Source organism: Giraffa tippelskirchi, chromosome 2, assembly GCF_054371585.1.
Source record: "Giraffa tippelskirchi isolate mGirTip1 chromosome 2, T2T-mGirTip1v1.2.pri, whole genome shotgun sequence".
In the NCBI taxonomy this organism is placed as follows: domain Eukaryota; kingdom Metazoa; phylum Chordata; class Mammalia; order Artiodactyla; family Giraffidae; genus Giraffa; species Giraffa tippelskirchi.
In genome coordinates this window covers 142,160,153-143,147,356 of record NC_137276.1, presented here as the reverse complement: position 1 = coordinate 143,147,356, position 987,204 = coordinate 142,160,153, and the positions used below count along the sequence as shown (strand labels likewise).

The 987,204-nt window shown below is 36.5% G+C and overlaps 1 protein-coding gene, 1 long non-coding RNA gene and 2 pseudogenes across 4 annotated transcripts; 3 read left to right on the top strand and 1 right to left on the bottom strand.

Annotated features, from left to right (window-relative positions):
- Positions 1–56,613: 56,613 nt before the first annotated feature.
- On the bottom strand, positions 56,614–968,453 carry NLGN1 (neuroligin 1). Of its 3 annotated transcripts, XM_081570960.1 has the most exons (9): positions 968,425–968,453; positions 965,062–965,210; positions 802,980–803,798; positions 802,487–802,546; positions 574,643–574,702; positions 568,597–568,749; positions 64,233–64,418; positions 60,044–60,833; positions 56,614–59,236 (listed from the first exon to the last, which is right to left on the bottom strand). In XM_081570960.1, exons 3-9 carry the CDS (start codon positions 803,470–803,472, stop codon positions 58,414–58,416), a joined length of 2,565 nt encoding a protein of 854 aa, XP_081427086.1. In that variant the 5' UTR covers positions 803,473–803,798; positions 965,062–965,210; positions 968,425–968,453; the 3' UTR covers positions 56,614–58,413. The 3 variants fall into 3 exon arrangements, with proteins under 3 accessions (XP_081427086.1, XP_081427087.1, XP_081427088.1); XM_081570961.1 differs by lacking the exons at positions 574,643–574,702; positions 802,487–802,546; positions 965,062–965,210; positions 968,425–968,453 and adding an exon at positions 822,950–823,608 and having other exon boundaries at positions 64,206–64,418; XM_081570962.1 differs by lacking the exons at positions 574,643–574,702; positions 802,487–802,546; positions 965,062–965,210; positions 968,425–968,453 and adding an exon at positions 823,076–823,283 and having other exon boundaries at positions 64,206–64,418.
- LOC145539388 (uncharacterized) lies at positions 219,373–226,552 on the top strand. The gene is made up of 2 exons (XR_014077762.1): positions 219,373–219,421; positions 226,352–226,552. It is a non-coding gene; the product is annotated as an uncharacterized LOC145539388 (long non-coding RNA).
- LOC145538344 (zinc finger protein with KRAB and SCAN domains 2 pseudogene) lies at positions 297,611–299,365 on the top strand (annotated as a pseudogene).
- Positions 587,009–587,411, top strand: LOC145538343 (peptidyl-prolyl cis-trans isomerase A pseudogene; annotated as a pseudogene).
- Positions 968,454–987,204: the final 18,751 nt, after the last annotated feature.

The following is a 987,204-nucleotide window of genomic DNA, read 5'->3' as shown; positions in this document are numbered from 1 at the left end:
GGGTTATATAGTTTTTTTTAAGGCTGTGTATTAAAATGTCTCCTGTAAACACTCCTAAAATACCTAATAAGTAATAGAAATTCAAATTTACTCAAGTAAAAAGGATTTTATTGCAAGCTACACAAATTCCACCGAATTAAAAAAAAATGGAAAATTACCAAAAGCAGACATATGAATTCATAAAGCACAGCATTTGTGTTTAAACTCCTCTACATATTTTAATAGATCCAGAAGTACTTAAAATTTTATAACCCAGAAGGATGCTCATGAGGAGACCACTCAGTCATCAACAGCAGATTAAATTGTCAGGATAATGTACTATATTTTAGGAAAATTTTTATTAAAAAATTAAAATATAATTTGAGTCTTAATAAGAAAAATACTTAGCAATGTGGGAATATCTTCTACCCCAAACTTATTTGCTTTACTTAGAAGTCTAAATAGCTGCTATTTACTGAGAGGGAAAAAAGCACACTTTTTGTATGGTGAGGAAAAATGTAATGGGGAAAACTTAAATTTACTTTCAGCATATTTTAAATAAAGTATATTTTCTATACTTTAAAAACATATTTTACAAGAACATATGCACAGTAACCATTTCATAAATATATTAGTTATTTATAAATTATGTACTTTTCTTACATATAATATACATATAATGAAGTAAAAATAGAAGGATTTTCATTAAAATTTGTTGATTAAATATCTATATAGTGCATATAATATGCATCATGTAAATTTTATATTCATCTACCTACATTATTAAAAGTTCTATTGGCCACATGGTTCCTCACAGGTGATGAATTTGTGCTGGAATCTTTATTCTGATTTCCACAGTGATATCCTACCTACATCATTAGGGAGGTAATTACTGTTTTCTCTAGGTTCTTATAAAGATGACCTCGTGCTTTGTTATTCAACCTTCACTGAAATGTGTCATGAAGTGCAAGAGAGAACAGGACTATTATATTATTAGATAAGCATACCTGTCCCTTGGCTAGTTCAAAAGGACATTGTAAGAATTAATGAGATTATATCACTGAAGTACTTTTAAATACTTGGAAAAATTCGAACGATGTAATAGTTATGACTTAAAATAATCACCAAAGGTATATATCGGGAATTTGATTGTATTTCATTCAAAAATTATTAAGTCAATAAATTAGCTTTATAATGTCATTTTTTACTAAATTCAAAGGGTAGAGTCTGGAATTAATTTAACTTTTGTGAGAGAGACCTTTTCTGTAAAGCAAGATTCTGCCAGTGGCAAGTTTGGAAAGGCAGCCCAAAGGGGCTTAACCATTATAGGGAATTGATTAACTCAAGTAATTGAAAAGGCTGGGGGTGGTATACCTTCAAGCTTGGCTGGGTGCCAGAGGATGGAGCAATGAAATGGCTACACTCTCAGTCTCTTCTCAGGCCTGCTTTCTCCTCAGGTGATTGCCATTGTCAGGCAAGCTGTGCTACATAAGAGCGAATTGGGTCAACAGCAGTTTCACAGGTTTCTCAACCCAAGTGGAAACCCCAGAGAAAACAGCAGCTTATCTTTCCCAACAGTCTTATGCAAGTCCCCAGAATATTGTTGGTCCACAGTGGTGAGGCATTCCCCACTGTGGTCAGTATGATGTGACCTCTGTTAGCCAGGACTGGGCCACCAGTGGATCCAGGAGTTGGTAGTTTCAGCCTTGTCTGATCCCTAGTCTGAATGGGAAAGGGTTCTCTGCCCAAAGGAAAAGCAGGTGCTGCTACCAGTGGATGAGACTAAAGGCAAAATCATCAAAGGACCAACTTTTCTTTTCGTTTTAAAAAATTTTAGTCATTTATTTGTTTTTGGCTGTGCTGGATCTTTGTTGCTGCAGCAAGTGGAGCTGCTCTTCGTTGAGGTGCGCAGGCTTCACTGCACTGGCTTCTCTTATTGTGGAGCACTGACTCAGTAATTGCAGCACACAGGCTTTGCCCCAGGCAGGTGGAGTCTTCCGTGACCAGGGATCAAACCTGTGTACCCTGCAGTGGCAGGCAGATTCTTAACCAGTGGACCACGAGGGAAGTCCCAGGTTTTCTTTCATCAGTGTGAAACATATGAATCAGAAAGCTGTAAAAACAAAAAACCTTCCACCGAACCCAGTTTTGTTTTTAACATCTTCAAGAGAAGATTGATGAAACATTTAACAGTTAGTGCCTAAATGTTCTGCCACTCTAAATTCCTTCTGTGTTTAGAGAAACTACTTGTCAAAATTTTATTGACTGTTTTTCAGACTCACTGCCATGTTTTTCCCCATCAAGATCACAACCGTACACATGTTAATCAGGATATTTAGGACTCATGATCAAATACAATGAATATGTAGGCCAAATCTGATGACCATGTTATGTTCGAACACCTACTAATTAGGAAGCTGTGAGGTTTCCGAGAGCGAGTGACATGTTAAAAGTCCAAAAGTTAGAGGAAAACCAGAAGACCAATCAACCCGATTTTATCTGTAGAAGATATTCTACACAAATAAACAATTAAAAAGGAATTTAGAGCCTCAAGGGGAAAATTAAAGATCTCATAGAATAGTAGGAAAAAGTAACAAGGGCAAGGAAAGTGAAATAGCAACAGATGCACTTGTTGCTGGGCCATTTGAATTTTTCTGGCAGGATAACCTCAGCAGGAGGAGCATTTTCACATCCTTTAGCAGAGGTCACAGCAAGGATAAGGAGTTCTAATCACTTTATTAGAATTGCAATGTCATCATAGGAGGTATGGCAAGTGGGAAATATTTATAGAAATATTCAATGAAATGCTTGTATGACCACAAGAAATAATGGAAAGTAGATGTTGTTCGTGGACACATTAAGAGAAAAAAATTGATTTATCTTGGCTAAATATATGGATTCATGAGAGTCTCTTTGGTGAACAAAAATAATTGTTCTGCGAATGAGGTCTTCAGCTGGTAGCTTTAGTGCACAATCTTGGACCATCAACTCCAATTAAGTTCTTATGCCCCTTTGGTAATGGCAATTAAAATATTAATATACCTTATAATGTTGATTGTAACATATAAACTTGAACAGAGGTTTTAAAAATCACTTCTGATAAGGGAGTTTTGAACAACTGTATGTGGAATTCAGTTCTTCCTATCAAAAATTTCTTAATGAATTTTTTAACTTACAACAGATCTTGGTGATTTTATAAGCCTAATTTGATATGTAAAATCTACTGGTTCGTTACACCAATCTCTTTTTATGGATGAGGTTCAAAGAAATCAACGTGTACATAGCAGTGGCTGGGTTCAGATAGACACCAGTCGCCACAGGCCAGTTCACCTTGGAACAATTGGGTATCAATTAGTTTTCTATTGCTGTGAAACAAACCATCATAGCTTAAACAGCTTAAAATAACATCCATTTGTTACCCCAGAGTTTATTTTAGGTTAGAGGTTCAGATGTGGAATGACTGAATTCTCTGTTCTGGGTCTTACAGAACTGAAACTGGTGGCCAACTCTATTTTCATTTGGAGACTGGGAGACAATTTGTTTCCATGTTCATTAAGCTCACTGGCTAAATTCCACTCCTTGTGGTTATAAGACCACAGTCCCTGTTTCCTTGATGGCTATCATGTGAGAGCTTCTTTTTGCTCCTAGAGACTGCCAGCATACCTTGCCACATGGCTCTGTTAATCTGCAAATCTAGCAATTGGGACTCTTACATATTGAATCACAAATTTCGGGAACAGCCCATTCTTTTTCAAAGGCTCACATGATTATGTCAGGCTAACCCAGGATAATTTCTTTTTCTCAAAATCAACTGTCCCATCTAATATAACCCAATAATGAGAGTAAAATCCATCATATTCACATTATCAGGGATTACACAGGCTATGTACCCTAGGGAGGGGGCATCTTGAAAGTCATCTCAGAATTCTGTGTACCAGAATGTATTTTTTGACCCAAATGTAGGTGGCTAACTCTATAATGGTCTATGTTTCAAGTCAAGTATTTTCACTCCAGTTTTCAACCTGTTTCTTCTTATCACTGTCCTATCTCCCAACAGAGTGCAAAGCCAACTGGGCCTTAGGAAGCATCACTATGAACAGTTAGTGGAGGTGATACAATTCCAGTTGAGCTACTTCAAATCCTAAAAGATGATGCTATTAAAGTGCTGCACTCAATATGCCAGCAAATTTGGAAAACTCAGCAGGGGCCACATACTGGAAAAGGTCACTTTTCATTCCAGTACCAGAGAAAGGCAATGCCAGAGAATGTTCAAACTACCGCACAATTGCACTCATCTCACACGCTAGTAAAGTAATTCTCAAAATTCTCCAAGCCAGGCTTCAACACAACGTGAACCATGAACTTCCAGATGTATAAGCTGGATTTAGAGAAGGCAGAGGAACCAGAGATCAAATTGCTAACATCCACTGAATCATAGAAAAAGCAAGAGAGTCCCAGAAAAAAACATCTATTTCTGCTTTACTGACTATTCCAAAGCCTTTGACTGTGTGGATCACAACAAACTGTGGAAAATTCTTAGAGATGGATATACCAGACCACCTTACCTGACTCCTGAGAAATCTGTATGCAGGTCAAGAAGCAACAGTTAGAACTGGACGTAGAACCACAGGCTGGTTTCAAATTGGGAAAGGAGTATGTCAAGGATGTATATGTCAACCTACTTATTTAACTTACATGCAGAGTACATCAAGGAAAATGCCGGTCTGGATGAAGCACAAACTGGAATCAAGATTGCTGGGAGAAATATTAATAACCTCAGATATGCGGATGACACCAACCTTATGGCAGAAACCAAAGAGGAACTGAAGAGCCTCTGGATGAAAGTGAAAGAGGAGAGTGAAAAAGCTGGCTTAAAACTCAGCATTCAAAAAACTAAGATCATGGTATTCTGTCCCATCACTTCACGGCAAATAGAGGGAGAAACAATGGAAACAGTGACAGACTTTATTTTCCTGGGCTCCAAAATCACTCCAGATGGTGACTGCAGCCATGAAATTAAAAGACGCTTGCTCCTTGGAAGAAGAGCTATGACCAACCTAGACAGCATGTTAAAAAGCAGAGACATTACTTTGCCAACAAAGTAGGTCTGTCTAGTCAAAGCTATGATTTTTCCAGTAGTCATGTGTGGATGTGAGAGCTGGACCATAAAGAAAGCTGAGTGCCAAATAATTGATGCTTTTGAACTGTGGTGTTGGAGAAGACTCTTGAAAGTCCCTTGGACTGCAAGGAGATCCAACCAGTCCATCCTAAAGGAAACCAATCCTGAATATTCATTGGAAGGACTGATGCTGAAGTTGAAGCTCCAATACTTTGGCCACCTGATGCGAAGAACTAACACATTGGAAAAGACCCTGATGCTGGGAAAGATTGAAGGCGGGAGGAGAAGGGGATGAGAGAGGATGAGATGGTTGGATGGCATCACTGACTCGATGGACATGAGTTTGAGCAAGCTCTGGGAGTTGGTGATGGACAGGGAAGCCTGGTGTGCTGCAGTCCATGGGGTCACAAAGAGTTGGACATGACTGAGAGACTGAACTGAACTGATCTGATATCCCCATGATTGTGAAAATTGAGAAACTATGACACAACATTAGGTGGTGGTTTCCAAATTTAAGTATGTATGAATCTGCTGGGGAAAATATTAAATTTGCTGATTGCTGTCTTCCAATCCTAAGAAATTCTGGCACAACAGGTCTTAGAGAGAGCCAACGAATACACATTTTAATCGTTATTCTGATGTATCCAATCAGTAGAAAAAAGTTCAAGAAACACTATGACTTCAGCATCTGTATAGTGATCCTGGCAGTCTGGCCACATGTACTCCTCATAGCCTGCCATATCTAGCATTGTTCAGACTTGAAAACTGGAATTTCTGAAAATATTTGAGGACTAAATCTGAGAAAATGACAAATTAATGTAAAGCTACTTCAGATGAGAAACACAAAACAAAATCTATCCATCTATCTATCTATCTATCTATCTATGTATACATACACACACAAGTGTGTGTGTGCGCATGTATATATACATATGTGATAGAGAAATCACTTTTCTTAAGAATTTTAATGATTTCCTGTGTCATTATTAAAACTTTGATCCAAACAAAACAAAACAAAACAAAAAAATGTTATCTTTTTTATCTGTGCTGTAGTTTGTTCGATTTGCATTAGGAAATTTAAGGCATTCTTTACTGAAATTAAGTACCATGAATATTTAGCTTCCCAGGTGGCCCTAATGGTAAAGAACCTGCTTGCCAGTGTAGGAGCCCCAGAAGACATGGGTTCGATCTCTGGGTTGAGTTTGAGCAAACTCCGGGAGATAGCGAAGGATAGGGAAGCCTGGTGTGCTGCAGTCCATGGGGTCATTAAGAGTCAGACATTAGCTACTGAACAACAAAATCAAGAATATTGACTGAATTTTCCTTTTATTCATACATAATAATGATCATGGAACAAAGCATGAAAAAAGTGTTGCAGACTCCATGTGTTTGTGTTAGTTACTCAGTAATGTCCAACTCTTTGTGACCCCATTGACTCAAGCCCACCAGTCTCCTCTGTCCATGCAATTCTCCAGGCAAGAATACTGGAGTGGGTTGCCATTCCCTTCTGCAAGGGATCTTCCCAACACAGGGACTGAACCCAGGTCTCCTGATAGTAGGTGGATTCTTTACCATCTGAGCCACCAGGGAAGCCTGCAGACTCCACACTCACACTGAAATAGACATAGTATTTTGGGATCATTAGTTAAAGCCTAAATACAGAGCCAAAATCTTGATTTATGAATAGAAATGAGAAATGAAAGATAAAAAATAGCATCATAATAAGAGACACATTAAAAAAGAATGCTGTTTTTTAGGACAATTTTTTAGTTACTCTGAATATAGAATTGTTTTATCTTTTAAAATTTAACTCTATTGATTTAAATTTTACTCATATTTTATTTTCAAGGGCTTTCACTCCATAATTAAATTAAACCCTGTTTGTTCTGGAAAATATTAAACATTTTAAATAAGAAATTTGTACATGGCAACTAAGACATTTGCAATCAGGAATGCAGTAAATTTGCCTCATGATTATGCCAGTTTTTTGAAAGTGAGTGTGTTAGTTGCTCAGTCGATCCTAACTCTTTGGGACCCCACTGACTATAGCCTGCCAGGTTCCTCTGTCCATGGAATTCTCCAGGCAAGAATACTGGAGTGGGTTGTCATTTCCTTTAAAATAATCTTATCTATTTAGGCTGTGCTAGGTGTTTGTTGCTGCTCCTGGGCTTGCTTTTGTTGCCGTGAGCCAGGGCTACTCTCTAGTTGTGGTGTGCAGGCTTCTCATTGCAGTGGCTTCTCTGGTTTCAGAACATGAGCTCTAGGGCACTCAGGTTTCAGTAGTTTTGGCACACGGGCCCAGTAGTTGCAGTTCCTGGGCTCTAGAGCATAGGCTCAATTGTTGTGGCACTTGGGCTTCGTTGCTCTGCAGCAAGTGGGATCTTCTTGGATCAAAGATCGAACCCATGTCTCCTGTATTGGCAGGCAGATTCTTTACCACTGCCACCAAGGAAGCCCTTATGCCACTTTTTAATAAAACAAGATAGTAGATACAACTTCAGATACTCATTTTAGGACCTGGTATAATGCAAATAAATCTTTTTAATTGCCATTAGTAGCAATAATTGTGGTAATAAATGAATATGAATATCCAACTTCACTTTTACTTACCCATTCACAGAAACCAGTATAAGATTAATTTATCAAATTTTCATGCCTGCTAATTCTATTCGATGAAAACCTTGCCTTTTTGATAGCAGAGTTCCATTTGATATCTAAATCGTGTGTATCATATTGTTACTGAAACCTATTAATTTTTAAATATATGTGATGATAATACATGATGATTATCAAAGTGAATTCTAGAGCATAATTTGGCTAGTATGGTTATAGATAGAAACCATATATAGACAGAAGCCATACATAGATATGGTTATACATAGAAAATGAAGCATAAATCAGGGTGTTTTTTTTTTTTAACCATTGCATTTCCATATGAATTTTTTCCCAGGAAATAATTTTCTTTTTCTTTCTTTCTTTTCTAATTCATATTTTTTTCCAAGTCACCCCTCAATGAATTGAAGGGCAGATTTTTTTCTTCAAGTTCCGATCTTTCTTCAGTATCTCCTTTAGGCACATGTCCTTTTCTTTTCTATACAGTTTCTTCTTTTCCTTCTTGGTTTAAATTCTAGGGTCTTGAATTTTTCTAAATTTTTGGAAGGTAAATGTGGTAATATTAAAAATTTCCATAATCTTCATCACCTTTCTCATCACCCTTATCGCCTGAAGAAATGGCATATGACCTTCTTCCTCTTTTATGGAGTAAAACCTAAGCTCTCATACATAAGCTCCCTCTGCTTTCTTCTCTGCAACTCAAAGTATTAATATATTCATACAGCATCCCATGCTTGCTTGACAGAGGAAATGCCTTATCATATTAATGCTAATTCCTTTCAGTATGGTCCAGATTCCAAATGATCATGTCTCACCAATCCCTTGCTTTTGGTTCTTCAATTTGTCTACTACTTTTTTCTCTTTAGTTTTGTAGTGGAGAGAAAATAATTTTCCCTCTACTCTTCTAGATTCTTGGCTGAAACCCCCATATAATTAAAAACAGAGTAACAGGAAGACAAGAATAATTTTAAACCCTGGTAAGGACCCTTTTATAGTGCAAAGTTCCCTTACAAAAAAGAAAAGACTACTGTTTTCAGAACTTCTTTTGTGTCTACACTTTTTCAAAATAATCAGTTCAAAATAATCCATAAGCCAAAAGGACATATTTTGTGGTGGCACACTCTGCTACCCTTCAGCTTATAGACATACTCAAGTCTCTATTAATAAATTTTCCCTCAAAAGACTAGCATCGACTCTGTAGACTACTCATCTACAACCAAGTTTTTCTTTTTTTTTTTTGATGTGAACCATTCTTAAAGCCTTTGTTGAAAATTTGTTACAATATTGCTTTTGTTTTATATTTGGATTTTTTGGCCATGAGACATGTGGGATCTTGGCTTCTCAAACAGGGGTTGAACCTGCACTCTCTTTGCTGGATTTCAACGGCTTAACCTCTGGATCACCAGGGAAGTCCCCCAAGTTTTCTTAAAAGAGCAGTTTACATGAAATTTCTCCATTTCTGATCTTTAACAAACAATCCCTTGTATTCTGGCTTTTCCTCTCATGAACTGAAACATTTATTTATCTTCTAGTCTCTTTCGATTCAGTCTCTGCCCATTTGGTTACTGATTATTTTTGGACTCTTTCATATAGATTAATATCACTTTCATAATATTTCAGCTTTTTTCCTTCACTTTGATTTTATCTTCATCTCTATCATCATTCTAACTTAGTCTTCTTTGTTTCCTCTTAATGTATATGTATAAATATCAGTGTTCTAGCTTTTGTCTCTGGCTGTTGCCTCTTCTATTATTTTGCTCTCAGTGATTTCATTTATGATAACTAGAAAAAGCACTTCCTAATCAGATTTTGTTTAACTGCTCCCTTGAATTTTAAAACCAACTTTTCAATTGTTTTGGTGACTATTTCACAAGGATGTCCTTCCTGAATCAGAACTTTAGCTTGTCCAGAACTCCCAGCCTCGTCATAGCAGTCACATATCCAGAATGGTGCTCCTTCCTGTTCATCTTTATGTCCCTAGTGCTTGGCACTGGGAAGGATTCAACATATGCTGAATGACTTGCTCCCTCTCTATCAATGGTCTTTCTATTTTATCTGTTATTTGGGTTTCAGTTCAGTTCAGTCGCTCAGTCATGTCTGACTCTTTGCGACCCCATGGACTGCAGCATGCCAGGCCTTCCTGTCCATCACCAACTCCTGGAGTTTACTCAAACTCATGTCCATAGAGTCCATGATGCCATCCAACCATCTCATCCTCTGTCATCCCCTTCTCCTCCCGGCCTTCAATCTTTCCTAGCACCAGGGTCTTTTCAAATGAGTCAGTTTTTTCGCAACAGGTGGCCAAATATTGGAGTTTCAGCATCAGTTCTCCCAATGAATATTCAGGACTGATTTCCTTTAGGATGGACTGTTTGGATCTCCTTGCAGTCCAAGGGACTCTCAAGAGTCTTCTCCAACACCACAGTTCAAAAGCATTAATTATTCAGTGCTCAGCTTTCTTTATAGTCCAACTCTCACATCCATACATGACTACTGAAAAAAACCATAGCTTTGACTAGACAGACCTACTTTGTTGGCAAAGTAATGTCTCTGCTTTTTAATATGCTGTCTAGGTTGGTCATAGCTCTTCTTCCAACGAGCAAGCATCTTTTAGTTTCATGGCTGCAGTCACCATCTGCAGTGATTTTGGAGCCCCCCCAAAATAAAGTCTGTCACTGTTGCCACTGCTTCCCCATCTATTTGCCATGAAGTGATGGGATCAGATACCATGATCTTAGTCTTCTGAACATTGAGTTTTAAGCATAGAATTTTCTTGGAATTCTTCCTTTTCTTGACCATCAATACTAAGAAGATTCTGTCAACTCAATCTTTCCAACATCTCTTACTGTCATTATCTTCTTTCCCATTGATTTTGCCCTGAGTTGATTCACAAGGGGGTAAGAACATTAGACTATTTTGTTCACAATTTTAACCTAAACATCTATAAGAGTGCTTGATACATAGTCATTGTTCAATAGATATTTGATGAGATGGATTGAATCAAAGACTCTCTCTCTCTCTCTCTTTTCAAGACTATTACAATAGACTTCAATCTGGACTCTTTGTACCCAGTCATTTCCCTAATTCATCCTGCATGTCAGAGTCACTTACAAACTTCAACTCCTCTGTCTTGGTATACAAATTCTCATTTATTTGAAATGTATGCCACTCTTTATCTTGCCTCATAGTGATCAGTGACCAAACTCCCTATTATTCCCAAATATCTGTTCAAGCTGTAGGTGAACAAAACACACTTTTCTTTTCCATTTCAAATTCTTTCTTCACTGAGAGTACATCTGTATCTATGCATGGCTCCTGAGAAATCTGTATGCAGGTCAAGAAGCAACAGTTAGAACTGGACATGGAACAACAGACTGATTACTAACAGGAAAAGGAGTACGTCAAGGCTGTATTTTGTCACCCTGCTTATTTAACTTGTATGCAGAATACATCATATGAAATGCCAGGCTGGATGAAGCACAGACTGGAATCAAGTTTGGTGGGAGAAATATCAATAACCTCAGATATGCATATGATACCACTCTTACGGCAGAAAGTGAGGAATAACTGAAGAGCCTCTTGATAAAAGTGAAAAATGAGAGTGAAAAAGTTGGCTTAAAACTCAACATTCAGAAAACTAAAATCATGGCATCCAGCCCCATCACTTCATGGGAAATAGATGGGGAAACAATGGAAACAGTGAGAGACTTAATTTTCTTGGGCTCCCAAATCACTGCAGATGGTGACTGCAGCCATGACATTAAAAGACGCTTAGTCCTTCAAAGAAAAACTATGACCAACCTAGACAGCATATTAGAAAGCAGAGACAATACTTTGCCAACAAAGATCTATCTAGTCAACGCTATGGTTTTTCTGGTAGTCATGTATGGATGTGAGAGTTGGACTATAAAGAAAGCTGAGCACCAAAGAGTTGATGCTTTTGAACTGTGATGCTGGAGAAGACTCTTGAGAGTCCCTTGGACAGGAAGGAGATCCAACCAGTCAATCCCAAAGGAAATCAGTCCTGAATATTCATTGGAAGGACTGATGCTGAAGCTGAAACTCCAATACTTTGGCCACCTGATGTGAAGAACTGACTCATTGGAAAAGCCCCTGATGCTGGGACATATTGTAGGCAGGAAGAGAAGGGGGCAACAGAGGATGAGATGGTTGGATGGCATCACCAACTTGATGGAGATGAGTTTGAGCAAGCTCCAGGAAACAGTGATGGACAGGGAAGCCTGGCCTGCTGTAATCCATAGGGTCACAAAGAGTTGGACATGACTGAGTGACTGAACAGAACTGAACTGATATGACTTTTACATCAAATATCATAATTTCTGCTTTACTGTGTCAACCTTCCACTAACCCTTGAATATATTTTAACTTGAAAGTGTACAGTCTAGGCTTCGCTGAGGTATCTCTGTATCTTTCAGTTTGTCCAATGTATTCTTAGAAGTTGTTACCTAACATCAAAAAATAGCTTTCATGGTCTATTTGAGTTTTCATAATCCTTTGGTCCATGAAAACAAATTGAATACCCACAGGTCTCTCTCTCTCTTTCTGATACTGAAAATAATGGAATGAGATCAAGAAGCTCATTTTTAATCAAGTTACAAATTATTAATTTAATGTATTCCAAAGATAATATTCCATAAATGATACTGCCAGACATTTTAGAGGACTGAGGTCTTATGAATGTCTCTCCTGAGAAAAATAGATTATTTATTTTCTGCATCTGAATTGCCAGTCCATTTATGTTAAACTTTAATTAGATTAGCAAGACTTTATTTCTCATTTTACTCTTTGCATTGTATTACTATAAAGCATTGTATTTTGATTGGCTTTATAACTATATGGTGCATGTTGATCTTGCTTTATGCTCTAGACATGTTTTGAAAAAAAAGTTATAAAATGAATGCTGTGATTTGGAGCCATGTTTCTCTTTACCTCTTTTCAGATCAGCAGTGGCATTACATTAAAAATAAAGTGCACAGTAAATGTAATACACTTGAATCATCCCCAAATCATCCCCCTACCACTCTTCTGGGGAAAAATTGTCTTCCAAGAAATCAGTCCCTGGTGCCAAAAAGGTTGGGGACCACTGTTGTACATCTGTTCCATTTCATTCTCAGGATAATATTCCTTTGGCAATAAGCAGAATATGTTCCTTGAACTCTCCTCCATATTTTGATTATAACTTGCATGATTTTTGATGTCCCACTTGTTAGGAAATATAACAGAGATAATTTCCTTTTTAAATTATGTGAAATTATCATGTGTTATTATCACTTAATAGTATTTAATAATTTAAGGTATCATCTTGCCATTACCAGGAGTCTTGGGCAGAAAGTTTAAAAATGTTAAAATGTAACAGTATCAACAGATATTGTTACAAATCAAGCTCATACAATATGAGGCATTTCCTGTATTACCACAGATGCAACACTTTTTATGTCTTAAATTTGACTTGATAGATTAAGTAACTACTAAGGTGAGTTAACAATTCAAGTTAAGAAAAAGATCAATAAAATTAAAATTAAGAAAGACAGTAAAAGACTAAAAGTTTTAATACATTTGAAAATCTTAATGAAAAGGATAATTTTCTGGAAAAATATAAATTGCCAATTTGAATCAGGAGTATTATAAAAATGTAACTAGAAAAATACAGGGAAATTTATAATATAAAATCATTATTTTAGCATAGATCTGCAGTAAAATGGCTTGTTGGTAAATTATTTAAAACTTCAAAAGAAATATAATGCTTATACCATACAATATGTTACAAATGTTTTAAAAGAGGAGAAAACTATTCAAATTTATTTTTGAATTTGGAAAACCTTGATACCAAATCTTGACAAATAATAAAACAAGCTCTAAGTCAATATCATTGAGAAATAGGATATATGTATAAATTATCAACAAAATATTAGCATATAGAATTCAACTCTACATTAAAAAGTATCATCTATCATGACCTAGTAGAATTTATTTTAGGAAATATGGATGATTTAAACTTAGAAAAATCTGCTAATATAATTTATTACTTCAAACTGTCAAGTGAGAAAAGTCTTATGATCATCTCCATAGAATCCAAAAAAGTTATTTCCTTAGAATATCTCTAAGGAAACTCAGAGAGAAAAATGCTTACTTAAAATAATAAACAATATCTGCTTTGACCAATAGCTCATGTCATACTTAATGGTGAAACATTTAGGAGACTGCCTTTAAAAATCTTGAACAAGATAAGGATAGCTTCTGGTTGTCATTTCTAAAGGAAATACAGCTAGGATCCCTAAATCTTCTAATCTCTTCTAATCATCAGTTGCTAATATAGTTGCTGCTGCCAAACCTTAGTTTTTACACATGAAATAAGATAGCCAAACTGATACTTTTTTGTATGCTATGGCTTTAACCATGCTACCATGGAAGATGCATGATTCTGAAGGATCAGACTTAGCCTGTTATTTACCTACTAGTGCAAAAAGAGTCAGTCAAACAGGAAGTCCCATGTGTCTCAATATCATTAAACCATCCACATTAGATAAAGAAGAGAAGAGAGACACACAGGGCAGAGAAAGAAAGAAAACTTGTAATGAGTGACCCTTCCTAATTGATTTCTTCTTATTTAATCTGTTAGTATAGTCTAGGTTTTGCTGTTCTGACAAAGTAACTATGAGAACTTAGATACTCAAGTAACAAAAGTTTGTTTCTCTTTCATGCTGCCTGTTCAGTGAGGATTGATATAGAGCTTTGTTCCACTTACCTACTCAGGGACCTAGGCTGATAGCGGCTTCTCCATCTTGTACCTGTATTATCTGGCACACGTGGTCTCCTCGTATGGCTTAGCCAGAGAAGATAAAGAATGGAGGTTGCTTATGGGGTTTTGGTTGTGTGCGTGTTAAGTCGCTTCAATTGTGTCCAACTCTTTGCAACACTACGGACTGTAGCCCACCAGGCTCCTCTCTCCATGGGATTCTCCTGGCAAGGATACTGGAGTGGGTTGCCATGCCCTCCTCCAGCACATCTTCCCAACCCAGAGATCAAACCTGTGTTTCTTATGTCTCCTGCATTGGCAGGTGGGTTCTTTACCATGAGCACCACTTGGGAAGCTTAGGCTTTTTACTGCCTCAGTCAGAAAGTGATTAGTGTCATTTCAATCACACTTCATTGCATAGAAAATATGATCCTTTAGAATAACCCTTTAAAATAACAAGTGGGATATTTGTTGAGCATCGCTGTCTACAACAAAGATTAAAACTAGTCCTCCTTGGTGGCCCTCAGACTTTAACCACTATATGAATGGGATTACACTGACTGGATGTAAAAAAGTTTAAAAAGTGGAGTGATTATCAGTTCAATTATTCCTTACTACAAGTGTGACATCCCAGGTGTTACTAATAAATTGACTTGAAATGTAAATACCAAATATATTCTGTAGTTGTTAGCTTGATCAGCACTCTCTGCTCATAAATAAACCATAGCAGATGCCAACATTATCAGAATGTTGAGGTGAGCCTAGATTCAGAAACAGGAATATAGTTATATGATTTTAACTATAGTAATAGTAATGATATCACAACAACAAAAGGTCTACTAGTTGTATTATTCTTCTATAGTTGCATAACAAATTGGCATAACCTTAGTGGCTCAAAACAACACAAATCTATTATCTTACTATTTCCATGAGTCAGGAGTCTGATTATGGTTTAACTGGGTCATCTGGTCAAGATCTCATCATGAAGAAATCAAGATAACAGCCAGGGCTATAGTCTCACCTGAAGTTTGAGGTCCTCGTCTAGTCTCACTGATTATTGGTAGAATTTATTTCCCTGCAGCTCTGAGAGGTCCTCATTTTCTGGCTGGTTTTCAGCTGGGGACCAACCTCTGACTAGATCTTGCCCTCAGGTTCTTGTGCATGGCCACCTCCCCTCATAAATTGGCAGTTTGCTTAGTCTTTGAAGCCAGCAGGAGAATCCTCCTAATTTTAAAGGATTCACCTGATTGTGCCTGGCCTACTGAGGACAATCTCTCTTTGGTTAACTTATAGTCGACTGGATTAGTTAGGAACTGTTTTTTTTTTTTTTTTTGGCTGTGCTGGTCGTCGTGCTGCATGTGTGTTTTTTCTAGTTGCAGTGAGCAGGGCTACTCTTTAGCTGCGGTGCACAGGCTTCTCATTGCTGTGGCTTCTCTTGCTGCGGCTCGCAGGCTCTAGACCGTGCAGTTTTCACTAGTTGTGGTGCAGGCGCTTAATTGCCCACAGCTCGTAGAAACTTCTGAGACCAGGATTCAAACCTGTGTCCCCTACATTGGCAGGCAAATTCTTTACCACTAGACTACTATGGAAGTCCATGATTAAGAACCTTACAATACAAGTGATGACTCCATCGTATTCAGTGTTTTTTGGCACATTCAAGGGGAGGTGGTTACCTGAGAGGAGGGAATCTTTGAGGCCATCTTTTAATTCAGTCTACTGCGCTCATAGTATTTGAGTGTATACTTTGAGTCAGGCATTATGATCGGCATTTTATGTGCCTTATTTCATGATTTCCTTTCACAAAATCCTATGAAGTAGGTATCAATAGTCTTATTTTAGAGATAAGAAAATGGAATGTCCCAGAATAACCTGCTCTAAATATCAAAAGCAGCAATTACTGAGACAGAATTTGAACCTAGTTTTGATAGATGCAGTCAGTCTGCTTCCCCTCTATACTACATTGTGTTTCCTTTTATTGTCACCTACTTAATAGAGCAACTGCTGGTTGTGCCTAGCACACCCTGGACATCATTTGTGTTGATGTTGTGTACTTTGTCTTTTCTCTATGCATGATCATATCCTCTTCTGATGGATAAAATCTTTAAGGTTTTAGACTCAAGTGCTACTGACCCTAGAACTGTTCTGTTTTCTTGGGAGGACTTTGGTTATCTCTGACTTCATCCATCCATTTTTTAAATATTAAAAAAAAGAATTCCTCTCTGTTTAAAAATTGAGGTATAATTGATGTAAAATAGTACATAAATTTAAGGTGTGCAGCATGCATGCATATGCACTCAGTTGTGTCTGACTCTTTGCAACACCATGGACTGTAACCTACCAGGCTCCTCTGTCCATGGGATTTCCTAAGCAAGAATACTGGAGTGGGTTGCCATTTCTTTCTTCAGGGGAGCTTCCCAACCCAGGAATCAAACCCCTGTCTCCTGTGTCTCCACATTGACAGACGGATTTCTTACCACTAAGCCACCAGGGAAAGTTGTAGCATAGTGATTCACAATTTTTAAAGATTATACTCTGCTTATAGTTATTATAAGGTGCTGGCTGTGTTTCCTGTGCTGTACAATGTATGTTCATTTATGGCATATGGTAGAATAGACCTGGGAGAACACGAGATGTCATGCAAGAGTGTGGGTGTGTTCAGAGAAGGGAGTAGTAAGGGTCACACTTGCCTTTCTTTTTAAGTCTTGTGCATAAGACATGGATGCTCTCACCTGGTTCAGATCTCTTGATCAGAGGAGGCCTGATGGAGATATCAAAGAACTGGTTGGAAGTAACGAGCATGAAGTAGCTTGGGGTATAACACACGTACTACAAATGTGGGGTTAGTTAATGATGTGTGGTTCAAAGTATTTTGGGTTCTGGTATCTTCCTTTTACATTACAAATACTCACTATTAATAACATTGTTCTCAAATTTCTTTTCCTTGTGTAGAGATAAGTTGACTCCTCAACAATGCACTTCTAGTATCTCTGTTATAGGGACTTCAAAGCTAAATACTTATAATAGGAGTAACCATGTAACCCAGCAACAGATAGTTCCCAGGGCAGGAGCTTTCTTTCATAATGAAAAGCAAAATCTCACTGCAAGAAAGCCCTTCACCCTTCCACTTTTCAGTCCATTCCCTGCTGGGAATACAAGAGGAATGCCCCAAGGGGGAGCAGCCATCTAGAAATGGTGATGCAATAAAGACAATAAACCAAGCAGAAAGAAAAGTAGCTGCTAGGTAGACTTGTCTTTTTCCCAACTTCTTTAGGTAAACTTAGTTGACATCTAACAGATACAGAAAAGTATGGAAGTCATAAGAATACAGCACACATCTTTGTAACCACTACCTGAACCAAGATATGATTAGCACCAGAGAAAACCCTCTCATGCCCTATACCTGTTATTATCCTCTTCTTCAAAGCTTATTGCTGTTCTGATATGTATCATCTGTAAATATTTCTTCCTGTCTTGAAACATCATATAAATGGAATCACATAATATATCTATATATACACATATATATATGTATATATATTCATTCATTTGAGCGAGGGCTACTCTCTAGTTGTGGTGCACAGGCTTTTCACTGTAATGTCTTTTCTTTTTGCAGAGCACAGGCTCTAGGTGCTCAGATTCAGTAGCTGTGGTGCATGGGGAGTCTTAGTTGCCCTGCAGACACAACTTAGTGGTTAAACAAGGACAACAGTGTGAGATCTTAGTTCCAAAACCAGAGATTGAACCCGTTGTCCCCTACATTAGCGGGCAGATTCTCAACCACTGGGCCACCATGAAGTCCCCCGTATATATTCTTTTTTTTAAGTTTTTAAACTTTAGTAACAATGTGGTTGGTACTTTTCTAAACACACTGGGAATACAGCACTCAGGAACTCATGGTGCTTGTATTTTAGCGGAAATAAACACAAAATAAAATAGATAAAATATATGTTAGATGATGATAATTGCCATGGAAAAGGATTGCAGGATGATAGAGTATTTTGCAGGGGGCCCAGGCAGATCACAATTTTAAATCAAGTAGCTAAAGGCAATGATAGGAAAACATTTCAGCAAAGGCCTGTGTGGGGATGGGCAGGCAGACCAAGATTTGGAGTCTGGATATTTGCTGTACTACTCTTAGAAAAAATATTCTCATGATACATAATAGTACCAGCCTTTCTGTAATTTTAAGGGAATATGCAACAATGTTTTCTTCTAGTCTTCCTGAGAGCTTTTCCACCAGACTGTTCAAACTTTCATTTTTCAAGACCAAGTGATGGAATTCCATTAATTAGCACAAAGTGAGGAGGAAGCAATCCTGAAAAGGTCAAAATCTACAACAAAAAAGAAGACAGCAGAACTAGATTATTGACAAATGGAACATGGTGCAAGTGACATTGAGCCCTTTGCCCTTCCTCCCTGCTTACAGGGGCCATGTTCTATGGATTGGTGAGTTTTTCTTTCCAACCATAAGAGGAGACCGTACATACTGATGATGCTTTGCTTTCGCTGGTCCCCAAGATGTCTCTACTCCAGCAGCCTCTGGTTCATCCCCAGTCCATTTCAGTTCTTATGTTACACTGATGTCAGAGGGTCCATTTCTTTAACTTTTAATTTTCATTAATTAATTAATTTTTGGCTGCACTGGATCTTCATATCTGCATACTGGATTTCTCTAGTTGTGGCGAGCCGGGGCTACTTTTCATCGTGTTGTATGGGCTTCTCATTGTGGTAGCTTCTCTTGTTGTGGAATACAGTCTTCAGGTGAGCAGACTTAGTAGTTGCATCACGTGGGCTCAGCAGTTGCAGTTTGAGGGCCCTAAAGCACATGGGCTTCAGTAGTTGTGGTACACGGCTTAGTTGCTCTGCAGCGTGTGGTCTTCCCGGACCAGTATCAAACCTAAGTCTCCTTCATTGGCAGGCAGACTCCCATCCACTGTGCCCTCAGGAAGTCCTAGAGGGTCCTTTCTAATATCTAAATGTGATCCAGCCTTCTTTCTTAAAATTCCTTTAGGTAGAAAACTCTCATTAAGATTTACAAGACCCATCAAGGCTAGTCTGTGCCTAAGGTTCCTATGTCACACTTCTGCCACTTGCTACTGTATTCTAACCAGACACTGCACCCTTTTGCATTTCTGGATGCTGTTTTATTTTCTTAGATGTCCTTTCTCTTTCTCAATAATGTAGTTCTGCCATGGTGCCCTGGCAACTTTGCACACATCCACATAGATCATGCAGGCAAAATCTTTAGCCACAGCTAATCTGAGTCTTGGCAGAATGCCTTTTGCTCTTTCCATGACTTGAAAGGATGAGGAGCTGTGATGAGGTCATCTCTCACTTGCCTCTCTATTTCCCTGAGAGGCTGTTGGGAGATAGTTTCTCATCACCTCTGATGAAGTATGAGGCTTTCTATCCTATCTCCTTCAGAGTACAGCTGCATAAAACCACTTAACAACAGTCTAGAATTGAGTCTTAAGCAATGGGGTATCCCAAAGCTCATATAGCAGTCAACCAGCACCTTTTTGTTTTCCTATCACCCTTTTTGGTATGTATGTAGGACAAAGAGGGAATTGACATTTTTAGCTATTCTTTCTTTCACTGTCAATATAAGTAATAAATTTCCTGTATCTAAATGTAGCTCATTATATCTTTACTGCGTCAGTCAGAACTTAGCCTTGAACCTTGCCTTAGTTCTGCCTGGTGGTTTGTGCTTAACAAATAACTCCCAATTCCTTCCATTCCCAACTCAGCCCTCTCCTCAGTCTGAAGCCTTTCTTGTCTCATGTGTTGTGCTCAGTTGTTCAGTCGTGTCTGACTCTTTGCGACCCTATAGACTGTAGCCCACCAGGCTCCTCCGTCCATGGGATTTCCCAGGCAAGAATATTGGAGAGGGTTACTGTTTTCTTCTCCAGGGAAATCTTCCTGACCCATGCATCAAACCCACGTCTACTGCATTGGCTGTCAGGTTTTTTACCACTGAGCCACCTGAAAAGCCCACAGGCTGCCTTAAATACCCCTTTCCCTGCTTTTTAAAAAATATCTATAAATATCTCTATTCTAACTATTAAGATTAATCTATCTACACCTGCACTATAAATATGGTAGATATTAGTCAGATGTGGCTATTAAGGACTTGAAATGTAGCTAATGAATTATAAATATGTAGTATGAACAAAAGTATAATTTTTTTCTTAATACTTTAAAAATATTGATTTACCATTGAAATATACTTTGGAACTATAAAATTGAGTATATTATTAAAATTAATTTTACTCATTTTATTTCTTTTTAAAAACAGACTTTATTGTGTAGTAGTTTTAAGTTTACAAAAAAATTCCCCAGAAACTACAGTTTCTCATGACTCCTGGTTTCCCAGTTTCCCCTTACCAATACCTTGCATTAGTGTGGTACAGTTGTCACTCTGGTGAACAAATATTGATGTATTATTATTAATAACTAAAGTCTGTGGTTTACATTAGGATCTGCTCGTCCCTGGTAGCTCAGATGGTAAAGCATTTGCCTGCAATATGGGAGACCCAGGATCAAACCCTGGGTCAGGAAGATACCCTGGAGAAGGGAATGGCAACCCACTCCAGTATTCTTGCCTGGGGGATTCCATGGACAGAGGAGCCTGGCAAGCTATAGTATGGAATTGCAAAAGAGTAGGTCACAACTTAATGACTGAACAACAACAAATCTTCAGTTCTAGGGTTGGTTGTTTTTGTTTTTGTTTTATTCCATTTCTTGAGGCCAGTTCTTGGAATTATAGCAGCTTATGTCTTGGCTTCAGCCTGGTCATCATGTAGTTAACTTCACATGGTGGGGGCTTCAGTATTTTTAAGATCGCTCACAGGATATAGCTCAGAATATTATCTATAGCCTTTGAGAAGGAACTAAAGGTCCTTGACTATGCTTAACGACTAAACTACTCTTACTTGGTCTCCTTTGCTTTTGCATGTTATCATTTCCCTGATTAAACTTATTCTTTGGCTAAAGTTTTTCCACAGACAAAGGCAGGCTGAGGTCATGGATGGGGAGCAAGGACCACAGGGTTCATAGGGTCCCTCTCCATTTCAGTAGTTTTTTATCCAGTTGCACACAGCACCCTGGTTTGGGAGTACATTGAAGGTACATTCTTATCTAGTCTTCACAGTGCCTAGTTCAGTTTCTTGGTGCTTATGGGTGCAAATAAATGTTTTCCAAATCAGTAAATAAGCTGATGGGTTGATATATTAGTGGTGTCAGACGTGTTCTAAAATTGCCGACCAATAAGGATATGCACCAGGAATAACTGCACGCTATAAGTGTTGAGTTCAGAAAGCCAGCACAAAGCACTGGGTTTTGAAAGGAGAGTGACATCTGTGTCTTAACCCCAGGAGGCACAACAAGTAATCCGTGTTTGAAGGCATGAATAACACTTCATTACAAAAGTCAATTTCCTACCATATCCCTGGAGCGGCTAACACAGGAATTGTCGGTTTTCAACCTATTTGCAACTGCTTTATTTTATTTTCCTCTTCGAGGGCAATATGGATTTTGGTAATTTTAGTGCTCTAGAGAAGCAACACATTTGTGCATAATCCTCTATTCAAATAAAGCAGGTAGCTGACCTTTTAATTCTCTGAATGTTATATTGTTATTTTGTTGTTTCTCTCAGTGAGATAAAAGACTGGGAAATTTTTATAAAAAGTTTAGGAGCAGACGGTGAGCCAGAGGAAAAGATAAAAGGAAGAAATGTGTAAAATTCATACATATATTCATCATTCACTGTATATCACTTAGCCTACAGCAATCAAAGCAGGTTTAAACTTGTAAAACCAGTATGTGAAATTGTTCTTTAATTTGCTTCATATTTCGGAGATAATTTGCTTTATTGTTAATTTTCATTTTTGCATTTATCATCTAATATTTTTATACTAATACAATAATTTATATGAAAGGGTTTATCTGTTATCAGAAAAGGCTTTTGTTTATACTTATATATTCTTTGCCTTTTTAATTTTTACATGTCTAGATTTGGCAAGCCTCTATGCCTACTAATCACAAATAGACTTTCCCAGCTATATTTAAATTTATTTAAATTTGGAATTTATATTTGTTTGAAAGTGAAATGAAATTATTAGTCACTCAGTTGTATCTGACTCTTTGAGATCCCATTAACTGTAGCCTGCCAGGCTCTTTTTGTCCATGGAATTCTCTAGGCAAGAATACTGGAGTGGGTTGCCATTCCCATCTCCAGGGGATTTTCCTAACCCAGGGATTGAATCTGCATCTCCTGCATTGCAGGCAGATTCTTTACGGTCTGAGCCACCAGGCTTTTACATCAAATTTGTTTGACTCTGATGTAATTGATACATGCTGTTTTGGTGACAGATCATGTTTATAATACTCTCTTGATCCTGACCAGAATGAGAGCATACCTAATAATGTAACAGACATTCATGGGGAAGATCAATGGTTTCATAGAGTACTAAAACAAGAGTACCAGCGTCCTTGGTAACTTGGTTGGGAAATCTTACGAAAGGAAATGTGAGGTCATACTATGAAAGAACACAGTTTTTTTCACATGTATTGTGATATTCAACTCCTTATTATTATCCTCATGGATCAGAGGATCAGACAAGTTAAACAATGACCCCAACATTTCTCATTTCAAAGATGTGGCAGAGATACCAGTTGAACTCATGCCATCCAAGGGTATATTTAACAGACAAACTGTTAGGAACATACCTGTTCAGAGCATGTTTTATGAAACATCTCATTCAACCTTAAGAAAAAAAGCAAATGTAGCCTGTTTCCTAGAGCAAACCAACCAATCCCTGATAACGATAAACAGGTACATCCATGCATAAACAAATTTCATTGCCAGCACTAAAGTAATTGATACATCAGTTTCCTCCAAATCTTGTAGGGCTTGTAACTGTAATATTATAATGCTTCAATTGATGCTATATGGAGTCTACTTGCAGTAGCATTCTGTAATGGAAGATCAACAATTTCTTTTAGGAATCCTTGTTAATCGCTTTCAAAGTACCAGCTACTCACCACAATGTCACTTCTGAAAGGTAGTTGTTTAATATTTATAGCATTCTCATGTATGTTAGACTCTGTGCAGAATACAAACAGCCTAAATCTTTGTTCCCTGGAGTAGTAGTTACCAACCTTACACCGCCAAGAGCTCTTTTTGTAATTCATCTTTCCACTGATGGTTCAGACAAATATTTTGTCTTCCAAGTAAATTGTTTATAATAATTTACCATGGTCTTACATTGGGAAAATACAATTTTTATCTCAGGACTTTTCAAATATTTAATTTAGGGTTCCTGTGGTTACTTCATGGATGTCTGGGTTCCAAGAATTCTAAACTCTCTTGTGCCAAAGTTTGGTTCCTTGACAGCCCACATAGTCATGTGCATGGAGCAGGCAGCACCTCCATAAAGTGACTGAAATGGTAACAATTTACTCTGTCTGGACACATTCCATCCCTTAAAATTCCTGCATTTTCACTGTTTCCTTGGGAGCACTGATTCTAGGCTCCAAAAGGGTCTTCTTTTTTTATTTCAGAAATAGCTCTGAATGAAAAAAAAAAAAAAGAAATAGCTCTGAATGAAAGAACACTGTCCAGCATTGGAAGCTGGAGAATAAAAAAAAAAGTCCTGGGCATAGAATTGGGAAAAATTGAGAAAAGTTGATTAAATGAGAGGGGGCAGGATAAAAGGAGTTTAGACTGAGGAGTTGTGGGATGCTTGGAAAAGAGTTGAAAACGGTGACTGAGTTTGATGCTTGGGAGATGGTAAGGTGGTAAATAGTAACTAAGTGATTATTTAGGTCACAGAGTTTAATCCATCTCTGTGCTAAAGAAGCATATCTTCTTCTGTTTCATTTTAGCAACTTCCCACTGCAACTGCAAATGAAGCATTCTTTAGAAAACTTTGATTTTTTTCTCTTCTGCTTTCTGTATTTGGTGTGATATTGGTGGGATAAGACTTCCTTGGGTCTGTCTATGCTTAAGTTTGAGTTCTTATAAATTCTATTGAACTGAATTTATGGATAGTGATTAGAAAATTTTAGAACTTAGAATTAAATGCATTATATGTATAGTCAAATAGGATTTTTTTAGGTTGGGATATGATAAGAGTACTACTCTTGGACTCAAACAATCTGTCTCCAGCTTTGTAGTCATGGATAAGTCACTCATGATACCTGAACTTTAGTTTAAGCTCTGTAGCCCGGGCTCGGGAGTACCTGAGGAGACTTCTAGAAGTAATATCACCTCATGTTTGGGAGTGAGCATCCAGTGTCCTTGGGTATTCAGCTGGGAGAACTTATTGAAGACAGTCTAGAAGAGCAGATTAGAAAACATGACATCATATTATGAAAGAATATAAAGAGATTCCAAGGCGCTCTCTCTCTTTCAAAGTCGCTCAGTCCTGTCCGACTCTTGGCAACTTCATGGACTATAGTCCACCTGGCTCCTCTGTCCATGGAGTTCTTCTGGCAAGACTGCTGAAGCGGTTAGCCATTCCCTTCTCCAGGGGATCTTCCCGATCCAGGGATCGAACCTGAGTCTCCTGCGTTGCAGGCAGATTCTTTACTGTCTGTGCCACCAAGGAAGCCCGATTCTAAGACTGCTGCTGCTGCTGCTGCTTCTGCTAAGTCGCTTCAGTCATATCCGACTCTGTGCGACCCCATAGACGGCAGCCCACCAGGCTCCCCCGTCCCTGGGATTCTCCAGGCAAGAATACTGGAGTGGGTTGCCATTTCCTTCTCCAATGCATGAAAGTGAAAGTGAAGTCGCTCAGTAGTGTCCTACTCCTAGTGACCCCATGGACTACAGCCTACCAGGCTCTTCCATCCATGGGATTTTCCAGGCAAGAGTACTGGAGTGGGTTGCCATTGCCTTCTTCTGATTCTAAGACTGTTGGTACTCAAACCAAGAAAAGTTCAGTTGGAAATATTAAACAAAAGTGGGCTCCTATAGGTTTAACTAGATGCTAGAAATGTTGCTGTAGATACATCTGTACTGAAGAAAGAAAACCATGTACATGAATTATGCCTGTTTACATACGTACATACATGCATACATACATACATAATCTTTTTCTATAAATAATATTCTTCTTTTTCCCTTTGGCTTCATCTTGCAGCTTGCACTATCTCAACTCTCTGACTAGGGATGGAGCCTGGGTCATGCATAGCAGTGAAAGCCTAGAATCCTCACCACTAACCAATCAGGGAACTCCTTATACATAGTATTCTTAAACAGTGGAACTTGCTCTTGAAAATTCTGGTTTGGTTCCTGTTCCAGATCAGTCAGGACCATGGTGAGCAAACCAGATGTATAAATCACATCCTCTTGGGTAGTTGTTTTATTGAAACATTTAAGAAAAATTGTATAATACAATATACACTTAAAAAGGTATAAAACATAAATATATAGATTGATGAATTTTATATACACCAATACCTGTGTGGTGATCTCTCAGTTTAAGTAAGAGAATGTTGTCAGCACCTGGAAGCCCTCTGTCCTCCTTCCCAAAGACAACTCTTTGTCTCCCCTTAGAAGCATCCACTGATCCAGCTTCTAGGATAATATCTTCTTTGCTTTGTTTGATAAGTTTCACACCAAAGATTACACTCCTAAACAATAGAATTTAGTTTAGCTTGTTTATGAAGACAACATATTTTTGACTAGAAATGATTTAGCATTTGCAGAAGCCCAGGTCATACCATTCAGTACTGATTAAGCACAGCCAACATGCTCCACTGATGACATCAGAGGCAAAGTGTGTTCCCTCAAACAACTTAGCTGTGTCTTTGTTAACAAGAAGTTAGTTGATTTTCAAACAATATTTTCTATTACTTAAGTTCTTTTCCTCTTGGTTCCTTCTTTTTAATTTCCCTGCTTCTTTAAAAATGTCCCTGGATGTAAAAGTTGAACATAGTTTCATAATAATGCTTTTTTTAAAAAAATCATGAATTATTTCTATATTCATGGCTGTATACTGTTCCAACCTTGACTTTGATTAAGCTAATCAATTTCCATTTCTTTACACAGCAGTGTGACTTGCAGAAGCTGGGAAGTATCGATCAGTTCATACTTGCTGATGTCTGTAAAGACTGTTGAGCTGTTTGAAAGAAAGCTGTGGCTTGGACAACTCTCAGTACCATTCTGCCATCTCCTGTGTAGACTAGTCTATTGATCTCATAAAACTTATAGATGTACTTCAAATTGTTTTACTTGTACAAACCAATCTAAAAAGAATTTAGCCCTTTAAAAAGCAGCTTCCAGGCACAGAGAGGCTAAGAGTTCAATGCCTCAGAGTATTTGGGGCTAGTAGAAAAAAAATGAAGTTATTTTTCTTCAGATCAGAAAAGACTAAAGGGACAAAGACTCCAACACATTAATAAATGAGACATGACCTTTTCCACTGATCCCAGATATTAAAGTTGCTTTTCCAAAGTAAGAGTTTTATTTTTCAAGAGAGACAGGGTCATGTGGGAGAGAAAAAGATCAGAAAATAAAAGGTGATGTCACATCAGAGTAGTTATAATTAATAAGTGCTGCTGGAAACAAGATGAGAAATGTCAAGAAACTAAAAAAACATAATTTTAAATGACTACTGTAATCTAGAATATTGTTTTCCAAAGAAAAAAATTCTCTCAAATGCAAATCTGTGTGTGTTTAATCAGATGTAGCTCAGTTGAAATTAAACAACCAGAGGTACACTAAGTGATTTCAGGGCATATGGGATTAATCTTTTTTAGTTCACCATGTGAGAATCACCAGGAAAGCATATAGGATGGAGATCAAGAGTGTGCATTTTAAACACACATACTGTAAATTTTGATACTGTTGATCTGTGGAACACTTTGAAAAACAAGACTATGGAAATTCATATTAGAGTTTCGAGGTAGTCCTGTGAGGTTAAAACTAAAGCATTTCATGTGAAGTCTAATTTTAAAGTTTTTGCTCTATGTGCATCATAAATATTTAGAACTCATCAATGTACCGCTATTTGCCACTTCCTCTTATGATAATTTTACATTTGTTCTCTGTTTAAGTGATTTTCAAGTTTTATGTAAGTGAGGTCTATATGTTATATTCTTAAATAAACTGAAGTTTTATAAATTTATTAAAGTTTATTTTATGAGATATTTGGTTTTAATTATTATTATTATTATTGACACTCTGCACAGCATGTTGAACCATAGTTCCCTCCAGCGGGGATCGAATCTGTGCCCCTGCAGTGGAAGCACGAGTTTTAACTACCGGACCACCAGGGAAGTCCCATGGAGGTGTATGTTTTATAAAGCAGTTGTTTCTGATCCTGTCTACAATATTTGCTATAGGAATTATTAAATATTTACTTTATAAATTGGATAGCTGAAGTTCTCATCAGAAAGGAAGAGATAGATTTGGTTTTCTCTTAGAGAAAATAAACTATATAGTCCATGGGGTCACAAAGAGTTGGGCATGACTGAGCAACTTTCACTTTCACTTTCAATACAAAAAGGCATTCCTCCTATCACTTAAAGTAAAATTAGAAAACCTTTCCTCTGGTAGAGAAATGCTTGGGATGATCTTTGTCTTTCTGACTCTGCCCATAAAGAGAGAGGCAGACAAATAAAAGATGAGTGGGCAGACTTAAAAGCCAAGCTAAAAACCTTAGGCCACAATTCTCAGAGTAGAAGGATTATTGTGAGGAAAAGCTAATGATTGCTCTTTCATAAGTTGTAAGAAAGCAGGGATTCTTACTAGAGAGACAAACAAATGCTTTCCCTGATCAAGAAAGGTAAATAGACATTGACAAACACTCTCAGAAAGCATCATTATAAAGGATTTGGATCTCTACTGGCCCCAAAGGAAAGTCTGACCAGAAGAGATGTGGTCACCAAAAATTACGAAAGGGAAATGAAAATCATCCTGCTTTTAGGATGATGGTAAGTCTAGAATTTGCAAGAAGGCCTAAAGAACATCTCATATCAGGGCCTGGGGCTGCTTAATGTCATTCTTGTACAGTTACAAGTATATTTGAGGTCCTCTTTTGTCCCCAGTTGTACAAATCAGCTGGACATTATTAGTAGATGAAAAAAGCCGATGTGGCACTTAAGGTTGAAGTGAAACAATGGAAATAGAACTCATAATTTCTCTGGAAAAGAGTATTATAGGTAGAAGAATGCAGGGAATTATATTCAAATTCTGTGGTGTCAAGTAGATGTACCAGGTAGGTGCTAGTAGGCAGTATAGGAATAAAATTTCTCTAATGATTAATGGATATGCTCCACCAGGCCACCTTTGATTTCTGAGTTGGGGGTTTATTAATGTAGCTTGTGAGTTCCTTAAACAGTATCATCAAAAGCCAGAGGAGGACTTCTCTGGTGATCCAGTGGTTAATAATCTGCCAGCCAATGCAGGGGATATGGATTTGATCCCTGGTCTGGAAAGACTCCACATGCTGAGGGGCAACTAAGCCCATGTGCCCCAACTACTGAGCCTGTGCTTTACAGCCCATGCAACTAGTAGTTAGGAGAAGGCAATGGCACCCCACTCCAGTACTCTTGCCTGGAAAATCCCATGGACAGAGGAGCCTGGTAGGCTGCAGACCATGGGGTCATTAAGAGTCGGACACGATTGAGCGACTTCACTTTCCCTTTTCACTTTCATGCATTGGAGAAGGAAATGGCAACTCACTCCAGTGTTCTTGCCTGGAGAATCCCAGGGACGGGTGAGCCTGGTGGGCTGCTGTCTGTGGGGTCGCATAGCATGCCGTAGAGCCCATGCTCTGCAATAAGAGAAGCCACTGTAATGAGAAGCCCACGCACAGCAACTAGAGAGTAGCCCCTGTTTGCCACAAGTAGAGAAAACCCAGGCACAGCAACGAAGACCCTGCACAGCCAAAAAAATTAAAAAGCCAGAAGACATTTGGCATAAAAATACCCTTATTTTAGAATACATGTGCTTAAGTATTTGGTTGTAAAGTGTCATAATATGTGTGATGTATAGTCAAATATTTCAGTCAAAAGAGACAGGAGCATAAAGCAGATGTGGCAAATGTTATCAACTGGTGGATCTCAATGAAAACTGCCATTCATTCAGTGTTTCTGTGGCTTTGAAAATTTTGAAAATAAAAGTTGGAGAGTAAAAGAAACAGTACAAGCATGTTTATAAGTATAAAGGAAAATACCACATAAAATAGTCAAAAGACTTGAAATTTATTTTCTCTGGAGAGAAATTGACTGTCTGCTGTTTTTCATTATATGACTTTTGGTACTGTTTGTTTCTTTACATGGAGAAGGCAATGGCACCCCACTCCAGTACTCTTGCCTGGAAAATCCCATGGAGGCAGGAGCCTGGTAGGCTGCAGTCCATGGGGTCGCGAAGAGTAGGACACGACTAAGTGACTTCACTTTCACTTTTCACTTTCCTGCATTGGAGAAGGAAATGGCAACCCACTCCAGTGTTCTTGCCTGGAGAATCCCAGGGACGGGGGAGCCTGGTGGGCTGCCGTCTATGGGGTTGCACAGAGTTGGACACAACTGAAGTGACTTAGCGTCAGCAACAGCAGCAGCAGTATCTTTACATCCTATGAAGGCAATTCTTCCACAAAAACTAAACACTGGCTTAAAAAAAATCCGAACTGGGGGATCAGATTGCCAGGTGCTTCATAGAATCAGAAAACTGATTGATAAATATGCTAGAACAGTTTTATCTATGTGCATGAGGACAAATGTGTACCATCTAAATGAACAGAATCACTAGAGAAAAGAGAATGATAGCCATATCAGGGAGCAAGTCAAAGATGAAATACAGGGAGTCCAAGTGTCAGGAGAGGGGACAACATTCCCTATGGTCAATCGGTTCAGTTTTCCTTCCTTTTTTAATTAAAAAAATTATTTATTTTTGGCTGCACTGGTCTTTATTGCTGTGAGTAGGCTTTCTCTAGTTTTGGTGAGTAGGGGCTACTCTTCTGTTGTGGAGCATGGGCGCTAGGCATGCAGGCTCGGTAGTTGTGGCCCTTGGGCTTATCCCACAGCATGTAGGATTTTCCAGATCAGGGATCAGATCCATGTTCTGTGTGTTGGCAGGTGGATTCTTAACCAGTGGACCACCAGGGAAGTCCCAATCTGTCTCCAGAGATAATACTGGATTATTTATTCATGAAGAATTACCTGAGCAAGGACATTTCCTAAAACAATGAAATCACTATATGCATTTACTGACATCTTAAAGGTTATCCTTTATAACTCGGCTTCATGGACAGAGGAGCATGGTGGGCTATAGTCCATGAGGTTGCAAAGAGCTGCACACGAGTGAGCATGCACACATGAATACAAGAAAAGTTTATCTATCAACTTAATTAGTGATTGAACATGAAAATGCACTAGGCTCTATCAGGAGCAATTAATATAGACTTAACTAATGTCTATTTATTTGGGGGATCATTTAGTTAGCGTTCCAGTACACTCTTTTAGCAACCACTTATGAACTACTTTAATTGGGCTCGTTATATTTCCATTCAACTCTTCTAATATAATTCATTATTATTTTTCTTTAATTGTATATATGTGTTGGTAAAGAACCAAATGCCACCATAATATCCTTAAAAATCTCAAATATATGTTCCCTGATTTTCTACTTATATGTTCACCATTCACCCTGAAATGCGAGAGAAAAAGAAAAGAAAAAGATGAGCTTAAATGCCGTGAACTTAAATTTGTTCTAAGCTTTTGGAGAGAAGACATAAATTGCTAAGGAGGAACTTTAAAGACAAACTGAAAAAACACTCTGTTTCCTTGTAGCATGCTTCATTTCATGGGTTTTTAAACTTAACCATAGCAATATGTACTCATGGTGGCAGAGACGTTCCACAATTGTTTGCACAATTCCACTCAGGCAAACTGGGTCAGGCAAGGAGGCATGATTGAAATGACAAATCATCTGCATTCTCTTTCAATTCTTCCTCCTCTCTAGCTAGTCATCCCTAACCTATTATTTAAGGCCACTGCAAACCCTGCTTCTTTTGTACAAATTTTCTGCTTTGGGAACCCCTCGCTTTTTCCTAACCTGTTTACTTTTACTGTTGGTACCTGTAGTTAGCACATTACGTGGTAAAAAATTTTATTCCATATTGTTTTTCCATCGTACCACATAACAGATTATTTTCTTTCAGATATTACATCACTTAAATCGAAAAGAAAAACAAGGGGAGCAGGCATGTTGTCAAGAACTCAAATAATACTAAATAGTTATAGGTTAAGGTGGTTAAATCTTTCTATTTTTTCCTCTCTAGGACCATTTCTTTCTCAGATGTAACTACCTCAACTCGACTTTTTCACATGTATGTCTTCAAGGTTCTGTGCCTTTTCAGTTGTTTTTTCTCAGCCTGGAATGTGTTCTCACATTCTTTGCCCATCTTTCAAGACTCTCAAAAATGGCACACTCGAGAGTCTTCCTTGGTGTGCTTGGTCAGTACTTTCTTCTCTGTACTCTCTGGATATGCTTCTTAGACCACTGTTTAATGCTCACTTCATTCTGTCCTGTTTTGCAACAAACTCTTCTGTTCTTACGAACTTCACTATAGTGTGATATTCCTTCCTTGAGGGGAGGTGCCTACTTTATTCATCTTTGTACTGCTTGCAAAATCAAAACTCCACTCTTACTATATACTGAAGTCAATGAACTGAATATATATGACAGAGTACATCCATTATCTGTTTTATGAGGGTTTTTAAAGCCAGACTATCAGCATCTTTGGGGCAGAGGCTGAGACTTTTTGCTTTTGTAATACAATAAAAATGAAGTTAGTTAAAATATTACAATCTCATCTTCCTGTATGTTTTGCTTTTAAAAAATGCTTTAATTTACAAAAACTCATTTGTATATCACAACATTCTATATCAGCAGGCTGTAATGGTCTAAAGAAAAAAAAGTGCATGGTCTTTTCCATGGTCTTAGAGTTAGCCAGACCCGAGCTTGAATTCCTTGGAAAAATTCTTTAACTTCTCTAAAAGCTGCATTTTTCTCATATTGAGGCTAACAATTAATTTTACAGAATTGTTGGGAGGAAAGTGTGATATATGGGTATAAAGACATATGATACATATTTGACACTGAGTATAAGTGAAGATTTCCCTTCCCATCATGCTCCCTAGGAAATAGAGCGCCTTAGATGGGCTAAAGGATTGTCCAAGACCACGCAGCTGGCAAAGGATTAAAAATAGTAACAAAACTAGGAGTGGAATCAAGGCCTCCTGAATCTAGGTGTATGCACATACCTGTTCCTTTGTGCTTAAAATCTGGGCTGAGATTGCACATTCCTGCAGGAAGCTGGAAACTACACACTTCCTATCATCCTGCTACCATGCAAACTCCATAACCTAAGATACCACTGCAGAACTTCTGCTTCCTGGTATAATGAGGAAACTGAGGTTCACAGAAGTTAAGTGCCTTGACCAAGGCCATATGGCTCTTTGGGGGCCATGTCCACCTTGCTGTCCTCACTCTTGTTTCATGTGACTGAGACACTGTGGTTGAATCTGGATGGACCCTGGATGGAGGAGACAGGCACAGCTGCAGGACAGCAGCATGAAGCCTGGCTCCAGAGCACCACACAGAAAGACAGAAACTTGGCATCTCTTTGGCAAGCGAGACTCAGACCACTATGACAAGAAGGAGAAGGAGGATTAAGATGGCCAGGAGAGAGGAGATTCTGAGGACAATGAGGACATGGATGAGATGAATGATTACAGTGAGTAGCCTGTTGATGGAGAATCATTGAGATGGACACAGAAAGCAACAGAAAGAATTAGGACCAGTGGATGACCATGGTAGACAGAGCAGGGCAGCCCCAGGAAGGTTCCACACCAGCCAATCTGTTCTATACCTGCTGCAGAACCAGCTGGTGGTTGTATAGGAAAAACAAAAACCAAATACAGGGAACTTCTCTGAAAGTCCACTGGTTAAGGCTCTGGGCTTTCAACACAGGAAGCATGGGTTCAATCTCTGACTAGGGAACTAACATCCCACACGTTGTGCAGCTTGATCAAAACAAACAAAAACAATACCCAAATAAACAGTTTTTCCTTTTTTTTAATACAATTAAAAAACCCCCAAAACACAGCAAGAAAGACTTCTGCTCACCTGGTCTATAGGTGAGGAAATGTCACACTCAAGCCATCTTCAAGTAAGGAAATGCAAATAATAAAATTGTGGGTAATTTATTAAATTTCAGAGATGTATCTGTTGCTGATGAGTGAGTATCTAACTAACATAAATTGGTTAAAATCATACATTCAATAATTGAAATTATTACTCATGAAGTGGAACCAGGGAGAAAAAGATACTGACCTGTAATGCATTCCACTTCATCCCAACATGTTCTTTCTGCCAACTTGATTCCCTCTTCCTCACTTGCTAAGATTTACACAAATTAATTTGGAAAAAAGAAACATGACATGTGTATAGTTAAGTAAGAAGTGCGTTTAGCTTAAAAAAATTAACCCTCATATGCATTCAACAACTATCCTCTAGTACAAGGAGCCTGGAAACCATTTGGTTGATTGACTACTTATGATTTCATGAAAACTGTCAGAAGAAGTAAAGAAATAGGAAACTTAAGGCCTTGGAACTCCTGTGATGTCACAAAAATGTTTGCTGGAAGGATTTCAGGAGATAAAATTCAAAGCAGTTTCTGAAATTTCTGTGCTTTAGATCAGATCAGTTCAGTTCAGTTGCTCAGTCATGTCTGACTCTTTGTGACCCCATGAATCATAGCACGCCAGGCCTCCCTGTCCATCACCAACTCCCAGAGTCTACCCAAACCCACGTCCATCGAGTCAGTGATGCCATCCAACCATCTCATCCTCTGTCGTACCCTTTTCCTCCTGCCCCCAATCCTTCCCAGCATTAGGGTCTTTTCCAATGAGTCAACTCTTTGCATGAGGTGGCCAAAGTACTGGAGTTTCAGCTTCAACATCAGTCTTTCCAATGAACACCCAGGACTGATCTCCTTTAGGATGGACTGGTTGGAGCTCCTTGCAGTCCAAGGGACTCTCAAGAGTCTTCTCCAACACCACAGTTCAAAAGCATCAATTCTTCGATGCTCAGCTTTCTTCACCGTCCAACTCTCACATCCATACATGACCACTGGAAAAACCATAGCCTTGACTAGACGGACCTTTGTTGGCAAAGTAATGTCTCTGCTTTTAAATATGCTATCTAGGTTGGTTGTAACTTTCCATCCAAGGAGTAAGCATCTTTTAATTTCATGGCTGCAATCACCATCTGCAGTGATTTTGGAGCCCAAACAAATAAAGTCTGACACTGTTTCCACTGTTTCCTCATCTATTTCTCATGAAGTGATGGGACCAGATGCCATGATCTTAGTTTTCTGAACGTTAAGGTTTAAGCCAACTTTTTCACTCTCCTCTTTCACTTTCATCAAGAGGCTCTTTAGTTTTTCTTCACTTTCTGCCATAAAGGTGGTATCATCTGCATATCTGAGGTTATTGATATTTCTTCCGGCAATCTTGATTCCAGCTTGTGTTTGTTCCAGCCCAGCGTTTCTCATGATGTACTCTGCATATAATTTAAATAAGCAGGGTGACAATATACAGCTTTGACGTACTCCTTTTCCTATTTGGAACCAGTCTGTTGTTCCATGTCCAGTTCTAACTGTTGCTTCCTGACCTGTATACAGGTTTCTTAAGAGACAGGTCAGATGGTCTGGTATTCCCATCTCTTTCAGAATTTTCCACAGTTTATTGTGATCCACACAGTCAAAGGCTTTGGCATAGTCAATAAAGCAGAAACAGATGTTTTTCTGGAACTCTCTTGCTTTTTTGATGATCCAGCAGATATTGGCAATTTGATCTCTGGTTCCTCTGCCTTTTCTAAAATCAGCTTGAACATCTGGAAGTTCACATATTGCTGAAGGCTGGCTTGGAGAATTTTGAGCATTACTTTACTAGCGTGTGAGATGAGTGCAATTGTGCAGTAGTTTGAGCATTCTTTGGCACTGCCTTTCTTTGGGATTGGAATGAAAACTGACCTTTTCCAGTCCTGTGGCCACTGCTGAGTTTTCCAGATTTGCTGGCATATCGAGCGCAGCCCTTTCACAGCATCATCTTTCAGGATTTGAAATAGCTCAACTGGAATTCCATCACCTACACTAGCTTTGTTCGTAGTGATGCTTTCTAAGGCCCACTTGACTTCACATTCCAGGATATCTGGCTCTAGGTGAGTGATCACACCATTGTGATTATCTGGTGCTTTAGATCAGAGCTTCTCAAATTTGTAAGGTGGATATGAATTGCCTGGGCATCTTGTGCAAAATGAAGATCCTGATTTTGTAGGTTCCCAGGAAGTCACTAGTTTTCCCTTCTCTAACAAGCTCCCATGTGTGCTGATGTTGCTGGCCCTCAGACCTCACTTTGAGCAACATGGCTTTAGATCATGTTGACCATTTATAGGTTACTGAAACACTGAGATCCTCTAAATAGTTGCTAATATTTGCATTTTAAAAATAGTGATTTATGTGGATTAATGATGATGTAAAACCAAGTCATGAGTTAAAACTAAACTCCAGGCTGATCTTGAGTCATAGTGACATCAGCTTTAGAATTTGTTTTAATCCATATGAAGATAAGCCTACATTGTTTCTTGTGTCTGAAAGTGCTGAATTATTCATATGAATGCTTCAGAGCAGCCTTCTATAAATCAAATGGTGAGAACTGAACTGGGAATTGTAATGGTGAGAAATTTTGAGCTCCTAACCTGATTTACCTGGGCACTCTCTCAGTTATCTTTCTCCTGTTCTGACCCAATCATTCCTGGTGATTTAACAGCACCTAAATATAGCCCCAGAGACTCTTTCATTGCAGTGTGTGATTTTTAAGCTCTGTGATTTTAAAGCCTTGTTAGAGTTAAAATTGAAATCTTGAAGTGCCATATCAGAGACCTTCTAGAGAAGATTTGCAGTTGGTTCATCCAAATTCTTTTACTTGGTTAACAAAGTTGGCCTAATATAACTCTCCTGGCAACAGTTATTTGTGATAAAAGCATCTGATTTGACTTATTTTACAGCAATATTTTGTTATACCCTTTAATGATAATACAATGTTCTCCCCACTCCTTCTCAGGACAACCTGGTTTATGTAAGGATTAAAATATTTTATATGGATGATAATCATTCATTTATGCTGATTTTCTATTGATTAATGGATCCTGAATGTTAGAGACTAGGAATTTGACCAAGAACCCTACTACATTGATTAGAGGAGTAAGAAGTTTAGCACATTGCAAGTTAGATGTAAATCTCTAAAAGTAAGTTGAAATAATCATCAATATGATGCAAGTGGTATTATGATGATAAAACAAAAAGTTGGCCTTTGATTATGCTTTGTCTTATCTGCCTCACAAGGCTGCTGTGAGGAAAAATAAGAAAGTGTCTTTGAAAGTGATCTGTAAAGTCTAAATGGCATCTCTGCCTTTTCTACCAATCTGTTTTACATAAGATCATCACATGAATCTTCTTAAAGCATCAGTTTGATGACTTAATTTCCCAGTCCAAGTACCTTCAACTGCCCATTCCAATGTCCTCCCGATGAATTGGTTTTGGCTTCCTTTGGCATTTAAGAAGCATCGTGCTGCCTTTCTAGTCTTCCAGTTATTTCGCTATTCTAACCTTATATTCCAATGTTACAGGATTATGTCAGATATCCTCTGAGTTCCTGGACCAAATTTTCCGTTGTCTTCTGGACGTCTCCATCTGGCTTCCCCATAGTGACCCTAATTTCAAACATGTCTTAAACTAAAATCATAACCCTTCCTTATATACTTTCCACTATCCATTTAGTTGCCTAAACCATAAAATGGGGAGTTTGCGTTTTTGTTTTTTACCTGCACCTATCTTACAAGCCCACTGTCAATGAGTAATGGGAAATTTTGCTTTACCTGCCCTTCTCTCACAGGCAAACCCTCTTTATTGCCCACATCCATTAACTCTACCAGACATTTTTTCTGAGATATTTTTTTCCTGTAGTTCTTTCAGTGAACAAATATTGATGAATCACCTGCCATGTGTTTATTGTTGCATAAGTTTTACATTGTTGCTACAATATATTACTGCAAGTTTGGTGTATTGAACATTATTTTGCTTTTGGAAGTTAGAAGTCTGATATGGACCTCATCGGGCTAAAATCAAGGTGTGGGCAGAACTATGTTTCTCCTGAAGTCTCTCCATGTCAAAATTCATAACATAGTAACATCTACAAAGTAACTTTTGCCATATTAGGTAATATATGAACAGGATGTGGAGGTCTTTGGTGGAGACAGAGGTCGGTAGGTGAACATTATTCTGCCCATCCTAAGCAGTGTGAACACAAGAGTCAATGTGATGATATAATCCCTGTCCTCAAGGAGTCAAAGCAGTGAAATGAGTGGGCAGCTCTTTTATATATACATATATACATATATATATAGTCTGTAATTATTGCTGTGTAATTATAATAAAAATGCTAGTAATTCTTTGGGAATCAGGGAAGGCTTTGGAATGAAGTGATATCTAAGACATGATTAAAACTCTCTTTGAGAGAGTTTTGTTACATTTTAAGAGGGAGGATAATGGCACCAAAATAAGTTTGGTACAGCAATTAAGGTATTAATGATATTAATATGATTCTCTCACTTTTACAGTGGTCACCAGACTGGCTTAATATAGACATTAGTTCTACTGCAAAGATACAAATATGGGTACTGCATGTATGTATTATATATATATACACATAATCTTTATGTATATACAATATATCATTTAACAGATAGCATCAGCTATAGAAACAACACATAAATGCAAGGCACTTTTCTACGGGCAAAGTGGAATAGCAAATCAGGCAAAATTCTTCTGTTTGGGAATTCACACTTCAGAAGGGATACAGGACATGGGCATACATATTTACAAAAATATGAGGCAGAAAGAGCTGACTGTCATAAGAAAGATACAGATATAGCATTCTTTATATAGGGCTGGAAGGTGAATACTTCCAACTTAAAGAAACCGGGGAAGTGACTTGCCTGGTGGATCCAGTGATTAAGAATCTGCCTTGCAATGCAGGGGCCCCAGGTTCAATCCCTGGCCAGGGAACTAGATCCCACATGCTGCAACCAAGGATCTTGTGTGCTGCAACTAAGACCCAACATAGCCAAATAAATAGAATAAAATAAGTAATAAAAAGGAGAAACCAGGGAAGACTTTACTGATCATGCCTGATTTGAGTCAGAGTATTGAAATATGAGCAGTTGAACTTTTTCACTTTGGTGATGAGAAAAAACATTTAAAAGGCCTTGTGTGGTACTTCACTGGTGGTCCAATGGTTAAGAATCCACCTTGTAATGCAGGGGATGCAAGTTTGATCCCTGGAGGGGAGCTAAGATACCACATGCTGGGGAGCAACTAAGCCCTTTCACTGAAGAGTTTAATTAGTTAATTTAAAACAAATTAATTTTTAAAAGTTATTTTATAAAAAATGCCACGTGCTCCACATTGTTCTTAGACAGAAGAGAACAAAGTTCCTGTGGGGAAGCTTTGAGTCTTTGAAACATCAGTTAAAGAGATGAGAATTCTAATTACAATTTCACCTGCACTGAGCAAAATTATTTACGCACTTCTATGGCTCCCACCAAATCTTTAGAAGGATCTTTCTGCTGCAGTTTAGTAAGGGAAATATAGATGAATAAATCACATACTTTGTTAGAAAGGGACAGATTTACAAGAGGGAAAAGTACAATTACTGAACATTTTCTAGAAGGAAAATAGAAATATTTATAGCTTTGGGAAATTATTTTACAATAATTCATTTAGTATATATTAAGCACTGACTCTGCAAAACACTGTGAGAGATGATTTGGGGAATACAAATCTTTTAAGACATAGTCCTTATTTTTACTTCATCTATTTGGGGAGGAAAAAACAGAGATTGAGTACATGATAAAACCATATATTTCATGTTACATGGCTAGGATATAAATTGGATCAATTCTAGTGGGTCTGATTTGGGAATGCTCATGAGAGAGAGAACAACCAAGTCTGACCTGGAAGAATAAGCAGGGTTACAATAACTAAGGCATGGTCACTGGACAAAGGTTAAACTTGTAGGGATAAAACTTAGGCAAAAAGAATCACAGGTGAAAAATCATGGGGGTAGAGTAGTCAAGACATTTTTCAGGGAGTTACATGTCATTTTCTTTTACCAAACCTGAACTGAGCAGTAATTTCAGGGAGTAAACTACAAAGAAGATGGTCCCTGACTTCAGTGAGTTTATAGCCTTGAGGAGGGCACAGAGAAAGACAACTAAGTAAAGTGTCATTTATGTTGTGGCAGAGATAAAGCAGAAAGCCCAGTTTTTGCCTAGTTAGAAGTCACCAAGAGCAAAGGGAGGTGCCCAGTGCCGTTTGAGTTGAGTCCTAAGGGATAACCTTGAGCTGGCCAACCAGCGAGCAGGGAGATAGAGTTGTCTGCTTAAACACCCAGAGCACAAACAGCACAAGGCATCTGAAGAACTTGAGAACATTTCTTTGTGATTGAAGTCCAGGCCTTTGGGAGAAGAAGATGAAGAAACTTATTGATATAAACAGAAGCTGGATCATACGGGATTTTGGAGACTATGTACAAGGTTGTTTTAGCATCCAGATTAGAGTGATTGAGAGTGAAAACTATAAAAAGGAAATTGGGAGGCTTCCCTGGTGGCTCAGTGGTTAAGAATTCACCTGCCAATGCAGGAGACATGGGTTCAATCCCTGGTCTGGGAAGATCCCACATGCTGCAGAGCAGCTAAGCCCATGAGCCACAACTATTGAGCCTGTGCTCTAGAGCATGGGGACCACAACCACTGAGCCCACATGCCACATCTACTGAAGCCTGCATGCCCTAGAGCCTGTGCTCAGCAACAAGAGAAGCCACTGCAATGAGAAGCAACTAGGGAGTAGCCCCCACTTGCTGCCAACTAAAGAAAAGCCTGCACAGCAATGAAGACTCAGCACAGTCTACTTTTGCAAAACTAGGTTGAAGACAGTCTTGGCAATGGAGTGACCTTAGCTAGGTAAAGGCAACTGATGGGTCTTTTTATCTAACATACAGAAGAGTAGTTTAATGACTGACCAAGATATTCATGGCTGAGTCCTCACAAGAGAAAACTAATCTCAAGTCTTGATTCACTTCTCCATTTTACTGTTTTTGCTGGTCTACGTAGCAAAGAAAGGCTTCCCTGGTGGTTCAGTGGTAAAGAATCTACCTGCCAATTCAGGAGACTCAGGTTCTATCCCTAGGTCAAGAAGATCCCTGAAGAAGGAAATGACAACCCACTCGAGTATTCTTACCTGGGAAATCCCATAGACAGAGGAGCCTGGTGGGCTGCAGTCCTTGGGGTCACAAAGGGTCAGACATGACAGTGACTTAACAAGAACAATAACATAGCAAAGAAAAGATAAAGTATTTTCTGATAGATGAGCATAATTATCTCCATGTCAAATGTATATAAAGCTATAGTTTTACATTTCTTAGTTTTTGGTGAAAAGAACTTTCTGATTTAGGACATGGAAAGAAAATGTAGTTTAACATAGAATTTGAACTGTGGTGACTTCAAGGAGGACATAGAGGAGCTTGAATCCTAATTGATGAATATCATCTTGATGACTGTTTCCTCCCACTTTAGATTTTTTTTCTTGAGATGATGATTCATCAGCTTCAGCTCTAATAATTCAGGACTTCAATCCTTCCCCATGGTTTACAGCCCTTGAAACAGACATGTATTCTTATGTTCACAGAAACTGTTGGTTGCCAGGGGAAAAAATTACTGAAACTTCTCCCTCCCTCCTTAACACATCTTTTCACATCTGCTGGGCATCCCAGTTTGTTTCCCTTTCTGGTTGTCACCTAACTCTCCAAAACGTTTTATTCTAAACTGTGCATACATCCCTGAGCTCTTTCATTTTGTCTCCCTGAACATGGTGTAGGCTCAGTGTAGAATGGCAACATGATGTAGACATAAGATATACTAATGTTGAGTGTACTTAGATCATCAACTAAAGAGTTCCTTCTTATACAGTCTTACCCCCACAGTACCCAACTGTCCTTTCATCACGTTTAAAAACATGCACAGCTCCATTGCATGAACTCACTCATGTTGCTAAACGCCTCCTGAAAATCTGAACAAAGGTAGTTTCCATTAGATATTCTCCAACTCTAATGTGGAACCTTTCTTTTATCACTTCCTTTTAGTTTTTTCTTCCTTTTTGTAAAATAACTAATTGCTGTTCTTAGGCTCTTTAGGACTTAGGGTAAAAAAAAACATACAATACGTCATACAGCAGTAGTGTGGGTTCCAAGAATCAACCTCAAATAAAGACGGCCAGAGAATTAGAGATGACATAGACATCTTGGGCAATGGACAAAGAAATAAAGCAAACAATTAAATCAGATCTTTATCAGCAGCAGGGGAAAAAGTGATTAGAGAACTGTCTATTGCTGTATAATTTGGGAAGAAACTCAAGACCATCAGCTAGGGTATTTTTTTATTGGAGTATAGATGCTATACAATGTTGTGTTAGCTTCTGCTATACAATGAAGTGAATCAGCTATATGTATGTGTTTGTGTGTGTGTATATATATACACGCATATATCCCCTTCCTCTTGCACCTTCCTCCCACCCGTATCCAGCCAACCCCTCTAGGTCACCACAGAGCACCAAGCTGAGCTCCCTGTACTATACAGCAGGTTCCCACTAGCTATCTATCTTACGCATGATAGTATATATAGAGTATCTTAAAGGTGTCAAGACTAACACCTTTGTCTTTAAGATACCCTAATTGGTAGAAATTCCATGCAATTCTGTGGTAGCATCTATCAAGCACTGGCTTAGGTTTTAAATCCAGGGGCAGGTGAAGGTGTATTTTTGTTGTTGGTCTTTTCTGACTGCAATCTAGATCAAACTAATTACCCATCACAGATTTTTTTCTTACTATTGATTTTCTTCTGGTTATAGGACTCTGCAAACTTGTTGTTTTTAAGCTAGTTTAATAGTAAGTGGTAGTTAGAAAATATGGTCTGTAGATGTGAAGGATATATCAAATATATATACTTAATAACACAAAGCCCTGTGATGCCTTTGTGTGGATTGGGATCATAAGCCAGAGGACCTCCCTTTCACTGACCAGATGGTTTTAAACTCCTTGGGAATTTCCCATCTGGATGTAAGATGTCACATACTAAGGCAACAAGCAGGTTTTAGTCATAAGCACACAAGATGGACAGAGGTAGTAACAATCCACCGGAGGTTTAGCTAGCGTCATGCTCTTCTACAGTCTTGTAGATTTCAGAAACTAAAACTAAAAAAGTTCTCAGTTTTACAACACCATCCATTTTACTCAGGCCTGAAATATTGTCTTGGCTGGGAAAAAAAATAAAGCTAAATTCCTCCTTACCTGTTATGTCAATATAACTTTAAGATGGATCAAAAAAATTGAACTTTAAATAACCAGGCTATAAATACAGAAGAAAATATGAGCAAATTAAAAAAAAAATCTTGGAATGGGAAATGTCTAAGCAAGACACAAAATCCAGAAAATACAAAGGAAACACTAACACACTTAAATAACAAAACACAATCATTTTTGCCCAGCACAAAACAACATAAAATTCAAAGAAAAATTGAGCAAAATTATTTACAACACACATGACAAAAAGTACTGATTTTATTTATCTGTAGAGAGCTCTTATAATTCCATAAAAAGAGATTAATAAATAGAAAAATATACAAAGTAAAGGAAGACATTTAATATAAAAAGAAATACAATGGTTTATACACATAAGAAAAGATGTTTTACCTCAATTAAAAAAAAACAAATTAATACAATAATGACTTTTCACTCTTATTAAAATGGAAAAGATAAAAAAGTAATAATTGCATTTTTGGCCATAGTGATGGGAGATGGGTACTCTAATACACTGTTGGTAGGAGTATATGTTTGTATAACATCTTTGAAAATCAATCAGCAAATAGTCAAATAAGAAAAAATATCCTTTGATACAACCTTATTCTTACAACCTGCTTGTAAGAATTATCCCTTGAGTGTGTATTTCCATTCATGTGAACAAATAAATGTTCAAGGATTACATTTTGTATAATACTTTTTGCTTTTTTCTGTAATAACAATGATCATTCTGTTTGTTGCTTAGTTTTCTACGTCCTCAAATTCAGAAAAAAAATTTAAATACATACAAATGACATTTTTTTTCACATGCTGAAACATATCAAATACTTCATTTTATATTCAAGATCTCTCTATTATGATCCCCAGTGACACATCTGAGCTGGACTGTTTGTTCTCTGGTCTCCTGAGCAGTTGTTCTGTCTGTTCTCTCCTTCTGTCTCCTGGACCCATGACTTCTTGAACTGATACACCTGTATCAATATTTTGTTTATATATAAAATTCTAAGTAGATCATTAATTTGTTCAATGTCTTCCACTTTCCAGAGCTGATGTTGAGATTCCCTTTTCTTTGTCTCTAGAAGCTTTAGAAACTTTTCTTCTGATGCCCTGACATTTCATGACTATATGCCTTGATGGAGTGTCCTTTCCATCCATTACACTAGGCAATGGTAGGCTCTTTCATTTAATAATGTCATACCCTTTAAGGCTGAAACATTTTCATGTATTACCTCTTTTATTGCAGTTCTTTTTATTTCATTGTAAATTATGATACAAGTGCAGAAAAACCTCACGAAATAAGTGTTTGTTTAATAATACGTCATTATAAGAAAAATACTCTGGAAAAAACCACCCAGATTGAGAAACAGAACTTTGCAGACCTCCTCAAAAGTCCTTCACATGCCCCATCCCAATCACAACTTGCTTCCTCTCCTTTAAATTAACACCATCTTGGGTGTTTGTGATCCATCTTGCTTTTCTTTATAATTTTTTCACCCAAGGGTACTTTCTTAAGCATTTTTTTAGTTTTTGTAAGTTTTCTTTAATCTACATATTATCTCACCATAATTTTCCTGCAATTTTTTGTTGAAGAAGGCAGAAATTTTAATTGACAAAATTTCCTATAGTACAAATTTTGTGGTTTTTATTGCTATGGTTTATTTTAACTGCTCTTTTGACCTTTATACTTCTCGGTAGTTGGACCTAGAGATCTATTCAGATGCAGGTTCACTTTTGGGTGCAAAACTTCTTCAGAGTTGGTGAATTTCCATCCAGAGGCACATCATGACTGGTTGTTTCTATTTTTATAATGATGCTAATGCACAATAGTTAGATCTATTAATTTATCAGAAGTGAGAAAATGTGAAATTCTAATACAATCATCCTTCTTTTATTGGCTGAAATAGTTCTATAAAGAATAAATTCTTTGCATCTACTATTTGGCTACCTAGTTATATAATTCATAGAGGAGTGATAGGACAAATTCTTTAATGCTTCTTTTTATTTATCAGTTTTCAAAACAATGAGCTGAACTCTAGTTATCATCCATAAGTGACAGAAGAGCTTTTATTTTAAATCTATGATTGACTTATGAGTTATGATCAACTGAAATTATCCTTATCAATATTCAAATCGTTCCATCTTTAGATAGTGAGATCTTCAAGTTGACTCCTGAGTCCTTCAGATATATTTATAGAAGGCTTTGGCAAGATGTTCCAGATTCATCTCACACAGTTTGTTCCCCAGGTCTCTCTCCTTTCTCTCTCTGCTTTTAAAGTAGTGAACATTATTTGAAGACCACAGTTCAAACTCTGGAGCTGCTCATTGCTACTGACTTGGTCATTCCTTGCATAACTATTTTTTTTTTTTAATGTGTCTTCTGACACTTTCATTTTTAAAATCCAAACCACAGCACTTTTACTAAATCTATTCTATCTTGCATCAGAATATCCTTCCTTCCACATTAGGATTGTTGGTTCTCAAAACAGTAGAGATGATTGAATTAACATATCACAATATTGTTCGTTTGCTGTAACCCTCACTATACAGGTAACAATTTGTGTAGCAATAGCACTATTACCAAAGCCAATATGATTGCTGAAAGTAATGAAAATTTTGCATATGATTTTCCTTTCTCCTCACATTTTTTATAGTTATATTATGTCTACATTGTCAAAGCATGTAGCTATTGTCTAATATACTCTCTACTTTATAGCCCTCATTTAGTCATAGTTATATGAGTGAATATACATTTAGTGTTCAACATCAGTCCTTACATCCATGTCTTCTTTCTGTTTGTCTGGGGTCATTTTCTGGTAAATTTCTCAGGAAATGTTCATGGAAACAATATACCTTGACTTCTTGAATGTTGTTAATGGTTTGTCTATGGCCTTCATAGCTGTATCTTAAGCAAAGTTAGTTTATGGCTGAATATAAAAATCATTGGCTCACATTCTGTTTCCTTGAGCATCTTACATATGATAATCAATTTTCTTCTGGCATAAAACATTGCTTTGGAAAAGTCTGATGATAACCTCATTATGAGAGTCTCCATCATAAAAAATTTGACCTTATTACCTGGATATAAATATCCAAAGAATTGTTTATTTTATATCCAATAATCTCACTAGAATAGAATGTCTTAATATCATTTTTATCAGTTTTCTCCAGTATTCAGTGCATTCTTTCAAAATGTAATTTCAAATCTTTTTCTACTATGTTGAGAACATTTTCTGAAACTATACTTTTAGTGTATTAATTTTGTTCTCTGTCTTGGTTTCCTTTTATGAAAATTCCATATACACATATGTTGAGCCTTGTTTGTCTACCTCCTTGTTTGTCATTTATACTTGAATCCTTTTCCTTTTTCCTTCTTTTGATCTTTATTTATGGACTTTTTTCTCCTTTCTACCCTCTATTTCCCTTCAAGAATTTTTTTAAGTTTCTTATAGCAGTCTTTGCTGTTGTGTTTAAGTTAACCTTGTTTCTTTTATTTATAATTATTTCTTGAGTTCTATTACAGCACTTTTTAACTTTTCTAATGCTGATTTATGTTATTTTTATAGGTTTTATTATTTCCTTAATATCATTTATCTAATTTTTATCTTCCAAAAGCTTTATAGAAATCTTAATCTCTTCTTCTATTCTTGTTCTGATAGATTTATGTATTTTTGTGAGGATTAGGGAGAGGGAAGAAATAGACACATTTTCAATCCACAGTATTTCATCAGCCCCTTTTTTCTTGTGAGTTGTTATTTTCCTACTAATTTACAGGAGCTTTATATTCAATGTGTTAATTAATCTTTCATTGCTTATATGTGCTCTAAACATTTACTTTCAGTATATGCTTGCAATTGTTAAAAAATCTTATTTGATGTATTGAGATTTTAATTTCAATTTTTTATCCTTTCATTATTTATACTATTTTTATTTCTTGTTTAATAAATTCTTCCTTATTTCAAGGCATGACAATATTTTCGTATATGTTCTTCTGAAACATTTTAAGTTTGCTTTTCACATTTATATCTCTATGTGGGATTACTTTTTGAGTGTAGTGTGACATAGAGATAATTTTCTGTCATGCAGATAGCCATTTTTAGCTGATGAGTTTTCCTTTCCTCTTGATTTGTAATGTTGCTCTGGCATACACCAAATTCCTCCTTTTTCATTGATCTGTTTATGAGTTCAGTATTATTCTCCATTTATACCTCTGAATTGATACTACACTATTTTAATTAAAACAGCTTAATAGTAACTCTTGAATTATGGTAGGTGAATTTATTGCTCCTTATTCTTTTTCTTCAAAATGATCATGGTCATTTTTGATCTTTACCCATCTAAGGTCTGGAAACAAACAAATATACTCTGATGTAATTTTGATTAGTTTGGATTCACGGATAAATTTGAAACAGTTTTATTTACTTAATTTATCTCAGAAAGCAGACATGTTACATGCTCCTGTGGAGTATTTCCAGATAACTTAAAAAAGAATATATACATATTTTCCTCCACGTCCACACATAGGCAATACACATTTGCACATTGTCCATATATGAATGGCATATTTGTAGAAATATATATAAATTAGTAACTGTCAATGTTTCTGGGGAAGGAATTGGGATTTGAAGTGAGAGAGATGATTACTTTTCACTATAAAATATGTTATGCTATTTAGATTGTTTTACCTTGTTCATGAGTCATTTTTTTTCTATTAAATAATCCCATTTGAAGACTACAGTTGCCTAGACTAAATCAGCATCTTAACTATGACAGATTATTAGTGTAAGAATTGGGCAAAGTATTAAAGTGGCAGAACCATATTCTTTTTCTATGATACCATTTACCATAAAAGCTCTAACCACTCAGAAATCTTTAAATAGAAGTTCTAGAGTAATTACCTTAATTTTCCTATTAAAGATGACTATGATGTCATTCAAATATTTTAAATGAAAAAAAAAATCAGTTCTTCAAATTTACCTGATAATGTCTCTGGCTATATGTGTAGACAAAATGAAGAAATAAATCATTTGGTTGCTATTACTGGGTGTACACATGCTATATTTTATTCAGTTTTTTATCACAAATAGCTCAATGACTAACATGTAATAGATCTTTAATATCTTTTAAATAATTAATTAATTAATAAGTACATGGAAAACAATTGATAGGTGCTTTGAGGGTGGTGTGTGGCAGTTTGCTATGGGGTGTAAATACAAAACCTAGAATATAATAGGTGCTCAGCAAATGTAGCTACTGCTGTTCTCAGTACTATACATACTACTTCTATACCTATTACTTCAGAGCTTTGTTTTCATCCTGAGTTTGGACAGTACATTTGTTAATGGTGTGGGTCATGAAAGAAGGATGTTTATCATTTTGATGGATTTCATTCCTCTTGGATGGAGATTTTCAGGTGGCATTTAATCGTGTTCAATACCTTAAATATGAGGTAAAACAAATTATCAAGGACAAGATAAAGGTAGAATTTTCTTAATGGCTGTATGTGAGTAAGATTTTATAAAGAGTCTCAATAGGGAAAATGTCTCAGTCTGAATCGCTAGTGTGCTATGACCACTAAAGAAGGTAATACCATCATAAATTATATTCAAAAATAGTTTCTACAATGAGGATATTTATAGCGGTGTTCTATGAAGTAGAGATCAACCTGTACCTGAAGGGTTTGCTATGTTCAACTCTTGACATCAAACTTTCTGAAAAAGTTTGGTAGTATATTCAAAATCTAGTGTTCAGAATGATGTATTGAAAACAGAACATTTTCCTTGGAGAAGAAAATGATTCATGGAAGATATAATAACTGACTTAAAATATTTAAAAGGAAGTGAGATGTTGGAGACTTTATGAATCAGGCCAAAAAAAAAAAAAAGAACATAGATCACAAAAAAAGCAGATCATAATAAGGAAGAAATTATAAATGGTCCCATATGTAGTAGGCTGCTTTAGAATTCCAGACTCATAGTAGTAGATAAGAGTTCACAACCACATGTTGGGACTGTAGAAGAGGATTAAGAAATCAGTTAAGTGGTTGGATCAGATGAGCTTTAAGCTGAATATTTTGTATTCCATGATCTATTTTGGCCTAATAAAGGGTGACTTTAGATATGGCCATATTTTTTATTAGGAATAATTGTTACACATTTGCCTCTGTTGATGGACTTGCTCAACAGAATTCATATAATATTTCTGGTAACTCAACAAATGTTTTAAGTTTACTATTTTGAGACCTATCAGATAGATAAAAGAAGAAGTTGCATAATAATGTGTTATAGTTGGTAGCACAGAAGGCAATCTGAATAGTTTAAGGGTTTAAACCTATTCCTGGTGTGGTAATTATTATTTGTTATTGGGTAAATCACAGAGTTGGCTCATGTGTTTAACACTCAGCACATTGTCTGGCACACTTTGCATACCATTTGGGGAGTGAAAATATGGCTAATTTCTCTCATTGCTTGATTGGTGATCACTAGCTTCCAACCTCAGAGAAGGAAATGGCAAACCACTCCAGTACTTTTGCCTGGCAAATCCTATGGATGGAGGAGCCAGGTAGGCTGCAGTTCATGGGGTCTCGAAGAGTCGGACACGACTGAATGACTTCACTTTCACTTTTCACTTTCATGCATTGGAGAAGGAACTGGCAACCCACTCCAGCGTTCTTGTCTGGAGAATCCCAGGGACGGGGGAGCCTGGTGGGCTGCCGTCTATGGGGTCACACAGAGTCGGACACGACTGAAGAGACTTAGCAGCAGCAGCAGCTTCCAACCTGCCGGAAGCATTGCTTACTTAGTTCACCTTAAGACTTTCCCCACAAATTCCACATCCTTGAAGAAGAAGCCACAAACAAAAATGGGAGACAGCATGGGAATGGAAGCTGCAGGAACTGGTGGGGAGATTTCCTGTAGTACAGAGGAATTCCACTCTGAGAGGGAAGCTGAGTGTTTTCAGGAGAGAAATAGAAAATGTCTAAAGGGAGATACAAAGCAACTTTCCAGGATGGGAACAGTACAACAGTCTTCAAATTATGATACTCCATTAGAAAATATTGCTTTCATATGAACATTTACAGAATATATTTGGGGCCTTTTTTTGAACTTAAAAATGACATTCTATCACCTGTAAGGAAATGTAAAAATATAGTGAGAAAATGAAATCACACCAACAAGAATCCTACTAAACATCAAAATCCTTTCATGGTAAGTAAAACTCTTAAAATGTGTTTTTGAACTGTTTATTTGGTACTGATAGCTATATGTGGCCACAGAGACCAGCAAAGAAAGCAATGACAACCACTTTTAGCAGTCTGAAAATACTGGTCTTTAGACCATGCATGGGGAAATTCTATGATGTCCTATTTGTTTACTGTACTTCCATCTTGGGCAATATTCAGATGAGAGATACCACACTTTACTTAGTCTTCCCTACCAAGATCATTACTGATTAGATTGTACAAGGCTAGAAATATCTCTCTCTAGATTTTATTTTTGTGACACAAAATAAAATTTTGTGATTTTATCTAGAGATACAATTTGACCAAGACTTGGATCAGGGATTAAACTTGGTACTTCTTTCTAATTATGATTAATCTTGTTCTCTGAAGAAAATAGATTATGGTTTAATGGGTTTTGTTTAAAATCTGTGTGCTCTTTTAAAGTAACTGCCATACAACTCTGCTTTTAAAAGCAAGTATTTGGAGGCAAGAAGTCATTAATTAAAAATTGAGAAGCTTTTCTTCCTTTCTTTTTCCTTAAGTTCCTCATTCCTCTTTTTCTTTTTCTCATCTCTCTCTCTTTTGACAAGCTGTATAACAACTGTATCCAAGTTCCCAAACTTTGCTCTCCAAATTCTTTCCCTGCCTTCAACAAGAGGTGAACAGATCATAAAATATCATTGTTTCCATCAAATCAGAACTGTCAGCATATGTGTGGGCAATAGAAAAAAGTTGCAAGGGAACATTTATCTTGGAAATGTTTTTGTGTGTGTCAAACAAAGAAAAAATTATTTCTGAGTTTAAAAATGGTCAACACAACTTGGAAAACATGGTAATATTTATTTGTGATGATGAATTTGCTTTTAATGAAAGCCATGGATGTCAAAACACAAACTGAAACATGACAACCCAATGGCCTTTTATTACAAAAAACATGACATATGTCCCATTAATATGCTAAATGATAAGTGCAGAGAGGGATGAATCAAAAACACTAAAATCCTTCTAAACACACCATCTAATATAGATATCAATTCTGGATATGGCATTCAAAAATAGTTTCTCTGCTTTAATTTCATCTGCTGAGTTTTTGTTACTGTATCTGTACAAGTTTCTTTAAAGCTCTAATTATTATCATTCATTTCAACACAAAACTGCTAGCACTTTGGCTTGACTTTCATAGAGAATTAAATTTTGTCACATCGATACATACATAGAGAGATATATTAATACAATGTCATTTGTCATTTGTAAATATATGAGTCTGAAAGGACCATCATAAATATTCTATAAACCATATAGTTCCTAAGCTATATATACCACATGGTATATATAATGATTGACTAGAAAAAATTACATAACTGTTTGATTTATAATTGTCCCTGACAACTCAGACTTCTTTTACATTAAAATTACTTATTTGGAAAAAAAAGTTTGCTATAGATTTAAATTTCTACATATACCATTAAATAAAATGCTAAATAATTGTTGCTATCCAAAAACTCACCTTGCTCTGTCCAGAAGTCATTTGGACCCATTTGCTAACATATAAAAATCTAACTAAATGCAAGAAAAGACTTTTCTAAATAAAATTTTCTTATTGGAAACTTATAACATGGTGATCCAATTATACCTTTTAAACTGAATTATTAGGAGCTTCAAATTAAAAAAAGACAATAATGTTCATAAATAAAATCCTAGGAAGAAAGGCACTTATGCCCTGCACATGGTTATTCCAGTCTGTAGATGCTACCACCTTTCAAATTGAACTGGTTTCTGGCTTGCATACAAATACAGCAAAGTGTCAGAATAAAACCAAATCAGAATGCTTATGAAAAATAATCAAGCTGGTTACTAAATATCTCACCTCAGCAGGAAATTTCTTTAGCAACTTCTGATGGAAATTTGAAGTGCAGGCTGCTATGTCAAGTGCAGGAGAGGTATAAGGCTGTTGGAGAAATTCCCTTAGTTTATTGACTAAAAAGCCAAAACAACTGTTGTAACAATAAAGCTTGACAAGATAATTAAATGAATGATAAAAAAATCTCAGCAGGGAAGTGCCCATTAATTGAATTTATTTGGGAGCATGTTTTCACAAGTATAACCAAATTATCTAATTTTCACTCACATTAAAAAGTGATAGTCTATAACAACTAATTACTAGAAAAGAAGGGGAAGGCCAGTACTTTGAACCAATAACACAGAAGAAAACAAACATCAAAGGATTGCCATGATATTTGACAGCTTCCTAAGAATTCCATTCATCATTTTACTCCGTGAAAGTATTTCTGTGAAACTCGCCAAAGAAAAGAATCCCAGTAAGTTCTATGTAGCAGTGTCTTTAAAACTGGAACACAAAACCACATTCTTTGAATCTTTTCATTACATTAACATGTGTCAGTATAAATATGTCAACAGGTGAAATAACTGAGAAGAATATATTATAGATAAAACAATTGAGTTTTTGAATTTCTTTTCTGAAAGAAGATTAATGGCATCCTTGCTATATTCTTTAGTATTATGTATGGTTGATTGTTTTTAAAAATTTTGCTGCTGCTTTCATGTGGTACAGATAAAAATAATTAGAATTAAAGTATTATTTGGTCAACTTTCAAATTTGAAATGAAGAATAAAATAATTTACACGTTACTCAAATTTTCTGCTTTGAGCTATTAGCATGATCTCTCCAGGTTCAAGCTGGATCTTTTTCATGCTATAGCAAATGATTTTCCAATTTCCTACAGTTAATAAAGGAACTCATGAGAAATCTGTAGTAGTCAAGTAGATTTTGTTCACAGTCAACATATTCAACAAAAATTTAAAACTATGAGAACTGTCACTTTTATATTGCTAATCCTATTCTCTAAAACAACATTAAACTGTTGATAAACATTTGACAATAATTTGTGTAATAGCAAGACAATGAAATCAGATCATGAATTTTATTGCCAAATTTAGAAGTAAATTGAAGAAAGTAGGGAAAACCACTAGATCATTCAGGTATGACCTAAATCATATCCCTTATGATTATACAGTGGAAGTGAGAAATAGATTCACGGGATTAGATCTGATAGACAGAGTGCCTGAAGCACTATGGATGGAGGTTCATGACATTGTACAAGAGGCAGTGATCAAGACCATCTCCAAGAAAAAGAAATGCGAAAAGGCAAAATGGTTGTCTGAGGAGGCATTACAAATAGCTATGAAAAGAAGAGAAGCAAAAGGAAAAGGAGAAAAGGAAAGATATACCCATTTGAATGCAGAGTTCCAAAGAATAGCAAGGAGAGATAAGAAAGCCTTCCTCAGTGATCAATGCAAAGAAATAGAGGAAAATAACAGAATAGGAAAGATTAGAGATCTCTTCAAGAAAATTAGAGATACCAAGGGAACATTTCATGCAAACATGGGTACAATACAGGACCGAAATGGTATGGACCTAACAGAAGCAGAAGATATTAAGAAGAAGTGGCAAGAATACACAGAAGAACTATACAAAAAAGTACTTCATGACCCAGATAACAACAATGGTGTGATCACTCACCTAGAGCCAGATATCCTGGAATGCAAAGTCAAGACTAAGAACAAAGCTAGTGGAGGTGATGGAATTCCAGTTGAGTTATTTCAAATCCTATAAGATGATGCTATGAAAGTGCTGTACTTAATATGCCAGCAAATTTGGAAAACTCAGCAGTGGCCACAGGACTGGAAAAGGTCAGTTTTCATTCCAATCCAAAAGAAGGGCAATGCCAAAGAATGTTCAAACTACTGCACAATTGCACTCAGCTCACACACTGGCAAAGTAATGCTCAAAATTCTCCAAGCCAGGCTTCAACAGTATGTGAACCATGAACTTCTAGATGTTCAAGCTGGATTTAGAAAAGGCAGAGAAACCAGAGATCAAATTGCCAACATACACTGGGTCATCGAAAAAGCAAGCGAGTTCCAGAAAAACATCTATTTCTGCTTTATTGACTATGCCAAAACCTTTGACTGTGTGGATCACAATAAACTGTGGAAAATTCTGAAAGACACAGAAATGCCAGACCATCTGACCTGCCTCCTGAGAAATCTGTATGCAGGTCAAGAAACAACAGTTAGAAGTGGACATGGAACAACAGACTGGTTCCAAATAGGAAAAGGAGTATGTCAAGGCTGTATATTGTCACCCTGCTTATTTAACTTATATGCAGAATATATCATGCGATATACCAGGCTGGATAAAGCACAAGCTGGAATCAAGATTGCTGGAAGAAATATCAATAACCTCAGATATGCAGATGACACTACCTTTATGGCAGAAAGCAAAGAACTAAAGAGCCTCTTGATGAAAGTGAAAGAGGAGAGTGAAAAAGTTGGCTTGAAACTCAACATTCAGAAAACTAAGATCATGGCACCCGGTCTCATCACTTCATGGCAAATAGATGAGGAAACAATGGAAACAGTGAGATTTTATTATTTGGGCTCCAAAATCACTGCAGATGGTGACTGCAGCCATGAAATTAAAAGACGCTTACTCCTTGGAAGAAAAGCTATGACCAACCTAGACAGCATATTCAAAAGCTGAGACATCACTTTGTTAACAAAAGTCCGTATAGTCAAAGCTATGGTTCTTCCAGCAGTCCTGTATGGATATGAGAGTTGGACTATAAAGAAAGCTGAGCACCAAAGAATTGATGTTTTTGAACTGTGGTGTTGGAGAAGACTCTTGAACAGCAAAGAGATCCAACGAGTCCATCCTAAAGGAAATCAGTCCTAAACATTCATCGGAAGGACTGATGCTGAAGCTGAAGCTCCAATACTTTGGCCACCTGATATGAAGAACTGATTCATTGGAAAAGCCTCTGATGCTGGGAAAGATTGAAAGTGGGAGGAGAAGGGGACGACAGAGGATGAGACAGTTGGATGGCATCATCCACTGGATGGATATGTGTGCGTTTGAGCAAGTTCCAGAAGTTGGTGATGGACAGGGAAGCCTGGAGTGCTGTAGTCCATGGGGTCACAAATAATTGGGCATGACTGAGCAACAGAACTGAACTGAAGACAATGAAATAAAGTTAATTTTGGCTTAATGTTCGTATAAATTGTAAGCAGCCTTGGTTATTTGCAATTTCAGCAGAGGCAGGGAAATCTGAATTAATATGTGATGATAAAAATACTCTTAATTTTGACTTGTTTTCTAAAGAAAATTATCATCTAAATAAATATATTTAAAACATTTGGGTAAAATCTAATAACATTATTCAAAATACTTATTGCATTTAAAATTCGTTTCAGCTTTAAAAACAGTTCTTAATGTTCTATTTATTGTGGGACATCATTTTACATTCAGAAAACTAGTTGCTGTAATATAAAACAGCAACTAATGCTCACAATGACGTCATCATGACCTCAAACAGTAATAACACTTAGAGCTGCTTTATCTTCCACAAAGTTTTTGCTACATTAATAAAAACAAAATAGGGCTATGGTTTGGTTTCCTAGGTCATTTCCCTAAATTAGTATAAAATAAATGTCTGTTATGATAGCTAGGTAGATCAAGTAACATAGGTTTAGAGCAACAGATAAGTAGATATAAATAAGGCCATCATTAAAATAGAATGGTTTTGCTAAGTGAAGTAATGCATATGAAAGATTTCATTTATATCTTATTTTGTTGTCATTTCTATTTTTGTCTTTATCTTTTGTTTAATCAATATAGTAAAAGACAGTTTTCTGGTTAAGCAATATTTAAGATGCAAAACAATTCTTCATGTTTACATTGGCAGTTCACAGCCTAAAAGCATAATCACATCAGGCAAAAACTGAACATAGACCGCTCTGGATTTTGAAGACTTTTTTTGCTTCCAACAGATTTTTATTTGAAGTTATGGAGCAACATCTACATTTTACTGATAGTTAATAATTGGGAGGGGGAATTATAAGTAAATAAACTCCTCAAAATAGAAGATTTTTATCTTTATTGTTAGCTTAAAGTCTTGCTCAGCACTTTAAAATTTTCTTAGAATGATAACTTTCGATTCACTACTTTATGGGAATTTAATCACCCTGATATTGGGAACCTAGATATTATATTTCATAAATTTTGCACATTTATTTCCAATAGACCTGTTTCTTGATGATCAGAATTGGAATGTGTGTTTCTAACTGAAAATGATTGGCACATTTTATTTCCACGCCACTTTCACAAGAAGAGGTATTTAAAAATACAATGCTAATACTTTTCATGAGTTCCTGGGCTTATAAATTCATAATAAAATTAATGTTTCATCAGTTTCATTTTAGATGAGACTTGACTTTAAATACACAGTGTGTCTTCTGTAGAAGTTACCTACATGTCTTCAAAAACCCGACTGGTCTAGAGAAATGGCTCTCTGAGACAATCATGTTTCATTTTGTTTTCTTCTTTTCTTGTTTTTAAAAAAAGACAAAACAGCAATAAACATTTTAGCTCTTTAATGAGCAAAGATCATGTCTCTTAGCATTGGACTAATAGTCATTATTATCTTTATTTCACGCAATGACCAGTGACATGGCCAAGATGTACAAAGTTGTTTCCATCAAGTAGTATACAATTTTTTTTTTGTATAATAAGCTTTCATTCTTGAAAAAGAGTAACTGAAAAGAAAGGTTTCTGTTACTGCAGTTAGTTTGTCAGAGAAAGTTCTTTGCATTATCTTACAAACTATCAAAATTGCTAGTCATCTGAAAAAATGTAAAAAAAAATCACATAACTTTAGTCTAATAGAAATATAGTACAGGTAAGAGAGAAAGTATTTATCAGGATGTGCTCTTTAAGTCCATCTCAATTTTTTTTTAATATAAATGTACATCTGATTACATATACAAACATTTGGAAAGGTCTGTGATATACTGTTACTGGTAAACAACAAGGGGATGAAGAGTTTTCTGTGGTCTTAAAATATTCATTTAAAATCACACGTACGTGTAAGACTACAATCCTCCAGGTGTTGACGCTCCTTCTAGGTTCTTTATCTACGTTGCACTCTATTGAGACTGTGTGAGTAAATTCCAGTGAATGAACCTCAGTAAGAAAGATAACTGACGTGAGGAGGGACATAACTTTATATTGAATTATTATTAGTAAACATTTTGTCATGCAACATGAGTAAATCAATGAACTGAGAACTGTAATCAGAGTGGTAATTGGGGCATCCTCAGATCATAAAAGACTTGCAAGTTACTCTTTGGACACACTTCACCTTACCCAAAGGAACAAAATACAGAATAACAAAAACCACAGCAAATTATAGATCCTGTAACACATGTTCGATTAGGGTTATATTTCTAGAAAATATTTAGATGGGAATGAAAAGAACATTAAAAACACAGGACATTTTTTTTTCTGGGATTCATATCAGCGAGTATTCACCACTATACCTATAGTTTCTTCAGATACATTTAGTAACTAACTCCTTCTATTATCAAAACTACTGTGAATTATTTTATTGTAATTACTTTTGCCCCCTAAATTCTTCTTTAGGTTCTGCCAATTGATGGAGGAAGCTTCCATTAAAAACTTCAATGGGATGAGAAGAATTTTAATTACGGCTTAATCAGCAGCACAGCCACCAAGCATATAAATTATCATGCACATCGTGCTAAAAATATCCAGTTTCCTTTATCCCCACAACTTTATACTGACAGCACTTATGTGATAATGTTGTACCTGCCAGTCTTTAAACTTCTTTGTTTTACTGGCAAATCTCAGCATGAGCCTCCGCTAAGGCCATTAACAGCATTGGTGCTTTGTGTACTTATCCAAATATGTAAATATGGTCTACACAATAAAACAGCTCCAAATAAAACCTGGTGAAAATTATCTGACATTCCATTGGTGTGTCCCTTGTGCATATTCATGGTTATTTTTAAAATTTTTATATTTTGTATTTCAGACATAGTTCTTTCCTGTTTGGTGTTCCACATGCCTAATTCCATTATGTAACATAAATCTTCAAAAAATTAATTCTTGAATGTGAATGAAAAAGTATCATTCAGAACAATTGCTTCAAGCAATTGAAATTCGCTTTTAAAGTTGATTTGTGTATATATGTACAATTCTTTTTTTTTTTTCAAAACCCCCAAAGTTCTTGATATGTATATTCACATAATAGTCCTCCTTATTTAAATAGTAAGAGTCTTGTAGTTTGAAAGCCAAGGAATCTTCAGTAATCTTTTACTGCAATCCACCAAAAAAAATAGTTTGTTTCTCTTATCTGGCTATACCCTGGTTGTTGAATGTGAATGGGGGTGGGGGTGGGGATGGGGCAGAGTATTGTTCTGTCCTCCAGTAAATGTATTGAATGTGTGTAAGGGCTGAATCCCTGGTATAGTGTTGGGAATCATTGTAATGGTGTTGGGTGTCATTAAGGGAACATCATCAGGTGACCTCCTCATAGCTAGTGTGTAATCTGGGGGGCAGGCGGTCCGAAGAACCACCTCATGTGGATGGATGGACTCACATTCATGATCCAAATCAGTGTGCTTCATTTGGAGGGACATGATCTCCTCTTCTTGTGCATGGGTCAGATCATTGGTGGCCGTGCGCTGAGGGCTGCATCTCCTGTGAACGTCATGTCTCCTCTTGTCCTTTTTGTAGTACAGGGCTGCAAAGGCCAAGATGTTCAGAAACAGCAGTGATGCTCCAACGGCAATAGTGACGCTCAGCTCTGTTGAGTAGTCCCTTTGATCCACTGAAAATGGACTTGGCTGTTGTTTGGGATCATCCTGCTTGGCAGTGGGAAAGGCTGATGTGACAGGTACAGAATTTTTTCTCGTGGGTCTGAAAGTGATGTCAGTTGATGGCACTTTAGTTGTTGTCGAGGTATACTGAGAAATGTCATTGAGATTATGCAGATGAGGAACCAGCTCCAACCAGAGGTTTACCTTATTGGCTCTGTAATGTTCTTTAACTCTTGGTTTTAATCCAATATGGAGATAAAGTTGGTCTTTCTGGGAATATCTGGTCCATGCTACTTCTTCAAAGCGGTTGGGTTTGGTATGGATGAATTTTGTGTCTTGAGGGACTGGTTGATTTGGGTCACTAGAAAAGAGAAATTATGAGAAAGAAATTTGCTTTATTCTTTTAAAAATCACAATAGCAATAGTTTAACATTTAATTGAAGAGGTAACTTGGCAAGGTTTTAGACTGTTTTAATATAACTTGGGTTAATTGAGAAACAGCAATTCCATCTCAGGCAGGTTGTTAAATGGTTGATAATGTAATCTGAGTAAATCTCACTTTCTTGTTCTCTCTACCCATGGACTGCTACACATCCAAAGATTAAAAAATTCAAGTACAAGTGAGTTTTCTCATAGGCAAGCTAGCAGAGACAGTAGTGGGAAAAAGTTGGGATTTGGAATCGGCAGGTGAGGATTGGAGTCTTAATGCTGCTATATACTAGACATTTGAATATATCTATGTGAAGCTTTCATAGCCTAAGGCCCGTTTTCTGTAAAATGGGATTATAGTATTTGAGCTGCTCTCCTCACAAGGTACTTGGGAGGATCAAAAGGCATACAGTACTGTAAACTGAAAATCTCTATAAAATAAAACTTGTCATTATTGAATAATAATAATAAATCCTGTGTAATTAAAAAAAGAAACAACATAAATTTAATTATTGAGTAATGCAAGAAAGATAAAAGACTTTCTTAATAAGCTTTACAAAGTAAGAATAAAGCAGTGATTTCTGAAACACCACAAATATAAATTTTGAATAAAGGGACTTAAATATCGTTGGCATTAACCTATTAAATTAATTCATTTGGACACAAAACATGTATATTTTAAGTGCTTAAGAGGATATTTTTACTAAAGTATAGCAAACTTCATTCCTTAGGTACCTACCCAGTTTTAGCAAAATTTGTCCAGTATGTCATTACAACTGCACTCAGCATCACATCATTTTTGGAGAAATTGCAAGGAAATAACTCTGTAGGTCCAATCATGGGTATTCCTAGTACGTAGGGAACCTCATCTCCATGAGCTGCATCAGCCCAAGCTGGAACCTGATCTGTTTGGCAATGATGGTAAAAGGCATAGAAATATGTGGGTGAACCAAAATTTGAGTGAAGATCTGCTGTAGCTACAGCTGGTGCCACCCACTGATGGTCTGTAAACAAAGCTAATAATGTCTTCCTTCTGGTTTCAGGGTTATGACGGTCAGCCCAGTCAGTATACATGAATTTAATGGTTTCTCTCAAAACATCTTTGCCTTCAGGATATCCATATAAGTTATCAACAAAATTAGAAACAGCAAAGTCAAAATCACTAGCAGAAATACCATCATCACTATCTACTATATTTTCAACAAATTTTAATCCTTCCCCTTGGTTAACTCCTAACATTATATCATAGTTGAGAAACTCTCCTTGCTCCATCAGTATCTGAGGGTCATCCGGTATCACATCACCATCAATCACAGGTCCAAAGGCTATGTGGTATCGTGCGGGTTGAATATCTTGGTCAACAAGTTCTTTGTAAGGCTTCTTCTGCAGGCATTCCACTAACCCTACTGTATCTGAAACATTGCAACCAACTTTTGTGGCCAACATTCTAGCATATTTTGCAGGTTGGAAACTAACAGCCCAGCTGGAAAGGGCTGTTCCACTTTGAGCTATTGCTCGTTGAAAGAGTCCTATGGGGGGAAAAAAATAACAAAACATTTCAGATGACCTTTGAATAATGTTGTGGTAAAACAATCAAATCTGATATTTGAGATGTGTATATAAAAACCCAGATATGACTCAAGAAACAGGGAGATAGAGACATTTTTGCTTAAGAGAAGGTACACAAAGTCATCCCCAGGGTACAATGAATTGGAAAGATGGATTTGAGTCTTCTGCTTTCAGTAGCAACTACTTTGAGAAGAAAGAGATCTAAATTGTGCAGTCTCAAAAAGGCAGTAAGCAAGGAGAAATGGAGAATGTGTAAATAGTAGTGATAAAAGAAATCTCAAGTATTTATTTGCTCAGCATGTAAACATCTATGCTACTGTCACAGCCAACCAGATGGGGCTCTCTCCCCTTTAGCTCTACATCAGATTTTGTATTGTCTTTTGAGGATATTTTCTCCAATTTGGCTGCATGTATCTTTCTTCAAAATGGCTCTGTGTGTTTGTTTTAATCAGAATTTATTTGAAAACAATTGTTGATATGTTTACATAACTACTGGGGCTGGGAATCTGCTAATACCCTGGGGATGGCCCTAAAGGCACACAAAACAGAATATCACTTTAGACATACTCTTTCCAGCTCTTTATATCAGACACGGTATGTTGAATACTCATCTTTCTGAGGAAGATATAACATTTGCAGTGTATTCGCTAGGTTAAAGAGAAAACCATCAGCAGAAGGATTTAGTGGAGGGAGGGTCATTTAACTTTTTCCACTGTTGAATGTGCACTGCTATATTTTATCATAAAAGAAAAAAAGTACATGGTCCATTGCTTTTCACTTAATTACATTTAAAAATTATAAATCATGGTCCCATATGCAGCTTGATAAGAGCTGCATACCGTTCAAATATATAAATGAACTTTACTTATTAGGGTATTTTCTAATAAAATTCTCATTTTAAAAATATAATTTATCTATTCTATTTTAAAAATTACCTTTATTATCAATTTCCAAATACAGCTTTGTAGTTCAGTTATCCAAACACATGCTCAATCATTCATATGTGTTAATGTATAAGAACTCTTTTTCATAAAGGTGCTAAAGTCATGACTAAATTAGAAGCAAAGCTTTCATTTTTTTCTCCAAACACATATATGTATTCAAAATGCCTGTAATAATGTTTCCAGATAATTCTAAAATATTCAAAAAGTCAAACAATACTAATAAATATTTGTTTTGATTTCTGACATCTATGAAAATGTTTTCAGTTACAGCAAAGATAATACCTATAGTATGAATAACTTTTTAAAATTGTGTTTGTCAACATCGACTCAGAGAAATATTTTACTGCTTAAAAACTTTATAGCTTAAAATAAGACTTCTATAAGATTCTTTCCCATTTTAGGGGCTTAATGACATTAACTAAATACACCAAAAAAATACATATCACATTTAATATAGTCTGAAATATGCCATCTAGATGGTACTGGGAAAATCCACATATTTTATCATTAGTGAGAGTGCTTGTATGCATGATTGTTACAGGCCTGAGAACTGCTGCAGCTCTGGGAAGTTCTCAAACTTTAAAGTCTATGTCTGCAATGGAAATAAAATTAGCCTGATGATTCTAAGACTCCTTCTGAGCATCTCCTGGTCAATTTAGGCAGCTTTGTTACTAGAAATAAGCTTAGAACAAGATCACACATAAGTACATTTATCTAGCCAGGCATGGATAGATTTCCTTGAAGAGTGTGTGTGATGGAATGTTATGTTTTCACTTGTTTGCACAGCCATTTTGACTCCAGTGTTTACCACATTGATTGATTGATGAATAGCAACGTTAGCTGATGAACTAATTGATTCATCTCTTTATAAAATGCTAGTTTTATACTGGCTGAAAAATGGCTACCATGTTCACTTTACATTTAGAAAAAAAATTTAGAAAAAAATCAGTGCAAATAGCCTTTGAGACCAAATGACCTTAAGAAGTCTGAAGAGATTGGCTAATGTTATCCTAGATAAGTACTGGAATTAGTATAGTCTTCAAGCTAGAACATTGTAATCTGTTCAATTAAGGAAAAAAAGGACAAACATTTCAAAATAAGTCATTTCACTGAAGACCAAAATCTCTATACTTTGGAAGAGTTCTCATACATGTGTCATTTTGTTATCTCAAATCAGAACTCTACTAATACAAGTGAGATGTTACATAAACTATGTCTACAAATTAAGTCAATAATAATATATGATCCTCCAAATATATAAAATCATTTAATGACTGTTATTTTGAAATTTGACATTAATTTGTCTTTGATGCCAAAAACCAATATTCTGTGTCTGGTGCTCATATAATAAAACTTAGTCTTACAAATTGACAAGCTTCATGAATCACAACTGACAATGTATACTTTCTTAATATCTATAAAATGACAATGGAAAAGCAGAAAACATAAGATGGTCTATATTGATATGTATTCTCTCTTTTCCTATCTATTCTGTATGTATAATGGAGAGAAAGTATTTACTTTACAGACTTCTCCAACAAAACACCTCTGTTCTTGTGGATATTTCAAGTTAATAACGCTATAAGAATGGGTGACTAAACTCATGGTAAAATGAGTTCATAAAGACCAGCATGATAAGCCTTGCACAGGCATTTTGGAAAAAAAGATGTCAAGGCCAGAAAATGGAGACAAAAACAATATCTCACGGATTTAACCAGCCTCAGTGCTCCAGGCTGCTTTGCCAGGCTTCAGGGGGAAAAATAACATTTTTGGAGTTGAAAATAGAAAAAAGCACAAAATCAAACATATTTTTCTTTTTAATCAAAAGCTCTACTAGTGACCTTAGTGCTTTGACAATTTTGGATCATGCATGCAAAATAATCAAATGTCGGTCCTCTACTCAAACAAGTGAAAAGGACGTTTCCAGATGAACTAGCTAACAACCGCTTCCTTATTATCTTCATACTAGTAAAGGGTTTAAAAAGTTTACCATCTAGAAAATAGATTATATACAAGCCTTGCATTAGACAATAATTTTTAAAAAACCCATGTCTTTGATTTTGGTTACTGAATCAACATAACAGAACTGTGAACATCTTTGATTTTCCCCAAAATCACCATTTGGAGGAGAGAAAAGTTACTGTAATGTTAATTATTCTGAAGTGTGCTTGTAAGGGCATCTATACCAAGCTCCACAGGAAACAAAGAAAAGAGTTTGACATAAATTTAAACATGCATAGAGAAGCTGAAGAAACAAAGTTTTAAACAGTTATTGAGTTCATCCTAACATTTAGTTTAAACAGAGAAATATATACAGAGCATCACATACTACTGATGGTGGTGGCATGCAGACACCAAAATTGTCAAAATTTGCAACCTGCATAATACCTTTGGTTGAATTGCTCCAACGGTTACCTTCAGAATAATGGGATAAAGTCAGCAGATTGACACATGAACCCCCAGCGCCAGATCCAAAAACAGTGATTCTTAAGGGGTCACCACCAAAGAATCCAATATTCTCACTAGTCCATCTTAAAGCCTGTATGAGATCAAGGAGTCCATAGTTTCCTTTTGCAGCCTGATCCCCTGTGCTCAAGAAACCTGGAAAATAGAAATCAAAAGACATCAAAGATCACCCTTTTGAGTTGACATGAGTCAAACAGACATCAAATTTAAATAAAATTGAAACCTGTTTTCATCAAGGTGAGTAAAGCCCAAGTTCTTTAGGGAAAAAATTATTTTCCACCAGAATAAACTAATTTACTTTAGGAAGAATAGCAGAGACTAAAATCTAGAAAATGATATTTATCTTCCCCAAATGTTTCCCAAGCTATCCAGGTAACAGGTAGCAGGTAAAGAGAGAATGAAAACATTGTGAAAGACCTCAAGAGAGACATTCTAGGGGCCAACTTACTTGGTGGAGATATTTGAGATAGTATCATGGGGTATATGAGGATGTGTTTTTGCATAAAAACTGTCAGTCCTCAAGTTGCTCGTGGTCTAATATGGTTGGAATTTAAGGTATGTGTGGCAGAGTGGCAGGATATGAGGGCACAGAACAGGGGCATTTTTCTAAGACTTGTGCATGAAATTATATGCAACTCTTTGCTTGTATAGGTATATGCACATATTCATTGATGATGCACCATGGTTAAGAATCACTGTAGCTGACATAATTTGAGATTACATTTTAGAATGCCCAAGATGCTAAACTGAGAAGATAATATAAGAAGTTAGAAAACAATATAGAACATTTGAAGATTCTTGAAAAGTTGAGCTTCATATTTCTCCAATGTTCAAAGCTCCGTTTCATAGTGTATTTCATCATGAAGAGGAATATATGTTGATTAATAGAGAGAATGAGGGTGGGGAGAGGTTACAAAGATCTAAACTGACAGAGCAGAAAAGGCAATTTAAAACAAGGAGATGGATAGTGTAAAACTGATAAACAGAAACCTCAATTAAAATAGAGTTGGGAGGTCAGAAAGGGGAGCTCTCATGCACTAGGACAACAGCAGAGCCCAACAGGAAGAAAAGCTTTCCTTGCCTGGCAAGAGCTTAGCCAATGAGAGACTCTCACAACTCAGTCCCTGAAAAGCCGCTATACTTCAAATTCTCCGAAGCCCTCCAACAGACTCTTTGTTTACTATATGCTTCCACTTTCCTTTTCCCTTTTTAAAAAAGTCCTCCTCTCCTTGCTGTGGGGGGACTGGCATGTGGCTCGCCATAGTTGTAGACCCCAAACTGCAATTCTCTGTTGATCCCAAGCAAACCCATTTCTACTGGAGAAATGGCTGGCAATCTATTTAAGTCAACATTTTGGTGGCCTGCATGGAGATCCAGAGAAGACCCCTGATCATTTCCAGGCTAGCGGTGGTAGACAAGTGTGATGCTCACATTGAGTCCATTGCTGCTCACTGCTTTTCTTGTCAGCCCTGGGATTTAAGAGTTAGTCTTAAATCTTAGACCTAAGCTTCTGCCCTATTTGCATTTTGAAGCCCTCCAGGTTTTACTGGGGATCTATTTTAAGGCTATGTCTTTTCTGGCTAAGACTTTGTTCTGTATGTGTGCGAGTACTTATTTGGCATCTGCCTGAATTTTGAAATTGGCCTTTTTGAATTGGAACTGTGCTCATCTTCGGCAGGATTCCTGCTGGAATGGGGAGTGGGGGCTGTTCCTTCTGGAATTGGCTAGCCTTTGGTTCATTCCACTGGGATCAGAGACTGCTTCATTATAACTGTGTGGGTTCAGCCTTTGACTCAATTCCTTTTGGAAGAGGGGCTATGTTATTGGCACTGTACTATTAAGCCTTCGGCCTGACTCCCTTTGAATTGGGCTGTTATATTAGAGCTGTACTGAGCAGACTTTGACTTGGGACCTTCAGAACTAGAGTGTTCCTTCTGAACTGGCTGGTATTAGACCTGCAGACTGTTTGAGCTGTTTGAGTTGCTTGAGATGTTTATACTATTTGAAAATTATCCTTTTACTCTAGGTAGAAACCTTTGACAAATGGGATCCCTACTATCTAAAGTTTTGAGCATGCCCATTTACAGGGACTCTGGCCAGTTTTATATTTAAAAACTACAGTCCTTCTTCAGGCATATTTCTAAACAACTGGACCAACCTAACTAAAGGTGATTTAGAGTATCAGTGGCCATTATGAGGAATTTTTAAAATCCCCAAACTAATTTTTCTTAAAACAAAATTGGACAATGATCCAACATTTCCAGAAACTTAATGCAATACTTCTTTTAATTGGTATTCTGAGGCTTCCAAATGTTATTAGGAGCCTAAAATTGCTTCTCTGCAAAATAAGATGTTTAAGATGAACTGAGGCAAAAAAAACCAACAAAACAACAACAACCAAAAAAAAAAAAAAAACCAATTAAAGAAAGATAAAATTGCTCCTAAAACCTCACGCTCCTTCCCTGGCTTCGTCTCAGGACCCGCCTCTGGTGCCATCTTCCTCCTTCCCTCTATATCCCCTGGTGGTGGTGGTGGTTTAGTTGCACTAAGTTGTGTCCAACTCTTGCAACCCTATGATCTGTAGCCTGCCAGGATCCTCTGTCCATGGGATTTCCCAGGCAAGAATACTAGAGGGGGTTGCCATTTCCTCCTCCAGGGGATCTTCCTGATCCAGAGATTGAACCTGGGTCTCCTGCATTGCAGCCGAATTCTTTACCGCTGAGCCTCCAGGGAAGATCTTACATCACTTACACCTTCTCTATATGCTAAATTCCTCCACACTAATTCTCTTGCCAAACTTCCCTTTTCCTTGAAACCATAGTCAAAGATTTTCCCAAAGTAACAAAAGATCCTCACAGAATTACTGAGGAATTTAATATAGTCATTCAGACTTATCTACCTGGTTTGTCTGACCTATATCAGCTAGTTCATAAGTTTGTTGGTGAAGGCCAGACCCAGTACTGGATGAAAACTGCTAATTGAGAATATCCTGAAAGGTCTCTAGAATCACAACTGAAATAGCAGCCTGCTACTTTACTATCTGACTAGGCTCAAGCAGTCGCCGGTGACTCATCAGGCAATTCCTAGGGATTTACCTAAGCCTGTTGATTGGACAAAATTCAGGCTTGTACACAAAAATCTGATGAAACTGTTCATAACTATTACAATCAACTTCAGATTATTTTTAGAGAAAATTCTTTTCTTCTTTCAGATGTTGATTCTATCCTGGTAACTTTAAACTCTATGTTTATGAATGGGCTAAAATGAGACCTTTACTTCTAGTAAAAAGAATCAGGATGGAATGGGAAACCACATCCATTCCTGATTTAGTTAATCTGACAAGCCAGCTCTCTCTCACTCTAAATGAGTCACCTAAAAGGAAAAACATCAACATTCTTAATCTTCAGCTCCAGCAAATGAAGATCCCTAAACAAAATCTAGGTCTTTCCTGGTGGCTTAGCAGTAAAGAATCAGCCTGCAATGCAGGAGACATGGATTTGATTCCTGGGTCAGGAAGATCCTCTGGAGAAGGAAATGGCAAACCACTCCAGTATTCTTGCCTGGGAAGGCCCATGGACAGTGGAGCCTGAAGGGCTCTAGTCCATGGGGTTGCAAAAGACTTGGATATGACTTTCAACAACAAACAAAACCCAAACTGCCCTGGTTTCTTCTACTATTGAAAAGAGCCAGGAAATTGAAAAAGAGATTGTTACAAATTTAAGTGCTGTAGGTACCTTCAGTTTTCCAACCTGCCTTTCTATGTTCCTTCCACTTCTCAATGACAGGGCTCCAAAGGACCACAAGGGCTCTTCCCAACCCTCCCTCTTGATATCGGCTTGGAGAAATATTACTCCAGATTGGTAATGAATCTCTTCCAGTCATAAATAACACTAAAGTCACACTCTCCATGTTCAAACACACTCCTGTAAAGTAGCTCTGCTTTGGAATACTAAAAAGTTCAACTAGTGGGGTTGAACCTCAAGAGGTTCCTGTCTCTGAATCTATTGCCTTTATTTAGGCCCTTTGAGAGATACACATCATATGAGGCCAAGACTTCTTAGAGAAGTATCATGCCAGAATTGCTCTCTCCCAAAAGGGGAAGACAATTCTAGAACTTTACAGCAGTCATCAAAGTAACCTAGTAATGGAATTAAATTACTCTTTGACATGTTTTATTCATTCTGTCTCTGATGATACTAGGGCTGATTCCGGAAACAATGATCTTTGGCCCTATTAAATCAGTTACCACCTTCCTTATGGGTAAATCATCAACTGATGTTGGTAATTCCACATCACATCTCTTATCAAGATTCAGATGGGAACTTCCCTGCTGGTCCAGCGGTTAAGAATCTGCCCGCCAATGCAGGGATATGGGTTGGATCCATCCCTGGACCGGAAAGATCCAACATGCCATGGAGCAAGTAAGCACATGTGCCACAACTACTGAGCCGGGTGTTCCAGAGCCCAGGCTCTGCAGCAAGAGATGCACAGCGATCCACAACTAGAGAAAGCCAGCGTGCAGCAACCAAGACCTAGCACAGACAAAAAAAAAAAAAAGTTCAAATAGACCCCTCAAAATCTTTTCCCAGAATTAATCAATACCCTACAGTAAAGAAGGCATGAAGCCCATAATAGAAGATTACAAGGCTCAAGGCCTCATTTTCCCTTGTACTAGTTCCTGTAACACTACCATTTTACTGATGAGAAAACCTAAAAGCCAAAGGTGAAAGTCTGTCCAGGACCTCTGAGCAATAAACAAATTGTTATCCCTTGACACCCTGTTATTCTAACCTTTCTGTTGGACTGATATCCATTCTTGCTGGAAGGGAATCCTTTACAGTAATCGATTATGTGGCACATTCTTTAGTATTCCAGTAGTTGAAGGTAGCCAATAACTTTTTGCTTTCACTTAGGAAGAAAAACAATTCACCTAGCCAGTAAAATAATGTCTGATGGTTTTGCTGAGAGTTTTTATTATTATTATCAATCCTGAAGGATGACCTGGATGACACAAAGTTCCTCAAAGGTTCTACTTTGGTGCAGTATGTGGAGATTTGCTTCTTTGCTGTCTTCAAGCGTTTTTACAAGAAGGCAACAACCACTTGCTAAGACTTTCAGCCTTAAAGGGACATGAGGTCTCCAAGGGAAAATTGCAGTTCGTTCAAACCTGGGCTCGATATTAAGGGCATCTGATGTTATTAATAGAACAAGGGCTTTACCTAGATCCAGATAGATTTCATGGTGTCTTAAATTTCCTTAAACCCGAAACTAAGCACCGACTCTGAAGTTTTCTTAAAATAGTCAGTTCAGTTAAGTTCAGTTGCTCAGTCGTGTCCGATTTTTTGCGATCCCATGGACTGCAGCATGCCAGGCCTCCCTGTCTATCACCAACTCCCGGAGTTAAGCTAGTCAGTTACTGCCAAAACTGGATTCCAAAATTTCTCTCTTATGGCCAAATTTCTATATGTTTTACTCAACAGTAACAACCTTGACCTAATTTTATGGGAAGAACTGGATGATGACATAGACTTTGAGGCCTTAAAGAAGAATTTGATGAACTTACCTGACCCTTGGGTATCTTAATGACCAGATTCTCTTTTTCTTTTCATAGATATATATATATATAAAGGAAATGAATGCCTTGGATGTTCTCGTCCATAAACATGGGGACCACCACTGACCCATGCATGCAAGAGCCAGCAAATGGACCCCCTGGCAAAGGGATATCCCCCTTGGCTTACAGCCATTATTACCACTGCCCTTTTGATTAAGGCCACTGAGAAAATTGCTATCCCCTTTAACTATTTTTGTATACCACAGAGGAAAAGCCCTCCTAAACTCTCATCACACTCAACATGTCTTTGTCAGCCACCGCATGTCTTATGAAGTTCTTTTGTTAACTGCTCCTCACATAACTCTTCTATGTTGTAACAACCTTAACCCTGCTACTCTTCTCGCCTCTGTCTCTGATGAGGTCCCTCACAACTGCTTAATGCTGATGTACCACCTCCTGACTCCTCCGGATAATCTACAGAAAATTCTTTTGGGTAACATTTACTTCTCACGGTTCACTGATGGTTCTTATTTAAAAGGTAACAATGGGAAATACTGTGCTGGGTTTGCTACTTCAACTCCTTTTGCTAGTGTTGAGACAGCACCTTTACTTATGGCTACTTCAGCTCAACACGCTGAATTATACTCTCTTACAGTGGCTTGTACTTTAGCCAAGGGCAAAACTGCTAATATTTATATTAGTAGGAGACACGGTTTCAGAGTACCTCACGATTTTGGAATGTTGTGAAAGTAATGTGGTTTCCTTACTTTCAGCATAAATAAAGGTGAACCCTATGTTCATGAACTATTGAATACAATATTTTTTTTTTCTATTTGGCTAAGATTTTATTTTTAATTGTAAGTAAATAATAAAATGAACCTATTGTAATTGTCATAATACTCCATGCTGGTCCCAGTCCTTATCCTGAAGATGTCTCTGTACTGCGGGTAGCTTACACACTAGATTTAAAATGTTCTTTTCAGAACTGAAGGACTTAATTGTAATCACAGCATTGTTAATGTCATTCTATTTTTATCTGCTGTTTTAGTATTAAGATACTGGGGCATTATAAATTCGACTCTCTTGAAGTTAAGGGAAATCACCTTGCTGACCTTTCCACAAAGAAAGGCTACCTCTGAAAGAACCAATAAACAAACTTTAATAACATGTATACATAAGAAAGACTCAGGAAAACTTTACCAAAATGGTTGAAGCCTTCACCTTAAATGCCATTTTAGCTAAAGACAAAAGAGGATGCTCTTTTGGGATTTCAAAGGGAATGAAGGAGATTCACGTGAAGATGGGCCAGGCAGAATGGAGATGCAGATGTAGAAAATGGACTTGTGGACACAGTGAGGGAGAGAGCGAGTGGGATGAAGGGAGAAAGTAGCATCAGCATTATTTACACTATCAGGCATAAGATGGATAGCTGGTGAGAAGTTGCTGTATAGCACATGGAGCCCAGTGTGGCGCTCTGTGATGACCTAGAGGGATGGGATGGGGGGTGGCTTGGGAGGTTTGGGAGGGAGGGAAGGAGGAAGAGGATGTATGTAAATTTATGGCTGATTTGTATTGTTGTGTGGCAGAAAACAGCAAAACATTGTAAAAACTAAAAAATAAAAAATTAAAAAATTAAATTAAATTTTAAAAAGGTGGACCAGGCAGAGACATGGGACACAGAGCTGACTTTAATTTATATGAACTGCTAAACTCTCCTGACTACATTGAACCTATATTCTTCATAGCTATCCCTGGGGACAGTTCACTTTCTGTTGCTGCTGCTGCTGCTAAGTCGCTTCAGTTGTGTCCGACTCTGTGCGACCCCATAGACGGCAGCCCACCAGGCTCTGCCATCCCTGGGATTCTCCAGGCAAGAACACTGGAGTGGGTTGCCATTTCCTTCTCCAATGCATGAAAGTGAAAGTGAAGTCACTCAGTCTTGTCCGACTCTTAGCGACCCCATGGACTGCAGCCTACCAGGCTCCTGCCTCCATGGGATTTTCCAGGTAAGAGCATTGGAGTGGGGTGCAAATGCCTTCTCCATCACTTCCTGTTATGGGCCCTTTTATTTAATTCCTTAGGCAGCTCAAAGGGGAGGTAAAAGAAAGACTTATTGAGTCTTCTGTTTCTTAAAAATAAACAGCCTAAAATAATCCTCATTCCAAAGACACATTTTGGGGTGGCAAACTTTACTTCCCTGAAATATAAATGAAAAAGTAAAAATATTTTAGAAAATGTTCTATATTATAGGTTATTAATTTATTACATAGAAAATATTTAGAGATATATAGAGATTGATTAAGTATATTATGGGATGTATTTTCCAATCTCCGCAAGTTTATGGAACTAACTTTTAAGTAGATTTACTACCTTATTGAAGACCCATTATAGAAACATAATAACATAATAGTTCAATAGTTCAATGTTTGTGATAAAAATTATTTTATTCAATTTAAAATATACTTCTAATTTACTTTTTTAAAAAACAGGAAGTCAATTACATTTGTGACAACCAGACTGTGATAATAATCTCTATCGACTGAATAACTCAATCCATTCTCAGAATGGATATATGAACCAGAAATTCTTTAGGGTCATTGTGGGAAACACTAGATGAAGTCAGATTTTCCTGGATAATTTTGAAAAACACTAAGAAATACATATGATTAGTTTTTCTTTTCCTACAAGATCCAAAATGCTAAGAAACAAAAGGACAATCCCTAGTCTATCAGGTTGAGTGAGTGTGTATGTGTACAATCCTGGAAATATTAAATCATTCTTGAGACGGAAGTTTTTAAAAATAGGTCCCAAAGACACATATCGTTCTAGTTAACTCATCTTTTATTGAATCTACATACCAGTTTAGGAAAATTTCATGATATCTTCTTATATAAAAGAACATTGCAAATATGTAATATTCATATATATGAAAGCATATTAAAATATAAAACAACATGACAAGGAACTCTTTTACTTTATTTGCTGTTAAGTGAATTTTGGTATAATACAGAACCATTAGTTTAAATTTCTGAAGGAATTTGTTACAAATGTTTTGATCTATAAAAATAGGCTGATAGCATGAACCCTGAAAACAACATTATGGAAAGATTACTGTGCATTAGATAGAAAGGACTCTTGAAGGATAAAGGAGATATGAGTGCGTCTGTGTTCGTGTGTGTGTGTGAGACAAAGAGAGGTTGATTGAGAGAATAAGAATACATTCTAGGTAGTTTATTGTTTATAATTCTATATCAAAATATAGATATAGATCAAATATATTCGGATCAAAATTTGATATCCAAATATAACTTATGACACTTGGTGCAAAACCCAGGGTTTGTATTTAATTCCTCTTGAAATAATACTGAATGAGTCCAGTTATAGTCAAATAAATCTCTACATTCACACAAAAACTGACTTACTGATAATGATCATTCAATACATAGCATGTAAAAATAAATGTAGTAATAAATTATCTCTACAATAACTAAATGTATTATCTCCTCTATAATTCCAGTTTTAGTTGCATCATTTAAATCACTCTGGAAGATTGGTCAAATAGTTTTGTGTTTGTACAATACTGTAAAGCATGTCAATTACCTCCTTATAAATAGAACCACCTCTATATAGAGTCAAAAGAAATCTTATAGCATTTTAAAAAAAACTTAAAATCAATTCTCCAAAATTGCACTAAGTCATAGCATAAAAAATGGAACAAATCACTGGGTAAAAGACTGTGTCCTAGGCACCTTAAATATAAAGATATTTAAAACTGCGTGACTAATACCTCAAACTCTCTGGCTAAAAATCCAATCAAGAATCCCAGATGCTAACTCTCCTGATCTTCTTAGTTGCCAAGTCTAGTCAATTCTTCCCTTACACTTTGTCTGTGTTTTCTACTCATGTCACTGACTTATTCTAGATACTCTTTTCCTTTTAGATTCATACAATCTTTCTGACTAGTTGCTCAGCCTTGGAGCAAACAAGTTTTCCTTATATTCTATCACCAAACTCACTTTTGAAAAATACTGTTTTGATGGGAGACTGTAATATCAAAATAAAACCCTCATGTTAAGATACAATTGGATAGTTTCTTTTTATTTTTTGAGTCAAGATTGTTTAAAATATGATGACTTAAAAATTCCTCAAATTGGATAATTTGGGGTCTGAGTAGGGAAAAAGAACCCACATAGTATATTTAATTATACATCATCTTTAGCTAGCTTCCTTGTTTTTGTGTTCTCTTGAGAGCTACTGTCCAAATTCTTCTTGGGAAATAACAAAGGATAAAGTCAAAATAATTTCTTTTGTGTATGTATCCTACAGAAAAAAATTGCTCTGAAATGATGCTGATATCTTAATATCATATTACTCAGTGGTATTCCTAAACTTTTATGTTTTGGTACATTGGCTTATTTGTTTCTTCTGAGATAATTTGCTTTTTAATGTCCCATGTTTGGGAAAAGGAAGCTGTGTTACTGACCAAGGCTCTTGCTCCTGGTAGCTGAACATGAAGGAATACAATGGGAAAGCAGGTGAATGCTAAAAGATGTATGGAAAGAAAACAGCTGTAGATATTTTATTCTTTGCCCCCAAATTCCCAACATTTTCAACATGCCCAAGATCAATAGATGAGACTGATCCTTCTATACTATAATCTAATTTTAACATTTTGTGACTCCTTCGGCCAAACAGGACTAAAATATTTATTTTAATCAATTCCTTCTGAATATAGACAGTAATGGAGAGGAAAAGACCACTATTTGCTTAGCCCTGAACTATGTATACTATTCCCATTATAAGAATGGCTCAGGGGACTTCCCTGGAGGTTGAGTGGCTAAGACTCTGTGCTCCCAGTGCAGGGGGTCCAGGTTCAATCCCTCATCAGGGAACTAGATCCCACATGCCACAACTTAAAGATCTTATGTGCCACAACAAAAGATCTTGCCTGCCTCAACTAAGACCTGGTGCAGCCAAATAAACAAATAAATATATATACTTTTTTTTAAAAAAAGAAGGGTTCAAGATCCTGGGGAAAACATCATCCTCAACCTCAGATCCAGTGCCATGGCCTCCATTCTCCACCCCAACCTAAGATTGTTAATTTTCACACTTCTCGGTCTGTGTGTCAAGAAAAGCTTATCCAACATTCCCTGAATTAGGCTATCGTGTGCTTATCTATTTCAATCTGGAAAAGAAACGTGCTACCAAAACTGACAAAATTTCTGTGTTTTCTGGATAATCTTTCTCACAAAGAAGTGAAAAAAGAGAAATCTCCTTTCTAAAAGGCCCATAGGCAAGAAATCACACTGCTCATTTCTAATTGTCTTGATTATGCAGGAATGTGGTTAGTGATTTAAATGCATAGTTTACAACGAGGGACCCACAGTGGTTGCCATATAAAGAAAAGTTTTCAGTTACTACACAGTTTAGAACTATACTATATTGCTTCAGGAATAGTAAGGGCTTTACAAATTTTTATAAATATCTAACTGTGGAACATATATTTTGGTCTCTCTCATGTAGTATGTGTGTGTGTGTATGTACTTCATAATTATAATTTATATTTATAATTTGCTCATCTTCTTAATATAATTTTTTTCTGAACTGAATGTTTCACTACATCCACCCCCAATGGCATGCTATACCTGTTTGCTGAACAGGAATTAATATATTACAATTCTGTTACCACATGGAGACCAACAACTAAACTTTCCAAATGAAACTGTTTGTCTTTTTTGATAGCAACAGAAGAGTGAAAATTTAGCAGCAAACCCTCTCAGCAGACAACCTCTGGGGAAAACGCTTTTAGACGTAAAGTGGGTGGCAGTAATTTTAAAGGAATTAAAATAGGACCGTCCTGGGCAAAGCCTATGTGAAAAAAGAAAAATACTATTTTAGAATAGTTATCAAAACTGCTAACACATATTAGTTGCACATATTTACTTTGGACTGTGGGATGAAATAGCAAAAAACAAAACAAAACAAAACCCAGCTTAAAACAAGTGATATTTGAGTCACTTTGACCATTATAAAACAAGCAGCAGTAGTCAACTGCACAGAGCTGAGATCTGAGGAGGAAGGAGGCAGGTTGTGTTCCTCAATCCCACACTAGCTGATCCCTGAGGACACAAATAGTAAAAAGAAAGATAGGAAATAAAGTCTGGGCAATGAAGAAAACTGATAATACAACTTAATTTCATATGAATACTGCCAGATTGTTTCATTTTATTTCTATTATCATAGAATATTTGAGAAGATATTCATCGTTCTAAGGTATGACTAGCAAAATCTGGTCTTTACTAAGTGCTGCTTTTACTATATTGCTCCTTATTAAAAGGAAATCTGACTGATTTAATGATTTATATCTTTTATTTTTGAATACTTTCAGTATTACAAAAACTTTTCAAAAACCAGAATTAAAAACTACCATGTATTTCTTCACCCAAATTTCCTACAGCCCAATGCCTTCCTTCCTCTCTCTTTTCTCTCCTCTTCCTTCCTTCCTTCTCTTCTTCCAACTTTCCTTCCCTCCCTTTCAATCTCTTTACCATCATATCTGGAATCACAAATGGAATTTAGTTTTCCACTTAATCTCCTCAATTTCAAACAGTTGGTTGGTCTGTTTTTGCTTTTCTTACTTTTGCTTATTTAACTTATATGCAGAGTACATCATGAGAAACGTTGGGCTGGATGAAGCACAAGCTGGAATCAAGATTGCTGGGAGAAATATCAATAACCTCAGATATGCAGATGACACCACCCTTATGGAGAAAGTGAAGAAGAACAAAAGAGCCTCTTGATGAAAATGAAAGAGGAGAGTTAAAAAGTCAGCTTAAAGCTCAACATTCAGAAAACTAAAGTCATGGAATCTGGTCCCACCACCTCATGGCAAATAGATGGGGAAACAGTGGTAACAGTGGCTGACCTTATTTTTGGGGGCCCCAAAATCACTGCAGATGGTGATTGCAGCCATGAAATTAAAAGACGCTTACTCCTTGGAAGGAAAGTAATGACCAACCTAGACAGCATATTAAAAAGCAGAGACATTACTTTGCCAACAAAAGTCCATCTAGTCAAGGCTATGATTTTTCCAGTGGTCATGTATGGATGTGAGAGTTGGACAGTGAAGAAAGCTGAGTGCCGAAGAATTGATGCTTTTGAACTGTGGTGTTGGAGAAGACTCTTGAGAGTCCCTTGGACTTCAAGAAGATCCAACCAGTCCATCCCAAAGGAGATCAGTCCTGAGTGTTCTTTGGAAGGACTGATGTTGAAGCTGAAACTCCAATACTTTGGCCACCTCATGTGAAGAGCTGACTCATTTGAAAAGACCCTGATGCTGGGAAAGATTGAAGGCAGGAGGAGAAGGGGATGACAGAGGATGAGATGATTGGATGGCATCATCGACTCCATGGAGATGAATTTGAGTAGACTCCAGGAGTTGGTGATGGACAGGGAGGCCTGGCGTGCTGTGGTCCACGAGGGCCTGAAGAGTCGGACACGACTGAGTGACTGAACTGAACTGAACTTGCTTTTCTTGTCTTCGTTATTTTTAAAGAAATATAGGTCAGTTATGGTGTAAAATGTCCCACAACTAAGGTTTATATGCTGTGTTTCCTCATGATTATACTTCCTCAGGTTATGAATTTTGGGCAGAAAAATCATAGATATGATGTTTTTTTTATCTCAATGTATCATAATGGGGGCACTGGTTGATTTGAAACAAATATTAAATTCATCACATTTTATTATTAGATGGAATTGGCTGCTGTAAGAAAAAGCTTTTTATTCTCCCCGATTTGGATTCATTCATTCCTTCATTCTTAGCAGTATAGTCTCATGGCTTCTTATTATGACCTGGGGATTATAATCTTTTACTACTATTATTTATTTTGATGCTTAGATGGTCCCACATTTGGCCAATGGAAGCCTCTCTATAATCACTTCCAATGTCATTTTGACATGTTCCCATAATCTTTGAGCACACTCTTATTTCTCTTTGGTGCAATAAATTGTCATTTTTTTGCAAAAAATCTCTAACAGTTGAGTTCTTTGACTGCTCTTTAGTTAAAAATTTTGAATAGTCTTTTCATATATAAAGCAATGAAAAACTTTTAGTGATTACAAAACTAAGTAAATTTACAAAGAAATTAGGTAAAGTATGTTAATTAAGGTTACATAAAATAATTACAGAGATAACAAAAAGCTTTAGCACTTTCAAAAGATAGAAACTGAAGCATCCCGAATTTTGGAATATAGGAATATTTCACTGTGTAAAAAAGTGGAATACAATAAGGTAAAACTGCTAATCTGGAACAACACTAAATAATCTCACTAATATCACATCTAGAAGTACCAACATCCCATTATAAACACACACAAACACACATGCACACATCAAACAAAACAGGTAGCACAAATAAATCTATAACTCTCCTTGCGTGTGCTCAGTCTCTCAGTTATGTCTGACTCTTTGTGACTCCATGGACTGTAGCCCGCCAAACTTCTCTGTCCATGGGGATTCTCCAGGCAAGAATACTGCAGTGGGTTGCCATGCCCTCCTCCAGGGAATTTCCCAACCCAGGGATCAAACCCAGGTCTCCCGCATTGCAGGGAGATTCTTAACATCTGAGCCATCAGGGAAACCCAAGAATACTGGAGTGGGTAGCCTATCCCTTCACCAGGGGAACTTCCAGAGCCAGGAATCGAACTGGGGTCTCTTGCACTGCAGAGATTCTTTCCCAGATGAGTCACCGGGGAAGCCCATAATTCTCCTTAGCTAACCATAATTTTAATGACAAAGTTTGAGGATTATGACAATCACATGGTAGTTTGGATAAGGGAAAGGCTACCCACTCCAGTATTCTGGCCTAGAGAGTTCCCTGGACTCTATAGTCCACAGGGTCACAAAGGGTCAGACATGACTGAGCGACTTTCACTTTCACCAAATTTTCACTTTCAACTTTGAATTACCTAGATGATGCCAACAGAACAAAATAAAGGCAATGAGCAGGGCAGAGAAACAACTCCTTCTCTGAACACTGCAAATGCACTTTGAAAACTGTAAAAGATAGGAAACATGTAGACAAGATGATTTAGCAACCAATCTCTGGGTTACCTCTATTTGAGCTCTTGCCAAAGTATGTTATCACTGGTGTATCGGCCTATCTCCCTGATTAAACAGAGGCCATCTTTGTGTTCCTAACACTTAATTACCACTGAATAAACATTCCATGATATAATTAATCCATAAATAATGAATGAACTTTGTAGTAGAACTTTTACCACTCTGCTCTCTCGCCTGATGAAGCATGTAGCTAATGTGTATAGTGCCTGTCAGTTGACTGTCAAAATATCCCAGGAATCAGATAATATTAATATGTTGTTGTTCAGTCGCTAAGTTATGTTCAAGTCTTTTGCAACGCCCCCCAGGACTACAGTCCACCATGCTCCTCTGTCCATGGGATTTTCTAGGCAAGAACACTGGAGTGGGTTGCCATTTCCTTCTCCAGGGCATCATCCCAACCCAGTGATCAAACCTGCATCTCTACACTATGTTTAATACGTTTAGAACCTCCTTTGTCATTTTTGAATAAAAATTTTCTTTTAAGAAAAAGCCTATAGGGTGAGATGAATTGGGAGAGCAGCAATAACACATATACACTACCATGTGTAAAACATATGGCTAGTGGGAAGCTGATGTACAGCACAGGGAGCTCAGCTTGGTGCTCTGTGACGACCTACAGGAGTGGGATAGGAGTAGGGGGGTGAAAGGGAGGCTCCAGAGGGAGAAGATATACATATACATGCAGTTGATTCATGTTGTACAGTAGAAACAAATACAACATTGTAAGGCAATTATCCTCTAATTAAAAACAAATTTTTTAAAAAAGAAAAATCCTAAGAACTATAATAATCTTGAATATTCCCTTTAAATCTCCAAATTCACCAAAATATTATAGTCATTGCAGTTAGGGGGATCCTGGCTCTGATTCCATGACTCTCATCCACTGATTCTTCTCTGCAGAGGACCACTGTTTTTTGGCTTGTTTAAATGGTCAGCTTTTACTCAGTCTCCAAGCCTCAGCTCAAATATTATTGTTGGGAGAACTTCAAACACAGTTAGCCCATCTTCCTTTAAATGCCCAGTTTACTCTGAACATTCCTTTGTAGGTATATCCCAACACTGGACTGTAATCATTTGTTTGATCCTATCCCCAGATGGGGCACAATGCCGTACATACAGCAGATATGCAAGAAATGTTTGTGAAGTTAAAGATGCCTATTTCTAAGTACTTTTAATTCCAGAAAAAAACAGTTAAAAAATATATATGGCAAGAGAGAATTAATGATTTTTTTTAATGCAAGTCTAAATAGGTATGTAGTTGGAGTATCCTGGTTTACAAATACCAGAAAAATCTAGCACCATTTTTAATGCTATGTAAACACAGTCACTGAGGAAAAACTAAACATCCATGAGATAAACCTTGTGAAGGTAATATGTTAACTCTCCTCTAACACAATTAGCCATGATTATAGGCATTATAGGTAGATTCAAAGGCAGAAACCAAGCATGGGTAACTATTCTATAGCAAATGGTCTAGAAATATGTTGAAAGAGAAAAGTCTCAGGTTAAAAGTAGTGAAAGCTACAATACAAAGAAAATCACACTAAATTACTTCCCAATAATCAAACCTCTGATTAAGCTTGAGTGATAATCCAAATTTCCCACTCTCCCAAATTTTAAATTATAAAGATTTTTTTTAAACCTAACTTTTCTTAGTTTCAATTAGTGGTTCTTAAAAGAAGGTTGTGAACTCTAGATTAGGGTCATATGGCATGCTTTTTAGAGCGTCTGTTAAGTGTACATAAAGGCACTAGAACAGGGACCCAGAATATCCTGAATGCAAATCACTAATTCCAGAGTCTAAAGTAGCATTACCAGCAACTAGCCTTGGGTGATCTTATTTACTGACGACAAAAGGACATATGATAAGTCTTGATTAGATGTTAACAATAAATCCACCTAATACTGAAAACTGGAATAATTCTTTGTTTTTGGATTCTACTGAAGCCTAAGTGACACGGTGATATTGGTTCTTGCAATCCATCAGAAATACTGCCTGAAGCCTCAAATCTATTGCTGCGTTAACCAGTGAAGGCTCATCGTGGAGGAAATTCTATACGTAACCTGGCCTTCAGTTAAAGAAATTCTTCAAAAGTTTTCCTAGCCCAGAAATTCCTATGGTAGCTAATATGGATCTTTAGCTCAGAGGGTCATGGGATGCTGTTCAATAGCGAAAGAAATATTGAAACAAGTAGAAGGTCAATTTAGAAGAAGCAGTGATCTGAATCTTCCCCAGGGTGCCCTCGCATTAAGCTTGGATTTGTAATTGAAAATAAATCTTTCATGTCTGGGTGACAAGTCCGAGGTCCTGTCTTGGGTGCAGTTTTCACGAAGCATTATATTTTCCAACTTGAAGTCACTGTCCTTTTCAGCTGATTTTGACCTGCCATGCCACAGTAGGCTGTAGGCTGCCAAGTGATTAGCTATTCAGGAAAAAAGTGAAACTAATCTCTGTATTAATATACATGAGGTGAAATGAGAAAGGATCAGAGACTTGGAGGCACAGAGACTGATGTTACAAGCTGTGCAGTGAAGCAGACTCCCTGAGACCTGGTAGGAGAAGCAAACCCCAGAGAGGAAAGGTGACATTTGGCAGAGGTGCTGGAACAGTTGCTGCGGGTTGAAGTGACAACTTGATTTTCTTGCACTTTAATGTAGAGTTAGTCCTTTTTCAGAATAAAAAGAGCATTCTGTTATTATGCCACTTAGCGAAAGGCATGCAAGTGGAGAACTCAATTTTCTTTTCTTTTACTTTGAGGATGGGAAGGGAGTTATATTGAAGAGATGTATGACTTAAAAAAAAGTTGCTAACTTACAAAGCATTTCTGCATCAATTTGGAGTTTTCTGAGGAACGTATATATATTGTCTATCTTCCAGTAGAAATACCTTCTTCCTCTTAGAGAATCAGATAATTGTGGAGATTGATTAATATCACAAATATGAATCTTTTCATGAAAAGTAGTTCATTGAATCAGCATTCATTGGACACCTACTTTTTGCCAGGTACTCTGCAAGATCCCCTGGAGAAGGAAATGGCAACCCACTCCAGTATTCTTGCCTGGAGAATCCCAGGGACGGAGGAGCCTGGTGGGCTGCCATCTATGGGGTCGCACAGAGTCAGGCACGACTGACGCAACTTAGCAGCAGCAGCAGCAGAAGCAATTTAGCACGTACGCACTGCTAGTTATGCAATGTACAAAGTCTAGTCAGACATGTCTCCTGTTATTCAGAAAGTTAATTTTATCCAAATGTTTCCTGAACGTATTTCTTGGTCTTCCTGCAGTCTCACCACGGAGACAGTATATGAAAAAGATTCTTAGCAATCTACCTACTGAATCAGAATGTCCGGACAAAGGGTCCAGAATGCCTGGGGGTGGAATATGCACTTTTAGCAAGTTCCCAGATGAGTTCCATGTGCACTAAAACTTGAGAATTATGATGTCTTAAAGGTAAAGAGTGCAAGAATTTCCTACCCAAAATATTAGGGCTGGAAGTAACATTAGTAACTAATGTCATCACGTAATTGTATGGATGAGAAACTAGTATCAGAGACTGAACATAAATTGCCTGATGTCACACAGCTGTTTAGGAGTCCAGTTTTCCTATCTTCTAAGCCCTATGCTTGCAAAAGGTAGCTACACTGTTCATGTTCACTCTTCTTTTTGCTCTGCTAACCAATTATTCCCATGTAATGGTGTTTTGGGTTATAGGATTATGATGGCAAAAATTTGCTATATGAAATTATTTACCCTGTTCACCTCTTTTCCAGACTACCTTCCATTTTCCCTTAACTATTCTAGAAAAACAGGGGTATTTATTCATGTAAAAATCAATTCTCCCACAACAAAAAATGAATATATGAAGTCTATTCTATGTACCTTTATTAACTTTTCTTGCAGAGAAAAATGCTGATTATTATCTATAAAGTATCCTTATATTTCCAAAGGAAAGGGAAAACTGAATTTTAAATGCAGGGAAATAAAATCTTTAATCTTACTGTTAAAGATCTTATCTTGGGAAGAAAATTCTCTTGTCAACTAATTTTTTATTATTCTTTTTGTTAGGAAATTCTTTTCAGAGTCGAAATACCTATATAGTGCAAGCTAGTTTCCTTTTGTTCTGTACTCAGAGAAGATAGAAAACATCTGTCAGCTTCTTCTGACAGGATATTCAGGAAAATCTTTATACTCTTCAGGCAAAATAATCCAGCTTTTTTCCCCCCTCCATTGTATGAATCTATTTCCTATCTCTTATATAAATGGATAAATACATAATATAGATGAATATTTGTTGATCAGAGCCAAGTTATAGTAGTTCAATTTGCAATTTATTTGAATAAAGTTAATTATAGCAAAAGCAATATTATTCTACAGAAAATAACGTGCTCTTTAGGCTTTTCACCTATTATCCATGCCAAGAGAAAAATCATTATGCAGCATGCTAAGAATTTTTTTGATCTTCTCTAAGAGGAAAGGCCGCTTGCATATTGCATTTGACCAGCTCTACCTCCATGAGATAAAGTTACTCATTAACAGAGCCACCTGAGTGAGGAAATCGTTGCGGCACAAAGGAGTTGGCCTGTAGGAGGAGCCTTTTTCTAATTTACACAGAGGTGCATTCTGTGTTTCGCAGAATTGAGGGTAGCTGGCCCAAGAGGTACCCAACATGCTTCCTCCAATCGTTTAGGATTATATTTGTGTGTAAACAGACTTAAGACTCTTTCCCCATCTCACCATTCTTACAAAGAAAAAAAATAATAAATTATATGCTGCAAATTGTTCCAATATTAAATGCACATTATTTGTAAAGTTTTCATTTCTTCTTAATCATTTCTGTAAATATCTTAGAATATAAAAATAGCAGTTTTGTATTTTATACTTAGTTGCCTTTTGTTTCTTAACGTTGAAATTGGCAAATATAGCTAGCACTGAAGAGGAAAAATTCCACCAAAGCGCACATGAGGGGCTGACTCAACAAAAGCAGTCAGCCCTAGTTATAGGTGCAAGTTTGGCAATGGAGCAAACCTTGATTTCCTACTAAGCTGAGCCGGTATGGTCATACTGTACCCAGTGGTAAAACAAAAAAAGCTCTTTCCTTATTAAAAACAGCATGTCAGATTCTGCCCAGAGAAACTTCACTCAGAGGAACAAGTAGGGCTTGGAGGGTAAGAAGGGGTGATCAATATTTGATTATATAGGTCACAGCTGCTCCTTTCCTGAGCTGGGCCACAGCTCCTCTTAAATTATTTGCGATCAGAAGTAAAGAATGTTAATTTCTCAAACCCAGTTTTCAGACCCAGCACCGAGTCTGCTCCACTAGTATGATCTCCTTCTCCTCTTTTTTTCAGCCTCTTTGTTTCAGCCAGGTCAGGCTTCTATTCTTTTTTTCCCCCAGACTCTTCCTCCAGGCTTTCAGTTATGTCAGTGTCCTTCTACTTGTATTTTCTTTCCCATCTGAAATTTTCTCTGCATTAGATTCTCACTCCTCAAGTTGTCATTTTTTCTTTTACAATTCTTTACTCTGCACACGAATAAACATCTTAATTTACACCAAATAAAATTAAAATATTTTAATATATATTATGCTAAATTACATACATATGATCTTTCCAGAATATGGACTAATTACATGGATTTTAGTAATACCTATTCTATGTGCTTCCCAGGTAGCTCAGTGGTTAAGAATCCACCTGCAATGCAGGAGACACCGGTTCAATCCCTGGGTCAGGAATATCTCCTGGAGAAGGAAATGGCAACCCACTCCAGTATTCTTGCCTGGAAAATCCCACGGACAGAGGAGCCTTAATCGGCTACAGTCCATGGGGTTGCAAAAGAGTCGAACACGACTGAGCAACTCAAACAACGACACCATTCTATTATATGAGATTAGTCGCTCGGGCATATCTGAATCTTTGTGACCCTATGGACTGTAGCCCGCCAGGCTTCTCTGTCCATGGGGGGATTCTCCAAGCAAGAATCCTGGAGTGGGTTGCCATGCCCTCCTTCAGGAGATCTTCCCAACTCAAGGATCAAACCCAGGTCTCCCTCATTGCAGGCAGATTCTTTACCATCTGAGCCACCAGGGAAGCCCATTCTATTATAAAGCAATCAATAATAATTCTTGTTTTATATACCACAACTAGAATTTAGTGAGAACATTACACTACACTAGGCTGTTGGTTAGGTACTTTAGATATCACATTTCATTTAACTAGATAATGACCCTGAATAGTAGATAAGAGTGTGAGGTCACCTACTGAGTTAATGAAAAAGTAAGACTTAAAGGTTTTGTCTTGAAAAAAGTACACTTAATATTATGATAATGAAGTTTGCCTGTATGTATGATCTTTCTTTAAACCAAATATTCATCTTCTGTAGCAACCTAAAGGGTGACTTTTCCTGGGCTTCTAAGCATTCCTCTTTTCAACACTTAACTTTTTTCTCCTTAACAAATCATCCAACCGACATAACCCCCATTTCTTCCTTGATAATATAATCTTCTCCTTTCTACAGGTCACACATTGGAACCAATGCATGATCCATTTGTGGCAATGAAACACAGCAGTCTCCCTCTTGTAATACAAAGGCACAATCAGAGAAGAGAAAAATAACTAAGCAAAAAAGGAAAGTGAGGGAAACTCCTCTGGTTTTAAACATAACTCAATAGAAAATTTGCCTTTCATCACAAGTATTTCCAGGATAATGACTTGTGGTTTCTTCAGATTTCATATAAGTAGAGCAGGACTCCTTTTTCATAAAGTAGGTAAGTGGATAAAGTACTCATTCATTACTACATTAATTTTAAAGGGAATGTGAACTAGCTTCACTTGATATCAGCACTCATCTCAAAGAAAACCGCTGTCAGTCAGAGCTCCAGGGTCAGAACTGTCTAGTCTTATTTCAAGGAAGGGCTATGTTCTCTTGTAAGGAGCAACTTAAATAGACTGGCATTGGATCTTTGCCCTGAGTGCATCATTTTCATATCTTCTATACAGGACCATATGGTTCTGGTGGGAGGGGGCTCCCTTAATTATATTCAGAACATACAGTTCAGCTCAAGGGAGAATGTATTGGAGCAAGTGACAGGCACAGCATCAGGCACTGAGTGTAGAGAGGCATGGGAATAGGAACACACACATTAGAACAATCACAGTATAATAAAAATGAAGGAAGAAATGCTTGTCTCAACTTACTGCTGTTCTTAAATGAAGCAGTACATAATATTAAAGGTAAGAGTAGAGTAGGGTATTACCTACAACAGGTATATTTATAACACCTAGAAAATAGGACTTTGGATGTGCACATCTTATTCAGAGTCTAAGGCTGTACCATTGAGAGACAAATGTACGGGCACTAATACAATTGTTATATTCCCTTGAGGGTTCCTTATAACTTTCATCTGAAACTTTCCATGGTATGAAGGGCCATCACAAATCTTCTGGGCATGGAAAAGTCACAGAGTAAAGGGCAGAGAAACAAGAGTGTGGAATTTGATAGTATTAAAGTAATATAAAGAGCTCTAATATCGAGGCTGTATATGGGATTATAGTGTCCATTTTTGGCTTTAACTTCCCATACTCTAAACTGAGATATAACCTTTATATTAGAATTCTTTATTTTGTAGTAGTTATCTCCCAGTACACTTCCTAACAAACCATTAGTACTCAATAAGTGCTTGCTAAATTGGTGAATATACATATTTATTGTGGATAATCTTTTAAGTTTCACTTATTTTTGATTGTGTTAGGTCTTCACTACTGTGTGCACGCTTTCTCTAGTTGGGGCTAGAGTGGGGGCTGCTCCCTAGTTGCTAGGTACAGGCTTCTCATTGCATTGGCTTCTCTTATTGCAGAACACAGGTTCTTGGGCTCGCAGGCTTCAGTAGTTGTGGCATGTGGGCTCAGTAGTTGCAGCTCCCAGGCTCCAGAGCACAGACTCAATAGTTGTGGCACATGGGGTTAGTTGCTCCAAGGCATGCAGGATCTTCTCGGATCAGGGATCGAAACTGTGTCTCCTGCATTGGCAAGTGGATTGTTTACCATGGAGCCACCAGGAAAGCCCCTTATTGTGGATAATATTTATAAAAAAATTATGTACAAGACTTTTTCATATTAGATTATAAACATTTGAATGAGATGGAGGGGAGTGAAAAAAATTCACCTCTGGATCCTCTGCCAGTTTCTAGCACACAATAGGTCATAAATTTATAGGATGACACAATGTGTAGATGAAGTTGGGGTCTTGGCTCTGCCATTCTCTCTGCGCATCCCCTCACTTGCTAATGACCTGGCTAAATCCCACTTGCAAATCTGAAGACAGAGCTGGAAGCCTGGCCCCTACCAGATCCGAAGTAGAACTGACCGTGCGGTGAGCCACCTCACTCACTAAGGCAGCCAGTGTGAATGACTGAGGCACTCCTGGTGTGCTAATTTCTTGTGTACAGACACAGGCATGTCCTGTGGATGATTATTTTTCAAGAATATGTAAATTTACGTACACCGCACATCTGTACATTTTCAGGCACATTTACAGACACTCTCAGGACTCATTCAGAGGAGGTCAGACACTGGAATAAAGCAGAGCAGAAGCCACTGCTGCGGAGCCTGAGATTCCAGCCTTTAACAGCTGGGAGGCTTCTGGCTGAGACGGCTGTTTGTGACTTCCTGCCATAGCAGTGATGGACTCTTGGCATTAGCTCGCTATCTCGTTTCCTAGCCGGGCCGTTGACTGGTGAATGATGAATGCAAGTTGGTCTGGCTGACAGCTGTCTACTACCCAGGAACTACAGAAAACTGTGAGGAAAGTTAAAAGATTGCAGAGACTTCTCAGCTGCATTGATAAAATCATTTAGATGCTAAATCTGAATAAGAGGTAAAGTTGTGAGAGAGACCTGTCACAAGGTCCTTTGTATAGGTTTTGAGAAACAGACTTTTAAGAGAGAAATGGAGGTGGGCTTTTCTCTCAAAGACATTGAACATAACAGATAAAGTTGAAGAACTCATCTTAAAAAGAAACTCAGTGAGTAGTGAGTCTCTTGAGGTCAAGGTTATTTTTATAATTTCTAGGAATTGTGTATCCATAGGGCTTACTGTATAACAGGCTCTTAATAAATGTCCATGGACTTGAACTGAAAATGAACACAGTACTGTCAAGACTAGAGAATCACCTATAATGCTGGTCTCTAGACTGGCCTAAATATATGGACGACTCATAAATTTTAGTGGCTTTATAAAGAACCATATACAATCTTCCTTAATGCATGACTGATTCTCAGCAATGTAGAGAATACTTAAGATGTATCAACTTTCAGACTTGGAAATACTCCAATTAAATAGGCTCTTGAGCTACTGGTTCTTGAGGATTATTCTATTCTGAATGCCTACCTGGCCCATGATATAACACTGTTAAGGATCAGTGGGCATTTAAGTTGAATTAGTTCAGTTTTCTCATCACCTTCTTAAGGTAGACTAACTATGCTCTCTCTGGTTCCTACTGATCCATTCATCACTGTGGCCATCTGCTGATTATCAAGAGCGATTTTTCCCTATTGCAAGGAACTTATCCACCCATTCATTCATGAGTGTAATTCCTCTAGAATCAAGTAAAAGATTCTATCAAAAATGAAACTAGGGTCATCCCAGGGAGATTTTTACTGAAGCATCAGTTCAGTTCAGTGCTCAGTCGTGTCCGACTCTTTGGGACCCCATGAATCACAGCATGCCAGGCCTCCCCATCCATCACCAACTCCCGGAGTTTACCCAAACTCATGTCCATCGAGTCAGTGATGCCATCCAGCCATCTCATCCTCTGTCATCCCCTTCTTCTCCTGCCCCCAATCATTCCCAGCATCAGGGTCTTTTCCAATGAGTCAACTCTTTGCATGAGGTGGCCAAAGTATTGGAGTTTCAGCTTCAACATCAGTCCTTCCAATGAACACCCAGGACTGATCTCCTTTAGGATGGACTGGTTGGATCTCCTTGCAGTCCAAGGGATTCTCAAGAGTCTTCTCCAACACCACAGTTCAAAAGCATCAATTCTTCGGTGCTCAGCTTTCTTCACAGTCCAACTCTCACATCCATACATGACCACTGGAAAAACCATAGCCTTGACTAGACGGACCTTTGTTGACAAAGTAATGTCTCTGCTTTTTAATATGCTATCTAGGTTGGTCATAACTTTCCTTCCAAGGAGTAAGCATCTTTTAATTTCATGGCTGCAGTCACTATCTGCAGTGATTTTGGAGCCCCCAAAAATAAAGTCTGACACTGTTTCCACTGTTTCCCCATCCATTTCCCATGAAGTGATGGGACCAGATGCCATGATCTTAGTTTCTAAATGTTGAGCTTTAAGCCAACTTTTTCACTCTCCTCTCTCACTTTAATCAAGAGGCTTTTTAGTTCCTCTTCACTTTCTGCCATAAGGGTGATGTCATCTGCATATCTGAGGTTATTGATATTTCTCCCGGCAATCTTGATTCCAGCTTGTGCCTCTTCCAACCCAGCGTTTCTCATGATGTGCTCTGCATATAAGTTAAATAAGCAGGGTAACAATATACAGCCTTGATGTACTCCTTTTCCTATTTGGAACCAGTCTGTTGTTAGCCTTGCCAATTCCCACAAAATTTTTTCTGTGCGTGGAAAGCTGGTTTCACAAGTATAACCAGTTGGATTTAGAGATAAAATCACATATAGAGCAACCAATACGATTGAAAGAGCAATGATTTTATTTTCATTAAATTTGACTTAGGCCAAATAGATAAGTAAGTGTGTGGTGGGAATCTTGCTATTTTCTCATTTCTTTTAGATTTTTTAGATTTCTTCTAATCTCAGCAAGCCTGAACCAGGGTTAGCACTATTCTCATTCTAAAATATTGTTTTGGGACTAGCTAAATAATCTCATGAATGACTATTGAATGTTTAGGAGTCACCTGATGTGTATCCTTAGAGCTTTGTCACATAATAGGTATTTAATAAATATATATTGAATTGAATTAAGAATGGGCACAATTTTGTTAAGGTGAGAACCACCTTTGATATTAATCTCCAAGTAATGCCAGTTAGGTTCCATTACCATATTAGGTAACATTTTCATGTAATAGGAGACTTTTGGAGACAACATTCAGAGTTGGTTATGTGTTATAAATGTGAAAATAAATTGAGCAGATTATTTGAATCAAAACATAAACTGATCACTTTTTTCATATAGAGAGCTTTTGAAACTCACTTTTAGAAAACACCTAGAGGTATAATACTTGATGTCAATAATATTTACTAATAATATCAAGAATTGGGAAACAATGTCATCATTATTTATAGCCTTTGAAGGGTTAATTGTATATCTATTCAGTTATCTGTGTTTAGAGATCAGATTTATTTTCCTCAGGGTTTTTAATTCCAGGGAAAAGCTATTCAACCAAGAATATTTTCCTAAATAATACTGGCTAGGGAAAACAGAAGAGTATAGTTTTAAATCAGTCACCTATTATTATTTGGCAGTTATTGGCAATATGTTCTTCCAACAGTTTTCAGAATTGGTAGAATGGAATGCCTAATACTGAGTTAACTCTTGTTGCCCTTCCCCACAATCTCAACAGAAAACTTAAGTCATGTTTCATATATTAAACAACAGCAGCTATGTAGGAGAATTATTTAAAAATAAGGGTGGTTGTCTTTTGAATTAAAAATCACAGAGCCTCTAAATGCCACTTTGGAAAAAAAAAAGAAGAGAGTGCTATGAATCTACACTTCCCAAATGGAATCAGGGGAGATTAAGCTACTGCTGGCTGTACATCTGTTACACAAAACAGCTGCATCAGAGGGTATGGATTAAAATAGAAATAGATTGTGTAGATGCTCTTTTGGCTCCAGAACATTCTTATAAAACACCTAGTCACACACATCCTCCCTCTAATTTTCTAGCAACAATTTAAATAAATACAAGATGTCAGACAATAGTCCCAGTTCAGGGTAAAAAGGGCTTCAATTCCACCCAAGTTAATTGAGGCTAGAATCATTCCTGTGACATCTATGGCAATTTCACATTGGTGCACTTCAATTAAGGAATAATAAGAGTGCAAAGTAATTTATACTCATAGATTAGATGTCGTCTGTGAAAAATTACCGATTAACTCAAAGGCGGCCTCTGGAGTGCTCACCAAGCATTTTAATGGGGGTCTCTCTGCCACCTCTTGTCCTAGTATCTGGTCAGAAACTAGCAACACTCTAAATCTGCCTTTTAGAAGATTCATTATACCTGTTTTGCACATCTATGACTTCCCCTCTTAAAAATTCTCTAAACCATAACTGTTTTGCAGTAATAATCAATTTTAATCACCTCTTATTGTTTTATTTTCTTCACACTTTTTTTTCTTTTATTTCAACTCTTTCAGTATTATTCAGCATTAAAAGGCATTTTCTTCAATAAGGTAACAATAAAAAGACATTTTGAGGGGGATTAGATTGTTATTCAAATGTTCTATATTGTTTTTTTCACCTAAATGAGTATACATAACTAACTTTCAACAATGAGAAAATATGATGTTTCTCGTAAAGAGGGATTCAATTCTTAATTACTGTTTTCTCTAAACTAAAATTTTATGTCTTAGTCAATAATGATTATCATGTAGAAAATTTTGTGCATATTTGACCTTTTAAAACTCTCTACAAATTAAGCAGGAGGATTATCACTTGATTATTTGTTCTTAAATCAGTACTATCTTCTTGAAGTGTCTAAAACAGAGCTAAAAAACATTCAATGAAGACAAAAAACTAAAAATAGCTTAACTGAAACCATTACTCTTTTTCCCTTCTTCAGTTATTATCGGAAAAAAAAAACCCAAATCATAAAGAAAATCTGCACTTACTTTATTAAGAAAGAAAATGGTCTCCTTTCTGTTGTTACTAATTTATTCTAAAAAGGTGAAAAACCACAATTAAACACAAGTGAAGCAAGTTGACTTCCCCCTTTCTCTGTGATGATGGAAGTGTCAGAGAGCTTGGACCTAACATGAAAAACAATCTGGGTACTAAGGTGAGTTCTCCCACTTACTAGGGGAGTGAATGTCAATGAACTGAACATATTAACTTTCGTGCAACATTGTTTTCTGAAGGCCAAACACGGGAACAATGAAACTACCTTGCCGGGCTGACTAATTGCATTCACAAGGGTTGACCCTGTGAGCTAAGGGCAGTTGTCATTTTTGTAGGTCACTTTTCATACAGGATCCCAGAAGAATTTTTAAATGCTTATTTCTATCTGTAACAAGTATTTTGTGGTTACCTTTCTAAGCATAAGGAATTGGCTACACTGTAATTAATGAGAGCCTGCAACATCACCAACCTCAAATGACTTTCAGAGAACACAGTGTGTGTGGGCATGTGCATGGGGCTCTGTTGTGCCCAACTCTTTGTGACCCCATGGACTGTGGCCTGCCAAGTTTCTCTGTCCCTGGGATTTTCCAGGCAAAAATACTGGAGTGTGTTGTCATTTCCTCTTCCAGGGGATCTTCCGAACCCAAGGATCAAATCTGGGTTTCCTGAGTCTCCTGCATTTGGCAGGCAGGTTCTTTACTACTAGCGCCAGCCACCTGGGGAGTCAGAGGACATATTTGTTGTTGTTCAGTTGCTAAGTCATGTGTGACTCTCTGTGACCCCATGCACTGCAGCACCAGGCTTCCCTGTCCTTCCCTATCTTCCCAGAATTTGCTCAAATTCATGTCCATTCAGTTGGTGATGCTATCTAACCATCTGATCACCACCCCCTTCTCCTTTTGCCTTCAGTCTTTCCCACCACCAGGATCCTTTCCAGTGAGTTGGCTTTTCACATCAGGCGGCCAAAGTACTGGAGCTTCAGCTTCATCAACAGTTCTTCCAATGAATATTCAGGGTTGATTTCCTTTAGGATTGACTGGTTTGATCTCCTTGCTGTCCAAGGGACTTTCAAGAGTCTTCTCTAGCACCACAGTTCAAAGGCATCAATTCTTTGGTGCTCAGCCTTCTTTATGGTCCAATTCTCACATCCATACATGACTACCGAAAAAACTATAGCTTTGACAAGATGGACCTTCATCAGCAAAGTGATGTCTTTGCTTTTTAATATGCTATCTAGTTTTGTCATAGCATTCTTTCCAAGGAGCAAGTATCTCTTAATTTCATGGCTACATCTGTAGTGATTTTGGAACCCAAGAAAATAAAATCTGTCACCATTTTCACTTTTTCCCTGTCTATTTGCCATGAAGTGATGGGACTAGATGCCGTGATCTTAGTTTTTTGAGTGTTGATTTTTTAGTCAACTTTTTCACTCTCCTCTTTCATCTTCATCAAGAGGTGCTTTGGTTCCTCTTCCATACCTTAGAATGGTATCATCTGCATATCTGAACTTGTTGATATTTCTTCTGGCAATCTTAATTCCACCTTTTGATTCATCCAGCCCAGCATTTTGTATGATGTACTCTGCATAGAAATTAAATAACCTAGGTGACAATATACAGCCTTGACTATTCCTTTCCCAATTTTGAACTAGTCCATTGTTCCATGTCTGGTTCTAATTGTTGCTTCTTGACCTGCACACAGGTTTCTCAGGGGACAGGTAAGGTGGTCTGATATTCTCATCTCTTTAGGAATTTTCCACAGTTTGTTGTGACCCACTGTCAGAGGCTTTCACGTAGTCCATGAAGCAGGAGTAGATGTTTTTTTGAAATTCTCTTTCTTTCTCTATGATCCAAAAAATGTTAGCAATTTGATCTCTGGTTCCTCTGCCAGAGATCCTTTTCTAAATCCAGCTTGTACATCTGGAAGTTCCCCTTCATGAATCACAGCCTTGTCATGGCAAAGGGGCTTGCATAACTCAATGAAGCTATAAGCCATGTTGGGCAGGGCCACCAAAGACAGGTCACAGTGGAAAGTTCTGACAAAATGTGGTCCACTGTAGGCAACAATGGCAAAACACTCCAGTATTCTTGCCACAAGAACCCCACAAAGAGTATGAAAAGAGAACATATTAGAAAAGATTAAAAAGTGGTTGGGATATAAAAAGTGATACAGAGGGGGATTTGAAGATTTCATGAAAGAAAAGGCCCAGGGGAAGTGTGTGTGTGCTGAGGTGCCTTAGTCATGTATGACTCTTTGCAACTCTCTGGTCTGTAGCCCACCAGGCTCCTCTGACCATGGGATTCTCCAGGCAAGAATACTGGAGTGGGATGCCATGTCCTCCTCCAGGGGATCATCGCAACCCAGGGATCAAACCTGTGTTTCTTATGTCTTCTGCTTTGGCAGGTGGATTCTTTACCACAAGTGCCACCTAGAAAGCCCAAGAGTAGGGACCTGGCCAATTTAATGTTAGGTAAAAATTTCTGAACTTCAGTCATGAAAATGTGACTTTTCTTTGGTTTGGAAATCTTGCTTTGTGGCAGCAGCTTATTTATATTTCTGATTCTATTCATTTAAACCTGTAATTGCCAAAGTAACTATATCTTCAGCCTGCCCACCCAAAAGCCTAAAAAGCCAATAAAGTCGTTAGATCCAAGAAGATAGACATGTTTAAAAGGAGGAATTTAAGTATAATCTCCCTCTTCCTTGAAGCAAAGGGTTATTGAAGCAGTACGCAAAGGACATACTTGTTTTAGAAATTAGGAATGTCTATAAGTGAATATTTAAATACTCCCATGGCTTGGGCCTCTTTAAACATTCTATTCAGCTTTGCAAGATATGTGATTAAAAATGGTGGGTGATTAAACAAACCCAACATACCCTCTCTCAATTTTCCCTCAAATAATAAAAAAGATGTGGAGAAACAAAAAGCTTTAATGCTTTAAATGACAATAAAAATCAAGTCTGGAAGTTAGACTATGACAGACCTCTTGGAGAACTTGGAACTGATCATAAAATTGATCAAACTGGATTTTATTCATTTCATACTTACAGATCATTTACAATATTCTAAGCAATGTAAGCAACTTACAAATGCTGATTCATTAAATCTCGATTAACCTTATTACTAACCTCAGCTCAAAAATCACACAGTAGAGTCTGGATTTCAACTTAGATGCTCTGACTCCAAAGTCCATGTTCAACCGAAACATACTCTGCTGTGAAAACTAGAGTAAAGATGACTTCATGGAGCTGAGCTGCTGTGCTGGGCACACAGTCAAATTGGCAAGGATATGTGTGTAGGTGGGCTTACTGGTTTAGAACCTATTTCCCCAAAGACTGTAAGATCCTTCAGGACAAGAGCTATGCTGTGTTTGTTCTCTTATGTACATTAAATACCAGGAAGATGTTCTTTCTTTTTTATTGACAGATAAATGTATCCCTGAATGTTGGTTAGAAAACTGTTTCCTAGGTCTTCTGGCTGAGAAGTCCAAGGTCAACACCTGGTTAGGCATTCATATCTCTACTGCATGAGAGTCTAAGGCCATACAACCCTGAACACTCCTGATCTCATCTCTACTGCATGAGAACTACATTTAAAATTTGTCTTTTTTTTTTTAATGAAAAAAAGCAGTACACTAAAGAAAACTTGAAACCTGAAGAAGAAGAAAATAAAAATATAAAATGGAAAAAAAAATTCTTACTAAAAAGACAGAAAAACTATGACTTACATTATAAAATGAGAATTTTCCAAAGAAAAGGAGGGTTACGATTACATTTTCTAGTAATTAAATGATTATAATAAGATGTCATTCACCTTTGGTTTTTTAGGAGAAAAGTAAAGGAGAAAAAAAAGATGCAGTGTTCAAAACATTGTGTGACTCTCAAGACTAGGTTTTGTCATTTTTAGCAACTGTTAGTCCAGGATAGCACGTGTTATTTTAAGTAGATACCAGATAAGTCATGCAAGGCCATCTCAGTTGTAAAGGAGAAGATTTCGCACAAAGAACACATTTTGGAAATCGGTGAAGTGTGGAAAGAGAAGAGAAACAGCTGAGGAAAAAGGGAGAACCTAGTGTCTCCCCCAGTTTGCAGAATTGCCCTGACAAGACATTTTCTACCTGGATTCCTGAGTTGGGACCAAACAAAGTAGGGGAGGAACCATAAACCCTCTTACATATTTCGTGTACTTCAATTCTTACTTTGTTTCAAGATGATGCAGGTGTGGTATTAATTCTGAGCCCTTGAATGTCTGAGAATAGGAATTTTGCTGTGTATATTATCCTTGGGCCATGATGTTTTTGCCTAAAACTTGTGTTGTCTTCTGGAAAGAAGTTGGATACAGGGCTAGGGCCAGTGTGAATTTTTTGTTTCTTTCTAGGTATCCTATTTTGTGTTGGTTTTGTTGTTTATATACTTTGTTTGGGGGAGGCACAAGATGATAGCATGAATTTTTCAATCTTTGTAATTAAAAAAAAGTTTTAGGACTTGTCTGAATGTGGGTATCTATTTTTAGTCTTTGCTTATAATAAGGGAAAGCTCTTTTATTTTGGATATTCATTTTTTTCAGCTCAAGAAAATTGTTCCATAATACATTTCATTATGCTTCTGTTCCAAATTTTACATCTTTCTTAGAAAACTCTACTATTCTAAAGTTAGTTTTCTATATTTTTAATATCATACCTGTTATTTTCTCCCTCCTCACTGCAACTCTATTCTCCTTTTCCCTTATATTATAAGTGGGCTTTTAAAGTAAGACCTCTGTATCAATGGGGCTTTCAGGTTCTTCAGTGGTAAACAATCCACCTGCCAATGCAAGAAATGCAGGAGACGTGGGTTCAATCCTTGGATCGGGAAGATCCCCTGGAGGAGGGCATGGCAACCCACTCCAGTACTCTTACCTGGAGAATCACATGGACAGAGGAGCCTGGAGGACTACAGTACAGTGTCACAAAGAATCAGACATGACTGAGCACCCATGCATGGCATGGCTATGTCTGTACCAATGAATCAGTTTTCTACTGTATTGATTCTACTCTTTGCTAACATCAATCATTGTGGATTTAAAATCTGTCACTATTATTTAATTCTCCTGATATCCTCCCTTATTTCACCATCCATTTTAAAATATCAGCCTGATGTTTTTTATTTCAGTCTATTTTCTCCAAGTTGATTTATATCTCTGTTTCAGAGGTAATACATTATACATTCTAGGAAGTATGTCAAATTTCTATAATTATATTCTGGTTTCTGTATCATTTTCAGAGGTCTGCTTTTTTATTTTCATCACAGTGATAACTTTCTTTTGGTTGGTAGTATTTTTAAGTGGGAAAATATTTTTAGTTTTGATGTTTTCTCCTTTTTTTTTTTCTTGAGCATGATATCCAGACCCAGAATTTGTCAAATTACAAGTTATGACTTGTTTTTAGTCCTACTCAGTTAACTTTTCAACTGGCAAAATTCCCTTCTTAGATTTAAGACTGAATAGCCGTTGGATGGACACTGTCCTTGACATAGTTTTCAGCAGTTACAATTTTATGGACTGCCTCTGTCTCCAACATGCTAAAACACATAAAGATATAATAACTATCATATTAGCTAGGATTGTTTAAATTTATAAAAGGGAAAATGTTTAAAGGAATCAAGCAAAAAAAAAGCAACAATAAAGGGAATTTATTGGGTCATATAATAAAATATTAATAACTAAAAAGTAATTGACATCATGCATGGGTGCATCCAAAGATTTAACCTCGACTGTCATGACCCTCTCGTGCATAAGTTCTAGATACAAGGGGCCAAGAGAAGGTAAGCACAGTACAAACATACTAGATGTAAACATGTAAGTTCTCAGATTTGGGCAGCACTTCACTCTGCCTGTTAGCCATAAGTATGAAATGGGAATGTAATCAGTTCCCAGGTAGGTTATCGATGATCAGAGCCAAAGCATTTCATTCACCCTAGTGAGTAGTAAGCATACAGTCAGTGTAGATGACATCCTATTTGAAAATAGTAAATGAAATTAAAGAGACGTTGAGAAAGAGATAGAGAACAATATCAGGATGGCTGAGAAAAAGTGCTTATCTCCATAAATTATTTACTAAGGGGATTGGAAAACAAATATGGACAATATTATTTTATACTCTCTGTAGGGTACAAAAATGCATAGTATGTGAAGATGAATTAGACAGTTATAAAATAAGTCTGTACTGAAAATGCAATCTTGAAGGAGGAAGAAAAACTTAAACTCCCCTATAATAGAGAATAAAGGACAAAGATAGAAAAACTAAGAAAGAAAAGAAATTAGAGTTTGAGACAATGGCTATGTAACCTTAGAGTTGTAGATACACATTTTAGAGGAAAACAACATCAAGGTAATTGCAAAGAAGGCAATTATCAAGTACAAATTAACAAGGCAAAATTTCAAGTACAAGGATGATATTCCCCTGAGTTTAAAAATGAATATTATAATGGCCTAGAATAAAAAGATACAAATAAACACCTATTAGAACAAAATGTTTGAATCACAAGGATAATTAACATATCCTTTCATCAACTGTATAGATAAAAAAGTTGCCCACAAAGGAATAAAAGTCTGACTAGCAACTGACTACTTTGAGACATGAACTAGAAAACAGAAAAGGTTGTCAGGGCAGTATATCAACCTATAACTTACATTCTTTATCCTAAATAAATATTTACTCACACATTAAAGCAATAGAATGATAATTTCAAATATGCTTGGCTCAAAAATTATGTCCATTTTGCAGATATTATTTAAACATGCATTCCAACTGACTGAATGACAAATTAAAACTCAGAATTTAAAAACTGGAAAAATGTATCATTAAAGGACATCAGTCATGTCCAACTCTTTATGAGCGCATGGACTTAGCCCACCAGACTCCTCTGTCCATGGGATTCTCCAGGCAAGAATACTGGAGTGTGTTGCCATGCCCTCCTCCAGGGGATCTTCCCTATCCAGGGATCTAACCCAGGTCTCTTGTATTGCAGGCAAATTCTTAACCATCTGAGCCACTAGGGAAGCCCAGTTAAACGACTGGATATGATGTAAAATTGTTAAACATAGTTAATACTCTTAGTTACTGCAGTTTTGGATAGACAAATGAACAAAACATAAAACATTTCTGGAATAGAAGCTGTCTAAGCTATAAATAAAAATAATGTAAATTTTTAGATTTAAACGAGTAGATTACATTAATAAGGACTTTAAATTGTGTGTGTGCTCAGTTGCTCAGTCATGTTTGACTCTTTTGTGACCCCATGGAGTGTAGTTCGCTAGGTTCCTCCGTCCATGGGATTTTCCAGGCAAGAATACTGGGGTGGGTTTCCATTTCCTCCTTCAGGGCTTTAAATTAGGAGGAAAGCAAATAAAAGTGAAGATACAGTATTTAAAATTATTCACATTAATTAGGAAAGCAAAAAAGACTTTAATTTTGGAGTTTACCCATGAATTAACTATAACTAACTCCTTGAAAGCAACTCACTAGGATTCAAGTTCCATGTTTTCTTGACTTTTAAGTATTGATGTACCTCAGCTGCCTATAACATTTCCTAGCATACAGTAAGTGTACAATAAATATTAGTTGAATGAATTAACTAATGAACTCACTCTTTAAAGCATAGTGTGTATGTACATTTACTTCTATAGATTTAGAAATAATTGTCCTCATTGGAAAATTAAAAATAAACCCATAGAACCCATACAACAAAAACTAAGAACATAAAGATAACTGTTTAGGAATTTTAACCAAGATAAAGAATAAGAAAAAAAAAAACAACCCTAAAACTAAGTTACATAAGGCCAAGCAGAGTGGCAATGATAATACATCTACGTAGGATAAATTCTACTTTTAAAAAATGAATTTCTGTATGATTAAGAAACAAAATTCAAATACATGCTGATTATAAGCAACATGTAAAAAATGTAAAAGTCATTGGATATAAAAGCATTACAAGGTAAAGAAATTAAAAGCAAGCATTGAGGGCAGTAGTAAATTTAGATAAAGGAAAAGTCAAAAAATATTAAATAACATATATTTACATTTTTTCCTAAAGAAAAAAATCCTCAGTTGGACCAGAGTTATAACTTACAATGAAAATAATTGTCATGAATATTTACATGACAAAGAGAACAACATTAAAACATATAAAAATAAGCCTCCTAGAAAAATAACAATTTTAAAAATTAATGAGGGAAGCACTTGTAAAAGAACAATTACTTAAAAGATGTTTATGTAACTGGGTGTTTGAGAGACTAAGCAGGAAATATATATAGATACAGAGAATTTGAATTATATGATTTGAATTATGGATGACAGACTGAATTAATTTGCTTGCAGTGAACCATAAGCACCCTGCAGAGAACACAAGTTCTTTTCATCCACCTATATCATAGTTGGGTTTCCCAGATGATGCTAATGGTAAAGAATCCCCCTGCCAATGCAGGAAATGCAAGAGACACGGATTCTATCTCTGGGTTGGGAGGATCCCCTGGAGTAGGAAATGGCAACCCTCTCTAGTATTCTTGTTTGGAAAATTCCATGGGCAGAGGAACCTGGCGAGCTATGGTCCATGGGTCTGCAAAGAGTTGAACATGGCTAAGCATGAGCACGATACTGTAGTTATCAAAATTGATTATACGCTGGGCCCTAAACCTCTAGATTTCAAAAAGCATATCAGTAATATTCATTCCATCATTTATTCATTATTATTTATTGAGGGTCCAATATGTACCAATGATCTTCTAAACATTGGAAATACAGCCGTGAACAACAGAGACCAGCTTTTTCCTTCTTGCATTTTAATTTTAGGTGAGGGAGAGAGGAATGAACTAGTAAGTCAGTAAGTATACTGAATATCATCCGATAGTGAAAAGTTCTATACAGACAAATAAGAGGAGGGTAAGGGGGAACAGGGGTGATGATTTTAGAAGAGTTCAATTTATTTCTGTTTGGGATCATTTTTCTCAAACCTACTGGGAATTTGGGCTACTCTTAGTTCTGCCCTGTAAGAAAACACTATTCCATTTGGAATAAAGCCTTTTATAATTTTACATATTCTATCTTACTATCATTCAAAGGATAAGTTAACAAATCCAAACTTTCAATATTCAAGTAGCCATCATAAATCTCATTTTTAATCACAAAGGACATACATCAATAAAATATCAGGTCTATTAAGGAGGACTTCCCAATTTAAAAATAGGACTTCCCTATTTTTTAAAATTAATTAATTTATTTTAATTGGAGGCTAATTACTTTACATTATTGTGGTGGTTTTTGCCATACATTGACATGAATCAGCCATGGGTGTACATGTGTCCCCCATCCTGAACCTCCCTCCCACCTCCCTCCCCATACCATCCCTCTGGGTTGTCCCAATGCACCGGCTTTGAGTGCCCTGTTTCATACATTGAACTTGGACTGGTGATCTACTTCACATATGGTAATATACCTATTTCAATGCTATTCTCTCAAATCATCCCACCCTTGCCTTCTCCCACAGAGTCCAAAAGTCTGTTCTTTATATCTGTGTCTCTTTTGCTGTCTTGCATATAGGGTCATCGTTACCATCTTTTTAAATTCCATATATATGCATTAATATACTGTATTGGTGTTTTTCTTTCAGACTTACTTCACTCTGTATAATAGACTCCAGTTTCATCCACCTCGTTAGAACTGATTCAAATGCATTCTTTTTAATGGTTGAGTAATAATCCATTGTGTATATGTACCACAGCTTTCTTATCCATTCGTCTGGTGATGGACATCTAGGTTGCTTCCATGTCCTGGCTATTATAAACAGTGCTGCGATGAACACTGGGGTACACGTGTCTCTTTCAATTCTGGTTTTCTCGATGTGTATGCCCAACAGTGGGATTGCTGGGTTATATGGCAGTCCCTAGAACTGAAGTCTCAGCCAAGAAGAAATGTTCAGGGGATGGGGATGGAAAGAGTTGGAGTTATAGACTTTGCATATAACAAGGAGGGTTAAAGAGTTGGATAATCCTTGTTTAGGGGTTTCCTAGGTGATTCAGTGGTCAAGAATCTGCCTGTCAATGCAGGAGACATAGGAGACTCATGTTCGATCCCTGGATAGGGAATATCTCCTGGAGGAGGAAATGGCAACCCACTCCAGTATTCTTGCCTGGGAAATGTCATAGACTGAGGATTCTGTTTGGCTACAGTCCATAGGTGACAAAGAGTTAGACACAACTGAGCGAGAACATGGACACATCCATGCAATCCTTTTTAGTTCCCAGTTTCATTGGGTTAAATGTTCTCAAGAGTAGATTTCTAAATGAATTTAGGGGATATATCAAACTTCAAGGCACAGTGACAAGGTTGAGAAAATTCAGATCAAATGCTCTACATGTTGGTTTGTTGGTGTGTTAATTAAAAACAAACTAGCCGTAACTAGAATGATAAGAACAATTGCCTATTTTTTTTTTTACCAAAGTCGAGAAGGATGGGATATAAAACATGTATCAAAGGAAGAAATGTGAAGGGAAATTATTTAAAAATTCAAAATATAAGATAATTTTAGGGAAGAGATTATCTTACATATTTAAAAATTGCAGTTATAAACTGCACAATTTTATTTTACATTAATTTGATGCTAAAAGCATAATTGAGTATTTAGTGGGGCAAAACTAACTTTCATATTCTTTTATTCACATTAAATTCAAAGTAGGTTACTGAAAAGAAATATAGAGAATTAAAGTTTAAATGCCCAAATAAAGAATAAAAGGAAAGAAAAACTATATGTCAGTATGTCATAGGCAAAACAAAAAATAAGCTAGAAATTAGTATATAATACAGATGTAATACAGAGAAGGCAATAGCACCCCACTCCAGTACTTTTGCCTGGAGAATCCCATGGACAGAGGAGCCTGGTGGGCTGCAGTCCATGGGGTCGCGGAGAGTCGGACACGACTGAGAGACTTCACTTTCACTTTTCACTTTCATGCATTGGAGAAGGAAATGGCAACCCACTCCAGTGTTCTTGCCTGGAGAATCCCAGGGACGGCGGAGCCTGGTAGGCTGCCGTCTATGGGGTCGCACAGAGTCGGACATGACTGACGCGACTTAGCAGCAGCAGCACAGATGTAATAAATACTGAAACTGCATTATCACTAAAGAAGTAAATGGCTGGGGTGGTCCACGTGGCCACTCTTCAGAGATCTGTATTCACTAAATGTCACCTTCAGTGCAAGACTCCTCTCGACTGAAATTCCCACACTTGCAAATCGTTCCTTTGGCTCAAGAGGATATGCATCGAAATATTCAGCTATCATTATGCTATAAAGCCAAGGAATGTACAACTCCATAGTTTAAAGATTAACCCAGTCTTAGAAAGGTGGACTCTTTTCTCTATATAATCACCAGGAAAAAGAACCTTGGGGTGGAACCAGGATGAGAAAAGAAGCAAGTGTGGAAGCATGCCAGACTGGCAGGGCCAGCGTCAGTTAGCAGCAGCATCCCAGTTTGGGGTTCTGGGATGACAGAAAGGCATGAGAGCCCTGGAGACCAGGAATCATGAGTCTAGGGACACTTTACTTAGGGACAAGTGATACTGTGCAGAGGAGATGGGAGCCACCAGAATTCTCCTACAATGCCATTCCTCTATGCTGTCTTGCTGGCAGCCTGCAATCTTGAACACTGAAGGCACATTGCTTTGGGAAATTGTGGAGGTCTGTTGTCTAGACTACTTATCTCTCATCACTTCTACCATCAGTATTTCTTTTTTTTTCTTTTTAATTAATTAATTTATTTTTTTACTGTAGGATAATTGGTTTACAGAATTTTGTTGTTTTCTGTCAAACCTCAACATGAAAAAGCCATAGGTATACATATACCCCCTCCTTTTTGAACCTCCTTCCCAGCTCCCTCCCCATCCCACCCCTCTAGGTTGACACAAAGCCCCTGTTTGAGTTCCCTGAGCCATACAGCAAATTCCGGTTGGCTATCTATTTTACATATGGTAATGTAAGTTTCCATGTTACTCTTTCCATACATCTCACTCTCTCCTCCCCTCTCCCCAGTTCTACCATCAGTATGTCTTTTTTGTCACGAATTAGCCATCCACATTTAGACTCCTAAGGCCCTAATTTTCTCCATTCCTTCTTATAAATCTACCCCTAGCAAGCTGACTCACTGCAAAGACTGATAAACATCAATCAAAAATTAAATTTCATTTGACTCAAAATTCACTCTTATGCACCTATTCCTAGGTACTTTGGGAATATTTGGGCTTCCCTAGTGGCTCAGTTGGTAAAGAATCTGCCTGCAATTCACGAGACCTGGGTTCAATCCCTGGATTGGGAAGATTCCCTGCAGAAGCAAATGGCAATCTACTCCAGTATTCTTGCTTGGGAAATCCCATGGACAGAGGAGCTTGGTGTGCTACAGTCCATGGGGTCACAAAGAGGTAGACTCAACTTAGCAACTAAACCACCACCACCCCTGGCAATACAGAGACAAATAAGATCCAGTCTTTGCCAGTCAGTGAGAAACCCAAACCTACAGTAAAATATAGTATGAAAAGTATAACAATACAAGGTGTAGAAAACCGTGAGGTGGCATAAGAAATCTTGGGAAGGCTTCCTGGAGAAAATGATAAAGCTGGATTTTGCAGGATAATAAAAAACAAAAGCCGATATTCATTGAGTATTTTCTATGTTGTTGGTTGAAGCTGTATTATGAAGGATCATATGTACTGTCTTCTTATCTTCTATCCTTACACCATGAGGATTTGAGGCAAGGCTTTAACAAGCAAGGGGAAAAGGAGATTATATGAATCTTCTATCAATTTGGCATCAACATGTAAAGTATATAGGAGAAATGTAAGGCCAGAGAGAGAGCATTTATTTAGAAGGCTATTCGATTATTCTCAGTGTGGAATGATGTCACCTAAAACAAAAATCATAATAATGAGAAGGGAAAATAGTAGATGGTTTGTTGCAAGTAAACATTTAATCTGCTACTCTTCGAGGTATATTTGCATAGTTTCAGGGGTTACACCTTCACTAAACAAGGACATTTTTCAGAGTGAAACGAGACACTAATAACAATTATATCTAGAGAGGAGGTATAAACAAAAAGACTATTCCAGGTAATCTGTTTAAATTAGATTTAAGTAAACTAGTGGTAAACTGGCAAAGAGGTCACTTAGGGGTACAAAGGAAAGAGACATCTCAGAATGCCCGGGATACAAGTTGTCAGCTCTGAAGGACTGCCCTGCTGACACCTAATTCAATGTGTGTTTTTGGAAAGCAGAGGGCAGATTTGCATACTTTTCCAGCTATAACTGTCATATACAAAGCTACTCAACATTTAGAAGCTTCCAGACATTGTAACAAGTAACTTCTTAACAAGTAACTTCTCACTGGAGTGATTTCTCAATACCATGCATTTCCCTGTGGCTCTAGTTGGCTCTTCCTTAGAGTATCCCCCAATTCTCTCTGAGCTCCTAAGGAGTACGGAGCTAAGGGGCAGAATATTCCATTAACCCAGCTGTGCTGTGACTGATACAGCAGCAGCTTTCACAATGCTCTCCTTAGAGCTGGAGCAGCATAAACTTTAGCAATAGGACAGATGTGCTTTTGAGCTGCTGCTGGACAGTAAGGTGACACTGTTATCATTATTGTTCAGTTGCTCAGTGGTGTCTGACTCTTTGCAACCCCATGGATTGCAGAGCACCAGGCTTCCCTGTCATTCACCATCTTGTGGAGCTTGTTGAAACTCATATCCATTGAGTCGGTGATGGCATCCAACCATCTCTTCCTCTGTCACCCTCTTCTCCTCCTGCCCTCAATCTTTCCTAGAATCAGAGTCTTTTTCAATAAGTCGGCTCTTCGCTTCAGGTGGCCAAAGCATTGAAGCTTTACTGATATGACACTGATATGAAAGGGGAAAGTGTCAGAAAACATTATGCACCAATGGATAGAATTTTTTTTCCAATTCCTGCCATGTGGAATAGGGATTAAAATAATTCCCATAAGCCAATCACATGCTAATATTTTAAAATATTACTTTGTTGTGCTTCACAATGTCATTTGTAATCATATATCCATAGCTTTAAAAGGCATTTAAGTGACAGTATTAACAGTACATGCCATTGTTGGAGAATCAGGAAAAAGAAAACTATGATCATGAAAATAATTATTCAACATTTCTTCACCTGAGTACCAACTATTAAATGATAAGAGAATTTCTTACATCTATATACACAACATGTACAACTTTCATTTGGCTTTTTCATTTAAAATGGTATCAAAAATAATTCCCTACACTATTAAAGTCATTTCAAAGTATAATATGTAATAACAGGGTAATATTTTGTCTTGTAAGTATACTATAATCTCATAGTCATATCCCTATACTTAAATGTTTAGATTGATGCCAATATTTCACCAAAACAAATAATGCTAGAGTAGACACCTTTGCACATGAATCATTTTTTTCTATCTTCTGATCACCTTTAGATTTTTAATAGTGAAAACACTGGGAAGAGATCTATTCATATTTTAAGGTAGATATATGCATGCTGCAGTTCATGGGGTCACAGAGAGTTGGACACGATTTGGTGACTGAACAGCAACAACAACAACAATATATCATGAAATTTCTTTCAAAAAAGTTCATGTCACTTTACACACCAGTAATTATAAATGTTAGATCCATATTACTCTCCTACTCCTAGCACCAGATATTATAATTTTTGTAATCATCTTTGATAACTTCATGAGGTGACATGGCATATCATTTTCTTTTAATTTGTATTTCTTTGATTTTTTTTAGTGAGAATGCAAATTTTCTCATGCTGTTCACAAATACATTTAAGCTTTCTTGATTGAAATTTTCCAGGAAAATAGTCATTTCAATTCTCAGTCAGCTTTTGAGGCTGAATGCAGTTTCTTCTGTTTTACACTTCTCCAATGACAAAAGGCTCAAAAGGTGCAGAGGAAGGTGCTGTGCACACGACGGGTGTTCAAGACACATTAGGGTGTCTCATTTGTACCTGGCTACATTGCCACCTATGAACGTGGAAGGCCTTCAAGTGTAGGAAAAGCTTCTGGAAAAATGTATCTGAAGTCTGTAGTGAAATGGGAGGAAATGTTAATGAGAAGTAATTTAAGGACTTTACTGAACTTCTTTTAATTCATTCATTTAGGAAGAGAGTGTTTCCTGTCAAATCAATATCACACAAGAACTGCAGGCTCAAGGATATTCTGCTCAGACAAGAGTGGAGAGATAGGGTCCCATATGCAGGCAACAGAAACAACAGTAACAGCCTTAGGGAAACCAGGCCTAAGAATCGGGAGTCACCTTCCTACCAAAAGAAATCCTTCTAAAAGTCATTATCACATAATCACAATTATAATAACATGAAAATTTACTATAACCTTTTGCTTCATTCTTATTGATAACTTCTTTGAATGAATTAGCAAATCATACAAATATGTATATCTGCTAGTTTCTTTTTTTTTCAGTATTCATTGGCAGGAAATCTTTGCCTAAGAAAAAGATATGAAAGAAAGTTTGTTATGCCTCAAATCAAGTTACTAAAACAAATCTCATTTCAATTTTATTAGTGTGGGAATTATATAATTTGATATTGTTGAATATTTGTAAACTGAGAATTTTGAGAAGAAGGGGCAAGGGATTAGGTGAGTATATATCATGAGCAGACATGGGTTCAATCCCTGCGTCGGGAAGATCCCCTAAAGTAGGACATGGCAAACCACTCCAGTATTCTTGCCTGGGAAATCCCATGGACAGAGGTGCCTGGTGGGCTACAGTCCATGGGGTCACAAATAATTGGACATGACTGAACAGCTGAACACAGAGATACATACATTATGAGCTGGGCTTGATGGAGATCTCAGTCCCATTTTAGTTCCATTTGAAACATAACTTTTAGGAAACTTGCCTAAGGTCATGCAGTTAATGCATCGAAGACTCATAATTAAAACCTACTTCTGTCTGGCACCAAAGCACACTTTCTTTCTGCTTCACTTTCTGTCTCCAAAGTCTGTTATGAGTCCTTTCGAAATAGTAGCTCATTTAATTTTCTTAGTAATTCTATATAATGGGAACTATACTTAATCCTATTTTACTGTGGTGAAGTTAAAATGGAGAGAGGTAAAGAATTTACCCCAGGTCACATATCTGGTAAGTGGTAGAGCTAGGAATCAAAACCCAGTTTGAGTTTGGTGCCTGTCCCCTGAACCACATCATTGGATTACTTCTTGTGCTATGGAAACAGATGCAATTGCTGATCTTCAGTGGGAGCAGAACCTACAGCCTAATTTCTACACAGTAACACCCTCCAGGAAATTATCAGTGTCTGCTTTACAATCTATATAATACAACAGTCTACTTACATAATGAGTATTTGTGCTATTTCTTGGTTCCCACAGAAATCTGGCAGATGAGGAAAATCATACTATCATTTCATTAACAGATTATATAAAAATGCTTACTGGGAGCAGGGCATACTCTGAAGAAGAGCTGTGGAAAGGAAGGGCACATTTCATGCTGTAGTTTGAAATGAATTTTTTTTTCACCTGATACAGATAAAGGGCAAAGGGAATTTTATTTGCAGGAGCATATCACTGAGGAATTAAAAATGGCAACCATGTAGTTACCCCATGCTGAATAGCATCTATGTCACACTTATTTTCTAAAAGATATTTTATATCCCCTTATATATACATGGTGAAGAAAATACACTGATATTTTTAGTTTTGTTTCCTTAGCCCCTACTACATAGTAAGCATCCTGCAAACATGTGCCTCTGGAGATAAAAGCACAAGCTGGAATCAAGATTGCCAGGAGAAATATCAATAACCTCAGCTATTCAGATGACACCATCCTTATGACAGAAAGCAAAGAGGAACTAAGGAGCCTCTTGATGAAAGTGAAAGAGGAGAGTGAAAAAGCTGGCTTAAAACTCAACATTCAAAAAACGAAGATCATGGCATCCAGTCCCATCATTTCATGACAAATAGATGGGGAAACAATGGAAAGAGTGACAGATTTTCTTTTCTTCGGCTCCAAAATCACTGCAGATGGCAACTGAAACCATGAAATTAAAAGATGCTTGCTCTTTGGAAGAAAAGCTATGACAAACCAAGACAGCATATTAAAAAGCAGAGACATTACTTTGCCTACAAAGGTCCATATAGTCAAAGCTAAGGTTTTTCCAGTAGTCAAGTATGGATGTGAGAGTTGGACCATAAAGAAAGCTGAGAGCCAAAGAATTGATGCTTTTGAACTGTAGTGTTGGACAAAACTCTTGAGTCCCTTGGCCTGGAAGGAGATCAAACTAGTCAATCCTAAAGGAAGTCTGTCCTGAATATTCATTGGAAGGACTGATGCTGAAGCTCCAATATTTTGGCCACCTGATGTGAAGAACTGACTCATTAGAAAAGACTCTGATCCTGGGAAAGATTGAAGGCAGGAAGAGAAGCAGATGACAGAGGATGAGATGGTTGGATAGCATCACCAACTTGATGGACATGAGAAAGCTCTGGGAGTTGGTGATGGACAGGGAAACCTGGAGTGCTGCAGTCCATGGGGTTGCAAAGTGTTGGACACGACTGAGCAACCAACTCTGGGGATAAAAGTAAATGATCTGTGCTAATAGAACCATGATTAAACTCATAATTGAGCCAAATCTCTGTAATGTGGAACTGCATGACATTTGATTTGCAAAAGTTGTTCCATCTGACTTTATAGGAAGACACACTGATGATGTATCATTTTAATTTCTTTCCTGAGCACTCACTGGAAAAATGTAGCAAATGACAAGGTTGTTTATTCATTACACTAGTGCTCCTCCAAAATCAAATGAACAAAGGTAATCTTAATTTCATGAATCAATTGTCTTAATAAATACCTACATAATTAACTGAGGAATTCCATTTGGAAAAGCCAATTGAGTAATGATTTCAATATAAGGAAATAGAGGGAAAAATAACAATTGTGAGGTAATATAAAACTTTCTTACCACTATCGAATGTGATGTAGGAACTTTCATAAATATATATACAAATATATATTACAAATCACTTAAGCATATATAATGCACAAATAATGTCAGATCTGATTGTTATTTGTGCTCATACAATGACCAAATTTAATGGCAACCAGGAGCATTATATTTTTAATACACCAGGTATGTTTATATAACAAATAAATATTAGATTATGATAACATTAATTTCTTTTTCCATCTCTGTACTTTGAAGATAATTACACTTGCATTAATTAAATAAGACTATTTAACAATTATTTGTGAAAGATGGTTGGAAATCCAGGTTCCAGCATTTGACATATTTACCACCAGACATCTATTAGTCTTTAAGAAATTTTCTTTTCCTTTTTTTGGTCACAGTTTTCTCATTTATAAAATAAACAGATTGAGCTAAATAAATTGTGAAGCTCTTTTCCTGTTATAAAAATTACACTCTCTTAAAAAATAAAGTCAACACATATTGTAAAACAATTATCCTCCAATTAAAAATAAATAAATTATAATTTAAAATATTTTTTAAAATCTTCCAAAACAAAATAGGACTGATATCAATTAGTGAATTGGTAAATCATAAAATAATTGGAAGTAAAAATAAAAAAATTATTGGGTTGGCCAAAAAGTTCATTGGGACTTTGGGTAAGATTGTACAGAAAACTCGAACGAACTTTTTGGCCAACTCTATGTATTAAGTGGTATGACTAATATGTACTGTAGATAAATCAAGAGAAGATTACAGATTATGTAGCTGACCTACATGCCATTGAGTTTTATAATATCTCTACAGATGGAAATCAGTATCTGCTCTCCTGAACTGCTGAAAATCATTAAAAATAAAAATCTTGTAAAAAAATAGAGATTATAGAATTGAAAACAATTGTGTTTGCATCTCTGCCATCATTCAACTGAGTTTTGTGAACTTCCATTTATTTTCCTAATCTTTATATTCTTTAAAATGGAGCTGATAGTAGAAATAGTATTATTATTATTTTTTCCCCAGTAAGTAGGAAGAATGAGTATTCCCTTGGGTGGCCATGCTTTAGCCTTACAATTGCACAGGAATTTGGTTGATGTAATGAATCCATTGTGTTTAAAATTACCATTGTGTTCAATTAGGTAACTGTACTGGTAATAAACATTGCTTTATGCTTTTCACATAACATCTATGTGAACCTGGCAGGTGAGTGTAACAATTGCGTGTTCCCACTTATAAATTTAAATAAAGCCTATGCAAGTACTCCTTATTATGCTTAACCTGCCTATTATTACTAGACCTAGTCCAGAATTATTCTCAATATTTGAATCACTTAAAGTCAAGGATCCTAGCTCTATTTGCTTTCATTTCTTGTATGCCAGTAATAAATAACCAGGTCTTTAAGATGTAACTTCATTAAAACACACGTGCTCCTTTGCATCAGGGACAAATGGAAAAAGACACTACCCCAGAAGTGAATAATTCCCTGAACTGCCAATTTGGATAGAATGGCCATAATCAGGCAGCCCAAGATATGGGGGGAATATTCACAAAGGAACATTTCAGCAAGTCACTTCTTCATTTTAGTGTTGTTTTAAATTTTAGTGGATGGTATATAGCCCTCTTTAATTGAGTAACAGACATATAGCACCTGGTTCTCATGTTGTAGATACTTAAAAAGTAGAGGAAGTAACAATAAAATTCAATGCATCTTGAGTTTAGTAAAAGCTGAGCTCAACAAAAACTAGCCTAAAAGCATCTTATATTGTCTTTAATAGTATCCCAGTGTTACAGCAATTGCAAAGTCACATACAGAATAGAACTTAAAATTACCACTTCTGTGTCATGCTAATTGAACCTGGAAAAAAACAAAACAAAACACAACTCTGGAGAAAATCCCTCTCACAGTATGACCTGCTTAACTCTCCCTCATCAGCTAGGCCAGGGTCCTGCATTGTATGAGAAATGGATGGTCACATATACACCTAGATAACCAGGGAGGAATAGCTAATAGTCCATCCCTTCCCTGCAGATACAGTATATACCTTTAAGTAGAAACCATATACTTTCTTGGCATCCATGATCATTTCCTAGCTGTGCTCATAAAAAACGTCCATGCTTTCTTCATAACAGAGACAATTTCAGCCATCTGTCCCTTAATCATCTCTTTGAACAGATTTTGATGATCCAAGAGATAATTAAGTCGTGGCAATTGTTAGTGAATTTCAATTTTATTTCATATAGGAAACATGACATTCAGGATAAAGGAGAAAATTATATGGAATTTTGTGATCATGTCTATACAACTTCTAATAAAATAAAATCGTTATGCTCTTTTGCTATATTTCATATTGGTATTTCTGCTCCAGAAATCTCTTCTTTGATATGTGTAATATATCTTGTTACTCTAGAGTTTAATTACAGTGATACAAAAAAACTCCCAAAACATAAAAAAAAAATACTTCCAAAAATGAAGATAACTCATGGTTCAAATTATAAACTTGTTTTTCTGCACGCTTATATTTCTGACTTGCAAGAATAATCTAATAATACAGGGATAGACCAATGGTCTTCCTCGGTGGCTCACTGGTAAAGAATCTGCCTGTAATGCAGGAGACACAGGAGACATGGGTTGGATCCCTGGGTTGGGAGGATTCCCTGGAGGAGGGCATGGCACCCCACTCCAGTATTCTTGCCTGGAGAATTGCATGGATAGAGGAGCCTGGCAGGCTACAGTCCAATGGATTGCAAAGAGTCAGACACGACTAAAGCGACTAAGCACATACACACAGACCAACAGTACAAGGCATAATGCATCACTTTGGTTGTTTATGTTGCAAATTGGTTGGACCAGATGCTAGTTGTTGAATTTCTTCTCCCCTTTCCCATTACACAAACTGAATGTCTGTGGGATCCCTGGAAGCGTTTAGTGGCATCTGAAAAACCCTTAAAGTCCCAGGCATACTTTTGTTTGTCTGTAGAAAAAGACTATATTTTCCATTAATACTTCAAGCAAGATCCAAAACTTTGGTATTAGGATGTTTTTAGACTATTATATGGTAACTAACATCTCAGACTACATAGACAGCCCTTCCCAAGTCAGGTATAGTATTAGGGAGATACTTAAGACAGTTGTCATTTTCTGTTCTGGAAGAGGGGAAAAAGGCAGCACAGACAAGTAAAGAACCTGCCCCAAACCTAAATAAAACCATGGGCTATTACATGGAAGGTTTGGGTTTTCTTTTTGATTCAACCTCTGAGAAGCTCTCTGAATTTAGACACATTAATTGTTGGCTCTTGGCCTCAGATTCCCTATCTTTAAACAGAAGTACATCAGTGATACTCAAAGCCTGTTCTGTGAAAAACCCTGGGGACTTTGGAAAAATAATCGAGTGACTTTCCAAAGGTGAAAGACTAGTGCAAAAAAGTTGTTAGCTTCACACACCTCCTAAAGGGAAAGGCACATGTGGTAGATGCCAGGTGAGTGTATGTGTCTACATTTACTTCCTCAAGACAATGGCTTTAAGTTGTGTGAGATGGTTCCTTCTGATTTATATGTCATTCCTTTTTTGAGATGTTGAAACTGTTCAAACTTCTAGAATAGTTTATATCTGTTATGGTAATTATTGGGTTTCCTAGGTGGAACTAGTGGTAAAGAACCTACCTGCCAATGCAGGAGACATAATAGATTTGGGTTCAATCCCTGGATTGGGAAGATTCCCTGGAGGAGGTCATGGAAACCCACTCCAGTATTCTTGCCTAAAGAATCCCATGGACAGAGGACCCTGGTGGGTTATAGTCCATAGGGTGGCAAAGAGTTGGACATGACTGAGGTGACTTGGCGGAGAAGGCAATGGCACCCCGCTCCAGTACTCTTGCCTGGAAAATCCCAGGGACGGAGGAGCCTGGTGTGCTGAAGTCTGTGGGGTCGCACAGAGTCAGACACGACTGAAGTGACTTAGCAGCAGCAGCAGCAGAGGTGACTTAGCACACATGCATGTGTGGTAATTATTGGGCTTCCCAGGCGGCTCAGTGGTAAAGAATTCACTTGCCAATGCAGGAGACACAGGAGATAAAGTCTTGATTCCTAGGTCAGGTAGAACTCTTGGAAAAGGGAATGGCAACCTATTCCAGTACTCTTGCCTGGAAAATTGCATGGACAGAGAAGTCAGGAGGGCTACAGTCCCTGGGTTCTCAAAGAGTCAGACATGACTGAGCACACAAGCATGGTAACTATTAGTTTACAATTCTGTTTCCTCCTCTGGGTTGTAAGTAACTCAGGAGAGGCATTATTTCTTGCTCATCTATAGAACCTAGAAAGTGATTGAAACATGGAAGGAGAAAGATAAGCAAACAAAGGTGAAGAAAAATAATGTATGCAGCAATATGAAAGTGGATTAGAATTTCATGAGACAGATAAAAGACAAGCAGAACTTTGGGGATTATCATGCAATAATAGTCTATGTGGTGGGATAATCAGTCAGTTCAGTGGCTCAGTCACGTCCGACTCTTTGGGACCCCATGGACTGCAGCACGCCAGGCTTCCCTGTCCAACACCAACTCCCGGAGCTTGCTCAAACTCACGTCCATCGAGTTGGTAATGCCATCCAACCATCTCATCCTCTGTCTTCCCCTTCTCCTCCTGCCTTCAATCATTCCCAGCATCAGAGTCTTTTCCAATGAGTCAGTTCTTTGCATCAGGTGGCCAAAGTATTGGAGTGAGATAGAGTGGGGGTTAAACTCGAGAGATATTTAAGAATTTTAATGCTAATGACATCGTGGCCAATTTGGTAAGAAATGTAGAAGAGAAAAGTCCAAAATAACTTTTGCATTTCTATATTAGGTTCCCCAAAACCAGGAGAAAATAGAAGTAAGACAATTTGGAAAGTGGTAATGATTTGTTTAATTATGGTCATGTTAATGGGAGCACCAACTCATGCAGTCCTTTTGTGTCTCTGGGTATACTTTTGTGATTTGAGATGCAAAAATGCATTTATTTCTGTGGAAAGAAGTCAACAAAGTTCAAAAAACATCTTGGAAATGTACTCCTGAGCTATTCAGTGTCAACCGAGCACTTGTTCTGGGTCTAGGATACATATTTAGTAGTTGGCCAAAGACATCTGACTGCACACACTGACTTGAGAGTTGCCAGTGGACAGGTTGGTTGGAGGCAGGTGAGTGGGTGAGATTAGGAAGAGGCAAAGTGAGAAGGGAGTATTAATAGACCTGACAGAAGAAGAGAAGGTAGGAAAAGAAACTGCAAGTGAAGGGGCTTGTTAGGAACTTGACTGTGACGCTCGGTTAGGTTTAATGCCAAGAAACTACACAGATTTGAACTTTCCCCACAGGAACTTATCATCAAGGACCAAAAAGGCACTGATTAGATTAATGATAAATATGAAAAGCAGAAGCGGCACACCAATTTGGCACAACGGGAGAGTAAAGCACACATTTATTTAGGAAGGCAAGGGTAGGAGATGTGAGAGATTCTGTCAGTGGGAACAAGGTGAAGTTGTCAACTCTCTTTGATCCATGTGAGAACCCTGTTAGGAGAAGGTAAAATATTCTCAGTAATTTATGGAAAAGATATAAAACCCCTGAAGGGTTCAAGACTGGCTACTCTTCTCTCTGGCGGCACAAGCCATGTAAGAATCTCGGCAAATAAGTTCCATGAAATGTGAGAATTGATTTTGGAAAAGTGAAAAAAATATTAGTGGTATATACTTTAAAAAGTATGACCTTAGAATAGAAAAAGGATAAGGGGAAAAAGGTGATATTTTCAAATAAGCACTTCCATTTATATCAATTCAACAACTCCGTACAGTAAAATAGATACAAACAGCAACTGGGATGGTCTAATCAACACCTGGGAAGAAATAGAAGAAAGAAATGAATCAGTGGTGTGCAGAAAGGAGATTACATTTACATGTGTCTTGTGAACCTGAAAAATGGAAGAGAACTGCAAACTCAGAGAAAAGAAAACTTTGCTTGCCCAAACAGGAATCTCATTTGGCCAGCTATATTGACTGAGCTGAATCTAATGAGTTTATGTGCCAATGGAAAATGGACCCCAACTATAACCTAGGGACCTTTTATTCAAAAAAAGTGATTAAGTGAGACAGAACCATGCTGATTGTGAAATAAATTATTTACTTTGCAAGCCACATACTACATCTGTTTACTGTGTGAAATAATGCGTGTGTTGATTTGAGGCAGGGAGAAGGCTTTAATTTATCAGTTTTTTAAACTATGAATCAGAGTGACGTTTGCTACCAAGTTTCTATATAGAGCAGAAGAATGTACTCTTAAGTCTGGAAGTCTTTTGTTAGTTGAAGTACTTGCAAAACAAAGCACAAGAGGGAATTACACAATCTTCTTGTTATAGCTAACTAAAAGGTTTCAAACAAAATAAACACTTGCTGCATAAGTTAACATACCATAAAGTCAAGCAGACTGCATCTGTATTTAACATGCATATGGGGTAACCCATTAATGAAAAAACTTATGATTTAAATTATTTGAATACTTATGTCTACTTACATCAAAATATTAAAAGGTTTAGGGCTATATATTTAATTCTACTGAAGAGAGTTGAATAGTGTTTCCCCAAAACTGATGTCCACCAGGAAACTCAGAATGTGATTTTATTTATAAATTCAATCTTTGCAGTAAGATAAAGTCATACTGGATTAGGGTAGGCCCTAAATCCAATGACTAGTGTCTTTATAAAAGATAAGAGAGGATGATGAAACTCAAGCAGACAGCTTGACATTTTCAGAAAAGAAAATGTTTATGTATGTTTGCGTGCATGCATGCTCATTCATGTCCGACTCTTTGCAACACCATGGACTATAGCCCGCCAGGCTCCTCTGTCCATGGGATTTCCCAGGCAAGAATTCCTCCTCCAGGGGATCTTCCCAACCCAGGGATCGAACCCACATCTCCTGCACCTCCTGCATGAGGCAGATTCTTTACCACTGAGCCACCTGGGAAGCCTGTATGTTTATGTAAATACTTCTTATCCAGAAAACTGGTTCTAAATAAACTTCAAGGAGTGTTCATGACACCAAAAAGTTGAATGACTTGCCCAAGGTCATTTGGTAATTCTGTGTCATTGTTAAAATTGGAATGCAGGACCCTCACACATTTGGAGTCTTTGCTGTAGATACTGTCTCTTGCTGCCTCTGACTTTATGAGGATAATGCTATAGAAAAATGACTCCTGTAAACTCTACTGTCAGTCAGTAGGAGCTAGAAAAGTGCTCCTGTTGATGGCTTTCGTGATTAGAATGCAGTGCAAACAGCCCCACACTCTGGCTTATAAAACAAGCTAAAGTGTCCCCTGCTTCCTCACCTCATCATTTCTGGAATGGTACTTATCTTTCAAGCCACAAAACAGTGCTGATGCCAAGGCCATAAAAAGTATTATATGGCTCTGCCTGCCATCTTTTCAAGGTGGGCTGGCAAAGCAAAGGACCACAGACAGAAAAATGGAGTAATAAAGTTTAAATAGTAGGCAATAATATTAATCTGCTGTGCTGCACTGCCGATTAAGAGATTGAACCAACTCCCTGCAGTTCTAATTGGATTTTCCTGTGTTTTCTACAACCCTTAGGGCTTTACCCTGGTAAATCCTATTTTTGCTTGCCATTTATTCCCCATGAATGACTCCCTGTAATGGATTTATCTGTAAAAACACACAAGTGCTTATACTGACATAGAATTATTTTGTAGTTTTCTTTGTAGACTGCTGGCATGTTACTTCCTAAAGATCAAGTAATTAATACACTGAATCACTGGGCTAATTGCTGTCTAAATATTTCATATGCATAATAAGATATAAGACTATAACTCAAGTACTGGAAAAGCACAATCATGTGTGAAGTGATGCCCTGGAAAACTGTATTATGATAAGACTAGGAAAATAGATACATACATCATTATGGATAATGTCTGAGGCAATCAAATGTAAAATGAAAGAGGAATAAAGCTTTATGTACACATATGTCAGGTATATTTCTCAAATCCGTAAGATCATTTTCACATGGTCAATTCACTATTATTTTTGAAATAATGCTATATTCCTCTAAATTTGTCTTCAAGTGTATGAGTGTAGGAAAAGAATACCTTTGTCAGGATATTCTGCTCTTAAGGATCGAATCACTGCTTGGTTATGATTCCAACAACAACCATGATAGCTCCAGCTACAAAACATTAATCATATATATTCCTAGGTCTAGATCAGAGATGGAGAGTGTGTGAAATATGGTCCCAATAGGTGTATCTGTTCAGGGGATCACCATACAAATTTACGACTAAATTTTTGATTGAGTTAAACAGGGCTGTTCAATTTGTCTTTTATCATACATCTAGTGATGCTTCTATTTTCCTTCAGTGTGTTTTAAATTTTGATTTAGGCTAGTACCATCCATGAAACTACCTACCTCTGGTGATTCGCTTACCAGAATCTCCCCTCAAATTCCCACTCTCTGCTAGGTGACCAAATTTTCTGCTTCAAACTCTCAAAGCACGCACTCTGCTCTCCAGCTTAGGGTGTCTTGCCCTTCAGATTTTGTAGACATCTTAATCCTGATTGCCAATGAGTTTTTCATCCTCTCTCTGCCTTGTTCCTTCCTGCTACAGTATCCACTAGATTTCTAACTTCCTTCCACTGTCTTCCTAGTAGCTTCTACCTGATACCAGATAGCTGTTCTTTCCTGCTAGTGTTGACATCTGGAAAACTGAACTGCACTCAGCCATCCTGCTTATTTTCTGATGGGATGTTTTGCTTTTATGCTGTTTCACTTGCATCAAACATTCTCTGACTCTCCTAGTCTCTGCTTCCACCTCTGATGAGTGATTTCTAACCAACCATATTAACAAACATTTACCGAGCATCTCTCATGTGCCAGGGCATTGGACTAATGGGAATACAAGAGTAAACAGACATCATTCCTGTTTTCAAGGAGCTAATGGTTTGTCCAGGATCTGTTTTGTTATACTCCTTGCATGTACCAGGTGATTTACCCTTAAATCTCACAGCTGTGGCTTTCTAGGCTTGGCAGACTTGGTAGGATCTGAGATGTTCACTTAAAATGTCAGAGATCTGGGATTTTCCATGGTACTCTAATGGTTAAGAATCCATCTTCTAATGCAGGAGATGTGGGTTTGATCTCTGGTTGGGAAACTAAGATCCTGTATGCTGCAGTGTAACTAAGTACACATTTCAGCAACAAAGACCCACTGCGGCCAAAAAAAAAGTCGGCGATACGGGCTGCATTCCAGATTTATTCAATCAGAATCTTCAGGGACAGGATCTAGGAATCTGCCTACGCAAGTAACCCCTATGTGATTGTGTAAGAGATGATCTAAGAACCCTATCTGGAGAACTACTCAAGTGCAAGTCTCAGTGCAAGTCTATGGAACAGCTTTAATAATCCCCGGTTTACAGACAGAGACACAGAGGAGTACAGAGTTACATGACGTTCCCAACTGAAGAGTAGAACAGGCAGGGTCCAAACCCAATCTATATGGTCTTAAAACCCTTGGCATTTTCACTCTGCTCCTTCATAGTCTCTTATCTGTGTCTTTCATGGGTCCTGGTTCCTATTCCAGAGTGGTCTACCAAACAAACTATTTAATTATGGCACTAGCTGACCCTAGTAACAGCAGTGATGGTTACTTTTACGTGTCAATTTGACTGGGCCATGGTGTGCCCAGACATCTGGCCAAATATTATTCTGGATGTATTGTTTAAATTAATACTTTCTAGATGAGATCAACACTTGAATCAGTACACTGAGTAAAGCTTATTACCTTCCATAATATGCCTGTGCCTGTGCATAGTCGCTCAGTCACATCTGGCTCTTTGCAACCCCATGGACTGTAGCCCACCAACCCCCTCTGGCCATGGGATTCTCCAGGCAAGAATATTGGAGTGGATTGCCATTTCCTTCTCCAGGTATCGAACCCTCATCTCCTGTATTGGCAGGCAGATTCTTTACCACTGAGCCACCTAGGAAACTCCCTTCTTAATGCGGGTGGGCCTTATCTAAGCAACTGAAGACCTGGGTAGAACAAAAGTGCTGAATAAGAAAGCTTGACTGTTGAGCTGGGCAGGTGGTCTTTTCTGGTCTTTGGACTCGGACTGAAACACTGGTTCTTCTTGGGTCTTGTGCCTCCTGGCTTTTGGACTAGAACTTTGTCAGCTTTCTTGGGTCTCCAGCAGACAGATTGCAGATCTTGGGATTTCTCAGCCTCCATAATTGCATGAACCAATTTTATATATATATATATATATATATATAAATTTTTTTATAGGTTCTGTTCCTCTGTGGAACTCTGACTAATACAAAAGTATTTGCCAGCATTTTAGAAAATAGGGAATCATCTTTTGGTAACATGACAAGTTACCTGAAATAAAGTTGGATATTTCATACTTACTTGAAAGAGGGAAGACTGAGTATGAACAAATATGGCAGAAAATGATCTAGGTCAGAATGAGTCACCAGCTAAACATAAACTAAAATTATTCTGTCAGGACTCGAGCATCATCCCAATCTCGATAAATGGCAATAACAGCCAGAGGCAAGCCTCCCACTTTAGGGAGCTGATGAAATGCTTCCAAACAATAGAAAAAGGGCTACTGTCAGCTGAATCACTGCACAGCATGGGAAACTTAGAGAATATCAAGAACCAAGAAACTACAGTTACAATGAATTCTATGGGGGGAAATAAAACTTGGGAAATGTTGGTAACTTATCTAGTACAAGGCTTAATGAGCAATGTCTTAATTACACTGTTCTGACCCACTTCTCTTCAGAGTGGTCTTAATTTTGAAGTGACACATGAGTTCCCATCTAAGAGTTTTCCAAAGACAAGGATGCCTCTTTTTTAAAGGTTTGCTGATTTTATTAACAATATTGTTTCTGTTTTATATTTGTGGCCATGAGGCATGTGGGATCTCAGCTCCCCAACTAGGGACTGAATCTGCATCTTCTGCACTGGAAGGCAAAGTCCTAACTACTGGACCATCAGGGAAGTCCCAAGGCTGACTTTTTTGAAGGAGGCCCACAACATGAGAGTGGGGGACTTCCTAGGTGGTGCTAGTGGTAAAGAACCCGCCTGTTAATGCAGGAGACTTGGGTTGGATCCCTGGGTCAAGAAGACCCCCTGGAGGAGGAAATGGAAACTCACTCTAGTATTCTTGCCTGGGAAATCCCATGGACAGAGGAGACTGGTGTGCTACAGTCCATCGGGTCACAAAGAGTTGGACATGACTGAAGTGACCTAATATGCACGCATGCACCACAACATGGACCTTGCCTGCAAAACTACATGAGGTGAGATTCTTAAGGACATAAGTGCTGTTTATTGAAAAAGCAATTCTCTGTGCTGAGGGGCAAAGAAAAAGAGTATTTGTGCTAGGAAATATTTTGGCTATACTAAAAAAAATTATAAGAGTGAGTGAAGTAAAGCAGCATTGCACTTAAACCACCTCTGATAATCTCCTTCCTATTCCTTAATCTCCCTCAAGGAAAAATGATGCAGCAATGCTGAAAAAAAAAAAAAAAAACTGTACTGGGAGCATTTTTATTATCTGTCTTAAATCCTCCCTACTGCAATTTTACCTTATTACTCTCAGGAAGGTAAGGAGTGGTCAAAGAATGATATTAGTCATAGTTTTCTTGGTAAGCGATATTCCCCTGGTGGCAGATTCTATTACCATGAATATTCTCATTTTAACCTTGCTTGATTATTTAAAGGGAACTTAAGTGGTATGGATTCAGCTTGTCTAAAGCTTTAATTTTTCCCATGAAAAAAATAGAGTAAGCCATAAAAGAACCGTGAGAGGGCCAAAGACAATTTTCTGAGGAAATTATTCATCGACTTAATTTACTTTAAATTGCAAAACTCTGCATGTAAAGTTCATTTATTTTCTGGTGCAGGCAAACTTATGAAGTAGGTAAGGCTTGTCTTCCTCAGCCCCCTCACTCCTTTTGCTGACAAATCTTGTGGTGGCCCTTCCCCCTTTGATGTCTGCTATGGTTCTGGAGTCTTCTGGTTGACCAAGGATTGTCTGTCATTGCACCTCACTTGGGGCTGCCATACTGGCTTCATTCCATTCTTCACATTTCCTCCCTGTCCTCTCACCCTCCCCTTCACTTCAGAAAAACTTACTGGCTTTCTTTATCATTCTTCCAGAGTTCTTGCTTCTTGTTGGGTAAGGTCCACTAACCTGATAAACAACTTTATGTGTTAATGGAAAACTGTTACAGTTTGAATTTTGTCTCCTCCACAAAAGATATGTTGAAGTCCTAACCCTTACTACCTCAGAATATAGAAATAGGGTTATAACAAGTGTAGTTAGTTAATATGAGATCTTTGCTTGCCTTTTCCAATTTCTGGTGGCCTTAGGTATTCCTCAGCTGTGGCAGCATAATTCCAATCTCTACCACTGATGTCTCATGAAGTTTTCTTTTCCTGTGTCTGCTTCTTATAGGACCCCAGTCATACTGAATTTATAGCCCATCCTAATAGAATATGACCTCATATTAACTAATAACACCTTGTCAAACATGATTTCAGAGTTCTAACCTCCAGAACTGTGAGAGAATAAATTTCTGTTATTTTAAAAAAAAACCACAGTGGAATACGACTATGTTATGAAAAAGAATGAAATTTTGCCATCTTGTAGCAACATGGATGGACTTGGAAGGCATTATGCTAAGTGAAATAAGTCAGACAGAAAAAAGATGAATACTGTATGATATCACTTATATACGGGATCTAAAACATACAACAAACTAGTGAATAAAACAGAAAAGAAGACTCACTGGTATAGGGAACAAACTAGTGGTTGCTAGTGTTGAGAAGGCACAAATTACAAGGTATAAGATTGGCTTAGGATTGTATTGTACAGCACAATGAATATAGCCAATAATTTATAATAACTAAATGAAAAGTAAAGTAACCTTTAAAAATAGTATAAAAACTAAAAAATAAAGTACTTAAAGCAATAACAAAAAACCACCACTAAGTTTATGATGCTTTGCTATGGCAGCCCTAGGACAGCAATACAGAGCCTAATTTGTTAAAATGTTATGTCTGAATAACTTACATATGTCTATTACAATAAGACCTTCAGTAGAAAATGATAAAGCAGAAGCAATACTACTAAGGATGTGACTCAGGTACCTGACAGGTCAATGGGAAAGGTATTTTGAGATGGAAGGGGATGTGTGGTATCCATCAACTCTACCTAATCCTGTATCAGGGTTTTTTGAGCTGACCCAGTATCACAATCTGATATCTAAACTATCCTAAATATTGCATATACAGACGAGTACATGGCATGGAGGTAGTTATCACTGGTTGAGAGCCTCAAGTATTAGGTGCTCTTGTAGAGCTTTGCTCTTCTGCAATTTTGCTCCTTACACAGTCTTCTTCATTTCCATCTACCCATTTGTTAAGGCCAACATGACTGGCAGATGGAAAAAGAGATTTTTTCCCTCCTTAAATTCTCAGCACCTTGCATAGTGCATGGTACAGAGCATGAGTTAAAAATGGGATGGGGAGGGAGATGGAAGGGGGGTTCTGGAAGGGGAAAACATGTACACCCATGGTGGATTCATGTCAATGTATGGCAAAACAAATACAATATTGTAAAGTTAAAAAATATAAAATAAACTAATTTAAAATAAAATAAAATTACATTGCTTACACCAAAAAAAAAACAAAAACAAACTTGTTTGAAAGACCTGAGCTGGCTTATCACCTGTCACCGCTGCGGGAGTCCTATGTCCTTCGATTAGTCTATCTCTCTCACTGGTTCCAAGGAGCCTTTTTAAATTCTTGGAATGCAAATCCATTTGCTGATGACAGGACTTATAGAGGGAGGTATAGAGAATCAATGGGAGGAGTCTAGTTTCTGCCCTCAGCTCAACTACTAACCAGATCCCCAAACCTGGACAAGGCACAGTTTAACAGGAATTACTAAAGAACACTGCAATGCAATTGAAAGTGAATTGAAAATCCAGTAAAATTGGATTTCTAATCTCTGTACTGCCAAAACTTCACCCGTGGGGTTTTCATGAATCTCCTCTGTGTCACAGTTTTCTCCTCTGAATATTAAGCAGATTTGAATATTTAAGAGGAAGACATAAAACCACTAGGTTCTGTGGGGTAAAGGTCTGCAAGAGTGAAAGGAATAGAAGGAGAAAGGTTGTCACACTGAGAAGCTGGAGTAGAAAAGATAAAAGCACCATTTTATTTGGAGCCAGTGATGAGCGTAGAAATAGTTTTCTTTTACTGTCCTCGAGTATATTCATTGGCAACATACTGCCCTTCTGTTAGATTTCTATGGTTTTCTGTGACCTACATTTGCTGTGATGTTTTACTGACTCCTTCATTTGAATTAGCTGCTTTTTTACAGGCCTCCAAATGCCATTATGAATCACCGAAGCTCATGCCATCTATCACAGTTATAAGGCATATAAAAGATGACAATCATCAGTCAAATAGCTTCACTCCTCCTGAAACAAAATTTTCTCAGAGCAAAATAAATACTTTCCCTCCTGCTAGGTTAGCTAAAATTTATACTCCTGATATGCAAATACTCCTCAAAGTTTCAGAGTAAAGAAAGTATTCAGTATGTTGGTTCAGTCATAGGCAGGAGATATCATTTTAAATAGGTGTTTTTGCTTTGAGACTTATGCACAGACTTCTGAAAGTATCACACTTTTATTAGTGGGACATAAAGGGGTGCTCATATGCTTAAATATATGTCAAAAAAAACCTTTTAGTTTATGTCTTGAGCATTCCAGAACCTTACGTGATAATAGTTAAATCCAACCATAATTTGTTTCTTAGGCCAAGAAAGAAACATTATAAGAATCTCTCTAGTCGCTCAGTCATGTCTGACTCTTTGTGACCCCATGGACTGTAGCCTGCCAGGCTCTTTTTTTCGTGGGATTCTCCAGGCAAGAATAGTGGAGTGGATTGGTATTCCCTTCTCCAGGAGATCTTCCCAACCCAAAGATCGAACCCCAGTCTCCTGCATTGCAGGCAGATTCTTTAAATAGGAAAATATAAATTTCATGTTTTATTATAAATAAATACATGATAGTATAAAATCAGTGAATTTTTACCTAGAAGAAATCCAAGATATGTTCACTGTTAATTCAAATGATGATTTGAGATTCAAGGTTCAGGTCATTTAACCAGGGAAAACTCCTAACTAATAATAGCTGGATCTGAAATTCAGAAGCCTTAGCTTTGATTTGAGCTCCCTGTCAACTACATCAGATTCTAATAGTTTAAACAATTAATTAAACATGGCAGAACACTCCTCATTGCCATTGAATATTAATTTTTCCCTCCTTGTTCTTATTTGATTTTGGGCATCCATGCATCCAATCAAAACAATATATTTCCCATGAAATTTTAGACAATGATATTTAAGTGTAAGGATTTGGTGTAATTTCTAAGAAGTTGACATCTTGGATTGTAAAATGACCTTCTAGAAGGAACTGAGGCTAAGATTATAGAATCCTGGGTTACTGATAACCATAGATCTACCCTACAGATTATCTCTGAATTTCTTTTTCTTGAGAAATGGATAATAACCTTTTTAATGAGTCACTATATTTTGTGTTTTCTATACTATATATATAGTCAAGACTATTTCTAAATGTTCATTAGGTTATTCTACAAAAAAAAAAAAAAACTGAAAGCTTTCTCAGTAACTGAATGTTTTGGAATCTGCCATCTCAGATAACCAAAGGGGCACAAAAGGTATTTGAGTATGGGTCCATTCTTAAAGAAATAAGCCTTATTTCAAGAGATAACACTACAATATGTCCCATAAATGTGTTATGTACTTACTAATGCTTTTAATAGGGTCCACTATTGTCGCATAGCAAAGGAGATTAAGAATTCACTAATAATTGTCTGTTTCTATAAGCTAGTTTCACAACAATTTACTAAACATTTCAGAATAGCTAATGTAAATCCAAGTAAGTCAGAAAGAGAAACACAAATACTGTATATTAATGCATATATATATTGAATAAAGGAAGATGGTAACGGTGATCTTATATCAAGACAGCAAAAGCTGCAAAAGAGAAAAAGATGTAAAGAACGGACTTTTAGACTCTGTGGGAGAAGGTGAGGGTGGGATGGTTTGAAAGAATAGCATTGAAACAGGTATATTACCATATATAAAATAGATGACCAGTGCAAGTTCAATGCATGAAGCAAGGCACCCAAAGCTGCTGCTCTGGGACAACCCAGAGGGATGCGGTGGGGAGGGATGTGGGAGGGGGATTCAAGATGGGGGACACATGTCCACCTGTGACTGATTCATGTCAATATATGGCAAAAACCATCACAATTTTGTAAAGTACCCTCCAATATTGTACCCGCTAATTAAATAAATTAATTTGGAAAAGAAACAGCATAACATATATTTATCTTAAACTTATACGAGACTCCTATTTTTACCTTTTGAAAAAATTATACTTTAACAGAAAAATTAACTATGTATGTAGGCAACTATTTCAGCAGAATTTTATTAATATCAAAAATTGCCTACAATTCAAATGGTGTCATATACTGCAAAAGGTAAACCATAGTGATTTTGAAAAAGTGTGACTTATCAAAATTTTTTTTCATATTGATTCTTGTAGGATGAATGATGCACATAATGTGTCCTCTCCCCAAATTTTCAGTCTATTCCCCAGAATGTGTAAATATGTTACACAGGGGAATGTTGCAAATGTAATTAAGGTGAATAATTTGCTGGTCTTGAAATTAGGACATTATCTTAGATTATGCAGGGTGGTCCAGGGTAATCACAAGGGTCCTTACATGTAGAAGAGGGAGGCAGAAAGAAAAGGTCAGAATGATTTGATGTGAGAAGGACTTGACCAGTTGTTGCTGTCTTGAAGTTGAAATAAGGGAAGAGCGTTGGATTCTAGAAGCCAAAAAAGTCAAAGAAATGGATCCTCACAAGAGCCTTGAGAAGAGAATGTTGTCCTGCCCACACTTTACTTTTAGCCCAGGAAGACCTGTGTCAGACTTCTGACATACACGGCTATAAGTTAATGAGTTTGTTCTGTTTTAATCCATTACATTTGAAGTAATCTGTTATAGCAGGTATGGAAAACAATCTTCTCTATAATTAAACAGGTCATTTGTAATAAAGCTAGTTCGAGAATTCAGTTCTTAAGGTAGGGACTGGTAGGGAGAGGAAAACAGTACAAAGACTTTGAACTTAGTCTCAGCTTTGCCAATTGTTAGTCAAGAGACTATGGATCTCATTTTCTTTGCATCTTAAGCTTTTTCCAGCTTCTCAATTCTATGACATTTCAGGAAACAGAAAATTTAGTCATCAGGGGAAAATAGGCAATGCCCCTCCCGCCTTTGCTAACATCAGTCACCTTGTTAAACCTGTCTATAGTACTCTTTGAAGGGCACATTAATTTATTCCAGAAATATTTGTTTTGTACCTGTTCTGTACCAACAGAGGATGAGATGGTTGAATGGCATCACTGACTCAATGGACAAGAGTTTGAGCAAGCTCTGGGAGATGGTGAAGGACAGGGAAGACTGGCGTGCTGCCGTCGACCACTGGGGTTGCAAAGAGTCAGACACGACTGAGTGACTGAACAACAATAACCAGGTACTTCTCAAGGAGCTGGAGACACAACAGCAGGCAAGAGAGACAGGGCTGTTAATCTCATAGATCTTTTACAATGGGGAAGAGAGAAATACACAGGGAACACATAAGAACATAAATGTAAGTTCAGACAGTGGTAAGTAAAATGAAGAATATCAAAGAAGGGGATGTGACAGATAAAAACTGGTAGCATATAAGAAAGGGGTTGGGGACTATTAGGCAATATAATTTATGGAAATGATATATAAAAGCTCAGGTGGGAATGTTAAGGAGGAGCCTGCCATGTGATGATCTGCAGGAAGAGCATTTCAGGAAGAGGGAACAAAGTCCCTAAAGGTGGGAATGACCTTGGTGGGTCTAGAAAAAGATATAGTGCCAGGGTTCCCAATTCAACGCATAGCAGTCTGGGTGAGCAGAGGAGGAGATGAAGGGTAGAAAGGTGGGCAAGCACCAGAGTAGCCAGTGGGGATGTCCTAGTGTCATGAACATCATCCTTCTCCAGAGTGACAAGATGCCTCCTCAAATCAACACGTATCTCATCTGATCTAACCACTTCTTTAAGCATTTACCTGTAGGAATATGTCTACCCCTGTGTGATGCAGAGATCTACTGGAAAATACAGTGGATACTATTTCAATGTTGACAAGAATTTAGTAACAACAAAATTTGTGATGTTCTTCCATACCATGGTTTGAAGTACGTGTTATAATGCACAGGGTTAAAGATTGTAATACAAGAGAAGCCGAGTAATGGTGCTGTCAAAGGGAAGGATGGAGGAAGACTTTAACAAAATACCAAAACAAAAGTAGCAGCACCTCAGTTAAAAACATAGAATTACTACCTGCCTATATCACTAAATGATATAGGGCTCCTCAGGTGGTGCAGTGGTAAAGAATCTGCTTGCCAAAGCAGGAGATTTGGGTTCTATCCCTGGGTTGGGAAGATACCCCAGAGAAGGAAATGGCAAGCCACTCCAGTATTCTTGCCTGGAAAGCTCCATAGACAGAGGAGCCTGGTGGGCTATAGCCCAGGGGTCGCAAAGAGTCGGACACGATTGAGTGATGACTAACACTTCCATCACTTTTCACACTTTCTATATAACTAGGCTAAGCCACACATTGCTCCCTGCTGCAAATGTACCCAAGACCTTCACAAACACAGATAAGAAAAAAGAGTATTAAGTTCTTTTAGGGCAGTTGATGATTTCCTTTGGGATTTTGCTGATTGAATTGAGGTTTTAGGCACTGTGCTTATTTTCTTGACTCTTGATATTGATAAATTTTCATTTCCTTTTCACCCTACAATGGCATTATCTTGTAATAATAGTACACATTAGATGACAACATATGGATAGGCCATCAGATTTATAAATGCAATCTACCTAAGGCAAGCTCTGTGTCAGCAATACTACAGAGGACTGGCAAACTTTCCATGAGAGCTTAGACTATATCTGATCCAAGACTTAGCTCTGAAGTCCTTGTGATCAGATTTAAATTAAGTGTTTGGAATGGAAGTCATGTCAGCTACAGTAATGGGGAATCATCTGCCTTAACCTACCATTTATTTCCTCTTCTTGTCTGAATAAACTCACTGTTATGCTGTGGGAGCAAACTGGATCACCCTCACCCTGCTCTTTGCTTCGTAGATTTAGTGCAAACTTGGTGAAGAGAAATAAAGTTTGACTTGATAAAATTCAACCGTGTCTTCCACCTCCCACAGACTACCCTCAAGTTGAAATGAGAATACAAAGTTACACTGCTGCTTTCCTTTGGTTGGTCAGGCTGGAAGCATAGAATTGGAAATGTACGATATTTTCATGATCTGGAAATAATGATGAGTGGATACCCTTTTTATATCTTCCATTCATGTCCCCAAAAGGGATTCTTAAGAAGTCTCTTTAAAATAAATTGATTTGCCTTTTGCTAAAGCTTTGTTTTATAATGTGTCAAGGGGTTTGAAAAATATAGGCAGTATTCAAAGAAAGCAAAGCAAACACAAGCAGTGCTTACATTATTTACCAATTAGAAATTGGCAAGCACTTCTAGTTTGCATATATTTGAATTAAGAGAAATTCATTTATACATCTCTAACAAGAATATTAATTCAACTTTTACTGAAGGCATAGAATGTGTAAATTTCTATGCCTGGCACCATGAGGGGTTCAAAGAGGAAAAGAGATTATAGTTTGGTCAGGCAGCAAGACACACAAAGAATGAATAGTTTTGAAAAGGTATAAGCAAATGTCTTTGAGGACAGTTCTTTGACTGTCTTATTTGGAAAACAGGATAAGAAAATTATCCTGGCGTACAAAATATCTTTCTAGTAGCAATTCCTCATAGCTTGTGGTACCCATGTATAGGAGCCATATGCATGTGGATTATAATAGCCATTCAGTTTACACACTAAGCTTGGCAGGATAATATGAATCAATTTCTTGGTAATAAAAATGCTCATTTTATTTCTCATTGAGTTGAGAACAGAATTGCTTGTATTCTGTCTGTATCTCTGTACTGGATCATTTGTACAGTAGTTGGTGGCTGAGATGGTAAAGAATCTGCCTGTAATGCGGGAGACCCAGGTTTGATTCCTGGGTTGAGAAGATCCTCTGGAGAAGGGAATGGCAATCCACTCCAGTATTCTTGCTCGGGAAATTCCATGGACAGAGGAGCTTGGTGGGCTATAATCCCTGGGATTGCAGAGAATCGGACACAACTGAGCAACTAACACAAATACAAATACACACACATAGGCACTACACAACACTACTGCATGCCTACTACATGCCAGGCCCAGTGCCTGAGACTAAGAATCCTTTGGAGTCTCATTCTATGTAGGATCTGGGCACGACCTTTATGCTGAGAGACAGAATTAAAGGTCACACTGGCCAAGTATGCTGCCTTTGTGAATTATGAGCATGCTTTGTTTCCCAGTCTTGCCCTCTTCATCATGGATGAGCCACACAAAATAATGCAGAGTTCTCATGCAATCCCTGCAGGTCTAAATGCCAACCTACTAGGCCCGAGTACCCAAGTAGTTTTTATTCACTGTTCTGTTCACTTTTTTCAGACCCACTTAGTTCTCCAAAGGTATGAACACTCAAACCAAGCACCATTCATTTTTCAAATATCATCAGGCTGGAAGAAGAGGAAAGAGAAAAAAGAATGTTTAATATCCTTTCGCTTTTCCCACAAAAGCCTAAATCAGGAGTCCATTGTAAGTCTTTGATGTGTGTTTCCACTGTAACCTGGGAAGCAGTCCAGGGTCTAGGAAAAGAGTGTGTGCATGCTAAGTCACTCAGTCATGTTCAACTTTATGCAACCCCATTGACTGTAGCCCGCCAGGCTCCTCTGTCCTTGTGATTCTCCAGCCAAGAATACTGGAATGGGTTGCCATGACCTCCTCCAGGGTATCTTCCTGACCCAGGGATTGAACCCATATCTCTGATGTCTCCTGCATTGGCAGGTGGGTTCTTTAACGCTAGCAGCACTTGGGAAGCCTCTAGGGAAAAGGAGGATACGGCAAATACACACAAATCATGTCTCACACTCCCAACTGTAAATAGGTTCTCTGGAATAATCTAGGAGGCTAAGGCCAATTGAGTAACATACTGTTTCCAGCCCTGTACTAGGTCTTGCTGGGTAAATAAAGGCTTCCCTCTTCCCTCTAAAGCCTATCGTTTCACAAGAATAGGAACATTTGGTGCTGCCTGGGTCCTGATGCTCTTTCTCCCTTTCTACACAGGACTTCAGAATGCCAGTTAAGATGAAAAGTCCAGAAAGCAGTTCTCAGCAGAGATCTTAGCCTGCATTTATCTCACCAGGAGCTGAAAAGAAGGCCTGGGAAACTGCAGGAGGCAAGGTCTCTAGAAGATTGACAGGTGTCCAAAGCAGTTCAGAATGAACAGCAGTGAGGGGATGCGGCTAGAACACAAGTCCCTCCCTTCCTATCTTCCTTGCGGAGTGGGTGACCTCAGTGGAGAGCAGTGATGAGAAGTTTGAGGAAATAAAGGATTTGACAGGAAGTCTGTGAGTCAAGGGAAGTGGTGTGAGGTAAAAGAAGGGTTCTCTCTGGAAAGATGGAAGGGTGTTCTAGCTAAAATGCAATTCATACTTTTGCCAATTATTGGCCCTGCTTTCATAATGCCTGATAGTGCCTCCTTGATCTGGACCTGCCTCCTTGACCTTGGTGGCTGAAAGCTGACGTGAGCCTGGAGCACACTGTTTGAGTTCTCTCCTCTCACCACAGACAAACAGGAGACCAATGAGAAAAGAATCACGATGCCTCCTCAAGGCCTTTGGAGGTATCTGCTCAGGAGATGACCTGTGATTATTTGTAGAATGCATGGTGCATTTTCCTTAAAAATTTTTTTCAATTGTTATGTTTTTATTTTTGGCTGCTTACAAGATCTTAGTTCCCTGACCAAGGATTGAACCTGTGCCCTTGTCAGTGAAAATGCAGACTCCTGAACACTGGACTGCAGGGGATTCTCTGCATTTTCTTGATCTGAAATCAAATCAGTGGCTCAGCTGGTAAAGAGTCTGCCTGCAGTGCAGGAGACCTGGGTTTGATCCCTGGGCCAGGAAGATCCCTGGAGATGGTAATGGCTACCTTCTCCAGTATTCTTGCCTGGAGAATTTCATAGACAGAGGAGCCTGGAGGGCTGCAGCCCATGGATTGCAAAGAGTCAGACACAACTGAGCAACTAACCCTTTTACTTTCTTATTTTTGACCTGAAACAAATATGATCATCTTAGCTAGAGAATTCTGGTAGACTCATTTGGACTTTAACAACAGAGGTGTTTGCTTGGTTGTGCCATTTGTTTTCCTGTGTTCTAGATTCACTGAATTAATCACATGATTTCCATATTTACTTCGTCTATGTTGATTAAAATAGTTAATAAAAATAATCATGGCCACTGCCTATTGAGCACTGGATACGAGGCACTACACTGATGTACGTTACATGTAGTAACCTCAGTTACCTTCACATGAACCTTCTAAGGTTGGACTTAAGTTAAACAAGACTTTTAAAGACACACAGTTTTTAAAACAGAGTTCTTCTCTACAATATATCATGGAAGCATATTAAAATTAAAAGAGTATGTATTTTACAATCAGAACTTAAATGCTAGTAAATTTATTATTTAAAAATATATACAATATCTAGTCACTTGTCTCAGTATTTTCTTTTTAAATGCAAAATCATAGAAATTAGAAAGAGGGATATACCTTCAGGTGGTTTAATTCATTATTTAACTCTTATAAAATTTAACTTCCAAATGCCTATGGTAATATAACTTAAAAAAAGGCAAGAGATCCGCACATATATAGATACTATGACTGAAATAATATATAAAACTCTTGAAGATTTGAGAACTTCAAAAATGGCTGCTATAAAAAAAAAAAGAATGAAATAATGCCATTTGAAGCTACATGGATGGACCTAGAGATTACTATACTAAGTGAAGTAAGTCAGAAAGAAAGACATATATCATATGATATCACTTACATGTGGACTCTAAAATGTGACATAAATGAATTTATCTATGAAACAGAAACAGACTCACAGACATGGAGAACAGACTTGTAGTTGCCAAGGGTTGGGGTGAGGGGATGGAGTGGGAGTTCAGGATTAGCAGAAGAAACTATTATATATAAGATGAATAGACAACAAGGTCCTACTGTATAGCACAAGGAACTATATTCAATATCCTATAAATAAACCATAATGGAAGAGGAGAAAATGGCAACTATAGTACAAGCATTAAAATATTATTTTTGGTAACAAAAATACAGTTACTTTGCTTTTTTAATGTTAACTAAAGTTAAAATTTTAATTTATTATTATATTTGAAGAGTTTTACAGACTAACTGTACATGATGTACATGTACAATAAAGAACAGGAACTTGGGCAAACTCCAGGGGATGGTTAGGGACAGGGAGGCCTGGCACGCTGCAGTCCATGGGGTCGCAGAGTTGGACACCACTGGTTGACTGAACAATAACAACAACAACAGACTAATTATAAAAGAAGTGCTGAAGTAATAGTCAGCAATAGAATTCTAAACATCTCCATTTTCTTTTTGAAAATTGTAATGATATAATATTTAGCTTTAACCTCAGGCTAATTGTATTCTGAAAGGAGAATATGACAGAATCAATGATAAATCTTCAAGGGCTTTATTTTCAATAACTTAGTTTTCTTAAGAGAGGAATTCAGTGGATTCCTAAGGGTAAAATTAACACAATTATATTTTCATGTCACTTGAAATATTTGTTGAACATATAAAAATGGTTTCTTATTTTGAATCATATTGAAATAAATAAAAGTGCCACAACAATTTATTAACTATTTGTGTTAAGCACAATTACATAATTTCTGGATCAAGAGGTTTTGCAACCGTATGATCATGTGACTAGTTTCTAAGTTCCATTTCTGCCAACTCATTGCCAGAAATCACATTTAAATCCTTCTTTAATAAACCTCTTCAGAGTTTAAGATATGCTATCTGGAGGTAGATAATCTAGAAGGATTTACAGGTGGCATCTAAAAAAAAAACCTGTTTAAAGTTTAGTTAATATGCATTTTAATGTTTTGCCTGCCTAGAAATTCAAAAGTTGGAAAATTGTGGTCAGATGATATCCTAAACTGTTGTAGACATGAAAGAGTATCCACATTAAAAACCAAAGTCTTCATCTGTGAAGCTTTTCTTGGGGATTAGTCATAGAAATGCCATAATCTTCTATAATTTACCATGCATAGATATAAATCCAGTGAATCAGATTACATGTTTTTGCTTCCTCATGAACTTTTACTATCTCAGAACTTTCACTTCAAATTTTGTTATTTAGGAAAAAATATTTATATATTTAGTGGAGAAAATAGCAACAGAATCTGACACACTCCATTGAAACCACAAGGACTTGTTACCATTCATGAATGAGTTTATCTTATGAACTAATCCAGTGACTGATCAGCTGAAATGTTCAATAAAGATTTCTCTGTATCAGTGAAAATACAGTTAATCCATGCTTTTGCTTCATTATATTTTGAGTCAAAATTTTTTTGACATGCAGAGACTATTTCTCTCTGGGAATAAGTCTGGAGTGCTGCAAAATCCTAAAATATACTCTGATTCATTGTCCTTAAAGAACAATAACAACAACAACTACAAAACTGCTCTGGCATTAGAAGTCATTAAAGACTTGAGGTAATAATATGCTGATTTTATAAAAGTTTTTTTTTTTTTTAAACAAAACCTCCCACTGCTATAAAAAATTAGAGATTTGAAGAAATAAACAATATTCAATAAATGATTAGTATCTGATTTAATTTAACTTATGTAGCTATAAGTCTGTTGTTTCTTAAGTTTAATAGGAAAATATAAAAGTATATTTTGGGCAAGATATACTTTACTTCCTTTCCCTAAAAATCTTATTATTGCTTTAAGAAAAATACCTGTACAATCATTATAATTTTAAAATAATGACTCCAAAAGAAGTTCTATATTATCTGAATCAAATTATAATATCTACCCATAAAATCTGTTTTGTGTCTGTGTTGCTATGGAAATGTTTTTTTAAATAAAAAATGATTGGATTGTCTCTAACAATAACAGAATAGCCACACAGCTTTATCATTCAGTTCTAGAAATTCTGTAGAGAAAGACTTAATAAAAAAATATTCTGCCTCTTTCAAGACCTTGCTTCATGAGCATTCCACAACTCCTAGTCTGTATTCATGTAACCTAGCTTTCTATGTTGGTAATGCTGGAGGCGAGGGGAGGGACGGGTGTTCTGTGGTCTTTCATCCATTTTCTTCATATATCTAGCTACTCTGGATGAATCAGATCTGTATCTGCCTTCTGCAGCTGAAACAGCATGGCTGTTGATGGAATAACAGTGCCCTGGGCAAGAGAAGAAAGTCCCGAGACAAAGCACCACAGGAGACATCCGCCTCAAGTTGTCCAAAAACAAATGTGCAACCAACTAACCTGCAGGGGTGAATGAATGCATCCTCCAGTCACTCTCTGCCCACTTCAGGACCCTCCAACAAGAATCCTAGACATCCTTCAGTGAAGGAAATCCTCAGTAGCAATTGGAATAATAACCTTTGCCAGACTGCACAGGGCCAGAAAATTACTTCTCTTGTCTAGGTCACTGCAGCATCAGGCAATTTCTGCTAGTGGGGATGTGAGAAGGCGGTCCCCATGCCAAGAACTCTAATAAACATAGGGGAGGAGATCTTAAGTGTGTGCTTCAGTAAGTAAGCCCTTCATACACATATCTGCTCAGCGACACGTTCAAATCTGTCTGCAAAAAAATTGTTAAGGGAGTGTTTCCTCTCTTAAAAGAAAAAAAACATCTAGGAGTTCTAACAGAAAAATAAGGGCAATCTACTCGACTGGCATGTATCACCACTCACTGAGGGTTAGAATCCTGCCCTCCGCCACCTCTGTGCAACTCATTGACTTCCATGAGGGCTGGCCTCTATCATTACTGCTGCAGATATTTAGTCTCAAAGAACAGATTTTTTAGATGAGTCATATCTAGGTTTTCTTCTACTTCTTCCCTGCAGTAACACCAGAATATTTCATCTGCATCTCTGTTGCCATGGAAAAATGAACATTCTGAAAAGCAGGCAGGATTATGAGTTGAAGGCAAAGTCTAATAGTAAGGAACAGAAAGAACTCAGGTTGAAAACATATACACACCACAGTTAATATTACAGAAAAATGGCAGCTTGAATAATAAGGAAAAAAGAATAGAATTTTATTGAATCTCTGACCTTTTAGATAAAGTACTTTGAGTTTCAAAACTATTTTTCAGGTTTTGTGGGTTTTTTTTCAATTTTTTTAAAGTGGAAAAACATTCTTATGCTTAGGAATAAAGTAGGCACACTATTTTCACCACCTGTGCATGGTTGGCAGACACAAGGCCATTGTGCAGCGAACAGCAGATAATTGGATTCCGTCTACACAGTGAACCTGCTAGATCATTAGCAGCCTTTTCTGTTGAAAACAGACATGACTAACAGGAGCTGGGAACCAGCCTCTGTATTTAGCTTAATGGAGCAAGAAGCTTTGTGTTGGACCCAGGTCATTTGATCCCAAATTCTTCAGGTACCACGGGTATTGTGTGCACAAGACATGTGTCAAGGGAGAGAGATAAGAAAAAAGGTAGAGAGATAACAAGAGATAGGACATGTCAAGACAGTAAAATGAGAAAAAAAGAGTGAAATGAGAATGTAAGAAGTGAAATGAAGAAATAGAAATGGGAAAAGAAAGAAGCATAAGAGAAAAAGAAGGGATGATCAAAGAATAATATGCAGAGAGAGAAAATGAGTATGGAGAAATATGAAGGAAAAAGAGGACACAAAGGGGAAAAAAATCTGCCTTCAACAAAAAACTTCACTTAACAGGTCTTGGAAAATTAGGTAAAGGAGAACCACAGAACGTGCAGTGGCATGTTACTATCATATTAGTCTCACGATCTTGTCCATCTAATGAGGTTTCTGTCCCTCACATCTAGACATGTAACCTAGCAGGACACTATGGGGTCTTCCTGGGACAGACCCCTACCCCCATGTCCTCTGCCTACCTCTTGTTTGTAGAAGAACTATGATCTCCCAGGCCTCCCCTGAGTCACAAAAGCCTGAGTCAAGAATGAATGATTGAAAGTATATAAACATGTAGTGACACAATTAGTAGTTGGGCCATGAGGACTGGTAACAATATCCGATGCACATTTCTTGTATTATATTATAGATGTTAAGACCTCTACCAAGTGGAAGACATTAACTACATGATGATCATGAGCTTATAGCCCCCAGAGCAGTTACTAAAGCCAGAGGATTGATGTTAACCCTTCTGACGCTGCCCTGTTGCCTCGCCATCAACCAATCAGAAAATTGTGCAGGAGCTGATCACAAACCCTATGACTAGCCTCCCTACTTGGCCTTTAAAAGTGCTTTCCTGAAACCCATTGAGGAATTTGGGTTTTTTGAGCATTAGCTGCCCTGGACTCCTTTTCTGGCACCTTACAGTGAATGGTGTACTTTCCTTCACAATCTGGTGTCAGTAGATTGGCCTTACTGTGAGTAGGCAAGCAGACCCTATTTGGTTCAGTTATAGGCACAAACTTTAGTTGAGAGTGGATGGAAACCCCAGTGGGAGATATCTATCTGTGAGAAATCTCTTTCAAGGTTGTCCTCTCCTTTTGCATTTAAACTCTGAGAAGAACTTGAGGATTTTCTGACATCTTGATCCCTACTCATTAGACTTCATCCATCCAAATGATCAATCCCTGAATCTCCAGGCTGCAATTTTAACCTGACTGTCCGTGGGGTGAGAAAACTGTCAGTAGCCCTCCACTGCTGAGGAGAGATGACGCTGTGCAGTAAGGAGAAGAGTGAAGATGCAAGAGACCTGGACTCAATCTCAGCAGGGCCACTAAGGAAAAGAGACCTTAGCAGGTGCAAGAACAAATGAAGCAATTTCTATCCTAGGGATCTAAACACTTACAGATTCTGAGGATACTCCTTCTCTAAGTGAGATAAAAAAGGTTATCGGTACTTTGGACCCCACGCAATTGGAATATTTCTCCTGATGGCTGAGAAGAATAGCTAGAGAGAAGAGGGCTAACTGGTCTTTTTAAGGTCAAGTAAGACAAAGTTGCCCAATTTAATGGCTGAGAGGGAGGCTGGAGTGAGATTTTAGTCCCAGATAAAAGCCCATATGAAAGGAAAGGGTTGTTAATATTGTTACCTTGTGACCTTTATTAGTTGAAATTAATCTTTCCTCAACGTTTATAGCACTTGCTCTGAAATCTTATTCTACTGAAGCATCGATCACTTTCTGCTATGTGTACCAATTCACACCTCATTGCAACCGATAGACTATGAGGACATTCAATGCTGAATCTGTGTTGGATTAATCTTAACGCCTTCCACGGCACCTAAGTCGAGCCTGTGCACAGTAAGCACTTGCCTTACAGTTGATGTACAAATGACAGAAGCAGTGGAGGAAGTCTGTTTCTGGGTCAGGATATGAAGACTTAAGTTCCGTGCTTATTTTGAGCCAGCTGAGTTGGGAGCATAGGATTCAAGCCTTAGAAGCTGAGTGGCCAGTGTCTTAAGTATAACTATAAATTATTATTATGTGCTAGGAGCTTGAAAAGTTACCTTTCCTCTCAGCATTGACACTACAAGGTAAATGTTATTATCTACATTTTCCAGATGAGGAAACAGATAATTAAGTAATTCGTCCAAGGGGACTTAAAGAGTAAAGGGCAGAGGCAGGAAGGCTCAAACTCAGGGCTGCTGGCGCATTAGTATTGGAACCCAAGCCAGATTAGGAACTAAAAGACTTCCATTGTTAAATTTGGTTTCCAGAGAGAGGTCTCCATGCCTAAATGCCCTGAAACAGGTCACTGGCAGGGAAAAAAATGCCACACTAACTTGACTCTAATGTGGGCTTTGGGCAGATATTAAACTTCTATGGCATTTGCTTCCTCCTCTGTCAATAATACTATTCTGTAAATAACAGGACCTCCCTCACAGTCATTAGGTATATTTTTCTTAAGTTGAACTGGGATGCTTGGAAAACTCCTAGAACAATGTATCGGTACACAGTAGTCACCTCAGTGAATGCTAGTTGAATCTGAATTTCTGAAGAAGTGAAATGGTAGAATTTGAAAAATTAACGTGGACACTTCCTTTCCATGAGCCATTCAGGGCATATATTTGACAGCCCCTCCATCTCTGGCCCTAAGTTCATGGCAAATCTCAATTATTGTATTCATTCATTGACACAGTTATCTGTCCAGGGAGAAGACCACTCTGAGGGGGACTCTCCTAGACTCTGAACTCTAGGACAACTGTTCCACACTGTGGACTTGCTTCCCTCTGCTAGTTATTAAAGATCTCCCAGAATTAGAAAATAGTGCCCTGACCATACATCCACACTCATTCTTGGTACTATTACTACTGATAGTAGCTAACAGTTATAAACAGTTAGCTCCAATACTTTGGTCACCTGATGCAAAGAGCCAACACACTGGAAAAGACCCTGATGCTAGGAAAGATTGAAGGGCAGGAGGAGAAGGGTGTGAGAGAAGATGAGATGGTTGGATTGCATCATCGACAAAATGGACATGAATTTGAGCAAATTCTGGAAATAGTGAGGGACAGGGAAGCATGGAGTGCTGCAGTCCATGGGGTCACAAAGAGTCAGACATGACTGAGCGACTGAACAACAACAAACGTTTAGAATGAGTCGCATATTGTCCTAAGTCCTTTATGTCTTAATTAATCCTCACAACAAACCTATGACATATGTACTATACTTGTTGTCATATTACAGATGAGGAACACATAGTGTACAACCACCATCACAGCATTACGTACTCTCAGTATAGCAAGGGTAAGTGGACTCCCACAAAGCTGCTCCGTGTGTTGAGGGTGTGCAACTCAGCAGGAGAGCAAATCAGAAAAAAAATCCAAGCATATTATCTTTGTTATTAAATAATACCTCAGAGGAGGGAAGTGTGGGCATTAGATAAATATCGTCCAGTGAGTATCACCTAATTACAATAAAGGTTGATTATATTCTTTGCAGCCAAAGATGAAGAGGCTCTATACTGTCAGCAAAAACAAGACTAGGAGCTGACTGTGGCTCAGATCATGAACTCCTTATTGCCAAATTCAGACTGAAATTGAAGAAAGTGGAGAAAACTACTAGGCCATTCAGGTATGACCTAAATCAAATCCCTTATGACTATACAGTAAAAGTGAGAAATGGATTTAAAGGACTAGATTGAATAGACAGAATGCCTGATGAACTATGGATGGAGGTTTGTGACATTGTACAGGAGACAGGAATCAAGACCATTCCCAAGAAAAAGAAATGCAAAAAAGCAAAATGGCTGTCCGAGGAGGCCTTACAAATAGCTGTGAAAAGACGGGAAGCAAAAAGCAAAGGAGAAAAGGAAAGATATACCCAGCTGAATGCAGAGTTCCAAAGAATAGAAAGGAGAGATAAGAAAGCTTTCTTCAGCAATCCATGCAAAGAAATAGAAGAAAACAATAGAATGGGAAAGACTAGAGATCTCTTCAAGAAAATAAGAGATACCAAGGGAACATTTCATGCAAAGATGGGCTCAATAAAGGACAGAAATGGTATGAACCTAACAGTGGCAGAAGATATTAAGAAGAGGTGGCAAGAATACACAGAAGAATTGTACAAAAAAGATGTTCACGACCCAGAAAATCATGATGGTGTGGTCACTCACCTAGAGCCAGACATCCTGGGATGTGAAGTCTAGTGGGCCTTAGGAAACATCACTACGAACAAAGCTAGTGGAAGTGATGGAATTCCAGTTGAGCTGTTTCAAATCCTGAAAGATGACGCTGTCAAAGTGCTGCACTCAATATGCCAGCAAATCAGGAAAACTCAGCAGTGGCCACAGGACTGAAGAAGGTCAGTTTTCATTCCAATCCCAAAGAAAGGCAATGCCAAAGAATGCTCAGACTACTGCACAATTGCACTCATTTCACACACTAGTAAAGTAATGCTCAAAATTCTCCAAGCCACACTTTAGCAATACGTAAACTGTGAACTTCCAGATGTTCAAGCTGGTTTTAGAAAAGGCAGAGGAACCAGAGATCAAATGGCCAACATCAGATGGATCACTGAAAAAGCAAGAGAGTACCAGAAAAACATCTATTTCAGCTTTCTTGACTATGCCAAAGGCTTTGACTATGTGGATCACAATAAACTGTGGAAAATTCTGAAAGAGATGGGAATACCAGACCACCTGACCTGCCTCTTGAGAAACCTGTATGCAGGTCAGGAAGCAACAGGTAGAACTGGACATGGAACAACAGACTGGTTGCAAATAGGAAAAGGAGTACATCAAGGCTATATATTGTCACCCTGTTTATTTAACTTATATGCAGAGTACATCATGAGAAACGCTGGGCTGGAGGAAGCACAAGCTGGAATCAAGCTTGCTGGGAGAAATATCAATAACCTCAGATATGCAGATGACACCACCCTTATGGCAGAAAGTGAAGAAGAACTAAACAGCCTCTTGATGAAAGTGAAAGAGGAGAGTGAAAAAGCTGGCTTAAAGCTCAACATTCAGAGAACTAAGATCATGGCATCTGGTCCCATCACTTCATGGCAGATAGATGGGGAAACAGTGGCTGACTTTATTTTTCTGGGCTCCAAAATCAGTGCAGATGGTGATTGCAGCCATGAAATTGAAAGATGCTTACTCCTTGGAAGGAAAGTTATGACAAACCTAGACAGCATATTAAAAAGCAGAGACATTACTTTGCCAACAAAGGTCCATCTAGTCAAGGCTATGGTTTTTCCAGTGGTCATGTATGTATGTGAGAGTTGGAGTATAAAGAAAGTTGAGTGCCAAAGAATTGATGCTTTTGAACTGTGGTGTTGGAGAAGACTCTTGAGAGTCCCTTGGACTGTAAGGAGATCCAACCAGTCTATCCTAAAGGAAATCAGTCCTGGGTGTTCATTGGAAGGACTGATGTTGCAGCTGAAACTCCAATAATTTGGCCACCTGATGCGAAGAGCTGACTCATTGGAAAGACCCTGATGCTGGGAAAGATTGAGGGCAGGAGGAGAAGGGAATGACAGAGGATGAGATGGTTGGATAGCATCACTGACTCGATGGACATGGGTTTGGATGGATTCAGGGAGTTGGTGATGGACAGGGAGGCCTGGCGTGCTGCGGTTCATGGGGTTGCAAAGAGTCGGACACGACTGAGCAACTGAACTAAAACTGAAACAATAAAGATAAAAATAACTAATGGAAATATAGCCAATATTGCTATTATTTAAAAATGCAAATAAAAATAAGATCCCATTTTTAAAAATTATCAAATTTGGAAAGTTAAGCAATAATGTCCAATTTTGGGAATAGTGTTATGAAATGAACATTTTCATATTCTGCCAGCAAGAGTGAGAATTAGTCTATTTGTGGAGGTAAAATATATCAAGGGCTTTGCAAATTTTCACAATCTTTGATTCAATGATTTCCGCATCTAGGAATTTATCTCAAGTAAATAAGGTGTACAAAATATTTGTGTGAGGATTATATCATTTTCTATTTAATAAAGCACAAGTAGAAACCCAAGACCCAGGCTCAAAAGAGCATCTGGGTTCAAATCTTAACCTATAGTCACTAGCTCTTTAAGCTTTAGGAATTTATTGCACTGAGTCTCAGTTTCTACAACTGTAAATGGGGTTTGGTGTAGAGCACTCTTCAGAATGCCTGATCACAGTATGTGCTCAACAAATATTAGTTGTCTCATTTTCATTATTACTTGTTAACCTAAATGTACAGCAGTGTGGAATGGTTGTATTGCTTATAATCATCTATTTAATGGAATCATGTTTTTGAAGGTTAATAATGTATAGAAATAATAATCAAGCAAGTGACAAGTACACAGCACAAAATTACAGAAATCATCACAATTTCTTATTATATAGTACATAGATATATGTATGTATGCATAACTGGTTGTAGGAAGGAAAAATAGAAAACATTAGCATGTTAATACTTGATAATTCTTGAGATGACAGGTAACTGTATTTTCCAAGTTTTCTATAGAGGATATGTGTGGCTGTTATAGCTAGAAGAATATTTTAACAAAATATTATTTTAAAGCAGTTTTCACCAAAGATTAATACACACACAAGATGATGGTAATCATTTTCAAAATTGCAACCATGAATTTTTGTGGGATTTTGACTGCCCATATCCATTTCCATTGTCTAATAGCAAGCTCACTGGTCATTAGGAAAGGTATGTTGTCCTCATTAAACAGCCTAGCAGGCTTGTATTCTAATCCCTTCCCTCTCCTAGCCAAGGAAGAGTCATGTTTTTGAAGTGAAACTAATTCGGTCCTCCTTTATTATAATTTGAATCAAGAATCTGAGTAGAGTGGCACAGAGATTGAAAATATTTGGAATTCATCCATTGTGGTATGGCTCTCCTGAACACTCTATACCTGATATAAACTGGACCTAAGGTTCTGTCTTATTTCTCCACCAATATGACTTGGTTCTTGCATTTCCAAGGTTGGTTTTTCAGTCTTCCTGTCATTCTGTGGCCTTTCACTATTGTTTCAGTACGTTTCCTTTTGCTTAGGGTAGTCAGAATTGTCTTCTGTTGCTTGCAACCAGAGATCACTTCTCTTATATTTAATCTATAGTCTTGAAGAAATGGCTAAAGAAAACCTCATTAGCTTATTAGTGTTGGCCTCAAGACAGACAAGAATTTTGGCTCATCATTAGAACAAAACACATGCACTACATTTTTGAAAAGTATTCTTTTTTCAGTCCTATGTTCTATTTGTCAAAACTGTTTACATAAAATTTTCTCACTTTCTGTGGTCACGGCCTGCCCAACATATCAGCAAAATTGATGCCAGAAAAGGATAATGACTTTTTGCAATTCATGCATTCCCAGTAACAAGAAAATGTTATAAAAGATTTTGTTCCAGAGAGACCAAATAAAACATTCATTAAGAGCATGAACTCAGGGACTTGACCACCTAAGTGGTCTAATTAATTCCTACTTTTCCACTTGTGAGCTAAAAGACCTAGGGAAAAGCTACTTAACCTTCAGTTTTCTTCATCTGTAAAACTGAGGTAATAATAGTTCCTATTCATATAGCCGATATAAAGATTAATAAAGTCAACATATTTAAATCATTAGGATAGAGCTTGGCATATATGAAGTTCTACACGTGTTAACAATTTTTTGTACACTGTAGATCTTGACAATATTGATTATTTGCCACTATTTAAAATCTAGCTGATTTATTCTTCAAATTATAACTCAAGTGTCAAATGAGTATTTTTTATAGAAAATAAACCCCCAAAGATGTCTGAGTACATTTTGACCTATGATCGACGAAAATGCTGTAGAAAAGAGTCAATTCTATAAAAATATACCAAAACTCTAATGAAATAGTAACTTCTGTGCATGAAAAGTTAAGCTCATTAGTTACAGTAGATGGTTATAATAATTTTTTAAACATGCTGCTGCTCCTGCTAAGTCGTTTCAATTGTGTCAAACTCTGTGCGACCCCACAGACGGCAGCCCACCAGGCTCCGCCATCTCTGGGATTCTCCAGGCAAGAATACTGGAGTGGGTTGCCATTTCCTTCTCCAATGCATGAAAAGTGAAAAGTGAAAGTGAAGTTGCTCAGTCGTGTCTGACTCTTCGCGACCCCATGGACTGCAGCCTACCAGGCTCCTCTGTCCATGGGATTTTCCAGGCAAAAGTACTGGAGTGGGTTGCCACTGCCTTCTCCGATATTGCATATGAGGTGTATCCAAAATGATAAATTCAAATTGAGGACTTTTGAAAATGAACTTCAACTTTAATTTACAAATGAATATTCATGAAAACCTAAGTCTAATTTTGGATAACTACTGGAAGAGCTTCAGATTACCCATAAAGTGAATAAAATAAGAGAAAATTTGATACATAATATCATTCTCTGATTTATCAATAGCTATTAACTTATGTTAGGTTCTGGAGATAAAAACTGAGTATGACAAAATCCTAGGTTATAAAAAGTTTATAGATTACTGCCAGGTACACAATAGGCATTTGTAAAGGAAATGATGCTACTTAAATGAATGCATTATATTAATGAAAATCATTTTAAGAACCAGTTTTTAAGTTTATTAGTGTCAATCTATGCCTTCTAGAATAGCCTATCTATATACTGCTGAAGATTCAGCTTATACAGGTTTAGAGCTTCTTTTCTAGTGAATCCTCATCCATCTTGGCAGAGGATTACAAGCCCAGTGAACTTCAATATTCGGAGCCTAGGACTGAGGTTTACTCTCCAGGTTTGGCACTTGGTAAACTTGAAATGAGCTCACTGAACAGCAGCTGATCCCCAAACCACGTGAAAGTTTGGCCATTCTACATTAGTAGATTTCTATTTTGACCTCTGATTATGTTTCATCTCCCCTGATACAGGGAATAATTTTCTAAACTGTAGCCTGCTTCACTGATGGTTTCCAAGAGCTGGGTCATGTTTTCTGTACTCACTGTTCTTTACTGACATCTGTTCTAACCTAGATGAATCATGTGGAATCAAAAGGATGTGGTCCATTGGAGAGGGATACTGCTTGTACAGATGCTTGACCTGTCTTGTGTAATCAACAAACCTGACTCCTGGAGATTTCTAGGGCCCCACTAAGTTCAAGTCTAAATTCAAACCCTGTATTGGCTGCATGTACAAGCTCATAGATTAATTGGCCCCCTAATATCTGCAGTGTCTCTCTCTGGATTATTAATTATCTCTTTGAGTGTTCATACAATAAACTCTCAATTATTCATATGTATACTTACTGCAGCTTTTTGACTTGTGTTTTAATGATAAAATAATAATTGATGTTAAGAAGGATGTCCCTGAAATGTCATTAGTATCCTTTAAAGCTCCATTTTCCAGACAAGCAAGATCATAAACTTGCTTGTTTACTTTGTTTTGAACATAAAATTCCAAGAATTATCATATATGATGGAAATTAAGTAGTCTAAATGTCAGTACTTCTGGGTTTGCATCCAGCTATGACTAGAATAAAGAAAAAGACCTTGAGTAGGTCACTGACACTTTCTGGGCCTTTTTTCCTGTATTTTTTGAGTGAAGACGTTATACTTTATTATCTGTAAGATTCTTATCAGTTTTAAAATGTAGTGCTAAATCTATTGATGTTTATATCTATGTCTATGTCATCTGTTTATACCTATTGATCTAATTTCTTTTCAAAAAATTAGTTTTTTCTCTACAAATAGCTTTTTTACAACCCAGTTAGCTTTAGTTCCGGATATAATCTAAATAAATTCATTTTTTTGGAAGCACTGAAAATGGATAGGTAGAATATGTATGAAAAAGAACAATAGAGATTGTTTCTCAAATTAAGGTTTTACATGTTTGGTATTGGGGGAACTTTTAGAAAGTGATCTGACATTAGATTAAGAAATATCATGTTCCTTTACTATAAGTAAATAAAATAATAGAAGTAGAGGAGAATCATGATCCAGGGAATAGAAGCACCATTTCAGCAACTAGTTGAAAAGGTAATGTTCTCCAAAGAAATGACTAGTCATCAAGCAGGCAAAAAACTCTGGTCATTCAAAATTCAACATCCATTTATGATAAAAACCCTCCAGAAAGCAGGCATAGAAGGAACATACCTCAACATAATAAAAGCCATATATGATAAACCCACAGCAAACAGTATCCTCAATGGTGAAAAATTGAAAGCCTTTCCCCAAAAGTCAGGAACAAGACAAAGGTGCCCACTCTCACCACTATTATTCAACACAGTTCTGGAAGTTTTATCCACAGTAATAAGAGAAGAAAAAGAAATAAAAGGAATTCAGATTGGAAAAGAAGAAGTAAAACTCTCACTGTTTGCAGATGACATGATCCTCTACATAGAAAACCCTAAAGACACCACCAGAAAATTACTAGAGCTAGTCAATGAATATAGTAAAGTTGCAGGATATAAAATTAATACACAGAAATCCCTTGCATTCTTATACACTAACAATGAGAAAACAGAAAGAGAAATTAAGGAAACAATTCCATTCACCATTGTGATAAAAAGAATAAAATACTTAGGAATAAATCTACCTAAAGAAACAAAAGACCTATATATAGAAAACTATAAAACACTGATGAAAGAAATCAAAGAGGACACAAATAGATGGAGACATATATCGTGTTCATGGATTGGAAGAATTAATATGGTGAAAATGAGTATACTACCCAAAGCAATCTATAGATTCAATGCAATCCCTATCAAGCTACCAATAGTATTTCTCACAGAACTAGAACAAATAATTTCAAAATTTGTATGGAAATACAAAAAACCTTGAATAGCCAAAGCAATCTTGAGAAAGAAGAATGGAACTGGAGGAATCAATTGGCCTTACTTCAGACTATACCACAAAGCTACAGTCATCAAGACAGTATGGTACTGGCACAAAGACAGAAATATAGATCAATGGAACAAAATAGAAAGCCCAGAGATAAATCCATGCACCTGTGGACACCTTATCTTCGACAAAGGAGGCAAGAATATACAATGGAGAAAAGACAATCTCTTTAACAAGTGGTGCTGGGAAAACTGATCAACCACCTGTAAAAGAATGAAACTAGAACACTTTCTAACACCATACACAAAAATAAACTCAAAATGGATTAAAGGTCTAAATGTAAGACCATAAACTATAAAACTCCTAGAGGAAAACATAGGCAAAACACTCTCTGACATAAATCACAGCAGGATCCTCTATGACTCACCTCCCAGAGTAATGGAAATAGAAGCAAAAATAAACAAATAGGACCTAATTAAACTTAAAAGCTTATGCACAACAAACAAAACTATAAGCAAGGTGAAAAGACAGCCTTCAGAATGGGAGAAAATAATAGCAAATGAAGCAACTGACAAAGAATTAATCTCAAAAATATACAAATAGCTCATGCAGCTCAATGCCAGAAAAATAAATGACTCAATGAAAAAATGGGCCAAAGAACTAAACAGATATTTCTCTAAAGAAGAAATACAGATGGCTAACAAACACATGAAAAGATGCTCAACATCATTCATTATCAGAGAAATGTAAATCAAAACCACAATAAGGTACCTTCTCATGCCAGTCAGAATGGCTGCTATCAAAAAGTCTACAAGCAATAAATGCTGGAGAGGGTGTAGAGGAAAGGGAACCCTCTTACATGGTTGGTGGGAATGCAAACTAGTACAGCCACTATGAAGAACAGTGTGGAGATTCCTTAAAAAACGGGAACTAGAACTGCCATATGACCCAGCAATCCCACTGCTGGGCATAAACACTGAGGAAACCAGAATTGAAAGAGACACATGTACCCCAGTGCTCATTGCAGCACTGTTTACAATAGCTATGACATGGAAGCAACCTAGATGTACACCGGCAGATGAATGGATAAGAAATCTGTGGTACATATACACAATGGAATATTAATCAGCTATTAAAAAGAACACATTTGAATCAGTTCTAATGAGGTGGATGAAACTGGAGCCTATTATACAGAGTGAAGTAAGTCAGAAAGAAAAATACCAATACAGTATATTAACATATATATATGGAATTTAGAAAGATGGTAATGATGACCCTATATTCAAGACAGCAAAAGAGACACAGATATAAAGAACAGATCTTTGGAGTCTGTGGAAGAAGGCAAGGGTGGGATGATTTGAGAGAATAGCACTGAAACATGTATATTACCATATGTGAAGTAGATGACCAGTTCAAGTTCGATGCATGAAAAAGGACACTCAAAGCTGCTGCACTGGGACAACCCTGAGGGATGGGATGGGGAGGGAAGTGGAAGGGGTCATCAGGATGGCGGACACATGCCATAGCTGATTCATGTCAGTGTATGGCAAAAACCACTACAATATTGTAATTAGCCTCCAATTAAAATAAATTAATTAATTTAAAAAAACTCTGGTCATTTGATTGAACTCAATTATTTTTCAAAAATCAAAGAGAGTGAACAATGGTTCTGTTCAAGACTTTGAATTTTTCAAGATAAAATTTCTCTAATGTCTTTCAGAAATCCTATTACAGCATATCTTTTATGATCTCTTCAAATAAAACAATGTGTCTCTTTTTCTCATCATCTGACACTGTCAAAAGTAAAACATATATCTTCTCTGGATATCCTGTTATATGGCCAACACAAAGTGAAATTTCAGAGGTTTAGGCACAATAGAAAATTAAAGTATAAGTATAATAAGTATAAAAGTATAAGTATAATAAGCCACAATCACATTTGTTTGTTTTAATAAACCTCTTTATATTGTATAAAAAAGTAGTTCTAGTAGACCTTATTTGCAGGATTAATTAAGGAACCCACTTGAAGGAAATCTGATAGATGCTCAAACCTCAGGTTATTTTATTTGAAGATAAACCTTTGAAATTGATTTCAAAAAATACTCCAAAATCCCAAAATCTGAAAGTGTAGGTTTGAGCTCCAAAGCTTGGGATACACCATTTCAGCATTCTTAATGATTCCACTTCTTGACATGGTATTACAATTGTATTTTTGCTAAGCAGGCAATGCCTGTCAGCACTTTATTCATAGTTTCAGTGAGGAGTCATTCAAACAAGTACATGAACACTATCAAACAACATGTGATTTGTAGCTTCATTTTTGTCTGGGGACACACTTTCTCATAATGACACGTCATAGAGTTGCAAGTCAGCCTCCCTTTTTGATCTCTGTCAAGAACAAAACTGGGAAGCAAAAATGGCTTTGCTCATTTGTCTTTTGCTTACTCGTTGCATAATTTGACTAACAGCTTAAAAGGAAGCATAGCTGTACAACTCACTATGTATAATACTAATAAACAACTACACCCTGTACTTTGATTACTTCTTCTCACATGCATAATAGAGCAGTCTCCTAGCAGCAGGTGGAACTCTGACAGGGCAAAAATATGTTAGTGAGATCACTGTATAGATCTGTTTATTTGCATAAGAAAAGCTCCTTACAATTAACATATAGAGAACAGAAAGCAGATTTCTAAGAAAGGCTTGATCCATGAAGGACCAAACAAGTCTGATTACTTCAGCTTCCTTTCACAATGCATGCCATTTTTACCCATGAAAAGGCTTCTATTCACTGAAAAAAACAAATGTAATGTATTGGGTGTATGTAGAAAATAAAAGTTTTATAAATATACATAAATATTTATATAAGTTTATCTGTTGTTTAAATATGAATATGGATTTATATAAGATATATACATATAAAATATGCAAATGCATTTATATAAAATAATGTATAAATTTTATACATAAATATGCATTATTTACTATCCCTAGGTGGCTCAGTGGTAAAGAATCCGAATGCTAATGCAGGTGATGCAAGAGACCTGGGTTCTGTCCCTGGGTTGGAAAGATCTACTGGAATAGGAAATGGCAACCCATTGCAACATTCTTGCCTGAAAAATCCCATGGACAGAGGAGCCTTGTGGGCTAAAGTCCATGGGGTTGCAAAGAGTCAGACATGACTAAGAACACACTATATATATAATACATGATATACATAAATAACATGTAAGTATATATAGTTATATAACTATAAAGTTTTATAATGTGATTTATTAGTTTGCTGTATATAACTATTATCTCAATAAGTTATTATACATTATTATTATATATATTACTGTCAACAGAGAACAGAACAAAATCATCTCAAGTATCAGATTATCTCTGCTCCAATGAAACCCTTACTATTTGTCTTTGGAAAGAGATTTCCGGAAAATCAGTTGCACTGTCTATGTGAAGAGTCCAAAGTGACATTCCCTGATGACCGCATGTAGATCAGAGCCTGTTCGGGCACAAGAGAAAGGATTTTGGAAATGTACAGACAACATTAAAGTGATGAGGGCTTGAGGTATTTAGGTATCAATAATATACAGTCAACTAATAAATCATAAACCAGCACCTGTACATAAACATAAAATTTCTTCTTCAATGTGTACACGTGCACAAATGAATATACTAATGATGAGAAAAACATGCTCTCGGTAAACACGTGCTATGCTGCACTTAGTCGACTACTCAGTCGTGTCCGACTCTTTGTGACCCCATTGACTGTAGCTGGCCAGGCTCCTCTGTCCATGGGGCTTTTCCAGGCAATATTACTGGAGTGGGTCCATGCCCTCCTCCAGGGGATCTTCCCAACCCAAGGATCAAACCCAATCTTTCGCATTGCAGGCAGATTCTTTACTGTCTGAGCCACCAGGGAAGCCCAAGAATCCTGGAGTGGGTAGTCTATCCTGTCTCCAGGGGAACTTCCCAACCCAGGAATTGAACTGGGGTCTCCTGCATTGCAGGTGGATTCTTTACCAGCTGAACTACCAGTGAGGCCCCTTGGTAAACATAACCTATGTTAAAAATGTCTGATGTTTTTACAATCTTTTATAGTTTTTATAATCTTTTATAGTTTATATATAATTACGTAATTAGCATTATGCATATACTATATACAATTATGAACTTCTATTGTTAATTAAAACTGTACTTCTCTGAGTGCCTTAAAAAGTTGCATGTTTCCATTTTTTTTTTTCTAAAATAGGCCACCTTTTATAATACTGTAAGTTTCACAATAGGATGAGGGTTTTTCTTTTTTTTGCTTTTTAAACAGTCCAAAGTTCTAGTAGATGCTATTTTTTCACCTGATACTTTCTTTCTTTTTAAAAATATGGAGTAAAAATTGCATTTGAAATCATAAACAAAAAAGTCTAGAACTCTTATTCACCATGCTACTTAAATATGACTCAACAAAGTAGAAAACATGCTTTCTAAGTCACACAATAATTCACTTTTAAAAACTGAATTGCAGCACAGTGCTCAAGTGTTGTACCTTTTCTACTCTTAAGTCCCAAGTGGCATCATGTTCTCATTTATTGAATGCCCCTGATAGTCAAGTCACCTAGCTGTAAATTGGCTTCCCTCCTAGCCTAATAACTTACACACTTTTTGTAAAACAATTGTAATATTAAAATTCAGATAAGTGACCCAAAAATGGTCCTAGAGGGCAGGCCTGCAATTTCCTAATTTGCACTTTCCTCATTCCTCATTTGTTAAGTTTCGCAACATCAATTTTTATACTATTGCTATTTTATCCTGGCCAAATGGATGTTGAATTTTAATGAACTGTCTCCCTTTGACAAATGAGTTATGGTTTGATATATTACATTAGGGATATAGAGAATAAACAACTTATGGATACTAGATATTTGGATAAAACACATTTACATAAACTAGACTATTAGTGTAATGAGTTCTATTAGTTGTAAAAAAGATAATACACAGCAGATTTTGAAACGTGCTGAAGAATGATGGACAAATACATACTTTAAATCCCAGTACCTTAAAGGAAATGGCAAGTACTTTCACATAACTTGAATTTCTTTCCTTTGCTATGGTGCTAGAAAAATTTTACTTTCATGAAACAGATCTGAAGGATGGAGAAGCTTTTTCTGGCCCTCTTGGAGGAGGTCGCCTTTAATCCCACTAAAGAACTGCTAGAACTTACACAAGACTGGTGAAATAGACTCTTGGAACTTACACAGGATTGGGGAGATAGACCCTTGGAGGGCACAAACAGAACCTGTGCGCACCAGGACCCAAGAGAAAGGAATAGTGGCCCCACAAAAGATTGACCCAGACTTGCCCATGTGTGTCCAGGAGTCTCTGGCAGAGGCATGGGCTTGCAGTGGCCTACTGCAGGGTTGGGGCACTGAGTGTAGCAGTGCCTGCATGAGACCTTTTGAAGGAGGTCACCACTATCTTCATTACCTCCATCATAGTTTGGCCCCAGGTAAATAACAAGGAGGGAACACAGCCCTGCCCAAAACAGAAAATTGGATTAAATATTTACTGAGCATGGCTCCGCCCTTCAGAACAAGACCCAGTTTCCCCCTCAGTCAGTGTCTCCCATCAGGAAGCTTCCATAAGCCTCTTATCCTTCTCTAGCAGAGAGCAGACAGACTGAAAACAACAATCACAGAAAACTAACCAATCGATCATAGGGACCACAGCCTTGTCTAACTCAATGAAACTATGAGCCATGCCCTGTACGGCCACCCAAGACAGGTGGTTCATGGTAGAGAGTTCCGAAAAAATGTGGCCCACTGGAGAAGGGAACGGTGAACAACTTCAGCATTCTTGCCTGAGAATCCCATGAACAGGATGAAAAGGCAAAAAGATAGGACACTGAAAGATGACTCCCCAGGTCGGTAGGTACCCAATATGCTACTGGAGATCAGTGGAGAAATAACTCCAGAAAGAATGAAGAGGCAGAGTCAAAGCAAAAACAACACCAGCTATCGATGGGACTGGCGATGGAACTAAAGTCCGATGCTGTAAAGAGCAATATTGCACAGGAACCTGGAGTGTTAGGTCTATGAATCAAGGCAAATTGGAAGTGGTCAAACAGGAGATGGCAGGAGTGAATGTCGACATTTAGGAATCAGCGAATTATAATGGACTGGAATGGGTGAATTTAACTCAGATGACCATTAAATCTACTACTATGGGCAAGAATCCCTTAGAAGAAATGGAGTAGCCATCACAGTCAACAAAAGAGTCCAAAATGCAGTACGTGGATGCAGTCTCAAAAATGACTGAATGATCTCTGTTCGTTTCCAAGACAAACTGTTCAACAACACAGTAATACAAGTATATGTCCTGACCAGTAACGCTGAAGAAGCTGAAGTTGAACGGTTCTATGAAGACCTACAAGACCTTCTAGAACTAACACCCCCCAAAAGATGTCCTTTTCATTATAGGAGACTGGAATGTAAAAGTAGGAAGTCAAGAAACACCTGGAGTAACAGGCAAATTTGGCCTTGGAGTACAGAATGAAGCAGGGCAAAGGCTAAAAGAGTTTTGCCAAGAGAACACACTGGTTATAGCAAACACCCTCTTCCAACAACACAAGAGAAGACTCTACACATGGACATCACCAGATGGCCATATTAATTAATTATATTCTTTGCAGCTGATATCAGATTAATTATATTCTTTGCAGCCAAAGATGGAGAAGCTCTATACAACCAGCAAAAACAAGACTGGAAGCTGACTGTGGCTCACATCATGAACTCCTTATTGCTAAATTCAGACTGAAATTGAAGAAAGTAGGGAAAACCATGAGACCATTCAGGTATGACCTAAATCAAATTCCTTATGATTATACAGTGGAAGTGAGAAACAGATTCAAGGGATTAGATCTGACAGACAGAGTGCCTGAAGAACTATGGACGGAGGTTCATGACATTGTACAGGAGACAGGGATCAAGACCATTCCCAAGAAAAAGAAATGCAAAAAGGCAAAATGGCTGTCTGAGAAGGCCTTACAAACAGCTGTGAAAAGAAGAGAAGTGAAAGGCAAAGGAGAAAAGGAAAAATATATCCAAATATATATATTTGGAATGCAGAGTTCCAAAGAATAGCAAGGAGAGCTAAGAAAGCCTTCCTCAGTGATCAGTGCAAAGAAATGGAGGAAAGCAATAGAATGGGAAAGACCCGAGATTTCTTCAGGAAAATTAGAGATATTAAGAGAACATTTCATGCAAACATGGGCAAATAAAGGACAGAAATGGTATGGACCTAACTGAAGCAGAAGATATTAACAAGAAGTGGCAAGAATACACAGAAGAACTATACAAAAAAAAATCTTCAAGACCCAGATAATCACAATGGTGTGATCACTCACCTAGAGCCAGACACCCTGGAATGTGAAGTCAAGTGGGTCTTAAGAAGCATCACTATGAACAAAACTAGTGGAGGTGAGTCCAGTTGAGATATTCCCAACTATTGAGCTATTTCCAAGTCCAGTTGAGCTAGGGAAGTCCAGTTGAGCTATTTCTAATCCTAAAAGATGATGTTGTAAAAATGTTGCACTCAATATGTCAGCAAATTGGGAAAACTCAGCAGTGGCCACAGAATTGGAAAAGGTCAGTTTTCATTTCAATCCCAAAGAAAGACAATGTGAAAGAATGCTCAAACTACCACACAGTTGCACTCATCTCACACACTAGTAAAATAATGCTCAAAATTCTCCAAGTCAGGCTTCAACATTACATGAACTGTGAACTTCTAGATGTTCAAGCTGGATTTAGAAAAGGCAGAGGAACCAGAGATCAAATTGCCAACATCCTTTGGGTCATCAAAAAAGCAAGAGAGTTCCAGAAAAACATCTACTTCTGCTTTATTGACTATGACAAAGCCTTTGAGTGTGTGGACCACAACAAACTGTGGAAAATTCTGAAATATACAGAATACCAGATCACCTGACCTACCTCCTGAGAAATCTGTATGCAGGTCAGGAAGCAATAGTTAGAACTGGACATGGAACCATAGACCGGTTCCAAATTGGGAAAGGAATACGCCAAGGTTGTATATTGTCACCCTGCTTATTTAACTTATATGCAGAGTACATCATGAGAAACGCTGGGCTTGGTGAAGCACTAGCTGGAATCAAGATTGCTCGGAGAAATATCAATAACCTCAGATATGCAGATGACACCACCCTTATGGCAGAAAGTGAAGAAGAACTAAAGAGCCTCTTGATAAAAGTGAAAGAGGAGTGTGAAAAAGCTGGCTTAAAACACAACATTCAGAAAACTAAGATCATGGCAACAGTTCCATCATTTCATGGCAAATAGATGGGAAAGCACTGGAAACAGTGAGAGACTTTATTTTGGGGGCTCCAAAATCACTGCAGATGGTGACTGCAACCATGAAATTAAAAGACGCTTGCTACTTGGAGGAAAAGTTATGACCAACCTAGACAGAATATTACAAAGTAGAGACATTACTTTGCCAACAAAGGTCTGTCTAGTCAAAGCTATGGTTTTTACATTAATCATGTATGGATATGAGAGTTGGACTATAAAGATAGCTGAGCACCGAAGAATTGATGCTTCTGAACTATGGTGTTGGAGAAAGCTCTTGAGAGTCCCTTGGACTGCAAGGAGACCCAAACAGTACATCCTAAAGGAAATCTGTCCTGAATATTCATTGGAAGGACTGATGCTGAAGCTGGAACTCCAATACTTTGGCCACCTGATGTGAAGAACTGACCCATTGGGAAAGGCTCTGATGTTGGGAAAGACTGAAGGCAGGAGGAGAAGGGGATGACAGAAGATGAGATGATTGGATGGCATCATCGACTCAATGGACATGACTTTGAGTAAACTCTGGGAGTTAGTGATGGACAGGGAAGCTTGGCATGCTGCAGTCCATGGGGTTGCAAAGAGTCGGACATGACTGAACGACTGAACTGAACTGGACAATTGCTTAAATAAGGTGGTAGTTGAATGCAGTATTAATGAAATGAACAGGTGTTGAAGAATAATTTAGAATATTGAGAATGTTGGAGCTATGCTTCCCTTCTCCCATACGGCTTCCATTCCACTAGGGAAGGGTGATATTTTTTCTCTCATGTGAGGGTGTAGGGCTTGGATTACAAGTACTCTTTGCTCTGCGTCTTCCATTAGTCCTTAATTTCAAAACTATTTACTCAGGCACTATTTCAGTAAAGGAAAATATTTCAAGCAAACTCCCACATACTCAGAGGCTGAATGGCCGAAAGGTTCACACACCAGCACTTTAAAAATACTATTATATGCTAATTATGGGCATGATGATGAGGCACTTCAAGATTCTGAAGTGCCTTTCTAATCACTGTAGAAAGAGCAAATTGTATTTGCTCTGAGTTTAATGTCAAGAGTATGTATGTTATTCTAGCTATAGTAAAAATTCACATACTCTAAACAGAATAATTTCCTACTTACCAGGATACTTAAATTCCATTAACATCTATTGGTGAATAAGAACCCTGCTGACTCTCTGAAGTGAACTTGAGTCCATTCTCTACTACTGACTAGGTTTGTAAACGTGGGCAAGGAGCCAAGATTCCTTAAGCCTTGGTTCTCTCACCTGGAATAGAGGATAATCAAACCTACAGCTTCCTATTGTTTTGAGGATAAATAACACAATGAAGATACAATACATAGAACATATGATGGATGGGTTTATAAATAATATTTGTTGTTGTTCTTATTGCTATTTAGGACTAGGAAGGTGGCACTAGTGGTAAAGAACTCGCTTGCCAATGCAGGAGACATAAGAGACACAGGTTTGATCCCTTGGTGGGGAAGATCCCCTGGAGACGGAAATGGCAACCCACTCCAGTATTCTTGCCAGGTGAATCCCATGGACAGAGGAGCCCGGCGGGCTACAGTCCAAAGGCTCACAAAGAGTCAGACATGACTGAAGTGACTTAGCACACATTCAGGTAGTTTAGTGGGTTGGTTAACAGCAAGGACTTTGGGACAAACACACTTGGGTTCCAATCCTGGTCTTACTAACTTCCTGCTGTATGATCTTTGACATTCTTTCTGATTTCTAACTCTGAGTTCCCTCCACGGTAGCAGGGAGTTTGCAACAGTTCCTATTTCATAGGATTGTTGTGAGGATTAAGTAAGATGGCCCATGAAAGGTATTTATTACACTAGCTGGAACATATCAACTACTCAGTGAAAGATAGCTCATGTTCTTGACATTATTGCTGTTTTCATGTTTACTATTATTGCCTATTATTTTGTGCCTTTTCCTTTTCTTGAAACATTTATTGGTGAAAGCTATTTATACAAATTCAAATTATCATATTTCATAAAAATACAAAGCTGCAAACCAAAAGAACTTTGGAAAAGCATGAAGCCCAATACAAATATGCCATGATGTTATCACAAATGCCATTTTTGTTATTATAATCATTCGGCAGCTGTTAGTTCTACCTTCAAAACCTTGTTCTCTTTGATAAATATCATTTAAGTATTTATATCCTGAAACTCAAATAGTTATTTTTAAAATTATTTTACAAGCCTTTTAATTTTACTAAGGAGTAAACACTAGAATACATTCATTCAATAATATGTGTGTTGATTCACTCATTCCATACATATGTAACGAGTACCTACTATGCTTTAAGAACTGAGCTTAGTGTGGAGGATACAAAGGGATTTGAAGCACTATCTTTGGCATCTAGGAGCCCACCGTACTGGTAAACCAACAATAATAGTTTTACCAATGAGAGAACCATGAGTAGATGTTAGGGATTAGGGAAAATTTCTCCCAGGAGTCCATCAAGCGAAGGTGGAGCTAGAAATAGTTAATGCCATCATTTCATGACTTCTAGGAAGCTCTCCAGATAGAGGTCCCACCTTCTAAAGTATGCAGGTGTTTTTGGAACTCTGTTGGATTTGGTTGACTCCCTGTCATGGTTGCCGAATTTCCACTAAGTTGCTCTGTGTTTACAAATCCCCAGCCTTTGGATATGAGCCATTAAGCATGTCACTAGGATAGGATTTGAATTTGTTCTTCTCTCTGGCCCTTGATCTACCTACCAGATGAGGATAAAATCATCAACCGTTATTTCCACAGGACCGGATCTGTGTTTAAGACTGCACTGATTTGAGATATAAAGAATGTGAAATCTAGAAAAATGCTACAGATGAATTTATTTGCAAAGCAGAGGTAGAGACACAGATGTAGAGAACAAACATATGGATGCCAAAGGGAGAAAGAGGGAGTTGGATGAATTGGGAAATTGGGATTGACATATATACACTACTGTGTATAAAATAGATAACTAATAAGAACCTACTGTATAGCAAAGGGAACTCCACTCAGTGTTCTGTGGTGACCTAAATGGGAAGGAATCTGAAAAAGAGTGGATACATGTATTCATATAGCTAATTCACTTTGCTATACAGCATAAATTAATACATTATAAAGCAACCATACTCATATAAAACTTTTTAAAAAACTGGCTACTTTCACACTTAGCCCTCTCTATGTCCTTGTCCTGTGGCCCCTTTCTTTTCTATACCCCACCATTATGTTTGTACACATTTTCCTCTACTAGTTAATTACCCTTGTAAGCGTAGACATCGTTTAAATTTGTGCCATCCCTCCCCCAGGCACCTAGCATGGTGCTTCATACTCTGTAGGCATTAATACTTAGAAAGATAATAATTATTAAGAAAATTAATAATATGCCAATCTCCTGGCCTTTGGAATGATTATGTACAGTCAACATCCTTCTCCTTACCCCTTGCCTTTGCATTTTCTATATTCCAATCCTATCGGTCTTTCTGTCTCAGATAAAATTCAGGTAACCCATACAGTGAAAACATCTCTCTAAACTTGGAAAGTACTTTGCTTTGTGACAGATACTGGCTAAGTGTTTCATCCATGTGCCAGGGTCAGAACCACGTTAAGGTATGCACATGGTTGGCCTTGTTCATCCTCCACCAGAGAGTTTGGCTTTATTTAGATTATAGCTCAAGAATCCAGAGACAAAAATCTGTCTTTTTCATTTCACAGATGAGGAAAATTAAACTCAAAGAAGTTAATGTATCTTGTCTGATGTCACACATCCTCTAATATGGGAGACAAGATACAAATCCAAGGCTCTGCTCTAAACCACTGTACTAAATTTATTCATTTCTGCTTTGTAACTAATATATATATTATATAAAGTATATAGATAGATAGATATCTTAAGTTCCAGAAGAGACTATATATTCTTTGAGTGCAGATTTATGCGCTATTTACCTCTATATCCCTCAAAGCACTTAGAACATGGTCTTGGATAGTAAGTGCTCAGTAAATATCTTTGGAATTACTATGTTTTATTTAAGCAATGACAATTAAAGACTTGCTTTCATATTGATTTCTGAGCTTCTTAGATGACAGAAAAAAGGTAATGATGTCACTTCTTGAGAGAGAAGTGAAAACAATACCTTCTGACATGACAGGGTAAAAATTTATGCTCTGAGAAGCTGCATTGGCTGGCAAATATAAAGTAAACTCTAATCTATCAGAAATGATAAATTGGATATGCTAGTCAACACGTCAGGCTTGATGCATAAGCATTAGGCAAAATTCCTGCAATTTGTTCTGATTAGTCTATGGTGACATTTTCCTCCTTGCATAGGTTAACCACCCACCAAGAGAAAGTAAAAGAAACTCCAGTTTATTCTCTTAAGATCACAAAAATACTAAAATAGTGAAAGAGCCAAAGAGGCTAACACCAAACGTAAAACTGAAAGCAATAGGACTGTATAGAACAATGGATGGGGGACAGGGAGAAAAAGATAATTGTGATTTTGTTTTAGGAGAAGTTACTTGAAATAACTTACAGGTTTCTCAAGCACAAGGTGTAAATGTTCACATACAATAGATGCCACAGGATGATTTATTGATGAGAGTCACTTAGGAGTTTTGCAATAGCTATCTTTCCTTTCTGAGCATCGATTCTGCTAGTTTTATTAATTCCTGTTTTATCATCCATTCCATTTATCCAATAAACATTTGTTGAACACCTACTGTGTTCTAGACTTTATGTTAGGATCTGAAGATACAGTGAGATTAAAAGGCCCTGTTCTCAAGGAGGTCAAGCTTAGTATATGAAGACTTAGGTATAATGAAGAAAGTACAAAATAAGAGGATGTGTGTGGGTTAGTTGCTCAGTCATGTCTGACTCTTTGCGACCCCATGGACTGTAGCCCACCAAGCTCTTCTGTCCATGGAATTCTCCAGGCAAGAATGCTGGAGTAGGTTGCCATTCCCTTATCTGAGGGATCATCCCAACCCAGGAATGGAACCTGGGTCTCTTGCATTGGAGGCAGAGTGTTTACTGTCCTAAACATATAAATTATATGGAGTACCAGTATTTCAGTTGATTTTTTGTTGTTGTTAATTTCTACTCTAGGCCGCTACTACCAATAATTATTTAAAAATATAGCTCCATGCCTCATTACTTTCCATTCTCATCTTTCAATGTTTATTAAGTGTAATTAATATTTGTAAATTTTTCATGTATCTAATATTTGTGTTCATTACTTTGCCAAAAACACACTGAGATCCACTTAGATTTGAGCATTCATTCAGCAAAACTTTCTTGAATAAATATCACAATTAAGCATGTTGAGATATATGCATGATAATATACAATTCTTTCCCACAAGAAGCATATAGTTTAGAACTTCACTGTGTGATACAGTAGCCACTAGCCACATGTGGCTGGTTAAATTTTTATTTTAATCTAGTAAAATAAAATGAAATAAAAAGTTCATGTTCTCTGTAACAGCCACCTTTCAAGTAAGTGCTCCATAGCCAATGTGGCTAGAGGCTTTTGCATTGGAAAGTACAGAAATATTCTCATTATCACAGAAAGTTGTACTAAGCAGTGCTATTTTAGAATATGTGGAGAAATTGGTAGGCTTGAATATATACAATCATGGCCTATGGAGAGAATTGTTAATAGATGTACAGAGTGTGATAGAAGTTTGAGGATCTGGAAAGGCTTCACAGAGGCAGAGACATTTGGGTCTCAAAGGACAGGATCAAGTGAGTTCAGGGAGGCTTAAAACAGCACAATATATTCAAGGAGCTTTACAGCAGGGCCTCTGAATACAGTTGGGCAGGTTGTACATGTCAAGATTCAAAATGGCTCTCCTTATGTCTTAGTTGTGCTACAGGCACCTTACTCCTACAGGCCTCCTTACATTTCTTCACTCTGGGCTTCACTTTATATCTAGCTCCTCCTAAAGTCTTTTTCATCTTTCTATCCCCATCCCATAAAACCAAGCCTGAATTGTAGAACTTCTGAACATTGAATCCTAGTGGCGCTTGTCTTCTGTGCTACACAATAGAGTGTATTTACTAGCTTCCACAGTTCCACACTATTTCAACTGTTAGTATTGTCTTTTGTCTACATTTTAATACCCAGGAAGGAAGGCAGTGTCCAAGTTCCCTATTACTTCTATGTCCTTCACTGCAGCACTTGGAATATAGGTAGATGCTCTGATTGACTGACATGGTAACTTATTACAAATCATTTTTGTACAACTTCAATCCATATTGAACTTACAACCTGGTAAGCACTCTAAAGTACTGGGGATAAAAATGATTAAAATAAAGGATGATGGAGAAAAGTAATGTTATAATTTTGGGGACGGGGAAAAATTACATATATTTAACAGCTATAGAAAAATAATATGATGTTACCTTGAGGAGAAGGCAATGGCACCCCACTCCAGTACTCTTGCCTGGGAAACCCCATGGACGGAGGAGCCTGGTAGGCTACAGTCCATGGAGTCACTAAGAGTCAGACACGACTGAGCGACTTCACTTTCACTTTTCACTTTCATGCACTGGAGAAGGAAATGGCAACCCACTCCAATATGCTTGCCTGGAGAATCTCAGAGACGAAGGAGCCTGGTGGGCTGCCGTCTATGGGGTCGCACAGAGTCGGACACGACTGAAGTGACTTAGCAGCAGCAACCTTGAGGTTAGTCCTTATGTAATGTGACAATACCCTACAACATAACTTCCCATTGATGTTTCTGGTGGTGGTGTTTTAATGCTAGTCATGTCTGACTCTTGTGACTCCCTGAACTGTAGCTCATCAGGCTGTGTCAGCTCTACAGTTCTGTGGGTGGGATTTCCCAGGCAAGAATACTGGAGGGGGTTGCCATTTCCTCCTCCAGAGGGTCTTCCTGACCCAGGGACTGAACCCATGTTTCCTTTATTGCAGGTGGATTCTTTACTGCTGAGCCACTAGGGAAAGTTCTATTGATTTTGCTACTTACATTAATTTTTGGTTTAGTGCTTTTTGTTTGGGGTGAGATAGACTGAATAATTTTAAGTCATTTTACTCACTGTCAAGTTTCTATTAATGATGTAAGAGTTCTGAGTAAGAATAATTTTGATAATATAATTTATTGAGTGTAAATGGCAAGTAATGTTTTCATCAGTCTGATTGCTTATCATTATGTCTAATATTTTGAATTTTGTATTTTTCTATTGAGTGGTGGTCCAGAAAAGATGCTAAATGTATTTTCTCTCTTACCAATGTGATCGTTTATGTGACTTTTCTCAGGACTTGGTATGAGGTATGCTTTATTTTTATTTGGAACCATCTTTGAATTGTTCCCTGACATTCAAGGTTGAGCTTCACTTTCAACTGAAAAATAATAATTCACATATGTTGTCCATAAGCCTTGCCATGCCTTCAGTAAATAAGAGCAACATTGATTGTTCTCACCATGAGACCTTTCGGTTCAATTCAATCCAATATCCGAGACATAACTTTCAGGACTTAGGCAAATATTAAGTGACCTGGAAAAGAAGGAGTAATCATACACTTTCCTGTCTTTTCTACTGACTTCTGGAGATGAGCTTAAATTTGGCAGCATTTTTTAGGGCAGCTTAAATTATGAATGGCATGTGTATATGTGGGCATGTGCAAGGGAACAGAGACAATGCAGGAGTGATAAATATTTGTCTTCCTGCTCCTGTTGCAGTGTTTTCTAGCACTTCCCTCCTTTACCTTCTCTTTCTCCTCCCTTTTCACCCCAACATTTACATCTTCAGCATACTGAAATTTCATCACAATAGGCACTGATTTTGTTTATTAGTGCTGTTATAAATTATCTTTTCGTAAATAGAGATATTTAAGTAACTAAATCAGTCAGTTCAGTTCAGTTCAATTGTTCAGCTGTGTCCAACTCTTTGCGACCCCATGAACCGCAGCACGCCAGGCTTCCCGGTCCATCACCAACTCCCAGAGTTTACGCAAACTCATGTCCATTGAGTCGGTGATGCCATCCAGCTATCTCACCCTCTGTCGTCCTCTTCTTCTCCCGCCCCCAATCCCTCCCAGCATCAGGGTCTTATCAAATGAGTCAACTCTTCGCATGAGGTGGCCAAAGTATTGGAGTTTCAGCTTCAACATCACTCCTTCCAATGAACACCCAGGACTGATCTCTTTAGGATGGACTGGTTGGATCTCTTTGCAGTCCAAGGGATTCTCAAGAGTCTTCTCCAACACCACAGTTCAAAAGCATCAATTCTTCAGCGCTCAGCTTTCTTTATAGTCCAACTCTCACATCTATACATGACTACTGGAAAAACCATAGCCTTGACTAGACGGACTTTTGTTGGCAAAGTAATGTCTCTGCTCTTAAATAGGCTATCTAGGTTGGTCATAACTTTCCTTCCAAGGAGTAAGCGTCTTTTAATTTCTTGGCTGCAATCACCATCTGCAGTGATTTTGGAGCCCCCCCCAAAAAGTGTACACTGTTTCCACTGTTTCCCCATCTATTTCTCATGAATTGATGGGACCAGGTGCCATGATCTTAGTTTTCTGAACATTGAGCTTTAAGCCAACTTTTTCACTCTCCTCTCTCAATTTCATCAAGAGGCTTTTTAGTTCTTCTTCACTTTCTGCCATAAGGGTGGTGTCATCTGCATATCTGAGGTTATTGATTTGTCTCCAGGCAATCTTGATTCCAGCTTGTGCCTCTTCCAACCCAGCGTTTCTCATGATGTACTCTGCATATAATTTAAATAAGCATGATGACAACATACAGCCTTGACGTACTCCTTTTCCTATTTGGAACCAGTCTGTTGTTCCATGTCCAGTTCTACCTGTTGCTTCCTGACCTGCATACAGGTTTCTCAAGAGGCAGGTCAGGTGGTCTGGTATTCCCATCTCTTTCAGAATTTTCCACAGTTTATTGTGATCCACACAGTCAAAGGCTTTGGCATAGTCAATAAAGCAGAAATAGATGTTTTTCTGGAACTCTGATGCTTTTTCGATGATCCAGTGGATGTTGGCTATTTGATCTCTGGTTCCTCTGCCTTTTCTAAATCCAGCTTGAACATCTGGAAGTTCACGGTTCACGTATTGCTGAAGCGTGGCTTGGAGAATTTTGAGCATTACTTTACTAGTGTGTGAGATGAGTGCAATTGTGTGGTAGTTTGAGCATTCTTTGGCATTGCCTTTCATTGGGATTGGAATGAAAACTGACCTTTTCTAGTCCTGTGGCCACTGCTGAGTTTTCCAAATTTGCCGGCATATTGAGTGCAGCACTTTCACAGCATCATCTTTCAGGATGTGAAATAGCTGAACTGGAATTTCATCACCTCCACTAGTTTTGTTCGTAGTGAGGCTTTCTAAGGCCCACTTGACTTCACATTCCAGGATGTTTGGCTCTAGGTGAGTGACCACACCATCGTGATTATCTGGATTGTGAAGATCTTTTCTGTGCAGTTCTTCTGTGTATTCTTGCCACCTCTTCTTAATGAAACTAAGCCATGCCGTGTGGGGCCACCCAAGATAGATGGCTCATGGTGGAGAGGTCTGACAGAATGTGGTCCACCGGAGAAGGGAATGGCAAACCACTTCCATATTCTTGCCTTGAGAACCCCATGAACAGTATGAAAAGGCAAAATGATAGGATACTGAAAGAGGAACTCCCCAGGTCAGTAGGTGCTCAATATGCTACTGATCAGTGGAGAAATAAATCCAGAAAGAATGAAGAGACAGAGTCAAAGCAAAAAAAATACCCAGTTGTGGACGTGACTGGTGATAGAAGCAAGGTCCGATGCTGTCAAAAGCAATACTGCATAGGAACTTGGAATGTCAGGTCCATGAATCAAGGGAAATTGGAAGTGGTCAAACAGGAAGTGGCAAGAGTGAACGTCAACATTCTAGGAAGCAGTGAACTAAAATGGACTGGAATGGGTGAATTTAACTCAGATGACCATTACATCTACTACCATGAGCAGGAATCCCTTAGAAGAAATGGAGCAGCCATCATGGTCATCAAAAGAGTCCAAAATGCAGTACTTGGATGCAATCTCAAAAATGACTGAATGATCTCTGTTCATTTCCAAGGCAAACCATTCAATATCAAGGTAATCCGAGCCTAAGCTCCAACCAGTAACGCTGAAGAAGCTGACGTTGAATGGTTCTATGAAGACCTACAAGATCTTTTAGAACTAATACCCAAAAAAGATGTCCTTTTCATTATAGGGGACTGGAATGCAAACGTAGGAAGTCAGGAAATACCTGGAGTAACAAGCAATTTTGGCCTTGGAGTACAGAATGAAGCAGGGGAAAGGCTAATCGAGTTTTACCAAGAGAATGCACTGGTCATAGCAAACACCCTCTTCCAACAACACAAGGGAAGACTCTACACATGGACATCACCAGATGGTCAACACCGAAATCAGACTGATTATATTCTTTGCAGCCAAAGATGGAGAAGCTCTATACAGTCAGCAAAAACAAGACCGGGAGCTGACTGTGGCTCAGATCATGAACTCCTTATTGCCAAATTCAGACTTAAATTGAAGAAAGTAGGGAAAACCACTAGACCATTCAGGTATGACCTAAATCAAATCCCTTATGATTATACAGTGGAAGTGAGAAATAGATTTAAGGGACTAGATCTGATAGAGTGCCTGATGAACTATAGATGGAGGTTCGTGACATTGTATGGGAGACAGGGATCAAGATCATCCCCATGAAAAAGAAATGCAAAAAAGCAAAATGGCTGTCTGAGGAGGCCTTACAAATAGCTATGAAAAGAAGAGAAGTGAAAAGCAAAGGAGAAAAGGAAAGATATCCCCAGTTGAAATCAGAGTTCCAAAGAACAGCATGGAGAGATAAGAAAGCCTTCCTCAGTGATCAGTGCAAAGAAATGGAGGAAAACAACAGAATGGGAAAGACTAGAGATCTCTTCAAGAGAATTAGATACCAAGGGAACATTTCATTCAAAGATGGGTCGATAAAGGACCGAAATGGTATGGATCTAACAGAAGCAGAAGATATTAACAAAAGGTTGCAAGAATACACAGAAGAACTGTACAAAAAACAATAGTAACTAAATAGTTGCAATTTATTCATTCAGTCATTCTCTTAGCCAATAGTTATTGAAGCATCTTCTATATTTTGAACAAAGTTTTCTAGGTAGAAGATGCAAAGAAAGATGAATTTCAGATTGTTCCAAATAGAGGCTCATATGGGGGTGATGGCATCAATGGAAACAAACAGATGAATGTGATATTGTGTTATGTACTATGGAACTAAGAGAGGCATTGAGATACCTAACTCTGCCTGGCAAGACAAGACAAACAGGACAGACAATGGGAACATGGCTTTCCAACAAAGGGTGCAGCCTGTGAAAATCAAGGATAAAACAGCTCAAAGTAAAATCTGGCAACACAGTTTCCATTCAGTGGGTGTGGTGGAAAGTGTGGCTGGATAGTTGGGCATGGTTGTGGGATGGATTTTCAGGTATGAAATTTATATAGCAGGTGACAGAAAGATAATACAAGTGGCAAAGTCAGATTTGTATTTTAGAAAGACCTTTCTGAGTGTAGTTCAGAGGACAGATAAGGAATTGGGAAGAAGAACAGCAGTGGGATTATACTAGGGAGATTCAGGAAGATTTTAAAAAGGATAGGACAAATAAGCCAAGTCTTAACAACTGACTTGGAATAGGGCATGAACTTCCGTCTTCTTAGCTTATATTCTTATCTCAACTTGGAGACTTTCTCATTTTATCTCCTACTGCCTCTGAACTCTATCTGCCCTTAGAATCTTCATATAAGGCCACTCTAAGTCACTTAATGGGTTTTAATGTTTTTCTACTGAAAGAATGTTGCATAGGCCAGTGACATCAGCATCACCCAGGAACTTATCAGAAATGCAAAATCTCAGGTGTTAATCAAGACCTACTGAATCCATATTTCAGTAAGATACCCAGGTGATTTGTATGCATGGTGAACTTTAAGAAGCACTTTCTCATGGTTCTCCATGCCCACATTATAGTGGTTTGGGAGTAGAGTGGTAGTTTCTGTGCTCTGTTTCTTCCGACTCCCCCAAAGCACATAATAGCGCTTGTTGTTGGTGGGTATCAGGTACTTGCTAGCTGATTTATTTTCAAAATAAGAGTGTGACTTTAAACAATTCAACCATTTCAATTTAATAGACATTTATTGCAACTGGGAGACCAGTTAAGAGTTTATTGCAATATTGTCCAGGTGAAAAATGATGACCTGCTTTGAGGCAATGTTAGTAGAGATTATAAAAAAAAGAAGAAGAAGAAGAGGAAAGGGAAAAGAAATATCTAGAAGGAAGGATTGATATGTTATGCTCATTACAGATATGACAAGTGAAGATGAGAGAAAGACATGACCTATGGATGAGGTGAATATAATCACCTATGATTTTACTGGCCAACTAAAGATCAGATGAGATCCCAAGTTTATTCAGAGTCATTCCTTCTACATTTTTCTACTTTTCTTTTTCCCAGCCAACAAATATTTATTGAGTTGGTACCTTCCAGAGGTTAGGCTCTTTTCCAGGTGCTGTAGATAAAAAGGCTTATCCAATATTATTTGGTCTTTGCCCTCAAGGAATTTACAGCCTAACAGAGGACACAGAAAAACAAACGGACAACTGAAATAGAATGAAGTAAGTGATATGATAAAGGTAACAGCCATGGGCTGGTGGCCCTAAGGAGAAATATTGAATCTAGATTTGGAATGGATGATTTCAGAAAATGCTTCTCAGAAGAAGGAACTCCCACAAAGAGCTCTCAAGACCTAATAAATAGCCAGGTATATGTGCATACGTGCAGTGGATAAGATCGGAGGCCGGGAGTGGAATTCCAGAATACAAAGGAAACCTTACAGAGAATGCCTTGCAGAGTGAGCACAGAGGGTTTATTCAGTAAATTTATGTTGTTCCATGTGGCAGCAGAATGCTGTGTCAGGAGGAGGTTTGCTATACTGAAAAATACAGGTAAATAACATTATGAGGCGTCACTCATCTAGTTATTGCAGATCAAGGTACACAGTAATTTCTTATAAACCATGTCTCTCACATGGAAAACACAAAAACTTAGTGAAATCTTTGCTCCTTGTCTGCAAAGAAATAAATCAAATGTAAATCTGTTTTCTCTGCACTCGAATCACTTGTTAGACTCTTGCTGATCTTTCAAAACCCACTTAAATATCTCCGTCTCTTTTTTTAAAGTAGCAAACACATATTCTTTTTCCACAGTTCCCAAGGTTTTTACACCTCATAATTCATGGGCTGCCCTTTTTCTTATAGTGTGAGTTTTCCACTTGCTTATGATCTCTAAGCAGTAATGAATACTATCTATTTTTATAAACATCTTGGTCATTGACATCATGCTTGGTACAGAGTAGGCACTCAGAGAACAGATGTACTATCTTAAACAGATTAACTGAATTCTTAATTATGGGATGAGGCATATAAATGTTGATGAAGGTGAAATTTACCATCTTCATAGGAATAAAATTATAAGTGAGGTTTTTCCCACATTTGCTTTATATGTATAAATCATTAGTAGATTAATACTAGGCTTTAAGAGGGTAAAGATTAGCACCTTTGCCCCTTCATTAAAGCTATTTGTACCCTGTAAAATATTTCTGAATGCCACATCTGTTTTTGCGAGGATTGCATGACACTTCTCTACAAACTGCTCAAAAATAAATTCGCACTTGTTAATTTTCTTTGTTAGCTAAATGCAACCATTCAGCTAGGTCAGATTCACACAAAAATTGGACAACACATTGTAGTCTACAAGAAAGAGAAAGAAAAGGTGATAAAGCTGCAAACCTTCCTTCAGCCACTGGTGGTTTCTTTTTGGAGGGAACGATTCCCATGATACCAGTGTCCTTGACATTTTACTCTCATCTCCCTAATATATGCTAAAAGGCTTTCTCACTTCTGCATTGTGTTTAATTTTTCTTTCATCTCTAACTCTTCTGTGACTATTTTGCCTTCTTACTAAATTGAAAGAAGGGCTGCATTCTTTTCATACAGAAATGGCAGCAGGGGGTATAAATAGTGCTTGACAGCTCTTTTATTTTATTTTATTAAAGAAAAATAGATGGTCTCACTGAATCAGCTTGGGATTATATTGCTATAATTCTATCACTGTTTTGGCAAAAATGTCCCTCCCCATCCAGGGCGTCATAAATGATTAACTGTGAGTGCAGATCGAAAGCTTTCCCATGTAGGTTCTATTGGAGGGAGGAGGTCATATGTTAAAAGAAGGTGTCAGAGGGTGGCTTTGTGAATGTTGCCCCTTCGAGATGGATTTCAAATTAAAATTCTACTCTTAAACCGGTAAGGAGCTTGTGGGAAAGCTGAGATCACATTTGGATAACACTCTTAGGGTGATAACTCCCAGACAGGTTCCATCTCTCTAGAGTTGAAACACACCCATTTGCCTAAAGCAGTGTAACTACTCTGGCTTTGCCATGGACTCTGCATTGCCCTCCTTCCTCTCAAGGGTTGACAAGGCATGGTTGACAAGGTTTAAAAATCAACAAAATAAGTGTTTTAAGCTTAAAATACAGTTATATCACACTAACCTTTCTTCTTGCCAACATCTAGCAAATAGTATTAAGATGGTGTGATCATAGTCGGGGAGACTAAAAAAAATTCCACTTGACATTTGACTCTGACTATGTATATACCAGAAACTGTCTGAATACTGATGTTTTCATTACTCAATTGCAACACTACAATATATTTTCTCTCCCACTGTACCCATTACTTTCTCAAATACACACATTCAGTTTTATCTACTCAAGTCTTTTCTGCAACTTCGTTTCTAAATAATCTTGTAGGTACACATGGACCTTGGAATCTCATTTATTTTTCATAACCTATTATGTAGCCAAGAACTCAATTTAATCCTATCTAAGCTTTAATTGAATAGTTTAAAATACTATTCTCCTATGAGGCAAGCAATTCATTTAAAAATAAACACAGCCTTTCTTATATCACAATCCTGGCCCTGCAATTGTTGAGTATTTGAGGAATCTAATGACAACCTTTAGTTTATCACTATGATTATCATAATTTCACTACTAATAATTATCTACTGACTTTAAAAAATGATCTGAAAAACAATGACATGGTAGATGAAATGAATTTGAATTACATATACTTTATACTTTCCCCAGACTTACCACAGAATGATTTTATAACCTTGGGAAAGTCCCTGAACCTCTCAATATTTGTATTCTGATCTCTTTAAAATAAAGATAATAACTTCACCTTATCATCTACTTCAGTGATGAAGGTGTGAAGACTCATAATCGTAAAAAGCACATCAGGCTTTATGAAAGCCAGACTCAGTGTAAGTATAAAGTATTTCTGAGAAAGAGCACATAAAGAGTTTGCCAACACAAAGTTTTTATAACGTGTTTTGGAAAAAAAAAATACATAAAGGGAATAAAGCATACCTCGATACTCATTTTCTGAGGTAAACTCCTGTGTCCACTGTATCCCCTGCATTATTAGTTCAAGTTAAGGACCTGAGGAAATTTTCATGTCACTGCATTTAGCATTCAGCTATGGCTTCCCATTGCTAGGCAGTGAAATACTCATCTTCTACTTTAAGCACTGGATTTACTGCTCTTAATAGGAGATTTGCATTTGTTCTAAGATTACAAATAACAATTATGCCAAAGCAATTACTCTTAACCTCAATTTGTAGCTCATGCTTGCAGCAGGGCACTTTCATCTGTTCCATTTATTTTCATTCTCATTTTGGCCTGGAGGTATTTCTAAATAAATCAATCACAGTAGATGTTGGAACAGGTCTATTGAATAACACCTAGACTGACTACACACAGTGTGTGGAGAATGGAGGAAATTATAACTATAAATCAAGTAAAAAAGGAAGGCATACTTTGTGGGTCAGTTACCTGAATAAATTAAGGGAAAAAAACTTTTGCCCTAGACTAGCTTGATAGTTTGCTCTTCTTCCTGCTTATTCTTGTGAATACAGAGATAGCATTTTAAGTGGCAAATATAAAATAAATAATACACTGCCTACTTTATAAATAATTTGTGAACACTTTGCATAGTATACATGAGCTTCCTTTATCAACAACCATAATTTGTAGAAATCACTAGTGATTATAAAAATTGTTAGTTTTCATCATAAATTTCCCACTGTGTCAGGAAATATGAAGTCCTTTATCTTTTTTGTACCTATTTTACAGAAAACTGAAGCAAAGGGAGATTAAAGAACTTGCCCAAATTCATGAAATTAGTGAGTGGCAGAGTTGAGAATCCATCTTGGGCGTGATTCTGGAGCCTGTGTTCACCTCACTTCACTCTTCTACTTTCCCAGGATGTGTCAAATGCATGACCAAGCAGTATTTTTATCTGAAATGTCACTGCATCATGGTTAAACACTGATTCTAACATGAAAAATAAAGCAAAAGTTTATTAATTGTGACTAAGCTTTTATTTCTATTGTCAATACTACTCATATTTCTTAAGAATATAGCACAATGAAAGGTCATAAGTAAATGATATTTTGACTGTATGGAAGTATATTGAATCAAAAATCTTGCATTTAAAAAATATTTAGACTTCTTAATATATGAACCACTTCTTACTTGGTATTCAAATAATTATTCCTTATTTATAAAACTGAAAAGAAAAGAATTGTGTTCCATAAATTTCAGTAGTGTTCTCCCTTGCTGAAGACAGTGCCTTGTACTTAGTTATTTTTTCATAGTTATCACATATGATATATGTGTAAAACCAGTAATGGAGCTTATGAACGAAGGAATCAAACAGAATTTATCACCAGTCAGTATGGCCACTCCTTCTAATCATAATACAGATGAATATTTCTCAGTGGATATTAAAATTTAGTACTCTACTTGTTGTTTAGTACTCTACTTAGCTATTTTTAAAGTAGTTTTATAAAATCAAAAACTATAAAATATGTAACTGGGGATAAATGAAATGCAAAAATTAGTGGAAAAATCACTCCAAATACACTCTGTCAGAGTAAAATAATGACTTGATATATTTCCTTTCAAATATTTTCCATAAATATTTTTGTGGTTGAAGTAGAGTGTCTATATAGCCCCAAATTCTGAAATACTTTCCAAATGTTCAGTATAGTATAGTGCACAGTTAAATGAGTATATTTTTCTAAATTATTTCTATGTTGTACAATAGCATTATTTCAAATTAAATATTTATAGCTTGTCAGATTACAAAAATCTCCTATTCGGGCCTGACTAGATAACTCTTTATCTGATGTGTTCCATAAAATTTAGCACTGAACAGTTAAAAGCATGCATGGATTAGTTCTGAGTCATCAAACCTGAGTCATCTTTCAGTTGAGGCAAGTCATACACATCACTAGGAACTCTTTTCTATCCCTACGTTATGCATATAAATTATGGCCAAATGATATCAATATTAACTGTGAGTGTGCATGAGTGTCTGTATGATTGCATGCACAACTTGCATTTCAAGTGTATGCTTTTGATTTTTAGGTCCAATTAAAATGATGTACCTGGCCTCTGTTCTGTTCCCTTTGGACAGCAATCTATATTACAAAGTCATCATTCACCATTCTTTCACTATTCTGCACTTGAGCAGACAAAACAATTTACAAAAACAATGCAAAAAACAATAAAAAAAAAAATTCAGAGTACTAAGCTGTAATGGCTTTCTCCTTCCCAAGGAGGCAGTCTGCTCATTAGAGAAAGGGACTCTTAAAAGCTGATGGCTTGCAGAAAAACTTCTCACTACAAATGCAGAATTCTGTTTTTCCATACATCACGATTGGAATTTTTATTTTTATTTTGGCCATGCTGTATGGCATGTGGGATCTTCATTCCCCAGTCAGGGACTGAACCTTTGCCCCTTGCATTGGGAGCACAGAGTCTTAACCACTGGACCACCATGGCAGTCCCTGGATGGCTAGAACTTTTAAAATGCTATTAGTGATTTATCTTATTTATATCTGTATACAACTAGAGTTAACTTAAGACAGTTTTAAATTTTGTATGAAGAATTTTATTCTAAAAATTCTGAATGTTTCTGTAGGTAACAGATTCAAGGAAATTCTTATTTGACTGTTTCCTATATTTAATTGATATAAATATATTTAATGAAGCTTTACTTAGGTACTGTAAGGTAAAAGGTGAAGGGTACTTTCCACTTAAAAATATACAGTTGCATTTTCTTATTTCCCCACATGACTTCTAAATTACACAGTAAAATACAATATTCAACAAAACTGATTTCAGAGCCAGAAATCTGACCCCAAAACAGAACTCATGGATGTGTGTTAAGTACAAACACTCACAATAATGTATTCCTTGACTTGTTTGTGGCTGTGGTTGTGGATTTAATACAGGAAACATATACTGAGTGCAGCAAATGGGAAAGACAAATCTAATATTTCACCACAGGTGGGAGAAGAGAAATAGTCCAAAGATTTTCTTATTGGCAATTTTGCCAATGGCAAGCATGGCAGAGGTGTTAAGAAGGCATTACAAATATTTCTAGCATACTAGAAATATAATCTATACTAGATTATATTATACTATACTATATATATACTATACTATACTGGTATAAATATAATCTATACTATATAGATTATACATATAATCTATACTAGGATTATATTACTTTGAACAAGTCTTATAACCTCTGAGTCTAATTTCCCTCACTCTGAATATGGTGAAAAAGATTTGTGATACCTCACAAATAATTTAAAATAATTAAATATTGAGGCACTTAATAATAAATACTAATGCCTTCTGCACATGAGAGGTGAAGGGGTTAATAGATGCCACAGGATTCTGGGAGTGGAATTTTAATGATATTCTTCTGTGCAATATCCATGCCACTTAAGTAGTGAGTGGATATTTTAAAGATCAGAAGAGATTCCAAAGAGATAGAAAGCCTTGCGAAAACTCTTGGAATCAAAAGATCCAAATATCTGAACATAAACCCTATATAAGGATTGCATTAAAATGTGGGGTCCAGCAAGTAAATTAGGAAGACATTATTAAATTGACCAGAATGATTCATTGGGCATAGAAATAAACATTTGGGAGAAGAATCACAGTATTGAAACCCTGTCACCCAAGCTGGTGACCCTGACATGTGGAATGTGAGCTTTTCAAGGCCACAAAACTTGGAGTGAAACGTGAGAAAACTGGTGGCAAGGAGAGTCCCGGAACTATGAAAGAAGTCTATTGATGTAACTAAATGTTTCAAATTTGGGAATAATGTAATACCTGAAAATTCAAAATTGCAAAGTAAAATATGATTTGAGGTGCTGGCATTATAAGAGTTCTGAAAAATGCTTATGAATTCATTTCAGCCTATTTTATTAGTGGCCTTAGAAGGAAATTAAATACTTTAATATTTAATTTTTCAGCATAAAAGATCTCTTAAAAAAAAATAAATGAGTTATTAAATAGAAAAGGGTAGAAACTAGTTTACAAGCACATATTATGACAACCCACTCCAGTATTCTTACCTGTAACTTTCCATGGACAGAGGAGCCTGGAGGGCTACAGTCCATGGGGTTGCAAAGAGTCATACATGAATGAGCACACACAGCACATTCTAGACCAGAGTTCTCTTTGACCATAGCATAGTGTGCAGCTATTTATTTTCAGTGAGCAAATTCTACAATTGAATATTCAGGATAATAGATATAACAGACTTTGTCCTAAAACTCATTTTGTTCATGATTCTATTTAATTTAGGATAAAAAACAACAGAGTAGGCAAATTAAAATACACATTAAATCTTGAAAAATTCATGTTTTTCATACAACTCTCTGATGATAATAGACATCTGATTTTAAATTATTTTTCATAAAGTTTTATATTTTTTGATTTGTTTGCAAAAACATTTGACTTACTATTCTAAAATATGTGATGTCACTACATATTTCAAACTAATTTCTTTAGAAAAAGAAAGAAATGAGAGATTTAATCATATAGCTGTCTACCAATTCTTTCAACAAACTTATGAAAATCCTACTAAATATCAAGTACACAGATAACATGGCTCATGATTGATTTTCCTTAATAAGAATGCAAATTTTTGTTTCACATTTTTCATGTATAAATGTATAAACAGGTACATTTAGGTTCAGTGATTAATCTGTTACCTGTTAAGGATACAGAATGCAGAAAGTTGTTAATTAAACATTTGGGTTAATAGCACAACAGCATACATGCCTGTGCTTCCTTGGTGGCTTTCCTGGTGGGAAGGGCTTCTCTAGTGGCTCAGACAGTAAAGAATCCTCCTGCAAGGCAGGAGCCCTGGGTACCATCCCTTCGTTGGGAAGATCCCCTGGAGAAGGGAACGGCAACCCGTCCCAGTATTCTCACCTGGAGAATTCCATAGACAGAGGAGCCTGGTTGGCTACAGTCTGTGGGTTGCAAAGAGTCGGACACAACTGAACAACTAACTTACATGTATAAAATGTTAATGAAAAACCAAAGTTCTTTAATTAAGATGATCAAAGTTTCTTTGAGATTCTTCCAAATACGGTGATCATTTACACACATTAGCTGGTTTCACTCTTTTAAAACAAAAACAAAATTCTATCTTGCGAACTGAAAATATTTGGTGGCTGCTCTCACGTGCATATAATTCAATATAGAGCTGAAGGCATAGTAAGTTTTCCTACTCATCTATATCCTTTCAAATCATTTTTTCTTTCATTAGAACTAAAACAATTTATGAAAGAAATCTGTTTGAAGCACTTTCTTTCCTGTCAGCCTCTGGGCCGATGATGTAATACAATAATCCATCATGGAGCCAGGGAGCCCTGCTGATAGATTACAGCAGTGGATCATCCACGTGCCGCTCTGCACTGTAGCACGCCTTTACTAGAGCACAAAAGCAAAGTAGCTTTGAAAGAAGTGAAAATTCTAGGGAAAGCACTGTTGGGATTTTATGTTTCAGTCTCAAAAGATCTTATTAAAGGTTGTAGGAGGTGAGAAATGGTGATGGAAAAGTGAATAAAAACTTAAAAGATACACAAAAAAGAAAACAAAGCTTTCTAGGTTCTGATTCATATGGAGATTTACTTTATATACTGGAGAGGGTAGCCATTCCCTTCTACAGGGGATCTTCCCCACCCAGGGATCGAACCCTGGTCTCCTGCATAGCAGGCAGATTCTTTACCAACTGAACCACCAGGGAAGCTCCTTATGTATGGGAGAAACAATGTACATTTGAATAGAGAGATTAGAAATAACCTTGGGTGATGAATGATGATCTCATGAAAGGAGAAAAAAAGAAAATAATTAACTTTAGTTTCAGAAGAAGGTTGGTGTTTTCCCCATTCCTACCCATTAACAGAAAATATTCTAGTGCAGTAGATAGTGGTGTCCTGTAGTTAGTAATAATCTTAATACAGATAGCACTTAATGAGACTTCTCTTTGTAAGGTTTAGTCTCATTTGTTCTCCACTTTAAAATGAAGATTCACAGAACTCACTTATAACACATGGCTAGCAAATGCTGGGAAAAGATGTAAGCCTAAGTCCCCAGATTTTAAATCCAGTGTGGTAGAGTACCAAGAGAACAGATCTGTATATATCTTCCTCTTAGGATTGGGTGTCAATAAAAGGTGATAAATCATATACCTAATCCTATGCTTGACAAGAGAACAGTTGAAGAATTATAGTGATTTTTTTTCTTTGCTTTCCCTCATCCTTATTTAATCAGATGCCTCTGCCTTGAATTACAGGCTATTATAACATCCTATATGTTAAGCCATGGAGAGTTTGCATATTCACAAGATGGCAGAAGAGCCCTAAGAATGCTTTAAACTTGTCACATTTCTTACTGCAAATCCTTAGTTAGGTTCCATAGGCATTTGATCGTTGAGGACAATCTGATAGTTTCTTTGGAAAATAATGAGGCAAAATTTAGAAGAATGAATACAAAATCTTGAATAAATTTAGTACACCAATTTCATGATACAGAATTGGATATCATTCAATTGTTAGCAGTTGATCTTATAACGCAGAACAAAAATATGGTTTTATAGATCACTTTCTTAGTGAATGAAGCAACTGCTCTGGAAGTTAAGGAAATGAGAATGATTTGTGATTAGAGTTTATAGTCCCATCAAACCAGTCCATATATGGATCACTTGATGTGGATCTAGATGTTTCATTTTGACAAACTAAAGAATGAAGTCAGAATCTGGAAGCCATCTCATGTTAGTAAGGCACAGAAAAATTGAGTGAATAGACACAGGGGAAGGGGAAAAAGTCCTAAAAAGAATATGAGAGCTGTTTCTATTTGTGGGTGAGGGGTACAAGGTAATCATGTTTATATTTCTCAGAGAGTCATAGCTGGGACACATAGGACAAGATACTGGATGGCCAGATTATTCCTCAGTTTAGGTACTGCATTGTTCTGAAACAGGTTTAACTGCTTTTTTATATGATTGCTGAGGTTACTGTGGAAATACATGCCAGAAGATTCTTGGATTGGATGCAGATTTGAATCAGTCCTCTAAGCCCTTCTATCTCCAGAATTCTTGATTTTTTGGAAGCAGATGGAAGCTGAAGCTCACAATGATGAAAATCTTGTATCACATTGAAACAGCCTTTTTTTAACAAAATAGTTTTGGTGTGTTGTCAAAGTCTGAGAGATTTATGGGAGTGTTTACCATGGTTTATGTTGTGGCAGAAAAAAATTGAGAATTTCTGATCTAATCTGTACAGCTTGTTTATTGGGCTTAAGGAAAATTAAAGATGACAATTAGAACTCCAGTGCTTTTAAAAATTGGTGTACTATAGCATTGCTTTCTTTTATTTGAAACAATAATACAAAAGAGACAGCCCATAGAAGTGAAAATGTCTCAGGCTTGTATTTGTGCAAATATTCATCAACAGGCTCAAGAGATTTTAACAGAGAAAAGAAATGAAGAAAATTTGGAAATATTTAGCGCTCAAAGTCCTCCTTAACACATACTGAATCTTGGTCAGTGGCTATTAACATCCTGAACTTCTCAACCGTAGGAGGAATACCTGACATCCTGTGGATATACTCAGATGGGAAGCAATAAATCAGTCATTCCTTAATTTCCCTTAAGAGTACATTTGGGTATTGTAGGCTATCACTGTTTTTCATTATAGCTTAATAAGAATTCACCATTTTTAATGCCTCTGGTGTTTCTTCATTTATTTTTAAATACTGAATGATATTTCTTTTTATTGTAGAAGACTCTTTAAATAATAATGAAAGTCCACTTGTGTATCTCCTATAACACACATAACTCAAACCAAAATGACAACAGACTAAACAGTTATGGCCAAGTCACATCAGAGTCAGTGATAATCACATCAAAACTGCTGTCTAGCTCACAGTGATTGAAAGATGCCATCAACTGTAAGGTATCTGAGTCAAAATATAGGAGAAAAAGTGTCTTTGAATTGACAAAATATGACATGTGGAGAGAAATTGAGCCTGGCATAATGTATTCCTCATGTGTCTCAAAACTATTTTATGTAAAGGTACAAACATTTGATGTTAATCAGCTTTTCTTAATAGATTGTTATTTTAAAGCCATGTACTTAATCAAAGTAAAGAAAAATATACTATAATAAAAATAAAAACACAATTAAACTTTAAAAGCTTACTTTTTAAAAATTGAAAATGGTTGTCTCTTCCTCGTGCATGCTAAGTCTCTTCAGTTGTTCTGACTCTGTGTGACCCTATGGATTGTAGCCCACCACGCTCCTTTGTCCATGAGGTTTTCCAGGCAAGAATACCAGAGTAGATTGCCATGCCCTCCTCCAGGGTATCTTCTCAACCCAGGGATCAAACCCATGTCTCTTACATCTCCTGCATTGGCAGGCAGGTTCTTGACTACTAGCACCACCTGGGAACCACAGTCTCTTCCTCAGTTTATAAATTTATTCATCAGAAAACTAGGCTTATTTACTTAAGATCTTACTACCATCAAGATAGCTGAAATTTCTAAGCAGTATGCACAGTGCTAAAAGTAGTATTCTATTATTTTATTATTTAGCTCTGTAGATTTTTTTCACAAAATTTCCTAGGTAGAAAAAGTAGTAGATACTAAGCTTTTTCTACCAGTTTGCTAGATTCTGAATAACGTCAATTCAATCATAAAAACTGACTTTTTAATATTTTGTGCATGCTGATCTGCTTCAGTAGTGTCTGCTCTGTGCGACTCTGGATATCTGATATTGTATATATCGTGTAAATATTTCTCCCATTCGGTAGGTTGTTTGTTCTCTCTGTTAATGGTTTCCTTTGTTTTGCGGAAGCTTTTTAGTTTGCTTTAGTCCCAGTTGCCTAAGAGCTTTGCTTTTGTGGCTTCTGCTTTTGGTGTCCTATTTAAAAAATTGTCACCAAGACCTATGTCAAGGAGATTATTACTTATATTTTCTTCTAGGAGTTTCATGGTTTTGGATCTCTGTACAAGTCTTTAATCCATATTGAGTTAATCTTGGTGTAACGGTCAAGTTTCATTCTTTGCAAGTGGTTGTTCAGTTTTCCCAACACCATTATTTGAGACTGTCTTTCCCTGTTGTACATTCTTGCCTCCTTTGTCATATATTAACTGACTTTATATGTGTGGGTTTATTTCTGGGGTCCCTATTGTCTGTCATTGATCTATGTGTTTGTTTTTACACTAATACAGTACTGCTTTATTATGGTTTTGCAATATAGTTTGAAATCAGGGAGGGTAATGCTTTCAGGTTTATTTTTTCTCTCAAGATTGCTTTGGTTATTCAAGATCTTTAATGATTTCCTACAAATTTTAGGATTATTTTTATCTTGCCATGAAAAATCCCACTTGAATTTTGACAGAGATTGCACGGAATCTGTAGATTGCTATGAGTAGTATGGATATTTTAGTAGTATAAAATTTTATAACCCATGAATATGGAGTATCTTTTCATTTATTTTTGTCTTCTTCCATTTCTTTCATTAATGTCTCTTTGTTTTTAATATATAGGTCTTTCACCTCTTGACAAAATTTATTCCCAAATTTTTTATTATTTTGTAGGCATTTTTAAATGAGTTTAAATGAGACTATTTTCTTAATTTCTCTTTCTGATATTTCATTTTATTTCAGCATATAGAAACACAACAGATTTTTTTGGTTTTGCTTTTGTATCCTGCAACATGATGAATTCCTTTGTTAGTTCTAACAGTTTTTAATGGGGGTCTCGGGGTTTTCTGTATATAATATCATATCATCTGTGAATCAGTTCAGTTCAGTTCAGTCGCTCAGTCATGACCAACTCCCTGTGACCCCATGAACCACAGCACGCCAGGCCTCCCTGTCCATCACCAACTCCCGGAGTTTACACAAACTCACGCCCATTGAGTCGGTGACGCCATCCAAACATCTCATCCTCTGTCATCCCCTTCTCCTCCTGCCTTCAATCTTTCCCAGCATAAGGGTCTTTTCAAATGAGTCAGCTCTTCACATCAAGTGGCCAAAATATTGGAGCTTCAGCTTCAACATCAGTCCTTCCAATGAACACCCAGGAGTGACTTCCTTTAGGATGGACTGGTTGGATCTCCTTGCAGTCCAAGGGACTCTCAAGAGTCTTCTCCAACACCAGAGTTCAAAAGCATCAATTCTTCGGCGCTCAGCTTTCTTTATTGTCCAACTCTCACATCTATACATGACTACTGGAAAAACCATAACCTTGACTAGATGGACCTTTGTTGACAAAGTAATATGTCAACATATTTATATTTTTTTAATATGCTGTCTAGGTTGGTCATAACTTTCCTTCCAAGGAGTAAGCATCTTTTAATTTCATGGCTGCAATCACCATTTGCACTGATTTTGGAGCCCAGAAAAATAAAGTCTGACACTGTTTCCACTGTTTCCCCATCTATCTGCCATGAAGTGATGGGACCAGATGCCACGATCTTAGTTTTCTGAATGTTGAGCTTTAAGCTGATTTTTTCACTCTCCTCTTTCACTTTCATCAAGAGGCTCTTTAGTTCTTCACTTTCTGCCATAAGGGTGGTGTCATCTGCATATCTGAGGTTATTGATATTTCTTTCGGCAATCTTGATTCCAGCTTGTGCTTCCTCCAGCCCAGCATTTCTCACGACGTACTCTGCATATCAGTTAAATAAGCAGGGCGACAATATACAGCCTTGACGTACTCCTTTTCCTATTTGGAACCAGTCTGTTGTTCTATGTCCAGTTCTAACTGTTGCTTCCTGATCTGCATACAGGTTTCTCAAGAGGCAGGTCAGGTGGTCTGGTATCTGCATCTCTTTCAGAATTTTCCACAGTTTATTGTGATCCACACAGTCAAAGGCTTTGGCATAGTCAATAAAGCAGAAATAGGTGTTTTTCTGGAGCTTTCTTGCTTTTTTGATGATTGCTTACTTTCCAATTTGGATGATCTTTTTTTTTTTTTTCCTTGCCTAATTTCTCTGGCTAGGATTTCCAATACTATGTTGAATAAAAGTGGTGACAGTGAGCATTCTTATCTTGTTCTTGATCCTAGAGGAAAAATATTCAGTTTTGCACTATAGAACATGCTGTCATGTGGTAGGTTTGTCATAATTGGCTTGTATTATGTTGAGACATATTCCCTCTATTCCTGTTTTATTGAGAACTTTTGTCATAAATAGATGTTGAATTTTGTCAAATTCTATTTCTGCATCTATTGAGAAAATCATGTGCTTTTTATCTTTCATTTTGTTAATATGGCATATCATATAGACTTATTTGTGGATCTTGAAACATTCTTGCATCCCTGAAATAAATCTTAGTTGGTTATGATGTATGATCCTTTTAAACTATTGTTGAATTCCGTTTGTTTATCTTTTGTTAAGGATTTTTGCATGTATGCTCATCACGTACAGTGGCTTATAATTTCCTTTTCCTGTGGTATCCTTGTCTGATTTTGGTATTAGGGTAATGCTTGTCTCATAAAATGAACTTGGAAGAGTTCTCTTCTTATTGGAAGAGCTTGAGAAGAATTTGTATTAATTCTTCTTTGAATGTCTAGTCGGAAATTACCAGTGAAGCCATATGTTCCTGGACTTCTGTTTGTTGGGAGGTTTTTGATTACTGATTCAATCTCCTTACTAGTAATTGGTCTGTTCAGAGTTTCTATTTCATCATTAATAAATCTGATAGGTTGTATGTTTCTAGGAATTTATCCACTTCTTCTAAGTTGTCCAATTTGTTGGCATATAATTGTTCACAGTAGTCTCTTATAATCCTTTATATTTCTGTGGTATCAGTTGTAACATCTCTTTTCTGAAATGACTTTTATACAAGCACATATAAGCACACATTTATTGAGCACATAGTAGATACTCAATAAATATTTCTTTTTCTTGATTTCCTACAGAAGCTTCATGTAGATACTCCCTAAACTATGTGGAAGTCAAAAAATAATATTTTCTTAGCTAAGTAAATATTTTACTTCTATATATGAAAATTTGACAGTGAGTAATAGTTTTCAGGTGAATTGTTTTAGTTGTTATTGCATTTCTAAGCTATGATCCATGAGCCTGAATATTATTCATACTATTTTCCATCACAGATTTGGAATTTCTTTCAAATGCTTTACTCAACTGAGTAGAAAAAGGAAAGGATAAAGAAAACATAAATCTACAGTATAAAGTTTTCTTAAAACTGGTCACTATTTTCTACATAAAAATGAAAATTAAAAAATATATATTTAAAGGAAGTAATAATGTTGACATTTAGTTAAGTCAACCCTTTAAAGACACACTAATCTTCAGGGATTTTTATGTGTTTTTTTTTTTTTCTGGTGTTGTCACATTTATTCAAGAATTGGACTATAGATAACACTAATAGAATTTTCTCCTAACAACTGATTAAACCCACAGCTTAAGTTACAGTGTAGCATAACAATAAAATCTCACAGAGGACTTTATACTCCACAAAGTGTATTCACAAATACTCTCATTTAATGGACAGATAAAAAAAGAAATACGTTCCAGTGAGCAGGAGTATTTGGTGTGAAGAGGCTGAGGGAGGATGCTGTGTTTCTAATACCTTGGAAGAAGATCACCTGGGGAAGGGAATCTGATAATGCTGTATAGAAAAACTGGATGGGAAGAAGAACTGAAACTGTGTAACTAATGTTACCAGACACATGATGTGGTGAGGTCTGGCCCAGACTTATGGCAGTAACATGCAATTACAAAAGTAGAAATAATCAGATGTGTTTGCCTAGAGGTAGAAGTAGGAAGAAAGTGGCAGGGAAACAAGAGAGGAAGTTGATGATCACTCTAAGACATTGAAGCTATGTGGCTAAGAATATGACGTAACCACAGAGAGTAGTAGGAAAATAATGGGAAGGAAAGATGGCTTTGAAGAATTATTTTCTATTAAAAGATAATAATAGCAGCTCTCATATAAAACTTAAACCTGCCAAATATTTGTCTTAAGTGCTTTACATTTATTAACAAACTTAATCTTCAACAACTTTTTGTATAGACAATCAAGCTGACATGATGTCAATGCTGTTAGAAGCACAAAAATTGTTGTTCTGGAATCTGACACTGACCAAAATAAATCATTTTCAGTTCTTCAGATGCCATTGTTAAAAGTGTATTTTATATTGATTTGTTTGAAAGTGAGACAGCATCACACTATTTGCAGGATCAAGCATGAAGTTTAGGAAGAAGATGGGAATAAATATTTGGAGATTAAAAAAAAAAGTTCAGTTAAGGTATTATGCTTTGCAGTCATCTCCTCCAAATTACTTCACAAAAGTATAAGAATGAATATGAAGAAATGAGAGGTCAGCAACTCAAGTAAATGTCTTGTGGGAAAGAAATGCTAGATTTAAAAAAAAGATGCTTAACCTCGATTTTATTGTAAATAAAGTATTTTGGTGGTGAAGGATGCCAAACAATTTTTACTAGTAGAAACAGTATTTAAATAACTGATTATTATAGTTAAGTGTAAAAAAAATTCTTTTTCTTTCTTTCTTCTTTAGTTTTTTGGAGGGATGGAAATACTGAAGCATTTGGAGAAAGAGACCATTAAGATCTATAGGTCTACAATGTTCTCACAAATGACTGAGATAAAAAATAATGAGAGCGAATGCCAATGTGATAAAATATTAACATTTGAAAAATCTTGAAGTTTTTCATTTAATTTTCATAAATCTTCTTCAAGTTTATAGTTATTTACAAATAGAAGCTGAAAAAGAAAAAACAAGTATTGGATTAAAAGCCTATGCTTATGTGCGTGTGTGCCTATCTAAGGGCTCTGGAGTTGGGTAAAAGGAAAAGAATCCATGCTAAAATCAGGGAACAAACTGAATACTTTTCTTTGCATGAAAAAGAAGATTCCATAAGAAATTGATTTCATCTGGTCCATTCCAAGTATCTATGAAATGATATTGCTATGGATGTTGACAATGCATCTAAGAGAATAAAATCAATCCCCCATGGAAGCTGTCATGGCACCTTGTTAAATGCCTACCCAAGGTTAAACTAAGTGTAATAGGAATAGGTGAAGAGCAGTGGCTAGTGTATAATTGCTGAGAAGCTCATTGCAATTTCAAAGGAGAAGGATAACAGGTGATCACTTCCTTTGATGGTTATAGTACAAATGAACTGGAGTCAGACCAGCAGCCTAACTCGATTAACACATCAGCCTCATAGCTTGGAGAACTTGTGTCTTCCTGCCTCTCTAAATTTTTGCTCTTCTGTGTAATCTTCTCTTTATAAATATTTCTTTCTCTCCACCAAAATCATTTTCCCTATTGAGCTTTCTTTCTCTTTTCCACTCCCAGATTTCACTAGATCCTGTTTCTCTTTTTTATCTTTCCTGTCTGCATAATCAGAATAAATTGGGCTTTATAAAATTGAGTTGTGTATTTAGTGAATGGCATGTGAGTCTTATCAGATTTAGAGCTGAATTTTTAAAAAAATGTTTCTCTCAATTAAAAATTGCCCTTAAAATTACTATTTCCTTGGATTTGGCCCTTTATTGGTTTGTTTATTTGTTGGTTGGCTGGTAGCTGAATGACTCTTATCAGTTCTAAAAATGGATCAAAACTTAACTGTAGTTGGGCAGGTTCGGACAGCAAGGGTGAAAATCTCTCAAGTATCTTACTTCACACTTGGTTTTCAGAGTGCCATAAATCAGGAGAACTGCAGATAAAGAATAGGAAGTCTTACTTCTGTGGTAGCAGCTGTTCCCTAGGGAGCTAGTCAAGCTATTTTTACAACCAATACAATGATGTCCACTGCATACTGGATGAGTATCAACCTGGTTGTTCCTGAGTTGATTCAGTGGTTACTCAGGAGGGAATTCTTCTCTACCCTGCAAAAAGGAAATTTTTATGTCTTTCATGTACATTGTGGAGATTTCAGAAACAAGATTTTAGAAAGGGAGACTAAAAAAAGGTGAAGGCATCCAGGAATTGTGAGCAGCTGTTACCACAGTCTAGATTAACACAGAAGGTTACCAGAAAGGCCTGAAGAATGAAGGAGGTTGGTTTTTAAAGTGGGTTAAGGAGCTCAGACATAGTGAGCCTGACGTCTCTACCAAGTAGTCTTGATAGTTTCATTAATGGCTTTTTCAAACTATAGGGCATATACCCCATCCTAGCTCCTCTCACCCCCTCCCACCTCCTCAGCCTCTCACCTTATGAGATACATACATACCCATATAAAAAATACTGCTCTCCATAAGTGTTTCTCAAACATTAACTTGTTTTAAATTTTGGCATTAATTGTAAATTTTGTAAAAAATTAAATTTTGTAAAAAATTGTGCAAAAATCAGACTTTGTTAAAATGATACATTTGATACTTTTTCAAACTTGCACATTACAGATTAAATTTCCCTCTGAAGTACAAGGACTTCCTCAAGTGAGATGCCCCCCTTATGTTTTATGTTAGACTATGTCTTAAAGTCATTCTCAAAACTATTACCTTTAATATATACAATCAGGTTCCGTAAATTGAACCTTATTCTCTAGCCTATAACATAATTTCATAAGAAAATCTAACTTTTCTCATTGACAGATGACTATATAAAGCCACTGAATGAAAAGGATTTCTAAATATTCCATTCAAATTTGATCATATTATTTTTATTCAGAAAACTAGGAGCAATAAAAGAACAAAACAAGGGGGCTTCCCTGGTGGCTCAGTGGTAAAGAGTCTGCCTGCCAATGCAGGAGACATGGGTTTGATCCTAATCTGGAAAGATCCCACATGCCATTGAGCAACTAAGCCCGTGGGCCACAACTACTAAGCCTGTGCTCTAGAGCCTGGAATTGAAACCACTGAAGTCCTCATACCTAGAACCTTTGCTCGACAACAAGAGATGCCACCGCGATGAGAAGCCCACACATCACAACTAGAGGGTAACCCCCACTTGCCGCAACTAGAGAAAAGCCTGTGCAGCAATGAAGAACCAGTGCAGCAAAAATAAATACATAAATAAAAATTTTAAAAAGAGAACAAAATAGGTCAAAAAGAAAACCAGGTGCTATGGATTAAATTGTGTAGCTCCCCCAAATCATGTGTTGAAGGCATAACCACCCACAATGTGATGATATTTGGATGTGGAAGCCTTTGGGAGATAATTGTGTTAAGATGAGGCCCAGAAGATGGGACACTCATAATGGAAGTAGTATCTTTTAAGGAAGAGATAACAAGATAGCTCTTCTCTCTCTCTCAGTCTTTCTGCCTTCTGCCTCTTCTTTCTCTCTTTTGTCTCTTTCTATCTCCCTTCCCCTTTGCCCCACCCCCATCCCCACAATGTGACACAGTGAGAGGGAGACTGGGCTGCTAGCCAGCAAGATTACCCGCATCAGGGAACCAAATCAGCTGGCAACTTGAACTTCCCAACCTCCAGAACTGTGAGAAATAAATGTCCTCTGTTTAACCCACCCAGTCCGTGGTATTTGCTTATGGCAATCTGAGCTGACTAAGACACCACGCAACAGGGTGAACACATTTCTGGGAGCCCAGCAGACCCTAATTGCGATATCTCCTGGATATATTTTCCAGAGAAATGAACTATTTGGGGAACAGCTGTTAGTTTAAAAGGCTTACTATAGTATTACAGGAATTGACTGCCTTAAATGGTATACCTAAAGCCACTATCCAGCATACAGCGTGTTTTAGCTGCCTTTACCCCACAGAGGCTTTCGAGCAGAAGAGAAGCAGAGCATGATGCTATTTTTTAAAGAAAAACAACCTTTTTTCATCTAATTCTTTACCATTGCTCTTTATGCCTTGGCTGGTTAAAGCTGGTGAATTTTCCTCTCACAGCCTATGTACCCCACTATTTGAAATAATCAACATGTGCCTTGAATTTGGCCTCCTGCCAGTTTATGTTATCATTGGAAATACTAGATTACAAATGAAGACAGAAACATTGTAAATAAAAAAAATCAAAGGAATAACATTCCTTTCTGTACGTGCATAAAATGGATTTCACTAAGGTCTATTTTGCTCTCTGGAAATCACACAAGGCTTCTTTTGTATTACACACACACACACACACACAAATATGAACACACGCACGCACTCTAGCTCTTGCCACTCTTATTTTTTTTATTCATTTTGATACATCGTTATTCACTTTGCATGTTCTGCTTATTTTCATTAAAATTTGTGCTACATTCTATTTCTGTAATATAAAACAACTCTAGCCAAGGAGACTTGTGTGAAAATGAGAACTAAATGGTAAAAAAAAAAAAAAAAATCCATTACATCCTCAGTAGCTATGCTATTTGACATATCATTGAAACCTGAAAAACATACCAGTAAGATTTTCCGATATTGTCTAATGAAAAGTTTGCAAGCACATTTTCACTGTATACTGTTCACAAATGCCTCATTGTCCCCTGACAAATGGTCTGTAGCAAATCTCTAAAATCTTCTCTCACAGTACTACAGCTTAAAAGATTCATACCATCAAACACTGCACCTCAAAGGCTAATGTCTACTCTCCAAATTTCAAATACCGAAGCCTAATAAAAATTTAAAGAGTCCGAGCTCCTCTCCAGGGAGCAGCTGTCAAGCATCTCTTGAAAGAAAGAAACATAAACAGCCTCCACCTAGAGTACCAATGTCTTGTCTTTGAAAAAAGACATAGTAAGGGCAAGTTTTTTAATAAAAAAAGAAATTCAAGTTATGCCAGTTGATGTTAAAATGATGGGCTTTTGATCTCTCAATAACTGAGGAACAAAAATGTTTCAAATATATCAGATGTATTTAGGAAGGAAAATGAAAATCTTTTATATACACACATATACACACACAAACACATATACACAAACATATACACACACAGATTCTATCTTGGGGACATTGTGGTTTCTTTTTAAGTGCTTTCACTGTCAACTTTCTACGCAAAGGCTGATTTATTCTACTCATAGCTGCATTTCATTAAGTCAAGACTGCCCTGGAGACAAAACAAAGTTCATTTTAGTTTGGCAGCATTTCACATTTTGCCCTCCTCTCAACACATTTCATCAATGATCCTTCATTTACACTTTCTGGTTCAGTAAAATTCCTTGTAGTAATATTCCTTCACAAAAGCTTGATCTGAAAAACCCTGTGTGGAAAGGCCCAAACGACTTACTTTATGTCATCCACGGAACAATTTATTTGAGGACAGAGAGCCCTAGATTAAGTTGGAAAAATCACCACTTATTCCACAGAAATGCAATCTCATTTTTCCATTGTAGAATCGTAAAGTATATTATACTACCACTCTTTAAAGAAATTTATTTAAAATCAGTTTAATATTGACGTTCTTAGAAGCATAAACTCTCTCTTTTGTGAACCATGTTCTGCCTGGGATCTTTCTGCTAATTTCTGCTTTGAGAAGAAAAATATGCCATCTTAAAGAATAATGATAGCTTTAGATCCTTCTTAATTTTCTAATAACCTAATATAATTCATTGAAGATGAGTTACCTTCAAAATTTTGCCATTAGCCACTAACCACATATGGAAATGAATCACAGTTATATTTTATTTTGGCTACGTTGTAGTTCACTTTTCTGTAAATGACAAAGATAACCATGTTGAATTAGATAGCATTTGGAAAAATAGTGATGCTTTAATGGGAATACATTTAGATGAATTCACTCATGTTACCTGCATTTTTAAATGAAGTGATTAAATTTATATTCATCCATTATTTCTTATCCAAATTATACTGATAATTTGACTGTATCCAAATACTTTAAGCTACTATAATCAAGTATTGCTAAAGGAACAAAAAATAAAAATAACCATTTGGCAACTGAAATTTGGTAATTGAAAATGTTACTCCACAAAAAACATATAAACATAAAAATATAAATAGCACTCAAAAATTTTAAATCCTTAAGTTTCAAAGTTCAGTTTATTTTTTAAAAAACATATATTCTACAATATATTGTAGTTTTATTTTGTAAATGTGATGTACCATCTTCAACTCAATTTATATTTAATAAAACTAAGTATTTCAAGATGTTTACTATTGTTAAATCATGAAAAATTAAGCATAAATATGAATGTAATTAGGCTCCCCTGATGGCTCAGGGGGTAAAGAATCCATCTGCAATGCAAGACCATGGGTTTGATCCCTGGGTGGGGAAGATCCCCTGGAAGAGGAAATGGCAACCCACTCAAGCATTCTTGCCTAGAAAATCCCAAGGACAGGGGAGCCTGGCAGGTTACAGTCCAAAGGGTCACAAAGAGTTGAACATACTGAGCATAAGCATGGATGGATGAATGAATATAATTATTAAGTTGTAGAACTGACATTAGAAATAAAGAAAAAAGATAAGATCTCCAGCCAGACTATGTGTTGCCTTCAGTGTAATTTTCTCTGTAAGCAAATCACTACATATATCTATACCTATGGGTATTTTAAATATGTGTGGGAGAATGAATATCACTATGCCTTCCTACATATTTTTTTTTTTAATCTGAGGGAAACTGAGTTTAAAATTGTTCTTGAAATGTTATCTTGCTTATACTAAGTACATGACCATTGTCCATAAAATGCAGCCTTCATAATTTGCCAAAATTACACACTGTGGTAAGTTCTATGACATGTTGGGGAACACATAAGAGAGTGATGCATCAGAAATAAACCTCTTCAAAGAGGAACTACTTAAACTAAGGCTTGAATATAGATAGAGAAGTCACCAACTAGAAGAACCTAGTTGCCCATGTGGAAGACAAAGACATGAGCTGGTGTTTTAAGGCTGGCTGGAGTGTAGTCAGACAGGGAGATGAAAGGAATGAGGTAAAGTTGGAAAGGTAAGCTAGGGCTAGATGATACAGAATCTAGTAGAGACTGGCAAAGAATTCACATTTTATTCTAGATGCATGAAAATCTATTGCAGACTTAGAAGCACATAAATAAAATGATTTGATAAACTTTTAAAAATGACCATACTGGCTTTTGCATGTTTAACAGACAGTAACCATAGCAGGTAGTATACAGAAGTAGATGGTTCAGGATCATCATATTACATTAATTATCTGGGTTTCTTAGTTGAGCATGAAATTTTTAAAAGTGGTCTCATAATATGAGGGAACTCTCTGGATTCTCAGTGAATACCATGTATCCAGACCTGAATGTTATGCCCGTTAAAAATAATATATTTAATAAACAAAGTGTTATTCATCTTTATTTTGTTCTTTAATTGAAATTGAGAACAGCTTTTCTTTCCTTCTGGTGAAGAATCCTAAGTATGCTAAATACGGTTCAGATGATATATTTATGTGTTGGTAGGTGGGTAGGTAGATAATATATTTTTCTATGTGATTAGTACATGATGCATGTGGGGTAGCCTAGATGAAAAGTTTAGCTCCACTTTTTTTAAAGAGTTTAGAGTTTTAGTTTCCCACCATTGTATATTTTGCAATTCAGAAAAATACAAAAATTAGACCTATTTTGGTCAGTTGATTTGCATGTGATGTATGAAAATTAGATATACCAAGGGAACATTTCATGCAAAGATGGCTCAATAAAGGACAGAAATGGTATGGATCTAACAGAAGCAGAAGATATTAAGAAGAGGTGGCAAGAATACACAGAAGAACCGTACAAAAAAGATCTTCACGACCCAGATAATTATGATGGTGTAATCACTCACCTAGAGCCAGACATCCTGGAATGTGAAGTCAAGTGGGCCTTAGAAAGCATCACTACGAACAAAGCTAGTGGAGGTGATGGAATTCCAGTTGAGCTATTTCAAATCCTGAAAGATGTTGCTGTGAAAGTGCTGCACTCAATATGCCAGCAAATTGGGAAAACTCAGCAGTGGCTACAGGACTGGAAAAGGTCAGTTTTCATTCCAATCCCAATGAAAGGCAATGCCAAAGAATGCTCAAACTACCACACAATTGCACTCATCTCACACGCTAGTAAAGTAATGCTCAAAATTCTCCAAGCCAGGCTTCAGCAATACATGAACCATGAACTTCCAGATGTTCAAGCTGGTTTTAGAAAAGGCAGAGGAACAAGAGATCAAATTTCCAATATCCGCTGGATCATCGAAAAAGCAAGAGAGTTCCAGAAAAACATCTATTTCTGCTTTATTGACTATGCCAAAGCCTTTGAGTGCATGCATCACAATAAACTGTGGAAAATTCTGAAAGAGATGGGAATACTACACCATCTGACCTGTCTCTTGAGAAACCTGCATGCAGGTCAGGAAGCAACAGTTAGAACTGGACATGGAACAACACACTGGTTCCAAATAGGAAAAGGAGTATGTCAAGACTGTATATTGTCACCCTGCTTATTTAACTTATATGCAGAGTACATCATGAGAAACGCTGGGCTAGAAGAAACACAAGCTGGAATCAAGATTGCCGGGAGAAGTATCAATAACCTCAGATATGCAGATGACACCACCCTTATGGCAGAAAGTGAAGAAGAACTAAAGAACCTCTTGATGAAAGTGAAAGAGGAGAGTGAAAAAGTTGGCTTAAAGCTCAACATTCAGAAAACTAAGATCATGGCATCTGGTCCCATCACTTCATGGCAGATAGATGGGGAAACAGTGGAAACAGTGTCAGACTTTATTTTTTGGGGCTGCAAAATCACTGCTGATGGTGATTGCAGCCATGAAATTAAAAGACACTTACTCCTTGGAAGGAAGGTTATGACCAACCTAGACAGCATATTTAAAAGCAGAGACATTACTTTGCCAACAAAAGTCAGTCTAGTCAAGGCTATGGTTTTTCCAGTGGTCATGTATGGATGTGAGAGTTGGACGATGAAGAAAGCTGAGTGCCGAAGAATTGATGCTTTTGAACTCTGGTGTTGGAGAAGACTCTTGAGAGTCCCTTGGACTGCAAGGAGATCCAATCAATCCATCCTAAAGGAGATCAGTCCTGGGTGTTCATTGGAAGGACTGATGTTGAAGCTGAAACTCCAATACTTTGGCCACCTCATGTGAAGAGTTGACTCATTGGAAAATTCCCTAATGCTGGGAAGGATTGGGGGCAGGAGGAGAAGGGGACGACAGAGGATGAGATGGTTGGATGGCATCACTGACTCGATGGACACGGGTTTGGGTGGACTCCAGGAGTTGGTGACGGACAGGGAGGTCTGGCGTGCTGCAGTTCATGGGGTTGCAAAGAGTCGGAGATGACTGAGCGACTGAACTGAAGTGAACGATGATAAATAATAAATTTCTTTCTTTTCTTAAATTTTTGGTATGAGAGCTGATATACAGAGGTATTTTTGTATGTGTATTCTTTCCTTCATAACCATTTTATTTTCTATTCACATTGTGAGGTCCCAAAATTCTAATAAATGTTTGAGATATTTTTTTTCTCAGCTAACTTTTAACTAGGAAATGGGTTTTTGAAATAAACCTTTTGTCCATATGTAGTGTGGGATTTAGTGACTGAACAACAACCACCAAGTGTGGGAATCCATTCAAGAGAAGAAGAGGAACTCTGTTCAAAGAGTTTAGGAATATCTGGATTTCATTTAATATATCAATGGCTCAGGGAGCATATTTCATTTAAATCAGTCACTCAGTCCTTGATGCAAAAATATTTTTAAAAACCAGATTCCACAAAAAATTCCATCAACATAGCAATAATCTGAATAAGTCTGCACCAAGCTGTGTTTGTTTTCTGAAGACTATGTAAAGGTTTACAAAGAATAAATTACAGAGATTCAAGAAAACTTAATCTGTCTGTGATAAATTCTTATGAGAAATTTATTTGGGAACATAAATATATTCTAACTTAGAGGCCTGCGGACAATCCAACATTCCAGAGAAATGCAAACACACACATACAATGGCCAAGATGTAAGAATAATATTTGAAAAATAGTGCACATGATCAGCATGTTCAATATAAGCAATTATTTCAAATGCATGTAGACATTGTCAGGAGGTAATTAAGGTAGAAAGTAAAATTTTAAGATATTAACAAGTAGAGACCAATTGATCAGTTTATATGTGCTGTGCTTAGTCACTCAGTCAATGTCAACCCTTTGGGACCCCATGGACTGTAGCCTGCCAGGCTTCTCTGTCAATGGGGATTCCAGGCAAGAATACTGGAGTGGGTTGCCATGCTTTCCTCCAGGGGATCGTCCCAATCCAGGGATCGAACCCAGGTCTACTGTTTTGCAGGCAGATTCTTTACCATCTGAGCCACCAGGGAAGCCCAAGAATACTGGAGTGGGTAGCCTATCCCTACTCCAGTGGATCTTCCCGACCCAGGAATCAAAAGGGGGTCTCCTGCACTGCAGGCAGATTCTTTACCAGCTGAGCTACCAGGGAAGCTGATAACTACTTTAAAACTTTAAGTTTATATATATATATATATATATATATATATATATATATATATGTTTATATATATAAAATAAACGTTTATATATATAAACTTTATATATGTTTATATATATAAAAAGTTTATTTTATATATGTATATATAACTATGTGTTGATAAGGTTTTGGAACTGAAAGAACACAAGCTGGATGGCAAATTGATAGACCCTAAAAGGGCCAAAGCTTTAAAGGGGAAGGAACCCCCCAAAAAAGGTTTTCGTGGGTGGATTGAGCCCAGATACTACGGAGGAACAAATTAAAGAATATTTTGGAGCCTTTGGAGAGGTGCGCTGTGCTTTTGTTTACATGTATTTTCATTCGATACGTTTATATAACGTTTTGTCCCTGGCCCAGTTCTTAAAAGAGTAAAGAGTTCGGTCAGGGTGGAATTAAATCATTGCTCAAGTCCCTCCCTTATCACAGCTTTGTGTGTTACAATGGAAACTAGTATCTACATTAATGGAAATTAATAGCTAATTTATTTCAGCAAAAAGGTGGATGCTTTGGTGTGGTCAGGATTGGAGTGGCATCTGTGGGATACAAAATGCTGTTGAGGTTTTCCTCTCCCCTCTAAACATGCCTTGTGGATAAGCTAGGTTACTCTAGTTTGATGTTGATAATGAGACAGTAGTTTATACAGAGGAGAAGGCAATGGCACCCCACTCCAGTACTCTTGCCTGGAAAATCCCATGGGTGGAGGAGCCTGGTAGGCTGCAGACCCATGGGGTCGCTAGGAGTCGGACACGACTGAGCGACTTCACTTTCACTTTTCCCTTTCATGCACTGGAGAAGGAAATGGCAACCCACTCCAGTATTCTTGCCTGGAGAATCCCAGGGACGGTGGAGCCTGGTGGGCTGCCGTCTATGGGGTCGCACAGAGTTGGACACGACTGGAGCGACTTAGCAGCATATATAACTATTTTTACATTATATATAATATATACATTTCTAAGATTGTGTAAGTGAAAGTGAGGAATTAACTTCTTTTATATAACTCACTATTTCAAAACGAAGATTACTTTTGTTGATTTCTATGTGTAAAGGCTTCTGAAAGTGAAAGTAAAAGTTGCTCAGTTGTCTGACTCTTCCTAACCCCATGTAACAGTCCATGGAATTCTCCAGGCCTGAATACTGGAGAGGGTAACCATTCTTTCTCCAGGGGATCTTCCCAATCCAGGAATTGAACTGGGCTCTTCTGCATTGCAGGCAGATTCTTTACCAGCTGAGCTACCAGGGAAGTGTAAAGGCTGCTATTGCCAATACATGATATTACAATCTCACTGTGTTAGACATATACTTAGAAAAGAAAGAGGGAATTACATGAGCAGTAGAGATCTTTCCAGACCTGGGGAAAACATGTCTATGACCCAGGGTATTTAAAGGCAGAGGAGAGCACCTGCAATGTGGAAAATGTCATTAAAAACAAATGACCTTTTATCTATCATATGTTGTTCGGGTTTTGGCTTGTAACTCACTTCAAATATTTTTAGAATTCTCTGGGTTAAATTTTTAAAATTTTATTCACAAATATTTGTTCAGTGCCTATATCATTTAGGAAGGTGATAAAAGGTTTTAAAGCCATAAAAAAACCCACCACAACAACAAAACTGTCCTTACATTCAAAGATGTCTATAATTTGATACCAAAAGAAGAGATGCATGCTAATAACTATTAAACAAAGCTTAAAAATTAGAAAAGAAGGTAATGACAGACTGAAAGTTTAAAATACAGAAGTTCTCCTCTTTGGGAAGGAGAGGCATATGCAGACTTCAAGATAAGTTTCAGTTCGCTACTGAAATGTAGGATTTTAACAGGTGGAGATGTCACAAGAAGAAGATATTTCAAAGAAGTAGTATGAGGGAAGATGAACATTTAAGAGAGGATGTTAAATTGGGGTGTTAAAGGATGTTAAGTAAGTGTGGCAGATGCTACTGATGCTTGCTCAATATTTCTCACCAGGGCATATCTGTGATCCAATTCTGGCCAAATGAACCCTGATAGAAATCAGGGACAGGTTTACTGTTACTCTGAAAGATTTTCCTCTTTATTAAATATAAAATGTATGAAAGCTAGATGAGGTCATGATTATTGGATGAAGTCAAACCTTAAGAACTTCCTTATTCACTGAGTCCTTGCAAATGTAAATATTCTATCAGTACACATAGAAGAAGAGGAGGGGAAAATGTCAGAATGGGCTTATGTACAGTTGCACCAGGTTTCAAATGGTATAATATGGCAACTTGTACTTCATTTGGTAGGTCTATAATACCAGAATAACATAATTGTGGAAATGTGTAGTATAAGTAATAAAAGGTTTACTGTTTGCATTGTACACACCTGTACTCCAGTCAGGCACATAGCAGGTGCTAAGTAAATATTTGATGAATAAATGAAGGGTTGAAACCATACAATGAGTCATTATAGAGTCTTCAGTCAATTATTCTTAATATCTTTGATCCCTATTTAATAATCCTACTTGGATTTGTAACATAAAATTTCTCAGAATACATGTATATGTGTAGATGGTGTGTGAATCATCAAGATCTATGTATTTAAGTGGGAGGACACAATTAACTGCTAGTAAATTCAGTTATGCTGCTGAGTATTAATTATATGTTACTAAAAATAAACTTAAAGGAATATAGGCAAAAGAGTAGGAAGTAGGAAAGAATGTAAATGTAGCTATTGGATCATGGCAATTTGTTATATATTTCCAAATTAGCTGGGGAAGGTGTTGTAAGATTGTATTTATTTATTTATGCATCTGTAAGTAATGGGGAAGTACCTACCATTTAGGAATAATTACTCTCACCCTGCAACTTCTATAGGCAATGTATGGCTTCTGTAAGATTGTCCAGGATATATTATGTCAATTTTGATTGTAATCTATATGACTGAAACTGAATAGAAAACAGTGCATTCACAAATGATGCATTTTCCTAAGGTCTTTTTTTAAAAATTAGAGAAACAGTGTAAACATGGGAAGACACCCATACTCCTTAAACAAATTGGAGAATAGCTGATGTTTGTCACTGACAAAATTAAAAATTCATTGTTCAGTTTAGTAGCTTGAAAGCCTGTTATGTCACGTTCTTCACTGAATGACACACATTCTTCTGTAGAAGTGTTCTTCTGCTAAATGCACACCAGAATGTTGGTAATTGGGGCATGCAAATTTGTTCTGCAACTAAGAACAAGAGGAGGATTTAGAAGCTATTTTAATGTGGTAGTACATTTATGTTTAAAGTACAATAATATTCATCTCATTATCATGCATTATTCATATGCAGTATTTGAAGTGGAGGTCTTTCCAAATATATTAAGAAACTCTTATTCACAATAATCTAATTAATTCCCATATCCTCCCTTTCTCTGATTTCAGCAGGTGTAAATCTTCAGGCTGAATTATATCACAGCCTCTAAACTGGCACTTTATGGGCCAGATTCAGCTAGTGATGTGTTTTGACCACATAGTGTGCAATGTCTTAAAGATCATTTGCAAGAATCTAGAAAAAGGAAGCTATTACACAAAAATCCAGATTTTCAGTCCCTTTTGTTAAAATCAAAAGAGCTGGGAAAGGGAGCCTACACTTCTTCATGGCAACAATTTTATGTACCTCAGTTGGCCTGTAGGGGACACCCTGATGCTCTGAATTCATGCAGGCCCCATCATGCATGACTTGTCTTCCCTCAGTCTAAAGAGGGTTTCTTCAGGTACTGGGAATACGTAGATGCTACTCATGACATCCTTACACACAGCCTGGTTCTGTTTAATAGTCTATGGCATTAGCTGTAGTTTGGCACGAATGAAAAATACTGGCTACTTCTGGAATGCTATTTCTGTAACTGGGGATGAATGGTAAAGCCAATTTCAATTATCAGGGGGTTCACTGGGAAGCTACATCTATAAAACATCTTGAAGAATGATGTCTGCTTCTTCAAGAATCAAGTTTTCAAGTCTCTTAAAAAGGTGTTTTTCATCGTTGTTAAAGCTCAGTTTCCATGAACTGAATTTTCTTTCTCTCTTAAACTTGTTTTATGTAAACCCTACTAAAGAAAAGAGTACGCTGTAGATTATGGAGCCATGAAATTAAAAGACACATCTTCCTTGGAAGAAAAGCTATGACAACCTAGATAGCATACTATTAAAAATCAGAGACATTACTTTGCCAACAAAGGTCTGTATGGTCAAACCTATGGTTTTTCCAGTAGTCATGTGCGGATGTGCGATTTGGACCATAAAGAAGGCTGAGTGCTTAAGAACTGATGCTTTTGAATCACTGTGTTGGAGAAGACTCTTAAGGGCCCCTTGGACTGCAAGGAGATCAAATCAGTTAATCCTAAAGGAAATCAGCCCTGAATATTCATTGGAAGGACTGAGGCTGATGCTAAAGCTCCAATATTTTGGCCACCAAACGTGAAGAGCTGACTCATTGGAAAAGACCCTGATGCTGGCAAAGATTGAAGGCCGGAGGTGAAGAGGGCAACAGAGGATGAGATGGTTGGATGGAATCACTGATTCAATGGGCATGAGTTTGAGCAAACTCCAGGAAATGGTGAAAGACAGGGAAGCCTGGCATGCTCAAGTCCATGGGGTCGCAAAGAGTTAGACTCAACTGAGCGATTGAACTGTACTGCATGATATAGTGTTACTATTTTAGGTAGATATGGAGTTTAGATTTTAATATATTTTTAAATATTATAACTATGTACTTTAGCATTATGGTGCAAAAAAGTACTAAAATGTATTGTAATTTTACAAACTAAGAATAATGCTAGTATCTTAAATTTCAGGGTATTTTCTAGTCCCTTCAGTGTTTTTATTTGAGAGAATGTTATTATTTGGGTTTTTCCATAAGATGTTATGATGCAATCAGTGTGCTGCAAAATGCAAGCAGCAATGTCAGAGATTTAAGATTGATGATTTATTTTTTCTTTAAAGTGCAATATGTTTCTTTGACACCTTTTTGTTTACCTATTTTTTCTATTTTATCTTAAATGCCTTCTTTCTTCTATGAATACAAGGTAGACACATTAATTAATCAAGCAATATTGCTGTATTCAGTCTGTAGATGTTGTTTCAGTTCAGTTCAGTCGCTCAGTCATGTCCGACTCTTTGCGACCCCATGAATCACAGCACGCCAGGTCTCCCTGTCCATCACCAACTCCCGGAGTTTACCCAAACCCATGTCCATCGAGTCGGTGATGCCATCCAACCAGATGTTGCTAATCAGTAATTAATTTTTGCTATGAAGAGCTTGTTAACACATCCTAAACTCATATGTGATAGAGAAAAATAAACACACTGGAGGTTTAAATAACTGTTGGAAGAGGTAATTAAGAGAACATGACTGCCTTGTTCTGAGAACTGGACCTGAGCTATCAGGGGCTCCTCAGCCGCTTACTGTCCTTGGAATATACATCCTCCCCACTGTGCCCACAGTGGGTGCCATTTTCAAGGACACAGACTTGAGAGCAACATGCTGCTGAGACCATCTGGATGGTATTTGTGACCAAACCCAGGTAAGGTCTCTATGTACCCTTTCAAGATTCTAGTAGGCAGGTGCAACAATTTACTCCTCCTGTGGCCACCCATGACCAGCCTCCTGAGGAGGTTTCCTAGCTAATTAAATCTGAAGTGGTCTTCCTTTTTCTTCAGTCTTCTCCCCACTCTCTGTGTAAGGGGGCCAGATTGGGAAGCAATAACTGACCGTAAATTCATACTATTTCTCTGTGGATGTGCTAAGGGCTGTGTTGTGGGGAGAGGCTTTCAACCCCAGTCATCTCTATCAGCATCTCATCTGAATAAAGAAAGCAAAATTCTACTCTGAAACAAATTTCTGATTGCTAATTCTTAACCAGGGTACACAAACACCAAGCCATTTAGAGCAGAGAGATGATTAGAGGTGACATCTTAGGAGAGAGCAATTGCATCTTATGTTGCAGGAATAATAATTGTAAAGTTATGGCCAAACACCAATCATAGCACTCTTGCTTCTGTGGCTCTCCTTACTCTGGTGTCATAACTTGGAGTTTTCATAAAATACAAATTTCCTAGTGGCTAACTGTGGCTTCAACTGTCTCCATGTTCTACGTAGTCTGTGGCAGTGTAAAATGTATAAAATTATACATATATAATTATTATTTTATAAATTATAAATTATTTTACATCTTTGTACTATATAATGACATATATTATACATTATATAATACACAAGTTTATATTATAATGCATTAATATTTATTATCAACATATATTATTGATATAAATTAATGTATATATATTTGAAGGTTACTGACAATTAAGTATAGTACATACAATCATGTGCTTCTCAGCCTGATTACTATTTCAAATGTCCAAAAGATTTTATTAGATCTAGCCCTGTCTCCTCTTGCTATGTTTTAGCTTTTTAGCCTTTCTTTCTCTTCTTAGAACAAGCAAGCTCATCCCACTGTATGGCCTTTGCTTGTATTCTCTTTGTGTGGAACACTCTGTGTTCAAACAGTCACATTTCTAGTGTGCATAAGGTACTACCTGAAAGAACAAAACTGTTTCTAGAAAATTTGAATACACATACCCTGTGATGCAGAAATTCCACATATAGGGACATACCCATAGAGAAACACATATGCATCACATTAAAAGTCTGATTTAAAAAATAATCAGCACTATCATAGCTGTAATAGAAACAAGAAGCGAACAAACAACTTGAAAACAATCCAAATGTCAATAGAGAGCAAGATGGATAAATACACTGTAATGAATTCACACACAGAAATATTATACATTGCACTGAAAATGCATGAATATGCATCAGCATGGATAAATATCAGAAACAAAATGTAGACCTAAAAAAATCTAGTTGCAAACAAATGAAAAAAGCTATGATTTCATTTTTGTAACATTGTAAGTATGTAAAACTAGACAATCTGTTTTCAGGTATATATGTGTGTGGTAAAATCACTAGGAAAACCAAGCAAATGACAAACACAAACTTGAAAAATGGTGGCAAATTCTAGACGTCGTGGTAAGGGAGAAGCTGAGATCAGCAGAGTACATAGAGGATTCAGTGTTTTATTTCTAAAGCTAGATTTTAAGCATTTGTGTATTTTAGTTCTATATATGTGGTATAAGCATGGAATAAATAATATAAATAACGACATTTTATGTATTAAATTGGCCATCAGTCACTATGTATTCATGTTGTTTTATTTTTTTATACTTATCACCATCTGAAATCACCTTATTCATTTATTGATGATTTGTTTATTATTTGTCTCTCTCCCTTTCTCCACCAGACTGCAGGCTTCATTAAACTGGTACCTGGTCTATATAGTTCAGTGCTAAAAATAAGATAGTATCTTACACTTACTAGTTGCTAAACATAGTAATCTGTTCATTTAATGAATTACTAGCTGATATGTATCACAGATGTACTAACTACAGAATATTGTGAGGGAGACATTATTAGGTATCTATGTTTCATTCCCATAAGGGTCATAGATTGCACTTGGATTTATTTATACCTTTAGTGACTCAAACCATTTTCTCATCAAACTGAGTTTCCTGTTCCTGCACCCATTGCTCTTCCTTGAATAGCTGACCATCCACACACGTGATTTTATTTTCTTCATGGGAGGCATTTTGAATTTCGGCATCTAATGAATCCTAACGTGACAAGATGAAAGATAAGGAGACACTTAGGCAATCCTCCTCTCATCTATTCTATCACTGGACAGGAAAATTACTCGAAAATTTCCTGAAGGATGTAATCCTATTCCTGTTAACCCCGTGAAAAATAATTTGCTTTTATTAAAGAAATGTCTTTTTCTTGTTAATTTAATGAAAAACAGTATAAAACTATTACTTAAATGGTATGGAAAAGCCAGAAGAACTTAATTACCAAAGAAAGACGAGAAAAATGTTAACTGAAGGGTAACAACAATTATAAAATGAGCAAAGAAGCTATTAAGCAACATTTACCATACATATTTTAAGATTTTGCTTTTACTCAAATTGTACTCTTTGGCTATTTAATTATTTCAGAAATAATAAATGATAATTCTTTAATGTCGAGATTAAAAATAAATTCTTAACGTCATCCCCAAGAATTGAGTCATTAATATATATATTTTTTCTAAGTGAGTTAATTAAAAAAAAAAACTTTCAACTTTCGCCTGTACAATTTATGAAGTAACCTGTTCTTCCTTCTCAGCTCTTTCCTTAAAATTTAATCTCTGTAAAAAAAATTACTGATTAAAAACTGATCATCACCTACCATATAGAAAACTGAAGGAGATACTACCAACCAAGAACAATCACAAATTTTAATGTTGCAGAGAGGAGAAACATGACCCACTGTTAATGGCATGGAATAGTTCAGCCCCAAGTTTCTGGACTATACTGCTGGAGTGTGAACACTACTTTTGCTGCCCAGGAACTGTCATATGACCTTCAGAAAGTTACTTTCTTTCTGTCTTATTTCCTCATCCATAAAATGTGGATAATAATAACAGTCCTTGTTTCACAGAGTTTTGAAGGCTGAATGAAATAATACGTATAAAATATTTGGAATACCTCCAGCATATAGTATATGTTTTACCACCCGTTATCTGAAATATGAAACTTTATACTTTTATAAATAAAAGTAAAATCTTTTATAAATAAAAGATTTATTTATTTGACTCAAGTTTTGTGTGAAAGAAATTATGGATATCTTACAAAATATCTCTTAAAACCTAGCTCTTGATAATGAACATGTCTAAAATAAACTAAGAAAATAGATTAGAAAGAGTCAAGTTAGCATATAAAGTTATCTGGCAAGAAACCATGGATCAATTCTATGTTTAAACTCTTATAAGTACTTTTTGCTTGTCTAAAATACTGGATGTCTTTAAGTTGGATGAAATAATACATCACAAATCACATGAAAAATATAGATAATATTCCTACAGAAGAAAAGTATCTGGTCAATAGAAGGAGAAGACAAGCCATGAACAAAGAGAAATTATTTGTAAAGGACACAATGGATAAAGACTGTTATTCAAAACATTAAAAAGAATTCTTAAAACATTACAATGAGGAAATAATACTATTAAAAATAGGCAAAAGTCTTTTCACAGTCACTTCACTAAGAAAGATGTATAGATGACAAGAAAGCTTATGAAAAGATTATGAAAGTTTATGAAAAAATTAGGGAATGGCACATTAAAACAATGAGATAGCATTACATGCCTATTAGGATGGCCAAAGCCTAAAGTGCTAACAGTGACTTAAAGCAAAAGAAACTTTTGGTCACTGCTGATGAAAAATGATGCCCACTTTGGAACACAGTTTCTTATGAAACTGAAACATTCATATCATACAACAGAATAATTATGCTTCTTGATAATTACCAAAATAAACTGAAAACTTACATCCACACAAAAATTTCCACACAAAGGTTTATAGCAGCTTTATTCTTAATTGCCAAAACTTGGTGGCAACCACAATGTCCTTCCAGAGGAAATGGATAAACTCTAGTACATCCAGACAAAGAAATATTATTCAGTGTTAAAAATAAATGAACTATCAAAGTCACAAAAAGACATGGAAGAAACTTTAATGCATATTACTAGGTGAAAGAATCCAATCTGGAAAAGCTACATATTGGATGATTCCAACTGTGTGACAGTATGAAAAAGAAAATTATGGTCACAATAAAAAGTTTAGTGGTCGCCAGGGCTTAGGGGGGCAGAGCACAGAATTTGAGGGGCACTGAGCCTATTCTGTGTAATACTACAGTGGTAGATACATGTCACATGTTTGTCCAAGCTCATGGGATGGATAGCACCAAGCGTGAACCCTAATGTAAACTATGGACTCTGGGAGATGATGATGTGTCAACTGATGAACATCAGTTGTAACAAGTCACTTGTACCACTCTGGTGGGGAATGGCCATAGTGGAGGAGGTAGTATATATCTGTTAACAGGAGTTCATGGGAACTCTGTACTTTAAATTTTATTGTGAACCTAAAGCTGTTCTGAAAAAAATAAAGTCAGTTGATTAAAAAAATACTATCTGGCTTGCAGATATCGACTAAGCAGTAACATAATAATGTTAGTAATATATAGAATCTAATTTTTCAGCACAAAAATTTGAGACTGGGTATTGAAAATATGTTTGGCTTATACACACTTTAGCCATGATTATAAAACAACTAGAAAATTAGGTTCAAATAAACAAAAATATTTCAAGTTTACTTTCAGAAATTAATCAACTAGGTGATTTAATTTTTTTTTACCTAGCACTTGGCCTGCCTTTTTTACATTTTTGTGAACACCAAAAGTTGAGGAAATAAAGATTGAAAATTGAATTGATAAACTCATAAAAACATTTGATTATACCATTATGCAGAATAAACTAAATATTAAGCAAAGAGTTCTGTTAAATTAGTTATAAGAGTGAATGTAAGGGGAAAGGGGGAGAAAAAATGGTGACTATAGAATAAATTGTACCTTAATAATGATATCAACAACCTATAATGGAATATAGTCTGAACAAAATGAATCACTATGCTGTATATCTGGAACTAATAGAATTTGTAAACCAACTATACTTATATTAAAATAATAATGATATCATTCTCAATTGCAACTTAGAGTTAAGCCTCGAGGAAGTAAAAATTAACCTTATTAAAAATAATTTGCATAGGTTTGGTGAAAAAAATTTCAAGTAACTTGAATTAACAGGAGATCATATTTGGTTCAGTTCAGTTGCTCAGTTGTGTCCGACTCTTTGAGACCCCATGAATCGCAGCATGCCAGGCCTCCCTGTCTATCATCAACTCCCAGAGTCTACCCAAACCCATGTCCATCAAGTCGGTGATGCCATCCAACCATCTGATCCTCTGTCATTCCCTGCTCCTCCTGCCCCCAATCCTTCCCAGCATCAGGGTCTTTTCAAATGAGTCAACTCTTCGCATGAGGTGGCCAAAGTATTGGAGTTTCAGCTTCAACATCAGTCCTTCCAATGAACACCTAGGATTGATCTCCTTTAGGATGGACTGGTTGGATCTCCTTGCAGTCCAAGGGACTCTCAAGAGTCTTCTCCAACACCACAGTTCAAAAGCATCAATTCTTCGGCGCTCAGCCTTCTTCACTGTCCAACTCTAACATCCATACATGACCACTGGAAAAACCATCACCTTGACTAGACGGACCTTTGTTGACAAAGTAATGTCTCTGCTTTTTAATCGGCTATCTAGGTTGGTCATAACTTTCCTTCCAAGGAGTAAGTATCTTTTGATTTCATGGCTGCAACCACCATCTGCAGTGATTTTGGAGCCCCCCAAAAATAAAACCTGATAGTTTCTGCTGTTTCCCCATCTATTTCTCATGAAGTGATGGGACCAGATGCCATGATCTTAGTTTTCTGAATGTTGAGCTTTAAGTCAGCTTTTTCACTCTCCTCTCTCACTTTCATCAAGAGGCTTTTTAGTTGCTCTTCACTTTCTGCCATAAGGGTGGTGCCATCGGCATATCTGAGGTTATTGCTATTTCTCCCAGCAGTCTTGATTCCAGCTTGTGCTTCTTCCAGCCCAGCATTTCTAATGACGTACTCTGCATATAAGTTAAATAAGCAGGGTGACAATATACAGTCTTGACGTACTCCCTTTCCTGTTTGGAACCAGTCTGTTGTTCCATGTCCAGTTCTAACTCTTGCTTCCTGACCTGCATACAGGTTTCTCAAGAGGCAGGTCAGGTGGTCTGGTATGCCCATTTCTTTCAGAATTTTCCACAGTTTATTGTGATCCACACAGTCAAAGGCTTTGGCATAGTCAATAAAGCAGAAATAGATGTTTTTCTGGTACTCTCTTGGTTTTTCGATGATCCAGCAGATGTTGGCAATTTGATCTCTGGCTCTTCTGCCTTTTCTAAAACCAGGTTGAACATCTGGAAGTTCATGGTTCATGTATTGCTGAAGCCTGGCTTGGAGAATTTTAAGCATTACTTTACTAGCGTGTGAGATGAGTGCAATTGTGCAGTAGTTTGAGCATTCTTTGGCATTGCCTTTCTTTGGCATTGGAATGAAAACTGACCTTTTCCAGTCCTGTGGCCACTTATGAGTTTTCTAGATTTGCTGGCATATTGAATGCAGCACTTTCATAGCATCATCTTTCAGGATTTGAAATAGCTCAACTGGAATTCCATCACCTCCACTAGCTTTGTCTGTAGTGATGCCTTCCGAGGCCCACTTGACTTCACATTCCAGGATGTCTGGCTCTAGGTGAGTGATCACACCGTCATGATTATCTGGGTCATGAAGATCTTTTTTGTACAGTTTTTCTGTGTATTCTTGCCACCTCTTCTTAATATCTCCTGCTTCTGTTAGGTCCATACCATTTCTGTCCCTTATTGGGCCATCTTTGCATGAAATGCTCCCTTGGTATCTCTAATTTTCTTGAAGAGATCTCTAGTCTTTCCCATTCTGTTGTTTTCCTCTATTTCTTTGCATTGAATGCTGAGGAAGGCTTTCTTAACTCTCCCTGCTATTTTTTGGAACTCTGCATTCAAATGGGAATATCTTTCCTTTTCTCCTTTGCTTTTCGCTTCTCCTCTTTTCACAGCTATTTGTAAGGCCTCCTCAGACAGCCATTTTGCTGTTTTGCATTTCTTTTCCATGGGGATGGTCTTGATCCCTGTCTCCCGTATAATGTCACGAATTTCCGTCTGTAGTTCATCAGGCACTCTATCAGATCTAGTCCCTTAAATCTATTTCTCACTTCCACTGTATAATCATAAGGGATTGGATTTAGGTCATACCTGAATGGTCTAGTGATTTTCCCTACTTTCTTCAATTTAAGTCTGAATTTGGCAATAAGTAGTTCATGATCTGAGCCACAGTCAGCTCCTAGCCTTGTTTTTGCTTCTCCATCTTTAGCTGCAAAGAATATAATCAATCTGATTTCGGTGTTGACCATCTGTTGATGTCCATGTGTAGAGTCTTCTCTTGTGTTGTTGGAAGAGGGTGTTTGCTATGACCAGTGCATTTTCTTGGCAAAACTTTATTAGCTTTTGCCCTGCTTCATTCTGTACTCCAAGGCAAAATTTGCCTGTTACTCCAGGTGTTTCTTGACTTTCTACTTTTGCATTCCAGTCCCCTATATGAAAAGGGCATCTTTTTTGGGTGTTAGTTCTAAAAGGTCTTGTAGATATTCATAGAACCGTTCAACTTCAGCTTCTTCAGCATTACTGGTGACTAAATTTCTATACCACATTTCAAGCACTTTCCATATATATATATATATATATATATTTAAAACTGTATACATATATATATACATTTACTGTATTTATCTATATATATACAGGTAAAATACATTTATTTATGTATACACATATATATACACATATATATTATATATTATATATATTATATATTATTATATATATACATACATACATAGGCATGGGCTTCCCCTGTGGCTCAATGGTAAAGAATCCGCCTGCAATACAGAAGTCACAGGAGACACAGGTTGGATCCCTGAGTCAGGAAGATCTCCTGGAGGAGGGCATGGCAACCTACTCCAGTATTCTTGCGTGGAGAATCCCGTGGACAGAGGAGCCTGGTGGGCTACAGTCCACAGGGTCACAAAGAGTTGGACACGAGGGAAGCCACTCAGCATGCACACATGCAAACAGGCTTAGTCCACTGAGACCAAACTTGCTATCTGTTACACTATTTTATTACCCCAATGTCAATTTATTTGTGTTTTATATCAAGCATTATGTTAAATTTTAGGGGACCTGAGATTTCCTAGTGTTGGGAATTATGCCTATAGATTAATAGATAGAAACGTTGGAAAACAGTGTCAATTCTAACTTTGAGTCAAATGGATTAACAGTCCAACTGGAGTAATCCATTTCTTCTGTGCTAATGGTGCTAACAAGCAGAATGACACTTGACCAAATACTACCAGATGAATGATTTCCAGAACAGTTTGGGGACCATATGTGCAAGTAAACCTGTTTTTGTTTCTTTGTTGAAATCACGAGCTGAAATAGATGTTATTGCCCCATTTTTCCCAATAAAATCAGATAAAATGACTTTACTTTTCAGTATTTAACTTTCCCTACATGTAAAATAGCTGAAATAGTACAGACTATTTTCTTGTTTTACCCAAAGAACTGTCAAAATTAATATGTCTGTACTGATTCATTATGCACATTTATAGTTTTTTGTCATCCCAGGACATTCAATGACACGTAGTATTTTTGGTGGAACATAATAGTCCTTGTGTGTGAGAATTCTGAAAGCTATTTCATACCCATGAACTTGTTTGGGATTTTCAATCATCCAGCAAGGTTGTCAAAATAGATATTAATATCCCCATAGAACAGAGGAAAAAACTAAGGTTTAAAGAACTGACACGCTTTCCTACAATCATTTGGTCTATATCAAAGCCTAGGCAAGTGACTCCTAAAGTAAATTAGGTAGAGTCCAGATCAAAACTTAGGTTAATGACTCCTAAATAATTCCTCTTTGCTGAAAAATGATGCTTGTTACATTCTTAGTATAATATTTAAACAGCCTTAAGAAACTGTATAATTCATATTTGTTTGTGATTTTTGTGGGGTGCTTGCTGATCTATTTCATTTTCCTTTAGATCATGTAAAATAATACTCTAGGAGATACTATTCAAAGATATAATATTTATAGCAGCATTTCTCAAACTATTCAGTGGAACATGTGTTCTGTGAGGCTGAAGTTAAAAAGTGTTCCAGAAAAAAATAGATCCTACAGTCAAATTAGTTTGGGAAATCTAGCATATTACTATCTTTTGAACAATTAATATAGTGAATCCTGCAGTAAAGCTACCTGTTTAACTTTGTTACATATCCTTGTATACCAATGATATAACTTAAATTGATTTTCTTATGCATTAAATTAGAGTATAATGACTTTAGAACAGTTTGTGAAACAATTCTTTACAGAAAATATCTTGAATAATGAGTATTTGTACTTTTTCTTAATTTTTTTCTAATACAAAGGCCTTGACTCTTCTCTAGTTATAATGATTAAATTCTCATCATTTTAAGCACTTAGAGGACAAGCACTAGATGTGGCTCATCTTCTTCTTTCCTACTAACTAAGAATTGCTGCCCACACAATGGTAACTTTTATATGAATATAATGATAGAGTTACTACGAGTATGCTACTGTATTAAAAGTAAAAACAAAGTTAACCAATCTGTAACAATTTTCCTTGGACTGAGTCAATAAGTGACAAGAAAAAGATGAGAGCTCTAACCTTGAGATCTTTCTCCTCTTTTCTGATGAGAAATGGGAATGCATTTCTGTTGAGAAAATGCATCCTACTCTGCTGGAGACCAAAGGAAAAGGCAGAAATCACATTTCTCCTGCAAAATCTTCACGTGAACAGGGGAAAATTGGTTCCACTATTGAAACGATAAACCATAATTATATACACTCACACACATTTTTTTAAGATAAAGTAATACAGCATAGCATTGGTGATGGGGGAGGGGGCAGTGGGGGAGGCAATGCATTGACCTAACACTTTCAAGATAGTGTATACATCTTCAAACATTGAGTGTAACACTTTAACATCTTTAGCATAATGTTAGGACTAAACCTTAACTCTCATAAAGGCAGTGACTGTATTTCCTTCATCACACAGCACCTGAAACTTGGCTGAGAGCTGACACACTGGTAGATATTTGTTGAATGAATGGATGTGGGAATGAGCATATCATCAATCCTGCTCTTTTCAGTATGTTTTGAGAAGTTTTCTCACTGAGCTAAGAGAATCTTCAGTTGAAAACTCTTACTATTTTCTTTTCAAAGTTTGTTTTTACTAAATAATTTTTCATTAAAGTTATCTCTAACCAAGAGATGAAAAACAGTTTCTTAATACATAGTAACATGTATCTGGTTAAATCCTCAGACATAGAGCTGCCCAGCAGGATAACTTCAGGGTTAGATCATTGCAGGCTCTGCTAGTGGTCAGTCTGGGTTGGGGCCAAAATGGCGTTTAGGTCCTATTACAATTCTGAGTGATGGCCCCTTTATCATACTATCTGACCCTAGAGATATTTAAGAAGCCCAGAGTGTTCTGCCCAACACAGGAATCCAATTTCTTGTCCTTAAGTCTTATGAAAAACTGACCTGCCTAGAGTAGACATATTTTCAAATGGAAGAGAGCTAGTTTATTCATGGTAAACTGAGTTGTTTCTCCTGAATCTAGTGAAAGATGTCAAGAAAATAGTATTTTTCCCCTTCTTCTAGTAGAATCCCTTCCCCAACTTCCTCTTAAAAATCAGGCAGTCTATACCAGGTATGCTTTTCCTAAAAAAAAATTGTAATTGAATAATTTCCACTGTTCAGAACAATGTTGCTTTGTCTACCCTGTAAGTATAAAGTTTTCCCTATATTTTACCTGGCTCCTCTGTAGCCTCAGAATTCAATGACCTAAGTCCAAATTTGATACTACTGAGACACATAAGTTTAGCATTAGGGTTCATGAAAGCAGACTTTTGCTAGCATCTGAAAAGTGGAGGTAACAAACACCAATAACATGGTAGGTATTGCAATGTGGCTCTATTTTCCTATTCTTAATATTAATGTAAACACTCCATTGATAACATTAGACACATATTTTCACATTTACAGATATACGCCATGTCCTGTGAGTTGCAAAATATTCAGTAATTGAGGACTGTTTCAATCTTGCAATTTTGGACTATTTCAATCTTGCAATTTTGGAGTTATTTTCAGATTGAGCAAAGATCAAAGCACCCTACATATGTGCATAGCTTTAAACATATTAGACTAGAAATAAGCCATGTTTGCTGAGAAAACAAAAGGAAGGTAGAATTATAAAATGTAAAAGTAGTCTGCAAACAATAGTCACTTTTCACTTTATTGAATTTTGATTTCTAATGAAACACTAATAGTAAGTTTTGTTTATTTTACCATATTTGATCTAGGTCTGAATCTTAAAACTGGGTTTTCCAGAAGCTACTATTTTAAAATAAGGATTAGTCAAGATACTTGTTATTCTGTAAATTTTATGCTATATACTTAGCAACAGATAAACTTCAATTTTTATTTTAAGTTCAGCTAAAGCATCAATGATCTCAGTGATTATTTCAGCACTGGACCCTACATCCCTTTGCATCTAATAGGCTATATTTTGAACCCCATAGGTGTGTACATTCTTTTCTGTGAAAGATCTGGAGATGACAGAATATACTTTTAAAAGTCAAAACTGTTAAAACTTTAAGCCCATTTACCTAGAACGAGAGTAAACAATAATAGAACTTGCTATTTCAAAAATACATTTGGATTATTAATAGGAATCACTGAAACCTTCCGAAGGTTAGAAAAATATTTGCTTTCAACTATGTACTCTCTAGGCAACTAACCCCCTCTCCAAGCATATTCAACCCTATTTACCTTGAAACAAATGTTACACCTTCCTGTCATCTTGCCATTAGGATATAACAGAAAATAAACCAACTGCATGTTCTAGCTAACTACTCACAATTATATTTGTAAAAGAAAATACAAATAAAAGTTGTAATCCTGTTCACTTACTCAGAATTTTCAGACATTTACCTAATATATGATTTAAAATGAGGGTTCTGAGTAATATAATCTTCATGAAATTGCCTTAAAAGTGGTTAACTTAGGAAACCATATGTCTGATTAAGATGCATCTTAAGAAACAATAATGTTACAAGTGGGATGATCAGAATGATAGCTATTATAATAAAGACATTAGGAAAATGGTTTTAATAATCTCAGAACTTTACCAGAACGTTAAATTGCCTTTATATCAGAAGTAGCTATGATTGTTTCTGAAAAGAAAGTATAAATAGCAAGCTCTTGCGGGGAGAGCACCAACTCTTCTAGGCAGACAAGAAGGTATAGCCCTGAATCTCCCTCACACCCTTTGGGGAATTTGCTTGATATCTAGGAAAGCAGGATTAGACCCTGGCCTCTGCTTGTGCCTGGGCACCCAGCTCTACCTCCACTGGTCAGGTAGCATTTCACTGTGCATGATAAATTGATCCAATCTTCACTTCTTGGACTGCTTAAGAGTTTCTTCAGAATTGCCAGGGTCCACACTATCTAGTTTCAAGTCATTTACTCAGAAGCTACAGGCTCCTTTGGGGCTGTCCAGAAAAATGAGGATAAATCATGTTTCTCTTACTACTTCACACACCTCAGTCTCTTTATGTAGTGTCATACTGGGCACCCACCATAGGGTTGGTTTCTTAGCCTCTCAGTACAAAGTCAGGAATGGGACAGGACATCTCTTCTCATTCAGGTTCAAAACGGAATATAGCTTTTCTATGGTCAAGGTCTGATTTGTAATTTAAATTATAAAGATGCCCCAAATTATTTATTTAATTATTTTTGGCTAAGTATATGGCTTCATGTACATCGAAGTATTGAGGTGATAACCAAACAAGATGGGCCATGTTGCTTTCCTATTTCTCCCTGTTTCTCTCATAGACTGTGTAAAAACTCTGTTCATTTTTACTTCACCAGTCCCTCATAATCTATTCATTCTTTAGTGTTCTGCAAACTGACCTTCTCGTTCACCACTTTCTAATATGGTCTTTTTGATTCTCAGTCTATTGACCCCTTTTCAGGTTATTCCTCAATTTCTGTTCTTGAATCACAGCCATGCCTTCTTATAGCTTCAATTAAATAATTTGTCCTCTTCCTTCACCTTCAAGATTGAATCTGAGGAAAGCCTTGTCTAAGAAATTATTAACAGTTTAAGTTCTTATTGGTCATGGCTGCAAAGTTTTGTCTGGGTATTGGAATAACCAAAAGAGTTACCCAGGTCTATTTCCAACTCTTAAAAAGGCTCAAATAAAAACAGTGTGTGGTGGGTGGGTGGGGTGGGAAGTGGGGGTGTATATATGCTTGTGGTGTGAGGTTGTGTATGCTCATGGTATTGGGGGGGCATGTATTGTTTGGGACAGTTGGTAGAGGAAGGATTTTAAAAATCACTATTTTTATAATAAGAAATATTCATTCCATTGTGAGAAAGATGGCCTTGATAATTAAAAAGGCAGGTAAGAAAAAGTTTTATCTCATGGGATTGACAGCTTGTTTCCAGAAAGTTATTGTTCATCTTTGAGAAGTGTGTGAATTTGTTTGTACAGTTGGAGGAGTAATCTGGAAGGTCTGCACTGGAGATAAGACTATGATGGAGGTCTTGTGCATCATAAACTATTTCACCTGGCTGGGAGTGCCAAAGCCTCTCCCCACATCCACCATTTCCTCAGCACTGAACCTTCCACCTACCTCCCAACAAAAGCCAAAATTATGCTTGATTCAAAAGGCAAAATCCTCTAAGAACTAACTGGCAGGTGACCCAGGGACTAATTCACCCTGAATTTCTTAGATGTGGGACTTGTACCATTGGGAAATCAGAGATGGTTCCTGAAAGAGAAATTAAAATGATGGAGTTTCCTAAAAAGGAGTTGGAATCTAGATGTCAAAGGATAGAAAGACATTTTTCCAGAAAAGCTCAACCTAAACATAAGGAAGCAGGATAAGATCTGGACTCTTTAATGATCTATGAAGGTTTTAATTCCCTGGCTGCTTTTCCTTCAGCTTTACATTTCTCCCCTTCCAACATACAATTAATGCTATGGACCACATGACATTTCAGAAAATTTCCATAAATCATCAAATCCTTGTTTTCATATAAAAAAACCAAGGAGTCGGTCTGAGCTGATATGGATGGAACAAGAACTGAATGAATTCACTGGCAGAAGGTGAGTAGAGTCTGAGGTGACCGTGAGAATCTATGGTACCCAGGAATTCACAGCAAACTTGGTGAGGGTGCTGAACTTTCCACAAATCATGGACTAGAGCTTGAACCTAACTTATCTGTGACCAAAGGACAGAGTGACCCTAGCAGATTCTTGGATTCTGTGCTGGGCAAACATTCCCTACAGTTCTCTCAGTCTTGGCAAGGAGTACTGAGTATTATATCTAGAACATATCCATCATTATGAGATTGAATTTCCCTGTTGAGATCAGTTAAAATAATCTCATTACTGGAAAAAGAACAGAAATCTTTTTCCTGACACCTGAGGCTGTGACAGAATCTACTCTGAACACTGTGAAGCCTATGGTAACTAGTAGAGTGCTTGAACTCTGGGAAGTGCTTAGTAAATGTTTACTGATGTTTAATCCAAAATGTTCCAGAAGCTTTATAGGAGGTTACAAACAGACTGGGAAAATAAAAATCCACGAATCCCTCAAGAGAGAGGCAATCTTACAAGAATATTCAAACTATTTTCTCTGAAGCAGTTTTAAAAGAACCATGAAAGAAAAATTCTAAATATCCCATCTTTATGATACAGGTTTACAAACACAATCAGAATGCCAAGTATTACTATAAAAGGCTTGATTTTTTTTGTTTAACCTTCCCTTTTGCCCCTCTTTGTTATGAAAAATTTCAAACAACAGAAAGTTGAGAGAACAATAAAATGAGTGTTCATATGCCCATCATCTAAAGTCAACAGTTATTAATATTTTGCCATATTTGTTTGTCCTCTCTCTTGCTCTCTTACTTTCTCTTTCACTCTGGGAGGGACTATCTGAAAGTAAATTTCATACATAAGTCTTTCCCTCAAATAATTCAGTTTTCACCTTCTAAGAATAAGCATATTTTCTTATGTAGCTATAATTTCACTATCACACTTAAAAGACACTTAAAATATCACACTTTAAAATACAATTCTGTAATATCACCCAATATCCAATGCAAATTCAAATTTTCCCAATTGTCATTAAAGTATTTGTTATAACTCTTTTTTTTAAAAACCAATATCCAATAAAGGGTCCCATATTGCCTTTGTTTGTTACGTCTAGAGTAGTCCCCCACCATTTTTTTCTTCCATTATACTGAGTTTTAGAAAACACCAGGCCAATTGCTTTGTAGAATTGCTTACAGTCTGGATTTCTCTGATTGTTGCCTCGTGGTTTGAGTTAATCTGTGCCTTTGTCCCCTGCAATTCCTGTGAACTAGAAGTTAGATCTAAAGGTTTGGTTATTTTTAAGTTAAACAATCTTAAGCAAGAATACTCTGTAAGCAATACTGTTACTTCTTATTACTTCAAATCAGAAAGCATATAATGTCAGCCAATCCCACCAGTAATAAAGTTAAATTTGATCTCTTGGTCAAGGTGATTCCCACAGGATTTCTCCATAGTGAAAGTAAGTTTTCCCACCTGCAATTAACAAGCAGTTTGTAGAATAATACCTTGAAACTTTACAATTATTCTGTTAGCACTTCCCTACCCTCAACTTTCATATAAGAGCTTTAGCATTCACTAGTGATCTATCTTTGAATCAACTGTTTCACTAGGGATTACTCAGCACTTTTTACTGCAAAGAGAGATACAAGTGATATCCTAGAGGAAGTGTAAAGAGGAAGCCAGACCATTAATAAAAATGTTTTTGTCTTGAACTCATTTTGAGAGTTGTTCCTCCAGAACAGCATAGAATGGATAAACAATATGGTCCTATTCTATATGTATAGCTGCTGCTAAGTTGCTTCAGTCATGTCCGACTCTGTGCGACCCCATAGACAGCAGCCTACCAGGCTCTGCCATCCCTGGGATTCTCCAGGCAGGAATACTGGAGTGGGTTGCCATTTCCTTCTCCAGTGCATGAAAGGGAAAAGTGAAAGTGAAGTCGCTCAGTCGTGTCCGACTCTTAGCGACCCCATGGACTGTAGCCTACCAGGCTCCTCCATCCATGGGATTTTCCAGGCAAGAGTACTGGAGTGGGGTGCCATTGCCTTCTCCGATATGTATAGCACAGGGAACTATATCCAATCTCCTGGATAAAACATATGGAAAAGAATATTAAACAAAAAACGTATGTGTGTGTAAAACTGAGTCACTACTGTACACCAGAGTTTGGCACAATATTGTAGGTCAGCTATAATTCAATTTTAAAAACACCAGAAAACAAAATACACACACACACAAACAGAAAGCAGATAGAGTAATCACATAGAGGAACCACAAAGAGGAACATATTTGCTTCTGTGGGACAGACATTTGAAAAATTGTTCAAAGATTTAGGGCATTTTGAAGAGGATAATCTTCATAGTTTGTCATTATGACCACTCTGGTGGTCTTCATCAATTGTTGCTTACTTATTCTATGGGAACCTGGAATAACTACATAGCAATCATATTAGAATAGCCTACCAGAAACAAGAAATATAGGAGGGGAGAGTAAACACAGCAAAAATCTTTGAAGGCTGAAATAATAAGATCCTAAAAGTAACTTAGTAAGTTAGGAAGACAAAGAACATCTTCTAGAATGGAAAGAATTCCTTAATTTCCTCTAGTTCAGACCATTTTAACACTACCAAAATCAAGGATTGAATGAGTTCAGAGGGATGGGAGTCTTTGAGATGTGAAGCACAGCTTATCTGAAAACCTGAGTTTGTGAATATGAGAGTTACCAACTGGTTTATAGTCAGTCTGTGATTTTTTGCAAGCTTGGTTTCTAGTTTTATGATTTAAGATAGAAATATGATGCTTTCTTTTATTTTCCTTTCCTTTGTCTGAATATAAAAATTGGGTATGCCATTAGCAGAAATTATACAAAGAAAAACAAGGGTAACTCCTAATTACACCCTCCAGACATAATATTTTCTAATACTTTGGTGTTTATCATTCAAGATATTTTTTTTACATATATAGTTTAAGAAAAAATGCAATTAGATTATTATACTGTTTTTGTAATCTGCTTTTTCAGTTAATGTGTATGATGGATGTCGTTCTGTGTCCTCTTTCTGTGTTATGTTATCATTGATGATGGAAATGATTACATTACATAGATGTACAATAATTTATTAAATAATAATCTTTTGAAAGGCACAGGGCACTACAAGTTTTCACTGTTGTGAACTGTGTAGAAGTGATTTTTCTTATATTTCAGTTTTTGTGCACTGTCCTGTAATTTCTTCACACAAAATTCCAAGACGTAGAATTGCTAAGTGAAAAGACATACATTTAAAATAACTACTTGAAGTACATGTTTATTCTACTTATTGCCACATGTTTAGCTATCTAATTCTGTTTTGTCTAAATCTGAATATTTAATTTTATTTTGCCTAAGTTTAGTTTTTAGAACACTTTACATATACAAACTTACCAGAAAGCTAGCTATGACATCACCTTCAATAGTCTGTTTGTTTAGTAAATATCTCTTCTAGTAATCAAAGGTACAGGATTTTTCTACAGACCTCAGGTTACTGGATGCTATATTACAACAAAAGCGAGTCTTATACTAAATTCTTTTACAAAGGTTAATTGGAAAGTAGACATAAATGTTATCATACATCATTTTATTGTAAATTCAAGGAAGCTTATACTCTCTGTCCTGAGAAACTCTTGAAAAGACTATAAATGGAAATTCTTTTTTTTTTTTTACATCACAGGCAGAATGCAGGAAAGGCAAAGATAGTTAATTTTTGTGATGGTTGGGCAACAAGGTACTTCAGAAATGGGTACAAATGGGTGTCCATTTCAGCAGGTTTTGACCTGTTGAGTTCTTTATATACTAATGGCTTGTTTAGGAAAGGATAGTGAAGTCCTTACTACCTTTCCAGGCAACACAGTTTATATACCTATAATTTGTGGTGACCTCAATGGGAAGGAAATCTGAAAAAGATATAGATATAGATATAGATACATGATGTTCACTTTGATGTACAGCAGAAAGTAACAGAACATTGTAAAGCAACTACCCTCCAAAAAAAAATTAATGAAAAAATGCTGAAGTCCTCAAGGAGCCTAACGTGTCTATTTTAACTCAAGTGTTAAATGCACTTTGACTGACTACTAAATTCATCTTTGTGAACTTAAGAAAATTCTTAGCTTTTCCTAAGAATTTATGTAGGTTGCGGCCTGTGGGTATTTTTACCCCTGCTTTACAATGGAATGAATGTGTGTGTGTTTTGTGTACCTGGTTGGGGAACAAGAGAAACAGGTGGTATGTTAAAACACATTAATTCATCCATTCCACACCAGCTGTCTGGGATACCTTACTTTTTTCAGTTCTGAAAGAAAACATTGATTGTTTGGGCCTCATAATTTCTAAGTCATGAAGGTACAGAATAGAAAATTTCCTGGGCAGACCAAGACTTCTGAAACCAAATGAAGGTGTAATCAGAGTGGAAAGTCATCTACTTTTAAATGATACTCATCTGCTTGTATTAAGTCTCTCATTTCCAGATCTGACAACAGGCTAACCACACGTGTTTGAACTTGTCTGCACTGAGGATTGTTTCCTATAATGTCTAGGTAATAGACTCAAACAGATACAGTTGTTCTTTTGCTCTTCATGTACCCAGACAAGGACACACTCTGAAAATAAATTTGTCTCTAATTTCCTTTGTTTCTTCTTTCTATTTTGATTTTCTGATCCTGCTGTATTTGGCAGGTAGACACATTTTCTAGATGAGGCAGTGAGGAAGGCAGGAATCAGGACATGCTTTATGATGTTCTTTTCAGGTTGCTTTAAGCAGCACCATATCTAAAGAACCCAGCCTTCCTGAATGTCCAGGCAGGTGGCTCCATTATGAAGTCACTGAAATAGCTCATCGCAAAATGGACACGTGACAAGCTACCAACTGAGCAGGTAAAAGCACTGTGTTTGGGGTTCTCTAAGGTCAGTCAGTTTGACTAAATGTACAAAGAGGAGAACTACACTGACGTTGGGGCTGCTTTTAAAATGGGTCAATAAATAATCACCATTCAATCAGAACAGCAGAAGAGACTGGATGTATTCGAAGGCAGTTAAATGGAGGTGAAAGTAACTTTCTTTCCATTTAACTGAGCTGTTGTAAGGATCAAGTGAGAATCCAGATGAAAATGTTTCAGAAAATGTTAAGTGTAATTCCTATCTATCCTACCCATTCTTTTTCTATTATTATTTAACTATTTTTGATGATTCCAGCCAGAGAGAAGCTATAAATATTACCTGAATTATTACCCTTTACAAAATTATTAAAAAAGAATTCCCTCTTTAAAATCAAATATAGGATGGGTACTAAACTGCTGACCAACTGTGCTCTGTAGATGGATTTGGTCAGAGCAGACTTTTCATTCTAATAGATTTGTCATCAAAATTAAAAAGTTAATGTTCCAATACAAATTTTGGATTTCTCTTCTTTATTGAAAAAGTGGGAGATTTGGAAGCAATGGTTTCTCATTCATGCATTCATTCAACGAATATGTATAGAGGTTCTACTACGTGTCAGGCACATTTCTAGGCATTAAGTAAATGATAGAACAAAGTATGGCAAAAATCAGCTAAAAATAGTAGGGGCTGCTACTTCATACAAGCATATGCTCTTTAGTTTTATCACAGCCTCTACCACCCCCACTTTACATTCTGACCACCAGGCACACCATATTCATTTCTTGTAATTGCCTGGTCTCCGTAAACATTTAATGTGTTTGAGATGCCTGCAATACACCTGCAGTTTGCATATCTTCATTCAAGTTCTAGAAAGAGATACTAATGAACCCATTTATTCATTCTTAATAGTACATGAGGAATTAAGTTAGGAAGAAAATTGCTGTCTGTTATTAAATTCAACTCAAGCCTCTGTTAAGTCTCTGATACATGTACATTCTTAGAGAGGGCAGTCTGGGAATTGAGCTTTGGAAGGAGGGGTATTTCCACTGTAGGATGCAAAGGAGGCATGTGTCATTTCAGGGGAAGATAGCAGAATTGGCATGTTTGAAGATGTTGAAGAGACCAGTTTGGCAGGAGCATGGGATAATGGAGGGAACAGCACAGTTTCACAGCTCTTCACATGATCCAAAACATATTATTGTCACTCTGTCCAGAAAATTAGCAATCACAGGTAAACAAATCCTCCAGAAAATATTGAAGGATAACAAAGAATGAAGTGGTTTTAAAATATTATGTCCTTATGATACCTAAATAAAAGAAAATGAGCACAGACTTGGATCATGCATTTGTTACAGTATTTGTAAAGCTTTGAAAGGGTGGGAAACAGGCAATTGAGGAGTTTTTAAGCATCTACATTTGGTCCCACATAAGTTTCCACATACTTGGGCATGATCGACCATTCAGATAACTATACAGATAATACTCACAGAGTATTCTAATATAGTGTTTGATGAGTCATGATGATAAAGTACTTATTAAGCCTTGGCTCCAGTCTAATAAATATTTTTAACTTGTTCATGTGTCAAAAACAACTTCTGAAATCTTATTATTTTCATGACATTTTTGGAAAGGATGATAAGATGCCCAATTGTACATGCATATAAACTATATATAAATGTATTACAAAGAGAGGTGAGGATAGTAGTTAGGAAGTTAGAATGCCATTCTAGCACCTGACATTTTGTAGTTCTGAAAAGAAAACTTCTGATGTCTTTAGGGGCCAAGAAATCTCCTCTTCATCAACATGCAATTTGTTTATTTTATTTTAGTAAGTGCTGTGTAAATACCATGTGCCTAGTGCTAGATTACGTACAGTGGAAATGGCATCTTAGAGAAATCACAGAACTTGTTATCAAGGAGTTCATGATTTTCAGGGGTCTAGTTTCCCAATGTGGCATTTACACAGATTTAAGGAAAGGCTGAGAATCTCTTTTTCTATTCTCTTCTCAGTCCCGTGGTAAGGCAAGTTTTCATTACTGGGAGTGGATTGACTGCTAAACTAAATTAGCAATTATGATGGGTACAATTAACTGATAAAGAATTTCTTATCACTTAAAGTACCTTAAGAATTAAATCTGATATTTATTTAACCTTACTTGGTACAGCATATTGGGCTGAAACGGATACAAAGAAATAATGAAAGTCGCATTCAACACTTGGCTCATCTGTACCTGTCACTCCACAAGACACTTCATGGACATTATAATTTTTAAACTGTGACCCAGGTCTGTCAGGTTGCAAAGTCTATTTTCTTTCCTCTACACTATGCTCTGGTGCTTGCCCTTAGCAAAGTTATAAATCCAGTGGGCGAGACAAGGCTACTACATACACATAAAGTAGTAAGAGAATAAACAGAATTTAATTCTGTGGCCTTGATTTTAATACCAAAACAAACAAACAAGCATCGACAACAAAAATTACACAACTTGTTTGGGCTAAGTGGTAGAACAGAAGTATAGGTCTCCATGTCTTTGGCATCATGAAGGCCAGATTCGCCTTCACCCTTTCTTACTGTGTGACCTTGAACTCTGATGCTCAGTTTCTTCATCTGCCTCATGACAATAGTATCTACCGCACTTGAGAATTAAAGCTACATGTAAAACACCTTGCATAATGTTTGCCCCAAAGTAGAACCTCTGTGTTATTCAATTGAATGGGCATTTTCTGCCTCATGTTAAAAGACCCTCACAATTTTTGACAGTAATACTGGTGCCAGCTCTCTTGAAACATCCTCATTACTTGTGACCTGAGATTTCAGTCTTACACTTTTCCTCCTATCTCTTTGGATACTTCTTGATTTTTTTTCAGGACCCAGTGCTGGATTTTACCCTGCTTCTTTGATCACTGTACCTTCTTCCTATAGACTCTCATGGACATACACATGTATATTCTGACAACTTCAAAGGTATTTCAGACTTCAAACTGTCTTTTGAGTCCCAAACTGGATTATATAACTCCCTATTCAAAACCTCCACTGACTATCTACTTGACCAATTCCCAAAGGGACTATGTCCACACTGAATGTCCTATATCCTACCAACTTCCCCAACCAACCGATAAAGCTACTCGTATCATACTTCTAAATACTTCAATGAGTTTCCATTGCTCTTAGAATAAAAATCTTGCCTTTTCTTGCATAGCCACATTGTAATTTGCCTCGGATTTCTCCAGCTTCTTTTCATGCCATTCTCCATCATATTCAATAATTTCCGATAGACTACCCTTTGTTAAGATCTTCAAATACCCAAGCTCCTTCCTGAGTCAGATGTTTTGCACCTACTGTCTACCTCTTTGCCTGGTAAATTCTTTGTGAAATTTCAAGTTACAGCTTAAACTTTTCAGAGAAACCTCCAGGAACTCCAGGCTATGCAGATTAAACTTGGTTCTTTTGCTGCATGCTTTTATAGAATAATGTGTTTCTCCTTCCTAGAACTTAGAGCATTCATTATATATATATATATATATATATATATATATATATATATATATATATATATATATATGAGAGATCTCTTCCTCTTCTTACAAAGTCCCAATCCTATTGGATTAGGGCCCACTCTTATGTCCTCACTTAATCTTGATTACTTAATCTTGACTTCCCTGGTGGCTCAGAAGGTAAAAGCGTCTACCTACAATGCGGGAGACCTGGGTTCGATCCCTGGGTCGGGAAGATCCCTTGGAGAGGGAAATGGCAACCCACTCCAGTACTCTTGCCTGGAAAATCCCATGGGCAGAGGAGCCTGGTGGGCTACAGTCCATGGGGTCACAAAGAGTCCAAAACAACCGAGCGACTTCACTTTCACTTTCTTTCTTTCACCCTTCAAAGACTCTATCTCCAGATACAATCAAACTGAGGGTTAGAACTTCAACATACTAATTTTAGGTGAAAACAACTGAGTTCATAACACAACGTTGCATATATGAGATAAGACTTGAGATGGGCCAAAGTATGTATGTGGAGTGGGTTGCCATTTTCTTTTCCAGGGGATCTTTCCTACCCAGGGATTGAACCCACATCTCCTACATTGGCAGGCAGATTCTTTACCACTGAGCAACCAGGGAAGCCCCTAAAGTATGTGGGAGGAGAAGGCCATTGAAGTACATAGTATATATTCACAGATTTTAAAAGTCAAGGTGAAGTGCTGATTAGTGCAGGAGTTATTAGGAAGTAACTGCAGATTCTCGAGACATCAGCTATAGGCAAAATGGATCATGTGGGTTCCAGCTATATATTCACCCATACATGAGGCCTGGAAGCACGAGCTTCACTAATGACAATGGAAATAGAAATTTTCAGAGAAAATTTTCCTGAAAAAGAAAACAAACTTACAATAGCTTGGAAGGAAAAAATACATATATTTATGACTATGAGGCAAGAAGGTTTAAAAAAGTACTATAAGAATGAGGAGATGGTGAGGAAAAAATTTTAAAATATGGTAGCGATCTCAAGGTAGAACGGCAAACAAAACAGCCACTTGACAACAAATTCAGCACTGCTTGCCCAGGGACAGAAATCTTTGACCTCCGCAACAGCTGCAGGAGCTCTCTAATCTCTGGTAACTCAACAGAAATGAATTCCAGTGTTCAGGTGGCCATCATTTTTTCTGCCTTTGCCACTGGTTTTCATCTTCAAAACCTATGTACAAATGGCTCTCTCTTTGCCTTGGAATCCCAAATTACGAATCCTGGTGAGCTGGTGTGGTATATTAAGAAATACAGCTGGTCTTTGTTTCTGATTCCTAGGACAGAGCATCTGAAACCTTCGAAACTTCCTTAGTGATAGGAGTGTCTTCTGTAATTCATAAGGAGCTTTGGAGCACATGCTAATGAGGTGACTGGTTGGGGTCCCTGGATAGCCCCAGGATGGGGCTGGTCACTGGAAATACCAAGTGACTGGAGGGGTTCTCAATCCCATCCACTGTCTCGAGGAAAGTAGGAGGGCAGTGAAGGCTGAAGATTGAGCTCTAGAAAAACTCAAAAGTAAGTAGATTTGATGAGTTTCTGGGTTAGGGAATATGTGGAAGTTTTGGAAGGATGTACATGCAGACATCCTTGGTGGCTCAGATAGTAAAAAATCTGCCTGCAATGCAGGAGACCTGGGCTAGAACCCTGGGTCGGGAAGATCCGCTAGAGCAGGGAATGGCTACCCACTCCAGTATCTTTGCTTGTAGAATTCCATGGACAGAGGATCCTGGAAGGCTACAGTCCAGACAGGACTGAGTGATTAACATTTTTCACTTCATACCCAGACACAGCAAGGAAACCTCACACCTTCCACCCCTGCCATGCTTTGCCCTATGCACATTTTCCATCTGGCTGCCTCTAGGTAGTTCACTTTTATAATAAATCAGGTCATGTAAGTAAATGTTTCCCTGAGTTCTGTGAGCCATTCTAGTACATTATCAAACCTGAGGAGGGATTGTGAAAACTTGAATTTATAGCTGTTTGGTCTGCAGTATCCATGACAACCTGAATTTGAAATTGACATCTGCAGTGGGGTCACTCTTGCGGGACTGAGCCCTTAATCTGAGGGATTTGATGCTATCTGCAGGTAGACAGTATTAGAATTAACTTTGTAGGACACCCAGTTGTTGTCTGCTGAGAACTAAAGAAAGCCTTGATGTAGGAAAATCCCCACTCATCTGGTCTCAGAAGTCTTGAGAAAAGGGAAGAAAGATATAGTTTTCCCTTACAGGTGGAGTCAATACCAGAGAGCCTCATGTTCGGTGAATTTATCTCAGATTAAACATCTACAGTTACACTTCTCAACTATGTAAATATATAACTGGTAGCATTTGGCATCCCCATCCTTGAGCTCCAAATTATGCTCAAATACTAGTGGATATTTGAATGTATCCTTAACCATCTTAAAAACCTTTCTCCTTATACATTTGAAAGTTAGGATATGTATTTATTTATCTTTTTTATTTTTAAATAACTTGATGCTGAAACAAAAAATTTTTGTGCATATGTGAATACAGAATCTATCAGCACTGTGTAAGTATGGCAGATCCAGCTATAAAGGAAAAAGAAGAAAAATCTCTCTTCACTCTGTTATTTAGAAACCATTAGCTAAGCAAGGCTAGGCATGATTTTCCATGTGAGGGAGAAACCAGGGCAAGCAATCTTTGCTTTAGAAGATCTAGCTCTAGGTTTTGGCTTAAAAACAATGTCATTGTTGAATCTGAAGGGCAAATTTGCCACATGATAATCATGGGGATGTCATAAATTGCATTCTTTCCTTCTCCCCAAAGAGGTTATTACAGAACAAGGATTATTTTGAAAATGTCATCAGAGATGTGGAAAAAAATAATCTCCCCCTCTAGGTAGAAGATAATAAAAGACTAAGGGATCCTGGTGGATTTTCAGCTAACAGAGGGCACAACCTTGCTTTCAGTTAAAGCAGGAAAAAATGTGGCAAGGTTACATTTCTTTTGTAGGAACCTGCTATTTTTATTTTACGGTTATTAAGCATTTCCTTCATGCTCAAGCTCTTACAGAACATGCAAAAAAAAAAAAAAACAAGTTTTCAAAATGGGTTAAAATCTTAGGAGAAAAAATTTTGCTCTCAATAAGATTACCTCTGGAAAGAGAAAAAACAATTAGTCACAGGCAGCATTACACATTTTGCAATGTTGGAGATCCCTGTTCGATTCCTGGGTTGGGAAGATCCCCTGGAGAAGGGAATGGCTACTCACTCCAGTATTCTGGCCTGGAGAATTCCATGGATTGTATAGTTCACGGGGTCACAAAGAGTCGGACATGACTGAGTGACTTTCACTATTGAGACTGCAAATGGGTAGTATGACTGGGCTTGGGAAAACCATTCACTCATTTTTCTTTTTATCTATTCCCTTTATTCCACAGGACATTTCAAGGCAGCATGATCAAGAGCCAGTCTAGAGGAAAAAGGATTCCCAAGAGAGGAAAGAGTAGTCTTTAGTTGTGAAAGATGGGAACATTTTCCACATATATGAAATAGGGTAAAAGAATAGGTGGGGGAGAGTGTGGGTGTAAATTAGAAGCAGAAAAGTCTGTTTGATTTAAAAAAGAAAATGACAAGTGCAAGAAGAGTGAGTTCAGTTTCTCATTTTTATGTGCATGTAGGTTTAGTTCTAAAGAAATTAGAAACATCTGTTCTAGTAGTACATCCTAGGCTATGATTTTTGTCCCCATAAAATTCCATGTACCTTAAATGATGAGTGCTTAATAGCTGGGCATATAGTTCTCATTGTGTAAGATCCTAGAGATGTTGAAGTTTGAAAGTGAAGACTAGTTGTTTATACTTGATGAAAATATTCAATGGTGAAGACTGAGGATATTTGAAGATCTAGAAATGAATCTATTCAAGATCTGTTCAAGACTAAATTTTATTCCCATAGCTATGAAGCAAAAGCTTTAATTTTTTTCCCCTGTGCTGAAAGCCTACTTTAGAACTAGTTTCTAGGGCTATTTGAAACTCAAGCCCCAGTCGCTGATTGCATTAGCTAATTTCATACCCTTGGCAATTTGTCTAGAATACAAATGGGAATCGATGTGGCAATGTTGCCCTGTGCCCTACTGACAGTCTTCTCACATAAAGCAGAGGTCACTCTATTGGCTGGAAATGTGACTGGTCAGTGATCTCAAAACAAAATGCTGCTGTAGACAATAGCACTTTCAGGCACACTTTTTCCACTTAGGACCTGTGAACAGAGTGGAGGTCAAGTAGAGTTGAAAAGGTCAAGTGGCTCTCAGACAGAACTCACTGCTTTTGTTCTTTCAAATGGTGTCAGAGTCACTGCTCCAGAACAGCAGAAATAATGAGCATATGTACTTGGCCTGAACCCTCCATGTTTTACTAACTATAGATCACATGCAAGGCTACCCAGTTGCCTCTAAAAGTATCATTCAAGTTGTTGAATTTCCCTGGCTCTCTGGCACTTCCTAGTGTATAAGTTACAGGGTCTTGAAAGCTGCAGGCTATTAAGTCACTGAAGTGAATGGCTAACAACAAAGCCTATTGCCCTGCAGATTCAGATATACTGCAGGTCAAATAATGACTGGCAATTTGATCTCTGGCTCCTCTGCCTTTTCTAAAACCAGGTTGAACATCTGAAGTTTACAGTTCATGTATTGTTGAAGCCTGGCTTGGAGAATTTTGAGCATTACTTTACTAGTGTGTGAGATGAGTGCAATTGTCATTACCTAAGAATATTTGAATTCTATACTTGAACCAAGTGAAAACATTCAGCTTTCTGGGATGTGGGGGACATATTTTCCAAATGCTATTTTAGCCTGTGAGTGCCCATAATTTTACATGTCACAATCCATTTTGAGGGCTTCCCTGGTGGCTCAGTGGTAAAGAATCTGCCTACCAATGTAGGAGATGTGAGTTCAATCCCTGGGTTGGGAAGAGCTCCCGGAGAAGGAAAATAGTAACCCTCTCCAATATTCTTGCTTGGGAAATCCCATGGACAGGGGAGCCTGGCAGGCTACAGTCCATGGAATCACAAAATAATCGGACATGACTCAGCCACTAAACAACAACAACAACAACAATACATTTTGCAGTATATAGATGGAAGTGGTGTTCATAAATGCAAGAAAGTATGAATGTTGATGTTGTTGATAATGATGGTTGTGGTGGTGGGAGTGATGTTGGTGACAAAGATGATAATGATAAAAATCTCTTACATTTGACTATTTTCCAAAGCTCTTATATTGTCCAGTGCAACACTTATAAAAGTGATTATACAAGTTCCATGGAGGCTACCAAATTTGGGAATTGAGGGGTTAGTAGTTTCTCTTCTGTGCTGTATTTTCTAGATGTTTAATATTCCAAGAAATTCTTCTTTTGTAAACTTTTAGGAGGTAGATGACATAGACAGAATTCCATATGGGACTATTTCATTCCCTTACCCTAAAACATCCCTTGCCCTAAAACCCTAAAAGTAGAATATTAAAAATATTAAGAATCTAGGGGAATATATTTTATGATGCTGTCAACTGATGTATGGACACATAGAACCATAGTGCTGGAGGTGACCACAGTTACACGCCATCCAGTGCCACATCTTCATTAAGCGGATAGGGCTTTGACGATCAGAGAAGTTACATGACAATTTTAGGGTTCCATACCAAATTAGTGGTAGAGGAGAAATTATAGTCCAAGCTTTCAAACCATAGGGTCTTTCTTTTTATAACATCTTCTAAGATGGAAGACTAGCCCCAGGCTTCCTTTATCTTTGCCTAGTCTCTAAGTTCACCTTGCCACACTTTCACTTATCACCTATTCTTAGACTTTTTTATACCTTTAATTTCTTGGTTCAGGAATTCAAAAGTTATCTCCATGACCTCCAGGCTCTCTGCTGAAAGGACCTCTCCATGAATCATTTATCTTTATATGGATTCTGTAATATGGTTTTATATCTGTTTAACCAATGAGGAAAACAATATCCAGACAGTAAGATTTGTTCAAGGTCACACAGCTGTTAGTGATATGAAGAACCAGGACAGGATACTGTCTGATAGCTAATCCCCTTTTCCCACATTTTTACTTATTTATTATTTTACAGAATAAGGGCTATTACTTTGAGTTTAAGTGCCCACAATTGTCTTATCTAAGTCCTTTAGTTATGTCATTTAATCTTCTCATTGGCAAATAAGTAAATTCAGGATAATCATATCATTTCCAAAGTCACAGTGTTAGCAAGCAGCTATCCAGGATATGAACCCAAATCTAACTTCAGTGTACTGCTCCATTGACCATACTCTGCTGATTTTGATTTTTAATTTGCAAATAGAAAAAAACAAAAATCATAATAAATTTTGACAGAGACAGTCTACAGTCACAGAACCACTTTTAATATCAATGAAATCAATAGTCTTTTGTAACTAGGCAGCATAGATGTCTCTATCAAGGTCTGGAAAACCTAGGTTCCTCTCCAACTTTTACTCTTTATTGGCTTCAAAATCTTAAGCAAAGCACTCTGAATTGCAGTTTCCTAGCCTTTAACAGATGAAAACTGATGCATACTAATTTGTAGTACAGTTCTGAGATTAAGATCTGGAGAGTCAGAGATGATTATAAATTGGAAGACCCTACTCACTGAGAGAGGAGACTTACAAGCATCGTTAGAACCTTCCAGCCAAGGTAAAAATGAGTATTAGACAGAAAGATTTGCTTGCTGGGTACATATCTGAGGTAGACAATGATAACAGCACTTTATAGATAATTTAGAAATGCCTGTAAACTATGAAGCACAATATAAATGTGACAAACATAACTAGAAAGTGAGTAAAATCATGTTTACCAAGTTTGTAATTTAAGAGGAAACAGATTTTGAAAGAAAGAAAACTTATTTATATTTTGTGGCTTGTTTTTGACACAGTAATTATTTTTGTGACTTGATGGAGTTGAAACTGAAAGCCTCATTGAGTTAGGCCTCAGATAAACTGGTATGAAGCAACCACTTTACAATATTTACAGCACTCCGGGGAGTTTTGAAACTGTTTATATGCCATTTTAAAACTGAGGATTATGCAAAATGAGAGAAGAGATCACTTTTACAACTTCACTCATATTATGGGGGGCTTTAACTTGATATTCATAGATTGGTATTTTAATGAGTTACATAAAGTCTCCCCCTTAATGTTTATGACATATGTTTGTTCCTGTAAGCTGTATTTCTAGGAACTTAAATGCCTAAACACTTCTAATACTCTAAAAGCCACAAAGGTAAAAAAGAAAAGAAATGCAAGCAGGTAGGATCAACTGGCATAAAAAACAAAGCTTGTGCATATACAACACTGAAGAATTAAAACTGGTACCTCAGTCTAAATAAATATGATGTAGAAATAAATTTCTGTTGCACAAGAGTAGTTCCTTTAAACATATTGGAAAATTTCTAGCTAGTCTTTCCACCATTCAACATAAAACAGAGGAGAGAGAGATAAAGTTAGAGAAGAGAGCTTCTGGCAAAATGAAAAATTACCTTTATTAGAGTGGCACCTACTTCAGCTGTATTGTAGCTAAGTTTTGTCTGAACTGGTGTTGTAAATCCTGATTTCCAAAGATTTATAGTGTGATTATAAAAAGGGCTGATATAGACCCTTCAAATGTCCAGCCCTTAAGATTTAAGTTGATTCATTGATGTACAGTGACTGATATATAAAAATTTAACAGTGGGCTTATCAAATATCAGAAGTATTTTAAAGTATCAATATATTTCTAAATATTAGGCACCTAAATACCTATACAAGAATTATTTTACTAAATCTATATGACAGCACTATGACATAATTTCTATTTGCATCCAAATCCATATCCAATATTTAAATTGAGTCTCAGAGTAGTTCAGTGATTATTCCAAGGTCACACAACTAATAAATGGCAAAGCCAGGATGCAAACCTAGAGAGGTTAATTCTGAGCTCCAATTGTTTAATTGTGTAGAAGTTAAGCTCATTGGTTCCTATCACCATATCTAAAACAACACAGAGCATCTTCAGTTGTTTTTATGGAAATAATTGTTGCAAAGTTCTCAGGACAAAAAAAAGATTTAAATTCATTTATCTAAAGGATAGGGGCAGCATATTAAAAAGCAGAGACATTATTTGCCGACAAAGGTTCACTTAGTCAAAGCTATGGGGTTTCCAGTAGTCATGTATGGATATGAGAGCTGGACTATAAAGAAAGCTGAGCGCTGAAGAATTGATGCTTTCAAACTGTGGTGTTGGAGAAGACTTTTGAGAGTCCCTTGGACACCAAGGAGATCCAACCAGTCCATCCTAAAGGAAATCAGCCCTGAATATTCATTGGAAGGACTGATGCTGAAGCTGAAACTCCAATACTTTGGCCACCTGATGTGAAGAACTCACTCATTTGAAAAAAAGCTGATGCTGGGAAAGATTGAAGGTGGGAAGAGAAGGGGACAACAGAGGATGAGATGGTTGGATGGCATCACTGACTCAATGGACATGAGTTTGAGTAAGCTCCGGAAGTTGGTAGTGGACAGGGAGGTCTGGCGTGCTGCAGTCATGGGGTCTCAAAGAGTCGGACATGACTGAGCGACTGAATTGAACTGAAGGCTGCAATGTGGGAGACCTGGGTTCGATCCCTGGGTTGGAAAGATTCCCTGGAAAAGGGAACAGCCACCCACTCCAGTATGCTGGCCTAGTCGGACTCAACTGGGCAACTATCACTTTCAACTTTTCAAACTAGGGGATGTACAAATTACAAGGAAATAATAGTACCACTTTTTACTGACACTTAACCCTAATAAATACTAGACAAGAATATATCTGAATAATAAAGAATATGTCTCATAAAACTTTGTTATTCTGGAAATCAAGCATATCTTTTGTGCACTGCTTTCACTTTACCATTTTTCTTCAGAAACCTTAGGAAGTCAAAATCTCTGTATGTTATCATTTGATTTTTTTGAAGATCAATTTTTTGAAAGTGTATGAAATTAATACTGTAATTTACTTGCATGTGAAAATGTGTCTTTTGGAGCTTTATACAGTGTTGATAAGCAGATGCTCTTAAGATTACTGCCTTCAAATGAAAAAAGTTTCAAAGCATTTGCACATGGTATAGAACATAAAAAAGCAAGTATTATCTGGTATGAGGGGTAGAATTATTTCTATTTTGATTTTTCTCATCTTCCTTTCCTTACTAATGTATCTGTTCTATGATAATGTTAATATCCTTTGAAAGTGAAAAATCAAAAGCTATAGAGAATACTCTGTGCATGTTAGACATATAGGTTTATATACACATATTCTATAGGAATAGCATATGTGCTTATATTTATCCATAAAGATTTGTGGTTTGTATCAAGTTGTTTTGAGGATCAACTAAAACAGAAAAAAGCCAAACCATTAGTTTATTTGGTTACTGTCTATTGAGTACCTACTATTATGCTAATCAATGTGTCAGATTCAAGATTAATCAATAACAGACCCCAAATAAAGAATAAATTATATTTGAATTTTAGTCTAACATATTTTTAAAATGTGATATTACTGGCTTATAAAGAAAGACTTCTTAATCAATTTACTTTGGCCTCCTACTGTTCAAATTCATCATTTTAATAGAGAAGCAGGAGTAATAAGTGACATTTTAGAATGACTTTCCAATACAACTGGAGATACACTATACATTCTGTATCCAACCTGGACAGTTACTCTGTGTCCTGAATCTATCGAACAGTGAGCAGAACAGAGTGATATTAGCAAATACTGAAACCTGTGCCTAGTCACTCAGTCGTGTCTGACTCCTTGTAGACCCATGGACTGGGGGACCCACCAGGCTCCTCTGTCCAGGCAAGAATACTGGAGTGGGTTGCCATGCCTTCTCCAGGAAATCTTCCCAACCCAGGGATCAAACCCAGGGCTCCTGCATTGCAGGTGGATTCTTTACCACTTGAGCCACTAATAGCATGAGTTACAAAAAAAGAAAGAGACAAATAGGAATTTCACTGATCACTTCAATATAATAACAATATTGACACTGACTATTACTATATTTACTTTAATGACTGTATCCATGAAGTTCAAACTCTTATTTTGGGAATTAGTTCTTATATTCATAACAGCTCTCTGAAGTATAGGGAGTTTTTTTTAAAAAAATTATACATATGGCAATGGAGTAAGAGAAAGTTTAAATTAATATCTATCTATATATCTATTTCAATATCTAGGTGGCTTTATTTTTCAACTGGATAGTTTGATCTTGTCAAGTTCCTACATATAAACCACCTACTTATACATTAAGACTCTGTTCTTATACCTCATACATATATCTTTCCAAATGGCTAGAGATTATTCTAATTCATTATCTAGTGCCGACTGCCTATATATTAATTTGGCAAATATGCAGATATTACTTTATGACCTTTCTTTAGTCATTCTGTTAAACCACTGTTGATCTTACATATTAACTTCTCACCTATATAATAATCATCTTGTTAGCTTGGTTTTTCTCTTAGGTTGAAAATTGATAGTTCCAGGACTAGGTTCACTGGTATATCCAACAATACATGTATTTAGTTTGGTCTAATACCTTTTTTAATTAGACTAAATATGAAAAGATTTGACCTTTGTCTTATGAAATATTTTCCTTATAAGTTTATGAGTTAAGTTCAAGTGTTCATTTATTCATATTTTATTTTTAATAATGTAATAGCACTCAGGAACCCTCCATTCAATCCATAAGACAGGATTTTAATTACATGTATCTAATAATGTATTCCTTTCCTTTCTCCAGCAAATATAATTACCACTCTGTATCACTTGTGTTCATCATTCTCCTTTTTCTAGAGTTTTATTGCACATGTATATATAGATTAAAAATGTATTTTTATAACTTTAATTCTACAAAAAGTTAAAAAGGCAATATAAAATATTTTGGAATTTTATTCTATATTTAATATATTGCTAAGCTTCATCTATATTATGTATCTTCCTGTAGTTCATTTGCTTTGATCACAGTGGATTTAAAAACACATGAAATAATTTTCCGTATTTAAGGATTGGGAGATGAGAGTTTCCATAAAAACTCAAAGCTGCAGCTTCTCTGAAGCAATTGTATGAGCTGGAGATACTTGTTCTGCGTTTTTATATGTGACCTATCAGAGCTTAGAAGCAGCTTCTGCTTTCCCTGGGGACTGACATACCCCTGCCCACTTCACTACCTTACCTGGCCATATTGTGGAATGTGAGTTTGTACCTACCCTCTTAGACTGGCCACTTAGTAATTAACAGAAGTAATAGTTGATAGTTAAGAAAAATCACAGAATCTTAGATTTTTAAAATGCCTTTTTTAAAAAAGATGATAATTTAAAAAATGATCTACTCCAGCTGATTCATGAGGACATAGTTATTGCTGCTCAGTGCCAGGTGGTACCCAAGCATGTATAAGAAGGACTGACAATAAATATTTCTCAGCACTTGCCTTGGGTCTTTCTGAATGTGACCTTTAAGAAGCAGCAGTAACTATTTACCAGAAGTCAGAAAAGGATTATTCTCTGGGCTAATACATTTCTTTGATTAGTGCTTTAAATTTGTCTATCCCATCAACATTTTACCCAGATCTCCCAAGATTAAAAGAAAATGTTCTAAGGTTCTGTGTTTATATACTCAAGATACATTGACAAATTGAGGCATTCATCCAGATAATTTAAGCAAAGAGCCATGATATTAGGAAAATAATATCATTGACTAGGATCCTTGGTCAAAATGACATGTTTTGGCAGTCTACATAAAGCAAACATTCTCTATCTCCTATTCATTTGTTCATACACTGGACTATTCTTTGAGAACTTACTATGTGTTAGGCATTGTCCTTGAAGTTAAAGTCATAATAGCTCTCTTTTGATAATATTCATTCATTGCTACAATGTATTTAAACTCAAAGAAAAAAATATTTGAAAAGCCAATTAGTAAAAAATTAAAAACATTTGTTTTCCATTGATTTCAGGTTTTTATACTTTTCTTATGGATGTTAGATCCAAACAAGAAGAATTATATCTAACCTTACCTGAAAAAAAAATTACAAGGAAATAAATATCCCTTTAAAATATCTAGATAGAAATAAAACTCATCTATAGTAATAATGCAAACAGCCAAACTGAATGCTATGATTAGTTCATTAGGAAGGTAGAGCTATGGAAAAGCATGTACAAATCTACAGGGAAATGTAGAACAGTACCCGATGGAACAGAGAATTAAATAACTACCAATCGGGGAAATGTTCACTGAGAAGAAGCCATCTAAGTGAGCATCGGTAGTTTCAGGCTTTAACAAGTCTGGGGAAGCATGCGCTGGAGGAATGCTTGCTTCTAAAAATGACAGATCAAGTGTATACCACTCTGAAAACTGAAAAATGTGGAACACTTCACATAATTCTTTGAAGGCAATGTTTTAGTTGTTTTTGCAGTTATTTAGCATGTCTTTAATTCACAAAAAGGCCTTTGCCTTTTCAGTGGCCAAGTGAGAAATGGTTCAGGAACTTATGGCCAGCTTATGATTTTACTTCAGACAGGAATGCTACAGCATCAGCAGACAGGATTCCACATTTAAATTTCAAAGAATCTGTACCTAGAGAGTAACATCAAATGTAACCCTGACAGGAATCTTTAGATACTTAAAATATCTTCACATCTTTGCTTATCATAAATATTACAGTAAGTTACAACACGTTAATGGCTAATACTCTTTTCCATGCTGGATAAAAATTCAACTGAGCCCAAATAAAGAGGGATAAAGAAACATTTTTAATATGTTAGTTTCTTTCGAAAGTAATAGGTCAGCAATAAAGAAACATACTCTCAAAGGAAAAGAAAGAGAACTTTTGACAGTATGGGTCAAATAAAATGTTTATGAAAATTAAGTGGCTTATTAAAATATGCATAGTGAAACAAGAGGAAGGAGGCCTTGTAAGTTAGGCATAGACAAGAAAAATTGAGGAGCAACTCAAAAAAAGCCATACGTTTATTCAACAGAACGTAACAATGACTTCAAAGCTGGTTAAATCCAAATTAGAAAGTGATGAACAAGAAATAATGCCTACTCAAAAGGGGACTGCAAATAGACATAGGGGAAAAATACTTTTAAAACTAGATAAAGGAGCTTATCATTTACAAGTTTTCCCAGAAGGACAAATCACCTCCGAAGTACAATAATGTTAGCTTAAATTATTAGAAGACACCTGTTTTATATTATATTTTAATTGTTTTTCATTTCTTTTTCCAGGTAAGTCAATTAATTCTAAATGCTTAGGAAGAATAAGACAATTCAGTGTAAAAGTTACTTAAAATACTCAGTATGCAACTGTACACACATGTATATTAAAAATTTACAGAGAAATTTTTGCTATAAACATATCATTACTTTTATAAAATCAATAGATTCACTCAATATTAAAGACATGGCTTACATTTTAGTATGCAGAAATATAAATATATATGACACCACTTGTATCAATCTCCAGAGATTTAGACTAAGTGAAAATGCCAATCCCCAATCTTACTTACATAATTACACTCATGCAATGTTCTGGAAATGACAAATTATAGACATGAAAAACAGATTAGTGGTTGCCAAGGATTAAAGATGGGATGAAGCTGGAGGAAAATAGGTGTGGCTCTAAAAAGAAACAGACAAGGTCCTTGTGGTGATGCAGTTATTCTTTATCTTGCCTGCATCAATATCAATATCCTGCTTGAGATACCCTACTATAGTTTTTAAAATATTATCATTGTGGGAAACTCGGTAAAGGTAACATGGGGCCTCTGTATTATTTCTTACAACTATATCTACAATTACCTCAAATAAAACGTTCTGTTAAAAAGTATGGTGTTACAGAAATTCATGGCTATTAGTTGCTTTGAATAAGTGAAATGAAGTAAAATAATTCCAAAATACATGCTAAAAGACAAGAAGAGAATATTTTTTGAGGCATCCTGAGTATGGATGTATGATAAATTTTATAATTTGCTTCTAGACCCAGGAATATTGAGGGAAGAAATCAGATAGAAATACTTTAGCTTCAGTGTATAATAGAAAAATGTAACCACTTGAATTTTTGAGAAAATATTATACACACAGAATAATGCTAAGTTCTCAAAGAAGTAGGCATATATCAAAGAACTCCTTAAGTTCAAAAAGTAAACAATGTTTTACAAACTTTAAATTAGGACTAGATTCTAACATCAGTTAAAATCCTTTCTCCATGACTCTGGTCATGAGATTTTGGTCATGTGATTTAATCTTTTGAACTTCATTTTATTCATCTGTGAAAGAGGACTAATGATTCCTTCCAAAGATTGAGTAAGATATCTTTTGTAAAGATCTTATCAGTTGGTCAGGTGCAGTATAGATATCCAATCAATGGTAGTTATTGCACTGTTTTCAGGGGTTCAAGCATCTGAGGCAAAGACTGAGCCTCCACTTTCTTGAGTAATTTACCCATGTGACCTAGCACACACTTTATGGGTTTGGAGTATTGTAGCCATTCACACAATAGCTCCAAAACCAATGTCACTGATGACATACATTTCCAAGGGTCCCTAAGTGTCCTCTGTACTATTATTTTCTAATGGAGAAAAGGCAGGAATACACTAGCTAAAATTTAAAAGGTGGAAATATATTTTTAAGAGATGTACATATCCAATAAAAAAAATAATTCTCTCAATATGAAGACACTTGCCCAGAATGAAAACAATCTGGTAACACAGTTAAGTTGACAATAAAACCCTTTGATCTAGTCAGTCTGGAAACTCTGCTGCTGCTGCTAAGTCGCTTCAGTCGTGTCCGACTCTGTGAGACCCCATAGACGGCAGCCCACCAGGCTCCGCCGTCTCTGGGATTCTCCAGGCAAGAACACTGGAGTGGGTTGCCATTGCCTTCTCCAGTGCATGAAAGGGAAAAGTGAAAGTGAAGACGCTCAGTCGTGTCCAACTCTTAGCGACCCCATGGACTGCAGCCTATCAGGCTCCTCTGTCCATGGGATTTTCCAGGCAAGAGTACTGGAGTGGGGTGCCATTGCCTTCTCCCTGAAAACTCAGTCAGTTTCAATTCCTTTCTCTCTAGCACCTCCCACATCCAGTGACATGTTAACTCCCATGAATTAAACTTTCCAATCTCCCTCTTAGTGATTCTTCTCCTTTTACTCCACCTTACTTGCCAAGACACAAGTATACATTATTTTTCGCATATATCTATAAGGGATCCAACCAGTCCATCCTAAAGGAAATCAACCCTGAACATTCATTGGAAGGACTGATGCTGAAGTTGAAGCTCCAATACTTTGGACACTTGATGCGAAGAGTCGCCTCATTGGAAAAGACCCAGATCCTGGGAAAGAATGAGGACAGGAGGAGAAGGGAGTGACAGAGGATGAGATGGTTGTATGGCATAACCGACTCAATGGACATGAGTTTGAGCAAACTCCAGAAAATGGTGAAGGACAGGGAAGCCTGGCATGCTGCAGTCCATGGTGTCACAGAGTTGGACACGACTGAGCAAGTGAACAACAAATATCTATGCAATAGCCTCCTCAATGAACTTTGTGAATCCTCACTTTTTTGCTGCTAGGTATAACCTGAGAAGTTCAGGTCTTGAGAAACCTGTATGCAGGTCAGGAAGCAACAGTTAGAACTGGACATGGAACAACAGACTGGTTCCAAATAGGAAAAGGAGTCCGTCAAGGCTGTATATTGTCACCCTGCTTATTTAACTTATATGCAGAGTACATCATGAGAAACGCTGGGCTGGAAGAAACACAAGCTGGAATCAAGATTGCCGGGAGAAATATCAATAACCTCAGATATGCGGATGACACCACCCTTATGGCAGAAAGTGAAGAAGAACTAAAGAGCCTCTTGATGAAGGTGAAAGAGGAGAGTGAAAAAGTTGGCTTTAAAGCTCAACGTTCAGAAAACTAAGATCATGGCATCTGGTCCCATCACTCCATGGGAAATAGATGGGGAAACAGTGGAAACAGTGTCAGACTTTCCTTTTTTGGGCTCCAGAATCACTGCTGATGGTGACTGCAGCCATGAAATTAAAAGACGCTTACTCCTTGGAAGGAAGGTTATGGCCAACCTAGATAGCATGTTTAAAAGCAGAGACATTACTTTGCCAACAAAAGTCCATCTAGTCAAGACTATGGTTTTTCCAGTGGTCATGTATGGATGTGAGAGTTGGACGGTGAAGAAAGCTGAGCGCCGCAGAATTGATGCTTTTGAACTGTGGTGTTGGAGAAGACTCTTGAGAGTTTCTTGGACTGCAAGGAGATCCAATCAATCCATCCTAAAAGAGATCAATCCTGGGTGTTCATTGGAAGGTCTGATGTTGAAGCTGAAACTCCAATACTTTGGCCACCTCATGCGAACGGTTGACTCATTAGAAAAGACCCTAATGCTGCGTAGGATTGGGGGCGGGAGGAGAAGGGGACGACAGAGGATGAGATGGTTGGATGGCATCACCGACTCGATGAACATGGGTTTGGGTAGACTCCGGGCGTTGGTGATGGACAGGGAGGCCTGGCGTGCTGCAATTCATGGGGTCGCAGAGAGTCGGACACGACTGAGCGACTGAACTGAACTGATAACCTGAGAACACAATTATGCTGCACATTCTTACCAATGGTCTTCCCAGGTGGCTCAGTGATAAAGAATCCGCCTGCCAGTTCAGGAGAGGCGGGTTCAATCCCTGAGTCAGGAAGATCCCCTGGAGGAGGAAATGGCAACCCACTCCAGTATTCTTGCCTGGAAAACGCTATGGACAGAGGAGACTGGCCAGCTACAGTCCATGGGGTTGCAGAGTCGGACACGACTGAGTGACTGAACACACACACACACATTCTTTCCAACAATTACCACTAGCCATATCCTGAAAACTCATAATGTCATGTAATTTCCTGATCAGAAGAAATCTTTGGCTGCAGCATAATGTTTGAACTCCTCAGTCATGGTACTTTTTATCTTCTGTAATCTGACCCCAATTTCATGCCAACCATCTCAACAAAATCTATGATCCAGCCAAAAGAAACCAACACTAACCCTGCTGACTTGCAGGACTTCATGAATATGGGCGTCTCTCTACTTCTCCATCACTTACAAAACTCCTACTTATCTGAAGCCTGGCATGCTGCAGTCCCTGGGATCGCAAAGAGTTGGACACGACTGAGGGGCTGAACAACAACAACCTCTGCAAGTGTGTGTGTGCTCAGTTCATTCAACTCTTTGTGACCCCATAGACGATAGCCCTCCAGGCTAGCAAGAATACTGGAGTGAGTTGCCATTTCCTCCTCCAGGGAATCTTTCTGACCCAGGGATCAAACCCAGGTTTCTTGCGTCTCCTGCGTTGACAGGCGGATTCTTTACCACTGCACAACCAGGGAAGCCCACTCATGTGCAAGACTGAAATCAAATCCTACTTCCTCCCTGAAACTTTTAATTCCTGAGCAAGAACAAAGTAAACCAACCAACAAACAAACAAAAAAAACTCAACTTTTTCTGTACCACTACATCTCATCAAATATATATTTACTATATTATTTCTTTCATTTTTATTTAAACTATATTTAATTTTAATATATCTAACTTTGATTATGTTATATTGTATTTTGAATTTTTAAAATAAATTTTTTGTTGTTGTTCAGTTGCTCAGTCATGTCTGACTCCTTGCAACCCCATGGACTGCAACATGCCAGGCATCCCTGTCCTTCACCATCTCCTGGAGACTGCTCAAACTCACGTCCATTGAGTCAATGATGCCATGCAACCATCCATTTATTTTACAGCAAAAATAAATGCTATATATATGCAAAGACTGAATCTAAGCCTGGTAAGACTATCTTTGAATACCCAGTGTGCTATGCTCCTTGGTGTTCACCACATGTAAAACATTGAGTTCAACAGATGTTTTTTGAGTAAATGAAGGAATGACTGCACATATCTGTATCCCTGGACGAATATACCCCAGCACAATATATCCTACAAGTACTCAGTAAAAGCTTTTGAGTAAAATAGTTCTGGTGAAATATTATTATAATATTTCTAAAGCTCACATGTTCAATTTAAGTGAAGCATTACTATAATATTTTTGAAGTTCAAACAGCCAAGCCATTCAACATGGATAGAAGGACAAATAAACAAACAACTGCAGAAGAAATAAGGAAATAACAAAAGGTTAAGGAAGGGTGGTTCGTAATGCTGAAAGACAAAATAAGAAGCCATTGTGAAAGGCTGAGAAATGGGAAATTGTATTAAATATATAAGTAAACAAAAAGTTAAGTGAAGTATCATAATTTATGAGATGAAACAGCCAGGTGTTTTTATTTTTCTGTCTTTACACCAAACCTAAGTTAGGAAATATTACCAATAACCAATATATAGAAAAAGGAAATGATAAATATGTTTTGTGAAGTTTATAATGTTAGGTATCATGGAGAAATGAAAGAAGAAAAAGGAAAGACGTTGTTATGCTCTAGCTATTTCCCCTCAAATCTTAAAACATATGTCTAGAAACTTGAGAGGTAAATGCACAGCTATGCCACATAGTACAAACTGCACTAAGAATATTGCTGGTGAGGGGTTTCATAGGTGATAATATTTTTATGTTATATACAGCAGTTCACCATAACACTAATACACCAGAACATAACAAAAGACCTCAGATTAAAAGGCATATCTTTTTTGCAAAATGCTGATGGGTTGATATTATTTAATTTTTATAATATTAAATGTATATTTGATATGTTCCCATTCTCCAGAACACTTATCGGCCAATGAAAACCCATTCTCCCCTCATGGTGTTTAAAATAAAATCTACTCCAGTTCCAGAAATTTAGATGATTCTCTGACTATTTGAGATGGTCTTTCCCAACAGAGAATTTTTAACTGGAGGAAAAGGTGATATTTGGATAAGCAAAAGTGAGCCTTTATCTATAAAATTAACTACTTGGAAATATTTTTTAAAGGATTTTTGAAATGCTAACAACGATTATTGGTACTCTTTAGAATATTCCCTTTCTAGTCCAAAATTTTTGGAGGAAATTGCTTTTTATCGCTAATCAGTTTTATACTTAATCAAAACCTTCCTTGAAACGTTTCAACAAATGTGACACACCAGGAACCTCCATGTAACAAAATGAAGTGTTACTAACTATGACTAACTTCTAATGCAAAGAAACCCAAATGTCAAAACAATGTGGAAGTTGTGAGAACAACTGCAAGCTGAGAAAATGATTTATAGTTCCTCCCGGTCCCCCACTTGTTTTATAGCTGCCATATGAGATTTTCTTTCTGGATGAAAGCTGCATTGATAAAGAGGTTTAATTGTCTGTCAGTGTGCCTTATGGTGAAGTTGCTTCATTTATTTCAAGCCTGAATCTCATTACCAGTTCAATTCTCCAGGCTCCTCTCAATCTAAAGGCGGTGCTTAATTAGTGTAGCCGTGGTGATGAAGGCAAATACAGCTTGCTTTCCCTTCCCCATCTTCTTCTGACAAATCTAATAGACTATCGATTTTCCATCCTGAAATAGATCAGGCACCATTCAATCATGTTATTAGCTGTCATTAACTTGAATTCCCCACTTTGATAAGCTATCAACACCATCAAGGCCATCCAATGAACCAATCAACAACTAGGCAGCACCTGCAGTTGGAAATCTCTGAAAACCATGCCTAAAATACTGTTCTTTGTTATTTTTTTTTTCCAGAGGAGTTTATATTCCCATCCTCATTTTTCTTATTTAGCATTTGAATAAGGCTTTCATTTTCTAACAACTATACTTGGAAAGAGGTGTTTGCTTTTGAAAGGTTGATTGTGTTATCTGCCGACAAGCCATAATTTTACTCAAAACTAATTCTACCCCTTTTCCACATCTGTAATATTTTGAAAATAATCTGACACCATAAACAGTTAGAACTTGTCAAAGCAAATAGATCCTTCTAATTTTAGAAAAAAGATCTTTATTAATTTTAACTGTAGTTTTACGAGATGATTATATTAAGAAGCAAAGAGGAAAAAATGAACATTTCACTCCCCCACTGCACACACATATGAATGTTCAACAGCTAAACCAGAAGGGAAAAGAAAGCCTAACTGTGATTTTGACTGTGGATCAACACAGGAGAAATCACATCCAGCAATACCTGTGTCATTGAAAAATTGGCAACCACAAAGGCCTCTTCAGAGAGTAAAAAGTCTGAATGTCTGCCTTCAATTTTAGAAATATTCTTTATTTTTTTAAATTACAGAACATATTATTTACTAAGATATTCATTGTACAATGAAAATATAGTAATCATGCCCTTTGTCTGAAATGCCATTTCTTCTCACAACTTTCTATATGTTGAAACTCTATTCAAGTACCCTTTTCTCCGTGAGTACTTCCTGATTTCCCCGTAAAAGCAACTGCAATTTCTTCACTGCTCCTATTGTCTATTTATTAGGGCACTTCTGACATACAGCGTGGCTTATAGTAAAAGCACTTTTCTTCCCTGGAGGATAGGTAATAATATGTCTTTATTCATTCATTCATTCACTCAATCAGTTGGTCAGTCATTCTTCTAGTCATTTATACATTTGATAAACATTTACTACAAATCTATAATGTGGTACATACTACTGAACACTTTTAACATAGGAATTTGTTGATTTATGCAAAATTGAGCCCATTTTGAAAGATTCCTGAGTTGTCTAGGGTCTGGCACAGCAAAATGGGAGCAGCAATAAGAGCACAAGGTTACAGTGTGGGTTTTCGTTTTAAGTGAAATCCTGGAAAACTCAAGGAAGATTTGTCTTACCATTTTTTTTTTTCTCAACAAGAAACATAAACTCCATACTCAATTAATGCAAAACCTGAATAAACTAAAGTATGCCTTCCATGATCCACAGAAAGGTCTAAGAGTAGCCAGGGGTCAGAGCAAAGTTTTAAGGAACATCTTTAAAGATGATACATCAACCTTGACAGCTGCCATGAGAAATCCCCAACTCAGCAAAACACATTGGCACTACATTGCATCCAGAAGTGAACACTGAGAAACACTGCAACTTTTGGAACACAAGTTCATTGCCTGAGAGAATTAATTTCACAGATTTTTTTTCACATTTTAGCTCTCTTTGAGTCTCTGCATTGACTAAACAGTAAGTTTTCTTTTCACAAGGGTGCCTATTTCATGCTAGCAAATTCTTTTGAACTTTTTACTTCTGAGATTAATTAAAGCTTCCTTCTCAATTTCCTTTCCATGTTTAACTAAATGGTTAAAATGATGGCACATATATTGCAAGTCAACATAATTACTGATACCACTAATAAGTTTTAATCACTTTCTGTAGCTGTTTACCCAGATATGGAACTACATTCTCTCCTTTAATCCCAGAACCCTAGGGACAGACTTCAATGAGAATGAATAACATTAGCACCATTTAAACGGAATCTGTGCCAAGAGAATCTCTAAGCACATTTTCAGATGAAACCAGGGCATTTTTGAAAATGTAATACCAAATAAAATTGACCAGTTTCTCCCTCATGTGTGTTAAAATCTGGAGATCATAAACAAAATTAAACACTGCAAATTAGCACATATACCACAAGGCGTATATCATGGCCTGGTAACTACAGCAGCAAATAACATTTGCAATTCTAAAAATGTTTTACTTATACGTTATAAATGATTTCAAAATGCATACATGTGGATTATCATATTCAGATTTCATCATACATTTATGAGATTTGGATCAGATAATTATCACTTTTCAGTTTATAGATAATGAAAGCTGGTTCCATGGCAGAACTGGAACTAAAATGTCTGCTTCATAACTCCCACTGTTTTCCCTTGATTTTCCCTTTTGATTTATACAGCTGTTTTTAAGGACTGCTTTTGGTTTTAACAGAAATGTCCAGTTTTAATAAAGCAGTTTATCTTTAATATGAGTAACTATCAGCATTTCCCAGCAGGGAGCCCAACTTAGTTGATATCTTCATTTAGTGGCATTTTCATTTCTTTAATGAGATCTTATTCAAGTTATCAAAGCTAAGATTCCTGATAAATGCATAGCCAGACTTCTATGTAATACATTTTCGAATGGCATATGTATTTTAAGACATTATTCACTTTTTGGATTTTGGTTACACCACTCATTTGCCTTATGTTCTGTTCTTTAAACTGGAAATGATTCTACCTATTAGTAGTTTAACAGACAATCCTTTTGCTACTCAAAATGCTAATGATTTATGGAGCAGCAGCCCTTGTGAGATTTGGTTAGAAATGCAGAGACTCAGGCCTCACAGTGAACTGATTTATCAAAAATCTGAATTTTAACAAGATGCCTAAGTGACTCAGATGCACATGAAAGTCTGACAAGTCCTACAGTACTCTATATTCTATTTAGTGCATCTCTTCTGAACAGGACTGCAGAAAACTGAGACTATCAGACATCCAACTTTTTATATGTTTTCTTATTGTCCGGGAGGACACTTGAAACAGCATTTGAAGCACCGAATTCTCTGAATTTGATAAAAATATCCTCCACCTTTTGCCTTCATCGAATAACTTTTTAAGTGCATATATAGGCAAATAGACATAGACATGTACATATATTTTATACAAAGAACATTTATATCATGCACATCTGAATTTTATTCTTTTATGATAAACACAAATTTTACAAATTTGCAAAGACTGAATTACAAGATGTGAAATATTATAATCAAATATACTTAGTACATCACATAAACAAAGGTAAAATATTCAGGGGAGTTAATGAAACTCTCAGTGGAAACAGACCCAATCCTGGATAATCTCATTAAGAGCTTTACTGCAAATAGTAACAAATTAGCAGCATTATGCATGCGATTTGTATTTAAATTTCCTTTTTATATTTCCTGTGAATGTGTTTGCTTTGGTCCAACATTTATAGGGAAATGCTTTGATTTTAATCAGATGAATGCTAATACCACTTCAGTGATATGCTGCAGAGAAAATACTTGGAGGAAAGACAGATAAAACAGCTATTCCAGATATAATCTTAGAGCTACACTAACTGAACTGTGGGCAGTTATGCTTGTACATAACGTACCACTCATCCACTGACAATGAATCACTGCCTTATTAGGGGGAACTGCTGTGGAGTGATAATGAGTGGGTATCCTTGTTCCTAATTAGAGGCTGTGCCACACCTCTGACCACTTTCATCAGGACTTGATCTCTCTATGAAACCCCAGGAGCTATTTCAGTTACCCTTTGTAACTGCTTTCTTTGTAAACCTAGAGCAGAGATTTTCCATTATACACTGTGTTTTTATTCGCAGCTGGGTACACTGACTCCAAAACACTACATACTTGTGCCCTATACTCATATCAATTGAAATCATTTTGGATTTAATGATTGACTATTCAAAAGGTTGAGTGAGTGACTAGAGGAATTATCTGTTTTTAACACAAGCTTGATAGAAAGGACTCACGTACATTATATTAATACAGAAAAACAATTCCTTGCAGATCTAAATCCAAATCATTTTAAAGGCTTCCTTTTGGCTATTAATATTTCATTTGACAATCTACATTGATCAAATAAACTGCCAAGATTTTACTTTTCTGTTTGGTGTGTAGACCATCCAAACTTATTCACATTCATTCATTAATTTTTGCCCTGAAGAATAAATATGAATGATTTCTAAAAGTGATTTGAGTTCTAAGCAGAGCTATACTTGAAATTTTGAATAGTTACAAAAATGAAATGATTAAGCCTTTGAAATTCCTTGCCATGGACAGAAATTTCCCATCTGCTTATTAAGAAAACATTCATAAAATTGGATAATTATAATCATTTATATGTAGCTAGCATCTTTCTGCAGTGGTACTCATGGACCAGTTGTCTCATTAACCATCAAATCATTCTCAGAGTGGAAAAATTGAAGCCCTTCGAATATTTGGTGCTGGTGAAAGCCACAAGTTATCAGTTAAAAAATTACATACATACATACACACACACACACACACACACACACACACACACACTAGTCTGCTTGTATGTTTACTTAATTACTTAATTCACTCCAGGATATTCTCAGAAAGATGTTGCCTTGTCTTTAAGGTCACCTATGAAAGTCTCAGAATTTCTAAATGCCACTAGCATGGGTTCTACAAATTCAATTATATTTAAAAATATTCTAACAAATATTCTTAATTAAGAAGAAGAATGTTGAGAATTTCCACTAAAATAACGTAATTCAATAAGTTTTCTCAAAAAATTATCACCCCTTAACAAAAAACTAAAAACATAATAACACAGACTAGTGGTTTCCATTGTTATCAGTTACGTTATTCAAAAAAATCACAAAATATTTAGTAGAAATCCCATCTCAGTCAAACATAATGATTTTCATATTTATTTGAGGGTTTTCACATTTAAATTTTATCCATTTTCAAACTTAACTCCTATCTACTTTTGTAATGGAGCAGTAGACATATAGTCATAACCTCTTGACATTGCATCCCTAACACTCCAGTCAGGATTATTCCCTCTGACTAAACCTTACAGGTTATTTTAAATGCATGTATTCTCTGCAAGAGTAAAGAGGTCCAAGCTATTCTGTTAATATTAACACAAACTTATTAATCATAAATTAACTGTGAATTAATTTACTAAATAAGCCGATTCTCATATGGAAATCTGGATTGTAAAAGAAATAAATGAATCTTATAATTGAATGTGATGATAGGAAGTATCAATGATAGGAGAACTGGATTTCTTAAGAGTGGTTTTCAGGGACAGAGTAGGGGAACTATGCCCTCTGTTCCTAATTTCCTACGATATTTGATGGTGTTATCTAATTGAAAGCAGAAGCATGAAGAAGTGGAGCTACCTCATTCCAAAAATAATTTATTTACATTCTTATTTATCAAGAGTGCTATCTGTTGGCATGGTTTGAATTTATCACTCATAAAATTACTGTTGCTATATTAATATAAAATCGAAAGCCTCCAATGGACCAGAGGCTAGGATAGATTCTGAGGTTATAATGACAAAATTACATGATCTCCGTTTTCACTCACATAGCTCCTGGACCATGTGAAAAGCATTATGGTGAAGTATTAGGGGATAAATAAATAGAAAAGATAGGTAGCCTGCCCAGCCTGGGTGAATTAGAGAGTTAAACTCAGTTGAAAGAGGGAGACCGTGGGAAGGGCACCTTTTATTAGCGTGTTCAGATAAGATTTCAACATTGTCATTTCTCAACAAAGCAGGAGAAAGGATATGAAACCAAGAGTTCCTGAATTTCAGATGATTCTTTGATGTTCTGTGTCAGATGTCCTAATTTTACTTAATTCTCATCCACACAGAAAAAGGAAGAAAGCAACATTGACACTAACTGACTGGTGACGAGCCTCTGTGAACAGGTTACAAGAATTTCAGTCAACCTAATGAAGCGGAAACCAGCCACTCACTGGAACCATGACAGCAGGTTATTAATATGTCAAGAGAAAATAGAGCAAAAGCTTATCAATTTGAGAAGAGACTTATTTTCACTATTAAAAAAAATTACTTCAACTGTGTTTCCCAAAATGAATAGTTTCCACATAATACAAACTCAAGTACAAACTTGATACATAATACAAATTCAAATACAATGCAGCAAGTGCTATGAAGAAAAAAGAATCATCAGTGTTTAGCTTCTCACCTTATTCTATGATGCTAGCATTACCCTGATAACAAAATAAGATAAAAATGTCACAGAAAAAAAGAAAATCCCAGGCCAGTATCACTGATGAACACAGGTGCAAAAATCTTCAACAAAATATTAGCAAACAGAATTCAACAATACAGTAAAAGGATCATACACCATGATCAAGTGAGATTTATCCTAAAGAAGCAAAGATGGTTTAATATACACAAACAATCAATGTGATATACCACATTAACAAACTGAGGAATAAAAACCATATTACCAACTCAATAAATGAAGAAAAAGCTTTTGACAAAATTCAACATCCATTTATGATTAAAAACTCTCCACAGAGTGGTTATATATATCTCAGTATAAAAAAGGCCATGTATAATAACATCATACTCAACAGTGAAAGCCTAAAAACATTTCTTCTAAGATCAGGAACAAGAGAAATTAAGGAAACAATCTCACTTACTTTCACATCAAAAGCAATAAAATACCTAAAAATAAATCTCGAAAAGGAGGTAATAGCTCTGTACTTGGAAAAGGACAGAGGCAATGTATAAGGCACTGATGAAAGAAACTGAAGATGGCACAAACAAATGAAAAGGTATACTGTGTTTGTGGATTGGAAGAATTACTACTGTAAAATGACTATATTACACAAAGCAATCTAGAGATTCAATGCAATATTTATCAAAATAATCATGACAGTTTTCACAGAATTAGAAAAAAAAAGAAAAAATTTATATAGAACCACAAAAATCTGTGAGTTGTCAAAGCAATCTTGAGGAAAAAGAATGAAGTTGAAGGTATCACACTTTCAGAGAAGAACACAGGTAGAACGGAGGCAGAACATTTATATGACATAAATCATAGCAATATATTTTTTGGATTTGCTGCCTAAGGCAAAGAAAGCAAAAGCAAAAATAAACAAATAGGACCTAATTAAACTTAAAAACTTTTGCACAGCAGAGTAAACTATCCAAGAAACAAAAAATACAATCTACTGAATGGGAGAAAATATTTTCAAATGATGTTACTGATACGGCATTAATATCCATACTATATAAACAGCTCATAGAACTCAATATCAGAAAAACAAACAACCCACTTAAAAAATAGACAAAAGAACTGAATAGAAATTTTTCCAAAGAAGACATACAGATGGCTAACAGGTACATGGAAAGATGCTCAACATCATTAATCACCAGAGAAATGCAAATCAAAATTATAGTGAGATGTCATGTCACATCTATCAAAATAGCTATCATTAAAAAGAGCAGAAGCAGCAAATGTTGGTGAGAACGTGGAGAAAACAGAACCCTCATAATCTGTTGGTAGGGATGTAAATTGGTGCAGTCACTGTGGAAAACAGTATTGAGGTTGCTCAAAAAATCAAAAATAGGACTACTATATGATCTAAGAATTTGACTCCTGAGTATAAAGCCAAAGTGCTGGGGACTAATTTTAAAAGATACATGCACCTCAATGTTTATAGCGGAATTATTTACAATAGCCAAGATAGGGAAGCCATCTAAGTGCTCATCAGCATATAAAGAGATAAAGAAAAAGTGCAGTGGAATATTATGCACCCTTCAAAAGAATGAGAATTTGCCATTTGCAACAATGTGGATGAACCTAGAGAGTTTTATGCTTAGTGAAATAAATCAAAGACAGCTATTCTATGTCATCACTTATATGTGGAACCTAAAAGATAAAACAAACAAATATATATAATAAAACAGAAACAGACTCTCAGATAAAGAGAATAAGCTAGTGTTTACCAGTGAAGAAAGGAAAGAGAAAGGGGTGAGATAAGTGTTTGAGACTAAGAAACATTAACTACTATGTATAAAATAAATAAGTCACTAGGATACATTGTACAGCACAGGGAAATCTAATCGTTATATTGTAATAACTTTAAATGGAAAACAATGTATAAAAATATTATATCATTATGTTGTATACCTGAAACTAATATTAGAAATCAACTCTACCTCAACAAAAAATAATCATCAATGTTCATGTCCTCTTTGATATTGATTTTGAAAACTCACACATTATTTTTATTAAGGATTATGATAATACTAATAATTATTCTGTCACAGTCTTATTTTTGGATTTACTTCTTATTTTCATGATGCCTACAAAAATGTACATGGATTTCATATAGCAGTTGTGTTATTGGGAATCTGAAAGAGTATACTGATAGTAGCAACTGAGAAAAGAAATGACGCTCAAACCTTAAACAATCCACCTACTTCTCCCAGGTTTCTGGGGCCATACTCTAGTCCACTTATACCCTGAATGCCTCTCTCATAGATTAGTAATAAATTGATGCTTGAAAATATCTATTTGTTGCCTACTTCCCTTCTAAATCTAAATATAATCTATCCTGACTCTGTACTGAAGCATGATTCCTGGAAATCTTTAAGTAGAAAACTAGTCAGGACTGGAGATTGACTTGAGTACTCACTGTGTGACTTCTCTTCTCTTCTATCATGTTGATTTCTGAGGCCAAGAATTCTTTCTATGCCTGAGGCATGAAGAAAAGAAGGAATCTATTTCATTCTTTCCCTCTGGGAGTGGAAATGAGGACGATTTCTGACCTCCCTCTAAAGTCCAAAGTGCTTTGCCATTCAGGCATTTAAATGTTAACAGAAGTTTACTTTGTTAAGATTTTTTCAAATAACTGTACACTTGGTATTTGCAAATTGCTTTAACACAGTGAAATATGTGAGCAGCTTGAGAAAAAGAGCATTGTCTAGTTGTATGATTTGGTCTTTGATCTTTTAATTTTGGATTACTTTGATCTGAGGTCATTGTGAGTGTACTGATCTCTGTTATCACATCTGATATTCTTCACGACCCTCATGATGATTAACACATGGAAGAATATGTTTGCTATGCAAGTTCCAGGAAACGGAATTGTAATGACAAATGCAGAGAAACCATTTGTTCTTTAACTGCCCATATGCCCTCCTTGGAAAATTTATGAGAAGAAAGCCACTATGAGCCTCATTTTCTGCAAAATCATTTGTCAGATTTCTCTCAAAGTCTTTCTGCATTCAGTAGCATTTGTGAAATATTTATTGACTTTCTGATTTGTTGCTATAAAAATAACATAAGACATATGATTTACACAGGTAATTAGTGCTCTATTAAATAACACTTCCATGATTATATCATTTAGTAGACTTTAGAAAGTTTTACACTATTAAGTATTAATATATAGATTTTATTGGTACTTGATTAAATAAACCCATGTTGTGTAGAGGACTTTTCAGGGGTTACCATGGGAGACAGGTGTGAAGGCAAGTGTATTAGGGTTTCTAATTCTTTCCCATAATTGTTTTACTCTCAGTAGTTCCATTTTAATTTATATCATACATTCAATGACCATTAAAAATGTCATATAAAAATATTCTACTGCCAAAATTGTTTCAAAATTTACTCCCTGAATGTGGTGCTTATAACTAGTGTCTGTAACATGTTACACATGTAATATGTATATATATAGGGGCTCTTACACAAGACAATGACTCCCCTGTTGTGTTTTTGCAATCTAATTTAGCATATATCTCTGCAATTGTTAGTGACTTTTCAGGTAATCTACAAGATGTATGTAACAACTGCCCTTAACTTAATTTTCATTGGCTACCTGTTTGCTCCTAAAATTGGATTTTTCTTCTTGAACTAAATCCAGCTCCATGTGTTTTTTTTTTTTTTTTTCCATCGTGCACCTTTATGACTAACTTTTGAAGCTTCTTCAGTGGGTTCAAGGTCTATTTGTCTATTTTTCAGATCCTGTCAAGTTACCCTCATACATTATCTTATCTCAGTCATGTTGACCATGAAAAAACAACATGACAAGGGTGCTGAGGCACAAAAAGGCTTGTCTAGTCAAACATCCAAAAATGCCCCAAAGAAAGCATCCAGAACATTTGATATGAGGCTGCATGCCTGATGAACTCTCTTTGCTCCTTGCTGGGGCAAGAGAGAAACGGTTAGATGCTACAGACAAGTATCCTCTGATCAGCCTGATCCCTCTGTCTCTTTTCACTCCGATTAGGCTATTACTTTTCAAAAGGTGGGCCCACTGCTGACCAAGTCACAAAGCTGTTGAGATGAAAAACGTTACACTTTGTGACTGGCTCGCTGTTTCCCTTTTCTACTCAAAAACACATACTCGACTCTGTGTGTGTGTGTAGGGCCAAGGAATGCTGAGCAGAAACACAATTTATTTTCCCCGGAAACACACAGGGAGGATATTTATCAAGGTTTAATAGGGTATAACAAGGAATCTTAAAAAAATAAATAACAGATACTATTGCTTATATCCTCAGGGCAGACTGCCTGAAAGAGATAAAGGAATGAGCACTGTAGGTTTTAAATGATGTTTGAATGATTACCAACTAGAGCTAAGTTATGAGACAAAGGATTTGAAGACATGTTGAAAACAACTCTACAAATATAATTCATCATTATTACACATTATAGTTTGACTCTACAAAGGAGTATAAAAACTACAGGATCTTAGGGTAAGTGTGTGTGAGTGCTTAATCTCTCAGTCGTGTCTGACTCTTTGTGACCCCATGGACTGTAGCCTGCCAGGCTCCTCTGTCCATGGGGATTCTCCAAGCAATAATACTAGAGTGGGTTGCCATGCCGTCCTCCAGGGGATCTACCCAGCCCAGGAGTTGAACCCAGGTCTCCCGCATGGCAGGTGGATTCTTTACCGTCTGAGCCACCAGGGGATTCCAAGAATACCGGAGTGGGTAGCCTATCCCTTTTTCAGGCGATCTTCCTGACTGGGGAATCCAACCAAGGTCTTCTGCATTGCAGGCCGATTCTTTACCAGCTGAGCCACCAGGGAAGTCCCTTAGGGCAAGTAAATAAGCACTAAGCAGGAATTGATTATGAATATGTCACTATGTTAGGAACTGTGATAATGAAGAGAATCCCTGCCCTTAAGGTTTTAATAATTAAATGGGAGATATCAGCATATAAGGGCTTCCTAGGTGGCTCAGTGGTAAAGAATCTGCCTGCAAATTCAGAAGACATGGGTTCCATCCTTGGGTTGGCAAGAGTTCCTGGAAAAGGAAATGGCAACCCACTGCAGGATTTTTGCCTGGGAAATACCATGGAGAGAGGGGCTTGGCAGGCTACAGCTCATGGGGTTGTAAAAGAGTCAGACACAGCTTAGTGACTAAACAACAACAACAAATCAGCATGTAAATTGTTGTTGCTGTTGTTTTCAGTCAGTAAGTCATGTCTGACTCTTTGTGACCCCATGGACTGCAGCACACCAGGCTTCCCTGTCCTTCACTATCTCCTGGTGTTTGCTCAAACTCATGTCCATTGAGTCGGTAATGCCGTCCAACCATCTTATCTTCTGTCACCCCTTTCTCCTCCTGCCCTCAATCTTTCCCAGGATCAGGGTCTTTTCCAATGAGTCTGCTCTTCACATCAGGTGGCCAAAGTATTGGAGCTTCAGCTTCAGCATCAGTCCTTCCAATGAATATTCAGGGTTGATTTCCTTTAGGATTGACTGGTTTGATCTCCTTGTTGTCCATGTGTATACAAATGGAGAAACTGGAGTCATGGAATCTAGTCATTAGTTAATGCAAATTTTCAGATAAGAGACAAATATACATAAGAATGAAGAATGGACTTTTAGAGAAGGAAATCTATTTGGATATATAGAGTGAAGAACATAAAGACCCTAAATATGATTCCCAAATTTACTTTAAAGGTAGATGGAGCAATTACAAGAGTCTGTAAGTGCATAAGTATGAGCACCTGTGATGGAGGATACAGGCAGAAGAGAAATAATAATGATTTAAGTTTAAGGTATATTGAGCTGAAATGTTAGTAAAAGATTCACAAGGAAATGTTCACCTAACAATTGCAACTACCCAATTGCCAACATCCGTTGGATCATAGAAAAAGCAAGAGAATTTCAGAAAAATATCTACTTCTGCTTCATTGACTATGCTAAAGTCTTTGAATGTGTGGAAAATTCTTAAAGAGATGGGAATATCAGACAACCTTACCGCCTCCTGAGAAATCTGTATGCAGGTCAAGAAGCAACAGTTAGAACCGGACATGGAACAATGGACTGGTTCCATATTGGGAAAGGAGTATGTCAAGGCTGTATATTGTCGTCTTGCTTATTTAACTTATATGCAGAATACATCATGTGAAATGCCAGACTGGATGAAGCACAAGCTGGAATCAAGACTGCAGGGTGAAATATCAATAACCTCAGATATGCAGATGACACGAACCTTATGGCAGAAAGCAAACAGGAACTAAAGAGCCTCTTGATGAAAGTGAAAAAGGAGAGTGAAAAGGCTGGCTTAAAATTCAACATTCAAAAAACTAAGATCATGGCATCCATCTCATCACTTCATGGCAAATAGATGAGGAAACAATGGAAACAGTGAGAGATATTTTCTTGGGATACAAAATCACTGCAGATGGTTTAATTTCTGCAGCCATGAAATTAAAAGATGCTTGCTCCCTGGAAGAAAACATATGACCAACCTAGAAAGCATATTAAAAAGCAGAGACATTATTTGCCGACAAAGGTTCACTTCGTCAAAGCTATGGGGTTTCCAATAGTCATGTATGGATGTGAGAGATGGACTATAAAGAAAGCTGAGCACTGAAGAATTGATGCTTTTGAACTGCGGTGTTGGAGAAGACTCTTGAGAGTCCCTTGGACTGCAAGGAGATCCAACCAATCCATCCGAAAGGAAATCAGTCCTGAATATTCACTGGAAGGACTGATGCTGAAGCTGAAACTCCAATACTTTGGCCACCTGATGCGAAGAACTGACTCATTTGAAAAGACCCTGATGCTGGGAAAGATTGAAGGTGAGAGGAAAAGGGGACGACAGAGGATGAGATGGTTGGATGGCATCACTGACTCAATGGACATGAGTTTGAGTAAACTCTGGGAGTTGGTGATGGACAGGGAAGCCTGGCATGCTGTAGCCCATGGGGTCGCAAAGAGTCATACACAACTGAGCGACTGAACTGAACTGAACTGAGGGAGGCATGGTGTGCTGCAGTCCTTGGGGTTGCAAAGAGTCAGACACGACTGTGCAACTGAAGTGAACTGAATCCAGTCTTCTGAGACAGTTTTTCTGGACTAATTCTATTTTCACAAAGCACTAAAAATTATATTTTCTCCATTCCTTTTATTCATTTAGTCAATAAGCATTTGCTAAATGCCTTCTATGTACCAGGTACTACATTAGATATATGTAGCAGAACAAAACAGACATGGTAACCCTTCCTTATGGAGTTCACAGTAAACTGGAGGAGGCAAACAACAAATAAGTAAATAAACAGGTACATAACTACACAGTGAGATCAGTGCTACAAGGGAAAAGAAAAGGGTGCTAGAGGTGGGATGTGTTTTGAATTTGGTAGTCAAAGATATTCTCTTGAATGAGATGACATATAACCTGAGACTCAAAAAATAAGAAGCTGGGCATTTGAAGATTATTTTAGGGAAAAAGAACAGCATGTATATTCATCCTGAGGTCCATAAGAGCTTGTCAATTTTAGGAAATTTGCAATTACAGAGACTTCTAAATGGAGATGTAAAGTATGTGTCAGATATAAAGCCAGTTTTGCCAGTGACCAGAAAGAGGAAGGGGATTTATTAAGAACAAAGGACTCTTTTGAAAAGATAAACATTTTCCTGATTTCCATTTAATTGACATCACACCTTCCCCCATTTTGAAGCATCTCATTAAGTAGACCAGGAGTTCAATGAAGAAAATGCAGCAGTGATCACTCATCAGTGTGGGTCTGTGCTATGAGACAGGGAAGGTGAAGTCCTTGTGAATTTTGTGTGGTTAAGAGGAAAGCCATATGTTTAGAAATATTATCTAACACACTGCATATTTTTAAGTCCTGCTATTTCAAATGTAAATGTGAAATTTTGTTTGCTTTTTGGTGGTTTAGTCGCTAAGTCGTGTGTGACTCTTGCAATCCTATGGACTGTATCCCTCCTCTGTCTATGGGATTTTCCAGGCAAGAATACTGGAGTGGGTTGTCATTCCTTTCTCCAGGGGATCTTCCGGACCCAGGAGTCGAACCCTGGGTCTCCTGCATTGCAGGCAGATTCCTGTATTGTAGGTGGATCCTTTACTGACTGAGTCACGAACAAAATAAACCTGGTGATGGCAGCTTTCAGAGTGATATTGCTGATTGGTATTAATATCAATATGTAGTACAACTTCAAAATTTACTACAGTTTTTTATATATACATTTATTTCTTAGGTTTATCTAGTGAGATAGATATTACTATTTTAATTTTATTAAAGAAGAATCTGAAGCTCAGTGAGAAGAAAATTGCCTAGGGCATTACACTAGCAGATAGGTAAAGCCTAGACCTTCCTGAAATCCCACATTTACTCCATGAGATAATTATGTTCACAATGAAAGTTTCAAGTAAAATTTTTCAGAGGATTTAGTGTAGATTAATAGAAACTGTAACCTTCAAATATGAGTCCAACCAAAATGAAACCCAATGGATCCCTATTAAATCTTAATAGCATATGGTGTAATAATCAGTCTCATTTTGCATATGGGGACACTAAGGCAAAGTGACATGGAAGGACTTGAGCTACAAGCCACACAAGCTTTGATCAAACTGCAAGATGATGACTTCACCCTGTAGCTACCAGTTCCTGTAAAAGGTATTGAGTCCTTAAAATACAATTGTTTAAATATATTAGATGGAAAACAAAAGGTAGTAATCATCTTTCCATTTATGTTTCAAACTAAATTGCTTTCTAGGGTATTAATTAAATATAAAGTTACTAGGAAGTTTAAGAAACTATGTAAGTATTCTGTAATAACCTAAGTGAGAAAAGAAATCTGAAAAGGAATAGATGTATATACATATATATGTGTGTGTGTAACTGAATTACTCTGCTGTACACTTGAAACACGGCATTGTAAATCAACTATACTCCAATATAAAATGAAAATTTTTAAAATTAAATAAAAAATATTCAAAATCATCTTGTTACCCCTAGATTTGTATTAGAGTTACTATACTACATGGAGGAGGTCATGGCAACCCACTCTAGTATTCTTGCCTGGAGAATCCCATGAATAGAAGAGCCTGGCAGGCTACAGTCCACAGGATCACAGAATCTGACATGAGTAAAGTGACTTAGCACGCACGCAAGCATGCAGTATACCAGAATATGGGGCTTCCCTGGTGGCTTGGATGGTAAAGAACCTGCCTGCAATGTAGGAGACTGATACTACACAGAACACTAAATGGCAACCCACTCCAGTATTCTTGCCTGGGAAATCCCCATGGCAGGTTACAGTCCATAGGGTCACAAAATAGTTGGACAAGACTTAGCAACTAAACAACAAAAACAACAACATATAGAACACTAGGACACAGTGTTCATACTACTTTCTTGGATAATGTTCAGATTTGTACATCTATGTGATAAAGACAAATTTCCTTAACTCAATTTCCATGGAAAATAGAATTTCCTTATTTATATTCCAAAACCATAATACTAAATTTTATTATATTTTCTTCTTTAGATATATGAGAACTCAGAGAAGACCATCTGAGAGAAAAAAAGGAGATTTATGAAACACATTAGAATGGGTATTTGTTGGGTATGAGAGGAAGCAGGCAGGAGGTTCAGTCTTTATATTTTAATAAATATGTATAGTAATAAATATATATTAACTAAATTATTCTGACATTGACTAAAAGGATTTTCTAAATATTAAAGTTGCATCAGCTGACAGAAAAAAATTATATTTGAGGTTTGAATAATTTTTTTGTAAGGTCAAACTTATGAACTAACTTTATATCTTTATGAAATGACCAGAATTGTCATGCACCAACATGTGCCAAAGTGCTCCAGAGACCCCTTTCCTCCTGAAGTGAAAAAGAGAGAGATAAAAATTTTATGAATAATATAACCTTTTGGTTTGTCTCAAAAATGCGAAACACAGGATCCTGAAATTATTATTTCCATTTAATTTTCCTAAATTACCAAATGGCAACTGATTTTGATAACAGCTTTTAATTAGAAGTACAGCTCAGAGTACCTATGGATAAATTACACCTCCTGATAACCAAAATTCTCATGTTCCCATCTGCAAAATTTTGTGTTATAATCACTAAAAATACAACAAATCTTATCTGACATAGCAATAGCAATTGCCCTCCATTTTAAAAATGAGATTATTCTCTCTTTTTCCTATTACATTCGTACATAATCCTTCGCATACACCCTTCCCTCTGGTTTTTCTTATGTGTCTTTCCCAGCTCATAGCTGCCTCCTTGCATTTGCCCGTCCATTACTGTCTCAAAAGCTCCAAAGAGTCACCTGTTTTTGGTCTTTTCTCTGAATAATCCCACTTTATAGCTATAGTCAAGGGGCTATTAGCTACTTGAGGACTGCTTTGTACACAACATGTCCATTTTATTTTTATCTCTTCATGCTTTTTAAAATTCATTGTATTTTTATTTATAATTATAATTTAAATATATTTGTCTGTTCTTTCTTAAATCGAGAGATCCAAAAGCTCAGAGATAGTCAAAGATTTATTTTCAACTCATTTACTTCAGGATTTCTTTGGCACAGTATTTGCGGAGTAGATTCAACTACACTGTTTGCTCTTTACTTTGGGACTTGGCCATATTTGAGGAGCCTTATAACAGTAGTGATAATATTAGAGTTTAGATAATTCATAGAGGCAGGGGAACCATTGGTTAGTAATTAATGAATTATAAATTACCTTTTAAACATATTCATAAATTTAACTGACATTAGAAATTAGGTGGACTTTATAAGGTTTCATAATATATCTAAAAAATTCAAGGAAAATCCCCTAAAACAAATTTTACTACTTTTCGAAAACCAAAGTTTAACACTGTAACAAATTTGTTTTCCAGTATCTAAGGAAAGGAAAAATAAATAATTTATCAAAGTATGTTAAAGAAAAGTATTTCTAGAGACTTCCCTGGCAGTGCAGTGGTTAAGATTCTGTGTTTTCACTTCAGGGGGCACAGGTTCAATCCCTGATTGGGGAATTAAGATTCTGCAGGCCATGCACATAGACAAAAATAAAAGTAACAAAAAGAAATTATATTTCTGGATTAAAAATAATAGTGACCACAGCATGAGGAGCCTTATAATAGTAGTGATAATATCAACAGTAGTGATAATGCAGTAGTAGTGATAATATTCATCTCTTTGTTAGTTTTAAAGAAGAAAACACTGTGAAAGATTAAACACTGTGAAAGACTAGTTTTGGATCTAATATGGTTACTGGCTAGATACTATACTACCTAAAGCAAATATTTCTGCAACAGGACAAGGTTAAAGGTGAACTTATTATTAATTTGGGTTTTCCTTTTAAGTAAGTGGAAAGTATTTCCTATCATTAGGTCTAATTTTAAATCACCTTAAGAAATTTTTAAGAATTCAGAGTGGAAACACATTCTATAATAGTTGAATAAATGCACAACTCACATGAAGCACTGGTAATAAAAATAGATTCCTATGAAAATAAATAGCTGTTTTTAAAAGTTTAACTAGAGAAGACCAGCACTGAAGCCCTTAAATAATCCATTTGCCAGATTGATTAGAGACCATCGCAAATTTTATCTTGGTTTCATAGCTCCAGGTTAATTTCTTTCAGTTACAAGTTCATCTCAGATCAATCATTGCTCTTGGTAGGTCAGAGCTGTCTGGAAAAGAGAAATTCTGCCTCATAGTTTCAGCAGTATGCTTCCTCAGGCTACACAGATTATGGCCTAGCAATGCATCAAGGTTGAAACATTATTTACAATTGTGAAAATCTGGAGGAGATGGCAAATAACTTTGAAGGTGAGACATTATTACTTTAAAGTGAGTAAAAATCACCCGAATGGGTCAGACAAGGGCCAGGGATTGACATTTCTATCCAAATTCCCAATGATGTCTACACTGCTGTTCTGAGGACCACATTTTAAATGGAAAGTGGCTAGAAATCCCTGGGCTTTCTGGAAAATTGCTATAATTTCCTGAAAGAAATTTTTATTTTCTTAATTTTGCTGCGGATAATGTACAAATATTGCCAGTCCTCTCAGGGTTTTAATCCTTATGAGCCCTTATATGCAACTTGATTTCTATTGGTTTGGTTACAAAAAGTTGCTTTTAGTTGGTTCTCAAATAGCCAAGTCGCCCTGAATGAATTGATCCAAATGTTCTTTACCCTTGAAATATCTTTGCGAGGCTTTCTAGAGCAAAAAAAAAAAAATCCTTTCTTAAAGTACTCTCTATTTTATTTCTTTTTCCTATTTAAAATTCTAATTCAAAATAATTTGCATTATATAAATAGAACATTTTGTTGATTCTTACACAGAAACGAAATGATTACACATAGAGATGCATGTACTTTACAACAGGCGGACTGATTTCTCTCTACTTGTATGGCTCTTGTCTGTCTTATATGCATGGAAAGTTTTTACTTCATTCTTCATTTTAAAAGTTAATGATTGAGTGGATGCCTATGCTATGAGACAAATGGTAGATCCTTAAGGAAAAGCAAGTCTTTGTCTATTGAACTGCTTTTTGGCTGATAAAAGAGTTAATAAGTTAAAGCAAAATGATTAGATATAGTAAACATACCATCACAAGAACCTCGGTCTCCTATATGTTATCTTGAAAGAAGAAATGGTCTGTTCATACAGTCTCTAAGGTAAATTTTGTGCAGTATATTTAGCTTTCTGGATGCCTTTGTGAATTTGTCATAGAAATCCTGGATGTCCATCAGTAAGAGAATTACATCTTGAATGTAACTGGATTAAATGGATCTGTGATACACTCCACATGAATACTGCAGAGCTCTCTTGAATGATTTACTGGTCCCCTCACCCTTTACAATAAGAATAAAAATGCTGCTGAAAGATCTGTTAGATTAGTACCTATTAACTACTTTTTAATTTTTTAAGTATAGGTTCCTTTTACCCCCAGGGCTTACAAACACAAAGAGGAAGAAATATTTTCAGGTCCCTGGGAAAAACTATGTGCTTATAAATTGTGCATTTCTTTAAGCTTATGAGACTTTGAATGTAAATATTTTAATATATTCTCATTTTTTTTTTAACAAAGCTGCTGTTTTTGTGGACTCAGGACTATGCATCCATAAATCTGAGGCAGAAGGCACAATTTTGTGATATTCTGCTCAAGTTCTAGTTGAAAGAAGGAAAGCAGTAATAAAGAGCAGGTTAGAGGAAGAACCACATATTGAGAATGGCTAGATAAGCTTCCAGGGGAAATATTTTAAACAAATGGTACCCAAGACAGGTTATATGTTTATTTATGGGACAAACTTCTACATCTTCCATTATGCTGTGAAGTGAAAGAATGCTGATCATGCTTCAGTCCCTGGAACTATATGCATTTAAATTAAAAATATAGAAAAGTACAGTATACACTGAGGTGGGATCTATTGACTGTGTCAGTAATAGCAGCGTTTTCATTTTTCCTTTTGTAATAGAAGTCATTGTGTGTGTTCGGGATGGATTCTTGGTCTTTATTAATCTCAGCCATGAAAGCGTCTGAGATTTTAAAAGCTATTGATTTTTTAAAAAGAGACTGTAGTTCTGTTCTGTGGTATCCTCAACTTCTATTTCAAATCTGTCATAAAACGGTCTTCACTGCAGATGGACCAGCACTTGGTGATGCATTTTAGGTACCTTCTTTACTCTGTTTTGAAAAATTTGGATACTTGTTTAATTTTAAACAATAAAAAATCATTTTGCTTTGATTGATGATCTTTCTTTCCCCACTCTCTTTCTTTGGACAGTTTGATAAGCAAGGCCTTCAATTGTGACAATTAAGGTTGCAAAGTGGACACTTTTCAGAAGGTTTTTATTTTTTATTCTCTGAAGGCCTCCTAAGTAGTCTATTTTCCCTACTAGTCACTTTCAAATTTTCACTTGTCTCTCAATCTTACTGCTTTCTCTCCTAGAGGAAGGCATCTGAACCTCTGTTGGCTCCTAGATTGAATTGTTTTAAGCTTCTTCAAGTTAACTATTAAGTTAGGGTATTAAGGTCAATACAAAGTAAATCTTGAAACAAAATGGATTTTCCCCCATAACTCTATGATATTACTTTATTTTACATCATGGCATTATAGGGAAAAACACAAAATGTAATGAATGCTAAATATATATCATTTAGTAAAACCTATTAAAACTTTGCATTCATAATGATTTAAGTCTCTGCCTTGAGTAGCAAATAGTACCACACTACAGGAATACAAAGCAAAAGGTGACAATAAAAAATCCTTCCTGAAATGGAGAACTCATTTGCTTTCTTTTTCTGTTATGTAGCTTGGGATTAAGAGAATTCCATACATCACTATAATTTTGTCCCATAACTATTCAAATGAGAAAAGCATGGGGGAATGGATCCTTACAATCAATTAAGGAGAGTATTACAGGAACATGGGCAAATATAAACATGCTAAAATTAATTTTATAGTGTCCACAGGTCTAATTGTGGCACAGAACTTTATACTACATTTAAAGGCCAGGATATACAGTCACAAAAAAATACCAGAGAATGAGTATATGCAAAGATCTAAACTCTGTACTTGGACTTGCAGTGAGAGTGAAAGAGCAGGGTGTACTTGTTAGTTAAATCACTTAAAACTTGGCATCAGTACACATTTTCTTTTTTCTTTCACACTATCTTTATGTAGCTTAAGATAATAAAGGCATTTTATACCTTTTGCAATTTATGTATGCACTGGCAAGCTTTGTAATTCTACACTTAACTGTTATAGAAAGGTTGATCAGCTTGTTCTTACTGTGCTAAATATAAAACAAAATGGCTCTAAGAGGATGAGTGCCTCAAACAAACTCCTACCTTATTGTTTTAAAAAAAAGTAATAGTTTGTCTATGAAAAAAAATGATATTATACTTCAGAGAAGATTTTATGTCACATCACCAGATTAATTGCATTTTGGATGCTACAAGAGATTCTGAATTTTATCTTTGAAAATTTATAACTAGAAAAAATTAAAGACTACAATATAAAATATACTTTATAGAGATTCTGCTATAAGCTTTTGATTTATAAAAAAAATGGATCCTTGTATTATATATTATTTAAGGCTATTTTTCAAATATTTATTTCAAATAAAGTAATACTTGGAATATTTTGAAAAGTTTGAGACTGTTTTAGGAAATAGGAAAAATTTTTATGAATTTTACCACAAAGATACAAGGGCTATTAAAATTTTTTGAGTTTTCTATTCTAATAATTTTAAGCAAGTATATGATATATATATATAGTTGCTTATACTGAGTTATAAAATTTGTACTGTTTTCTAAACTTAACTTTATGATATATTCACTTCTCTAAATTTCTACTGGAGCTTTTTATCCTATCATTTCAAAGGTCATAATGAATATTTTATTATATGACTGTTTTCTTTAAGGGTACATATTAAAGTTATTCAGCTTCCCTGGTGGCTCAGACAGTAAAGAATCCTCCTGCAATGCTGGAGACCTGGGTTTGATCCCTGGGTTGGGAAGATCCTCTGGAGAAGGAAACGGCAATCCACTCCAGTATTCTTGTTTAAAGAATCCCTATGGACAGAAGAGCCTGGCGGGATACAGTCCATTGGATCGCAGGGTTCAACTGAGCGACTAAGCACAGCACATTAAAGCTATTAATAACTGAATTAATGTCTCAAAATCACAAAAAATGTTTAAGATCACATGTTTAACAGTCACTATAATCCAAAATTGTATATATATTCATTATACACACACACACACACACACACACACACACATGCTTCATTAAATATTTATGAAAGGACCAAGTGATTGTGGTTGAGGTAAGAAGTTGGTGAGATATTTGGTACATTTGGTCAGAGAATTACCTTACACTATATATATATATATATATATATATATACACACACACACATACATATATACTATTTGACTTTTAAAAATTCACACACAGACGGAAAAAATTCACACACAGACGGATATTAATGATTTAATCCCAAATGCATTCATATGCTTGAAAATCAATTGACAGTATTTTCTGTAATGGTAATTAGGAGACTTTTATTCAAACACTTGACTATGGTAGGGGCTCAAATACTGTTTGTTGAAAACTATAGAATAAATAAATTCATTTTAAAAAGGTGAACTTAGGTTCCAGCATCTTAAAATCTATTTGCTGCCAATAAACTGAGTATACTAGCTATTTTACTTTCAATAAGCTATGTAACAATAGATAAAAATATAGAAAAAAATAGATAAAAATTGGACTTTTAATTCAAAGATTAAAAAATGTCTTCTTCCCTCTCTTCCTCAAGCTCTCCTTTCCCACTTTGTAATCCTCTGCTTTGAAGGACAAAATACAAAGGATCTTTGCTCAAAATGTTAAGAATCAGACACAGTGACTACAATACAACTATAAGGTGGGAGATAGCTTAAGAGTAAGAGCTATGTGTTATGAAAATTCTTCAGCATGAAGTTTTAAATAACAAGGAAGAAGGAAATTTGAATAAGACCCAATGGATAAGAGTGAAATTGCTGACAGGACATATACTTCCAAAGAAATTATTTGATTCACACTTGATTTATGAGAATACAACTTCATGAAGACATATTCATGAGTGAGTGATTTGTTGTTGCTGTGTAACTGCTCAGTCGTGTCCGACTCTGCAACCCCATGGACTGTAGCCCGTGGTGCCCTTCAGTCCATGGAATTCTCCAGACAAGAATACTGGAATGGGTTGCCATTTCCTTTCCACGGGATTTTCCAAAACTAGAGATGGAAACTGAGTTTCCCGCATGCCATCAGGGAAGCCGAGTGATAATAGAAAGATAATTCAGTGAAGTAATTGAAGGCCTAATAAATGCTATTTTTCTTAATTTGAATTAGGAGGCTTTAATTACTCCATCCTAAGAAGCATAATTTCCCTAACATTTCATTTGGAAAAATTTCAGTATACAGCAAAGTAAAAAGAATACAGTAAGCATTCATATAACAACTATACCCAACCTATTATTACATTTGCTTGATCACATATGTGCCATCTATCCATTTCTAAGGTGCAAATTTTAAGAAATAATTTTTAGATTTTTATAATTGCAGTTTTTATGAAATTGGATTACATTTCACAACCAACTACCAACATATATCTTAAATACGATAGTGCTGTTTTTCTTTCATGGATTGTTTCTAACTTGGTGATGATTCCTACAATCAAAGATATTTTATAGTTGAGAAAATATAGTCATAGTTTTGACAAAAAGATGAATTACAATTCAGTCTTCCTATTAAGTTTTTTAAAAAGAGATAGTTCACATTATTTAAATATTTGAAGTCGACTTTAAGTAAGATATCAAGACTGAAGCTCATCATTCTAGCAAAAAAAACATGAATCATGATTGAATTATAGAAGATAGACTTTTATGGCATATCATGAATGGAACAAAGATTATAGGAAAAATTTGAAGCATTAAATGTCAGGAACAGTATTTTCTGAGAAGTTATTAAGAGGCTGACATCACTCTCTCTTAATTTAGATCAGATAATCCTTTCCAATCACTTTTTCCTTTGAATATTGATGAACTCAACCATCATCTCATCCTTACTTCAGTTATCTGTGTTCATCTGTATTCCGAATTCTTCGAGAACAAAGAATATAAGAATATAATTTATGTGCTCAGTTTCTTTTGAGTCTTCCTTCCTTATCCTTTGTTTATTTACTCCATACCATCTTCAAGAGTAGAAAGGGTATGTTGTTTTTGTTTTAAGTAAAACCTAGAGAGAATGGACTATGAAAAGATAGATGGAATTTTCTTGTAACCTACTTATTAACAGCTCTTCTTTAGGAATGACTATAGTTAAATAAATCGACTATAGCTGTAAAGTAAGTGCCTGTACAATCTTAGAAAAATATATGAAAAACGCAAAAGGAGAGAACTTTAAAACAACTGTGATTTGGAATCTCTGTTTTAGTACTCAGCTGTTTGAAATTAAGTAGTCAGCCTTTTCATGTAATTATTTCTTCCCATATTCCTTCCCACACAAAAGTACTAAATTAAAAAAAAATCTAAAATGTGCAAAAAATGTTTCTGCTTTGTGAAATAGTGAATTGAATAGTAACTTACTAAAAATTTAGCAGAAGTATCATCTTTTTGTATTCACTGTACTGCAAACTAAAAAATAGTATTTTTTTTCTCCCAGAAACTGTTTGTTCCTCTGCAGAATGAATGGTTCTTGAGCTTTTTGTTGTTGTTTTTCACAATATATAGTTGTTATGTCCCTGTCCTAAGAATCTGTCTACCAACTCTCTTTCTTTCTTCTTGTCAGAAACACTGTTACCAGTATCTTTTCATCTTATTTGCTGTGGTTATAAAGGAAAAAATTTGAGATTAGGGTATGAGCTGGTTGCAAAATAAGAAAAAGTACTCCAAGGGTTTGAGAGTTTTTAAAGAATGAATTACACAGGCACTAGCACTAGTATATGAACTTTCCAAATCTATTTTTTAAATATTCAAAGACTTAAAAAATCCATATTTTAACTATGTTCCAAATAGATAATATGTTCCAAATTTTAAGTATGCTACCTCAAAATCCGGATATTACTGAATATTATAAATACAATTATAGATTTTAAATATGTGTTTTCAAAGTACACCGAATGTCAGATTGTCCTCAATTTGTAATGTGCTTTAAATTATAAATTTAACCATCATACTTAATACATATTGATTACCTCCAACGTACCAGGCACTATTTTAATTGCTTTATATACATTAACATGGTTTTTCACAACAGACCAATGAATGTGCACATTTCATAGATGAAGAAATGAAGCTTGGGAGAGATGAGGCAACTTGCTGAAGAAGAATCTCCACTTAAGCTCTGTCAGTCTGGATCCAGAATCTACATGCTTAACCACTCCACTATACCATGCATATATGTATGTACATCTAATATATGTTCCCTTAAGAACAAAATCTATGTTCAGTGAGAAAAAAAAAACTATAAATAAATAGAAAAAAGCATAAAATATGATCAGAATTCTACCACACACAGGAAAAGAAACTACTTTGTGTATATTTTCCTATTTTAAAAAGTTTTATAAACAAAGCTCTAACCATGTTTGTGATTTATTATGTATCCTTTATTTAATTTACTATTACATCTTAAAATCATTTCCAATCTGTTATGCAGTTCTTCTGATTAATATTTTTCAATGACTGAATAACATGCCATCAACTGCTTATATACTGGTCTTATTTTCAACCAAAAGTAATAAAGAATGATAGCTAAAGCTAGTATGAATAAGCGTGATAGAGTATCTACAATCTACCTCTTTTAATTGCTACTTTGTTTTTTTTGAAAGAACTTCCTCTTGGCCCAATGATCTAAATAAAGTCTTAGTAAAAGAACATTAGGATGTGTATAAAAAAGGAAGAATGGGCAGTCATATCAAGAAAGTATTGAGAATACATGTATACATCTTATATCAATGTGTATCTTGCCTCATTGGAAAACCTCTTAATTGAACATTCTTTTTAAACTGTTTGATGTTTTCACTTTATACAGAGAGGCAAGTACAAAAATATAACTTGAATAATGAAATAGATTTCTTAGGCTTTCATTTTAATACCCGTAACAAAATAATAATAATACTGTAGCTATTGTACATTTACAATGTACATTCAGTATCAGTCTTATAGCCTAAATACCTCATATTAGAACTCTCTATTGTTCTCTGATATGAACAAATTGGGTGGCAGAAACGTCCTTAAATTTGATTAAATAATTCAAGATAGGCTTCTATAATTTAAGTATCTCTCTTTTCCCCAGTTATAAATAAATATACAATGCATGTCTTTCTCTGATGCCACCAATGTGGAGCAATGCAGACTTTTTCTTGTCCAGTTGAAAACTCACAGTTGAGTACACAGCAGAGAGGTGCACCACCCACTGATGAAACAATTTTCAAACTCAGCCAACCACCCAAGACAGCAACCAGATTTCTGACATTTATTCTCTACCAGAATGATAGAAAAGGGCTAATTCATTCTGTCTCTTATGATTGAACATCTCCATCCCATTGGCTATATGTTTTGAATGTAGGCATTGGTGCAATGGTTGTTTGGACAGAAATTATGATAGCAGAGTAGAAAGAATCAGATGTAATATACAGAGATCATGCACAGTCTTTAGCCAAGTGCATTAATATTGCAATCTGACAGATAAGGAGGAGAAAAATACATTTACATTTATACTGATACATATGCACACGCATAGTTACATCATGGGTTTTGCTTCACTAAAATAATAAAGAAAAGTAATCTGCATTTACAGAAATACAGTTAATATTAAAGCAAGTGTTCTTTAGATTTGGAGGTGGGGAAGGATTATGTAAGATACCCTCAGAGTAGGAAGTTGCAAAGCATGACTGAAATAAAATTTCTCTTAAAATAACATATCCAGGGGAACACATGTAAACCCACGGCTGATTCACGTCAATGTACGGCAAAAACCACTACAATATTGTAAAGCAATTAGCCCCCAACTAAAACAAATAAATTAAAAAAAAAATAACATAGCCAATGTTGCTTCTAATGTAAAACAGCAGTTAATAAATTGCCAGTCCATTTCTTTTTCAGTTGGTGCTCAGTCACTCAGTCGTGTCTGACTCTTTGCAACCCCATGGATTGTATCCTGACAGGCTCCTCTGTCCATGGAAATTCCCAGGCAAGAAGATTGGAGTGGGTTGCCATTTCTTTCTCCAGGGGATCTTCCTGACCTAAGGGCCGAACCTGCATCTCATGTGTCTCCTGCATTGGCAGGTGGACTCCTTACCACTGTGCTACCTGGGAAGCCCCCTTTTCAGTGACTATAAAGCAAAATAGGGAAAGTAATTTCTATCCTTTATATTAAATTATGAAAAAAGAACCAGGATCTCAAAGATTGGATAATAACTTTAATGTTACATAGGTAGGAAGTGGCAGGCAGGATTTAAGTTTTGATCTTTCTTCTGACTTTAACGAGTAAGCTCTTTCCATTAGGCAATTACCATTTTTTTGTTTGTTTTTGTTTTTGAAATGTCTATACGCTTTTTGTGAGGAAGAATGCTATATATGTTAATACATGACTAGGATAACAAAACTGAAACCACATAGAATTTTAGTGTTGTAAGAGCCTTCGGAAATGATATAGTCTAAATTTCTGCCCAGAACCCTTCAGATGGACAACAATTTACTATTAATACTTGTAAACATATGCTATTGGACACCTCTGTTTTCCTCAATGAGTAGACTGTGCTGACTCCAGAACATAACACAACGGAGTGTTTGAAAACTTTTCTCCAAAAAGGAGACTCTAACATGTATGCCTGTCACTCTCTTGCAACATTACATGTGATAAATAAATTAGCAAAACGAACAGTCTTCCATTTGCTGCTCTCCTTGGAAAGCTTACTAAGTAGTAACTTTTTTCTAACAATACAATGAATCCATCATATAAATTAGATTTTTAAAATATTCTACTTAAGGTTTTAGCAATACTGAGCATTTTTTGTCTGTAGGCAAAAGGCTATACAACATATGTAGATGTTTGTTTGATTTTGTTCCTCCATTGCTGGCTCCTCATGGATCCACTTCAGAATTAACTTTGTAATTCAGTAGAGAGTAACTGCACATCTGTGAGATGGTTTTGCCTTTTGTTCCCACTAGAGACCAAATTTTTGATATTTTGAGCTACATTAAAATGTGCCTTCCTTGCCTGATTATTGTGAACCAAAAATTTGAGCAATGAAGCTAAAGGTCTAAATATGCCAACTTTGTTCATGTTATTCAACTATTTTCTGAGCATTTGCTACTATCTATAGAGTTATTTTATATTACTTACTCTTGCATCACAACTTTAGAAAGTAAACTGCTTCCCTTAAATAAGACAGGTTTCACTTAAAAACCAAGTTAGTGACGCTATTTCACAGATTTCAATGATGTAGTAATGCATTAAACTCCTGTAAATTTAGGGTATCTAAGTTGATGCATTTTGATCTTAATGGAGCAACACTTTCAAAGTAAAGCAATGCTCCATTTCCTCCCACAATATATTCTCCATAATCTCATTTTTAAAATGGGAATTTTTCTTAGAAAATAATGTATTTTTCACTGTAATTTGTCACTTGATGTGTCCATCAGAGAGCTGGTTTAACAGCTAAATATACATATAAGTTACATAAAAAATACATTTGGTGGGAATCTGTTTAAAATATGCAGTTGTTTGAACAAATTAGCTTCTACTAACAGCTGCAGAAAATTCTGTAGGTTAATTATTCACAATATGGACTGCCCAGAGTTGCTTTGGACAGGAGAAATTTGAATTATCTAGTTACCATTGTCAGTGATTTCCAAGAGTTCCAAATCATCTCAGCCTCCTGGACCAAGGGATGGTATGCTCTTGAAGCAGCTGTAGAACGCATGGAAATCAGCTTGGTGCTCTGTGATGAACTCTTAGGGTGGGATGGGGGTGTGTGATATAGGGGATCAGTGGGAGGGGGGATCAAGAAGGAGGGTATATATGAATACTTTTGGTTGATTCACATTGATGTACAGCAGAAACCAACACAACATTGTAAAGTGACGATCCTCCAACTAAAAAGAACAAAAGAAAAGGAATGGATGGTATACAGATAGACTACATTAGCCTTCTCCTGTATCCAAAATGTACAGTCATCCAGACAGAGGAAATGTTATTGAAGAAGAAATCTTCTAGTCTTACATGTTTGACTGTTTTGATTTAAAATATTCTGTGCCCTCTGTCAGCCTTCTCCCTGGTATTTTTTTTTAGTGGGTAAGGTAAATAGCCTGAGCTAAGAAATCCCAAGTCTCTTTCATAAAAATGGCACTCAGAGGTCTTTCCTCATGGGGTAAGATCAGAACTACCCACTATAAAAGAGAGCTGTTAAAGGTACATTAGCACCAAACTGAGACTCTTTCATGGCTACCCTTAGAATTATGAAAAAGAAATGGGCAGAAACCATTTCCCAAAACATTTTTTACTCAGAGGAAAGTAATTCTAATGGCAGTTACATCAGTTTTTGATTAGCTGTGATCTATGAAAAATTTAAAATATGTCATCTCTAATCATCCCAAACCCTGCCAGGAAGGGACTACTGTCTCCATTACATACATGTAGAAATAAGGAATCAGAAATTTTAAATTGATTAGTTATGATTAAAGGTTAGGTGAATAAAGGGTAGGTATGGGACTTGAACTTTGAATTTTGATCTCTCTCATTTCACTGTTTGTTTCTTTTTTCTCTACTCAGTTCAGTTCAGTTCAGTCTCTCAGTCATGTCCGACTCTTTGTGACCTCATGAATCGCAGCATGCCAGGCCTCCCTGTCCATCACCAACTCCCGGAGTTTACCCAAACTCATGTCCATCGAGTCGAAGATGCCATCCAGCCATCTCATCTTCTGTCGTCCCCTTCTCCTCCTGCCCCCAATCCTTCCCAGCATCAGGGTCTTTTCCAATGAGTCAACACTTCGCATGAGGTGGCCAAAGTATTGGAGTTTCAGCTTCAACATCAGTCCTTCTAATGAACACTCAGGATTGATCTCCTTTAGGATGGACTGGTTGGATCTCCTTGCAGTCCAAGGGACTCTCAAGAGTCTTCTCCAACACCACAGTGCAAAAGCATCAGTTCTTCAGTGCTCAGCTTTCTTTATAGTCCAACTCTCACATCCATACATGACCACGGGAAAAACCATCGCCTTGACCAGATGGACCTTTGTTGGCAAAGTAATGTCTCTGCTTTTAAATATGCTATCTAGGTTGGTCATAACTTCCCTTCTAAGGAGTAAGTTTCTTTTAATTTCATGGCTGCAATCACCATATGTACTGATTTTGGAGCCCCCAAAAATAAAGTCTGACACTGTTTCCACTGTTTCCCCATCTATTTCCCATGAAGTGATGGGACCAGATGGCATGATCTTAGTTTTCTGAATGTTGAGCTTTAAGCCAACTTTTTCACTCTCCTCTCTCACTTTCATCAAGAGGCTTTTTAGTTCCTCTTCACTTGATGTCATAAGGGTGGTGTCATCTGCATATCTGAGGTTATTGATTTTCTCCCGGCAATCTTGATTTCAGCTTGTGCTTCTTCCAGCCCAGCGTTTCTCACAATGTACTCTGCATATAAGTTAAATAAGCAGGGTGACAATATACAGCCTTGACGTACTCCTTTTCCTATTTGGAACCAGTCTGTTGTTCCATGTCCAGTTCTAACTGGTGCTTCCTGACCTGCATACAGGTTTCTGAAGAGACAAGTCAGATGGTCTGGTATTCCCATCTCTTGAAGAATTTTCCACAGTTTTTGTGATCCACACAGTCAAAGGCTTTGGTATAGTCAAGAAAGCAGAAATAGATGTTTTACTGGAACTCTCTTGCTTTTTTGATGATCCAGCGGATATTGGCAATTTGATCTCTGGTTCCTCTGCCTTTTCTAAAAACAGCTTGAACACCTGGAAGCTCACGGTTCACGTATTGCTGAAGCCTGGCTTGGAGAATTTTGAGCATTGCTTTGCTAGCGTGTGAGATGAGTTCAATTGTGTGGTAGTTTGAGCATTTTTTGGCATTGTCTTTCTTTGGGATTGGGATGAAAACTGACCTTTTCCAGTCCTGTGGTCACTGTGAGTTTTCCCAATTTGCTGGCATATTGAGTGCAGCACTTTCACAGCATCATCTTTGAGGATTTGAAATAGCTCAACTGGAATTCCATCACCTCCACTAGCTTTGTTCATAGTGATGCTTTCTAAGGCCCACTTTACTTCACATTCCAGGATGTCTGGCTCTAGGCTAGTGATCACACCACTGTGATTATCTGGGTTGTGAAAATCATTTTTGTACAGTTCTTCTGTGTATTCTTGCCACCTCTTCTTAATATCTTCTGCTTCTGATAGGTCCATACCATTTCTGTCCTTTATTGTGCCCATCTTTGCATGAAATGTTCCCTTGGTATCTCTAATTTTCTCGAAGAGGTCTCTAGTCTTTCCCATTCTGTTGTTTTCCTCTATTTCTTCGCATTGATCGCTGAGGAAGGCTTTCTTATCTCTCTTTGCTATTCTTTGGAACTACAGCATCTTTATTTTTGAGTCTCCAGAAAGTTGCCTTGCAAAACTTACATATGAACAGGAAACAAGGGCAAAAAAAGCACAGAATTTTATAGCTCTAATATGGAACCTTGGCAAGACCCTACTGAATGCAGTGATGAGTGCAGAACAAATGTTAAGCTTACTTACCAGTTTAGTGAATAGTTCTCCTGCATCTACTTTGCTGTTTCCAAAGAGGGTAATTTAGATTTTGTGGTGCCTGAGGATTATACAATCTGGGGTGATTTCTTTAAGAAAAAGAAAAAAAAATCCAAACACTAATTTAGGCACCAAGTAAATATTTATTTAGAACTAGAAAGTAAAACATACCAAATATTGAAACATTAGGGATTCAAATGCCTTCGTTTGCAATTTCTTCACCAGAAATACAAGCAAATGTTTCATGATATGTAACATTATATACCTTCCAGTAACTATCAGTATTTATATTGTGTGTCTGCTCAGTTGCATCTGACTATGCAATCTCATGGACTGTAGCCTCCTCAGGCTCTTCTGTCCATGGAACTTCCAGGCAAGAATACTGGAATGGGTTGCTATATCCTACTTCAGGGAGTGCTCACAGGTCCTATGCAGATAAGAGGTCCTGAATATTAACTTTTGTTAGCATCATGTAAATTACAGTGAGTATGGATGTTTCAAATGTATTTCAGTAATATTACAAGTTAATCTTGGTAATGAAACTTTAGGCTATCCACCTTAAATACACAGTACTTTTAGAAACATCCACATACTCACCTACATGACCATAAACAGACACATGGGCACACACACATGTACATACACACATACACAAGCACTCGCATTTTATGGTCCCAGAGAAGGGAGGAACTAATCCTTAACTCTCCCTGGCAGCTTCAAGAAAGGTTTCATAGGAGATAAGACAATTTAATTGTATTGAGAAAGATGTATAGTAGTTTGTTAGGCAAAGAGAACATAGAGAGGCATTTCTAATTGAGATAAAAGCTTCGGCTGAACACAGTGGAACACTGTCTGGCTCTTCTCTGACCCATCCTGAATCCCTGGAATCAGACGGGAATCCAGACCCACTGTGAGTGTTCAGGAAACCTCACTGAAGTTGGAATAGAGTGATGGGAAGAAAGTGAAGTTCTCTCTCTGTATGCCTACAAAGCAGCTAAACCAATAAAGGAAAATTGGGTCTAATGGTTAAAGAACTGGTCTTAAAATATTCTAAAATCTAGAATTACAATATGCCTGTATCACTTCTAAGAAGAACAAAATTTATTTGGAAAAAATTTGTTTTCAAAATTTTAAAACATTTTGGTATGCTTCACTGATTCAGTTTTGGAGACAAGGGATGATATATACTGGACAAATAACATAATATGTTATATAATACAGATAATATAATGTAAATTATAATTTAATTGGGTTAGTAATTACAAGCTAATTGAATGATGGAGTGTGGGCAGAGATATGTAAAATAAAGTGCTGTTGCTTAGTTTAATTACTATCTCAGATGTTATTACACCCACAGTGATTCTTCATAGAACAGTGTAAAGTGTATATACTTAGTATTAAATTAGCTATTTCCATGCATGATTTGATACTGATAAAGTTAATTAAAGCAATGAAATTAAGATTATTGGCTTATTTTCAGTTGCATGGAGACATATCTAAATACTGATACACACAAGGATCAATAATCTACATATGGATTACTTCTGTGTCCTTATTTTCTTTTTAGTTCTAACTGCAAAATATAAATATCTTAAAGTAAATTTTATTTCTCCTCTAAGATATTTTAACACACAAATGCTTATGAGGTTTACTGGTAAAAACTGAAGGAAGAGTCATATTAATTTGCAGAAATGTCTACTCTTATGTGGCTCCATTCTGTCCTTAATTAGAATATGTAATTCCTGGGCAGTTTACACTGCCAACATGAATATCAGAAAAGAATTTTGATTCATTTTGTGACATTTTCAATCATGTCTGGCATTTATTTTAAAGGAGTACTTAATCAAAATTGTTTCTAATCTAGGGACTCTGATTATCATTTTAATTGATTTGCTATTTATTGATTGATTAAGAAACACAATCAACCAATTTTATGTTGCTTAAAATCATTACCTTCATATAATAACTTAATAGCATGCTTCCTTAAAATAAATCATTATTTCCTAAATTTCTCCAGATCTCAGGACATGAAATACACATTTTAAATTAATTTTTATTGGACTATAGTTGTTTTACAATGTTGTGTTAGTTTCTGCTGTACAGTGAAATGAATCAGCTATATGTATACACATATCCCTTCTTTTTGGATTTAACTACAATGAGGTATCATCTCACACTGATCAGAATGGCCATCATCAAAAAATCTATAAACAATAAGTGATGGAGAGGATGTAAAGAAAAGGGAATCCTCCAGCACTGATAGTGGGAATGTAAATTTGTATGGCCACTGTGGAAAACAGTATGGAGGCTCCCTAAACAACTAAAACATGGAAATACGCATTTTCCAAATATTGATGGAATTGCTTTTTTTCTCAGAAACATGAAAAATTAAGTTAAACTATTATAAAAACACTCTTTGAATATCACTCATATTTGGGATGAAATTTTATGGCAGATCCTATACTCTTCTGTCAAATAACTCCTACAGCTCATCTATGGGTCGTTAGCATCACTCCGAGAGACATCCAGGTAAATAAATCTCGCTCTGGTTCCATAGCATTAAATTCAGGAATGTACTTGGTTCAAGTGGGGGTAATCATAGAAAGGGAAAGAGTGATGGATGAGAAGTCGGTTCAGAATTGAACAAGGTTCCTAGTATACACTAGCTTTTGAATTGTGCATTGTATAACCCTAAGATTGATCAGAAGCTCCTTGCTCAAGTATGGTGGCCATCAGCATATTTCTGGACAAGGCTGTGTCTCAGCCTGCTTAAGCTTTGTTTTTAAGGCTGAGCTGAAGGGAGAATTTGCACTTTCAGAAAATCTGCTGTGGTCCTTACTCACTAAGATCATCCAAGACTATATCCACTAGTGAGGCCTCAATGAGGAAGCCCAGCAGCTTACACCTCATTTGTTATGGATAATGTGGCTGATTCCTCTGCTGTCAACTTGGACTGCAATGACTGAGCTTTCTACTCTTTAGAAAAGTAAATACGGTGTAATCTGCTCAAGTTAAATTCATGTCTGATCCTGAATACTGTGACTTGCATTTTGTTCGAGATTTTCAATATGTTTTCAGCAAGAAAATAAGTAATACCTCTCAAAGTAAGTTCACTCATTTCACATTTTAATTGGTGATAACTATGAAAAATAGCTTTGAATTAAATATTTTCTTTTTCATGTCTATGTTTCTATTAAAATAAACATAATTTAAATTAGTGTGAAATCATAATCATAAGCAACACCTAAACCACAGAAGCTTAACAATAAGTACTAGCACATCATCATCTTTGCCAAGAGAAAATGGGTAACAATTGTGATTTAGAAAGTCTGTTTGATTCTCTTTTTTTCTCCCCCTAGGATTTAAACCGAGCTTGTCTGAGGCAGTTATCGCTTACCTCAATCCTCCTTTTGGAATCAAGTTTTTTATTTCAAGACACTCTTTCTACACTAAAGTCCAAATAACCTTATGTTACAAACATTCCCAGAAGAGCCCTGTTCCTCACCTTTTCACTGCCTTCAATTTGACTGACATTCTTTCTGTATATTGTATTGGTCTCTGCTTTTTGCTCTGTGGTTTGTGTGTGTGTTTAGTTGCTCAGTCATGTCCAACTCTTAGTAATCCCCTGGACTGGAGCCCACCAGGCTCCTGTGTCCATGGAATTTTCCAGGCAAGAATACTAGAGTGGGTTGCAATTTCCTACTCCAGGGGATCTTCCCAACCTAGGGATCGAAGCCATGTCTCATCTCCTGCATTGATGCGTAGATTCTTCACACTGTGCCACCTGGGGAGCCCCAAACTGATAATTAGTCTTTGCTTTTGTATTAGATGGGAGCCAACAGATTATTGTGTCATTCTTGGCAATATTTACATTTTAAATCGGGATATTATGAGTACTTTAAAATAGTGGTTCTCATTTTTTTTTTTGCCTTTTTTTAAACCATAAAGGACCATTTTATTGTTTTCCCTGTAGATCTTATGTTTTTGAAGACTTTGACTCTCATTTTGCATTTTTTGTGGTAATAAGATATTGAAATGGGCACTGTGATGACCAGACATGTGATTCAGTAAATGAGTCTGTTCCATCCATCACATCTCAAAAGTTTCAGTGTTGCCACTAACGAGTAATCTGAGCTTCTGATTAGCATGGAATTAGGATTTCTATATGTTCAGCCAAATGTGAAGAAGTAAATTAAGGTTTCATGAGGATTTCCAAAATGTTGGAAAAAAATCTTTCAGGCTCTACTGCTACCCATGTGGACTTCTAGAAGGAAGAGAACTGAAGCAGAGAATCAGTGTCTTAGTCCACAGCAGTGATTTCAAGGTTTAGGATTTTCTACCAGTGAAGGAAACGATTTTAGGTAAATCTTGTCAGCTCTGGGCTCAAATAAATATCCTCTTATTAAACACTCATCCCGACACTATTCAGATATTCTAGAGTGACCACCCCCAAGAACTCTGAACTCTATCTCTTAAGAGTTACTGGAATATATGCAGCATAAACTCTTAATCTTAATGAAATAAAATACTAAAATATGTAACTTTGCATATAAACCTCATGATTGATTACACTGCTATTCAAATGGTATTAAAGGAATGCCCTCCTGTATCCCTAATACAATTTTATGTGGTTTTTCATCAGGAAAAGAAAAAACACAAAGCATGAATTAAATATTTTCTAGTTCCATCTCTGACAATCTATGTTTCTTAAACTCATTAAATCTAAAATATTATTTTTTACTGATTTGTTTTCTCTTGAGACTGATTAAATAGTTGAGCTACATGTTGTGCATAGTAATACCATACAAGCAGAACTTAAGGAATTATTTAGGTAATGGAATCCTTTGATACAGATGAAATTCCACATAAGATGATATGTTTTATTGAGAGTCACTCACTTTATTAAGAAGGGAATATTATACTTTTTACATGGGGAGCAGCAGTATATCTTAATGTCTTCAATCTGAGTCATTTATGTCAAATACCCTGCACTGGTATGAACACTTATCAGTGGTAACGATTCACTCATCTATTTCCCAATCACTCATAAACCATTAGCTTCTTCATAGCTGCTCTGGCCGTGAACTTATTTTGGACTCTTATGGTCAGTTCCTTCACAATTGTTAGTGAACTATTACCTTATGCTACGCAGCCACACCAATACTTGCCTCTGTTATCCACAGTGTCTGTTCTGTCTGTTTCTGCGGTGGACTGAGAACACTGTGGGAAGCGATTAAATAGCTTTACCAATCTATCAGGTCTCAAATTTTGTATTGCCCAGTTATAACTTAGACCTCACCACTGAACCACATCCTTTTATTTTATCATCAGTACACTTAATATGTCCATCACTTTCATAGTTTTATTATTACAACTTGTCAACCTTTTAACTCCTGAGCCTACATTTTCCAATCTTGATTTGGAAGACCTGTTACATGGCAATCTGAGAACAAACTCTTCATCATCATGCCAAAGTTAGTTTTCTGCTGTCTTGCTCTAGTTTCTGTATAACAACACCATCTTTCAGCTCATGGAAGATCAAAACCTCCTTCTGTCCCTTTCCCCAAAGACATAAAATTTCTCCTTGGGAATCGGAGTCCTCATATCATACTTCCTGGTTAAACATGTTAGACAAGCCAATAAGTTCTCTGACTCTCAAATTTCTCATCTGTAGAATAAAAAAGCAAGCAACTACCACTTAGTGCAACTGTGAGTATTAAATACAATAAATACAAAAATTTTCCCTACATCAGACTTACTTTCCAAAGATTCTTAGCTATATTTGTCATTTTCTGTAGCCAAGAAACACAACTGTATTCATTTCTTAGCAACCATGCACCTCTTCCACTCATTTATTCATTCGGATCGCTTCCATATGGAATGCCTTCTAATCTCTGCTTGTCTACATTTTTCTAGAAGGCATTGGCTTTCTTGATCCTGCAACCAGATCTAACCGGTATATAAATGGCTTAGAAGAAATTCTTAGTATGGATTCTCACAGAAAGCATGTACTTAATAAAGAACAGAATGATCAGAGACTATTTCTTAACCTTCTCACCAGCTTCATATTTTCAGTTGCCCATCTGACACCATCTAAGGTGGGATCGGCAACTTTGCCTCAAATTCCACACAACATAACTAAGCATTCAACACCTCTGTTTAAATTAACTCTATTTCCCTACAAACCTATGTCCTTCAGTATTCTGCCAACACTTCTCTTTCAGGATCAAATCATCAGTCATCTTTTTAAAAATTCATATCAAATGATACAGTAACAGAAAACTGGATGCTGCCTCAAATTCCTGTTATTCTTTCATGTAGTCACCAAAAATTTCAGAAGTTTTCCTATTTAGACTTTCACTTTTTAAAAATCATATCTGAGCCATGCCCCTTACTTACTCATAATGAGTACACCAACTTCATCGTAATTTATCAGTTTATATATTTAGCTATTCCAGACATTTTAATATAATAAACTTTTTGTTATTTAATATACAGACTTTTATATTAAAATGTCAGAGATTATGAAGTACATGTGATAAATTATTTGGCAAATAATAACCAACTATAATGCATAGCTATAAGGCTTTTATTTTCAATTTAATAGAAAAATCTTAGGCAGAAATCTTCTATCTAAGTTCTTTTTAATTCCACCTTTCATAATCTTAGTTTCCCCTTTAGAGTTGCAGAAAAGATCAGCTTTCCATATTGCCTCTAACCATGCCCCAAATCATCATTCTATGTTCATTTGTCCATAATATAACAACATGGTAATAACAACAGCAACTATTATTTATGTACTGATCAATTACTGAATGCCACATTTAGTATGCCAAGCTAGACAGCATATTAATGCCACCCTAGACAGCATATTAAAAAGCAGAGACATTACTTTGCCAACTAAGGTCCATCTAGTCAAAGCTATGGCTTTTCCAGTAGTCATGTATGGATGTGAGAGTTGGACTATAAAGAAAGCTAAGTGCCGACAAATTGATGCTTTTGAATTGTGGTGTTGGAGAAGACTCTTGAGAGTCCCTTGGACTGCAAGGAGATCCAACCAGTCCATCCAAAAGGAAATCAGTCCTGAATATTCATTGGAAGGACTGATGCTGAAGCTGAAACGCCAATACTTTGGCCACATGATGCAAAGAACCAGCTCATTGATAAGATTCTGATGTTGGGTAAGATTGAAGGAGGGAGGAGAAGGAGACAACAAAGGATGAGATGGTTGGATGGCGTCACTGACTCGATGGACATGAGTTTGAGTAAGCTCTGGGAGTTGGTGATGGACAGGGAAGCCTGGTGTGTTGCAGTCCACGGGGTCGCAAAGAGTCGGACACGACTGAGCAACTGAATTGAACTGAACACTTAGTATTGCATATTAGCTGTCTCCTTTAATCCTCACAATCACCCTATAGTGAACCTCTGTTGTTTCCATTTTACAAATGAGGTTACTGAGATTTAGTGATATTAAGTCATATAAGAAGTAAGTTTAAGAGTTGGAACTCAAAACCTGTTCTTTCTGTCTCCAGATCCTGTGGGAAAAGGAGAAAAATATGCCATCCAAAATATGCCACTTTGGCATATTGATTATATTGAATTAAAGTTACTTAAGAAACAGCAGGTACCAAAAGGACACTGATCCTCCTTCGTTTTTCCTAAAAACAGGAAATGAATCTCCCATGTTTAGGGGAGACCCTCCCTGTACCAGGAGGTAAAAAGACATTCTATCACCAGAGACAGAGAATTCAGGGGCAAAAAGCCTATATAAATTAACCTTGTTACTTCTTCACTAATTAGCTACCCTAGGCTCAAAACCCTTTGTCAATACAATACTAATTTATTGCTTCTTTGCCTAAAAGGTATAAAAGCTACCTGCTTTGGTTACTTCTTTGAATCCCATATTTTGGGGGATGCTGTACATAAAAAATTAAGTTTGTTTTTCTCTGGTTAATATGTCTTATATCAATTTAATTACTGTCTTAGTTTCCCCTCTAGAGTTGCAGAAAAGATCAACCTTCCACATTGCCTCTAACTCTCTCCCGAAAGAAAGAAGGGAAAGGTTTTCCTTCGCTACATGTGTTAATAACCAACCACACTAGTATACAACATTTTCAGAAATAACAAAAATGAGATTCAAACTACTTTCTTGTCACTCTTCTGACACACCCAAGGTGGTTTCTTTATCATCTCTTGACTTCTAGGCCAAAAGCTATCTAGACAGTTGCATAAGCAATGAGCTGCCCACACTGTCCCCTGTGTGGTTCAGTTTCACACCTTCACGAGCTCTATCAACTCCTGCATGTGTGCTGAGTTCCTCCATCGTGTCCACCTCTGTGACCCCATGGACTGTAGTCCGCCAGGCTCCTCTGCCCATCGAATTTCCCAGGTAGGAAAACTGGAATAGGTTGCCATTTCCTACTCCAGGGGATCTTCCTGACCCAGGAATCAAACCCATATCTCTTTTGCACTCCTGCATTGGCAGGCAGATTCTTTACCACTGCACCACTTGGGAAGTCCACTATCAACTCGGTTGTATTCCTCCTTCATCTAACCTTAAAATGCTCATTTGCTCCAGAAAATATATGTTTAGATAACATAAATTTTATTTTTATTTTATACAGAAAAAAAGTGTATGAACACATGCAGTTGAGCATCTTAGGGGCCTCATAGCCTCCTTCATGTACTGTATTTATATAAATGGAAAGTCTCATTAATTACATCTTCAAAATATCTCCCAGGGTATTCCCTTCCTCTTCATTCTCACTATCATAGTTATCTGGTCACTGCAATATTTTTTAACTTGTTTCCCTCATTCTGTCTCTTCCTCTCTATTCTAACCTGTGCCCAGTTATCAGTTACATTACCAAAAGGCCATTTTGATCACATTAAAACTGCAGTACACACCTATATCCAAAGTAATCAAGTTATTTCTAATTATTTAACCTCACTGCCCTGTGAGGTTCTGCTACAGGTAACATATGACTTTTTCTATGCCTTATGCCAAATTACACTTATTCTGACTTCAATATTCTTCTGGATTTACAGAAAGATTAAACCCCATTTTTTACGTATTTCCAAAGCCTGTGCATGTCCATTGTCTGCTAATGAGGATTCCCTTCTGTGAAACTAAGTTATCCTCTTTGACTCTACCCCACAGTTTAGCACAGAATCACATAAGTATATATACACATATGTACAGCAGTAACTCTTTTCATCTCACCAACTCTTTTCTCTCAGTACCTGGCATATTATAGGTATCACTCCATCTCCACACACCTAATGTGGTGTGTACCTGCTGTTCAACAAAATGCTTTGATTTTTTTACATTAAAACTAAAAATTGCATTTCTACCCCATCTATTATTTTAGATAAACATCATGTTAAGAGTTTAAAATGAAGCAGAAATAAGGTTGTTTAAAGGTAATTCTACTGAATGCCCTGTAGTGATCCAAATAGGAAGAAGTCCAAAAGGGAGGTGATACATGTATATGTATGGCTGACTCATTTTGCTGTACAGTGGAAACTAACACAACATTGTAAAGCACTTATGTGCGCTAATATGCTAAGTTGCTTTAGTTGTGTCAACTCTGTGACCCTATGGACTGGAACCCACCAGGCTCCACTGTGCGTGGGATTCTCCAGGCAAGAATACTGGAGTGGGTTGCAATGCCCTCCTCCAGAGGATCTTCCCCACTCAGGGATCGGACCTGCATCTCTTATGTCTCCTGCATTGGCAGGTGGGTTCCTTACTACTCACGCCACCTGGCAAGCAACTATACTCCAATGAAAGCAATTAAAAAAAGAGAAAACACTCAAAAAAAGGGAACTTGTGGCTAGGATCTTTTCTTTATCAAATATAACTTCAGGTTCACCAACATTTTCTAAATTAATATTTAAAAACAAACTTTAAAAGCCTGCAAATAAAGTCAGTCCAAGGTGAACATTTCTGATAAGTGAATAATGTTTTGCTAATTCTAAGTGCAAAAGAGACCTATCAGGTTCAAATCAAGAACATGGTTTAGCAAGGGGGTGGGGGAGGTCCATAGAGGTTAAGATATCTAGCAGACTGGGCTCATGTTAGTGGTCTGGGACAGACTTGAAGCTTTCCAATATATGTTTATGTATTTCATATGTTTTCATTTTCACTGTACTCACTAGCTTATCCTCAGAGAGGGCCCTAGGTGCTTAGGCAGAGCAGGCAGCTGCTATCTAGCAAATCTGGAGAAGCACTGAATGGTCATCATACTCAGAAACTCTTTTCCCTCTCAGCTATTTTCATAGCACCTAAAATGTCAATTTCCAGTAGGGAAAGCAAGGAAGCCCAGTTAAGATGCAAATTCACATGTAGCGCTAGAAGAAAAGACTCAAGGGGGAAAAAATGTACTCCAACTTCACCTACTTCCCAGTTCTGCCTCAGGCCAGCCTGCTGAGAGGAAATCCTGTAGAGCTTCAAAGTAAAGAACTAGGGTGAGCTTTTCCGGGGCTTTGTGTTATGATTCTCAAGACAATTCTCTATACTTGAACAGTCTACATTTACTTTCTTTAATATTTATGTCCTTTTGAGCTTTTCCTCAAATGCCCCAAACTATTTCCTTCAAATAGATGAATTTGATTATCCTGTTTCTTAAAGGGTGTCTAAGTTTAGATATCCGGAGACCCTGGCACAGAGTGTAACAGATGACTTAAACTAGGCAACAGAGCTGGTCTGCACAGATATATCACAAATTTGCCAAATGAAATTCCTCTGGTAGGACAGTGCGTGCCCATCAGAGCACGGGAGACCTGAGAATAATTGTTTTCATAGAACTCTACTCAGATCTTCCTACTTTAACCCAATGAAGACTTCATCTAACTCTGTAATGTCACTGAAAAGAAAAGTAACACTAACTTTCCATGTGGGCTTTTAAATAGCATTTTCTAAACAAACATTGTTATAAATCTCTTGGCTGATCTAAAACAGAAGAAAATCAATTCTGGATATTGAATTTGTAATTATTGATCTACCGTTTCTGAATACTCAGAGCAAGTAAAAGTATAGTTCAGACTGCCTCTATAGTCAGTAAAAATATGCCCCCCAGATATATTCTAGTTTTACTAAATTCCCATTTGTAATAAGATTAATTTAATGGGGCTTGGAAGGTAGAAAGGTAAATTTATCAAATTCATTTCTCTCAGCAACAGAAGAAAAAAAGGTGAAGATTTGCCAACTCTGATGACTTTAAACATAGTATCATTATTTACCTATTTTCCTTTGAGATTATGGTTTTGAATTTTTTTTCCTTATCTGAAGGAGTTATGTTTGGCAACTATCCATACTTTCAGGGCAACAGCAAAATATGTATAATGTTTATTAAGCAGAGAACTCAAGAATATAGGGAAGGAAAAAAATTTTAGATTGTGTCAAATATTCTTTATGTTATTATTTTTATCACCAAGAGCATCACAATATGAGAAAAACACATTAGCTTCAGTGAGTATATTTGAAGAACTTGCTATCAATTTTTTCTTCTATCAAATACCAGAGTAATCATTTGAAAGACTGTTGGTTCTGATTTTTTGAATATAGATCATAATTTTCAATACAAACAAGTCATTCACTTATGAAGTCCTGACAAAACACACTTTTCCCACAGCAAGAACCAACTTAAGGTTAGCACTTAAAGAAAGGTGTCATAGAGACATGATTTTACCTCCAAATCATGTCAGACATCCTTGTTGACAGGATACTAGTTACTACACAGTAGAAAACCTAAAGACAACTAAAATTATGAGATACACATGCAGATACACAAAGATTTGCTCCATAATCCATCTAAAAACTATATTTAGATAGAATTTACATCATGGTCAACAGTGAAAAAATTAAATAAGAAAACAAACTTTTTAAAAGTATATTCAACCTTGGAATAAGTTGACAGGTTACTTACACAGATTTGTATCAAATACCCTTTCAAATACACTGTCTTAACATAACTTCCTTTTTTTCTTTGTGTCAGATTCTTCTAGAATATTTTAATTTTTATCAGTCCATCATTTTCAAGTTACTTTAGTTACTAGATCATCTGTTATAAATGAGGGGAACAGAAGAAAAAAAAAAGATAAAGAATAAACTGCCTCTGCAAATTTGTATTAGTGAGACCATGAATAATTAGACTAACAATCATTTGTATAGTGGTGAAGTTGGCATTAAGTCTACTGTAATAACCCTTTTAAGATCTCAAAAGTATCATTAAACTTTCCAGCTATTCAAATTTGTTGTAAAAATACACATTTACAAAGCCAAGTGTATTAGTTATTTTATGATATGCAACAAATTAATTCCAAACTTCATGGCTTCAAACAATGATATTTATTATCTCTTTGGCACTGCTTAGCTGGATCTTTTGATTCAGAGTCTTATCAGGACTGCCTTCAAGGTATGGAGTAGGGCTGCAGTCATCTTAAGACCAAGTAAGTCAGGAGAGCTGGTCGGGGTGGGGAGGGGAATAAGGATAAGACAGAAGTAACTTTCTTTTATAACCTCATCACATTAGCCATATTCTCTTCACTAGAAGATATTCACTAGGGACTGTGCTCACACACAGGGTCATGCTGTGTTTTGCTGAGTCACTCAGTTGTGTCCGACTCTTTGCGACGCTATGGACTGTAGCCCACCAGGTTCCCCTGTCCATGGGGATTTTCCAGGCAAGAACGCTGGAGTGGGTTGCCCTCCTCCAGGGGATCTTCCCAACCCAGGGATCAAACCCCAGTCCCCCACATTGTAGGCAGATTCTTTATTGTCTGAGCCACCAGGAAATCCAGGGAGAGGGCATTATAAAAAAGCGTGATTATGAGGACACGGGATCACTGCCTGTCATTGTAGAAAAAGTGTACCACATTACCCAGATGGAGTTAAAATAATGTCTTAAAGTGTTTCTGCTTTCCGCTTGGTTTTTCCGATTGTCTTGTGTCGATCTAAGAGTTGGACCATAAAGAAGGCTGAGGGCCAAAGAACTGATGTCTTCAAATTTTGGTGCTGGGGAATACTTGAGAGTCCCTTGGACTGCAAGGAGATCAAACCAGTCAATCCTAAAGGAAACCAGCCCTGAATATTCATTGGAAGGACTGATACTAAAGCTGAAGCTCCACTACTTTGGCCACCTGATGTGAAGAGCTGACTCATTGGAAAACATTTTGATGCTGGGAAAGATTGAAGGCAAAAGGAGAAGGGGGGCAGCAGAGGATGAGATGGTTAGATAGCATCACTGGATTCAAGGGACATGAATTTGAGTAAACTCCAGGAGATAGTAAAGGAAAAGAAAACCTGGAGTGCTGCAGTCCATGATGGGGTCCCAAAGAGTTGGACACAACTTAGTGACCAAACAACAACACAGCTAGTAAGTAACTGCATCAAGATTCAGACTCAAACTATGAATCTGGCACCACAGTTCATGTTCTTCATTACATACACTGTATGTGAAGGGCTTCCCAGGTGGCGCTAGTGGTAAAACCCACCTGTCAATGCAAGGTATGTAAGAGATGGGGGTTTGATCCCTGGGTCAGGCAGATCCTCTGGAGGAGGGCATGGCAACCCACTCCAATATTCTTGCTTGGAGAATCCCATGGACAGAGGAGCCTGTCAGGCTACAGCCCATAGGGTCGCAAAGAGACAGACACAACTGAAGCGACCTAGCACGCACAGTATGCACACACGTTTGTTAAATTAGGATGGTGGATTAATACTCAGAATTACTTTCCTTTTCTTCTTTCTAATCTTCCATGTCTCAAGTTCCTGTTCATCAACTAATTTATCCAAAATATTTTACACCTACTAAATTCCAGCACTATATTAAGAATAAAGTATTGTCTTAATGCAGCTTCCAAATATCTTTTTCTTAGACTCTTTCCTTGTATGTTTCTTCTTTATCCCTAAAATATCCAGTTATTGGTACTTTATATTTACTATTCCCTTTCCTCCCTTTTTATTAATAAAGATTTCAAACTATAAGAAAGTTGAAAGACTAATAACTACTTATAAGCCCTTTTATTAAATTATCTATTAATATTTTTACCACATCTTCTGTCTTCATCTCTTTCTTCCTCTCTGTCTCCTTCTTTCTCTCCCTGTCTCTTTCTCACATACACACACATGTGTGCTTGTGCACACACAAATCATCATTTTTATATGCTATTTGATAATAAATTTTAGTACTTTTAAAATATGAAACCTCACAAGAACTTAATTTTATTTATTTTCCCATCCTTTGTGCAATTGTTGTCATATATTTTACACTTACATATGGAATAAAACCCACAGTACATTATTGTTTTAAACAGACAGACATTTTTAAAAGAAATTTTTAAAAAGTTGATTGTCTCTTCTATTCTCCCTCCCACCAATGTATCATTTTCCAGAGACCTCTGTTCTTTCCTGTAGGTCAAAGTTTCCATTGGTGTCATTTACTTTAGCACCATAACATTTTTTTTTTTCTTTTTAGCATTTCTTATAGTATAAGTCTGCCAATGAGGAATTCTATGAGTTTTCATTCATCCAAAAACACATTTATTTAATCCTTTATTTCCGGAGATGTTTTCATTGGATTTAAAATCCAGGGTTCAACTTTTCCTTCCTTTCAACATGTTTGAAATGCCATTCCAACCTCATTCATACCTGGCTATGGTTCATTATCTTTTTTTATTTTCATGTATGTAATGATATTTTATCTCCTTTGGCTGGTTTCAGGGTTTTCTCTTTAGCACTGAATTTTAGCAATTTGACTAGGATCTATCTGAATGAGGTTCTCTTTCTATTTACTGTCTAATATTGACTGAAATTCTTTAATCCATAACTTGATATTTTAAAATAAATTTGGTAAGCATTCAACTATTATTTATTCAAAAAATTTTCTGCTCCATTTTTTCTCTCTACTCTTTTTGGGACTCATATCACAGGTAACATAGATTACTTGACATTGTCTCTCAAAACATTGAGATTCTTCACTTTTTTTTCAAGTTTGCCCTGTTTTCGTTCGATCAAGTACTTTCTATTGGTCCATCCTCAAGTTTAGTAATCTTTTCTTTTGCATTCTACAATTTCATTTTAAGCCCATCCTTGACTTTTAAAATTTAAGATATTCTAATTGTTAGCTCTAAAATTTTCATTTGGTGCACTTTTATGGTTTCTGCTTCTCTGCTGACATTTCTCCACATATTTATTTATTTATTCCTTTCTTTTAAATCACTGAATATATTTATAATAATGGCTTTAAACTCCTTTTCTACTAGTTTCAAAACATGAATCACTCAAGGTCTGTTTCTGTTAACTGTCATTTTGTTAATTATGAGTCATACTTTTCTGATTCTTCACGTGTCTAACATATTTTAAATATTTTCTACTAAACATTAGAGATGATGTTGCTGGGAGTTTAAATTATATTTGTCAACAAAAAAATTTTTGAACTTAGCTCTCTTTGATTCACAGAATTTATGTTTATGTATATAAATACATATATATAGTAATATATATTTTAATTCATTTTATTTTTTATTCCCCTCTTTTTTTCTTGATCTGGATAGACAATGTCTTGTTTAGTTTATTAATGTGTCAAAATGTCAACATGGGATGTGTCTACTATCTCTTCCTTTTTTCTGGTTTATACTTAATTAACTTCAGTCTCTTTCTTCATTATTTACTTCTTTGCAGTGGTTTTATTTTTATTTTTATTTGCTGTGTTTCTGGGTTGAGAAATTAACTCATTTATATTATTCTTTCATATTTATTGATATAAATATTTAAGATTATCATATTTTCTGTTATTTATTTATTTGTATCACACAGATTTGAATATATGGAGTTTTATATTAATTTTTGGAAATTCTGAAATTAGGACTTGTATGTCCCTTTTTCCTCAGGATTTGTTTAATAGATAATTCTGATATTTCCAGGTTGAAAGTCTTTTTAAATTAATATCTAGTTTTGTTATGTATTGATACAAAAATGTTAGTATTATTAAAACTTTATAACATACTAAGATCTTCTTTATAACTTAGTATAATGGTCAACTTTAATGAATGTTCCAAGAGTACCTGAGAAAAATGTATATTCTCTATTTTCATGATGTACATTTCAATATACATTTATGGTATCTACCTTAGCTAATTATGTTGTTTAGTTCTTCTGCATCTACAGTAAATCCCCTACATACAAATTTTCAAGTTGCAAACTTTCAAAGATGCAAACGTGCAGTCCATCAATGTCAGGCATGAGTGAAACTGCAACTTGCCCTCTGTCTCCTATTGCTGATGATCCTTCAACTCTACCATCTCCTACCTCCTCTCCCTCCTCCAGTCAATAACTCTTCTTGTCTGTTCACCTGATGCCAGTACCTCTATGCCAGCTGTTGTACTGTACTACTGTACCTTTCATGATACTATACCATAAGATTAAAGATATTTTCTTCATTTTTTGTGCTTGTTTTTTAATGTATTATTTGTGTGAAAACTATTATAAACCTATTATAGTACAGTAATTATAAACTCATTACACAGCTGATTGTGTTAATTGGGTACCAGGCTAACTTTGTTGGACTTATGAACAAATTGGACTATGAACACGCTCTCAAAATAGAACTCTTTCATATGTAGGGAACTTAACTGTATTTAATTTTGTCGTATCTTAGAGTGAAATTGATATACAGCTCAACTTTGAACAACAGGAGGGTTAGGGGCGCCAACCCTTTGCACAGTTGAAAATCTACTCTCTGTCGCCCTGGTTCCAAGGTATCTGAGTTTCTTCTATACTCATGGTTCCTTTGCATTCACAGACTCGACCAAGTATGGATTGTGTAGCACTCTAGTATTTACTATTGAAGAAAATCTAGCATACAAGTGGACTCGTGCATTTCAAAACCATGCTGTTCAATACAGCTGTATTGAAATTTTATTTTGCTATGCTATTTTAAAACTACAATGCTATATATCAAAAAGAAAGATCTATGCCTTTCAGAAGAATTTGCATGCTCATATGTTGAGAAATTTTATGGTGTGATCAACCTTATCTATCTCTTTAACTCACTGTGGGACATTTCCCTGAAATTCATACTTTAATATTATACTCCCTTGCCATATTTTTTCTTTTCTTTTTTTTTTCTTTTTTTTATTTTTTATTTTTTTATTTTTATTTTTATTTTTTTTATAAATTTATTTATTTTAGTTGGGGGCTAATTACTTTACAATATTGTAATAGTTTTTGCCATACATTGACAAGAATCAGCCATGGGTTTACATGTGTTCCCCTTCCCGGACCCCCCACCCACCTCCCTCCCCCTCTCATCCTTCTGGATCATCCCATTGCCCCGGCCCTGAGCCCTTGTCACATGCATCGAACATGGAATGGTGCTCTGTTTCACATATGACAATACACATGTCTCAATGCCATTCTCCCAGAACGTCCCACCCTCACCTTCTCCCTCAGAGTCCATAAAATTGTTCCATGCATCTGTGTCTCTTATTCTGTCTCGCATATAGGGTTATCGTTACCATCTTTCAGATTCCATATATATGCATTAGTATACTGTATTGTTGTTTTTCTTTCTGGCTTACTTCACTCTGTATAATGGGCTCCAGTTTCATCCATCTCAGTAGAACCGGTTCAAATGTATTTTTTTTAATGGCTGAGTCAGGCCATCTTATTGGTATGTTTTTTTATTCTTGCCCCTTGGATCAACTTTACTGTCCAGCAAACTCCCATTCGTCTATCTAAGTTGTTTCTTATTCCTCCACTTTCTCGTTTCAGTAAAGTCTTCCCAATGCACTTAGGAAGATAATTAGTCTCTCCCCTGAAGATTGCTAAAAGCATGATGCATAGTTTTATTTAAGTATTTATTATTATGGAATGATGTGATGATTTTATTTCTTCTATCCTTTTATTGTCTCCTTTACTTGGCAGTAAACACTTTGAGTGCAAGGAACTTGCTGTTTTTATTTTTATACCTAGACTCTTATACCATGTGTGGCACATAGTAGATCCTCAATAAATACTTGATGCATAGTAACCAAATTAACTCCCATAGCCATAAATGCTTTCTGAATGCCATACCTTATCTTATTTATTTCTCACAGTCACCTTGATTTCTTAGATATAGCAAGATACCCTTTTGACAATGATTCTACTTGGTATATGTATACTTGTACTTTCCACTATATACCATGTTTGCTTGCAATTATTTTCCTATATATCTAATTCTCTACTAGATTATAGGCTCTTTTCTGAGGGGAAACTTACTACAGCTTGATAGAGAGAAATTACTAAGAAACTGTTTGTTGGATGAGAGAATAAATGAATATACAAATGAGATAGGTACCACTGTCAAGAAAAGACTCTAGATGCTATTATTAGTATTTAATATAATGTAATACTTAGATGCAAACATAATAAATGCAATACTTATTATACATAATTATAATACTAAATCAGTGTTAAATTAGTAACCAAAGTATTTTGCATATACAAATTTTAATAGAAAATGCAGTTCTAAAGTAATAAATAACATATCAATAAATGACTATGTTTCTTTATCACAAAGACAATGATTTCAATAGTATTTATATTTTGGAGGAAAAAATCTAGATAGAAAAATATCTATCTCCTCTGAACAATGAGACTATATTAATGAATGAAGCATAGAAGTTCTAGTTCTAAAGGACTGTGATATAACATTCCCATTCATCCAATTATTGCTGTCCTCTCAAGGAATACTTTCAAATCATTGAATTATGCTGTCTTCTTAGTTGATATTTAATCAGTTAGAATTTTTGGACAAAAATTTTTTTAAATATTGGGATTACTATATTTGAATGATAGCAAGAGATACTCAAACTCCACCTGGCCCAAGGAAGCCATTTATAAAGTTTTGATAAAGAAAATAAATCAATTTTTATAAAATCAGAATGCCACCTATTGCAAATCAAACTATAGATAGCTTTTCTACCTTAAATTTTAGTCTAATACTTTATCCCTTGATAATTACAAAACAAGTTTTTGAAAAAAACTATCTGTAATTTCCCATTGTCCTTCATTCCTGAATTTCAAAGCTTTCTAAAAAGTCATTTTTATTTTTCTAAAACTTTTAAATCATTCAACTTAAATCAATGGATTTGAGTCAAGTTGAAATGCCTAATAATAGTCTTAATATTATGACATACCTTACCGACTCTTTATCCTTCTGAAGAAAAAGGTTTCTTATCCCTCCCCCCCTCATATACACATACATAAAACCTCATGAATAAATTAAATAAACACATTGAGTCAGTCTTATGGAATATCTAGACTTCTAATTATTTCCAAGTAAAATTCAGAGAATTGACTTAAGTCAACAGATGGTTTGGGGCTTGTTTAAAGAAGAAATTATTTCACTCCATATGTAAGCTTGTGAGACATGCAATCAACTGCTGCACTTTTGCACATAATTTCTAGAATTTCATTTTAAGAAAATGCATCCAGAGAATATTCAGTAGAGAACCAGTAACTTTAGAGTTTCTTTCCCTTTTACAGTAGTCAGGACCTCATTAGCTTGTCTTATTGGTCCTTAATAAATTGGCTTGAAGCTGCTGCTATTTTGATATTTTTAATCTCAAATCCATTTAATTAATTCTGCTGATTATTTGAAACATTTTAATTAGCTATATTTGTACTTGTGGACTACTGAAGCTAAAAACAACAATGTATATCCTTTTAAGAATAAAAGTAATTACTTATGCAAAGTTCTTCTGAGACAATTTCATAGGGGTTGACAATAATTCTTTGAGTGGCAACTAGGAAAGCTGATATGCTTTATTCCTCCGGTTCTACTCTTCTTTATGGCTGAACCATCTATAGTGCATTTACCAATTCTACTGGCTTTCCTCTGAGTGTAATGACTTTCCTTGTACTCTGTTAAAAATATATCCCCACAAATCAAGAAGAAGCAGATTCAGACTAAGTGGCTGAGAAGATTTACATTCTATTGCTAACCCAGTTATTACTCTGCTGAAAACCCCATAGCATCAATATAATGAATCCCTCAACTTCTGCAGCAAGCACAATTTTTCTTCCCAACCTCATTGGCTCCTAACTTTCTGCTTGACCTTTTACAATCTGTGTGCGGCAGAACTTCATTACAACCTTTTAATGATGCACAAATGGCACACAACACCAAGGGCACAGAAGATCCCAAGTGAAAACTTTTCAAACACCACTAGAATAGATATTGAGACCTCATTTAAGAGGCAGAATAACCTTATGGAGAAATCATACCTTAGGATTTAGTGTGTTCCCCAAGAGCTGGTAATGCAAAATATTGACAATGTGGTAAGTTGAATAACTAACTCTCAACAAACCTTTTTTTAAGAGGAAAAGAAACTGACTTATCAAGCTATAAATGGCTAAGAGATCCTAAACAGTTCTTTTGGTGTCTTATCTCAGTGCTAGGAGGATAATAGCTTTAGAATTCCAACCCAGACAGGTTTCATTATATAATTCACAACATTGATGTAAGCTCAAGAAGCCATCACTCTTGTATATATATTTTTTCTTATCAGCTCAAGCCAGCAAAAAGCACCTCAAAATCCCATTGTAAAGTAAGTTAAGAATGTGAAAAGCACAAAATTACAGCATGGCTCTTCTCATGATTGATTGACTGAAAGTGGAGGAATCTTGAAGGTGTAGGAGTAAGCAAGTTGAATTGTAGGGCAGGATGGGATGTGGCAAGAAAGAGGAAGGGAGAATTTGATTCTGATCAGCAATCTCCTTCAAGAAAAATGAACATTTGCTTGGGGAACGAGAGTAAAGGGAAAGAGCCTCAAGGAAATGTTTATTTCTATTTGCTTTAAATCTTACTGCTCAAGGAGACTAGAGGAGAACACATGTTCTGATTCTCCTTTTTGTACTTTTGAATCAGCTCCAGGGTTTGTTTCCCATTTTCTCTTTTCCTGCCCTTCCTCTTTTTTCCTCTTTCTCTATTTTCGCATCAGCTCAAAAAGTCCAAGTTATACATGATCGAAGTTATGTGATCTGCTAACATATGAGATGGAATGGCTTGTTCAGGTTTAGCTGAAAAAGGGAAAACATTCCAATTCACTGCTCCCCCTACCCTAGTCTCCCAACTCAAATTTTTATTATAGAGTATATACTGAGTACCATGTGGAAAGAGAAATGAAAAATAAAAATGACTCTGAATTGAAGGCCTCTAGTCCAACATTGGTGGTACCATGATGACTACTCTCTATGTCCTTAGGAGAGCTAAGTAATTTTTCCTCCAACTCACATACTCACCAGCAGTTTTAAAGAGGACAAAGATGAGAATTCAGAAGTCACAGAAATCAGTTCTAAATCCATGAGGGCTTTGAGCCCTTAGACGCAGTGTGTACAAGAATGTGAGTTATACTGTCATATACACCCAGGTTCAAATCTCCAGCTTAGATGCTTTATAGCCATGCAAACTCAGCACAATTACTTAACTCCTCTGTGCCTCAGTTTCTTCCCGTCAGTTAGGAATAACAACTAACTTGGGCAGTTATTGGAAGAATTAGGAATAATAATCCATGTAGAGTTTACTGCACAGAGCTTGCCACTTCATGGATTCTCATGAAACAACTTGGGGTCATCGTAAGTCACAAGGCATATGACTTGATTCAAACATTGCCAGAAGTCATAAGTTTTCGGTTTCACCAACTGTAGTCTCAAGATTGCAGCATGGCTATTAGCTTAAAGAAAAAATATGGTTTTCCCAAGGTTTTTGCAGAAAATTCTATCTGATTTGATATAGCATACTATTTAATAGGAAGTAACATTGGGAATGTCTTCCCAGGAGCTTCAGTGGTAAAGAATCTACCTCCCAAGCAGGAGATGCAGGTTTGACCCCTAGGTAGGAATGATCTCCCGGAGAAGGAAATGGTAACCTACTCCAGTATGCTTGTCTGGAAATCCCATGGACAGAGAAGCCTGGCAGGCTACAGTCCATGAGGTCACAGAGTCTGACATAACATAGTGACTACACAACAAAAACACAACTGGGAGTAGAGGCTGATGCATATTATAATCTATTCATAAGTTTGATTACTAAACTTCCCCCACACTCCCCTAGAACACCTTCATATACAGCAGTTTTGCTGTTAAGCCATCCTGTCCCATTGGCACTGAAAATCCTCTTATGTGGAATTCCAACATAGTATCTCTTCTATGCAAAGTTGTCTTTGAGGCCATGATAACCCATGGCTTTATTTCATGGTCTAAGTCAATACTGGGCACAAAGAGATCTCTTTACTAGATTAACTAGCAAGGCTACCCAGGAAGGAATACTAGATTGCACCATTTACCCTGTCAGGCTCTCTGCCATAGGCCTCAGGGCCCAAGCAGTATGATAGCTGACAGCTTTGGTAGTGAGCACAGATGGAGAATAATTGAGGTGTCCCAGTTAGCACCAGGAACATTGTGGAAGCTCAGAAAAGTACTAAACAGCAACAGGAAACTGCTCATATTCTCTCTACATACAGCTGTTATACACATTTGTGAATATATTTGTAGATCAGATTACTCACATTTCATCCTAAGCCTACAGGGTTGAATGTGAAAGACCTGGCATTTGCTTTAAGAGTTCTCAATATCTTGCCCAAGGATATGCTGAACCTTTGGTACCAGAAATTATCTATAGACAAGGAAGTATAGACAAATTCAGTGCTTTAGATATTCCTGCATAGAAATTTGCTGCTTAAAATTCTTCAAAAAATGGCATAGATTACTGTAAGGAATACATTTTTCCCACAATAATCGTGCAATACACATATCTATTTCCAAACTATCCTCATACCTTCTGGCAGAAGTAGGTCAGTTAAAATTAATGATGGGAGAATAATATTTTATTAATGTTTAAAATATATATGTGCAAGTTGACTTGCTATATAGTCAAGTAGTTTTTGATTAGTATTCATCTACTTACTTAGGAATTCTTCAACAAATATGTGTGAGTATTTACCTATCGTGTTTCAGGCAATTTCATGGGCTCTGGGAAATGGCATGAAAGAAGCAAGATGAAATACATAAATCTCTTTATTAGTGCTATAACATAGCACTCCTAATGCTCTTTTCCAAATTCTGTAAAAGTGAGATTCATCTGCAGTGGAATGAGAATGATGTCCAATTCATGTGCTTTTATCTAATGTAACTGAAACAGGTACTTTTCAGTATAAATGCTTTACCTTGCCATAAAATTTCATTACAGAATGTGTCAAAATGACGTACAAGCAAATGGAGTTAAAGAAGTGAAGTTTTCATAATTCTAAAAAGTCAACTGTGAAAATAAAAACTGCCTCTCTGCCTAATTCCCCTTGCACATCCTGCTTTTACATGAATAACGATATAAAAGATTCTGAGCTAATTCACCTGACAAAGGAGGCATAAAAAATACTGGTAAATATATTCTTACCTGCCTTGTTACCATTTGCCATCTGTATTGTTACTGCATTCTACAGTCACTTCACTACAGATGCAAAGAAATCTTAGCTACAACTCTCTTCCCTCAAAATCACAGTCAGTGTCATGGTATTGGATTAGTAATGGTTACGAGAATGTAGCTTCCTCTCACCAGAACAGTGTCGGACCAAGTTCAAAAGTCAAAAGTTCAGAAGAGTTACTGAAAAGTGAGAAATGGCTACTTGCTAGAACCCTGTGCCTTCTTTGAGGACATGGACGCTTTGTTGAATCCTGTAGCTTATGCTTCATCCACAGATAAGCCAAAGGAGATTCTGTCTCTCCCTAGACTGACGAGAATTGGCATCAGTGCTAAATAACAGGTCAATTTGGTGGAGGAGGAAGAAGCTGCAGAGGAGTCTGATGGTGATGAAATGGGCGTTGAGTTTATCTGGAAGCCTGAGCTTCATAGTGGCCCTGTCATATTTCAAAACCTGAGTGGTGTGCACTGGGGCTACAAGGAAACCAAGACTTTCCTAGACATCCTCCATGAGGCTCTGTTTTACGAAGCTCTGTAAACCTATCATCAGAAGAGCCAGTTGTATGGGGCCATGGCTGAGCAGCTGCAAGAGTGTGGCTTCCTCCGAACTCCGGAACAGTGCTGGACCAAGTTCAAAAGCCGTCAGAAGAGTTACGGTAAAGTGAAAAACGGTCATGTGCTAGAGTCCTGTGCATTCTACAAGGAGATGGATGCCCTGATTAACTCTAGGGCATCTGCTGCTCCCACTAGTTCCCCAGAAGCCCCATCACGCTCAGTTCAAGAAAGAGACGACATGGAAATTGAACCCCAGGAACCTACAGGCTGGGAACCTGAAAAGCACTCCTAGGAGGCGCTTGTTGAAGATTCTGGCAGCGAGAGAATGAGTGAGGAGGAAATCATGCAAGAACCAGAATTCCAGGGACCTTCAGGTTTACTGCAAAGCCAGAGTGATTTTGAAATTGAAAGTAGTATCAAGGAGGATGCAACACAGGTGATCTGTAAGGACATGGAGAAGCATAGGGCATTCACAGAAAAGTCTAAAAGGGTTGTTTCCCAGAATGTTGATCCAGGTAAATATTGTAAAAGGGATTGCATCTCAGGAAGACAGTGGGAAAACCTTCATGGAATTGGACAGGGAAAACTGATGCCTCAGCCTTGAGATTTGGGGAAAGCCTTAGTGCATCAGAGGCCTCTTGTGGGGAAGAGGCCCTTCCGGCTCCTCAGATATGGAGAAAGATTTGGAAGGAGTGCGCGTCTCATGTGCTACATGACCCACCAGAAAGAAAACCCTTAGTGTCTGTGGGAAGTGCTTCGGCAGAAGCAGGAGTCTAGTCCGACCCCAAAGAATCCACACAGGAGAAAAACCTTTTAAATGTCTCGACTGGGGGAAAAGCTTTAACAACTCCTCCAACTTTGGTACCCACCAGAGAATTCACACAGGAGAGAAGCCTTACAGAGAGTGCAGAGTGTGGGAAATGCTTCAGCCAGGGCTTGAGTCTGGTTATACACCAGAGAACCCACACTGGAAAGAAGCCTTACCAGTGTGGAGAGTGCAGGAGGAGCTTCACCAACAGTTCACACTTCAGCGCCCACCAGAGAGTCCACACTGGCAAGAATCCCTACAAGTGTGTGGACTGTGAGAAAAGTTTCAATAACTGTACGAGATTTCATGAGCACCGGCAAGTACACACTGGGGAGAAGCCCTGTGAGTGCATCCAGTGTGGCAGACATTTCAGCAAGAGTTCTGTGCGTATCAAAGATTGGGAGGTTCACGTTAGAGAAAAGCTGCTGCCACCCTGCCAGCATTCTGCTCCCCAGAGAACCCCCTCAAGGGGAAGACTGATGACTTCAGGCAGACATTATGATGATGAGCTCTTCTCTTCCTAACTGTCCACTTGGCCATTTTACCCTGATCTCACTCTTGGAAACAATCTTTTCTTAGCTATAAAGTGTCATTCCCAAGATAAGCTTGAGAATATAAATGAGCTAAAGGCTCAGATCCTGTTCTCACCTCTGCCTCTTACTTGATTAGTCTGTTCCTCTACTTCTAATACTAATCCAATATTAATACTCGCAACCAATACTAATTCAAATATTTCACTCTTTCTTCTATTTTTGACTTCACAAGGACTTCTTTTCATCATCTATGACTATCTCCTTTCTACTGTAAAAGAGGTAAGAGGTTTTAGCAAATTAAAGGAAATAATTTACCACCACCCCCAGAAGATCTAATTTTATAATTATATCCAGGGAATTTAATAACAATAATTCCCCTGACTGAAGGAAAGTTATGACCAACCTAGACAGCATATTGAAAAGCAGAGACATTATTTTGTCAACAAAGGTCCATCTAGTCAAGGTTATGGTTTTTCCAGTGGTCACATATGGATGTGAGGGTTGGACTATAAAGAAAGCTGAGCACCGAAGAATTGATGCTTTTGAACTGTGGTGTTGGACTCTCAAGAGTCCTTTGGACTGCAAGGAGATCCAACTAGTCCATCCTAAAGGAGATCAGTCCTGGGTGTTCACTGGTAGGACTGATGTTGAAGCTGAAACTCCAATAGTTTGGCCACCTGATGCTAAGAGCTGACTCACTGGAAAAGACCCTGATGCTGGGAAGGATTGGGGGCAGGAGGAGAAGGGGACGACAGAGGATGAGATGGTTGGATGACATCACCTACTCAACAGACATGGGTTTGGGTGGACTCCGGGAGTTGGTGATGGACAGGGAGGCCTGGCATGCTGCAGTTCATGGGGTTGCAAAGAGTCGGACTGAGTGACTGAACTGAACTGAAGATGATTCTTCTCTATATTAGAAGGTCATTTTTTTTTTTGATTGAGGCTTGCAACAGATTTAGATGGACAGTTGAAAGGAACAAAAAACAGACCCCCACTTAGCAAGTTAGATGACCAGAAACAACTCTGGAGAATCAACAGATGACAGATGTGGCAACCAGAGTGCCCTCCCACGGACATCCAAACCAAGACCACTGCAGAATCAAGGTTACTTTGAGCCAGAGCTTGCTATAGGTGGTAATAATAATATATAAGGAGGTGTATATATACATATACATACATATATATATAATTATATAACAATAATATATAACAAAAATATTTAAGGATTAGAAAACTACATGGAGTGGCATTCCTCAAATCCAGTTGCCAAGCAACTCAATTTTATGTCCTGTGTCTTGGTTAAAGGTTTTGTGTATATATATATATATATATATATATAAAATTATATGTTCACCTTTCTGCCTGGCCATCGCCAGACTTAGAGCTGGACTCTTAGTATGAGATGTTCAGAGTCCCTAAAAATTAAGATTCATCAGCATCTCACAGGTGCTGGCTTCTTTTTCTGCTAAGCACTGCAGCATTAACACATGTCTAATTACTAGGAAGTTTCCCTTCCCCCCACAAAAACAGTGCCCTGACACATCAATGCCTCTAAATTTTGTTGTGATAAAAAACACGTAAATTATGACTTACTTCTCTTCTCCTCTAATTACAATTTAAGGCCAATTTAAAACCAATTAAGTTCTTGTTATTTTTTCCCCACTCTGCCATTAATAGGCCCTAAATTATAACAATATAAGAAGCTGTGTAACATCAATCTATAGTCACAATACTTTCAGTAGAGTTGTCATGAAATTACAGAAGGATAACAAAACGATTAGATGTAATTAGGCAGGAGGAAAATAGGACTCAACTCAAACTGTCAATCAGCAAATAATTAATCTTAATGTAGAAAAATGAAAAAATATATATACATGGCTTAAAAGTCATATTATAAAAACTGCATCCTCAAGAAAATGAAAGCAAGATGAATTAGAAGTCCTTTATTATTAATTTGATGAAGTTCATGTTTACCATAATAAATGACAAGGTTTCCCAATTTATTAAAATGCCTGAAAGGAGAATGGTTTTCTTAAGTCTAAAATATAGCACTTGAGCTTATTAGCAAATGCCATAGAGAAATTTAATGTTTTATTAAATGGTTTATTACAGAAAAATAGAAACAGAAATGGCCATTTATCTTCGAGGAGTAACCATAAAAATCCCAGTATGTATACTAGTCTTAGAGAACTTCTATGGTGAGAACTTTGAATTCCCCTTTGTATTGAAAATAAACCTGCTCCAATGAAAGATTTATGGTTTACTCATCTTTTAAGAAAATTATAACCTTGAATTAGTAGGAAAAAGCCCAAGTAGACTGTTTAAATAACATAAGAATGATAATTCTGTATTACATATAATTCAATAAAAGGAAAAAAAATATTCTCAGACGGGAAAGATTAAAAAAGATCTTCCAGTCTATCTTTGTTCCCATCCATATGACTTGCTTTCAGAACCTCCAAACCTGAATCTATAAAAGAGAGCAAGAAAAACTATTCTGCTTTTAGTAAGAAAATACATTTGAAAGAGAATGTATCATGAAGAGGGGAAAGAGCAGACATAAGGAACCACCCAATACACTTATTACATCAGTGTAAATTATCTAAATGTATTTCTGGAAAAATAGGCTGTAAGTTATCGTGTTTAAGAGCCTGATTTCTAGGGATAGGTCTTTGCTCAGATTTCCTTGGGCAAATTATTTAACCTCGTTAAGCTTTAAATTCCACATCTTTAAAGAAGGGATAATCATAGAGTCTTTCTCATAGAATGTGAGGGTGTACAGTTTAAGCAACTGCATCACTGGTTTACTTAGAATGATTTCAAACTAATAAAAGTCCAGTAAAAGCAACTGAAAAAAGTACTAAAAATATGATGTCACGACTATATAGTCAGTGTCAAAAGGTGCACTTCTAATTAGTATGGTAATTAGTGAAATTGTGTTTGGAAGCCCACTAGAGGCATAGATTTTTAAAATTAAAACAATGATTTTGCTTCAGTTTGCAAAATTCTTTCAACTTCATCACCATATTTAATCATCATAATGACACTGAAACCTAAGTGGATCAAGGAACTCCAATCCGGTTTTAGAGGAGCAGACTGAGACTCAGGAATAGTGAGAAATTGGCCCCTCACTGCATGATATTAAGTCTTGAAGGCAGGAGACACACCCAAGCTGTGTTTTTTTGGCTTTTAATGTTGATTTCAAGGTACTTTCTTCCACATTCCACTATCCCCCTAAAAATAATATTGCTCTGACAGAATGCAATAACTCTAAAAATTCTTACATGTGTGCTTTGGGAATAGTATAAGAGTAGGCATGGAGTACAAATAACCTCATTCTGTAATGTTTCTCCCTGGATAAAGTATTGATTAGCTAGCTATAAAACATCATTGCCACATCTATTTTGTTAGAAGCATTTTTGATAGAGTATTCTGCTACTTTCACAAAGCAGTTGGTACTGTAATGTAATAATATTTGGTGATTAAGCCAAATTGGGAATCTTCTAGAAGTCTATTGGTTGTGAATTTTGTTGTCAGATTTGCAGTACTGAAAATCTCACAGATATCAGTCATTAGTGTCAGTGACAAAAATGCTTAAACTGTACACCTTCTACTGCTACTAAGTCGCTTCAGTCGTGTCCGACTCTTGTGCGATCCCATAGACGGCAGCCCACCAGGCTCCACCATCCCTGGGATTCTCCAGGCAAGAATACTGGAGTGGGTTGCCATTTCCTTCTCCAATGCATGAAAGTGAAAAGTGAAAGTGAAGTCGCTCAGTCGTGTCCAACTCTTCGCGACCCTATGGACTGAAGCCTACCAGGCTCCTCCGTCCATGGGATTTTCCAGGCAAGAGTACTGGAGTGGGTTGCCATTGCCTTCTCCACTAGAAGCACCTAATTATCTCACCATTCTCTTATTAATGACTAGTAACGTGAGAGTTTAAATAAATGCTATAGTAAAATATTAGCCTCAAGGTTCACCACCATATAAATTTGGTTGGTTCCATTTGATTTTTATTACCATATTAAAAAATATCTGTATAACACCTTACTTAATGCATTAAATTATATGCTATAATAAGAAATATGGCTATTCACTAAAATGTATTCAAGTTAAAAAGTGAACATGTTCCAGTGAACTTTGCATCATGGGTTCTTTAGTATTGATATTTATTACAAATTATGTATTCTCAAGCATGAAAAGTGGAAGATAGTCACTCAGTTATGTTTGACTCTTTTGTAACCCCATGGACTGTTAGCCTGCCAGACTCCTCTGTCCATGGGATTTCCCAAGCAGGGATACTGAAGTGGGAAGGAATACCATTCCCTTCTCCAGGGGATCTTCCCAGCCCAGGATCGAACCCAGGTCTCTTGCATTGCAGGCACATTTTTTTACTGTCTGAACCACCAAGGAAGTCCATTCTCAAGTATGAACCTGCTAAGTTGCTTAGTTGTGTCTGACTCTCTGCAACCCCATAGGCTGTAGCCTGCCTGTAACTCTGTCCATTGGATTTTCCAGGCAAAGATACTGGAGTGGGTGGCCATTTCCTTCTACAGAGGATCTTCCCAACGCAGGGACTGAACCCGCATCTCTTACATCTCCTGAATTGCAGGCGGGTTCTTTATTACTAGCGCCATCTGGGAAGTCCTATTCTCTAGTATATTCCTTGCTTAATTTTAAAAAAAATCATCAATTTTCTTGTTAACTCTGAGGTCTCCAAAGAAAATAATTTATATACTTATGAAGGAAAAAGAAAAGTAGAACATGCTATCAAAAGAGGCCAGAATTGTCTCAGAATCTCTCTTACACATCGATTACAGCCCCATGCACCACTGAGTATTTTTTTCCTATACATGCGTTCTCTTTGCCCCAGATTGTAATGACACTTCATTTTACATCTCCAACCCAGCACATTCATAAAGTGGTTCATAGGGAAAAGAGTCCAGTGAGATCTTATTATGAGTGTGAGGCTGCAAGTAAAAAAAGAAATTAACATCTTGCTGAAGATTTGCTTGGAGTTTGTGAGCCTTGAGTTAAGTGTTAAAACAGTTTATGCTATATGAATAACTAAATTTCTCCACAGAGGAGAAGAGGGTCTTTATTGGCGCCGGGAAGGCAGAGAATCCATGTCTAGAGCTATTACTGTCAAGCACATAAATCTACATCTCTTTTCAGTAGTACTGCCCTGCATCTTTATCCAGACAAACAGAAAGTTAGAGTAAAAGCATATGAGGGAAGCTGCTGTATAGCACAGAGACCTCAACTTGGTGCTCTGGTGCTCTGTGATGGCCTAAAGGGGTAGGATGGAGGTGGGGTGGGTAGGATATCCAGCAGGGAGGGGAATGTATGTATACATAGAGCTGATTCACTTCATTGTAAAACAAAAACTAACACAATAATGTAAAGCAGTTACACCTCAATTAAAGAAAAAAAAATATACAGAGTTCACCTGTCTGCCAGAGATATACTTTTGACTTCTGAGTAGGTGGGATCAATATTTTAATGGCACAAAAAGCATAATTCCACATTCTTTTTTGAGCTTCTCACACAGGCTAATGGCACTTACTCTCAAGCAACACTCCTTCTATTAGTCTGATCCCATTAGTTCTCCCCATAGCCCTGGGTACTATAATTACCTTCTTTTAGATTTTGTGACATGCCATGGTTTATAAGCTATTCTGTCCCACTCACATCCTCCAATCCCTGAAGCATCTTCCAGGCATCCATGTAGAGTTGATTGCCACATATAAGGGTAAGAGAAAGTCAGAGCCATTCCAAATTGATTATAAGAAATCTGCCTTGCAGCCAGTTAGTTCTACTACAGCAAAAGCCAATTCACACAAAGCAAAAGGGAGCTCTCCTTGGTCTACGTGGTGGCTGACCAGCTAACAAAGGTGAGAATGGAATGGTCTCATCAGTAAAACCCCAGGCTTGGCAACTCTTCGGAGGGACATACCAAATCTTCATTTACTCTGTCTCTTAGACTGGGGCTATGAAATTCAGTCCACATGGGTCCCTTTACAAATCGGTCTAATACTGCAGGTGGTGCTCCGAAAGAGGAAACCAGTGGGAACTTGGGTGAGTCACTTTATTTCTTGGCTCCTAGTTACTTCATCTTAAGAATAGGATCTTATTTCCTAGTATAATAATACCTGGAACCACATCAAGTAAAACTTGTAAAGCAGAGTTGATGCAGCAGAAACCAGAAGAAGGCAATCACAGGCCTCCCTGGGTTCCTCACCTCCTGCATTTCACCATGAGGGAAATATAAGGAATATTAGCATCTCATAGGACTCTGTTGGAAACTGTGGGATCAGTGTGTGATGTCACACACACACTTAAACCCCTGTGAAAAACCTGCAGTTTCTGATAATTATACTAACAATATCCCTAGAAGCACTGGGAAGGGTGTATCCTCACAACGCTTCTGACTGTTGGATGCCAGAGTTGGCCAAGCCTTTCCCCAATATCTAACCTGTCAGCCTAGCACTCTCTTCTTTCTCCGATGAGACTTATCGTGCTCAACTGGTCAGACAAACAGACAGAAGTGACACTTTTCACCCTCAGAGCAATAACTCTAGTCCCCATTTCACCATCATAGCTTCCCTCTTGTGATTAAGGAATGTTCTTCAACATTCATGAGTACACTTTAAAGGAAAAACGAGTATAAATGAACTTATCTATGAAACAGAAATAGTGTTACAGATGTAGAAAACAATCTTATGGTTACAAGGGAGTAAGAAGGGAGAGGGATAAATTGGAAGATTGGGATTGACATATACAAACTACTATGCATAAAATAGATAACTAATAAGAACTTACTTATTAGCACAGAAAACTATTCTCAATACTCTGTAATGGCCTTTATGGGAAAAGAATCTAAAAAAAGTGGCTATATGTATATGCATAACTGATTCATTTTGCAGAAACTAACACTACATTGTAAAGCAACTATACTCTAATAAAAATTAACTTAAAAAAGATACCCTCAGCTGAGAGAAGAAAAACTTTAAGGAAACTCTTGCTGAAAAAGAGGCCAAGAGGCTGCGGTTGTAACGTTTAGAGAGAGGGAAGTCCCAAAAGACCGACATAATTAACGTCATCTTCTTAATCCAAAGCAGAGCCTCTTCTCTGCAAGCAGCCACAACATTAGCTGTCTAATAGTGACTTTGCTTATTTGATGCTAAATACTGCATTATTGCCTGACAGTTGATTGTGTGTGTGTGTGCTAAGTCTCTTTTGCCATGTTTGACTCTTTGTGACCCTATCAGCTGTAGCCTGGCCAGGGGATTCTCCAGGCATGAATATTGGAGTGATTTGCCATGCCTTCCTCTAGGGGATCTTCCTGACCCAAGCATCAAACCTGTATCTCTGATGTGCCCTGCACTGGCAGGCAGGTTCTTTACTACTAGTGTCACCTGAGAAGTTCCGACAGTTGATTGCAGACTTTTAATCTGTGATAAATATTAGGTCAATGTGATCCACAATCATGCTATGAAAATTTGAAAAAATAGACATTTACAGTCCCTACTGCTACTGCTAAGTCACCTCAGTCGTGTCCGACTCTTAGCGACCCCATGGACTGCAGCCTACCAGGCTCCTCCGTCCATGGGATTTTCCAGGCAAGAGTACTGGAGTGGGGTGCCATTGCCTTCTCCTTTCACAGTCCCAGTTTCATGGAATTGAATTCCTTTCTTTTCATGGTTATTGATACAAGTTTCAGCTAAAAACTTGATCCTAAAGTGATTTTTCTGAGTACTTTACATTTGTCTCCTTAATGTCAGTGCCAGTAACCTATGTCAGTGCCCATTCTTTTGAACTCTGGTGGTTGGTTTCTAATCACTAGAGTTATTCTCTAATGTGACTCTACACAGAAGTGCTGACCACCTCTGGTATAAAATTTAGAATGTACACCTATATGTAAAACTGTTCTAATTTCTTTTCATCTCTTTTCATAAACCATACCAATGATCTAAATGAAATGACTTTTAAACTTTTTCCTTATTGCTTAATATTTAGCAGAGAATCCTTAAAACTGACATTTTCTCTTCAAGTTATTTAACATAACATAACCGTCTTTCATCAGTCTTAACTCCCCAATACATTATCCTCTTTTATTTCCCTTTCACTCAGTATCCTTCTATCAATGTCTTTAGCCCTCCACATTAAGCAGCATATTGATTATCCAGCTTCTTTCCCTCTCAATATTCTTAAACAGTCCTCCTGTATAGGCTCGGCACATCCATCATCGTGTATTCCTCTTTTACACATAATGAATAATCGTATTTACATATTGTCCAGTTCCAAGGAATTAAAGCACTTTAGATTACTTTGGAAAAATATGTGTAATCACCTCTGACAGCATTTCTGAGACAGGTAGAAGCAAAACACTATAATCCATTTTTACTAAGTAAGAAAGATGGCAGTGGAGATAGGGAATTAGCCTTAGTTCACACAGTCATTTTCTAGTAGTTACAAATTGACATTCAACCCCTGGCCAAGTGTGCTAGCTAGCCCTCTCAATCCCCTTCTTTCCATTCCTGCTGTGACTCCCCCTAGTCCAGGCCATCTACATATGCTATTGCCACAACTGGACTTCTTCTGAGACCTCCTATTCTTTTGACTTTAATCTGCTCTGTTTTATCATATTACGGCCAAGATGTGTCTTCCTGAAGATCTTCTCTGATCATGCCATTTACTGGCTCAAAAACTTCAATAGCTTCCTATCATCCAATGAATTGACTTTTCTCACACCAGCATTTGAGTGTCTCAATCTAACTTTTCAAATATATCAGTAACTGCTGCCTAATATCAATATATGAATATTCTATGTGACCAATATAGTTACTAGCTGTTTCCTGAAAGTCTCAAACTTTTCCACTTCCAAGTCTTTGTCCACACTGTTTCTGATGCTCAAAATCACGTTTATCCCCCCATGCACTAGTCCTGTCACTTCTGCTCTTTGGGGATCATTTCCAATGCTTCTACTTATATGAAGTTCATTCTGGATTTGTGAGTCAGCTGGAATCTATCTTTTTCAAAGGTGCAGAAATTTTTGCTTGTCTTTTGGTGTTTATGATAGTCTAATGTATTCTCTCTTTCTCTTTTTTACTTATCAGATTCATACAACATAAAATATCTTTGTAGCAATAACTCTTTCCCTAGTACTTTTAAAAGCTTTTTGTAGTAACTACCATCTATAAGTATTTATCTAACAAAGTTCTTTATGTATTTAATTTGATTTCATTAATTGTATTGCATCATACTTATTAATGTATCTTATCCTCAAGTGTTATTTTTCATTACCATTTACAATATCATCATTTAACATTCTTTTAAAATTCTTGAACTCTGTTTTTCTCTATTATTTTTATTGGCTCCTCTTTCATCTCTTAATCCTGGCATTCCATGTGGACTCTCAGATACTCCTTTATAGATTGGGTCTTATCTCTTACCTATATACTGTCTCCAGGAGGAGTTCTTTTACTCACAGCTCTCATGCGTGACACACAATACTACCTACAAGTTTTTCTCCAGCCCTGATCATTCTCTGTTACCCACTTCCAATAGTCTCTTTAATGTTTCTGGGAGGATATCAACTTATATGTGACCAAATTCACACCTCTTCCCCAGAGACTCTTTGACCATCATTGACACCAATGACTTCACCTCTCTTTGGCACATTAAGCTGAAATGTATCCTCTAAATCAATCTAGTCAAGGCTATGGTTTTTCCAGTAGTCATGTATGTATGTGAGAGTTGGACTGTGAAGAAAGCTGAGCATGGAAGAATTGATGCTTTTGAACTGTGGTGTTGGAGAAGACTCTTGAGAGTCCCTTGGACTGCAAGGAGATCCAATCAGTCCATCCTAAAGATCAGTCCTAGGTGTTCATTAGAAGGACTGATGTTGAAGCTGAAATTCCAATACTTTGGCCACCTCATGTGAAGTGATGACTCATTGGAAAAGACCCTGTTGTTAGGAATGACTGGGGGCAGGAGGAGAGGGGACGACAGAGGATGAGATGGCTGGATGGCATCACTGAGTCAATGGACATGAGTTTGGGTAAACCCTGGGAGTTGATGATGGACAGAGTGGCCTGGTGTGCTGCGATTCATGGGGTCGCAAAGAGTCGGACACAACTGAGCAACTGAACTGAAATGAACTGAAATCAATCTAATTCTCTCACTGTGCACCTAAGAAAACTAAAGCTTGGAAAGGGCAAGGGGCCAGCCCAAAACTACATAACTGATTTTTAGGTCAGTTAATGTTAAACCAGCAGCCCATCTAGAGGGGTGTCATAGAAACAATCCCAGGAAGTCTGCTGTATCGTAGCAATGATGAGTTGAGGATGCCGACTCTGTCCCACAATGTCTCTTCCTGAGGGTAGGTTTAACACATCTCCTCTTGCCAAGTTCTGAGAATAGATGAGTTTCTTCTTGTGCAACTGCTTTATTTAGACCTTTCAAATGGTAAACTTGATCAAATCTTCTGTTTATTGCCTTCTAGAAAGCTCATACTCCAATTTTTGCCTACACATAGCAAACATTTTGGACTTTAGCGTGCCCATGTAGAACCCCAGGGTCCTTCATGGTTTCAAATTACTTTTCCTTCCAAAATTTTTCCTTCACAAAAATTTCATCAACTACTTTTGTCTGAAGGAAATAACTTGTAAATTATATCTAATGTTGACTATCTTGAATATTTTGGAAGAATAAAACAGAAAAAATTAACATTTTTCAATAAAAATATTTAGCTGTACAAAGAACACAGTGATGGGGATAGAACTTGGTACAAGGACTCCAGACTCTCAGTGGCACACTCTGTCTTATCTGGTTGTTCTTTATATTTACTTGATACATACTGCTATGTGTATGTGTGTGTGTAGGTATATGTGTATGCTTAAGATTTATTCATTTCTTATCCCTCCTATCAGATTGTAAAATCCCAAAGGATGGGAATTGTTTATAAATTTTTGACAATCTTCTCAAGCAAATATAATAGCACGTGCATATGGTATCAACACAATAATTGAATTTGGACAATTCTCAATCCATCGCTAAATCCTAACTCATATCTCAATTCTCAGTCACCATCTCACTTATATATAGAACTGTCTATCTGACCTTGGCTAAAACTGTAATCCTTTACTTGATAGAATAGATATGTAATCTTGGGGTTTACTGTAAAATGAATTTCTGTTAATGGAATCTTGACTTCTCACTAACTTGAGGGAAATGAAAAAAACTTACACTTCATAAAAATATACAAATGTACCTCATGGATATTGTGGGTTCAGTTCCAGACCACTGTAATAAAGTCAATGTGAAAATAAGCAAGCTACATCAATTTTTTTTGTTTTTCACTGCATATAAAAATTATGTTTATACTTCATCGTAGTCTATTAAGGATGCAATAGCATCATGTCTAAAAATATATATGCTTTAATTAATACATATTTTATTGCTAAAATGTCTAATCATCATCTGAGACTTCAGCAAGCTATAATCCTTTTGCTCAGGGAAGGTCTTGCCTGGATGTTTATGACTGCTGACTGATCAGGTGGTGATTGCTGAAGGTTGGGGTGGCTATGGCAATTTCTTAAAATAAGACAACAATGAAGTTTGCTGTGTTGATTGACTTTTCCTTTCACAAACAATGTCTCTGTATCATGCAATGCTGTTTGATAGCATTTTACCCACAGTAAAACTCCTTCCAAAATTGGAGTCAATCCTTTTAAACTCTGCCACTGCTTTATCAATTAAGTTTATGTAGTAATATTCTAAATCCTTTGTTGTCATTTCAACAATCTTCAAAACATCTTCATTAGAAGTAGATTCCATCTCAAGAAACCACTTTTCTTTGCTCATCCATAAGAAGTAACTCCTTATTCATTCAAGTTTTATCATGAGATTGGAACAACTCAGTCACACCTTCAGGCTCCACTTCTAATTTTAGTTTTCTTTCTATTTCCACCACATTTACAGGTATTTCCTCCACTGGAGACTTGAACCCTTCAAAGTCATTAATGACAGTTGGAATCAGCCTCATCCAAACTCCTGTTAATGTTCTTATTTTGATCTTTTGCCATGAATTGTGAATGTTCTTACAGGCATCTATAATGGTGAATACTTTCTGGAAGGTTTTCAACTTCCTTTGTCCAGATCCATCAGCAGAATCACTATCTATGGCAGTGGTATTCTTATGAAATTTATTTCTTAAGTAATAAGACTTGAAAGTTGAAAGTACTCCTTGATCCATGGGCTGCAGGCTGGATGTAGTGCTAGCAGGCATGAAAGCAACACTAATCTCACTGTACATCACCATCAGAGTTCATGAGTGACCAAGTACATTGTCAATGAGCAGTGATATTTTGAAAGAAATCTTTTTTTTTTTTTTTGAGCAGTAGGTCTCAACAGTGGGTTTAAAATATTCAGGAAAACATGCTGTAAACAGATGTACTGACATCCAGGCTCTGTTCCATTTATAGAGCACAGAGGGGATCCATTTAGCATAATTCTTAATGGCCCTAGGTGTAGCCAATGATAAGTGAGCACTGGCTTCAGCTTAAAGTCACCAGCTACATTAGCCTCTAACTAGAGAGTCAGCCTGCCTTTTGAAGCTTTGAAGCCGGGCATTGACTTTTCCTTTCTAGTTGTGAAAATCTACATAGCATCTTCTTTCAATATAAGTCTGTTTTATCTACACTGAAACTCTTCATGAAATATCTTAGCTCGATTTTCTGGATAACTTCCCATAGCTTCTATATTAGCACTTGTTTCACCTGCAGTTTAATGTTATGGAGATGACCTCTTTCCTTAAACCTCATGAATCAATGTTCTGATAGCTTCAAACTTTTCTTCTGCAGCTTCCTCACCTCTCTCAGCCTTCACAGCACTGAAGAGAGTTAGGCCTTGCTTTGGATTAGGCTTTGGCTTAAGGGAGCGCTGTGGCTGTTTTGATTTTCTATCCAGACCCTTAAAACTTTCTCTCCATGAGCAATAAGGCTATATCTCTTCCTTATCATTTTTGTGCTCATTGGAGTAGCACTTTTAATTTTCTTCAAGAGCTTTTCCTTAGAATTCACAAGTTAACTAACTCTGATTCCAGAGGCCTTGGGTTTCTTCCCACCTCAGTTTTTGAACATGCCTTCCTCACTAAGCTTGATTATTTCTAGCTTTTGATTTAAAGTGAGAGATGTGTGACTCTTTCTTTCACTTGAACATTAAAGGCCATCTTTGAGTTATGAATTGGCCTAATTTCAGTACTGTTGTGTCTCAGGGATTAGGGAGGCCAAAAGTGAGGGAGAGAGATTAGGGGGATGGCAGGTTGGTGGAGCAGTCAGATCACAGACAGCAGTATCTGTCACTTGCCATCTTATTTGTTTGGCCATCTATATTTTTGGTCAATTGTATATATAGGCATGGTTTACAACACCCCAAAATAATTACAGAAGTAATGTCAAACTGAGATCACTGATCACATATCACCATATCCAATATAATTATAAAAAGTCTGAAATATTAAAAAGTATTACTAAATTACCAACATATGAAACATGATACAAGCAAATGCTATTGGAAAAATGGCACCAATAGACCTGCTCAACACTGGGTTGCACAAAACTTCACTTTGTAAAAAATGCAGTATCTGTTAAGTGCAATTAAATGAAGGATACTTGTATTTATAATGCAGCCAATATTTAAAATTAGGGCAACCTGATTACATTCTAATGCACTTAGAATATATATATATTCTATGCACTGAATGCACTGACTATATGCACTGAATATATATTCTGAATATAGTAATCTTATTTTGTGCTTATAAGTTAAATATAAGAAATACAGTAAGTAAAGGCAGATAAAAATACAAGAATTTCTCATCTAATGACATTTATTTTATAGTTTTTTTAACATTTCTATTTTATCTAATATTTCTTTTAGCATGAAGATAGAAATATTTAAAACTCTATAAATTCCACCTATTTATCATTAATAACTTCTCTTAACAATTTTTGTTTACACTCAAAGTGGATTGTTGTTTGTTTTTTGGCCACGTGGCTCATAATGTGGGATCTTAGTTTCCTGACCAGGGATCAAACCTGCAACCCCTGCATTGGAAGCATGGAATTTTAACCATCTGATTGCCAGGGAAGTCCCCTAAATCTTTCAAAAACTATTTTAATTATACTATACAATTTTCATAGATATTCACTATTAGCTCTTGTAAACTTTGTTGGATAGGTGACACAACACTAAATAAAACTAAGGAATAAGAAAGCAATTTTTTTGCTTAGCAGCGGAATCTACCCTCTGATACTTCATAAATATACAATTATTTAGCAATTTTTTTAAAATTCTCACCTTGATTTTAAAACGTAGGCAGCATGGGAGATATGAGAGATACAAATCTGTATTTCCTAAGATACAGTCTTGAAGAAAGAGATACTTAGAAGTTTACACTGAAATTGTTTTATTTTTTCCATGTAAACACAGAAAAGCATGAGCCTGTTGAACCCAAATTATGGGCTCAAACACAGAAACAGGAGTTAACTAGAGTCTAACAAGTGTTACCCTGGGGAGATTGCAGCTAGATCATTATCAGAGCCCAGAAATTCTGCATAGCCCCATTTCCTGTGCACTAAAGTAGAGCTCCAGGATGCATAAACATTCACACAAACAAAGAGGTTTTTTGTTTGTTTTTTTTTTTAATCTATTTGCTTCTGTTAGAGCCGTTGGTGCCTACTCTTAGTGAAACAGGGGTAAATATGTTACTCTGCCAATGTTCCATTTTCCATTATTATTTAAAGAACAAAACTGTTGTATTCGAGTCCACTTGAGGAAATACTATTGTCATCTTTATATGTATAAAAGCAATTTCAAGTCACTGCTGAATTATATTTAAGAAATTACTGTGTGGAGCCTCAATTACTCACGTTTTTGCAAAATAGTAGGTACAGTTCTTAGTACTATGCTTGCAATAAATCTCACACATATTGAGATAATACCTTTTTCTTTAGGTCATTGTTGAAACACTAAGACTATAATCACCAAATAGTCTCCAAACAAATAGTTTTTACCCTAGCAGTACTCTAAATCATAGTGCCTTTCTTCAGAGTTCCTGAAACTAAGAAAGTCTGATTTGAGATCAGAACTCTTGTTACAGAAATTATTTCAGAGCACTGAATGGCTTGCTTTGTTTCAACAAAGAAAAAAAAAATCTCGACATTCCATTTTTACCCTCTGTTACACTATTTTAAAATCATATTTGCAAGTAGATTTATTTAAACACTATAAGTAAAATATAAAGGATGAAAATGTAAGTCATTAAAGCCATCATGATACTATTTTTTAAAATGCTGGTTTGAAATTCCAGCTTTTGTCCAGGTATTGTGCAGGTTCACAGATGACTTTTTGCTAGGTAGCAGAAGCAGTCCTACCTAATGTTAAGTCATTTCTCACATACGAAATGTATGATTAGCAATATTGACTTCATTTCAGGATGATACAGCACACTGCTTAGGAATGCAGTTTCGAGATTCAACTGGACCTGGATTAAGCTTCGGTTTTGTTACTTAGGAGTTGCGTGACTTTAACAAATTATTCTACCACTGTAAGTTTGCTTCTTTACTTCTAAGCAAGCATCATAAAAAATGTTTATTTAATAGTGTGTGTGTTAGTTGCTTAGTCACATCCAACTCTTTGCAACCCCACAGACTGTAGCCCACAAGGCCCCTCTGTCCATGGGATTCTCCAGGCAAGAACACTGGAGTGGGTTGCTATGTCCTTCTCCAAAAGGACCTACAGAAAGAAAGAAAGTGAAGTTGTTCAGTCGTATCTGACTCTTTGAAACCCCATGGACTGTAGCCTACTAGGCTCCCACATCCATGGAATTTTCCAGGTAAGAGTACTGGAGTGGGTTGCCATTTCCTTGTCCTTATTTAATAGAGTGGATTTGAAAATGAAGTGGAACAATCTATGCTAAGAAACAGCACAGTGACTATTAACTTTTGATTATTTTTATTAGCATTATTTTTCATTAGGTATATATGTTTTGGGAAAGAACATAAATCAATTTATTCAGTCAAATGTGATTTTTGACTTTTGTTTCTTGGCCTGAGAAATCTTGAGTAATTTATGTAAAAGTCTTTGAGAAGAACCAAAGCGATACAATAGAGAAAGAAAAGTCTTTTAAGCAAAGGGTACTAGAAAGTTAGATACCCACATGGAAAAAAATAAAATTCAAAAATTACTTCACATAACATATAAAAATTAATTTGAACATTTGCCCAATTGTGACATCCAAACATTAATGCTTTTAAAGAAAAATACAAAATATCTGTAGGACTTGGAGCTAAACAAAAGTTTCTTAGAAGATAGAAAAGAGTAAGTATTTAAAAACTGATAAATTGAAATACATCAAAATTTTAAATTTCTGCTCATCAAAAGATACCATTAAGAAAATGAATAGGCAAAGTGGCAGAAAATATCTGTGAAATGTATACCTGATCAAGAAAAACTATGCAAAATATACATAATTCTACATTCAAATGATAAAAAGTCCAACAACTCAATTTATAAGTGGGAAAAATATTTGAACAGACTTCTCATTAAAAAAGATAAAAAACAGCCAATAAGCACATACAAAGCTAAAAAAAAAACACATAAAAAGCAGTCAAGATCATATTATCCAGGAAATAGTAATTAAAATTACTACAAACACTACAAAAATGAATAGTATTAAAGTCTGAGCACACCAGTATTGGTAAAATTGTGGAGCAGTTGTGACTGACATATATTGCTTTTATAGAAAATGGTAGTCACTTGGAGAAATAACTCACAGAAATTCTATTCCTCAGTATTTATACAAAAAAGATAAGAATTTAGACTTATAAAAAGATTTGTACAACAATATTCATGGAAGCTTTATTGATAATGACCTCAAACTGCAAGTAGCTTACGTGTCCATTAATAGAAGAATAAATAAACAGAATAAAGTATAATAATAGTAGAATGAAATACTATTCAACACAAGAAAAATACTAATATGCCAACAACATGGACAGTTCTCAATATAATTATGCTGAATAAAAGAAGCCTTCCAGGTAAAATGCATACTCTTTGACTCCATCTACAAGAAATTCTAAACAAGCACAATTATTCTGAAAAAAAAAAGTCAGTGATCGTACTTTGGATAGGGCAATGACTGTGATGAAGCATGCTGTCAGTGTTACACAAGTCTGTTTGCATTTGTCAAAACCTTGTTAAAAAAACATTTAAGATTTGTGCATCTGTGTCCGTGCTTTGTATCAACAGGGAAAAAAAAGCTATGAGGAAAATATTGAATTCTGGTTATATATGCATGTTAATGTATCTGAAGTATCAGAAATATACTGATAACCTGAAATTTACTTTGAATTACATCAAAAACTAAGATAGATTTATGGATAGAGGGATAAATAGATGGATAAATATGGAGTAAAGTAAGTATACAAATGTTAATGACTGAATTTAATGGTAGATTTAGGAGTGCTTGCTATAAAGTTCTTTCAACTTTATTGATGTTTGAAATTTTTCATAAAATTTATCAAACAAGTTGAAACTTTCTGATGTTTTTTCATCTTCTGGTAAAGGGGAAATCATAATTTCTTCCTAAAGAAATTTTCTGAGATAAAAGGAGACAGTGTATCTCAGGTACATATTTTGCAAATATGTTTTCCCACAATGTAGATTCTCTATTTTTGTCACTAAGTCGTGTCTAACTCTTTGGGACCCCATAGACTATAGCCTACCAGATTCCTCTGTTTATGGGATTTCCCAAGCAAGAATACTGGAGTGAGTTCCCATTTCCTTCTCCAGGGGATCATCCAGACTCATGGATCAAACCCATTTCTCTTACATTGGCAGGCAGAGAATTCCCAGCGAGTCACCAGGGAAGGCTGCACTGCGGATTACCTATTCATTTTCCTCAGAGGTGTCCTTCAATGAGCAGAAGTTTTCCATTTTAATGTGGCTGACCAATTATTCTTTGTATAATGCATGAATGTGTTGCCCAGCACAAAGCTGACCTACTGTGTGTGTCGTGGGTGTTGGTTCTCATATCCTTTACTTCACCAACATCCCCTTTCAGGGTCACAGGAGGCCCCTTTCAGAGGAGGCTAGAATCTGCCCATATTTTCCCACCTAACTTCCATTCCTCACTCCTCCTGTACAGAGTTGGCTATCACTTGCTCTGAGTTTCTTTTGAAGGGTGTCCTTGACCTCCCAAAGGAATAACAGACCTCCCTCCCCATCTCTCCCCTCACCACACACAGACCTAATCAGAAGTAGATCCAAGGTGGACATTCAGCCTTTTTTAGCCTCCTGCATCTTTTCTCTGAAAAGAAAAGAGTAGGCAAAAAAGAAAGAGGACAGAAGAATGCAGCAGGCTGGGTGTCAAATTAGAGCCTATCACGAATAGTGGGGAGCCAGAGTCAACTGCTATGGAAAGTCAAGGAGAATTAGGACAGAGAAAAATGCCTTTGACTTGTGAGAACTGTGAATACTGACCTCAGAAAGATCATTTTTAGGCAAGTGGTTGGAACATCCGAGGATTGGCCTTATTTCTATTCTGAGCTTATCAGTAGCTCAGCTTCAACAAACTTTTCGGCTACTGCTGTGGCGACATGAAAGTCCTGCCTGTTTTACTAGAGTTTCTCACATTCTTAAGCAGAAAATGGTTACCTCTTAATGTTCCTTATCTTCCTAAGCACAGACAGTCACAGGCTTGTTACAAAGGCACCGTGAACACAAATGATTCCAAACACACCGCACCCTCATGGCCAGAAACCCTGACTGTGCTTGTCCGTCCTGCAACTCACCCCATTGCTTTGCTTTTCTCATTTTTTCAGGTATGCATATTTTGTCCTTTGCAAGGAGTGAGCTCCAATAGCTGCACTAACCTACTGAGTGTTATCTTTCTTACCCGATGCCTTTGAATGCTTCATTCTCAAGGGGGAAAAATCACCTGGAGCCAATGAAAAGGCTTTCGGAATTACAGAAAGTAACTGAGAAATCTTGGACAGCCCTTTCCATAAGATAGCCCCTTTTGAGGTTAAAAAAAAAATTATATCCTGGAACTGAAGTTAAAATTATGAGGTGACTGGCACTGGAGACTGGGTACCTCCTTCCCAAATGACTGGCTTTTCAGGGAGTCTACTTGTTTTTTCATGCCCTAGGAGTCTTGTACTATGTGGAACAACTTCAAAGGAAACTAGAGTTTGCTAAGTGAATTATGGTTATATATGATGAGCAATTTTCGATGCTGAAGACTATGATAGGTTGTGTGGAGCACATACAAGGAAAATACCATATGTTCTTTGCCTCGAGGGTTACACACAACAAATAACTAAAGAACCATTTAAAACACAAAATAATTAAGCATCATTGTCTACTGTGGGTACAGAAGGAAAGGGATTAAGAGAGCTGGAGTATGTTTCTTTAATTCTTCAAGATTTCTAAACAGCGAGCAAGAAGACCATTTTAAGAATATGTAGGGGTTATGAAAGGTCACCTGAATACTCAGGAAACAAAAGAAATTTAGGATAGCCCTAGATTCAGAACAGTAACTTTTTTTTCCCCAAAACAAAAGAATTTAATTCTTTGTAGTAGCTGTTTTGGGAAGAATTTTTTTTTTTTTTTAATAAACCAGTGGGCAAACTTAGAATATTCCTTACATTATATAGCACATGCAGGAGCATTCTGAACAGAACTTCTATAAGAAAGATGGTAGACGCTGGCATTAAACTTTATTTTTAACATGTGCTTACATGATTAGAAGACTATTCCTATAATAAGTTGTAGAAGTGGCTTGCTGCTGGGAATCTTCTAATGGGAATATATCTGAGGCAAAGTACATGTCCCACATCACAAGAAGGGCAAAGGATATAGGTAAATTCCTTCTCAATAGGGTGAATGAGTTGAGAATCAAGTGAAGTTATAATGGCCGACCTTCAGTGAATCAGCTTGGTACAATGAGTGAGATGTGCCCAACTGGCCACAGGACAACTAGACAATAGATTTAAAAAAAAAATCAATTTTGACCAAAACCTGACAATTCAGTGGGGCAGTAAAGCTCCATGACTTGCTCACAGAAATTAAATAAGAGTTAAAACTCAATGAGGATTATATTCTTCAGATTCACACTGACTGCCACACTCTCTCTTTATTACCTTATTTTAGTTATTATTCTTTAGCAGGTTCATGCCTCATAACATTCTTTGAAAAAGAAACATAATTTTCCATATTTGCAAATGTATTTGTGTCATAAAATTCATTCAATATATTTTTATTACTACTGGAGGCATTAACATCAGGTATCATCTCTGCCCTGAATTTTTTGCACTAATACTTTCTCTTTCAACCTATTACAATCCCAGTCCTCATAGCACCATTCTTCAGTAATGTTTCATCACACTGTCAAGGGTACTTGTTTATTGTTGAAATTACCACCCGATTAATATGCCCAAAACCACTGCTTTAGACTTCCTCTATGGCTATTTAATTACTCTTTTCACATGTTTATTTCAGAGAAAGCAAAAGGTGCTAAAACATGCAAAATAGCATTAGTGACATATTGGCCTTGAAAAACTTAATTATTCTAAGTAAACACACTACAAAATGAAGTTTACCCTTCACTATCAACCTTAGCTAATATCTAAGTAGTTCTGTTTCCTATTTCCTCATCTGTGCTTGTTTATAAATAGGATTTTGTGCGATGGCACTGACTAGATGCATGGTTTGTCCCTTGAACAAGGCCGATGAGCAAAAAAATCACATAAAGTGACAAGCTATGTATCTATTCCTCAAAGGGGAGGAAAGGGGGAAGCTGGTTTGGTGACTTGCTTTGACTCCAGAAACTACACGGTTATATTCTAACACCTTTTGCTGTTGTTGTTCAGTCTTTCAGTCATGTCTGACTCTTTGAGACCCTGTGGACTGCAGCACATCACATTTCCCTGTCCTCCACTGTCTCCTGGAGTTTGCTCAGACTCATGTCCATTAGTGATGCCATCCAACCATCTCATCCTCTGTCACCCCCTTCTCCTCCTCCCTTCAATCCTTCCCAGGATGAGGGTCTTTTCCAGTGAGTCGGCTCTTCTCATCAGGAGACCAAAGTATTGGAGATTCAGTTTCAGCATCGGTCTTTCCAATGAAAATTCAGGGTTGATTTCCTTTGGGATTGACTAGTTTGATCTCTTTGCTGATGAAGGGACTCTCGAGAGTCTTATTCTTCTAACACTTAAAATAACTCAATTATTCCAGGACATCAGAGAGACTAGAACTTCCACTTGGGGTCTCCTGTCATCGTTTGCCCACACTAAGCTGCCTTACTTATTTGACACTGTTGCTGTTGTTTTCCATTTATCCAAGGGGTCCTAGTCAGTGTGCAGGTGGAAAACATAATTCTCATCATATCGTTCCTTTTAATGCTATAAATCACATTTAGCTTCTGTGAGCAATGCACTAAACTTCACCACCTCACTTACTTGTTAGTTTGGAGCCCAAACTGAACTGTTTGTATCACGTCAAGTTTCTCTGCAGTCAGTAAACATCCACAGTGTCCTTCCATGTTTTGTTAGAGAAAATAAAATACATTTCCATAGAATGAGGAGTTTGGCTAGAAGTAATACTGAAATTTAGCGCTGGGGATATACTCTTGTGGATGAGATGATAAAACACAGACAAGGTTTCATCTGAGATAATGCAGTGGCTCTGCTTCAATGGTTTCTCAGTCCTTCCACTTTCTGCAACTTAAGCTTCTTGTGTCTCAGTTTCTTAATCAATAAAATGAGGATAATAATAGTATCTAATTCATACAGGTGTTATGAGCATTAAATCTTGTCATATTTGTAAAGTGCTTAAAAGACTATCTGACATACAAAAATCACTACCTAAGATTGTGTTAAATACAACTAATATGCATAAATAAATCTGCAAAGCCAGGAAGTGTGGAGGAGGCCTGTGGCATGAATATCCTGGCTAACTTATCTGCATGCTTCTTTTATTTTGTTTTTAAGTACAATCTGGGCTTTAAGTTTCTTTAGTTGATTGACAATTTGTTAAAGAATAATATTTATATTATAAAACTAATATTTTAACTTCTTGCTTAATAATGAATTGACACTTAACACTTAAAAATGAATGACACTATCTTTACTGTAATGATATTTAAAAAAACTCATGTCATTTCCCACATCAGACCAAATAACATGTTGTCTACTTTTTAAATGGAGAATGTATACAGTTGGCTCTCCAAAGGACCATGCAACCATGAATGAAGTCAGTGGCCTGAAACACTGAAGTTCAGGGCAGTGATAATGGGATGTAGATTTGCTAGCATGTGGATTTCTCAGGCAGTCTCACCAGCCACACCATCAGCCCTTTCTATTATTAAATGGAATCACATAACACTGGCAACAAGACCCTGGATTCCAGCCAGCACAGCAACATGGAAGCCACACTCGCTCCAGCTCTACTCTGCAGGGTGAGATGTTTGTGAATGATAAATGGTAGCAGGATACCGAGGCAGGAGCTGCATTAAGTGGAGCAAATGCAAACTTGGCAGGCAGATGAAATGCGCTAAGCACATACCAAACACAACATCAAGCCATGTGGCAGAGCTGTGAGACACTGGGAAGCAGTCAAAATTGCCACCAAGATTACATGTGACACAGACACAAGAGCATCAGGCACATATGAGACAAGATAACCACAGACCACACAAGGCAACAGGCTGACCTGAAAGGTTCTGCTGACCACACATCTTTCTTGGTGTCTTGCCTAACTGAGTGCAGCAGTTTTAAATAGGCTTATATGACAATAATCAGTATGATACAAGATGAGCAAAGTGCATAATGATGCATTGAGTTCCTGTTTACAGTTTTCAAGTGATAGTGTTTTGTTACCTGTTTTAATGACATTAATTTAAAAAAATGAAACCAATGCAATGCCATTTTTGCATTTTATTAATTTCCTTATATTCAAAGAATAAATGCTTCCCGACCATTATATTTTTGTGAGGAATAAATGGGACACTGTGAGTGAAAAAAACTGTCATGATGTTAGACACACAGCAGGTGCTTCAACAGTAATACCCTTAATTCTTGATAATCTCTATTGTTCTGAAATCGTCTACTTCAAAGAAGTGAACATTGCTACTCCAGCATTCTTTTTGTCCCTCATTGTCACTTTGGTAACCATAAGTTTGTTGTCTATGTCTGTGAGTCTCTTTCTGTTTTCTAAATAAGTTTGTGTCACATTTTAGTGTCCACATATAAGTGATATCATATGGTATTTTTCTTTCTTTTTCTGGTTTACTTTACTTAGTATGACAATCTCTAGGTCCATCCATGTTACTGCAAATGACACTATTTCATTCTTTTCTATAGATGAGTAATATTCCATTGTAATATGCACCACACCTTCTTCATCCATTCGTCTGTCAATAGATATTTAGATTCCTTCATATCTTAACTATTGTAAATAATGCTGCTGTGAACACTGGGGTGCATGCATTGTTTTTTTATTTTTTTGGAGTTTTCTTTGGATATATGTGCAGAAGTGAGATTGCTTGATCATATGGCAACACTGTTTTTAGTTTTTTAGGGAACCTTCATATTTTTTTCCATTGCACTGCACAAATTTACAATTCCCACCAACAGTGTAGGAGGAAAACAACAGAATGGGAAAGACTAGAGATCTCTTCAAGAAAATTAGAGATACCAAGGGAACATTTCATACAAAGATGGGCTCGATAAAGGACAGAAATGGTATGGACCTAACAGAAGCAGAAGATATTAAGAAGAGGTGGCAAGAATACACAGAAGAACTGTACAAAAAAGATCTTCATGACCCAGATAATCATGATGGTATGATCACTCACCTAGCGTCAGACATCCTGGAATAGGAAGTCAAGTGGGTGTTAGGAAGCATCACTACAAACAAAGCTAGTGGAGGAGATGGAATTCCAGTTGAGTTATTTCAAATCTTAAAAGATTATTCTGTGAAAGTGCTGAACTCAATATGTCAGCAAATTGGGAAAACTCAGCAGTGGCCTCAAGACTGGAAAAAGTCAGTTTTCATTCCAGTTCCAAAGAAAGGCAATGCCAAAGAATGCTCAAACTACTGCACAATTGCACTCATCTCACATGCTAATAAAGTAATGCTCAAAACTCTCCAAGCCAGGCTTCAACAATACATGAACTGTGAACTTACAGATGTTCAAGCTGGATTTAGAAAAGGCAGAGGAACCAGAGATCAAATTGTTAACAGCTGCTGGATCATCGAAAAAGCAAGTATTTCCAGAAAAACATCTATTTCTGCTTTATTGATTATGTCAAAGACTTTGATTGTATGGATCACCACAAACTGGAAAATTGTGAAGGAGACTGAATACCAGACCACCTGACCTGCTTCTTGAGAAATCTGTATGCAGGTCAGGAAGCAACAGTTAGAACTGGACATGGAACAACAGACTGGTTCCAAATAGGAAAAGGAGTACGTCAAGGCAGTATATCATCATCCTGCTTATTTAACTTATATGCAGAGTACATCATGAGAAACGCTGGGCTGGAAGAAGCACAAGCTGGAATCAAGATTGCTGGGAGAAATATCAATAACCTCAAATATGCAGATGACACCACCCTTACGGCAGAAAGTGAAGAACTAAAGAGCCTCTTGATGAAAGTGAAAGAGGAGAGTGAAAAATTTGGCTTAAAGCTCAATATTCAGAAAACTAAGATCATGGCATCTGGTCCCATCACTTCATGGCAAATAGATGGGGAAACAGTGGAAATAGTGGGAGAGTTTATTTGGGGGGGCTCCAAAATCACTGCAGATGGTGGCTGCAGCCATGAAATTAAAAGACGCTTACTCCTGGGAAGGAAAGTTATGACCAACCTAGACAGCATATTTACAAGCAGAGACATTACTTTGCCAACAAAGGTCCGTCTAGTCAAGCCTATGGTTTTTCCAGTAGTCATGTATGGATGTGAGAGTTGGACTATAAAGAAATCTGAGCACTGAAGAATTGATGCTTTTGAACTGTGGTGTTGGAGAAGACTCTTGAGAGTCCCTTGGACTGCAAAGAGGAAAAACCAGTCCATCCTAAAGGAAATCAGTCCTGAATATTCATTGGAAGGACTGATGCTGAAGCTGAAATTCCAGTACTTTGGCCACCTGACACGAAGAGCTGACTCATTTGAAAAGACCCTGATGCTGGGAAAGATTGAAGGTGGGAGGAGAAGGGGACGACAGAGGATGAGATGGTGGGATGGCATCACCGACTCAATGGACATGAGTTTGAGGAAGCTCCGGTAGTTGGTGATGGACAGGGAGGCCTGGCGTGCTGCAGTCCGTGGGGTCGCAAAGAATCGGACGCGACCGAGTGACTGAATGGAACTGAATAACTAGCAATGTGGAGACTCCTTCCATGTGTCCTTTGATCGCCTGTACGTCTTCTTGGAGAAATATCTACGCAGGTCTTCTGCTCGTTTTTATGATTAGGGTTAGTGTGGCACTTCTCTATCCCTTAACTTATGACCTGTCTTTATATTCAAAGTAGGTTTCTTATAGATACATATATTAGAGGCTTCTTTTATCCACCCTCACAATCTGTTTTTTAATTGGTTTGTGTAGACTATTCATAACTGAATTAACTATTAATATTTTTGGATTGATATCTAGTTTGTAACTCTTTTCTACATGTTACACTGTCTTTGTATGTCTATCTGCCTACTCTCCCTTTTTATGCCTTCTCTGGTTCCATACAGCATATTATGATTTATTTTATTTCCTCGTTCAGTATATCAATTTTACTTCTTTTTTAAAAATAATTTATCAGTTGCATTAGAGTTTAAAAAACATATTTTAAACTAAATCCACCTTCAAATATTATAATGCCACTTCTCATGTAGTACAAGTGGTTTATAACAGAGTACAGTATTTTCCTTCCACCCAAAGAACTTGTTCTAATATTTCTTATAATGAAAGTCTATTGAAAATGAACTCCTGAACTCAGTTTTTGTTTGCCTACAAAAGTCTTTAGTTCTCTTTCACTTAAAAAAACTTTTTTTTGATGTAGACATTTTTAAAGTCCTTATTGAATCTATTACAATATTGCTGCTGTTTTACGTTTTGTTTTTTTGGCCATGAGGTGTGTGGGATTTTAGTTCCCTGACCCGGGATCAAATCTGCACCCCCTGCACTGGAAGAAGTCTTAATCACTGGACCACTTGGGAAGTCCCCTGTTTCACTTTTGAAAAATAATTCTGCTGAATATATTATTCTAGATTGATAGGGTTTGCTTTTTCAGCACTTTAAATATTTCATTCCATCCCCTTTCTGCTTGCATGGTTTCTGATGACAAGTCCTATGTCATTTTTTTTTTCCTTATTCCTCTATTTAGTTCAGTTCAGTCACTCAGTCATGTCCAATCTTTGTGACCCCACGGACTGCAGCACGCCAGGCCTCCCTGTCCATCACCAACTACCGGAGTTTACTCAAACTCATGTCCATTGAGTTGGTGAGGCCATCCAACCATCTCATCCTCTGTCGTCCCCTTCTCCTCCTGCCTTCAATCTTTCCCAGCATCAGGGTCTTTTCAAATGAGTCAGCTCTTCGTATCAGGTGGCCAAAGTATTGGAGTTTCAGCTTCAGTATCAGTCCTTCCAATGAATATGCAGGACAGATTTCCTTTAGAGTGGACTGGTTGGATCTCCTTGCAGTCCGAGGGACTCTCGAGAGTCTTCTCCAATACCACAGTTCCTCTATAGGTAAGTTGTTTTTCTCTGACTTCTTTCAAGATTTTTCTCTTTGTCTTTGATTTTCTGCAGTTTGAATATGACATGCCTAACTGTAGGGTGTTGTTTAGGTTTGTTTTGGTTTTGTTCATTCTTTATTTTTATTTTTTTTTTGGTATTTATCCTCCACAATGTTCTCTGAATTTCTAGGATATATAGTTTGGTGTCTGCCACTTCTTGTCAGTTCTTGGAAATTCCAGTCTGCCTTTTTAATTCTTCAAAAGAATTTACATTTCATTTTGGGAAGTTTCTATTCACCTATATTCAAGCTCATTGACAGTTTCCTCAGTCGTGTCATGTCTAGTAAGGAGTCCATCAAAGGCAGTCTTTGCTTCTTTTACAATGTCTGATTTCTAGCATTTCCTTTTTTTTCCCCTTAGAAGTTCCATTTCTCTGCTTCCAAAGAATTTTAACTAATATGCTGCTGCTGCTAAGTCACTTCAGTCATGTCCGACTCTGTGCGACCCCACAGATGGTAGCCCACCAGGCTCCCCCGTCCCTGGGATTCTCCAGGCGAGAACATTGGAGTGGGTTGCCATTTCCTTCTCCAATGCATGAAAGTGAAAAGTGAAAGGCAAGTCGCTCAGTCATGTCCGACTCCTAGCGACCCCATGGACTGCAGCCTACCAGGCTCCTTTGTCCATGGGATTTTCCAGGCAAGAGTACTAGAGTGGGTTGCCATTGCCACCCTTTTACAATCCCAATTTTATGCAACATTCTAAAGATATCTAATTTGGCAATTTCCTGAGCATTTGTGGATTCTGTAATTTAAATTTAGTTGCTTCTTGGTTTAGGATTTAGCTTCCTTTGTAGTATTTAATCATTTATAATTTGTCCATCTGCTTTCCGGATTCCAATTTTTAAAAAAATTTCCCTCTATCATCCTTCCTCTCCTCCACATTCTTACCCCACTGTGAATACAGAATTTAAAAATATACTTTACTGTTATTTTAGTAAGGTTTCAGAGGGAATAATAGGGAAATGTATGTTTATTCTGTTACCTTTGACCAGAGGTCAGTTCCTCTTGAGGTCAGCAGCCACAGCATAATGTACTATTAAAAGCACATGCCTTGAAGTAAGACACAACTTACATGGAAATTCAGCTTGGCCACAAACTACCCAGATGCTTCTGGGTACAGTATTGAATCTTGTTTTCCTTCTCAATACAATGAGGGAAATAAGAATATCTAATTTAAAGAGTGGTTACAAGGATTAAACAAAACAATGCATATGTTATCCAGTGCCATAAAAGTATGAACTATTATTAATAATTATAGACAACGCCCATTATATATTTATCATGACCTAGACAATGAGCTATGAGTTTTATGCAACTTAACTCATGATTCTTATTTTTGAAATTGATGTATAGGGGCACATTCTCTTATCCTCAATTTCATGATTCAGAAACAATAAAAATCAAGATTTTAAAGACTCATTTGACAGCAGAACTTGACCTGATCTCAATTTATTTGAGGGTAAAACTGACCTGAACTGATGTTAAGTTTCAGTTCTATACAGTGTGAATATTCATGTTTTATTGCAGAAAAAATGATGTAACTGTGATTACATTAGCGCAGCACAGCATGCTTAATTTTTCTTATGCATCATATTACTTCCAAAAACCTGAAAAATGTGGAATTCTGAAATACATTTGGCTCCAAAGAGACTGTCACCCTGCGTAAGTGTTTATAATCTTTTCCCCTGAACCTTACCTGTTAGTCTTTTGTTCTTATTAGGAATAAGTAGAGCTGCAGAGATCAAAATGAGAATAGAAGTAACTACATTATGAAGAAGAAAACTAAACAAACACAAAGTTAAAGAAGACAGTATGAGAGAAAAGTGTTGGAGTGTTTAGAGAGTCCAAGGAGATACATTTTGGAGGGAGTAGTTGCCAGGACTTTGAGTAGACAGCTAGGTAAATGATATTTTTTCAGAAATTCTGCTGAGTGCTATACTAGTCAACAATATTAGTATAAATTTATATTGCATCAAAGACTTGGTGAAGTTTCATTATTGTTTAAGCGTTTGTTTTTTTAAATGGAACTATACTATACCTATCTTAACCAAGTTTTATTTGGCTTACCTTTCTAGCTATATTCTTCTTGAAAACCTAGGACAATCCATTTTTTACATGCAACTGCTACTTAGTAAACATCTTCAAATTGAGTTATAATGATCTTTATAGCATGAATGAATTGTGGAAATACTGGTGGCTCCACAATGCGGGAGACCCAGGTTCGATCCCTGGGTCGGGAAGATCCCCTGGAGAAGGACATGGCAACCCCACTCCAGTATTCCTGCCTGGAGATTCCCATGGACGGAGGAGCCTGGTGGGCTATATCTATATAGTCCATGGAGTCACAGAGAGTCGGATGTGACTGAGCGACTGAGAGACTTCACTTTCACTTTCACTTCACTTAGTATACAAATACACAATATAGAAAGAGGGTAAGATTAGGAGCAGAAAGTCTTGCAACTTAGCTCCAAGTTCTGCCTTTGTTATTAATAGGCTATATAATAGAGGGGGTTTTATTTGCTTATTGGATCTCAAGTGCAGAGAACTGGGTTCATCATTCTTAACATTTTGTGGCACATGGTCAGGACAAGTATTCTAAAGCTATTTATTTCCCCTTTTGTTGTTGTTGTTGTTCAGTCGTTCAGTTGTGTCCGATTCTTTGTGACCCCATAAACGGCAGCACACCAGTCTTCCCTGTCCTTCACTTGTTCCCAGAGTTTGCTCAAACTCTTGTCCCTTGAGTCAATGATGCCATCCAAACACCTCATCCTCTATTACCTCCTTCTCCTACTGCCTTCAGTCTTTCCCAGCATTAGGGTCTTCTTCCATTGAGTCTGCTCTTCACATCAGGTGGCCAAATTATTACAGCTTCAGCTTCAGCATCAGTCCTTCCAGTAAATATTCAGGTTGATTTCCTTTAGGATGGATTGGTTTGATCTCCTTGCTGTCCAGGGGACTCTCAAGAGTCTTCTCCAGCACCACAGTTCAAAACCATCAATTCTTCAGCACTCAACCTTTTTTATGGTCCAACTCTCACATCTGTACTTGGCCACTGAAAAAATCATAGCTTTGACTATACAGACTCTTTTGTTACTAATTCCTTTACTCAAACTCCTCCTGCCTCAGATTCTATTATGCTTGATAGTTGACTTGAGTTATGCTTGCAAAATATGTAGTAGGGTTTTAGGTTTATCTGTTCTTTATATGAGTAAGGTTTGAGATGTAGTCTACATTTTAGTTGTGTTTTTTCTTTTCACTTATGATTTTTAAAATTAGCCATATAGCTATACGTACACTTTGAGTAATTAGGACTTTTTAAAAAACATTTTTTCTTAATTTTTCTACTCATCCAAAACTGTTAGTATCAAATACACTCAAGACACAATAGTGGACATCAGTGTTTGGCTTCTGGGAATAGAAGATTGAATAAATGAGGATATCTGAATTTTTTTTCAATTTTTTTACTAACTTAAATTTCCAGTAAAAAGTTTAAAGCTACTCATAAAATGGCCTCATTTCCCTCTTGTAAGAAAATATTTCCCACAAAATACAAGTAGCTGTCTCTCTGCGACTTTTTAAATAAAGGAGTTTCACATAGTTAAGTTCTGCTGTGTAGCCAAGGTCACAGAGCAGTCTTATAACTGCTTCTCTGCAGCAATAACTTTTTCAGAAAAACTAACCCTGTTTACACTCCTTTCAACAGTGCACAAGTGTTCCCATATCCTCTGCAACCCTGATAGTTATTCCTTTCAAGTTTTGGCCAATCGGATTGATACAAAATGGCATCGCATTGTTTTTCCCTCCTTATTAATAAGTTTAAACATCATTTTATATTTTTATTTTCCATTGGGCTTCCCTTTCTGCATCTTTCCTTTCCTAAATACTTTGCCAACTAAGTCATACTTCTATGACTTTTCTTGGAATCTGTGGCATTGTCATTGATTTAAAGGAATTCCTAGTATATTCTAGATAACAATCCCTGTTATCAATTTTAAATGCTGAATATATCTCCTTTTAAGTTGTGACCTTCCTTTCAGTTTTGTGTATAACATTGTCCAAAGAACAGACTATCTTAATTTTCTTCTTTATGCTTTGTATTTCTTGTCTGTGCTTTTTGAATCCTGTTTAAGTCATACTTTGTAACTTTAAGTCAGAAAGATTACAGGCTAGTTACTCAATGATTCTCAGCAACTGAGACCCTCATTTGGAAATCTAAGTTTGGCCTATGTGTTCATTAACCATTTTTTCAAAATAGTTTTCTAGAAAAATCCACAGAAATCCATAGAAAATGGATTTCTAGAAAAATCTTTCATAATACTATGATTAATAGGAACTGAGAATGTAGTTAAATAATGTGTAATAAAGTATCTCTAATTCTTGGCCCACAGGAAGCATATACTAAATAGTAGTTATTATTATTACTATAAGAAGAGATTATTAGCCAGAAAGAGCTAAAGAAAGAACCATATGGGTTCACGAAAAATGGTGGGTGTGATTTAGAGGTAGGCATTAAATTTTTATTTGTTTATCTTGTGCAATTAAATGCTAATAAAATGGAATGTGTTTACTTTCTCTTCTAAAGAGTTTTATTTGAAAGATGCCACAAACTCAAAATGGCACTCCTACAGAGCCAAGTGTTTAACTACAGCTACATTGACTGTATGGTGATGATTTCATATTGCAAATCAGCAGACAAAATGATTCAAGGAGTCATTGGTGTTTATGAAAGGCTTGATTCGTAGTGCCCTTTACCAGCCTTTCCTGTGCTTTCTGATAGAGGACATCAGAATCTTTCATGGCTCTGAATGATGACTTTAAAAAAAAAAAATTCATTCTATTTTTGCCAGAATGCCCTGGGGAGATTTACAGAGGACCACCTACAAATGACTATCTTGTGTACAAGGAGAAAATTTTTCTCAGTGGGATACAGAAAGTGTAACTCTGAGAAGTTATATAAGGGTCATAAACCAAAAGTATTCCCAATCCTAGCCTCTTTCACATTCTTGAAACTATAGTTGATCCTACCCAGAAGATAAACTGTTTTTCAGAAGAGAAACCATGTACTCCTGTGGTCCTCATTGCATGTAATACTCATTTACTGGCACGAGTCATAGGACCTCTCTCTTTTTATTCCCCTTAATACCTAACACTCCAAGCTTTATACCCAACAGATACTCAAGTATTTTCTGACTTAACAGATGATTTATGCTTTACTATGGGGCTTCCCAGGTGATTCAGTGGTCTGCCAAGAGGAAACGTGGGTTCGATCCCTAGGTTGGGAAGATTCCCCAGAGAAGGAACTGACAACCCACTTCACTAGTCTTGTCTGGGAAATCCCATGGTGAGAGGAGCCTGGCAGGCTACAGTTCATGGGGTCGCAAAACAGTCAGACATGACTTAGCAACTAAACAACAACTACAACATGTACTACCATGGAACTCTAACTGTGGTCAAGTCCATGTTATTCTTAAAGGGCTATCAGGAACACCAGGGCTTCCCTGGTGGCTCAGAAGGTAAAGCGTCTGCCTGCAATGCAGGAGACACGAGTTCGATTCCTGGGTCGGGAAGATCCCCTGGAGAAGGAAATGACAATCCACTCCAGTACCCCTGCCTGGAAAATCCCATGGACGGAGAAGCCTGGTAGGCTACAGTCCACGGAGTGGGAAAGAGTCAGATGCGACTGAGAGACTTCACTACTAGGAACACCAGGGAGTTATGACCTTCTGGATGTAGTAGACAAAGCCTTGTTTAGATTTTTGCAATGAACACTAGTTGTATCTTCTACCTTCTCTCAGCACTAGTATCTACATATGCTCATCTGCAACTTGTGATATGGTAAGTATGTTTTATTTCCTAAGTGTCTACATATGATGAGTGGTATAGAAGGAGGGAGGGGGTGTACAGAACAAAACCCCCCAAACTGTTGTTGGCAGTCAACCCTTCCCATTTTCCAGATCAGTCTCCCCTTCACATAAAATCTGCAGCTGCTGACTGCAGGGCCTGTCATTGTTACCAATTCTGTCTCTTCATCACACAGTCAGCATGACTTTTTTTGCTCAATCAAACTTACCCCAATTTGAATTGTTCCATTGGAGTGGTCTGGCTGCTGCTGCTGCTCTTTCCCAGATATTAACATAGACATTACAGCACTCCAACAACTCAAAGACTGCAGCAACACAGTCGTCCTGGATGGCAGCCACTCCAGGGAGATCTCAGACAGATGGCTGTTTGCAGAGAATTTAACAGCAGTGCCTCTCCACACTGCGATGATGGATTTCCACCTCAAAGGAAGTAATGGGCATTAATCCCCTTGAGATTTCATGATATTCATTCTATGCCTTTCTACCCATACCTCATTCCTCACCCTTGCAAACGGCAGGCAGATGCCAGCATTTCTGATGCCTGAGAAGAGGGACCTCCTATGATAACCCAAAAGCCTTGTATGTAACCTGGGAGAAGGAGCCTGTCTCCAAACAGAACCTCAGCTCCTGCAGTGACCAGGTTTGGGACCCTAGAATCATATATCTTTGTTGAACTTTACATTTTTTTTCATCAGTAAGATGGAGATGATAATGCTTAACTCAAGTTTTGGGGAGAACTAAATGAGGTGTTATATGCAGAGCACAGAGCATCTTCCTGGCACACCATAGGTGTTTGAAAAATGTGAACTGTTGGAGGTAGTCATATGCCATGTGGTAATTTGGCATGGTGCCTCTCTTATTTCCTGGTTTTTATTTTTTATTTTTGCCTTTTCCTTTTTATCTCTCAATTACTCCCCCTTCCAGTAATTTATGGTAGTAAATTAAATATATCCTTTTAGATTTTTTTCATTTTTAAGTAAAAGTGTATTTAAATATACAGTATGCAGAGTGTGCGTGTGTGTTCCATCGTGTCCAACTCTTTGCAATCTCATGGACTGACAGTAGCCCACCAGGCTCCTCTGTTCATGGAATTTTTCCAGGCAAGAATATTAGAATGGGTTGCCATTTCCTTTTCCAGGGGATCTTCCTGACCCAGGGATCAAATCCATGTCTCTTGCATCCCCTGCACTGGCATGCAGATTCTTTACTACTGTGCCACCTGGGAAGCCCATTGTATGCAGAGATAAGCATCCCAATCCTAAGTTTATAGCCTAATGAACTTTTACAAAGTGAATAATCCTGTAACCAACACCTTGATCTATTATAAAAGAGATCATTACCAGCACTTTCCAGAGGCCCCATTTGTCTCCTTCAAGGTCCTGTAAAGTTGTGAAAGATAATAGTAAGCTAGAATGTACCCAGAAGATTCAAAGAATCTCGAGAAACTTTGCATTAGGGACAAACACTATATTGTATATTAAATGAATGTTCTTCTAGAAGAGGAAGCTAGAACCTTGATTTCCCCAACTTGCATCAAGTTTTGCCTCAGTATTCAGGGACAGTCGTGTTTCAGCAGTTCATCCCAGGACTTTCACTCAAAAGATTTCTTTCCTGACTTTTCAGAGCTAATATTCTAGGCTGTGTTTAAAGATTACATTCTCTGTTGCATCTTCCTACAAGCTAGTCCAAAATGGTGTCTTGGCAATGGAGAATTCATCCTTCCAAAGACAAGATAACTCACCACTAGCCACAACTGTTGGCTTGACGGTACTCACTGGGCATGGATTCTGTTGTGACATTGTTAAATAATTCAGAAAAAAATTAAAAATCTCTAGTAATTAGGATTTATTTGTGAAGAAAACCCTAAGATTTTTATGTTGTGTAAACTCATATTGATACAACCCTAATTATTCAACTCAAAGTATAGTCAACGAGAGTAACTGAAAATTTTAAGTTTTAATAATTACTACAGTGTATACATAATTACCAGTTTGTTGTCAAGTGACTACTTCAGAAGATAAGTTTGAATTGTTCTAAAATTAGCATATCAATTATGTGTATGTATATACAGATTTAAAGTGCTTCAAAAATTAGTTACTAAACTATGGACAATAACCATGCTAATATTATTAATTTTCTCTGCAAAAAAAAATTGCTTTCTTTATGAAGATAAAGATATATAAATTTACAATAAATTTCCTAACCTGACTTAGGGAAGATTTATTATTTAATTGCCCTTAAAATAATAGAAATATGAAAACTATACATCAGTAGAAGAGAAAGGCAAGGCAAAAAAATGGAAATAAATACTATGCATATTTTAATAAAGAGTTCCCAAGATATGAAGTATATGAAAATAATGTGTTGAAAATGTGGTCATACAAGCCTTCAACCATCTTGTTTCTGTACCTACAGCTTTTGAAAATTAAATGCTCATATACTCCTTTCATTTTGCAATTCTAGGATTTCCTAGATTGTTTTATATCTTAGTAACAAAAACACGTTAAATTTTAACTCAGCCTCACAGCAGAAGGCTGTGTAAAGCAAACAGAATAAACAGAGGAAGCTGCCTCATTGGGGCTGAGGAGAGACCCCAGTGCTGCCCATCTGATTGAGGGAGTGCTAGACATTAAAGGTTTATCCTAACAAGAAACGTGCACCAAGAAATCAAGAGAACACTGGAAATTTGACAAAGGAGGTAGAGATATCTGCCACCTACTGGCCATCTGTGGAACAGCAAGCAACAGAGCCTAGAGAAGGGGCAGCATCATGGAAGCCTCCTCTGAGACTTTCACCGCCGTAACCAAGTCAAGCCCTTGGGCATTGCTCTTGAAAGAAAATGTTCAAGGGCCCTTCCAAAGAAACTGGAGATTGCCCTTTCCAGAAACTCCTTTATCTGGAAACACTCTTGCTTGCAAGTGACTGAAGCCAACACAAACTATCTCAATGAAAAAAAAAAAAAAAAAAAAAGGAATGTATTATTTCATGTAAGGAAAATCAAGAGAAGAGCTAGACTTAGAGACAACAAATCAGAAATGAGATGAGCTCTGTATCTCTTTCTTTTTCTCCCCATGTCTCTCTCATCACTTTTTTCAGGCTTTCTGCATAAAGATTTATAGTCTTAAATCTGTTTTCTCTACACACTTAGAACCATGGTGTCTGGCAGTTCCCAGGTGTGCATCTTAACTTGAATGTTGGGAGAAACTGCCTTACTTTTTATTTATTTTAGTTTATTAGTTGGCTTCCGATATGGTTGTGTTTCATAAAATAGTTAAATTAGAATAAAAAATGTATCTGGGAAACCAAAACAGAATTTCCATCTAATTGCTTTTCCCAAAGGAGATATTAAAAAAACAAAACAAACAACCTTTCTTCTACAAATACTACCATTTCATTAAACAAAGGGATGGTTTTAACTTGAGAGAGTTTTTTTATAATCTCAAAATAAAGGGCAGTTCTTTAAATTGAATCTATTTAGCTTTAGGAAATGTTACTACTTTATTTTTTCCATTTCACCCATGAATGTATCATAACTGACCAGCAACAGTCTTCGTAAATCATCATTCAGTGATACCAAGAGATAAGAGAAAAGTACTGTGGAGACCTGCAAGCAGTAGGAACGTATTTCTCGCTCCACACAATCTTGTTTTAAGTTTGTCTTCACCACTGCCCACCCTTCTCCCTCCATTCATTTACTAGAAACCAGAGTCAGGACAGGTTTATTAAAAGGAAGAAACCAAGGAGAAAAAACCAGCAAGAGAACAGAAAAAAGGATAAAGAGATATACCAGTGGTTAAATCATTCATGCGCAAGATGTGAAGCTTGAAGGGAATTAGGATATGACACTCGGAAATAAGCCACTTTGACATCAGATTTATTTTGAGCTAAAGGCATTTGAGTTCCTGAAATCATCAACTGCCTAAAAGCAGGGCCTCCCCAAAGAACTCAGTTGTCATAAATCCCCTCCCCTGAAGCAAGTCACAGAAACAGCAGGAGCTGGAAGGACTCTCTGACCTCCCTCATCTCCCCTGGAGTGGGTCAGAAGACCCTCACGGAAGAGATGCCCTTCCTGTGTGGGTCAGAAAGGAGCATCCTATTTGCGAAGATTGGGGGACACCCAGAGGACTCCAAACAGTCAGGCCTTGCTCTTCCCCCCAGTTTACCTACCTTAGTGCACACCCTTTGTCTTATCATGGGGTTCCATGATTCTCCACTCTTCATCAAACGTAGAGTAAAAATGCTCAGGCTGAACCATTTCTTTGGGTTGTCATTTCCTTCAGAGGGCTCTCATGTCTCATAAAACTTAGGTTAAATGAATGTGCATACTTTTCTCCTGTTAATCTGCCTTCTTCAGTCTAATTTTCAGGCCCAGTCAGAGACCTTAAGAGTAAAAGGGTTTCCTCCTCTTAAAAGCATCTCATCACTTTCTGGACTATGTACTTTTAAATCCTTTCCTCTCTTTGAATCTGCTACACAATATAAAAACACACACCACAACCCCAAATCTTTTGTTTAGCACCAACTAAAGGATACAAGATTACTTCTGAATTCCAAATATTCATGTAAGAATATGCAACCTAATTTGCTGGTATTGTTTTCTAATTGCATTTTATGTGTCCCCTCCCATACCTTCATAAGCATAATGAGGTCTTTAAATGGAAAATTTTTCTCTCCAATGTTAAAGAGCAAAACTCAAACTGCTACATTGGAATATATTCCGTCATTCAACAACAAGCTAAGCTTTCAAATTAGCATTTGCATTAGTGAATGACTCCAATATAATATAAAATTAATCCTTTACAAATTTATACAGGCTTCCTCAAACTGTTGGTGTAATAGATTTCCTTATGAAAGCACATTTAATCATACCTTTTAGGGAGAGTATTACATCAAGTCCTAGACATCAATGTTTAAAAAATTAGATAAAATAGCATTTCTAATGAGAAAAAAATTAAAAAGTAAAAATTAAAACAATACCAAAATTATCGACATAATTTTCAATTTTCAAAAAGAGCTGATAGAAATCCCATCAATCTCGTGATGTCAATTTTGGCAAGAAAAAAAATTTGTCCTTCCAAGACAATGCAGCTTTTGCACAAATCTCAAGTTAAAATTTTTCTCTTTGACAAAAAAAATCACATCATATTCATTTCACTTCCTCAAGCTTTTATTGCAGAGAGAATCAATTAACAGTAAGTTAATTACTAACTATTAAATTGCTAATTGGGACAAATTACACATGATGGCTTTGCAATTTGGGTAAATGACAGGTTCAGATGGATGTGTGACCTACAAATTTATGTTATATAAGATATTTGTCTTTTTAACAAAAATTTCAAAATGACCCGTGCGTTAAAATGTAAGAGCAACAGAAGCTACCATAACATGACGTATTAGAGCACGGAATTCAGTAACAGGACATTTCCAGCCTAGAAACTATTAATTCAAGTTTTACAAGCAGGTCATTAAACATTGTTAAACTCATCATACAATCTTGTGACTGGAGACCTTGAGGGCTGAGTTACAGTAAGAGTCAAGGTATACTGCCAGGATGGTTTTTATCATGCTTGCTATTTAATATTCTGGTAAAGTCAATCATTCATTCTAGTATATACCTATGCAAACATTTTAAAGTGTTTAAACCAAATGCTAAATGTTTGGAGTTAAATGTTTAAAACTTTGGAGTATTATTTCCTTTGTGAAAACTAACTTCTCCCTTTCTCCTAGCATGAAATGATTCATATTCAGAGCAGAAAACCTGAATGAGTAAGAAGAAAAACAAAAATCACCAATAAATCTATCATCCAGAGATATTCACTATGAAGATATTGGTGCCTTTCTATGTACCTATCTCTAGCTCTATTTGCATTCTTGAAAGTGTTTACTTGCAACAAAATAGCATCATACTGTACATATAATTTTATAATCTACTTGCATAATATATATATATATTTGGAAACACATTTCCTTGCTTAAATTCAACTATATATATATATATAATTAAGGCTAGTATTTGGTGTTATTAAATAAGTGATTTAAATATTATCCCATTTTTGTGACATTGGGAAGTTTCTATTTTTGATACAAAAACATGGCTGTGGTGATATCCTCTTAACTAATATTTGTTTACATTTAGGATTATTTGTCTTTCTTACATTTTAAAATAAATACATATGTATTGTTATAGGTTTGGTCCTATTTTTTTAAAAATATGGTATTAAAGTTATATGCACTTTATACATACAATCCACATTAAAGTTATACAACACAATCCACTTTGTATGGGATCTAATTTATACATAGGCGTATTTGGATACTTTAATCAAAGGCAACACTCAATCCTGTACTTTCTAACCTACAAATGGGTTTGCAGAGGTAAAGGAAAAGTGGGGAAACCAGTTAACATACTTGAGTGTTTCATAGTCTTGAAAGGAGAACCTTGTGTATAATGTCCTCTAAAGGCAATTTAAATTATGTCTTAAGGGTGTTTCCAAATAAATCGATGGAATCTCACTGCTTGAGAAATCAGGTAGTTCAGTTCAGTTCAGTAGCTCAGTCGTGTCTGACTCTTTGCGACCCCATGGACTGCAGCACGCCAGGCTTCCCTGTCCACCACCAACTCCCGGAGTTTACTCAAACTCATGTCCATGAGTCGGTGATGCCATCCAACCATCTCATCCTCTGTCGTCCCCTTCCCCTCCCGCCTTCAGTCTTTCCCACCTGAGAAATCAGGTAGGGCCTTCTCAATAAATCCATTATAAAATGGCCACAGACTGTACCAATCTCTGATTCCTCCAGAGAGACAGTTATGTGAATTGAATTCAACTAAATAGGGTATTTGACAAGTTGCCAAAGAAATGATTTTTTATATCTATACAACCTAGAGATTACGGTACACAGGTATGCATCGAAGACCTGAATTTGATTAAAATGTTTGTGAAACAACCATAGACTTCTGCATAATGAGGGATTTGGATAAACAAAAACTAAGTCTCTTTAAAAATCTTGAATTATATTGAGTCTATGGTTAAATATCCAAGTATTTTTATATATAGCATAAAATTTGAAATCAGGTTCTGTAAGAATATAATGTGCTCTTTCTTGTCTGATGGCCATAAAATTAAAATAATTTGACGTAGTTTTATCTTTAAAACTATAGTTAGGGCAAGTTTAAACTATAAATAAATAGAGCAAAAATATGGTGTATAAACTCATCACTTTGAGACACAGAGTGAAAAAGATTTGTTTTTGTCCATATGAAAATCACTCAAATATGTGAGTTGCTGGAAATTTTATCCAGCTACTCAGTTTTTTTGCTGGCCTTCCTTCTAATGACCATTTTCACTTTCACTGCCACTTAGACTTGGAAATACTCTCCTTTCTATTACTCTTCCCTCAAGAATAGTAACCATCATTTATTAAGTCTCTACTCAGGGTTAGGTACGGAGCTAGGTGCTTTATATGGTAACTCACTTGATTCCCATAACAAGAGGTAGGTTATTACCCTGATTTTACAGATGAGCAAACAGAGTGTTGGAGAGATTGAATGATTTGCTCTGAGACATAATAGTTGTGCTCTAAGATTCAAAATCCTACCTTGTTTACCTGGCTCTAAAGCCTCTATCTTTTATGACATGCTATTAGAGATTAAAGGGATGGATAAAGTGTGATCTCTTTCATCTGGATACAAGTTAATGGTGAAATACAAGTAAAGAATGAAATGCAATTGTATGGGGAGACAGTAGTAACCTTTAATAGAAGTGTGCATCAAGTGTAACAGGTGAGGGGGAGGTGACTATTTCTTCCAAAAGTGATAATATTTAAATAGGATCTTGAAGCACAAGTAGAATGTCCACAGATGGCAAAAACAAAGAGAACAATATAGACAGGCAAGGAACTGAGTGGCTTAAACTTAAGCAAAATACGGGTGAATCTGAAAAGGTTGTGATGATATAGCAAAATGTTTAAGATGATATGTTAATAAGTTTGTTTTTTATTATTCAGGACAAATAAAAGGATAAATGTAACACTCATTTATATAGAAAAATGTGGTTTACATACCCTAAGATATTTAGACGCTATTTGGTGATTTTTAATAATTTCCAAGGGTCTTGGTTTGTTTTCAGTTTTGAGATCCTCTGTTAACTATCTTGTTAACTTTTCAACACTTGCAAAGTCTTTGACAAAGTTTCAGTTTATTTAAAACACATAGCAGTATTAAACATAACCTTTAGAATATACCACTTTTAAATGAGAATAGCAAAATGAAGATTTATCTGATGTTTTCTCTGGCTTAAAGAACGTATTTGAAGCATCACATATGCTTAGGTTCTGTCTTTTAGTCTGAAATTTTAAGGTCTATTCAATTGCTAATAATTTTAAATAACTGCTAGATGACCTTGTAGCTAATTAGAAGTTGACACCTTTGTATTGAATTTGATCTTCCTGAAGATAAACTCACTGACTGATATAATTGCCTCTGAGTTAGTAAGACACTATTATTTCAGCATTCTAAAAAATTATTTCATCCAACTGTGAGCATATTGGTCTTAAACTCAATTATACTGTTATTTGGAAGGCAAAAACAGTTATTTGCAAATCATGACAGCATTAAAGCCTTTCAAATTCTTTATAATAAAGTATTAACAGTGTGAAGACTGTTAGAAATAAAGAATTCATTCAAGAACACTCAAAATCCCACGTGTCTGTTATCATTCCAAGAAAATACCCTTTAACCAAGAAATGGTGTCATCAAGAGGCGTTACTTTGTGCAAAATCTTATTTTAAAGACTTGATCTGTCATGTGCATCACAATTTAAAGTTATTCTCATTTCTGAATTTACTATCCCCTCACATTTTTGCAGTAACTGCTCTTTATATTTAAAGATGACAATTTTGATCCATTTATTGCCATGTATAAATATCAATAAAGCACCTGTGTTTCCTCTTTACTATCTGATTCACTTTTATTGCTCTAAACTTTGTGCCCTGCTTTGGTAACTTCATGTTGAAGTATAGTAGATTGTACTATCCCCAAACATGGCACTTTGGCATACTGATTATTTTGAGTTGAAAGCAGGTGAGAAGAAATAGATAAAAAGAAAGTTCTCGGCCCTCCTCCATTTGCCTAAAAGGAGCACACAAATTTACAAAGGTGTTTCTCCTCTTTGCTCTACCAGAAAGGACAAAGTTTAATTCCCAGAGGCAATTTTAGACCTTAACAGTCTGGAGAAGGCAGCAAAGGAATCTATACAACATATTCTACTTACTAGCCCTTAGAAGCCTAAAACTGCTTTTCTTTGTCATTTTTTCAAAAATTTATCGTTATTTGCTGATGATACCAAATAAACTAAAATTCTAAGCCACCTTAGGAAGTCACTCACTTTTCCCTGGGTTCTCCCAGGTATACATATATACTTGTTAATCAACTTTTTTGTTTTTCTCTTGTTAATATGTCTTTTATTATAGCAGCCTCAGCTAAGAATTCAGAAGGATTAAGGGAGCAATTATTTTTTTCTCCTACAATATCATATCAAAAATCCTCAGAGGAAAGAAGAGGAGCTCTTGATTAATTGTTATATTCAAATCTAGCATCTCTACTATTAATATATCCCTTGAAAGTGGCACCCACAATCTCAACCATACTGCACACAACATGACAAACGGAATGTAGTCTTAATTCCAGGAGTTAGATGAGTAAAAGGGAACAGACCATCCCCTGCTCTCACATTAGGGCTGAGTTATGACCAAAATTTGACCCTGGTTTCTCTGAAACAATGACAGTGAGAACAGAATTGCAAATTTTCAAGTTGCTGACTTAAAAACCATGAAGCTTATTCAAGGGCTGTAGAAGGAACACTAGAACTCCAATTGAAGGCGAAATGATAAAGATGACATGAACCAGCCAATAGGTACCCATAGTGTTAGTCAAGTATGATCTGTTCTGTTAATTGTTCTGTGGGAAGCTGAGTGTCAGGACATGTGCCCTTTGAGTGGGAAATGGTATTTCCTTTGAAACCAGTGAGATTTCCTAGTTATTCATACTGAAAAAAAGATCAGATTAAGGGGCTTCCCCGGTGGCTCAAGGGTAAAGGATTCTCCTGCAATGTAGGAACTGCAGGAGACACAGGTTCGATTCCTGATCAGGAAGATCCCCTGAAGGAGGGCATGGCAACCCACTGGAGTATTCTTGCCTGGAGAACCCCATGGACAGAGGAGCCCGGCGAGCTACAGTCCATAGGGTCACAAAGAGTCAGACATGACTGAAGCAACTTAGTGTGCAAGGGATAGAAAAATAACAACTAGAAAAATAGACTTCATCAAGAAAGAAGTTGGGGTAAATTCTTATTTTGTCTACCAGGCAGTAGGGTAACGTGGACATGGAATTCCCTGAGGCTGGAGTGTAGGTACTAAGGCAGGTGGACAGGGCCACCATGGGGGCACTGGGCTATGTCAACTACAAGGTCAGAAGCACAGACTTGCTGTCATGGTGGGCTGAGGAGGCAGGGAATGGTGAGAACTTTAGCAAGTTCTCTGAGCTACAGAGAGGGTTCCTTGGGGACTCCGAGAAGCACTGAAGGATGTTTTCAGGAGAAGCTCTGGCCCTACATCTATCAGTTCGGCATTAAAAAAAATGCCACTTCATTTTATAGCTATAGGCTATAGAAAGTTTTGGAAATATTGATATCAATTTGGCATTTTAAAAAATGTCATCTCATTTTATAGTTACAGGCTATAGAAAGTTCTGGAAATATTAAGCACTTACTCTATACCATAGGGCTTCCCTCATAGTTCAGTTGGTAAAGAATTCACCTGCAATGCAGGAGGCCCCAGTTCGATTCCTGAGTCGGGAAGATCCGCTGGAGGAGGGCACAGCAACCCACTCCAGTATTCTTGGGCTTCCCTAATGGCTCAGCTGGTAAAGAATTTGCCTGTAATACAGGAGATCTGGGTTTGATTCCTGGGTTGGGATAATTCTCTGGAGAAGGGAAAGGTTACCCACTCCAGTATTCTGGCCTGGAGAATTCCATGGACTGCATAGTCCTTGGAGTCGCAAAGAGTCAGACAGGACTGAGCGACTTTCACTTTCACTCTATACCATAGAATTGCCATTTGTTTTCTCATATAACAAAAGAAAAGTTCCAAGGGAGAAGAGATTTTTCTAGGTTTTGTTTGCTCATGTAAACTTTCTTAGCTCAGTATTTCAGTACAATGTTAGCTTCAAGGGGTATTGTTGAATATTTGTTATTTAAATACATCTTTACAATAACTCTGAAAGGAGCTATTAGTATTCCCAGTTTACAGATGAGAAAATAAAACTCAAATTAACAGAACTACCAGGGCCCCAGAGTTACAGAGAGAGAAGCATAGCCTAGCCTTGAACCTGGATCTCTTCTTTACCATTACACAGCTACAACCACTGTGGCACAGTTATGGATCCAAGAAACATAAACTAAAACTTTGATAATAAATAGAATCTTTAAACCCCCAAGCTAATTTGCATTTTGTGTTTATAGCTACTGTTCTGAATCGAAACTCTGATTATACTTTTTTTTTTCCTCTTAGGGGTACCAAAGAAATTAAAATAAATGGGCCACATTCACTAATGTGAAATTGGAACCATTTTCCCTCCAGTCAGTTAAAAAAATGAAGGCACATTACACAATACAGCAAAGCAGGATGGCCAAAAGGAAGGGAAAAGCCAACAAACACTAAAGCCAATTTATTACTCCAATAAATGTCAGGGCAGTAATTGTGTGTGACACAGATTAATACTGAAAGGAATGGATTTGTGTCACTCTTAAAATATAAATATGAATGCTTTTGACCACAGAGTTAATAAAAGTATGTTGTGCAGTGACTGGTAATTGATGTGAAACAGTTACCTTTACTTTATCCTGTAAATGGCAGAAGCAAAGCTTCTACCAAGGGTGCTATTCACACGTAAATTGTGTTTAATGGTTTCCTGTTAATGTGTTCTATTTTTATAATGAAAGTCTAGCCATATTATAAGAGAGATGCTCTTAACTCCTTTACTGCTATCAAATTGAATAGTAATTGAATCAGGTAAGAAATCCCTTTTTGACCTTGAAGACTGAGATTTAGATTTTACCTTCTCATCCCATCATCAGATTTAAGAGAGACATGGCATCAATTTTTCTAGCCTTTTATATTTTATATGGTAACCTAATGGCACTAAATAAAATGCTTCCAAATGGAAAATGCAATAAATCATCAACAGACTCATCAATTTTCATATGGAAACAAGAAATTTTGATGAAGCCCAACTTTAATTCATTAATTCAGGTTTCTCATTCAATATTTTACCTGCTATAAGATATTAACTAATAAACAATTTGGCCATTATGTATAATCTGTCAAAAGAATCATGACTATCTGTAGAAAAGAACAATCAAATCAGAAGAAATACAGTGTATAGAACAGATGATACTATTATACATACAGATGCCTTAACAGAATTATTCCTGAAGTATTTAAATAATATTTAGTTCAATTGAAAAGAATTTTATCCCTTTGTATTATTATGTTGTAAATTTTAAAAATCAAATAATAACTGAAAAGTGTCAGTATTTTGGTTTAATATTGTTAAAAGGACTGTTTCTTTATATAACTTCAGTGATTTTCAGGAGAACATGATTTACATGCAATTGGCAAATTACAAGCTACATTAGACAGATCTATCCTCATTTTGAGGGAGCAAATGGCTAATTATATTCATGCTCATTTGAACTTCAGAGACTAAATTGTCCTTAAATATCACAGAGTTTATCTTCAGAGGTATTATGTTTTGATTAAAAAAATTTTTGAAGTCCTGTTTGTAAGCCATCTTTAAAGTTGTCATTCCAAATTCCCTAAAATACTTATAAATAGTTGATACTGATTTAGAGGGGAAGCACCTTCCTATTGACATCCATAAAAGTTTCCAAATTCCACTACCATAGTCACTAAGATCCTTTGGGATCCTCACCTTCTCTAACCTCACTAAGTGTCCTATTCATGTAGCATCACCCAGTTCTGTGCCTTGTCCTCTCCACGTGGCCACACCTCTCTGATCTTGCTCAAGCTATACATGCCTTCTGCCTATGGAACTCTTAACCATCCTTTATGCTCAGATAAGTCATTGCCCTTGTGATAAAGGATTTCCATGTCCCTCTTCTGTTACCAGGACTTCCCTGGTGGCTCAGAGGTTAAAGCGTCTGCCTCCGATGTGGGAGACCCGGGTTCGATCCCTGGGTTGGGAAGATCCCCTGGAGAAGGAAATGGCAACCCACTCCAGTATTCTTGCCTGGAGAATCCCATGGACGGAGAAGCCTGGTAGGCTACAGTCCATGGGGTCGCAAAGAGTCGGACACGACTGAGCAACTTCACTTTACTTCTGTTGCCTGTTAGAAAGTAATCACTCCTACTTTTCTCTATTCTCCCATGAAACACACCTTACAAATTCTTATTGTATTTTCTACTTTTAATTTAACCTAGATATTTAGAAATCACTACTTCCCCTCATCACCAGCTAGATAATAAGGTTCCCGAAGAATGAAACTATTGTACACTTAGTGTTTAAGAGTGTTGACTCAGAAGTCAAAGAAACCTTGGTTGATTCATTCTCTAACTCCACCAATTTCTAGCAAGCAAATGTAGCAACGTTATGTAACCTTCCTAAGTCTTGTTTCTTCTACTATAACATTATAGTATCTATCTCTTAGAGTTAGGTAGAGATTTTGAAAAAATTTCAAGAAATAATGCATTTTTTAACACACTTATCATGGTATCTGACATATACTAAACACTCTGTAGCTGTTAGATATTTTAATTAATAGTTATTCAGTATCTTTCACAGTGTAACACAGAATGTAACGCAGAATAGATGTTCAATACCATTAGATGAGGGACTGAATAAATGAATGAAATTAAATCAATAAAAAAGAAGAAAAGGCTCTAATTTGAAAGGGACTTTTCAATTCTTACCAAGAATCACTGTCTATATAGCCAAGAACATGAAAGGACCCTAAGTTTCATAAGGAAATTTGCTTCTTTATTGGGTAGGTGTTTACACAGGGCACTGGAGAAGGAAATGGGGAAGATATGGCCCTAGTCCTGTTGTCTTACACTAATCTGTGTTTCTCCCTAACTGTACAGAGCCCGATCTGTACAGTAGAGTGAGGATCAGTATTTTGAACACATTCAGGATATGTTCTCCTTCTCTAGGGATGGGCATACCTGTACAAGCAAACTTGAATGTCTGCCTACAGAGCCAAGAATGATTCTATGGAGTTAGGGCAAGGGCAAAGGTGAGGAAGAAACAGAAAGAACATGGGGAGAAAAATGTTGGGGTGAGGAGCAAGGGGAATTCAGGATTTTTTGTATCTGCCTTTACTGTCACATATTTTCTTCAAAATCAAACAGTGATATAGTCCTATTCATAAAGGGTCCCTCTCTGTCGGGGAGGTGTGTAATTCCCTTCCCACTGACATCAAGCTTTAACATGTGACATGCTTTGGCCAATGAAATGCGAGCAGCAGAGACAGATGCTACATCTGAGCAGCATTAGGGGATATTTTGTGGTCCTTTCATTAATCTTTTCCCCTCCAGTGACATGTGCCTGGCGGAAATGAAGAGGGGATGGAATAGGGACACAACTAAACCGAAATCTTTATTGCTGCAAGAATGGACATGGGCAAACTTTGGGAAATGGTGAAGGAGAGGGAAGCCTGGTGTGCTGCTGTCCATGGGGTTCAAAGAGTTGGACACAATTGGGAGATTGAACAACAAAAATCACAACGTAACCTAGCAAAAACCACATTAACACAGAACCCTTTTGGGGTTCATTCATCAAGTAAGATCCTCTTACAAAACCCTGCAGTGGCATCCCCCATACTCTTACTACACACACAAACACACAAAGACATACACCCCCCCCAAATCAGTCAAGACTAATTTGGGCCAGCAAAACTACTATACTCACTCTGATCATTCTGGAGAACTCAGTTCTAAAAACTGCACACCTAACCAGCATCATTTTGTTCGTGCATGTTCACATTAACAAGTGTATGTGTGTGTACATACAGAGATTTATCTATCTCTGAATCTACCTGCATCTCCAGGTATATGTACAATAAGAAGACCAGACTTTGGCTTTCTACAGTTTGCAATATTTATGAGATTCCACATATGAAATCCTCGGAACATGAAAAACTAGTTCTCATTTCATGACATTCAGCACTGCTTTGTCTCATGTAGTGTGCTGAAAATGGAGGATGATGCAAACATATCTTAGGAGACATAGTTTCTCTTATCAAGAAAATGACTGCTTGTTAGAGACTTAAACATGCACATAATCAGCTATAACGTATCCTAAGATATAAAGTAATATGTGCCATAAGGGAAGGTGAAACAAAGCGCTCCAGGAGGTCACAGTCAGGAAAGATTCAGGGGATGTTTCACAAAACAGTTTTTGAGAAGATTGTTGATTGATGGGAAGAGAATAGAAACATTTGCACATCAAAGAATGGCATCATCTAAAGCACAGAACTTGAAATAACAACTCATTTGATTAAAGCATGAAGCTGTGAAGGACGTAAGAGGTGTGTATTAGTTTGCTACAGCTGCCAAAACAAAATACAACAGACAGGGTGGTTTAAACAACAGAAATGTATTTTCTCACAGTCTGGGGGCTGCAAGTTCAAGATCAAGGTGTCAGCAGGTTGGGTTTCTCCTTATGCCTTTCCCCTGGACTTACCATGGCCACCTTCTCACTGTGTCCTCACGTGACCTTTTTGCTGTGCAAAGGCACCCTTGGTATCTCTGTGTGTCTTAATCTCCTTTTCTTATAAAGCATCTGGTTCTATCAGATATGGGCCCACCCTAATGGCCTCATTTTAACTTAATCACCTCTTTTAAAGCCCTATATCCAAATACAGTCACATTCTGAGATACTGAGAGTGACCATCTCAACATATGAATTTGGAGGAGACATAATTCAGTCCACAACCAGGTGAGCAGACAAAGTAAGGTATGGTCTGGTTGGAAACTGGAAAGAACTGAAAATGTGTAATCAAGAGAAGGACACACAATTAGGTCTGTGATTTACATAGACCATGTTTGTGCATGAGGCAAATAAGACAAGGAGAGAGATTGGACAGATCTTTTCAAGTACAGGCAACTAAGGATCTGATTAAAGAAAGCCAACATAACATTGTAAAGCAATTATCCTCCAATTAAAAGTAATAAAAAAGAGAATGTCAGTGAGGATGGAGCAGAGGAGATACTCATGAGAGAAAATGCGAGACAGAAGGAATAATGAAAATGAAAATATAACTGAATTTAATTTTGTGACTGGATGACTATATGTTGACAGTTACAAAGGTAGAACTCTTGATTAGAATAGAAATAGAGTCTTGAAACTAGAAATATAATCTAAAGAGGTAGAAAAAGATCTTCAAAAGAGTTGTGAAGTTAGAGGAGGAAGCATTTACAAAGTCATTGGGGTGTTTAAAACTGTTTATGGGGGAAAAGAAGAACCAATTCTGAGAAAGGTCATTATATTTGGCAACCAGGGCAGTACTGATAATCTTATCAAATGGTCTATGATAGACGAGGGTAGGATATGGAGGAGATGAAAATGGAAGTTGGAGAAGGTAGCTTGATCATATGGCACAGGAGAGTATGAGAACAAGGTCTTACAGCTGAAAGTATGATGAAGTCAACCTTGCTAGCTATTTGATGATTTGAGTTTTATAACAGCCTAGGAGCTAGAAATTACCATCATCCTTGGTACACGATGGGGAAAATGAGACACAGGTGAAGTACAGTATTTAATGTTACATAGCTGGTTAATCAAAGAGCTAGATATTTGACCTTGGGCATCTCACTCCAGTACACATATATTTAACTGTCATTCTTTTTTCTCTCTATATAAATTTAGTTTGATGGTAAAAAAAAAAAAATTACTGAAGGTGGCAAGAAGAGCATGAACAATTTCATACGGGCAAGAATGAACAAGCATGTGTTTGTGCGGGTGGAGGATGGGGGATTGTGAGATAAGGCAAATGCAGCAATGGACTTATGCTGTGTGCTCGTAAGGAATAAAACAGGAGCAAGTTGAGGGAATAAGTAGTTTATTTATTTGGTCTTTGCAACTGGAATCATTTTCTAAGTGAAAGAGTCATATATATTATAGTTTGTTAGTATATTCAATATTATTGAATATTTATATTCAAAATATATTCAATATTTACTGAACATCTACTACATTTCTGGCACTTACACTAGAATCTAAAGACAGGATGAAGAAAAATCCAGAACTTATGGATTTTCCAAATAGTGATACTTAAAGGGTTCACTAGCAATTAGATGAAGAATGGAGGTACTATTTTATATCAGAGGTCATAGATTATAATAAAGCTGCCTTCATCCTTAATGGGACATACAACTCAAGGAAAGTCATTACACCTCTGATATCCCACTTTGTCCATCAATGAAAGAGAGATGAAATTACAACAGATGATTATATCCTTGAATAAAAGGCACATTGGAGAGGTGAAGTAATATTAATAAATGAAAATAGCATATGATACTATCTAATAAGAAATCTTAATTTTATTTTCATTAGTGAAATATTAATTATTGGATTTGACTCAGGTAGACTTGTTATTTTAAATACACTGAATAATCTTTAGAGGCTTTTATCATTTTCTCCAGAAGTAATAAAGACATAATTTGTAAAATCTGAAGTTAATTAAATAAAAAAAGTCTTACAGTAAAATGATGTTATGATTGAGATTTAACACGGACATAATTTAAGACACAGTTATGACTCCCATGGTAACCATATCTGGCCATATTACACCCTCTCTCGATATGGTCTTTTACTCTGTTTAAACAACAGATGCTAATATTTGGACTGAGTTGTTCTTTGATGACATACATGAAAACATTTCTGCATTTTGAAATCTTGATGACTATCATTCCATTTTAAAGATAAAGTAGAAATATTTTTTATTGCTTAAAAATTAGCATCTTAGCATTCAGAAAGTTAACAAACAGTAAGAGCCAATATAAATTCACATAGGACCTTCTACCAAACTAATTTAATTTTTAATAAAGAATATCTTGATTTTAGCAGTGTACTCCCTTAGGTTTGAACATTTTTGTCTATTATTTAAATAATGATATAAAATGTATTAAAATTTGCAGATGGCAAAAAACATAGAGGCATAGCTGATATGAGAAGTGAGAGTCAAAATTCAAACTTATCTTGACAAATACTAACAAGTCAGTCCCATGCCCAAACACCTGATAATGCAGCAGCTTTATTTTACTTTCAAAAATTTAACTGCACAAGCCTAGCCTGGTAGAAAACACTGGCAAGAAGTCATAGGAAGTTTCTGATAATTTTGGTTAAACATAATTTTAACCATTACAAATGGTCTTTGTAATAACAAAGTTAACAGGAAGCTTCAAGCTACACAAATTGAATTACAAGTTTCAGTTTGTCAGAAGTGATCACTGCTGTGGATCTGGTGCTTGGTTAAATTCTGAGAAACATATTTTAAGTGATATAGATACTCAAAACTTCATACATAGACACTGAGGAAGGGATTGCAGAACTGAATGTAAATTATTTTAGGTCATTTACAAGGTCCATTCAAACATTAAAATTCTATGATTCTATGGAAAGTATAAACTACTACAGAGCATGCTAATATCAAATAAATCCCATTAAATACTGTACATATAATCTCTGATTATATACTACAAATACTTATAAATACGAGTTTGCATCAAAATTATTATTATCTTGATAAGTTCAATTGTGAAACAAAACCAGTTCATATCCTATTAACTCAAGGAAAAGCATCTAATCGTGTAGGCTTTACAGGTAAGATAGACAAATATGTTTTTTCTTTGAAATTCTTATTCCCCATCCATCTTTTAACAAAGCATATTTTTTTTACTCTGAAATTTACATAAAGAGATATGCTAGAATTTTAAAATATCCTTTTTCGTATTCCTGCAGTTAAAATATCTGTTAGATAAAAAAATCTTTTAAATTTGTTTTTAGGCTAAGCATGATTTAGAACATGAGACGAAGGGTTTCTTAAAGTCATTTTATTTTAATATACATCTACTCACCAAAAGCTTGACTTCCTAATTTAGAGCAGTGCTTTTCAAATTCTAGTGTGCATACAATACACCTGCAGATCTGAAGAGGAACCTCAGTTATGCATTTCTAGCAAGCTCCTTGGTGATATCAATGCTGGTGGTCCATATGGATCACTCACTGACTAGCAAAGATTTAATGAACTCTACTTCACTAGTGCTATCAATCATTCTAAAATAATTCTCACTTACTAGATAACGTAAAATAAAATAAATTATTTTCAAAAGAGGAAAAGAACCTTTGCAATTTTCTCTTCCCTATTAAGTCCTTAACATTTACGATGCTGTTCATCTGATTAATGTCCCTATTACTCTTTTGAAACACTAAATCCTTCTTCCCATCTTCCTCACCTCAAAAGGGCTCACAAAATTGTCTCTTGCCCCCCAGCCTCACCATTCCTCAATTCCCTGTTACTTCCTTTTGGTTTTATGCTGTACCCCTTTTCACAGGCTTTTCAGGTTGTTATGGACTGAATCCTCTCCAGATTCATATGCTGAAACCATATCCCTCAATATGAAATTAAGGAAACAATCCCATTTATCATTATAACAATGAAGAAAATATCTAGGAAAAAATCCACCTAAGGAGACAAAAGACCTGTATGTATAAAACTATAAGACATTGATTAAAGAAATAAAACACACACACACACAAACAGATGGAGAGATATACCATGTTTTGGATTGGAAGAATCAATAATGTGAAAATGACTATATTGCCCAAAGCAATCTACAGATTCTATGCAATCCCTATCAAATTACATTTTTCATAGAATTTACAATTTGTATGGAAACAGAAAAGACTGAATAGCCAAAGCAATATTGAGAAAGAAAAACAGCTGGAGAAATTAGGCTTCCTGACTTCAGAGTATACTACAAAGCTACCAAAAATAATTAACTTTTCAAAGTCTTTTTTGATTCCTATATTTTTCTTTTTAAACATACCCTCTATTTTGAGTAAAGATAAAGCTTTTTGCAAAAGCAACAAAAGCAAAATTTAAAAGTGGGACTACAACAAACTAAAAAGCTTCTACACAAAAAAGAAAACATCAGCAGAAAGAATAAGCAGCCTACTGAATGGGAGAAAATACTTCCAAATCATATATGTGATAAGTGGTTAAAAAACAAAATATATAAAGAACTCACACACATCAATAGCAAAAACAATCCAATTAAAAATGAGCAGAAGATGTGAATAGGCATTTTTTCAAAGAAGACATACAGAAGGCTAACGGGTACATAAAAAGATGCTTTGCATCATTAATTATCCATTCAACTCTTTATGCCCCATGGAATACAGCTTGCCAGGCTTCCCTGTCCATCACCAACTTCCGGAGCTTGCTCAAACTCATGTCCATTTAGTCATGATGCCATACAACCATCTTATATTCTGTTGTCCCCTTGTCCTCCTGCCTTCAACCTTTCCCAGCATCAGGCTCCTTCCCAGTGATCAGTTCTTTGCATCAGGTGGCCAAAGTACTGGGGCTTCAGCTTCAGCATCAGTCCTTCCAATGAATATTCAGGACTGACTTCCTTTAGGATGGCTTGGTTGGATCTCCTTGTAGTCCAAGGGACTCTCAAGAGTCTTCTCCAACACCACAGTTCAAAAGCATCAATTCTTTGGTGCTCAGCTTTCTTTATGGTCCAAATCTCACATCCATATATGACTACTGGAAAGATCATAGCTTTGACTAGATGGACCTTTGCTGGCAAAGTAATGTCTTGGCTTTTTAATATGCTGTCTAGGTTTGTCATAGCTGATCTTCCAAGAAGCAAGCATCTTTTAATTTCATTAAATTAATGAAATCAATTATTTCATTAAGAACAGCTGCAGTCACCATCTGTAGTGATTTTGGATCCCAAGAAAATAAAGCCTGTCATTGTTTCCATTGTTTCCCCATCTATTTGCCATGAAGTGATGAGACTGGATGCCATGATCTTCTTTTTTCAAATGTTGAATTTTAAGTCAGCTTTTTCACTCTCTTTCACTTTCATCAAGAGGCTCTTTAGTTCCTCTTTGCATTCTGCCACAAGGGTGGTGTCATCTGTATATCTGAGGTTATTGATATTTCTCCCGGAAATCTTGATTCCAGCTTATGCTTCATCCAGCCCAGCATTTCTCACGATGTACTCTGCATATAAGTTAAATAAGCAGGGTGACAATATACAGCCTTGATGTACTCCTTTCCTAATTTGGAACCAGTCCGTTGTTCCATGTCCGGATGCAAATAAAAATCACAATTATGGTCTTCTCTGAGTATATGCCCAGTAGTGGAATTTGGTCAAATGGTAGTCCTACTTTTAGTTTTTTAAGGAATCACTATACTGTTCTTCATAGTGGCTAGATCAACTTACATTACCACCTACAGTGTAGGATGGTTCCCTTTTCTCCACATCCTCTCCAGCATTTATTTTTTGTAGATTTTTGATGATGGCCATTTTGACTGATGTGAGGTGACATCTCATTATAGTTTTGATTTGTATTTCTCTAAAAATTAGTGGGATGGAGATGGTTGGAGTGAGGCCCAAATGGGAGGGGACATGTGTGTGTGTGTGTGTGTGTGTGTGTATAGAAAGAGAGAGAGGTGATTAACTTAGTTGTACAGCAGAAACTACAAAATACTGTAAAGCAACTGTACCCCAATTAAAAAAAAATTAGATATTATCTCACAACCATTATAATGATTATTATCAAAAAGACTAGAAATGACAGGTGTTAGCAAGGCTGTGGAGAAATGGAACCTTTGTACACTGTCAGAAGAAGAGTAATTTGGTGCAGTCAGTATGAAAAATAGTATGGAGGTTCCTCAAAAAATTAATATAGGACTAACATATGATCCAGCAATTCTACTGCTAGGCAGTTTGCTAAAGAAAATAAAAGCACTAATTTGAAAAGATACCTGATCACTGTAAGCTATCACTTACTTGAGATAACATGGATGGACTTAAAGGGCATTATGCTAGGTGAAATAAGTCAGAGAAGAATGATACTGTATCATCTCTCTTACATATGGAATCTTACATAGTATGTGTACACACACACACATACACACACACACACACACACACACACACACACACACACACTCCTAATAAACCAAGCTAACAGATACAAAGAAGAGATTGGTGCTTGCCCAGGGGCAAGGGTTTACGGGTGGGAGAAATAGATGAATTTCTATTCATCTATTTTTTGTTTAAATAAATGGAATTTTTAAAAAACTAAAGTAATGTAAAAAGTAGAAGTGTTCCAAAATCAGGAACAGCATTTGCACTTGTTAATGGTGCCAGTGTAAACTGGTACAACTTCAAAAAAAATAAGCCTTTTTAAACCTGGGTTTTTAAACTCATTAAATAACCAGTTCAAATCATTCTCATAATCTTGAAGGATAAAATTAAAACTTTTAGGGCAGTTGGAAAGCCCATTTTAATTTTGTCCTTATCTGTTTTTTCTACTTTATCTTCCATGGAAACTTAGATTAGCATGCTTTTCAAAGGTCTTTTGCTGATGGATTCTTGGTATAATTAAATCTTGCTTTTAAGCCTGATGAAGCAGGACTGAACTATGAAGGGGTGGGCTGGGCTGGGCTGGAGTTGGGGATTAGAGGGTGTTAGGCTGAAATATTATATAACAAACACTACAGAGGCAGTTCCTGACTGAGCTCATTAGATCTTCTGGGATTTGGAAGAGCTCAAAGGAAGACCATGTACCATCCCATTCCCCCCAACTCAAGTATTAATAATTTAACTCTGGCTACCACTGAACACATCTGACACATGCTGTACTGGCACACTTTACCACGCTGCCCCTTTCAGGTCAATTTTATCCTTCCCTCCTTCATCGTAAGTATTTAAATTTACCTATCATTTCAGTTTCACTGAAGTCATGGTTTCTTCTCTATTCATCTGTACCCAATGAGTTCTTTGCATTCTTGCCCTCATTATGTGACTCTCATACTATATGTTCAACATATTTTACCTAATATACACAGATAATTTCTCAATCAATGTACTAGAATTTTCTTATACAAGCTTGACTTAATTCTGTGGATTCATCAATCTTTCTGAATTCTGTAAAACCTATTGACTGCTTTCCAAAATCTACAGAATCTGGGAGGTGGTAGGATTTTCTCTGATTCATCCACTCACTTTTGCTTCAACAGGTGTGGAACTGTCTGCTTGGCAAAAGTATTCCCAACATTGTTTATGCTGGATAAACATTTATTTTGACAATGGAGATGAATGTGAATAGAGTAACTGTTATGAAAACTAATATGTTGCTGTAAATTAGGTATTATTGTTTCATCATCAAGCCATGTCTGATTCTTTGATGACCCCATGGACTGTAGCCTTCCAGGCTCCTGTGCCCATGGAATTTTCCAGGTAAGAATACTGGAGTGAGTTGCCATTTCCTTCTGCAGGGGATCTTCCTGACCCAGGGATCAAACTGGTGTCTCCTGCTTGGTAGGCGTATTCTTTACTACTGAGCCACCTGGGAAGCCCACATTAGGTACATACATATAATAATTAAAAATAGAAAACATATAGAACATCTTTTTCTCATATTTGTGAGCAATTTTCTTTAGATTTTTACTCCAAATAAATAGAAACTGGAAGTCTGTAGTCAGGGTATTACAGATAAGAAAGAATGTGAAGGATTCCCATTAATGGACTAGGATGCAAAGTAAAGTTGTTGGTCTTACATCAAAAGACTGGCACAGTAATGTGGGTAATGTGTATTTATACGTTTAGGGATGACAAATGTTTAAGGTATTCATGCAACTCTTCATTATAAGTCCTTGCTTTAATGGACTTTTAAAAATCTAGTTATATTAGAAAAGAAAACTTCTGTTATTTTTTTAAATTGATAACTTTAGAAAGACATGCAATTACCATATTGTTTAAAATAAGTTTTCTTATTTTCTAAACTCTTCTTTTGAAGATGCCACTCTACTTTGAAATGCTTTACTCTTTGTACTTACTAGTAATATGCTTTCATTATTCAAGGGTGGATTCAGTTCTTTGGAATTAGTTAAATGTCAATTGAAGCTCCATTTGTGAATAAAATAGTGATCATGCTGGTTAATACCAGCTTTGGGCAAAAATGAAGTGTAACTAGAAAGAAAATTAATCTCTTTGTCTTATAAATTGGCTCTGAAGGAAAATTAAGAGGTAAGTTCCCAAAACGTTATTAGGATTTTAAAATACAAAGTGGCAGCAGGAGAATAAAGGTACCCTTTTAGCTATAATTCTTGAAAAAATTATATTAATTCTTTCAACCAGTGATTTACCAATTTTTCACACATACATTCTTGAAATATTCATTATTTGCATCATCTTATTCTTGGTAATTTTTCTCCATTATTATAAGATATACAGCTGAAATTATATTTCTGGTTATTTATGACATAGATTTAGAGATATCAAAGTTAAAATAATCTCCTAAAACTTCTCGAATGTCATCTATGACCAAGTACTTCAAATAAAATCTACTCGGAATTTTTAAAATTTTTCTGGGTAGAATATGGGAAAAAAATGTCATCTAAAAGCTTTCTTCAAAACTCCTTGAAGTCCCCTTTGGGGGCAAATCGTTCTTGTGTTCTGGGAAAAATACTAACCACAGTTCTATTATGAGAACATCAAGGAGACAGACACTTCTGCAATGGATATGACTAATCAACTGTGTCTCTAAGGAGTTCAACTATTCTACCAAGTAACCAAGCTTATTTTATGGGACATTCAGAGTTGCACCACATGTCTGGAGATACGGACTCCTAGAGAGACTGTTATCTCCAAAGAAGAAACTATGGTCTATGTCTGAAGACTGTTACTGGCCATCATAAAAGTAAGCATGCTTCCTCTGTTGGTGTGTAAAATTTCTGATAGGAGTTAGGAGCTGAAGACCAGCAGCAGAAAAAATTGTTTGTAAGGAACCTTTCATAGACTGTGTTATGGGTAATGCTTTCAGATCCAGGTGATAATGTCTGGTATGGCATTGGAGGGTGCAAAAGGTAAAAGATTTTCCCTTCATCTCTGTCTAGAGTCTAGAATATACCAGTATTTCAGGGGTTGGCAGCTTTGAGAGAACTGAAATCAGCAGGACGATTGGGTTTCTCTGTGGGAGCAGCTGTAGGATAGGCAGTGACTCCTGATGAGAATAAAAGTGTAAATAGATTTAATCCTGAACATATGTCCATGTTCTGAGGACTCTGAGCTAAATGGACTGTAGGTGGTTAGTACCTAGTTGGGAATGGAAGGGATGAAATTGCCATAATTGGGTTTTAATAGAAATGATATTTTTTGATACACATAATCAAGTGAAGTTTGACTTTGAGATTATACTTTACCATTTCTTCTTAATATATCAATATTTTAGCCACCTGCTGAAAACGTCATAACATTATTAATTACCTCCTCTACTGAGACATGCAAGGCACATGGACATTTTCTTCTAAAGTTGTAACAGTGTGCCTTAAGCTTGGATAAATTACACATGAGTTGGAAAACTGACTCTGAAGTAAGCATATTCCAAATTCAAAAGTAATTTGACAACGGAGGACCTGGCAAGTGAAATATCAGTGAATGAGGTGAAAGCAATGAATGCTTTAGAGGCTGGCTGTCCAAAGTGTAAACCCACCTATGCTCCTTACTAAAATATAACACAGGAAAAGCTACGTATCTGTGTCGGGCTTCACTTTCCTCCTCTGTAAAATGAATATAATTGCCAGGAGGTTCTGCAGATCATGAAAGCTAGCCATGCCATCCCTTCAGCCAATCTCAAGTGTGGCTCAATCCATAGAGACATCTGCACTGATGGTATTATGTTGCCCATGGGACATTAGTAGTCCAAGTTTATTGACAATGGGCAAGATTCTGGATGACTCTTGGTTTAATGGGATCAGCACTAAACCAACTGTGAACCTCAATTCTAGCCCTGCTACTATGGGCTGGGTTTCCTGCTACTATGAAGCTTGGTTCTAGCATTTTACTTCATTGAGCTTTGAAAGTCTCCTTCTTACATTATGTGGTTAGATCAGGAACTTTAAAAAATAGATTTATTTGTTTTGTGCTCGGGTATAGTCGTGCTATGAGATGTAGCTATAGCATAATAGTTAAGAACACAATCTGAAAACTTGGGCAAGTTACTTAAACTCACCATGCCTCAGTTTCCCTAATTGAAAATGGAGGTGATGATAATATTACAATCCTCATAGGATAATTATGAAGAAGTACAGTTGCTTATAATAGTGCTATGAACATAGTAAGAACTCAAGAACCACTATTAACCTTAGAATCCATTTGATAAAGGGCTTTAATTAAAGTAGAATTATGAATGAAGAGCCCTACTCACATAGGCCCCAATTTCGCAATTCTTAGCAAATTTAATACACTCTTAGGATTCTGAAACACAGTTTAAAAGTCACTTTTAATGGGTGATTTTGGGTATTTTATCCAGATCAGAAGTGCATGAATTTGGAAACATCGATAGAGGCAGAATTCTAATAAATTAATATGAGTCTCTCATGCCATCTTTGATAGATAACAGATCTCTATAGAACAGAATATTGAATAGGAATATTCCCATTCCCATCATCATCATTTTGTACAAAAGTACGCTTTAGCTCCATTCCAAGATTTTATCATTTATATATCTCATCCACTTCTAAAAATGATTTGATGCAGTTTACTGTAAATTTTTATGACCATGACCTGTATTGTGAAACTATATTATGCTATTATTCACAGTGTAATAATTACCTTAAATATAACATGTCTTCATATAATGCATCCTGTTTCATCTGGAAAAAAAGAATCCACTAATTTGATTTAATCACACACTAACACGTCACAACCCACTATTTGAAAAACTTTATATGTATTCTTGCCTGGAGAATTTCACGGACAGACAAGCCTGGTGGGCTACAGTCCATGGGTTGCAAACAGTCGGACATGAATAAGTGACTAACACACACACACACACACACACACACACACACACACACACACGGATTTGGAGCTTATGTTTTACATTTTTCGGGTAGCTTTGCTGAGGAAATTCCTGAAGGAAGTCCTTGGGATGCACTCCAGACTTACTGAATCAGAAACTCTGGCTGTGAGGCTAAGTAAACTGTGTTTTAATAATCCCTCCAGGTGATTCTGATGCACTTTAAAGTTTGAGAAGAGCTGACTCAAAAAACCCAGCATTTCTTTGTTGTTATATATGCAATAAGTATCTTAAAATAGAGATGGAGATAATTTTATATATGTGGAATGGCAACAAAGTACCACATAAATTGTAGATGCTGAGCCACAACTATTGAACAGAAGTAAGAATTATTTTTCTATTTGACACCATTTGTTACTCCAAACTTTACTTTTAATTAAAAAAAAAATGACAACATAGATACACCAATGCTTAGACTGATATATTCCCCTTGAGTATCTGATATATATTTGTTGATATTTTGAAATTAATTGAAGTCATTCTTACAATTAAAAACAAAACACAAAGTAGTCTACCATTAAACAGGGGCATTTTGGAGTGTGGGATCAACTAACGATAATTTTGCCTTATTTGTCACTTCATTCATGGCAGAAAGTCCCCTGCAGCATTTTGTACAATAGGATGCCATGCAGACACAGATGATTGGTCCAGGATAAGCACATGACCAATTCTAGCTCAGGGTCTCCCTTTAAGGAATTTAGCACTGAGATTCATAGATATTCATTCATTCCTTTTCCCTTCAGCAGCTGGATTTGAAACACACAAATTCAAGGAGGTGAGGGGTGAGGGGTGGCATGTTTTCTTCCATAAGCCTTTGAAAGAGAGAATGCTGGTCTACAGAAAGAATGGGGTGGCCACACAGAGAGAAACAGAAAGTTCTATCAGACTCCAAGTCCCTGGCTGCAGTACCTTCCTTGGGAGGAGTGGCATTCTGGCCTTTGGGTTTCATGACACCCAAATAACCTTCAAACAATATCTCCTTTTAGCTTAAGCCAGTCCTAGCTAGTTTCTGTCATAAGCAACCAAATATTGCAAATCATAGGCTGGTAGGCTAAATAATCTTTGAGAAACTAAGAGTAGAAAAAGTGAATTCTTTGGTCCAAGAAAATCCACAGAAATGAGCATGTTTAAAAAATGAAAGATAAACAAAAAACATTAGACATTTTCACGTCAAGTCAACACTTTTTATATCTAACGGTTTTTGCAGGTTTGTTGCCCAACTCTGCCAGCTTCCATCCTTCTCCTTCTCTTTCTTCTTTGTAGGGTTAAAGCTTCAGACATTTCCTCTGTAAAGCTGTTGATGTTGGTCTAGCCTTCTGCTTTATATTTTTATAATTATTTGACTTTGGTAAAGTGCTCATGGAATTCCCAAAAATTGTTAAGAATTTTAAAAACAAAAAAATATCCATCTTCTTCAGGCAAAGCACATATCCTTAATTCTAACTTAAAGTCAAGGGATTATATGCTGGTAGAGAGAAAGAAAGGATTAATGCTGTCACCTAATTTTGCCTGGATCCTTTGCTACACAAAATGTTTCAGTGTAAAAGAAGAATGAATCACGCATGAGCTTAAAATTTTGCCATCAGATGTAAGATAGAAAGCTAAATTCTAATGGGTTTTAAAATAGAGTTAATGCATTACTAATTAAGGGTTTTTTGCTTTTTATCAAGATTAAATATGGAAATATTCACACAAAAGAAAATCTTACAAAGCTAGTATCCACCAATATATTGTCTATATGTTTCACAATTTTAAAGTAAAATATGAAATACATATTTTTTCTAATTTATTTTAGTTTTTCCATAAGAGTTAAACATGTAAAATCCTTTATGTAATCCACTTCTATTGATTCATGTGTAATATTTAGATATAATAGCATGAAACAAAAAAATGTGTTTACTTTAAATTGATTTGTGTGTGTATATATATGTGTTTGTGTATATACACTTGATCTACTCTGCAACAAGGAGAGTGAAACTTAGGTCCAAATTCCATCTGACGTGATGTTACAAATACAGTTAGCACAGAATGGACCATTTAGTGCACATGTGGTGTATCTTTTACAAACCACACGTAGCAGCATGAATAACTAAATGGGTGAATTTTCTTGGCCACATACAAGTGAACTCATGAGGAACTGATCTGTAAGATGGTTTAATGTTCCCACAGCATATTCAAGTCATCTCGATGAAAATGTTATATCACTGAATATGGGATCCAACTGTGTGGAGACCACTCATTATGAGAGTATTAAACTGTGTCCCAGTGACAACAAAATAATGAAAATGCCTATAAGGTGTCCCTCTTCTATTTCTTTACATATTGTAACAAGAAACAGGAGGAATAATAAATGATAATGAAGAACTATTTATCCCCAAGGGATTGAATAGCCTCTTGTCTTATTTTACCAGACAATCATTAATTTTAATTGCTTCAGATTTGTAACCCACATGGATAAAATTTAAAGCCATTCCGACATGAGAAAAACAGACTAAGATTGCTGTAAACAGAAATCTCTTCCAAGATTTCTTTTTAAACAAATAAGCACAAACATTGCTGCATTATTTGGACTAAGTATCTATGATAAATATTTGGATTTTTACAATGAACAGAACTTTAGACTATATGTGTGCTATTCATAAATTCTTGCCTTTTCTGGATCTATATAAAATGAAAAAATATGTTAAAAACTAACATAACGTACCTGAGAGTGTGTTAAAACTACTCATTTAACATTCAGCATAAAAAGTTACTATTATATTGATTTTCATCATCATATTTTAAGATAAGTCTATTTTACTTATGAAAATAATTCTTACATGAGACATTTATGTTTGATTTTTATGGCAGTCAGACCATAACTATGTGGTTTATTCATGATTCACTTTAAAAAAGACAAAGAGCTACTGGTTCATTTGTTGAATCAGATTTCTTAGCCGTGCGGGGGTGCCTGTGGCTTAATGCAGAGTGGAACAAAAAATCTTTCTCCATTTGCTGTCTTTGTGTCTCTGCCCTGAGGTCTGATGTAAAACCTTCAGGACCTGAATCACGACTATCCAGATAATGATTTATTTTAAAATTGACTCCTAACACGTTGTTGAGTCATAAATCATTTTAATGGGTCACCACTAGATTCTTAAAACCTGAAAAAAGCAGAATGTAATTTAAAAGGTCAAAGTTCATTTTACTAATAAAGATAAATATCAGTTCACTTCAGTCACTCAGTCGTGTCTGACTCTTTGCGACCCCATGGATTGCAGCAAGCCAGGCCTCCCTGCCCATCAACAACTCCTGGAGTTTACTCAAACTCATGTCCATTGAGTCGGTGATGTCATCAAACCATCTCATCCTCTGTTGTCCCCTTGTCCTCCCACCTTCAATCTTTCTCAATATCAGGGTCTTTTGAAATGAGTCAGTTCTTCTCATCAGGTGGCCAAAGTATTGGAGTTTCAGCTTCACCATCAGTCCTTCCAATGAATATTCAGGACTGATTTCCTTTACGATTGACTGGTTGGATCTCTTGCTGTCCAAGGGACTCTCAAGATTCTTCTCCAACACCTCAGTTCAAAAGAATCAACCCTTCGGTGCTCATCTTTCTTTATAGTCCAACTCTCATATCCATACATGACTACTTGAAAAACTATAGCCTTGACTAGACAGATCTTAGTTGGCAAAGTAATGTCTCTGTTTTATAATATGCTGTCTAGGTTGGTCATAACCACTCTTCAAAGGAGCAAGCGTCTTTTAATTTCATGGCTGCAGTCACCATCTGCAGTGATTTTGGGGCCCCCCAAAATAAAGCCTCCTACTGTTTCCATTGTTTCTCCATCTATTTCCCATGAAGTGATGGTACCAGATGCCATGATCTTAGTTTTCTGAATGTTTAGTTTTAAGTCAACTTTTTCAGTCTTCTCTTTCACTTTCATCAGAGGCTCTTTAATTCTTCTTCACTTTCTGTCATAAGGTTGGTGTCAACTGCATATCTGAGATTATTGATATTTCTCCCGGCAATCTTGACTCCAGCTTGTGCTTCATCCAGCCCAGCATTTCTCACGATGTACTCTGCATATAAATTAAATAAGCATGGTGACACTGTACAGTCTTGGCGTACTCCTTTTCCTATTTGGAACCAGTCTGCTGTTCCATGTCCAGTTCTAACTGTTGCTTCCTTACTTTCATACAGATTTCTCAGAAGACAGATCAGGTGGTCTGGTATTCCCATTTTCCATATTTGGTATCCCAATTTTCCACACTTTGTTCTGCTCTACACAGTCAAAGGTTTTGGTATAGTCAATAAAGCAGAAGTAGATGTTTTTCTGGAACTCTCTTGCTTTTTTGATGATCCAGCAGATGTTGGCAATTTGATCTCTGGTTCCTCTGCCTTTTCTAAATCCAGCTTGAACATCCGGAATTTCACGGTTCATGTATTGTTGAAGCCTGGCTTGGAGAATTTTGAGCCTTACTTTACTAGCGTGTGAGATGAGTGCAATTGGGAAGTAGTTTGAGCCTTCTTTGGCATTGGAATGTAAACTGACTTTTTCCAGTCCTGTGGCCACTGCTGAGTTTTCCAAATTTGCTGGCATGTTGAGTGCAGCACTTTCACAGTATCATCTTTTAGGATTTGAAATAGCTCAACTGGAATTCCATCACCTCTACTAGCTTTGTTTGTAGTGATGCTTCCTAAGGCCCACTTGACTTTGCATTCCGGATATCTGGCTCTAGGTGAGTGATCACACCATCGTGATTATCTGGGTTGTGAAGATCTTTTTTGTACAGTTCTTCTGTGTATTCTTGTCACCTCTTCTTAATATCTTCTGCTTCTGTTAGGTCCATACCATTTCTGTCCTTTATTGAGCCCATCTTTGCATGAAATATTCCCTTGGTATCTCTCATTTTTTTGAAGAGATCTCTAGTCTTTCCTATTCTATTATTTTCCTCAATTTCTTTGCATTGATCACTGAGGAAGGCTTTCATATCTCTCCTTGCTATTCTTTAGAACTCTGTATTCAAATGGGTATATCTTTCCTTTTCTCCTTTGCCTTTCACTTCTCTTCTTTTCACAGCAATTTGTAAGGCCTCCTCAGACAACCCTTTTGCCTTTTTGCATTTCCTTTTCTTGGGTATGGTCTTGATCCCTGTCTCCTGTACACTGTCATGAACCTCTGTTCATAGTTCTTCAGGCACACTTTCTATCAGATCTAATCTTTTGAATCTATTTGTCACTTTCACTGTATAGTTGTAATGATTTGATTTAGGTCATTACTGAATGGTCTACCGGTTTTTCCTACTTTCTTCAATTTCAGTCTGAATTTGGCAATAAGGAGCTCATGATCTGAGCCACAGTCAGCTCTCAGTCTTGTTTTTGCTGACTGTATAGAGCTTCTCCATCTGTGGCTGCAAAGAATATAATTAATCTGATATCAGCTGCAAAGAATATAATTAATTAATATGGCCATCTGGTGATGTCCATGTGTAGAGTCTTCCCTTGTGTTGTTGGAAGAGGGTGTTTGCTATAACCAGTGCGTTCTCTTGGCAAAACTCTTTTAGCCTTTGCCCTGCTTCATTCTGCACTCCAAGGCCAAATTTGCTGGTTACTCCAGGTGTTTCTTGACTTCCTAGTTTTGCATTCCAGTCCCCTATAATGAAAAGGTTATCTTTTTTGGGTGTTAATTCTAGAAGGTCTTGTAGGTCTTCACAGAACCATTCAACTTCAGCTACTTCAGCATTACTGGTCAGAGCATAGACTTGGATTACTGTGATATTGAATGGTTTGCCTTGGAAAAAAACAGAGATCATTCTGTCATTTTTGAGATTGCATCCAAGTACTGCATTTCAGACTCTTTTGTTGACTATGATGGCTACTCCATTTCTTCTAAGGATTCTTGCCCACAGTATTAGATATAATGGTCATCTGAGTTAAATTCACCCATTCTAGTCCATTTTACTTCATTGATTCCTAAATCGTCAATGTTCACTCTTTCCATCACCTGTTTGATCCTTCCAATTTGCTTTGACTCATGGACTTAATATTGTAGGTTCCTATGCAATATTGCTCTTTACAACATCAGACTTTACATTCATCACCAGTCATATCCACAAATTGTGTTGTTTTTACTTTGGCTCTGTCTCTTCATTCTTTCTGGAGCTATTTCTCCACTGATCTCCAGTAGCATATTGGGCACCTACTGACCTGGGGAGTTCATCTTTCAGTGCCCTATCTTTTTGCCTTTTCATACTGTTCATGGGGTTCTCAAGGCAAGAACACTGAAGTGGTTTGCCATGCCCTTCTCCAGTGGACCACATTTTGTCAGAACTCTCCACGATGACCCATCTGTCTTGGGTAGCCCTCAAGGTTTGACTCATAGTTTCATTGAGTTAGACAAGGCTGTGGTCCTCGTGATCAGATTGGTTAGTTTTCTGTGATTGTGATTTTCAGTCTGTCTGCCCTCTGATGGAGAAGGATAAGAAGAATAAGAGGTTTATGGAAGCTTCCTGATGGGAGAGACTGACTGAGGGGGAAACTAGGTCTTGTTCTGATGTGTGAGGCCATGGTCAGTAAATCTCTAATCCAATTTTCTGTTGATGGGTGGGGTTGTATTCCCTTCCTGTTATTTACCTGTGGCCGAACTATGGTGGAGGTAATGAAGATGATGGCGACCTCCTTCCAAAGGTCCCAAGCAGGCACTGCTGCACTCAGTGACCACAACCCTGCAGCAGGCCACCACTAACCTACGCCTCTGCCGGACACTTCTGGACACTCACAGGAAAGTCTGGGTCAGTCTCTTGTGAGGTCACTGTTCCTTTCTCCTGGCTCCTGATACACACAAGGTTCTGTTTGTGCCCTCCAAGAATCTGTTTCCCCAGTCCTGTGTAAATTCTGGCGGCTCTATGGTGGGGTTAATGGCGACCTCCTCCAAGAGGGATTATGCCATACCCAAGTCTGCTGCACCCAGAGCCCCTGACCCTGTGGCAGTCCACTGCTGACCCGTACCTCTGCATAAGATACTCAAACACTGTTCTGTCTCAGTTTCTGTGGGGTCTCTGGGTCCTTGTGCACACAAAGTTTGTTAGAGCCCTTTGAGCGTCTCTGGCGGGTATAAGGTTTGATTCTAAATGTGATTTTGCTCCTTCTACCATCGTTCTGGGTCTTCTCCTTTGCCTTTGAATGTGGGTATCTCCTCAAAGTCATCCAGCGCTAGCAGCTACCACTCCAGTGCCTACCATCTTGCTTGGGCTTCTCTGCCCTTGGATGTGGAGTAAGTAAATACAATTTTGAGCAATTTATGTCTTTTGATGTCTACGAATGCATGCTAAATTGCTTCAGTCATGTCTAACTCTTTGTGACCCTAAGGTCTGTACCCCACCAGGCTCCTCTGTCCATGGGATTCTCTAGGCAATAATACTGGAGTGGGTTGCCATGCCCGCTTCCAGGGGATCTTCCTGACCCAGGGATCAAACCTGCATCTCCTGTGGCTCCTGAATTCCAAGTGGGTTCTCTACTGCTGAGTCGCCAGGGAAGCCCTTTGTTGCATATACATACATATTTAACATACATATATATTATACAAACATACATTCATAAATATATATGGGTGTGCATGTGTGTTGTGGAGAATGATAATTTATTGCTTACTATGAGTTGTGGGAAAAAGAAGGAACTATTTGAAAGGCACTTTGCAATGGAGAGCAGCTTCTGGTGCTGGCTCCTATGGACAGGCAGGGGAAAAGATATTGGTATGTTTCATATCTGGTTCTCAGAACAATTGCATCAGAATGACCTGAACCTAGACCCCACTCAAAACCTGATGAATCAAGCATCTCTGATGTTGAGGAGCTTACATAAAAGTGGTTCTCCAGGTAATTCTTGTGTGTTCTGATATGAGGGGTTCCATTGCGCTAGAGGCCATTTCCACACTCTGAGAAGGGGTGTCTAGAACCTTCAATAAAATATGACAGAAATATTCTCCCTTGTACCTGACATTTCCTTCTACCTATGATATCCAACACAGTAACCACTAGCCACAGGTGGCTATTTAAATTTAATTAAAATTTAATAAAATTAAGAAATCAATTTCCCAGTAACATTAACTACATATCAAGTGTTCAAGAGACATGCAAGCTAGTAACTGTTGTGTTGGATAGTGGAGACACAGAGCATTTCTGTCATCTCAGAAGTTCATTTGGACAGGCCTGTTCTAGAGGTTTTTAATGAATTATGAATTTGGCACAATGTTTTCAGATTGAATACAGTCATAGATTTATGATACTGAATCACATACAACTTACCAAATGCACACAAGTCATATAGACAATACAATTTTTTTTGTATTTTGAAAGTATTTTTTATCTCTGGTGGCTCAGCTGGTAAAGAATCTGCCTGCAATGCAGGAAACCCTGGCTTGACTCCTGGGTTGGGAAGTTCCCCTGGAGAAGGGACAGGCTACCCACTCCAGTATTCTTGGGCTTCCCTGTTGGCTCAGATGGTAAAGAATCAACCTACATTGTAGGAGACCTGGGTTTGATCCCTGGGTTGGGAAGATTCCCTGGAGAAGGGCATGGCAACCCACTCCAGTATTCTTGCCTGGAGAATCCCCGTGGACAAAGGAGCCTGGTGCATGCACACATGCTAAGTCGCTTCAGTCGTGCTTGACTCTTTGAGACCCTATGGTCTGTAGCCCACCAGGCTCTTCCTGACCCAGAGCTCGAACCCACGTCTCTTATGTCCCCAGCATGACCAGGCAGGTGTTTTACCACTAGTGCCACCTGGTAAGCCCTACTAAAAGGTAGTTACATGCCATTATACATTTGTTCAAGTCCATAGAACATACAACCCAAGAATGAACCATAATGTAAACTCTGGACTTGAGTGATAATGATGTGTCAGTACAGGTTCATGAATTGTCACAAATGTACCACTCTGGTTGAGCATGGAGATAATGCTGCTGCTACTGCTAAGTCGCTTCAGTCGTGTCCGATTCTGTGTGACCCCATAGACGGCAGCTCACCAGGCTCCGCCGTCCCTAGGATTCTCTAGGCAAGAATACTGGAGTGGGTTGCCATTTCCTTCTCCAGTGCATGAAAGGGAAAAGTGAAAGTGAAGTCGCTCAGTCGTGTCTGACTCTTAGCGACCCCATGGACTGTAGCCCACCAGGCTCCTCCGTCCATGGGATTTTCCAGGCAAGAGTACTAGAGTGGGGTGCCATTGCCTTCTCCATGTAGATAATAGGAGAGGCTATATATGTGTGGGTTCTTGGAGTTTGTGGAAAATCTTTGTACTTTCTCCTCAGTTTTGCTGTAAACTTAAAATTGCTCTAAAAAATAAAGTTTGTTAAAAATGAATATATACTTACAAAAAAATTTTTCAGTAAGAAAACACAGACTGAAAAAGCACATTTTATATTCTAATATCCTTTGCTATTTTTCTTAAGAAAAAAATAAAACTAATATATTTTATTAGGATAAAATATTTATGAATATTTATAACTATACACACACATTTCATACCAAACAGCTGTGAGATGTTTACTAATTCTCCCTTTAAATTATAATGGCATTATCTCAATAAGACACATACTGCTTGAACTACCATTATCGTCAAGTTGCCAATAGAGTAAACAATTTTCATGATATTGGCTGCATCAAATAATATTCAAAATAGATTAAGACTCTCAAAAATAAATCTTTAAGGGAATGGAACATTGTTAACTGGAACTGTTATACAAGTCACATAAAAATTTGCATGCTTGTTTGCAAAAATTTTCAAACAAGTTGCAATCTTAAGTGTGTTTGTAAAAAACAAAATGTATTTTTATAAAGGGACTATTGACTCTCTTTATAAAGTGTCTTCACTCAAGATAGGGAGAGTGAAAAATAGCTAACAGGCAGAGTCTGGACGAGAAAGCACAGGTAAGCAGTACACGGGGAAAATTGTGAGGTTGCCTAGCACCCAAAGACTTAAAAATAAACGAAGTCACTTTTTCCTAAGAGAATAACTATATAATCACCCAGTGGGGTGTGGTGTGGCAGTCATTCATTTTAGCCTATTTAACAGCCATTTCTACTTCTTGCTAGTTAAGAGAAGCCATCCCTCACTCTCATCCTGGGCAATATGCCCAGCTACTGAGCATGGATCATGATTATTCTAAACTAGTTATGCCAATTCTGTTCTTCTCTGCCAGTAATTTGTCTAGAGCTGAGTTGGTGATCCAGGTCTGCCCAAAGAAAAGTAAAGAGGGAGGGAGAGCTTGGATGAGGTGGAGCGAAGGTTCTATAAGAGAGAGCAGAGAGCGTTTTTCCCCTGTCCCTCCCTTCTTGATCTGTTGGTTGTTTTATGACAGCTTGAAGCTGTGAGGATCATGAGATGCAAAACCAAGATCCTGAAAATGGGATAAAGGATGGGTGGGAGAAGAAAGTCTTCCATGACATAATTGAGCTGCTTTCTATACTTGTCCTGAGACTACAAACTCCCAGAGGTGTTTTTAAATGTCTTTATAGTTTTAGCCACTGTGAATGGGATTTTTGGATACTTTTGGCTGGACACATTCTAACATTTATAGTGGGAAAGGTTGAAGCAACACAAAGTCTTCTTAAAGTTAAAGGGGAAGACTACTAGGTTGGACTATGACTCAACTCATCTGCCATCATAATTGAAAAAGAAGTGTCAGTCCAAATGAGGTTGCTCAGATATGGAGGTAAGGAGAAAACAAAACATCAGAGGAAAAAAAATCATCCCTGAATGTCCATTCAACCCTGCCCAGGGGAGAGGGGGTTTTGGCAACAGACTTGAAGCATGATGACACTGCCAAAGTTATCTGGACACTGGAAAAGAGTTCTTCAAGCTCTCTTAGGTAACGATCATTTCTTAAGAAAAACTGACTCAGATTGTTTTGAGTACAGCATGCGATTTCATGTGCAGACTTGCCTAAGGTAAGGAATGTGTAAGTCATGCTGGTGCTGTTACAGCAGTTGATTTGAGTGTTGGGTTTTCTCATTCTATGAAAACAGCTGCCTAATACCTCGGGCTTTGTAGGCTTAGTTAATGAGTGACAACCTGTGAGAGATGTGACAGAAGGCAGTTAGCTGAGCCAAAGCCTGATGCATTCACCAAATTAGGTGCCACCTCGTGAAGATTCTTGCCAATCAGCTGACTGGTCTTTCCTGCCTTATCTGGAAAAAACAAAAGTGGATTGCCCAAGAGAGATGGACAGAGAGAGAGAGAGAGCAAAGCTGAGAGGTGATTGAATGAGATGACAGCGATGGTAGGTAGAAATGGCAGGGAAGGTATGAAGATGTTGAGGAGAGAGCAGTGGTACTGAAGGATAAGAAAAAGAGAGATGTGCATCTGATAGGAAAATCAAAGTAGAATCAATCAGTTCAGTTGAAGAAAGCAGTACATAAAACATATTTGGCAATAAATACATTTTAAAAACAGAACTATTGGTATGTGGAATTCAGGAAAGCTGTACAGGGAACAAAGAAAATAAAGGAGAAAATGTTGATTTCTGTGTGCACAACTCTGTTTCCAGGAAGCATTATTAATAATTATTGGAAGAAATATTTGTACCCTTTGGAAGTCATGATAGGTAAGCTTGTGTGAAGAAGGTAAAGCCCTCTCACCCTGATTCTTCCAGTTAAAGTCAGAGCAACTTTTTCTTTTTCTTCATTTGTCCTAGAATTGGCTAAGGGAAGCCCTAAGAAAACAGCAGGTTATTATAAAGGCCTGACAGAAGCGTAGTAGAAGAGAGAATATAAAACAGCATTTCATCTTTTCTTTTTAAGAATGAGCTTGTCCCTTACTCACACAGAAACTTTATTCCCCACAAGGAAAGAACATTTCAAATAGGATCTGCCATTTGTTGTAACTCTTTTCCCACAGAGAGAAGCAAACTGTGATGACTTCTGGTACTAGCCTCCTGATAGCAATTATTAGACTAGACAGATCGTATTTTATATACTTGTTCCTGTTTACTCTAATATTTGTGTCCCCAGATCTCTCATATGTTTGAAAACAAAATAAGAAATGAACATATGAAACTACATTTCAAAAGTGGGCATATTCAGTAATCAGGTGTATAATTTTTCTTTAGGTGATAGAAAAATGGTGAGCTTTCCCAAAATGTATCTATGAGCATCTTTTCTATTGCTCTAGGCACATTATCCAAGCAGAGACTACCAGCTCTAGTAAAAGTGAAAATACACTTTAAAATATCAGTATTGATACAGAAAGGCATTTGGAACATTTGACAGTAAAGCCACGACTAATAGACAAACTCATTAATTCTCAAAGCAAGTGAGAATTCGACAGTAAGAGCTCCTTTCCTGATAAAAGTGAAAAGAATTATTAAGTCATTTGCTAAGTCCAACTGAATCACAGTATGGCGTATACTCAATACAATGATACAATTATAAATAACCACAGGGCAGAGCTGGGTCTGCACATTACTCTTTGCACAGGTTCAGAGGATGAGGCCCTGAATGACTGTTTTGTTGGTGAAAATGAAGTTAATGGTGACAATTATGGTGTTGCAGATGATACTACTCCACTAAGGCAAACTAGGTAACAGATATAGAAAGGAACTTAAAACAGAGAAACAAAATATAGAAAGTGTCATGGAAATGTTGATAAGCTTTTGGATTCAAGCGTTGATATAATATTTTTCATATTATAATTATTTCCATATTTTGTCAACCCTCTTATATCAAGATTAGTGCTAAACTGAATTTAAACATGGCCACTTATTCCTTTTCTAACTGCAAAAAAAAAAATGGAGCTCAAATTTTCTGAGCTGGTAGCGTTTCCACAGTTGATTCCCTCAGATTTGAATTTCTTGATTCAATAATAGGGTCAAAGTCAATTTGAAGTAACATCTGAACTAATTAATGACAAGAGCAATTTGACTTCCCTTTGTTACAAGTACCATTTAAAGCTCTGACCTCTCTGCCTTAGGCTAAGAGGTGGGAACTGCATTATGCCAGTCCTCAAAGAACACTAGAAATGGTAGTGGTAATTTCAGGGAAAATTTGTTTCAATTTTCTATATTACCCATTTCTAACATCCACTTCAAAAATCTAGGCAGTTTTTCCCAAAATGTTGTTTGGTCAACCTTATGAAGCTGGATAAAGTGTGTTTCAAAGTAATTTCATTGCCTTTTATCTTTCCAAATATTTGTAATTTCTTCCACTCTTTACTTCAGCTGAAGCAAAATTCTCTAGAAGAGTAAAGGAAAGTTCATTGAAATGTCATTAAGGGATCTACTCTAAGATTTGAGCTAAACCAGCTATTCTAGGGGGACAAGAACCAAAGAAAGTGGTCTGGGGAGGACCAATCACTGACTTGCTCTGAAACACCTTCGGCCCACTCATGCATTTGATATTCTGAAGGGAAGAATTCATCTGAGAGCTGGACAAATGTACCTAGAGGACTAAGCGACTTGATCCCAACATTTAGATCCTATGTATCAGTGTGTTAGGTCTGCTGAAACTAAATCCAAGAATTGGATGGCTTAAAGAACAAAAATTTACTGTCCCATGTTTGTAGAGGCCAGAAGTCTGAAATCAAAATGTTGGCAAGGTAAGTTACTTCCAAGGGCTGTGAGAGAAGGATCTATACCAGTATTCTCTCCTTAGAGTGTAAATGGCATCTTATTCCTGTATCTCTTTGCATCACATCCCCTCTGTACATGCTTGTCTTGCTGTCCAAATGCCTCCTTTATATAAGGACACCACTCATACTGGATTAGAAGCCCTCTCTATTCCACGTATGACCTCATCCTAATGTTATTAATTTAAACTAATTGTATCTGTGATGACTTCGTTTCTGAATAAGATCACCTTTTAAGGTACCAGGTGTTAGGAATTCAACACATGAATTTTGGGGGACTCAATTCAATCCATAATGTAATAGTTTCTTTTTCTTTTTTATTGGGATATAGCTGCTTTAGAGTGTTGTGTTAGTTTCTGCTGTACAATGAAGTGAATCAGCTATACATATACATATATCTCCTTCCCTCCTGAGCCTCGTTCTCACCCTCATCCCCATCCCATTTCTCTAGTTCATCACAGAACACCGAGATGAGCTCCCTGTGCTATGAAGCAGGTTCCTACTAGCTGTCTGTTTTACTCATGGTAGTGCATATACTTCAATTCCAATATCCCAATTGATCCCACCTCATTGTTTCTACCCATCAGTTCCTTATGTTTGTGTCTCTATTCCTGCCCTGCAAATATGTTCATCTGAAACATTTTTTTTTTTCTAGATTCCACATACATGGGGTAGTATATGGTGTTTGTTTTAAAAATCACCTTATTTCCAAATGCATGACTTCAGGCATATGTATGCATTCTCTTGAGCAAATTCATATGAGGCATCTGAAGTATGGAAACATTGTGTTAGTGACAGTTAAAGGGAAACTTTTAAAGCTCCTTGTTTTAATTTTTCAATGTATATTTTCTATAAAAATAGACAAAAGTTTCTCTCTTAACCTGTCAACTGGCACAAGAATGAGTTTCTGCTACCTGGATAAAGGGTTCCTTGGCCCGAACTCTTTTAATTTTGCACAGCTTTCTGAGATTTGGAATTTACTGGGATGGAGTGGGAAGGTTGCCTGCACATGCTCTCATAGAAGGGGGCTGATTTTATCTGGGATCACTCCAAACCTTGTGGATACTAATGAGTGGTTTCAGCAAATAAAGCAGAAAGTTTCAAATCACCATAGCTCTTTCTTACTGCAGATGTGTAGCCATTCCCAGGGGATTACAGAATTTCTAGAGTGGATGGCAAGCATGCTTATAACGTGGCGCCAGACAATTCTGAACCACATGTACCAAGCCAGTATTAGGTTTTAATGAAATGGCATTTTGTAGAAGCTAGTATGGATTACTAATCTGGTCTCATTCTCTCATTTGATATATGCAGAAATTTTGACTATGAGAGATAAGGCATCATGATGAGGTCCCTAAAGTCTACAATCTTTGGTTATTTGGCTTTAATAAATGTACATAATAAACTAGAGATCCAGAACCCAAAGCCAGGATCTTCAGTCACAGCCAGTAAACTTTCTCACAGCCACTGGGCTCCAGGATGTGCTAAGCACTCCTTGGGGGTTCAGTTAGTTTTGATTTGCCTCTGAGAAGATCTGCTTATGCCAAAGAATTGGAAATCACCTCAGCCATCACGTTGCTTGGTTTTAATTGAGAAATATATGCTAGTCCTGAGACATCCTCTAGCCCCAAGGTGTCAATTTTGAGGATATGTGACAGTAACCTAAGGAGCTTATTAAAAAGATTCAGTCATTTATTCTACCTGTTCTTGTTGTAGCACCGTCTACAAATACAGCCATGAACAAAGCATAGAAAAGTTCCTGTGCTAGTAGAGTTTCAACTTGAGCAAAAAGAGACAGATATCAAATGTCAAAAATAAAGAAATAAATAAAATCTGGCATTGCTAACTACTTTGATACAAATAAAACAAGTTAATGAGACAGGAACTCCTGGGCAACAGTAGGGGTTACTTTGGGGAATCAGTGAACTCTGTTGTCTAGAGGGAACAGTTGAACTGAGACTTGAACAGGGAGAAGGAATCCTTCATGGGAAAGTTGGGAAATGAGAGATCCAGGCAGAGGAAGAGTTGTGTATGGACTCTGAAAGTGAAAGTGTTAGTCGCTCAGTCATGTCCGACTCTTTGCAACCCTACGGACCATAGCCCACCAGGTTCCTCTGTCCATCGGATTTCCCAGGGAAGAATACTGGGGTGGATTATTATTTCCTCCTCCAGAGGATCTTCCCAACCAAGGGATTGAACTCTAAAGAGGTTGAAGCATAGGAGCCAAGAGGTAGGTAGAGAGATGGACATTGAGGTCAAATTCCTGGAATTCAGCGCCAAGGATTCTGATCTGGGATAGATCAAACAAAGATCCTGCCTTTCAAACAAAGATCCAAGTGTTTCTGATTCAGGAAGTTCATGAAAAATGTGTAAGGAATTTATGCACTAATCCTTTGGGCACACACTGAACTCAAAACTGAAATCCATAGCATTTCCTGAGCAAAGTGGGACCAGTGCTCTCCACTCACAGTTCATACATCCAGGGCAAATTGGGAACAGCTCAACAACTGATCTGGGGAAATTTAAGACCAAGGGTGCCCTGTAGTCATGGTTTAAGTAAAGTAACTTACTATTTTTTATTATATGCCAATTGATACACATTTTTAAAAGTACATGTAAAACCAAGTAATGCATTCCTCTTCAAATATGAAGATAAAAGAAAATTGACAATGTCTATGAGAAATATGCTAAGGAGCTTATCCAAAATAACAAAGGAAAAAAAGACAGAATAAATCAATAACTTGTAGTTTTAAATTTAATTATTTCATAATTTGTTCCTTTTTTGTTCCCTTGAGAGAGAAAAATAAAAGTAATAGGTAAAATAAAAATGACTTTTTATGAGGAAACAAGTAGAATTTCAGTAGTGTCTCTATTATTCTAACTATATTCACTATCTTTAAACAACTATCCACATACTACTCACTAGTGACCAATACCTCTTCAAGATTCATTCCAGGTATGGAGTTGTATCATGTTGCCAGGCAACAGAGAAGTGTCTGGTGGTGACAAAAGAATGTAATGTGTGAGCCAGAATTTGGAATGTATTTTTCAAAGTTAACTGCAATCAAAACTTAACTTAAAAAAGAGGAAATAGTACTTACAAGTTATTTATATGTTCCAGGTACCTATCAGCACTACCCTCACTGAAACTCACAGTAGCAACAGAGATGAAATCAATCTCTTACCAATAGGGATCACCTTCACCAATATGACAGGAAGCATTTTGACTCAAAACTGATACAAGGCATGTTTGACTCTGACCATTAATCAATCACTTACTACTTTTCATTCCTATTTTTTTTATTCTCTAGAATGATCATTCTTCACCTTATAGAGTTAACTGCCCTTACTCTAAATTTACAATCCATGACATCCTCTGGCTCCTTATATGTGGGTTCTTAAATTCTATGAACCAAGCATTCAAAGATATGTGGTAGAGTTAGAATAATAGGCTATTGGAATTCTACTTTTTCTCTCCTAAAAGCATTTTATTTTTACCCCCATTAGTCCTATTCTTTCTCAAGAAAAAAATATGCATAGAATAATTAAATATTAAAATATAAATTGCGTAGTTTCTATTTTTTATTGCTTTAGACAAACCTTCTTAGTATGTTTCTCAGCGAAATTGTCTATTTTCTTTTAGTCCTTAGAAACTGGAGTGCCTCATTCTTGGCATTTACATTTATACCAAACTAAAGAATGGCACACATGAATAGTTAGAATAGAGCTAATGGTCAAATACCTGGATTCTAGACCTATTTATTTCACTTTTTACACACATGACCATGCAATATGTTACTTAATGCCTTGCAGTCTTAACTTTCTCATGTGTAAATTGACACTAATACATATTCTCTGTTCCTGACATGTTTGAGGTGAATATCAAAAGAGATTTAAAAAATTTGAGAGTGAGAGTGTTTTGACAGTCATAGATGTGGTACAAAAGTGTCATTAAAATCATTTTACTTGAAATAAAAAGAAAACATCATGGCAGGTGATTTATGTATTTATGATATTCATATGTGTATGACTTGTCAACATTTATTATATCAAAGAGAAAATGAATGCTTGTAAAATGCTTCAAAATTTATAAAGTGCTATATAAATATGTGCATTATTGCTAGAATATGATTATATGTAAGAAAATATGCCTGGTACCATAGTACATAATGCAAAGAGCAGACACTATAACACAGATATAAGTTAACTATCTTAAAAAAAGACATATATAACAACATTAAAATAAACAGCACATCAAAACATGCCCCTACATAGCAATATAAAAAAACAGAAGACATATCTGGCCAATGTCACTGAACAACAGATATAATACATCAAATGAAATAAGATCCCAGCTTTATATAACATAGAAATAGCTGGAATTATACAGTCTATCAGTGATGCCTGTAAGCAATGACCAAAATTCTTTAGCACTTTGAACTAAATCAACTTTATATGGAAATGTGTTTAGTCAATATTCCCACTAAAAAGATTCAACATTCTATACTTTTATTCCTGGTGTGTGTGTGTGTGTGTGTGTGTGTGTGTGTGTGTGTGTGTGTATGTTAGTCGCTCAGTTGTATCTGATTCTACATGACCCCATGGACTATAGCCTGCCAGGTTCCTCTCTCCATGGAATTCACCAGGCAAGAATACTGGAGTGGGTTGCCATTCCCTTCTCCAGGGGATCATTCAGATCCAGGAATTGAACCCAGGTCTTCTGCATTGCACGTGGACTCTACTGTTTGAGCCACCAGGGAAGCTCAATTCATGGTATGAAACCATTCAAATATTATCAAATCAAATGCTTGGTGAATCTACAAGAGGGTGATAAAAAACAAATGATCTAAAATAAAATCAGTTATCCTGACTTGCTTGGCTGATAATCTAAATCAGTGAATAGCTGGACTTTGTTGAACACAATACTTCAGTATTTTATATTTAATCCTCCCACAACTGTTATACTGTAGTTATTATTATTCCCAGATGAGAAAACTGGAAGTTTAAGTCATCAGCAAGACAACTAGAGATTCATATCTGGGCTCCAAATCAAGTTTCATGTGACTATGAGATCCAGAGTCAGACACTAAAATAGTCTTAAATATAAGCTGCAAGTAAAGATTTGATATAATATAATAAAATAATTTATGTAAAATTATGTATAATAGACATAACTGAAATCAATAGTTGTGGAAGTCCGGACTGAGAAGAATGTATGGATTAAATGATAAAAAATTAATTTCTCCTCAAAAAAAATTGATAATAATTTATATTCTACAAAATATAAATAGACCACTTATAATAGCCAAATATTAGAGGAATATTTACACTAACTTGAAATAACGTCCACTGCCATCCAACCAAATTAAGCAGAGAAGCTATTTTATATATTAAAGCAAGAACTTTTATACCTGATGAGTCTGGAAGAGTGTGTCATTATACAATCTTTTTTTGAAAGCATATCAACAATCATATGTATGTCTTTATGTTTTGATATAGCAATCTATACTCATAGGTATATATCCAAGGGAAACAATCCAACAAGAAAGAAGAACTATATTTCCAAAGATGTTCCTTAAAATATTATAATAAGGAAAAAAAATAGAAATAACCAAATGTCAAACAAAATAGGAATATCTTAGTAAATTATAATGCATCAACCCAGTGGCATTTTTTGCAGTCATTAAAAATGATGAACATAAACTAAATAATATAAATACAAATGAAAGTTGAAAATAACATGAAGGAAACTTAAAAGAACATATATTTTAGGATAATATGATTTTTAATCAATGTAGTTTTGTATACATTATTTCTTACTTAATAATTCATGTTTTAAACAAGCTTTTTATATGTTAATTCTATAAAGTAATTTTTCAATTTTCCAATTCACTTTCCAGTGATTTAAATTTGGCCAAGAGTCACAACTGGCTGGTATAACCCACTGTATTTTTACTGAGTAGGTGGGTTTGGATCAGGAGCAGTAACACATTACTTCTAGACATTTTTACCTATAAGACACCACCGTTCAATATAGAAGATGAGATGGAAGTAAATTTATGCCATTGCTACTACCTGGGAGCTTAACATTAACCTCAAAAGTATCAATACAGTCATGATTAAGATGGTAAATGAGAAATCTCAGCTCAATACTTTGAACACACTTATAGAGTATTCTTTTATTAAAAAAAAAAAAGCAAAAAAAAACTTTGGTATCCTTAAGAAGAGGAAAGAAAGAATTCTAGGAGTTCATAATTTAGACTTATCTGGAAAGATACATAAGCAATCAATAAAAGGATATGATGAAAAGACTAGAACAGGAATGCAAAAATTGTCCCATGGTTGTATAGGAAGATAATGTCCCTATAGTAACCTTGGTAAGACTTCCAGTCTCATGGTTATCTTGAAAAATTTCGCATTGTGTACCAGGATTAGCCCAAACGTTGTTACAAAAGAACATTCTTTAAATATTGGTGCTCAATTACACTAAACAGAGCCTTTGTCTCACTGGAGTCTTTATATAAGACCTTTCTTACCTATTAACTCTGTCTTATCTTCACATCTTTTCCTATTCAACCTAGATTCTTTGAGTCATTTTTAAAATAAACTTTCATGTTTAATAATCCTGTGACCTTGCATCTGCTTTATAAAATCCTTATTTCATATTCTGAATCTCATCGCTTCCCATCTGTTGATTTCCCTCTTATGTATTTCTGATTTCTTCCTTTCTCTTAGATTATTCCGTTCTATATTTAACATTCCCAAGTGTCTCTCATCAAACAAATAAAGTCACCTCTCTGATCCCACTTTCTCCTTTAGTTACTGCTTTACCTCTTCCTCTTTACAATTCATTCTTCCGGAAGGGTTATATATATATGTAGATAACCATTCCTTCTTCATTCTTTATTTTCCCATTCACTCCTTAATTCACTCCAATCTGACTTAATTCTCACCTGCCTTTGTCATTAGTTTATTAGTAAAACAACTCCTAATATCACCAGTTAATTAAAATGAATGTTTTTGGTCCTTATTTTACTCATTTTTACTTGATTCTTGGGATAATTTGACAAAGCTGATCACTCCGTTTTTCTTTGGCTTCAGTGATATCCCATATTTTTTATTTTCTTTCTTCCTGACTACTTCTTTTTGTTATTATTCATTGGTTGTTTCATTTGCACCTAATCCTTAAATGCTGGGGTCTCTCAATGCTAGGTGCTAGGCCTTCTTCAGTTTCTCTATGTCTTTATAAATAATTCCATGCACTTTCATAACTTTACTTACCACTTACTTTAACTGCCTATTGAATGGCTCACATATCTCTTAAACTCAACTAAATTAAAAATTTCCCTCCAAAACTGTTTTATTAATCTTAGTGAAAAAAACGCCAATATGTCATCACATACACAAGCTAGAACTTGGGATCCATCTTTATAAGTATTGCATGCTAACCAAAAGCTCAGCTGAAGTTCCTGGAATCCATCTTTAATATTCCCTTATCAATCATTCTTCTATCCAGTCAATCATGGATGAAGACAGAGTCAATGTCACAGAAAGCAAGAGGAGGTATATGATTCTTGGTGACATTGTGTCTGACTGAGGCTTATATGAAGCCAGATCAATGCTGGACATGATCATTACGGGTCAATAGATGCCATTTATTTGTTACTTGTAAACACAAGAGTCATGACCTCTTATCCCCTGACATTGACATTGTTGGTACTTTCTCTTTCTTTGGCTTCAAGACAGTTGTCTCCTGGTCTTCTTCCTATTTCTTTCCTTCTTTCTAACTTTGTTGGCATGTTCATCTTCCTTCAAGCCACACGATGTTGACAATCTTCTAAAATTGCTCCTTAATTCTTTCTTTTTCTAACTTGATATTTTCTCCCTATGTGATCTCATCCATGCTCACAGATTCAATTATCATCTAGTCAAAATCAATTCATACAATTATATCTCTAGGCCATAACACTCTTCTTGAGTTGCAAATCTGTATAACCAACTGCCTACTTTACATCTACTCCTGGGTATTTCAAAGACATCTCAAACTCAACATGGCCAAAATTGAATGCATGAATTTCCTTCCCTCATGCTCCTAGAATCTGGACTCTGTCCATTGTTCTCAATCTCAGTAAAACCTGATCACTAAAAATCAACTTTGGCACCTTTAACTTCTCATATGAAAAGTTTAAATTCCTGCTTAAAAAACTTTAGTTGTTTCCCAGTTCTTTTAGGGTTAAGAAACTCCTTAATATGCTGTAGATGATCTTACATGCTTCAATCTGTACCAACCTTATCAAACTTAGATAAAGCTCCTCTTTATCCTTTGAACTTTGGTTACACTATTAAATTGCTATTTTGCCTATCCTTTACCATAAACCCTCTCAACACTGAATCAAGGCAATTCCCCTCACCTGCATCCCCATTTGAATTATGCTTTCTTCCCCTGTTTGCCTAATCACCAACTGGTCATGGTTCAAATTTTAGTTTGTGTTATTTTCTCTGCGAAGCCTTCTCTTATCTACTTGGTGATGTCCAATAGCCCCATTATAGGTTCACATAGCATGGATATCTATCTATTAGAGCATTTGTCTTCCCTTTGGCTCAGCTGGTAAAGAATCCACCTGCAATTCAGAAGACCTGGGTTCAATCACTGGGTTGGGAAGATCCCCTGGAGAAGGGTGTGGCTACACACTCCAGGATTCTGACCTGGAGAATTACACAGAATGTATAGTCCATGGGGTCGCAAAGAGTTGGACATGACTGAGTGACTTTCACTTTTCACTTTCATAGAGTTTGTCACAGTTGTAGTAATAGACATATCCGTGTGAGTGTGTGTGTGTGTGTGTGTGTGTGTGTAAACTCGAGGAAGAAAGGACCTTGACTTTATTTGATCACATTATATCTATAGTACCCAGCACATGGTAAATACTCAATGCATACTTGTTAAATGAAAGAATACATGAAGGAATGAATGTTTGAGTGAATTTCTCTGCTCAGATATTGAGTATAGAACCTGGATACATATCAGTAAAGCGACAACATATAAACTTAACAAATTAGCAAGTGGTCAAAAATCAAATTATTAAAAAGTTAAACAGTATTTATGAGGAAAGATGAAAAGAAATGCCAATATTTACTTGAGAAAATGATAGTGAAACATGAAAGGTCATAGATTCCTTAAGGACACATGTCACGGAAAGAATCATTGGCTTGCAGAATTGTGCTCTTCAGTGTAGCTTGGAAAAACTAACTGAAAATAAGAAAATTAGAGAGACTAGCTTGTAGTAGGCATATTTATCCATGATAGAGAATCAGTAAAAGAATAACTTGTCAAACCCAGGTCTCCTGCTTGGCAGGTGGATTCTTTACCACTGAGCCACCTGGGCAGCCCTGAAATAAGAGAAAAAAAAAAAAAAACAAATGTGGGAATTTGGCAATATTTATGGTAGTTCTATAACTCTTGTTTCACTCAGTGTATCAGTATATCACTCAGCTGTGATCACCCTGACTTGTCAAAACTTAATCCCATGGACAGAGGAGACTGGCAGGCTACAGTCCACAGGGTTGCAAAGAGTCAGGCATGATGAGTGACTAAGCATGCATGCAACCACTTTGTTATAATAAATAATCAGTTGATAAATATTTCTTGTGGATTTACCAATATTGTATCAGGTACTTGGGATACAGTAGTGATAACCAGATGCAGAAACAGTGGTGAACAGGATATATTATTGTTCTCAGGAGACTTAGTCTATAGTGGAATAAACATAAACATGAGCAAATAAATCAATCAAAATGACATGAACATAGAAAATGCCACAAAAAAGAAGATGAAGGGTAATATGATAGATGATGGGAAGGAGTTGACAAGATGGTTAGAGAAGCCCTGGACATTCAGATTACATGAGAAAAGGGCACTGGAAGAGGAATCAAAAGACACTGTCTCCAAAAAACGTTCATACTAGTCTGTGCAACCTTGGGTAAGTCAAACACCCCGTCTGAATCTCTATTTTCTCATATTTTCAAAGATATCCTGCACATATTTGTCATGCTTAGAAGAACTATTACACTTCTAAGTTTTAGTATTAGGATATTTTCCCTCCTTGAAAATCAATTACATTTTCATTCTGGAACCAATATTATTCCATGGTTTGCATAACACCAGATTGTCACCTTCTTATCATACAATACTTCTTGTCTTGTCATTCTCTCTGTCCCAAAGCCTCTTTTCCAGGGAAGTATTCCTCACTGATTGGAAAGGATGGTGGTGGATAGTAGTGGAGGGGATCAAAGGGAGGAATTTGGAGGAGATCCCCATTGTTGAGCCTCCTCCATTAAACCTCCATGTGAACTCATTCTCTACTTTCCCTGAATCCTCAAATTGGCAAGATAAAAACTAGGTTGTTTTCAGGCCGAGGTATCTAGCAAAAAAACAATGATGTATCTGAAGACAGTTGAAAGTGTAAATAGACTCATCTTCAGAAGTATGTACAATCCATTTCTATGATGCTGATACCATTTCAGATCCCAGGCTTGGAAATATATAAATCCCATTAGCCAGTGTTCTGTTTCTAGAAAGATATGACCATAGGTCACCTCCATATTTGAGCTCATTGAACCTAATAATAAATATTCAGGGTGGCATGTAAGAAGAACATTATTGAGTCTTGAATCAAAATAAGAGTGGAAAGCTGATTATTTATTATTTATGACTCATGGCTTTACTTCTAGTTTCATGTATCTAGGAAATGACAATGAGACTACAAAATCAAATATATAATTTCAATTATTATGGAAGGATAAAAAATAAAATAGGGCCATCTTAGAGAATAGTGTAAAATAAGACATTTCTCTTTTAATCAATATGTCACAGATTGTTCAAACTTTTAAGAACTTGGACACACTCCTAAAGCTTTCTCTGATGTCCCCACAAAAGTATTCACTTCTTTTTATCTTTGCTTGTATTTTATCTATACCTTTCCCTAAGGATTTTCTATTTTTCCTCACCTTGAACTTTGTTGTTTTTCAGTCACTCAGTCGTGTCCAATTCTTTGGAAGCCCACAGACTGCAGCACACCAGGCTTCCCATCACCATCTCCTGGAGCTTGTTCAACCTCATGTCCATTGAGTTGGTGATGCCATCCAACCATCTCATCCTCTGTTGTCTCCTTCTTCTCCTGCCTTCAAGCTTTCCCAGCATCAGGGTCTTTTCTAATGAGTCAGCTGTCTGCATCAGGTGGCCGAGTATTGGGAGTATTCAGAACAGTCCTTCCAATAAATATTCAGGATTGATTTTCTTTAGGATTGACTGGTTTGATCTCCTGGCAGTCCAAGGGACTCTCAAGAGTATTCTCCAACACAAGAGTTCAGAAGCATCAATTCTTCGATGCTCAGCCTTCTTTACGGTCCAACTCTCATACCCACATGAATACTGGAAAAACCATAGCTTTGACTATATGGACCTTTGTTGGCAAAGTAATGTCTCTGGTTTTTAATGTGCTGCCTAGGTTTGTCATAGCTTTTCTTCCAAGGAGAAAGCATCTTTTAATTTCATGGCTGCAGTCACCATCTGCAGTGATTTTAGAGACCAAGAAAATAAAGTCTCTTACTGTTTCCATTGTTCCCCCATCTGTTTGCCACAAAGTGATGGGACAGGATGCCATGATTTTCATTTTTTAAATGTTGAGTTTTAAGCCAACTTTTTCACTCACTTCTTTCACTTTCGTCAAGAGGCTCTTTAGTTCCTCTTCACTTTCTGCCATAAGGGCGCTGTCATCTGCATTTCTGAGATTATTGATATTTCTCCCGGCAATCTTGATTACAGCTTGTGCTTCATCCAGCCTGGCATTTTGCAAGATGTACTCTGCATATAAGTTTAATAAGCAGGATGAGAATATACAGCTTTGATGTACTCCTTTCCCAGTTTGGAACCTGTCCATTGTTCCATGTCCGGCTCTAACTCTTGCTTCTTGACATGCATACAGGTTTCTCAGGAAGCAGGTCAGGTGGTCTGGTATTCCCATCTGTTTAAGAATTTTCCACAGTTTGTGATCCACACGGTCAAAGGCTTTGGCACAGTCAATGAAGCAGACGTAGATGTTTTTCTAGAACTCTCTTGCTTTATCTATGATCCAACAGATGTTGGCAATTCGATCTCTGGTTCCTCTGCCTTTTCTAAATCCAGCTTGAACATCTGGAGATTATTGGTTCACATACTGTTGAAGCCTCGTTTGAAGAATTTTGAGCATTACTTTGCTAGCACATGAAATGAGTACAATTGTGTGGTAGTTTGAACATTCTTTGGCATTGCCTTTCTTTGGAATTGGAATGAAAACTGACCTTTTCCAGCCCTGTAGCCACTGTTGAGTTTTCCAAATTTGCTGTCTTATTGAGCAGAGCACTTTAAGAGCATCATGTTTTAGGCTTTGAAATAGCTCAGCTGGAGTTATAAAAATTTCAATTCTCCACCAAAATCCAATTTCAAAGGTCAAGATTTGTGGCTTGTTTTACCCCTTCTCAACAGTGTTTATTTAGAGCCTTCTATATAGTAAGTGCTTAAGAATTATTTGTTAGGTGAATGAATGTGTCAAAGTCTGAGGACTCAAAAGTACACGTATTTTATAAAAAACACAAAGCACCATGAAAAGTCTTAAGTTTCATAACAAAGTTATAAAAACATATATATGATCCCATCTCTAAAAATTCAATGATTATTCTAAATACTAAAACTGTTTTCTTAGGAATGAAGTAGATCTTTCATCAAATACCCTCCTAAAACTTTACAATTTTATCTTTCAGCCTCTCTTAATCCTAATCGCATAATAAGACTTACTAAGTCTAATTGCTCTTTGAGCAGACTTTTGATTATTTACCCTGAGGCTACATTGCAGATTCCAAGTTGTTCTGCACAGTTGTAATTACCATATGTTTTCATTAATCTAATTCTGTTAGCTGATTGTTTGCTGAGTGGTCTTAGTGTCAATCAATTATCCTGCTAGCCCATGCATCAAAACAATTAGAATGGGATTCAGTTTTCAAGGTGTAGTCATTAGGGTATTTTATTACACATTTCCAAACTATTAGAGTATAACCAGAGAAAGACAAATAGGAGATTTTTAAATGTAGTTTTATCACTGATAATAAATGCAGAACTACTGGAGAATCATCTATGTGGCTAATATTATGATCAAAGGACAAGGGTCTTGGAAAACATTATTAAAGACTTGAAGAATGAAGCTCTGTAGATCTAAGTAAATGGAAAAATAATCAACACAAATTGATATTTTCTTTCAAATACACTGGAAACTAGGCTTCTCTAGTTAACACAGAAATTGTCCTTCACCAGGTCACTACATTTGATATGGTCTCCTAGCAATATTTCTTCAAAGAAATACTCAAAGTGTTTTTTAAAAAATTCAAAACATAATCTTATTCCTCAAAAATTAGTTATCATGTTTTTGTTCAAAACTCTTGCAGAATTTGACTAATTCTATATGCATTGCTCTGCACATTTTATTTCACTCTTCCTCCATTTCCTGAGTCATTGCCTCACGCTGCTAAAGACATTACACAAAAAAGGAAAAGATGACACAGCTCCTGGGCTCACAGTCTTGTGGCAGGGGATTAAAACAATGAATCCATGCCCTAAGGGAGCAAATATCTCAAAGCATAGCACACTAGATTAATCAGAACTACCAGGTGTTTCAAGAATACTGAGCATTTTACTTTCCACAATAATAAGAATTTGTTTTCAATATACCAGAGACTGTTTTAAAGACTTAAGATGCACTGAGTCATATAGATTTTATAAGAATACTATGAGTTAGCTGCTATTAGATATCTTAATTTTACAGATGAATAACCTAAGGCACAGAGAGGCTGAATAATTTGCAAAAGGCACTGAATTAACAAATAACTTTGCTCTACTGTAAACACAGAACCTTGCTTTCAAAGCACTCTATTTTACCAGAGTGGTTCTCAAACTCCACAGCCTGTGTGAGAATCACCAGCTGGGTACACAGATTGTTGGGTTCTGTGCCTAGAGTTTCAGACTGAGTAGGTGTCACTGGGGCCTGATAATTTGCATTTTTTAAGTTACCAGGAGACACTATGCTCCAAGTCTAGAGACTACACTTTGAGAACCACTGCTGTACTGTATTATACTCCAAACCTCTATCATTTGCCTCAGTCTTTTTTAGTCTACCCACCACTTTCCCACTATCTTAACTCTCAGCAGGAAAGAAAGTGAAAGTGAAGTTGCTCAGTCGTGTCCGACTCTCAGCAACCCCATGGACTGTAGCCTACCAGGCTCCTCCGTCCATGGGATTTTCCAGGCAAGAGTACTGGAGTGGGGTGCCATTGCCTTCTCCGAACTCTCAGCAGGAAGGCTCATCAATTCCCAAAGAAAATAGGACATTTCTTCCAACTTATTTCTAATCTCTCATTTCCTCCTTCAACTACATCTAACTGTTATTGTCCCTCATTATCTCCTGTTTCACGTATGTGAAAGCTTGCTGCTCAAGCTCAGTTTTCCCAAATGCGGACTTCATTACTCTCAACCCCTTGGGATCTTATTTAACAACATGCACCAGTAAGCTGAATAAGCATGACTTGTGCGTCCAGTTACGACGCAACTTATTTTTGTCTCCCATCTCTACATTTATTGAATGGAAAAGTCCCTCTCCTCCACCACTACTGTGATAAAAATCCAAACAATCCATAACTTTTCCAGTTATTTGTATAAAACGAATCACTTTAAATGACAAATCCTATATCTACTAAATACTAGTCCAGTCCTAAATAACAGTCAAAACTCTGAACTCTTATCTAAGCTGAAGCTACTTCTATTGCAGGCAGGCAGGCCACCAAGGAAAGGAATGTGGCAGACTGTATTTCTTTCTTTCTTTTAAATTTCTTTCTTTCTTTCCTTCTTTCTTTCTTTCTCTTAAATTTTTTAAGTCTTTATTGAATTTGTTACAATATTGACTCGTTCATGTTTTCGTTTTTTGGCTGCAAGCCATGTGAGATCTCAGCTCCCTGACCAAGGATTGAAGATGCACCTACTGCATTGGAAGGCGAAGTCTTAACCACTGGACTGCCAGGGAAGTACCCAGACTGTGTTTCTTAACTCTCTCCTCTCCCACTAGGAAAGGGAAAGTGGAATATTCTTACTTGGTTAATGCTGTTGTAAGATGTTTTATGTTTTCTAGCCCTGTTGTATCTTCATTGGTTTGCTGTGTGTTCTTCAGAAGCTCCCCAGATGGGCACTTTCCACTGTAGCTGTCACATGTGACCATGAATCGCTCCTTTCATGGCTCCTGATTTCCTGGAGGCTCACTCTCCATAGACCCCTCTACTCATTTGCACTTCAGCTAGTCCCCTTGGGTAAGAGCCAATATCTACATGCCAGTTCTTGGTTGTAAACCGTATGGGTTCAGAGGTAATCCTAACACATGCTTAGCCCCAGCAAATTCTGGGAAGGGACTTTCTTACTAGATGTGCATAGGGAGGTTTGCACTTAGTGTGAGTCGGGCACCACCAGTTCTCTGTTCCCTGTGAGTAAAGTGAAAGTCACTCAGTCGTGTCCGACTCTGTGACCCCATGGACTAGACAGTCCATGGAATTCTCCAGGCCAGAATACTGGAGAGGGTAGCCTTTCCCTTCTCCAGGAGATCTTCCCAACCCAGGGATTGAACTCAGGTCTCCCACATTACAGGAGAATTCTTTACCAGCTGAGCCACAAGGGAAGCCCAAGAATACCAGAGTGGGTAGCCTATACCTTCTCCAGCAGATCTTTCCAACCCAGGAATCAAATTGGGGTCTCCTGCATTGCAGGCAGATTTTTTTTTTTTTTACCAACTGAGCTATCAGGGAAGCCCCTGTGACTAAAGGGAACCCACGTTATGACCTCAGAGAAGCCTAGGAAATCTAAGCTGACATCTTTATGAGGGATGTGGTACCTCACTTTAGGATTTCACATCTACTGTTTCTCTGTGATCAGGGGAAATTTCCAAATAAAATGTCTATTACCAAATTATTCACCACTTTGTACACTTATCCTCAAACAGCTCTTTCTTTTCATGGGGTGTGATAATATGCTCAAATTAGAAAACCATATTCTTAACCTCTTCTCTCTCTATTTTCAGCCAAGTCACTATATTCTTTCTCCATTTCCTCAAGTTTCAATTACTTCCATTACATGGAAATTTGATTTTAGCCCTTTTCACTCTCTGAAAGTTGCCAGTGATTTCTTAGTTGTTCTTTTCTGTGGATATTTCTCAGCTCTTATCACAGCTGACTTCTCATTGGCAATTCTTAATATGAACAGTTCCCTTCCTGGAGTCTTTATTTATTGACACTGCTTTCCCTTTCTTTCTTTATGGTCCCCTCTATCATTCAGAGTCTTCATTGTTTTTATTTTTTTCCACACTATCCCTTAAATAGTAGAGAGTGCATCCAGGTTTTCACCATCAACATCTTGCTATCTATATCCTATCTATAATCCTTTCTAGGCAATAGAATGAGTGGTGAATCACCATTCACATAGCTTTACCATTTAACACACCACTGCCAATAACTCACAAACTGATTTTCACTAGATTTGCACTCTCTGTCTCAAATTTAATGTTTGAAACACCAAACTCCAAATCTACTCTTCTACCTTTATTTCCAGTCAGCTCTCCAGGAGCACTCAATCCTTCTATTACCTCTAGAATTTGGTCTTCAGTTATACTTTTTAAGAAGTAGCAGCTAGCATCACCAGTAACAACTACCACCTACTGCACAGTAACTATACACTACATAAGTATTCTATAGATAAGGACACATGTTTAGAAGTTAAATAACTTGCCCAAGTCATTTAGCTCTTAGCTGACAAGGCCAGGATTTAAATCCAGATCTAGGCAGGTCTTCCATGCTGTATTCTTCTAGCAGCTCCAGAGTCTGAAAGTGAAGTGAAAGTTTAGTTGCTCAGTCGTGTCCAACTCTTTGCGACCCAGTGGACTGTAGATGATCAGGTTCCTCTGTCCATGGAATTCTCCAGGCAAGAATACTGGAGTGGGTTGCCAGTTCCTTCTCCAGAGGATCTTCCTGACTCAGGGACTGAACTTGGGTCTCCTGCAATGAAGGCAGGTTCTTTACCATATGAGCCACTCCTCCTACAAATGTCCCAGCTTTAACGTTCGCTTATAATTTTGAATAAAATCCAACTTTCTTTCCATTGCAAGCGAAGACCTAATTATCTGGCTTCTATGTCCTTCCCCTTAATCTCTTCCTACCTACCCATAAAACATCTGGACTGCAATCATACAACTTCTTGCATTTGGATTCAAATTTCAGTGAAATGCTGTCCCTTCTAGCCAGAATGACTGACAGTGAAATAACCTTCAGGACTCAGGCTGGTGAGGTGACTTTCCTCTGTTTTCACAAAGCACCCTGGATATCTTCTCTCATAATACTTACCATAGACTATTATAAGCCTTTCTTAACGTTTACTTGAATCACCCACCACTAAACACATGTACTCTATTGGTCTTTAGCAAAAAGGATTGGGCTTACCTTATCTTAGGAGCTTAATAAACTAGAGTATATTTTCTAATTGATATATATTTACAAAATACCAATCTAAATTACTCCTATTATTTTAGGTATCAGAATCTATGAAAAGAGTTAAAAAGAGAAACTCTTGTCAGAAGTTCAATACATGATTTTGTATCTACTGAATGCATTAAAATAACTGTATATAGTTCACTTAAAAAATATTGTAGTGATATAATAAAAATAGGCCATAAAAAGGTTCTTCTATTTGATGGTGAAATTTTTTAAGCACAAATATCCTTTCCATGCTTCATGAAGCAGAACTCTGAGATTTGAAATAAATTATTGTGCAATTACTTGGGATGAGTCAAAACTCTTTTTTGGTAACAATTTACATTCTACTTGAGGCACCCCTCTGTGCAAAAGTGGTGAGAAGACAATCGAGTTCCCAGATTTTCATAACAAATGTTAGCTCTAACATAGACTTATATCATGTTTAAACAATATGCATTACTATTGAATCAACAGCACAGAACACTGGCACTTCAGACTCATCACAGAATCTAGCCCTGTACTGACTATAGTTTAATTCTAAAACAAACTCATGTTAATCTATAGTATCTGGGACAGACTGTTCAAAGAACAGGCTAACTCTCGCTTTAGTTTTTTATATGCTGTCCATGGGCTAATTTGGAGTAAAACTTATTGAAATTTTAGATAATCTCTAAAATATTTACCTGCTTGCTTGCTATGTTGCTCCAGTCATGTCTGACTCTTTGCGACCTCATGGACTATAGCCCGCCAGGCTCCTCTGTCCATGGAAAATTCTCCAGGCAAGAATACTGGAGTGGGTTGCCATTCCCTTCTCCAAGGGATCTTCCCAACCCAAGGATCAAACCTGGGTCTCATGCATTGCAGGCAGATTCTTTACTGTCTGAGCTACCAGGGAAGTCCTAAAATATTTCCTAATGGTATTTAGTTCTTGGCTTTTATAAACGGGTGACAAAAATATTGAAGAAATTTTCCCATTATTCTTCAAAATTACCTTGCAATTATGTTACTTTAAAACTCTCTGTAAGGATTCATCTAATAAAGTACATATAAAATTCAATACTAGGAAATAATTTGTTTTTCCAGATGAACCGGTCTGCATTCCTTTATCAAATAATTAAAATCACAGCACATGGCATATTGTCCCTGTGAATTTGATTACAGAAAAATAAAATTGCTTATAATTTAATTTTTATTCCCTACGTTTGGTCACATTTTGATGCTGAAATCATCCTCAAGTCATTTTCATTTACACAATAAGTAGGAAATAAAAATAAATAAAGTGAAAAATACATATAAACCTATATACACATTGACAGTAACAAGAAAATTTTGTTTTTTAAGTCTCCTTATATATTCTTTTCTTATTCAATTTGGTCTAGTTAAAGATGATTTCTCAATAATTGTAGAGTGTTAGAGAAAGTGAACACATCAAAGTTCGCTCTGTGATAACTTTCCAGAAAGCCTAGGATTCAATAAAGCATTTATTGAATATCTTTTGACTATAAAGTATTTATTTTCTGATTAACACACTTTATTAAAATCTTCCAAGTAGTTTTATGTCAAAAAAGTAAAAACTTAACCAGAGGTTATAGGGGAAGTTTAGGGTGACTTAAAAGGGAAAAAAAAGGGCCCTTATGAAATTGCCAAAGGATAGAATTTGACAAGAACTCCTTTTTAGTGGAAATATTAGTTGTGTTAAAATTAGTACAATAAAGTATTTAAAGTAATTTTTAAGAGAAAACATACTATTAAAAATTTCATCAGAGTCACCTTATTCCAGTTCAGGCAAGAGCCCTAGAGTGTGCCTGGCAGGGTTACAGGAAGTGAGGCTCTCAGGTTCTGCCTGCTGGAGGCCAGTATGGTCTGTTTGCTGCGATCACTGTCCGGCAGTCAGGAGTTCTGCCACATTGCTTGAAGGCCTTAGAGTACTTCTTTCGCCTACTGTGCTTACAATCACTTCATTTAAGCTAGTCTATCAGCTGCTTCGCCACCCTGCTGTTATCCATCTTCTACACATCTCCAGTCCAGTAAATCTGAGTCTCAGTGAGCTTCCCTTCCACGCTGATGTCCCAGGATCCTGCTGTTGTTGACCTTGTCTTGCTATTAGATGTTAAGTATGACTTGCAGGCAAAGTTTATAAAACTGTTCCAGAAACTGTATGTTTTTTTTCTTCAGATATTCATTTCCAATTCATCTACTAAAGATGTTTTGGCATTGGCATTATTTAGTCCTAGACTATTCTCTTTGAATAAATGTAAAGCTTGGTTCCGGCTTCCTAGATGGCGCTAGTGGTAAAGAACCCACCTGCCAATGCGGGAGTTATAAGAGATGTGGGTTTGATCCCTGCATCGGGAAGATGCCCTGAAGGAGGGCATAGCAGCCCACTCCAGTATTCTTGCCTGGAGAATCCCATGGATAGAGGAGCCTGGTGGGTTACGGTCCATAGCATCGCAGTCAGACACAACTGAAGCGACTTAGCATGCATGCACACAAAGGCTTGGTTCATGTCATATTTCTGTATAGTAGTAGTGTTAGTCGCTCAGTTGTCCTGACTCTGTGCGACCCCATGGACTGTGGCCCACCAGGCTCCTCTGTTCATGGGGTTCTCCAGGCAAGAATACTGGAGTGGATTGCTATTCCCTCTCCAGAGGATCTTCCTGACCCAGGGATCGAACCCGGGTTTCCTGCATTGCAGGCAGATTCTTTACCATTTGAGCTACAGGGAAGATCAATTCTGTATACTTACCTTGCAAAATGTATCAACCACTCTCAATTTGGGGGTTTAGCAAGGTCTATACATGACATTGACACTATTTTAAGGGAATATTTCATCTATTTCTATAGCATTCTGTTCAATTTTTGTCTTTTAAAATCTACCAGATTGTCATTATTGACTCTGCTGAGCAAGCAAATAACACAATTCATAAAGTCTGCCTATCACTGAGCATAGTAATACAGGCAGCTAGGGTTAGTGTATGGAATGTATATATACATTCAGCATTCTGTGGGGTCATCTGAACGTTCTTAAATGATACCTATAAGTTTCCATATTTTTTATGTAATGTAAAAAATGGATGGTACAAATAATTCACATACTTTCTTAGTTTATTATTTAATTATCTTTATACTATTTGTTTGGTAACACAATAATATTTTTTCTGATGACAGTTCCTTCAAGACTGACTTTTTACTTCATATTAGTATTTCAAATCAAAACAAACAAAAAATATATATCTCTTGGCATCTTAAGATTAGCTCATGTCATACACTTTGAGATTTAGGAAAACAAGCTGTCGCCTATAAGGGGAATGCATGAAAGTGTGCTTTGAAAGGCAGAGTTGTAGACTTTTGACTGGAACCAAAGAGCTCAAAATTCAAAAAACTAAGATCATGGCATCTGGTCCCATCACTTCAGATGGGGAAACAATGGAAACAATGACAGACTTTATTTTCTTGGGATCCAAAATCACTACAGATGGTGACTGCAGCCATAAATTAAAAGTCACTTGCTCCTTGGAAGAAAAGTTATGACCAATCTAGACAGCATATTACAAAGCAGAGACATTACTTTGCCAACAAAGGTCCATCTAGTCAAAGCTATGGTTTTTCAAGCAGTCATGTATGGATGTGAGTGTTGAACCATAAAGAAAACTGAGTGCCAAAGAACTGATGATTTTGAACCATGGTGTTGGAGAAGACTCGAGAGTCCCTTGGACTGCAAGAAGATAAAACCAGTCAATCCTAAAGGAAATCAGTATTTACTGAATATGCATTGGAAGGACTGATGCTGAAGATGAAGCTCCAATACTTTGGCCACTGATGTGAAGATCTGACTCATTAGAAAAGACCCTGATGCTGGGAAAGATTAAAGGCAGGAGGAAAAGGGGACGACAGAGAATGAGATGGTTGGATGGCATCACCACTGAAATGGACATGAGTTTGAGCAAGTTCTAGGAGATAGTGAAGGACAGGGAAACCTAGCGTGCTACAGTCCATGGGATCACAAAGAGTCGGACATGGCTGAGTGACTTAACAACAACAGAAAGATATTGAGCATAGGAAAGAGGGATTTTAAATCATTGGCTCTATTGTTAGAGAGAGAGACAAGAAACAAAATTGTGATGAAAATAATATTTATCTCAAGTATTAGTTTACACTGCTCAAAGTTAAAAATCTTTAATTCTCAAAAAGAGTACAAGCTAAATACTACTGAATTGTATAAAATTGAAGTATCCTTAAGACATGAATAAACTTGGCTCAAAATAGATAGTTGTATTGATAGCCCAAACCTAACACACAACATACAAATGCATACTATAAAAATATGTATACTTATATAGGTATATTTTAAGTTTTTTAACAGTATTATCAGTAACATTTGCATTTACTGTAACAAAGTGTGTTATGTTTTCTTTTCAGCTAGTTAAGCAATTTCTCTAGAGCAGCAACAGGACTTTTACTTCAGGTAAAGATATCATTTGTGTCCAAAGATGTCTTAAAACTTGGCTACTTAATGAAAGATCCTGAAGGAAAAGGAAAAAACCCTAAGAAAAATATTTCCCACCTGTGGAATATTTCTATATACATTTTCACATAAGGGTAGCAAGAAGTTATAATAAAGTATAGCATCATTTATAGACCACAGACTTCTTAATTCAAATAATACCCATAAATAATTCAAAAAACACAATTTGGAAAACAATGACCAAAATTATAAACCAAGATACACTGCTCTTCACAACTATTCGACAGAGCTCTTTATGACCTTGTGTGTTCTTGTTCAGATATGATATCTAGACAGCTACCACAAAATCCAAGGTCTTCTTTATTTTTTTTTTAATTTTTCATTTTTTAATAAATTTATTTATTTTAGTTGGGGGCTAATTACTTTACAATATTGTAGTAGTTTTTGCCATACATTGACGTGAATCAGCCATGGGTTTACATGTGTTCCCCATCCTGAACCCCCCTCCCACCTCCCTCCCCATCCCATCCCTCTGGGTCATCCCATTGCCCTGGCCCTGAGCATTTGTCTCATTCATCGAACATGGAATGGTGTTCTGTTTCACATATGATAATATACATGTTTCAATGCTATTCTCTCAGAACGTCCCACCCTCACCTTCTCCCTCAGAGTCCATAAGACTGTTCTATGCATCTGTGTCTCTTATTCTGTCTCGCATATAGGGTTATCGTTACCATCTTTCAAACTCCATATATATGCATTAGTATATGGTATTGGTGTTTTTCTTTCTGGCTTACTTCACTCTGTATAATGGGCTCCAGTTTCAAGGTCTTCTTTAAATTTGATCTATGTGATTGCCAATCCCATTCTCATGCACTATTTCAAAATGTTAAATGTAACTCAAACAATATTCTTACTTAAAAAAAATTGGCATAAAATTTCAAAAAAATGTTATTTGAGCTCAAAGGCATAAACATATAAGACTATCATGAAAAATCAAACTGCCACATTTAACCATGCCCCTTTCTATCCATTTAGGAAGAACCATTATTAAAAATTTAAAGAAAAAAGTCAGAATTACAGCTGATTCCTCCAACTTTTACCAGCAGGGCAAGTTTAGGAAGCAAGCGGACTGTATTTCAAGCTTCTACCTCATACAAGGTGAATATGATACGCATGATGCTCTGTGAAGAAGTCCTTTAACGTTCTGCCACAAAAAGGATAAGTTTAAGTCTTCGTTTTCTGATCTAGTGAAAAGAACATTTAATGGGGAATCAGAAGTCGTATGGCTCTGCTATTGGCCAGCCATGTGACCACAGGCAAGTCCCACACTCTCTGAATGTGGTCAAATGTAACATGTCCAAGGTTGCTGTAGAAAACTTTGAGGTACTTTCCAGTGCTGACATTCTGTCATTTCAGTTTGGTAACAGGATGAACTACAGCAGCAGTCCCCAAACTTTTTGTCACTTGGGACTGGTTTCATGGAAGACAGTTTTTTCATGGACCAGGTAGGTGGTGGGAGGAGATAGTTTCAGGATGATACAAGTGAATTACACTTATTTTGCTGCTGCTGATCTGACAGGAGGCAGAGCTCAGGTGGTAATGCCAGTGACGGGGAGCAGCTGTAAATACAGATGAAGCTTTGCTTGCTCATTCACTCACCGCTCACTTCCTGCTGTGCGGCCTGGTTCCAAATAGGCCGCAGGCCAGTACTGGTCCATGGCCTGGGAGTTGGGAATCCCTAAACTATAGGACTCTGTGTTGTCCCTCACTAATCAGAAGTACATAAAAGAAGTATACCTGTATACATATAACTAAATCTCTTAACTGTACAAGTGAAATTAACACACTGTAAATCAATTATACTCCAAATAAAACTTTTAAAAAACAAGAAAACAAAAAAAGAAAATAAAATTTTGTGTGTTAGATATATGAAAACACACAGATTTACTAATTCTTTGCAAGGGGCAAGGAACCCCAACCAAATGTTATAATCATGACAAATAGATTCTGCTTTGCTATTGTGCTTTTAAAAAAGCAAATATACTTCATCTACATACAAAAGTATATGCTGGTGGTGGTGGTTTAGTCACTAAGTCGTGTCTGACTCTTGCAACCCCGTGGACTGTAGCCTGCCAGGCTCCTCTGACCATGGGATTCTCCAGGCAAGAACACTGGAGTGGGTTGCCATTTCCTTCTCCAGGGGATCTTCCTGACCCAGGAACCAAATCCACGTCTCCTGCATCGCAGGCAGATTCTTTACCTACTGAACTACGAGGGAAGACCTATACGGTAGGTCTATATGATGTTGCGAATCATTTGTTTCTTTGAACATACAGCTGTTCAAAGATGTTCAAAATGTGTGCTAAATTCTTGCCTCGATAAGATATTTGACAGTAACTGTTAAAATTGTGTTTGAATCTTGAAAGATTTTTTATAACATGACATGGAGAATTGAAAGAAAAACAAAACTACCAGCTTCATGCTAAATTTTGGGCTGCTACTAGCAAATACTTGTGCAAATTAGAAGTCAAATTAGAAGTCAAAAAAAGAAGTCATCATTTCTGGGAGGGTGAATTATAAAAGGTGTCCTTTCTGAGAAGACTAAATAGAAAAAGCAGCCCCATTTGGACTATTAACAAAAAGGCACCCTCTGTTCCAGCTGACATGGCTGGGCAAGCAGGGATAGGCTGGGTTTCAGCATCTAGTCTTCCTTTCACTCAGGGCCCTATGTCAGTATCTGAAGCAGACCTCTTGGGACATCCTGTTGAGAGGTATGGATCTTCCTTCAAGATCTCCTTTGGTATCCTCTCTCCCTCTTATGTCTCCATATTTTCTCTCTCCACAAATACATGTGTTTAAGTCCCTCTAATAAAACTCTTCTGTGAATTTCTAGCTACTGACCTTGTCATCTACTTCTCTGCACACCCTGGTTTCTATAAAGTTTCCACTAATTTCCTCACTAGTCACCTACCACATGCTCCTGAATAGAGCACAGAGCTCTCAAGTCTGTCCATATCCTCTTGCTCACTTGCTAACCAACTGGCAAATCCACTAGGTACCTTCAAGTTTTATCTTATTTGATCCCAGAATTCAACATGTTCACTATTTCTATATCATAAAATCTCTCTTCTGTTAGCTTTGGTGATTAACTCCCTGTTTGAATGAATAATTCTCCTAATATCTCTAATTTTATTGCTTTCTGAATACCAATGTTTCCCCATGCTTTATCCTTTGTCCTCTTTTTTTATCCCCCTCAGTCTACACAGTTATTTTAAATTAGCTTCTCCAGGACTTCCCTGGTAGTCCAGTGGTTAAGAATCAGCCTGCCAATGCAGGGGACACGGGTTCAATCCCTGGTCTGAGAAGATTTCACATGACGCAGGGCAACAAACCCAATGTGCCACAACTACCAAGCCCGTGCTCCACAACCAGAAAAGCTACAAGAGAAGCCACCACAATGAGAGGCCCACTCACTGCAATGAAGACTAGCCCCTGCCAACTTGAGAAAGCCCTCGCACAGCAACAAAGACCCAATACAACACCCCCCCTAAAAAAATCTTCTCCATACCTGAAACTTCAATTTCTATGAACACTGATGATTTTCAAAACTGTAACTCAGACTCTTTTCCTGAACTGCAGGTGCCATCTAACTAATCCACAAGCTCTCTTGAAATCTGCTAAGCGTGTGGAGTGTGACACATGTGAGACAGAATTGGCCATTTTTATTTTCTTCTGTGTTTTCTTTTATCTTTCCACATTATCTAAGGTACATAGACATTAGAAAAGCAATCTATAAAACTACAAAAATGTTACTTATAAGATTTTAACGTTCTTTAATGAACCCCTTTTCTAACTGCCCCCTTTACCCCCTCTCTCCCACTTAACTTCAAGGTGTCCATCTCTGTCTTAATTAAAACTATCCTCTTTTCTCACCTCAGCTGTTTTAACCATAATTGGAATAACTCACATAGTTGTGGTATGAATCAGATGCTATGATATATTTAAAAGGCCTGGAACACAGCAGGAGTGAAATAAATGAGAGAATATTATTATTGTTGGAATTATTATTTTTATTACTAGTAGGATTATGAGGTTCCATAAATTGAAACTCAATCATAACTACCACAAACTTTATTTGCTATAGCAATAATAGTTCAGGGTTGAACTTGATCTGATTTACTAAATTAGCATTTTTTCAACTGTTACACAGCAGTGGAAGATTATAGACTAATACAACACAAGAGATCCCAACTTAATTTAGAATTGCAGACAGATATGGTATACTGAGCATCAGCTTTCAAAATTTTAATTAGAAAGTACCCTTAGGCTATTCTGTACCAGAGGATAACTACGTAGTTACTGAGACATATCCAAGAATGTATTTGTTAGTTGATGGAACTAACACATGCTTTTGCATTAATAGAGAATTTCCTAGTTACTGCATAGTAAATTCTTTATCCTTTCAGAACTTTAAACTTTGAGACTAAATTTCCCACTTGAAAAAAGAAATGATTATTTAGGAAATATTTGAGACTTTCTAGCATCTGTTTTAGATGTTATTTAGATGAAAACTAGTTTCAAGAATGTTCAAATAAAGGGAGAAATAAAACATCCATGCTGAAAGTTTTAACTAAACTGTGACAGTTCATGGTAGAACTTTCACTGAGAATAGACTTGGATGAGTAAGCTCAGCCTGAAAAGGATGTTTGACTTAACACATTATATTATAAAGAGAGGATGAAATACTTTCTTCACCAGGTCTTCAATTTAAGATGGCACTTGAATAAGAAGCTTCTTATTTGGCTTCTTATAGTGACCTCTGAAATGCCTTCAAAGGCACAGAAAATAAAACTATATATATATATGACTATATATATATATATATATTTCAGAATTCTGTATTCTGAACTTCATTTTGTTGCAAACTCACTGTCTTGTGCTTGATTTTCAAAGTCCAACTTCATTTCTAAAAATCATCTTCTCAGTAGAAACTGTTCATGAACTGAGTACAAAGACTCAAGACTTTTAAAAACAGCTTACTACTTTTCTGTCTCCTTGTCACATTTTACTCAGCCCAGCAGAAAGTTAAGGAACTGAAGACAGAAGGATAGCTTCAGGATGAAGACTTTCATGAATGACAGATCAACTGTAAGTTACTTTGGGGCTCAAGATAGCTAAGTAGACAGTAAGGACTGCCATTATTAAGGTTTAAGGCCAATACTAATGAAGCTTCTCTAATGAAATTCTTCTAATTTTCAGAAGGCTGAATCTAGACCCTCCATTCAGCATGGAGTCTATCCTTCCTCATCTGCAGAGGAGGCACCATCATTATCTCCGCAGTATTGAGTCCTCTGTCTTGCCATATGGTTTTTCTTTAGGTTTACAAAACCTACATCCACCTTATATTCAACATCTGTATTTAATGCCAGTCTGTCTTCAACTTAAGCAGTATATGCAAGGGAACTAGATATGCATGTATCTCAACTACTGCAAACGACTTGTCTACTTTATAACATTTTTAAAATAGTCCATATGTATAGACACTATTTTATAGAACTCCTAAATTGGCCCTGCAATGGAAGAGAAATCAAATTATAATCAGCTTTGATTAGTAAAGTTGGGAATAGATAAAGACATCCTAAACCCAAGAACTGCTACAAGTCTGTGGTATATGTTCAAGGTAATAATTTTTTGAGCTTCCTTTCAATTATTTCCACAGTAGTGTATTCCTGTTTTCACACAGGGCCAACGGTACTCAGAAGAAAAGAAAGAAAGGAAGGAAGGGGAAAGAAAGAAAAGGACAGGAGATGAGCAGAAAAAAAGGATAGAGATAGGTACATACTATTTATATTCAAGTTCATATAGCTAAGGGATGTAAAGTATACAGAATAAACGGTAAAGAATCACAAAAACAGAAAGTAGATTATTAAATTGTTTTGCAATATCAAGTTCAAATGATACCCATGATAATACACCTAAAGAATGTGCTATGCTGCTGCTAAGTCATTTCAGTCGTGTCTGACTCTGTGTGACCCCATAGACGGCAGCCCACCAGGCTCCCCCGTCCCTGGGATTCTACAGGCAAGAACACTGGGGTGGACTGCTATTTCCTTCTCTAGTGCATGAAAGGGAAAAGTGAAAGTGAAGTCGCTCAGTTGTGTCCAACTGTTAGCGACCCCATGGACTGCAGCCCACCAGGTTCCTCCATCCATGGGATTTTCCAGGCAAGAGTACTGGAGTGGGTTGCCAATGCCTTCTCTGAAGAATGTGCTATAGGACAATTGAAAACAAATAGACAGATTAGGAAATGACATCTAAATTTGATGTGAAAACAGGAATCACAACAGTATAAACCTAAGTGATATTTCGGACATTGATGATGTAACATTGATAATCTATACAACATATAGATCAGGCATAAGCCTTCACAAAGTGAGTAATATTGTATTTAAACCAGAAAGAAAAAAAAATGCTTATACTGGGCAGAAACTTTAGACACAGGAAAAAAATAACTTGCGTCTATTTTGATTTAAATATGTAACTGATAAGTATATACAAGGATTTTAAAAATAAAATTAATATAATAGAAGTAATGTATTTCTCTTTACTTATTTATAATTAAAGTCCTTGGGTCAGGAATTTTCCTTGGAGGAGGAAATCACAACCCACTCCTGTATTCTTGCCTGGGAAATCCGGGTTGCAAAGAGTCAGACACAACCGAGCATGCATATGCACAATATCCTATATCTTTGCTTTAAAACTCCACAAAAGTATTTTAAAATTATCATATATAAATACCAAAAAACCTGAATAAATTCCAAGAGTATATAGCTCTTAGGCCATCTGATCCAAATAATATCAGCCCTCTATGTTCTCAGGTTTTGCAGCCATGACTTCAACCAACCATGAATTTAACCAACAGCAGATAGAAAATATTTGGAAAAAACATTTCAGAAAGTTCCAGCAAGCAAAAGTTAAATTTGTTGAGCATCAGAAACTACTTACATAGTATTTTACATTGTATTTACAACTATTTTCCCTGGTGGCTCAGCTGGTAAAGAATCCACCTGCAGTGTGGGAGACCTGGGTTTAATCCCAGGTTGGGAAGATCCCCTGGAGAAGGGAATGGCTACCCACTCCAGTATTCTGGCCTGGAGAATTCCATGGACTGTATAGTCCATGGGGTCGCAAAGAGTCGGATACAATTGAGTGACTTTCACTTTTTTGCATTGTATTAGGCATTGTAAGTACTCTAGAGAAAATGTAAGTATGTGGAGGGATGTGCATAGGTTATGTGCAAATTCCACACCATTTTATATAAGGAACTTGCACATCTGCAGATTTGGTATCTGCAGAGGAGAGAAGAGGGTCCTGGAATCATCACCCATGGATACAGAGGGATGACTGTATTATAAAAAAATAAAGTAAGAAATAAAATTGCAAACATTCCAAGATTCCCTGAAATTTAAATGAAAATGACTCTACATAACAACTGTTGGGGCCAAACAGAGGGAAAAATTCCATTCAGGTATTAGTTATAAAAATGACAGTAAGAATACTGCATATCAAAAATTTGAAGGCATAGTCAAAGGCTTAATCAGAAATTAAAATTTTATCTACAAATGCTTTTAATATTAAGAAATGAAAACTAAAAGTAAATTAACAAATCAATTTATTCAGTTTTGCAGTAAAAAATTTAATGAGTTATGAAGCACAAAAAAAACAGTGAAAGCTATTTGGCAAAGGCAATTAAATAGACAAATTTCTGCCTCATGTAATACTGAGAAAAAGAAAAAAAAAACAAGAAATATTACTGAAGAATAAAAGAAAATCCAATTTTATGATATCTATCTAAAATAAAATAGAGCAAAAAACAATATTTCAGAAGTTCTCCATAGACTATAGCTATCTAAAATATAATAAGCTTTGATGTTTATATATACATTATGATCTGTAGGATTTGAGCATCTGGAGGCAAAAATTTTTCTGATATTGTCCTTTTTGACTTAATGTAGGCAGTGATTAATTAGGGTTGGTTTAACCCAAACAACTTATCCATACAGATAAATAGCATATTTTTCTCAGAAAGACATACACATTTAATGCTAAGATATTTAAAATTTGTCTTATACAATACTCTTCAAATTTGTTATTTTTTTCTGTAATTTTATAGCATGAATCATAGTCCTGCAGTTATACCACTAACATTTTTTTGTTTTGATAGCCTTTCACACGGATGCCTGAAATCACCATTTCATTATGCTCAGCATATAATTAACTCACTAAAAAGTATCCAGCTTGGTAGGAATCAGTGAGTTCTCTTAAGAAAGTCCTCCATATGCTTAAATTAGTGGAGAAAATAAAATTTCTAATCCCCATAGAAATCTGTGGGCTATTTAATATGCAGGGTTTTGCAAATCTTCTTTAGGATTCACGGATGAGAAGATCATATTTAATGTTATTTATCAATAAGTTTCAATCATGAACAGTATCATCATGCTTTATTTTGAATAGAACAAATAAAATTGAATACAACTCTTTAAGTGTATTTGTATGTGTGTGTTAGTCACGTTCATTTGTGTCCGACTCTTTGCGACCCCATAGACCGTAACACACCAGGCCCCTCTGTTCATGGGATTCTCCTGGCAAGAATAATGGAGTGTGTTGCCATTTCTTTCTCCAGGGGGTCTCCCCTACCCAGGGTTCAAACCCAGGTCTCCCATATTCCAGGCAGATTCTTTACCATCTGAACCACCAAGGAAGTATATTTAGTATGTTATAGGAAGTGTATTTAGTATGTTGGAAATATTAAGAAACATTCCTTAATGTTAAATACATTAAGTATAACATTAAGTGTTATTACATAACAATGTTAAATACATCAAGTGTATCTTAATTTACCACTAATATGCTGTAGAACCTCAGGTAAGTCTCTTTATAATTCTCCACTTAACATCCTTGTTTCTAAAATGAAGGACTTGGCCAGACCACATGACTCAAGTATTTAATCTCTGCCTCACTAAGTGACTGTGTTCTGATAAATTCTTATTCACCAAAGCAGGCCAGCAGGCTGGATTTTGCCTACTATATAAATATAGCATATAGTTTATGGACTCTGTTCTAGATCTTCAGTTGAGTGATTGGTTGACAGATGATTACTTTATTATCATGCTTCATAATTTTCAAGCATGCTTCAACATGAAACATTAGATAATAAATTTTAAAAGTAAAATTTAAATATATATCTTGATACAATTGATGAAATCTGATAAAATCTGTAGATTAAATAACAATATTATAAAATGTTGGAAAAAAACTTGTCTCATCATATATAGGTGTTTTTATTTTAATGTCATTTAAGATCTCTATAACACCCAGAAAAGGTTTTTCTATGTAGCTTCATGTTAAAAAAGAATTTACGTCACTAGTAAAAACATAACATTAGTTCCATATTTTGCTAATATTTAGCAATAAAATATACTTTCATATGATAAGCTATATTTTTATTCTTGAGTATTTAGAATGGTCTATAATTATATTATTAATACTGATCTATGTAATAGAAATGTACTTAAAATGAGCGATTTAATTAACCAATAAATTAAATGATATCAACCACTTTCAAGGTTCTTCATCATTAGATTATATCTTGACAGTTATAGAAGCAACAATTTTAGGATATTCCTAATACACTCACATGTTAGTAATGTTGTCCTTATTCAATTATTTTTAACTAAAGTTTAAGTCCAGCAATTATTTTCTAGTTTCCTGTTTATATTCCATATTCCAACCTATCAGTCAAACTATGATTATGCCTAGACATGATGTCACACCTATCTATAGCATTATTTGATTGGCAAGGAAGCTGGTTATACATGAAACTGACATCATATCTCCACATAATAAAGCATTCTTTTGACAGGGTATTTGTCATGGACTCTTGATGTAAAAACCAATTAGAAGCTATTGTGATAGAATTTTTCCACTGCTTTAACATTCTGTATTTTCTAAGGAAAGAAAAAAATTCAACTCCTGTTTTTCAAAGCATTATATGTATCTTTAAGCACACTTGAGAAGTTTGTTGTATGCCACACACAATTCTTTATTATTTTTTCTTTCTGACAGGGCACAGTGTTAATACTCTCTGACAGGGCTCTGCAAACTATGACTCACAGGCTAAATGTAGCCTCTTGACTGTTTTTCTATGGCCTATGAGTTAAGAATGGCTTTTATATTTTAAATAGTTGGAACAATTCAGAAGAAGAATTTTATTTCATGACTTGTGACATTTACATGAAAACAAAATTCCAGTGTCCATAAGTTTTATTGGAACACAGTCACATTTATTTTTAACATATTATCTGTGGCTACCTGTTTGCTACAATGGCAGAATGAAACAGTTGCAGCCAAGATTAAATACATGGTTCATGAAACCTAAAACCTTTAATATCTGCCCCTTTACTAACAAAGTTTGTCAATCTTTTCCTATGGTCTGTTGATACCTTAAAGAGGTTTTCACGGATCCTGCAAATACACAGTATTATATCCAGATTCAATGGATAATTGTCATATTTGTGAGCCAGCCCACCCTTCCTATATTTGTGTGCATATGTGTATGTGGCTGAATAAGGTAAGCCAAATAAAATGATGTAAGTGTATTTAAAAAGAAAGTCCAGGAAAAGCTGCTTTGGTTTTAGTTTGCCCACTGTGTCTGAACCTAGTTTATTGTGATTTAATATGGTTAATAATGAATTAATTCTAATCAATTAACTATTAATTTCTTTTATTTCTTTTATTCCTTCAAAAGTATTGTATTTCTACTGAAAGAATATACATGAAGAAAGTAGGACACAAAAGTGACATTTGGAATAGGTGGCAGATTTAGTAAAATGCTGATTCCACTTTAACCTAACAGTTTATCCAGGAAGTTATAAATGAAATTCCTCTCACAAAACAAATTTTGTGTAAATTTTAAATGCAAGGGTCCCAATGAAAATGGTTATGCACTTTAATGATAATGCTTATAACAATAATAACATTTTACATTTATCTCAAGATTTAGTTTAGAAAGACCTTCTTGGTGTGACTACTGATGTAGAAGTTTAGTAAAGAATGCTTCATTTAGCACCGAGTTTTGCTATAGAATGCATTAATGTAGACAAAACAAGTATCTGGGAGTGACATTCAATTCCCGTTTTTCAGGAATAGTTTGAAAGTTAGCGATTATAGCAAAATTCATTAATAAGCATCAACATTTCTTTCATTCTTTTCACAATATAATGATTATAATATTTTAGATTTTATATATTGTTTCCATATATACCATTTGTAGTTATATCCCCTTATACTTCATTTATCAGCCTTTTCTTTTACCACTTGGCTATAAAGTATCTCTGATGGCTGTATCTGGGGTGACGATATAATTTTTCTAAAACTGGGATACATACAATATTAAAATGAGACCACATTAATAATTACAACAGGAAAACAGATGCCAACTGAAACAGACCAGGGCAATCCAGGACTGTCCACCAGTAACCATGATCTCACCTTGATATTTGTACTCATTTGGATAACAATTAATTTTAAGAGTTAACATAACTTAATTCAAAAAGTGACAGTGACTTTTTTTTTAAATGAAACTTTTTCTGCAAGACAATTAATATTGTTTTAGGGGAGTTTAAAAAAGTGTGTCTTGTAAATCACTTTAGGTAAAGATAATATGATTTGGGTATTAGTTAAGAGAATCCAGTCAATAACCTGTTATATAAGTGTGAATTTTTTTCTCTCAGTACCATTTATGTAGTTAAATACAATTAATTGCTTTTATTAATATTTTTAAAAATTAATAACTCAAAGCTACTATTAATTTTATAAATAGCCAAATGGATAATTAATCATTAAAAGATATAGAGGTTAAAAAGAAACTAAGCACTTAAAAAAAATTAATTTGTTTATTTTAATGGAAGCTAATTACTTTACAATATTGTAGTGGTTTTTGCCATACATTGACATGAATCAGCTATGGGTGTACATGTGTTCCCCATCCTGAATCCCCCTGCCACCTCCTTCCCCATCCCAACCCTCAGGGTCATCCAGTGCCCCAGCCCTAAGCACCCTGTCTCATGCATCAAACCGGGACTGGCGATCTGTTTCACATATGATAATATACATGTTTCAATGCTATTCTCTCAAATCATCCCACCTCGCCTTCTCTGCCAGAGACCAAAGTTCTGTTCTTTATATCTGTGCCTCTTTTGCTCTCTTGCATATAGGATCATCATTACCATTTTTCTAAATTCCATATATATGCATTAGTATACTGTGTTGGTGTTTTTCTTTCTGACTTACTTCGCTCTGTATAATAGGCTCTAGTTTCATCCACTTCATTAGAACTGATTAAAATGAATTTTTTAATGGCTGAGTAATATTCCATTACTGAATGGAATGCCAAAGAATGCTCAAACTACCACGCAATTGCACTCATCTCACACTCTAGTAAAGTAATGCTCAAAATTCTCCAAGCCAGGCTTCAGCAATACGTGAACCGTGAACTTCCAGATGTTCAAGCTGGTTTTAGAAAAGGCAGAGGAACCAGAGATCAAATTGCCAACATGTGTTGGATCATCAAAAAAGCAAGAGAGTTTCAAAAAAAACATCTATTTCTGATTATTGACTATGTCACAGCCTTTGACTGTGTGGATCACAATAAACTGTGGAAAATTCTTCAAGAGACGGGAATACCAGACCACCTGACCTGCCTCTTGAGAAAGCTGTATGCAGGCCGGGAAGCAACAGTTAGAACTGGACATGGAACAACAGACTGGTTCCAAATAGGAAAAGGAGTATGTCAAGGCTGTATATTGTCACCGTGCTTATTTAACTTATATGCAGAGTACATCATGAGAAACGCCAGGCTGGAGGAAGCACAAGCTATAATCAAGATTGCCAGGAGAAATATCAATAACCTCAGATATGCAGATGACACCACCCTTATGGCAGAACGTGAAGAAGAACTAAAGAGCCTCTTGATGAAAGTGAAAGTGGAGAATGAAAAAGTTGGCTTAAAGCTCAACATTCAGAAAACAGATCATGGCATCCGGTCCCATCACTTCATGGCAGATAGATGCAGAAACACTGGAAACAGCGGTTGACTTTATTTTTCTGGGCTCCAAAATCACTGCAGATGGTCACTGCAGCCATGAAATTAAAAGACACTTACTCCTTGTAAGGAAAGTTATGACCAACCTAGATAGCATATTAAAAAGTAGAGACATTACTTTGCCAACAAAGGTCCGTCTAGTCAAGGCTATGGTTTTTCCAGTGGTCATGTATGGATGTGAGAGTTGGACTATAAAGAAAGCTGAGTGCCAAAGAATTGATGCTTTTGAACTGTGGTGTTGGGGAAGGCTCTTGAGAGTCCCTTGGACTGAAAGGAGGTACAACCAGTCCATCCTAAAGGAGATCATTCCTGGGTGTTCATTGGAAGGACTGATGTTGAAGCTGAAACTCCAATACTTTGGCCACCTGATGCAAAGAGCTGACTCATTGGAAAAGGTCCTGATGCTGGGAAAGACTGAGAGCAGGTGGATAAGGGGACAACAGAGGATGAGATGGCTGGATGGCATCACCGACTCAAATGACATGGGTTTGGGTGGACTCCGGGAGTTGGTGATGGACAGGGAGGCCTGGCGGGATGTGGTTCATGGGGTCGCAAAGCATTGGACACGACTGAGCAACTGAACTGAACTGAACTGATGTTGGGAAAGATTGAAGGCAGGAGGAGAAGGGGATGACAGAGGATGAGATGGTTGGATGGCATCACCGACTCAATGGATATGAGTTTGGGTAAACTCTGGGAGTTGCTGATGGACAGGGAGGCCTGGTGTGCTGTGGCTCATGGGGTCTCAAAGAGTCGGACACAACTGAGCAACTGAACTTAACTCTACTGAAATATTCCACTGTATATATATATATACCACAGTTCTCATATCCATTCGTCTGCCAAGGGACATCTAGGTTGCTTCCATGTCCTGGCTATTGTAAACAGTGCTGCGATGAACACTGGGGTACATGTGTCTCTTCCAATTCTGGTTTTCTTGGTGCATATGCTCAGCAGTGGGATTTCTGGCTTGTATGGCCGATCTATTTCCAGTTTTTTAGGGAATCTCCACACTGTTCTCCATAATGGCTGTACTACTTTGCATTCGCACCAACAGTGTTAAGAGGTTTCCCTTTTCTCCACACCCTCTCCAGCATTGATTGTTTGTAGACTTTTTGATAGGAGCTATTCTAACTGGCTTGAGATGGTACTTCATTGTGGTTTTGATTTGCATTTCTCTGATAATGAGTGATGTTGTGCATCTTTTCATGTGTTTTGTTAGCCATCTGTATGTCTTCTTTGGAGAAATGTCTGCCTAGTTCTTTGGCCTATTTTTTGATTGGGTCATTTATTTTTCTGGAATTGAGCTGCAGGAGCTGCTTGTATATTTCTAAGATTAATTCTTTGTGAGAAACTAAGCACTTTTAAAAATTATTGCTAAGGATAAACATAAAAGAAAGGAAAATTCTAAATAGCTATTGTTTATTCTGATACAAAATATATATGTGCTCTCTGTTACCAAGTTTATAGAGTCATAAAAATAAACTTTGATTTAAGAAAGGGACATCATGGAACATCTACTCCAAACCTTTGTTTTATAGACAAAATAGTCATAGTATGTGAATGCTAAGTCCCTTCAGTTCAGTTCAGTCACTCAGTCGTGTCTGACTCTTTGAGACCCCATAAACTGCAGAACGTCAGGCTTTCCTGTCCATCACCAACTCCCGGAGCCTACCCAAACTCATGTCCACTGAGTCACTGATGCCATGCAACCATCTAATCCTCTGTCGTTCCCTTCTCCTCCTGCCCTCAATCTTTCCCAGCATCATGGTCTTTTCAAATGAGTCAGCTCTTCGCATCAGGTGGCCAAAGTATTGAAGTTTGAAGTTTCAGCTTCAACATCAGTCCTTCCAATGAACACCCAGGACTGACTTTTAGGATGGACTGGTTGGATCTCCTTGCAGTCCAAGGGACTCTCAAGAGTCTTTTCCAACACCACAGTTCAAAAGCATCTATTGTTCGGTGCTCAGCTTTCTTTATACTCCAACTCTCACATCCATACATGACTGCTGGAAAAACCATAGTCTTGACTAGATGGAGCTTTGCTGGCAAAGTAATGTCTCTGCTTTTTAATATGCTGTCTAGGTTGGTCATAACTTACTTTCCATAGAGTAAGTGTCTTTTAATTTCATGGCTGCAATCACCATCTGCAGTGATTTTGGAGCCCAAGAAAATAAAGTCAGCCACTGTTTTCCACTCTTTCCCCATCTATTTGACATGGAGTGATAGGACCAGATGCCATGATCTTAGTTTTCTGAATATTGAGCTTTAAGCCAACTTTTTCACTCTCCTCTTTCACTTTCATCAAGAGGCTCTTTAGTTCTTCATCACCTTCTGCCATAAGGGTGGTGTCATTTGCATAGCGGAGGATATTGATTTTTCCCCTGGCAATCTTGATTATAGCTTGTGCTTCCTCCAGCCTGGCGTTTCTCATGATGTACCCTGCATATAAGTTAAATAAGCATGGTGACAATATACAACCTTGATGTACTCCTTTTCCTATTTGGAGCCAGTCTGTTGTTCCATGTCCAGTTCTAACTGTTGATTCCTGATCTGCATACAGCTTTCTCAAGAGGCAGGTCAGGTGGTCTGGTATTCCCATCTCTTGAAGAATTTTCCACAGTTTATTGTGATCCACACAGTCAAAGGCTGTGGCATATTCAATAAAGCAGAAATAGATGTTTTTCTGGAACTCTCTTGCTTTTTTTGATGATCCAACACATGTTGGCAATTTGATCTCTGGTTCCTCTGCCTTTTCTAAAACCAGTGTGAACATCTGGGAGTTCATGGTTCTCGTATTGCTGAAGCCTGGCTTGGAGAATTTTTAGCATTATTTTACTAGCATGTGAGATGAGTGCAATTGTGTGGTAGTTTGAGTATTCTTTGGCATTTCCTTTCTTTGGGATTGGAATGAAAACACCTTTTCCAGTCCTGTGGCCACTGCTGAGTTTTCCAAATTTGCTAACATTTGAGTGCAGCACTTTAACACCATCATCTTTTAGGATTTGAAATAGCTGAACCGGAATTCTATCACCTCCACCAGCTTTGTCTGTAGTGATATTTCCTAAGGCCCACTTGACTTCACATTCCAGGATGTCTGTCTCCAGGTGAGTGATCACACCATCATGATTATCTGAGTCATGAAGATCTTTTCTGTACAGTTCTTCTGTGTATTCTGGCCACCTCTTCTTAATATCTTCTGCTTCTGTTGGGTCCATACAATTTCCATCCTTTATTGTGCCCATTTTTGCATGAAATGTTCCCTTGGTATCTCTAATTTTCTTGAAGAGATCTCTAGTCTTTCCCATTCTATTGTTTTCCTCTATTTCTTTGAATTGGTCACTGAGGAAGGCTTTCTTATCTCTCCTTGCTATTCTTTGGAACTCTGAATTCAAATGGGAATATCTTTCCTTTTCTCCTTTGCTTTTCACTTTTCTTTTCACAGCTATTTGTAAGGCCTCCTAAGACAGCCATTTTGCTTTTTTGCATTTCTTTTTATTGGGGAAGGTCTTGGTCCCTGTCTCCTGTACAATGTCACGAACCTCCCTCCATAGTTCATCATGCACTCTGTCTATCAGATCTAGTCCCTTAAATCTATTTGTCAATTCCACTGTATAATTATAATGGATTTGATTTAGGTCATACCTGAATGGTTTAGTGGTTTTCCCCACTTTCTTCAATTAAAGTCTGAATTTGGCAATAAGCAGTTCATGATCTGAGCCACAGTCAGCTCCTGGTCTTGTTTTTGCTGACTGTATAGAGCTTCTCCATCTTTGGCTGCAAAGAATATAATTAATCTGATATCGGTGTTGGCCATCTGGTGATGTCCATGTGTAGAGTCTTCTCTTGTGTTGTTGGAAGAGGGTGTTTGCTATGACCAGTGTGTTCTCTTGGCATAACTCTATTAGCCTTTGCCCTGTTTCATTTTGTACTCCAAGGCCAAATTTGCCTGTTACTCCAGCTGTTTCCTGACTTCCTACTTTTGCATTCCAGTCCCCTATAATGAAAAGGACATCTTTTTTGGGTTTTAGTTCTAAAGGTCTTCTAGGTCTTCACAGAACCGTTCAACTTCAGCTTCTTCAGCTTTATTGATTGGGGCATAGACTGTGATATTGAATGGTTTGTCTTGGAAAGGAACAGAGATCATTCTTTGTTTTTGAGATTGCATCCAAGTATTGTATTTCGGGCTCTTTTGTTGACTATGATGGTTACTCCATTTCTTCTAAGGTATTCCTGCCCACAGTAGTAGATATAATGGTCATCTGAGTTAAATTCAACCATTCCGGTCCATTTTAGTTCACTGATTCCTAGAATCAGTCACTTCAGTTGTGTCCAACTCTGTGACCCAATGGACTATAGCCCACAGCTCCTTTGTCCATAGGATTCTCCAGGCAAAAATATTAGAGTGGGTCACCATGCTCTCCTCCAGGGGATCTTCCTGAGCCAGGGATCGAACCCAAGTCTCTTGCATTTCCTGAACTGCAGGCGGGTTCTTTACCTGCTGAGCCACCAGGGAAGCCCCAGCCATAATACAGATTACTGTTCAAACATGTTTCATTTGCAAGTAATATAAATCCAACTTAAAAAGGCTTAAGCAAAAATAAGGGTGTGTGTATGTGCTCTGTTGCATCTGACTTTTTGCAACCCTGTGGACTGTAACCCACCAGGCTCCTCTGTCCATGGGATTCACCAGGCAAGAATACTGGAGTGGCTTGCCATGCCCTCCTCCAGGGGATCTTCCTGACCTAGGCATCAAATCCATGGGTCTTCAGCCTCCTGCATTGGCAGGCATATCCTTTACCACTGAGCCACCTTTATTAGTTAAAAAATCCAGGGTACTATTAGGTTAAAATTGGACAGGATCCTAGAATCAAAGGATGTCACAAGGACTCTTTGTAAGATATCTCCTTTTGTGGACAATATGGCTGCCAGAAGCTTGAGGCTTATATTTTCTATCTCTATTGTTCAGCATAAAGAGTTGAAGCAAAGTGTGGGACTTGAGACTATTTATTTCACTGGGGCAGGAGCTCCCTAAAACTATCTCTTGGAGGTGGAATAGACTGATTGGCGTGTACACAGGTCAAGAAGAAACAGAACCAGATATGGAACAACAGTCTGCTTCAAAATTGTAAAAGGAGTATGTCAAGGCTGTATATTGTCACCCTGCTTATTTAACTTATATGCAGAGTACATCATGCAAAATGCCAGGCTGAATGAAGCACAAGCTGGAAGCAAGATTGCCAGGAGAAATATCAATAACCTCAGATATGTAGATGACACCACCCTTATGGCAGAAAATGAAAAGGAACTAAAGAGCCTCTTGATGAAGGTGAAAGAGAGTAAAAAGCTGGCTTAAAAATCAACATTCAGAAAACTAAAATCATGGCATCCTGTCCCATCACTTCATGGCAAACATGTAGGGAAAAATGGAAACAGTGATAGGCTTTATTTTCTCGGGCTCCAAAATCACTGTGGACAGTGACTGCAGCCATGAAATTAAAAGACAGTTATTCCTTGGAAGAAAAATTGTGACAAACCTAGACAGTGTATTAAAAAGAAGAGACATTACTTTGCCTACAAAGGTCCATACAGTCAAAGCTATGGTTTTTATCAGTAGTTGTGTATGGATGTGTGAGTTGGACCATAAAGAAGGCTGAGCACCAAAGAACTGAAGCTTTTGAACCGTGGTGTTGGAGAAGACTCTTGAGAGTCCCTTGGACTGCAGGGAGATCAAACCAGTCAATCCTAAAGGAAATCAACCCTGAATATTCATTGGAAGGAATGATGCTAAAGCTAAAGCTCCAATAAACTTTGGCCACCTTTTGTGAAGAGCAAACTCGTTGGAAAAGACCCTGATTCTGGGAAAGACAGATGGCAAGAGGAGAAGGGGATGACAGAGGATGAGATGGTTGGATGGCATCACCAACTCCATGGACATGAGTTTGAGAAAACTCTGGGAGATGGTGAAGGACAGGGAAGCCTGGTGTGCTGTAGTCCATAGGGTCACAAAGAGTTGGACATGACTGAGAGACTCAACAACAATAGATTGATTGGCCTGTCCTAGGTCACATTCTTATCTACGTTTGTGTAGGAAGGAGGTTCTCATGCCTAAAGTGTATAGACTTAAATAGTGAGAAAGAGGACTTTTTCCCTGAGAATGCTCACCCTTCATATTCTACTCCTGCTACAATGTTATTTTACAAAAAAGAAAAGGAAATCACACCTAGTACAGCATCGAGTATGGTACTGTGTCCACTAAAGAATGCACTAGGTCACAGACACATGTACTTTCTACTGCATGTGCATGAATTATCCTGTGAAAGAATTATATAAGATGATGTAACATTACACCATGGTGAAATTATGTGAGTAGGTAAAGACATATTAAAATTCACAAAACGGTAATAAGATATGAAATACAAAGATCAGAATGATACCTATTCTTAAAGAGGTCATATCTAATAGGAAGAGACCAGATCAACTACGTTGTAGCTTCAGTTATTATTAATATGCTAATAAATATTGTTAAAAATGCCAAGCAAAAGTCTTAGCCATTGTCTCATTTTATCAGATTAAGTGAATTTATCAGACTAATTTTAATAAATTGGAAAGCTACCACAAAATTTCCAAGAAAATTTTTTTTAATATTTATTTTCTCTAGTTAGATGGAGAAATAGCTCTTTCTAAAATCTAGTTATATAAACATCTTTTGTTTTTACTTTTTAAGTCTTCTTAAGAATAAGTTTGAATATGAATATATACATATATTTAAACCTTCCTTTGCATATAAACATTTAATATGATTAAATTTATAGCACAACCTTAAACATTCCAATTCCAAATGCTTTTGTAATTATGAAATAATATTTTATATTTTTCAGTAATTACATTTTTTATGTCATCCAATACTTAACTAATACTTATTATAAATGAGGCTAAATAGACTTGGCTGAATGAAAATCTTAATATTTACAGAGACAAATTTTGAAAGTATTTACCATTTTTTCCATTGAGTTAATGCAGTTTAAAAGTTTAATATAAATTACTGCATGAAATATTCTTTGGAACATTTTAACAAATGAAGAAAAACAATAATTCATTAAATTCCCTTAATTTTTTTAGTTATAAAATGTGGTCCCGACATTTGTTTAAGCCACAGTAACCACACAAAACCTATTTGTATCTTTCAATTGCTAACACTTAATAAGCACTCTGTTGAAGCTTTTTCCAGGTCTATAAACAGAAATCTGTCCAGAAGCAGATGGTTAAACATTCATCAAAATCAGAAGGCAAAATTTATTAGATTCTGCAAAGGTAATTGATCCAGCAATGCAAGACATAATGATTTCCTTCTGACATCTTAAAGTCTAGCAACACTTTGGTAAATCTATGGTAATAAATTTGTATAAATTCTAGTTTTATTTTTCTTTTTTAGGCTTATTGCAATGTCATACTTCACTTTCTGACATAATATTATACAGATATTCTTTAGTATTTTTTAAGCTGAACATTTATGGATGACTTCAATTTTAGGACTTGGTTTTACCAATGGAAGATTATTTAACAATTCATCATCTTTAGTTTCAAAGTAGCAAAGACAGGATTTCAAAAGCACAATTCAGATGCTTCTTTTACCTCAGAGTTTATAAATTGACATTTATAGCACTGGCTATTAGAGGAGGTTTTCTGAAAATACAATAAGGAGAACTAGAACTTGTAAAATGCCCCAAGTCATATAGGAAAATAAATCTTTCTAATTATGTTTTATTTACAGTTTTGCTCTTTTCCACCCTGCAGATCAAAAAGTCTTATATTTCTTAAATGTATCATTTCTGCTAGGAAAGAAAAATGACTGAAGACTGGATCATACATAAAGCTCTCCTTTTGGCAGTCAATTATTGAAATAATTAAGAATATATTCAGAAAGTATATTTATACCTTAAGAATTTGCAACTATAATAAACGGCATCTGAAAACATGCTATCCTTACATAAAGGGAACTGTAAGTCTAGAGAGAATGTATGAGGAGTTGTTTTTCCAAATACTCATTTATACTGATTGTCTAATTGTTTAGTTGTTTCTCTCTATATGTAAGTGCCATTTTTTACATGGGTTAACTATAGTTAAAAAACAGTGAAGAAAGATATCTTCCTATTGGGCAAACCTTTTCCAGGGTATAAAAGTATGATTTCTAAAAATTTAACAAACTGTCTTATATTTTCTTAAAAAAAAAACTTTAAAAATGCATCATTTATCTATTTTCCCAAACTCCTTTATTCTGGCTAGGGTTTTACTGGATAGCTAGTAAATTTGAGTTTTTTGTAATCAACTAAAGCTTCCAGACGCATAATCACCTTAAAATAAAACTTTAGTAAGAATCAAGACAAAACACATTACCTTTTAAGACTCATAAGCACAAGTACTGGAGTGACAAATAGATAAATATTCATGAATTCACCCACACTCATCTTTCACCTTCCCTCCTGTTACTATGGCATAGACTTCCCTCTTCCTCTCTCGATAAAGTATTCTCTTCCTATGTCCTGGGGCCTACTTACACCCACTTTTTCAGGTACCATCTTTCTCCTGAAACTGTTTATCTCTGTCTATATATTCATCCATATACTAATGACAAACAAATGCATTTCTCATTGAGTTTAAAGCAACTATACCTACTTGTCTTCTGATCATCTTCACATTTATGTTCTGCAGATAACTCAAAATCAAATCTTGACACATAACAGAACACATGTTGGATAATTCAGCATTGTCCATATAGTAATAATTATAAAATCAACAGCTAACATTTACTTTAGTAATGTGCTTCATGTTCCAGGCCCTGTGCTATACATTTAACATTCCTTATCTCATTCAATTCTCACATCAACTTCTGAGGTTAATATCCTCATTTTATAAATAAAGAAATTAGAACCTGGAGAATTTAAGTTAACATTTCTAGTGCCAGCCAGCTTGAAGTGGCAGACTTGAGGTTTGAAGACAGGTTTTTCCATCACCAAAATGTGTGCTCATAGCCATATCTCTATGCTTCCTCCTGCATTGCCTCATAGAGCTTTAAATGTTGATACTAATTTTAAAAAACACAGTCATGGAAGCACTCTAACTGTATATTGACAGAGGAATGGATAAAGAAGATATGCTACATACCTACAGTGAAACATTACTCAGCAGTGAAAAAAAACAAATGAAATAACACCACTGCAGAGGTTGTCATACCGAATTAAGTTAGAGAAAAGACAAATATCATATAATATCATGTGTATGTTATATGTGGAATTTAAAAAAATGGTACAAATGAACATAGTTACAAAGCAGAAATAGAGTCACAGATGTAAGAAATAAACCTATGGTTACCAAAAGGAGGAAGGGGAGGGAGGGATAAACTGGGAGATTGGATTTGACATATACATACTACTATACATAAAATAGATAACTAATAAGGACCTACTGTATCGCACAGGGAGCTCTCCTCAATACTCTGTAATGGTCTATGTGGGAAAACAATCTAAAAAAAGAGTGGATATATGTATATGTAGAATTTATTCACTTTGCTGTACATCTGAAACTAACACAATACTGTAAATCAACTTTACTATAAAATAAAAAAATAGATTTAAAACAAAAAGAATACCAGCAGAGAACTAACCAATGGTTTTAAAGGTTATGTGTTTTTCAAATGGAAGTGAAGGCAAGTAGTGTTGATTGCTTCTTCAGAAGAAGATAACATTGAACAAATTATAGTTTTACATTTTTTAAAAAAAATCTATATCAGAGGCCAGCATGATGTTTTGCACTGGATATTTGTTAAATAAATATTATCCTAAAAAAATGTAATAAATAGATAAATAAAACACACTCATAGCCACCAGAAGCCAAATATCAGGATTTTGAAGAATAAATGAACAAGTAGTTAACTGTTTTATCTTTCAGTTTTTGAACTCTGATAGCAGTAGATACTACAATTCAGTAAAATGGAGAAATCATTTGTTTTTGTTTTTTTTTTGACTATCCAAATAAATTGCCTCCACTGTTGCAATTCACTAAATGCCTATTTGATTCTACTCCATGTAATCTGTATATTACAATTCTAACAATGAGTAAGAACACCAAATACTGGCACTTGATATGTCAATAATAGTGATATTACTTACTAACCTACTTTTTCAAACATCCATCCTTCTCATAATCTTGTCATACATTAAACAAAAAATGAATTTTAAATTATTGCTCACAATAAACTTCTGCACTGGATATTTTAAAGCAATTTTATGTGGACAATTTGAAAATGTTTTAGTAAAATCATTTTTTATCCCTAAGAATCCATGTGTAGCACATGTGGTAAGAAAAGTATAATATTTACCAAAAACAACAGTTAATGTTTATTGAAGGTACCAAGCATTGTGCTAAATGCCTTATATATAATTTTATAATATAATAAAAGAGTTAACATATGTAAAGCACTGAAGACAGTGCCTATCATGTAGTAAGTACCATAGAGATGTATATAATATTATTATTTTCCTTATTATTATTATATGTAGGAATATATTAATCCTAACAGCTAATTAGTATTTACCACTGTTGCATTATAAAGATAAGCTAATTTTACCCAGGGCACATGACATGGGTGAAACACTGTGGAGAATGAAGCAATGTGATTCAAGAAACCCCTCTTTCAAAAATGACAGTAAGCTACTATTTAAGTTTGCTTTTCCTTCTAAATGAAATGAGTATTAAACATATGAGAACCATTTAAACTCACCAATGTGACTATTTTTAAAAGGATTCTATATTTCAGTTGGCATATTGGCAATGATTAAAGATAATGAATGTCCCATTGAGTAGAGGTCAGTTCAGAGAAAGTCTTTCATTCTTAACAGTGGAAGTATGAGAGAAAAGCTCATCTTTCTGTAGGGTAATTTGCAACATATAAAAAGATCCAACTTGGACCTAGCCTTTGATTTGGTTGTTACTGTTAGGTCAATAAGTCATGTTCAACTCTTTGCAACCCCATGCACTGTAGACCACCAGGCTCCTCTGTCCATGGGATTTCCAGGCAAGAATACCGGAGTGGGTAGCCATTTCCTTCTCCAGGAGATCTTCCCAATCCAGGGATTGAACCTGGGTCTCCTGCATTGCAGGCAGATTTTTTTTACCACTTAGTCACCAGGGTAGCCTTTGATTTGGTAGTTCCATGTCTAGAATTCTGTCCTAAAGATATGATCCAGGAAATGCAAAGAGAATTTATGCATAGCAAAAACTTTAAAATGAGTTAAATATCCATTAATGGGGCAGTAGGTTAAGTAAATTACTGCCACATGACAGTGTATTAAAAATCATACTGTAACAGTTACTGACATGAGAAGTGTTCATAAACTATTGTTAATAAAAATGTACGTTACAAAATAATATAAAATGTGACCTTTTCTGTGAATAACAAAAACTTAAACATCTGTATATAGATACAAACACACAAATCCTACAGAAACGTTTACATGAACCCCAAAAGAAATGCATCAAAATATTAAATTATCAGTGTGGTGGAATAACAGGCTATTTTGGTTTATTCAATGTAAGTTGTGAGTTGTTTGCTTTTCTTCAGACTGAATGCATATTACTTCTACTATTAAAACAATAGGGCTTCCCTGGTGGCTCAGATGGTAAAGAATCTGCTAGAAATGCAAGAGACCTGGGTTCAATCCTTGCTCTGGGACTATCCCCTAGAGAATGAAATGGCAACACACTCCAGTATTCTTGCCTGGGAAATCCCATGGACAAAGGATCCTGGTGGGCTACATTCCATGGAGTCATAAAGAAGCGGACAAGACTGAGCAACAACCTTTCTACTACTAAAACAGTAGATGTTATTTTAAATAATTTAATGAAAGAAATAAAACACTGAGTGAGATTTTTCCTGTTATATGAAAGTGGGTCTGTGCAGAAGAAGCCGATGGCATCTCTAAGGAAGGAGACAGATGACACAGACACATAAATATAAGCTCTCAGCATTGGTTTATGGCACCAGGAAAAGTCAGACTGTATTTGACTCAAAGTTGTGGCGCTAAGACCCACCCTGACAGCCTGGAGCTGCCTCCCTTAAGTAATACAGTCTACTTTCATGGGAGCTTGCAACACATCCCTGTCCTTTTCCTACAAATGCAACATATAGAGTGGAAGATTGACAGCTTGTTAAAAGCTAATTAGGAAGAGGAGAAAAGAAGCAAGCCTAGTACAAGCAAGAGGGTACATTTTCCTCCCTCAATTATGCTGAAGACCAAACCTCTTTTAAATGCAAGTAGGAAATAGTACATTTTTACATACTGAATGTATCATGTTAATATATTTCAAGAGTCAAAATCCTGGATGCAGAAAAATAATATATGTGTAAAATAAACAACTTTTCGTTGGCATTGAAAATATGTGCATATTTCTTCCAGGGTAAAATGGCATTCTAGCTCATTAAATTATGTCAAGAATCATAGCTAAAAGTCAACACAGACTGTCACCAAGCATCACACAAATAATGTGGCATGGGTTGGCAGCTGAATACTACAGACTGTGCAAATAATGACAAGGAAAGACTGATTCTCAAACCACTTAGTACAGATTCCAGCCAGCTCTGCACACTCCAGAGGCACTAACATTATGCACAGGGAAATTAGGTTTACACCCACATCAAAAACTGTATTTGTTAGGATAGAGGTGTAGGAAGAAATGCTGATAGCTGCACAGATGCAACCAGCGTCACCAGGAAGAGATTTCTGGTTCCTGGTCCCACCACCTTCTCTGAAGGAAGCCAAGATGTGATGAAAAATACCATCTATTACAGAATTTCTTAAAAAAACTCCTGAAATCAGGCAGATGAGGCATATATTAGAGTCCTGCTATCAGATCATGTTATTGACTTTCAAATCAGGTCAAATGAAGCCCAGATTGGATGAAAGCAATCCAATCAAATTTCCATCTAAGGGCAGGTAAGGGGGCTTAAGGATCTAAATTATTCAGAAAGTGGCCTCCGTCTCATTTTATCTTCACATCAAAGTTTTTCAAATATAAAGTCACCCATAGAATTCTTAGAACAAATATAAAGCTTTGATTGAAATTCTTTTCTTTATTATATATTTATTTATATGATAAATCAATGTGAATCTGGCTTGGTCATTTCCTTCAAGGAGCTATCTGCTAATAGTCTAGGAGGGGAAGCAAAAATACAAAACAGATAATTAAAATACATTGATTCAAATCATCAGGCTGGAAAACACAGGGAAGGAGCAAAGGAGTAGTCAAATATCCTGGGGATGACAGAGAAGGTGAAAGATGGCCTTTACAAGTGAGTCTCACAATTTTCCAGCTTCATCAAAACTGATAATAGGAGAGATCCATGAGGTCACACCTGTCTTTCCTCCTAGCTAGACTTGCTAGTTAAACTCCACCCTTGGCAATGAACCCCCTTGGTTTCAGAGAGGGATCTAATAACATTCCAGCCCAATCACCTTCTCCAGGACCAGAAGCTGCTCCTCCCAGTTTCCCCTACAGACTAGCATCGATGTCACAGAACGCTGAGGAACAGTTCCACTGACTTGCGTGTAAACAAAGCTTTAGACAGAAATTCTATTTTTGTCTTTTTTTAATACAGTATTTTTTCTTTATGATCATTCATGATTTATTTTAATTGAGCTCAATTTGGAAATTAACATAAAGTAGAATACAAAAATACATTTTCCTGCAAGAAATGATTGTTCTTAAGAAGGGAGTACAATGCTTTCTTCCTGCCATTTTTATAATTCTCCTTCCACATGGACCAAAATTTTTGGTAATATTAACTGGACATTTAAAATGAGGTTTTATTATCAGAAATGATAAAATGTTTCAGTTTCTGTCAAATAGTTGCTCATTATCTGTGTTTCTTGTCACTTCTCTTGGAAAATATAAGCAAACATATTTATTACTAATGATGTTAGGAAGAGATTGATTTTCCTCTGTTTTACTACTCAGTGAATAATTCTTTAGCAGCTGCAAAACATTAAATGTTAAGTAGAAATACAACGTTGCTTCCTGAAGTGGTTCTGGAATAACAAAATGTCACAGCTTCACACTTGGGAAGCTTTGTTGGGCTCCCTAAATGCTGTTCTTACTTTTATAGGCAATAATAGTAGGAGATGTGAAAATCAGATGGCGGGGAAGGAAATTTGCCTGTAAAGTACAACAAAATCACAGACCCTTTAAATTTAAGAAGTTTAATTCCTCCAAAAGCTTCAATCATCGGCTCATTTTCAATTCTTAAAGTTCTCTGACAAAGCAGATAACACAAAATATTACCCAACTCAAGGAGGAGCAGAGACTCTAAGTACCTAAGGAAGAAAAAAGCTGAAATGTAATTGATTGTGAATGACCTTTCACTGAAGTTAACTTCAAGCCTTCCATGCTTTCCTGATCTGGCTTGTATCCTGGTAGGAGTGATGGGTGCCTCACTGAAACATGAAGAACTGATTCTGAAATGCAAACAAAGGACGGATGGCTCAGCAAGTATCTTGCTGGGGTTACAGTGAGTAAAGAGAGTAAAGAGATACATAAGGTCTCTTTAAAAAAGTAATTAATGTGGAAGCACTTACAAAGAAAAAAATGTTTTAGAAAATGTTATGCCTTTTTACTTTCAGGGCTATTAATACACTACACTGTCAGTCCACAAAGAGAATTAAGAGTAAATAAGCTGTACTTTTAATTAAATTAATAGATGAAAATTTAGTTCTAACACTAATTCCCAGATCTGTACCTTTCATCCTTATCATGACTACTACTATTTTAATAGAAACATGTCAGTCATGCAAGGAAATACTTGAAGCTGTAATAAACCATGAAAAAAAGGGAAACAAATACAAGTCTATTCCCATGGGCACAAAAGTTTCACACCTCTTTTGACTGCATTTTGCTCTTAATAGATACTTTTTTCTCCTCCAAATTGAAAAAAAAATATTCCTGGAACTATAACGCTGAACTGAACATGTGACATGTTCAGTAATTGCTGGTGCTATTCGGAGACTGAGATAGGCTGGAAATAAAGGAAAATCTGAACCACATCATAATCATCTGAACCTGAGATATCTTACCTTCATCCTATAATGGCTATTAGGCTCGTCTTCAGTGAATGATAGAGAACAGTTTTACATTTTTTATTGTGTTTCAAACCAATACCACCAACTCTTTCCAGAGTTAGTTTTGAGTTAATTAAACAGATGTTTAGTTTTGAGTTAATTAAACACACATAAACTTGACTGACCATATAGTTCTTAGCTCTAAAACAGTATACAATCATTACAGGCTGGTAAAAATACAGACAGTGCTTTATATATATATATATATATATGTCTATGTATAATATATGTTTTACATATATACACACATATATATAATGTGTATTTATATAAATATAAATGTAAATGTAAATATAAATATATATTTTCCTCAATATTCTTGACCATGGTATTTCCCTGGAAAAAAATACTACAAACCTAAGAACACACTTATTAGTGGGTAAAGAAGGATCATCAAAGTTCTACAAATGTGGAGGACTGGGCAGCTTTTTCTATCAGTGTTGGCATCTGATTAACAACAAAGAGCCGGTGTCCCACAGCATCAGTGGACATTATTCATAAGTAGAATACTTTTACGGTGAAAAATGATAATGTGTGTGTATTCATGGTATAGTGTCAAGTGGAAGCCAATCATTGTGTCTAATGAATGCCAAAATGGCTAATATGGAAGAGAAAAAAATCTAAATAATTAGCCAAATGCATAGTTGATTTCTGAATAATCCAAAGACAATGGCAGAAGGGCAGTTAATTCCAATGTCTTCTTGTTTTCCCTTGAAATAAACTGAAGAAAAACTGTTGAAGAGTCAACGACACATCAGCCAATATAATTTTTTTTTTTTTCATCTGCCTTTCTCTCTCTCCTTTCATCTGTCTAAACAAGCCCTCAAAAGCCTTTGGCTTTTGTTGATTGGAACATCCAGCATAATAATACAGTCTGATGTGTTTAATGTACTGCATGAAGTGAAAAGGCATCTCTAGTCAACCTTTTAAGTCAACTGTTTTGTTTGAAGCTTCAAACCATGGGGGGCGGGGGGTCCAGTCAGATGATCCAAACTGTCACTCTGAAACATTTAGTGATGCCTGATTCTAATTAAGCGTATCAACTGATGCCTGACTTCAGTGAGACAAAGGGAGCCATCAATTTGATAAGACTTCACTAAGCAGGGTTTAAAATTAATTCATAATTTCTTTTATGTTTGTCATGTGTTGTGAAAATGAACTGCCATTCAATTTTTCATAAGCCATGCACAAGCAGAAGATTTAATTTCAGGCAATGTTCTGGAAGGCCTGGGTAGTTTGGTGAGCAAATTATGATTCCATACTGTGATCTTCATATAATTGAAGCAGCAAGCAAAACTATCTGGCGTGTGGATATTGACATTCACTATCAAAGTCTATACACATTTATACGCTAGACAACTTCCACTATTTTCTCCCTGTAATTAACCCCTGAAAGCGCCTCAAAAGCCCTTTTATTAAGCTGTACCAAGTGTAATATTTAAAACTTTTAAATAAAATATTCTATAATTATGGAAAATGGGGTAAGAATTGTGAAGTTTCAGAAGCAGTGAAAACAAATGGTGGTAAATGATGATCATTAAAGCCATCTATAGTCAGTATTCATATAATACAGTATAAATACTGATTGTATTTATTACCATAAATGGATAATAATAAGCAGCTAGCTGGTTTCAAGAGCACCTGGTTGACAGTGCACAGAGAAATTCAATAATCTTAACCTGTTTATGAGAATTATGTCACTATCAAATATCATCTGGGGAGAAATTATAAGCATACTTTATGAAATCAGGAGGGAGATGGTTATGGGAAGATCTCAAAGAATTTTAGATGAGATATTGTCTCCCTATGCATAAGTGTTCCCAGAAGGGTCAGTGTCCTTCATTCATACTGTTGGGAGCTGGAGTAAAAGATTCATTTTGAAACTTACTTTGTTCATATTGGCTTTTCAGAATGGAATATATTAAATCTGTAGTTTCGTATAGATGTTTCAGGACAAAGCTCAGGAAATAAACTCAGGCTGATTGAGTTAATAGGTTCCATTATTTCCTCCAATGGGAATGAGGTATAATCTATACTGTAGACCAGAATCTACAAGATGGAAGACATTTTTAAAGGTGAGTTTTAATTTAACCATGACTTTATTTACTGTTCACAGATTAGTGCTTGAAGCATAAATTGCAATATATTTTAGTTGATTATACACAACGTGCTTTTTGTTTAAGACCAAATAATCATTTTTGACTTGGAGAGGCACTGAACCATTTTCTAAGAACACTAAGATAAATATCATCCAGCTTCTCAAAAGACAAAAGCAGACTTGAGTGGATGCTTCAGCAAAAGCCAAAACCAAAACCAAAAATAACCCAGTAACACTCTAAAGGTGACAAATGGCATGTTTCATAATTATTTGGGCAGAAATGTAAAGCAAGAGTTTAATTGCCTATTAAGATAAATTTTAAATGATTTTTTTCATTTGTAATATCATTATAGTGAGACAAGAAAAGTGGATATGATAGCCAAATGTTAAAAAAAAAACACAAAAAAACATGTTTCTGTCAGCTGGAAACCCTTATGTCTGTTTTGACAATCCCATCACACTTATACAGACTGTCACAAAGGGAAAATCTTTCAGTTTCCTCTCAGCAAGATCATTATGAGCCTTTTTTATTGATTGCTTCCTGCAGTATGTATAATCCTCTTTGTGGCTCTGTGCTATCTAGGGAAACTGTTGTGTGTAAACAACCACAGGTGATTAGAGATCAATGAGTGATTTTAACCTACAAGATAAATGCAACAGGACAAGGACCTTCATGTTAAGAGCTGTTTAGTTTTCATTCTCTATGGATTTAACTTGATTCTTTTCAACAGAAGGGAGAAGAACATGGAAAATCAATGTTGCTGGTTGAGTTCAACATAGTTGAGCTCTTCTGCCCATGAGAACAGTTAGATGAACATTTCCAGTTGAAATTTTAAGCTACATCACAAACTAGTTTTTCTAGTATTTGCATATTTGGCATTTTGTGGTATGCTTTTACAAAATATTCTGGTAATGACTCATTTCTATAAGCCCATTTTGCATAACCCACACAATGCTTCTCTACAGAAATGTGAAGTAAGGCACACAGCAGATCTAAGTTCAAAGTTATTTAATTGTCAAGACTAAATAGATTGTGGTTATGTGAAGAACCAATGAAACTATCACAGTTTTATCGTTTATGTGGACATATCATAGAATTTAAAACTCTTCGAGATAAAAGGAACCTTATCAATTACCTATTACAAAAGTTTTCAATATGACTGACCCTTAGAATTACCTGATAAGCTTTTTAAATATAAACATTCCTGAGTTTTTTTGTCCAGGTACACTCAAGCAGAACCTATGGAGGGCTGGTTATTTGAATTTTTAAAAGGTCCTCAGATGGGAATACATTAAGAAGAAAAATACATGTATAAATGGTCCCATAAATAAATCTATTTTAGCAAAAATGAAAGATTGAAAGTGTTTACTGTATACATATTTTTCCATATGCTACATAAATATATACATACACTGCAAATTTCTGGAGGCATACAAAACTAATCACACTAATATCTTCTTGAAATAAGATATACAGTCTAGATAAGGGAAGAGATTTAGGTTCATTGTCTTATAACCTTTTGGTTTGGTTTTGTTTTGTATTCAACTTTCATTGCTTAAAAAAAAATTCAACTTTTAAAATAGGTTCATCAGGCCACTGTGTTGATCAGCTAAATTCAGGATATACTGATTTACTCATTTCACTCCCAAACATCATCCCTGAATCAGCTTCGAGATAGAAAGTTGTGTGGGGTACAGATCACCATCCCTAAATTCTGCTTTTACCATCAAGGATACGTGTGTGCTAAATTGTTTCAGTCGTGTCCAGCTCTTTTCAACCCTAAGGACCGTAGCCCATCACCCTCCTCTGTCCATGGGAGGGGAGCATGGCAAGCCTCTATCAGGATATCTGTCATCAATTACTGATGCTGACAGCTCCTGAGGTGATGTCTTTTCTCAGTACCTCTCTCCGTAGGAGTTGATTGAATGGGATGCAAGTACAGAAAAAGGGGTAAGGGCCTCCCTCAATCTGGAAAGTGTTTTGGCCCTCCTATCAAGCTATAGCACTGCAGAAACCAAGCTAATGATTAAACACTCATTTGTTCTTAACTGTCATATCCTAGAACAATATACAGTTTCTAATTTGTGCCTCCTTGCTATTTTATACACACTAGCAGTATCAGTCAAGACAGATGAAGATGGACAGTCAAGACTGGACCACAGTCTCAAAGAATCCCAAAGTTCCAGTGGTTTAAAAGGACAAACAAGTTTCATTTGTAAATACCTGAATGCCTCTCACTGATAGGTGAATTATTTCATAAACTTATGAGACTGAGTTTATCATTAAGAAAGAAACAAAAAGGCACCTGAGCAGCTAATATAGTCACAAAAGGCATTAATTGAACTAACATTATCTGTTAGTTATGTACCCATAATTAACAGCTCATGCCCTTACTTTGAACCAATGTATCTTAAATCTGATCATTTTTCTAACAGTCTTGATGGTCTTCTTGCCCATTAAATGGTCTGAGAGCTGCAGCATGGAAATAGAGAAGATGGTAAAGGAATAAAATTATCAACTCCACAATTTGAAAGTTTGTGGTACAAGTTAATTCAGAATACTTGCCTTATACTTCTGTGTATGTCTCTGTGTTCACCTGAGTTTTATTTTACACGGTTTTACATGCTACTCTAGGGAAAAAAAAATCTTATTTCTGTAACATTTCTAAATAATGAAAAGAAATGTACTAATTCAAGAAAGATAGAGTACAATTAGAATCACTTCAAAGTCTTTTAATTTGTTAATACATGCACTGCCTAACATATGACAGTGAATGCTGAAGCAAAAGCACCAATGTTAGGGTAAAAACTAAGGCAATAAAGTCTTCCTTTCCATGTTATAATCCTAAAACAATGGTGGTACAGCAAAACAAGGCATATACCTCATAAACCTCAAAGAATGATAGAATCTATACACTGATTCATGAAAGGTTACACAGGTTGCTTCATTTTAAAAGTAGTTTCTTCAATCTTATGGCACCCTTTCAGCTGAGAATTTTAATTTAAAATCTGTGAAAATGTAACAGTAAAACTTCAATAATAATGTCCACAGGTTGCCATCTGCCATTGTAATTCTGGTTATCCAAACAGATTCACCATGGTGTCACACTTCTTAGATGTCATTACCCTTATAATGCTAAAATAAATGAGAGAAGTACTTTTATAGTGCTTATTAACCTGAAATGTATAAACCCATAGTGTAGAAACCTGAAATAATGCAAATTAAACACACTGTAATAAACATGAAATGCATGGTACTTATGAGGAAGTGTAGGAGGTAGACACCTATATGGCCATGCTTAGGATGAAACATGGTGCCCTTAAGGAGAAAGCAGATGCAGAAACTGGATTTATAAACTACAAAACCAAAATAAGTATTTGAAAGATTAAAAAATGCAACACACTTAGGCTATTTTGTTAGAGCTCTTACATAGAATTCTAGATCTGATTTTTGCCTTGAGACAACAGAGAGCCCAGCTAGCATTTGAATAGACACAGAAAAAGATTAAAATACATTGACAATCTATTACAAATCAGAATAAATAGCACCCTCAAAACTTTATTTGTTTAAAAAACTTACTACATTTACACTTCACAACAAACTTATGAGGTTGATATAATGACCCCCATTCACTGTATTAAGACTGATTGAATGCCCTACCCAGGAATTTGGGTCAATTCAAACTCTTTCAGTTATAACATAGTCTGAAGAACAACTTTCTTCTTTAAAAAATGAGATATCCAGGACCATCCTTTCAACACAGGCCTCTGTTCATAAAATATTCTCTCAAGAAAACATTTCTTGTAATTAAGTCTTTAATCATCTTGATGTTTGACATTACCAATTTTACTGATACAATGAATATGCTAGGCCTTGTGAGAGACCTGATAAAAATAAATTAAAGGAGGCTCACATTTGGGGGGAAGAAAGGAAACAGATATCTCCTACATTAAAAATAATTTTGGAAGACTTAAGAATTATTGCTTTAGATCAGAATTTGGCACATTTTTTAACTGCAGTGGTCCAGATATTAAATGCTTCAGTTTTGAGGGCCACAGGGTCTCTGTTTCCACTAATCAATGCTGCCACTGTAGCATGATAACAGTCATAAGCAGTAATTAGATGAATCAACAGGTCTGTGTTCCAATAGAAGTTTATTTATGGACACTGAAATTTGAATTTCATACTTTCTACATGTCTTGAAGGATCTTTCATTTGATTTTGTTCAACCACATAAAAATGTAAAAAGCATTCTTAGCTCAAGGGCTGTACAAAAATAACCAGCATGCTGGATTTGACCTATGGGCTGCAGCTTGCTGACACTTACTTAGATGACCCTGCTTGTAGAAATTCTTGCGCCAGTTGCAAGTGAAAATAATAAATGCTTGGAAAAAAATAAAAATAACATAAAAGAGGAAACTACTCACTTTAATGGGTTAATATTAATGTAGTGATCCAATAATCTTCAGGAAGTGAATGATAATTTTGAACAACATAATCTATGCCTATGACAAGTTCTGGCAACTAGTTCAATATTTTCCATGAGGTGTTACCCTTGAAAATATGTTTAAGAATTTTTAACAAGCTCAGAATAGCATTGCTGAAGTCTTTACACCATCCATGGGGACTGATACATGTCTTTGGAGACTAAAAATCGTATTAGTTACCACCTTCCCTCAAGGTATAATTCAATATTTCATTAGAGTTTATAAATTCAAATGATTTTTTCACCCTAGTTACTAAAAGAATGCTTTTAACACTAACAATTGGTTAAAAACATTCAAAAATATGTTTACAAAAATTAAATAAAATCTCAGACAAACCAGTTAGAGTATTCAAATTCTAGTTTCTGGCTTTACTGGATTTTTTTCCTGAATCACTTTTATAGAAAGTTTTTTTGTGTGTGTACGCTCATGACCTATGTAGATTTTACATTCTCATAACAGGTGGAACCAGCCACTTTGAACTTCAACAGGCTGGAAATTGGTTGACTTTGTGGAGGAGGGGCTTTACTGGATTTTTCATTTATCCTGGGCTCCAATGAAACTAGCATCTATTGACCTTCAGGGCAGATAGGAAATTCCATATTTTCATGCTGCATAAAAAAAGTTTTAGGTTAGATTTTTATTATTGATTTTTGTCTCAAGATTTTAATTAAGAATTGTATCTCTCATTCAACAAGTTACAGCTAAACTCCATCTCTGATACTTTTTTTTAGCTGTATGACGTTAGGCAAGTCTCTTAACTTCTTACAAGCCTCAGATGCTTTAACTATAAATGAACTGACATGAGCAAGATCAAGAAAGGCTTCATAATCTACAGAACTAGTTTGGATTTCAGCAAAATGATGATGGCCTAAACTAAGGCAGTCAAATTAAAAAGGAAAAGATTCCAAATTTCTCAGAAAGAGGGAACTTAGCATAGAATTTAAGAGCAATGGCTAGTCTGAAAAGCTAGCTTTATTTGTGAATAATGTTGAGGTCTAGGAGAGAACACATAACTACTAAACTTCACTTTCTTCATTTATATAATGGAGATGTTAGGGAAAGCACACTGATTGAAACCGCCCACTCTGGCCAGGCACCATAGTAACCATTTGCATGAGTTGTTTTAGGACAGGAGGTCCTGGTAAGGAACACAGAACTAATAAGCCTCCACCAACTGGAAGAGTTCGGGAAAGGTCAAAAGGAGAAACCACATGTACGACCACCTCCCAGAATCCTCTCTGGCATCCATCTTGGCTGAACAAGGCGTGCACCACCAGGAAGGGCTCTAAGTCAGAATGATTGGCTAAACACAACCTGGAAACTAATCCCATCACCATAAAACCCAAGACTGCGAGCCATGTGGCAGAGCTGTTCTCCTGGGTTCCCTTAACCTACTGCTCTCCATCCAGGTTCCCATTCCCAATAAAATCTCTTGCTTTGTTAGCACATGTGTCTCCTCGGACAATCCATCTCCGAGTGTTAGACAAGAGCCAGTTTTGGGCCCTGGAAGGGGTCCCCCTTCCTGCAACAAAGATAACAAACATACCTCACAAGGTTGCTGTGAGCACTTAATGAACTGAAAAGCAAATACCTAAAACAAGGACTGGCCATACGTCTTCACTAAATCCTGTCTCTTTTATTGGAGAATATGCCACAGGCATGCACAACCTCTTGTATCTCCGAAGAAAAATATCTGAGATTTTAAAAATTAACCTCATTAGATATTTAAATAAGGACATGTTGGTGGCAAAACTATGGACTCAACCTGCTCTGTGATTTGATCTTTACCTAAATAAAGGTTCATATTCTGATTGAGACTGAATCATCAAGAGGTTTTCTGAGAAAACAATTTGAGAATGCAAACCTTGTTTTTAATCAAAAACAAGGAAATTGTAATTTATTTACAGAATGTGCTTTTTCAGGATATATAAGATAAGGGGAAAATCTTACTTGCTAGGAATAAAGATAAGGTGTACAGTGTGGTTTCCATTGCAGAAAAGGACCAGGAAGCTAAGCAGCCCTATGAGAAGTGGATAGTTACTCATAATAATTCTTACCCTTCATTTAAAAACTATTTCTATTTGAGTTTCATCACAATATCTGCTTATAATTCAAATGTAAATCTTTACTGTTCACTTTTTCTTACAACCTCTTCATAAAATGACAAAGTAGAATGAATAGCTCAGATAATTTTTTATCTGCACAGAACGTAAACTGTCCCCCAATTTTTTAGATCCTGGTAAACTGTTACATGCACTTAAAACCGTTCATTCATAGCTGTTTTACTTGTGCATGTATTTTTTATCTAATGATATTATAGTCTTAGAAAACAATCCAAAGTCTTTTGCATCTACCTCCTCAATACTGGGGGCTTCCCTGGTGGCTCAGATGGTTAAGAACCTGCCTGCAATGCGGAAGACCTTGCAGGTCAGGACGATCCTGTGGAGGAGGGCATGGCAACCCACTCTAATACTCTTGTCTGGAGAATTTCACAGACAGAGCAATCTGGCTGACCTACAGTCCATGGGGTCACAAAAAATCAGACACAACTGAGCAACTAACACATTCACTTTCTTCAATACTGACATAACACTGTGTATCTTCAAGAGTTAACAACATTTCTCCTTCAATGAGGGGAGCAGTTGCTTATCATATTGTTATTTGGTAAATCTGCTGCTGCTGCTAAGTCGTTTCAGTCGTGTCCGATTCTGTGCGACCCCATAGACGGCAGCCCACCAGGCTCCCCCGTCCCTGGGATTCCCCAGGCAAGAACACTGGAGTGGGTTGCCATTTCCTTCTCCAATGCATGAAAGTGAAAGTGAAGTCGCTCAGTCGTGTCCGACTCTTAGCGACCCCATGGACTGCAGCCTACCAGGCTCCTCCGTCCATGGGATTTTCCAGGCAGGAGTACTGGAGTGGGGTGCCATTGCCTTCTCCGATTTGGTAAATCATCCTTATTCAATTACAGTACACATTTAAAGAAAGAACTATGATCTGAAAAATATCTTAAGAAAAAGAAATCCATTAGGGGATTCTCTGGAGGTCCAGTGGATAGGACTCAGTGCTTGCACTGTGAGGACCTGGTTCAATCCCTGTTCAGGGAACTATGATAACAGGAGCTGCATAATGCTGCCAAAAAAAAAAAGATAAACAAAATCAATGAAAACCATCTGAGAGTTTGAGATTAGGTGAAATAGGTGAGATTAGCATTTCTGGAATGCACAAAGAGTCTGCTTGATATTATTCAGAACACAGAAATAATCTGGTCATTGCCTAATGGGATTTGCATCTTCATTAAGGGAAAGTAAATAAAATATCACAAGAAAGCTCCACTGATTTACCTGATGGTCATTATCATCTCATCACAGTTTCTGAAAGAGGAAACGGAAAAGGCCAGAAGGAAAAATAACTAATGACATCAGACCTGACCCCTCCTAAAGTGCTTGGTCATGGCATCCAGTCCCATCACTTCATGGCAAATAGATGGGGAAACTGGAAACAGTGGCTGACTTTATTTTTCTGGGCTCCAAAATCACTGCAGATGGTGATTGCAGCCATGATATTAAAAGACACTTACTCCTTGGAAGGAAAGTTATGACCAACCTAGACAGCATATTAAAAAGCAGAGACATTACTTTGTCAACAAAGGTCCAACTAGTCAAGGCTATGGTTTTTCCAGTGGTCACGTATGGATGTGAGAGTTGGACTATAAAGAAAGCTGAGTGCTGAAGAATTGATGCTTTTGAACTGAGGTATTGGAGAAGACTCTTGAGAGTCCCTTGGACTGCAAGAAGATCCAACCAGTCCATCCTAAAGGAGATCAGTCCTGGGTGTTCATTGGAAGGAGTGATGTTGAAGCTGAAACTTCAATACTTTGGCCACCTGATGCAAAGAGCTGGCTCACTTGAAAAGACCCTGATGCTGGGAAAGATTGAGGGCAGGAGGAGAAGGGGATGACGGAGGATGAGATGGTTGGATGGCATCACTGACTCAATGGACATGGGTTTGGGTGGACTCAGGGAGTTGGTGATGGACAGGGAGGCCTGGAGCGCTGCAGTTCATGGGGTTCCAAAGAGTCAGACACGACTGAGCAACTGAACTGCAGTGAAAGTGCTTGAGGTCTTCCCAAGCATCAGTGGGTCTGAGTTACCTGTAATTTTGTGGCAAACTAAAGAAACTGTCTCCAACACCTGCTGTCTTTTTCAAACCCCAAGAGAGCCATTTTTCTACCACTAACACATGGCCTTAACTGAAAGATGGCTTTTGTAAAGTATTCTTAATGGAGGCTCATTTTTACCTACTTGCAAGTCAGGTGATGGGAATCATGTCCTTTCTCTGTACCATAACGCTTTCAAACCACTATCTTTCCATGTTCTTTTCTCCTGCCATTCATTGAACTTCTAGTTTCTCCCTTGGGGTACCATCAGTCACTGCAGACTTTGGCATCTGATTCATGGGTCTCTCTAATCCAATTCTAAAACTGCCCTGGATGACTCCAGTGTTTCTCTGAATATTTAACTTGTTTGCATCTCATCTCTTTGATGATTGATTCCTTCTTTACCCATCTAATTGTTCCATAACTCCCAAGATACCCATTTTTGCTCATCACCAGTACCTTTCCTACTTGTTTCTAAGATTCCCAAGATTCCTGAGGCTTCTTGTTGTCTGTCCTTCTCAAGATATGGCTGTTTAGGACATCTGTGATTCTTTGAGCACCCTTCTAATAACTGGCACCATCACCCATCACATCAGCCACCTTTATGCTGATGTTAATCTCCCTTGATTTCAGGTGGCTTACACCCAAAGAACGTTAGCAGATACTCCCACATTTACACATGAGCTGAGCTGTAACACAGTAGCTGCCTGAGGCAATCAGTGTCTGGAATGAGTCACAGCTACCTGACTTGTCCTGCATGCACATGAGTTATTCCCTGATCTTCAGTCAGTCATCTACCAGCTGGTCTTCAAAAGTGCTAACTCATTCATTTTCTTTGGCCCATAAGACACGTGATGAAACCATCACTCTAATCAAGATTAACAAGTAAAAACTAGTTTATTAATTCCATCCATTTAGTCCTCTCGACTCCCTGCCACCACAGACCTAAAGAATCTGTTCACACACACAAACTTCAGTAACCATGGGTGATGTCACTATCTTTACAGTTCCCCTGAACAATAACATAGGAGTCAATTTCTTTCTTACTATTTTTCTCCCAGATTTAACTTTAGAAATAGCCTATCAATATTTTTTAAAAATTATATGAATCTTTCTCTTTTTCTCACAGATTTCCTACCTGAGGATGGATTCATTTTCTGACTGAACACAGTTCATTGCTCTTTAGCACACTGGAATTAATCATAACACATCAGCATATTTTTTTCTATAATTCTATAGCTTAGTAATAAATAGCAACATAAATGACACAGAAAAAGGATTTATAGCCTAATTTGTTCCTTATGAATCAACCTTTAAAAAAACAAAACTAAGAACTAACCTATTGCCACATTAACATAAATCAACTTGAAGCAGTATCATTTTTTGTTTAATAACTGTAGGAACAGGAAAACTCATACTAGTAACTGGTTGAAAATTAGGCAAGTAACTTACCTTATACTGACCTTAAGTACTCATATGCTCACTCAGACACAAACACACTAAAAACAAACAAAACAAAAACTGCCCTCAGTTAGCAGAAACCCAATTCTTCCATTTGCTCAGGTGTAAACCTTTGCATTTGCTCAGGTAATCCTGCCTGTTTTTCCTCTCACACCTCTCATCCAAACTATGAACAGATTGTGTTGGCAGCAACTTCAGACACACTGAGTGACTTCACTTTTCCCTTCACTTTCAGACACCTAGAATCTTCACACTTCTCACCCCTCTTACTGCTACTATTCTTCCGTAATCTACCATCTTCTTTCACTTGGATTATTACAATGTTCTCTTGAGTGGCCACCTAACTCATCCATGCAAAAGTCAGAATAATCTGGTTAACACATAGGTCAAATCTTGTCATAAGTCCTGTCAAAACTTTCCTTTTTTTCTATTTATGCACAAATAAGAGGTCAAATCTTCAATGACCTTAAAGTCCCTATGATATCTGGCCTCCTAACTCTGACACTATTTCTACCCATTTTTTCTCACAGTCACTTTTTCCTAGTTCCTCAAGAGTTATTGATGTTCTTTGAATATCAGGGACATACTTCTGCCTCAGGATCTCTGCACTTTCTGCTTCCTTTGCCTGAAATGCTCTTTCTTAGATATCCACAGAGCTGGCCTTCTCATGCACTTCAAAGTCTGGCTTTAAATATTTGCATATTGAAGGCTTCCATGACCAGTCTCTTTTGAAATTACTGTACCCAGCTCTTCTACACTCCTGCTACCCTCCATACTTCTTATTCCACCTTCATTATTTATTTTCCTCCAAAGTGCTTATCTGTTGGGAGCCATTCTGGAACTACTGCTAGATGACAAAGTCACGGCACCACTCAAGAAGAAACTGCAAAGCGGTTTCTCTCCTGGATCGGAACCTTCACTCCTTCCTGTTTCTGTGCTTTTGTTGTGGCTAACTCTGTTTCATTCTTTGATGGCTGGAGTTGTAGGGGCTTCCATGATGAGGTCATGAGAGTCCAGGAAAAAGAAAAATGATCCCTTGCCCCAGAGAAACATTCCAAAAATGATTAAACCTACTGAGGCTCCTAACTGGTGGGTCCCTAACATTCAGCCGGGGAATAAGACCATGACCATTTGGGAAACAAGCTCTAAGCCTATTGTGACCTGGCCTCATGAGGAGATTGTTATTGATGACTGGAAAACTTGGGTCATGTATCAGGGAAAATTACAGAAACTAAGCCAATTGCCTTTTCCCCTCAGAATCTAAGCATAAACGGAAAATAAATATATGAATTGTATTGTAAATAGTTTCTAAGTAAACTGCAAAAGACTTGCCCCTGCTAGAAATAGTCTTGTACTATGTGGGTAGATGGTAAACAAGCCACCGCTGACAATGGCTGTACTATGAGAAACTTTTACTCTTAGCCACCACTATAGTACTTATTCACTGAAGCAAGATGCTGTATTCGCTGTAGTAGCAGGCTGTACAGAAAAAATAGATGGAATGATAAGATTCATAGACTATGTTCTAGTAAAATAAAAATAGGTTTCGGGGTAAACATGTAACCAAAATGTGACAATAGACTAGGAAAAAAACTTTTAACACATCCTAGAATCAGGGGATGTTGATCTGAATGGAAAAATATTGTAAGAATCATTACGTAGAAGAACATGTGCTATATAAATAGAGACTAAAGCAATAAAGATTATGGTCCTTGGGCCATCAAAAAACTCTCTGTCTCCTTTCTTTTCCTTTCGCCGATGCCGTTCATCCCTTGAGGACCCCTGGACCAGCTGGAGCGGGACTCCGGCACTTCTCATCTATAACAAACTTAATTTGTTATGTAGTTATGTTAGATTTTTGTTGACATTCCCTAAATAAAACATAGGCTCCATGCAGGTGGGATATTTTGTTTGTTTTGTTTATTGATTTACCCTGAGCCCCTAGAATATGCTTGCAATTTAACAGGTTCTCACTTAATATTTATTGATTGAGTATCTGAATTCACTTATTAGTTCATCTGTTGCAAGTAAAGAGAATAGAGGCAATGAGCATAAAAAGGTCAATAAAACTAAGCCATCACTGAGGTTGGAACTAGGCTCCACAAGTATACTGAAATAAATACCAGGGAACTATAACAATAAATAGTTTCATGCTGCTTCATCACTTATAAAACACTTTCACATACAGACATACTCTCTCCTTAACAAAACCATGTGAGTGAGGAAGTAGTGCTATGCATTTTACAGGTAGCAAACAGCTGAGACTCCCCCGGTGGCTCAGACAGTAAAGCGTCTGCTTACAATGCAGGAGACCCAGATTCAATCCCTGGGTCTGGAAGATCTCCTGGAGAAGAAAATGGCAACCCACTCCAGTATTCTTGTCTGGAAAATCACATGGATGGTGGAACCTGGTAGGCTACAGTCCATGGAGTTGCAAAGAGCTGGACATGGCTGAGCAACTTCACTTTCACTTTCTTTCTTTCAAACAGCTGCAGAGATCTTAGTGACTTACTAGAGGCCACAGAGATTTTAAGAAGCAGGCCACCTTGAGTGCTTGAACAATGCTATATCCATCCAGAAGACTATGCTTCATTAACTCTTCCAAGAGAATTCCCTAGACTTTCAAACAACCTACCAAATTCAGATTATATTGGACAGGATGTTTAAAAACCTTGCTCCCTTTTATTATGAAAACTGGGCATCAGAAGCACCAAGATAAATATGACAATTAGATTAATTCTCCATCTTCTTGGTTCATAGTTTGAAGTACAAAACGCATGCTCTAAACTCTAGCCTAAAAAACAAAACAAAACAAAAAAAACCTCTATGCTCTTTTCTTAGATTATCTCATTCTATCCGGTTTCCTTCACTGAGGTGGAATAGCGTTTTACCTACTTGTGTTGCATTACCTTCAGTACTTACATTTCATTTTCAATGAAACCCTATTTAATGAATATTTATGAGTATGTCCCTGCAGTGTTCATTCAATGTGTAGACTTCCCTTCACAGCAGGCTGCAGTTTTACATTTTGCTTTTTATTGCTAAAATGTTAGCCATACAAATTGATGTTGCTTAGGAAATATGAAAATAACAGTTCCTCTTCTAACTGTAACATTTGTACCAGAGTCACTAGGTGCAACATCGATGGTGATAAAAAATAATAAACAACAATAATTAGAATAATTGGCCCCAACCCTGGGGTAACATGCAATTTACATTTTTGATAGATGACATTAAAGAGTAAGTTTCCCAGTAGGTGCAAAGTTTCCTAGATAAAACATTCATCATTTCTAAAAGCATCAACTGCAGGTGCTGGCATAGATATTCTCTTCTTACCTGAAAGAGTGTCAACTAGTTCATTTGCTATCAGGTGTCATCAGGAGGAATTACAGGGAGGAAATAATTTGAAAGAGCTTATTGGATAGACCAGACCATCTGACCTGTCTCTTGAGAAACCTGTATGCAGGTCAGGAAGCAACAGCTAGAACTGGACATGGAACAACAGACTGGTTCCAAATAGGAAAAGGAGTACGTCAAGGCTGTATATTGTCACCCTGCTTATTTAACTTATATGCAGAGTACATCATGAGAAATGCTGGGCTGGAAGAAACACAAGCTGGAATCAAGATTGCCGGGAGAAATATCAATAACCTCAGATATGCGGATGACACCACCCTTATGGCAGAAAGTGAAGAAGAACTAAAGAGCCTCTTGATGAAAGTGAAAGAGGAGAGTGAAAAAGTTGGCTTAAAGCTCAACGTTCAGAAAACTAAGATCATGGCATCTGGTCCCATCACTTCATGGCAGATAGATGGGGAAACAGTGGAAACAGTGTCAGACTTTATTTTTTTGGGCTCCAGAATCACTGCTGATGTGACTGCAGCCATGAAATTAAAAGACGCTTACTCCTTGGAAGGAAGGTTATGGCCAACCTAGATAGCATATTTAAAAGCAGAGACATTACTTTGCCAACAAAGTAATGGACAAGGCTTGTCAAGGACGTCTCGTCAAGGCTGTGGTTTTTCCAGTGGTCATGTATGGATGTGAGAGTTGGACGGTGAAGAAAGCTGAGTGCTGCAGAATTGATGCTTTTGAACTGTGGTGTTGGAGAAGACTCTTGAGAGTCCCTTGGACTGCAAGGAGATCCAATCAATCCATCCTAAAAGAGATCAATCCTGGGTGTACATTGGAAGGTCTGATGTTGAAGCTGAAGCTCCAATACTTTGGCCACCTCATGTGAAGGGTTGACTCATTGGAAAAGACCCTAATGCTGGGTAGGATTGGGGGCGGGAGGAGAAGGGGATGACAGAGGATGAGATGGTTGGATGGCATCACTGACTCGATGGACATGGGTTTGGGTGGACTCCGGGAGTTGGTGATGGACAGAGAGGCCTGGCGTGCTGCAATTCATGGGGTCGCAAAAAGTCGGACACAACTGAGCGACTGAACTGAACTGAACTGAACTGATACTTTAATAAGGGATTCCCAGGAGGTTCAGTGGTAAAGAATCTGCCTGCCATTACAGGAGATGCAGGAGATGTGGGTTCGATCCCTGGGTCAGGAAGATCTTCTGGAGAAGGGCATGGCAACTCACTCCAGTATTCTTGCCTGGGAAATTCCATGGACAGAGGAGCCTGGTGGTCTACAGTACATGGGGTGACAAAGAGTTGGACATGACTGAGCAATAGCACACATGCACACACACTTTAATAAGGAGATTTGATCCTCCCAGAAAACATTTGGGAAATTAAGTTGCTCTGTTTTTCTTCTCTTTTTGTAAGTGACAGTGATTATCTATAAAATATTCCATTATAACTACAGAATCAAAAATCACATAATTCCCATCCACTCAGCGAAAAGGTAACTTCAATTAAAACTCTCAGTGGGTGGTCTGACATCTGATACTGTGTGGGCAAATCTGACAACCTGCCATATACTTCAAATTCCTTTAAGGTGAATGTACAATTTAGCTGGTAATTTACAAGAAAGAAAGAATATGCAGGAATGTAAAATAAATGACACCAACCATATGGTGCTCAGATTGTAAACCCCTGATGACAAGAAGATAGCTGATCATCTTGCAACTGTTACAAGTTTTTCCTCCATCTGAAGCCATTGTGAAGCACTGAATTATGCAAGGAGCACTTTGCTCTTCTCATACCAGGGAAAAGAACTGCATTAACTTTTGTCCATGAAACATGGATTAAAGGGATTGTATCTCATATGCCAAGTTGATATAAAACCTCTGGATTGGGTATGTCTATAGAAACTAACCTTCACAAGAAAATTCAGATATTCTTTAATACAGAATTCTGTAAGCACGGTATCTATAATAGTAACTGAACTCTCTTTTAAAACTTTATTCCTTTCAGAAGTTAACTATACATTATCTATTGTGGGAGTACTTCTAATTGCCACTCCATTGATGACAGAGGAAGAGAAAAACAAATCTCAAGTTGAAAATTAAGACAAAAGCCATCTTATTATCTGTGAAATTTCATTCAATTTGAACACTATTAAGTGCCTTATACGTGTCACAAACATTTTAATTATTCCAATAAATGTCTGAGATAGGAATGATTAATATCATTTTATTTTAACAGATAAAATCTTTGAGATTCAATAGTTTGTCTATGATCACAGAAGGTAATGTATCAATATTTGGTGTAGCACTCTTTATAAGGCAAACTGGAATGTCATCAGTTTAACTGGCTCCCTGAAGGAGGTTATATGGTGACTCTGAAGAACAGAGGATCAAAAGGCTCTGTCACAAGTGTGTGACCCCAGGCAAAAAATTAAATTCCTGAATCTCAGTTTCCACATACAAAAGAATACAAACAATAACCACTCCCTAAGATTAACAACAGGTAACTCAAAACTCCACATGTAAAATATGAAGTTTTATATTAAGAGTTGTTTAGAACAACTCCTTGGTCATGGCAATAAAAATAAATAACAGAAATCTATCTACAGGTGTATCCCAGGAAATTTGTGTGTGACTCTGAATGTTGGGGAATTTCAATGACTTAGAAGAGGGCTGTATAGTTCCTACATACAAGGCCCTGGACTGGGCATGACCAGGTCTTCAGAGAAGTATGAGACTCTCAGAGTCCCTCTTCCTATCACTGCAAAGGCAGGGTACAGGGACACAAGGGGTAGGACCCCTTAGTAGCTGCTCCCTTGCACAGGATAGAGAAACCTTTAGATGAGAATGGAAGGCCAAGTTCCCCTCAGTGGTTCTCACTTTCTCCCCCAATCCAAAAATGAGCCCACTCTTGGAAAATATACACATACTCACAGTTCCAAGAATGGTCTTTCTAACTTCATGCCCTCTCCTATTCATCCTCTCTCTCTCCAGCCTGGGAAGAGGCAATGGCAGTACCGTGAAGGGAGAGAGAGGTGAAGTAGGTGAAAGAGTAGTAGAAAAAACTGATCGTGTCTCCACCTCTTCCCATAAATTTCTGAGCCTCGGTTAGGCCTGAGCTGGGAGAGGAGAGAATTCAAATCTGATGAAATATTTCTGCTTTGCCAGTATACTAGACTTTAAATATTCAAAATTTAAAAATTTAATAATCCACAGTGTCCAGAAAAGCTATAAGGAAAATTTTAATTATCAGGAGAAAAAATGATTTGCCAGAGCTTATTAAAAGGGGAAGTGGTAAGAAAAGACTCAATGGCTTTTTGCATATAGTCTACCAAAATCAACAGACAGTAAAGCTACCATACAATGATAATGATGTAGGCACTGTATTAGTGGATTGTCCTAAGGTTTGGAAACACTTGGTTACGGTTTATTCTAAAGTCAGAACTGATAATGCACTGGGTCCTGCCTTCATCCATGTTCCCCAAAACTCGGTTTTACAAAATTTATAACATGAGTGTGGTTCCCTGCCTTCATGCAGCATCTAATCATATATACATATGGGATGTAAAAGAACATTACAAGATTCAAATATGATGGGTAGTAAAGATGGAACCAGTAACAAAAACCTCATACGATCAAAGAAATGAAATTCTCTGTGTACTACTCTAGAGAAGGAATTGCTTTAACATGGATAGATTTTTGGATGGGTGGTAGAGGATGATGGATGATGGTGAATACACAAAACAAGTGAGTTTGTTTGAAGTGGATTATTCTCAGAATTTAGTGAGAAACAAGCTTGGGATCCCAGGCAAGTATACTGGAGTGGGTTGCCATTTCCTCCTCCAGGGGATCTTCCCAATCCAGGATCAAACTCACATCTACACGCAGGCGGATACTTTATCACTCGCCACCTGGGAAGCTCAAAAGCAGGCTCAGGTGAATTTTAATCTCTGTGGCAAGCTAGAAATTGATTTTTGAGTTTCATGATTAGAAAGGGAAAATAACAGAAGACAATAGTGTTATCTAGGGAAACTAGAGTTGGAGACCTAGACCTGTATGAGGTTTCGTGGTATAATTCAGTTACAATTAGGGAAACTAAATTATCTTTTCCAGAATATAAGAGATAACTCTTTTGTAGTTAGAAAGGTTGTCTTTTTTGATCTAATTATTCATAGATAAGATGAAAGCAGAAAAAACAAAAACACACCATTTAAAGAATGAAATTATACTTTAAAAATTTATTGTTAGGCGTGGATTTTTAGAAGTATTTCATTGCATGATCACTTTAAAAATATTTTTAAATAGAACTAGATTATAGTAAGATCTTGGAGTTTTTAACACACCATGATTCTAATGAAAATGACAGCACAAAAATAGGAATGAATGACAGTTAGAGAAGTTTTGAATGACACATAATTTTTCAAGATCTCTGCATCCTAACTGGAGTGGGAGAAATCAGAGAAATGACATAGATGTTACTTGAAAAAATAAACTTCTTTAACGGTAATGTGCTATTTCTTACTCTGGGTGCTGATTTATTATTATGTAAATTATGAATATATATTTTTCAAACTTTATGGTACATTTTAAAATTTAACATAATTTAAAAATTATGTTAGAAATATTTCAAATTGGTCTTTTTAGAATCTATTTACCAATATATATTTGTCAAATGATCTGTTCTTTACAGGAAAAGTCATCATTATCTTCCTCGTTCTATACATGGCTATGCTTTGGGAGCAGGTTCTCCCTGTCTTTTACTCTGAATCTAGAAATGGGACTGCAGTTCTCCAGCTCCCAGGTTAGCACAGTGGTCCTGTGAGGTGGGCAGCTGAAGAAAACATCTGGACAATAATAGCTGTTACAATTCTACATTTTATCCAGGTCGATGTTTTTTAATTGTTCTGAATTGGTAACAAGCATCTGCCTCAGAAGTTTCTCTCCTCATTCCTGAAGGTATTGGGCTGGTTTGTCAGTCAGAGAGTTACTACTCTTTGAATTTTTTAACAGCACCATTTTTTCTTCAAAATGTTGTTAGTCCAAAACCCCTGTCAGAATACCAACATCCCCAAAAGAACCTCAACGGTTTACTTTTATTTTCTACATACAGCTCTCTAAAATGCCATTTTTTTAAATTAAGAATTTAAAATGGATTATATTGTTAACATCTATATAGGGCTTTTTTATCACAATAAACAGTGCTTTAGTGAATATTCCTGGCTTCCCCTTCCCTCCTACTCTTCTCCCCAAACTAACCCCAAAGGCCTGGCCCATGGTGTGTTTCTACCTGTGTGGTCTTAATCCTTTTTTACTTTTGGGGGAGACCATCAAGTTGCCAAAGAATTTCCTCAAGAAAATAAACATTAAAAATGGAAAACAGGTTTTAAAAGATCATAACATTAAATATTCTAAAACAATTCTGGAAGAGATTCCAATTAAAATTTTATAAAATGCACATAAATATTATTTTCTATTCAAAATAATCATATAATATTAGAACCGGATGATTCCTTAAAAGGAATCACCAGTTTGTAGTTTTTAGGTATATCTGCTCATATGCCACCGCCGGCCCCAGCCCCCGGCCTGGCCTAGCCTCTCTCGGCTGCCGCCCCCGGCCCCCGGCCCTCGGCCCTCGGCCCCCGGCCCGGCCTGGGCCCTGTCAGTCGCTGCCCCGGCCCCCGACCCAGCCTAGCCCCTGTCGGCCGCCGACCCCCCGAGAACGCACTGGTAATAGCAAACACCCTCTTCCGACAACACAAGAGAAGACTCTACACGTGGACATCACCAGATGGTCAACACCGAAATCAGATTGATTATATTCTTTGCAGCCAAAGATGGAGAAGCTCTATACAGTCAGCAAAAACAAGACCAGGAGCAGACTGTGGCTCAGATCATGAACTGCTTATTGCCAAATTCAGACTTAAATTGAAGAAAGTAGGGAAAACCACTAGACCATTCAGGTATGACCTACATCAAATCCCTTATGAGTATACAGTGGAAGTGACAAATAGATTTAAGGGACTAGACCTGATAGACAGAATGCCTGGTGAACTATGGACAGAGGTTCGTGACATTGTACAGGAGACAGGGATCAAGAAAATCCCCATGGAAAAGAAATGCAAAAAAGCAAAATGGCTGTCTGAGGAGGCCTTACAGATAGCTGGGAAGAGAAGAGAAGCGAAAAGCAAAGGAGAAAAGGAAAGATATTCTCATCTGAATGCAGAGTTCCAAAGAATAGCAAGGAGAGATAAGAAAGCCTTCCTCAGTGATCAGTGCAAAGAAATAGAGAAAAACAACAGATTGGGAAAGACTAGAGATCTCTTCAAGAAAATTAGAGATACCAAAGGAACATTTCATGCAAAGATAGGCTCGATAAAGGACAGAAATGGTATGGACCTAACAGAAGCAGAAGATATTAAGAAGAGGTGGCAAGAATACACAGAAGAACTGTACAAAAAAGATCTTCACGACCCAGATAATCACGATGGTGTGATCACGCACCTAGAGCCAGACATCCTGGAATGTGAAGTCAAGTGGGCCTTAGAAAGCATCACTATGAACAAAGCTAGTGGAAGTGATGGAATTCCAGTTGAGCTGTTTCAAATCCTCAAAGGTGATGCTGTGAAAGTGCTGCACTCGATATGCCAGCAAATTTGGAAAACTCAGCAGTGGCCACAGGACTGGAAAAGGTCAGTTTTCATTCCAATCCCAAAGAAAGGCAATGCCAAAGAATGTTCAAACTACCGCACAATTGCACTCATCTCACATGCTAGTAAAGTAATGCTCAAAATTCTCCAAGCCAGGCTTCAGCAATACATGAACCGTGAACTTCCAGATGTTCAAGCTGGTTTTAGAAAAGGCAGAGGAACCAGAGATCAAATTGCCAATATCCACTGGATCATTGAAAAAGCAAGAGAGTTCCAGAAAAACATCTATTTCTGCTTTATTGACTATGCCACAGCCTTTGACTGTGTGGATCACAATAAACTGTGGAAAATTCTGAAAGAGATGGGAATACCAGACCATCTGACCTGTCTCTTGAGAAACCTGTATGCAGGTCAGGAAGCAACAGTTAGAACTGGACATGGAACAACAGACTGGTTCCAAATAGGAAAAGGAGTACGTCAAGGCTGTATATTGTCACCCTGCTTATTTAACTTCTATGCAGAGTACATCATGAGAAACGCTGGGCTGGAAGAAACATAGGCTGGAATCAAGATTGCTGGGAGAAATATCAATAACCTCAGATATGCGGATGACACCACCCTTATGGCAGAAAGTGAAGAAGAGCTAAAGAGCCTCTTGATGAAGGTGAAGGAGGAGAGTGAAAAAGTTGGCTTAAAGCTCAACGTTCAGAAAACTAAGATCATGGCATCTGGTCCCATCACTCCATGGGAAATAGATGGGGAAACAGTGGAAACAGTGTCAGACTTTCCTTTTTTGGGCTCCAGAATCACTGCTGATGGTGACTGCAGCCATGAAATTAAAAGACGCTTACTCCTTGGAAGGAAGGTTATGGCCAACCTAGATAGCATGTTTAAAAGCAGAGACATTACTTTGCCAACAAAAGTCCGTCTAGTCAAGTCTATGGTTTTTCCAGTGGTCATGTATGGATGTGAGAGTTGGACGGTGAAGAAAGCTGAGCGCCGAAGAATTGATGCTTTTGAACTGTGGTGTTGGAGAAGACTCTTGAGAGTCCCTTGGACTGCAAGGAGATCCAATCAATCCATCCTAAAAGAGATCAATCCTGGGTGTTCATTGGAAGGTCTGATGTTGAAGCTGAAGCTCCAATACTTCGGCCACCTCATGCGAAGGGTTGACTCATTGGAAAAGACCCTAATGCTGGGTAGGATTGGGGGTGGGAGGAGAAGGGGACGACAGAGGATGAGATGGTTGGAGGGCATCACTGACTCGATGAACATGGGTTTGGGTAGACTCCGGGAGTTGGTGATGGACAGGGAAGCCTGGCGTGCTGCAATTCATGGGGTCGCAGAGAGTCGGACACGACTGAGCGACTGAACTGAACTGAACTGCTCATATGCCTTCTAAAGAAATATTTTTAAAATGATGTACTTTCATATATTTCACTTCTAAAATGTTTTTTCATAAATTTAACACTTGAAAATATGTAATTCCCAATACACTATAAATATTGGCAGGTTAAAATAATGTTTGTGACTTTTATTTGTATCTGATTGATTCTAAATGTCACATCAGTTTAATAAGTACCATGATGTATTAGAAAATATATTAAATATCAACAAACTTTGCTGAAACAGTTAAAATATTTTACATAGTTTCTTTTTATCCTTGAATTTTTATTTGATTTCACATCTCCCTCAAAAATGTATTTTAATAGAATAAATGTTTTACATATGAAAGACCTCTGTTGATCATCCTCTTAAATTTTCTGCCACAAAAATATGTATACAAAAAGAAAAAAGAAAAAATTTCCTGTGATCAGAAGAATATAAGTGTTAACATTTTCTTTTCAGTTTAACTTTTAGTATAATTATTTTTAGCATCTACTTGGTCAAGACAAATAAACATCAGTTTTGATAATTACTAAACAAAATCAAAATAAAGTGGAAATTCATTTCTTAATGAGATGGATGGTTCTTGATTCTATTAATACAACCAGTTCTTGTACTCAAGGCTGAATATTTTTATTGCTCTAATAAGATGGTATTCAAGATAATTTTTATTGTTAGTTTTTATTTTTATATGTCAGTCCTGAGAAAATTAATATCCATAAATAAGAAGATGAGAATAGATGGAGTTTTGTTACAGAAGTGTCATTCAATTCTTTGAACTCCTTCCAAATTATGTGCCAGAAATCACATAGTAATCTGTAATAAAAAATTACTGTTAATGATCTCAGCTGACAACTCAATTAACATCACCTTCAATTTTGTTGAAAAGGAAGAACTGGAAATTAACTGACTTGTAAAAGAAATTTTTTACTCAGCCATTCTTTTTCTCAATACAATCACCAATTTTCTAAATTTTCTTTGTTTAAGGCTCTGAAGATGTTTGAATTCATTTATCAGATATATACTTAAGATTCCATGAGCTAGAAGAGGGAGATCATCCCATAATCATAGATCAATCAGAAATTTTAAAAATATTTCCTCAAGATTGCTTCATGTTGGAAGATGTTTAACCCATCCCTGAGACTTTTAAACCAGAGAGATCAGTAAACTTTGGGTAGCAGGAGATGGATATTGTTCTTTATGAAGTGCACTTATAAAAGGAGAAGAGACAGAGCACGTGTGATATCTCCAAAGCAGTCACATTCTCAGAACGATCCATCTGAGAGTGAAGTGTGTATCATCATTCAGAATGCACAATGATTCCTTTAGAAGTACTGATTCTGAAACCTTTGGAAAATCTTAAAAGTTCCAGGATTTGTCACTTTAGCTTGAGGATCACAGTTATCAGGGCTTCCCCTGTGGCTCAGCTGGTAAAGAATCCACCTGCAATGTGGGAGGACCTGGGTTCAGTCCCTGGGTTGGGAAGATCTCCATGGAATGTATAGTATTTCCAGTCACTGTAACAAAAGATTTTCACACATGAACTTATTTAAATCTCAGAACAGCCATAGGAGATGGGCACTGTTGGTCTTTCCATTTTACAGATAACGAAACTGAAGAATAAAGAGGTAAAGTGACTTGCTTATGATATTTAACCCCTAAGCAGCCTGCCTGCTGTGACTGCACACCTACCGCTATCCCAGAAAAAGGTCATACTCTTAGTAAATAAAATTACTTTCCAGGGAAGATACATAGCATTAGAACAAAAAGGGCAAGGTGATTAGTTAATTTCAAAAAATAACTTCCAACTTCTTTTTTCCAATTCCCTTTACCCCAAATCTGCCATTTTCCCTATTCTGAGAAGAAACTCTGCAGTTCTTGAAGAAGGCTGCACAATTAATAATAATAATAAAAAAATTATCTTGGAAAAATTCAGCCAATGCCCACTGGGATAAATTTAGTAATTCTATGAAAGTATAATAGCTTTTATAAAACATAATATTAAAGCATTTACCTATTCACTAGAAATAACTTTTCAGTTTCAGAATGTGCACAAATGCATTTGGATTTATGGAGAGAAATGGCTTTTTTTAAACTTGAGCTACATTTCCTAATAAAGTTAATATTATATAAGAAAATTTGTTGAAAAATAATTAGCCACTAAATTGAGTTGATTGGTTTTAAAGTGAATGATGTGGTATTTGTAAGACATTCAATTTTCTTATTAATTTTAATTGTACTATATTTTCACATTTAATATTCATGTGGGAATTAGGTGAAAGTTACAAAAGGAAAGCATCGTGATTCCATAGTTTTTTAATGGTCAAAAAATGTAGCTCCTTAGCATTTAACCAGAATTTTTATTTCAAAAGTACTATTAAGTATATAAAAAACATAAAGTAAGTACAATTGCTTATGTAATTATGACATGGAATCTTTGTAAATCACTTTTAGTACTGATAAAGATTATTTAACATAGTAACATTTATTTTCATATATCCAAATACTGGTTTCTACATCAATAGGTTTGAAAATCTGTGGGAAATGGTAAGGTTTATAAGATATTTATTGGTCAGAATTTTTTTCTCACTCATCTGTTCCTTTTACTAAGTTGTTATATATTATATCTATGAAAAGGATGAGTCATGATTAAAATAATTAGATAAAAATCTATGCCACAATAATAAAACATATGTGAAATTAAGTATGAATGGGACCTTGCTAGAAAATACAAAGCTTTATTTTTTATTCATGTTTTGTCAAAATAAAGAATTCTGTTTTTTATTAAATTAAATCCATAGTTTATCTTAAAAGGAAAACAATGAGAAACTATAGAGGGAGATAAGAAATACATAAAATCAAATTTGAAAATATATAAAACTTTAGAATAGTACACATAATTTTATACAATAGTTATAAAACAGTTATATCACTGCTGCTGCTGCTAAGTCGCTTCAGTAGTGTCCGACTCTGTGCGACCCCATAGACGGCAGCCCACCAGGTTCCCTCATCCCTGGGATTCTCCAGGCAAGAACACTGGAGTGGGTTGCCATTTCCTTCTCCAACGCATGAAAGTGAAAAGTGAAAGTGAAGTCGCTCAGTCGTGTCCGACTCTTAGCGACCTCACGGACTGCAGCCTACCAGGCTCCTCTGTCCATGGGATTTTCCAAGAAAGAGTTATATCACTAAAACAAAACAGAACAGAACTTTATGCTAATAGCACAAAAAATTCTCAAACGCAAATGCCTGCAGTGGACAAGAAGCTAATGTAAATACACAGTGGGCTAGGTAAAGAGTGTGTGAAATGGAAGTTCCATGTTCTGTCTAAAAGAGGAAGCCATTAGTCAACTATGGAAAATGGTTGCCAGTGCTCAGTCGAAGACAGAAATTTTTTTTGGCTACATGGTGTGGCATATGGGATCTCAGTTCCCAAAAAATGAACTGAATCCATTCCCCCTGCATTGGAAGATTGGAGTCTTAACAACTGGACTTACTGGGAAGTCTCAAGAATTTTTTTTTAAACGTAAAATCTTCTAGTTATTCAAAGGCAGCCGTTGACTCCATTTCTTTTTAAACTAATACCTTAGCTTACTTTCAAGATGGCCATTGTCAATTCTTTAAGCCCTGTATGCAGGTGACATTCCTCCACAGGGAGCAGCTCAAGTGACTCTGTGTTGGCAGCAGACATACCTTTAAAAAGAGCCAAGGCCAGCCTCATACAGGGCCCCGTGCTTCACATGGGAGCCTGAATTTTTACCTGACTCTGGGCTTCACAAATTGTATGTAATCTGTGAAGCCCTGAACGGGACTTGTCATCTCTGCTTCCTAGCTCTTGTTGAGAAGCCCATGCTATTCTGCTACAAAGAGTGGCCCTCACAGAGGGACACAGAGGCATCTGATGTGTGAGTGAAGGAACCGTTTTGGATGTTTAGCCCATTCAAATCTTCAAATGAATAAAACCAAAGAAACTGTCTGACTGAAAACCCATAAGACCCAAATGAGAAACACCCAGTTGAGCTTAGTGAACAACAATATCATGAGACAACTCTAAAATAAATTAAGTCGCTACGTTTTGGGTTGGTTTATATGACAGTGGATAATCAGAACAGGCACTACGTTGTCTATATAAACATGTGCCTGTGGGCCTCCATGATCTTTGGTCTACTAGCCTGTGGCATGCATTAGCCACCAGGGTTGATGGCTATCTAGAAATATTCATCAACATATTATTTTATCTTGGTATTTTAAATGATTTTATAATCTTGATTACATTGTTTGAAGAGTTCAGACAATAGATTTTCCTTTTTTCTCATATTGAACTGTTTTATCATTGAATCCAATATTAGACAAAACAAATATTTAAATTATTTGAAAATGTTGCTGTAATTTGCTGGTCTGTTTATGTACATTTTATCATTTAATCCAATAATATTAGAAAATATTAAACAAATGTTTAAATTATTTGAAAAGGTTGCTGTAATTTATTGGTCCGTTTATGTACATTTGATTAGTACATGCTGCCAGTGCAATGTTTTTGATTTTGTTCCCATCTGAAGACAACAAGTTGAATTGAAATGATTGTCTTATTATTGAGTCATTCTAGACACCTTTCACAAACACAAGTCTAATAAGCCATCGAATCCTCTCCCAAGTACCCAAATCCCCCCTAAATCTAAAACTATTGCATTCTTCCAGGAGACAATTCCTCCAAAACTTTAGGCCATGTACCTTAAATCATTAAATTTGAAAGTGAAAGTCATTCAGTTGTGTCCAACTCTTTGCAACCTCTATGGATTATACATGGAATTCTCCAGGCCAGAATACTGGAGTGGGTAGCCTTTCCCTTCTCTAGGGGATCTTCCCAACCCAGGGATTGAACCCAGGTCTCCCACATTGCAGGTGGATTCTTTACCAGCTGAGCCAAAAGGGAAGCCCAAGAATACTAGAGTGGGTGGTCTAGCCCTTCTCCAGCAGATCTTTCCGACCCAGGAATCGAACCATGGTTTCATGGATTCTTTACCAACTGAGCTATCAGGGAAGCCCTTCATTTCAGTGTTACGCCAACAAATGATTAAATAATTCTCTTTGAATTTACCATAGGAAACATGCAGATTGCCTGAATTATATTTATATTTTCTTTCTTCTATCATGATTGGCAAACAACTTATATTTGCCTGATCCTATCCATTTGATAGGATCAAATTTCTCAAATTTCTCCAAGCCAGGCTTCAGCAATACGTGAACCGTGAACTTCCAGATGTTCAAGCTGGTTTTAGAAAAGGCAGAGGAACCAGAGATCAAATTGCCAATATCCACTGGATCATCGAAAAAGCAAGAGAGTTCCAGAAAAACATCTATTTCTGCTTTATTGACTATGCCAAAGCCTTTGACTGTGTGGATCACAAGAAACTGTGGAAAATTCTGAAAGAGATGGGAATACCAGACCATCTGACCTGTCTCTTGAGAAACCTGTATGCAGGTCAGGAAGCAACAGTTAGAACTGGACATGGAACAACAGACTAGTTCCAAATAGGAAAAGGAGTACGTCAAGGCTGTATATTGTCACCCTGCTTATTTAACTTATATGCAGAGTACATCATGAGAAACGCTGGGCTGGAAGAAACACAAGCTGGAATCAAGATTGCTGGGAGAAATATCAATAACCTCAGATATGCGGATGACACCACCCTTATGGTAGAGAGTGAAGAAGAGCTAAAGAGCCTCTTGATGAAGGTGAAGGAGGAGAGTGAAAAAGTTGGCTTAAAGCTCAACGTTCAGAAAACTAAGATCATGGCATCTGGTCCCATCACTCCATGGGAAATAGATGGGGAAACAGTGGAAACAGTGTCAGACTTTATTTTTTTGGGCTCCAGAATCACTGCTGATGGTGACTGCAGCCATGAAATTAAAAGACGCTTACTCCTTGGAAGGAAGGTTATGGCCAACCTAGATAGCATGTTTAAAAGCAGAGACATTACTTTGCCAACAAAAGTCCGTCTAGTCAAGGCTATGGTTTTTCCAGTGGTCATGTATGGATGTGAGAGTTGGACGGTGAAGAAAGCTGAGCGCCGCAGAATTGATGCTTTTGAACTGTGGTGTTGGAGAAGACTCTTGAGAGTCCCTTGGACTGCAAGGAGATCCAATCAATCCATCCTAAAAGAGATCAATCCTGGGTGTTCATTGGAAGGTCTGATGTTGAAGCTGAAGCTCCAATACTTTGGCCACCTCATGCGAAGGGTTGACTCATTGGAAAAGACCCTAATGCTGGGTAGGATTGGGGGCGGGAGGAGAAGGGGACGACAGAGGATGAGATGGTTGGATGGCATCACCGACTCGATGAACATGGGTTTGGGTAGGCTCCGGGAGTTGGTGGTGGACAGAGAGGCCTGGCGTGCTGCAGTTCATGGGGTCGCAGAGAGTCGGACATGACTGAGCGACTGAACTGAACTGATCCATTTGAACTTCAAGGAAGGTTTATTAATAAAAATCGATCCAAAATATTAAAAACATAAATATAAAGGTCTTTTTTTGGGTCAGGAAGATTCCCTGGAGGAGGGAATGGCTATTCACTCCAGTATTCTTGCCTGGAGAATTCCATGGACAGAGGAGCCTAGTGGGCTATAGTCTATAGTGTCACAAAGAGTCAGACATGACTGAGTGACTAAACAAGAACAACAACATTTAGTTTTTTATACAAACTTGTTTTTATTCCAAGTCAGGAAGAAAATCTGTTTCTATAGTCATCCTTAAATACTTCTAGTTTCATTCACCTGGATCAATGAGGCTGTTTCCTTAAGACCTTATTTTGTAATTGATACACTTAGCAAATCATCAAGGAGCATCACTACCACCAAAATATTACATGAGACTTAGGAAGTGTCTAGCAGCACCCTGGTTGCTAAGGTCTTGCTATAGCTTTCGGTATAACATATTCGGAATGGCACAGAGGAAAATATTCTGCTTAGGGCAGAAAATGAGTGGCAAGAACAAACAATCATGTCCTACGGGTCTGTTTCAGTCAATCAAGCAATTCAAATAATCCCAACTACTACAATTAACAAAGATCAACAGCACTAAATTCTTCATAATGTCAATTTCTAATTATTTGTATCATCAAAGTTTTTATATATAAAAGATGAAAGATCATGGTGAGAACAAATACTAATTGGTAAGCCTTTAGTTTCTTTTCTCATTTTGATAATCACTTACTGTATAATTGGGACAAGTCATAGAATTCATATACACTTTAATTGCTTCCTTCAATGAGGACAATACAATCCTGTTGGGAAAATGCCTTGATAATCTCTTAAGTGAAGTGAAAATTCATCCTTATAAGTTCAATTAAATTTGAGTTGCTGAGAAATGATTATTTTCTTAGGGTAAAATAGATGAGATTTAATCATAATCAACACAAAATAAATCAAATCTTTAGATGGATGAAAGCAAGTCATTTTGAATGTCTAGATGCATTCCTAGTATTAACTGAATTTGAACACAGGAAAAAAAAAAGAAACAAAACCACAGATTACTGAAGGCAACTGCAATGCTTCTACTGTATATCCATTAAATAACAAGTGTAGTGAAATCAGTTCCTGTGAACTCCATGTAAGTTCCAAGTTGCTTGCAGGGTGTTTTTCAGTTTAATTCATTTTGAGTCTCAAACTTGAAGTTAAATATGTTACTTGAAAAATAAGTCAATAGGTCCAGAAATTGAAATGCATATGCTAAATTCTATTTCACTTTTATATTATGGTCCTTGAATTTATAATTCAAAGTTTGAAACTACACACTGTTAATTTTACACTTGTTAATGTATTTGTTAACCAGGTATGAGGTGCTAGAACCGTGATTTTCAAACACTTCTCCCTCGTTCCATCTCTCTCTCTCCGTCAAAACAAATAACTGAAAAGCTCCGAGTGGCATAGGTTGAGCGGTCTGGAGCACTGAAGTCTTCCTTTTCTCAGCAATCCTTTCATCTTCATTTGCTGCTGCTGCTGCTAAGTTGCTTCAGTCGTGTCCGACTCTGTGCGACCCCATAGACGGCAGCCCACCAGGCTCCGCCGTCCCTGGGATTCTGCAGGCAAGAATACTGGAGTGGGTTGCCATTTCCTTCTCCAGTGCATAAAAGGGTAAAGTGAAAGTGAAGTCGCTCAGTCGTGTCCGACTCTTAGCGACTCCATGGACTGTAGCCTACCAGGCTCCTCCGTCCATGGGATTTTCCAGGCAAGAGTACTGGAGTGGGGTGCCATTGCCTTCATCTTCATTTAGGTGGCTTCTAAATGAATATGTGAAACAGTTTAAAACCTATAGGGTGGGCTAGGGACTGGCAAATTTTTTATAAAGAATGAGATGAGCTAATGGTTCCTATTTTGAATTTGGTAGAGAATTATGATAAAAGATGGCTGAGGATGAAAACAGCTAAATAAACGGGTTGGCAGGTATAATGGTAACACGGCTCCTTCAACCAGGAACAATTTTGCATTGTTACACTGGCTAACCTTTTTGCCAGACTGTGCATTTTTTGTATGATAAAATACAATATTTAGGCAAAATCTGAAGAAAACAGGTTAGTTTTCAACTCAAATTTGGAGTCTCTTTATTATATGTGTACTCTCAATGGGGAAATAACATTTATATTTCTACTAGCTTTCTAACCGGAGAAGGCAATGGCACCCCACTCCAGTACTCTTGCCTGGAAAATCCCATGGATGGAGGAGCCTGGTAGGCTACAGTCCATGGGGTCGCTACGAGTCGGACACGACTGAGCAACTTCACTTTCACTTTTCCCTTTCATGCACTGGAGAAGGAAATGGCAACCCACTTCAGTATTCTTGCCTGGAGAATCCTAGGGACGGCAGAGCCTGGTGAGCTGCCGTCCATGGGGTCGCACAAAGTCGGACATGACTGAAGCGACTTAGCAGCAGCAGCAGCTTTCTAACACACTTGCTTTAGTATTTAAAGAATCACTCAATCCAAAAGGTCATTCCTTTGGTATTAACTTGGGGGGAAATACTAGTAGACTAGATGACTACATAAGTAGAATAGAAACATGATAACTGTAAGTAATTCTCTTATTTTATTTTCATTTCACTTTAGTGCCTTAAAGTAGTTGTGTTTAGTCTTTCTTGTAAGACTGGAAGATCGATACTGGAACTGCTGAATTCATACAACATAAGATTTGCTCTGTTTTCCTCAATGTCTCACTGAGAAATATCTTAACCACTCAGGGCAGTTTGCAATGTAGGGCCTCTCCACTAAAACTTAAAAGATAAAAGGCATCTCAGTATACTCATTTGATTAAAGTACAAAACTCTTCAGCAACCGTATTAAAATTTTTAATCTTGTTTCTTCTAAAATTTATGTGAATGTTGAAAAAAAGAATTATTCATTGTGAAAGAAAAACTAATCTTTTTAGCAAAACCATTCATAGTTAATAACTACATATGTAATAGAACGATGCTTTCTATTTGAATGTCTTCCATTTTTAGTTCAATAAAAGGTAAAATATAAGTAAATATATTTATATTTACTAGTAAATATATAAGCAATTAGCCATATAAAGTAATATACAAATCTTAAAAAATTTGTTTATACTATAGGAATACTTTTAACCTCTTTTAGTTAAATTACAATGATTTATAGACAGAGCATAACCCAGTAAAGAGTGTGAACTTTGGAAGTGGTCAGTTCAGTTCAGTTCAGTTTAGTCGCTCAGTCGTGTCCGATTCTTTGTGACCTCATGGACTGCAGCACGCCAGGCCACCCTGTCCATCACCAACTCCCGGAGTTTACTCAGAATCATGTCCATTGGGTCGGTGATGCCATCCAACCATCTCATCCTCTGTCATCCCCTTCTCCTCCTGCCTTCAATCTTTCCCAGCTTCAGAGTCTTTTCAAATGAGTCAGGTCTTCATATCAGGTGGCCAAAGTATTGAAGTTTCAGCTTCAACATCAGTCCTTCCAATAAATATTCAGGACTAATTTCATTTAGGATGGACTGGTTGGATATCCTTGCAGTCCAAGGGACTCTCAAGAGTATTCTCCAACACTACAGTTCAAAAGCATCAGTTCCTCGGTGCTCAGCTTTCTTTATAGCTCAACTTTCACATCCATACATGACTACTGGAAAAACCATAGCTTTGACTAGATGGACCTTTGTTGGCAAAATAATATCTCTGCTTTTTAATATGCTGTCTAGGTTGGCCATAACTTTTCTTCCAAGGAGCAAGTGTCTTTTAATTTATGGCTGCAGTCACCATCTGCAGTGATTTTGGAGCCCAAGAAAATAAAGTCTGACACTGTTTCCATTGTTTCCCTATCTATTTTCCATGAAGTGATGGAACCAGATGCCATGATCTTAGTTTTCTGAACACTGAATTTTAAACCAACTTCTTCACTCTCCTCTTTCACTTCCATCAAGAGGCTTTCTAGTTCCTCTTAACTTTCTGCCATAAGGGTGGTGTCATCTGCATATCTCAGGTTATTGATATTTCTCCTGGCAAACTTAATTCCAGCTTGAGCTTCATCCAGCCCAGTATTTCTCATGATGTACTCTGCATTTAAGTTAAATAAGAAGGGTGACAACATACAGCCTTGACATTCTCCTTTCCCTGTTTGGAACCAGAATGTTGTTCTATGTCCAGTTCTAACTGTTGCTTCCTGACCTGCATACAGATTTCTCAGGAGGCAGGTCAGGTGGTCTGGTATTTCCATCTCTTTCAGAATTTTCCAGAGTTTGTTGTGGTCCACATAATCAAAGGCTTTGGCATAGTCAATAATGCAGAAGTAGATATTTTTCTGGAACTCTCTTGCTTTTTTGATGATCCAATGGATGTTGGCATTTTGATCTCGGGTTCCTCTGCCTTTTCTAAATCCAGCTTGAACATCTGGAAGTTCACAGTTCATATACTTTTGAAGCCTGGCCTGGAGAATTTTGAGCATTACTTTACTAGCGTATGAGATGAGTGCAATTGTGTGGTAGTTTGAGCATTCTTTGGCATTGCCTTTCTTTGGGATTGGAATGAAAACTGACCTTTTCCAGTCCTGTGGCCACTGTTGAGTTTTCCAAATTTGCTGGCATATTGAATGTAGCACTTTCACAGCATCATCTTTTAGGATTTGAAATAGCTCAACTGGAATTTCGTCACCTCCACTAGCTTTGTTCATATTAATGCTTCCTAAGGCCCACATGACTTCACATTCCAGAATGTCTGGCTCTAGGTTGGTAATCACACCATCGTGATTATATGGGTCATGAAGATTTTTTTTAATAGTTCTCCTGTGTATTCTTGCCACCTCTTCTTAATATCTTATGCTTTTGTTAGGGCTTGTTTCAAATTCTTGATTCTACCCCTGGCTGGGCTATTTTGAATAAATTGCCCTAAAGTCCTGTTTTCTATTCTGTGAAATAGAGTAAAGCAACCTACCTAATAAAATGGATGTGGCTTAGATAATTTAATGAAATTATGTAAATTAACAGGCACAAATTCTGTTACATAGTAAAAAGCCAATAAAAGCCTCCTCTGTTATATCCTCTTGGATATATACTTATAAATTTAAATATGAACAACATTAAACTTGAACATTTCTCTTAACATCCCCTGTATGATCCCACAGTAGCTTTCCTACTTTCCAAAGATATCCATTCCCTTATATCCAGAATATTGAATATAAAAAATTTATATTAATATAAGAAAGGGGATCTTGCAGATGTGATTAAATTTAGGAAACTTAAAACGAGATCATCCTAAATTATTAGGGTGGATACAGCAAAATCATAGAAGTCTTTGCTGTGGAAAGAAGGAGGCGGGAGACTGAGAATCACAGAAGATGGCATGATGGAAGCAAAGGTCAGAGAGAAAATGAAATTAGAAGATACTGGGTCACTGGTTTTGAAGATGGAAGAAAGCGCTACAAACCAAGGAATGAAGGCAAGCTCTAGAAGATGGAAAAGGCAAGTAAATATATTATTCACTAGCGCCTCCAAAAGAAATGCAATCCTGCCAACACTTTGATTTTGAGACCTTGATTTTGAGACTTCTGATTTCTAGAATGTAACTGTAAGATAATAAAATTGGGGCTTCTCTGTTGGCTCAGATGGTAAAGCATCTACTTGCAATGTGGGAACCTGGGTTTGACCCCTGAGTTGGGAAGATCCCCTGGAGGAGGTCATGGCAACACTCCAGGGTTCTTGCCTGGAGAGTTCCACAGACAGAGGAGCCTGGCGGGCTACAGTCCATGGGGTAGCAAAGAGTCAGACATGATCCAGCTACTAACACCTTCACTTTTTGAAGATAATAAATTTATGGTTGTTTTAAGCCTCCAAATTGGTGGTTGTTAGTTATAGCAGCAATGGAAAACTTAAAAAATTAGTGAAGATAAGAAATGACTTAGAAGAGGCTGCCACTCTATACATTTTAACATTCTGCTTTCTAATACCCTCTAGAGATGTGTAGCATCAGAGACCTATGATGATATCTGGTAACCAGGTTATTTGATGTTGTAACACATGATGAAGCATAAGTAAGTACAGTGAAGATCCCATAAAAATACCACAAAAAGATTACAGGTAACACATTTTGAAGAAATTAATGAGTAATAGCTAATATATTATTTATCTTAATAAATAGTACTAAACATATCACACATGAGTGAATATTTACTGTCAATGAGATAGCATTTTACAAACACTATTAATGATTAAATAAGTAAGAATTAAAATATTATTTATCTTAATAAATAATACTAAAAGTTACTACATTTGAGTGACTATTTACTATGTGTCAATGAGGTAAGCATTTTACAAACACTATTTCATGTAAACCTGAAAACATCCTTAGAGAGAGGTATTTATATATCAGTTTTATAGATGAGAAACTATATAAATCTATTGATATGCTTAACTTGCAAAAGGACAAACAAAAAGAAAGTGAATGAATCTGAACTACAGTCTGTTGATTTAAAATTCCATGTCATTCACCAAAAATAAATTGAGATAAAGGACCAAAAATGAAAGAGTTAAGAATGTGAGGTCGCTTTGTGAGAAACATTTGTGAGTAGCTTCTTCCTGACTTCAGATGATAGTATTTCAGCTTGTCATATATGTGAAGCCTCTCAAACAAGGTGGGAGTTATCAGGGAGACCAGTGCTTCTGCCTTACTTTTAGTCTGAATATCTTCTCTAACAGGGATTAATGGTCTGACCATCACTAGAGAACTCAGGACTGACCACTTTAGGTCATGATTTAAACAAATCTAAAGGGCAAAACAGAAAGGCATGTTTACATACTTTGTTTCATAGAAAATTCCTTTTGTATTCAAAAGCCATTGCCATTGTCTTAAGAGGTGAAGCACCAATATCTATATAAGAAATCAAAGCAAAATTAATGTTTAATGATACTGATTCTGTACCTGGTCTTATACTAGTCACCATAATATATTATACTTTGTGTATATATATATATACATATATATACATACATATATATATATATATATAGTCATATATATATATATATATATAGTCTTATACTAGTCACCATAATATATTATACTTTGTGTATATATATATATACATATATATACATACATATATATATATATATATATATATATATATATTAGTATTAGTATTAGTATTCGGTGGTGCTAGTGGAAAAAAACTCTCCTGCTAATGCAGGGAGATGCTGGAGACAAGGCATCGATCCCTGGGTCAGGGAGGTTCCCTGGAGGAGGGCATGGCAACCCACTCCAGGATTCTTGCCTGGAGAATCTCATAGACAGAGGAGCCTGACCAGCTACAGTCATAGGGTCCCAAAGAGTCGGACACGACTGAAGTGACTTCTCATGCATGCATTTCTATAAAAGAGGTACCTAATCCTCACAAAGTTTGTCTAAAATTACACAGTCAATTCAATTCCAGGCATGGCTGATTCCAGTAGTCATGATAAAATACTAACAGAGAGAAATACAAAATAATCCAAAGTATTAGTATCTCCTTTAATTTTCCTTTATAGTAAAATCCAAGAACTTCCTCCTCATCCAGTAAAGCAATATCAGATTCTGCAAATCAGATCCTTCATCTCTAAATTTATCCCTAGTCTCTGTTATGTAAATTCTTCAAATCCCTTTGGAGTGCACTTATTCAGATTTTCTTGCTAGAGCTAGTTTTTAAGCAGTGTGTACCTCCTTCCGTTTCTAAGTCATTCTCACTCAATTAAGTAGTTGCTAGAAGTCAGCTTATTCTGCAACTGTGGAGAAAAGAAAAAAACAACACCCAAACTGACACAAAACAACGTCTGGTTATTTTTTTGTTTGTTTTTTGGTCTCTGCTTCTTTTGGTAGTTTGGTCCAATCACCAGAAACCACCCAAAACATTCATTTGCTCTTATCTTCAAACATTACTCTCATCAAAGCATTTAGATCTGTTTTCAGTATTGTCAAGGAGCCAGTGAATTCTCAGCCTCATAATACTAGGATATCCTTTAGGGATAAACTAGAACATTGATTCTATATTACAGTCAGGTCAAATTTATGCACTTTTATGAAAAGGTAGCCTCGTCTCTGTTATCCATACATATTATGTAATCTTCACTAAACTGTGTATCTAATTGGGCTCTCAGTTCAGTTCAGTCGCTCAGTCATGTCCAAATCTTTGCGACCCCATGGACTGCAGTACGCCAGGCTTCCCTGTCCATCAGCAACTCCCAGAACTTGCTCAAACTCATGTCCATTGAGACGGTGATGCCATCCAACCATCTCATCCTCCGTCGTCCCCTTTTCCTCCTGCCTTCAGTCTTTCCCAGCATCAAGGTATTTTTCAATGAGTCACTTCTTCGCATCAGGTGGCCAAAGTATTGGAGTTTCATCTTCAGCATCAGTCCTTCCAATGAATATTCAGGACTGATTTCCTTTAGGATGGGCTGGTTTTTTCTCTTTGCAGTCCAAGGGACTCTCAAGAGTCTTCTCCAACACCACAGTTCAAAAGCATCAGTTCTTCGGTGCTCAGCTTTCTTTATAGCCCAACTCTCACATCCATACATGACTACTGTAAACCCCATAACTTTGACTAGACGGACCTCTTTGGCAAAGTAATGTCTTTTAATATGCTGTTTAGGGTGGTCATAGCTTTTCTTCCAAGGAGCAAGAATCTTTTAATTCCATGGCTGCAGTCACCATCTGCGGTGATTTTGGAGCCTGAGAAAATAAAGTCTCGCTGTTTCCATTGTTTCCCCATCTATTTGCCATGAATTGATGGGACTGGATGCTATGATCTTAGTTTTCTGAATGTTGGGCTTTACAAAATTGGGCTTTACAATAGTTAAAAATTACATATAAAGAGATGTTCCATTAAAATTTCTACCTTGAAGGTCATCAGTTATCAAGGTGATCAATCCTTTATTGTCACTATTATGACAACATTTAAAAAGAACTCTTACATGTGTGCAATGATTTGATGCTAAATATTATAATTACACTACATTGTAATTACATGCCTCTCTTATATATTTCCTTAATCTGGAGTTTATTATTTCTTTGTTCCTAATATCACTCTACTTATAGTGATCAATATATCAATGAGTCAGTGAATAAATATAATATTTCTAGCATGCTACAGGTGTGTTTGACCAATTGTGTTTGGAGCTTTGTAATACAATAGATATTATATCTTCAGTACAATATTAATATCTTCCAAAGTGTAGAATTTTCAACGTTTAAAATATATCTTATATAAGATCTTAACTTTAGTTACTGAGTGTTTCATGATATGTTGCAAAGGATTAAGTTATTAGATATCTTCATAGTTCTTCACAGCTCACTCATTAACCTCAGTAATAGTGAGGTAGCTGAAAGGCAATTGGACTCAAAATCCCCAGTGTCTGATGATGATCAAATTAACTTCTACTGTGTACTATATCCTTGGACTGTACCAGTTTTAATGTGCCTATCTGATGCTGAAGCTGAAGGTCCAATATTTTGGCCACTTGTTGCAAAGAGTCAACTAACTGGAAAAGACCCTGATACTGGGAAAGATTGAGGGCAAAAGAAGGGAGTGACAGAGGATGAGATGGCTGGATGCATCACTGACTCAGTGGACATGAGTTTGAGCAAACTCCAGGAGATAGTGAAGTACAGGGAAGCCTGGCATTTTGCTGTCCATGGGGTCACAAAGAGTCGGACATGACTTAGCAACTGAACAACAACAATGATCTTGTTCTCCCAAGAATCCTAAGATAGTGTGAATCATTACTTAAACTTTATAGATTTGAAAACAGGTTCAGAGAAGTTAAAATCATGCTCACGACATTCATGTTCTATGTTGCCATACAATATAGATTCAGCCTAAAATGATACTTTAATCAAAAAAAAAAAAGGAATAGGAAAGGAATAAGGAAAATTAGGATAGGCATTAAATATGAGAATTAAAAAAAAGGGAAAAAGCTGCATGGACATTGGTAATAAAAAGAGACACATAAGCATTATGGTTCTTTAAAAAAATTTAAAAGGCTAGACAAGGCTTGAATAGGGGAGCAGCAAATGACACATTACATGACTTGAGCTTATAAAACTGCAGTTCACCATAACTATTTCTGACACATTTACTATGTATCTGCATGGTTTAACAGGTGAAATAGATCTTTATTAATTTAAGATGACTGTATTACCTATGGTGAAAATAATTCTAGAAGTTACTGATTAGTTGTAACATAAAGAATCATTAGCAGGATATATATATATATATATATTTTTTCCCCCTTTTACATGCTCCTCACAAAATGTTGAAAAGCTTAAATGGATATCATTCAAGAGCAACAAATTTCATGCCTGCAGACACAAGACTTCAGTCTACTGATCTGTCAAGAGTAAACAATGTTTTCAATGTAAATTTGTGTTATCTTGACATCCTTGTAGACATTTGAAAATAAATGGATTAATTATGTCTTCCATATGCTAAGATACTGGTTACTCATAAGATGTAGGTCATAAAATTTGAGTCTTTTTCCAATTGGAAATCAACTTCCACTGGTTTGTTCACATGCTCTTACAAAACACCCCTTGAGACCAGAGAATGCATTTAAAACTGACAGGTTGAGGTTAGAGGTCTAATCTATAACCATGGAATGGAGTCAGGTTAGCCAGGTCCCAAGACATTCATGCCTGAAATCTCAACCCTGTTAATATGCTGTCCAAACAAGCTAACCTAAAAGACCAAAGTCACACTTAAGGTGTAAATGATTTAAAAAAAAAGAAAAGTCACAATTAATGCTATGAGAAACTTTGCTGATTATTAAAAAAACTCAAAATAAAAGATTATATGTTATTCAAGATAAAATCTCATGCCACATTCAAATACCAGCTCCAATACAAGCACATCATCTAATGAACAACCCCCCACACAAAGTATGGCATACTTTTGACTTTAGGTCAAAACAAATACACTTGAAAGAGTTATATTGATTTCTGAAACAGTGATCTCTTGAGCTGACCTCACATTAGTATAAAGGGCCTATGTCAGAGAACTCAAATCATTTCCCCACTCAGCCTGGGAATGTTACATTACTGATTGATGTTTGTTTTAGTATTCCCTGTCTCCATGCTGCTATGTTTTACTTTCAGATAGCAATAAAACCATACACACATGACTTTATGCTTTGTCTTAGACTATGAAGGTATGGATTTTAGTGGAGAATACTGTTTTTCCTCTCTCTGTATGTTCTCCTTTACGTTTTTTTTTTTTTCCTGGTAGACTGTATGTGTCATGGCCTCTGGTGATGCATGAGGCCAACCACAAATTAGGCAGAGCCTGTAAGCCTTGCTGGCTTTTGCTTTCCAAAAACCTAAAACTTTTGAACAGGCAAAGGGAATGTACAGGCTGGAGTGGAGCAGAGGTTCCTCTGATTCAAAAGTGATCTTTCCAGGGATTTGAGTGAGGGGAGAAATCTGTGGCTAACAGAGCAATGGGAACTCAGCCATATCCAAGAGAGAGATGAGATCACAGAGAGATGGATGAATGAGGGAGAGACAGATGAACGAGGGAGAGACGGGTGAACTCGGGAGGGAGACTCACAGCCTAAAACTATGACCCTTGCATCCTAAGGAAGCATTGGGCCACCAAATTTCAAAAGACCACTTGGGCTTGTCAGTGAGAATGACAGTGACATAGTACTTGACAAGAGTGTACTTTTCTTGTTTTGAGTATACTATATAAGCCCACTGGAGTGTGGTGTGATTCTGGCCTTCAGAGGAGACCCTAACAATGAATGAGACAAAAGTTACCAACACCAGCAGGACAGAATTTCAGTCTATATTTTTACATCTTTTTCAATACATATTCTGTCTTAAAGCAGCAACAGAAAATTCAACAGAGACTCTTCAGAAATCATCTCATGGGTTAGAATCAGAGAGGTCTTGATAAGAATACTGTTAAAAGGCATGAAGCACTTTTCTTTGGGTATTCCTGAGTTCTTCTGCTTGACATACTTTTTGCATGAGGTGAAATGTGGCATGTCCTTGCCAGAGTAAATAATAGTACCTGGATACTCGCCAGTTTAGCTAGGATGTTGAGAGAGGAAAGCATGTCAGCATTCACTAAGAGACTCACCCAGCTGCCGCTTTCAATGCCTTCTTACAGGTCTTCCTCACTCCTGCCCAGGCTGTCAGCACGGAACCTGGCTCTTTATGATCTGCTCGACTGCTACTTTAAAACTCAGCTAGAAAATCATGTCTCTCAGTTCCTGTGGTCATTAGTGTGAGGTTATAATGAACTTTTAGTTCTATGGAAAACACTAGAACATGACTTATAGCTGTTCCTTCCAAATGCTAGGATATCTAAGGCCAAAGTCTTAAATTCGAAAGAAAATGCATTCCAAATGTGAACCACACCTTTTAATCAATCTTGCAGATTGCTTTCACTTTCACTCACTATCTCCGTGGTACATACACTGCAATTCTTTCACACATGAGTTTTTTCTTGTGAAGTCTTTTCTATTTCTCACTTGAAGCAGCACTGCTCTGGGGACATAAAGGTAATGTTCAAAAGTGTTGGCAGAACCACATTTCAGTGCCTCTATTGGAGTTTGGGTGAACCAATCTTACGTGAAAGAGAAAGGGGGATATGTAGGGGGCTTCCCAGTTTCTTTGACTGTTGAGGGTGCTCACTCTGCCAGTCCAACTTCTGCATTTTTTCTTCCATTATGCAATTTTATTTGAAAAAAGATTATAATACCTTAAAGGAGGTGTTCTACATTAATACAGTAAGACCTATATACTATTTTCATTTGGCAAACTACCTTCTTCATAAACGTCTGTTTCAAATGATAGTGTATTATAAGGTCCATAATTTTACTTCTGCTATTTGTAATGTTGTTGTTTTTATATTAAGTCATAAATATTCCCCCATAACTCCTATTTTTTAGAATTAAAATGTTAAATGATCACACCATATTTAATTCTGTTGATACACGTATAGAATTTACTGACTCATATGTCTAATTCAGGGCATATGGATTGTTTCCAAGTTTTTGCTTTACAGATGCTGCTGCACTGAGAAGGACTGCATTGCATCCAGAGAGCTCAGATAGATACATGAGGCACAGACCAGACACTTAGCACATATGATTTATAAGGCTCCCAATCACTGTTCAGGATGGATACTGTCTAGCCTATTTTACAAATGAGGAACCCTGAGACTCACAGAGGTAAAATACCTCCCTTAGGGCACTCAGTGAGCAAGTGGCAGAACCAGGATTTGAAATTCATATCTATCTGACTCCAAACTTCATTCTTTCTCCTCTATGTCACAGAACTCTTTCTTTAGTGGAATTTCCTCAAGATAAAATCCCAAGAGTGGAATTGTGGAATCAAAGAGTGTGACTATCTCTATGGCCCTTGTTACTTACACATCAATGAAAATTCACAGTGAAAAGGAGACAAGAAAAATTATGTGCAAACCTATTGTCTACCTTCCCTAAAGATCTCATGCTCTTTCTGGTCAGAGAGGAACACTGTCAGGCCCCATTTTTTATATTTGAGAAAATGATATGCAGGGAAATTTAATTATTAGCTCATTTTTCATACAACCAGATTTATTTTGATTTTATAGAAAATATTAGAAAATGATGTTCAAAATGATCACACTGTAAGTAAAATATCATTAATATCATAAACTATTTAAATATGTGTTTGCAACTCTATTGGCATAGACAGAATTCTTCATAAACAGAGGTACGCATATTTAATCTGTGAATAAATAAGGGACCTTTGTATAGCAAAAATTAGAGGGGTCCCTTTAGCCAGAATAAAAATAAACGTCAAGGAGACAAAGGGATGCTTTCATGGTTTGAGATACACTATTATTATTATGCCTTTTCAACAAGTATCAATGCTCTCTCTTCCCTTTCACTGGAAACAGTGGAACCTTTGCTGAACTGACAGTCAATTAGAGCCAGTCAACAGAAACTGCTTTGGGTCACATGGCACCAAGAACTGTTGTTGCCATCGCAACTGCACTATGATAAATTAGCCTGTCTCCACTAAGTATTTGGTTTGCCTACATGCCCTAGAAGGTGCCGTTTTGATATTCTCCTTGACAGTTTTGAGCTAATCTCTGATTCAACCTTTTCAGCAGGTGTGCTAACATTTACATATATTGGGGTAGAGCAAAAGGAAATTAATATTTTTGACTCATTAGATACGTGTGTCAGTGTTTCTAAATGATTATCATATTTAAGGAGTATTTTCACATTCTCATGAAGTTTGATCATTGTTTTAGAAGCCATTCTATACAAGGTTAATATGAATTTATTTCACCTCTTGAATACTTACATATTAGCGTCACCTGGTAATTGAGATAAACTACTAGATTTAGGAAAGCTAGAGGAAAAAATGTTAGCTATAAAAGCACTGGACCTTGTAATAGCTTAAATAATTATTTCTCCAAATTAGCACATTTTTATTGTTTAGAGGATTACTCTCAATAAATTCTGTGTATATATTATAACAATTTGCGTCTTTCTAGATGTGAGTTAGGGTGAGTTTAAAGAGTTTGTTTTTTTAATTTACTATCTCTCTTATAGTTAAATTTAATGAAGTTCATTGATATTGGCATGTGAAATGCAATAAAACATATTGTGATCTCAGACAAGGTATATGAAACCAATGAATCATCAATCTTTAGCAACAATGTAAAATGTTTTGTTTGCAAGGTGTTTCATGTAAATTCTCTCTTTTAATTTTCAATACTCCCTGATAATGTAATGATACCCATTCTACAGATGATGAAGAACAATTTAAGAAGGTAAGAAAACTGCCAATTTCAATGAAGTGAATACAGCCCAAATTTATAATCAAGTATCTGAATCAATTATAGATTCTTTAAGCTGCATCACTATCAAAAAGATTGTTTCCCCCCCAAGTATTTACATAACATACATATTAGTTGAGAGCTTTATATATTATTTATAAAAATTTAGCAATTTTAAAATCTTAAATACAGTAATACATATATGCTGAAGTTGCATGAAAATCTGCGTACCACGCTCGTGCTCAGTCACTTCAGTTGTGTCCAACTCTTTGTGATCTATGGACTATAGCCTGTTAGGCTCTTCTGTCCATGAGGTTCTCCAGGCAAGATACTGCAGGGTGCTGCCAGGCCCTCCTCCAGGGGATATTCCCAACCCAGGAATCAAACCCATCTCTCCTGTGTCTCCTAATTGCAGGCAGGTTCTTTACTCACTAAGCCACCTGGGAAGCCCCCTGCATACCATACACAGAATTTAAATAAAAGGATACCAAAGAAACATGACCCATATTAAGGAATTATCTACATTATTTTTTTCCCATTTTTTTTTTTTTCCTGCATTGGGAAGAAAAAGGAGAATCATGATAAAGCACAATAAAATAATAGCAAATTTCAAATTTTAGACTTAGAATGATCATATGGATTACTGGAAGGGAGAATGAAGGCTAATACTCAGTTTGTTTTAGGAAGACCGCATTCTCTCCTCCTCTGTGTGTCTTTCAGGGTTTGGCTCATTTTGAGCCCATGCTTCTCCAATGGTAGCCCATGGATAAGCAACACAACCTGCGCTACCTGAGGGAGTTGGAACTGCAGAAGCTAAGACACCACCTCAGTTCCACTCAACCAGAATCTGTGTTTTAGTTAAGTCCTGAGTGAACTATGTGGTGATCTACGTGGCCTTTATACGGTGATCTATGTGGTGATCAATGGACATGGGTTTCAGTGGACTCTGGAGTTGGTGATGGACAGGGAGGCCTGGTGTGCTGCGGTTCACAGGGTCACAAAGAGTCGGACACGACTGAGCGACTAAACTGAACTGATGTGGCCTTTAATATTCGCTGGAACTATTACCAACAATCAGGGAAAAGAAGAAAGAAACTGAGTATCAACCCCAGTGGTTTCAAATGCCTAGATTAATACTCCAGGGACTTAAGGGTTTAAAACTAGGAGGCCTCTGGGTTAATAAACTGCTCACCCATTGATCTGACAGATGAAAAAATGATATAATCCATCAGCAATAATCTGCATCTTCAAGTGAACTGATTGCTCAGTAGTAGAGCTGGAACAAGGTGAGTCTTAAAATGAGATCGTAAGGTCTAGGATGCCAGGGAATATACCTGGCACAGAACACAGATACACGCACACAAAAACACAGAATCTCTTTTGAAAAAAATTCATTACAGGAAAGGCCCAAAACCTGCAATGCTTTTGTTTGGGGAAGTCCTATGATAAAGTTTGATCCCCTAGGGACAATTTATCCACAGAAGAATCCAGAAAGAAACACAAGATCAACAGCTTCCTAGCCTTGATAATGAGTCAAGCCCAGGGTTAAAATGAAGTTTGCATTACTTTTTGAGATACCAAATGCCAGTGTCTGGACCTTTTCTGTATCTTAACTGAGCCTTCTTGACTCCCTTCAATCAAATATTTCTTGCCTTGAATCATTCCATAAGGACTTCCTGACTTAGTAACTAGCTAACATAATAAGATGCATATGCTAGTCATTTCCTAAAAATGAATAACATTCATTTTGAGAGAAAATGTCCTACTCCAAATGTGTGCCAGTAACAGAAGAATGATCCATTTTCCTGTTCCACTGATAGGAAGAGGCACTTTGTGATACTTGAGACAAATGGTGACTCTTAAGACACTGGGTTTAAGCTACTTGAGTCTGGTCGGTTGATGTTATTACATTGTAATCTTTAGACAAATTAATAAAGTTAAAATATATCTTTAGCTTGCCAATAGTTTCCATTAAAAAGGTTTGTACAGGCATTAAAATTATGTTAACAGAATTCAAATGAAAGAAAAACAATTATTGTACAGTTCCACTATTTCAACAAGCCAAATCATTTTCATCTTTCTCTATTTCCTTCTGGTCTTTTACAGCCAGTTTCTTTTTAAAAAAATATAATTTCAGTAATGACATCAATACTAATTGCCCCTAGCTTTGCCAACCCCACTAGAATCAGATATCTGCCACCAGTAGGTTGCATTCTGCCTGGTTTCAGAGCCAACTCTGCACTAGACAGGCTTTAAACCAGACATAGGCAGGTGGTATTATACTGGTGGGTGTGGGGTGATGGGGATAGAAATTATTATTGTCCATTAAATATTTAAGTTCTTTAAATTTTTATGTATAATAAATAACTCCAAATTCCTCTCATGTAGTTCTTCCCTTATATTGAATTGCTTCTTTAGAATAATTTACCATAAGTGAGATTATGAGGTTTAGAAATACAAACATTTTTGTTGCTCTTTAAATATAATGAAAATCACTTTCACAAAGCATTTTTTTTTTTTTTTTGCTCCATCCCTAAAGGTTTGGGGTGGGGATGGAGGCTGGCACTGGAAAGTTGCAAGAACTCCCCAAGATGCTCAGATGAACAGCCCTGAGCTGAAATGGCCAGGTAAGTGTGATGTTTTCACTGCACTCAAACTAGTCATGGTACTAACATTTAAATACTTTTTTTAAAAAAATTAGTAGCTATAAATAGTCCCTTAATCCCTTATTATTATAGCTTTAACTGACATATATTTAAATTTATAGAGTGCGCTGTTTGCTTCTTTTAGCTCTATAGTGTGTTGAAAGATAGTTGAAGCAACTGCAAGTTACACCGTCTTTAGGATACTTATTTCAACTTAGTAGTCTCAACTCTTCATACAGGATAATGAAAGAAAATGACTTAGCTGGAGGACAGAAATGTAGGGACATTGGGATGGAGAGTGTTTGTCCTTGACTCCAAAGAAATCCTTTGTGGAATACTGGACTCTGTAAATACCAAGAATGCATTGCTCTACACCAATGAAAGGGGCAACACACACTTTAAATTGTGCCTCAGAGTAAGAGGGTATCATCTGACATAACACTTCAATCTGAATAACAAGGGCTTGCTGGGAAAAAATTCTTGCACTTAAATATCCTTTCAGAAAGTGAAGTGAGACATGCTGGTGGTGGCATTTCTTTATAATGAAGCAGAGCTATAGGCTTGCTGGGTTTTGAATCTTTTCTGCCCGCTGAGCCTGGCCATAATAAGTAGATATTTCATGCCACCATTTCTTCTTCTTTAGGTTTTAACGACAACTAGGTCCAGATGATGGGAAAGACCTTCAACTGTTTCTAGAGGGGAAAAATGCCAAAAGCTATAGGAGAAAATAGTTTACAATTTGCTTCATATTTGAGGTTTTCAAAGACCTTTCCAAGAAGTTGTTAATTAATCAAAGAGAATTGAGCCTTAGTAAAGTATACATTCTTAATATTTCATGAAAAGAAGGGGAAAAAGGGAAAGAAATCTAGTGTTACAGAAGGAGTAGATTTGAAATAGTCCAAAGCAGCATCCTCATTCATGGATCACAGCCCTGTCATGGCAAAGGGGCTTGCATAAGTCAATGAAGCTATGAGCCATGCCATGTAGGGCTACCAAAGAGATAGTGAAGGACAGAGGAGCCTGGGGTACAGCAGTCCATGGTGTCGCAAAGAGTCAGACATGACTTAGCCACTGAACAACAACAACAAAAAAGAAACAGCCACTGCTTTAGTGCTGTGTTGGGAATGATGGAAAATGTAGTTATATCAATAACTTAACCACAAATTTGTTTACAAAAAGCAATACGTTGTTTAGATAGATGTGTGCATTCATGCATGCTCAGTCACTCAGATGTGTCCAACTCATTGCGACCTCAAGAACTGTAGCACTCCAGACTCCTCTGTCCTTGGGATTTTTCCAGGCAAGAATACTGGAGTGGGTTGCTGTTTCCTCCTCTAGGGGATCTTACCAACTCAGGGATTGAACCTGCATCTCCTGAGTCTCCTGCATTGGCAGGCAGAATCTTTACCACTGAACAACCTGGGAAGCCCCAAATAAACGGCAATCCAGTAATGCTCTGGGATTTTTCAGAGCAGGGTGGATTCTCTTTTCTATTCCTAGAGACTATCACAGAATAGGTATACAATAAGTGTCATAAGACATTGAGTCTTCCCAACACAAGCACAAGTTAGTTTATCAGATGTTTACTAAGTCAAATGTATCAGAGATCAGATTTCAGTAGAATTAGATAATAGAGGGAGTGAATTGGATAAGGACAAGAATAGATGAGAAGAATAGTAAGATAGAAAGCAATGTGATTCATGTAAAGAGCATGCGGGCTTAGAGGCCAGAAAAAGTTAGATTTGAATTCTAACTGTGCTACTAACCTAGTTGCATAATCTTAAACGTATTACATAAACTCTCTGCTTTCAAGTCTTCTGATCTATAAGACAGTTGGTAGGAGCCAGTGAATAAATACCCGTTTTCTTTCCCCTTGAAATGAAGAAGAACCAGTTGGTTAGGTTGTTTCAGTCCCCTCGATGAGAAAACAGTAGAACCGGAATCAATGACCCAGTGTTCCTTCTCACTCCAAGAGTTCTTTAATCCTATTACAATTTAGGAATTATTTATTAGAATTCATTCACATAGTATGTCATAGAGATATGTTCTCTATGATTAAATTTCAAGAAGCACCCACAAACTGATGGAAGAGATTTTTATTTCTGTTAGGGCAAGATTTCTCAGAACCTCACAAGCCCTACCAGGTCAGTGACATCCGTTTTGCTTCAAGAAAAGACTATGTAGTAAGACTTCCTTGCAATTATAGAGGCAAATGTGCTAGAGAAAGTGCTTTTGGATCCATACCTTCTGTTGTTTTTACCAAACATTTCTGTGTTTGCTTGAAATGCACAAATGATGTATTTCTTATCATATCCGTCGTCACTAGCAGATCTGGTAATTTAATTTACAGACAGCATCCAACGGGACAGTGTGTGCCCCAGGGCGGGCCACTGGAGAGGTCTGTCTTCCTTTCTCTTAAAGATTTAGGGTAACGCTAGGCCAGGAATGGGAACTGTCAGGAACACAAGCCATTAGTGCCCTGCCTTGCTGATGGAATATATCCCTTGTAGACCAGCGCTCTCTCTCACTGAACCAGCACGAAACCTTGGCGTGCTCCTTAACATGGTGCTCCAAGCAGGCAGTACAAATTGGGGTTGGAATTTAACGTGAAATTTTTGGCTCTACCTGCTCTAGAGTCATTTTACAATTGGGCTGAAGTTCCACATTCAAACTGTGCAAAATAAGAATAAAGAAATAACCAAGGCATTTGCAGTGCCATTCATCTGTAGAAAATGAATAGAACCTGGAACCTGTAGGAATAGACCTCAGCAGGCCTGAGGCTTCATCCTGCTATGGAGATGGTCCATTTGGGAAAGAGAGCTCAAGCAAGCATGTAGAGAGATCCTGGAATTGTTACCAGTTACTTGCATCAGGTAGGTAACCTGAACTTGCCTTTATTGTCAGGAGGTGCCAAGGGGGTGCAAAACTCCATTTCCAAAGTTCTTATAGGATCCTCACCACAAGAATATGGCAGAAGCAGCAGTATTAGGGTCTTTCTGGGGCCAGGAAAGACAGGGCAGCTTGTCCTCACTGGAAACACTGAAGGGTCTCCAGCTTTGTGCAGTCTGTATTGGGAAGATTATCCTTCATCTAACTGAGTGGAGCTCATTCTAGTCTACAACTGCTGGCATTTTTCTGTCAAATCTTATCGCCATCGCTTTGCTGCCTACCAAGCCAGGCCACAAACACAAATACATTTTTGTACTGTCAGATCTGGTCCCAAGCATTCCCTCCAGAAGGAGAAGTAATCCAGAAGAAGAAATGAAAGGATGTACCATTCATGTCTTTTTCCAGCTGCCATGCTGAGGATGGAAACATTCTATGAACCTATATGCCATGTATTTGTGCTTGCCCATTTGAAAACTGGGGCTTCCCTGCTGGCTCAGTGGTAAAGAATCTGCCCGCCAATGCAGGAGACTCGGGTTCAATCCCTGGATCGGGAAGAGCCCGTGGAGAAGGAAATGGCAACACACTCCAGTATTCTTGCCTGGAGAATCCCATAGACAGAGGATCCTTGCAGGTTACAGTCCACGGTGTCTGAAAACAATCAGACACAACTTAGCAATTAAACAACTTGAAAACTGAATGCTATCTACTCACATACATACAAAAGTGTAGTCCATTTAGAAAAACAGGGCAGGAAAAAATAGACAAGATGTATTTGAAAAAAAAAAAAAAAGGGTGAAAGTTAAAAAGAGAAAAGCAAGGAAAATGGGGATTCTAACCACCTGACAGTAGAAATAACTTCTTTTTGTGTTTCCAGGGCTCCCACAAAGTCTCAAAAGTATTAGTCCAAGAATAAATATTTGTTGGAACAAAACTGAATAGAGAAAAGGGAGAGAAAGGAAGACAGAAAAAAAAAAAAAGAATGAAAATAGAAGATTTTTTACATCAATACCTGTTTTATTTTAAAAAGTCCACACAATAATGAAGTAACATGTAATAAATAAGAATTTATATGTGGACTAAAAACCTCAGAAAGTTTGACTTTTCAAAAAACAAAATAAAATTGGCAACCTAAAGTCACATAAGATGGATATATTACGAAGTTCTTAAAGTTCAAATTGTACTGTCATATTGAAGACCTTCAAAATTTCTTGAAAAAGTAAATCTCTACTTCAAAAGTAAACTTTGTAGCTACTTGGAAAAAGAAGAGAGAGAGAGCCTTCTGAGTCTGCTGGGGAGAAAAAAAGACTACAAGTATTTTAAAGCCAAATTCTAGAGGGCACATCAGGATTTGAAAGGATATAATAAAAGATCCCCTTACAGCTGCCTGAAATATATGACAGTATTTCAAGGAATTTGGCTGAGACAGACACTGACTCTCATTTGAGACTTTAAAATAGAAGACAAACTGTCCCAGCTTTCAGCAATTGCTTCATTGTTTCAAAGGTATATACCCGCAGGTACAGTTTCCTACCTTCTCTCCAATATCCCGTAACTCAAAGGAAACTGCCTTGATGAGGTAACCCTGGCTTCACCAATTGATAATTTCCACTTTTTAATCACCTCTTCCCAGTCTGCGGCTGCCATCTGTCCCTTCTAGAAGGGAAATACGAAACTGCAGTGGTAGAGACCTTTGTGAAAGAGTTTAAAGGAACATTTTTATGTTTTATATAAATTTTTTTTCGTATTTTTAAATAGTCAAAACACAAAATTAAATCATCATTATCATACAAGAGCTTTTTAACATTAGCACATATATACCTCTAGCCCAGGTAGCACAGTGGCAAAGAGTCTCTCTGCCAAAACAGGAGACACAAGAGATGCAGGTTCAATCCCTGGGCCAGGAAAATGCCCTGAAGTAGGAAACAGCAACCTGTTCCAATATTCTTACCTAGAAAATTCCATGGACAGAGGAGCCTGGGGAGCTACAGTTCATGGGGTCACAGTCAGACAAGACTGAGCGACTGAGCACACACATATACATCTAAGGTAAAAGGATCATCATCTGTTCAGGCCACCATTAATCCTGGCTACTCCATTTCCTTCCCTCATTTAACTGGTAGCCAAGTCAACCTGGTCTATTCTTTCTCCAAATCGCACTTTTCATAGAAATCCCTTTTCCTTAGATCTAATCATCACTCTCCTGGATGGCTACGGATTCCATCTGATAAGGCCATTGTCTTCCTAAAAGCCCATCAGTGTGGTGTCCTTTTGTCCCAGGATAAACTTAATACAAGAGGCAATGCCCTTCCTGACCTGGCCATTGTGTACTTCAGAAGTCTCTTCTCCACACTAAACTTTTCTAGACATTTACATGTGCTGTTCACCTTGCGTAGAATGTCCTGATCCACTAAAGCTAAGTTAGGTGGAAAACCCAAGAGTTCTTACAGTATTTTCATCATGGTATTAATAGCACTTAATCTGTGTTTATCTGTATTACCCTATGGAAGCTCTTTAATAAGGTAATGAGTCTCACCAATGGTTTGGTTCCAACACCAGAAAACTCTCTGGCACACAATAGTTAGGAGATTAATCTTTGTAAATAGATGCTCTTGATATCATCATTAGACTAGACACTGTAAGTTCACAGAATAGTTATAGTCTAATATAATTATAATTATGTTCTCAGCTGGCACAGAAACAAGCCAAAATTCACTATTCCATGTCTATTCCAAGCTTCCTCAATGACCCACCCCTCCAAAAAAAAGAGTAAGACTATGTAGCCTGTTGAAAGAACCAAAAATCAAATAATAGAATATAGTTGCTAGAGGCTTGCCAGTTTAAAATGGTTTGTGTAGCCTTGGTTACTTAAAGGTCATGTATAAGAATAAACACAATCTTAAATTATTCCATTTTGTAAACAGTAAGTTTATGTTACCATTAGAAAACTTTGCTATATGAATCAAGTTGACCTGTAAATCTGAGACATAACATTTTTCTTTATCCTTATACAAACTCTCTTAAAATCACATCTTTAGTGTCAAGAATTAGCTTTCTTTTTTTTTTTTTTGGCCACATCGTGAGGCATGTGGGATCTTAGTTACCTGACCAGGGATGGAACCCATACCCCCTGCAGTGGAAGCACAGCATCTTAACCAATGAAGAAGTGGAAGTCCTAAGAATCAGCTATTTCTAATCCTGAATCTTCTAATGAGGAAGGTGAAGACAGAGACCAGTCATGTGTCCAATCCCTAAGTGGACTGTTTCATGGGTCCTGCCCAAAAAGAATAGGAAAATTGTGGGATTTGGAATAAGTTAAAGAAAAATTATACAAGCTAAAAGAAGTTGGGATATGGGGAAACGGTAGAAGGGGGGAAACTGGAGCATTTCTTGAAAAAGTCTGAGCATTGATTAGGATAATTATTAACATTTTATTCATAGGCTATCTGTATAAGCCACCAGATTTTGGATGCCAAGCCAAGTGCAAATCTATTAGAAAAAAACCTGCACCAGAAGATCTGATCATTAGTTTTTATACTAGCTTGTCATTAAAATGACTTAAATATAAAAGTTGTATTTTAGACAAGCAAAATGTATCTGAAGTTTCAATATATACTGTGTAATGTTGTGAGACAAATGGCTCCATCTCTGATACAGCAACTGCAATACGTCCTTTCAATTCAGTTCAGAGTTCTTGAAGGGCAGTGCAGTGATTTTCAAAGTAAATCAATAAAATTCCACACCATTTTAGGGCCTATTCTTGAAAAAGAAGTTAAACCCCCCTGTGTAAATTCAGATCATTTCCCAACATAGTTTCCAAAATGAAATGATCAAATCAAAATGTCTTGAGTACCATGAAGAGAGATACCATCATTTTATACTTGAGTTTTGAAAAATAGAATATTTATTACTTTGCAGGGAATCTATGAAATAAGAATCTCATTTACCTAAGTTTTATATACAAAATATGCAAATATTGAATAAGCAAAATAAGAAATATTCTTTAGGGGGCAGCTAACAAATGGAATAAACTCCAAAATGATATTGCAAACAGATTTCATTGTAATTTTATATTATTCAACTCTAACATGCTAGAGAAAAATGCCAAGCTGCTGAAAGAAAACACATTCTTTTAAAAAAAAAAATCACACAAACAACAACAAAAAATCATGCCAGCTTCCAAATATTCTGTTTCTATTTCTATTTTTTAGTTATTGGTTTCAGAAGCAAGTCTATGTAATTAATCCTGCTTCTTCCTTCTCCCCTTCCCATATCATGGTGGGCCACACACTATACAGGAACATCTTAGAGAGAGCATACATATGTGAATTCCTAATGCATTTCATGATGCCATGTTAAAAACTGGAAAAGAGTTTTTCTGGAAGGTGAGGGGAAAAATATATATATTAGCTTTTGCTAGGTTAAATGAGAGCAATGGAATATTTTTTAATGAGATGGTCAAAATGTCCAAAGAGAGCATTCCTATGTGCTTTTCTTAAGCTCTATGCTATTTTCCTTGAAGAGCAGTTGCAAAAGAGAAGACATGGGAGTCAAAAGTCTTAGCCCTAAAACACAGCTATGTTAATTATTGTGTTTGTGACTTTAAAACAATTACTTCATAATTAGCTAGTTTTCTGTGATGCAGTATAGACAAAATATCACACCTCTCCTATCAGGATAAAATTCTGAGCAGAAAATAATTAAGCTTGAATTGTTTTACTGATTTACTAGGATGACTTTCTTGGTCAAAATAAATGTTGCTCTGTCTCAGTGCCAATTCTGTCTCTGAATCTTTGTACTTTGCATATCTGCCTTTCTCTGAAACTCAGACGACCTCAAGATGGCTTGGGATTGGGACAGGTAATCCTAAGTAAGCCCTGCCTCTTAACAATGAGAAGTTAGATTCCCTCTTCTGCTCGCCACAACCCCCACATAGTTATGAGATAAAGATAGAGGTTATTCAAAATCATATTTAGTTATAAGGAAAATAATAAAAAGGGCTTCATGGGGAGAAATCCATGAGTTTTTAAAATCCATTTTTGTCTTCATTTGGCCAGCCTTGATCCAGAGATAATGACTTCTTTTCCTGGTTGGTTACCTGTATTTGCATATAAGCAGGACAATGACATTAAGATATATACACATCTACAATGTAACAGATGTACCCAGAACTATGGTCAGACTCTGAGAAGGACCATTCCCATCATTTGGGGCTCTTCATTATTAAATAAATGAAGTAAAGCCAAAATAGAGTTAACAAAGCTTGGGCACATTTTAAAGTACACGTTTGAGAAATCAATGTTTTTAGCATTTAGTAAAAACGAATACAATATAATTATGAGGTATTTCTTTATTTTCTCTGTCTTGACCATTATCTTTATTGACCTATTTTTAATATTTTCAAAAGGCTTTGCCCTTTTATCTTCTGTGTTTTGGTGAGGTAAGAACATGAGGAGCGGAGTCATTGGCTGGAGACAACGCAGGGGAAGGGAAAAATCTGAACACATAATCTGTTATGAACTCAGTTGATTGCATATGCATTATTTTATTTCCATGCTTAGACATTTCATAGTTAACTTATATATAGGTCTTTGAAATCCTTAAGGAAATTGTTGATTTTGTTAATTTAATTCAAGTAAAGGAATGGAAATAAAACATCAAATAAAAATAAGTATAATTTAGTCTCATCTTAAGCAAATGTCTTCGGTTAATTTCTTCTGCTGATTTCTATAGGTAAAGGGTCATATAATAAATATATTAGGCTTTATAGGCCATATAATCTCTGTCACAATCACTCAGCTCAATTACCATTATGCCTGAAAGTGACCATAAGAATATATAATAAAAGAATGGGCATGGTTATGTTCCAATAAAACTTTACTTATGGAAATTTAAATTTCATATAAATTTTACATCATAAAGTTATACTTGCTTTGATTTTTCTCAATCGTTTAAAAATGGAGAAATCATTCTGAGCTCAGCGGCTATGTAAATCAGGTGGTAGGCCACATTTGGCCTACCAGCCAGAGTTTGTCAAGCCTTGTTTAATCTCACTGGTCTAGTTTAACTAAGAGCTGTACAGCAGTGACCTAGGGTTGCTCATGTTCCCAACTTAAAGAGTTTCATAGAGGTAACATCTTTCAGCCTTGTTCAAAATGTTCTTGGAAAAAGTTAAACAAATGTAGTCTACTAGTGCAAGTCACAATTATTTTTTTACCAATTAGCTTGAAAAATTTCAATGTGTTAATTTTAATCACAAAAATCATTGATGCATACTCTAGACTCTGTACCAAGTTTGGTAAAATTTTGTTTTCTAAGATCATCCTTTAAGTTTTGAAGCTTATGTACCCCAGTACCTCAAAGCTTTTTGCTTCTACTAAGGTAAACAAAGCCCACAGTTTCATGGAGATTGAAATGGGGGTGATGGAGGGAAAGTAGAAGGAATGGAATTGGCTTCTTGTTTATATTATTTTCCTAAAAGTTTCAGAGAAGTATATATTTATCATTCTTTCTCTAAACTGAATTAACACGTAATATTTTCAAATAATTCTATTATCTTTAGAAACAAGTAATTTTTACCCCACTGATCAAACTTGATTTTTTTATTGCTATTATCATTTTCTATGTTCTTTTTCAGCTCTATCTGAATCATCCACAGAACAATTTCATTTTTTCCTTTAAACTTCAGTTTGCTCAAGGTCTTTGGATCTCTTTGAAAATGTATTGATGCTGTGGCTGATAGTCTGTTTATTACAGTAACTATTTGTGGTTGGTGCCTTGTCAAGGAATGCACATCCCTACTACTAAAAAATGACTCACAGTTCATACTGACAGTTTTATTGCATAACTGGATGAGTCCCTAGTTAACTGTTAAAAAAAAAAAGGAAACTAAAAAACAAACCACAACCACCACATAGATGACAACAAAAACAAAACAAACCAGTTAACCACATTATCTGGCTCCTCATATCTACCAGCTAAGTATATAAGGGAGGATATCCTAGGGAAGCATTGAGGGCAGGAGGAGAAGAAGGCAACAGAGGATGAGATGGTTAGATAGCATCGCCAGTTCAATGGACACGAACTTGAGCAAACTCTGGGAGAGTGAAGGACAGGGAAGCCTGATGTGCTTCAGTCCATGGAGTTGCAAAGAGTCAGACATGATTGAGTGACTGAACAACAACAACAATATACCCTAACATCAGTGGTATGCCTGTTAATACTTAAGAACCAGTTGTCTGGAAGAAGAGGCCTGATTTGTAGCTTCTGATGATTTCTATGGTGTGACTATTCCCACCATGGTCCATTTTAAGTTCTCAGTGTAACATATTTGAGTACAGATTTGGGGAGCTGCTGCTGCTGCTAAGTCACTTCAGTCGTGTTCGACTCTGTGCGACCCCATAGACGGCAGCCCACCAGGCTCCGCCGTCCCTGGGATTCTCCAGGCAAGAATACTGGAGTGGGTTGCCATTTCCTTCTCCAGTGCATGAAAGTGAAAAGTGAAAGTGAAGTTGCTCAGTCGTGTCCGACTCTTTGCAACTCCATGGACTATAGCCTACCAGGCTCCTCCGTCCATGGGATTTTCCAGGCAAGAGTACTGGAGTGGGGTGCCATTGCCTTCTCCGAGATTTGGAGAGAGATGGATGCAATTGGCTTTCATAAACCAGTAAGAACTAGCTTCAGAACATCACTGCCTGCTACTGTATTAAGAAACTATAGTAATTTTCTCCCCATATCTAAAAGAGAAACTTTAAAGCATAACTCCTTCCTATATTTACTTAAGCATGTAAAGTAAATGCACAATGAAATATAATTGCATAAATGTACAGCTATAAAAATAAAATCCTCTAAATGATTAAAATATGGAAAAATATTGGACTTAAAAAATACAAGATAACTTACAAAAAATACAAGGTAACTTACAAGATACTTATAAAGTATCTTGATACTTTATATCTTATAGAAAAATTTAAAATTGTTACATATAATAAGGGAACATTTAGCAGAAAAATGATCATTTATGTCAATAGAGGACTTCCCTACTCAGGCTCAGCGGTAAAGAATTTGCCTGCAATGCAGGAGATGCAGGTTCAGTCCATGGATTAGGAAGATCCTCTGGAGAAGGAACTATCAACCCACTCCAGTATTCTTGCATGGGAAATCTCATGGACCGAGGAGCTTGATGGCTGCAGTCCATGGGCTGCAAAGAGTTGGACATGACTTAGCGACTAACCAATAACAACAAAATATCAGTAGAAGCTAACTTTTAAGACAAAACCTTTCATTAGATATATTTTCTCTTTCAAATTATGGCAATTCAAGTATAATCTCAAAATGCATTTCTCTTATGTGTGACTTTTAATTTCTTTTTTCCCAAATATTAACGTTTTACAGTACATCATGGCATTTACAAATGCAAATATGATTGATTGAAATGACTTGTGTAGCCTAAAAGGAGTGACAACACCCTGCTATTTTATTGATATTGATTTGTAACCTGAGTGATAGATGTTCATGATATGGAGAGAAGAAATCTATGGCTTTCTTGTAGAATTGAGTCCCTAAAATTTATCCAGTTCAGTGAACAAGACTCTTGTTAAGATATTTATAGTTTATCTTGCCTTTCACTAGTTAGAACAAAAACACTTTACTCATTTTACATTCAAATAAGGTTATCAGTATGACAGTATACATAACCTAGACATAATGAGATCAAAATGTAAATTCTCACTGAGTTTAAGGGGCATACTCTAAGTAAAATCTCTTTATAAGGATGAACCAGGCCTGTTGGTGACTGAGATTATATTTAGACAATACTTAGTAGCTTAACAATTTATCCAATCTTAGATATTCATATTTATATCCTAATTTCTAGGTTCTACAGAGCCACAGTGGGCCTCAGCTAGTGTGTTTATTTAATGATTATATTGGTTGGAATTGAAAAGGGTAGCAATGATATGGAAAAGTATTCTTTGAGGGAAAATACTAAATCTCACACTCCGAATTTAACACAGTAGTTATTTAGGAAAATAGTAGGTTCTTAAAGATTTTATTACAAGGCATTAAGGTGCTACATGGGTGATGATCTCTATTAGGATTGCCAAAAGGGGAAAGAGTAGGGATGAATCTTGGGGAATCTCACTATGAGGCAAAACAAAAAAGTCCAGAAAGATGGTAAGAGTTTAAAATATGTAAAAAACAGAAAAGTAAAAAATCATGAGTTCAATGGAATACAGATATTCAAAAAGTAGCTAGATGGAAAAGAGAAGTAATGTACTTGCTTATGAGTAACAGAACATTATTTCTAACGAATAAGATTTTCAGGGACTCTGGAAACAGCATTTGGTAAGACATAGGAATAGTTTATGGCAAAAATTTGATGGGCTGTATCTCCTAGTAGGACCAAGGCAGGTTGGGAATACCAGATGACAGTCCAGTTCAATGAAAGGTAAAAAGGAGTGTGACAAGGAATTAAGTATTTATTTGAGTGAAATGAGAATTGAAGTCAAGTTCTCTAGCTGAGGAAGATTATGATTAAGTGAGAAAAGGTGGCAGTGATACTAGATAAGAAGGCTAGATTGAAAGAATTGGAGATTTCAGGGCTGAGAAGCACCTTGTAATGATATATGCCAATGTCTATTAGGTGAATGGGAACTACATTCTGAGGTTGGAATGGAAACGAGAATGGAAAGCAGAGGTAATGTCAGAGAATTGCCAATAGAGCATATTCCAGCTTTGATCCACATGCCTATATTTTATAAATCAAACTAACACGTGCCAACTAAGGTCCTAAATACTAGTGAAATAAAATGCCTTCCAAGGGCATGGGGAATTCACAAAAGCCATCTGCAAAATTTGTTCCACTGGAGACACAAACCTATCTAGTCCTTTCAGATACTTTACAACAGGGTATATAGGAGATATCGACTTACAGGAGTTATCTTGTTTCCCAGAACCAGAGATACTTTAAGGCTACATACCATAAGCTTTTCTAGTTCTCCAACAGACCAGCCTGACAGTAATTACTGGGTTCTGTTCTGTGTATGTGGGCAGAATAATGCTCCCCAAAGATGACTATGCCCTAATCCTAAGAACATGTGAATACATTGCCTTCCATGGCAAATGGAACTTTGCAGATGTGATATGCAGACAGACCTAATCTAAAATCAGCAGTTCGTAGTGAACCTAGCCCCACCACTGCAAGAAATTAAAATCTGCCAACAACCCGAGAAAACAAGGAATTAGATCTTACCGTAGAGCCTGCAATTACAAACACGGTCCTGCAGACACCTGATTTCAGCCCAGGGAGACTTGTGTCTGACTTTCTAATTTCTTGATTATAAGATAAAAAATGTGTGCTGTCTTAAGCCACTAAGTCTGTGGCAATTTGTATGGCAACAATGAAAAGCTAATAATTGTGTGACTCTGAAATTTCTATTAGAGTGTATCTTTAATGAATGGTACCCCACTCCAGTACTCTTGCCTGGAAAATCCCACGGACAGAGGAGCCTGGTAGGCTGCAGTCCATGGGGTCGCTAAGAGTAGGACACAACTGAGCAACTTCACTTTCATTTTTCGCTTTCATACATTGGAGAAGGAAATGGCAACACAATCCAGTATTCTTGCCTGGAGAACCCCAGGGATGGGGGAGCCTGGTGGACTGCCGTCTATGGGGTTGCACAGAGTCGGACACGACTGAAGCGACTTAGCAGTAGCAGTTAATGAACATCAAAGAAGAATGAGAATCAATTTAAAGAATCTTTCAGGACAGTGAATGAATTGGAGATTCCTTCCCTCACCCCAGGTGGTTGGAAAAGTTGCCAGCTACCAAGGACTATTCCATTCCTATAAACTTGAGCCTCTGAGATGAATTGTGTCTAGCGACATACTTGTATGCCTTCCTTTTACCTCTTGGTAAGCCACCATGCTCCACAAGTTCCACAGGCTTCTGCCCAGTTTCCTGTAGAATGGTGTGCTGGATGCAGGCATCCAGTGGAACCAGACTAACTATATAATGATAATCATCTTATTGTTGCATTATCATTACTGCAAACCCTGTGATAGTGTTATAATGGAACTCGATACCAAATCCATTGTGTCATGAGAGAGAAAGCAACCAGTTTGGGAATGGTAGGAAAGAGGATCTGGAGGTGCTTCATGGGATTTTAAACAGTGAATAGGAATTTGAAAGTTGGATACATTGACAGGATGTTTCACTCAGGAGTAAGGGTACAAGTAAGGGTATGAAAAGGGTAAATAACTTTGGTTCCTTCTCATTCAAACCCTGCATGAACAAGGATAAAGGGTGTAAGTGGCAGGAGGCCAAGGATGTTGTTGGATAAATATTCAGAGCTCATATCATGAAAAACCTTCTATGACATGAAAAGGAGTTTGGGATTTATAAACAATAGGCAAACTACTCCAGAATTTTAAGCAGAGGAAAACAAACTCATATTTATGCTTCTGGGGCAACATGAAGGACAAACAGTGCTGGTTTAATCAAGAGTAAAGAAACAGGTTAGGAGCCCATACAATAATGCTTATAACAAAAAAAGATCAAGGACTAAGGCAAAGTGATAAACATAAGGTGAAGATGTGAAAATACTTAGAATTTGCAGGACTTGGTAACTTTTCATGAGGATGACTGAGGAAAGAGTCAAAGATCATCATTAATCATCATGGTCACCATCAAAATTAATTTCTGCTGGGGCCTATATAGGTCTGCCGCTATGTTAAGCACTCAGCACTAAATTATGTCATGCAACTAGCACAACAAAACTGAGAGTATGGTATGACTGTTACATCCATTTTGGAGATGGAAAAACTGAGATTTAAAGAGTCACACTGTTAGTTTGAGAGCCAAATTCCAAATCACGACAACTGACCTCAGAACTCATATGCTTTATAGCTCTTAACCACCACGTCATTGCCCACAAGGCTTATACCCAAGTTAATGGCTTGGATGACCAGGTGGATGGGGGTATCTCTAATGAGAAAAGTCAGAAAAGAGAGATAATAGCTTGAGTTGGAAATACATTCCATTTAGGACATGTGACTTTGAGGTGCTAGGAGACATCTAGGTGAAGAACCAAAGGACTCTTGGATTTTGGGGTCTGATTTCTCAGAGAGTTGTGGATGGGAGATAACTGTTTTTGTTCTGAATCTCAGTCTGGGTCAAGCATTAATGGAACTAGCAGGTATACAAGAGGCAGGGGACCAGGAATTACCTAGCTGTAATATAGATTCACTTCAGATATTAAAAAAAAAATAAAAGGGCTTCCCCAAATTTGCAAGGCAGTACAATATCGCCATCTACTGCAAAGGCTGTCAAGAACATTTCTTCTGAGGCAGCTTAAGACCTCCCTGCCCGTTATGGCAGTAACTCTCTTGGCACTCTTCACTACCCGCCGCCCCCCTCCCCCAACTGCTGCCTTCACCATCCTCAGTCACCTCACATTTTCCTGCCCCGTGCTTCCTGAGCCATAACTGGGATACAGACCTGGGCAGGAACCCCACAATAGTATAGCAATGTGAAAATCATAGTAAGTGTTCCAATCAATAGATGCTATTTCTTATTTTTCATTTCTTAACTGTCGTTTTCTTTTTTTGCTTTGTCTTTTCCAAGTTCTGAATACTGTGCTGACAGTGGGAAGTTATACACTTTTTGAAATTCAGTTTTCTCATCTGTAAACTGGTGCTACTATTAGTTACTTAACAGTGCTCTTCTGAAGGTAGAAAAAAAAAATGATGTATACCAAACATGTACAGGAAAATTCTAATACTGCTTTTTTCTTCTCAACCTTCATCTGGCCAACCCACATTTAGAAAGAATGCATCATATCTGAAAACAGAAGCTGCATAAAATGGAAACCGAGATGGCAGGAACTATTGGAGACCATGATATAGAAACTTATAAAGTAGCCTGTATTCACAGGTCCAAGCAGTAAAACAATGGGAACTAAAAATGAAAATACATAAAAATAAGGCAATTGCAAAGAAATATATTTAAGTATGTGTATCAAATTCTGTTGTAAAATATATTTAAAGTAGTGTTAATCGCTCAGTCATGTCCAACTCTTTGTGACCCCTGGACTGTAGCTCGCTAGGCTCCTCTGTTCATGGGATTTTTCCAGGCAAGAATACTGGAGTGGGTTGCCATTTCCTCCTCCAGGGTATCTTCCCAACCCAGGGATCGTACCCGAGTCTCCTGCATTGCAGGCAGATTCTTCACCATCTGAGCCACCAGGGAAACCCCTATTTAAAATAAGTAAATACTGATAAAGTGAAAATAAATAATCTCTCTCATGTATCAAGTTTCCATGATAAAGAAAACCATTTCATCTATGTGATTCAGTAGAACACTGAGCAGGTGACTTATTTCCCATGAAGCCTGCTTCCAAAACGTAACTGCTGTGACCTTGGCTGTAGAATATTCTGCTATTTAGTGCACTTTCATGCATAGTGATTCATCAAGTATTTATTACTCACTGCTAGGTGTGAGGCAGTGTGCTAGAAGAAATTTGGTCTTTTCGCATGATGGGCATTATTGTGACTTGATTAGGACAGAGCTGGAGGGTTTATTTAGGGATAGTATAATTAGATTTCAGTGGAGTGCTGGGTATTGGAAAGGATCAACCTTTCTAAATTTGAATATGCTGGATTTCAGAAGAGTTCCCCAGGATCCCTTAGTGCGGGTCACTCACAGTCACTGTCCTGGTAAATTTTGGGATTGTGCTGAGGAGGTTGGAAAATGGCCCTGAACGTTGGCCAGGAGTAAATCATTCCTGCTGTTAAACATTTGTGGATTTTTCAGCTAGAAAAAATTGGATTTGGGAATTTTGTTGGAAAAGGTAAAGGTCAAACTAGGCATTAGCGGAAGAGGGATGTACTGGGCAAAGATATCATGTATAGAAAAAAGAGAAACTATTTTAGGGCTGTGCTTTGACCAAATGCAATACTCTGCAGGGATTTGAAAGGCTTTTTCTTTATAAATATTTTAAATGATTTTCAGATTATTCAGATAACTTGCACATCCAACAAAATACCACATCAGGTTAAAGAGAATCTTGGGAGATATTATTAGCCTACAATGCTCCCAGCTGGGAAACAAGAGATAAACAAATGTATTTGCTACTTTTGGTTATTTAGGCCATTGGATCCGATCAATAGCTCAAAGAACAAAGAGTGTACAATATTACTACTGTGTCCATAAAGTTTACAGTCCTTTACTGACATCACCCATTGACCTTTCCAACATCTATGTGTTGTGTAGAACAAGGGGTCCTGTATCACCCTGTTTTTTCACGGAACTAGACATGGAAGTGAGGCTCTGGTAGGAGAACAGGTCCTGAGCAGGAGAAAATAAACAGAAAAGGGGTCATGCCTGCCCATCTCCACTCTTCTCTTCTCCAGTCTATACATTATACACTTCAAAATAAATACTCAATGATGAAGGATTCAATATTTAATTTCCTTATAATTTTTCCCAAGGTTATTTAATTGAACTCTCATTATAGGTGCAACCAATTCCTTTTCTATCTGTAGCTGAAAATTACTGTAGCACACAGAATCTGACCATATTTTAATGAAGTCTTTTATTTGTGCAGGGGTTCCTACTGCCATGTGTGAAGGAGCTCTCATATTTTCCATTAGAGGCCACACTTTGGATGGGTTTATAACTTGAAAGTAAACCTTTTCGTCAGGTTGAAATAGGGCAAAAAAGGTTTTAGCCTTAAGAGTACTTTGTTATTTCATAATAATAAATCAATTTTCTTTCAAGATCAGAGTGCAATAACAATTTTCCTCCAATGCTATCTCTGTGTATTTCTTCAGGTTTATATAGATGACCACCTTTCACACATTCATATCTCCAGAAAGCATTTGTCTGGGGTCAGGGAAAAGGGTTCAAGAGTAAGACAGTTGAACATTTTGTGCACGATGCTAATGCAATATCCATAAACGTCAGTGAGATTTTGCACTGAGGAGCATCTCGCATCTCTGTATCCAAGGCACAGGCTCTATCTCTGATCCAGGCAGCCTTTTCACAAATGCATTCTGTTGATCATTCAGGAAATAGACAAGCATGTGTGGGTGGTTCTGAACAAACCTCTTACCATCCCCTGAAAATCTAAAGGGGTAGGTCCCAGGAATGAGGGTCAGTTTTGGGGTCTGAACACATGAAAGACAGTTTCCTGTGTGAATGGTAATACTATCACTTTTAAAAGGGAATTTCCTCTCACAGTCCAGGTTAACACAGAATACTAAAGGGGGCAGCTTGGTTGCAGATTTCTATAGACCTTATAGCTAAGTGGAGTAGCTGAAAAGGATTACTTGTCACCAGAAAATGATACTGAGCCCAAATAAACTCATACAATTTTACTTAAACACAGACACATGCTCATGCACACATACACAAAAACAATGAACATTTTATTTTTGGCAAAATCTCTCCTGATTTCTGCAATTCGACACGCTCTTTCTTATGTCTATGAGATTGAAGAACTCAATTTTTTTTTTTTCTGAATCATTCAGAATTGGAGTTAGTGATGGTGCTTTTCAAAGTGTAAATTTATACACCATATCTCTTTCAAAGGGTGTCTATTTTGTTGGATGCATCTGAATTAAACAGCTTTCTCAACCAGTACAACTAGTCCTTATTACTGCTACTGGCAGCCAAACAACTATCATGGTTGTTGCCAGACCTTATGTTTGCTGGGTTCTTTTATTCCTTTTCATGTTTCACTGTCTTTCAGTCTCAACCATCTTAGCTACCTTTTTTAACATAAAATTGGCAGGATTTAAAACATCATTTAACAACAACAAAAAAAACCTTTTTACTTCTTGACAACCGAGAGAAATGGATCCTTCTAAACAGAAACAGATTGCTTAAAAAACTGGCATGTCACAACTAAATGGTCATGCCACCAAGCTTTATAATAAAAGGTATTAACCCTTTGAGATTCCTACTCTGGCTCTATTTTGCTTTCTTTGTCAGTCTCCAGTAAAGCAGTGGCAGGTAGCTGGCTAGAGGCTGCAGTTATATAGAAAAAGGACAGAGAAGCAAGATGGCTGGAAAGATGGGTAACTCACCTGTCAGCAATTCACAAACCTCCTCCCCTCAATAACCATCTTGTCATGCTGCCTATAGTCAGAGCTCCTTTTGCTTATATGCAGCTCTGAAAATTATGCTTATTATCGCCATGATCTCAGAAAGGCAAATTATTATTATTATTCATTTCCATGTCCTACTTTCACACTGAACAATTATGACTTCAGATGAGAAATAACAGTTTCATATCAAAATGCTCAGACATTTATGGAAATACATAGCTGTCACTCTGCACAAAATTAGAAGCCTTCAATTTTAGTTTCAAAATGATTCTACATGCAAATAGTGAATACAAACAAAATATTCCTATAGCTGTTGTGAAATGTAGTATTCTGCCCTAATAAGAGGAAGTTTCCAGCCAGAGAAGTTGATTAACAACTAAATCATGACAACCCTGTCTTTGTGCATGTCTTGTAAATGATTTGCAGTCAATAATCCATGCACAAATGACAAATGAGGTAATGAAAGGAGGACTGATTCTGAGTCTTGGTTTTAATTGGGACATTGCAGAGTTGAAATACTCCCCAAAATCACAATGCCCTCTTCAACACCTGAAAAAAATAATCATGTAGTAATATAATGTAGAGAAAAACACACTTCATAAAAACTTTCTGCTATTTACTATTCTAGACAGAAGTTCTGAGGAATCATATTCATAAAATGTCATAGTATAATATACATTCACTATATATTTAAAAGATTAGCCTATATTGAAATGAGCATAACACAAAAATATGTTCAACACTATTTAGTTAATCTGTGACATTAAGAAGCACTTCAGTATCTTATTTTGCTTTAGGACAGCTATTATTTAATCAATTATTATTGGACTGGGAGGTTCAGATATGCTGATAATTGCGAGTCCTGGGAATAGAATAAAGAGGGTATTGCGAATCACAAAGATTTTATTCCCTGCCTCATGTATGCAGATCACATACACCAACATGCTCCACTGTTACTGGCAATAAATATTTCCTACTGATGCTAAATATCTGCATTACCTTAAGGAATGGGATATACTTAGAATATCAGTTAAAAAATCACTTAGAAAGTTCTAACTAAAGTTTATAAATTACTTCATTGAAAAGAATGCATATTTTGGTGATGACAGTAGTGGTCAAAGTGTTTTTGTAATGTTATTTTTGTTGTTTTGAATCTTCAGAGTGACACTTTTATAAAAGCAGATAATTAAAAAATAGTTATTAAAATAAGATGAAATGGGAAAATCTACTTTAGAGCTGGTTATTTTTAGAAATCAAAAAAATAGGTTTCCCTAGTATATTTTGAAAATGATTGTGCTTTAAATCTAACCATGGAAAATTAGAACTAAAATTGTCCTCAGTAGAAACATAAAGTATTGGATAGAGTACTGAACAGGAGTTGAGAGATTTGGGTTTTCTGTCAGAACATTGCCTCTAATTAGCTACGGTCCTTCAGTAAGTCATTTAAAGCTTTCAAAATTTTAGTGAGGTGGAGAGTGGGAACTAGGTGACAATTTTCATGACTTGTTCCAGCTCTAAATATAAAATATTTGCTATTTTAGACAAAATTTACCAAATAATTTTATGATTGCTAGACATGTTAAGTCCACATTTTGACTGGATTTTGACTTTACAGTCAGCATTTAGCTCCAGGGGTGAAAGAAGACAAAGAAACAAAATGGAGAGAATATGTATGAGATGTGAATGTTGAACTCTTTAGGCTTCCAAAGCTACTGTGATCTAAGAAACAAAACTAGAGTCCCCCCAATTAAAGTTTCTTAAATGTGATCAAGTCCTGAGAATAAGAAAAGTATGTATTCCCACTCTTGGATGGTGTCTTCAAACTTTCCAAAACAATATTGTTTAAAGATTATGAAGAAACTCATTTTGCCTGAAATGAGATGAAGAATCTATGCCTTAAATAATAAACGGTAATGATGAATTTTGACTATTCAACTTTTGATATACACACTGGACGGCTAATATCCCAAGACTTATTCTGGTGACAAAGAAGTATAAAGACATTTTGTCTCTGAAAAACTGAAATCTAATCAGATAAGAGAGCCATATTTTTAAAAATCCATTTTTTTCCTTGAACTCTTCTATATTTAGTCTATTTTGCAGTATGAGGAGAATCATAAACATGGCATGATTGCAAAAGCATGCAGGGGGTTGACGGGTATTTTTATTAGTTTGAATTGTCTCTGGTCATGCACATATTACTTCACTTACTGTGAAGTCAGAAGGCTACTTTTTTTCAGGGAATTTCCTGAGTTGAGACACCAAGTCGATATTTATATAGCTGAAGAATTTTCTCTGTCATTTTGATCTTTAGACTCATCCGTATTTTAGATTTTATTGGTAAAATGAATTATTAAAACTATTTTTGCTTCTAAAATATTTTTGCTTTATGTACAGTTTAAGGAGGCTTCCCTGGTGGCTCCGATGGTAAAGAACCTGACTTTAGCAGTTGACTCAGGTTTGATCCCTGGTTTGGGAAGATCCCCTGGAGAAAGGAATGGCTGTTTATAATTTATGTGCTATGGAAATCTTGAGAACCAGAGGGCTTCCTGCACTTGCCTCCTGTTGAATACTCTTTGTCCTCATGAAAGTGAAAGTAAACATGAAAGTGAAAGTCACTCAGTGGTGTCCAACTCTTTGCAACCCCATGGACTATACAGTCCATGGAATTCTCCATGCCAGGATACTGGAGTGGGTAGCTTTGCCCTTCTCCTGGGGATCTTCCCAACCCAGGGATCGAATCCAGGTCTCCCACACTGCAGACAGATTCTTTACCAACTGAGCTATCAGTGAAGCCCCTTTGTCCTCATAAGGAAAGACAAATAATAATTGGTAAAATGGATGAAACTATTAAAAATGTAGAATACACATTAGGGTATTATCTGGTACTCAAGATGCAAATTTTTTTTTTCAAGATGCAAATTTTTAAAATTGTTTACTTAGCAGTTGTTTTCACAGTTAAAGAGTAATATTCAAATAAGAGTAAATTTGAGCAGTGGAAGAAGGAAGTAAAAAATTACTCATGGTGTCTCCATAATGTACATCATTTTACAATTTGGAAGTATTTACTTTCATTTTATTTTTAAGTGTCCTTCTTTTACATAGATATAATAATTCTGTTTTTATCATTTTATATGCTGATATTTCATTTTGCATTATATAATAAACAAGATGCCATGACCTTACAGGGTCTAGTGACCATTATTTGTAATGGCTGCATAGTAGCCTATGTGGATGTACCATAACTTACCTGAATAATTCACTATTGATGGCTTCTAGTTAAAGTGAGAGCGTTAGTCACTCAGTCATGTCCAACTCTTTATGACCTCATGGACTGTACCCTGCCAGGCTCCTCTGTCCATGGAATTCTCCAGGCAAGAATACTGGAGTAGGCTGCCATTCCCTTCTCCAGAGGATCTTCCCAACCCAGGGATTGAACCTGGGTCTCCTACATTGCAGGCAGATTCTTTACTGTCTGAGCTATGGCCTCTAGGTGATATGAAATACTTATGTCTTAAGTAACATTGAAAAAAAATCCCTAGAGTATATTTTTTTTCATATTTTGGATTCTTTCCTATTAATGCATTCTTCTAAAGGAAGTAATAATAAGTAAGGTTATTATGTATATGATTCCTGGTACAAATTTCCAATTACTCTCTAAAAAATTTTTTACCAATCACAATATACCAGATACTATATGATATTATTATTATTTAACAGTTATTGATTTGGGGACCGGAAATAGATCTTTAATGTTATTTCAATGTACAAGCCTTTAAATATAGAAGGGTTGAATTTTTCCCATAAATTAATTAATTACATTTTTGGTAGTGATTATGTAATGTCTTTGTCCATTTATCTTCTGAGATTTAATAAATTTCAGTATCTGAATGCTTTGGTAATGAAGATTTTTTAATATTTGCTAAAAGTTATATCTCAAAAAATTAAATTTTTCTCTGCAGTTTATTTCTTCCCTGTGTTTTCTCTGTTTCCTGAGTTTTGATTTTTAACATTTTAAAAATATTCAAGTGTTTAACTGAATATTTAGTGAATTGACAATGATGACATACATTTTATTTCCTTTAGATAATTATCCCTTAATCACTAATTGAATGACCTTCTTTTTATTAATGATCTAAATTCCTATTTCAGTTCAGTTCAGTTCAGTTCAGGAGCTCAGTCCTGTCTGACTCTTTGTGACCCCATGAATTGCAGCAAGCCAGGCCTCTCTGTCCATCACCAACTCCTGGAGTTTACCCAAACCCATGTCCATCGAGTCAGTGATGCCATCCAACCTTCTCATCCTCTGTTGTCCCCTTCTCCTCCTGCCCCCGATCCTTCCCAGCATTAGGGTCTTTCCCAATAAGTCAACTCTTCGCATGAGGTGGCCAAAGTATTGGAGTTTCAGCTTCAACATCAGTCCTTCCAATGAACACCCAGGACTGATCTCCTTTAGGATGGATTGACTGGATCTCCTTGCAGTCCAAGGGACTCTAAAGAGTCTTCTCCAACACCACAGTTCAAAAGCATCAATTCTGCGGCGCTCAGCTTTCTTCACCGTCCAACTCTCACATCCATACATGACCACTGGAAAAACCATAGCCTTGACTAGACGGACCTTTGTTGTCAAAATAATGTCTCTGCTTTTATCTAGGTTGGCCATAACCTTCATTCCAAGGAGTAAGCGTCTTTTAATTTCATGGCTGCAAATCAGCAGTGATTTTGAAGCCCAGAAAAATAAAGTCTGACACTGTTTCCACTGTTTCCCCATCTATTTCCCATGAAGTGATGGAACCAGATGCCATGATCTTAGTTTTCTGAACACTGAGCTTTAAGCCAACTTTTTCACTCTCCTCTTTCACTTTGATCAAGAGGCTCTTTAGTTCTTCTTCACTTTCTGCCATAAGGGTGGTGTCATCTGCATATCTGAGGTTATTGATATTTCTCCCGGCAGTCCTGATTCCAGCTTGTGTTTCTTCCAGCCCAGCGTTTCTCATGATGTACTCTGCATATAAGTTAAATAAGCAGGGTGACAATATACAGCCTTGACGTACTCCTTTTCCTATTTGGAACCAGTCTGTTGTTCCATGTCCAGTTCTAACTGTTGTTTCCTGACCTGCACACAGGTTTCTCAAGAGACAGGTCAGATGGTCTGGTATTCCCATCTCTTTCAGAATTTTCCACAGTTTATTGTGATCCACACAGTCAAAGGCTTTGGCATAGTCAATAAAGCAGAAATAGATATTTTTCTGGAACTCTCTTGTTTTTTTGATGATCCAGCGGATATTGGCAATTTGATCTCTGGTTCCTCTGCTTTTTCTAAAACCAGCTTGAATATCTGGAAGTTCACGGTTCACGTATTGCTGAAGCCTGGCTTGGAGAATTTTGAGCATTACTTTACTAGCGTGTGAGATGAGTGCAATTGTGCAGTAGTTTGAGCATTCTTTGGCATTGCTTTTCTTTGGGAAATTCCTATTTATCATGTATTTAATTTGATATATATATATCAGATTCTTACATGTAACAGGATCTATTTCTAGGCTAACCATATAGCATTTACCATGTTAAGTATTTTAGCTTTGCAGTATACCTTAAAATATTTCCTTTACTTTCAAACTATAATATTGCAGTGAAAATAAATGCATTCTTTCACTTCTCAATCACATACTGTACCTAGTACAAATACTTTGACTTTCCTTTAAATAAAGTGGTTCAAATGAGCTGGATTGATATATTTATGAAAAAACAACAGAATATAGGATATGAATACTGTTCTACATTGTGTGGGGAGTTGATTTTAAAAACCACTTTTAAGAATAAAATTGACGTCAGGGGAAAAGGCATAACATAATTTCACAGTAAAACATTAATATTTGCTATATTCCTTAAGGCTGATCTTCAGATTCCATGAACACTGTGACAGTTCAGCTGACTTTTATTGCATTGGTAGATTATATATGTGTTGATCTGATTTTAATTTATATGAGATAAAAATAAGTGTACAGATAGAATGTAGGGTCTTATGTATATATATATACATGCAGGAAACTTTCAGTTTCCTCTGTGTGTTATGGGTATATATGGGTATAAAAATTTTAGCTCATTGCAAATTTTGTCGTTCCTTATTAAGTAACCTAAATCAGAACTTCCCATCGTTCACTGTTAACAATATGTTAGTAGACAGTACAGAAAGTGCTGTATTTCTAATTTTTACCTGAAGATCACTATGAACAGATGTAGGGCAGGCCATAAATCTGAAACAATCTATATTCTAATATGCTTCTTTACAAATAGCACATAATGGTAAAACTTTAAGATTAGGACAGGTGGTTTTAGCATGCCCAGAAATAGAAATTGGGTTCAAGGAAAAAAAGTAATAAATTGAAGTTGATCTCTTCTGGTTTTTCTGCCTTATTTTTAATTTTTTTAAAAAAATCTATTTGTAATTCTATCTCCCCTAGAGAATTCTTGTCAATTACAGAGCAAGAATTCTTTTTAAAGGCAATGCAACTTTATCATTTTTTAATGTTGATCTAATTTCATGAGAAAGAAAACCTCTTTGGATTATCAAACACATTAATAGGTTTAAAACTTAGAAAGAAAAAAGCATATTTACTTATAGACTATGGGTACAAAGTAATTAAATTTAAACAAAGTCTAGAGAATTTATCTACCCAGTGATGGTCTGTCTGCAAAATACTATTCTAAAGTTCAAAGCATTTTAAAATACATCTGAAAAATGCTTTCAAGAACTAGTTTACATGGAAATTATGCGTCTGGCCATAGCAAAGTGGCTCTTATTGGAATAACTATCCCAAATGTGACAACTATAAATTCTGGCAATTATAAACCACACAAAACTATCTGAAGACACTGGACAACATCTGCAAAGGTATGCATATCTTTGGAAGAACATAACAGAATCAGGAGTCTCTACAATATATCATTCATGATGCTCATTGATATAATCCAAATTATATTAAAAGAATAGGAAAATGTGATCTATACTCAATATAAGAGGCAACTAATGAAGACTGATTCTGAAGTACTGCAGGGTAAAATTGAATAGACAAGGATTTTAAACTGCTATTATAACTCTGCTCAGGGATTTAAAGACACTATACTCAGCATTAATTGAATAATAAGGTACATCAGCTGGGAAATAGACTGTCCAAAACATGAACTCTTTGAACTGAAAAATATAATATCTAAGATAAAATTTCTAAGTTATTATATGATGAAAATTCAGTGAATTTTAAAATTGATCAACAGAAATCATTCAATCTAAAAAACAGAAGAAAATATTGGAGAATCAATTTGCCAGGAATGTTTAAAATACTTCTGATTGTATATTTCCACAACTTCTTTAGACAATAACGCGGCAAATCAGTCAAAATATGTTAATATCCGTATAACTGTTGACTCAAAATTCTACTTCCAGGCATTTTTCCTAAAGAATATGAGATCCTTAAAGGTAGAGGATACGCTTCCTGGGTGGCACAGCTGTAAAGAACCTACCTGCAACACAGGAGCTGAGGGAGATGAGGGTTTGACCCCTGATGTCCTGGAGGAGGGCATGGCAACTGACTCCAGTGTTCTTGCCTGGAGGATCCCATGGACAGAGGAGCCTGGTGGGCTATAGTCCAAAGTGTTGCAGAGTCAGACATGACTGAAGTGACTTCGCACCCATGCTAAGGTATAGAGGATAACTTCTTTTTTGTCTGCTATACTTCTAGCACCTAGAATAGTGTCTGACACTAGTGTTGTTGTTCAGTCACTCAGTTGTGTCTGACTCTTTGTGACCCCATGGACTGCAGCACACCAGGCCTCCCTGTCCCTCATCATCTCCTGGAGTTTGCCGAAGTTTATGTTCATTGCATCAGTGATGCCGTCCAGCCATCTCATCCTCTGATACACTCTTCTCCTTCTGCCCTCTTTCTGTCTCAGTATCAGGGATTTTTCCAATGAGTCATCTGTTTGTATCAGATGATCAAGATACTGGAGCTTCAGCTTCAGCATCAGTCCCTCCAATGAATATTTAGGGTTGAACTCCCTTTACATTGACTGGTTTGATCTCCTTGCCATCCAAGGGACTTTCAGGAGTCTTCTCCAACAACACCATTCAAAGGCATCAATTCTTTGGGGTTCTGCCTTCTTTACAGTCCAGCTATCACAACTGTATATGACCACTGGGAAGACTATAGCTTTGACTATATGGACCTTTGTCCACAGAGTAATGTCTCTACTTTTCAACACACTGTCTAGGTTTGTCATTGCTTTCCTGCCAAGAAGCAACTGTCTTCTGATTTCATGGCTGCACTCACTGTCCACAGTGATTTTGGAGCCCAAGAAGAGGAAATCTGTCACTACTTCCACCTTTTCCCCTTCTATTTGCCATGAAATAATGGGGCCCGATGCCATGATCTTTGTTTTGTTTTTCTTTTTAATATTTATCTCTTTCACTCTCCTCCTTCACCCTCATCAAGAGACTCTTTAGTTCCTCTTCACTTTCTGCCATTAGAGTGGTATCATCCACATATCTAAGGTTGTTGATGTCTCACCCGCCTTGCTTGATTTAGGTTTGTAACTCATCCAGCCTGGCTTTTCTCATGATGTGCTCAGCATATAGGTTAAACAAACAGGGTGACAGCAGACAGCCCTGTCATACTCCTTTCTCGATCTCGAACCAATCATTAGTTCCATACAGGGTTCTAACTGTTGCTTCTTGACCCGCATACAGGTTTCTCAGGAGACAGGTTAGATGGTCTGGTAGTCCCATCTCTCCAGGAGTTTTCCACAGTTTGTCATGATCTACATAGTCAAAGACTTTAGTGTAGTGGTAAAAATAAACATACTTGAAAGAATGAAAGAGAAAAAAGATGAATGAATAAATGTATAGATGGAAAATGATACAAGAAAATATAGCTGATCCTTGAGTAACACAAATTTGTAATGGTCCACATATAAATATATTTGTTTCCATTTCTACCATCTAAGGTTGGTTGAATCCACAGGTTTGGGACCTTGAATCCTGAGAAACTGCGTATACAGAAGGCTAACTATATATTATATTTGATTTTTGACTGTATGGTGTGTCAGCAGCCCTAACCTCATTGTTCAAGGGTCAACTGTATGTATTCAAGGGTCTTCATAGCAGTATTGCTTCTTAAAAAAATACCAAATATCCAAACCCACATACTTGATTATATGAAGTCTAAAACACTCATAGATTTAAATGTTTCTCTTACTACAAGTGATGCAGATTAGTATTTATTGCTATTATATTTATGCTATAAGTTTAGTCAAAAATCAGGTTACAAAATAGTATCCATGTCATGCATTTTATTATAGAAAGGTGATCAAAATATTTTCTTTAAAATTTAAAAATAAAACCCATAATAAGACAAAAGATGGATGGGGTCATTACTAAAAAACCACACCTTACTTTTTATTTAAAACTACCTAGCTTAGTGACCCTAAATAATTTTTAAATACCAAAGACATTCTCAAAGTACAAACATTAGCTGGCATACACAGGTTAACTTTTTTAAGTGGTCCAAACTCTAAAATAAATTCCCAAGGCACTTAAAACAAAAGTGACACCAGTGAAGTAGCTGTATTTCTTAAAGGTAAGTCACTTATCTTGGAGACCATTAGACAGTGGTTTAAGAGTACAGGTTCTAGAGTTACAATCCTGAGTTGAAGTCCTAAGTCCACCATTATCAAAAAATAATGGGAAAAAAATGTATTCCCTCTTCGCCTCAGTTTTCCCATCTTTAAAATGGTTATGTTAATAGCAGTTAAAATATGTTAAACATTATCTAGCTAGTAAAGGTGGAGCATTTAAAATAGTGCCTGACATTTATTGCTACATAAATGCTAGTCATTACCTTACACTTGTATATGCCAGTTTTATTATAACAGCTTTTTTAAAAAAAATTATATTGAGATAATTTTAGACTTAATAGAAGAGTTTCAAAAATAGCAGTTCCCATATATCCTACACTCAAGTTCTCTTTATGTTGACATCTTATATAACCATAGACCATTTGTCAAAAGTAAAAAATTAATCTGGATGCGTACTATTACCTACAGTACATAACTTATCCAAGTTTTCCAGTTTGTTTCACTAACATAATTTTTCTTGTCCAGGATCCAGTCCAAAACCCTACATTGCATTTAATTGTCATGTCTCTTTAGTCTCCTCCCTTCTCTGACAGTTTCTCAGTCTTTCCTTATCTTTTATGAGCTTGACACCTTTGAAGAGTAATGGTCAGTTTTTTTCATAAACTGACTGACTTGTGAGTTGGTCTGTCTAATGTTTTCTCATGATTAGTTTCAGCTTCGGTATTATTAGCAAAGACACCGGACCGGTGATATGCCCTGCTCAGTGATGGAGTTGAGGTATGCCATACGATTATGTACTGCTGATGCTGTTAACCTTGATCACTCGGTTAACACAGGGCAGTATCTAGCAGGATTCTCTATTATAATGCTATTATTTTTCACTTGGTAATTTCACATTTGGGGAGGGGATGCTTTGAGACTATACAAATATCCAGTTTCTCTTTAAACTTTTACTCACCAATTTTAGCATTCATTGGTGGATCTTGACTAAAGCAGTTATTACTTTGGGGTTTAATGGTGAATTTCTTATACCATTCTTTCTACACTTATTCACTGAAATTCTTCTCTCGGAAAATGTGTCACTTCAACCCCATTCATGCATTTACCTACTTATGTATTTTTGCCAGTATGGATTTATAGATATTTATTTAAGGTTTTGGGTATAATCTAAAAATTATTCATTTATTTTATATATTTATTTACGCTATTCATTTTGTTGGTTAAGTTGTTCTACCTTCAGCCACTGGGAGCTATTTCAGGTTAGCTTCTATGTCTTTTGGTTAAACCCTATTTTTTTTTAGAACTTTTTATTTTCTGGCAACACAAGATGCCCCAGGCTTATCTTGTGTTTTCTTGACCTAGCTCTGGAATCATATAATACCTTTTAAAATCACACTATTTTTAGCAATGCTCTATATTTCTTTCATAGCAATGTAAATCAACACTATCTCTCTAAAATTTTTCAATCATTGTCTAATTTTAGTCCTTTCATTAATTGTTCTAAAGTGAAAGGTACTATTTCAATTTTATACATGCAAACACCTGAACATTATTTTAATTAATCAGAAATAATTCTTGCTAAATTTTTAAATAAAATGAAGCTCCCCAAATGATTTCAACTGTAAGATATAAATATTCAGTGATTAAGTTACAAAGAGGAAAAGGTATTTTGTAAAAGTGATTTAACCTGCTCTGACGCAGAACCAACACAAATGTGCTGTCAAAATTACCCATTTCCACAAGCGTCATAACCTACTGTTCAAAAATTACACATCTTGTTTCCTCTAAGAACCCCTACCTACTTGACATTTCTTAATATGCTCCTGCCTTCAGGGGAATCAATTTGATTTTTCAGCTGCTCAGCACTGTTACTATAGTTAGAATATTATCACATTTATCAATCATTATCTTCAGTTTTAAATTTTTCTCAGGAATTTTTTGAGATGCTTTTCAGGCACATGTTAAGCTTTAAAACCTCTTATCTATCCCAGACGGACCTGCTCTAAATTCTTTGTAAGTGTCTTCTAATTTCATACTGCGTAGTTAGATTTCATTTACAAAGTCATATCTGAGTCTTTGCTTGCTAATCATATGAAAATAAGTTTGTCATTCCATTAGATAAAACATTCAATTAAAATACTGGACTCCTGTCAGAATTTTAGAAAGACGTTTCCTAACATCTAGGATTTCTAGCCTGTTTAATATCATAAAACCAACTAAAAATACAATGCTGTAAAATGTAGGACATCATCAGGAATATTTTTGGACTACAACGTGTTAAAACCAAAGTGCTTTCTCATTAAAAAATAGTGATGCCATGTTTTTCGTTTAAAATTGTTTTGAATAAATAAAAAGTCTTGCTACATTAATTTGCATTTGCAAATACAATGTTCAGTATGTTTATGTTTGTTACATCTTATTACCCATATTTGCATTGTGTTTCACAAGTTACAATAAACAGCTTTTGCATGCCTTATTACATCTGATGCTTTAACCAATCTTTTTAGAAGGCAGACCAGATTTTATAAATGAATAGTCCAAAGGTGAAGGAAATTCAGCATATAGTGCAGAGTCAGGATTTAAGTACAGATCTTATGAATGAAGGTTTCAGACACAGATTTTGCCTGGAAAGTCAAGTTTGATTGGAAGTGAGAGGGAGCTGAAAGTCACTGCCATATGTGCAACAAATAATTGTAGGTTCATGAATTTCTGTCAGTGTGTCTCAGCTTGTTAGGGCTGCTTTAACAAATTGCCACAGGTTGTGTATCATAAAAAAATGACAGAAATTTAATTCTCATAGTTCTTGAGGCCAGAAGTCAGACCCAATAGGCTACCATGGTCTGGTGAGGGCCTTCTTCCAGGTCACAGACTTCTTGCATTCTTATATGGGAGAAGCAGCTGGGAAGCTCTGTGGGGTTTCTTTTCTAATGGCACTTATCCCACTCATGAAGGCTCCATCTCACCTAATCACCTCCCAAAGGCCCCACCTACTAACACCACCACCTTTGGGAGTTAAGATTCCAGCACATGAATTTGGGGGGGACGCAAGCATTCAGTCTAGAACCCAGCTCAACCAAAGCACACAGTCCTGCATGAGCCAAACATCTTTTGCACTTTTCTTGTGGTGCTCATGTCCTAGCTGGCAAAGTCTGACAGGGACTGAGGAAGCTTGTAAAAACCCTTTGCTCTGCTACAGGAATACCTGAGAAAACATGGTTTATTCCCCAATACTCCTTAGTCTTTGAAAACCAAAACCCAATGATCTGCTAAAATTACTAACCATGACTGTAGAGCTTTGCCTGTAGAGCACGTATTCCTTAAACACTTCAAAACCCATTAGTTAAAAAGGGTTTAGGGCTTTTTAACCCCAAGGGCTTGGGTCTTGGGGCTTGGGTTAGGTTTTCTTTATTTATAATCAGATTGCTCCCTCCTTTCATTATCTTTGAAGAACACTCTACTAGTCACAAAAGGGAATAATCAAGAGATGGGGACAGATCTGTGGAAATTTATTACTCAAAATGTACATCCTGTAGAAACATTTGAGTAATAGAACTTTACCCTTTTATACAGTGGAGATCATGATGTTATTACTGCTCTATGACAAGGGTTCATAACTTTAGTCTGTGAACTTGGATTAGGAAAAATATTATATGTCTATCATCACTATCCTCTAATTGAAATTTTGTGTTGTGTTTCATTTTGAATGTAGGCAATAAACCACAGCAGTATTAGAAGTACTGCAATTCTATTATTAATAGAAAGCATCAATAATGTCATATCACATGATAATCATTACAGATATGCCAAAATACTATTAATATTTATGCTCATCACAACTCTGAAATGATGGTTGCTATTAGACCACTTGTAGATATTGTTATTCAGTGTGTTAATAAGAATGCCCACATAATCTTAAGCTTTGCATTTAAAAGTATTTTGATATTTTGCATTTCCATATAATTGGTTTTCCTTGTAATTTTACATATTTTATTTTATGCATTAAAGACATTATAGGCTTTCCTGGTGACTCTGTGGTAAAGAATCCGCCTGCCAATACAGGAGACACGGGTTGAATTCCTGGGTCAGGAAGATTCACTGGAGAAGGAAATGGCAATCCACTCTAGTATTCTTGCCTGGAAAATCCCATGAACACAGGATACTTGCAGGCTACAGTCCATGGGGTCACAAAAGAGTCAGACATGGCTTAGTGACTGAACAACAACAACAGAAGACATTGTTCTGAGAAAAGAGCCACCAGATTGTCAAAGGGGTCTCAGACCAAAAAGTGTCAAGGATCTTCTTTTAAAAGTGAAAAGCTGACAGGCTATACCCTGGAGGGGTGAGGATAGGAAGTCTCTTGATTGTCCAATAGCGTAAAATAGTCACTGTTCAAAGTCTGCAATCCAAGAGACAGGATATGTAGCTGAAGTAAGAAAATATTATATCTGAAACCAGGTCATGACTGGCCTGGTCACAGATGACCAGGACATTGTAATATGCATAAAAGACTACTTTAAAAACATTTACACTATTTGTAAGTATTTATCTTTTACTAAGAACAAAAACTCCACAACAAAACAAAACACGGATGTTAAATAATGTCTTGTTCTATATAAGTATAGAACACAAACATCTAGAATTACACATGACTCCATCATTCAAATAATTTATAATAAAATCTTTGAACAGTTATTTTCATTATGCTAATTTGCATTATGTTGATAAATTTTTTAAACCATCTCCTTAGCTTACAATATTTAAGATACATAATGTATGCATTTTTGCAGTTAGCATGTTGAGTTCCTTCATGTGCCAGGCTCTGTTGACCTCAGGGTTTGGGTTATTTCATGGTAATATGATGTAGCTGACATCATGTATCAAACTCTAAGATCTGGTTTATTTCCTCTTTCACCTATTTTCCTATATACTCTCTGTCTCCCTGTGTGATAAAGAACCAAAGACAAAGCTTCCAAAGGATAAAGGAAATTTCCAGACATTATTCAGGCAAAAGCCCTTTGTGCAAAGAAATAAACTAGATACTTAGTGAGATTATAAGCTTTAAAACCCACTTCAAAACTTTACTTTTAGAGAAGCCAAATAGAAACCAAACACTAAAATCCTTAAAGCGAGCTGCAGGGCCTCAGTGGGGAAGAAAAGAGGAGTCATTCTGCTACCCCTGAAGCCATATGGGCTCACCCCAAACACTGAAGGATCCTATGCAGTGGACCCTCTGGTTGGCCTCGGGAAACTAAGAAACTGCAGAATGCTAACACACACACACACAATCTCCAAGTGAAAACATTTTTCTATAGCAAAAGTAGCAGAAAAACAAATTCCCCTTAAAAAAGAAACAAAATTTTGTTTAGTCAAGACATCATTGGACAAATCCAGTAATCACTTAGGCATTTTCCCAGAAATCCTGCCTGCCTACAGAGATAAAGAGAACACAGCCAAGATAGTATAGAAGTCATTTGTAATTCTAGAAATTATTGCTTCATTTTAGTTCCCAGGTGGCTCAGACGGTAAGGCATCTGCCTACAATGCAGGAGACCCAGGTTCAATACCTGGGTGGGGAAGGTCTCCTGGAGAAGGAAATGGCACCCCACTCCAGTACTCTTGCCTGGAAAATCCCATGGACGGAGGAGCCTGGTAGGCTACAGTCCATGGGGTCGCAAAGAGTCGGACACAACTGAGCGACTTCACTTTTTAGTTCAGACTATAGTGTAGTGGGTCAGTGGTAAAGAATCCGTCTGTCAATGTAGGCAACGCATAACTTGCAAGTTGGATCCCTGAGTCGGGAAGATCACCTGGAGAAGGACACGGCAACCCACTCCAGTATTCTTGCCTGGAGAATTTCATGGACAGATGAGCCTGGAAGGCTACAGTCCATGGGGTCTCAAAGAGTTGGACATGACTGAGTGACTGAGCACTCATGCATACTGCATTCTAAACCACATTTGCTCAATCATTAGCACAGGCCCACCCTGAAGACACATTAAAGACCCTTCTATTGCCCACATGTTCAATTCAGACTAAAGAGCTAGCCAGTCAGTCTGTCAAATCAAAGTATCATTCTGACTGTTTAATGCAGACCAGGGAACTTCCCTGGGGACTGCCTTCCACAAGAGGGAGGCAACTTCCCATGCCCTTGTCCACAGGATCACAGTCCCCCGTTTCCTTACCCAGCCCCCCTGGTTGCAGCTGGCACTGCCTCACCTGGTGGAGCTTCCAAACAGTCTTCATTTGTAAAAAATATAAGCCAAAGGTGCTGTTCAGCAATTTATTTCTCATGGATTTCAGTTAACTGCTATGATTGTTTGAAAATAAAAAGTTCTATGGATAATAAATATTTCTATTTTATTTTAATGTCACCCAAGTTTCAAAATTTCAATGTTCCCTAAATTTCCAGCCAAAGCAAGACAATGATTAGGTATTTCACACCTCACCTGAAGCAGCAGGACATGTATGCTCTTGTGGTCTCTATAAAGACCACTCTTGTACCAGATGAAAAGTATTAACAACAGCAACATGCAGGTCTGACACAATTCAGAGCTTGTATCGATAAATTATCAAGATGGTGGTCCAGACATGACTCTACCAAATCATGTTGTCTGGGATGAAGGTATCTTATAAATGTTTAGCTACAAGTAGGGCTTTGAAGAACAAAAGTCAGTGACCTATCTCCAGCTTGCTTTTTAATTGAGATTGAGATATTTCAACTCGAGCCGTATTTACTGAGATCCTCTTATATGCCAGGCATTTTCTTAAATCCTAGGAAAACAATGATCAATATTTTTCTGGATCTGGTGGCTCCTCATTGTAATATCCTCAGTGAGTAAACGTCTAATGTCACACTATCCATTTTCACTGAGGGCAAACAGAAGAAAGAAGAAACATAAAAATTGTTCCTATTCCTTTCAAAAAACTATATAGCTTCAACTATCTTCTAGCTTGATACACTCTTACATTCAGAACCAGACAAATCTCTCATCCTGAGTACTCCTTTCATTGGACTGTTAGAGCAAAATTAAACAGTTCCCCTTTTTGCTGGAATTATCAGAAAACTCTGAGCTAAGACAAGACAAAAGCCAATGACCTCGCTTATATGTGGAGTCTAAAAACAAATAAGCTAACAAAAACTCCAAGCTTGGAAGGACAGGATCAGAGGAATTGAGAGAGTAGCACTGAAACATATATATTACCATGTGTAAAAGAGATAGCCAGTGAGAAGTTTCTGTATAAAACAGGGAGCTCAACCCAGCGCTTGGTGGCAACTTTGAAGGCATGGGATGAGGAGGGTAGGAAAGAGGTTCAAGAGGGAGGGGACATATGTGTACTTACGGCTGATTTATGTTGTATGGCAGAAACCAACACAACATTGTAAAGCAATTATACTTCAATTAAAAAAAACCTCATGGTGGGGAAAATGGTTGAGGAGGTGAGGCAAATGGGTGAAAAAAGTTAAAAGGCACAGACTTCCAGTTAAAAAATAAATAAGTCCTGGGGATGTAAGATACAATATATTGACTCTAGTTAATAATACTGTATTGATATCTGAAAGTTGCTAAGAGAATACATCTTCCAAGCCTCCATCACAATAAAAAAATGCATAACTCTGCATGGTGAGGGATGTTAACTAGATTTATTGTCATATACAGTTTGCAATATATACAGATACTGAATGATGTACTTGTTGTTGTCATTCAGTTGCTAGGTTGTGTCCAACTTTTTTGCAATGCCATGGACTGTAGCCTGCCAGGATCCTCTGTGCATGGGATTTCCCAGGCAAGGATACTGGAGTGGTTTGCCATTTCCTTCTCCATTAACAATGTATACCTGCAACTAATAAAATGTTGTATATCAATTATACTTCAATAAAATGATATATATAAAAGTCTTAAAAAGAAAACACTGAGCTAAATGAGGCACTAAAGTGAAAGTGTTAGCCGCTCAGTCGTTTCTGACTCTTTGCGACCCCATGCACTGTAAAGAGCCAGGCTCCTCTGTCCATGGAAGTCTCCAGGCAAGAACAGTGGAGTGTGCTGCCATTCCCTTCTCCCAGGGCTCTTCCTGACCCAGGGATCGAACCCAGGTCTCCCACATTGCAGGCAGATTCTTTGCCATCTGTGTCATCAGGGAATTTTATCTAAAACCAACCTCTAGGCCTGTATGTTTTTCTAGTTCTTTTTAATTTCCCAAGCTGCCTCAAGCTAATTAAGTATTCATTATTTCAACAGGCAACAACCAGGTGAGATGTACTTTATTAGGTTTTTTCAAAGATGTGGTCCCTAATTTCATGGAATTTATAGTTTTGGGGTTTTGATATAAATAAATTTATTTAAAAGTCTGAATTTCAAATGAGATAAAAATAATGGCAAAAATATATTTAGATAACTTAATAACAGGCCTTAAGAGACACATGGTAATGTGTATGGTACATACTAGATATTTTTGATGGAAAAGTAAGGATATCTGCTAAAACCTAGGAAATGCGTTCTGAAAAGACTTTCTGATAATCCAACATGCTTCACAAACTGAAATGTATTTGTACTGGTCAGCACTTCCTCTCACTCAGTCTCTGCATCTATTGCTGAATATCACAGCTAGCAATGAAGTCAGCCATGTCTAGAATAAAAGACTTTCTTTCAAATGTGTGCTTAATTTATCTGAATCAGATGCCTCTGTCTGCTGGAATTCTCGATACAGAGTGAAATTGTAATTTGTCCTCTGTCAGGCATCTGATGCAAGCAACAACAAAAACACTAGTCAAAGAGACATAGTTAGAGCTTTTTTGCAATATACATATATATTACATATATATATATAATATATATACACACACACACACACACACATATATTATATAATGCATAATATTATATAAGTGTATAATTCCACTGAGGCCAGTACAAAAATGGGAAGCATGAGTGGAAAAATGCATCCTCTTTCATTCTGGTTTGAGGGTCTCTTCCCACATGAAGGAGCTTGTGTTTCCACTGATGTGGTCAGGTTAGGTTACTGACCACCCATAAATGCAGCTTCCTATAGACAGCTTTTTTCATTCATTTCCTATTCAAAAACAGAAAGTGTCTTCTTAAGGTAGGCTCTGGGAAGGGATTTAAAGAGAACCTTCATTTTTCTTTACAATAAAAGATTACAGGTTTCTGGTGTCCAGGGGATAAAACCAAACATTTTCCTTAAGCCATTAATTAGCATACATCTGCAATCTTAGATACCATCATCTGGCAATGTTCAAGATTACTTACCATTTTCATTAAATTTATGGACACTCTAGTAGCATTTTGATATGTGGAACTGGTTTTAAAGGCATATATTCATTTCTATGTTGAGGAAATCACTCATTTTTATCAAATATGAAGAATTACTAATTGAAAGGAATTGCTTTTATTTCATTCTAAATCTGAGAGCAATTTCAATAGCAGTACATGATTCTGTCATTTAAGCTACAAAGTTCAGATTTAATGCTACTCACCATTTATCTGCACTTAAAAAAATAACGGTATAGCCAAATGAGATCCTCTGCAGTTGGAATTAACTTTTTCTGATCTACTGCTATGTTCTTTAAAAATCTGAAATACCACTCAGTAAAAATATATTTAAAAATATGAAAAATGACATTTAAGTCGAGAAGAGACAGTATCTTGTGCTCTTGCACATTCTACTGATAACCTTTGCCTTTTAGTCCAACTGAAGGTATTTCCAAGGATTTCCTTTTCTTTCTGTTTTCTTAATCCTCTGTCCTTTCTTGCCTCCCTCCCTCCTTCTTTTCCCCTTTCCACTTTTCAAATGTCTCATGAAATATTACAGCTTCAGGCCCAACTAGTGACTGAAAGTGAAAGTTAACATGAAATCGCTTAGTCGTGTCCGACCCTTTGTGACCCGATGGACTGTATAGCCTACTACTCTCCTCTGTCCATGGGATTTTCCAGGCAAGAGTACTGGAATGGGTTGGCACTTCCTTCTCCAGAGGATCTTCCTGACCCAGGGATAGAACCTGGGTCTCCCTCATTGTAGGCAGACGCTTTACTGTCTAAGCCACCAGGGAAGTCAGGTTACCTCAAAATATGGAATATGGCCAATGGAAACCTGCCTTAGACCACCTGATGTGTTTGTAAAATGCAAGGGTCTTTTCCCACCAGAACTAAGGAACCAGTTTTTGTGGCCATAGAACCCTGGGAAGTTCACATTTTTACCAAAGTTTGATATGCCTGGTGAAGCTTGACAGTCACTGCTCTAAACTTTTTTTGTGTAAAGCTTTAAACAGTCAGATTCCACCTGATTTCTGGTTGAATCCTTCTTTATGCCATAACCAAAACCATGTTATTCTCACTCAAAGATGTGTAAACCACACTTTACAGGGACACAGATGTACAAGTGCTGTTTTATTCACTAATCAGTAAATAGTGATCAATATAACTTTATAAATAACTTTGTAATTTACACTATCCTAATTATTTTAAAACAACAATCCAAGTAAACTCTATGTGATGCCATATACACCAGAATCTCTGAGCAGCAAAAACATGATACTTTTCAGCCTCTGAATGATATCAATATAGACATAGGTATTAATTGAACTTACACAGATACAACATGTAAAGTATTAGTGTCTTTGATATCTTCCCTGAAATTCTTTGGCATCCAATCCCTGTAGCTTCTCACATTCACCTTCTCCATACTCACCCACATCAACTATTTCTCCCTGCTCTCACTAATCCGACCCATAGGATTCTGTAACTGCTGATAAAAAGGTCAGGACTCTCCAATTGTTGAAGTTTTACTAACCATATCTCAATCACTGATGTGAATAGAAAGACATAGATATGAATTACATGGCATTTATGAACGTAACTGGGAAATATTAGAAAGATACTGTTTTAAAATTACATTAAAATTCTAAGATACATAGAAAATCTGGACTTTTATCCATGCAGGATTAAGGTTTTGGACAGTGAGTTACTTTTTTAAAAATGGCAGTAAGTCGCATCAGAACCTTCTCCAGGGCCATAATTGGAATAGCTAAAGCAAGTCTAACTCTTAGTTCAAACAAATGAATCATCATTCCCTCACTTTGAAAACATGTATGTACCTCTAAATATTCTTAGTAACTGAATTTGAAACTTCTCAACCAATCACATGTTCCCATTATCTTGCTTCTTCAGGTGACTATTGTCTAGGAATCAAATGTGTGTACATTACCACAATTCAAAGAGTAATTGAAGTATCCTCCCAACTACCATCACCTAATAAAGCACCTTTGGTCACAATGTCCATTATCAGCAGTTGCCCGATAATTCAGCCTGATAATTTATACGAACTAATAGTTTACTAACAAGCCATGAGGCAAGAGAATACATGTAGATTGTATGTTCCCTTGAAAACTAGTATACTTGGTTTAACATCTGAAAGATACATTTGTAACTTATATTGGACAAAGAATTATGGTAAAAAATTACCATAAAAATCAGTTTATCTATCAAAGATAGATAAAAGCCAAAACCACAATATAAATGACACAAATTGGTAGTTGTAGTAACCTTGTGCAAAAACATATAAATTAGCAAATATTGGAAAGCATATATTTCTTTTCATCTATGACAGCCTGTTTACTAGATGTATGAACTCAAGCTTATGGCCAAAATTGCTTCTACTTTCTGGTTCAATAGAGTGAACATATTTTTCCTAGGTTGAAACTAAATTTAGGAGGCACAACTGACTGATTGTTTTTCTGGTATCTGATATCATTTCTGCAGACTTTGCTAAGGAGAATGTTGCATTTTAAATATTATTTGACAGCGTGTATATAAATCAGTTTTAAGGGTTTTAATTGATCACCAAGTGATCTTTCATGTGCTACTCAGATCTTCCTAGCAGTACAGACAGGCTGAATTGTTGGAAGATAGTTCTGCGCATATAACATAAACATTCCATATTTATAGTTGGAAACTTGCAGTTCTGAATGATGGAATTTTCTAAGTTTTAACTCTTGTCCATTTTTACTCCTCTCCCCATAAAGACATTATAAACATTGCACATTTTTCTGAAATAATTTAAACCCTATTATATCTAAATACAGGAGAAAGACTGGCCCCAAAAGGATGCTAGATAATTAACATCTCTACTATATAAATCTCTACTGCCAACCTAACACATATTATTAAAGAAAATGTGGCTTTATTGAAAAAGTGATCTCTTCAGCCACTATGAGTTAACAAAGGTACGTCTTCCATGAGATTCTTTTTTGCCTAAACCCAGCAAATCAATTGAATGCTGCCGAGGTTTCATATTTGATATTGACTAAAACTTAGTTGAGAATATAAAATCAACTCTATGTAAGTCAATTTTCAAAAATCCAATTTCTAAAATTTTATTCATAATAGATGATACCAAACATGACTGCTTTTTCAAAAAAAACGATCATCATCCTCCCATTCTCTCTCATTATCTATTCATTCATTCATTCATCCACTCATTCATATACAGAGAACTAGACCTTAGCTCCTATTAGTTATATACTATAGAAAAATAATTACTCTCTATTTAATTACTGTCATTATTGTTTTCAAATACCTGGCCCCCACTATTAGAAATTCTCGAAGTAACAAGCTGCCTATTATTTACTTGCAGAGTTTTTCACAAAAATATTCTTGCAACCAGATCTTTACAAACTACAAAATTACCTTCATAAAAGAACAGATGTCAGGCTTAAAGAAAAGAGGCAGATGTATTCATAGGTATCTGGGTTTTATTGGGGGGTGGTTCTCTCAACTGTGTAGGCCTGGTGCTGTTAAACTAGTCACCTGAAGAGGGAGTCTACCACCCCTTCTCAGACAAAGAGCGTGATAGCTCTCACACATTTTTCTAATCAAATTGTCAACTAAGGGGCTTACATGTCCCAGATTCTAACATCTAAGTCTTTGCCATATTTCATTCCCAAGAACCATCTCTCTTCCAATGTCAAATTTATATTCATCAAAGTTTTCTTTCCTTCATTCATTCTGAAGCATAAATAATGTCTAGAAGCTACCTTAAAGGTCATCCTTGCAAGAGTCATCTGTATTTCAAAATATCAAAACTCTATGTTTAAGATTCAGGATAAAGTCTGGAATCAGGCTACCTGAATTTAAATTTCAAAATTTCCAGTTCCCAGCAAAGTTACCTTAGTCAAGTTTCTTCATTTCTCTGTGTCTCAGGCTTTCATCTGTAAGCTGGCAAATACAACAGGATTCTCTCTTAAGGATGAAGTCAGGAATAAACTTAGTGTATATCAAAGAACTTAGAAAGGTTGTTGGCACAATATACGTCCAATAAATTTTGGCTATAATGATGTATGCATGAAAACAGCACAGTCATTGAGGGTGGAGCATTTTGGAGGTAAGGCAGTATCTTTCCTAAAGACATTGAAACAATGGTATATAGTGCTCATATAATACATCATGATGCTAAAACTTTAGGAGATGAAAGGGCTGAAAGTGAGTTTTAGACCTGAGATCTTTTTTTTTTTTAAGTGTGGATGAACTGAAATAAATACAAAGAATAAAAGTTAAGTATCAACACAGTTGGAATTATAGTTACTTCATACCAAGTCTCTCAAATAAAGCTAAAGATGCCTCTTAATATGGAATAGCATTTACTTTTCACAGATATCATACTGAACTCACGATCTTACTCTGGAGTTGGTACTAGCTAATTATACCATGTAATGGATAGCCCACTCTGAAATAATTTAAACAAAGTGTCATTAGTTACAATCATCTATATACACTTACTGTTATACTTCCAATAGAAGCTGATGGACTGTCACCACATATCCAGTCAAAATTGTGTGGTTTTTTTTCCCCTCAAAAGGCAATTCAGACTTTTTACTCTATTTTTTCCCATCTCCCATCTATTTTTTCCATAACTCATTTACCAAGAGTTCCTCTAAAATTAACTCTTTTATACCAGTAGAATTCTTTACTTTAACAGCCTGTTTATAGGTGCAAAAGAGGTGTATGTGCAGAGTTAAAATTATACAGAAGACTCCTGCCATCAGAGCTGACTGAAAGTGTTTAATTATACTGGCACTTAAGTTTCAGTTGTATATATATCAACAATGCCTTGCTGTTGCTGCTGCTAAGTCGCGTCAGTCGTGTCCGACTCTGTGTGACCCCATAGATGGCAGCCCGCCAGGCTCCTCTGTCCCTGGGATTCTCCAGGCAAGAATACTGAAGTGGGTTGCCATTTCCTTCTCCCAACAATGCCTTAATCTACTCAAATTTTCCATGGCATACTTACAAAACTAATGGCAAAATAATTAAATATTTAAGATAAAAATGAGTTTTTTTAGAAGATAAATATCACATTTTTACTAAAAATAAAATATTTTTCATTAGTTTTTTCAAGATGCCAAGTAGTCTGAAAATTCAAAAACTAATGATTCCTATTATGGTTTCCTCCTTTATGTAACAGTTTCGGTAAAATTGCCTTATGATAAATAAAGATTTTGCTTAAGGGAAAGAAATTTTTCATCATGATGCAAATAGATTAAAGACAATGGAAGATCACATTCTAATTAAAAAAGTGACAGTAAATGATAATCTACTAAGTAAATTTCCAATATGTACATCTATTAGCTGTCACATCGATGAACTAGGACAAATTTATAATATGTTACTTATACTTTATTTCTAAAATGGAGACAAGAAGCTATTTTTCCTGTCATATTATGCTTGTTGAATAAAGAGTATAATATCGTAATTCTTGCATACTATACTAAATTCTTGCATTTAAACAAGCCATGCAACAGTCTGTTACTGGATCGACAACTTTATTTATACCAAAGCAAAATGCTTACATTTCTCCTTTCTGATCATAATTTTACCATTTGAGACATTTCCAATTTTCCTCCCACCAACATCATCAGAATATCAGAAACAGCTATGCTAGGTTGTACTTTGAGTTTGAAGAGAAACATAACTTCGCCTGTTTAGAGACTGATCAGTTTCCCTTTATTAATATAAGAGGAAGACACTATGACAAATGACCAAGTTCTCATCTGAAGACTTCCAGACCTCATCTTCTAGGTTACTGTGTTACAGTTACTATCATACTGTGGAGTGCAAGTCCTGTCAGTAACTGATTTAATTTAAGCTAAACCAGAGCAGCAAAGTACCTCTGGCATCTTGCATTTTGCTTTTGCTTTCAGCTTTAGTCCAAAGCCTGAGGGAAATGGAAACTCATCCGAAGCCATAACCATTAAATTAGCATATGTGCAATTCTCCCTTTTCCTCACTCTGATCATGACTGAGGTTTCTTGTCTATTAAAGACATTCAGAATGACTTTATTGACACAAGTTCTAGCACAGTAACAATGAAATTAATTGAGGAAGTAAATGCCATTCTATACTCTTGTACTCAATGGGATTTTATTGCAGAGAGAACTTACGAGAAAGAAGCACCAAGCTGCTTATCAGAATTCTAAAACCTAAAAGTAAGCAAAGATTTCTGCTTCGGGTTGCGGATATGAAGAATAATAATAAAGAAGCTTTAGGCAATGTATTATCCATTTTGGAAAAATCTGGATTAAACATAATCCCCAAAGAAAGGCAGGTATATGCCACTGACAAAAATATAAAGGTACAAATGAGAATGTTCTGTTTTAATCTTGAGTGAAAAGACTCAGGAGTTAACTTTTTAATAGCTCTATTATTTAAAAATGAAATATGTATACAAGTAGATCATTTTAAAACTACACATAGGAAAATAATAGAAAAAAACAAAGCTTTCTATCAGCCATCACTCACATTGCTATCTGAATGATTTCTAATTCCTGAAAACTAATTATTTTTATTGGTTCATATAGGCTATTTAACAAAACAAGAGGTTCATCTATTGCATACATATTATATGCCACATATTAGGCAATCTGCATTTATGAATTCATTCCAGATTGTATGCCTATTATATATCACATATTATATTAAGAAATCTGCTTAAATTTATGAATTCATTCCAGAAATATTTAACGAGTTCTATTATTTGTGACGGACCTGGTCTGGCTGCTGAGCAGTGAGCAAGGCACAGATAAACATTGGAAGCACGAAGTAAACTAATTTAAGTTAGATATCCTGTTAACTAAGTTATCTAGAATCTCCTTTACTCTTAAAATTTTACCGTATAATCAATGAATTGTTTTGGTGAAAATAATTTATTTATTTAAGTAATAAATATGATGGAATACCAAAAAAAGCACTGCCCAGATAGTGTCTGCTATTAGTATGGTGTGCTTCTTTCTGAGTATTTCCCATGCATTGATTAATAGAAACATATATGTTATCTTCATCATTCTTAAACAATTAGAATATGTAATATTCACAACTGGTCTTCCCTGGTGGCTCAGATGGGAAAGAATTATGGGCTACAGTCCATGGAGTCACAAAGAGTCAGACACAACTGAGCAACTAAGCAGAATATACACAATTATATGTAGTATGTTTTTATTTTACTTATAAATATATCATAGTCTTTTTTACATATCAGTATATACAGATATCAGTATATACAGATACAGCAAGTTAATTATCTGAATAGTGTTTCTTTGCCTGTATATAGGATAGTTCCTTTGCCTGTATACCAGATGGTAAATAAATTATGTCATGCCCAGAATTAAATATTTTCAACCTTATAGAAGGCTATAAAATTAAAAGTTCAGAAGCACACACACATACACACATAATCTGCACTATCTATAGTTTTATTTTTAACTTTTCTGTTGGCAGTAACTTTAACTTTTATTGTTATTTTTAAATATTGCAAATATTACAGATGTATATGAACAATTTTATAAACACATGCATGCCAAATACTGGAATTGCCAATTCAACAATATCTATTAACTTACCATTATGAAAACTAAGAAATTTAGGAGACAAAAATGCTAACCTTCTCTTCACCTCCCAATTCTGGATTCTGCTATTTCTTTTATTTTATCATTATTTTAAGAAAACTTCTAGTAGTTACCATGAGGACTTTAAGATTTATAGACTTTTACTTCTTTCTTTTGATTTGCCAAAATTACACATCATCCATAGAGGCCATCATATAAAAGAGGAAGTAGTCACTGTTCTTTCAAAATCATACCTTTTCCACCATCCAGTGTATGCTATTTTATAATTACTATTTGTATGCTTTCAAAGTTTAAAACACATACTTCAAATTTTGAGATATAATAAATTTTTTCCTGATTTTACAATATGTTAATTAAGAAAACCTTAAAACAGATAACAGCATTAAGAGTATAAATTGTGTCCTGTAATTGAACTATAGAGAAGTATATACAAACATACATTGTAACTCAAAGAAGATGTCAAATACCCTTTGGCTGCCCATTTATGTTTATGTTGACTAGTATAGTATTTCTGCTTTATTGACTATGCCAAAGCCTTTGACTGTGTGGATCACAATAAACTGTGGAAAATTCTGAAAGAGATGGGAATACCAGACCATCTGACCTGTCTCTTGAGAAACCTGTATGCAGGTCAGGAAGCAACAGTTAGAACTGGGCATGGAACAACAGACTGGTTCCATATAGGAAAAGGAGTACGTCAAGGCTGTATATTGTCACCCTGCTTATTTAACTTATATGCAGAGTACATCATGAGAAACGCTGGGCTGGAAGAAACACAAGCTGGAATCAAGATTGCCGGGAGAAATATCAATAACCTCAGATATGCAGATGACACCACCCTTACGGCAGAGAGTGAAGAAGAACTAAAGAGCCTTTTGATGAAGGTGAAGGAGGAGAGTGAAAAAGTTGGCTTAAAGCTCAACGTTCAGAAAACTAAGATCATGGCATCTGGTCCCATCACTTCATGGGAAATAGATGGGAAAACAGTGGAAACAGTGTCAGACTTTATTTTGGGGGGCTCCAGAATCACTGCTGATAGTGACTGCAGCCATGAAATTAAAAGACGCTTACTCCTTGGAAGGAAGGTTATGGCCAACCTAGATAGCATATTTAAAAGCAGAGACATTACTTTGCCAACAAAAGTCCATATAGTCAAGGCTATGGTTTTTCCAGTGGTCATGTATGGATGTGAGAGTTGGATGGTGAAGAAAGCTGAGCGCCGAAGAATTGATGCTTTTGAGCTGTGGTGTTGGAGAAGACTCTTGAGAGTCCCTTGGACTGCAAGGAGATCCAATCAATCTATCCTAAAAGAGATCAATCCTGGGTGTTCATTGGAAGGTCTGATGTTGAAGCTGAAACTCCAATACTTTGGCCACCTCATGCGAAGGGTTGACTCATTGGAAAAGACCCTAATGCTGGGTAGATTGGGGGCGGGAGGAGAGGGGGACAACAGAGGATGAGATGGTTGGATGGCATCACCAACTCGATGAACATGGGTTTGGGTAGACTCCGGGAGTTGGTGATGGACAGAGAGGCCTGGCGTGCTGCAATTCATCGGGTCGCAAAGAGTCGGACACGACTGAGCGACTGAACTGAACTGATAGGCAACTGGCATGCATTTCTTTGACAGTCTTAAGTCTCTGTCCCACAGGCCTGTCCCTGAATGTGCCCTTTTACTGAAGCAGGGCAGGCGACAAGCACTGTGGAAGAGTCTTATTTAAGAACAATTTTATGAAGAATTGAACTTATTTACATTTCAACTCTTTAGAGAGCATTTCTCTTTATAAAAGAATAGAAGTTCAGATGCAAATGTCCTTGCCTTTTAGAATCTTTTAATGAATCAAATTGGTCACATTGTCACAAGGGCAGTTTATTTACTCTTTTAAATGTACTTTAATCTATTGATTACACTCATTTTCCCTCCCAAGGTATCTAGTCATTGATTTACTAATTTGAGAAAATACTTTTGAATCTCTAGAATGAAATATATAATATTTTTATAATAACAATGGGTCACAAAGGAAAATTTGAACAAATACAAAATAATTGATAAGCTAAAAACCAAACTCAGAAAAATCAATATAATTAGAAATCAAAAAGTAGGCAACAATTCTCAGAAATTTAGAAACAAAAAAAAAGTACATAATTAATGCATGGGTCAAAGAAGATATCATAATGGAAATTTCTAAATATGCAGAACAGAAGTTAAATATTACCTGTAAAAATATTTGAGATACATCTAAATGTTAATGTTAAATATTAATAAAATATTTACTAATGTAAAAAAAGTAAACTAAAATTAATAAATTTAAAGGTTCTAATAAAATTATAAAATATAACAAAGTAAATTTCAAACAATAAAAAGGCAGAAAACTAATCAACTAATAACAAGAAAAATAAACAAAATAGTGAAGGTTAATAATACCAAAAGTTGACCCTTTGAAAGATGTATAAAATATATAAAACTCTGGCAGGATTGATTGAGAAAATAAGAAAGAAGCACAAATTTTTAAAAATTAAGACTGAAAGGCAGGAGTGACATAACTGCTGACATTCTTGAAATTTAGGAATATCAGGAAAATAGCATAAACAATTTTATGCCAAATTTTCTAAAATTTGGATGAAATGGACAATCTTAATGTATGTGCTCTATACATCTTACACAGAATTTAAAATATGGAAAATGAGATCCCACTTATACATTATCCAGTACAAGTCCCTAAATAAACAAATAAGAAACTGAGGCCCAGAGAAGAAAATTTAGGTTTTCAACAGGGGAAGGGGAAGAGCTATTTAAATTACCTAATTTTATTTACTGTATCAATGGATTCAAAGAATATTATCAAATGTCTCTTTTACTGCTACCTGCTCATTCACATCACATGACAGAACTGTTTCCTAAGGACTAAAATAACAGCCCTTACAAATATTTTCTGAGACACCTACATGCATAGAGATCTCTCTGAATATACTGAGTGTGGCCTGCTACTGATACAAAGCAATAGCGTAACAAACAAACCAAAATAATTTTGCTAGGTTACAGTTACATATGTCTCAGAGGTGGAGAAAATAAAAAGAGGCTCAAATGCATATTTTTAGACAAAACAAACAAGAAGAGAGTGGTTTTTTTTTTTTAAAAATACAATTTTATTGTAAGCTCTTTGAGAACATAATACCATTTTCATGGTGTTAGTTATTAGGAAGATGCTCAAAATACTTTATCTCTTTACTGTCAAACTAGATAAAATACCAAAGCCCTTGAATTAGAAAGATTTCACTTCTTTTCTTTCTTTTTCTTTTTTCTTTTTTTCTTCCCCTGAATTATTTCAGGCTTCATTGCCATGCAAAGTGAGACAACAACAAAGTAAAATTAAGCCATACTGAAACACTCTATTAAATATATTTTTATTAAGGAGAGGAACACTTTTAATTCATATTATGATTTTCTCCAATCCAAAACCTTAGTCGGTTTTATTATAGACAAAAGCTGTAGAGACATTTTCAAACTAAGACATGATCCATGATTTCAATTAACCACTGACATTACTAGTGTGGCTTCTATAGTTGTGAAGACATGAATAAATGATCTGAAAATCACTTTCAGAGCTAGAATGAGTACTTCACAGAAATGTTGTAGTAATGAAAAATCCAGAGCTACCTGTATGAACTCTATACATTCAATTTAGTCTTAATGATGAATAAGGAGTCTCATATAAAAATTTCATTTGTGCTCAGTGCTTAAAACTGACATTCCAAATGAAATTAAATCAAATAATGTATGAGTTAGGAATTATCACGGGAGCCATCTATACCGACTCCTTTCAATATTAACGTTGTATGTTTACAATGGGATAATCGATGATAGAAATCATGACCCATTTTAATCAACAACTGGGATAAACAAGAGAGTTCAGAAATTGGAAACCTATCCAAACGGCAGTGCTCTCTGAGATATATCAAATTTTACCATTTTACCCAGGCCCTACATAGGCTTGATTACTAGATTATAACTTTAAAACAGAAGGTAACCATTTTTTTCAGACATTGAAAAAGGTGTCTGAAATCAAACATCCCAGAACAGAAAATGACAAATCATTCTATCCTTCTATTTAGTCTGGTGTATGAATATAGGGAAAATATATGACTCAGTCCAAAGCAGAGCAATCTGACAGAGCTCATTTTTCTTCACTCATGCATGTTTTAAATCCAGCACAATGTTGTCTTCCGAGATTTCAAAATGGAAAAGAAAAGGCTGGAAATCTCTTTTCAGGCTCATTGTGTAAGTGACGAGTACAACAAAGAGGTAACTGCAAAATGAGGTCATTGAAACAGTAGAATATATATATATATATATATATATATATATATATACACACTTTACAAAGAGAAATGTTTTTGTACGTAGGGTAATACTGAGACAAACAGATTTCCTAAAAATATTCTTTCTACTATTAGCACTTGGTTGTTATTGATTTAATTTTTTTTAAATATGCTTGAGTTAGGAAGCAAGGGGATCCTGGAGTTCTTGGGCAGTAAAGTAATAAAAAAGTAATGTCCTAAAGATACCCAATGCAGCCCAATAAATGAAATAAATTTCCGAGGCTGCAGTTTTTAAGAATTTGATCCCATTTTTCTCCTTCCAAGGTGGTAATGTGATTTTTTGCCTTTTTTTTTTTTTTTGGTACTTTTAGGTCAATTTTCAAAGCTTGTTCAATACTGCCAATTCCAACAACATTCATTTCATGTCCACTTTGTAGGATTGGGAGGTGAGAGAGGAAAAAAATAAGTCAAGTTAGTTAAGAAAATTGGAAGTTAACTTGGGTTTGGAAAACAAATGTTAAGATCTGCAAGACTGACATAGGAGGGAGTCCTAGAAGACAGTGTGTTTCAAATCTTGATACTGGGGATATTTAGAACACAGAGGAAATACTGAGTAATGTTTTAGGATTTTGATCACGAATGTGCCAGGCATCAAGCAGTCAGTGGGTTCAAACTAGATCAACAGTAAAATTTGGATTAACTCAGGTTACCATGGCTGTCTGCTTGTATCTGCTTGACTTAAGGCAATACCACACGGCCATCCACTTCAAAGCCTTTAGCTGTTATTCTTACATGTTTCTAGAATGTTAGTCAGTGATTCTTATATGAACTTCTGGTGACCAAGCTGCTGCTGCTGCTGCTAAGTCGCTTCAGTCATGTCTGACTCTGTGCGACCCCACAGACGGCAGCCCACCATGCTCCGCCGTCCCTGGGATTCTCCAGGCAAGAACACTGGAGTGGGCTGCCATTTCCTTCTCCTGTGCATGAAAGTGAAAAGTGAAAGTGAAGTCGCTAAGTCATGTCCGACTCTTAGCGACCCAATGGACTATAGCCTACCAAGTTCAGTTCAGTTCAGTTCAAGCCTACCAAGAGTGAGTCTTAAATAAAAACAGGAGCCACATGAAAGATCTTGTTTCTTCTTGTTTCATTTAATAGTTTTTTACTAATGCCCTGAGAAAATGCCAAAAGAACCTCTTCTAGATTCCCAAGTTCCCAGTGTCCTCAAAGCCACAGCATTGCTGGATTCTGTGTGAAAGAATGGTGACTCCACCCCGTGTACTTTGTACTTCCCCGGGAATGTGGGCTCTAAAGTTCATCTGACACTGAGCCTCACAAAACTTGTCATGAAATTGCACTTGCCAACATTTGGCTTTTCCAGTGACATTGGACCTCTTGCCACATTTGCCATATACTCTAGTCTTCTACTAGTCTCTCGTCTTCCACATACAAACAACTCTCATTTTCTTCTGATTCCCTGTGGAAGGGTCTGCATGCATATGCATTTATGCGGATAGATTCCAGGAAGGATCTTCGACCTCTTTATTTTTGCACAGCCTCTTTTGGATCTAATTTAGATGGAACTGTCACACCTATGGACAACAGCTCCTGGTTACAAGTTACATTTTCTGTGACAGGAGTTACGTGCGCTACTTTCTCTTTTTCAACCTCTGGCAAATACAACTGGTAAATGTCGAGTTTTTTAAAAATGTGTATTCAGATAGTGTCCATCTGAGAGAGATCTGCCTTGTATTTCCATTTCAACTATGTGACTTAGACAAAGACAGCACTCTAAAATTCAGTCACACTCAGTTGGAAAACAGTATTAACACCTCCAAGACACAAGTGGTTTAAGGATTAAATGAGATAGGCTAGCAAGTAGATAATGTGTAGTGAAAGAGCTAAAAAATGCTACCCATGTGTGGTAATGTTACTATTACTACTATGGTAACAGCATAAACATGTTGCAACTACATTACATAGAAGTGAAGAAGTCTGCAACATGAGGAAAGCAGCTTTTTTTTTTTTCTATTCACATTAAAATAGGAGGTTGTACACTTGACAAAGTGCCCTAGAGGAATGCCTCAAGATCCAGATATTGGACACAGCTGAGTAACAGAAGAGCAATAGCAACTTTCCTTCTTTTTGCTATTTGTGGGAAAAATAAGGTCTGGTGATAAAAATTCAGGGAGAGAGAAGATTCTGGACAACAACACTATTTCATCAAAATTAACAAACATAATTTAGGAAAGATGAAATTAACTTTTTTAAGGATCATAGTGCTGTGCCAGTTCACACTCCCCATCCTTCAGTCTGGTACCATAATAATATAAATTATAAGAGATTTGATATATTTATTTATAGAGTTGAATTGGGATATTGCCTTGCCAATATTGAGGATGACTGGCAATACTCAGAATTATCTAGAATTCCATGTTAAATGTGGTTACAGTATTTCTTGACATGCAAGCCATGTACATTGATTAACAGAAATTTGGTAATTGTTAGTATTGGCAACTCTCTTTGAATAGTCATGGTCATTCTTCACTTTATATACAGCAGGTCTCTTGATTTGTGACTCTTAGGAAAGATTACAAAATTTGGCACATCTTGGAAGACTACAAGAATGCATTATGCTGCCATAGACACATCTAAAATTAATGTTTTAATATGTAGGGCTTAGTGTAGAAAACTCCTTTGCCAGGCACATGCACATCTCAATTTTAAAAAATCAAGAGTATTTTATCATTAGTTAGCTTCTTGTTAACTTACCAACATAGACATTTTCTAGACAGCATTTAGAGTACAGTTACTCCTAAAAATTATAAATATTTTCATGACAATTTTAAGTGATAAGTTTATTTTATTTAGATATACACACTTAAATGACAACATGCAAACATCCAGAAGAAACAACCTGAGCAAAGAAAATGTTTTCAAATTAATTGTAATATAATTATTCTTCCTTGGACATGAATTTGAGCAAACTCTAGGAGATAGCGAAGGACGGGGAGCCAGATGTGCTGCAGTACACGGGATCACAGAGAGTCAGACATGACTTAGCAACCAAACAATTATTCTTCCAAAGAGTCAACTTTAGTCAGTAACTTGCTACACAAATAGAACTAATTTTAAACTACAAATATCTTATATCACCTCTATTATGAACATGGTCATTACTTGTTAATTATAATGATTCTAAAAGAATTCATCCACATCTTGGCAAATACTGTTTATTGAAACACCTAAAGTGATAGCCTATGTTGTGTTTCCTTTTTATTCCTTCTTTCTAATAGTGAAAAATGTGATGGTGTGCATTAATTTATAAAACACCAGGATTGACACACTTTGCTCTATGAAGAATAATTCTTCATGACTTTGAACAAAATATTTAGTCTCTTCTGTTCTGATTTTTTGGTTTTAGAGTATTGTTAAACAAACAAACAAACTAGCCTGGCAAAGACCTGAGCCACTAGGTATAAGTAAAGTGAAAGTGAAAGTTTCTCAGTCGTGTTCAACATTTTGCCACCCCATGGACTGTAGCCCACCAGGCTTCTCTGTCCACCGAATTCTCCAGCCAAGAATACTGGAGTGGGTAGCTGTTCCCTTCTCCATGGGATCTTCCCAACCCAGGGATCAAACCCAGGTCTCCCGCATTGCAGTCAGATTCTTTAGCATCTGAGCTACCAGGAAAGCCCAGGTGTAAACAGGCAGGCAACAATCTTACAAAATCTCATCTTGAAAAAATAGCAGTGACATCTTTCTCCATGTCTCCCTCTATTTCAGGCCTATATGTCCTTTGAGCTCCAGTTGGGTTTCAATTACTCCACAATATTTTCCCTAATCAATGTAAATTTTAATGGCATTTCATTCCCTGCACTGACATATTTTTTATCACTCAATATAATTTTGAATTTCCCATACAGCTTTCTTCTTTGGCTGTCATTATAATAAAAGAATGAATGGGTGGGGGGTCCAGGAAGGGGAACGCATGTAAACCCATGGCTGATTCATGTCAATGTATGGCAAAAACTATTACAATATTGTAAGTAATTAGCCCCCAACTAAAATAAATAAATTTATTAAAAAAAAAAGAATGAATGTATATATTGATTTGAAAAAAGTTAAAGGTATTCATTATACTGTAGATAAGTGAGTCCTGGTTATGATATGAGTAAATATTATATATACACAGAGAGTTAGCACAAATTCATACTCACACAACCTATACTTCTTTTTTTTTTTTTTAAACAATTTTTACTATTTTCATACATGCTTCAAAGGCAAGGGTCTTCCTGGGCAAAGCCAAAATGAAGTAGCACTTTCATTTGGTCTTCTTGCACTGTTTCCCTTTTTGTATATTCAAATTGAAGAGTGTTTATAGGGTATTTAAATTAGGTAGCAAATGTAATTTGATTACTTTAATTAAAATGAGTTCCCAAGTCACTATCGTTTTTTTAAAAGCTATACTGATGTACTTTCTAAAGGAAAATGGATATTTGAATTATGAACAGAGCTTTTCCCCTATATTAAAGGTGTATTTTGCTTTCAAAAAATATCTAACATAAAAATCTATAGTATAAAATGGTAAAATGAAAATAAATATTATTTTTAAAAAAGTAAAGAAGAAAAGAATATGAAAAGAAACACTAAAAAAAGTGAATGTTGGATGAATAGACTAATTTTCAGAGAGATTTCAAAAAAAAAAAATGGAAAAATGAGAACTTAAGTATCTGAATGGTAAAAAGTTACCTACTTTGTTTTCCACATTTCTTGTGTTTGATCAGTTTTTACAAGTAATCTTTATAAATCCATTAAAGATGTTACATATAATCAGTAAAAATGTTTGAGGTGTAACCTATCAATTGTATAAAACAAGGTACATCATCATCAAAAGTATATACATTTTGGTAAATAATTTGTAAAATGACTATCACAGTAATTTTACTTAAAACTCAAAAAAGGTACTGTCACTATTACTGTTGACCATGAGTTCCTAACATACTATTGGGTTGATTTATTTTGATGTTTAAAATCATAACATTTCTAAAGTCACGAAAAAAACTTGAGAAAACATGAAGCTGAAAAACAGTCTGTTCAGTAATGTAAATTTCTAAGATTGTATCAGTTTATCAGAAGTACAAAGTCAAAGACTCTTAGTCAAAATGCACTCAGTAGACACATACAAGAAATAGTTGATGTACCAGTTTATAATTCAATTCATTTGTGAAATTCAGCTACTCAGTACAGTACAGTATAAATATGAAGTTTTCCTTGTGTTAGATTTTGGGGACACTCTATATTTGTTATATTTATTTTTAGATGGGATCTCAGACTGGTTCCAAATATGAAAAGGAGTACGTCAAGGCTGTATATTGTTACCCTGCTTATTTAACTTATATGCAGAGTACATCATGAGAAACGTTGGGCTGGAAGAAGTACAAGCTGGAATCAAGATTGCCAGGAGAAATATCAATAACCTCAGATATGCAGATGACACCACCCTTGTGGCAGAAAGTGAAGAGGAACTAAAAAGCCTCTTGATGAAAGTGAGAGAGGAGAGTGAAAAAGTTGGCTTCAAGCCCAACATTCAGTAAACTAAGATCATGGCATCTGGTCCCATCACTTCATGGGAAATAGATGGGGAAACAGTGGAAACAATGTCAGACTTTATTTTTCAGGGCTCCAAAATCACTGCAGATGGTCATTGCAGCCATGAAATTAAAAGACGCTTACTCCTTGGAAGGAAAGGTATGACCAACCTAGATAGCATATTAAAAAGCAAAGACATTACTTTGCCAACAAAAGTCCGTCTAGTCAAGGCTATGGTTTTTCCAGTAGTCATGTATGGTTGTGAGAGTTGGACGGTGAAGAAAGCTGAGCACCGAAGAATTGATGCTTTTGAACTGTGGTGTTGGAGAAGACGCTTGAGAGTCCCTTGGACTGCAAGGAGATCCAACCAGTCTATCCTAAAGGAGATCAGTCCTGGGTGTTCACTGGAAGGACTGATGTTGAAGCTGAAACTCCAATACTTTGGCCACCTCATGTGAAGAGTTGACTCATTGGAAAAGACCCTGATGCTGGGAAGGATCGGGGGCAGAAGGAGAAGGGGACGACAGAGAATGAGATGGCTGGATAGCATCACCGATTCGATGGACATGGGTTTGGGTAAACTCCGGGAGTTGGTGATGGACAGGGAGGCCTGGCATGCTGTGATTCATGGGGTCACAAAGAGTCAAACATGACTGAGCGACTGAACTAAACTGAACTGAATGTCAGATGTACTGCACTATATACAAAAGTACTTATTCTGCAAAAGGGACTGGGTTGGTATGAAAAAGTTATTAAAGTTATTATTTTTAAAAAGTAACCAACATTGTTTAAGATTCAGTTCAAACTGTTTCCTGGTTTTTTAGATGTGCTGAAACTGTAAGTTCATACTTGAACTCAATTCTTTAAGCCCAAATGCATCAGCAGTGGGAACATCGAGAGAGAGAAATATCTCTCCATCTCACAAATAATTTACTACCTGACCAACTTATGAAAGAAAGGTGTCGTTTGTTGCTGTCCTTTCTGTGGGGCTTCCCTGGTGGCTCAGACAGTAAAGAATCTGAGTACAATTTGGGAGACCCAGTTTCGATGCCTGGCTCAGCAAGACCCCCTGGAGAAGGAAATGGCAACCCACTCCAGTATTCTTGCCTGGAAAATCCCATGGACAGAGAAGTCCATGGGATTGCAAAGAGTTGGATGCGACTGAGTGACTAACACACTATGGCAGCACCAACGTGTTCACAACCTACAGTTGAAATCTGGGAAGACGCCTAAGGAGTTGACTAGTGAAGCAGGTTATATGTGATTACGGACGTGTCTTAAAAGCAGAACAGTATACAAAGTGGAGAAGATATGGGTATAATGGTGTGGAAGACTGGCTATATTTCTGATAAACAATTATATTAAAATAGCAATAATAAAGGCAGACTGGATCGCAAATAAACTTACTTGAGACTATCTGTAAATATATTTGCCTTTTTGCTCTTTCCACATCAGTTTGATGGGATAAGAACATGACTTTTTTTCAAACTAAAATGATATTGTTCCTATTATAAATGTTTCTTCATAGACCTCGTCAAGTTGTTACTGATCATTTCAATACAAAGACTTACAACTTTAAGCCACAACATTAAGCTCCACTGGAATATAAAAACTACAGAGAAAGGAAAGGATGCTTTTCATTTGTTTTCACAAAACAAACAATCACTGATTTAAAACTTTATAAATAAATCCTGAAAAAATGCTATAAGACAATATCGTATGAATCTTAATAATTTTAATTAATACCAAATAGAATTAAACAAGATATTTAATGAATTATGCCATGATCAATTAGGGTTCACCTCAGAAACAAAAGGTTAGTTAAATATTAGAAATTCGCTGTAATTCACAACAACATGAATTTGATGAAGCTTTTACTCCTAGAGAACTCTTCTATGGCAGCTTTTCCTTTTTCATTCTAAATAAATATTCACTTTCACACTCAACTAGGCATTCACAATTTTGTACCCCTTCTTAAAGAGAGCCCTTCAAACTGTTAAGTTTTAGCCTCTGTATCAACTAGAAACACTCTAATTTACCACATTAATATGTGAAAAGAAAAAAAAAATGCCAACAGATATCAAACTGCATTTGATACAATTTAGGGTCTATTTTAATAAGACTATTAGCATGTAAGAGATGAATGAGTAGTTAACATTTTAACATGAGTATCTTGTGACTCTGACCAAAAGACCAAGTCTGGTTTAATAGTAGAATTTTTGAAGTATTCCAGAAATTAAGAAAAGTGATGGCTACTCCTTCTCTTGTTTAAATGCTAAGCTAGAACCATGGAATCAAAATCTTTTAACACAATCAAGAGTTATTTATTGAGCATCTTCCAGGTTCCTAGCACTGTTAATGAAAGGATAGTATTGTTAGTAAACAACTTGGACCTAGTCCTCATCCAGTTAACCTAAGTATGAAAAGACATGGATAACATTATTAATATTTTCAAATACTTAATTGTTCACTTGGAAAATTTAAGTTATGTGAAAAGCTATAAAGTATAAAATCATTCTTTAGGGTGATTGTTTAGGAATCACTTCAGAAAATAATTATTTATAGAATATAATTTTTAAAAAATCTCAAATGTACCTTCTCAAAACCCTAAAATATCAAGTAATATGCTGCTAAGTCGCTTCAGTCGTGTCCAACTCTGTGCGACCCATGAGACGGCAGCCCACCAGACTCCACCATCCCTGGGATTCTCCAGGCAAGAATACTGGAGTGGGTTGCCATTTCCTTCTCCAGTGCATGAAAGGGAAAAGTCAAAGTGAAGTCGCTCAGTCGTGTCCGACTCTTAGCGACCCCATGGACTATAGCCTACCAGGCTCCTCCGTCCATGAGGTTTTCCAGGCAAGAGTACTGGAGTGGGGTGCCATTGCCTTCTCCGATCAAGTAATATATATATAATTACAAATGTATGCAACCTAGACATATTTATTATTTAAATAAACATCAAAGATCTGAAAATAGAAGAGGCCTTATTTGTGGGGAAAAATGACTTGACATTGTAAAAAGTGTTTATCTTTTTTAAATTAATTTATATATTCACTACAGAATTAATTACAATTCTATAATGTGCTTCAGGAGGTTAGAGTTGATGAAATGTTCTAAAATTTGTCAGAAAAAATAAACTTGTGAACATACTTAGGAAAGTAAATGAACAAAAAGTAGTGAATGTGTGTGAAGTGGTCTTGACCCATCAGATATTAAATCATAGTATAAAGCTAAGATCCCATGGAGAAGGAAATGGCAACTCACTCCAGTAATCTTGCCTGGGAAATTCCATGGACAGAGGAGCCTGGGGGTAACAGTCCATGGGGTCACAAAAGAGTTAGACACAACTTAGTGACTAAACAATATACACATACATATATAGGTATATGTGTAAAAAATGCAGTTTATATAAAATTGTATATTACCTTAATATGCAAGGATTAATGCCTTAAAACAAGGATTGATGTTTGGAAAGATGATTATCAAACTATTTTTACTAGCTGCTCATAAGCAGTAAAACTTTAGGGCTTTTTACACCCTTTATATTTTTTGTATCATTTGAGTTTTCCACAGTAAGTAGTACACTTATATGAAGAAATATATGCTAGTGTGTGTGTGTGTGTGTGTGTGTGTGTGATTAAAACAAGTACATTAATATAGACAAAGCATTATTCTCAGGTTAATATATTTCTTTTTATTATATATGACTCTCTTACATTTGAGCTCAGATGTACTTGGTGATATTAAAGAACTATGAGTCACATTTCTAAAATAACTCATCTATTTATTGAATGGAAATTTTTCATAGTCATGGGATCTGAGAATTACATCATCATAGAGGAACATAGAAATCATCTGGTTTAATCACCTGTCACAATTTTATATATGGAGAGGGAGCCTCAGATAGCTGAAATGAGTTACCAAAATTCATACTTGAGGCTATCGCAGAGTAGGCATGGTTCCCTAACCAGCACCCTTTTTACCATATCACACTGTTTTCTTTCCATGTTCCCAACATTGCCCCAAAGTGCTTGACTAAGGACAAATAATTAGCATTGGCTTTAAAGCTAATTTTAGGACAGCATGAAACTCATACCTAAATTATGCTGAATTAAAAATCTTAAGAAGTATTTAATATTTTGCATGCCACAGATTTTTATTAATAAAGTAGCATGAATTTTCAAACAAGCTTCTGATAACATGTGAATACTTCATCATATTCAGATGAAGGAGCTTCTGTCACTCCACAGTCTCTTGCTTTGCCTAACTGGTCTTAAGGTTTTTTAGATGACTGGGTGACAACAGATGGAGTCAACTAGAGATTAAATTTGTCATTTTCTCTCTTAACATCTATAAAGTTCAGTAGAAACCTAGGTGACTAACCAAAGGGAATTAAAATTAAGTACATATTTATCTGGTACCACATACAGACTATTTAAACAAAACAATATTAAGTTGAAGGAAAAAATATAACTCTCCTCCCAATGAAAAAATAAAAAAATGAAAAATGTAACTCTCCTCCCAATGAAAAAAACTATCTTTTAATTATAGGCTAGTTATTGTAAAGTTTATATGATATTTCAAAAAAAAAATCATCTATAGTCCAAGGAGAGTTAGTGATTAGCTATACAAAAAAATTATTAGAAATATCTTATGTATTTCTTGCATTTTGAGAACTCTTTAATTCGTTTATCATCTCATGTGCAACTTGCCACCCACCCACCCCCTACACACACCTTCTTTATGCCTAGAAAACAGCTTTTCAATTCTTTATAAGTGGTTTAAAAATACACCTACTGTAGGTAATTATTGCTAATTGTTAATGTCAATAGATGCTGTTTAATTCTATAACAGCTAGAAAATAAAATACTTCACATCTCATTAAAACCCAATAGGAGGTAAAACAATTCACATAAAGATTAAATATATATTAAAAATAGAAGAAAAATTAGCTGAGAAAATCGACTAAGTTTTCCAAATTGGAAGGTGATTGTCTATATTTCAGTAAATGCAGATCGATATTCTAGAAGGTCTATTGCTTACTTCAAATCTTCTCTTAGCATGGCAGTTCAGGGGAAAATGGCATTTATATATACAAACAAAATCTATCTAAATTCTTATATATTTTAAATATATATAAAATGTATACATATACTTTATACATACAAGTAGACACAAACGTATACATACATATTTTTAATGTTAAAAACAATGAAATGAGACACTATACCATTCACAAAGATGACATTTGCAGTAAAAATAAAATATATTGGGGCTTCCCAGGTAGCTCAGATGGTAAAGAATCTGCCTGCCAATGAGGGAGACCTGGATTCAATCCCCAGGTTGGGAAGATACCCAGAAGAAGGGAATGGTAACCCACTCCAGTATTCTTGCCTGGAAAATTCCACAGACAGAGGAGCCTGGTGGGCTACAGTCCATGGGGTGGCAAAGAGTCAGACACAACTGAGCAACTTTCACCTCACTTTCATACTATTACTATCTTGTGAGAAACATGACTTGAAGATTTCTTCATGAAAATTAATTTGAAAACCAGTGTGAAGACCAGTGGAATTGGGAGTCTGGTGATCTGACATGGGACTAATTCATGGCTTTGTCCTCTCTAGGGTACAAACTTGGAAAAGATTGATGTCACTAAGATTCTCTGTCAGAGATTATGATACCCACCTTGTAAATGTGGAATAAGGATTCAGGTTGCTGTTTTTTGTTGTTTAGTTGCTAAGTTGTGTCCAACTCTTTGTGACCCCATGGACTGTAGCCTGCCAGGCTCCTCTGTCCAAGGGATTTCCCAGGCAAGAATACTGGCATGGGTTGTCATTTCCTTCTCCAGGGGATCTTCCTAACCCAGGGACCGAACCCACGTCTCCTGCATTGCAGGTGGGTTCCCATTACTGCTGAGCTAAAAGGGAAGCCCAGGGAAGACTCGATGTCACCAAGTTCTCTATCAGAGATTACGATACCTACCTCAGCATGTGGAATAATGATTGAGGTTACTAATAGCTAACACTGATTTCATGCTTACTGTGCACCAAGCACTTTTCTAGGATCTTTACCCTTATCAATTTATTAAATTATCACAACTACCTTACAATTACCACTGTTTTCCAGAAAAGGAAAGAGGGTTAAATATCATGCTCAAGGTCTCAAAGATAGTAATTGGAGAATCTATAATCTAATTCCAGATATTAAGGCTTTAAAAACCATGCCTTGACATTAACAAGATGGATGGCATAGAGTAAATGTTCAGTACAGAGAAATCTAACAGATCTGTTTGTTATTTACTCTTTTCAATAGATGGTAAGCTTCCTGAGAACAGAGTGTTTGTTTACTGAATAACTTTATTCATCTCTTTGACATTATATTCACCTAGCCTGTTTCAAATCTTCAATAAATGGTTTCTTACATTATACAAGCGCACAGCATTGAATGTAAGCTTTTCTTCTATTATATTACTGATTGAAGGAAAATATTATTCTTAAGGGGAATAATTTGTGTGGTTAACTTTATTGCTATTTTTTCAAAAATGTTCCCATCTCAAGGTCGTATTTTAGAGAAATATAAGTAGGGAAAGGTGAAAGTGGATGAATTTCATAATATAAAAAAGTTTTATCTTTTTCTGTACATTCTTAAAATCTAATTTTATAATGAATATACTTTGGAGTGACTAAAGTAATACACTAATGTAGTATTTTAAAAACTTCTCTTTGGAATAAATCATTGTTTTTAAAACTAACATTTCTAATATAGCTAGTAGTAGTCACTGTTGAAAACATTTATTTGAAGAATTGAGGCCTCAATCAAAATATCTGCTTTCCCTTTGTGTTTAATTTGCATTTTGTAAGTAATACAAAAACCCTACCATCTTCAAGATGTGAGAAAAATGTATTGAGAGATCTAAGTAATGTATAAAAATCTTTCTGGCATAAAAAGAGCAAAACAAAGCTATTCATCAGTTGTCATCTCAGAATGCAATCACAAGATATCTTTTAAACAACTTTTTCATTGGAGTGTTTCTTTTTTAAAACAGGAACACATTTAACTGTCTTTTGCAAGTTCATCATTTCAAACAGTTGCTCTTTAAACATTGAATCAGATAAAGGAAGACCTGTAAAAGAGGCACCTTTAATATATTTTTAAGACAACAATTCTGAAATATTATTAAGTGTCAGGGGCAATTTAGCATTTTCCTCTCCTTTCTTGTGTGCTCATGAAGCAGTGGTGGTGGTGATGGCCGTAGTTTAGTTGCTAAGTGCCACACTGTGAACTGTACATGGCCTGTAGCTCAGGAGGCTCCTCATTCCATGGGATTTCCCAGGCAAGAATGCTGGAGTGGTTTGCCATTTCCTTCTCCAATGGGTCTTCCTGACCCAAGGATTGAACCCATGTTTCCTGCATTGCAGGAGGTCACCTGTATTGCCTGCAGATTCTTTACCGACTGAGCCACCAGGGAAACCCCATATGGAGTCCCCTTGGAGCAGTAGAAAAGAAAAAATATTAATTACAAAGGAAGGTTCTAAAATTTTTTAAACTATTAATACTTCAGGGAGATATTTACTAGAGGGGTTCCTTGATTCATTTAGACACAAGGACAATGTCCACTGTTCACATGGTTATTAAAAGAAAAGCTTCCATTTAATTTAGTAACTCATAGACTCATAAAGGGCATAGCTCACGCCCATCAAGAAAACTACCATCCTAAAGGTAAGTGATACCAGTTTGAGTTCATTGATGCTAATGTGTGGAAAGGGGGGTATCAGTTTGGTGTAGTACTGTGAAAGTGAAGTCGCTGTCATGTCTGACTCTTTGCGACCCCATGGATTGTAGCCTACCAGGATCCTCCATCCATGGGATTTTCCAGGCAAGAGTACTGGAAGGGTCGCCATTTCCTTCTCCAGGGGATCTACCCAACCCAGGGATCGAACCTTGGTCTCCCGCATTGTAGGCAGACGCTTTACTGTCTGAGCCACCAGGCACACATAATTAATGTTACCCTTGAGCAGATGAGTTAATCTTCCCATGTTTCAATTTCCTCCTCAGTAAAATATCATCATTCTCTCCCCAACAGGGTTCTCTCCATTCAGTGTATTTGTGGAAATGGGAGAGGATGACACACAGTGAAATCAGATTTCCTGTCTTTCCAGGTCAGAGTCAGGGTTGTGGTATCCAGAGAATTAAATGTTCAATGTTGATGGGATTGAATAAGGATTCCCCAGCTTGGGTCCTTCCTATCATCCTCCCATCTTCTCTGATTCCAGACATTCAAGGTAATCTCCAGATATGCTTCTAACTTTCATTCTAAACTGCTTGGAAATGTCCGTGAAATATGAGGGCCAGATTACCTTATATGAAAGCACTGAGACTTGGGTCTCCTGTTACCTGCTGAGACCGTACCCTAGTAGGCCAGAGGATCTAATGGAGCGAGGGCAGATTTTTCTGTTCAATGAGACTTCATGTGGCAACACTGGATGGAACCCTGAGTGGAGGATTTATAAATATCCATTTTAGATAAGATGGCTCATTCATTCATTTCTACTAATATTTTCAAACCACCAATTATGTTCATGGTACTTGTACTTGGGTCACAAACAAGCAAATCATAGCTCTTGCCCATCAAGAAAATTACTATCTTAGAGGTGAATGATAAACAGATGACCAAATAGATGGTGAAAGGACAAAGTGTTGAATACTATGATATCAAAACATTTTAAATTAAAACTCAAAATGAGAGTAAATAGAACTAGATTCCAGCAATATATTTCCCTCTAATATCTCACCTCAATTTTTAACCTATAAAGAGTTGGACTAGATAATTACTATTTCAGTCCCTTTCAGTTCTAAGATTCTTTGTATCCTACTAAAATTGCTCCTGGATTAAATCAACTATCTATCATGAATATTACTGAATCTTAAAGATATATTTGAAAAGAGTATTTTTCTATATAACAATATAAATTTCTCATCATAATAACATTAAGATACTTCAGAGTTTATGTGTGTGTGTTTTGGTTTATTTTGTTTCTTTGCTTTTGCTAATAGAAGATAATTAGCCTAGAGTTTCTATACTAGAAAGTAAATAGATGAAAATTCTTGAGAGTCTCTTGGACTGCAAGGAGATCCACCAATCAATCCTAAAGGAAATCAACCCTGAATATTCATTGGAAGGACTTATGCTGAAGCTGAAGTGCCAATACTTTGATCATGTAATGCAAAAAGCTGACTCATTGGAAAAGATCCCAATGCTAGGAAAGATTGAGGGCAAAAGCAGAAGGGAATGGCAGAGGATGAGATGGTCAGATAGCATCATGGACTCAAGGACATGAATCTGAGCAAACTCTGGGTGATAATGGTGGAGGACAGAAGAGTCTGGCATGCTACAGTCCATGGCATTGCAAAGAGCCAGACATGACTTAGCAACTGAACAGCAACACAGATATTAACAGGATTTGGTCTTATGTCTCACAGCACACAAGCTATATATTAAAGTTCCAATAAAGCAAGCCCTCTTTTGTACTCATGCTGTAAAGAAATTGTAGGATTTGATAATTAGGGCATAGATTTATTTTACATTGCTACATCAAAATTGGGGCTTCCCTGGTGGCTCAGTGGTAAAGAATCTGCCTGCCAATGCAGGAGATGCAGGAGACACAGGTCCAATCCCTGGGTTGGGAAGATCCCCTGGAGAAGGAAATGGCAACCCACTCCAGTATTCCTGCCTGGGAAATCCCATGGAAAGAGAAGCCTGGTAGGCTAAAGTCCACAGGGTTGTAAAAGAGTCGGACACAACTTAGCGACTAAACAACATCAAAATTATATGCGTTCTAACGTAAATAACCATTTATCTGTCAATAAATTAGAATTTGTTCAACTAATATCAGCAGGAGTGGTGGGAGCATGGAACAAAATAAAGAGTGAGATACCATTTTATGGAAATTCACAATCTTTTATGATCGCCAAGAAACTCCTTTTCACATAGTCCAATGCTGGTTTTTTTATCCCCTCAAACCTTTTTCCTCCCTAGAGATGCCATCTTAAAATGCAAGGTATTTTGCCAATTCAAAGAATATCCACAGGTCATAAGATAATGCCTTTATTCCTATGTCATAACCTTCTTTGCTTTATAACTCTTGGTCATTTTAGACTACTAGATTGTGAATTCCTTGAAAGTGGCAGCAACTCTGTTTCTTGTCTTTTCTGATATAGTATATAATGCAAGCTATACACTCAATAAAAGTTGTCAAATGAGTGCAAATGTTGAATGATCATGCCAAATAAGTCTAGAACTATGCTTACTCTGTTAAAGAAATATCTAGAATGAAACAATGAAAAACATTATTATTCACTGTTCCTTCCTTCCAGTATTTACAGCCAAATTCAACAAATTTCAATGTAAAACCAGATGACACAAGTTGGAAACTTCTCTTAATCTGCTGCTAAATTTGCAGAAAAGGTACTCTTGATTCCAGCCTGAATATCTAAGCCTGTCTCTCATGTTTCAAGAATTTGTTGCATCAAACTTTCAGTCCCTTATCAAAAACTCATTCTTCATTGTTTTTGTTTTCATATTTAATTTTCCTTAGAAATGTGCAGGACGACCCCTTCAAACACACCTACCCACATGCAACCACACCCACACACTACATGAAAACAAAACAAATATAGCATTTTCCTCCACTCTACTTTCCCCTCACAATGCCTTCATTACAAGAGTTCTTGATACAGCAGTCTATAAGGGTGATCTCTCCCCCTTCCCAACCCCAGTTAAGTATGTGTTCCTTAGCCTTTTGCCATTTGAACTATGACTATCATTTTTTAAAAACCATGTTCCCTAATTCATGACCACTAAAGTTACCAGTATTTTTCCATTGCCTTCTTGGAGCACTAAGCATTGTTTTTCATCATGTTTTATTCTTTGGATCTCCTTTCACTTGAGTGTCTCTTCTTACCTATGCCGATTCATCTTTGTTGTGATTTCTTCTATGTAGAAGTTTCCCAAAGTTTTTACCTTCGACACATTTTGCTCCCCAATATTTCTCCTTTAGCAATTTCATTTGCACCCAAAGCTTCAGCTATGTCCTCTATGGAAACAATCCAAATGTCTATCTCCACAACAGGTGTCTCCAGAACTACAAATCAGTGTTTGCCATTGCTCATCGGGCATCTCCACTTTACTATCTCACTACAAACTTAAATCAGCAAAATTGTAAGTGATTGAACTTATCCTCCATTCCCTGAGCAACTTTCACTCGTTCCCTTGGAATGCCAAGACAATCCTCCAATTTCATCTATTTTAAATGCTTGGTTCAAAATTTTTCTAAAGCTGCCTTAATGGGTAAACATACTCTCATTTCAGTGGAATGGGATGAAGTCATACCAGATGATCTATAATTGAGGAAAACTCTACATTGGAGATAATGATCCATTTATAGTAACACAATTTTGCCACATTTGACTGGTATTTGATTTGGGATATATAGATGCAGATATAGACCAAAAGATAGCTTGATAGAATTCAAATTTTTCCAAAAAATTTAGAATTGCTTAGACACTATGGAAAAAAGTGGGAAATAATGACTATAATGCTAGTAGCTTCTATGCTTACAGTGCAAAATCATCTGCATGTTTATAATTATTAGTATTCTGCATGTTTATAATCCTCAATCTAATTCTCAGAGTGAGGTGACAGCAGTAATATTCACAGAGATGCTGGAGGAAGTGAAGCTGCACAGGTTAGCTGAAGTCAGCTTGTGAGAATATTAAAAACTGGGCAGGGCATATCAAAAAATACAGCTTCATTTTTGACTCTTCCTCCCTTCATCCATTCATGAGGTGTCCTACAATATCTCTCACTAACAACAACAAATCCTCTTTCTTTCCATGCTCATATTTTTGGTGAACAGATTTGCACCTCACATTTTCCTTGCTGTGTAGGTACATGGCCTCCTATTTACACTCTCCCACCATTATGTACCTACTTATTATCCACCATTATTTTCTTAATCATAGTCCAAGCATATCTTTTTACTTCAAAAGTGATCACTAAATTTCCAATCTTAATTTGTCTGTCAAATTAAGTATAAAATATACCTTCACTCAGGTTTTCCTTTGTAAAATATCAGGAAGTTAGGCTGGAATCCCTGCTTCAGGTTGTCTCTGGGTTCCAATGTGCACAGCAACCACTTACTGGCAGAGTAAATATTTCAAGTTATATTTTTCTGTGCCTCATTTGCTTTGTTAAGGAGAACACAAATGACAGGGCTGTTAGGCACATCCATAACAACGTATTTCCCTCCTGATTGTCAATTGTTTGGATGATTTAAGTAATATCCACCTAGTCTTAAGCATTTGTTAAGAGTGTGGATATGTTAAATGGTCTTGTCACAGTAAAAAAAAAAAAAAAGTACACACTAGTTTTTAGAGACCCTCAGAGGATCGTCAGGGCCCCACTGTGCTGACGACTTGACCTAGGTCAACACAAGGTGAAGACTCACTGTTTAAGAACGTGACAATTTTAAATAACAGGTAAATTCAAGTTTTACTTGAAAAAAAAAAAAGAAAAGTAACGAAATGACAGACAGGGCAATGACTTTGTGTTACATGATTTAAGCTTAATGAATTAAGAAAGGTTGATGGATATATATATATATATATATATATATATATATATTCACAATAACTAAAGATGAAATAAGTTTCTGGCCTGTATCTTAATCTCTAAAGAAAAAGTAGTCACGCAATTCAAGGAGTTAAGAAAAAGAGTAACGTGAGGGTCTCATTTTCTGTTCAGTATTTGCTTTTTGATAATATAAAATTAAACCAAGAAAACTAGTTTCCTGAATAAAAAATAATTCATACACTATAACATCTTGAATATATACAGAAGAAAAATATAGTTCAATATCAGTGAGACTTTTCATGTGAAGCATCAGTCAACCTCGACTGCTTGCACATCATATTTTTCTTCACACTCTCAGGATTCCAAACATAGAGACAATTTCACTCTATGAGTATAGAATCCATTGCCTCAGCAATCATAAGCCCGATTTTTTTCTCTCTCTAAGCAATTCAGAAGTTCTTGGAAATGTTCTGAAACTCTACCAACATCATTATCTACTTTTTTTTTTACAAGTTCTGTAGAAAAGCAGCAATGAATCACACATTCATTCAACAAATATTTCTGAAAAGTCTCTTTGTGACAGGCAGGGATTTAGGGCTGAAAATCCAGCACTGAAACAGGCAGACAAATCCTGTTCATATTAAACATACATTCTAGTGGGATGACTTTAAGAATAGGGTTGGAAAAAGTTATTTATCATATTAAAAAATAACTTTTCGAGGACTACAAAATTACTAAGCAAGTTCTTACTTCATAAATGTGATAACTTAAATCAGTAACTGAACAAACCACAATGTAAAAGCTAAAACTTAACTTTCAAAGTAAAACATGTCATAAATATGCAGTTGGTCAAACAAAATAAGACACATTTAAATTATTCAAAATATGATATATGCAAATTATCCAAATCTTGGGGTCATACTATTTTGCAAGGCTATATATTTGGCTAAATCTGAAGTTAAAACAGATATAAATAAAATATTGTTCTTATATAGCCAATTACCAAGATATATCTTTCAATTTTTCCTTCTTAAAATAGCAAGTTGACCAGGTAGTAGGTAATTTCAAAAAGTCAGACTACACAAAATTCTCAGGTTAACCAGGTTACAATGTAAAAGAACAAGCTTTGAACCAGAGACCAAAATAATCTGGTACTAGACTCAGTTTTATTACTTTCTGTCACTTACCTGTATAGCACTGTTTCCTATTCTGTCCAATCAAAGTAAGACTTTTTTTTTTTTCCAACTGTAAGCATGCCATTTATAAAGTTTCAAAAATACAAATTTTCAGTGAAGCACTATTTACAACTGCCAAGTTATGTAAGTCACCTAAATGTCCCCCAACACATGAATGGATTAAAAAAAGGGGGATATATACATCTAATGGAATATTATTCAACCTTAAAAAAGAAGAAATCCTATTATTTATCACAATATAGATGAACTTGGAGGAAATTATGTCAAATTAAATAAACCAAACACAGACAAACTACTACATGATTCCCTTTATATGAAGTACCTAAACTAGACAAACTCATAAAAGCAGAGATCATTATGGTATTAGCAGGGACTGGGGAAAGAAGAAGAAAGAGAGTTGTTTTCATTGGTATAAAGTTTCAGTTATATAACAATTATTTTTAAATATTTGTGGTACAGTATAGTGTCCATAGTCAATAATAGTATATTACATACTGCAAAGCTTTTTAAGAGGAAAGTCTCATATTAAGTGTTTTTACCACAAACAACAACAAGACACAAGGAAACTTTTGGAGGTGATGGTTTGATACTTTCATTAATACCTTGGTTGTTGTGATGGTTTTTGGATACATTCATATGTCAAAACTCATCAAATTATCTCCATTAAATATGCCCAGGTTTTAGTATATCAATTATACCTCAATAAAGCTGCTTAAAAATACAAATTGGCTATTTTATGACTTGAAATTATATAAAAGTTTCAGATCATGAATACCCATTGTCTAGAGATGTATAGTCTCCACCCTTTCTTACCTTCCTCCTCTGCACAGAACCTAACCATACCATATATACACATTTTGGCTAGTTATAGAGGCCAGTTTTCATTCCAATCCCAAAGAAGGGCAATGCCAGAGAATGTTCAAACTATACACAACTGCACTCATTTCATATGCTAGCAAAGTAATGCTCAAAATCCTTAAAGCTATGCTTCAACAGTATGTGAACCGAGAACTTCCAGATGTACAAGTGGGATTTAGAAAAGGCAGAAAAACTAGAGATCAAATAGCCAACATCCGTTCGATCATAGGAAAAGCAAGAGAATTACAGAAAAACATCTACTTCTGCTTCATTGACTACACTAAAGCTTTTGACTGTTTGGATCAAAACAAACACCGGAAAATTCTTAAAGAGATGAGAATACCAGACCACCTGACCTGCCTCCTGAGAAACCTGTATGCAGGTCAAGAAGCAACAGTTAGAACCAGACATGGAACAATAGACTGGTTTCAAATCGGCAAATGAGTATGTCAAGGCTGTATATTGTCACCCTGCTTACTTAACTTCTTTGCAAAATATATCATGCGAAATGCCGGGCTGGATGGAACACAAGCTGGAATCAAGATTGCTGGGAGAAATATCAATAACCTCAGATATGCAGATGACACCACCCTTTGGCAGAAAGCAAAGAGGAACCAAAGAGACTCTTGATGAAGGTGAAACAGGAGAGTGAAAAAGCTGGCCTAAAACTAACATTCAAAACACGAAGATCATGGCATCCTGTCCCATCACTCGATGGCAAATGGAGAAATAGTGGAAACAGTGAAAGACTATTTTCTTGGGCTCCAAAATCACCACAGATGGTGACTGCAGCCATGAAATTAAGAGATGCTTCCTCCTTAGAAAAAAAGCAATGACAAACTTAGCAGCTTATTAAAAAGCTGAGACATTACTTTGCCTGCAAATGTCCATATAGTCAAAGTTATAACTTTTCCAGTAGTCATGTATGGATGTGAGAGTGCAAAGGTCCGTATAGTCAAAGCTATGGCTTTTCCAGTAGTCATGTATGGATGTGAGAGCTGGACAATAAAAAAGACTGAGTGCCGAAGAACTGATGCCTTCTAACTGTAGTGCTGGAGAAGACTCTTGAAAGTCCCTTGGACAGCAAGGAGATCAAACTGGTCAATCCTAAAGGAAATCGACCCTGAATATTCATTGGAAAGACTGATGCTAAAGCTGAAGCTCCAATACTTTGGCCACCTGTTATGAAGAGCCGACTCATTGGAAATGACCTTGGTGCTGGGAAAGATTGAAGGCAGGAGAAGAAGTGGATGACAGAGGAAGAGATGGTTGGATGGTATCATCGACTCAATGGACATGAGTTTGAGCAAGCTCCAGGAGATGGTGAAGGACAGGGAAGCCTGTCATGCTGCAGTTCACGGGGTTGCAAAAAGTCGGACATAACTTAGTGACTGAACAACAACCAATTGTTCTACTTATTTATTTTTGATTTGTCACAGTTAAAAAGAAAAATAACTTAATTGTGTATTATTAAATATGGTAGGAAAATACTCTGCAGTAGAAAGAATTAATTAGCATTTTAATATAGAGATACACTTTAATATACAGATACAAAGGAGAACTTTTTAAAGAGTGCATTTGAATTTGAATGCTCAGCATGTCACTGAGTTTGCCTTTCTGTTCTAAGACTCAGATAACTGGAGTCTACCTCAGGTAACAGCTATTCTTTTTGCTCAACATATTGTACATTAATGAATATCATTATGGAACAAAAGGCTTTTCAGAATCTTCAGATAGTTTTTTAATAGACATACTTTTAAAATTCAGGTTGCATCATAAAAAAAGGAGACTTGTCTATTTCTACTGTCCTAAAGCAGATCTCCCTTTATTCTATAGTTTCTATGCTAGGTACATTTAAATATTGATAAATAATTTTAAATGTTAATAAAAATGTTACCCTAAAGTACACTATGCTTTCACTTAATTTTACACGCATTAAGAACTTGACAAACCTCCCTTTTGTCTTGAAAAAATAAAGTAGCTACAGTATGAGCCAGCAAGGAGGGGAATTGAGAATGAAAATGGATTACTATTATTTTTCTACTTCTTATCACTTTTATGCATAGTTTGGGAAAAAAGAATAAAATTGTTTCCTCAAACACAACTTTAAAATTACTTAGTCCATTGCATTAATATGTAAAAGGCATTAAAAAGTTCCAAAGGAGATATTTACATCTATTATGTAAGTATATTTTAGATGATTTTTGTAACACATATTACAGTGATTTTCAAAAATGAATATCATGTTACCTAGTACATCAATATAGGGGCCTTGAGATCAATTTAGCAAGTAACTATATACTCAAGATCCCTTTTCCCTGTGAGCATTAACATTTTGTTGGCAACTTTAGAAAAAAAAGAAAAAAAAAAAACAAACAGAAAAAAAAACCCCAGAAATGCTCATTTTAACTTGAAGTTATAGAAAAATGCTGTGCTGCTCTAGCTTTTGATGCCACTAATAGATTGTACTATACTGTCTGAATATACACAAATTACACTATAGGCATAGTGATATGGGTCTGAAAACTTTTCTTTTTCAGTAATGAAGTTGAGTCTCAAAAGTATAGAAAGTTCTTTCATAAATCATAATATCACATCAAAATGTGAAATTAATAGAGTCAATTAAATTTAAATTGCCTGGAAGAAGTTCACTAAAGAAAATTCCATAAAACCACACTTATTTCCCCAAATTTATATTGTTCCACCAGTGAGAATATGTTGTCAGAAATTTATACTTTTTCCTTTTAAAAATAAAGTTATAAAATCCTCCAATTTATATGAACAATAATGCCTATAACTCAATAAACCATCATTAATATTGTTGCTAGTGTTCAAATAATTACTACTATAGTATTAGATGTAGTAATAAGAACAGTAGTTGTAGTAATATGCTGCTAACCTCCAAGAATAATTAGCTTCATAGTATGAATAATATTTCAAAATTCCAATATATTTCTTACTTATAATAACATTATAAGATTCTGAAGTCATTATAGAATTGTCATAATGGTTGAAATTTGATATATTAGGCATTATAAAGTTAGAGCTATACTCCAAAACATTCTAGTGTCTTTAATAGCCTCTATAGTCATGATGGTGTAGATTTATGTTACAGACTTATCTTAACCATTTTGAATTTATGTTTTAATCATAAACAAGGACCTGGTAGCAAGTTCCAGCCCTGGCTTATAAACCTATCAGTACAGCCATCCCTGCTAACATCTCTGAGCCCCATATATTCCACATACAAACTGGAATTATCAAGATATACCCTGCCGAATTTACAAAGATCTTATGAGGATCAAATGAGAAAATAACTGTAAAAACAGTTCATAAATTTCAAAGTTCTATGTACATCTATTATTTTTCTAACTGCCTTTAGTCTATTGAGCTATATTCATTCTTTTGTTCTAAGTTTCTCATTTTCAGTAAGAGAAAGACAGATGACCACTTCTTTCCTACCAGGAAGGAAGCATCTGGTATACTTGGATTGTGTCTCAGGACTTTAATTCAGGATTAAAAACTTTCCACATATCTGTGGTAGCCAAATGCTATTTTAAATCTTCTTGGAGATAGAGAAGGCATAGATGAAAGAATCTGTGTGTGCACATGTAATATTGAATACATTTTGTTGTTGTTCAATCACTCAGTCGTGTCTGACTCTTTGTGACTCCATGGACTGCATGAATACATTACTATCTATATTATTACATATACTAATGTGTATTATTCAAAATACACATCTATTAAAATAAATAACCTGTTGACTTAGATTATTGACAATGATATGTGTTCCCAAAGAAAAAAAAATTGGTCCTAAATTTTACTGTTGCAAATTTAAATTATCATTCTAGGAGAATTTTAACAAAAAAAAAATTATTGACTATCAGTTACAAACAAAACACATCTTCCACTGAGTAGTCTCTCTCCTTTTTACAAATAATATATACCTAAAACTAACATAGACTGCTTTGTGTTCTAGAAAGTCATATTTTATTTTTTCCTAAATTTTAAAAATACAAATATCACAAAAGATATTTTTAAAAATAGTTGGGTTCCATTTGTGACATGATTGAATTTCTTTGACATTTCCTAGTATGGTGTCATCATATTAAAAAAAAATAAAGCAACCATGTGTTCTAAATAGATGGATAATGCCACACCATTTTGTTGAAAGGAACATAGAAATGAGATTCATATTAAAAGAGCTATATATTTTCAAGAGGTTCATTTCATAAATAACTTGCCTGTTGTGCATTAAAGTTGATGCTGTAGGCATATCAAGCACTAACCTATTGTTTATTATAGACCTATTTTGTCATTTTGATGGTACAGATTCAAGTATGGCAATCTTCTTTCCTTTCTCTGCTTCACTGGCTACATGACTTCCCTTGGCTAAAACCATCCCAAAACATATACTTGAATGTCATAAGTTATGACAGCCTAGGAGCTGAATGGGAACCCTATAAACTGACCTATGAAATTAGAGAATTATAAGCCTTGATGAGACAGGTTGGACTATATGCATAGTTACTATATTAAATATATATCTCTTTAACATGCTCAAATAAGTCCAAGTAAAAATAAAAACATCACATGGAAACATATTGATAAATTGATTGAATATATACATTCATATACACACACATATATTATACAAATACATATATATTTTACATATGCACACATTCACATATATCTATACATACACACACATACCCCAACTCCAGTAATTCTATAACCTACTAAAAGTCATCTTGAAAATAATATTATGGCCACTCAGTGGGACATCTTAAGATCAATTACCTATTTACTGTAGGTAAGAAGGAAACATCACAGATGATTTTTCAAACCATTAGATATATAATTATGCTCAAGGCCAAGTACTAAATAAGATGGGCTGCATGTTAACTGCTAGAATACAAGAGGGCAGAAGAAAAAAATTAAAATATGAATGAAATGGATTAGAAAAAACAAATCAGGTAAACCCTATAAAGGAATACAAGCCCTGAAATTATGATTATTTGGATTACGAAAACCCACTAATTTTACCAACTTTTCTTTCTAGCTGGACCTCTCCCCTAAACTCCAGAGTTGCATATCCAATTACCAAGTAGAGACCTCCACTTTGATACCTAATAGGCATTTCCAGGGCTTTCCAGGTGGTGCTAGTGATAAAGAATCTGCCTGCCAATGCAGGAGACAAAAGACATAGGGGTTCAATCCCTGGATTGGAAAGATCCCCTGGAGGAGGGCATGCAACCCACTCAAGTATTCTTGCCAGGAGAATCCCATGGACAGAAAAGTCTGGCAGGCTACAGTGCATAGCATCACACTGAGTCAGACACAACTGAAGCGACTTAGCACGCATGCACACAGGTGTTTCCAATTTGCTATCCAGCCCTGAGCACCTGCCGCACCACCACCAAGTTGTTCCTCCTGTTACCTTATTTTTCTCTGAATATGGAAGCTCCCTGTCTCAGTGGCTAAGGAATAAAAACCTTAGAAACATTCTTGTCTCCTTTAAACCATTTTTCAAATCCTATTACCTCTACCTTCAAAACACTCAGAATCCAGCACCTCTATGGTTACTATTTTGGTCTGAGCCACCATCATATTTTACCTGGATAATCACAGTGGCCTCCCACCCATTCACCCTGCATATACTCTTGCCTCTCTCCAATCTATTCTCAACACAGAAGACAAAGGATGACAGTTTAATTCAGGGCATGGCATCATTGCTCAAACTCTTCAAAGCCTTTCCATATTACACAAAGGGTAGGGACAGGGGTGGGTTGGCGGGGAGCAGCTATGTTTCCTCCAATGGCATCTTTGCATCATCCACCCCATCCCAGTCCCAGGGCTCATCTAACTTATTTGGAGGCTGATCTTCTGCCCCTCTTGCAGCTCAGTTCTTTTGCTTTTGATTTCTTCTCTGCCTAAAACCCTCTTCTCTAGATATTTAGTGGTACAGACTCTCAATCATATCTTTATTAAAAGTCTTCTCTGGCCACTCTATTAAAATTCACTACTCCTTTTTTCAAATTTCCCATCTACGTTCTATGATGTTTTTTTTTTTTTCCTCAGCACTATCACAAGCTAACATACTCCATATTTTACTTATTCTTTTTGTTTATCGTTTTTCTCTTCTCACTTGAATATGAGGCACAACAAAAGAGAGAATTTTGTCACTTGTTTGCTTCTGTGTCCTCAGTACCTAGAACAGTGTCTAGCATGGTAGAGTCATCTGTGAATATTAGCTGAATGAATGTTGAAGGACTCCTACCTGAGAATCACCTATCTTTATCACATAGAAGGGATCTTTATTTCTGTATATAAACTCTCAGCCTAGTTTTTTAAATCTTATAAATTTCTGAAAAGCCTACAAAGTAGTTTAAAGTCCTGAAAATCATGGCAGAATTCACACAAGAAGAAATCTACAATGTCAAAATTAATAAGCATTTAAATAAATGTCGACATAATATGACAGCGACTCAAATCATTCCATTATGTATTCATATAATGAAGAAGCTTCAATCATAAGAATGATCTTAGCAAACTGAAGATTACAAAAACTATAAAACACCCTTTAATTTTCTTTTCTTTAGATAACCAAAATGTTAATGTGAGAAATGGTACAATTTTGTTTGATATTTTTTCAGGGTCCATAAAAAAATACTGGGAGTCTTCAGTTCCTATCCTTTTGCTGTCCACGCCTCCAAATTCTTGGCAGTCAGATAAATTTTTATGATCCCCCTCCTCTCATTTTCAGTTTTAATAATAATGAGCAGTGTAATATTCCCTGCATGTGTTGACCCTCAACTCTTCTGGACCAACTGATTCATATTCATTCTTTAAAATCCAGCTTAGGCACTCTTTCTCCCTAAGCAGTTTTTCTCATTGATCCCCTGCCAAGCTATGAGATAGTAGAACCAATCGTGTGCCCCTAAATAGCCTAAGCTTATTTCCATCTCTTCACTAGAATGCTCATCTAATCTTACAGACCCTATGTAACTTAGATTTTGCATTCACCTCCAAATTTTATTTCTATCACTCTACTCTGATATGTTGTGCTCCAGTGCCACTGGTCTGTTTTCTATAGTCTTGTTCCTAAGTCATTTCCGATTCTTGGAGACCCCATGGAAGATCCTCTGAAGAAGGAAATGGCAATCCACTCCAGTGTTCTCGCCTAGAAAATCCCACAGGTGGAGGAGCCTGACAGGCTACAGTCCGTGGGGTCTCAAACAGCCTGACATGACTGGCAACTTCACTTTCTTTCCATGAACTGCAGCACACCAGGCTTCCTTGTCCTTCACTATCTGCCACAGTTTGCTCAAACTCAAGTCCATCGAGTCGATGATGCCATCCAACCATTTCATTCTCTGTCACCCCCTTCTCCTCCTGCTGTCAATCTTTTCCAGCATCAGGGTCTTTTCCAATGAGTTGGCTCTTTCCATCAGGTGGCCAAAACACTGGAACTTCAGCTTCAGTATCAGTCCTTCCATTGGATATCCAGGGGTGATTTCCTTTAGGACAACTAATCACAATTTAAGGAACTTGATCCTTCTTGGTCTTTCTGCATAATGCTGTGTCCCAGGATCTTAGAATGGATCAGATCTCAGCACCTCAGATCTCAGCAGGAGAGGCCCCAACTCTGCACAGTCTTTTCTGATCACTTAATCTAAAGTAGCTTGTCAAGCTCCATTTCTGAGCATCATAATGTTTTATCTTTCTCACAGTACATATAGCTCTCTGATATGACTTTTTAAATTTTTCTATTTACTATCTTTATTCTCATGTAGAATATAATCACTATGAACCAGAAACTTTGTCCTGATCCCTATTATAGGATCTGGTGTCTAATAGGTGATAACTAAACACTTGTTGAATAGGTGAGAGGAATTGTTTACCAATATAATTTACAAGCTTAAATATCTTTTTCACAGATCAGCAAGCTTCTCGAGAGCGGAAAGATTATATTTCACTCCTCTTTGTATCCTCAATATCTGCTGCTAAGTCGCTTTAGTCGTGTCCGACTCCGTGCGACATCACAGACGGCAGCCCACCAGGCTCTGCCGTCCCTGGGATTCTCCAGGCAAGAACACTGGAGTGTGTTGCCATTTCCTTCTCCAATGCATGAAAATGAAAAATGAAAGTGAAGTCGCTCAGTTGTGTCCGACTCTTCACGACCCCATGGACTGCAGCCTACCAGGCTCCTCCATCCATGGGATTTTCCAGGCAAGAGTACTGGAGTGGGTTGCCATTGCCTTCCCCGATCCTCAATATCTAGCTTAGGATAAATTAACTATCTAATTATTGTTTTTCAAAAGAATGAATCATCATCAGTATTTTCTCCAGAATCCCTTATACTCAAAACATTGCAAACTAGCTTTTTAAAGAAAAGTACTCAGACCGAACCTTAGAATGAATCTCTGAGAAATCAGACACATAAAGTTTAAGTGTTGCCTCAAATGACATAAGCATCATGACTGAAACAGTAATGGCATATTTCATTGCTTCCTGATGCGTACCAACTCTCTTGCAGTTAAGTGGAGGCACATCACTTGTTGTGGCCAACACCATCAGTTACTTTGACCTTAGACAATGAAAAGGCTACATGCAATTCTTTCTCTGGCCTTGGAATAAAAGAAGGCCATGTATTGCAATGGCAGAGACACAGATCAAGATCAAGAATCTGAGTTATAAAAATGTCACACGGAGGACAGATGATCAAGAGAGCTGCCTGTATCTCGAGAAGAATTTGAGTGAACAAGAAAAAAAATAGTTTGTCATATTAAGTGATACTTTGTTTTAATTCCTGGAGCAAAACAGCCTATTTGGATGCACAGAGAAACACCCTTCTATATAGACACACATATGGTCAATAGCCAATGCACTTTTTGTAATAAAAAAATACTCTGGAATTAAATTGCATGAATTTGTCAACTTTTTGAATTAATATGTCTCACGGGTTCAATTATATAATAAAATTAGGAGATGAGTGTACATTTTCAGTGAGGTGGCTTAACTTTGCCTACTTCCATCAGAGCCTTGACTCAGAAAGCATTGTATTTTGCTCAACAACATGACCTGTGTAATGAAGCAAAATCACAGCTTAGCATTGGGCTCTCACTTAGCTATCTACAGAGAAATTACCTTAGAGTGGGAGGTTAGTAACCTTTCACCTGGGAAACCTCAAGTATTTTAGAAGCTTGAAATAATAGGATCAATGAAATAATTTGATAATTTCAATAATCAAAAGGAAGTATATTGTGATTTCAATTTTATCATTCCTTTGATCTAATCTTCATAGATCTATTTCTCATTAGTGGAAAAGAGCATATCAAACACCATATAAAAAAAGGTCATGTTAAATGGAGATGAGCATCCAAGATAAATGTGGCTGCAAAGTTCCTGAGATTTGGAGAGAAGGATGTAAACATCAATTATTTTTGACTAATAAAAGGCCTTACATTGAGGAGGAAATAGAATAAAAAGAAAAATATTAAATAACAGAATACATTTTACTGATATTAGCCACTATAAATATGACATGGCCAAGCAAAGGATATAAAAAAACACAATCAAGCTGAAATATTTGAAAAATGTCACATGATTATGTTTTTCCCACCATGAAATATGAAAAAAAGGTCTTTTTAAATGGTCATTATCATAATGACATTTGCAAAGAAGTAGACTTTATTTTTAAAAATAAATGAAAGTCAAATTTCCAACATTCTGAAACATCACTTAAAAAGTTTTTTTTCTTTTTTAACTAAAAAGCTTTCTCAATCCCTTTCAGCAGAGTATCATAATCTGAAATGTAATAAAGCCTAATTTGAATTTTTATAAAGTGAGTGAAACAAGGAATATTTTTAAAACAGAGATCCTAATTCCACCACTCTTGCATTTGTTCTTTGGCTGGCACAGTTTTCTGTGCTCTTCTCTTGGGCACAGTTTGAGGAGGTTTAAGTGGCTACTTGGGTCCACTTTAAGGCTGCAAGATTGCTGGATGGAGTTTTTATATACTCACAAAGCTGAAAGAACCCATATAAAGCTTCCCGTCTGCTTTAAGAATACCATGGTGCTCACTGTTAGACAATGAAAGATATTTCTAGTTACTTATATTAGCTATATTGAAACTACTAAAAATGGTCAATGAAAGAAAAACACTCAAACCATAATATCAGTACATAATGTCACTAAAGCATACTCCTTATGATAAGGAACATTTAAACTTCTATCAGTAGTTTCATAATGGGAAGTGCTTGCCTAAGGGAGTCACAGTGTAATCCAAAGGATTGAAGGAAGAAAACAACAAAACATACGTTTATATTTATCTTTCGTAAAGGAAAAAGAAATCTAACTTTTCTGATATACAGAATGATACTGAAGGCTTCTCCCTGGGTATGTAAATCAAACACAGCAGGTAAGTGCACATGTCACATACACCTGTCATATACAGTGCATGAGGATTCCTGAGGGCAAGAAGGATATTGCTTAACAGTTTATTATGCCCTTTTTAATTTTGTTATTCTAGGGCATACTGCACATCACATCAGCCCAGTTAGATGGATTTATTGCTTACATTATCTAGTTGTAACAAATCTAGCACTCACAGGGGGCAGGTGGCTTCAAAGGGTTCCTAACAATAAATATCCACAGACTGAAGGTGTTACAAGTACAAATAAGCCACAAAAGTGACAAAATGTCACTTTTTTTTCTGTTAAGTGAGAGCCTGTAGCCAATTACATTCCAAGGCAGAAACCATGACAGTTTAAATCTAATTAACCAGAATTCAGTCTTTAAAATTATCAAGACTATTATACGGATTTAAATATACTATGATTAGTAATGAACTGCTACTTAAAAGTACTTTGGTGTCTTTGTGAATCATCTTTTTCAACCCTAACATCCATTAAAACTAAACATTAGACTAATCCTAGAAGCAGTCTTCCAAATATCTGTATCACAAAGTATGAAACTAGTATCTTAAACATCACAATGATTTTTAAGCACATGGCTTTTAAAATGTGTCTAAAAATGAGTAATATAACAATTATTTTAAAATGCCATTTCATCTTTAAAACTTGTCTTCTATGTATTTTTTAGATATAGATAATATATTAAGACCATAGTATATGCATACAGATTACAAATATAACCATGAGCTGAGGATTCTTGCTTCAAAAATTTATTCTAACAGGGAGTATAATCAAAAAAGTAAAAAACAACAGTCTAGAGTAATAGTACCTAATGCGTAGCCATTAACCACACGTAACTAATGAGCACTAAAAATGTGGTTTGTGTCACAGAACTACATTTTAAAAATTTATTTCATTTTAAAAACAAATCAGTGTCAACTGCTGTTTCCTGTTAAACTCAACTGTACTATGTTGGTAGGACCACATTTAAATTTATCTGTTGGAAATAAGCATATGAATTGAGATGTTCTGTAAGTGTAAAATATACACTTTACTATAAAACAGAAAAAACACATAATGTCCATTAAGATTTTGTTTATTCCACCTAGATATCAAGCATTTTGATTGAGTAAAATAATAAGTTGAATGAAAAAAATTAAATGAATTTTATCTGTTTCTCTGTAGTTTAATGTGGCCACTATAAAACTTAAAATTAAATATATTGATTATAATGAAAATAGTCATTTTCTCATACAAAACAAATATCCATTAGAAAATTTACCTGTAGAATGTGTACATACCTTAAAAACTCATCTCTTTATATGCTTTGTTTTCAACATCCCTTGTCCTCAGCTGCTCTGTATTAGGGAGCTCCTGTTTTGCTGGCTCTAGCAACAGGTAGCGAACAGGTAACCCACAGGGCAGAGGACTGTAGTCAGCAGAGCACACCAAAACAAGGCACACGAGTAAGCCTTAACTACAGGGTTTGGGCTGTTTGTTTTTATGTTTTTTACCATAGAATTCTATTTATATAATTGTCCTCTGAAAATGAAACAACACATGAAAAGCTTTTTTTTGAAAATCTTAATGCCTACAATGTCTTTGGTTTCTCTGAATAGTCATGTTTCACCATTCTTCTGTTATTAAGAAATAAAGAACACTTGGTACAGTCCTGGCTCAGAGCCCAAATTATCAACTCTGAAAATGTTTTGAGACTATGTCTTTTCCCCTTTTCCATGCTTTCTATTTTTGATAAATCCAATTCATTATTTATATGTAACCATATTTTATTGTATGTGCTCTGATAAGCTGTCACAAATAATTTCTAGAAAATGGAAGGTTAAAAACAGGTGTTTATTTAATATAGTTAATTACCTTTGTAAATATCAAGATTATGTAAGTCATGGCGAAATATTACTATGGAAGTATGCATTTACTATTCATTTCAATGTGGAGTAGCCTGGAATTAGGGAACCATTATATAGATTTGTTGTGGTCCCTCTAAACAAGTTTTTCTAGAAAATTAATCCAAATATAAACTGTAGACTATAAACAATCTGCTTTACTAAATATTACATATTGACCCTAAAACAGAAGAGTTGAACACACACTCTGAAAAACAAGTTTCTTATGACTTTAAACATGTTTAAATTATGGCATGTTTCAAGGGAAAACATTATGTAATGAAGCAATGTTTTTATTTATGTTTAAAAGGAATAATAAATATTTCTTAGAGCTTATTTCCATATGAAATGAAAAAAACTTAATTTCAGCACAATTAAATAACTTAAGAAGAGTTACATATACACCGAGGAAACCAGAATTGAAAGAGACGCGTGTACCCCAATGTTCATCGCAGCACTGTTTACAATAGCCAGGACATGGAAGCAACCTAGATGTCCATCAGCAGATGAATGGATAAGGAAGCTGTGGTACATATACACAATGGAATATTACTCAGCCATTAAAAAAAATACATTTGAACCGGTTCTACTGAGATGGATGAAACTGGAGCCCATTATACAGAGTGAAGTAAGCCAGAAAGAAAAACAACAATACAGTATACTAATGCATATATATGGAATCTGAAAGATGGTAACGATAACCCTATATGCGGGACAGAATGAGAGACACAGATGCATGGAACAATTTTATGGACTCTGAGGGAGAAGGTGAGGGTGGGTCGTTCTGGGAGAATGGCATTGAGACATGTGTATTGTCATATGTGAAACAGAGCACCATTCCATGTTCGATGCATGTGACAAGGGCTCGGGGCCGGGGCAGTGGGATGATCCAGAGGGATGGGAGGGGGAGGGAGGTGGGTGGGGGGTTCGGGAAGGGGAACACATGTAAACCCATGGCTGATTCTTGTCAATGTATGGCAAAAACTATTACAATATTGTAAAGTAATTAGCCCCCAAGTAAAATAAATAAATTTATAAAAAAAAAAAAAAAAAAAAAAAAAGAAGAGTTACATATTTTCTATCAGAAAAACTCTTCCTAATTATGATGATATTAACACAAAAATCCTTTTTAAAACTTTTTGAGTGTGTTGTGTATTCTCTATGAGAATTAACTTTTCTGGAAAAAATGATGTTTTTCAAAGTTCAAATACAAGAAGCTAGCACATACCAGAATAGAAATTAATATTTCTCTTGGATCTGTCTCATCGCAGGGATATGCCTCAGCTCTTTAGAAAGAGTTTCTATTTGGTACTTTATTAACAGTTGAGAAATATAACTTGTCTCACATATGAAAATTTTTTCTAAGAATAATATCTAAACCTATGGTCCTAATTGCACTTTTGGAAAAAAATGTATCAGGATGTGGGTAATCAATAGTTTATGATCTCGCAAGCCACCACTGTCTGCTCATGGCAATAGTTGAGCACTATAAATCAATTCAAGATAGGTAAAGTATCAAAAGGCAAAGTCTAAGAAAAATTACAAAAATTATTTTCCTTTTGTTTCCTCTTGCATTTACAAAAGAGCAACTCAAATCTGAGTTCAAAATATTTATATAGATTGCATAGCCCATTACACACATAGAGTCCATAGTTACCCTTTCTGTCATTTTTATATATTTTAATTCAAAGACTGGTGTTTAATACTGTTTTTATGTTTAATGCTCAGGAGCACCAATCTTTTTACTTATCCTAAGCTAAGCAGGAAACAGAATAAAGCAAATATTAAATGCAGGGTAAATGCAGAAATTGAGAATCCATCATGGCTCAGCAGTAAAGAATCTGCCTGCAATACAACACAGGTTCAATCCCTGGGTCAGTAAGATCCCCTGGAGAAGGAAATGGCAACCCACTCCAATATTCTTGCCTGGGAAATCCCATGGGCAGAGAAGCCTGGCAAGCTATAGTTGATGGGTTCACAAGAGTCGGACATGCCTTAGCGATTAAACCACAACCACCAAATGCAGAAATCGTTTATCAGTTTACAATAAATTACAGTTTTCATGTGTTACAGTACCAGTACACAGTGTGCTTCTCCAGAGGATACTTTTCTTGCCACTCCTCTTGGGGGCAAACTACCATTTTGCTACCATTAATAAGATCTAACCTCATTTATGTGGGACTAGACACAAGGCTCATGTATTCACATAAGTAGTACTGTTCACTACCCACATCCACCATCAGCCACCCTTTCCACCTCTTCTGTATCCTAAGACATGTATATCCCAAGAAGAGGAGACAGTGAATTAATTTGCATGTTTATTAGTGAGTTCTTAATTATATATACAGAGTACTTATTAGTCTGAAGCATATTGGAAAACCAAATAAGACAAAGTGTTTATTTATAGTTTGGGTTGCAAGGCAGCTACTAAACAGTTATTACATGCAACAATAAAAAGTAGGATTGGTTTTCTGCATGCCGAAGTGAAAGCTATGAAGTAGAAAGAGGAGACAGATTTGGCCTGGGTTAGCTCTGCAGAAGGTATGGTGAGAGTTGAGTCTGGGAGACTGGGCAAAATACGGCAAGTAAGATATTGGAACTGATCCTGGTAGGCTGTGAAGAAGTCAGCCTGGATTGTGTGGACAGGACTTTACAGAAATGAATAGAAGATACAGTTTGCTGAAGAGAAGAACAACATTCCTTAGCAGACCTGAATGGCAGGAAATATCTGGAATGGATCCTAGAGTTAATGAGAACCATTTGCTGATGATGATCAGAGGAAAACTAAAAAACAAAAATTAAAACCGAAATAAAAGCAAAAAATGATACTTATATTTGTAAGCTATTTTGCCTGTTTGTGATGTGGAATGAAATTACATATAAATTTGAATCTAGAGGCTAGAAGGTCAGCTGGAAGATCTGGGACCCAAGGTGAACAGTCAGTAGCAACAGAAATAGAAAGAAGGAAACAAATGTAAGGAATTAAAAACAAATTAAATTGTACCAATTAAAAATAGGAAGATAAAGAAAAAGGAGCAAAATTTGAATGTTTATGAAGTAGTTCAAGAAAAGACTTTAGAAAGAAAAAAGAAAGAAAAAGAGGGAGACCTCATGAGATGCTCTGGCAGATGAAGTTGCAGTACGTGTTCAAGGCAAAGTAGTGATAGTGAATGGGATTTCGAGGACACTGGCACTAGGTCGTGGGAAGGTGAGGGAATCCTGACTTGGTCTCATATTGAGGACTCATTAGAGCAAGGAAAGGATCACTTGATCCTTTAGCAAACTAAACCCAAAAGCAAAATCCAAGCCCAAATTATTTGCTTAGAACAAAGAGGAAAAAACTGATACTGGATGAAAAAGAGACCATATTCCATTTAATAATAATAATAAAAAACAGCAATGGGACTATTTTACTAGTTTGCATACACTATCTCAGGGATATAAGGCTGATGAGGGAGGGCCCCTTAAATTGTCTCTGAAAAGTACTGGTGCCCTGCTCTCTAAGAATTCAGTAGCTAAGGGCTAGTCCCTCCCATGGGATTCTTTCCTGGTATATTTGCATTTTACAAATCAATTTTGCTCACTTAATTCTGATAGAGAACTTTGACTGGTTAATTGTGGGTGGTCTGTTTATTTATTTGGATTTGTGTATTTTTAACCTAGCTGCTTGTTTAAATGACTTATTTTGCTTCTAATTATCTTACATCTTTTAAAATTATTTCAAAATATTTATCTATCTTCCATTATTTAACTTTGCAAATACATGGAGAGAAACACAAACCAAAAGCTATAACTGTACTAGCATAGAGGCCTTTCCAGAATCCTTCAGTCTACATTTTACCAGAAACATTCTTTTTTTTTTTTTTAACAGTCTATTCTTATTGGAAATATAAGTTAACAAAATTTGTGCTAATAGTTTAATTTATTTAATGGCATTCTTTTTACTCACTGTGAGGTTCAGAAAGGAAGGTTTCAGTCTGACTTTTTTCAACAATATGACACAGACCCCCAACTACCAGGAACTGATAGTGGGCCCATATCAAATGTTCATGGAATTTTGTTCATGGAATAACTTCATGGAATAATGTTCATGGAATAAGTCAATGACTAAGTTAAGATGATGGTCTCTATTCTGAAACTTAATATCACTAGTTTATGGACTAGTGAGTTGCAATCCTTTTGAGTGCCTGAAAATAGTAGTACAGTTCTAGTCACAGATCACTGTAACTATAAATGAGGGAAATGTTTCTTCTATGTTCTGAGGTCTTATTCCAAATCACTGGTCTTAATGAAATCATAAACCTCTTACTTCCAACCTCGTCACAGAATTTTTTTTTTAATTTCTTTTTTAGGACAACCCAGAGCTTAAATGAGGTCATATAAACAACACAGCTGAGTGCTGAAGAATTGATGCTTTTGAACTGTGGTGTTGGAGAAGACTCTTGAGAGTCCCTTGGACTGCAAGGAGATCCAATCAATCCATCCTAAAAGAGATCAATCCTGGGTGTTGATTGGAAGGACTGATGTTGAAGCTGAAACTCTAATACTTGGGCCACCTCATGCGAAGAGTTGACTCATTGGAAAAGACCCTAATGCTAGGTAGGATTGGGGGCAGGAGGAGAAGGTGTCAACAGAGGATGAGATGGTTGGATGCCATCAACAACTCGATGGACATGGGTTTGGGTAGACTCTGGGAGTTGGTGATGGACAGAGAGGCCTGGCGTGCTGCAATTCATGGGGTTGCAAAGAGTTGGACATGACTGAGCAACTGAACTGAACTGAAACAACACAGAAACTCAAATAAGAAGACATTATAGTGGTCAATACCGAAATCAGATTGATTATATTCTTTGCAGCCAAAGGTGGAGAAGCTCTATACAGTCAGCAAAAACAAGACCAGGAGCAGACTGTGGCTCAGATCATAAACTGCTTATTGCCAAATTCAGACTTAAATTGAAGAAAGTAGGGAAAACCACTAGTCCATTCAGGTATGGAATCAAATCCCTTATGAGTATACAGTGGAAGTGACAAATAGATTTAAGGGACTAGACCTGATAGACAGAGTGCCTGATGAACTATGGACAGAGGTTCATGACATTGTACAGGAGACAGGGATCAAGAAAATCCCCATGGAAAAGAAATGCAAAAAAGCAAAATGGCTGTCTGAGGAGGACTTACAGATAGCTGGGAAGAGAAGAGAAGCGAAAAGCAAAGGAGAAAAGGAAAGATATTCCCATCTGAATGCAGAGTTCCAAAGAATAGAAAGGAGAGATAAGAAAGCCTTCCTCAGCGATCAGCACAAAGAAATAGAGGAAAACAACAGATTGGGAAAGACTAGAGATCTCTTCAAGAAAATTAGAGATACCAAAGGAACATTTCAGGCAAAGATAGGCTTGATAAAGGACAGAAACGATATGGACCTAACAGAAGCAGAAGATATTAAGAAGAGGTGGTAAGAATACACAGAAGAACTGTACAAAAAGGATCTTCACGACCCAGATAATCACAATGGTGTGATCACTCACCTAGAACCAGACATCCTGGAATGTGAAGTCAAGTGGGCCTTAGAAAGCATCACTACGAACAAAGCTAGTGGAGGTGATGGAATTCCAGTTGAGCTATTTCAAATCCTCAAGGTGATGCTGTGAAAGTGCTGCATTCGATATGCCAGCAAATTTGGAAAACTCAGCAGTGGCCACAGGACTGGAAGAGGTCAGTCTTCGTTCCAATCCCAAAGAAAGGCAATGCCAAAGAATGCTCAAACTACCGCACAATTGCACTCATCTCACATGCTAGTAAAGTAATGCTCAAAATTCTCCAAGCCAGGCTTCAGCAATACGCGAACCGTGAACTTCCAGATGTTCAAGCTGGTTTTAGGAAAGGCAGAGGAACCAGAGATCAAATTGCCAATATCCGCTGGATCATCAAAAAAGCAAGAGAGTTCCAGAAAAACATCTACTTCTGCTTTACTGACTATGCCAAAGCCTTTGACTGTGTGGATCACAAGAAACTGTGGAAAATTCTGAAAGAGATGGGAATACCAGACCATCTGACCTATCTCTTGAGAAACCTGTATGCAGGTCAGGAAGCAACAGTTAGAACTGGACATGGAACAACAGACTGGTTCCAAATAGGAAAAGGAGTACGTCAAGTCTGTATATTGTCACCCTGCTTATTTAACTTATATGCAGAGTACATCATGAGAAACGCTCGGCTGAAAGAAACACAAGCTGGAATCAAGATTGCCAGGAGAAATATAAATAACCTCAGATACGCGGATGACACCACCCTTATGGCAGAGAGTGAAGAAGAACTAAAGAGCCTCTTGATGAAGGTGAAAGAGGAGAGTGAAAAAGTTGGCTTAAAGCTCAACGTTCAGAAAACTAAGATCATGGCATCTGGTCCCGTTACTTCATGGGAAATAGATGGGGAAACAGTGGAAACAGTGTCAGACTTTATTTTTCTGGGCTCCAGAATCACTGCTGATGGTGACTGCAGCCATGAAATTAAAAGACGCTTACTCCTTGGAAGGAAGGTTATGGCCAACCTAGATAGCATATTTAAAAGCAGAGACATTACTTTGCCAACAAAGGTCCGTCTAGTCAAGGCTATGGTTTTTCCAGTGGTCATGTATGGATGTGAGAGTTGGACGGTGAAGAAAGCTGAGCGCCGAAGAATTGATGCTTTTGAACTGTGGTGTTGGAGAAGACTCTTGAGAGTCCCTTGGACTGCAGGGAGATCCAATCAATCCATCCTAAAAGAGATCAATCCTGGGTGTTCATTGGAAGGTCTGATGTTGAAGCTGAAACTCCAATACTTTGGCCACCTCATGCGAAGGGTTGACTCATTGGAAAAGACCCTAATGCTGGGTAGCATTGGGGGCAGGAGGAGAAGGGGATGACAGAGGATGAGATGGTTGGATGGCATCACCGACTCGACGGACATGGGTTTGGGTAGACTCCGGGAGTTGGTGATGGACAGAGAGGCCTGGCGTGCTGCAATTCATGGGGTCGCAAAGAGTCGGACACGAATGAGCGACTGAACTGAACTGATAGTAAAGTATCAGCTTGGGAAAAAATTCCTTCAGGATTTTCCATAAACATCTTAAGGAAAAATCTGAACAAACGTTTTGGTCAACCCAATAATTTATTGCAGTTTCTTGTACAGGCCAGTCTCTGGAATAATACCGATCATATTGATTCATATTCCTCAAAGCAGAAATTCAATAGAGTTCTCCATAATGATGGTTTGATTCTTTCCATTATCAAAAGACGGAGGCAAAAGCAGCAAAACCCCTGTGATGCTCTTTGTACAAAAGACAGATTCTCATGCTCACCTGAGTCAGGCAGCACTCAGTTTGTGCTTCAGTCCTCTATGAGCAAAATATCTGTCTCATTCACAGAATTTATCGAGCATGTCACTTTAATGAGGCACAAGCCATAGTTTTTTTTTGTTTTTTTTTTTGTATCCATAACAGAATGTCAACTTTGATCAAGGTCTAGGCCTACTCAACACAGTTTTTAAAATGTAAATCTAATCATGTCACTTACCTGCTCAAAGTCCTATCATTGTTTCTCATTGTTATTGGAAGTTCTAAATCTTTAATAAGATGCTGTGTGACCTGCTGCCTGTTTTTAGCCTTTTTTGACACCGCTCACACCTTACTCAAAGCGTCCCTGCTAGCCTTGCTCATCTGTTTTAATATGCCAAGGCTCTCTCTTCCTCTGGCTTTCATTCAGACTTTTCTCTCTGCCTCAAACTTGGCCTCCTCCGCTCCATGACCACATCAGATCAGCACTTATTGACTCTTCAGATCCACTTTAAATTCATTTAATAAATATTTTCTGAGAAAATACCATGTGCCAGGGATTAAAAGGGGCTCCCCAGGTGACTCACTGGATAAAAATTCCACCTGCAATGCAGGAGACACAGGAGTGGTAGGTTTGATCTATGGGTCAGGAAGATCCCCTGAAGGAGATCATGGCAGTCCACTCCAGTCTTCTTGCCTGGAGAATCCCAAAGGCAGAGGAGCAAAGGGTTGGACATGACTGAAGCAACCGAACACACAGCATATGGGGACTAAAAGTAGCCTAAAGAGATTTCAGAGTGCTAGACAGCAATAAAATTAAACAATTCAAATATAAATAGGAAGTAATTGGGTATGGGCTTCCCTGTTAGCTCAGTCGGCAAAGAATCTGTCTGCAGTACAGGAGACCCAGGTTCGACCCCTGGGTCGGGAAGATCCCCTGGGGAGGGAAATGGCTACCCACTCTAGTATTCTTGAGTGGAAAATCCCACTGACAGAGGAGCCTGGTGGGCTAAAGCCGGACATGACTTGGTGACTATTTCATTCATTCACTCAGTTGGGTATGATTGATCAATGCAATAGAGAGGATTTTAAAAGGTAGGTGACTTGTAACATGATGACTCTTTGTAGACTGGATAAATGTGGACAGTCTCTCCAAGAAGAAGACATTTTAAACCAAATCAGAAGAATAAGGAACTGGCCCCACAAAGATCTGATGCACATGGAACAGCAAGTATAATATCCCTAAAATGGGAATGAGTTTGGTGTGTAGGAAGAACAAAATGTGGCTGGCATAGAGAGGAAGAGCATTTTGAGACAAACTATGGGATACATGTACAAGAAGTACAGATGCTAAGTGATACAAATACTTTTTCACACAGGGTTCTGTGAGACACGGCTGGGACAGAGTTTGGATTCTATTCTCAGTGAACAGCGTGGAAGTCAGTGGAGCGTATTAAGCAGAAAAGTGAGCTGGTATAATTTATGGCTTAAAAAGATAATTTGATTTTGCTGTGTGGAGAATGGATTATAGGTAGGGAGCAAAAGTGAAAGAGATAAATAATATAAGAGGCTCAAGGAGAACTGGCTTAGTTTGGCAAAGGGAGAAATGGAAAGGAGACAGATCCAGGATGTATGCTGGAACAAGTCACCGAGAGAAGCTGATGAATTGGAGGTTCAGCCTAAAGAAAAGACAGATCGGAAAAAGTCTGTGGAGGTTTTGTTTGCTTGTCCAGATGGATGGCAGTACCAATGCCATCAGTGCGGGGTTGTGCTCAAGAGACCATCTGGGCTAGAATCCTGGTTCTACCACTTAACACTCTTTGACCTGTATGAGTATGAATTAGTTACTTAACCTCTCTACTCATTTTTGTTTCTGCATTTATAAAATCAGGAAAATAACAATCCTACCTCATAAGGTTATCATGGGAATTTAATAATCCAATCCTTGGATTCTCCAATGGGGAGGCCCCCCCAAAAAATGATCTATGCAAACTGCCCAAAATAGCTTTTGGAATTTCTCAATGATTGTGACTGTGATTGTTATTACTGTTGTTGCAATAATTACTATAACCTAGATGCAGAAGACAAATATGCAGACCTGAGAAAATCAATATATTTCAGCTATTTAGTTGGAGATTTTCCTTAATCGTTAGCGATGTCAGTAGGTGGAAGTACATAAGTCTAATGCTTTGAGGAACAGTCAATCCTAAAGATGCAGTTTGGAAGTCACTATTTATAGATGGTATTTAGAGCCATGAATAAATTCCGCTATGGAGACATGGTAAGGAAGGGACCCAACACATCTGCATAGAGGAATTTCGATATTTAGGTATCAAGGTAAGAAAGAGCAAAAGGAGCTGAGAAGGAGCAGATAGTTAGGCAGGAGGAAATCCTGGCATCATGCAAACAAACAAGCATACACAAAAGGGACAGTTAACTGTGTCCTGTGCCATGGAGAGATGAGGTAAGAACAGAAAGGTGACCAATGGAATTGACAATCTTGAAAGCTCCTATCTAAGTTTAATTTTTTCCAAAGGACAAACAATATCTCTATTCCAGGAGATCATTTAAGCACTCAAACTAAAATTGATTACCATCCAGCCCCTATTAACACTCAGTTAACACAACTGGTATTTGAGAGAAGAAATCTATGGACCAAGTTTAACTATCATTGCTTTATATTGGTTTTTAGCTCTAGTCTATTAAATGTGAAACCACCAAATGTCTTACTTGAATTGCATTTGGTTAGTTCTTTGCTAAAATGACACTATAAAAGTTGTGGACATTTATCACTATGTCTTTGGCTTTTACAGAGGGTTAGTACATAAACATATGCTGAGAATATTTCTATATCTTCTAATGGTATAAAGACTATCACAGGATTCCTATTTTTTTTTTTTTTGTATTCCAAATACATACAACTCATGATAAATTTCTCTGTAGTATACTGTGAAAAAAACTTCTGTGTATTTTTCTGATATATACATTTCCTTTATCTCATAATAACAATTATGAGATTCAATCCATTATCCTTTTTACTTTGCCTCTAAGAAATTGAGATATATATTTATGTTCAATTCCAGTATATTTCCATAGCTTAAATTTCTGAATCTTTTCTCTATAATATATGCATTCATATTCAATATGGTTTTATCAACCTATGTACATGTGTGTGTTTGTCACAAATCACTTTCAATTTTTTGAAGCAGAAAGAATATAAACAAATACAAATAAAAAGAATGTCCTTCTCTCTTCATTTAATCCTATCCTTTACGGTTTTGCTCAAATACTACCAAGTCCATGAAAACATCTTTGACTCTTCAAGGACAGACTGATTCCCTCTTCCACCTACTAATAACACATTTGGATGACAGTGTGATATTAGTATCATAATATATAATATTTGATTATATTATATATATCTCTCAAATATAAGGTTATATTTAGAGTTTGTTTCTTTCTGGCTTCAGAACCAAAGAAATTTTAAAGATGCAAAAAATAATGACAAAACATTGAGTCACTTAAATGAATATGTTTTCCTTTTTAAATCATGATCATTACCTAAACTTTACCAAATCTGCTAAATTTCTCAGATTCAAATAAGAATCTCATCACTGTATTATGTTGATCCATATGATATTCTATGTTTTCTTACTTTGTTGTTCTGATTTTTTTATATATCAAGTGACCATGTACATACAAATCAATTAATAAATACATATTATTATAAAATATGAAGTAGAATATCAATATTATTTATTGATTGCATATTTCCTCCTTCAATTAGATTGAAAACTCTTTAAAGATAAGGACTGTACTATTCTTACATTTATACGTCTTAGAAGATATACAGTGCTAGAAACAAGTGTTATATATTTGATGACCAACAACTCCAAATTTATATTTATTTCTTTCATTTGTCTCATAATACTTGAAGCATTATTATCGCATAGACATTATATTTATAAGAATTAACAGGTCTCACAACAATAGAATAAATATCAATTTAGGTGTTCATTAAAATTTATATTCAGTAATATTAATAAAAGTTTGCTTTAAATGGTTTAGCCTTACATGACATTCTAAAGTTAGCTAAATATAATTCTTCAAACATAACTGGTAAATGAACTAGCACTTAATTATTTTTTCCATGGATGGGTAGTAGAGACATTAGAATACTAAGCAAAATATTTAATTAGACCCTTTACTAAGAAGTTGCCAAATGTCTAGAATTATCAGTAGCTCAGAAATATTTAAGAGAATTTTTTTCTAAAATAAATCACATGTGCTTGAATTATGAATGCATAATTGCCTCTAAAATATTCATATCAAAATAAAACTATCTTATTAAATTTCCATCAAATAAAAATCTTATGTTTGTCTAAGATCTCCACAGAGATAATTTTTAAAATTTTTTTCTCTAAAAGACAACAAATTTATTCTAAGTTTAGAGAGGGGGCTGAAACACATTTTTAACACTAAAATAGTTAATGTATGCTTCCATTTTTAAGATTTGAAAATATATTTGGATGGTTTCTATTTTCAAAATGTTTATAGCATATCTCCTCTTAATACAGAAGAATTTATTTCATATTCCCTTTCAATGCTTGTCCATAAGTACATATACTTATCCAATGTAAAATCAAAAATTATTCAATACTATCTTCCTCTCTTAAGGCCACTTAACCAAAGCATTTCTCACTGTTTCCAACATTATAATTTTTATTCTGATTTTTTAACCATATACTATTGACAGAATACTAAAAATTACTCTATTAATAATTATTTTAAAAACATTTTAAAGAGCAATTTATATAATATGTATTAGATAACAGAGGACAAAGAATTAAAATGAGGAAGAACGCATATAACTAAAGTCTAAATTTTTACTAAAAGAATGTGAGACTGAATGAGATATAGTTGTGGAGAACTTTAAGAGAACCTGAGGAAGTAGGTTAGCAGGCAGAATCCTCTATACTCTAGCCTTTTTTTCCTTCAACTTTATTACAGTTTTCTTGTCACCACCAATAGCGTTTTCAATGCAATGATAGTGATAGTCTGTGTTACCACTTAGAGAAAACCAGGACAGGGTCTTGGTTGGGAAACAATGCTATCATTGGAGGTATTTTTTTTCCTTCTATTCTAATTCTACTTTGCAACAAACAAAATATTTTTTTTTTATATAAAATACTTTCAACTGAGAACTTGGCTGCTAGATATCTGTATGAAATTTTTGACTGAAACACTTTTTACTTACTGATAAAACAAACTTGTAATAGTTTTCCTCTGGGATGGCAAATTCAAAGTAAAACTAATTACATTACCTGTTTCAGGCATCTTGATATTTTCTGTCAATCACCTGAGATCAAATCTCATAATTAGCCAATTTATACATTGAACCCCAAAATTCATTTCCATAACACCAAAACATCCAAATCAAAACACAGCTCGGGATATCCTCTGACATGGGATCAAATCTTATTTTCTACTTAAAGTCCAAAACTCACCAAGAGCCAACTAAATAGCAATACTTTTGGATCCCACACCCAAGAAAACTTGGCTTACCTTGCTACCATTAGACAAAGTATTAACAACAATAACTAAAACCCTAGAGTCTTGACTGTTGCAGTTCCCCTGGAGATCAGCTGTTGATCTGGCTGTGGTATAGCACACATGCAAAGTGTGATGAAACAAATGTTTTGATAATTTATTCTGCATGAATTAATTCACTTAAATACTTTTACTAAGGCCCAACACATATTTTAGGAAGTGACCAGAAAACATCGGTTCTAGAGCGAAGGTTCCAAAACGCACCTAAAAATGTTTCCCTAACAACGTTTAGTACTTTATCATGTTGAGAGGAGATCTATAAAGGGCAGATAAACATCAGGGTATGATGTCTCTTAGAGGAACAAAGGAGCCCACTAAAGTTTAAATCCTAAATGTAGCAGAGCCACAGAAAATATTTAACACTGGAAAAATCATCCATCATCAACCCCAATACTGCCTGCCGTTATACAGATCAAGTTCTTCATTTTTTAACTGGTGAATCTTTTGTCCTGAAATCCAATCATTTAGAATACGCATTTAAAGATAGGATACAAACATGAATATAGGATTCAAAGATCAAAGTCACGTCTTCATCAGTTCCAAATATATTTTTTAAAATGGGCAAAACTTGCACCAGCATAACAGCACAGGTTACTCTATGAGATCTCTATGTGCATATAACCAATCATAGGCAACATAAGGTATGGGCCAAAAGATTTTTTTAAATAAAATCACTGTATATGATTATGCAGATGTTCAAGTCCTTGAAAACACTATTACCATAATTTGGCATCTAATTTTAAATTTTCAATCGGAAAACTAGCCACTGCATCAAGATTTTCAATTTAAGAAATTCAGAAAAATATGAGAATAATAAACGTTAAAAATGACTTAGCTATAAACGGTGCCATAATTAAAGTTACATGCATTAAAGACAGTGAAGATTCTCACATTCAAATCTTGTCTAAGAAACCAATGACAACACTATGATATTTAAGATTAATTTGAGAAGATTATTATTAACATCTCTTTATATATCTTCTAACATGGAGAGTTTTCATTGGTGGGAGGTCATTCACCCCTATGTAGTGAAATTATAAGAACATCTAAAGCAATGCCTGATTACACACAATGGGTACTTGAACTGATGTGTATTTGAACAATGCTACAGAAATATTTTATACCTACATTGCTGGAGTGTATCTATTATATTATCCACCATACTCCAAATTCAAAACAGCACACTAGAAAAAGATCAAGTCTCACTTTGCTTTGCTAACACATCCTCTTCCCCAAAACACACAACCATGATTGACAAAAATTATTCCTTTTTATATTTTGAGATTGGCATAAACACAGAATTATGATTACATAGAAGGGATTAGAATAATAATAACTAACACTGAAGAGAAAAATAAACTGATTCTCAATGTGGCTAAAATAAATGATATTAACAATTACTGTGAAGGAGAATATAATTCACAATTGTTTTTCAAAATGTTTCAGAGTAAAGAATGAATGTAGTATCTCTTTGTGCCCAAATAACATAATTGATAACTTCTAAGTGCACAGTAAGAGATAGGACTTTGATCAATTAAGATTTAGAAAACAAATTCTTGTAATAATTGTACTCTTAGCAAGTATCTTTAAAACGCCACAGATAGAAGGGCTTTATTAAATGATACAGATCTTTTTACTCCTCAAATTATGATAATACTATAAAAAATATAAACTTATACAAGTAGAATAGCAAGTTTATGCCTATTTCAGAGTACTTGATAATTTATTTTAAATAATAATACTGCTTTATACTTTTCTTCAAAAAACAAAAGATCAACAGTTTGATTTTGTTTCACATGCATATACGTTATTGAACTCATTGACACTTTGTGAAATCAATGTATGTTTTGCAAATCAAATAATTCAATAAACGACATCTAAACAAAGTATTTCTAATTACATGTGATAAGCTAAAAACAAACAAACCTACACAGCAAAGGCAATCATTTCCCAAAGCTAGTCCATACACACATTCTTGAAGAGAATATAAACTAGTTTCTACGTTCCTGGCAAACCTCAGCCAATTTTATAGCATTGTAAAAAAGAAATGCAGAAGAGAAAAAAAATCTGCCCAGAGACTAATTCTTCTTAAGAAAGGTCCTGTCATTGCTGCTTTTCACATTTCTATACAGCCAAGCTAAGAAGAGCATTTCTCGACAATGTGAATAATTTCATTACTTTTTATCATTAAATATCAAAACTAACCCTAGCTGTCCTTTATCAAGTAATTTATAAATATTTATAGAACTTATTGAAAACATAATTTTGCTTCAAAATCAGCAAATATAGAACAATGAGTGAAAGGAAGCACAGCAAAACAAAAAAAGTCAAAACAAAATTATCACATATTCATGGAATGATGTTGAAAAAAAAAAAAGAAACTTCTTACCGAGTACCCCAAGTCGATAGTTGACTGTGATGACGATCACATTGCCATAACTTGCCAAGACACTCCCATCATATAAATTTCCAGTCCCTTCCATATATGAGCCACCATGGATATATACCATCACTGGTTTGGGACCCCCACTGTCCCGAATATCTGAAAAACAAATGATTGGCAACTGTTATCCTCTACATGCATAATGAAGCAGAGAATATATTTTCCATTTTAGAAACAAGAGGGCATGATTTTAACATAGTTCTTTAAGTTGTTGTCTTCATTAAAGTGTTTCTTAAGCAACTTGTATTAAGATCTATTGCTGAAAAAAGCAATAGATATCTGTTGTTTTCTTTCTAAAATTTTGTTAAATATTGTAAAACTGAATTACAAAACTTGCAATAATTGCAAGTAGGTGTGAATTTCAGTGCTATTTTTAACTGATTTTTGATGTGACAGTAGAATTAAAAGATATAATAGAATGATAACGATTCTTAAAACTTCTTTTAACAATTGTTTAGACAAAAACTAAGGACAGTGCTATCACTGCTATGATGAATAAAACACTCTTTTCCTCATCTTAATTATTGTAAAGATTTGTATTGAATGCATCATAATTACATTGAATAACTTATGCTCCAATTTGAGAACATAATTATAACATTATTTTACAGAATTTGAAAGAAGTATCATTTAACTATTCAAGTACTATCAGATGAATTGTAGGCAATAGAGTGCAAAAATCTATATTTTTATCTTTGTTGCATTTAGGGGACTTTCATTCAAATATTTTTCAGTTCCATTCAGGTCATCTGTTCATCCAAATTACCCTTATCCTTTGAGAGAAGAAAACTGACTGATACTTTGGCTCTATGATTTTGTCATGTAAACATTAGAGAAAATACAGTTAAGTTCAAGCAAACAATTCTAAAGTTTAGAGTGATGTTGAAGTGATTTCTACAGTTCTAAATTTTAATCAAATGTATTTGCTTTTCTAAGATACTTTACCATGATTATGTAGCTTTCAACAGGGTCTAGAAATAATATATAAGGGAAACACTGGATAATTTTAAATGGTAAAAAATGTACTAATTTCTAGAGACAAAAAATGCTAAACTGTATATTGGTTAACGTTGGAAGTGAAGTCACTCAACTGTGTCTGAGCAATGGACTGTAGCCCGCCAAGCTCCTTCGTCCATGTGAATTTTCAGGCAAGAATACTGAAGTGGGTTGCCATTTTCTTCTCCAGGGGATCTTTTTGACCCAGGGATCAAACTCAAGTCTCCTGCATTGTAGGCAGACTCTTTACCATCTGAGCCACCAGGGACCCCATATTGGTTAACAAGGTTTTAACTGTTATATAAATTGAAATATCATATGTGTACATATATCTGTATGATTATGAGTATGTACACACTTGAAACACTATTATATAATAGCACATGATCTCTTCAACCCACAATTGAAACCAAATTACACCAAGTGTGTAGTCTTTCTTTTTTAATGTTAATAGTAATAAAGTATCATTTAAAAGTATGGCTTTAAAAAAAAAAAAAAGTATGGCTTTGTTTCTTTGCTTTTGACATATTTTATCAAACAAATCCCCTAAATCATAACAATTGAGGTTTCAGCTTTCAGAATAGACTAATATGATACGAACTCATTGAAAAAACTAGCAATAACTTAGAGGCTGTTATACATTGTTGTTTTTTAAAAAAGGTGACTAGTAGAAATGTGCCGATTTTTCTACTATAATAATATTTTTCAATGAAAATCATTTTAAAATCAGGAATTGTAGCTCAACTTGTTTGTCCAGATTTTCAAGTTGGAGAAATAGCTAATTGCAGAATTTAGAGACATTTTTAAATGCCTAGTTTAAATTTAATATCTAATATCAGTGTGAGTTTATCATACTCTCTCCCTCTCCCCACAAATGAGTACTTCAGAAGTGTCTTATTTTTAAGTGGTGACAGGAGGATACTTTGACATAAAAACCATCTACTAGACACACCCTATATTTAGTGAAAAAACCTAAATGTACTTTCTCCTTAAATCCGTGAAATGGAAAATTATATTCACTCATTTGTAAGACTTGGGGGACTCATAGAGATGTTAGGCTTGCAGAAAGAAACAATTCTGAAACTGTCAAACTCTCCTCCTTAAATGCCTGTTCACTGCACATAGTTTTAGCTTATTTTTCTAGTATGGCTGGCACTGAGGAAGCAATAATAAATTATTAAATCGAGATCATTAACTGACTATTCACAGCAGACACTGTACTTTGCTAATTGTATGCTTCGAGGTAGCACAGAGGGAGGCTGTTTCAGAATTCTTCTTTAATTAAAATTACATAGAATTACAAAGCACCAACTGTGAACAGTAATGAAATCTTGGTAGAACCATTCTGTTCACCTGGAAAACAATACAGGCACACATTGAGAAGACCTGCCACATCTTACACACCTAATATAGCAGAATGGAGTAGACAGTGCCAGGATGCACTGAAAATATGACAGTAGATTCTAGGAGGGATTCTAAGTGGCATCTCTCTAGTTTTCTTTGAAAATTAGACTTGAAAGGATTACTGATTGATTGGGCTGATTCTAATGTCCAATTTGTCTTTCCAAACTTCTCAATGATTTCAACTTTGCTTAAGTACTTGAATGTGTCCATCAGTTCTTTTCCAGAAAGTTCTATAAAATTCTAATACTGTGTTCTAAACAATATTTATTTTTGCTTGAAGTAACCTTGAAGTTAATGCTATATAGAATATTAATTACCAACATAGGCAACATTCTTGTACATAAAAACTCTTAATACCGCTAATAAAGTTTGAGAAATGCTGTATTTATACTACAGAACAATTGCTAACTTTTGATAGTGCTTTATCAGAGTGGCTCACCTTTAGTGGCTCATTAAATCTTTACTTTTTATAGCATTTTATCATAGAGTTCATCTTAGATTTTACTTTTCTTCATAGTCTACAGGTCTTTTTTGAGGTAAATATAAATAGTAAATTGTTCAACTATAATAAAAATAACAACATAACAATAACGGTAGACAGTTTACTATATATATAAACTTTGATTTTAAAAAGAACTAGATTCTATAAATGAAATTGATATAACAGATAACCTACTATTAAATACTATCAACTAATGCCATCATTTTAATAATAAAATTTGGAATAGCCACTTGGTCTTTAGTGCAAATATATTAGATGTAATAATTTATAATGAATTTATTAGAGCCATATTGTCCCTCTAAACTTTGTCTCATATATTCCCTTAGAAATTAAGTGCATTTCACCTAAGATATCTGACTTTGCCTGAACAGCTGCTACTAACCTTACTAAAATCAAAAGAATACTGTCAGAGACTAAAACACTAGCTCAGGTTTAGTAAAACTACAAATATTCCTAAAGTATGCTTATATTTTCTGTTATTTACAATGCCTTAAAGTTTTGCTAAGCATCTAGGTCTTTGAACTAAGTGGGAAGGAATACTATAGACTGTTGATTATTTTTATCCTAAAATTTTTACAATAAAAAACTAATTTTTTCCAGTTATAAGCTAATACACTGGAAACTGAGTAGGTATTTTGATTTTAAATTTTAGCAACTATTTAATCTTTCTTATAAATCAAAAATTTAAGCCAATGCAGCAAGTGCCAATTGCTCTAGAGCAGTCAATCGGGATTTATTTTTGCCTGACAACCAATGTTTGGAGTCATAATTCCTTTCAAGAGTCCTGGTGAATAATTATTAGTCACATAACTCCTTGAACATATTTACTGATTTTTTTTTCTTAAAGGACTCATGAAATTTTTAATTGCCCATAATTTAGAATTTGGGGGCATTTAACAATTTTAAAATTGGGGGATATTGCCTGAATCAAATCTTTTCCTGATACATTTAAAAATATTTCAAGAAATTTTTTGCCCTCTACTCATTTGATGAACCTCAGTTATTATTCAAAGGTTTCTATCCTGGAGGGTATTTGAATTTATTCTTATCTTCTAAACAATTACCCAAACAACACAGAGGAATAAGAACTTGGGTTGATTTCTTGGACTTTACACTTATGAGCATTTAAAAATGTTACTGATTTGGTAACTCTTAGGATGACTGGCTTAGTACTCAGCCTAAATACTACTTGCCAATTTAAGTTGGGGTTTAGGATATTTTTAATGGCTATCTGAAAATGTTAAATGTGCTTCAAGTTATGTCTATGAGATAGATTTACATTTACAGGGCTTAGTTCACTGTGGTTGTTCAGAGGTATCACTTGTAAACATGTAAATATCTTACTTGATGCTGTTTTACCAAAAGTAAAAAAAACACCACATAAAATCAGCCATCAAAATATTTTTTTAAATGGGACATGATGTAAACAAACATTGTGAGTATTCTGGGAAAATTTGAAGTTTACTAAGTTACACACTAAGCAATCTGATAACAAATGTCCAAGATGTAAGCATTTTCAGAGGATTCAACAAATCTCAAGGTCCCCAAGTGTAAGCTGTTTTCATAGAGCACTAGGAACAACAACCCAAGTCCTCAAGGTGAATAAATGTCTTTGATGTTTTAATACTTCAGATTTCCAACAGGGTTAAAAAAAAATCACAATTTGTATTTTGATATTATAAATTTATTTTTAGCTATTTAGCATTCAAAATGTATACCTTGGGCAGCTGTAAAGACTTATTTCAAGAATTAACGACTGTGTTATATTTAACCTTTAACCCACTGGTGGTATTCATGGCAAATGAATATTTAATCAAATGTCATAAATTTCATTTACTCAAAATAATTCTTAAATGTTATAAAAATATTAACATCTAATAGAATTTTTAAATATTTAATAATTTGTCTCTATAATTTTCCATACTGAAGTAGTTTGTTAAATATATATATCTTAATGAAACAATTTCAATTGTTTAGTAAGAACACATTCATAGTTGTTCCTTATAGAACTAGCACTTCTGCTTGCCTGTGTGTGGATTATCTTGTTTTGGAAAAACTTTCTTACCACATTATTGTTTTTACGAGATTTAATTTCCAAGGTTCTGGGAATTATTTTTAAATCTAGGATTACATTAGTCATCTCTACAAGAATCATAACTAGGGTGGCATTAAAAAAAAAATAAGAACAATGGGCCTCTCTAGACACTCCATTTAATACCAGGTAAAGGTACATAATGGAATGAGAAATCTCAAATCAATCTAGTGAGTACTTACGTGTACAGAGTATATCAGAATTGTAAGTCATAAGAAAGTTGGAAAGAGAAAAGAATTTTGATATTAGTACAGCATAAAGACATTATTATTTATAGTTAGCAACAATCTGAAATTCAGAATATTTTACTTGCCAATCTTCAAATTATGTGCCTTTGATAGTAAAAGATATTCATTTAATCTTCTCAGGGTTCTTAAGTGGTTAAATAAGGTTTACTACAATTATCTAAATAGGTGTATGCCTTTCACACCCATATGATTTTATTATTGATGTAATATTTAAGCACACAAACAGAAATCAGTATTTTTTTAACCTAAATTATATTGCTCAAGAAACACTTTATATCAGCTTTTAGCTTATCCTTCATTTTATTGGGTGTGTTTTTTTTTAAACAAATATAAAATGTAAAAATGAAACATTTTGTATCGGGTAAAATATTTACATAGATCAGAAAACATGCAGAATGGGTACAAAGAGACTACAGGGAAGAGATTGTTAGTTCAAAGAACATGGACAAGTTTCAGTCAAAATGTGGAATGAAACATATCAAAAGTCAGTTCAAGAAAACAACAACAACAAAAAATGCCCCTCTTTTTAAAACGTTGTAATGGTTGGCATCAAAATCAAAATTTAACATTCATTTTTTAAAAAATTAAAAATGTATATTCATATGTAACAACAAGCAAGAAGACAAAACACATCAAAAACGGGAATTAAAAACAACTCTTCAAAAAAAGACAAGAAGTAAAAAAATAGAAAAGGGTGGAAAAAGTGATTGAGGCCCTTGTCATGCAAATAGATTGGGTGGAGAAAAATACCTTCATCTTCAGCACCGTCATTATCACCTAAATCATCTGTCTGTTTCTTTGTAAGGGGACCTAGGATTGAGAATGGAGAAATGGAGGGGAAAAAAAAAAAAAAGACATTTCAAGAATAAACAAGACTGAGGGGGAAAAAAATAAGTGTAAATACTAAAATTCTCAAGGATTATTTCCAAAAAGCGTGGGGGAGTGATTACATCAAAGTTGGTTATCTATTTTGTTTAAGAAAAAAAAAATTCCCTTTCCCCAAAATATCTCACGGATTTGGCTTGTGAATATATCCAGCATAAAAAATACATATGGTCTGAAAGTCACTTCATAAGCAAACGAAATGATTTTTTTTAATACCAACTGCATACAAAAAAGTAAACAGTTCTATTAGCTGAAAGAACTTAATTTATACAGTGTCTTTTCTAATTTGAATTGGCGACAACAATAAAGAAAGTAGGCCAAACTCATTCTTTAATTTGGGACAATATAATACCATTAGGGAAAACAGAGATATAAAAATTTTTAGGGTTTTTTTTTTTTTCTTCTGTTTTATTGTAAAAGCATTAACACTTAGGTTTTACACATTTTTATGTCACACATTTTTCAAAACTGTGATTTTTTTTAAAATTACTTGTCATTACATAAATATTTCCCCATGTGTTTTGATTAAAAGTAGCATTTTAAAACCTTTGCAACTTGCACAAATGTATGAATAAATAATCTCATCACTTGGTAGAGCAAAGGTACCACTGTAGAAGTCAGTGTTCATAATTAAGGTAGTTACAGAATCAGGGCTTATATTTCATAATCAATTTAGAAATATAACCAATTATGCCCTAGTGCAATTTCATGCCCAGTTTAGCTATTTATAATGGGATCATGTTTTAGGATAATAATTGTATTAAAATACTGAGAATGTTTAATAAATGTTTTATTATTCTTAACAATATTAATTTACTAAGAATAAAGTAGGACACCAAAGGGGAAGTCAAAGGCCATATGAAAGTAATTTTAAGCATCACATATTCAGCACACAAAAAAGCATGTGAAGCCCTACATTTCTTTTTGTTTCCACAACCATTTAATTTGTATTGCATTTCATAATCCTCATGCAAAAAGCAATCATTACAAACACATAACACTCAAGTTAAAAGACAGCCAACCACATAACCATAAGCAAGAGAATTTTGTCATGCATAAAATAACAGTTATAGAAAAAGGAAGGAAAAAAAGAGGACTGAATGCCATATGTCAATTTTAATAATATAAATAGTAAAGAAGCAGGCATTACTTCTAAGCACACTTGATAGGAAGGGATTGTTAAACATTTTGAGAAAGATTTCTAAGTCTTTTCAGCAATTACCATGTATTGTTTGTAATTCAAAACTACATTTAATATCATAGACTTCACAGAATAAAAAATACCATCCCAGAAAACAGAAGGAAAAAAATGAGACATATATGAGTATCATCGGCTCAGAGGGACAGCCTTGAAAAATAGTAATAACTAGCAAAGATCAAAGATTGGAAATAGAGAAACTGATGATGTAACAGAAGGGACCCATTGATTACTCAACTGTAAGGTCATGGTCTCAAGGCCATTTCCGATACAGAGGAGCTCTACACAGTAAATTAAATGGTAAATTTCATAGTCCTGCAAGTAATCATTCCATTGAGAAGAAAAACTAGATGAAAGCAATAGTTTACAATTAGCATGCCTTTGCAAGTTCACAGAAATCTACATTTCTTGAATATAACCCTGTTTAAATGAAGAAAGTATCCTCAGTATTATATGATGGTCATGCAACAATGTTGCTGCATTTCTGAAAAATAGAAAAACATTAATTTCAATTTAAAAATTACTGTATCAGAACTATATTTGAAATATTGAATATCTTACATCATGTAAAATATTAGACTTAGAAAAATGTTTAACTTTTCTGTAATTACCTAAAGGAATAAATTAATAAACCTCAACAAATATATTTTCTTGCATTTCTATTTTCAAGGACACCATATAAAAATTATGGTTTTATTTACTAGTTAACAACACAGATTAAAGTACAGGATAGTTTCTTATTGATGCCAAAATACATCTGTCTTCCAATTTTAGCTAAATTACTTAATTTGCTTAACTCTTGGCTATAGTAGGAAACCCTTAATGTGAGCTCAAATTTTTCTTTGCTAAATTGTTATTTCAATAATTTGTGGAGACAAACCTAAACCCTATCACAATTACGTTAAGTGTGTGGCTATCTAACTCTCTTGGAAGATATTTTTCTTTCTTCTCTTAGGGTGCCTAAGGCAATTTACATGGTTCCTTTGGGAAAGCATTCAGGTTCTACAGCCAAGAGTCAGTAGATTTACATACTTTACACACATACAAGATTGTTAGCTCTTGGTCTACATGAGATAAGACAGCAAAAATTTTTTATTAACACAATGTCTCCCAGTTGTTTGCATGGTGAACATAGTTCTCAGTTGCTATCTGTCTCTGGGTCTGTATTAGTAGATAAACCAGGGAAATAATACTATGTCTATGGGAGAACTATTCCACGCAGGGAATGGCTGAGCTAGTTTTTTGCTACATTATTTATAATCACTTTTCATATTCAGAAAGTCGCAATGATCTTAACTGATGTGAGATAATGATTACATACATACACTACATGGAACATCTTTTACTGCAGCAAATCTGAAGGGTTAGAAACATATAGATACTGCTTCAGCATCATGAACAGATGAGGGCATCATTATTCAAAGGAAGGGCTAAGCCATTTTCACAACTAAAGAATTCCATTTATTGAATACTATTTGAGAAAAAAGAAAGTGAAATCACTCAGTCGTGTCAGACTCTTTGCGACCCCATGCACTGTGCCTACCAGGCTTCTCTGTCCATGGGATTCTCCAGGCAAGAGTACTGGAGTGGGTTGCCATTTCCTTCTCCAGGGGATCTTCCTGACCCAGGGATCGAACCCCGGTCTCCCGCTTTGCAAGCCAATGCTTTACCATCAGAGCCACTAGGGAAACTCTGAAGAATGCTATTTAGTAGGTTTTAAAAATCTTCTTGTTGGATGATATTAAATTGTTCCCACATTATGGGTTTCAGCAGCATTTTAGATTTTAGTGGGTCAAGTACAGTTGGGTTTTCTTAACATCAAAAATTTTTTACACATCTGATTTTTTGAAGGGTACCTGGGAAGAAGGGCTGATAATTTTCCAGCAAGAAAAAAAAAAGATTATAAAAAGAAAGAAAACGGATTTCCTTTATCTTATGTGCCTAAAGGCACTGAGAATAAATATCTGAGAGGTTTTGGGTTGCAAACTGAGAAACTAGAGTAAATATGTTTATGGATTATAGAAATATCTCTACATGATCTCAAGATTCATTATTCCCAGGCTGGAAAGAAAACCATTTCCTTGATCTCTCTTCTTTCTAGAATATTAGCAACTCTGTCTCACTTTTCCTTTATTTCAATCTGTTACTGTTGATGTAATTACTGATGCTAAAAATTTTTAAGTAGAAATATTTAAGGGGTAATTGTCATTAATTTTCTAATAAAAATAGGCAACCACTATTTAGAGACTATGCATTCCAGCAAGTTGATCACCATGATTTCCTCAAAGGGCAAAACATTTACCATTCATCATAAATAACAATCATTATCAAAATTCCAACCACAGTTTATGCTTCTTTTAAACTACAAATAATGCATCTTCAAAACCAGCAGTTTAAATGGGCATCTTAAATCACCAAAGTATAAAAGAAATGAGTCCTCTAAAACCTGAGTCTGGAAGTGATTTATTCTATATTGAAACTCCATACGGTCTGTCCTCCTTGAGGAACTCACTCATAACTCTTATTAGAGTTAATAAGAAAGCAGATCGCATGTCTTTTTGAAATGCAGTGAGAGTAATTACTATATTTTATATCTCCCACAACCAATAAATAGATTCCATGGTGAAACAACAGGACTAAGAAAGGTGCAGGAACTCCTAATCATGAACTTTGAACTCATTTAAATCCAAAATACTTCCTTTGCCATTAACATAAGTATAATTCAAAGTATCATCCTTTACAAAAGATGCATGATGCATTCTTACATTTCAGAATCTGACCACAGTGCCTTTTATACTTTGAAAAAGGAATAAAAGTATCAGCATTTCTCTGTAGTTAACTGTAGAATAATTATGAGCACTGAAATAATTACTATCCACCCACATTAAAGCTGCTTTTTATCTTTCCCTTTGATGAAGGTCTAATGTACTTTAGGTCTCAAATACATTAGAACTGATTATAAATTCCTTCATTACAGGTTCAGTTCAGCAGAAATTATTTGTACTTTGTGTCAAACATATCTGCAAAAAAAGGCAAGTAGGTTGAGGGTATCATTAGCTTCTGATTCAGAAAGCTGTCCATGAGAAATGTGTCCTTCTTAAGAGAATACGTCTGGAATTTTTAGAATTATTGAGAGCTCCAGGCTCCAGTGAGTCCCATCATGACGGAGATGGAGAGCCCTGGCTAATAACACTGCTGTACTCTTTTCCCGCCCTCTTTACCCAATAGCCTTGGAGGTAAACTGACAGTAAAAGTTTCCTAAGGCAGTTTCCACAAAATAGGAAAATCTAAGGATGTTGTCACTTTTGTTTTGGAGCCACTGGAAGCAGGCTAAATCTTTTCAGGGATGTTGTTAGGACAAATTTATTTACAAAAGTAAGATCGGGGATGTAGAAATCTAACTATGTCTGAAGAATATATGGAGGACAATACCAGACTTCAATACATTTAAAATAAAAACAGCAGTATATTACTGTATCTGATTTTTTTCAAAATTGATAAACATTTAAATACAATGACTTTAAGAAATCAAATATCACAACAATTGGTGTCATTGCCAAAGTATTAAATTTTACCCACTGAAATTTATTCTATTTAATGTAACTGTAGTATATACCTCTTAAGGATGTAGTATATATTATATACTTTTTTAATATATTTTTTATATTATATTTTTTCCAAATTGATAAACATTTAAACACGATGACTTTAAGAAATCAAATATCACAACAATTGGTGTCATTGCCAAAGTATTAAATTTTACCCACTGAAATTTATTCTATTTAATATAACTGCAGTATATACCTCTTAAGGATGTAGAAATGCGTGAAAGTAATTGACTTGGAATAATACTCATTAATTTGAGAATACTATACTACTTGGAGAAGGAAATGGCAACCCACTCCAGTGTTCTTGCCTGGAGAATCCCAGGGACAGGAGAGCCTGGTGGGCTGCCGTCTATGGGGTTGCACAGAGTCGGACATGACTGAAGCGACTTAGCAGTAGCAGCATACTACTTAAAGTTATCACACTTCTTAAACAATCGATTATATGAACATGTATTAAAATACCATACTGAAATATTTTTCCTGAAAATTTTTCAGTTAAAAATATTTTTGAACAATGCCATAAATCCACATTATGATAAAATTAAAAAGTAATGCAAACAGCTGTGATGAGATACTAGAAGCAAACTTTGGAACAACTGATAGTTTTCAAAGAATCCACCTATTGTGCAAATTTTGATGGCACTAATATCTCAATCATGACGTTTCAGTATCCTTTAGGTGAGCTGACTGTTTACGCTAGTGGTTCACATGTACACATGCTATGGAAATTAATTTCCAAGGTTATGAAAGCAGCAGCATTCTCTATATTTATCTTTGTGTTTGAAGAAATTGCCAATATGAACACAAAACATATTCCTTCAGACAGTTCTTTAGGGAAGAATACAGATGAAAACATGACGTTTGGGAAAAAAAAGAGACACTGTTGTTAGAATCCAGAAAGAGAGGAAGAACAACTTTGGGCAGTCCCAGAGTGTTCTAAATAGTTTTCTTAGTGTTCTAAATAACACTAAGAAGTGCTTATTTATATTTATATGAAAAGTGAGTTTTTCCTTCATAAAATTACTTTGACTACACTTTAAAGTCAAAAGCAATCCTGTCTAAAATAAAAATGATAAGATCTAGGGGAAAATTTTTAACTAGATAAACAGTAAACTAGGTTAACCCTTAATCTGAGCATCACCAAATTTACACATGCTCATTATTTTTTAACACTATATTTGTTTGATTTTTAAAAAAATGCAGATGCAATATTGCAGAGCTTGAAGAATGTCAGAATAATGTTCCTTTCCCATCTGGGACAATGTGGCTGTCTGCTATATAAACCCTTCAGTACTTTGTGAGGATACATTCTGCCCTAGCTTTCCACATATTATCCAGAGATGTACTTGGAGTATGATAAGGATACAAGTGCCATCAGATGCTCAGAGATACCTCAACTTGGCTAGATGATTGGGATGGCATCAATAGTCCAACTTCCCTCTCATGGCTGCCAATATTCAGTCATTCAGCAAATGTTTAATATATTATGTTCCATCCTCTAGATATATGGTGGGCAAAAAAAGCAAGACATTTGCCCTTATGAAAATTTCTTTTGTGGAGAAAGAAACACTGAATAAATAATCACACACATAAGTGCATATTCAAAAACTGTGTTAAGGATATTAAGTCTTGATGTTACCAGATGTTATACAAGGGGATCTGGTTGAGCCCAGGCAGTTTTCCCTGAATAAGTGCAATGAAGCCTGATTACTGAAGGATAAGTGAGTACTAAGCAGGGAAAAAGGCTGCAGATAGGTAAGTAGGGTGGGAATATGTCCGACAGAAAAATATAGCACGTGCAAAGTCTTAAAATGAGAGGGAAACTGAAGGTCAGTGTGGTTGCCATCTCTGGTGTAGAACAGAGTAGTGGGTGATGACAATGAAGAGACAGATAGGAATCCGAGCATGCAGCTCTTTTAGTCTGGGGAATTTTTTCTTAATCCTAAAAGCAACATGAAGCCATTTAAAAGATTTAAGCACAAACTGATAAACTCTGCTCTATTTGAATCTTAAACAGAAAATCAGAAAGAGGCAAAGTCATTCTAAGAAATATGACAGAGGAAATTTTATATAGAGGTTTTGGATTATATTTTTTATCAGACCAAAATAGCTATATTAGAAGAAATTAGATCAGGAAAAGGAGTCTACAGTATCTTATTCTATTTCCGATTGCAAATATGTCACCAAAAAATGAAATCTAAGACACTAGCATATCTGAGATTTTATAAATATTTTAAAGCTTTCTATTAAATTCATACTTGGATTTATTTTGCCTGAAAATTAACATACAGAGAATTAACATATCCTAATTATTCTTATATTCATAGAAAAATATAGCCCACAAGCTATTCCTTCTTGGATATTTCATTCCCATCTCAGTATATCAGGGATGCCCAGCATGTCTACCTCAAAGTCAGTTTTAACTCCTATCATAGGTTTTGCTTTTTCTTTGTTTCTAAACTATTAATCTAGAAATAATCTTGAACCATTCCTTCTTCCTCCCTTTTGCCTTAACCAGACTTCAGTAATTTTTCAAGAGAAATTTTTTTCCTGTCACTCTTTCCCCAAACTATTATTAGCCGGGTCTGTGGCCACTGTTACCATATGCTTGAATTATTATAGTAGTCTTATAGTTGCTCCCACTGTTATCCAGACTCTAGACTGTCTCCCAAGTCATTCTGTAGTCCATAAATCTTCAAAGTACTAGATTACAATAGTTGTGAACCAAAAAAGAAAAAGATTTAATAATCATCATCAACTAAAATGTACACACATTCAACTCTTTCTAAGACTAAAATTGCAAGCACTCCAAGGGAACGGGAATGCAAAAGCATGTACAACAATTTTGTACTGTGAGTTTTAAAATAGTTATAAAGACAGATGAAAACTAAATATAGTTTAACACTCATTTTGATGTTTTAGAAATTCATGAGCAAAAACAAGATTTTTTAAAATTCAAAATGGAAACAAATCATGTAAAATATGTTTTTTAAATACAGTTCAGATTAGTGTTTATTAAACACTACTTTCGTTGTTTCACTACTCTGTTTAAAAACCTTTACTATCTCTTTGTTCTGTATTATCTTAGACTAAATGCCCAAGACTGAACCATAAGACACTCCTATTCTTTCTAGATTTCACCTTTTCATTCTACTGCTTTTGAAAATAAATCATATCTGAATTCTAATAAATATTTAAAGAGAAACTAACAACAATTCTTTATAAACTCTCCCAAAAAAACATAAGAGAAGAGAATGCTTCAAGATTCATGATATGAAGCCAGCATTACTCTGATATCAAGATCAAACAAACAGACTACAAGAAAAGAAAATTATAGGAATATCCCTGATGAATGTAGATGCAAAACTCCTCAACAAAATTTTAGCAAGCCAAATTCAACAATATATTAAAGGAATCACATATCATGATTGAATGGGATTTATTCAAGGATTTATTGAACCATTCAAGGATGGTTCAATACTCACAAATTAATGTGACAACACCATATTAATAAAGTAATAGATATAAGTCAAAGATCATCTAAATAGATACAGAAAAAGTACTTGTAAAAATTAAGTATCTTTTCATGATAAAAAAAAAAAGGAAACCAAAAAACTTTTATCAAATTGTAAGGGGGAAGGTATCTAAGCCTAACAAGAGTTCTGTATAGCAGACAAGCGTATAGCTAAAATCATATTCAGCAGTGAATTACTGAAAGCTTTTCCTTTAAGACCAGAAACCAGAAAAGGATGCTTACTTTCACCACTTTTTTCAGCATAGTACTTGAAGTTCTATCCACAATAATTAGCCAAGAAAAAGAAATAAAATATATCCATTAGGTAAGAATAAGCAAAAACAATCTATTTGCAAATGAGCTGATATCATATATATAAACCTTTAAAGATTCTGCCCAAAAAATTGTTAACATTAATAAACTATTTCAGTAATGTTTCAGAATACAAAATCAATATATAAAAATCAGTTGTGTTTCTATAGCAATGAAATATGAGAAAGAGAATTTATGAAAACAATCTGATATATAACACTATCAAAAAATTAAAATTCTTAGTAATACATTTAACCAAGGCAAAATGTTTATACACTAAAAATTATAAGACATTGATGGAAGAAATTGAAGAGGACCCAAATAATTGGAAAGATATTCCATGTTTAAAGTTGAAAGAGTTAATATTTTTAAAAAGCCCATACTACTCAAAGGGATCTACAGATTCAGTGCAATACCTAGCAAAATTCTAGTGACATTTTTCACAGAAATAGAAAAAAAATTATAAAATTTGTATGAAACATTCAAGATTCCAAATAACCCAAACAATTTTGAGAAAGAATAACAAAGCTGGAGGTGCCACACTTACTGACTTCAAACTCTATTACAAAGCTATAGTAATCAAAACAGTATGCACTCATATAAAAAATAGATACACAGATCAGTAGAACAGAATAAAGGCTCCAAAAATAAACACATGCATAAATGGTCAATTAATTTTCAACAATGGAGCCTAGAATATACTATAGAGAAAGGATAGTTTCTTCAATAAACAATGTTGGGAACACTGGACAGCTACATGCAAAAGAATGAAATATATCCCTATCTTATGTCATAAACAAAAACATAATAATAAATTAATGAAAACTCACAATGCATTGTGACTTGAAAACAAAACATGAAACATAAAACTCCTAGAAGAAAACATCATTAGCATTGATCTTAACAATGATTTTTTTTTTTTAATCTGACACCAGAAGTAAGAAAACAAAAGCAAAAATAAACAAGTGGGACTACATTAAAATGAAAAGCTCTGCACAGAAAAGGAAACCATCAACAAAACCAAAGGCAACCTATGGAATGGGAAAAACAATTGTAAACTCCATATCCAATAAGAGTTTAATGTCTTAAAATGTACAAGAAACTCATTCAACTCTGTAGCATACAACAATAAAAACATTCAGAACATGAATAGACATTTTTCCAAAGAAGACCTACAAATGATAAACAGGTACATGAGAAGATTCTCAGCATCAATAATCATCAGGTTAATGTAAATCAAAACCACAATTAGATATCACCTCACATCTCTTAGGATGTCTCTTATCAAAAAGATAAGTGATAACAAATGCTGGAGAGAATGTGGAGAACAGTGAACCCGTGTACACTGTCAGCAGGAATGTAAACGGGGACAGCCATTATGGAAAGAGTGTGGAGGTTTCTGAAGAAGTTAAAAGTTGAAGTACCATACGATTTAGCAATCCCTCTTCTAAGTATATATCCAAAGGAAATGAAATCATTATCTCAAAGAGATATCTGTACTTCCATGTTCATAGCAGCATTATCCACAAATAACAAGGCACAGAAACAACCTAAGTGCCCATCAGCAGATGAATGGATAAAGAAAATGTAGTGTATATATTCACCACCCCATCCTTTAGTTAATTAGTGTGTTAGTCATTCAGTCATGCCTGACTCTTTGCGATCCCATGGACTGTAGCTCACCAGGCTCCTCCGTCCATGGAATCATCCAGGCAAAAATACTGGAGTGGGTTGCCATTTCCTTCTCCAAGGGATCTTCCCAACCCAGGGATTGAACCCAGATCTCCTGCACTGCAGGCAGATTCTTTACCATCTGAGCCACCAGGGAAGCTCATATATACACACAATAGAATATTACTCAGCTTCAGAAAAGAAAGAAATAGTCTGCTTTGTAGTATAATAGATGAACCTGGGGGGCATTATGGTAAGTTAACAAACCAAAAAGACAAATAGACAAATATTACATGGTGTCAATTAACACATGGAATGGTTAAAAGTCAAACGTATAGAAAAAATATCAAAATAAGTGGTAGGGTTTGTAAGGTCTGGGAGTGGGAGAAATAGAGAAGGGTAAAAACTTTCAGTTATAAGATGAAGAAGGTCTGAGGATCTAATGCACAACATGATAACTACAGCTATAGGTGATAACACTGTACTGTATAAATGAAATTTCTAAGAGAGCATAAGTTAAATGTTCTTACCAAACATATGTGAGGAAAAACCAAATAATAAAAATAGAATACTTTTCTTCCCATTGTAAGTCTTGTCACTATTTCACAGAAGCACACTCTTGCACTCACACCTTGTGTGTTTTATCCCATAGCATTAATTCCTTAAAGTTCTATTTATAATAAACTCAGAGAGGAGAAAATGAGATGGATAATCATAGCGCATCTCCTCAACAATAATGTGTAAAAAGGTTTTACCCTGAAAAAAGGATTACTACTGTGTGTTTCTGCCTCAACTGCTGTATTCTGGATATGAACTAGAGGTAGTTCTATATGCCTCAGCAAGACCTGATTGTGAAAATACCTTGATTCCTGGACATCACTCTGTTTTAGGTCCATAAGTGAGATAAACAAATTGAGCCAGTAATCATTAAGATCCTATTATCCAAGTGGGTCTCACTGGGAAATAAACCAGTGAAGACAAGTCCTCTCATGCTGAAGTCCTAGGTAAGCCTAGTGGCTGAATGTGTGTTCCTGAGATGACTATGTGAGTTGCCAGTCTCCTGCATGCCTGTCCTTATTAATCATCTGTGATCCCCAATGAAGTAGTTTTACTCTTTCTACTCCACGTACTCAAGCCCACATGGGTTGACTCTCTCTTACCACGAGAGCTCAAATCTGTTGGGGACACAGTTCTGTGCTATTTCTCACCTGATGCAATAAATGTCAAGTTTACACTAGATACTGTAGAAACACTTTTGAATCCAGGAATTAAATGGCCAGATTCATAGGGCAGACACTAGAGCTGGAAAGGGACCCTGCTGAGTGACTATCAAATCCTCTCACTTCACAGGTTCTCAACAAAACAAAAGTAGAGTGTGAAATGACTTTGCCTGGCCCCAGAGCTGGTCAAAAGCAGAGCTAGGTCAAGATTTCAGGTTTCTTACCTAGTTAGCTCCTTTAAAATAAGTCACATGGCAATAAAGGACAAGCAGGAAAATGGAAAAACTGAATGTGGAAGTATCAGATATAATATAGATCTTTTTTAAATAAACCACAAACTGATAGACTTAGCATAATTACATTACAATTAAAAGCCTTTACGACTTCCCTAACCAGTATTTTATTTAGAAGTCATTGAAATTAAACTTTAAATAAAAATAAATATTTATAGAAACACCTTTAAATGGAAAAACCAGAAAAAATATTAAAAACAAGCCAATAGATTAGGAAGGACGAAGATCATAGAATTTAAACAAAATAAGTAATGCAAGTTAAGAGGAACAACTTCCTCACAGTGAATATTATTAGTAAACTAAATCGTTATGGAATAATTTAAGTGCGGACAAATGAAGTAGTCAACCTGACTTAAAAGAAGAGCAAGAGGCCTCGCAGACGCCACCACCCCAGAGCCTCCCGTGCTATCTAGCCATGGTCAACCCCACCATGTTCTTTGACATCGCTGTCAACAGTGAGCCCTTGGGCCACGTCTCTTTTGAGCTGGCAGACAAAGTTCCAAAGACAGCAGGGTGGCAACTTCACACGCTGTAATGGTATTGGTGGCAAGTCCATCTATGGTGAGAAATTTGAGGATGAGAATTTCATCCTGAAGCATACAGGTCCTGGAATCTTGTCCATGGCAAATGCTGGCCCCAACACAAATGGTTCCCAGTTTTTCATCTGCACTGACAAGACTGAGTGGTTGGATGGCAAGCATGTGGTCATTGGCAAGGTGAAAGAGGGCATGAATATTGTGGAAGCCATGGAGTGCTTTCAGTCCAGGAATGGCAAGACCAGCAAGAAGATCACCATTGCTGACTGTGGACAAACCTAATAAATTTGACTTGTGTTTTACTTAACCACCAGACCATTCTTTCTGTAGCCCAGGAGAACAACACTTCACTCCCATCTGCTCGAAATATCCTATAATCTTTGTGCTCTCGCTACAGTTCTCTGGGTTCCATATTTTCCTTGTCCCCCTCCAAGTTTAGCTGGATTGCAAAGTTAAATTTATGACTATGAAATAAAAAGTAAACAATTAAAAAAAAAAAAAAAAGAAGAGCAAGAGTAGCTAGGGCTAATGCACAGCCAAATAGGCCAATGAAATAGTGAAATGTTCTGTTGTTCAGTCACCCAGTCGTGTCTGACCCTTTGCGACTCCATGGACTGCAGCATGCCAGTTCTCCCTGTCCCTCACCATCTCCCAGAGTTTATCCAAGTTCATGTTCATTGCATATGTGATGCCATCAAGCCATCTCATCTTCTGAAGCCCTCATCTTCTGCCATTGATCTTTCCCAGCATCAGGGACTTTTCCAATGAGTTGTCATACGGATTAGATGACCAAAATACTGGTGCTTCACCTTTAGCATCAGTCCTTCCAGTGAATATTCAGGGTTGATCTCCCTTAAGATTTACTGGTTTGATCTCCTTGCTGTCCAAGGAACTTTCAGGAGTGTTCTCCAGCACCACAGTTGGAAGACATCAATTCTTGGGCGTTCTGCCTTTTTTGCAGTCCAGAAAATGCTCTGCACAGGTCAGCAAATTACTGGTTGTCCAGAAACCTCTACTCTAGTACCTCAGATGCTTTAGCTCTAGCCCCTTCCCCAGATGTCCTCAGTGTAGCAGATTTAAGAAACTAAAAGATTGATGCCTGGCACGGCGGGGGGCTCCCAGCACCAAGTTTCTGACTAGACAATTTATATTTTAAATATTACCTCTGGACTAATCTGAAAGACATTTCTAAACCCAGAAGCCTATGACTCTAGAAAGTATTTCCTAAAATATATAGTATACTTTTTGGTATTGTGAATGTGTTTAGAGACAGATATGCGTGTGCATGTGTGTTTCGTTGTTTGTTGTTTGCTGTTGTTCAGTTGCTAAGTCGTGTGCAACTCTGCAATCCCATGGCCTGTAGCCCACCAGGCTCCTCTGTCCATGGGGTTCTCCAGACAAGAATAGTGTATTGGGTTGTTATTTCCTTCACTAGGGGATCTTCCAGGACCAGAGATCGAACTAGCATCTCCTGCAATGGCAGGCAGATTCTTTACCCTAAGCCACCAAGAAGCCTGTATATATAGGTTTAGAGACAGATACATATATATATATGTATAGGTTCAAATACTGACTCTTTCATGTGCCAATTGTGTAACTTTGGACATGTTTTTTAACTTCATAGATTCTTAGCAGCCCAATGCCAATTCCCCTTAAATACTGTTGTAATAATTAAGGGCTAGGAAAGAGCTTAACATAGAGAAGTTTGGTTAAATTTTTGCTTGTCTTTCATCTCTCTCCTATCCATTGACTGAAAACAAACTCTTAATATGCACATACATATACACACACACTCACACATATACTTGCTATCATAACAATGTTCTAAAGAAAAAGGACTTAGAATTAGGTCATTCCCACTCAGTCATCTACCAGCTATGTGACTTTTGCAATGTTCTTATGCTCTGTATTACTCAAGCATCTTTAAATATAAAGTTGGAAAATGCCAACAAAACAGAATATAATCCAGTAAGACTATGTTAAAGTACTTCTTCACTCAAGAACAATTTCCCTATTATCTACCCATAGCTCCATATTTTGACAATGACAGTATGGCAGAAATAGCTTTCTGGATGATTTTGTGTCTAACAAACAATGGATTTTCATATATTTTTAACAGTTAGGCTAAGCCAAGCAGTGCAGCACACTGATTAAAGTAGAGGTTCTAGAACTCTGCTACCTAGTTCAAATCCTGCCTTGGCTAATTACAAGTTCTGTGATCTTAATTTCTGTATTTCTTCATTTCTTGGTTTATAAAATAAGGACATTAATAATGCCAGCTACCTATGAATTTGTTATAAGAACTAGTCAAAAATATCAAATTGCTTACTTGATACAATGTAAATAGGCAACCAAAATACTAGCTATTATAGTGAAGTAGATGGTATTATCTTTAGTTAATAGTTTAGGAAATAGAAATTAATGAACTTGTTCAAGAAAACCGATACTATATTAACTACCCCACATGGTTGATCACACTGACTCCTCACAACTATTCCAAATCCCAGGATTATTATTATTCCATTAACAGGTGAGTTGGAGAGGGAGTCTAGGGAATAGAAAAATAACAAATTAGTCCAGTATCTTTTTCTGTAAACAGGGAGCCAGGATGTGGAGCCAGATCTGTATTATTCTGAAATTCATACCATCAGGACTATTCTGTGCCCTCACAGAATATCATAAAAAAGTTTTAAAACTGCATTCAGGGAGATCAATAGAATAGCAGTTCAAATCCAAGAGAATCTCAATGAGATGGCTATATATATCTGAAATCTGAGATTCCCTACTCCCTCTGCTTCTAATCTATTACACGGCATAGATGCATTGAAATGATGAAGAAAACAGTAAATGAAACAATTACAAATGTGGGAAAGTAGAGCATAAGATGTGCTGAGTAACTCTTCTATGGTAGGAGGAAAGAGAAACAAGACTGTACACACAGGATTAAAAAAATAAAGACATGTGTGAGTATTGTGCTCTGCAGAAGGAAGGAGTCTCATAGATGTCCTGTCCCTAACAGAGACATTGAGTACGCAGGAAACTAGCTTTATACAAGCAAGGCAGCCTGGAAGAAGTCAGGAAGCATGATCTATTTAGATGGAGAACATCACATTTGAACCAAACCTGTTACTTTGTCGCAGGGCTATGGACCCCACAGGCACATTAGAGCCTAGATGATGAAGCTATGAGCAATGCTCTCACAGTACCCAAAGGCCTTACAGGCATGAGATGGTTCACCTCAAAATGACACCTGCCAGGATCTGTAATGAAAGAGCCCAAATTAGTAACAAAAGGACTAGGTCCTAGGTTGAACTCCACCATTTAATCTGTGTGACATTGTTCAAGTTACTTCACATCTCTAAACCTCCCTTGCTTTAGCTGTAGAAAGGAAAAGACAATGCCTTCTATACATCTCAGGAGATGATTGTAGAATCAAGTAAGATGATGTTTATGAACATATTGCAAAACACTTTTCTCATGTAACATAGGAACCTTGTATTATGTAATTATTAGTAAGTGAAGAGTAATCATGAGGACTACCAATTACAAAGGTCACAGTTATGACACAAACAACTGGCGGCATCACATATTCAAAAGAAAAGTATCTGTATTATCTTAAAGAAAAAATCCATATATACTTAAGACAATTATTAAAATTAAAATCCACTTGCATCCTTACATGTCTATAAAGAACAAGTTTTGGAATCAGATTTCCTATTGCTGCATTCTGGCTCCACTGTCCTACCTATTGTCAGACTTTAAGCAAGTTACTTGAAAACCCTGGCCTTTGATTTATCCATCTGTTAATTGGGAATAGAAATATCATGAAGCTCATATATTAAACATGGTAATAGGGCTTCTCTGGTGGTCCACTAGTTAAAAATCTACCTTGCAATGCAAGGAATACCAGTTCAATCCCTGGTTCAGGAAGATCCCACATGCTGCAGGGCAACTGAGCCCATGTGCCACAAGTAATGAGCCTGCACTCTAGAGACTGCAGGCTGCAACTACTGAGCCCAATGGGCCACAACTACTGAAGGCTCCGCAATGTGCCCTACAGCCTATGTTCTGCAACAAGAGAAGCCGCCACAGTGAGAAGCTTGTGCACAACTGGAGAGTGGGCCCCACTCGCTGCAACTAGAGAAAGCCTGTGTACAGCAACGAAGACCCAGCTTGGCCAAAAATAAATAAATGATTTTTTTTTTAAGTGGTAATATATCTGGAAATTTTAAGCCAGTCTCTGGTACATTTTTAAGGACACATTAAATATTAAGAATTATTATTAAAACAGTAATTGAAACATTAAAAAACTAGATTAATTGATACTAGGGCAACTGCACAAGAAAGTAAAATAGGTATTTTATGGTGTCTTTATAGAAATAAACATTTCATATGTATTTAATAAACCCATTACCCTTTTGATATCTAGCCATTATAGATTTGAAAATGATTACCAGCAAATGAAAATTTTAAAAAATTTTCCTTTTTTTTTTTATCATTTTTGGCAAAATGTCAGGTCTGAATTTGTAGCATTATAAAAAAATACAGAAAATTTAAAAGTAAAATGTCATAACAATTCTTTATTTCCATTGTAATAATAATCATCAAGAAAAGAGTTGACAAGTTTGAGACAAGCTAGCATTTCTCATACTTTACCCAGTTAAGATGCCAAAAAAAATTTTGCAGAAAGGTTAAGAATGATATTCAGGATGAGATTATGCTTTTAAATGATTTGAATATTAAAATATTCTTGTTCATTCTATTATCATCTCAGACATTCTAGCTTTGTTTTATAATGTGTAATATTTTTTAAAAGGTGAAATCACACTATAATAAGCGTTGCTTGAGGGTAACCCCACTCACAGTGAGCCTTTAAGATGCTCAGTTTAAGAATATCTATAATAGGAAGCATGACCAGTGAAAGCTTTCATTCTATTTTGTGCATGAACTGTGTTTTGGGGAAACCCATGAGCAAAATTAAGGCATCTGATCTTCAAAATATAAACATGCCATCTTAAAAGGGGCTTATCTCTCAAGTATTTAATAGTTACTGGATTACAAGAATCAATGCGGGATAAGAGGCCCCATGCTTTATTGATTTTTCCTTCCACACATTTTCATTCTACCCTTTAAGCCATTAAAACGCCACAAATCAAACTACTTTTTGCAAGATAGTCCAAAATAATAGTACTTATCAAAGATGACATATTTAATACTTATATTTTGCTATTGGCAATCAAGAACGCCTTTGAAGAAAAAAAATGTATCCATATAAATATAAATGCTTTTACATTTATTCTCCAGTATTTTTATAATGAAAACAGAAAGCACATTTTTTCAAATATGGAAATCACATTAGATTTTGTGAAATATTTCATATTTAGATAAACAGCCATGTCATGAATATCACAGAATTTTTATTTTAATATAGAAAATTGGATACAATTGTATTAAAAATGAAAGCAATAAAAAATATGCAGTTGACTTCAGGCAAGAGATGTGTTTCAAAAATTTGCACATGAATCAATGTTTGTAAGTTTTAGATACACTAAGAGAGGTTGCGGTGTTGAAATCCTGTGGTGAATTACTTGGATAAATAAATCCCAATCACATGAGAATAATCACTCCAATGTGTGTTTTCTAAGTTAAATACATCCCTATGCATTTCCCCTCTGAAAAGGATTACATCTGTATTTCAGCTCCCCAGGTGGCTCAGTGGGTAAAGAATCTGCCTGCAATGTAGGAGACACGGGAAACGCAGGTTTGATCCCTCAGTCGGGAAGATCAACTGGAGGAGGGCATGGCCACCCACTTCAGTATTCTTGCATGGAGAATCCCATGGACAGAGGGGCCTGGAGGGCTACAGTCCATGAGGTTTCAAAGAATCAGACACGACTGAAGTGATTGAGCACACACATCTGTATTTATTTAGTATTAAAACCCAGCTTTTCTTGGCCATGTTAAGAAACAATATCTAATGTTTTAATTGCATAGAATTAGAGTTCATTTATCCTTTGTGATTCATCTGAAGATTATTTTTCATTGAGAGTAAATGAATTTCAACATTATTTTGTTGAAATGGAGTAGAAATCTGTAGGCAACTAAATTGTTCCGGACATTCCTGATTAAGCAGATGGACAATGAAAAACCTCACAAGAGAACAAGAACATAAAAAGACTAAAATGGTTCATCATCTTAAAAAAGGAAGACAGGAAACTGAATAGATAGATTCAGGATAATTTCAATGCACAAAATTCACATTTGAAAAGCTTTCCCACACTTCCCTTTTTCTGCATTTGAACTTATCTTTCAGAATTAATGCCTATAAAAAATCAATACAGTTTAGTTCTCCAGACAGTGTTCTCCAACATGTGTGCATAAAAACACCTAAGGAGCTTAATAAAAATGACAATTCTTACCTCCCCTTTCTCCTAAGACTGGTCATGGTTCAGCCAAGAATCCAACAATTTAATGATGATTGAGGTCCATGGGCCAAAATTTGAGGAAAACTTGTGTTCTAGATTCTTTTCCTATTTGGGGAATCTTTTCTCTTTTTTTCTGTTTTGAGTCTCAACTGGTGTAAACGAAAAGTTGTTCATAAATATATTAAAATTGACCACATTGTGTACATGCTTGGCTATGACACATATCAGCTGGAAATGTCTGTGTGACTGCAAGCTCAAGGCTAACGATGCCTTCTCTTTGAGAAGACAATGCCCAGAAGAAACAAAGTTGCCCACTCCAAATAAAGTTGTATTTTGTGGGAATATTTAAATAGATAGAAGGTAAATCCATCATATATGTAGTTAAAATCAATGCAAACATCTATGTGCATTAAACATACTAAGTAGCTCTCTTCCTTTGCTTTCATATTTATAAATCTACTAAAGAAATAATCTTTATCTCAAAATATTTCACACCATACTGGTGTGAATAAATAAAATTTTATTCTGACAAAATTTTTGACTCTTTGGGTTTCAGCTATCAGCAAGGATATATCCACTTTACTATGGTACATAATGGAAGAAAAAAGGCTATGTAGGAAATCCTAAATTAGAAAAGGTCATTTTTAGACAATGAACCCAGTGTGAAGCAGTTCAGAACTTTCATTTTTAGAATTAAGGAGCATAATGTAAGGAAGAGGTCAAAATTGTCAAGAAATATCCAAGGGGGATAAGCATCAAGAAGTGAGAGAAATTTACTCCCTAGAACATAATGAAATAAACAGAAGTATAAAAATGCAATAGGAACAGAGTACAGTGATCCAAGGGTGGGGGTACCATCTGTGGCTTGGGAAATGAGGAATTCTTGGCCTTCTGTCTAGTGCAGGAGCCAGGGAAGCAAGCGACTATTATTATATTAAGAACTAAAGTCATATTCTCTTTGTCTACAGACTGTGGATATCTATGTCTCACTCCCTATTTATGTGTGTGTCTATCTTTGTGTGCATGGCTGTTATATCTGCTTCTGTCTGTGTTATTTCTTTGTGTGTGAGCATCTGTGAGTTTTTCTGTCTAGTTAAACATGTGTTTCATTCTTATGGAGTTACATGTCACTCACTTTGCTTTGTGTCTAAATGGTTCTGAATGTATGAGACTCTGGCCAATTATGTCTTGCTGCTTATTTGCATGCTTCATTCTGCTTTGTGTATCTCTCTGACCAGGTACCTGCTTTTTTTCTATCTGTCATATATATTTCTCTGTGTCTCCATTTATGAGTCTCTCTTGCTGCTTCTGAATGTCTTTGACACTCTGTCCCATTCTGTTTGTATTTTTTGTGTATTTTCCTCTGTGAGCTTCCCCAGTGCATCTCATTGTATCTCCGTAGTGGCTGTCTCTGAGTTTGTTTCAGATGGCATGCATATCTTGTTCTGCATTTTCCCTGTATTTATCTCTCTCTCTCTTTTTGTACCTGTGGATATGGTTTGTTTGTGAGTGTGTGTGTCTTTCTTTTGCTCCCATTTATGCGTGCATCACTGAGTGGTTATCTCATTGTGTTCACTTTTCTCTGTCTGTCTCTCTGTTCAGCATGCCTGTGGGAGAGCAGGCAGACAAGGGAAGCTCCCATGATACACACCCTCAGACCCAGTCTGTCAGTGAAAAGACTTAAGGAAATTATCTAGCCTTTTACTGCCTCTAGACAGAGCTACAGCTAACATATTCCATAGAGAGATGTTAATATTCATCTTCCTTACCTTTTCTAATACATTCTGTTGACACTGAAGTTTTATACTTAGAATATCTATCCTGTGATCTAAATATCTTTAAGCCCTATTTTCTCAAGAAGAAATATATGTATAAAAGCAACTTTTTGTAGGATTGGTGTGAAAATTACAGATGTAAACTTATTAGCACACTACCTGCCACATAGCTGGTGCTCCATAAATTCTATCACTACTTTCAGGGCATAAATATTTGTTGAAAAGTTAAATTCCTCTAAGTAAAACTGCTATGTAATCAAATACTTTAAAGAGAAATTATGTCACACAATGTCTCTACTTTTTAAAAAACACAGAAGAACATTATAAAAGGGACCTTGTCAAAGAAATATTATGACAACTTTTTGGATGGAAAATATATTAGACAAGAGATTTCTATACTTTCAGTGACCCATGGGATTAATCCAGTAGCTCTAGATTATGCACATTCTTAGCTCAATTAAAATACAACCCAAATGACATCTACAGCATGAGATAACCTACTGCATCCTGTTCATGTGGAGCAGGTGAGGACACTGAGGCCAGGGAGACTGACTCAGTAACTTGTCCTAAGTTACAGGCCACAGTAAAAAAATGTGTTACCAAGACCCATTTCCTTCAGGTTTATACCCCATGCCATTTATAATGCATTTTTCTATATCTACTATGAATTTCAATTTTTTTTCATTTAGTGTATCCTGTAAATAGATATTCATTCACAAAGTTGAAAAATCTATCAATAAATATCAAAGTACATCGAAAAGTCATGGTCCCATCTCATCTCCCTGTTCCTTCCTGTTATGTCCAATCCTGTAGATAACTACTCTTCCTTTTTGTGTGTGTCGTTTCTGTATTCTCCACGCAAATTCAAGAAAATTATTTCTATATTTCTACAGACACAAGCAACTATAAACTATATGTATTTTCACTCTTTTTTACATAAAGGATAATATTCTAAATTAACTGTTTTGCTCCTTGCTTTTTTTTACTTAATGATATATCTGGGAGGTTTTTCTGTATTAGTAAATATAGTGATTTCAGATTTTATAAAAAAGAAATCTAATTAATTGTGAATACTTAAATCAAAGGGGGAAACAAGTGTGGTAACAAGATATAAGGCTATAGTTTGAGAAATTCCTATAACGATTTTCATTCATGGGTGGTAAGGAACAATGCAAATAAAAGGAATGAGCTGAGCTTGGAGCACACAATGAAAGTTGCCAAGCCATACCTGTTTCCTTTCCTGTCCTCCAGGGGCTGTCTGAGGCATGGAGAAATACCTACAGTTATTTTACTATTTATTCCCCAAAGCAAAAGTCCATAAAATACGAACTTTCATAAAATAGGAGCTGTTAGAAAGAACTGAACTTTTTGAAAATAGGCAGTGCTCAGAACTACAATAGTAAGTTATCAGTTTATCAAAACATAAACACAGATTTTTTCAGTTTTGTACAATAAATTTTTAATGATTTTATACTAAAACAAAGTTGCTGAGATTTTTCTTTAATTCCATTACCTTTACTACATTACAATTAATTTGGTTATCTATGTATTATGAGGGAATTAACGTTTGAATGACTATGAGCCTGTCAGGAACTTTGCTAGAGGTTGTATGTACTTTATCCTACTTAGCACTTTCAGAGACCTATCTTCCCTAATTGTCACAAAGTCACACAACTAGATGCATGTCTGATTTGACTTACTCTTCTCTATTCACCCACAATTTACAGTAGACAAATATGACTAAAAGCTTCAGAAAATTCTCCAACAGTAGGATTGCTTTTGTGGGGCTCACAGGACCAGTTGTAATAACAGTAACTAAAAGAGCAAGTAGAAGCAGATTCATCCACTGTCTTGAGTGTTGCCCAGTGAGATCTCAGACTTCCCTTAAATCTCAGATCAAGTGAAGCATAATCAAATAAAATTGCCAGAAGTTATTTGTCTATAACTGAGGCACATAACACAGCCCACGCTTGAGTTATATAACTCTATTAAGAGCACGGGATGCTAAATCTACTTTACATTTAAAAGGGACTTCATCTTTTTTGAAACATATATTGCTTCGCTGTGTTCTTCTAATCACCTTGTACATCAAGGGCTGATGTTCTTGTTTTAAAATACACCCATCTTATAAACATAATCACAGAAACATTGGAAGTTAACTCTACCCGTCCAAAATCCCATCACTAAGTAATGATGGCAATTATATTACCCATATTTGATCCAATACCTTTCATGGAGATTCAGAAATGACCAGCTATCCATGATAAGAACATAATCATTAAGTCATTCCAAAAATGAAATGATAAAAAAAACAAGATGGCAACTAAAACATCCATCAAATCCATCCATCCATTACCAGTGAACCAATTCAGTCTTAGGCATTTGTTAAAATGATCCATATGTTCTGATATTAAAATTATGTAACACACATGATTAAGAAGAAAAGGTACATTTCAGAACAATATGAAAAGCATCACCTCATTTGTACAGAAAAAGAATTAAACTTACGCATGTTTATATGTAGACAGAGATTCCCTGGAAGGGTAACTAGAAACTGTTATACATTGTTTTCACTAGGGAGTAACTGGGCTTCCCTGGTAGCTCAGCTGGTAAAGAATCTGCCTGCAATGCAGGAGACCCTGGTTTGATTCCTGGGTCTGGAAGTTCCCCTGGAGAAGGGATAGGCTACCCATTCCAGTATTCTTGGGCTTCCCTGGTGGCTCAGTGAGTTAAAAATCTGCCTACAACATGGGAGACCTAGGTTCAATCCCTGGGTTCGGAAAATCCCCTGGAGGAGGGCATGGCGACCCAATTCAGTATTCTTGCCTGGAAAATCCCCATGGAGAAAGGAGCCTGGTGTGCTACAGTCCATGGGGTCTCAAAGAATCGGACGTTACTGAGCAAATAAGAGCAACAGAACAGGGAGTAAGTACACTATGTGATATGGGGAAATAGGTTAAATATTTACTTTTTCAGTACACTCATCTCAACATTCCATTTTTATCATAAATATATATATTTTATCATTCAAAATATCATATGGTCATAATTTTCAACTGCTGTTACACTTGAGACAAATCAAATAAATACTCTAGGCATACCCTGAAATGCTTGCTTTTCTTAGATCACTTCTTGCTCTATGATGCTTTGACTTTATTTGTGCCAAAATCTCTAGACTCTTTGAATAAATGTTTGATTTCTCCAATTAATTATAATGCTAGTAAGGAGTTTAAACTACACAGGGATAAATGTGTTGAATTTTTAAGTCATCAATAAAATGGCCACTCAGAATGACATTCTGGTTAGATGAACAAGACACACACTATTATCTTGATTACCAGTGCACATGACACTGAAGGTACAGATGGGCAACTTAAGAGTATGTTCAAGAAACATTCTCTGAACCTTTAAAGTCTTCCAGTTATTTGAACTCACCATAACAATTATTTCAGCTGATAAACTATTGAGTCTGACTTGAGACTCACATTTAGGACATAAACATAACATTTGAGCCATTTATGATCTCAATAAGCACACACACACACACACACACACACACATGCATGTATTTCTATATCAGACAGACAAAAACATCTAAGAGTTGTTTTTACACTGTTAAATATATAAACAAAGTGACAGCACTAGCAACTGTAGGCTAATACATTCCTTAAACTCACATTATTATGTAGGGAAGTTAGAAGCATTGCAGCATGAATTAAGGACAAAGTGTCAACCTTAAGTTTAAATAAGGACTTTTCAAAGAACAAATGATGTATTCCATGGACAGCTGTCTAGAAAATGTGTAGATTTTTATGCATGCAATTTTTAAAGTCTGTTCATGTATTTTAACTCCCTGACTCACAGACCATCCAGGTTAATGGATAGCACTTTTTGGCAAACAAACAAACAAATAAATAAATAAAAATAACTGACAGAAAAAATTTAAGAATGTTAAAAGAATTTGTAAACTAGAAGCATCAATCTGTGAACCTTTCACATAATCTTGTAAAAATAGTGGTTGATGAGAGAAAGCTTGTAAAATATTTTTAGCTGTTTGACTACATATTCAGCTACTCATCCTTAAAGTCTGTTACCCATTGCTTGGGACCCACACAGTTAAATTTGTAGCTGACAACTTTTCTCAAAATCTATTTAACCAAAATGCACCTGTTTAATTTTATCATTTCTATAATATGCAGGTTCATCTTAGGTTCTACAATAATTCGTTCAAACCACATTAACCATTCCTGCCATACTGCTTTCAGTATGGCTTGATGCTTCTCTGGTTTCTGCAATACATTTTGAGCATCTGAAGGAAGGGAGTCATGTCAAATTCATCTTTATACCTTAAGTCACTGTCTAAATCTTGACACATTTTAGAACTAAGTAAAGGTTTGTTAAGTAAAAGAGAATAACAAATATTAAGGTAAATTACTTGAATCAAAGTACCATTTCACTTAAACTGGATGCCTTCTAAATAAAGAGTCAAACAAATCTCTTCTACCTAAATAGTTACAGGTACCACATGCTATTAGTTAAATTGATAGCATTCACAATGTTTATTCTGAGGCTTTTCAGACACCTTATACAAGAAGAAAAATTTTTTAAAAATTCAGTCTGTGTTCAATACAATGTACTCAACTAGGAACATTCAAATAATATTTTCTAGAAGCAAATAAAGTGTTAAAATGAAATTTTGAACTAATGTCTAATTAATGAGACTATCAAAATTTTCTAGCTTATCTAAATCTTACTGTTTCAACAATCCTATTTATTGCCATAGATCATTGATGTAAAATTCAACAAGAAACTACCTCTTATTTACGAATATTATTATTTAAAATATTTGATATTTTATAAATAAAACATTAAATGTGATGCGAGCCTACTTATTTTAATTATTTGTTATACCAGGGACAGATTAAGTACACAAATTAAATAGGATAATTTTATGATGATTTTTACTATATAAGAATAATTTTATTGTTATAAATATTATTGGTTAAACTGTAATAGAGCAAAATCTTCAAGCACATTGATTATTACTTTTTTGTCTGTATTATCCTGAAGTCTTTTCTTATAATGCATAATTTTAAATTCTACCTTTGCTCCTCTACTTAAAGAACATGAAGTAATTGAAGTTGCTTATTGAACAAACATCACCTGCCACTTAAAATATATTATTGCCATCAATTTTTAGAGCACTGACTTCATTGTTAAGAAAGAGAAGAATGAGAGACAAAATGCACTCAATAGTGATATAATATTTTTGACAAGAAATATGGAGGTTAAATATTGTCTTTGAATAACAACCTTAAGGCAGATAAACAAGAGGAAACATATATTAGTAGAGAATGATAGGAAAAATTATTTTTAGGAGCAATATGTTATATTATTCATATCTTTTTAGGGAAAAGATGGCAAGTTTATTGGCTCCCCTCTGCCCTTATCTCTGCCAGCAAGAGCCATCTGTAAAAAGATGGAAACATTGGCACACAAAAAAATTCACTTCTGTTTCCTAAAATCATTGCCTAATAAAGTCTGGGGCATATTTTCCAAGGCTCTAGTCTTTTCCATTTTTCTTATTTTTCAACAATCAGAGGGATACTGAGGTACTTCTTTTGGGTAACTTGAAGTCTAATTTCAAAATAAATAAGAGATTCATAAAACTAGAAAAAAACAGAGTGGACCCAAATGAATACTACTCATATTTATAAATATAAATGTATAATCACAGGCCATGAAAAAAGGTGACTAAAAAGTAGGCACTAAAAAAACTGTATGCTATTTTGAAATACACTTTTACAATCCTAGCTTCTATAATCAGGAATGGCCTTTCAGGGACCAAGGATCAACTTTAACACCTTAAGTGAAAAATGAATTTGATTAATGTTCATAGGATTATACCCCTTAAGAATGTACTATAACCACTAGAGCATTGATTGTTTAATAAAATGATCATTCTCATTATTAGTCACAAACAAATGCTCGATTTTTATTCATGAAATAGACACTTAAGACAGTTGCATGAACTCTTTCAGACCAGCATGAAATTTGGAAAAGAGTGGTAAATGCTCTTCAAAACAAGTCATTTGAATGTTCAAGGGTAGATTCTACCACTTATTTATGAAGATTAACTCACAGAATACATAACACAATACTTTGGATACTTAAAGTACTATTTGATGGTTATAATAAAATCTAGTAAAGTTACCCCTTGTTATCTATTATATTCTGGGCACTGGCAAAACATCCTTTCATGAATGACCTTATTAGTTCTACTTAATAACTCCAAGAGGTAGATATTGTTATTATCCCCATTTCATGAATGAATAAACTGATATTTCTAGAAATATTATGTAACTTGTCCAAAACAATGAGCAAAGAAGCTGAATTTAAGTTGTGTGACAAAGCCTGCAGTTTCAGTCACTTGGGCTCCAAAATCACTGCAGACATGACTGCAGCCATGAAATTAAGACATTTGCTCCCTGGAAGAGAAGGTATGGCAAAACTAGATAGTGTATTAAAAAGCAGAGACATCACTTTGCTGACAAAGGTCCATATAGTCAAAGCTATAGTTTTTCCAGTAGTCAAGTACAGATGTGAGAGTTGGACCATAAAGAAGACTGAGTGCCAAAGAACTGATGCTTCTGAACTGTGGTGCTGGAGAAGACTCTTGAGAGTCCTTTGGACATCAAGGAGATCAAACCAGTCGATCATAATGGAAATCAACCCTGAATACTCATTGGAAACACTTTTGTTGAAGCTGAAGCACAAAAACATTGGCTACCTGATGTGAAGAGCAAACTCATTGGAAAAAACCCTGATTCTGGGAAAGATTGAGGGCAAGAGGAGAAGGGAGCAACAGAGGATGAGATAGCTGGATGGCCTCATCAACTTAACAGACATTAGTTTGAGCAAACTCCCAGAGACGGTGAAGGACTGGGAAGCCTGGCATGCTGCAGTCCATGGGATCACAAAGAGTCGGACATGACTGAGTGACTGAACAACAACAACACTGCTTACTTAATTATATAGATACTCTATTTCAACTGAGTTTTATTTTTAAAAATTTGAGTTCATCAACACCTCTTTGTATGGTCTATGCTGTTGGCTTGGATATAAAGATAATGGCAAAAATAAAGTCAGGGTCACAGGTTTGATTTGTGTTCAGTTGGTTGTGTTATGAAACACATTTCTACCAAAATCCATGTATCAAGGCTCCCTACATGAGTTGTTTTTCAATGAATAATAAGAAAAGTTTGTAGAGGTATTAGCATTTAGCTTGGCAAAAACAGTCACTCTTGTTGGACAATCACTTTAGGGTCATACAGATTTTTTGTGTCTATAGAAGAAAATAAGCATATAACAAGTTATTCATTCATATGGCTTCCACAGGAATTTGATTTATCATCAGAGTGTGATCAAATATGAGGAAGTTTCTTTTAATCATTTAATTAGTTTCCTTCTCTTACATTTAAAGTGCTGAAGTTTGATCAAGATGGCGAATTAGAAGGACGTGGTATTCACCTCCATCCATGAACACATCAAAAATACATCAACATGTGGAAAAAACCTTACTGAAAACTAGCAGAAAGACTCCTGTACAACCAAGGCAATAAGAAATATCCCCATGGAAGAGGGTAGCAAGTGAAAAAAAAAATGATCAGGTGGAACCTGTGCCCCATGAGGAGGCTCAGAGGAAAAGGAAGATTATATGGGCAGAGATCTAGCCTAGGGAGTTAGCAGTTCAAGCTATAAATTGGGCAGCCCAGCCCTGGGGTGTAACATGGAAGATAAGCCCCCTTGGCTGTTTTGAGGGCCATCAGAAGTAACAAAAGGGAAGCCTGTACTCAACTTGTGAGGCATGTGTAAATGCTTGTATGCTCCCAAGGTAGGGCAGAGAGGGTGAGGACTGCTCCAGTGGCTGACCAATTTCCCACAGTGAGCACAGCACAGACTCCAGCCTGAACCAAGTAAGTGTTCCAGCTCTGTATACTTCACCTCACAATTTCACGTTGGAGTGAGGATTACCACAAATGGGAAGAGAGGTCAGCCCTTGGCCCTGGGATGTGGAGGCAATTTGGGACCATGGGAAGTGTCTGATCATAGTAGGAATGCCCATTGTTGGCACTTTCACAGGTAGCATCATGGGCGGTCCTAATCGTTTGGAGTGGCTGGACTATGACAGTCTGCACCCTGATACATACTAAGAGCCAGTGGGGGCCCTGCCTGCTCAAAAAAAGAGTGAAGGCAGCAGGGGCCAGAGGGAGTGATCAGCTGTAGAGAATAATGGAGACTCAACCAATGGAAGCCATTGTCATTGCCAGCACCTGCACAGGCAGTGCACTGGAGGCCCTGCCTCTGTCTGTGGCTGGCCCACGGCAGCCCAGCCCATGTCATGAGGTAGGAGGCTACACAGGCTCCTTTTGCTCCAATACTGTTTCTCCTTAGAGCAAGGATGGTGGTGCTAGCAGAGAGAAGACCACAGCTGAAAGGGAAGAGAGGCAACATAGATCTGATCCTCACAACTTCTGCTCCATCAGCTTGGTATGTGACTCCATCCCCAACATGGAGATAATGGCCACTGAGCAGAGGGGAACACAGCCTCCTCACATCAAATCCAGCTCTCTCACCATAGGCATGTGCACAAACTCCTACATAAGGACACCCCTTAAAAATCTCAATAGGTAACTCTTTCATCTAAATTCATAGAGAAAGAGAAAGTTAAGCAAAATGAAATGACAGAGGAACTGGTCTCTACTGAAAGAGAAAAATCCCTCAAAAACATACTACTATAGAAATATTTTACTATATAATGAACATAAAGCATCAGTGATAAGAATGCTAACTGAATTAGAAAAAGGAATAAACAAAATGAGAATTTTTAACATGGAACTAGAAAATATACAAAAGAACCTGTCAGACTGAAGAATACAATAAATGAAAGACACACTAGAAAGAACGAACAGTAGACTAAATGAAGCAGAAGAATGCACAGGGGATCTAGAAGATAGAATAAAGGAAATCACCCAAATAGAACAGCAAAAAAAGAAAAGCAAATTTTTAAAATGAAAACAGTTTAAGAGATCTCTGAATAACTTCACGTGTACCAACATTTGCATCATGGGATCATAGAAGGAGAAAGGGGGTGTTAAAAATAAAGTTGATGAAATTGCAGCTAATAATTCCCTAAATCCAAAGAAGAAAACAAATACCCAGGTAAAGGGAACACAAAGAGTCCAAAATAAGATGAATCCAACCACACCCACATTGAGACATATCATAATTAAGATGGCAAAAGTTACAGTTGAAGATAGAATTCTAGAGTCATCAAGAGAAAAACAAAGAGTAATATATAAGGGAACTCCCATAAGGCTATCAGCTGAATTTTCCCAGACACTTTGCAAGCCATAAAGGAATGGTATGATACATTCAAAGTGCTAAAAACCACATTTAGTGGTAACATGGTAACAGACTGGGTAAAAAATCAAGAATGGCCAGGATTGAAAAACAACAACAAAAAACTCCAAGATGTTCATGTGAATGTTTTCTTTCTTAGACAAGATCAAGAACAAAATTATTCCAAAGTGAGCTTCTAGAGCATCAATGAAAAACTTGCAAAGGAGATGACAAAATAGCTGGCTTGTGATTCCTAACACAATACTGATTATATGGAAAAATGACTTATACGTAGACACATTTTCCTTCCCCTCCCCATGGAGGAGGGAAGATGAGAGCTTTGTCTCTCTTCCTATTCAGTATGAGTAGCTTCAAAGAGTAGACTTGAAGACCTTGGTAGGCATGCCTTGGAGCTCACCTTGCACAGTAGGAAAAAAGGTACAAGCAAACATTGACTGAAATGAGTTATGGTAGGGGAGCAGAATGTTGTACAGTAAGTACCCTATATATGAGTGAGTTCCAGTCCAAGAGTGTGTTCATAAGTCCATTTTTTTTTTGCAAGTCCAACAAAGTTAGCCTAGATATCCAACTAAAAAAATTGGCTACATAAGATTATATTGTAATAGGCTTATAATACTTTTCACACAAATAATACATAGAAAACAAACACAAAAAAGAAAACATTTTAATCTTATAGAACAGTACCTTGAAAAGTACAGTAGTATATAATACAACAGGGCTGGCATCCAGTGAACAGGCAAGTAGTGTTACTGATTGGAGGAGGGAGGAGAGATGGGAGAAGGTAGAGTTGGAGGACTGTCAGCAGTAGGAGATGGAGGGCAAGCTGCAATTTCACTCACACCTGATACTGATGGCACAGGTTCTGGTTCCTTGCTGGATTCAATTCTATCTACCCTCAAGAAAAGATCTAGTGATGTCTGGGTAGCAGAGCTTATTTCTCATCATAGATGACACGGTAGCACTGTATTGCATTCTGAACAGCTGCTGCAACCTTCACGTACTGGTCTACATTCGGGTTTTATGCCTCAAAAACTAACTGTACCTCCTCAAATAAAGACAATCCTCTGGCCTTTTCATGTTTTGTGAATCTTTTCCGTTCTTCACTTATTTCTTCTTCCTCTTGTCACTCCACTCCCTCAAATATATTCACTTTTGTTTCCATCGTTATCACTTGGCACTTAGCAGTACCAGCTACATCACGGCTGCTTTTATACTTGCTTCTGTATATCTTGGGCTTGAAATAAAGATATTGTACTACTCTACTCTATGCAGCACTAGACAGTAAAATACACAAAATCACAACCACCTGTAGGGATGCATGCATGTGCCAATGCATGCCTGACATGGGAACTAACATGACTGGAAACACAAACGCACTGTGTTGGATCTGTAACTGCCCTTGTACTGACAGAAGACCAAAGGTGAATACTTCCAGGAAATTGAATATGGAATTTATGGTATAAATGCTGACCTGGGATCATTAAAAAGAAAGTTTAACCAACCAGAGTTTTGCCAGAGAAAACAGCTTTTTCAGGAGGAGGTCAAAGTGATGCCCTTGGATGCAAAATTAAGGGAAATTATAACCTGCTGGCAGAAGGAAGGAAATAGTGGCTGAAAGAGTCAGACAGCCTGCAAAAGAACAAAAGAACACACTTAGTGAGTGAGAAGGAGGATCAGAGTCACAGAGGAGCAGTAATGGGAAGAGCTTAAGAGCAAAACAAGTCAGTGTCTGCTTCAGGCTTCTGATGCGAAGCAGTTTCAAGTTGCAGGAGAAGTTTAACACTGAATAAAATGTGGGATTTTCACAATTACAATGGTCTGGGATTTTTTTTTTGGTAATCTAAGTGTGACCTATCATAAATTTCCTCTGAGGGAAAGAAAATGGTCCACCAAGTGGATTAAAAGGCACAGTAGGAAAAAAGAAGTTATTTTATAATTGCCATGTAATGAGTCATTATTTCCATCATTGATTCTACTCAACACAGAGAAATTTTATGCCAAAAATAGGAAAAAAAGATGTAAATATAGGAAAAGAAACAACATTTTCAAAATCTATAAGAAATACTAACATTTACATAGATGATTTAAGAATCAATGTCAAAACTATAACAAGTCCAATAGGTCTGACACACAAAAATCAAAAGCTTTCAAATATAAAAATAATGAGCAATCAGAAAATATTATAGAGAAAACTGTCCATTCATGATAGTAACCAAAAATATGTTAAATTAAAAAAATTTAATGCATTATAGATTAAGTTGTTAACTTACTAAAGAGTACAAAAGACCCAAAAAAGGAAAAGAAAAAAGCTGTAGAATGATCCATATGTTTTGTTTAAATACACATAAAATATTATTGCAAAATTTTTGAGTGGGCATGTAAATATATAGGAAATGATGATAGATATACTGATTACAGCAGTTGTTTCTAAGAATCGAAAAGAGATCGGATAAGAATGTGTGGATCACAACAAACTGGAAGAGTCTTAAAGAGATGGGAATACCAGATCACCTGACTCACCTCCTGAGAAACCTGTATGCAGGTCAAGAAGAAACAGTTAGAACCACATATGGAACAATGGACTGGTTCCAAATTGGGAAAGGAATACATCAAGGCTGTATATTGTCACCCCCACTTATTTAACTGATATATAGAGTACATCATGAGAAAAGTCAGGCTGGATGAAGCACAACTTGGAATCAAGATTGCCGGGAGAAATATCAATAACCTCAGATATGCAGATGACATCAGGCTTATGGCAGAAAGTAAAGAGGAACTAGAGAACCTCTTGATGAGGCTGAAAGAGGAGAGTGAAAAAACTGGCTTAAAATGCAACATTCAAAAAACTAAGATCATGGCATTCAGTTCCATCAGTTCAGTTCAGTCGCTCAGTCATGTCTGACTCTTTGCAACCCCATGAATTGCAGCACGCTAGGCCTCTCTGTCCATCACCAACTCCTGGAGTCTACCCAAACCCATTTCCATTGAGTGAGTGATGCCATCCAACCATCTCATCTTCTGTTGTCCCCTTCTCCTCCTGCTCCCAATCCTACCTAGCATTAGGGTGTTTCCCAATGAGTCAACTCTTCGCATGAGATGGCCAAAGTATTGGAGTTTCAGCTTCAACATCAGTCCTTCCAATGAACACCCAGGATTGACCTCCTTTAGGATGGAGTGATTGGATCTCCTTGCAGTCCAAGGGACTCTCAAGAGTCTTCTCCAACACCACAGTTCAAAAGCATCAATTCTGCGGCGCTCAGCTTTCTTCACCGTCCAACTCTCACATCCATACATGACCACTGGAAAAACCATAGCCTTGACTAGATGGACTTTTGTTGGCAAAGGAATGTCTCTGCTTTTAAATATGCTATCTAGGTTGGCCATAACCTTCCTTCCAAGGAGTAAGCGTCTTTTAATTTCATGGCTGCAATCACCATCAGCAGTGATTTTGGAGCCCCCAAAAATAAAGTCTGACACTGTTTCCACTGTTTCCCCATCTATTTCCCATGAAGTGATGGGACCAGATGCCATGATCTTAGTTTTCTGAACATCGCTTTATGGCAAATGAACAATGAAAACAATGATAGGCTTTATTTTCTTGGGCTCCAAAATCACTTTGGATGCTGACAGTAGTCTTGAAATTAAAAAATGCTTGCTCCTTAAAGCTATGACAAATCTAGATAGCATGTTAAAAAACAGAGACATTACTTTGCTGACAAAGGTTTCTATAGTCAAAGTTATGGTTTTTCCAATAGTCATGTATGAATGTGCGAGTTAGACTGTAAAGAAGGCTGAGCGCTAGAATTGATGCTTTCAAACTGTGGTGTTGGAGAAGACTCTTGAGAGTCCCTTGGACTGCAAGGAGGTAAAACCAGTCAATCCTAAAGGAAATCAACCCTGAATATTCATTGGAAATGCTGATGCTGAAGCTCCAATACTTTGGTCACCTGATATGAAGAGCCAACTTATTGGAAAAGACCTTGATGCTGGGAGAAGGAGAAGGGGACCACAGAGGATGAGATGGTTGGATGGTATCACCGACTCAACAGACATGAGTTTGAACAAACTCCAGGAGGTGGTGAAGGACAGGGAAGCCTGGTGTGCTACAGTCCATGGGGTCACAAAGAGTCAGACACAACTGAGAGACTGAACACCAACAACCACAGTATAATCGTGCTTTTTTCTATTAATTATAACTTTGCAAAGCTAAAATCAAATAAAGGAAAGAGATTGTATAGTTCTGAAATTATTGACTTGTTAAAAAATAAATGAATTTAAACATATGAGAAAACTTGATTTTAAGTATATCTGAGAAGCACAATGATTATAATTTTGTTATATTCATTTTTTCATAATCTTTTTTAGAAAGAATATCTTCTATAATTTTTTTACTCAAGCTTGAGAAAAATTTTGGGTTTTCCTTCATTATAATAAAAAGTATTTATTCAAGTTAAATAAAAGAAACCTTTCTACTGTACACTGTTTAAGGTGAGAATAAATTAGTCAAAACTTCAACATCTACAAAATGGAAAACAAATGTATCAATAATCTTTTAAATTTTTTCTCCCTTTAAATAACTGAAACACACATTTATGTTTCTAATAAAAATGTACCATGGATTTTTCTCCGTATGCGGTCAATAGTAATGATCTGATATAATTTTAAAAAATAAAATTATACTTTACTACTTTTTGGTTAAATTCAGGACTAAAATGACTACAAGTTAATTATAACATGTTAAAGTTTAAATGCATAGCTATCTCAAGATGGGTATATAAATATACCTGAATGTATATATTTATTTAGAATTATAGCATTTTAATTCGTTTCCCCATCTTCCTCCTCTAAGGATTTCCATTCTTACAATACAGCATGTATAAAATAAGTTTGCTTAATATATATCAAAATTTATTTTTTAATTTAAATCAGGTGTAAACATTCTAACTATAAAGTCTAATGTTATCGTATGTTAACAATATTAAGTTCTGGAGAATAAATTAGTACTGATTATTTCAAATTCTAGAGTCTTATTAAAGGTTCAATAAATATTGGAAAGAGATGAATGGATATATGAATGAAACACAAATTACCCATTTATTAGCTTTTATTTTTAAAATAGAAACAACCTACAGATTCAACAATATCCCTATCAAAATTCCAATGGCACTTCTCAAAGAAATAGAACAAAAAGTCTAAAATTTTTATGGAACCACAAAAGACCCTATATAGTCAAAGCAATCTTGAGAAAGAACAAAGCAGAAGGTATTATGCTCCCTGGTTTCAAACTATACTACAAAGTCACAGCAATCAAAACAGTATGGTACTCACAGAAAAACAGACACATTGATAAATGGAATGGAATAAAGAGACCAAAAATAAATCCAGGCATTAATGGTCAATTAATCTACAACAAAGGAAGCCAAGAATATACAGTGGGGAAAGGACAGTTTCTTCAATAAATGGTGCTGGGAAAACTGGAGAGCTACATGCAAAAGAATGAAGCTGAACCACTTTCTTGTACCATAAAAAATAAGGTCAAAATGAATTAAATATTTAAATGTGAGATATGAAACCATAAGATTCCTATAAGTAAATATAGGCAGTATGCTTTTTAACATATATCTTAGCAATAATTTTTGGATATGTCTTTTCAGGCAAAGGCAAATCACAGAAAAAATAAATAGGAATACATCAATCAGCAACGGTAAGGTAATAATCAACAAAATGAAAAGGCAACCATTAATGGAAAAAGATACTTGCAAATCATATGTTAGTAGGAGATTGATATCCTAAATATAGAAACATATACAACTCAGTATAAGAAAGCATGCACTCTATTTAAAAAATGGACCAGAAGACCTGAACAGACATTTTTCCAATAAAATACGCAGATGACCAACAGGTATATGAAAAAAGTGCTCAGTATCCTAATTACCAGCATCACCTACTCAATGGACATGAATTCGAGCAAACTCCAGGAGACAGTGAAGGACAGGGAAGCTTGGCGTGCTGCAGCCCATGGGGTCACAAAGAATCAGATACAACTTAGTGACTGAACAACAAAATCACAAATTATCAAGGAAATGCTAATCAAAATCACAATTGGATACCACCTCATACCTGTTAGAATGGCTATTACCAAAATAACAAAAATAAAAAGAATTGGTGAGTTGTAGAGAAAAGATACCCTGGGTATACTATTAATAGGAATGTAACTTGGTGTATTCACTGTGGAAAACATTGTGGAGGTGCCTCAAAAATTAAAAATAGAACCACCATATGATCTAGCAATTCTACTTCTGGGTATTTATCCAAAGAAAATGCAAATACTAAATTAAAAAAAAAAAAAACCCAATATATATGCACCCCTATTCTCATTGTAGCATTATTTACAATAGCCAGGATAGGTATGCAACCAAAGTGTCCATCAAAGATAAAGAAGACTTAGAGAGTATTATGCTAAGTGAAGTAAGTCAGACAAAGAGAAATACTATAGGATTTTACTTGTATGTTGAATCTAAAAAACAAAACAAATGAACAAATAAAACCAGAACAGATTCATAGATACAGAGAACAAATTGGTGGTTTCCAGAAGGGAGAGGCGTCGGGAGATAACTTAAATAGGTGAAGGGGATTAAGAGGTATAAAACTCCTGTGATAAGTCACAAGAATATAATGTACAGTATAAGGGATATAGTTAATAATACTGTAATAACTTTGTACATGACAGATGGTAACTATATTTGAAGTGAAGTGAAAGTTGCTCAGACATGTCCAACTTTTTGCAACCCCATGGACTGCAGCCTGCTAGGATCCTCTGTCCATAGGATTCTCCAGACAAGAATACTGGAGTGGGTTGTCATCTCCTCCTCCATGGGATCTTCCTGATCCAGGGATCGAACCCAGGTCTTCTGCATTACAGGCAGATTCTTTACCATCTGAGCCACCCTCACGGTGATCATTTTTTAATGTGTAAAGTATCAAATCAAAATGTGGTGCACCTGAACTAACATGATATTATATGTCAATCATAGCTCAATAAAAAATAAAATAAAAAAATGAGTAAGTTTACCATTGCTTTACAGTCAAGAAAATTACTTTCTCTACACTTTTCTAGAATTATGATTTCCTCAATGTGCTCATATACCCTAATCGTCACATCTGCATTTACGCTTATAGATTTGTTTTTAAATGATGGCATATGATTGCAAAATTAAGATGAGTCACAAGGATAATGAAGTTCTTCATTTCCTATTCAGTTTAGAAGAACCTACTATGCACAAAATTGGCTAAACGTCCCCCATATGCTTACAGATCTCATGATATTATGGGAAGATAGACTTGGAGACAATTTTAAAATCAGGATATTTGAAATGGGTGATAACAGCAAACCACTATGGGTAGGAAAAAGGGGAAGGAGAATCAATTTTTCTGTGCGGTCTTAGTGAAGGCTTCTTTGTGGAAGTGCATTTGAGGTGAAAACTGAAGAAACAGAGGGCTTTTGAGGGGTTGAGAGACAGGAGGAAGACCACGGAAAGCTGAGGAATCAGCTTGAGCAAAGGAGTGAAGAAATGATTTTTACTTTTAACCTGAGTGAACTCCAAGTTCAGTTCCAAAATGTTATGTTATTGGCAGTATGTTTTCCAGTTCACTCGACTATAAAGACATCTATAAAGATGGTATATAAGTGGCAAAATAACAACAAAAGCAAACTTTTTCACCAATTTTATGGAGTGCTTACCATGTTTGTTGCATCACATTCAGTACCTTATTAAATATGCTAAAAGTCATATATGGGAGGAACAATGCCATTCCTATTTCACAGTTGAGGAAACTTAGAGAGAAAGGGCAATTAATTTATCTTAGGTTGTATTTCTTACAATTGGTGGACTAGAAATGTGATTCAAGTGTCTCTCACTCTAAATGGTGTTTTCTTCATCATTACACCCTATCTTCTCTCAAGGGAATTAGGAGTCCATGAGAAATAACATCGGACTAGAATTTTAGATATACTGTAGTAAATATTGGTTTAATATTGAACCAACAGAAATGCAACATATCAGAGGGTAACAATGAGGTAATGAAAATATTTATATATCACTCTATAGTTTAAAAAACTTTTAAAAACTATTGATTTTAGAAAGAGCAAAGGACAGAAGACAATTCGTTTGTACCCTACACTTTACATCAACCACCAATCATCTATGCACAAAGCTTTAATTTTGCAAATGTTTTATCTGTATAATTATCTTATTAAATTTCATTATTTCTAAATAAACAGTGAACTCCCGGAATGAGTAAGCTTTCTCAGTTTTGTCACAGCATCAGGCATTTTCCTGGCATTTTCAGCTAATAAATGGATGATGGATATACAAGCAAATGTTTCTTCATCTGCAAGATAAAAATTTGCTCGAGGTCTCTTGAGGTTCCAACATTTTCCTGAAGTCCAGGAAAAAGAATATAACTTGAAAACTTTGCTGCACCTTTGGAACGTAGCAGAAACTAGGGACCTGCATTAACTGCCTTGAGCTGTGAAAAGTAGAGATTTTGCATGCATAAAATATAAACAGCAAGAATACTGGTATTTTTCTCATGTCCTATAAGGGAAATACCACCTTTTATCAATGGGGTGAGTGGTGTGAGGGAAGCATGTAACAGAAGCCAACTAACTCTGAACTCTTGGGTAATTCAAATCATAACTCTAATAAGATGCTCTTGTTCATTTATTTGCTGGCAGTTGACTAAAGGAAGTTAAATACATGAACTCAAACTTTCCTCTTACCAGTCTAATGCTTATCTCCAAATCTGCATTTTGTGTGCCAGGCACCAGGTCTACCTTTGCAATGATTCTTTGCAAATGATTCTTCAGACACAGACTCACCTCTCAAAGAGCTAAGCACCTAGAAAGGCAGACAGCTTCCATACACACACACATACACACACAAGTTGCCAGGGGAGCACATGCTGAAAAGTTCAGAAGAGTTTTCTGAACTGAAAGTTGGATTATGAGAAGGAGCTAGACTGGCAGGGAATGAATACAAGATGCTAGTATGCATGTTTGGGGAGAATGTTGAGAAGTGAAGGACAGATCGGGAAGCCCGATGGTTTAGTTACTTGAACATGTACTATAACCCAAGTAAAGGTGGAAGATGAGGAATGGGTCAGATTACAGCTCCCCTGGTAAATCATGCTAACTAGCTTGTTTTTTCATCTGGAAGAAATAGTTAATATCACTGAAAGATATTGGCAGGGTTTCATGGTAAATACTATACACTGATAGCTGTGAAAAAGATGGATAAATGGGGGAAAGATCATTATTAATGCTGAAAAATCACTATTAATCACTATAACCAAAACTATGCCTTCTGATTCAGACTCTTTGGGCCATAATGAGTCTCAAATAAAGTAATGGAGACCCACCTAGGTCAATTAAAATTTAAGTTTGTTGTTTTGCTTTTGACTAAAAAAATTAATTTAGTACTTGTGACTGGCTATTACATGCATTTGATAAGTAAAAGGATGAAAATTAAATAAAACATAAATGTATTTTGATGGAAATAATTTTTAATAGACAGTACTAGGAAGATAATTAAAAGGTAGCCTTGAAGAAATACTTGACATGTGTAATATGTAAAGTGTAAGCTGACGAATGACAACCATTCCAAGAGTTTGAACACCTTTGAAAGAACATGAGAACATAAACCTTTGAAAAAACATAAGCTTGAACACCTTATGCTTGAGATGAAGATCTTCTCAAGATCCTAAGAAGCAAATCTGACCAGGATTGTTTACTAGGATTGGGGGAAGGGACTATTCATTCATTAAAACACTGCTTAGTGCATGAATTGTCTCAGCCATTTTTCTCTCACATCCTGTTGAACCATCTTGAGTAACTGACAATTCATGAATAAACTCATTCTTTATCAGATAAGAAGAGCTTCACAAAGAACATCTTTGCTCTCACATAGCAATAACTAAATATTTTCAAAAGGATCAGTGAAGTACTATACTCTGAACAATAACTCTAATCTTTCTCTCTCTCTTTTTTCTTGTTTTTTGGTAAAACTCAGGTATTGGAAAATCAAATCATTTTGGGCTACCTAATTTCCATTTCATATATATATACATGAAATATTTTTTTTTTCTAAATGTTTCATGCACACATATGAATTTGAGACAGAACTTCAGGTAGGAAAAAACTAGAAGTCAATGCAGGAACTTATTTCTGAAAAATAACTGTACTTAGGTAATACTGAGGTGAACTGAGAAACTTAAACAGAAGGAAAATTTAAATGTTTAAAGGAACCTTAAAAATTACAATTTAAATTACAAAATAAAATTATTCAAATGCAGAAAGTAAAATGATTAGGGATGCAATTGTATCAAATATGAAGATCCTTTTAATGGCTGCACTTTGACAAATGATTTATCTAGACTAGTTTCTAGATTTTGAAACTATCATAATTTGAAAAAATAAGAAATTTTAAAACATATACAATCAGAATATCACTTAAGATGTTTTTTACTTCTCCAAATTGAGAGTCATTGTGTCCATTCTTTTTACTTAGTAAACAATGTATTCATATATGGAATGATTTAATGAATTAGCTGGATAGTTTAAATCAAATAATAAATTTCTCATGGAGAGATCTTGAAAAGTCAGTAGCTGAGACTATCTGAATAAATTATCCAGTACTATTAGTTTTAGTTTCTTTCAGGTGAAATTGCCTGTTCCCTTGAAAATACCTTTGTACACTCCAAGATTTTGGCAATCATTTCCTATATATTAGAAAACATTTTTATGTTAAGTAAAAGCCAACTTCAATCTATATTGTCCATCACTCATTTATTCACCAACATATTTTGTATATTATGTGCCAAATATAACTTGGTTATCAAGTGTAAGAAATTCCTTTAGGTTTACAGTACTGTTTTAAGTACCAATTTCACATTACTGGTTCAGTGTCTAAAGACAAATGTTAAGCACTGAAGGAAAGCATGCCAACCCCTTCTTTTGTTTTTCCAGGTTAGTAATTTATTTCCACATTATAATTACACATTAAATATTTACAGCCACTTATAGCTGTAGTTTTAAAGTGCCCTCTCAAGATAAACTGTAATTACTATTTATTGTACCATTACTGATCTGAAGAATGGAGCATCAGTGGAGATAATTTTAGGGAGAGAGGCAGCAGATAACTTTTCATCAAAATTTCAAAATTATTATTTAACCAGATAAAACTTTGGTAATAAATCATTTTCATTTAACACAGGAGTTTAAATGGCTCTGTCTATGATAAAATGATAGCCAGAAATAACTCAACTCCATACCTTACCTTAATTTATAAACTTGTCCCTAAATTATACAAATGGAAATATTTATTATTTTTGCATCTGTAAGACAAGTTTCCCTTTGTTTTTTTCAATATCCACTGAGGCTAGCTCTCTTAACCTTACAAATTGTGAAATTTTAGTTTCAACAGTTTCCTGACTATTAGAATAATTCAATGCTACTAACTTTGTGACTTAACCTTTTTTCTCCTGTTTCTACCCTTGTAAAATGCAGAAACAAAAACATTTTAGGTATTCTACATAATGTATAAATAGGATGACAAGCACACACCAAATATATAGTCATTGTATAGAAGATAATACTGTTGCTACAGCTATTAGTACTATTACTAATAAACGCTAATACTAATAAAAGTAGGAGGAGGAGGAGAAAGAAAAATAAGGTGAATGATAAAAAGCATGAGGAAAAGAGGAAGAAAAGACAAAACACAATAAAGAAATCACATTTGTCCATGTGTGTGCATATATATATATATACAAACAGATATACACATGTATATAATATTATGAAAATAGTAATTTAGAAAATAGAGGGTATTCTCTTCCACCAAGTTGAACTATGCCACCAAAACCCTGTGTCTGACCTACCTCTAAAGGACATAACAGATGTAACACAAAGTTGATGAAGGATCTGTGACCAAATAATCATATGCTGGGAAAAAAAATGTGCTGAAAAGAAATGGAAATCAAGTCACTTTTCTTTTCTCATTGAAGCAGAGAGTAAAAGTGTGTAAAACCACTTTTCTTGGTAACCAACCACATCATATAAGAGTAGGTCTCTTCGTGGAATCAGTGGTCATCCCAAAACGCCTGGAATTGAAGGAAAACAAACACAGTGGACTGGACCAATGGAATGGAAGTTTTAAAAAAGCACATAAAATTCTCTAAAACAGGATGCTATCCCTATTAAATACTTGCTGACTCTTTTGGGTTCTAGAGAAAGGAGAAGGCTACAGGAAAACGATTTCAATTTCAAAACAGGACATAAGAAATTCTAGTTCCTTTTCACCTTCTGCTCATACTGCTAAGTTTTCTCTTTGTTTCTTTGCATTTTATTTACCACCTCTCCAGGGACATTATCACTGATTTCTCTCAATCTGCTTAACCCACAATGTAGAAACAGCTCTTGCCTATCTTATCAAATTATCTTTTATTAAAAAAAAAAATGGAACTTTCCCTTCGCATTGCTTTAGACTATGTATTTTCTTGTATATCCTTCTCTACTGTATATCATAAGAAACTTCATGCTGTCAAAAAAAAATGCTTTACAGGTCTGGGAAAAATTCATAATGAATGAGATGTGAAGTAAGGTAAACCAAAAAAAAAAGAAAAAGAACACAAGTATCCTATCAAAACAAAATTAAATTTGTTATATAAAAGAAACCAAAATTATGATTTTCTCTTGTTTTCCAATTTTATTCAAAAGAACATATAGATAGATAGATAGATAGGTAGATAGATATAGATATAGATATAGATACTTTCTTCCTACCCCTTGCATAAGACCTAGCACATAGTAGATAGGTGAATAAATGTTTACTGAATGAAGAAAAAAATTCAATCAGACAAGTGAACACATATTTGTACTTTCGAGAATACTTGAACAAAAACAGAGGGGGGCTGCCTTATATCATGGCTTCCCTCGCGGCTCAGACCATAAAGAATTTTCCCTCAATGCGGGAGACCTGGGTTCAATCCCTGGGCGGTGAAGATCCCCTGGAGAAGGAAATGGTTACCCACTGCAGTATCCTTGCTTGGAGAATTCCACGGACAGAGGAACCTGGTCCGCTCTGGTCCATGGGGTCACAAAGAGCCACACACGACTGAGTGACTAACACTTTGACTTTTCTTTTCCCTTACATCATGTGCTAAGATAACATTCAAGAAATAATCAACAGTTAATTACCTCTGTTCTTAGCAGTATAGGAAGTGCAGAAAAATTTTCTAACCAAATAAGTTTAACAGATTGGAAGAAGAAAAAGAGAGAAGTAAGTTCTCCAAACCCTGTCTATCTCTCTAATCATATCCTTATCAGCAGTTGTAACAGGAAAAGGGCTTCCCTGGTGGCTCAGCTGGTAAAGAATCTTCCTGCAATGCAGGAGACCAGGGTTCCATCCCTGGGTCAGGAAGATCCCCTGGAGAAGGGAATGGCAACCCACTCTAGTATTCTGACCTGGAGAATTCCATGGGCAGAGGAACATGGTGGGCTACAGTTCATGGGATTGCAAAGAGTCAGATGCGACTGAGCGACTAACACTTAACTTTTAACCTCAGCAGGAAAAAGGCTGTAGACATGCCTCTTGGAGGGAAAGGAGGGTATATCAGATCCATATTCTCTGATTGTTTGGAGAATTCTATGACAGTTATTGAAATAGATATCCTAGATTATCATAAAATCAGTATTTAGAATTTCTATTTCAATGAACTGACTCTTTCTTCCTCTTCTTCCTTTTATGTTTCCTAACATGTTCTGACCCCCACCAAACTTGATCCTAATTTTGGCAGAATCAGAGTCAATGAACAAGCAGTCACTTTTCAGTGTCTAAGTTACTCTCTTGCAGTGAGCTAAGCACTTAAACAGATACATTAACTTACAGGCCTCTTGGGTGCTATTCAGAGTAATGGTTTATAACAGTTAATAATGTATAACATAACTAGAGAATGCCTTAGGCAGGCTCATTGTGTAGTAAACATAATAAAATGGTTTCTTTTTAGTATCAATTGGAAGTACATTATTTCCCCCACCATTAAGACATAGTAAATGAAGAAAAAGATCACATCATTTGCCTATTTTATGTAGCTATGTTATATTTTATCTCATTTAAATTTTAATCACTCAAATGCTTTGTTGTTCACTTTTTATGTATTATATTTTTAAAAGGTACAAATATTTGTTTACACCATCACAAGATGGATCCCATGTTTAGCAACCCACTGTTACAGTAACTGCTTTTCATTTTATTATAAAACAAAAGTGCTTCATTACCAGGAAAGTCAAATTTAGACACAGCATGTTTGCTTGTCACAGAATATCATTCTCTGATGTCTGATTTAACACTGTTCTTTTGTTATTTCCCTTCTTTGCAAGGGAGACACTTCTCACCTCTCAACCACCTCAGAACCCCTCAAACCACCCTTGGCTTATTTCCTGTCCTGAAGAAATGAATAAAATAATCAGGACTAAATCAGAATAATGCCTCAATATTACTGACTAACATTATTAGCAGATCAAAAAAAATTTTTTTTAATTTAAAAATTATTACCAGATTATAAGATTATTGTCCATCAAGCTTTCTCTGAACTTTCAACTGCTTTCTGGAATTATTTATTTGCTTTTAACTCTGAGAACTACATGTCTCGGCTGGCTCATTCCAAGCATTTAATCAAAGACTTTGATATTAAGCTGATATTTCTTGGCTCATTGCTATTATGTTGGTCTTCTGTCATTGATTTGTTCCTGGTAAAAGTCCGTTATTTCAATTGAGAGCTTAAAACAGAGGAAAAAAGTAACAAGGACAAAAAAAGCATTCACTCAACTCATACACAGAGAATGCAATGGCACCCCACTCCAGTACTCTTGCCTGGAAAATCCCATGGATGGAGGGGCCTGGTGGGCTGCCGTCTATGGGGTCGCACAGAGTCCGATACGACTGAAGCGACTTAGCAGCAGCAGCAGCAACTCATACAATGATGGCCAAGGCCTTATTTGCTCATTTTTACTAATTTTGGAGTTACCAGGCTAGAAGAAGTATTTCTGTAGGAAATGAAGGTTATTAAAGAAGATGAAGTCTATTAAAACATTAATGGAGGGTCCCAATCTCAGAAACATGATGATCTATTTAATAAAAAATCTCAGAAAGAGCTGTCCAAAATGAGCTAAATAACCATATTTGAAAGTGGTAATGTTCCATACATCTTGCCCATCAGCGTGCCTCATCAGGACCCCTTTACTTTTACCCCAGTGCAACTGCACTTCTGATTCACATTTAATTATTCAAACTGTCTCCCTGACATCTTACCCATCACACTCTGCCTAGCTGTCAAGGCCAATAAATACAGCTTAAGTGATCAACCTGTCCTCCTGGTTTGGAACCTCTGCCTGCCTCCAGGGAGACAGTGTCTCTCTTTTCAATAGAAGAGATAACAGGTTCTCCAGTGGGCTTTGAGCACCCCACCAGAACAAGAAAATTAGGGTGTTTTTTAACACAAGGACCATATCTCAGTATTATCATTACAGGCTAATTTGACTATTTAAAAATGTGCACATTGGCTTATATTCAGTTTATATGCTGAATATAAAGAAAGAAAACATTATGTCAAAAATGGGTAAAATTGAGTCAGCCTTCAGCAGTTCCCAGTGTACTTCACAAAATGGCTGGAAATGAAGCAGAATTTACTATCTTATTTTACCCAGAGGCTACCAAAAATAGTTCCTCTAACAATTGTTATCAGCCCAGAGTCAAAGCTGCATGGTTTAGGTAGCTCCTGGAAAACATTTGCCAATCACTCTTTTTTTGCTGACTTGAATATCAAGATTTGTGTAATGCCAACATATTCACGAATTAGAAACTTTAGTTGCTGTGATTATCGTTTGTTATTATAACAGCAAAACTGGCATTTCAAAAGCTGTGATTAAAAAAAATACGCAAATTTTTTCCATGGCTTGTTTTAATATTATCAAAGGTTTCTGAATCTTGCAGACATAAGCAGTCATTTGTGTCATGCATGGCTTTAATAAGTGGAAAATGTACCAAGGAAAACTAAACTGAACCACTTACTAAATGCTCATATAGCAGAATGAACTATGCAAGAAGGGTAGTCTGGCTTTATGCACCAATGAATAAAACATTAAGAGATTACATAAATAAAAGTCCTTGGTTCAATTCCATTTGCTGTAGCAAGAACTTCTGAAGTAAAATTAAAACAAAAACCTGCCACATCTTGACTAGAATCATCATCATTTTAGGTTTCTAAAATTGTACAAAACTCATAGTTTTCACAATTGTGTTTAATTACTCAGTCGTGTCTGACTTTGAACCCTTTGGACTGTAGCCTGCCAGGCTCCTCGGTCCATGGAAATTTTCAGGCAAGAATACTGAAGTGGGTTGCCATTTCCTGCTCCAGGGGATCTCCCCGACCCAGGGATTGAACCCAACCACGTATTCTGTGTCTCCTATATTGCAGGCAGGTTCTTTATCCCCTGAGCCATCAGAGAAGCCCATATTTAATGATTAGTGTATTCATTCAATAACTATGTCCAAAGTTTCTAAATTCCTCAAGAAACTGTAAAAAGTGCAAAGATAAATGGGGATTTTTCTCTTAAAGTATTTTATAGAGAAATTGAGGAGACATGTATATAAGCAACTATAATTTGAGATGGGAAGTGGTAATTGCCTTAAGAGAAGTAAAATTAAAGTGTTATGGGACCCCAAAGCAAGATGACAGAACTTCCAACTAGTAAGAGAGAAGATTTTATATGAATGTAAAATTTTAAAGCCACTGACAAAGAAGCACATGTGGCTCAGAAATAGACCACAGTATATTGTAGAATATAATGGATCACTAAGGAAGTTTTTCAATTCATTGAAAAGGATGGTGTAGTTAGTAAATGGATGTTGTAACTGGCTATCCATTAGAAGAAAATACATTGGATCCCTCCCTGTCTCACCCAATTCCCATTGATTAAAGATGTAATCATAAAACAATAAAAATCTTAGAAGACAATTTAAGAGATTATATAATACAACCTAGATATTTGAGAGTTTATTAAAAACAAGATAAAAAACATAGAGGATAAACATGTTTACTACAAACACATTTAAAATTAATATATGAACAAAATATATCTTCAGCAATTAATAAATGATAGATTCAAAAACAATTACTTGTAATACACATAATTTTAAGATTTTATTTTTCATATACTAAAAGCTTTAAAAATATATTACAAAAAAAGACTGATATTCCAGTAGAAAAATGAGCCAAAGATAATCATAGACAATATACAGAGCAAATCAAAATGGCCAAAGATAGATGGAAGTATGATGAACCACCATGGAAAGTGAGAGAAATGCAAATGAAAGCAATTCTGAAATATGACTATTTTCTCCAATAAACGGAATATGACCAAAAGCATAACAATGCCCAGCATTCCCACATGTTGTAGGGAACTCTCATACATTGCTTACAGAAATATTAACTTTCACAAACTTTTCAGAAAGTAATTTGAAAGGATGCATTCAAATTAAAACCCACATAACAGTGATTCCACTCCCACAGGGTTTTAGTGGCAAAACTAGCAGAGGAAACCTGAATGCTTATCACTAGGGAAATGGTTGAGTGAATTGTGGTTGATCTCTGCTGAGACTATTACAAAGTTATAGTCTTCACCAGTTACAATCTTCACCAGCTGATGAGGCGGGATTTCTGTAATGAGCTGTTAAGTAAGAAAAAGCAAGATGCAAAGATGTATAGATGAAATCTTTCTATATTGTAATCCAAAGATATGAAAGTTGTGTGTGTGTGTGTGTATAATTTTATGAATTAATAGAATATGGAAGTAGCAAGTTAAAAAATCAAGATCCTGGGGGCAGAAAGTGGAAAAAAAAAAAAAAGGTGATAGGAAAGGGAAAGAAAATGTATAAGGTAGAAGAAAAGCAACTCTCAATAATATGGGCTGAACATCCTGCATGTCTGTAAGTGCAAAACTACTAACTCATCAGTAAAGGTACAGAAAACTGGAGACCTCTCTGCACCAATGGGGCTCCCAGAGTGAGAACCATAGGAGAGGATCTACAGTTCTACCAGAAGTAATCTCATAGCCACACTGATTGAAGGTTATTACCAGTTCCCCAGGAAGGAAAAATCAAGGGCTGCTGTTGGAACCTACACAGCCTTCATTTATTTAGCTGCATGTAATTGGAAATAGTAACTGTTTAGTTACCTTTTCTTTTTTAATTTAAAAATTCAGTTGAATTTGAAGAATCATTACAAATATAAATGGAGAGTAGGCATTTTTGGTAATATAAAATTAGTTTATTTTGCTAAAGTATAAAGATGTGTTAACAGAGAGCAGAGGGAGACATTTCTGGAAATATTCATTTAGAGCTTAATTATGGGAAAGACTGGCTGGCTAAGCAGCTTGGACTTGCTCTTGTAGGCTCTAGGTTGCTAATGACATATTAACATGAAATCTACAAGATCAACTGGATGGAGGTTAGGGGACAGAGTAGCAAAATGAGAATTTAATTTTAAATAACAGTTTATCTCTACTGTCATGAGTCAGAAACTTTTCAGCAGAAGAATTTTTGTTTTCTAAATACATAAAATTAGAGAGTCTGATATCATCAATTCCCCTCTATCCATTGTCTTTATCAGCTTCAGCTGACATGACAAAATTCCATAGACAGGGTAGCTTAAACAACAGAAATTGATTTCTCACAGCTCTGGAGGCTTGGAAATCTAAGATCAAGGTGCCAGCCAATTCAGTTTTCACTAAGATCTCTCTTCCTGGATTGTAGAAAGTTACCTTCTTTCTGTGGCCTCACACAACCTTTCCTTGGTATGTGAATGCATGGGGAGAAAAGGAGAGAAACTTCTGTCTTCCTCTCCTTATAAGGCGACCAATCCTATTAGATTAGAATCCCACCATTATGACTTCATTCTATCTTAATTATCTCCTAGGAGATAATTAATCCCCTGTGAGTCCTATCTCCAAAGCCACATTGTGGCTAGAGCTTCAACTTGTGAATCTGAGACAGACACAATTCAGTCCATAGCACCCATCATCCAAGTTTGATAAAGATTTGTCACTCTTATATCTTATGTCCTACTTCTTTTAAGTTACAAAATATCTTAAAGCAAGTTTCAGATATCGTATCATTTCACACCTATACACTGCAGTAACCAATTTTGAAATCTATGAGCTTTTATTTACATAAACACTTGGCCATTCCACACCTAATAAAATCAACAATAATTCCTTGGTATAATTTAACAACCACACCATTTTCAAATTTCATGGGCTGTCTCCAAAGCACCATTTTTCTGTTGTTTTGTTTGAATAAGGATATAAACAATGTCTGCACATTGCCACTGGTTGTTATATATCTTAAATTTAGTTTACTATAACTATCTTCTCTCACCCATTTTTTTGTTACCATTAGCCTAATTTAAAAACTGTGTCAGAATTTTTGTTAAAATGTCCTATATTCTAAATGTATATGTCTTATCATGATGTCCTTTAAAGTGCCCTCAAATTATCTACACTTCTTGTAAAATATTAGTTAACTCTGAGAATTTTTTAGATTCAGGTACAACTTTTAATTTTTTTAAGGATATTTTATAAGTGATGATGCATATTTTATTTCCCAAAATATCAGGGTGAATATGTCACATGATGTTGGTTTGTCCTACTTTTAATAATTCTAAGATTAAACAGTGGGTCAAGATGATGACATCTGATTCTCCATTAACCTTTTATCTGATGGCTTAATCTAATAATGATTTTGCCTAAATCAGTGACTTCACTGGGTATTGCAAAACTGTTGACTTTCCTTAGTTATACTGTCTTCTACAATTGATACATGTAATTTTTTTTAAAGAACTTTTTTCTCATCAACATTTAAATGTTTAAGAAAGCTTGGCACCCTCTTGGGCTAAGAGGAGGACCACATGTTTAGATTTTATTTTCCTACATAGGTTAGAGTTGTGACAGAACTATTGACAATTTCCTATAGATTTATTCATTCACCCAATATTTCTTGTAAGGCCACTATACTAAGCCTATGGAATACATCAGTGCACAAATGTTCAAAAAATTTTACACAAATAAAATCATTAATAAAGACACTAATGATAAACCATATAAATAAGTAAACTATATAGTATTTTAGGTGGTGAAAAGTCCTCTGGAAAAATGTATGACAGAGGAAAAACTAGGGCCTGTTAAGAGAAAGGAGCATTGCAAACTCATATAGCAGAGTTTAGAAAAAGCCTTACAATACTATGACACTTTAGTGAAGACAAAAAAAAAAAAAAAGAGAGAGAGAGACCACACCATGTAGATATTGGAGGGAAAGTATTCTTTACAGACAGAACATCAAGTAAACAAATGTCCTAAGGCTAGAGCATGCCTACTTTACAGAAGACCAAGGAAGCCAGCGTAGCTGAACATGATAAACAAATAAGAGAGGATGTAGATACTCAAAGAAGTATTAGGAGCTAGACTTTGTAAGACTTTGTAGGCCACTGTGTGTACTTTGGTCTTTACTCTGGATAGAAAAAGAGACATTGAAGTGTTCTGAGGCAAGGATATATCATATCATATCATATATATGTCACATGATATATATGATATGACATCCATTTGAACATAATCACTGTGGTTGTTGAGAATAGGCCTACAAGGGTAAGGATATAAGGAGAGAAAGTATAATGAAGGAGAGGGATGATGGTGTTTTGGTCCAGAATGGATGAAAAGAGATCAGATTCTAGATATATTTTGAAGACTCAGCCAAGACAGTTTCAGGGCATATTAGATGTGGGGTGTGAGAGGAAGAAGAAAGCCAAGGATGACTTTAATATTTCTGATCCGAGCCACTAGAAGTTTGGAGCTGCTTTTAGCTAAGTTAAGGAAGACCATGAAGCCAAGAAAAAACATATGGACATGTCACGCTGGAGATGACTACTGGAATTCTAAGTGGAGATAGAAAACAGGCCGTGAAATATTAAAATCTGAATTGAAGGAGAGGCCTGGAGTAGCAATTTAAATTTTACCATTATAAATTCAGAGATAGTATTTAAAGTAAGGAGTTTCGGTAAGCATAGCTTTGAAAAAGAGTTCAAGGATTGAGCCCTTTTATCATATTCACATGCTGATGGAAATGATCCTCGCTGATGGTAAAGAGAAAAACCAACAACAACAACAGAAGGTGGTAAAAGTGGAGGGTTGTTATGGAACAATTCCCAGGAGTTGGCAAAAGGGGATGATGTCTAGTATATAAGTCAAGGGTTTGGCCTTTCTTGCAGAATAAGAGTGGAGATGGGGGCTGGCAGGAGGTGAAGTGAGGTGAGGTGAGGTGAGGTGAGGTAAGGTAAGGTAGAGAGAGATCATGAACACTCTCTCCTCATTGTTTTTATTTTTCCACTGAAACAGGAGGCAATATAACCAGCTGAGAGTAAAGACTGAAGAATAACTATTGACAATTTGAGGGAAGGAAAGATCAGTGACGGAAGGAAAATAAACAACAGAACTGTAACATAATTATCAGGCAGCCTGAGAGCCACTTGAAGTCGGCAGTATATTTAGAGCGGCCAGCCACACAGGTTGTGGCCTTTCCTATCATGCTTAGCAAAATGAGTAGAGAAGCAGACAATCAAGGTCTAGGAAGAGAAGGGTAGAGAATTAAACATAGTTGTAGATAAGAGGTAACAAAGATGGACCATAAGCTATTTAAAGATATTAATGGGATGAGAACAAGGAAGAGTTAGTTAAATCAACAAGTGCATTGCTGAATAGGATTGAGGATTTAAAAATTTGGGGGTATCAAGGGTAAGCTTGGAAAAAAGTAGCTGGTATTGTAGAGAGGTATCCTGAAAACAAGATCATGGAGAAATTTCTACTTCTGACAAGATACAGGATGTGCCTTTGGGAGTGAGTGGTTGACAGAGGGCTGAGGGCAACAGGGAAGGAGAGAGTTCAGGAGGTCTACAGTCTTCACAGAAAAAACTGGGCAAGTTTTCCATGCTAAAAAAAAAAAAAAATCAAGAACACAAATCTATATTTTTAAGAAACCAGAAAACATATGTTACTTGCAACTCAGAAATCTGGCAAGAGGGATATTTGTTATCATCATAATCCTGGAAATAACTCACATTCATGAATGTAATTCTGAAGATCAGAAAAATACAATTACAGTACACATGGTACATAAGATCTTTACCTGTCTGGTAAGGAGACAGTGTTTCAGCCACTTTTCCCAGAATTCTTTTCTCTAGCTGTGAAAAACCACTCACATTAAAACACAGTGTTTTCACATCATAGGACTTGGAGTCAAAACCAGATTCAAATCACAGCTCCATGATTTACTAGATGTGAAAGTTTGTTCAAGTTATTGAACCCTCAGCTTCTTATCTGTAAAATCGAGAAGTAAACTTCAAGGATGATCATGGGACTCGTAAAAGGTAATGCTAATATTATAATATTAAAGAATAAATAGATTATTGTAACATTAGATAATGAAATTCTTAGCATTGTACCTAGAACAGTGCTTAGTAACTACTATATTTTATTCCTAAATCCCCTTAAACTTTCACATTTCCATGACTTCATTTCTGTTATTCTGTTTTAAGAATATTCAGTTCCTTCCTGTATACAAAAATTGTGTTGGCTTGTTTATCTAAACTCTCAATGCTTTGACTGAAGACTGTCTTATCAGTGTCTGATTCTTAGCACAGCAGACTCTCATTCACAGAAGTAACTTAGTTAAGGCCTATTTGAATGAATTGAAGAAATGGATGTAACGTGTCTAAAACCTGTCTACATTTACAAAAATGTGACTAAGTCCTGAGACTGTCTGTGATCTCAATTAAAAGACAGTGGGTTCAAGTCCCAATCTGACATCCGTGGTTTCATTATGACCATCATGTCTTTATTATGTCTATTAAAACATGTTATTTTTATAATCCTCCTTGGCAAGCAATGAGTGCAAACGCGGAATATTAAGCCATTTGAAATTGGATCATGGCAGGTTTATTTCTGTTTTTGTTTTCAAAAAGCAAATGATCCATCCTTGCACATAACTTAATTATAACTAATATAGTCCGATTATAGGTAGTCCCCTACACTGGTCACGGCTCAGTTAGTAAAGAATCTGTCTGCAATGCAGGAGAGATCCAAATTCAACCCTTGGGTGGGGAAGATCTCCTGGAGTAGGAAATGGCAACCCACTCCAGTATTCTAACCTGAAAAATCCCAAGAAACAGAGTAGCCTAGTGGACTACTTTCCATGGGGTCACAAAGAGTCAGACATATCTTAGTGACTAAACCACCACCATCTACTTCGATCATACTAAAATTATATTTTAAAATTCAAAGCTATACTTCTTGCAAGCATAAATCAGTTTCAAGGAACATATTTGTTACATGGTTGAACACTTGGCCTTCCAACTGTTTTTTGAAATACATTCTCTGGAACTATTACACTTAATGTGATTTTTTACCCCAACCACCATGGTTAAAGTATTTCCTCAACAGAACTGTTCTTTCTTCAGGCAGTTGAGTTGTGTTGAAATGTTCTAATGATCTCAGGGTCAAGTACATTACAAAGAGCTTTTTTGCCTTTGAATTTTCTACCACACATCATAACTCTGTTGGAGTTTAAACTTCAATGTAAACTGCAGGAAGACTGGCATTTGCATAAAGGGATTATGTACCATCTAAAGAATTAACTACAGGGAAGTTGATTTATCTGCCTTTCTATCAAAAGAAACCTCTACTAACTACTCTTTCTGCAGTGTACAACAATAATTAGTGTGCATAATGATTCCTTTGAGGCACATAAGTGCATTCTGAATTCTCAATAGATATAAAATTATTTTGGTAAGATCCACTACTACTTGTACTATACTGTGCTCTAGTTCTTAGAAAATTGGCAAATCCCATTCAGTCTGGAAGCTGATGTTTTGTTAAGTACAAAATATAATACCCTGACTCAAGGAAATGAGTTTTCTATCTTAGTTCAGTAACCTCCAATTTGCAGAAGCGATGCAATCCAGGGACACACAGTTACCGGAAACTTCATTATTCGAGTTTAAAACAAATAAAGGAAGCACAAGGTTATGGTCTAACACATGAGAAAAGTGTTGTTGTAGTAATAAAATTTCATTAAATATGGAGCAAAATAAAGTCACAACGACTGAACAACATGAAATACGCTTCAGCAGGAAATCCAAAATAATGAGCAGGGTTACAAGGGGTAGAAAGAAGAAGGACAGGGGATAAGGAAGATTGATTCAGTACAGGGTAAGGCAGGGCAGGGCAGTATCCACATACTGGAAGAAGCCTCTGATGGGATATCAGAATCAACTCAGACTAGGCTGGACAAATTTATGATCAGAGCAGAGGAAAAACACAAGGCAGAAGCCTGGAGACAAACTTTATTAAGTTTACTTAGTTCGGGCACTGTTATCTTCCACTGAGCATGAATAAACAGAAGGTATACAAAATTTACCAGGAACATTTTCACTCTCCAACTAACTTAATATAGTTTAGAAGATTTTATTGTAATATAAAAATTTTACCCTGTTACAACGGGAGTTGCTCTCAGAAAACCAAGTAATGGAGGGACATTTCATTCTGTTTTTAGTTAATATGCATTGGTCATCACAGCCCAGTGACAGCAATGTTTAATGGGTCATAATTACTTTTTATTGCAAGAGAAATGTTTTGAATGTATGTGTTACTATCAAAATTAATTCCCAGAATAGAAACACTAGCTAGGAAATAGTGTCTTATATGTGGAATAAGAATCATTGGTGTTTCAAACTAGAAAGTTGAGCCTTTATTTTGGATGGAAGGTCTTTCTTGTTAAGGAAATCATTAGTTATGATTTGATTTACTGACATCAAATTATTTGTCTAAATTAATTGAATTTGTCATTAACATGCTAAATTCCCAAGCTGTGTAACCCAATGTAAAATGTATAATATTACAATTAGATGGGATCCTTACAGACCATTCAGCCTGGACAATCTCCTTATATTACAGATGAAGAAACAGAGGGCTAGGAAGACAAATTGATCCATTCAGGGCCAACACAACTCCTAACACATCTATTCAATAGACTTTTTTTTTTTTTTATTAAACCATGAGATCATACAGAAAAATGACTGTAAATCTAGCAGGCCATAAATTATCTTATTTTGTCCTGTGACTTTATACCAAGCTTGCTTTCTAAATTATAGCAAGATTATGCTTAAGTTGAAAAAAAAATGAGTGAGAGAATTTTGGAGACAAGTTGTATATTTAATTCAATTGTAGTGTTCTCCACCATATATTTTCATCTTTACTAGTTAGTCTGATTAACTTGAGTAAATTTGGCATAAAATAAAATACAGTCTACCTATACATAGTTCTTTTTCTGCCATGGCGTTTTTGGCTTCCTAGAAAAAGAAATAAAACAGAAAGACTGTAGATGAATAAAAGAAAAGGTGAAAAAGTAAAGAAAACATGCCTAAGGGTATGACCAGGAAAAGATGACCACAATCTTTCATGTTCATCAAAACGGGATGCAGTCAGAGGGGTTTAATCCACGTACCAGAACCTCTAAGTACATCTGAGTGATACTCAGGTAGTCTGTTCACCGATATATGATGGCATCAAACACAGAGAAGATGCTTCATATATGTAAACAAAACATAAGCATGCATTTGAACTCAATTTCACAACTTAATCATGCTATTATGCATACCATAACTTCACATGTTTGCAATCAGAGATACAAACAACCTGAATTCTCTGTACCCAGAGGCAGGACCAAGGAGTAGCTATCTTATTATGCTGATTAGCTTCTCCTAGCTGCAATCAAAACTTCTCCAAGTAAATAATCAGTCTTAAACAGTAGGCTTGATCTACAAATGTAGCTTCCAGAGGTTACAAAGATACAAATCTCCCACTCTTCCAACTGTACTGCTACCAACATCCTCTCCTTTTTCAGAACCTTAAAGTTTCTTCTGGTCTTTTCTTTATAAGAATGCAAACTGTTTTAAAGAAATGAACAACCCCATATGTGTAGGAAAGAATTTGACCTCACCTACAAAGAGGTCTAGTCTTTGTCCTGGCTCCTTTTATTTTTTATTTTTTTTTTTTATAAATTTATTTATTTTAGTTGGGGGCCAATCACTTCACAACATTGCAATAGTTTTTGCCATACATTGACATGAATCAGCCATGGGTTTACATGTGTTCCCCCTCCTGGACCCCCCACCCACCTCCCTCCCCATCCCATCCTTCTGGATCATCCCATTGCCCCGGCCCTGAGCCCTTGTCTCATGCATCAAACATGGAATGGTGTTCTGTTTCACATATGATAATATACATGTTTCAATGCTATTCTCCCAGAACGTCCCACCCTCGCCTTCTCCCTCAGAGTCCATAAAATTGTTCCATGCATCTGTGTCTCTTATTCTGTCTCGCATATAGGGTTATCGTTACCATCTTTCAAATTCCATATATATGCATTAGTATACTGTATTGTTGTTTTTCTTTCTGGCTTACTTCACTCTGTATAATGGGCTCCAGTTTCATCCATCTCAGTAGAACCGATTCAAATGTATTTTTTTTAATGGCTGAGTAATATTCCATTGTGTATATGTACCACAGCTTCCTTATCCATTCGTCTGCTGATGGACATCTAGGTTGCTTCCATGTCCTGGCTATTGTAAACAGTGCTGCGATGAACATTGGGGTACACGCGTCTCTTTCAATTCTGGTTTCCTCGGTGTATATGCCCAGCAGTGGGATTGCTGGGTCATATGGCAGTTCTATTCCCAGTTTTTTAAGGAATCTCCACACTGTTCTCCATAGTGGCTGTACTAGTTTGCATTCCCACCAACAGTGTAAGAGGGTTCCCTTTTCTCCACACCCTCTCCAGCATTTATTGCTTGTAGACTTTTGGATAGCAGCCATTCTGACTGGTGTGAAATGATACCTCATTGTGGTTTTGATTTGCATTTCTCTAATAATGAGTGATGTTGAGCATCTTTTCATGTGTTTGTTAGCCATCTGTATGTCTTCTTTGGAGAAATGTCTGTTTAGTTCTTTGGCCCATTTTTTGATTGGGTCGTTTATTTTTCGGGAATTCAGCTGCAGAAGTTGCTTGTATATTTTTGATATTAATTGTTTGTCTGTTGCTTCATTTGCTATTATTTTCTCCCATTCTGAAGGCTGTCTTTTCACCTTGTTTATAGTTTCCTTTGTTGTGCAAAAGCTTTTAATTTTAATTAGGTCCCATTTGTTTATTTTTGCTTTTATTTCCAATATTCTAGGAGGTGGGTCATGGAGGATCCTGCTGTGATTTATGTCAGAGAGTGTTTTGCCTATGTTTTCCTCTAGGAGTTTTATTGTTTCTGGTCTTACATTTAGATCTTTAATCCATTTTGAGTTTATTTTTGTGTACGGTGTTAGGAAATGTTCTAGTTTCATTCTTTTACAAGTGGTTGACCAGTTTTCCCAGCACCACTTGTTAAAGAGATTGTCTTTTCTCCATTGAATATTCTTGCCTCCTTTGTCGAAGATAAGGTGTCCATAGGTGCGTGGGTTTATCTCTGGGCTTTCTATTTTGTTCCATTGATCTATATTTCTATCTTTGTGCCAGTACCATACTGTCTTGATGACTGTGGCTTTGTAGTAGAGCCTGAAGTCAGGCAGGTTGATTCCTCCAGTTCCATTCTTCTTCCTCAAGATTGCTTTGGCTATTCGAGGTTTCTTATATTTCCATACAAATTGTGAGATGATTTGTTCTAGTTCTGTGAAAAATACCATTGGTAGCTTGATAGGGATTGCATTGAATCTATAGATTGCTTTGGGTAGTATACTCATTTTCACTATATTAATTCTTCCAATCCATGAACACGGTATATTTCTCCATCTGTTTGTGTCCTCTTTGATTTCTTTCATCAGTGTTTTATAGTTTTCTATATATAAGTCTTTTGTTTCTTTAGGTAGATATATTCCTAAGTATTTTATTCTTTTTGATGCAATGGTGAATGGTATTGTTTCCTTAATTTCTCTTTCTGTTTTCTCATTATTGGAGTATAGGAATGCAAGGGATTTCTGTGTGTTAATTTTATATCCTGCAAATTTACTATATTCATTGATCAACTCTAGTAATTTTCTAGTAGAGTCTTTAGGGTTTTCTATGTAGAGAATCATGTCGTCTGCAAACAGTGAGAGTTTTACTTCTTCTTTTCCTATCTGTATTCCTTTTATTTCTTTTTCAGCTCTGATTGCTGTGGCCAAAACTTCCAAAACTATGTTGAATAGTAGTGGTGAAAGTGGGCATCCTTGCCTTGTTCCTGACTTTAGGGGAAATGCTTTCAATTTTTCACCATTGAGGATAATGTTTGCTGTGGGTTTGTCATATATAGCTTTTATTATGTTGAGATATGTTCCTTCTATTCCTGCTTTCTGGAGGGTTTTTATCATAAATGGATGCTGAATTTTGTCAAAGGCTTTTTCTGCATCTATTGAGATAACCATATGGTTTTTTTCTTTCAATTTGTTAATGTGGTGTATTACATTGATTGATTTGCGGATGTTAAAAAAACCTTGCATTCCTGGGATAAAGCCCACTTGGTCATGATGTATGATCTTTTTAATATGATGTTGGATTCTGTTTGCTAGAATTTTATTAAGGATTTTTGCATCTATGTTCATCAGTGATATTGGCCTGTAGTTTTCCTTTTTTGTGACATCTTTGTCTGGTTTTGGAATTAGGGTGATGGTGGCCTCATAGAATGAGTTTGGAAGTTTACCATCTTCTGCAATTTTCTGGAAGAGTTTGAGTAGGATAGGTGTTAGCTCTTCTCTAAATTTTTGGTAGAATTCCGCTGTGAAGCCGTCTGGTCCTGGGCTTTTGTTTGCTGGAAGATTTCTGATTACAGTTTCGATTTCCGTGCTTGTGATGGGTCTGTTAAGATCTTCTATTTCTTCCTGGTTCAGTTTTGGAAAGTTATACTTTTCTAAGAATTTGTCCATTTCTTCCAAGTTGTCCATTTTATTGGCATATAGCTGTTGGTAGTAGTCTCTTATGATCCTTTGTATTTCTGTGGAGTCTGTTGTGATCTCTCCATTTTCATTTCTAATTTTGTTGATCTCATTCTTCTCCCTTTGTTTCTTGATGAGTCTGGCTAATGGCTTATCAATTTTGTTTATCTTCTCGAAAAACCAGCTTTTAGTTTTGTTGATTTTTGCTATGGTCTCTTTTGTTTCTTTTGCATTTATTTCTGCCCTAGTTTTTAAGATTTCTTTCCTTCTACTGAACCTGGGGTTTTTCATTTCTTCCTTCTCTAGTTGCTTTAGGTTTTGAGTTAGTTGATTTATTTGATTTTTTCTTTGTTTCTTGAGGTACGCCTGTATTGCTATGAACCTTCCCCTTAGTATTGCTTTTACAGTGTCCCATAGGTTTTGGGTTGTTGTGTTTTCATTTTCATTCGTTTCCATGCATAATTTTATTTCTTTTTTGATTTCTTCTGTGATTTGTTGGTTATTCAGAAGCGTGTTGTTTAGCCTCCATATGTTGGAACTTTTAATAGTTTTTTTCCTGTAATTGAGGTCTAATCTTACTGCATTGTGGTCAGAGAAGATGGCTGGGATGATTTCAATTTTTTTGAATTTACCAAGGCTAGATTTATGGCCCAGGATGTGATCTATCCTGGAGAAAGTTCCATGTGCACTTGAGAAAAAGGTAAAATTGATTGTTTTGGGGTGGAAACTCCTGTAAATATCAATTAAATCTAATTTGTCTATTGTATCATTTAAAGTTTGTGTTTCCTTGTTAATTTTCTGTTTAGTTGATCTATCCATATGCGTGAGTGGAGTATTAAAGTCTCCCACTATTATTGTGTTATTGTTAATTTCCCCTTTCATACTTGTTAGTATTTGCCTTATATATTGTGGTGCTCCTATGTTGGGTGCATATATATTTATGATTGTTACATCTTCTTCTTGAATTGATCCTTTGATCTTTATGTAGTGTCCTTCTTTGTCCCTTTTCACATCCTTTATTTTAAAGTCTATTTTATCTGAAATGAGTATTGCGACTCCTGCTTTCTTTTGGTCTCCGTTTGCATGGAATATGTTTTTCCATCCTTTCACTTTCAGCCTGTGTGTGTCTCTAGTTTTGAGGTGGGTCTCTTGTAGACAGCATATATAGGGGTCTTGTTTTTGTATCCATTCAGCAACCCTTTGTCTTTTGGTTGGGGCATTCAACCCATTTACATTTAAGGTAATTATTGATAAGTATGATCCCGTTGCCATTTACTTTGTTGTTTTGAGTTCGTGTTGAAACATCCTTTCTGTGTTTCCTGTTTAGAGAAGATCCTTTAGCATTTGCTGGAGAGCTGGTTTGGTGGTGCTGAATTCCCTCAGCTCTTGCTTGTCTGTAAAGCTTTTGAATTCTCCTTCATATCTGAATGAAATCCTTGCTGGGTACAGTAATCTGGGTTGTAGATTATTCTCTTTCATTACTTTAAGTATGTCCTGCCATTCCCTTCTAGCCTGAAGGGTTTCTATTGAAAGATCAGCTGTTATCCTTATGGGGATCCCCTTGTGTGTTATTTGTTGTTTTTCCCTTGCTGCTTTTAATATTTGTTCTTTGTGTTTGATCTTTGTTAATTTGATTAATATGTGTCTTGGGGTGTTTCGCCTTGGGTTTATCCTGTTTGGAACTCTCTGGGTTTCTTGGACTTCTGTGACTATTTCTTTCCTCAATTTAGGGAAATTCTCAACTATTATCTCCTCGAGTATTTTTTTCATGGCCTTTCCTGGCTCCTTTTAAAACCCTTGGAATTTCCTGTGTGATAAGAGTTTCTTTCTGTCTTTTGGAGAAGGAAATGGTAACCCATTCCAGTACTCTTGCCTGGAAAATCCCATGGATGGAGGAGCCTGGTAGGCTACAGTCCATGGGGTGGCTAAGAGCCGGACACACTGAGCGATTTCACTTTCACTTTTCACTTTCATGCATTGGAGAAGGAAATGGCAACCCACTCCAGTATTCTCGCCTGGAGAATCCTGGTGGGCTGCCATCTATGGGGTCGTACAGAGTCGGACACTACTGAAACGACTTAGCAGCAGCAGCAGCAGCAAGAGTGTCTTTGTATCTATGTACCCTTCTCCTCTTACCTGATCATTGTTCTTAACTCAGTGACTTATGGAGGGCCTCATGGATCATACCTAATAGTTTATGCTAACAATGTATTTAGGGTCCAGGGGTTGGTCAGACTGAAAAAAACCACCATATGGTTTCGAGCCACATATCTCCAAAGAGGAGAAAGGGGCTGAAAATTGAGCTTAACCCTACTGATAGTTGTTCAGTCGCTCAGTTATGTCTGACTCTTTGCAACCCCATGGACTACAGCATGCCAGGTTTCCTTGACCTTCACCATCTTCTGGAGCTTGCTCAAACTCATGTCCATCGAGTCAGTGATGCCATCCAACCATCTCACCCTCTGTCATCCCCTTCTCCTCCTGCCTTCAATCCTTCCCAACATCAGGGTCTTTTCTAATGAGTCAGTTCTTTGCATCAGGTGGCCAAAGTATTGGAGCTTCAGCTTCAGCATCAGTCCTTCAGTGAATATTCAGGACTGATCTCCTTTAGGATGGACTGGTTGGATCTCCTTGCAGTCCAACAGACTCTAAATTGTCTTCTCCAACATCACAGTTCAAAAGTATCAATTCTTCGGCGCTCAGCTTTCTTTACGGCCCAACACTCACACTCACACAAAACTACTGGAAAAACTATAGCTTTGACTAGATGGACCTTTGTTGGCAAAGTAATGTCTCCACTTTTTAAGATGCTGCCTAGGTTTGGCATAGCTTTTCTTCCAAGGAGCAAGTGTCTTTTAATTTCATGGCTGCAGTCACCATCTGCAGTGATTTTGGAGCCCAAGAAAATAGTCTCTCACTGTTTCCCTAAAATGGCTGATAGTAATTAAATCAATAATTACCAGGTGATAAAGCTGCAACAAAATGCTGAACACAATAGGCTCAAGTGAGCTTCTTGGTTGACAATAATCTATAAGGATCATCATCCATCAATATCTGGAGAGTAACACATCTGTGAAAATGATGGAAGCTTCTCATTTGGAGCTCTACCAGATTTCACCCTATGTGTGTCTTCCTTTGGTTGGTATGTGTGATACAGTGTAATAATGAGATACTGTTGTGACCAATGTGGTGGCTTTGCCAACATCCTCATCATCAGGCAAGTGAACTCTCCTCTGTCGCTACTGATAGGCACAGTTTCCCCTTTATTTGGAGAACTGTCTTTGAGCAAACAGGAGCCACTCTGTCCAGTATATTACACACTGCAATGATTCACACGTTGGACAAAAGGCCCCCCAACACGATACAGCAAGATGGGAACAGCTCTGTGGGGCAGTTAATGCTGCAGGGCTCTAGGAGTGATCAGGCTAAAGTTCAGGTCCCCCTAATACTACCTTACTTACTAACTTCTTCTCCTACCCTGCCCTGCCATTTCTTGCATGGGCATTCCCTCAATAACTGCCTGTACAAGAATTCTCCACCTCAGCCTTTACTTCTAGGTAGCATGAGATATGATGGATAAACTAGCCAATATATGAGGAATTGAATTATAACTTTTATATCTTTTAGTTTTATAGTTCACATCTGATACTGAGAAGAGATTCTTCTGTTTGTTACTGCTGTAGGAATGCTATTTTGTTCTTTGACTTTGAATAGAAAATAAAAGAATGTACTTTCCTATGATGTAAGTACTGGGTGTGGGTCGGAAACCGTGCTGGGCAGTGTTTGCATACATATGTACATAATCATTTCATCTCTCTCATCTTTCCAGTTCAATCATTCTTACTTTATAAAAGTGGTAGAAATCTCCTTAAGGTCACACATATGATGCCTGGGAAGCTGGGGGTCAGAGACAGGTTTGAGTCCAGAGTTCATCATTTTTCAGAGGCCATGTCATTTTCTCAGAGGATGATATATTGTAAATGTGCTATAACCTCTGTAAAAATATGGAAGCATCAAAATAGGCTGAAATTCTGACAGTTTTCCAATGCCACTTCTACTCTGCGTGCATCTGTATTTCTTTATCTATCTCTGTTTTCTTATACTCCACATTATTCCACAAAGGCTTTTTAAAGATAGTTATGATGAAACTTTTTTTTTTAGGGGGGGTGTTAGTTCTAAAAGGTCTTCTAGGTCTTCATAGAACTGTCAACTTCAGCTTCTTCAGCGTTACTGGTCAGGGCATAGACTTGGATTACCGTGTTATTGAATGGTTTGCCTTGGAAACAAACAGAGATCATTCTGTCGTTTTTGAGATTGCTTCCAAGTACTGCATTTCGGACTCTTCTGTTGACCATGATGGCTACTCCATTTCTTCTAAGGGGTTTCTGCCCACAGTACTAGATATAATGGTCATCTGAGTTAAATTCACCCATTCCAGTCCATTTTAGTTCGCTGATTCCTAGAATGTCGACATTCACTCTTGCCATCTCCTGTTTGACCACTTCCAATTTCCTTGATTCATGGACCTAACATTCCAGGTTCCTATGCAATATTGCTCTTTACAGCATCGGACCTTGCTTCTATCACCAGTCACATTCACAACTGGGTATTGTTTTTGCTTTGGCTCCATCCCTTCATTCTTTCTGGAGTTATTTCTCCACTGATCTCCATTAGCACATTGGGCACCTACCGGCTGGGGGAGTTTCTCTTTCAGTGTGCTATCATTTTGCATTTTCATAATGTTCATGGGATTCTAAAGGCAAGAATACTGAAGTGGTTTGCCATTCCCTTCTCCAGTGGACCATATTCTGTCAGACCTCTCCACCATGACACGTCCGTCTTGGGTAGCTCTACATGGCATGGCTTAGTTTCATTGAGTTAGACAAGGCTGTGGTCCGTGTGATCAGATTGGCTAGTTTTCTGGGATTATGGTTTCAGTGTGTCTGCCCTCTGATGCCCTCTCGCAACACTTACCATCTTACTTAGGTTTCTCTAACCTTGGACAATTTAGAACTAACACCCACAAAATATGCCCTTTTCATTATAGGGGACTGGAATACAAAAGTAGAAAGTCAAGAAACACTTGGTGCAACCGGCAAATTTGGCCTTGGACTACAGAATGAAGCAGGGCAAAAGATAATAGAGTTCTGCCAAGAGAACACAGTGGTCATACCAAACACCCTCTTCCAGTAACACAAGAGAACACTCTACACATGGACATCACCAGATGGTAAACTCCAAAATCAGATTGATTATATTTTTTGCAGCCAAAGATGGAGAAGCTCTATACACTCAGCAAAAACAAGACCGGGAGCTGACTGTGGCTCAGATCATGAACTCCTTATTGCCAAATTCAGACTGAAATTGAAGAAAGCAAGGAAAACCACTAGACCATTCAGGTATGACCTAAATCAAATCCCTTATGATTATACAATGGAAGTAAGAAATAGATTTAAGGGACTATATCTGATAGAGTGCCTGATGAACTATGGACGGAGGTTCGTGCCATTGTACAGGAGACAGGGATCAAGACCATTCTCATAGAAAAGAAATGCAAAAAAGCAAAATGACTGTCTGAGGAGGCCTTATAAATAGCTGTGAAATGACGGGAAGCAAAAAGCAAAGGAGAAAAGGAAAGATATTCCCATCTCAATGCAGAGTTCCAAAGAATAGCAAGGAGAGATAAGAAAGCCTTCCTCAGCGATCAGCACAAAGAAATAGAGGAAAACAACAGATTGGGAAAGACTAGAGATCTCTTCAAGAAAATTAGAGATACCAAAGGAACATTTCATGCAAAGATGGGCTTGATAAAGGACAGAAATGGTAGAGACCTAACAGCAGCAGAAGATCTTAAGAAGAGGTGGCAAGAATACACAGAAGAACTGTACAAAAAAGATCTTCATGACCCAGTTAATCATGATGGTGTGATCACTCACCTAGAGCCAGACATCCTGGAATGTGAAATCAAGTGGGCCTTAGAAAGCATCACTATGAACAAAGCTAGTGGAGATGATGGAATTCCAGTTGAGCTATTTCAAATCCTAAAAGATGATGCTGTGAAGGTGCTGCACTCAATATGTCAGCAAATTTGGAAAACTCAGCAGTGGCCACAGGACTGGAAAAGGTCAGTTTTCATCCCAATCCCAAAGAAAGGAAATGTCAAAGAATGCTCAGACTACTGCACAATTGCACTCATCTCACACTCTAGTAAAGTAATGCTCAAAATTCTCCAAGCCAGGCTTCAGCAATATGTGAACCATGAACTTCCAGATGTTCAAGCTGGTTTTAGAAAAGGCAGAGGAACCAGAGATCAAATTGCCAATATCTGATGGGTCATCAAAAAAGCAAGAGAGTTCCAGAAAAACATCTATTTCTGCTTTATTGACTATGCCAAAGCCTTTGACTGTGTGGATCACAATAAACTGTGGAAAATTCTGAAAGAGATGGGAATACCAGACCACCTGACCTGCCTCTTGAGAAACCTGTATGCAGGTCAGGAAACAACAGTTAGAACTGGACATGGAACAACCGACTGGTTCCAAACAGGAAAAGGAGTACGTCAAGGCTGTATATTGTCACTCTGCTTATTTAACTTACATGCAGAGTACATCGTGAGAATCGCTGGGCTGGAAGAAGCACAGGCTGGAATCAAGATTGCCGGAAGAAATATCAATAACCTCAGATATGCAGATGACACCACCCTTATGGCAGAAAGTGAAGAATTAAAGAGCCTCTTGATGAAAGTGAAAGAGGAGAGTGAAAAAGTTAGCTTAAAGCTTAACATTCAGAAAACTAAGATTATGGCATCTGGTTCCATCACTTCATGGGAGTTGGATGGGGAAACAGTGGAAACAGTGTCAGACTTTATTTTTCTGGGCTCCAAAATCACTGCAGATAGTGATTGCAGCCATGAAATTAAAAGATGCTTACTCCTTGGAAGGAAAGTTATGACCAACCTAGATAGCATATTAAAAAGCAGAGACGTTACTTTGACAACAAAGGTCTGTCTAGTCAAGGCTATGGTTTTTCCAGTGGTCATGTATGGATGTGAGAGTTGGACAGTGAAGAAAGCTGAGCACCGAAGAATTGATGCTTTTGAACTCTGGTGTTGGAGAAGACGCTTGAGCATCTCTTGGACCGCAAGGAGATCCATCCAGTCCATCCTAAAGGAGATCAGTCCTGTGTGTTCATTGGAAGGACTTGAGGTTGAAGCTTAAACTCCAATATTTTGGCCACCTCATGCAAAGAGTTGACTCATTGGAAAATACCCTGATGCTGGGTAGGATTGGGGGCAGGAGGGGAATGGCACAACAGAGAATGAGATGTCTGGATGGCATCACTGAGTCGATAGACATGAGTTTGGGTAAACTCCAGGAGATGGTGATGGACAGGTAGGCCTGGCGTGCTGTGATTCATGGGGTCACAAAGACTCGGACACGACTGAGCAACTGAACTGAAGTGATGATGAAACTGGGCTTCTCTGGTGCTATAGATGTTAGAGAATCTACCTGCAATGCGGGAGACCCGGGTGTGAACCCTGTGTCAGGAAGATCTCTTGGAGAAGGGAATACTACCCACTGCAGTATTCTTGCCTGGAGAATTCCATGGACAGATGAGCCTGGTGGGCTACAGTACATGAGGTCACAGAGTTGGTCATCACTGAGCAACTAAGACATACATACATATATGATGAAACTGCCACATTTCTTTTCACCTACGGGGAAGAAGTACATGTCTCAGCTAACTCTCCATCCCTAAACACTCACATATAATAACCTACAAATAGGTAACTCAAATATACCCAAGTTCTTGTCTTGGACAGAGGAGCCTGGCAGGCTACAATCCATAGGGTCTCAAAAAGTCAGACCAGACTGTGTGACTAAGCATGCAACACTTATGGAGAAAGTTGATCTAAATAAAAAAATTATTTCTGCATATAGTGATAATATGTAGATACAGTCAGTAACCACAAGGCTAATTCTTTACATTCATCCTTTTCTTATTCTCTCTCCCTCATTCAGATATGTGAAGACAACAGTCAATATGTACACAGAGATGAAAAGTCCAACCAGTTTCCGCTCACACATTGGAGGTAAACTCTGAGGGAAACCATCCCACCATTACATTTTCTTCCCAGAAGCTGTCACCAGGTATCAAAGATGGCTCTGCACATACTAGGTAGATACCATTTCCTCCATTATAACTTCCACTTTCCCTATGTGCCCAGATAAAATGCTCTTTCTGTAAAAACAGGGAGGTCAGCTGCCAGAGTAAATCTAAGGGATAAGCTATTTTCTCTCTCCAGTGCTTAAAATTTTCTATTACCAGCACCTTTCCAGATAGAATGCGTCTTAACTCCTACAACAAAAATAAAACAACGCAGTTATTTCCAGATCAGTAAGCATATCAACCAATAATACACTTTTAGGCTCTTAAATATATGTTTTCAGGAGAAAGAAAATTTTGCTTTATAACCTTCACATCATACCTCAATGTTTGCACATATCCTAAGAATATTCCCTAAACAAACAAGATTGTGAATTGCTTTAGAATGGAGTGTAGTATTTGATTTTGGATACAAGGAAATGTGTTTCAGTGAATAAATAAGTGCATGAAGAAATATCTCCTGAAGGATTTGAAAGAGATTATGAGAAAATATGCCATTGAGATTAGACTACGACTCTCCCTTGCCAATCAAGCAGAGCAGTAACAAGCCATTCTAAGAGAGATTCATTCATCTATTCAGACACTTAGCAGGTAATTATTGATGGCCTACTATTTACCAGGCTCCATTTGATATGCTAGAAGTGATATATTAAACAAAAAGAAACATGATTTATGTTTTATGGGGATTAGTTATTTTCTGGTGATAAACACAGATCTTGAGTAAATAATTGTATAGATATCTATTATTATATATGTGACTCTAAAGGACTCATTGAAATTTTCTTTAAGAGTACATGACAAATGAGATTTCATACAGTTTAGATAGATCGGAACAGTTTTCCTCAGGGGCATTCAGACTTAGACTTGAAAAGAGTAGAAATAGCTAGTATAGAGGGAACAGCATGTAGAAGACCTGATAGGAGTTAGAGAGAGGTGCGGGTTTTGTGGCTGGAGCCCAATTAGTGGAGGTGAGTGTATTGAGAGATGAGTTAGAACTCTCAGAAAGGGAATGGTCAGCTACAGAAGACCAGGTAGGCTCTAGGTTAAAGATTTTAAACTTTATCCTGAGAATAAGAGAAAAATTGAAGGATTTTAATAGGGTCCCCTTAACCTCAGATCAACTTTTAAAGGATGGGCATGAAGCTTCCATTCTTTCTGCTGGCTGGGAATTACAAAAACAAGACATCAATCCTCAGGGAGTAAATTTTATCATTATCTTTATAACCCACCATCTAGTACAATGCCTCACTTAGAGAAGGCATTCATTGACTACTGAGTTAGTTTTAAGTCCAGTGCCCTGGCTGCAAATCAGTTATATGCCCTTAGATAAGTAACCACAATATTCTGAGTCTCAGTTTTCCCATCTATGTGAATATGTTTGATTATACTTACTCTGAAATCTCTTTTAAATGAACAGACTATGACTCAAATATGCCTTTGTCATACATAAATAAATAGAAATACGACTCCTTTTCTGGAGGAGCTGTTTCCTGGCACTGAACCATCCGATATCCATGTCACATTGCATCCAAATGTCTCATCTGATACTTGGAGATTCCCATAAATGCTTGTCATGTGAGCTTGGGCAAGTCACAATCTCATTTATAAGATAAGAGGTACAGATTTTATGATCTTTAAAATTCCATTTTAGTCCTCAAATAACATATATTACTTTCCTCCCTATTCTAGTCACTGATGCAACTCAGGAGGCAATTCTGTTTGTCTGAACTTATAAAATAAATAAATATATACATAAATAACCGACTCTTTCCTGTGGAAGAATTTCAGATATACTTAAGCAGAAAACATCATTGTCCATTTATTTAACTAAATTAGCCAATTACTAAATGTTAATCCAATTAAGTATAAACTAGGTAGGATCGCCTAGGATTACCACTTTAAAAAAGTGATCTTTGGCAACATATTTAGACGAGTACACGGAAATAAGAAAGGACAAAGAAAGCTATTGTTCTGCCCGCATTTTCCATTTATCTTCATCTGAACTGTAATAAGGACATTAGTCACAAGCAGGGCATCTCTAAATTCAGAAAACATGGTAAGAGTTGAATTATAAAGTCACTAATTCTGCAGACATTTCACGGTAAATGAAGAAAACAAGTGCCATTGTACATGTCTGCCATGGTTTGCCCATACACAGGGCTCATCTACCAGGGTCAGGAATGAATTATTAGGAATGCACACCACTGACTCAACTGGACCTCCCAGTTTCAGTTTAGTGCTAGGATACATAGATGGCCTGTTAACAATGCTAGGAACATCTGGAGTTGGTGATGTGAGCCAAAAATGACTGATACGACTCTGCTGAAGAATAGAGAGATTTTTAGTTGTTGGAAGGTATATGTAGTAGTGAATAGAGATGTATCAGCCTCACTCCAACAGAGTAATCAAGAGGCCAAAAGATTAACAACAGCCTCTTCAGTACCACTGCTGATCAGCAGCTTCCAAAAGTGACTGAAGGCAGGGATATGCATGCAAAAAGGCGGAAGGAAAAACAAGGATCTGATACACAGCACAATTAAATGAACTGCAAAATTTGAGATGGACTTTCCTTCTCTGGAAAAACATTTCAAAGAGCCCTGTATTTTATAATGGTGATGGTAGGGATAATGATGGTGGTGGTGATGATGATAACGATGGAGATGATGTTGGTTTTTCACTTCCTACTATGCTTCGTTAATTCCTACTTCTCTTTTAGACCTTAGATCAACCATTACCACCTTACAGAGGCTTGCCAGACCTTCACAGCACTCAAATTCTTCTGAAATTTGCTTTAACCTGTCCCTCCTTTCTGCAGCATCTGCCTCAGAGAGAGTGTGCTTCTGTTTGTATGACTGCTTCTTTGTTGTACTTCTCTCCACCCAATTATATACTCACTGTGAGCAGATAGTACAGGTACTTTTGCTTATCACCATGTCCTTAGACCAAAGCATAGCATCGGAGGGCTCAATAAATGTTTGTTTAAAGGAAAAGGAAGAAAAGGAAGGAAGAAATTTTTAAAAAAACATTTTTTGTATACATAGTGTTTAGCATCTATTATCCTGATGTGGTATATATTTCTCATGTCAGCCCTTCAAGGTGAGTCCTATTTATTTTCATTTCATTGAATCTCAGAGAATGAAGTCAATGATCTTAGGTTCCATAACTAAAATATGTGAAGCACAGACATAAACCTTGACCAGTGTGGCCCCAAATCCACGCATTTTCACCACTCCTTACTAAATATATCATGGTGCCTCTTTACGTTACATAAATTTGTCTGATTCCTAACTGATTTAATTTTTTTAAAATGGTGATGTGCTAGTGTTCAGAAATCTTACATAGTTGACAACTGCCTCCTCTGACAGGTTTTACTATACTAAACATTAAACAAATGACAAATGAAATCCGAGTGTCTATCTGCAAGCACTGGGCTCTGCAGGTTGTCAAAGAAACTGCATAAGCTGGAGTTAACCTTGAAGGAGAAAACAGAGAACTTGCCCAGAGAATTCAGTCTATTCTTGAACATTTCCCACTCTTTCTCCATCAAACAGCCCAATGAGAGGCCAGCAGCTTGCTGATTCTGTTATCTCATCCCTGTAGCCCCATAAAACACGTTTCCCTAAGATACAGAAAACAGAATGGTGGCAATACTATTTCAAAGCTGAAAAACAGTGATGAGAAAATTCTAAAAGAAAAAAAAACAACTGCTTTTCCTCCCAAATTTTATGTGAAGGAGGCAAAGATATGGATACTTGCTATGATATATTTGATAGCACAAAGCCCTGACATGAAGTAATATGAATAATAAATAGCTGCTGTTCAAGGAAGGAACTATAACACGGTAGAGTATATGGTGTATTTGTCCCTCGAGCTGATGAGTACTTAGTCACTACAAAATCATTCTCCCAGAGCACATGATTTAGACTACACTCCAGGACAAGCTACTCAAGATTCTATACATGTTACCACTCCTTGTTAGATATTTGTGTGATTTTAAATATTAAAGGTGCTATCAAATATTAATGATAAAATAAATTAAATTTAGACTGCAGAACTCAACTGTTGCAGATATTGCTAAGGTGTGAGTTTATTATGAATCTTTAAGGGTCAACAGCAGAAAGCTTCCATCTAGAGAAAGGTCTCAATAATAATACAAGTTTTGGTAGACACAGCATTCTGAGGGAATCAAACACTGCCCTGTACTGATCTTCTATAGTGAAGTTGCTGCTATTAATAATAGGTCTACCCAGGCAATCTCTATAAGTTTTGGGAAAAGTATATTTAAATTCAAATATGTACAAATAGTTTTACGGGTAGAATACAAGCAATCCACCACTTAAATCTAAAAAATAATTTATCAAAAATAAGACCCATAGGAAGATCCCCTGAAGAAGGAAATGGCAACCCACCTCAGTATTCTTGTTTGGGAAATCCCATGGACAGAGGAGCCTGGTGGACTACCGTCCATGGGGTCACAAAGAGTTGGACATGACCTAGCAACTAAATAACAGCAAAAGGACCCATATGAACTGGTTCCTAAAATCTCACTAAAACACTGAGCCATTTTCATGAAAATAAAATCAAGACTTCCCTTCTTGCAAAGGAATCTAGCACAAATCAAAAGTGAAAGAGAAATGTATACCAAACTCAGGCAGAATTTATTGCATCAACATATCTTATAAAAATTAAAACTTAATTTTCTGATGTGGCCAGTAGTGCTTTATGAAAGAAAATATAGTGGTCTAGAGCTATAGCCATAATATACCTAGTTATGAGTCCTTAAAGAAATCTCAATATTTCTGACACTCAGAATCCTCATCTGTAAAATGGGAATGCAGTAGCTACTTTTTAAAAAATATCACTGTAAAGATTAAATAAGATATTACATATAATATTAATGTATCATGTTGCAGTCATGTATAGCATGTAGTTGGAACTTGAGAATATTTCACTATCTTTCTTTCACTAAGAGAACCAAAGCATTTTGGAAATAGCATTAACTACATTTAATCAATGGGGACAAATAGAAAAAGTCTATATTTACTACCTGGTACAGTGACAATTCATCAAAATATTAAAAGAGAATCTCAGTTCTTTTGTTTCCTCCCTCTTCTTCTCCAATGTCTCTGTTGATGATTGCTCGAGTCTTTAGTTTCACTAAAAATGTCAATGTCCTTTAAAGGGAAAACATATCTACTGTCATCCCTAAAAAGATGATACAGTCATCCTTGGAGAAAAGGAAGTGAAATGGGGTTCTGGAGAGAAGAAAGATGAACAAAACAAATTATATCACGAAAGGATGGAGAGCATCACAGGATAAACTAAGGCATGTCTGCTATCTGATTGATAGAAGAATTGAAGTGAGCCCAGTTTTGCTTGCTCACCAGAGGGCCTAGAGGGAACAAGAATGCCAGCTTCCATAAAGGGAGCATGAAATAGAGGGATGTGGTGGGTATATGGATACATACGCAACTTTCTCAGGGATATAAGCTGTCTCACTTTTCTCAGACTTTTTTAGTTGTAACATGACTATGTTTCCACGAGTTGGAGCATTGTTACAAAAGACCACAATAAATAGAATAAATGGCAGTGAGCCCATTTATGCCATTTCAAAGATTATCAACCCCTCAGAACATCAGTGTGTTCTTTTGATCTGCCACATAACGTGCATATAAGTAATATCTGGTGAAGGCCAACAATATCACCCGCTTTGTGAAGGCACTGGATAAAATATATTTCTATATTAACTCAAGAAATAGTTCTCAATTGCCAGTTATATACCAGATACTGTGCTGGGCACAAGAATACAATACATGCCACTTAGTAAAAACAAAGAAGTAAGTTAATGTATTGTTATTACATTGATTATTATGATATTTAAGGTGTAATACTTAAGTACTATCTTAATTAGACTCTATTGGTTCGGTGTGGCAAAGAGTTGGACATGACTGAGAGACTAACACTTTCACTTTCTTTTATAAAATACTAAGTCAAATTTCTGTGTAGTCTTTCTCGTAACTAATTCTGAAATCTACTAATTGGTTTTTGGATGCTAATAATTCAGTGTGTTTTATAAGGTCAAATTTTTTCTCCAGTCCTTGAAACTGTCACAGAAGATAATCTGATGCCTTCTTGATTTTACATCTCATCTACTTTCATTTGGTTCTTCTTTGTCAGTGTTGGTCTGCAGCCCTTACCTCTCCCACCTATGTACCACTTTTTTTAGTTTTTGAGAACAATTGATTCATTTAATTTCTCCTTCAATTCCAAAATCTGTCATTATCCAAGAAGTAACCATATGTGTGCTTCCTTGCCTATAAACTGCGCTATGAGGGGAAAAAAAAAAAACATTTTCACTTTAGACGTTGTTGCCTGTCATCATTACTTTTCTTTTCTGTATTCTCTAGTTCCTAAACTTCACTGTCATTTTACTTCTGTCCCTGAGATTTTTCTTTCCTTTTCTGTATTAATTCTTCTCTTTCCAGTCACCATTTCTTCGGAAAATGAGGTTGGGTAAGGGATTAGGGAGAAGCTCTGACCAGGATACTGGTTTTATTCAAAATACATTGGTTTTATATCTGGTTCTATATGAATTTATCTAAAGAGCTATTTTCATCTGTACCTTGTGCAAAAGATGGTCCATTCTTTAACTGTTAAAAACTCACCTAAGAAGGTCATGAAAGTGGGAATCCGCTTTTTTAAAGATTAGCATTTTTCACTTACCCTCACTGTAGGAATAAACTAGTACTGTTCAAAATCACTGAAGCCATTCCAACTACCTAGTTTAGTTGAGGCCCAATAATTTTAATTGTTTGCTTCTATGGCAGCCCCCAGGGGTTGTACTCTGTGTTAATTTACCTACCTTCATATTTTATGTGTTAATCACAGTGAGTTGGACCCATCTGGAGAAATGAACTAGTTTTGAATCACAATATTCTCTTATTAGAAAACACATCCAAAAGTTAAGGTAGGTTTTTTTTTTTTCCTTTTTTTTTTGTTCTTTAATAAACAAACTAAATTAGGGGAAGTGAGGAAAGCAAGTACAACTCTTTTATCCCTAAAATGTTTTAAACTGTTAGGAGACAAATCACTGTTGCATCATTCTGTTCAATTTTCACATGACATTAACCCAGAAGGAAAAAAATCCAATTAAGAATCCAGAAATTTTTATCAGCATTATTGGGACTAGCAACTAGCAATGCTAAAGTATATTCACTACCTTTGTTTTGTTAACAAATAGTCTATTCACTGAAGCTGCTTGATTGGAAGTCCAGAGCCACTAGATAGAGAGTCAGCCTTTTAACACAAGGCATAAAAATATTTTGACCCAACATTCATATTTTATCATTTTCCAAGTAGAGTCATTTTTTTCCTCTGCCCTTGCCATGATGTGACATTTAATTATGGATTCCCCAGAAACCTTTCCCTGAGGTCTCTTACATCAGAAGTACCTTTTCCGGAGGACTCCAGTGGCGTTTATCATCATGATAGCAGCTCCCTATGGCTCAGCTTGCTATTAAATCCTGAATTAATATAAGCAAGTCCTTTCCATTGACAAGATAAACAATGTTTCCCTTTGTTTTCCAGAAGATCTACTAGGTTGGTTGTCAGAGCCTGGACCTTTAGTATGTAGCTTTTTGTGTAGGTTAAAATCTTTACAGATATGTGTGCTTTTCATCTAACCAGACTTTGCACATCTATTATAGCACACCCTCAATCAAAAGATGCTTCTGCATTGCCTACCAAGTAAAGGCTAAAGCAACAGAAAATTATATTCCTCAAAAAATGCTTTTAATTTTTGTGGGAAGAAGACTACATACATAGATAAAGATAGATATTATATAACTAGATAAGATAGTTGATAGATAAGATAGATGATAAATAGATGAACATATATGAAATACAGATAAATAGATAAGGTAGATAATATATAGATCTAGATCTACAACTTTTTTTCCCTCCTTATCTCACAATGGAGGCAGGGACACCTAGATTCAGATTCAAAATGTTTTTTCTGGCTATAAACTGATTGTTAGGATTGGCATAATTGTTATTTTATGGATTTCTTTAACCACATAACTAATGTGCATATATGTTGTTGTTGTTTAGTTACTAAATCATGTGAGGCTCTTTTGCAACCCCATGGATTGTAGCCTGCCAGGCTCTTCTGTCCATGGGATTTGCCAGGTAAGAATACTAGAGTGGATCTTTTCCAGTGGATCTTCCCGATCCAGAGATTGAACCCACATCTGCATTGGGAGGTAGATTCTTTACCACTGACCCACCAGGGAAGCTCAGTGGACATGTACATTTCATATCAAATACTTTAAATTTGTACCTCCTCATTTTTGCTGCTGATGCCAAACATGTTGAAAGAAAACAGGGCAAGGGTGAAACACGGTCTGTATCTGTCTTTCAGCCTGGTTTTACAAGTGTTTTGCATTACAAAAGTGAGTATCCTCCTAAATGAACTACTAGCATATTACATCCAGGAACACATTAAAAAAGATCATCTGCCATGACCAAGTAGAATTTATACCAAGAATCTGAGGCTGGTTTTAGATTTCATTAATGTAAAATACTATAGCAAAAAAATATAGGACAAAAATTAGGATTACTTCAGTATATACAGAAGACTCATTTGAAAAAAAACTCTACAGCTCTTCATGAGAAAAACACTCAATAAACTAGAAATACAAAGGAATGTCTTCAATTTGATACAGGGCATCCATGAAACACCCAGAGCTAATTTTACTATTTTAATGATTAAACACTGAATGCTTTCTCCATAAAATTAGAAAAAAGCATGTCTGCTCTTGATACTTCTATTCAACATTGGACTGAAGATTTCTGCCATGGTAATTAGGCAAGATATTGAAATAAAAGGCACCATATTAGAAAAGAAGAAGTAAAAAAAACCTATTCAAAGATAACTTGTTCTATAAAATCATAAGGACTCCATTAAAAAACTATTAAAACTTATAAACGAGTTCAAAAATTTTGCACTGTACAAGATCAATATGAAAGCTAAATTCTATTTTGTATACTATACTATTTTCATTTGAATGAATAATCAAAAAATAAATTTAGAAAACAACATCTTTATAAAAGCATAAAAATAATCATAAAATAATTAGGAATAAATTTAATAAAAAGCACAAAACTTTTATTCTGAAAACTATAAAACATTATTGAAAGAAATTTTTTAAAAACTAAATAAAAGGAAGAACAGTTTATGTTCATCAATCAAAATACTTATTATTGTTAAGATGGCAGTACTTTCCATATTGACCTATAGACTTAACCCAATTCCAACTTTCAGCTGAGTGCAGACATTGGTAAGCTGTTCCTAAAATTTAAATGGCAGTTTGAGAGACTCTCAAATGCCAAAATAATCTTGAAAAGCAACAAAGTTACAGGATTCACAATTCCCAGTTTCAAAACTTACTACCAAGGAAGACTGTGGTACTAGCAAAAGGATAGACATATAGATTGATGGAATAGAATTAGGAGTCCAGAAATAGATCCTCACGTTTGCAGTAACCAATTTTTGACAATGATACCAAGTCAGTTCAATGGGGAAAGAACAGTTTTTTGAACAGATGGTACTAGGTCAACTGGCTATTCACATATAAAAGAATGAAGTTGGGCCTTTCATCATACCACAAACAAAATTAAGCCAAATGGGCCATAGACCTAAAGGACAGGGCCTATAAATCTCTTAGGGAAGATATATAGGAGCAAATCTTTGTGAGCTGGGGTTAGGCAAAGTCTTTTTATATATGACACCAAAAGCACAAATGGCAAAAGACAAAATTTATAAACTACATTTCATCCAAATTAAAAACTCATTTGCAAAGGATACCATAAAGAAGATGACAAGACCAACCACACAATGGGAAAAAGAAACTTGTATTGGTATGTGGATTTTCAAGTGAAACTCATTTTGATTACTCTAATGACTCCTTTCTCACACTGCAATCCTCCCAAAACCCCCAAGCCTCCCTCCTACATAGGAGAAGGCTTTTTGAGAAGTGAAAAGGTAAATGTTTTTGTTCATAAATAAAAACAAAACAGAGAAGGCTTAATTATGTCTCATAACTATGTTCTGGTCCCTTTCTGTGTTTGCATTTCTTCTCCACTCCTTTGATGCTGGTTCTACAAACCTGTCTTTGAATAATGTTCCTTGGACATTATGCTTGCCAACACATTACACATGAAATGTCCATAATGAACCTATATACCTTCTCTAAGCTCAGTGTTCACATTTGCAGGAGTTTGTAGGGAACGAGGATGGGGCAAAGGACCAAGTTCCTCTTTCTTCAACTACAGAAATTAGTGAGTAATATCACTTCTATGGATGAGAAGGTTGGAGAATGAACAAAGGTACAAAAGAATTGAAAGTAGGTAGAAAGAGTTCTCATTTTCACATATTGCATGAAGTACTGAATATAAAGCTTAAAAATGAATTGAGCTGAGTTCAGTTTTACTCTAGTCCCATAACTATCTCTAACCTAGGGCATCTGTTTCCTTTTGTCTTTGCCCACACCCTGCTTATTTAACTTATACACAGAGAACATCATGAGAAACGCTGGGCTAGAAGAAGCACATGCTGGAATGAAGATTGCTGGGAGAAATATCAGTAACCTCAGATATGCAGATGACACCACTCTTATGGCAGAAAGTGAAGAGGAACTAAAAAGCCTCTGGATGAAAGTGAGAGAGGAGAGTGAAAAAGTTGGCTTAAAGCTCAACACTCAGAAAACTAAGATCACGGCATCCGGTCCCATCACTTCATGTCAAATAGATGGGAAAACAGTGGAAACAGTGTCAGATTTCATTTTTGGGGGCTCCAAAATCACTGAAGATGGTGACTTCAGCCATGAAATTAAAAGATGCTTACTCCTTGGAAGGAAAGTTATGACCAACCTAGATAACATACTAAAAAGCAGAGACATTACTTTGCCAACAAAGGTCCATATAGTTAAGGCTATAGTTTTTCCAGTGGTCATGCATGGATGTAAGAGTTGGACAGTGAAGAAAGCTGAGCACTGAAGAATTGATGCTTTTGAACTCTGGTGTTGGGGTAGACTCTTGAGCGTCCCTTGGACTGCAAGGAGATCCAACCAGTTCATCCTAAAGGAGATCAGTCCTGGGTGTTCATTGGAAGGACTGATGTTGAAGCTGAAACTCCAATACTTTGGCCACCTCATGCAAAGAGTTGGCTCACTGGAAAAGACCCTGATGCTGGGAAGGATTGGGGGGCAGGAGGAGAAGGGGACGACAGAGGATGTGATGGCTGGATGGCATGAATGACTCGATAGACATGAGTTTGGGTAAACTCCGGGAATTGGTGATGGACAGAGAGGCCTGGCGTGCTGCGATTCATGGGGTCGCAAAGAGTCGGACACGACTGAGCAACTGAACTGAACTGAACTGAACTTCCAATCATGGAGTCTTCCAGATTTTCTGTGCTCCCATCTTCTTAGTATCTGCCTGAGGAAGAAGTTTCTAAGAACTCCTCCAAAGACTAAAATCACCTGAAGGGAGAGTATGGGTATACAAAGATAAAATTTTAATAATGTTTTTGAATGACACCAACAAGAAGAGCATTTTGAAATGCCACCTGTAATTGGAAAAATAATATTTATATATAAAAGGTATCTTTAAAAAGTCATGTGGACATCACTATTCCCCAGTGCAGTATAAGTCAACTTTAGACCTGAGAGTGACAGGCCTAACTGAATTGTCAATCTTTAATGTTATTTCAAGACCCTAGAGCAGAAAATTATTATACAGTCTCCTGTGACAAAGGAATAACAAAAATAGCAAAAGCAAATTTCATCCCCAGAGGGACTCTGCTCCTCTAAAAACTTATCTCTATGCAGATTTGAGACACAAGAGTTGGCCTGGTGTGCTAAGAATCAACCAGCTGACGAAAAGCTTTATATGCAGTGGAAGAATAAAAAGTTAAATATAATTTGTGAACTAGTAAGAAATTTTAGTCCTTCTCATCAATTCGTAAGAGGGGTCTTTTTCCTAATCCTTTGATTTGAAGCACTCTGGGATGTAAGCTGGAATTGTTTCATTAGTATTTACATTCTTTTTCTCAAGCTCCGCAGTAAATTCAAGTAGCCAAAGATGAACCAGGAAAGAAATTTGTTTCACTGATTCTGATATGCAAGATCCGAAGGGAGAAAGGATATGAAAATAAGCTCCCATGAATAAAAACAACAAAATATTCACTCCCTGGACCCAAGAATATTAGGACTTTGGATTTCGGTTATTACATTTTTCAATAGCAGTCAGAGTTTGAATGAACCATGTATACATTTTGCATCTATGTCTACTCCTAATCATAAGAACCTGGAAAGTAGAATATTAAAATGACATACACACCAATGGAGCTCACAAAGACAAAATGAATTTCATTCCCTTCATCAGAGACCTAGTAGACCCCTATTTGTGTAGCCTGATTTATAACTGACAGATAGTGTATTAAGTTTAATTCTAAGAGGGAAAAGAAAAAAAATTGAAGAAATGGATATGTGATGCCATGTTAATCATACAGAAAGAAGGTCTATTATTTTATTTGCTTTACTCTGCCATTGCTTATACCAATTGGTCTGACACTTTAAATCAGAGTTCAGGAAGAAACCATTACAATAAATGGTTGAAGAATTAACTCTAAGAGGGAAAATTTCTGCAGAAAAATAAGTAGGAGAAAGTGGGCTTTTTTTGAGAAAAAAATGTGGTCTATTCAGACTGCTTATATTAAAATGAATTAACTGTCCACATAGTTTATTATCTAAAATAATTCATAATAGATAGAGAAACAGCATTCCTATTACTTTAGGAAAATAACTTAGTTATCACCTAAGCAAAAACATCAAAAATCTGATGGTATGCATAAGCTTCTAGGACCATCCATTGATCATCCATACTATAAAATAAAATATTGCTTAATAAAAACAACCATAAAGGGATCCTCTAAAGTTAATGCAATTATAAATTGGTCTCTGATTACTTTTGTAGAAGTAGTGGACCATCTAGAACTTTTTTAGATTTAATATTTAATAATTAAAATATAATAGTAAAGTATACTTGATTTGCTCATGGAAAGAAATCACACTAGGTAAGCTGAAGTATAATGTCCTTTGTTATTTAGGAACAATGGCCATTCACTACAATTAGTAGATATAATTTAAAAATGCACCATATTTGCATATATCTATTTATATATATTTATATAACTGAATCATTCTGTTGTATACTTGAAACACAGCATTGTAAATTAACTATATGGCAATTAAAAAATGCACAATCTAGCAAAAAGCAATGCTTTTTGATTGCTTATTCAATATGGCCAAACGGTCAATTTTTTTCTGGAAAATTTAGTAGATAAACACCCTCCCTAGTATTTGCAATACATGTGAAAAGACGATACTTTGTTACCTTTCAGACCATATGTGTTTTGAGGATTTAAGAAAGTGGAATCACAATAAAGGATTCTGCATGTTAATAACCACAGGCAAAACGAGTTGAAAGCCACAGCAGACTGAACTTGGAAACTGCAGCCATAAAGTACACCAAGATTTCAAGATGAAGGGCTAGGGACCTCCTCAAAGCCCTCCCATATAGAAAGGGCTGCACCTGCAGACAACATGCCTGAATCTCTCCCTGCACAGCTGACTGTAGAAACAATGTATTACCACTCCCACCACCCAGGTGCTCTGCTTTGGAGGAAAGACTTCAGGCTTCCTACCAGACAGTACAACTGCTGAAACAACTGTGGAGTAGGAAACAATGATTAGAGAAAAGAGGGAAGGAGAGAAGGAAAGAATAGAAAGGAGTTAAGCCCATCAATTCCTGACATAATTTAGAAGCACTAAATATTAATAATATCTTTCCCTCTAAAATCTAATGACTCCTATATAATAAATGAAAACAAGAGCAACCATTCCTGAAGGCTGTGCAACATTATTAAAAAAAAAAAACAAAAAAACACTATCTTAAACGCACTTATAACTCAAGCACCACCTGCTGGTTCAGTGCTAGATTTTCCCACTCAACAATTCCAATTTGATTTGCATTCAAATCAGCCAAGAAGAAAATTCAGTTTTCCACAGGAATAAGGCAAGATCATTATCAATTTTAAAAATCAGATAACCCAAAATTTTCCTATGATTTAAAACAACTTTCTACTTCCATCTTACATTTAATCCCAAATTAACATTTGGTGAAATATTTAAAATGTACTATTAGAGGAATTGAAAGATAACTTGTTAATCTGAAAGATATGGTAACCTATATACCAAATGTTGAAATTTATGCCCATTTCAGTGGTTGCATCTATACTCTCATTAATTACTTGGTTACAAATATCTGGCTAATGTTTATTTTTATTGTAATAAAATTTTATGATAACATATGAACCTTTTAATATCTTAATAAAAATAAACTGTAATATGTCACACAGACTAAATAACAATGTAACAATAACAGAAACTATCAAAAGAAAAAGTTTATAGAAATGACTCCCTGTGATTAGCTAGTTATCTTTTTCAGTATTTCAGTAACCAAAAAAAAAAAAAAATTATGTTCTTGGACAATGGCCTGAGAATTACGTCACTGAATCAATTTTACATTTGTCTTAAAAACAGTCACTTTTAGCTTCTCACAGAAGATTACACTAAATTAAAATAAAAATAACTATTATCAGTGTAACTACTCAAAAATAGTTGGTTGTTTCATTAATCAAAATGCATCTCTCCCAAAGTGTCTTTGTTAAATTTATCTAATATATTAAAGAAGCAGCTACGTGCAGCACTTACAGGCATGGCCTCAAAGCCTAACTGGTAGCAGTATCTTAGGGCTACATTAACTGTGTATCCTAGGCAACCAAGTAATGGCTAAAGCACCACAGTGTTTGTTTAAAACGTGATGTGGAAAGCAATCAGAAGAGCTTCAATTCCGGGGAAATTCCTTTTCAATGTAAGTCTCACACTGTATTAGACTGGTGCTATTTGCACCACTATAATTAAGATTGTGTCACCATATTCATTATTTTCAAGGGTTTGTAACTGAGCTGTAAAAAATTAGTCATAGTAATTAAAAGACGGAAAACATCTAGTTATGCTAAGATGTCCTACTGGGGCATTTAAGGTCCTAGTGAAGAGGGTTTAAAGCAATTTAAATGACAGACAATATTTTATCTTAACTAGCTTAAAATACTGTCCTCGCCAATGATAAATGGGAGGTGTGCAATAGAATAAATGCAAACAATAGTTTGCATTTCTCTTTAAAAAATTATACATCAGCTATTCTAAGACTATAATGATTATTCTTTTATGATTTTTATTGAGTTAATTCCTCAGTGACTGTCTTTTGATTAATATGTTACCAAAGAGCAGTATTTTTATCTTTAATATTTCATTTTTGATGTTTTGATTACTTCAAGTAATCAGTCATGATCCAAGAACCTAAATACATGCTATTTTGCACTTTTCACTTAAAAATGTATATGCCTACATAAATCATAGGAACATGATTTTGTTCTTGATGGGTTTTTTAAAACCAAGTCTTTTTTTTCAAAATCAGGTTTCTTAAGAAAGAAAAAAAAAAATGTTTCATCTCCTGTTGTTCAGCTTGAAGAAAGAACTTGGTTTTTGTTTTCTTGTTTTTAACAGAAAAAATTAGCTGTGGTTATGGTAAGGGAGAAGTAGTAATTAAACTTTACTAATATCCACACAATGCTTTGATAATCTTAAATGCTGTATGTGTGTATGCATGTTCAGCAGCTTCAGTCATGTCCAACTCTTTGCAACCCTAAGGACTGAAGCCTGCCAGGCTCCTCTGTCAATGGGATTCCTAGGCAAGAATACTGGAGTGGGTTGCCATGCCCTCTCCCAGGGGATCTTCCCCAACCAGGGGTCGAACCTGAATCTTCTGTGTCTCCTGCACTAAGGCGGATACTTCAGAGCTGAGCTACTGGGGAAGCCCAAAATGCCATATGTCACATATTTATTTCATTTAATCCTCTGAACAGTTCTACAATGAAGGTAGTATGGATCCCATTTCACAATGAGGAAACTCATAATCCTAGTGGGACCCCAGATGCAAAGTCCATACAGTTTCATACCATTTGAGCACTTCTGAAGTAAAAACTTAAGATTGAAAATAATATATTATGATTTTATAAAGTATTAGAGACAGAATTACAAAGTAACTCCATTTCTCTTTTCATTCTCCAGATTTCAGTGCCAGGTTTCACTGTAATATTAACAACTGTATAACACTCATCAAACCTATTAACTAATCAAGAATAAAATGAAACCAGGAATTGCAAAAAAACTGTTTTTCCTTTAAGCTATCTAGATTGTAATAATACAACCTAAATTATACATAAAATAGTACTGAATTCTGCCAGAGAAAAAGAAAAAAATTATCATCTGAGACTCAACACAGTAGATATTGGAAAGAAAACAGTACAGGTTATATGATAAAATTCCTCTTCAGAGCTGCTCCAACGAGAAAAATCCCTTGGTTGCTAGCCAAGAATCTGTCAAGGTTCATATCATGGCTTTGACGCCTTTTCCAAATTCCTTTAAATTTTTAAACCTAGAAATATCACTCACCTAGTTATTTTCAGAAAATAATATATCAAGAGATTTTATTAACTACTTCTACTATCCAAACTTAATATTTTTCTAAGGAAGTTATAAACATTTTTAGCTTTATATTTTTTAAATGTCCTTTTAATACATCCTATAATTTGTGCTTCTATTGGAATGCCAAAGAAAATAACAGTATAAATCCTTGCTTTTCTCCCCCATCTCTTCCATTTGTAGACTGTTGAACAACAGGGGGGAAAAATAGGATGTCCCCATTTTAAAAGAAAAAGGCAAGGAAAAATCCAAGGCATTAGATAGGTATTGTGTCCTATAGTCACCACTAGCCACATGCGGCTTTGAGCACCTTAAATGTGGTTAGTCCAAATTGAGATATACTGTATTTATGAAATATACATTGAAATCCAATGCTTGGTACAAAAAAGTATGATCTCATGAATAATTTTTATGTTAATTACTTGCTGAAATGATAGTATTTGGATATATTGGGTTAAATAAAATATATGGTTACTATATGTTTTAATATATATAATATATTCATTTCTTTTTAATACATTTTTCAAGCATGGTTGCTAGAAAATTTTAAATTACATGTGGTGAAATTTGTAGCTCACATTCTATTTCACTGTGTCAGAAAATCAAAGCATGAGTTATGGCAGTTTAAATCAGAAGTCAGTAATATTATATACAAAATATTCCCTAAAACAACTTTGTTTTACTATTTCTTTTATATATTAGTATTTCCCAGAGAATTAATCAAATTAATCTCTTATGCATGCATATACATAAGCATATAACAATATTTTACTCTCCTGTTCAATGTATCTTCAATATCTAGAATAGTGTTTGGCCAATAGTAGGCCCTTAATCAGTAACTGTTGATTATATTTTGAATCAATGTGTTTTTCTAGTATTAAAACAATTCAGATTAGAAGACAAATAGAAGGGAATTTGCCTTCCAGCCCCACTCAGAAATTTTAAGTCCCATAAATGAAATATTTGAAACAAAGAGACATGCAAATGAAAAATGAGACTTCCGAAGCATTTACAGTAATATGGAGATTGGCAATAAATAAAAATTTAAGTGATCAGATTATCAATTCACCTATTTATAAATCCAATAATTTATATGTTAAATATTTATAATGGGGGAAACCTGGCAATTTAAAAATTGAATTTACCTTCCATATATACTATAAGCATGGCTATAAAAGACATTTTTAAAGCTTTCTATTCAATCTTGGTGATATTTCTCCTTCCAAAGGAAAAAAGTTCACTTGCTAGCATACATCTTCTATAAACAGGAGAAACTCCAAAGTGGATTTGCATTCCATCAAAGACATTATGATAAATTAAGAAGAAATCATTAAAAAAGCTTAAATATTTTGCATATTGCTTCACTGAGACTTCAAATTTATGAAGTGTGTGTATTTTAAAACACCCACAGAACTTATGTCCCTGTGTAAAAAAAAATTTAGAGATTATAAAAATCTTTAGTTACTAAAGACTGGAGAATTGGGAAAGGTGAAAACAAAATGAAGTAATCCCCAAAGACTCAGAGGCCCAGAGAAACCTAAGAAGTTGAAGCACAGGAATAAGATGTCTTACCTGGGACAGGAACCCTGGACCTAACCCTGATTCTGATTACTCAACACAAAATGTTTTTTTTCAGAGACCTTAAACCTTGAAATATATTTATTTCCTGGGAGTTGCTCTGAAGCTGAAGGAATGGAGGGGAGAGCATTTGCTTGGTGGATCAGAGTTAAAACTCTAATTACAAGAATCCCGTCTCCATGAGTTACTACCACTGTGTTCATAGGGCAAAAATTCTTCAAAACCTTGGGTTCCTCATTTAAAAAACATACAGTGATAAGCCCTCCATGACAGATTTCTGTAAACTCATCCAAACTAAGCACTAAGTACAGTGTTTATAACAAATTACCACAGACTTAGTGGCTGGAAACAAGAGAACAGTATTGTGCCACAATTCTAGAGGCTTGAAGTCTGAAACCAAGCTGTCATCAGGGCCACTCTCCCTCTGAAGTCTAGGGAAGAAATTTCTCTTGCCTCTTCCTAGCTTCTGGTGGTTTTGGGCAGTATATGGTGTTCCTAGACTTGCAGCTGCCTCACAGCAAAGCCTGCCCCTGTCTTCACATGGCATTCTCCCCTACATGTACATCTCTGTGTATTCTCTCCTTGTCCTGTAAGGACACCAGTCCTTGGATATAAAGCCCACCCTCATCTAGCATGACTCATCTTAACTAATTACATCTACAGAGATCCTAGTTCCAAATAAGGTCATATTTTGAGGTTTTAGGTGGACAGGTATTTTGAGGTTGTCCTTCAGTAGCTCAGTTGTGTCTGACTCTCTGTGACCTCATGGACTGCAGCATGCCAGGCTTCCCTGTCCTTCACTATCTCTCAGAGTTTGCTCAAACTCATGTCCATTGAGTAGGTGATGTCATCCAACCATCTCATCCTCTGTCACCCCTCCTGCCTTCAATCTTTCCAGCATCAGGGTCTTTTCTAATGAGTCAGCTCTTCACATCAGGTGGCCAAAGAATTGAGGCTTCAGCTTCAGCATTAGTATCAGCATCAGTCCTTCCAATGAATCATTTCAGCTCAGTTCAGTTGCTCAGTCATGTCAGACTCTTTGCAACCCCATGGACTGCAGCACACCAGGCTTCTCTGTCCATAACCAACTCCCGGAGCTAACTCAAACTCATGTCCATCTAGTCAGTGATGCCATACAACCATCTCATCCTCTGTCGTCCCCTTCTCCTGACTTCAATCTTTCCCAGCATCGGGTCTTTTCTAATGAGTCAGCTCTTCACATCAGGTAGCCAAAGTACTGGAGTTTCAGCTTCAACATCAGTCCATCCAATGAATATTTAGGACTGCTTTCCTTTAGGATTGACTGGTTGGATCTCCTTGCAATCCACGGGAATCTCAAGAATCCTCTCCAACAACACAGTTCAAAAGCATCAATTCCTCAGGCTCAGCTTCCTTTATAGTCAAACTCTCACATCCATACATGACTACTGGAAAAACCATAGCTTTGACTAGGTGGATCTTTGTTGGCAAAGTAATGTCTCTGCTTTTCAATATGCTGTCTAGGTTGGTCACAGATTTTCTTCCAAGGAGCAAGTGTCTTTTAATTTCATGGCTGCAGTCACCATCTGCAGTGATTTCAGAGCTCCAAAAAATAAAGTTTGTCACTGTTTCCATTGTTTCCTCATCTATTTGCTATGAAGTGATGAGACCGAATACCATGATCTTAGTTATCTGAATGTTGAGTTCAGAAATATTATTACAATGAATATTCAAGGTTAATTTCCTTTAGGATTGACTAATTTGATCTCCTTGCTGTCCAAGGTACTCTCAAGAGTCTTCTCCAGCACCAACAATTCAAAAGCATCAATTCTTCGGCACTCAGCCTTCTTTATGGTCCAACTCTCACATGAATTTTGAAGAAGTGCTATTCAAACCACTATTCAAACCACTTTAGATACTGGACGACTTCAAAGTCTCACATAGCTTTAAGCAAAATAAAAAGTCAAAAACTATAGAGTATAAAAAGAGGAGTCACCTCTGTTATATACTGTCTTCTTGTACATACATGCAAAGTTTACACTGACCTGTAATATAAACATATTATTTTTCCATTTCCTAAAACTTGCCGTTAAGACAGTTTCTACAAAAGTCTTTGTATTTTTGTTTTTCTTAGGACTCACAGCATAGCCACATCTTATCCATTTGTCACATCTATCACTAACTCTGGTCATTTTTCTCTGATACATCTCTCACATCCATTTGTCTTTCTCACTTCTAATTCTACCCAACTTTAGCACCTCACACCAGATGATAATAATTATCTTTTAAGTAACACTGGTCTCAAGATATTTGAAACATAGGATAAACCACTAAAGATTACTGCTTTTTTTTTTTCACAGTTACACATAATCTCTAAACTATCAGTGATTCCCCATTTCTTCGGGGTAGAATCTAAGCTCCTGAGATCAGTGGCAAAGGTTTTAACGTTTGACCTGAATTACCTATTCAAAAATACTTTCTTTTACCACCAAATGGGAAACCTCACCTCCACTGAGCCCGAGTTAATTGTATCAGTTGCCCTCCTTCACTTCTTGCTTGCAAGAGGAAGTAATTACAAAAATCCTTTCTCAGCAATAATAAAGTTCAGTTCAGTTCAGTCGCTCAGTCGTGTTTGACTCTTTGCGACCCCATGAACTGCAGCACGCCAGTTCTCCCTGTCCAACACCAACTCCTGGAGCCCATACAAATTCATGTCCATTGAGTCAGTGATGCCATCCAACCATCTCATCCCCTGAGTCCCCTTCTCCTCCTACTCTCAATTTTTCCCAGCATCAGGGTCTTTCCAAATGAGTCAGCTCTTCACATCAGGTGGCCAAAGTATTGGAGTTTCAGCTTCAACATCAGTCCTTCCAGTGAACACGCAGGACTGATCTCCTTTAGGATGGACTGGCTGGATCTCCTTGCGGTGCAAGGGACTCTCAATAGCATTCTCCAAAACCATAGTTCAAAAGCATCAATTCCTCGGTGCTCAGCTTTCTTTATAGTCCAACTCTCTCATCCATACATGACTACTGGAAAAATCATACCCTTGACTATACGGACCTTTGTTGGCAAAGTAATGTCTCTGCTCTATAATACGCTGTCTAGGTTGGTCATAACTTTCTTTTCAAGGAGTAAGCATCTTTTAATTTCATGGCTGCAATCACCATCTACAGTGATTTTGGAGCCCAGAAAAATAAAGTACGACAATGTTTCCACTGTTTCTCCATCTATTTGACATGAAGTGATGGGACCGGATGCCATGATCTTAGTTTTCTGAATGGTGAGCTTTAAGCCAACTTTTGCACGCTCCTCTTTCACTTTCATCAAGAGGCTCTTTAGTTCTTGTTCTGCCATAAGGGTGGTGTCATCTGCATATCTGAGATTATTGATATTTCTTCCAGCAATCTTGATTCCAACTGTGCTTCTTCCAGCCCTGAGTTTCTCATGGTGTACTCTGCATAGAAGTTGAATAAGCAGGGTGACAATATACAGCCTTGACGTACTCCTTTTCCTATTTGGAACCAGTCTGTTGTTCCATGTCCAGTTCTAACTGGTGCTTCCTGACCTGCATACAGGTTTCTCAAGAGGTAGGTCAGGTGGTCTGGTATGCCCATCTCTTTCAGAATTTTCCACAGTTTATTGTGATCCACACAGTCAAAGGCTTTGGCATAGTCAATAAAGCAGAAATAGATGTTTTTCTGGAACTCTCTTGCTTTTTCAATAATCCAGTAGGTGTTGGCAATTTGATCTCTGGTTCCTCTGCCTTTTTTAAATCCAGCTTGAACATCTGGAAGTTCATGGTTCATGTATTGCTGAAGCCTGGCTTGGAGAATTTGGGGCAGTACTTTACTAGAGTGTGAGACAAGTACAATTGTGTGGTAGTTTGAGCATTCTTTGGCATTGCCTTTCTGGAAGAGGTAGAGTTTCCTGACTTCTACTTTTGCATTCCAGTCCCCTCTAATAAAAAGGACATCTTTTTTGGGTGTTAGTTCTAAAAGGTCTTGTAGATCTTCATAGAAGCATTCAACTTCAGCTTCTTTAGCACTGCTGATCAGGGCATAGACTTGGATTACTGTGATATTGAATGGTTTGCCTTGGAAACAAACAGAGATCATTCTGTCGTTTTGAGATTGCATCCAAGTACTGCATTTCATAGAACTGTTCAACTTCAGCTTCTTTGGCGTTACTGGTTGGGGCATAGACTTGGATTACCGTGATATTGAATGGTTTGCCTTGGAAACGAACAGAGATCATTCTGTCGTTTTTGAGATTGCATCCAAGTACTGCATTTTGGACTCTTTTGTTGACCATGATGGCTACTCCATTTCTTCTAAGGGATTCTTGCCCACAGTAGTAGATATAATGGTCATCTGAGTTAAATTCACCCATTCCAGTCCATCTTAGTTCTCTGATTCCTAGAATGTTGACGTTTACTCTTGCCATCTCCTGTTTGACCACTTCCAGTTTCCCTTGATTCATGGACCTAACATTCCAGGTTCCTATGCAATATTGCTCTTTACAGCATCGGACTTTGCATCTATCACCAGTCACATCCACAGTTGGGTATCGTTTTTGTTTTGGCTCCATCCCATCATTCTTTCTGGAGTTATTTCTCCACTGATCTCCATTAGCATATTGGGCACCTACTGACCTGGGGAGTTCATCTTTCAGCGTCTTATCCTTTTGCCTTTTCATACTGTTCATGGGGTTCTCAAGGCAAGAATACTGAAGTGGTTTGCCATGCCCTTCTCCAGTGGACCACAATCTGTCAGACCTCTCCACCATGACCCATCCATCTTGGGTGGCCCCACACGGCATGGCTTAGTTTCATTGAGATAGACAAGGCTGTGGTCCGTGTGATCAGATTAGCTAGTTTTCTGTAATTCTAGTTTCAGTGTGTCTGCCCTCTGATGCCCTCCCGCAACACTTATCGTCTTACTTGGGTTTCTCTTACCTTGGCAAAGGCTAATAGAGTTTTGCCACAAGAACGCACTGGTAATAGGAAACACCCTATTCCAACAACACAAGAGAAGACTCTACACATGGACATCACCAGATGGTCAACACCGAAATCAGATTGATTATATTTTTTGCAGCCAAAGATGGAGAAGCTCTATACAGTCAGCAAAAACAAGACCAGGAGCAGACTGTGGCTCAGATCACGAACTGCTTATTGCCAAATTCAGACTTAAATTGAAGAAAGTAGGGAAAACCACTAGACCATTCAGGTATGATCTAGATCAAATCCCTTGTGAGTATACAGTGGAAGTGACAAATAGATTTAAGGGACTAGACCTGATAGACAGAGTGCCTGATGAACTATGGACAGAGGTTCGTGACATTGTACAGGAGACAGGGATCAAGAAAATCCCCAAGGAAAAGAAATGCAAAAAAGCAAAATGGCTGTCTGAGGAGGACTTACAGATAGCTGGGAAGAGAAGAGAAGCGAAAAGCAAAGGAGAAAAGGAAAGATATTCCCATCTCAATGCAGAGTTCCAAAGAATAGCAAGGAGAGATAAGAAAGCCTTCCTCAGCGATCAGTGCAAAGAAAGAGAGGAAACCAACAGATTGGGAAAGACTAGAGATCTCTTCAAGAAAATTAGAGATACCAAAGGAACATTTCATGCAAAGATAGGCTCGATAAAGGACAGAAATGGTATGGACCTAACAGAGGCAGAAGATATTAAGAAGAGGTGGCAAGAATACACAGAAGAACTGTACAAAAAAGATCTTCACGACCCAGTTAATCACAATGGTGTGATCACTCACCTAGAGCCAGACATTCTGGAATGTGAAGTCAAGTGGGCCTTAGAAAGCATCACTACGAACAAAGCTAGTGGAGATGATGGAATTCCAGTTGAGCTATTTCAAATCCTCAAAGGTGATGCTGTGAAAGTGCTGCACTCGATATGCCAGCAAATTTGGAAAACTCAGCCGTGGCCACAGGACTGGAAAAGGTCAGTTTTCGTTCCAATCCCAAAGAAAGGCAATGCCAAAGAATGCTCAAACTACCGCACAATTGCACTCATCTCACATGCTAGTAAAGTAATGCTCAAAATTCTCCAAGCCAGGCTTCAGCAATACATGAACCGTGAACTTCCAGATGTTCAAGCTGGTTTTAGGAAAGGCAGAGGAACCAGAGATCAAATTGCCAACATCGGCTGGATCATCGAAAAAGCAAGAGAGTTCCAGAAAAACATCTATTTCTGCTTTATTGACTATGCCAAAGCCTTTGACTGTGTGGATCACAATAAACTGTGGAAAATTCTGAAAGAGACGGGAGTACCAGACCATCTGACTTGTCTCTTGAGAAACCTGTATGCAGGTCAGGAAGCAACAGTTAGAACTGGACATGGAACAACAGACTGGTTCCAAATAGGAAAAGGAGTATGTCAAGGCTGTATATTGTCACCCTGCTTTTTTAACTTATATGCAGAGTACATCATGAGAAACGCTCGGCTGGAAGAAACACAAGCTGGAATCAAGATTGCCGGGAGAAATATCAATAACCTCAGATATGCGGATGACACCACCCTTATGGCAGAGAGTGAAGAACTAAAGAGCCTCTTGATGAAGGTGAAGGAGGAGAGCGAAAAAGTTGGCTTAAAGCTCAACGTTCAGAAAACTAAGATCATAGCATCTGGTCCCATCACTCCATGGTAAAAAATGGGGAAACAGTGGAAACAGTGTCAGACTTTATTTTTTTTGGCTCCAGAATCACTGCTGATGGTGACTGCAGCCATGAAATTAAAAGACACTTACTCCTTGGAAGGAAGGTTATGGCCAACTTAGATAGCATATTTAAAAGCAGAGACATTACTTTGCCAACAAAAGTCAGTCTAGTCAAGGCTATGTTTTCTCCAGTGGTCATGTATGGATGTGAGAGTTGGAGTATAAAGAAAGCTGAGCGCCGCAGAATTGATGCTTTTGAACTGTGGTGTTGGAGAAGACTCTTGAGAGTCCCTTGGACTGCAAGGAGATCCAATCAATCCATCCTAAAAGAGATCAATCCTGGGTGTTCATTGGAAGGTCTGTTGTTGAAGCTGAAACTCCAATACTTTGGCCACCTCATGTGAAGGGTTGACTCATTGGAAAAGACCCTAATGCTGGGTAGGATTGGGGGCGGGAGGAGAAGGGGATGACAGAGGATGAGATGGTTGGATGCCATCACCGACTCGATGAACATGGGTTTGGGTAGACTCCGGGAGTTGGTGATGGACAGGGAGGCCTGGCGTGCTGCAATTCATGGGGTCGCAAAGAGTCGGACACGACTGAGCGACTAAACTGAACTGAACTGAACTGCATTTCAGACTCTTTTGTTGACTATGATGGCCACTCCATTTCTTCTAAGGGATTCCTGCCCTCGGGAGTACATATAATGGTCATCTGAGTTAAATTCACCCATTTCGGTCCATTTTAGTTCGCTGATGCCTAGAATGTCGATGTTCACTCTTGCCATCTCCTGTTTGACCACTTCCAATTTGCCTTGATTCATGGACCTAACACTGCAGGTTTCTATGCAATATTGCTCTTTACAGCATCGGACCTTGCTTCTATCACCAGTCACGTCCACAACCGGGTGTTGTTTTTGCTTTGGCACCATCCCTTCATTCTTTCTGGAGTTATTTCTCTACTGATCTCCAGTATCTTATTGGGCACTTAACAACCTGGGGAGTTCATCTTTCAGTGTCCTATCTTTTTGCCTTTTCATACTGTTCATGGGGTTCTAAAGGCAAGAATACTGAAGTGGTTTGCCACTTCAAAAAAATCTACCAAATACATTATATCAGAATAATAATAATAATAATAATCCTACCTTCATCTCACAAGGCACTTTATTTTTTTTTTGTATTCATAGTTTTTATTTTCTCAAATTGTGGCAAAGTATAGAAAACCTAAATCTCACCATCTTCCCCATTTTGAAGTGTACAGTTCAGTAGGGCTTCACAAGGCACTTTAAATCAATATTCCAAGGCAGACACTGCGTGTGTGCTCAGTTGTGTCCAACTCTTTGTGACCCTATGGACTGTAGCCTACCAGGCTCCTCTGTCCATGGGATTCTCCAGGCAAGAATACTGGAGTGAGTTGCCATGGCCTCCTCCAGGATATCTTCCTGACCCAGTTTTGAACCTGCATCTCCAGGATCTCCTGCATTGGCAGGTGGAATCTTTACCACTCAGCCACCAGGGGAGGCTCCAAGGCAGAAAAGATTGATAAATGCACCAGAATTCTTCCCTGAATGAAAGATAAATAGCTCAGATACATGTTTGTGGACTGTGGGCCCACAGCACATGCTACATGTGGATGCTCTTGTCCTTGTGGTGATAAAGAAGGGAAAGTGAACTGAGCAAGAACTAGGTTGAAAGGTTAGAAATTGGCTTTTACTGAAATAAATTTCAATTGAAAGATGAATATGTATTTGGAAGTAGTGGATGGTGAAAGGCAAGCCAGGATTGTGTTAATATCATTTTCAGGAGATTGATTGAGACGCTAAAAGGGCATAAAACTCAGCACTAGATAGATCAGTGCCGGGCATAAATGGGAATTATTGACAAGATGCTACTAAGTGATGAGCACTGGAAGATGTATTTGATGAAACTTTGAAAATTTAAACAAATACAAAAGGGACACTGTCTTGCAAAGAAAAAATATCTTTCCTTCCTGGGGATTCAGCTCTGTATATTATATAAGATTTCTTAAAATGGTCATTTAAGCTTACCACTTTGACCAGCTGACATGATCCCATGAAACAGTGATGGTATCTAGATTTGCTCTGCTCTGATCTGCTTCTCCCCTAATGTTTCACTGTTGCTTTCTCCTCCCAAAAATGACTGTGGGTCTTCTGGTAGTTGAGGATCCATCCAAATCAGGCAAATTCCCAATTTTGTTCTCAACTGAAAGATGCTGAATAGCAAATTTAAGCTTCAAGTTTAAAAAATTCTCTTTCTCTCTCTCCTTTTTTCTACTCCCCTGATAAACCACCAGAAAGTTTTCTCATATTTTAATAAGCAAATGGAAAGTGAGTTGCTTCTGAAGCAAGAAACATAACTTTTATTATCCCTATTCCCTGATACTGACTGTTATTAATTTTAAACTTTTGTTGCATTTTTTAGGTAATAAAAAAAAGCAATAAAGTAGTCCTTTAGTACAAACTGTGCAACACTTGTAGTTTGCTTTAAAAATCAAACAAACTTTATAAAAGAATGTAAAACTATCTATGGCTCCCAAGATAGACAAAACTAGTTATAAACCAAAAAGAGAAAAACATACTTTATTCACTCAATAAATATTTGAGAGCTTCCTATGGATAAGGTTTAAAGCAAGGTGAACTGCCACAGGTCATTGACAATATTGCTGTATCTTCTCAGGTGACTAATGAGAGTTCAGAGAATTAAAGTATAATCATCACCACATAGAATACTGTTACCTTATCATTTTTAAATTGTCACTACTGCATAGCTCAAAATTCAATTTTACATAAATTATTCCATATCATACTCATGAGAATCCTGTGAGAAAAGATGCAGGAAAGACACTGCCACCATCATTTTAAAGATGGGAAAACAAGGGTTCTGATAGGGTAATTATATTGTCATATTTACCAGAGAACAGTGAAAGTACTCAGTAGAGCTCATGTATTCCTGACCCTTAGTTTGTGCTCTCCTATTTTATAACCAAGAGGAGAATCAGTGATTTCACTCTTTTCTACAAGTTCCAGGTTGCGAGGAATACCTGAATGAAAAGGAGAAAGGCAGGAGGACACAACTTAAGGTGACCTCCAGTCAGCTCCTTTTACAATCCTTTCCCCTTAAGGGCGTAACAGATGACTTGCTTTTCACCAACAGAGTATGAAAAAAGTGATATTCACTCCATGATTAGATTATGGTGCTTGGCAAAGGTAGTGTGTTGTCATTCTCCTGTGTTACATTATATGAGTCCATCTTAGCAGACTGTGTGCCTAGTCGCTCAGTCGTATCTGACTCTTTGCAACCCCAGGGACTGTAGCCTGCCAGGCTCCTCTGTCCATGGGGATTCTCTAGGCAAGAATACTGGCGTGGGTTGCCATGCCCTCCTCCAGGGGATCTTCTCAATCCAGGGATCAAACCCAGGTCTCCTGCATTGTGGGCAGATTCTTTACCATCTGAACCACAAGAGAAGTCCTTTTAGCGGACTCAAGCTTGAAAAATTCACCTGCTATGCTTGAACAAGTAAGACATATGCTCTGAACTGTTTATGGAGAGGGTCAAGGAATAGAAACAGCAGTGGCATCCCGGAGAGGAGACTGACCCTCATCAGACAGCCCACAACTGAGGATTTCAGTCCTACAGTTCTAAAGAAATGAATACTGCCCACACCCTGAGAAGTTATGAATTGGATATTTCCCCAGATGAGCTTCTGATGAGACTACAGTCCTGGCAAACACCTAGAATTTAGCTGAGGATCCTGAAAGAGAAAACTCAGCTAAACTGTACTCAGATTTCTAAGTCATCAAAACTGAAATAATAAACGTATGCTGTTTAACTTACCAAATCTGTGATTAGTCCTTACACAGCATAGAAAATGAACATATTACCTATTTCTTTTTCAATATACTATAGCCTGAGGGCTTCCTTACTGGCTCAGACAATAAAGAATCTGCCTGTAATGCAGGAGACCTGAGTTCCATCCCTGGGTCCGGAAGATCCCCTGGAGAAGGGAATGACACCCACTCCAGTACTCTAGCCTGGAGGATTCTATGGACAGAGGAGCCTGGTGGACTAGAGTTCATAAGGTCGCAAAGAGTCACACATGGCTGAGTGACTAACACACAGACACACATAGCCTGAGTCCTCTAACTGTAAGACTGATATAAATAAATCAAAGAATGTTTGGAGGAGGGAACAATTTTTATAATAAAACTTTTTTAAAAACTTAAAATTTTGAGTTAGGCATTGTTGAAAATCGTTGCATATACTATATCAGTTAGACTTCTGAATGCTGAAGAACTGCAAGATTCAGCCCTTGGAACTCACATGTTCTCTATTTTCATTCTCATTGTAGGCCATTGTTTTTCAAGGTGAGAAGCATGTAGTAACTTGTGGTTTTTGAACAAAAAATAGAAAAAGAGACAAGAAAAACAAAATGTATCACACATAGTAAAATAAAGTTACCATGGAGCAATACATCTTTTTCCAGTGCTTAGGTCTGTGTACCTTCGTGATGTAAAATGTTATTTTAAGTGTGGATAGTACCAAAAATATTGAGAAACACTGCCTTAGGTGATGCTATCCTGTTTCATGGCATTAAACAGCATCTATTCTAGGATGGAGTCATTTTATGTCAATTTTGTATCTCTAGACTATACTTCTCCAAAATTCAGACCCATTTTCTAACTCCCTGCTCAACATTTCTACTTGAATGAGTAATAATTTTCAAATGTATCGTGTCTAAATTCAGATTCCTGACCTTCTCTATGGACCTTAAACCGACTGCCCACAGTCTTCCCAATTGCAAGACAAAACCCAAGAGTCATTCTGACTTTTCTGTTTCTCTCATTCCCCACATCCAATTATCAACAACTTCGTCAATTCTACCTTCAAAATATAGAAGAACCTAACCATGTCATACTATTTCTGAACTCCCATGTGAAGTCAAATCACCACCATCTCTCTGAATCCGTGTAATTAAACTTCCTGCCCACTCTCTGCCTCCACCTTTGCTCATTTCAGTCAGTCTATTCTCTTCATGGGCACAAGAATGATTCTGGAAGTAAATAATTCCCCTTTTCTCAATAACGTTTCCTCTGAACTTCTACTGCATTTAGACCAATATCTAACTGATAATAATAAAACTTACTTTTTATATATAGTGGCTTACCTGGTGGCTCAGACAATAAAAAATCTGTCTGCAACGTGGAAGACCCAGGTTCGATCCCTGGGTTGGGAAGATCCTCTGGAGGAGGAAATGGCACTCCAGTTTTATCGCCTGGGGAATCCCATAGACAGATGAGCCTGGCAGGCTACAATCCATGGGATCGCAATGAGTCGGACATGACTGAGCAACTATTGATAAAATCAAAAGATTGATTTTATCTATGAAATCAAAAGTTGTCTGATATTTGCTGTCAACCAGCTGGCAGTTGTGATGCAGCAATTGTAGCTTATTCAGGAATAAACCTGGTCATAGCTGCTCACAGCATCACTTCAGTTGGATTATAGGTACCATTAGGACTACATATATCTTGAGTTAATATCTTCAGTAAGTCTCTATTATGATTCAACATTGAAATTATAAGTTATTGTGTTTGCAACAAGACCCAGTGGCAGGCCAGAACGGCATAAAGATGAATCTTTGTCTAAATAAAGCTAAATGAACTCTTTCAATAAATAGAAAATAAAAATATTTAATTGGAAAACTATACTACTATTTACATGGAAGGTTTGTTTCTTTCTTAGTCATATATGGAATAATGGGCTTCCCAGGTGGCTCATCAGTAAAGAATCTGCCTGCCAATGAAAGAGACATAAAAGACATGGGTTCAATCCCTGGGTCAGAAAGATCCCCTGGCAACCCACTCCAGCATTCCTGCCTGGAGAATTCCATGGACAGAGGAGCCTGGTAAGCTACAATCCACGGGGCTGCAAAGAGTTGGATGGAATTGAGTACAGCACAGGACATATGGAATAATGATGAAAGTAACACAGTCTTAAATGTGACAACATATGGTAAAAGACAGGTATAAAAGCCTTATAATGTTCTACAAGGCTCTTAAATGCTCTTATCCTCCTGAGAGCTTTCTGAACTTATCTCGGCAAAATTCCCCCCCTTGCTCACACAGTGCAGCCATGATGGCCTCCTTGCAGTTCTCTGAATATGTCACAAATGCTCATGTCAAGGACTCTGCCTCTGCTCCTCCTTCCACCAATATGATCCCACTCCCTCCATCCCTGTAAGACTTATTCACTAATTTCTTTTAGGTCTCTACCCAAATGCCATTTTATTAGTGATATCTTCCCTACATATATTATTTAAAATATTCCTGTCCCTCTCAAGTTAATTTTCTCCATATTCTATTCTCTTATTTTTTTTTGTTGTTTACTGTCTTTCTTTCCTCCACTGAAAAGAGCCATAGTACCTAACACATAGTAGGTGCTCTTAAAAATGTGTTGAATGAATAAATGAATGAATGAATGGATCTTCACAAAAATCTTATGATATGTACAAATATTATCAATGATAGTGATAATATTATTCTTATTGTACTGATGAAGAAAGGGAGGTGCAGAGAAGCTTGTGAAGGTCACATTGGTACTAGATTTGTCAGACCCTGGATTTGATGTGGCTATAGTGCCTAAACACTGAAACTTTCCTCACTATTGTTTCTCATGGCTCAATATGTGAATACAGTCTAAGGCCACCTACAAGGATAAAAAAGTGAAGCTTGTACAGGATGATGGCATTCACAAAGCTATCACAGAGCTTACTACTGAGACTGCAAAGGCTACCAATCTAGACTGTAAATACTAACTTTGGAGCACTTTTTCAACTAATTCTGTGATTTTACTAATCTCTTAAAGGTGCCATTGCTTCAGGTATTTCTTCATTCTAACAAATTTAACATTTTACAACAGATTCCTAAAACTCTAATAATTAAATACCTAATTCAGGTCCACAGGGGCTCATTTTTTCCCAGCATATATTCACGATGTCCATCAAGTCATAGTAGCCTCCTACTTGGTGCCAATGCCTGCCTGGTACTTAATCCTGGCCAAAGAGGGGTCAATTTTCCATTCTTTTAAAATGATCAAATGGATATGCAGAGAGAAGAGTAAGTCATGGTTGAGTGACTACTATACTGCAGAGATGATACAAAATTATTTCATAATTTTCCTAGCAGTAATAAACATATTTTCTTGCTTTTAAAATTCTCTACTATCTCAAGGCCTTCTCTAATAATCTCTATAAATAATTACATGAAATGCACATAGTGTGTTTTGCCTTTGAAAAACCCATTGAGTTGTTGTAGAGATGAAATAAAGCAATTCATAAATATACTAAGAGCAGTAATTAGCACACAGCAAGCACCCTGAACACATCATCATTATTATTATAAATTTTTACGTATTTGTATTTAAGCTTAGAGTTTGGTGAACTGACAAATTTGGAAGTAGAAAGTAAGGAATTGACTATGTACAACTAAAACTATAAAGTTTACTTATAAAATATGTGCTATGCCTCATATGAACCCTCAAAAAAAAAAAAAAGTCACTTACGAATGAAAGGCTAGGCTCTTCACTGATGCTGTTTCTGCCAGAAATACTCTACCTGACCCTCTGCCTGGTCATCTACTTCTTGTTCATTCTTCAGGACTCTGATGAAATTTCGTTCCTCAAGGGGGGCCTGGTCTACCACTCCCATGCTTATTACAACTGTACTTCAATATCATTCAAAATTAACTTCAAAAATAATTATCTCCTAGAATTATCAAAAGCTCCATGAGAGCAGGTATGAAATCTTTGCTTCTTCCTCCATCTCCAGATCTTAACATTGTTCCTGCTATCCAGTAGGCATTCAACACTATTCACTTAAAGAATAAATTTAGTTCCCTTACCCTTGCTAGAAGAGAAACTCAAATAGAAAATCTAAAGGTTTAGAATTTCCATAATATATTTGCATAGAGATACAAATAAAATATTTAGTTCTGTTGTGTTTATTCTTTAGTGGATTTAACTTTTAAATAATGTGTGGTATAATGAAAGATTCTTTTTTCTAGCGCTGAAACAAGATTAAAAGATCATCTACTTCTATCCTCTCATTTAACATCTTTTGTCTTTCCTAAGAAAATAATTTGTGATAAAATGAAAGCTGGCTCTGCCTATTTTGTAGGTAGACTTTTGATAAGCCTTGATAAGCAATCTAGAATTCACCATACATTCCTATTGACTAAACTGTGCTTTCATGTCACATGGTCCCAAAGCCCATTTATAATGCAAGAGGAAAAATAAATGACATTTGGATCATCTGGATAAGGGGACGTTGAAACTTATCTTCAAATAAGTTATCATAGATATTTTTAAACATGAAAAATAAAAGTTTCAAATTTGGTCTTCAATTTAACATGCATGGGTACCACTTGAGATAGTTTAAAATAAAGATTTCTGGTTACTATATTCAGAAATTCTGATTTAATAGGTCTAGACTATGACTCAGAGACTGACACTTTTTTAGAAGCACCCCAAAACCTACAACCACAGTTTGACAAAACTCGCCTAGACCATAGAAAGAAATATATATGCTCATGTGTGTGTGTGTGTGTATACATATATATATATATGTATGTGTGTGTGTGTGTGTGTATATATATGTACATATATATATATGAACAGTTCAATAGTTTCAGGATTTCTCATTAATCTCTGTCCCCAGTGTACTGTCAGTATTTTCTGAAGAAAGTTGAAAATAAACTATATGAGGTTATTTGTGAGATACTGACAAAATATGATCTTTTAACATTCCCATATCTTTCTAACAGTGTTAATAACACCATCCAATAGGATGCCTTCTCCCAGAAAAGAGATGAGTGAGATGTAAATTCTTCTGAAAGCTATACCATAAGGTTTTAGTGAGATTTGTTCATTCTTTAAAATGAATTAATTAATATGTAACTAAAGGGACTGAAGAACCAAATAGTGAGCATTAGTTAGTGTGTAACTAAATGATCTGAAGAACAAGATAACAGGCAGGTTAGTTTTGTGAGGAAAATACAAAAAGAAGATGGTTAGGAACTTGGTCAGGCAAGAAGTCCCTCATAACGAAGTAGTCCAGGTGAAACAAGAGATCAGAATGGGTGCATTTTCTAAGGGAATTAAGTCCAGGAAGGACTAAAAGAAAGCAAAACCAGAGATAAAAAGACAATGTTGTTATTTCCAAATTACCTAGAGCAAGCCTTTAAAAAAAAAAAAAGCCTTATTCATTCATCCATTCATCTATTCATTAACATTGATACACTCAACGAACACCTGATGAAGGCCATGGAGTTCCATGGGGTACGGAACCTGGGGTACGGGCCTGGAACATGGGGTATGCCTTGCTTTGGGGAAAAAAGTGGTCAACAGGGCTGAAAGACATGGTGGTCTCTGTCCCCGTGAAATTCCCATGCCAGGCTAGTCTATCCTGGGGACAGAGAAAATGACAGGGGTATGAAAAGTGAATCTCATTACATATATTACCCTCAACTTAGCTCTGCAACTAGATAATTATTTTGTATCAGTGATTCAAGAAAAGTTTTTCACATTCAGTTCACCAATCGTAATTCATATTATACATAACAGTAAAGTTTCAGAATGCTCAAACTACCGCACAATTGCACTCATCTCACATGCTAGTAAAGTAATGCTTAATATTCTCCAAGCCAGGCTTCAGCAATACGTGAAGCGTGAACTTCCAGATGTTCAAGCTGGTTTTAGAAAAAGCAGAGGAACCAGAGATCAAATTGCCAACATCTGATGGATCATCGAAAAACCAAGAGAGTTCCAGAAAAACATCTATTTCTGCTTTATTGACTATGCCAAAGCCTTTGACTGTGTGGATCACAATAAACTGTGGATTTTCTGAAAGAGATGGGCATACTAGACCACCTGACCTGCCTCTTGAGAAACCTGTATGCAGGTCAGGAAGCAACAGTTAGAACTGGACATGGAACAACAGACTGGCTCCAAATAGGAAAAGGAGTACGTCAAGGCTGTATATTGTCACCCTGCTTATTTAACTTCTATGAGAGCACATCATGAGAAATGCAGGGCTGGATGAAGCACAGGCTGGAATCAAGATTGCTAGGAGAAATATCAATAACCTCAGATATGCAGATGACACCACCCTTATGGCAGAAAGTGAAGAAGAACTAAAGAGCCTCTTGATGAAAGTGAAAGAGGAGAGTACAAAAGTTGGCTTAAAGCTCAACATTCAGAAAACTAAGATCATGGCATCCGGTCCCATCACTTTATGGCAGATAAATGGAGAAACAGTGGAAACAGTGTCAGAGTTTATCTTTCTGGGCTCCAAAATCACTGCAGATGGTGATTGCAGCAATGAAATTAAAAGACGCTTACTCCTTGGAAGGAAAGGTATGACCAACCTAGATAGCATATTAAAATACAGAGACATTACTTTGCCAACAAAGGTCCGTCTAGTCAAGGCTATGGTTTTTCCAGTAGTCATGTATGGATGTGAGAGTTGGACTATAAAAGCTGAGCACCAAAGAATTGATGCTTTTGAACTGTGCTGTTGGAGAAGACTCTTGAGAGTCCCTTGGACTGCAAGGAGATCCAACAAGTCCATCCTAAAGGAGATCAGTCCTGGGTGTTCATTGGAAGGACTGATGTTGAAGCTGAAACTCAATACTTTTGGCCACCTGATTCAAAGAGTTGACTCATTTGAAAAGATCCTGATGCTGAGAAAGATTGAGGGCAGGAGGAGAAGGGGACGACAGAGGATGAGATGGCTGGATGGCATCACCCACTTGATGGACATGTGTTTGGGTGGACTCAGGGAGTTGGTGATGGACAGTGAGGCCTGGTGTGCTGCGGTTCACGGGGCCGCAAGGAGTTGGACACGACTGAGCGACTGAAATGAACTGAACTGAAAGTTTCAGATATTTTTATAAGCATATTTTGGTAATTATTTTTAAAAAGTATTCTTTAAAAAAAATTTATATATTTTAATACTTCTTTTAGGAACAATCTTCATCAGACAGAGCCTCATACTGAATGGGATCACCCAGGCAGGTGATGCATCCATTGACCTATTTAGGATATTCATTGATTTCAATCTACTACATGAGGATCACATCTAGTGCATTTTCTAGTGAGAGTCATAGACTTTTACAGTTGGGAGGAACTTTGAGAAACATATTTTATGCCTCCCTCTATTCTAAGTTGCATCATATGTGGTCTAGAGCAGAATTTTGCAAACTGTGACCAATTAATGGATGGTGAAATCAATTTAGTGATTTGTGACCAGCATCTATTTTCAATAAAATAAAGTAGAAAATAGAGTCCACTGTCTGTTACAAAAAGTATTATTCTGTGAAACACTTTTTTCAGTTTTTAACATACTGTGTATGTTAGTATACTGTGTATACTGTGTTAGTGTACTGTGAATAATGTGGTGTCATGAAAAATGTGTTACTTACTATGGATCATACCCTAAACACTTTGGGAGCAACTGGTTAAGAGCTGTTTCATCACAATCTGGGACCAAGACTAGTTTTCTACCTCGCCCAGTCTTACTTGGCAGGAAAAACCTTTTTTGTGTGTGAAAATGGATGAGCAATATTAAGTGAATGTACCTCCCTTAAGAGATTTTTACAGCTTAAAAATGAAAACTATTTACCTTTATTCTTTTCCATAAATCTTTCAACCATAAAGTCTAACAGAAGATAAAATAAACATAACCATTTCAGACCAGATCACATCAAATTCTATTAAAACCAAAGTTCACTCATAATGTCCACTAACTCTAAGGATTGCCATAGAATCATCATATCAAATTGTCTAACTGAAGTTTCTTTTATTAGATGTTCCCTTAATGAACTTCTCATGACAATGCAGTGCAAAGATGGGCTTAGCAGTGGTTACAAACCATCTGCTGAAGCTGGAGTCACTTAATAAAAAAGTAGCTTGTAATGGCTGCTGGAGGCAAAATCAAACACTAGAAATGAATTCAGGTCCTGAGATCAAAGGCACAGTTTCATTAATGTGTCAGGATAAACATTCTGAGACAGCCCTGTCCTTTCAGTGCATTCACTGTGCTTCCGTTGCTAAGATATCTTCATAAAGATGCATGGCAATTATTCACCTTGGAACAGTAGGCAATAAATGAGTACAGAAGAAGGGAAAAATTAAAAGGCCAACTTATCAAATAATAATCTAAGCCACATTATACTTCACTCTGATTGCAGCATTTTCTCTTGGACTTAAGGATACATTTGGCTCCCAGCAACACTAAAGCTCATTATAATCATCATTAAAATAACACTCTTCTTAAGTCAGCAGGAGTTGGGTGTCTTGCTAAAGCTGTGCATTCAGCCCTGAGGAAGAAGAAGAATCAGGCAGTGCATCAAGTAACTCCTCAGGATAAACCTGAATGGGCTCTGATAAGCTCCAAAGGGGTGCCATCTGAGTTTTCTGTAGGCAAAGATTCTGCTGCCTTTCTGCCTGTATATCAGTAGCGCTTAGGCTGCTCTGAGAGAGAGACAGCAGTTTAAATGAGTCACTTTCTTATATGTGCCTGCAGTCTAAGTGCCTTCAGTCATTTCTGATTCTGCAATCCTATGGACTACAGCCCACCAGGCCCGTCTGTCCATGGGATTTTCTAGGTAAGAATACTGGAGTGGGTTGCCATGTCCTCCCACAGGGAATCTTCCCAACCTAGGGATCGAACCAACGTCTCTTGCAGGTAAATTGTTTACCACTAGCACTACCTGGGAAGCCTTATATAGATGATACTTTAATTGAAATGCAGACATTTTCTATATATGATATATATTATACATAAAAAAAAGCCTATTGACACTCATGTGTTCAAGTAAAATGAATATATACAAAAATTCTATGACATCTTTCCGGTAAACGAGAAATATTTTAGTTAAAATCAGAATTTAAAAATGTCAGTAAACATTAATTCCTTCAAATCCCTTTTCTAAAACTTCAAACTAATTCTCTCAACTAGCTCTTGTATGTAGTCACTTTTGACAGGAAACCAATAAAAAGATGTAGACTCAATTTTATTTTTCTTTAAATAAATCAAAGCTTTTTATATTAATGGTAGAATTGTTTTATGAATATCTCTATCTATTGTAAACATGTTTATTTATTAGGCATTTTAAAAAGCCTCCAAATAATTTATAATACAAACTCTCTGCTGTCTTATTTAAATTGTTTTTGTTCAGCAAAAGTTGAAAAAATTCGTTAACTATAAATAAAGAAAAAAATAACTCTGAAATCCTGTTTTTCTAGTGTTACAACATAACCAGATTTTATTTTTTCATTTAAACTATCAGCCAATGCATTGTGTGAAAAAGTTTATATATTTTTGACTAATAAACTTTTCATCTATAGAAACAAAGCATGCTACTTATTTAAGTAATTTGAATTTTCTTAGCAATGCAGTATCAGAAAGTATAATAAGAACTCTGTATAATGGTCAATGGATAGAAAATGAAGAGAAAACTGAAGTCAAGGTTGTTTGTAATAAAAAGAATGCAAAACCTTTCTGCTTTTATAGAGAAATAGTCCCTTTTGCTACCTTTATTCTGTTATGGTATAATACCAGACCCTCAAATGTTGAAGCTCTTTACTAAGTGAGATGAATCACACCAAGAAAACTGTTTGTCGCTTGTAGACCAAGGTAAAAAGAAATGGTATTTTTATTTTGCTATTCTTCTCTTGGTATCAGAACCACGGACTTAACAATAAATTCTGAGCAGAAACAGTCTATATAATAGTTGTGAAATTGGGCATGAGCAATGCTTATGTGGAGGTCATCAAACACGAATATTTTAAGTTCTTATTGGGCAAAACAAATGATAACATTCAGATTTATACTTAGGAAATAAATTGAAAAAGGATATGAAACAATCATTTGAGGGAAGGCCTATATTCATATTTAAGGAAGTGAGGAAGTATCTACTCAGATCCCACCCAAGTAGAATGCATCCACTTCTTTCTTTCCCCACTGATGGGCCGTTTTCTGGGGGCTACTCTGACTTCCTGATTGGATTTTAGGAAGTGCCTAAAGGGGTTGCCAGAAACTTCCTTCCTTCCATCTCTTCCCTATGTTGTACCAAAAGGAAGCAAAGAGTAGTCTTCCTCATCTTCAATCTCACCATGTGGTTATTCTGAGGAATGCCTGGCAATCTAACCTCCTTGACACCTATAATAGACATTTCTGATCTGAGCAGACATTCCTGCTCACTTTTCTCTTTATCTTCTACCAACAGTTGCACTCTCTTAAGCTAACTCCCACATTTTTCTCCAGCAATATTATACAACTTGAATTTTCTCAAAGTATCCTGGGCTTCCCAGGTGGCCCTAGTGGTAAAGAATCCATCTACCAATACAGGAGACATAAGAGACACAGTTTCGATCCTTGGGTTGGGAAGATTCCCTGGAGAAGGAAATGGCAATCCGCTCCAGTATTCTTGTCTGGACAATCCCCTGGACAGAGGAGCCTGGCAGGCTATGGTCCATAGGGTCACAGAGTTGGACATGACTGAAGTGACTTAGCACACATGCATCCTGGGAATGTGCTGTACCCTCAAATTTTGATACCCTCCCCACTCTCTTCTAAGGTTAAACCAAATTTTCTCAGGATCTAGTTCACAGATTCCGTTCTCTAGAAAGGCATCTTTCATTCCACAGAGTGAATGGGTTCTCATTACTCATTATGAGCAGCAACCTATACACACTTACATATGCTGCAGAACAATTACCATAGCATGTTATAAGAGCCTATTTGCTGCTGCCTGATTCTTGAGAAGTCATGTCCAACTCTGTAAGACCCATGGACTATAGTCTGCCAGGCTCCTCTGTCCATGGGATTTCCCAGGCAAGACTACTGGAATGGGTTGCCATTTCCTCCTTCGGGGGAATCTTCCCAACCCAATGATTGAACACGTTATCTCCTGCTTGGCAGGCGGTTCTTTACCACTGAGCCACCTAGGAAGTGAGAGCCTATTTACTCAAGAGCCTATATACTATTTAATGTATTGGTTGTTGTTCAGCCATTCAGTCGTGTCTGACTCTTTGTGACCCCATGGACTACAGCATGCCAGGCTTCCCTGTCCTTCATATCCTGAAGTTTGCTCAGACCATGTCCACTAAGTCGGTGATGCCATTCAATTATTTTGTCCTCTGTCATCCTCTTCTTCTCGCACCTTCAATCCTTCCCAGCATGAGATCTTCTCTATTGAGTTGGCTTTTCTCATCAGGTGGCCAAGGTATTGGAGCTTCAGCATCAGTCCTTCCGATGAATATCCAGGACTGATTTTCTTTAGGATGGACTGGTTGGATCTCCTTGCAGTCCAAGGGACTCTCAAGAGTCTTCTCCAACACTAGAGTTCAAAAGCATCAATTCTTCAGTGCTCAGCTTTCTTTGTAGTCCAACCCTCACATCCATACATAACTACTGGAAAAACCATAGCTTTGACAGTATGGACCCTTGTTGGGAAAGCAATATCTCTGCTTTTTAATATGCTGTCTAGGTTTGCCATAGCTTTTCTTCCAAGGAGCAAGTGCCTGTTAATTTCATGGCTACAGTAAACATCAGCAGTAATTGTGAAGCCCCCCAAAATAGTCTGTTACTGTTTCCTTTGTTTCCCCATCTATTTGCCATGAAGTGATTGGACCAGATGCCATGGTATTCGTTTTCTGAATGTTGAATTTTAAGCCAGCTTTTTCACTCTCCTCTTTAATGTGTGTGTATATATATTAATTTTCTATTGGCATATAGTTGATTGATTTGTGTTACTTTCAGGTATACAGCAAAGTGATTCAATTAGACATATACATGTATCTATTTTTTTCTAATTCTTTTCTCATATAGGTTATTACATAGTATTGAGCATTGTTCCTTGTGCTGTACAGTAGGTCCCTGATGGTTATCTATTTTAAATATAACAGCATGTACATGTCAATTCCCAAACCTCAATGTATTCCTCCACCCCATACTTCCCCGCCAGTAACTGTAAATTTGTTTTCCTAGTCTATGAGTCTGTTTCTGTTTTGTAAATAACTTCTTTTGTATCTTTTTTTATTCCACACATGAGCAATATCATATATTTGTCTTTTCTTTCTGACTTATTTCACAGAGCCTATATACTCCTTGCTGCTGCTGCTGCTGCTGCTAAGTCGCTTCAGTCGTGTCCGACTCTGTGCAACCCCATAGACAGCAGACCACCAGGCTCCCCTGTCCCTGGGATTCTCCAGGCAAGAACACTGGAGTGGGTTGCCATTTCTTTCTCCAATTCATGAAAGTGTAAAGTGAAAGTGAAGTCTTCAGTCGTGTCCGACTCTTAGCGACCCCATGGACTGCAGCTCACCAGGCTCCTCCGTCCATGGGATTGTCCAGGCAAGAGTACTGGAGTGGGTTGCCATTGCCTTCTCCGATATACTCCTTAGTGTTTTCCAATTGACTCGCAATTTGTTTGAGACCAAGAATAGCATTTTTCTAATCATTGTCTCTCCTAGCCTAAAGATTAATATAATAGTGAAAATTATGGAATACAAACATGGTGTCAAGCACAGTTCTAAGCAATCTGCATGCATTAGTCCAATAAATCTCACAACAACCTTTGTGATGGACATACCTTTTGCCAGGGGAAGAAATCAAGAGTTGGAGAGGTCAACCAGGTTTGTAGCTGTCACTGATAGAAAAGAATTTTGAACACTATGTCATTTGCTCCAAGAATCCATTTTCTTAAATGCCATTTTTTAAAGTACTTAACAAAGATTTTATAAATGAGTTAGTGAAAGTTTATATCCTTAGAGTTATCAAAACTTGCATTTCCACTTTTAAGACATTCTCAGCTGAGCTGATGATATAAAACAAAAATATGAGTGTTTTCAAAACATCGTTATAACCAATTATCACAACCAATGTAATGTAATTTGAATCTTAACAAATTAATATCCTCAAAAAATGTAGTGTTACAAATATATCCACATTATTCTTTGCCATCAAACAGCCATCCCTCTCTTCCTTAGTTTATTTGTTCCTTCATATTTCTCTTTTATCTTTGTATCCTTGACCATCTCTATCATGGATGTGTGTGTTAGTCACTTAGTCGTGTCCAACTCTTTGTGACACCATGGACCATAGCCCACCAGGGCTCCTCAGTTTGTGGAATTCACTAGGCAAGAGTACTGGAGTGGGTTGCCATACCCTTCTCCAGGGGATCTTCCCAACCCAGGGATGGAACCCAGGTCTCCTGCACTGCAGGCAGATTCTTTACTATCTGAGCTACAAGGGAAGCCCCAGTCATATTTCTTTTATCTTTGTATCCTTGACCATCTCTACCATGGTTGGAAGGAACAAAATATAAAAAACATAACTCTTTGGGAATAAAGGCATAAAATATCATTGAAAAATTTTTATAGTACCTAAGGAGTGCATATGTAACTGCTTAATGGAAGTAAAGATAAAGGATCATGCCATTATATCTACTGCTAACAGTTAAGGTCTATTGAGTACAGATAGGTATAAGGCAGCATTCTAAACACCTTGCACACTTCAGTTAAGTTCAGTCGCTCAGTCATGTCCAACACTTTGTGACCCCATGAACTGCGGCATGTCAGGCTTCTGTGTCCATCACTAACTCCCAGAGCTTGCTCAAACTCATGTCCATCGAATCAATGATGCCATCCAACCATCTCATCCTCTGTCGCCCCCTTCTCCTCTTGTCTTCAATCCTTCCCAGCATCAGAATTTTGCCAATGAGTCCATTTTTTGCATCAGGTAGCCAAAGGACTGGAGCTTCAGCTTCAGCATCAGTCCTTCCAATGAATATTCAGGACTGATTTCCTTTAGGATTAATTGGTTGGATCTCCTTGCAGTCCAAGGGACTCTCAAGAGTCTTCTCCAACACCACAGTTCAAAAGCATCAATTCTTCAGCACTCAGTTTTCTTTATAGTCCAACTTTCACATCCATACATGACTACTGTAAAAACCATAGCTTTGACTAGACAGACCTTTGTCAGCAAAGTAATGAATCAAGGCACATTGGAAGTGGTCAAACAGGAGATGGCAAGAGTGAACATCGACATGATATGTCTCTTGGAGGGAACAAACAAAACTGTGCACACCAGGACTCAGGAGACTAACCCAGACTTGCCTGTGAGTGTCCAGGAATCTCCGGCGGAGTTATGGGTTGACAGTGGCCTGCTTCAGGGTCAGGGGCACTGAATACAACAATGCATGCACAAGACCTTTTGAAGGAGGTCGCCATTATTTTAGTTACCCCTACCATAGTTTGGTCTAAGGTCAAATAAGAGGGAGGGAACACAGCCCTGCCCATCACTTATCTCACTTAATTCTCACAAGAATCCTATAGTATCATTAATCTCATCTTGAAGATGAAGAGTACAATTCAGCTCAGTTGCTCAGTCCTGTCCAACTCTTTGCGACCCCATGGACTGCAGCACACCAGGCCTCCCTGTCCATCACCAACTCCTGGAGTTTACTCAAACTCATGTCCAGTGAGTCAGTGATGCCATCCAAACATCTCATCCTCTGTCGTCCCCTTCTCCTCTCACCTTCAATCTTTCCCAGCATCAGGGTCTTTTCAAATGAGTCAGCTCTTCACATCAGGTGGGCAAAGTACTGGAGTTTCAGCTTCAACATCAGTCCTTTCAGTGAATATTCAGGACTGATTTCCTTTACGATGGACTGGTTGGATCGCTTTGCAGTCCAAGGGACTCTCAAGAGTCTTCTCCAACACCATAGTTCAAAAGCATCAATTCTTCGGTGCTCAGCTTTCTTTATAGTCCAACTCTCACATCCATACATAACTACTGGAAAAACCACAGCCTTGACTAGACTTTGTTAGAAAAGTAATGTCTCTGTGTTTTAATATGCTGTCTAGGTTGGTCATAACTTTTCTTCCAAGGAGCAAGCAACTTTTTATTTCATGGCTGCAGTCACCATCTACAGGGATTTTTCAGGCCCCCCAAAATAAAGTCTGCCACTGTTTCCACTGTTTCTCCATCTATTTGACATGAAGTGATGGGACCGGATGCCATGATCTTAGTTTTCTCAATGTTGAGCTTTAAGCCAACTTTTGTACTCTCCTCTTTCACTTTCATCAAGAGGCTCTTTAGTTCTTCTTCACTTTCTGCCATAAGGGTGGTGTCATCTGCATATATGAAGTTATTGATATTTCTCCGGGCAAGCTTGATTCCAGCTTGTGCTTCATCCAGCCCTGCGTTTTTCATGATGTACTCTGCATAGAAGTTAAATAAGCAGGGTGACAATATACAGCCTTGACGTACTCCTTTTCCTATTTGGAACCAGTCTGTTGTTCCATGTCCAGTTCTAACTGTTGCTTCCTGACCTGCATACAGGTTTCTCAAGAGACATGTCAGGTGGTCTGGTATGCCTATCTCTTTCAGAATTTTCCATAGTTTATTGTGATCCACATAGTTGAAGGCTTTGGCATAGTCAATAAAGCAGAAATAGATGTTTTTCTGGAACTCTCTTGCTTTTTCGATGATCCAGCGGATGTTGGCAATTTGATCTCTGGTTCCTCTGGCTTTTCTAAAACAAGCTTGAATATCTGGAAGTTCATGGTTCATGTATTGTTGAAGCCTGGCTTGGAGAATTTTGAGCGTTAAAGAGTACAGAAAGGTCAAATAAACTGTCCAAAGTCAGCCATATAGTAAGTGGTGAAGTTGGGATTCAAAGCCAGGCAATCCGGCCATATATTGCAGGATTATCATAATTTTGAAAATGGAAAGAATTTATAATTTTACCAAAAAGGAGGGAAATTTTCAGTGTCCTAAGCATCAAATCTGAAAATAAAGCTAACATTTGTGTCATCCTTTTCCTTCCCTTAAATGTTCTACTCTTACACATACTAACTCATTAGCACTTTCCTCCTTGCAGATAAAGAAAAAATAAAGTTCATTTTTAAATAAATGAGAACTATGTTATGAAACCATGTGTCTCTGTAATTTGTAAACCCCAAGATAGGAATACGTTATTGAGTAAAGAGAACACTGATAAAGTATCCATTTTCTTATGTTTTGCTTATTTGGGACCTATGCTTTTTTTAAAATTCTGATTCCATATTATCACAGGATTCCCAGGGATATGACGACGACTGTTTTTTGTAAAGTTTCATTTCAGCCTCCATGCGAATCAGTACAAAGAGAGAAAATTTTGACGTCTGCCTAGAATTATGAAAATGCAATCTTGTTTACAGTAATAGTTCACTTGAAATCACAAGTTAATTGTATTGCTTGATGAGCAGTCTCTTAAACTGTACTTTTGTCTCTTTGTCTTTGGGTTTATCACTGTCTCTAATCTGGCAGCTGCTATATAGTTCTCTGACTGTCTCTTTCTCCATGTCTGTGTGTCCTCTCCTTTTCATGTTTTCTTGCTGTTTTACAGTTCTCTCCACTCATGCCAACCTGTTTTGAAGTGTTGAAATCCCTGGTGGCTCAGCAGGTAAAGATTCTGCCTGTAATGTAGGAGACCCAGGTTCGGTATCTGGTTTGGAAGATCCCCTGGAGAAGGGAATGGCATCCCACTCCAGTATTCTTGCCTAGAGAATCGCTTGGGCAGAGATGCCTGGCAGGCTACAGTCCATGGGGTTGCAAAGAGTTGGAAACAACTGAACGACTAACACTTAAGTTTGCTCATCTTAACTTAAAAGTTTGAATTTTAATACTTCAAGTTAAAAGAAAGGTTTTATTTAGTTCTTACTTGTAGGGTTGGTGGTATTTGATAATTACTAACAGTAATGATAATGATAGCAATATCAGCTACTATGGGCTAGGCATGATTTGTTCTAAGCATATCCCATGTATGAATTCATTTAATATTAATGAGATCCCTAGGAACTGAATTCTATTGTCTTCATTTTATACTGAGAAATCTAAGGTCCAACAAAATAAAACAACTTGCTTGAGGTCACACATGTGGTGGTGGAGCTAGGTTCTGAACCCAGACAGCTTAGCCACTGTGTTAAAAGACTAGACAAGCTTATTGATTCAGAATCTTAAGAGTAGTGAGCTTAATCACAGCTAATAAACAGTAGGTAGCTTAGGCTTGAAATTCAACAAACAGGGGTGTGAATCCCTCTTCTTACTAGCTATGTGTTCCTAGGCAAGCAATTCACCTTCTCTAAATTTCAGTTTCCTCAGATATACTTGGACATCCAAGTATAATACCTACCTCACTATAAGAATGAAGTGAACTAAAACCAAAAAATCACTATCATATACCACATGTCTTGTAAATTATTATTTGGCAAAGCCACGGAAGAATGTCCATTACTTCCTGATCTACATTCCATTCACTTTCTAAAGCTTTTTTAAAGTAGGAACCAAATAATACACCGTGGCTCTTGACAAATGTCAGATTCAAAAGTAAAATGACCTGTATCATTCTGTGCCCTCACATTTTTCTATTGCTCACTCTCTGACCCACTCAGTGAGCCGTGGTCTCAGAACCGCTTCAAACCTGGAACAAGTATTGTCACTGCTCTGGGGAAATGCTGTTGCTTAGTCTTTGGGGTGGCATCCAGACAGCCTCATTGCCAGTCAAGTTCTGGCTCTAACCACACCTTATCCTTAGGTAGCTGGGCTCCATTTCATGGGGACTCAGCAGCACCTTGTTGGGCCAGTTTCTGTAATAAGCATAAGCAGCTGCCACACTCAGCATACTCAGCAGGTACTCATGATGCCATACTGTGCTTAGTCGCTCAGTTGTGTCTGACTCTTTGCGGCCCCATGGACTGTAGCACTCCAGGCTCCTCTGTCCATGGGATTCGCCAGGCAAGAATACTGGAGTGGGTTGCCATGCCCTCCTCTAGGCGATCTTCCCAACCCACGGATTGAACCCAGGCCTCTCACACTGCAGGAAGATTCTTTACCATCTGAGCCACCAGGGAATCCCAAGAATACTGGAGTGGGTAGCCTATCTCTTCTCCAGGGGAACTTACCGAGCCAAGAATCAAACTGGGCAGACTCTTTACCAGCTCAGCTACTCGGGAAGCCCAGCAGTTACCATAAGAGCAAGTAAAAGATAGAATGGAGGACACACATCCCCTGGCAAAAGGACAAGTCCCTTCAGCCTCCAGTTTTTATTTAACCCTTTGTTGATAGGAACCTAGTAATATGAACATTATGAGCCTTCCTGCCTTTATATGTTAGCAAAGAGACATGCAGTAAGTAGTAGCTTTCACTGTCTTGTTTCAGGGGGAGACTTCTTTTCTTTATGCCCCATTTAAAAAAATAATTTTATTTATATATTTATTTTTGGCTGTGTTGAGTCTTTGTTGCTGCGCAGGCTTTTCTCTAGCTGTGGAGAGCAGGGGATACTCTCAAGTTGTCATGCGCAGGCTTCTCATTGTGGTGGCATCTCTTATTGTCCTAAGTTGTTCCATGGCATGTGAGATCTTCCTGGATCAAAGATTGAACCCATGTCTGCTGCACTGGCAGGTGGATTCTTTACCACTGAGACACCAGGGAAGCCCTGTGTTCCATGTGTTGACTTGAAAGATTGTGCTTTATCTCCCTGACTTGGAAAGCAAGTTACACACTAATTTTTCTCCCCTACCACCAGAAACAAATGAATAACCCTACTGTTTTAAGCCAGAAAACATCTAAGTTGGGATATCTGTGAAATAGCATCCTGAATCATTTAAATCTAAACAGACGGCCCAAATGAGCTTAACAATACCAGATACTCACCATAAAGTCAATATTATCATTTCTCCCACAAATATTAGCATCACTTGATTGTGTGTTTTTCCTGTTTTCTCAATTTAGAATTAGGCGATCTATGGACCTTCTAATCTGCATAGGTAAACACTGAATATTCAATATGTATAAAAAATGAGAGTCTGAGTTCTGGAGTCTCCTAAATTTATAGCCCATAGCAGTGTTTAGTTTCACTGGCACAGTACTTTATTCACAAGAGTTCTAACAGATGCCTTTAGGAGGTGTATGGACTCCCAGGTCACCTCAGGAACCATGAGTCCCTATCTTCTTTAGACTGATAATATCTATTCTCTTATGTGCTATGCTAAGTCACTTCAGCCGTGTCCGACTCTTTGTGACCCTATGGACTGTAGCCATTTCCTTCTCCACTATTCTCTTATAGTACTGATCTATTCCCTCATAGTACTTGATTGGTTCTTTTGTTGAATTTTATTTACTTTTATTTTATTTTTTAAAATTTTTATTGGAGTATAGTTGGATTTACAATGTTGTGTTAGTTTCAGATGTAGAGCAACAGTTATATACGCTTTTGAGTTTGCAAAGCCTGAATTAGATGCTTCTAAAACTATGTATTACTTCCAAACTATCTCAGGTATAAAGGATTTCACTGTGAAAAGAATCTCAGTTAGTAAAAAATTTACAGATAGAATTAAAAATTTAATTATTAAGTTTTCATTAATTTAACAAAATCTCTGCTATCTGAGACACTGCACTCGTGCACTGTGAGGCATGCAATGATCCCTGCAGATATAGACGCAATATTCTGCGTATACCAAGTTTTAGAAAATTAAACTGTCTTTAAGCAATATGACTCATTTTTTGTACATAACAACTGGAAATAATTCAGAAACACTGGATTTAAAACTAGGTTTTGGTACTTAAATACTGAAAAGTTAGACTGTGCTAGACAGTCAAACAAGAAAGAAAAGAATGGATCCTGGGAAATCAGTGCAGAGGGTTTTGTTTTGTTTTGATTTGATTAATGTGAATAGGAATATAGTTAATAATGTATTAAATGAAATGTTAAACATGACAATAATGAGATTCCTGAATCTACAGGATTCCAAAGAAGTCAACAAGGTATGTACTGGTCCTTTTCTATTTTATGTAAGGCGAATATTTTCTACTGTTATCTTTTGTTATGTTCATTTAAATGTTCTTATAATAACAGGTTAAATATATATTCATTCATTAAATATTTGAAAATCCATGATCAGTTATGTCTACTGAATGCCAAATTTAATTAAAGATAAGTCCATCACCAGTTTGGCATAGTATAGAAGCAAAAGTAATGTTGGGTGGATGAATACTTAAATTTCAACATATAAGTACTGTATTAGATATTTATACCTTTAAAGTCTATAAACGGCCTTATGTTTTAAATATACTACAAAAGTATTATAAGGAAAAAAGTTTTTTAAAATATTGATTCCATCTCCAAGTAAACCAATGTTAACAATTTGATGCATATGCTTCGAATAGTTTATGTTCTTCTATATACATACTTGTATACTGTGTACAGACAGGACTGGTTATTAGTCTTGTTAGACAAATACCAAGACTCTCCTGACAGGCACATATACCCAAAGCTGTAGCTATGTCCACATGAATTATTTGGTACACTCTGTGACTTGGACATATAAGATTTCTCGATAACTCCATGTTCTATAAATATGTTAAAAAAAAACGCCACAACTCAACACACCCCACTATATTATAGAAAATCCTTGTTTCTAAAACAAAATTAATATACCACATAATGCATTGGTTTAAATATAAAGGGTGGCTCAGTAGTAAATCATCTGTCTGCCAATGCAAGAGACACAGGAGACATGGGTTTGATCTCTGGGTCAGGAAGATCCCTTGGAGGAGGAAACAGCAACACACTCAAGTACACTTGCCTGGAAAATTCCATGGACAGAGGAGCCTGGTCCATGGGGTTGCAAGAGTCAGGCACAATTGAGCATGCACACACATCTTCTTTTTTAATTAGATAAAGTGTACAAAATTTAAAATTAGTATATTAGAGTCATCATTATCATTGAGATATTTGTGGCATTATCTATTGGTATCTCTGGGATATATTCAAGAGTGTCAAGTATTATCATTACCACCCCCTGACCCAGGTGAGGTGGGCCCCTGGGCCCTCTACTTTACAAGGCCTGTCTATGACTCCTTACGATTCTACACTCCTTAAGTGACAACGAATCTGCAGGGCCAAACAGATGTGCCCACTTGCAGTTTATGATACTTTTCTAGACCTTTTTCCAGGATAGATACAACTCTGACATTTCCTGCCCTAATCCTAAGCTTGATCTAGGACCTTGTAAGGCTCTTTCCTGATCCATCCTCCTGAAGGTAGAATATGTGTATCCCCAGACCAGAAAGTTGTCCAAGACAGAGCTTTGGGGCCTGGGAAGTTGCATCAAGAATTCATTAGAATCAAACCACAAGATTTCCTGTGGTGCAACACTGAGCGGAGGGTGGGAAAGTGATGCCTCAAGCAACAAATGGGAGCCTCTTCAGTAAAGGTCTGACATGGAAGTCCAAGAGTTAGAGAATTCTAAATTCAAACCTGAGCTTCTGGGTCATTATGAAAGTGTATTTATCCAGAAGTACATATTTAACAGTTTGTTACTTTACAATTCTTTAATAATTTGCCGATTTCTCACAAAAAGTTAGGGGTAAGGCTATATATGATTAATATTCTTAACCTCAATATAAAATTGTGATGATCAAAATATAAATTCTTATATAATTGCTAATATAAATTTAATCTGACTATAAGAGATTTCACCTGTCACTGTTAATTAAAACTGTACTTTGTCATCTGTGATAATCCATTTATTATGGTAAAAGTCGTTAATTTTTGAGCCAATAACAAATTACAAAGTGTAATTGCAAAGGCTGTTTTACTTCTAAGGATAGGTAGCAAAATTGCCTTAATATTCAACAATGGTGAGGTAATTTCAAGTGATACCATATTCCTATCTCACAGTCCATTGGGTTTAGTATTGGCAGCAGGCAGTGCTGTAATTTTTCAGTTTCTTAATTAGATTTAGCCATTAATTTAACTATTCTGTCATACAGGAAAGAGAGTATAACCCTATTTGTGAGTTGATTTTTCTTTCAGCTTCTACTAAACAATCTCTGATGGATGAATATGGTCTTAACGTTTACAACTGGAATCTTGTTGTCTATTTATGTACTTAAGATTCACATCAGTGTGAACACATGGGGAGAAGGGGACTCAGTCTTCTTGTTTACTTCCTACTGACATAAAAATTTACATCTTAACTCTAAATATTTATGATTATAGAAAAATGAACAAAGCACTTGTCAAACTATTATGTATTCTTCATTTATTATTTATTTGGGAAGTATATTGTTATTACCTTCATTTCATAGATGAATTAAGCTAACATTCACAGCAGAAGTGGTACAGCTCCAAAATCACACAGCAAGAAAGTGACAAATTCTCTGACTCCACATCCTGTTTTTTTCCAAAACACCGTATTTCTCAAAAATCACATCTTTTGTGGCAGAAAACAATGGGAATTCATAAGCAGACAAAACTGACATTACCTGCCCTAAATTAATAAATATTGCCAAATCATAAGCTATCTGATTATGATGAGATAGCCCAATGGCATCACCAACTCAGTGGACATGAGTTTGAGTAAACTCTGGGAGTTGGTGATGGACAAGGAGGCCCGGCGTGCTGCAGTCCATGGGGTCGCAAAGAGTCGGACACGACTGACTGACTGAACTGAACTGAACTGAAGCTATCTGTGGAGGATGAAAGATGGGTAAGATGTAGTTCCTGCATCCAGAGAGCGTACCTACTAATACTGAAGCTGAAAAATGCCTACATAAAATTAAGAAGATAAGATAAATCTAAGTGTTCCATAGGAGTCCAAGACACCACAGACATTTAAGGAGGGAGATATGATTTCTGACAAGAGCAATCAGATCAGTCATGATTTAATAGGGATAGCAGAATATGCGCTCAGCTTCCCAGCATGAATCAAGGCATATAGGGAGAAGTCAAAGTTTGTGCATGGGTATGTGTGCCTTTGTCTATGTCTGTGTGCTATATCTATGTCTTTATAGCTATATAGCTATGTGTTTATAGCTATATCTGAAAGTATATAACTATGTCTATATCTACATCTATGTCTATATCATCTATAAGCACAGTATCTATAGGCAGATATTCATATCAATAGGTTTGACAATACCTGTTAAATCTGACATCTGAAAAGAGCAGTAGATTTAAAAGCTAATTAAATAAATTTTAACCTATCATAGCAACTTGGGCCCCCTCTAAAAAAGTTAGAGACAATAAATGAAGGTTGTGAAAACCCTAATTTTTCTACATTGATGGTGGGGGTGTAAATGGCCTGAACATATCTGAGCCAGAAAGTCTAATTTCAGGAACCTATACTTAGGAGATGAGGAGAACACGCCAACCCACTTCAGTACTCCTGACTGGAGAGTCCCACGGACAGAGGAGCCTGGCAGGCTATAGTCCATAGGGTTACAAAGAGTCAGACACGACTGAAGTGAATTAGCATGCTCGCATGCCTAGACAGCATATTAAAAAGCAGAGACATTGCTTTGTCAACAAAGATCCGTCTAGTCAAGGCTATGGTTTTTCTAGTGGTCATGTATGGATGTGAGAGTTGGACTATAAAGAAAGCTGAGCGCCGAAGAATTGATGCTTTTGAACTGTGCTGTTGAAAAAGACTCTTGAGAGTCCCTTGGACTGCAAGGAGATCCAACAAGTCCATCCTAAAGGAGATCAGTCCTGGGAGTTCATTGGAAGGACTGATGTTGAAGCTGAAACTCCAGTACTTTGGCCACCTGATGCAAAGAGCTGACTCATTTGAAAAGACCCTGATGCTGGGAAAGATTGAGGGCAGGAGGAGAAGGGGGCAACAGAGGATGAGATAGCTGGATGGCATCATCGACTCAATGGATGTGAGTTTGGGTGGATTCCGGGAGTTGGTGATGGACAGGGAGGCCTGTCATGCTGTGGTTCATGGGTCACAGAGTCAGACATGACTGAGCGACAGAAGTGAACTGAACTGATGCATAATTAGGAAGTAATTGAATATGTATGCAAAGATATAAGTACATTTATTATAGTAGAATAGTAATATGGTAGTTCAGTTCAGTTCAGTCACTCAGTCGTGTCCAACTCTTTGAGACCCCATGAATCGCAGCATGCCAGGCCTCCCTGTCCATCACCAACTCTTGGAGTTTACCCAAATTCATGTCCATCAAGTCGGTGATGCCATCCAGCCATCTCATCCTCTGTTGTCCGCTTCTCTTCCTGCCCTCAATACTTCCCAGCATCAGGGGCTTTTAGAGTAGTATTATTTATAATGGAGAAAATTTGAACAGTCCAAATCTTAATCATATGGAATTTTTAAAATAAATTACAGAACATCTTTTTCTAAAATTAGTAGATCTACATGTATGAACAAATCATCACTATAATAATTGCAGGGTATAAATGATGGAACAGAAAATATAGTATGCCAATATTTAAGTATATAAAATATATGTACATATGTATAACAAGTATGGAAAGGTCTTCACCAAATCATAAACAATGTTTATTTCTAAAAACAGAACTAAAAGGAACTTTCAAGTTCTACTTAACACTAACACTGTTTAAGTATTTACAAGTATGTTTAAGTATTATAAGTTATCGTAACACATAATTCTCTCCAACCTTACTGTACTCAAATAATCTCAACCTTTTTAGAATATTTTTTCTTAATTATGCTTGATTTCTGAAGACCACAAAGCAGCATTACAACAACTAATTTTCATAAATACAAATAAAGTTTTCTTGGGTGGTCAAAATGGCCAAAGGGAAAAAAAAAGGACAGATAGGTTAGGTTTTCTGCTTGATAAAAGAATAATTATTCCATTTGCATTTGTAATAAAAAATGTCAGACTGTTTCAAATAAAACTTTCTACCCACTAAAGTTATTCTTAGATTTTCTATTTTCTTCATCTCTTTTCCATAAAAAGAAAAACTTTCTCAATATTTTAATTAGGTAATTATTTATACAACTGCAAACCCCTCTTAGGAATTCAAAGATCTCAGGTATGCTTCAAAGCAATAATATGTATATATACTTGTCTAAAATCCATTACATAAAATGAAATCTGCCAGGTAATATAAAGCCATTTTTACATGCTTTTCTTTACATAGAGGGGAGAAAAAGGAAGGAGGGAAGGAAAGAAGAAAGGGAGGGACGGTGGGTAGGTGGGAAGGAGGGTGGGAAGGAGAAGGAAGAAAGGAAGGAAGAAAAGAAAGAAAGAAAGTTCTTGGTATCACTGGTTGCTATTAAAACACTTTCACAATGACCTACCTCTTTACATCAAAAATGACAGGTCCACCCCTGACCGTTATATTTCACTGTTGAAATTGTGGATCCTGCAACTTCATATGACAGTTTTCAAAGTTAGCTTCAGGTTTGTCTCTAGATTTAGGTCACAAATTTATCTAGTTTCTATTATTTCAGTAAAAAAAAAAATGTTTCCAAAGGATATTAGTTGAAAAATAATATTGAGTTGTACTTGCATATGCCTAAAGCTGTCACTGCCTTTTTGGGGTTGATAATGCCTGACACTGGAGATTTGAGTGAAGCTGGTTTGTCAGCTGGGATGGTAAAAAGCCTATGCAAAGTAATTTTCCACTAAAGAAAACTGTCAAGATTGAAAGTACTCTGACTGTTATTGATTCTATGGTAGCAGAAGTAGAGCTGCCTGAGCAAATGGTAGCTGGCTAACATATTGAAAACACAGAAAAGGAAATGCACTGTTAAGTTCAAGGCAAATGCAACAGTACACATATAGAATTTTCTGTCATTTGATGAACGAGTTTTGGAAAGTGAATACCAACTCTTCATCACTATTTAACAACTCTAAGTGCAATAATCTGCAGTTTACACTGGCATTTTAATTTAGAAACAACAGTGATTTTCATCATCATTAAATTATTAACAGTAATCTCATTGAATCCTTCTGTGTCACGGAGAAACTCAGTAGGCCAAATGGCCAAAATTTTTCCACAAAATTTTCCACCATACCATGATGAATTCCTCCAAACTACTACTGAACTTTGCAACATTTTTGCCAATGCTTCTATTAGATCTCACAGAGGAGTCTCTGACTCATCATACAAATTGAAATTTCACAGATGAAATGTTGATTGTGACAACTGTTATGAGCACTTTTGAAAAGTGTCCCCATTATTTACCTCACTGAACAACGCATAATTCCCAACTGACTAAGGGAAGCAAATAAATTATTTTGTTTGAATAAATCCATACATCCCCAGAGACTACAGTCTACCAACTCTGACCATCATTTTAAACAATGAAACCACCTTGCCATTTTAGAGAATGGTTGAAGACTTTGTTCTTCCATGACTGAGAACATTAGCATTATGGAGACAACGTCAGACACCAGGACACACTGCCATGTGCCAGACCTCCATAACATGTTCCTCTTTCTAGCTTATGCCCCCCAATCCAAGCTTTTGCATTGGCCAACAATTACTTGGTGTACTCACAAGTAACTGAAGCTTCTGCATCTGTTATTGCAGGTAAAAAATAAAAAAGCAGGCAATAACACAATATGTGTGTGATTTAAGGAACAGCTCTGCCAAAGCCTCTAATTGCTCTCAGGATCTGAATTGGCAGAACAGTAAGACATTCAACAAAAGGCTCTATGCAGGTAGGCCTATAAAACCTATTTATTTCTCACAAAGCAGACCATTCCATTTAAAATAAAAGAAAGCTATGAGCAATAAAGACCGTGCTATTAACAATTAGTCTTCTGCACACATGATTAGACTCAGAGAGATAAAGAAGCCTCTAAATTTAATGGCGAACCTCATACTTCTGGCAGGGTTCAATATTCTGTGCTAATTATGTTGAAAGACCTTGTGCTACTTAAAAGTACTCAGACTGCGAAGTATGACACTATCTCCATGGATTCACTGTTAACAGTTAACATTTAACTTTGATATTAAAATATATTTGAATGTATGAATTCAAGAGTAATTCTTTCTTACAATCATTTTAGGAATGGTTTTATGCCTTCCCCAACTATAATATTTACTGATATGTACGTAATTCATCATTTCAAAGAACTTAAAAAAAAGGAGGCAGAGAATCCTATTTTAAGGAGGAATGAAAATTCATCAAAGGGTCCACACAGTAAGTAAAGCCAATGTAAAAAGAGTTCAGAGCAGAGAATCTGATCTGCTATCTACCAAATATGATTTTTAAAACTTATTTTAAATGAATGATTAAAAAAAAGAAAAACAGATTGGATCCATCAGAATCCAGGAACAAATCCAGTGTGATTTTTTTAATTTATTAAATAGAATCATCATGCCTCTTTTTAAGTAGAAAAGACTTATTTATTCTTTCATATAGTTTTATACTAATTGGGTTGTATAAAGGGTACTTTGCTACTAGCATGCAAATGTAACTTTGGTTAATATAAATGGAAGTTATCTACATACCACAGCTGTGCAAAAGACCAAAGGTAAAGTTATTGGTAGTGTTTAATGGATGAGTTAAAAAAGGAACTTAAGTAATGTCAAAAAATTCTAGATTTATTAAGCATACAAAGGAAACGCTATCTTTGCCATTAGAATGAGATGGTCAGGGACGATCTCATTTTTTGTTGGACTGTTTTAATCTGAAAATGTTTATAATCTTTGTGAAATAAATGAGAATCCCATTGGCATTCAAATAATATTGTTTGAAAAGAAAACCATTTTAATTTTATTTCTGCATGTGTGCAATAGGAAAACAAGTAAAAACAGTTTTAAAGCCACAGGGAAGCAGAAGAGTCTTTCTTTTTCCCCCTAACTGCACAATAGTTAGTGTCTCCATAGAAACTGATGGTATTGCAGTAACGTATCATCAACAAACCTGGGCTTCTAAAATACACACAAGTATGTTTCTAAAGACATTGAGAAAGCATATAAATCTCTACAGAGCAAGAACGACAGCTCAAAATTATGATGGTCTCTTGGTGAAACTAAATTCTTTTTGGTCATCATCTTATTCAAAGACCATATAGCTTATTAGAAAAATTGCTTGCATGTTGTGATTCAAGAGTTCTCTGCAGAATCTTGCTCTTGCAAGTTATTTATTAATTATATGTGTTTATGTCTGCCTTCTTAACAGGTCCCAAGAGAGCAGGGGTCATGGTTTATCAGTTCATGACTGTTTGCCTTGTCTTGAATTCAGCAAGACATGTAGAAATTGTTGTTCTGAAGTGATCCCCTCCCCACCTCTATCGCCTTACCCTCACATCCACTTTTACCCCTATTCCTTATCATAAAATATAAAAACATTTTTTAAGCAATGGCCTTTTGTAGGCAAATATTTTCATATTATGAAACAGAGGCAGTTTAACAGAAATTACATTTCTGTAGTCTGTTTTACTTAACCCCAAAGTTAGTCTTATTTGCACTAGCTGTGTGCAATAAGTTACATTTATTGTAACTAGCTGTGAACCTTGAAGAGATCATTTATCTCCTCTGGCTTTAGTTACTCCAGTGCAATAGGCTTATATCACTAAGATATATGCTAGCTCTGTTATTTGAAAAGAACCAAGAGTATGGCTCTGGGTCCTGTCTGAATCCCTGTATTCTAATAGAGGGTGGGGGTGTAAATGGCCTGAACACATTTGAGCCAGCAAGTCTAATTTCAGGAACCTATACTTAGGAGATGAGGAGAACATGCCAACCCACTTCAGTATTCCTGACTGGAGAGTAATGGACAGAGGGTTAATTTCATGGCTGCAGTCACCATCTACAGGGATTTTGGAGCCCCCCAAAATTAAGTCAGCCACTGTTTCCACTGTTTCTCCATCTATTTGCCATGAAGTGATGGGATTGGATGCCATGATCTTAGTTTTCTGAATGTTGAGCTTTAAGCCAACTTTTTCACTCTCCTCTTTCACGTTCATCAAGAGGCTCTTTAGTTCTTCATTTTCTGCCATAAAGGTGGTGTCATCTGCATATCTGAGATTATTGATATTTCTCCCAGCAATCTTGATTCCAGCTTGTGCTTCATCCATCCCAGCGTTTCTCATGATGTACTCTGCATAGAAGTTAAATAAGCAGGGTGACAATATACAGCCTTGACGTACTGCTTTTCCTGTTTGGAACCAATCTGTTGTTCCATGTCCAGTTCTAACTGTTGCTTCCTGATCTGCATACAGATTTCTCAAAAGGTAGGTTGGGTGGTCTGGTATGCCTATCTCTTTCAGAATTTTCCACAGTTTATTGTGATCCACACAGTCAAAGGCTTTGGCATAGTCAATAAAGCAGAAATAGATGTTTTTCTGGAACTCTCTTGCTTTCTATTAGATTTCTATTAGTCACTCCCAAATACACACATTAGCAGTCTATTCTGGTTTCTTGATAATTGACTTGCTCTGCCAGATATCAGTCATAGCTCTTATAGAAGTCTTTTGCATGCAAAAGATAAATCCTTTTATCTTTCAGCGTAAGTGGCAGAAATCCTTGGAGGCTGGGTTAGATTCAAGTAGTAGCTAAACACCAAAAACACGAACACAAGCTTCTGCCTAAAATTGGTGCATTAGAGGGAAAAACAGACCTTTCGTTATGTGCATATGCCAAGAAAACTCCATGAAACTATGATAGAAGTTCTGCGTTCAACACCAGAAACTCATTATGAAAACATAAACCACTACTGTTCAGCTTCCTTCATACAGTCTTAATGATGGTGGGATTTATTTGTTTCTACCTGTAGAGTACAAAGTACTTCATAGTAATACGGAGGTCTGAATATATCTTTTCTCACCTTGAGAAAGTCACTAACTAGGGTTCAAAGCTATAACAAGGCAGTTTTCTGTAAGATTTAATTAATATGAACTAATCTGGTTCTTTTGATTGCTTTTAAAATTATCTTGTATTTTTACAAGAAATGGAATGTTATAAAACATAAGGAAATAGAACACTTTTGCAGTAGTGATTAACATGAGTGCATTTACAAGAATTTTTGTAGATATACAATTAACAATAATATTTTAGTATATTTCCCAGGAGCATGTGGCTTTTAGCATTTGGGAATACATTTCATTTTGCTGATTTACTCCATTGCTCATAGCTTACCAAGTTATTTCCCAAAAGATGAATAACTAGCTATGCAGAGTCTCATCCTTTGGATGGGAAGAATGTAAATTTGCTCAGTTTGGTAGGTGAATTAGCTCTTTTTAGCCACGAAGGTCCACTTAATAAATGATGCTCCAGTGCCCTAAATGGTACCTCTGTGACCAGAAAAATCCTTCTTCCTTTTTCCTTTCTTATCATCCTCTAACTTTCCAATAGTGGGCAATTTTCTCCCCACCAGGGGGACAGGAAACCTCATTATTTGTGAGGCAATTTACAATGTCTCTATTAGCCAGTCCTCAAAAAATAACCTGCTGCTACTCCTATACCTTTCTACATTAATCTTTCCTGCAAGCCTTAGGGCATACAATATTCTTGGCCATATAATTCCCATTTTTCAAGACAGAAAAACAAGTCAAGGTCACAGAGGTTATGATGACTCAGTTTTGGAGAGGAGGACTCAGACCTCTGACCTTAAACCTCCCATTCTATTGCTTAGCTGACTGAGACACTCATATTCACTGCAAGGGCAACTTATTTCAAATAACCCATGAGAAAGCAGAACAGTTTTTACTTCTGGCCTGGAAAAATCAGGCCATCTGGCTGCCCTCATGACACATTTGAATAAGAATATCAGGCTGGAAATTTAGGTCAAAGCAAGCCAAGAAGAAAAGGGCTTCACAAGAACAGACAGACATATTTAAAGTCAGGTTGATTTTAGATAGGTCCTAAAACATATAGATGTATGTTTTTAACTGTATTCGTGACATTTAGTGTGGATTCTTTTATCTTATGTTCATGCTTGGTAAATCATCATGAAATCTGGGTTCTGAAATGGAAAAACAGATAAAGTAGGTAGAACACAGAATATAATTAAGATGAGGCAGTACCTATATTTTAAATATATCCTTTCTTTAAGTAAAGAAAAATGCTTATTTGTATTCAAGAAAATAAAAATATGACATATTACAAAAATCAACAATCAAGTTGCTGAAAATATCTATGTATACACAGCTATATAATGGACAAATAGGCATTAAATTTTAAATCTGTCATACATACATTTGTTTTTGAGGTAAGGGTTTGTAAGACGTGTTTTAAATGAGGTATCCCATACTTTTCAAGGCCATGTCCTGTTTTTGGAAGGGAAATGTGTCTTACTATCCATATTATTATCAATTTTGATTACAACTGTGAATGCAAGTAGGAAGGATAAAAGGGTACTTGCATTGGCAGGCAGATTCTTCACCACTACCGCCACCTAGGAAGCCCAGAACGGTACATACGACAGCTAAAATAAATGGTTATCTTACAATTATCTTACAGGTGTGAGGTCATATGCGCTTTACAATTTATGTAATGATAGTAATTAAAATAAAATTTAGATTAATTTTAGAATAACCTCCTTCAATTATCTGTAAAAAACATTTTGACTATTATTAGAACAAATAAGATAATTCTACATTACCAGTCAAAGTATATATTTGGCAGTCTTATTGTATGATTAGTTCATCTAAAATTGCTATTTAGAATGGACATTTGCCTTAGTTTCCTCATTTTTTACACAACATACAGTGTGTAAAATTGGGACAGTTAGGCACAATGAATAGATGTCCCTAAGATTGGCTATTGTAAGGATTTAACCATGGTTTATGAGTATGACCAAATAGTAATCTAAGAAATAATTTTGCCATGAATAAGGGGTAGGGGGTTGTAGTTTTTGTTGTTAAGAATTTCAGGGTTTTTTTTTTTTCCATAATACAGAAGAAATTATAAAGCAAACTACTACTTTTTGAGGATATATTTCTTTTGTATGGACCACAGGGTATGATAAAGAACAAAGTATAGATTAAGAACTGAATTAATATGGTAGGCAATTGAATCTGACAAGTGATTATCCTTTTAAGGCATTTTTGCATCAGTGGGTGAAGTCTTAAACATCAAAAGGGAATATTTTGTTGTTCTCCCATTAGAAAGTGCATGAATCCATTGGGTTACCAGAATCTATTTAATGGAATGGTCTGAAAGGTCTCTTATTTCTTATCACTGGAAGAATCAGTATTTAAAAGAACACCTGAGCCCTGATTTTATTTTCACTTGTATATGGGAAAAAAAATCTTCAATTTGATAATTCAGTATTACAATATAATGCCTTTGTTGCTTGAATTTCCATTCTTAAGCAAAACAAGAAACACCACCATTATAACCAAGTAGCATTTATTGGCTGTCTAATCACTACAGAAAAATACAAATCTCCACAAATTAACAACCTCCTGCAACGAAGCTATGATCCTCCTAAGAATTCATGGGCTGCCACAATAAAATGTGAGAAAGCAGATAGTTTGTAAACTACTTCGAGTAAAGCATGAAGGAATTTTTTCTCACTTCTTAAGCCTTATTTTAATGCTTTTAGGCCACCAGTTACCATTTATTGCACTGCAACACACATTTACAAAATGGCCCCAGTAATCTGAAAATATATAAATGTAACACTAAAAGTTGAGTAATTTACCCTCTAATCACAGAGAGATTCTAGTCTATACAGAAGAACAGACATGAAAATTAGATTTAAAATTGTTTTCCCTGTCCCTGTCTAACCAATAGCATAGATACTTGAATATTGCTTTCAATCTTACTTAAAAATTCCATAAAATCAGATAACAGGAGTCAAAAATTATCACTATTTCATATATAATAACCTCTATTATCACTAAATTATATTAAAACACTGTGTACAAGATACTTCGCATGCATTATCTATATTTCTCACAAAAGATTTTATGAGGTAAGCACTATTTATAACTCCATTTTCTTTTTTACCAGATGTAGACATTGAGGGCTTCTCTGGTGGCTCAGATGGTAAAGTATCTGCCTGCAATGCAGGAGACTCGGATTCAATCCCTGGGTTGGGAAGTTCCCTTGAAGAAGGGAATGTCAATCTACTCCAGTATTCTTGCCTGGAGAATTTCATGGATAGAGGAGCCTGGCAAGCTACAGTCCATGAGGTCTCAAAGAGCCGGACTAAGTGACAAACACTTTCATGTGTAACAATTTTGGTTAAAAAGGTAAAATATTGTAACTTCCTTGATGTCACATAGAATTTCACAGGAAATTTAGAGCTCCAAAAACTCCACGCACACACACACACACACACACACACACACACACAAAGAAAAGAATCACTAGTCTACTCCCAAACCTACGTTTCTCATACAGCACCATGTTGACTCTCATCAGAATTCTCTGCAGACAGCTATAAAATTTCACTGTAATTAAAATATGTATCTATATGTTAGCCAATAGAAGATAGTATAAAAACTGGAGAGAAACATGTAAGTTTCCCCATGATCAAAACCAATGTGGTAATATTATTTTTGATAGTATTTTCAAAGATATATGAGAAGAGTAACATTGGTGAGTATAGCCAAGGATGATGCACTTGGGCTTCCTCTATGGCTATGGTAGACTATCAGATTTTGGCAGTTATATCTTTACATCTTTTTTTTACAACAAACCTATTCTTATTTGGCAAAATACTTGTACACAGCATGTCCCTCTGTTAGGTATTTATTCTATAACATTGTAGAATTCCTTGTAGGTGAATAATGATCATAACATAACCATGGAAATATGATTAGTCCTCAGAAATTGAGAATGTTCTGTACATGTGGGGCAACATGTCTCTGTGGCTCAATCTCATAAGAAAAAGTAAACAAGTCCAACCAGTGTTCTTTCAGTTGTCAATGGGGCATATTCTTAGATGAAAAGAAAAAGAAGGTAAAGGACAGAAAAGGACTCAGAAGAGTGGCAAACAGGGTCGTTTGTCCAGCACTTGTCTACCACCTTCTAGAAACTTCAGTCTACTCTCTCCTCATAAACAGCTCCCATATGAATGTTCACTTTAGCTCAAAATGACTCCATTCTTGGGCCACAGATGGTTAGTTCAGTCTTGGGAGCTAACACAGTCATTCCTCCACTATGTCATCAGAGAAGCTAAAGTGTTCAGGGAGGCACTGAAGGCAAGATACCAAGATAAACAGAAACAAAATGTCAGGAGAGAATATTGTCAGCATTCAGTCTTTGGTTGTTATTCCTAAGGGCCAGTTGCTCCTATATCATTACACAGTTTTATTGTTCACTATTTTCTTGAAATATATAATCTAATAGATTTCCAGTTTTTTATCAAGTTAGTTGGAGCTAAATTTCTATGTAGGCACAACTCACAAATAAATGGCTACTACATATTAAGTATCTCAATATATGCTGGGCACTATGACAAGTCATAAACAGAATATTAAAAACCAGAGACATCACTTCGCCAACAAAGGTCCATCTAGTCAAAGCTACGTTTATCCAGTAGTCACATACAAACGGGAGAGCTGAACTATAAGGAAGGCTGAGCAACAAAGAATTGATGCTTTTGAACTGCAGTGCTGGAAAAGACTCTTGAGAGTCCCTTGGACAGCAAGGAGATCAAATCAGTCAATCCTAAAGAAAATGAACCCTGAATATTCATTGGAAGGATTGATCCTGAAGCTGAAGCTCCAATACTTTGGCCACCTGATGCAAAAAGCCGACTCACTGGGAAAAAACTCTGATACTAGGAAAGACGGAAGGCAAGAGAAGCAGGGGACAACGTAGGATAAGATAGTTGGATGGCATTATTGACTCAATGGGCATGAGTTTGAGCAAACTCTTGGAGATAGTGAAGGACAGGGAAACCTGGCATGGGGTCATAAATAGTTGGACACAACTTTGCGAATGAGAAACAACAGTGACAGGCACTTCACAAACTTTCTCTCTACTGTTCGCAGACATTCTATAATAAAGGTATTATTCTCTGCATTTTACAGGTAGAGAGAGAAACTGAGTGAGAGTCAGAGATTAAACTGCCCAAGATTTTACTGCAAGAATGAGAAAGACAAAACTGACTCACAGATATGCTTCCTCTATCCAAACCAGAAAATGTAACCCGATCAAAAGAAACAAAAACGTGCAGAGGAAGCACACCAGTGTAAACAGCACTGGAAAACAACAGGATCAGAAGATTCAAATATGACGGTAAGTTTTGCACTAAAACTTTATCAATAACTCAAAGCAATAAACGGGTGGTAATAAAACCCAGATTTGAATGTATCCCATGAGTGGCATTGTTTTTGAGAAAGACTTTGTGGGGGAAGTCTGGGAACCTAATCAACATTTTCTACATAAAAATATATATATATATATATTTTTTTTAACTTCCAAACTATTGACTAACAAGTGACTGTTAGGACACAACTCCTTTGAAACTTAGAGTCTGACTGTACTAATACTGCTCACTTTGATAGAATATTGAAAATTACAGAAGTACATTTTCAAAGCACTTTAGATACTGAAGGTAAATAGTCTTCCTTATTTTTCTTCTGAAGAATTAGTTTATTTTGAAATACATTATTTATTGACAACTTAATTTGGTCATAAAATATGTAATATTTTAAAAATTGACTAATTTATAAAAAATTGGAAGTCTTTGACTATAAGGCTCCACATGCTCAGTCCTATGGACTGTAGCCCACCAGGCTCCTCTGTCCATGGGATTTTCCAGGCAGGAATCCTAGAGTGGGTTGCTATTTCCTCTTCCAGAGGAATCTCCTTGACCAGGGATTGAACCCACATCTCTTATGTCTCCTGCACTGGCAGGCAGATTCTTTTCCAGTTTGCCAGCTAGAGAGCACATGTAAGGCTCCACATATATAGCTAAATGTCTCTGGGAAAGTGTCAAGTAACAAAGCTAAAAAGTCTCAATATCATTACTAAGAAAAGGGAGGACAAATAAAGATACAGTAGAATTGGATAAACCTACAAGTTTTCAACAGCTCAATCATCTGTCTGCACTTTAGTGGCAGGCTGGCAAAAGAATATATTTTTATTTTCCTCCTTTGGAATTCATTTTTGCCCATATTCTTTACAGCAATTGATTGTGCAAATGCATTAGGTGGGTTCTGTCATAGTCAATAAAAGGCAACAGAAAACTGCACATGAGAGTAACCTTCCAGTCAGAAGCACTGCATACATATGCTGAGAGTTTCCATTTAATAATCTTACTTTTCAATTTACAATCAAGGCAGAAATCCATCAGGCAAGTAATATTTTCCATGATGCTTATGCAACAATGGCGGGCTTTCACTCTAGATATTAGAAACTAAGCACAAAAGTACATCTTATTTACCCAACCATACACTCTGACAAACAAAACCTTGTGCAATGGTGCTTCATTTTGTAGCACAAGACAATCTAATAACAAAGTATGTCTCGTTGAATCAATTTGTATCTCGATTTAGTTGGAAGTTTTCAATGGTACTCCTCAGTATGTTCCAATGCACCAAACACACTGAGACACTAAGTAGGACTTTGTCATTATCATTCACAAGCTTTCAGCACACCACTTGCCCCTCAAGTATCCAAATCATTTTCAGTTTGCTTAGCAGCTCTACATTATGTAATATTTAATCAGTGATTCATCTGGTCAAATTTTGTCCTATCCTATCCTAACAATGAATCTGACTTAAACATATAGAAAAATAGGTATAACTGATAATTGATCTTACTTAATTTAAAGCAAGAGAAAAAACCCTTGAGTTTTATAACACTTTTAACCAGCAATAACCAATATAAGTCTCACAAAATCACTAACAGGGTCAGTCCACTCCCTGTTGATATTTTAGGATTCAGTTTCCTCTGGATTCTCCCCATGCTTTTCTAGGATTGTTTTTTCCTATTTTCCTATATCTTCATTTTGCTGTCAGTGAGTGGTCCTTAAAGTGTATTCTTTTATACTTTATAAATTCGATTCTGCAGCATGCATGAATTAAGGTCCCCATAATAAGAATTTTCAAATCACTTTTATCTTGTTCTCCAATGTAATATATACAACATCTCCTGAAAATATTTGCTCTGGAGACCCAAAACAGAACCCCAGAAAAACTCTTTTCTTGGTAAATTTACTTATTTTTTTCATCTTCCTAACCACAATTTCCTGTTTTCCTTTTGTTCATTATTTTTCATGTTTTTAACTCCACATATTATTTACCTGTGATTCTGTCCTATAGCTAGTATTAGAGAAAAAAATATTTAATTCATGTTATTAAATTCAGGAGAATAAAGGCTAATATGAATTAAAGTTCCAATAAAACACAAATAAAAGCAGGTTGCTAAAGTGATGCCTAGAGAAACTTTCTTCAATAAACAGATCATTTAACTTATAAATAGCATATCAGTATTTCAGCAACTTTATGTAGTGTTGGAAGTACTCATAAAGTTTAAACTCATACTAAATGCTATTTTCTAATTAGTCTTAATAAATCTGGAAAACCCTTTGACCTTTATCAGAGAGTTCAATCTAAAATCCTGCAACCTGAATGAAATAAGGCCTGCAGATGTTTGCTTTTCTGGCCCAAAGACAAAATGTAAGTTGGATTTGAATACATGTGGATGGGTTATTTACTCTTTATTTTCCTGTGTGCTCCATCATTCTCCTTCGCTTTGACCTCTGATGAGTTATAGACTTTTGCTACTACCTATCTATGTAGGAATTTGCAAAATAAATAAATAAATAAATAAATAAGGCACTCATTGCCTGTAGATGATAGGTAAATTTTTTTTCAGTTCCACCTTGAAATTTATAGTTAAAACCTATTTCCAGTCCTTAAGAAGCCTGACTTTATAGATGGTCCACTGGTCACCAGAAATACCACTGCCAATATAGCAAGATCCTCAGTATTTCACCTTATTCTGCTTCAAGATGTCAAAATTACTCACTACTATTTTTCCATGAAATTATGTTACAAAGATCCCTACACCACCTTCTCAAGATTCTAATTCTTAACCACTCTCACCATGTCCTCTTGAGGAAATTATGTAACAAACTCTCCAGGACCACAAATTTGTACTGCTTGAAACAGTAAAGATATTTGATTTGACTGACTTGCCTCACCCCACCTGTGGAAAAGACAGTTGTGTCATCAGCTTTTTCTGAAATCAGGCACCTACTTTTCTCTCTATTCAGTAGCTGTTAATGGGTAGTGACTCCTTATTTCTATCAGCCTTCTTTCCATTGCATTTAACCCTGTTCACAGAGACCATCTTCACAGACGTGTTCTAAGGATTAGAGTTAATCCAACTAAAGAGTTGAGAGTGTCTTGGGAAAAAAAAAAAGTTAGCTTTTAAGTATAAAGTATTAGTATTATCATTTTAGTTCATATTAAATTCAAGTAGCTCATCTTTGACTTCAGGGTTCTGTAGCTTTCTGTGCACTTGTAAATCTCAGCTATCAAACACATTTCTAAAATAATATAAAAGTTAAACTGTTATGTTACCAAAGATTTTTGACACCCACTGCAGATGTCTGATCTGTACTTCAGAGAAATGTGGTTGAAAAAAGTCAAAGTTCACATTTATATGGTATTCTGTATTTTCAAAGATCACTTGCTATATTATACAGCACTCACATGGTAATTGGGACTCAGAGATAATTATCATTTAATTTATATGCCACATATGTGAACATATCATAGCTTTTTAAAAAATAATTGAGTAAAAATGCACGTCTGCCATGCACAGAGAAGTGGTAACTGCCAAATAAGGTTTACAGCTTACTTATTTTATACCTGAAAACACAGGGACTACATAAGTAAGTGATGCAATGATGCCTACATTTTCTTCTTAATAGAAGAAAATGGGCTTATCAAAATGTCAATTTTAAATAAGACTTTCTCATCTCTAGAAACTAAATATTAAGGAAATTATAATGATGCCAGATTTTTTAAAGATGTCAATTTTTGACACAATCATCAGTTCATTGAATTTATTTATACATGGAATTTTACTAATTATTGCTACCAGAAAAATAAATCTTCTACTAATTTCTGATATATTAAATCCACAGCATGCAAAACATATGCATCCAAGAGCAATGAAATTAATTTTGTTTTCAATTATAAAGATATACATTGTGCTAGGCCATCTTGGCTTTCACATGACTAAAGTCCTTCTGCAAAAAGAAATCCAATTTGTCCGTTACCACCCAGGAGCCAATAACTCTTCAAAAACTTTCAACAGTGAAAACATTTCACCTAGAGGAAATATTTCTTGTTGCTGCTTCATTTCGTTTTATTTTTGGGACAGATCAATATCATTCAGAAACAGCTATAGTGAATCTAGCATACACTCAATCTAGAAAACACCACCAAAGGTCAAAAGTGCGATAGAAACCATTTGTAATGATTCCATATTTGATCTCAACATAAGCTCTGGAGAGGATGCAAGGTCTCTTCTAAAATTTAACATTTATTTATTTCTGAGTTGATACCTGGGTCATATGTTTTCCCAGTATAGCTTAAAGATATATATTAAGCATCAATGTACTTAGATCTATTCTAGAATATAATATACAATACCTTCCTACAGAGGCTTTGTTTTCCATCACTATACAAAAGAAACTCTGGATTACTGAATATGACCATATAATAAAACAAAAAAAATACTTAAAGAGTCAATTATGAATTAAGAATAAAGAATCAGGAAGGGTGCTAATTTTGTAGTAAATGCAATGGGATGCAGATGAGAGAAAGAAAAGGATAGAGAAGCAGAACACATGTTGACTAAAATAATCAGAAAAGCTTCAGAGATGGAGAGGCTGGAACTAGTATTTGAAGGAAAATGGCCTAAAGAGAAGTAGAAAGACAGGAAAAGAAACTTCCAGATGGGAAAACAGTGTGAGCAAAGGACAGGAATAGGAATATTCCCTAAATGTTATTTCATGTTCTCCTTCCCAGAAGCCAACAATGGCTCCCAATTATCCTTTGAATATAATTAAAATTCCTAATCAGCAGCTTCAAAATGTCCACCTCCCCATCACCTAGATCCTACAGCTAATACTCCATTCAGGTCTATCAACTTAACTCTACAGAGTTATCACTTCTGCACTCTCTAAAACTTCTCCTAAGGTACTTCTCTAAGGCACCACAGCCTGTTCAACTCAAAAACTTCAAAAATGGTTTAAACTCAACCGTTTCTGTCTTTGGTTTCCTTCACTAACCACTGCTGGAGGACAGACATACTAGCCTTAGCAAACTATGTAGTGTGCATGATAGTGTATAATGTGCTCTATGCTATGCTATGCTATGCTATGCTAAGTCGCTTCAGTCGTGTCCGACTCTGTGCGACCCCATAGACGGCAGCTCACCAGGCTCCGCCGTCCCTAGGATTCTCCAGGCAAGAATACTGGAGTGGGTTGCCATTTCTTTCTCCAGTGCATGAAAGGTAAAAGTGAAAGTGAAGTTGCTCAGTCGTGTCCGACTCTTAGCGACCCCATGGACTGTAGCCTACCAGGCTCCTCCGTCCATGGGATTTTCCAGGCAAGAGTACTGGAGTGGGGTGCCATTGCCTTCTCCAATAATGTGCTCAGTCATGTCCAACTCTTTGCGACCCCATGGGTTGTAGCCCGCCAGGCCCCTCTGTCCATGGGATTTTCCAGGCAAGAATACTGGATTGGTTTGCCATTTCCTTCTCTAGGGGATCTCCCTGACCAAGGAAACAAACCCGCAGCTCCTGCTGCATCTCCTGAATTGCAGGGTTTTTTTGTTTTTGTTTTTTATCACTGAGCCACCAGGAAAGATTCTCTTCATATACAAAACATAATTTGTGTTTATGCTTCACTGTGCTTTATTCTTGCATGCATTCAATGTTGTTGTAAACAGAAGCAGAAACTAAATATTTCATTAACTAGATTAGATTATGAGGCCCTTGAACCGTTTATGTACCAGGGAATTTTTATTAGATCTAGAATCATGGATTTTTATTACATACTTCATGCATTTATTCACCAAACATTTACTGATAACTGTGAGCAAAGCACCATATACATTTACAGTATATAGTATTTGGACGACAAAATGATTTCAACTCAGTGGGAAACCAAACAGTAATTCAGGCAGTATGTGAAAAATGCCATATGAGGTAATTTCAGGGGTTGAGAGCTTATTTCCAGATGTGGTATTCAGAATTAGACTCATGAATAAGGATGTGTCTGAGCTGGACAAGAATTATAATGCCTAGAAATGAGAGGAGATGATGACGTAGGAATGCAAAACAAAACAAAAAAACAACATAAAGGTATGAAATATGTAAGCTATGATGGAGGTGGCGAGCAGCCTAGTTTAATTGGAGCAGAGTGTATTTTATTGCATAAGATTTTATACAAACCAGTCCAACTTGCACTTCAGAATCACTATAATTATTATTTTTAAGTGTCACCTGTGAAATGGGTTCACCAGAAAGGATTCTGGAGTTCTGTCTTTACTCCTGACTGCCAGTAACTAATTGATTAATATTTGAAAAGTTCTAAGTCTCAGTTTCTTTAAATATAAACAAAAAATTAGAACCACCCAATATCTTCAAATTTCCAATATTCTCTGCTTTAATAACCTATTTACCTTTTTTTGGTACACTCATTTCTATTTATTTATAGTACTTATCTGTGTCCATTCTCCACAAATAGAATGTGGACTCCATGAATGTAGGGATCATTTCTACCCTCTCCACCACTGTATCCTAAATACTTAATTTACTGGGGATATAGTTTGAAAATTATCAGTGTTTTTTTATCAGGTGAAGAGGATTTTTATTTTGTAGTTCACCCAAAGCACCTAATTGAATGGGGCAAGGAAGTATAGGAAGACTAGGATTTAAGATGGAATACAAAAAGGGAAAAGAAACGGAGATAAAAGTAAGCTTTTGGCAGTCAAAATCTGATTTTTCTGTACATCTAAACCTTGCATTATTTTATCTTGAGAAATATGTCAAAATCAATCTGGCTCCTCTTGAAGGTAATGAGGATCAGACTTGGCAGAGTCAATAGGAAAAGGCTATGGAGTCAAATCCCACTCTCCCTTTCTGGCCCCAGAGAATACTGGAAAAAAGGTAAAGTTGAAGAGCCATTCCAGTAGATGTGTGTCCTGACTTTCCCAGATTGTCCAAAAGATAGGGAGGAGCTTCAGGTAAGTGGGAGGAACCTTAAGAGCAGAGTGGAGCTTGTACTAGTTGAAAGCTCTACCATTACTCCATCTAGTCTCTGTAACTTTGGAAGAAGCCAACTCATGGGATACCCCACATGGTCTTGGAACACAGCTTAATCTCATACCGTTAGACATAGAAGTAATCACACAAATAAAGGTCGTTGGGTTGGTTTTGTCAGATTGCAAGCACTATCTGAAGGCTTCCCAAGTGGCACAGTGGTAAAGAATTTGCTTGCCAATGCAGGAGACGTGAGTTCTATCCCTGAGTAGAGAAGATCCCCTGGCATAGGAAATGGCAATCCACTCCAGTATTCTTCCCTGGAAAATTCCACGGACAGAAGGAGACTGGAGGGCTACAGTCCAAGGAGTTGCAAAGTGTTGGACATGACTGATCACACACACGTAAAGCACTATCTCTTATGGTTAAGACATTGAGTTGAAATAAACAACCCAATCAAAAAATGGGCCAAAGAACTAAACAGACATTTCTCCAAAGAAGACATACAGATGGCTAACAAACACATGGAAAGATGCTCAACATCACTCATTATTAGAGAAATGCAAATCAAAACCACAATGAGGTACCATTTCATGCCAGTCAGAATGGCTGCTATCCAAAAGTCTACAAGAAATAAATGCTGGAGAGGGTGTGGAGAAAAGGGAACCCTCTTACACTGTTGGTGGGAATGCAAACTAGTACAGACACTATGGAGAACAGTGTGGAGATTCCTTATAAAACTGGGAATAGAACTGCCATACAACCCAGCAATCCCACTGCTGGGCATATATACCGAGGAAACCAGAATTGAAAGAGATACGTGTACCCCAATGTTCATCGCAGCACTGTTTATAATAGCCAGGACATGGAAGCAACCTAGATGTCCATCAACAGACGAATGGATAAGGAAGCTGTGGTACATATACACAATGGAATATTACTCAGCCATTAAAAAGAATACATTTGAATCAGTTCTATTGAGATGGATGAAACTGGAGCCTGTTATACAGAGTGAAGTAAGCCAGAAAGAAAAATACCAATACAGTACACTAATGCATATATATGGAATTTGAAAGATGGTAACTATAACCTTATATGCGAGACAGAATAAGAGACACAGATGCATAGAACAGTCTTATGGACTCTGAGGGAGAAGGTGAGGGTGGGACGTTCTGAGAGAATAGCATTGAAACATGTATATTATCATATGTGAAACAGAACACCATTCCAGGTTCGATGCATGAGACAAATGCTCAGGGCTGGGGCAATGGGATGACCCAGAGGGATGGGATGGGGAGGGAGGTGGGAGGGGGGTTCAGGATGGGGAACACATGTAAACCCATGGCTGATTCATGTCAATGTAAGGCAAAAACCACTACAATATTGTAAAGTAATTAGCCCCCAACTAAAATAAATTTTAAAAAAATTAAAAAAAAAAAAAAAAAGACATTGAGTTGAGAACCAGCAATCCTGCTATGCATCCACCAGGACAATATAGAAGAATCCAGAAAAGAGGGTAGAAGTGAATCAGAGCAGAAACCAGGGTCCAACTTCCTTGGAGCCGAATGGGGCCAGGGCAGTCAGTCAGAGGAGATCAAGATCTATCAGGATGGGACATAAATTGTACTAGCTGCAGATATCAATCACAAATAATTGGTACACTCACATGGAAGGTGCAGGAACTAAATCTGACAATAGGATACTGAAATGAAGAAACTCACCTTTTGCTATAGTCTCTGTCACACATACCCTTCCAAATACCCCTGACACGACTTTAGGGAGGAAAAGGCAGTAATAAAATTTTATTTCAGATAGTAGCAATTTGTCCATGAAATTTTGAAGCCTAATTTTGAATACTGACTATAAGGTATTTAAAACAGATTGGAAGTTTAGCTAATTTTTAAACAGCAGGGGAAAGTAAGAGTAATTTTCCTACATAGCCAGTTAGAATATGAGTTAGACCATGTGATTTGCCTACAGTATCTTTAATAACATAGTGTCTGGCACATGTTTAGTATTCAATAAACACCCTTATTTTAATGACTAAACCAATTAAAGGGTTTTCTAAGCAACTATGATTCTTTGATTCCACGGTATTACTAAGATTAAATAGAAAATACAAATGATCTTTTAGTTGTTCTCTGCTTCCCAGCAATGATGCACTCAGAGGAATACAAAGTCCTAAGAAAACAATACTGTTTTTTGAGGCCAAAATTCAAATCCCAATGAATCATTAACTTGGTCTAAGCTTACTGAAACTTACTACCTCAGGAGAACAAACAAATTAAGATTCCATTGCCTTTTCAGGAGCCATTAACAAATCCTTACATCAGTATTAAAGGAAATTTCCATAACAAAATTTCTAGCATTTATGGGCCTCCCTGGTGGCTCAGATGGTAAAGAATCCACCTGCAATGTGGGAAACATGGGTTCAATCCCTGGGTTGAGAAGAGCCCCAGGAGGAGGGCAGGGCAATCTATTCCAGTATTCTTACCTGGAGAATTCCCATGGAAAGAGAAGCCTGGCAGGCTATAGTCCATGGGGTCTCAAAGAGTTGGACACAACTGAGCGACTAAGCACATGTATTTGACTTATCGATTTGCAAAACATGTTCGACAAATACTATGGCATGTAGTGTCATTTAATATTTGAAGAAAAGGGCCTTGAAAAGTCCAAGCACACTCTCACTCAGACTCAGTTTAGGTCCACAACTCAAACAAATACATTTCTATGTAGGAACCGCAGAACACCCATAAGATAAGGCATTTTAAATACTAGAATGTATTATTATTGGAGAAGGAAATGGCAACCCACTCCAGTATTCTTGCCGGGAAAATCCCACAGACAGAGGAGCCTAAAGGGCTACAGTTCATGGGGTCACAAAGAGTTAGACATGACTAAGCAACTAAACAACAATGTCTCATTATTGCATTCCCTACTGTTGATTTTAGACCTTTCTTAGAAAACTATTTCTTGAAATTTAACTCAGATTTAAAAACTAGTATGCAACTAGAGTGGCTGGTGTCCTCTAGACTGTTTTATGTTGGTTTGTTTCTAATTTGGGAGCCTCTTATTGATTGTTTGGCACTTCTTGCTAGATGTTCTGTTTTTAAGAACAATCTTGTACAGGAAATTATCTGAAATCTCAGCTTATGCACTTTTCAAACACCTTGCTGGAGATATATATGTTGAAAAAAAAAAAAAGTACTTATTTGAGCCCATAACTTAACCCCTTTTTACACATCAATATTTAAAAATTTTATTTTTGTCACAGTTGAATAGGAATATGAATCTACTCAAATACAACTATTTTGTAAAAATCCAGACACATGTGTATTTTCTTTTTCAGAACATTATCAACAGTCACTTATCATTTTGGACACTGGAGTGTCTGGCAGCAGAGCCGCTCATAGTGTTTGTGTCTCCAACACCTGTACCTGACACATGTATTTGTCTGCATTTTAGCCATTTTAGGAATTCTATGCATAGGTATATGCATCTGACTACTTTGTCTATCTTTTAGTGAAGCTATACCCATGCATTTACATAATAAAGTATATGTCATTTTAAAATTAATTTTTAAAAAGGCATATATAGGTAGAGAATACCATCTGTTAGTTTCATTTCAGTATAATTACAAGTACACTAAATTTATTTTTGTTTTCATTTTCATTAGGAGGTGGGTCAAAGAGGATCTTGTTGTGATTTATGTCAAAAAGGGGTCTGCCTATGCTCTCTTCTAGAGTTTTATAGTCTCTGGCCTTACATTAATCCATTTTGAGTTTACTTTTTGTGTATGATGTTAGGAAATGTTCTAATGTCATTCTTTTGCATGTAGCTGTCCAGTTTTCCCAACAACACTTATTGAAGAGACTGTTTTTTCTCCATTGTATATTTTCATCTCCTTTGTCAAAGGTAAGGCACCGAAGGTGTGTGGGTTTATCTTTGGGCTTTATATCTCATTCCATTTATCTATATTTCTGTATTTATGCCAGTACCATACTGTCTTGATTATCATAGCTTTGTAGTATACTCTTAATCCTATAAACAAGATGAAAAAACAACCCTAAGAATGGGAGAAAATAATTTCAAATGCAGCAACTGACAAAGGATTGATCTCCAAAATATACAAGCAGCTCATGCAGCTCAATAGCAAAAAAAAACCCCAAAACAAATAACCTAATCAAAAAATGGGCAGAAGACCTAAACGTTTCTCCAAAGAAGGCATACAGATGGCCAATAAACACATGAAATGATGCTCAACATCACTTATTATTAGAGAGATGCAAAACAAAACTACAATGAGGTATCTCCTCACACTGGTCAGAATGGCCAGCATCAAAAAATCAACAAACAATAAATGCTGGAGGGGATGTGGAAAAGAGGGAACCCTCTTCCCCTATTGCACTGTTGGTGAGAATGTAGATTGATACAGCCCCTATGGAGAACAGAATGGTGATTCCTCAAAGATTAGGAATAAAACTACCATATGACCCATCAATCCCACTACTGAGCATATACTCTGAGAAAACCATAATCCAAAAAGACACATTTACTCCAGTGTTCACTGCACTACTATTTACAATAGCGAGGACACATAAGCAACCTAGATGTCCATCAACAGATGAATGGATAAAGAAGTTGTGGTACAAATATACAATGGAATATTACTCAGTCATAAACAGGAACAAATTTGGGCCAGTGAGGTAGGTGAACCTAGAGCCTGTTATACAGAATAAAGTAAGTCAGAAAAAGAAAAGCAAATACTGTATATTAATGCACATATATAGGGAATCTAGAAAAATGGTACTGATAAACCTATTTGTTGGGAAGGAATAGAGACAGAGACATAGAGAACAGACTTGTGGACACAGCAGTGGAAGCAGAGGGTAGGACAATTTGAGAAAGTAGCACTGAAACATATCCATTACCATATATAAAACAGATAGCCAGTAGGAATTTGCTGTATAAAACAGGGAGCTTAACCCAGTGCTCTGTGAGAATCTAGGGTGGTGGAAGGGAGGCTGTACAGGGAGAGGACATGTATATTTATGGCTGATTCATGTTGCCGTATAGCAGAAACCAATACAATATTGTAAAATAATTATATTCCAATTAAAAAATTTTTAGAAAAATTAAAAAGTACATTACAAGATATTTTATACAAATGAATTACTGGGTCTGCTCATTTTGAGAACCACTGTTTCAGAGGAACCTACTATGCTTCTACAAATATACAGTTAAGTCCCAAATCTGAGGAAAACAGCATAATTGTTGATTCCATTTGGAGTTTCCTGGCAACCACAGCGGAACTCAACATATATAGATTAACAACATCCCAGTGTCACACACTTTCTCAACCATGATAACTACCCTTCCTGAACACGTCACTATACCAAATATATCACTGAAATTTAATATGAAGTCCTTGAGTGTCTATTATATGTAAGACATTGAAGTGCACTTGTCTATCTCATCTACATGACTAGGAGAAGCACAGATAAGCAACAGCATACCTATGATTAGAGGCTGGCAGAATTTTACACAATGATGAAAACAAAAATTAATCATCCTTAGGAAGTCACCACAGAGCATAATTTGAATTCAAAAGCTTTAAGAATATAGTAACTCTGAGTTTAACAGAAGTGAAATAAAATAAGTTTAAATCTCCTTTTTGAAAGTTAAAAAACGAGAAGTAAAAAAAGAAAAAAAAAAACTTTCACTGATTAAACCGTTGGGGTTATTTTGTCTTGATTATTTTTAACCAAATACTTCATGTCTCTTCATCACAATACAATATTAAGAGAATTCTGAATTCAGCAACTCAAGAATAAGCTAAAATTTCTCCAGCTTCAGTTATCTCAATATTGCTCCAGAGTTATGCTATGAAAAATCAATTGTGTAGTGTGACCAAAATGACAAGGTCCTTGGATTTTAACTCCATGCACTTCCTTATAAAATGTTTTAAAATTTATAAATATTAGCCATCTCTACAAGTGAGCATGTCCAATGATTATTGGAATCTCTTATGCCTCTTTTTCTCCTTCTTCCCTTTACCCTTCTTGTAGCTTGATACAATCGACTTGCTTCCTCCTCTGCACACACACTCCTCTCATGAGTTTTGGATTCTGATCTTCTCAACCAAGTGAGAAGATTATTTTGATTTTAATTGTGTGATGACATCTGATGTTGAGAAGTAAATGATCTGTTCATGCCCACATTAAACTCTCTCATCATGCTTACCTTTTTGATATAGAATATCCAGAGAACTCCAGTTCCTGCTTCAGAGTCACTCAGAATCACCCCATCTTGATTTAGGTTGAATTATTGAATTTCCTGGATATCAGTTCTTACCTGACATTCATCTCCCTGTCCTACCAACATAGTGAAAGAAAGGGAAAGTCGTTCAGTCATGTCTGACTCTTTGCGACCCCATGGACTATATAGTCCATGGAATTCTCCAGGCCAGAATACAAGATTGGGTAGCCGTTCCCTCCTCCAGGGGATCTTCCCAACCCAGGGATCAAACCCAGGTCTCTGGCATTGCAGATGGATTCTTTACCAGATGAGCCACCAGGAGAGCCCAAGAATTCTGGAATGAGTAGCCTATTCCTTCTCCAGGGGATCTTCCTGACCTAGGAATCAAACTGGAGTCTCCTGCATTGCAGGTGGATTCTTTACCAGCTGAGCTACCAGGGAAGCCTATCCTATCAACACAAGCTCACCTTCTTGAATCACTGATTCTCAACCTATCTCTAATAGATAGATCTTAATATCCTCCTTGCTTCATGCCTGGTAGCCCATGTTCCATGAAGGGGGTAAGGAATAACAGTGATATCTATTAACTTAAGGCCTCAAAAACCACCCAACAATATTGTTTGGGTAAAAATCCTAGGAGCATTTTTACCATAGTGTTTAGAACACTTCAAATTATCAATGCACTCAGAATACATTTAGCACTTAATTTTCTTAAGATATTAGTAACCTCAGCCCACACAGCTCATAAAACCTGAGGATATGTCTTAAGCATACATAAAAAATGATTCAAATCTGTTCTCTGCTTGTCCACAAGGTTCCTAATGATTTTGTCTTACAATTAGTAATTACCAATAAGTTTCATTTTGTGTCTATTGTAAAATTGGGAGTAACTTATTTAAATTGATTTTCAACTGAAGCAACTACTGGGTATTCTGTAATTATCTTTTTATGAAACACAAACCATACATTATTAAATGAGCTTCCATTATTAAAGAAAAAGGCCCTTAGATAGTCTAATAATGAAGGCTAACATCATGGTAAGGCTCATCTGACACCATACTGAGGCATAGAGTCTTAAAATGGTGACACAAATTAAGTTCTATCAGTATGAAATAATATATTATCTACAACGTAGAAGAACTTTAATAAAAACAATAACTTCTGAATCATTAGATAGATGTAAGACAAGGATTATTTACCTTTAAAGCTTTTGAAATACCATTCCATTGTTCATTTGTTTAAGTTTTAGGATAGCTGAGCAATGGTCTGGGCTGTTATGGCCAGGAAAATACTACATTGAGATGAATGTACAGTCCATTAAACAACATACAACTTTCAAATTTTAAATATCTTTTCCAGAAAAACTTCTTTCATAAAAATTCTCGACATATAATTTTTAAACTAATAAAGAAGCAAACAATAACCTGACTCAGTGATCGTCACTTTAAAAATGTTTTAAATTGAGTATCACATGAGCTCACAGATCAAATGGGACCACTTCAGTACACTTTAAGAACTGAGTTCTTTGGACATCACAAGCATATTTTCCTTTGGCCTAGGTCTTCAAAGTCGAGATGTGAGGAAAGCTAATGGCCTATAAGTAAATGAGAGCAATAAACATCACTTATATCTTATTACTCAGGGACACTTCAGACTTACACTGTGCTGAAAACATGGCAAGTAGACTATGCAGATTCTGATGTTTAACCTCTAAATTTATCCTTGTCAAATATGTTTCATCTACTTTCTGAGCTCAAAGTGAAAATGCACTGAAGGGACTCATCAGTTTCACCAAGCCACATTTCTGGAAATTTGAATATAAATGAAGTCTCTAAATATCAAATTGTATCTTAATTGCACTAGGAAAAAAAGTTCTATTTAAAATACACTCTTGTGTCATCAAAAGCAAAAAATTCTTTTGAAAAGTTAAAATCACCCTGAATTATTTTCTGGTTTAGCAGCTTGAATTTTAACTCACTGAATAAAATAAAGTACTCATATAATTAAGTATTAAAATAATATCCTATATTTGTATATCATGATCAAAAACAGTAACCACTAGCTTTGGAATCAGCTGGACCTTGGTTAAAATCAAACATTATAGACATTACTAACATACCTCCTTGGTGTCTGTTTTTTCATCTGCCAAATGGTGATAATATACATCTCTTAGGGTTGAAAGGATGATTAGATTTGCAAACATTCACAAAGTACAAAGCATAATACTTGACATACCCTTGTCAACTTCATAGTTTATCTTGTGCCTACACCATATACATTATCTAATTTGATCCTTCCAACCAAGTGAAGGGAATGACTTGCATCTTAATTGTATGGATCTGAGGTCAAGGATAAATGATTTGCTCACAGGAAGTGATTTCCAGTTAAGTTATTACTTTATTACTATGAAAATGGGGAGTGAGAAAAAGAGGACAAGAAAACTGTATTTTGTGTTACTACCCCTAGGTTATTAAATCTAGTCTTTTCTCAATTCTTTACCTTTTACATGTCTTAGCACTGGTTATCATTCTGCCCCTGGGAGATCCCTCCATTTAGAGTCAATTCTACATATTCATTTATGACAGGCTGAGGAAAGCTTAGTGGGATCGAGAAAATTTCAACCCTATTTTGCAGAAAGATAATAGCAACGCTCACTAAATGTGGTCTTTTCAAACACACAGTGCCTGAAGCAGTATTAAGTTCATGAGGAACAGAGGAAGGGGCAGGGAAGAAGAACTTGAAATATGCAGGAAAGATCATTTCTTCCATTGAGAACACAAGAGGATAAAAATGAAAGAAATGTGAATCAAATGAAATCTCTGTATTTTAAAAGGAGTAAAAAAATAGTTACTTATACATCATTTATAAATACATGCCAGCTGCATATTAATACTAAATGGAAGAAAGCAACATTTAAACTTATTTTTGTAAAACTAACCACAAAAATGCATGCTTTATACAGAATGCCCTATAATAAAAGCACAGCTTTCATCTCTGTCACTAGTTCCAAGAACAGTAACTCTTACAGGGATGACAATTTAATAAAAATCTCTAAATATTCTCTCATGCTAGAGAAACCTCCTTAAATTACAAAAGCTTTGGTGGATTTCTTCAACTAAAGAGATACCTAAATTTGATATAACCCTCAGGTTTCAATACGTATGACTTTCTAGTACGTAATTCAATAACATCTCAGGAGCAATTTAAAAGGTATGGAATATCTTTTGAAAAATCATGGCATATATAGTAATAGCTATTGTTATTGTAGCCGGGCAGAGATGACTTCATAAAAGGAATCACTTAATAAAAATTTTCAAAATAGTATTAATAATAACAATAGTTACAATTTCTTGAATTCACTATGTCAGCCATGTGAAGTGCTGTGTATACACTTTCCATCTAATTCTTTCAAAACCTTATAAGGTGTATTATCACCATTTTGAAAATGAAAAACGGAGCGAAGAGAGTTGCAAAGGTCAGGTTCAAATCAGGTTTCACAAACTTCACAGCTTCGTTTCCTATTTAATAAGGCTTACATCGTGTGTCAGTCTTAGTTCATTTTACAAACCTCAGAATCCTTTACAAATATTTTTAAAAATAAGGGTGCTGAGTGTGATAGTTTAATGAATTCCCAAATATCATAGTAAGTACAGTACTGAGCATTCATTGATCTCATACCAGCTCTGTGCTAAGGGTATCCCATGCCTGCTCATTCAGCTTGACCACATTCCTGTGAGGTAGGTTGCTGTCAACATTCCCATTCTCAGTGCAGGAATCTGGTGCAGAGAGCTGAAATAACTTGCCCCCTCACACATCAAATAAGCAGTTATCGGCAGTTTTGAGTCCAGAGCATAAGTGCTTAATCAGCATTCAAATGCTTCTTACTCAGGGAATTCATTATAAAAACAGTTTCAAAAGACTGTAGGTCTCATCCTGAGAGGGAAGGGGTGCAGAGACATTCCTCAAGTACAGCAGCCAGGGAGGGCTGAAGGAGCCAAGGACAGATTCATCAGGCAAGCTCCAGAGGGCTGACTGTCACAGAAATACCTACTTACAATTACAGATAACAGCTTGAGCCACAGAAATATATTATTTAGAATGACAGCAAGGAAGCATCAGTGCAAATTCATCCTTGCCTTTAGAAGAGGGAGAACAGCTGAGTCAATTATTATCCATCAAAACATCAATCTTCTTCTATTCCTCCTCCATACCCAAACACTGACCAAAAGTCATTTTGCAACTTGACTTGAAACATTTCATGTTTCTATTTCCTTACCATGTTGTGTTAAAAAAAAAAAAAAAGTGCTCTGCATATAAAACAACCTCTGTTTATCTCATCTCACAGCATAGAAAATGCTATATATGTTTTGGAGAGTAGTCTGAAATTATACAAAGTTAACAGTCAATCTTGTCATCATGTATTTGATAGCCTAACAAATTACAAATGAAAAAATGTAGCTAAAATCCCTACTGGTAAACATTACTTTCTTGAAAAATATGCTTTAATGTGAAGCAAATGGGCAATCTTTAAGATGAATTATTCTAGCTTTCTTTTTAATGTAGCCTGAAACAGAAAGTCTGACCCAGTTTCCCATGTCTTAAATTCTCATTCCTAGGCATCAGATTGATTAATTTGGGTCAGAAAGAGTGCATCTGTTTCAGTTCTTGGTTCAGAATAGTCTTTAGCCTTGTATTTTATATATATACACATATAGTGTACACATAATACAAAATATATAATATATAATATCTCTATTCAGTAGGTATATTTAATATGTATTCTACATAATATATGTATTGTATATATTATGTATTATATATATTCATGTAAATATGAAGTCAGATCAAAAATTTTAGGGCCAAGAATTAAACAAATTATAATATCTATCTATATATATATACATACACACAGACACACACATAATTCAACCCCCAAAGTTACTTCAGTTTCCTTACATATCCCCTCGTGACAGAGGTCTAGATGGGCTGTCAACCAACTTCCTCTCCTTCAATCATTTTCCCTTAACACGTTTCAAATTCATGCTGGAATATCATCACGGTCATAAAATGGTATTACCGAGAAAACACAAGGACTATGACCTTATACATCTTGCAGCTTGACATTCAGAGAATTAGAATTTAAAATGAATTTCATTTAGAATTTTTAAAATTCAGCACCTTCATAACACAGAGAACACTGTTCTAAAAACTAATGATTATATTTAAAATTAATCAAAAGATTACACTATTAACTTTCAATCTTTACGTAAAAAAAATTTTTTTTAGGCATTTCTAGAACTACGAGAATAGCAAGGAGAGATAAGAAAGCCTTCCTCAGCGATCAGTGCAAACAAATAGAGGAAAACAACAGAATGAGAAAGACTAGAGATCTCTTCAACAAGATTAGAGATACCAAAGGAACATTTCATGCAAAGATAGGCTCGATAAAGGACAGAAATGGTATGGACCTAACAGAAGCAGAAGATATTAAGAAGAGGTGGCAAGAATACACAGAAAACTGTACAAAAAAGATCTTCATGACCCAGATAATCACAATGGTGTGATCACTCACCTAGAGCCAGACATCCTGGAATGGGAAGTCAAGTGGGCCTTAGAAAGCATCACTACAAACAAAGCTAGTGGAGATGATGGAATTCCAGTTGAGCTATTTCAAATTCTCAAAGGTGATGCTGTGAAAGTGCTGCACTCGATATGCCAGCAAGTTTGGAAAACTCAGCAGTGGCCACAGGACTGGAAAAGGTCAGTTTTCGTTCCAATCCCAAAGAAAGGCAATGCCAAAGAATGCTCAAACTACCGCACAATTGCACTCATCTCACATGCTAGTAAAGTAATGCTCAAAATTCTCCAAGCCAGGCTTCAGCAATACGTGAACCGTGAACTTCCAGATGTTCAAGCTGGTTTTAGGAAAGGCAGAGGAACCAGAGATCAAATTGCCAATATCCGCTGGATCATCGAAAAAGCAAGAGAGTTCCAGAAAAACATCTATTTCTGCTTTATTGACTATGCCAAAGCCTTTGACTGTGTGGATCACAATAAACTGTGGAAAATTCTGAAAGAGATGGGAATACCAGACCATCTGACCTGTCTCTTAAGAAACCTGTATGCAGGTCAGGAAGCAACAGTTAGAACTGGACATGGAACAACAGACTGGTTCCAAATAGGAAAAGGAGTATGTCAAGGCTGTATATTGTCACCCTGCTTGTTTAACTTATATGCAGAGTACATCATGAGAAACGCTGGGCTGGAAGAAACACAAGCTGGAATCAAGATTGCCAGGAGAAATATCAATAATGTCAGATATGCGGATGACACCACCCTTATGGCAGAAAGTGAAGAAGAACTAAAGAGCCTCTTGATGAAGGTGAAGGAGGAGAGTGAAAAAGTTGCCTTAAGGCTGGCTCAACGTTCAGAAAACTAAGATCATGGCATCTGATCCCATGACTTCATGGGAAATAGATGGGGAAACAGTGGAAACATTGTCAGACTTTGTTTTTTTGGGCTCCAGAATCACTGCTGATGGTGACTGCAGCCATGAAAGTAAAAGACGCTTGCTCCTTGGAAGGAATGTTATGGCCAACCTAGATAGCATATTTAAAAGCAGAGACATTACTTTGCCAACAAAGGTCCGTCTAGTCAAGGCTATGGTTTTTCCAGTGGTCATGTATGGATGTGAGAGTTGGACGGTAAAGAAAGCTGAGCGCCAAAGAATTGATGCTTTTGAACTGTGGTGCTGGAGAAGACTCTAGAGAGTCCCTTGGACTGCAAGGAGATCCAATCAATCCATCCTAAAAGAGATCAATCCTGGGTGTTCATTGGAAGGTCTGATGTTGAAGCTGAAACTCCAATACTTTGGCCACCTCATGCGAAGGGTTGACTCATTGGAAAAGACCCTAATGCTGGGTAGGATTGGGGGCGGGAGGAGAAGGGGACGACAGAGGATGAGATGGTTGGATGGCATCACTGACTCGATGGACATGGGTTTGGGTAGACTCCGGGAGTTGGTGATGGACAGAGAGGCCTGGCGTGCTGCAATTCATGGGGTCACAAAGAGTCGGACATGACTGAGCGACTGAACTGAACTGAGAACTACGAGAGTGGTGATTTATACTAAAAGTATATTTCTGATCATCGCTAAAATGGCATCTTCTTTTTCAAATAAATGTTAAGTTACTATTCTACAAATGACTATCAGCATGCAGTATGTAAATAAAATTTCTAAGAAACCTGCAGTATATTCACATAAATTAGCACAAAACTAATACCCCTGCTAAAGAAAAAAATATAATTTAAAGACAAGATAGTCTTTCCATCCTCATCTTCTTTTCACTGTAGCCTCAAAATATTTGTTATTCTGAAGTATTTCCCTCCATCTTCTTCCTTTATTTTCCTCCACCAATTCTATACTCCTTCCAAGTATTAGTCCAATATTACGTCTTTGGTAGAATGTTCCCTGACTACTGGCAGTCATAATTAATGTTCCTTCAACATGTAGTTCCCAAAGAACTTTTATCATAGAACATGCTATATACTTTAAAACATGGAGCTGGTTTCCATGACTCAGTCATCCATGGTCAGCCTCTGGTCATGGTACTCATGCAACTGGTTTCTCATCAGACCCAAGGGTTACCTCAGGCATTTTCTTGGCTTCTGGCTTCAATTTTAAGAACATGAATTCATTCTTGAAAAAGTCCTTTCTCCTTGAGGCCAAAATATTTTACTACACTATCTTTTATTCTTCACTCTAATCATTTCTTCTACTGATCTTCAAATCATTCCCTTACACTCATATTAAAAAATAACCTGGCTTACAATATCCCTCCAATCTAACTCCTGTAATAATCTTGAGTGATTTCAACATATGTATTCTATTCCCCAGCTTCTCAGTTTTTTTATCTCTTCTTCTATAAAAAAAATTTATCCCCAAATCATTTCAGCAACCCACTCATCTAACCCTAATCTACAGAGTACTATATGACTCAGGATTGTTCTACCTGTAAAATCTTTAAACTATTTTCAGCTCGTTCATTCGTTTATTCTTTCTGAGATCCTGGAACCTCTGAGTCCTTGATCTGTGTATTTTCTGCTGATCTATCAGTTTCTTCCTATACTTAGTCATTTTTACTAGCCCTCATCAACCACATTTTTCTCTTACCAAAAATCTCAATTAACTCATCCACTTGTCTTTTATCAACCTTAGATTGCTTCTAAAATCTAATTCTACATTTTTAACATCTAGACTGAATAACATTGCAGAATGAAATTCTTTGTATTGACAGATTGGCTCAGTACTAACATAACTGGTGGTCTCCAGAGTGTTCTCAAACTCAGCAACATACCTAAATCAAATTTATTTAATTCCCAACTAAACCCTGCTCCACTTACTATATTCTCTATGTTCATGAAACCACTCAGCCTTTAGAGACTATTCAACTTTGACATGTCACAAAGCAACATGTTCTTCTAAATATCTCTAAAATCTTCCCCTCTTCTCAATTCCTATTGAATTGGCTCCCATATTTCTCAACAATTTGAAGGCCCCCATATTTCTCCCCAATATTACATCTATGCCTCCCAACTAGTATTCTGCTTCCATATGCTTTTTAAATCTTTTTTTTCCATGCTGTTGCCAAAGTGATTACTTTGAAATTCATATCAGATCACGTCATTCTCCTGATTAAAAAAAATTGCTCATGAATGGTTTTCATTACTACCATCATGAAGACTAAATCCTTTGGCTACTGTAAAAATTCCTGATAAATCTGGCCTCAGTGTACCTCTCCAAGCCTCTTTTTCAGCCACTTCCTCAACTTTTTGAGTCAATCCATAGTGACTATTGCAACAATGAGCTATTGCGACACCTCTGAAATCTCAGGACATGAATCTTTCTGTTTAGAATGACTCAAGGATGTCTACCTGATAATTACTACAACTCCTTTAATTCATAGTCAAGCATCATCACTTTCTTGAAGCCTGTCCTAGTTTCCCCATGGTTTTATAATAACTAGGCACAGATAAGCTCTCCCTTCTTTGTACAACCCATGGCCTTTCTGTTACTTCTAATGCTAATTACATAGTTCTTATGTCTTACATATCCCTTCCACCAATCTGTATGTTCCTTAAGAGGAGGAATCATGTCATATAATATCTTAGTGTTCCCAGTATGTAGCGCAAGTACTGATAAATAGTAGGCATTTAGTATATGTTTGTTTTATGACTATATTGGAGATGTTGTGAGAATGAACTACTCTTGTCACATTAAAGCCCCATGGACACTCAGGCTGACTACATGTATTGCATTTCAATTTAGAAACTGTTTCAACAGCTGATATCATAACTGTTTTCACATACATATAGCAAGAAAAGGGAAAAACAGAAAATGACACATAGTCCACTCACAGGACCAAACATAAATATTAAACATTACACCAGAAATTGTAGACAATTGAAAATTAAATTATATTATATTGGGCCTTTTCTTCTCTGAAAATAGCCACTTAATGTCACAGAATGAACAGGGCTCTAGAGTAGGCTATCATATTTAATCCTACCTCAAGTATTTTTGTATCTCTTTCAATAAACTACTTAATGTTTCCAAAGTTTAGTTTCTGTACCTACCAAATGTGGACATTAATACACAACAAAGGTGTGATTGTGAGGAAGGTTATGTGAGTAGTTAGCACACAGTGTCTGGTTGGTAGTGAGATGGTGCATTTATAGTAGTGTATTTTCCTCATGGATATAAGTATTTAGATATTTACATCTCTATTTCTATCTACATCCACATTTTTAAGACTAGATGTTCAGAATGTGTAAGTGTCATATATTGCTTATAAAGCTATCCAGTCTATATGGTGGTCTCTGGACAATAATAATTCTATCTATAAAGAAACCATCTTGGTTAAAAACAAAACAAAACAACTGTTACTAAGGAATTCAATATCAAATTCTCTCCAAAATAATTTAAGGGCCACTTGAATTTAAATGATAAATTTATTAATAAGTTCTGGGAAATGAAGATGAAGCAATGAAGACAGACAAAAGAGATATAGAATACATAGAATTATATGCAAGAAGAGCTTAAATTTCATACATGTTTCTGGACTAAACTGGATGACAGAAATATATTCCTGCACCTAGCTCCAAGTAGATGTAAGATGGAACTACTTTTAGGTCTGGAGAAAGACAAAATCCTATAACCGTTTGGCTTCCTATTGTATCCTTAGGTGTAAATCTCAGGTCTCCAAATCACCCTTCTGGCCCAGATGATAGCTATCTTTCACTCCGTAACTGTTTGGACATCTGTATATCCTGCCCTGGTCCCTCAACAAAGCACTGTCTGAGGGCTTCAGAAATATTCTACCTCTAAGTCTCAGGTCCTATAGCTCTGATTCTGTAGCCTCTCCTTTCCTGGAAATAACATGCTCTGAGTAACTATACATGCTAATTCACCCTTTTTCTCCTCACCACTCACTTTTAAATTATTTCAATACACATTAATTAAGTATCACTATTTGCATGGTATTATGCCCAAGGTAAAAGACAATACTAACAATACTAATTCTTTAATACTAAAGATATTTTAATAAATGGAGAAGAATTGTCCTGCAATCTTAGGATGCAACATCTAGACAGCTGAGAAACATGAAAACAAATAATGAGAAGAATGTATGAAAAATTGCCTTGTTTGGAGTATATTAAGATGTACAAGTGAAAATTTAGGCATTCTTGTTAAGGATGGATATTTACTTAACATTTCCAGTATGCAGCAACTACATATTCACAATAAAAATACCATTTGTATTAAATGTATTTTCTGATAAATAAATGTATATGAATAGTATAACCAAGGTACATACACAAAATTAGTTATACATTTAACATAGTAACTTTATTAGCAAAAAAAAAAAAAAAGCTTATTTTATCTAAAACAGGTAGCTTGCGCATTCTCTATATCTGACCAGTTATTGGGGGCTGAATGGCCACTGTCAGGGTCCAGGAAGGAAGGACTGGCTAAAGTTCTTTACATGGGATTTACACTCATTTGAAATATAGCGGAGCTCTGGTTCCATTACCAGGCCTTGCTGTCTTTTTTTCCATTTCCGTTTGGGAAATTTTTATAGATTTATAGTCTGTCAAAGTCTACCCCAGCTCCCTGGCTGTTTAAAAAGCAGGAAAGAACAGCAAGCTCTAAAGCTTGCTGAAGGTTCCCTTTCTATGCTCCCTTTGCTACCCTTTTAAAATTAAACTTCTTATTTTAAATTATTATAGATTCACATACAGTTGAACGAAATATTGCACAGAGATCCTCTGTACTCTTACCCAGTAAGGTAACATCTTACCATACTGTATTACAATATCACAACCTGGATATCAGCATCAATGCAACCCACTGACTTTATTTAGATTTCCCCAGTTTACTTGTACTTCTGTGTGTATATATATGTGCATATGTGTGTGTACATGTGTATATGTGAGGACTGACTGTGTGTGTGTAGTTCTGTGCACTTTTATAACTTGTACAGTTCCATGTATTCACCACCAGAGTCAAGAAGGAATATATATGTATCCCAATGTTCATCGCAGTACTATTCACGGTAGCTAAGACATAGAAGCAACCTAAATGCCCAACAACAGACGAATGGATAAAGAAGGTGTAGTACATATATACACTGGACTATTACTCAGCTATAAAAAAGATGAGACAATGCAGTTTGCAGCAACATGGATGGACCTAGAGATTGTGATGCTAAGTGAATTAAGTCAGACAAAGACAGTATCATGTTATCCCTTATATGTGAAATCTAACTTCTAAAAACAATACAACTGAACTTATTTACAAAAAGAAGCAGTCTTACAGATATCCAAAACAAACTTATGGTTACTAAAGGGGAAATATGTGGGGGGCGTAAATCAGGTGCTTGGGATGAACATATACACACTACAATACATGCAAGATAGACAACCAACAAAGAGAGCGTGTAGCACAGGAAACTATTAAATATTCTGTGATAATCTGTAAGAGAAAAGAATCTAAAAAGAATGAATATATGTATGGAGCCGTCCATGGGGTCACAAAGAGTCAGACACGACTGAGCTGAACTGATACATGAATCACTTTGCTGTACACCTGACACAAATACAACATTATAAATCAATTAGAGGCCAATAAAAATTAAATTTAAATAAATTAAGTAAATGAATAAAGTAATTATTGCATAAATAAAAGAAACAGAACAATTTTATCACCACAAAGATCCTTTGCATTATTCTTTTGTAACAATATCCACTTCTTTCTTGCCCCTTCCCACATGCACTCCCTCCCTAACCCCGAGCAGCTATTAATTTGTTCCCCATTTCCACAGCTTTGCTATTTCAAGAATGTTATATAAAGAGAAGCACATAGTATGTACTCTTTTAGGATTGGCTTTTTTTTCACTCGATATTATTCTCTTGAGGTTCATCAAAGTTATTTAGTATATCAACAATTCATTATTTTTTATTGCTGAGTAGTACACCATGGAAACATTGCTACATCTTTTATTATACTGCATTTTAAAATGGCATGATAGAAGAGACTATGGATTTTTGCATCAAGCAAGCATGGGTTCAGCCTCAAGCTCTATAACCTTATACAAGTTACTTAACCTTATTTTTCATATACAAACCAACCTCACATGTTTTTAGAACATGAAATGTTAGATACTTACAAAGCATCTAGCTTGGTTCCTGGCATCAATAAATGACAGCTAATAAAGTATTAGCAGATGCCAAGAATAAAATAATTGGTTAAAACTATGGGATAAAGTGACACTTGCTCTACCTACCACCACTTTTTTCTCATTTACCTGTAGTTTGACTTTCAGATTAGTTCTTCTAATTAGTCCTCTAAGGACTTCTCAGAGTTTTTTTTTTTTTTTCTCTTTTTTTGCTTGTTTATTTGCTCTAATAAATTGCTCAGTTTACTTCTGCTACCTGAAGTCCTAAACCTATTAAAATGATCAGGTCTGGAAACTGAGCTGGCTGCTCAATTGAGAGATGTATGTGCAATGAAATGAGGCTGGGATTCTGACATTTTGAAAATCAACTATTTTGAAGACCAAAAAAGAACAAAAATAGGATATTCTATTGATATTCATCCATTTCTGAATAAAAATATTTAAAAAACCCACATAGACTTTAGTGCAATCATTTCCAAATATTTAATCAAGATTTCATTTTTATTGCTTCTCTCCTTTATACTAAATACAAAACTTCATATTTTTAAACAGTAATAAATGCCATTTATTAATAATCAATGCATTTTACAAATTAAAAGGATATAGCTGCCAATCAAAACTTCTGGGCAGCTTGGGGAAAATAATGCTACCATTTTGATTGATGGATTTGAGTAAAAAATAAAGAAATACAGCAAACTTGAATAACCTCATCAAACATGGAAAAAATCAGGTTTTTTAACAACAAAAATAAATCTCAGATTCCTATTACTACCATTACAGATTCCTGGAGGCAGAAATTTTTGCCTAATTTGGATCGTTTCCCCCAAGTTTATAAGCTTATGTCTCATGTCAACTGAGACTATCTAAATTCTCTTAACATGTCTTATTCACCTTTATTTTGGGAAAAAAAAAATGATTAGGAAAGGTCTTTGCCCTGAAAAATTTTTAAGCTACCTTAACAATTAATGCGCTGCAGTCCTTAAGTTATTGTTGTCCCAGTTAATTCCCCAGTAGTGGTTTCTTATGCAGACACCATTTTTGAAAGGATAAACTCTTATATCTTCAACAAATTTTTCTGTAACTTTGAATCATGTGTTCAAAACACCACATTTCTTCCCTACAAGGCTTCCTTTTCAGCCTAAGATAAAACAAAGCTATTAAGTGCATTTGTTAATGCACTTAACAAAGTAGTTAAGTTTTTTCCAGTTAAGGCCTGGTGACCTGGGTAAGTTAAACTAAACTCTCTAAGCCTCAGTTCCCTCATCTGTAAAACTGAGATAATGTGAAGGCTTAATGTTCAGCATGCAATAAGGTCTCGGTAAATATGCTGATAAAATGACCAATAACTCATGTGTGAAATAAGTAAATTTCAGAAAAGATCATTTTACTATTGATTGTTCTTATGTTTTCTTTTATCTTTTATAGAAATCTGCCAAAAGAAAATTTTAATATTATACACTTTTCATTTACTTTTTATTACTCCAGAAAATGAAACAAAACTTCATGACCTTAATATGGATCTCTAGATACTAATGATTATTGGGTGACTGAATATAATTAAAATAAAAACAACAAAAATGGATATTGTATTCAGAGATTGTACTGTAATGTCTAACTAGTTGTGTGACATTAACAGTATACTAATAATACTTCCTAAGCCCCAGTTTTTCTCATGTGTAAAATGAGATAATATCACTGAGCTTACAGGGTTATTCTAAGAACTAAACATAATAATGTAGGTAAGATACTTAGTATCACGCTTGATATTCCTTTCTTTTTCTTAAAAATTGACATTTTACTATTACTGCAAAAATCATGGTCAGTAGGTATCTAACTTGACAAACCAGACCAGTATGTCAAAAAGCGGCCATATTTTAAAGCTTCCTCTCTTAACATATATCCTAAAATTTGGCTACTATTTCAGAGTAAATGCACAGGATTCTACTGAAGTAAACAGGAAAATGTTCTCTTCCTCTATGTGGATGACATGACCACATCATCATATATTAAAGATATCATCAGGGGTTAACTAGGATTGGAACCTAATTATTGCCAAAGAAATACCTTGGCACGAATTATACTCAAGTAAAATCACTGTATTTGGAGACATTCTTCACAATTCGACTCTCTATGTTGTTTGGTAACTTAGTTTTCTCAATTACCCAGGGGTACATTTCATAGGGTCAGAAAATGCCAATTGTCTTGCATAGTTCTTCCATATTATTCACGAGGAAAAAAATTTGATACTGATAATGGAAATCTCTGAATTATCCATAAAAGTTCCCAAAATATCAATTTAGTCCTTAAAAAAAAATCAACCTTTATGCACCACAAACCAGCTCACCTGTCATACCATAACAGTTCTTAAAAATAAAACAATCATTCCAAATTTCCTTACTCTGAGAGATCAATTGCTTATTGACAAGGCCTAAACCAAAAAACGTCCAGTGAGTCCCTGAAAGTCTACTTCCTTCTAAAGTATCCCCCAACAAAGAAAGCCAACGCAAAATTGGAACTCATGTTTTCTTCTGTGCCATGAATAATAAAATCATTTACTTATAATAAATAAATAAATAAACAAAATGTCCCCAAATAATGAGCATAATCATTTATATGCTCATTGTTGTTATAAAGTGACACTGACCTCTCTTTTTCAGGAAGGAGAATAATGAAATAATTCAGCTTAAAGAGGCACACTATAACAAGTACTTAAATTTGAGGAAACAGATGAACCTATTTGCAAAGCAGAAACAGAGAGACAAACTTAAAGAACAAACATATGGACACCAAGGGAGAAAAGGGGAGGGTGGGATGAATTGGGCGATTGGGATTAATATATATACACTACTATATGCAAAGAAAATAACTAATTAGAATCTACTGCATAGCACATAATACTCTACTCAATGCTCTGTGATGACCTAAATGGGAAGGAAATCCAAAAAATGGAGATATATGTATACACATAATGGCTTTCCTATGGCTCAGATGATAAAGAATCTACCTGCAATGCAGGAGACCCAGGTTTGATCCCTGGGTCAGGAAGATCCTCTGGAGAAAGGAATGGCTACTCAATCCAGTATTCTTGCCTGCAGAATTCCATGGACATAGGAGCCTGGCAGGCTACAGTCCATGAAACTGCAAAGAGTTAAATACAACTGAGCAACTTTCATTTCACTTCACATCATGTATACATATAGCTGATTCACTTTGCTGTACAGCAGAAACACTCACTGAAAAGCACCTATACTCCAATATTAAAAAAAAAAAAAATCAGCAAAATGGGGGGAAAAAACCTGGGATAAAGCTACAAAATATTATAAATATGGTATCGAGGTAAATAATAAAGAGGTTTGGAAAAGGCTGCCCACTCCAGTATTCTGGCCTGAAGAATTCCATGGACTACAGTTCTTGGGGTTGCAAAAAGTCGGACACAACTGAGCGACTTTCACTTCACTTCCCTTCTGATTAAGTAAACTAGGATGAAATTATAAAGTGTCTCAGGTAGTAGGGAAGAAGTAAGCTTCTTGAATAGGTCAGACCTTTATTAGACAATTTACATGTGCTTTTCCATTCAATCCTCATGTCAACTCTATTCAAGACATATTACCAGAATCCCACTGTACGGATGAAGCACAGAGGTTCAATATTAAAAACATATCCAAAGCCATTGAGAATTCAACCAGGATTTAATCTTTAACTATCCAAGGGTTTCTAAATCATTAGGTGTCAGAACAGACTTAAGCATTTGGGCCAGTCTTTGTCTACTCTAATAGTCACTATCTGCTATCTCACAGGTACAGATTAATAGCATTTGAAATATTCTTGTATTCTCTTTGAAGGAAAGGTAGCATATAAACCCCAAGTGTTACTCTGCTCAAACCTTAAAGACTAGTATAGCTTCATGACTACAAATAAGCTATTCCTTTCTGCTTTACCTCTGCTCAGCCTTAAATCCTTATTTTGCACTTAAATAAATCATCTTATCTACAATACTTTGTAGTGGACCCCTGACCTCTAGAAGAGCCAAGTTCTTGGCCCAGGTCTTTCAAGCATTAGCACTGTTTGCCCTTGGGTCAGACACTAGAAATACCAGAGGGTCAGTTTCTTTACCTCACCTGTCAAGAAGGATGAGATATACCGACTCCATCTGCATCCTGGGAAGGACCAAATGAGTAAAGTCAGTGTGAAAGTGTTAGGAAGTTGAACAAAAAGCCTAATATAAAGTGTCAGGAGAAATAGTGTTGCAGGTATATTAAAGCATGAAGTCATTTCCTATCTAGGTCTTCTCTCTTCCAAGCGAATAAACATGCTAAAGTAAAATAGTCTGATCCTACATCATTTCATTAAATATTTTAGACGACTTCTTCCATATGCTAAGAATTTTGTTAAGAAAGCAAAATTATATTTTCCCAAACATATGAATATCCACATATGTATCTAAGGATAAATGGTACATGTGTGAAGGATGCACTAACCATCCCTCTGCCTGCTTATAGTAATTAAAAGCCAAGGCATATCATCTTATAAGAACAAAATTTAATGAATATGCCATTATATACTATAAAGGTATTTGCTATCTGTGTCATTGTTAACCATTGTAATTTGAGTATTATTTTAAGTACTCAAATAATTAGTTGAGTACTGTTTTAGCATTCTGTTTCCTTTTTGCACACTGGGATATACACTACCATAGATGCTTAACTTTTAACCTTTATTTTTTATGCTAAGAACTTCTGACATTTTAAATCTCAACAGTGATGATTAACATCTTTGCTTTATGCCAGAAGCTAAAAACTGATAGGCCCCTGCCTATATGACACCTTTCAGCAGTCACACACTCCAGCAGTTACTAATTTTCCAACCCAGTACCTGAAGATGACATTTTGATAAATTTGCAAGGGACTTTCTGAACTATTTATTAGTTCAATATACGAAAAAGTACACCTTTGGTAATGACATTTTGTTCTCAAAATAACTTCATACACTTTGTCCATTTTTACACTGAGCTACTTACCGAATTTCTGAAAATACCACCAATAACTCATAATTAAAAAATGGCACACTTCTATTTCTCATTTCATCACACTTGAAAGTAGCACACTTTTATATGGCATCCAAAATTACATTTTCCAGAAAGAAGAGACTAGCATGATACTTTATAATCCTTCTGTAAATAAATAAGGTGATCATCACTTTTTCTTCCTTACTCTAAGTTAAAATGAGACTGAGTTAAACATTATCTCTCTCAACCTCAAGAAATGGTTCAATAGTTAAAATAAAAATAGAATGTCTGCTGTAAAACAATTCACCACCTTTAGTCGCTTTCCATGTCATGTCTGAGTTGTGGTAAAAATAATCACATCAAGGCACCAAGCATTTCCTAAGCTTCTTCTCTGTGTTCAGAATAGTGATGATCATTTTCAAATTGTATGGAAATCAAGATCTAAGAGTAATAGCAATCAGTTTTAATAAATCAGCTTATGTTTTGGATTCATCTGCTTTCTCTTTCTTTATAGGAGAAATCAACTTAAGAACAATTTTGGGGAAAATATCATAATTTTACCATCATAACAAAACTAACACTTATTTTTAGTATGTTAAATTTCAGACATGCACATACATGAATATTTCTTACATAGTTTTAATTACATTATAAACATTTTATACTTTGCTTTCTTGAAACCTGATTATCACTCAATAATTTTAAACTTCCTGATCCATGAACGCAAGCATAATTAAGAAATAATTACAGGCACCAACCCACGTTTGCCCAGTATTTGAATGGTGAGGTTTGTTTTTGATTAGCACTGATGGCAACTGGCTCTATTACAAAACTGACATTATAACTATAAAGTAGCTTTGAATTCTCACACTGTAATCATTACCACAATGCTGGGAAATACCTAGAAAGGACTATGTGACCCTGAAGTCAGAAAGAACCATACTATCTGTTGAACTGTGTCCCTCCTAAATTCGCAAGTCCCAGTTCTCATCCACAGCACCTTAAAATGCAATCATAGCTGGAAATAGGATAGTTGCAGATGTATTTATTTAAGAGGAAATCATACTAGAGCAGGATGGGCGCCAATCCAATATGACTGGCGTCTTTATAAAAAGGAGGTATTTGAAGGATAGACATTCATGCAGGGAGGCTAATGTAAGAAGACTGGAGTGATACTGCCACAAACCGAAAATTACCAGATTCTTGCACCTTCAGAGGGTGTACGGCCTTGCTGACACCTTGATTTCAGATTTCTGAACTCTAGAACTGTGAGAAAATCAATTTCTGTTGTTCTATACCACCCAGTTTGTGGTACTTTGTTACAGCATCCCTAGGAAACTAATACAAACAATATATTAAAAGATTGTACCATATTATGCTCTACACAACAACAAATGTAACACCTTTGTAAGAAGTCTTACTGCCTCTTAAGACCTTTCAAGTCACTCTTCAAACTGCCACCACACTGTTCTTTCTTAAATTAAAAACACAATCATTTTGAGAATGCAAATTGGTACAGCCACTATGGAAATCAGAAAGGAGGTTCCTCAAAAAATTAAAATAGAACTACCATATGATCCAGCAATCCTACTTTAGGGTATATATCCAAAAGAAATGAAAACAGGATATGAAAGAGATATTTGCATTCCAATGTTCATTACAGCATTACTCATAGTAGCCAAGACAGGGAAACAACGTGTGTCCATCAACAGATGAAAGGCTAAAGAAAATGTAATATATATAGATATAACAGGATATTATTCAGCCATGAGAAAGAAGGAAGTTTTCCTATTTTTGACAACATGGATGGGTCCTGAGGATGTTATACTAAGTGAAATAAACCAGACAGAAAGAGATATACTGCATGATATCATTTATAAGTGGAATCTTAAAAAAAATTAGTTAGAGAGTAGAAAAGTAGTTGCCTGGTGTTGGAGGTGAAGGAATTAGGGAAAAGTTGATTAAAGCTTACAAACTTGCAGCTATAAGATGAATGAGGTGTAAAGCTTCAAGGAATAACATAGTAACCAGAGTTGATAACACTGTATCGTATAAGAAAAAAGATAAATACACAAGTTAATGAATAGAAAAAAGAGAATGTAATCATTTTCCTCAACTAAACTAAAAATGAAGATAAAATAATCCCATCCCAATTTTTAAGAAAGACATGTAATAATTCACTCTACTACTTAAAATGACAAGTGTTCCTAGAAAACATCTAGGAAACAACGTTTATAAGGAAAAAATAAACATAGCACAAAAATACAGCAATGATAGCTTTAATATTTATGATAAACTACTCTAGGCCATTCTCTTCATATCTCCAGTTTTCTTGAAGAGATCTCTAGTCTTTCCAAATCTATTGTTTTCCTCTATTCCTTTGCTTTGTTCATTTAAGAGGGCCATCTTATCTCTCCTTGCTATTCTCTGCAACTCTGCATTCAGTTGGGAGTATCTACCCTTTCTTCCTTGCCTTTGGTTATCTTTTTTTCCTCAGCTATCTGTAAAACCTCGTAAGACAACCACTTCGACTTCTTGCATTTCTTTTTCTTTGGATGGCTTTGGTCACTGCCTCCTACACAATGTTATAAACTTCAATTCATAGTTTTTCAGGCATTCTTATCTACCAGATCTAATCCCTTGAATCTATTAGTCATCTCCACTGTATAATCATAAAGGATTTTCTTCAGGTCATACCTGAATGGCCTAGCAGTTTTTCCTACTTTCTTTGACTTAAGCCTGAATTTTGCAACAAGGAGCTGATGATCTGAGCCACAGACAGCTCCAGGTCTTGCTTTTGCTGACTGTACAGAGCTTCTCCATCTTTGGCTGCAAGCAATATAATCAATATGATTTTGGTATTGACCATCTGATGATGTCCAAGTGTAGAGACATTTCTTGGGCTGCTGGGAAAGCGAGTTTGCTATGGCCAGTGTGTTCTCTTAACAAAATTCTGTTAGCCATTGCCTTGCTTCACTTTGTACTCCAAGGCCAAACTTGCCTGTTATTCTGGGTATCTCTCGACTTCCAACTTCTGCATTCCAACCCCTATGATGAAAAGGACATCTTGTTTTGGCATGAATTCTAGAAGATGTTGCAGGTCTTCATAAAAATCAGTCAACTTCAGCCTCTTCAGCATTAGTGTTTGGGGCATAGACTTGGATTATTGTGATGTTGAATAGTTTGCCCTGGAACAAAAGTGAGAGCATTCTGTCGTTTTTGAGACTGCATCCAAGCACTGCATTTGGGACTCTTGTTGACTATGAGGGCTAATCCATTTCTTCTAAGGGATTCCCGCCCATAGTAGTAGAGACGATGGTTATTTGAATTAAATTCATCTATTCCTGTCCATTTTAGCTTACTGATTCCTAAGACATCAGTGTTCACTCTTTTCATCTCCTGCTTGATCATATCCAATTTCATTCATGGATCTAATATTCCATGTTCCTATGCAATATTGTTTTTTACAGTGTTGAACTTACTTTCACTACCAGACGCATCCATAACTGAGCGTTGTTTCTGCTTTGGCCCAGCTGCTTCATTCTTTCTGGAGCTATTAGTTTTCGCCCTCTGATCTTCCCCAGGAGCATATTGGACCCCTGCCAATCTAGGGGACTCATTTTTCAGTGTCAACTCTTTTTGCCTTTTCATATTGTTCATGGGGTTCTTGTGGCAAGAATAGAGTGGTTTGACATCTGCTCCTCCAGTGAATCACATTTTGTTAGAACTCTTCACTATGACCCATCTGTCTTGGGTGGCTCTGCATGGGATAGCTCATAGGTCATGAGTTACTCAAGCCCCTTTGCCATGACAAGACTCTGATCCGAAGGAGGATAAAGGACAGAAATGGTAAGGACCTTAAAGAATCAGAAGAGATTAAGAAGAAGTGGCAAGAATACACAGAAGAATTATAGAAAAAAGTTCTTAATGACTCACATAACTACCTAGAGCCCGACATCCTAGAGTGTGAAGTAAAATGGCCTTAAGAAGCATTACTACAAACAAAGCTAGTGGAAGTGAAGGAATTCCAGCTGAGCTATTTAAAATCCTAGAAGATGATGTTGATAGAGTGCTGCACTCAATATGCCAGCAAATTTGGAAAGCTCAGCAGTGGCCACAGGACTGAAAAAAGTCAATGTTCATTTCAATCCTAAAGAAATACAATGAAAAGATTATTCAAACTACCATACAATTGAGCTCATTTCACATGCTAGTAAGGTTATGTTCAAAATCCTTCAAGCTAGGTTTCAGCAGTATATGAACTGAGAACTTCCAGATGTACAAGCTGGGTTTAGAAAAGGCGGAGGACCAAGAGATCAAATTGTCAACATTCACTGGATCATACAGAAAGCAAGGGAATTCCAGAAAAACATCTACTTCTGCTTCATTGACTACGCAAAAGCCTTTGACTGTGTGAATCACAAGAAACTGGAAAATTCTTACAGAGATAGGAATACAACCACCTTATCTGTCTCCTGAAAAACCTGTATGCAGGTCAAGAAGCAACAGTTAGAACCTGACATGGAATAATGGACTGGTTCCAAATTTGGAAAGGAGTACAACAGGCTGTATATCACCCTGCTTATGTAACTTATATGCAGAGTACATCATGCGAATTGTCAGGCTGGGTGAATCACAAGCTAGAAACAAGATTGCTGGGAGAAACATCAACAACCTTAGATATGCAGACAATACCACCCTAATGGCAGAAATTGAAGAGGAACTAAAGAGCCTCCTGATGAGGATAAAAGAGGAGAGTGAAAAAGCTGGTTAAAAATTCAACATTCAAAAAACTAAGATCATGGTATCTGGTCTCATCACTTCATGGCAGCAAGTAGAAAGGGAAAAACGAAAAGCAGTGACAGATTTTATTTTCTTGAGCTCCAAAATCACTGTGGATGGCAATTGCAACCATGAAATTAAAAGATGCTTGACCCTTAGAAGGAAAGCTGTGACAATCCTAAACAGCATATTGAAAAACAGAGACATCACTTAGACGACAATGGTTCATATAGTCAAAGCTATGGTTTTATTTGTTGTAATGTACAGACGTGAGAGTTGGACCATAAAGAAGGCTGAGTGCCAAAGAATTGATGCTTTTGAATTGTGGTGCTGGAGAATATTCTTGAGAGTCCCTTGGACTGCAAGGAGATCAAACCAGTTAATCCTAAAGGAAAATCAACCCTGAATATTCATTGGAAGGACTGATGCTGAAGCTGAAACTCCAATACTTTGGTTACCTGAAGCGAAGAGCCATAGAAAAGACCCTGATGCTAGGAAAGATTGAAGGCAAAAGAAGTGGGCAGAAGAGGATGCAATGGTTAGATGGCATCACTGACTCAAAGCACATGAATTTGTTCAAACTCCGGGAGATAGAAAAGGCCAGGGGCCTTTTGTGTGGCATCCATGGGATCACAAAGTGCCAGACACTACTTAGTGACTGAACAACAACAGCAACAACAACACTATAGGCCATGCATGGAGTTTAGCCACAACTATTATATGCTCCTAGCATTCTTTTGAATTAAGCATTAATATGTCTATCAGTTCAGTTCAGTTCAGTCGCTCAGGCGTGTCCGACTGTTTGTGACCCCATGAACCGCAGCACGCCAGGCCTCCCTGTCCATCACCAACTCCCAGAGTCTATATTAAAGATTTTTTTAAAAAGTGAGAAAATGAATTGCTCATAGGAATACCACAAAAAGAAGTCCAAGTCAGGGCTTCACCCAGATTTGTCTTTCTCGATAGGACACATAGTTACAGACCATGTGGAAACTACAATAACTGAAAGTCCCTTACAGATACGGTTTCTACCTGTGTTGCGATTCAAGATTATTTCTTCACTTCATCCCAGCCTTCCCACTACCCTACCTCCCATTCAACATACCCATATGTGAACTGAGAACTTCCAGATGTACAAGCCATGTTTAGAAAAGGCAGACGAATCAGAGATCAAATTGTCACATTAGTTGGATCAGTACGTGTCTTTAATTTAGCTGGATGTTTCCCTGTTCATTATTTCTGCTAACATCTTTTTCTTTTCTTCTTTTTCTTCTTTGAAATCTCAACCAAAGTGACAAATGCCTTCTCATATTTGAGAACTATCACTTACATAAAATCTAGTTAGGTTCTCCACAAGGAAAATTTGATGATCACTGCCTACTTTCTGAATTCATGATAATCTGGGAAAAATCCGATTACAGTTTTTAGACAATTACATTACTATTCACTTGACTACATGCAATTATATTCAGGTCTATATCTTCCTTCTAGACTGTAAGCTTCTTAAGGAAAGCATGTTGCATCCCTAGTACCTACAACATATGATAAACATACATTTATAGATTACATAAATAAATGAATGAGCTGTAACCTTATTTTTCTGCTTTACTGAGGTGCATTGACAAAAAATCTTAAGTTATTTAAAGTGTGTAATGTGATGATTTGATATACATCTGCACTGGAAAGGACTCCCCCATCAACTTAACACAACAATCACCTTACATTTTATATGTTTTTATGAGAATATAGCATAATATTAAGTTTTCACGGTTCCATGTTTTTGCTATTACAAATAATGCTGCAATATCTGTACTAAAATGTAAATCTTCTTTCCCTTTAAGGAATCCATCTTAAAGTCAGAGAACAAAACATTTCTTGGTCCCCATAGTAGTTGTTCAATAAATGTGTTGAATTAATGTTGAATCTTAAATGTATTTTCTTGAACATGTGGAATATTATCCACTCAGTTAACATGAATGGACTAGGTCTATATGCATTAACACTGATAAACCTAAAAGACAAAATGTTAATGTTGAAAGGCAAAAAGCAGGGAAAGTAAATTTCGTTTTATATGTATAACAGGGTTTAGATATAAAACTGAAATGTATAATATTTTATAGTATTTATGGTCAAATATATATGCATGTATATGATTAAAAATGACTGTGATTAATATATGCCAACTTTCTAGAGAGGGAAGGAGAACGAAAGGACAGTCTGAGGGAATTTAGCTATAGTGTATCTATTATATTTTATTTTTAAAGAAATATCAAAACAAAAAATCATATGCAAAGGTAAGAGATCTAATGTTAATGTGCCAAATGTTACCATCCTATTAAATCAAGTTGAGGAAGTGCATGGGTATCTGATTTATTGTTTTCTGAATGTTTCAATATTTTTTGAAATATTCCATAATTAAAACAAAAACAAGTCATTTAAAAAGTATAACATCAATGAAGAGGTAAAGGAAATAGAAAAATCACCGTTAGGTAAATGCCACAGTAATGATTGTTACAGGCAAGGTTCACTCACGGATTCAAAAATTAGTGATGATAAGGTAAAGAGAAACAGGATATTTGAATAGTCTCAAAGTATCTCCTCCAGGGTATTTATTTGTTACCAGGGGAAACATACCAATTTCACAGTAGAGAAACTCAGCAGATACCATCTTATCCATGTGTTCAAGGTTGGTAATATTACTAGTGATAAAACACATGCACATCACAAAGCCCTAAGTGCCAGGCATTGTGAAAGATGCAGTTCTTGCCCAGAATGCATAACTTCATTCGAATACAAAATTGTGGAACATTTTCCAGAAAAACTAACCAGTATTCTTCAAAAGTGTCAAGATCATGAAAGAAAAGAAAACTCTGAGGAACTATCAGAGACTAAAGAGAAAAAGCAACTGAATCCAAATGAGAACCTATATAAGATCCTGGTACAGAAGAAAAAAAATAAAGACATAACAGAGAAAACTGGAAGTTCAATTAAGGTCTGCAGTTTAGATAATAGTGTCATACTAATGTAAAATCCTGGTTTTGATCATTGTACTATGGTTACATTACATGTTACATTAAAAGAAGCTTGCTGGAGGGTGGTGGGGAAATCTGTATTATTTTGCCAAGTTTCTGTAAGTCTAAAATTAGTTATTTTTTAAAATATAAAACACATTGCATACCTATCAATCCCACAAATTAACCTGTAGGAATTTATCCTAAGGAAATAATCTGAAAAGCTCACAAAGCTGTATGTGTGCATGAATGCTTACAGGTGTATACACATTCCATTATGGAACTGCTTAAAAAATTAAAATGGAAATAACCCTAAATGTCCAAGAAATAATTATGTTTCTTACACAAAGATATAGGTAGCCATTAAAAGTAGCATATTCCTTGAAGTTTATTGGCATAAAGAGATATTTGCAATCTGTGTGTGTGTTCCTTTGCTCAGTTGTGTCCAACTTTACAACCCCACGGACTGTAGCCCACCAGGCTCCTCTGTCCATGGGATTTCCCAGGCAAGGATACTAGAGTGGGTTGCCATTCCCTTCTCTGGGGGATCTTTCAGACCCAGGGATTGAGCCTCCATTTCTTGCACTGCAGACAGATTCTTTATCATCTGACAACCTGTGAAGCCCATTTGTAATCTACTGTCATGTAAAAATGCAGAATAAAATACATATAAAACACAATATAATTATTATTTCATTTGTTTATTTTTACTTTTTTATTTAAGTCCAAAACATTCCTATTTCTGAATATGTTCAAAAGAATTGATCTTAAGTAATATACAGTATTTATTTTACATTTGCTTTTTAAGCGAGTCAAAAAAATGAGTGTTCTGTTTGTTAATATCTATTCTTAATAATTTTAGAATAACTGTTCTTCTTGGATTTCAAGATGTTTTGGTAAAGAATACAATTTTAAAAAGTAATATTATAAATAAACTGTTCATCTTTATTATCATTTTAATTAATATTCACACAAAAGTAGTTTTTTTTTTAACTTGTGACGGGAGCAGAGCTTTTACCCTCAGGATAGTGATGCATCTATGACACATTCAGAAAAAACTGGGATCATTTTCAAAGAGAGACAGCATCATCAAGAGAGGCCCTGTTAGGGAATGACTGATCTGTTAGTCATATCTCTATACAAGAGAAAAGATCCTTAAACTCTGACATCTTCTGATTAAAACAAAACTAACAACACAATTTTCCTTCAAAAACAATACATTGTTTTAAAATAAATACATCAGGCATGCTTTCAACTTTCTTCACAGTATTATTTTTAACTCTCACTGAATATAGTTTATTTCAAATGATGCACATTTTGGTCAGAGGTTATGGTTTGGTCCAGAATTGCATCAATGTATTCTATTAATAGGGAAGATGATTATTAGGCTTGTGTCTGTCTATGTCAGTAGAATGTGACTGTCAGAAGGGGAAAAAACTTTATATAACTTCTGAAATGCCATGATTTTATCAGGAACTCAAAGTCAAGAGACATTTAGGAGAAGATCTGGAGCTAGAGTTTCCAGTCCAGGCATGATGCTTTTTCCTATTACATCACAATTTGCATCCTCCATCCCATGCAACAGTATAATAAAATAGAAATTCACTCATTAACCACCTGCAGGCATACGATGATGAGTAGCCAGTTCCTGCCCACCAGGAGTTTATGAAAAGAGATCAGGCATATAAACAAAATGCTTGGGACTTCCCTGGTGGCTCACTGGTAAAGAATCCACCTCCCCACGAGGAGACATAGGTTCAATCCATCATGCGGGAAGATCCCACATGCAATGCAGCAACTAAGCCTGTCTGCCACAACTGCTGAGCCTGTGCTCCAGAGCCCAGGAGCCACAACTACTGAGCCTACAAGCCACAACTTAAGCCCATGCGCCCTGGAGTTCATGCTTTGAAACAAGAGAAGTCACTGCAATGAGAAGCCCCCTCACTGCAACTAGAAAGTAGCCCTCACTTGCTGAAACTAAATAAAAGCCCAGGTAGCAATGAAGACCCATCACAGTCAAAAATAAATAATAATAATAAGACAAAATGCTTTGGCAATGCCTATTTTAATATCAATCAGGGCTAACAACTAATAATCAATTAAAAATTTAAAAAATTTGAATAATTTTAACACATTTCCTAACATAAAAATAATTTACCTAAAGGATTTGATCACTACTCTTTAAAATTTTCTAATTACAGTTGATATATTCCATTTGCACATTAAGAAAAGCACACACCACATCAGTTCAGTTCAGTCACTCAGTCGTGTCCGACTCTTTGCAACCCCATGAATCGCAGCACGCCAGGCCTCCCTGTCCATCACCAACTCCCGGAGTTTACCCAAACCCATGTCCATCGAGTCAGTGATACCATCCAACCATCTCATCCTCTGTCGTCCCCTTCTCCTCCTGCCCCCAATCCTTCCCAGCATTAGGGTCTTTTCCAATGAGTCAACTCTTCACATGATGTGGCCAGAGTATTGGAGTTTCAGCTTCAACATCAGTCCTGCCAATGCACACCCAGGACTGATCTCCTTTAGGATGGACTGGTTGGATCTCCTTGCAGTCCAAGGGACCACATAGGTACATGTAAATGCTTTCCTTTGAAATACATATTTTTGTATTAATATTTTCCCCATGTTCTAGACAAACACTATGTCTGAACACATACCTGAAGAACTGGGGTTTTATAGTAATATATATTTAAAAAAGAACTGGGGTTTTTCGGTAAAGTGATTCAAGTAGGCAGAAATTAAGCAGCATTTATACATGTTGAAGTCTTCAGTGTTATTTACATAAACCTTGCCACTTCAGCAGAACTAGAACCACACATTTACTTAACACTGATCTTCAGAACATCTAAATGCTTTGACAGGTATGCCATTCCACCACCTCTGCTAAGCAAATGAAGGATGATGTTTTCAATTTTGGTATCTATTTAACAAATATTTGTAAAGACCAACCATATGGCAATCAGTAATACTGAATACAGACTGTATTTGATGAGCACTAAGATGTGCAAACCCTGGGTGACTCTCAAGAATTCATCCAGCAGTGGAGACTTAAGGTGGTTGAGAATTTTTTTTTAATAGAAATGAATATAAAAAAAACAATAAAGAATGTAAGCAGTGTGGTTAGTGGAAAGGGTATTAACTTGAGAGATCTTCACATTTGGACTCAAACTCAGACCTTTACTAACTAGTTGAATGAGATTAACCTCTCTGCACCTCAATATTCTCATCTATGAAATATACACACTACAGTGTCATTCACCCGGCATGGAGGCTCGAAGGAGTCCATGAGAACATATGTGAAAGTGTCAGAAGTGTTTTTCTCTCAGTAGGTACTCAGTGACAGGAAACTTCCTTATCCTTTGCCTTAGGATTACAGAGGAGAGAATTGCTAGTTCTATCTGGTACTTCTTCTTTTTTTTTTTTTACTTTTAATTGTTTCCTTATCTAAGATACCCATTGAAAGTGAAAGTGAAAGTGTTAGTTGCTTAGTTATGCCCAACTCTTTGCGACCTCTATGACTGTAGTCCACCAGGCTCTTCTGTCCATGGGATTCTCCAGGCAAGAATACTGGAGTGGGAAGCCATTCCCTTCTTCAGGGGCTCTTCCTGACCCATGGATGGAACCCAGGTCTCTTGCATTGCAGGCAGACTATACCATCTGAGCCACTAGGGAAGCCCAAGATGTCCATTACTTTTTATGCTCCTTAAGGGCATGATTTGGTCATACTCCTTCTAGAAGAGTCTCGATGTACAATGAAGTTGACACTGCATTTCTAAAAATTAGACACTGATTCTAAAATGTTCATTTCCAGAAGAAAGTATCTTAATAGACAGACAAGAGATAGTGAATGTCATGTGTTTTAAATTAAAGACGGGGTGAACTTTCAGGGCATCATTAAATTTTTTCAGAAGTTCATTTTAGGTCCAAATAGAAGAGTAGCCCTTAAACATGTAATGATGAAGATTGTGAGTATTTTGTTTTTGCAAAAGGATGTGATTTTTATTATTCAGAAAATACCATCCTCTTAGCTATGATATGTGCATAATTCAATATAGATTCAGTCCAATTGTTTCATTTTGTGAAGAAGTACATTTTTTAACAATTCATATTGTTCTGGCACAAAAATAAATTACAGTGCTGAAAAAGCCCTAGAATAAATATAATGACAGTATACCTCACGCTGAATACTCCTCCATCTTCCCAACAGCTTGCTAAAGGAGAAAAACACCTAAGAAGTACTTCTGCAGTTCTTTCAAACAGTGCACTCCTACTCATCAGCCAGGATTCCTTTGGGAAAAAGGCTGCTCAAACGGAAAAGAATAGCACTGATTTACAGATTTTTAAACTGATTGTTTTCAAGGATCTTGGCTTTCAAGCATGTAAATTCATTGCTCTACACTTGACCATTTTCTGACCAATATTACTGACTGCTACAGGACATACTAGTGCAGAAAAGATGGAATCTTTAGAAAACAAGCATGTTGAAAATGGTTCCCAGCTCAACTACCAGTACATTGCTAGTCATCTTTCAAGTGCAGTTTTTTTCTGATTCATTTGTGGGTGGTTTTAATATCTCTAGGAGCTCCTCTTGTTCAGCACAGTTCTTTACAGTATCTTTCCAATGCTATTTATTATTTTGGCACCAGTTTCTATATATGTAAGTACTTTCTTTTTTACAGCATATAAATTATTTTTTCCATAGATTATTTAAAAATGGGGAAGAAACTTTTTTGAAAGTTGTTCTTGTCCTAATTTGTTCTACAGGTTCAGTAAGAAACATAAGCATATATCAGTATTCTTTTTCTGCTATAAAACCTTAATAAGTCAAACAATTGGTGCAAAGAAATTTTTGATTCATAATTTTTTTTAGAAAATCAATTAATTAAACCATACTATTCATTTAAGTCATTGCTAGCATAATCATTGTGGTGTGTCAGTTTCAAACAGCTTTTAGTTACAAGCCTTTAAACGCTCTATGTTAAGTCTTACAATACTAAAAAGAAGGCATAATTAAATACCTTACAGATGAGAGAACTGAGACTCAAAAAAGAGAAATAAGCTGTTCAAAGTCGTATCTATCAAATTATTAAGTCAGGATATGAACTTGTATCTGACGACTCCAGAATATCTCTTACTATCTATCCCACTGTCTTTCAAATATTCCTTTGTAGAAATTGAAAAAAAAATTTACAACTGAATGCTGCTTTGTGCATTTAAAATACTTAATGAATTGATTTATATATTTTCCCTGTAATATGCTGTATAATATGGGACAAAACAAGACTCCCAGACCTGTTCCTCTTTAATCTGAAGTACATATTTAGTTTAGGGTTTCTCAACCTTAGCACTGTTGACATTTTGAGCAGGATAATTCTTTATTAGGAGTAGGGGGTCTGTACTGTAAATTAAAGGATATAAAGTAGCCACCTGTTCTCTACCAACAGGTGTTAGTAGCATTCCCCAATGGTTGACCATCAAAAATGTCTCCAGACATTCCCAGACATTTTTCTTTCAGTGGAAGGGTAACAGAATTATAAGCTATACAATGAAGAGTGAAATGATTAAAGAATTGGTGCAAACACTGGCATGTGTCTCCAGTTGGAAATTGCTAATTAAATTAGATTAATAAAATTCTACTACAATGAATTAAAAAAAAACTCCAATTTTTCATAGAAAAACAAACATCTAATATTTATAAAGAATAAAAGAGATAAGACTGTCGCCATCTTGAAAGATACTTCAAATGTTCTGAATCAGCCTGAAGCTGCATAGATTATTCTAATAATTTTAACATAGTTTATGAAATGAAACATATTTAGAAGACCAGGTTTTAGGATATCATAGATGAGAGAAACCTTAAATTGTACAACCTCCTCATTTCATATTTGAGGAAACTGAGATAAAGGGACTTTGTCAAAGTTGAATTTTTAAGTAGCAGAACTCTGCTTAAGAAGACAATTATTTGAGTTTAAGTTTATCATTCCTTCTTTATGAAGTTAGTCCTGCATGGGCCTATTTGACAATGGACTTGAACAGCCTTAATAATTTTCTTCTTAAGATCCCATAATGTCCTTTGTCATGAGCGTGCATCAGCTAAAAGGAGACTTCAATAACCAGGAAAAGATAGCTTGTTTTTCCTGCAGTGGGAGGGTAACAGAATTATAAACTATACAATGAAGATGAAATGATTAAAGAATTTACATTGTGCAAACACTGGCATTAGTATTGTCATTTGAGTTCTGACAGACCAATGTCTTCAGCAATCAACCCACAGCAATCTAATTAGTAAAAAGCTGCTACTGTCGTTTGATAAGCTAGAATCCCAAATGCTGTTGCACACATGCTTCTTGTGCTGATTACCATGCAAATCACATATGTAGATCACTTTTTATATTAACTATATCAGTATATATTTCTTTTTAATCAATAAAATGGTTATTCTCATGACTTTCACTACATGGCCAAAAATGCTAGATTACAATACTTAATGATGCTGGATAATTTATAATCATGAATGGCAGTTGCATTTAAGAGTCAGCTAAAGACAAAGAACAATATACATTTCTTTAATCATGACAAAGACTCATATCTGGTGATACATTGCTCTAGGAACTTATATGTTAAATATATAATCCAAGAAGAAATTTTTTCCAGTGGTAGACGGCAGACTCAGTATTCTAAGGGGAATTATTAGTGCTCTAATCTATTACTACCACTGTGTAATATAATAGTAAGCCATATATCCTTACCACACAGTTTGGTCTGTATCTAATAATGGGAGCTTGAACTTAGAAGTCAGACAGATATAGATAGGGTCAAACCCATATGCATTGACTTAGCCATGTAATGCTAGAGAAGGTATATGCCTTCTCTGATTTCAATTTCTCCATCTGAAAAATGTGGATAATATCACTCACTTTTATTAAGACACATTGTAAGAAGCCTTTAATAAACATTAAGTGTTATAATCATCATAGTCATCAACCGTATTTCTTGTCTTGGAGTTCTAGAGGAACTCTACAAATTTTCCAACTCACCATTCTACCTTTACTTCTCTTGATCCTGTTCATCTAAATATTTCATTAATTAGTTCATTTATCTTCAATTCTGCTGCAACAACACCCATGAAACGCATAGTCATTCTCAAGTGAATTAAGATAACATCTTTAACTGGATACTACTCATTCATGCTTATTCTCCAGACTCTTCAAAGTATGTTTTAAAAGCATTCTTATAGTCTCCTGGTTTACAGCTGAAGAAACTAAAGCCCAGAGAAGTTCATTAACCTGAAGTCACACAAACAGTAAATGGCTGAGTCTGAAACTGAGCCAAACTTCCTTCCAGTTCATAATGATACCTCCAAAGGCAATGTAAGGAGAGAACAGTCTGGGGAGACTCATAAAATGTGAACCAGAATGTTTATCACCAAAGGGACTTTATTGTAAAGCACATCATGTATCTTTGATTCTAATTCCTCATTTTAAAACAGTAGTAACATTCAGCATTTTAATGATATCAGATAAGATAGGATATATTAAAGCAGTTTTTATCCCCTAAAAAATGTTTTGAATGTCAGGTAAAGTAAAGCTGAATTAATATATAAAGCATCATATCCCAAAGATCTTCACTGAAATGGAATTATGATATTAATCTTGAAGGGACTAGATTCAAACTAGAATGGTTTTGATTCTTAATCATTCAGGTAACTTAAGAGTTTTAATAACTTTTTAGAGGTTATAATAATGAACATATGATCAGAAACCTGTAACACAAGATTTGAAAGGTTCTGTTAAATAAATAAATTTCAATGCACATATACAGAAAATGTCTTTAATGTGACTCCAAGCATATTTTTCACTTGAAAAGAATATAAAAGTATGACTAGTCCAGTATGACTACTCTGCTTTTCTTTGATAACAAGCTTTTGCCCCAATGGCTGTGATATCTGAAACAAGTGTTCCATGGATGTCAACTGACTTTAATGAGTGATTCATTGTACGATGGAAACTACTTTGCATTCTCTCTAGATACTTCCACTGTGTGGGAAAGATAAAGCCCCATTTAGCTTGGGGCTGACATAGTGCAACATAATTCACCTGCCTCCGCTCTTTCTATGTTGGAGAATGGCAAGAGTAACCACTCATTTTACTACAACATGTATCACACTTTCTCTTGCTACCTGTTTAGGATAGGAGACCTACATAAACCAACAGAGAATAGAAGAAGAAAATCTGTTTATCTATCATTTAAATATAAGAAGTTAAGCAAATTCAGAACAAAACACATGACTTTTAGGAATCACACTTAGCCTACAAGATGCATATTGAGGTGGGAGACCATTATGATAGGGAGTTTTGGCAAAATATAGAACCACACACAGATAACTCCTAGCTAAAAACAAACACATGCATGCAAATGATAAAAGCAGTGAAGAAAACACACTCAAGGACACACAAAAGAAACCCAGAGAGTCACAAATAAGTAGCAACAAAACACATATCAGGATCTGAAGTTAGCAATGCTCTAAAATGTGTGAATCAGGGATCAAAGAATCACAGTGTCCCTTTGATAATAATAAACCCAGGATGTTAGCTGGTGAAGACAACTCTGCGGCCCAAGGCTATTTTTCAAACCGCTACTCTGGAAGGTTCTAAGTGCTAAATGATTCTGGTCATACTTACTTGCTTTTTAAATGACTCCCACATGGTTAATATTTCTGACATACCCTTGTATATGCCAGGTAGATGGTTATATCATGCAGTGATTGTCACTTTAGCTGTGTCACAAAAAGCTGACACATGGCAAAAAGAGAACTCAGCAAATAGACTTAGAAATCACTGCTTGCTTATTTGAAAAAATTACAATACAAATGTCTGTTCTTTAATCCACTTTGTTTTAACAGCTTATACATCACAATTAAATATAATATGAGAATACATATATCTTAATTTGGTACCCTTCTGAACTCAAATTCTTCTATATTTGTGTTTTATTTTCACTGAACATTTTATTATCAGTTGCACTGGCTATTGCTCACAGTGACACTAATGGTAGGCCAGGATTCTTTGGTTAAAATATAAAAATAGAGGCAATAGAAGTTAAGGGACTCATCTGCCTAATAACACAACCTAAGATTCACATTCCTGGTGTTATATTTCTCCCTTGGAAAACACAGGGCTGCAATAATTGTGTGCCTACCTTCATACAAGTGTCAAATAAGGCTACCTGAGATATATATTCTCTTTGAATAATTTTATTATTTTACAGGATAGTTTTACAAATGTTTTAAGGATGGCCCTCCATTATCTGCATATGTATAAGTCATATAGATGCAGTCCTGTAAGAATTATAAACCTCACACAGATATCATGCCTTGCATATCATTTGGGGCCTCCACTTAAAGGCCATGGTTAGAACTGGAATCAACAACATACCTCCATATACTTCAAATAGGTCCCTGGGGAGAGATAGGCAAGGTTAATCCAAAAGAAAGTCTTAGGTTAGCAGCACCTTTGGGCTTTCCTGGTGGCTCAGAGAGTAAAGAATCCGCCTGATGTGCAGGAGACCTAGGTTCAATCCCTGGGTTGGGAAGATCCCCTGAAGGAGGGCATGGCAATGCACTCCAGTATTCTTGCCTAGAGAATCCCTATGGACAGAGGAGCCTGGAGGGCTACAGTCGATGGGGTTGCAAAGAGTCGGACAAGATTGAGCAATAAAGCTCAGCATTGCACAGCGGCACCTTTACCTTTGAACCAAAGCAGAGTGGCAAGAAGACTGTTATACCTTCTTCACCCTGATGGATTTTTGCCACCTTTGCAAGATGACGCACTAATGAGAGCAAACACAAGAGAAGTCATCTGAAGGAACAGGAGGGTTCTGCGCCATTTCCAGATTAAGGTTACAGTAGCTAAAATGCTTCGACATAGAAATCAGAAGTAGCATTACACACACATGTAAAAAATATATATATTATCATTCTTGTAGGTCACTATCCTGGAGTCCACCCTAAGAACCTAGATTACTTCTATTTCCCATCCAAACTTGTCTGTCCCAAGCTGTTTCTCTTTTCTATAAAGCAACTACTAGAATTGTACCCCATAGAATTAACAAAAGAGTAATTAAGGTTATACTTTAGTTATTCCTAAGGAAAACAAGAGGAGTGGGACCTTGTCTGTGAAGACCCAAGACCCTCCTGAATACTAACAGTTGTGGGATGTGGTGTTTTGGACTTGTGGTATAAATATATACAGTCACAGCATCTACTAGTGTCCACAATCATCTTGTCTGTTCAGTTACTTTAACTTAGAGACACAAGTTTTACCATTTTTCTTTCCTTAATTATCTACATTTTATTGGTAGGGTTGCTACAGACTAATTTCTTTCAAACCCTTTTCCTAAATTTTGGTGAAAGTGTCTATGCACTTTCAAACTTAGGTTTATCACTCCCACAGCAGATCCGGGTATACATCTGCTGTCACATTTATCAGCTTTTATGAGAAAGAAACATGAAGCAACAAGAAACTTTTGGGAAGAATGTTTCCAACAAGGATCATCACCCAGTACTTCTCAAAATGATTATGGTTCCTGGCTCTGTCTCTCAGGAAGCCCTGATATTTATTTATTTACTTATTTAATGTTACTGAGGATGAAGTGAGTCAATCTGGGGCTCTGGAGTAGGTGGGGTAATTCAATTTTTTTCTTTTTTTAGCTAATGGCAAAATATACACACATATTGTAAAACATTCTAAAACAAAGGTGTGTTATCAGGTTTCCAACTAATGCTTTTAAAGATAAAGTACTTAAAAAAATACTGAACTCAAAGTGAAAACCTTGTATTAGCAGTCCTCACTACTTCCCAATATTCCTTAAAAGGACAATTTAGATACTTTGAAAGAGGCAAAATCTCAAAATAATAAAAGAAGAGAAAGCAGACAACAGTATTATTTTGAGGCCAGAATGCAGAAAAACAAGAAACAAAGTACTTCGCTAAAAAAGCTGATTCTCAAGTTGGCAGTAAGAAGGTCAAAAACCAACCAATTTCGCTGTAGAACTCCAAATGTTCCAAGAACTGGCAAACAAATAGCTGGAAAGGTGGTGAATCAAGTCTAAAAACAGCAGGATTCTCTGAAAGTACATGTAAGAAGCAGAAAGATCCCTAGATTCCCTCATCCCCAGAATTCAAGGCTCTAATTTGAGATATCAGAGTGAGTGGAATTCGAGAGTCAAACATACCACGAGATCTCAAAGGCATACATCTTCCTTAGTACAGTTAGATCACGATACCATTTGTTTTCCATGATAATAATGAAAATAGACTCTTGCTGTACTTTATTTCATGGTTTTCAAAGAATTTTTACATTTACTGTCTAATGTAATCATCAGTACATTAGACAATAAATGTCCCTGGGTTGGAAAGATCCCCTGGAAAAGGGCATGGCAACCCACTCTAGTATTACTGCCTGGAGAAGCCCACGGACAGAAGAGTCTGGCAGGCTACAGTCCACAGGGTCACAGAGTCAGAGATGACTAAAGCGACTTAACACACAATCATCATAATGGCCTCCTTGTATGTAACACAAAATAATTTCTTCTGTTTTTACAGAAAGAAATTGAGGTAAAATTAATCAACTTACTAGTTGTGAAATCTTGAATAGTGCCACACAAAGTCTTCCCATCACAAATTTCTTGTAGCTTAGATTACCCTTTGATCTCCCCCCAGAGGTCTACTTCCCCAAGAAAGTGATTTGCCATTATTGGTGTTCATAACAATTCCTTCAGAAGCTTGATTAAAATAACAGTTTTAAAGATTCTGATTAAGACTGAGGTGAGGTCCTGAATAAGTAACAAATTATTCAGGTGATTCTAATGTAAGTAGTGGGAGACCATCCTTAGAGACATACTTCAATAAATATTTTCATTGTTACCAGAGCAGAAGGCAACATATCTGGGCCATATCAGCCAGGTCTTACTAAAAACAAATAAAATAACCCAAACCCAAAGCCAACTAAAATTTTCAATAAATGACATTATCAAAATATACCCTTGACTACTATTAAGGGTGGTTTGCAATATAAGGAACATCTTTGCAGCTTTTGTAAAAGCTCTATAAAGGATATTTTTCCTGGATTGGTGGAAACTACACACACAGATACACACGCACACACAAAAAAATGTTTTTCAAAATTCAGGACAAGAAGAAGAAAATTATCAGTTCTAATTAACTTGGCTTAGTCCCTCTTTTAAAGAAATTTTTACTGGGCTAGTTTCTGCTGTACAACAAAGTGAATCAGCTATACCTATACATATAACCCCTCCCTCTTTGGTCTCCCTCCCACCCTCTCCATCCCATCGCTTTGGGTCATCACAGAGCACCGAGATGAGCTCCCTGTGCTATGCAGCAAGTTCCCACTAGCTATCTATTTTACACATGGTTCCTTTTTATCTTGCCTACCAGGAAGTTCAAAACTGAATTTAATATAAATTAATAAGATTTTAGGCATATGTACTTAACCACTGAGAGCCTCACCCTCACAGATATTTGAATGAGTTGGCGTTTTTTATCTTTTTAATTTCTTTATTTTTTAACTGAAGGATAATTGTTCTACAGAATTTTGTTGCTTTTAGAGTTTGAGTTATTTTTATTTTAATTGTCTTATTATACATGAATTTTAAAAAGCTATCTTAAAATCATTTGGGAAGTAGTCAGGGTATAAATTATAAATAAACACACCTGAGAAATATGAAGCAAACAAATTCATGCAGGAATAATTTCAACATGAAACAAGGGCAGGGAGCTAGAGATATGCAGTGGCAGTTTTTTTTTTTTTTCAAAACGTAATTCTTTCAGGCACAGTTGGTAAGTACACCTGTCATATATGCTTCCAAAAATGTAGCTCAAAATGATAACATACTGAGAGAAAAACAAATCTTGAGAATACAAAATTCATTAGTTATAACCAGTTTTGCTTACACTCTCTCAAAATAGCCATCTGTACCAAAATGTGTACATAACAGAACAACTTGCTGCAATACAAAAAGGTTTGCATATATTTAGACCTTGGAACTTTCTAAAGGCTTGGAAACTTTCCAAAAGCACCTCTCATACTTGCTACAGAGATGTTACAAATAAGTGAACAGGAGTTGATGTAAATGAATAGCAGCTGCTTAAATAAATCCTATTGTAATGTCATAGTCCAATTTGTCACTTTTTTCCCCTTAAAACACCAATTTTCCCCTTCTAAGGTCCTCCCTGCCTTTTTTTGAATTAACAAGCACTTGCATGATGCTTCATATATGCAGGTAATTTTCCTGCGTGCTTTACAAATACTAGTTCATTTAATTTTCATAGCAAACTAAAACGTAGGCAGTTCAGTTCAGTCACTCAGTCATGTCTGACTCTTTGCAACCCCATGGACTTCAGCACACTAGGCCTTTCTGTCCATCACCAACTCCCGGAGATTACTCAAACTCATGTCCAGAGTTGCTGATGCCACCCAACCATCTCACCCTCTGTCGTCCCCTTCTTCTCCTGCCTTCAATCTTTCCCAGCATCAGGGTCTTTTCAAATGAGTCAGATCTTCGCATGAGGTGGCCAAAGTATTGGAGTTTCAGTTTCAGCATCAGTCCTTCCAATGAACACTCAGGACTGATTTCCTTTACGATGGACTGGTTGGAGCTCCTTGCAGTCCAAGGGACTCTCAAGAGTTTCCTCCAACACCAGTTCAAAAGCACTAATTCTTTAGCACTCAGCTTTCTTTATAGTCTAACTCTCACACCCATACATGACTACTGGAAAAACCATAGCTTTGACTAGACAGAAATTTGTTGGCAAAGTAATGTCTCTTTTTTTTTAATAAGCTGTCTAGGTTGGTCATAACTTTTCTTCCAAAGAGAAAGTGTCTTTTAATTTCATGGCTGCAGTCACCATCTGCAGTGATTTTGGAGCCCAAAAAAATAAAGTCTGACACTGTTTCCACTGTTTCCCCATCTATTTGCCATGAAGTGATGGAACCAGATGTCATGATCTTAGTTTTCTGAATGTTGAGCTTTAAGCCAACTTTTTAACTCTCCTCTTTCACTTTCAAGAGGCTCTTTAGTTCTTCTTCACTTTCTGCCACAAGGGTGGTGTCATCTGCATATCTGAGGTTATTGATATTTCTCCCAGAAATCTTGATTCCAGCTGATGCTTCATCCAGCTCGGTATTTTGTATGAGGTACTCTGCATGTAAGTTAAATAAGCATTTGACAATATACAGCCTTGACATACTCCTTTCCTGATTTGGAAACAGTCTGTTGTTCCATGTCCAGTTCTAACTGTTGCTTCTTGACCTGCATACAGATTTTTCAGGAGGCAGGTCAGGTGGTATGGTATTCCCATCTCTTTAAGAATTTTCCACAGTTTGTTGTGATCCACACAGTCAAAATTTCCCCAAATCTCATAGCTACTGTGGAAGAGCTGGGATGTGAACACAAGCAGTCTAGTTTCAGCGTCTGTGACCACTAAATACTCTACAGACTCTATGCTATATAGACATAGAGACCAAAAAGGCAATGTCATAAAGTAAAAATAGTTCCATGCACTAATTCCTCACCTCTTGGGAGAATGGAGATATACCCCTACCTACATTTGCCATTTCAAACAAAATACCTGAAGAATCTTCTTGCAGATATTAGACATTTATAGATTCTTACTTTATTTTGAAGAGAAAAAGAAAAATCTTTCATGATGTACACGTGGTTCCTCAATTGTGAAACATTTCTTTTATTTAATGATAGCTTTAGGGGGAAGGAAAACAACCACTTCAAACATATATGCCAATCGCAAAGAGCATTCAACTTGAGAAATGGTGAAAATGTAAAAAGATGAAATTTAGAACCAAGAAAATAATGCAATTATTTAATCCCTTCTTCTTTTTATGGGTTTCTCCTTCTGTTGATATTTTGTGATAACAAGGATCTGACCTATATATAGCTTTAAACTGCCTTGAATACTTACTTAGATAGGATAAAAGTAATAACCAGATTACTTCCAATTGTTACAAATTATTCTATGTTATACTATTCAGGATCAATATTTGATAAGTTGTTCCTAGTATTGTCCATGTGTTTAAATACACTAAAATACAACTCTCTCAATATTATTTTTTAAATAAAATATGGTAGGAAAATGAAAGTTAAAGAGTTATGAAAGGCATCTTAGCACAAATTGGGAAGTTAAAGTATTAGCTATCTGCTTTTACTTCTCTCTAAGGTAACTGCTCCGGCAATATATTACTATGTAATAAACTACACCAGAATTAGTGGCTTAAAATAGCAATAACCCTTAGTAATTATTTTCTTTCTTCAAAATCTGCAATTTGAGTAGGGTTCGGTGGGGAAGATTCATCTCTACTCTACAAGCATAAGATGCGATAACTCAGTTGGGCTAGAGGACCTATGTCTAAGAAAATTCACTCACATGACTGGCTAGTTGGCAGAGCCTGTTGACTCAGTCAGGGGTGTTGGTCAGGATCTTTGATTCCTGTCCATATGGACTCTCCATGGAGCTGCTTGGACCTCCTCACAGCATGGTGTCTGGGACATCTTGATACCTGGAAAGTTTCTGTGACACTTTCTCTGCCCTGGTCTTTATGCCTCAGAATGACATTTCTGCTTCATTCTGCTAGACAAGCAAGTCACTATGGCCAGCCCAGATTCAAAAGAAGGGAGATTAGACTCCACATTTTCAAGTATGAGTAACCAAGAATTTGTAACCATCTTCAATCAACCATATCAACATATAATTTATGATGTCTATAAAAGTGTTAACTGCATTTCTGAGCTAAAAAAATAATGTTAAAGTTTACATAAGAAAATGAACATGAAGAAATAGCTAGAAAATCTCTAGATAAGAATAATAATTGAGTATCCTGTCTCATATGAAAACACACTTCTACAGCTTTTACAATCTTAAAGCTATATGATGCCACTCTAATGGAACAAATTAGAACACTGAAAGCACACTCAAGAACATATGAACACTTAGTGTATCATAAAAGTAGCATTCTAAGTCAATAAGAAAAAGATGGAGTTTATAAATTATGTTGAAACAAGTAGACAGTCATATTTTAAAACAATCAAACTGGCTCTGCACTTAACATTACCCAATATAGAGTACATTCCAAATGAAACACATTTAAGTGAAAAGAAAGTAAACTATATTGACACTAGAAGGATATATAAGTGCATGAATTACTTTATAAACTGTGATTTCTAAATTATAACTAAAGATTTCTTAATTATAACTAAATATTCAAAAACAAAGAAAGTTTGATAACTTCAATTACAACTGAAAGAAAACTACTGTGTTCTAAAAGATACCATAAGCAGAAGCAAAAGAAAAAAATTACAAATTGCCATAAAATATCTGCAGTTTATCTCACAGAAAAAGCACCCTAATATATAAAAAAGATTCTAAAAATCAAGAACAGAGAGACAGAGACATAGACTGACCAAGATGGAAAAACAGTACAGAGAAAAAGATACCAATTGTTTCTAAACAAATATTAAAGGGTACTCAACCTCATTATAACCTACATAGTAAATAAGACCAAATTTAACATAAAAGGGGAGACCATTCGCAATCTGTCAAATAGGTAAGACTTCAAAAGTCTGACAGCACACAAAGACAAGGCTGTAGGGAAATGAACAGTCTATAGATTACTGGTGGCAGCGTAAATGGACAAACACGTGGAGGGGAAGTTGGCAGTATCTTCCACAATAAAAGAAACTCCAATTCCAGAAATTCATCCTTAAGATAATCCTCCTAAGGTAAAAACCAATATATCTAAAATATTATTCACCGTGTCATTACTTGTCATGGCAAAATAGTGGACACCATCTAAATGCTATCCATAGAAAACTGATTTGATTAAAGAATGATGAAAGAGAATTATCTAGGTGAAAAATGAAGGAAGAAGATGTCAGGAGAGAGTGCTACCTCCAAGGCATATTCTTAAGTAAAAAAAGCAAAGTGCAAGAGAGTAGATACAAGAGATACTGTGAATGTATGCCTCACGTAAATGAAAAACAGAAATAAAAATACTTTTATAAGAAAAAAATTGTTTTTTTTTTGCAAGGAGAAATTCAGAGAATGATTTTCTTTCCATTAACTAAGTAGAAGTAGAGGTTGAAAGAAATTTTTATGACAGAAAGATCTGAGCATATGTTTTATCCTTTGGACCATATAAATATTTTACATATTCAAAATGTAAACTAAAGGGGACTATCACAAAATTTAACCCAAGCATAAACAAATCATACCTGTATATCATAAAATTCAATCTAAGCATAAACAAATTTACTGCACTTGTACATCAAATCATAACATGACCCACATAGATAAAAAGAAATAATTGAAGTAAACTGAAAACAATTTTCTAGTTGTACACTGTCATTGTACCTTAATGTATAAAGGGTAAAAAGAACTGCAAGAAATCATTTTTTTTTTAATCTATTTAAGGTAAAATTTTGTTTTATTTTGAAAACTCACAAAGACTGCTGCTGAAGGTTTATGATTACCATAATTAACATTCATCAATCAATTTATTAAGTATTTATTGACCACCTCTCTCTTCTCAAGCACAACAGATATAAGGATTGGAATTTACTTCTTTGGTTTTCTCTGGTAATAGCAGGAGAGATGTCATCTAAACAGTGTCTCTGTGTGTGTGTGCATGCGCACGTGTGTGTATGTTGCAAGACAGAACAATGAGTACATATTCTGATTTTATTAGGAACCAGTTTTCACTATGAGAGGAGGAATATGCAAATATAGAATGTGCGAAGTTGAGAAAGAATCCTATGGTAACGCATATCTGAATTTGAAATAGAGATGTGAACTCAATGATTTTTTAAACTTTCTTTGTTGAGGTATAATTGACACATAATAAATTGCATATGCTAAATGCATAATTTGATAAGTTTTGACAGATGTGTGGACCCATTACTATCCCTATAATAAAGACTGCATTCAAGTTTATCATTCCCCAGTTTTCTCCTATCCGTTTGTAGTCCCTATGCTTTGTCCTTTCTCCCCAGTTTTCCTTCCCTGCAGTCATTGACGTTCTCTATATAACTATAGACTAGTTTGCATTTTCTAAAAGTTTTATACAATTGGAATTATCCAACACATACTGTTTTCAGTGGGAAAGAGTCTGGCTCCTTCCATTTAGCATAATTATTTTGAGATTCACTCATGTTGCTTGTCAGAGAAGGCAATGGCACCCCACTCCAGTACTCTTGCCTGGAAAATCCCATGGATGGAGGAGCCTGGTAGGCTACAGTCCATGGGGTCGCTAAGAGTCAGACACGACTGAGCAACTTCACTTTCACTTTTCCCTTTCATGCACTGGAGAAGGAAATGGCAACCCACTCCAGTGTTCTTGCCTGGAGAATCCCAGGGACGGCGGAGCCTGATGGGCTGCCGTCTATGGGGTCGCAAAGAGTCGGACACGACTGAAGCGACTTAGCAGCAGCAGTAGCAGCATGTTGCTTGTATCAATAGTTTGATCTTTTTTTATTACTAAGCGGTGTTAAAAGACGCTTACTCCTTGGAAGGAAAGTTATGACCAACCTAGAGAGCATATTAAAAAGCAGAGACATTACTTTGTCAACAAAGGTCCATCTAGTCAAGGCTATGGTTTTTCCAGTGGTCATGTATGGATGTAAGAGTTGGACTATAAAGAAAGCTGAGCGCCGTGGAATTGATGCTTTTGAACTGTGGTGTTGGAGAAGACTCTTGAGAGTCCCTTGGACTGCAAGGAGATCCATCCAGTCCATCCTAAAGGAGATCAGTCCTGGGTGTTCATTGGAAGGACTGATGTTGAAGCTGAAACTCCAATACTTTGGCCACCTGATGCGAAGAGCTGACTCATTGGAAAAGACCCTGATGCTGGGAAAAATTGAAGGCAGGAGGAGAAGGGGATGACAGAGGATGAGATGGTTGGATGGCATCACCAACTCAATAGACATGGTTTTGGGTGGACTCCGGGAGTTGGTGATGGACAGGGAGGCCTGGCGTGCTGTGGTTCGTGGGGTCGCAAAGAGTCATACATGACTGACCAACTGAACTGAATTGAAGTGGTATTTCATTTTATGAATATTCTGCAATTAGATTATCTGTTCAGCTGTTGATGGATAGTAGATGATGGTAGTTTAAGATTTTTGGCTAATACTAAAAAGGATTTTATGAAAATCACATATAAATCTTTTCATGGACACATGATTTCTTTTCTTTAGGTTAATTCCTTAGCAAATGGATGATAGGATCATATATAGTAGCTGTTAGTTAAGGTTCTTAAGTATCTGTTAAACAGTTATCCAAAGTGGTTGCACCATTTTACCTTACCACCAGCAATGTGTCCATCCCTCCACATCCCCCACTAACGTGGCATGGTCAGTCTTCTTAACTGACCTACTCTAATACATACGTAGCGGTATACCATTGTTGTTTTAATTTTCATTTCTTCAGTAAGTAATTATGTTGAGCATCTCCTCAGGTACTTGTTTCTTATCCTTAAATTTTCTTTGGTAAAATATTTGGTCATATATTTTGATCAGTTTTTTTTTCTGTGTTTTGGTTTCTCATTATTGCTTTTTGAGGCTTCATTATATATTTTGGATATGTCTTTTATAGAGATGTGATTTGCAAAAACTTTCTCCCAACGTGTAGCATTTCTGCTCATTCTCTTAACAGCATCCTTTGATGAGCCAAAGTTTTAAATTTTGGTGAAGTTCAATTTATTATTTTTCTTGAAATCAGGTAGTACTAATTCTACTTTTTTCTTATTTTTGAAAATTGTTTTAGATATTCCAGATTTTTGGCATTTCTCTATGAACCTGAGAATCAGGTATCAATCTTTTTAAAAAATAAAAAGCCTGTTAATATGTTTATTGGAATTATACTGAATCCACAAACCATTAGGAAGAGAACTGAAACCTTAACACAGTGACTCTTTGGATCAATGATCAAGGTATATCTGTTTATTTCAGTCTTTTTTACTTTCAACAACATTTTTCAGGTTTTGAATATCATCTTTTGGCAGATTTATCCCTAAGTATTTTGTGTGTCTTTAGGTTAAACTTGATTGAAATTTGCTTCTGTTTTTCTAGATTCATAAAGTGGAAGCTGATGCTACAGATTTGAGACCTTCTAATACAGCTATCCTCCTCTATATTGTACTTTAAGGGTAGCTCATAAATTTTAATAATTGCATTTTTTCATTCAGTTTAAAATACCTTATAACATTCATTTTGATTTGTTTTGACCCATATGTTATTTAAAAGTATATTTTTTAGGTTCTAAATATTTGGAAATTTTCTAGAGCATTTCTCTTACTTATTTCTAGTTTAATTCCATTAAGGTCGGTCAAAAAACATACTTTGAATGATTTTAATCTTTTACAATTTATTGAGACTTTCATGGCTCGAAATATGGTTTATCTTAGTAAATATTCTGTGTACCTTGAAAAAGAATGTGTATTCTACTCTAGGTTGAGTGGAATGCTATATGTACGTCAACTATTTCAAACTGGCCGTTAATGTTGTTCAACTTTTCTATATTCTCATTGGTTTTCTACCTACTGGTTTGATCAATTATTGAGAGAAGATTATTTTAACTTATCTATTTCTCTATGAATTTTGATCAAATTTTGATTCATACATTTTGAAGAACTACTACTGGGCATAAACATTTAGGCTGGCTATGTCCCCTTAACCTCTGCCATGTTGGCTTGCTGTCAGACCAAGTTCTACACCGTTCACTTCAGTTTTTGACCCAAATGAGTCTGTTGCCTCATTGAACTTTCGGGACTATAAGACCCCAAACAATTATCTCACTCTGTTGGGTAGGTATGTGAGAGATTGTTGACTGGTAGTGTTTCCCTAGGATGTAGCCCTGAGTCAGAAAGGGCATGCTGGCTGGGAAAACTTTTTATAGATTAGCTATTTTATTCTTAATAGTGTGTCCCACTCACATTTAGTGTCAGAAAGCAAACACAGTGGAATCGCATTCTCATTGGGTGAAGTATCTTGTATCAAAGATTCAAGCTCAGCAATACTACTTTCCCTATCCCTGCAGTCCTCACAAAGCCTCAGCATTCATGTTTAGCACACAAAACAGGCTGGAAATAATACAAAGGCATGACAATCCCTCACTTTAAACTTTCAATTCCTCTTTTTTTCTATTTTTGTTAAAAATAAAATCACTTATTTCATCTTTCACATGAATGATTCACCTTTGGTAACAGCAAATATGAAAATGCGATAATTTATAAATACCAGTGGTATCAAACCCAGAGCTAAGTTTGACCTCTTCCTTAAATTCCCCCTTCTTTGACTTTTAAATATTATGACTATACTTCCTCAATTTATGCAACATTTCCTTTAGTGTGTGGTGATACCTTCCTGTACTGTGTGCCTTTAATGTACCTTCCTGTAAAGTGTGCCTCATTTTACAAATGAGAAGTACAAATATTAAAGGAATTAAAAGACCTGATGTCACATACTGAGGGAGTGATAGGAGGGAACTATTAAAACATAAAACAAAAATATAAGATAATAACCTCCTAAAACTTAATTTTTAAAATCTCTATATACGTTTCTTCTAACAATGCTCACAAATCTGCAACTTACTGTCATTTACTTTTACAACAATATGTGTTACCTTTTCCTATTAGAGAATGAAATCAACATCTTCCTACTGAAGCTGACAAAACCATCAAACTCATTTTATACCCCCTTCATTTCACAACTACAGTGACTTCAGCCTGGAACATCAAAACAGAGGCACACCCAGGGTTTTTCACCTTTATGGCTACATAAAAGAAAAATTCTAACATATATATTCTCCCAACTATTCACTGTTTTGTTTTTTTTTTTTAAAAAAAGGAACTGTACTGATAAACATGAAGTGGCATAAAACCAGAGTTTTATCCTAGCTGGAAAAAAAAAGTCTTATCTCAAGTTTTAGATGTCTCGAGGATGCAGGAAAGAAAACATCTATACTAAAATCTACCAGTATACCTAACAGCATACATCTTCAACTGCAGTGAATGGTTTACCATCAAGGTTTCACAACTTGGAACTTCTTGGAACTTTTCACTTCCAAATGCAGAAAGGTAAGGAATGAAACAGCATCTCTGGTGAATTTTTATCTGGGTTCAGAGGACTGAATACAAATCATAGAGAGAAGCACAAGCACCCAGCAAAGTTTATATCCTATGTGAATAATACAGAAACGTAGGCACAAAATAAACTATCTTTATGTCTCTGCCTTGGGCTTCCCTGGTGGCTCAATGGTAAAGAATCTGCCTGTAATACAGGAGACTCAGGAGATGAGGGTTCGAGCCCTGGCTGGGGAAGATCCCCTGGAGAAAGTGAAAGTGAAGTCTGACTCTTTGTGACCTTGTGGACTATACAATTCATGGAATTCTCTAGGCCGGAATACTGGAGTGGATAGCCTTTCCCTTCACCAGGGATCTTCCCGACCCAGAGATCAAACCCAGGTCTCCTGCATTGCAGGCAGATTCTTTACCAGCTGAGCCACAAGGGAAGTCCATAAAATGGAATAGGTAGCCTATCCTTTCTCCAGGGGATCTTCCCAACCCAAGAATGCAACCACGGTCTCCAGCATCGCAGGGGGATTCTTTACCAACTGAGCTATCAGGGAATCCCTCCCCTGGTGAAGGAAATGGCAACTCACCCCCTATTCTTGCCTGGGAAATCCCATGGACAGAGAAGCCTGGTGTACTATAGTCCATGGGGTCGCAAAGAGTCAGACATGACTGAGCATGGACATACATTGATGTAATGTCTCTGCACAATAGTACAATTTGCGATATAATTTCCCCATGGCCTTCTCACCTACAACTCAGTTCTATATTTTAAGGCATAATAGACACTTCCCTGAGCTCAGCCTCCAGAGAACAAACATCTGACCTACACAGACATGCCTCATAACATCACAGTATCGCAATACCTCAACTATAAAATAATGCCTGTAAAAGCAATAAGAGTCATAAAAAAATAAAATTCTGATTATATTAGTAGCCTTAAATAGGTATATAGCACTGTTTCTTGACTAGCTTTTTAAATGTTACTTTCACCATTTTATAGTGACTGAAGCAAAAGCATATAAAAAAACTTACATATAAGGGAATAGTGGTAAAAAAATTGTCTTCCATTTGACTCATACCAAGTATGAATCATTCAATGTGAATGTTATTCAGAAGCTAACTATGGACCACTGGGACCATTGTTTCCTGCATGTATTATAATAGCAGAACAAATGAAAAAGTAGGAAGAAACTAAAATTATTCTTTATATCTTAAACTGCATATTTCCAAAGCTATTTTATATTAAACTGTCTCCTAGATACAACACCTAATCATTCCATGTATAATATGCTACGACATCTCATAGGCCTCTTTAATTATTTTCCTTGACCTATAGATTTTAGAGATGGATGAGCCAAGTCCTTTTCTTGAGAATAAAAGAGTGTTTCAGATCACCAGTATGTGCCTTCAGCCAAGGTAACACCTTTCTTATAAATGTATTAAAGTAACCTGTACTACTTTATTCACTCTTAGACTAATACAAAGAGATAAGAAATTTTCCCAGAATTTATCTTACTTCTGTTCTACTTTGAATCATAAAGTTAACAACTGAGAATTTATTTCTAACACTCGTTTAGGCATAGCACTGTCAGAAGACACCCAAATGTCTTTTTTATTTTTGACCTCTTCTCATGGGAAGTCATTTTCATCCTAATTCTTTATTTCAGATTTCTAATTTTGTTATCATTATCTTTTCCATTATATTTATTAAGGACTCAAATAGTGTGTGAATCCAAGAGAAATATGAGAGTCATTGTGTTATCTGAAAGACAAATATCCTATTCATCCTTAAAATTTGATGACGTTAACAATGAATGTCCCTAGAACTATTTTTGAGCTAGTCCAAAATGAATAAAAAGTTTAAAAGAATCATGTTCTGAAATTCCAGACCATGAACTCAATTCTATTCAGCTTAGAAAATTTTAGTTATAACATACCCAAAATATTCCAGTCTGAGATTTTTAAAAAAAGACACACTAAAGATAAGGAGTGAGGGTTTTTCTGGTTGACAAAACAATACAATAAAAGGAAGGAAGGCAAAAGGAGAGAGAAATGTCATGGACAAATTATGATCTTATGGAAGGTCTGCAACTTCTGAACCTCAGTTTCGTAATCTACACAGGTTATAATTTCCTTTAGGGATTTAACTCTCTCACATAATTCTGGTACCGTAAGTTTTACTTTTCTTTGGGGATCTATGTTACCTCTGTGTACTAGGATCACTTCACCATTCCATTAATTATATAATGAAAAGATAGCTGACGGAAGCAATTTTTTTTTTTTCCTTTCTTTCCTTTACTCTTTTGGCTTCTAAAGGGAATAACCAAATGTGGAGTTCTGGAAATCAATAGGGGTGAGTTCTCCTGGAACTGAGGAATGAGGGGTGAGTTAGGGAAATCACAGATATTATTTACACATGGCATTTTCCCCTTACACTGATTAATTACAGTCTACTAAACAACCAATTGATAAATGCCATTCTTAAGGCCCCTTCTTACTTTTTAGTAGAAATATAGAACTAGGGTATGCTATTTGCCAAATAACAAATTAAAATAATTTAGAAGTTGGGAATAAAACACCGTCCCCTTGATGTCTTTGCATGGCCAATAAATAAACTACAGTTCTCCTTTTCCTTGGAATTGCATATCAGGAGCCTAATATCCTTGATCACTATCTTTTTCCATACCTATTTGTTAACAGGCTCAATAGTAAAACAACTCCATAGAAATGTGGGTCTCATTTTATTAAACATAAAACTAAGTCCTTTCAAAAATGTTTAATTAACTCACCATGGACAGATTCTCTTAATAATTTTGAGGAAATAATGAATGATATTTCAAGCTTTTCATTGATGTAAAATGTCTTCTAATTAGTAACAGTAATGAGAAATTAAGATAATAAAGAAAAATTATTTTTGAGCACAGAAAGTACCAAACAAAAGAAGAGAAATCAAATTGTAATCAGTTCCTTAAATGGCCCGGTGAGCATTCATTCCAGAAAAGTGTGTCTGAAATCATTCTCTTCAGAAAAATCTTCTATATTCCTATTAGAAATACAATCAGGACACTATAAATCTTTGTGCTTGTTTGTCCTCTTCTAACAAACAGAAAAAATAAACCCAAACATTCAAAAGCAGAAAAATGGAACAACAATACCTCTATCTCAAAAGTAGAGAGAGGACTCTACTTCTATAGCCATCTTGCCTTATTTCCCATTTATTAGAGAACTAATGAGAATTAATATAGGAAACAGAAGCTCCCTCATCCTTATCTGCAGAATCAGCATAGCTCCAAAGATAATAACTCTTTATAAACTTAAATTACTTCACATCTCTGAGACACATAAATAAAATAAAACAGGGATGACAATGCCTGCCTCATCGGGGGACTGTGGATGGCATGTGTATAAGAAGCAAATAGCAGATGGTAACATATAACAACCTGTAAATATTTTCGTTATTATTTATGGTATTATATAACTATCTGTTTTTAGGCAAAAGTAATGTTCATGGACTTTGTAAAAAGTAAAGCAGATTTTCACTATTAACAATTTTATTTTTTAAGTAGCTATATTTTAGGAGAGATCCAAAATTTAAATCTATATATGTGTCACAATGGCAACCTTCCTGCACTGAGTAATGAAGCACTTTCATCCACTTAAATGTTCTACCGTCATCCCAAGGGCGCTTTCCTGACTGCTTCGTTCTCCATCTCTTAGCTTCAACCCTTTCTCCGCCCCATCCTGGTCTATCTCGCTCCATCTTAGATTGGGATCATTACAAGGAGAAAAAATACCTTATTGCTCTTTGTGTGCACCTTCCTTCCCAATTCCAGTTCCTCCTGCACACTGATGACAGGACAATCTTCCTAAAGCACAGTTTTCATTAACAACAGTAAATAAGCTGAATTATAAATGCACTAAATAAAATAATAGTTAGTATGTATCTTAAAATATATTGCATTTTTAAGGCAGGAATGGTTAAATGAATCATGGTAAATCCTATTACATATGTATTAAAACTTAGTGTAAAAGAAGTAAGGTATACATTACAGATGTGGCTGGATGTTCATAATTTATTGCTAATTGAAAAATAGAAAATTGCTGAGTAACATCTATTATGTCATTCTATTTTGTAAGAGTTAATTACATACTTATTTGCATGATAAATGTTTGAAATATAGATATATAAGAACATAAGGCATAGCAATATATGTAAATACAGAGGATTATGATATTGTTCATAGTAATCATATTTGTGGGATAGGATTGAAGAGCATGAGGGAGGAGACCTTATTTATTTATTTATTTATTTATTTATTTATTTAGTAGGGCATATCATGGGCATTTTGTGTAACTTTAATATTTGTTTTTAACCATATTTTTCACTTATTCTGTCTGTAAATTATCTGGTGAGACAGAAGAGGTCAATGAGATATTTATTTACTGGTTTACCTAAAACTATATTTTTAGAAAAAAACAACAAACATGTATTTTACAAGTAATTTGAAAATTTTTAAAGCCTATAATGTTTTATATTAAAAATATGGATTTAGGCAAAATTACATTTATTGCAATATAAAGTCTTGAGTAGATTGTCTTTATTCTAGTGGGGAATTATTTAGACAAGTTGTCATTTATCATACCATCTCAGAATTTTATTACATTGGGCAACAGAAAAATGCCCTGCAGTGTTGTCTTAGTATAAGCTAATATAAGTGAATTATATGTAAGAAGCTTAACAAGCTATGGAAGATGAGAAAGAGTTAAGAGTAAAAAAAAAACCCACAAAAAGCCAGCCCAATATATTCTGTTTTTCTATAATATGATACTGCTAAATGAGAACTAGAAGGAAAATCAGGAAGTTTCTTTCTGTTGTGGCCCTAGAAAGTCTAATCTTCTTTATCTGATAAATTTCACCAGAAATTCGTGTCTCAGAAATTCGTGTCTCAGAGAAGCTGTTTCAAATAGCTCAAAAAGACTGGACTTTCTTCATAGGTCACAATTCCTTTGCCTGTCACTGGAGGTGCCCACACAGATCCCACATATCCATTTCTGAATGATATGAAAATATTTGAATCAGATATTCCCAAAGTTTCTTCCATGCATGAACTCCTGGGCTAGAAGTTTCACCAAAGTCTCTTCCATATGTGAACTCTTAAGCTAGGAACTTACAAAATCTCCCATTTCCTATCAGATCAATTGTAAACACCCGTTTTGTCACTTAATAGTACACATATATGTGGCTAAGAGCATGCAGTGGGAGAAACTGCCCTAGTGAAAGTACATTAGAAATGCTAAAGGAATGACAAAATAGTTGCACAATCCAGATAGCAATGGTGCATGTGGAAAGACACAAGGCTAGAAAAACTTGGCAGAGGTCAAACCACAAGAGATACTATATGAAGAGAAAATGAACACCAAACAAGGGTTTTTAACTAGAGTCTATGAAAGGACAGTAAAATAATCAGTCATGTTATGAAGATATTAATTCTAGATATAGTATTAAGATTGAAAGGAGGAAACAAAAGTTAGCTCTTGACGATACTTGGCTCAAGATCCTTCAAAGACTCCTCATCTCAAACAGAGTAAAAGCTCAAGTCCGTAATGTAGCCAAGACTTTCTGTGATCCGACTCCCATCCCCCAATTTGTCAAATGTTAGCTCTCAAGAATCTCTTTTATATAGTAAATATTGCATGTTATCAAAAGTTAAGGATATTTTAGGAGCAAACTACAAACTTTTGGCTACTGGAAAGGCTTTCGTTAGTAATTAGACTCATAGTTCTCTGAGAGTAGATACTAATCTCATCCCAACCCTTCTTTGGAAGATCAACTACAAAAACCTTCCTTCAAAGTGAATCCTCTGTAGTTACCAAAAATCCCATCTGTGTAGCTAGTCAACCTACAGCATTAGAGAAACACAAATATCTGGCAGCTGTTTTCCTTGGCTCTTAATCTCAAGAGAGAAAGAATGGATGGGGAGAGCCTAGTTACCTGTAAGAAAATTCTGCCTCCTGGAGCTTTTCTAGGCATGAAGGATTCACTTTGCTGTACAACTGAAACTAACACAACACTGTAAATCAACTATACCCCAATAAAGTTTTTAAAAAATCAAACAGCCAGCTGGTATTCAAATCTATAATGAGTGATTGAATTTTCTGGCCTTCACCTGATCATAAAAGACAAAATGACAAAACAAAAAGTAAAGTAAACCAGTCTTTTTTCTCTATATAACTATAGACTAGTTTGCATTTTCTAGTTTGCCGCACTTAGTTTATGCCATTTTTTGAGTGCTTATATATAGACAATCAACAAAAGCATCCCTTCAGATAAAATAGTCTCAGAGTAACTTTAGGCATTTTCCACAAGATTAGGATGCACCAATATTTTTGAAAGGAAAGCAAGATAATATTCTTCACTCTATTCCTAGAAATTCCATAGCTATGGCTTCCAGACACTGTGGGGGAAAAATAATGCAGAACAAATGTTTGTACAACCACCATTCAGGAAGCCCTACGTTATAACCAAAATACCCAGCAAAATTCAAGAAGCACTAAGTGACATGCACAGCATACTAAACCCATTTCCACTGGTGCAGCCCTCAGCAAAATGAATTTTTTTTTCTAAGAAGAAGATACTTTATTTCCTACAATCTGGAATGCTCAAGATAGACATCACAGATGCATCTGAAAACAAACTTCTATGTCATTAGCAAATCATGAAGATTGAAGGCTGCCTCCTAGCACTGCTAGATTTAAAGTTATGGTAGCATTTCTATTATAAAAACCACTTTCTAAAAGTTTATATCTCAGCTGTAAAAAAAATCTGCTCCTGGATCAAGTTTTGTAGGCTTAAGAAACTAGAAAAACATTAAAGTCATTATGAAAGAGGAACATTTTTAAACTCCATCTTACAATTATAAATTACCAAAACATAATTTTCCAGGCTTTTGTGCCACAACATAATTTTAATATACAATGCAAAAAAAATAATGACCAGAAATTTATAAGATGTAAACTCATTTTCACTTATTCTGAAGGCATGCTGAAAAATAATTTCTCAAGTAAATAACTGTCATTCCAGAGTAGATTTTACTCCTAGTTGGACTAGATTTACTCTTGTAACCATGGTTATAAGTAACTACAAATATTTATACTCACTGAGTTGTCAAATGATGTTATACTTCAAAAATAACCCCGGGACAAAAAACAACATTTGCAAAGTACAAAGACAGAAATGAAGCCCTTGCTCCTGATAGCATCACTTTCTCTCATTTATACATATTTCACACAAATATGTACTCATCACCAAACATACACATACAGAAACATATAAACATACGAGCCAAGCACAAAGTCTTTTGCTGTTCAGGAGTAAAAGGAAAATTAAGTTCCAAAATAATTTAAAAAAATAAACAGAAAAGTTATGCCCTAAAGATTTGTTTTTTTTTTTAAATCTACACTTAGGATGAACAAATAGCATCATAAACAATCTTTTGCAAAACAAAGACTCTGTATTCTCCGCATGTAAGTATCCTCTATCTGCTTGCTTAATAGAATACTCCTTACCAATGATTATTTAACAGATACCTGCTAATAATGATGATTTGAACCATACATTAAATTAAAAAAAAAAAAAAAACTGCTTTCGAAATGGACTTGTCTCTCTCCAATCACTGAAATCTAAAACCATCAACAAGGTTATCAGCAGGAAAGATCACTGACAAGGCCAAGTTGTCATACCACAACTTCAAGTCCTGAGAAGGCAAGTTAGCTACTGGCTCTTACCTTGGAATCTTCTCGAAAGCTCCCCATCTGGACCAACTTCCACCAAATCATACCTCTTCTCTTTTTCATTTCCTTACTACACCTCTTAAGCATCTCTCCTAAGTTTCCTCCGCTCCAACCTCCAACAACTCTAATATCTGCATACAATGTTAACTGAGGTAACAAAGTCAAAGATTTATGACATTTGAAAGAAAATTTAAGTAAGGCTGGAGTGCGAAATTGCAACACACTCCAGTATTCTTGCCTGAAATATTCCATGGACAGAGAAACCTGGTGGGCTACAGTCCATAGGAGTAGCAAAGAGTAGGTCGCGACTGCAGCTGCTGCTGCTGGTAAGTCGTGTCAGTCGTGTCCGACTCTGCGCGACCGCATAGATGGCAGCCCACCAGGCTCCCCTGTCCCCGGGATTCTCCAGGCAAGAATACTGGAGTGGGTTGCCATTTCCTTCTCCAATGCATGAAAGTGAAAAGTGGACTGGGTGAGCACAAAACAACGTGAGAAGAATATTGTTCGACAACAGGGAAACATGTAAGAAAGGAATTTTAAAGAATACTAGTGCCTAATATCGGAGAAGGCAGTGGCACCCCACTCCAGAACTCTTCCCTGGAAAATCCCATGGACGGAGGAGCCTGGTAGGCTACAGTCCATGGGGTCGCTAAGAGTCGGACATGACTGAGCGATTTCACTTCCACTTTTCCCTTTCATGCACTGGAGAAGGAAATGGAAACCCACTCCAGTGTTCTTGCCTGGAGAATCTCAGGGACAGTGGAGCCTGGTGGGCTACCGTCTGTGGGGTCGCACAGAGTCGGACACGACTGAAGTGACTTAGCAGCAGCAGCAGCAGTGCCTAATATATATCATTGCAAAAATGAACCTCACAAAGGATTGAGCTTCTCTCTATGGAAAAGAAGAAATTCTGAAGGATAATAATATTACATATGAATGTTGTTATATTGATTACTGCACAAAATGTTGGTGGCAGGAGAGGGTTGTCTAAGTATCAAAAGTCAATAGGAGCTACCTGAAAGTAATGTGCTGAACCACTTGATTTGGGGGGAAATGCAGAACACTGCCATCCATACATATTTTAAGAAGTTTTCTTGTTCTTATTATTATTATAGATTATAACCAACTTTATTTTGAAATGGTCTTTGGTTCTATCTCCTTAAATATAGCATACTTACTCCAAAGTTAAAGAGCAGGTAAGAGTATGAATAATTACAGTTAGGGGTTCTAGAACTTCATATTCATTATTTTAAAAACACTACTGTTCTCTCTTCATGATGCCAATAAGGGAAAACATTAGCTCTGTGCCTTGAAAATCTTCCTCTCCTTTGGAAAGAATGTCAGCCACTTAAGCACTTCCTGAAAATACTTTTCTCCTTGTCTGTGTAGACTTGGTAACTCCTTCCAAAACATCTTAGCTTCCTAATTATGCTTGACTGGCTCTGCCTTGTTCACTTTCCCAGGCATGTCTCATAAGTAACTGAGAAACATAGTTTATTCTGAAGACATGCATTTCTTCTCTTTTCCTTTGTCTGGAAAAAAGAAAATCCTTCTCAAACAACTCCTGCCTTCTTTAACCTTCAGTATTTTTCAAGTTCTCTTGCATTTTTGGTATACACTATTAGACAAAAATTTTTCTATAAAAGTTAAAAGAAGAATTTATTGGATTGTGAAGGCTTTTTCAACTATAATTATACAAGTCTGATACAGTCTGAAATGAAGATTGATTTCTTCGATGTCTTAACAGAGTCAAGCCTCTTTTTTTTTTTTTTTAAAGAAATGAAGGTACAGATGTTTAAACCATCAATATTAAACAAGATGTGAGGGGGTTGGAAATAAAGGGATTAGTTATGCATGCATGATTCAAAGGGATTTGCCTAATAGAAACTTGATATATACAACTTGCTGAGAGTTCTTCATCTAAAGATTAGCAAGTTTCAAATTACTTTGCATTGGGTATTTTGCAACCTATTGTTACATGACTCTTCCTTCAAACCAAAAATATAACTTTTTTAGTGATGACTAGTTAAGTCTCTGAATATGGAATATTTCTTTTTAATTTGAGAAGTATTTGTTAATTAAAAAGGTAATTGCCTATTGATCACTTTGCTATTCTTGAAGTGTAATTTTTAAGAACTTAGAGATGGTGTTTGCCAACCTAATTAACATTGGATCAACTCCAATCTGGGAATATGGTCCATGTACAAAGAAATAATTAGATTCTCCTGTCTAAAAGACTTCAAAGAAATAATTAGATTCTCCTGTCTAAAAGACTTTAAAAAAACAAAAGCAATAAGTTATTCTATAACTTAGATATGCCCCTTACCATTGTGATTAAAATGAACACCCTAATCCTAAAGAAAGGATTATAGGAATCCTAAAATTGCTTACAAAGTAGTAATAATTATTATATAATGTTCCACAAGTGCCTTGACCTCATTAAGCAACTAAAATATTACATTTAGCTTCTTCAGACTTAATTCTAAAGACATGTCAGGTCCTAAACAAATTACTCGCCTGACAAAAGGCAGACATGGCTTCAAGTATCTCTAAGATTCTCCTCGATTTTATTAGACAGTAACTATACAGTGTTTTACATATTGAGTTAATATATATTTAAAACTTTCATTTGGCATATCCTCTAATTCCTTTCTTTATGTGCATATTTACAAGGACTTCTTCATTGGAACCAATCACAAGATCAACAGGTGGCTCTGCACAGCTTGGATGCTCACATTAACTACTGTTAAAGGGCAAAACCTAAAATTCATGAAATGCATGGAAATTCATATGAATTGTAGGCAGTAAAACAGCAATAATGAAAGAATGAGAAAGAGATTTTGTGGGATCCTCCCGTGAAAGATGAGTGAGCTCACCCTAAGATTAATGCCAAATGACATCCTCACATCTGTAAACAAGAATAGAAGACAGTCTTCACTAAGAAGAGTATGTTATATGGAAAGATTATCTCAGAGATGAGGAATCCAAGCCCACTGAGACGATTCTGGGGCTTCAGGCAAGTTGCTTATTCAGGCAGGCCAGACTCAAGTCAGTAAGAACTAATTTTCACTGCCTAAACTCCCAGCTATGTAAATGACAGAAGATGAGAGCAGTATCTGACAAGAAGAGAAGTGAGCATTCACATAAAAGAGAAAGGTACAGAGATACAGAAAAGAGAAGTTCAAAGGACAAATACTGGATTCAGGTACAACATCAACAAAAGCCTCACAGGAAGACAGCCGAAGGATTCAGACAATGAGTATAGATTTTTAGGAACAATCTATTTTGCTGAACAGGCAACAGACAAAAAGTCTCACCTGGATGAAATGTACAGCCAGCTGGTTGAAAACTTAAAGTATGAGTCTTTGTGAGAGAAAAAAAAGTATGTAAAATAAGTGACACATAATCATCTTAAAAATTAGGGGAAAAAAAAAGGCAAGCTGCTGTTAAGAAAATCATGAGTAAAAGAATAGCCTTTAAAGCAAGAAGTTTTGTACTAAAGGCTCTGATGAACTCATTTCCTACAATCAAACAACAACAACAAAAATAATGCTAGGTAAAATGACACAATAAGGCAAATAATAAGATTTTGGTTCTCAAGTTAATATGCTAGAAAATCACAAATTGCAAATGCTTCTATATAATGCATTCAGCTTAAAGCGATCGCAGATCAAAGTACAGAAAGAAAGGCAAGAAAGAAGATATCACTTTTGATGACACTGGCTTACTCATGAACCAATTTTATGAAAATGTTTTTGTTCCCTAGACAGTGAGTTTCAAGAGATTCCCAAGGGAAATATACTTTTGTCTCCCACTGGGATAGTTCTGCCATTTTGGCAACAGTTAGTTTTTGAAAATGAAGATTATGAATCATCAGTACAGTCTTAGAAAATGATTTGAAAAGTCAACAGTTATAATGGTCAATTTAAAATCTCTAAAAACAAACCATATGACAAGTTTGTAAGCTGAGAGTCACAAAAAAAAAACTAATAAAAGTAATTCAAAATGATTAAGTCATTTTTACAGAACAATTCTAGAATAGCTGGGGGAATGTGCCCCCCCACCCCGATATATACCCTTGAGAGAAAATATGGTAAATATTAGTTTCAATGACAAAAAAATGCTCTTAAGTATATATATATTTCTGAAAAAAAAATTATCAAGAGTACCCTGTATAAAATAATAACCTTTGATGCTGCAGATTGCTCTGAATATCTTTTACTTCAATTTTGAAACATCGATGATACAATTTCAAGGAAAAAATCATGCAAATAACTGGCTAAAATAAATTTTATAGAATCCTATTCTGAAAGTCGGAGAAGGCAATGGCACCCCACTCCAGTACTCTTGCCTGGAAAATCCCATGGATGGAGGAGCCTGGTAGGCTACAGTCCATGGGGTCGCTGAGAGTCGGACACGACTGAGCGACTTCACTTTCACTTTTCCCTTTCATGCACTGGAGAAGGAAATGGCAACCCACTCCAGTATTCTTGCCTGGAGAATCCCAGGGACGGGGGAGCCTGGTGGGCTACCGTCTATGGGGTCGCACAGAGTCGGACACGACTGAAGCGACTTAGCAGCAGCAGCAGCATTCTGAAAGTGCCAGAAATTAAAAATAGTCATACGTGACATATTCCATTTGAGTAAGCTCATTTTTTGTAACAATTTCTAGATATTATCTTCTAAATTCAAAATTTATGAAAACAAAGACACTTAAGTTTTTACTCATGTATGAAAATCCAAGATAAACTTTATCTTTCTTCTGGTGATACTAGTATTCATCCTCAGCTTCACTGTCCAAAATGGTAGCAGTTAATTATAGATGCCGATTTAAATTTTAATTTGTACTAATAAAAGTTAAGTGAAATTAAATAGTTCTTCAGTCACATTAACTGTATCTTAGAGTTCTTAATAGCCACAGGTAACTAGGGGCTGGCATACCAATCAGAGCAGATACAGAACATTTCTGTGACTACAGAAAGTTCTATTAGACAACATTGATCTATAGGCTATAAACAGAGAAGAGGCTTCATGCATTTGAATGCATTATGATATAGATGCCAATATAAATTCAATTACTAAAGCTATATTTCTAGCTACAAGCAAAATAATCTCACTAAATTTCAAAGATGTTTCTATCATCTTTTATATTAATCAAAGTCCATAGTCTTAACATTAGGTTTTTTCACTTTTGTACTGAGTTTTCAAACTGGTAACTCTGTTAAATGTCAATTGATTTATATCTGTAGACTCCTTAAGGACTTCTTTTATTACATTAAACATTCCAAGATTTTTGAGGCAGATGTAGGTGACTAAATCAGGCAAGTAGAATGAATACTTCTTAAATACTTTACTATTTTACCAGTTAACAGCTGCTCTTAATTTTGAATCAAAAGCTAAAATATTAAAGTATTAATTAATTCATAAATAGTGCATAACAGATTATTTAGTAAATGGTTCATGATTTGTAGCTTGAAACAAACATGTCTTATATCTTCTCAAAGAGAGAAGGAAGACTAAGGCCCATTTGGAAATGCTACTTGGGAGAAGATGTAGAAGCATGAGTAAATGTTCACACGTTTCCACTTAATCAAATATACTAAAACCAATAAGGAAATCCAAATTTGTTTATTCAACTGAAATCTGACGTGATATGTATGTCTGAGAGAGGGTAAGAGTAGGAAAAAGGAATCGTTTTTCCATTTTCAACAATGTTAAAATATTTGGCCAGTCCACATTAGTTTATCTCTAAAACCCATATCAAGGATACTGTCCTAATGCATGTAATATCATTCCTTTACTCTAATTTTTCACCATTGTAGTTTATCTATCCATTTTTCTGCAAAATTAAAGAAAAAGAGAGTGGTACTTCTAACAGTGGTATCTCCAGCCCCTCAATGACTCAAACTCTGTCTGTGGAATAATTTTTAAACATAATAGAATATATCCAGTAATAGTTGATGATTCTCTAAATATAATCAGAAAAGTAACAAATGAGTAGAGTTAAGACTATTTGATTCACCCATCTGTATGACCAAACTGACATGGATGAAATCTCTGACAATTACATACAATTCAAGAAGATTCTCACTGAAATACATATTAATAATACTATCCTCAGAAGCTTATTAAACTATCTGGAAGTCTCTAGAAAAAAAAAAAATTCTCATGTTTTTTTAAACCATGAGAATTATAAACCTTATTACTTCCCTAGTTAAGAAAAATTAGACAACTTTTGAGCTATAAATTAGTCTTGGAAATACTACCACAGGTTGTCTAATGCCTTCTAGGCTGTATAAGATTTAACTAATTAATGGAAATAGCCTCTATTTGTTCTTACTATGTGTGGCAGCTATCTTGAATTCACATCTTTAAATTATTACACTTCATAGCTAGCTGATTTAAATTATTCCCTTGCAGATAAAACTAAGATATATCAATATTACACTGCAGATAATTTATTTAAATTGGTATTATTAGTCTTTTTAAATATAAAGAAGAAAATATATTCTTCTTGTAGCCTTAATTCATTGTAAGACATGGGAACAGACATCTGCAATGGTTTAGTTTCTTGGAAACGGAAAAACAGCAACAGTAGCAGGCAAGAACACATTAAAGATGGCATTTAAACTGTTACAAGAAATGAAACAAGCTCACGCTACATTAAATCCACACATGAAGTGAGGTGTTCAACTCATCCTCCTCTCTAAAATTCTTGGTGAGTCAGTGAAATAGGCAGAAGAAAATGCAGACAAACATTAACCCTTTCTCCATTTCAATTCCCTTTGTTCCTATAAAACAAACAAACTCTGAAAGAGTGAAATATGAAAATGTCTCTAGAGGTCATGGAGCCCAAACTTCATTTCATAGATGAGGTGAAAACTGAGGCCCACAGAGGTAACATGACTTGTTCAAAGTCACACAGCAACACAGTGACAGAATAAGAATAGGAAGCCATTAATCCAGCCAGAGCTCTTTCCACAGCTGGTATGTGGGCAAGAGGCTGGAAGGCCAGTCCCTTCCCCAGAAAACAACCTTTCAAGCACATCTACTGATTCTCCTAGCATACCTTCCCTTGTTTGAAAAAAGAAAAGATAAAGCTAATAATATCTTTTATGCTCTTTTAGAGCCTTTCAAATAGATATCAATAGGACTACAGGAAATTTTAAAATATTTGTAAGATTTTTTAAATTACTGATCAATTTCTTGTCAGATGACACAATTGAAAAAGCCTATTAATTAATTTTTTTTCCAAGTCCCAGCCTCTTGCAACATCAGTCTCATCAAAGACAACTGCCAAATTAATCTTCCTAAAACAGTTTTAATCATGCCACTCTCTTATGCACAAACATCTGGTGGTTCCCCTTGGCCTACCAAATTAAATGTGAAATCCTCACACTGGCATTCAAAGTCCTTCACAAAATCCCAATCAATCTTTCTTTCCTTGGTATTCTTTACCTGTTTCCCAGCCCATCTCCAACCAGGAGACAGTAACAATCATCGTTAACCAGGAGACAGTAACAATCGTCATTCTTTTCCTACCTCTAATGCCTCCCCTCACTCATTTTGTCCTCTTAGCACACATGCTCTCCTTTCATATCTACTTGTCCAAAGCCCAGGTCACCTTAAATATGATCATTTTCTGTCTGTCCACTCTAACCTGATCTAAAACACATTCACAATTACATATCATCCCTCCTATCTTTCTAGCCTCCAAGGACTCCAGTTTTTCTTCTTTAGTGAAGATTACCACATTCCCTTACATTTACAGAATATCAGACCTATCCTAATTTCCTTTCCCATCCAACAGAGTCACAGGTTCCCCTGCCCCTAACATGCAATCAGTATTGTTGGCTTTCATGCCAAAGGGTTTTCAGGACAAAATAGATAAGAATGATCTAACCTTCACTAAGTTTAACCTTCACTGAGATTTATGTTGAAGTCCATGTCAGAGACAGGCCAACAACATCGACATGGTAAACAAGATGGATAGAGAGGAATAAATATTATGTCTTGCTACAGAATGATGATGGAACAGGATGCTAGCACTTGGGGTTTCAGGAATAACGAAGTTTAGTTCTTCATGCAACTGAGCTTCCCTGAGACTCAACATTCCCTTGGGCATTGTTGCTCTTCAGTCACTAAGTTGTGTCCAACTCTTTGAGACCCCATGGACCGTAGCATGCCAGGCCTCCTTGTCCTTCACTATCTCCTGGAGCTTGCTGAAACTCATGTCCATTGAATCAGTGATTCCATCCAACCATCTCATCCTTTGTTGTCCCTTTCTCCTCGTGCCCTCGATCTTTTCCAGCATCAGGCTTTTCCAATGAGTTGGCTCTTTGAATCAGGTGGCTGAAGTACTGGAACTTCAGCTTCAGCATCAATATTTCCACTGAATATTCAGGACTGGTTTCCTTTAGAATTGACTGGTTTGATCACCTTGCAGGCCAAGGGACTCTCAAGAGTCTTCTCCAGCACCATATTTAAAAAGCATCAATTCTTTGGTGCTCAGCCTTCTTTATGGTCCAACTCTCACATCCATACACGACTACTGGAAAAACCACAGCTTTGACAATATGGACCTGTGTCAGCAAAGTGATATCTCTGCTTTTTAATATGCTGTCTAGGTCTGTCATAGCTTTTCTTCCAAGGAGAAAGTGTTTTTTTTAATTTCATGGCATAGAACACATTTAGACGCTTTTTTCTTTTTAACTCTTTCAGCATAATTAGTGCACTGAAGAAAGTCATTTGTTCAATGATCTGGAAGACGGCGTGCAGCTCCCCTAAGGCCTGCATCTGTTATTGGGCAGGAGATATGGCAGCTTGCTGTGTTTACTAATTGGGTTGGCTACTTACTTTGTTCCCTCTTTCTATTTTTCAAAAATCCTCCCAAAGAAGTAATTTCCCTATTTGAATCAGATTCTTAAAAGTGAGCAGCATGATCACTTTAGAAATATAAACATTCATTTTCCTAAAATCTCAAAATGAATTTGATTTTTTTTTTTTTTCTCTTTTTCTGGGACTACTTTTCTTCCTCTTCTAGCAGGTCAGCATCAAAAAGCAATTGGGATGGTTCTATCATGTTCTCATCTTACCAGATATTCTGGCCACTGCTTAGATCCCACATCCTGTATTCTCAGTCTTTCTTTGAGGTTTATGTGGTTTTAATGATCGAGGTGTACGAGTCTGAGAGAAGAGCCTCCCTGATCCCATCTGTACTTCTCACAGCAAGACATGTGGCTATGCTGCTCCAAGGTTCTTTGGGTCCATTCCACTTCCATGCAGATAAACACAGCACTTGATGTGAACAGTTAAATAGCTGGAAAAACAGGTTGAGTCTGTGTAATTGGCCTTGTATACCCTTCTCAATCTTGGCTTGTCAGTGAGAATTATACTCACACAGGCTGTGGCAGTGGGTGGCCTCTTCCTGAGCAAAGTATTATGAATCCTATTCATTTCTCTTTTGGAAATCTAGAGCTATGTCCAGCTCTGAAGTGACAGTAGTAGAGGAATTTCAGTGCAGAATATTAATCATCTTTTGCCTCCTCTTTGGTTAAAAAAAAATGAAAATAGTATTTTTTTCAGAGGCTTTCTCTGCCTTGATGAGGTTAATAATTTATTTGAACACACTACAATGGCACAAATAGCATTTTTTGTACCTTCATTTTGATAAAAAGAAAGAAAAGGAGGGCATATTCGTTTCCATGATCAATTTTGCTGAAAATTTCACAAGCTCATCTATTCCTGGAGGAGATCTGGGAATATGATTTATTGACAGCCTCATCTTCCTCAGGACCATACAGACACCAATCTGCTGTCAACCTTGCCAAAGCTTCCTTGCTCACTGTCCACCCCCATATTTTTGCAATCAATTTCCAATTCTGCTAACTCTGCTTTGAAATGTCTCTCAAATTCATCATCCTTTTTGTTTCTACTGCCAGCCATTTTTCCTATGAACTACAGGACCATTGTTTCCTATATAGGCTTCTTTCCTGTAATCTAACCAATCATACAACCTTCCTGTCCCTTGCTTACTTCTTCTGAAACCACACTTCTTATCATAATCCCTTGCCCAAAAAATCATTAATGGGAAGGTAAGATCATGGCATCCAGTCCCATCATTTCATAGCATCCAGTCCCATCACTTCAGTCCCATCACTTCAAATAGGTGGGGAAACAATGGAAACAGTGACAGACTTTATTTTCTTGGGCTCCAAAATCACTGCAGATTGGTAACTGCATCCATGAAATTAAAATATGCTTACTCCTTGGAAGAAAACCTATGACAAACATAGACAATGCATTAAAAAGCAGTGATATAACTTTGCCAGCAAAGGTCCATATAGTCAAAGCTATGGTTTCCCAGTAGTCTTGTATGGATATGAGAGCTGGACCATAAAGAAAACTGAGTGCCAAAGAACTGATGCTTTTGAACTGTGGAGTTGGAGAAGACTCCTGAGACTCCCTTGGCCTGCAAGGATAAGAAACCAGTCAATCCTGAAGGAAACCAGCCCTGAATATTCATTGGAAGGACTGATGCTGAAGCTGAAGCTACAATACTTTGGCCACTTGATGCAAAGAGCTGATTCATTAGAGAAGACCCTGATGCTGGGAAAGATTAAGGCAGGAGAAGAAGGGGATGACAGAGGATGAGATGGTTGGATGGCATCACCGACTCGATGGACATGAATTTGAGCAAGTTCCAGGAGATGGTGAAGGACAGTGAAGCCTGGCGTGCTACAGTCCATGGGGTCGCAAAGAGTTGGACACAACTGAGCAACTGAACAACAAATTTGATAGTAAAATCACTTATCTTAGACTTTTAGGCCTTCTAACATTTCTCTAAAACTAGTATTGATCTTTCACTACAATTCAATATTTTCTAGGACACAAATAACTGAACACTACAGTCCTCAGTCTCTGTTAACTACTCTGCCTTTCTTTTTGCTGGACAGAAGCCCTACATGTTTTTCTGTTGACAGACTACCCATCGTTCAAGGCTGATCTAAAATATTACCTCTTCTATAGAACTTTTCTGATTCACATTCAACTTGATGATTTCCTACATTCTTATAAGGATCACTAGCATGTCTTTCCCTTAATGACCTCTCTAGTCTTATAGTTCATATATTTGATTATTTATAATTTACCTTCTTACTAGATTTTAAGTACCCATGTGTAGTGTGTATAATGTGTATGTCTGTGTGTGTTATTAATTTGTACAGTCTACATTTGTATTCCAATATCTAGCATGAGGCATTCCATACAATAAATGCTCCAAAAATATATGTTGAATTCAATCAACATGTATTTTCTGAGTTATTACTGAATGAATTTTAAGTTCATTTGTCTAGTCATTAATACAAAGCTACATAAATTATGTACCTGTCTGTTCTTTTTAGTAATTTACATATAAATAAATGATTTTACTCTCTTTCTAGTTGACAGTTTGTGATTTGCTGTCTATGTATGTTTCTCCTATCATTTTCAAACTTGTTCCAACCAAGGGTAGGTTACAAACTTAGGATTCTTTCTTCTGTCTCATTACATTTTCCTGTCATCTTTTTCTGTCTTGTTCTGACATACTTATCTCTCCCTCAAGTTCCAGTGTCAAAAGATGTCTGTCGTGTATGTATGTGTGTGTGTGTGTGTGTATGGCAGGCTTCCCTTGTAGCTCAGTCGGTAAAGAACCTGCCTGCAATGCAGGAGACCTGGGTTCGATTCCTGGGTCAGGAACATGTCCTAGAGAAGGAAATGGCAACCCACTCCAGTACTCCTGCCTAAAGAATCCCATGGACAGGGGAGCCTGGCAGGCTACAGTCCATGGTGTCACAAGAGTTGGACACGACTTAGTGACTAAACCACCACTATATAGATGACATTATTTTCAGAAGTTTTCCTCACTTTTGGCATATGGGAGATTAAGAATTTGTTCAGGTTCTATCCTGTTCTTCTGTTTGTTATCTGCAACTCTTTTTTTTTTTTTTTCCTTTTATCTTTCCTCTCTGCCATTGACACTTTCCCTTTTATCAAACTTCATTTCTTTATTCTAACTCACTCTCTATGCTGTCTTTCCCTCTTGAGTCCTGGTGAAAAAGCATGGTCAAGATGGCTAGTTATGGGAAGTAAGGGCAATGGGTCAGGAAGGGAGGCACTGGGCAGTGAGACATCCTAGAGACATCTTGTGCTCCATCTTTCTTCAGCCCTCCCAATACCAGTCAACCTGCTAATTCTATCAGGTTGTCAATAAGCATCTCCTGTCCTTCATATCCTCCTTTCTACCCTCCAGGCATTGCTTTTGGTGAGGCCTGTGTGGTGACTAACACCCATTACAAGAGCCCTCTGGTCATCTCTGCTGGGGTGTTTCAACCAGGGATTCTATCATTTACACTGTTGTCAGAGACAATATTCTAAAGTGCTCATCTAACCAGGTGAAGCCTTTTTTTCAAAATGTTTAATGACCCGCCATCACCTAGATAAAACCTCCAAAGTCCTTAGACATGAAGATCTGGGAGCTGCCTTATCAAGGTTTCTCTCTCATGCACTTGCTGATTACATGTTGCTCTCTCCCTGGCGAAACTCCCTCTTCCTCACCCCAGTAGATCATTTTGCTCAGGAGATGGGCTGCTTCCTCATGCTTCACAGTTCATTTCAAGCAAGACAATGATGATAAACCCTTTTCTCTCTAGCTCCCATCCAAGATCAAACTAGCCCTTCCCTCCTTGGGGCAGCACCCGGCCACAAACAACCTTTATTTACTTCCCTCAAAGCACCTCTGACATCTGTTATACTAGTAACTAAGGGCACAGTTAAAGGAGTTGAGCTGCTTAATTGTGAATCCTGGCTCCACCATTCTCTAGCTGTGGAATCTCACACAGTTTATGTAACCTATCCATGTCTCACATTTCTCATCAGTAAAGCAGGGAGACTAACAGTAATAACTTTGTAGGGCTCTTGCGAGAATTAAATTAATATTTAAAACCCTTAAAACAATGACTAGCTCATGATAGGTACTGCACAAGTGGTAGCTATTATAACAATTATTATCATTATTATTCCTTGTTTGATTGTCCCTTATGGGCAAATACTAGTAAAATTTAAAAAAAAACAAACCAACAACAGTAAATACTAGTTTTTATCCTCAGTTTCTAGTATAGCTTCTAGGACAAATTAGACACTTAATAACCATTTCATAAAACAATGAACAAATGCATAAAAAATAGGAATAAGAGAAAAACAGATCTTTTATTTTCCCAAATTACAACATGTCCCTTTTTCATTGTTCTCCTTAGATGTGAAGGGAACTCTAAGGCAACACACACAAACGTTCATAGGCTTTAGTTGACAGTTTTAATCAAACTCTCCAACTTGCACAGAGGGCTTCTGTTCTACTATATCTCAGAATTACAAGAGCATCTATGGGTATGCAGAATGGGGAAAATGCCAGCAAAGCCAGGGAGCAGGACTGGCTGCATAATTTGTGAGGCCCAATGCCAAATGAAAATGCTAAATCCCTTCTTCAAAAAGTCTTACAAATTTCAAGATGGCTAGAGTAGAGAATTTTACTAAGCGTGAAGCTGTTCTGAGTATAGCAATCAGTTTGACCGCACAGACTACCCTCCTACGAAGCCAGCCCTACCAGGAATCTAACATCTTCTCATCAGCTCCACAATGTGTTCTGAAATACATATTTAGTCTATGTTACTGACAGATTTCTCTCGCTCTCAACTAGACTGTGACATTCTAGGTCTACCACGCGCTTACTATGCCTCTTCACCTTGAACTGCCCAAGATCCAGCCTCCACCATCCACTAGAAAAGTCACTGACCTCTCCAAATATCTCAGTCATCTAAGCTATCCCTTATCTATCAGGCTCAAAATATGCCTTCATCATACCTTTTAGGGTACAAACTTTGTCCCCACAACTCTGCCTAAGGTTCTGTACATATCGGAAGGTCTCATTCTCTGGTTTGCCTCATTTTATAAAGAGATATCTGTGTTTTTGTAGCAAAGTCAGTAGTTGCAAATGCCTAATGAAAGAAGAAAAGGGCTAAATAACCCTCTGGGCTCATTAACATGTTAATGGTGACATGACCTAACCGCATGGAAGGCTAAATCCTAAGGAAAGAGCTCCCCAGAACAGGTCCCTGGAGGAGTTATTTCATACCATATAGAAAATCCCTTAAGTAAATCCAGTTAGACCTCTTCTTATCTCATCTAGCACTCAGGCGTTGCCTCTTGAATAACCTCAAATGAAATGTCTTAATAGAAATACTGGTGAGAAGGCCTATCATAGAAGTAGATGGTAGAACAAGGACAAAGAAAGTGAAATAATTACAAAAGAAAATATATTTGTCATAGGAGGGAACTTGGAGTTGGGAAAGAGGGAAAGGAAATTAAATTAGAAGGTGGGAAGGGAAAATGAAGCTGCTGGCCTGGAAAAGGAAAATCATTCTCCGTGCTCCTATTACACAAATGCGTTGCTGGCGTCCTGTATTAAAATATAAATTCAGTGCAGAAGCAATAAGGCTGGCAGAAACGTGCAAAGGCAGAAAGCCAAGAGCCTTGGCTGTTGGCAGCCACTCGGGCCCAAGGGCCCCTACAACAGAATCCAGGTTATATCTGTCACAGACGGAGCCACTGAACACCGTTATTTCTTAGTTAAGGACTCTGGTGTTGGCTTTGAAATTTTCTTCATTTTGGGAGCCATAAACACATAGTGCTTTCATAGCAGAGAGGAACAGTATAAATTCTTACTTGCTCTGTCAGGTGAAGAATGATAACATTACTCAAAGAAATGCAGATGGTGGGAGACAAAGGCTTTCTCCAACAAAGTGCATTGTTTCTCAAGGCTGTTTATGTTTTGGAAGAATGTTTATTGAATCCCTTGTGAGTGCTGAGCACAGAGCAGTGAGGAAGAGAAATGTTCTTCTGGGGCTGACAGTATATCTGTAAGCTCATAAATGAACAAGCTAATTTCATATAGAGATAAAAATGTAATGCAGGAGATAACCAAGGGGAGGTAAGACAATAGCCAGAGGAAAGGTGTGAGGTGAGGTTAACTTAACAGAGTGTTCATCAAAGGCTACTTGGATAAGGTGGCATTTTGCCAAGACTTTGAAAAAGAGGTAGTCATTGTACATTCAAGGCAACAGGAGTAGCAAGTACGAAGTTCCTGAGGCAGGATAGAAATTGGTGGGACGAATTGAGAGAGTAGCATTGAAACATATAGATTACCATATGTAAAATAGATAGCCAGTGGGAATTTGCTGTCTGAGGGAACAGGTAGCTCAAATCTGGTGCTCTGTAACCTAGAGGGGTGTGACGGGGTGGTATGTGGGAGGGAGGTTCAAAAGGGAGGGGACATATGTATACCTATGGCTGATTCATGTTGATATATGGCAGAAACCAACACAATATTGTAAATCAATTATCCTTCAAATAAAAATAAATTAATTTAAAAAAAAAAAGAAAGCAAAAAAAAAAGTATATATATATATATATATATATATATATATATATATATATATATATATATAGGCTATTCTAGTAACCAAAAAGAGATCAGTAAGGCTAGAATCTAGAAAGCAAGGGTGAAAGATATGGAAGGAGACATCGACAGAGGTGGGCAGGAGTCATCATGCAGGATCTCACAGACTGTGGTCAGGGGTCCTACATTTATTCTAAAAGAAATAGGAAGCCCCTGAGGGGACAAGAAAGGGGCTGTAGCAACTGATTTCAGACGTTAATGATCACATTGGCTCCTCTGTGTAGAATGTATTGCAAGAGCAGAAATGGAATAGAAAGATCCATTATAAGGCTATTGTAGTGGTTCAGGCAAGAAATTATGGAAATGCTAGATTAAGGTGAGGAACTTGGAGAAGGAAGGAGGGAAAGAGTACACTGACATGGAAGGATAATGTCTGCAGTATCCTGAGTAGGAGGAGGAAGTGATACCTTCACACATTCCTGAGGGGTCACCTCATGAGGACAGGGTTGGCTCCTATAGCTTCACAATTAGGAAACATCTCATTTACTTAAAGACTACATCTTCAAGAGCCTCAGTTATTTGTAACATAAAATTTGTTAAAAAAAATCTTTGAACAAATTTATCTAAGTTGTTATGTATTACTTGTAATAGAGACAGTCATTTCAAGCCTATTTGTTTTTATCTCATGAACAAGTTTATTTTTCCTTTTTCTTAACTGTGATTGTTCTGTTTCCCAACCCATGACGGATCAGATTCAGTACCCCGGAAGCTGGCAGGTAGTGTTTCTAAAGCCTGGTAAAGTGATAGAAATAACAAAAGACAATTGCTATTAGGGCAAAGAAGGTGGAGGCACAGATACTTATACTTACATATCCACATCCACAAATAAACAAGCAAACAAACATTTGAAATAAGTACGCAGAAATATTTTAATCTGGAATTACTCAGAAAAATGTGGTCCCACAGGCCACAGTCACCTTTGAAGGCATGCAGGAACAACCATAGTCTTACCTGGGTGCTCACATCAAGGACAACTTTCTATCACAAGACATCTCTAAACCACGGACACCTCTCCTCCATAATGCTTATTGCTTCCCTTCCTCAGGGTGCTTACTACGTTGTTTTCTCTTTCGGTATTTGCTACCCCCACAAGATAGGGAATGCTTTGAAGACAGCTCTTTAATGCCCCTTTCATCCCAGATGGCTTAGCAGGTAAAGAATCCACCTGCCAGTGCAGGAGATGTAAGAGACATGGGTCCGGTCCCTGAGTTGGGAAGATCCCCCAGAATAGGAAATGGCAACCCACTCCAGTACTCTTGCCTGGAAAATTCCATGGACAGAGGAGCCTGGAGGCCTACAATCCATGGGATCACTAAGAGTCGGACGCAACTGAGCACACATGCATGCATCTTTGTTATCTCCTAGGCCTATGACAGTGCCCTGCATAGAGTAGACTCTCAACTTTTCAGAACCACAGAGCAGCAGCTGTTAATTTACCTCTAGGAGAGACAGCCTGCAGCCCAGAAACTCAGCAGCTGTTGTATCAGTAGCCAAAGCATTCCCAAGCTTTAGAGATTTGTATAGGTACGGCATAGGCTGTTTATTTATTTATTTATTTTAACAGATGGACAGAAAGTTTTAAACCTCTGCTTGTTGGCAGAGAAACAAAGGTGGGCTCAGGCAACAGGGCTGATATAATTATAGTGTTGGTTATACCCGATGTGTTTTATTCTCATGTGCATATTTTGTGTTCCATACACATTTAAAGATTTAATTAAATGTTTTATTATAGGGAACACAGTGCCAAATATCAGCATCATTACCTTTTTTATTTTTTCCCATAGAAACAACCATTCTCTGATTTGGTTTTGAGATTTCAGTAAACATCAGACTTATATTTACTTGGTCATATTGACATGGTCACTAACAAAAATGTCCTGTTTCTTATTATTTGCCGGCTGCCATGGCCGTTTAAGCTCCCTCAGGGGAAAGGATATGCCCTGCCATACTGAGCCTCCAGCTGATTTCTGGACATGAGTGCTTTGTCCACAGTGGCCTCAGACAGAGAGAGGACAGCCACGTAGGAAATCTGACGCAGGGTCTTCTGGATGTAGAACAAAACAGAGCAAAGCAGGATCAACACCAAAGAGATAATAAATTAATAGATAGAGACAGATAGATACATAGATAGATAGATAGGGAAAAGCACTGTTTTGATAGTCAAAGATTCCATTAATGACAATCTGAGGCCTCAGGAAATATTCTACAAGGTTTTACATGTGTGTACATATGTATGCGTATGTGTGTATGCGTGTTTCCCTCAAAAAGCCTTTGCCAGACAGCACAGATGACCAAAGATCTTCATAAATTAAAAACATGAAAAAAAAATCTCATCCTTGCTCTTTTGGAGTGAGTTGGAATACAAAATATTTTCAATGGTCGTTACAGAAAAAATTCCTCTTCTGAATCCAAATTTATAAATATTTCAGTTCTCATTGAAATAAAGTTAATTACCTAAATAAATGACTTCCAGAATTTTTTAAGCAACAAAATCCCTCCCTCCTTTTTAAAGAACTCTTGGAACTGTAGGTAGTCTCTCCCTATAAGTGTAAGGAATGAAAGTCAAACTGTGCTGGTGCCATGAATGTGAAGGAGCATGGCAGTACGTGATGGCAGGGACTTGGGTGTGGGTCAAGAGAGGAGATGGCAGGCTAGTTGGCTGCCTAGCTCAGAGGCAGCTCAGAATCCTCAGGAACTGCCTGGGTTATAAATTACTGCACCGACAAGACCTATCAATTCTCTCTGGTCAAAGCTTAGAGCTGCAAACTGAGGCCTGACCTGTTCACTACCTGAAAGGATGGTGAGCTTGGAGAGGATGCTGAGTGGGAACTCAGTGGGAATGCAGAGTGATCACTAGCTAGAGGCATTCCTCTTTCCACAGGCCCCCTTCATTGGGGACATATCTACACCTGAGAGACCTAAGAATCCAAATCAGGTGTACAAATATTATTAATAATTTTACCTATGGCTCCCTCTTCCTTTCCTAGCAGCAGCATTACTTACAGTTGCTTCATATCAACTAGAAAGGGTTATATTTGTCCTGTGTCATTACTGTGCTATACACACTTATCCCCCTGTCTTCTCTTTCTCCTTCCACTTGGAGAAGCTGGAAAGAAGATTCTAGAAGAGGAGCCTTGAATTTTTATGGGAAAACAGAATGTGAGCCAAAAAGAAGAGAGGAAAGATGCTTTTGTGTCACTTTTTGTCATTGTTTATAACTGATTTTTGCAACATTTCACATGTGTCAATGAAAATTATGGGCTATAATTAAATTGCTCTAATGCTAGCATTATATAGATATCATATGCATAGGATTAAAGTAAACAAAGAAATAGCTCTTTAATTAAAAATTATTTTAAAAAGAACTTGGTCCAATTTCCTAAATATGATAAATGAAACAGTATTGAAAATCAATGCTACCGGAGCTTTAATTTGTAAGATCTTAATCTTAACTAAAACTGTGTTTGCATGTAAGCAACCATCTGGATAAGATGCTTAAAATTCAAGGAATTTTTTTTTTTAAATCTGAATCATTTTGTCTACACAAAGTCAAACACTTAAACACTTAAAAGTATCAAAATTAATGCATAGAATGCAATCTTGATAGAAAACTACTTAAACACAAATTAAAGAAACTTCTAAGTAGAGAAGAGAGAATTTGGATGACAAATTAAATTAGACTGAAGAGATGGGATATCAAGTTAAATTTGAGTTTTTATTTGAAAAGGAGTGTCAGCATGCCTAACTAGCAGCCATGTGACCTTGAGTGAGTTATTTAACCCCAACAAGCCATAATTTTTCAACTACAGAATGGGTATAATTATCAACCCATTTTGAGATCTTTCTGGCATTCAGTGTGAATGAAAAAAATGGAAAAGCTCATGGTATACTTAAAGAATTCATGTCCAACTAGAATCTCTGTTACCCCAAAATTCATGTGCTGAAGTCCTAATGCTAAATATCTCAGAACATGACCTTATTTAGAAATAGGGTCTTAGAGATATAATTAGTTAAGAGGAGGTCATTAGGATGGGCTCTAACACAATATGATTAGTGTCTTCATAAAAAGGGGTAATTTAATAATTCAATAACAAAAAACACCCCAAAATCCAATTAAAAAACAGGTAGAGAATCTGAATAGATATTTTTCCAAAGAAGACATACAGATGACAAAAAAGTGTACAAGAAGATGTTCAACATCACTGATTATCACAGAAATACAAATTAAAACTACAATAAGACATCATCTCATATCTATCAGAATGGCTACTACCAAAAAGACAACTAATAGAAATTGTTGGCAAGGATATTAGGAAAAGGGAACCCTTGCCCTCTGTTGGTGAGAATGTCAATTGATGCAGCCACTATGGAAAACAATGTGGAGGATCCTCAAAAAAAAAAATAGAACTACCATATGATTTAGCAATTCTTCTTCTGGGCATTAATCTGAAGAAAACAAAAACATTAATTCAAAAAGATATACCCACATGTTCATTGCAGCATCACTTACACCAGCCAAGATGTGGAAACAACCTAAGTATCCACTGATAGATAAATCGATAATAGAATACTATTAAGCCATAGAAAATGAAACCTTGCCATTTGAGACAACATGGATGGGCATTATGTTAAGGGAAATAAGTCGGTGAAAGACAAACACTCACTTATAAATGTGGAATTAAAAAATCAAAATCAAACAAGCAAAACAATAAAAAGTAAGGTTACATATAGAACAGAGGCTGGGGGGAGGCATTGGTGAAATGGGTGAAGGTGGGGGTCAAAGGTACAAGCTTCCAGTTACAAAATAAGTCACTGGAATGTGAGATACGGCAAGGTGACTATAGATGATAATATTGTATTATATGTTTGAAAGTTGCTAAGAGTAAATCTTAAAACTTCTCATCATAAGAAAAAAAAGTTTGCAACTATGTATGGGGATGGCTGCTAACTAGACTTATTGTGTTGATTATTTTCCAGTATATGCAAATAGCGAATCATAATGTTTGTGCACCTGAAACTAATATAATGTTGCATGTCAACCATGCCTCAGTAGAGAAAGGGAGAATGCTAATGTGAAGATATAGGGAGAAGATAGCCATCTTCAAGCCAGGGGAAGAGACCCAGAACAGCATCTTCCACACAGCCCTCAGAAAGAACCAACCATGTCAATGTTTTGATCTCAGATTTCCAGGCTTTAAAACTGTGAGACCAAAATTTTCTGCTCTGTAAATTATGCAGTGTGTGGTGTTTTGTTACAGCAATCCTAGCAAAGAAATGACCGTATCTGGAAATAGGGTTTAGAAAATGTAACTAGGATGAAGTCACACTGGATTGGGACGGGTCATAAATCTTATGACTGGTGTCCTTATGAGAAGACCATGTGAAACACAGACACTGGGAGACACCCAGAGAAGAAGACCACGTAACAACAGAAGTAGAGACTGGAGCAATACGACTGCAAGCCAGAGAATACCAATGACTTTGGGCCACCAACAGAAGCTAAGAGAGAAGCAGGAAGATTCATTTCCAGAGCTTCCAGAAGTAACCAAACCTGCCAACTCCTTGATTTTGGACTTCTCAACTCCATAACAGTGAGAGAATAAATCTCAGTTGTTTAAAGCCACACAGTTTATGGCAATTTGTTACAGCAGCCCTAGGAATCTAATATAAGGAGTGTTACATAAAGTATTCTGTCCACTTACAAAAGACTATGTGAAGACTTATGATTGGAAATTATGCTTCCACATCTAGTCCAGAATTTAAAATTATCAAATCCAGAAGGAGATTATGTGATTGCTACTAAGAAATGTATGACTGGTATGATTTCTGAAGCTGGTCATTTCCTAAACTACTTTAGCATGTACTGTGTTGGCCAAAAAGTTCATTCAGGTTTATCCATAAAATTGCGCAGAAAAACCCAAACAAATTTTCTCACCAACCCAATACCACCATGAAAGGAAAAAGAAGAGAAGGAGAAACATGAACGGTGAAAAGATTATTGACAAAGTCTGTAATGGAAAGCAAAATTAAAGCAAAGATTACATCATAATTATGAAGCTAGTAGTATGTTCTATTTGTGAAAACAATATATTAAAATATTTACTATTATGCTGGGTAAGAGAAAGGGAAGCCTTTTCTACAGAGGGTTTATTTCGTGGCATAGCTCTTTTGGCTGGTGGCATATCATTAGTTTTCAATTTCAATCCAATTTTCTACAAGAAAAAAAAGGTATTTATTCTCCAGAAAAACTGAGTTGGTCAACTATAATAGTCTTTTAATCATCGGCTTCAGTAGATTCTCTGCCTGTCAGTAAACAATGGGACAATTGATGCTGTTCTTTTAAAACTTTACAACCCTTTTAGATCTACTTCATTTCAGAGTTTCGGCTTAAACTGTTTAGCTTTCAGAAGTCTTAACCACAAGTGTCCAAGGTACTAATTCAAATATGAAGCCATATCTCTGGTTTAATCTTGTTTCCCATTCATCTTCAAGTCCCCAACAATCCAGATGCTGTACTTATTCCATAATGCAGTGATTTTTCCACTACCAAACTGGCCATTAATTTCATTTTCTATTTGATCTGGGATCCCAGATAAATGGGATTGTTGTTGCTGCTGTTGTACTGTTTTGTTTTATTCCCTCTGTTCTAAAATTACCTCCTTAAAGGAAATACAGTTGGCCAGATAACAGATTATGTATCTTTGGGCAGGATACTTAACTTTCTTGGTCCTCCATTTCTGCATTTATAAAGTGGGAATAAGAATGTCATAGGATTGTTGTAACATTAACTAATAAGGCTAATGTCTAGAACATATAAATAGCTCAACAATGTCAATTCTATCTCCACTTGCCTTAATGTTATGCACTGAATAATTAAAACAGGATCAATAAGAACAGAATGATACCATGACTTCTGCCCATGTACTCATACTCATGGACTCCACCTAGCTACATGCTAATTTAAATTATCTACGTATGCTTTTTTTAATCCAAAACCTCCAACTGTGTACTGTAACCCATCTTTTTCTAAAGATATTATTCTAGAAGTCTATCATCCTTCTCCTATATTTTTAATTGATCCCTTCCAACTAGACACAAATATTTCTCTATTTCTTCCATCTTAACCTACAGCAACAAAACAACCTCTATGGTCCCTAATACACCCATTTTTCTGCTCGCTTTTACAGCAAAACTTCATAAAATTATTATTTATGCTTAGTGATTTCAGATCTTCACCCCTTCTCTCTTTGACCCACTCCAGTCTATCAGATCCACATAACCTCACAAAAGTTGATTTGGTAGCATTATCACTCTTGTCTATTTTCATTCATTTTCTTTACTTAGCTTCTAGAACAACAAAAATATCTTGGTTTACTTCTCATCTTCTCATCTCACATGTAATACTTTCTTAGTCTCCAAAGTCTTTCCTTCTCTTCTTCCAGACCTCTTCATGTTGGAATGGCCCATGGATGAATCTTTGGTATCATTTTCTTTCTTCTATTTTCATTCAATTCCTTTCATTCTCAGTCTCACAACTTTAAAACTTTACCTTTTAAATATCACAATTCAGTTCAGTGCAGACCCCATGGACTGCAGCACGCTAGGCTTCCCTGTCCATCACCAACTCACAGAGCTTGCTCAGACTCAAGTCCATCGACTCGGTGATGCCATCCAACCATCTCATCCTCTGTTGTCCCCTTCTCCTCCCGCCTTCAATCGTTCCCAGCATCAGGGTCTTTTCCAATGAGTTATTTCTTCACATCAGGTGGCCAAAGTATAAGACTCCCAAATTTGTATCTCCACATATATCTCTCTACTGAATGTCAAACTGGTCCCTTGAAATCTATACATGGATGTCTAAGAGTCACCTCAAATTGAACAGGTTCAAAAGTAAACATCATCCTTCCATTGTGCCCTCCAAAAAACTATTCTACATTACTTTTTTTTCCATCTTAATTGATGGAGAATCTATTCTTCTAGGTATTCAGATCAAAATCTAGGAATCTTCTCTGACAGTTCATTTTCTTTCACAATCCATAACCAAATGACTAAGAAATATGTCTGTAATGTATTAAGACTTCCACTTCTATTGTTACTTGTCTGGTCGGTGCCTGGATTAGGCTGATGTCTGATCCAAACTACAACAGCCTCTTATCTGCTCTCCCAGTTTCTCCATACTCTTCTACAATCTACTCTTAATATGTCAGCCAGAATGACCTCTTTAATATAAAGTCAGGTCATTCTGAATCTCATTGCTGCTCTCTCTCTATACTCTTTCCAGATTTACCATACTCCCAGTTGTTCCTTAAATACAGGAGGCAGAATCTAACCTTAATGCCTTTGTACTTGCTCTTTGCTGTGTTCTTTCCTCAGATACTTATTTCATTTCCTTCAGGTCTTTGCCCCGAAGAGGACAATACTATTATTTTCATGTTCCACAAGACACTTAAGCCTCCATACTCTGTTAATTTCTCATCTTTTTAAACCCTTTAAATTTAGTCATTTATTGTGTTTATCATCTAGAGTGTGTCCAATACACTAAGATATAAGCTCCAAGAGGGTAAAGATGTTTTTGTTTTTTATATTTTATTGATGTATTTTGGGGGCCTAGAGTGGTAATCTAACCAGCACAGAGGAAGGACTCAATAAACATTTGTTAAGTGAATAAAGAAATTATATAAAATTGTATAAGCATGAAGAAAGAACATTCTGGAATATAATTCCCCTTTAAAATCCTAAACACACTGACAGCAATAATAGTCATTTATACATATATATATATATATATATATATATATCTCATTAGGAAAATACCAGTTTCTATGTTCAATAAACCACCAAATAAACCCTAACTTTATGGAAAAGGCTCTTGAATGAAGTCAATAGTATCTCAGGTAAAGACTACTGAGCAGAGTATGCAAAAGTAAAATATTTATGAAAATCAGGAATAAAATTCTCAAGGAGTCAAGAACTGTACCAGGGCCATATACAGAGATTCTAGTTTTCTATACAATAAAACTGGGGTAAAAAAACTTGTACAGAAATGAAAACTGATTCTACATTCACCTCACAAGAGCTGTGCAAATAACAGTCAAAGTACTGGAGAAATACAAAGCTAAACATCTCTAGGGTATCCGTAAGCCAATTGATTTCCAGCGGATTCTCTGGGTCCCTTGTTCTTCCTTCTCATGTTTTCTGCCTAATATTTGACCACATTCCTGTTTGTTGGCAACTCTCACAAGACAGCAAACTAGAGGAAGCAAAAATGAAACATAAGCAAATTAAAGCTACTCCTGATTGCAGTCAAGAGGACTATGCTGGGATCTTTGGACAGAGAGAAAACACGTATACTATTTAAAAGTATTCACAGAACCTACTTTCATATTTCTAAAGTAAGGGCAGTCATATACTTTCTTCATAAAGTTTTGGTGATAAATTGTCAGTCTTCTATATCCAAATTCCAATTTATATCACATATTGTCTGCCCATGTGGCCAAGTGTTGGCAGTCATCTCATTTTAAGCATTAATCCTTTCTTTCAATTTTGCAAGGATAAAACCCTGAAGAAATATCTAGAGAGTAATTAACATGTGGCTAAAACTATCATGGGAAATTTTAAAAGATGGATTAAAGGGTACAACTGGGACCTGTTGTAAATGAGAGGAAGCTGATTGGTAAAAATATGGTTTGTTCTTCACTCGCACAGGAAAAAAACTTATAAAGACTTTATTTAAAAATCACAGCAAGGCATCTCTTAGAGAAAGAAGATTTCTTCCTCTCATACAGATTAAAATGTAGAAAATGCTTTGTTCTTTGTAAAATTACTTGAATGTAAGTTCTATAGGAAGAGAGAACTTTGTTTCATTCATTACTGACAGTGCCTATAATAGGCAATTACGGAATATTTTTTAATGAATACAGCATACACAGATTGACACAAGGGTAGGAGTCCATCTGCCTTTGCAGATGACTATTCACAATTTAATAAAAAGAGATGAATAATAAGCCAGAATTTTGTTGGTACCTAGATAAAATGCAACACAACTACTCCTATACCTCCTAAATCATCCTTTATAAACTTCTAGAATTTTGTTGAAGAACTCACAGTCTATTTGCAATATATATATTAGTATATGCATACACATGAAATGATTAATATTTTTGAACCAGGAAAACATGATTTCTGGAAGTGACCAAAATAGACACTTTATGATAAAAAAGAAAAAAAAAAAAGGTGAAAGTTTGGGGAGAAAAATTCAACTCCTCTATGTAAAAGACTAGCTCTAAAATTTATTTTCTTTTTTAAAAATACTATTATCTATAAAAAATTAATTAAAAATTTTTGTTATTTAGATTCTAGGATAATATACAGGTAGCAAATAAATAAGCATAACTTATTTATTAATAATATAGTAAATACCAAATTAAACCAATTTTTTAGAATTCTTAATATAAAAATACAATAGATGTGGACTATAAACCACACAGACTGATGAAGGTATCTATAGATCTTGTCCTCGGGCTAATTATAAATTAGTTCAAAGTTTGCCAAAGTAAATAGCACAGCCTACATACTTCTTTGCCAACTGTCTCATAAAGCAGATGGAACCAACAATCTAAAGGACAATGAAAAATAATTTTTTAACAAATCCGCTTTCTTCCGAAGTTGTATGAGAAGAAAGGTCACTTTCTCACTAGCTTACCTTTTGATGTCCTTATCATTTTTTTGATTGTACACATTTTTATGTATTATGCTCTATTTATGCATTCTTCAATAGCATCTTTATTTATGACTTTGTGAATCAACATCTTTGTGATAGGAGGCGAAAGTCACTTAGCTAATTACACATGCTTGATAAGCTGCATAATAATAACCACTGCAGTATTGTACATTAGTTGAAAGCATGTAAATTACTGCAGTTTTCTCATTTGGAAAAAAACAAGAGACTTTTTTTTTTAGTTATTTAAAAATCTTTGTTGCCTCCATACCCACCTCCTTAAGTATACTATTCCTTCAGCCCAAATCATGACATTAATAATAAAATGAAGGTTAAATCCTATTCTATGAGTCTAACCAAAGAAATAAAAACAAAAACAAAACAAAACTCCAATTAATGCAAATACTTCTGATCTGCAATTGAGGACTTGGTTATATGAAGCTTCTTCCAGATAATGCAATTGCAGTAAAAACAAACAGTTTAGACAGTCCCCACCCACATGGATGTTGTAATGAAATCTGACTTGGTCCAGCCAGATTAGAAGTGCATAGAGAGAGAGAATGTACAGCACTAGAATATTAATATGACTTCTGTATGAAGATTGAAAATTTGGCAAAGTTATAATAAGGTCAAAATAACACTTAGATAATTTACTGCCAGAGAAAATCATACTCTCCTATGAGTGATTTACTGGATGTTATATAAAAACGGAGTGTGGACAAGCTACATTCAGATGCAAGCTTGCAGCTGTCAGTGTCTACATTTGCTCAATCTGGCTAGAGGATGATTTGAAGGTTGATTTAATTGTAGCTTCTGAATCATGTTCTTCCCTATGTTTTAAATTGTTTAACATAAATATAAAAATGTTAAAGCAATTTCAAGACTGTAAATATTTAGTATAAAAAGCTGCAAATCCCTTTTTTTTTTTTTTCCTGTAGGAGTGACTGAAAATAGGAAGACTGTCTAGGAAAATATACCATTACTTAATAATGGTGATTGCCCAATAGTTATAGCAAATTTACCCTTAAATGAGAAAGTTCATAGGGTCTTCAGAGAGAACTAAGGATAAACAAACAAAAAACTAGGTTTGTGACCGATCACTTGTAAGAGAAACAGGAATCTATTATCTGTTAATAAATAAAAGGGTTGGGAGATCAAAGTTGACCAGCTGGGAAGGCAACATCTTTGGTTACCCTGCCGGCAATGTAATTACCTAAGTATCTTCTCTATAGCCAAACTCAAAGCAGAGATTCAAATCCTGCCATGCTACCAGCACCAACACAAGGCTCCACCAAGGAGCTTTGTCAACATCTAGTCAGAGCGCTCCTCAACCATCTTTCTATTCTTTGACAGGCTTCATTAAATTCCAAGTATCACCTAGCCATTCACTTCCAGCATCAGCAAACCATCCTTAGGGAGAATATCTTGTTCCTCCTCTGCAAGCTGTTTCCCCCATTTTTTTATTTCCACTTTTATACATACCTCCTTTTCTACATATTTTCTTGCCGGGTTTTCTGGCACATTCCTTGGATATTCTTTTTACTGAAAAATGAATAGAAGACTAGAAAATAACATGGCGCTCCATCACAGACCGCCGGAACATGCAACACCACTATCTAACTTAATATGCTCCTGCATTTACTGAGTGCGAGAGATCCCCAACTTCGCTGAGTCTGCACATGCAATGGAGAAATGTTGATGCATCTTCTCAGAAGTCATTCGGTAAGAAATGGAAATTAGGAACCCATTTCTACCTAAATATACGTGCTGCAGAGGAAAGAGAAGGAGTAGGCACAGGGAAAAATAAGAACAGATACACTAACACACATAAACAGAGCGGCATGCACGCATGTAAAATATGTCTACATGCCAACAAGAAAAGCCATGCATGCTACTAGTACATATGAATTAATATCGTTAGAATAGAAAAGAGAAATATAAATATATCTCCCTGTTTTTCCTGTAGTAAACTCACCATCCTCAGTTGGGACGTATATGTTTAAATACAGGCAATCTTCACTCTGGTCTTGTACATACGATGAAACCACATCCAAGTTATTAGTAAACCACACAGGAAGCATGACTTCCGGCAATCTGCCATCGATGATATTCTGGGGGCAGACAGGAGCAAATTGAGTAGCATTCCTGATGTCTGACCAAGGAGATGGTGGTTCCGGAGGCTGAAAACGATGTTCCCCTGTTGGCGGGGCTGCATACGGAACACCAAGAAACTGAACAACAGGACCCAAAATTTCATTATTGAGTTCTTTCTTGATCCCTCTTATCTTGCCGAAGTTGGTAGTCACCAGTGGGTCTGCATCATCCAATTTTTGTGAGAGCACATGGGCAGCCTGAAGCAAACAGCTCAACACACAAAGAGTCAATGAGGCACCCAACCCCCTGTGTACCAAGCAGGCCATGACTGCTCTCCAAACATAATCTGGCCACGTGCATCTGGGCACTGCCATGGTCCCACATTAGTTGTATAGTTGTCTGGTTACAGTGAGTCAAAGGTATTTGTATCCACTTGAGAAAAACCGTATACTGGTAGACTACACCTCTGATTTCTTAAATTTCTTTCTTTTCTTTGTCAAGAAAAGCTCAGAAAGCTCTTCATGCAGCCAGTATCTTCACTGATTTCACATGTATTGAAGTAGCATCTTCAATCATCACTATTTATCAGACCATATCCTATTGACCATTCTGTTTTCCATAGTAGCAACGTGATGAGAGTGGCCACTGACTGTACATTTCCCGCTTACAAATCAAATCCAGTTAGCAGCAGGTCTATATCCTAGAGAAAATGAAAATAAATAATTAGTACAAACAAGCTAAAATAGACACAGTGATAACTAGCTGTTTTACAAGCTACAGAAATACATTAATAGTGGCTGGAGTCAGGTGAGTTAAATGCTACCACAGGAAAATAATGGTTTGATGTAAGATGACAGGTAAAATAACTGAGTATTAGAATATTGAGAAACTTGCCTCCTGACTTTATACACATTTAAGAGAAAGCAGTTCTTGTCAAAATATACAGTGTCAGGAGCATTTCACAATACAGTTTTCTTAAAATACTGAAGGCTTATGTTAAATTTTTTCCTTTATTGAAGATCTTCAATCATTTTATGGAACCACAGTATTAATCATCAAATATACTAAAAATTAGAATTCAATAGCAGAAAACCTTTTTTAAAAAATATTGATAGGGAATTAGTGGAATATAAACAAACTTTGTAAGAATGACTATGTTTATTAAACAAACAAAGTATGGGCCCAATCCCATGTTATACAGATAAGACAAAAATAATGTTAGAACAAGAAAACCAATGCTAGCTCAACTATAATCATTTAAGTGCAACTACATTATAAGGTCAGTCTCCTTGCTATTTCTCAAAAGTATATACAAAGTTATTGGCTACAGTTCCTTCACCTTCAATTAAGATTCAAGAATTTAAAAGATAAATTACCATTAGGCACAACTTGTAAAAGAGACAGAAGTTGGCATCATTATTTTGCAGATTTTTTTAACCATCTAGCAATATGTTTTAGGGCTTCTCTGGTGGCTCAGTAGTAAAGAAGCCACCTGCCAATGCAGGAGACATAAACTATATATTTTAGATATCAGTAAATTTGCAACAGGAAAATGAATTTTTGAGTCAAAGTCAATATATTTTAAATTAGAAATGTTCTTACTATCTGACAGAGATCAAAGGAACTATACAAAAAATAATGTGGTAGTTTAAAAGAACAACCATACCTAATCATAACATCTTGCATATTGACACTAATCAAACATCTAACATTGTTTACCCAGTCCAACTTAAGACATATCAGAATAAAATGTAACATTCAGGGCCATACATTTCACAGTGTACCTTACATTAACTGCACAATACCACACAACTGGGCAAATTTGTCTTTTCTTGTTCAAGCAACTTTTTAGAGTGCTTAGTTTGAAAACAACGGTGTTGATTTGTACTATAGATGGTTTTATCCTGTCATTTTACGGGAAGATTCCTGAAGAAGCGCTGGTCTGGCAGTGAGGCTGCCCTGACTTTGCGTTATTGAAAAGGAGACTGTGAAAACTATATAGGGCAGCAGGAGATTTGGTTCAAGCCTGATGTTCCTTTAGCTCTGAACAATTCATCACAGATGGCAAAAAGGAGATAAATGTCTTTCTTCAAGAATATCTCAGTCTGTGTTAATTCGCATACCTTTGCTGTGAAAGCACATTAACATACAAAAGTCAGGATTAGACCACCCCATTTCTGTGCCAGAACTCCAGCATCTGTTGAAGATTTAGCTACACAAACTCATTTCTGTTGAGTATATAATGCTCATTCTTGCACAGAATTGTGGTGGGCCACAATTAGTTCTTTCCTGATCACATTTTGGTCTTAAACGACTAGGTCTTCCCTGGTCACATTTTGGTGTTAAAATGCAGCATTTTTGATACCTAAAATAGAGAATCTGTGGTGAGGATTTAAAAGTCTTCAAAACCATATTTTATACAGCCTAATCTTCAACAGTGATTTCTAAATATTCTTTACACACTTACATGCTCATCAATAATAAAAAAAAAAGTACTTGTTTGGTTCCTAACAAAATAAGTCTTTTTCATGCTCACAAATCCTTAACTGTGTTAAAAATAATAGGGCTGCTGTTTCCCACTAATGTGCTACTTTAACATAAATTGTTGAGGATGAGAATTTTGTATGCCATGGTAAGTTTTCAAATTCTAATGTTTAGCTTTTGAGGTTACAAAAACATCCCATTATACATGGGCTGACCTGTACAGAGAATTATAGTATGGACCCTAAATATTTTTCAAATGTCACTGTTATAATAACAACAGTTGCCCAAGTGTAATGTACAAATATGGCTAGTTTAAATAACTGAAAATTTTAACGTGTGTGTGTGTGTTAGTCGCTCACTCATGTCCAACTCTTTGTGACCAAATGGACTGTGTAGCCCGCCAGGCTCCTCTGTCCATGTGATTCTCCAGGCAAGAATACTGGAGTGGGTAGCCATTCCCTTCTCCACGGGATCTTCCTGACCTAGGGATGGAACCCGGGTCTCCTGCACTGCAGGCAGATTCTTTACCACCTGAGCCACCAGAGAAGCCGTGTGTGTGTGTGTGTGCGTGTGCGTGTGTGTGCGTGTGTGTGCGCGCGCGCCAAAATATAGACTCTCAAATTTGTTGTTAGGAAATTTTTCCTATTTATTGGTGTTTCCTTGATATATGCCAAACCCTTAGCTTTTAAACCTTTACACCTCATTTACAACAACCCTATAAACTGGGTTCAACAGTTATTCCCTTTTTACTCACAAGGTATTGAGACTTAAAGAGGTTAAGTGCCTTGGCCCTGGTTCTCAGCTAATCAATAGCAGATCCAGGAGCCCACTGGCATCTAATTTAAAGGCCATCCTCTTGATCATTACACTAGATACAGTCTCTAACTTCACAATTAACACTTTTTAAAAAATTGATCCTAGTGCCTTTAAAATTCAATTGTAAAAGTGTTTTATGTTCCTTCAGAAGATAGACTCTAGGCAAATTCTCTGACAATTTCATAGAAACAGAAATTGAAATGCTTACCCTGTTCTTATTGGAACTTTACATTTTGTTACCTTTTTTAAATGACTTTTTTAAAAAGTATTTATTTTAACCAGAGGATAATCACTTTACAGTATTGTGATGGTTTCTGCCATTCCTCAACATGAATCAGTCACAGGCAGACATGTGTTCCTCCATCTTGAACCTCCCTCCCACTTTCCTCCTCACCCTATCCCTCTGGGTTGTCCCAGAGCACTGGCTTTAGGCGCCCTGCTTCATGTGCTCACTTGTACTGGCCATCTATTTTACATATGGTTATGTACATGTTTCAACGCTAGTCTCTCAAATCATCCCACCCCTGCTTTCTCCCACTGAGTCCAAAAATCTGTTCTTTACATCTCTGTCTCCTTGGCTGTTCTGCATGTAGTATCGTTATTACCATCTTTCTAAATTCCATATATATGAGCTAATATACAGTATTTTTCTTTCTCTTTCTGACTTACTTCACTCTGTATAATAGGCTCCAGTTTCATCCACCTCATTAGAACTGACTCAAGTGTGTTCCTTTTTTATAACTGAGTAATATTCCAATGTGTATATGAACCACAACTTCCTTATCCATTCATCTGCCAATGGACCTCTAAGTTGCTTCCATGTCCTAGCTATTGTAAATAGCACTGCAATGAACATTGGGGTAGATTCTGCTGCTGCTGCTGCTGCTAAGTCGCTTCAGTCGTGTCTGACTCTGTGCGACCCCATAGACGGCAGCCCACCAGGCTCCGCCGTCCCTGGGATTCTCCAGGCAAGAATACTGGAGTGGGTTGCCATTTCCTTCTCCAGTGCATTAAAGTGAAAAGTGAAAGTGAAGTCGCTCAGTCGTGTCCGACTCTTAGCGACCCCATGGACTGAAGCCTGCCAGGCTCCTCCATCCATGGGATTCTCCAGGCAAAAGAGTACTGGAGTGGGGTGTTGAGGTAGATGTGTCTCTTTCAATTCTGGTTTCCTCAGGATCTATGCCCAGCAGTGGGACTACTGGGTCATATGGCAGTTCTATTCCCAGTTTTTTAAGGAATCTCAACACTGTTCTCCATAGTGGCTGGACCAGTTTGCAAGATTTTGTTACCTTTTTTTCACCTTTTTTAACTTTACATTGAACGGGTGTTCATATGCATTTACACAAGATCAATTTAGAATAATGATGAGTAACCAAAAAAAGCCGAACTTTATAATAGCACAAATGTCCATTAACAGATATTGACAGATGAATTATGATATATTCACAAATTAAAATTCTACACTTCAGTGAAAATAAAGAACATAGACCTAAATATCAACATGAATAAATCTCAAAATTTTTGAACAAAGAAGATTACAGTAAAATGCTATTTAAATAAAGCTTAAAATATGTGAAAAAAAACTACACATTATTCATAGATGGATGAATACATAATAACACATGATTTATTATCCATGGGTAAGAAGAAAAGGATATGAAATTAGTTCTAGCAATTAATTAATGCTATTAATTGATTAATTGGAACTGTGAATGATAACCTGTGATGGGGCCTTAAAAGACCACAATTAACTACAGCAAGTTCTAAAAATCTAAGATTTGATCGTGTTGGGTGATGTGTGTACACACACACCTTTGTTGAGGAATTCTCTGCATTTTTCTGCATGTTTGAAGTATTTCATAATAAATATTGATTATACATTAAAATAATGAGGTCAGAAAATCTTTATTCAGCAGTCCAGGCAAGTAGATGAACTTATCAATCCACACTGGACTAGCTTTCCTCTGATTTTTTAGTAGGTGTAGATACTAGCTCACAAATTCCTCCATTATTCCTCTTTGGGTTAAGGCATGTGCAATTCCAAAGAGACTGCAAAAATAAAACAAAATAGAATAACAAAAATAACAAAACAAATAACATTTAAACAAAACATCAAAAATGGGAATATATTATCTTCTGCATTAATTTATCATAATACCTTGCCCATTAACTAGTTTGTTCCTGAGTGACCCAGATCAGAGATGATGCTAGAAAGAATATAGAGAAATTTCTAGGATATTAAATATTCACAGTGGGTGGACACATTCATCCAATTCTTTCTTTACTCAACAAACATTTACTGGGTATCTATTATACATATGCTGTTGTGCTAAATCTTACAAGAATTTAAAGATAAGTACAGCCTAGTAATTGTTTCCAAGTACTTACAATACTGAAAAGAAATGACACATTAAAAATGGCTCTACTGCAGGTTGGAATGTGACATGTGTTCAATGAATATATGATTACAGGGAGTTGGAACCCAGGAAAGTGTCTCCAACTTTAAACTTCACATAGCCTATTCTGTCTTATTTTTAATATTACCTATATATTTTCTATCTTACTTTGTTTTCACTGATTGTTTTCATTTGTTCAATCCAACCCCTCCTTCTGAACTTTTCATTCAAGGACAAGAATTTTGTGTTATTTTTATATCCATCATAAAATCTATGTGAAAATCCTTTACCAAGTGTAGGCATAGGTTGCAGATAATCTGCACTGACTACACACTTATTACCAAAGCTGCTTAAAGTTTGACCAATGCTACACAACCTATGGTTGTTGTTCACCATAGTTCTATGCCATAAAGTCACTGCAAACACTGAATTGGGAAATACGTATCCATCGCTCCAAGAGAAATGAATTTGATGCATGCGTGTGTGTGTGTGTGTGTGTGTATGTGTGTGTGTGTATACAGACGTGTATATATGGGCTTCCCTCATAGCTCAGTTGGTAAAGAATCCGCCTGCGATACAGGAGACCCTGGTTCGATTCCTGGGTCAGGAAGATCCGCTGGAGAAAGGATAGGCTATCCACTACAGTATTCTTGGGCTTCCCTTGTGGCTCAGCTGGTAAAGAATCTGCCTGTAATGCAGGAGACCTGGGTTCGATCCCTGGGTTGGGAAGATCCCCTGGAGAAGGGAAAGGCTACCAACTCCAGTATTCTGGCCTAGAGAATTCCATGGACTATGTAGTCCATGGGGTCACAGAGAGTCAGACATGACTGAGTGACTTTCACTTCACACTTCACACATATATATACTTATATACATATTTCACATTTTTATGAATGAATTCATCCTGGTAGATCCTATTTTCTTTATTTTACAAAAGAGAAAACAAAACTCAAAAGTGTTTAGTGACCTGTCTGAAGCCACTTCACTAATGGGCTTCCCAGGTGGCTCAGTGGGCAAAGAATCCCCCTGTAATGCAGGAGATGTGGGTTTGATCCCTGGGTCAGGAAGATCCCCTGGTGGAGGGCATGGCAACCCACTCCAGTATTCTTGCCTTGAGAATCCCAGGGATAGAGGAGCCTTACAGGCTACCGTCCATAGAATTGCACAGAGTCAGACACAACTAAAGCAACTGAGCATGCATGCACCTCATTAATAGATGCCAGAGTTGGGATTCAAACCCCCTCTACCTGACCCCAGAGCTGGAGCTTCTTGCACTGCAGTGGACTTTCTACTGTGCCCATGCTCTGTTCATCTCTGTGTGGGAGGTGAAGCAAGAAGTCAGATCATCACCTTGCTCAGTCTCAGCAGGAAGTGTGCTCATGGGGTGACTCACATTTTTTGCTGCTTTGCTCATGTCTGTGAATGACTGCAAAAGCACTATGAGCATTGACTTTGAGGTTAAAAAAAATTTAGTGAACAGGCAAAACTGTAATACAGATCCAGGAATAATGAAGACTGACTGTATTAACTAAAGAAAAATAATGTTTTGTATCTATGAATCTATAAGTTATTTTGCGGTCAGAACATATTAGCCTTGTAACAGCACTTAGTAATAATAATAGGATTTAAGAGTTGGATTTAGTAATAATAATGTCATAAAATTTCATTTAGTAACACCTGGTTTCAGTGGAGTGTGGCAGTTTTCAAAGGCCAAGCCTGGCCATGCAACTGAAATGCACTTTTGGCAAGAGCTCACTGTAAGAGAACCTGACCATTAGCAGACTGTGGGCTTCCTATACCAAGGTGCTTCACATTCACACTTGTGGTGGTTCAAGATCTTGAAACAAGGGGTATCCCATCAGACCCAGGAGTGGGAGAACAAAGAAGTCTGAGTCTGAGATTCCAGGCCCCATTCAGTACATACCCTTCTCCTGCTATTGCTCTATTTGCCTGTAATAAAGCTGCCCAATGAGTATAAACTATTTGAGTCCTGTGAGTCCATTCATTAACTGACCACTTAATGTAAGTAATGTGCAATTAATTCACATAGTAATTAAAAATGAAATGAATAAACAAATGTATGCTATCAGAAGAAAAAAATGTTAGGCTTTAAAAGAAGAGACAGGTCTACCTCGAGTTAGTGGAAGAGGACAGAGTCCATGAATCAAGAGGAGTATGAGCTCGGCCTCAAAGAATCAGACCAACATTGATGGTCACAGAAGGAATTCTGGGAAGAGGGCACATTCTAGAAACAGTGGAAAATATATGTAGTGAATAGTGTGGCGCTCAACCTCCCTGAGGGCAGCTCACACTCCAAGCCAGGAAGTCCACACCAGTGCAGAAAGGTGTGCTCTTCCTTTCTCAATGCAGACCTACTCAGAGGGGCCATCCCAGGGCCCAAGCTCCCTATGGAAAGGGGCCAAGGGAGAGGTTGGTGGTGATTCCCTGGTTCGCCCCCACACGCCCAGGTGTTTTTCTCAATGGCAAGCCCAAATAAACTTTTAACAAGCAAATCTTCATCTCAGAGTCTCTCTTATTTTTTTCCCTGAGAAGCCTGACCTATGACAGAAAGGAAAAAAAAGGAGTCACATTTGAGGAGGGCACAGTTTGGTTTGGCCAGAACACAGAATAAGTGAGGTTGAGCACTGGATGAGGCTGGAAAGGCAGGTTACAGCCAAATCAAGCAAGCTCTTCATTAAGAGGCTAAAGAGTTTGGATTTTATTCACTGGATGATGAAAAGCCATTAAATAGTCTTAGGACGGGAAAAGTATTATCAAATATATTCACAAGAAAATTAAACTGGCAGTACTGTGGAGTAGAAATCCCCAAAGTAGTGGGTTTATGCCCCACCACAAGAGGACCAGATGAGAGAAGGGAAGTAAATTGTTGAACTTCTGTGTATTATAATTTTTTATAAAGCAAAAAGAGAACAAAACTAAGTTTGATAATATGTATATATGGTTTCATGCCAGTGACTTCACATGGTTGTATGATACATACAGCACTTGAGATGTTCTTGGGAGGGTGATGGTTCTATATTGTAGTGGATTTGCCAGGAGTGGCATTTTGTTGTTGTTACTGTTCCTTTTCAATGTTTGGTGATGTATTAGAGTGAATACCACTGGATAAGCAGATTTACACATTTTTCATCATGTTGTAGTTAATATAAACCTCACAAAACTGACTACTAAATTAAGTTTTCCCCACAAGATAAATACACATTAAAATAAAGTACTAGTAATAGAATAAGGATGAGAAACAAGCAGAAATGAAACTTCTCCTAGTTCTAGCATAAGCTCTTCCTCAGCTATACTGCAAGACTGAAAATAATGACCACCTAATCATATATAATAACAAGCAGAAAAAATATTTGAAAACATGGAGAAGATAACTTTGAAATGGAAATACAGATACATTTTAGTAGCTCTGAACTGTGCCTTAAGAATCTCTACAACTTTAGATATTAATAAATAATGGAAAGAAGCTATCAAGTTTATAAGATATTTAAAAAAAAACCTGACTTTTTCTCATTATTTAATGTTTATTTTTGTGTACGTTTTGCAATCTGATAATAGAAATATTTATGGAGGAGTATAAATATATGTACCATGCCTAGTCTCTCAGTCGTGTCTAACTCTTTGCAACCCCATGGACTATAGACTGCTAGACTCCTCTGTCCATAGGGATTCTCCAGGCAAGAATACTAGTGTGGGTTGCCATTTCCTCCTTCAGGGGATCTTCCCAACCCAGGGACTGAACCCAGGTCTTCCGCATCACAGGCCGATTCTTTACCGTCTGAGCCACCAGGGAAGCCATAAATATATATTTCATACTTTTTATGATTTGGTTATCAAAAACAGAGTAGTATATGACCACAAACGTGTGGAAACCATTACCTCAGTAAATGAACTGGTGGGGAAGAAACCAGAAACAGTTTTATTTTCATGCTTTATATGTCATTTTGAAGTATAGTTAAATATATCTAAATTTATGTGAAAATGACATCAAAACCAGCTAACATTAGGGATCACAGCTACTTGCCAAGCTGTCTCAAGCACTTCACATTCAGTCCTCACAACAAACTTATGATCCAACTATTCTTATTTGAAACGAGGAAAATAAGACTTTATATGGCAAGATAACTTTCTCAAGACCACAGAGCTTAAAAAAACAGAGAGAGAGAGAGAGACAGAGACAAGATTCCCTACCTCTTAAAGAATATGCCCTGTGTATGATACATGACATTTTGCATTGCTCCTGAATGAGACTAACTCAATAAAGTTGTGTGCTCAGTTTGAGGGTTTTTAGAAAAGCAAAACACACAGGACACCAACAGGAGGGAAATATGAGGTCAACAGGTACAATTTGGAGCAGATGGCATGGTATTGAAAGTTTTTCCAGCAATGTTCCATAACATGAGGCAAAGAGTAACTGACAGAAGTTAGGACTGGGGATAAGCAAGGTAAGAATGATAGAATTTCAAGGAGCAAAGGTTATAAGAATTGGTCATTTTAGTGTTTAACAGATTAACTAAATCTAGGGAGGAAAGCAAGCAGTACCAGAAGGGCACAAGGAGAAAAAAGGAAGACAGGATTAGAATCAAAAGTCACATAGATGGGAATATCAAAGTTCAAGATTAGTCATGTGGAAATTCAAGTGCCCATGTTGTGGCCATACCAACATGTAGCTATGGAGAACAAATGTCCTGACAAGTATATTCTGCAATGATCATCAATTAATTAATAACTTCATCAATGCCGGCACCAACTACCACACGTTAGAGAGAATTATCATCTCTGTGTAACAGATAATTAAACTGAAGATCAGAAACACAAAGCCTCTGAAACATTTTTCAATTAAAAAAAAAAGAACACAGTTTTATGAACGTAGGGAGTTTCAACAAATAGAAAGAGACAAGGCAGATGAATTTACAGGGTTTAAAGATAAACCCTGCCTCCTCCTCAATTTTGTCCAGACCCTCCTTCCAGGAGGAAGGGCAGGCAGGTCTCTGTGGGTTCTCAGTTTACAGCCCACTCTCCCTTCCCTTCACAGAACATGTAAGCAGGGTTCGACTTGTTCTCTCTCTCCTTGGGCTACTTCCACTCTGAATGAACTTCTCCAATGATGTAAGCAAACAGTAGAGAAAACAGAACGGTAGGAGAAAAGGCAAACTAAAATTCGACAGTAATAAGAGAAAAAAATTTACCAACAAAATATTGTAAAGAATAGCAAGGAAAAAACTGTAAGTATATTCCAGATATTATACCCAGTAGCAAACTATCTTAGTGAAAATACAATTCTAATAAAAACAAACAAACAAAGAACATCACTGAGAGTCCTGGTCAGTGAATTCAATCCAACTTGTTTACCAAGATTCTTCCTTCCTTGGGAATACTCTTCCCATTAGATTTTGCCTGGAGGGACTCCAGCTAGGATTCCTCAAGGCCATTTGAATTAACAAGATTCAAGTGTCAGTTCAGATCCTCCCAGCCACAGTAACACTCCCTCTCTGCAACTCTCAAAGCATTTGTTGCCTTTTTCCTTCAGGAACCTTGAGTACTTTTTACCACAGTAATTTGTAAACTCAGATTCCCTATTCATTGTTATTACATTATTTAGTGCCAAACACTGGGAAGGCCAACAAGGAGGAGACAGTCACGGTGATGACACTCACAGAGACTAAAGTTCAGTGGGGAAGACAAACTTTGTGTAAATCAATCACACAGGTAACCATTTAGTTATAAATGCTTTGCAAAGAAGGATAATTCTCTGAGGGGAGAGTTAATGAGTCTCGAGTAAAAAGGATGACTGTCCTGAAGAAGTAATCTGTAAACTGGGTTCTGAAAGATGAGTGGAAGTTGACAGGGGACAAATCCTGTCAGAGGCAAGAGAAGACCCAAACACTGTGAAACCCGAGCCTGTCTGTGAACAAAGGGTTAAGTGTGACTTCAGAGAAGGGTGAGGCATCAAGCCAAAAAAATCCGGGATATAAGATCTTACCCCAAGTATGATGAGAATAATTATAATCACAAAAATAACTATCAGGTTAGAGAAGAGAGGCTATGGCTTTTGAACTGTTGATTTGAAAGCGACCATCCCCAGAACAATTAATTACATTGTAAGTTATTAGAAAATAACTCTTGAATGACTAACCGATTCATTCTATATATTATTTTTCTTTCATTAACCCTATCCTCAGATTTTATTTATTCAACTGTGATACGTGACCTCTGTGAAGGCATTATCTTAATTATACTTGGTAGCAAAAGGAGATAAAACAGAGAAGAGGTGAAGATAAATAGAAGCACAATGAAAATTCCTCATCATGCAGAGGTGTGGAGGCATGTTCTTATAGACTGGTGACTAATTTTGTTACCATTTGGCAAAAAAGTGAGATCTGAAGATGCCATAACAGCTTTCTGACAGCAGAAAGAAAAAGAGATCAAAGTGATAGCATTTCCTTCTGCATTCTACAACTGAATATTTCTACTAAGACCATCATTACAACAAATGGCTAAATGTTAGTGAGTTTCTCCTTTATTTTGTTTTGGGGATGCAAGTGAAACAATCCATTTAACATTTGACTATATAAAATAAGTTTAACTTTCTGTTTACTCTGAACCTACTCTCAGAATCTCTACATATTAATAGCTGTTTTAAAATCTACAGAAGAGGGTTAACTCTCAAATGTGCAAGGACATTAAGAGGATTTGAAGGGCAGCAACTGTAAAACAGAATGTTTAAAAATAAAAGCACAGGCAACTGTTTTAATGTATACGTCAAATACCACAGGACTCATATTTAAAACCAATTGGTGATGATGTGACTCTCCCAGAAGAAAATGCATAATCACTCAAGAGCTCAGGAGAGACAGCCAGGTAGAGTGGATTACTTCCCTTGATAGTAAACTGAAGCTTTTGTCTGAAAAGGGCTACTTTGGGGTTGCAAGTCATTGTGTCCAGAAGCAACTTAAGTATACCTGCCAGTATCTTTATAGTGAAGACAGTACAACCTAAGAGCAGTGCTACCCTCTCAAGTTACTGTTTAAGTCTATTCTTGTTTCTGGTGAGTTGTGCCTGGGAAGAGTGGAGAACTGCCACTCCTGGTGCCCTGCTTAACTGAAGTCCTCTTTAAAAATCCTAGGCTGCCAGATAATGGCTACAACATTGGCAGAGGCAGTGCTAAGTTTCTCAGTGTGGCCCTGTGCCAGGGTGAGTCAATCTTGACCCCTTGCAGGATGATTAGCAGAGAGGGGCTAGTTAAACCTTTATACCCATTCAGTTTCAGGCTTCTGCAGGAATTGGCAAATACTATAGTTACTATTGTTTAAGGAGTAACTGTCTGCTAGGAACTGGACTGAGACCACCAACTCCTTTCATGTCAGGTACCAGACAACAATAAGGGTTCTGTCACTCCTGATTTGGCTTAGAGCTCAAGCTTTGCCCCAAAGTGACAAATGATTATACTTGCAATCTTCTTCAGATATTCACATCTTTTATTTCCTTTCATATTACAGTTCTATTAGTACTAACAATAACAAAATTCAAAGCAACACTCTATCCATGTGCCATTTGTGTAACAAAACATCAATGAATACACAAGAATTTAATATACACATAAGTTTAAGTGAGTTCATCATTTAAATAAAATTGAACAATAGGAAACTTGTAACTATAATTTTTTTAAAAACTGAAAAACGAATTAATGACCAAAATGCCAAACATGATCATATTTTAGATCTTACTGTCCATGTTCTAAGTGTTTGAATTAGTGCTTCCAAAGTTTCTTGAGATATCACATTTTCTACACAGCAGAAAATAACTCTGATATTCATTTTGGTAAATTATAACCTCAAATAATCCTATTATACTTGTGAGACCTGATAAAATAATTTACCACAATAAATAAACTACATAAAAATTTCTCTGGGACTTCTCTGATGGTCCAGTGGTTAAGAATCTGCCTTGCAATGCAGGGGTCCACAGGTTCAATCCCTGGCTGGGGAACTAAGATCCCACATGCTGTGGAACAACTAAACCCATGCCACAACTAGAGTCTGTGTGCCACAAAGGAAGATCCTGTGTGCTGCAACTAAGACTCGAACCAACCAAATAAAGAAATTACAAAAAAAAAAAAAAAATTAAAAAAAAAAATTTCACTAAAAAGTTTCAATTCTTATTTGTCTTTAATTAAAATTCAATCTTTTAAATATATTTCTACTTTGGGAATTTTGCACATAGTTTTAAAATATATATCAATTAAAAGTAATACTGACTTAGGTTAAGAAAAATTAAAAGCAAAAATGAAGAGATCAGGTATTAAGCAAGAGGTTACATATTTAGTTGTTAATATGCAAGACTAGGATGAGGTTTTTTTAGTCATTCAGCAATATTTGTCAGTTGCTAGTGATATATCAGGCACTGTTCTGGGTGTTGGGGGAAACACATAGCTTTGAAAAGCCAGACAATACTCCCTGCTATTACAGAGGTTATATAAGCTATACCACTGTATTATTGCAGCATGTAAAATGTATTGCTGCTGCTAAGTTGCTTCAGTCGTGTCCGACTCTGTGTGACCCCATAGACGGCAGCCCACCAGGCTCCGCCGTCTCTGGGACTCTCCAGGCAAGAATACTGGAGTGGGGTGCCATTTCCTTCTCCAGTGCATGAAAGGGAAAAGTGAAAGTGAAGTCACTCAGTCGTGTCCGACTCTTAGCGACCCCATGGACTGTGGCCTACCAGGCTCCTCCATCCATGGGATTTTCCAGGCAAGAGTACTGGAGTGGGGTGCCATTGCCTTCTCTGGTAAAATGTATTACTCTTATATTAAATAATTCCTCAGATTTATTACTAAAGACCACAGCTTTAAATAACAGAAACTTTTGGCAACAATCTCATAGCAACATATGCATTAGAATACTTGGCACAGTTAAAGAGGTAAAGACACTAAGCGACTTTTTTTTTTTACCCATAAGAAAAAGGATAGATAACAATGTCACATGTGTGTAAAGTTTTGGACAGCTAAGTAATATAGATTTAAATTAAAAATGACAGATGCACTGACTTGAAACTTGAAACATAATGGTTACTGAAGTGAACCTTTACTCCTTGTAGCCTTATGGTTAACTATTAGATGGCTGAGTATGATTTTCAGGTGTGAATATTGACAACTGTCAATGTGATATGTGGTAATCACTGTTTTTCTGGTCAGTTCTGTCATAAGGGAAATGGTGGTCCTATGGGAAAAACTAATACTAACAATAATTCCAAGTTAGTTTTTATCAAGTCAGTATTCATTGATTTAATGAGTGAGCATGTTAAATTTCCAAGTGTGGAGTATTCTATATGAAAGTATGCACCATAACTATCTAAAAAAAGACAAGAAGATTTTCAATTCACTTTGAAATGTTACAACTAACCTCTATTTTTTTCTCAAAGACTCAATATTCACTGGGTATTTCAAAGAGGAAAAACCTACTGTTACACATAGGTGATGCCAAAGGTGTGTAGAAGAATAAGTTAGCCTATCAAACAGATGTTGCCAAAAAGACAGTTGTTGAAGAGCTTATATAAGAACTTGATGCTATTGCCTGACCACTTCCCTCTTTCCAGAAGTAGCTACATTAAATACAGATGAAATGTAAGAAAACCACATTCTAAGGAAATATTTGCCCAGTATTCCGTCTCCTTTCCAACTTCTGCCCAGATATAAAGTGCCACCACCAAATAAATAAATGGGCAAACAGATAAATAATTTCCAAAATTGATTTCTAAATGCCAAAAATTAAAGAGAACTATAAGTGCAGATAAACTGATATATGAGCAGTCCTCTTTCTGAAACACCACCTACACCACACCCAAAGGGATGGCATGGATTCTGACTGGTAGATTAGGCAGGCACATATCGTATCAGGAAAATTGACCACAGAAAAGTGAAAGGCTACTGTGTGGCTACTGAAAGGCTACTGTGTCTGAAGGGAACTGGTATAGAACATGCCTGGATATAGTTAACATATTAAACCAAAATTGTTATAGAAAAGTGAAAACTGAAATAGTGTATATTCTTTGATTTCATAAGGCAGAGCCAAGCGCATCAACTTAAAGGCAGGTCCTGAGATGTCAACTGCGTTTAGTAGGTCTAGTCTCAACCTGGAACTTTCTTTCTTGTCATGTATCCCTGTGGTTTTTGATTTTACATCTGCAGTAATAACTTAACTTGCATTTGTTCCAAAATGAATTTCATGCTCAACTTGTTTTTCTTAATTAAACTTTCTTTAGCAGTCCCTAATATGTGTATTATTAAAACTCATTAGTCCTATTCATGCTTGCCTGTCAGTTTTTGGCTACACATTCATATATTGAAATGCTCGGCTGCTATATATAGGAAGAAAATTAAATAATAAATATGGGGATTGAACGTTTTATGAGTGTCAAGATGAAAGAGTGCCTGCAAGGCCCATAAGGTTTCACACAAAAGAGGCATTACTGCTAAAGCTAACATGCTGACACATCTCTCATCTATAAAGTCTGCAGTAATGGCAGCAGTAAAGCGTTTCGCCATTGACTAGAATTTCTCTTACATGCAACGGAAACAGGCACAGAAGAGATTATATTGACCGTTGTAAAAAGAATTCATATAAAATCCTCCAAAAGTTTAATGTCTGATAATTTCAAATGCCTGGAGTGATTTATTAGTTTTCCTTAACTTCAGTTAAGCTTAGAGTTGGCAGTCTCTCTCTTTCACACGTTTGCTACCATATAGGTGTTGGGAGGGTAGGGGACAGAAATAATTCATATCCTTCTATAGTAAGAGAGTGATAGTTGACATTGTCAATGTGATGTCATTAATAACAAAGGAAAAGTAATCAAACCTGTTAGTATTAAGAAATTATTCTTAGGAACAGTTGAGAATGTTGCTATCCCACAAGATTAAGAGGTTAGCTACTTCAAAATGTTTTAAATTATCTTTCAAAAGGCATTTAAAAGGACACCCTAGATTTATCATGAGTCTTCTATATGTTAATTTTTCAAAGATTTTCTGGGCTTCGCAAATTTGAAATATTAAAAACTGAAGTTTTAAACTAACTATAAGTTTTAAGTTTTGCTTTTAGCATTTCTCAACAAAGCAAAAGAAACAGAAGAGTTGCATTGTGAGATGCCATGTGTTAAATTTCACCAAATCATTAAAAAAGGATTGTCCTTTTCATTTTGCTTTCAATTAAGAATGTGGAGCAATTTCCTTTACAAAAAAAATCAATTGATGTAGAATAACATATAACTGTATTTAAATATCTCAAAATCATGACACAAATCTGCAGCAAATGTATTAGCGCCCCCTGACTGTTAGGCCAGCTATAACACATGGAAGGGTTCTAGGGATGGGTGCAGCAAAGCTCCAGTGAAGCAACATGAGTTATTCCATGGTGATAAGCTTTGGGGAATCCAAAGCTATTTCTCATCACACACATTAGAAACCATGCTTGCCACTTTTGGGGCTAACTGAGAGTTTCTACTTCTTTATCCCAAACTACCACATTTTGTGTATTCTGTAGCAAAATTGGGACAGATGATCAAGGCCATCATGTTCTTTTTAACAGTCATGACCAAAAAAAAAAAAACCAGAAAAAAACAAAAATGTTATTTGAATAAAGTAGAGCAAAATGTAACTAAGTGAACTCTTCAGGTTTTTTAATAGTTCTCAGAATAATTCACTCAATTAATAGAGAACTTACGTTACATTTATGTAACTGGGTAAGTTGCTCTTCATTTACTGGTTACAGCTTTTAAATTATTTTGGAGTGTGTAGTTTTATTTATTTTTATTCCTATTAACTTTCCAAAGTGGACCTACCACCTACAAAGTTCACCAAAATTTTATGTAGGAACTGCTGTAGAAACCACAGAGTGGGTCAGAGTTTTCCCCTTTTCATTTTCACTGCCGAAAGAAAATGGAATGAGGGGCCACAAGTATTGATTATTCTTGCCAGAGGAAAATATTGTTCAGTCATGACAAAGGCACTTTAAGCTATCTCTTCTGGCTTTCGCACCATTGTGCATGCCATGACCACAGGGTCTGTGGTTGTGAAAGATGTAAGTTAACTTTTACAAGGACTTCCTTTTTCACATATCATATTCTCCATCTACTTTTATAGTATCAACACTATATTCTCTACTAGCCTATAAAGAGGAATTCTAATCCATCTCCCATTTGCCTTCATGATTTATTTACTATTATATTTTGTTATTTGCTAGCTGTTTTAACTTAAATTTTTTAAAAGATGTTAATATTAGTGGACAGAATACTAATATTAGTGGCTCAGTTCAGTTCAGTTCAGTCTCTCAGTCATGTCCGAATATTAGTGGCTAGAATGTACCAAAACACAGAATATCCATCCTTCTAGCTCATGCTGCACATAAACCACATGACTTAGAGCTGTGTTTAAAAAAAAAAAAAAGGCAAACCCAGTCTCTGAGATATCTTCTTAAAACTAACAGACTTGCAGGAACTATTTCTTGTTATTTTTATAATCTCTAGAAAAACGTAAAAGTCTGCAGAAATAAGTAGTAACTTTTCTACTGTAGAATCCTTGGGAGACAAGAGTTTCATTTTTTGCTATTTAATCTTAAAAAGGAAAAAGGAATGTCACTGATCTTGTTTCAGAATTTAGACTTAATAAACACATATATACATACAAATCCAAGAAGAAAGTTTGGTGAGGCTCCTCTTTTAATACCAGAATGTCTGATGTATCTGGAATTCTTGAAGTACTGGGAGGATGAGTGCTTTAGATGACATTGAAGAGGTGCCTTTCAGTGAGTTCACAATGAAGAGGTTTTAATGCTAAAACCATAAAGGTATATGGTATCCACATATATTTCATAGTCTATAAACAGAGACCCTTGAAAAAATATTTGATGCTCTTCTTTAAAATAATAACATGTAGAAAATACAGTATTTCATGTTTTAACAATTATCTATCTCTATTTTAATCTAATGCAGCTGAATGACTGAGGTTTAAATTTTAACGAAATGGCCTTAAATAGGAAAAGCCAACTAAAATTCTGAAGGTATAAGGAGCCTAAGAAGGCAGGGGAGTGCCTTAACTTGTTTAACATATCTACATACATATTTTAAATCCGTTCTCTCTACATAATTGTTCTGAACCTACGCGGACTCCAAAATTGGTTCAGAAAAATATGCTTTTCTGGATTCCAAAGCAACTTTTAGTTTCCTTAGTCAATTAATATTCACCCATTGGAGTGATTATTTTTAATTACATCTGCTGAAATTGATTTCCCTTCTGTAAATAAAGTTGAGCTTTTGTTGAGAGCAATGAAATAATATTTTAAAAGAAAAAGAAAAAAAAAAGCTCTGAATTCAGCAGCAAGAAAACGTCTGGAAACGCGCGCGCACCGCTCAGTTGGAAAGAAAAGCCAGTAAGTGGCAAGGCAGCCAGGGCAGGCATGCATTGGAAATGCAGCCGGCTGCCTGGCGCACTTGCCAGCCTGGGCCCTCGGCAGAAAGGCTGCAACGCCGTCCTGGACTGGTTCAACTCGAAGAAAAGTTACCTCGGACTGTATTATGCAAAGTCGTACAAGTGAATTACAAGACAACATGTGTGGCCGGTCACCCACTCTTACAGACTCCATCCGATGCAGTGACCCTGTAACCCTTTAGTGTCCGGCGGGGAGGAGGGAGAGGCGGGAAGGGGAAGGATAGAAGGGGAAAGGAGAAAGAGACAATACGAAAACGGCCAATCCCCCCTGCAAAATTCCCCTAGAAACCAAGACAGCTGCCAAAGAGATAGCAGCGGTTTCTACTTGGGCTTTCCCCCGCCACATGCAGGTTTTCCAAGGCATCGCTGCCTCCTCTCTTTAAAGTATCAGTAGGAGAAAGCACTAGATCCAAGAGGGATCTCTCGAGTGAGAGATTTTCAACGCAAAGTTCAGGGTTGCTGGGCTTTCCCACCGACGCCACAAAGCCCGGTTTTTAAGCTCGATCTAGGTAGCTCCCCAGCGATCTACCGGAGATGTGCGAGGTGGTTCACATCCCCCCACTTCACTCCCCATTTCACAGGCACCGCGTCCGCAGCACCTTCCGCGCAGCGGCACACAGACCCAGGCAGCCCCCTCCCAATAAAAGACCCCAAACTTACCCTCAGTAACATAAATCCACAGAGAGAGCCCCCTCATCTTTCCCCAGTCCCCTTCCAATAATTCAAGGAGACAGTTTCTACAACACTTCGCCGTCAAATTCAAGCTGAATTGCTCAAAGTATTTACCAGTTCCTAGACGCTTATTTTGGAATCTTGAGCACCCGGTAATTCTTGTTTGACAATTCAAAATGCTTCCTTTATTTTTTTCTTCTCTAAGCAGCCGCAACCCCAGTTTTGCGCGCCCCCCCCTTCCTTTTTTTTTTTTTTTTGTTTATTCACCCACGGACACTTCCAAAACGTGCCGATTGATCCTTTTTTCTCTCCAGCTGCAACCACGATCCAGAATCCACGGGACCCAAAGCCACCTCCATATAAATCCGAGCATCAGGCAAGAAATACAAATGATCAAACAACGTTACTTCTTTCAGCTGCAATCAGATAATCCTACTAATCCAATAGATTTATCTCAATTGGAAATTGACCTCAAAAATGAATCCCTGGTGCTGATGTCCAGTAGAGCGATTTCGTAGCCCTGTTCAGATGACCAAAAGAACTGTGGATTCTTTCTTTCTAAAATGTTTTTGGATTCTGGGTGCACAGCTAGCAAAAAAATGCCGAGGACCCTGGTTTTCCCCTAATATAGGTTTCCACTCCAAATCAGTGCAGGATGAAAAATGGTACAAAGATACCCCTAGTGGCTTGAGGTGATATTGCAGGGATCTCATTTTCTTTTTTCTTTTTTTTTTTTGAAATCCCTTCTCACCTTTTTTTTTCCCCCTTCCCCTCTCCCCATGTAGATAACTGGCTGCTATAGTAGTGAAACAAGAAGGCTGACCGTAGATTAACATGAATAGTATGTGACTACTTGAAAAAATCGTCTGATCTTTCTTCTTTGTTTTACTTTAAAGACTGAATCTGTGCTTCTGTCTCCTCAGTATTCCATCTTTTTCCCACAGAACTTTTCCCAGTGGCATAGAGTAGCTAAAAGGCCACTTTGGGGCAGCCAGTGATTTCAAAGCAAATTTATTTGCTTCCTGAATAACTACAGATATCAAAAGAAGCCTCAGTGTGCCTGAGACATCCTGTGTTTTTTGGAGGGGGGAACCTAACATTTTTTTTCCTTTAAAGGAGCATATACATACATTTGTATATATGTATACATATAAACACACACATATATTTGTATATACATGCATTTATGGCAGGTTTTAGAAGGAAAAAAAAAACAACTCAATGAATTTCAGGATTCCATTTGGTAAGCAAGCTCTCTTAAACTTTATTGTGCCTACCAATAACCTAGCGATCTTTTAAATAAGAGGTTTCTGATCTAATAGGAACAGGCAACGGATGAAATTTGCCTTCACAGCAAGTCTTCTGATCACACTCTGATTTATCAAGGGCCCAGTAAACTCAAGAAGCTTAATTCACTTTCCTGCTGGTGGTTGTAGTAGCTGCAAGGACTCTAAGATTTTCTTTCCTAATTGACTAAATAATTAAAACTTTTTTAGTGTTAAGAGCTACTAAGGAGTCAAGAGGTCTTACTTCTACCACTGGTTTTGTTATTAATTGGCTATGTGACTTTGAGCAGTCACTTTTGACCCAGGGTTAATTTATCTATTAAAAATTAAAGAGTAAACTCAAATAAATTAACAGGTATACTTGTTCCTGGATGGAAGACTTGACTGTAATTTAATCTATAAAATTAAAGTAATTATTATTGAAAGCCCATGTAGTTTTCCATAGAACTTGAAAAGTTAATTCTACAGTGTGTTTGCAAGAGGAAAGGGTCAAAATTTGTCAATACAATTTTGAAGAACAAGGTATGGGGAATTTCTGTATTGACTATTAACGTTTAATACACAATGACAGTAACTGAAGCAATGTAACTTTGGTTCAGAGATAGAAGTTAGTCCAGGAAAATAGAATACAGGACTTAGTAATATATCCCCACATTTATGGAAACTTGATAAATACCACGTGGCATTAGAGGGCAGTAAATTATTCAGACAGTAAAAACTAGGCATATGAAAAAAATGTATGTACATCACAAAAGTCAAAGCATAGACTGAGAGGATATATTTGCTATGCAATGTTTGGTTACATAATCAAAGAAGGATTAGTATCCAAGTACATAAAGAATTCTCATAAATCTATAAAGACAAAAACATTATTTAAAAAATGAGCCAACAAATGAATAATTGACAGAAGAGGATTCTCAATGTTCGATAAACATCTGAAAAAAGTATTGAATTTCCCTAGTTACTACAGAAATGCAAGTTAAAATGATGAAGTATCATTTCACAACTATGAAACTGGCAAAATTTTTTAAGTCCAACAATAAGAAAAATTTATGAGGATGTGGAGAAACCATGAAGAACAGGTAACAGTACAACTTCAGATAGCAGTTTAGCAATAAAGATTCTTCCATCCTCAATTCCAATCTCTCCACTCCTGCATTCTTTTCTGTGTTTCTATGCATGTACAGAAAATACCCATTACAGAATTACTTGAAAGAGAAAAAAGAAAAGAAATTTTGGATATATAAGTGAACAAGGAATTTATAGAATATTCACATATTGTAATATTACATGCAGTAAAAAAGAAAAATGAATGCACTGTAGCTACTTGAGTTAGCATGACTGCATTCAGAAATGCAATGTGGAGCAGCAACAACAAAAGCAGGGTGCAGAAAGAAAACTGTGGGTTGATACATTTATATATCAACTTTGAAAACATTATTATGTCTATGATTTTAATTATATTCATTTTTGAGCATATGCATATGTAGCAAAAGTATATAAACATGCATGACAATGATAAGCTTAAAATTCAAGGTATACTTTATCTTTGGAAAGAACCAAAGTTAATGAAATTGGAAAGACATGGGGAGCTTCAACACAATGTTCAGTGCTTTCTTTCTCAACCTGAATCTGGAGTACACAATGTTTATAAAATTACATTATAAATTGATTGTATGTCTGAACCATTTCCTTAAAATGAAATATTTAAATTAGATGATTTCTATGAACCCTTAATAGTTTTAGAAAAATGTCTATTTAGAAAAGTATATGTAGAAGTGAAAAAAATAGTATGGGAGTTCTGAATTTCAGAATCTACTGTCTGCACAGAAGTCTATACGGATTTTTTGAATATATGCAGCATTTTTTTAAAAATCTATAGTACTTCATATTTCGAAGAACTGGAAATGTATAGATCCTTATTTCTTTCCAGAAGGGATATACAAATTTCCAGCTAGCAAGCAAAAATCATCACCTAAATAAGAAAAAATGTGGTTGAAATAGGGGGAAAAAGTAATGTTCAACTACCTTTTTTGTGGGGAGTGGTATTTTCCTTTGATCTTACATATAGCAATAACACCTCTGAAATTGTGAAACAGGCAATCAACCAACCATGTTCAGTTGTGACCAGTTAACTGGACACCACCAAATATAGAGTAGCCCTAAGTCAAAACGCAACATAGAAGAAAATCCTTTCAGAATTTAAAAAACCCACATGTGAACTCAAATAAGGAGGCTTTGTATGAGAAATGGTAATCTCATTTCCAAGTCATTATTTTTCATAATTCATGCAAAATTGGAGAGGATACCAAGGAGAGTCCAATCTTAGACGTAAAATAAGTTATATCTGTAGTTAATATTCTCAACTCATACTGAACTCAAAAAAAAAGTCTGGAAAAATCAACAACAGACTGTCAACCATTCAGAACAGTGTTCCTGAGCAATAAACAAAGCAGCTATTTATAAAGAAAGAGTGAAAGGAAAATTTAATTTCCTTTGAGAATGGAATACACAGGACAGAAGAAGTATATATATTTCTGAAATTTGGAGAGGTTGACATATTCTTTCAGTTACCACTTTTTGAATACCTCTTGCATACTGGGCACAGTACAAAGCGTATCACACAAGAGTTGACTTTAATACAAACAACTACCACAGTCCCTGAATTTGCTCCTGATGATTGATGTGTTGATTGTAAATGGTTACAGTTATTCTGAATTGATAATTAACCATGCATACTGAAGAGATACAGATATTAATATAAAACTGAGTTTCATTTTCAGTGTGTTTAAGTGCACACTTTTTGATGGGTTAAAAGTCATGCAGGTAACAAAGTAAAAGAAGGAGAAGTAGGAGGATGAGAATAAAACATGAATAAAACTCACTTCTTTCCCTGATGAGTTAATTCACACAGATGATAGAAAATTACTTAATCTTTATATTCTTCACAGTACAAATGGTCAGTGAATGAATGACTTAATAGACCAAAGGGTGAAACTAGTCGACTAATACATGAAGAAAACAAATGTATTCTCTACCTTGGATGGGCTCTCTCTTCAGAGAATGAAATAGAAAAATAAAAAATTACTATGACAAACAATAATGGGAAATGAAGGGCCAAAAATGGCAAACTTGAGTGCCAACTGGAATATGGGATTCCAATTTGATTATGTCACTAAAATTTCAGCTATGCTAAAACCAAGGGTAGATATGATTACACATCCTATTTCAATTTCTGCAATATAAACAAAAAATGATCAATACCAAATGGATCATGTAAAGAAATGACACAGTTCTACTAAATAATAGATGAGAAAGTACTGTGCTTTTAATACAAGAGTCATTATGAAAACAGAATTGTGATTTTTTTTCAATAATTGATATAAGAGCCCACTTTTATGGTGAAGTCAAATCCATCATGAAAGATTGGTCTATGTCTGAAAAAAAAATCTTACAAAATATTGTAAAATAGATTTCAAAAGCAAGTCTTGGGGAAAAAATACTCCTCCACCATCTTTAGAACTCCCCTGATGTAATTTCATTTTAAGTGCTCAAGTCTTGAATCTAAATGAATGGCAATTGGGAATTATGAAAGGCATAAAGATAATAACTGTTGCAATATTTCAAGACCTAACTACTGCAAAGGTGGCTGTTTACGAAGAGGTTCTTTCTACAGGGAATAGTCTGTTCACACAATCTTGCTTAATTAGAAAAGACTACTTAAAACACTTGACTGATACTGAATATTTCAGGTATGTATTGGGAGAACACATCTGCTCCAATGCTAAATTTACAAGATGCATCTTTATATTTTTTGGTCGGAAGATCTGTAATGGAAACCAAGGAAGGAATGATCAAGACTAGATATTTTAGGATGAGACTGTTGCATAGAGTAATAGGGCTTCTTCATCAAAGCTGGTTTGAGATAATGAAATACATGTTCAAAGCTCAGGGGCTTAAGTCAGAAATGCATTCAAAATTTCAAAACTAACATATCATTTTGAATTACTAAAAATTTCCAAACATTTGTGTTATTATGCTAACAATTAAGAATCTGTTTGTTTCTTTTTGAAGGAGCTCTTTTAAAAAAAAACAACCTATAATTGATGTTTAGGCCTCCCTGGTGGCTCAGTGGTAAAGGATCCACCTGGAGTGCAGGAGACATGGGTTCAATCTCTGGGTCAGGAAGATCCCCTGGAAAAAGAAATGGCAACCCACTCCAGCATTCTTGTCTAGGAAATACCATAGACAGAGGAGCCTGGCAGGCTACATGGGATGGCAAAAGAGTAGAACACAACTGAGCGAACAAACAACAGCAAACAATTGATATTTATATTTAATTGGTACAATTATTCTTTATTTAACAATACATTTTCAGGTTCTAAGATTTCAGCTGTCACTAGCTAAATACATTATTATTTTATAGAGTATCTGATTTATTTAAAATTGTAGATTTTTATATATTTGTAAGATTGAATATTATTTATGCTGATCCTCTCATAATCATAGCAGTAGTTTAGCTGCATTAGACTCCATCATATCATGATTAATTTTAGTACACTGCAGTGTAGTCTAGAAGGTTATCTTATAATAAGCATTAAAAGTATTCCTTAAGCATGCCTTTAGTACCAAATAAATAAAACCAGGAAATCATCGTATTGTAAATCATCCATTAAAGTTTATTGTATAATATTAGCTTATTTGAGTCTATGTTTCCAGTATTTATAAAATGTATTGTAAAATTTGACCTAATTATGGAAAAGTCACATGAAAATTAATGTTCTATAGTTCAAGCTGGAAAAGAAAAAATTCAGTTCTATCCCAATGGCATTGCCATCTCATTGACTTCACAGACACAGGTTGGTTACTCTTTCTTCTCTAAATAGGATTTTATGCTAATAACACAATTAAAAGTAAACACAAGCCTGGATTTTCATCATTGTTCAATTAGTGATCTAATGAGCATCATCTACCTGTCCCAAAATATTTAGGGAACATTAAATAAAACATTAAATAAAGGAGACCTTTAAATCACATCCTTAAAAGGAAATGGATATTCTCTCAGTGTGTGTGTGTGTCTGTGTGTTTCTGTGTGTGTCTCTCTTTCTTTCTCTCCCTCTCTCTCTGTTTCTATCTGTCCCTCCCTCTCAGAATCCATGAGCACATAAATCTGCCTCTTTAGTTAATTTTTGATTACTTACATCAAATTAGAAATTATGTCACGAATGTTTCAAAAAGATGAGTTTTTCTGAAATCACATGTATTCAGAGTTAGAGCTTGTTTTTTGATAGTATGTGAATAAAATCATTTCTGATACCTGGAAACAATAAAATGATGCAATCAAATAGAATGATAAAACTACATTACATCCAATGTATAAGAAGTTGTTAAACCATTTAACCATCCATTATAAAAATCATGACCTTCAGCTTAAGCACTTTGCTTTTTCTCTAAAATTTTCCCTAGAGATAAGCAAGCTTATAAATATTTTGATATTTTAAAAATTAAATCTTGGCCTCTATTTCTAAGTTTACTAGAAGAGAGGGAGAGAAGAAAAGAGAAAAAATAGCTTTTAAAAAGTAGTTGCTTAAGTAGATTATGCAGAGAAGATAACGTCAAGAAAGTTTAAAGCAAAATTTCCTATAAATCACAAAGTTAATAGACTATAAGGTAGTTGGCTTTGGAAAACAGAAAGTTTACCTATTGGACAATGAAGTAAGTATAATTCTGGGCTGTCTGTAATGCATTAAACCAATTCATAATTCATATCCTCAGGATTCACAAGTCTGATAAAGAAACAGAAAACATCTTATAGCTGAAATTAATTTTACCAGGATTCAAACCAATCATTAAAACAAGTAGAGTACATTTGAACTGTGACCCAAAGAATTACAATTTTATAGTCCTTGCATAGACTCCAAAATTCTCCTTTTGCTAAACAGAAAAAACCCAAGAAGACAAATGACTGCTGTAACTAAGGTCACACTGCATGCAGGCTATGGCATAGACAGATGAGAATCCACTGCACCATGCCACTTCAGACTTGTTGCTCTTTACTTTTGGTTGCTTATGTTAATGTATCATCATTCCTAAACCAAACTGTAAAACGTGTAATCAACAAACAAACCAAGGAAGCATAACATTAAATGTAGTTAACATAGTAAGTAGAACAATGGTCCTCCAAAGATGCCCACATCCTAACTCTGTAATCTGTGAGTGTGTTAACTTTATGTGACATATGGGATTGAAGGGATGATTAAGGATCTTGAGATAGGCCTGATGTAGTCAAAGCATTTTTATAAGAAGGAGGCAGAAGAGTCAGAGATGTAAAAACAGAATCAGAGATCATAGGGAGATAAACTGAGAGAGTTGAAGATGTTACACTGTTGGCTTAAAAAATGGAGGAAAAGGCCAAAAGCCAAGGAATGCAGGTGGCCTCTAGAAGTACAAAAGGCAAAGAAGTGTATTCCTGTAGAGCCTCTAAAAGAGCACAGTCCTTGCCAAGACACTTTAGATGATTTCCTGAACTACAAATGAACACATTTTTGTTGTTTAAGTCACCAAATTTTAAGGTAACTTGTTACAGCAGCAACAGAAAGATAATGCAATTAATTAAAAAATTAAAAGTATTACGAGAATAATCAATGCTATCCAATAGAAACATAATGTGTACAACATACGCTATTTTACACTTGCTAACATACATTTTTAAAAGAGAAGTAGAATCAGGTGAAATTAAATTCAATAATTTATTTTATTTAGCTCAATATATTTTAAATAATATCATTTCAACATGTAACACTATCAAAAATGATTGAGATATCTTATAATTTTTCATACAAAGTATCCAAAATCTAATCTTGGACATGGAGGTGTCCAATTTCATTTCAAGAGCTCAATAACTACATATACCATATTGAATAGTGCAGCATCAGATTGTATGAAACAAATTAAAAGAAATGCATATATTATTTTGTAGATAATTTTAATATTCTCTTATATAAAAATCTAGAGTAAGAATCATAATGGAATCTAAAGAAATCAGGATAATTATGTGGTTGATTTTCTTATAACTTTGTGCTTGAGAAGTGTATTTAAAAAGATAAACTAGGAAAGGAAGACCAACAAAATAAGGTGAAAGAAAAATATGATTACCTAATGACACTAAGTCATCTGATGTTTCTGAAAAATGCTAAGGATAACAGAAAAGAAATTTCTCTGATATTTTCACAGCAAAAAGATAACCAAGGATAGGACAAGAATGACATTGCTTAGGGCCAACTAGGTAATATGAACAAATGACCAAGAGAAAAGCAAAGCATTAAACTCTAGCTTCCAATTTCTCCAGAGAAGAATGATGTTCAAATTAGAAAAAGAATATGATGGTGAGGAAACGGTAAGAAACCCTGTAGGTAATTTAAATTAGTTTTAAGATTCCAAGTCTAAATTGGTTACCTAATAGGATACTAAATATACTTGAAGATGTATTCTTGGAACTAGTATCTATTGAGTCACCATGGAAAAACATCAGGAAAATTGTTAACTGGCCTATATTTCAAACAGCATTCCAGCAACTGAAGTTTACTATTCTTTACATTAACTGAAATTCTAGAACCCACATTCACATACGCTCACTAAGTGTATGTCAAATCACAATAAAACTTTTTATTAGAGCTACTGGTGTGACAGATCCAAAATGTGGCTTCAATTGTTTCTCTTGACTCCACCCAAAGACTTTTATAAGAACCACTCATAATCTTTTGCTGCACAAAATTAACTATGAGCTGAATGATGGAGTAGTTCAGCAGATCCTTCGAAAGTTGAACAATCATTCTTCTGTAGCATCCAGTGAATGTTCTTTGATGTCCTGTTCTCTTTTCCCTTTTTTTGAGGATTAAAGTTTCCATAAGGGATTTGTTTTGTAACCAGGACTGTCCATTAAAAAAATTAGTCTAATGATGGGTATGAATGAGAAGCTCTGGTAGGACCCTGCCCTTGATCATAGACTTTTAAAAACAGAATATCTAAAATGACCAACTGTTTTTAGAAATATACTTTCCAATAATGCTTCTGCAAACTATTTATTTATCAAAAGCCTGATTTAAATTATTTAAATATCAAATTTCAAATTAAATTTTAAGTTTACTTAATCAAATTTAACATGTAGTATCTTGCTCTATGTTCTAGTGCAATTGTTGTTTTGCTGTTGTTTAGTCTGACACTTTTGCAACCAAGGACTGTAATCCGCTAGACTCTTCTCTCCATGGGATTTCCCAGATAAGAATACTGGAGAGGGTTGCCATTTCCTTCTCCAGAAGATCTTCTGGACTCAGGGATCAAACTCACCTCTCCTGCATTGGCAGGCAGCAATAAGGTCTCCTTATTTCTGGTTTCCTCACCAATACCATATGAATATTTCTATTTCATTAATCAACTATATTTTTATCAAAAAGTATTTATTAATAGTATTTAATTGATTTACAAAAAACTTCGGGTTATAAATAGAGTGCTTTTAACAAAAGCTTCAAAATTAATCTAAATCTAAAACAAGATAATCAAAATACAACTCAATATCAATCTTAATTTTGGCTGTATATGTTTCAAATGAAATTTCACGACAGAATGTCAATGTTGTTTCATTTTTTTGACTCCTAATATTGGCAAAATTAAAAAAATCTTTCTGTCTCCTCTCTCTCCCTGAATAGACTAGGAAGCAATGTAAAAGACAAAATATTAACAGTAATAGTGATAGCAATAATAACAAAAGACAGAAAAGTCTCAATATGGTCTGCCTCCGTCCTGCTCTTATTCTCACTACCCTTCGACCTCTGTTGTCTTTAACATACATTTAATACAATAGATAATGTATAAGTGTGCAAGTTAAAGTCGCTCACTCATGTTCAACTCTTTGCAACCCCCATGGACTGTATAGTCCATGGAATTCTCCAGGCCAGAATACTGAAGTGGGTAGCCGTTCCCTTCTCCAGGGGATCTTCCCAACCCAGGGTCTGTTCCCAGGGACCGTACCCAGGTGTCCTGCATTGCAGGTGGATTCTTTACCAGCTGAGCCACCAGGGATAAGTGTATATTATATTAAATATATTTAACTGAATTAAACTGGACTTTGTTAGCACAAAGTGATGTGCACAGGATTTGCTATCAGATGAATCCAGGTTCTGTTTCTAAGTAGCACTTTACTCCCTCTGAGTTTCTCTTTCCCTCATCTGCAATATTGAAATGGCCATATTATTTGTGGAAAGACAGAATTATCTATTTTCCTCAATCTTTTCCCCTATTCACCCTCAACAGAGAAAGATCTCCTAACCATGCCTGAGTTCTGCTATTAGGAACGATCAGTATTAATAAGAGGAATGTCTGTTGGTTTTATAAATGCTCTATTAGAACAACTGCCAAAATAAAAAAACCAAACATGTAAACTGACTCTCCAGAGCTTTGTAAGGAAGGTACTATAAACAACAGATACATTTTGCTGCATACATAGTATCTCAACTTAATATATACTTGGAGAGGGAATGAAATTCAAGGAAACATCCTGGAGGGAATCCCCTGGTCACCCAGTGGCTAGGACTCAGTGTTTTCACCTGTGGTGGCTCAGGTTCAATCTCAGGTCAGGGAACTAAGATATCACAAGCAGTACACTACAGTCAAAAAAAAAGAATGAAAAAAGAACAACAAAAAAGGAAATATCCTGGGATACAGGGTTACCATCACTGGTCAATGAACCACCTAAGGCTTATTTTTATTAAAATAAAAATTTTAAATAAATAAAACCTATTCTGATGTGTCTTGAAAACTGTGGAGAAAATTGTCCACTATAGAGATTTTTATATCACTGCTAAGTAAAGGAACTTGAACCAAGAACTGTATGACATAAGAAGTTTGATAATTCCATTAAATAGCCAAATCCTTCATTCCAAGAGCATCTTTGATATGAGACACATACACAGAAACACCTTTCAGTATAGGTGATATTTTCCTTAAGACTACCAATAAGCAGGGTTGCATTTTGAGTATTAAGTACTTCCGCCTATCTGATTTTATTTCCATTGTTAAAAAAAAAGAAGTTTTGAAACAAGAAACCAGATAATATCTGTTCATTTTCATGATTTAAAAGAAGGACTAGGAGGAAAAATAAATTCTTTATGGCCACATAATGGTTTTTCAAGTGTACAAATCAGATCCTGGACTCCCACTCTGATGTCTTTCTAATAGCACATGTTGTTATTGGTCCTAAACTAGCACAAAGACCCAAGATACTTAGTCCTTTAGTTCTCAGAATATTTTTGGTAGTGGTAAGCTCTCAAATTTCTTTCTCTTGGGGATGATCTTGATTCCTATCTCCTGTACAATGTCACGAACCTCCATCCATAGTTTATTAGGTATTCTGTCTATCAGATCTAGTCCTTTCAATCTATTTCTCACTTCTACTGTATAGCCATAAGGAGAAAAGGAAAGATATACCCATTTGAATGCAGAGTCCCAAAGAATAGCAAGGAGAGATAAGAAAGCCTTCCTCAGAGATCAATGCAAAGAAATAGAGGAAAACAATAGAATGGGAAAGACTAGAGATCTCTACAAGAAAATTAGAGATACCAAGGGAACATTTCTGTAGGGACCTAACAGAAGCAGAAAATATTAATAAGAGGTGGCAAGAATACACAAAAGAACCGTACCAAAAAATTCTTCACAACCCAGATGATCACGATGGTGTGACCACTCACCTACAGCCAGACATCCTGGAATGTGAAGTCAAATGGGCCTTAGGAAGCATCCCTACAAACAAAGCTAGTGGAGGTGATAGAATTCCAGCTGAGCTATTTCAAACCCTGAAAGATGATGCTGTGAAAGTGCTGCACTCAATATGCCAGCAAATAAGGAAAACTCAGCAATGGCCACAGGACTGGAAAAGGTCAGTTTTCATTCCAATCCCAAAGAAAAGGCAATGCCAAAAAATGCTCAAACTACCACACAATTGCATTCATTTCACACGCTAGTAAAGTAATGCTCAAAATTCTCCAAGCCAGGCTTCTGCAATACGTGAACCGTGAACTTCCAGATGTTCAAGCTGGTTTTAGAAAAGGCAGAGGAACCAGAGATCAAACTGCCAACATCCGATGGATCATCAAAAAAGCAAGAGAGTACCAGAAAAACATCTATTTCTGCTTTATTGACTATGCCAAAGCCTTTGACTGTGTAGATCACAATAAACTGTGGAAAATTCTGAAAGAGATGGGAATACCAGACCACCTGACCTGCCTCTAGAGAAACCTGTATGCAGGTCAGGAAGCAACAGATAGAACTAGACATGGAACAGACTGGTTCCAAATAGGAAAAGGAATACGTCAAGGCTGTATATTGTCACCCCGCTTATTTAACTTACATGCAGAGTACATCATGAGAAACGCTGGGCTGGAGGAAGCACAAGCTAGAATCAAGATTGCCGGGAGAAATATCAATAACCTCAGATATGCAGATAACACCACCCTTATGGCAGAAAGCAAAGAAGAACTAAAGAGCCTCTTGATCAAAGTGAAGGAGGAGAGTAAAAAAGTTGGTTTAAAGCTCAACATTCAGAAAACTAGTAAGATCAAGGCATCCGGTCCCATCACTTCATGGCAGATAGATGGGGAAACAGTGGCAACAGTGGCTGACTTTATTTTTCTGGGCTCCAAAATCACTGCTGATGGTGATTGCAGCCATGAAATTAAAAGACACTTACTCCTTGGAAGGAAGGTTATGACCAACCTAGACAGCATATCAAAAAGCAGAGACATTACTTTGCCAACAATGGTCCGTCTAGTCAAGGCTATGGTTTTTCCAGTGGTCATGTATGGATGTGAGAGTTGGACTATAAAGAAAGCTGAGTGCCGAAGAATTGATGCTTTTGAACTGTGGTGTTGGAGAAGAGTCATGAGAGTCCCTTGGACTGCAAGGAGATCCAACCAATCCATCCTAAAGCAAATCAGTCCTGGGTATTCATTGGAAGGACTGATGTTGAAGCTGAAACTCCAATACTTTGGCCACCTGATGCAAAGAGCTGACTCATTGGAAAAGACCCTGATGCTGGGAAAGATTGAGGGCAAGAGGAGAAGGGGACAACAGAGGATTAGATGGCTGGATGGCATCACTGACTCGATGGAGATGGGTTTGGGTGGACTCAGGGTGTTGGTGATGGACAGGGAGGCCTGGCGTGCCACGGGTCATGGGGTTGCAGAGAGTCAAACACGACTGAGTGACTGAACTGAACTGAACTGAAGCTCTCAGAAAAGAAAAATTACATGAAATTATAAGGCAAACAATTTCAGGTAAAAACAGAACTGATGTAGTAGAAGTGAAGGAGGGAGGGGACCAAGAGGCCTGGCCACAATGCTCCTTCATCCACAGGAGGACAATTTGGAGCACCACTGGAAAACCACTTGCTCCTTTTACACATGAGAAAATAACTAAGTGATTTGTCCAAGAAGCTCAATTAGTGACTTCACATCTCCTGATTCCAAATCAAATGCTCTTCCACTTACTCTATAATGTCTTCTAGATCATGTGTGTGTTGACAGCTCTGGTTACCCACTCTAAGTCAGTCACCTGCTCTCCTGTCCAGCCAACGCACCTGCCACACACTGCTTCTCTACGCATGCTGAGCTACTTGTGATTTTTCACATCCACTATGCCAAGCGTCTGACTTCTTCACACGGCTTTCCTTTTGTCTGGAAAGTTCTCTTTGAAAGCCCTCTTTCTCACCTGTACAGATCCACCAAATATAAGTTTACCTAGCACTGACTCTAGAGATCATGACACCACCTCACCTCTCATGGGTCCCACTCCCAAAGTTAGGGAAGAATTTTAGTCAAATTTTCCTTTTCTTATCATGCTTGCACTCTTACCAATTGCTTTTTGAGGGGGACTTTCACCTTCACTAGCACTTTGAACCAATTCAGTGTCACAACAACAACAAAAAATTTGTTGAAAGAAGAAATGCAAGAATGAAGGAATGCTATTTTCTAAGTGGTTTTTACAAAAAGCATGAACCTGGGAGAACATGGTATACATTCCAGTGAAAGTGGGAACTTGCTGCACATGCTGTATCATACCGCCAGAAAACAGCACAACCATGAGCATCAGCAGCTCCTAATTCACAGCTCTCAAACTTTCCATTACCATGAGAGGAAAACCTTGCCAAATACCTATATCAAACAATCTAATCTTTTTTTCATGAATTTGAACAGAAAACCAGAGACAGCAAGCATTTGAGGAAAACCCATAGCATCAAAAAGAAAAGAACAGATAACTATATAGGAAAAGAAAAGAAAGAAAACCATGGTGGGGAAATAAATATTTAAGAAAACAAGAAAAAGAAGTTGTTGTTTGTTTTTTCATTTAATCTGTTACTCTTTATGAGACTCAAGGGACTACTATTTTAAGAAAACAAAAATAGGTTTCTCTGAAAATATACCTATAAAAGAAAGAAGAGTTTTTATATAATTTGAATACTGAAATGAACAATTTAATAGATGCCCTCAGTAACCAAATGCACATGGATACAGATTAAGTCATACACTGAAAATGAAGTGAAAATGTCTGTTTTAAAATCTAATACATAATAGATTGTGAAGAAACATTGATATGAAGGCTCACAATCCTGGGTTCACCCTTGGTTTCTTTTACTTCTTTTGCTTTTAAGGTAAACAATATAACGATTTAATTAAAATTATGTCTAATAAAATATATTTTCAGTATACACAACACTCACAAAACTGACAGGATAAACTAGTACATTAGTAGTGTAAAATTCTCTTGGAAAACAATTTTACTGCACTTTTTAAGAACCATAACATTTCCATTGTACTTTTACATTTTTCTCCTCAGGCAAAAGTACTGGGAAAATGAACACTTAGTGTTGAAGAAATAAATCCTAGAAATTTTTTTTTTTTTCTGAAGCTAAGCTATCTTTATTTCCCGAATTTATTTTTTTAGTTTTATTACTTAATGGTTTTGATTATTCTTGACATATCTCAGATTGTTGTCATTCATTTAATTTAGCTTTAAGATGTTGATGCTCAACAGAAGACTTATTTATTAAGAAAGAAAATATTTTCCCTTTCTTCTATAGGTGTTTACTGGAGGTAAACTTAGGCCAGCGATTAATTTTCCCTTCTCTAGAAATTTAATCCAAATTAATAATCCCAAAGAAGGAAAACTTATTGGGAAAGATATCCTTTGCAATATACTTTATAACAGCAAAATCAGCAACAATCAAAATACCCAGAATTAGTGGGATATTTAAGTAAGATAAGGCAATATTCTTGATAAATATTATTAGGGAAATATGTAACAACATGGAAAAATGTTCAAGATGCAATGCAAGTGAAGGAAATAGTATTCAAAATTAAATTTGTGCTCTGATTTCAATTATATAAAAATGCAAACATTTGAGTAATTTGGAGGATAACATAAAAATATTTGATTTATTTGAATGATACATACCTCTCTTATTTCTATTTAATAAACCTTGTATACTAGATTTTTTAAAGGGAGAAAACAATAGAATTTTCTATCTTTCTCATCAATATCTCAAACTTATTGAGATTAACTGTACCTCTAATGAAAAAAATGATTCCATTTAGAATTAATAGTAAAATACATGCAAGGTTCAAACATTCAACCCTGATATGAAATAGGGGTTGTTGAAACCGATGAATCTGCCTTTTCTAATTTATCTTATTTTATAGAAGGTGACTACTTTTAATGTCATAATGAAAAACTTACATGTTTAATGTACTATGGTTTTGAGAATTTTCACACACACATACACACACAATTATTCAATTCTCAATTCTCTTCAAAGCAAAGATTAAAGTAGATAAGAGGAATAGTTATTACCATGCTTTTTTAACAGATAAAGATAAAAGGGTTAAATTAATTTCTTAAGGTACTATGGGGGCACAGAATGAAACTCAACATAAACCTTCTTTCTACATAATTATCATCTTGTGATTGCATATGATATTAGAATAATTCATTATATATTTACTTACAGAGATAAGTGATTTTTTTTAGTCTTCAAAAAGCAGCAAAAAGTTTAATTCTTTAAATTTTATTTGTTCATTCCTTTTTTAAGCAGTAAGAATTTGAAGACACACTATGTACCAGGCAGTCTGCCAAGTCCTAGAGGTAAAGAGATGCCCAAGCCACAGTTCATCCTTACAGGATTTGCAGTCTAGGAATGGAGATACACAAATAAATAAAAAAAGGTAGGAGTAAAAGTGATAACTGCTGAAATAGATATATCACTTTGACACAGACAAGAAACTATTTAACCACTTGTGTGATAAGGATATAGAGGATGTTGGAGAAAATACTTGAGAAAGGCTAAATAAAGAAGAAAATCAGTTATTGAGATATAAAATACGGTAGAGGTTGACATTATTTTAGAAAGCAAATTCTTGTTCTGAATTTAAGGATTTCACAGAATTCTGCTAACGAGTGTCACTAAAGAATCCAATTTTGCAAGCATTATTTAATTCTCAAATAATTTAGTCTTGATTTGCATAAGGTTTGTTCAATTATACAAGTTTGGGTGACCTACTAACCCATATAATTAACTAATTTGTCTGAATGCTATTGAAGTTGAGGTGAGGGAAGGTCAAGAACAATGCCTAGCAATTAAAAGCCTGGGGGGAAAGCTATAATCTGTAGTTTCAATCTCCAGCCTAAAGCTATTTTCCACCGAAATCATGATGCATGAAATATGTGGATCAGTTAACCCATTTACTAACAAGATATGGTGATGGATGCTTTCAAGCTCTCTCTAGACTAATTTGAAATAAAGTACTATTGTGTAATAGCTGCCTGACCTCAGCCACTCTGAGGATCATTAATTATAGGCTTACATCTCTCTATAATATCTCACTCCTTATAGTCCATTCTTTACATAATCCCAATACTCTCAGCCCTTCTTCTTTCTCTATGAATAATTCTATTTGTTTTGAGTTTGAAGAGGATTAACAAAGTGATGGATTAAATCTCTATTCACAATTAATGGAAAAAATCAGTTTAATTCACTGAATTCTAATATGCTTAAAATAGCCTTAATTGGCATTGTTTTCTTTCATCCAAAGGAAATGCTCTTCAATACATACATCTATCTATACTCTTAACAAAATTCTCATTGTAACATCTGCTCCATCTTCATTCCAATTAATTCTGATGAAATTTGAAACTGTCAGGTCTGTCAGAGCACTTCTTTCAGTCAGAGCACCTTGGTGGTGGTGTGAATCAGTTTATCTTCTGTGACAGAACATACAACTAGGAATTTGAAGAGCCATGTCTTGAAATCATGTTTCTGGAGCTGTTCCTCCTTTACTTGTGGTGACAGGTATCATACAACTTTCCTCTTTTCCCCCACACAATGTGAAAAAGAAAGCTATCTCTTTGAAAAACGGCCCATATGTCTTCCACCATCGTTTCAGCAGCTATCCTTCCCTATCCTGCATGTGTGGTCAGTTGTGTCCAACTCTTTGCGACCCCATGGACTGTAGCCCATCAGGCTCCTTTGTCCATGTAATTTTCCAGGCAAGAATACTGGACTGGCTTGCCATTTCCTTCTCCAGAGGATTTTCCAGACCTAGGGATCAAACCCACATCTCTGGCGTCTTCTGCATTGGCAGGCAGATTCTTTATCACTGTGCCACCTGGGAAGTCCCATCCTTCCCTAGGTCCATCAAAATTGTTAGAAGAAGGCTCCAGCTTTCTAAATGTACTCTCACTCTTTTCCTGGCTTCAAGGCAGCAGAACAAGTGGGAATTCAGCAGCCCATGTCCTGGGATTTGGAAGTTTGGAAAATATAAGTTTGCTGCTCAGCTACTTTTCCTACTCCACGATGCACCTCTGAAAAAGTCTGCTCTCATCTTCGCATCCACTTCCTCCTCCATCTGTAAGGCAGCCTGCAGCCTATGTTACCCTATTCAGTCTACTCAGGTGACTGAGTTGACTACTATCTTGAATTCTTCACCTGGCTGTCTACCCTTTTCCACATCCTCATAGTGCTCACATTCCCCATTTCTCAGGACTAAGTTTAATGGTCCTTTGCTGAGTTCCTTACCTTACATTGGTTGTAACCTTGCTGGACATCTCCTCCCAATTTTGTGCCACACTCCTAGGTCCCTCATCCTCATCACCCTGGGCTGGGTTTACCTTTTGGCAGGATGCTTGCCCCATAATTCCCTCCACCCAACACTTGACTCCATTTTCTCCTAGACCGTAAGCTCTATGAAGATAGGAAATTCTGTTTATCACTATATTACCAATATCCAGACAATAGGGATAGATAATACATAGTAACTGTATGAAAGACGTTCCTCATTAATTCCTGTTACCTTTCTGAACTCTTTATTGTAACCCTGGTAAACAGGATAAGTGAATTAAAACAATAAGCATATTATTCAAAAAAGATTAGGTTAGGCTATAAGCACAACTTTAAAATCCCCATTATTTATAACAAGATTGACTTCTTGTGCATGCCATGTTCAGCAGGTTTCAGTAGAGATTCTGGCCCTCAGAGTTACTAAAGTATTCAGAGAATAAAGGCTGAACCATCTTGTGACACTTCCATTTTTTCATGAACTCAGAGTTCATGAAGGAGAAGAAAGCATGAATAATTACATACCAGCTCTCAGATGGACAAACAGCATACCATTAACATCTTCTCATATGACCAAAGTAAGTTATATGGTAACAATCCAACTCCAAGAAGGCATGGAAGTTTAATCCTCCCATGGCCCCAGATAGAGACAAGAACCAAAAATGTTGATAAGCACTTGTCATGTTTTACATGATTAGTAAAAAGGATGCTATTCTTAAGCATTCATTTCTCACTAGGATCAGCATAGTTAAACTTAATGTCTTTCTACTTGAACAAGGTGGATAAAAAGAAATCTTCATTCTTCATTATTAATCCCATATGCTATGTGGTCCCTTCCCTCAGAGTTATAAAAGGCACAGAGAAAACGCAGAGATATTTAGGAGAAGCCTATGCCTATAACAGGTGGGAGGTGTTTGAAAAAGTAAACTTCTTTTGGGGAGAAAGAAATTCTCTGCAAATGGAAGAGAAAGTAACTGATGTTCCTGATATCTGTTCATGGAGCAGCAGTGAGGCCAGAGCTAGTGGAGCAGAGAGAAAGGGGAAAGAGACTGAAGATGAGGTCAAACAGGTAGTAAGGGACAGATCACACAGGATTTATTTGCTATTGTAGGGATTTCGACTATTATGAGAAATGGGAACCCCTGGCAGGATGTTGAGCATAAGAGTGAAAGAATAAGTTTTATTTTGTAAAAGAAATCAGTCCGCTACTGTTCTGAAAATGGACGTAAAAGGACAATGGTGGAAACAGGAAGACAAGTGAGAAGAAGCCAGTTGCAGAAATTCAAATGGAATATGCCAATAGCCCTAACTGTGGTGATAGTAAGTGGGATTTTCATATATTTTGAAGGCAGACCCAAGAAGTTTTCCTGAACATATGAGGATATGAAAAAAAGAAAGACTCAAGGATGACTCTAAGTTCTGTGATCTTGTTGCATAACATTATCACATTTTCAAAGATCTCAGTAAAATAAAAATTTGTCTGACAGCAAACATATACAAGCAGATTGGAGAATAGCTGGAGTCCTGCTAATGCCAGAGGCTCTTCATTAGATAAAGTTGTTGCTTTTCTTATCTCTTCAGGAATATAATTTTACCACTAGATGTAAATAAATGTCTCCTGATAGTAGATAAATCATTCCTGGCTTTTGGTGCCTATTTACCTATATTTAACTTACCTTAGCTTTTCCTACAGATATACCTGTTTATTTCGAATTTCTCATGCAATATTTTTTCAGGTGAGTTTGGAGCATCTCTAAAAGGCCCTATTGATGCTTTTCAACTACCAAATGCATGTACATTATCAATAATACCAAAGTGTTTTCAAATTTTCATTGTGTAGTCATTCACTCTGAGCAGGCACACTGAGTTCTCATTACACAATGTTTGATGACTGCAAAGCTGCAACCTTGTGCTGTGGCCAGCTCACATCCTCAGATGACCCATACTGGCAATAGGCTTCTCTAATATTGTGACGTATCATACTACAAGCTGAGCAATTAGAATGGTGGAATCAACATTATCTCAGGAGGTGAGGCTACAAGTGGATGTTTTTGGAAGATGCGACAAGATAGGGATTGCAACTCTGGATATGTTAGGTAAAGTTTATGAGACATCTTTGTGCAGTGTTCAGTAGGCAGTACTGAGTGTCTTTATATACAAATTCAGAATTCAAAGGTACTTTCTGAAATAGAGATGTAGCTTTGAGAAACCATAGCACATAGGTGCTATTTTCAGCCATGAGCCTGAATGAAATAACAAAGGTAGTGAATGGAAACACAGAGGATGAGAACCAAGAAGTGAACCTCAGAACACTCCAGTGGTAAATGTCTAGATGAAGTGGAGTAACCAGCAAAGGAGACTAAGGAGTGACAAGTAAGGACCACAAATGGGCAGACTAAATAAGATGACATATGTAAGTGTACTTTTTAGACTGTAATTGCTAGATAAATTTTAGTTGCTGCAGTTTTTAGTAGTTGAATTAAGCCCCCTTACAGCATTACCTACTGGCAAAAATACATTCTCAAACATACATATATACACATATGCACATACATATATGTGTATATATACATGAATATATATATATATATGTTATTTTGGCATTTCAGTTAATCTTGAATCATTTCATCATTTCTAATGTTTGCCTTTTTATCTTGGGGTAAATGCAATTAACTAAAATTTTCTGCAAGTTTTATAAACGTCTACTATTTTAATGTGTTATAATCTAGTCCAACATGTAAAGTCCTACAGAAAAGCTAGCACTGACCTAAAACTGGTGTGTCTGAACAAGGAAAAACATCATTCTACTGATTGCTTTAAATTTACAACAGTAAATAACCAGTCAGTCCTCCTTTTCCCTCCTATCTTTCTTCCTCTTCTCTCCCTCTTCCCTTGCCCCTTTCTCTTTCCTCCATATAATTCTACATTTCTAGGGCTCTAAGGAGAATCATAATGCTCAGATTAACTATAAAGTTGACCTAGACAAAGTAATGTTATCAGTGAAATCAACTGATAATACATTTTAATGTAGCTGGGAAGAGAAGAGAAGTGAAAAGCAAAGGAGAAAAGGAAAGATATTCCCATCTGAATGCAGAGTTCCAAAGAATAGCAAGGAGAGATAAGAAAGCCTTCCTCAGCGATCAGTCCAAAGAAATAGAGGAAAATAACAGACTGAGAAAGACTAGAGATCTCTTCAAGAAAATTAGAGATACCAAAGGAACATTTCATGCAAAGATAGGCTCGATAAAGGACAAAAATGGTATGGACCTAACAGGAGCAGAAGATATTAAGAAGAGGTGGCAAGAATACACAGAAGAACTGTACAAAAAAGATCTTCACGACCCAGATAATCACGATGGTGTGATCACTTACCTAGAGCCAGACATTCTGGAATGTGAAGTCAAGTGGGCCTTAGAAAGCATCACTACGAACAAAGCTAGTGGAGGTGATGGAATTCCAGTTGAGCTATTTCAAATCCTCAAAGGTGATGCTGTGAAAGTGCTGCACTCGATATGCCAGCAAATTTGGAAAACTCAGCAGTGGTCACAGGACTGGAAAAGGTCAGTTTTCGTTCCAATCCCAAAGAAAGGCAATGCCAAAGAATGCTCAAACTACCGCACAATTGCACTCATCTCACATGCTAGTAAAGTAATGCTCAAAATTCTCCAAGCCAGGCTTCAGCAATATGTGAACCATGAAATTCCAGATGTTCAAGCTGGTTTTAGAAAAGGCAGAGGAACCAGAGATCAAATTGCCAATATCCGCTGGATCATCAAAAAAGCAAGAGAGTTCCAGAAAAACATCTACTTCTGCTTTATTGACTATGCCAAAGCCTTTGACTGTGTGGATCACAACAAACTGTGGAAAATTCTGAAAGAGATGGGAATACCAGAGCATCTGACCTGTCTCTTGAGAAACCTGTATGCAGGTCAGGAAGCAACAGTTAGAACTGGACATGGAACAACAGACTGGTTCCAAATAGGAAAAGGAGTACATCAAGGCTGTATATTGTCACCCTGCTTATTTAACTTATATGCAGAGTACATCATGAGAAATGCTGGGCTGGAAGAAACACAAGCTGGAATCAAGATTGCCGCGAGAAATATCAATAACCTCAGATATGCGGATGACACCACCCTTATGGCAGAAAGTGAAGAAGAACTAAAGAGCCTCTTGATGAAGGTGAAGGAGGAGAGTGAAAAAGTTGGCTTAAAGCTCAACGTTCAGAAAACTAAGATCATGGCATCTGGTCCCATCACTCCATGGGAAATAGATGGGGAAACAGTGGAAACAGTGTCAGACTTTATTTTTTTGGGCTCCAGAATCACTACTGATGGTGATTGCAGCCATGAAATTAAAAGACACTTGCTCCTTGGAAGGAAGGTTATGGCCAACCTAGATAGCATATTTAAAAGCAGAGACATTACTTTGCCAACAAAAGTCCATCTAGTCAAGGCTATGGTTTTTCCAGTGGTCATGTATGGATGTGAGAGTTGGACGGTGAAGAAAGCTGAGCGCTGCAGAATTGATGCTTTTGAACTGTGGTGTTGGAGAAGACTCTTGAGAGTCCCTTGGACTGCAAGGAGATCCAATCAATCCATCCTAAAAGAGATCAATCCTGGGTGTTCATTGGAAGGTCTGATGTTGAAGCTAAAACTCCAATACTTTGGCCACCTCATGCGAAGGGTTGACTCATTGGAAAAGACCCTAATGCTGGGTAGGATTGGGGGCGGGAGGAGAAGGGGACAACAGAGGATGAGATGGTTGGATAGCATCACCAATTCGATGGACATGGGTTTGGGTAGACTCCGGGAGCTGGTGATGGACAGAGAGGCCTGGCGTGCTGCAATTCATGGGGTCGCAGAGAGTTGGACACGACTGAGCGACCGAACTGAACTGAACTTAATGTCTTTTATTAATGATCAGATGTATTCTCTTCGTGAGAGAGAATAATGTTTCATATACTATTTTAAAATCTACTAATACATAATTTTCCTTTAACTAGCCATAAAATATATATAAAAGCTTTCTAGCATTCATAGAACATAAAACACATATTAAGCTAAAATATTTCTTTAAGACTATATCTAAGTCTCTATCTCTCTATATATCTCTATCTAGTTATACCTACAGAGAAAGAAAGCATTGATTTAATGTATTTACTGCTGGTGGGTCTTCCACTTCCAAATAGGATGTAGAGGAGTACAAAACACCTTCACTACCATCATAATAATAAGAAAAAATCAGACAAGTAAAAATTAATAATATTCTGTGTGATGAATGAAGCATTGTAGATGCTATGAAGCTTTGATGAACCAAATTCCAGATAAGAACAAGCACTCAATAGGTGAACCATGGGTACAGCAGCTTCTATACACTGAGTTAAATACTTTCTCTGGGCAGAGATAGAATAGTCTGTCTTATATAGACAGACTCTTCAAGGAGAAGGTCAAATCAACCATGCCTTAGATAACAGTGTAGGGCATGTAAATTGTAATATGTCTGAAAGAGATGCAAATGCTAGAACTGTTTGGACCATGAAATCTTCTCTCTGATTTTTTCCAAGAAAGCCGCTGCAGAGGAGGGGCCGAAAGTTGAGAGATCACATAGTATTCCCATAACCTTAGATTTGGAGGTTTTGTTAGGGACTGATCCAAAATATCTCAAAGTGTAAGCTCTTTCCTCTCCTTAGCAGTTAATATGAGGGATTACTCTTTCAGCATTCTAGCAGACTGAGTTGATCTGGCAACTGGCACTCATATTTAACTAGATTAAAGTCATCTGCAATTAGGTGTAGCAACTACCATCAGTGCTGACTCTGCCTTTTTGATTTTACAATTTTGGAAATAGAAGGGTGGTACACTACAGTTTCAGATATTTCTCAATTTGCTTAAAGACAATTAAAGCAAACTGATAATGAAGTGTCATGGGGTTAGTAATATAGAAATAAATGTAGTAACATAACAAAATACAAGGGATAGGGCTCTGTGAAGAGGTAAGTAATAATTACTTAATTTAAGGTAGACTTTGATGAATTAATAATTTACATTACAATTTCTAAAGTAATCACCAAAACAAATAAAGAAGTTTCACTAAAATTTTAACAGAAAATGTATAATGGAATCCTGCTGCTGCTGCTGCTAAGTCGCTTCAGTCGTGTCCAACTCTGTGCGACCCCATAGACAGGCTCCCCTGTCCCTGGGATTCTCCAGGCAAGAACACTGGAGTGGGTTTCCACTTCCTTCTCCAATGCAGGAAAGTGAAAAGTGAAAGTGAAGTTGCTCAGTCATGTCCGACTCCTAGCGACCCCATGGACTGCAGCCTACCAGGCTCCTCTGTCCATGGATTTTCCAGGCAAGAGTACTGGAGTGGGTTGCCATTCCCTTCTCCAGTGGAATGCTGAAATACACTTAATTCGAAGAAATAGAAAAGCAGGAACAAAAATAAAAGGATTAGATAGGGTAAACAAAATCATAAAAGAAAACAGGAGACTTCAACATAATCTTATAATAATTATGTCAAATGGAAGAGGACTAAATCATTCAAAGACAGACTAGAATTAAGTTAAAAGGTGAGGTGGATTATATGTTGTATACAAGAGTCACACTTCAATTATAAAGTCATAAATAAATTAAAAATAAAAAATAGAAACACATGTGCCATGCAAACCCTTATTACAAGAGAGCTAACATTACTATCATAATACCATAAAAATTAGGCTTTACAATAAAGAGGTTTATGAAAGATAAAAATAACCTTTCATAATGATAAAAAGATAATTTATCAGAAAGATACAGTAACTAAATATGCACGCACCTAATAAATGAGCTTCAAAACTTATTTCAGAAAGAAGTAAATGCATTCACAATTATGGTTATGGAATTTATTCCTATTTTCTCAATAACAGTAAACACATATATTAAAAAAGTAAGTCTATGAAAAACTTGAATTAGGTATCAACTATCTTGAACTAATGGATATTTATTTATTTATTTAATTGAAACAAAAACTACAAACGCACATGGGACATTTGCCAAGATGTAATATGTACGGGGGCACAATTTAAAACCTTTAAATATAATTTCTTCAATTAAAGGTTAAAAATTATATAAGCATCTCAACTGATGAAAAAATAGGTATAGAACTTTAAACTCATTTGTGATTTAAATATATGTATCAGCAAACTAACAATAAAGGGATTTTTCCTGATCTGATAATAGACTTATATCTGGAATACACTAAGCAATCAAAAATATGTAGATAAATAGCACAATAAAAAGTAGCCAAATGTTTGAACAAACCAATCACCAAAGAAGACACACAAATGGTCTACTAGCACATAAAAAGGTATTGGATATTATTAGAGTAAAACAAGTTAAAACATCGATGCAATACATTTTCATACCCTCCCAGAAGGGCTTAAATTTATGTAGAAGGTTCAACTATTATGAAAAGCAGTTTGTAAGTTTTTTATATTTATACAATCACTGTTGAGTTAGAATTTCACTCCATATTTACAAAAGAGAAATTTAAAAATCACAGCAGTTTAATTTATAGAAACCAAAAACTTTAAATAAGCTAAATGTTCATCATCAATAATAAGTTGATGGAACTAATAAGTTAATAGAACTAATAAGTTGTGGAATACTATTTATAAATAAAAGGAACAAACTACTGATAAAGTCAGCAACCTGAATGAATCTTTCAGACTCAAAGAAGCCACTTTTTACTAAAGTTCAAGAAGGACGGGCAATACTAACTATGCTGATCAAAGTGTGATTCAATTCAGAAAAGTAGTTTCTTGGGGTGTGCAGGTGTTAGAGATTGAGAAAAAACACAATAGGAACTTTGGAGGATGATGGAAACATTCCACAATAGGGTAATTCCCCCCATGTGTTGGATTCTCCCTCAATATTACTGCTGCATCCTAAAAATGACAGTAAATTAACCATCATTGTTGATTCAGTCTTAAACAAAACTATCTTTAAACATATTGAAGCAGGGGAAGACCTTTACAAAGTTTTGCTTCTTTTCTAAAGTAATTTTGAATTCTCTCTTATTCTTAGTTTAGGAAACTGCCAGTTATCAATTATATTTGGTAAAGCTTTATATAGTTATAAATTTCGGCAAATTTTTTGAAAATAGATTCAGTTTAAATATTTAAAAATAGATAAGTCATTTGCAAATGTCACCACATGGCACCAATTGAATCAGCTGCTATTAAGACGATAATCAAAAAGAAATTTCCAAGAGTCAAACGAGTTGCAACTCTCACGAGCCATCTTAATCAACTGATTGCCACTCTTTTTTGTACCTCTCTTTATGTACAAACAGCAACTAACATTACACCCAGAGAGTGTTTTGTCTCCTTTCAGATCAAAAAAATTATTAGTGCCCAGCATATCAGCCAGCAGAGGGCTCAGTGAGAGAATTTCCAAGTCCTCATAAAATAGTTAAAAGTACCTCTGTTAGCTGGCTTTGTTAAACATGTAATTTGCCTCTTAAATCTGCACAGGCAGTGCGATAATTCTTATTAGTTGTTAAACCTAACCACTACTTATGTTCATTTCAAACAGTTCTCTTTTCACTTGTCACATATATTCAATCATTCACAGGCATTTTTAGTACCTCAGTGGACAAATCCTAGAATTTTCAAGTTGAAAGTCACCTCTGAGGTCATTCTTCTGAGGCCTTTTAGTTTAAATCTCCTATCCAAGAAACTCTTTCAACAATGTTCCTGATAGATAACTGAGTAACCTATGCTTGGGGAAGGGAGATAAACATATTACTTGTGAAGGAATGCAATGCACCTATGCACAGTTCAATTATCTGTCATCAAAATCTCTTTTCCTGATATATTCTATTCACTGATCATGGTAATTCTCTCCGCATCTCCATGGAGTGATTCAATTCCCCTTCTACCGGACAGCCCTTCATATATAGACTCTTGTCATTGCTCTGGATTTGATATCAGCCTTGGTAAATAATATAACTTCCTTTTCAAACATATCTATGTGCATTTAGTTGCTTTTTTTTAAATTAGGATTTCTTTCTTAATGAACTAGTTAACTGTGATAATCCCCATCACTCTGGAAATTTGGATTTGCGAGGCTAAATCTCCAGCTATTTATAATTTTGAAATAATAAAGACCTTCAAAGTCAGGAATAACTTTGGGATCTAACCCAAGGCCTCTCAAACTTTAATGTGCACTGAATTACCTGAACTCTTACTAAAACACAATGTCTGATTCAGTAGTTCTGAGGCAGAATCCGAGAGTATGCATTTTTAATAAGCTTCCTTGTTGCTAATCCACAGATTATACTTTGAATAACAGGATCTAAATAGAGTTTCTTATATAGAAATCATTAAGTTTCAAAAATGTGTGTCTCTATACTACCGTATTTTATAAACATATGATTAAGGCAAAACATTAATAATAGCATATATATATGTATATATATAAATGTGATGCTATTTAATACAAACCCCTCAAATTTATATGAAAAATTACAGACTATCATATTAGTTCTCCACTGATAATTATTATATGAAGTATGGATGCTTTGAGCTAGGAAAATAATATTCTTTCAAACTATGTTGGGTTATTTAGAAGCCAATAATTGCTCAAAAATCATGGTATATTTAAAATCACCATAAATTTTCTGACCCTGTATCTGTTGACAAGAATCTGATTTCTATAGGTCGACTTTCTTTCCTCTCAGATGGCCAGCTCTCACTTTTGCCATCAAAAAGACTTAGTGTTTTCACAAAGATGAAAATGAATTTATTATACAGCAAATAATAAATAACTATATAACTATACAAATTGTAATTACTACCAACTTACTGTAGTTCCTAGGAACTACATACAGAGCTTTTGTTAATGACAGCAATAATAAAACAGCTACTACTACCATTTATTGAGTGCCTATTTCTTGCAAAGTATCATCACTGGCCATGCTTACAGAAATAGGAATAAGTACAATTGCTACCACTATATAAATGAACAAACAAAAGTTTATAAATGTGAAACAGTTTGGTTGGGTCACCTGAGTAGTAAATGGTTAAGCTGAGGTTTTGAAGCTGGATGGCTTTGATTCAGTGATCAGAATCCAAACCTTGCCTGTCTCTGTAAGGGATTTCATATCAATACATAAGACATTTTCTGCTGAAGAAAGTAATTGTTAACTATCCCTTAAAATTGATGGATTATATCAAACTAGAACCAAACGTTATGTAAAAGACAAAAGAATCTTTTTAAGTGTGGATCCTCAGGACAAGAGACCATTAAAAAGAATTTACGTCAAGCACAATAGTTTTAAAAACACAAAAAATTACTCCAGGCTTTAAGCCCTTTAAATCTCACATATTAACCAAGTGACAAAGAGAATGTAGCCAATTTAATGAATCCATAATACAGACAGTAGCAGAACTAACATGTGTTTTAAAGTTAGCACTGAGGTGACTTAGTGCTAAAAGTAATGATCCTTCACTTCAATTCCTTTTTTTTTTTAATTTGTAAAAACTTTGGTAAGAACCTGAAAATTACATGTCTATAAAAAATTTTGGTAAGAACCTAAAAATTACACTTCCTATCACAGATATTCGTTTACTTTCTGTAGTCATCACCTCACTTCATGTCCACAACCCCAGCCCAAACTCAATCTGTGAGTTATAGATAAGGGTAAGAAAAAAGTTATAGATAAAGATAAGACAAAAGTGGAAGTGATTAGATGAAAGAACCAGAATAAAATTTTTTCAGATAAAGTTATAGTGCAGTAAAGAAATCTGATTATAGAAATGTTTGCAATTTGAAAAGACAACATGTGTAGGGAGAAAACTTGGAAGAATGTCAGGGAATTTAAATTAAAAATGTTTCTTATGGGATATAGCTATAAGTGACTAAATTGTAATATATGTTTTAGTAAGTCAGAACTTCTCAATGTCTAAGATGTTTGATAATAATATCCTGGTCTACATTCTACTGTTCTAATCACTGGGCTACCAGTAAAGTTTATGTTAGTAAAATTAACTTTACTAAGTAGTAACACAATGTTCACACAAAGACTTTACAGGTTACTAATGCGGTTTGTGGAGAAGGCAATGGCACCCCACTCCAGTACTCTTGCCTGGAAAATCCCGTGGACGGAGGAGCCTGGTAGGCTACAGTCCATGGGGTCGCTAAGAGTCGGACACGACTGAGCGACTTCACTTTCACTTTTCCCTTTCATGCACTGGAGGAGGAAATGGCAGCCCACTCCAGTATTCTTGCCTGGAGAATCCCAGGGGACGGGGGAGCCTGGTAGGCTGCCGTCTATGGGGTCGCACGGAGTCGGACACGACTGAAGCGACTTAGCAGCAGCAGCAGCAGCAATGTGGTTTGTGAACTTTGAAAATTTAGCAAGTACTTTCGATAGTTTTTCAGTAGTTTTAGGAAATATCCTTAATATCAAGTGGCCATATGATGACTATGATGACTCTCAGGTCATTTGAAAATTCTGTGTGATGAATGTGTTGAAGGGAAATAGTAAGACAGATATCTAATATTATTCTTGTTGATGAACTCCTTTAGGTTCTTTAATTTACTCTTCCTGCCTTCCCCAAACTTCAGTCCTTTGTGAAGACTGACGGAGGACGTAATAAAAGCAGAAGTTTCTTCCATGACACCAGGCGCATGTGCTATTTATCAAAACATGACATCTGTTGGATCCAACACCCAATTACACTGACATTTGCTCCAAACCTCATTTGTATTTATTAAAAACAAAATTTTATCCATCTTAATTGATTAAATATACTCACCATTCACATTTCACTTGTAAAAATCTTCTGGAAGGTTGCTATAAAAAAAAAATAACAAACTGCAATACTGTACGATAAATGGAAAAAAGAATCAGTTCAATTGAGATATGAAAAGTCAAATCTTGACTAAGCTAACAACAGAATTCATGACTCCTTTCAGACTTTTAGAGTCTAATTCAAGTGACGCAGATCCTCATAACCTCCTCTTTGCCTTCTGCATTTTGAAAACTATCACCTGCCAGTGACCTGTGGAATTAACCACTGTGGTAGAAATAGGGTTCTGTCACCAATCATGGCCCACTGGGAAGGGTTAGTTTTTAGGAGAGACTATATGATTGATTTCTGTAACAGAGTGAACACTGTTGGATTACTTGCAGGCAAAGGGAATATGAACATAATTTTTAAAGGATTGCTTTGTCCTCCAAATCCTAAGGATTAATGTAGTCAGCTGGCTAAATTTCGTTCAAAAATATGCATGGTCATTTTCTCCAGTAAAGTAAGTATCACAAAGAACTGGTTCAAAAACTTTCATAACATGCATTGCATGAGTTAGCATCCCTCCTGTAAATAACTTAAGAAGAGGAAGCATTGTTTTCATTCAGGGAGAAAGTAAATTTTAGTATCAAATGATAGGCAATGTTTTTATTGACACAGGAGTATAGATTAGTAAACAAGAAAAAGTCTGTATGGCTCATTGAAACTATATTAAAAAATATACAGCATGAAAGATACTATGTAATCACTCTGCTCAGCCAAAATTTGAAGTTTTGTGTGTGTCTGTGTGTGTGTGTTTTGTCTTTTGCTAAGAACTATTTAGCACTTGTAAGTGTGCTGGATGTAATCTTTCATTTATTCAGGAAACAAATACGGATGAGTGAAAAGAAAAATCTTGATACTCCTTTTAAACACATAGCTTATCCAGATGTATTATCTAGTTATGTGAAAAAGGGATAGTTAAAGACTATTTTCGGAGAAGGCAATGGCACCCCACTCCAGTACTCTTGCCTGGAAAATCCCATGGATGGAGGAGCCTGGTAGGCTACAGTCCATGGGGTCGCTAAGAGTCAGACACGACTGAGAGACTTCACTTTCACTTTTCCCTTTCATGCACTGGGGAAGGAAATGGCAACCCACTCCAGTATTCTTGCCTGGAGAATCCCAGGGACGGCAGAGCCTGGTGGGCTGCCGTCTATGGGGTCACACAGAGTTGGACACGACTGAAGTGACTTAGCAGCAGCAGCAAAGACTATTTTAACCCACAGTGATAGTAACCACATTTGTAGTCTTAACTCAGAACATGTGGTACCTTTAATCTAACAGAAATTCAGAGTTAGTGGTTAAAAAAATCCCCAATGCATAAACATATCTTCTGACAAATCTTTTTCTGAAATTAAAGCAACTGTGGTAGGAAGAACAAAATATAGAAATATATATTCACAATTCTCAAGGAATCACAATAGAGTAGTGTTTTTCAAACTTCAATATGTAGCCCAATAATTGGACATGAAATAAACCTAATGGGATGTGATTAGTTATTTTTTAATGGTCACAGTAAAACAGAAAAAAAATAGAATATATCAGAGGGCACTGCAATGTGTAAAGTAAAAATCATTTAATAAAATCTCCATTTCATATCCCATACATACATATATGGGTCTAAATATATTTACGTATATATTTACACATATTCATATGTGTCAGGTGCTTGTGTATACTGGATCTTAATATAAGATAACACATGTTTTGTGGGCCATGGTAAAAAAGAATTCTTCAATAAATAATATCAAAGTCCAGGCTTTACTATCAAACTAAAATCATATACTATACTTTCCTTCAGAAAATTGTCTTAAAACTCCCTGACCATCATTGCTCTCCATACAGATGATGTTATTTCTGTGACCACTTCAGAAGCATCACATGATCTAAAAAGAAAAGTTTAAGTGCTGATCTCAAATAAAAACTCTACTTTTCAAGCACAGTTCCCAGTTTGATCCCCTCAATGCTTTCTCTTTCATCTTTTTATTATATTAAGGCATGCAAACTTTCAAGTCTGGCTGATACAATAGAATGCATTTAAAAATCATCAAATATATATTTTTGTATCCTAGTTCAACTTGGTCATATGTGCATAAATCTCCCTTGATATACTGACCAGCAATTAATTTTAGAGAGCCGCATAGATTTCTAGGCATCACTTGATGGGATGATAAGCTATGAGATCCAGAGAAACATCAGTAACAAGGTAACTGCAGGTGTTAAGTGAGGAGCCAAAGGTGTTTGTTTATGGCAGGCGTTAATTTGGAACAAGGGAAACAGACACAATCTCAAAGAACTTTTTGAGCTTTCACTGTTGAAAAGCAGTAATTGAATAGGTTACTATAGTATGAGCAAATTGCTGGGAAGAGAAAATCCAACATTTTATCACTACTCCAGGGATATAACTTTTGGGAAAAAAATTCAAGTATGTTCAGGTTTTGTGTTAACAGGCCATTCAAAGGAGACATCTGGTCTCTTTACCAAGTCTTCTGTTCTTGCCCTCTGTAATAGAAATCATGCTCCTTCTTAATGGCCTAGAATTGTAATCAGACCACCTTCATTTTATATTGACCCCAAGGGAGCCCTAACAACTTTTGATTACTGATAGCATGGGAAGAATTCAAACCATTAATCCATTGTCTACAAATACTTTATTCTCATACCAATGCCATAAACAACCTGATTCTGTAAAAGCTGCCACATAAAACAACTAGGATGAAGGAAGAACTTATGTTCAGTAGCAACCTGAGAAAAAAATAAGTACATAAAATTAACAAGAAGTATCAGTGTGGTTCATTGGAGGTCTGGGACTGCATATATGGATATAATATTAGATAAATGGAGAAAATTAGGGCAATCATGGATCAAAATGTATAACACAGCATTTCTGTACATCACAGAGACCCTTCTGGGAAACCCCAGCTCACCGATGAGTTCATTTATCAAAGGGATAATGACACAAAACATTCTTTTGGAGACAATGTGGAAACTATTTCCTTTTAAAAGAAAGGTACCTGTGGAACTAATTAGAATGAAGTACTTCTTTCAAAGTATGGGCTATAATCCTGTTGCGTGAATACAAGATTTACAAGATCGTAGTTAAGAATGAGAGGGGACTCAAATGACAGATTCTGATGGTTTCTGGTATGAAACTGAGATTGGGACAGATGCAAAGTTGTGTGTACTTCAAAAGTCACAAGAGAAAATAGTAATTGTACCCAAGAACAATTTAAATACAAGTCACCCTAGCCCCAAATTCAACTAGCAAGTGCACCAAAGTGAATAAACTTCCCCCAAAAAAGATGGTTTCCTCCAGGAAGTAAGCCAGGAACTGAATGTAAGGGGTTATATTTTTATTTCATACTTTTTGAGTTGTGTATTCTTTTTTTTAAGCATATCAATATATTAATTTAAAACAATATTTTAAAGATCATTGCTCATTTTGTTAAGGAATTTGGTAAGATATTTATTTTCTTCTTCACTTAGGATGCAGAATAATTTTTTGTTTGCAGATTTGTGAGTAGTGCTCAACTTAAGTGTATAAGTACAGGTATTTTCAAACAGATGATATTGAACATTTGTTATAATTTCACTGTCAGCTGAACAATAATGCAGAGATTTGATAACATGACCCAACTGTCCTGGCTGATCATACTAATGTGTACCAGAGAGATGAATCAGTGATTTCTAACACATATGCATTTTTATTTTATGGTTACTCTTGTGAGCAAGTTTCAAATTTTACTTAAATTTAATCTGTTTATCTACCTATCTTAACATATCTCTATCCTTAAATGACAGGGCTTCAAAGAAAGCTAATCCTCACATACTTTCTTAGAGTTACAAGTCTTCTGAGGTGCACATTTGTTTCTGTCTCTGCCTTTACTTTACCTCTGAGGCTTCATCTCTGACAATAAAATTTTTGCAGAGTCATCAATGATTATCTTATAGCTAAATCTAACAGATAACATACTCTTCATCATATATTGGCTTGTCAGTATCATGTCATACTCTTGATTACTTTCTCCCTCTGTGTTACAGCACTTTCTTTCCCTGATTCTACTGTAATACTCCTTCTTGTTTTTTTCTCCTAACCTTAAGGACTTCTTGGTCTCCCATGTCTTCAGTGTTAAGGTTTCTCAGTTTTCCATTATGGACCGTTTCCCTTTTCATTCTGAAGTCTCTTTATGGATTGCATCATCAACTCTATGACTTAATTTGCCACCAATATACTGAAAATTTCCAAATCTATATATCTAGGTCAAACATATTTTTTTAATCTATTTTTCTTACTGACTATTACATGCCTCTTTTTGGATGTTCCACAAGTGTTTCAAACTCAATATATCTCAAATTTGTTTCAAGGATTTCTCCAAACCCAATTATTTCCATGTACTCCTTTTATTTCAGGGAATGGTACTGATAACCACATAGTTGCCCAAGCTCGAAATATGGTGCTTCCTAAGTCCTTTTTCCTCATTATTTGTATCCAATAGATTACTAGCATGTACAAATTCTATGGGGCTTCCCAGGTGGCTCAAGGTAAAGAATCTGTCTGTCAATGCAGGAGATCTGGGTTTGATCTCTGGATTGGGAAGATCCCCTAAAGAAGGAAATGACAACCCACTCCAGTATTGTTGCCTGGGAAATCCCATGGACAAAGACATTTTATTTCTAGCTTTCAACGTAGTGACTAGCACAGATTTGGGGTTCAATAAACATCTAACTGCATATATAAATGAATGAATCATCATCAATCTTACTGATGTCTTATTCTCAGAAATTCAAGATTCTGTGGGTACTCATAAAAAATTAACTTATGTGACTTTATTTAAACTCGTTTAGTCACGTTTCAGAACACAAGATAGCATCAGAATATGCTTGCTATCTTCTGATAAACTTTCCACTCACTGGACACTGTCAAAATCATCAAAAAACTTCAGGACTATTCAAGAACTGGCTTTATTTACTTGACAGATATGCTCATATGTATATACACCAGGAGTTTACGTACTGCTTTAAAAAGGGAGACTAGTGCTAAAAATAAAGTATTATCTTGAAGAAGGTCCTTATGTCATGGAAGCCCCACAGCCAAGTGATGGAATTCATTAGTGTATCCATTTTTGCTATCTTTGTAGTACATTGTTAAGTGCTATGCTAATAGACAAAAGTAGAAAATCTGAACATATGTTGTGAAATTAGCTGGAAGCTGTATCAGCAATAATTTTTTTTTCTAGATGAATAGTTTTGTTTCAGTGACATAGTTTCTGACATTTTAGTGCCAAAAAAAAAAAAACCCAAAACAAAATCAATAATAGATGTTTCAAACAGAATTAAGAAATCAGACAAAATTAAGCTAGGTAATATGTTCATCTGAACTGTTTAAAGCCAGTGAATCAAAAGAACTAGATAAAATGATGCAGGTAAATACTGAGTTTTCATTAATAGACCACCTGGTTCAAAAGAAAAATAGAAGACAGGCCATGTGAGTATGATGAGGTAGAAAAGTTAAAGAAAATATTCAGAACTATGGAAACAAATCACACCAACTACAGCCATTTAGATGAAGAGAAGCATTCTATAGTTATCAGAATGGAAGGATAACAGACATTCAGCATGGATTTTTAATCACTCTTAGTGTAATAGCTGACACCTGCAGCAACAACATGTTTAGATAAAAATGACAATTTTATATAAACAACACTCGAGTTGAGGAGTGGGACTGAAAAATGGGGAGATTACATGAAAGTCTCTAAAGAGAATTACAGATCCAGCAAACTACCCAGAAGCCATCACTTATCCCAGACCAAAAATAAAACAAAAAGCAGAGAGTTCCTCTCTAAAGAAAATAGAAGAAATCTCAGTATCTAACATTTACAGAAGCCCAGTAAAAGAGCTGGCTTCTTTCCTGTTTACCATAAAGATAAAACTAATGATCAATCTTGTCCACATCGACAGAGCTTCTAGGAAACTCTTATATAACTCATTTCTAACCATTAAAGGTAACCAATCACTAATGAACATTTAAGGGGAAAAAAAAAGTGAGAAAAAAAGCACCAAACTATTCAAATGGAAAAGTCATCTCCAAAAGAGAGAGAAAAAATTTAGAGAATAGAATAAGATTTTAAAAGATGCTTTCATTAGTATCTGGAAAGAAGATATAGGAACACACTGAATATATAAAATAAGAAATGGATTCAACAAAAATGGAGCAATAAAAGAATAAGAGCTCTTGGAAAAAGGCAAATAAAATTTCCAAAATAAAAGTTGAATACAAGAAATGAAAGTCACATTAAAGGAAATAATCTACAAAGAGTAAAGTATATTTAAAAGATATATAAATAAGAGAAAATATGTAATGCAGGAGGTCAAAAAAGCAAGTCCAGGATCTGATTAACCAGAATTCAATAGCTAGATATTAAGGAAAAATGTAGGGGAAAAATTATCAAAGACATAGTAGAAGAGAATCCCCCAGGGCTGAAGGACATGACTTTTCAGTTGAAAAGGTTCATCAAGTACCGAGTAAAGGAATGAAAAAGATATCCATGTATAGATTCATCTTTGTAAAAGTTAACAACATCAAGTTCGAGGATACGATCAAATTATTTTAAGAAAAAAAAAAATTGGTCACCAATGCAGGAACAAGAATCAAATCGGATTCTAGTAATACTGTAAGTATGAAAACAAATAGAGCAAAACATTTAAACTAATGCACTATAAATGCAAAAAAAGATTCTATATAAAATGAAACTAGTGGTTGACTATAAGGGTAGAATAAAGCAAAGTATCAGAAAATTTACCCCTCTTACTTTCTTTCTCAGGAAGTTAATCTTTCAATATACATATAATTAAATCATTATCCACAGTCCCTTCATTGATACTTTTGCAATTTCAAACACTGTAGCTAAACTTTCACTTTAAATGTCAGGAATCACAAACAATACGCACTGACTCCCCATTATGCAGAATGAGAAAGGACATTAATGCTCCCACCCACACCTCATCCTCTTCCTTGCTCTACCCAAGTTTTGACAGCCTTAAATTTACTTCTATATTTATGTACTTTGATTAGTTCCAAACTCTCACATCTAGTAATTATTATTACTGTGATGTTGCTGCTGCCAAGTGTAGTCAGTTGCAACCTTGAATCATATACTAGGATTATATTTCATCTCTTATAAGCTCACTAGCCCTTATATTTCTAGAAGGAAAATACTTTTTTGTGTCGTTCAGAATGAATTATCCTTTTTCATTCCTCTACCAAATCTCTTTACCATAGTCTTATTTTTGCACAGGTAGTTGGTCATTCTTTATATTTTATAGACTCCCCCTATTCCCCAGAGTCTTCAGCCCAAAACCTGTTGTTCTACTGTTTTCTAAGCTAGTAGTATAGCTATCATAGTAGACAGCATTTGATTGTGCTTCTAAATTAAGCCCACTCTTTCCTTGACATCATATCTTCATCTTTCTTTGTATACCCTCTTCTTACTATAACCCATCTTTAATTAACTTCCAAAGAAGGCTAGATAGCTGGGGGACAGGTCAAGGGCAGGGAGCAGAGAGAAGGCTGATGGGGTAAATAAATTAAACTCTCCTTTCATTGCAGGAAATCAATACACTATGTATAGATAGATTAAAAAAAATAAAGAGACATCAACATATTTAAAAATACACATCAGAAAAAGTAAACACAGAAACAGAAGTAGTTGTCACTTGGGGACAGAACCAGGGAGGAGGAAGGAGTTTAAAAATAAACTTGCTTTTCAATAAAGTTGTAATCACTAGTGCTATTCACCAAATATTCCCAGTCTCTGCCCCCTGAGCATATGGCAGGACTGAACTTGCTGACAATGGAGCTGAGTGAAAGTGACATGTGCCACTTCCAGGTGGAAACCTTAAGAACCAGGGCATAAGCCACCACCCTCTCCCTTTTTCTTTGTAACATTAATCAGAAACTCCAGGGGCTAATCATCACCCTGAGCCCCAGAATGAGAATACACATTTCAGAGCTAGCTCCCAGACAACTTGCAATAGATGCACAGTATGAGCTAGAAACAAGCCTTTGCTATTATGAGCCACTGTAATTTTGGAGTTGCTTTTCACTGCAGCAAACGTTAAGAAGAATGCTACTTGAAATTTTTTTCCAACGTGTGCATGATCTACTATGATAATAAGACATTTTGAAACATCAAAAGACATTTCCAATTTTTAATTTGCCCTAACAATATCAATATCATCTCTGTGTTAATGGATAAGAATGCCAAATTTATAAACTCAATAAAATGATTTTAAGTCTACTTCTCAATAAGGATCCTCCTCTGAACCTCAGAATATGGAAAAGTGAATGATTATTTTCTTCATTCTCTGAAGTTTGTACGTAACTAGTATCATTCTAGAGGCACAATAGAAAAGGTCATTACATATAGTAGATGCCTTCAGTCATTAGGGTTTAATTCTTTGTGGGACACCAGTTGACAAACACAGTACCTGTAGGAGTCAGTATGGCAACTAATGGAAAGATAGATAGCATTATTATGGATGCATGCAAGCTAAGTCACTTAAGCCGTGTTCAATTCTTTGCAACCCTATGGACTGCAGCTGGGAGTTTCCAAGCAAGAATACTGGAGTGGGCTGTCATGCTCTCCTCCAGAGGATCTTTCCAACCCAGGAATGGAACCCATATCTCTTTTGTCTCCTACATTGGCAAGCAAGTTTTTTACCACTAGCACCACCTGGGAAGCTAAGCATTATTATACTTTAAAATAATTTAAACCATGAAAAATAAGTAAGAACTACTTTTTTGCTATGTTAGTTTACATAAAGTACTGTTTTTTTTTAAACTTCAATGAGTCTGGAGTGGGGATCATAAATTTGCATTTAACCAATACATGAAGATTCTGATACTGGTAGCCCTTAGACACAATTTGAGAATACTGCCTTAATGTTTTATTATTTACATATTAAAGTTCAAAAGATTGTTTACTTTATCTTCAAGTGTTGGTGAATGATTAACTCTCTCAGTGAAAAAAGTAATGGAAATGGAAACTGGGAGGAAGCAAAAATAACAATTAAAATATTACTAAATCCTCATTATCAGGGAAGATTAACCATCTCAAAAATTGACTGTGATTAAGGGACAATGGGAACCAGAGAGTCATTATTGGTCACCTCTCAGAAGAGCTCAGTGATTGGTAAGAGATCAGCTGGACCAATGGCCATCTTCCCATCCCCTCAGATGCCTACAGGAGAGGAAGAGGGGGATCAGAGAGGAAGGGGTTTGCCAAGTAAAATTTCCAGAGGCCCCAACACCACTCAAAAAGATCACTCCAAGAGGCAGCTTGGTTTGTATTTTCCAATCCCCTTCTGCTGCCTAGTCACAGTGGTTTGCTTTTGCCACATGACTCTGTAAATCAGTTAATAAGTTTTTGATCAGGACAGCTGACCTGATGACTGTGAATGTATTCTCAGTTCTGTCAAAACTCATCTGTGCACTTCCTTGGCTATATTCAAATCTCATGCCTCTTTTGGGAATAAAAAGTGCCATATTCAGTTAATCTTCTGTTTTTCCTACTTATTTTGACAACAGAAAACCAAAAGCTAGCAATGGATGCTAAAGAAACAACACTGAAGTATGAGTAAGTATTAAAATTGTACGAAATCATCCTGAAAATAGGTCTTATCATCGTCAAAAGGGAGTCAATATCTGTGGTCACTGTTTTGTCTGGTTTGACAATCTCACTCTAGTTTTGGAGTCTGATCATTTTGGTAGCCTAAGTACAACCCTACTTACATTTTTCCCCTTCATTTTACAAGGTATTTTAATACTGCAGTTTCTTTCCTCAGTCCTGTCACTTAGCACCTGATGTCTAAATGCAGTAGAGAGTAAGATGGGCATTTAGTGAAAAGACAGAATACACACCATTTAATAAGTGAGTTATGTTTCACTGCTGTGACACAAAGCAAAACTTATCAAGTCGCCATGGAAAAAGTAATGTTGTATTTAATAAACAATACTTTACACTATACCAAAACATGCCTGCATATGTTAAATTCCCCCTGAGCAAGCAGTCTTTTCCATATTAGGAACACTAAACCTCACATTTCATTACATTTCTACTTGACTTCATATAAAGAAGATTAGCAACAAATTTACAGTCTTTTCCCACTCACCGTCCAGGGTCTCATGATGTGTCCTTGTGAAACAAACCATACTCCTGGCATCTGTTTTTCTACCTTTAGTTTCCTTTATCCCATTTTTCTTTTTCCATCTTTTCATTGTTATTCTATTAAATTGTATGCATTTTTATGAGCTACCTCAAACATAGGATAAACACATATAAATAATAAATAGATAATAAAGAGACAGAAGAGGAAATATTATCTATAGTGTAGACAGGCCATGCACCAAGAAGGAAGCTCCAAACTGTGGCCCTGAAGCTTAGAAGTTAGCTCCTACCTAGTTTAAACAGGCCCTCTCAGCATATTCAATGATTGGTCTTCTTTATCTAACATAATGGAAAGAAAGGTATTATTTTCTGTGGTTCTTAAGTTACTGATGCTTTTGATCCTTTCAGTTTTCATCAATAACATGAGCGGACTACTATTAAAAGTAATAATGGTTAAGAACATTTTAATTTAATTATTAATCAAGTAAAAGCATGAATCAAGACAGTATGCTGAGTGTTACTGGGGTGAAGAGGTCCATAGGAATTGAGCAGAGGTGGGACAGGAAATGTGGGCAGTGGTTTAGAACTTGAGTTTTAGATAGAGGCCCACTTGGCTTTGAATCCTTCCTATTGGTACTGCTATGGGTACATCCTGTCTTGTCGTACTCCTATTGAGGGTGAAACAGTAGAGTGAAAAAGCTGGCTTGAAACTCAACATTTGAAAAACTAAGATCATGGTATCTGATCCCATCACTTCACGGCAAACAGAAGGGGAAAAAGTGGAAGTAGTGACATATTTTATTTTCTTGGGCTCCAAAATCACCGCAGATGGTGACTGTACCCATGAAATTAAAAGATGCTTGGTCCTTGAAAGAAAAGCTATGACAAACCTAGACAGCATATTAAAGAGCAGAGACACCACTTTACTGACAAAGGTCCATATAGTCAAAGCTATGGTTTTTCCAGTAGTCATGTGTGGATGTGAGAGTTGGAACATAAAGAAAGCCGAGCACCAAAGAATTGATGCTTTCAAATTGTGGTGCTGGAGAAGATTCTTGAGAGTCCCTTGGACAGCAAGGAGATCAAACTAGGTAATCCTAAAGGAAATCAACCCTGAATATTCACTGAAAGAACTGATGCTGAACCTAAAGCTCCAATACTTTGGCCACATGATGGAAGAGTCAGCTCACTGGAAAAGATCCTGATGCTGGGAAAGAATGAAGGCAAAAGGAGAAGACAGCAGCAGAAGATGAGATAGTTGGATGGCATCATCGACTCGAAGGACATGAATTTGAGCAAACTCCTGGAGATAGTGCAGGACAGAGGAGCCTGGTGTGCTACTCTCCATGGGGTCACAAACAGTCAGACACGGCTTAGTGACTCAACAACAATGACTAACTGCTTTAGCCTCAATTTCCCTTATCTATAAAACAGGAATAACACAGTATCTGCCTTTTTGCATCCTTCAGAGATTTAAATTGAGATAAAGGCGGTGACGATCTTAGTACAGAATGTATTTTCCATTTACTTTTAATTGATTCTTACTGTGAAAGTTCCGTCCCTTAAAAGCCTAAAATTTATAGAGCAATAACTCTTATACATAAGACTATAGTAGAAGGGCGTATGTAATAAATACCATGAAAGTGGCATAAGCAAAGTAGGGGAAGATGTGGAGAGAAATGATCAAAGTCAGAGACCCAGCTGTGGTGGACAACTTAAAGAAATGCCTCCAGTGATTTAAATGAAGGGTTACCTAAGGTGTTTGAGAACACATAGTAAAGGTACAAGACTCAGGGTCAAAAGACAAATTGGAACACATTATACAATTTCAAAATAAAATGAAAAAGCTCTCAAGAAGAAACTAATAACGAGAACATTTCCATGTAAGGAATCCATCTGTGAAAAGTAATATGCTCTTTATGTTGTCACCAATTAGGATATGAGGCTACATTATAGCTCTTATCATAACAACTAGCATTTACTGGGGAATTAATACATGCCAGAAGTTGATTAGACACATAACAGTCCTACAAGGTAAGAACTACCCCCATTTTCCAGAGCAGACGAGGCTTAATAAGCTTAAACACTTTAACTAAGGTCAGTTAGCAAATGATGACATGGAGATGCTTCTTGGCTAAAAGTCTGTTCCACAGCCTGCGATATTCTAACTATCATTCTATACCTTTTTACATAATTGCATATTATGGGATATTTCTTTGGTGATTGTGCCAAAAATGTAGTTTAGTCACTTTCATGGAGAGTAAGCATCTCATATAGGATTTTATATCAACTCTCTGAAAAAAAAAAAGCATAAGGTGAACTTAGATAAACAAAATTACAGGCTTTATTTTCCAGAAGAACCAGGTAATGCCAAGACCAGCAGTGTCTCATAGAAAGAATGGTTGTCCCCATGCTCATGGGGTAACAAATAATCCAATATTTTCTGTTATTCTAGTGATTACAATTCATGAAAATGTGTTAATTGCTATGAAGCCTCTGCTAAACTGGAAACACATCTCTGGAAACACAGAACTATGAAAAATATATGTGTGTGAGTGTGTGTATATAGTCCTTTAATATGGAAAAAAATCATGAGTACTATAATCTATAAACAAAGAGGATAAGTGAAAATCGCCATATTTGCTTTTCTAAATTTTCTAATACATATTGAATTTGAACTATAACAGTTGTGTGTAACTTGCCCAATAATGAGTAAATTCTAATCAGAAACTGAAAATAATTCAAGGTACTGCTAAAGATTATATAACTATTTCCATTATTCTATTAAAAAAAGAATGATTGCCAAAATAGCATTTGCAAATAGCCAACTAAGGGAAAATAGACAACTGAGGCCTTTTTTACATTAAAGAGACTATAATCAATGGAGAAAAGCAATCACAAAGAATTTTCCAAAAGACTGTAGAGTATATTAATGCTATTTGTCATATGATTTTGGTTCTCTATCTTCTGGACATAGTAGTGCTGTACTTCCTGATCTTATAGCTGTGTTGGACCGTGCAAACTTTGCTGATCAATGAATCAGGAATAGAGTTATCAAGTGAGTCATTTCCAGGCTAAAGCATTTCATTATTCATTCAAAACCAGTGACTTCTCTTCCCTCTGTCCTAGTGACTGGCCAACTTTGAGACGGTAGCTGTTCCATGAATTTGGATTACAAAATGAGGGGTTTAGAAAATGAGTTTCAGTTAAACTGCAATAGACATGGAGCACGAGGGAGAATTAAACCTTTGTAGCTGTGAGTCATTAAGATTTGGAGGTTGTAACCATAACCTATCTGTAACCTATCTCAGAACTACCTAATAAAATAAAATATAACCTACATATGTAATTTTAAGTTTTCTAGTAGCTGCATTTAAAAATGCCAAAAGAGGGCTTCCCTGGTGGTCTAATGGTTAAGAATCTGCTGGCCAGTGCAACGGACATGGGTTCAATCCCTAAACCAGGAAGATGGCTCATGCCATGAAGCAACTAAGCCCATGTGCCACAACTATTGAGTCATGCTCTAGATCCCAGGAGCTGCAACTATTGAAGCCTATATGCCTAGAGCCCATGCTCTGCAACAAGTGAAGCCACCACAATAAGAAGCCCACACACTTCCTTGAGAAGTAGCCCCATTCACCACAGCTAGAGAAAGCCTGCAGGCAACAGTGAAGATTCAGTGCAGTCAAGTAAATAAATAAAATCTTTAAAAATAAGTAATATAAATGCCAAAATAAACAGTTGAATTTGATTTCACTAATATTTAGCCCTACAAATACAAAATATATCATTTGCATCTAAAAATGAAAAAGAAACAGGTGAAATTAATCACCAGTCACATTTCCAGTGCTCAACAGCCAATCATGGCTGCTGCTGCGGCTGCTGCTGCTAAGTCAGTCGTGTCCGACTCTGTGCGACCCCATAGACGGCAGCCCACCAGGCTCCGCTGTCCCTGGGATTCTCCAGGCAAGAACACTGGAGTGGGTTGCCATTTCCTTCTGCAATGCATGAAAGTGAAAAGTGAAAGTGAAGCCGCTCAGTCATGTCCGACTCTTCGCGACCCCATGGATTATAGCCTACCAGGCTCCTCTGTCCATGGGATTTTCCAGGCAAGAGTACTGGAGTGGGTTGCCATTGCTTTCTCCGAATCATGGCTGCTGCTGCTAAATCGCTTCAGTCGTGTCCGACTCTGTGCGACCCCATAGACGGCAGCCCACCAGGCTCCGCCGTCCCTGGGATTCTCCAGGCAAGAATACTGGAGTGGGTTGCCATTTCCTTCTCCAGTGCATGAAAGGGAAAAGTGAAAGTGAAGTCGCTCAGTCGTGTCCGACTCTTAGCGACCCCATGGACTGTAGCCTACCAGGCTTCTCCGTCCATGGGATTTTCCAGGCAAGAGTACGGGAGTGGGGTGCCATTGCCTTCTCCGGAATCATGGCTAGTGACTACTATATCAGAGCAGATTTCACTTATTATGATGATACAGAAAATATATAGTATCTAATTAATCAGTAAGATTCCTTCAAGAAACACAGTAAGACAAATGGGTTAAAAATAGGAAACAGTTGGTAAATTCTGGTTTGCTTTAAGATTGCAGTGGTTTATCCCAGTGGATATGTCCTCTGAACAGTGTGAAAACTGAATAAAAAAGCAAAAAAAATTAGGAATATAAATGCAGCTCCAATTATCCTTTACTTGGCCAGTTCCTGAAAATAGAAGTGTTATACCTTGAAATATCCACAGTTGGTCCTCAAGAGACCAAATAATACAAATGACATTTTTTTAAAAAAAGTTTGAAGGATATATCTGAAAGATCAAACATCTACAGCTCATAGGGTCTTAGAGCTGAGAAAAACATAAGCAATAAATAGTGTTTTAAATGTGTCTAAAGTAATCAAGAGTGAAAGAAATCCAACAACAGAGTGAAAGCTTTGAGTTTTTAACAAGAAATGATTATTAGTGACATTTGAAAGTGTAGCTTTGGTGGATTCATGAGTTAAGGGACCAAATTAAAGGAAATTCAAAAGAAATCTAGTGAGGAGGAAATTGAAGCAGTAAGTGAAAGGTTATAGTAATAGTAAGAGTAGAAAACCATTTCTATGAAATAGAGCTCCATTTTAGTTGAAGAGCCCAGGGAAACTTAATAGGAGAAAACAGCCATTTGCAGATCTGTGTGAAGCTAATAATGAAATGCAGGATTTTATAAGGAGATGAGTGGCATGAGGGCAAAAAAGAGCAGTGGACTTAGATGAGGATCAAATATCCTATTTGGAGGCTTAGAGGAATAAAATGTAAGGTAGAGCTTTAGACTGGCTGCCAATCAAAGGTAAGATCTTTGATCTGTTGTGAATTACATGTTTAAATAATTGGTTACCTTGATTCTGAATGAAAGGAAGCATGGGATTCATAGGTAGTTGGAAATTTAGCTAGGATAAAGAAAATGAGAACTTGACTGGCTAATAACATGATTTCTATAGTAATGTGTATGTATTTTTTTCATACTGGTAAAAATGAATAAAATTTTAGGAAAAATAAAAAGGAATCAAACCAAGTCTATCATGTAAACTAGAATAACTTAAGAATGAAGAAAAATTTAAAGATGATAGCTGATTTTTTTCATAAAACTGAATACTATAAATACTTGCACTTTTCAACATCCTACAGAATAAGCAACAATAGGAAATTTCAGAAAAGATTTTGCAATACCCATGACCATGATATTTTGCCTATATCCTCTTTTGTTTATCCCAAGTTTCAAAATTCTTGAAAAAACAAGGTCTTCAAGCACTATACTTCTATATATTTTCACCTATTTTCCCACACATGTCCTGACATTAAGGTGTTTGGAAAAATAATGGCAACATAAAAATGATGAAGACAAAATCCAAAAATTCTTTAGTTTATATGTTTAAACACAAAATGTATGAAATACATATCAGTTTCAAGAAAATTGTCACAATATATTAGCATATAATTTTTTGAATAGGCTAATAGTGTATGTTAAAACTGAAGATCTATATAGGTCACAATACCAAAACAACAACAGGACTTGGGAAGGAAAGAAAGAAAAAAAGATTTTGAAAGGTTCAAAAAAGCTGGAAAACTGGAAGGTTATGTCAATTAAAGCAAAGCCCAAGACAATCAAAAATATTTCAAGAAGCTTAATTTTTAAAAAAGAACATCAAGTAGTGAAAAGAATTTCAACTAAAACAAAGAATATTTTAAATATAATTATACACTAAGCAACTGACAAAAGAAAAGTGATGAAGTGTAAAGAAATAGTCTATGAAGCAATCATTTAGACTCTATCTTCAGAAATATAGCAAAAGAGCAGCATTTACTTAGCATCAAACCAGATTTACAAGTAGAGAGGTAAGAAATTCAAGAACCAGCAGATTAATACCTTAAGTGACAATTAGCTCAGTAATGTTTTCTCTGCTGATAAAAGACCAACACCAGCAGCTCTCAGTCAAAAGTGCTACAGTAAGTACAGATGATGAAATTCTGAGTTCGTTCTAACATCTGAAAGTAATCCAACTAAACTCACTTCTGGAAATTACCTTCACAAATAGATTTTGTGTATGAGATATTGCATATCTACTACTGCCCAAAAAAGATTTCTTCCTCAAGTGAGTTTAGCTTCTGTTCCATTCATTCCCCCTACCGTGTCTTTATTATCCAGTATGACAGCACATCAAACCCAGCAGTGTCCATTATTCCTTCCCCCCTCACTATCCAATGTGGATGAATTGAGCTAGTTCAGAATGATGGGTACACTCCATACATGGATGGAGGGCAATAGTTTGGGCTTTACAGTCAAACAGGCCTATGCTTAAATTACCCCAGATTCACTCACTACCTACTACCAACTTCTTTACCCTCTATGATACGCACTTTCTTCATTTATCAAATGGGAATAATAATACCCATCTCACAGAGTACTGTGAGAATTAAAGCAAACAATGCAAAAAAAGCACCTACTGCATCATCTCAGAACACAGAAAGTGTTTAATAAATTAATTTCATTGTTAAGATCTGAGCCCAAATCATGCTCTGCCAGGAGAAGCTCTGTAGCTTCTTTTTTTTTATCATGAAAATATGTATTTGTGATAATCATAAGTCAGTAAGTAAGACCAGCACAGACTGACACAGCCTTTACAGCTCTGGAAGTGTTTTTATATTTAAAACACATCCACCACAAGTGAGGTTGGTAGACTACAAGGCTAGTGAAACCTACCACCAGAACCACAGAGACAACCCCACCTCAAAGCCAAGACTGAGCTGTGTCTTGAGGCTGTAGCATGCACTTGATAAGCTACTGTTCCTACCTGAGAGCATTGCTGGGAGCATTAAATAAGTTAAAATATGTAAGGGTCTTCTAATGGTGTCAAATAAATGATAAGTGCTATATAAGCACTATTATTATTATTATTAGGCTCATAAGTGAGCTGGGAAGTTCTGGATATAAGTTCTAATGTATGGGATTTGGTATGTAATATATAGAGGTCAAACTTTCTGTGAGAGCAGGTACAACTCAGAGATCAGAAAAGGGGTAAAGAATTCATCTTAAAAATTAGTGAAGAGCAAGAGATCAGACTATAAGCACAGTGCCAAATCCAGGCTTTATCACCCTTTTGTAGAGTCACTGCCACATTTGTGTGTTCAATACTTGTAGGTGTATAGTAGCCACAAGGAGAACCGAGATCTTACAAAGGCAGTTGGTAGAGACAGAAGGTTAGTCCCACAGGAAGGTCTTACTCATGTCTCCACGCTGATCTCACGCTTCGCATAAGCCCCACAGGGCATGGACATGCGCAGGATTTGTGTGATATCTCAAGGCATCCATCTCTTCAGGTTTGTGAAGTTGTGTATCTCACTATACTCCAAAACCAGCCAGACATGGGTTCTAATCCTGACTCTGTCATTTACTAACCTTGTGACTTAAGCACATTGTGTAGTGTGTCTGTTGTTTAGCAGTGAAGTCATCTCCGACTCTTTTGAAATCCCATAGACTATAGCATGCCAGACTCCTCTGTCCAAGGGATTTCCCAGGCAAGAATATTGGAGTGGGTTGCCATTTCTTTCCCCAGGGGATCTTCCCAATTCAGGGATTGAACCCACATGCCCAGCATTGGCAGGCAGATTCTTTACCACTAAGCCACCTCGGAGGCCCAGTGTGTCTGACCCTTCACTTATGAAATTATCTCTCAGGATTGCTTGGAGGTTAGGGGATATTACACACGGAATGCCTCGTGTACAGTCAGCAAGTATTTGTAAAGTATTAGCTACACAGTCTCTGATTTCTTTATCTCACAGTATCAGAATGTGTTTATTCCTAATGCCTCTCTCTTTACATAGTGGAATCATTCTTATCCCGTTTTGAGAGAAATGCTCATTATGCCCAGAACCTCACTAGACTCTTGCACACTTTGTTGTGTATATTGACCACCTGGTTACACCTGGTTGCTTTGAGTACCCTCTCAGGTTAGAAAAGAATGCTATCAACCAAGGTGGCCATATAACTGAAATAAGTCCCAAGTTTCCTTTCAGCCCTTATATAACAATTCTACTTTAAAACTTAGCTCTATAAAAACATATGTTTTAAATTCAAGTTGGCGTTTCCTTCCAGGTACAGGCTACCTGAAGCCATCTTTGTTTTGTTTCCTAGAAAACCATACCCTGTTGCTGCTGCAAGTATCTCTCACATCAAACTTCGGTCTCCAGCACATCATCATGAAATGAGGATATCCTACATGCCACCCTGTGTTTCTTTCTTTCCACTTCCCATAACAAACCTTAAACGTGTCCTTCCAAACCAGATGATGTGTCACCACCTGCAATGCCTTCCCCAACAACCCCAAGCATTCCAGATTGTCCTGGCCCCTGAATTTCTGTGGCTGCTACAATTTCAAGAGCATTGACAACAGTGCATTATAATTTGCTGAATGTTTTTCTGACTCACTCGTCTATATTCCAGTCTTTGAAGATAGGAATAATCTACCCATCTTCTTAATCCCAGTGTTAAGCACAATCCTTGCTCCTAGCATGGGTTTTTAAATGTCTGGTAATTAAATAGATTACCACTCCTCTTACTTCAGTAAAATGAACAAGGGTATTAATAGCAAGCACACACATTTGCTCATTCCCATCTCAATATAGTTTTCCATCCATTCCCATCCTATCAGTCTAACTACAAATGGATTTCAGCAGCATATTAAACTACCAAGTAGGTTTTCTTCCAAGAAATGTGAAGAAATCTAAATATTAAGAAATGTCTTAGTACAATTCACCATAATAACAGATCTAAACTGAAAAAATCATTATTATATACAGCAATATTACATTTTATAGTATATTCGATTTTATGTAAATTAAAATCCATTGTTGATAATAACTATAATTGTTAATAAGAAGAGAGGTATAGAGAATTATTTTATTACTATTCTAAAATATAACTATATTTATGTGAAATCATAAACTTATAACATGAGTTTAATAAATTTACAATAGAAAAACCCTCATTAATGTCAGAAGCAATACAGTGATGTTTTCTCTTACAGATATTTTTTTGACAGAAGTAAAGAGGTGTCATCCAACACAATTAAATAGGGAAAAGAAATACAAATTGGAAGGGAGGTGAAAATACATCATTTCATATTATTATAATTATTTTTCTGGAAATTAAAAGATATCAATGATTAAGTAAAAAATTAACATGCAGAAATCAATAGCTTTCATGCATGCATACAAAACCCAGTCATGCTGAATAATGAAAGAAAACATTCCATTTAAATAGCAACAATAATTGTTAAAATTAATGAACCTACACTGACAGATCATTGTCCCTGAAAGGCCATCATTTACTTAAGAGTTGAATCGTGGATTTATACATTCTATAGGTTTTTGACAAATGTATAATGACACATGTTTATCACTGTAGTATCACACAGAATGGGGCTTCCCGGCTGACACTAGTGGTAAAGAATCTACCTGTCAATGCAGGAGACATGGGTTTCATCCCTGCATCGGGAAGATCCCCAGGAGAAGGCAAAGGCAACCCACTCCAGTATTCTTGCCTGGAAAATTCCATGGACAGAGGAGCCTGACGAGCTACAGTCCATGGGGCTTCAAAGAGTCGGACATGACTGACTGACTGAGCACACACAGATAGCAATAAATGTCAAAGATCTAGAAATAAATTAATAAGAAAAGTATATAAGAAAAAGGTTTAAATTCTATATATGAAAATAATTTTTCATCCCGAGGACCAAAAAGGGATTAAAAAAAAAACCACGCCCTTGCTAAGGAAGATACAAAATTATTAAGTTGTTAGTATCTGTAAGTTAATATATTTTAATAATAACATTCAACAGAAGATTTGTAAAAGCTAGACAAACTCTTCTAAAGACCAGATAGAATAATAAACAATCAAGGCTAGGTAGTTTAAAGAAAAGATTAATGAGAAGAACTATCTTTACTAGATATCAAAATATATTATAAAGCTTTGATAACTGAGCAATTTTTGATCTAGTGGAGAAGTAGAAAGACGAGTCAAATTGAATCAAAGCAAAACCCTGTAAATCACATACGAAAACTGAGCAAATCATCACTGACATACATGAAAAGAGTAAGATTTCAAGTAAATGAAGAAAATATGTGTTATATCAATACATTAAATAGCATTGTGAAAATCTGGGAAACTATCTGAAGAAAACTGGATAAAATCTCATATTTTAAAACAAAAGGAAATTATGTTGAGTTTAAAATTTAGATGTAAATTTAAATCAGTTAATTACTCAAAGAAAACAGCAGAGAATTTTTAAAACATAATTTAAAACAAGGAATCCTTCCCAAATCACACAAAACTCAGAAGCAGTAGAAGAAAAACTGATTAATCTGACTGCTGCACACAGGTAAAATATTCTCCAAAGGGGAAACAACTTCATAGCAAAGTCAGAAGATAAAAGATAATTTATATGCAGAGTATATCATGAGAAATGCTGGGCTGGATGAAGCACAAGCTGGAATCAAGATTGCTGGGAGAAATATCAATAACCTCAGATATACAGATGACACCACCCTTATGGCAGAAAGTGAACAAGAACTAAAGAGTCTCTTGATGAAAGTGAAAGAGGAGACAGAAAAAGTTGGCTTAAAGCTCAACATTCAGAAAACTAAGATCATGGCATCCGGACTCATCCCTTCATGGCAAATAGATGGGGAAACAGTGGAAACAGTGGCTGACTTTATTTTTTTGGGCTCCAAAATCACTGCAGTGGTGATTGCAGCCATGAAATTAAAAGACGCTTACTCCTTGGAAGGAAAGTTATGACCAACCTAGACAGCATATTCAAAAGCAGAGATATTACTTTGTCAACAAAGGTCCATCTAGTCAAGGCTATGGTTTTTCCAGTGGTCATGTATGGATGTGAGAGTTGGATTACAAAGAAAGCTGAGCACCAAAGAATTGATGCTTTTGAACTGTGGTGTTGGAGAAGACTCTTGAGAGTCCCTTGGACTGCAAGGAGGTCCAACCAGTCCATCCTAAAGGATATCAGTGCTGGATATTAATTGGAAGGACTGATGTTGAAGCTGAAACTCCAATATTTTGGCCACCTAATGCGAAGAGCTGACTCATTTTAAAAGACCCTGATGTTGGGAAAGAATGAAGGCAGGAGGAGAAGGGGACGACAGATGATGGGATGGTTAGATGGCATCACTGACTCAATGGACATGCTGCTGCTGCTGCTGCTGCTGCTGCTAAGTCGCTTCAGTTGTGTCCGACTCTGTGCGACCCCATAGACGGCAGCCCACCAGGCTCCCCCATCCCTGGGATTCTCCAGGCAAGAACACTAGAGTGGGTTGCCATTTCCTTCTCCAATGCATGAAAGGGAAAAATGAAAGTGAAGTTGTTCAGTCCTGTCCGGCTCTTAGCGACCCCATGGGCTGCAGCCTACCAGGCTCCTCCATCCATGGGATTTTCCAGGCAAGAGTACTGGAGTGGGGTGTCATTCCCTTCTCCGCAATGGACATGAGTTTGGGTAAACTGCGGGAGTTGGTGATGGACAGGGAGGCCTGGCATGCTGCGGTTCATGGGGTCGTAGAGTCGGACACGACTGAGCGACTGAACTGAATACATACATATATAATTATTAGTTACTGTTATAAATATTTAAATATAATTATGTTATATATATTTATAATGATATATGACTTTGAAATAAATCATCACACGACTCATAGCCCACCAAGAAATTAATGAGCAAAGCATATGGATTGTTTACCATAAAAGAGAAATCAACAACATATGGCTTTTCAACATAGAAAAGAACACTGTATTTTCAGGTATATTGTGGCAGTTTAAATTAAAACTAAAATGAGATATTTTTTAACCCATTAGTTTGGCAAAAATAAACTTGTCTGGCAGCAAATTGCTTCGGTGGCAATGCCTGTAAAGGCAAATGAAGATGTAGTTGGTGGAAATATAACTAATACAGTTTCCAATGAAGGCACTTTATAAGGATTTTTAAGATTAAAGATATTTCTGTTAAGTATTTATATGTCATGTCAGCAAAATGATGCTTACGTAAGGTATACGTTGTAATGTTCTTTGTCATCATAGAAGACAGAGCACAGTCTAATTGTTCACAGTGTGCAGCACATTAAATAAACTCTGACACTTCCATATAATGGAATTCTATGAAAGTTTAAAAAGAATAAGGTTATGCTGATGAACACATGATAGATAGATAATAGATACATAGCAGAAACAAAGCACAGAAAAGTGTATATTATGCTGCTGACTCTAAAATATATTTAAAAATCATACATATAAACATATATAGATGTTTAGGACTACATAGACTGTACGTAGAAGGAAAAGACGAAAACTAATCACAGTGATTATCCCCAGGGTGGGGAAAAGGATGGCTGCGTGACATGTGACACAGGAAATTTTTACTATATAATCTGTTATAGTTTTGAATTATGTATAGTGAGTATAAATCAGCTCCTGAAGATAAACAAATAACTATTTTAAATATTTAAAGTCAGAGATATCCCTTCTCTCCAACATGTTTATTCCCACCTCTTTCCTAAGAAGCATCCTCCTGCTGTTCGTCCCCCTTCCTTCTTTTCCTTTCAAGCATTTTCAAACGCGTCCCCTTCCCCTGTTTAAATAACAGAAATACTCATGGGTAAGTACTTCAAAAGTGCAAACAAATAAACAAAAATCCCTGCTATTATTTATAATGCTTTCTGCCAGCTGTCTTAGTTTTTATTCCTTCATTAAGAAAATATTTTTAACTACGTATTCAATGTCAAACACTTGATAGATTCAAGAGGCATAATAGTGAAAAAGGCAAGGAATGTCATGGAACTTGCAGTCTAAGGGAGGACAACTAATCAAGCAATAATGAAACACTGTGATAAGTTTTACACTACAGAATAGACAGAACTATATGGGAACTTACAGACCATCCAGGACACACACTTTGGATGTCCATAAAGTGATTTCCAGAGAAATCAACATTTCAGCTACACAAGTAAAATAACTAGAAAGGAATTGGTCATGAGAGTGAGTTCCATTCAAGGAAGACAATCTGAGTATACACAAACAAGAGATCAATTGCCCTTTATGAAAGAAGTTTAAAGTGGTTGAAACTTCAACAACATTTACAAAGAGTTTGATAAAGAATGGATAAGTAGAAAGACTGGAGAGAGGAAAGCCAATTAGAAGACAGTGGTGGCAAACATGCACATGTGTTAAGTCGCTTCAGTCATGTCCACCTCTTTGCAACCTTATGGACTGTAGCCTGCCAGGCTCCTCTGTCCATGGGATTCTTCAGGCAAGAATGCTAGAGTGGGTTGCCATGCCCTCCCAACACAGGGATCAAACCTGAGTCTCTTATGTCTCCTGCACTGGGAGGTGTGTTCTTTACCACTAACACCACCAGGGAAGCCCAAAAAAGGATGGCAATTTCATTCAAATAACACAAATTTGAAAAGATGGAGGAAATTGAATATATTTAAGAGATTCTAAGGAGTTCAAATACACAAAATTTGATGACTGAATATTGGAGATGAGAAAGAAGAGTTAAGAATTATTCCATATTTCTCTGCTAGAGCAACATGGTATAGTGAACTGGTATCACTGACTAGGTTAAGGGACCCAGAAAAAGAACTAGAGAAAAATCTTTGACGTCAGTATTCTATACATTGAGTTCAGGATGTCTGAAAGATATCCCAGTGCAGCTGTCCAGTAAGCACTTGAATATGCTGGTCTGTAGCTTATGGAGATTGACCCAAGCTACAGGTATAGATGTAGGAGTCATAACTATAAAAGTTGAAACTTAAGCCATAACTCCTCTGTTCTCTCCTCGTTACTTCATTTAAGTCCACAAACTAATGGTGGAAGAGCAAGAAAAATGATGAAGGAAAAAGAGGGGGCATGCAAAATGATAAAAGGGTCAATACTTCAAGAAGACATACAATTCTTAATGAGTATGTACCTGACAACAGAGCGTCAACATTAGTAAAGGCAAGAACTGATAGAACTACAAGGAGAAATAAAGGCACTATTATAGTCGTAGACTATAATATCCTTCTATTAAAAATAGACAGATCCAGAAGGTAGATAATCAGTAAGGACAGTGGTGTACTAACAGTATCATCACTTAATTAGATAAAATGGCATCTACAACCGGTATATCTAAAAACAGATTACACATTTTTTTTTCAAGATTACTTGTCACAATCACCAAAGCAGACAACATTCTGTACCATAAACACACATTACAATGTTGGAAAAATAGAAATCGTACAAGGTCTGCTCCCAGGCCACAATGAAATTAAGGTAGAAACTTAAAACAGAAAGAAGCTGAAAAATCCAAAATACTTGAATAGCAGAGATTAAACAATACATTTGTAGATAATACATGGGTCAAAGGGAAAAAAATATAAAGAGAAATTTTAAAATATTTGAACTAAAATAAAAACATGATTTATCAAAATTTGTGGAATGAAGTAAAAAGCAGTGCTTCGAGGGAAATTTATAGCATCAAACACATATATTTAAAAACAAGAAAGTTCTAAAAATCAATAATCTAAGCTTCCCCCTTAGAAACTAGAAAAAAGCAAATTAAGTCCAAGTAGGTAGAAGAAAAGAACAAAAATTAGAGAAAAAAAATGAAAGAAGTTGTAAACATCAACTTAGGAGAGAAAAATCAACAAATCCAATTTGTAAAGATAAAAAACTGATTAACTTCTAGACAGTCTTAACTAAAAAATACTGACAATACCAAATGCTGGGGAGGATGCTGAACAACAGGAGCTCTCCTTCATTGCTGGTAGGAATGCAATATGGTACCAACACTTTACAAGACAGTTGGCAGTTTCTCATAAAACAAAACATACTCTTACCATGTGATCCACAATTGTGCTCCTTACAATTTATCCTCCAAAACTAAACCCTTATGCCACACAAAAAAACCCATGTTTGTATGCTTATAGCAGCTTTATTCATACTTGCCAAAACCTGGAAGAGACCAAGATGTAATTCAGTAGGTGAATAGAAAAATAAACCAATGTACATCCAGACAAACCTAGATAGTGTGTTGAAAAGCAGAGACATTATTCTGCCGACAATGTTCCATACAGTCAAGGCTATGGTATTCCCGGTGGTCACATATGGTTGTGAGAGCTGGATGTAAAGAAGGCAGAGCACTGAAGAATTGATGCCTTGGAACTATGGTGCTAGAGAAGACTCCTGAGAGTCCCTTGGACAGCAAGGAGAACAAATCAGTCAATCTTAAGGGAAATCAACCCTTCAGTGGAAGGACTGATGCTGGAGTTGAAATTTCAATATTTTGGTCATCTGATGCAAACAGCTGATTCATTGGAAAAGTCCCTGATCCTGGGAAAGATTGAGGGCAAAAGGAGAAGAGGGCATCAGAGGATGAGATGGCTGCATGACATCACCAATGCAACAGGCATGAACTTGGGCAAACCTCAAGAGATGGTGAGGGACAGAGAGGCCTGGCATGCTGCAGTCCATGGGGTCACAAAGAGTTGGACCCAACTGGGCAACTGAAAAATACTACTACCACCACCACCCAGACAAGGAGAAATGAGCTATCAAGCCTTAAACTAGTCTTCCACAGGAAACTTAAATGCATATTGCTAAGTGAAAAAATTCCAATCTGCAAAGGCTACATATTGTAAGGTTTCAATAACATGGAAAAGGCAAAACTGCGAGGAAAGTAAAAAGATTAGTGGTAACCAGTGGTTGGGAGTGGAGAGGAAGGAATGAAAAGGCAGAGTGCAGAGAGTTCAGTTTCTTCTGTATGATACGGTAACAGTAGATAAATATCTATTACACATTTGTTCAAACTCATAGGATGCACAACACCATGAGTGAATCCTAATATACACTATGCACTTTGAGTGATTATGGTGTGTTAGTGTAGGTTCATGTATAATACCAAATGTACCATGTGGTGTGGGATATTGACAGTGGGTGAGGCTATCACTCACTATCAATGTGGAGACAGGGCCTATATCAGAACTGATCAATTTTACTGCGAACCTAAAACTGCTCTAAAAAAAATAAAGTCTATTCCCTAATTAAAAAGAAAACAAAACAGCAAAGTAATTTATTCAATTGCAGGTTTTCACCCATTTTATTCACTGGAAACATAATGATTTTAAGGAATAACAGCCTTTTCTCTTTAATACACAATGATATTCTTTGATATCAAATGTTTCCATAAATCTGTCATAAATGAATACAATAACATAAAATTATTGGTATTATCTTAGCTTCATTAGAATTTCAAGTTTTCCCTCTACTTCCAAAGCACACACAAAAGTGCATTTGTCTATGCTACAATTGATATCTAGTTTAAAATAATTTAGTAAGGGCAAAAGCAGATGTTTAATCCTGCAAGTTTGGAATGATCTATCGTATATCAACTATCAGTAACAATGAAAGTTTTATGCTTTGTCCTGGGTTCTTTCACATTCATTTCCAGACAGTACCCACAGCATACATCCTACATACAATTTGGGGAAGGAAAAATCCTCTGTGCTCTCTCTAGGGCCTTCTCATCTCCTGCCAGGCCAGTGAACAAGATGAGTTTTTTTTATAACGACAAGGCACAGAGATAATTCATCAACTGGAGAGCATAAACAATCCTTTATTCAGCAGAATGACAAAAGGTTATTTAGCTTCTGGCATCTAGTATAGTTCTTGCAAGAACCAGGCCCAAGAGCCAATATGATAATTAATAAATTTCCAACATCTGGGCAGTAAAACAATTTTTTATGAATGTTAAACAAAGCCAGTGCCAAATTAAAACCTCCCCTTCGCGTATTTATCTATCTGAACCCTTCACTGCAGAGCCAAATTTGCCTGTGTTCAGGCTATAAAGTGGGGATAGTGATGACACAGTAGGAAGGTATTACACAATTTGGAAAATCCATATTACTAAGTGTCATTTAATCATATGGACAGTGATGATATCACCCCCTGAACCTAATGGAGAATAAACTTTGCCAAGAGTAGAGTATCAGGTTAAATGACAGGTGAGTGATATCAATCTTCACACTGAATAAAGGAGACATGTTTAAAGGCAGAATCAGAGTCTCAATCTTTCTAACTTTCCTCCAGCATCCCTTTTCCATGTTTTTTTTTAAAATAAAGCAAATAGAAAAATACTTTTGTTTATGTGGTTATTGCTTGCATAGATTGAGAAAGGTGACCTTCAAGTCCTAAAAGCCTTCTCAGAAACTCAGAAGCATCAAATTTAGCAGATCATCCAGTTCAAGCCTCTGTTCCTGCCTTAGATTTCCCATCAAAAACAGCATATAGTTATGACTGCAGGTATTTGAATTAGACAGTGCATGCCATTAGAATCTTTAAGAAGAAATAAATGTTGTATTCAAAGTATTTGAATAAGAAAGTATTCAAGGTATTTTATGAGACAGTATCAACTTCATAAAGCATAAATCCTAGGTAGAATATATTGCAATTTGTGACAGACTGAATAGATACAAATTTAAAACAACATGATCTGGAATTTTAAAATGGCCATATTTAATTGAATTAAAGTAGATTCCAAAAAGGGGTATCTGCTAGGATGCATGAGGGTTCCCTTTATTGTTTAATTAACGTGTCTGTATGTGAGAAATACCCCTTCCCCCACTTTGATTAGAATTCATCATTACATAGTTGTATTTTTAGTTGGAATTATTCAGAATTTTACTTTGAAGATCAGTTACAATATAGTTGTAATTCTCTATGAGAACCAGGAAGCTCAACTGTGAGTGTGTTTACAAAAAGGGGTATGCATATACTAGGGAACTGATAGATGATGCACAGAATTGCAAGAATACTTTAGTATGGTAATAAAATCTAACTAGATGGATTATCATAAGAATACATATTTGAATGTATCATCTCAAACATGTTTTAGTAATGAGGCTGTGTGATCAAAAGAGCTTGGAGAGCAATGTTTTAGACAAGGCTCAGTAAGGTGCATTATCCACTGAAAGCTCTAGGTTATATGATAAAAATAATCTATAGACTATGAGTTGGAAGAATAATTTATTCATTCATTTTTTCATTCACTCAACAAAATTTAGATTGAACTATTTGATATTACTAGTGTTTGACTATTTCTGACTCTAGACAAAGGGCAATTTATGTGATTCAGTCTAATAGTTACCAAGTGTCTTTTATAGGGAAGAACCATGTTATCTGTTGCAAGGGACACAAAGATAGCTATGCCTCCAAAAGATAATGGAGATTTATAAAATCTATACAGAAATAAGTATAATATGCTAAAATTGTGCAGTATTGAGGAAAGTTAAAGAGAGAATGTTGAGGAATGACTCTAGTCTCATATTCTTCATTGCTTTCTTTTCTGGATTTAGCCCCGTGATTTACCATGTTGTGCACATTTTTTTAGTACGGCTTTCCTGGTGGCTCAGATGGTAAAGAATCTGCCTGCAAAGCGGGAGATCCAGGTTCGATCCCTGGGTTGGAGAAAGGAATGGCTACCCACGCCAGTATCCTTGCCTGGAGAATTCCATGGACAAAGGAGCTTGGCAGACTACAGTCCATGGGGTTGTAAAGAGTGGGACATGACTGAGCAATAAACAATTTTTAGTATGAAGACAATTATTACATTTCTCAGACCTAACAATTAGAAGAGGCAGAAGTCTATTAAAGTTTCACCATCACAAAATGGCAGCAGCTTTAGTGGCTGAGTTCATAGCTATGTGGGAGCTTTAGACAAACAGTGTGAAACATGGCTTTATTAAAACCTTTTCTCTGTTTGATTTCCAAATATGCCTCTCATAAGCCCATAAACATGCTGAACTTCTTACAGGAGAGTAAGTACTATAATAAAAATAAGTATCCTTTCCTAAGCTATTCAAAATCCGTTTGACTTATTCTCAAAAAAAAGAAAAAAAATTCAGATTTAGTTAATCAGTTTTGTCCGAAACTGCAAGCATAGGCAAGAAAGGGCAACTGCGGAATGCGTATCTGTGTTTAACAATTTGAAACCTCATGCTTCTGTTGACTAGATAGATTATCTAAAATTTAAACACAGTCATTGGGTGAAAACTATATTTAAACTATATTCATTTGAAGTAATTATCTACTTTTTTATAGTTCCTACTACATAAAAGGCAGTGTTCTATCCACCTGGTGTATATGTTTTTTAATTTTAAAAATAATTTTTAATTGGAGTATAATGGCTGTACAATGTTGTGTTAGTTTCTGCTGTACAACATCATGAATCAACCATATGTATACATATATCCCCTCCCTCTTGAGCTTCCCTCCCGCCCACCCCCATCCCACTCCTTTAGGTTACATCACAGAGTATCAATCTGAGCTCCCTGTGCTATCTAGCAGCTTCGCACTAACGATCTATTTTACACACAAAGTGAAGTGAAGTGAAAGTCTCTCAGTCGTGTCCGACTCTTTGCAACTCCATGGACTATATAATCCATGGAATTCTCTAGGCCAGAATACTGGAGTGGATAGTCTTTCCCTTCTCCAGGGGATCTTCCCAACCCAGGGATAAAACCCAGGTCTCCCGCATTGCAGGGGGATTTTTTTTACCAGCTGAGCCACCAGGGAAGCCCAAGAATACTGGAGTGGAAAGCCTATTCCTTCTCCAGCAGATCTTCCCAACCCAGGAATCGAACCAGGGTCTCTTGCACTGCAGGTGGATTCTTTACCAACTGAGCTATCAGAGAAGCCCATAGTAGTAGATAAATATCAATGTTATTCTCTCATTTCATCCCACCCTCTCTTTCCCCAACTGTGTCCACAAGTACGTACTGGACATCTGCAACTCTATTCCTGCCCTGCAAATAGGTTCATCTGTATCATTTCTAAAAAGTACATACACATGCATTAACATATGATATTTGTTTTTCTCTTTCTGACTTACTTCATACTGTATGACAGACTCTAATTATCTACATTTAACTCAAATGTTAGTTATCCCTAAAAGAGCCCTTTAGATAGTCACTTTCCTCTGACTTGACTTCATATTGCTCCCAAAAGAAATGCAAATAAGACATGTATGCTTATAAACATTTTTTACCTGTCACAATTTTTACATTTAAAATTTTTATTATTTTTTCACCTAGCAGGATTGAATACAAAAATAGATAAATATCTAATAACAATTCATATTATTCATAAGCTATTAATTGAATGCTAGGTCTAGCAACCATAAATCCCACCTCCTTTTCAAAAATCTCTTCATGAAATACAGATATATTCCTCTCCACACTCAATTTATCACTGTTCCTCAGCATACATGTCACAGTTCTCATCTCTTTCCACTCTGTGTGATTTAGTTGTCTATATGTCTCTTTGTCCTAGTAGGTTAGGAGATAGTGCAAATTCATACCTTATTCATTTCTGTTGCTCCATAGAAACTAACACAGCTTTTGCCAGATTTTGTCATGGAATAAATGTTTGTTGCACAAAATTATAAAACATTAATGAAGAAATAAACAGCTTACAACAAAAACATTAAAAAAAAAAAACCCACAAAAAACAAATAAACAAAAGGTCTCTTTCACACTGAGGCACAGAATAAAACCTAGGAGTGGATGGTGATGAAACACCACCATAATCATAACGAAGCAAACCTAGAAGCTATGTATGTCTGCTTTACATTTTGATCCCCTAAGTGAAGAACTTACCTTGCTACACTGCTCCACATGTAAATTCCTATTACAGCTGAATGTGATTCCTATGACTAAACTCTGTTCTGTGTACTGAAGCATCTTCCATGTGCTTACCTGCTTCACATTATGGATCATTTGAACATTGAAGTTAGATTTACAGTAGTGTTTTTAAAGCAAATACATTCTTCGAAGAGTAACTTGAGATGAAAAACACCTCAATACAATCAATTCATGATTCAGAGAAAAATAAATTATACCACAGCATCTTTTTCATAGTATTTTTTAAATTCAATAAAGTACTACCACACGAACGTTATACTTTCACGCGAGGTACAATTCCCAAGTGCACAAATTTACCTAAAATGTTTAGAACTGCTATTACACTGTTATGATATCCTGAATTTTGCTTGCTATTGAAAAGAAAAATTCATGAATACAGAAAACTATTTATAATTTAAGCAAATTTTTGACTGCAAAAATTTGACTTAAAAATGCAAATTCATAAAGACAGAGTAATAGGAAAAATGTACAGTGAAAGTCTCACATGGGATGAAAATGAGTTTTTAAATCTTCCTTCAAAATATCTAAATGTTGAAAACATCAAGATTTGTCAAACTTACTCTTGCAACAGCAAGTTTTAACTCAGCTAGAGCTGAAGGCTGAATTAGAGTTTTACTTTGTTTGGAGGGGTGGGGAAGAAAGGGAAGAAAATCTTTTACTAGCTAATATTAACTTTCTGTCTCCAAACATTCTTAAATATGGGCCCTGCAGAAAAGAAATTTGAACCTATTCCAGAAACACAATCTTTCTGATGGACTTAGGATGATGGAATTATGACACCAGAATATCAGGAAGATGGCAAGGCTCTCAAGGAAAATCGTGAGAAAATGAGTAAGAAGACATCTAATGGAGATGGGCTGGTTGACGTGGAGGAGCAACACCGGGGTTTCAGAATATGCTGGACTCAGCCCCACCAGGACCCAACCTGCCTCCCTCAATGTCACCCTATGGCTGCTCTCTGCCCTGGAGAAAACAGTGTCATATGATTGGAGAACTATATACCTGGGGGAGCAAGCTATATACATGTGGGCTTCTCTCTTAGTTAGCAGGACAAGAAGAATAGGTTACACAACACAGGAGACTGACAAATGCCCCAAAGCTCTAGCACACATAGGAAGAGGGGGACAGTAGTAGTGACCTCCCCCAGATGTATGACTTGCAGAGCTGAGGGGACATTGAAGATCACACAGGAAAGCAGCCCCGAACTATATTTGTTTATCCATGGTAGTTTCCATCATCTCAAAAGAGATAAAACAGGAAAGAAGAAGAAAAGCCTCTGAACAACATAAAATCACCCAAAAAGACAATAGGATTTGTGAGAAAAAAATAATCGCATGCTTCAAAGAATAATTCATTAGTTCATTGATCAAACTGAAAAAGCATGTGTACTGGCTAACCCTGTCTATGAAGTGAAAGCATTGCAAATCATAACACTAAAAATTATGAACCAAAATTACAAAGCGAGGAAGGAAAAAAACACGGCAATAATAAGGAAGGAGCTACAAGGTACAACAATTACTCTTTCAGCAGAGACATGCTAGAGATATACCTGACGTCGACTAAAAGTAGACAGAAGAGCACTCTAACAGATCTTTCATACAGGAAAAAAACACAAAGGATTCAGCCGTCTTGAAGGTAGAATTTTTACAACACACTAATACTGTCACTACCATTTATTAGGTACCAGATATGTACCTCTCAACGTACATCTCCTATTTCATTTGATTACTGAGGTAGTATTAACACCCTTTTTTTACAGTTGAGTAAGCTGAGCTGTGAATAAATTGTCCATGGTCACAAAACTGTTGAACAGAAGAGCTAGAAATCAAGCCCAGATGTGTTGCTTCAAGCCAGTGTCCTTCCGGATACCAACACTTTACTCTCATTATAGGTAATCTGAAAATCTCAGGAAAAGTAGATCATAATTAACAGAATGCAATACTTATGGTCACTATAAAATAATTTTTAGAATGCAGGCAAGATATGTGTGTGTGGATGTGTATGTGTATACCACATCAATAAACACACTTTTAAAAAGCAAGGAAAGATGTAACACATTCAGAAGTAATTTCATCAATAAAATAATATGAAACAAAATGTCTACATTTACAAAAACAAGTCAACAATCACCTAGAAAATTCAGTAAAGCAGCTTATTGCTAGTTTGTTTAAAGGCATTATTGCATGGTGGAAATAATGAGTGTGACTATATTCTCAATAGCAATCACAGAATTCAAATATATTATTTCTTATTAGGGGATAATAATGACCATAAGAAATGAAAATTTCAGTTCAAACAACTACAAATCCAAGTTAAAAAGGGAAAGGCACTGTGCCCCCATTTTCTAAAAGTTTTAATTGAATGTATCTGATGGTCCCTTATCAACCATGAAAAGATTCCTCAACCAACTCCTCCACCTTCAGTGGGACAAAATAATAAGAATGCTTCTTGCAGCCTCCTTTCATTCAAAACCATAGGCTTATGCAGCCCAGAATAGAGTGAGCCTGAGGTTAATTCTTTCTCATCATCAGCAAACATGTATTTATTCCCTATGGTGGAAGAAAAAAATTTAGCCCAAAAGAATTGACTTTCCTGCAGAGAAGTGTGAAGTAGCAAGTTTTCAGGAATTCAGCTCTATTTCAAAATCTCAGTTACAACCTGAAATGAGTAGAATTTGGATACAAAACAAGATAGGGATGGACAAGAACATATTATCTGTTGAAGCAAGGAATTTACAAAACAGTGAAAAAAACCCAAGTTTTAACAACTAAATCTGAATGTAGGACCTGCTGCATTCTTTTTTCATTTTGACCCTTCCTTTGAAGACTGCAGTTTCCTTCTGAAAATTTTTTTTTCTGAATGAACTCCAAATGCAATGAATGACAAAACTTAAAAAATAGAATAATACAGCAGTCCTTTACCATTTTATAATATGGAATCCTTGGAAATCTGGTAAAAGATAAATTCTTCTTCCCAGAATAATGTTTTAAAATTCATTTTAAAAACCCACAGAATTTCAAAGGAACCAATATATAGTCATCAATATTTTAAATGAATCAAATTCGTAAGGTAACATTTTATGTGTCTATTAGAACGTTAAGTAACAAAATGCAACTACTAATAATTTCAAAGTAGAGATTACTTAAAATGATATTTGAGATGCCTGCCGCAACTATAATATGGGAAAAATTTTTAATTTCTATAGGTAATGATGTCACAATTAGAGCTACTTCTAGTGTTTATCAGAGAAGGCAATGGCACCCCACTCCAGTACTCTTGCCTGGAAAATCCCATGGATGGAGGAACCTGGTAGGCTGCAGTCCATGGGGTCGCTAAGAGTCGGACACGACTGAGCAACTGAACTGAACCCACTCCAGTACTGTTGCTGGAAAAATCCCATGCATAGAGGAGACTGGTGGGCTACAGTCCATGGGGTCTCAGAGGTCCCAGACCTTGGCCTATGATTTCCCATCTGAAGGTCTTAGCACCTACTATTTCCTACAACTGAATCAGCATTCCTTCCTATCATAGAGGCTACAAAGCTGAAGCATTTTGGTAAAATAAACTCAAAGGTGATTTCCTCCACAAAGTCTTCTCTAACGCTTCAGCTGGAAATTATCTCTGACTTATTTAAATACTTTATATGTATTCCTCATATGGTAATCATAGTCTAATTCCTATTGTCCTAGGGAGTTGGTGACTCAGTGGTAAAGAATCTGCCTGCCAATGCAGGAGATACAGGAAAGGAAGGTTTAATCCCTGGGTCAGGAAGATCCCCTGGAGGAGGAAATGGCATCCCACTCCAGTAGTCTCGCCTGGAGAATCCCTTGGACAAAGGAGCCTGGCGGGTTACAGTCCATGGATTCATAAAGAGTCAGACATGAGTGAGCACACACATCTACTGTCCCTACTTGTCTTATTGTTGAAACCTGAGATCTCAGTCTGGTGCCCTATGAGCTAAACCCAGTGTGCAAGTGAAATTTGCTTAGCCCAAACATTTGTTTCATATAAAAATCATTTAAATCATGAATTTTTGGCTTCTCTTGGAAATACTGGGTCCAGATAAAAACAGCAGGCTGGAACTCAGGAGGAGTCACCTCAGTTTGCCTCTTAGGCCACTTTACTCATTTGTATTAAGAGCCAAGCCCAGATGGGCATTTGAATACAATGCAATACTTAGTCAAAACTTTGGTATTCTTGAGGCAGCATTGTCTTAATCATCTCTACAGCCTGTAACAGGCATTTAGTAATTTGTAGCTGTTGTTACTCCTTTCATGTGCCTTTCCACTCCTAATTTGGTTCTCCTTTTACATTTGACTCTGACACCTCCTTTCCTGCAGGTTGCCAGCATCCTGGGGCTGAATGCAACAGCAGCATCTGACGTAATCAGGGTCAGGTTTCTGACTTCTTCCACATATGCAGTAATGGAAATTTCTGGGTTTTTTTGTTTGGTCAGCTCAGATCCTTTCCTCTTTTTTCTGACACTCCAACAATCTTTGAGGAACTACTCACCCCTACCCTCAGTCCTTCTGGTTGTCTATCTGCCCCCCAGGAGCATTATTTAAGCAAAAATAGTACCTTTTAAAAAGTATATACTTTGATTTACTTATAAACATTTATAAAGTTCCTACTATGTGTCAGTGGTTTTATTTTTTAAATTATTACTTGTTCATCTGATCATTCATTACATACATACACATAAAACTGCTTTCATGGCAAGGTACTATTTCAGTATTGTGCAGCAGTGAGCAATATAAATACAATTTGTTCTCCCATGGAGCATGTATTATAGCAGGTGAGAAAAACTTCAAACAAGTAGTTGTGTCCAACTCTTTGAGACTGTGGACTTGGCTTGTCAGGCTCCTCTGTCCATGGGGATTCTCCAGGTAAGAATACTGAAGTGGGTTGTCATGCCCTCCTCCAGGGGATCTTCCCAACCCAGGATCGAACCCGTATCTCTTATGTCTCCTACATGGGCAAGCGGGCTCTTTACCACCCGGTGCCACCTGGGAAAGCCAAAACAAGTAGTCAATTAAGTCCTTATTTAATAATTGTGGTAGATTCAACAACAGAGACGGAGAAGGCAATGGCACCCCACTCCAGTCCTCTTTTGCCTGGAAAATCCCATGGACGGAGGAGCCTGGTAGGCTGCAGTGCATGGGGTCGCTAAGAGTCGGACACGACTGAGCGACTTCACTTTCACTTTTCACTTTCATGCACTGGAGAAGGAAAAGGCAACCCACTCCAATGTTCTTGCCTGGAGAATCCCAGGGACAGGGGAGCCTGGTGGGCTGCCGTCTATGGGGTCACACAGAGTCAGACACGACTGAAGCAACTTAGCAGCAGCAGCAACAACAGAGAAGAAAAGAGAGCCAAAAAAGACTTTAAAACAAGAGGATTCTGAATGGTCAGGAAGGCTTCTGAGGAACCAACATTTTTGCTGAGCTTTAAAAAATATGTCATTATTCACTGGGTGAAGGAAGATGAGACAGGGTTCAGTGGGTGCAGAAAGCTGTCAGAAGGGAAGGAATGGAGTATCCCAAAGTCCTGAGACAGAAAGAAACCTGGAACACTGAAAGGCACTCAGGAGAAGAGTGGCGCATAGTAAAGCTGGAGAGGCAGCAGGGATTATGTTCTGTAGGGCATCTTGGGACATATTAAACACTTGATCATTACCCTAAGAACTGTAAGATATAATTAAATTGCATTAAATTAAAACAACATAGAGTTTTAAGTAAGGCAGTGACATGATAGATCTCTGTTTTCAAAAGTTCACTTTGGCTGCAATGCAGTGGTTAGATTAATGCACAGAGTTCAGTGAGCATCAACCACTGCAGATTTTAACCCAGGCAAGAAACGTAAGTCACTTGAACTCAGGTTGTAACAATGAGAACGGGAAATAGGCAAATCAAGGAAAATTTGGAAATTAAAATTTATAACTAAGATAAAGAAGATGAAAAAAGACAGATGTCCGCATATTTTCCTATTTTCTGACTCAAGAAATGGTTGAAGAAGTGCACCATTTACTGAGACAAAACACAAGAGGAAGGCTGGCTATGAAGGAGTATGTGTGTGTAGTGTGTGGGGGGTGTGTGTGTATGTGGTGTATGTGAGAGGGGAGAAGAAAGGTATACTTTATTTAGTTACAGACATGTTAATCTGGACACATGTATGAGATGTCTCCGAACTGGAAATATCAAGTTGGCTCTTGAATCTCTGAGCCTGCTGTTCAGAATTGGGGCCTCATCCGTTTACATCTAGGAGTTATTGGTCTTGAGAAACTCTGACATTAAATGGTCATGTTTGAGGAGACAAGCCTGTGGGGAATTCTGAAAGAAGAAATGAGAGTGATAGGAAGAAAAGATGAGGAAAAGAGAAAGTAGCCAGTGAGGTCAAATGTTGCTGAGAGATTAACAATAAAGGACTGAAAGATGTTATTTGATAAAATCTATTTTGGTGCAGAGTTGATGTGAAGCCGGACTGGAGTGGTTTGAAGAGTGAGTGAGAAAAGAAGACAGGGAAACTTGGATGTAAACAGGTCTTTTTTAACCTTGGGCTGTGAATGGCAGCAGACTAGTGTGGAGAATGAATGTGAGGTCAAGAGATTTCAAGGGTTCTCATACTATAGCAACATTTGAACCACAAGATATGCATTTTACAAACTATATTTTTTTCTCTTTTTAGGCTGTATTTTGAGTTATTGAAGCTGATGGAAAAAATAAGTTTGAAATAAATTTGATGTAAAGGAAATCAAAACACTATTTCTGGAAATGAAGCACACTTATGAACTATCAGTTTAAAAGTCTTGGAATAGGTTCCACATGTTTCTTCATGAATTCAACAAGTGCTGTATAAATATGTTCTATATTATGTATGAATAAACAAATATATGGATTATACATTCCCTGTAGTCTCCAGATGAGAATTCTGAAGTTAAAAGGTTTGTCCATAGTGGTCCAGTGAAACAAAAGCCAAATTAGAAACTGCACTGACCACTGATGGTTGTCAGTATCTTCTGGAAGAGGAATTATCAGTAACTGAAGTCAACTACATTTCTTATAATCAAGACTAATTGGCAGTTTACAACACACATGCACCATTATAGGCCTCCTAATTATCACGTTTCTGATGTTGCTATTTTCCTGTTTTGCTGCCAATAACTCTTGTGTGTTATTTCTTCTCTTCAGTGAGCAAAGGAAACAAACTGTATTCAATGGGGAATAATAAGTGAAGGAGAAAGAACCCCAGCCAAGACTGCCTTCTAGATACCATTCAGAATTTCCCATGGAAAGATATCATAAAGTGAAAATTACCAAGTATCAGATTTACAGTGCTATTCTATGTAGCACCTTTGGAAATGGCGTTAAGTATTTCAGGATAATTAGAGACTGGTAAACCAACAAATTAATAAACTATCCCCAGGTGGCCTCAAAAAGATAATGTGGTTCCTACAAAGTGACAAGTGTTCCCAGAGAGAACGGCATGCACTAGGAATGTCTGCTTCTGTAACAACTAAGTAGGCCAAATTGATTAACAATCTTAAAATATAAGTGAAAACAAATGGTTTAATTCAAAAAGTAAAATATTTTACACATTATTTTTATGTAAAGTATATTTATAGAAATCTTTCTCATGGGCAATTTTCCTTTTATAAATTATCAGATGACAAGAATAAGCCTTTGCACATTATCTCATGCTGTTCAGTATTTGGCTTGAAGCCCAGGAGAGGGTCATGCCTTTATAATTATAGAAAATGCAACTATAAAACAGCCAAGGAGTTTACAAAGTGCCACTAAAAAAAGAGAAAATGAGGTTCACTGCTTTGCACACAGTAGGCACTCAGAAAATATTTGCTATTAGATTTGTTCTATTCATTGCCACATTGCTTAATTCTTATATATTTACTTAAGTAGGCTTTAACCAAGATTTTAAGTATCCAAGTTGTTGTATAAAGGCCATAATAGCTATGAAGTTTCAGGCTAGTCATCTGAGGTCCTTAAGTGTCAATTCTCTCATTGTAAATGGGTTATTTTTATAAATATAATATGTACATATAATTATATTATACATATATACAATGTATATATACAAACATCCATATCTTCTTGCATGCTAATTGTGGGGAAAAAGGAGATACTATGCACAAGCTTCATAAATTGTAAAAGGTCTATGAAATTATATATAATTACTAAATATAATGTAATTCATGTATAATTCAGCATTAGTTTATATAACTACAACAAACAGCAACTCAAATAGAAGTAGGCTCTAAGACTTGAAGTGCATTTTAGCTTCTGCTGCTAACCTGCTCACTGCTTCCTCTAAATGTTTTAACATGAAACCTCTCTGTGAAGGTCACGTAAGAACTTATAAGTACTGCCAGGGGAGAGGATGTCGATTAAAATTCAGTGATGTATGGCATTTGCTATTTCTCTTTCCCAGTTGTTCTACACTTAGTATTTATACTCTCTACCAAATTATTAATACCCCTCCTGCAGGTGACTTATTTCATAGAAAAAACAAAAACACCATGAATTTTTCAGTATAAAGAATAAACTTAAATATTTGGCAACACACACTGTACTTGAAACATATGTGGGCACATGAAAAAATATTAGCTAGAAAAGCTTATAGCCCTCTTGTGAAAAACCAAGAATTGCAGTAACATCAGAGTAGTAGTTCATATTCCCTGGAAGCATTTATTAAATACATGACTTGACATGGCACAAACCTCAAATCAACTTAATTTGTGTCATTTAAGAGGTGATGGAATTCCAGTTGAGCTATTTCAAATCCTCAAAGGTGATGCTGTGAAAGTGCTGCACTAGATATGCCAGCAAATTTGGAAAACTCAGCAGTGGCCACAGGACTGGAAGAGGTCAGTCTTCGTTCCAATCCCAAAGAAAGGCAATGCCAAAGAATGCTCAAACTACCGCACAATTGAACTCATCTAACATGCTAGTAAAGTAATACTCAAAATTCTCCAAGCCAGGCTTCAGCAATACGTGAAGCATGAACTTCCAGATGTTCAAGCTGGTTTTAGAAAAGGCAGAGGAACCAGAGATCAAATTGCCAACATCTTGATGGATCATTGAAAAAGCAAGCGAGTTCCAGAAAAACATCTATTTCTGCTTTATTGACTATGCCAAAGCCTTTGACTGTGTGGATCACAATAAACTGTGGAAAATTCTGAAAGAGCTGGGACTACCAGACCACCTGACCTGTCTCTTGAGAAACCTGTATCAGGTCAGGAAGCAACAATTAGAACTAGACATGGAACAACAGACTGGTTCCAAATAGGAAAAGGAGTACGTCAAGGCTGTACATTGTCACCCTGCTTATTTAACTTATATGCAGAGTACATCATGAGAAACACTGGGCTGGAAGAAACACAAGCTGGAATCAAGATTGCTGGGAGAAATATCAATAACCTCAGATATGCAGATGACACCACCCTTATGGCAGAAAGTGAAGAAGAACTAAAGAGCCTCTTGATGAAGGTGAAAGAGGAGAGTGAAAAAGTTGGCTTAAAGCTCAACGTTCAGAAAACTAAGATCATGGCATCTGGTCCCATCACTCCATGGGAAATAGATGGGGAAACAGTGGAAACAGTGTCAGACTTTATTTTTGGGGGCTCCAAAATCACTGCTGATGGTGATTGCAGCCATGAAATTAAAAGATGCTTACTCCTTGGAAGGAAGGTTATGGCCAACCTAGATAGCATATTTAAAAGCAGAGACATTACTTTGACAACAAAAGTCTGTCTAGTCAAGGCTATGGTTTTTCCAGTGGTCATGTATGGGTGTGAGAGTTGGACGGTGAAGAAAGCTGAGTGCTGCAGAATTGATGCTTTTGAACTGTGGTGTTGGAGAAGACTCTTGAGAGTCACTTGGACTGCAAGGAGATCCAATCAATCCATCCAGAAGAGATCAATCCTGGGTGTTCATTGGAAGGTCTGATGTTGAAGCTGAAACTCCAATACTTTGGCCACCTCATGCGAAGGGTTGACTCATTGGAAAAGACCCTAATGCTGGGTAAGATCGGGGGCGGGAGGAGAAGGGGACAACAGAGGATGTGATGGCTGGATGGCATCACCGACTCGATGGACATGGGTTTGGGTAGACTCCAGGAGTTGGTGATGGACAGAGAGGCCTGGCGTGCTGCAATTCATGGGGTCGCAAAGAGTCGGACATGACTGAGCGACTGAACTGAACTGAACTAAGAGTTCACACACAAATAAAGGTATCACATCTCATTGAAATTACCCCCTTTAGACCTGGAGATTTATTTATATACTTTAAGAGATTTTGAGACATAAGATCCTCTCCTCCTAAGTCTCTAGGAAAATTGCCAAGGACAAGCTTAATGTTTATGGCTAAAAAAATTAATAACCACTTCTGAACACTGAAGAAGAGAAATCCACTCTTGATAACAGAGTTTGATTCCTGTCAAAATGAACTACTTATCATTGAAAAAGTTTCAACTTGCAAAAATATTTGTAGAAAAATTATTACAGTATGAGTTAAACTATAAAGTCATTAAGTGTCTGGCAACCTCAAAGTCTAGGTCATGACAGGTATTATTAAATCAAGTATTAATGAAAGGATACAATGGTGCCATCTGTCATGGACTTGCAAACTGGGGGTACTCAGACTCACTGTCGGGCTATGACTCTACTAAGGCATGAGGGTGCCCTGGGCAGCTGTTGTTGTTCAGTCACTAAGACATATCCAATTCTTTGTGACCCCATGGACTGCAGCAGGTCAGGCTCTCCTAAGGCATGAGGGTGCCCTGGGTAGACTAGCCATTTGGAATTCTTCCAATCAATAGTCTTTAAGGATTGTTCAGCATTTAATTAATGAGCCAGGGGGAAGCCAACTTTCTTCTGATGAAAATTGTATAAACTGTATCTATTCTTTACACTAATTTGAGAATTTTTTCTACGCATTTAACATAAAAAAAAACTAATATTTTTAGAATTGTCTTCCATTAATATTTTTTTCACATCTCTCAAAGCTGGACAAAATCTAACATTGAAAATCACTAATTCTAGTGGTAAAATAAATAGTATGTAGTAAACGGAACTATTGTCATATGATAAAGGAAAGATTCTAAGCGAGAGAAGTAGGTAGGGAAAGTCCCCTCCAATTTTGGACTTTGGGTTTTGCTTTTATTTGCTTGCTTATTTTTAATATTTTCTAGGTTCTTACAAAATAATTATTACTAGACTTCTGAGAGCCAAGCCTTCAGAAGTCATCTTATTTCCTGTTCACAACTCTGAAATATCTAATTGGAAGAGTTAAACCTGGAGGACGTCAGCTGGGAAGGTGGGTACATACTCATTAGATTATCACTGAAATGCAACAGATATTGTCTTTGGTGTCCACCACAAATCAAGCTTTGTAATTGATGTTGGAATAAACAAGAACCTCCATCAACAGCAAGAAAACAAGAACCTTCATGACACTCACAGTATAGCAAGAAATAGAGACAAGGAGAGAACATAAATAAGGCTTTCTGAGGGAACAATGACAGAGTCAGAAAACAAAAATCCTTTGTCTACAGAAAATGTATTTAATGGAGAACAGTGCCCTCATAGCACTGTGTAACTTTCTTTTTCTGCTGTTGTGGAAGTAGCTGGTACTCTTTACTAAAAAAGATGAAAAAACAAAATAAGAAAAGATGAGAAAAAGAAAAAAAAAAATAAAACTGCTGGGAGAGTAATAGACGCCCCAGGACTTCAAAATCTCAGTGTTGGATTAGGAAGGGATTTAGTAATTAATAAAGATTAAAAGATATGTAGTTAAAACAAGAAATCATATTTCTTTAACTCTTACTCTAATTAAGTATATATTCTGTTTAAACATGAGTAATATTAATAGCTATATCAATCTATTTTTACCTAGTCTCACAAAGAAAAATCTTTTATTATTTCCTCTGCCAGCCACACTTATGTTCATATTTCAAACTCACAACTAAAGCATCTCTGTTAATTATGATGAGATAACATCCGAAAGGCTAAATAGTCTGCCCCTGGCTGAAGAATCCACATAGCTAATCTCTCCACTTCTCACGATTTCAATGCATCACAGACTGTCCAATGTTTGATTAAAAGTATTCACTTATTTGATATCTATCACCTAATTGGTTCCAATTTTTTAGCAAAATAAAGAAAAATAAAATTTAGTACATCTTCAGTTTACTCCTGTTCACCTGCGGTATATGCTGCCTTCTTGATGAATATAAATTTCAATACTTTATATGTTTACATAAAATTACATTTCTTATTTGTATCAAATGGGAAAGTATTTATTGATCTTAACTTTATCTGTCCCCAGTATCCCAGAATACTCTAGAAGTCTAATATTGAAACTTCTTGAACCAGAAGGCATTATTTTAAAGCCCATAATACAGAATCCCAGGCCCACCCAAGATTTTCTGAACCAAAACCTGCATGTGACAGAATCTTCACGTAATTCATATGTACAATAAATTTATGAAAAACTGTTCTAAGAACTTTGTGAGTATTGTTACAGAAGAGCAATTACCAAGACATTTTACAACTGTCTCAATTGCCAGGGTAAGATAACTACTGAGGACTACAAGCAGTGACAGTTATGGGCTAAAAAAATAAAATAAAATAATATTAAAATTTCAATAAAGTAGGAAGTTTAGTTTACCTCAAATTTTGTTTTAAATCAAAATTTAGCAAACAGCCACTTCCAACAACACAAGAGAAGACTCTACACATGGACATCACCAGATGGTCAACACCAAAATCAGATTGAGCATATTCTTTGCAGCCAATGGTGGAGAAGCTCTATACATTCAGCAAAAACAAGACTGGGAGCAGACTGTGGCTCAGGTCACGAACTCTTTATTGCCAAATTCAGACGAAATTGAAGAAAATAAGGAAAACCACTAGACCATTCAGGTATGACCTAAATCAAATTCCTTATGATTATACAGTGGAAGTGAGAAATAGATTTAAGGGACTAGATCTGATAGAAAGAGTGCTTGATGAACTATGGACGGAGGTTCATGACATTGTACAGGAGACAGGGATCAAGACCATCCCCAAGAAAAAGAATTGCAAAAAAGCAAAATGGCTGTCTGAGGAGGACTTACAAATAGCTGTGAAAAAAAGAGAAGCTAAAAGCAAAGCAGAAAAGGAAAGATATTCCCATTTGAATGCAGAGTTCTGAAGAACAGCAAGGAGAGATAAGAAAGCCTTCTTCAGCGATCAATGCAAAGAAATAGTGGAAAAAAACAGAATGGGGAACACTAGAGATCTCTTCAAGAAAATTAGAGATACCAAGGGAACATTTCATGCAAAGATGAGCTCGATAAAGGACAGAAATGGTATGGACCTAACAGGAGCAGAAGATATTAAGAAGAGGTGGCAAGAAAACACAGAAGAACTATACAAAAAAGATCTTCACGACCCAGATAATCACAATGATGTGATCACTCACCTAGAGCCAGACATCCTGGAATGTGAAGTCAAGTGGGCCTCAGAAAGCAGCACTACGAACAAAGATAGTGGAGGTGATGGAATTTCAGTTGAGCTATTTCAAATCTTAAAAGATGATGCTGTGAAAGTGCTGCACTCAATATGCCAGCAAATATGGAAAACTCGGCAGAGGCCACAGGACTGGAAAAGGTCAGTTTTCATTCCAATCCCAAAGAAAGGCAATGCCAAAGAATGCTCAAACTACCGCACAATTGGGCTCATCTCACACGCTAGTAAAGGAATGCTCAAAATTCTCCAAGCAAGGCTTCAACAATACGTGAACTATGAACTTCTAGATGTTCAAGCTGGTTTTAGAAAAGGCAGAGGAACCAGAGATCAAATTGCCAACATCTTGATGGATCATCGAAAAAGCAAGCGAGTTCCAGAAAAACATCTATTTCTGCTTCATTGACTATGCCAAAGCCTTTGACTGTGTGGATCACAATAAACTGTGGAAAATTCTGAAAGAGATGGGAATACCAGACCACCTGACCTGCCTCTTGAGAAACCTGTATGGAGGTCAGGAAGCAACAGTTAGAACTGGACATGGAACAACAGACTGGTTCCAAACAGGAAAAGGAGTACGTCAAGGCTGTATATTGTCACCCTGTTTATTTAACTTATATGCAGAGTACATCATGAGAAACACTGGGCTGGAAGAAGCACAAGCCGGAATCAAGATTGCCAGGAGAAATATCAATAAGCTCAGAAATGCAGGTGACACTACCCTTATGGGAGAAAGTGAAGAAGAACTAAACAGCCTCTTGATGAAAGTGAAAGAAGAGAGTGAAAAAGTTGGCTTAAAGCTCAACATTGAGAAAACTAAGGTCATGGCATCTGGTCCCATCACTTCGTAGCAAAGAGATGGGGAAACAGTGGCTGACTTAATTTTGGGGGCTCCAAAATCACTGCAGATGGTGACTGCAGCCATGAAATTAAAACATGCTTACTCCTTGGAAGGAACGTTATGACCAACCTAGACACCATATTAAAAAACAGAGACATTACTTTGTCAACAAAGGTCCGTCTAGTCAAGGCTATGGTTTTTCCAGTAGTCATGTATGGATGTGAGATTTGGAGTATAAAGAGGGCTGAGCACCGAAGCACTGATGCTTTTGAACTGTGGTGTTAGAGAAAGACTCTTGAGAGTCCCTTGCACTGCAAGGAGGTCCAACCAGTCCATCCTAAGGGGAAATTGGTCCTGGGTATTCATTGGAAGGATTTATGTTGAAGCTGAAACTCCAGTATTTTGACCACCTGATGAGAAGAGCTGGCTCATTTGAAAAGACCCTGATGTCAGGAAAGATTGAAGGCAGGAGGAGAAGGGGACGACAGAGGATGAGATGGTTAGATGACATCACCAACTCAATGGACATGAGTTTGGGTAAATTCCAGGAGTTGGTGATGGACAGGAAAGCCTGGCGTGCTGTGGTTCATGGGGTTGCAAAGAGTTGGACCCAACTGAGCAACTGAACAGAACTGAACTGAAACTGGGTATTAATTGAGAAAATACTGTTTTCTCTGCATTCAAAGCAAAAACCTTCAACTAAAATCCATAATGGTGACGTCCCTTAGTTCACATAATAATCACATATTAAACATTACTTTTATTATGATTATTATTAATATATCTGAAGATGAGGGAAGACTTGAGGTCTCTGATAACAATTAACAATTTCAGAGCTCATATTTGCAAGAATGAGATAAAGATGGCAGGGTATGGGTGTTATACATAGGATGCATTTATTAAGGAGAAAGCCAAATAAAACAAATGTATACAAATCCTCTTTACTAAGTGAGAGAGAAGTCTGCTTCTAAATCCACATGGACTTCTTCCAATACATAGCATAAAAACATTAAAAAAATATGTTAAACAACAAAAGTTGAAACTTTAGAACAGTTTATTAGCAAAACCCCAAGGGCAAAATAAGAGTTTTAAAAACTATTACAGAAAAAAAAAAAGATAATTTTAAAAAGAATGAGTTAATATATAAAACCAATAACACAAATTAGAAAATTTTGAATGATTATGATAATATTAATAAAGTGGTTAATAATATAGAATTGAAGTCTTATGGAAAACAATATAAAATAAATAAACATTATATCAATTAAGTACAAAAGAATTTAAAGTATTATGAAATTTTAAAAGACACAAGTTTTCACAAAAGCAGAAACTTTAAAAAATACCCAGCAGTTCTGTTCTGTTTTTAACTCTAGGCTTGAGGCCCCTGATTAAAAAAACTAATGGCCCACCAAAGAAGAAAGAAAAAATAACACCGAGATTTTAACTGGAGCCTAAAACAGTTTTAGTTCAATCCAAGCAAGTAAGTCAATAAAAATAAAAATAATAACACTTCAAAGGATTATAACAAAGCTCAAAGACTCTACAATGTAACATTCACAATGTATAGTATATATCTAAAGCGGCTCAGCCTATGAAAGACCAAGAAACACAAACTATTCTCCAGAAAATAATGAAGGCCCATGCTCCAATGATCTTGAGGCTGAAATCAGCAGAATTTAATGAAGTCCTTATCATCATCCACAAAGTAAAGGAAAATATATTCAAATAAAATCAAAAATTCTCAGAAAAAAGAAACTACTGATGATAACTAATAAAATATGAAATTGAAAATAAAATATTTGAAATAAAACAATTCACTCCATAGTACACTGGAGACAACAGAGGAAAGAACAGGAAAATCTGAAGATAAAATAACAGAAGTTATACAATCTGAAAAATAGAAAGAAAAACATTTTTAAACAGAGAGCTTTAAGGACCTCAGGCATGATATCTAAAGTTCTAGTATACATAAAAGGGTCTTGAAAGGACTGAAGGCCAAAAAAGGGGCACAAAATATAACAGAGTTGATGGTCAAACACTGCACAATTTAGTAAAAGATATAAATTTACCTATTAAAGAAGTTTAGCAAACTACAAGTAGGATATATACAAAAAAGAAAAAAAACAACTAGGCACATAACAATACAAATTATAAAAACAAACCTACAAAGATGAACAAAAAGTCTTGAAAGCAGATACAGGAAAATATTATGTGCAAGTCAGTTTTAATTCTAATCCCAGAGAAAGGCAATGCCAAAGAATTTTTCAATCTACCTCGTAATTGCACTTACCTCACATAAGCAAAGTAATTCTCAAAATTCTCCAAGCCAGGCTTCAACAGTACATGAACCAAGAACCTCCAGATGTTCAAGCTGGATTTAGAGAAGGCAGAGGAACTGGAGATCAAACTGCCAACATCCATTGGATCATAGAAAAAGCAAGAGAATTCCAGAAAACCATCTGCTTCACTGACTACGCAAAAGCCTGACTCTGTGGATCACAACAAACTATGGAAAATTCTTCAAGAGATGGGAATATCAGACCACCTGACCTGCCTCCTGAGAAATGTGTATGCAGGTCAAGAAGCAACAGTTAGAACTAGATATGAAACAACAGACCGGTTCCAAATTGGCAAAGGAGTACATCAAAGGTGTATACTGCCACCTTGCTTATTTGACATACATGCAGAGTACATCATGCGAAATGCTAGACTGGATGAAGCACAAGCTGGAATCAAGACTGCAGGGAGAAATATCAATAACCTCAGTTATGCACATAACACCATCCTTATAGCAGAAAGTGAAGAGGAACAAGAGCCCCTTGATGAAGAGGAGAGTGAAAGAGGAAAGTGAAAAAGCTGGCTTAAGGCTCAACATTCAAAAAACTAAGATCATGGCATCTGGTCCCATCACTTCATGGCAAATAGATGGGGGAACAATGGAAACAGTAGCAGACTTTATTTTCTTGGGCTCAAAAATCACTGCAGATGGTGATTGCAGCCATGAAATTAAAAGACGCTTACTCCTTGAAGGAAAGTTATGACCAACCTAGATAGCATATTAAAAAGCAGAGACATTACTTTGTCAACAAAGGTCCGTCTAATTAAGGCTATGGCTTTTCCAGTAGTCATGTATGGATGTGAGAGTTGGACTATAAAGAAAGCTGAGTCCCAAAGAATTGATGCTTTTGAACTGTGGTGTTGGAGAAGAGTCTTGAGAGTCCCTTGGACTACAAGGAGGTCCAACCAGTCCATCCTAAAGGAAATCAGTCCTGTGTGTTCATTGTAAGGACTTTTGTTGAAGCTGAAACTCCAATATTTTGGCCACCTGATGCGAAGAGCTGACTCATTTGAAAAGACCCTGATGTTGGGAAAGATTGAAGGCATGAGAAGGGGAAGACAGAGGATGAGATGGTTGGATGGCATCACCAACTCAATGGACATGAGTTTGAGTAAACTCCAGGAGATGGTTTTGGGACAGGGAAGCCTGGCGTGTTGTAGTCCGTGGGGTTGCAAAGAGTTGGACATGACTGAATGACTGAACTGAACTGATACCTAAATGATGGTGGGGATAAGGGTAGCTGGATCTTTATGGATTCCAGATTTCTTATTTTTTTTTTTTTTTGGTGAAGTGATATAATATCACTTTGCCAACAAAGGTCTGTCTAGTCAAGGCTATGGTTTTTCCAGTGGTCATGTATGGGTGTGAGAGTTGGACGGTGAAGAAAGCTGAGCGCTGAAGAATTGATGCTTTTGAACTGTGGTGTTGGAGAAGACTCTTGAGAGTCCCCTTGGACTGCAAGGAGATCCAACCAGTCCATCCTAAACGAGATCCGTCTTGGGTGTTCATTGGAAGGACTGATGTTGAAGCTGAAACTCCAGTACTTTGGCCATCTCATGCGAAGAGTTGACTCATTGGAAAAGACCCTGATGCTGGGAAGGATTGGGGGCAGGAGGAGAAGGGGATGACAGATGATGAGATGGTTGGATGGCATCACCGACTCGATGGACATGGGTTTGGGTAAACTCCAGGAGTTGGTGATGGACAGGGAGGCCTGGTGTGCTGCGATTCATGGGGTTGCAAAGAGTCGGACACGACTGAGCGACTGAACTGAACTGATACAATATTAACTATAATTAGACTACAATATGGGTTTCCCAGGTGGTGCCAGTGGTAAAGAACCTACCTGCCAATGCGGGAGACAAGAGATGCAGATTTGATCCTGGAAAATCCCCTGGAGAAGGGCATGGTTTCCCACTCCAGTATTCTTGCCTGGGAAATCCCATGGGTAGAGAAGCCTGGATGGCTACAGTCCATAGCATCTCAAAGAGTCAGACCTGACTGAAGCGAGTTAGCATGCATCCATGCACAGACTACAATACACTGAAGAATTAACATGGAGTCCCTAAAGGAACTGTAAGAAAAGGAAAAGCAGTATAGTAAAAAATTAATAAAAAAATAAAATCTCTAAAAACATTTTAAGTAATCTAGAAGGCCATAAAGAGGAAAAAGAAAATCAAAAGAGAAGACATGAACAGAAAAATAGTAAAAATAATATGCACAGATTCATGTGATAAAAATTACATGAAATGATAATGGACTAGTATACACTTTAATTAAAACGCAGACTTTCTCAAAATGCATTAAAAAAGAAACTGAAGCACATGACAGCCAAAAAAAGATACATTTTAAGTATAAAGATACAGTTCAACTCTCTGACATAAATCACAGCAAGATCCTCTAGGATTTACCTCCCAGAGTAATGGAAATAAAAACAAAAATAAACAAATGGGACCTAATTAAACTTAAAAGCTTTTGCACAACAAAGGAAACTAAAAGCAAGGTGAAAAGGCAGCCTTCAGAATGGGAAAAAATAATAGCAATCAAAACAACTGACAAAGAATTATTCTCCAAAATGTATAAGCAGCTCATTCAGCTCAATATCAGAAAAATGAAAGACTAAATCAAAAAGTGGGCCAAAGAATTAAACAGACATTTCTCTAAAGCAGATATACAGATGGTTAATAAACACATGAAAAGATGCTCAGCATCACTCATTATCAGAGAAAGGCAAATCAAAACCACAATGAGGTACCAGCTCACGTCAGTCAGAATGGCTGCCATCAAAAAGTCTACAAACAATAAATGCTGGAGAGGGTGTGGAGGAAAGGGAACCCTCTTACACTGTTGGTGGGAATGCAAACTAGTACAGCCACTACGGAAAATATGTTGAGATTCCTTAAAAAACTGGAAATAGAACTACCATATGACCCAGCAATCCCACTGCTGGGCATACACACCAAGGAAGCCAGAATTGGAAGAGACACACGTACCCCAATGTTCACTGCAGCACTGTTTACAATAGCCAGGACATGGAAGCAACCTAGATGTCCATCAGCAGACGAATGGATAAGTAAGTTGGGTATATATACACAATGGAATATTACTCATCTATAAAAAACAACACATTTGAGTCAGTTTTAATGAGGTGAATGAAACTGGAGCCTATTATACAGAGTGAAGTAAGTCAGAAAGATAAACACCAATACAGTATATTAATGCATATATATGAAATTTAGAAAGACAGTAACAACAACCCTATATGCAAGACAGCAAAAGAGACACAGATGTAAAGAACAGACTTCTAGACCATGAGAGAGAAGACAAGGATGGGATGATTTAAAAGAATATCATTGAAACATGTATATTACCATAGATGACCAGTGCAAGTTCAATGCATGAAGCAGGGCAATCAAAGCCAGTGCTCTGGGATGACCCAGAGAGACGGGGTGGGGAGGGAGGTGGGAAGGGCATTCAGGATGGTGGGACACATGTGCACCCATGGCTGATTCAGGTTGTTATATGGTAAAAATCACCACAATATTGTAAAGTAATTAGCCTCCAATTAAAATAAACTAATTTTTAAAAAAGATACAGTTCAAAGTGAAAAGCTATAAAAAGATATATAATGCAAGAGAATAGTAGGATTATCCATATTAATATCAAATAAACAGACTTCAAGACAAAGAGTATTACCATGGATGCACTTGCTGATAGTAAATGAATTTATTCACCAGGAATACAAAACATTCCATAAACATATTTGGCCTAATAAGAAATCTTTAAAATATATGAAACATATATTCATATAAAAAAATGAACATAAAAGAGGAGAACAAGACATTTACATAATAGCAACTGAATATTTTAATATGTATTTTTAAGAATTTGTCAGGATATTTTTAGAAAACTAGACCAAAATTATGTAAGCTCATAGATGAGCTGAATGATACTTTAACTCTTTCATTTTTAATTGATATTTATAGAAGAGAGCATGCAACAATTGTAGAAAGCACATTTGTCAAATGAACATGGTACATTCACAAAGGCAGACCATGTGATTGGCCTTTAAAAACAAAATCACAGTAATGTGAAACAAATCACCAGTACAGGTTCGATGCATGAGACAGGGTGCTCAGGGCTGGTGCACTGGGATGACCCAAAGGGATAGGATGAGGAGGAAGGTGGGAGGGGGGTTCAGGATGGGGAACACATGTACACCCATGGCGGATTCATGTCAATGTATGGCAAAGCCACTACAATATTGTAAAGTAATTAGCCTACAATTAAAATAAAAATTAAAAAAAGTACTGAAATCTACAGATCAAAGACAAAATAACGGGATAGTAGAAAATACTTTTAACTAAATGATAAGAAAGATACAACATACAAAATGTATAGGGGAAAAAACATAAAGCAGTGCTTTGAGGAAATCTATAGTTTCAAATGTCTTTATTATTAATAAAAGATAAAGATTTAAAACCAAGTATCTAAATGTCTATTTTAAGAAAAATAGAAAATATTTTAATATCCTTTTGTGGCATCTCTTAGATTTCTGAGAAATAAGTGTAAAAATGAATGTATGTTTCTGAAATCTATGGTATAGTCAACTAGCCAAATAAATGCAATTAGAAGCATATCTCCAGTCTTATGTTAAAAAAATAATAATAAACTCCTACTTGATTAAGCCTCTTAAAAAACCAATGACTGTGGCAAATAACCTGCCTAATTGTGAAAATCTGAATACTTTCCTTAAGATTGGAAACAAATCAAGAATATCTGCTTTTACCATTTCTATGAAAGTTTGTGCTAGAAGTATTATTCAGTGAATCACAGTTAAGAAAAAATAATGCAATGAGACATATGGAAAGGGGAAAAAGTAAAAACATTAATTGTGAACAACATGATCATCTGCACAGAAAATCATAAAGAACTGATCCAAAATCTATTAGACTAGAAAGTGAACTGCCATATGACCCAGTAATCCCACTGCTGGGCATACACACTGAGGAAACTAGAAGTGAAAGAGACACGTGTACCCCAATGTTCATCGCAGCACTGTTTATAATAGCCAGGACATGGAAGCAACCTAGATGCCCATCAGCAGATGAATGGATAAGAAAGCTGTGGTACATATACACAATGGAATATTACTCAGCCATTAAAAAGAATACATTCGAATCAGTTCTAATGAGGTGGATGAAACTGGAGCCTATTATACAGAGTGAGGTAAGCCAGAAAGAAAAACACCAATACAGTATACTAACACATATATACGGAATTTAGTAAATCGGTAAAGATAACCCTGCATGCGAGACAGCAAAAGAGACACAGATGTATAGAACAGTAGTATGGACTCTATGGGAGAGGGCGAGGGCGGGATGATATGGGAGCATGCCACTGAAGCATGTAAATTATCATATGTGAAACGAATCGCCAGTCCAGGTTCGATGCATGATACAGGGTGCTCGGGGCTGGTGCACCGGGAAGACCCGGAGGGATGGGATGGAGAGAGAGATGGGAGGGGGGTTCTGGAAGGGGAACACATGTATATCCATGGTGGATTCACATCAATGTTGGCAAAACCAATACAATAATGTAAAGTTAAAAAATAAACTAATTTTTAAAAAATTTAAAAAAAAATAAAATAAAAACTTTCATGGCCAAAAATAAATAAATAAATAAAAGTAGCAGGATACATATCCAATGTTAAATATTATATTTATATAGACCAATACCTAACATGATATTAAAATTAAAGGCAATTCCATTTATGATAGCATCACTATATGAAATATTAAGAGATAAATTTAACAAAAGTTGTGGAAGATCTATGCAAGACAGTGAAAATCACAAAACACTGCCGACATAAATTAAAGAAGTTCTAAATAAATGGAGCAATATTCCATTTTATGAATTAAAAAATATTTATTCTCCAAAATTAATCCATAGATTCAATATTATCATTAATAAAATCCCTACAGCTTTTTTGTAGAAATTGACAAGCAGACTATAAAAATTATACGCATATACAAAGAAATTTAAACAGCCAGAACAACTGTCAAGCTGCTTATAAAACTCACATAGTAAAGTCTAAAACATTGAAAGCAATTTAGTAAGGAATAGCAACTTCAGAAGATTCATACCATCTGACTTCAAGAGTTAGCAAAATTCTACAGTAATCAAGGCTAATAATAATAGTAATATTGGGATGAAAAATGGCTAATAGATCAGTGATACAGAATAACAAGCTCAGAAACAAATCCCCACTTATTAGTCATCTGATATTTGATAAACATGCAAAAGCAATCAAATGATAGTGGGAAAGTCTTTTCAGTAAATGTGCTGGAATAACTGGATATCTATAACAGGAAAAAAAAAGCTTCTCAGCTCTATCTCGTATCATACATTAAAATAACTCAGATCATACATTTAAACATAAAATGCAAATAAAAAGCTGTTGGAAAACATACAGAATGTCTGCATAATTTGAGGGTAGTCAAAATTTAAGTAGGCCACAAAAATACAAACCAAAAGAGGAAGAGGGATATATATATATATATATATATATATACATACACACACACACATTAGACTTCATTAAATCAAAAAGTTCTACTTTTGAAAAGTAGAAAGAAAGTAAAGAAAAAGAAGAACATTGAGAAAATTAATAGGAAAGCAATAAACTCAGAAAATTATCTGTAAAACATAAATCTGACATAGGACTAGTATCAAGGATATATTACAGAACATTTATACTCAATAATAAAAAGACAACCAATAAAACAAAAGAGCAAAACACCTGAAAGAAACACTCCATTAAAGATTTACAAATGGCCAATTAGCACATGAAAAACTGCTCAACATTTTCAATCAGGAGCTAAATTTAAACTAAAAACAAAATAAGATGCCACTACAAGTCTACACTGACTAGAATAGTTAAAACTAAACAACAGCAAAATACCAAAACATACACATCCCAACTAGCAACACTAAATATTGGCAAAGACATAAAGAAATTGGAAAAACAAGTTAGAAAAAAATACAAAGAACCAAACAGACAAGTCTACATTGTAGAACATTTTATAGAACAATCATTTGATAGGGTGAAATGTAGTAATTTTGAATATGAGGCAGTGACTATATGCAACATTATTGTAATTTTCTTTCAAATTTTATAAATATTTAGAAACTTTCCAAAGAAAGTTTAAAAGTCCAAGGAAACACTATATATATATATATATATATATATATACACACTTAAAAATGTTAGCTTTATAATATGACATACACAAATTAACTCAAGTACATCACCCAGTCCATATGTATTTGCAACAGACAAGAGTACACACTGAAATTGTTGATTAACTGATTCCCATTTTTAGCAGTTTCATCTAATAAACACAAATTGCAATCTGTTATTAGATGCAGAAATGAAGCAATTTTATATTCTTTGAACCAGGAAGCGTGTAAAAATGAATTCCTTTGAACCAGGAAGCATGTAAAAATGAATTCCTTCACTACACAGGCAAAATATGGCACATATCCAGAAGGCAGAGACTGTGGTTCATACCTCATAAACACGCCTGGATTGAATTCTCAGACAAGTGACTCAACAGCTGTGTAACCTGGGGCATGATATTTAATGTTGCTGAACTTCAATTTCTTCATTTGTAAAATGAGGTTGATAACACTCTACAGACATATATTGAGGAATAAATGCAATTCACTATATGTAAAACTTTAGTACAGTATTATATGCCATATAATATAAACTCAATAAGTCAAGCTCTCATTTTTTTTACTATCTAAGAAATATTTATTGATATATAATAATATGCCTGAGAATGACCTACAGCTGTATCATAGGCTCGAAAATCCAGGAAGTTCTTTCTACCAGGACTCTTAGGGAGATATTTGTAATTGTCACATTATAACATCAGTATTTCAAATTTTAAACCCAAGGTAGAGAGTTGCACTAGTAAAATTAAATTCCCAAATATGGAGAATATTATGTGTATTTTACTCCATTATTTTTATAAATAAATCAAAAGACTATGTAAGTGCCAGAAAGAAATAAGTTTGAAAAAAATACCAAGAAATATGGATTATGCATACTAGTCTATAGTTTACATTCATATTGTTTGAATATTTTATTTGACCTGATATCACCTTCTCAGGTAGTTTATTTGTCTCTCCAAAATTTAAAAACGAGAGGGATGAGTGTATAAAAAAAAAAAAAAAAACAGTGCATTTTACTACCAACAGCAAATGTGAAGAGATACTATTCTTGTTACTTAGTTGCTCAATGCCTTAAAACCAATTTATTCACATATCATGTTTTTTAATAATTCAGTACAAATAAATCAAAGATTACTGATTCATTTATTCTTCAATATTCTTCCACTTATTCTATTTTTCTATTGGCCCTCTGATGCAATGAATTACAATCACCCCTGGTACCCACAAGGGATTGGTTCCAGGATCATCCCTTGTACCCTTCCCATACCCAAATCCAAGGATGCTTAAGTCCCTTATATAAAAAGTCACAGTATTTGCATATAACTCACATATGACCTCTGGTATACTTGAAATCATCTCTAGATTATTTATGATGCCAATACAATACAAATGCTATGTAAATAATTATAAATACAATTAAAATGTTATGTAATCAATAGCACACAGCAAATTCATTTTTTTTTTTGACATTGTCTTGGTTTTTGGAACTTTCTGGAATTTTTTCCACGTATTTTTATCCGAGGTTGCTTGAATCCAAGAATGCAGAATCCATGGATATGAAGGGACAACTGTATTGCACCTGTAACAGATTCTAGTACAGTATGTTTAAAAATATTTTCCCATGGACTTCCCTGGTGGTCCAATGGTTAAGAATCTGCCTTCCAATGCAGGGGACATCGGTTTCATTCTTGGTCTCTGAAGATCCTAGATAGCTGGGGCAACTAACATGTACACCACAACTACTGAAGCCCACAGGCCCTATAGCCTATGCTCCACAACAAGAGAAGTGATTCCATAGAGAGCCCACATGCCACAACTAGAGAGTAGCACCCCCCTCCAACAGCCACAACTAGAGAGTATGCACACAGCAACGAAGATGCAGCTCAGCCATAAATAAATAAATAATTTTTAAATACTTATAAAATATCCTACTTTTTTATAAAATTGCCTACTTTACTTCTTATTATGCAATTGTGATTGCTTAATTACTATATTCTCTTTATAATTTAATAACTTTAATAGAAACATGAACCATATATATGCACACCAATTTTAACCTTAGCTGGAAAACATCCAAATCTACGGGAAATCCTTAAGGCAACCAAATGCTGTCATTTATAACTTTCAATTCTTTCTGCATTTAAACATTGCTGAATTGACTTATACAAATTTATATATCATTGTTTAATCTCTAAGTCATGTCCAACTCTTCTGCAGACACTCTTGAAGTATACATGTGTCAAAAGAGGTTGAAATCCAAAAAAAGTTAAAACAATAATACAAAAAATAGTTACATGGCATTCATGTCACCTTTAATCACCATTAAAGGCAAACAGCATTCTGAGATTTTATACTGCTAGAAAGGTACAATTATTGTTCAATGTCTGGCACTGTTTTGGCAAGAAAAAAAATTTTTTTTCATTTAAGTTTAATACTGAAAAACAGAATACAAAACATACAAAATAGAACAAAAATGTTATCAAATAGAAGACATGAAAGAAGACTGAAAAAGCAAAAAACTCACCCACAAAACAATAAAATAAAACAAAAACTAGCAATTAGGAAGCATATAAAAAAGAAATTAAAATGGATCAGTATTTACAATGCATATACATTAAATAAACTCATTAGTTTAGATGAGACTGAAACTCTTAGAATTTATTAAAAATGACAGCTCTATACTGTTTAAAAAACAAATTACTAAAGCACAATAACAGGAAGTATAAAAGAAAGTAATGAAAAAGAACAAATTAAGCAAATACTCAGGAAAACTACTGTAATTATATCGATTTCAGAGAAAATACAGTTTGTGACAAAAAGAAATGTTAGAGGCAAGGTGAATAATTAATTACACAGTGATAAAAAGAAGAATACTTCACTAGGAAGACATAATAATATTCTTCCTATATCTTACTAGTGTAAACTTTGAGTAGATTGTAAGAAATCAACAAAAACAAACATCTAATTTGGCAATTTTAACATAGATATCTTAATATCTGGCTGACAAAGCAAACAAACAAAGCTAGGATTTAGAGGATTTGGGAAAGACAAATAATGATATCCAATAAATAATTACAAAACTCTAGCCAGATCAGCTAGTGAATTAGTAGTATTTCAAACAAACATAGAACATCTACAAAAAATGACCACACAAAAATATTACTACCAAAGAAATGATATACAAACCATATTGCAGCCAAATAACACATATTTAACTCTTCCATATCATAGTTTGAAAATTTATAAATATACTTTTAAATAATTCATGGGTCAAAGAAAACACCACAAAGGTAATTAGTAAATATAGAGATCTCAAATAGTAGCAAGAACACTACATGTTTTCTAGGATACACCTACAACAGTATTTAGAGGAATATTCATAAGCTTAAATGCATATATTGGAAAAGAAGAAAGATTTTAAAAAATTAAGCAAAAGTCTAACTTAAGACACTGGAAATTAAAATTTGAAATCATTAAAAAGAAGGAAATTTTATTTGAACAAAAATTAATGAAATATGAAAATTAGTTACACTAGGATAAATCAGGCAAAAGTTGATTTCTGTGAAAAGAAACTGAGAAAACAGAAACTCCAAAACTGAAGAGGACTGTATTGCCCAGGTATGCATCTTATGCAGGAGACAGCCATTCATAAGCACTGAAGGATAAAAAGTAAAGAACAATTAGCATTATACTCTTGCTTCTTTCCTGCCATTGCCTTGAACCAAATAATGCCTGTTCTGAGAGCTGCAGTGACTCAGAACTCTTCTTCAGTATCTAAGAAGTACATCTGAGTGATACAGAGCCTGTGTATGTGAAGGAATAAAAAAATAGATGTACTAAAGAGACTTATGAAGTCTTTTCTCCACAACTTTTGCTCCAAATCCCTAACTGATAATTACAATCTAAAGTTCTTAGTTTTTGTATGCCATGAGCCCCTTTGACGGTCTGCTGGAACCTATAAACCTCATCTCAAAATATTCATTAACATAGCATTACAAGGAAATTAATTTGAAATTCAATCATCAAAATATTTTTTGTATTTATGGTATAGCATTACGTGTGCTTTTGAAAAAATAAAGCATTAACTGTGATAGCTACAAGACTAGAACTTACTGTAATTTCAAAATAATAGTAAGCAGAAATAATACTTGAGATATATATCTTTAACTATCAGCAGCATGAAAACATTTGTGAGAGTCATTGAAAACATCTGAAATATGTACCGTGATAATATCTATTAACATGTTCATTATTTAAAGAAATGTTAAAATTCAGTTAGATAAGAGTGAAAATAAAAATGAGATTTTGTTTCACATATGCTGATGCTTTCTCTTAATGTTGTTTCTCCTCAGGGTCAAAGAGAGAGACTTTGCTCCTAGACTTTGTCTTCTGGTACAAGATAGACTTTCTATGATTTTTTGTCTCTGGGCCTCCCTCTACTCCCTATTCATGGGGTCTCAAAGAGTCGGACACGACTGAGCGACTGAACTGAACTGAACTGAACTACTCCCTATGGGGCTCTTCTTTCCTGGTGGCTCAGAGGGTAAGGAATCTGCCTGCAATGCGGGAGATTCGGGTTCAGTCCCTGAGTAGGGAAGAGTCCCTGGAGTAGGAAATGGCAACCCACTCCAGTAGGCTTGCCTGGAGAATTCTGTGGACAGAGGAGCCTGGCGGGCTACAGTCCAAGGGGTGGCGAAGACTTGGACACTACTTAGTGACTGACACTACTTCCTATGGTTCACCCACTCCCCTTCACTCCCTGGCTCCCTGGGGCTAACAGAGGCTATCACCCAAGCCTTTACCATAAGGATATCTGAGATAGTAGGCAGTATGCCCAAGGGTAAAAAAAATGGAGGAAGAAAGAGGAAGAACAGAAGAGTGACTATCCCGTGACCACTCTATCTAGGGATTCAAAATACCAAGGGATTTACAATTTTTTTTTAATTGAAATCCCTATGTGATATTGTGAAGAAGCAGAAAAATATTCCTATAATTCACTTAGAAAGTAAAAACCTATATCCAGGAAAATTTGATAGTGCTTTGGAGGTATAGAGATGGAGGGGATAATGTTAGGAATACAAATGATTAGATTACCAAAACCAAAAGACACAGGCAGATCTACACTGGGGGAAAAAAAAATCAAGTATATTAAAACAATTGTATTGCATGACAAATTAGTAACTTCAAAAGTACTTTGAAATTACTTTGAAAGAAATGAGTTCCTCTTCAGACTTTATATAAAAGAGAAATGGGGGCATATTAAAGTTTAATTGTAGAAAATGAAAATATAAAAGCACTAGTAATGTATACAGATTAGTATAATCTAAGAGTGAAGATGTTTCCATATGTGCCATCAGAATTGAAAATAACACATAAAGGACCACTTTATTCGATTACACACATGTGAAATACAACAAACCCTACCACAAACAAAAGCAGAAGACCAATTACAATTTAGAAATAGTGGAGAGGTTCTGGAAAACAAAGTCACTATGTGTAAATTGATAAGAAAGAAATAATAAAAGATGTCAGCAATTCATGAGACATAAAAATGTTTTATTTTATTAATATCATAGAAATTAAAATTAAAAGTACCAATGAAATGTAATTTTGTCACTTATCAAAGTGCCAAAGTTTTTTTAAATGAAAATATTCATGCTAATGAGGGTGTGATGAGATGGGTACTTTGACACTCTGCTGGTGAGAATGTAAACTCACATAATAATATTCCTGGAGAGAAATTTGGGAATGTCTTTCAAAGAGCGTTAAAACCTTCATATATTTTAAGTGAGCAACTCAACATCTAAGTAAACACCTTTACAAATTTTCTAAAATGTGTAACAGTTATCATCACATTAATATTTAAGCAAATAAAATTCTGAATTCACAAAGTACCCAACAATACAAGGTAAGTAATATATCATGATACACCTATATAAAAATGTTTTATCCAAAAACATACTTAATTTAAAGAATATGTAGAAATTTAGGAAAATACACACTCCCCATATATTTAAGTTAAATGAAAAAGGCAAAATACAGAAATTTATTTAAAATTTGCAAAATAAAAAATTAATGTCTTACTAAGAAGGTCAGAAGAAAATAAACTAAATTGATAACAGTTCATAGCTCTGCATGATAGTTTACATGTAATATTTTTTTAAATTTTTCCATGATGATTCACATTACGTTATAGTCTGAAAAATAATAAATGCTATTTTAAACAGTAGGTACTTACTACAAATATTTCAGTAGCTGTTATGAATCATCACTGGAAAATAGTAATTCTAGAAAAAATTAAATTCTGTGTACAAAATGTCTCTAAAACAGCAAATACTTAGAGCATAATCATTTTGTCATTGGGAGCATGGATTCTGGAGCTGGACTGCCTTGGTTTGAACACCAGCTTTTCTGTCTTAATTTCCTCATCTGAGAAATCAGAATATTACCACTAGACCAATAATAATAACACAAATATCTACCTCCAGGCATATTGGTGAAGATTTCAATGAGTTAATACATGTGAAGTATTTATAAGAGTGCCTGTCACAATAAGTAGAGTATAAGGGTTTGTGTACACACACACATACACATGTACCCATGCACATACACAAACTCACTGCGCTCATGAAATACTAACTACTTAATACCCGATTGATTTTATTTTACTTCTAGTGATGAACAAATTAACTAAACATTTTAGAATTTTGTTGCAGCTTAGTTTCAAAGACTCTGCAGTTACTAAATTCAAGTAACATTTACTGAAAGAGCTTAGAGACCTAGATAAGTGATTGACTAATTAAGTTGAATAATTAAAAAGCTAGAACTATCACCTAGCCAAATTATCCAGAGGTTTCCTATTGATAAATTAGAAAATTTACTACATTTACTACCAATCTAATCAGACTAAATCCTGTTGATGTCCTTGATTGGGTAATTATGTAATGAGACATGGAAAGTAATTGCTATAAATCTGTCTTAGTATCTATCCAGACCCCATGAGTAACATCTTGGACCTATTCTTATACTTTCCATTGGTTTATTCCGATCTGAACACATATGTGCAGAGCATCACCAATATACCATGTTCATTTTTAAAATATTTCAAAACTAGAGAAAAGAAAGTGAACTTTATTTTCACATTTTCCATTCAGTGAAAGTTAAATATTAATTTCAAATAGACACCCATCATTCATTTCTTTTCCAAGAAGCAAGTCATGCATTGTCTCCTATCACTTTAATGTCATTCATCTGATTTTGAGTTTGCAAATCCATAATGCGATATCCAGTTTGTGGTCAGCCCCAGGATTCATGTGCTTTGCACGTTTCATTTGCACAAAGTAAAAAAGAAAATAATAGAGGGTCAGAGAAGAGGAGTTACCTAAACTCACACAAATATGTGACAGCACTAGAATATACTCCAATCCCTCTGAACCAAATCTAGCAACTTCTCAACTGTCTTATGTAAGATGGAGAAGGCAATGGTACCCCACTCCAGTACTCTTGCCTGGAAAATCCCATGGACGGAGGAGCCTGGTAGGCTACAGTCCATGGGGTCGCTAAGAGTCGGACACGACTGAGAAACACCCTACAAATTGTCCATTTTTTTACATATTCAGGTCAGATTTCTTTCCAGTTTTATTCAATGACAGTTGCAAATCTCTATCACTGTCTGCAAGTCTCCTACTTGACTCCAATTCTTCTCACTTTTATAACATCTTTTTCTACTTCACACACATGCACACCAAAAGATAAAAATAATGATGATTGTGTGCTAACTCCCTCAATCATAAGCCCTGGCTCAAATCTTATCAAATCTTCTTTTTGAGGACAGTTGATTTTTCTTCCCTGTCCCAGATAATTTTGATGGTTCCTCCCCCATCCCATATCCATCCCCTGTGGTCTTGACTAGGCTGTCAAGTCTGTTCCCTACCCCTACCTTTGTCTGTAATGTCCCACCTTTTTTCTGGCACATGGCCAGGAAAAGTCAAGCAGAGAACTTCTCTGGATTGATATTTCAACATTGAGAGCACAAGAATCTTTTCCCTAGAGGTTGCTAAAATGGAAGGAGTGGAATCTGCACCTCTCAGAGACCACCAAACTAATGACACACAAAAAAGCCTGTGTGCAGAATTAAACCAGCATCATGAAGGACCGTGATTGTCCCAGCTGCAATGACTTTGATCCTCTGGATCTAACTTTACGGCAGTCAGTTCCAGCCCTGATTCCCACAAGGATGAGAATCAATCAATTGCCTTTTGGATTGTGATATTTTGGGTTGGTATTTTAAAATATGTGTCAGTTCTATCTCCTCCCTCTTCCACTTCCTCTCTGCCTCCCTCCTATATTTTCTTACTTCCTTCATCTTCACTCTTACCAAAGGTTTCCTTCCATCATTTCAGAAACTTTGCTTCACCAACTCATTCCATCACAGCCTTCATTTTATTTTTTCACATAACAAAGACAGATTCCATGGCATATCCTGCTCTATTAACTTCCATCTCTACCTATTTTCTTTCACAATTAAGCTTCTTGAAAGAATAGTCTATACTTGTTTCATTCACTTTACCAAAAGGTTTTAGCCCTATTTACTCTGTTGAAATGCAATGCGCAAGAGTTAAAATTGATATACTCTTTTTCAAATCCAATTTTCATTTTTCTGTCTTTGTTTTACGTGGTCTCTCTCCAAAACATGACATTGTAGATTACTAACTCCTTGAAACTTACTCTTCCTTTGGCTTCAAGGTCCATTCTCTTTGCTTTTCCTCTTTCATTATTCAATCTCAGATTCCTACAGGGCATCTGTTTCCATGCCTATCCCTTAAATGTATTATTTCTTAGGGATATTATTATTTTAATTCTTGGCTTCATCTCACTTTTCACAGCTTCACCTACCACTTAAATGTAAATGACACCTATGTCCATATTTCTAGTCCAGATCTTTCTGAATTCTGAGAAATATGTACACATGGTTGCCAATGCTCATTTCATTCAGATATTACAGATAACCTCAACCTCAACAAATCAAAACAAGAATAGTCACACTCTCCTCTGTTCTTCCTTCTCCCCTCTTTATCTTGGCCAATGTCACTATCATCCATTCAATTGCCCCCACAATGACCTTGGTTCAAGTTAACACCTTAGATTCTTCTCTCTTTCTCCAACTCATAATCAAGCTATAATCAATACTTATGAATGCTACCTTCTACATGCAAATAAACAAATTTTCTATCTCTTCTAGTATACTGAAATATTCTATTACTGGTCTATCTTTGATAAAACCCTATCCACTCATACTCCATAGACATGTCAGAATGACCCTTCAAAATACAACTTTAATTTTTCACTCCACTTTAATGATGGATAAGGTATAGATTCTTTATGTTAGCACACCAGACCCTTCATCTTAGGGTCCTTCTTATTTCTTCACTCCATTTTCACAACCTATGACACCTATTTATTATAGTTTCATAAAATGCTCCATATTCTCTTATGTCTCTAGGCCTGTACCCATCCTATTTATTCTTCCTGCAATTCCTACTCCAGTATCAAGAAAGCTCACAAACACCAAAACACACACACACACATGCGTTTTTAGAGCAATTTTTAAAGAGTTGATAAACAGATTCACAATATGTATGTGGTTATCTTACCTAATGGTTTTAACTTCTAAAAGTTACACTAAAAAATATCCAAACTTTCCTTTCATATACAGGTTAATAGAAGAAAAATCATTTTTATGTAGCTTATTATAAAGTTTGGACTTTTTGCTAATACCTGCCTGGAAACCTATTTTCAACTACTGTCTCTAGAGGACAAAGTCCCTGTTCTGCTGATCAAAGGGAGACATCCACTTGCTTTCAGTTGAATTATGTCTTCCTGCCACATGGGTTTTTGTTCTCTTCTTGGCCTTCTCCTTAGGTAATTCTCCAGCTTATCACACTCTCCTCTCAAGTAATCAATATTTATGAGACACTGGAGGCAGAGAACTACAGTCATAAAATATCATAACACCATGCCGACTTCACTAATTTCTCAGAGAAGAAAATGACTCTCTTCCTTCCTTTCATCCCATTAGCTGGAATGGACGTCAATTCTTTTAAAGCACAAGGCTTGTTTACTTAATAAATGGATCCAATTAACTGATTTCTAACAACATTTACCAGTTGATCTCTTTTAGAAACTGTTCCATATGCAAAGATTAAAGTATTTACATCACCTTCAAATTTTGTAAATCTTGCTAAGAGTAATGGGCTTAGTCAGAAAAGATAAAACATACACTTGAAGAATGATTAGTAATAACTGTACACTAAGTAAATTAATCATTCATTAATGCATGCTACAAATATTTATTAGATTCCCACTATATCAAACATCATGTAAGGATCTGGGGATTCGGTGCTGGACAAGATATAGTACTTGCTCCCCAAAGGTTTGCTCTAATAAGTCAGACTTGTAAGCAAAAAAATCACATATCATATGAGATATTTTGCTTTTGATCAGCTGATTCTAATTCATACACACTGTTGGCAGTTGGAAATAAAAATAATAATAACTCTACATATAAATGTCAGGTAAGAGAGTTGAGTAATCAGATGCTAATAATATATATATATGTATGTATGTATGTGTTCGTACATGTATATATACACTTGCATGCACACAGATTATAGTTATCTCACAAGGCTTTTATTAATCAGGAAACAACAGAATGATTTAAGAAAACATTTAAAACATTATATAAGTAACTTTTTACATATATAGATAACATTCACTACATTGACACAAGTCATTGCAATAACATTACTTTGCAACTATATTCTATTTTTCATAAATTTTAATAATTATAGAGGTGTGACTTGAAAGTCTAAGTTAATTAGTAAAAATTTAAGTATCATTATTATTTGTTCATTTTTGGACAACTTATTAGCCAGAGTATAACTATTTAAGTAAATTTCATTCTGCGCTTAAGATGATTCGAAAACTATTTTTAGTTTACATATAATATCAAAATATCAGAAACCATATTAACTTGCTATACTTCTACCATTTCATGAGAACATATAATAAAAAGTACATATATTTTATGTTTAAAATAACCAGGGAAAATTGTGGCTATCATTGTTATGTGTGTATTTACATACATATATATATATATCTCAAATTATATCATAATGACTTCTAAAATATTAACAAGATGATTTCTTGTTTTTCTGTTCTGTTCTTTCATTTCATTTAAATGCTGCATATTTGTATGTACAGGTAATTTACATATATATGTGTGTACGCATGTGTCTGAATCTGTATCATCTATGTATATGCCTAACTGGACATATCTATAAATGCATAGGTATTTTTAAGAAATAAATTGAAATTAATTTTTTAGGATGATGTAGCATTTCACAGAGTACATGGCATATTTGCCATGCAAGAATTCCAGAACAATTTGTTCAATCAGTCACTGATTCAGGTTTATTTAATTTGTTCTCAAGTAAAAGATGATTTCTTTTGTCAAGTACTAAAGATTCTATCTCATACTAGCTAATGGTGGTTCTAAAACTCTGAAAGAAGACAAACTAAACTTGAACAGGAAAAAATGATGAAGGAGGAGGAGGGAAAGTGAGAGAGGAGGAGGAGAAGAAAAAATATACGCAGGACTATAAACTTCACTAGAGACCTGGCCTAGTTAACCATATATTTTTTACTTCCTTTATTTTGTTCTAGGTTTGAGGCCAATAGTGGCACTCTTTCTGCTGCTCCTGGAAGAAACTTTATAAGCAAAAGGCAGCCCTGTGCCAAATTACTGCAGAGACCAACATTCTTAATTTTCAGAGGTAGGAGATTCGCCACCTTACTAAAGGCAGCCCTGTGTTATTAGCCTGCTGGCATCCTGGCGGCTGCAGAGCACACAGCAGGTTTCTCCTCCTGACCACTAAGAACATGCTGAGAAGCTGACTTAAGGATATTTCTTTGGGGACTGAAAAGTGAATGCACATATTTAAAGTAGATGAGGAATTATTGCCCAATGCAAAGAGAAATCCATTATTTTATTATATAATACTCCTATTAACAGACCATTGGCAGTGGGCAAATTGAAGAGGAGGGGTGAGAGAGAGTTTTCGGGAAGAGACCCTGTTGGATCACTATCTGCAAGGAGTCATACTCAAGATTCAAATTCCTTGGGTGGCAATTATTTCACCAAAGTTTATAATTTTTCTTTTCTTTCTGGTATTCAAGGTGTATATTTGAAGGTCAAAGCAGAGAAAGTTGAATTCATTATAAACATCTTTTCTGCAAATCAGAATTTACAGAACTTCAAAGCTCATTTTCCACAGTGCGGAAACCATCCCTCCTTTTAACCCAATGGCCAACATTCAAAATAAACAGAGAAAACAATGTCTTCTTTGAAGTTTTTGTGTCATTATTCTAGGAAGGCCTGCTATGCTTTCCAGGATAATAAAGATTCTCAATTTTCAGTAATTATAAATACAGCTTTTCAGTATTTCTTTCACTTTGTAATAGTTTAAATTCATAGACTTAGAGATAGCATTTACATTTTTTATAGATCTTAATATTAGAAAGGATACTGGACCATAAATAGATTTCTATTGTGTGCTTACTGACTCTTTGATTATCAGAGGTTTGGGCTTCTCATTATATGAAAAATTTCTTATACTGTACACTTGAAAATAAGCTTTATATAGAATTGGAAGATTTCCTTCCTCAATATATCTGTCTTTTATGAAATAAATACTGATCTCTGAAATACTGCATTCTTGATGGAATTTACAATCCAACACTGTTTAATTATTCATGATGAGAGATACATCAACCCAAAAGATTCCTGAAAGGACAGATAAAAACAACTTGCTATCTTATTTTGGTCAAAAACTCAAGAGTTAAATAAAAGTAACTTAACAGAGCATAAATGACAGATTTTTTAAAAGTTGATAATTAAAAAATGAATGCTGAGAACAAGATACTGCAGGCACAGTAATTAAATTTTCTAAGAACTTATGTCCCTGTGACATTTTTTGTGTTCACATTCTAGGTAGAACTATTTCTTTATTAATAATAATAAGAGAGAAAAATATTAATTTTCAGGAAAAAATATTAAATAGAGGATAATTTTAATAAGTCCAAGGAGGTTGGCAATATTAATAAATTCCTTCTACCCAAGGCACAATGCTAGATACTGGCAGTTCCTCAGGGTTAACTCAAATACAATTTGCTAAAAGAAGCTATATTCTATTTAACTATTTAATATAATTCCTAACTACAAATTTTACTCTTGAAACATTCTTTCTGCATAAAGAACATAATTCCCTATATGGCTCACCTATACACTTTCTATATAGGTAAAGATGTAAGGAGGTAAAACAATGGAGTCATTCATAAAGGCATAATGAAAAGGATGAAATAACAGAGAAGATTTGTTCCTTTGTTGGAAAAAACGAAGAAGAAAGAAAGAGACAGATTTAAAGCTTATGGTCAAATTTTAAGATACATTACCACTGGGCACACTAAGAAGCTAAGCATTTTCAAATTTATCTTATAGTATAATGTAACCAGCATCCTGTGTCTGTGCTTAGGGACTGAGAATACAGGGTTCTTTATTTTGGATCTAATTATCTTTTCTTAAGAGAAGGATAGCATGTTCCCCAAGTCCCTAAATTCTATGATAGCTCTACGGTTGTTCTAAATATTTTACTTCTGGTGAGTTTTATATTAACCCCATTAACTTCTGCATTAATAATCCAGATCTGAATTTCTGAAAGCTGGAATTCATTATCTTCTTTCTTGGAATGTCAATGCTGCTAAAATTTGCAAACCTGCCTGCTTCAGCAAAGTTCAGGTTCATGATCTCTAAGCAATCATAAACCTATCTATTTAGACAGGAAATTTCTCTAGTGCACAGGAATAGCAAGTATCATAGACACAAGTTGAGAAACACTAAATGTGTTTGTTCTCAACACCTAAGTGCCAAAAAGCAGCATAAAAACGCCATTATAAGCCCAGTAGAAGGACAAAATCATATGCATTGAAATTCTGCCTTTAATAAACTTTAAATGCGTTCTCTAACGTCGTTGCTGAAGGTTGATGATGTCTCTCCAAAATTTATATGTTGAAATCCTAACCCCCAATATCCCAGAATGTGACCTACAGCCAAAGCAACAGGGTATTTGCAGATGTAATTAAGACTACAGTAGGTAGTCATACTACAGTAAGTTGGGCTCCTAACCCAATATGACTTGTGTCCATACAAGGACTTGCATCCTTATGGCTCAGATGGTAAAGAATCTGCCTGCAATGTGGGAGACTTGAGTTTGATCCCTGGGTTGGGAAGATCCCCTGTAGGAGGGCATGGCAATCCACTCCAGTATCTTCACCCGGAGAATCCCCATTGACAGAGGAGCCTGGCAGAGTTACAGTCCATGGGATTGCAAAGAGTCAGACATGACTGAGTGACTAAACACAAGCACAAGTCCTTATAAACAAGAGAATTTTAAACAGATACAAGGAGAATGCCTTGAACATGAAGGCAGAGACCAGGGTGATGTATCTGTAAGCCAAGGAACACCAAAGTTCACCAGTAAAACACCAAAAGCTGGGTAAGAGGCATGATTCTTTCTCACAGCCCTCAGAGGGATTCAACCCTGCTGACACCTTGATCTAGGACTTCAGCACTGTGAAACAATAAACTTTTGTTGTTTAAGCCATTTACTTTGTGATAACTTGATACGGCACCCTAGCTAACAAGTACATCTATGATAAATTTTAACCTTAGCAACTGATTCTGAAGTACTTAGCTGATTGTGAATTTTTGTCTCTTTGTCATCTGTTTCCTTCACAATTTCTGTCACCTGCACTGCATTACAGTCATTTCCTAGAAATTACCTTTATTTCCTTGAGGATGATCTGAACCAACAGAAGTATCCCAAAGTATAATGTCTTCCTTCAGTAAATTGCTAAAATGACAAAGGCTTCTATCGTATTCTTTTTTCCTGGAAAGCCACTTACTCTTTCACTTGATTTTTTTCCTAGAAAAACATTAAAATTCTTCTTTGCTGAGATTACAAAAGCAATTATGAGCTAAAGACTCAATGCAGATTTCACCTTTGCTTTATGTTATGTCAAAGATGCCTCTTACAACCTATTCTGTCAGAAGCACATTTACCTATAGAATCAGCAGTGTTTATTATCCAAGAGTGAATTCTACTGAAGCCTGGGCTGGAGGTATAAAGATGAATAAACAAAGGTCTTAACCATTAAGAAGTTTATAATCTTCCATGGGAGATTGACAGATACATAAACAACTAATCAGAATATCGGCTTCCCAGGTGGCTCAGTGGTAAAGAATCTGTCTCCCAATGCAGGAGATGCAGCTTCTATCCTTGCACTGGGAAGATTTCCTGGAGAAGGAAATGCAGCTTCTACCCTTGCCTGGGAAATCCCATGGACAAAGGAGCCTGGCAGGCTACAGTCCATGGGGTTGCACAAGATTCAGAGATGACTTAATGACTAAACAGCAACAACTTCAAATCAGAATATACTGACTTGTGTGCTGCAAAAATCTGTAATTAAGACGTTCAGTTCAGTTCAGTCACTTAGTTGTGTCCGACTCTTTGCCACCCCATGAACCACAGCACGCCAGGCCCCCCTGTTCATCACTAACTCCCTAAGTCCACCCAAACCCATGTCCATCGAGTAGGTAATACCATCCAGCCATCTCATCCTCTGTCGCCCCCTTCTCCTCCTGCCCTCAATCTTTCCCAGCATCAGGGTCTTTTCCAATGAGTCAGCTCTTAGCAACAGGTGGCCAAAGTATTGGAGTTTCAGCTTCAATATCAGTCCTTCCAATGAACACCCAGGACTGATCTCCTTTAGGATGGACTAGTTGGATCTCCTTGCAGTCCAAGGGACTCTCAAGAGTCTTCTCCAACACCACAGTTCAAAAGCATCAATTCTTCGGCGCTCAGCTTTCTTTATAGTCCAACTCTCACATCCATACATGACCACTGGAAAAACCATAGCCTTGACTAGATGGACCTTTGTTGGTAAAGTAATGTCTCTCCTTTTAAATATGCTGTCTAGGTTGGTCATAACTTTCCTTCCAAGGAGTAAGTGTCTTTTAATTTCATGGCTGCAGTCACCATCTGCAGTGATTTTGGAGCCCAAAAAAATAAAGTCTGACACTGTTTCCACTGTTTCCCCATCTATCTGCCATGAAGTGATGGGACCAGATGCCATGATCTTAGTTTTCTGAACGTTGAGCTTTAAGCCAACTTTTTCACTCTCCACTTTCACTTTCATCAAGAGGCTCTTTAGTTCTTCTTCACTTTCTGCCAAGACGTTACTGACTCCTTACTATCTTCTATACTGTTTTAGGGAGAAGAAAATGGCAACCCACTCCAGTATTCTTGCCTTGAAAATTCCATGGACGGAGGAGCCTGGTAGGCTACAGTGCATAGGATTGCAAAGAGTTGGACACGACTGAGCAAATTCACTTCTTCACTTCTTCACTTCTTCAGAGTCTTACTGGTGGCTCAAACGGTATAGAATCTGCCTGCAATGCAGCAGGCCTGGGTTCTACCCTTGGGTCGGGAAGATCTCCTGGAGACAGGAATGGCAACCCACTCCAGTATTCCTGCCTGGGAAATCCCATGGACAGAGGAGCCTGGTGGGCTACAGTCCCCGGGGTCGCAAACAGTTGGACACGACTGAGCAACTAACACACAACACACACTGTTTTAGGCACTTAGAATCTAGAAACATTATTTAATACAATAAACAGCTTCAGGAGATGAGTACTATCATTACTAACAGCTTACAGGTAAGCAGCAGAAGAAACAACAAGGAAATTTATCAAAACCACATGACTAAAGAATACAGATCCAGATTCAGCCAAACAAATCCATGATTTTAGTCCCTATGCTACAAGTTCTATGTGTTGGGGGAAGAGGTGAGGGAAGCATAAAGCATAACAAAAATATGCATTTAAGCTGAGCCACGGATGAACCTAACAAGGAGATAGAGAGATAGATATATCTACAAGAAAAAATTTCCAGAAAAATAATGCAAAACACAGGCAATCAGAGACAGTTCAGTCTGGATGAAGCTAATGACAGACAAGGAAATAAGGGCAACTGAAGAGGTGGGAGAGGAGACTGAAGACAGAGTGTGGAGCAGACTGAATGCCATACAAACCAGATTACTCTGTAAGCAATAAGGAGTTTTTATAGGGTTTTGATTGTATGAGAGATATAGCCACATTCATGCTTTAGATGCAGCCCTCATGGCCTACAGAAGAGGATGAGTCAGTTCTAAAGGTGAATCTGTCCAAACCACACAGGTGTCTAATGATTACTCTCAAATTGGTTTATAATATATCTATATACATAGGTATAATTATATAAGAAAATATATCTATAATTAATATGTAATTATAATAATTACATGTTTAAAGAAAGAGGCAAAAGGGTTAAAAAATTTACAGTAGGTGAATCTGGATAAAATGCATATAGGTGTCTTTTGTACTGTTTTTATTTCGTAACTTTTCATAAGTTTGAAATTATTTCTAAATAAAAAGCGTTTAAAAACACAGAATTCAGAATGGTGGTTTAAGGGTCAGAGAGTAGGGAGAATAGGGAGAAATCACTTAAGGGGTTTTACTTTGGAGTCATGAGGACGATCTAGAATAAGATGGAGGTTGTGGCTGCACAACATTGTGGATGTACTAAATGCTACTGATTCTTTTTAAGTTTTCAAATATATATAAATACCAATAGTTTGAGGACTTAATTTTGCATTACAGACATCCCCCAGATGCCAGTTTCAATCCAACTATCCAAGGAATATTCTCTTGAATCTTTTAAAGTTATGGGTATAAGTGCCACAAGTCAAGAAGCATTTTTAAGTGACAGAGAAACCAATCAGCCAAGTAAACATACCACAGCCTATGTAATAGAACTGCTTTCCTAGGAACCATTAGAGAAGAGGAGACAACCATCACTGTAAGTGGAAGTAGGAGAACTATTAATAGTTAACAACACAGAAGGGTACTGCTATGTTTTAGTGACCAAATGCCCAGTTGGAAATTGACAAAGTTTCTCTCTTTAAAGACATGTTTCATATGATGTTGGATTCTGTTTGCTAGAATTTTATTAAGGATTTTTGCATCTATGTTCATCAGTGATATTGGCCTGTAGTTTTCCTTTTTTGTGACATCTTTGTCTGGTTTTGGAATTAGAGTGATGGTGGCCTCATACAATGAGTTTGGAAGTTTACCATCTTCTGCAATTTTCTGGAAGAGTTTGAGTAGGATAGGTGTTAGCTCTTCTCTAAATTTTTGGTAGAATTCCGCTGTGAAGCCGTCTGGTCCTGGGCTTTTGTTTGCTGGAAGATTTCTGATTACAGTTTCGATTTCCGTGCTTGTGATGGGTCTGTTAAGATCTTCTATTTCTTCCTGGTTCAGTTTGGGAAAGTTATACTTTTCTAAGAATTTGTCCATTTCTTCTAAGTTGTCCATTTTATTGGCATATAGCTGTTGGTAGTAGTCTCTTATGATCCTTTGTATTTCTGTGGAGTCTGTTGTGATCTCTCCATTTTCATTTCTAATTTTGTTGATCTGATTCTTCTCCCTTTGTTTCTTGATGAGTCTGGCTAATGGCTTGTCAATTTTGTTTATCTTCTCGAAAAACCAGCTTTTAGTTTTGTTGATTTTTGCTATGGTCTCTTTTGTTTCTTTTGCATTTATTTCTGCCCTAATTTTTAAGATTTCTTTCCTTCTACTGACCCCGGGGTTCTTCATTTCTTCCTTCTCTAGTTGCTTTAGGTGTAGAGTTAGTTGATTTATTTGATTTTTTTCTTGTTTCTTGAGGTACACCTGTATCGCTATGAACCTTCCCCTTAGTATTGCTTTTACAGTGTCCCATAGGTTTTGGGTTGCTGTGTTTTCATTTTCATTCGTTTCTATGCATAATTTGATTTCTTTTTTGATTTCTTCTGTGATTTGTTGGTTATTCAGAAGTGTGTTGTTTAGCCTCCATATGTTGGAATTTTTAATAGTTTTTTTCCTGTAACTGAGGTCTAATCTTACTGCATTGTGGTCAGAGAAGATGGCTGGGATGATTTCAATTTTTTTGAATTTACCAAGGCTAGATTTATGGCCCAGGATGTGATCTATCCTGGAGAAAGTTCCATATGCACTTGAGAAAAAGGTAAAATTGATTGTTTTGGGGTGGAAAGTCCTGTAAATATCAATTAAATCTAATTTGTCTATTGTACCATTTAAAGTTTATGTTTCCTTGTTAATTTTCTGTTTAGTTGATCTATCCATATGTGTGAGTGGAGTATTAAATCATATTAAAAAGATCATACATCATGACCAAGTGGGCTTTATCCCAGGAATGCAAGGTTTTTTTAACATCCGCAAATCAGTCAATGTAATACACCACATTAACAAATTGAAAGAAAAAAACCATATGGTTATCTCAATAGATGCAGAAAAAGCCTTTGACAAAATTCAGCATCCATTTATGATAAAAACCTCCAGAAAGCAGGAATAGAAGGAACATATCTCAATATAATAAAAGCTATATATGACAAACCCACAGCAAACATTATCCTCAATGGTGAAAAATTGAAAGCATTTCCCCTAAAGTCAGGAACAAGGCAAGGATGCCCACTTTCACCACTACTATTCAACATAGTTTTGGAAGTTTTGGCCACAGCAATCAGAGCTGAAAAAGAAATAAAAGGAATACAGATAGGAAAAGAAGAAGTAAAACTCTCACTGTTTGCAGATGACATGATCCTCTACATAGAAAACCCTAAAGACTCTACTAGAAAATTATTAGAGTTAATCAATGAATATAGTAAAGTTGCAGGATATAAAATTAACACACAGAAATCCCTTGCAATCCTATACTCCAATAATGAGAAAACAGAAAGAGAAATTAAGGAAACAATACCATTCACCATTGCAACAAAAAGAATAAAATACTTAGGAATATATCTACCTAAAGAAACAAAAGACTTATATATAGAAAACTATAAAACACTGATGAAAGAAATCAAAGAGGACACAAACAGATGGAGAAATATACCGTGTTCATGGATTGGAAGAATTAATATAGTGAAAATGAGTATACTACCCAAAGCAATCTATAGATTCAATGCAATCCCTATCAAGCTACCAATGGTATTTTTCACAGAACTAGAACAAATCATCTCACAATTTGTATGGAAATATAAGAAACCTCGAATAGCCAAAGCAATCTTGAGGAAGAAGAATGGAACTGGAGGAATCAACCTGCCTGACTTCAAGCTCTACTACAAAGCCACAGTCATCAAGACAGTATGGTACTGGCACAAAGATAGAAATATAGATCAATGGAACAAAATAGAAAGCCCAGAGATAAACCCACGCACCTATGGACACCTTATCTTCGACAAAGGAGGCAAGAATATACAATGGAGAAAAGACAATCTCTTTAACAAGTGGTGCTGGGAAAACTGGTCAACCACTTGTAAAAGAATGAAACTAGAACACTTCCTAACACCGTACACAAAAATAAACTCAAAATGGATTAAAGATCTAAACGTAAGACCAGAAGCTATAAAACTCCTAGAGGAAAACATAGGCAAAACACTCTCCGACATAAATCACAGCAGGATCCTCCATGACCCACCTCCCAGAATATTGGAAATAAAAGCAAAAATAAACAAATGGGACCTAATTAAAATTAAAAGCTTTTGCACAACAAAGGAAACTATAAGCAAGGTGAAAAGACAGCCTTCAGAATGGGAGAAAATAATAGCAAATGAAGCAACTGACAAAGAATTAATATCAAAAATATACAAGCAACTTCTGCAGCTGAATTCCCGAAAAATAAACGACCCAATCAAAAAATGGGCCAAAGAACTAAACAGACATTTCTCCAAAGAAGACATACAGATGGCTAACAAACACATGAAAAGATGCTCAACATCACTCATTATTAGAGAAATGCAAATCAAAACCACAATGAGGTATCATTTCACACCAGTCAGAATGGCTGCTATCCAAAATTCTACAAGCAATAAATGCTGGAGAGGGTGTGGAGAAAAGGGAACCCTCTTACACTGTTGGTGGGAATGCAAACTAGTACAGCCACTATGGAGAACAGTGTGGAGATTCCTTAAAAAACTGGGAATAGAACTGCCATATGACCCAGCAATCCCACTGCTGGGCATATACACCAAGGAAACCAGAATTGAAAGAGACGCGTGTACCCCAATGTTCATCGCAGCACTGTTTACAATAGCCAGGACATGGAAGCAACCTAGATGTCCATCAGCAGACGAATGGATAAGGAAGCTGTGGTACATATACACAATGGAATATTACTCAGCCATTAAAAAAATACATTTGAATCGGTTCTACTGAGATGGATGAAACTGGAGCCCATTATACAGAGTGAAGTAAGCCAGAAAGAAAAACAACAATACAGTATACTAATGCATATATATGGAATTTGAAAGATGGTAATGATAACCCTATATGCGAGACAGAATAAGAGACACAGATGCATAGAACAATTTTATGGACTCTGAGGGAGAAGGTGAGGGTGGGACGTTCTGGGAGAATAGCATTGAAACATGTATATTATCATATGTGAAACAGAACACCATTCCATGTTTGATGCATGAGACAAATGCTCAGGGCCGGGGCAATGGGATGACCCAGAGGGATGGGATGGGGAGGGAGGTGGGTGGGGGGTCCGGGAAGGGGAACACATGTAAACCCATGGCTGATTCATGTCAATGTATGGCAAAAACTATTACAATATTGTAAAGTAATTAGCCCCCAACTAAAATAAATAAATTTATAAAATAAAATAAAATAAAATAAAGACATGTTTCAGTAACTATTTTAAAGGTACATTACCTATTGTAATGTCAAGGATAAATTCCTGAAATTTTGTGTAAAATATATCCAAACCAGAAACATGTAGAAAGCAATACAGATGATTAAAATTTAAAGCTTTCAAATATAAATAGTATATTATTTAATATAGTAGTAGTATTTTTTGATACCACCTTTATTTCTCTTGAATGCTTGATCTCACCCAAGCCTAATAACCTTATGATGGATACAGAACAAATATTATAAAGCATCTTTCAGATGAAGACCACACATTTAGTAGCTATGGAATCAAGAGTAGCTCTATCGTAACTCAGTCATACACCAATTCAGATCAGTTCCTCAATTCCAGAACTCATAGTGAATTTCCCTTTATATACTTTAAATTGAACTGCAGTGGATAACATTTAGAACAAGTTTTATTTCCAACTTTTTCAACCATAATCTGAAACTGCACTGACTGAACTCACTTATTACAGATGCACTACACAGCATAGTAACTATAGTTAACATACTATATTGTATTCCTGAAAGTTGCTAAGAGAGTAAATTTTAAATTTTCTCACCACATATGCAATTATGTAAGAAGGCGTTAACTAACCTTATTATGACAATCACTGTGCAACACATGTACATCAAGTCATCATGCTGTACACCTTAAACTTTCTTATATGTCAATTATATTTCAACAAAACTGGGAAAAAGAAATAGAAAGGAGGATTCTGAGGCCCAAAGTGATGGTGGAGCCAACAGATGCAAGAAACCCGGATGCTTGTGTGAGTGCATAGAGCAGACCCCTCACTGACCCATACTGAATGTGAATGAGAAATAAATCTTTATTGCATGAACCCATAACTGTGACCTATGAAGCTATTACTAAACAATAACTATGTGCCAGGGAGCAGACTAGGTGCTTTTACTTATCTCATTTATCCCGCTTATGTGAATGATGATGACTGTCATTATGACATGCAGCACATGGGTTAAAAACAGTGGCAAAGATAGCTATACTTGCTCATGGCAAAAACACAAATAGATGGTTACTCTTATACATTTTTTATGGAAGTATTAATTTTCATAATCTTTCTGAAATCAAAGTTTAACCAATTTGTACTATAATTTGACCAATTCCACTAAAAGTTTAAAACAATCACCTTATCGTTTGACCCACTAATTCCACTACCAAGAATCTAGTATCAGAAATGTCAAAGATGTACATAAAGATAAATAAAAGTATCCATTACAGCACACTAGAATTAAGAAAAAATTGAAACAACCTAAATAACAGTATGCATATAAAATAATTCTAATATATCCATTTGCCGAAATATTATGCACCCATTGAAAATCATGTGTTCCAAGAATAGTTAATGATGCAAGAAAATGCTTACAAATAAATTTATGTGATATAGGCTAGATACAAAATAATTCAACTTATTAAAAACGTGAATGCAAATAAGATAAAAATGAAATAAACATGCTAATATTATCTCTACATGATGAGATTACAAATATATTTTTATTTTATCCTCTATATGTCTCTATTTTAAAATGTTATATAATGATCATACACTATTTTTGAATTCACAACATATGTTATAAATATAAAGAAGGCAAGGAATTGTCTAATCCATTTTTGAAGTTTCCACATAAACTTGTTTAAAATTAAAAAGTTCTAGTGCTTAGATCTCTAAGTTCTATTTAATAGGAAAATTCACTTATGTGAAACAGCTCATCCCCTGATGGTGTTAGATAAATGAGGTGTTATTACAGTATTTCTAAAAGTTGTCTACCATCTGTGAGTTTATTTTTTAATTGTCTGTTGTTTTTCACATCTAAATTTAAAATTATTTTCACATATAAAGATCTATGATTAAGGTGATTTTTTTGATAGCTTGCATCCTCCTGTTTTTTGATTCCACCAAAACTATTCAGCAATAAACTCCATCTCCATAATAATTGCAAAATAGTTTCTCCACTGTACAGATGAATGAAGTCAAGTCAGAAGTATATTAATATACTCAGAACACAAAACAAGACATGCCAGGACCATGCTGAAGTCTGGCTGTACTGGCTTCAAGGAGGCCATTCTGCACATGCCCAACTCATGTCCGTGGTATGATGCTGTAGCTAGAAACTGGTCATCGTATAACATCTACACCATGGAAATAATCCAATAGTACATTACAGCTTTTCATTTTTTATCTCCCCCACACCCCCCCAGGGAGCCAGTTTACTAACACACCACATCCCGTACACAACAATATGATTCTTCAAATGGTGCTTAATTAGCCCAGGGCCAGGAGATCGTTAAGCAGTTAAAAAAGACATTAGGCTTCACAGTGTAGGGATGCGGGGTTAAAATACACTGGTGTATTCCAGGTACCCAGAAGAGTGCCATAAAGCACAGGTGCTCAGAGGGTATATGTTTCACATGCTGACCAGACAACCTGAGGATAAAGAAATTTTTCTATTGAGTCAACCATGCATCATTCCAACTTCATCCATCAGTCTACTTGAAAACCTTGTCTGTTTATTTTCATTGCTTTATTTACAATTGTTGTCTTTCCATTAGTTCCTTAATCTACCATCTTATTTCTATTCTCAGAGGATCTAGCCTTCATACCAACAATTCACAGGTCACCAATGACTTTCTAGTTAACAAGCACAGTGTTCTTTTTCTCTCTTAATTCCATCTCCTTTGAAATAGTTTATACTGTTGATGAAATATCCTTTCCTGAAATTCTTTCTCACTTGAACTTGTGTATTGTAATTCCATGTCTCCCATATTTTATTTTGGCCATTTTTATCTTGTTCTTTTCCTCATCTTTCAGTCTGACATAGGGTTTGTACATGCTTAGCAGTCATCCCTTTAGGCTTATTTCTTTGTGATTTCCATTCAAAAGAAATATGGCCTCATCTCTCACTTCTAATCCAAACTGTTCACTTATAGAATTTCCATCCTGTTCTTTCCTTAAGCTCAGTCAGAGATTTCCAACTGCCTCCTTGGACATTTCCATTTCAAAGTCAGCTCTTTACATCAAATTTGACTAAAACTAAATGCTAAGAGTCAGACAACTGAGCGACTTCACTTTCACTTTTCCCTTTCATGCACTGGAGAAGGAAATGGCAACCCACTCCAGTATTCTTGCCTGGAGAATGCCAGGGACGGCGGAGCCTGGTGGGCTGCCGTCTATGGGGTCGCAGAGAGTCGGACACGGCTAAAGCGACTTAGCAGCAGCAAATGCATTACCTTGTTTTACCAATTCCCTTCCTCAGGTAACTACTGTGTTTCTGTACACTAAGCTGGGGTGTTTCTCCTTTCCCTGCTGTCCTGATAGGTCTCATCTCCTAGGATCTTTCCATTACAAATTTATATAAGGTTCCTACAAGATGAGTCAGTCCTGCAGTGATCCTTCCTCCACGAAGTTCTCAGGAACAAATAAAATCAATGAATCACTTTTTTTCTGAGCACTGTATTTTAAATGTTGGCTCAGTCTACAAAAGCCAGATGCTGTTTTAGTTTTCTGAGTTGCAGGACACAGCACCCTACAAACATGGCAGTAGGCCAGTTAACTGAACAAAGTTTAATTGTGCACTTATAACTTTGAAAAATCTTAATTTCTCTGTGGTGAAATGACTAAGCGTATTATCAAGAAATGGAATTATGAAGTGTTTCCAGATCAAGTTAAGCAACTACAGGTGAATTAATATAGAATTAGGCTTCAAAATCTCATCTTAGGAAAAGCTGAATGAAGTGTGCTCATTCTTTGAAACATATTGATTTGTAAGACCAATATCCCACTGTCTACAGAAGGCAATTCAGAACTGAAAATAAAATCGAAAAAAAAAATAGTTCTAAAGATAAACAGGTCATTTGAAGATTAACCTTTGCCTTTAAGGGTTTCTGGAGAATGTCAATATCTATCCAATAATCATTTTGTTCATTAACTCCTTGTGTATAGAGTTTTAACTCATGCCACAGGAGGTGGTTTTAGGAATAATGTGCATTTATGAAAGATGATAATAAATAGTAGAAATACTAAAGATTTGGAGTCAAGTGGTAGTCTGACACTACCACTTAATTCATGGGAGAACTGGGAGGATTTTTTAATTTCTCTAAACTCCAGTTTGCGATCTGTAAAATTAGAATAAGAAAGCTAATTGACAGTTATTATGTGGGTTAGAGATAAAGTAAATAACATGCATCTCTATGGTAGACTCTCAGTAGATGATATTTATTACTACTTATACAGCTGGAGGTCAGGGATGATGGCCGAGAGGGGCTACCCTACGTCCGAGGTCAGGAGGGGCGACCGTGAGGAGATACCCCTCGTCCAAGGTAAGAGAAACCAAAGTAAGACGGTAGGTGTTGCAAGAAGGCATCAGAGGGCAGACACACTGAAAGCATAATCACAGAAAACTAGCCAAACTGATCACATGGACCACAGCCTTCTCTAACTCAATGAAACTAAGCCGTGCCGTGTGGAGCCACCGAAGACGGACGGGTCATGGTGGAGAGGTCTGACAGAATGTGGTCCACTGGAGAAGGGAATGGCAAACCACTTCACTATTCCTTCCTTGAGAACCCCATGAACAGTATGAAAAGGCAAAATGATAGGATACTGAAAGAGGAAGTCCCCAGGTCAGAAGGTGCCCAATATGCTACTGGAGATCAGTGGAGAAATAACTCCAGAAAGAATGAAAGGATGGAGCCAAAGCAAAAAACAAATATGCAGTTGTGGATGTGACTGGTGATAGAAACAATGTCTGATGCTGTAAAGAGTAATATTGCATAGGAACCTGGAATGTTAGGTCCATGAATCAAGGCAAATTGGAAGTGGTCAAACAAGAGATGGAAAGAGTGAACGTCGACATTCTAGGAATCAGCGAACTAAAATGGACTGGAACGGGTGAATTTAACTCAGATGACCATTATATCTACTACTGTGGGCAGGAATCCCTTAGAAGAAATGGAGTAGCCACCATGGTCAACAAAAGAGTCCGAAATGCAGTACTTGGATGCAATGACAAAAATGACAGAATGATCTCTATTCATTTCGAAGGCAAACCATTCAATATGATGGTAATCCAAGCCTATGCCCCAACCAGTAACACTGAAGAAGCTGAAGTTGAATGGTTCTATGAAGACCTACAAGACTTTCTAGAACTAACACCCCAAAAAGATGTCCTTTTCATTATAGGGGACTGGAATGCAAAACCAGGAAGTCAGGAACACCTGGAGTAACAGGCAAATTTGGCCTTGGAGTACAGAATGAAGCAGGACAAAGGCTAATAGAGTTTAGCCAAAAGAACCCACTGGTCATAGCAAACACCCTCTTCTAACAATACAAGAGAAGACTCTACACATGGACATCAACAGATGGTCAATGCCAAAATCAGACTGATTATATTCTTTGCAGCCAAATATGGAGAAGCTCTATACAGTCAGCAAAAACAAGACTGGGAGCTGACTGTGGCTCATATCACGAACTGCTTATTGCCAAATTCAGACTTAAATTAAAGAAAGTAGGGAAAAGCACTAGACTATTCAGGTATGACCTAAATTCAATCCCTTATGATTATACAGTGGAAGTGACAAATAGATTTAAGGGACTAGATCTGATAGACACAGTGCCTGATGAACTATGGACAGAGGTTCGTGACATTGTACAGGAGACAGGGATCAAGACCATCCCCATGGAAAAGAAATGCAAAAAAGCAAAACGGCTGTTTGAGGAGGCCTTACAAATAGCTGGGAAAAAAAGAAAAGCAACAAGCAAAGGAGAAAAGGAAAGATATTCCCATCTGAATGCAGAGTTCCAAAGAATAGCAAGGAGAGATGAGAAAGCCTTCCTCAGCAATCAATGCAAAGAAATAGAGAAGAACAACAGAATGTGAAAGACTAGAGATCTCTTCAAGAAAATTAGAGGTACCAAGGGAACATTTCATGCAAAGATGGGCTCGATAAAGGACAGAAATGGTATGGACCTAACAGAAGCAGAAGATATTAAGAAGAGGTGGCAAAAATACACAGAAGAACTGTACAAAAAAGATCTTCACTACCTAGATAATCACGATGGTGTGACCACTCACCTAGAGCTAGACATCCTGGAATGTGAAGTCAAGTGGGCCTTAGAAAGCATCACTACGAACAAAGCTAGTGGAAGTAATGGAATTCCAGTTGAACTATTTCAAAAGATGATGCTGTGAAAGTGCTGCACTCAATATGCCAGCAAATTTTTGGAAAACTCAGCAGTAGCCAAAGGACTGGAAAAGGACAGTTTTCATCCCAATCCTAAAGAAAGGCAATGCCAAAGAATGCTCAAACTGCCACACAATTGTACTCATCTCATATGCTAGTAAAGTAATGCTCAAAATTCTCCAAGCCAGGCTTCAGCAACACGTGAACCGTGAACTTCCAGATGTTCAAGCTGGTTTTAGAAAAGGCAGAGGAACCAGAGATCAAACTGCCAACATCCGCTGGATCATCGAAAAAGCAAGAGAGTTCCAGAAAAACATCTATTTCTGCTTTATTTACTATGCCAAAGCCTTTGACTGTGTGGATCACAATAAACTGCGGAAAATTCTGAAAGACATAGGAACACCAGACCACCTGACCTGCCTCTTGAGAAACCTGTATGCAGGTCAGGAAGCAATAGTTAGAACTGGACATGAAACAACAGACTGGTTCCAAATAGCAAAAGGATTATGTCAAGGCTGTATATTGTCACCCTGCTTGTTTAACTTATATGCAGAATACATCATGAGAAACGCTGGGCTAGAAGAAGCACAAGCTGGAATCAAGACTGCCAGGAGAAATATCAATAACCTCAGATATGCAGATGACACCACCCTTATGGCAAAAAGGGAAGAAGAACTAAAAAGCCTCTTGATGAAAGTGAGAGAGGAGAGTGAAAAAGTTGGCTTAAAACTAAACATTCAGAAAACTAAGATCATGGCATCTGGACCCATCACTTCATGGCAGATAGATGGGGAAAGAATGGAAACAGTGTCAGACTTTATTTTTGGGGACTCTAAAATCATTGCAGATGGTGATTGCAGCCATGAAATTAAAAGATGTTCGCTCCTTGGAAGGAAGGTTATGACTAACCTAGATAGCATATTTAAAAGCAGAGACATTACTTTGCCAACAAAGGTCCGTCCAGTCAAGGATATGGTTTTTCCAGTAGTCATGTATGGATGTGAGAGTTGGACGGTGAAGAAGGCTGAGCGCCGAAGAATTGATGCTTTTTAACTGTGGTGTTGGAGAAGAATCTTGAGAGTCCCTTGGACTGCAAGGAGACCAACGCAGTCCATCCTAAAGGAGATCCGTCCTGGGTGTTCATTGGAAGGACTGATGTTGAAGCGGAAACTCCAATACTTTGGCCAGCTCATGCGAAGAGTTGACTCGTTGGAAAAGACCCTGATTCTGGGAAGGACCGGGGGCAGGAGGAAAAGGGGACGACAGAGGACGAGATGGCTGGATGGCATCAGAGACTCAATGGACATGAGTTTGGGTAATCTCCAAGAGTTGGTGATGGACAGGGAGGCCTGGCGTGCTGCGATTCATGGGATCTCAAAGAGTCAGACACGACTGAGTGACTGAACTGAACTGATACAGCTAGAGAGTATGAGCAGATAGTTAACAAAATGCCCCTTTTATCCCTAAAACAACAATTCTCAAATTTTTGGTCTTTGGACTTTTTTAGACTCTTAAAAATTATGGAGTATGTCAAAGACTCTTTCTATTAATATATTTAGGGTACACCTACGGGTTATCATAATATAAATTAAATTTTGAAACATTTAAAATATTTATTTACTGCTTCATTTTTAGATAAAAATAATAAATCTAATATACATCAACAATACATATTTTATAAAAATCAAATACTTTTCAAATCAAAAGATTCAGTGAGAAGTGAATAGTAGCATTGGTTTACACTTCTGTAAGTGTCTTTAATGCTGGGCTTATTATAAGACAGCTGGGTTGTCATATCTGCTTCAGCATTCAATCTGTTGCGATATGTTGTTTTGCTTGATATATTACAAGAAAATCTGTCCACACACAGGTATGCAGTTGAAAGGATATCAGGAACTTTGAGGGATTCTCAGGTCATACTTTGAAAACAGATTGCCTGAAGTTAGTCAAGACAGTTTCTTCGAGGGAGGAAGTGAGTCATTAAGCCGAATCAGAGACGATGACAATGACAATGATAATAATAATGATAAAAGCAGTAATAAACAAATACTAAATGGCAGAAAAGTGGCAAGGAAACATTCAGGCAATGGTAACATCTGTGGTGAAAGTTGAAATGAGGAACTGAATGTAAAATATCTGAAATATCATGACAGATATTTCACCAGTATGAAATATCATTACAGAACCAAGCCAGTAGGAGTAATACATCTGTACTGAAGAGAACTAAGAAAAAAAATGGAGATAAATTGAGGGGTTCAGGTGTGGAAGAAACACAGTTTGTGAAAATTTCCAAATGCAATTGAGAGAAAGCATACTTGTATTTATATCTTGTATTAACTTGTTTTCAAATAATTTTGAATGAAGTATGCTCTACTGATGTTTTTGAGCAAGATGATTCTTACTAGTGTAAGTGGAGTTTTATTTATGCAGAATATTTAATAATATCAATGCTTGGATGTAGCAATAAAATCACATATCACTAGTTGAAATTTTAGCACTCCCCAAAGATCTTCAGCCAATAGTCTAAGAACAATAGGTTTCTTCACAGAGCTAGATTTGAGCAAAGATAATAATGTCCCAGAGGCATTAGAACAAGGTGGAAATTGTGCCTTTCTTATATAAAACAATTCTCCATTACTAGAATTATAAAGAGTCTTCAGAGAAGAGGTGAGGGATGAATGGTGGATAAATGGAAGAAACTAAGAGATAGATTCTGAATTTTTAATAGAATGGGTAGAAGACACTGTTGGAGTTAAAATAAAACATAGGAGAAAATAAACATTTATTTCTGAATTTGCTTGGAAATATTGTTATCAACTCCTAATAGAAATTTTAAAAGGAAAAATAAATAAATGGCAATCATTCTGAAGTAGAGGAATGTATGAAAATGGTAAAAAATAACTATTGCATAGGAAATAATTTGAAACAGAAGGAAAATGATGATAGAGGGAGCAGTAGGGGGTTATTGCCTCAATATGGGAGTCCAGTAACAAAGCTAAAGTGTAAAATCACCATGATGGCAGAATTTATTGAATTTATTGACTACATCAAAGCCTTTGACTGTGTAGATCACAACAGTGGAAAATTCTTTAAGAGATGGGAATAGCAGACCACCTGACCTGCCTCCTGAGAAATCTGTATGCAGGTCAAGAAGCAGCAGTTAGAACTGGACATGGAACAACAGACTGGTTCCATATCAGGAAAGGAGTACATCAGGCTGTATATTGTCACCCTGCTTATTTAACTTATATGCAGAGTACATCATGAGAAATGCTGGACTGGATGAAGCAGGAAATCAAGCTGGAATCAAGACTGCAGGGAGAAATATCAATAACCTCAGATATGGAGATGACATCACCCTTATGGCAGAAAGTGAAGAACTAAAGAGCCTCTTGATGAAAGTGAAAGAGGAAAAAAAAAAAAAAGAAAGTGAAAGAGGAGAGTGAAGAAGTTGGCTTAAAACTCAACATTCAGAAAACTAAGATCATGGCATCTGGTCCCATCACTTCATGGCAAATAGATGGAGAAACAGTGGAAACAGTGAGAGACTTTATATTTTGGGGGGCTCCAAAATCACTGCAGATGGTGACTGCAGCCATGAAATAAAAAGACACTTGCTCCTTGGAAGAAAATTTATGACCAACCTAGACAGCATATTAAAAAGCAGAGACATTACTTTACCAACAAAAGTTCATCTAGTCAAAGCTATGGATTTTCCAGTAGTCATGTATGGATGTGAGAGTTGGACTATAAAGAAAGCTGAGCACAGAAGAATTGATGCTTTGAACCGTGGTGTTGGAGAAGACTCTTGAGAGTCCCTTGGACTGCAAGGAGATCCAACCAGTCCATCCTAAAGGAGATCAGTCCTGAATATTCATTGGAAGGACTGATGCTGAAGCTGAAACTCCAATACTTTGGCCACCTGATGCAAAGAACCAACTCACTGGAAAAGACCCTGATGCTGGGAAAGATTGATGGTGGGAGGAGAAGGGGACGACAGAGGATGAGATGGCTGGATGGTTATCACCAATGCAATCGACATAAGTTTGTGTAGGCTCCTGTAGCTGGTGATTGGACAGGGAAGCCTGGTGCACTGCAGTCCATGGGGTCACAGAGTCGGACATGACTGAGCGACTGAACTGAACTGAATGGGAAGACAAAATCCTCAGGGTGGAAGTGGTAGAGGCAGGGAAGAGGGACTGGGTAATAGGGATTTAGAAGTGACCTTCTAATGAAATGCAAGACCCAAGGACATGCATGCACAAAGAGGGAGCCTCCACTCCAAGGGTTAAATTTTAAGGAAGATTTAACAAGAGCAATAATGGTGCAGAGGAAGAAAAGAAGTAGTTACAAATCTAAGGGAGAAAATATGGAAAGAAACAAGTAGTTTGGAGGACAGAGAGGGTTAAAAGGGCAAGAAAGGTAGAAACTAGGAGTGCCATTGGTACCTTTCTTGTTTTCAATGGAAATGCAAATAATTTTCAAGCATTTAACATGTGCAGGGGTACTCTCATGGGCTTTACGTCAGTGTTACTCAAAACAGCACTGAGGAACTACCACCATTCAGGGATCTATCCCCTATCAGTCTGCCTTGAGACAAGCACAGAAATGTGAGTAATCTTTGCAAAAGTGTTATAGCTATTTGACATAGTAACCTCATCTGCTGAATTTAATCATAAAAATTTCTTTTTTCATTTAATTTTTCCTTAAGGAAAACAGTCTTTCCAAAAATGGTCCTTCATCACAGACAGTCTAAAAAGTACAACTTCACAAGCTTTATCTAATTTATTTCTCAAAGCTATGCCATGATGTGTTTCTTAGGGCCACTGTATAGGTGGAGAATTTAGGCACTGAGCAAACTCATATAACTGTGAAGTAGTAAGAAATGTAACCTACACAGGTATGTGTGTGCTAAGTCGCTTTAGCCATGTTCAATATTTGAGACCCTGTGGACTGTAGCCTGTCAGGTTCCTCTGTCCATGGGATTGTCCAGACAAGAATAGTGGAGTCAGTTACCATGCCCTCCTCCAGGGGATCTTCCCGACCCATGGATCGAACCCACATCTCTTAGTCTCCTGCCTTGACAGGTAGATTCTTTACCACTAGCACTACCTGGGAAGCCCTACATAGGTTCAGAACATTTAAAACAATGTCTGAGGAGAAGGGATGAGCAGTAGCAGAAGGAGAGAAATTTTTCATAGACTACCACGGTACACTTTAAAGGTATAAAGAAAATATCACACAAAGAGTGAATCTTTCTAGTCTCCTTTGTGAGTGCAAAGCACATGGTTGGTTCGATATTTGTGGGCTAAGTCACGAACGTGTATAGAACAATGATAAAACCAACTTGAAAATTAAAAGTATTACTGTTGACTTGTGAGTTATTATTCTCTTTCTCAAACATGTATTGAATGCCTACTACATGTATGACATGGGGCTATGCTGAAAACTGGGCCTTGGGGGCAGGAGATGTTACAATTGAGCAAAGTAAGCTGATAATTTTTCTAAGCCTCAGTTTCCAAATGTATGTAATGGTCATGAGAATAGAATCTTCCCCAGTTGGAATTAAATGATGCAGTCCATGTAAAACTCAGTGCAATGTCTTACTAATGCAAAGGCTCAAAAAATAAAAACAGAAATAAATGAGGTGGGAGGAACAAGTGTACTCAGGAGCCTTATATTTTCCCAAGAGGACTAGATAACCATATGGTTGGCTAGATTGTGAAATTCCCCAAGTGCTACTAAAAGCTCTAACTGAATTTGGTACTTTACCATCCTTTTAATTCAGAATCAAGGATTTCAGCCATGCATCGACAGTCCAATCTGTTTGATTGATTTCCTTACATCATAGCTTATATAGGTGTTAATTGCTTGGAGTTGATGTACCTGACTTGCCTGTAATGGACCTCTCTGGCACTCAATAATTTCTAGAGTAAATTTCTGTCTCTTCATACTCCTTTCTCTCTGATTCATTCTCACGTTTGATGCTGTCTAGATGACCCTGGGGAAACAGTCGAAGTCCCTTTCAAACTCAACTCTGTAAGACAGTCACAGAATAGACAGAACTGTGCTTTACATCTGAAAAAAGAATTCCTAGACAGATCTTTACACTGTGGGAACATCAGAATCACCTGCAACTAACGCCTATCCCCAAAGATGATTTACCCCTGAAAATCTCTCTTTTATTGTTATGTAGACACCAAGAAAACAGATCACAACCAAATTAACACTTCTTTATCCTTTGTAGATCCACTTTGATCTGGGCCAAGAAAACAGAAATTCTGCAATACAGACCACATCTAACTTTTGGCAAACAGTACAATGCAAAGATCAATGTAAAATCAATTGTTGAACTCTACTGACTAGGACTTCTATCTTTATTGGTTCCCAAGAAAGATCAATAAAACATGCCTTGAGTTCTTGAGCTCTGAGGTAATATTTGGGTCACAACATCCAACATTCTAACAGTTCAGTCTTAGCTGGCTGAACTATTATAGGAGGAAGAAATGTCAAAGTTTCAGGGTTTCAAATTTTCTGGAGGAGTTCTTGAGCTCTGAGGTAATATTTGGGTCATAACAACCAACATTCTAACAGTTCAGTCTTAGCTGATTGAACTATTACAGGAGGAAGAAATATCAGAGTTTAAAAAATGAAATATTCAAGGTTTAGAATTTTCTGGAGGATATGCTGGTTGTCTTAGTTATGAAACATGTTGGCTTTTTTAATTTATTACTCTTTCTTATTTTTGGCCTGCTTCTCTGGTGGATCAGTGGTAAAGAATCCACCTGCAATGCAGGAGATGCAGGTTTGATCCCTAAGTCGGAAAGGTGCCCTGGAGAAGGAAATGGCAGCTCACTCCAGTATTCTTGCCTGGGAAATCCCATGGACAGAGGAAACTGGTGGGCTACAGTCCAAGGGGTTGCAAAGAGTTGGACATGACTGCGTGACTGTGCGTGTATACACACACACACACACACACACACACATACAAAACTAGGTTAGAAATATTTCACAAATAACTAAAAATACCTATATTACACTGTTTTAAGTCCAAAGGATAATTACAGTACATAAAAATTTCTATATGACTTTTAAAAACACAAATTCCAACTCAGAAATTTGTAATCAACTCATTAGCACACTGCCCAGCCTACATCAGTAGCTCTTTAAATATGTGTTAATTAATGATAATTAATAAATATTGATTTTTATAAATACTATTTAGGGTATGTATCTAAGAATTCTCATAGCCAAATATAATTCTGCATTGCCAAGTTTCATCCACATATGCTAAAAAAATAATTGCATCTCATATAACATTTTTATTTTAAGTAAAAGCTTAAAAATTCCCAGTAACCCAGAATAACTGCTTTAGGTCCTTGATTATAATTTTATTTTAAATAAAATTAAAATGTGTATGTGACACTCTTACAAAAGTGTTATTAGGGTGTTTAACTCCAAATTATTTAAGACTTTCCTCTTACTCCAATCTATTATAAAGACTCTTGAAATGGGTCTGTTTATGCCTTATGATTACAGCATAAAATCATCATAAATATAGTTATGGTAATAGCTTTACTTTTCTTCTTTAAGCATAATCAGACATTAATTTCTTCAGATTATTTCAGTTATTAGAGAAAAATACGAACACAGGGAAGTTTGTCATACTCTCATAATCTTATTTTCAACAAGAAATTAACTAATATCTCATTGGTCTGTGTGTGTGTGTGTATGTGTGTATGTGCACTCAACAGTGTTTGACTATTCACGACCTCATGGACTCCTGCCAGGCTCCTCTGTCCAAGGAATTTTCCAGGCAAGAATACTGGGTGGGTTGCCATTTCCTTCTCCAGGGGATCTTCCTGACCCAGGGATCATACTTGTATCTCCTGCATTGGCAGGAGGATTCTTTCCCACTGGTGCCACCTGGGAAGCCTAGACCTCTCTTTGGTCTAGATGCCAATCTCTGTTTACCTTAACAAACTCAAGAACCAGAAAATTAGCATATAAGGCTTCTGAGTAACCAAACATATGTCAGAGTTTGTGCCTTAGTCACTAAGAGTTGTCACTCATTCTTGCCAAGCCTATTTGCTAAGATAGTCACATAATACATTCATGTGTGTGTGCATGCCCACACGCACACACACACACACACACACACACACTTGAAAGGACTTGGAGATTTGGTTAATCCCCAGCAAAGTGGAAATAGAAAATTAAAACTGAGTATAGCTGACTGAAAAGACACATTGAAATTCATTCATTCACCCATTAAACAACTGTATTTTAACTGAGCTAAGCGATGTGCTGAGCACAAAGAATAAAATGGTGAACAAAACAGATACTGCTAAAGATCAAGTAGTTTAGTCTAGTAGGCATTCTTTGGTAATCTAATAAATACACAAACTGATGGATGCAACAAAGCAAAAGTGCAGGAAATTACAAGATTGAAAGAGGAGGGCAGCCTGGGGCAGGGCAGGTGGAGAGAATTAGGAAATACTAATGATGAAGTGACTCTTGAACTGAAATTGGAAAATAGGCATAAACTAGATAAAGGGATAGAAAAACTCCAGGGAAACGACTGAATAGCCTGTAGGAAAGCTCTGAGGCAGGGAAGCACAGTTCAAGTGTCTGAACGCAGATTCATGTAGCTGAAGGGAAAAGATCAGGAGTAATGAGTTACTTTGCAGAGTAGCAATGGCAGGGGAAGCTAGTGATGAAATTTGAGTAGTAGGCTAGTATAGACATTTGGTTTTATCCTAAGAACAATGTGAAACCACTGAGAAGGAGACACATGAGGAAAAATTCCAGAACAGCGTGATGTCGCTGAAGGCAAAGGAAGAGGCTTTTTTCGAAAAAGGAAGGCAATCAAGTAAATAAAAACTAAAAACCACAGTGAAGCTGCTATCACTAATCGACATCTAAGCTCTTTCGGAGGAGGAATCTGGTGGGAGCCATATTGGAGTGGTGTTGCAGAGAGCATACTGTTGCCTACCCAATGGCTATGGCTCTCTTCTTTCTTGTTGACAGATCCTATCTCCCACCACTGAGGCTAAAGATGCCTTCCTCATAGCTAGAGAATGTTTTCCAGTATTGACCAGTGAAATCTAAGTGACCTCTGCTGATGGCTTTTTGAAAGGTTTTTCATCCCTTAATGAAATGTGAAAGAAACACTGAGAAATAAAAACAGGTCCTATGTGAGAATATATCCTTAGATCCACTGCAGCTGCCTTGTGACCATGAGGGGAAAACCAAGATCACAGAATATCAACACGACTGAGTTGTGAATTAAACATGCCTAAAAATTGTGGCTCAGCTGGTAAAGAATCCACCTGCAATGCAGGAGACCTGGGTTTGATCCCTGGCTTAGGAGGATCCCCTGGAGAAGGGAACGGCTACTCACCCCAGCATTCTGGCCTAGAGAATTCCATGGACTTGTAGTCCATGGGGTCACAAAGTGTCCAACACGACCGAGCGACTTTCACTTTCACTCTCAAAAATATTTAAGGGGCTTCCCAGGTGGCACAGTGGTAAAGAATCCGCCTGCCAATTCATGATACACAAAAGACACAGGTTCGATCCCTGGGTCACAAAGATCCCCTGGAGTAGAAAATGGCAACCCACTCCAGTATTCTTGCTTGAAATATTTCACAGACAGAGGGGCCTGGCAGGCTACAGTCCATGGGTTGGCAAAGAGTTGGACACAACTGAGTGACTGAGCATGTGTGCACACCCACACACACACAAATATTTAAGTATGCAAAGAAATCACCTGATGTAGAAAAATGAATTATCATTTTTAAGTCACTTACAGCTGAGCATTTAATAACTTGCTACCAAAAGAATCACATCTCAGTTTAGTGGATAAAGAACTGTCTGGGTGATAAAGAACTGGAAACGGAGAGTTTAGACTGCTCTTGAAAAAGACTGAAATACGGAACAGTGGGGAAGCTGCTGGATCTGGAGTTCAGGGAGAGATTTGTGTTTTTTATTTTTATGTGTTTGGTTGGTTAATTTTTGCTTTGAAGAGAGAAAAGATCTGAATATACTTAAGTGATGACTGTGTTAGGTAGTTAGAATAGGAAAAAGGAGTCCAGAATGGCAGTGGCTAAAAGACAAAGAAGGGAAAAGCCCAGGAAAATAGAACAAAGGAAGGTCCAAGGACCAGATTGAGAACCTCAGGTAAAACAAACAGCCCTTCTGGCTAGGTCAATTTACATAAGGCAGGCTCAGGAGGAGGAGAAAAAAACACATAAAAAGAGGAGCAAAAACTGAGCCTCTGGCTTCTCTTTGAGTCTTTTGGGTTGGCCCGCCCTCACACTTCAAGGATGCATTTTCCTTTGCTTGCCAAATAAAACTGAGCTATAACACTGGTCCATCCGTTGCTTCAAATTTTTGCTGCAGCGAGACAGAACCAGGGAAATTACAAACTCCCCCAACATCTATGGTTCCATTTCTCGGATTTAACCTGGCTGAAACAACCTCGGCTCGGCCCCTCAAGGTGGAGGCCGAGCACAGCAGAAGCCCAACTCAGCAAAAGCTCCCGTGGTGGAAGCTGAACACGAAGAAAACCCAGTGCAATGGAAGTGACAAGAAGCCCAGCCTGCTGGAAACCCAAACAGCAAAAACAAACTTGCTCACGCAGCTCAGTCTCAGGTTCCAGAAGATCTCCTGCTGGTGTAGGAAGTCCTCGCTTCTATGGCTGGAAGGACATATGGCTAACAAAATCTTCATTCCCTTCCAGTCTCTTGATACAGAGAAGATAAGTGATACAGAGAAAAAAATAATCAACTTTAGCATAAGCTTCATGAAACTAAAAGGAGAGGGTATGTACAGCTCCACAGGACACAGGATACCATTCCCTCTTCCTTAAAACACTTTCTTTCTGGGTTTTTCTGGGTTTTGTTTTTATTTTTTTCACAAAATCACTTTCCTAATTTAAGAATCATATTTCAGAAAATATTTAATTTTATTTTTTTAACTTTTAATTTTGTATTAGGATATAGCCAATTAACAAACAATGCTGTGATACTTTCAGGTAAACAGGGAGGAGACTGAGCCATACACATACATGTATCCTTTCTCCCCCAAACTCCTCTCCAATCCAGACTGTCACATAACACTGGACAGACTTCCATGTGCTATACAGTAAGTCCTTGTTGGTTATCCATTTTAAATATAGCAGTGTGTGTATGTCCATCTCAAACTCCCTATCCCTTCCCCCCAGCAACCATAAACTCATTCTCGAAGTCTGTGAGTCTGCTTCTGTTTTGTAAGTTCATTGTATCATTTCTTTTTAAATTGCACATGTAAGGGGTGTCATATAATATTTCTCCTCTGTATGACTTCACTCAATATGATATTCTCCAGGTCCATCCATGTTGTTGCAAATGGCATTATTTCCTTCCTTTTAATAGCTAAGTAATATTCCATTGTATAAATGTACCACATATTCTTTATTCTTTCCTCTGCTGTTTGTTTTTTTTTTTGTTTTTTTTTTACATTCATGTCACAAACACTCCTGGTTTCCTTCCTACTTCACTATCAGCTTGTTCTTATTCTCCTATGTTGTCTATAGGAGAGTTGTCCATATGTTGTCTCCTATGTTGTCTTTGTAGGATCTCTCAAAGGGAGCTCAGTCCTTAATCCTCTTCTTTATACTTTCCATAGCTTTAATTACCATCAATATACCAATGACACTTAAATGTGTATTTCAGATCTTAATTCACCACTGACTGCTTCACTGTCTCCTAAATACATCTACTTCTTTGCCTCACAGACATCTGTCCTGATCCACAATTACCAATTACCTTCCCTCCCCCATTCCCCCATACACATGCAAAATGCAGGGATTTCTTCTATTTCCAGGCTTTCACCAAATACCAATCTCATCTATCTGCTTCTTTAAATCAAAGACCTGGAAGGATCCCTGATTTCTCTTTTCACCATCCCCAACTCCTCCCATAACCCACTCCAGTATTCTTGCCTGGAGAATCCCAGGGACAGAGGAGCCTGGTGGGCTGCCGTCTGTGGGGTCGCAGAGTCGGACAGGACTGACGCGACTTAGCAGCAGCAGCAGCAACTCCTCCCATATTCAATCAATCAATCAGAAAGCCTTATTGGCATTACTTTATACATACCCAGATTCAGTCTACTTCTCTCTCCATAACCTCCACTCTAGTCCAAGCCACCATCATCTCTCACAAGAGGACTGTGACAACTTTTCTGCTTCTGTTTCCCTGGCCAAAATTCAGTCTCCGGGTAGCATCTGAAGTTGTCTTTGATCAGTACAGATCAGCTCAAGTCACTTCCTCACTCAAAACCTCATCTCCAGGGGATTTTCCCAACCCAGGGATAGAATCCAGGTCTTTTGGTGAATATAGATTCTGTGAATACCAGACCCTACAAAATCTGCACAACCAATGCAGCCAGTCTGCTTCAGAGCTTTGATACTTACTTTTCTCTCTTTGTTTCCCCTGATCTCTGAATGGCCTGACTTCTCAGCTCCAAATACACTTAATAATGATGACAATAATGTCCAATATATATGTACATCACATCATAAAAAGTAAACTAAATAAGATGAAATATGACAATTTTGAAACGGTGGAAAGTGGTAGAAAATGGTAACTGAATGAAAGCTATAGAAATGTTCTGTATCACTTTTGCAACTTCTCTAACTTAAAAAGTTGAAAAGTAAAGCCTGAATTATTTCTTCAAAAAATAAAATTTGAATATGGCAGTGAGTACATGTCAATCCTAAACTCCCAACCTATCCCTCCCCTAATATTTAATGTGAAATGGTAAAATGATGATGATAGCTGATCGCCTACTATCTTCCCCAAATTATTCTCTACTCTTCTCTTCCTTGTTTCGTGCTTTGGAAAGATGACCTCCCACGATGGCCCCACTTAAACTCTCTTATCCCTGAATTCTGGCTGGGTGTCCTGATAGTGAACAATGCCAAGAGACTGAAGGGTGGGACAAAAGAGGTCAAGGTATTGTCTACACTCCCATCTCCAGTTTATTCCCTTTCAAGACACTCTTCAAACAGTGGCAGAGTTTCTCTATCACCTCAGTTCTTGTTAGGAGGGATCCTCAACCACAGTTACTGCTTCCTCCCATAGCTTCTGGTAAGTAACAGCATTCCTTCTCTTTGTCCCTTTAGGCTTAAAGGTAGTAATGGCTTTCCATTGTTGCTATTATCTGGGGGATCTGCCATGTCCTGAGAGTTCCCTTAGCTGAGTCCACACCTCTACAAACACCCAGCTCATTAAACTCTCTTCAGTTGAACTCTTTTGAGTATGCTAATTGATCTTTGACAGATATAATAGCTATGACCATCGAACAATTCCTACAATCCAGGCACTGCTCTAAACACACTGCATATATTTAATCTTCACATTAACCTTAGTATAAAGGTTTTATTAAGCCTCCAACTTTACAAATGCCAAGGAAACTCAGCAAGACTTTAACTTTCTCAAGGCTTCCCAGTCAATAAGTGGTAGAATTTAGATCTCGCTCTATATTTTTAATCACCAAGCTGTATTGCTGCCCAAGGAGCATCATTCCTTGCCACCCTATTCAGTGCTGCCTTCTCCCACACCTGTTTTATTCCTTTGCTGGAAACTAATATTTTTTTAAATTATTTTTATATTTAATTTACATGGAGTTTATTCTTGGCCTCTACTATAGAATGACAACTCAATGAGACCAGAAAACTAGTTTGGCTTATTCATGTCTATACACACAATGCATAAAATACAGTTTATATATTGTAAGTTTTCAACAAAATATGACTTTCATTTTAATGCTGTACTAAGAAAATTTGAATGTGAATGCTAGCAAGAAAGTTGACAGAATTTATATCTGATAGCATTTATTTCCTCCATAAAGCAGAAAGAGGGGTCATCTGTTGACAGTCATAGGGAGGATGGACAGATCAAATATCTGCTAAAAGTGAAGAAATCTTTTGAGGGCTCTGAACTCTTTTGCATGGAGCAGGAGACTAGAGAAAGACAGTAGAATTGTTTAGGCCATGCTGAGAGCTCAGCTGAAGTTGATCAGTATGAATTTAAAGTGCTCCCAAACTTCTCTGTTTTCTGATTTCCTTCCACAGTGCTCAGGTGCCCTGGTGCAAACACAAAGAAAACAGACCCTAGTGGAATTAACCACGAATGAAAAAGAAGGCTGCTGATCTATAAAAAGCACAGTGGTTTCAAAGGCTTAGCAATCTGAAGCCATTTAGTGTGGAAGAAAACTGTCCAACATACCTCAGCAGGATCTAAAAGAATTAGTGTATTACTGCAGAGGGTAACAACCGAGCTCACTGCATGGGGAGGGCAACGAGCTCAGAACTGGAGTCAGCTCAGTCATTTGTTAATACTAGCTGTGTGATCATTGACAAAATACCTAATCTCTCCAAGTCTCAGGTTTTTCTATAATTTGAAACATGTATGCCTTTTTGAGGAGTTATTTTGAGCCTAGGAATTAAATTTTAACTAACCTAGGAATGTCATCCATATAAAACAGATCTTTCTACTATAATATCAGATGAAAGAAAAGTCACTGATTGACAGGAAACCATGATGGTTCTCCACATTTTTTTTTTTTCATGTATTTCCTTATAGTTTTCATATCTGAAGCAGAACAAAACACTAAAGGAAAAATTTTTAAATAATTTAAATAAGCTGTTTAATTTAAATTAAATACGCTAAATATTTTAAATAAAATAAATAAGCTATACAATAATATATATATGAATTAATCATCTTAGTATGATTCCACAGCCTATAGTTGTGAATATATAGCTTTTGAAGCCAGACAGAATAATAAAAAAATAAAATACTAGAATAAGGGCATTTTCAAATATTAACCATTTTGATCATTACCCATTTACTTCAGGGCAGCCAAACTGAAGAAAGTAAAACAAGCAATATAGATTTTTGGGCTTTTGATTTTATTTTTACAAAATGACAAGAGTCAGGGGCAGGAAATTTTTAAAGACCAGAATCTATACATTTGTACTTAAAGTAACAGTCATAATACATGGATCATAAATGAACTATGCAAAAGTTACCTTGTCAAGATTGGAAGAAGAGAATGGCAGTAGTAAAGGTGGAATAAATGTATCCTGGACTTGCATGAAATTACATCAGTGGCTCATTTAACTCAAGCAGAAGCCTAAGTTTCATCTTCCATTTTATGGCTATTAGAGTCTATCCATTCTGATGAGCAGCACTGCCTGCTCTCCTTCTGCTATACAGACAAGTAGCCACAAAAATCTATCAATCATTTTATTAGACATACAACATAATATGAAATATGAAATAAATTTCATAATAACTTAAAAAAGAAGATATTGAACTTTCTGAAAAGATGTCTTAAATCAGAGTTTTAATGAAGAGGACTGTAATTTTCAATTTCAATAATTTTTGTATTGTTTTCCAATATCTCCAAGATAGGCTAAAAGGTGAACAATATGTGTTATATTTTTCAAACTGTATTTTTTGAAGATGTTTTCAAGGTAAAATTATGTAATTATAAGCAAATAAATACCAAAGTGTCAAGAGAATCATTTACAGCTTATTAGCGAAGAAAGTATATGCACTGGTCAGTTAACTCATTATTTACAGAGTGACATGCTATCCATGAATAATTATGAGTAGGTTCAAATGATCAGCATCAAAAGTGAATTACCTTATAAGAATTTGATTCCTTCTAATTTTTTATAGCATTACAATTTTCCATACTAAATGGTTATGAGTTTAACTTGCATAATATTCTTTCTATTGAAAAACAATGAAATAGTTCTCTAGAAAAAATTTCCAGCTTACCAGTAATGTTATACGTTCTTCCTCCCTAAGCAATAAGCCATGAGATTAAAAGATGCTTGCTCCTTGGAAGAAAAGCTATGACAAACCTAGACATTGTATTAAAAAGCAGAGATATCACTTTGTCGACAAAGTTAGTTAAAACTAAGGTTTTTTCCAGTAGTCATGTATGTATAAGAGAGCTGGACCATAAAGAAGACTGAGTGCCAAAGAACTGATGCTTTTTAACTGTGGTGCTAGAGAAGACTCTTGAGAGTCTCTTGGACTGCAAGGAAATCTAACCAGTCAATGCTAAAGGAAATCAACCCTGAATATTCATTGGAAGGACTGATGCTGAAGCTGAAACTCGAATACTTGGGCCACCTGATGTGAAAAGCTAACTCGTTAGAAAAGAGCCTGATGCTGGGAAAGATTGAAGGCAGGAGGAGAAGGTGACAACAGAGGACAAGATGGTTGGATGGCATCACCAACTCAATGCACATGAGTTTGAGCCAGCTCCGGGAGTTGGTGATGGACAGGGAAGCCTGGTGTGCTGCAGGCCATGGGGTCGCAAGAGTTAGACACGACTGAGCGACTTAACTGAACTGAGCTGAACTCATCCAATTTTAAAAACATACATTAATAATAATGAACCTTTATGTGGTAGCATAAATAACATGTTCTTTTTGAAAAATAACTAATTTCCAAAACAGGGAGATCAAACCAGTCAATCCTAAAGCAAATCAACCCTGAATATTCATTGGAAGGACTAATGTTGAAGCTGAATTTCCAATACTTTGGCCACCTGATGCGAACAGCCAACTCATTAGAAAAGACACTGATGATGGGAAAGATTGAGGGCAGGAGGAGAAGGGAGCAACAGAAGAAGAGATGGTTGGATGGCATCACTGACTCAAGGGACATGAGTTTGAGCAAACTCTGGGAGACATGAAAGACAGGGAAGCCTGGCGTGCTGTAGCCCGTGGAGTCCCAAAGAGTCAGACACAATTTAGCAACTGAACCACAATATGTATATCCCAGTTTTTCAATCAAGTCATACTATAATTAATTAGGCAGAGTAAAAATTTTAGAAGATTTATAACTATTACTAAAAAGAGACAAAATATTAATATTCTTCAAATCAAGAACATTAGGTTTCATTTTCTCCCTAATCCTTATCATAAAATCTTGTTAAGCTTTATAGAATAAATCAGGCACCTTTCAAAAGAATATAATTTTTTTGTTTTAATATAGCCATGAAAATATATTTTATAGTTGTTTCAAATCTAATGTTAAGACTCATTAATTACTGAAAATATACAAGAAAACTGAAGTGAAATTTAAACCCTTTAACAAGGACATCTGTATACAGTTATTTATGTAGCAACAAAGTAAAGTTACAAAAATTATTCTCTCCTTCTGTAGATTTCTGTAGGAGTCTCTCCTTCCTTGGAGAACACTGCACATTTTTCATGTTACACATTATTTTTAGATGAATACAAGGAAAATGTGATCTACTTTATTAAAAAGAAGAGACTAAATCAAGTTAACCCTATAATGAAAGTAATGAGAAAGGTTTAAATGGAAAACATAGTAAGAAAGGTTTAAATGGAAAAAGGTTTAAAAGGTTAAATAATGGGAAAAGTTTAAATTTCAAAGGGGAAAAACAACCATTCAACACATTTTAAATACAATTATAATAACTACTCTTCATATATTGAAAATCCTTTCTAGTTCTTATAGCACTGCAATTTTAAATATTTAATGATTTTAAAATCAAGAGTGAAGTGACAATGCACTCAACATAAGTTATTGCAAGAATACTGGGTGACAAAGTTAAGTTCTCCAGTGCTGTTGGCATTTTTCCAGCCTACAAAGACACATTCATTCCTCCAACTTTAAATTAATTGCTGTTTATACATACTTTTACATAATCTGAATTTTGAAGTTAAAAGGGCTAATACGCACTTCTGCTTTCTATAATAAAATTTTCCTCAATAAAAATAGGTTTATGTCAAATTACTAAAATCAGATTAATGCAGAAAGCATCCAGGCATTTACAAATCAGGGCCTGGTGGCTTAAAAGATTTAACATACACTTCACATACATTATTTTGCAGATGCAGAGAGAGAGCTTTTAATAGGATAAAATAAACTTCAGCTTCTCCAAATGCATGGAACCAGCACATTTCTCCTTGTATTATCCATCCTGGTACACATATTTCATAGGAAGCATAAGACATTATGCAACGTCCAGGTAATTCTTTTGTAGTTTCCTACATATTTCTTATTTAATTCCCATTCATTGCTATGATTAAATTCCATGAGTTTATAATCATTTCTTAATATAATCTTCAAAGTCAACAGTGAGCCTCAACAGGTTTGGAAGTTTGTTCTCCAAGCTTTACACTAGTGCTTCCTAAACAGGTATTAAAGAGAAAACTAGAGTCTGAGATGTGAGTTATGGGGAAATTTTTTTTTTCCCTTTCTGCAAATAAACATTGTTCCCTAAGCATTAAGCACACCTCAGCAAGCTCATCTTTCCAGGTCTTCTCAGAGCCTACTATATGCTGATGCCTATGTTCTTGCTTATATCCAAGGAGAGGATAGGGTATGTAACATTTCTCGAGCATCTTTGATCAAGAAAATCTAAGAAAAATGAACCCAAGCCATGTCTCTACTGAAGTTAATTTGGGAAATGCTGGAAAATGTTTCCAGGTAAGTCTATTTTTGAAGAACTTCAGAAAATAGAATTCTAAAAATGTCCACATGGAAACAGTCTTTTTTTTTTTTTTAACTTTTCTCACTAACATACATCACTGTTCCTTCTCCTTACATTCAAAGAAGAAGAAGGAACATTCAGTCCTCATTAATCCCCTGAAGAAAATTGTACCTTCATCTTTCTCTCTACTGAATAATTCTAATTCCTTTAAGCTTTCTTCAGAGCTCCCATTTTAAAACTCGAGTCATTTTTAATACTTCCTAAATCTTCTAAAGTTTATCTATAACTTTCTTAAAAATGGTAACCCTAAACTGTGAAAATAAAACTATAAAAATAAGTAAAATCTTTTCTCAATGATTCCTAATTAGCAACAAATACCAGGATCATGTTCATTTTGTAGGATCATGTTATTTTTTTTTTAAAGTGTTACACACTGCTTAGCAAAGGCTGCATACTATGTCTGTCTATAATCCCAGCACCAGTGATATAGCCCAGAATCTAGAGAATTTTTTCTGAAGAAAGTAGGCAGGTCTCTTTCATTTGCTCATCTCCTTCATTTCTCTCATTTTTAATTATATTATTTTAATAGGAGAGACAATATGTATATGATTCAGCTTGTCAACACCTTATTTAAACTGTACTCTTGTCTTAACCAGGCAATTGGATTTTCATTATAGAAACTTTACTGCACAATTTATGTACCCAGGACATAAGATTTTCTCCACTGTCAAATGAATAGAGTTTGGGTTTCAAAACAGAGTCCAAAGGAAGCAAAAAGATAAAAATGAAATTTACCTCAAAACAACAAAGTGATCAAAGGTATATTCCTATTGCCTCAAGAGAAAAATATATTAATGTGTACCTGCTATAAACCCCAAACTAATGAATCCTTGAGAACTAACCTCTCTTGATATTGTCTGCAGTATTAAAAGCAAATTTTAAAATACCACACTCCATAATCTGTGGGGATTAGATATTTGGGAGCTCAGATTAAGGGCTGAACTGCAGAAGGAAACAGACTGTTAAGTTGATAGCTGGTACAAAATACAGAGTTGGTGGCAGAGATGATGGTAGCAGTAGTTGATGGGTGACTGACAGTAGGGAAGGCAGAGTCAAGGAAGGCAAGGATGGCAGACCAGGAAGCAGCAGGATGGTGCGTGTGGTGAGGAGGGGAGTGGAAAGGATAGGGGATGGCTGTGGTGAAAGAAAGGCATTAGCAGAGGCTAAGGCATGAGTGTCATATCTTTTTTGCCTTTTCATACTATTCATGGGGTTCTCAAGGAAAGAATACAGAAGTGGTTTGCCATTCCCTTCTCCAGTGGACCACATTTTGTCAGAACTCTCCACCATGACCCATTCGTCTTGGGTGGTCCTACACAGTACTGCTCATAGTTTCACTGAATTAGACAAGGCTGTGGTCTACATGATCAGTTTGGTGAGCTTTCTGTGATTGTGGTTTTCATTCTGTCTGCCCTCTGATGAATAAGGATAAGTGGCTTATGGAAGCTTCCTGATGGGAGAGACTGACTGAGGGGGAAACTGGGTCTTGTTCTGATGGGCGGGGCCATGCTCAGTAAATCTTTAATCCAATTTTCTGTTGATGGGCTGGGCTGTGTTCTCCCCCTGTTGTTTGGCTTGAGGCCAAACTGTTAACCCACACCTCACCAGAGACTCCTGGACACTCACAGGCAAGTCTGACTCAGTCTTCCACTAGCCTCCAAAGTCAAATTCTCTGGGGGTTCTCAGTTCCTTTGCTGGATCCCCAGGTTGGGAAAAACTGTTGCAGGTCCTAGAAAACCACTAGACCATTTAGGTATGACCTAAATCAAATCCCTTAAGATTATACAGTGGAAGTGACAAACAGATTCAAGGGATTAGATCTGACAGAGTGTCTGAAGAACTATGGACATGGACAGAGATTCTTGACATTGTATAAGAGGCAGTGATCAAGACCATCCCCAAGAAAAAGAAATACAAAAAGGCAAAATGGTTGTCTGAAGAGGCCTTACAAACAGTTGAGAAAAGAAGTGAAAGGCAAAGTAGAAAAGGAAAGATATATTCATCTGAATGCAGAGTTCCAAAGAATAGCAAGGAGAGATAAGATAGCCTTCCACAGTGATCAATGCAAAGAAATAGAGAAAAACAATAGAATGGGAAAGACTAGAGATCTCTTCAAGAAAATTAGAGATACCAAGAGACCATTTCACACAAAGATGGGCACAATAAAGGAAAGAAACAGTATGGACCTAATAGATTCAGAAGATACTAAGAAGAAGTGACAAGAATATACAGAAGAAGAATATACAAGAAAGATCTTCATGACCCAGATAGCCATGATGGTGTGATCACTCCCCTAGAGCCAGACATCCCGGAGTCCAAAGTCCGGTTGGCCTCAGGAAGCTTCACTATGGACAAAGCTAGTGAAGGTGATGGAATTTCAGCTGAGTTATTTCAAATCCTAAAAGATGATGCTGTTAAAGTGCTGCACTAAATACGCCAACAAATTGGGAAAACTCAGCAGTGGCCACAGGGCTAGAAAAGGTCAGTTTTCAGTCCAATCTCAAAGAAAGGCAATGCCAAAGAATGATCAAACTACCACACAACTGCACTCATCTGCTCACATGCGAGCAAAGTATTGCTCACAATTCTCCAAGCCAGGCTTCAACAGTACATAAATTGAAAACTTCCAGATGTTCAAGCTGGATTTAGAAAAGGCAGAGGAACCAGAGTTCAAATTGCTAACATCCAATGGATCATAGGAAAAGCAAGAAGAGTTCCAGAAAAACATCTACTTCTGCTTTATTGACTACGCCAAAGCCTTTGACTATAAAGATCACAATAAACCATGGACAATTCTTAAAGAGATGGGAATACCAGGCCACCTTACCTGCCTCCTGACAAATCTGTATGCAGGTCAAGAAGCAGCAGTTAAAATCGAAATGGAACAACTGACTGGTTCCAAATTGGGAAAGGAGTACATCATGGCTATATACTGTCACCCTGCTTATTTAACTTATATGCAGAGTACACCATGCAAAATGTATGATGGTATATGTACTGAATACATACAAAATGTATGTATTCTTGCTGGGCTGGATGAAGCACAAGCTGGAATCAAGATTGCCAGGAGAAACATCAATAACCTCAGATATGCAGATAATACCTCCCTTATGACGGAAAGCAAAGAGGAACTGAAGAGCCTCTTGAAGAAAGTGAAAGAGGAGAGTGAAAAAGCTGGCTTAAAACTCAACTTTCAAAAAACAAAGATCATAGCATCCAGTCCCATCACTTCATGGCAAATAGATGGGGAAACAATGGAAGCAGTGACAGACTTTATTTTCTTGGGCTCCAAAATCACTGCAGATGGTGACTGCAGACATGAAATTAAAAGACACTTGCTCCTTGGAAGAAAAACTATGACCAACCTAGACAGCATATTAAAAAGCAAAGACATTACTTTGCCAACACAGGTCCATCTAATCAAAGCTGTTTTTTCTAGTAGTCATGTATGGATGTGAGAATTGCACCCTAAAGAAAGTTGAGCACTGAAGAATTGATGCTTTTAAACTGTAGTGTTGGAGAAGACTATTGAGAGTTCCTTGGATTGCAAGGAGATCCAACCAGTCCATCCTAAAGGAAATCAGTCCTGAATATTCATTGGAAGGACTAATGCTGAAGCTCCAATACTTTCACCACTCGATGCAAAGAATTGATTCCCTGGAAAAGACCCTGATGCTGGGAAAGATTGAAGGCAGGAGGAGAAGGGGACGACAAAGAATTAGATGGTTGGATGGCATCGCCAACTTGATGGACATGAGTTTGAGCAAGCTCCAGGAGTTGGTAATGGAGAGGGAGGCCTGGCCTGACAATGCAGGGGACATGGGTTCAATCCCTAGTCTGAGAAGATCCCACATGCCATAGAGCAACTAAGCCCATGCACCAAACCACCGAGTCCGTGCTCTAGAGCCTGTGCTCTGCAACAAGAGAAACCACTGCAAATGAGAAGTCCATGTGCCACAACTACAGAGTAACCCTGGGTCGCCACAACTAGAGAAAGCCCAAGCACAGCAACGAAGTCCTAGCACAGCCAAAAATAAATAAATCTTTAAAATAATGCACAAAAAAGAAGAGAATAAGTCCAGTAAGTCCAATAACGAGTCAGGTCAGAACTGGGAAAATGAACTATCAGGCAAGTACCAGAAGCACAACTGAGATTAGAAGCAAAGTCACACCCATCAAGATTCAAAAGCAAAAGGTACAGCAGCTGCCCACAAGAGTGCTAGATGAATTCCAACCCATGCTTTCTTGCAGCCTCACCTGCCTTTCACTAATGTTCCTGAAATAGTCTCATCTTCTTTCATCCCACCTAAAAGGCTTCTGATCACTCAGCCAATGTGGTCCTGGCAGTAGGAGAGAAGGTGAAAGCAGTAGTTATTGTGACAGGAGGCTCTGTAGCTTTAGGGATGGTAGTTTATGCCAGCAGCTGAAGAGCTGGTTGCAGTAACTGAGAAAGCAGGCGCTGAGGAGCAGTAGGGAGCAATAGTCAAGCTATATCAAATGTAAGCATTTGGTAGGTAGATTAGGTCTCAAGACTCTTCCTTAGGTTTCCCACTCTATATTCGAGAATGAAATTTTGACAATCAAATGGATCAGATAATGCCTTTTACTGCTGTTTCATGCTGTGTCAGTCACGCAGGAATCAGAGTCCAACTCAGAAGATTTAATAGAGGACACATATAGAGGTGTGGACAGGGTAAAGGAAATAAAAAAGGAAATGTGGCAACATCTTTAGGGAAGAAAAACAGAAGGAAGTCTTCTCCTGACCTAGAACAAGACAAATACACAGTGTTACTGGCGTATAGTTAGAGCAGGAGAGTGGGAAACAAAAACCTGTTAAAAGTTGCGTAGTCATGGAAGGATGCTAGAAATCATGGTCCAAAGAGAGAAAGAGCAGGGAAAATATAACTCAAACTCTCTCTCCTACTACTCTGCATTCTCCTCCTATTGACTGACATCTGCTAGATTTAAACAGGAAGCCAGTTGCCCAGGAAACCTGAGAAAATGTAGCTGAAAGAGATAAAAGCCAGCCTTTCAGGGCATAGAACAAGACAGAGGGCAGAACATGGATCTGGGTGGGGTGGGGTCACAAACAGAAAACAACCAGTACCTGTAATATAGCATTAATGGAATGCATAGTTAAACCATGCATTGGGACTTCCCTGCTAGCTCAGTTGGTAAAGCATTCGCCTGCAATGCAGGAGACCCCGGTTCAATTCCTGGGTTGGGAAGATCCCCTGCAGAAGGGAATGGCTACCCACTCCAGTACTGTGGCCTGGAGAATTTCATGGACTGTATAGTCCATGGGGTCACAAAGAGTCGGACATGGCTGAGAGTCTTTCACTTTCACATTCAGTTAAACCATGCCAAGAAATCAATTCCCTGGAGCACAGATACAGAGTTTTCCCCATTTGAAATATCTGTAGCAAGGGGTCCCCAAATTATGAGATATGGATCATGAGTGGTAGAAAATTCAGAGTTATTAAACTATGTTTCAGAACCCCTATGTGTGCCATGCATTATTTGCCAAAGAATGGGAGCCATTAACCAGAGCAAACAGAAAATGTGTGATGAGTAGCAGTTTGTGTTTACTTCTAAAGATTCAGAAATGATTTGATTATTGGGAAATAGATTCTACATGTTTCTTCATTAATATATTTGAATGGTGATGAAAAAATGTTTTGCTTTTAATGCTGGTCCCTTGAAGGTGATTTCTTAATTTCTTAGCAAAGGGTATATAATAATAATCATTTCTGCCTTTTTGTTCATCAGGTGCCTAGTATTTGGTAAATTTACTTTAAAAGGGACTTTTAGACATGTTCAAAAGAAAAACATTACTGCTACTAATAGAGGTCATGTGTTGTTTGCTTTTGTCCTTGTCATTGTAGATAAGTAGTTTCTGAACAGAGTCATAAAAAACAGAGCAGCTTGGTACTGGTGCTTCTGCGTAACCAAAAAGTCATTATTTCCCCCTCATAAATACCCTCCTTCATTAAAAATGTTACCCTTCTTTCTTGACCTAATAAATAGACTATACGGCATTTTTCTCTTAAAATGTCTTTCTTTTACTGAATCGATGCTAAAATATCACAAAATAATGCTTCAGTGAACATGAGGTTTTTATTCATAACTATACTATTAAAAGAGGATCTAACTTTATAACATGTAGAACATCATATATTTAAAGTGAAAATAACAGCTGAAAAGGGTAAAGAAATCTTTAAAAATAAAATCAACTTGTCTGTGGCAGATGATGGGGATAGACAGAGGAAGAATGTGAGAAACACTGGCTACACTCAAAGCACAGTTAAAGGATTACGCCAGTTTGTGAAAACCATACCATACATTATATGGAGAAAAGTATTAAAATTATTCAACAACAACAAAAAGCTATGGAACAAAAGAGTTAAGTCATCACTATGGCGGACAGTCAGGAAATGGAATTGCTGTTTTCTGTGGGAGCCTTTGTTGCTACTTTTCTAACACTTCAGTGGTTGAAAGGAAATCAAACTGTGAGAACTTACTGCCACTCCAGTGAGCCCTGGGGGATTTGTCACAAATTTGGAACCTGAGTGGCCTCCAGCTTCACAGTTCTGGCTCTTAGAAGTGACAGAAAGCAAAGAGACCAACGGAACTGAACACCAACATATTTTAATTTGTTGGACGAACTTCAGGCTACCTTCTCAGCTTTACATTAAGCTAAATGACCAAATAATTTCCTCCAAAACATATGCTATACTTAGGAAAGTTCAAGCAACTGCCAATATTTTGTAGCTATTCACAGATAATCTTGAACTTACTCTTGTCTGGAAGAAAGCTTCTGAAACACTGAAAATTGGATAAATAACTAAAGACTAGAGCAGTTTTGCAACTCCTTTTAGACTATTTTATATAGTGCCATTTTCCTAAAAACCTGAAAAATGACAAGAACATTCAAAGAACTTAGGTCTTGGTCCCAGAGAACCATCAAGCCTATTTTAAGAAGTAAAATATATAGAGTGTAGTTGACTCCAACTACACGATACACTCTATTCTGTGAATTCCAATACCTTCACTGGGAAAAAACACTTCTGTTTGTTCCACTTACAACAAAAGCATATTCATTGAAACACTTATTTAGACATTGCCTCACTCTAAATCAGTGTTTCTTAGGTAAGGATCATGAGCCTACAGTCTCTGTAATGTTTGATGAAAATGCCAGTTCTCAGCCTCCATACACAGGTAATTTATAAGCCTGTTAAAATTTGAAAACCACTCCTACAAAAAGCTCATGTATTATTTCAGAAGTTAAGAATATGAAAATTAGAACCTACTTTACTATGCTTTTGATACTTTTAGAAAATTTGGGGAAATGAATGGAAACTTGATGAAAGGATACTTTGAGTAATTTAAGTAGGACTAAAATTGTCTAACATGAATCAATCATAATAAATAGTTTTAATTTCATAAATTTCCTATCCCTCCTGACCCTCCACCTTCTGGCTAAGGATTGTGAATCTGGTAGATTCGAGAATTCTGTGTAATCATGGATTTCTACTTCTATATTCTGGAAGGAAAAATAATCTTAATGATCAATGAGGATGTTAGCTGATTCTTAAATAATATATTTTAAATCCTGACTATTCTAAATTTAATACTTTTATATACACTAATACAGTACATTACTGAGAATATAAATCAGAAATAAATCTTAATACTAAGCAGGACATTTTACAGAAATGTTTACTTAAACAACTTTTTTCCAAAAAATACAAATTATACAAGCTAAGCTAGAGCTTCCCAACTGCAAAGAATCTTTTATCTATTTAAGAAAACTTCCATGCATAAAATGATAAGAAAACTCATGTTCCAGAAAAAGCCCAATTAAATATATATGAGGAAGAAGCAAAAAGATCACTATCTGAAGATGAAATTATGATTCCTAAATTGAAAATGATCAAATCTAAATGGAAGACCTTAAGAACTTGGTTGGTTACAGATTAAACTCAACATATAAACAAAACTTTCTTATATACTAACCATTATACAAAAATAGAAAAAAAAAAAAGCGTTCACAATAAACACAACCATACAACAGCTAGGAATGTACCAAAGAAAATAACAACTAAGTGTAAATTTTACTGAAGGATGTAAACAATCTGGCTATCTTCTCTCCCCCTTATTTTTCCTCACCAAAGTAACTGGGTAAAGCAGAGTAAGGTAGGGCCAGATCCATGATGGCCCAGAGCAAGGTGTCAGACCCTGGCAGATTGAGGAGGGGTTTTGCATAGGGAGGCAACCCTGTGTGAGCAGTCAGAGCATTATGTGAGGAGAATTTACACAGAGGGGCAAGCCAGACGCAGGCTGCTGGAGCCCATATGAGAGGAGGAGGGGGCAGCCCAGTGAGGAGTGTCAGAGCACTGGTGGGGTGAAGAGAGCATATCTATGCAGAGGAAGGGTAAGTGGCAGCAATGGGATAGTCTTCATACAGGGAAATTGATCAAACGTGTACATACCTTAAGAATATTGGAAGCTATATACCTCACTTAGAGATAAGAAAATCGCAAATATGGAAAGGAACAAGATCAGAATGAATCCTGTGGTATTTGATTAGAATCTGAAGTTTTTGTTTTTGTTTTTGTTTTTAGAAGGCCTTGACCTCGGTTTAATGCTCTGCTATCACCATTTGGGTTTTTTTTTTTAATTTATTTATCTATTTTTTTACTTTACAATATTGCCAGTCCAGGTTCAATGCATGATACAGGGTGCTCGGGGCTGGTGCACCGGGATGACCCAGAGGGATGGGATGGGGAGGGAGGTGGGAAGGGGGTTCAGGATGGGGGACACATGTACACCCATGGTGGATTCATGTCAATGTATGGCAAAACCAATAGAATCTGAAGTATTAATGTAAACTCACTGTTTTAAATGGGTAGAAAGATATAGTAATATAGATGTAAATGTGTGTGAATATATTCCCTAGCTCTCTCTATAGAGACAGCCTGGAGGGAGTGACACTCCAGTAGTAATACGTAGCATCCAGATTCAGGGTGCTATGGATTACTACTATACTACTACCTTTACTACTGTAATATATAATATTTTATATATTATTTTCCTCTGAAAGGAAATAGTCACTCCTAAAATATGACATAGAGAATATCTCAATGACTTTGGGTATAACAAAGACTTTTGTGAGACATCAAAAATGAAAGCCATATTGATAACTCAGACTTCATTAAAATTAAAAACATCTTCTCTGAAAGATTTTGTGAAAAAGAATGAGCTACAGACTGAAGGAAAATATTTAAGTGTAAATAACAAAAAAAGGAGGAAAAAAGAAATAGTGTACGTTGGAGAAATACCTGGCTTCAAGGCTGGAGAAGGGAAAATACAAGATGAGCCTGGAACATCTTATTGTGCCAGAAAGCAAGGTACTATTTCTCCAAGCATGACAGAGACATGTCAAAAGATCACAAGATCTACTCAGAAGTGCTCCAACTGGTCAAATATAAGAAAATTTGAGCATAAGAAAGAAAAACATGACAGTAACTTGTCCCCTACTAAATAAAGCTAAGTATCATGAGAACATCCTGATAAAAAGCAGTTTGATAATTAATTAAAAGTTAGCTAGGAATGAGACATTTATGTAATGTTAAAACATCTCCTAGAAAATAATTATTTATTACAAAGGGCAAAAGAGTAACTTTACAGAGAAGAAGACTGGCAGACATCACCTTAATCAAGTGTTACCTGAGAGGACGCAATGAAGAAGAGCACGGCATCTTCTCTGTGGTCTCCTCTGGCCTTTCCTGACCTCCCAAGGCTGTGGTTCCCAGATAGGCCCCAGGAAGCACACTTCTATGATACTCCTCCCAAAGATTCATGCTCTCAAGCCAATTCTGAGGAAACATCAAACAAACTGACTGACTACCAAAATATTGCCCTGTAATCATTAAAACTGTCAAGGTCATGAAATTAAAAAAAAAAAAAAAGATTGAGAAACTGTACCAGATTGAATAAAGCTAAAAAGACATGGCAACTAAATACAAAACATGACTCTAAACTGGATCCTTTTGTTATAAATGGCATTCCTGAAATGCTTGACAAAAACTAACTAGTCTGAGAATTAGATGCAGTGATATATCAATGTCAACTTTCTGATTTTGATGGTTAAATTGTGATTAGGAAGCAGAACGTCTTTATTCTTAGGAAATGCTCACTAACATATTTAAAAGAGGAGATGGGCAACTTACTTCCAAATGGCTTAGAAGAAAAATGGGTATTTGTTTTCTCCTTGCAATCTTCTATAAGTTTGTTTCAAAATAAAGTGTATAATGATTTTTTAAAACTGATAGGTAGACTGGGTTCCTGTTTCTGAAAATTCAACAGCGTAAAAATTCATTTGGCTAGTTAATAAAAATTCTAATAACACTATTTTTAACTTAACAAATATGCTACACTCCATCCAGAAGACTGGACAAGATAGTAAGAAAATATTTTAAAAAGTGTAATACACAGGACTTGTATTACTTGACATTATAAACATTATGAAAAATACACAACAAATTAAAACAATGTAGCATTTCTCCAAATAAACAGATCAACAAAACTGAAGAAAATGTCCAGAAGTTGCATGCACATGTATTTTGTACATAAAAAGAACACATCTCAAATTAGGATGGAAAGACAGGCTCTTCAATGCTGCTCTTTAGATCCTTATCTCATACTTCAAAAGAGTGAAGTAAAAATTGTAAAAAAAAAAAAACAAAACAAAACTCAAAACATACAGGTATCTAAAGAAAATACAGGTTAACATGTATTAATATATATAATTTGGTGTTACAGAAGTTAAACTTGAAGTCAAAGAAAGAAACCATAAAGGAGATCTATATTCCCATAAACAGAATACAGTGACAATAGATTAGAAAAAGCAGGTAAATCTCATTTAGCTAATAAATATATTTTAAAGTGTTTAAAGTGTTTAAAATCAATTTGGTGTGGTACCATGTGTTCTCTGTACACTACCTCACTTAATTCTCTTATGTTAAGAGCAAAAGATTGTTATTTCTACTTTACAGATGAAGAATGAAACCCAGAGGGATAAGGGGCTTGCCTAAAATTACATAGTTCATAAATCTGGGGAATGTAATGCGTATCTTGGGCTTTCATCTTTGCCTACTCCTTTGGTGATCTAATTCAGGTCTCATGGCTTAAGTGCCATTTGTATGTCAACAACTCCCAAATATATACCGATATAGAGACAGAGAGAGAGAGAGAGAGACAGATATAGCAAGCCTGGATCTCTTCCCGGACTCTGGATTCTTTGTACCACAGCCCAAAAGACATCTCTACTTGAATTCCTAAAAGACTACTAAGTTCAATATGTCCAAAATGAACTCCTGAAATTTATCTCTCAAAACCTGTTCCACCCTAAGTCTTCTCCATCACATGTGATGGCAACTTCATCCTTCCAATTTCTAATGCCAAAAACCTTACCAAAGTTATCCTGTACTCAGTTCTTCTCCTGGAAACTACTTTTAATCCACAAACAAATCCTATAGGCTCTACTGTCAAAGTATTTCCAGAATTCAACCTTTAAAAAAAAAAAACACTTCCATATCACTACACACTATTTACCTGCTGCTGCTGCTGCTACCGGAGAAGGCAATGGCAACCCACTCCAGTACTCTTGCCTGGAAAATTCCCTATATTCTATTACTGACACCACAAACAGAATTATCCTTTTTTATTACTTTTTTATTTAATTTTTGGCTGCACTGGGTCTTTGTTGCTGCATATGGGGCTACTCTCTAGTTGAGGTGTGTGGGCTTCTCACTGTGGTGGCTTCGCTTGTTGTGGAGCACCAGCTCTAAGCATGTGGGCTCAGTAGTTGTGGCACACAGGCTTAGTTGCCCCTCAGTATGTGGAATCTTCCCAGACCAGGGATCAAATCCATGTTTCCTGCATTGTTAGTAGGATTCTTAACCACGGGACCACCAGGAAAGTCCCAGAATTAGCCTTAGTCACAATCTTGGAATACCAGACCACCTGACCTGCCTCTTGAGAAACCTATATGCAGGTCAGGAAGCAACAGTTAGAACTGGACATGGAACAACAGACTGGTTCCAAATAGGAAAACGAGTACATCAAGGCTGTATATTGTCACCCTGCCTATTTAACTTATATGCCGAGTACATCATGAGAAATGCTGGGCTGGAGGAAGCATAAGCTGGAATCAAGATTTCCAGGAGAAACATCAATAATCTCAGATATGCAGATGACACCACCCTTATGGCAGAAAGTGAAGAAGAACTAAAGAGCCTCTTGATGAAAGTGAAAGAGGAGAGTGAAAAAGTTGGCTTAAAGCTCAACATTCAGAAAACTATGATCATGGTATACGAGCTCATCACTTCATGGCAAATAGATGGGGAAACAGTGGAAACAGTGGAAACAGTGGCTGACTATTTTTCTGGGCTCCAAAATCACTGCAGATGGTGATTGCAGCCATGAAATTAAAAGATGCTTACACCTTGGAAGGAAAGTTATGACCAACCTAGACAGCATATTGAAAAGCAGAGACATTACTTTGCCAACAAAAGTCTGTCTAGTCAAGGCTATGGTTTTTCCAGTGGTCATGTATGGATGTGAGAGTTGGACTATAAAGAAAGCTGAGCACCAAAGAATTGATGCTTTTGAACTGAGGTGTTGGAGAAGACTCTTGAGAGTCCCTTGGACTGCAAGGAGATCCAACCAGTCCATCCTAAAGGAAATCAGTCCTGAATATTCGTTGGAAGGACTGATGCTGAAGCTGAAGCTGAAGCTCCAATATTCTGGCCACCTGATATAAGAGCTGACTCATTTGAAAAGACCCTGATGCTGGGAAAGATTGAGGGCAGGAGGAGAAGGGGACAATAGAGGATGAGATGGTTGGATGGCATCACCGACTCAATGGACATGGGTTTGGGTAGACTCCAGGAGTTGGTGATGGACAGGGAGGCCTGGCGTGCTGCGGTTCATGGGGTCGCAAAGAGTCGGACACAACTGAGCAACTGAACTGATGTCACAATCTTTCAACCGACTCATCTTAATCAGAGTAAAAGCCAATGTCCTTACCAGAGCCTGTAAGGTCCTACATGATCTGCACCACTTCCCTTGCTTTATGACCTCACCTCTGACTTTTTTTTTCCTCCCCCTTAGCAACTCCTGCCTTAGTTGCTTCCTTTATGTTCACACCAGGCATATTCCTGTCAACTGCAGGAATTTTGCGCTACTGTTCTCTCCACCTAAAGAGATCTTCTTTCAAGTCTTTTCCAGATATCACCTTCTTAGTGAGATGTACTCTGATTATCTGATTTGGAATTGAAATGATACCTTCTCTCCTCAAAGTTCCCCACACGCCTTCTCTCCATGGTACTTATTATCTCTGAACACACTATACAAATTATTTATTCATCTTATTTATAGTCTGTATCCCCAAAAGTAGGATGTTAGCTCCATGAGCTCAGGGATTCTCTTTGGTATAGTTCATTGTTGTAGCCCAAGATCCTAGAACTGAGCCTAGCATTACAAATGGCAGAAAGATTATTTACAAATGATCAAGATAGATGCATGCCCATGCATGGGAATTAATGTCAAGATCTGAATCATGAAAAAAAATCTCTACAAAAGCTTAAGGAATGAGAACAAAAGATAAAGGGTTGAAGTCACCTAAAATATTTAGCCTATGAAACTGCTAGTGAAAAGTATAACACACTTTCTGAGAAATACAGTCAATATCTGTCCAGAAAAAGCTGAGTTAAGAATGAAAGGGAATGAACATTTATTGAGCTCATCTTACATCAACATATGGGGCACTTAGCAACAAACTGATGCTCAAAGAGGTTAGTTAACTTAACTGAGATCATAAAATGACCAGAAAAGAGAGAATGGATTAGAAACCACGTCCACCTTATTCTAAAGCTCACTCATGCAATTCAGAAAGCAATTCCTTCTAGAATCCTGCTATAAGTCTCAGCAAAAGTTTTTGGAGTCAAATACAACTGGATTTTTTTTTAAATAGGTTTGTCATACCATACTATCCATAGGTACAAAAGCACCATGCCTTTGTTTGAATCTCTTACTCTCCTTTAGAGACTGAATTCAGGTGCCCTCTCTATCACAGCATCACCGGTCATCAGCAGATAACATTTACAACCCTACATGTTACCAGCAGAGACCGTGAGGGAAGAGGGGAGGTATCAGAGTGGTTCATCAGTCTTCCAAACTTATATTGAGAACTCACGAGACTAAGCTCTCAATCTGCTTGATATTAGGAATACCGAGCTAAATGCCACATGGCCTCCTGTCTTAATCGTTCTGGCTGCTATAACAAAATATCATAGAGTGGGTGGTTTATTAGAAGAAATTTCTCACAGTCTGGAAGCCGGAAATCTGAGACCAGAGCACCAGATTTGTTCTATGAGGGCCCTCTTCTAGGTCACAGATTTCTCTTTTTATCCTCATAAGGCAAAAGGGTCAAGGGAATTCTCCGAAACTTCTTTTAAAAAGGCACTAATTGCAGTCATGAGGTCTCCAATTCCATGACAACCACCTCCTATACACCCCACTTCCTGATATTAGCTCACAGGGCACTGGGATTTCAGCATAGGAATTTTGGAAAGACACACACATTCGGACCATAGCACCTCCCTTTCATGAAGTTTAGATAGAGTGAAGGAGACAGAAATGGGTTGCAACAGCACAGTGCAGCCTTGGGCATGGAGCAGGGCAGAACAGGAATCAGAGGCAATAAAATACCCAAAGTTAGGGCAGGCAAAGTGATGAGGAAATGTATGATAACACAGATGATGAGTTGGCTTGAGCGTGTGCTAAGAGCAGGGAGCAGAACCTCAGTCTCTCAGGCAAGGCTCAAGGGCCCATCTCTGTCAAAATATCTCTTTACAAGGCAGGTATCCATTTACCAACTGAGGAACAACAAAATCAGAATGGGACATAAGAAGCCAAGCAGAAGTCCAGTGATCACTAATGTGTTACATCCTCAAATTCCAGAGCCTTTAAAGAACCTAGTTTATGTCATTGTGCTCTCAGGCAGTAAGGCGGTATCTTACCACAGTTAGAGTGATAGCTACTGCTTCACTGACATTAGCTTTGGGAAAGAACTGCAGAGGCTAGGAATTAGAAAAGGTGAACAGAGATAAGGGTAAAAAATAACTTTTGCCTTCATTAGACTTCTAAGCATCCATTTGCAAACTTGCCAAGTTATAAGCAACTGTAAGAAAAAAATTCTTTATTTGGCAAAAGATTATAAAATATTCAAAATATACAAATAATATTCATAATGTTTCTTGAAAGAAAATTACATATGCTAATGATAAAGAAGAAAAGGAGAGAGGATGGGAAGAATGTGGACATGACCAAGTCAAGGGTAAAAAAGAAAAGGAGAAGAAGAATAAAAGGGGGTGATAGCAGAGAATAGGAAAACAAAGAGTAAAAGGAAACACCTCTGCCCTTCTCTTTTGTAAACCATCTGGGTTTTGCTGCCTCACAGCTTTAGTAAACCTGGTTGGGGCCACAGAATAGGGAAGGGAAATTCTCAGAATTCCTTCATTGTGGCCAAATGGGTCTGTACAATCAGTGTGTTCATTCACCCTTCTGATAATGCTGTAGCACACAGGATGCTGAAGGATGCAGCAACCCATAAAACTAGATAGAGATAGACAGAGCCCAACAAGTCAGTGTTAAATTTCAGGTCACCAAGTACCCCAAGTGAAAAAAATAATCTACTTCCTATACATTGTTAGTTGTAAAACATAGAGATTTCAGGCCTTCACTCTTCCAAGCTACATACCCAGATAAACGGACATGGGTGTTATAGAGAAATACAGTGCTTGAGTTTTGAGATCTCTTTCTGTAAGGTTCAACGGTTTATTATTTCCAAGATAAATAAACTCAACAGAGTTAAGCACAATAATCACATGTAGTAATAGCTAATATTCATTTTATTTACTTACCCTTATGTGTCATGCTCTTTGACAAGCACTTTATATACATTATTTCTTACACTTCTGAATGCTCCAAAAGTAGAATTAGCATAATCTTTCATTATAAATAAAGAAATCGATGCATAGAGAGGCTAAATAAATTGATGGAAAAGCTGGAATTCACAAATAGTCCCCTCTAACCATAAGCCTATACTCTGAATCACTACACTTCCTGACCCCACTTAAGGATGCTGCCTTCTGCTCTGCTATATTCAAGAGTATCCTATATTCATAAAGAGCTTAATACTGTATAAAATGCCTTTTCAGACTCTGACTCATTTGATCCTTACAACTACTTTATGAGATAGGCAAGGACATGTTGTCTTTCCCATCTTATGGGTAAAAACTGAGCCAGGTTAAGCAGCTTCCACCAATCATTACTACAGGGCAAAGTTCAGACTTATGTGTACATCATTCAACTTTAAGTTCAGGGCATTATCCAATGCATCAAGCTCTTTTCCATCTGACTTCTTCTAGGAACAACCAAGGTTTGTCTTCATACTGTTAAAAGTACTTGTCGAGGACTAAAAAATAAATAAACAAGCATCAGAGAAAGAGATATAATGCCTGTCAATTGCCTTAAATTATTGCCCCCCTCCAATCCCCTGCCATCTCCTTAGATTTAAATAGCAATTCCTATATAATAGGGAGCTGTAAATTTGCCCATTTTACACTTGACAAGAGGGTTTTGCTGAAAGCATCACTTGAAGGTCCAGAATTTAACTATATACCACTGAGTTACTATAATTATTTGAAGCAATGTTAAATCTAAATATCTAAAATCACCCGATAATCACAATTAGCTTGAAAACTAAGTGTGGTTTTCAAGATACTCCAAGTACTCTGATTTAGCTTGACCGACATTGAACCAAAGACCAAAGAAAAGTTTTATTTTGCAGTTTCCTGCTTCAGTGCCCCTTGTTTCCTTCTGCATCTTACTGTAAGTTCTTATTTCAATTTATTTGTTTAGATCTCAGGGATGGACCTTTTCATATGCAGATGTCTTAGGGACTCTCCCCTGTTAATGCCCAGAATCCTTTCCCATGTCAGACTTCATATCTCATACTGTTTATCTTTTTAGGTCCTACACCTTCAGCCTTCTCAACACTACTCACTCCACTCCTTGCAGTCCTGTTCCAACAAATCTGACTCCAAACTCAGACGTTGCTCCCCAAATCCTCCTTCCTTGCTCTCCCCAAAGATATAAACATGCAGGTCATTTTCCTTTCAAGGGTTTTACTGATAATCACAGAGGGAAACAAAGAGTAATACAACACACAATGTCATTCTAATTTCTTATCCAAAGCTCCTGACTTCCCTTTCAGTCAAAACTACAACACAGTTGCACTCATCTCACACTCTAGCAAAGTAACGCTCAAAATTCTCCAAGCCAGGCTTCAACAGTACATGAACCATGAACTTCCAGATGTTCAAGCTGGATAGAAAAGGTAGAGGAACCAGAGATCAAATTGCCAACATCCGTTGGATCATCAAAAAAGCAAGAGAGTTCCAGAAAAACATCTACTTCTGCTTTATTGACTACACCAAAGCCTTTGACTGTGTAGATCACAACTGTGGAAAATTCTTAAAGAGATGGGAATACCAGACCACCTGACCTGCCTCCTGAGAAATCTGTATGCAGGTCAGGAAGCAACAGTTAGAACTGGACATGGAACAACAGACTGGTTCAAATTCAGGAAAGGAGTACGTCAAGCCTGTATATTCTCACTCTGCTTATTTAAATTATGTGCAGAGTATATCATGTGAAATGTCGGGCTGGATGAAGCACAAGCTGGAATCAAGATTTCCAGGAGAAATATCAATAATCTCAGATACGCAGGTGACACCACCCTTATGGCAGAAAGCGAAGAAAGAACTAAAGAGCCTCTTGATGAAAGTGAAAGAGCAAACTGAAAAAGTTGGCTTAAAACTCAACATTCAGAAAACTAAGATCATGGCATCTGGTCCCATCACTTCATGGCAAATAGATGAGGAAACAATTAGAGGCTTAATTTTTTTTGAGCTCCAAAATCACTGCAGATGGTGACTGCAGCCATAAAATTAAAAGACACTTACTCCTTGGAAGAAAAGTTACGACCAACCTAGACAGCATATTAAAAAGCAGAGACATTACTTTGCCAACAAATGTCCATCTAGTCAAGGCTATGGTTTTTCCAGTAGTCATGTATAGATGTGAGAGTTGGACTTTAAAGAAAGCTGAGCACCGAACAATTGATGCTTTTGAACTGTGGTGTTGGAGAAGACTCTTGAGAGTCCCTTGGACTGCAAAGAGATCCAACCAGTCCATCCTAAAGGAAATCAGTCCTGAATATTCATTGGAAGGGCTGATGCTGAAGCTGAAGCTCCAATACTTTGGCCACCTGATGCAAAGAGCTGACTCATTTGAAATGACCCTGATGCTGGGAAAGATTGAAGGCGAGAGGAGAGGGGGACGACAGAGGATGAGATGGTTAGATGGCATCACCGACTCAATGGACATGAGTTTGAGTAAGCTCCGGGATTTGGTGATAGACAGGGAGGCCTAGCATGCTGCAGTCCATGGGGTTGCAAAGAGTCGGACATGACTGAGCAACTGAACTGAACTGAACTGAAAGCTCTTGACTTCCCTCTGAGTTGGCAAACTGAAGCCTCAATGTACCCTCTGAAACCAAGTATGGCAGTAATTCCGGGAAGATTAAAAAGGAAAAAAAACAAACACCAATCCCTTAAGTCCATTGGTATCCTAGCTGCGTAAGGATTATTCCTTCTCCAGTCCAAGTCAAATATAGCCTTCTAATCATTCCTGAGCAGAGACTGGGCCTTCTACTCATTCTGCCCTCTGCACTCACCCAGATTTTTGCATACTACTAATAAGAGTGAAATTACTCAGTCATGTCCAACTCTTTGTGACCCCAAGGACTGTAGCCTGCCAGGCCCCTCCATCCATGGGATTCTCCAGACAAGAATACTGGAGTGGGTAGATATTCCCTTCTCCAGGAGATACTGTTATAGATTGAATGTTTGTGTTCCTCCCAAATTCACAGGTTGAAACCTAATCACCAGTGTAATGATATTTGGAGCAGAAGATTTGAGAGGTGATAAGATCATGAGGGTGGAGTCCTCACAAATGAGATTAGTGCCCTTATAGGAAGGACCCTAGGAGACAGCTGTCTATGAACCAGGAAGTAAGCCCTCACCAAACACTGAATCTGTTGGTGCCCTGATTTGGGGTTCCCCAGCCTCCAGGAAGTATGAGAAAAAAATTTTTGTTTGTTAAGCCACCCAGTCTATGGCATCTTTGTTACAGCAACCCAAATAGAATAAGACAAGTACTATATAATAAGTACCCGCTTTCTCACATGCAAATCAATGTTCAGGCATTCGTCTCTCTTTCTCTTAAGCCAGTGGTACAGCTAGATGCTGCTGTAAGACATAGCTCAGGGACAACAAGGTGTGAGAAAGACCATTTCAGGTCCTACATACCCCCTTCTCTGGGCTTCCTGTTCTGATATGTCAAACGTCCCCATGAAACCTAAGAATGGAGACACCACTGAGGTAATTTGAGGCACCTTCTCTGTCCAAATCTCACACCAACCCCTCTGTCTTTGATGCCTGGCCTTCCACCCTACCACCACTGCTGCTTCCCCCCCACCATCCTCTTCCCAGGGAGAGGAGGTCTCTTTCTCCCTTCTTGCCCATGGAGTGGGTAGGTCACCTGATATGTTCAGATCCAGGCCTTCTCACTTGACATAGAACTTCTCTAGACATCTGGGGGCCAAGGCTGCATGAGGACATGCTACTGGACACCAGACAGACTCCTGACAGATGGCAAAATTCCTGTGGATCCTTTCCTGAGTATCATCTCCCTTTCAGGACTTGGAAGTATTATTTTAAAAATGAAATATAAAAGACAGGGATGCACTGATAGACAGATAGATAGATGGATAGGAAGAAAAAACACCCAAAAAGTAAGCAATACCTGTTTCTCTGACTTGGAGGCAAATTTGCATGACTAAAGCCCCACAGGCAGAAGGACATTAGATCAGATCACATTAACTGCCCCCAGCCCTCAGCCACTTCCCTCACTGATTAAATATGAATATTCCTCAAGGGAGTAGTTTGGCTGGGGTGGCAATGCAGGAAGAGAATGATAGGTGGTTGTAAAGAAAGAAGAATAAGCACTGCCAGAGAGTCAAGTGCAACTAATCTTCACTCTCATTTTCTCCTTTCCATCTGTAGCACAAACCACAAATAATCAAGCACTGTCTTGAAGAAGATGACTATTACCTGGAAAGGAACCTAAGAAAGCATTCATTGTCAGCATTATGGACTGCAGACTTTATTGTAATCAGGTCAAGAAAGTGCCATTACTTGAGCCAATAGAGATCATCTTACTTTATAGAATCATTTTTTCTTGTGATTCTGTGTAATGAGATTTACCTGATGTGGTCAAGGCTAGGGGATGCCGGGGCCTGTTAAGAACAAAGCCCTTTTTGTTCAAAGAACTAAAGCAATTTCCCCTTTCCAATGTTTTTATGATTTGGATTAGAACTGGCTAAGATAAAACAGCAGAAGACCTAGAAACCTCCCCTCCAAGATGAGACAGTTGGAATCAATACATTTTCCTGAAATATTATGTCAGCGTGGTATTTAAGAGACTATCCTCAGAACTGTATGCATTTGACTGTTTCTTCATAAAAAAAGGTCAGTGTGCTAATGAAGTTACGGCCTTCTATTTTCTTTTTGGTGTAAACATTTTTCTCTTTCCCACTATGGGACTCAAAGACAAGCTTACCGGGTGTTCTTAAAGCAACCCTGGTTCTATTGTTTTACAACAAATTCACTAGTGCAAACATGTGTGTGCATGTGTTTGTGTGTGTCTGTTTGCATGTTTATGAGTGTGTGTGCGTGTGTGTGTGTGTATGTGAGATAGAGAGTATGTGTTTGAGCACTGGAATGTGCATGTAGAATTTTATTCTTCATTTTTATTTTTGGTAGCATCATTTACATTACAAAAACAGTAAACTGGCATAAGTTTCAAACATACAAACTTGCTGATAGTTTTCTGCAAAGGGACAATGGCAGGATCAGAGAGAATACCTCTTGCTCCAAATATTATTTAACATTTTGAAATATGATTTACTTTCTGGATAGCAGCCAGGCAATTACCATTGGCAAATATTTCAAGTGGGAGAAATGAAGTGGTTGCTACTATCCCATACTTTGGAATTGCTGCTAACAGATTTTACATATCATCAACTTTTCTGCTCTTCTTTTTAGAAAATACAACAAAATCTTAATATTTCTGCATATCAAGCCTTAGTGTCAGCTTTGCTGATGTTTCAGACAAAACTGTGCAAGTGGCTCCCTCTGGTGCTGCTAACAGTATTCGTTTTGTTTTGTTTCTTTTAATTCACAGCCATAGATGGAAACCAGATTAGTTGTTGGAAAAGGTAAGGAGAAGCCCTGAGGGCCTGTATCACTTGAAAGGTTTCTTGGGACACAATCCCACTTGGAATACAATTAGATAAAGGTTGACATCTTTTATGATATGGGAAGAGACGAGACACAATTTCTTCCTTGGCCTTTTTTCCTTTACTTCATATATACCAAAGAGAACTACAAAAGGTAAAAGAGAAGTCATGTTCACTGAACCCTGGCCAGAGTCCCCCATCCTTGTTGTTGTTGCTGAAAATGCTAATGCCCCAAGAAACTGTTTAAGTACTTGTAATGGACCTCCATGCAGCCATGAAGTCTCCAGCCCTGGACTCCTCTTTGACTTGTGACCTACATAGTAGTAATTAGAGCAAACATGGACTCATAAATAGTCTTGCAAGAGGCAACTGAGGGCTCTAGAACAGCATCTCTGAATGTCAGTGGGGAAGAAGCTGGCAAAATCTCCTTTCATGGCTGTGGTCCACAGTTGTCTCCAATGACTGCTCTTTCAAAATAAGCTCTACCCACAGACAGCCAAGGTTTGAAGTCTACGCTCCTAGGTCAGTCTCTGCATTGTAAAGCCACAGTGATTAGTCAAAGCCCATCTGCAATCTGCAGGCTCTCCCATATTGATCTTGTCCTCCTTTCTTTCCAAGAGGCAGTACATCCTCCTTGATATACTTCTCTAAAGCACAGCATAGCTTCCACCATCAGCCAGAATGTTAATGCATTATCACTCTGTACACTGAGAAACAAGTGACCATATGTAGCCTATGCCAGCGGAGCTGTAACTGTGAAGAACAATGGCTCTGAGTCAACAACAGAATTAAACTACTCCCTCTTGTGAAGCTCTTCTGAATATTTTAAGTGTTGCCTTGAAAGTGTGGGATTATGTGCAAGCATAAACATTAGCTTAATGCAATTTTTTTGGTACAGAATATGCCAGAGTTTAAAAATCAGAGTTGAAATGCAGAAAATAACTCTGGGATAAATTTCACTTTTTTCATGTGTGATTAAAACATGATTGAAGAGGCATACTTTATGTATAATTAAAGTTGCTTTGTAATTAAAAGATTTAAGCATGTATAGAAAATGATACAGCTTAGTTTGGAGATTTTACAAAGGCGCCTATTAAACACTCACTCCCTAGCAAGCGTATGACTCAAATGTTTTCACATTCTAATGCTGATAGAGTTCTTGAATTTTTTTGAAGCTGCCAATTTCACCATTTCTAAATGCTTTCCCCTTCCTTCCATGTGCTTGGAAAATAAAAACAGCCTTATCTTGCTTGCATTAGCCAAAACAATGATGTAGAACACTCTACAGTCTAATTTCAAAGGCTCAGGAGGCACAAAGAAAGATCCCTTTAATCTCTTGAGACAGAGTCTGACTTATCTTTGCCTTCTCCACTGTGCTGAGCACTGTGTGTAACCTGTTATATAAAAAATGTGTACTAAATGGCTATTACTGAGTAAGCAGAGACTGTGTTTTTACATATTTTATGGAGGGTTATCATGGTAGTAACACTTTTGGACGTTTTTTAAGCTATATTACATTATTTCATGTAATTCTACAAAAGCCATATGAAGTTGACAATATCAACCCTTTGGACAGATCAGTTCAGTTCAGTTGCTCAGTCATGTCTGACTCTTTGTGACCCCAGGGACTGCAGCACGCCAGGCCTCCCTGTCCATCACCAACTCCCGTAGCTTGCTCAAACTCATATCCATTGAGTCGGTGATGCCATCCAACCATCTCATCCTCTGACGTTCCATTCTGCTCCTGCCTTCAATCATTCCCAGCATCAGGGTCTTTTCAAATGAGTCAGCTTTTCACGTCAGGTGGCCAAAGTATTGGACTTTCAGCTTCAGCATCAGTCCTTCCAATGAATATTCAGGACTGATCTTTAGGATGGACTGGTTGGATCTCCTTGCAGTCCAGGGGACTCTCAAGAGTCTTCTCCAACACCACAGTCCAAAAGCTTCAATTCTTCGGCGCTAAGCTTTCTTTATAGTCCAACTCTCACATGTATTTGGACAGATACATAAACTAAATCAATGAAATCACGCATTTTGTACTGCTTGGCAACAAGATCACCTCTGAGGCTAAAGTGCTCATGCATGCTCAATTGCTCAGTCGTGTCTTACTCTTTGAGACCCCATGAACTATAGCCTACCAGGCTCCTCTGTCCATGAGTGAGGCTAAAGAGTGGGGAAGAATAAGTTCCTTTTCCTCAGTCTTCTTCATTTTTCAGTCCCTTTCCCATGTCTCAGCTCCTCAAACCCCCATCCTTTCCAGGGACTGCCTCTTGGCCTCTGTCTAGAGCCCTAAGGGATTCTTCTGGTAAGCACCTGCATGAACAGACGCTTCATCTCACTGGCAATGGTCCTAATTTAAACTGATCTTCCCGGCCTCACTCTCTTGTTCTTTATGGGTTTGCATGGTACAGACAGGGCCCCAGGAGGACAGGTGGTTCTGTGAAGCCTCATACTCCTTTAGAGTTTTAGAGAACACCAGTGAAGGAATGACATTCTAAGCTGAATACTAAGGCTATTCCCAGTGTATTTCTGACTGGCAGAGTCGTAATGCACCGATTCATGAGAAATTATGACCTTGTTTATGGAGTTCTATAGAAAACATGCTCATGCTCTTCTGACTGATTCCTTCCTTGTTCCCTGGGTGCTGGTTAATCTACCCACCGATTCCCAAAATGAGCTGCTGTTTTTACAGAGAGTGGATTCAAGGAAAGTCAGGAGGGACATGTTGATTTCCTGTGCAATTTAGTAGAAACTAAGGAATATATCTCACTTGAAATTGCACCTCTTAGATCTTAGAAATGGTACAATTTTTTAAGTGATAATGAGGATGATTGCTGGGTATTAAAAGGCAGATTAGCACCAATTAGACCCTCTCTCTCTTAAGCAAATAGGACATTTCAATAAGTGTGCTATAATCAGCAGATCTGAAAGGACTGACTGGAGTATTATATTGAAAGGGAGCTTGGGAAAGAAGGTATGTTTGGAGAGACAGAATGTTGCCAGTGCTTCCTGGGGAGAGGGAACCCAGGTCAGAAAACACTATCTAGGCAGGCTATGATAAGAATCTCCTTAAAAGAATTTGATGACAAACAATCAAATGATCTCAAGTTGACTTGGTATCAATCACTTACAAGCATAAACACATATTCAGAAAGTTATATTTTCCAGTTCAGATAATGTAATTTGTTTTCTGGCAGAAATGAGTTTCTTCTTATGTAAGCAATATGGACTAGTTTTTCCAAAGACCTGTTTATCTCAGGATAAATATATTATTGATATTTCTGATCTGCAGAGGTCCTAAGCCAAACTACTGAACACAAGTCAGAATGAGATGAATTTTCTCAATGAGTACACTTTTTTCTTTTCTACAATAACATTTCTCAATGTGGGTTGGTGTGGTTTTTTTGCTTTTCCCTTAGAAAAACTCAAGAATGACCAGTTGCTTCTGTCACATGTCTTATTCTTAATTTTCACTGTTTTTTTTTTTCAAGCAATGCTTTGCTTTCTCTTCCCCATTTATTCATATCCCAATCTCCTTCAAGTAACACTTCCTTCATGAAATCTTCCTAAAAATAAACTCTTTTCTTTATATCTTCTGGCACTTATTGCCTATATTTCTAAACTAATAATTCTATAATCACAGACATGTCATATATAATGCTGGTGTATGTATTACTGTCCTGTATATAAAACTGATGCAAGAAGATATTAGACAAAGATTGATTCATCAACACATGTACTGAGCAAGTTCTATCATTGTATGTACTGAGCAAGTCATTTATCTCAACCTCAGTTTTGCCATCTGCAATTTAAGAACGATGCCCTAAAACTGACTAAAAACCAGTATGGCCCAGTCAGTTTCTCAGCTAGAAATACCACTGAATATTTCCTGGAAGCTTTAAAAATAAATTACTCTCTTTTACAACATGCATTACAGATCATTGGGGTCAAAAACTGTGATTTTTCCCTATCAACCATAAAAAAGTGATCAAATGCAAATATAATCTCAACACCCTATTTTACAGTCTACGATTCTACTATTAATAATACTATTAATAATATTCTCCCTTAAATACTCCTATCTCACATATTTTTCTTATGGACAAATGGATCTACATATAGGATTAAAACAATTTAATCATTCAATAAAAATCTACTTGCAACAATACTGGATCTCTATCTTACATAATCCATACTTTTTTTTTTAAAGTTTCAAGAATATCTAGTCTAAAAAACTAGGGAAGGGTTTCTTCATACTGTATAAATCAACTCACTTTTATGGCAAAATAGGTAGGTAAAAAGCAATATCGTGTTTTCTTTGTGGTGACTACAGCTACAATGAGAGAAAAGAGAGCGGGACACCTTTGGAGAGCTTGTTATTCATCAGAAAGTAAGTACCCAGCTTTCTGACCACTTAAGAGCAGTGGCAATTTTCAAATACAATACAGAGAAGAAACACTGTTGTCTATGGAATTGCACAGTAAGAACTGTCAAGATATCTCCACAAATAGTAGCATCTGACTGATCTAAGCTGAAAATCCTTTTCCTTTTATTCATATCTTTTAAAATCAGTAGTATATGGCTGAGTAACAATAAAACAAAAAATAAAAAAACTTTATTTTTACCCGCCAATTTCCTCCTGCTTTTTACTGATGACTCTCTTTTTAAGCAGAACATTTGTATATATTGATAGTTAATTTCTTGCGGAAGTTTTCTTTGTTTTTGATAGAAAATGCATTACCTCCTTGCCTCTTCCCACTTTTACATCCTTTATTTGGCTTTGATTTATTCAGTAATCTTTCCATCTCAGAATGTTTGAGGAGAAGTTCCCTCAATACTAACTCTCTTCTTTTGAACTTTCTGCACAGCTCACAGTTGTTCTAAATAAATATGCATGTGTAAACCCCCCCAAAAAGCTGTAAAATCTTAAAGTTATATACCGCACATTAAATATCTAAGTTTACCACTTTAGAGTAATATATTTCTATTACTATATATTTATATAACACCAGTTTAAATATACATATATATATAATATTATGAACATTCTTTATTACTGATTATCTTTACGCAAAACAGTTCTCAGAGCCAAAAGATACATTTAATTTCAATTTGTCCCAACCATATATTGTAAACATTGAAACCAAGGCCCAGAGAGATGAAGTGAATTACAGGAAGTGACACACATAGTTATTAGAAGAGTCTGCTCTATAAACACAGGTCTCTGGATTCCTGGTCTTGTGCTTTTTTATCATACCATTATCCATTCGGAAGACTAGCTACATTTTCTATACTGCAAACTGGGAGGGTAAGAAGAGAATAAAAAGGGTTAAATTAGATTCTAATCATGTTCGCTAAGAATTACGTGGTAGTCTCTCTTATCCAAAAGCTTAGAAATTAATTAGTTTGCTTAATTATCATTATTCCATTAGGTTGTTTAAAAGTGAGGATGCATATATCATTAAAGTTGTCATATTTCATTGACTCTGACACACTATTTTTTAACCTTTAACATCTCTAGAATCAGGATGCATTTTATAATTCGGTACAGCCAAGCAGCAGCAGAGGCCATTGACTTTATATGCAAAAACTGGCTGCATTCCCCTTGCCATGACCAGACTACCATCACTCCTGACATTTTAGGACAACTGAAAGAAGAAATATGAAAGCTGGTTATTGTCTGAAAATCTTCCATTGTCACATTCTAGCAAGATCAACATAACACCAGCACCAAACCTTCAGAAGCTATCAGCTGCTTGGAATGAAATCCTGAAGACAATCATGAAGTACTCTTAAGAAAGAATGCGTCAGTACCACACACACAGACTACTGTCAGCAAAAACACGGGTATGGATATGACTCAGTCAAAAAAATTCTTCAAAAGAATGAGAAACTTAACACAAATTTTTGAATTCTTAAACCAATGTGTTAATTAATACACTTTTCACACATATACAAAATTAATATATTAGGAAAATCTACATCCATTTAAGTCTAAATTGCTCTTTATTAAAGTATAATGTTCTAAGTGGTAGAAAAACACTATATAATGTTTAATTGGGGTGCTGCTTCTTTCTAGAGCATACGTAAAATAATGATGTGTTCTGTAATCAGTGGTTCTTTTGTTTAAATGAAATATTTGTAAAGTATTAAATGTTACTAAGCATTTTATCCTCTAAGAGAAGCTTCAAGAACTTGCAGTACCTTAGGGCCAATACTGTGAACCATAATTATGTCACAGTGGAGTATGGTGAAGTACAAGACACTGCCACGTGCAGTGGAAAGGTGGTCAGATAGATACCTGGAACACCCACGCCTCTTATGATCTTTACTTGATACAAACATGCCCACTAAAATGTGAACTACTGTATTTAAAACTCAATATCACTGTTTTCACTTTCAAATATGCCTTAAAACAAAAAGTAGAAGCAATCTGTTTCTGACCCCAAACACAGATGGAGCTGCCCATTATCATTTTAAGTTTAATTCAAAAATCAGTTTCCCTGGAGGTGAGGAGCCCAGGTCAGAGGTGGTCGCTGTGGTGCAAACTGCTTCAGGCCTGGAGCCTGAAAATAGAGCACTGACGACGCAAAGATGTGACTCTGAACACACATTCTAAAACGCCGGAGGTAACGGAGAGGACTGTCAATGTCCATCACAAAATTTGCTTTGAAACGAAGAGAAATCAGATCCATTCTTTCTTAGTTCACGGTTCTTCTACCTTGTGTTAAAGTTTCATTGCCTCTTTATACTGGTCACGAAGCAAAATACTTTAACAAAATGACTTCAGCTATCCACCCTCCATCTACCCAGCCTTAGTTTTCCACCTGTCTGCAAATTACCATGTGTATCTCTGTCAAAATGACTCAGACATCACCAGCATCTTCTTTCTCTGAAACCCTACTGCACATATTGATGGGAGCATAATTCAGAGTTTATTGCACACAGTATTGTCCAGTTTCTGAACATATATTCATTCAGGAAAAAGACACTTATTGAGTGATATATGACACCATTCACTCTCGTACATGTACGTATACATGTACATACATAGACTTTCTCCTTCCAAAAGTAATTTGAAGCAGCTTATGATAAAAAGGAGATCTGCAAGGAGATCCAACCAGTCCATCCTAAAAGGAAATTAGTCATGAATATTCATTGGAAGGACTGATGCTGAAGGTGAAACTCCAAAACTTTGGCCACCTGATGCAAACAACTGACTCTTTTGAAAAGACCTCGATGCTGGGAAAGATTGAAGGCGGGAGGAGAAGGAGACGACACAGGATGAGATGGTTGGATGGCATCACTGACTCAATGGACATGAGTTTGAGTAAACTCTGGGAGTTGGTGATGGACAGGGAGGCCTGGCGTGCTGCAGTCCATGGGGTCGCAAAGGGTCAGACACAACTGAGCGACTGAACTGAACTGAACTGATGATAAAAAGCCCAAATACCATCAAATCTTGGTTGAATCAAAGTTTAAGTTCAAAAATGGATTCAAATAATGAAATAGGATAAAGGGAGACAATTCAGGACCCCTTTTTCAACTGAACACAAAATTGGCTCTGAGCTTCCACGGAGTCAGACCAAAAAAATGAAAAAAAGGCTTTGTTTAAAAAAAAAAAAAGACTCATCATGTTCAATAAGATACTGGCATGTGAGCTAAAAATTAGTTCCCTCTCCTAGACTCTCCAAGTGAACAGGTATCAAAAGCAGGGAGTGATTTCAGTTTGGGCATAACTGATATCAAGTCCTTCTGCATGAGAATAACTGGCAAAAAGTTTCAGTCATTTCTCACATTATTTCTAATTTACAATTATAAGATCATATGACAAACACATGACAAATTATAAGATCTTACATGCTTGTTACATGTAAGAAGATCTTACATGCTACTTATAGATCATGTAAGAAGAACATGCTCTGGTTTAACTATGGTTTCTGTTATGTGATATATAGGTATAAGTTGAAAATGTAGGGTTTTGGATTTATACATGGAATGTAGTATTATTTGGTGTTTGTACTTCTTCTATATAAGAGCCATTCCTACATTTTCTGATTCTTCAGATAACATTAAAAAAAAATCTCTGGAACATTATGAAAGCAAATCATTCTATATCAGAAGCATGCAGCCTGACATGTATACACTTGGTATCCACAGATCCAAGGACTGCTTAATTCTTGTGTGTGCGTAAGGACTTAATTCCAGTGTAGACATTCCATATCATTAATATAAGAACTTCAAGGAGGTCAGGGTGTGATATTTATGGCACACCATATTAGGTGCCCTAGGTTACAACTATTGCTTCCTTCCTGTCAGTTAACAAGAGCTCTGGTTTTGTTTAAGTGTAACATTGCCATGTCCATGGGAAAAGCAGACCTCTCCTCCAGGCCCTGGGAAAGGACCATGGTTGATCAAAACCAGTCATGCAATGTATCTCTTTGCCAGTGATTAGTTTAGGAACAGGATGGGTCATAGTTTTAATCAATCAGACACAAAGGGAAGTCTGCTGATAGCTTCTGGGGAAAAAAAATCCTTTTTGATAAAAAGAGAGATTTCCCTGAGAAGACTTTCTCTCTTTTTGCTTTGGGTGAGACTGTATGAAGAGGTGGTGTTTGGCTCTGTGGTAGCCATATTGTTTGTTTCCAAAATTGGGAGCCAACAGAATTATAGCAAAACTGTCCCAGAGCACTGATAGTTCAAGGGCTGCCAGAGGTAGCCAATTGTGTACCAGTATACTCTAGAATTCCAGTACTCTTGCCTGGAAAATCCCACGGACAGAGGAGCCTGGTAGGTTACAGTCCATGGGGTCGCTAAGAATCCGACACGACTAAGTGACTTCACTTTCACTTTTCACTTTCATGCACTGGAGAAGGAAATGGCAACTCACTCCAGTGTTCTTCCCTGGAGAGTCCCAGGGATGGAGGAGCCTGGTGGGCTGCCATCTTTGGGGTTGCACAGAGTTGGTCACGACTGAAGTGACTTAGCAGCAATAGCAGCATACTCTAGAATTCTTGTTCTGAGAGATAAGTCTTTACTGTTTAGACTTTTAATTGAGTATTTTGTTGCCTGCATGCAAAGGTTTCATAATAAACATCATATTTTATATTTCTATATTCTACACAGAACTGAGCAAAACCTGGAATTCAACAAACTCATGAAAAAAAATTATAATCAATCAGATAAGATCATGGGTCATGACAGTATTACTGATACATCTTTGTAAGGTGTAATTCTTCCCTATAAGTGTATCCAATGAAAGTAAAAGTTGCTCAGTCATGTCCGACTCTTTGCAACTGTATGGACTGTATGCTCGTGCTGCTGCTAAGTCGCTTCAGTAGTGTCTGACTCTGTGCAACCCCATAGACAGCAGCCCAGCAGGCTCCCCCATCCCTGGGATTCTCCAGGCAAAAGTACTGGAGTGAGGGGCCATCGCCTTCTCCGTATGGACTGTATAGTCCAGGGAATTCTCCAGGCCAGAATACTGGAGTGGATAGCCATTCCCTTCTCCAGGGAATCTTCCCAACCCAGAGATTGAATCCAGGTCTCCCACACTGCAGATGAATTCTTTACCAACTGAGCCACCAAGGAAGCCCAAGAATACTGCAGTGGGTAGCCTATCCCTTCTCCAGGGGATCTTCCCAACCTAGGAATTGAACTGAGGTCTCCTCTTTGCAGGCGGATTCTTTACCAGCTGAGCTACCAGGGAAGCCATACTTTTTGTATCCAATAGTACTTAAAAAAAAAAACTATACTGAGATAAATAACTGAACAACCTAATTTAAAGTTACCATAGTCCATGCTAACACACCTGTACAAGAAAACATTATTAACCAAATGCCATCACTGAGATGTGCTTTCTTTATACAAGCCTTAGGAAGGAGCTGGAGAAGGAAATGGCAACCCACTCCAGTATTCTTGCCTGGAGAATCCCGTGGACAGAGGAGCCTGGTGGGCTGCTGTCCATAGGGTCGCACAGAGTCGGACACGACTTAAGCAACTTAGCATGCATGCATGCATAGGAAGGAATATTAAAACAAAAGATCTGTATTTTCTTTCCTTGACAACAGTTCTCACATAATTGATGACTATCTAATTTATAATTATGACTATCAAACTTTATTGCTTTCTTCAACAGATTGAAGGAGACAAGGTGCTCTCTGACTCCCCCAAAAAAACGAAGTTAGGAAGAGTAAGATGCCTCCATTCTGCTCATTATGAGGAAAAATAAAATCAGTTTTATCATAGTTATTTTAAGAATTTTTAGCATGTGAAAAAATCACATCTATCCTCTTCTATGAATATTTACTTTTTTTATTTACTTTTTCTCCTTTCTAAATTCTAAAGTGTTTAGGTGAAATTTTACATATTCATTTATT

What these genes read in the sequence shown, in the direction of transcription:
- NLGN1 (XM_081570960.1), bottom strand. Translation starts at nt 803,472, where the DNA reads ATGGCAGTGCCCAGATGCACGTGGCCAGATTATGTTTGGAGAGCAGTC. An exon ending in GAAAATATGTAGAAAAGGAG is followed by an intron (nt 574,703 to 802,486) that starts GTATGTATAAAA and finishes TCTCAATCCTAG; the next exon opens with GTCCCCTTACAAAGAAACAG. An exon ending in ACAAATTTTGCTAAAACTGG is followed by an intron (nt 59,237 to 60,043) that starts GTAGGTACCTAA and finishes TCTCTTTTCTAG; the next exon opens with TGACCCAAATCAACCAGTCC.